Source organism: Melopsittacus undulatus, chromosome 8 (assembly GCF_012275295.1).
Source record: "Melopsittacus undulatus isolate bMelUnd1 chromosome 8, bMelUnd1.mat.Z, whole genome shotgun sequence".
Taxonomy (NCBI): domain Eukaryota; kingdom Metazoa; phylum Chordata; class Aves; order Psittaciformes; family Psittaculidae; genus Melopsittacus; species Melopsittacus undulatus.
In genome coordinates this window covers 54,842,648-55,691,008 of record NC_047534.1, presented here as the reverse complement: position 1 = coordinate 55,691,008, position 848,361 = coordinate 54,842,648, and the positions used below count along the sequence as shown (strand labels likewise).

At 48.7% G+C, this 848,361-nt stretch overlaps 28 protein-coding genes, 7 long non-coding RNA genes and 21 other non-coding genes across 73 annotated transcripts; 34 read left to right on the top strand and 22 right to left on the bottom strand.

Moving 5' to 3' along the window:
* Positions 1-25,862: 25,862 nt before the first annotated feature.
* On the bottom strand, positions 25,863-37,107 carry RBM44 (RNA binding motif protein 44). The gene is made up of 14 exons (XM_034065774.1): positions 35,613-37,107; positions 35,427-35,485; positions 34,686-34,862; positions 33,725-33,899; positions 33,617-33,642; positions 32,542-32,752; positions 32,281-32,383; positions 31,816-31,947; positions 31,562-31,623; positions 31,393-31,466; positions 30,715-31,090; positions 29,258-29,397; positions 28,995-29,136; positions 25,863-26,876 (listed from the first exon to the last, which is right to left on the bottom strand). Exons 1-13 carry the CDS (start codon positions 37,095-37,097, stop codon positions 29,013-29,015), a joined length of 3,144 nt encoding a protein of 1,047 aa, XP_033921665.1. The 5' UTR covers positions 37,098-37,107; the 3' UTR covers positions 25,863-26,876; positions 28,995-29,012.
* Positions 37,108-39,655: 2,548 nt separating this feature from the next.
* Positions 39,656-48,034, top strand: LOC101870260 (putative lysosomal acid lipase/cholesteryl ester hydrolase). Its single transcript, XM_005144912.3, has 10 exons — positions 39,656-40,198; positions 41,850-41,939; positions 42,732-42,897; positions 44,022-44,220; positions 44,415-44,524; positions 44,952-45,088; positions 45,533-45,676; positions 46,969-47,040; positions 47,350-47,415; positions 47,731-48,034. Exons 1-10 carry the CDS (start codon positions 40,076-40,078, stop codon positions 47,962-47,964), a joined length of 1,341 nt encoding a protein of 446 aa, XP_005144969.3. The 5' UTR covers positions 39,656-40,075; the 3' UTR covers positions 47,965-48,034.
* Positions 48,035-51,753: 3,719 nt separating this feature from the next.
* On the top strand, positions 51,754-54,640 carry LOC115945811 (uncharacterized). The gene is made up of 4 exons (XR_004080032.2): positions 51,754-51,801; positions 52,805-52,971; positions 53,329-53,414; positions 54,449-54,640. It is a non-coding gene; the product is annotated as an uncharacterized lncRNA (long non-coding RNA).
* A 983-nt stretch (positions 54,641-55,623) lies between these two features.
* On the top strand, positions 55,624-69,447 carry LOC101870087 (putative lysosomal acid lipase/cholesteryl ester hydrolase). Of its 3 annotated transcripts, none has more exons than XM_034065530.1 (11): positions 55,624-56,135; positions 57,086-57,197; positions 58,048-58,165; positions 58,761-58,959; positions 59,863-59,972; positions 60,635-60,780; positions 61,346-61,492; positions 62,336-62,407; positions 62,831-62,896; positions 63,011-63,255; positions 63,287-64,538. In XM_034065530.1, exons 2-10 carry the CDS (start codon positions 57,093-57,095, stop codon positions 63,242-63,244), a joined length of 1,197 nt encoding a protein of 398 aa, XP_033921421.1. In that variant the 5' UTR covers positions 55,624-56,135; positions 57,086-57,092; the 3' UTR covers positions 63,245-63,255; positions 63,287-64,538. The 3 variants fall into 3 exon arrangements, 2 of the variants coding, with proteins under 2 accessions (XP_033921421.1, XP_033921420.1); XR_004549916.1 differs by lacking the exons at positions 63,011-63,255; positions 63,287-64,538 and adding exons at positions 67,281-67,396; positions 68,861-69,447 and having other exon boundaries at positions 55,635-56,135; XM_034065529.1 differs by having other exon boundaries at positions 57,084-57,197; positions 63,011-64,538.
* Positions 69,448-123,050: 53,603 nt separating this feature from the next.
* On the top strand, positions 123,051-125,821 carry LOC117436594 (uncharacterized). Of its 3 annotated transcripts, none has more exons than XR_004549923.1 (3): positions 123,051-123,069; positions 123,812-123,927; positions 125,435-125,821. It is a non-coding gene; the product is annotated as an uncharacterized lncRNA (long non-coding RNA). The 3 variants fall into 3 exon arrangements; XR_004549924.1 differs by lacking the exon at positions 123,051-123,069 and adding an exon at positions 123,103-123,332; XR_004549925.1 differs by lacking the exon at positions 123,051-123,069 and adding an exon at positions 123,436-123,454.
* LOC117436596 (uncharacterized) lies at positions 125,305-137,114 on the bottom strand. Of its 3 annotated transcripts, XR_004549930.1 has the most exons (4): positions 137,061-137,114; positions 135,619-135,737; positions 126,784-127,248; positions 125,305-125,472 (listed from the first exon to the last, which is right to left on the bottom strand). It is a non-coding gene; the product is annotated as an uncharacterized lncRNA (long non-coding RNA). The 3 variants fall into 3 exon arrangements; XR_004549931.1 differs by lacking the exon at positions 135,619-135,737 and having other exon boundaries at positions 137,061-137,105; XR_004549932.1 differs by lacking the exons at positions 135,619-135,737; positions 137,061-137,114 and adding an exon at positions 136,676-137,051.
* A 4,338-nt stretch (positions 137,115-141,452) lies between these two features.
* On the bottom strand, positions 141,453-155,085 carry ADAM8 (ADAM metallopeptidase domain 8). 2 transcript variants are annotated; one of them, XM_034065520.1, is made up of 20 exons: positions 155,036-155,085; positions 153,908-154,017; positions 150,042-150,118; positions 149,763-149,841; positions 149,592-149,668; positions 148,096-148,282; positions 147,243-147,308; positions 147,076-147,144; positions 146,195-146,364; positions 146,024-146,105; positions 145,220-145,368; positions 144,818-144,995; positions 144,448-144,555; positions 143,582-143,777; positions 143,319-143,418; positions 143,044-143,227; positions 142,881-142,958; positions 142,716-142,800; positions 142,282-142,613; positions 141,453-141,743 (listed from the first exon to the last, which is right to left on the bottom strand). In XM_034065520.1, exons 1-20 carry the CDS (start codon positions 155,079-155,081, stop codon positions 141,588-141,590), a joined length of 2,529 nt encoding a protein of 842 aa, XP_033921411.1. In that variant the 5' UTR covers positions 155,082-155,085; the 3' UTR covers positions 141,453-141,587. The 2 variants fall into 2 exon arrangements, with proteins under 2 accessions (XP_033921411.1, XP_033921412.1); XM_034065521.1 differs by having other exon boundaries at positions 144,448-144,537.
* Positions 155,086-157,770: 2,685 nt separating this feature from the next.
* TUBGCP2 (tubulin gamma complex component 2) lies at positions 157,771-189,434 on the bottom strand. 3 transcript variants are annotated; one of them, XM_034065518.1, is made up of 18 exons: positions 189,420-189,434; positions 186,277-186,440; positions 184,665-184,793; positions 184,186-184,362; positions 183,009-183,168; positions 181,313-181,520; positions 180,065-180,264; positions 179,248-179,437; positions 178,205-178,350; positions 177,396-177,576; positions 175,413-175,593; positions 174,621-174,793; positions 173,151-173,279; positions 171,777-171,897; positions 167,576-167,719; positions 166,874-167,002; positions 165,833-165,996; positions 157,771-158,127 (listed from the first exon to the last, which is right to left on the bottom strand). In XM_034065518.1, exons 2-18 carry the CDS (start codon positions 186,424-186,426, stop codon positions 158,022-158,024), a joined length of 2,688 nt encoding a protein of 895 aa, XP_033921409.1. In that variant the 5' UTR covers positions 186,427-186,440; positions 189,420-189,434; the 3' UTR covers positions 157,771-158,021. The 3 variants fall into 3 exon arrangements, with proteins under 3 accessions (XP_033921409.1, XP_033921408.1, XP_033921410.1); XM_034065517.1 differs by lacking the exon at positions 189,420-189,434 and adding an exon at positions 188,786-188,827; XM_034065519.1 differs by lacking the exon at positions 189,420-189,434 and adding an exon at positions 188,786-188,814 and having other exon boundaries at positions 186,277-186,433.
* ZNF511 (zinc finger protein 511) lies at positions 188,879-193,402 on the top strand. The gene is made up of 7 exons (XM_034065535.1): positions 188,879-189,043; positions 189,159-189,232; positions 190,002-190,203; positions 190,344-190,468; positions 190,853-191,035; positions 192,290-192,374; positions 193,043-193,402. The coding sequence occupies exons 1-6, from the start codon at positions 188,879-188,881 to the stop codon at positions 192,357-192,359; spliced, it is 819 nt and encodes a 272-aa protein (XP_033921426.1). The 3' UTR covers positions 192,360-192,374; positions 193,043-193,402.
* On the bottom strand, positions 189,798-192,853 carry LOC117436597 (uncharacterized). Its single transcript, XR_004549933.1, has 3 exons — positions 192,748-192,853; positions 191,883-192,041; positions 189,798-190,186 (listed from the first exon to the last, which is right to left on the bottom strand). It is a non-coding gene; the product is annotated as an uncharacterized lncRNA (long non-coding RNA).
* A 3,795-nt stretch (positions 193,403-197,197) lies between the features above and the next one.
* ECHS1 (enoyl-CoA hydratase, short chain 1) lies at positions 197,198-199,217 on the bottom strand. Its single transcript, XM_034065534.1, has 8 exons — positions 199,102-199,217; positions 198,420-198,617; positions 198,216-198,343; positions 198,036-198,135; positions 197,836-197,940; positions 197,640-197,759; positions 197,494-197,561; positions 197,198-197,412 (listed from the first exon to the last, which is right to left on the bottom strand). The coding sequence occupies exons 1-8, from the start codon at positions 199,202-199,204 to the stop codon at positions 197,347-197,349; spliced, it is 888 nt and encodes a 295-aa protein (XP_033921425.1). The 5' UTR covers positions 199,205-199,217; the 3' UTR covers positions 197,198-197,346.
* A 1,069-nt stretch (positions 199,218-200,286) lies between these two features.
* Positions 200,287-202,315, top strand: SPRN (shadow of prion protein). The gene has a single exon (XM_034065541.1). The coding sequence runs from the start codon at positions 200,309-200,311 to the stop codon at positions 200,687-200,689; it is 381 nt and encodes a 126-aa protein (XP_033921432.1). The 5' UTR covers positions 200,287-200,308; the 3' UTR covers positions 200,690-202,315.
* Positions 200,985-204,170, bottom strand: MTG1 (mitochondrial ribosome associated GTPase 1). The gene is made up of 11 exons (XM_034065533.1): positions 204,011-204,170; positions 203,876-203,940; positions 203,248-203,352; positions 203,085-203,165; positions 202,773-202,829; positions 202,505-202,595; positions 202,357-202,418; positions 202,061-202,157; positions 201,787-201,868; positions 201,546-201,658; positions 200,985-201,452 (listed from the first exon to the last, which is right to left on the bottom strand). Exons 1-11 carry the CDS (start codon positions 204,168-204,170, stop codon positions 201,355-201,357), a joined length of 1,011 nt encoding a protein of 336 aa, XP_033921424.1. The 3' UTR covers positions 200,985-201,354.
* A 454-nt stretch (positions 204,171-204,624) lies between these two features.
* Positions 204,625-207,529, bottom strand: PAOX (polyamine oxidase). Its single transcript, XM_034065527.1, has 7 exons — positions 207,402-207,529; positions 206,713-207,205; positions 206,433-206,632; positions 206,008-206,263; positions 205,721-205,833; positions 205,487-205,644; positions 204,625-204,782 (listed from the first exon to the last, which is right to left on the bottom strand). The coding sequence occupies exons 2-7, from the start codon at positions 207,186-207,188 to the stop codon at positions 204,639-204,641; spliced, it is 1,347 nt and encodes a 448-aa protein (XP_033921418.1). The 5' UTR covers positions 207,189-207,205; positions 207,402-207,529; the 3' UTR covers positions 204,625-204,638.
* A 2,113-nt stretch (positions 207,530-209,642) lies between these two features.
* Positions 209,643-221,806, top strand: LOC117436595 (uncharacterized). Of its 4 annotated transcripts, none has more exons than XR_004549926.1 (4): positions 209,643-209,710; positions 212,637-212,755; positions 219,780-220,244; positions 221,640-221,806. It is a non-coding gene; the product is annotated as an uncharacterized lncRNA (long non-coding RNA). The 4 variants fall into 4 exon arrangements; XR_004549927.1 differs by lacking the exon at positions 209,643-209,710 and adding an exon at positions 210,995-211,013; XR_004549928.1 differs by lacking the exon at positions 212,637-212,755 and having other exon boundaries at positions 209,661-209,710.
* On the bottom strand, positions 221,291-224,006 carry LOC117436593 (uncharacterized). 3 transcript variants are annotated; one of them, XR_004549920.1, is made up of 3 exons: positions 223,983-224,006; positions 223,132-223,247; positions 221,291-221,677 (listed from the first exon to the last, which is right to left on the bottom strand). It is a non-coding gene; the product is annotated as an uncharacterized lncRNA (long non-coding RNA). The 3 variants fall into 3 exon arrangements; XR_004549922.1 differs by lacking the exon at positions 223,983-224,006 and adding an exon at positions 223,727-223,749; XR_004549921.1 differs by lacking the exon at positions 223,983-224,006 and adding an exon at positions 223,605-223,623.
* A 7,862-nt stretch (positions 224,007-231,868) lies between these two features.
* On the bottom strand, positions 231,869-237,676 carry FTCD (formimidoyltransferase cyclodeaminase). The gene is made up of 14 exons (XM_034065526.1): positions 237,623-237,676; positions 236,491-236,674; positions 236,116-236,244; positions 235,921-236,009; positions 235,557-235,736; positions 235,340-235,477; positions 234,962-235,093; positions 234,273-234,334; positions 233,857-233,989; positions 233,576-233,737; positions 232,950-232,993; positions 232,742-232,880; positions 232,129-232,224; positions 231,869-231,955 (listed from the first exon to the last, which is right to left on the bottom strand). Exons 1-14 carry the CDS (start codon positions 237,674-237,676, stop codon positions 231,869-231,871), a joined length of 1,629 nt encoding a protein of 542 aa, XP_033921417.1.
* Positions 237,677-238,124: 448 nt separating this feature from the next.
* On the bottom strand, positions 238,125-238,206 carry TRNAS-CGA (transfer RNA serine (anticodon CGA)). The gene has a single exon. It is a non-coding gene; the product is annotated as a tRNA-Ser (tRNA).
* Positions 238,207-238,318: 112 nt separating this feature from the next.
* On the top strand, positions 238,319-238,390 carry TRNAP-AGG (transfer RNA proline (anticodon AGG)). The gene has a single exon. It is a non-coding gene; the product is annotated as a tRNA-Pro (tRNA).
* A 576-nt stretch (positions 238,391-238,966) lies between these two features.
* TRNAP-UGG (transfer RNA proline (anticodon UGG)) lies at positions 238,967-239,038 on the top strand. The gene has a single exon. It is a non-coding gene; the product is annotated as a tRNA-Pro (tRNA).
* Positions 239,039-239,738: 700 nt separating this feature from the next.
* On the top strand, positions 239,739-239,810 carry TRNAP-AGG (transfer RNA proline (anticodon AGG)). The gene has a single exon. It is a non-coding gene; the product is annotated as a tRNA-Pro (tRNA).
* A 437-nt stretch (positions 239,811-240,247) lies between these two features.
* Positions 240,248-240,319, top strand: TRNAP-AGG (transfer RNA proline (anticodon AGG)). Its single transcript has one exon. It is a non-coding gene; the product is annotated as a tRNA-Pro (tRNA).
* A 212-nt stretch (positions 240,320-240,531) lies between these two features.
* On the top strand, positions 240,532-240,603 carry TRNAA-UGC (transfer RNA alanine (anticodon UGC)). The gene has a single exon. It is a non-coding gene; the product is annotated as a tRNA-Ala (tRNA).
* A 687-nt stretch (positions 240,604-241,290) lies between these two features.
* On the top strand, positions 241,291-241,364 carry TRNAT-AGU (transfer RNA threonine (anticodon AGU)). Its single transcript has one exon. It is a non-coding gene; the product is annotated as a tRNA-Thr (tRNA).
* A 3,811-nt stretch (positions 241,365-245,175) lies between these two features.
* LOC106023340 (feather keratin 4-like) lies at positions 245,176-246,758 on the top strand. Of its 2 annotated transcripts, none has more exons than XM_031044779.2 (2): positions 245,176-245,310; positions 246,009-246,758. In XM_031044779.2, exons 1-2 carry the CDS (start codon positions 245,202-245,204, stop codon positions 246,323-246,325), a joined length of 426 nt encoding a protein of 141 aa, XP_030900639.2. In that variant the 5' UTR covers positions 245,176-245,201; the 3' UTR covers positions 246,326-246,758. The 2 variants fall into 2 exon arrangements, with proteins under 2 accessions (XP_030900639.2, XP_030900640.2); XM_031044780.2 differs by having other exon boundaries at positions 245,280-245,400.
* Positions 246,759-250,833: 4,075 nt separating this feature from the next.
* TRNAP-CGG (transfer RNA proline (anticodon CGG)) lies at positions 250,834-250,905 on the top strand. The gene has a single exon. It is a non-coding gene; the product is annotated as a tRNA-Pro (tRNA).
* A 160-nt stretch (positions 250,906-251,065) lies between these two features.
* On the top strand, positions 251,066-251,137 carry TRNAA-UGC (transfer RNA alanine (anticodon UGC)). Its single transcript has one exon. It is a non-coding gene; the product is annotated as a tRNA-Ala (tRNA).
* Positions 251,138-251,822: 685 nt separating this feature from the next.
* Positions 251,823-251,894, bottom strand: TRNAP-AGG (transfer RNA proline (anticodon AGG)). The gene has a single exon. It is a non-coding gene; the product is annotated as a tRNA-Pro (tRNA).
* A 226-nt stretch (positions 251,895-252,120) lies between these two features.
* On the top strand, positions 252,121-252,192 carry TRNAA-UGC (transfer RNA alanine (anticodon UGC)). Its single transcript has one exon. It is a non-coding gene; the product is annotated as a tRNA-Ala (tRNA).
* Positions 252,193-252,464: 272 nt separating this feature from the next.
* On the top strand, positions 252,465-252,546 carry TRNAS-UGA (transfer RNA serine (anticodon UGA)). The gene has a single exon. It is a non-coding gene; the product is annotated as a tRNA-Ser (tRNA).
* A 361-nt stretch (positions 252,547-252,907) lies between these two features.
* TRNAA-CGC (transfer RNA alanine (anticodon CGC)) lies at positions 252,908-252,979 on the bottom strand. The gene has a single exon. It is a non-coding gene; the product is annotated as a tRNA-Ala (tRNA).
* A 715-nt stretch (positions 252,980-253,694) lies between these two features.
* Positions 253,695-253,766, top strand: TRNAP-CGG (transfer RNA proline (anticodon CGG)). The gene has a single exon. It is a non-coding gene; the product is annotated as a tRNA-Pro (tRNA).
* Positions 253,767-254,036: 270 nt separating this feature from the next.
* Positions 254,037-254,108, top strand: TRNAA-UGC (transfer RNA alanine (anticodon UGC)). The gene has a single exon. It is a non-coding gene; the product is annotated as a tRNA-Ala (tRNA).
* Positions 254,109-254,377: 269 nt separating this feature from the next.
* On the top strand, positions 254,378-254,449 carry TRNAP-AGG (transfer RNA proline (anticodon AGG)). Its single transcript has one exon. It is a non-coding gene; the product is annotated as a tRNA-Pro (tRNA).
* Positions 254,450-255,194: 745 nt separating this feature from the next.
* TRNAT-AGU (transfer RNA threonine (anticodon AGU)) lies at positions 255,195-255,268 on the top strand. The gene has a single exon. It is a non-coding gene; the product is annotated as a tRNA-Thr (tRNA).
* A 1,605-nt stretch (positions 255,269-256,873) lies between these two features.
* On the bottom strand, positions 256,874-256,955 carry TRNAS-GCU (transfer RNA serine (anticodon GCU)). The gene has a single exon. It is a non-coding gene; the product is annotated as a tRNA-Ser (tRNA).
* A 316-nt stretch (positions 256,956-257,271) lies between these two features.
* TRNAM-CAU (transfer RNA methionine (anticodon CAU)) lies at positions 257,272-257,344 on the bottom strand. Its single transcript has one exon. It is a non-coding gene; the product is annotated as a tRNA-Met (tRNA).
* Positions 257,345-257,464: 120 nt separating this feature from the next.
* TRNAS-GCU (transfer RNA serine (anticodon GCU)) lies at positions 257,465-257,546 on the top strand. The gene has a single exon. It is a non-coding gene; the product is annotated as a tRNA-Ser (tRNA).
* Positions 257,547-258,576: 1,030 nt separating this feature from the next.
* Positions 258,577-283,182, bottom strand: MCM3AP (minichromosome maintenance complex component 3 associated protein). The gene is made up of 28 exons (XM_034065515.1): positions 282,399-283,182; positions 282,073-282,296; positions 281,169-281,247; positions 279,508-279,655; positions 278,477-278,673; positions 277,468-277,607; positions 276,788-276,985; positions 276,301-276,569; positions 275,621-275,783; positions 274,904-275,064; positions 273,109-273,353; positions 271,694-271,884; positions 270,671-270,771; positions 269,563-269,694; positions 268,885-268,998; positions 268,223-268,375; positions 267,132-267,329; positions 266,761-266,829; positions 265,875-266,009; positions 265,330-265,483; positions 264,614-264,872; positions 264,162-264,259; positions 263,175-263,565; positions 262,790-263,047; positions 262,132-262,261; positions 261,029-261,235; positions 260,296-260,446; positions 258,577-260,032 (listed from the first exon to the last, which is right to left on the bottom strand). Exons 1-28 carry the CDS (start codon positions 283,180-283,182, stop codon positions 259,874-259,876), a joined length of 5,508 nt encoding a protein of 1,835 aa, XP_033921406.1. The 3' UTR covers positions 258,577-259,873.
* Positions 283,183-283,278: 96 nt separating this feature from the next.
* Positions 283,279-284,361, top strand: YBEY (ybeY metalloendoribonuclease). The gene is made up of 3 exons (XM_034065540.1): positions 283,279-283,617; positions 284,032-284,100; positions 284,224-284,361. The coding sequence occupies exons 1-3, from the start codon at positions 283,279-283,281 to the stop codon at positions 284,308-284,310; spliced, it is 495 nt and encodes a 164-aa protein (XP_033921431.1). The 3' UTR covers positions 284,311-284,361.
* Positions 284,312-293,796, top strand: POFUT2 (protein O-fucosyltransferase 2). Its single transcript, XM_034065528.1, has 9 exons — positions 284,312-284,515; positions 285,612-285,862; positions 286,317-286,461; positions 286,549-286,659; positions 287,691-287,757; positions 289,589-289,714; positions 290,154-290,334; positions 291,121-291,244; positions 292,028-293,796. Exons 1-9 carry the CDS (start codon positions 284,337-284,339, stop codon positions 292,179-292,181), a joined length of 1,338 nt encoding a protein of 445 aa, XP_033921419.1. The 5' UTR covers positions 284,312-284,336; the 3' UTR covers positions 292,182-293,796.
* A 3,648-nt stretch (positions 293,797-297,444) lies between these two features.
* On the bottom strand, positions 297,445-356,401 carry ADARB1 (adenosine deaminase RNA specific B1). 2 transcript variants are annotated; one of them, XM_034065523.1, is made up of 11 exons: positions 356,371-356,401; positions 337,696-337,732; positions 331,609-331,683; positions 323,723-324,654; positions 318,218-318,332; positions 316,127-316,295; positions 315,461-315,609; positions 314,691-314,859; positions 308,126-308,307; positions 301,081-301,259; positions 297,445-300,385 (listed from the first exon to the last, which is right to left on the bottom strand). In XM_034065523.1, the coding sequence occupies exons 3-11, from the start codon at positions 331,634-331,636 to the stop codon at positions 300,209-300,211; spliced, it is 2,100 nt and encodes a 699-aa protein (XP_033921414.1). In that variant the 5' UTR covers positions 331,637-331,683; positions 337,696-337,732; positions 356,371-356,401; the 3' UTR covers positions 297,445-300,208. The 2 variants fall into 2 exon arrangements, with proteins under 2 accessions (XP_033921414.1, XP_033921415.1); XM_034065524.1 differs by having other exon boundaries at positions 356,366-356,386.
* Positions 356,402-369,086: 12,685 nt separating this feature from the next.
* Positions 369,087-415,800, bottom strand: SLX9 (SLX9 ribosome biogenesis factor). The gene is made up of 6 exons (XM_034065538.1): positions 415,655-415,800; positions 413,840-413,948; positions 380,972-381,040; positions 376,387-376,540; positions 372,244-372,312; positions 369,087-369,736 (listed from the first exon to the last, which is right to left on the bottom strand). Exons 1-6 carry the CDS (start codon positions 415,778-415,780, stop codon positions 369,610-369,612), a joined length of 654 nt encoding a protein of 217 aa, XP_033921429.1. The 5' UTR covers positions 415,781-415,800; the 3' UTR covers positions 369,087-369,609.
* A 2,264-nt stretch (positions 415,801-418,064) lies between these two features.
* Positions 418,065-429,203, top strand: ITGB2 (integrin subunit beta 2). Its single transcript, XM_005144194.3, has 16 exons — positions 418,065-418,177; positions 422,154-422,220; positions 422,801-422,889; positions 423,138-423,321; positions 423,638-423,808; positions 423,987-424,228; positions 424,476-424,631; positions 424,750-424,845; positions 424,984-425,073; positions 425,268-425,405; positions 425,606-425,790; positions 426,481-426,725; positions 427,086-427,305; positions 427,426-427,631; positions 427,715-427,881; positions 428,142-429,203. The coding sequence occupies exons 2-16, from the start codon at positions 422,157-422,159 to the stop codon at positions 428,205-428,207; spliced, it is 2,319 nt and encodes a 772-aa protein (XP_005144251.2). The 5' UTR covers positions 418,065-418,177; positions 422,154-422,156; the 3' UTR covers positions 428,208-429,203.
* A 1,363-nt stretch (positions 429,204-430,566) lies between these two features.
* KMO (kynurenine 3-monooxygenase) lies at positions 430,567-439,146 on the bottom strand. The gene is made up of 15 exons (XM_005144185.2): positions 439,093-439,146; positions 437,902-437,971; positions 436,800-436,897; positions 436,346-436,435; positions 436,071-436,119; positions 435,409-435,496; positions 433,995-434,160; positions 433,494-433,565; positions 432,933-433,054; positions 431,993-432,140; positions 431,498-431,555; positions 431,334-431,416; positions 431,028-431,129; positions 430,883-430,942; positions 430,567-430,734 (listed from the first exon to the last, which is right to left on the bottom strand). Exons 1-15 carry the CDS (start codon positions 439,144-439,146, stop codon positions 430,567-430,569), a joined length of 1,428 nt encoding a protein of 475 aa, XP_005144242.2.
* A 4,395-nt stretch (positions 439,147-443,541) lies between these two features.
* Positions 443,542-450,454, bottom strand: C8H21orf58 (chromosome 8 C21orf58 homolog). Its single transcript, XM_034065773.1, has 7 exons — positions 450,395-450,454; positions 449,789-449,846; positions 448,277-448,344; positions 447,574-447,714; positions 446,461-446,578; positions 444,911-445,050; positions 443,542-443,715 (listed from the first exon to the last, which is right to left on the bottom strand). The coding sequence occupies exons 1-7, from the start codon at positions 450,452-450,454 to the stop codon at positions 443,542-443,544; spliced, it is 759 nt and encodes a 252-aa protein (XP_033921664.1).
* Positions 450,455-455,334: 4,880 nt separating this feature from the next.
* On the top strand, positions 455,335-543,398 carry PCNT (pericentrin). Its single transcript, XM_034065772.1, has 52 exons — positions 455,335-455,388; positions 463,312-463,989; positions 467,851-468,015; positions 469,164-471,623; positions 471,703-471,795; positions 471,987-472,163; positions 473,251-473,506; positions 474,411-474,469; positions 474,640-474,814; positions 476,531-476,667; positions 477,158-477,269; positions 478,581-478,613; positions 479,243-479,507; positions 479,776-479,863; positions 480,879-481,095; positions 482,453-482,691; positions 485,423-485,898; positions 487,147-487,723; positions 488,994-489,227; positions 490,540-490,704; positions 493,197-493,343; positions 495,467-495,618; positions 496,389-496,603; positions 497,046-497,272; positions 498,995-499,157; positions 500,280-500,423; positions 503,291-503,329; positions 507,280-507,509; positions 507,940-508,059; positions 508,563-508,583; positions 510,079-510,306; positions 512,715-512,885; positions 514,197-514,349; positions 514,855-515,025; positions 515,258-516,379; positions 517,736-518,254; positions 519,079-519,181; positions 519,609-519,763; positions 522,631-522,828; positions 523,948-524,121; positions 525,155-525,350; positions 526,283-526,496; positions 527,048-527,198; positions 529,044-529,760; positions 530,462-530,736; positions 531,445-531,547; positions 534,517-534,681; positions 536,521-536,759; positions 537,886-537,974; positions 539,022-539,169; positions 541,061-541,188; positions 542,999-543,398. The coding sequence occupies exons 1-52, from the start codon at positions 455,335-455,337 to the stop codon at positions 543,037-543,039; spliced, it is 13,578 nt and encodes a 4,525-aa protein (XP_033921663.1). The 3' UTR covers positions 543,040-543,398.
* A 1,130-nt stretch (positions 543,399-544,528) lies between these two features.
* On the top strand, positions 544,529-637,971 carry DIP2A (disco interacting protein 2 homolog A). Its single transcript, XM_034065516.1, has 38 exons — positions 544,529-544,657; positions 573,922-573,993; positions 580,183-580,302; positions 587,813-587,932; positions 593,592-593,837; positions 598,343-598,471; positions 599,264-599,383; positions 601,283-601,480; positions 603,100-603,191; positions 603,421-603,531; positions 604,277-604,400; positions 604,657-604,766; positions 605,170-605,272; positions 605,752-605,816; positions 606,096-606,189; positions 606,633-606,752; positions 608,125-608,239; positions 609,297-609,436; positions 616,531-616,667; positions 618,071-618,151; positions 618,348-618,475; positions 620,474-620,588; positions 621,681-621,882; positions 622,422-622,531; positions 622,664-622,744; positions 624,523-624,646; positions 625,355-625,476; positions 625,795-625,906; positions 626,109-626,218; positions 626,713-626,843; positions 627,568-627,736; positions 628,690-628,860; positions 631,447-631,508; positions 633,386-633,443; positions 633,885-633,959; positions 634,367-634,541; positions 635,676-635,799; positions 637,011-637,971. Exons 1-38 carry the CDS (start codon positions 544,561-544,563, stop codon positions 637,261-637,263), a joined length of 4,716 nt encoding a protein of 1,571 aa, XP_033921407.1. The 5' UTR covers positions 544,529-544,560; the 3' UTR covers positions 637,264-637,971.
* A 5,970-nt stretch (positions 637,972-643,941) lies between these two features.
* On the bottom strand, positions 643,942-647,048 carry S100B (S100 calcium binding protein B). The gene is made up of 3 exons (XM_005141329.4): positions 647,023-647,048; positions 645,698-645,850; positions 643,942-644,850 (listed from the first exon to the last, which is right to left on the bottom strand). The coding sequence occupies exons 2-3, from the start codon at positions 645,833-645,835 to the stop codon at positions 644,710-644,712; spliced, it is 279 nt and encodes a 92-aa protein (XP_005141386.3). The 5' UTR covers positions 645,836-645,850; positions 647,023-647,048; the 3' UTR covers positions 643,942-644,709.
* A 6,377-nt stretch (positions 647,049-653,425) lies between these two features.
* Positions 653,426-663,584, top strand: LSS (lanosterol synthase). The gene is made up of 22 exons (XM_034065522.1): positions 653,426-653,499; positions 653,577-653,754; positions 653,837-653,975; positions 654,056-654,164; positions 655,059-655,180; positions 655,400-655,496; positions 656,227-656,362; positions 656,501-656,609; positions 656,965-657,083; positions 657,796-657,893; positions 657,981-658,008; positions 658,577-658,633; positions 658,921-658,992; positions 659,479-659,529; positions 659,677-659,826; positions 660,169-660,265; positions 660,410-660,515; positions 661,023-661,088; positions 661,401-661,481; positions 661,926-662,096; positions 662,512-662,590; positions 662,791-663,584. The coding sequence occupies exons 1-22, from the start codon at positions 653,486-653,488 to the stop codon at positions 662,974-662,976; spliced, it is 2,265 nt and encodes a 754-aa protein (XP_033921413.1). The 5' UTR covers positions 653,426-653,485; the 3' UTR covers positions 662,977-663,584.
* A 1,980-nt stretch (positions 663,585-665,564) lies between these two features.
* On the top strand, positions 665,565-678,161 carry CWF19L1 (CWF19 like cell cycle control factor 1). The gene is made up of 14 exons (XM_034065542.1): positions 665,565-665,600; positions 665,707-665,791; positions 666,290-666,368; positions 667,462-667,563; positions 668,300-668,514; positions 669,367-669,485; positions 670,135-670,219; positions 671,044-671,184; positions 672,816-672,927; positions 674,461-674,540; positions 675,415-675,624; positions 676,383-676,502; positions 677,740-677,837; positions 677,914-678,161. Exons 1-14 carry the CDS (start codon positions 665,578-665,580, stop codon positions 678,056-678,058), a joined length of 1,614 nt encoding a protein of 537 aa, XP_033921433.1. The 5' UTR covers positions 665,565-665,577; the 3' UTR covers positions 678,059-678,161.
* LOC115947624 (small nucleolar RNA SNORA12) lies at positions 676,082-676,223 on the top strand. The gene has a single exon (XR_004081511.2). It is a non-coding gene; the product is annotated as a small nucleolar RNA SNORA12 (small nucleolar RNA).
* CHUK (component of inhibitor of nuclear factor kappa B kinase complex) lies at positions 678,146-700,546 on the top strand. Its single transcript, XM_005141331.4, has 21 exons — positions 678,146-678,322; positions 678,402-678,496; positions 680,215-680,329; positions 682,593-682,662; positions 684,145-684,233; positions 684,913-685,002; positions 685,561-685,685; positions 686,869-686,976; positions 688,707-688,842; positions 689,449-689,643; positions 690,121-690,223; positions 690,781-690,904; positions 692,028-692,179; positions 693,278-693,339; positions 693,585-693,694; positions 694,585-694,634; positions 695,340-695,436; positions 696,190-696,337; positions 696,767-696,903; positions 698,114-698,213; positions 700,054-700,546. Exons 1-21 carry the CDS (start codon positions 678,176-678,178, stop codon positions 700,078-700,080), a joined length of 2,280 nt encoding a protein of 759 aa, XP_005141388.2. The 5' UTR covers positions 678,146-678,175; the 3' UTR covers positions 700,081-700,546.
* A 156-nt stretch (positions 700,547-700,702) lies between these two features.
* Positions 700,703-713,601, top strand: ERLIN1 (ER lipid raft associated 1). Of its 2 annotated transcripts, none has more exons than XM_034065531.1 (12): positions 700,703-700,746; positions 701,023-701,146; positions 701,846-701,927; positions 702,426-702,472; positions 707,194-707,255; positions 708,336-708,461; positions 709,599-709,672; positions 710,636-710,694; positions 711,904-711,995; positions 712,521-712,610; positions 712,864-712,943; positions 713,121-713,601. In XM_034065531.1, exons 2-12 carry the CDS (start codon positions 701,034-701,036, stop codon positions 713,337-713,339), a joined length of 1,044 nt encoding a protein of 347 aa, XP_033921422.1. In that variant the 5' UTR covers positions 700,703-700,746; positions 701,023-701,033; the 3' UTR covers positions 713,340-713,601. The 2 variants fall into 2 exon arrangements, with proteins under 2 accessions (XP_033921422.1, XP_033921423.1); XM_034065532.1 differs by having other exon boundaries at positions 700,709-700,764.
* A 3,318-nt stretch (positions 713,602-716,919) lies between these two features.
* Positions 716,920-722,143, bottom strand: LOC117436619 (disintegrin and metalloproteinase domain-containing protein 8-like). Its single transcript, XM_034065771.1, has 10 exons — positions 722,061-722,143; positions 720,815-720,992; positions 720,429-720,518; positions 719,434-719,629; positions 719,165-719,264; positions 718,890-719,073; positions 718,728-718,805; positions 718,563-718,647; positions 718,052-718,383; positions 716,920-717,503 (listed from the first exon to the last, which is right to left on the bottom strand). The coding sequence occupies exons 1-10, from the start codon at positions 722,141-722,143 to the stop codon at positions 717,348-717,350; spliced, it is 1,482 nt and encodes a 493-aa protein (XP_033921662.1). The 3' UTR covers positions 716,920-717,347.
* An 80-nt stretch (positions 722,144-722,223) lies between these two features.
* On the top strand, positions 722,224-724,994 carry LOC117436592 (uncharacterized). Its single transcript, XR_004549919.1, has 3 exons — positions 722,224-722,285; positions 723,021-723,136; positions 724,608-724,994. It is a non-coding gene; the product is annotated as an uncharacterized lncRNA (long non-coding RNA).
* The last annotated feature ends 123,367 nt before the right edge of the window (positions 724,995-848,361 follow it).

Sequence of the window (848,361 nt, the reverse complement as noted above, 5' to 3'; positions counted from 1 at the left end):
TCCAGTATACCTTATTTTCTAAGGTAGCATGTAAAGACCAACCAAACACTGTTCTGACCCTTAGGGGTTGTCCATCCCCTTAGGGAAGGCTCTAAATGCCACATCCTAGAAGTAGCATTTAGTTTTTAAAGCCCTGATTAAAACCTCCTACTGTGAATTTGGTAGAAGCTCAATATAACCATGTGCTGAGCCCTTGGGCTGGGCTTGAAGGACTGTGGATTAGATCCACACAGGAAAACTTCCCTGACCTGAGTTAAAGCTGGTGACTTTGAGCCCATCTCAAGGTGTTACTACAAGTCCTGCATGCCCATGCTGTGCTCATGGCACAGGAGGAGACCTATGGATGCTGTCTCATGCACTGGGATGAGTGGCTAGAGCATGGGTAGGTCTCTCCAGGCTAGTGACATGCATGGATCAGGTCTGTAGCTTTGGCAACACTGAGTGTGTTGTTTTGCTGGGCACTGTGGGAAGCCTGTCCATAAATGTCACTAGGGGTATTCCTGAGGGAATGGCCTCGAACACGTGGGTTTGGAATTAGATGGGAAAGGCAGCACTGGCAAAGGGAAGCAGGGATGAGACAAAAGCAGCACAGCAACGACATCTTGTGATGTGCAGTGATGCCTGCATGTGCCTGCTGCGAGAGCCGAGCGCGGCTGCATGGAAACCCCTGGTCCCCATGCTCAGCACTTGGCTGTGTCCTTACTGGGAGCGCAGGGAGCGTGGACAGGGAGGGACATTGTCCCCAGAGTGCTGTGATGAGCTGGAGCCAAGGCAGGGTTTGGGCAACAGCACAGCAGGAGTCACAAAGCTACAAAGGGAAGTCCCACTTATCGAGCTCTCTTTTTACTCTTTGAGTATGGCAATGATGCTTAGCACTGAAGTCCCTCTCGAGTGCTCTGTGGGAGCCCATCTGCAGGTATCTTCTGGAATAGGTACACCAGTAACGTTTCATTTTCCTTTTGCAAGAAGTAAGCAATTGCAAAAGCAATTCTGCTTGCTATCTGAGTATCGCTGTGGCTTCAGACCCACTTCCCATGGTGTGTTCCATCCCAAACAAGGGTAGTAGTACCCATCCCTTCCCACTTTGGCTGCACCAAAGAGGAGCAGTGCAAAAGTTACTCCAGACTTGCACCTTGGGGCTCAGAATTGAAGGTTTGTAGTGGAACTTCTCTCAAGTGAAAGGAGGTTAAGTTGCTGCTCACCATTGCCCTCTTTAATGCACCAGCTCAACCCACCAAGTGGACAGCCTTCCTGAGACCCTCCAGTTTGAAGCTGGGTTGAACTGTGGCCAATTTTATACAGAACTCATGCAAAACCAGCATGTTTTGGGACTGTGGTGGCTGAGTTCCTTCTGAGACATTGTCTTTGTTCCCACCAGCGCTTCCTTGCAGAGCTTGCACATCTGGGATGTCAGGAATAGAGGAAAGCCTCTGCATGAAACCATACAGCATCCAGCTGCTGTTCTTAAGGTAACGATGAGCAGAAACACATTCCTGTCTGATCTATGTTGTGTTAGGTCTCTGGGCAGGATTTCTGGAGACACCTACAACACACAGCAGCAGAAGTGCTACTGCAAGTCAATGAGACTTTGTTCAGAATAGCCTCAGGTGCTTGAAAGACTTGCCCTCTTGTGGGTTTCTTTAAAGACTTGTAAATTATAGTTAATTCCTATGGCTTAGGTGTATTAGTTGATAGAGCCCAGGTTTACATTCCTGTCCTCCTTAGGATCTCGCCGCTGGGGCCTCCTAGTCAGCCTGGATTGAACGTTTGGAAAGGCTCAGGCATAGCAACTCCTGCCTTCAGCTGTAAGAGAGAGCCACGAAGGTTGCCAGTGTCCCTGTGTCCCATTGCCCAGCCTGAAGGGACAGGTCTGCATACCATAGCTGGGACAGTGCTGTCACACCATAAGAACTCAAACCCATCCAACACAAGCTGCTGGGGACAGAGTAAATCTGATTGTGCTCTGGTCATCCTCTTGGTCACCTCCAGCTGAGAAACCACTCACAGGGCATCTCCGCAAGGAAAACAAGAGTGGCTGCAACCTGGCATGGTTTGTGATGCCAATTCATCTCTTTCATGTGGAAACAGAGGTCCCTGTTGCACTCAGACTGAAATTAATACCAGCAAGGATTGTAAGTAGGCCACCTGCCTACAAAGGCATCTGCATCAGGGACTGTAGTGGCAAGGGGGAATGGATTTAAACTGAAACACAAGAAGCTCAGGTTGGAGATAAGGAGTTCTTCCCTGCAAGGGTGGTGAGGCACTGGCACAGGGTGCCCAGCGAAGTGATAAATGCTCCATCCCTGGCAGTGTTCAAGGCCAGCTTGGACAGAGCCTTGGGTGATATGGTTTAGTGTGAGGTGTCCCTGCCCATGGCAGGGGGTTGGAACTGGATGAGCTTAAGGTCCTTTACAACCATAACTATTCTATGCCATTACCTACCTCTGGGGGTTTCTCGTTGACTTTGGTTTGAGGGGTTTTTTTTAGGGAATATGGGTTCTTCCTGTGTTCTTCACAGATAAATACCCCCCATAAATGAGATAAAAGCCTGACACAGTTTTATCTGCTTCAGCACTAACTATTCCAACCTATTCTGATCAGAAAAAGCATGTTGCTTCCAGTGAGCCTGACTGAGGTTGTTGGTCTCTGGCAGATTAAATAATCCTGCCCTATAGGTCAGACATATAAAACATGGTCTGCAGGAAACAGTAGAGGGCTGGGGGGGGACACAATAACAGTCTTTTGCAGAAAAGGCACTGGTTTTGTCCATAAATCAGTGTCACATCTCAACACACCATAGACAAGGATGGGTGTTTTCATTTGGGTGCTTGTGCAGGACCTGTCCCATGGAGACACCTGGCTCCTCAGTTTTCATTGTGGTGCTGGGCTTTGGTGCTGCACTCCATCGGAAAGGAGGCAGAGCTGCCTCTGTCCTCTGGGTCTGAAGGTTCAGCTCTCAGAGACAATGTGCTGATGAAGAGTCCCTCTCCAGCATCCCTGTAGGCTCCTTTGAGACAACTATTGAGTTTTGCAGGGTTTTACCAGTGTTGTCATGACCCTGAAGCTGACATTGGGTAATGGAGCTAGAAGTTACCGTAGGTATCAGACCCAGGTTTGGAACCTTTTCTGGATCTGCCTAACCCACTGCCTTGGCTGAAGGAGGGGGAGAGCAATGGCCATAGCTGCTCCTTCCTCTTATGGCTTTCAAATAGGATGTTCACCCCAAAGGTGGGCTGGTTAGAATCAAAGGTTAGCTGTGTCACCTTCTCTATCTTATTATCTATCTCTATTATCTTATTATCTATCTTATATATAAGATATATCTCTATCTTATTCTCTATCCATGCAGACTAAAAGCCCAGCTGCTGCTGGATCAGGAAACAGCCATTCTTAGTGGAAATAGCTCTTGCACTGAGAAGCAGCGGATCCCACACTGACAACTCAAACCTTTTCATTGGAACTGGGAAGGCCAGTTGGATTGTTCTTAGTCATCTCCAGTGCCTGTGTGGATGAGGGTGGAGGTGGGTGGCAGGTGTGATGTCTTGGTTTGGTTTTCTTTCTTCTTTTTGCCTTATGCCCATAGATCAACATGTCTGCAGTGGTGTTGCTCACAGCAGCTCCCATGAACATTGCTCAGAGGTCCATGAGTGCCCAGCCTTGCTCTCAGGTCTATAGGGGCAGCAGTAATAAATGAATGAAGAGAGCAATAAGTAAAGCTGTGAATCACCCTCAGTGCACAGGGTGTCGTGGATCGAAACAGTGGTTGGCTGACCCTGGCAGCCTTGTCAAGCAGATGCCTATCTGAGTGCAGAGGAAAAAGCTTGCAGGGTGAAGTGCTTATGAAGTGTTTTAAGGCTGTGGCATTGTTTGTCTTACAGAGATAACTGAAGTGTGAAACCCCTTGTGGATTTTTAATCTCTTGAAATAGATCTTTCTGTGCTAGGTTTTCTGCTAATTGAGGCACAAGGTGGTACATTAACATATAATACATCGGCTAATACAAAGCAGAGATTGCCTGTTGAACTACAGCTTTTGTGCAGCATCTGATGCTATGAGTTTTGTGAACAAGGAGAAGTCTCATGTCCTTATGGAACCACTCGGTCACTCCCTGGGAAGACCTGAACTCTTTGATTTCTGCCATATCTCATTGTTTCTATAGGCCTTATGAGGAGAGGTTGAGTGAAGCAGCACTCCCACTGAGGCTCCCGGTGCAGGTTCGCCTGTTCTTAGTTTCCTATGGATTCAGCAGCACACAAAACCAGAGGAGACCTCAATCATCCTGCTGCTGCTGGAACTGCCTCCTCTGTACTGTCAGTACAACTCCTCTGTACAACCGCACGGGAGGAAAACCCCCTCAAAGCTCCTTGCTGCTCATTGCTGCCTATAAAAGGATCTTGACAGCCTCTCCTGTGAAAAGCTCTCACACCTCCACTCTGCAGTGTGCCTTTGATGCTTTAGCAAGTGGGTAGTCCTCAGGCTACTGAAGTGCCTTTCCTTTGTCTTCTGTGCTGCTCAGCTCCTGCCTGCCCGCACAGGCACGTCCCTCCCATGGTGGATGGGGACCCCCAGATATGTTGGAGCCCTCGCCTTCGGAGGAGGTGCTTGGATGGGCCCTTATTTGGCCCTTATTTAGATCTTATTTGGCCCTTATTTGGCTCTTATTTGGCCCTTATTTGTCAGCTGGAGTGACTGTAGCCTGTAGATCATCACATTTCTGGGGGAGGGAAGAAAATACTCAGCACTGAAACTAAGCTTGGGCCAGATGCTCCATCCTCTACTAGGCAGGGGGTCAAGAGCAACCCCTATCTGCTCCTCAGCTTCTATTTCATGTTTGATCGATATAAAGGAAGCAGCATCCATTGGTCCAATGGGATCACAGGAAAACAATGAGGCATGAAATGATTTTTCCTTCTTTCCCAGATAAATCCCTGTTGTAAATTAAGTAGTTTACACATTTAACTACAGGTGAATCACAGATGCCTGCATAAATCTACTGTTAATAAGGAGGGAGATTATCCAGGACAAAACCTCTTGGGTCTCTCTTACTAATGATGAAGTAATGTTCTTTACAAGTTATGTTATCACTGAGATAATGGGAAGCTGGGGAAGGAACATAGCATCAGCTGCTCTCAGTGCGTGGGATCTGAATGGGTGTGATATCCCCACAGTGCAAGTATTAGCCAGTTCTCCACACTGGAAGTTTCTATTGGAAATAGACTGGGATTAGCATTGGATCAAGTTGTCCAATGGAGTCACACCTTGGAATGGGAGGACAGCTTTCCCAAGGTCAGCAGGAGCAATCCCTTGCAGGGTTCTGCCAGCAGGAGAGCTGGAGCCCAGGGCAGGATGTCCTTTGACTCTACATTGCAAGCTCCGCATTCCTGAACATCCCTGATGAAATCTGGAATCACATTCACACCACAGCAAATGCAGCCAACTATAGCTAAGACAAGGATGGGAAAGAAAGACAGGAATCATCCTATCCCTCACTGAATTGTCTTTCAAAATGAGTTGGAAATACTGCTTCTTTTACACATTCATCCTTTTTAAAAGGGCTTGAAGCATTTTATCTCCATGGCTTGGGGATCAAGCCCTGAGAAGGCTTGACTGTGTGATAGGAAGAGTTAGCAATGGGAAACTATTAGCAAGGAGAGCAGGAGTTGAGCCCCTCAGGCTGCGGAGTGCAAGGCTGTCTAGTGCTAGCTGCAGGAGTCACTGATGCTTCTGATGGGTCAAGTATTAATGAGGTCTTAACAAAGATAGCAGAAAATGACTGCAAGCAGCAGGCTGACATGGAAGTAGCAGGTTCGTGTTTCATTCCTGCAGCAAGAGGTCCCCCTGTGGCTCAAATTGGCTGTCCCAGTGGTGCAGGAACACTGCTGAGGATAATCATAGCATCACATTCTCTTAAAGCATGTTGTGGTTTGGGGGCCTCATGATGGTAACTAAAGATACTTCCAATCATTAAGGCACAAGTGCATATGAGCTGAGGCAAAACTCATCACCTGGTGCTGAACCATCCCTCCTCTCCAGCCCAAATCCAGAAGGTGTTGTGAGCAATATGGCAGAGGAACTTTCCCAACACAACACCTGCGTGTGCCTGCAGAGCCATTTCTGGATGCCCACATAATGTGCCAGCTCAGGGGGCTCCCATGCCCTGGTGGGAAGCCTGCATGTGAGTGGGTTCCCACAATAAGGAAACATGGCCTAAATACAGTGTTTGCACAGCTTATATCTGCTTCTGGTATACACACATTTCTCTGATAGAAGAGGTTGTCTGACCCCCACCAAGCTCTAGGTGATGCTTCCCAAGACCCTGCAGCCTAGCATCACTCATAGCTCATGGGAAATAGGTGTGGGGAGTAGTTTGGATCCTCCCTTTGCTGGTTCTAAAGCAGAGCCCATGGCTGCCATGTGGGCTTGGACCTCTGATCCTGGACTAAAACACTTCCCTTTAGTGGCTCTTAGGTTATCAAGACTCCAGACAAGGTTGGAGATGTAAGAGGTGTTGCCTGGGTGTTTGGTTTGGGGTATTTAAGGCAGCTTATCCTCCCTATGGAAAGGGAATATTACTCAAGCACTGACTTGGTGTTTGGCAGTGACCTCTGCAGGATTTGCAAAGGTGAGGAAAGCCCTCATGTCCAGTAAGACCTTGTTTTGTACATGTCTCAAGGCACGGTCATAGGAGATCTTTAGTTGCCTAATGCAGAAGGAAGGGCTCCTGAGAGTGCAGCTCTGGATTTCAGTGGGTTTCTTATCTTCCAGTTGATTCAGCAAGGGGGGATGTGTTTGCTGCTGCTGTGGGTGAGATGTGGGTCACAGCACTGTCAACCTCCATCATGCATCCTGCTGAATGCTGCTGCACTGCACATTACACCCAGCCTTAGATCAGGACGACTAAACCAGACTCCTGGCCTTCCCCACACGTTGAGCAAAGCTGTCTTGCACTCCAAGTGCTAAGCCAGGCAGAAATCCTCCTTTCTGTCAATATGTAAGTTATGTACATTTGTCCTCTTGTTCCAGAGGTAGGGAGATAAAAACACAGCACCCACTTTATGGGAGAGCAAAAGGGACAAGGGGCACAGAAGGACTGTCAGATTTAGGACCTGAATCTAAACCCACTGAACGCTCTTCAGTCTTAACAGTGTGTCCTGCTTCTGAGAGATGGTATCAATGGTTGCGCAGCTTAGAAAATCATTTACAAAGCTCTTGTCAACAAGCTTGATCAGGCAAATAAGTGGGAACCTATTGCTTAAGACTGTTTTTAGAAGCACTAATATATTATCAGAGAGCGTCAGCTTCATGAGAGCACCAGCTGGAAATATAAAGTAAGTTTTCCTATGCTTTTCCATTAGCTTCCCTTTTTTGGAAGAAAAAAGGTTAAATACCAAAGAGAAGAAGTAAGTTAAGACATGGATTCTAGTTCAGAGCTTAATGCTGCTATTAACATTTCTCCCCTTTGCTGACATGGATACTGCTAAAACAGCCTCATCCACAGCTGAAATGCTCACAGGAAATAGGATGCTGAAATCACAGGGAAGTATTTTTGTGTTGTCTCCTCTTCTTCAGACCTGATCTCCCATCCTCTTCTCCTGGATAATGGTTTCTGGATGTCTGCTCTTGGCTGTGCTGTTCTGCAGTCCATGTCTTTGCCTTAAATTCAATGCAGCGCTTATCCAAGGACTGCTTTGCTTCTTACTGATGATATTTGAGCTGCAATAAGCCTGCAAGGGCTTTTTGTACCTGATATCAAAGACAAATGGTTTGAATTTTGATCCTGTTGTAAGGACCAACCTCCCCCTTCACAAAAGCCGGAGTCAGCATGAGAGATTTAAGTTAAGCAGCATTTTTCCTGTTACCAAAGACAGTTTTCTTTGGTCTGGGAGTGGAATTAGTTCCACAGTTACAACTAAAACAATGTTGTGTTTCTGCCTATGTTAGCAGAAAGTGTCTGATTAGTCCCCTGGAAACTCCCAAGTGCCTATAAGTCATGGCTGGAGCTGACAGGCTTTGGATCCAGCCCCACTAGTTGTGGAAATCCTACCCCACTGCCTCTGCTTTCAGATCATTCCTCACATCTCGGGTTTAATCTGATCTAACTATAGCTCGCTGGCAAATGACAATTCAGAGTTAGGTGATTTTCAGTCTAATTGCTCCAGAGTTTTCTCAGTACTTGAGAATGTCTTAATTGTATTAGCCAAGGTGAGGATAATTGCTGCTTTCATAGCCTTGAAAGTTCTCATACAAAAGAGGCTTATGCAAGAATCTGCTTATTCTCTCCAATAAATGATCTCTCTGTTATTAAGGAGTGTGTACTGGGGGACTGCTGGGAAGCATTCCTCTGCACCATTATGTACTTGAACAAAACCTGAAACTTGCAGATACAAGAACTAAATTATAGTCTGGGGCAATCAGCAGAACACACTTTTTTACCTGTTTTCTTTCTTTTTTCCTGGAGGTTGCTCTTTCAAAAGAATAAGCCCCAATTCTACAAATAACCCATCATTTTGGGGATCTGGATGGGGGAAATCTCCTATTTATAGGTCACTGGAACTGTAGCATTGCTCCTGGTCACAGATAGCGATGTTGTCCCATTTAAAACTAGTCTTTGCCGATCAGTGCCTTATTGTTTGCTTTGATCATGAAATCCTCAAGCAGGGACCATTTCTTCCCCTGGTTTCTATAGCTTCAGGATCTTGAGGTTACTCAGGGCTTCTACACGTCTCTGTGCTTGAGTTTATACTGCAATAAAGCCACTCCAGCAGAGAATCAGGCATAATGGTTCTTCCTTAAGCTCCTGCAATTAAACACATGCATGCAACAGTAAAATGCCATGTATCACTTCTGAGGCTACAACTACCATTAAGGAATAAAGGAGGAGGATGAACCATGTATTTTCTAACATGCCAATTCGATAGACTGAATGTGGGAAGGAGGCATTCAGTGAGCCAAACACTTAATGCAAGAAGCAAGTTGTGCACAAATTGCTGATAAGGTAGCCGAATTGCACAGCCCATTCTGGGGAGAATATTACATTTCATGGTGCTTTACAGATGATGAGAAATCCTATTAAAATCCTGGGAAAAAATAAGTATACAAGTTACATGTGGTTATTTAAAAGGATCCATGGTTTTGGATGCAGGATAAGAAGTAAAATGGGCATCTCTTAGGGATAATAGCGAGTGTCAGAGAGGTTTTACACCAGGTCCTTGGTAAGAAGTAATCTTATAGTTACAGGACTGATTTCTCTTGCACCACATGAAAGTAGTCACAAGTAGTCCAAGTATTTATTTCAATTGCTAGACAAACTCAGAGGATAAATAAGATGAAGACTGTAATGGTGAGTGTTATAAGGACTGCAAGAACATCAGACCTTTCAGGTAAGCTCTTTCCTTACTCCAAGACTTTAAATCAAGGTGGGATATGCCATCATTTTGAGGCAGCTGAGCTATAATTTAGGAGCTGTTCCCAGTTCCCATGCCTGGCTGAAGTACAGTGGTATGAGCTTTGCAGAGGTTTAAATCATTGCTTTTTAAACTCAGATGCCAGTGCTCTGACTGCAGAGCTGTGCTGATGCAGCAAGCCTGCTATATTCCCTGTCCATCCAGGTATGAAGCGGATCCAGTCCCATTGGTACCTGCCTTGGCACCCATACCTTTGGTCACATCCTTTTAATTCCTCCATCTGGATTCTGTCTATCCAGCACCAGATAGGTCTCAAAGTAGCTCTAGAACTTTCTCCAGGTCAGGAATCAGCTCACCATGAATAAACCTTGCTCTGCACACACATCAGTGTGTTATCCTCCACTTCGCTGCCTAAGCATGTTTGCTTTAAAAGCACCTCCAGTGCCAGAGGTTTGCAATAGGATCTGGGGTTTCTGTGGGAGAGAAGGATAGGCTCTGACCAGAGCCCTCCTAGGAACACCCTGAGCTCTGGTGAGCAGGTACTTCACTAACATTGTGCTATCATGGCTTGACTTTTGAGAACGAAGATTTGGGAAGGGCTTTACCCACGGTGATGACTAAGAAGGCTGATATGGGATAGGCAAATCCAGTTCAAAAGGCACAGCGAAAGGTCTCCTTGGGTGGTATAGGTGGGATTCTTTCTACGTTGTCTTTTCTCCTTGAGCCTAATTCTATGTGTGTTCTCAAAGGAGATAACAGTGTTATGTACGGTGTGTCCCCAAGTCTCCCGATTGGAGGCCAAGGTGGATCACTGATGGTAGTCAATATGGCCAAGGCTGAGGTATTGTTTCAGGGAGTCCTTATATCTCTTCTTTGGGGCACTTCTCTTGCAGTAGACAGTGGCGAGTTCACCATGAAGCACAGTCTTAGGGAGGTGATGATCCTTCATCCTATAGATGTGCCCTGCCCAGTGCAGCTGTGATTTCAGCATTATGGCTTCAATCCTGGTGATCCCTGCCTGTTCAAGGACAGTCACATTTGATACATAGTCAGTCCAATGGATGTTGAAGTGTACAGAGGCAGCATTGATGGAAGCATCTGTGGAGTCGCAGGTGATGGCTGTAGATAACCCATGATTCAGACCTATATAAAAGAGTAGACAGCACAATGGCTCTATAGACACTAATCTTTGTATTTTTCTTCAGGTGTTTATTGCACCAGACTCTTATGGAGTTTTCCAAAGGCTCTATAAGCCTTTGCTATTCTGTTGTCTATCTATTGATCGTGGCATCCAAGGAAATAATGCTTCCCAGATAGCTGAACTGTTGAACTGACTTAAGCTCTGACTCGCCAATGGTAATGTGAGGATGATGATAACCTTCTTGAGGTGCAGGTTGGTAGAGAACTACTGTCTTCTTCAAGCTGACTTCCAGCCCAAAAAGCTCGGCCGCCTCCACAAAGCAAGATGTTAAACACTGCAGAGCTGCTTCTGTGCGAGCAACGAGGGTGGCATCATCAGCAAAAAGCAGTTCATGGACAAGATGATTTAAGGTCTTAGTGTGGGTCTTCAGTCACCTTGGATTGAATAAGCTCCCATGAGTACAATATCGAATATAAATGCCATTTTGTTCACCAAGGTCTACCATAGCCCTTTGGAGCATCGTGCTGAAGAAGGCTGGTGAGAGAATGCAACCTTATTTCACACCATTGGTTATTGGGAAGGGCTCAGAGAGTGCATCACCATATACCTGCACTATACTTCTCATGTATTAACACATAGAATGGCAAACGAGAGAGGTGCTCCTTGTGGTCACCATGCAACTTGGTGTTTATTATATTCCCTTATATTTACCTTATACTCCCCTATATATATTCCCTTATATATATATTTTCCCTTATATATATACCTTATATATACCCTTATATTCCCTTAAGCTTGTTATACTCCCTTATATTCCTGGGAGTTACTGCCACCTAATGACCCAACATAGGACCAAACATAGGACCAAACCCTTTCCTTGCTATAAACCTGGAACTGCTGAATTCCTGCATTAGTCTGGTTTTATCCACTTACAGAAGGGAATTGTTTCGAGGCATGAGTCCTGGCATGTGACAAAGCCCCTAGCAGATAAACCAGAATGCTTTATCTGCCATAGGCCCAGGAAAGCCTGGTTTCCCACAGGCTTGTCCTGCATCCTGACACCTCAACATGCTCCAAGGTTCCACCAGGAGCTGCTGCTTTTGTATGACCTAATAGGAAACCAATAGTCTGGAATAAGTGGTTTTGGGGAATTAATACCAACTTATTTGCTGAACTTCAATAAGAACCATCACTTCTTCATGACAGTTAAGTACTGGGAGGTGCTAAAGTGGTCGTAAGTGACCTTCTGTAGTGAAGGATAACAAATGATTAACTTGTGGGGGCTATGTCCATTATCAAGCACCCAGAAATATTTGAGGGGAAAAATTGCCTTCAACCACAGATTACTTTACTAAAAATAGCACCAGGAATGATTCTTATGTCAGATGGTGTGAAATGATGTAAAAAACAAAGCCTTTTGGAGAGCCTCTATTACGAGGGATGTATGGGATGCTGCTATAATAGTCATTTGTATGGTTGCCTGCCAGCAGGTCCCTGTATTTGTTACTGGCAATGAATGTCCACACTCCTGGAAGGAAAAATGATTGTCCTCGGGCTCTGACAAGATAGGTTATCCCCTTCTGAAGGAGGGAGAGGCTCTCAAAGGAAAATTATCCTCCCAGTTTCCCTCTCTGCTACTGGAAGCTCTTCCCAGGGCATTTTATGGCTGTGCTATGAGCCAACTGGACTCCTGGAGGTTCACAGGGGCACATTGGCTTTGGGAGAGGGAAGAGTATGTGAGGCTTTCCATTTGACTGTCAGGGTTGGGAAGTGATGCTCTGGTTGAAGATGAAGGGATGAGATAAGCAAGCTTATCACATAGCGTCTTGGAGGGAGGGAGCTGCAACCTGGAAGGACAACAAGAGCTAGAGCTGCCCAGGTGTAGTGGTGGGATGTGGGGGACAGATGAAGGTGGCTCATCCCCAGCATGTTGTGGTGCTGGTGAAGCATAAAAGGGGGAAGGAAACGCCAATGTGTTGCAGTGGCCAGAGGGAGCCCAGGATGGTAAAGGGTCAGTGCTTCCTTGCTGCTCTGTGGGCATGATCGCTCCTGTGGCCCATCTATAACATCTATAACATCATTAAAAAAGCTTTTCAGAAGGGAGATTTTAACTAATTTATTTATCTTCAGGATTCCAAAGAACTGGAAAATCACCTTTGAAAATGAAGAGGAGACTTGAAACAACTTCAGGCATGAAACTACTTGCTATTCAGGTGTGAAACTACAGTGAGGAAGCAGTTTTTGATTAGCATTTTCAACTAAAACTTAGCTCAATTACAAGTGACAGGACAAAACACCATGATGAGCTTCCCAAGTCTGTAAATACACACTTAATAACATGCTCATCTACAAGAGGAAACAACAGAGATAAAGGTTGGTATGAAGTAGTGAAAAACTAAAGTGCTTTTTGCTGTGGGAGCTGCTGCCATCATCATTCTCTAATAGTGAACCTCAGGAACTGGCTTTGCTCCAGGACATATGATGTCTGTTCTTATAAACATGCTCAGAACACATTTTAAAGTGTTTGTATGAAGTGAAAAGGGCAAATGTGGGAGAAACTTTAAGGTTTTAGAACTCTTACTCCCATTTTCCAAGGGAGCTGAGTGTAAAGTTGGACTGGGGGAGATTTGTGGTCAAGTTTAGGTCCCAGAGTGTGCTCAGGAGCAATGGCTGGTACTATCTGCTGACATGGGCTGACTCATTAGCAATAAAGGTTTACAGGAAACCCCTTCACCATGCATGGTTCTGGCCTGGGTCTTCTGTGGCACTTCCCTCCAAGCCTTGAGAAGCTTCTCAGGTGCAGTAACCTGGTGGAGAGGCACTCCTGGCTTCCCACCGAGGATGCTGAGAGCTGTTTCTTAGGTTTAAATAGGTTACAGCTGCCTTCCCCTTCACATGTTCTCCTGCCAAGAGTGCTCCTGAGCCTCTTGCAGAGTTGCTGGATGGCTTCTTGAAGCCCAAAGCAGCCTTCCCATTGAAACGTTTAATGCTGAGAAGCCTGGTTTGCAGCTAACCAACTCTGGTGCTTCAGTGAATGATGGTATCAAGGGTTTCTTCTTTTTGCCTTCTCTTTTGAGCAATAGTCTTCTTACTCTCCCTATGTTCTCTGCCCCATTAAATCTCCTGAGGTACCATTCAGAGACTGTGAAAGCCCCAGTGATATGTGTCCCTACCTTCAGGAGACTTCATATGGTCTTTGCTGCCCTGACATGCAACAGGAGGTGTAAGCATGGCACTTAGGGACATGTGTTAGTGTTGCACTTGGTAGTGTTAGCTTAACAGTTAGACCCGATGATCCCAAGGGTCTTTTCCAATCTAGATGATCCTGTGATTCTAAGATAATGGGAGACTTCTAGCTGGAGAACAGGAAGAGAGGCAGGACTCATGACTGGGACCTGGTTGCAGGTGAAAGCAGATTGGAAATTACCTAATGGGAAAGGTCATGTGTGGATAAAAGGAAAAGGTGGGGATGTGTGTTCATTCTTTGTGTATGTAAGTAACATGGCTGTGTCTTCTCTTGTTTGTGAACTGGGGCTTTCTGTCTCTTTATATAGCTGAGAATAGGTACTTTCTAAAATATAGGTCCTTCATCACCTTTCAGAAGGTGCAACCATGGAAGAGGAAACATCTCCTTACTCAGTACAGTGTTTTTCTTATGCTATGGGGTTCGAGGTTTCTCTTTCTTGTCACCCTCAAAGGTGGGCAAAATAATGTGTTGTGGCTTGATGTTGTTGGAGGAAGCAAGCCCATATCACACCTTGTAGAGACACCACAGTGGGGCTTCCAACAAGGCTGCGAACTTATGGACAAGAGCACCTTGGGTAAGTGTTTGTAATGCTGCAATCTGTGGTGCATTGTGATGCTTTCTGGATGTGTTTGGATAACTTAACAGGTCCCTTACAGCTTCCAAACAGGCAAGATTTGACCTCCTTAATCAATGCTTTGATGAGGAGAACATTTGTATTTAATTAACACTGTTCTACAGTAATGGGTGCGAAGCTGTGGAAAGCTGAGCAGGGATGAGAACAACGTTGCCCAAGTCCAGCAATGCAGAAAGACATTATTAGTTTAACAGGGCATGAAATTACCCTTTCTGTTTTGTACAAATTTAATCTTGGTTCCCAATATAATCTGCCATGGTTGATGAAACCCCATCAGGGCTGTCCATGAAACATCTGCCTTCACGTGGCTCTGTTAGCAGAGCATCAGCCCTGGACACCAACAGGGTCCCTGGCAAAACTTGCCTGGTTATTCTTTTATAACTTCTTTTTCTTCTCTATTGTCCTTAGTGGCAGTGCTGTTTTCATCAGAGCACATGGGTTTCCTGCAAGGGGCTATGGAATGATTTGCTGCATGTGCATTAGGGCAGCTGTGTGCAAGTGGGAGGAGATGCTCCCTTGTCAGCAGCAGAGTTACAGATCCAGACGGAGAATCCAGAAAACACTGAATTTGTCCTTTGAAATCACTAATTCCTATTGGGAATCGTCCATCATTAATGACATTGGGAATGAGAAACTTCACAGCTTTCTTAGAGCGGATGGATGACAACACGATGCTCTAAGGAGCTGGGTTTAATTCTTCCTAGGGAGGAAAGCTTGGTGGGTAGATTCCTGGGCTGCTTTAGCCATACAGATGTGAGAATGGGACAATGCTATTGCTGCAAATATAGAACAGACTTGTGTGTCTTCATTCTCATTTTGTCACATTCAGATAGTTGATAATCTGTCCAAACCCAGAACTGCTTCAGTGTAAAACTGTCTGCATCCAAGAAGTCTTAAAATGTAGGTGATTGCATGAATACTTCAAGGTTCAATAGTGGATGAGTGACTAAAGAGTGGACAGAAACTTACCCAGCTCCTCTAGTCCAATCAATAGCAGAATCTCAGACCACTGCAGTAAACTGTGACTGAATCTGAAACCAAAACAACCTTCCAAATACCAGCTTTAAGCTCAGCCTTGAAAGCTGCCCCACTTCCACCCTGGTTTAAGCTTATGCCAACCATTCCCAGCTCTGCATCTTTTACCTCTGCTGTCTTCTCTGTGGTGCTGGTGGAGGTACTTCAGCAGAAGTGTCTAATGACACACTAATTTCTTCTTCTTGCTGTTGTGCAGATGTAAAATTAGCTGCTCATCCAGTGGTAATTAGATGTGACTATCTGGCAAGTGGCCCTTTTCTGAAGAACCACTGTAGAGATGCTGTTGAATGTGATAGAGAGGGGGAGACCCTTTAAAGTTAAAACATAGACACAAACCACTTGCAAATATATGGCAGGTGGCTGAAATTACAGCTGTTAATGGTCCTATGAAATGACTGAGAGTCCATTGCTTAACCAGCCCCTTGAGTCCCACAGTACTTGTTCTGGCATTGAAATCAATGACAAAGCTGCCACTGGTTTCCTGGGGACCAGGCAGGAACACAAATGCTTCCTATTTGTTGCAGACTTTAGCTGAACCATGAGCAATGCTTTAAAAGGAAGAAATAACCCCCTGGGGCTGATCTACATATGTTTTTACACAACCATGACTGGAGTTGCATAGAGCAACACTGATTTCTATCTGCCACTGCTATGGAAGGCTCACCAGCCCATATCTTTTATGCTTTAGTGATTTCTAAACTAGGAGACCTTTGTATGAGCATCTTTAGGCAGTAGGGGGGTGGCTGAGGGCTCTGATCAGTTTTATCTTGTCCAAACTAGCTTGACTTTAAGGAAAAGCTTATGAAGAGTGAGTAGCCTTCAGTACATGGATTAGCTCTGCATTACCTGGTAGCAGCACCTATGAAACTGGAGGTGCATGGCTTATTCATAAGACTTCAGAGGTTTGGGTGCTCTGTTTGAGAAGTGAAAGGCTGACACAGTTTTCCTTTAGCTGTGATAGGGCATTTTCTTGATGTCAATGGGAGCTGTGGCCATAGCGAATCACACATGAGATGCTGTCAAGTGGTTCTTGACATGGTTTAACAGTAAGTTCATTGTGGACTGTTAAACTGCTGCAGTAGCTGTCTGCTGGCATTCCATTCTGTTTCTTGGCTTTTCAATGGAGACTGGATTGCAACAAAAGGAATTGATATTTTGTCCTGTGAGATGAATGGTTCATTTATGGTTAATTGTTGGATTTATTGCTTCCAGACAATATAAAAGTTGAAATGTCAATTTATATTCTCTTTAAACCTGTATCAATAGTGAGCCACTGAGCCACTGTTAAAGCAGCAGAACAGAAGGCAGGCAGGAGAGATCTCCAATCACCTGCTGTGAAAGTGGAGACATCAGGCTCCAAAAGCTATGATCCCATATGCTTTCCATCTATTGCTTTGCAGAGACCTCTTTATTGTGTCAAATGCTTTTATAAGCCAAAAACTGTGTTCAAAAGGGAAGCAATGACTGTTTCCTTCCTTATGTCCTGTCATGCTGGTCATGGGTCTGTCTGGCATATGTTTTCCTCCCTGAAACCCCCGACAACTAAGTGTAAGTAATAGGTGCCAACCTTCCTCAGCATGTCACAGGATATAATGTAGGCCAGAGTGATTAGGTTTGCTTTGACTTGTTCACACCAAGCTGATTCATTGCCCAGATTCATTAGGCTGGAGAAACACCAATGACTTTTCAGCGTTTGAGATAGGATGGATCATTAGATGGTCACCAATAGTTTCATTCTGGGTTTTGTTCCTTTTTCCCCTCTACTCTTCAGGAAGCAGACCAGAAAATTGGATTTTTAATCCTTTTTTTTTTCCTATCTAAAAATAAGCTGTAAATGTAGTAATGTATTTGGCTGTATCATTATCTGAAGTGCAAAGGTCCTGCACAGAGTCGTCTAGAGGGCAGCTTAGCCTTAGATTTAATCTCAAATACAAGCATATCCCTGTCCTTTCAGAGCAGTTTTACAATATCCCATGCTTGCTGGGAATCTGTATGACCTTTGCAACACTTCATTTATGAGTAGTGGCATAACAAGATTAACATTGACCTTTCTGCAGTAAAGGTACTCCGTACCTCTCCCCCAAGGCCCATAGGCTGCTGTTGAGTACAACTAGCACCACATGTTTGAAATTCCATATTGAGCTTCATGCATAAGTAGTCTGGGAAAAAAAGGAAAAGAAATAAAAAGAGGCGAGTGGATTTACTTATTTTATTATATCTGCTTGATGGTGACAACTTCTCTTTCTATGTAGACATGCGAAGTCAGATAGAGCACAGGTATATTGGTGGATGAGAGGTAACACAAAAACTACCTTGAAGGCTTGCAGATGGTGTTCATCCTGCAGTGTTTTTTGTTTGCAAGTCATTACAGCTGCTTCTTTGTTCTAATATACAAGGTGTCTGAAGGGCAATCAGCACTCTATTGTGGCTGTCCAGCATGGAGCTCCTCTGATGGTCAAAAAGGGAGCTGAAAGATCACACTCCTTCAGTCCTGTGTCATGGAAAGAGTGGGAACAACAAGGATTTGGTGAGAGGAGCAGGAATGTGATGCATCAGACACAGGACCACTTAGAAGGTAAGATCTGCTAATTCCATAGGTATTGGTGTCTTGGGAGGTTGCACAGGTTAATTTAAGCTGTGTTTGTGCTGAAGTCCATCACCAGTCAAGCCAATGGTCCTCATGGTAATTTGCTATAGTCTTTATCTCAGAATGTTCTTATTCAAGGACTGGAAAACTTGATTTCAGGAGGATATCACTGTAACCGGTGCAGGGGCAGCCGTGCATGGGATGATCCACAAGGAAGCTGTAATGAAGCAGTAACCTCATGGTGAGTGTGCATCAGTAGCCAACAGCTTCTCCTTATTAAGATTTTTCATCTTTGGGCTTAAAAACCCATAATCCAAACATATACATCATCCCACTTTTGGGGCCCTACACACCATCTCTGATGCTGGCTAACAGCAACATGCTTAGCAGGAAACACAAGGCTGTGCAAGTGTCCGTGGGGCCCTTGCTGTACACATCAGCTCCCATCAGCTTCAAATCCCTGCCTGAACTTCCAGAAAGCTGGAGAAGGTCCTTCCTTCCAACAGGTTTTTAGGTAGGCTGAGGCCACAGCTCTAGGCAGGCAGGCAGCAGGGTCAGTGCAGTCCCTCTCCTATCTGTAATGGCTATAAACCTTAGCCAACACCTTAGCCAAGTGAAGGTGGTTCATGCCACCAAGTATGTGGGAGGCACAGTAGCAAGTATGCTGATATAGCGGTTAAAAAGGATAAGGAGTCATTAGTGTTGGAGTTAACGCTGCAAGCTCAGAAATGCTGGAGTGTTGTCCTTTGTGCTGGGACAGAAGCACAAAATCTTATTTATGAGCTATTTTCCCCCAAATATTTAAAATCCAAGTTCTTTTAAAAGAAGTTTCACAAAGACAGACTGTGTGTATGAGGAGAAGGGGTAGGGTTGTATTTTAAACCATGTCACATATTGCTAATCTGATATCGAGGTGATGGTGGGATACAATATACCTGCCTAAAACTGTTTTAACTTAATTTAACCTGATTTGAGGATTCTTCTATTTGCTAATTCAAATCTAAGCGGAAGGTGGCAGTCCTAGTTACAGGAACCACGTTGAAGGTACCAGCTTCAGCTCATGTTGTCAATGTGTTTGAACCCATTTTATCACCTGGATTTAAAACCAATGACAGTTCTTAGTAAAACTGTTTCCAAGAGAACTCTGAAACTTTTCCATAGAGCTCAAAAGCTCCAGTGTCTTTTCCCATGTCAAAACCAGGTACCTTTGGTGTCATACATGTTTGACTGACTCCTCTTCCTTAAACTATCATTTCCATGCAGAAACCAATTTGGGAGTGGGGAACGCATGACTTCCTTTTGGAAACCTTTAGCCCAGCAGAGAGGAAGGGAAGTTTGCTGCTGTTTTGGTGAGGACTTTGCTACTGAAGATGCTTTATATCTTTATTTACTTACTGGTAACTTCATGCACCGTGGTTGGCAGCTTCTGTAAGAAGTAAAACACTGACATCTAGTGCCTAAAGCAAAGCATCCAAACGTGGCTTCATGAGATTCCAGTCTTGGGCCTCTAGGCTGGATGGTGACTGTCCACTAATATTGTTATGGATATTAATATTATGGTTTAACTCCAGATCAATGAAAGGAAGCTGTTGGTTTGCCCCCTTAATATTACAGTATGCAGCTGGTGAGACAGGGTGGGAAATGAAGGTCTTTGTCCAGTAGGAGCTGGTTGTACTGGGATGCTGGAGTAGGGGTGGGCAAACACCAGGAAAACCAGATCTATGTATTATCTCTTATTGTTCTGAATATATGAGGGTTTTTAAGAAGAATATGTTAATATATAGTAATATAGCACATTTAAATACAGGCTATAAAGGCAGGGGGGGAAGGCAGGTTTTTTCCATGATTGTGAGTATGATCCTTACTGATGCACATGGAAGGGAGTTGCAGGGTCAGGTTGTTCCTCACACCTGTGGAGGTAAAGCTGTTAACCAAGAAATGGCTATAGCCCATAAAGTGGCTATTGAGGGCCAGGTCTGAGAGCTGGAGCCCTAACCCTGGGAGGATGCTCTCCGTGTTGAGTGAATCATTACAATGCCTTCCTTTCCTGATTCTCATGCTGCTTTTTATTACCTTTTGCTTTGCCTTCATTGTTTGGTTGTTCAGAACAGGAGAGTCCTGCTGAGACAATCAATAGGAAGAGGGAGCTCAGGTGCTCTCTCTGAAGTGGGTATGAGTTTGCCTTTTCCTCCAGAGCCAGTTCTTCCTCCTGTGCTCTTTCCCTTGCTATAACCAGCACCCATTTACCTCCTCTGAGCCTCAGGCACCAAGAGCCCTTATGGCAGCCCGTGTGCAAATAGTTTTTAAAGCAGGGCTGCCTACTGATTATTAACTGGCATTTTAATAATGTTATTATCTAATGGGCATCTCAAGGCCATTGTGAGAAGTTATCGCTGGCTGGCTTTGGTACCACTTCATTCCTTCACTCCTTTCCCCTTTTCTCAGTGCTTAATGTGATCCCTATTTGCAGTCGTTCTGCAGGATGAATGGTGCAGACATGCACAGCTCAGCCCAGCCAAGGGCTGCACAGAAATGCAGAGGCCTTCTCTTGTAGGTCAGACTTTAGTGGCTAAACTACATCAAAACATAAGTTCTCCTGCCCCTGCAAAACCCCACATCATAACAGAGCATATGAAACCCACATTAAGTTGTATTGACCTCAATGTCTTTAAACACAAAGCACCCAGACAGACAAAAACTGTTCCATGAGCTGAAGCCATCAAGGCAAACACGAACTCATGTGTTATTTCTACAGGCAACTCTGATGTTTCCAGGTCCAATAATGAATGAAGACAAATGGCTTTTGTGTAGATGCTTTCCTAAAAGAGGTTTATCAGGCTTCACAAAGGCAGTGTTACAGATGTCTCTTGCCTTGCCCATGCTGTATGGTGCTGGGCTGACAGAAGCAGAAAGGCAAGAATGGAGCATGTGCTGGGAGTCACACAGAGTTAGCTATTAAAAAAGTATATATACCTATATACTATAGGTATTGGTATATATATATTTAGTATATATATACATAATATACTAAAAAAGTATATATACCTATATATATAACTATATATACTAGTTGCCTATATTTATTGCTCCGAAGGAAGTAGCTAAGCCTTTAAAATCAGCTAGGAAACCAGCTCAACAGCCTGGAATAATTATAGGGCATTTCTTGCTCATTTTCTATGTAATCCATTAAGTATATCCTCAATTTATCTTTCTGCTATGTCATTTGCAGTTTCTATTCTAAAGAAGTATATTTAAGGGATTAGGCAGCAGGCAGACTGATGAGATTTGGTATCTGGAATCTAAGCTCAGGGCAAGGATTTCTTTCAGTCTGCCACCAATAACCCGTTTTGTATTTATTTGGCATCTCTTGTTGTTTAAATGAAATAGCAGATATGTTTTAGACACTTTTGGTTACCAAAATACAGGAATGACAGAAACCGTCTGTGTCAGGCAGCCTTTTAGGAAACCTGAAGTCATATCCAAGTTACTAAAGTCTAATAGCTTGGGGTGGGAGGTAGTTACTTCCCATAACATCTTTCTCCATCAAGGCTTTTGTTGTAACCCTGGATTCAGAATTGTTCCAGTGGCATTATAAACTGTAGCATAAGGCCTTCTAATTTCACCTCTTACTACCATTGAGAAACCTTTATGCTATGACTGAGATTATACATTCATAACCTGCATCAGAAAAAGAAGATGAATATAATGAAAGTAGATTGCTAATGTGTTGAGGTGGCTTTTCAGCTGAGAATCTGAGCATGAAATAAATGAGACAGATTTGTGTCTTGCCAAAAAAGGAGCCACACTCAATTATCTCCAATGGTGTTTCACCCAGTTTCCATCAACAGAAATGGTGTCACTAAATCCCACACTGGCTTTTGGCTTCACTCTTGGTGTTTTAGTAATTTCTTTAGACAGGAGATGAAAAGCCTGAAGATGTATTTGTCCTTCCATTATCAGACTGATAAACCCTAGTTTAAAATCTGCTTTTGCCTTGCCTTTCCCTTCTCCTTCCTTTCCCTTCTCCTTCCTTTCCCTTCTCCTTCCTTTCCCTTCTCCTTCCTTTCCCTTCTCCTTCCTTTCCCTTCTCCTTCCTCATCTTCCTCCCCACCAAACCACCCACAGGGACTGGAGAGGATGCAGAGAAGAACACCATGTGCTACAACCTCTCTCTCTCAAGGGATTCTTAAGCATCTAATATCCTGGAATATTTTCCTTGGCTGATACAGGGAAAATACTGTCAAATCCTTCTTTTTCCATCCAAGATAGTCTTGCTGTGGTAGCTTGGAAGGAAAGGTGCTGGAGATTAGATACTTCTCCCAGTCCCCTTATTTTCTTTGCTAGTAATAAATTCACTGGTGTGGAGTTCATAACAGCACCATGCTACTTCAGTGTCCTTCTTCTGACATAAAGCCTAGCCAGGCATGGGTGGGATGACAGTGAAGACTTCATCATCCTATGAAATATTTTGCTGTTGGAAAAGACTGATTTTGTTCAAGTTATCTGTCACTCCACGTAGGCAGTACACAGATGGACTTTTATGTGGCAAAGCAAGGGTGGATTGATGTGTTGGTGGCACTGTTCCAGAGGGCACCATGTGTAGGACATGCTCAGCATCAGCTTTCTGTTCTGGCACCTTAGGCTTAGCATCAGGGTCTGGACATTCACATTTAGGGCCCTGGTTCCTTGGTCACTGGGGAGTGCTGTGCAGTGAGGCTTTACACAGATGGAGTTTTAGGTGGTGAGGATGTCCGTGTTGGTGGCACTGTTCTGGAGTGCACCATGTGTAGGACATGCCCAGCTCCTGCTTTCTGTCCTAACAGAGGATGTGGTTACGGGTTCCGGTGGAGGGCCCGGGGCCGTGCGAAGCGAGAAGCCGCTCCCTATAGCCACAGGGGTTAAACGGAAGAGTGGTGGCAGCCGGTGTGGAGCTGGCGGTGCCGGGGCTCCGGCTGCAGCTTCCAGCCCAGCCCCGCCTGCTCTGCCTGGGAATGAAGGAAGGAAGAGGAGAGAGGCACAGACGGCGGTGCCGGTGATGGGCGGGCGGGCGATAGGACCCGGGGCAGCCCCGGTGGGAAGGGGGCGGAGCGAGGGCACAGCCATAAAAGGAGGTGGGGGCGGAGCTATATCCATAATAGGAGGCAGAGGACGGCGGGGGCTGGGCTATGCCCAAATAAGGAGCTGTGGGCGGGGCCAGGCGGGCGCTGCTCTGGCGGCTCCTCCTATGCGGTCGGTACCGGTACAGGGACGGCGGCTTCAGGCCCCGGCTGCGGCCTCCGGTTCCTCGGGGGCTCCGAGCCCTGCGGGGCTGGAACCGGCTCCGGACCTGCCCGGCGCTTCTCGAGAGCGTGGATCTCGCTCCCGGGGAGGGCACCGGGGTCCGGTACATGCGGCCGGGTCCTGGGAGCGGAGACCGAGGGCTGAGCCTGACCTGGAACCGGGCTCGGAGCTGAGCAGTAAAGTCCTGAGTGTTGGAGTCTGGAAACCAACGGGCGGCTGGGGCCGCTTCGGGTTCAGACACAGACCGAGTTCTGTGGGGCTTGAAACCGGGCTCAAGGAACACAGATCTGGGGCTCAGAAACGGAGTCCGGAGCCCGGCTCATGTGGTCAGTTGCGGGGCTCAATGAGAGCCCCAGTCCTGTGTTTTGGTGCTCAAAAGCCAGGGTCAGAGCTTAGAAGCGCAGTCCCGTGTATGGCAGCCTTGAGGTGACTCCTGTGCTGATGCCGGGGCTCAGACACAGACCCAGGCCTGCACTCGGGGGCTCACACCCACACTCCTTGCCCAGCTTTGGGGCCCTAGGGTCAGCTCCGCGGCTCCAGGACGGATGCGGCGGTGCCCGGCCCGTGAATGGCTCCGCCGCGGCCAACACCGGCAAGGGGCGGCCCCGACCGAGGGACCCACTGCCATCGCCGGCGGAAGAGGCGGAGCGGGGGGCGGAGGGAGGCGGAGCCGAAGTGGTTTGAACCTTGGCGGCTGCCGTACGCGCTGCGTTGTCTCTCTCTGCGCAGGCGTCGTCACGGCCGGTCCGGGCTCCCCCGGAGGGGCACAGGTAAGGCTCGGGGGCAGCTCGGCCTGCGGCCGGTACCGGGGGCTGGGGGTCCTGCTGCGGCTGGTACCGGGGAGCGGGGGCCGGGGTCCCGCTGCAGTCGTCCAGGGCACACGGGGGTTCGGGGCTCAGGAGGGTGCTTTGGGTGCTGGGGACCCAGGGGGCATTTGCAGGCCTCAGAACGGACAATGGAACTGGACCAGAGCCTGAGTCCTGCGCCTTGGGCTCAGGAACGGGCTCCCGTTGGGGTTTTCGGAGGTCAGAGCTGGGGTTGGGGGTGCTGGGCTGAGGGAAGGGGTGGGCTGGTGCGCGGTCGCTTTGGGACGCCGGTGTGCATCAGGCGGAATGAGGTCTGGGATGACAGTCTCTGGCTCCAAGGGCGCTTTTCGCACTGCTTTTGTTGCCTAATAAAAGAAGGCTGGAGCATGTACTTACTAACACATGCTGGTTAAGTTTTGCCCTGCTGATTGCACCTAGAAATGCTCAGTCTGCTCACAGCACAATGGCAGAGCTGCTTGTTATCCTGATCTCTGGCAAGCTACTTGCTACCTTTTCAAGCCTAGATCAGATTAAAGGGGCTCTTCTGGTGACCTGTACCTGTGGAGGGGGCTATAGGAGACCTGAGAGTAAGGATGCTTTTTCCAGTTGAAGTCAAAGTTGAAGCTTGTGTTCTTTCTCTGTATGTGGAGATGTAAGTAGGGTCTGGAGCACTCACTGTCATTCCTGAGATTCCTTTATCCTTAATCTATATGAGGAGGGAGAAAGTGTGCAGTGATAATGGTGCGATGGCTATTATGAACTCTGCTATGGGGTCTGGATTTTGGGGGAGGCAGGAACAGGAAAGGCAAAACCTGCCATCCCAGATACAAAGGCCACCTACACCTGGTTTAACCTGTGCCATGCAGACTGTCCTTTCACCCTCTGCCTCCTGCCATGGGGTTTTAGGTGGCCAAGCAGGGGTGGATTGCCATGTTCCACTTCCACCATAGGATTTCTGTCTAGCCTGAGGTTAAAAACCCAGCCTTCCTTCTTTTTACAGTGTTGAGTATGAACATAGAGGAGGCAATGTAGTTTTAAAAGGAAATGTTTTATGGTTTGGGGTTTTTTTGGCTTGCTTTAACTGAGTGGAAAATCCTGACAGAGCTTGTAGAGCCCCACCTGCAGCTGGTAACACAGGGTAGTAGGTAGGTAGGTAGTATGTAGGTAACACTTAAGATCCGATTAGGATAGAGGTTGAGGCCTTCAGCTGCAGGAAGTCTTTGCCCCCTAAATCTGTTCTCTGACATTTTAAGTTAGCTCTCACAAGAAACAAGGAAATGGGAATGACCAGCATGAGGTGCTAACTTGAGTGTTTCACATCATCCATATTTCTGCCTTCCCAACACAAACAAAACAGCTTGCATACCAGAAAGCCAGTTCTGTCCTAAACTGTTAACAACACCTCCAGCCTAATTAAAGAATCATGTCTGGGGAACCCACCCAGCAGCATGTGCAGTTAATGTAGAGCAAAGTCTTTGGCTGCTTTCAGCTTGATATGAACAGGGAAGAAACTGAGGGCCTCAGCTGCAGCTTCAGAACCAAGTTTATGGTACTGGCTGCTGAAGACAAGGCTGGGGCTCTGAAAGCATTACTTACACTGGGGCTGCTGAGGGGGAAGAGGTGAAAGCTGGAAACAGCAGAACACTAGCACAGCTTTTTGAAGAAGGAATTTTAGCCTTTATTCACATTTGCTGCTGTTTTCAACAGCAGATGCAGCTGGGATCTAGAACTAAGTACAGTGAAGAAACAGAGATGTACAATAGCAGCATACTGTCTTTCCTGCAATATCACAGCATGAGTCTTTGTCAATCAAGGATAATTCTCCTCACCCCAGACTAGACACATACACTGAAGCTGCCTTTCTTTGTCAGAAGTGGATTTAAAATCTAGACCTCTTCTGTACAGTATATCCCTTTATCAACCCAACACAAAAGTTTCAGGAGGTGTGTGCTTCCCACTGTATCAGACCATGGGACACACAAAAAAGGATTTAGAAGCCCATTCTCTGCTTACAACAACACAAGTGGAATATGAGAGAAGAAAATGCCCTGTTTGGGGCAGGAGGGTTAAGAGGGGGAATCCAGGTTGCATCCTGAAGGAGCTGTTTAAGCCGTACCACTGCTCTGCAGCATGCAACACACTCCTGAGTCAAAGGAGTGCTGCATTAGGTAACCAATGCACCAGCACTGCCAGCTCCAAAGCCTGGTTTTCTCCAGTAAAGCCCCTGCTGTCTCCTCTGTGCTTCCCTGATGTTCAAAGAATATAGGGAATTTCAACAAGACTATTCAGAATCAGATTATCTGGAAAGCACAAGCATGTTGGCTATTTGTTAACATCTTAGAAGCTGCTATCCTGTCTAAAATTAAGTGGCATGCCAGAGCTGGGTGTTGTGGACTGCAGCCTAGAAAAGCCCTGCCAATATTAGGAGTCTTGTTCCACTAAAGTGTGATCTATCTACCCTAGGGAAACCTTCTGAAATGCTTGAACCAACTATGAGGAATAACAAAACTGGGACGAATATCTGCATACACAGAAAAACACCTCAAACTGACCTTCAGGTTATATTCTCTTGGATAAAACAGAACATGAAACAGTGATGCCACCTGAGTTTTCAATAAGATCTGCTGAAATAAACCAACAAGAAGTACAACAGGATCCCAGAACAAGCTGAAGTATGGAAATCGCAAAATCTTCACCTTCCAATGGGAGATGATCAGTTCTTCATAGTTGGAAAGCCATTTACTTAAAAAGAAAAGAAGAAATACTAGTAAAGCACACCAGCAGGTTAATTCTGTTTATACACACACTGAACTAAAAGGAACATCAGCAGTTTTAATACCCCAGAAAAAACACTAGAAGCTTTAACAGTTTTGCTAGACACTGCAGAAGTACCCAGCAGAATTAGGTTTCCTAGCTTCAACAACCACAAAAGTAAGTACTACAAAGTGTATCATCTTTGTGCAACAAATCATACTTGGGGGCATTTTTTTATTAATTAGTTCAAAATGAGGTTCCCAAACCATCATTTAGGAGTACATAAAGTCTATGTGCTTCATGTTTCTCAAAGCACTTTCAGTTGTGCTTTGGACACTGGGTAATATTTAAGGCAAAAGCCATTTTTGATGCTGCATTGAATACTTTAATGGCACTATAACTCACTGTTCACTGCTGCCTACCATTAGGTTTAGAAAACAGAAGAAGGTTAGAGCGAACTACTCAAGTAAATGTGACAGCCTGTCCCTGATGAGCTTAAGAGGGCCAAAACACAACTTCAGTGAAGTTCCTCCTTCCAACTTAACAAGTATACAAGATCTAGAAACATTCACATACAACTCTAGGCTAAGTCAGCCAAAAAAGCAAAATTCTATCATGCTTTGCTTTAAAGCCTAACACATTCAAGGCCATTAAAACCTTAGTAACTAAAAATGTGTCAAGTGTAAGGTTTTATGAGTGTAAATCCATATCTGCAGCCCTGGACAGGTCAGTGCATTAATACAAAGAGTTCTCTTTTGGCAAATCTATGTTGATTCAGAGAGGCATCTGTAAAAGCTCACAGGGCAGTCAAAGGCCAAAATAACAAACTTATACCACACTAATCCTTTCAAAAGGAAAGCAAACAAACATGAATCTTGGTTGAGATTCTTTCATGCTCTTCATTGCTTTGCATGTAAAATCCTATCCCATGCCTCTGTGTATTTAACACAATCTACAGTCAGTCTTTCTGACAAGGACTGAGGTTAATGACTTACAAGCATCTATTTGTATATTTAATGCATCTGTGGAAGCTTTTCTAGCCCAAGCTCCAGTTTCGTCTTACTAGGCAGAACCACTCTTAGTACAGTTCTAGTATCCAGTGTACAGTAGTTCTGTTCAAGTTAAAGCTGTATTGTGGTTTACTCATGCACTACAGTAACGTGCACAGGCATCTAACTAGAGAATTCAGTCTGAAAAGGTACGTTGAATGGGTGGCAAAGAGATATGTAAAACTATCAGCATTAATATTACTCATGTTGGAAGAGGCAGTATTACTTAAAACCAAACTGACTCCTTGACATCCTTGAAAGAGGGGCTCTGAGACCAAAACCAAAGCGTCAAGAATTTGGTGCAGTTTGGGGAGGAAACAACATGGAAGAATTAATATTGTACAGATTGTGTTTGTAGGCAAAAGTGACGCTGGAGCATTGCTAAGAACATGTGGGACAGTGCAGGAAACCTGATAGTGGCACTGCTAGCAGTCCTAACGTAAGCAGAATACAAGGCTTATTAGGAGACTGAAACAAGCATCGACTCCAAGGTGTCTCCTACAGGAGAATATCCCTGAAATTCTGGGCTGTGTTTTTAGCATGTTCAGCTTGCTGCAGCTTCCTGCAGCATCCCATGCTGTGTCATCATACACGGTGTCCTTTAAAATAAAAAAAACCCTAAAAGAAATACAATCTTATTCTGTTCAGATTTCTACTCCAGAACTCACCGATTGCAGAGAAATCCTCAAGTTTTAAACCAGAATTGAGCCTGTGCTGGATTCCTTTATGAACTGCTACCCAAGGACTGGCCATTAGGTGTCAGCTTCGTACAGAGTATGTTTGACAGTCTCCACTAAGTTAATCAGTACCATAGCTGACATAATAAACCCAGCAGTTTACTTGAAGAGTGTACAGAGGTAGCAAGCCAGCCTGTTTACAGATGTTCTGCTAAACAGCTAGCAATGCTGAGATGCTATTGCTTCTGTGGATTCATTCACATCCTTCTTTCAGTGCTTTATACTAAGTTACTTACTAATCTAGTCAGGCTGCACAGCTACACAGATTCGGGGGGAGAGGGGAGGTATTTCAGTGTATTTCTGTAGGCTAGAATACCCACTTATTTACATGCCTTGTCTCACTTCTGACTGGATTTCCTTAGAATGGCAGAGGTCCTTGCCGTAATGGTATTGATGGTCAAGCCACTTAGGATACCATTGTTGTTTTTCCTCACCTCCAGCAAGGCAGCCAAAATTGCATCTCTAGATGAATAAAAGAAAGAACTGTTTACATAACATGTTGTGCAGTATGTTTAGGACTTAGTTACCATGGATCTTTAATCCATTAGAAATCAGGGCAGAAAGGAAATCCAAATCCTCTCACCTGCTAGCCTGTGGATGAAGTCTTCTAAGTTTCTCAACTAACTTGGTAAAACTGCTCAAGTTCAAATTATCAGGTAAAATAAAGGCATCATATGGCTTATTGGAGTAAGATGTTTTGAACAGGAAGTTTTCTCCAGTATCCTAGAATTGCATCAAATAAGTACAATACTTCACTCATTTTTGCAAGTAATACACCTCTTTACTACTAATAAATATTCCTGTTATGGAAAAAGAAAAATGGCATCTACAGATTCAGCTCAGTGTTATTCTGATACAACCAGTCAGGCATATTATCCAATCTGTAAATTATAGAATGGGTTGTGTTGGATAGACTGTTAGAAATAAAACTACTACATGCAGTTCCCACTTGGTGCACTGTGTTCTGTGTGTGTTCTGGCATCCTCAGTGTAAGGACATGCACTTGTTGGAGCAAGTACAGAGGAGGCCCTGAGGATGATAAGGGGGCTAGAGCACCACCCATGCAAAGACAGGCTGAGAAAGCTGGGGCTATTCAGCCTGGAGAAGAGAAGCTGTGTGGAGACCTCAGAGCAGCTTCCAGTATCTAAAAGGGGCTACAAGGATGCTGGAGAGGGACTCTTCATTAGGGACTGCAGTGACAGGACAAGAGGTGATGGGTTCAAACTTAAACAGGGGAAGTTCAGGTTAGATGTAAGGAAGAAGTTTGTCCTTGTGAGGGGGTGAGGCACTGGAACAGGTTGCCTAAAGAACTGGCAAATGCTCCATCCTTGGCAGTGTTCAAGGCCAGGTGGACAGAGCCTTGGGTGATATGGTTTAGTGTGAGGTGTCCCAGCCCATGGCAGGGGGGTTGGAACTAGATTATCTTAAGATCCTTTCCAACCCTGACTATTCTATGATTTATGTGTAACTGACATTACCACTACTTTGAATTAGATCAGATACACATTTCCCAGGGGACTAGAATGTTTAAAAGTTGAATCCCCAAAGGTAGTGTATCTATATAGTTTATGAAAGCAACACCAGCAATTACAAACTGCCTTATCCTCCAAAGACCAAGCTGGGCAAATATACTAAATTTAAACAGAGATGTTTCTTAGATTTGTATTAAAACCCCCAATAGCTGCCCCTCCAGTATCCAAAAATCTCTTGTATGACATTACAGGGCATTCGCTTTAAAAAAGTGTTATCAGTGGAAACTCAAACGAGGAGAAAAGCAAGATGAAAACTCAGTGCAGATTACTGGGTTCCCAGCTGGTTTAGGATTAAGAAAAAATACATGGAGTATCAGAGTTTGATGCAGGAGCAAATGGCTGGTGCTCTCATTCTTCTGCAGCAGCATGCCAGGAATTTATTACTGACACATAGTGTGTTTTCTTATCCTAGCATCATTCTCTGCACACTAGAAATTCAACATGATATGAGACAAGTTTTAAGGCACTTGATTTGCCATAGAAAGGATCCTTAGTAATAATTATTTACCTTTTTTTTAACTTCAGGCAAGTAAGGACCTTCAGTAGGTGGTTTCCAATCAGGGCACTTTGTTTCTGAAGGCACATGTGTAGAGCAAGAGGTTTTTGAAGAAGTTATTTTCTCAGCAGCAGAAGCAGTGATGGGGGCTTCCACAGAATTGAAGGCTGAAGCGAGCGTGTTACTTTGATCACTTCTTTGACTCTTCTCAACAGGTTGGATTTCAGGTGAAAGCTTATTTGTAAGCACTTGGGAAACCAGATATTTACTCCCTGATACAGTGTTTATGATTTTAGCAGTTATTTCTTTTCCTTTTATCTTTTTCTGGTTCATTTTCTCTACAGCTAACTTGGCTTTACTGATGTCTTTAAAGGAAATAAGGGCGCATCTAAGGCATAACATTTAAGGAAAAAAAGACGAAACTAAGTAAAGCACATTAAATTACTCTTGGTAATAACACATCATGGTTCTCAGCTTTTGAGCTTTAACTGTATCTCCATTAAACTCAACAGAAAACTTCAGGCTCAGCTTCTCATAAGGTGAGAAGCTGTCTGAAATGACAAGCTTTTGTCGACCTATCTATATCTCTATTAATTACTGAAATGAATGAACATCTATGTCCTCTTTACCATGATTTGCTTACTTTGACAGAAAAAAAATCTGAAACAAGTGAAACTTCCACTAATATACCTGCAGTTATTAGATTCCACAGAGACAAGAACGTCACGAATAGGATACTTCTGGAAATGTGATCTTAGATCAGCCTGCAAAATAGAATATTCAGTTGCAAGTGTATGAAATGAAAGAATTCAGAAAGAGGCAAGACATTACTGCACTATGTAAATAAGAACAGACATACCTCTGACACTGAGGAATGTAGGCCATCAACACAAATAAAATACTCATCTCCACTCCTTGCTTCTAACAATGAATGTAAGAAAGCAAAGTGTTACTGTTTTTGTTCCAGTTCAAGCTAACATCTCAGTAGATTTCAGAAGGCTCATCACTTGGACCCAAGTGTCTTCCATAAGTTTACTTATGGAAGGATCAGAATATTCAAATAACAAACACACACCATTATTAGGTACAGCAGCTTAAAGCACACAACCTCACCTCTTAAATCAGCTGTGTCTTGTTCTTCTTGTTGCTTTTTTGTGTCTTTGCCTATTACTGAACAATTTGCTACTGTCAAGTTCTCTTTAGCATCAAACCAATCTTCATTCCCTTCTTCATTTTTCACACAGCCTGAACAGTTGAGATAAATTTCAGTGTGCAAAAATTCAGGTTATGTCATATGAATAAATAACAAATCTCTGTGCTTAAGACGATTCCAACTACCTACATGACTTGATACTACATTACAAAGAGGTGACACATACCAGTTTTCCCTTCTGATTTAAGTAGCAACTTTTTTTTTCCCAAGATGTCAAGTATAGATATAGAGAGAGCTGATATAATGTTAAATATTCCATCACAGAAAGCACAGCTGAGTATCCATATATGTTTTACACAGGGTTTGGGGTTTTGCTAACAACTTGAACCAGCAAATAATACTTGTATGAGAAGCAGATGGCTTACCACATTCCTCACCCTGATCTTTAGGTTGTTCTTTCCAAGTCTTGGATGAAGTAGAGTCACTTGGCTCAACTCTATCAGTTACATCTTCAACCTGTGGTTTGTCCTACAAACATGTCACAGCACTTGCAGCTGATTATACATTATTTTTCTGAGCTTCAAAATATTAATTGCTTAAACAGGTAAATTTTTAATAGTTAACCTACTGATGGTTTTCAGGAACCCCCAAGTTTATTTTGAAAGGACCATCAAAATTCTGGTCACATGGGCTGCTTTGGCAATTACTGACACAGAATCCCTGCTTGAGCCCTTCAGACTGTGCTTGCATTTGCATATACCTAAAAGGAGACTATGCTTCACAACATTAATGTCTATGAAACTCGGTAATGAAGAAGTCCATACCATGGTGTCAGAAATCTTCCTTTCTTGCAGTTCTGATGCTTTAGAATCAGATTTTCTTTTACCTGAAACAGAACTAAAACAGTGCCAAGAATTTTATACAAAATATGGCACAACATTTATTTTCTGTTTTAAAGTCTACAATGATGTACCAAGTACTCTGAAGTCTTCATTTGAGGCATGTGATCACAACCTGAAACATAAAGCTATGTTCGAGGTTTATATTAGGTTAGTTTTCTTTTATACCTAGATGGCTTCCTGCGTGATGTTTTGATGGATGTCTTTACAATTTGAAATCTCTGGGCAGTTTGTGACTGATTTTATTAATGCTTAACAAGCAATTTGAAAAAGATCACTAGTTGTTTACCTGATGCAATAAAACCTTCTTGATGAATGTGTTTTAAAATCCACTTACAGAAAGTAACAGGATATGGTTCTAAAATGTGCAGAACCATTTGCCTTCCTGGAACCCTAAATTATTTTTCTTTCTTCTTAACTGCATTATAATCTCAGCAGAACAGCTTCTTATGTGCCTAATATTATCTTTTGTTAGTAGCAAAGTTTTTATTCTGGTAGAGGTTTTGTGGGTTTTTGGTTGGTTGGTTCTTTGGGGTTGCGGGGTTTTTTAACACAGATAGCATTAAGCTTAGAGTCAAAGACTTTAGTAGTGAATGCAGGGAACCAGGAAAGTTATCTGTAAATTGAAAACTATTGCCAGAAAGATAGTAAAGATGCAGCTGCATAGTTTACATAGTTTGCAGACTAGAACACTGCAGAGTAAAAATATCCTTAAAAGTAAATCACTGCATGCAGAGTGCTGTGCAAGTCTTTCAGCTAAACAGTTTGGAGAAACAAGATACATCCTGAAACAAACAATGTGTAAGATTAACTTAAACTCACTTCTTTGTTTTAAAACATACCACAAATGAGAACAACTTACTCAGTGCAGAGATCCTCTCTGAACAACTGTCAAACAAAGAAAAGATTTGTCTTAATTTTCTGGAGGAAGAGAATTTCTATTGGAAACAAAAAGCAATTAAGAAATTACCTTGGAGGGGACATAAGAAGAGTAGATTTGGAAAAACTTCATCTCAACTGATAGTGGAGGAAGTGCACTTAAAGGTACACCCGTTTTTATTTTCATCTTCATACTGTTGTAATTCTTTTCTAGTTCTTCCAAAACCAGTGAGAGAGATGAATCTAATTCTGATTTTTCATTAAATCTGTTAAAAAATGTGTAAGAAAACAAGATTAACTTAGACATTTATTTTACTGCTTCTAGATTTGCCCAAATATTTCAGTTTTTAAAGATTCCTCTACATCATGAGCTCACTCCTAACACAGAATCCCAGACTGGTTTGTGTTGGAAGGGGCCTTAAAGTTCTAACCCCCTACACTTGTGGTGTGGAAGGGACACCTTCCACTAGACCAGATTGCTCCAAGCCCCATCCAACTTGGCCTTGAACACATTAGTAGTTCTCTGGAGCCCCACTCTGTTTCACAGTATCACAACCGGCTCTCTTGAGTCCTCTCCCAAGCTACAGAGCAGACACTATGTTATGGAAGTTTTATAGCTATCCATGGCACAATAAAGTTCAAAGGCAGGACTTCTTGGTTGAATTCCAGGTTCATTACAGGTATGCTTTACCACCTAGAGTCTGCAATCACCCTTCCTGCCTCACCTCATCTCTTTTTCTCATTTACCATTTCCTTCCCAGTTCCCCCTCTATGCATTTCATTCACTCCTGAATGGACTCTCTGTACTATTCCTTCTGTAGAGAAAGTCATTCCTGGAAACAAACTATATTTTGCTGGGTCTGTGTATGCTACAGAAAAAATTAGGCCGAAAATAAAGACTTTGCAGTTACCACAATGTAAACTCTTTTTGACAACAATGCTAACTGTAAAGACTGTTAGAAGCTATGGATAGAATACCTCAGTAACATTTAATAATTCATGCCTTTTAACTAAGTTATCCATTTCATTTAAAAGAACATTAAAGTACATGCCTGATAAAACATCTGTTTTCCTCCAGAGCCAGTCTGTAAATCTTCCAGCAGTGCTGATAACACATATGAAAATGGGCATTCAGAACCTGCAATTCTGCTTCAGTCGCTCTCTCCAGTATTTTTTGACAGTCAGCTGATGCAGAATTCTTCACAGGTTGTTTGTCAAGGTGTACCAGCCTTAAAATAATAATAATAATAAATAAAACCTTGAAGCCCTTCAGTTAGTATTTTAAGTTCTGATTGAACTCAGCTCTCCCCACACATTAGATTCTCCTCTCACCATTCTTCTGGTCCTTCAAGTGGGTTTCCCCCAGTCAACCAATCTTTTATACTGTAAGGCCCAGAGCTGGAGATACCTTTCTAGATACAATCTCACAAGCACCCAACTGAGAAGAATGAACACTTCCCTCCTTCACTGGCTGCATTCTTGCTAATGCAGCCTCAGGACATTGTTTCCTTTCTTTGCCATATAGAGGCAGTGTTGACTTACACTTGACTTGTTCTTGGCCAGTCTGCAGCTGTAGACTGAGGATGTCTAGGTCTTTGTTCAACTTCAGGAGGTCTTCAGCTCATGCTTCTCACTTGTCCAGGTCCCTCCTACCCTCCAGCATAGGAACCACTGCCCAGCAGTCTTTTAATACCATCAGTTTTGCTAAGTTAAAGACACCCTTCTAACCATAACAAAAATAAATAACTTATCTAGCATCTAGAATTCTAAACCAAGAACAATTTATGACCCACCTGTCAGCGCTTATCTGTAAGTCACTGCCACTTGTCTCAGTTTTGGATTCCTGCTGTTCCTAAACAAAAATAGTATTTCAAAAGGTTCTGGATTAACATTTGTATAGGCCAGTTGTGAGCAACTTTCAGTTAAAAATAGTTCTACCAAAATTCTTTGGTTGTCAGTTGGGTTCTTTTTGTAATTACCTGAATTTGTGAACTTCTTTCAGCTATTGCAGCACCACCATCTGAGGGTTCTTCCAGCGTGTCAGTAACCTGTGGCCGAATTTCCTTTGTACTACCAGCTTCATACGAGCAGTCTGTCTTACAAGCAACATCTGCACAGTTTTCACCCCACCATCCCATCTGTTGAGATGTGTTCATCATTGTTATCTCTGTATTAATAGCCCTGGACAAGAGATGAACCTGAGCACAGGTACTTCTGCTTGTTGTAAAGCAAGCTCTAAAATCAGAACTCACATCAACAGCCTGGTTAACTGCAGAGGCACAGGCAGTGTTTATCAAGCTTTCACAATGCTCCAGCTCTGAGTTCAGAGAGTTGCGATTTCCAGGGGAGGATTTATCTGCAAGTTCCACCCTCAAAAGTTTCTTGCTAGTGGGAACGTCAGAAATTGCAATATAGGTTTCAGCATCCTTTGCAGTGCAGTCAGTGCAGGTGGCACCATGTGTGCACATGCCAGATTCTTCACAACTGCAGAAATCTGAGTCCTCTTCATGTCTGCAAACTTGCGTGGCTACTGCAGGGGCTCTTTCTCTCAGAGACAGTGAAGAATTGCTTTGCTTCACTGAGATGCTGTCGATGTGTCCACCAGTTTTTGCAGACACTTCTTCAGTTACAGCCATTTGGGGTGGCAGCATGCCATCAGTCAGTGACATGTCTTTCACCTCTCCATCTTCTGAACTGTCATATACAGACAGATTTGGACAGACCCCATGAGAATGACTTTCAAGTGTATTTCCACAAACAACACTATGATACTCTGTTTGCTCTTCCTGATGATCACAAGTCATGCCACTGCAATCTTGCAGAGACAGAGAGTGCTCAAGCAGGTGGGGAAGCTCTGGCATAGCTGCTTCTGGGCAGGTCTGGTCATCTATGATATACTCAGAAGCAGAACAGCAATCTTCTGACAGGTCTGTGAGATTTTGTTCGTGTGTGACTCCATCCCCTGTAACTTCATAAATGGGGTCTATCAGACCTAAGGTTTCAGTTTCTGTAGTTCCCCTTAGTTCAGAAAACTCACTTGAGCTATTCTCATCATCAAAATCTTGCTCATGAGCACTGAGATACTCCAGCTGTGAATCTTCAGTCAAATAGCTTTGTCTGCAATGATCACACCCCCCGCAATTGAAGTGTGTATCATCAGATGCCCTTTCCAACCCATCAGCTTCTTTCTTGCTTTCATCTACCTTTGCACAACCAATTCCCATCCTCTTTTTATTACACATTTCACAATCTGCATCTACAGATAAGTAGGGTAAATTTTCCGCTGACAACTTTACTTCAGGAACATTGGCAGAACATGCCTGGCCAGAACCAGAGTGGTTGGGTCCTGCTGCAGCATCTCTGATGAGCATATGCTCAGCTTTCTCAGTGCAAGAAGAAAGAAGGAAGGTCTGATTGAAGCATCTTTTGTTGCTTTTAGCATCACTGTTCTTTTCCAATTCCATGGCACAAACACTTGAGCCCTCTTCCTCAGCAGTAACCCACTCCACTTACTCTCGCTGCAAGTTCTCAAAGTCCTCAGCTTCTCTCTTCCTATCACTTTCTCACCTTAAAAATTAAGAGAAGTATACAAGAAGATATTACTGTTTAAAAAGTACATTAAATTAACCACCTTATTTTCACCTACTGCATGCCAGTATAGAAACTAGGAATTATACGATCCTATAGACATCCTGTTAAAGGCTGTTAAAAGAATTTGCTCTTCTTGCTTGTGTGACTTTGATTGATTAAAAGTATCCCAAAGCCCAACCAATCCAATTTTCTTACACTTTTGGGCAAAGTTTCTATCTTCTTACCACTGAAGCATTTCTTGTCTGAATCATCAGAATCCCTGGTGATACACAGCGAACTATTTACATCATATGCTAAGTTCATGACAGCACACAAGGTGCTTAGATGCATGTACTGACTTTGAAAGTCAAGGTGCTGATGGTCATGGATTCAGTGACCACAAAGGACCTCCTGTCATTCCTGGCTGCAGACTGGCCTGTAAGCATGCCTTGCTGCAGAAAGCTTACAGCTTCTTGACCTGATCAGTACATTTATTATAGTTAACACCCGTCAGGACCTATAAAAACGATTTAAATGGGTGAAGAGGTGGTGGCAGTGGCATCCACTGGTTTTCCTCCACTAAGCATCATCCTTAAAATATTAATTAATAAATTAATAAAATTAATAAAACCCATTTAAATCACTTAACAGAAGTCATCAATAAGAGTCAGCCACCCTCCAAAAACACCCTTTACTATGATTTTATTAGCTTTAGTACTTTAGCTTCATCTCCTAACCGAAGTTTTGAGTGAAACTAAAGGTCTTGCTGTAACACTACTAAAGCAGTTCCCAGATGGCTATACAGAAATCACAACGTATTATCACCGTGATCTTTATTCCCCACTTAAGAATCAGCATAGTTCTATCCCTAGATAACAATAACCTTCTTACTACCGACAGCCTAAGCGGTTAGAAACCAGCTCCGGGATTCAAAGCGCAGCTCCCTGATCCCAGTGCGGGGCGGGGAGCAGCAGCGGAGCCCCGGGGGCAGCCCGGTGTGTCGCTCACCCGTAGGCAGGGCAGGGCAGCTCCGGTAACGAGCCCGGACCGGACCGGAGCCGAGCCTAACCGAACCGAGCCGAGCTGAGCCGAGCCCAGCCGAACCGAGCCGCCACTCCCCTCACCTCACACACCAACCGCCCCGCTCGCGCACAACGGCCCCGCCGCCGTTGTCCCGCCCACTCCTTCAGCCCATTGGCTGCACGGGAACCGCTCTAGCACCTGATTGGTCGGCGCGGCTCCCGCTGCCTGCCGACGCCATGAGGGCGGTTGAGCCTCCCTCACCTCAGGGAGGTGCGGGGCCCACCACAGGTAGCTCGGCAGCCGTGGAGAGGGCAGTTTGCTATCAGTAGTTGTTAGTTCTTCACCGCCTTCCGCCAGAAGCTTCCCTTGAAGAGAGAGGTACATAGAGATGCTACATGTCTCATGTTATGTATGCTTTCTGAACTACTTAAACATAACAGGGTTTATGTTATAGTCACTGGGCTCTAGGTGGCTGTAATGTCGAGTAAATCACAGCAAATTACAGCCCTGTCTGTAACTCCTTCCCCTGGTGAGGGCATGTGGACTTGGTGCAAGCTCCACTGGTGCCTCGCTGGTGTCCTGTCCCCAAAGCGAAGCCAAGTTATATGTGCATTAATATATGCTGGGGAAAAGGGGGAGTGATTTCTTATCTTGGCATAGGTGATCCTGACCATGATTTCACCTCTTCTTTCCCTCCAGGGTTAAAGTCAGACTGTGAGAGTCATCCAGGGAGGGTTTCTGGCATTGCCTCCAGCTGGGCTGTAAAGACCGGTCATTACAGCTGCAAATAAAGGTGGGATTATGGAGGCTTTCCAAAGAATACATGTTGACATTGCAGTAAGTGCAGCTCAGCCAGATCTGGCAGGTATCAACAGCAGGAGAGGTGAAGGTGCCCAGAACATGCCAGGGCTTGCTGGCAAGGAGTGGAGAAGCAGCCTTGAAGGCAGTGGTGCCAAACACAACACCCACAGCCCACGCCACCCCTCACCATCCTTGCAGGCAGCTCCTCAGCCACCAGGCACCAGCTGGGAACTGTGATGGGAAGAGGTGGAGGCTGCAGAAGAACAGGCAAAAGGATGCTGGAGAGCGGCTCTTCATCAGGGACTGCAGTGATAGCACAAGGGGTGATGGGTTCAGACTGAAACAGGGGAAGTTTGGGTGGGATATAAGGAAGAAGTTCTTTACTGTGAGGGTGCTGAGGCACTGGCACAGGGTGCCCAGAGAAGCTGTGGCTGCCCCATCCTTGGCAGTGCTCAAGGCCAGGTTGGACACAGGGGCTTGGAGCAGCTGCTCCAGTGGAAGGGGTCCCTGCCTGTGGCAGGGGTTGGAGCTGGAGGAGCTTTAAGGTCCCTTCCAACCCAAACCAGTCTGGGGTTCTATGATTCTATAAGAAGTGACTTGGAGATTGTGCTTTTCCAAGCAATGGTTTATTACTTGCAATGAGGCAGCAAAGTGAGCCAAGGAGAGCTGGATGGGTTTCCCACAGGAGCTTGCTGGGATGAGCCAGGCTGGCCCCATGCACCGTGCTGTGCCTCATGTACCCCAGAGCACCCTGAACACCAACACCAGCCCCATGCACTCCACTGTGCCCCATGAACCAATGCCAACCCTGTGCATCAACACCGGCTCCAGTGCAGGTGCAGAGAGATCCAGAGGCTGCACATCCTGCTGTCCACAGAGGTCATGGGCAGCTTCAGATGATGCTGTGCCTTCACCAAGGGGAGATACCCAGTTCGTTACAACTCTCAACTCTTCTGGTAGTGCCACAAAAACATTCCCAAGTGAGCCCAGGCAGGAAGGGTGTTTTATTCCAGACATTACAGGGAGTGGCAACCTGTGACACTCCCAAATGCGTGGAAGGGAGGGAACAGCCCGATGCATGGTGTGTGAGAGCAGCGTGCTTGACAGTGGAGACCTCCTGCTCGGCAGACATCAGGAAGAAGAGCACCCCACCTCTTCTGCACCACAACAGGTAATCCTTCTTCTCTGGGTTCCTCTGCCTTTGTGCAGGCTGCCAGCCAGGGACCGTCCCCAAGGACAGGAGGGGAGAGCTGCCATGGGAAGGCATGGCTTCCCCAGCAGTCCTGGGTCCAAAGGAAGGTTGTTTCTGCCAGCTGCAGTGGCAGTTGTCGGGGGCCAGGACCATGCTGCTGGTGGAAGAGCTTTTACCCTGCTGCAGCTCTCAGAGGTCACTTGGAGCTCTCAAGGTCTGCTGAGCTGAGGCACCCTTCACAAAGGGAATGGTTTTGCAGGTTGGCTGTTGAAGGAAAGGGCCACCCAAGGCCCTTGAATTTATGTGCTATACTCCTGATGTTATGCTACAAAAATGCTTTCTGTCTCTCCTTGCTTTTCTGAAAGGTTCAGAGTTCAGTGAAAAGGCTTTGTTGAGGGGCATGGGAATGCTCCCTCAGCTGCCTTACCCTGAGGAGGGCAGGGATGGCAGCAGCAATAGGCAATGCAACAAGGGGTCTTGAGCCCAAGGGGTTCAGGATGGAGGTAGGGAACCCTTCTTCCCCCAGAGTGGGGAGCAGCCATGTGAGGGGGGTGTCAGAGCAAAGCCACAGCCACCCCGACCTCTCACTGACAACACCCCACTGTGAGCTGGAGGGTGGACAAGGGGGTGCCAAGGTCCCCTCCAGCAGAGCAGCGGTGCCTGTGTGATCCTCCAGGATCACATCACAGGTGATGCTCCAGGGACAGCAGAGGGAGCAAGTGGCCTTCTGCCCAGCTGCAAAACCACCTCCTGCAGCACGGGAGGCAAGTTCCTTCAGCAGAAGACAGAGGGGACAATGAGAGATAGCTGGGAAGCGACAGAAACCTGCTCACAGGACTCCTTTCCCCAGAAAGATACTCTGCAGGGAAGCAATGGGGTGGATGCAATACCTGGCACTGGTCGCTGCTTCCCACGCAGCCCTGCACAGGCTCATGCATTCAGACAGGACTGCAATTTAACTATTGCAGCATGTCACGTGAGAGCTGAGGCACTGTTTCTGTTGCCAATTTGTTGTCTCCAACAGATAAAACGATAGTAAGATGGTTTGTGGTAGGAAAATGCCAAAACATATACTTCAAAACCCTTCCCAGGGTGAAGAGCAGGTCTCCTGGGACAGTACTTTAAGTCAGGTTTGCAAAACCAACATAAGTGTGTCCTGGTGTCTCTTTCATAGTGCAAAGAGCCCAACCAAATCACATTATTTGATTGCATATTAAGAACAAAACCTCCATGGTCCTGCAACTGAAAATTGGGTGGTTTACTCTTGATTAGTTTAGCTATCAGTTTAACCAAATCATCTATTCTTACAAGACATCATTTTAAATGAATAGTCTATAACCACCTCCTCAGAAAATAGATTTGTCCAGGTGCTTATAGCTGTATACATACATGCATATTTTTCTGAATACAGTGATCTGATGGAGAGTGTGTGATTAAATGGGATGGAGTTTGAACTCTGGCATTGTTCAAAATTAGCAAAATGAGCCATTTTTAGGACAAATTAGAGGCTTTCAAATGTATTTCACCTGCTGAGTGGACAGATTGATACACTAACAGAAGTGCAGGGCCTGCCTTCTGTGTCAGTACTGTCAATGTCTCTTGCACTCATCATGCTGACAATGTTTTACAGGTTGCCATGATGTGGCTCTTCGTAACCATTGCTTATGTAATGTGCATCAGTGAAAAGTCAAATGCAAGTCCTGAGGTGTCCACGGGTTTTGTAAGTCATAACTTCTCTCTCTTCTTTTTCTACTTGGGCATGCAAGCTGCCTACGTTGCCATAATCTCTACAAGACCAATGGTCTCTGTGTGTACATATTCACCAAGGTTTGGTAAGAGGGTTTTAGTAGAGAATTTACTTCCCTGTGCTCATGTACATGGAGATTTATGGCAGATATTATGGGAGATTACATGGAGATTTATGGCAGATATTATGGGAGATTACATGGAGATTTATGGCAGATATTATGGGAGATTTGGGTGAAATCAACAGGGTTGGTCAATGCAGCTGTCTCAGGCTTGGAACTTCACTGTCATTGCTGCCCTGCTCTAAGAATCCCAGACTGGTTTGGGTTGGAAGGGACCTTAAAGCTCACCCACAGGCAGGGACCCCTTCCACTGGAGCAGGGTGCTCCAAGCCCCTGTGTCCAACCTGGCCTTGAGCACTGCCAGGGATGGGGCAGCCACAGCTTCTCTGGGCACCCTGTGCCAGTGCCTCAGCACCCTCACAAACATTGATTGCAACATGAAAAGTGACAATGAGTCTTTCTTTACCAGACCTGCTGAGAGAGCAAGGTAAACTCACAGCTGCCAAAATTTTAGCTGAAGGCCTTCATGGAAGGGACATTGGGAGGTCCCAGCCAACTACTGCAACCTCCTGTTGATAGCAGGGGCACCACCAGGAGCTCAGGGCAGCCACTGTTGACTTCTCCTAGGCAAACCCTTATATCCTCCAGAATGAAGACTCGCACCTCCCTGTGGACCTCCTTACACTGTCCTTCCCTTCTCACAGGGTGAAATCATCCGCTACCATGGGTACCCCTATGAGGAGCATGAAGTGGTGACAGATGACGGCTATTACCTCACCGTGCAGAGGGTTCCTCATGGCAGAGACAATCCAGAAAGCATGAGCACCTCCCATGAAGCAGAGACACAGGGCTCCAGCATGTTCTGTCCTTGTAAGTGCCACAAGAAGGTCTGCCTGCTCCAGGGACCCTGAGAGCTTTTCTGGGCTGAAGATGCTCAGGGATGAAGATGGTTAGGGCTGCCTTGGTCCTCAAGGAGACAACTTTCCCTGTAGGATTAGCCTTGGGAGCAGAAGAAATGCAGGTGCCCTCCACACCAAACTTCTTGTTCTGAGAGGATCTGCTCCAAAGAGGGAGAAAAAGATAAGGAGTATAATGGGACAGAGAAGTTTTGCCTCAGATTTTACCCCTGCTCAAAACCAGTGTAGCAACAAAAAGCCATTTGTCAGCAGAAAACAGCACCAAATGTGCAGTCCAATGCCATCTCACTGTTTTGGCTCCTTTCTGTTCTTCACTTGAACCACTGTTTCAAAGTGAAGAGAGTAATGCCCCATTCTTGGCACAGGTGTCCCTCTCCTAGGGAGCAGAACTGGCATATGAACATGGCAACAGGCTGTGAAAAGCCAGCTTTCCCTTCAGCACACTTTGTCCTCAGCTGTCCAGGGTGGGAATGTGAGTCTTATGCTGGGAGTCTAAAAAACAACAGAAAAATGAGGAGATAAATAATAATAATAATAAAAAAAGTTAAAAAAATAAAGATTGTAAGCTTGTTCTGAGGAGCTGACACTTGCCCATATGGCTTAAAGTGGGCAGAACTGAGTGGAGGAGAAGCTCTTGACCCCTCCAGTACTTAGTCTCTTGCATCAGGGCATCATGGTCTTGCTGTGCCATAGGAGGTATTTAAACTCTGCTGGGTTTCCATTGTCTCCTGGTCAGACCTGGAGCACCTGAGTCAAACAAAAGACACCATGAAGAGGATGGTCCCCATGCAAATAGCATGGTCATTGATAAGACAGACACAGGTTTGTTTTCCTTCTTTCTGGGAGCATGATTCAGTGTGGAGTTCAATCTGATTTTTCAGTTTCACTATATTGATTTTCTCTGCTGTGGGATGACCAAAGAGCATGTTTCAAAAACAACTCTCCAAAGAGCCTGAGGATATAGGTGACCATCTCCTTGCACTGCAGTCAGCTCCCCAAGGGGTTCCTACCAAAGCAATACCTGGATGTGAATTTTGCTACTCCTCAGAGAAAATGATCCTACTTCTCTTTCTTCAGCTCCAAAGCCCGTGGTCCTCCTGCAGCATGGCCTGGTGTTGGAGGGAAGCACCTGGTTTACCAACTTACCCAACAGCAGCCTGGGCTTCATCCTTGCTGATGCTGGCTACGACGTCTGGATCGGAAACAGCCGGGGGAACAGTTGGTCACAAAAGCACAAAGAGTTTGAGTTTCACCAGCAGGAATACTCAAATTACAGGTATTTCCTGCAAAACTGAAAGGTGGGCAGGTACCTGGTACCCTCAGCAGTGTCTGTAGGCTGGAGGAGCAGCACTGCTGACAGTCACACCATAAACCAGCTCCACCAAGATACCTGCCAGAGCTCTCGTCTGCTCCTCAAACAGTCCCAGCACTAAGGTCAGTAATTCTTTTATGTGCCCATCTCCATTGCAGCTTTCATGAGATGGCCATGTATGACCTCCCAGCAACAATCAACTATATTCTGCAGAAAACTGGACAGGAGCAGTTGTACTACGTGGCCTACTCCCAAGGAACCACCATAGGTACTTAGGAGGAGATCAGACCACTGTCAGAGTTACGTTTACCCCTGGTTTGGGAGTGTTCTTCTGAGAACATGGACTGGGAAGGTAATGTCTGAGCACATTCAAACAACAAAGGGAAAAGAGCAGGTAAAAACTCTTGTTTGCTTTAACAGAACAGTTGTGAGCAGTGGCAGCCCAGAAATGGTTGTAGTGATGGCTTTTGGTGCATCCCACTGCTGTCAGATCCCCAAGAAGGGTTTGTGGGAGCTGTAGCTGGGCTGAGCAGTCAGGCTAGGAGCTGAAATGCATCAGAAGCAAAGGCTTCAGGTCAAGTCACCAACCTTCTAGAACCACCTCCAGGGGTCCTTCTGATGGGCACACACACCTGAGAATCAACAATAAGTTCAGCAATAACCTGACAGGGTCTGCTTCCTTCTCCCTCCCATAGGTTTCATTGCTTTTTCATCCATTCCTGAGCTGGATCGCAAAATCAAGATGTTTTTTGCCTTGGCTCCTATCACCACAAGCTCAAATATGAAGACACCCTTGCTAAGGGTGTTTGACCTTCCTGAGAGGCTGGTTAAGGTACGTGCTCACCACACACTCATCTGGTGTGAAGGGGAAGGAGATAACAGGAAGGTCTCATCACTTGAGACATGCAGTGCTTGTACATCAGTTTCATTTCCCTTTCTGTGTACCCTTTGCATTGAGCAGGTAGGTACATCTTTGCCTACGCCCTTGAGGCTGCAGGGCATTAAACAGTGTAAAAGCATCCTCTTGTCCAGCCCTAACCTGAGAACAGCTATTTCTAGCTATTGCTTTTGGGTCCATCCTCCTAGGACAAAGCTCTTCTAGGAAGATCAGGGCTCTTAGAGGGCCACAGCCATTTCTGAAAAGCCAAAATCACAAAGCCCAGTAAAGGTGTGGCAAGGAAGGCAGCAACTTTCAGGGATGAGCAGAGAGCTGGGGAGAGACTGGAGACAAATGAGCAATGTGACCACACTTGATCAATGCCTTTGACTTTCACAGCTCATTTTAGGACACACAGTAGTCTTCAAGAAGGGCGAAATACTGCACCAAATGACTTCCAGACTGTGCATCTACCCTTTCTTCAAAAGCTTTTGCTCCTTGGTCCTTTACTTGCCTGGTGGATTTACCGACAGCTTAAATGTGGTATGTACACTCCAGCTTACCTTTTGAGCAACAGTTTCTCATTGTTTGATCCCGACTTGTCAACTAGCTGGCCTTTCACATCTTCAGTTTGTTGAAAAATCTTGCCATTGCATCAACATGTTGCAATCCAGCCCTTGTGATTCTCTTGCATTGGCACCAGAGGGAAGCCCAGAGTGTGCACAAGGTCATATATCCACCAGGCACACTGTCTCCCCAGAAGGGATGGTACCAAAGGGGAGAGCACAGAAATGCATTTGGTGCTCAGGGGCACCCAGGGTTTCTCTTTCACTAAGTGATTTGTAATTTCACATGCGTTTTAATAACGAAATGGGCTCTTGCAGAACAAACTTCCCTCCTGTTCACTGCTACAAGATGTGGGTCATAGACTCATAGAATTGTAGAATAGTTAGGGTTGGAAAGGACCTTTAGATCATCCAGTTCCACCCCCCCTGCCATGGGCAGGGACACCTCACACTAAACCATGTCACCCAAGGCTCTGTCCAACCTGGCCTTGAACACCACCAGGGATGGGGCATTCACAGCTTCCCTGGGCAACTCATTCTAGTGCCTCACCATCCTTACTGTAAAGACTTTTTCCTTATATCCGATCTAAACTTCCCCTGTTTAAGTTTTAACCTGTTAGCCCTTCTCCTATCACTACAGTCCCTAATGAAGAGCCTCTCACCAGCATCCTTATAAGCCACATCAGTTGGGTGGTCCCAGGGATGCCCCACTCGCACAGGGAAGGACTATTTCCTTGGGGCCAGCCAAGATTTCAAAGTCCAGATCCTGATGCAAACCACTCATGTAAGTAAAATTGAAGACAGGTCCATGTAAAGTGCCAAGCAATAATGGCTTGATCATGGATGGAATCAGAACTGGGTCACTGTTTCTCAAAGAAAGAGTTGGGCTATTTTCTTAATATTCCAAGGAGAAAACACATTAGAAACAACATGTAGAACTATTGTGATGAGTTGCTCATTGTCCTTACAAAAGGACCCTGAGCACAATATATGGAGTTTACTTTGGTTTGAAAGCCACATTGACTCATAACATGACCCAGCATCCCATGGGAATGGCTTAGCTTACTGAAGGAAGCTCTATGGCACCCCTCATGCTACTGTCTGTGGCGTGAATTCACATGGCACGTGGCTGAGCTGTGCCTTCACAGAGCTGACATGAAGCAGTTTGTGCGAGTGACAGATTTCTGTGGCTCCTGAAAAGGATGAGGTTTATTTCTAGTAGGATTTCTCTCCACACAGAGAATAAATGTCTCCAATGGTTTCTTACAGAGCCGCATGGATGTCTACCTGTCCCACTACCCCGATACAACATCCATAAAAACCATGTTACATTGGCGCCAGGTAATATTCCCTACTGCAGAAAAAGATTGCAGACACTGAAAGGAAACTTGCCCAAAGGTCTGATGCTTGCCTTCTTTGAGGCTAGCTCATGGTGCACGGTGGCTTTCTGGGGCCTCAGCCTCCAAATAGCAGACATGGGCAATGCTAGGCAGTCCTTGAGGCTGATCTCACCTCCCAGAAGACAGTATCACATGTAACATGTACCATCGGTGGCAGAGAGGAGCAGTGCTGTTCCCTGCTTGCGTTTTATCTTTCTTATGGCTCCCTCTAATGCATGGATAATAAATACAACTCCTCCTTCTTTTCCAGCTCTATCAAACAGGGGAATTCAAATATTATGATTACGGCAGTGACAACGTGTTTCATTACAACCAGGTAAGAGAAATCCATTCTCACTTGTCAGCTAAGACTGAATTATATGGGACTTACAGAATTTACCTTCTATGGTTAAACCAGTTTGTACCTTTCTTACAAAACCCATGTCTGTGATGTTGTTCAGTGATGACTTTTTGGCCCTCTGATGAAAAGCACAGGAGCACAAGGAATGATCGGGATCTCTGGTCATAGTTTATGTACCACCTCTTAGGACAGAGGAGAAATTCCAAGCAGCAATCAGGAATACTTTGACTTTTTGACTTGCCCATGACCTCAGAGGTTTTCCTTCCTCAAGCCACACTATTTGTCTTGCAGACTACACCTCCCTTCTACAAACTGGAAAACATGAAAGCCCCTCTTGCTGCATGGTATGGTGGCAACGACTGGATTTCAGCCCCTGAAGATGTAAACATCACACTGCCTCGGATAACCAATGTGGCATACAGAAAGTACATTCCTGAATTCGTCCACTTTGATTTCCTTTGGGGTGCGCAAGCATATGAACAAGTCTACAAAGAAATTCTTGCCCTGATGGAGAGGAGCACCTAGAGTTGGACCAGAGGCGATGATTGTTCATTTCTTGTTTGATTGATAGAGCTTCTTTTAGTTAAAAAGAAAAGACAGGGAAAAGGCTCATTAAATTCTGTGCTTGCTTGGTTAGGATTGACATTACTCTGGCAAGTGGCAAAAACAAGCCAATTCAATGATCTGGAAAGCACATAGGATTTAGGTTAAGTAAGTTAAAGTCCTTGAGGATATGGGATATGGCTCTTGGCCCCTGAGTATCGTAGGTGCCTTACTCACGTGAGCTTCCAGAAACAAGCAATTTCCATGGACCTTGGCTTCTGGTTACACTTAGGTTCCCAGCTGCAAACACCTGGACAGTAGCTCAGCTCCCTCCTGGACACTGGTGTTCCACAAGAGTAGGTGTACTTGGATGGGAATGTGGTGGGTCAAGTGATAAATCCTGCTCATGTACATTTATCCACCTTTCGGTGACTCTTCCATGCCAAGAATCCCAACATCCTGACACTCTTCGCTTGTCTTTACAGTTGGAGGAAGCTAGAAACAATGTGACGGGTAACAGTGAAAAGACTTCATGGGTTTTCCCCATGAGAACTGTCCATTTTGCTGATGTAGGGAACATCTTTCTCAAATTCATGTCGATTTGGGTAACAGCCTTGCTCATATACAAAAGTTTTCAACAAGTTCTAACTAGGAAACACCATTTTTCACTGTTTTAAACAATATTCCCAATATATCCACCTTTTAAGAAGTCTCAGGAATTGCTTTTGTTTTCCTCATATGGGACAGAGAAGACCCTGGTGGAAGCCAGAAATGAATTTTACTCTGTTTTCAGCTTCTGGATTATACTTCTTAACAATATATTGATTAGGGGAGGAATTGTGAATTTACCTGTTTTCTTAAAATATGCCTAGGAGCATGTGAGACAAAGGATAGATGATCTTTCCACAAAGATGTACAAATAATAATAATAGTAATAACAATGACAATAATAGTAATAATAATAGTAATAGCAGTAATAATGTAAGAGAGGATCTGCTTGGCTCTTTGTGGTTGTACTGCTCTAAACCCTAAACCTAAAAGACAAAGATGTCTTGCCTTGTGCAGGAGAGGGAAAGCTGCTTGTCCAACATGCACCTGCTCAGGGGTGGCCTTCAGTGGCTTGTAACACTGGCAGAAAACTAACACTAGGAAGAAGTTTTTCCCTTTGAAGGTGCTGAGGTGCTGGCACAGGGTGCCCAGAGAAGCTGTGGCTGCCCCATCCCTGGCAGTGTTCAAGGCCAGGTTGGACACAGGGGCTTGGAGCAGCTGCTCCAGTGGAAGGGTTTAGAACTGGATGAGCTTTAAGGTCCCTTCCAACCCAGACCATTCTGGGATTCTGGTTGTGTGAAATGTCTGAAGATGCTGGGATGATGGTGCACATCCTTGTAGGACAGCTGCAGTGGACTCTGAGTTATCATCAAAAGCGACCACCTGTAAAGGTGTTTCACTTTCCATCATTGGAGCTAGAAATGACCCCAGAAGAAAACACGATGGAGAGAAGTAATCTATGGGTGAAAGAATTAGGTTATAGGTTAGATATTATCTATCTGGTGTGACAGTGCTTAGCTACCTCACTTAGCATATTTGTGATGACAACTTTTTCTTTGTGATTAGCTATTTATGGCAGGGCTCTGCCCTGCAGCAGCATTCTTACAGGGCTGCGTTGTCATGCCATGGATATCAATGCAAATGCAAGAAGAATTCTCTGTCTCTGTAAATAAACACCCAAAGCTTGGCAAGACATTTCCCAACAGGCTTCTGAAAAGCTTGCAAGAAGTTATTTACTTCTGATGGTTTCTAATAGTTGCAGGGTTTAGTATCTTCTCTTTCCATTCAGGTTTGTGCCACTTGTTTGTGCCACTTCGGTAATGATGTGGTGCAATGTTTGTATTGCACTACATTCATTCATTGGCATCTCCTATGACTGCTTTTTCACAAAGTTCTCTCTAAATCAGATTCTGGAAGTGCTCTGGTATGTGCTTCCTGTCTCTCATTAAAGGATCAGTAACGGCTGAAGCAGAGCATTCTGAAATCAGAACAATAAACAATCAAGGTGCTTATAGGATAAATATTAAGATGCTCTGTCATGTGGGATTGCTATGATCAATAAACAGACTGTGTTGATCTTGCTACGACTGGAGGCCTTTCATGTCTCAAGTCTGTCAGGCAAGTCAGAATCATCAGGCAGGTCCAGGGTAATGGTACATATCCAAGGCCAGGCTGGGACATCAGCCCATGATGCCAGGGCCCAGATCAACTGAATCTCTTGACCTTAGACTTCACAACACAGCACAAGGCCTTCACCACCCTGGTAAATGTATTCATGCCACAGCACTATTCCTTTTTAATTGTCCTTGCATGATTAAACCAACCTCAGTCCTACACCTACATGTGTGAAGGATGCTGGTCATTAAGTATCCTGGTTTCAGCTGGGATAGAGTTAATTCTCTCCTTAACAGCTGGCTCAGTGCTGTGATTTGGCTTTAGTCTGAAAACAGTGCTGGTAACCCACTGATGTTCTAGTTCTTACTCTAAATCAAGGACTTTTCACTCTCATGCTCTGCCAGTGATGAGGGGCACAAGGAGCTGGGAGGAAGGAGAGACAGGACACCTGACCTCAACTGGCCAAAGGTACTCCATACTACAGCATGTCATGCCCTTTGTCCCTCTGTTCTGCTGTTGTGAGACCCCCCTGCAGTCCTGCATCCAGCTCTGGAGCCCTAAGTACAGGTAAGACATGGACCTGTTGGAGAGGGTCCAGAGAAGGGCCACAGAAAGGTTCAGAGGACTGGAGCACCTCTGCTGTGGAGACAGGATGAAGAGTTGGGGTTGGTCAGCCTGCAGAAGAGAAGGCTCCAGAGAGATCTTATTGTGGCCTTTCAGTACTTGAAAGGGGCCTATGAGAAAGATGAGGAGAGATGTTTTAGCAGGGCCTGTTGCAACAGGATGAGGGGTGATGGTTTTAAGCTAAAAGAGGAGAGATTCAGGCTGGATGTGAGGAAAAAAATCTTTACAATGAGGTTGCTAAAACCCTGGCACAGGTTGCTCATAGAGGTGTGGATGCCCCATCCCTGGAGACATTCAAGGCCAGGCTGGATGTGTTTCTGAGCAACCTGATCTAGTTGAAGGTGTCCATGGTCATTGCAGGGGGTTGGAATAGATAAGCTTTGAAGGCCCCTTCCATCCCAAACTATTCTATGTTTCTGTGATTCTATGCCCAATATATAAACTGGGGGGAGTTACCCAGAAAGGGCTGGTCACTGCTTGGGAACTGGCTGGGCATTGGTCAGCAGGTGCTGAACAGTTGTACTGTGCAACACTTGGGGTTTTTTGGGGGAAGGGGGGTTATTCCTTTCTCTCCCTCTCTTTTTCCATGTTATCTTATCTTGCTGTGCTGCTGTTAGAGTACTGTTGTATTATATTCTACTACTCTATTCTAGTTTTATTTCAGTTATTAAACTGTTCTTATCTCAGCCCATGGGTTTTACCTTATTCTGATTCTTCTCCCCATGCTACAGTGGGGCAATGGGAGGGTGGGGTGACAGAGCAACTGCATGGTACTTAATTGCTGGCTGGGCTTAAGCCACAGAATTCAGCCCCTTTCTTACTGTCTTTCTAGATGTTCTAATGCAAAGCCACTCTTGCTTATGGCACACAAGGCTAAAAGGACTTGAAACCATAACAAATCCTGTTCAAAAGACAGTAGCTGCACCATGTTTGCTGACCTGTGATTTTCTACCATCGTCATGGCCAATGCAAGAAAAGGCAGCACACACATGAACTATGAAGCATCCAGTCTGTGTCCACACTGGAGAGGTGGTGAGTATATCTACTACAGTGTCCTTGCTGCTCAAGGGTTATGCTTTGGTGCCTGCTTTAAGCAACGTACTGGCCTACACTGTTACTTAGAAACTCACTTGTACCAGGCTTAATCTAGGATAAGGTTTAATCAACATGTCAGATAGTGTATTCCCTTTACATGTTTTTTTGGTCTTTAACAGCAAACATGACAACAGTTTCCAGCAGTCACCAGCATCACTGAGTAGTTTTACCCAGTTGAGGACATGCTGCTTTTTTCTTCCAGAAACCATAAGGAATTTCTGTTGTTTATATTTATTTATTTTTATTATTATATATTTATTTATAATAATATTTATATTTATTATTTAGGTTATAGGTTTATTTAATTATTTATTAATTTATATAATCTTTATATATTATAAAAATAATATATTTATTTTATAAATATTTATTTATATTTATTATTATATTTATATTTATATATAATATATAACATAAATTTTTATATATATTATTTTTATATATTATTTATAAATTTATTTATAAATAATTATTACTTATAAATTTATATATAAATATTTATATTTTATATATATATTTATATATATATACATATAAATTTATATATATATATATTTATATATAATATATAACATATAAATTATGTTATTTCCAAATTTGCTTTTGAGATTGCTTGGAAGAGAGAGCCAGTAACTGGGGTTTGAGGCTTGTGTTTTTGTATAGCGGTACCTGTCTCCTGTACTCTTCACAAGCCTGTGCTAGTTTCCATACCTGACCCTGGACTATGTTGCATGGACATGTTACTGCTCCCTGAAGGTCTCAAATATACATATATAAATACATGTGTTCTCAAATATATTTATAAATATAGTCTCAAATTTTATGTATATATATATATATAAATATAAATTAACCCCAAGAGCACTATGATCAAATTTTGTGTTTATTGAGCAAGTTTGCTGCATTTGGCCCAGATCATGAACAAAACCAACTCTTTCAGCTTTAGCAAACTCTTCAAAGCCAATTGTAACAATGAAGAGAGATCAGAAAGAAGTACAATAACTCCAGGGTTGTTCTGAGTGTCTTCTGAACAAAGAAACAGGGGAAGAGTAAGATGAGACAAAGCACCAGTGACCACATCTCAGCTATTTCACAACCAACCTTAAGGTACATTTATGCTTTGCTAATTCAGTTTCATTACTTTGAATAAACATTGCATAAACAATTCTAGCCAGGTGTTGTGAAAAGAATACACTGTTCTATCATGCTTCACTCTCCAAGTCCATCACAGGTAAAATCCTTACTACATATATAATCAGAGATGTTAGATATACCCCAGCCCAGCTAGGGGCTTTAAACTAGGAAAGGTACAACCAGATTAGGACTGTTTCTCTTTAGGTCCTTTAACTTAAACAAGGTTCTCCAAGGTTCCTACAAGGGAAACCTCCTTACCTGGCAGGAATTCCCGAAGATCTGATGTTCCTTGTTGCTAAAATCAGAATGGTAGTCTCTCCATCAGTTCAGGATCCCGGTTCTGATGACAGCTAGTTAAGCATCTCCCGGCTTGTGACTGCTTACCCTTGTGCTTGGCAAGAGGCGATGGATAGAAGGTAAGAACCAGCATCCTGGACATACAGTCAGGAGACTTGAACATGCATGGGAACACTGGGAGAAACACCAAAGCAGGAGTTAGAGGAATGGTATGCATTGATAGCCAAGCACATGATTAACACCAATCAAACTGAGGAAGGTGTTGCTTGCACTGTGATGTGCCACAGAGAAGGTGAGTCATCAGCAGAAGACCTGCATCTGTTAACAGGGCAGCAGTGGGGATACAGCTGCCCCTGTATGCTGTAGGCCCCATGTAGCTGCCCTTTCATGGATTGTTTCTCTTGTTATTATCCCAACAGCAGGATACACCTGTTGTTACAGTCCTATGACAACAAAAAAGTGAGACAGCCAGCAGCAACGTTGCCCTACATTTATGAAGCATGAAGTAAACGAGATGCAGAAGCAATATGTCATGTCATAGTAACTTCTGACTCCTACAGCACCTTAATGGCCAAGAATGAATTGGCCTTTGGGCCTCAAGCAGAACCCAGAAGGCTTATGGGGAGCACAGTAGCTGGCAATCCCTACCTTCCATATGACACTCAGGTGACCTTGGACAGGCCACCTGGTGCACACATCCTGTCCCCTCTGAAAGTGTGTGTGTGAAAGTGCTGATTGGTACAGTCTACTTGGTTAGAAAGCTAAATACCTTTCTGTTTCTAAATGCTCTTGAGTTCTCTTACATTGGTTCCCACCACAATGCCATAAAAACATCCGTGAGTGTGGTTCAGTTTAAGATGCCCATGTTAGTCTATCTAATGTTGTGCATCTTACCATGTATTATGGCATCCTGGCCTGTAGGTTATACTAGTGACTATATACAATTCTGTTAAGTGCACAGTCACAGCAGTGTCATGGTGGGTTTGCTCTTTCCACCTATACTGTGCATCAAAACATCCAACCTGGGTCTCCTAGCTTCAAATAACTCAAAGGTCTTCATTTCTTCCTTTGACTAAGCCCCACAAAAGGGCTTTACTTTTCCCAGTAAAAAGCTAACTGCTCTTTGTTCCACCTTCTTTCCTTCCTACCACAGTTATGATAGGTCCTGGTGTGAAATCACACACAAGCCTCAGCACTGATACTCTGTGACGACAGCCTCTCCCCATGGCCTGAGGATGATGGAGAAATCTCTGCTGCCTCCTATCTAGTACTCGTACTTAGTCCCTCCATTGGATAACTTGTACTCTGTGGAAGTAGAAGACAGAAGACTTGACAATGGACGAAGTAGCTGACCGTAGAAGTAAAAGGTGAGGCCTGTCTTGATGCTAGAGTAGTAGTACACAAGCTGGGTAAGGGTTTCTCCACCCATAGGGTGTTTTCTAACTCCTCCTGAGACACACAGTGGAATTGCTCTCTACACAACCTGTAAAGTCCATGTTATGTAGAGTGATTTATGCACTCATGAGAGTGGGAGGACATTTGCAATAGCCTAAAGTAGGCACAAGGACAGAAGAAAGGTAAGGAAACAGTGAAGGCTCAGGCCGCAGCTGCTGTCAGGAAGACAGCACCCACACAAAGCTTCCCTTTGCATCACCAGTTGTGGCACTGACAGAAAATTACAGTCTGGTGGATGGAGTAACACCTGCTTGATCTGGTCTGTGTTCCACAGCTCTCATACTGCTCACAGGCTATGGCTGGTATGAATATTAGAAGCCAGCCTAATCCATGCCCAGGAAACGTATACTCAACCAAAGCACCTGATAGCCAACCGAAAGGCTTAGTCTTTTAGGTGGCTACCAAGCAGCTACAGAAAGGCGTAGGTTGTAAGGTCATGGGCTGGAGGTGGAGAATGAGCACCTTTGCTCTGTGCAATACCTACCACTTCACCTGAATGGAATCAGTGCACGGGCTCTGCTGTCCATCAGCAAGAACCTACGCCTGGTACTTGTCCAGAAAATGATGCAGAGGTTTTGCAAGCTGTCAGCTGCAAACACACTGTCACTTGGGCACAAGGGCTATGGGACGTTGCGTGAGCCACTGTCACCCCTGAAGAGTGGTGCACCAAATGCCTCCCATGCAGGAAGCCAGTGAAGGAACAGCAGGCACCTGTCTTTGCTGTGTTGTCCTTGTTTCAGCTGGGATGGAGTTAATCCTCTCCTGAGTAGCTGGTACGGTGCTGTATTTTGGCTTTAGTCTGAGAATAATGCTGATAACCTAATGTCATTGAGCCACTGAACCCATTTGTGTTTCTGGAATGACAGGAGGATCTCAACAGTGCTTGTACTTCATGGTACTTAGCTGCCACCTGGGTTTAAGCCATGACATGCATCTATAGAGAGGCTGACATACCCCTGAGGCCTTGTGAAGCTGATAGAGTCCAATTCCTTTCATTTCCCCAGGAGCTCTCATCATAGAAGAGATGCTCCCAAAGAGCTCCTAGGAGTTAGGAAATGATCCATTAGAAAGAAAACATCTTGACATTTCTTTACTGCGGCTACCATGAGCTTAAGGTGCAATTCCATACCTGGAATTCCTTGCTGCACCACTCCACTCCTTTGGAAACATAATCCTTCACAAGCACGAAAGTCATGACCACATGGACGAGCAGAGGAAGTTATCAAAGATATGACCAGCACAAACATCACTTAATTGGAGGACACATGATGTGGTCCATGTGGTGTCAGAGATCTGACACAATGTTCTGCCTTTAATAGTGGTGATGATAGAGCCACCACCATTCGCACCACCAGCCTGAACAGTACGACGGTGGGCTCTGCCAGGTAATGTGTTTTCCTTTGTGGAATTCCAGTTTGCATTGGAGCTATCCTGAGGGTGGAAAAGCACTGATTGCTCTTGTTCTTGGTAACTTGCCTCTTGGTAATACCATAGAGAGGGTTACTGGGAATATATCAGAGGGCAGATACATCCCATGGTGTGACAGACCCATGAGGAGGAGGAAGAAGGGAGGTAGAGAGCAACCAGATGACTGGTGAGATGATGTGCAATCATGCTACTGGGTTGGAGTTAAACTCTTAACTCTTAAGAGTCAGTCAAGGGATTAAAATTCATATAAAATATTAAGTGTGGATATTAAAAATAGATCTCTGCTTGGAAAAAAACGTCTCTAAGGTGATCAAAATGGTTTCTGGGGTGGTTTTTTTCAAGCTACACTTACATTATAAATAGCCTTTCTATGAGGCTCTACCAGTTTCAGTTTATAGGATCCATCTGTTCATAGTGGCTTCTGGGTGCAAAAGCTAAGCAATAGAGAAACAGCAAAAGTATAGATATAGTCATAGCCCAGCCAACCTAAATGTGTTTGTTCTATAGCATAAACCTTTACTTTTAATTAATTAATTCATTCATTCGTTCATTTTGAATTAATTCCCCCTCTGTGCCAATTGGCCTACAACATTTTCCATCACTTCAGTTCTTGCATTATAAAGCTGTTTCTCTACATTTTACCATTAAAAATATAAAAATGGGTCTTGCCTAGTACCAGGTCTAGTCTGTACGGAGGAGTATGAAGAGCCTTGCATGGAGTGGAATGGTAGTTGGAATTGGGAATCCATTCTGCTTCCAGCCCAGACCATGATACATGGTCTCCAGATATATAAGGAACCTAACCCATGATAACCAAGTGGACACAGACATTCATAACAATGTTAAATAGCCACAGCAACAGCAATAGCAATGGCAACAGCAATAGTAATAGCAATATTTTACAGAGGCACAAGATGTGGCTGTTGATTGCAATCCTGGTTTGGACACAAGCATCCGTGAACTCAGAAGATGCCATCAAGCAGAAAAAGGTCATAAATCCCGAGACTTTCATGAACATTGTAAGTAAGCAGAACAGCTTGGGGATGTTTGTGTGGGGGAGAGAGGGATGGAGGGCAATGCATGTGGAGGGGGTTTGGCTCCTCCTGTGTGCTGGAGCGCTGCAGCAGTCTGACATTGCCTCCATACCATCATTAGCAAGCCTTGTTTCCTGTTCCTGCCAGCAGTCTGAAGTGCAATTACCAGCAGGGCAGTTAGAGGAGGGGGTAACCCCAGCCAGGATTTGATCAGACACCTTCCTGGAGGGTCTTCAGTTGTGCAAGGCTTCTCTCTGCCAACTGTGTGACAAAGCAAGCACATGTATAGCGATGTGTATGCAGGACCACAGTTCACCAGACTGAAACTTCCCAATCTGTGGAGTTTTCAGCATAAATAAAGCTCAGGCAAAGCCTCAGGAACCATGAGACAAACCCCACAGGGTTTGTCCTATTGCCCTTCCAGTCAGCCCAGCTCAGCAGGTTCGATATGCCCTGCTATCTTATCTGCCCCACGCATCAGCTCAGTGTGACATGATATGTCAGCTGTCAGTAAAGCCTTTTCGTTTCAATCTTTGGGTTTGGAAACGTGTCACATGCATTTCTTGCTGCATGCTGCATGCTGCCACTCACCCCCCTCTCCTGCTTACAGCCTGCATCTGAGCATTTCCTCTTCCCTTTAGCATCTCATGGAGCATCCTATGGAGAAGAGAAGCTTCAGAGTGACCTTATCACTCTCTACAACTGCCTGACAGGAGGATGGAGCCATGAGGGGGCTGGTCTCTGTTCCCAATGAACAAGGGATGGGACAAGAGGAAATGGCCTCAAGCTGCATCAGGGGAGGTTCAGCTTCCTACCTGTGTTTTTCCTTCCCCAGAGCCAAATCATCTGCCACAGAGGGTACCCCAGTGAGGAGTATGAAGTCCTGACTCGTGATGGCTACTACGTCAGCCTTAACAGGATTCCTCATGGAAGAGCAAACCCTAGGAACAGAGGTATGTCACTATTTCACAAGGAGGGCAGCAGAAAAACCCCAAACAGACTTAACATAACAAGCAGGTGATGGGATGAGCCTGAGCAGCCAGGGGAGCATTTATTGTGACAGCAAAACCACCAAATGCACAGCACTTCTCAGGTTTACAGTCACACTCCTAGCAGCCAGCACAGGATAGTGTGTCTGCACTGCAGCAACTGCCTGTCACATCCAGGCCCAGAGGGTGCAGATGTATCTTAAGAGATATATCTGCATTTAATTTCTCCCCCCCCCATAAATCTGTGCCTCTGGGGTTTGAACAATCTCCAGAATGAGCCTGTACATTTGAGCTTTCACATGGCTGCTCTCAGTGTCCACTGTACTAAGCTTGTGGGGATGAGCTTGTGGGTCTGAAGGGTTTAGGAGGGACATCTGCTGCTCTCCAGCCTGAGACACCACAAGGTAACTACAGCAAGGATGGCTTCACCAGGAGGTGTCATTCAAATGCACAGTGTGTGTTCTCTGGCGGTGTGAGAAAGGCTTCATTGGCCTGAATTTGGGGTGAATAAGCAGGATAATTACAGTTCAGTGCAATGTGCTGTCTCTTTCACATCCAGAGCCCAAACCAGTTGTGTTTCTCCAGCACGGCTTACTCGGAGAAGGCAGCCACTGGGTGGAAAACCTACCCAACAACAGCCTTGGCTTCATACTCGCCGACTCTGGCTATGACGTCTGGCTGGGAAACAGCCGTGGGACAAGCTGGTCCCAGCGACACCAGCACCTTTCTGCTGACCAGGCTGAATACTGGGATTTCAGGTGGGCTGCAATGGATCACAGCAGCACAGCCGGTTCCTCTGCCTGGCACTAACCTCTAGGCAGAGGTGCGTGCCTCTGAGCAGGCAAGTTGGAGCACTGTGTCTCCAGTACAGCCTCCCCCAGTATTCCCAGTGATGTGCCAGGGATTTGGAGGTACCTGTGCAGACCTGCCTGCTGACACGGTGCCAGCAGCTCCCTGCAGCTGCCTGGCCCTGCTGCATGCATGAGGACATCTGTCCTGCAGAGACATCAGCACTAGTTTGGGGCCTCTGTGGGGACTTCCCTCACCAAACCCCCCAGCAAGGGGTCCAGAAGCATCATTGCTACCTACCCTTCTCCTAGAGGTTGCCCACAGAAACCTTGTTTCCAAGAATGGCTTTTTAGACTGCTACTGCCTCTCCAGCAGTGATCTGCAGAGCAGTCCTGGATTTCCCAAGCTCATAAACATGCTTCCAGTAAGCAAAGCCTCATAAAGTAGGTCTGTGCTTCACCTCATCACGCTAAAAGGCACATGGGCAGTAACCAGTGTTCCATTCACTGCTGAGAAAGAGCATCTCTAGGAGCAGAGCTGGTGCTGTAACCCTGCCAAGAGGCAGCTCTGGGGCTGCAGACCTGCATGCACAGCTGGCCAGGCTCTGCACAGCTTCTTCACTGCTAACCATGGCTACGGGAGGACTAAGCCCTTTCAGGGAAGGATGAGGCCATTGTAGGAGGGATGCATTCAGTCCCTGGGCAGTTTCACCCAGCACAGGGCTCTCCTGCCTCATAGCAATTTTGTCCTGGTAAATCAGGCGTGGATATTAAGCCCTTCAGTATAGAAGCAATGCAAGACAGCCAAAATTCACAGGGAACTTTGCCCTCCCGGTGTTCCCTTATAACCAGTGACTTGCTCCTGTGTTTCAGCTTCCATGAGATGGCAATGTATGACCTCCCGGCCATGATCAACTTCATCCTGCAGAAGACTGGACAGCAGCAGATCTATTACATTGGCTACTCCCAGGGCTGCACAATCGGTGTGTTAGAACTGCCTGCACCACCTTGAAAACACTCATTTTGGTGTTTGTAAGCAGGAAGCAGAGAGGTCCAATCTGAGGGCTGACAAGCAGGCAGGCAGAAGGTCTCTTGCAGTGAGGCACATGTGAGGCCATGCTTTTCATATCAGACATCTATGAGGACCAGCTTGCTCCCAGGCAGTCAGAAAGCTCCCAGTGATCTCAATGAGTTCCTTGCTGCAATCTAGAGAACCAAATGGCAGCATCCTGCATCAAAACCAAAGGTGTTTTGCATGGATGTCACAGCTTCTACTTTCCAATGAAATGCATGTGCTTCTCTTCACCTGGGCCGTCAGGGGTGTGAGATAACCTGTGATGATGATACCCTTTAGCAGGGGTTGATGGAAGGTGACAGCACTGTTCCCTTCACCTGGTGAATGGGGCAGGACTTCCCATCAGTAGCAATCACTGAAGTGTCTCATCAATCACTTCTAATGATAGGGATAAAGGCTTTATCTCCTTCTGGACATCTCTAGCACTTATGCTGAGCAGAAAGGTGGGAAGAGATCCCGGGTTTCTAAGTAGGTATAATGCCAGCTGAACAGGTTTGTGCAAGCAAAGCCTCAGATTAAGCACCTGAAGAAGGATGAACCCAGCCTTAGGCTGTTTTTCTGTCTCCTCAGCGTTCATTGCCTTTTCATCCATGCCAGAACTGGCTCAGAAGGTCAAACTGTTTTTCGCCCTGGCTCCAGTAGTGACAGTCAAACACGCCAGAAGTCCCATCATGAAACTGTCCTTCCTTCTAGACAGGCGATTCAAGACGTTCCAGGTAGGAGATTGCTCCATGCTCTCATCTCCCAAACATGCCAGTGCTAGAAAAGGGATCATGCCCAGATACAGCCCCTGGGGCTACCTGACATAGCAGGAGACAGTTAATTCCTGCTGATTTATAGGCACAGACAGGATTTATCTGTGCACCCTGCACGGTCACTTTGTTGAGTGCACACCTGCCTTCCATCTGCAGGGTCTCGAGGTGCTGAAGCTGGTCTTTCTGTGGGGCTCTTGTTGAATTCATGGCCAGCCCACCTAGGAAAGAGCAGCTTTACTGTGCTGACATTAATGACAAATGAACCAGCACCTGGGAGGAAGAAGAGAGTCCCCAGCACTGATTTCCCTGGTGCACATTCAGTCAGCATCACCTCTGTACTGAGCTGTGCACACTGCAGCGGGGCAGGGGGCAAAGGAGAAGCAGGGTTGACCCATGCTAGTGGCACACATCCCCTCCTCACCCAGCCCAGGGGACAGCAGCTGGTGGCACATCACGGGGGGGACACTGAGGATCAAGCACAAGGAAGGGAAGTGCCAGACACCAACCTTGCCCTTTGCTCCTGCAGCTCCTGCTCGGCAGAACGGATGCATCGCTGCGGATGAGGAAGCTGTGGAGGTTTCTCCCCCAGGTGTGCAGGAACCCACTGCTGCATAAGCCTTGTGCCAACCTCCTCTTCCTGCTGGGTGGCTACAACGAGAAGAACTTCAACATGGTGAGTGCAAGCACTCTGCATGGGGAGGAGAGAGCCAGAGCCCTGGGCTGCGCTGCTTGGGAGCACCCAGCAGCACCCACTGCCACTGAGAGCAGCTGTACATCCCATCAGCACCCCTGGGTGCAGCTCCTGCTCCTGCCCACCCTGCTGAAGCAGCATCTGGGTGACCACAAGTAGTCACTGAGGTCTTGAGCACAGTCCCTGAGCCCAGAGGAGGTATCTCCAGGAGCTAGAGGATACCTCATCCTTCACTGTTCTCCTGGAGCTCTCTGAGAGCAATGGGGGTTTAATGAAGGTTATGTTCCTGGCCCAGCTCTCTAGGCAGCTTGACTCAGCAGTGGCTGTTTTGGGAAATGCATCATCTGTCAGCTGCCATCCTTGTTCCTCTCCATTGTAAAGCAATCATAGAATCACAGAATCAACCAGGTTGGAAAAGCCCTTTAAGCTCACCCAGCCCAACCATTCCCAGCACTGCCAAGGCCACCACTGCCCCATGGCACTGAGGCCTCGTCTCCACACTGTGTGAACACTTGCAGGGCCGGTGCCTGCAGCCCTGCCCTGGGCAGCCTGTTCCAATGCCTGAGCACCCTGTGGGGCAGGAATTGTTCCTCAGCTCCATCTAAACCTGCCCTGGTGCAGCTTGAGGCCGTTTCCTCTTGTCCCATCCCTTGTTCCTTGGGAGCAGAGCCCAGCCCCTCCTGGCTCCATCCTCCTGTCAGGCACTTGTAGGGAGCCATCAGGTCCCCCCTGAGCCTTCTCCAGAATAAACCCCCCCAGATCCCTCAGCCATTCCCCATCACACTGTGCTCCAGTCTATGACAGTTTGAATGTGTTTCCTTGCAGACACGGCTGGATGTGTACACATCCCACTATCCGGACAGGACATCTGTCAAAACCATGATACACTGGGCCCAGGTAGGTTCCTAGCATAGAAGCAACCCTTACCATAGCTGGGACTGATGCCTCTACACTCTGAGCCCAGAGAGTGCAAGACAGTAAAAATGATCAGGTTGTTGAAGGAGAACTTGCCAGTGTGATGTCCTCCATCAGCACCCTGCACATGAGCTGGTGATGAGCAGGTCTGCACAGGTACCAGCATCACAATGCGGCAGCCCAAGTGCCACATGCAATGCCTTAGTTTGCCAACCCATAGCTAGTGACAGGAGCTGAGGTGGAGTTCAAATCATCACCCTGCTAAAAAAGGTAGAAAGTCCAGCCTGGGAGGGATGCCACCTCCATGCATCACAACCTTCTCTCATGATGTGATTCCTTTAGGAGGCTGGGAGATGTAGCACTCACACAAAGGTGCTCCATGGCCTCCTTATCCTCTCCTTGCAGGTGATGAAATCAGGAGAATTCAAAGCCTTCGACTATGGCAGTGAAAACCCAGCCGTGTACCACCAGGTAGGAGGCTGCACCAGCTGGAGGTGCCAGGGCTCTGCAATGTGGGGACATGTTGGCTTGTGGGGGTTCACCACAGCAGCAGCAGCTCCTCAGAGACTCCCCATGTCCCTCCAGGAGACACCTCCCTTGTACCATGTGGAGGAGATGCCCGTGCCCACTGCGGTGTGGTCGGGAGGAGAGGACTGGGCAGCTGACTGGAGGGACGTCCGCCTGCTGCTGCCCCGCATCGCCCACCTTGTCACCTATGGCCACATCCCTGACTGGAACCACTGGGACTTCATCTGGGGCTTGGATGCCCCTGAACGCCTCTATGGCAGCATCCTGGAGCTGATGGAGGGGTCCCAGTAGAGCTGTGGGTCCCCACGGAGATGCCAGTGGCCTGGCCCCTCTCCTTCAACTGGGACATTCCATGCTGTCCCCTCCCTGACCCAGTTGTGGTGATGGTGCTTCCCACACAGCCCTTGGTCATCAGGGTTTGTCCTCCTCGCCTGGGAGCTCCTCATGAACCAGTGATGCTGTGCAGGCAGGGCAGCACTGGGGCCAACCACACCAGGGCAAGCAGGAGCCACCAGTCAGGCAGCCCTGCTGGACGGGTGATGATGGAGCCACATCCTGGGCTGTGCAAGGGGGATGTGGGACCCTGCTGTGACCCCAGTGGGTTGGAGATGAGAGCATCTGACCCACAAGGAGATGGGCAGGAGCTGGGATTGTTGGGTCTGGCCATGGGTAGGTGAGGTTGTCTCAGTCCAACCCCCAGTCACAGCACAGGAAGGGATGGAGGGGATGGATGGAGGGATGGATGGCCATGGTCCTCTATGAAGCTCCCACCAGGCTGGTGTCCTGCTGCAGTGCACATCCCCTTCCATGTGCTCCCACCTTGCTACTTGCTGGAAAACCAGAGGTGGGGAAGATACCTCCTAAATAAAGAATCATCAGGATTGAGGGAACTCTGAATATCATCCAGGCCAAGGCAGGGCCACCCAGAGCAGGTCACACAGGGATGTGTCCAGGTGGGTTTGGAATGTCTCCAGAAAGGGAGATTTGCCACCTCCCTGGGCAGCCTGTTCCGGTGCTCTGCCACCATCAACACAAAGAAGTTCTTCCTTGTGTTGTGGTGGAAGTTGTGGTTTAGTTTATGGCCACTGCTCCTTGTCCTATCACTGGGCACTACTGACAAGAGCCTGGCACCATTCCCCTGGCACCCACCTTTGAGATACTGATCTGCATCGGTGCCACCCCCTCTTCTCCAGACTAACCAGGCCCAGCTCCCACAGTCTCTTCTCACAAGGGATGCCCCAGAACCCTCATCATCTTTGTGGCCTCTTGTCTGTCTTGTACTGAGGAGCCCAGACCTGGACACAGGGCTCCAGATGGGGCTCACCAGAGTCAGCAGAGGGGGAGGATCTTGTCCCTCGATTTATTGCCTCACTCCTGCCTCTGTGTCTTCCCGTCCCCCTGAAGATACTCTTGTTCCTCCTGGCTTAAGGGCACGCTGCTGATCACACCACTGATGACGATCTTCTGAGCTCTGCCCTTTACAGAATCCCAGACTGGTTTGGGTTGGAAGGGACCTTAAAGCTCCTCCAGCTCCAACCCCTGCCACGGGCAGGGACCCCTTCCACTGGAGCAGCTGCTCCAAGCCCCTGTGTCCAACCTGGCCTTGAGCACTGCCAGGGATGGGGCAGCCACAGCTTCTCTGGGCACCCTGTGCCAGCACCTCAGCACCCTCACAGGGAACAGCTTCTGCCTTGTATCCAACCTGAACTTCCCCTGTTTCAGTCTGAACCCATCACCCCTTGTCCTATCACTGCAGTCCCTGATGTAGAGTCCCTCTCTGCATCCTTGTAGCCCCCTTCAGATACTGGAAGCTGCTCTGAGGTCTCCATGCAGCTTCTCTTCTCCAGGCTGAACAGCCCCAACTTTCTCAGCCTGTCTTCATACAGGAGGTGCTCCAGCCCCTGATCATCCTCGTGGCCTCCTCTGGACTTGTTCCAACAGTTCCATGTCCTTTTTATGCTGAGGACACCAGAGCTGCACACAATGCTCCAGGTGAGGTCTCATCAGAGCAGTGTAGGGCAAATGGGAATTCACCTCTGCTGTTCCTGCACCTGCCAGTGCTGTTTAAATACTTCATTCTAGCAGCTTTACCATTGGAAGCAGCATTCCCTGCTGGTGGTGTTTTGGGATGGAGAAAGTGAGGAATTAACTGACTTCAGTGTGTCACCTGCAACCACCTCCTCTTCCTCCCACCCTTCAGCTCTTGCCTAAGGGAGGACACTTGTGTTCAGCACCCAAGTGTTTCCCTGGGAGCTGAAGCATGTCCTGTGACAGCTCAGCCCATTTTCTTCCTGATTCTTATTTCCAATGTGTTCTTTATGCAGATGTCAGCAACAATTACAGCCCTGGCACTGCTCAGGTGCACACCGTGTGTGTGCAAATGTAACAGCAAACACTTCATGCAGCTCTTTGTAAACCAAATACAAGGGGGTTGGAACTGGACGATCTCCAGGTCCCTCCCAACCCAACTGATGCAGTGATTCTATGTTCAGGCAGCGCCATCTATCCCCAGGCCGTGGTACCTGCGGTGATAACCGATTTACCCTTGCAGAGCAGCATCCCTCCTGGCCCTGCTTAAGGAGAGGAAAAGAAAATGGTTTCGTAGCTCTTACTTTGCAGGGTGGTCGGTAATACTGCATCCATCTGCACACAGAGCAAGTCAGTGATGGCAGGGAAGCTTATCTGTGCGTGTACATGGAGCCCGGACTCAAACTGGTCTATGGGGGCACAGCGAAGAAATCAGAGACTTATTTTGGCTTGCTCAGGGAGTGGAAACTCTCCCCTCTTCCTTACCAGTCTAAAGCTAGAGGTGGATGGAGGTGGACAGCATACTGAGCTGTGTTTGTGGCTTCAGTACAGCACCATTGACCCCTGTATCCACAGAACTGAAAGAAGGCATTTTGGTATGAGTGCAGTGAAGGGTTTTCTGCTCCTTGTACCTTTCCAACCTACATGTTTAGGCCCAAACTCGTGTTTGGGCTTTGTTTTCTCCTGCTCCGTGCTGCAGCGGCACCAGCTCCGGGCACACAGACCCCACCAGGAGCAGGGAACCTCGGGGCTGCCGTCGGTGCCGGGGCTGGTGCTGTCCCTGCTTTGCTGCCCGGCTTTTGCTGCTCCGTACGGGGGTCATTGCCCAAAAGCGGCCCCGTGGGGCTCTGGCTGACGCGTGGGGCGCGGATGGGTCCAGGTGGAAGGGAGAAGCCGCTGCCGAGAGCCACAGGTGGGGTTAAACGGGAAGAGAGGAGCGGTGCGGTGGGAACCGGGTGGAGCTGGAGCTGTGGGGGTTTGGCTGCAGCTTTCCCCAAGCTCCGCGTGTTGTGCCCGGGAGGAAGCAGGAGGGAGAGATCAGAGGCTCAGATGGGTACGGGGGTGGCGGCTGCGGATGATGGGGCTGTGGGGACGCCGCGGTCAGGGGAGGAGCAGGCGGGCGATAGGACCCGGGCGGCATCGCCGAGAGGGGCGGGGCCTGGCTAATTAGGGGGCGGGGTCTGTTGGTTGTGGGCGGAGTCACGGGGTGACGCACGCGCCGTCTGTATAAAAGGCGAGCAGCGGCTAAGCCGGGGCGTGGCTCCGGCGGCTCCTCCATTGCGGTGAGTGTGGGGTCCTGGTGCATCCGGTTCTCCGTGTCCCGGGGCCATCCCCGGCCCCTTCCCGAGAGCTCCCGGCGGCTCCAGCGGGCGCTGCTGCTCCGCAGAGCCGGGACCGACACCGGGGAGGGGCCCCGGGCTCCGGCACACGCGGCCGAGTGCTGGGAGCGGAGCCCGAGGGCTGAGCCTGGGCTGGGGCCGCGCTCGGAGCTGGGCAATGGAGTCCTGAGCGTTGGGGTCTGGAAACCAAGCGGGGCCGGTTCGGGGTCAGAACCAGAGACCGAGTCCTGCGGGCCGGGGGCAGGACCCGGGGTCACTAAAACCGGGTTTGGGGCTCGGCAATGGAGACCAAGCCCCACGTGTTGGAGTCTGGAGCCCGGCTCACGGGGTCAGTTGGGGGGCTCAGAGAGAGCTCGAGCTGCCCAAAGCAGGTTCCGAGCTGAGTCGGGCTGGTATCAGTTGGTGGCTGCTGAGCCATTGCATTGTGCATCACTTGTGTTCATTGGTTTTAACCTTCCCTTTTGTCCCCTTTAGCTTTATATTCTGTCCCCTTGTTACTTATCATTATTAGTAGTAGGACTTGTGTTATCATGTATTTATATTATGCATTTTCTAAAGTATATTGTTAAGTTCTGGGCCCCTCACTACAAGGGAGACATGAAGGGGACTTGGCTGGTGGGAAGGGCAGGAGCACAGCACATTGCACTCTAAGCATCATCTTGTGCCTTTGAACCATGCAGGTGCCCAATGGGCTGGAGGCTGTGAGCATCGAGAGCAGGGGCTGCCTGAGCAGCGGACAGTGAAGAGACAGATGGGACATCGTTGGAACGCAGGCCCAAGGAGAGGCCCCGTGCAGGTAAGGACACACTGGGGACACAGTGTAGGGTATTTGCAGGTTGTCCTCTTGGCAGGGATACAGGCAGTAGTTAAGGGGTGCAGGCAGTGGCAGGATGGGAAGTGTAGGTGTCAGGCTGGGTAGCTGCAGGTGCAATTTGCCTATTGCAGGTTTCAGGTTGGGAAGCATAGGGGTTAGATGGTATAACAAAGGTGTTAGTTTGGGTAGTGCTGGTGTCACTTTGGGTATTACAGGTGTTAGGTTGGGTCCTGTAGGTGGCACTTTGGGAACCAGAGGTGTTAGGTTGGGAAGCACAGGTGGCACTTGAGGTGGCATTAGGTTGGCTGTCATAGGTGTTAGATTGGGTAGTGTCAGTGTTACTTTGGGTGTCATAGGTGTTAGGCTGGGTATTGTGGGTGGCACTTTGTGTATTACAGTTGTCAGGTTGGATCCTGTGGTAGGTGGCACTTTGGGAACTGCAGGTGTTAGGTTGGGCAGCATAGGTGGTACATTGGGCATTGGAGGTGTCAGGCTGGGTAGAGTAGGTGGCACTTGAAGAGGTGTTAGGTTGGATATCATTGGTGTTAGCTTGGCTGCTGTGGGTGGCACTTTGGGAACCAGAGGGGTTAGGTTGGGTATTGTAGGTGGCACTTGGGGTACTGTAGCTGTTAGGCTGGGTACAGTAAGCGGCACTTTGGATAGTGTAGGTATCAGGCTTGGTACTATAGGTGGCACTTTGGGAACCATTGGTGTTAGGTTAGGTAGCAGTGGTGACACTTCTGACTCAGGGTTAGCACAGCTTTATTAGACTGGTTCTATCTGAGGTGCTTGGAAGGTGGACAACTTGGGTTACACTTTGTGTACTGTAGGTGTTAGGTTGGGTGGGTGGGAGGGGGGGTGGGAAAAGGGGTAGAGGATGGGGGGGGCGGGGGGGGGACGGAGGGGTGGGTGGGGAGGAGGGGTGGGAGGGGAGGGTGGGTGGGGAGGGAGGGGGTGGGAGGGGAGGGGGGGTGGGAGGGGAGGGAGGGGTGGGAGGGGGGGGGGGGGGGGGGGGGGGGGGGGGGGAACCAGGGGGGACCCGGACACTCTGTCCTCCAGATAAGACATCTCTATATATACAAAGACAGCAGTACAGCAGTCCCCTCCTTCCCCCCCCCCCCCCCCCCCCCCCCCCCCACCCCACCCCCCCCCCACCCTCTCCCTCCCCCCACCCCCCCCAGGAGGGAGTTAGGGGGGGAGGGAGGCCTCCCTCCCCCCCTAACTCCCTCCCCCCCTCCCTCCCCAGAGGGCTTAGGGGGGGCAGGGAGGGGCTTAGGGGAAGCCCCTCCCTGCCCCCCCTAAGCCCTCCCCCATCCCCTCCCCTAACCCCCTCCGTCCCCCCAACCCCTTCCCTCTGCTCTGGAGGGGAGGGGCTAGGGGGAGGGAGGGGGTTCTTATACCTGTCCAGAGTCCATCCCAAACGTCGTATCCCTTCTGGAATCGCAGCTCTCTTCAGGGACCATCCCGGGGTGCTCGACCTGTCCCTGCAAGAAGAACACCCATCACCACCAATCTCTTCATGCGGCTGCCGCTGGCCACTTTTCCTACCCACCACCAGCCCAACCTGCTTCCTCCCCACACATCTTGGCCTTGTGGCACTCCTAGCCCCACACTGTGGCCATGCTGCATCCTTCTATCTGTCCTGTATCATCTTCTGCTTCTCCACTGGTATGTGGAGCATGGGCAGACTGTGCCTGGTCCCTCCTCCAGGCCTTTGCTTCCCTGGCTTTTCCCAGCTGGCACCCACATGTACACAGCTGTGCAGATCCTTCCCAAATAACAGCCTTCATCCTGTGGGATGGAATAAACCTCCTGTCCACACACAGACTTCAATGGCTGCCTCCTGCATCTTCTTTGTCCTCCTCCTCCTCAGAACCCCCTCACACCATGAGCACAAAACATGGCCATGCACCTGGCAGTCCACACACCTGGATGATGCCATCTCCCATGTCAGCCTTTAGTGCTGAGCAAGAGTTGTCCAACTTCCAAGCACCTCAGATGGAACCAGTCTAATAAAGCTGTGCTAAACCTGAGTCAAAAGTGCCACCTTTGCTAGCCAAATTAACACCAATGGTTCCCAAAGTGCCACTATAACACTAAGCCTGATACCTACACTACCCAAAGTGCCGCTTACTGTACCCAGCCTAACAGCTACAGTACCCCAAGTGTCACCTACAACACCCAGCCTAACCCCTCTGGTTCCCAAAGTGCCACCCACAGTAGCCAAGCTAACACCAATGATATCCAACCTAACACCACTTCAAGTGCCACCTACTCTACCCAGCCTGACACCTCCAATGCCCAATGTACCACCTCTGCTGCCCAACCTAACACCTGCAGTTCCCAAAGTGCCACCTACCACAGGATCCAACCTGACAACTGTAATACACAAACCGCACCTACAACACCCAACCTAACACCTATGACACCCAAAGTAACACTGACACTACCCAATCTAACACCTATGACAGCCAACCTAATGCCACCTCAAGTGCCACCTGTGCTTCCCAACCTAACACCTCTGGTTCCCAAAGTGCCACCTACAGGACCCAACCTAACACCTGTAATACCCAAAGTGACACCAGCACTACCCAAACTAACACCTTTGTTATACCATCTAACCCCTATGCTTCCCAACCTGAAACCTGCAATAGGCAAATTGCACCTGCAGCTACCCAGCCTGACACCTACACTTCCCCTCCTGCCACTGCCTGCACCCCTTAACTACTGCCTGTATCCCTGCCAAGAGGACAACCTGCAAATACCCTACACTGTGTCCCCAGTGTGTCCTTACCTGCACGGGGCCTCTCCTTGGGCCTGCGTTCCAACGATGTCCCATCTGTCTCTTCACCGTCCGCTGCTCATCCCTAAACACGCACCATGACCACCACCAAGCAGGGCCCTCCTGCATGGGCCCATGCACAGCTCCTCAGCATCCTCTGATGCATCCTCGGCGCTCAGAGCTCGGCCGTTCTGCACCTCCATGGGCTGGCATTGCTAAAGAAAACCCACTCCCTTCTATTGCTGGCCGGCCATTCACCTCCTCTTCATCCTCTCCTTCTTCCTCTTCCTCCTCGCTGCACCTTGCTGTAAAAGGAGCAGGGTGCCTGCCCTACAGGATGCTGCTGGCACTGGTGATGCCCAGCTTGCTCCTGGCCATACGCATGGAGTTGCCATAGTCCTTTGAGATGCTGCAGAAGGTCAGCGTGGACAGGCAGCCCCTGCTCTCCATGCTCACAGCCTCCAGCCCATTGGGCACCTGCAGGGTTCAAAGGCATAGGATGGTGCTTAGAGTGCAACGTGCTGTGCCCCTGCCCTTCCCACCAGCCAAGTCCCCTCCACATCTCCCTTGTAGTGAGGGGCCCAGAACTTAACAATATACATTAGAAAATGGATCATATAAACTAAATACATGATAACACAAGTCCTACTACTGATAATGATAAGGGAAGAAATAATCAAAAATATAAAGAATATAAAGCTAACAGGGGAAGGTTAAAACCAATCAACACAAGTGATGCACAATGCAATGGCTCAGCAGACACCAACCGATACCAGCCTGACCCAAGCAGCAATCGCTGCCTTCCAGGTAACTCCCCCCACTTCCTATCCTGGGCAGGACGTGCTGTGGGATGGGATGATCCTTTGGCTCCTTTGGGTCAGGTGTCCTGGCTCTGCTCCCTCCCAGCTTCCAGTGCCCCTCCTCACTGGCACAGCACAAGAGTCTGACAAGTCCTGGGATTGGGCTAAGTACCACACAGGAAGAGCTAAAACCTCACTGCTGATGTTATCAGCATCAGTCTGATGTTATCAGCATCAGTCTCACACTAAACCCAAAGCTCAGCACTCAGCCAGCTCATGGGAAGCAAACGAGCTCTATCCCAGCCTAAACCAGTCCCATCACCCACCTGCATTCCCAACCGTCTCCCTCCCAGGCTCAGTGGGACAGGGCACAGTGGGGACACAGAACGGTCTCTGCAGCCAGATGCAGCCTGCAAGGCAGTAAAGAGCCCAGCCCCTTGACACACGGGTACAGAAGCACACAGACTGACACAGCAAGGGGGCCTGGTTAAGTCCTTCATGAGGGGATGCATGGGAAGTGTGCGCTGCTGGATATGTATTTAATGCTCAGAGCGGTGCCACTTGACTCCAAGGAGCTCTGATGGCCCTTCCTGCCTGGGACCAGGAGATGACGTTATCCCCTATTGCCAGCATCCCTGCACCTCGCCCTGTCAGTGACAGCACCTCAGCAGGTACCAGAACACCTGAAACCAGCAAAGTCATCCCAGAAAACCCCTCCACTGCCGGGCACTTGACACTCACTCACAGGCCTGCAAACCAGCGCTCCTCACAAAGCGGAGCTGGACCTAAAGGGCAGCATCTGTGGGGACCCGGGATGTGCAGCCCTGCTCCAGAGGGAGCCTGCCTGTCCTAGGGGTGCTGCTGCCTACGGAAGCTGTGGGGCAGGAGGAGAGTGATGCAGGACCAGCAACATCACAGCCGTGCCCCTCTCCCTGGGTGCCCTGCGGGATGAGCCCTGCTCCACACCTCCTGCTGCTCCCTGAGAGCCTACGCCAGCCTTGGATGGCAGGGAATAAAACCCCATAGACAGCACAGACGTTCCCCTCTTCTCACACCCTCACCTCACAGACGTGCTCCCAGCCCAAGGCAGCACTGCCAGGAAAGGAGGGGGCTCAGCACAGCTCAAACAACCCCAGACATTCAGGGTGCTCCTGCTCAGAGCAGGGCCAGGACTGGCCCCATCCAGCCTGGCCCCAGGACCGGCACTGCCTGAATGCCCTGCAGTACCCCTAGGACAGGGCCACTCTGGGGTCACACATGGGGGGTGGGTGTAAGTTGGAACTTCCCTGCTCTCTCCCAGCTCACAGCCACCATCCCTTTCCCATGCCCTAACTCCTCACCCACACGTACAGGGGGAGATGCAAAGACGAGAGCCTGGACACAGACGTGAGCCTCTGCTGCCCCCAGGCACACAAACGCTTTGGCTCCCGCACAGGAAAACTCCACTTTGGCCACAGTGTTCCCAGTCAGCAAACACCATCCACACCAATACATTCAGCAGCTCTAAACCCTTCCTGAGCAAAGGATGCTGACACAGGGGGCAGATGCAGCCCCATAACCTGCCTCAACAGCCACTGTTGCCTCTGGCGTCACCAGGGCTTGCAGAAGAGCACCTAAAGGCCTTGGGTACATTAGTACAGATCCTACCAGCCAGGCTGTCGAGGACAACAGCATCTCGAGGGTGCATTGGCTTTGCCTTGAGCAGGTTTAATCCCATGGGATGAGCGGGTGGGAGCCAGGCACGTGCAGCGCAGGCAGGAGGGATGGAGCCAGCCCCAAACACATCCGTGCAGCTCAAGCCAACCTGCGGTGCCCTGCACATACCATGAGCTGCCTGCACACAAAGCACTCCCGGACCTGCCCTGACAAGCACATCCCGCAGAGCTGCTGTGCCTTGAGATGGGGACACCTCTCCCGACCCCCTCGCTAGGCTGAGCTGACACGGGGCTCCCTGCGGGCTACAGAGCGGCGGATGAGAGGCACTCGCCCACCCCTGCTCCGGGGACACGGCCCCATAGAGACGGGCGCTGCCCACAGGAGGGACGATCCCACCTGGAGCACTGTGCAAAGGTGACAGCTCCTCGGACACCTCCCGCCCCCAGCACCGCCTCCTGCCCCGCCTGCTCCCTTCCCACCCGCTCGGACCCTTCCTGCTCTGGAGCCACAGCATTCCCTGCTCTGGAGCCACAGCATTCCCTGCCCTGGAGCCGCAGCATTCCCTGCTCTGGAGCCACAGCATTCCCTGCCCTAGAGCCACAGCATTCCCGGCTCTGGAGCCGCAGCATTCCCTGCCCTGGAGCCGCAGCATTCCCGGCTCTGGAGCCGCAGCATTCCCTGCCCTGGAGCCGCAGCATTCCCGGCTCTGGAGCCACAGCATTCCCAGCTCTGGAGCCGCAGCATTCCCTGCTCTGGAGCCGCAGCATTCCCTGCTCTGGAGCCGCAGCATTCCCTGCTCTGGAGCCGCAGCATTCCCGGCTCTGGAGCCGCAGCATTCCCGGCTCTGGAGCCGCAGCATTCCCTGCTCTAGAGCCGCAGCATTCCCTGCTCTGGAGCCGCAGCATTCCCGGCTCTGGAGCCGCAGCATTCCCTGCTCTGGAGCCACAGCATTCCCGGCTCTAGAGCCACAGCATTCCCTGCTCTGGAGCCGCAGCATTCCCGGCTCTGGAGCCGCAGCATTCCCTGCTCTGGAGCCGCAGCATTCCCTGCTCTAGAGCCACAGCATTCCCTGCTCTGCAGCCACAGCATTCCCTGCTCTAGAGCCGCAGCATTCCCGGCTCTCCTCCGCTCCCTCCCGTGCTGCTCTCGACTGCTCCTGAGCCCGGAGCTCCCTCCTGCCCCGGCCGCTCTGCCCCCTCTGCCGCTCCCTCGGGCCCCGCTTTGCTTCCTCAGACAGCAGGAAAACGCCACAGCCCCAGCTCGGATCCGCCATCCAAGCCCAGCCCAGGGACGGCAAACTCTGCCCTCAGGCCTGCAGGGACTCCCTTCACAGAGCACCGCAAGGAAAGGGATGCGGTAAAGGGTTCCTTTAACGGTCTGAGCCATTCATTCTAAACAGGGCCTGTGCTGAGGGTCTCTGTCAGCTCCCAACCTGCACTGGTTGGAGGGGTTCCCTGTGCCTACAAGTGAGGATGTGCTCTCATCTTCACCCTGGTTCAGTTCACAACATCCATTAGCACTGAACACTGCTGATCCATATTCCTATTGAGCCTATGAGCAGCAGAAGCTGCACCTCCAGAGGCAACGGGGACCACGGGCAAGTGTCCAGCCTGCAGGGAAGCAAAGGATCCCATCCCTGTGATCCCAACAAGACCCTCACAGAGCCAAGAATGCAGCTGGGACATGGAGCACAGCGGCTATGGGAAGGAGAGCTCGCCTGCAGGGATGCTGAGGCATGAGGAGAAGCTGGGATGTTGCTCCTGGGGTTTGGAGACTGGGATCTAAGAGCCAGGGGTGTGAGCAGTGCCCAGGCCTCATCATCACAGGCACTGCAGAGCAGCTCTGCTCACACACGTGGGCCTTGAGCCACCACAGCACCCTCGGGTGCAAGCAGGGCAGCACAGCCAGGGTGCTCTGGCTCATACAGACACTAAGGGGCTGCTGCCCTCAGCTGCACTCAAGCCCCTGCTGCTTTCTGCTCCTCCAAGGAGGCCTTCACAAGGACCCACATGAGATGTGGGCACACAGCGTGACCCAAGGGATGGCTTCCAGGATCAGCACACAGGACAGACACCATGGAGGTTCAGTTACTGGTTAGCAAAGCCCCTCTCTAACGGCTGACACTGGGATTCAGGAGGCCCTGACACATCCCACCTCTATTCTGCAGGCTCAGATCTGTTTCCCTCTCCCCTCTCAAGCTACACAGATTCCTCCTCTGACTGAAACACAAGGACCACACTGTCAGCAGGAGGAGGGACAAGGACAAAGAGGTGCAGCAGCACCATCAGTGCTGAGCCCTGCACTGGAGAAACCCAGTGCTTGTCCTCACTTCTGCCAAGCACCCCACAGCCCATGCACACGATGCGGCCTCAGCCATAGGGAAGGAGCTCAGCAGAGCCATGGGGAGATGATCCCCTTTACACAAAGGGGTTATTTGGGGTTGCATGCACCTGGCAGGTCAGGCAGTGCCACCGCTCTCCCATTCACTCTCTGGAACATGGTGTTACTTCCCCATCCAGCCTATGGAGCTGCCATAAATCCCATCTCATTGGGCCATCCCCTTGCCTGCTTTACTGTCATCACAGCCCAGATGCTACGTTATTCCCCCCCATCCCAATTCCAACGCACACACAAAACAGCTGCCCAGCCAGAAAATCATTTCACTTTATTCATCCTTTTATTAGTTTTCACCCCATATGATCACAATTCCATAGATTCCCAATTTGCTGGGAAGAGGCAGAGGGAAGGAGGGGGGAATAACGTAGCGTCTTTTCCCCCTTGTCTTTAGCACTGCACTGATGCATCACACGTCAGGTCTCTTGCCAAAAGCCTCCTCTTTCTGCAGGGAAAAGCTGCCGGGAAGGAAGTTTTGCTCCGAGCTCTAATCCCAGATTTCTTCAGGCTTCCCACGGCTCCTCCTGTGCTGGAGCACAAGAGAGAGCGCATCCTCCAGGCTATCCCAGCACACCGGTCTGGTGCTCACCCAGCCTTGCACATCTATGGCACAGTGATGGAAACTGCCATTAACAGGAGGAAATCACCTGCAGGGATTGCAAAAGGAAATGTCCCTTATATAAGGTGGAAGGAGACCACAACTGAAGCCAAAATGCAACCTTACACCTAGGGGAGGATGTAACTGCTGGAACACTGTGGGCAAATCACACGGAGACTCCACTGAAGGCACTGAACCTCAAGGGACAGTGAGTGCAGGCCATTAGGGACTGGACATAGAGCAAAGGGAAAGGAGGTACCTTCGGCCATCACCTCAAAGGGGCATCCCAGTCACAACAGCACAAGCCCAGGGCTCAGCACCAGCACATGTGGCCAGTTTGGGGCTCCCAGGGCTTGTTTTCTCCCTGGGCCTCGATTGGTTGGTGTGAAAAATGGGGATGCCAACAGCCCTCCAACAGTGGCAATCTCTGCATTCACAGCACCTTCATACACAGCCCAACCCCAAGCAGCTCTGATCTCTGATGCAAGCTTGAGGTGTACACAGAATAACCTGCCTTTGGCACAGACTTTGACAGCACAAAGGTGAAAAGTGAAACCCTAATCCAAACCACATGAATTTATCAATTGCTGAAGCCCCTGCTAAACTGAATGGGCTCATTGCCCTGCAACCAAGCACACAGCTGGAACAGCTACAAAACACTGCTCATCTGTCCCACATCCCCTCCTCACCAGTGAATTCTTCCATCCCCTTTTTCCTTCCCATATCAATGCCTTCCACCATCACAAGGGCTCCTGCCCACTGCCCACACTCAGTTGGCACTCTTGACTTCAGTCACCTCAGCTGCTGCATGAGCATCTCCCCCCAGGACCACAGCCCCATCACTCTCTGCCAGAAGCTCTCATTGACACTTGGCTCTTTCATTATTACCTTTAAAGATTCAATCACTTCCACTTCAAGGGAAGCACTCTGGGAACTGCCATGGCTCAGAGGACACATTCATGTGCCCCATCAATGTGCTTTAGGGTTACAGGCACCTCAACCCAGCTGACACTCCCTCTCCACACTACACCATCACAGCATCCATCCATTGCCATCACTTTCCACTTGGATATTCCCTTTAATCTTTGCAAACCAGATCATGGCATTTGAATATTGCTGTGAAATTTCAAGTTCTGGAAGGAATTTTAAGGGGTTTTATGTTCTTTTCTCTTTTTAAAGGGAGAGGAAAGAACAAGTAAGTGCTAATTTCCTTCCCCATTGCCTCCATTCATTCCTCTGTTCTCAACAACATTGGTTTTACTCTCACAGCCTGACTACTCAACAAGAAAGGTGTATTCCTTCCTATTACATTCTAGCTCCCCCTCATGGTGTGACTCCAACCCTGATGTGCTCATTAAAACCCCAAGTCATTTAAAGGTTAGGGAAGAGCATAATCCTCCATGTTCCCCTGGAAACAGCATTACACAAACTGCTAGAACCAGAGCAGAGGAAGCCTCCAAACACAGAGCATCAAACCCAAACCCACACAACAATCTGCCATCAAACACCATTCCTCACCTTGTTGGCACCATCCCTAACAGGAGAGGGCATCAGCCCTTTGCTTGCTCATGAGCACTCCATCCATTTGCCTCCTCCCAACTCAGCCTCCAGCTGAACCAGCACCAAACGTGTCCCTGACCAACACAACCCTTACAGCCTGCACTGGCCACTGAACCGCCAGCAAAGGGAAGGTGGACAGGGAGCTGCCACACTTCACATCAGGGGTTACCAGCTCCTGCAAGGGTTAGAAATGCTCTTCCCAGGCTGACAGAAACCCCTTCCTTAACCAAAGAGAGCAATGAGACCTCCTGCAGAACAAGCTTAAGAACTCCAAGTCATTTCCAAGTCACCAAGCACCCATCTCCCTTGCTTCAGCTCACACCACTACAGGACTTCTTCCTGCTCTCCTTCTACCACATACATCCAAGCCCCAGTAAACACCAGCAAAGCCCTTTACATGTCCCATCACATTCCCAATACACTGAGATCTTTCTCCAGAAGCCTTTCCAGTGAATAAAATGGTCCCAAACAAATTCTGCTTGTTATATAGACAGAGCCAGCCTTGCTTGGGAGCTCTCCCAAACACACTTCAGCAGCAGCATAAGGAACAGCATCCTCTGCAGACAGAGCTGAGGCTGATACGAACACAGGCATTTTCTAGAGAGAAACATGCCTCAGATCTCTCACCAATACCTACATATGGAGCTAAACCACAATTTCTCAGCTGCTTCTGGGTAATACATGGGGGTAACTTGGAACTAAAGCCATTTTACACTTATGGATGATGTGTAAAAGCATAGAGGTGTCACTTACTGTCAGACGATCCCATTTCTGGTACATAGGGAGAGGATGGAAGGTATTCATCCCAGCAGTCTTCCCTGGATTGCCACTGGTCTTGCTCTGGAGGATCACGTGCAGACAGGAGCAGCATCAAGGCTGAGGGAACACAAACAAGCATTGACAACATTAGCCCACCAAAAGCCTTGCTGGAGTGCTCTAAACCTATTTGCAGGTACAATTCAGCATCACCAAAGCTCTTGGAAGCATCAGGGAGTGCAACAAGAGGGAAAGGCTCTTTTGGACAGACACGAACCTCTCAGGCCCAGCAGCAGGGATCATTCACATGTAACTCAACAACACTCAACAGGACGAGGCTTCTGTAAAACCCCAACTGTGCAGACACAGGGAACTGATTGCCCAGCACACACAGAAAGTCCATCAGGATCCTCCAACACTTCCTCAGCCAAAACCCACTCCCATCTCTTGGACAACCCACAACATCCACCAGCTTCCAGGCTGCATCCAGACCGGCCTTCTTGCCTGCTGCACATCCTGAAGCAGGATTTGCCCTTAAGCTTTTGTTAGCTTCCAAACTAGCATCACAACCCTCCCTTTGAGAACAGCAGTGCCAACACAGCTTCCTCCCTCAGCCAGCAGACACCACAAAGGGAAAGCAGGAAAGGCATTTAGGGCTGGGATGCTGCGAACCACGAGATATGAGAAGAAGCTCCTGCAGAATATATGGAGGAAGGGAGGGACGTGAATGCCCAACTGCAGCAAGCACCTTCTCTGCCTCCAGTACCTTTCATTACAAGCACTGCAGCCTCCAACAGGCATCTCCCTGATGCTTGCACCAGCAGGGACCCTGCAGGCCCTGCAGATGACCCAGCAGCTCCGTGCCTCAGTTTCCCCTCTCACAGACACAGCAAGGGGGCTCTGGGTAGGCTGAGATCAGGTGTGGGTAGGAGCTCATCAGCCCTCGGGCCCAGGCACTTGTTTCTACAGCACCTGGGGACCCCAGGAGTCATTCTCTTTGCTCTGGGCTATCCCAGCCTGGGGCAGCAGCTGAGGGAGAGCAGAGGAGGCACAGGACCCATGGAAAGGGCTCAGGCTCAGCTCCTCTACAGACTCATTGGGAAGCTCTGATCTTGTTCTCTGTCTGATCTGGGCTTCTTTCTCCTTCCTTGTAGATGGTGACAGTGACAGCAGCCACGCACATGCAATGCTTTGAAACATAACATCACTGTTAGACACACCTCATGTTATTGCTGCATGCTGTAAGCAAGGCACAGTCCTAAGAACATACAGACTACTTACAGTAGAGGTTAAGCAACAGGGGTGTGGGGGCCAGCAAGTCAGTACTGAGAGCAACAACCACAGGCACAGAGTCCAATGTCATTGTTTTAGAGTCCTCCATGTTTCAGTGCAAGGAACAGGGATCACTCAGCAAAGCAAAAAGCATCTCTCAACAAAGACACAGCAAGCACTTGGTCATGGCCTGGTGCCAATGCAAGCATCACTCACACCAACCACAGGCAGCACAAGCAGGCTCTAAAACATAGCAAGCAACTTCTCTAAAGCACAGAACCTGCTGGCCACACACAGCACAGGGCACAGACAAACCCTGCTCCCAAAGGGGCACCATCACCGGGTACCCTCAGGACTCAGGAGCAATTCAGAGGTTCAAGACCTTCAGCAAAGAGACAACTTTCTTCCTGCATCCCACTGTAAGGGCAGCAGGCAAATTCCTTCCTCTTTTCCTTACCTCCTTTCCCTGCCAGGCTGTTGGTCCTAGTCCTCAAGGAAGAAGGCAGCACTAAACTCTGCCTCAAAAGCACACAGAAGGCTCACAGCAGGTGCAGAAGTCAAGGAGAAGCCCATGGACATCAGATGCCAGCACCCCAACAAAACCAGACCTGCTTCTACCCAAAGCAAAGCCAAACTCATCCTTCCCATCTCAGGAAAACACGATGCAATGAACCCAGCTCCTGCACACCTTCCTCTGCAAGCACAGCCCTCCCAGGACAATCAACACAACCTGCTGGTGCTGCCGAGGGTAACCAAGCCCACCCGGGAGCACACTGCTCCCACTCACCTCACTGCTCACGCTGGACCTGAAGCCAGCACCAACAACCCAGTGGGTTCATGAGGACCCAATGCAAACACCAACTCCTGCACACGGGGCCCTCCGGAACGGTGCCCGCAGCATCCGAGTCCATCTCCGTACGGCCGCACTGAGCGCTCTCAGGGCCCCAGGAACCCGCTCCCTGTGTGCGAACGGAGCCGCCGGGGCCGCCCCGGCTCCCACCGCCCGCCCGCGGCATCCGCAGCCGCTGCTCCCGTGCCCGCCCGCGCCTCTCTCCTCTCCCTTCCCCCCTGTAGCCGCAGCCCCAGCGCCGGTTCCACCCGGTTCCCCCCGCACCGCTCCTCCCTTCCCGGTTAACGCCGCCTGCGGCTCCGGCAGAGCCTTCTCCCCGGGACGCAGAACGGCCTCAGCGGCAGCCGGAGCCCGGTGCAGCCGGGGCTGGGGTTCAGCGGCAGAAGGCAGGAGCCGCTCTGTGCCTGAGCCCCGGCACCAGCCCAGGGAGGGCTCATGCAGAGACTGCCATGCACGGGGCTCTGGGTCTAAGCTCGGAATCTGCTTTGGGCAGCTCGAGCTCTCTCTGAGCCCCCCAACTGACCCCGTGAGCCGGGCTCCAGACTCCAACACGTGGGGCTTGGTCTCCATTGCCGAGCCCCAAACCCGGTTTTAGTGACCCCGGGTCCTGCCCCCGGCCCGCAGGACTCGGTCTCTGGTTCTGACCCCGAACCGGCCCCGCTTGGTTTCCAGACCCCAACGCTCAGGACTCCATTGCCCAGCTCCGAGCGCGGCCCCAGCCCAGGCTCAGCCCTCGGGCTCCGCTCCCAGCACTCGGCCGCGTGTGCCGGAGCCCGGGGCCCCTCCCCGGTGTCGGTCCCGGCTCTGCGGAGCAGCAGCGCCCGCTGGAGCCGCCGGGAGCTCTCGGGAAGGGGCCGGGGATGGCCCCGGGACACGGAGAACCGGATGCACCAGGACCCCACACTCACCGCAATGGAGGAGCCGCCGGAGCCACGCCCCGGCTTAGCCGCTGCTCGCCTTTTATACAGACGGCGCGTGCGTCACCCCGTGACTCCGCCCACAACCAACATACCCCGCCCCCTCATTAGCCAGGCCCCGCCCCTCTCGGCGATGCCGCCCGGGTCCTATCGCCCGCCTGCTCCTCCCCTGACCGCGGCGTCCCCACAGCCCCATGTATGTTAGGCTGGGGTTTTGCTGCAAGCATTTTTACATGGATGTTATATAGGCAGAAGGACGTTGCTCTGCTCAGGAAGATGAGCTGTGAGACTGCTCTAGCTAGCAGGTTTGTTATCATGGCACTAGCCCAGTACTCATGCTGGCAGGGTCTGCCACCTTGATCCTGGGGCTGCTGCATAAGTGCTTTATACAGCTATTGGACTGGAGGTGGCGTACGAGTCATGGTGAGGACAGGAGTTCTGGTCATCTATTGCTCTTTTGAGCAGGTGTTAATGCTGATGAAAACCGAATAAGGTAATTGTTGAGCAGTATTTTCAAAATGGGCATTGTTTCACATTTAAAGTGTTAACAATCATGTGGTTAGAGGTGTCAAAAGTACTTTCTTTTAAAGAAAGATTCTCCTCAGTTTTTGTGCATCCTGAATGGCATTTTGAAGAGTCAGGTACAAAATGGAATTAATCAAAATGTTTTTTTTTGGGTTGACAACAAAATCTTATCCCTTATTACTTGGATCACTCTTTTAGTTATCACTTTCAAAAAAAACAGGCGGCTATTTCTGGGATTCTGAGCCTGAACAATAAAGTTGGTAGTACTGAAGGCAGCATGGAGTGGTAAATGTCTTATTGACACAAGTATTACCCTTCAAGATTACTCTGACACTTCTACTGCTTGTTAAATGTGGAAGGGTAGAAGAAGTGGAGAGCTCAGGGTGTGCACATGTGCATGTCTGCATGCATAGCACTAGGTGTGACTAAAGTTAGCTTCTTTGAGTCTCCAGAAATTTCAGCTCTGATTTTGAACAAAGGATTAGGAAGGTTCAGAATTCTTCTGAATTACTTACCTAAATCATTCACCTAACCTGTTTTAATTAACAAGTGGGCTCCACAGTGTCTAACTCAGAAGACTGAGTCTTATTTCTGCCAATTACTTGCCTGTGATTGGGGGTGCTGTGTATTTTTATCTTGACTCCCTGGAAGTGTGCTGACTGATCCTGGTAAGGGAAAAGTACTTCATGCCAGAGAAGTGCAGGAACAGTTGGTATCAGGCTTCTTTGCATCAAAAAAAAGTGATTAAAATGAGATAAGCACCTTTTATTTTCCACATTAAAAGGAACAAAACCATAGGCAAATGGAAGTGCAAATTCCTGGACAAATTACATAAGCTGTAAAACTTGTCTTCTGTGCTTTAACTTCTGTTCATTGTGATTTTTCAAAGTCAAATTGAACTACTTTCCAAAAGCCAAACCTGTGCTATTATATTCTGCACACTAGATGTTTAAGCATCCTCTGTGGCTCATTACCCTGTAGGTTTAACAGTTCTGGAATTAATTGTGGTGGCTTAAGAAAAAAAATTGCCTTTTCCTAGTCCATATGCTTGGTGCTGCAGCAGCAGCTCTAAGGTAGTAAAGGGATCTATGTGGGGAGGGTGATGTGAGTGGTGTAGCTTTGGGGGTGCTTGTGCCAGAGAAACAGATGACTCCCACTGTCCTGTTGGACTTGTCAACTCAGCTGCTTGTGAGAGCAGTGCCTGCCTCATTTCAATTAAAATGTAAAGGTTTGGCTAATCTAGTTTCTATGCAGTTAAGTGGGTGCTCTGAGGAGAAATGCTTTCCCCAGGCTCTTAACCTTGGGCTTAGTTGTTTTCTAGAGCCATAATTGTTGCCATCACCAGCCTTCCTGGGGACAGACCTTTCACAGATAATTGCCCATCCTTGTCCTGCTTAGCTGAAGTGGTGTGTGCTATGGCCATGACTGTGTGGCTACTACTGCAGCATGTGTGCTGGCAATCCCCCTCGCCTTGGGGTTGGCCCTGATGAGTGGGGGACAGCTGGGTGCCCCTGCTGCTATGTGAGGTAATTAATGCCATGAACTTGGCTTGGGTAGGGCATGGACCCCTGGCCTTCCATGCGGTGGCTGGGAAAACTGCAAGTTAAATCTCATCACAGAGGGTGTGAGGTTCATGTATATTTGCTGAGGTTTATTTGCTTTGAAACAACTTGTTTCAAACAAGTTTAACTCACTATAGTTTTTCACTGTTTTGGTTGTGTAAGGTTTTGACAGGCACAATGTAGTGTATGCTGCTTCTAATCCTTTCAATGGTTTGATATCGCTTGTGTCCTAGGTCACTGTTGTAAATGCCCTTGGTTGAACCACGAAAAATTCCCCATTTGCAGGCCTGTTATTCCAGGTAGCCCTAACCCCATTTTCAGTACTAAGGCATATGCCACTTTCTGCTTTTGCCTCTGCAATATATAGCTTTAATGCAAATGACTCTGATACAGGGGTAACCAATGTACAGGGGGGTAATACAGAGAAATTGTACAAGGGATTAAAGAAATTCCTTTGCTTAAACAAAAGTATTGTCTGTCCTGAGTACCTGCCATTGCCACCTTGCCAAGGCATTGATCACTGCTGGAGGGGGAGAAGCAGATGCAGTTCTACTGACAAGGGACAAAAGCAGATGATTGGTTCTACTGATAAGCGGGGGAGAGGCAGACTGGGCGCCGACCAGACCCTAAGGCTATGTCTGAAGGTTAAAAGCTGTAAAGTTTAAGAGGAAGACTCGTTTACTTCATCTTGAAGACCCCTGCCCACAAGAGGAAGACTCATTTACTTCATCCTGAGACCCCTGCCCATGACCAGAAGGGGCACTGCGCAGGTGCAAAGGACCTTCCGGCTCATTATAATGCCAAGCGGGGATAGATAATAAATATGTATAGGCGGATTGAGCAACCTCATGTCTCTGTACCTTAAGAGAACAAATGTAAAGGGAGAACACCCCTGAGGTGTTCATGCTTTGGAGGAGCTATCCCCATGCACCTCAGCGCTGAATAAAAGCATACCTACTTTACAACTTTAACTAGTTGTGGAGTCTATCCGCGCATCACTTCGGCGAGCCAGGCAGGAGGCCTCTGTCCGGCTGCAGGATCGGCCGAGGGGTGCACATCCTCGGCGCCCCAGGCTGCTTGCCTGGAGGAGCTCCGCTTCCCGTCTGCTCACTGCGGGGACAACGACCTGTGCCGGCTGCGGAGAAACGGTATGTTTGGGGTTATGGTAACTTAGGGGGCCTGTAAGGCGTACGTGTGTCCCGGGGTGCTGGTAAGGCGTGCAGAGACGTCTGGCGCACAGCGAAGTTCCCCTTGGGAGGTGGCTTGCAAGCGGGGGGCTCCCCGGCCGATAGAGCGGCTGCCAGCGATCCTGGGAGCGGATCGGGTGAGCCCGGGTTTTCCTGCATCCCGAGTTTTGGGAGCCCGGACCTGCCAAGGGAAGCAGGTGAAGGGTAAGCGAACCCACCAGGGTTCTGCTGCATCTCAGTTCTGAGAACCATGACCGTAAGAAGTTCTGAGGACCATGACCATAAGAAGCAGGAGGGTAAGTGGAACCATAGTGGGAGTGTGTGGGATCCCATGTGTAAGTTTGTGTTTCTGTGTGGCTGAGATGTAGCATAGCTACGAAGCGAGTGTGGAGTCTATCCGCGCATCAACTCAACAGTCCCAATGTGCTCATACTCATTCATTAGTGCCATAAAAACCTTGAGATTTATTTAGTAAGTTTTGATATGCAGAATACTTTACTTTCATTTTAAATGGGCTTGTGTCAAGGCCTTTCTGAAATTATATGTCTAAAACTTTAAGTTATGAGCTTTCAAACTGTGTTTAAAATAACTTTGTCAAGGCATATTTGAGCGTTTATTGCTGTATTAAACCACTTTTTATTGTGTCATAAAATGCAGAGACAATATTTACACTTCCAAATATTTTAAACTTGCAGCCAAGGCCTTTAGAAAAGATGTAAGATTGGCATCCCTCACTATGAGGTGTTGTTTCATGCAGATACTGCTGTGTCATCCTCTCATTACTGTGTGGATGTTTTTGCTGGAGTATAAATAACATTTTGGTTAATACAGCTTCTGTGGGTAGGGAGCTTACCTGATAGGCAGCCCTTACTGGAAGGCTTGCTTTCCTCTGAATTGATCTTGTCCAACAGTGTCTGCCTTTGTACACAAACCCTTGCTAAGCTTTCAGTCTGCACTCTGGCTGTGCTAAGTTGTCTCATACCTGTTGGTATACAAAGCTCAGAAGAGATTACTGGTTGGACAATGCTGATATTTTAGAGCTGTAATCTGGAAACAGACTGCTCCAATGCTGTACTGACTGCCATGTCTGTAACAGCCAGTTCAGGCTATGCTGTATTGCTCCAGAATTAGGAGCTATAGTGGTTTGGCAGAACAGAGGGCACAGATGAAATCTGTGCCTCTCAATTAGTTGGTCATGGCAGAAGAATCCCATTCTCTTCCCAGTGTCAAGTGACATGGGGAAAAGATGGGCTGCTGTGAGGTTGTGCTAAGTAAACCCTCTTCTGTGTACTGAAGAATTTGTAAGAGTACTTAAAATGCTTCTATGTTCACAAAACTGAAGTGTGCTCCTCAAAACTGACCTGCTTGGCAAGATCTGGACTTTGATATCATGCTCTTATGGAAAAGAACACCTAGGGAACTGGTTCAACTTTCAGTTCTGTTTCTTGGATCTTTACAATTTGGTGCATAAGTGACTCTGTAACCAACAAAACTAAGGAATCTTCTTTCTTTCCCTTCTGTCCTATTAAGAAACCTCCTGTTCGAGTTTGGCAGTGTCTAATCAAGTCTCTGGCCTTCCTTTAACAAGATCAGGGCTAAGATGTCTCTCTTCTACCCACTTGTTAGTTTCCTAATGCGTAGAAGAAATGAACAACTCTCAGCTCTGATAATTTGCCAATTTTATTGAAATACAGATGACAGTTTTGAATTTGGTCTCTCATAACCAAAGACCTTCACTGGCTTTTGGGTACCTATTTTAAGTGTCATCCTGTAAAGAAAGTGTCAAATGCGTGTGTGATATCTGTTGTTTATGGTTAACTTTAGAGTGATCTAGGGGGCTGTGAAGGACAGTTCCAGATTTGTTATTGTTCTTGGCTTTTTTACTCTTGGCACCCTTTTGGAGTGATTTTCTCCACCTCCCTTCTGATTGTGGTCTAAAAGGTGCAACAAAACCAGTTTCAGCAGTTGAATAGTCAGCAGTAATATCTCTAGTTCCTTTGTCTTCCCCCTACTGTAATCTCTTGGTTGCCTTTGCCCCCATTTCACATCGGGGGATCTCATGAAAAAATGGGTAGTGCATGTCCTATCCCCAGGAATGTTTGTCTCTTAGAAGTACCTTTACCTCATTTTAATTCTCATTGTTTCATTTACTTACAATATCATACAGTGCACCAGAAGTACCACGAACATCTCTGGTGCAAGACAGGTGGTCAGAAACCACTGTCTGCTGAGGTACATGTTTTGAATGATTTGACAATGGTTGGGAACTGCACAACTCTGAGCCTGGGCTATTACCATGTATTTGTTCTTATGGGGGAGAGGAAGACACTGCTTGCTTTATCTTAACTTAAAAATAACATTATCTATGCTTTGAAGAAGCAAAATGTGTGTGCCTAGCCCTGTTCTTTGTGTCATTCTGAGCTGAATGTTCTGTAGGGCTTTAAAAAATCATGTTCTTCTGGTATTTGCATATCCTCTTTTGCAATGGATAGATTTAACATGTTAACAGTTTTAAAATTTCCATATTTTTGTGCTGATGTAATAAGGTGTTATATTACATGGCATGTTGAACATAGTATTTGGTGGTCTTGACAGTCTCAGATATTGCCTCTGTCTCTCTGCTTTTACTTCCCACCCACCTAATCTGCTTATGATGAAAAGAAGTAAATGTAGTTTCTTAGCTCTTACAATGCCTGCCTGTCACAGTATTTAAATGTCTTGCCTCCCCCATTTTAGCCATTCCTAATTCACTGGAATAAAGTTTATTATATAACTAAAAGCTTGAATTAGATTAGAGCTTGGTCAGCAGGTGATTTTCTACTTGCCATGTAATGATGGGCTGTTTTCTTAAGGATTCTTACGTGGTAGTGGTGCTTGAAGTTCAAAACCACCATGGCACATGGTGTGATGGAATTCTTGGTTTTGAGAGTCGTTTATATGAGTTTATAGCTAGAGTGCAGAAGTCCATTCTTGGGCTGAGAGCTGCTTTTTATAATGAATTTGTTGTTCAAAGAAGCTTTTATTCTTTCCCAATTTAATCATTATGCATATTTAATAGGCTTAGCTATGCAATAAATTACAGGTGTTATGCTTTCACTTTTTTGTTAATGCAAAATTATGATATCATTTTTAAATTGAGCTTTGTAGGTCTCTAAACTGAACATCTCCCTTCAGATGTTTGTAATTCAGGCTTGCATAAACCATGAAACCTATGTTCAGCCATATCGTCTGAATCTGTGAATAATCTTTCGTACCTTTTGTGGTTGTTGACTAATATTTTGAGGTCATGATCCAACAAAACACTTATATACCCATAGCAGTTAATATTGCTGTTGAATAAAACACACGAGTACTTGAAGACTGGAGCCAGAAGAGCAGTTAAATGTGAGGATATTTTGTTTTCACTGTTTTTCTTCACTGGTATAATGAGATGACACCTTGCCTTTAGTACACTTGTAAAACAAGCACAGCCATTTCAGAGTCTGCTAGTTTATTACGTTCATCTGAACGTGTGGTTCTTTAGAGTATGAAACAGAACTGGCTTCCAGCTCTAGGGAAGGATGAAGTTTGGACAAAACCTAAGGGGTTTCTGTAGGATATAGTGTGGGGTTGTTGTTTAATAGGAGCTGAGTAAAGAACATTCAGTTTTGTGAATGGTTTCTTTGTGTGTTGAATGAGATTGTTGGTTTGTTCTGAGATTGGATTTTCAGTTTGTATGCCAAGGATTTATAGAAGCACATTCTATAAAGTCAAAGTAGGAAATCGGATAAAGCACAGCCCAACCCAATTAACCAAACTATAGTTTTTCTCCTTTGATCAAAGAATGAAAGAAAGCTTCGATGCCGCATGTCTAGTATGGAAAAACTGAACAGGATCCTCACGCTTCCTGCCAGCTCTTTTGCAGAGAGAGCTGTTTACTGCAGATCCCTAATTTCTAAGCTACTAGAGAGACCTAGTTTGTTACCAGTAATGACTCCTAATGAGTATGTACATTGAATCCCTGCTCTGATGTCCACACAGTGGGCCTGTGACTGGCCTCCTTTGAAAATATGCTCTCACCTCTTCAGTGATGGAGCAATCTTTTCCTTTATTCTAAATAAGAGCAAATCATAGGGCTCAGCCTAAACTTTTCTCTGAGCTGTATGTTATTCAAATATATTTCCCTTTAGAGAAGAGGAGTGTAGCAAGTAATTTAAGGTCCGGGGTCTTGTACTGTTTCTTCAGGAGATCACTTGTAGCAACTGGAATGGAGGGAGGATGCCTATATTGATCTTCAAACTCAGTAAGTATGTGGCTCTGAGGGAAAAATAGCATCTGCTGTCTACTTTTAAGGTCCTGTTTGAGATGCATAATGGAAGTGGTAGGACCCTTACATTGGCTGTGCTAGTGGAGTCTTTTAGCAGATCATCAGCAATCAGTGGCTGTGTCAAAATTTGGTAACAGACAGGTTAAAGAGTGTATGGATTTGACCTCTATCCTGAGTCACAAGGACGTCATTGATCCTGTGCTATTAGCACTGTCTTTTTGACATATCCAAGCCTGAACCTTGTGTTGGAAAACCTGCTTAATACTGGCAAACAGCTTGTGCTGGGCTTTCATTTTTTACTGCCAAGAAAAGGGGAGTAGAACACAGAAATGTATTCAGCAGGATCATCTTTGAGCACTGAGTAGTTGGTAGATAGTCCTCAAGAAGGACTTTTCAAGAGAGAAGCCCTTTTTCCACCCTCAGATACGGAGCTTCCGCAGAAACCAGCGTTAGATAGCATCCTCTATACTTGCTGCTGTCTCTGTGTTCGTTGGGAGGCTGAACAATGGCACAATGATCATCCTGACTGTGTTGTGACATCTGTGTCGCATGCAGTTCAATGCATATGTCATTTCTCTTCTCTGTGAGCTCTTCCTTATACTTGTCCATGTTTTCCTGGTGCACTCCTGCTGGCCCAGTTTGCTTTGGTAGTACATTTGGGAAGGTAATAGTTATTCCAGTCCCAGTAGAGAGGGCTGCGACTGGGACCCAATAGTCTTTCCCCTTCTCACTTTGGTGATCAAAGCTCTGGTGATGCTGTTGCATAGGTTCCCTGTGAGTTTGGTAGCACAGGCCTGCTCAGCTCCTGTGCATGTGTGTGGTGGGCAATGCCACAAGGCCTGCAGGATTTGGGATTGGTACCAGTGATGATTTTGGACAAATGATTTAGTTTAGTCTCAATATACTTTTCTATAAAATGGGGTCAACATTATTTTCTTGCTCCAAAAGCATGGTGAGTCATAATTAACTGCTGGTTTGTAAAAGTTATGTGAATGTCTGCTGTGAAGTGGGTACAGTGTGGATGGTCCTGATAGGACTAGAGCATTCTGAGATATAATGGCTTTCTGATTTCATGAGAAATTAGAGGTAGGGGTAAATACATCCTGCCAGTGCCACACTCTGGAAGATTTCAGTGTCTTGTCACTGAATCAACTTCATAATAATAAATATGTTATAAATATAAATAAATAATCTAGTTCTGTTACATTTGCACTATCTTTGCAAGACACCTTTCTCAGTTAGTGCCAATCTGCAGATACCTTGTAGCTCAATCTGAAATACAGTGGTTAATGGCTCTAGGAGCTGGAGTTAAGGCGATGGACTGACCAAAGTGGTTTATAATCTGCTTCGTCTTCAGTCTTCTGATGCTTTTTCTGAGCAATTTGACTTTAAGAATGATTCTTACCTATGTTTTTTTGTTTTGTTTTTTAATTTATTTCTGTGAAAAGTAAGAAAAGAAACAAAACATAATTTAGCTTTATTATGTGAACTTCTTTTCTTCCTTACCTATATACACAGCTGGCTAATTGGCCACTCTGCACCTCCTTGGGGGCTCTCAAGGTGCAAGAGAAATAGGCATTTTGGATGCAAACATACCTGCATTTATCTCATTTTCCTCACTAGAAAAATAATAGTGGAAGGGTTTGGTGAAAAGTTTTTGGTTGTAAAGGGCTTTGATAAATTCTATAATTGAGTTAGTCCAAAACTTCTTAGGGCTCCATCAAGTGTGCAAGAAGTGCTTTTGGTTAAACTTCGGGAGTGAACTGATAAAACATAAAACCCCTTAATCACAGTGAACATCTGGAATTCTGTTTTGTTTGGTACCTGCAAAATAACCAGCCACCATGAAAGGCTGCACAAAATGGCTGTCCCTTAGCTCCCTCAGACACAGGTGGAGTGGAGGAACCCCCTGGGGTGTGTTATCAAACACTGTTAGGAAGGGAATAAACACACAGACAGATAAACACAAACAGTGAGGTTTGTGTTTCCTATTACAAAGGCATAAACACCCGACAGGATAAACCCAAAGCGTGAGGTGTCTCTGCCCACGGCAGCGCCCTCAGCCGGCACTGAGCCGCCATTAGCCTCTTTCAACAGGGAAGGCGGGGGGGGGGGTGGGGGGTTGAGGCGGGAGGGGGGGTGAGGCGGGAGGGGGGGTGAGGCGGGAAAGGCAAGGCACCGGAGGAGACGCCCTGCCATTGGCTGGGTTCTTCGCGGGCTAGGAAAGCCAGCCTATCAGAGCGCTCGGCGGGAAGGGGGGGCTATAAATGAATGCAGCCGGAGAGGGTTACCTCAGAGCGCTGAGGGGAGCAGAGGAGAGAGGAGGCGCGCGGAGCCCCCGCATTTGCCGTTAGTGCCTTAGACATTAATGGATGGGTGTGGTGGGAGGCAGAGGCTTTTAGCAACTTAGGAGGGATGTATGAAGGACTTTTCCCACCACCATCCAAGTGGGAATGAGAAAGGAATTCTCATGCATAACTGAAGAGAAAGTGAGGGGAAAGGGGGGAGGTGTGCTGGCTTGAGGAGGGCAAAATGGTGAAAAAGAGAGCTGACATTGGAAAAAATTGGAGAGGTGCTGGCAGAGGAGAAAAAAGTTGGGAGACAAATCTAGAGGGAAGGTGAAACATTACACTGCACTAATGTCTTGTTTGTGTATAGATATCAGATTATTACTTCAAATAATATATTTTACCTCAGAGTAGCTTTTAAAACATACTGATCTGAGAGAACCTGGTGTTGTCTTTCCAAAACAGAATGCAGCTGAACTTAAAGAAAAAGCAACATTGAGCAAGAAGAAGAACAGCGTCCGGCAGAAGAGGGGGCACGAGAAAGGCACCCTGGGCAAAGGGACCCCCTGTGGGCACAGGGGGAGGTCACGTAAGAGCATGATGGCACCTTTGGGGTGCGGTGAGGAATGTTGTGTGCTGGGCGACCTCCCTGTAAGCAGGGCTCAGGTCTTTGCTACTGTTGGTTTTGGCCTTTGGCCGTCTTGCTCCTTTGGCTGCCCGGAGAGCGTGGCAACCCTGTAAAGAGGGTGAGAGCCAGCGTCTCCGCACCCGAGGGGGAAATGGAGCTCTCTGGACCCCCAGGCCACCCTGTAAGCAGGGCAGGGCCATTTCCCTGCCCAACTTCTCTGCCCCAGCAGCTTTCTGCCTGCTGGTGACCTACCCAGCGTGACCCCCTGTAGTCAGGGCGTGTCACAGCATTTGCCCCTTGGCCTGTTGAAGTTCTCTGGCTTCCACACAGGCCTGGGCATGGTCTGAGGCTTTCCTCTCTTGCTGGTGAGTAGGGTGAAACCCCAGACATTGGCTGCACAGAGACCGTCTCCCTTTTTGGGACGTTCTGTTTTGTGTGTCTTGTCCTTGTCAATCAATGTGTGTGAGTGGTGAGGGGAGTGAGTGAGCTTATCCTTTAGGCCCCTGTTATAATTGCTGCAGCTTAGCTTAAACCTCCCTGGAGGGAGAGCAGGGATCTGTGCAGTAACAGGGGGGTCCCCTCTAAGTCCATGAGCGGAGGGACGGTCTGGACTCGCCCCTTCTTTCCAAGGACGGTGCCAAGCCACTTAGTTGTGGTGCAGGCAATGCGACCTGCCTGTAGTCAGGACCTGGGTCTCTGCCTGCATGGCTGCCTGTCCTGCTGGTGACCTGCCAGCGTGACCCCCTGTTGTCAGGGTGTGTCGCAGTATTTTCCCCTTGGCGTGTTGAAGGTCTCCAGCTTCCACGCACAGTCCCAATCTGTGGAGCCCTTTGTTCCCTGGAGCAGCCCCAGCCTGCTTTAAGCAGGGCATGGGAGGCTGTTCTTAGCCAGCCCACAGGAACGAGCCCTCCCTCGCCCTTTAGAGGGTGCAGGTTGAGGAAATGCAGTGCCACAGGTTGCAGGCCCACCTTTGGCTGGGCTGACCTCCCCCTGGTTGGGGTCGAGGTTGTGCGCTGGGCTCCTGAAGGACTACGTGATGAAAATGATGATGATGATGATGATAATGATAATGATAATGACAATGATAATGATGATGATGATGATGATGATGATGATGATAATGACAATGATAATGATAATGGCAATGTTGATGGTGTGGTGCAGCCAGGAGGCCTGCCCGTAACTCGGACGCTGGTCGGAGCCTTGGGCTCCCTGGGGCTTATTTGGGAATGTCTGGCCCTAGTCTTTGAGAGGCTCGGGGCTGTATCCGCCAGTCCCCCGGCCTTTAGCTCTGAAGCTCCGGTACCTGGCTGTGGAGTCTCGTTCCTGTTGGTGCAGGGGGAAGGCCGAGCTCTGCGGCTCCCTGGGTGTCGTCCAGCCTGTAAGCAGGTCCTGGGTCTGGGAGCCTTTGTGCTCCCTCAGCTGGCAGCCTGTGTGGTGTGACTGCCCCGCTAGTGGGGTGAGGGTGAAGGTGCCCCTCAGTCGGAGAGAAGGAGCCTCCGAATGCCTTAAGGACCAGGGCCACCCTGTAAGTCAGGGCCCGGCCATGAGTCCTGGGCGCTTTACAGTGCAGGCAACGGCTCGGGCCCCCTGTGAGCAGGGGTGCGCAGCCTCTTTGGCCGTTGCTTTGCATGCCCAGCGGATTTGCCCAGGGTGCCCGCCTGCGAGCCCGGCTCTAGCCCCGGCCAGAACTCTGCGGCGCATCTGTGCGGTGAGCCAGGCTGAAATTGAGGGAGGGTGTGCGGGCGGGTGGGTGTGTGGGTGGGCTGGTGGTTCCTTGAGGAGCTCCCTCCAGGGCTATGGATCCACGTTTCCTTCAGGGAGAAGAGTTGGCCCTTCCCAGAGCTAATGACATTTTCCTTCCTTGGCAGAAGCTGTCAGAGAAGAGAGAAGAGGCGGCGTGTCAAGAGAAGAGAGAAGAGGCTGCGTGTCAAGAGAGAAGAGGCGGCGTGTCAAGAGAAGAGAGAAGAGGCTTCTTGTGGAACGGCGAGGAGCGGCGTGGGGCAGAAGAGGGGGCACGAGAAAGGCACCCTGGGCAAAGGGACCCCCTGTGGGCACAGGGGGAGGTCACGTAAGAGCATGATGGCACCTTTGGGGTGCCGTGAGGAATGTTGTGTGCTGGGCGACCTCCCTGTAAGCAGGGCTCAGGTCTTTGCTACTGTTGGTTTTGGCCTTTGGCCGTCTTGCTCCTTTGGCTGCCCGGAGAGCGTGGCAACCCTGTAAGGAGGGTGAGAGCCAGCGTCTCCGCACCCGAGGGGGAAATGGAGCTCTCTGGACCCCCAGGCCACCCTGTAAGCAGGGCAGGGCCATTTCCCTGCCCAACTTCTCTGCCCCAGCAGCTTTCTGCCTGCTGGTGGCCTACCCAGCGTGACCCCCTGTTGTCAGGGCGTGTCACAGCATTTGCCCCTTGGCCTGTTGAAGTTCTCTGGCTTCCACACAGGCCTGGGCATGGTCTGAGGCTTTCCTCTCTTGCTGGTGAGTAGGGTGAAACCCCAGACATTGGCTGCACAGAGACCGTCTCCCTTTTTGGGACGTTCTGTTTTGTGTGTCTTGTCCTTGTCAATCAATATGTGTGAGTGGTGAGGGGAGTGAGTGAGCTTATCCTTTAGGCCCCTGTTATAATTGCTGCAGCTTAGCTTAAACCTCCCTGGAGGGAGAGCAGGGATCTGTGCAGTAACAGGGGGGTCCCCTCTAAGTCCATGAGCGGAGGGACGGTCTGGACTCGCCCCTTCTTTCCAAGGACGGTGCCAAGCCACTTAGTTGTGGTGCAGGCAATGCGACCTGCCTGTAGTCAGGACCTGGGTCTCTGCCTGCATGGCTGCCTGTCCTGCTGGTGACCTGCCAGCGTGACCCCCTGTTGTCAGGGTGTGTCGCAGTATTTTCCCCTTGGCGTGTTGAAGGTCTCCAGCTTCCACGCACAGTCCCAATCTGTGGAGCCCTTTGTTCCCTGGAGCAGCCCCAGCCTGCTTTAAGCAGGGCATGGGAGGCTGTTCTTAGCCAGCCCACAGGAACGAGCCCTCCCTCGCCCTTTAGAGGGTGCAGGTTGAGGAAATGCAGTGCCACAGGTTGCAGGCCCACCTTTGGCTGGGCTGACCTCCCCCTGGTTGGGGTCGAGGTTGTGCGCTGGGCTCCTGAAGGACTACGTGATGAAAATGATGATGATGATAATGATAATGACAATGATAATGATGATGATGATGATGATGATGATAATGACAATGATAATGATAATGGCAATGTTGATGGTGTGGTGCAGCCAGGAGGCCCGCCCGTAACTCGGACGCAGGTCGGAGCCTTGGGCTCCCTGGAGCTTATTTGGGAATGTCTGGCCCTAGTCTTTGAGTGGCTCGGGGCTGTATCCGCCAGTCCCCCGGCCTTTAGCTCTGAAGCTCCGGTACCTGGCTGTGGAGTCTCGTTCCTGTTGGTGCAGGGGGAAGGCCGAGCTCTGCGGCTCCCTGGGTGTCGTCCAGCCTGTAAGCAGGTCCTGGGTCTGGGAGCCTTTGTGCTCCCTCAGCTGGCAGCCTGTGTGGTGTGACCGCCCCGCTAGTGGGGTGAGGGTGAAGGTGCCCCTCAGTCGGAGAGAAGGAGCCTCCGAATGCCTTAAGGACCAGGGCCACCCTGTAAGTCAGGGCCCGGCCATGAGTCCTGGGCGCTTTACAGTGCAGGCCACGGCTCGGGCCCCCTGTGAGCAGGGGTGCGCAGCCTCTTTGGCCGTTGCTTTGCATGCCCAGCGGATTTGCCCAGGGTGCCCGCCTGCGAGCCCGGCTCTAGCCCCGGCCAGAACTCTGCGGCGCATCTGTGCGGTGAGCCAGGCTGAAATTGAGGGAGGGTGTGCGGGCGGGTGGGTGTGTGGGTGGGCTGGTGGTTCCTTGAGGAGCTCCCTCCAGGGCTAGGGATCCACGTTTCCTTCAGGGAGAAGAGTTGGCCCTTCCCAGAGCTAATGACATTTTCCTTCCTTGGCAGAAGCTGTCAGAGAAGAGAGAAGAGGCGGCGTGTCAAGAGAAGAGAGAAGAGGCTGCGTGTCAAGAGAGAAGAGGCGGCGTGTCAAGAGAAGAGAGAAGAGGCTTCGTGTGGAACGGCGAGGAGCGGCGTGGGGCAGAAGAGGGGGCACGAGAAAGGCACCCTGGGCAAAGGGACCCCCTGTGGGCACAGGGGGAGGTCACGTAAGAGCATGATGGCACCTTTGGGGTGCCGTGAGGAATGTTGTGTGCTGGGCGACCTCCCTGTAAGCAGGGCTCAGGTCTTTGCTACTGTTGGTTTTGGCCTTTGGCCGTCTTGCTCCTTTGGCTGCCCGGAGAGCGTGGCAACCCTGTAAGGAGGGTGAGAGCCAGCGTCTCCGCACCCGAGGGGGAAATGGAGCTCTCTGGACCCCCAGGCCACCCTGTAAGCAGGGCAGGGCCATTTCCCTGCCCAACTTCTCTGCCCCAGCAGCTTTCTGCCTGCTGGTGGCCTACCCAGCGTGACCCCCTGTTGTCAGGGCGTGTCACAGCATTTGCCCCTTGGCCTGTTGAAGTTCTCTGGCTTCCACACAGGCCTGGGCATGGTCTGAGGCTTTCCTCTCTTGCTGGTGAGTAGGGTGAAACCCCAGACATTGGCTGCACAGAGACCGTCTCCCTTTTTGGGACGTTCTGTTTTGTGTGTCTTGTCCTTGTCAATCAATGTGTGTGAGTGGTGAGGGAGTGAGTGAGCTTATCCTTTAGGCCCCTGTTATAATTGCTGCAGCTTAGCTTAAACCTCCCTGGAGGGAGAGCAGGGATCTGTGCAGTAACAGGGGGGTCCCCTCTAAGTCCATGAGCGGAGGGACGGTCTGGACTCGCCCCTTCTTTCCAAGGACGGTGCCAAGCCACTTAGTTGTGGTGCAGGCAATGCGACCTGCCTGTAGTCAGGACCTGGGTCTCTGCCTGCATGGCTGCCTGTCCTGCTGGTGACCTGCCAGCGTGACCCCCTGTTGTCAGGGTGTGTCGCAGTATTTTCCCCTTGGCGTGTTGAAGGTCTCCAGCTTCCACGCACAGTCCCAGTCTGTGGAGCCCTTTGTTCCCTGGAGCAGCCCCAGCCTGCTTTAAGCAGGGCATGGGAGGCTGTTCTTAGCCAGCCCACAGGAACGAGCCCTCCCTCGCCCTTTAGAGGGTGCAGGTTGAGGAAATGCAGTGCCACAGGTTGCAGGCCCACCTTTGGCTGGGCTGACCTCCCCCTGGTTGGGGTCGAGGTTGTGCGCTGGGCTCCTGAAGGACTACGTGATGAAAATGATGATGATGATAATGATAATGACAATGATAATGATAATGATAATGATAATGGTAATGTTGATGGTGTGGTGCAGCCAGGAGGCCCGCCCGTAACTCGGACGCAGGTCGGAGCCTTGGGCTCCCTGGAGCTTATTTGGGAATGTCTGGCCCTAGTCTTTGAGTGGCTCGGGGCTGTATCCGCCAGTCCCCCGGCCTTTAGCTCTGAAGCTCCGGTACCTGGGTACCTGGCTGTGGAGTCTCGTTCCTGTTGGTGCAGGGGGAAGGCCGAGCTCTGCGGCTCCCTGGGTGTCGTCCAGCCTGTAAGCAGGTCCTGGGTCTGGGAGCCTTTGTGCTCCCTCAGCTGGCAGCCTGTGTGGTGTGACCGCCCCGCTAGTGGGGTGAGGGTGAAGGTGCCCCTCAGTCGGAGAGAAGGAGCCTCCGAATGCCTTAAGGACCAGGGCCACCCTGTAAGTCAGGGCCCGGCCATGAGTCCTGGGCGCTTTACAGTGCAGGCCACGGCTCGGGCCCCCTGTGAGCAGGGGTGCGCAGCCTCTTTGGCCGTTGCTTTGCATGCCCAGCGGATTTGCCCAGGGTGCCCGCCTGCGAGCCCGGCTCTAGCCCCGGCCAGAACTCTGCGGCGCATCTGTGCGGTGAGCCAGGCTGAAATTGAGGGAGGGTGTGCGGGCGGGTGGGTGTGTGGGTGGGCTGGTGGTTCCTTGAGGAGCTCCCTCCAGGGCTAGGGATCCACGTTTCCTTCAGGGAGAAGAGTTGGCCCTTCCCAGAGCTAATGACATTTTCCTTCCTTGGCAGAAGCTGTCAGAGAAGAGAGAAGAGGCGGCGTGTCAAGAGAAGAGAGAAGAGGCTGCGTGTCAAGAGAGAAGAGGCGGCGTGTCAAGAGAAGAGAGAAGAGGCTTCGTGTGGAACGGCGAGGAGCGGCGTGGGGCAGAAGAGGGGGCACGAGAAAGGCACCCTGGGCAAAGGGACCCCCTGTGGGCACAGGGGGAGGTCACGTAAGAGCATGATGGCACCTTTGGGGTGCCGTGAGGAATGTTGTGTGCTGGGCGACCTCCCTGTAAGCAGGGCTCAGGTCTTTGCTACTGTTGGTTTTGGCCTTTGGCCGTCTTGCTCCTTTGGCTGCCCGGAGAGCGTGGCAACCCTGTAAAGAGGGTGAGAGCCAGCGTCTCCGCACCCGAGGGGGAAATGGAGCTCTCTGGACCCCCAGGCCACCCTGTAAGCAGGGGAGGGCCATTTCCCTGCCCAACTTCTCTGCCCCAGCAGCTTTCTGCCTGCTGGTGGCCTACCCAGCGTGACCCCCTGTAGTCAGGGCGTGTCACAGCATTTGCCCCTTGGCCTGGTGAAGTTCTCTGGCTTCCACACAGGCCTGGGCATGGTCTGAGGCTTTCCTCTCTTGCTGGTGAGTAGGGTGAAACCCCAGACATTGGCTGCACAGAGACCGTCTCCCTTTTTGGGACGTTCTGTTTTGTGTGTCTTGTCCTTGTCAATCAATGTGTGTGAGTGGTGAGGGGAGTGAGTGAGCTTATCCTTTAGGCCCCTGTTATAATTGCTGCAGCTTAGCTTAAACCTCCCTGGAGGGAGAGCAGGGATCTGTGCAGTAACAGGGGGGTCCCCTCTAAGTCCATGAGCGGAGGGACGGTCTGGACTCGCCCCTTCTTTCCAAGGACGGTGCCAAGCCACTTAGTTGTGGTGCAGGCAATGCGACCTGCCTGTAGTCAGGACCTGGGTCTCTGCCTGCATGGCTGCCTGTCCTGCTGGTGACCTGCCAGCGTGACCCCCTGTTGTCAGGGTGTGTCGCAGTATTTTCCCCTTGGCGTGTTGAAGGTCTCCAGCTTCCACGCACAGTCCCAATCTGTGGAGCCCTTTGGTCCCTGGAGCAGCCCCAGCCTGCTTTAAGCAGGGCATGGGAGGCTGTTCTTAGCCAGCCCACAGGAACGAGCCCTCCCTCGCCCTTTAGAGGGTGCAGGTTGAGGAAATGCAGTGCCACAGGTTGCAGGCCCACCTTTGGCTGGGCTGACCTCCCCCTGGTTGGGGTCGAGGTTGTGCGCTGGGCTCCTGAAGGACTACGTGATGAAAATGATGATGATGATGATGATAATGATAATGATAATGACAATGATAATGATGATGATGATGATAATGACAATGATAATGATAATGGTAATGGTAATGTTGATGGTGTGGTGCAGCCAGGAGGCCCGCCCGTAACTCGGACGCAGGTCGGAGCCTTGGGCTCCCTGGAGCTTATTTGGGAATGTCTGGCCCTAGTCTTTGAGTGGCTCGGGGCTGTATCCGCCAGTCCCCCGGCCTTTAGCTCTGAAGCTCCGGTACCTGGCTGTGGAGTCTCGTTCCTGTTGGTGCAGGGGGAAGGCCGAGCTCTGCGGCTCCCTGGGTGTCGTCCAGCCTGTAAGCAGGTCCTGGGTCTGGGAGCCTTTGTGCTCCCTCAGCTGGCAGCCTGTGTGGTGTGACCGCCCCGCTAGTGGGGTGAGGGTGAAGGTGCCCCTCAGTCGGAGAGAAGGAGCCTCCGAATGCCTTAAGGACCAGGGCCACCCTGTAAGTCAGGGCCCGGCCATGAGTCCTGGGCGCTTTACAGTGCAGGCCACGGCTCGGGCCCCCTGTGAGCAGGGGTGCGCAGCCTCTGTGGCCGTTGCTTTGCATGCCCAGCGGATTTGCCCAGGGTGCCCGCCTGCGAGCCCGGCTCTAGCCCCGGCCAGAACTCTGCGGCGCATCTGTGCGGTGAGGCAGGCTGAAATTGAGGGAGGGTGTGCGGGCGGGTGGGTGTGTGGGTGGGCTGGTGGTTCCTTGAGGAGCTCCCTCCAGGGCTATGGATCCACGTTTCCTTGAGGGAGAAGAGTTGGCCCTTCCCAGAGCTAATGACATTTTCCTTCCTTGGCAGAAGCTGTCAGAGAAGAGAGAAGAGGCGGCGTGTCAAGAGAAGAGAGAAGAGGCTGCGTGTCAAGAGAGAAGAGGCGGCGTGTCAAGAGAAGAGAGAAGAGGCTTCGTGTGGAACGGCGAGGAGCGGCGTGGCGCAGAAGAGGGGGCACGAGAAAGGCACCCTGGGCAAAGGGACCCCCTGTGGGCACAGGGGGAGGTCACGTAAGAGCATGATGGCACCTTTGGGGTGCCGTGAGGAATGTTGTGTGCTGGGCGACCTCCCTGTAAGCAGGGCTCAGGTCTTTGCTACTGTTGGTTTTGGCCTTTGGCCGTCTTGCTCCTTTGGCTGCCCGGAGAGCGTGGCAACCCCGTAAGGAGGGTGAGAGCCAGCGTCTCCGCACCCGAGGGGGAAATGGAGCTCTCTGGACCCCCAGGCCACCCTGTAAGCAGGGGAGGGCCATTTCCCTGCCCAACTTCTCTGCCCCAGCAGCTTTCTGCCTGCTGGTGGCCTACCCAGCGTGACCCCCTGTTGTCAGGGCGTGTCACAGCATTTGCCCCTTGGCCTGGTGAAGTTCTCTGGCTTCCACACAGGCCTGGGCATGGTCTGAGGCTTTCCTCTCTTGCTGGTGAGTAGGGTGAAACCCCAGACATTGGCTGCACAGAGACCGTCTCCCTTTTTGGGACGTTCTGTTTTGTGTGTCTTGTCCTTGTCAATCAATGTGTGTGAGTGGTGAGGGGAGTGAGTGAGCTTATCCTTTAGGCCCCTGTTATAATTGCTGCAGCTTAGCTTAAACCTCCCTGGAGGGAGAGCAGGGATCTGTGCAGTAACAGGGGGGTCCCCTCTAAGTCCATGAGCGGAGGGACGGTCTGGACTCGCCCCTTCTTTCCAAGGACGGTGCCAAGCCACTTAGTTGTGGTGCAGGCAATGCGACCTGCCTGTAGTCAGGACCTGGGTCTCTGCCTGCATGGCTGCCTGTCCTGCTGGTGACCTGCCAGCGTGACCCCCTGTTGTCAGGGTGTGTCGCAGTATTTTCCCCTTGGCGTGTTGAAGGTCTCCAGCTTCCACGCACAGTCCCAATCTGTGGAGCCCTTTGTTCCCTGGAGCAGCCCCAGCCTGCTTTAAGCAGGGCATGGGAGGCTGTTCTTAGCCAGCCCACAGGAACGAGCCCTCCCTCGCCCTTTAGAGGGTGCAGGTTGAGGAAATGCAGTGCCACAGGTTGCAGGCCCACCTTTGGCTGGGCTGACCTCCCCCTGGTTGGGGTCGAGGTTGTGCGCTGGGCTCCTGAAGGACTACGTGATGAAAATGATGATGATGATGATGATAATGATAATGATAATGACAATGATAATGATGATGATGATGATAATGACAATGATAATGATAATGGTAATGGTAATGTTGATGGTGTGGTGCAGCCAGGAGGCCCGCCCGTAACTCGGACGCAGGTCGGAGCCTTGGGCTCCCTGGAGCTTATTTGGGAATGTCTGGCCCTAGTCTTTGAGTGGCTCGGGGCTGTATCCGCCAGTCCCCCGGCCTTTAGCTCTGAAGCTCCGGTACCTGGCTGTGGAGTCTCGTTCCTGTTGGTGCAGGGGGAAGGCCGAGCTCTGCGGCTCCCTGGGTGTCGTCCAGCCTGTAAGCAGGTCCTGGGTCTGGGAGCCTTTGTGCTCCCTCAGCTGGCAGCCTGTGTGGTGTGACCGCCCCGCTAGTGGGGTGAGGGTGAAGGTGCCCCTCAGTCGGAGAGAAGGAGCCTCCGAATGCCTTAAGGACCAGGGCCACCCTGTAAGTCAGGGCCCGGCCATGAGTCCTGGGCGCTTTACAGTGCAGGCCACGGCTCGGGCCCCCTGTGAGCAGGGGTGCGCAGCCTCTGTGGCCGTTGCTTTGCATGCCCAGCGGATTTGCCCAGGGTGCCCGCCTGCGAGCCCGGCTCTAGCCCCGGCCAGAACTCTGCGGCGCATCTGTGCGGTGAGGCAGGCTGAAATTGAGGGAGGGTGTGCGGGCGGGTGGGTGTGTGGGTGGGCTGGTGGTTCCTTGAGGAGCTCCCTCCAGGGCTATGGATCCACGTTTCCTTGAGGGAGAAGAGTTGGCCCTTCCCAGAGCTAATGACATTTTCCTTCCTTGGCAGAAGCTGTCAGAGAAGAGAGAAGAGGCGGCGTGTCAAGAGAAGAGAGAAGAGGCTGCGTGTCAAGAGAGAAGAGGCGGCGTGTCAAGAGAAGAGAGAAGAGGCTTCGTGTGGAACGGCGAGGAGCGGCGTGGCGCAGAAGAGGGGGCACGAGAAAGGCACCCTGGGCAAAGGGACCCCCTGTGGGCACAGGGGGAGGTCACGTAAGAGCATGATGGCACCTTTGGGGTGCCGTGAGGAATGTTGTGTGCTGGGCGACCTCCCTGTAAGCAGGGCTCAGGTCTTTGCTACTGTTGGTTTTGGCCTTTGGCCGTCTTGCTCCTTTGGCTGCCCGGAGAGCGTGGCAACCCTGTAAGGAGGGTGAGAGCCAGCGTCTCCGCACCCGAGGGGGAAATGGAGCTCTCTGGACCCCCAGGCCACCCTGTAAGCAGGGGAGGGCCATTTCCCTGCCCAACTTCTCTGCCCCAGCAGCTTTCTGCCTGCTGGTGGCCTACCCAGCGTGACCCCCTGTTGTCAGGGCGTGTCACAGCATTTGCCCCTTGGCCTGGTGAAGTTCTCTGGCTTCCACACAGGCCTGGGCATGGTCTGAGGCTTTCCTCTCTTGCTGGTGAGTAGGGTGAAACCCCAGACATTGGCTGCACAGAGACCGTCTCCCTTTTTGGGACGTTCTGTTTTGTGTGTCTTGTCCTTGTCAATCAATATGTGTGAGTGGTGAGGGGAGTGAGTGAGCTTATCCTTTAGGCCCCTGTTATAATTGCTGCAGCTTAGCTTAAACCTCCCTGGAGGGAGAGCAGGGATCTGTGCAGTAACAGGGGGGTCCCCTCTAAGTCCATGAGCGGAGGGACGGTCTGGACTCGCCCCTTCTTTCCAAGGACGGTGCCAAGCCACTTAGTTGTGGTGCAGGCAATGCGACCTGCCTGTAGTCAGGACCTGGGTCTCTGCCTGCATGGCTGCCTGTCCTGCTGGTGACCTGCCAGCGTGACCCCCTGTTGTCAGGGTGTGTCGCAGTATTTTCCCCTTGGCGTGTTGAAGGTCTCCAGCTTCCACGCACAGTCCCAATCTGTGGAGCCCTTTGTTCCCTGGAGCAGCCCCAGCCTGCTTTAAGCAGGGCATGGGAGGCTGTTCTTAGCCAGCCCACAGGAACGAGCCCTCCCTCGCCCTTTAGAGGGTGCAGGTTGAGGAAATGCAGTGCCACAGGTTGCAGGCCCACCTTTGGCTGGGCTGACCTCCCCCTGGTTGGGGTCGAGGTTGTGCGCTGGGCTCCTGAAGGACTACGTGATGAAAATGATGATGATGATGATGATAATGATAATGATAATGATAATGGTAATGGTAATGTTGATGGTGTGGTGCAGCCAGGAGGCCCGCCCGTAACTCGGACGCAGGTCGGAGCCTTGGGCTCCCTGGAGCTTATTTGGGAATGTCTGGCCCTAGTCTTTGAGAGGCTCGGGGCTGTATCCGCCAGTCCCCCGGCCTTTAGCTCTGAAGCTCCGGTACCTGGCTGTGGAGTCTCGTTCCTGTTGGTGCAGGGGGAAGGCCGAGCTCTGCGGCTCCCTGGGTGTCGTCCAGCCTGTAAGCAGGTCCTGGGTCTGGGAGCCTTTGTGCTCCCTCAGCTGGCAGCCTGTGTGGTGTGACCGCCCCGCTAGTGGGGTGAGGGTGAAGGTGCCCCTCAGTCGGAGAGAAGGAGCCTCCGAATGCCTTAAGGACCAGGGCCACCCTGTAAGTCAGGGCCCGGCCATGAGTCCTGGGCGCTTTACAGTGCAGGCCACGGCTCGGGCCCCCTGTGAGCAGGGGTGCGCAGCCTCTGTGGCCGTTGCTTTGCATGCCCAGCGGATTTGCCCAGGGTGCCCGCCTGCGAGCCCGGCTCTAGCCCCGGCCAGAACTCTGCGGCGCATCAGTGCGGTGAGCCAGGCTGAAATTGAGGGAGGGTGTGCGGGCGGGTGGGTGAGTGGGTGGGCTGGTGGTTCCTTGAGGAGCTCCCTCCAGGGCTAGGGATCCACGTTTCCTTCAGGGAGAAGAGTTGGCCCTTCCCAGAGCTAATGACATTTTCCTTCCTTGGCAGAAGCTGTCAGAGAAGAGAGAAGAGGCGGCGTGTCAAGAGAAGAGAGAAGAGGCTGCGTGTCAAGAGAGAAGAGGCGGCGTGTCAAGAGAAGAGAGAAGAGGCTTCGTGTGGAACGGCGAGGAGCGGCGTGGCGCAGAAGAGGGGGCACGAGAAAGGCACCCTGGGCAAAGGGACCCCCTGTGGGCACAGGGGGAGGTCACGTAAGAGCATGATGGCACCTTTGGGGTGCCGTGAGGAATGTTGTGTGCTGGGCGACCTCCCTGTAAGCAGGGCTCAGGTCTTTGCTACTGTTGGTTTTGGCCTTTGGCCGTCTTGCTCCTTTGGCTGCCCGGAGAGCGTGGCAACCCTGTAAAGAGGGTGAGAGCCAGCGTCTCCGCACCCGAGGGGGAAATGGAGCTCTCTGGACCCCCAGGCCACCCTGTAAGCAGGGGAGGGCCATTTCCCTGCCCAACTTCTCTGCCCCAGCAGCTTTCTGCCTGCTGGTGGCCTACCCAGCGTGACCCCCTGTTGTCAGGGCGTGTCACAGCATTTGCCCCTTGGCCTGGTGAAGTTCTCTGGCTTCCACACAGGCCTGGGCATGGTCTGAGGCTTTCCTCTCTTGCTGGTGAGTAGGGTGAAACCCCAGACATTGGCTGCACAGAGACCGTCTCCCTTTTTGGGACGTTCTGTTTTGTGTGTCTTGTCCTTGTCAATCAATATGTGTGAGTGGTGAGGGGAGTGAGTGAGCTTATCCTTTAGGCCCCTGTTATAATTGCTGCAGCTTAGCTTAAACCTCCCTGGAGGGAGAGCAGGGATCTGTGCAGTAACAGGGGGGTCCCCTCTAAGTCCATGAGCGGAGGGACGGTCTGGACTCGCCCCTTCTTTCCAAGGACGGTGCCAAGCCACTTAGTTGTGGTGCAGGCAATGCGACCTGCCTGTAGTCAGTACCTGGGTCTCTGCCTGCATGGCTGCCTGTCCTGCTGGTGACCTGCCAGCGTGACCCCCTGTTGTCAGGGTGTGTCGCAGTATTTTCCCCTTGGCGTGTTGAAGGTCTCCAGCTTCCACGCACAGTCCCAATCTGTGGAGCCCTTTGTTCCCTGGAGCAGCCCCAGCCTGCTTTAAGCAGGGCATGGGAGGCTGTTCTTAGCCAGCCCACAGGAACGAGCCCTCCCTCGCCCTTTAGAGGGTGCAGGTTGAGGAAATGCAGTGCCACAGGTTGCAGGCCCACCTTTGGCTGGGCTGACCTCCCCCTGGTTGGGGTCGAGGTTGTGCGCTGGGCTCCTGAAGGACTACGTGATGAAAATGATGATGATGATGATGATAATGATAATGACAATGATAATGATGATGATGATGATAATGACAATGATAATGATAATGATAATGGTAATGGTAATGTTGATGGTGTGGTGCAGCCAGGAGGCCCGCCCGTAACTCGGACGCAGGTCGGAGCCTTGGGCTCCCTGGAGCTTATTTGGGAATGTCTGGCCCTAGTCTTTGAGAGGCTCGGGGCTGTATCTGCCAGTCCCCCGGCCTTTAGCTCTGAAGCTCCGGTACCTGGCTGTGGAGTCTCGTTCCTGTTGGTGCAGGGGGAAGGCCGAGCTCTGCGGCTCCCTGGGTGTCGTCCAGCCTGTAAGCAGGTCCTGGGTCTGGGAGCCTTTGTGCTCCCTCAGCTGGCAGCCTGTGTGGTGTGACCGCCCCGCTAGTGGGGTGAGGGTGAAGGTGCCCCTCAGTCGGAGAGAAGGAGCCTCCGAATGCCTTAAGGACCAGGGCCACCCTGTAAGTCAGGGCCCGGCCATGAGTCCTGGGCGCTTTACAGTGCAGGCCACGGCTCGGGCCCCCTGTGAGCAGGGGTGCGCAGCCTCTTTGGCCGTTGCTTTGCATGCCCAGCGGATTTGCCCAGGGTGCCCGCCTGCGAGCCCGGCTCTAGCCCCGGCCAGAACTCTGCGGCGCATCTGTGCGGTGAGCCAGGCTGAAATTGAGGGAGGGTGTGCGGGCGGGTGGGTGTGTGGGTGGGCTGGTGGTGCCTTGAGGAGCTCCCTCCAGGGCTAGGGATCCACGTTTCCTTCAGGGAGAAGAGTTGGCCCTTCCCAGAGCTAATGACATTTTCCTTCCTTGGCAGAAGCTGTCAGAGAAGAGAGAAGAGGCGGCGTGTCAAGAGAAGAGAGAAGAGGCTGCGTTTCAAGAGAAGAGAGAAGAAGCTGCGTGTCAAGAGAGAAGAGGCGGCGTGTCAAGAGAGAAGAGGCGTCGTGTGGAACGGCGAGGCGAGGAGCGGCGTGGGGCAGAAGAGGGGGCACGAGAAAGGCACCCTGGGCAAAGGGACCCCCTGTGGGCACAGGGGGAGGTCACGTAAGAGCATGATGGCACCTTTGGGGTGCCGTGAGGAATGTTGTGTGCTGGGCGACCTCCCTGTAAGCAGGGCTCAGGTCTTTGCTACTGTTGGTTTTGGCCTTTGGCCGTCTTGCTCCTTTGGCTGCCCGGAGAGCGTGGCAACCCTGTAAGGAGGGTGAGAGCCAGCGTCTCCGCACCCGAGGGGGAAATGGAGCTCTCTTGGACCCCCAGGCCACCCTGTAAGCAGGGGAGGGCCATTTCCCTGCCCAACTTCTCTGCCTGCATGGCTGCCTCTGCTGCTGGTGGCCTACCCAGCATGACCCCCTGTTAGTAATCTGGCTATAAAAGCATAAGGTCAAGAATGGAAGATGGGGTTAGTAATATTACTTTCCTAAAACATTCTCATTACTTCTCAGTTAAGTGTTTTTATTACTTTGCAGCTCATGCCTTGATTCCCCCCATTCCCTCACCATCTTTTCCTGTTTTGTTCTTACTCTTTGAAGTGATTTGATATTTTAGCAAAGTGGAGAAGCAGCTATCTCTCTTTTACATTAGGAAAGCTGAAGTCTTGTCAGTTGCTGTAGTTACTCTTCCCACCAATTCCAAGAATCGCACTTTGTATGGTGAAAAAGGAATTAAGGAGCAGGTCAGTTGTTTCCTACCAAAGAAATCCATTCAAGGAAGGAGAAACTCTTTTTTTTTTCCTGAAGTATGAGTTTTGGGTTTAGTTACAGTTCCCCAGCTCCGGAGTTGCCATTCATTGTAAGTAATAAAGCAAAGGTGACAAAAATCGTCAGTGTTTTAGTGTTAATTTATTTTTAGTTCTGCAAAGAACTTGAAACAATTAGTTATTTGTTGGGTCTCACTGCTGCTCGAAGCCTCTTCATCATACAGCAAGTGTGGTGTGCTTAAGGAAGTTAAAAGATCGCGTGGCCTGCTGAGCATAACAAGTTTTAACCACTTGAGGATCTGTTTTGATGAAATAGGAAAAGGCCAAACAGCATCGTTCTTAAGAGAAAATATGTCAACAGGTAAGTATTTGGAGAATGCATAATAACCTGGGAGCATTAAGCATGAAAAATGCACATCCTAATTCTATTACAAGAAATAGCAGACTGAACAAAGAAGGGCTCACTGGTGTTTTGTAGTTAATAGCACAGCCATCCCTTAGGATTTTTGAGAGGCTGGAGTCGGTGCTGCGAAGTTCATTGTGCATTTGGATTATTTGTAGTTTTTTTTTTTTTTTAAATTGAGCTATTCATGATTAGTTTCTCATTTACAGCCATGTGGCTCCATCGAATCACCCTGAAAGGTTAGTTATGAAACATTTATTTCATGGGTAGCACCAAAGCAGAATCAGGACAGCTTTAAATGGGAGGCTGACTAGATACTGACAAATATGATTACAACCAATATTTGGTTAAAAAAAACCCAACCTTGCAATTCATCCTTGACTAAAGATGTACGTACATTTCCATATATAAGCATTTGTGTGAGGGTGGAGCTGAAGCCTAAGAAGCTATGTGATAAAGAGAAACAACTTGCATTAATGGGGATGGAACATCTACTTTGACAACTGGGAACATTTATAAACTTTTATTGTGTTTACCCTATGTTGAAAACAACTATGAGAGTTACAAAACGACAGCTGATTGTAGGTTTGAGTTTATTTGCAAACTTTACAAAATCAAATAAATTACAGCTACTGTTTAAAGCTATTAACTACACTTATCATCAGCAGACTTTGCTTGTGGTTTAATTCAATGATGGCAATATATTCCACCTTGGAAAAAAGGAAGGGCTAATATATTCAAACTAAGGGTTATCCAAGGCTCTAATTATCTTAGAGTACCTCTGTCGATTTGCAAATTAATCACATTCTTCAAACTGTACAAAGCAACAACAGCCCATGCATGATCTCATACTCCTAAGTTAGCATAATGTTTACAGTGATACAGCATTGTCAGAGTTTAAATATCTTGATCTAAAGAATTTGACTTCAAAATTGCCCATCTTCAGTTGTTTTCCTTGTGGCAGCCTTCCTGTTTTGCCTTATGGAACTTGCTCTTAAGGTGGGGATTACAAATGGTAGCATCTTTCCACCTTTTTGAAGTACCAATGGGAAAAACATGGAAGTCAGATGCTTATGTTATCCAGTAATATTGTGAAGTCCTTCAGTTTTTCAAGTAAAAAATAGATTTGTCTTGGCAGAAATAGATGCGTAAGATAGTAGTCAAAATGGAGAAATCACTTTAATTCCTCAGTGATAAGCATGTGTAATAAATAATAAAATATTATTCCTGGCCAAAAAGTGGAGTTTCCAGTTCATGGGAAACTTCACTGTATAGAACTTTCCATGGACTGCAAATTGAGGTTATTTTGTCAGAGATGGATGCTCAAGTTTCCAGAACGCACAGCAAGGTATGTTCCCCAAGCCCTGTAGCTGCAGCAAAGCTGACAGAACTGCATCAACTAAGCCATTTCTAGGACAATGTGAGAGAATGTAAAGGCTCACTGGACTGTCTTGGAGGTGTGTGCTGAAATCCTGTGAGCATGGACCTGGGAGAGTTTGCCTGGTGGGCTTCTCCCAGAGCTACTCATCCTGTGATGTGGCATCTAGAATGTTAGTGGTATTGAATTTCTTTGTGTGAACACTGAGCAGAATCTACACAGCCCAGGCTGCTGAAGCCCTGTCCTGCACATCCTCCCAAATGCAAAGACCTTGGAAGGCAGCAGCATGGCCTCCTTCACAGTGTTTGTTGAGGGGATTCTAATGTGTTTGATACGTGGCTCTTTTCAGTCTCTTCTGCTGTTTTTGCTCTTTGTATCCATGGAATTGGACTGGAACTAGAATGAGTTTAACCCTAGGTTGGTTTTGGTTTGTTTTTTTTTTTTAATACCTGGTGAGCAGACTGAAAAAGGTATCAGCTTTCTAGGTGTAGCTCTACCATATCTTTATTTGATGCTGATGTTCTTTGAATCTGAAAAGGGTATCAAAAGGTATTTTGAGGGTATCAAAAGAATATTGAGGGTATCAAAAGAATAAAAAGTCAACTTAGGTGAATTAAAAGCTTGGGTGGATTGAATGAAAATGTGATAATATCACAAAAAAGGTGCATTTGTAGTTCAGGAACATAAATTCACTTTGCATATAACAAACATACTAATACATGTCTCTTAAATACGTTTAAAGCTATATACTACAGAAAAGTATAGTTTATGTAGCAACATATACCATTCAAAGCAAGTATTATAAAGCTAATAGGCATGTTTTACAGGCAGAGAGAATGTATACAAACCTAGTCTACAAAGTGGATGAAGCCATTATGTAAGTCTAAAGTTGTCAGAGTGATCTATTATAACTATTTCTACTGTCAGCTGTTCCACATAGTGCAAATTCAGAAACGTACTCATCCTGATAGGGGAGAGTGTTTAGATATTATTCCAACTATTTATTAATTTTCCTGATTTCTACAGCGCCTATCGCAATGATCATTTTTGTTCTGGGGATTAATGCAAAAAGCAGAAGGTGAAAATGAAAAGCTAACAAAAGTGTCATGTTCATGACTTGATTATAAATCAAAGGTTATGAAGGAATGACATGGCTCAGAGAATGGGTGCTGGAGGCCAGTCTTTCAGCAGAGGGTCATGTTTAGAAACTAGAACAGGTGGGAGGGAACATAATGTCATTACTGATGGTGTTTGTCACCTATGTGAGAGAGAATGTGTTCTCCATTCAGTCCCTAGTATGCTGCATACAAATAAAGGATCTAAGTGGGCAGTAATGTGAACCTTGCTGGCATTCTCTGCAAAGAGGTTGTGGGCTACTGTTTTGGCATCCAGAACTAGTTGCTGAATGTTTCTTGTCTCTTTTCACACAGAAGATGCTTCTCTAGGCTTAGGAGTGAGGCAGTATTTTAAAAGGTTTTCCTGTCACTAATGTTGCTGCTTTTTTTTCATGGTGTGCTGCTAGAAATCTGTCAGTTCAGTTACAAATGCTATTCAAACATTTCAACTATATCCTCACTGTGAAAGTTACTTTAATTGTCTTGCTGTGTCTGCTTTCCTTTTAAAAGGTAAAGTAAAATATGTTGCTGCATCCTGACAGTTGTGCTTCTTCCCAAGGAGCAGGAAAGCTCACAGCTTTGAGCCAGGTCCTACAAAATTTATTATCCATTTCATGTGTTAGAATTTGACAAAAAGAAGTACATTAGACACCATTGTGAAGTCAACATATGTAAGTCTGCAAGGATTTAACCAGCTATATAGGCAGGAAATAATAAGGAAATCATTGGTTTCTTTGCTGTAAGGTCTGTCTTGTTACTTAGAGTTGGGGTTTAGAGTTTATGTTTTGTTTAAGTTTACTGCAAAATTTTCTTTGAGCCTGCAAAACATTCCTGGCACGTTTGTTGTTGAAACAGACAGAGATGTTTCCACCAAGCCCCATAGTTTTCATAAAATGCCATATTTTTCAGAGTATCATATAATTAGAGAAAATAGGCAATAATTAAACATCCCATCCAATCTGTAGACAGCGAATAAAACCATCAAAAGCTGTTAGCACTGAGCAGCTGAATATTGCTTGACATTATCATTTGCACAGATGAGATATATGTTACAAAGGGCATCTTAACATTTTGAGTCTTTACCTAACTTCACTTTGTAGTTTCTAGCTTTTTCCTCTGGATTATCATTTGGGGTGAAGGGACCTACACTGAACCAGGGCTTTGCTGTTTGCCTGTTCAGGCAAAGAGCATGAGTTTAGTGACTTTTTCTCTATTTTATTCTGCAGCAGTTTTGTGTGTGTATTTGTATTTTGTGTTTGTATTACTGAGGCTGATCTGGAACTTTGTGCAGGATTTTTTATTGTGCAGTTATGGTTCCCTTGTGTTGCCAGCCATTAACAGCCGGCTTATTCCTTTAATAAATAGTTTATACATGTATCTATGGAAACAAAATACATGGTGGGTATCTGGTCCTGTAACAATAAAATAGAATGTTCCCAGTCTTCCTGAGGGTAACAGAAATATTTTAGAATAAATTTTATCCTGAGTGTTGAACTTCTGAATGTTCAGGCATTACAATGATTAATTCTTTTCATTAAAGATAAAGAAGCCAAGCTGAAAAATGATATGTTTACAGATCTGTACTGAGGCTCTTCTAAGCACTAGTATGTATTCCTTCCATCTTTCTATAAAAGCGTGAGCATTATGATCAGTGGGGATATCGCTAGTTCTCATCCAGAGCATGTCATTGCAAAAATAGTGTAGATCCCCAAGAAATCAGTGTGAGCTATGCTATGCTTTTATGACTTTTATGGGAGAGAGTTGAGTTCCACTAGATAGGATTTCAGAACAGCAGACAGTTCTGGTCATAGTATTTTGGGATAAAATTGTTCATTTCTGAAGCTCTTTTAACATTGGTAACCATACTTGAAATTGTCTTTAAAAGTCTACTTTTGGTAAAGCAGTTTCCTCTAAGTGGAATCCAGCTGACAGGTGTTTGTAGTAGCAAAAGTTCATTAATCCTTCCTGATTATTGAAAAATGTTGTCTTAAGACAGAAAGAAACTGCATACAGTCTGAACAGATTTAGTTAACCTTCTGGTATGGACTGTATAAGGAAGCATCTAATCCTCCTCATACTCTATATAATATAGAACTTTCAGTCTACAGGAATGTAATCTAAAGGATGAAGCATAAGCTCACTTTATGGCTAACCTTAAAGTATTGTCGTGTTGTAATGTTGTCTAATCCATTTGTCAGACCAGGGTTTCTATGTTGTCTTAGTTCCTCCTCTCTCCAGAAGATGCTGGGCTTACCAGAGTTAACCAGCAAGGGAACACTTTCTCTACCATTTTCATGGTCTGATAGCCTCCAGCTAGTTTTCAGTTTATGGAAAGAGAGGATTACTGTGTCCTGACAATAGAACTACAAAGGGCAATCTGTCATAGTTTTGAGTTTCTGTAAAATTTATTTCTACCTTTCCAACAGATCTTTTTCTTCCTTTTATGTTCTTCCAGAAATGGACAGTAAGTAGCTCAATCAGGTGCTCCATAGGATCTCTGAAAAACATTGCCTCTTTTTCTCCTAAATTCATGTTATGTAAAACCATGTTTACATTGTGCTCATCATTTGTGCTTCCTTGTTTCTCCAATTTCCTCCTCCCCCTCCTCATCTGCCATAATAGTAACAGGATAAAACAATAAAAAAACCCACACCAAAACCCAAACAAAACACCCCCCCCAAAAAACAGTACAACCCCCCCCCACAAGCAAACAAACCCCAACCTTTGCCTCTTTCCCTCCCTTCCCCCCCGAAAAAAACCCACACCAAAACCCTTTCAAGTGAATTATATCACAGTTTGAGATATATTGTTGGAGTTAATAATTCGTTTTTATATTCTGTTCCATAGAAATTTTAATGTGAAATGGTTCTTTAATTCCCCATCACACTTTGTCATTGCTCTTTTCTCTCATCTCTACAGAACCTTTCTACTCTGTAGAAATTTAAAGACCCAGATTAATTGCCCAAAAGGTTTAATCTTGTTTAATCTTGTTTGGTATCTTGTTTCTGGTGGCAATATCTAGTTTTTCCTCTTTGTTTCTGTTTTATAATGGGAGAAATGCAAAATGTGGACCCTTCTGAAAAAGGTGGTGTTGAGATTCTGCTTTCAGTGAAGTTTGTTCTGTTGTAATCAGTGTATCAAATTCAGTCCACAAAGAATCAGAATCCAAAGTGCTCACATTTCAAGTAATCACCCTGGCTTCCCACAGATTTCTGGAGTTGAGTGTCCTTACAGCTACATGTCCCTTTCTTTAGACTCAGGAAAGCTGCTTTTCTCATTGCCTGGTTATTTCCTTCCCTCTCAATGACTTTTAAAGTATTTTACACAAACTGGAAAAGTAACAGCAGGAAACAAGAGAAAACCACCTCAGTATAATGTCTGGGCACACTCCTGGGAGATGCAAGGTACAAGTTCAAACCCTCTCAATTAATTGTGTGGCTCCCAAATCCCAGATAAGTACCTGACTAAAAAGCTAAAACATAAACCTTTAAAACGTTTCCAATAGTAAAGGAAGGTGAATGCTATTTGTGCTTTCAATAACGAGTATCTTACCTGAATTGATGAACAGAAGGCTTAGCTCTCTGTGTCTGATGTAGGTGGCTCTTTTGCTGATTTTGCTATTTTTCTGCAAGGTAATGTAACGATACAGATTACTTTTTTAATTATTATTATTAATAATAGACTGACATTGCATACATTGTCATGGATAGATAATCAGTTCAAGTCTGGCCAGAAAATGGTCAGTGCAGTTCTGCATAGCTGGCTGTTGCATCCTGTGGTGGTCAGCATATTCATAGAAGACATAGAAAAGGGAATGAACAGTGATGATGACACAAACATTTGTCAGGACAAGGGTAAGCTGAAGAATGGCTGAAAGACTTTCTGAGAGTGAGACTGGGCAATAAAAGTCAATGTAAAATCCCAAGTGATATAATGGGGAAAGGCAGTCTAGATTCATGTATGAAATGGTGGATTGCCAGCTGACCTTTACCATTCAGGAGTTAAATCTGGACTTGTGATTCCTATAGAAATGTAAGGATTTTTCATGCTTTGTAAATATTTTGTTAGACTCTTAATTCTTTTTTGTAGCCTTTTTGTGAAGGCATCAGATGAAAAATCATGGCATCTTTCCCTCCACAGTAGATAATGACTAGCATGTAACTTGGATTCCTTTTAGAACATGACTGATTACAACTAAAACTGTATAGCATGACTCATCAGCTGATAATTAGATCTCTCCTCATACCGTACCTAAGTCATGTCACCATCATCTGTAATGATAAAGGAAAGAATGACTGATTTCATGATTTTGCCAGGCAGAAGCTACAGTTTTCTAACATAGTCACAATAAAGAATAGTTTTTTCATGTATTGACTTGCATATTTTCACACCTTTCATTCCAAGCATTCTTGCTGTCCTTTGTTTTTTTTCCCCTCCAACTTCCTGTCTTGCACTTGTTATTTCCCACCAGCAAACAAAACTAAATGAGGATCAGGAAGGGAGCTATGGCTTCAGTATGGCCACTTTTTTAAAGACTTACATGGCAGAGTGTGAGCATTACAGGGCTGAATTCTCTTGGGTCAGAGGACAAGAGCAGGGAAAACAAAATCTCACTGTGCGTGCCCTTCATTGTACAATAACCCCAAACCAGGTACTCAGCCAAGGTTCATCTCTACCACCATGGCACCGGTGACCCCCACATTGCCTAATCTGCTGCAGCAGCCTGTGTAGGTTCCAGTTATCCAATGTAAATGCAGGGCTATTAGACTTGGATTAGTCTGCAGTGCAAGAGTTTTAAGCTAACACGCATAATCTTTGCCACAGGCTGGAAGCATGTTTAGTTACCATCCCTTTTTTGATGTACAGCTCCTTGCTACACCACAGTAACTTGATTGCATGGCCTAGACCTTTGTCGCTAAGGTAGTGAATCATTTGGGAACGACTGCCTTGCACCAAACACCAACAAGCTGCAAACCCAATTAAAATAATTACAGAAATGTCAATAGGGAATGTTAATAGGCGATGAGTAAGATATTGGTGCTATCAATCACTGGGAGCACCTCTAGCAGGAACTTTTCTTATGGGGGAGATACTAAGAGGCATCTTTGAGCAATAGCAGTGAAAGAGTGACAGAGAGCCCTGGCTGTAGCATTTAATGAGTGCAAGCACCCTGCCTACACCCCCATCAGGAGTCCACGGTCCCTGCAAATCACAGCCTGCTAGTGGGAGAAGTGAGAAACCATGTTTATCTTGGAGCTTGCCCAGAAAACAGCTGTGGGACATCTACGAATGACATGTGCAGTGGGTAAGGTGCAAACGAAATCATCAGAGTATCACAAATGGGAATGCTTTCGAGCTGTGCTGGTTCCTTGGACAGTTACATCCCATTGCTTTGCACTTCCCTGTGGTTGCATTTGTCTTTGCTATTTCTCTGTGCTGCATTCTTATGTTGCTGATGAAGTTACTGCTTGTGGCCTTTCTCCTCCTTGCTCTGTCCTACTCCTGCTGTTGCAGTTCTTCTGCCCCTTTCTCCTCCCTTGGCCTTTCTTCTACTCTCCTTCTTCTGCACTTGACTTCTCCTTCTACACTGCTGTCCCTTTGTCCTTTCTCTAACCCTAACCCTTGTTCTGCTCTTCTCATGCATCTTTCTTCAGTCCTTTCTCCTCCTGTTGCCCTTTTCCTGCCTCTGGATACATATTTTCCTGTTCTGGATACATATTTGTTTGCTGAATTAAAGTTGGATATGTATTTGATTGCTGTGTTAAGATTGGATACATATTTGATTGCAGTGTTAAGACTGGATACATATTCAATAGCTCGTTATATTAGTGGATCCATATGCAATGTAGCACACAGCAACTAGTATACTATTGGTTAAATTAAGTGTATGGGGACCAAGCCTTTACAAGTTGCTAGCAGTTCACTGTTGTATCTTGGCCCATACCAGTTCCTTCTTACTGTGCTTGCATTGTAACTTTTGCTTCTTCCTCCATGGCTTTTTCCATCCTCTCTTCATGTCAAGCTCCATGTAGGCACTTGCTGACTTGGGAACGTGGCCTTTCTTTGCTAAAAAACCATCCACGTATAACTTTACTGAAAATAGTAAATCTAATGGTAATAACCTGTGAACTGAGCTTCCAGACCTGCTATCTCCATTAGATGATAACTAGTTTTCTTCCCCTGCAGAAGCTTTCTAGCACTTTTTCTTCAGTTTCACTTCATTCAGACCCCTGAGCATCTAGTAGTTATTTCCTTTCCTAAGCAAGTGTCCTTCCTTCAGGTGGGTAGTGAAAGCAGACAGGTTGTGTTGGTTCCTATTTGCTGTCCTACTGTTCTTAAGGACTTGCTGGTATGAAGAAGTTGTGTGATCCAAATGCATTTTAAATCCGCTTATAAAAGAAGCTTTCTAAGAGTCACTTCATTGGAAAACAAGAATTTGGCCTGTCCCACTTAAACCAACCCAAAAGCCCCAGACCCTTACATTTCTTCTTTTGCTCTTTGTTATTTGAGTTTCCCTTAAATACAGCTACAGTTTTGTTGTCCTTATGCTTGTTGTTCAGCAGGCAGCCCCACAGTCTGCATGTGCTGGTGTATGTCATCAACCCTAGATGCTCACAGCAGGTTTCTGATGCTTTGCTTGTCAGTGAATGGTGATAAGAACGCTCTGACCTGAGATTTTGGGTATCTGTGTGGTAGGCATTAGGTTGGAGTCAGTTGTCTGGCCCTTGTTTAAGGGACTGGAGAGAAACAGTGATTTGCAAATGCCTACCTTAGGATGAAACAGATGACATTTCACAACTCCTCTCCCTGTTGCTCTCTAATTGGAGCCTAAAGAAGTAGTTCGAATGTAGATTTCTGCATTGTAGACATCTAAAAAGTAACGTGAAAGGAATCCTGCTGTGCTGTGGAGGTGCTGAGAGCAGGGGAGATAGAATCTGTTTCTTCTGTTGTCAGAAAAGCAATCTCCATCCCTTATTTCTGGCATGGTTCTACAGGCTTTCCAAGTCAGGTGACTCAGAATTCCTGATCAGTTGTATGTGTGAGGGGCAGCAATGCCTCCTTATGCATTGGGGTTGATGGTCTTGTGCAGGTGTTTAACCTTCAGCTGGAAGGCCAGAAACACTTGTGGCTCTATAAACCAATGGTGCCTTTAGCTAGGGAATATAATGTTGAATCAGAAGACAGGATTGGGAATCCCATGCATGAGTTCATACTGAAGTTGTTATAATTGGATTATTGTATGTGGCCTGGGTTGTGGTTGCCAGAAAAGTAGGCACATGTAAAATGGTCTGTTTGTTGAAGGCAGTATTCTGAATGATGGTGGTTGTGAAGCTGAGGGGAGGGTTGGTGCACAAAACGCCATGAGCACAAGAGATTTGGGTGCCAGTTGTCTGACCTGTCCTTTTTCAAAGGCTTCATTTGCTGTAGTATTTAACCAATGGACTCCTTGGTTATTTCTGGGAATTGTCAGTGTTCTCCAAGTTGGGCATCCTGACTCCTGGATCACGTTTGTGGAGTTGTGTGCATGAAAACCCCTAGCTTTGTATATGGTTATGAAACATGTTAATGCTTTGACATGCTGTCTGTAATCCATCAGGCTGATCCTTCTATGCACTGAGACTTGCTGCTTTACCAAAAGTTGTCACTGTTCTGGTGAATCAGTTTTAAATATTTACTCTTGGGTGTTAAACAAAAGCATGAACTAAACCCCAGATTAATTTTATGTGTTAGTTGGGTTTGGTTTTTTCTTTTCTCTTTCCTAAACCCCAAACCAGTTATGACTGTTCTTGTTATTTGGAATAAAAAGAGCATTTCATGGAGATTAATGAATGCAGCCCATTGGTCAGCAAGGCATCTGATCCTTGTCCCGTTCTGCTCTATGTGCTTGGCTTTTGAGGCATGGTGTTGATCCTGCAGACAGCACCAGTCACTTAGAATCTTCCTTAGTTTCTGTGCCTTGTGGCCTGTGTGTAGGACCTCTCTCTGCAAGGTCTCTGCTCTTCCCATTGTTCAGTCCTGCCTTTGGCTCTAGGTAGTTCCTGTATGACACATTTGATGTGATACTGACATCATGAGCTGTGTAGTTTGACAGGTGGGAATGTTTGCAATTGTCCTGACCTATTGAGTGATGCAAAACCTAGTAAATTACAAGTGCTTGTTTAATTTTGGGAACATTTTGGGCTGGACTTCAATGCCTTTGATTTTTATGGAGTAATGATGTTTGTCACAAGCCGTTTTGTTGGCAGTAATGGGGTGACAGTGCTTGCTTCTGGAAAAGGGCTTATGAATGATATAAGGTGGTTTTTATGGTTATTCTGTTTGATGTTGTGCAGTTCTCATGACCCATTTCTGCTGTCACGTTCTCATTGTTTGTCTGGAGCTGTCTCTGACAGGGATGCTCTCAGATTCCCTCCCCAAGCATCTTGCTAGAATATTTCTGTTCTTGTTTTGTGTTCCTGCTGCAGTCTGCCTTCCTTGGGCAGTGTAGAACAAATAGACCATTTAGAGAGTGTACTGGTGGTGTTCTTCCATCCCACCGAACCCTGGTAGGTGATGGAGAGCCAAGCATGCTGCTTTGTGTATGAGGTCCTAGCAGGCTGTGGCAGTGCCTGGTTTGTTAACTGATGTCAAGCACAGCTTACTTGACAGGAGGTGATCTATCCTTTTTCTGTATGGTTTTCCATTTGGATTTGCTGGTACTTCTCCCTTGTTCTCCCCTTCTTCCTTCAGTTAAGAAGTAAGGCAAAAGGGATCAGATCTGCATTGTCTCTTGTCCCATGCTCTGTCCTCCCCCAACCTGGCTCTTGCCACCTGGAATCTGAAGATTCTGGGTATTTTAATGGCAGTGTTGTGATTACTGGCTCATGTGAATGGTGGTGATGAGACTGTCCAGCAGACAATAAGATCAGTAAGAGCTGGACTTTGCAGTGAAGACTGCTTGGAAAAATGGTTATCCCCTCTTCTTAGTGGTAGGCATAGGGAGCTGCAGCATGAAATAACTGCTTTTGCAGACTAGTTTGTCACCACTCTGGTAGATGTTCATGGCTCTTGCTGTTCCCCTGTGTGACCCTTCCTTGGGTTTACTTTCTTGCTGAGGATGTGCAACATAGCAAATGAAGAGAGTTAAAAATACTGTTAGTTGGGTAGTGTAGTCCCTGCACTGGTAAGGAAGGCAGTTTATTAATGAGAGACAGGCTTGCTTCAGAGTAAGTAGATCATACAAAGCTGATGTGTGATGCTTGTGAGAAAGGGGAAAGGAAACTTGATCTTGCCAAGTGCTGTGAAGCCTCATATTCTAAAGAGGCCTTTCAGTGAGAACTCAGGTAGCATTCACTTGTAATGTATTTGTGTTACAGTTCCCTGGGCTCTAAGTAGGTGATGGGACTGAATTTAGGGAATGGTAACATTAAAATGGAATCAGATTTCACCACTGTTGCTTTATGAATTTTGACTGTGCTACCCAACTACATAAATGCTTATAGGAGAAGCCAAAAATAAACTGATTTTTGCTTCTTGGAGGCAATTTTGAGTTCTTTGTGCTTTTCTCTTCTGTTGACTTCCTTGAGTCTAAATTTTTATCAGTGTGGAGATTTAATTGAGATAGGTGAGAAGAAAGATGGGTGGGAGGAAGGTTATACCTGTTCAAGTGCTTTAACTGGAAGTTTCAGACAACAGTATTGTAAGAGATTAACATGTTAATAGAATATTTGGCTTTTCTTGTGGGATATCGACCTTTTGTTTTGATGTGATTTTACCAAATTTACTTTGTATTGCTTCTCTGGTAACCCATTGTATTCTCAGCATGTATATATTGAGATGTGTTGTCAGCATGTGTGGAGACAGTGTTCTTACAGGAGAATGGATATTTGGTACATGAGCTCTGAATGACTCCGAGGGATACAGCAAGGCCGTGGGAGGCCTGAGGAGCCTAAACAAGCAAGATAAGAAGAAGCTGTAATTCACTGAGTGATGAGAACTGTGGACTGTTGGCAAGCGTTCGAGGTCAAGTTCTCACACCTGTGCTTAACCAATTCTATGTTAGTCACTAAGGGTCTTCAAGACAAGTATCCAATCATGATATGCCAGATTACTGTAGGTGTGTGTAAGCAATAGTATATAAGGAGTTAATGCTTTGCAATAAAGGGCTTCTTGTCTGATCAAAAAAAAAAAGGGGGGGAGTGTAATGATGGAGCAAAGTCCTTGACTGTTAACACTGTACAGTTACTTCTGCAGCTGCTTTACATCCTTCACAATCTTTCTGATCATTCTGAATCTATTCACAAGAAGTTGTTTGAACTTAAACAAAAAATGAAAGAACTTCCTGTAGAAACAAATCCTATAGACTCTTGGTTAAAATCCTTAGGAATAAGTAGTTGGTTAAGGAGTTTAACCATGATGTTTAGTGGACCAATAATGATTATGTTGTTAATGTTGTTTTTTGGACCTTGTTTGTTACAATGTATTATGCAACGTGTGCAGCAGATGACGAACGCCTTATTTGAAAACAGAGGGGGAGATGTTGGGGGTCGAGCATGGGCGCTTGAACAGGCCTAGAGCAAGCTGTGAGAAAGTGAACTTATGACCCCAGGTTAAAAGAAGAAGAAGTGTCAAGATCAGCAAAACAGGAATGCAATAACAAGATGCCAGTAATTGCAGAAGCATGATGTAACGCTAAGCTGAAGCGAAGGTGTGAAACCAATCAGGAGAGGTAAAGGGGAGCGTGTATCCCTCGTGGGCAAAGTGAAGCAGCCGATCAAGTAATGCGTGATCGCGTGTAAGACAGTATATTAAGAGCAGCCTTGGAATCAATAAACGGAGCATTTTGTGAACCTACATCGTATCGGTGTTTTCTCCCCTCCACCTGGCCGCGGCAACTATCAGCTCAGATACAGCTCCAGGTTGAGGGTTTGGCCTCCTCTTTCTTGGGGCAGAGGGGAGTGTTTGAGGTTGTGTTTAGCTTGGTTTGGGTTTGGTTTGGGTTTGCTTGTTTGATTTTGGGTTTGGATTTTCGGTTTGGTTTGGTTTTTGTGTATCAGTTCAGGTTCCTGTTTCTTTCAGCTCCTGGACATCTCCAGTTCAGTTTTGGCTCCAGCTCATTTACAGCTCCTGTTGATTTCTGCTCTGGGTTCAGGTCCAGCTTATAGACAGCTTCATCTGCTGGTCATTGTGGCTCCAGCTCATGTGCTTTGGATGCCCTTTTCACTCTATGCTCTCTTTATGTGGCTCTCCCTCTTCTCCCTGCCATTTGAGGACATCTCTTCCTGCAGCAGGCTGCCTTGCCAGCTGAGCACCAGAGCCTGGTGTAGAATCATAGAATAGTCAGGGTTGGAAAGGACCTTAAGCTCATCCAGTTCCAAGCCCCCTGCCATGGGCAGGGACACCTCACACTGAACCATATCACCCAAGGCTTCATCCAACCTGGCCTTGAACACCACCAGGGATGGGGCATTCACAGCTTCCCTGGGCAACCCATTCCAGTGCCTCAGCACCCTTACAGTAAAGAACTTCCTCCTTACATCTAACCTCAAGTTCACTTGGTTTACTTCGAACCATCAGCCCTTGTCCAATCACTACAGTCCCTAATGAGCAGTCCCTCCCCAGCATCCCTATAGCCCCCTTCAGACACTGGAAGCTGCTCTGAGGTCTCCATGCAGCTTCTCTTCTCCAGGCTGAACAGCCCCAACTTTCTCAGCCTGTCTCCATACAGGAGCTGCTCCAGCCCCTGATCATCCTCGTGGCCTCCTCTGGACTTGTTCCAACAGTTCCATGTCCTTGTTATGCTGAGGACACCAGAACTGCACACAATGCTCCAGGTGAGGTCTCATCACAGCAGTGTAGGGCAAATGGGAATTCACCTCTGCTGTTCCTGCACCTGCCAGTGCTGTTTAAATACTTCATTCTAGCAGCTTTACCATTGGAAGCAGCATTCCCTGCTGGTGGTGTTTTGGGATGGAGAAAGTGAGGAATTAACTGACTTCAGTGTGTCACCTGCAACCATCTCCTCTTCCTCCCACCCTTCAGCTCTTGCCTAAGGGAGGACACTTGTAACTGCACCCAAGTGTTTCCCTGTGAGCTGAAGCATGTCCTGTGACAGCTCAGCCCATTTTCTTCCTGATTCTTATTTCCAATGTGTTCTTTATGCAGATGTCAGCAACAATTACAGCACTGGCACTGCTCAGGTGTACACCGTGTGTGTGCAAATGTAACAGCAAACACTTCATGCAGCTCTTTGCGAACCAAATACAAGGGGGTTGGAACTGGAGGATCTCCAGGTCCCTCCCAACCCAACTGATGCTGTGATTCTATGTTCAGGCAGCGCCATCTATCCCCAAGCCGTGGTACCTGCGGTGATAACCGATTTACCCTTGCAGAGCAGCATCCCTCCTGGCCCTGCTTAAGGAGAGGAAAAGAAAATGGTTTCGTAGCTCTTACTTTGCAGGGTGGTCGGTAATACTGCATCCATCTGCACACAGAGCAAGTCAGTGATGGCAGGGAAGCTTATCTGTGCGTGTACGTGGAGCCCGGACTCAAACTGGTCTATGGGGGCACAGCGAAGAAATCAGACTTGTTTTGGCTTGCTCAGGAGTGGAAACTCTCCCCTCTTCCTTACCAGTCTAAGGCTAGAGGTGGATGGAGGTGGACAACATACTGAGCTGTGTTTGTGGCTTCAGTACAGCACCATTGACCCCTGTATCCACAGAACTGAAAGAAGGCATTTTGGTATGAGTGCAGTGAAGTGTTTTCTGCTCCTTGTACCTTTCCAACCTACATGTTTAGGCCCAAACTCGTGTTTGGGCTTTCTTTTCTCCTGCTCCGTGCTGCAGCGGCACCAGCTCCGGGCACACAGACCCCACCAGGAGCCGGGAACCTCGGGGCTGCCGTCGGTGCCGGGGCTGGTGCTGTCCCTGCTTTGCTGCTCGGGGGGCTCCGTACGGGGGTCATTGCCCAAAAGCGGCCCCGTGGGGCTCTGGCTGACGCGTGGGGCGCGGATGGGTCCCGGTGGAAGGGAGAAGCCGGTGCCGAGAGCCACAGGTGGGGTTAAACGGGAAGAGAGGAGCGGTGCGGTGGGAACCGGGTGGAGCTGGAGCTGTGGGGGTTTGGCTGCAGCTTTCCCCAAGCTCCGCGTGTTGTGCCCGGGAGGAAGCAGGAGGGAGAGATCAGAGGCTCAGATGGGTACGGGGGTGGCGGCTGCGGATGATGGGGCTGTGGGGACACCGCGGTCAGGGGAGGAGCAGGCGGGCGATAGGACCCGGGCGGCATCGCCGAGAGGGGCGGGGCCTGGCTAATTAGGGGGCGGGGTATGTTGGTTGTGGGCGGAGTCACGGGGTGACGCACGCGCCGTCTCTATAAAAGGCGAGCAGCGGCTAAGCCGGGGCGTGGCTCCGGCGGCTCCTCCATTGCGGTGAGTGTGGGGTCCTGGTGCATCCGGTTCTCCGTGTCCCGGGGCCATCCCCGGCCCCTTCCCGAGAGCTCCCGGCGGCTCCAGCGGGCGCTGCTGCTCCGCAGAGCCGGGACCGACACCGGGGAGGGGCCCCGGGCTCCGGCACACGCGGCCGAGTGCTGGGAGCGGAGCCCGAGGGCTGAGCCTGGGCTGGGGCCGCGCTCGGAGCTGGGCAATGGAGTCCTGAGCGTTGGAGTCTGGAAACCAAGCGGGGCCGGTTCGGGGTCAGAACCAGGGACCGAGTCCTGCGGGCCGGGGGCAGGACCCGGGGTCACTAAAACCGGGTTTGGGGCTCGGCAATGGAGACCAAGCCCCACGTGTTGGAGTCTGGAGCCCGGCTCACGGGGTCAGTTGGGGGGCTCAGAGAGAGCCCGAGCTGCCCAAAGCAGGTTCCGAGCTGGGTCGGGCTGGTATCGGTTGGTGGCTGCTGAGCCATTGCATTGTGCATCACTTGTGTTCATTGGTTTTAACCTTCCCTTTTGTCCCCTTTAGCTTTACATTCTGTCCCCTTGTTACTTCCCTTATCATTATTAGTAGTAGGACTTGTGTTATCATGTATTTATATTATGCATTTTCTGTTGTATATTGTTAAGTTCTGGGCCCCTCACTACAAGGGAGACATGAAGGGGACTTGGCTGGTGGGAAGGGCAGGAGCACAGCACATTGCACTCTAAGCATCATCTTGTGCCTTTGAACCCTGCAGGTGCCCAATGGGCTGGAGGCTGTGAGCATCGAGAGCAGGGGCTGCCTGAGCAGCGGACGGTGAAGAGACAGATGGGACATCGTTGGAACGCAGGCCCAAGGAGAGGCCCCGTGCAGGTAAGGACACACTGGGGACACAGTGTAGGGTATTTGCAGGTTGTCCTCTTGGCAGGGATACAGGCAGTAGTTAAGGGGTGCAGGCAGTGGCAGGAGGGGAAGTGTAGGTGTCAGGCTGGGTAGCTGCAGGTGCAATTTGCCTATTGCAGGTTTCAGGTTGGGAAGCATAGGGGTTAGATGGTATAACAAAGGTGTTAGTTTGGGTAGTGCTGGTGTCACTTTGGGTATTACAGGTGTTAGGTTGGGTCCTGTAGGTGGCACTTTGGGAACCAGACGTGTTAGGTTGGGAAGCACAGGTGGCACTTGAGGTGGCATTAGGTTGGCTGTCATAGGTGTTAGATTGGGTAGTGTCAGTGTTACTTTGGGTGTCATAGGTGTTAGGTTGGGTGTTGTAGGTGCGGTTTGTGTTTTACAGTTGTCAGGTTGGATCCTGTGGTAGGTGGCACTTTGGGAACTGCAGGTGTTAGGTTGGGCAGCAGAGGTGGTACATTGGGCATTGGAGGTGTCAGGCTGGGTAGAGTAGGTGGCACTTGAAGTGGTGTTAGGTTGGATATCATTGGTGTTAGCTTGGCTGCTGTGGGTGGCACTTTGGGAACCAGAGGGGTTAGGTTGGGTATTGTAGGTGGCACTTGGGGTACTGTAGCTGTTAGGCTGGGTACAGTAAGCGGCACTTTGGGTAGTGTAGGTATCAGGCTTAGTGTTATAGTGGCACTTTGGGAACCATTGTTGTTAGGTTAGGTAGCAGTGGTGACACTTCTGACTCAAGGTTAGCACAGCTTTATTAGACTGGTTCTATCTGAGGTGCTTGGAAGTTGGACAACTTGGGTTGCACTTTGTGTACTGTAGGTGTTAGGTTGGGTGGGTGGGAGGGGGGTAGGAAAAGGGGTAGAGGATGGGGGGGGGCGGGGGGGGACAGAGGGGGGGGAGGGGAGGAGGGGTGGGAGGGGAGGGTGGGAGGGGAGGGGGGGATGGGAGGGGAGGGGGGGGGTGGGATGGGAGGGGAGGGGGGGGGGGTGGGAGGGGGAGGGAGGGGTAGGGGGGGGGGGGGGGGGCGGGGGGGGGGGGGGGGGGGCCAGGGGGGACCCGGACACTCTGTCCTCCAGATAAGACATCTCTATATATACAAAGACAGCAGTACAGCAGTCCCCTCCTTCACCCCCCCCCCCCACCCCACCCCCCCCCCCCCCCCCCCCCCCCACCCCCTCCCTCCCCCCACCCTCTCCCTCCCCCCACCCCCCCCAGGAGGGAGTTAGGGGGGGAGGGAGGCCTCCCTCCCCCCCTAACTCCCTCCCTCCCTCCCTCCCCAGAGGGCTTAGGGGGGGCAGGGAGGGGCTTAGGGGAAGCCCCTCCCTGCCCCCCCTAAGCCCTCCCCCATCCCCTCCCCTAACCCCTTCCGTCCCCCCAACCCCTTCCCTCTGCTCTGGAGGGGAGGGGCTAGGGGGAGGGAGGGGGTTCTTATACCTGTCCAGAGTCCGTCCCAAACGTCGTATCCCTTCTGGAATCGCAGCTCTCTTCAGGGACCATCCCGGGGTGCTCGACCTGTCCCTGCAAGAAGAACACCCATCACCACCAATCTCTTCATGCGGCTGCCGCTGGCCACCTTTCCTACCCACCACCAGCCCAACCTGCTTCCTCCCCACACATCTTGGCCTTGTGGCACTCCTAGCCCCACACTGTGGCCATGCTGCATCCTTCTATCTGTCCTGTATCATCTTCTGCTTCTCCACTGGTATGTGGAGCATGGGCAGACTGTGCCTGGTCCCTCCTCCAGGCCTTTGCTTCCCTGGCTTTTCCCAGCTGGCTCCCACATGTACACAGCTGTGCAGATCCTTCCCAAATAACAGCCTTCATCCTGTGAGATGGAATAAACCTCCTTTCCACACACAGACTTCAATGGCTGCCTCCTGCATCTTCTTTGTCCTCCTCCTCCTCAGAACCCCCTCACACCATGACCACAAAACATTGCCATGCACCTGGCAGTCCACACACTTGGATGATGCCATCTCCCATGTCAGCCTTTAGTGCTGAGCAAGAGTTGTCCAACTTCCAAGCACCTCAGATGGAACCAGTCTAATAAAGCTGTGCTAAACCTGAGTCAAAAGTGCCACCTTTGCTAGCCAAATTAACACCAATGGTTCCCAAAGTGCCACTATAACACTAAGCCTGATACCTACACTACCCAAAGTGCCGCTTACTGTACCCAGCCTAACAGCTACAGTACCCCAAGTGCCACCTACAACACCCAACCTAACCCCTCTGGTTCCCAAAGTGCCACCCACAGCAGCCAAGCTAACACCAATGATATCCAACCTAACACCTCTTCAAGTGCCACCTACTCTACCCAGCCTGACACCTCCAATGCCCAATGTACCACCTCTGCTGCCCAACCTAACACCTGCAGTTCCCAAAGTGCCACCTACCACAGGATCCAACCTGACAACTGTAAAACAGAAAGTGCCACCTACAACACCCAACCTAACACCTATGACACCCAAAGTAACACTGACACTACCCAATCTAACACCTATGACAGCCAACCTAATGCCACCTCAAGTGCCACCTGTGCTTCCCAACCTAACACGTCTGGTTCCCAAAGTGCCACCTACAGGACCCAACCTAACACCTGTAATACCCAAAGTGACACCAGCACTACCCAAACTAACACCTTTGTTATACCATCTAACCCCTATGCTTCCCAACCTGAAACCTGCAATAGGCAAATTGCACCTGCAGCTACCCAGCCTGACACCTACACTTCCCCTCCTGCCACTGCCTGCACCCCTTAACTACTGCCTGTATCCCTGCCAAGAGGACAACCTGCAAATACCCTACACTGTGTCCCCAGTGTGTCCTTACCTGCACGGGGCCTCTCCTTGGGCCTGCGTTCCAACGATGTCCCATCTGTCTCTTCACCGTCCGCTGCTCATCCCTAAACACGCACCATGACCACCACCAAGCAGGGCCCTCCTGCATGGGCCCATGCACAGCTCCTCAGCATCCTCTGATGCATCCTCGGCGCTCAGAGCTCGGCCGTTCTGCACCTCCATGGGCTGGCATTGCTAAAGAAAACCCACTCCCTTCTATTGCTGGCCGGCCATTCACCTCCTCTTCATCCTCTCCTTCTTCCTCTTCCTCCTCGCTGCACCTTGCTGTAAAAGGAGCAGGGTGCCTGCCCTACAGGATGCTGCTGGCACTGGTGATGCCCAGCTTGCTCCTGGCCATACGCATGGAGTTGCCATAGTCCTTTGAGATGCTGCAGAAGGTCAGCGTGGACAGGCAGCCCCTGCTCTCGATGCTCACAGCCTCCAGCCCATTGGGCACCTGCAGGGTTCAAAGGCATAGGATGGTGCTTAGAGTGCAACGTGCTGTGCCCCTGCCCTTCCCACCAGCCAAGTCCCCTCCACATCTCCCTTGTAGTGAGGGGCCCAGAACTTAACAATATACATTAGAAAATGTATCATATAAACTAAATACATGATAACACTAGTCCTACTACTAATAATGATAAGGGAAGAAATAATAACAAATATAAAGAATATAAAGCTAAAAGGGGAAGGTTAAAACCAATGAACACAAGTGATGCACAATGCAATGGCTCAGCAGACACCAACCGATACCCAGCCTGACCCAAGCAGCAATCACTGCCTTCCAGGTAACTCCCCCCACTTCCTATCCTGGGCAGGACGTGCTGTGGGATGGGATGATCCTTTGGCTCCTTTGGGTCAGGTGTCCTGGCTCTGCTCCCTCCCAGCTTCCAGTGCCCCTCCTCACTGGCACAGCACAAGAGTCTGACAAGTCCTGGGATTGGGCTAAGTACCACACAGGAAGAGCTAAAACCTCACTGCTGATGTTATCAGCATCAGTCTGATGTTATCAGCATCAGTCTCACACTAAACCCAAAGCACAGCACTCAGCCAGCTCATGGGAAGCAAACGAGCTCTATCCCAGCCTAAACCAGTCCATCACCCACCTGCATTCCCAACCGCCTCCCTCCCTGGCTCAGTGGGACAGGGCACAGTGGGGACACAGAACGGTCTCTGCAGCCAGATGCAGCCTGCAAGGCAGTAAAGAGCCCAGCCCCTTGACACACGGGTACAGAAGCACACAGACTGACACAGCAAGGGGGCCTGGTTAAGTAAGTCCTTCAGGAGGGGATGCATGGGAAGTGTGCGCTGCTGGATATGTATTTAATGCTCAGAGCGGTGCCACTTGACTCCAAGGAGCTCTGATGGCCCTTCCTGCCTGGGACCAGGAGATGACGTTATCCCCTATTGCCAGCATCCCTGCACCTCGCCCTGTCAGTGACAGCACCTCAGCAGGTACCAGAACACCTGAAACCAGCAAAGTCATCCCAGAAAACCCCTCCACTGCCAGGCACTTGACACTCACTCACAGGCCTGCAAACCAGCGCTCCTCACAAAGCGGAGCTGGACCTAAAGGGCAGCATCTGTGGGGACCCGGGATGTGCAGCCCTGCTCCAGAGGGAGCCTGCCTGTCCTAGGGGTGCTGCTGCCTACGGAAGCTGTGGGGCAGGAGGAGAGTGATGCAGGACCAGCAACATCACAGCCGTGCCCCTCTCCCTGGGTGCCCTGCGGGATGAGCCCTGCTCCACACCTCCTGCTGCTCCCTGAGAGCCTACGCCAGCCTTGGATGGCAGGGAATAAAACCCCATAGACAGCACAGACGTTCCCCTCTTCTCACAGCCTCACCTCACAGACGTGCTCCCAGCCCAAGGCAGCACTGCCAGGAAAGGAGGGGGCTCAGCACAGCTCAAACAACCCCAGACATTCAGGGTGCTCCTGCTCAGAGCAGGGCCAGGACTGGCCCCATCCAGCCTGGCCCCAGGACCGGCACTGGCTGAATGCCCTCCAGTACCCCTAGGACAGGGCCACTCTGGGGTCACACATGGGGGGTGGGTGTAAGTTGGAACTTCCCTGCTCTCTCCCAGCTCACAGCCACCATCCCTTTCCCAAGCCCTAACTCCTCACCCACACGTACAGGGGGAGATGCAAAGACGAGAGCCTGGACACAGACGTGAGCCTCTGCTGCCCCCAGGCACACAAACGCTTTGGCTCCCGCACAGGAAAACTCCACTTTGGCCACAGTGTTCCCACTCAGCAAACACCATCCACACCAATACATTCAGCAGCTCTAAACCCTTCCTTAGCAAAGGATGCTGACACAGGGGGCAGATGCAGCCCCATAACCTGCCTCAACAGCCACTGTTGCCTCTGGCGTCACCAGGGCTTGCAGAAGAGCACCTAAAGGCCTTGGGTACATTAGTACAGATCCTACCAGCCAGGCTGTCGAGGACAACAGCATCTCGAGGGTGCATTGGCTTTCCCTTCAGCAGGTTTAATCCCATGGGATGAGCGGGTTGGAGCCAGGCACGTGCAGCACAGGCAGGAGGGATGGAGCCAGCCCCAAACACATCCGTGCAGCTCAAGCCAACCTGCGGTGCCCTGCACATACCATGAGCTGCCTGCACATAAAGCACTCCCGGACCTGCCCTGACAAGCACATCCCGCAGAGCTGCTGTGCCTTGAGATGGGGACACCTCTCCCGACACCCTCGCTAGGCTGAGCTGACACGGGGCTCCCTGCAGGCTACAGAGCGGCGGATGAGAGGCACTCGCCCACCCCTGCTCCAGGGACACGGCCCCATAGAGACGGGCGCTGCCCACAGGAGGGACGATCCCACCTGGAGCACTGTGCAAAGGTGACAGCTCCTCGGACACCTCCCGCCCCCAGCACCGGCTCCTGCCCCGCCTGCTCCCTTCCCACCCGCTCGGACCCTTCCTGCTCTGGAGCCGCAGCATTCCCGGCTCTGGAGCCACAGCATTCCCTGCCCTGGAGCCGCAGCATTCCCTGCTCTGGAGCCACAGCATTCCCTGCCCTAGAGCCACAGCATTCCCGGCTCTGGAGCCACAGCATTCCCGGCTCTGGAGCCGCAGCATTCCCGGCTCTGGAGCCGCAGCATTCCCTGCTCTAGAGCCGCAGCATTCCCGGCTCTGGAGCCACAGCATTCCCGGCTCTGGAGCCGCAGCATTCCCTGCTCCGGAGCCGCAGCATTCCCTGCTCTGCAGCCACAGCATTCCCTGCTCCGGAGCCACAACATTCCCTGCTCTGGAGCCGCAGCATTCCCTGCTCTGGAGCCGCAGCATTCCCGGCTCTGGAGCCACAGCATTCCCTGCTCTGGAGCCGCAGCATTCCCGGCTCTGGAGCCGCAGCATTCCCTGCTCTGGAGCCGCAGCATTCCCTGCTCTAGAGCCGCAGCATTCCCGGCTCTGGAGCCACAGCATTCCCTGCTCTGGAGCCACAGCATTCCCGGCTCTGGAGCCGCAGCATTCCCTGCTCCGGAGCCGCAGCATTCCCTGCTCTGCAGCCACAGCATTCCCTGCTCCGGAGCCACAACATTCCCTGCTCTGGAGCCGCAGCATTCCCTGCTCTGGAGCCGCAGCATTCCCGGCTCTGGAGCCACAGCATTCCCTGCTCTGGAGCAACAGCATTCCCGGCTCTGGAGCCACAGCATTCCCTGCTCTGGAGCCACAGCATTCCCTGCTCTGGAGCCGCAGCATTCCCTGCTTTAAAGCCGCAGCATTCCCGGCTCTGGAGCCACAGCATTCCGGGCTCTGGAGCCACAGCATTCCCGGCTCTGGAGCCGCAGCATTCCCGGCTCTGGAGCCGCAGCATTCCCTGCTCTGGAGCCGCAGCATTCCCTGCTCTGGAGCCACAGCATTCCGGGCTCTGGAGCCGCAGCATTCCCTGCTCTGGAGCCGCAGCATTCCCGGCTCTGGAGCCGCAGCATTCCCGGCTCTGGAGCCACAGCATTCCCTGCTCTGCAGCCGCAGCATTCCCGGCTCTGGAGCCGCAGCATTCCCGGCTCTGGAGCCGCAGCATTCCCGGCTCTGGAGCCGCAGCATTCCCTGCTCTGGAGCCACAGCATTCCCGGCTCTGGAGCCGCAGCCTTCCCTGCTCTGGAGCCGCAGCATTCCCTGCTCTGGAGCCACAGCATTCCCTGCTCTGGAGCCGCAGCATTCCCTGCTCTGGAGCCGCAGCATTCCCTGCTCTGGAGCCGCAGCATTCCCTGCTCTAGAGCCGCAGCATTCCCTGCTCTGGAGCCGCAGCATTCCCGGCTCTAGAGCCGCAGCATTCCCTGCTCTAGAGCCGCAGCATTCCCTGCTCTGGAGCCGCAGCATTCCCGGCTCTGGAGCCACAGCATTCCCGGCTCTGGAGCCGCAGCATTCCCTGCTCTAGAGCCGCAGCATTCCCTGCTCTGGAGCCGCAGCATTCCCTGCTCTGGAGCCGCAGCATTCCCTGCTCTACAGCCGCAGCATTCCCTGCTCTAGAGCCGCAGCATTCCCTGCTCTGGAGCCGCAGCATTCCCTGCTCTAGAGCCGCAGCATTCCCTGCTCTGGAGCCGCAGCATTCCCTGCTCTGGAGCCGCAGCATTCCCGGCTCTAGAGCCGCAGCATTCCCTGCTCTACAGCCACAGCATTCCCGGCTCTCCTCCGCTCCCTCCCGTGCTGCTCTCGACTGCTCCTGAGCCCGGAGCTCCCTCCTGCCCCGGCCGCTCTGCCCCCTCTGCCCCTCCCTCGGGCCCCGCTTTGCTTCCTCAGACAGCAGGAAAACGCCACAGCCCCAGCTCGGATCCGCCATCCAAGCCCAGCCCAGGGACGGCAAACTCTGCCCTCAGGCCTGCAGGGACTCCCTTCACAGAGCACCGCAAGGAAAGGGATGCGGTAAAGGGTTCCTTTAACGGTCTGAGCCATTCATTCTAAACAGGGCCTGTGCTGAGGGTCTCTGTCAGCTCCCAACCTGCACTGGTTGGAGGGGTTCCCTGTGCCTACAAGTGAGGATGTGCTCTCATCTTCACCCTGGTTCAGTTCACAACATCCATTAGCACTGAACACTGCTGATCCATATTCCTATTGAGCCTATGAGCAGCAGAAGCTGCAGCTCCAAAGGCAAAGGGGGCCACGGGCAAGTGTCCAGCCTGCAGAGAAGCAAAGGATCCCATCCCTGGGATCCCAACAAGACCCTCACAGAGCCAAGAATGCAGCTGGGACATGGAGCACAGCGGCTATGGGAAGGAGAGCTCGCCTGCAGGGATGCTGAGGCATGAGGAGAAGCTGGGATGTTGCTCCTGGGGTTTGGAGACTGGGATCTAAGAGCCAGGGGTGTGAGCAGTGCCCAGGCCTCATCATCACAGGCACTGCAGAGCAGCTCTGCTCACACACGTGGGCCTTGGGCCACCACAGCACCCTCGGGTGCAAGCAGGGCAGCACAGCCAGGGTGCTCTGGCTCATACAGACACTAAGGGGCTGCTGCCCTCAGCTGCACTCAAGCCCCTGCTGCTTTCTGCTCCTCCAAGGAGGCCTTCAGAAGGACCCACATGAGATGTGGGCACACAGCGTGACCCAAGGGATGGCTTCCAGGATCAGCACACAGGACAGACACCATGGAGGTTCAGTTACTGGTTAGCAAAGCCCCTCTCTAACGGCTGACACTGGGATTCAGGAGGCCCTGACACATCCCACCTCTCTTCTGCAAGCTCAGATCTGTTTCCCTCTCCCCTCTCAAGCTACGCAGATTCCTCCTCTGACTGAAACATAAGGACCACACTGTCAGCAGGAGGAGGGACAGGGACAAAGAGGTGCAGCAGCACCATCAGTGCTGAGCCCTGCACTGGAGAAACCCAGTGCTTGTCCTCACTTCTGCCAAGCACCCCACAGCCCATGCACACGATGCAGCCTCAGCCATAGGGAAGGAGCTCAGCAGAGCCATGGGGAGATGATCCCCTTTACACAAAGGGGTTATTTGGGGTTGCATGCACCTGGCAGGTCAGGCAGTGCCACCGCTCTCCCATTCACTCTCTGGAACATGGTGTTACTTCCCCATCCAGCCTATGGAGCTGCCATAAATCCCATCTCATTGGGCCATCCCCTTGCCTGCTTTACTGTCATCACAGCCCAGATGCTACGTTATTCCCCCCCATCCCAATTCCAACGCACACACAAAACAGCTGCCCAGCCAGAAAATCATTTCACTTTATTCATCCTTTTATTAGTTTTCACCCCATATGATCACAATTCCATAGATTCCCAATTTGCTGGGAAGAGGCAGAGGGAAGGAGGGGGGAATAACGTAGCGTCTTTTCCCCCTTCTCTTTAGCACTGCACTGATGCATCACACGTCAGGTCTCTTGCCAAAAGCCTCCTCTTTCTGCAGGGAAAAGCTGCTGGGAAGGAAGTTTTGCTCCGAGCTCTAATCCCAGATTTCTTCAGGCTTCCCACGGCTCTTCCTGTGCTCAAGCACAAGAGAGAGCGCATCCTCCGGGCTATCCCAGCACACCGGTCTGGTGCTCACCCAGCCTTGCACATCTATGGCACAGTGATGGAAACTGCCATTAACAAGAGGAAATCACCTGCAGGGATTGCAAAAGGAAATGTCCCATAAGGTGGAAGGAGACCACAACTGAAGCCAAAATGCAACCTTACACCTAGGGGAGGATGTAACTGCTGGAACACTGTGGGCAAATCACACGGAGACTCCACTGAAGGCACTGAACCTCAAGGGACAGTGAGTGCAGGCCATTAGGGACTGGACATAGAGCAAAGGGAAAGGAGGTACCTTCGGCCATCACCTCAAAGGGGCATCCCAGTCACAACAGCACAAGCCCAGGGCTCAGCACCAGCACATGTGGCCAGTTTGGGGCTCCCAGGGCTTGTTTTCTCCCTGGGCCTCCATTGATTGCTGTGAGAAATGGGGATGCCAACAGCCCTCCAACAGTGGCAATCTCTGCATTCACAGCACCTTCATACACAGCCCAGCCCCAAGCAGCTCTGATCTCTGATGCAAGCTTGAGGTGTACACAGAATAACCTGGCTTTGGCACAGACTTTGACAGCACAAAGGTGAAAAGTGAAACCCTAACCCTAATCCAAACCACATGAATTTATCAGTTGCTGAAGCCCCTGCTAAACTGAATGGGCTCATTGCCCTGCAACCAAGCACACAGCTGGAACAGCTACAAAACACTGCTCATACGCCCTCATCACCTCCTCACCAGTGAATTCTTCCATCCCCTTTTTCCTTCCCATATCAATGCCTTCCACCATCACAAGGGCTCCTGCCCACTGCCCACACTCAGTTGGCACTCTTGACTTCAGTCACCTCAGCTGCTGCATGAGCATCTCCCCCCAGGACCACAGCCCCATCACACTCTGCCAGAAGCTCTCATTGACATTTGGCTCTTTCATTATTACCTTTAAAGATTCAATCACTTCCACTTCAAGGGAAGCACTCTGGGAACTGCCATGGCTCAGAGGACACATTCATGCGCCCCATCAATGTGCTTTAGGGTTACAGGCACCTCAACCCAGCTGACACTCCCTCTCCACACTACACCATCACAGCATCCATCCATTGCCATCACTTTCCACTTGGATATTCCCTTTAATCTTTGCAAACCTGATCATGGCATTTGAATATTGCTGTGAAATTTCAAGTTCTGGGATGAATTTTAAGGGGTTTTATGTTCTTTTCTCTTTTTAAAGGGAGAGGAAAGAACAAGTAAGTGCTAATTTCCTTCCCCATTGCCTCCATTCATTCCTCTGTTCTCAACAACATTGGTTTTACTCTCACAGCCTGACTACTCAACAAGAAAGGTATATTCCTTCCTACTACATTCTAGCTCCCCCTCATGGTGTGACTCCAACCCTGACGTGCTCAGTAAAACCCCAAGTCATTTAAAGGTTAGGGAAGAGCATAATCCTCCATGTTCCCCTGGAAACAGCATTACACAAACTGCTAGAACCAGAGTAGAGGAAGCCTCCAAACACAGAGCATCAAACCCAAAGCCACACAACAATCTGCCATCAAACACCATTCCTCACCTTGTTTGCACCATCCCTAACAGGAGAGGGCATCAGCCCTTTGCTTGCTCATGAGCACTCCATCCATTTGCCTCCTCCCAACTCAGCCTCCAGCTGAACCAGCACCAAACGTGTCCCTGACCAACACAACCCTTACAGCCTGCACTGGCCACTGAACCCCCAGCAAAGGGAAGGTGGACAGGGAGGTGCCACACTTCACATCAGGGGTTACCAGCTCCTGCAAGGGTTAGAAATGCTCTTCCCAGGCTGACAGAAACCCCTTCCTTAACCAAAGAGAGCAATGACACCTCCTTCAGAACAAGCTTAAGAACTCCAAGTCATTTCAAAGTCACCAAGCACCCATCTCCCTTGCTTCAGCTCACACCACTACAGGACTTCTTCCTGCTCTCCTTCTACCACACACATCCAAGCACCAGTAAACACCAGCAAAGCCCTTTACATGTCCCATCACATTCCCAATACACTGAGATCTTTCTCCAGAAGCCTTTCCAGTGGATAAAATGGTCCCAGACAAATTCTGCTTGTTATTTAGACAGAGCCAGCCTTGCTTGGGAGCTCTCCCAAACACACTTCAGCAGCAGCATAAGGAACAGCATCCTCTGCAGACAGAGCTGAGGCTGATACGAACACAGGCATTTTCTAGAGAGAAACATGCCTCAGATCTCTCACCAATACCTACATATGGAGCTAAACCACAATTTCTCAGCTGCTTCTGGGTAATACATGGGGGTAACTTGGAACTAAATCAATTTTACACTTATGGATGATGTGAAAACGCATAGAGGTGTCACTTACTGTCAGACGATCCCGTTTCTGGTACATTGGGAGAGGATGGAAGGTATCCCAGCAGTCTTCCCTGGATTGCCTCTGGTCTTGCTCTGGAGGATCACGTGCAGACAGGAGCAGCAACAAGGCTGAGGGAACACAAACAAGCATTGACAACATTAGACCACCAAAAGCCTTGCTGGAGTGGTATAAACCTATGTGCAGGTACAATTCAGCATCACCAAAGCTCTTGGAAGCATCAGGGAGTGCAACAAGAGGGAAAGGCTCTTTTGGACAGACACAAACCTCTCAGGCCCAGCAGCAGGGATCATTCACATGTAACTCAACAACACTCAACAGGACAAGGCTTCTGTAAAACCCCAACTGTGCAGACACAGGGAACAGATTGCCCAGCACATCCAGAAAGTCCATCAGGATCCTCCAACACTTCCTCAGCCAAAACCCACTTCCATCTCTTGGAAGCACACTGCTCCCACTCACCTCACTGCTCACGCTGGACCTGAAGCCAGCACCAACAACCCAGTGGGTTCATGAGGACCCAATGCAAACACCAACTCCTGCACACGGGGCCCTCCGGAACGGTGCCCGCAGCATCCGAGTCCATCTCCGTACGGCCGCACTGAGCGCTCTCAGGGCCCCAGGAACCCGCTCCCTGTGTGCGAACGGAGCCGCCGGGGCCGCCCCGGCTCCCACCGACCGCCCGCGGCATCCGCAGCCGCTGCTCCCGTGCCCGCCCGCGCCTCTCTCCTCTCCCTTCCCCCCTGTAGCCGCAGCCCCAGCGCCGGTTCCACCCGGTTCCCCCCGCACCGCTCCTCCCTTCCCGGTTAACGCCGCCTGCGGCTCCGGCAGAGCCTTCTCCCCGGGACGCAGAACGGCCTCAGCGGCAGCCGGAGCCCGGTGCAGCCGGGGCTGGGGCTCAGCGGCAGAAGGCAGGAGCCGCTCTGTGCCTGAGCCCCGGCACCAGCCCAGGGAGGGCTCATGAGGAGACTGCCATGCACGGGGCTCTGGGTCTAAGCTCGGAACCTGCTTTGGGCAGCTCGGGCTCTCTCTGAGCCCCCCAACTGACCCCGTGAGCCGGGCTCCAGACTCCAACACGTGGGGCTTGGTCTCCATTGCCGAGCCCCAAACCCGGTTTTAGTGACCCCGGGTCCTGCCCCCGGCCCGCAGGACTCGGTCTCTGGTTCTGACCCCGAACCGGCCCCGCTTGGTTTCCAGACCCCAACGCTCAGGACTCCATTGCCCAGCTCCGAGCGCGGCCCCAGCCCAGGCTCAGCCCTCGGGCTCCGCTCCCAGCACTCGGCCGCGTGTGCCGGAGCCCGGGGCCCCTCCCCGGTGTCGGTCCCGGCTCTGCGGAGCAGCAGCGCCCGCTGGAGCCGCCGGGAGCTCTCGGGAAGGGGCCGGGGATGGCCCCGGGACACGGAGAACCGGATGCACCAGGACCCCACACTCACCGCAATGGAGGAGCCGCCGGAGCCACGCCCCGGCTTAGCCGCTGCTCGCCTTTTATACAGACGGCGCGTGCGTCACCACGTGACTCCGCCCACAACCAACATGCCCCGCCCCCTAATTAGCCAGGCCCCGCCCCTCTCGGCGATGCCGCCCGGGTCCTATCGCCCGCCTGCTCCTCCCCTGACCGCGGTGTCCCCACTGCCCCATCATCCGCAGCCGCCACCCCCGTACCCATCTGAGCCTCTGATCTCTCCCTCCTGCTTCCTCCCGGGCACAACACGCGGAGCTTGGGGAAAGCTCCTTGTGCACAAAAGTCCAGACCCTGCTCCTGGCCATACAGGAACATACAAAGGTCACCTGCTATAACCTGGGCCATACAGGCTGTTGTTTCACCCGCTGGCTCCTGCCATGGAATCTTAGGTGGAAAAGCATTCGTGGATATCCATGTTGGTGGCACTGCTCCAGAGCTCACCGTGTGTAGATGATGCCCAGCAAGACCTTTATGTCTTTGCACCTTACACCTTGGACCTTTGCAACACTTCAGTTACAAGTAGCGACACAACAAGATGGACATGAACATTTCTGTAGCAAATATACTCCCTCCCTTTCCCCCAAGGCCCATAGGCTGCTGTTGAATACAACTAGCAGCACATACTTCAGATTCCATGTTGAGATTAATGTCTAAGTAGGCTGGAAAAAAAAGGAAAAGAAAATAGAGGTGGATTTACTTATTGTTGTTAGATGTGCTTTATGGTGGCCAATTTCTCATGCTCTTGTGATAAGCACATCAATGTATTGGCTTTCACAAATCATAGGTGTGGCTGTGTGGATATAGAATCATAGAATCATATAATAGTTAGGATTGGAAAGGACCTCAAGTTCATCTAGTTCCACCCCCCCTGCCATATAACTATACAAGTTGATAGTAACAAAACCAAAGCTCGATAAAGACACAACATGAGCGAAATGGAGTCGCATAGTAGAAGAATCTGTAAAGGTAAAGAGAAGAAGGGGGGTGCATGCTTGATAGAAGAAAAGCTAGTGCCTGTAAAATACAGAGTTCAAGTACTTTTTAGCTTAATGTAGGTTGTAGAAAGAGAACAATGTTTATGTTGTTAGCCTGTGGAATTTAGTGGCCCCAGTAAATGTGAGTTAATTGTTTCACACTAGTCCTTTAGTTTTAAGATACAATGATTGTGTTGTAAGTCTGGGGTGAGATAAGATTTGGTGACCACACTAAGCATGAATGAGTTATTTCACACCATCCTTCTCCTTATCAGTTAGTTTAGAGACAGAGCCTCCCAAACATCTGCTCCCTTGGTGTTGATGCGGGAGTCACGGACAACGCAGAGACCATCAATGTGATCAAGCGATTGTCGTTTATGGAGCATCAGACACAGCCTTTTATACATAAATCTGCACTCTGGTTACATGATAATGGGTTAACAATCCTTACCAACAAGCTTGTGATTGGGCATCACACAACATTTCCTAATACTAACCATCACATTTATTTCTGTCTAGCTTTAACCTCAACAGGGTTCAGCGTGGGCATAATCCTATTAGAAAGCTCTGAGCTGGTGCTCAGGTGAGAGGTGGGGTTAGTGAGTGCTTGGCTAGGTGCACTTCCCATTCTGTTTCTCCATTCCCGTATCTCTTTCACCTGGAAGTCTTTCTGCCCTTCACAAAGGTGGTTGTTAGCATCTACAGAGACTGTACCAAGCCTGTGTTCCTCCTCCTTTATGTATGTATGATGTGCTATAGAGAACCCATAGGAGACTCGTCAACAGAGCTCAGAGATCTTGATGTCCCCAAGGCCCCTGCAGCAAACTCACAGAATTGCTGACAGATTTTCCTCTGAGACATTCCCATGGAGATCTGCTGTCCAAGTCCTTTCCCTCAGCTGTAGCAGGTCACTGGGGGCCCCTGTCCAGGCAATCCAGGACATCCCTGGGGATGGAGATGCCCAATGCTCAGGCTTGCACAGGGATGGGCTGTTTCCCTGGAGCTGCCTGGTGCTTCCTGTGCTGCAACTTGGCTGGTGCCTCTGGGGCTCTCACATTGCCCCTCTGAGCAGAGTGCAGCCCTGATGCCTTCAGGGACCCTTTTGGGCAGGAGGAGGTGTGGTTGGATTCCACTTCACCTCCTTGTCTCCAGCCCAGTTGCTGCTGCCTCTCCTCATACGCCCTGGCCTCCATCCCCTGTCTGCAGTTGCCCTGCAGTGGACTTGCTTCTCATCCTGAGGGCCTCAAATTGCATATAGCATCCAGTTGTGATTGTATATAGCATCCAGTTGTGGCCTCACCAGTGCCAAATAGAGAGTGGGGCATAAACACTTCCTTTGTCCTGCTGGCTACACATTGGCTCATACAACTGAAGACAGAACTAGTCCTAATGATTGTGAGGACATGATGCTGGCAACTGCTTGTCTGCTTGCTCCCCTCTCATGCCCTGATCTGAAGAGCTGCTCACCAGCTCTGTTTCCCTGTTTCTCACCCTGCAGGGAGGCTGAGAAGACCAAGCTGCTGATTGCAGCCCAGAAGCAGAAGGTAGTAGAGAAAGAGGCAGAGACAGACCGGAAGAAAGCACTCATTGGTATGTCACCAGCTGGGAGTATTAGTGGACAAGGGCCACTCTGAATTTCCATTCCTACATCCCTCAGGAAGCCAGGGTAGGACATTGTCTTCCATTGCTGACAGGTCCCTGACAGAGGCCCAGCCAGGCTGCAGCAACAGTCATTTAGAAAATACAAGTGTTTGTGCTGCTGTATCTGTGCCTTACCTCCCTCCCCATAGCAGCAAATACCTCTGTCCTACAGTGGGGGTTCTGCTACAGCAGGCCAAGAGGTAGCAGCTCTGCCAGAAAAACTGCTTGGTCTGGAAGCTAAATGTCCCTTTGTCACACCTGTAAAACAGACATCAGCCAGTGCTGCTCTAGAACCATCAGCACTGTGCTTTCTTCCTGTAACTGTATTGCTTGCAGTGCAAACTGGTGTTGTAGTGTCTGGGCCAGTGGAGTCACATCTCTTTGACCCTCCACCTCCAAAGCATTGCTGGCTTGCAGCAGGCACCCTGGGCATCAGGCTGGGCAGCCTGGAGGAGACAAGAAGGGCACAGGGACAACCACTGGAAGCAGTAACGAAGCAGCCCCCAGTTCTGTAGTGGTCAAAGTGAGATCCCTATGCTGGGAGCAGGAAAGCCTTCCAGGCCAGTGCAGGAAGGGCTGCTTCCCCTTGGATCTGAGCCTTGCTCACCCTCCCTACTGCCTTTCAGGTGGATTCATGGTTATCGCTGCCTAATTGTCATCCTGCTGTTTGGGTGTGCAGCAGCCACCTCCTATCCCTGCCCTCTGAGGGTGCAGGATGCCAGCAGGAACATGGGATTGAACTGGTTTTATCTCTCTGTTCAAAAGGCCTGTGTGGTTCTGTGAGTAAAGGGATCTGCCACTGGATCCACACCTTCTGGGAAACATGGAATCAGAATGGGTTGGGTTGGAAGGGACCTTAAAACCATGATACATATGTTCAAGTTTACATGCACAGTGTTCAGTTCTTTTGATAAAGGAGAATAAAACTATTTTGTTAGAGTTTCCTTGGTGGCTTTGTGTGTCCTAGGGCTGGTTCCCCTATAGACAGGTGGAGGGGAGACATCTGTGCTAGTGTGCCTGCAGTGACAGGGAGTGACTGCACCCGGGGAGCCCTGCAAGCCTCAAAGCAAACCCCAGGCTGGTGCTGAGCACCCAGGACAGCCCTTACTAGCAGAAACAGAACAGGCCTTTGTCCTCTCACGATCATGCTGCCACTTGTCCCCCCCATCCATTGCTTGTATATGGCCTATGGGGGGTGTTTCCTGGCTGCTGTGCTGTCCATGGGGATGGTGTGCTGGTCCCTAAGCACCACTGTTGATGCAGGTATGGATGCTTGTGTTGGACCAGGATGGTTGAGCTGCAGTTGCAGTGGTCAAGCCTTTGTTGACAGAACAGGTCCAAGGCCTGGCTTGGTAAATGAGCCCCTATGGCTCTGGCACAGGATTTGGGAGCTCAGCTCAGCCCCTTCCTGCCCCTGAGCCCCGCTGCCACCCTCCTCCTGAGGCACAGCCCATGGTACCTTCAGTCTTTATTGGTATAAAAGCCTTCAACCCAAAATCATGTAAAAAAGAGGGAGGTTCACATGGTCACGTCGGGGTCATAAGTTAACGGCTGCAGTAAAAAGGCTCCCAGGGAATTCCCTTTCGGAACAGTGACCCAAGGGCTGAGTGCAGAGATAAAAGCCCCGTTCGGCAGGGGCAGGAGGAGCAGGACACATTCAGGCCGTCGGCAGAGAAGGCAGCAGCTCCCCGGGCACAGCAGAGCCTCGGAACCAGCGCTGGTGCTGTCCCTGCTCCGGTGCCGTCGGGGAGCCCACACCGCGGTGGGGTCTAAGGCACAGCTCGAGGGTGTGTAAACACTGCAGCCCTCCGGGGGCATTGCAGAGGGGTTCAAGTACGGTGGGAGCGAGGCCGCTCCGTGGGGGGTGCATGGGGCAGCCTCGGTCACCTCCTGCCCACCGGGGGCTGCAGGGCCACCTTCGGGGGGGGGCCCCGCTGGGAGAGCACGGCCGGGGCTGGGGCAAGGGCTGCTCCTGACGGCTCCAGAGGGGTCTTGGTCTTCAGCGCTGGGAGAGGCTTCCGGGGGGGCTTCGGCTTCACCTGTTGAGGAGAGAGCCGAGGTGAGGAACCCCAGACTGGGGTGGGATGGGAGGGAGCTTAAAGTTCATCCAGTGCCACAGGCAGGGACCCCTTCCACTGGAGCAGCTGCTCCAAGCCCCTGTGTCCAACCTGGCCTTGAGCACTGCCAGGGATGGGGCAGCCACAGCTTCTCTGGGCACCCTGTGCCAGCGCCTCAGCACCCTCACAGGGAACAGCTTCTGCCTAAGAGCTCAGCTCAGTCTCCCCTGTTCTGGCAGGTTCAAGCCATTCCCCTTGGCCTGTCCCTACATCCCTTGTCCCAAGCCCCTCTCCAGGTTTCCTGCAGCCCCTTTAGGCACTGGAGCTGCTCTCAGGTCTCCCCTTCAGGAGCCTTCTCTTCTCCAGGCTGAACACAAAGACCTTTACCCGGAGGGCTCCAGACGGGGTCGGGGGCAGGGTCTGGCTCCCCCCACCCGTGTTTACCTGCAGGGGCTGTCCCGGAGCCGCTGGAGCTCCCCCCGACCCCCCCCTCCCACCCGTGCTCCCCCATCTCCCTCACCTCGGGGTCCGGCCTCGGGTCCCCCCGTGGGGCCGCGGTGCTGCTGAGCAGTCTGGGGGGGCCGATGTCGCGGTGGGACAGCGGCCGTCGGGGGGGCCGCGAGTGGCCGCCCTCCTGGAAGAGCGGGTTGGCCAGGCCTGCGGGGGGGCCGCTGTGGGGCACACGGCCGCTGTGGGGCCGCTTCCGACGGGCGCTGCGCTCGGACGGGAGGTACCCGCTGTGGAAGCGCTTTGCCCCCCTGCCCCTGAGCAGCAGGAGGCCCCCGCACAGCAGGATGCCACCGAGAGCCAGCACCGCCAGCACCGCCATCACCACCACCACACTGCTGTTCCCTGTGGAGACACGGCCGGAGTCGGGATGGGCATCCAGAGGGATGGGGCAGCATCCGCCTGGATGCAGCTGCTGGTGCGGGACGGGCAAAGGGGGGTCCGTACCTGTCTCCATCCCCGACAGCTGATGCTCGCAGTAGGGCGCTGCCCAGCCCGGCTCACAGTGACATTCCCGTTTGTGGTTGCACACCTGGGATGAGGGAGGAAGGCATCAGGGCAGTGAGCGCTGCGGGAGCCGGGAGCGGTGCTCTGACAGACCCCAGTGCGTACCCCGTGGTTGTTGCACTTGGCCGAGCAGTTCTTGTTGCCGTACACCAGGAGGTTCTGGCAGCGCCCACCATAGCACACCTGTGGATAGACGGGGGGGCTCTGAGCCTGCCCTGGCTCCCCATGGGGTGCCCACAACCCCAGACCCCCCAGCATGGCCGCTCACCATCTCCTCTCCACACTTGGCACCGGTGGGCACCAGCCGCAGCTTGGCCACCACCTCGTTGGCATCGCTGCTGGCGATGACTGCCTTGCACTTGAAGCGGCCGAAGAAGAGGGAGTAGGAGCCGGCGCCGAGGACGGGGCTGGTGTTGTCGCTCAGGCACAGCAATGTGCCACACTTCACATCCCTGCGGCAGAGCACCCATGGGGGGCAGCAGTGGGGTTTGGTCATCCCTATGGTGCCGCTGCAGACACCACCAGCACCCCCCAGAGCCTTACTTGGGGCTGCATGGCCGCTTCCCGTACTCGGTGAGGCAGTGGAGGTGAAGGTGCTGCTCGCTGTTGTGCTTGAAGCAGACATCGGGAGCCACCTGAGCCTCTGTGGGATGCATGGAAAGGGTCACTCGGAGCCAGAGCTCACAGCGGTGCCAGGCTCCAGCATCCACAGCGCTGGGATACAGGAGGGGACCAAGTGATGGATGACCAGGTACATGGCAGCACATCACCCGGTGCATGGGGTGAGGATGGTGGGGAGCTGGTACCTGCGCCCCAGAGCGCACGGCACTGCTCGCCGTGCGAGGGACAGGCCCCGTTGTAGCAGTAACCATTGCCGTTGTGGCAGGGGATGCCGTTCTCCTGGAACACATCCTCTGGGCACTCGGCGCTGAGCCCCGTGCAGTGCTCGGGCAGGTCACAGTCGTTCTTGCTGCCCCGGCAGAGCACACCTGCAGCCTTCACCTGCACAGAGAGGGTGTCAGTGCTGCCCCACTGCTCCCATAGCCCCACAGCACACCTGCAGCCTTCACCTGCACAGAGAGGGTGTCAGTGCTGCCCCACTGCTCCCATAGCCCCACAGCACACAGCACCACAGCCAGGCAGCATCCCAAGGAGCCAGACACCACCTGGCAGTGTTCAAGGCCAGGTTGGATGAAGCCTTGGGTGCCATGGTTTAGTGTGAGGTGTCCCTGCCCATGGCAGGGGGGTTGGAACTGGATGATCTTAAGGTCCTTTCCAACCCTGACTATTCTATGATTCTATGAATGGAGCAGATGAGGTTTCCTGCATCAGGAATGGGCTATGCTGATTGTTCTGAACATTGCCCAGCTCTTCAGCACCTTCCATCCTGCACCTAACAGAGTGGGGGGCCTGGGGTCCAGGGTGCCAGAAGCAGAGGCTGCTTCACTTCCCCAGCCTGTTTCCAGCAGAGATGCTGACTGTCCATCCCATGAGAGCATTGAATGGAAGGACTGATTCCTCCCCTAAACCATCACTCCATTTGGAATGGCTCCATTTGGCTCTGGGCAGAGGCTGCTGCAGGGATACACAGGTTCCCGGGCAGGCTATGGATGCACCTTGGCTCTGCTGGGAAGCTCAGCAGGAGCTCGATCCCGACCCCATTGGCACGTACCTTGCAGTCCTGGCAGCATTCCCCCCGGGCACACTCGGCTCCCTCTCTCAGCTGGCAGGTGGTGGCATTGCAGCAGGTGTCGGAGCACTCCTGCGGCACAGGGAGAGACTGGGACCCCCGAACCCCTCCTGAAGCCCTTCCCTTGTCCTCCCTGCAGTGCTCAAGGCCAGGTTGGACACAGGGGCTTGGAGCAGCTGCTCCAGTGGAAGGTGTCCCTGCTGGAACTGGATGGGCTTTAAGGTCCCTTTAACCCACCCCAGTCTGGGATGCTGTGATCCTATGAAGCCATGCACAGCCCGATGCCCAGGGAAGGGACTTGCACAGCCATTCCCAAGCCTGAATGACCCCTCCGGTCCCCACACATCCCTACCTCCGGCACGCCGCAGTCGCACTGCTCTCCCCGCTCCACAAACTGGTTCCCACATACAGGACCCCCATAGAGCTCGTCGGCCCTGGGGGCGTTGAGCAGGCAGCGGGTCCTGGGGTCCCCGAGGAAGTGCCACATGTCCTGCTCACTGCAGCGGCTGAACAGCTTGGGGTAAACCAGGCTGGGGGCACAGACATGGGGCAGCCGTGAGCAGGGCACCCAGCACAAAGGGGCCTTGCACCCAGCAGCTGGAGGGCCACCAAAGAGACTCAAAGGCACCAACAGACCTTTGGAGTGCAGTGTCCCCATGGAGATGACTGTCTCCAGGCTTCACCCCATCAAACAGCACTGGAGGACACCTCCGAGTGTTGCTGCCCGGGGGTATTCCCTGTCCCCGTCACTCACCCAACACTCGCTGCCATGACACAGCCTCCATCAGCTTTGGGGACAGGACAGCGGCATCCGGCCACGTCTTCATCGTGAGACATCCCCAGGTTGTGCCCCAGCTCGTGAGCCATGGTGGATGCGGCACCGATGGGATTTGTGCTGTGGTCCTGCGGGATAAGGGGTAAGTGCGGTGTGGTCTGAACACGCTCCACAGCACCTCCATGGGGACACTGGTGCTCTCCAGTGTCTGTGATGGGGCCCTCAGTGATGTGGGGCAGGGGTGGCATGGGCAATGCTGGGGAACCATTGGACTGGATGAGCTTTTCCAACCCAGTTGATGCTTTTTGTTCCCTAATTGCTGCCATGGGGAGCTAAAGGAGGACAACAGCTGGACTCGTTCCTAAAGACCTCCAGAGTGGGGTGTAAGTGAGCTCAGGTATAGCATCTACCCTGAAACGATGCTTTGTGGTGGTTCTGGTCAGCCTCAGGTCCCATGGCCAACCACAGAGGGATGAGCAGCACAACCGGGATGGTGGCTGAAGAGCAATTGCAAGCCAAGCCCCAGCCAGTTGGCAGGTGATGGGAGATGCCCCGTGCCACAGAGCTGTAGGGGAAGGCTCTGCAGGGCTCAGCTATACCAGAGCCCTCCAATGGCTTTCCACACTCTGACCCCCTTTGGGGGGGGTTCAGAGATGCCAGGGACCATATCCCTATGGATGCTGTGGAAGAGGAGAGCTGGAGAGTTTCTCTCTGGGAATACAGTGTGAGGAGGGCAGACAACAGGACAGTGCTGCCCTCCCCATGATGTCCAGTGGTACCCACCTGGTTGACACCACCCGAGTCCCTGGTGCACATCACAAGCTTCTTGGCGAGCCCTACAGTCGTGCCATGGAAGTCTATGCCCCTGTGTGGGATGGAGATGCCCCAGCATGCAGCCGGAGGGCAGCAGGGCTGCAGAGCAGCACGGTCCTGCCCCACATGCACTGTCCTTACGTGATGAGCTGGGCGTTGTCATGGGGCTTCCTGCGCAGCAGCTCTGCCTCCCTCCACTGCAGGAAGTGGTCCAGGGTCAGCTCCGGGTTGGGGCTCACCAGGATCTTGTCCTTGTAGCTCCACACCTCCAGGCCGATGAGGGCCACGCGCAGGCGGAGGGGCTGGTAGAGCTGCAGCAGGAGATGGGTTATGGTTAGGCTTGTGCTTGAGCTGCATCAGTGGGGGGGGTCCCAGCTCCTCCCGTGGGGAGACACAGCCAAGCCCAGCACCACTGGAATGGGTTGCCCAGGGAGGTTGTGAATGCTCCATCCCTGGCAGTGTTCAAGGCCAGGTTGGACAGAGCCTTGGGTGCCATGGTTTAGTGTGAGGTGTCCCTGCCCATGGCAGGGGGTTGGAACTGGATGAGCTTAAGGTGCTTTCCAACCCTAACTATTCTATGATTCTACAACCCAACCTCACTGTGCAACACCAGCTCTGCCACCCCCTCAATACATAACACAAGATGGGGTGACTGCATAGACAGGGTTTGCTTAGGAGCTCTGGGCTCTCTCTTGGCCGGTGAAGGCTGCTCCATGCTGCTGACCCAAGGTGAGCAGAAACCCACCTGCACTGCACCCATCACCCTCCCCTGTTAACACCTATCCCACTTTGAGAGCAGCCCATGGCCCCGGGGGTTACAAGAAGACATTTCTGCTTCCTTCCCTTATGACAGAGCTGGGAGGCAGTTGTCCCATGCTCCTGAGGACCAGGGCTGAGCTATCTCGTTGGGTGTTTGAGATGGGCTCCAGCTCCATCACCCCCACTAATCCCTCCTCTATCCTATTGATGCCCATGCAGGCACTGCAGGAGCTGGAAGGGCAGCTCCAGACCCCTGGGCTCACCTTGTCGACGTGGTTCACGATCTCCTTCATGCGGTTCTGCACCGTGCGCAAGTCCTTGTGCTTCCTGAACTATGGACACAGGGACATTCCCAGGCTGGCTTCCACCTCCCCATTGCAGCGGATGGGAGCAGGACCGCAGGCAGCAGCTTGCCCCCAGCCCTCCTTACCTCTTCATTGTCTGCGACCAGGACCAGCTCCACGTACCGGGGACCTTTGTGTAATGGGGTTGATTTCTGGAAGGGAAGAGGAAAGTGAGCATGAAGGGGACCCAGCTCTGCAGCTTGGTAAGCTCTTTTGTGGGGTGTGTTGTGTCTTGGGGCATCTGCCACTGTTATTTGAGGCTAATGGGTCTTCTAGCTCTGCTTTCTGATGTCCTTTGCTGGGTATTTCAGTCATCTTCCAATATATATTCCAGTGTCTGAAGGGGCTGCAAGGATGCAGAGAGGGGCTCTTCATCAGGGACTGCAGGGACAGGACAAGGGGTGATGGGTTCAAACTGAAACAGGGGAAGTTTAGATTGGATATAAGGAGGAAGATCTTTACTGTGAGGGTGCTGAGGCGCTGGCACAGGGTGCCCAGAGAAGCTGTGGCTGCCCCATCCCTGGCAGTGCTCAAGGCCAGGTTGGACACAGGGGCTTGGAGCAGCTGCTCCAGTGGAAGGGGTCCCTGCCTGTGGCAGGGGTTGGAACTGGAGGAGCTTTAAGGTCCCTTCCAACCCAAACCATCTATGGCTCTATGATACAAGCAAGAACCAAAGCCTGCTACTGGGATGAAGCACAAGGTAGACAGGGTTTGCAGGCATCATGGAGTTCATGGGGTAGGAGGATGCTCCTGCTACTGGTACAGTATCTGAGGACTTGTTCCCACCAGAAGCTAGCCCACTGGGAGCAATGGGTGCTTAGATACCCAACCAACAATGCCAGGGGGAGGAACACCTCTGGGGGATGTGGGATGACCCCACTCCTCCCCTGGCCTCCACAGGACTCAGCTGCAGGAAGGAGAACCAATGCAATCCTTAACCCAGCGCTGGAGCTTCATGGCTGCAGGGACTTTGGGCTCGTGGTCGTATTGCAGGGTGGCACCGGGCTCCTGGCATGTGCCACGCTTCCCCCTCAGGTGAGCTGCTCTGTACACTGCATGCAGGCCTGCAGCACCCTCCTCCAGCGGCTCCAGCAGGAACATGGTCCCATTCACCTGGAAAAACCCACTGCCAAGAGAGAAGGGGTTGTCATGTTAGGGAGATACCCAGCACAGACCCTATATGCACACCCACAAGTGGCTGTGATACAAAACACAGCTGGAAATCTCTGCCCCTCCATAGGGAGATGGGATGAGCTGCAGGTCACTGGTGGGATGTGACAGGTTCTGCTGGTCCTGGGCATGAAGCCACACTCAATGCAAAGGCCCCAGCTGGGGCAGTGCATGAGGACCCACAGAGTACAAGGGCTCACAACAGCATAAGGGACTGGATGCCTCTTGCCTACAGCCTTGCTCTGCCCAAGAGCCCATCCAAGGACAGAGCTGACCTGGGGCAGACCAGGAGGTAATGAACAATAGGAAACATGCCCTTTTGGAGGCTGCAAAAGCACCATTGGAACAAAAGGACTTTTAGGGAGCCTGGAAACTGGCTGCTGGGCTGGGAGAGAGCAAACCATGGCACAGCATCCATGGCTGGTAGCAAGGGAGCATCCTGTGCTTTGGGCAGCAGAGATGTGCCAGGGCTCAGCAAGGAGACCTCAGCACTGCCAGGGCTGGTTTAACATGGAATTCCTGCTGAGATGCCCTGGATTTCAGAACACCCTCTGTGAGGTGTCCCATGTGCCCTGTGTGCATCATCCTGGTCTCCTGCCCTGCCCTTGCACATCTTAACATCAACATAAGGAGGACGTGGAGCTGCTGGAGCGAGGCCAGAGAGGCCATGGGGATGCTGTGAGGGCTGGAGCAGCTCTGCTCTGGAGCCAGGCTGAGAGAGCTGGGCTGGGGCAGCCTGGACAAGAGAAGGCTCCTGAAGGGGAGACCTGAGAGCAGCTCCAGTGCCTAAAGGGGCTGCAGGAAACCTGGAGAGGGGCTTGGGACAAGGGATGTAGGGACAGGCCAAGGGGAATGGCTTGAACCTGCCAGAACAGGGGAGACTGAGCTGAGCTCTTAGGCAGAAGCTGTTCCCTGTGAGGGTGCTGAGGCGCTGGCACAGGGTGCCCAGAGAAGCTGTGGCTGCCCCATCCCTGGCAGTGCTCAAGGCCAGGTTGGACACAGGGGCTTGGAGCAGCTGCTCCAGTGGAAGGGGTCCCTGCCTGTGGCAGGGGTTGGAGCTGGAGGAGCTTTAAGGTCCCTTCCAACCCAAACCATCCCATGGTTCTATGGCTCTAGGAGCTCAGCATGGCTCGCAGGAGGTACCAGCTGCCTACAAGGCAGTGTACCCCCATGAGCACACCTTTGTGCTGCTGGCTGCAGCACTCAGGGCTCAGATTGCCCTGCTCTGCCCTGGGAATAGAGGAGGGAGATGGAGATGACCCTACCTGAGCCCATTGCAGGTGCTGATGCTCGCCGCTGAGTTGGCATGTCCTTGCACGTGGCCCTGATAGAAGCAGTGGTCCTACCACCGGCAGAGAGGAGAGGTGTGGAGGGGGAATGCATGTCAGGATCCCAGAGGAATGGGAACCCTGCTGCCCCTGGAGCCAGCCCCATACCTGAACATCCGGCTTCTCCGTGACCTCTGTGCCATCAGCCAAGTAGTGCGTCTCGGTGTAGTGCTGCCCCAGCAGTGCCCTGCGGGGTGGGAAGGGGCATCAGCAGGGTGGGAAGCAGAGCTTTGGGGGTCAGGTTGGGTATGGTGAGCCCATGGGCTCCCCGGGGGGCTTTGGCAAAGGGGGAAACCAAAGGCTGAAGGTTGAGATCACTGATGCAGCAACACCAGGACTTGGAGAACTGATGGTCACAGTGAGCTCCCCTGGCCCATCCGCACTCACTTGTTCTTCTCCAGCCTGAGGATGTAGTCCCTGCCTTCAGCACGGATGCTGTAGAGGACACGGTCGGGGTAGATGCTCTGCATGAAAGATAGAGAACATCAGGAGCAAGAACTATAGAAGAGAGCCCCTGTCCTACCCAGAAAGCGAATGATGTCTACAATGGAAGGCAGCAGTGGGGTAGGGAGCCTGGCTTCTCATCCTGGAGGCATCCAGCAAAAGAAACAGGATATCAGAAGGGAAGAACTGCATGTGGGTAACACCACAAATCCCTGCACATCCCGAGATACAGAACAGGTCAGCAGCAGTGAAACACAGTCAGCAAAGTGTGGTTTCCTGCCTCTGACATGTGGCTGCATGAAACTGAGGTTTCCTGCTCATCAGTCACCAGGGTCCTGTGCTGGGGACTGAGCTCAGCATTACTCACAGGCTGAATCACGAAGATCCCACTGCCAGCAGCTCTCATTCCTTACCTCTGACCGACCCAACATACACCACCACAGCCAGAGAATAACCTCCTCTTGTTCTCCATCTCTCTTGAGAGGCAGTTTTAGCCTCACCATGTGCTACATCCCTCAAGCATCACCTAGTGCTGGTGGAAGGGACTCAAGCTCCAACCTCCAGGCACTACACTTGTGTTGGGGAAGCCTTGAACCCCCAGGATGGGGATGTCTCTCCAGAAGAAACATTTCCCTATGGGATGTTTTGTGGTCTCTACCTGCAGAGGTCCCATCCCACCAGACATAGTGTTCCCTTGCATGGTGCCCCATATCAGGCTGCACCCTTGGCACCAGGGACACTGCAGCACAGGCACCTCTCCTGATAGCATCCCCTCAGCTATTCCAGGATCCCATAATAGAGAGCTGAGTGAAAGGCAGAGCAAACACCTCCCAAAGGTCAGCATTCCCTGGATGAGGTGTGCACCTCTCCCCATGGAGGATGACGGCACCGATGGCTCAGCATTCCCGGAGGGATGATCTACAGCCTGGCAGGAGCTGGGGCTGAGCAGGAATTCCTGCTGACTCAGCACCAGCGGGGCCAGATGGGGTTTGCCCATCGCTCCGTTGCCTTTGGTTCCACCCGAGTTGCATTCCCAATCCAAAGCTATGGGCTGCCTGCCACAGAGCATCCTCTGCATGCCAAGTAGGTTGCAATGAGCCTGGGTCCTGGGCAAATTCTTCTCTTATGAGCAGTGTCTCCTGCCTGACGTGGCCGTCCTGCCCCATATCCACCCGCAAAGCCGGGCTTTGTTATTGCTGGCAGCGCTGGAACCAGGAGAGGGCTTAGGGAATGGCAGGAAAGCCTCTGGAATGGGGGGTGGTGGTTTCAGGGGCTGCCTGTTGGAGACAACCGCAGGGCAAGTTTAGAATAACACAGTCCTGATAAAGCTCCTCTGAATCAGCCCCTTCCTTATTCACACAGGCTCCAGATGGGAAGGGTTTGAAACACAGCTCAGCTCTGCCCCTGTACGAGCCCTGTAACCCCATGGCCGTGCTGAGCAAGCAAAGCAGAGCTGTGGCCACAGCACACAGAGAGGAGGGGGTTCTTCCAGACCCAGAGAGCTTGCAGAGGATTGGGATGGATGCACCATCCTGCCCCATACAGGGTGTTTCTTCCCTGGGTAGGGAGAAGCAATGGGTCTCACTAGGACAGCAGAGGTGGGGCTCATTGTACCACGCCATAGAACTGGAATGGTTTGGGTTGGAAGGGAACTTAAAGCTTATCCAGTTCCAACCCCTGCCACAGGCAGGGACCCCTTCCACTGGAGCAGCTGCTCCAAGCCCCTGTGTCCAACCTGGCCTTGAGCACTGCCAGGGATGGGGTATTTACCACTTATTTGGGCAACCTGAGAAGCCAAGGTTCACAGTAAAGAATCCCTGCCTTATATCCAATCTAAACTTTCCCTGTTCAAGTTTGAACCCGTTACCCCTTTTGCTATCACTACAGTCCCTAATGAATAGTCCCTCCCCAGCATCCCTGTATCCCCCTTCACACACTGGAAGCTGCTCTGAGGTCTCCACGCAGCTTCTCTTCTCCAGGCTGAACAGCCCCAATGTTCTCAGCCTGTCTCCATACAGGAGCTGCTCCAGCCCCTGATCATCCTCGTGGCCTCCTCTGGACTTGTCCCAACAGTTCCATGTCCTCCTTACACTGGGAACCCCAGAGCTGCCCCCAGTGCTGCAGGTGGGGTCCCACACACCACAGGAGCAGCAGCACACAAGCAGGCAGGTCCCTGGGCCACCACTGTCCCTGCTCCTGCCCCCAGGGCTGTCCTGCTGCTCCCTTCAGAGCCCCAGCAGCAGCGTGGCTGTCCCCAGTGGATGCACCAAGGGGATGTGCTGTGGGTATCAGCAGGGATGTGCAGGCAAAGGCACACTGGGGGGAAGCCAGTGGCTTGCAGTGCTGGTCTTGCACAGGCTGGGGACCAGCATCCTGTTTCAATACAGCTCTTTGAAGGGCTGGAGCATGGGGATGAGAGGGATGGCACTTGTGCAATCTAGACCATGTAACCATCATTCTTCTTGCTCTTGTCACATTCCCTTCCATGGCAAACCCAGGTTTCCCACTTGCCCTGTCATGCCCTGCTTAAGAAGACCATGGCCTGTGGGAAGGAGATGCTGTGCTGCAGGACCCAGCTCTGAGCATTCTGACCTAAGCACAGCCAGAGGGGAGCTGGTTTGCATCAGACCTCACCTGGCAGATAGTCTGCTGACCCAAGAACCAGCCCTTGGCTCATGGCCATCCCCATCAGAGACTGCTAATGCAAAGGCATAGGAGGAAATACCCATCCCACTGTCTGCCTTCAAAGAGGGGCTTGGTGGTGGCCAAGCCTTGGTGAGAACCTCCTCCCCACCAAGCAGGTATGGGGAAAGCTGATCCAACTTCTGTCCAAGAGGAGGAAACCAGCTTGAAAGGCACATACCCTCACACAGCAGGTTTAGGAACCCCAGTGCCACCAGGCACACTGCCCTATAGCACACAGCTCAAAGCGGATGTCTTCCCCATGCCATAGAAAGCAGAGGGATCCCAAGCTGGGTGAGCTCCCCTATCCGGGAAGGGGGGATTGGTGCAGAGCTGCCCGGAGCGCCCGGCACAGATGGTGTCTCTAAATAGCCTGGGGAATGTTTATCTCGTGGACAAGTTTAGGTTTCTAGAGCACAGAAAACAGATGCTTTTGGGGAGTGTTTTTGCAGCGAGTTTACCAGGAAGGGTTTGAATCACAGATGAAATGTGCTGTACAAAGAGCTTACAAGGCAATAAATGCCCCCAGCCCCTCAGTCTTATCAGGTGCTCAAGCTGCTGCTTTTTGGTGCTGGAAAACGTATCTGGCTCCACTGGCAATGGGGAAAGCAGCTCTGAGGTCAAGGCCATAGTGCTATGGATGTCAAGCCCAAGCACTCAGACCTCCCGAGTCCTTCCCCCAATGACAAGGCTTCCCAAGGAAAACAACACTGGTTTCCTTTCATGTGGGTTTCTGCAACTTTCTGATTCTTATTTCCCTGTCCCAAAGGACACAAAAAGCCTCAACTTCAGCAACCACAGCAAGAAAAGTGCTTACAGCTCAGCCAGGCTTTGCACATCCCTCCTTAAGCAGAGACCAGATGTCACAAGATCACTGCATGGCTACAAGAGGTGGAGCCGATGGGTAACAGAGAGCAGTGGAGAAAGCAGCCCCCCCATCTCTGAGAGCTCACCCTAACACCTGCAGGGCCTGTGTTTGACCCAGAACAGCCCAGGAAAGCTGAGCTTGACTGCCTCTAAGGTGGAAGCAATGCAATAAACTAAGCCACTCTGGCCCAGAGCTATGGGGGTCCAGCTTGAGGCCCTGCAAGGTGCAGAGCCAGGGGTTGGGATGCAGTGGTACTCACCGGTGGCACAGAGAGGTCCCTCTTCCCCCGTGGCACCAGCACCATGTGTGGCATCACTGTCTCGTACTTCTCAACGTGGGTGAGCTTCTCCTCCAGCCCCGCAGCTCCACCTGGGGAAAGCCAAGGGGCTTTGAGCAGGGATGCCCAGCCAAGGAGCAACCCAGCCTTGGGTAATGGGAGTGATGCAGGGAAGAGCCCAGATAGGAGGTCCTGAAGTACCTGCTGGGAATGTGCTTCCCTGAAGGGCTCCAGGGATCATAGAATCACGGAATGGTTTGGGTCGGAAAGGACCTTAAGGTCATCTAGCTCCAACTCACACCAGACCATGTCACCCAGGGCTCTGTCCAGCCTGGCCCTGAACGCTGCCAGGGATGGAGCCTTTACACCCCTCAAGGATGCTCCAGCCCCACACATGTGCGAGCAGGATCCTTCCAGGCTGGAAACCCCCCGTGTGTGCAGATACAGGGAGAGTACTTCAGTTCCCCATCCCGATGCGTGTGTCTGACTTGGCGTCTGGCAGCTGCTGGGGAGGGGGGTGTTGTGGAGAACGGCTCGTGTCTGGGCTGACTCAGCCTCCTCCCACCCTCTCCTCTCCCCGTGCTCTCCCAGAAACCCTTCTCCTTTCCCCCCGACATCTCCCCATAGCCGTGCCCTGCCCCGGGGGCTCGGTGGGGCCCGGAGCTCCGGTACCCGCACCCCCCGGGCTGAGTCACCCGTTCTGCTGCCGGTGACAAACGTCCTCCCGGCTGAGCTCGGTGCCTTTACATAACGGCGGGTGCCCCATCGGGGCTCCCCCCAGCGTGTCCCTGCCACCAACCCGGCCCTCAGAGCCCCCTCGACGGGGCTCGGGGAGGCGATGCCGCCGCATCGCGCAGTGCCCACGGGGCTGAGCGGCACCGGGAGCATCCCGAGCTGCGACCCGTCCCCACCGAGCCACCGTGTGCATCCCCTCCTGCGCCGCTTCCCATGCGGCTTTCACCTTCATCCCAGCCAGGGAAAGCATCTTCCCCCCATGTCCCATCTCCCCGCCTGCCCCACGGCAGAGCCCCCCATCCCTCCCCCTTTGGTCCTGCGACCCCCACACTCCCCGCCCGCCCCGTCGGCGGAGCAGCGGCCCCCCCCGCTCACCGTGTCCCGGCAGCAGCAGCAGGAGCAGGGCGAGCGCCAGGGCCATAGCTCGGAGGTGGCCGCGATGCTGCCGAGCCGGCAGCCCCCGCCCGCCGTGACTCACGGACGGGACGGGGCGGGACGGGGCGGGACGGGGCCGCCCCCGGCGGGGGCTCGGTGCCGATGGGGGTAACGGGGAGGGGCCGTGGGGCATCGTGGGCTGCGCATGGGGCATCGGAGGGACGAGAAGCACCTGTGGGACACCGGGGATGGGTTGTGGGGTGTCTGGAGCACAGTGTGATGGGGAATGGCTGAGGGAGCTGGGGGGGTCAGATGGAGAAGGCTCAGGGGGGACCTGATGGCTCCCTACAAGTGCCTGACAGGAGGATGGAGCCAGGAGGGGCTGGGCTCTGCTCCCAAGGAACAAGGGATGGGACAAGAGGAACCGGCCTCAAGCTGCACCAGGGCAGGTTTAGATGGAGCTGAGGAACAATTCCTGCCCCACAGGGTGCTCAGGCATTGGAACAGGCTGCCCAGGGCAGGGCTGCAGGCACCAGCCCTGCAAGTGTTCACACAGCTGGAGACGAGGCCTCAGTGCCATGGGGCAGTGGTGGCCTTGGCAGTGCTGGGGATGGTTGGACTGGATGAGCTTAAAGGGCTTTTCCAACCTGGTGGGTTCTGTGATGCTGTCAGAGGATGTGCTTGTGGCATTGGAAGCAGGATCCATGGGACTGTCTGTGGCTTCTGGGAGAGCCTGAGGTCCACAGGCTCCAGGGGCACATCCTGGGCACTGCTGGGTTCTGCAGGGCACTGAGGAGGTGACAGTGGGGCACCAGTGGTGACTGGGGGGCACTGGGCAGCTCCACCTGGCTGGGGACTGTCTGTGGGTATGAACGGAGCATCCATGGGGCACTGGACATGAAGGGGATGTCTGTGGGGCACTAAGGTGGTGTAGGGGCTGATGGTGGCTGAACTACCAGAGAGCAGTAGCTGGACCTGGGAGACATTGTATGGTGTTGGTGAGGTGCTGAGGTGATGGAGCACTGAGATGATGGAGGGGTTGGGGTCACCATAGGGAATGGGGGGGTTTGTGTGTGACATCAGGGCATTATCAGTGGGGGACTTGATCCCAAAGGATCTGCAGGGCTGGGACTACCATGTGGGAATGACATGGGCTCTGCCATGGGGCTGACTGCTGTCTCCCCTTTGTCCATAGAACATCATCTGGTCCAACCTGTCGTGGGGCAGGCAGCCTGGATGAGGTTATCCCACTGTTCTGCTGCCTCTTGAACCCCTCCAGGAATGGGGATTTTACCATGTCCCTGGAGAGGTTCTCACAGCTGGTGGTTGTTCTCTATTGCATTTCTTAGGTGAAACCCATTGGCCCTTGTCTTCTCCATGTGGCAACTTGTGAAGAGAGACCCTGCTCCCATATCCATGAAGGTTTATATTCCATGGTGCTCCAGGCCAGGACATGCTGCATTTACCAAAGGAGTGGGTTGGATGTCAAACTCAGCTGTTGCAGAGCTCCAACACCAGGGACAAGCTTCCCCCAAGGTGGCACAGAAACCAGGAGAGCCAAGCGCTGCTCCAATGTCTCCTCTTCCTCCTCCCAACTTTTCCTTAACTCCCTCCTAAACAGACAGGTTTACATAGAAAACAACACATACAGGGTTCACCCTGGACACCCCTCATCCCGTCTGCTCCTGACCTGTGCTCTGTGAGCAGCATCCTTTGGGATTACTCACAGATGGGTGCCTGGAAATCTGTGCTCAGTGTCCAAAAGGAAGGTTTCAGAAGCATCCATTATTGCTGCTGTGGGTCGGTGCTTGCTGGGTAATGATGGACCATTCATCTATGAACAGCTTCAGGCCTCATCTGGTTCAAACTGCACCAAAAGAGGAGCCACCAACGCTGCTCACAGGGGTAAGGGACCGTGCGTGACCAAGGGTGGTACAGGGCAGCCTCTCCTCTCCCCTCCATCCTGAGCTCAAAGGACAGGCAAGGATCAATCTCCATCCATAGAAACTGAATGGAAGCAGCAGGTCAAGTTCTCCAAGCCCCCCCAGACTGAGGGGGCAGCTCCATTGGGGGCAATAGGAAACCCTTCCCCCTGAACTGCACAAGTGCTTTCCCAGGTGATGCTGGGTGAGGACTTGGTGCTCAAGCTTGACCTTCAGATGCAGGAACCCAGTCCTCCAGACCCCAGACTGGTGGTCTCCATCCTCCCCATGGGTCTCTCCCTCTGCCAAGGTGCAGGACCAGCTGCAGGCCAGCAGAGCAAGAACCTGGCTCTAACACTTGAGAAGGTCCTCGCAAAGGAGGTGAGGGGAAGGAGGCATTAACAAGAGCTCTGGATCCACAACCCTCGCATGCTTCCCTGGTCTCACACTTGTCACTGAGGCCTCTGGCATGTGTTTTCATTACCCTTTGTTCCTCCCAGCACTATCTTCCACCCTCTACCATATCCGCTCCTGATATCCAAGCAATTCCTAAGGCTGAACAACTCAAGGTACCCTCATAGCCCTCTGCTGAGGACCTGGCCAATATAGTATGAACATCACCTACCTGCTCAGCAGCGAAGCCCATCTCCTCAGTCAGAGCAGCTGATCGGCTCCATTCCAGCAATGCCCCAGTTAGGCTCTCCTCCCAGAATAAAGCTGCATGGCAGCTGAGCCAGATCTCTGTGAGCATATCAGCATCTCGCCAGAGGAAAGCCCAATCCGCACCCTGGTTGTGCCAACAGACACAATAACCACCCTTATTCCATTTATTTATCTTACAACACACACACAGTGCAGTAAAAAAAGGACCTGACAGAAGCCTCTCGGAGGAGAAAGCCCATCATAAACATCCCCCATTGTCCCATAATGGACAACCCTTAGGGTCTGCTATCAGTCAGCTCACGTCAGTTCCGAATGCAGGGGGTCTGGTGCTCCCAGCTTGAGGTGGGTGAGTGTTGGGGTCTCTGCTGGTGCAGAGGTGGGAGGGCATCAGCAGCAGGGTCTCACTGGGCAGGCACAGCCGGGCGGGCAAGCAGGGGAGCTGCCTTCTGGCTGCGCTCAGCAGACATGTGCTCCAGGCGCTCCGTGTAGAACCCATTGAAGTCCAACCTGAGAGACAAAAGCCCCACAAGTTTCAGCTCAGCTGCCCCCTAGGGCCTGGTGCTCATGGGCATGGAGGGGATGCAAAACAGGGCACGGAGATGGACTGAGGGGTGTTGGGTGAGGAGAACCCCCCATAACCTGCCTTCAGTGTGTGCTTGAGCCCAGAACCTCCCTTCTGCTGGGCTGCACCCCCAGAGTGTGAGCAGCAGCTCAGGGAGGGGATCCTGCCCCTCTGCTGTGCTCTGGGGAGACCTGAGAGCAGCTCCAGTGCCTAAAGGGGCTGCAGGAAACCTGGAGAGGCAACCTACAAGATGCCTTGGAGCAGCTGCTCCAGTGGAAGGGGTCCCTGCCTGTGGCAGGGGTTGGAGCTGGATGAGCTTTAAGGTCCCTTCCAACTCAAACCATCCTTGGTTTCTGTGATTCTGTGAAAGCCTTTTACAGGGTGAGATGAATTTTAGAATGATATTGGTTCAAATGAGGGATGTGAAGCAAAGCAGGTCTCACTGTGGGAAGCAGCAGAGGATGCACTGCAGCACAGACCTCTCCAGTGCTTCAGTGCCCCTGCCCACAGCCTTGCTCTTCTCCAGCCATGGCCCCTGGCAAAGTCTCTCCCATGGCATGAATGCAGCCACACCACAGTGGGCTCTGGACCTGCCATCCCCAAGAGGCCTGGGTAGATGCAGTGACTGGTCCGGAGTGAGATGGGGATGTCTGCACTGTGCCATAGGCTGTTGTCAGTGCCACCTCTTCTGTGCTTATCCCTTGATAGACAGCTAAATTTCACCTGTTCTTTACATTGTAAATACATCAGGAAGGACCAACTGCTGCTTCTCCAGAGCCATGGCTTGACCACACTGCCCTGGAAACCTGTCACTTGGGGACACAGTGCCAGGGCTGAGGGCTCCTCAGTCCCTGCATCTTCCTGACCCCTTCCCACCGCTCCTTAATACCACCACTGAACTATGGTTCAGATGATTCCCATATGAAATCCACCATTTATCCACTGAATGCTGCATTACCACCACCACCATCACCTTGCTAACACAAGCGTGCTTCAAACAGATCCATGATTCAAGAAGATGAGTAACTGGTTGGAAGATGCTCAGCCAATATCACAACTACTGCTGGTACCTGTGAACACCTCTCTGAAGCATGAGATGCACCCAACCACCTAAACCAAACCAGCAGTAGTTTGGTACAGGCTCCAAAGGAGGTGAAAGCCTGAACTGTAGCCAGGGCAAGAACTCCTCCAGGAAACCCACCAAGGGCAGAGTGACCCAGAAAGCATCAATGGACATGAGCTTGGAGCACTGATCATGCCATTAACACATGCACAGCACGTGGCTTTTCCCAGACTCATTTAGCAAGGACCACAGAAAGCAGTGGGTACAAGGAGTCTCAAGCTCACCTTTCCAATGTGTGCAATTTGATTACAAGCCAACCACTTTAATCCATAAGAGGCAGCCTAAATGAGCCTTCTTTGAGCATTCCCTGCTAGGCAGCAAGGCTGCTGCATGCCTGTGATCTCCCCTGGAGCTCTTCAAAGCAGAGAGAGCTGTCATCTGCTAATGACAGATCTTTGGATCAATCCAAGCTCTCTCTGCACTGCAGCTGGACCACATGCCAGGTAATTCCACCCTTGGGATGCCTTGCAAGGTTTGAGATTCCTTACCTGAGGCTGGGAGATCCCTCCTTACTACCCAAGGCAGAGAGATGATCCGCAATAGATCCTCAGTGACTGATAACACGTGGAATTAACACTACCTGAAATCCATGGGATCAGCTCTTTTAGACATGAACCATTGTCCAAGTCTGAGACAAGGATTGAACCTAGCCCCACCTAAGCTCTATGAGGAGGTTAAAAAGCAAGGGGGGGTCACTCTGAACCTCATGACTCAATGGGAGGGTCTCCAGTTGTTCTCGTTCTTACTCTAAATCAAAGGCTTTTCACCCTCATGCTCTGCCAGTGAGGAGGGCACAAGAAGCCTGGAGGAAGCAGAGACAGGACACCTGACCTGGCCAAAGGGGTATTCCATCCCACAGCCCATTAGGACCAGTATATAAACTGGGGGGAGTGAGTGGGGAGCCACTGATAGCTGCCTGGGGATGAGCTGGGCATCCATCAGCGGCTGGTGAGCAACTGCACTGTGCAGCATTTGGTTTCTTCCTTGGAGTGATGGGGTTTATTCCTTCCCCCTCCCTTCCTCCTCCCCTATTATCATCATCATCAACAACTTTTATTTCAATTATTAAACCATTTTTCTCTCATCCCACAGCTTTTTTACACCCTGTCAGGTTCTCCTCCCCATCCCCCTGAAGGGGGCAAGGGGTGATTTGAGTGCCTGCCTGCTGCTTGGTTGCTAGCTGGGGTTAAACCACAACAGCCTCCCTTAAGTCTTTTGTGTCATCAGTCTCTGTGTAAACACTTCTAAATGGATTCCAAGTCAGTTTTCCTTTGCATGCTTCATCCGTGTAGCAAGTAATAAGAGTGAACCTTGCCATCAAACTTGCTTAAATCACACTTGTATAAATTCACATCAAAACCATCTCTGCAACAGAAGGCAACAGCAGCAAGATCATAATCCTGTCTCCCTGATAAGCTAAACTGATGCCATAAAACCACCCAGCTCCATGCCTGCTGTGACCTTTTAGGCACATTTCTGCACTATCAAGCCAACTAAGACGTGCAGCTCTTAAAGAGATGTGCCCTGGAACACTAAGCAATAGTTGATACAAGCCTGTGAATCACAAGAAAGTTACTCTCAAATTAAGTTGCTCCAATACTAAGTGAATGGGCACAATATTTGAGTTCCATGTTGCTTAACAACCTCACACAAATGGCAACAAATTGTTCCTTGACATTTTTTGGTGACTGCAGAAAACAGAGACTCGACAGATGGAATTTATCTGTTGCTCTATCCTGGTTGAAAAGCTTATGTCTCTTCCGTCCTTTAGGAGTTGTACAAAGGAAACCTGACACTGAGACAGGCACATTTCCCAAGCTTGATTCAAATATAAGGCCAGGACATCAGAGAATCACAGAGTCAACCAGGTTGGAAAAGCCCTTTAAGCTCACCCAGTCCAACCATTCCCAGCACTGCCAAGGCCACCACTGCCCCATGGCACTGAGGCCTCGTCTCCATGGTGTGTGAACCCTTGCAGGGCCGGTGCCTGCAGCCCTGCCCTGGGCAGCCTGTTCCAATGCCTGAGCACCCTGTGGGGCAGGAATTGTTCCTCAGCTCCATCTAAACCTGCCCTGGTGCAGCTTGAGGCCGTTTCCTCTTGTCCCATCCCTTGTTCCTTGGGAGCAGAGCCCAGCCCCTCCTTGCTTTGAGGACCTGTTCCATTTCTATATTTGCTTTATTCCAAACTTCTTGAATGTTGCTTTGCTTCCCTTCCAGCTGTATGTTTAGGGTTAAATGATCTTTGATAACTCCCTCTTAAGAACCCACATGGTGCTTCCTCAAACTCTGCTTACACTTGTTTCTTGCTTTGTGGCTGGAGCTTTTACTCACTGGGGTTGGCATTACTTCATACTGTAAGCTCAGTCATTGCCATTTCCTCCAAACTGCTTTAAGGAAGGATATCTGATGAATGCTAACAGTACTTGATGGGTCAGATTTCTAAGTATTTTGAATTAAGTAATCCTTCTGACAAAGGATGACAAACTAATGCTGTAATTATTCTCTTTTCAGTATTCAATGAAGAAGTGACTGAAGATTTCTCTGCTGTTGCCAAACCCTCTGTCACCACTGCTACTGATGTAGCCAAGGCACCTCAGCAGGACTTCAGCACACTGATGATCTGTGAGTTAATGTGTGAGCTTTCCTGACTGGGAGGAAACCATCAGGATCTCTGTCTTCTCTTGTCTGGTGCTACAGATACGATGGATTCAGTACTGGAAACTGAATAAATACTAACCAGGCCAACTAAAGAAAAGCACAGGACCAGAGTTATGAATAAAAGGGATATTTTGTTATCTATCTTACATGTTGATTATCACCCTTGAAAAGCAGCCATATAAAAAGGTTATCATTTATAAGAAAACACTGACATATCTTATAAACTGCTTCGTTTCTCTATCAAATGTATCATTTCAGATGGCAACCATCCCCGCTCTGGTTCTTGGGTTCCTGTTGCCATAGAGTCCAGGACTCCATCCAATAATCTCTACAGACTGAATGAGAGCTAAATGTCACGTCTGGGCATTCATCATGGGACTTCTACTCTCTAAAACATTGCTGAGCAGCCTGCAGGAATGGAAAGCTGTGTTCTGTGGCATGGCCTGTTAACATGCAGTATTCCAGTTAAGGAAATGGGGACATCTGGTTTGTCAGTAAAGGTCCATCTGTGTCCAGTATCTTGGACTCGTGTAATCCCAGATTAGGGGTCCTGATGACAGTCCTGATGGCATAAAGACTCTGCAGCCCTTGGACACAATGGGGGCATGGAAATACCAGGGGGGCGATTAACTCAGCCCCTCTTCTGAACATCTGGTTGCAGCTTAGGGCATCGTTCTCAATGCAAACTGCTCAGAGAAGCATTTCCTCAGAACCCTCCTGAATCACCAAAGTTCTCCTTTCGCCTGAAGCAGGAAGCACTCATGTAAAACCAACCTCTCCATACTTGTAAGAGCTGGTTCCAGAGCCTCCATAGCTCATGAGTCACCTCCTGCCACAGCTAACACTTGTGTGCGGTCTGTGAAGCACTAAAACATCTGTGTGGTGGAAGTTAGCTCCAGACCATGGCACCATGAACCCACAACTGCATAAGATACACAGCCAGTCTCTATGGTACTCGTCCCACTGTCTTGATAGATGCATAAAGTTGACACAAGGGCACAGAAGCAATGATGGAAGAGGTGAACTTCTGATGCTAAGTGTAGGAGCAGTGCTGACAGGAGCTGCTGTCAGAAAAGGCCTCACATCAGTGTGTGGCATCACACATGATAGAGTGTGATGGAAGGCTGCAGGGCTTGTTGTTGTCTTCCTGAGTAAGCTGAGAACCAGCTCCAGCCTTGGACTCAGCTGGGTGATCCCACCAATGGAACAATCTCCATATGCTCTTTCTTTGCAAGACTCAACGACTGTGGGGTCCTGATGCTCTTCTATTAAAAGAGCAGGTGACTTGGTCCTCAACACTGTGTTGGCCATGCCCTGAGTGACTGTAGTGATGTCCAAGTGGCTGGATCATGGCATTAGTTGCCATTGAGATCTCTGGATGGAGCATCATGAAAAAGCCCATCTGTTAGAACTTGTGCTGGGAATGATAAAAATGTAAGTGCTTGATAAAGAAGGAGGCAGAGCTGGAACACTGAGGAGGAGTAAATGTTCTTGCCTGATGACTCACCTACTTATGGTCTCAGTCCCTGAATCTAGCCTGACTCTGATGCCACTGTAACACCGAGCAGTGATGGCAGCAAGGGGAGCCTAGGAGCTCAATCCCCTTGGCCTGGCAATTCTACAGGTGGATCCAGTCTACAACAGCCCAGTGATGATACAGTGATGCCCAAGCAAATAAAGGTAGACATAAAATGTCCAGAAGGCTGCACCATCATTTCCTAAAAGGAAATGCAGATTTAGCTGTCCTGGTTAGTCCTGAAAGGAACAGGAATCATTTGTACTGTTGGGGCCTCACCTTGAAGACTTTCCATGATAAGGAGACCCTCTGACTCCAGTCACTTCAGAAACAGAGTGAATCAGTGTTATTGCCACTGCAGAGAAGGGGCCATCTCCTACCCTCCCAATTCAGGGACTGAGAATCAACCAACAAGGGCAGTTCTGGTGGTTGGAATAAAAGCTCCCATTCTGACAGGGAGCAGAAGCATCAAAGTTCAGAGCAGCAAGTAATTCTTTGCACTGCATTTCCTTTCAGATGCCTGTAAGTATCCCTGCCCTCCTTAAGTAAGGAATACAATCCTACAAGGAAGCAGGCAAGGCATGTAATTCTCTACAGTGCTGTGGGAGCTGGTGGGCTAGACTGGACTCCTGTAAGCATCCACGGTAACAGAGATGACAGGTTTCAGTGTTCCACCTTGGTCTCAGCTGTGACCATGTCCTCAGAGCAGCAGATGCTAACACAGGAGGCCAGGGGCTGTGTAAACACATGGTAGTTCCTAACCAACAAGTTCTCAGAAGTAAAGAACAACCAGAAGCCCAGATTCCTGCTGGAATAGTTCCCAAAACAACACTTGCAGAGGCTGATACCAGGAATCCTGGACAGCTCTGTCAGATGCTGTTACAAAAGGATGATGAAAGCTTCAAGAGACACAGGATGAGGAGCACACACCAACCTGCTTCAAAAAGCCCATTCCTAAACCTTTTCTCTCTGTGTTTTCCAGTGTACCACATCTGAGCGGAGGTGTAAGGGTTATCAGCCAGCCATAAAAGCCATCTGACACAGGAGGGCAGTGAACAGTACTTAATGGTTGCAGGTTCATGTTCTTGTTTTCCTGAAGGCTAAGCTAAAGGATGAGAACAACCAACAAAGTACATCTCACAAAGACCAAAGGAAGCAGAGGAGCACTAATAATACACTTAAATAAAACAAAACGGAGGACAAAGAACAGGAAAAAGCTCAAAGTATCCTTTAGTCCTATGTGGTTAACAAGGATTGGGGCATGAATCCCTGCAGCACCAAGGGAAGAAAGGAAATGCATGTGATGTACCAGTTATCAGGCACATTTATGAATGCAATTATGCATCACTAACAATTGATTCTAGCATGTCCACCACTGAAAAGCATTACAGATTTAGACAAATATTACTCTTATAGGTAGGGAGTGCTCCTTAGTAAAGTAAGGGGTTTCCTCATAAAAAGATGAAAGGAAACAACTGACACCTAAACATGACCTGCATTTCTGGCTGTCCCAACAGCAGCTGGTTACAACTGTTTATACATGAAAATAAGACTACAGCTGGGCTCACAGCCAGCATGAAGAAACTAATGGATGTTCAGGGTAGCAGGATCTACTCATTTGGGTTGGAAAGGACCTTAAGATTCAAGTTTCAAGCCGCTGCATGGACATGGACATCTCACACTAGAGGATCACAGTGAGAAGCATTCTGCTGGCATAGAACATGGGCTCAGCTCACAGAGTCTTAGAGCATTATCTACAGTTCTTCAAAGCTAGAAGTACGAGGGCAGGTCCCTCCATGCTACACCAATCTATAACACAGACCCTACAAAGCCCAACAACACTAATATGTATAACCATTATAGCAAAACCAAACGTTTATCCTTCCAAAAAAGGCCTTGTGCATCTCATCTAATTTTCTCTGTCTCTGAAGCTAGCAAGTATGGATGAGGCAACTACGAAAACCTTAATTCCTATTAAGGGCTGCTTATTTAAATACTTAAAAGGTGTGAACTTAAAACAAAATAGCCACTTATGATCAATCCCTTGCATCATTTATCATACTGGAATAGTCATGCTGTATTCAGGAATCAGCTTATTCACTGACTGCACATTGAGACAATCCCCAATACAACTAACGCTTGTGTTACAACATTAATAGACACATTTCACATAAACCAAAGGAATGTGTGAGGTTTTAAAGCATTGCACTGAAATGCAAAGCAAGATTTCTTAGGATTTCAGTGTTTTCATTGATGGGGCAGACATGCACAGTTATAAACAACAATCTATCCTTCCTGAGCTGCATTTGGGAGCCACAGAAGGGAAGTTACAGCGAGAAAACTATTGGCTCACCTGTAGATGATGTTGAGCATGCTGTGCTCACAGTCATTGGTGCTGTAAACACTCAGTTTGTCCAACAGGTCCAGCAGATGGGTTGAGAAATTGCTGTCAAACTTGTTGATTGTTGCTTCAAAGCCAGATGTCAGGTGGAGGTTGTCAGCATGCTCTGCTAAAAGCTATCAAGACAAAGGCATAGTGGCCCCATGTGTTTGCTGATTTGCACTTGCCAAAGAGATGCAATTGTTCCTTCCCTATTTCTTAACCTGCTCAAGAAAACCTGCCATAGAGTTTAACAGTTGCTCAGCCACTAAAATAAACCCTTCAAAGCTCCTGGTAGTTGGACACCTTGCTATGCCTATCTGGGAGAACCCCACAGTAGATCCCAGTACACTTACCCTCAAATATATGCTGTCATTATTCATTTTCAAGAAGGAAAACCCAGTAAGCAGAAAGTGAGTGTTGCCTATGACAGGCTGTAACCTCTGGAGCACTCTGCCTGCCTTGCACTGTGATGGACCCTACCAGCTGTGTGCCAGGACAGGGGCTTTCAGCAGGACAGGAGGCAACCTGCTAAGCACAGAGCAGGCCAAATTGCTTAGTACATGTGCATCTAGATAGAGAAATATGAACTAAACAGATGCCCCTGATGGGAAAGGGGTAGGCTGCAAACAGTCGCACCCAACAGTGTATTGGCTCATCCATCACAAAGTGTTAGCTCTGGAAATAACAAGTACTCAAGTTGCAGAAAGCCTGTATGTGGGTACCCACTGCACAGCTGAAAACACAACTAAGGACTTAAAAGCAAGCGTAAGGACTGCTGTGGGAGAAAGGGTCTTCAAAACAGACTTTGAGAACACCAGCAGCACTCCACACTACCCCAAAACCACTCACAGCTCAGTAAAGGTTCTGCTTTGAGGCCATAGGTGCTTTAGAAACTAGGAAGGCTTATCTGCAAGAGGTAAGACCCTGACACCAGGGTAAGCTACCCTGACCAGACTGCAACCCAGGCAGCATCCACAGAGGAAGAGACCCAGTTGTCCATCCGCATCCTACCTTGTTAGTCAGCTTCTTCTTCGCAGTCTCTTCAGCACGCTCCTCCTCTGTTGGTGGGCCCAGCATTGTGCCATGCTCCAGGGTGAGCCTGTCCATCTCACTGTCCAGCTTCATGCTCTGGGTGAACCTCTTGGAAGAGCAGAGGGTTGTGGAAATGTTTAGATCCCTTTTTCCAGTCATGGCAAAGCATGAGGCTGACCCCGTTCTGCTGGCCCTGCAGCTAACTACCTTGCATGAAAGCTACCTCTGAGATGAAGCTTGTGATATTAATACACAAAGCTCCCTAAACCCAAAGAAAGGTGTTGTTTGGGCTCTTTTTTAAAGCTATGGGCTAGAGTGTGCCCACAGAGATCAGTCTCCATGGGTCCATTCACCAGTCCTGGCCTGACCCTCAAGAAAGCATGCTGGAAACTACAGAGCCCTACAACTTACACCTCATGTTCTGCTGCACGACTGGCTGAAGACAGGCAATTCAGTTCATATGAACCTGATCCCAGCAGTGAAAAAGAAGAGCATAGAGAATTCTGTGGAGGGAGAAGCCCCAGAAACCATATGGGAGAAAGGATGCACAGTCTAAAGCCTGCTGGTGGGAGGAACAGAGGCTCTTTCATGTGCATCAAGGACAAGAGGGTTTGGGTTATGTAAATGGACTGTCCTAACTGGCTGGCAGTGGCAGGGTCAACATGGGGAGGCTGTACCTACCTGCATGCAGTTTGTGAACATGACACAGACAGACATCAGCTTGGAGAATATCTTCAGCAGCTCTGGGTTGGTCAGCATGCAGTCCTTCAAGCAGTTGTCCAAGAAGCTGGTGTGGTGGCTCAGGACATCGTCAATATTAGATGCCTGTGATGGTACAGTGCAATAATGAAAAGCCAAGCCAGGACTGCTGTGCTGCACTGGACCAAAGCTCTAACACAGCAGTGACCTCCTAAACATGCTCTAGGGCACGTTGAGAGATTTCTCCTATCTTTCATCTTTGAGAAACATCCAGAGATGGACACTGTATTTGCATCACTGCATTTGACTGCCCTTCACAGGCTATTTACCCTTGTATTTGTCACATTACCTTCTCAACCAAATTATGTTTTCTTTAATCACCCAAGCCCTCCACTAGAAAGGAGGCTCAGAATGGAGCTATCTGCTTTATGAACATGCACTTCCTTTGCTTTTCAATCTGCCTGTCATGCTCACTCCTACCTTCACCATCTCAGTAGTCAGCTGCAGTAAGTGGAAAAGAGAAAAATAAATCAAAGAACCTCAAATGTCAGTAAGTTTAGGAGGCTTAAAACATACAGGTTATTCAGAAACGTATTTTAGGAGCATAATAAGGAACTGGGACATGAAGTGTTGCAAGGATTCTTCAAGGTTTTGGTCTAGCTCTGCTACTTCAAGGGGCTGTTTCAGTCTCAGGTTTTAAATGATAGATTAAAAATCCCCTATCACTCCATACAGATACAGGATGTGCTGAAGCTGAGAACACAAGTCAGGCTTTGGGAAGAACTATAGGACTAAGATTGCCAAGGTATTCACACTGCTACATAAGGATCAATAGCAATACCCCCCCCATAACCTTTCAGACAATTAGTACAGAAGAGGGATAAATGCTGTTTTCTAATGCAATGAAGATGCTAGTTGTGTGGAGGAAGACAATGAAGTTTTGAAGATGAAGATACTAGTTACAGCCTTAGAAAGAAAGCACCTTAACTTCAAGTGGAAACGCACAAGAGAATTCTGGCAAATGAAAAACCACTACATGAGATCAGTGAGGATCATCCTTTTCCCTCCTAAAATACAAATGAAAGGAAAAGACTGCCCCAGTCTGTAGGCTATGGAGGATAAAGAGCCAGTTCTGCATCCTCTGTTTGGAAATACATGATACTTTTCTTTAAAGCAAGTAAGATTTAAGCCAGGAGCTGGGATATGTCATGGTGAGCAGCTCTTTTAAAGGGCTGCCTAATGTAGTGGTTGCTTAAACAGCTTCTTTAGCTGGCAGTGTTGAGATGTTCAACTCCTGTGTACCCATGGCACCATCTGACCCACAGGCACCAGACCTCTCCTGACCCAGCACTGGTAGAAGGCACGTTCTACCTCCCAGAGATTTAAAAGCCATGAAGGACATTGATGAGGATGGGAGACAAACAGACATCTGGATTAAACCTCAAAGACTTTCCTAGACTTCTCCTTCTTGCCATACAGCCATTTAACACCTTTTTCCAGCGCCAGCAATGTCACTTTATACCTGTTATCTCAGCATCTCTGGCAGGCTAAAGAAGCTCACAGATGGTCCACTTGGGCTATCAAAAAGGTTTGGACTATAGATGTCTTTTGGGAATCATCTCCTTTGACAAACTATAAATTGGCAAATTCCTTTTTGGAACTGAAATAAAAATGCTTCAACAGTGCTAATAGCTCTGAAGAAGCAAAGAAACTCAGGGGCTGAGAGCCAAAGCAAAGAGGGATCTTCAGACAGAAAGAGTCAGGAGATTGTCTTTCCTGAACAGGGAATGTCCTGCGTGCCTACTGCACTTAACAGTCTCCTCTAGGACACCTGGAATCAGCAGAGACCGAAAGGACATCAGTATGGAAGAACCTGGGACAGGATACCTTGAACAAGTGCCTCAATGCAAGTAAAGTAAACTGAGAATAACGTTTTGAAAACCTAAACTTACAACAAAACCAAGAAAATACCCTTCTTTCAGATCATCCAGAAGCTTAATGTATAAACTCTTCTTGTTCAGAAGTCCTCACCAAGAATATGCAGCTATATTCATAATCCTAGACCTGGATTGAGGAAAAAGGATGTCAGGGCACCAAAAACTGGTGGTTAGCTGGCTCCAGAACAACTTGCAGGTGCACAGGAGAAACTAAGGCAAGGTGACCTGACTTTAAAGGCTCACCAGAGAGATGCTGAGGCTTGATGGGGATGGCAGGAGTGCTGAGCTGTTTGGTACCTCAGATATAGCATATCTTATAGCAGCCTTCCAGTATCTGAAGGGGGCCTATAGGGATGCTGGGGAGGGACTCTTCATTAGGGACTGTAGTGATAGGAGAAGGGGTAAGGGGTTAAAACTTAAACAGGGGAAGTTTAGATTGGATATAAGGAAGAAGTTCTTTACTGTGAGGGTGCTGAGGCACTGGAATGGGTTGCCCAGGGAAGCTGTAAATGCTCCATCCCTGGCAGTGTTCAAGGCCAGGTTGGACAGAGCCTTGGGTGACATGGTTTAGTGTGAGGTGTCCCTGCCCATGGCAGGGGGGTTGGAACTGGATGATCTTAAGGTCCTTTCCAACCCTGACTATTCTATGATTCTATATGTTATTTTTTTCACAGTACAAGAGGAAAAGATGCACAACCCAGAAGTGTCTGATCACAGGGTGACCACCAGAGGGAAGAATAAAAAGGTGATGAACATCTGCGTCCTGTTCCCTCACAATAGCTGGGGCTCCCTAACACCAGTCCCAATACAGCAGCCCCACAGTGGGTAAGGAAGCTGAGAAGGACCAAGAGGGACACAGTGTCACTTGAGATAGCAAAAATCACTACAGCCATCACAATGGTCATGCTGCACAATAAGCAAGCTTGAGGAATGGATCACTGATCACCTGCTTTAATTAATTAAGCACTGCCTGGCACAGCCTTTGCCTGCTTTGAGTGGTATAAGCCAAGACATACAAAACTCACAGCACTTCCTAAAGACCTTCTCAAGCTGTCTCTTGGCAGGAAGGAGATGGCATCAGGTCAGATTCCCTCCCTTGGCAAAGTGCTCTGTCTAAAGAAGATGTATCTGCAGCATTGCTGTGGCCTTCAGAAGATCTGCCAGTGCTCAGGCATCATCCTTCATTTGTCTGTTGAACTTCCACAATAACTCTGTATGACCCAAAAGTCTAGACCTTTACCACAGTCAGGTAAAAGAGGAAGGGAGAGAAGAGCTTGTTCTGGACAGACAGAATAGTCCTTGTTCTGTTTGGTGACAGATTGTTTTCTCTGTTGTTGAGGATGGAAACAACAAACCTGATGAGAGTAAAACCAGACATGAGAAGACTTTTATGGACTTCTTGACTAGCCTGTTCTGAAAGACAAACTCCCAATGTCTTCTCATTCTTGATTTAAAACAGGCAGGTGGGACATTAGCTGAGAACATGCTCATCTCTGAGATAATAAAGCCATCTCACATGCCCATCAGGAGATAGAAACCAATTCCTGCAGTTATTGCTATGGCAAGGAGTTAACTTCTGGAGATGTTACTGACTTGGATTAGGAAACCAGAAATACTCTGTAGCACACCTGGAAAATCCCACAGCTCAGAACAGTACATCCCCGATAGGAACCAAATGATGCCAGCCATGCTTTGCCCAGATACCCTCTCTGGCAGGCATAAAACTCAGTGGGAAGTGAGCTTAGCCTCTCCCAGGTACCACCAGAGCAGAAAAGCTGCAGTGGGAATATACATGTGGCATAGCCTCCTGAATAAGGAAGGCCCTGCTTTAAAACAGATAGTCCTAACATGCCAGTCTGTGGCAGCTTCATGGAAGAGAAAGCATAGACTTTGCTTTTAAGAGTCAGCCATGAAATCAAGTGAAGATATCTGGACCAGTTCATGAGCACTGCATCCCGCATCCTTCTTCCTTTTCCATAGTTCTCCTTCTTTTGAGCAGAACACCACCTTCAGATAACAAGGTGCAGAGCATGAACTGGACATAGATAGGAAGATGCAGCACAGGAAAGGGATATAAGACTAATAAATCCAAAAGGTGATGTAGAACAACAGCAGTCTTTGTAGTGTGATAAGTGAAGTGCCTCCAACAGAACTAACAGACACCTGCATTAGGCATTTTCTCCCTGTAGCAAATCTGATACCTTCAGACCTCTGTTCTGACTTCTCTCGAGCACACACACACTCACCAGCTTCAGGTTCTTCTCCAGAATGTGCCATGTTGGCTCCATCACTTCAAACATCATGTAATACTGGATATTCTGTACAAAATTCAGCATCCGCTGCCGCAGTGTGAAAGCACCAGCAAACCTAGGGGAGAAATCACACCCACACAACTGAGCGCTAGCAAATGCCATGGAGAACTATCACCAGGCTTGCACAGTCAAGCAGAGCTAAATATTTCTGTCCTGGCAAATTCACTGCTGCAGCGTGAGAGGGATTATAAAGTCAATGCAAACCGTCTCTGTTTTCCACCTATTCAACTGGCTTTGCCTCAGTTACTACAGTCAAGAGTTTTGAACCTGTCATAGACTGGACAATTACTTTGAATATTTGCTTATATTCAACTAGACAGTTAATATTACATATTAAAGCAATTAGTGTAACTATCCAGCTCATTAGTAGGGCAAAATTGAAGCAGATGAATGGTTTCTAGCCTTAGCTGTTAAAGGAACACTTAAAATATTCTATGCCTTGCATCAGTATGTTCAGGGGATCCAAATATTTAACCAAACCACCTGCTATCTAAGGTATTTAATGCAATTTCACTAAGGTGAAATAGAACAGTGGGATGACATAGAGGTTCTTACAATGTTGACTTATGCAGGCTCTGTGATAGCAAACTAAGAACTGACTTCAGCAAACTGTGTCGGGAGAGGTGGGGGATACCCACCATAGGGGTTTTCAACCATGGCTGCCCTGTTCCCTGCTGTTGTCCTGTGAGCTGGAGGTTGGACTAGGGACCCTCACAGGTCTCTGCTGCTACACCTCTGCTACACATAGGAGAACCAGAGCTACAGTCCTGTTGGCTAAGGTGAGGCAGTGTTAACTTGCTGGGGTCTGCCTCACTCTCCAAACAGGTGGAACAAGATAGGATGGTTTGCTGGGAAACCCCCCCACCATTTTTACTTTGTTCAATCTGTATCAGACCAAACATCAATGGAGCTGTGTGAAGGTCACAGGTCCTTGCTAGGGGTCTGGCCAGAAGAGAAAATGTTGCTTTGGAACTACTGGGGTGCTTACTAATCTTGCTGATGCTAAAGTAGTGACCAAGAATATGGATATATGGGAACAGATGTCCTCGGCTGTAAGTGTTCCATGTGCTAAGGCTAAAGACCACTTCTTCCTTTCCAAATCTACATGCCAAAAAAGAGGAACGAGCTGAGCAGCACAAAGATTATTGAGCAGATACTTCCTACTGAAAACCTCAAATGTTATGGTTTGATCTCTCTCAGCCTGCAAGAAACTTGTAAGGATCATTTTCACACCAAAATGATCTGATCTAACTAGCAAGAAGGAAACCCAAACCTTCACAGCTGATAAGGGAGAAAAAAAGACCATACCACTTAGCTGAATGCAGGGAGAATTGCTTGGCCGTCTTATTGCTGATCCAAACATTGCACAGCTGCCTTTCCACATGTTTGCAATAGAACATGTGTCTGAAAAGCATTTGGTATCTTGTCAGTGCTTTCCTGGAACGAAAGGAGACACCCATCCAGATTAGCCCTGTTCTGATTGACAGACTAAGCCGTGAAGGCTGAGCCTGCCCAAAGGCAAAAAGACATTACAGAACATGCTCCTTACACCTTCAGCCACACAGATCCACACTGAAACAATTCAAACCAAAGGAAGAACAAAATCACATTTGTTGCCAACCCAAAGGATTTCTCTCCAAGGAGTCCCTCCCCTGTATTTCCTGCCAGCTGGTACATCACCAGCCTCCTTCTTCAGCTCCATCAGGATACCTGCAGGGAGGTCACTCATGAAGATGCTGGGCCAGGGGGATAAAAGCCTGAGGTCACATACCCACTGCACTAAGATGGTTACAGTCAGCAAAACAAATCACCAGGATTCTCCACAAGGATGAAGAAAAAGCTGTAACCAAGCTACAGGCAGCATTACCCCATCAGCAATGCACTGTCAGAAGCAGATGGGGATGCTTATTTATAGCTTCGGGGACTGGATTCAGGTCTGCGTTCAGACACTTCAGTGTAGGTGTCTACAGAGCTCCAGTCGATACAGTTCATGAAACCTTACCAAGTACTATTTTCACTTCCATGGCTACCACCAGAGCTAACACACTCACTCTGGAAGAAAGAGACAATTTCAAAAGCACCATGTCATTAGAAACACCCCCTGTGTCAACTGCTTCTTTAAAGGGGAAATTAAGGGACAAGCTATTTGTTGGTGTGTGACGATCCCACATCTGTCACCCTGCTCATCTAACACTGCCTGTCACACTGCCCTGCCTCACAGGGTTTGCCAGGAAAACAGGAGGCAAATCCCTACAGGAAAATGAACCCTCGTTTAGTCCCCCATAATACAAATAAATGCAAAACAGCTTGCTGCAGCAATTATAGCAACAGCCTTTATCCTACTAGTGGGCAACCAGGGATACCAGAAAGTGCATTTTTACCACTCTCCACATTTGATTCTTGGATGGAAATCCTCTTGTGAGAGTTCACGTTCTCAGGGAAGGTACTTCAGAAAGCCATGAACAAATGAAAGCTAAGTGACCAGTCACAAGCAAAATCAGGCTGAGAAAGGATGCTTTCATGCTGAAAGCATCCTTTGAGCTCTCTTCCCACCATATGAAATCACAGTTTGACTTTCTGAGCATGCCTTAGTAGGGTTCTACTGAAGACACAATCCATATTCCAAGTGGAGCAAGCACCAAAGCATTCCTTGCTAGTCAGCAACTTGTGACATCACTTTAAAGATACAGACTTTCCAGTATTTTGCTGTGTGGAAATTTGCTTCACTGCCATTCAAAAGCTTTTGCCTTTTATTCCTTCAGCAGATTGATATCTTACCTGTTTATAATAAGGGACAGAGGCCACTTAACAATGTAGTCAAAGGAAAATGCTTCCAAACCACTGAGAGTGAGCTCTGTGGGATCTGCACTGATGATAGCCTTCTCTTGTTTTGTTTCTATAGCCAATACTCTCAAGAGCTGTGTAATGAGGTCATGGGGCATCAAGTCAATCTATAAAGGAAGAGCAGGGACAAAAATGAAGCCCCAGGATACTCACAACTACTGCACAGCAACAGACATGTGGCAGAAGTGCAAGTTATCAGTCATTCTCAGGTCATCAGACTAATCTAGGAAGCAATAGTAAATGGTATGATCTGGAATGGAGCAGCAGACACCAGAGCAGTGTTGCTGTAGTGGTTAACAATCAGCATACAAAATGCTGCTCTCCCTTGCTCTCAGCCTCTTTATCCAGATTTCACACTTCCCAGGCACAGCCTCTGTGCTGCTTCACATCTGTAAAAGATGCAGTCAATACATAGGACTTCTAATCAGGTGTTCTCTTGTACTCCAACGTGAGCACCCAAGCTGAGAACAAGCATGAGAGACACAGCACTGCTTCCACTTCATCCTGGGGCCACCCAAAAGCACCTTCTCCATGTTCAAACCAGCAAGAAAACACAGCCAGGGGAGGTGCTACCTGTTGCTAATCTGGATGAAATAGAACTTAACCCAGAGAAATGACAGTCACCAGTTCTCTTTTCCTCCACTGTACATTCAGCAGGTTCTTAGAGGCATGCACATCTTCCCAAATCATGGCAAGCCTTCTCCAATTCAATCACTTTCTGCTTACCTTTAAATCATCCTTGAAAGGATCTGTGTTGGCTGTGCTCATTCGCAGGGCTAATTCAAGCAGAGCCTCTAGCCTTGTGGTTATGATGTCATCTACAGGCTTCTTGAGCTCTTCTTCTGTGAGATCCATGAAGTGAACAAAAAAGTCCCCTTGATCCATCAGGAAATAGTGTTTTATAGATCTGCTCAAGAAAACGAAGGGACAATTGACTGTGTTTATAAAAGCTCAAGTTAATCCATATTAAACCTAAAGGAACAAAAGCAATCAATTCAGCCAGCCTGCTGGGGTTGATCACAAAATGTTCCTCTTCATGGAGAACACACTGCCACAGATAACCAATCTGGAGACTAGTCTTATGCATGTGTCCTCCTCCCTACCACCTCAGTCAGGGTATACGCAGAGCCATTCAAGAGGCAGTTGGCAATTCAGAGCAGAGTCCTGAACTCCTCTGTATGAACAAGTATCTTTGCTGATAGAGGTACTTGTGTTGACTTTTGCTACAGTAGGATGCATAAACTTCAATCTTCACTTGGTGCCAGGGAACCAACTGCAGTGGGCCAGAAGCTTGGAGATAACTCAGAGGAGTAACTGGTAACTGCAGCTTTCAAAGCAAAACTAGGGCCAGCACATCCTTAACACAAGATGATTGCAGACTCCTGATCACTGCCAATTTGGGATGATGCTCAGCCCCACTGTTTACCTGATTGTCATTCCTCTTTTGAACCAAGGAAACTCTCCCAGTCATGAGGAAGTCAGTGGTTAACTGAGGAAACAAGAGGTAGGGGAGGAAGATGCTTAGACCACCGACATACCCTAGAGTGTAAACCCAAATGAAAACCTGACCTAATGCTGATGACAATCCCACTTCAAGCAGGAGGCTGAACTACTGAGGTTGTTGGTCCTTCCAACCAACGCTTCTGGAATGGTGGAGGAAGTCAGTACTGCTGCTTAACTGAAGAGGTTCCCTGGGGTTTAATCACACATCCCACTTCAGCCCTCAAATCTCACATACACTGAAGCTCAGTAGCTTCCTCCTCAACGAGCTGCCCCTGCACTTGCACCCTAGCAGATCATTTAGACACAGGACAGCTGCTGCATGATCTAGCAAAGACCCTGCTTCGAGGAAGAGGAGGTCACAGCTGGACAGGCTGAGCAACACCTTAATCTGAAACTACACTGCGATAGATGGGCCCAACAGAGGACATGTGCCCTCAGAACTTCAGAATCCAGTGTCTCTTGAACATTCCTATGAAGCAAAGAAGGCTTGGAGGGATGACAGGCATTAGCAAAGCTAGGAACAATCACTAACAACTGGCAGGTTTCAGAGAGCTCTCAACCTTTCATGAAACCAGGAACTCGTGGGTTTACTGTTTTCTGAAGATGGTAATAAACTAAAAGCTTGATTCACACAAGGAAGCTGGAGTTTGCATGCTAGAATGCACCTGCATTTGCTATCAGCTCAATGTATTATGAGAGCCAAAATATAGGTTATCAAAATGAACTTTAAAAAAGGACAGTGTTTAGGGCACTTCTTTGCTGAGATGTTTAATATCCAACTATTTCTTATTCACATTAAACTCTTCTTGATCATACCAGGTGATAAAGGAAACTCCTTCCCCAGGTAGGAGTGACAAGCCATGGGACAAGTCATGAGAGAGGTAGAGGACATCCATACCTGAGAGTGGGTTTTGGGACTGGGCTAGGCAAAGCCACAACTTCATTGACAGAGTTTTGGCAACAGCCTTAGAAGGAACTTGGACTAAGAGATGCCCAGATATCCTTCTCACCTGACATTTCTATCATTTACTCTTTCTGTTTTAATGCAGGAAAGACCTCAAATCTTACTTTTTCAGGTCATCCCTTCTAATGGAAATAGAGACAACACATTAATAATAACCCAAGAAAAGCAGGCTAACTTCAAAAAACTTATGTTCACTCTCAGAACCAATGTATTTAACATGCATTTAGTAAAACGAATCAAACCTTAGGTGAGTCACCAGCTCTTTCTCCTCCATTAGGAAATCCAGCAGAACTTTGCTAGCATAGTTATATGCTTTTTCTATTTGCTCCACATATGCTCGCTCTTTTAAAGTATAGATGACCTCTTTAGCCACAGGGCAGGTAACATCACGGCCACATTCTCGCACAACATTTAAGTATTTCCCTAGAAGAAGAAGAAAGAATGACCCATATTCATACCTACTGAACAGCCAACTTTCAAACCACTATCTTCAAGGGGAAGATACGCAGTGAGATGTTTGCACTACATTCTACCAAAGGCTGGAAAAGATTTAGACAGCTCTCAAAAGATAATACAGACTGTTAAATTAGGCACCTAGTATCACATTTAAGGAGATCTAGGAATGGGTTCATTTCCCATTGGTGGCAAAACGTCTCTGCAGATAGCCAGAAACCTCCAAAATCTGGTGCTGCACTTTGGGAGCAGCTTTTGGAGGGGTTTGTACTTAGGAAACAGGGCACTGGTAGCCATCAGGTGCATTTAAACACCCATATTAAAACTCAGCATATTCAAACCTCAGTTGTCTAGCTCCCTCTAGCTAGCTGTACCCATGAAACAGAGCAGTAAGAAAGCTCCTGTTGCTGCTGGGCTCCTTCCCACATGGTTTATTTATAGGCACTGGGATTCTTTTACAGTCTGGTTCTTCTATTCCTCTGAAAAGTTTGGATGGAAAACCCCATAAACTGACAAAACACGATGCCATGTATCCTTACATGAAAAATGGTAATGCTTGTCTCAAGATTCCTTATATCAAAAGCTTATCTTTACCTACCTGTGCTCAGTATTTTGTCAGCCATTTTCTGCAAGAATGAGGGAATCTGTTGCTGAACAACAGTGTATCTTTGATCCCAGTACTTGTCATTATAGTCTTCCTGGATCTTCTCCTTCTGCAGCTCATGCTCCTCCACCATGAACTCACTGAACAGTTAAAGCAGATGTTTAGAAGCAGGGAGTGGTACAGTGAGGATTACTTTATTTGACCTGTAAACTGGTAATATGAGCTATCAGAAGTAAGGTCTCAGGAAAACACATTCCATCAAGAACTGAAATTAGTCTGTATTTGTACTACGAGGAGATGCACTATGCAGTGTTTCTGCTAATCTGCAGTCAGTGATGATAGAAACAGGATTCTGTACAGTTTACAAACCAAGTCTAAGCATGATTTGGTTGTCAGTGTAGAGGTGAGGACGTTGGCCTTTTCCTGTCTTCTCACCATCAGGAAGGCATTCATTCATTTCAGCTATTTTGAGTTTTGCCCCCTCTTAGGATTCTGAAAATGTGGGAAACAGAAATGCTGCATAATCTGTTAAACACAGCAAAATGCTCCAAGTGACGACCAAAGCCAAGAAACTTCAGGCAGCGTTGGCAGCTCCTACCAGATTAGCAAATTAGTAGACTACATTGAATATAGATCCACTAAATTATCACACTTGTGCCCCATGAGGGCTCACCCCTTGTCATGAAGAGGATGAGGATGTGAGAGGAGCATACTGAAAGGGGGACAAGCATGGTAAGGTGGAATTTGAGCATACTGCATACTTGAACTGCTGTTGCACATGAATTCCTTGAATTTGGGAAAACAAAGCAAGTGAGAGTGTCTCTGACTGTATACACACTGAATTAAGTAGGAAATGTAGTTCAACATGCTTCAGCAGCTCCCCTTCCTTGCAGTGCTGCCTTGTCTACTCACTGCTGCCAGGTCCGAGCCCCTAGGTTATGCAGACTTTACATGGCAGAGAGATGGGTAAATGCCAATGACCTGAGCAGTATTTCCTAACTTTTGCACTTCATTTTCATTCCTTAAGTGTCCTTTACCTGTAGGGATCATTGATGATGCCTCGATATATCCACTTCTCCAGAATTTCAAAGTAAGGTACACTGGCTGCCTTGGTTAAATACAGGCACAGCTCCTGGGCCTGGCTGTCCCCCGTGTAATTAAAAGTCTTGTCATGGAGTAAGCTCAGGGTAGATCCTCCCATACACTCTCCTTTATCCACAGAAGTAGCTAAAATCGAACAATACAGACACACGACACAAAGATGAATTGCACAAGCTATGTTCTTAAACGTAATGAAGTTAGCACCTGATTAGCTGACCACCCTAAGCCACAGATGTCCATGTCAGCTCTAGAACCCTGCTGTGAAGATGCAGGCCCATTCCACCACACAACCAAACCTTACCTCCTGCAATGTCCTGCAACAAAACACCCCAAATGAAACCCAACCCTCCAGAGAAGGGGAACTGAACTCAGACAGACACAGGGTAACATGGTGGCTTCAAGTCCAAAAGCCTCCTATGCTGAGGGCATGATGTATAGAGATCCACCTTGCAGGTGGTAATGGAAGAAATACATACTTTCAGTGGCTTGCTCTGATTTCAAAAGCATCTTGTTCTCAGCTGTTACACTGCAAATACCTCTAACGTCAGGTAAAATGCATGGACATGCCCCAGAACCCATGGCTCTCATGGAAGAGCTGTGCTCTGACAAGTACAATTCCCCTTGACTTTCTTCTCTACTATAACATCAAATTAAAATGACACATGCCCTGACTGTACTGCTGTTCTGTAGCTACAGCTTCCAGAACCTGTCGTGCACCCATTAACATGTAATGACTGTATATCTGAAACTTACCAAGTGAAGCAAGGATCTCCAGGGTCCTCATTGTGGGCTGGATGTAAAACCAGAGTTTCTGCAGTGACAGAAGTCCCTGTCTCTGAAGGTGTTCCAGCTGGGTAATTAATATCATGTATTCCTTGATTAGAGTCCGCATAGCAGCAGCCAGAGCATGATTTACCTGTCCATACTCAAAGGAAGACTTCTCCTCTATAAACCTGCATAAAGCAACACGGAAACCCTTTTAGTCAAAGCACCTTCTACCATCTTCAGGACAGTGCACAAGCACACAAGTAGATTGTGTGTTGGAAAGCACACCGGTCTTCAGCTGGAGACTCAGGTTCCACATCTGCTTTGTGTCCCCTCTCCTTACTTCCCATCACATTTCCTAGTGCAGAAAGCTGTAGGAAGACGTTTCCTCTCACCCTGTAGGGGAACTAGAATTGTTTGGAGAAGTACTGTGTAGAAAGTGAGAGCCAGGGTTTTCAAGGAGATTTTCCTTGCATAAGCAGCAGATTAGAGGACAGGAAAAGATCTCAACAGGAAGCTATGTGCACCCAGACATGTGGGGAAAGCACTGCTGCTAGTTTCTAACACCACATGCCACTGCAGGGATTCATCTGACCAGATTTAGATGGCTCTATACATGTTGGTGGAGAGAGACAGATACATCTGAACAGTCATCTGGAAGGAGACGTGTAAAAGAGATTGGATGAATCACATTCTAAAAATGCTTCTCTCTCTTTGCTGATCTTTTAGGGACTTTGAATCCAATGCAGACGTCTACAAAACAAATATCTGCTGCTGGTGGGGTTTACCTTATCCTAAGACCTTTTAACAACTAAGGTAGCTACAAGAAGCTAGGCAGCAGTATATTCTCTTACTCAGAACAACACACACAAAGGTGGCCCCTGTCCTGGATGTCCAGAGGAGAGCAAAAAGCAGGAAACATGGGAAATTCATAGCAGAATGGGAAGGGATGAGCCAGAATAACCAGACAAATCCTATTTGCACTTTGAATTTACCAAGATCAAGTTTAGACAAAGCAAAGGTGAGGTGAATGAAAGACTGAACTGGCAGCAGAGGAGAAACCCAGCAACAAGAAATGTAGCTAAAACCAATTCAAAGCAACTCAAATTCATACTTTATATCCCTGTAGGTTTAAATTAAGCTTGAGAGTTAACATCTGCACAAAGACAGATTCTCTGTTCTATAACCTGGTGCTCAAAGGAGAATATCTGCCTTTGACAAAAGTCAGCTAGGTACCTGGTGACAGCAGAGTAACTTGCTGCTACAGGAAGAATCCTGGTCACCAGCTCTTTGATGGACAAGTCCAAGTTGGGATCGACTGAAAACGCTCGGTTCTGCCTGCCTACGAGAGGCTGTGCTGTGATGTATCTTCCATCCACACCAATCAGAACGTACAGCAAGTCCTCCACAATCATGGATTCTTGGGAAGCTAATGGCAAAGTACCTGTTTTTAGATACAAGACAAAAAAAGAACACAATCAGAACATGCCATAATACTGCCTGATGGACCATTCACATCATTTTGGTCTAGTACCTGAAGCTTGAAAGGAAAACATGCTACCATTCAAACTGAACAAAGGAAGATCACACAAAGCTAACTCTAGATAGAAATGACTGAGTGAAGCTCAACTCCAAAATCATCCACTTTTCTTTCCAGGAAAACGGAATCCTTTACTCATTTATACCCAAAACACGTCAAGTAGACAGGGCTATACATCTGACATCTGTGGCCAAGAGAACATCACCCACAGCCTGTGCTGCTGATCCTTCCACCCAAAAGGGCTCAGCTATAGCAGACTCAAGGAACTCTGATCTTGTCAACAACTCCCCCTACCTTTCCTCCACTGAAATACTCAGATACCAAGAAAACAGTTCAAACACAGACACAAAGAAATGTGCAAAAGCTGCAGGTGAACTGCAAACTGAACGGTTTGAACTGCAAACTGAATGGTTTGAGCTGCAAACTGAATGTTTTGAGCTGCAAACTGAATGGTCTGAACTGCAAACTGAATGGTTTGAGCTGCAAACTGAATGGTTTGAACTGCAAACTGAATGGTTTGAACTGCAAACTGAATGGTTTGAACTGCAAACTGAATGGTTTGAACTGCAAACTGAATGGTTTGAGCTGCAAACTGAATGTTTTGAGCTGCAAACTGAATGGTCTGAACTGCAAACTGAATGGTTTGAGCTGCAAACTGAATGGTTTGAACTGCAAACTGAATGGTTTGAGCTGCAAACTGAATGGTTTGAGCTGCAAACTGAATGGTTTGAGCTGCAAACTGAATGGTTTGAACTGCAAACTGAATGGTTTGAGCTGCAAACTGAATGGTTTGAGCTGCAAACTGAATGGTTTGAACGGCAAGCTGAATGGTTTGAACTGCAAACTGAATGGTTAAGTCAACCCTGCAGGAAGCATAAAGGACTCAGGCAAAATACAATTAAGTGAATAAGAAATGATACACAGCTCAGCCTTAAAGCTAGAATACAACAGGGGGAGATTAGTCCCCTGCTGCTCTGGTGAGGAGAGAGACAGCAAACTGGAGAGGTTGTTATAGTCTTAGTGGAGAGGACATTGACCTGGATGGACTGATGAATGCTCCCTTGTCAGATATTAGTACAGATCTTTCAGCTGAGAATGCAGGTGTGATACTCCTACAGCAAGAGGTTATGAAGGCTCATAAATGCAAGAGAGAAAAAGGACTGTGAAACTCCAAACAGACTAGATCCCCTGGATCAACAGTGGGGCTGGAATTCAGAACAGGGGAAACACTGTGAACAAATCAAGTTTGGGATTTGTTTGAAACCTACTCTTCATCTGCAGAGTACAAAGAGCAGTTCTGCTTTCATCCTGAGCGTGACAAGGTCTGAATGGCACTTCTGAACAAGCACAAAGCATTAGAAGTTAATGCCATTTTTCCTGTGTATCACATACCTATAGGTACTGTTGTGTCAGTGCTTAAACTGGTGCCAATTAAGAAGTCACCAATAAGTGCAGGTCTCTCATACACCCAGGATGGAAACACTGGAATGGGCTGACCAGAATTCTTCTTGTTCTGCTTATCTCGGAGGATTTTTCGTGTAAGCTCAAGAGGCTGTTGGGAAAAGAGAGAGAAAGAAAGAAGGGGAAAAAGATCTTCAGAAATCAAAAAGATCTTGAATTTCAAGCAGAAATTGACTCTAAACTGGCCACTTGAGAACAGAACGTAGAATAGCTGATGCTTCACTAGCACAGTGTAGGATCTGGTCTCCCAGTACCACCTAGTGTATTGTAGTCTGTGATTTTTCTATACAGTTGGCCTTTTTATTGTTGGAGGGTTCACCAAATAATGCCTTTCAGCACCCTTCCCCACCATGCTAGGGCACATACACAGGGGAACAGAGTGGGAACATGCACAACCATCAGGCATCTTACTAGTTTAGAAAGTGCACCACACAAATAGCAGCAAACTCCTTCCAGAAGCAGTAACACCTGATTCGAGGACCACTTGCAGACAGGCTAATGAACCCCTCCAAACTCCATTTCTGCACAGTGGCTACTGAGTAGCTACGTGCCAAATGCAATACAGATAATCCATCCACAGATAGTCAGAGAATGATGGGTTTTTTACTCTGAATAGCAGTCAGTGAAGGAAGTGAGCTCTCAAAGACTGAAGGACATAGAATGCAATCCCTGGCTCTGGGTCTTTGACACTAAAGTAAATGGAGTATAAGATTCATTATCAGCTGGAGAGTCTTCTGAGATGCAAAGCCTACATGCATATTTAGAGCCCCAGGTGTAAGAACACAGACAACATGCTTATGAATGGCCATTTCTTAAACTCCACAAATGTCTATGTGAAATGGGATATGCACAGTGTCAGTTTACTTCCTCTCACAGATCTCAGAGGAGAGAGGGAAAGGAACTTGGCAGGAAGCAAACATATGTGTGAGCTTTGCATCTTAGAGAATGGCACTCTTACACGTGAGAGGTAGCTGATGCACACTGTGGCTGGCCCTGGCCATCTTGCATATTCTCAGAGTTGCCTAGTCTTGCAATACTTCACACAAGCATCAATCACAGCTATAGGTACAAGCAGAAGGGAAAGATTTCGTGCTCAAAGAGAGAGTACCTGCTGTATATTGGCGTTGGCTGTGACACTGCCCAGCTGCTTGCGTAGCTCCTCAAGCTCCTGCAGGGATATCTTGGAAGTAGATGAGGGGATGGAGAAATTTGTGCTGGCGCTGGTTGCTGCATTAGCTGCAAGTTCTGCCCTTTCTTTAGCATTCTGTTGCAAATACTGCAGTGTCTGTACATACATGAAGAAAGAAAAGACCTGGTGAATGCTGGTCAGCACACACTAAAGCATACAACCATAAGATGGCTGGGCTAAATCAGATCATAGCTCTTTCTGTCCCAGTTTTCCAGGTCTCAGTGGTTTATACCCAGAATAGTGCAACTCTCAGTAGTGCTTTAACAATTCAGTAGACCTAGAACTGGTTATCTATCAATTTCTATGCTGAACATTATAATCAGAAAGCATGCTGTACTTAAAACCATTGCACTGTTGATACTGTTGGATACACATCCAACTCTAAAGGAGAAACAAACCTCTTTGTCTTCTGTGAGTTTTGACAGTAGATAAACTAAGGAATCGAGATGTCTTGTGTTTTTAGATTTCAGCTCATCATACTTCTTTAAAAAATCTTCAGGAGTTCGAGAGAACTCTGCTATTTTTACCTGTAAAACACCACATAAATAATACATGTTTAATGTACATTATTAGCTCAGCATTCAAGGCAGAAACACTGTGCAAGGAGGAAGACAATGAGGTGCAGGCTGGGGTTGCCACCAAAGTACTCCAGGGAACGGGTTTTGGACTGAATGCTGCAGCACTGGTCTCCTGCTAATAGTTATGCTGGAGAAGAGTGGGAGTTCTGGGACTTCAGGTGGTAGAGAAGGGACTGCAGGAGAGAAAAGATGAAGGTAAGCACAAGAACTGCATCAGGGCACACTTTGCACATGCTCAGTCTGAAGCAATGTAATTGTGTATCAGCAGGTTTATTGAGGAATTTGGCATTGATGAAGCCACTGGATCCACTTTGGAGGCCCCCCTAGCAAGAGATACATCAACCAGACTGAGCCCAGTGCAGAGCCATAGAGATAGTGGGGTGTACTGACTGCTGCCCAAAAGGGTTACAGACCCTGCTCTAAGGGGCACAGCAAAAGCACCACAGCACTGCCATGAGCTGTGACACAGAAAATCCTAAGGGAAGAGTCCTTCCTGGAGAGAGTGGTGATGCTGAGACATGGCCAGAGATGGAGGAGTCTCCTAGAGATCTCCAAAATGCAGCTAAGCAGTCTGCTGGAGCTGTGATGCTGGTCCTGATGGGAATAATGGGTTGGACTGCAGGTCTCCGGCTCTACCTCCTACTTCAATCTTTCTACAAGTCTATGAACTGTCAGTGTAAATGATGCACGAGACTGGAATTAGAGGAAACAGGCAGTTCAGGCTACAGAGAGCTGAACTTCCAGACAAAATTAGCAACTTGGAGCTTGACTGATGGATTGCTTTTAAAACCAACACTGAAAAGCAGTATTATGGCCACAGAAGTATACCTGGCCATGAGAATATCCACCCAACCCTCCAATATGCAAGGCTTTTACCTTTTTCCTGATCTTTCTACTTTATAACCCAAATTGAGATTCCAGATCAGATTCTTTTTTTTATACCCTTGCCAATGGTCTCACCATTATTCTTCAGAAAGCCTGGCACGGCCATTACACACTCCCCAACACGTGTCCAGCTCCACAAACACAGAAGTCAAGGTATCTCAGAGGAAAGTAGAAGAGCTTCTGCCTAAGAGCTCAGCTCAGTCTCCCCTGTTCTGGCAGGTTCAAGCCATTCCCCTTGGCCTGTCCCTACAGGCCCTTGTCCCAAGCCCCTCTCCAGGTTTCCTGCAGCCCCTTTAGGCACTGGAGCTGCTCTCAGGTCTCCCCTTAAGGAACCTTCTCTTGTCCAGGCTGCCCCAGCCCAGCTCTCTCAGCTGGACTGAAATCACACTGAGGAATCTTAATCTTGAATGTCTCTTTAGGAAGGAAAGTGCTTTCAGAGCTGATGGAACCTCTATCAAGGACTGCAAACATGCTGCCTCAGGAGTCCCACTGCCCCCGTGAGGTCTGAAATGCATGCTGGCTGTGATGGCAGTGCACCAACACTTACCTTCACACTGTGTGCAGAGACAGCCGTGGTAACATACGGTGTTCGATTCTTCTGCAGAAGATCAATGTAGACTTCAGCTCCTTCCCCTCCGTGCACATGCAGCAGGCTGAGCAACTCATTGACATCATGGTGGATGCGGAACTCGCTCATACTCCCACTTGAGGCTATGAGCAACACAGGACACAGAAACAAAGGTGCCAGGTTATTTTGCTGCTGCAAATAAGAAGATATCCTGCACGTTTCCTGGCTATGTTATGAGCCTGCTACAAGGTCTGACCGACACAAATACATTTTGTTTGCAGTCTGTGCAGACAAAAGAGGTACCTGTTACCATGCCTGATTCAACTATACTGGCACAAACCCCAGTGATGACACAGGGGAGCCAGCAAAGTCTGGTGGAGAAGTCAGTGAATCACCATAAAGAAGTGCTGGGTTTTGTACTGATGACCACAGGCACAGCTGGAGCTGCTGCTGCTTCTGCAGTCATGCAAACACAGCTTTTCCATGTTGAGGGGTCTCCACATTTATATTCTTGCACATTTTGCCAATGGACAAGCCCCACATTCTGCACATCTATTGAAACACTGGGTGCAGATCTAAGAGTCTGATTGAGGCACGGTGTAAGCACGGAGTTGAATGTAACCCCTGTACAGATGCAGAATACCAAGCACATGGAAAAACATTTGCCAAAATCATTGAATCATTTAGGCTGTAAAAGGCCCAGTGCAAGTCTCCAACCAAAACTGCATCATATTACAACATGCTGTGAAAGGCTTTCTCCCGTCCAAGCTTAAATGTCTCTAAGATCCAGATTCCTGTACCACTTGGGGCCCTCATCCTCACGTGGAAACACTTATTCCTCACATCCAACTGTGTTTCCTCTGCTGCAGCTTGGCCAGGGCCTCTGGGGCTCCTGCTGTGTTCCTCTGGCCCCAGCATCTCCAGGATCCCTTTGGGCAGCAGATGCCCCTGGATCCCCCTTCACCTCCATGTCTCTGGCTGCTCCTGCAGCCTCTCCTCCTGTGCATCCACCCTGCATGGCCAGGGCCTCCCTGGCCTTGCTCCACTTTGTAAGTCGCTCACAAGGGCCCAGACTGGAGCATTTAGGATGTGGTGCCACAAACAAGGTGCTCCTTTTCCATTACATACTGGCTACGTCCTTGCTAACAGCAGTGAGAACCAGCCTCCAGAGCCTCCAGGGCTTCTTCTTCTTGCAGGTGTGTTCCTTCAAGACCAGGTTAGACGGGGCTTGGAGCACCCTGCTCTAGGGGAAGGTGTCCCTGCCTGTGGCAGGGGTTGGAACTGGATGAGCTTTAAGGTCCCTTCCAACCCAAACCAGTCTGGGATCTATGACTGTGTCCCCAAAGACTCAGCTTTTGCACTATCTCCAGTTCCTTATGGTTTCTGTGAGCTCACATCTTCAGCCTGTCAAGGTGCTCATGAGGGGTCACCATAACCTCCAGCCCATGAACCCCTCATAGAACCATAGATTGGTTTGGGCTGGAAAGGACCTTAAAGCTCATCCAGTTCTAATCCCCATGCCATTAGACCATGTCACCCAAGGCTCTCCCCAACCTGGCCTTGAGCACTGCCAGGGATGGGGCAGCCACAGCTTCTCTGGGCACCCTGTGCCAGCGCCTCAGCACCCTCACAGGGAACAGCTTCTGCCTTATCTCCAACCTGAGCTTCCCCTGTTTCAGTCTGAACCCATCACCCCTTGTCCCATCACTGCAGTCCCTGATGGACAGCCCCACTCCAGCACCCTGCTGGGGGATGCCCGACCTTGACCTAAGCCATCCCTCCGGTCACCTGCCCGTCAAAGCGCACATCAACCATCACCAGCCCCAGCAGCGAGCACCGGCACCAGTCACATCCTCCAGCTCCCATTGCCGAGCGCACCGGGGCTCAAGCCCGTACCAACGGAGGCGAGGCCGGGCCCGCAGGCCTCGCTCAGCGGGGCCCAGCGGTACCTCCCCTTGCGCTAAGGGCTCCGGAGGCGCCCGCACCGCACCGTGCTGGGGCCGGTACAGCGGGAGCCATAGAGGCACAGCAAACCCTGCCCGGCCCCACGGAACCGACCCATGTCCGTGCGAGCGGCACTCCCTGGGCAGGGACCGGGAGCGGGGTCCCCATCCCCGGGGGATGCTCGGACACAGCCGCCGGTGACCGGCGGCAGGGCCAGGCCGCAGGACCCAGCCGGTGCCGCGGTGGGACCGCTGCTTCCTGCCCATCCCGCACCGTTAACCCGAGGCGGGGACACAGCTTCCGTGGCCCGCGGCGGCTCCAGGCGGAACCGGACCGGTCCCAGAACCGGAGCCAGAACCGGGACCGGACCCAGAACCGGACCCAGACCCGGAGCCAGACCCGGACCCAGAACCGGACCGGACCCAGACCCGGGACCGGACCTGGACCAGACCCAGAACCGGACCCAGAACTAGACCCAGAACCGGACCCAGAACTGGACCCAGACCCGGACCCAGCATCACGACCGCGACCCGTCCCCCGGTACCTGCCCGCCGGGAAGCTCCCGCCGCCGCCGGCCGGAAGCGCTCCCCGCGCCTGCGCCCAGCGCCTCTTCCGCCCGTCCCGTCCGGGGGCTCCGATGCTGCCGCTGCCGTCGGGGCTGCTCCGCCGCCTGCGGGAGGCGCCGCTGCCCCCCCCGGCCCCGGCCCCTGCTCCGGCCCCGGCCCCTGCTCCGGCCCCTCCGCCGCCCTTCACGTTCGCTCCCCGCCGGCTCCGCCTCGGCCTCCACCACCCGCTCTTCGAGGTGAGGCTGCCCCAGCGGCCCCCGTCGGTGCGGGGGGCACCGGCCCCCGGAGCCCCGTCTGTCTCTTCTGGCTCCGCGGACCCTCCATTGCCTCTCGTCTCCTTTGCTCCCCCAGGATGGGGACGTCCACAGGCACCTGTACCTCCAGGGGGTCCTCAGCAGCCTCGCCGAGGCGGCGGAGAAGCCCAAGTAAGTGGGATGGCGGCGGCTGTGCCGCTGGGGCTGCGCCTCCCGTCGGGGAGCGGCACTGATGGTGCGGACCCAGCGCTCGAGTGGTGCCGGGTACCAGTGCGAACGGTGTTTGGGACAGCCATAGATCCCCCACTGGTTTGGTCTTAACAGCCCAAACCCATCTGGCATTGTGTGCTGCACTCACCTGTCTGTCTAGATACTGCTCTGTCAGATGTATAGATACCATGCTTGTTGGATGCCATGCATTGCACCGAGAGTTCCCATCATCAGAAAGGCATCTATATGTCTGAAAATTGGGATCCTAGCTAAACAAAACAAGAGGATTCAAGTGGCAGGTTACTATTCACAAGTACAAACCAGTGGGAGAGCCGTGTGGTGCAGACAGCCCCAGTCAGGAAGGCTGAGCCTGGGACAGTCAGCCTGGTGTAAAACCTGCTCTTGTAGGCAGGTTTGTGTGAGGTTATCCTACAGCCTTGGCACAGTTCTAATCCACTTTCAAGTCCAACAGCTTGTTTCTCACATTGCTGCTTGTGGTTTATTCTTAACTGAAGCACTGCTTTAAAGGGTGATAATATATGTGATGCTGAAGCCATAACAGCAAATAGAGTTTCCAGCCGCCAGCACCATTATAATCTTCATTCCATTACACCTTGTGTTTAAGTGTTATTCACAAAAGATGCCACAAGCAAATGTAGTCACTGGAGGGATACATGCAGCTTAAATTAAGGCTTTCATTTAAGGCGCACACGCTGTCATTTCCCTGCAGAGTGTCTGAATTCAGCTGCCACATCCCTGGGTGCTGCCAGGTCTTTGACACCCTGGAAGGCTACGAGCACCACTACAACACACTGCACAGGAACGTCTGCTCCTTCTGCAAGCGCTCCTTTCCCTCTTGCCATCTCCTGGATATCCACATCTTGGAATGGCACGATTCACTCTTCCAGATAATGGCTGAAAAGCAGAACATGGTGAGTCGCTGTGCACATGGGTTGGTGTGCACATTGGGGGCTGCCCCCCTTAAAGAATGACCATTTGGGAAGGGTACCCTTGTTCCCAGCTGACACATCTGACCTTTTCCACTTACTGTTACTTGTCCCCTGCCTTTCAGTACAAGTGCTTGGTAGAAGGCTGTGCAGAGAAGTTCAAGAGCAGCAAGGACAGAAAGGATCACTTGGTCACTGTTCACCTTTATCCTGCTGACTTTCGGTTTGATAGACCCAAGAAAGTGAAAAGGTAACTGCAGAACTGCAGTAGCATAGCTAGGTTTTACCTGTAGGAGGTGATGTGCTGCTCTGCTGTGGCTCTCCCTTTGCAGAGTAAGCAGGTTTATGTTCTATGGGGCACATTTTTAGGGGATCAAGCCTATTGAATGAGTTACACTTTATGGACCGAATAAAAGAACCTGGACACAAAGCTGTGTGCTATAACAGAGACACCCTGAATACTCAGTAGGAACTCACACAAACCTATTACACAGCTCCCCAACAGCCTTTTGGCTGTTCTGAGTGGCCTGTGAACACAGATTGGACTTGACCTGTTTCATCATTAAATACCCTGTAAGCCCCAAAGCAATAAATGACAACTATTGAGGAAGGGTGTGATATTTCCTCTCTGCAGTGGCCCCAAGCACATAAGCAATCCCACAAAGCAGGATGCCAGTGTGCCGATGGATATGACCACGGAGACAGAGCAATTCCAAGTGGACCCCATGGAAGTAGCACCCAGTGAGAGCATGGAGATCCCTGAGCCTGCAGCCAGCCCTATCTCCTCAGTGCCAGAGAAACGCCTCTATAAATCCAGGTCTGTACTGTTGGCCTCCACAGGCAGAAAACCCTGGGACTGAGACCATAGTCATCTTAGTTGCATTTTGCAGTGCTTAGCACAGCACAGGTCAGGGTATCTGAAGATAAAAGAGGTAAGATTTCCATGTATGCTTTAAAAGCCATTTTTTAAAGAGGAAAGTGTAAGGAAGGGCAAAGTGTGACTACCCTATGAAAGCTGTGTCAGTAAGGTCCTGTTAGTCTGCTAACCATGGCTAGAGCAGAATGCTGTGGTGTGAAGGCAAAAACTCTGCCCTAAAATACTCCAATGAGTCTCATTGTGATTTCTAACACATATCCATCCTGGCTGACTCAGGTGCATTCACTGTAGCTGTCTGTGGTCCCATGCAGGTGCAGGACAAGGCACTCATAGAGCAGGTGAACATCCTACTCTGAATCTTAGGTTTTGCAAAGCCAGAGCAGCATTGCTGGGTTTGGTTGCAACTGAATTTCTTAATGGGGGCTTGACTTCTGAAGTCATAGAATGGTATGGGTTGGAAAGGATCTTAAGATCATCCAGTTCCAACCCACTACTGGAACATGGCTGTGCTGGAGTGCCATGCAGGGAAACCTGCTTCTGTCAGTGGCTCTCTTTGCTTTCCCTGTTGTCAGCTCTGCTTGTGTAAAATGAGGTGAGCTTTACTGGTTCAGGGCTTTCTGTTGAGTCATGGAGTCTGCAGGTGCTCACAACACACTACAGCCACTGGGGTCTTGTCTATGTCATGGTTTGCCTGACAAACTCCTGTACTAAGCAGCCGCCACGGTGACATTTTAAGCTTCACTGCCTTGTCCAGCATAACAGCTTATAAAGCCTAAAGAAACAATACCTTGAATTTGATGTGATGCTGCAGGTCAAAAGCAGAGTTGGCTGCTGAAAGGCCATGCTTTTACTGCTGTTTCTTCTCTCCTGCTTTTCACAGTCATGTGCTTCCACAACACCCCACTGACACTGCCCTGTGGCATATTGCTTTTTAACACCTTACACCCTGTTGTTAAGAGAGGGGAGAACATAAATGTGAGAAACAGGAAAGCAGACCAGTATTTCACCCATTTTTTTGCATTACACTTTGCCATTTGCATTACACTTTGAATTACACTTAGGTGTCCTGCTCCTCCAGCACCTTCCTCTTCCCACTCCTGACAGCTTGAACTGCTACAAAAGGCATCAAGCATCCTAGTGATGCTGTGAGAGATGGGGTGTTGATGTGTATGACATGCATGTCTCCCTTTCCAGGATCCCATCCACAATTTGCTTTGGACAAGGTGCTACCCGAGGATTTAAAGGACCAAGGAAAAAAGTCTGAAGGTCAATGCAGCAGGTTTGTACAAGACAAGGGGCTGGCTGCTGCTTCCTGCAGGCATTGGCACCATGACTCAGTGGGGACATGTGCAGTGTCTGCAAGGGTCCCACTCCCCAGTGGGAAGGCAGAAGGGTGAAAACGGGTTGTGCAGCAGCGGTTTGGGATACACATTGAGAGGAGCTTTGCTACAGTCCCTTTTTGTCTCCATACCAGCTCCCTTTGGCAGCATCTCAAAGCTGCCCCCTCCTGTAGCACAGCACTCACTTTTCTGATCCCCTCTGAAACACAACTACAGATAAATTCTGCCTCTGTGTTGGGAGGTTTTGTCTCTCACCAGTGCCAGGACTGCTGTGGGCAGCAGTGGCTCTGTAGATAGATGGGCACATCTTACCTGAGCCTGCAAGATGGCAAATGCTGGTCTGACACTCCAGGCAGCTGCGGGTATCCCACCGGCTTTGCAAGGAATCACTATCAGAAATGCAGCAGGGATGACACGGAGCAGAACATAAGCTTCCCTCTTCCTGCAGGACATCCCACCAGCTCCCTCCCCTGGCCTGGAGGCAGGCTGTCACACTGCCAGCCATCCTTGCACAGGGGGTAGCAATATAAAACCCAGAGGAAGAGCAAAGGGGATTACAACAATTCATCATGTTAGTTTTGTTCTTTCATTGTCTTCTCTTTTCCAGCAAGTACAGCCCTGGAGACATGGGGCAGGTGGAACTCACACAGCGAGTCTCAGGCTGCAGCAAACAGTGCTGATGGTGAGGTGAGAGGAAATGGGCTGCTGCAGCTGAGCCTACACAGGGTTCTCTTCTGAGGAGCTGGAACCACTGACAAAGAGAAAATGAGTGGGGAAAGAAGACAGTGTTCCTTAATTCTGACCTGCATCTCACTGAAGGCTGCTCTGCTCCCTAACACTTGCTCTGGAACCCATATGAAAGGCTTGTGTAGGCTGGGAGAAGCATTGTGGTGCCCTGCAGCTCGTTTCCTCAGGGAGCTGAAATGGAAATGGCTTCCAACAAGGTGAATAAATAAAAGGAGTTCTTACAAAATGCCTTTGTAGAGAATTTAAATGGTGTCTTGAAGCCCAGGCAGAGTCAGGTGTGAAGAATGAACCTCCCTTTGCTCCAGATACCCCACAATCAGGTTGAGATGGAGGTTATTTTCCCTCTTGTCTTTCCCTTTTTAATCTCATCCTGCCAGAGGAAAAGGTTCATTGGAAGCACAGAGCCAGGTCTCTGGTCCTGTGTCACCTTTAAAATGGCCCATAAAGGAAAGGGGAAAACAGAAGGAGGTTGCAGGAATGACGTCTATCCAAGAAGCTTGGGATCTGTGATTGCTCTTTCCCTTCCCCCTCTCCGGGTGGAACACAGGATAAAAAGGGCTTTGCAAAATCCCTGCAAACAGGAGCAGGGAATGATGCTTGCAGAGATTTCCATGTCAGTTTTAGAAGCTTTGCTGTGTGTAAAACTCAGCTGGCTTGTCTGGCCCTAATCCTTCTTCCTTGGCCTCCAGAGAGCTGTCTTTGGCAGGCAAACCCTCCATCCAGGAGGTCCAGCCTCACCTCCTGCTGCTGCTGGTCCCCCAGGGATGGTCCATGGTACAGGACAGGCTCTGTCAGCACCTCTGTGGCCACCACCCTGATGCTCCTGCCACATGTCTGCACAGGGATGTCTATCAGCAATGACCAAAAAGCACTTTCCAACACTGCAAGCCCTTAATGAGGCTTCTTTCCCCTTCTTCACACTGGAGTAACTGGAGATTGGAAGCAGGCCTCACACCACAGGAAATGCCTGCATGCTTTGGCCTGTGGTGGTACAAAGATCATGCAGAAACAGCCCAATTTGCTTGCCCTTGTGTTTAGGTCCTGGAAATTCCTTTAGGAATTCCCTTTTCCTAGACTGCAGGCCCAGAGGTTAAGAAAAACATTAATATTGTAATTACAGCTCCTGACTCAGTAACTCCTCTGGGTCACCAACTTCTTCCATAGCACAGCCATGTGCATCCCCATATTTGACAGCAAGGCAAGCAGCCTGTTTCTGACCTCTCCATAAACAACCCATGACTAAATACACTCTGCCAGCAGGGACCAGCTGGAAGTCTCAGAGCTGACATTCCCAAAGCCTGGCTGCTCTCCAGGATGAAGGCAGAGCACAACCAGGCTCTCACAAGCAGCAGGGGTCAGGAGGGAGGAAGACTCCTTAGCCCATAGGGTGCTTTGGATGGGAAGGGACCTTACAAACCCATCCAGTCCAACCCTCCCAGTCACCTTCTACTAGACCAGGTCTAAGAGCCCATCCAACCTGGCCTTGACCTATAGACAAGCACAAGCTTTTCCAGCTCATTGGAACTTTGCCCTCTGAGATTGAACAGCAATGGTATGATGGTGATGGGTATCTGCAGTCAAATCCCTCCCATTCTGGGGCTGAGGGCATGGGTTTGTACTTCATTGATTCCTTTCCTCTTGGTTGATCTCACCCTGCTGAATTAAGCCTTAAGGATCGACCCAAAGCTCGGAGGTCGGCTGTGGACGTGCCATATAGTGCTTGTCAGGCACTCCCATCTCCACACCAAAGATCTTTATGTTACTTAATGGCTTCTATTTAGGCTTGGACTTAGCAGTTTGGACCTGACAAACCCTCAGGGGTGGGAAAGGACCTTCCACCGCCAGGAATACTGTCCCATATCAGGCACCAGCCTCAGGGTAAATCAAATGGCACAATGTATATGCACAACTACACTGCGAACTTCCAAACACCGGGATACACGTTTAGCAAATGACCTGGTCAGTCAGCACTGGGGGACCTGCCTCAATGCCCCACAGCAGGAGGGTTGCTGTGCTGTTATCCCAGTGCTCCCAGTATCACCAGCACCACGAACTGGCCCCACCCTGGGAGTGGCCACAGCAGCAAAACTGCGGTCAAAGAGCAACCAAGGGCCAAGGAGCACAGGAGCAGCCATGGAGTGGTGAGTCCATGCGGGATGGCTCAGGGCAGCAGGATACAGGCAGACACTGGGCACAGGTGGGTGCACAGGAGCTGGGGGGTGCAGGATACAGGCAGACATTGGGACGGGTGGGTGCACAGGAGCTGAGGGTGCAGGATACAGGCAGACACTGGGCACAGGTGGGTGCAGCAGGAGCTGGAGGTGCAGGATACAGGCAGACACTGGGCACAGGTGGGTGCAGCAGGAGCTGGAGGTGCAGGATACAGGCAGACACTGGGCACAGGCGGGTGCAGCAGGAGCTGAGGGTGCAGGATACAGGCAGACACTGGGCACAAGTGGGTGCACAGGAGCTAAGGGTGCAGGAAGGCCTCAGCCAATGCAGCTCCTGCCAACAGGGTTGCCCCGTATCTCTACAGCACAAGGACCCTGTGGCTCTGCAGCATCACCATCCTGCTGGGCGCTGCCCTTCTGCCTGCCCCCGGCAACACCCAGGTGAGCCCCATCCATCCATCCATCCATCCATCCATTCATCCATCCATCCCTCCCTCCCTCCCTCCTTCGCTCCCTCCATCCATCCATCCATCCCTCCCCTCCCTCCATCCCTCCCTCCATCCTCTGCCTGCCCTCCCTCTGCCCTGGCCATAAGCAGGCAGAAGGAGTCCTCTGTGCTTTGTGTCACCCCCTGCACCTCTTTCCTCCCCACAGGCTCTGGGTAATCCCGGGATGAAGAACCTGGCTCCGGAGGAGGATGTGGCCAAGGAAATGTAAGAGGCACCCACATCTGGGTTGGGAACAAAACCAAAGCAACATCCCAGCAGCTGTTTGCTCCCCAAGATCTTAACTGCAGCCTCCTGGGGATGGGGGGTTCCTCTCACCGTGGTCCCTGCACCCTGATGGGGTGGGATGCCCTGGGACATGGGGGTGTTTAGTGAGCCTGATGCACTGGGACTGAATCTGCTCCCCTCTTCCAGCATCCTTGGAGTTCGTGCTGTGGAGCCACCAGAGCCGACTGAGATCTCCAGAGATGTGGAACCAGGCTCAAAGGATGGCTCTGGCAATGCCTGGGCTCACTGGGTTGCCCGTCGAGTCCAGGCAGGACCAGAGCAGGACCTTGACCATCTCCACCACTCCCAGGATGATGCTGCAGGGGCTGATGCCTATGGGCCACCAGTGATGCTGTCCCTGCAGGTGCAGAATGGCCCTGAGGAGGACCGTGACCACCTCTACCACCACTGAGCAGTGGAGACAGGCCCCAGATGCACAGTGAGGGGTGGGAGCATCCCTGGTCCTCATCCCTCCCAACCCACCCTTGTGCCCCCCAATAAACCCCATTAGAGCACCTCCCATATGAAGCCAGGCTGAGAAAACTGGGATTGTTCAGCATGAAGAAGCTGCATGGAGACCTCAGAGCAGCTTCCAGTGTCTGAAGGGAGCTACAAGGATGCTGGAGAGGGACTATTCACTATAGGGACAGGACAAGGGGTGATGGGTTCAGACTGAAATAGGGGAAGTTCAGGTTGGAGATAAGGAAGTTTTTCCTTGTGAGGGTGCTGAGGTGCTGGCACAGGGTGCTGCCAGAACCCTATTGCCAAGTGTAAGGCCCCCAAAGCTGGGAGATGCCATCCTTGGGCTCTCTAAAAGAGACCCCAATGAGAGTGAGGACAATGCCTCAGGGTGGGCAACTCTGACCATCACCGTGGCCTCAGCCAACCCAGCTGAGGCTGAGCAAACTCAGCACATCAGCATTGTGCCCAGGAAAGCACCATGGGCACACATGGACCTATTCTCCATGTGGCTGCTCTTGCCCAGCACTGGGGAACAGTGCGATAATGGGGTCTCAGTGAACCCAAACGCACCCCAGCTCAGCAGAGACCCCACAGCATCAATCCCCCATCTGCCTGCAGTGCCAGGAAAACCCTTTAATGGTGATGGCAAACTGCCCCCTGTGCCGGTTGTCTCCCTTGAGGCACTTGTCACCCGGTCCCAGACCCCTGTGTGGGGTGATGCTGGGGCTGATGTGCTGTAGGGGACCGGCACCCCCGGCTCAGCTGTCAGTGAAGTTGGCTTTGCGCTTCTCCACGAACGCTGCCATCCCCTCCTTGCGGTCAGCCTGTGGGGAGCAGAGGGATGGGTTCAGGGCAGGCTGTGCCCCCCACTGTCCCCACCACACTGAGGACAAACCCATACTCACTGTGGCAAAGGTGGAGTAGAAAAGCCGCTTCTCCGTCCTCATCCCCTCTGCCAGCGTTGTCTCAAAGGCTGAAAGCAAAAGAGAAGATGGGGACACCCCATGGCTGCATCACCCCCATGGCATTCCCACTGCCCCCCATCCCTTACCACTGTTGACCGACTCCTTTGCCATGGCAGCCACCAGTTTGGAGTTGTTGGCGATCTTCTCTGCACAGGCAACAGCCGCATCCACGAGCTTGTCCACAGGGAAGATCTTGCTGACCAGACCTAGGATGGACAGTGGGAGGTGGTGGGACAGCTCCCTGCTGTCCCCATACAGGGATGGGACCGGCACATGTCCTACCTGCTTCCTTTGCCTCCTGTGCCGAAATCCGGTCCCCAGTGAGCACCATCTCCATGGCCAGTGACTTCCCCACTGCTCTGGTCAACCTCTGTGTCCCTCCAGCACCTGCAGCCATTTGGGGAAGGGAAAAGCCCAGAGGATACCTGTGTGTTCCTGTTGCCCCTGCTCCGGTGGGGATGGGGCAGCAGCCCCGTGCTCACCTGGGATGGTTCCCAGCAGGATCTCTGGTTGTCCAAACTGTGCCTTCTCCCCAGCATAGATGATGTCGCACATCATGGCCAGCTCGCACCCACCACCCAGCTGGGACAGGGGGGAAAAGGGGGAATAAGAGGGGTAAAGGGCTGGGAATTGAGGCAAAAGGAATTTGGGGGGACACTCACTGCATAGCCATTGACAGCAGCAATGATGGGCTTGCGGATGGTGGAGACTTTGTCCCAGCTGACGAGGAAGCTGCCGCTGTAGCACTCCTGGAAGGTCTTATTCTGCATCTCCTTAATGTCTGCTCCAGCTGCAATGGGAATTGAGGTGGGATCCTCATCCCACCCCCTTCCATAGCCTGGTATGGGGGACACATCCTGCCCTACCTGCGAAGGCTTTCTCGCTGCCGGTGATGACAATGGCCCCCACTTGTGGGTCGTCCTGCAGGGTCCGCAGTGCTCGCCCCAGCTCCTCCATCAGCCCTTCGCACAGGGCATTGAGCGCCTGCGGCCGGTTCAGCCGGATCAGGCCCACGCTCTGCCGGGCCCCCGTCTTCTGCACCGCCACGTACTGGAACGCAGCCCCTGCCCCCCAGCACCGACCCCGTTAGGCACCGGCTGCCGACAACCGGGTCTCGCCCCCCTCCGGTCAGCCACGGCTCCGTGCTGCCTTAGGTGACCTTCGGATGGTGGGCATATGGTCACCGGCAGCCCGGTGGGGGTCACCCCTGCGGTGGGCGAACGGGGCTGCCGGTGGGTCCCAGTGCACTCAGTCCGGACCGGGGCCGGTGCACGCCGCTGAGCACGTCCCGGTGCGTGCCCGGTGTTGGGGTCCCGGTACCGGTGCTGGGGTCCCGGTACCGGTGTTGAGGTCCCGGTACCGGTGTTGGGGTCCCGGTACCGGTGTTAGGGTCCCGGTACCGGTGTTGGGGTCCCGGTACCGGTGTTGAGGTCCCGGTACCGGTGTTGGGGTCCCGGTACCGGTGTTGGGGTCCCGGTACCGGTGTTGGGGCCCCTCCCCCTCCCCGTGACCTTTGCTCCGGTTCCCCCCCCCCCCATCCCCGCTCACCGGCGCTGCAGCCCCGAGCCCCGAGGAGGGGGCGGGGCGGCGGGGGGAGGAACGCGCGGGGGCGCGCACCGGCACGGAGGAGCGCGCGTACGGACGCGGCCATGACGGAGAGCGGCGCGGCTCGCCCCGCCCACCCCCTGCTCCCATTGGCTGAGGCGGCCCCGCCCCATACCTGATTGGCGGAGGCCGCTCGGCCCGGTCACCGGGAGGGGCTCTCCCGGTGCCGTGGGCAGAGGCCGCGGAGCTCCGCCCCCGGCGGTGTGGGGCAGCAGTGGGGCAGCAGTGGGGCAGCAGTGGGGCAGCAGTGGGGCCCCGGGGGGGTGGGCTCGGGGGTGCCGCTCCCCACACACGTGCCACGTTGGCGTGTGTTAAACCAATGCACACAGCTCGTTCATTCACTGCCCCCCCACTCCCCACACGTGCCCCGCTGTTGTGGGTTAAACCAATGCACACAGCTCGTTCATTCACTGCCCCCCCACTCACCCGGCTCCCGGGGAGTTAGGAAGGAGAATCCAAAGGATGCAGCCCCCACGGGTTGGGATAAGCACAGTTTGATAACTAAGGTATAACACAAATCACTACTGCCATTACTACTAATGACAATAATGATAAAGCCAATAACAAGTGAAGAGAATACAACACCTCACCAGCCACCGACCCATAACTCACCCACCCTGCCTGACCGAGCACCGACCGATACCTCCTCCACCCCCCCAGAGCTCCAGCCCTTCCCGGTCTCTGCCGGTTACCTCCTGTGTATGACGTGCTATGGTATGGAATACCTCTTTGGCTAGCCTGGGTCAGGTGTCCTGTCTCTGCTTCCTCCCTGGCACAGCATGAGACTCACGAAGTCCTTGGTCGGAGTAATCATTACTGACCAACAATTCAAACCATCGGTGTTATCAGTGCTGTTCCCAGGCTGAAAGTCAAACCCACAGCACTGCACCAGCTACCAAGGAGGAGAGAAATGACTGTTACTGCTGAACCCACTGCAAACACGCGGCCCCCGTGCATGGAGCAGGGCAGGATGAGCCCCGCAGCGGGCGCAGCACACACAGAGCCCGGTGGACCGGGATGCGCGTGTGCTCGCTTGCACCCCGCGGCTGCGGGTGACGCGTGTGCGCGCCTGCGTGCGCATGCACGCGGTGGGGGGGGGGCTGCTGCGTGCCGGGCTCCATCCCGTGTGCCAGGCGAGCCGAGCTACGGGATGTACCGGGGCACGGCTGCGTGCTGGGCGCTGATGCTGCTGGCGGCCGCCCTCTGCGACACGGTGGCCGGTAAGGGCGGACGCGGCGGAGCCCGGGGGGCCGCCCGCGGTGGGGCTCGGGGGGCCGCCCGCAGCCGGGTGAAGGCGGCCGTGCCCCGGTACGGGTCGTCCTTGCGCGTAGCCGCGGCGGCGGCGGCGGGCGCGGCGGCCGGGGCGGCGGCGGGGGCCGCGCTGCGCCGGGCACGGCTGGCGGGGGACGGCACCGAGGACCGCGATGGCAACGGGACCGTCAGCGCCTGGAGCTCCGCCGCACCGGGACGGGTCACGCCGCGCTGGGCCGGGGCCTGGCTCTGCCCCTTGGCCGCCGTGCTCCGCCGCTGATGGCTTCGGGAGCACGGCCCGTGGCTGGTGCGGCACCGATGCCCACAGGAGCAGACCCCTGAGCCCACCCCCCGGGGTACCAGCAGCTCCCAGGGCTGCGCTCGGCCTCATCCGTTATCCACCACCAGCGGGGCAGGACCCCATGGAACCCCCTCCGTCCACTTCCTTGCCCTCCAGCCCGTGCCAAACCCCATCGGCTTGGGCAACCCCATTAGTGCTGCTCCTTCCTCTGCAGATGTGGGTCTCGCAGTGTTGGAAGGATGAGGAAGCAGCAATGAAGCTGAGCAGAAAGCAGTTAGGATGCAGGGTGAGGGGCTCAGGACAGGCACCCTGAGGTGGTCCCAGCACCCTGCCCATGCACATATATTTTGGAATTCAAGTCCCAGAAACAGCCAAGAACACAGTGAGGAAATGGCTTTTGTCCTGGCTGGAAGCAGCACCAGGCCTCCTTTCCCCACAGCAACCACTGTCCAGCACGGGGAGCCCTGGGGGCAGCTCCTCATCCCCACCACAGGGATTCTGTCCCTCTGGTTCCCTGCAGCAGCCCAAGGTCTGAAACTGGGGCTGCCCTGGCAGAGCCGCTTTAATCTCACACCAAAGCTCCATGCTGAGGTGGCTCCAGCCCATGCAGCTGCAGGTGAAGCCTCTCCCCAGTGGGACAGGTCTCAGTCCAGCGTCACCCTGCCCAGGCGTCCAGCCCGGAAATCCCGCAGGAACTCATAGGCAGCAGCAGGATAGTTGAGCATCATCATGTTGACATTCCCTGGAGATCAGGGGGATGCAGAAGGAGGCATCAGTGGAGCCACCCTAAGATCCCTTGCAACCCAGGAGGCAGAGATCCCCCCATGGCACTCACCTGTGCCCGTCAATACCTTCACCTTCTGTGTCCTGCCCTGGGCAAGGGCCACGTGCCTCAGCACAAGCCCAATGTCATCGCAGGCCTCAGCCAGTCCATAACGCTGTACATACCTGCAAAGGAGGTGGGGGGCATTGCTTCTGCCCTTCAAGCTCCATGGGGACAGCTTCTCCACCACCCACATGGGACTAAGAGCAGCAGGCACAGCCCAGGGCCCTCTCCAGCTTCCCCACTGGCTCACTTGAACTGCTGCTGCTTGTTCAGGGCATACAGGAGGTAGTCAGCCATGATATCCTCCCCAACAAGGTGGTCACGGATGGTTCCTGGAAAAGAGGGTCAAGCCCCAGCTCCCGCAGCCCTAGCCAAACCCTGGCCACCCCTTCTACCATCTACTTGCCACCTGTGGGCACCCAGGTAGCACGTGCTGGCCCTGCAAGCAGCCATCTCAGCCCAGCCTCACGTGAGGTCTCACAGCCACATCTAGGGAGTCCCCCAAGCCACAGCGGCCACCTCACCGCACAGTGCCAGCTTCATGCCCGTCTCCACATCACCCAGCTTCGGTGGAAACACGCCAGGAGTATCCACAAGGTACATCAGGGGCTTCTCACAGACCTGGGATGGAGGAGACAGGGCTGTTAAGACACACTGCTTGGTAACTGCAGCATCACAGACTGGCTAACATCACACGTGGCTAACAAGCAAGGTGTTGAATTGGTTTGTTAAGGTCTTGCTGGAAAGGGGACCTGCTTTGAGATCAGCTCTGCATGTCTTGAGCAGAGGCCAGCACCCACCCAGGCAGCAGGGACAGTACCTGGATTCTTGTCAGCACTGCCTTAGTGATACCAGGGTCACCGCCGACAGGAGTGGCTTTCCCTTTGGGGAGAGACAAGAGTCAGACAAGCAAGTGACATCCTGTCCCATCAGACTCCTCTCCAAAGCCAGCCACCATGGAGAAATACCTTTCTTGAGGTGCAGCCTCCGCAGGGAGTTGATGAGTGAGGACTTGCCCACGTTGGGCACACCGATCACCAGGATGCTGTACTCCGTGCTCTGGAAGTGATGTGGATGTGGGCAGGGAGCAACTGGCTCTTGGCCACACACCCCAGGAGCAACAGGCAGCCACGACAGCAGAACAACCCAGCCTTTGCTGGTGCTTTTGGCCTTGTGTCTTGAACTGGAAAAGCTGCCAACAGCCCCCTCACTGCCTGCACACACTGGCAGCCTCACCTCAGCCCTGTGGTAGCGAGGGCTGTTGTCCACCAAGTTGGCAACCATGGGAACAATCTGCAGAGAGACACAAAGGGCTGTAACTGTGGCCCTGAACTCACGCTGGCCACTCACTCAGAGGACACAGTGCCAGGATTCACACAACTGGGGCCACGCAGAGGACAGGGCTCATATGGAACACTGGGAACCAGCCAGCGTCACTTCCTCACAGTGGGGCACTGAGGCCTCTCCATGGGGCTGGGAGAACAGTGCATGGCCCTCAGCTGCTGGCAGTATGATGCAAGGCTGAGCATGGAGCTGCTGGTTCGTTACCTTCTTGACATTGACATCACGCTTGCAGTCGGCAAAGAGAACATGTGAGCATCCCTGTTGCTTCAGGTGCTCCAAGACTGCCTGAAGGGGACAGGAAGAGGCATTGCTGGTACCTGCCTGCATGGACCCATGGACCCCCAGCCAGCCCTGTCCCAGTGCTCACCGGCTGCTGGCTGGGATCAGCCAGGTCCATCTTGTTCAGCACCAGGATGTGCGGGCGAATGCCCAGCACCTCCTTCAGAATGGGGTTACGGCCCGACAGTGGGATGTGAGCACCATTAAGGACAGTGACTGTGCACTGGCATGGACGCAGGTACTGGGGTGGACAAGCTGTGTGTGGGGGGAAGCTGATGGGGCTGTTGCAGAGCTGGAGAAGGGTATGGCATGGAAGCATGTACTGAGGTGGACCAGTTCCTCACAGCAGGAAGCTGATGGGACTGTTGTACAGCTAGAGAAGGGTATTCCATGGAAGCAGGTACAGGGGTGGACAAGCTCTGTGTGGGGGGAAGCTGATGGGACTGTTGTGCAGCTAGAGAAGGTTATTCCATGGAAGCAAGTATGGGGTGGACTAGTTGCTGGTGGGGGGAAGCTGATGGGGCTGCTGTATTGCTGGAGAGGGCTATGGGGCTGGGAGAAGAGGCGAACTGGATGCACACGGGGCAGCTGGACCACACGGAGCCGTGAAGACCCCACCGAAGCAGGGGGCAGCGTCCGGGAGGAGCCACGTCCCGGTGTGGAGGGGTACACGGGGGGGAGCAGACCGGGCCGGGCCGAGCCGTGCCGGAGGATATGCGAGCGTCGTGCACCTCGATGAGGCAGTCAGCGCGGCGCAAGGAGCTCCGCATCTGCCGCAGGCCTGCAGCACAGCGCGGGGTGAGCGGCGGCCGACGCGCAGGACCGGCGGCCCCGCTCCCAGCACCCCTCACCTCTGGCCATGTGCCCCGGGAACCACGAGGCCACATCGCGGCCGCCGAAGTCGAAGCACTCCCGGAACCGACCGGGACCGGCACCGGAGCCGGTACCGGGACCGGGCCCTAGGCCCGACCGCACCGCGGCCGCCCGCAGCAGCGCCTCACACCCCCTCATCGCCGTCTACGTCACATCCGGCGTACGTGCGGGGCGGAGCCACGTCACCCCGCCCCCGGGAGCGCGCCGGTGGGCGGGGCTTCACCTCAGCGGCTAACGGTCACCGTCATGGCGGAGCAGCGGCCGGTGTCCGGGCCGGTGTCCGGTACGGGGTCCGGTACAGGCCCCGGCGGCACGGGCAGCACCGGGCCCCGCAGCGAGGGAGAGGCACCCCCGGGGCCCGGTCCCCGAGCCACCCCGCAGCCGCAGCCGCCAGCCCCGCAGCCCAGCGCGGAGCCAGCGCCGCCGCAGTGCCCGCTGGACGACACCCGGTACCTGATCGCCAGCACGAACTGGTACTGAGGCCTCGGAGCCTTGTCCCGGCGGAGCCGAGGAGCCGAGTCCGTGCCCTGCAGGAGGAGGAGCCCCTCTGCGTGTGTCTGCCCGGCCGGGTTCTCAATAAAGGAGGCTGGCGGCAGAGCACCGGGTTTATTTATGCACCGTGGAGCCGGAGGGGGTCTCCAGGAGCCGGTTGAGGCGCTCGGCCTCTCGCCAGCCGGACAGCAGCGCCCCGTGGGTGGTGGAGTAGAAGGTGCGGTGCGTGGCCTCGCCGGCGAACAGGAGCTGCAGGGGCTGCAAGGTGGGCAGTGAGTGCTGCGGGATGGCTGCTCCCCCCGGCACAACGGGGTTATCCTCACCCAGCCTCATCTCCCTGCCCTCTGGCACCCTGCATGTGTGTTAACCCACCCTGCAGCCATAGGGCACCGTCCCTTCCTTAGAGACCCAGCCCGTACTGGGAGCATCACAGAACCAACCAGACTGGAAAAGCCCTTTAAGCTCACCCAGCCCAACCATTCCCAACAGTGCCAAGGCCACCACTGCCCCATGGCACTGAGGCCTCGTCTCCACACTGTGTGAACACTTGCAGGGCCGGTGCCTGCAGCCCTGCCCTGGGCAGCCTGTTCCAATGCCTGAGCACCCTGTGGGGCAGGAGGTGTTCCTCAGCTCCATCTAAACCTGCCCTGGTGCAGCTTGAGGCCGGTTCCTCTTGTACCATCCCTTGTAACGTGTGAATAAAGACTGATCCCCACCTCACTACAACCTCCTGATGCCATAAAGTGTTTGGGAACAGCCAAGTGTTCCCCCCATACCGGTGGAGCTTGGTGGGAAAAGTCAAGGGGGTTGGTTGGTGGCATGAACACTGGTGACCCCCAACTGGAGTGCAAGTGAGGAATGCCATGTCCCTGTGCTCCTCATGGCCTGGGGTACCCTGGCCCCAAGCCAGGAGATCCTGCTTCTTCCATAGCCACTGCCATCCCCCAACCTAAAGCAGTTACCCTGGGGTCCTCGGGGTCCTCGGGCAGGGGCTGAGCCAGGACATCAATGTCATCCCCAGAGCTGCCAACAGCCACGTAGCTGTAGGATCCCCGGGTGTAGGGACTGCTGTGCCACTGGGACCGGAGCACGCTCCTGGGAGTGGGCAGGAGTGGGTTCCCTGTGGGTGCGGATTCTCAGTGGGATCCAGAAATCCAAGGGGATGGGCTGACAAGGGCAGAGGAGGCAGTGGTTACCTGTAAGCGTGCGGAGCACGTGTGTCATGGTGCTGAGGACCTCTGCATCACTCAGTGTCTCCATGTACTCCGACTCCTTCCCTGCGATGAATCCACAGAGGACGTGCCCGTGCCTGGGGTGGAAAGATGGGGCTGAGATCTGCTGCTACCCTCCTGCTGGAGCACTGCTGCATCACAGGCCACCAGTGACCCAGAGAAGGTCTTGAAGCTCAAGACAGAGCCAGGACGCTCTGTCACATTGTCTAGGAGATGCCCTAACCCCTGTTGCTGGTTCTCCCATCACATACTGCTCTGGTGGTTGGAGGACCACAAATCCAATGAGCTTCCTGAACCAGTTGGCCTCCAGGTCGGTGCTGGGCTCCTTGAGGGGAGACTCATCCTCCCACACCACTTCGATGAGCTGCTGCTGGGGCTCCCAGAAAGGCTGCTCGAACTCCAGGAAGATCTTATTGTTGGTGCCAAAACCCAGGCAGCGAATGGCCTCTGCTTTCCGCTCGGGCAGGGGAGGCTGGAAGAAGTCCTGGTGGTGTTCCTTGAGGAAACCTGCAGGCAGATGGTTAGGCAGAAGAACCAGCAGCTCTGTTTGCTGGGCTCTAAAGGGGTAAGAGCCCCTTTCCATCCTCCCCTCTCCCACCAGGAGCCTGCCCATCATCAACCATGCCAACCGGTTAGAGGAGACAGGCAGGGCAAGGAAAGGTGTTGATGTCCTCACCCAGTGGGACGGTGACAATGACGTGGTCAGCAAGGAAGGTGTCTCCATCTTCACACTCCACACGGACAGGGAAATCCCTAGCATTATCCCCCTCCTCGTGGAAGGAGCCTTGCCACTGGATGGTCTTCACTGCCTTGTTGAGCAGGACCGTGCCCTCTGGCAGTGTTGAGAGCATGCGCTCGGGCAAGCTGCTGTAGCCACTGCAGGAGGAGGTGCTGATGGGGATACGGTGCCCCCCCAAAATGCTCTTCCATTCCCCTCTCCATAGCCCTGTGCTTACCCAGGGAAAGTGCAGTCCAGGCCTGGCAGGGAAATGTACTCCCCAAAGGGCTCAAGGGCCACCAGGTCCATGCTGTGGGTGCCACTGATGCAACACTCCAGCTTGAGGCATGTGGCGAGGATGGCCAGCTGGAGCCGCCGGGCATCCTCCTTGCCCCCCCCCAAGGCAGGCACCCTGCGGGTGATCTCTGCCCGCACGTACTGTCCCACACTGGACACCGGTGGGTCCTCAGCACCCTGGAAATCACGGGCAGAGGCCAGGAGCGTGGCAAAGAGGTCACGGGCTTCACTCACCGCCTGGGGGCTCAGCACCCTCCCTGAGCTGCCGTAAGTGACGGAGGGCAGCGGGGGGTGACCCCCGGCCTCTGCCCGCTGGTTCTCCTCCCGGGCAGCCTCCGGGCCCAGCAGCCCATAGCGGGTGGCGAGGCAGAAGACGGGGTTCCCTGGCGAGGGGCCGTGGATCCAGTGTGCCCCCATCTCTGCCAGCCCTGACGCTGCGGAGGAGGAGGAGGATGAGGAAGGTATCACCCCAGGGCAGGACCCCCGAACCAGCAGGAGTCAGCGGCCCCTGCCCACCCCCCTGTACCACCCATCACCGCCTGCACTGCGCTCCCACTGCACCCACAGGACCGCACAACCCCGGCCCCGGGTCCCCCCATCCCCACCGCTCCCCCCGGGGCTCCCCCGTACCGAAGGGGCGGGTGCAGACGCGGCCGCCGGCTCGGGCCGCAGCCTCCAGCAGCCGCACGGAGCCGGCCCCACGGAGCCGCTGCACTGCTCCCAGCCCCGCCAGCCCCGCGCCCACCACCACCACCCGGTTCCGGCTCCGGCCCCGGCTCCGGTCTTCCATGGCGTCCGCCCCGCCCCATCCCGTCCCGGTTGGCCTCGCCTCCGCCAGGCCCCGCCTCTCCAATCACATCCCGGCTGCGAGCGCAGCACAGGAGCACAGGGAGGTGGGTGCTGGAGGGGAGCGATTCATCAGGGGTTGTAGCGACAGCACAGGGAGAGTGGGTTCAAACTGAAACAGGTTGGATACAAGGCAGAAGCTGTTCCCTGTGAGGGTGCTGAGGCGCTGGCACAGGGTGCCCAGAGAAGCTGTGGCTGCCCCATCCCTGGCAGTGCTCAAGGCCAGGTTGGACACAGGGGCTTGGAGCAGCTGCTCCAGTGGAAGGTGTCCCTGCCTGTGGCAGGGGTTGGAGCTGGATGAGCTTTAAGGTCCCTCCCATCCCACCCCAGTCTGGGGTCCCTCACCTCGGCTCTCTCCCCACCAGGTGAAGCCGAAGCCCCCCCGGAAGCCTCTCCCAGCGCTGAAGACCAAGGCCCCTCTGGAGCCGTCAGGAGCAGCCCTTGCCCCAGCCCCGGCCGTGCTCTCCCAGCGGGGCCCCCCCCCGAAGGTGGCCCTGCAGCCCCCGGTGGGCAGGAGGTGACCGAGGCTGCCCCATGCACCCCCCACGGAGCGGCCTCGCTCCCACCGTACTTGAACCCCTCTGCAATGCCCCCGGAGGGCTGCAGTGTTTACACACCCTCGAGCTGTGCCTTAGACCCCACCGCGGTGTGGGCTCCCCGACGACACCGGAGCAGGGACAGCACCAGCGCTGGTTCCGAGGCTCTGCTGTGCCCGGGGAGCTGCTGCCTTCTCTGCCGACGGCCTGAATGTGTCCTGCTCCTCCTGCCCCTTCCGAACGGGGCTTTTATCTCTGCACTCAGCCCTTGGGTCACTGTTCCGAAAGGGAATTCCCTGGGAGCCTTTTTACTGCAGCCGTTAACTTATGACCCCGACGTGACCATGTGAACCTCCCTCTTTTTTACATGATTTTGGGTTGAAGGCTTTTATACCAATAAAGACTGAAGGTACCATGGGCTGTGCCTCAGGAGGAGGGTGGCAGCAGGGCTCAGGGGCAGGAAGGGGCTGAGCTGAGCTCCCAAATCCTGTGCCGGAGCCATAGGGGCTCATTTACCAAGCCAGGCCTTGGACCTGTTCTGTCAACAAAGGCTTGGCCACTGCGACTGCAGCTCAACCATCCTGGTCCAACACAGGCATCCATACCTGCATCAACAGTGGTGCTTAGGGACCAACTATAAACTTGTATAGTTATATGGCAGGGGGGTGGAACTAGATGAACTTGAGGTCCTTTCCAATCCTAACTATTCTATGATTCTATGATTCTATATCCACACAGCCACACCTATGATTTGTGAAAGCCAATACATTGATGTGCTTATCACAAGAGCATGAGACATTGGCCACCATAAAGCACATATAACAAAAATAAGTAAATCCACCTCTATTTTCTTTTCCTTTTTTTTTCCAGCCTACTTAGACATTAATCTCAAAATGGAATCTGAAGTATGTGCTGCTAGTTGTATTCAACAGCAGCCTATGGGCCTTGGGGGAAAGGGAGGGAGTATATTTGCTACAGAAATGTTCATGTCCATCTTGTTATGTCGCTACTTGTAACTGAAGTGTTGCAAAGGTCCAAGGTGTAACGTGCAAAGACATAAAGGTCTTGCTGGGCATCATCTACACACGGTGAGCTCTGGAGCAGTGCCACCAACATGGATATCCACGAATGCTTTTCCACCTAAGATTCCATGGCAGGAGCCAGCGGGTGAAACAACAGCCTGTATGGCCCAGGTTATAGCAGGTGACCTTTGTATGTTCCTGCATGGCCAGAAGCAGGGTCTGGACTTTTGTGCACAAGGAGCTTTCCCCATCTCCGCGTGTTGTGCCCGGGAGGAAGCAGGAGGGAGAGATCAGAGGCTCAGATGGGTACGGGGGTGGCGGCTGCGGATGATGGGGCTGTGGGGACACCGCGGTCAGGGGAGGAGCAGGCGGGCGATAGGACCCGGGCGGCATCGCCGAGAGGGGCGGGGCCTGGCTAATTAGGGGGCGGGGTATGTTGGTTGTGGGCGGAGTCACGGGGTGACGCACGCGCCGTCTGTATAAAAGGCGAGCAGCGGCTAAGCCGGGGCGTGGCTCCGGCGGCTCCTCCATTGCGGTGAGTGTGGGGTCCTGGTGCATCCGGTTCTCCGTGTCCCGGGGCCATCCCCGGCCCCTTCCCGAGAGCTCCCGGCGGCTCCAGCGGGCGCTGCTGCTCCGCAGAGCCGGGACCGACACCGGGGAGGGGCCCCGGGCTCCGGCACACGCGGCCGAGTGCTGGGAGCGGAGCCCGAGGGCTGAGCCTGGGCTGGGGCCGCGCTCGGAGCTGGGCAATGGAGTCCTGAGCGTTGGAGTCTGGAAACCAAGCGGGGCCTGTTCGGGGTCAGAACCAGAGACCGAGTCCTGCGGGCCGGGGGCAGGACCCGGGGTCACTAAAACCGGGTTTGGGGCTCGGCAATGGAGACCAAGCCCCACGTGTTGGAGTCTGGAGCCCGGCTCACGGGGTCAGTTGGGGGGCTCAGAGAGAGCTCGAGCTGCCCAAAGCAGGTTCCGAGCTTAGACCCAGAGCCCCGTGCATGGAAGTCTCCGCATGAGCCCTCCCTGGGCTGCTGCCGGGGCTCAGGCACAGAGCGGCTCCTGCCTTCTGCCGCTGAGCCCCGGCCCCGGCTGCACCGGGCTCCGGCTGCCGCTGAGGCCGTTCTGCGTCCCGGGGAGAAGGCTCTGCCGGAGCCGCAGGCGGCGTTAACCGGGAAGGGAGGAGCGGTGCGGGGGGAACCGGGTGGAACCGGCGCTGGGGCTGCGGCTGCAGGGGGGAAGGGAGAGGAGAGAGGCGCGGGCGGGCACGGGAGCAGCGGCTGCGGATGCCGCGGGCGGGCGGTGGGAGCCGGGGCGGCCCCGGCGGCTCCGTTCGCACACAGGGAGCGGGTTCCTGGGGCCCTGAGAGCGCTCAGTGCGGCCGTACGGAGATGGACTCGGATGCTGCGGGCACCGTTCCGGAGGGCCCCGTGTGCAGGAGTTGGTGTTTGCATTGGGTCCTCATGAACCCACTGGGTTGTTGGTGCTGGCTTCAGGTCCAGAGTGAGCAGTGAGGTGAGTGGGAGCAGTGTGCTCCCGGGTGGGCTTGGTTACCCTCGGCAGCACCAGCAGGTTCTGTTGGTTGTCCTGGGAGGGCTGTGCTTGCAGAGGAAGGTGTGCAGGAGCTGGGTTCATTGCATCGTGTTTTCCTGAGATGGGAAGGATGAGTTTGGCTTTGCTTTGGGAAGAAGCAGGTCTGGTTTTGTTGGGGTGCTGGCGTCTGATGTCCATGGGCTTCTCCTTGACTTCTGCACCTGCTGCCTTGAGCCTTCTGTGTGCTTTGAGGCAGAGTTTAGTGCTGCCCTCTTCCTTGAGGACTAGGACCAACAGCCTGGCAGGGAAAGGAGGTAAGGAAAAGGGGAAGGAAGGAATTTGCCTGCTGCCCTTACAGTGGGATGCAGGAAGAAAGTTGTCTCTTTGCTGAAGGTCTTGAACCTCTGAATTGCTCCTGAGTCCTGAGGGTACCCGGTGATGGTGCCCCTTTGGGAGCAGGGTTTGTCTGTGCCCTGTGCTGTGGGTGGCCAGCAGGTTCTGTGCTTTAGAGAAGTTGCTTGCTATGTTTTAGAGCCTGCTTGTGCTGCCTGTGGTTGGTGTGAGTGATGCTTGCATTGGCACCAGGCCATGACCAAGTGCTTGCTGTGTCTTTGTTGAGAGATGCTTTTTGCTTTGCTGAGTGATCCCTGTTCCTTGCACTGAAACATGGAGGACTCTAAAACAATGACATTGGACTCTGTGCCTGTGGTTGTTGCTCTCAGTACTGACTTGCTGGCCCCCACACCCCTGTTGCTTAACCTCTACTGTAAGTAGTCTGTATGTTCTTAGGACTGTGCCTTGCTTACAGCATGCAGCAATAACATGAGGTGTGTCTAACAGTGATGTTATGTTTCAAAGCATTGCATGTGCGTGGCTGCTGTCACTGTCACCATCTACAAGGAAGGAGAAAGAAGCCCAGATCAGACAGAGAACAAGATCAGAGCTTCCCAAGGACTCTGTAGAGGAACTGAGCCTGAGCCCTTTCCATGAGTCCTGTGCCTCCTCTGCTCTCCCTCAGCTGCTGCCCCAGGCTGGAATAGCCCAGAGCAAAGAGAATGACTCCTGGGGTCCCCAGGTGCTGTAGAAACAAGTGCCTGGGCCCGAGGGCTGATGAGCTCCTACCCACACCTGATCTCAGCCTACCCAGAGCCCCCTTGCTGTGTCTGTGAGAGGGGAAACTGAGGCACGGAGCTGCTGGGTCATCTGCAGGGCCTGCAGGGTCCCTGCTGGTGCAAGCATCAGGGAGATGCCTGTTGGAGGCTGCAGTGCTTGTAATGAAAGGTACTGGAGGCAGAGAAGGTGCTTGCTGCAGTTGGGCATTACTGGCATTCACGTCCCTCCCTTCCTCCATATATTCTGCAGGAGCTTCTTCTCATATCTCGTGGTTCGCAGCATCCCACCCCTAAATGCCTTTCCTGCTTTCCCTTTGTGGTGTCTGCTGGCTGAGGGAGGAAGCTGTGTTGGCCACTGCTGTTCTCAAAGGGAGGGTTGTGATGCTAGTTTGGAAGGTAACAAAAGCTTAAGGGCAAATCCTGCTTCAGGATGTGCAGCAGGCAAGAAGGTCTGTCTGGATGCAGCCTGGAAGCTGGTGGATGTTGTGGGTTGTCCAAGAGATGGGAGTGGGTTTTGGCTGAGGAAGTGTTGGAGGATCCTGATGGACTTTCTGTGTGTGCTGGGCAATCTGTTCCCTGTGTCTGCACAGTTGGGGTTTTACAGAAGCCTCGTCCTGTTGAGTGTTGTTGAGTTACATGTGAATGATCCCTGCTGCTGGGCCTGAGAGGTTCGTGTCTGTCCAAAAGAGCCTTTCCCTCTTGTTGCACTCCCTGATGCTTCCAAGAGCTTTGGTGATGCTGAATTGTACCTGCAAATAGGTTTAGAGCACTCCAGCAAGGCTTTTGGTGGGCTAATGTTGTCAATGCTTGTTTGTGTTCCCTCAGCCTTGTTGCTGCTCCTGTCTGCACGTGATCCTCCAGAACAAGACTAGAGGAAATCCAGGGCAAACTGCTGGGATACCTTCCATCCTCTCCCAATGTACCAGAAACGGGATCGTCTGACAGTAAGTGACACCTCTACACGTTTTCACATCATCCATAAGTGTAAAATTGATTTAGTTCCAAGTTACCCCCATGTATTACCCAGAAGCAGCTGAGAAATTGTGGTTTAGCTCCATATGTAGGTATTGGTGAGAGACCTGAGGCATGTTTCTCTCTAGAAAATGCCTGTGTTCGTATCAGCCTCAGCTCTGTCTGCAGAGGATGCTGTTCCTTATGCTGCTGCTGAAGTGTGTTTGGGAGAGCTCCCAAGCAAGGCTGGCTCTGTCTAAATAACAAGCAGAATTTGTCTGGGACCATTTTATTCACTGGAAAGGCTTCTGGAGAAAGATCTGGGTGTATTGGGAATGTGATGGGACATGTAAAGGGCTTTGCTGGTGTTTACTGGGGCTTTCCAAGTGGAAAGTGATGGCAATGGATGGATGCTGTGATGGTGTAGTGTGGAGAGGGAGTGTCAGCTGGGTTGAGGTGCCTGTAACCCTAAAGCACATTGATGGGGCGCATGAATCTGTCCTCTGGGCCTTGGCAGTTCCCAGAGTGCTTCCCTTGAAGTGGAAGTGATTGAATCTTTAAAGGTAATAATGAAAGAGCCAAATGTCAATGAGAGCTTCTGGCAGAGAGTGATGGGGCTGTGGTCCTGGGGGGAGATGCTCATGCAGCAGCTGAGGTGACTGAAGTCAAGAGTGCCAACTGAGTGTGGGCAGTGGGCAGGAGCCCTTGTGATGGTGGAAGGCATTGATATGGGAAGGAAAAAGGGGATGGAAGAATTCACTGGTGAGGAGGTGATGAGGGGCGTATGAGCAGTGTTTTGTAGCTGTTCCAGCTGTGTGCTTGGTTGCAGGGCAATGAGCCCATTCAGTTTAGCAGGGGCTTCAGCAATTGATAAATTCATGTGGTTTGGATTAGGGTTAGGGTTTCACTTTTCACCTTTGTGCTGTCAAAGTCTGTGCCAAAGCCAGGTTATTCTGTGTACACCTCAAGCTTGCATCAGAGATGAGAGCTGCTTGGGGTTGGGCTGTGTATGAAGGTGCTGTGAATGCTGGTGGAGCTGTTCCAGTGCAAGCCATGTGTAGGTGCTGCCCAGCACCAGGTTTCTGTCCTGAAGGGGAGGCAGAGCCAGCCCCGCTCCTCTGCTCCCTCTCCCAGTGCTGCACCATTCAGTAGTTGGTGCTCAAGGGGCATTTGCTGGATGAGCCCTGCCCTGATCCCCTGGCTGTCAGGGAGCTGGTGATTCAGTGCTGAGGCCATAAGAGCAGACCTCAGGCTCAGGGAATGGTGTCAGGGTCAGAGCTGTGAGCTGAGCCAGCTCAGCTGCCTGAGCAGGGCTGCTATTGCAGAGATTGCCACTGTTGGAGGGCTGTTGGCATCCCCATTTCTCACAGCAATCAATGGAGGCCCAGGGAGAAAACAAGCCCTGGGAGCCCCAAACTGGCCACATGTGCTGGTGCTGAGCCCTGGGCTTGTGCTGTTGTGACTGGGATGCCCCTTTGAGGTGATGGCCGAAGGTACCTCCTTTCCCTTTGCTCTATGTCCAGTCCCTAATGGCCTGCACTCACTGTCCATTGAGGTTCAGTGCCTTCAGTGGAGTCTCCGTGTGATTTGCCCACAGTGTTCCAGCAGTTACATCCTCCCCTAGGTGTAAGGTTGCATTTTGGCTTCAGTTGTGGTCTCCTTCCACCTTATGGGACATTTCCTTTTGCAATCCCTGCAGGCAATTTCCTCCTGTTAATGGCAGTTTCCATCACTGTGCCATAGATGTGCAAGGCTGGGTGAGCACCAGACCGGTGTGCTGGGATAGCCTGGAGGATGCGCTCTCTCTTGTGCTCCAGCACAGGAAGAGCCGTGGGAAGCCTGAAGAAATCTGGGATTAGAGCTCGGAGCAAAACTTCCTTCCCGGCAGCTTTTCCCTGCAGAAAGAGGAGGCTTTTGGCAAGAGACCTGACGTGTGATGCATCAGTGCAGTGCTAAAGACAAGGGGGAAAAGACGCTACGTTATTCCCCCCTCCTTCCCTCTGCCTCTTCCCAGCAAATTGGGAATCTATGGAATTGTGATCATATGGGGTGAAAACTAATAAAAGGATGAATAAAGTGAAATGATTTTCTGGCTGGGCAGCTGTTTTGTGTGTGCGTTGGAATTGGGATGGGGGGGAATAACGTAGCATCTGGGCTGTGATGACAGTAAAGCAGGCAAGGGGATGGCCCAATGAGATGGGATTTATGGCAGCTCCATAGGCTGGATGGGGAAGTAACACCATGTTCCAGAGAGTGAATGGGAGAGCGGTGGCACTGCCTGACCTGCCAGGTGCATGCAACCCCAAATAACCCCTTTGTGTAAAGGGGATCATCTCCCCATGGCTCTGCTGAGCTCCTTCCCTATGGCTGAGGCCGCATCGTGTGCATGGGCTGTGGGGTGCTTGGCAGAAGTGAGGACAAGCACTGGGTTTCTCCAGTGCAGGGCTCAGCACTGATGGTGCTGCTGCACCTCTTTGTCCCTGTCCCTCCTCCTGCTGACAGTGTGGTCCTTATGTTTCAGTCAGAGGAGGAATCTGTGTAGCTTGAGAGGGGAGAGGGAAACAGATCTGAGCTTGCAGAAGAGAGGTGGGATGTGTCAGGGCCTCCTGAATCCCAGTGTCAGCCGTTAGAGAGGGGCTTTGCTAACCAGTAACTGAACCTCCATGGTGTCTGTCCTGTGTGCTGATCCTGGAAGCCATCCCTTGGGTCACGCTGTGTGCCCACATCTCATGTGGGTCCTTCTGAAGGCCTCCTTGGAGGAGCAGAAAGCAGCAGGGGCTTGAGTGCAGCTGAGGGCAGCAGCCCCTTAGTGTCTGTATGAGCCAGAGCACCCTGGCTGTGCTGCCCTGCTTGCACCCGAGGGTGCTGTGGTGGCCCAAGGCCCACGTGTGTGAGCAGAGCTGCTCTGCAGTGCCTGTGATGATGAGGCCTGGGCACTGCTCACACCCCTGGCTCTTAGATCCCAGTCTCCAAACCCCAGGAGCAACATCCCAGCTTCTCCTCATGCCTCAGCATCCCTGCAGGCGAGCTCTCCTTCCCATAGCCGCTGTGCTCCATGTCCCAGCTGCATTCTTGGCTCTGTGAGGGTCTTGTTGGGATCACAGGGATGGGATCCTTTGCTTCCCTGCAGGCTGGACACTTGCCCGTGGTCCCCTTTGCCTCTGGAGGTGCAGCTTCTGCTGCTCATAGGCTCAATAGGAATATGGATCAGCAGTGTTCAGTGCTAATGGATGTTGTGAACTGAACCAGGGTGAAGATGAGAACACATCCTCACTTGTAGGCACAGGGAACCCCTCCAACCAGTGCAGGTTGGGAGCTGACAGAGACCCTCAGCACAGGCCCTGTTTGGAATGAATGGCTCAGACCGTTAAAGGAACCCTTTACCGCATCCCTTTCCTTGCGGTGCTCTGTGAAGGGAGTCCCTGCAGGCCTGAGGGCAGAGTTTGCCGTCCCTGGGCTGGGCTTGGATGGCGGATCCGAGCTGGGGCTGTGGCGTTTTCCTGCTGTCTGAGGAAGCAAAGCGGGGCCCGAGGGAGGGGCAGAGGGGGCAGAGCGGCCGGGGCAGGAGGGAGCTCCGGGCTCAGGAGCAGTCGAGAGCAGCACGGGAGGGAGCGGAGGAGAGCCGGGAATGCTGCGGCTCCAGAGCAGGGAATGCTGCTGCTGCAGAGCCGGGAATGCTGCGGCTCCAGAGCAGGGAATGCTGTGGCTCCAGAGCAGGGAATGCTGCGGCTGTAGAGCAGGGAATGCTGTGGCTCCAGAGCTGGGAATGCTGCGGCTCCAGAGCAGGGAATGCTGCGGCTGTAGAGCAGGGAATGCTGTGGCTCCAGAGCAGGGAATGCTGCGGCTCTAGAGCAGGGAATGCTGTGGCTCCAGAGCCGGGAATGCTGCGGCTCCAGAGCAGGGAATTCTGCGGCTCTAGAGCAGGGAATGCTGTGGCTCCAGAGCCGGGAATGCTGCGGCTCCAGAGCAGGGAATGCTGTGGCTCCAGAGCAGGGAATGCTGCGGCTCTAGAGCAGGGAATGCTGCGGCTCCAGAGCAGGGAATGCTGCGGCTCTAGAGCAGGGAATGCTGTGGCTCCAGAGCAGGGAATGCTGCGGCTCCAGAGCAGGGAATGCTGCGGCTCCAGAGCAGGGAATGCTGTGGCTCCAGAGCCGGGAATGCTGTGGCTCTAGAGCAGGGAACGGTGTGGCTCCAGAGCAGGGAATGCTGCGGCTCCAGAGCCGGGAATGCTGCGGCTCCAGAGCAGGGAATGCTGTGGCTCCAGAGCAGGGAATGCTGCGGCTCTAGAGCCGGGAATGCTGCGGCTCCAGAGCAGGGAATGCTGCGGCTCCAGAGCCGGGAATGCTGCGGCTCTAGAGCAGGGAATGCTGTGGCTCCAGAGCAGGGAATGCTGTGGCTCCAGAGCAGGGAATGCTGCGGCTCCAGAGCAGGGAATGTGGCTCTAGAGCAGGGAATGCTGCGGCTCCAGAGCCGGGAATGCTGCGGCTCCAGAGCAGGGAATGCTGCGGCTCCAGAGCAGGGAATGCTGTGGCTCCAGAGCAGGAAGGGTCCGAGCGGGTGGGAAGGGAGCAGGCGGGGCAGGAGCCGGTGCTGGGGGCGGGAGGTGTCCGAGGAGCTGTCACCTTTGCACAGTGCTCCAGGTGGGATCGTCCCTCCTGTGGGCAGCGTCCGTCTCTATGGGGCCGTGTCCCTGGAGCAGGGGTGGGCGAGTGCCTCTCATCCGCCGCTCTGTAGCCCGCAGGGAGCCCCGTGTCAGCTCAGCCTAGCGAGGGTGTCGGGAGAGGTGTCCCCATCTCAAGGCACAGCAGCTCTGCGGGATGTGCTTGTCAGGGCAGGTCCGGGAGTGCTTTGTGTGCAGGCAGCTCATGGTATGTGCAGGGCACCGCAGGTTGGCTTGAGCTGCACGGATGTGTTTGGGGCTGGCTCCATCCCTCCTGCCTGCGCTGCACGTGCCTGGCTCCCACCCGCTCATCCATGGGATTAAACCTGCTGAAGGGAAAGCCAATGCACCCTTGAGATGCTGTTGTCCTCGACAGCCTGGCTGGTAGGATATGTACTAATGTACCCAAGACCTTTAGGTGCTCTTCTGCAAGCCCTGGTGACGCCAGAGGCAACAGTGGCTGTTGAGGCAGGTTATGGGGCTGCATCTGCCCCCTGTGTCAGCATCCTTTGCTAAGGAAGGGTTTAGAGCTGCTGAATGTATTGGTGTGGATGGTGTTTGCTGACTGGGAACACTGTGGCCAAAGTGGAGTTTTCCTGTGCGGGAGCCAAAGCGTTTGTGTGCCTGGGGGCAGCAGAGGCTCACGTCTGTGTCCAGGCTCTCGTCTTTGCATCTCCCCCTGTACGTGTGGGTGAGGAGTTAGGGCATGGGAAAGGGATGGTGGCTGTGAGCTGGGAGAGAGCAGGGAAGTTCCAACTTACACCCACCCGCCATGTGTGACCCCAGAGTGGCCCTGTCCTAGGGGTACTGGAGGGCATTCAGCCAGTGCCGGTCCTGGGGCCAGGCTGGATGGGGCCAGTCCTGGCCCTGCTCTGAGCAGGAGCACCCTGAATGTCTGGGGTTGTTTGAGCTGTGCTGAGCCCCCTCCTTTCCTGGCAGTGCTGCCTTGGGCTGGGAGCACGTCTGTGAGGTGAGGGTGTGAGAAGAGGGGAACGTCTGTGCTGTCTATGGGGTTTTATTCCCTGCCATCCAAGGCTGGCGTAGGCTCTCAGGGAGCAGCATGAGGTGTGGAGCAGGGCTCATCCCGCAGGGCACCCAGGGAGAGGGGCACGGCTGTGATGTTGCTGGTCCTGCATCACTCTCCTCCTGCCCCACAGCTTCCGTAGGCAGCAGCACCCCTAGGACAGGCAGGCTCCCTCTGGAGCAGGGCTGCACATCCCGGGTCCCCACAGATGCTGCCCTTTAGGTCCAGCTCCGCTTTGTGAGGAGCGCTGGTTTGCAGGCCTGTGAGTGAGTGTCAAGTGCCCGGCAGTGGAGGGGTTTTCTGGGATGACTTTGCTGGTTTCAGGTGTTCTGGTACCTGCTGAGGTGCTGTCACTGACAGGGCGAGGTGCAGGGATGCTGGCAATAGGGGATAACGTCATCTCCTGGTCCCAGGCAGGAAGGGCCATCAGAGCTCCTTGGAGTCAAGTGGCACCGCTCTGAGCATTAAATACATATCCAGCAGCGCACACTTCCCATGCATCCCCTCATGAAGGACTTACTTAACCAGGCCCCCTTGCTGTGTCAGTCTGTGTGCTTCTGTACCCGTGTGTCAAGGGGCTGGGCTCTTTACTGCCTTGCAGGCTGCATCTGGCTGCAGAGACCGTTCTGTGTCCCCACTGTGCCCTGTCCCACTGAGCCAGGGAGGGAGGCGGTTGGGAATGCAGGTGGGTGATGGACTGGTTTAGGCTGGGATAGAGCTCGTTTGCTTCCCATGAGCTGGCTGAGTGCTGAGCTTTGGGTTTAGTGTGAGACTGATGCTGATAACATCAGACTGATGCTGATAACATCAGCAGTGAGGTTTTAGCTCTTGCTGTGTGGTACTTAGCCCAATCCCAGGACTTGTCAGACTCTTGTGCTGTGCCAGTGAGGAGGGGCACTGGAAGCTGGGAGGGAGCAGAGCCAGGACACCTGACCCAAAGGAGCCAAAGGATCATCCCATCCCACAGCACGTCCTGCCCAGGATAGGAAGTGGGGGGAGTTACCTGGAAGGCAGCGATCGCTGCTTGGGTCAGGCTGGTATGGGTTGGTGTCTGCTGAGCCATTGCATTGTGCATCACTTGTGTTTATTGGTTTTAACCTTCCCCTTTTAGCTTTATATTCTTTATATTTGTTATTATTTCTTCCCTTATCATTATTAGTAGTAGGACTAGTGTTATCATGTATTTAGTTTATATGATACATTTTCTAATGTATATTGTTAAGTTCTGGGCCCCTCACTACAAGGGAGATGTGGAGGGGACTTGGCTGGTGGGAAGGGCAGGGGCACAGCACGTTGCACTCTAAGCACCATCCTATGCCTTTGAACCCTGCAGGTGCCCAATGGGCTGGAGGCTGTGAGCATCGAGAGCAGGGGCTGCCTGTCCACGCTGACCTTCTGCAGCATCTCAAAGGACTATGGCAACTCCATGCGTATGGCCAGGAGCAAGCTGGGCATCACCAGTGCCAGCAGCATCCTGTAGGGCAGGCACCCTGCTCCTTTTACAGCAAGGTGCAGCGAGGAGGAAGAGGAAGAAGGAGAGGATGAAGAGGAGGTGAATGGCCGGCCAGCAATAGAAGGGAGTGGGTTTTCTTTAGCAATGCCAGCCCATGGAGGTGCAGAACGGCCGAGCTCTGAGCGCCGAGGATGCATCAGAGGATGCTGAGGAGCTGTGCATGGGCCCATGCAGGAGGGCCCTGCTTGGTGGTGGTCATGGTGCGTGTTTAGGGATGAGCAGCGGACGGTGAAGAGACAGATGGGACATCGTTGGAACGCAGGCCCAAGGAGAGGCCCCGTGCAGGTAAGGACACACTGGGGACACAGTGTAGGGTATTTGCAGGTTGTCCTCTTGGCAGGGATACAGGCAGTAGTTAAGGGGTGCAGGCAGTGGCAGGATGGGAAGTGTAGCTGTCAGGCTGGGTAGCTGCAGGTGCAATTTGCCTATTGCAGGTTTCAGGTTGGGAAGCATAGGGGTTAGATGGTATAACAAAGGTGTTAGTTTGGGTAGTGCTGGTGTCACTTTGGGTATTACAGGTGTTAGGTTGGGTCCTGTAGGTGGCACTTTGGGAACCAGAGGTGTTAGGTTGGGAAGCACAGGTGGCACTTGAGGTGGCATTAGGTTGGCTGTCATAGGTGTTAGATTGGGTAGTGTCAGTGTTACTTTGGCTGTCATAGGTGTTAGATTGGGTAGTGTCAGTGTTACTTTGGCTGTCATAGGTGTTAGATTGGGTAGTGTCAGTGTTACTTTGGGTGTCATAGGTGTTAGGTTGGGTGTTGTAGGTGGCACTTTCTGTTTTACAGTTGTCAGGTTGAATCCTGTGGTAGGTGGCACTTTGGGAACCGCAGGTGTTAGGTTGGGCAGCAGAGGTGGTACATTGGGCATTGGAGGTGTCAGGCTGGGTAGAGTAGGTGGCACTTGAAGAGATGTTAGGTTGGATATCATTGGTGTTAGCTTGGCTACTGTGGGTGGCACTTTGGGAACCAGAGGGGTTAGGTTGGGTGTTGTACGTGGCACTTGGGGTACTGTAGCTGTTAGGCTGGGTACAGTAAGCGGCACTTTGGGTAGTGTAGGTATCAGGCTTAGTGTTATAGTGGCACTTTGGGAACCATTGGTGTTAATTTGGCTAGCAAAGGTGGCACTTTTGACTCAGGTTTAGCACAGCTTTATTAGACTGGTTCCATCTGAGGTGCTTGGAAGTTGGACAACTCTTGCTCAGCACTAAAGGCTGACATGGGAGATGGCATCATCCAGGTGTGTGGACTGCCAGGTGCATGGCCATGTTTTGTGGTCATGGTGTGAGGGGGTTCTGAGGAGGAGGAGGACAAAGAAGATGCAGGAGGCAGCCATTGAAGTCTGTGTGTGGACAGGAGGTTTATTCCATCTCACAGGATGAAGGCTGTTATTTGGGAAGGATCTGCACAGCTGTGTACATGTGGGTGCCAGCTGGGAACAGCCAGGGAAGCAAAGGCCTGGAGGAGGGACCAGGCACAGTCTGCCCATGCTCCACATACCAGTGGAGAAGCAGAAGATGATACAGGACAGATAGAAGGATGCAGCATGGCCACAGTGTGGGGCTAGGAGTGCCACAAGGCCAAGATGTGTGGGGAGGAAGCAGGTTGGGCTGGTGGTGGGTAGGAAAGGTGGCCAGCGGCAGACGCATGAAGAGATTGGTGGTGATGGGTGTTCTTCTTGCAGGGACAGGTCGAGCACCCCGGGATGGTCCCTGAAGAGAGCTGCGATTCCAGAAGGGATACGACGTTTGGGATGGACTCTGGACAGGTATAAGAACCCCCTCCCTCCCCCTAGCCCCTCCCCTCCAGAGCAGAGGGAAGGGGTTGGGGGGACGGAAGGGGTTAGGGGAGGGGATGGGGGAGGGCTTAGGGGGGGCAGGGAGGGGCTTCCCCTAAGCCCCTCCCTGCCCCCCCTAAGCCCTCTGGGGAGGGAGGGGGGGAGGGAGTTAGGGGGGGAGGGAGGCCTCCCTCCCCCCCTAACTCCCTCCTGGGGGGGGTGGGGGGAGGGAGAGGGTGGGGGGAGGGTGGGGTGGGGGGGGGGGGGGGGGGGGGGTGAAGGAGGGGACTGCTGTACTGCTGTCTTTGTATATATAGAGATGTCTTATCTGGAGGACAGAGTGTCCGGGTCCCCCCTGGTTCCCCCCCCCCCCCCCACCCCCCCCCCCCCCCCAACACCCCCCCCCCCCCCCCCCTCCCCTCCCACCCCCTCCCTCCCCACCCACCCTCCCCTCCCACCCCTCCGTCCCCCCCGGCCCCCCCCACCCTCTACCCCTTTTCCTACCCCCCTCCCACCCACCCAACCTAACACCTACAGTACACAAAGTGCAACCCAAGTTGTCCACCTTCCAAGCACCTCAGATAGAACCAGTCTAATAAAGCTGTGCTAACCCTGAGTCAGAAGTGTCACCACTGCTACCTAACCTAACACCAATGGTTCCCAAAGTGCCACCCATAGTACCAATCCTGATACCTACACTACCCAAAGTGCCGTTTACTGTACCCAGCCTAACAGCTACAGTACCCCAAGTGCCACCTACACTACCCAACCTAACCTCTCTGGTTCCCAAAGTGCCACCCACAGCAGCCAAGCTAACACCAATGATATCCAACCTAACACCTCTTCAAGTGCCACCTACTCTACCCAGCCTGACACCTCCAATGCCCAATGTACCACCTCTGCTGCCCAACCTAACACCTGCGGTTCCCAAAGTGCCACCTACCACAGGATCCAACCTGACAACTGTAAAACAGAAAGTGCCACCTACAACACCCAACCTAACACTATGATACCCAACCTAACACCTATGACACCCAAAGTAACACTGACACTACCCAATCTAACACCTATGACAGCCAACCTAATGCCACCTCAAGTGCCACCTATGCTACACAACCTAACACCTCTGGTTCCCAAAGTGCCACCTACAGGATCCAACCTAACACCTGTAATACCCAAAGTGACACCAGCACTACCCAAACTAACACCTTTGTTATACCATCTAACCCCTATGCTTCCCAACCTGAAACCTGCAATAGGCAAATTGCACCTGCAGCTACCCAGCCTGACACCTACACTTCCCATCCTGCCACTGCCTGCACCCCTTAACTACTGCCTGTATCCCTGCCAAGAGGACAACCTGCAAATACCCTACACTGTGTCCCCAGTGTGTCCTTACCTGCACGGGGCCTCTCCTTGGGCCTGCGTTCCAACGATGTCCCATCTGTCTCTTCACCGTCCGCTGCTCAGGCAGCCCTTGCTCTCCATGCTCACAGCCTCCAGCCCATTGGGCACCTGCAGGGTTCAAAGGCACAAGATGATGCTTAGAGTGCAATGTGCTGTGCTCCTGCCCTTCCCACCAGCCAAGTCCCCTTCATGTCTCCCTTGTAGTGAGGGGCCCAGAACTTAACAATATACAACAGAAAATGCATAATATAAATACATGATAACACAAGTCCTACTACTAATAATGATAAGGGAAGTAACAAGGGGACAGAATGTAAAGCTAAAGGGGACAAAAGGGAAGGTTAAAACCAATGAACACAAGTGATGCACAATGCAATGGCTCAGCAGCCACCAACCGATACCAGCCCGACCCAGCTCGGAACCTGCTTTGGGCAGCTCGGGCTCTCTCTGAGCCCCCCAACTGACCCCGTGAGCCGGGCTCCAGACTCCAACACGTGGGGCTTGGTCTCCATTGCCGAGCCCCAAACCCGGTTTTAGTGACCCCGGGTCCTGCCCCCGGCCCGCAGGACTCGGTCTCTGGTTCTGACCCCGAACCGGCCCCGCTTGGTTTCCAGACTCCAACGCTCAGGACTCCATTGCCCAGCTCCGAGCGCGGCCCCAGCCCAGGCTCAGCCCTCGGGCTCCGCTCCCAGCACTCGGCCGCGTGTGCCGGAGCCCGGGGCCCCTCCCCGGTGTCGGTCCCGGCTCTGCGGAGCAGCAGCGCCCGCTGGAGCCGCCGGGAGCTCTCGGGAAGGGGCCGGGGATGGACACGGAGAACCGGATGCACCAGGACCCCACACTCACCGCAATGGAGGAGCCGCCGGAGCCACGCCCCGGCTTAGCCGCTGCTCGCCTTTTATAGAGACGGAGCGTGCGTCACCCCGTGACTCCGCCCACAACCAACATACCCCGCCCCCTCATTAGCCAGGCCCCGCCCCTCTCGGCGATGCCGCCCGGGTCCTATCGCCCGCCTGCTCCTCCCCTGACCGCGGCGTCCCCACAGCCCCATCATCCGCAGCCGCCACCCCCGTACCCATCTGAGCCTCTGATCTCTCCCTCCTGCTTCCTCCCGGGCACAACACGCGGAGCTTGGGGAAAGCTGCAGCCAAACCCCCACAGCTCCAGCTCCACCCGGTTCCCACCGCACCGCTCCTCTCTTCCCGTTTAACCCCACCTGTGGCTCTCGGCAGCGGCTTCTCCTTCCACCTGGACCCATCCGCGCCCCACGCGTCAGCCAGAGCCCCACGGGGCCGCTTTTGGGCAATGACCCCCGTACGGAGCAGCAAAAGCCGGCAGCAAAGCAGGGACAGCACCAGCCCCGGCACCGACGGCAGCCCCGAGGTTCCCGGCTCCTGGTGGGGTCTGTGTGCCCGGAGCTGGTGCCGCTGCAGCACGGAGCAGGAGAAAAGAAAGCCCAAACACGAGTTTGGGCCTAAACATGTAGGTTGGAAAGGTACAAGGAGCAGAAAACCCTTCACTGCACTCATACCAAAATGCCTTCTTTCAGTTCTGTGGGCACAGGGGTCAATGGTGCTGTACTGAAGCCACAAACACAGCTCAGTATGTTGTCCACCTCCATCCACCTCTAGCCTTAGACTGGTAAGGAAGAGGGGAGAGTTTCCACTCCCTGAGCAAGCCAAAATAAGTCTGATTTCTTTGCTGTGCCCCCATAGACCAGTTTGAGTCCGGGCTCCACGTACACGCACAGATAAGCTTCCCTGCCATCACTGACTTGCTCTGTGTGCAGATGGATGCAGTATTACCGACCATCCTGCAAAGTAAGAGCTACGAAACCATTTTCTTTTCCTCTCCTTAAGCAGGGCCAGGAGGGATGCTGCTCTGCAAGGGTAAATCGGTTATCACCGCAGGTACCACGGCTTGGGGATAGATGGCGCTGCCTGAACATAGAATCACAGCATCAGTTGGGTTGGGAGGGACCTGAGGATGGTCCAGTTCCAACCCCCTTGTATTTGGTTTGCAAAGAGCTGCATGAAGTGTTTGCTGTTACATTTGCACACACACGGTGTGCACCTGAGCAGTGCCAGGGCTGTAATTGTTGCTGACATCTGCATAAAGAATACATTGGAAATAAGAATCAGGAAGAAAATGGGCTGAGCTGTCACAGGACATGCTTCAGCTCCCAGGGAAACACTTGGGTGCAGTTACAAGTGTCCTCCCTTAGGCAAGAGCTGAAGGGTGGGAGGAAGAGGAGTTGGTTGCAGGTGACACACTGAAGTCAGTTAATTCCTCACTTTCTCCATCCCAAAACACCACCAGCAGGGAATGATGTTTCCAATGGTAAAGCTGCTAGAATGAAGTATTTAAACAGCACTGGCAGGTGCAGGAACAGCAGAAGCGAATTCCCATTTGCCCTACACTGCTCTGATGAGACCTCACCTGGAACATTGTGTGCAGTTCTGGTGTCCTCAGCATAAAAAGGACATGGAACTGTTGGAACAAGTCCAGAGGTGGCCACGAGGATGATCAGGGGCTGGAGCACCTCCTGTATGGAGACAGGCTGAGGAAGTTGGGGCTGTTCAGCCTGGAGAAGAGAAGCTGCGTGGAGACCTCATAGCAGCTTCCAGTGTCTGAAGGGGACTATAGGAATGCTGGGGAGGGGCTCTTCATTAGGGACTGTAGTGATAGGACAAGGGGTGATGGGTTCAAACTTAAACAGGGGAAGTTTAGATTGGATAAAAGGAAGAAGTTCTTTCCTGTGAGGGTGCTGAGGCACTGGAATGGGTTGCCCAGGGAGGTTGTGAATGCTCCATCCCTGGCAGTGTTCAAGGCCAGGTTGGATTAAGCCTTGTGTGCCATGGTTTAGTGTGAGGTGTCCCTGTCCATGGCAGGGGGGTTGGAACTGGATGATCTTAAGGTCCTTTCCAACCCTGACTATTCTATGATTCTACACCAGGCTCTGGTGCTCAGCTGGCAAGGCAGCCTGCTGCAGGAAGAGATGTCCTCAAATGGCAGGGAGAAGGGGGAGAGCCACATAAAGAGAGCATAGAGTGAAAAGGGCATCCAAAGCACATGAGCTGGAGCCACAGTGACCAGCAGATGAAGCTGTCTATAAGCTGGACCTGAACCCAGAGCAGAAATCAACAGGAGCTGTAAATGAGCTGGAGCCAAAACTGAACTGGACATGTCCAGGAGCTGAAAGAAACAGGGACCTGAACTGGTACACAAAAACCAGATCGAACCCAAAATCCAAACCCAAAATCAAACAAGCAAACCCAAACCCAAACCCAAACCAACCTAAACACAACCTCAAACACCCCCCTCTGCCCCAAGAAAGAGGAGGCCAAACCCTCAACCTAGAGCTGCATCCAAGCTGATGCTGCACCTGCCCACAGTGCTGTGAGGAGTGCGTCCTGGGGCTTCACACCCCACATGTTGTGGCTGGGGCTCCTCTGTCCATCCCTGCGCAGGGACAGACATGGCACAGTCTGCTCCTGGCAGTGACTGGGAGCTCAAACTGGTCAGAGCTGTCTGTGAGCTGGAGCTGACCCCAGAGCACAAACCAGCAGGAGCTGCAAATGAACAGAAGCTGGGACTGGAAGAAATGGGGACCTGAACCAAGACACAAACCAACCCAAACCCAACCCAAACCAAGGCAAACAGGCACCATCAAAACAAACAAACAAATCAAGAACCAAACCATCCAAACCCAACCCCAAAACAAATCCAAAAGCAAAACAGGACCCAAACCCCCAACCTGTGAGACTGATGCACAAAGCCCTGCAGCACAGGGGTCATGGGGCATGGCTGAGAACCTGAAGGACCACAGGAAGCTGATGGGTCCCATCCATCCCTCCCCACTATCTCCATCAGTCCCCTTGCAGACCTGTTCCTCTGCCTCCTGATCCCTCAGTGCCCATCCAGTCAGTGATCTCTCAGCATGACACAGACCATGTCTTCATCCCTCATTCACTTCATCTTCCTCACCTGTTCATGGGTGAAGAGACCTCAGGTACCACCCTTTGGCCAGGTTGTACAGAGCCTTGGGTGATGTGATCTAGTGGAAGGCATCCCTGCCTGTGACAGGGGGTTGGATCTGGATGAGCTTTAAGGTCCTTTAGAACCCAAACCATTGTGTGACTCTGAGGGGGCTGTGGCTTTCCCCATCCCACCAGGTACTGCACCTGAGCCCACAACTCTGCATCCCCTCTTGCATCCAGCACTCGAGTATCTCAAGCTGGGGCAGCAGAGCAGGGGAACCCTCTGAGAATGGGGCATCTGTGTAAGGTGGTGGAGGTGGGATGGGCAGGAGATGCTGGGCAGTGTGTGGGTTGTGTGTGGGGGACCCTGGGTCAGGGTGCAGAAGAGATGAAGGTATGGGTGCAGGGTGCAGGGTGCTCCAGCTTGTGCCACTGGCTCCTGCAGCCATGGGGCTAGGAAGGGTCCTCTTGAGCCATGGCAATGAACAAAACTAAACTAAACCAGCAGCAAGGGCAGTACTGGGTTGAAATGGTTGAGATGGTGAAAGCACTGCCAGGCTTTTCACCTTTCCTGGTGAGCATGGCACAGTCCCGTGGCTCAGAGGCTTCACAAAGGCAGTTCACTGCTATTAATGCTTACCCTGGAGTGGAGGATGGCAAACCATACAGGCCAGCAAGAGGAAAGCTATGGCATTCCCCAACCAGCCCCTCTGCTACAGCTGGGAAACCTAAGGATCTACATTAGCAGCAAGCATCATTGCATTGGAAGAAACACATGGACATCAGCAGACTGCCAACAAGCATTGTGGTACTGCCCTTCTTTCAGTGGGCTCTCCCAAAAGCCAGCAGACAGAGCCCATTGTCTCACAGTGAGTCCAGGTAAAAGGATTTACAAGGTAAAAACAGGGAAATCACTCAACAGGTGACATGCAGCTCTAAGGGAAAGGGGAAAAGAGTGGAGCTACGTGCAGGTGGTTCCCACAGGGCATTTGTCTTCGTGTATCATTGCTTCAGTGTGATGTGAGTAGATGTCCTCTTCTGTCAGAGTCAGGACTGCTGCTTGAGCTGCTGGAGTGCTGGGGGACATAAAGCACAGAAACAATCCCCTTTTCACACCATGTCTGAAGGGTGTTGGTGATCCTACAGGAAACATGGAGAGGGGCTTGGGACAAGGGATGTAGGGACAGGCCAAGGGGAATGGCTTGAACCTGCCAGAACAGGGGAGACTGAGCTGAGCTCTGAGGCAGAAGCTGTTCCCTGTGAGGGTGCTGAGGCACTGGCACAGGGTGCCCAGAGAAGCTGTGGCTGCCCCATCCCTGGCAGTGCTCAAGGCCAGGTTGGACACAGGGGCTTGGAGCAGCTGCTCCAGTGGAAGGGGTCCCTGTCTGTGGCAGGGGTTGGAGCTGGAGGAGCTTTAAGGTCCCTTCCCACCCAACCCATTCTATGATGATTCTATGACTGTGATGCTGTGAACCTACATGAGAGGCAGCAGCACAGCCTCAGAACAGTAAACCCCAGCTGGGATCCTTTGGCTTGAAGATGAAACTGCTACTAATATCATCACCACAGTCTATTGCAATGCTGTTTTAAACCACGTTTTAGAGCTTGAAGTCACTCTTTTTGTGCTTGGAGAATATAATTATGGACATATCATGGGAGCGACAGGGTTTTATTGTTATTTTTATGGCTGTTCAAGTGATTGAGCAAAGTCCAGAAGGGTCTTGCTCTCTGTCAGCAAGGGTGAGTCTCTTTCAGAGCTATTACACCCAGACAGAAGATAATGGTTTGCTTCATACAGGAAATGCTTCTTCCTTGAATGGTGGAACTGGGGTTTTGTTAACAGTCCCTCACTCAAACCTGCTCTGGATGGTGCCTATCACTGACACGGCATTTTCTGCAGCATCTATTCCTGTATAGAGAATTGCTTCTCCTTTATCTGATGTTTGGGATTTGGTATGTTGGTTTGGTCTGGTTTGGTTTAAGAAGGAACTGAAGTGGGATTTAATACAACCTGAGCTGTGTCACTGTGTCAGACAGCTCCAAGTAACTTCATGGATCAGCTGAAATAACTCAGGTTTGCCTATTTACTAACCAAGCAAGAGTCTCCATGTGTAATAACAGCCAGCAAAGGTTCCAACACCCTGCTCCAAAAGGTGGAAGAGGGGAGCCCCAGCTCTCCAGGCTGTGTTCTATGGCATAAGTAAGGGGGCTGAAGGACCACAGCAGAGATTCACTCTTACCTTGGAGAGCTTCTTCTTGTCCTTCTTAATGGTGCTTTGGAGGGCTGTGAGGGGGTCCTGGAGGAGGATGCCCATGGGGAGGATGCCCTGGTTGGCAGGGACCAGGTGGAGGGGGGCCATGGGGATGGCCACCAGGGTGGCATGGAGGGGGGCCATGGGGATGGCCACCAGGGTGGCATGGAGGGGGTTCATGGGGATGGCCACCAGGGTGGCATGGAGGGGGGCCATGGGGATGGCCACCAGGGTGGCATGGAGGGGGGCCATGGGGATGGCCACCAGGGTGGCATGGAGGGGGTTCATGGGGATGGCCACCAGGGTGGCCTGGAGGGTGGCCAGGGCAGGGACCAGGACCAGGGTGAGGTGGTGGCCCCCCACCAGGTCCACCTAAGAAGAAGAGGGGTTGTTAGCAAGCAGAGCAGGATTCTCCTTGGACAGACAACGCAGGGAGCTGCTGTACCCATGCACCCAAAGGACTCCTCCCCACACATGATGCCCCACTCCCCTTTGGTACACAGCTAATCCCCTGCGTACCCATGGTTATTGCACTGAGCTGTGTGATGCCCACAGTCCTGCCTGACCCCACAGCTCCTCACCTGGGTGTGGGTTCGGCATCCTCTGTGACCCCCAAGCTGCAAGGGAAGGACAGGCACCATCAGTGACACCTCCTGCTGTGGGACACCATCACCCTGCCAGCAGCCAGGACCCAGCTCCTCTATCCCAGTCCCTGAGCCCCCACTCACCCCCCAGGAGCACATCCCCCCCAGACCCCAAGAGCTGCCCTGTCCCTTTGGGTGACAGTGCCAGCCCTCTGTGCACCCCAAATCCTGCACGTGTGGTTCCCATCATCAATGGAAAACATGAACCAAGCCTGGGTGCCAGCCCATGTCCTCATGGATGTCAAGGGGATGAGGACACCACGTCCTGGTGCAATGCCAGCCATGGGGACAGTGCACCCAGACCCATGGGTGCCTGTGCTCCCACTGCCCCCTGCTCCCAGCCTGATGCCAATGCCTCCAGCTGCTTCCACTCACCGAACACACAGGGAAGCTCCTGGTGAAGGCAATGCTGCAGCACCCTCTGGAAGCACCACTGCCAGCAGCACCCTGATCACTGTCCTTGGCATCCCTTATATAGAGGGCCCTTCCCAAGGGAGAAGGGGTGCAGCAGGAAGGGGTGACACCAGATGGAACACCGGATAGAACCGATGGCACCGCTCCCATCACCTGTCACCATGTGCACACCAGAAACATCAACACTCCACTCCCTGCTGCACAAAGGTCCCACAGGGCTGTTAAACATGGGATGGAGAATGGTGGTTTCACCTCCTGGTCATGTTGGAGGCTGCAAGGGTGAGCAGGGGCTGGAGCACTTCCCATACAAAGACAGGCTGAGAGCACTGGGGCTGTTCAGCCTGGAGAAGAGAAGCTGCATGGAGACATCAGAGCAGCTTCCAGTGTCTGAAGGGGGCTACAAGGATGCAGAGAGGGACTCTACATCAGGGACTGCAGTGATAGGACAAGGGGTGATGGGTTCAGACTGAAACAGGGGAAGTTCAGGTTGGAGATAAGGCAGAAGCTGTTCCCTGTGAGGGTGCTGAGGCGCTGGCACAGGGTGCCCAGAGAAGCTGTGGCTGCCCCATCCCTGGCAGTGCTCAAGGCCAGGTTGGACACAGGGGCTTGGAGCAGCTGCTCCAGTGGAAGGGGTCCCTGAATGTGGCAGGGGTTGGAGCTGGAGGAGCTGCAAGGTCCTTTCCAACCCAAACCATTCCATGGTTCCATGATGGGGTCAGGCTCAGCACTCCCAGCATGGACACTGGGTTTGGGGTCAGGCTGGCCCAGGGAGGGGGTCACCTTCCTGCAGGCAGTGCTGTGGGACAGTGAGGCTCAGGGTCCAGCTATTGACCCACTGTGACACTGCTGGGGGTGCTGCCATGGGTGCAAGGGGAGGAGCTGGTGCCTGCCCTCAGACCCAGGTGACAGAGACAAGAGCAGGGCTGGATGCCCCAGTGCTCAGGTCTCTTGCGTGGCTATGAGGAGGGGCCAGAGCTCATTTCATCCCATCCCCATCTCCCTGCTAACACCCTGATACCACCCTGTGTTTGACAGTGCTCCCTTCCCAGGGCAGTGAACAATGCAATGGGCTGGGCATGCACCATCAGAGACTGTGCCAGGTCCTGTCCCAGCCCTGCAAGCACAGAGACGCACTGGGGTGTGTGAGGTCAGGAGCTGGTCACACTCTGGGATCTGTTCCCTGGCAGCACCATGGGGTCCCTGCCATCCCACTCCATTGGGATCCCTGACCACAGGCACTGCCAGCCTAATCAGCTCCTTGTGGCCAGGGACAGGGGACTGGAGACTGGGATCTGAGCCCCAGGGGGCAAAAAGTCACCCTTGTGCAGGTCAGGGTGAGCAGGGATGAGCCTGAGCAGAGCAGCCTTCCCAAGGCAGACACTGAAGGAGGCCAGGCAGGGATTATCATGTTTCCAGCTGTATTTGCCACTGCAGAGCTCCTCTCAGGCCTCCCTCTTCTCCAGCAGTGCCAGCACGAGCGCTGAGCCTTGCTTTGCCTCCTCCAGGAGCCCAGAGACCTTCTGTGTCATCTGCATGGGGAGGAAGAAGGCACATCATCCACCACCGTGTCCAACAGCCGTCCCCCATCCGCCCCATGCATGCCACTGGGGGCAAAGGGAGCAGGTATCCAGGCATGAGGACTCCCAGGGCTTCATCTCCATCTCTGCCCCACCTCATCCCCACCACCATGGCCCCTGCTCACTGCAAGCTTGAAGTCCTCATCCGTTATGTCTTTGAGGTTGATCATGACGTTGAAGTAAGCTCCGAACACAGCTGCCTCCAGCATTTTGGCTCCCACCTAGGAAAGAGGCTTGCGAGGAGCTCTCCTGCTGGATCAGAGTCCCACCACATGGTCCTGCCGCAGGGCAGACCTGTTTGCTGCAGGATTCACACCCCACACGTTCCAATATGCTCTTTGCAGCAGTGGGAACCATTCCACTGCATGGAATGCCCCATCCCTGGCAGTGTTCAAGGCCAGGTTGGACACAGGGGCTTGGAGCAACCTGCTCTAGCGGAAGGTGTCATCTTGGAACCAGATGAGTTTTGAGGTCCCTTCCAACCCAAACCATTCCATGATTCTATGATTCATGGCATTGCCATAGAGGTGGGAAAACTGCGGCAAGGGCTCATGGATGCCAACTCTTGTAACAAGGGTTGAAGCTGCTTAAAGACAGCGGGTGAGAACCATGGGGCAGTTTGGGAGCATGGATGGAGAGATGCACCCTGGAGGCCAGGACACAATGGGACCCTATGCAGGGATAAGCATGGAGGCCGTCAGCCTCCGAGGCTGCAGCCAGGGGGGCAGAGGGCTGTACCTGGATGTCAGACCTGCAGGCCAGGTTGCAGTGCTGGGCCAGCTCCTTGAGGGCAGGCCAGAGCCCGCTCACCTTCTGTGCCAGGGCACAGGGCACACTCACGGCTCTCTTCAGCCCCTCCTGCATGGCAGCCGTGCGCCTGGCAATGGGGACATGAGCACTGCATGGCCATGGTGCCCACCTGCCCGTCCCCACCAGCACTGCTCACCTCTGCTGCTCCTCAGGGCTGCTCCTGGGCAGCTTCACAGCCTCCTGCAGCCAAAGAAAAGCAGGTTTGCTGCCATTCACTCCCAGACTCTTGTGTGCCCTGCACTGGGGGCCAGGACAGACCCAGGAGCTCCCATGCTCTTGGAAACCTCCTTTAGGTGATGCATGAAGAGCTCAGAGCAGCTTCCAGTATCTGAAGGGGGGTACAAGGATGCTGGGGAGGGACTATTCATCAGGGACTGTAGTGATAGGACAAGGGGTGATGGGTTCAAACTGAAACAGGGGAGATAGGTTGGAGATAAGGAAGAAGTTTTTCCCTGTAAGGGTGCTGAGGCACTGGAATGGGTTGCCCAGGGAAGCTGTGAATGCTCCATCCCTGGCAGTGTTCAAGGCCAGGTTGGATGAAGCCTTGGGTGCCATGGTTTAGTGTGAGGTGTCCCTGCCCATGGCAGGGGGTTGGAACTGGATGAGCTTAAGGTCGTTTCCAACCCAAATTATTCTATTCTTCTATGCCCCTTCCCCTGGCCCTGTCTTGGGCCAAAGTCAGAGCCCCTTTCCTAAGGACACCAGGGAGCAGCAGTGCTGGTCCCCCTGCACTTCCCCTATGATACCTGCTGCCAACCTTACCATGTAGCTGCTGAAGGCACGGGAGTCAGCATCCACCATCCCCACCAGCTCATCCATGGCCTGGTGGAAGGTGGGGATCAACTTCCTCATGATGGGGTCCAGCGCCTCAAACTGCCTCTTCCCATAGCTCATCAGCCCCACCATGCATCCCAGCGCTGCTCCCTGTGAGGGCATGGAGTTAACCCCTCCATCAGGACACATCCCCTGCCACCACAGCCATGTCAGCTCCCCTCGAGGGCTCGGCACAGCCAGGGGACCCCATCCCGGTGTGGGGCACGCACCATGGCACCCGCGGCTGCAGACACGGAGCCTCCTCCTGGTGCTGCTGATCTCCCACCAACCGCTCGCACAAAGGCACCCAGTGGCTTGGCCACCAGCCCTCCATCGCCAGCCTGTCCTGCCTGCACCAGGTACCTGCAGTACAGCCTGTGGGTCAGAGCCCCCACCACAACCATCACCTGGTCCCTTCTACAACAGGTTTACATCCACCCCTTTGAAACCCCCCCGACATGCCCACAACCATCAGCATTTGGGAGCAGGGAGCACCCCGCGCCTGCACAGCACCCATCAGAGATGCTCAGGGAGCTGAGTGCAGGCTCCTCTCCCACAGTAAGCTGAATGGCAGACACAGGCAGCAGGACCCCTCTATGCAGGTAGGGATGGGCACCGTGATGAGAAGCAGGATGGGGATCCCTACTCAATGATGCGCTCCCAGGGGTGAAACGGAGCCAGGGAGTCGAGGCCCAGCCGGCTGACCACCTGCAAGGAGCAGCACTGCCACGTCAGTCCCGTTGCATCCTCATTCCCTGTTGTTGATTAATCATGGGTGATCCTAGGCACATTTACTGGGGTCATCACCCCTGGCAGCACCAGCCCATCCCAGCCCATCCCAACCCAGAGCCTGCAAACAACAGGGAGCAACACCAGTAAATCATTAGCTTGCCCTTATCTAGCACCTTCCCCATAGGGTGGAAAAGTCCCTCCCTCCTGCAGCTGAACAGCAGAGCCTGTCTCTTCATTTCCAGCTTATGCTGGCCCTGGGGCAGCTTCCATTATAGGAAGCATTTATAGGAAGCATTATAGCCACACACTGTCCCTGAGCTCTGTGGGGGTCTTCTTCCATCCTGGTCTCCATGCAGGCAAGATGTGGAGCTGCTGCCCACACTGTCCTCACAGGATAGGTTCTCTGCTCTCTAGAGCATCTCAGCATCCTCTTATCCCCCTCACTGTGCCCTTACAGCTTGCCAAGAACCATCCCTGTAGACAAGTGTCACCCCTGGAGGCTGCCTTGGTCACAAATCTCTGCTCAGGGCCACTTTGGGAGGCTGGATATGTGTCTCCCTCACGATCCCACCCTTGTGTGGGCACCAGGAATAGCCACATTACCAGCCTGATCTTTTGCTCCTCCTCCAGGATGAAGAGGTTTTCCTTCTTCATGTAGAACTCGGCTGCATCCAGCAAGGCCTTCTTGGGGACCAGTCCCACCAGCTGGGACCCCACCACGGGCAGGTTCAGTGCCTACAGAGGACATCAGAATCAGAGTTACCCACTCTGCCACCACCATCACCCCAGCCGTTTGGTCCTCATCCCTTCCCAGGACCCGAAGAGCACATGGAAAAGCCTTCAGTGGAGGAGCTGAGGCAAGGCACTGAGCTCGTGTGGGTTTCATGCCCCTTGGCTGAGCCAAGGGAGAGGTAAAGCAGAGCCTGCCTTTGGGATGGGGAGGAAACCCACTGTTGAAAGCAGCATGGTGCCCAGACCCACCTTGGCATCCCGGCACACCTCCTCATAGACAGCATGGAGCGGTGTGGTCTCAAAGTCCAGCAGGTTCGTTGATACCTGGGCTATATTCTCCTCCTCCAGATACCAGCCGATGGCCTGCACCTTCTTCAAGCGCCCAGGCTGCCAACAACCTCCATGGTCAAGGCACAGCCAGGGAGGACCAGGGGCAAACTGCTCCCGGTGCCTGGCACGGGGGTACCTGCTCAGAGCCGCGGCCCTGCTCGCGGATGTTGAGGGCAATGCGATGAGCCAGCTCCTTGGTGCACAGCAGGTTGATGTTGAAGGCGATCAGGAAGGTCCTGGCACCAGTGACAGTGGCTCCCCACCGGGAGACAAAGGTTGGGGGCCCAAAGTCAGGAGCCCACTCTGGTTTGGCAAGCTGGGAAGGAGGATGGAGGGGAGCATATGGGCTGGCACTGCCAAGGGATCCACATCTCCCTCCATAGCCACCTCCATGGCCAGCAGCACCGCAAGGGTTCCACCAGCTCCCAGTGCTCCCTGCCAGCCCCAGCACCCTCCCTGCAGCTGGGGACATGCAGCTCTGCTCTGCCCAGCGCTGTCACCTTCTCAGGCAGTGCCTCATACTCCCCAGCACGGATGGTGGGCAGAGCTTTCCTGCTCTCCTCCCGTGCTGCCTCTCCATACAGGTACACTGCAAGAGAGAGATGGGGTGAGCACCATCTACCAGGGTCCAGTTTGGCCCCTTTGGAAGCAAACCCCGTTTGGTTCATCCTGTGCAGTGCTGGGACCCCACTCACCAGGCACCCCCAGCTCCGCTGCCAAGCGCTGCCCAAAGACATGGGCACAGGTGATGCACTCCTCCATGCTGACATTCATCACAGGCACGAAGGGGCAGACATCCAGGGCCCCCATGCGAGGGTGTTCACCTGGAGATAGGGCAGATATAAGGATGGGAGGTGGGAAGATCAAGACAATGAGGGATGACAGCCCTTTTTCCCAGCCTCTTTTGCAGACTGGGCACTGCTGCTGCAAGGGAAGTTAAGGCAGCACTGTCTGCTTATGGACAGAAGTGATTCAGTCTCTTTGGGTTGGGAGGACAAACAAGGGTCTCATCCCCACCACCATCCCTCCACCCCAGCTTGGTACATGCTGTGCTTCACCCCCATGCTCACCCTTGTGCCGGCTCATGTCGATGAGCTGCCCAGCCACACGGGCTGCGCTCAGTGCCCCCTCGACCACAGCCTCGGGGGTCCCCACGAAGGTGTAGACGGTGCGGTTGGTGGAGGCTCCAGCATCCACGTCCAGCAGCACACAGCCTGGGGTGCGAGAGACGGCCTGGGCCAGGGCATCGATCACCTGCAGGGCAGGGAGGGGAGCTGAGATGGATGCACCCCCCACAGAGCCTGGGGATGACCCCATCCATGATCGAGTGGGGATGCAGCCTGCACTGCAGAGGATGCAGGATCCAAGGGCACCATCATCACACTCTTACCCATGGGGTCTGATACACGCCTGGCTCCCAGTGAGCCCCAAACCCACCACAGTTTAAAGCGGCTTCCAACAGGCTTGTTGGAGAGCAGCAAGAAGTCTGGAAAGGGGCTTTAGACAAGGGCAAGGAGTGAGAGGACAAGGGGGCTTTAAGGTGAAAGATTAAATATTCCCTGTGAGGGTGCTGAGGCGCTGGCACAGGGTGCCCAGAGAAGCTGTGGCTGCCCCATCCCTGGCAGTGCTCAAGGCCAGGTTGGACACAGGGGCTTGGAGCAGCTGCTCCAGTGGAAGGGGTCCCTGCCTGTGGCAGGGGTTGGAGCTGGAGGAGCTTTAAGGTCCCTTCCAACCCAAACCAGTCTGGGATCCTATTGTGGGGGAGAGATATCCGGATACTACTGCATGTTGGAGACACCATCACAAACTGCTGTTCCTGAGGATACTGTTCCCTGCCAGCTGCAGAACAGATTCTGATCTGCAAAGCCTGTTCCCTGAGGGAATCAGCGCTTTTAGAGCTATCTGGGGGTTGCTGAACTCCCTGCCCCAGCAGGGACAAAGTTCAGCCTGGGGCTGATGTCCAGCACAAAGCCATTAACCCAGATGGTGTGTTAGGGACAATAACCTCAAGCAATACTTCCCAAAGGGAGACCACCCTGAGCCCTAGTGCTACAGCACCATGCAGGCAGTGGGGAGGGGGAGGTCTGAGCCCCCACTTCTCACCCAGGTATCAAAAGGGAGCAGGGTCTGGCTGCCTTTAGGTACCTTCATCCATCAGCACCCCAACAACACCCACCCCACAGCCCCTGTGTGCTCACTCACCTCTTTGTTATTCCCCTCTGAGAAGTTGGGGACACACTCCACCAGCTTGGCCATGGACCCAGGCTCTGCCTGCTGCCCCCGGCTCATCCTGTGTCCTTGTCTGTCCACACTGTCCCACTGGGATAACAGGGCTCCCAGCACCCAACCGGTTGTGTCTTCCCCAAGCCAGGGTTTGTCATTAACTGCATTGATCCGCGGCCAGAAAAGGGTCTTATATAAACCATGTGGTCACTGGTCTGACTGGAGCAGCTCCAGGTGCAAGGGTAGTGAGTGCTCCCAGCACCAGCCTACACCACTCATTACCAACAAGCACTTACTAATTGCTATGGGAAGGTCACACCACATGATGGAAAACATCTGCTGCACCAAGCACTGTGGCCATGGGATGGGGCAGCCTGGTCCTGGCCAAAGCACAGCACGAGGACCACCAGTCCTGCATGGGGATGAGGGACAGATGCTCCACAGCCCCAGTGTGGGCACAAGGGCAGCAGATAAAATCTGTCGCTGTGAGCAGGATTCGAACCTGCGCAGGGAAACCCTATTGGATTTCGAGTCCAACGCCTTCACCCCTCGGCCATCACAGCCCCAGCCATGGGCACCCTGGGGGGGGCACCAGTCCCATCCAACGGGTACCCCCTGCTCCCCCCATCACCCGGTGCCGGCACAGGCAGGGGCTGCCCGTGCAGCTGCACACCCGGCTCGTTGGTCTAGGGGTATGATTCTCGCTTAGGGTGCGAGAGGTCCCGGGTTCAACTCCCGGACGAGCCCTGCTTTTGGGTACAGCCGGACAGGAGCTGAGGCCTCCCCAGCCCTGCAGCTCTGCCAACACCACCATCGGCCCCAGTGCCCTGCGGGACGGACACGAGGCCCATGGGCAGCACCTACTTTTGGGCACCCACTGCCAGGCACAGCCCATGAGGGATGGGACATGGAGCGGGTGACATCCCCGGTGGGTGGCTCTGCCTGGGGCTGGGACATGGTGCAGGGATGGTGGTGGCAGTGCAGCTGCAGCAGCTCTGTGCTCACCCTGACACAGAGAGAGGTGCCCTGGGAATGGTGCAATGGGAGATGCTGGGCACTGGTGCCCTTGAGCCAGCGGCAGCTGCTGGTCCATGGAGCAGCCAGAGCCAGGGGGACCTCCCTGCTCCCACAGTGTGACAAAGGAAAAGCACTGCCCCACTGCACCCAAACTCCCAAAGGTGTGTGGGTCACAGAGGCTGGGGTGCAATAGGGTGCAATGGGGTACAATGGGGTACAATGGGGTGCAATGGGGTGCAATGGGGTACAATGGGGTGCAATGGGGTGCAATGGGGTGCAATGGGGTGCAATGAGACTCAGCAGCCCGGCTCGTTGGTCTAGGGGTATGATTCTCGCTTTGGGTGCGAGAGGTCCCGGGTTCAAATCCCGGACGAGCCCTGCTTTTGGGTACCTGTTGCCTGGCACAGCCCATGAGGATATGGCACAGACCGGGGGCACATCCTGGGGGCTGCATCCAGAGAAACATGTCCCCTCTCTGCCCCAGAGCCCCCCCAGGCCCCTCGACAGCCAAGGTCACCCCATGCCTGCAAAGCACCAAACCCCACAGCTCTGGTGGGAAGGAGGAGGAAGCAGTAATAGGAATTGTCAGGGAGTGACAAGGAGCCAGGTCAGACACACGGGAACATTGGTTTTGAGGGATGCTGCATGCAGGAATGTGGTGGGAACATTGGTTTTGAGGGATGCTGCATGCAGGAGTGTGGTGGGAACATTGGTTTTGAGGGATGCTGCATGGGGAGTGTGGTGGGAACATTGGTTTTGAGGGATGCTGCATGGAGGAATGTGGTGGGAACATTGGTTTTGAGGGATGCTGCATGGAGGAATGTGGTTTGGAGATGCTGCAAAGCACTGAGCATCTCAGCCTCTGTATGTGTGAAGAGGATGACAAACTCGGGTTGGATGGCGTGGGAGATGCTGGGTGCTGATGCCCCATGGCCATGGAGCAGCCACAGGCAGAGGGACCTCCCTGCTCCTATAATATGCTAAGGGAAACACACTGCCCCCCTGCACCCCAAAATCCCATACGTGTGTGGGTCACAGAAGCTGGGGTGCAATGGGGCGCAATGGGGCTCAGCAGCCTGGCTCGTTGGTCTAGGGGTATGATTCTCGCTTAGGGTGCGAGAGGTCCCGGGTTCAACTCCCGGACGAGCCCTGCTTTTGGGTACCTGTTGCCTGGCACAGCCCTGAGGATAGGCATGGACCAGGTAACGTCCACATGAGCTCTCTGTGCCCCAGACAACAGCAGGGCAGGCTTTGCCCATGGAAGGACTGGGAGTTGGACCCACATTCTTCTTGCACCTGAAGGTGGAACCATACCCCAAGTCTGCATTGGGTTCTCCAGTCCCCCTCCATGGCTCCACTAACACTTCTGTGTGTTCCCATTGGCCCCATCCCCAGACCCTCCGTGATCCTCTTTGGCATCTTTTTGTTCAGGGAAGCAGAAAAGTCTCTGGGAAGCATCCAGCACAGACCCCATCCTGCTCTGCTCCTGCATCCAAACAGCATCTGGGGCACCCCATGGTCCCTGTGCACAGGGGGTGCAATGGGGTGCAATGGGGTGCAATGGGGTGCAATGGGGCTCAGCACCCCGGCTCGTTGGTCTAGGGGTATGATTCTCGCTTAGGGTGCGAGAGGTCCCGGGTTCAACTCCCGGACGAGCCCTGCTTTTGGGCACCACCTTCCCCATTGGTGCGGGTGCCTTGGCATAACCAGGACATGAGGGTGTGTTTTGGGGTGAGGGCACTGGGGCAGAGCAGGGGGAGCGGTGACAGTGGGGCAGTGGTGTCAGTGGGGCAGCAGTGTCAGTGGGGCAGTGGTGTCAGTGGGGCAGTGGTGTCAGTGGGGCAGCAGTGGGGTGAGGGCTCTGGTGCAGAGGGGATGTAGCTCAGCGGGAGAGCGCTTGCTTTGCATGTAAGAGGCCCTGGGTTCAACCCCCAGCATCTCCAGTTCCTTTTGCAGTGTGTGAGCAATACAAGGGCCCATTGAACCCTGGGTCTCTCCCCTCTAAGAGACACCCATACCCCTGAAACCAGCAAACTGGGATGTGCATCTGCAGCCCAGCAGAGACCCTGCCCCTATCCTGCCATGCACCTATAAAGGAGAGCACAGAGGAGCTGCAGATGCTGTTGTTGGGGCCCTCCTGTTGGAGGGTCCCCTTTGTGACTGGCATGGCTGGAGGGTGCTATGGGACAGGTTTCATCCCTGGCTTCACAGCCTTCCTGCTGGGTGCCAATGGTCCCCTTCCCAAGTCCTCTACCGAGTGCTGAGATGGAGCTGGGTGGGCATGGGTGCCCCAGCACCCACTGCACTGAGGACCTGTTCTAGGCCCCTCGCTGTGTCTCATGCATCCCAAAACAATGCAGTCTTTGGGATTGCCTGAGCCCTGAGGCCGCACTGGGGTTGGGATGGCTTTGGGCACTCATAGGAAAAGGGAGGGGGACAACAAGTCCCTGCAGAGGCTGGGACCCCAAAACCCAGCTGGTGCTGGTAGGGGATGTGTTGGGCTCCCTGTGTCAGCACTGGGGTCCTCCCAGCAGAGATGGAGAAGGGTTTGGGAGCCCAGGGCAGCAGTTTGGGTCAGGGGGTGATGTGTACCCCACAGCAGTGGGGCACCCCATGGTGTGGGGCAGGTGGGCACCATGGCTCAGCTGGTTAAAGCGCCTGTCTAGTAAACAGGAGATCCTGGGTTCGACTCCCAGTGGTGCCTGGCCCAGGGGCTGCTTTTCCTCCCTTCCCCAACCTGGGGGCATTGCTGTGGGTCCTTGTAGGGGTGTCCCTGTGCCAGACAACCCCATTCTGTGGGGAAGGAGCTCACAATGAAGAGGTGACCCCAAACCATCTCCAAACCCAGTGGATTTGGGTCATAAAGAGGTACTGTACCTCCTGTGCTCGCTGGACCTCCAGTATCTTCCCTATTCATTTACACAGCTGAATCATGCAAGAAAACCCTCTGGACACAGGTTGGGGTGGGCGAGTGGTGGTGTGGGGCTGATGGAGACCTGGGACAGGGCCTGGGGTACACACTTGTATGGCAAAAATAGATGCCAGCTCTCCCTTTGCCACCCTGTGAACACAGAGCCAGAGGGGATCATGGGGAGGTCGGGTTGGATGTGCTGCCCTGTTCTGAAGAGCCAACCACAGTCTGCAGCCTTTGGTCAGAAAAGGGTCCCTAAAAGAGGGTCTGAAGCAGGGGATGAGGCAGCTGAATGGTGGGGGTGATGCACTGCTGACCCACTGTGCTCCATAGGTGGGTTTGAATCCCACCCTCTCGGGTGTTCGGGGACCCCCAAGCCTGCTCCTTGCCATGGTTCAGTGCTTTGCCCCATGGAGGGGTCAGGCATGGGAGCGTGGGGCCCGGCACGATGCACTGAAGGGCAATGCTGGGCCCTGAGCAAACTGGAGCAGGGTGGGCAGTGGGAGCAGCAGTGCAGAGCAGATGTGTACTTAACATGGGCAAGCAGAACAGAGAGAGGAGGAGGGAGGTCAGAGAACTATGGGATGGTTTGTGTTGGAAGGGACCTTAAAGCTCCTCCAGCTCCAACCCCTGCCACAGGCAGGGACCCCTTCCACTGGAGCAGCTGCTCCAAGCCCCTGTGTCCAACCTGGCCTTGAGCACTGCCAGGGATGGGGCAGCCACAGCTTCTCTGGGCACCCTGTGCCAGCGCCTCAGCACCCTCACAGGGAACAGCTTCTGCCTCAGAGCTCATCTCAGTCTCCCCTGTTCTGGCAGGTTCAAGCCATTCCCCTTGGCCTGTCCCTACAGGCCCTTGTCCCAAGCCCCTCTCCAGGTTTCCTGCAGCCCCTTTAGGCACTGGAGCTGCTCTCAGGTCTCCCCTTCTCTTGCCCAGGCTGCTCCAGCCCAGCTCTCTCAGCCTGGCTCCAGAGCAGAGCTTCCCATGCTTCCATGTGGCCAGTTAAACCTGTTGTGCCAGCAGTGCTGGTTCCTTCCCTGCTCCCACCCCTTTCCACATGAGGCTGTAGCCAAGCAATGCCGTGTCCTGGAGGCAAAGGTGAGGATGCTCAGGCTTAGCTGCCCACACTGCAGCTGTGCGCTGGCTTTTTGACCTTCCCTGAGGACATGTTTCCTTCCCATGCCTTTAGGATGTGCTTCTGGGGATGAGCTGGGAGCTGCTTCCCTTCTGCTTCCCTTTGTCATCCTCTTGGGAGCCAGAAACAGGGCTGCAAGCAGATTTCCTATGGAAAAGGCATGGGGTTGGGTGCACTGTGGGGGTTACAGCCTTTGGGAAGCACCAACATGCAGCTGGAGATGGACTGGAAGCAGTCAATGCAGGCTCCTCCTACGGTGGTGGTGCTGGTGTTGCAGGATGGGACCTGGGGACTTGCAGGGAAAGGAGACAAGCTGACTCCATTGGGACAGCCTTGGGTTGTGTCTGCCCCAGTATATGTGTGCCCTTGCTCTGGTGTGCAGTGATGTGGCCTCCTGGGGGGGAAGGTGCCAGCCTCGGTGACGCTGGGGAGCATCGGCTCACCCAGGGAGCTGGCAATTATAGGGGACATGTGAGAGGCATGGAACTGGATCACCTGCAGCCCCAGGGATGCCCACAGCACCGGCTGGGCTCCACTGCCCAGGCTCCACACAGCACCCTGAGGTGCTTCAGAAAGGACACGGGTGGCCAAGGATGCTGCATGGATGCAGCGTGGGTCTGTCTGCATCAGGATGCTCCTGGCACCAGTGTGTCCCACTTTGCCCATCAACCATATGGGAACGGTCCCCGGCATGCAGCCCTAAGGGAAGAGCACTGGATGAAGCAGTTCCATTCCTTGGAGATGGGGTGCAATGGGCCTGCTGCTGTTGCAAAATGTGCCTTTGGCTTTCAGGAGACATTTGGGGCTAGGGGTAAGCTTCCACCCTGCAGCCAGTCTGAGAGACATCTGGCCCTTGGGTTGGTGGAAATCCAGAGTGGTAGAACTGGAGCTGCAAAGTGCTGCTGGGGCTGGTGATGGGAAGGGAAACACAGCAAGTGTTGGTCCTGGGCTGTTCCTCCTCGTGCCCTTTCCTGCAGGAAGAACCAGGGCTGAGCTGGTCACTCATTGAAGTTAAGAACTGGGTCTGATGTGTTTGGTTTGGTGACATGTTCTCGGTGCTGTGGTTCCTCCACAGAGCCATGCCTCAAGCAGAAAGTGCTCATTCCTTGAACCAAATAGGGGTTGGAAAAACCCCTCTTGGCCTTTCCCCCCAACACCTGTGTTTCCAGGAAGAGCTCTTTCCCTTACGGATTGATCCTGTTTTAATCTAATTCATGACATAAACCTGTGCATTGGTTCGTCATTCAAAAGTGGTGGCAAAAAGGGTAAAGCTTAGAATAAAGCCTCACCTTTTCCTGCTGCTGGAATCACCATTGAGGAGGTTGTGATGAACCAAGCAGGCTGCAAGGCTGCTTCCCTCTGAAGCACGGAGCCCCACTGCACATCAACACACCTGATTTCCTCTTTCCCCTTCAGAACGATGCTGACAATGCCTCTGAAAGGCTTTTCTACCTCTGCAGGCAGGGCAGGGAGGAGCCATTAGGGACAATTCAGCACTGTCACCAAGGCCAACTCACCCTAGGAACTAAAATGACCCCCAAACCCCTCCAGGGCACATCTTTAACAGTGATGCTAACAACCCCCGGCTCCACACATGCATAGTACATGTGCCCTGCTGCTGACATGGTTTATTCAGGGCAGGAGATGTTTGTGCCTCATCTAGGCTCTGCTGGCTTGAAATGAGAAGCCTTCTTCAAGCTTTCCTTGCCCCTAGAGCCCAATGGCTCATTGCCCTGCTCAGGACCACATCAGCGACTCCCTCTCCTCAACCTGATGCTGATTCACGTTTAAGTGCAGGTCGGGATCTGTGCGACTCCCCTGCTGCTTAGCATCTAACAGGCATTCTGCAGTGACCCAGTGTCACACCACAGCCTCTAATTACACCACATCCCTGCATCCCAAGGAAGCAGGGCTGCGAACTTCGGGCTCATAGCTGTTAGCATGCCCAAAGAGCAGTTGGAAAGGCTCTTGGCCTCAGAAAGCAGTTCAGTGCACAAAACCAGTCCCATTTGGTGTGTGCCACCTTCAGGTGCCCATGGGTTCGAAATCTAATATCCCATCCAGACAGAACCCATAGCACAAGAGTAAGGGATTATACCAAAACCAGGCAGAATCCCCTCAGTGGATGCAGAAGGGTAATACCTGGCTCCAGCCAGGCTAGCTCAGGACCGTGTTCCTGTAGGTCTACCCACAAATACACACTGCTTAAACCCAACCTACATCCCCAAGCTCACCTCAGGTGCACCGAGGAGCTGAATTGCTTGTGCTCAGAGGAAGGTGGGGAGAGATGCGCTGGATGCGCCCTACATTCTGCTGCAACCCTCTCCTGCCTGATGGCATCAGCTGTACTCTGGCCTTAGGAAGCAATGTAATTAATGCCTGTGGCCCCAGTCATTTCAATCTTACTCAGCATGAAGTGGAAGCAAAACACAGCAGATGAAAGGGGAACTGTTTAACCAGCTTTCCAAGAGACAAGTGCCGGTTGTGGGGCAGTTTCATGCGGAAGGTACGCACCCGCACCCCGGGGCTGGGCCACCCTATAAAACCCCACACGGTGCCTCGAGCCCCATCACCTGCTCCCGGTCGCCGCTGCTGCCGTCACCTGGGTAAGTCGAGGGTGAGAGGGCTCCGTCTCCTTCCCAACTGAGCTGGTCCTTTCATGATGCCTTGTGCCCGGTCCTCGGCCAGAGCCCCAGGTTGGTTACCTGCCTCCCTGCTGCCTGTGGAGGAGGAGGATGATGGGGAAGGGTTTCATTTGTGCTCCAAAGCAAGGAGCGTAAGGGGGTTTGTAACCATGGAGCCAGGTCCATCCTGCACTGTTTGCCTTGCTGAAGCCTTTCAGTCAAAAGAAGAATATACCCATATTGCAGGGATCAATGCATCACTGATGATGGAAGGGCATTGGAGGTCCCTGTGTTTGGGATGGGATAACTCGGCTCATGTTAAATCCAGCTTGCTCACGTTGTATTGGTTTAAGTCGGTTTTGTGTCTCAGGGAGCATTCTGCTTGCTGAGGGCTTTGTTGTTGGCTTGAAGCAGGCACTGTGCAGGGCTGGGTCTGCCCTCAGCATCTGGTGCTTCCCCTGTTGCGCTACTCAAAGCAAACTCCTTGTGTTGTCCCAAGTGGGTTACGGGATGAGGAAAGGAACAAGCCCATTTGGAAAGCCTTCCTTGGGGTTTCTAAACCCCCCAAGCTCACCCCTTAGTTCGCTCTCCCCATTTCCTATTATGGGAGCCACTGAATGAGTGCTCAGCAGGGATGGACCAGCCCCTGCCTTGCATTGACCCCCAGCTCTGCCTTTCAGGTAGCCCTCCTTGCCGAGCAATGTCCTGCTACGACCTGTGCCTGCCCTCCTCCTGCAGCCCCCGTCCGCTGGCCACCAGCTGCAACCAGCCCTGCTTCCGCCGCTGTGGGGACTCCACCACCGTCATCCAGCCCCCCACAGTGCTGGTCACCCTGCCCGGACCCATCCTCAGCTCCTACCCACAGAACACAACAGTGGGATCCACAGCATCGGCTGCCATAGGGAACTACCTGCGGTGCTGCGGGATCCCCGTGGGTTCCAGTACCCGCGGGCTGGGGAAGGCAGGACTGCTGTGCCTGGGCAGCAGTGGGATATAGGGTCTCTGTGATGGTCACCTCCTGCTGATGCCAACAGAACCTCTGCAGCAGGAAGGACGAACAAAGAACAGGACCAAGAGTGGGGAACAGGACCAAGGAAATGCCTGTGGGTGTCCCAGATGGGAGGGGGGAGCTGCAGACCCCCACCAGGAGGAGGGGATCCATGTGAGCTTGTCACCGGGCCTATTTAAACCTTTCTCTCACTAAGCCTTGCTTTATATTTCCATGTAGGTGTCACACCTTGTGGGGCTGCTGGCTGGGCAAAAATGCTTCTAGCAGGCTGTAGGCAGAGGATAGCCATGGGGCAGTGGGGCAGAGGATCAGCTTGTCCCGGAATGGGCTTTATCCATCTCTTTACCGAGCACTGGAAATGCACTTCTCATACTCTGCACTGATTTATTCTCCTATCTCATTAAAGTCATGCTGCATCATAGACTGAGTCGTCTGGTGTTCCTTGTGCCTCTGGACCGGAGGCCACTTGGTGCTGGGGGGGGATTCCTTTTGGTTTTGGGCTGAAATGGGGGTTTCTGTTGCTCCCTGTGCTGACATAAGTGTGTGATTTGCTGTGACCAGCTTGAAGATAACTTTCCCAGCCTGGAAACCTCTCCTGCTGCCCCATAGCAAGCACCTGCTTAGGGAGGACTTCCCACAGGAGCCTGTTCCCTTAAGGAGGTGGGAACATGGAGGTTTAGCATTTTACCTGCATTTTGCACCAGTTTTGGGGGTATGCTCAGGAGAGAAAAGGTAGAAGTGGGTTTCCTTGGGTAACAATCCTGTGCCCAGCTCAGGGTTTTATGGGTGACGATGAGGAATAAAACATCCCTAAGATACACGGGGGCAAAACCAGACTTCAGGCTTCAGGCTCTTCATTCTTGCTCTTTACAAGGCAAAAGAGGCCTTATACAAATCAGTATGTGCTGACTTAACTCAGGTGGCAGCGAGGCATGTGGTGTATCTCCATCTGTCTGTATCTCTTAATGAAACAGCAGAAACGTTCTGCTCTGTGCTGCTGTTTGCATGACTAGACATGCATATGTACAGGTATAGACATGCATATGTACAGGTGTGACTCCAGCCTTAGCCTGGAGTAAGCCCTATCTGTGAGCTGAATAACCCCATGTTCTGTGCTGGCTCAGGGAGCACACCTTGTCCTGCAGCCTGTGCTCACAACAGCCCCATCAGGGAAGGGGTGCCTGTGGTGTGGAATGGGGTGCAGGGTTACCTGGGTTTCCTCTGTGTACACACAGGTTTCCAAGCATACACAGACACTTGGAAGTCCAATTCACTGTGACTGAGCACTGGTTGATCACAGGTGATCCACAGCATCACTGAACCAACCAGGTTGGAAAAGCCCTTTAAGCTCACCCAGTCCAACCATTCCCAGCACTGCCAAGGCCACCACTGCCTGGGAAAATACATAAACATGAGGAACAAACTGATTCCCCTGTGTGCTACAGGTACAGGGGCAGCAGTAACAACTGGACCAGCACTCGGAGCTTTGCTCTGTTGCTGTGTAGAGAGACCTTCGGGTCCCATGATAGTCAGTTAGAAGCAGTCAAGGATAACCCCATCCCTAACCCCAGCCCCAGCACAGTGAGCTCTTCCCAAAGCCTGGGAGCCAAGGCTTTAGTTGGACACACTGGAGGATAATTGCTTTACAAGGAGGGAATGCATCTGGGAGATGTCAGGCATTGAGTAAAGACCCTTTTTAAGATGCCATGTATCGAGTAGAACCCATTCAGCTGATGGAAGGAGGAGCAAGAGTCCATGGGTACCATTTAAACCTCCTTTATGCCTTAAGCACTTTGGTAGTCTGACAATTTGCATAGAGCATATGAGTGTTTATAATGAAAGCACGTTGGTCTTCAGAAGCCTTTGCCCAAGCCCAACTGGTTTTATTGCTCAGGAGATCTCCACAGAGGTGCTCCTAATAGGAGGAAAACCCATGTGGCCATTGCTCAGCCAGCAGGAGAGATGTGTGGCTCCATAGCCCTCTCCAAGGGATGCTTGGTCAGGGAGGCTTGGAGCAGCTGCTCCAGTGGAAGGGGTCCCTGCCCATGGAACCGGATGAGCTCTCAGGTCCCTTCCAACCTGACCCATTCCATGGTTCTATTATTACATGATTTTGTTGTGTTTTATTTGCTAGCCCTTGATTTGACTTGAAAATCATGGTGCCTCACTGCAGACAGGCAAGTGAGGATCTCAGTGCCCTCCAGTGCTCCCTATCCTAAGGGATCCCTGTCTGCCATGGGTGTTGTGGCTCCCAGCTGGGAGCCGTCCTGAATTCGCTGAACCACATACCCCCCAAGCCAGTGCTTGCCCAGGGCAGGACCCCACAGACTTGCTGATCAGGCCCTAAAATACAGGTTCCTACCAAAGGCCCTGGTGAGAAACAGTGAACTACAGACCAAGAGGGAACTGCATCTTTCATGAGATCAAAACCAATGCTGAGCAGGTGGAAGGATGCACATGGAGGGAAATAGCTGGGTCCTGGTCCCAGCATCACTTATGGCTTTCAAAAGGAGCAGCAGCAGAAGCTTTGTCAGAGGAGCCTGGAGCACAGCCCAGGCACCATGCATGCATCTGTTGGGTCCTGTGCTCTGCTCACCTCCCATCTTCCCTCACCTGCTTATGTCCCTTCTCTGTGCTGTCACCAGCATCCTCCTCCAGCAGCAGTCATTGCATCCCAGAGACCCCTCTTCCCCTGCATCTTCTGCCTCCCTTTGCTCTGGTGAAGCCCACTGCAGCAGCAGACCCTGCAGTGCATGCACTATGGTACACCAGCTCAGCAGGGAGCAGTGGGAACACTGGGAAGGTGATGGGATAGCTCCTTGTTGTGAGGTCACAGTGCCAGGGGTGTCAGTGTTCTGTTTGGGGTGCAGGTAACCAAGGGAATGTCCCAGCTTCCACCAGCTCCAGTGGCAATGAGCCCACTGATGTTCCTCTGTGCTCGGGGAAGCCAACAGCATCAGACAGTGAGTATCTCACATGGCAGTGGGTATGGATGAGGAGGGTGGAGGGGTGAAGTCGTGGTGTGAGTTGGAACCAGCACAGTGTGGAGCTGTCATGGGAAAGGGAAGACTGGTGTGAACACCAAACCAGTGGCACCATCAGGAAAGGAAGCTCCAGGCAGCATGGGGCTGGTGATAGCAATGGAGAGATCAGTGGTGGCTGTGTAATTGCTGAGACAAGAAGATCGCAGCACATCAATCTGTGGCCTCTCTGCACATCCAGATGGGAAGGCAGGAATCCAGTGACTCACAGCAATAGGGCAGGATGAAGAGCCAGAACCACTGCCTGTGCCTTGCTGGGTTGCAAAAGGCATCTCCCAGCCCAGTGCCCAAGTGCCAAGCTGAGGGCCATACCAGGAGGGCAAGCAGGCCTCAACAGGCAGCACCCATCATCATCCTCACTGGGGCAAGGACCTGTGGCATCCTGGAGCCAGCCGGGTGCAGAGACAGAGACATGAGCTGGGAGCCTGCAGGCAGGGAGGACTGAGGAGGGGCTTGTTTCCCAACCCTCCTTCCTTGCCCACCAGTCTCCAACACCATTTCCCACCAAAGCACACAGGATGCTTAGGCTATAGGAAAGGGAGAGAACATGGATGTCTGGCTGGGATAATAGGACATCCCACCCCGAGCACCCGCAGGCTGTTTTCAAAGCACCATCCCTGCTCCACAAGGGCCCTGCTCCAGCCTGGGGAGCCAGACAGGCAATGGCTCCATCAGTTCTTCCCCAGGGCTGGAAATCCCATAAACCAGGAAAATAACAGGCCAGCCACATGTGTGAGTCACTGAGCCTCACCCTAAGCCCAGATCATTGCCACTGGTCCCAGTTCTACATCCCCTTCTCCTGTGGTCTGCTCCCACCAGGTGGGCAGTGCTCAGGGATGGACAGGGATGAATGCAATGAAAGAGGACACCAAATCCCCCTGGCTTAAAAGGTCATCATAGAATCCCAGACCTGGGTCTCCTCAGAGGGGAGAATCCCTCCCTGCCCTGCTGCTCACACGGTGTGTTCTGGGTTACAAACACACGTTGCTGGGGCAGGTCCTGCCTGTTTCAGACACAGGAGATGCTCAATTCAAGAGATGCTAATTCACACTTGCTGAGGATGAGGTGCTGCAGGTCTCCCATAAAGGGTGAGCAGGGTGAGGTGTGTGATGCCAGCACTGGATGTGAACCCCCCTGCTCCTGCTCTGCAGAGCAGGGCTGAGGAACGAGGTTTACCTGTGCTGCCAGTGGCACATCCAGGCTCTGGCTCCCCTGGCTCAGCCCACGAGGTTTGGATGTGCCCCAGCAGGGAGCCTGGCTCTGGCACAGCCTGCACTGCTATGGGCACTGCTGTACCTGCTGTGTGCGGGATGCTACAGCACCAGTGATGGACACGGATCCCATCCCACTGGGGTCTCCAACAGGCGGTGATGGGGGATGAGGGCACGCAGGGGCCATCACCTGGGTCCCGGTGTGCAGCACAGGGGCTGAGGGCCGGTCCCCCATGTCCACCCCGGCTCGTTGGTCTAGGGGTATGATTCTCGCTTCGGGTGCGAGAGGTCCCGGGTTCAACTCCCGGACGAGCCCTGCTTTTGGGCACCCTCCCTTTGGTGCCGGTGACATGACAAGGGTACGGGTGAGGGCAGCGGTGCCAAAGCACAGTGGCTTTGGTCCCCTGTCATGGATGGGTCTATCCCTGTGGGCAGGATGGAGCCCCAAGGGCCAGCAGAGAGGGGCTGTGGATGCAGGGGATGTAGCTCAGCGGGAGAGCGCTTGCTTTGCATGTAAGAGGCCCTGGGTTCAACCCCCAGCATCTCCAGTTCCTTTTGCCTCTCCCAACACCCTTCCTGTCATGCAGGGCTGGCAGAGGCCCCAGGCACACTGGGTGTGCGAGGGGAACACCACAGCCTCAGCTGCACCCCAGTAATGTGGGGCAGGGGGTGCAGAAGGGTTCTCAGCTCAGTAGGGGTATGATACTCATTCAGGGGTGCAAGAGCTTCAGTTCCCATACAAGCTGTCCTTTGGGGACAGCCCCTCTTTGGGGACTGCATCCCTCTTGCTCTCCCAGTGGAGGATGCTCAGCCCTGGCCAACAGCATCCCATGGTCAGCTTGGATGCTATCAGTGTGGTACTGGGGATGGATGTCCTGCCTGGGCATCCCTCTGGGCAGGGGGTTGTAGCTCAGCAGACTGCTTGCTTCTAATGCAAAGAGGCCCTGGGTTCAACCGCTGGCATCTCCAGCGTTCCTTCCCTAAAATACCCAGTGCAGAACATGCCCTTTCTGGCTGCATGGGACAGGATCATACAGCGGTTCGGGTTGGAAAGGGCCATAAGAAAAGCTCATCTTCCTCCCCCTCAGTTTTCCTCCTCCTTGCTCCTGACATCCCCATAGCTGCTTCCTTTCAGTCACTTGCCTCACCCCAGGTAGAGCTGCCCATGGGGATGTCACCTCTCCCGTGCCCCATCCCTCATGTGCTGTGCCAGGCAGTGGGTACCCAAAAGCAGGGCTCGTCCGGGAGTTGAACCCGGGACCTCTCGCACCCTAAGCGAGAATCATACCCCTAGACCAACGAGCCGGGTGTGCAGCTGTACGGGCAGCCCCTGCCTGTGCTGGTATTGGGGTGCTGGGGGTCCCTGTGCACAGGGACTATGGGGTGCTGCAGGTGCAGCGGTGTCAGTGGGGCAGTGGTCTCAGTGGGGCAGCGGTGTCAGTGGGGCAGCAGTGTCAGTGGGGCAGCGGTGTCAGTGGGGCAGCCATGGGGGTGAGGGCTCTTGTGCAGGTGGTCAGGGCTGCCCTGCAGAGGGGATGTAGCTCAGCGGGAGAGCGCTTGCTTTGCATGTAAGAGGCCCTGGGTTCAACCCCCAGCATCTCCAGTTCCTTTTGCCTCCTCAACCCTGTTATGTCCCAGTCATCACTGGGGATGCTTCCCCTTGGTTCCCTCCTGTGCTCTGCAGTACCTGGATATCTCCCCATGTATCAATAAATCCCTCTGGATATTCCCTTTTCCCAGCCCAGCACTGGGGCTGCCCATGGGCACTGGGCCCGTGCACATGGTCCCATACCAGCCTGAGGGGACGTGTTCACCCCACAGACCAACCCCAGTGCAAAGCTGGGGTGTCCCTGTCCAGGTGTGGGGCTGTCACAGGCTGTGATGGCCGAGGGGTGAAGGCGTTGGACTTGAAATCCAATAGGGTTTCCCTGCGCAGGTTCGAATCCTGCTCACAGCGACAGATTTTACCGCAGCCGGAGGACATGGGGCCGGGACCCACATCCTATGGGGGCTGATGGCTGGAGCAGTGGACAGGGAACAGTCACTCACCTGCACTGGGACTGGAGGGATCCGGATTCATCCTCTGTTTGAGCCTTACTTTTGGGTACCGGGTACAGCCCATGAGGGATGGGGGTCACAAAGACAGAGAACGGCTCCGGGTGTCCCCTCCTGGGTGGGGAAGGGGCTCTGGAGACAGTGGAGAAGGCAAAAGAGAGGCCCATTGACACCATGTGCAGCTGTGCCCAGAGGCTGTGGGGCAGGCACAGGGGAGTGGGAGTGGAGTCTGATATCCCTGTCCTGGGGAAGGCAAAAGGAGCTGGAGATGCTGGGGATTGAACCCAGGGCCTCTTACATGCGAAGCAAGCGCTCTCCCGCTGAGCTACATCCCCTTGCATGGGGGCTTCTTGCACATGGGGGTCCTGCTGCCCACCCTGCACCTCATGGACCCATAGATGTTAGAGCTGGGGTGGTCACAGCCATGGAATCATGGAACCAACCAGGTTGGAAAAGCCCTTTAAGCTCATCCAGTCCAACCATTCCCAGCCCTGCCAAGGCCACCACTGCCCCATGGCACTGAGGCCTCGTCTCCAGCTGTGTGAACACTTGCAGGGCCGGTGCCTGCAGCCCTGCCCTGGGCAGCCTGTTCCAATGCCTGAGCACCTGTGGGGCAGGAATTGTTCCTCAGCTCCATCTAAACCTGCCTTGGTGCAGCTTGAGGCTGTTTCCTCTTGTCCCATCCCTTGTTCCTTGGGAGCAGAGCCCAGCTCCCTCCTGGCTCCATCCTCCTGCAGGCACTTGTAGGGAGCCATCAGGTCCCCCCTGAGCCTTCTCTTCTCCATCTGAACCCCCCAGGTCCCTCAGCCATTCTCCATCACATTGTGCTCCAGGCCCTGCACCAGCTCCATTGCCCCTCTCTGGCCCTGCTCCATCACCCCTTGCAGTGAGGGGCCGTGTTTGGGTGCTGGCCCCGCAGCCAGGGCAGAGCAAATGGGGACTGTGAATCCCCATTGGAGCCTCAAGGACCTTCCCATTATCCTTCCTCACCCAACCGGTTCCCTGAGTACTGGAGGTCACGGAGCAGGTTCCTTGCCCCATAAGCACCTCGGCTCGTTGGTCTAGGGGTATGATTCTCGCTTCGGGTGCGAGAGGTCCCGGGTTCAACTCCCGGACGAGCCCTGCTTTTGGGTACCTGCCTTTGGCTACAGTGTGTGCCCCCAGCCATGGGGGGACCATGGCCAGGCAGGTGCAAGAGCATCAGTGCAGGGATATGAAGTGTTTGGGGTGGGCATGTCCCCGTGCCAGGATGGACACCATTGGGATCAGTGATGGGGGCGGCCGTGCAACCCCAACAGTCTGATTTTGGGCTGCAGAGCAGAGGGGAGGTATCAGTGGGGCAGCCATGGGGGGTGAGGGCTCTGGTGCAGGTGGTCAGGGCTGCCCTGCAGAGGGGATGTAGCTCAGCGGGAGAGCGCTTGCTTTGCATGTAAGAGGCCCTGGGTTCAACCCCCAGCATCTCCAGTTCCTTTTGCCTCTCACAACACCTTCCCTGTTGTGCCAGGCTGGCAAAGTCCTGCTGTTCCCTATGGGAAACCCCTGGGAGTGCCTGAGGCCTCAGAGTCCTTTACCTTTATGGTCATCCTCTCCTCAGGGATGAAGCACATGGGAATGATGTGAAGCCACCCAGCATGGCTCCTATGGATCCTCCCCTCTCCTGGGTCTGGAACACCACAGTGACCCCATCACCCGGTGCCAGCACAGGCAGGGGCTGCCCATGCAGCTGCACACCCGGCTCGTTGGTCTAGGGGTATGATTCTCGCTTAGGGTGCGAGAGGTCCCGGGTTCAACTCCCGGACGAGCCCTGCTTTTGGGCACAGCTGGCCCCGGTGCTGCCCACCCAGTGTAGGGATCATGTGGGACTCGGCCAGCAGTGCCCGGCTGGGGCTTTGGGGTTATCTGTAACACAGAGAACGTTCCCCTGTAAGAACAAGGCCTTGAGATATGTGGTAAAGGGGTTCATAGTCATAGAGCCATTGAATGGGTTGGGTTAAAGGGACCTTAAAGCTCCTCCAGCTCTGCCACAGGCAGGGACACCTTCCCCTGGAGCAGCTGCTCCAAGCCCCTGTGTCCAACCTGGCCTTGAGCACTGCCAGGGATGGGGCAGCCACAGCTTCTCCATTCCAGGTGTTACTAATGAATTACCCATAGGTTATCCTTCCATATGAGCTCAATGAATCATTGTCAAGCTTTGGACTTCAGTGTGAATGCAGGAGGTGAATTCTGAACCTGTATTTGTGCTGCTTCCAAACCTGCTTTCCCTGCATCCATAATGGTGACAGCTCCTATTGACCATGACCAGACTGTGTGCAACTGGTGATAACCAGAAGTCAGTCCCAGCTACCCCCAGCCCCTCATCTCTGAGGTCAGGGGCTGGAACATGGTGTGTGGGGTGACTTTCTGCCACATCTCTACTCTCTTAATGCCTCATTCCTGTCCCCTGTGTCCCAACCCTATCCCATAGGTGCTGCAGGGTGACCCTGGCATTGGGGTGGCAGGAGGATGGGGTCAGGGACTGGCCATGGGGCACCCCATGATGTGGGGCAGGTGGGTGCCATGGCTCAGCTGGTTAAAGCGCCTGTCTAGTAAACAGGAGATCCTGGGTTCGACTCCCAGTGGTGCCTGGCCCAGGGGATGCTTTTCCTCCCTATCCAAAGCTGGGATGCAGGATGTGTCCCATGGAATGGCAGGGCCGGATGCAGGTCCCCATTGTCTGCCCTGCTGCCCCAGGTGATTAAACTGCCCCAGCACTGTCTGGGTGCAAGCTTTTACCAACAGCTTATTCCAGGGTAGGGCAGGGTCAGACCTGGATGTGATGGGAATATCTGGAAGTCTGATGGGGCAGAAAGGACATGGGAGCAGCTCCAAGAAGCAGGGTAGGTCCTGGAGAGCCAGCACAGCACATATGGAATGATGGAGCTCCATTGGAGAGCCAACACAGCACATATGGAATGATGGAGCTCCATTGGAGAGCCAGCACAGCACATATGGAATGATGGAGGCTCCATTGGAGAGTCAGCACAGCACATATGGAATGATGGAGCTCCATTGGAGAGCCAACACAGCACATATGGAATGATGGAGCTCCATTGGAGAGCCAGCACAGCACATATGGAATGATGGAGCTCCATTGGAGAGCCAGCACAGCACATATGGAACGATGGAGCTCCATTGGAGAGCCAGCACAGCACATATGGAATGATGGAGCTCCATTGGAGAGCCAGCACAGCACATATGGAATGATGGAGCTCCATTGGAGAGCCAGTACAGCACATATGGAATGATGGAGCTCCATTGGAGAGCCAACACAGCACATATGGATTGATGGAGCTCCATTGGAGAGCCAGCACAGCACATATGGAATGATGGAGCTCCATTGGAGAGCCAGTACAGCACATACGGAATGATGGAGCTCCATTGGAGAGTCAGCAGCAGCACACATGTAATGATGGAGCCCATGGAGACTCCTGAGGGGGCTAATGCATCTCTTGGTGGATGCTGGGGTCCCTGGGCACAGGCTATGGGGCTGGCTCATGGGATTGGTGCCATTCCAGGGTGCCCAGACCAGTCAGACCAGTAGGTTTAGCTGCAGGAGAGAGCTCATCCCAGCAACAGGCAGGGCGCAGGAGCTGATCCATCCGCTCTTTAGTTGGGTCCCTGTCTGAGCAGCTGATCTAACTCATCCCGGTGCTAAGGGGGCTGGGGTGGTGTGAGCCACGGGTTTGCACCCTCTCCTTTCCCCATTTATAGCAGTTGAAATGAGCTGGCACATTCCTTAACCCCTCTGATGCAAATCCCTTCCCATCTTCTCTTCCCTTGCTCCCCAAGGCATCTTCATGCTTCATTTATCCCACTCTGCTTTCCAGTTGCACCCTCCTCTTCTGGAGGGTCACTGCCTTACTGCCCAGCAGCCACTTTCTGCACTAATAGGATCTCTTTAAAGGATTTCTTGGGTTTTAGAGGGTTTCTATGAGGTTTGGATAGGACCCTTCCAGCCACCTCCATGCCAGGACCTTTAACTCCTCCTGCCACCCCCTTTCTGCAGTCAAACATTGCTATGGGGGTCCTGTGGCCAAGATCTTCCCCTATGGGCAATGCAGTTGTCATGGATGGGACATGGAGCAACCAGGCACTTGCTGCTGGAAGAAGGAGGGACCAAGGGATCAGCCCGTGCCTTAGGACACCCCAATCTCGTCTGTATCCATCCCTCCCCATAGCAGCAAAAGACTCGACGAGGGTGGGATTCGAACCCACGCGTGCAGAGCACAATGGATTAGCAGTCCATCGCCTTAACCACTCGGCCACCTCGTCCTGGCACGCACCGCCCGAGGCCCCGCCCCTCGCTAACGGCGCTGGGTCCTAGCGCCCGGCCGCCGCTGCCCCGATGGGGCCCGTCCCGTTCGGGCGGTGGGGCCGGCCCTGAGGGCGGGGGGAGCCCCGCGATGGGGCGGACGCCCCATCGCGGGGCTCCCCCCGCCCTCAGGGCCGGCCCCACCGCCCGCTTGGTCGCTGCACTGCTCCGTGCAGCTCCCTCCATTGTGAGAGGCTGCCCTGCATAAAAGATCCCCCCGACGACATTACATTGCGGTGCTCGGGTACCCCCGACGGCAACGGGTGGTAAAACAAATGCCCTCTCTGAGGCTCGAACTCAGGACCTTCAGATTATGAGACTGACGCGCTGCCTACTGCGCTAAGAGGGCTCTGTATAGGGCGATAGAACCGAGCCCTTAGCTCCCCCCGACGGCTGCTTCCGACGCCGCAGGTAGACACGAAGCTGGTTGGCGGTGCGGAGGGGCGGGGCTGCGGGCGGTGCGCGTCAGGACGAGGTGGCCGAGTGGTTAAGGCGATGGACTGCTAATCCATTGTGCTCTGCACGCGTGGGTTCGAATCCCACCCTCGTCGAGACTTTTGCTGCTGCGGAGTGAGGCCCCATCGGGATCCGGAGGTGACACAAGGGGAGAATGTGGGAGGTTATTTCGGGAAGTGAGAGCTGCTTCTATAGCTCCACACAGTATGGGAAAGAGCAGCTCTGCTCTGGAGCCAGGCTGAGAGAGCTGGGCTGGGGCAGCCTGGACAAGAGAAGGCTCCTGAAGGGGAGACCTGAGAGCAGCTCCAGTGCCTAAAGGGGCTGCAGGAAAGCTGGAGAGGGGCTTGGGACAAGGGATGTAGGGACAGGCCAAGGGGAATGGCTTGAACCTGCCAGAACAGGGGAGACTGAGCTGAGCTCTTAGGCAGAAGCTGTTCCCTGGGAGGGTGCTGAGGCGCTGGCACAAGGTGCCCAGAGAAGCTGTGGCTGCCCCATCCCTGGCAGTGTTCAAGGCCAGGTTGGACACAGGGGCTTGGAGCAGCTGCTCCAGTGGAAGGGGTCCCTGCCTGTGGCAGGGGTTGGAGCTGGAGGAGCTTTAAGGTCCCTTCCAACACAAACCATTCCATGGTTCCATGGACACTGGGTTTGGGGTCAGTCTGACCCAGGGAGGGGGTCACCTTCCTGCAGGCAGTGCTGTGGGACAGTGAGGCTCAGGGTCCAGCTATGGACCCACTGTGACACTGCTGGGGGTGCTGCCATGGGTGCAAGTGCAGGAGCTGGTGCCTGCCCTCAGACCCAGGTGACAGAGACAAGAGCAGGGCTGGATGCCCCAGTGCTCAGTTCTCTTGCGTGGCTATGAGGAGGGGCCAGAGCTCTTTTCATCCCATCCCCATCTCCCTGCTAACACCCTGATACCACCCTGTGTTTGACAGTGCTCCCTCCCCAGGGCAGTGAACAATGCAATGGGCTGGGCATGCACCATCAGAGACTGTGCCAGGTCCTGTCCTAGCCCTGTGTCCCTTCCAACCCAAACCACTCTGATTCATATTTGACAACCGTAGCATCACCAACATCCTTTGAGAGCATCCTGTACCAGGAGCTTTTGCACAGCAACAAGGCAACAGCTCATTTCAAGGCACTCAAAATTTACTAGGTACAAAACACATTTACATCAGACATGTGAACCACATCCCCAAATGCTGTTGGGGTTTTACAGCTTTAATTCAGAACAGCAGTGGCAGTACTGGGGTCAAACACAGCCAAGAGCATCACTCCGGTTCCACTTCACGTGTCCCCAAAGTTAACACAACTCAGCCAATACAAGTACCATGTACTATGAACAGTCTCAAAGCAAAACTTCAACTTCATATTTGATCTACTGTTGCTATTCTAGGCTAAAGAGCAACAATACAAATGCTATTAAAAGATAAACAACTATAACATTACTTTCTTGGAAGGCAGATGACAGATGTGGACTACTGAGCATGTCAAATGAAATCAGAAGCGAATCAGACAACCAGTCTCTGGCAGGGCAGGGAATCGGTGCTACTGCCACAGTTGTGGTCATTTGTATTTCACCAGGCAGGGGTTTACCTGAGAAACCTCTCATACTGTAATAATAAACCCCTGTGACTCGCACAGGAATACTGCAGACATGAAGTCTTACCTTCGTACTGGTTCTTGGAATCAGTATCAAATAAAACCAAAGGTGTTCTGCTTCCAAAGCCCCAGATTTTTAATGTGGGTAATCTGCTCTTCCAAAACAAGCAAAGTCAGTTCTCCATAGGTGTTTACTGAAGTGTCCCACTTTCCAGCATGACAACTTATCTGTACAATAAGCAACTCAGATGGTTTTAACGCTTTGAGTATTCAATACAATCAAACTTAGGCCCAGCAGGACGTACAAGCCATTCTGGAGCATCACTAAGTACAAAATACAGCTGCAGTGTTGCACTGGCTTGAGAATGACAGTATTGACATCTCTGGGTATCAAACCACAGTGCTGCTGTAGCTTCTGCATGGAGCAAGCAAGCACCAAGCTGGGACAAGAACTTAGGGACTGTGTCTATGGAGAGCATTTGCCTCTGATGCTCCCAGAGGCTCCTGCTACCTTATAGTTGAAGCTTACCCACAATGAGAGCTGGCAACAAGAGATCACCACTAAGTGTCAATTTAAGGCCTTCCAAGAAAAGCTTTTGCCTCCTCTCCATGCCTGTAAAGCAGGAAAGGAGGAGTTCCAGACCAGCCAAAGCTCAGCACTGAGCCAGAGGGTGACGTGAGCCACAGCATGACAGCTCAGTGCAAGGCCAAGCCCCATGAGTGCTTTCCTCTCCCAGAAGGACCAACCCAGGGGCTTGTCTGTTCAGTCACCCAGACCTGGATTTCTTTACTGAGTCTCTTGCTCTGCACACGTTTGCTCTTCTCAAGTATCCACCATGTCCAACAGAGCAGATAAGTGAAGCTCAGAGGCAACTTCACCCTCCTTGTTTGCTCTGAGGAGCTGCTGCAAGTGTTTCAGTCTGTCTGACAGCGTGGGGTTTAGCTCCTCCACCAAAGGCTTGTGACCCTCTGCATTCCCAGCCTGGGCAGAAGGAAGAGAAATGAAGACTAAGAAACATTACTTAGTACCAACAGTTTCATCTTAGTACTTAGGGTACTTAGTACCCTAACCCTAACCCCAGAAAGAAGTGATTTCCAAGGTGTTCTTTACTAGTTCTTTATTTCCCAAGTCTACCCAACACAGCAGGGCCAACATAATTCCCACTACAGGTTTTGCAACCCCAGTAGTTTTGGCACCTGCACTCCTTACAACTACAGCTAAATCCCAGCACCAGCCTTTCTTACCTCTTGAGCAGATGTCACAGGACTCTTCCTCAATGGACAGGTGACATTTGGGGTGGAGACCAGAGACTGGGGCAGGTAGAGAGGAAGACCTAAGAAATCACCAAGGGGCTTGATGTCCTCACCTAGGTATTGGTGCAACTGTTCCTCAAACCTGGACAGAAAGATGGAGGGCACCAAACTTCAGCCTGGTTTTGTTCATGTAACCAGTGGGTTAACCAACAGTGTGGGGTTCAGAAGTATCTGCAAGGATCTGATGGTTGCAGTCATTTCTAACACGGTCAGACATACCCAACTGCTATGATGAATACCCACCTATAAAAGGCTATGGTACAGAAAGGACCCACACATCCTGAAGACACCCAGCTGATGGGGAAGGCAGAAAAGACAAGAAACCCTTGAGCCAACCTCAAAAGCTTTAGTTCTTCAGCTTTGTGATCTGCATTGCTACAGGCACCAAACTGACATCCCAAGGTGGACTTTACAGACATCTGTGATACTGCAGGACACAGACTGCTGTACACGCTGTACTGCTTTAGGCTTTCTGACCACAGTTTCCACTTTCCTGGACTGTTTGTGTAGTGGAAGGAGGCACTGACGTGCTTGATCAAATTAGATGAAACTGGACCCAGTCTAAGGCTGTTTCCTAGCACCGTTGGACTTCAGCTTCCTATTACAACTTAGACTTGATCACAACCCTGGCTGGAGCTGAAATGATGCTGCTCTAGGAACTTACCTTCTGCTTTCCATCTTCTCCTGTTGCAACTGTGCCAACAAACGCTGTGGGAGAAGCTCCTGGGCTGAGGCAGTGGCTGTGAATTCATCTATGCTGGGAACACTCTTTTCTGGCCTCGACAGCATGCTGATGTCAGAGCCATATTGACCCGGCATCATAGAGAAGCTGTATGGTTTCTTAAAAGAGATGGGAGACTTCACCCTTGACCTGAGGGGAAAAGACCACAAAACCAAATAAAAGCACAGAAATTGGCATCAGTGTGTTGATTTTTTTCTTTTCCCCATTAGACTGAAGTTTGGAAATAGCAGGAAGTAAGACCTGATCATTTGACAACACAATTCCCTTGTGCCAGGGTCCAATACAACACCTCCTGTGGGGGGGATTTGAGAGGAACCTGAAAGAGGGCTGAGATTCACCCCAAGGTATCTACCCAATATCTCTGCTACACTGCAGAGCAGTACCTAAGCTTCCAACAGGGAAGAGAGCCTGGCTTCTCTCTGAACAGGTCTAATGAAGTGAGCCAGACTCCTGAGACCTCAAATGCTTTCCTGCCACACAGCTCTAAGGCAGCCTGCCCCCAGCTAGCATTCTCTCTCAGCACTGGGATTTTCCCCATGTCTTCCTGCAAGCTGGGGACAAAACTTCCTTTTGAACTCAAAATGCTGCATAATTTAACATGTAATTACCAAAGAGCAGATCTGCAAACCAGCTAACATGTAATTGAGCTGTCAGGTCCCCGCTGTAAGGGCACACGCTCATGATTCATTCCTATGCTCTTCCCCAACACCATACTATGTTTCCCCCCCACACTTTGTGTGCTTAGACTACAAGGCTGTAATTCCAAAGCCTCAGCAGTGTTTTCTTTGGCAGGATTCCTCCACTTTGAGCACTTCAAACACTCCTCAAGTAATCCATTTCTTGGAGAGCTGTAGAAATAAACCCTACTTTCAGCACACCCTTGGACATCATTTCCAGATGCACAAAGCACATCCGGGGGGATGCCATAGGCTGGTTTACAGCACTGAGGACACTCTATGTTCACTGCAGAGGCCCCCATGAGCTTCCCTGGCTGATGGCACAAGGGAGAGCTGAATGCTCCTCACCTCGTGTGGCTCTGCCGGATCTCCTCCTGCGTGCGCAGCCTGGCTTGTTCCCATGAAAAAGGGAGGGTGAAGTTCTTTAAGTGCTCCTTGAAGAAGTACACGCGAATCTGACCATCTTCACTTACTGCTTCTGTCAATAAACCCAACGCCAACACTGAATTCAGAAGAGAAACTCAATACTAAGCCAAGAGCATCACTCTTAATACAAGCGCTTTAAGGTTAAGTAAGGTTAAGGTTCACTTCAAGGCTAAGTAGTGATTTCATTTAAAGAAGCTCCCTACAGTTAAGCCAAACAGGGCACCAAAATAAAGCCAACCCACACACTTGAAACTGAAAGCAAACAAACCCAAGACAACCTTCATTAACCCATGGAAGTGCTCATTAAGAGTGGTGGCTGCCAGCTCAGCTGACCTGAGCTTACCTGACTTCCAAAGGACCAATTCTTGGCCTTAGGTTGAATATAAACCCTCTCCTACTGGGTTGACCATAGAGAGACAGAGCTCCTTAATCACAAGCTCAAGTCAAATCATAATCAACACTAAACACACATTCCAAGAGAAGACAGTGCAGTAAGGTCACACGTAAAGGCACCACTGTCAAGTTATTAAACACTCTCGTGCAGGGAGTACCATCCGTGTTGTAGAAGGACATACAATACCTGGGTTAATACGCAGTTTGGGTGGTTTCCAGTCTCTCAGTTTATGATCAATGCAGGCTAATAAGATATCATCCCAAGGGACCTCATCAACAGAGGGTCCATCTTCATCAGAGTTCCCAGATGTTCTGTTTTTCCACTTCTGGTAAGTTTTGCTCAGCAGATTCTCCACTTGAGACTGGATCAGTGGTTGGGTATGGGCAGAACTTGCAATCTGAGACACGTACTGGAAAATCATGTGGCAAACAGGACGCCAAGGAGCTATGGGAAAAGCAAAGCAAACCAACCTAGTAAATGGGCAGAATCTGTGACTAAGCCAAACCTACAAGCTGGTAGTTCAACACAGCACAGGCACACCTAAGAGGATACAGCAGCAGGAAGTACGTACCACCCAATGGAGGCAGATCTAGGTATGGGATCTGGAAGGACAGCACAGCCTTCTTCAGCCAGGCCAGGTGATCAGTCGTGTTCCACTGCAGGTGGGGCAACTGCTTGTTACCCCCAGGCTCTGAAAACTCAGTAACAGGCCAAGACAAGTCACAAAGGTGCTCTGAGGATGCCACATCGGAAAGGAACTGCAGCACGCTGTTGTACAGCTCTATGATGGCCCCAGGCTCCTGAGATGGCAGGCCAGCTAACCGCCTCTCCTTCCAGTCATGGTAGAAGCGCTTCCCAAATTCACCGTCAATCCCATCCTCAATGTACTCCTGAAGGGTCTGACTGCAGAGCTCAAGGGACTCAGGGCACTGGGAAACCAGCCAGCCCACAGCCGCAGAGATCTACGACACACAAAACATGGGTGGTTGGGAACTGCTCTGCAGCCATCAGGACACAAAGGATTCAATCCTGCTACCCTAAGTTTGATGTGGAATCATGGAATAGTTTGGCTTGGAAGGGACCTTAAAGCTCATCCAGTTCCAACCCCTGCTGGGTTGGAAAAGGGCTGGAGCTGCTTTTGGTCTGAAACAACTTGGCTGCTCTTGGCCATTACCCTCTCCTGCCTTTCCAAACCATCCACAAAGAACTGGTTCAGACTTCAGTATCATTTTCCACCATGGGCTTCTGACTCTTCTCCAGGCCACTACTGCCAAGCACACAACAAACTGAAGGACAAGGGGAGAAGCTGGTGTCTGGAGGCTGTCAGGGAGACATACATACAATCCTTCACATATGTGAGAGGACAGAGGCATCTCTTAGTCCCATCCACCTAAATGGAAAAATACTGGTGAACTCACAGCAGCCAGAAGAGCTACAGAGGGTCCTTTGTATTTTAGGACTGAGAGCTACTGAGAACATAATCATTCCTTCTAAGGTATTAGCAACTGAGAGGTTAATGATAAACCAACTACCTCTTTACGTGAGCTGCTGTTCTTACCCTTGTGGTGCCTTGTAAGTCATTGATAGAACCTGGGAGCTCAACAACGATGTAGTCTGAAATGAGCTGGGCTGAAATCAAGTCCTGCAGCATCAAACCTTAAAAAGAAGAAAGCCTGTTGAATACACAAACAAGAACACACCTCCTCTGACCACACACTGCCTAAATTCACAGCATCACTTCTCCTTCCTTGCCCACAGACACCCAAGATCAAATCCTGTGTGCAAAGGAAAACTGGAAGCCAAAAGGAAGTTCATCTCTTTCCATATTGATCAGCTCTTAAGGCCTCAGAATTTCTTGCAAAGCCTTCCCCCTTTACTAGATGATGTACTTGACAGACTGCAATAGTTCTACTTGGGGCAGCCCTAAACATAGGAGAAAAGTAACTGCTACAGCTCAACGCAGGACACATTCACATTGCTTTTTTACAAGACACAGGAATAATTACATACCTTCTTCTACTTCTTTCTCTACGGCCTCATCTCCCTGAGCAGGGACTAGAACAACCAGTGGAACTATTGGGTGGAAAGGTTTGGCCTGAAGCAACTGTTTCAACTGCAGCAAAGCTGAAAGCCAATAAACGTCATCTTCTGAAACATCTTCACTCCTAACTCTAGGTGGCAGGAGAAGGATGAGGCCACTGGTTCCAAGCAAGTCTTTCTGCATCTCAGCTGCATCAAGCTCAGAGTCAGAGAGCGCGCCATAGGCCACCTATACAAGTAACAAAGATTATAACAGTAAGGTACCTAAACAAAGGTATTTTCATACCAAAATCTGCAGTTTACTATCACTAGCATTCAGGTTTGACATTCATTACCAGGACCTTTACGAATCCTAAGACAACGAGCTGTGGGACAAACATGGATGTGTCGAATAGATGCAGCTGAGCACAAAAGTGAACTTCAGCACCTGCTCTGGCATCAGGAATGGAGCTGATTGAAGTTCTAACTATTGCAGTGTGTTTAGGCAGGTATTTGCTCAGTTGATTGGAAACAAGGAAAAGAAGAATCCATCTTTTTTCAGATCTTTTCAACAATCCCACCCCTCCAGCATCATCTCCCTCCATCAGACAGGACACAGGATGAAAAGGTTCTACACAAAAGCTGCTGGAAAAGAGCACACCCTGCTTTTACAGCCTGTTAGGTATCAGGAAATTGTTCTCACTTACCTTAACACACACACTGACTTTAATACTTCTGCTCCCTTGCATGCCAGGCGAGCTGAACAATGTCAGGGTTTGAATTCTACCTTCTGTATGTGAAGCATTTCTCTCCCAGCTTTTATCTCCCATAAACTTGGTTTTCAACCAATCCACCAAAACCCTGGCAAACAAGAAAGAGTTTAGGCACCAAACACCCCTCCAGCACCACAATCTATTATGACCCCAACCTTCATATTGCTTGGATTTTACTAAATAGCTATTAAATGTCCTGAAATTGCCTACATTGCTCCGTATCTCAAGGGGTTCTGATTTCAGTATGAGCAAAAGGGATTCAGTGAACAAAGTCAGAAGATCCAGACCACTGCAATAAGTTAGAGCTATGTTCTTTTAGAGCACTCTGGAGAAAAACAACACAAACCAAACCACCACCTGGAAATTTCACATGGTACAGGGTAATAACAAGAACACAGCAAGGACTGTATACTACTACTGTTCTCTGGGTGACTGTCTTGTTTGAGAAAGGGACCCAGCAACCTGCTTCTTTTACTCACCTGCTGGGATCATCCCCCACATATTCATCATCATTTGGCAAAACCAGTATCACCTTCCAAAAAACCTGTTCTTGTTGGAGTGGAGTATGTTCAGTGATTAATGAGACAAGATCCAGGGGAGTCCAAGCTAAATCACTTAAAAAGAGAGAGAGAAACTGGTGTTAGTGCTCATTCACACCTGGCAATGTTTTTCATCATAGAATGGTTTGGGTTGGAAAGGACCTTAAGATCACTCAGTTCCTACCCCATGTAATGGGCAGGGATACCTTCCACTAGACCAGGTTGTTCCAAGCCCCATTCAACCTGGCCTTGAACACTGCCAGGGATGGGGCACTTCTGGGACAACCTGTTCCAGTGCATCCTTACATCTAATCTGATTTCTTTACTGGATCTTGCAATACTGGAAGTAGCTACTGTCCAGTCCAACCGGTCCAAAACTGGAGCCAATTCCTTAGATGTATTGCCCATCTATTTCACCACAGACCAGATGCCTTCAAGAACTGCAGCTGCTAAATCTGATACATGAGCCTTAGCTTGGGGATTGTGGACCACATATGAAATGCTCCACTTCCACACTGCTTCAATACTCTGCCCTAATAAACACATAGACCACCAGAATGCATGATAAGCTATGAGAAAGCAGATCTCCTGCTGCACTGCCAGGTTGGTAACAGCTCATTTACTCCTCTCCTCTTATATTCCATCCTATCCAGGTACAAAAAACGTCATAATATCTACCAGTCCCTTAAATTTACACCTATGGCAATAGGACCAGATAGCTTAATGCCAGTGGACACTGCAGTATGATTTGCCATTCCTTGCTGACCTTCTGACAGTTCTATTACAGTCTGCTTACACAGAAAACAAGGAGCAAACACCAACATACCTTAACAACTGCTGGTAGAAGTGCTGAACTTTAATTTCATGTGCTGTCTTGTTTCTCATCCAATTCAATCTGCAAACAAAAGACACCTGACTGTAATTTTGGGTGTAAAGCAGTCACTTTAACCAATTTTAAGGAACACTAAGACCTGAGAAGAACTGCAGACACTTGAGAAAGTGGTGGCTGATAGAAGAAGGATTTAGTTACGTTTTCAGTCGTTGTCATGGCATTTGTGCCCAAAGTGTCTTTTGGTGGCTGTTGAAGAACTAAGTTTTGTAATACCATTAACATTTGCAATGGAAGAAGGGGACTTTGGAACTTACCTTCCTAAAACCAACCAGATTGCCAACTGCTGTCACTAGAAGTATGCTTACCTTGTGCAAGAGACTCCCAGCTTTCCTCCACTGCCCAGGTTTACAATCCTCTTGCACAAGCTCTCCATGGCTACAGGCCATTCTGCACTGGGGGACAGTGCTTTCAGCTTGTTTTCTGGATCTGTGCAGCAGGGAGCAGCTGGAAATGCCCTCATTTGACGTTTCAGCTTCGTTCGAGCTGCCACTGCCTCCCTCCACCTTTGCAAGAGAACAGGTCACAATATTGAACTCTTCTGCAGACCAAATGGGTTCTGTCATGGAAACAAATCCTCTCTATGAGGGTGCTGAGGCGCTGGCACAGGGTGCCCAGAGAAGCTGTGGCTGCCCCATCCCTGGCAGTGATCAAGGCCAGGTTGGACACAGGGGCTTGGAGCAGCTGCTCCAGTGGAAGGTGTCCCTGCCTGTGGCAGGGGTTGGAGCTGGATGAGCTTTAAGGTCCCTTCCAACCCAAACCATTCTGTGACTCTGTTTCTCATCTCTGTTCTTCAGACTGGACTGGGCTCTCAAACACCCACGTCAGCCTGCCCAGGGCACAGTGTGAGGTGGTGCATGCGGATGCTGCGGTGGATCCAGGATGTGTTTCTGCACACACAGCAGCAAAGGCAGAGCTCAAATGGAGCACGCACAGGATGAGAACTGCCAGATGCACACATGCAGATCCCAAAAGGGGGGACCTTGTGCCTCATTCAAAACCCATCCAGACAAAAGGAGCACTGAAGGCTATTAACACGTGTCCTGAAGAGACACGAACTCAACTTTAGGACAGAGAACTCTGCAAGGGGAGGTGCTCCACAAAAAAGGGACTACTACTCTGCTTCTTCCTCTTTAATGGTGACAGATACCACCTGAAATGCACCTCAACCTGACTGTACTGGGGCAGTACAGAATGAATCTCTGCCTTGGAACACCACACCAACCCCATAACCCTTACCACATATCCAGAAAAAAGAAGTGTCCAACATTACAAGTCTCTGAATAAAAGGAAGCTGAAATCTCTTCCCCAGCTGACCCCAAGAGGGTGTGCTCCCCTCCTCACATGCAATAACCTATGCTCCTGAGAAAAGCAGTTTTGTTACGAGGTGGTAACTCACCGTTGTAAGTACTTGCAGAAACACTGGAGCTCCTGAAGGGTTTCCTTAGCAATCTGGAAGATCTCATCCTCCAGGAAGAGCTCCATGACATGACCACAGACTTCTTCTGAACAGCGAGCAATGCGGGCTTGCCGGTCTCTTTCTAAGGCACATCTAGTTCAAAATGAAACAACCCAAGACCTCTAGTGAGGTGGAGACTGCAGCAAACACCCACAGAATTAGCTGAGGTGCACACAGGGAAGACCTTCACATTTAGCAAAGGAAGGGATTTTCCATACTTCTATTCTACAGCTCTTCTGAATAAGACCTGTGATCAGTTAGAAGTCATTCAAGCTTTACACTGATCACAAGCTTCTAACAAAGGGTCTGCAAGAGAGACCACAGCTGAGCCATAAGGGAGGCGGATGAACTAAAACCACATAGGGCAGCCTTGCCCTAAACAATCCTCTGTCCCCTTCCCCCTGGAGGACCACTCACTGCTGCCTGACAGCATGACTGCAAACTGGCACTTGCTGTATGACCAACTACCCTTTCCTTCTCAAGTAGCTTAGTGAAGATGACTTCAGAGGAATCCAAGCAGGAATCCTACCACTCCATGACAAATTCATACCCTTATGAAAGCATCCTACAGGAAAGTACAGCATACAGTATGTTGTACCTACTTTAACTCATCGGTTGAAGCTTCTCGAACACTCTCCTTTATTACTTCTTCCATTAACTCCATCCCCACCAACTGGCTCAACTGCTTTATTAACTTCTCTTTTTCCTGCTTTTTCCTGGAAGGACAGAGAAAACATTCACACCAGTGGCAAGACTGAAGTTTTATGCTTGCAAACCTGCTCCTTACTTACACAAGTGCTACACGCAGTGTCAGACAGTTAATTCAGACAACCTGAGTTGCCACCAGCTGGTTTCTCTCTTTAAACAGCTCTGCATGGAGCCAGTTTTCCTTCAAAACTACACATAACAATAGGGTGATTTTATTCTTACCACAAGAAGTTAAAGACAAGCAGCTCACTCAGAAGGGAAAGCTCCTGCATACAGCAGGGATCCATCTCCCTCTCTTTCCAGTTATTTCTGTTATTTCTGCGGTTATTAAAGTTCCCAAAAAGGCCAAGCCATGATTTTCACAGTGCCTCTGAGGTCCCCAAAGCACGAGCTAGCACATCGGAACGTGTGGATGGGGCAGCCTGCCTGTGCAATCCCAGCTTGGGACAAACTGAGTGCTGTTGGCATGGCACAAAAACACAGGGGGCAAGGCCTCAGGTTGGCACCAGCTCTTGCTAATGCTGCCCAGGGATGAATCGAGCCCACCATGCACAGCAAAGGCAGCCACTCACCTCTCTTCCTCTACTCGGCGCCTTTCCTCTTTGACACGCTCCCTTTCCGCATTAAGCACGCTTCCAGCCACTTGTCTGAGCATCTCCCCCATCACTTCAGTCATGAGCTCCTCTATAGCAGCCTCCGAGGTGCTGTGCAGGAAGAGCAAGTCTCTTTTCAAAGCCAGAAAGTTTGCATTCAAAGGCCTATATTCAGCCTGGAGAAGAGAAGCTGCTGGAGACCTCCGAGCAGCTTCCAGTGTCTGAAGGGGGCTACAAGGATGCTGAGAGGGACTCTTCATCAGGGACTGTAGCAATAGGACAAGGAGTGATGGGTTCAGACTCAAACAGGGGAAGCTCAGGTTGGAGATAAGGAGGAAGTTCTTTACTGTGAGGGTGCTGAGGCGCTGGCACAGGGTGCACAGAGAAGTGGTGAATACCCCATCTCTGGCAGTGCTCAAGGCCAAGGTTGGACAGGACCTTTGGGACATCGTCTGGTGTGAGGTGTCCCTGACAGTTTCAGGTCAGAGGCCACCCTGGGAACCAGAAAATCCACTTTCTTCCTCAAACCCAGTTTTATTGCTGACCATGACACCACATTGGACTTCACTCTGGGTCACTGTCCCCACTGTGTGTCCTACCAGCCTTTGCCATACACCCAGGCCTGCAGAGGGGGGAAACAAGGAAGGCCTTGCCCCTCTGCTGTTCAGCAACAGTCCTAATACTGGGGCATTAATAACACTGTTTTGGTTACAGTCTCACATCTACACCTACCAATGGCCTTGAAGAGGAAACGTTATGTGAAGCAGAGAAGCAGACAGATCTGGACTTCTCCTTTTCCCTCTTCAGGCCCCTTCCCTCCCACAAAACACACTTCTTGCAGCAGTGTTGTGAGCATCATGCAAGGCAAGGTGTAGAGGTTTGCAGTAAGCCTTCCATTAGCCTAGCTGGTGTGTAACAGGGAGGTGGCAGGCATCTGAAGAAAGGTCTGCTCTTCCCTCAACTGTATCTGTATGGCCATCTCCATTAAAGAGCTTGCCTTAAGTCTTACGATCTTCACACATGGTGCTGCTATGGCAAATTGCAGCTCTAATAACTGATGCCAGGAGTAGCAATAAACATTCCTTACCAGATGGCAGCAGTCACATAAGCCACTCCAGCTCTGCTGACTTCGCTGCACTCTCCATTGAGGACCTCCTGCACCAGCACATCCACCACTTCTGCGATGTCCTACAACACAGCAGAGGAAGCAGCTGAAGCAAGATGCAGCCCTGCTCAAGATGGCCTGGGCACAGATGTAAATTGGGAATAAGGCTTTTCAGCCTTGTTTAACTGACTGGAATTGGCAGTGTTATCTGTATTTCTACTTGCAAACTAAGCTAACTTCATCAAACACACAGCCTGGAAATTTAAGACTACCTATAAGGTTAGTAACAGCCAGAAACAGGAGCAGCTTTCTGTAATAAATATGGGCAAGTCAAGTTAGGAAACAGTAGCTAAAAGTGAATTTTGGGAGGGATTCCTCTTTTCTTACTTGAGCGTTTCTCATTCTAGCTGATATAATTCCATAGGACCAGGTCTAACCTTCACTGAAATGCAGCCATGTTTAGCTAAATAGGCAGCTGTAGCTTACAAAGCAATGAGAGACTCTGAGATGGGTCCAGCATTAGTGTGTATCTAAACATGTGTGGAAGCTAGAAAAAGAGGAATAGCAGAGACACACAGGGTACATGTTCAAGATCTAACATCAGTAGTCACAGACCCACAAGGAGAAACTTTCTCATGTCTCATATTTGAAATATGTGTCACTAAGGAACAGCTCAGTATTGTTCACTAAAGCAAAGCTTACCTACTAAGTCAATCACTTTCTACTATCACTTTCTGACTCTCTCCTTAGAGGTTTCTCAAGTAAGTGCTGAACATATGGGACTGTTTATCCTATGTCAGGCTTGCAGGTGAAATCATTCAAGACTTTCTCTTTTCAGAACAGCTCAAGAAAACAAGTTCTCAAAAGCACTGAAGCAGGGAGCATCTCCTTTTGATTCTACACATACCACATGCAGATTCTGGAGAATTAAAACAACCTAAGAACTCAGTTATTATTTTCACAGATCTTTCCCACACACTTCATGATGGATTTAGATGTCCTTACTGTGTCTGTGTAGACAGGCTGTGGTTTTGAAGAGAGAGGCTCAGGTTGTCCAGGAGCTTGGGAGACAGTCTGTGGAGGAGGCAGCACTGGCACAAGCTGACGAGGTAAAAGTGAGGGCAGAAGATGAGCTGGGGGCTGGACTCTTACTGCTGCAGCATCTAAATCCACACCTTTGCTTTCCACTCTTCCCTCTTGGGATGGGAGGAGGAGAAGAATTAAGGAAGCCAAGTCAGTCACAAGTAGAAGCAAAAGTATTGTCTTCAAAAGCTGGCTTCCCTGATAAACCTCATCATAAAACAAGCTGATAACAGAGGCTTGCTGCCTTGAAGTTAAAAATGCAGTTACATCAGAGAAACTAATTTATGACTATTTTATATAAAACATTAACATTTTTAGTGCACATTACGTACATTCCTAATAAAAAAATTAAGTCAAACACACCTAGCACCTACACCCCCTCTGAATATATAGAAGAGCCGTACTTTCAACCAAAAAACCCCTATGTTCAGCAAACCTGAAAACCAACATGATCTTATACACACACTGTGAATAGCTGCAGTACAAAGCCTGCAAACTGAAAAGGAAAGTTGGCTGTCTGAAGGAGGCAAATACCTGGTTATTTCACTGTCGTGGTTTAAGCCCAGCCAGGAACTCAGAACCACACAGCTGCTGGCTCAATTCCCCCTTTCTTCCCCCCACCAGTTCCCAGAGGAATGGGGAGAAGAATGGAAAGGATGTAACTCCCACGGGTTGAGATAAGAGCAGTCCAGTAACTAAGGTATAACACAAACCACTGCTGCTACCACCAATAGTAATAATGATAAGGGAAATAACAAGGGAAGAGAACCACTCACCACCCACTGACCCAAGCAGCAATCTAGCCCTTCCAGGTAACTCCCCCCAGTTTATATCCTGGGCATGATGTGCTGTGGTATGGAATGCCTCTTTGGTTAGTTTGGGTCAGGTGTCCTGTCTCTGCTTCCTCACTTCCTCTCCTCCCTGGCAGAGCATGAGACTCAGAAAGTCCTTGGCCAGAGTAATCATTACTGAGCAGCAACTAAAAACATTGGTGTTATCAGCGCTGTTCCCAGGCTGAAAGTCAAAACCACAGCACTGCACCAGCTACTGAGAAAGAGAAAAAGGACTGCTACTGCTTATTACATGCTGGTAAAATTGTGCTCATTTCCCTTAGTGTGTTTCCTGTATTAGGGAATGTGTTTTATTAAATCAGGTTGCTTCTTAGCTTTTACAGATACCAAAACACGTTTAAATGAAGGCATGCTTCCATTACACCCACATTTCCATGCAATTTCAACCCATGAGCCAAGAACAGTTCCTGCTTTGTAAAACAGAACTCCTCACGGAGTCAACACAGAAGTATGCTCCTATATTTAAAACTCCATGTCTGCTCTTACCTGTTGCTTCCATGCTGGATTTTTGGCTAGTACTAGCTTGATCCACAGAGACGCTTCCACCAATGTACTTGTTCTGTCCGTTGAAGCTGGACACAGGCACATGGTGAGGTACCACAGGCAATGGGCCACCATTTACAACTTCCCCAACCAAGACAGTTAGCTTCTGGCTGACAAACATGGATTTCCGTGGTTTGGGTAATCCATCTGGCTCCAAGAAAGCTGAGCGATTCAGCTCCACATAAGCCCTGAGGAAACATAAAAACCAGGAGTACATCCTTAAAGCTTCCATAAACTACAGGTTTTCAGTTAGTGGGGGCAAAGTGAGCCAGGCACTGGGCACTCTGGCTTGCTCCTTGTAGCCTGGATCTCAGTCTTTAGCTGGAACCAGAACAGGGAAGGCAGGGAACACTGTCCTCACACCTATCCTCCCAGTGTACAAACTGTGCTAATGATCCTGGGCACCCTCGTGGACTGTTGTATGTCTTTCTCCTTTTAACTTTTATCCACTGTGTGTATTACAGTTTTACCTAGACTACATAGAATCCTAGTATGGTTTGGGCTGGAAAAGACCTTAAGATCATTTAATTCCAATCCCTTTCCATGGGCAGGGACACCTCACACTAAACCATGTCACCCAAGGCTCTGTCCAACCTGGCCTTGAACACCGCCAGGGATGGGGCATTCACAACTTCCCTGGGCAACCCATTCCAGTGCCTCAGCACCCTCACAGTAAAGATCTTCCTCCTTATATCCAGTCTAAACTTCCCCTGTTTAAATTTTAACCCATCACCCCTTGTTCTATCACTGCAGTCCCTGATGAAGAGTCCTTCTCTGCATCCCTGTAGCCCCCTTCAGACACTGGAAGCTGCTCTGAGGTCTCCACGCAGCTTCTCTTCTCCAGGCTGAACAGCCCCAATGTTCTCAGCCTGTCTTCGTATGGATGTGCTCCAGTTCCTGATCATCCTCAGGACAGATATATCCCACATCATAGATGCCAGGGCTATCTAGAGAAGTAATTTTGAAAGCTACAATCACATCTTCTAATTTTTGCACCTGTAGTCTGGTGAATTCATTCCTTCAAACCAGAATGTTAACAGGAAATAGAACATTAGCTGGCATGCTCATGTGCTTTTGTCTTCTCCAGTCTCCTGAGGTTGGCAGCCTGCAGCAGCACATTGTACACTGATCTGCAAACTGCTGGCTTCCAACATCCTCAGAGAAACTGAGTTTGCACTGTTCTCCTTTATCCTGCACTGCATACATCACAGTAACGCCTGTTTCCTGAAAGGCAGAACTGTATCCTCATTCATTTCCTACAATTCAGCTGCAAGATAAGAACCTGAAACTACTTATTTTTTCTACAGGGTTATCCACAATCTAGGGAGAAAGACCCTGGAATCCAATGGAGACAGAGTTCCAGATTCAACCTTTCAGAAGGCTGGAGGAATTTTGGTGCCTTGAAATCCCTTGTCCCTTCATCAAACCAAGTAAAGACCAGTAAATGTACACATGCAAAAAAGCTATCATGGGAAGTCACTCTAGTTACAGGGATACAAACCCCATTTCTTGAGGGAAAGATGTAAAATTAAAGACATTTTCATAATTACAATAACAGATTACTAAATCTGTACCCATCACTCTTCTTGTGCTTTTGCTTACAGAGGCCAGCCCTTATTCTTCGCCTCCTCTTTACTTTGCCTGGTTGCAAACAGCAGGAGCAGCCTATCCACATTAATGCTTCACCTAACATCAGTTTTACTCCACTGAGGCACAGAGCCCTTCTCCTTACACTTACCCATCAGATACACTCAGGCCATAGTAACTTATAAAATCAGTCGCTTCTTCGCAGTCTTTGAACAGGAGCATGCGGACCAGGTGATCCAAGGGAAATACAGTACATCTTTGGGTGCTCACAGTGTAGGCAATATTGAGAGATTTGAGAGCATCTTTACGGATCTGGAGGAAGGTAAAAGAAAAAGCCTTGTAACTACTAAGTTAGAGAACCCAACATTTACTATCAAGTGTAACTAAGTGTGAAAATCATGCTTAAAAGAAATCAGTACTTTGTCAAATAGCCACACAAACATTTATGCAAATTTAACTTGCTTTCTAGCTTCTGCTCCTCTGACGATGCTCATTTTGAGCATATCCCTTTGTGACTCTTGTACAGAAGAAAAAGCTTGCCAAGGCATCTGAAACTGCAGGGTCATGCTTCCTCTGCAGAAGTCTTACTTGCTCTGCTTCCCAATTATTTTCAGGGAAAATACTATGTATTTGTACACAGTTATGGAGAAAAAATGCCAAGAAGAGCATTTTAGTATTTGCCTTTTATATTACAGCTGAACACTTTGTGTTTTTAAATGCTTCTGAAGAAGCAAGAATAAGATTATTTTTAAGGCTTAATATCTACCAAGTTTTCCTCTTAGTAGTTTCTTACTAAGATTTCCTCCCAAAAATCCTACTGTTTTTTCTTATAAATGCTTAAGAAAACATACATCTGCTTTATTCTCACCTGGTTGAAGTAACAGTGTAAGAGACAGGCATTCAGATAGGAAGCTGCTTGCACTAACTTGAAGAACCTCACAAAGTTGTTGCTGTTTAATGCAGCAAAAGCTTGAACAGCAAATCTAACTTCAGGGGAGTTTCTAACCTCTGGATGAAACTGCTGTACTTCTCTGTGGAGTCAAAAGACAGAGACAACCCTTTTGCTTCAATAGCAACAATCACAATTCAATAGCAACCTGAAACAAAAGGGAATTAAAATAAGGAGCTAGAAGCAAGTCAGGCAACTCCTGCCCAAACCAAATGGCTGTGAATTAAACTTGCAGTATCATTTACTGATCATTAATCTTCTCATGATGCCTGCATTATCAGCATGTGATTATATAGGTACATCATTCCATCGGCTAGGGAGGAAGGCAGGCAGGAGGTTGAACAGAAGAGCAAAGTATGCCTCTGCCCATGAAATGGTTTTTCCCTTTTCCTTGGTTCTACTGCAGATAAAACACTGAAACTTATTAAAAAGACCTATTGAAAACATCAAATAAAACATTACTACAGTACATTTTCTTTGGCAAAAAAAGCCCTCTGCAACTAAGATAATTTGCTTCCATTACAATTTCTCAGGACTTAATCCTAATTGCAATTCTACAAAAAAAAGGAGAGAAAACAAGTGATATCTGTTGCTCCCACCTGAGAATATCTCCCTTGTTGAGATTCAGCAAGACATTATAGCCTCTGAACTCTGCTTCACTCTTGCAGTAAATCCCCTTGTTAGCCAGGTCCTGATACATCTCCTTCAAGCTCTGCAGGCATTTAGTCATGTTCTCATTGTTGATTTTGGCATCAAAGGAGGACATGGGCTCTTCACACAAGTGGTGAGCACAATGGATGTGAAAGCGAGTGCACTTCTCAATCAGAGACACCATCAGTGGGTTGCAGAGATGTTGCTGGGTGATATCCTAGCCAGAATGATACAAAACACATTGCATGTGTCTTTAAACTACAGTGGAAGAGCACAGTCAAGTGGCACTACCTTTGGAAAACACATTTCAACGGTTCTCTGAGTCACTTTCCAATTCTAAACATTTAAATTACTACTGCTTTTTGCTACACTTTTTACAGTGTTACATGATCTTTTGTTTTCTCTTATCACACACCTCCACCCACCAGCACTTACCTTTCTTATTCCACGAGTTCTGTTCCAGACAAAGTCATACCATTCTCGGTAGTTTCCTTCTCCTTGATCCATAATGTTTGTCACTAAATAGTCCATGGTCATGCTCAGCACCTCAGAAGGTCTCAACTCATGGGGCAAAGGTTCCTCCTGATCTGCTGAAGACCTGCTGTATTCCTTGATTGCTGCTGCATGATCTACCTGCAGGATATGAAGAATCAAAGTCCAAGGAGTATGTTCAACTTTTTAGGAGTATAGAGGATTTCATCCCATCCACACCTTTACTTTAGTAAGGAGCAGATTATTAAAGGGGCTTTTCCACTGTTTGCACTAGTAGTTCATGTCCATTCTGTTACAACAGCAAATACATTTTCATTTATGACAGGATCATAAGTTTTGACTCGGTCTCATACTCTTCAGGGCAACATAAACTGCTGCCCTACAGTTTTCGAACTACAGTTGTAAAAGCCCACCTGTAGCTAAATAAAAGCCATGACAGAGTGAAAAAGCAATTTTTTACCCTCATTCTTTTACAATTGGGAATTAAGAGACGTTATTGAAATGACCCCCAGAATTTTTCCACCAGAATGAACCCTGTCATTGAGCTAAACAACACTGACAGCTTTACGCAAGCAGCAAGATGAGCTGGGAACAACAAACGCCTGCACACCGAGGGCTCATACCTTATCAGATCCTAGGAGCAACTCGAAGATGCTGAGCTGGTTTCTTGTCTCCCTCATGTAGCGCTCCTTTTCAGGACACATGTCTGGGCAAGTACCAATAACAGTTTTTGCGTTGCCAAGATCAGTCCTTTTGATTCGGGCTAAAAAGGAGGAAAATAAATAAAACTGAACAAACACTAAGGAAACACACACAAACATGAGTTTGTTTTCATAATGAGCTTTTATCCTGATGTGCCAACACAGGCCTAAGGATGACAAATGCCCCAAGGCTGGGATCCGTATGCTGGTCAAGAAATACATTGCTGGAGAAACAGTTACAGAAAGAGCTGGTGGGAAAAGGTCTCTAGAGATTCCCAGCCTACTTCTACTTAGAGCAAGGCTATGCCCCACAACTTGGAGTGGATCAGAAACACACAAGGATGGGGGTCTCCCATGCTGGGGCCTGTCCCAGGGTTGCACCACTCATTTGGTTAAGTTTCTCCTACAGTCCCACCTGGATATCGAGATTGAGAAGATTGAAACCTCTAAAAGATACCCAATGTTTTGTGTCCTAAGCACTGGCAATTCCACAACCCCACATGAAGTGGGTGAGAAACCTGTTTGTGGATGTTAAAAGAAGATGTTAAGAGTAGGGTCAGCTTTGAAAAGGCAAGAGGAGGATGGAAGGGTTTACAACCCAGCACTCAAACAAAGTGCCATCTCTTGAAATCAGTAGTAGTTTGAATTTGGAGAAACACAGTATTGCATAGCTTTCTTCAGCGAGCCTGCAGGGGTGCAGATGTCCCCACACAGCCTCCTTCACAGATGAACAGTCTGCTATTCACTTGCCACAAGAAATAAACATGTGCAATAAGTAAAGTAGGTTTTTGCATGTTTTGCAAGAAATTAATGTATATATGTACATATTACTCTCTTTAAAGCCGTTTCCACAGTACCACAACAGTCACCAATCACTTCATTTCTTTCCAACAGAGAAGCAGATGTTACAGTCATTAACTTGTGTGATTACCTTGTCGCATGATTTTGTCCCTTTGGTCCAAGAGACGGTATCTCTCTTCAGATGTCTCAGCCACTAAGCCTACCAGGTTGCTAAGAGATGACAGAGAAGCTCCCAAGGCCTCCGAGCTCTGCCCTTCAGAAGTAGAATCAAACATTTCTGCTTCAAACTGCAGTGCCTTTCGAAGACCAGACTTCTTTGCTGGAGAACTAAAACCAGAACATATACCACCAGTAATCTATTAATGCATGCCCCAGCCTTAACCAGTTTACTTTTTCTTTAGGACATCAACATCTCTGTTTAGAATATTTTATTCACAAGGTGATGTATCAAGTAAGCAAGTCTGTATTGACATACTAAGGTTGTTACAACCTGACACCAGCACAAGGATTTAATCCTCTTAAATCCTCAGCATTGCCTCGACAACACTGCCAAACATTCCAGACTGTGGTGAAAGCATCAACCTTTGTACAACGTTTGGTATTACTGAAGGTCTCTTAAGAGTGGATAAAACCAGATGGCTGCTGCAGCATTTCTGCATCACTATAGCACATCAGACTGCATTTTAAACCAGGAGCTAGCCAGCTGCTTGGTGTGAAGGAAGAGAATCACAGAATCAACCAGGTTGGAAAAGACCTTTATATCATCAAGTTCAACCATTACCCCAGGACTGCCAAGTCCACCATTAACCATGTCACCATGTGTTTCCTATAGAAACAGAGATTACAAAAAGACTTTACAGGGCCCAGATACAAACATACTTCATTCAATTCCCCTATGTCTCACTATTGCAGGTGTTGTTCCTATTGCTGTGATGAACAAAATACTCAGAACAAACATGCAGACTAAAGTAAATGACCTTAAATGCAGTCAGAAGTATCCTTCTGACCAAGCCTAAGATTTGTGACCTTGTCATTCAGACAAGCCAGGAAAGACAAGGGAAGCACACTCCCTGATAAGAACATGACTAGTTGGCACACACAGATCATTGCTTTCCCCTGTTCACCCCATTTCCTGCAGATGGCTCCCAGAGGAGCACATACCTTCTACCAGCTATGACACCACTGCCAGAGGATCTTATCAAAGGTTTTCGAAGAGGGGAGTGCTGATAGTTTTGCTCTTCACTGCTTTGCCTTCCTTCATCTTCACCTGCTTTCTTCTCCTTGGATGAAAACTCTCTTTTTGCTGGACCTGAAGTGACATATAAACATGAAGCCAGGTACTTGCCACTTTAAACAACAACATTTCCCCCATGGTGGTGCTGTTGAACAGTTTGCTTTAAAAAACAATATATGAAAGCAAACCTATAGGAAAATACAACTAAGAGTCAGTTTTCAACACATAGGTAAAACTTCCAGGACAACACGGAGCGGTACTGAGTAAGTCTACCCATTGCTAGTCAGCTTCACTGACCTATAAGAAGTGTTTTTCAGTAAAACACCACTTAGCAATACCTATAATTGGTCAGCAGATGAAGTCTGACCATTGTCCGAATTCAAGTCCCTTCAGGTCTGGTACATAATCCACAAGCCATAACTCTCTATGGGATACAAAATCCATTTCACTTACAACAAACCACAACTCCCAGTGCTCCTGCTGAAGCATGTGAAGTGCTTATTTCACATACCCAAGCTTAGGCTGAGGCTGGAGTGCCTTCTCAAGAGTTACATCTACAAAGGCAAACAGGTGCCCCTACGGCTGCTGCTTCAAGATGCTCATCATGAGGAAGACAACTCCACAGCTGTTCATTGTTTGAAGGCAAGTCTGTGGTTGGTCAAAGCTGTGGTGAGCCACTCATCTGCTGACACATGAAGCCTATCCCCAGGCTAGGATCTTCAAAGTACACATGTAGCCCTTACAAAGCTAAGGAATAGGAAGCACTCGACAACTCCAGCATTCACCTAGGGCATGAATAGCCAACTTGACATCTCATCTTGTCCTAATTCCAATTCAGGTTTTCCACTGCTGAGCTCAGTTCTCTGTAGACTGTTCTCTTTTTGATTCAAGTAGTAAGCAACAGTTGACATGCCAAACAGCAAGCTCAACACCACAGACACTCACTCCACAGGTCTCTTTACTTCAGCTCTCAGGAAGCCCACATGCAGACCAGGCTCTGAAGCTGCCAGCAAGGCATTTGGAACTGGGTTTTCTTACACCCACAAAGGTCATCCTACTTCTAGATAGGTGCACAAAGTTAACACCACCCATATGTTAACAGCCTTGAGAGGTTAATAGCCTTAATATTAACACTTAACAGCCTAATGAGGCCCAACAGGAAATCTGGAGAGCAGCTTCTGACCAAGGCCTGTACGGACATAACAAGGAGGAATGACTTTAAGTTCAAAGAGGGTACATTCAGATTAGACATTAGGCAGAAGCTGTTCCCTGTGAGGGTGCTGAGGCACTGGCACAGGGTGCCCAGAGAAGCTGTGGCTGCCCCATCCCTGGCAGTGCTCAAGGCCAGGTTGGACACAGGGGCTTGGAGCAGCTGCTCCAGTGGAAGGTGTCCCTGCCTGTGGCAGGGGTTGGAGCTGGATGAGCTTTAAGGTCCCTTCCAACCCAAACCAGTCTGGGATCTATAATTACACTTTGGGAGCTTTAATATTCCTATATGGAGATCATTTTAGCAATGAGGAAACAAGAAGGGAGCAGAAGGCGCACCATTCATATCTCACCCACTAATCCCATCTGCAAACAGACTTACTTGTTTTCTTCTTTTGCCAAAACGTTACTATATCTTTGTGCAACTCTTTTGCTTTTTTTTTGGCAAGAGCTGCAGAGGCCTGAAAGAAAACAAGAGCAGAGCATGAAAACATGAAAACCCACAAGCATCACCCCAAAATAAGCAGGGCAGGTTTCACCAGAGAAACATTTACCAGCTTCTATAAGGTTCTGGTTACTGCATTTTAGCCTCGCACTTAAGACCTGCATGCAATTAGCAGGACTGACTTCCACAAAACTTCCAAGAGCTCCAGTAACCTTAGAGCCCAAAGCTGTGTTTTTAAGCAGAAAACAGGAACAGACCATGAAGTCTCTGAACCGGCCCCTCAACACACCTCAGCACTGAGTAACAGCAGTGCTTCCAGCTGAAAGGTCACTGCAGAGATCACACAAGCTCACCTCCCCTTTAGTGCTGCTGAGCCCCAGCAAGAGCACAGCACCGTGTGTAATCAGGGTTGGCCAAAAAGAGACAACAAACACGAGATCCATTTGGTGTTTGAGCTCAATGCTAGCAGGACAGCTAAAACCAGGCAGAACTTTGGTAGTTACCATACCTTAGGTGCAGTTACCATGCCTTAGGTGCAGTCACCATGCCTTAGGTGCAGTCACCATGCCTTAGGTGCAGTTACCATGCCTTAGGTGCAGTTACCATGCCTTAGGTGCAGTTACCATGCCTTAGGTGCAGTTACCATGCCTTAGGTGCAGTTACCATGCCCTAGGCGCAGTTCAGTGTGCTTCTACCCGTCTGTAACCCAGTGCTCATAATACAAAGCATTCTGCCACCTGAAACCCACACGGGCACCACCACAGTGATGCAGTCTCCCTGCACCCATCCCCACGCACTCAAACTCGAACCCGTTCTTGCACCAACCCCTTCCAACACTCACATGATCGAAGAAGTGGATAATGGCCATCTTCTTATTGCGCCTGGTCATGACCCGCCGCACTTTGGCGAACTGGCCGAAGTGCTTCTCCAACACGGTCCTGTCGTTGAGGTAATCGGGGACGTTCTTGCACTGGATGGCGGTCAGGTCCCCGGGCGGCAGCCCCCCCAGCCCCTCCATGCTCTCGCTGCCCCGAGCCCGGCGGGCAGGGGGCACGGCAGCGGGGTCTGTGAGAGGGGAGGCAGCGACCTCAGAAAGTGGAAGGACACGGGGGACATGGGTGGACATAGGGGGGACACGGGGGGACATGGGGCTCCCCCCCCTCCTACCTTCCCGAGGGGGGTCCCGGGCCTCGACCGTCGGTGTCTCTTCCGTGGGTCCCCGCTCGGGCTCGGTGGCCTCCCCCCGGTCGCGCTGTCCGCGGCCCTGGCTCCGCAGCATCTCCTTGAGCATGCGGCCGAAGAGCGCTCCTCCGCGGGGCCGGCTCAGCACCACCGCCCGCTTCTCCGGCGGTGCCGCCGCCCGTCCGCCCGCTGCCCGCCGGGGTGAGCGCTCCCGTTCCTCCTTCCGCTTCAGCCCCTTGGAGCCCGGCTCGGCCGGCTCCTCGAACAGCGGCCTCGGGCCTCGCTCCTCCGGCCGGCCCAGCGCGGCTGCGGGCCGCGAGAAGGAGAACGGGCCCCCGGCCGGCACCTCCGGGCTCGCCTCGGCCGCGAAGCCGAAGGGCGGCGAGAACGTGAAGGCAGCAGCGGGGCCCTTGTCCGCCTCGCTGCCCGGCAGCGGCTTGAAGGCGGCCGCGCTGTCGGGCGCCTTGAAGCGGAACTCGGGCGCAGAGAAGGCCCCTCCGCCGGTTGAGGCCTCGCTCGGCCCCGGGAAGCCGCCCAGGTTGGTGGGCGGCTTGAAGCTGAACCCCGCGTTGGCCGCCGGGGCACCCCCGCCGCTCGCCGCCGGGAAGGCCGAGGCCTGGCCCAGCCCCACGGGCGGCCCGAAGGCAGAGGGCCCGGGGGGGAACGGGAGCCCCGAGGCGGCTGCGGCCTGGCCGAACACCGCGGCCTGCCCGAAGCGCAGCGGCTGCGGGAAGGCAGGCGGGCCGCGGAACGGGCCCCCGGTGTTCATGGCTGCGGGCGGGCGGCCGCTTCCCGTCAGCGGGGGGCGGAACGGAGCGGGGAGGAAGGGGCAGGGCCGGGTTGTGCCGTCCCCGCCGCCGCCATCATGAGCGTGGCGCTGCGGAACGCCCAGCGAGCCGTGCCCGTGCGCCGGGCCCCGCTCCGCCGCGCTGTGTGCGCCCTGCGGGCCGCGCTCGGTGCCTCCAGCTTCGATGTGGGGCTGGTGTGCGCCGGTAATGCGCTGATGCAGCGGCTGAACGGAGCGTACCGGCACTGCCCGCAGCCCACCGACGTCCTCTCCTTCCCCTTCCACCGGGTGACACCGGGGGAGCTGCCGCGGCCGCGCCGCCGAGACGAGTACAACCTGGGGGACATCTTCCTGGGGGTGGAGTACATCCACCAGCAGTGCCGGGGCACCGGAGAGGACTTCGACGGCGTCCTGGTGGTGAGCACCGCTCGGGCAGTGTGCGGTGGGCCATGGGGTAGGGTCCGGCTGCCGCTTTGCTAGCGCCGTCCGGCTGGATAAGGAGGTTAACGCTGTGTTTTAAAGCTTAACAGCGGGAGGACAGTGCCTGGGCTTTGTCCTTCTGCAGGGCACGGTACCGGCTTTTGCCTGCTGCAGGTAACGGCAAAGTGGGAATGATGGGGTACGGGGATAACCCTGGTTATTGCTCTTACCACGGGGCCGTGCGGTGTGTGCAAGGGAGCTGACAGCGTTGGGGTGAAGCTTCATAATATCCCAGCCTGGTTTGTGTTGGAAGGGACCTTAAAGCTCATCCAGTTCCAAGCCCTTCCACTGGACCAGGGTGCCCCAAGCCCCTTCCCAACACATCGTTTATTCTCGCGTCTCTTCGCACAGGTGACGGCAGCCCACGGCCTGTGCCATTTGCTTGGCTACCAGCACAACACAGAAGCCGAGTGGCAACAGGTAGGGCGATAGACGGCACCGGCGTGCGGGTCCGGCTGCGTCTCGTCGTGGAAAGCATCCCTCTTGGTGCCCCTACTCTCGGTCTCCGTTACCCCAGCGGCAATGCCGCTCTCTTCCCCGCAGATGTACCAGAAGGAGGTGGAGATCCTGCAGGAGCTGAACCGCCTCACCGGGGCCAACCTCCGGCCGCTGACCGCCGGCCTCTTCTGACGGGGCCGCCCCGTCGCGGCTCGGGGATGGCGGCGCAGGGTCCCCCATGCCGGCTCCGGCTCCGGCTCCCACCGCTGCTGCTGGGCCTGGCCCTGCTCCTCCTCCTCCTCTCTCCGCCCGCGGCCGCGCAGCCGCCCCCCGCCGCTCTCCGTGCCGGCCACGCCGCCTCCTCGCTGCCCGCTGCCGCTGCTGCTCCTCGCACCAGGTGAGGAGGGTTCCCCCACACCGGGGTCGGTGCGGGACTCAGCGCAGCACAGCCTCCTCCCTGCATGGTGTCCATGGGAGCCTGCTGAGCTCTGCGCTGGTGGGCACACAGAGGTTACATCAGCTGCTGCTGCGTTTGGGTTCTGGGAGATGCTGTAGCTGTCAGAGCGACTTTCCTGCTCTGAGGGTGACCCCGACTGCTCCCTTTGCCCTTGTGCCTCCGGAATGTGTACTCGCACCTTCATGTTTGGTGGGCAGGAGTTAGGCTGAGTAACGTGCCAACCACATACCATGTACCACTCTGGACAAGCAAGACATCTGAGGGTCTGCTCCTTGAGGCCCCGCATGCTGCCCCTCTGCAGGAAGGGCTTCTGATGCTGTGTTGTGTTCTGAGCTCTTCACTACAAGAGAGACATTGAGGAGCTGGAGCAGGTCCAGAGAGGGGCAATGGAGCTGGTGCAGAGCCTGGAGCACAATGTGATGGGGAATGGCTGAGGGACCTGGGGGGTTCAGATGGAGAAGAGAAGGCTCAAGGGGACCTGATGGCTCCCTACAAGTGCCTGACAGGAGGATGGAGCCAGGAGGGGCTGGGCTCTGCTCCCAAGGAACAAGGGATGGGACAAGAGGAAACGGCCTCAAGCTGCACCAGGGCAGGTTTAGATGGAGCTGAGGAACAATTCCTGCCCCACAGGTGCTCAGGCATTGGAACAGGCTGCCCAGGGCAGGGCTGCAGGCACCGGCCCTGCAAGTGCTCACACAGCTGGAGACGAGGCCTCAGTGCCATGGGGCAGTGGTGGCCTTGGCAGTGCTGGGAATGGTTGGACTGGATGAGCTTAAAGGGCTTTCCCAGCCTGGTTGACTCCGTGGTTCTGTATATCACCTTGATGATGTCCCATGAGGAGACCCCCAGCCACTACAGTGCACACCACTGCCTTCCCCTGCTTCATCCCCTTCCATCTTCTGAGTACCACAAATCCATGAAAGCGGAACAGTCTCCATCTTAACACAGTTGTGTGACATGATTGTGGGGTAAGGATTGAAACACACATACAAGTTTTAAACTCCTTGCAGTACTTACACTGCCTTGTTGTCCACAGATACCTTTTGTATGATGTAAACCCTCCCGAAGGGTTCAACCTCCGCAGAGATGTGTACATTCGCATTGCTTCCCTTGTAAAGACCTTGCTGAAGAGTGAAAACTGGGTGCTAGTCCTGCCTCCCTGGGGGCGTCTGTACCACTGGCAGAGCCCTGACATCCTTCAGGTCCGGCTCCCGTGGTCTGAGTTCTTTGATCTCCCAAGCCTCAACAGGAACATTCCCGTCATTGAATACGAGCAGTTCCTTGCAGGTAGTATGGAATCATACAGTCTACACCGGACTAAATATTTAAGGTGGTTTCTTCACAGGTTTATCCTTACATATATGCTGTTATCCTTATATGTGAAATTAAACACCACATCTCTGCCCTTAGCATTTGGAAACCCTGATATCTTGGGGAAAAGGGCTTGTACTTGTCATTTTCTTGGAGGCAGCCCTGGAAACCTGTGCCTCATGGTGTGTTTTACCTGGTTTCTAAACGTACATTCCCATGGTGATTCAGTTCTGTGTGGCACATAAATCACTCATAGCTGACTGAGAGGAACAGGATGTGATATCCCCTGGCCCTTTGAGCTTTTCTGGCTTTCACAGAACTTAGGGAGAACAGGAGAGTAGTCTAATGTTAGAGTTTTAACTGCAGGCAGTGCTAGTTCATACCTTTATCGTGTTTTTTCATGCTCACAAATGCTTTGCCTTCTGCTCAGAATCAGGTGGGCCCTTTATTGAACAGATTTACGTCCTACAAGGCTATGCGGAAGGATGGAAAGAAGGAACTTGGGAAGAAAAAATAGATGAAAGGCCATGCATTGATCAGCTTATGTACTCCAAAGACAAACACAACTACTACAGGTAACATCAACTGTCCTTTTAGTCTTCATTTTAGTTGTATTTAGTGAGACATTTGCCTGTGAGTCAGTGTTTTGTGTTCCCTTTCAGGGGATGGTTCTGGGGTTACGAGGAGACGCGGGGCCTAAATGCCTCTTGTTTGTCTGTCCAAGGCTCTGCCTCTATCGTGGCTCCCATCCTTCTGAAGAACACTTCAGCACAGTGAGTTGCCTCATGTTACTACTTGTATTGTGTGCCCACAGAAACATTGCCAAGTGTGAAGAGCAGGGGGAGGTTGCAGGTTACAGTGGTTACACTGCTGTTGTGGTGCTTCATCACTGAATTACTATAATCCATTAAAGTCATTACAGAGGAATTTACAGTGTAAGAAACACCTAACTGTAAGTTAGGGTAAATGCTTTATCCTTCAGTGCTGGGTTAGGAGGGAACAAACAGAGTGGAATCAGTGTTTCCCAAGCCCACATCTTGGATCACGAGGTGCAGTGTCTGGTCTCCTGTGCTGTCCATCCTCGACAGTGAGAGCTGGGTTTAGAGAAGCAAGCAGCACGCTTTGTCTTTCTGCTGTGAGATGCCACGAGGATAACCAGAGGAAAAGAAGGCAAAGCTCTTACATGAGAGATGGAGCTAACATTATCCCGGTAGTGAAGTATTTCCAGTCAGCTGTGACCCTGTAACAACTGAAGACACTAAAGCAAAGCAAAAGCTGTGTTGCAGTTTTAAGCAAGAAGTTCCACACCAGAATTAGTATTGCAGCTGCTTCATCCTTGGGTTACTTGACTGAACACGTGCTGGGTGTTGGTCATTTGTTGGTTCATTTTGTCCTGCTGTTCCATTCCTGAACATTTCCTATGGATGCTTTGGTTTGAGACACATTCTCTGATGAGTTCCCCTGTAAAAGTAGGTTTGGCTTGTGAATCTTCCCAGCTCCACCACCTAGTGCAAAAACCCACATGAGATGTTTCTGTTGTGATGTTACTGTCATGGAGCTTGCCACTTGGAAATAACTCTCAGACTTGAAGAGAGATGAATGGGCATGGACACAGCTGCTGAACATGCAGCCTTTAGTGAGCACACATAGGATTTTAAGATGTATTGGTGCAACTTCATGGAGAAAGATTGAGTTACAAACTTCCATTCGGAATGTTTCATGAGTAACTATTTGAAGCCAAGTATCATCATAATGTACATTCTATTCCTAAGGGCACTGCACTCAGTTTTACCATTTTTAATAGGTCAGTGATGTTAGACAGAGCTGAAAACCTTCTTCATGACCACTACGGAGGGAGAGATTACTGGAATGTGAGTATTTTCCAGCCAGCTTCTCTAGCCTTTCTGCTTGGTTCTGATAACAATTCAGTGGCTGAGACCTGCTTCAGTTTTGCTCTGGGTTTCTTTTCTTCAAGTAACTTGTATCTTATGTTTCAGCAATGTATGCTAAAGGTGGTCTTCAGGCTGCTGTGGGTCAATGTAATGCAATCACGTCCTAGTGTCTTGTCCCCAAAGACTCAGCGGTGCAGGACAACCCATCTCAGTGAGAAGGGCTCTGCCTTTGTGCAGTTCCTTCCCTGGGCAGCCTCAAGATCAGAGTGTTCAAAGGAATTCCTGAAAATGCTCAGTATTGTTTGTTGTAACTGTCTCCCCATTGGCTTCAAAGGCAGAATTCCACAGGTTTGAAGTGAATGCTGAGCACTTTGGGAGCCCCCAGCCAAGGGGTCTGGGGTAAAGTAATGGCGAGGTGAAAATGTCAAGGCAGAGTGAAAGGTTCAGCCACAGGAAGACTGAACACAGTGTGGAGTGCTTGATATCTGTAACATTTCTAAGAGTGACTCTCATATTACTAATGACTTACACAGCCCTCAGTCTTGTAAGATACAAACATAGAATCCACTAGGTTGGAAAAGACCATTAAGATCATGGAGTCCAACTGCTACCCAAGGCCTGCCAAGCCCACACTAAACCATGCCCACATCAGACTGCTCATTCAGTATATATGGCATATTTTGTCAGAAATGGACCAAACAGTAGTTTGCTAATTACTGTTTTTCATTGAAAGTGACTTTGCAATCAGAGAAATGCAACCCAGGCATCATTTCGGAGCCTGTAAGAGCAGATATGAAAGCCATAACACACATTTCTTACCAGTGGCACTACAAACATCATCATCTCAGCGCTTCAAACTTGTCTCAAAATTACTTAACACTAGAAATAGGCTTCTTTCTTTCATGTCAGTTTTTAACAACCTGCGTGGGTTTCACTGTTGGCTTTTTCCTCTGTAATTCTGTGGATAACATCTGGGGTTCTTTGTAAGCTTGCTGAGAGATGTCCTCTTGTCTCGAAGTTGACAAATTGGAACAAACCAGGTTTGGAGGTGATTGACACAAGCACAGCATTCAAAGATGCTCATTGTCTTTCCCAGTGCACTGCACTTGCTATGGATTGTGTACATTTGCTGCCCCTTGGGCATAGCATGTTCAGTGTGGCTTGGGTAAGGTACCCAAAGGCTTGACTTGACAGGATCTCTTTAAAGATGCTAGAAGAGCAGGCTTTTTACTTCCATTAAATATTAAGAGAGGCATAGATCCCCAGGTACCAGTGTGATGGATTTAAAAGAAGCCTTAAATTGCTCTGTGTCTTATTGAATGATCTGGAGAAACCAGTTCAGCCACAGTGAGTTTGGTGTAATGAGAAATAGCTGCTCTGGGAGAAGGTGAAAAGAGGCTGGCAGGTTCTGCTTCATAGATCATAGACTGGTTTGCGTTAGAAGGGACCTTCAAGATCATCTAGTTCCATCCCCCTGCCAAGGTGTTTTTGTCTTACAGGTGTTTTGCAAGCTGAAGTCTTTGCCCAGCTTGTGTTTCCAAAGGTGAAGTATATTGCTAGAATGGTATATTAGGTTCTGTTGTATAAATAACTACTGTATTGCAGGGTCACACACATGGGCTGGTTATAGACATAGTTATGAGTAGGGTTAAGCAGTCAAAGCTCGGATGAAAGGTTAGAAATTGCTGCTTGTAGTGCTGTATGGATGTGTCAGAAGGAACTGCATCCTGGAAGCTCTGTGTGAAACTATCTCCATTTGGTCATTTTCAGCTCTCTTTTTCTTACTCCACATCTGCTCTTACTCCAACAGACCCGTCGGAGCATGGTGTTTGCTAAACACCTCCGTGTAGCAGGAGATGAGTTTAGGAACAAATACCTTCAGTCCACCGATGAGGCAGACAGGACTCACTACAATGAGGACTGGACACAGATGAAGGTAAAATCCCAGCAGTGTTTCCCATAACAAATGTAATGATTTGTTTCATTTGTGTACTCGTGGCTGTACGCTGCAGGGAATACTGAAGAGCTCTCCCTGCTCACGTTGAGGTGAATGGGCCTGTTTCTGCTGTACCCTCTTCTCCCTGTGACAGGAGTTAATGGAGACTTCCAGGTACCAGGTTTCTGTTGCTCTCATGGGATTTGGTCAAGGAGAGCAAGATTTGCATACAAAGATTCCACACTCTAGTTTCTCTTGCATAATGTAGGTCAGTTGTGGTCAAAACATCACCATGTGTCTCAAAATACCACTACCCCACACATCCAAGTTACTTCCTGCAGCTGGTGTAATTCAGTGCCACATCCAGAGTCAGGCCTTTTCAGTGTGAATGAATAGTGGAGGTTTGGAGCCTTAGGGCTTATTGATCTTTCTCTCTTAGGTTAAGATGGGCACAGCTCTAGGTGGTCCATACCTTGGGGTTCATCTCAGGAGGAAAGACTTCATCTGGGGTCACAGAGAAGATGTGCCTTCCCTGGAAGGAGCTGTAAAGAAAATCCACAGCCTCCTGGAGACGCTTAAACTTGAACGAGTTTTTGTAGCCACTGATGCTGTCGAGGAGGGTAAGCAGGTTATAGTCAGTTCAGGATTGGTAACTTGACAAGAAGGGCTGCAGTTACCACTCTGCTTTCATCAATGACTGGAACTTCACGTGCCTCCATCACTGAATGGGGAATTGAACAGGATTGGGCAGTTGCTTCCTTCCAGCTTGAATACCATTCATTTGGTATTTCCTATGGGAGGTTGGATGGTCTCTAGTGTGGGAAACAGGGAACTGAATTTGCCTGATCCTCCTTCCAGTTCCTTCCACCTTCTTCCTTAGCACTGCAGACAGTCTTGGATGTGCTGGTGGGAAGTGTCCTCTGAAGTCACCACCCTTGCTTGCCCCAGTGCCACACTAGGGTGGACCTGGCTACGTGTGGCCAAGGCTTAGACACCCCCAATGGTGGGCTTCCACTCCCAGGCCTTATACCAGGGCTGCACCACCCTCCTTGTGATACCCAGGGATCTGTTCCATTGTGGGATGTTAAAGTAACCCTGCAGGGCATGGCATTGGCAATAACAAACCTGAAGCTTGCTGTTAAGAAAGGCCTCTTGGTACAACTACCCTGCAGGATCAGACAGCAAGGCTAGTGTTCTACCCCCTGCAGCCTTCCCCACTCTTGAGAATTGCTCCCCTCAGCAGCATGTTCCTGCCCCTTTGCAACACTCTGACACTGGCAAACACTGCAAGAGAGCTTTTGGTTTCTCTTGCTTTGTAACTGTCCATAGAGGGCTTCCTTGAACACGTTTTATGTCAGCATCAAGTTGCTCTTTACAATACCAAACACATTTGCATCCTTTTTCAGAAGTTGAATTGCTCAAGAAACTGCTGCCCGAGATGGTGAGATTTGAACCTTCATGGGAGGAGCTGGAGCTCTACAAAGATGGGGGCTTGGCTGTGATTGACCAGTGGATCTGTGCACATGCAAGGTAGCAAATTTGACTTTACTGTGGAACCAGATCTTAGTGTCACAAAACTGAGTACTGCTTCTGATCCAGATGTAGTTGTTTACAAATCAAATATGACATGATTTTATATAATTGATTTATACCTATAATAGATATCCAGTAGTCACAGGCTTGCCAAGCTGGTGAAGAAGGCAGTGAGTCCACAGGAGGCCATGGAGCTGCTGCGAGGGCTGGAGCAGCTCTGCTCTGGAGCCAGGCTGAGAGAGCTGGGCTGGGGCAGCCTGGACAAGAGAAGGCTCCTGAAGGGGAGACCTGAGAGCAGCTCCAGTGCCTAAAGGGGCTGCAGGAAAGCTGGAGAGGGGCTTGGGACAAGGGCCTGCAGGGACAGGCCAAGGGGAATGGCTTGAACCTGCCCAAGAGAGGGGAGACTGAGCTGAGCTCTGAGGCAGAAGCTGTTCCCTGTGAGGGTGCTGAGGCGCTGGCACAGGGTGCCCAGAGAAGCTGTGGCTGCCCCATCCCTGGCAGTGCTCAAGGCCAGGTTGGACACAGGGGCTTGGAGCAGCTGCTCCAGTGGAAGGGGTCCCTGCCTGTGGCAGGGGTTGGAGCTGGATGAGCTTTAAGGTCCCTTCCAACACAAACCAGTCTACATTTCTATGATAACAGTTACATTGTGTGTATATACATCATACAGCTGATAATTTCATTTTCATATCATTTCAATGGTCATTAAAGTTCCCTGGACTGAAATCAATCACTTTCATTTTAAAACCTTGCCCCTTCACAAACTCTGCTTTCTTTTCCCAGGTATTTTATAGGCACCTCAGTTTCCACATTTTCCTTCCGGATCCACGAGGAAAGGGAGATCTTGGGATTTGATCCAAAAACAACTTACAACCGGTTTTGTGGCGAAAAGGAGAAAAACTGTGAGCAGCCAACTCACTGGAAAATTGTGTACTAAAATACAGAGAATTCCAAGGACTTCAGCACCTGTGAGCACAACAGAATAAGGAAACACCCCAGGGAAAGCCCTTCCTTTAACCAAACTACAGCTCTGTCACCTGCCCTCTCCTTGGTGGTTACTTGATCTATTTGCTTTGAAGAACAAGCAATACTCACCTTCTTAGGCAGGGATGGGAGCAGGAAAACTGCAGTCAGGCTGGGATCCAGTACTTGGCTTAGCCACGAACAGAGAACCACCAAACACTGCAAGTGAGACGTGAGAGGTAAAACTTTGTCCTGAAACCAGCTACCAAATGAAGTAAATCACAGCTTTCTTTAGAGTTCTGAGGAGGAAGAGGGGCAGTTTTAACTTTTGTGAGTTAAAATACTCTGTTTCTGTCTTTAGTTTTTGTCCTGTTCAGTGTTTGCCTCTCTGATGGCAAAAAAAACAACCCATCTTCTTTGTGACCTGCACTGCATGAGGTACAGGTTGTGTGGAAACTCTGTCATTCCTGGGGGAAATCTTCCCTCTTCAAGCAGTATTTTGTGAACATTTAAATGGTCTGATGCAGTCAGAAAAGGAGGTGGTGTTTGGACCTGGATACCAACTGCATTAACAGCAGGCTCAGTGGGGCTGTGCTGAAAGGGGCAAAATGATGGGGCTTGTAGGCTGGTAAAAGAAAGGTTCTGTTTCTTGTTATGTTTTACCTTCACAAAGGAGACTCTTTCCACCCATCATAGTCCTTCCAACAGCCTGCTCAGTTGCACTGATGCAGATGTCAGCACCCTTGTGGGCTCACCCAGTTGCTCAGGTCAGTGAGGGTGATGGGTTGCTGGGGAGCAGGGAAGTTTCCATGGCAGTCACATGGGTTGTCCCAGTGATGCATCAAAGGCATTTCCTGCACTTCCTCCTTGCACAAACTGAAAGGAGTAAACTGAGGACAGTCACAGACAGGCAAGGTCCTTGGGCCTTGAGGTGATGTGCGTAAACCATCTGGAACGTGGTAGGTGAGGTTGTGCTCTGATGGAGATGCTGGTTGTTGGTACAGGGGAAGAACCCTCTGCTACACCACCAGCAGCAAGTGAAATGCAGCTCCTGTTTGAGGAGGGCTTTGTAGGGGTATCTGTTGCAGCTCTTGCAGTCTCCTCTGTAGAATTGGCTGCTGGGCAGTATTGTGCTTCATGCTGTGCTTCAGATGGCTCTTTCACCCTGCAGGTCTACATAGCTCTGTTAAGCAGGACAAAGCTTCCTCAAAAGTGGACTAGGAGACAGGTTCCAAAAGGTGAAGCAGACACTGCTCCTTAAAGTCAGTATTACCAAATTACCTCACTGCCAGTGGACCCTTTTGCTCTTCCCTCTTGGCTTGAGTGGGAGCACATGGAACAGTCCTGCAGTGGACATCTCCCACATGCTACCAGACAGTTCTGTTACTTCCTCCTCTGCAAATGCTGGGCAGACTTCTTAGGCAGTCTCAGCACCAGGTCTCCTGTTCTTACCCCTGTATTCCTTCAAAGCAGTGCCTTTTTCCACCAAGTCAAACGTTCTCCTCGAACCTGTGCACATGGAAACGGTGGTGGCATTTTCTGTGTTATCTATACCTCAGTATGAAAATAAAAAGCTTTGTAGCATTTTATATGATGTCTGTCCATACTGCTTCTCTCTAACTGTACACTTTGATGTCTCCTGGCTCCAGTGTAGGTGAAACCTGGATAAAATCTGAGTGTCCTGACAAGGCTGCATTAACAAGCACAGCTTACATGGTCCTTGGCACTGGGAGACTGGTAAATCTCAGTGCCCCCCACTGCAGAAGGATGTAGACAAGCAGGAGAGTCCAGAGGAAGGCTGCTAAGCTCTGCCACAGGGGAACTTTGCACAGCCATGGTAGAAGCCTGCTGCGTTTGGGTTGAATACAGTCTCTCTGCTCTTGGTCACTGGGCTGCCAGCATCACCTTTCTGTCATGTGGAGACAGGAGACCAAGCTGGGATCAGCTGCAGAGCCTTGTCTCCAGATCCATGCTGGACCAGAGCAGCTTCTCCTGCAGCCAATACTGCAGTAGGGTTTGTGGGTATGAGTAAATCCAATCAAAGCAACTATGGTTGCCTTTGAGTGATGACAGTGCCTATGGACTGAGTTAACTGGTTGCTGAGAGCTGGGTCTTGAGGCAGGAGTGATCTTCTGGTAAACAGTTTCCTGCAGGGAACTGAAGATGCTGAAGAAGAAGCTGTGGCTGCCCCATCCCTGGCAGTGTTCAAGGCCAGGTTGGACACAGGGGCTTGGAGCAGCTGCTCCAGTGAAAGGTGTTGCCTGTGGCAGGGGTTGGAGCTGGATGAGCTTTAAGGTCCCTTCCAACCCAAACCAGGCTGTGAATCACAAGGATTCTGGGCATTTGCAAAGCCTGGAAATGAAAACCAGAGCCCAGGTTTTTGATGACAGAATCACAGAATGGTTCAGGTTGGAAAGGACCTTGAAACTCATCCAGTTCCAACACATGAGGCTGCTCTGCAGTCCCAAGCCTGGATCCCTCCATCCATCCCTCCCTTTCCCTTCGCAGAAGCTGTAGTTTCAGAGATCAGGTTGACAGCTTCAGCACTCTGCCCTCAGCTTACTCCCCCCTCAGCTTTTCAGGATGTAACCAACACTACAACTTTAAGGCTATGCACAGCATTTTGTGATGTTTCCCTTAGGGGTTTTGTGCTCCATAGTGATACCACCATACAGAAACCATGGTGAAACTTAGCAAGGATATAGTTCTTTATATTTTCAGTCTCTATACAAACATGAACTAAACAAGGCAAGGTAATATGCAAAACAGTCATTGCTTAGGATAATCGAGGGGTTGTGCTGTTATCTGAGAGTAGCCTTTAATATCCTTATACCAGGTAAAACTGTTGTATTCGCACTGTCACACGGAAAGACGGGGGAAGAGTTAACTGCTTAATGCAAATAATATACAGCAAGATCTATATATTTGGATGTATAAATATATAGTCACACACACATTTGATCCTAAATTTGTTAAAGACAGCTCAGCCAAATGACAACAAAACTTGCATTGGTACCAGAGTATTGAGGGTATAAAAACATCCAAACCACTGCAGCGACCTCAGCTGTGGATCTGTCCCTCCACGGAACAGAAACTCTTCTACATCATTCCCACTGCCCTCAGTACTGACACCATGGCTTAGTGCTTCTTTTCCAGACATAACCATGTACCTACAAAACACATCTACCCCATAACCATCTAAATGCTGCTGGCACAGTCAATGGGCAACAGGACAGGCCTCTGGCTGCAAAGGTGCTGAAAACCACTCTACACTGACATGATCCAAGGAGGAATGTGGGTCCTACCTGTTCTCCAGCAGTTCTGACAGGCTCAGGCTTTCAGCCACAGCCTGTTTGTGCAGCCTGGGTTGGTTTGCATTGTTCTGACCATAACCAGCTCAACAGAACCAGGGCAAGAATTTGTCCTGTCAGAAGCACATCCCTGGGGGGTCAGCCCAAAGTTGTTGAAAATACTTCGGACCACTTGTTTCCTTAGAGGAATGGCAGCAAGTCCAGCACCTAAAAGCCTTGGATACAGAGCCAGTGGGACTGCCTGTGCTGCAGCATCTCTGGGAAAGGCAGTGGCTGAGAAGCACCCACTGCCCAGGAGACAATTCATGTGCCATACACTCCCCATTCCCTGCCCAAGGGTGTCTCCAGCAGAGAGCAGAAATCCCATCCCATGCCATCATTCCTGCTTTGGAATCACAGAATGAATCCCAGACTGGTTTGGGTTGGAAGGGACCTTAAAGCTCCTCCAGCTCCAACCCCTGCCACAGGCAGGGACCCCTTCCACTGGAGCAGCTGCTCCAAGCCCCTGTGTCCAACCTGGCCTTGAGCACTGCCAGGGATGGGGCAGCCACAGCTTCTCTGGGCACCCTGTGCCAGCACCTCAGCACCCTCACAGGGAACAGCTTCTGCCTCAGAGCTCAGCTCAGTCTCCCCTGTTCTGGCAGGTTCAAGCCATTCCCCTTGGCCTGTCCCTACATCCCTTGTCCCAAGCCCCTCTCCAGGTTTCAAAAAGCAGCACTGCTCCTCCATATCAAACACATTCTGCTTTGTGCTACCAGGCTCTGTGAACCAACAGCTTGAACTAAAGCACCTTTCACTGAAAGAACAGGGTGAGAGTTGGGTTTTTCCCTCAGACAGACAGTACTTGTGCATCTCAGAATGGGACTGCAGAAATGCCCCACCAGCTCAGACATCCCCAGACTTTCAGCTACAAGTTGTTTCAGAGGATATAGAGTACATGCAGAAATCATCTACTCCTGAGATTCCTATGCTGTAGAATCATAGGATCATAGAATGGTTTGGGTTGGAAGAGACCTTCAAACCTCATCTATTCCAACCCCCTGCAATGAGCAGGGACATCTGCAATTAGACCAGGTTGCCCAGAACCACATCCAGCCTGGCCTTGAATGTCTCCAGGGATGGAGCATCCATCACCTCTCTGGGCAACCTGTGCCAGTAACCAGTCAGGAAAAGATTTCTTTATGGTGAGGAGGCCAAACCTGCCAAGTGCACAGAAACCCCTGCTGGATGTTCCTAAGCCCAGAGTCACATTTACCATCACTACATGAGGGTGGGTGGGCGCTGTGAGTGCAAGAACATCCAAGCTGTTGGCGGAGAACAGTTGCCAACAAGGTCCCACACACAATATACTTCACACTCAAGTGGTAAGACACAATCTATAGTTATATTGCCAGGTCCTGAGTACAGCCATGACCCACATTTCAAGTGTTCAACATTAGGCCCAAGCTTCCTTCAAATGATCCCATATTTCAAACATCTATGTTTATAATGATCTATTTCACTAACCTACAGACTTCATCCAGCCTGTCACCTGGAGAAAAACACCTGCAATCAGATTTCCAGTATTCACCAACACGGAAGTTGTTGCTTTAAGTCGTTTGAAGATCCTGAGACAAACACTCATATGCAAAGAGAAGGGGAAAGTAAGTACATTTAAAAGAAGCAAAGCAGCTCCCAGAGCAGCACTGCAGGTCCCAGTGCAAGCCAGCTCCCATCCGCCCACCCCAGGCTTTTCAGACGAGACCCCAACCCACCATGGAGGGGTGCAGCTCCCACAACGCTCAGCACTTGTCTTGCCTTCTGCAGTCACCAGGCACTGTATGAATCACTGACTTCTTGCTCGGAGAGAGTAATCTGTGAGGAGCACGGGAGCATCAGCGAGCACATCCCTGCCACGGAGCAGGGGCACAAAAAGGAAGAAGCGAGTGCAGGAAGCCAAGCAGTACTTTATTGACTCCCAGAAGACAGATAGAGATTTGCATACAATGCTGGAAAACTTCTTTTATACTTTTTAAAATCCCGGAATTATAAACAAGAGAACTCATTCCTCATAAATAACCTGACACCATTCCTTCATCAAAAGGGTTTGGCATGGAACATTATTTCCTTGGACAGTTTTCAGTTCAGTCGTTCCTTAGAACAGTTTAAAAAACTATGTCTATAAATAATACTTAAATATATTGCTCATATTTGTGACTTCATAAAAAAAATAGCTTGAGCTAATACTTTCCTCGTCATTGAAAGAAAAAGACGATCCAGAGAGACACCAACTTTGGAATGAGCACTTCAGAAAGATGGGTGAAAATAACCGGCTGGAGGTTCTCAACAGGCTTCATTTAGCAACAGACTGAGCCCCTTCCAAGGGGGTGTTCCACATACCTCCAGAAATGACTTTAAGAACAGCACTCGATGTGAGCTCCATCCTGCCCATACCCAACTGAAGCCACCAACGCAACTAGACACGGTTGATCTCAAAGGCAGGTGTGCAAAATCTGACCACATAGGGTTAAATCCCTTTTACCTTGAGATTAGGTCAGTCTAAGCCTCAGTCGGATGAGGAGGACAAAAGCTTTGTCAGGCTTGCAGAGGCCATGGGAATGATTTGGGGTTTAATGAAGAGTGGACAGGATGGCTGAAGTCATGGAGGAGGCTGGATAAACACAGCCTGTCTACTGCAGCTTGTGACATTTGGTCCTCCAGCATCAGGAAGTGGCCTCTAGAAGCATGACTTTTCCAAGGGGATCACTAAGCCACAGCCTTGTTGGCCTTCCCAGAGCTAGTGCCCATTACACCACCAAAACTGCATTGTCTGAACCTCAGCGTGTTACTTCCAAAGACACTAACCCAGAGCCTTCCACTAACACACAAGTGATTTTCAGGCTTGATCACTCTTTCAGACTGGAAATGGGCTCCTACTCGAGCAGTAAGGAAGCAGCACATCTCTTGGCACTCATGCTTGGTACAAGTGGCTTTACATCTCCAACACCCCAAGTACTTGCTAACCCCCCCGGGAGGTGCTGGGATTGAGGGACAGTAAATCCAGTTACAGCCTCAGGACAGCCTCTGCCCATGAAGCTGGCTGAAGAGACCCACAGCTCCTCTCCACTGCCTCTGCACATGCACTGGCACAGCTCTAAACTGGATCTCTGACCCAATGTGGGTCTAAAAGTAACCCTTGACTCGACTTCAAAGCACGGACCAGCCCGCTGATCTGATGTCCTCTACAGCACAGACAAGGGGCAGTAGAGCAGAGGGACAGGCCCCAACAGCAGGAGCAGTGGAGCACCGACTGGGTTCTGTCAAGCAAACTCCCATGTCACAAAGCATCACCTTCATGGTCTGCAAAGGTAATGGATGGAGGATCTCTGAGATGCTCTTCGGAAAGCAGAGGTGCTACCTGGATGGGCATGAGCCAAGTGTTTGGACATACATCGTGTGAGCAGAGGAGCAATATTGGACATTGTCTCATTCTGCCCCTAAATATCAGGTTCTAAAAAGTGTTCTGAAAAATGCCTTCTATACACCAGTTAATCAAACGGATCTCACAATATTTCCTTTCTATACTACATTTTTACATGAAGCAGAAGTGTCTACACCTTTCTAAGTAATCATCAAAGCAAATGAAAGCTCGTTTTGAGAGCAACTTACCTAATCAGCTCCATGAAGACCATCACACATGTAAACACAAAAGGCAATGAAACCTCAGAGACACAGCAAGTTGGGTGAAAACAGATGTAACAACAAGAAAGAAGTTTTAACAACTTTTTGTCCATACAAGAACTTCTGATTTCCAAGAGGAGAGCAATTAATACCCAGGAAGTGCCTGGTTTTGGCAATTCAGGCCCTTAAAATGAGCTATTTCCTTTTCAAGTTGTCATATAACCGCTAGGATTGTATTGTGGTGGGTTCCTGGGATATACAGATCACCTACTTCTAAACACGTTCCTGCACATTATAGACTAAACTTCTTAACTTACGAAGAATTATTCTGCTGTTTCCAGTTTACAATGGTCAAAAATAAACCATGAAGACTTCACAATGTGTGTAAATGGGAGGGAAATGTATTTTTAAAAACAGAATAAAAAGCTGCATGTTAAAAACTGGGTCACAGACTAATAAATACATACATCAAAGACAGGAAATTCTCAGCAGCTGGTTTTCAAGAGCAAGGAAGTGGGGAAAAACTAGCTGTCCAGACTCCATTCTGGCTCTGTGGTCTATAGGCTAGAAACATCTGCAGTTCAAAACCAAGTTAAGGGAGGAGCAGACTCAGCTTTGTCACCTATTTTCTTTGATAAGAAAAAAATCAGCTACTTCCTAAAAATGTGGTGGAAAACCTGGAGAAACTTCCATTTCCTCATGCATTTGATACCACTGAGTTTAAAAAAGAAATGATTTTAACCCAGAAAAAGAATGAGTTGTTGTGTCCTGTAGGAGCAGCCTTACCGCGAGGTTTCTACAGTGAAAGTCTTCCTAGAAAGACACCAGGAACTACTTGCCCGTAACAAAATATGCAATGATGGCATAGCAGAAACTGCTGCTATGAAGTTTCACGTGAAAACCAAAGGAAAAACCCAACTCCAAACAGGATAAAAGATGTTCTGATGGTTGAGGAGATGCCAGAAAGCAACGCTGGACACCAGGAATTTCCAGAACAGCCCCCTTTCCAAAGTGATGTGCAGTGTGTGGATTAAACCGTGAGAGAAAACTGATCCTGTTCGATGGGCTTCTCCACCCAAGCTCCAAGTCCTGCCTTCAGGAATGCTTTAAACAAACACTCTTTGGCAGTTTGATACTCAGTGGCTCCTTGCTTGGTTTCATGGTACAGGTTAGGCTTGAGGATCTTCGAGCGCAAGCTGGAGGAAAGCTGCACAGACAGAAGAATGGAAGAGAGACAAAAGCCTATTAAGCCAAACAGTTGTTAATTAGTGATTAATTAGTTATTAGTGAGTTATTATCCACCCCTCTACTATTAAAACAAGATAACGAACTGCTAAAGCAAATGGCCAAAGGCAGACAAGTACAACACTGCTCCTTGCAGCCATCAGGGCTCTGTACCAGCTTCACTGCACCCAACTGCACTGTTTCCCTCTTCCACAGCACCATGCTGCCCTCACCAGTCTCACCATTAGCCTGCCTTTTGCTTTCTCTGGACTACTGGCTTCCTTTGGTGGAAGCAATCTCGACGTTGAAAGCCACTGAGAGATCCTCTGGGGTAGCTTTTCTCTGTGGGAGGACAGAACCCCAGTAGATTGGATTGCAGTGCAACTGGGATTATCCTTCCAAATACATTAGAACAAGAAGGCAAGCTCAAAGTAGACAGCACCCTTTGTTTACTTAGCTAGAAACCAAGTATTATTAGATCCTTGCATGTATGTTGGATCAGACAACATCAAACTGAAGAACAAGCTCCAGAACACCACTGTTCTTTTCCATGACTACATAGAGCAGTAGCTAACATAAGGCTCAGCTTAAAACAGGCTCAGAAAGATGTTTCTGAATACTCAGAGATGCTTGATTAGGAATTAAGCAGTGGAAAACCCAGCACTCCAGCACATGTACCTTTGCATGAATACGCATCCAGCGGCTGTAAAAAGCATGCTTACAAAGGCGAGATGCACGACCCATTTCATCTTTGCCAGTTGTAGCATTAATAACTTCCAGACCAGTGTCTCCTACTGTCCAGTTCACGCTGAAGTTTGGTGCTTTCCCTGGCTGACGGGCTTCTGCATTGCTAATACCTGAAAGAAAAGCGATGGTTAATGACAAGAAATACCAACTCATGAGTTTTGTTTTTACTGGGGAGTAATGGATACGGCAGAGCTATGAAATCACATCACTAAGAGTCCTATAAGCACATCTTTCACTCTGAGGGCATTCTCCTGTAGATTTGTCAGTAACCTTGGAGATTGTGCCATGCACATCTCATTCTCATCCTGCCTAAAGTGTTCTCTCCTCCTGTCCTTCCCAGCAGGGCTGTGATAAACCAGCTCCTCAGTGGAGGGGTTCATGGAGAGGTCTGTGGCAAGGGTCCATGGGGACACTGACACGGACACCTTACCACAGCCATCTGAGGAGGATCTGGTCTTGCTGATAGGGCAAACCATTGAACTAATTATTATGACAACAATTATGAAGCAGAGAAAAAAAGTTGCTCTGCTCCTGCACAAGAAACTGCTGCTCTCAGAGCCCACTCAGTGATGGGATGAGTTGAGCATAGGCAAGAGCAGATACTGTGGGGTTTTGGCAGTTGTAACTCTCCACTTGATTCCCTTTCACTGCTGCTATAAAAACATAGGTGCATGTTACTTATCTCATTTCAAAACAGGAGTGAAACCCTGGCCATGTTTAAACACAGTTCCAATTCAGCTGGCAGCATTGGGCTGCAGTCTTGTTCGGAGAGGTTGTGCTGATTTAGAAGTGCCTACAAAGTGCTTTTTCACTTTCCCTCATAAGAATGGAGTTAGAGCAGAGCAGGGACAGCAGAATGCCTTACAGACCAAGGCATGAAGGTGCCTATACTGAAGCAGCAGTTGAGTGAACTTCATTAAAAGCTATCAATCTATCTCCTCCTCCTTATGACATTGGGATGTGGCTTGACTAGCACAGGCAGCAGCACTGATGCTGGGGGCATCCAAGTTGAGATGAGTGAGCCCTATCCTCAGCACCCTCTGCAGAATGCCCGAACTGGTCTGTCAGCATAAATCCAGCTGTGCTCCAGCTGCCTCCCTGTTCCACATGCCCACTGCTACTGACAGTGCCTACAAATGGTGAACCACAGGACTCAGAAAAGGACTCAGATCAGTTTTGCTCAGATGTTAAATTGGGCAACACCTCTCAGCTATGGCTTCAATCTCTGCTGCTGGAGAAGCAAAGCCACCAGCAGTCTAACCCAAGGGTGAAGCAAGGCCTAGGGCAGGATTTATTCCCCTACAGGACCCCAACACTGCAGAGATGCACTGCATACAATGACCACCGCACCATGCTTGAAGATCATGGCAGCTGCTGCCATCCATGGGCAGCTCCTGTCCTGCATGTGCTCTGCACCCACAAGCAGCACCCAAGGCTGCAAGCCTGGGTTGTGTGGGCTATGGAAAACCTGAGGAACACATCAGGTTTGATCCTGCAGACATTACAGGCATTGGAACAGGCTGCCCAGGGCAGGGCTGCAGGCACCGGCCCTGCAAGGGTTCACACAGCGTGGAGACGAGGCCTCAGTGCCATGGGGCAGTGGTGGCCTTGGCAGTGCTGGGAATGGTTGGACTGGATGAGCTTAAAGGGCTTCTCCAGCCTGGTTGATTCTGTGATACTACAGATGTAGAAAAACTCTGCCTTTAGACATCTCAGTTGTCTCACCAGGAGAGAGCAAAGGAACAGGGCAGGGTTTTGTTCTGATACGTAAAGATGCCATTTTTACATTAGCACAGCTCTCACTGAGAACCCGTTTCAAACGTACTCTGGGGTTCTGCTAAGTCCTACACTTCATTACATCTAGTGAATTTGTACAAACTGAACCTAACTGTTGCAGCAGGGTGGCCTCTCTCGCTGGTGTCTGAAATGCAATCTAATCCACAAGGAGCACAGGGCTGGCTCATGTAAGCCAGGTCTCATGTAAGACCTACAAGGTCTGAGCAACACAGCAACATTCAGTTTGCTTGCCACAATCAGTTCCTCCTTTCAGAAATCAACATTTCAAACTAGCAATCACACTGAACTTCCTGAAGCTGTTGCGTCTTTATGCTCAGTTTATGTCAACCTGGTCACTGTGACTGCTAACCAGTAATTACATAAATAAGTCAATAATAAAAAAATAACTCCATTATTCCTGATTCTCTTAAAATAAAAGCTGAAAAAATTAAGAATTGGACCAGAAGTTTCCTGAAGAGGTATTTTCTGGATGCTTTTAGGAGAGATGCATCCAGGAGCTGAAATCCACCAGGATGCCATGGACCTATACCCAGCTATCTGTATATCGGGCTGTGGGACCCACATAGTGAGCCATGCAGGAGAGCAGATGGTGGTCCCTGTTGAGCAGGTACCATGGAGAACATCACACAAGCAATACTTGAGGAAGACCCAACAAGAACAGGGCTTTACAACAAGGTGGGAGTCAAAAAGCCCTCATCACAACATCTGAGGTCCAATGGACATGTGCATCACACCTCCTGCAGAATGGAGCTGCTCGTGCACAATGCAACTGGTCCTGTGCCATTCAAGTACAAACACTGCTACTCCACAAGCCATACAACACAAGGCTTGCACCCAAACACCCCAGACATTGTCAGCTTGGGTTGCACAGAAAAGGAATCTCAGCTCTGAGTCTTCAGGAGCACATCAGTTCGGGCTGCTTTTGTCAAGTGTATGTGAAACAGAACCATGCTGACAAAACTCTGGATCAAAACCTACTGAGGCAAGAGGGCTTAAGAAGCTGCCACCACATGATAAGCAGATCAGTCATGGCCTTTCTTCCATCTAATGATACCTGTGCTTCTGTTCCATACACCAATGCCCTATCAGCTACTCAGACATCATCACAAGGAGCCACACAAGCAAACCATGAGGAAGCTGACCATGCAGTGTGCACATTTCCATGGCACTTAGGCAATTGCTTTCCTTAGGTTATCTTGATGAATTACATACATTCGTTAAAAGACAGAAATACAGAGAATTTCAAACAGACTAAACCAACAACACCCGTTCAGCTGCTTCAGTATGGGCATGAACCCTGCAGGGACAGCAGAAGAGTCCCTGGAGGTGGATCACAGGGAGCATAGACAAGGAATAAATGCTACCTCAAAAGCAAAGCTTATGATAACCCTTCAGGTGGATCATAACTTCCCCCTCAAAACCTAGACATGAACATAACAAGCTGAAACTAGTAATGGGAGAGAAAGCTAGGATGGGAAGTAAAATATTTTGCTCTGCTTTGAAAACTGATATTGAAACTTGGTTGAAAACTAAGCTATTTAGAGAACACTGCTCAGAACTTACTGTTGAATATCATTATAATGGGGTATAATAAGCAAAAGTCATAGCTCTTTGTGGCAGTGCTTACATAAATAATAAAGCTGGAGGTTCTTTGAGGAGAGAGCTCAAAAAAGCTTCATTAAAAAGGAGATAAGGAGCTGAAAGGCAGCCTTGTGAACGGGAGGATCAGGTACCAAGGAAACAGCCAGAAAAACCACCACAGGTTCTGCCTAAGGGTTTCTTTTGGTTTAAAAGAAAACAAAACTGCAAACATAGGCAGAAGTCAGAGGAGGGCTGGGGCAGGAGCATTGCTAACAACTTCCAACATGGGAACTACAGATGAAGCAGCAGCAACAGTGGTCATGGTACGTAACCTCTCATCACAAAGCACACGAGCTCTGCAGGATGGAAGGCAGGCAGCATGACTCCAATTCTAAAGGAGATCAGAGGTGTGTCAGGGAGCTGCCAGTCCATACACACAACCTCTGCACCAGGAAGGCTGCAGGAACTAGGGACACTGATGGAGACACAACAATGTTGGGAAAGACTCAACAAGAAGCTGCTGAACTGAAGACTGGAGGTGGCCAGTGTGACACTAGTTCTTAGAGAGGCCGGGGAGCAGAAGGGTTGTCTTTTCAATGTCTGCCTTAAAACCAGACTTAATGGACACCTGGAGGAAGATGGTCTATTGGGAAGAGTCAACACACACAGAGACCCTCAAGCTCTGTGCAGACCTGGAAAGTGTGTGTTGGAAAAGCCAAGGAGAGTAAGATGGGTGATGACACTAAGTTATTTAACAACGTAAGTAAGAGAAGCATTTGCAAAGAGTGGCAGAAGAAGAGCTAACAACAAGCTGAAAGAGAGCTGGGCTGGGGCAGCCTGGACAAGAGAAGGCTCCTGAAGGGGAGACCTGAGAGCAGCTCCAGTGCCTAAAGGGGCTGCAGGAAAGCTGGAGAGGGGCTTGGGACAAGGGCCTGTAGGGACAGGCCAAGGGGAATGGCTTGAACCTGCCAGAACAGGGGAGACTGAGCTGAGCTCTTAGGCAGAAGCTGTTCCCTGTGAGGGTGCTGAGGCGCTGGCACAGGGTGCCCAGAGAAGCTGTGGCTGCCCCATCCCTGGCAGTGTTCAAAGCCAGGTTGGACACAGGGGCTTGGAGCAGCTGCTCCAGTGGAAGGGGTCCCTGCCTGTGGCAGGGGTTGGAGCTGGAGGAGCTTTAAGGTCCCTTCCAACCCAAACCAGGCTGGGATTCTATGGTTTTCAAAGGCTGACTCTCTGCACAGAGGATCTGCTGAGCTCTGCCACCCTGCTTTCATTCTGGGTGAACTCTTTCGTGTCCCCCTCCCACACTGGCTCCAAAATGAGCCCGTGTGGGTTACCCTGCAGACTGACACTTTGTTAATGGCTGATGTACAGACTGATCCCCGTTCCATTTGAGAAATTAATCCCTTTTCAGACTATTCTAGAAACCCACAACCTCTGACCCTGTCTTCTCTCAGTGAGCTGGCCAATTCTCAATGGAAGCTCACAGGCCTTCAGTGCTGGCGTGCTAAAAGCACACTGAAAGGCTAGGTCCTGCAACCACAAGGCTTCCAGGAGTCAGCACGGGGAGGGAGCTTTCTACCAGCATAAAGGTTTCCTGCATCCCCTGGCTGAAACACAACCACTCTGATGTGCATGTTCACATTTAACTTGCTGGGAAGATAAGGTATAAGTGGAAAATCTCCTGCAATTAAAGACAAACTATGAAAAGACAGGCTTTAGCAGTAGATAACAATAACTCAGCCTGACTTCGACTTAATGCAGTCATAAAGCTTGGTTTATGAGAGAAAACACCTGGTTTTGCAGTTCTTTCTCAGCTAAACAGGTGAAACACTGGGGAAAACCAGCTTCTCCTTGTCCGGTTCATCCCTTTGGTAGAAACCAGTCACCATCAGGCTGTTGTGTGTGCAGTACCAGGAGGAACACAGAACTGGGGATTTCTGTAGTGCTTATTCCAGGGGAGAATACAGTGCACAGTGTGTGAATTGAAGAGCAGATGGGCAGCTACGCACATGCCCCACTGAATCTACCAGCATGGGTCAGAAGGCTGAACCAGTAGAAGAAAAACCAACACAGTTCTCTGTCCAAACCAGCTTCCCATACACTTTGGAGAGGTGTATTTCCATGAATACTCAACACAGAATATTTGTGAATGCTCCCTACTGCTCAGCAAGCCCTGGCTGAGCTGTTTTAATGGCTGGTGCTATTTCAGGGCAGACAGATGACATCGATATTGCAGAGAGATGACTTTTAAGAAGACAAGGTACTATTATATGCTGTGAAAAGGATAACGAAACCTCCTCTCCCCCTGCCCCAAACCTGCTGTCCTGAAGAGCCGATAAAAATTCCCCCAAATCAGATCATAAATCAGCTACTGTGCCCATACTACCATTAAATGATTGGTACAGTGATTTAATTGTTACTTACTTGCTATAATACAAGGAAAAAACTTTACTTAACACTTCTGTACATACTAGTTCAGGCAATCTTGTTCATTACCTTGCGTACCTAAAGAACTGCTCATTATTCAACATTCTCTTTAAATCCCTCCTTAAATCTATTTTGAAGATTCAATGTCAATCTTGAAACATGCTTTAAAATACTGAGGGGGTTTGGTGGGGTTTTTACTGGGGGGTGTATTTGTTTCCTTCTGGAAAACAAACAGACACATGCCAGAAGGTAAGTCCTACAGAATGAAGCAATGCACATGAGAGGGAGGATGAGAAATTGCAGGTTTAGCATTACTTTCGTTAGCAGTTCTAGGATTTAGGACACTTCCAAAGTTCCCTTTGAAAGTCAGAGCTCAATGAGAAGTTACAACCTGTTCATTCCAACACTGCCATTCCTCTTAGCCACACTAGAGCCTAGGATCAGCTTAGAGCCAAAGAGCAGTAGTTAAACGTTCACCAGCAACTGTAGAAGACAACCACTAACTACACTGGCTGGGACTCACCATATCCCTGTCTGTCAACTGTATTTAATACTCTAACCTTTAACTCTAATACTTTAACCTTCCACAAAGTGGAAATGACAGTATTATGATTACTGGGTCGTACAACCAAGTTAGGTACCATGCAAATTAAAGCTACTGCTGCATCCAACAGATTGATGGTAAAAAGAAAACACAACCAATGCAGCTCAGATGTTCTCCCCATCCATTTTTAGTTTCTTATAGATCTAGAAATGGGGAATCAAATGTGCCTATCTTGACATACTGATTAAAGATGTGGTCATTCAACAGATAACTGCAGTATGAAGAGAAGCAACAGTGACAGCTAACACATTTTATGGGTAGGAAGAGGTTTCACTAAGCCAGGGCATTCAGCTTGCCTCACATACTGCTAAGGCATGCTCTAGAGAGCAGTTATGTGAACCTGCATCCAAAGGTTCATACCCCAGTTCTTTCCACCTTTTAACTCATGAAGATGCTATGGTATTTCTGACCAGGTATCTATATAGGGTTTAGAACACAACTTCTCTCTTGTAACCAGAAAGCAGTTTACTCACAGTACATAACTTGCAAGGTTTTGAGAACTGCAAAATCACATTGCTACTGGAACAGACTTAGTTACCGGCACGGCCTTCTCCATTAGATACTTGCCACTAAGTAAAGGTCTGTTGAGTGTATAAAGAGGTGGTAGATCTTCTATCTCTGCTATCCTCTGGTATACGGCTCTGGATAGATGATCCCCATGATATAAACTCCCCAAGATGATGCTAGAGAAGTAAATTGGCTCCACAAAGAGGCTAAGTAAGGCTCCTTGAATACCCAATACGTTCCACCTAAGAGGGAGGGAAAAACAAAACAAAACAAAACAAAAAAAACACTTTCTTTTTAATGGAACAAGGAACATCTGCCAGACATAACAGCAGTCAATCACAACAGGCTACACTTTGAACCCTTCCTCTTGACCAGCATATGGCTGTGGTAGCAGAGCTGTGACACCTGCCAGAGTATCAGAGATCACTTATAGGATGCTCAATGAAATCCTGAGTCAGATGAGCTATAGCAACAGGTCTAGTGTCAGCATCCACTTCAGGAGCAGTCTCAGCTTTACTTCCCCACTGACACATCTGGTGATGCATTTCCCAGCAACCTAATGCCAGAGATAGATAGACAGGATACTTCAATCAGAGAAAGCCAAACTGTGAGATTCTCAGTCAGAACCAGTGGCTGATGCCTTCAAAAGACACCTGGCAGCAGGCAAACCATCCTTCCAGAACAAAAGGGTTGTGTCTGCAAGACCTCAGCACCATAAGGGAAAGCTTGTCCTTAACACCCCAGCCAAACTGCCCACATCCTGCTGTCAGGAAGGACATAAGGAGTTGCTTGCAATATCCATGGGCAGGGAGAAAACTGATTCTGAAACCTGAAAATAGGAAGAGTGCCTATACTCTTTCCTCACTCCAACCACAGATCCCTGTTTGCACCAGTGTGATCTACACTCTATCAGGTCTGGTGGCAGGGATATAGCAAACAAAAGAGCAAAAGAGAGAAGGATTCTTTGTAGCTGTGTTCATTTGATCAAGTTTTGGCTCTCGGCCCGCGTGTAACAGCCATACAAATCACCTTCTCAAACCTCAGAGAGGTTTTACTGTGGAGTATTGTCACTGTCCCTGTCTCTGAGGTGTACCTGCAAGCAGCTTGGCACGATGAGAACAGCACACCTGAGTACAACTGCAACACCCAGACACAAGCAGCAGGAAAGTTCTGGTGCTTGAATAAAACAGAGCACAGTGGAAGCTCTCACACTCATACAGAATGCTTTGTCCTTATTAAAGGCCCACCCTAAACCATGAGGCAAGGTTTCTTTAGGAAAACAGGGAACGTGGATGCTGCTAACAGTATTTCCTGCAGCTTGTGCTGGGATGGCACGGATTATACCTCACCACAGCTCAGGCTGGGAACCACACATAGCTGCTTCACCACTGCCAAACCTGAACTATGAGAATGTTATAAAGGAAAAAAGGGCAAAAGAAACACTGGAATCCAAGGAAACAATTGCTTTGTGTATGTTCACTAAGGATGAAGTGGAGCAGTGTGCTCTAACTTACCTGTCAGTAAAAAACCTGGCCCTAATGCATAAAAACACTGCCAATGAAACATAAAGCAGATTTCACAGTAAATAAAGGCCTATTTTGTATAGCACTGAAAATGCAGTCAGCAACCAGATGTGAAAGGAAAGACAGCAAGTGAAATTACTGCTTCCCAGGAGCAAGATACTTCTCTAAGGACCATACCATGACCAGAATTTTGTAAGCACAGAGGTATTTCAAGTGCCAAATGAATTGCATTTTGTTCTTTGCAGTGCTACCCACGTCAAGCATAAGGAAGCATGTGGACTGCTATGGACACAGGTATATTATGGAAGAAACATCTGGAAAGAAGTCAAGACTAAGCATTGCAAACTGGGGTCTTACAGAAGTATCTGAAACTTGCAGCCACACACTGCACTCCCTTCAGTAAGGCACATCCCAGGTTACCTTTCATGAGCAGTACTTGAGCGACAGATGGACATGTAAAAGCAGGCCAAATCATTGCTCTGGCAAGCCCTGGCTTCCTAAATACAAACCTTTGCCAGACCCTTTTCCCTGCTTCAGCCTCCAGTGTTTCCAGAGCTTGTGTTTTGCTGCTCACTTAGAACCATGGAACAGTTTGTGTTGGAAGGGACCTTAAAGCTCCTCCAGCTCCAACCCCTGCCACAGGCAGGGACCCCTTCCACTGGAGCAGCTGCTCCAAGCCCCTGTGTCCAACCTGGCCTTGAGCACTGCCAGGGATGGGGCAGCCACAGCTTCTCTGGGCACCCTGTGCCAGCGCCTCAGCACCCTCACAGGGAACAGCTTCTGCCTAAGAGCTCAGCTCAGTCTCCCCTGTTCTGGCAGGTTCAAGCCATTCCCCTTGGCCTGTCCCTACAGGCCCTTGTCCCAAGCCCCTCTCCAGACAAGTTACTTGGTGTCCTTCTCTGCACTGAAAATGAAAGTTGTAGTCTGCCTTGTAAGCTTCTGTGGACACAGAATGGAGTGGCTGCAAGGACAAGGTTTGCAGGAACCATTCATACAACCAAAACCTCAGGCTCTCACTATTTATTAGGCAGGGTTAGATGGTGGTTGGCTTCATAAAATAGCATTAAATGTCAATTGTTATAATCAAGTAACATATACTTAGCTATAGAAGCATATACGTGTATCAGAAACTGTCAGTAGTGCAGCAATAAACATGAAACCCAAATGCAGATTGTAACAGAGTCAAAAGGGAGGGATGTATGAAGATTTTCTTGTTGCTTTTTTATACTGCACTTCTTTCTGTCAAGCAGTAATTTCTCACTTCCATTAGCATGTATACTAAAAACAACCTTTCTAGATATAAACTGAGAAGCAGCTACACCAATACCACGCATCAGTTTTCCAAAGGCCACAAGCATTGATTGCCTCCTGAAATGGTAAAACTGCCTCATCCTTGCAGTTTACAAGCACAGCTTGTCAGAACGCATGTGAACAAATGCTGTCAATCTGGTACTAAATGTTTACTGAAGCACCAACTTCTTTTGTAGCCAAATTCAGTATTCCCCTTCAAACCATGAAACCAGCAGAAAAGCAAACTCTAGTACAGAAAACTTGATTAAAGTCACTGTTGACTTCCCAGTGCCACAATCAACCAAAGGGTTTTTTCTCCCCGTTAAAAACAGTACCAGAAAAGAGGTGAGGAACTGAAACAACTTAAATCTAGCTTAAACCCCAACCTTCCAGGGCGCAGATGTAGTTTATAACACAGAAATGAACCTTTCCTGTTGCCGTGCCACACTGCATTAGAGCAGACAGACCCTGACCACAGCACAGTGCTCACTTAGGAGCATTGGATGGCTCAAGAAAGTGATTACAGAAAACAACATTCCCATCACTAATTCCACAGGCTCATATTCATACACAGGGACACTTCTGTGGCTCAATGGCAGCTCAGACCCACGCTGGGCAGGTGATGACCTGCTTGCTGTGGAAGCCATCTAGCTGGGTCATCACCTGCAGAATGAAGGAGCAGAGATGACTTTGCATTCAGCTGACTGCAATCTGATTTCAAAGCTGATTTCCCTTTGTTTCCTTAAGAGATTAACTGAATCTCTATGACCAGCCCATGCCTTTCATGAGTCACAGAACAAACAGACAGCAACATCTTCTATGTGGAGTGGATTAAGAGCTTCTTCTACGTCAAGTGGCTTAGTCAGTGGGCCACACTATAAAGCAGTAAGTGCACAAAGTCCATGGCCTTCGACAGCAGCACTTCTGCAAACATCTTTTTACTTACCCTGAGGTCACATTTGCAGCTACAGCCAAGAGAATCTGCTTTCTCTTATAGCTGTTCCTGGGCTGGCAATCACACAGCTCTGACCTGTCCCAGCTTTTCTGGCATTGCTCCATCCCACAGTGAGCATGGGTCAAGACTTAGGTCACTGGTTTGAGAGGTTACATGGTGCTGCTCCTGGTTATGCAGCCACCACGTATCACAGGATTGTAAAATGGTTTGGGATGGAAAGAACCTTAAAGCTCATCCAGTCCCAACCCCTGCCATGGGCAGGGACACCTTCCACTAGAGCAGGGTGCTCCAAGCCCCATCCAACCTGGCCTTGAACACTGCCACAGCTTCTCTGTGCCAGCATCTCACCACCCTCAGAGGTAAGAATAACCAAGTGGATATGTTCACATGGGCCAATGTGTCTTTTGGCTTAAGAACTAATGCGAACTACTTCATCTATTGCTGTCCAGAAATCCCACTGGCTCTGTCATGGAGCTTGCCACTTGGAAATAACTCTCAGACTTGAAGACAGATGAATGGGCATGGACACAGCTGCTGAACATGCAGCCTTTAGTGAGCACACATAGGATTTTAAGATGTATTGGTGCAACTTCACTGAGAAAGATTGAGTTACAAACTTCCATTCGGAATGTTTAGTGAGAATTTAAGTAACTGTTTGAAGCCAAAATGAAAGGTGGTGGAAAAACATATCAAAAGGAGGATGACAAAACCAGACATCATAAAGTACCATAGAATGAGTTTAAGATACACTGAAAACAACTGCATGTACATTAATCTCTCAAAACAGTCACTCTGGTCACAGAAAGCGCCCTAACACCACACTGCAGAGCCACTAGGCACTAACACACCAGGATAACCCTGTTCTAGTGCTTCTGACCCACATGGGAATACACTCATGGCCTTTCCATGTTTTTCTTGGATGTTCCTACCAGGATCAGGAGGGTGCTCAGCAGCACATTGCATCAAAGCACTCAGAGGCTGGAAATAACAGCTTGGATTATACATATAATCCACATAGATGAGGCTATTCAGATACAAGAGTTTTCCTGCTTGTGCAATCCTGCACCCTGAATTTATCCACATCTTTTCCAGGCTGGCCCTGTGAAGCTTTGGGAAAGCAGAGAATTCCCAGGGCTCAGGCATACTGGAGAGCTGAGTGCTGGACACTCCAGAGCAATGCATTCTTTAAAAGGTAAAATGGGCAAAACATGGTCAGAAGTGTCAGGGACATGTTAAAAACATAAGGAAAGGAAAAAAAGAGTTGGCAAATTGGGGCCTCCTTACCCATCATACAGCGTGTGCTCTGTGTCAAGGGTTCTATCTGCTTCCTTCACTGGCACAAACAAAACTAGTCCCATGAGCCCCAAGGAGAGGTGACAGCTAGCTAGGCAAGGGAGAGATGAGTCTGTTCTGCATCACACAGAATCAATAGTCAGAGGGGTTCTCGCTCAGCAACTGGCTTCATTTCTTTGTCATCTGCACTAACAGCAAGGATAATGTGATAAAGGACATCAATGGAATGGGACACAGTTACTGTGTGGGGTGCTTGGGAGAACTCCCTGGCATGAATTTATTTGGTGCATTTGATGGAAAATATCCTAAAAGACACTGAAATGGCATTTTCTGTAGAATTACCTGTCCTACCTTCTGAAAGGTCCTGTCCAGTTCTGTTTAGTTTTAAACTAAAGTAAAACATCTTCCTTCAGTAGAGATGCTGATAACTTGAGACAAGACTCAAGGACGAGACTCGAGGAACCAAGCAACTCCATAACCCTCCTGCTGCATTTTTGATGCAGCATACGCTGTTCATAAGAACAGTTGCAACTTCATACACTCAATATTTTGAAGCAGGCCAACCATGACTTGATGAAACAGCAGAGCTATTTTCATTAAACTGTAAACTAAAATACCATCAGCTCAAATACTCCTTTCTCATCTGGTTTGCAAGAACACAGAGGCTGCAAACACACGGATTCATTTCAAGATGCTGCAACTCTCCCATGTTCTGATACTTGTTAAAGGACACAAATGTTAAGCTTATTTTGGGAGGTGTAATATTTGTCCATTTATGGTTTTGAACAAAAAAGAATAAATCTTACATCCTTTGTCAAAAAGGACAAAGAAAGAATTGGATAAAATAGAAATAAAAGCACTAGTGTTGGAAACTCAATATCTAATGATAATAAAAGTATTTAAATTAAAATAATGTTAAAGTTTCAATTTCTAAGTGCCCATCATTTCTTTTTGTTAACTGGAACAATTTTTCTCTCTATAAAATGATCCAAATCTAAATCTATCCATGCAAAATGGATGTATCTTTTGATATCACAGAGTCATGGAATTGCTTGGGTTGGAACAGACCTTAAAGCTCATCCAGTTCCAACCCCCTGCCATGGGCAGGGACCCCTTCCACTGGAGCAGGGTGCCCCAAGCCCCATCCAGCCTGGCCTTGAACACTGCCAGGGATGAGGCAAAGGATGTATATCATCAGAGGAAGTTATCCAAATATAACTAATGTATTTATTGCATTGTTTTACTAATGCTTTACTACTCTCAGGAGAAGGGGGATATTGCTATTTCCTAGTGATATAAATACAAACCAAAGCTGTCATGACTTGAAGTGGCTGGAAATGGTACATCATGATTTCACCTTGCCTCTGAAGCCAGCAAAAGGTTTGATACCAAGTGCAGGTGAAGAAGCAGAGCTCTATCACTGGAGTTAAAGCCACCCCCAAGCTACATCTAAGCAGTGAAATGAACAAATCAAGATCCTGCCCATTCACTACACGTAGCATGCAACCCTCCTTGTTCAGCAATAAAAAGCAATAACCAAGAAAGCAATGGTTCCATGTCTCACCTGGCTATCTTGTCACTGCAGGACATGGTAAGCAGTCTTTCTCCTTGCAGTACACCATCCCACGTCTGGATGGTGGTAGTGGAGCGCACAGGGATGGTCCCTTCCCCAGATTCTATCTTTGTCCGTAGCTGTCCTCTTGCTTTGCGGTTCGGATGCCTGTCCCCTTGATCTAAATGATAAAAACATCACTTAGAATCAGCTGAGGAACATTCTCTGAGTGTTTTACAGACAGCATTACAGTAACAGGAGTCTATTAAAGGAATTTGCCTGCTGGCTTGTATAACAATTTCTATTTCTCCTTGAAAATGAGCTACAGCATCAGACACCTCTCACAAATAGGGTCTTCTAAAACACACTTACAACAAACCCAAGCTCTCCACAAAGGAGCAATACACAGCAGGGAGCTGTGTTCTGCGTATTACAGCGTTAGAACAAAGTTAACAGACAGCTCAAGGAAGGGGCAGGCAGAAAACCACTGTTAAAAGCTGGAAACAGTGAAAAGGTTTGGTTAGTTCTGTACACATACTTGCTGACTCACTGGCACATCACGGCTGGCTTTCAGCCTCTTCAAGACCACATGGTGGATCAGTCTACATACACTGCACTTCTATCACACAGGAAGAACAGCTCAGATTTTGTTTGGAAGAGATCTTTGTCTAAACACACATCTACACTAAAAGGAAAGAAGACACCTCCATTTTAACTGTACCACTTGGACATGCTCAAAGAATACTTCAACCCTCCTGGCCGGAGCAGGGATGCTCTCATACCCTCTTGTGCTGCTTCATGGGGGGAGAAAATCCTCGCGTCGCCACAAGGGGATGTGCTGATATAGAGGTGGAACTGCACATTCTCCTTCAGCTTAAATCCACCTCGCTCCGACTTGGTAAAAATGGATTTCTGTTGGTCTTCTTTATTGCTGAAAGGGAGAACAAAGCCGGCCTCAGAACTGACATGAACACGTGAAGAACCATAAGCTCGGCAGGCTTAACAGGCATTAAAACAACCACAGGGTGGCTGGAAATGTCATAGCAGAAAGCTAACAGTATTACAACTAACAAAGTGAACAGACCACTGTGGCAGGAAAGACAGAGCCCTTGACACCCCCAGATGTCAAGGCACAAGGCACAAGCTTTCAGGCACTTAACAGCAAATGAAACATCACCACCCATTAGCTCACTTGAGGTTGTTTTGATCTATTTTGAGCTTCCAAAACGATTCCCAATGATGTTTTCTGTCCTCCCATCTCATGATTGACAGCCAAGTGAATACATGTTTTGTTTAAGTCAAACCTTAGGGCAAAGAGCCTGAGTTCTAAAGGAAACTTCCTAATGCAATAGAACAAATGGTTCACATTGAAATGTTCATAGATGTTTCCCACAGACACCTTTCCAGTTCCATGTGATCAGCTCAGCTTCCTTTTCCCTCCAGCTCACCTTAGATAAAGCTCAAGTTGTGTATAGAGAAATTTAAGCAGGCACCGGCGAGATATAATCTCTGCATGGCAATCGTTTAATGCAAGACCACGATCACTCATGTATTCACCATTGATGCATTTTGTTCCTGTAGAAACACTTATTACCAGGGCATCTTTCACATCTGTACCTGCAAAACAAAGTTTCAGGAAGAAGATGCGACTAAAATCACAACTAATCCAACAAATCATCTTAGTGCAGATCCTCAACTAGTTAGAAACAGAAAATGTGAAGGGGAAACGTGCTGCTTCAGGAAGAGTTGTGAAAGCCTGGGCTGTGAAGATGGTGCTTTACTCCTGAGCCCCAGCTAGCTTCCAGCATGTGCCTCCTTGCCACAGTGACTTCAGATAGCTGAAAGTCACTGATTTATTAAAGCAGAAATATGTTATGGAAGGGTATTAAACCAACAACGGGAAAGGTAAAACTAGGGAATGAAGATGTTTAAATGATTAAAACACTGTAAAGCTTATCAGCAGTATAATGCCTCTAGAAGTGTAGCTCTTGGTATCAAAGCATTCCATACTATAGAATAAACAGGAGCCCAGGGAAAGGAAGAGAGGATGTCCCAGGGCAGTGGTGGAGTCACCATCCCCGGAAGTGTTCACACATCATGTACACAAGGCCCTCAGTGCCATGGGTTAGTGGTGGCCTTGACAATGATGGGGAATGGTTGGACTGGATGAGCTTAAAGGTCTTCTCCAACCTGGATGATTCTATGATTCTATGCTGGAGGTTACAGTGTTTGTCCACCCATGAGTCTTCTTGCCCTGCTCACCTTTACTCTCCATGCCCCAGGAGAGAGCAGCAAGCAGAGACTGGTGGTTTGACTGCTGGCCAGGATCAGCTCACCTGATGACTTATGATGATAGGGTTATCTACCCTAACCAGCACCCTCAGATTTCTCTGCTCTGGAGGAGGCCCCTACAAACATCCCTGAAGGAGGAAAGGGCTGGTATTGCCCAAATCAGCATGGGAAGGCTATACAGTTATCACTATCCATCTGACTCACACAACTAATTGGAACAGGCTGAGACCTTAGGAGCTCCAGTGACCTTAGCAGCTCCCAGTGCTTAAAGGGGCTGCAGAAAACCTGGAGAGGGGCTTGGGACAAGGGATGTAGGGACAGGCCAAGGGGAATGGCTTGAACCTGCCAGAACAGGGGAGACTGAGCTGAGCTCTTAGGCAGAAGCTGTTCCCTGTGAGGGTGCTGAGGCGCTGGCACAGGGTGCCCAGAGAAGCTGTGGCTGCCCCATCCCTGGCAGTGCTCAAGGCCAGGTTGGACACAGGGGCTTGGAGCAGCTGCTCCAGTGGAAGGGGTCCCTGCCTGTGGCAGGGGTTGGAGCTGGAGGAGCTTTAAGGTCCCTTCCAACCCAAACCAGGCTGGGATTCAATGACATTTCATGATGGGCCCAAAATGAATGGTCAGGAAAGGCTTCAGATGGACTGAAGAACAGGAGCAATCTTAGTGTGAGGAACATTCAGCAGCCGGGTGGTCGCAGATCAGCTTCAGGCAGAACTTCACTGGCAGATCTCACGCCTGCAGTCAGAACTACAACATTCCTACTGCTTGTACATGCATGATGGTGTCAGCTGCCAAAACATAAGCTGCTTTTTCAGATGTTTTGACTAAAATGACTGAGACAGAAAGTACTAAGAATAAAACAGAGCAAGAATAACTCGAACAAAGTGCAAAACCTAAAAACCTTAGGAAGCAAGCATCATTTCTTACTTGAGATGCCAAAACCCACAAATATCATCTTTGTGACCACTGCAGTACAATTCATCTTAGATTTACTCTCAGGTCTTAAAAGATGCATGTATTGCATAGACCATAAGTTATCTTACGTGTCTGAATCAGGCATAAGATAGTGTTTGTAGATCTGATCTTCCTGTAATTAACTTCAGCTAAGATTTAATTGCTCTATTTAGTGCACCTAGAGGATTAAACTGGGAAAATGTATTTCAGGACTGGTTGACTGGAAAACTGGGAGTTTCCTAGGATGCAAACAGAACTCTCTTATTTAAGCAAGTAAAATGGGACCTTTTCTTTACCTGTTGTCATGACAATTCCAGCAAGGACTTTTCTCCGTGCATGTGGAGACGTGAAATTTTCCGTCAGATCACTGAATTTATCTACAACCAAGCGTGCAACAGCGTCAGCTAAAACCTGTGGGATCACACAGAAACGCACATTAGACAGTTACATAAATACCATAAACCTCACAGCAGCGTTAGGTCATAGATTTGCACTTGTCATTGATATGATACAAGAAACCAAAGGAGTTTTTCTTGTTGGCTTTGAAAACAACACGGAGGCATCAGCAGGACGTCATGGATGTGACTTTCAGGCATCCTGAGCACTCGTAGCTCTTCCGCATCGATTAAAACAGGGTCAGACAGCCCTAAGCCAAGCATCAAAGTACCTAATGCTCATATTGTCATGAACATTTGAGGCTGAGGAGAACAACTGGACAGACAGATAAGTCTCTGCTTTCATGCTCAAACCTCAACATGCATCATTTCAGTTTCCTCAACATTTGACCTGACAGGAAGTTTGAAGTGCAAAACCCAGGCTCCTTAACCCAACCTTGCAAACCCTGGACAACCATCAGATTCATTACCTGCTATACAAATGGGAACAAGTCTGTTTTCCACACTGGGTTAACATTTTACAAGACATATATAAATCTAGGAATAGAAAATGTCATCATATAACCCCAAATAAGCTATCTCAGTATGAGGAAGGGTTTATCTCTTTCACCTTCAGGAAAACTTGAACTACAGCAGCCACAGTCTTGTATCTTGCAAGCAATGTGGGTCAGGCTGTAGAGGGGCTAACTTCTAATAGTAAGGAACACTTGAAAACACCGGTCCTGCTCTCATTGAACAATGGTTCAGTTCAACACTGCAGCTCACCTTACCCGTTGTTTTTAAGCAAGCTGGAACCATAGTAGCTAAAGATGAGTCAAACCTCAAATCCTTGAGTTTTCACCTGAAAAGAAACCGAAGCCCACCGCAATCCATGCTAGCACAGCTGGTTGTTACCAAGGGAGCTGCTGAGGAAGGCAAGTTACATGCTAGATGGAATCACTTTGTGATTCTGTGATCTTTCCAGGTCACCAAACATGGGTAAATCACTACACAGATCCTCAACCTACCCAGCCAAGCGGAGGCTGACCTACACCACACGATCGCCCATTCCCTGGGGGAACCAGGGCTGCCTTCAATAGGTTCTCATCAAGCAGTGAGAACTGAAAGTGCATACAAGGTGGACACATTAGCTTTTACCAAAATGATCATTTTTTCCACATAGGAAACAGTGGTGCTCAGATACAAGTGACAACACAGTGAGTCCCTCTGGGAAGACGTAAGCTGGCACAGAAGGATGGGATGGGGCTGCTGCAGCTCAAGCAGCGTGGAACTCAGCTGCTGGCAAGGAAACCAAGAACCGCTTGAATGAACACAAAGGCAGACACTGGGGAGGCTGATAAGAAAGGACTAAACCCAACTCAAGCGAGACACGACGACCACTAGAGATTCAAACAACACAGGAGGAGCTGCAGGGGCAGGAGGAAGAAAATCACTGCCAGAAAACAGGCAGACATAGTAAAGACTTCTCTTTTTCTCTGACAACAGAGGGGTGGTGAGGAATAAACATCATTAAATGTTTTAGTCTTTTATAAGCATGCTCACATTAGAAGCATTACCCTTTTCTCCCCATTACATTAACATAGTTAAGAGTCCTTCAGAACATGGAAGAGATGGGAATAAGGCAGGCTACAAATACACCACTGCAGCATCAGCAATGAGACTTTCTGGCCTCAAATGATGTCCTTGCTGTTCCCATCTCAAAACCAAGGACTTGAAGCTGTCTTCACATCAAGTGCAAAGCACTGACTGGCTTGGGTAGGGATCTTTAACTTCTCATTCTGACTCGATTCCCTTTCACATAAATAAACATTAATTGGAACAGCGAAGGAGCTCGTGTCTCACCTTCCCTAATATCTAACACGCAGCTCCTCTACCCCCACTGCTGCATTACATCATTATTCAAAGTTGGGTAATGCCAGAAAGGAAAGACCTAAAATAGCTGACACTCTGCTCATTTAGGCACGTGTGCTCAAAGCTACTTTGGGTGCACTTCTCCTTTCTCTGATGAAGTCCCAGTGAATCCACAGACTGAGTTTGGTTAATACATATCTTGCAGCAATGATGTAGGACCCCACAGACTATCCATGTTTTAGAAGATTCTGAAGCTGATGAGGTCCAGGTCTGTCTGGAGCGGAAGGAAGACCTTGGTAGGCCACAGAGACCACTCCAGATGCATGCTGGTGATGACCCGTGTGGTGGAGCCACAGGCAGCTTGCTTTGCACAGATTGGTTTTAAAAGTATTAAACCATGGGATCAGTACCTCAATAACCAACTCTGCAGACCATCAAGTTACACCTATGCCCATTTTATATAAACTGATTCCTGATGTCAGGTGCCCTTCTGTACCATCTGGGAGCTTGCATCCCATCCTCTTCAGAGCTCTGGCAGGTGTCAGGAGGTGTGGGATCACTGATGCATTTCAGCAGATACTCACCACCACCAATGGAGCAGGAACCATCTCTCCTCTCAACTCTGTTCTACTGATTTCTCTCATGAGGCACCACAAAGTAACACATCAGCTACAGGCAAGTTCTGAACCTGCAACCCAGGCAGTCAATTCCAACATCTCCATCAGCACAACCACACTGTATTGTACAATCAGGCTGGTTTGGGTTGGAAAGGACCTCAAAGCTCATCTAGTTCCAACCTGCTGCCATGGGCAGGGACACCTTCCACTTCTATTATTTGCACTAAACATTTATTATTTGGATTTAAATATACATAGATATATATATTATAAATAGAAATCCTTCAGATCTATAGACATATAAATCTGAAAACGCTATACATATTTAAACACCTTATTAGTAATTAATAATAACCCTTAATATAACCCTTATTAATCATTAATTATGGCCAGGTTGGACAAAGCCTTGGGCAACATGGTCTGGTGGAAGGTGGGTGGGAACTACATGACCTTAAGGTCCTTTCCAACCCAAACCAGTCTGTGACTAATGTGACTAATACATACCAGACCTCATATCAATATCATTCCAGTAGCTTGACAGCTAATTATACTTAAAAGCAGTGTGATCCAACCCAGTGAACTGCAGGAAGGATGAGAACATCCTGATGACAAGCTCCTCAAAAGCCTCCCAATAAATACCTGACTTGGAATCGGGTCTGCACGAGGCAGTACCAGCAGCCTTCCCACCCAGTGTATTGCTGGCTTTACTCGTAAAGTCCACTGGGTTCTCCTCCACACTGGAGCAGCCTTTATCAGTACACACCTATGAGAGGTGAAACACAAGTATCCCTGGGTGTGCCTCATTGTACACAATCTGGGTATCAAAGTCAATGCAGGAGAGCTGGGAAAAAATGGGATTTGTGCTTGCATGTGTTGCTTTTTTGTTACTGAGAACTGTACCCGAGGCTCAAATGCCTTGAGCATCCCATAAGCTCTACCTGGGACTCAGTCAAACACTGGCAATAGCACGGAGCTCAAAACCCCAACACTGACAGCAGTCCATGGAAATCCCTGTGAGAGAAGAGGCAGTTTAAGCTATTGTACACAAGGCAGAGAAACAACTTTACCTTCTTAGAATGACTCCTGTGTCAGGTCTCACCATCTGCTCTTTCCCCTTCTCTATTCTCGCTCCAATTTCACTGTTTTACTGATTCAAGAACCAATAACACATAAATTACTGGCAGTGAGTTTTTTAGGGGTCTGGGGCCAAATCTGCCTTCCAAGGCACAGCAGAGAATGCAGGCTGGAATGGCTGGATCTACTGGAGAAATCGTGACTACCTGAAATAGCATGATCCTAGATTCGCAAATGAAGGAAGCATCCATCAATAATGCATTCATTTGGCACTATTAAAAAAGAAAGCATCCAGGGATGCTTAGGAATTCCTAAATTATGCATGTGGCCCATGCGTTCTGAGAAAAGAACATACTTTAAATAGTCACAACACTCTTCAACCCCACATTATCAAATCAGATCAGTACCTCGCTGCTTCCATGAAATCTAAACCCATGGTTGTTGAGATAGAAAAGGTCAAAGCCTTGACATTCTCATAATAAATACACATAATGTTACAAAAGTCAAAGGCGAGTATTTGAATTTAGACAGGCATATAATATCATCAGAAAGACCCAAGAGACAAGGAGAAAGAGGGCAGCTGAACAAACATTACTATAGTTCGATAGGGAGAAAGACAAGCAAGCAAATAATAAATGAAACTTACTCCATTCTAGCTCCTTTAAATGTCTGGGATGTTTGGTACCTTCCCTAGCACAGCAATTATTTGATTTAAACTATTTCTCATCAATATTTACTTGCCTAGGTAACTTAGATATTAACTAACAAGGTTAGAGCACGATCCCTTAGATGACAACTACTTAACCATGAGTCTTGGATACACGCACTGCAAATGGTGTCATTTATTTAGAGCCTGAAAACATGTGGCCTCACTTAATCTGTCCTTGACTTCCATTATTCACCTTTGTTCATGCCAACAACTTCAGTTTGCACAAGAGAATGATTTTCTTCTCTCCTAAAAACTGTTGTATCAAGCAATAGTTTTACCCAAAGCAGCATTTCTGACTTGAACTCCTTCAAAGCCCTGATGCCCAAGATGAGCAAGATGTGATTCACGCTTTCCCCAGCACAAACTATAATCCAAGCTAGCATTGCACTGGGCTTGGTGCTCTCTTATGTGACATGATCAAGGCTGAAAGCATCAGCAATAAAGTCTCCTCTTTGTCCCCACAGAATACAAACAGTTCATTCAACTGTCAGACGTCATAAGTAGATAAATCACCTAATATATACATACATAGAATCACAGAATAGTTTGGGTTGGAAAGGACATTAAAGCTCCTTCAGTTCCAACCCTCTGCCATGGGCAGAGACACCTTCCGCTAAGCAAGGTTGCTCCAAGCCCCTGTGTCCAACATGGCCTTGAGCACTGCCAGGGATGGGGCAGCCACAGCTTCTCTGGGCACCCTGTGCCAGCGCCTCAGCACCCTCACAGGGAATAACTTCTTCCTTATATCCAACCTAAACTTCCCCTGTTTCAGTCTGAACCCATCATCCCTTGTCCTATCGCTACAGTCCCTGATGAAGAGCCCCTTTCCAGCATCCTTGTAGCCCCCTTCAGACACTGGAAGCTGCTCTGAGGTCTCCACACAACCTTCTCTTCTTCAGGAAGAACAGCCCCAATTTTCTCAGCCTGTCTTCATATAGGAGGTGTATGTATATATATATATGTATAACATATATATGGATGTGTGGGTATATATATGTATATAGATGTGTCTATAGATACATGCAGACACATGCCCACACATCTACAGAAGCAGAATAAACAGCAAAAACGCCATTCAAGCTGACTCAATACTCATGACTTAGCCACTCTTGGCCATTACCCAAAGACATCAACAAAACCCAAAGGGCTTCTCACCTGTGGCAAGTGTAACTGGAGCCCTTCGCTAGGAATGGGCTGTCGAGATGGGGTCTGGTCCAGCTGCATGTTAAACAAGGATGCGAGGGCTGACTGAGCAGCACGAGCTTTGGCCAGCTTTTTATTCCTTCCTGAGCCTTCAAACGTCTGCCCATCCACTGCTACGGCCATCACAAAGTTCTTGGCATGGCTCTCCCCACTTTCCGAGAGGAACTCATACTTCAGCCCCGGCCGCAGCTCATTCAGGATCATGACAGGGTTCTTCCCACTGGCCGAGGGGTAAGGTGATGGTGCTGGGAGAGGCGACTGGGAAAGGCTGCTGGCTACGGCAGACGATGGCAAACCATAGTCCCCGCTAGAGCCAAAGGACCCGTCCCCGTTGGACCCCAGGTAAAAGGAAGCATCGGAAGGGATTGGCGTTTCGAACCCATTGAAAAGGGTGTCGGGGAAGTCCGCTTGGTCGGAGGTGAAATCCGTGTTGACCGACAGAGTCCTCCCCATTGCCAGGTGGGCTTCCGAAGCGTTTGGGAACTGGACAAAAGAGCGGAGAGCCTTTTCGGCAGCGTGAAGCTTGGCCTTCTTCTTTGTTGGGCCAGACCCCTCAAACACCTGCCCATTGACTTCAACCGCCATCACGAACATGGGGGCATGAACCGGGCCGGTCTGGGAGAGGAGTTTGTACTGTAAACCGGGTTTAATCTCATTCAGTTGCATCAGGGCGTTCTTTGGTAGAATGGGGCCGGGTGTTTTCTTCCTCTTCTTCAGGCGGAATTTGGAGTGGCCATTGTTGCCCTCCTCCAAAGGACGCTTCCTGCTGCTGCTGCCACCACCGTTGGAGAGCTGTGTCCCCTCCCCGGCACCTTGCCCACTGCCCTCCTTGGGGGGAACGTTGTCCACGTTGCGGTTCTCTTTAACGTCGGTGCTGCTCGAACCTGTGGTGCCCAGAAAGAGTAACTTACAATGCCTTCGGTGCAGGATCTTGTAAATGCAAAATTTATAGATTCCTTTATCTCTCTTTGTAACTGGTTAAGTGATGTGTGCTTTGCAACACGATCAGACACGGGCACAACGCAAGAACACGTTGGTAACTCGAGAAATAACACACTCAAGATTGAGTCTCAAACTGCATGTTTGATATGATCAGATAGCAAAAAGCACTGCAGCTGCTTTGTTGGTGTCCTGCATTTAAAGCATGCTGGAACAAAACCTTCACTGACAAGTTGTGTTTGGCCTGAAGAGTGCTTTAAACCAGAAATAGTAGCATTCGCCTATAAAACAACCTCTAGTATAGAAATTGAATGCTTAAGGCCAGGAGATAGATATTTAGTTTTACTTTATCCAGATTTTATTCATGGCACATTTTTTCTCAGTGATTTTAGTTGCTCAAATTGAGAAATGCCATAAATAAAACCCCAGCCATGAAGAACCAGGCAGCTCTTTGGTAGGCACCATGGCTGGAAAGTGTTTGATTGCTTTGGGTTCTCCTTAGCTACTCTGTATTTTCCAACCTTAAGTGGTTTTACACCTTGCCTAGATGTTCATTTCACCTCACCCCCATTTGCTCAGGAATGTCAGCCACCCACTGTGCCAGCATCACCACAAGGTTACTTTATATATTACTTTATATATATATATATATTACTTTATGTATTTCCATACAGCCTTTTATTAAGAAGCCTTGTATTTGTCATTTACGAGCTATTTTGTTCTTCCTTGCAAAGGAAGAAGGCTGCTGCCACAGCTACAAACACCGTGCTAAGGATCCTCTCCTAAGACCACACAGAATACAACACAAGCAACGAAAGCGGAGCAATCCCAGTGATATTTTATTGTAGGCTGGGATTGTAATATTAACTTAATGAACTATTTTCTAAAGCAGAACGTTGGTGGTGTTGTATGTCAGACATATGTTTAAAGAATTCTAGCTGCTAGAACTGCAAGGACCTTGTTTTCACCCTGTTAAGGAAAATAGGGAGATTCATTATTTGTGCTTTAAGTTGGCACTTGTGAATGAAAAGGCAAATTTAGTAGGTCAAATATTTCCAACTCTTCTGTTCCAAACCTTCAGACTCTTTCTATTACCTCTACACTGTAACTGGATGCTAAGTATGAATTGAGATGAGAGCCAACTCAAGTGGAAGCTCTCATTCACAGCGACAAATTGCAGCCGCACTTGAAGCCCTCCCTATGAAGCCCCTACCATGCACACATCACTTCACCCAGGTTACAAAGCTGATGGAATGGTTACTAAATTTTCATTTATAACATCCTCCAGCAAAAGCTCGATAGGTTACTCCTTTCGGTGCTCGAAGAGAAAAGAAGGAGAAGAAGAAGAAAGAGATCAAAAGAAAAAGCCAACGCAGGAACGCATCTTGTTAAATCACAACAGCACAACAAATGGCACAGTACTGAACGATGAATTCCAGTCGGTTAAAGAACACAACACTCAATATTCTGAAGCATTTCATTGCTAGAAAACTGCTGAATTTAATTAGTATCTCTTGTAACATTCATCCACAAATTATATTGCCTGCAGAATGCGTCCTAGAGGGCCATGACTGTCAATACACAGTGTTCAAATCTATATATTCTTTATATATACACATATATATATGTGGTGAAGGAATCTAAGGATAATAGAGTGACATTTTATATTTTCCTTGTAGTGAGTTTCTTATCTGAAGCTCTCATCTCCAAAAATCAAATCAAAACTACCATTTGTGGCACATTGCACTTACTCGTGGGAACTAGCGCTATCAACCAATATGACTTTTAGACTAAACAGAAGTCATTTAGTTAACACTAAATCTGGGTTTATCTTTCTTTTTATACAAACACTCCTACAAGTGGAAACCGTAAGAGGAAAACATGAGTTAAACACCTCCAGCTGAATGTTAAGAAAACCCCATAACCACCCCCCCTGAACTCTTTAATGGAAGTACAGCAGCTGGAGGAGCTCCTTAATCCATCTCCTGACACAGGTAGGGGAAATGATGCCCTGACAGGGAGAGGGGACTTGTAGGAAGCAAGAAAGAAACTTGCACGCTTACCTGGTCTCAATATGAAAGAAGGGAAGAAAACTACTCCTTGCCTGAGAGCTACCAGGCTTGTGAGCTTTGAGAACCTGCAGGGTGGGAGAAACTAGGAGAGAAAGCAAGTAGGGAGCTATGAGCCCAAGTCAAAGTGGAGACCGTGAAGGTGAGCAAGTTTCTGTATCATGCAGGTGATCCAAATCCAAGCCTTGCATGTGATGGGAAGGAAAAGACTTTCTGTGAGAACCAGGACCTGGGTTTGTTTCAACCCACAGAGCCACTGGGCTGCAAGGAAGAGAAACTCCATTGCAGGCTGAGAGTGAAGATGTGCTTTTGGACCTTTCCTTTAGCCTGTCCTGCCCAGCAGCAGTCAGGTCTTTAGGGCTGGAGAAGATCCAACAGATTAGTCAAAACCAGAAGATCAGCTATCACCACAATGTTAGAGGAGCCATCTCCTTTAATCTTGTCCATATTCAGGCATGGAGTCACTCCTCCAGCCCAGCCTCTCTCTGCTGTCCAGAAACAGCTCTCCCTTTCCCCAGGCATCTCACCTTGTTAGAGAAGCTAAGAGCAGCCCTAGTAGCTCATCCTTGCCTGTGACAGGACCACCAGCAGTCCCTAAGAGAGGGTAGCAAAGCAGAGCAAGGCCACAGCAGCCCTTCCCCAGGACAAGCCACAGCTCTGGATTGCCTCAGAGAGCAAGGCAGGGAGCCACATATGGGCTTTTCTCCCCCAGAGATTTGTCTACCTACTTCTCAAGACCCCACAAACCCCTTCGTATCCATACTATCCCAGGCAACACATTACACATTGCATGAAAATATCTCCCATTGCTGGCTTTGAACCCCCACCTTCTAGTCTCACTTAATGCATTTATTGGGTTTTCTTTGTTGTTTTGTCAGTTTGATGATTCTAATATTAAATAACCTGTCCTGCACATGATTCTACAGCGGTCTCCAACCTTGTCATCCCTTCTCTACACTGGAGGCCTTGTCCTGAAGTCATCCTCTTCTCAGCAGACCCACTGCTGGATGCTCTGTACCTTTACTCTTCATGCTCTACTCTGCAGTGTTCTTCATTGTGGTAATATGCTGGTTTAGAGACCACAAGACTTTGGGGAGTCTCTTACTCATTGCAAGGAGCGTGAAGGAAGGCATCTTCATCCCCTGAAAGCTTTGGCTGATTCAGGACCCCGTCATAGCTCAAGCTGAGAGCATCAGTACTCAAAAGGGGCAAAATGAGGTTGCTGTAAAGCAGAGGTCATGGCAGATGTAGACCACCACACCTTACGTGTTCTAAAAGCCAGTTTAGATCATTTTGAAGTCCATTGGTCTGATTCGGAGACCAGTGTTAAGCTTGGTGCTGCCAGCATCGCAGCTAAAGACAGGAAAATGAGAAATGTGAACATTAAAACACTCTTGGACAGGATAAAGCAGAGGAGAGAGCTGGCAGGAGAAAAGAAATTCCCATCTGAAGTATAAAATATGTAATATGTCTGCTCTTCATTACCTCTTTTCCTTTTATCTTGAACTTCTATTGGAGTTGACAAGTGACCATATGTTAACATCATACATCTGGCCTCAGAAAGGTTACATGGTCTTGGTGGATCTCCTCACCTACCCTAAACCAGGTTTAAAACCAGCCTCATCCTAGGTTTGAAATGTACTGTCAGGTCTATGTGTTTTCCAGTCTTTAAGGAAGTTTTCAAGGAGTGAATGCTTTAGAGAGCCCTCTGAGGTCCACTGTGGCTGTTGTGTGTTCGGCACTTCAACACTAACACAGATACTAACACTTGATAATGGGATCCTGTATTCTTAAACGTTAACACTACCCCTAATTGAAGAATAAGGCATTTTTCGTAAGACTGGCTTATCTTCCAGTCACTCAAAACAGTCTGACTGATGTCTGGGGAAGAAGCCTTAGTGAAAATCATAGCTGACAGGATCCCAGCACAACAACGTCAGTGGAAGTAAAGTCCTGACCCTGTAATCTTGTTTGAGAGGCTGACAAACCTGAGAGCCTTCAAGAAGGAAAGGGGCACAGGAAGTTTTCATGCCCCTAAAGAATGCAATCTTCCATCAGAGCACATTGGGTTATTTCTGGGTTTACTCCCTGTAATTAAACACTGTCTAATTGAGATGGTTTATCCATGGGGGAACTTACCTGCTTGCTGAGAGACAACACTCTCCCTGCTTGTCTGATCTGGAGCACACTTAATTAGATGGAGATTACTCTTAGCTGAACTGAAAGATGTTTCCACCTACCCCTTATACTGCTGCTCTCATTTACTGCCTGGGGAAACTCCAAATTGAGTCATTTTTGCATAAACAACAGGCAGAAAAATACCCCATTTGATCTCTTCTAAGCATCCTTTTAGGAAAAGGTGGGAAATGATGGCAGAGAAAGGTCAGGACAGCCACATGCTAGTGGCCCAAACGTCCTCCAAAGTGCCCCACTGCTCCCTTGCCTGTAATAATCAATAAGGATAGGCCACAGTATGAATTTACACCTGGCAAAACAGTTATTTCTAGTGATTTGACACTGAGATCATAGACAGATGGCTTCTGGCACAAGCTCCTGGCGTGTTCAGAGTGCTGCAGACATGAACTCCATGCAAAGCAACAGAAAACCAAATCAAAGCATTCTAAAAAAACATCTTTCCCAAATCTCTTGTAACATCTTCTCTATGTTCAAAGGATACAGGAGGAAGACCTTAAAAACTGAAGTCTGACACACTGCTTTTTATCCAGGATATTAAAGTAGAATCATGGAATCATAGAAGGGTTTGGGTTGGAAGGGACCTTAAAGCCCATCCAGCTCCAACCCCTGCCACAGGCAGGGACCCCTTCCACTGGAGCAGCTGCTCCAAGCCCCTGTGTCCAACCTGGCCTGAGCACTGCCAGGGATGGGACAGCAGAGCTCCATGGCCTCCTCTGGACTCACACCAGCAGCTCCACGTCCCTCCTGTGCTGCTGCCCCAGAGCTGGATCAGGGCTGCAGGGGGGTTGTCACTGTCTTACAGTTCAGCTGAACCAAGATTTCAGTTGATTCTGGCTTCTATTTATGCAGCTGCAGACCAGAAATACTGCCTATGCCGACTTTGCTTTCCTGGATGATACCTCCCCAAAAGGGAGTTACATAAAATAATAACAAATTAATAGGCAGCTTTTGATAGCAAACTTCTTAATCTTCAGAGGCAGAAAAACACAGAATTATTAATTTCTTTAAAGGATCTCTGCACAAATTGAGGTGAAGAACTCAGTGATTTCACCTTTGATTTCTCCCCCTCAAATCTGATGAGTTAACATTTCAAATTCATGATGTTTGTGTGGGCACAGAGATGCAGGAAGGTCTTCCTGCACCTTCTATTGACTGGGCTCATCCAAGTAGCCATTGGTATCTGTAGCTCCTTCTCAAAACCATGGCACAGATGACAACTCAGAACATATTTCTGGGAGACAACAGTGGTTGGGAGATAACAATGCATGTCCCAAACCTCTGGCTCCCAGTTCCATGCACCAAGCCTGCTGGTGAGACAAAAGGTTCAGTGAATGTGCTCCCGCAGGGATGCACCAAGACACACCTAAAAAAACCAACCCAAAAGCAGACACAAATCGATTATTTTGCTTACAGAATACCCCTGTAAAGTGATGTTTTCTCCAGCTTGGAAAGGAGCTTTTGTTCATGCCCTGATACACTCCTTATTGAGATAAGGGGATGTTTTATAGTAAAAAACCCACTTATGTGAATTATTCAATTCCATCCCTTGCATTTTAAGTCCTCCTTAGGGAGACCCCTTTTAGAAATAGCTAAAGTAATGAAGTCTTTTCTAGCAAGGAAAAGAAAGTGTTAGCTAGCATCTTCCAGCTGAGTTCACTGTTTCCCCCAAAGAACAGAAGATGCTTTCTCATCAACAGGAGAGTTCTAGGGTTTGGGGTGGTGATGTTGAATTTTTGGCTTTGTATTTTTAAACACAGTAACCTAACTTCTTTATGTCCCTATAAAAACATTCTGTAACCCCTTCAGCCTGAACTACAACTCTTCTGCTCCAAAGTCCCCTACACTGCTGGGCTTTGCCAGTGATACGCTGGTTAGCCATGGTCACGTAGGGGAAAGAGAAGCACATCTGTTAGTATAACCTATTTGTACAGTCAAACACAACATGTCAGCATAGCAGCAATGGAACATTTCTCTTATTAATCAAAAAAGGGTTAAAAAGCCAATAATAGTTCAAATATTGCATACTTTAGTGAGAACACTTCTCTCCACAGGTTATCTTAATTATACCACGGTACCATTAGCAGTACTTTACTAGTGCATGCATCCAGATGATCACTATATTTGACTATTTCTATGCTTAAATGCACTTCAATAATTCAGGGCTGGAACAATCAGTATTGAATAACAATAATCAGCCACACAAGCTCCTCTAGCTCCTTCTTTTGTTTTCCCTTCCTCCATTTCTGCTTCCCCTTATTATTTTATACACTTAAATTCCATCTCCTTCACCTCACTCCTCCCTTCTGACTGGTCCCTCACCCTCAGCATTGGCACTACTGGGATTCTCCCTCTCTTTTTCCTTGCTGGTTCAAACCTGGGAAGTATGTTCTTTGATTAGTCAGTTGTTGGAGTTAAAATACGAGACACAAGGTATAACTAGACTATCATTGTGTGCATTTAAAACACACTTAAGGCAAAAGCTCTGATTCACTCTTCTACACCACAGTTTAAAACAGACGAAGAAGTAAATTTGTGCTTCCAGAGTTTCTTCACAGCCATCCCTGTGCTCAGGAGACAAAGTCACCTTCAGATACGGTTACATAAGTGATTACTGTGCAAACAAACACATCTTACTCATGTTTTCTTCATCGTCTATATCCATTGTGAAACACTTTTGCTGGTTTCTCGGCTGGCGGAGACTGCTTCTGTCTGGAAAAGAGAGAGTGGGATAATTCAGCGTTAAGGTACCAACAATGCAAAGTATTCAATCTCTCCTCAAAGCAGCAGCCTGGGCACTGGTTTTGCTTTGGGCTGCCCATGGGTTTTGTTCCCTTTTCACACAGTATTTCCCCAAAGTGCCTATTCTGCAGCTGAAACGCACTCTGCAGAATGGCAGATTTCACCAGGTTTGCAAGAATTTGGGGGTTTGTATGAGGAACTGCAACATTTATGATCTGAAAGAGTATGTGAACTACTTTTGCTCACTACTGTTTGTTTTTTGGGGGGTTAGACTCAAAATTAACATCCAATCCACTCTGCAGGTCACCACACAGACAATTCAAGCAGTCAGACCACTGCAGATGCAGCTTCTTACCCAGCACCAAACTGATGAATGTCTGGTTTGGTTAAATCCTAAGCCAAGATCCCCCCCTAAAACCAAGATGATCATCAATGACTGAAAGATGTGACCCCATAGCAAGCAGAACGTGTATTTCATTGCTTTTCTTGCAGTACACCCATCCCTAGACCCACTGTCACTGGGGCTGGTACATCAACGCAAGTACCCAAGTGCCAGCAATAACTGATGACCAACAGGAAGAAGGGATGAGTGAGAGAACTGGGAAAGGAAGAGAGTTATTTTCCAGAGAAAGTCATAAGAAACAGCTACAGCTTGAAGACAATGATTTCACAGAGGATGTGGGAGGAAAGCAGGACAGGATGCACTTGACTTTGATTTCTGTGGAGTGCTACACAAATAAAGAGCTAGAGACAATGAGTTGTTGAGATTTCCTCAGCCCAAGCTGGAGGCTTTGGAAAGAAGACCCCACCTGAGAAGGTCTGAGCCATTGTGCTAGTGCATGCTCTCAACGTGAGCACAATACATGCAGGAGTACCTATGCCACTAGTCAGTGCAACAGCTCAAGGCAGGATGGCAGGATCACAGCCCTGTCTGATCTAGGTCCCCATCACACCTGGAAGTACTTCAAATGTCACAATCCATTCCATTTGTTTCCCCAATACATCATTTTTTAAGGCCAACACATGCCATGGTTTCACTGCAGCAGCACTGGCTTGGGCATCTCTCACCCCTGGTTGCTGTCCTGGCTAAAGCAGATGGAGAAGGGAAAGGCAAATCAGCTTTTTTCCCTTAAAGAGATTAGAAATTCAAGCAGAACTTTTACTAACCAGGCTACTTTCATTTGCTCTATAAAAGCTGCTTAAATTTGCTTTGCTATCCCCATAGAGAAAGCTGAGTCTGATCCTAATTAACTCATACTATCAGTTAAGTCTATGACTTTGGGCATACTAATACTATCATCCACCAGATTATGATGTGTATCATGGACAGTATTATGCACACTTCGGTGTAGCAGCGAAGAGGAAACATTCCTCTACAGAAACAGAAGCAGCAGCACCCATCCTGTATAGATGCACAGCTCAGACACCACCAGCACCAGTCAACAGGTGTGCCAAAGAGGTATAAAAATGGTGCCTACAAAAAGGTGACCTCTTTTGTGGCCTACAAAACCCAAAGTTTATGCATTTCCATGAAACCACTGGGATTTTATTGCATTGTATGCATACATATTTCATAGTAAGCATGGACCAACGAGGCATTTTGGAACCAGAATCAAACTCCAACATCTCCATAGTGTTACCAGCCTGCTGTACACAGTGCTGAATTTAGGAAAGGGATGCTCACTAGTTTGCAAACAACCCCTGCTAGTACCATATACTGTCCACCATCTAAACTATATGTCCTTACTAACCACATCTGAGGCTTCAAACCACACAACTGAAGCAAGTATGAAGGCTTAATACACTTTCCCTTGAACAGATCAGCAAAGACAACAAAACCAAAGTGATGAATAAGAACCTTTTTAACTATTCACTGCCACCAAAGCATACTTATTGTTTAAAATGCAAGCACTGCACGTATGTGTGAAAAAAGGTGGGATGCTTCTATAAGTACTGCACTCAAAAAGATGTTCTGTTTGCCAAGCGTGTGAGTTCAGGGTAAGTTAATGGGCTCTTGTAAGGTAGGCTCAGACCTGGCTTTATTTTCCCATTCGTTTTAGCCTTGGTGACTATTTCTGCAGCACAGTATGAAGAGACCTTTTCCTTCCTGAAGTACTAGAGCTGCATTGCCACATTTGCCCTGCATAGCATCAGCACAACTCTGGTGTAACCAGAGGAAATGAGCAGACTGTAATCAACAGGGCTTGTAAATAATTATCACTTTATGTACCCATCAAACTGGCCCCAATGACTTCTGCAGCATCACTGTGCTCATGGGCAGAAGGCTTGGACAATGATGAGTTACTACAGAGCAGAGAACACAGGAACAGTGCTCAGCTGCCCAGACTCAGAGAGGAACCCTCCTGAGGAGCTGGGTTCTGAGGAGGGGTTCAGCATCACCTCCCCACATCTGACCATCCTGTCTCTCCTGCATAGAGGAAAAGCATAAAAAAGCTAAAGGCATAGGTAAAGAGGAATGCCAGTTGCATCACTATGTGTATAAGTTAATGGAGACTGTTTGTGGCATTACTGAAACTCATGAGACAGAATTTATACTTTTTATTATTATTATCTTAAATAAATATGCTAAACAGACTCGGGAGCATCAGTTAACATAGCCCAGAAGAAGGACAGTTGACAGAAGAGCTATAAGATATGTAAGAGATATGATGTGAGAGTAATAAGCGATGCAAGCAAATAACACCAAGCTGTCTGACCACATTTCCTAATGATGTGTCCTTTCACAGTTTAACCATATGTGCTTAAGAGTGAGTCTGGATTTATTCTTTGTATATAATGAATGAACACATTTTTCCTAATCCTTTCCTTATATAGAAATACACTTGAGAGCAGCCAGCAGTGCTCAGCACCTTCCTCTAGCACCCAGCACTGCAACAGCCCATCACCTCCCATGTTGCTCTGCTTGCTGACCTGCTCTCTTGCAGGAGACACCTAGCACAGACCCCAGACTACTAAGCCCATATGTTCCAGTGCTTTGGTTCTTCAGGTGTTGTCATCTAAGCACCAAAACTCACCCTGCATAGAGCAGGAAGGGTTCCACCTATGTGGAACCTATGCCACCTATGTGATCCCACCACATTTCAACTCCACAACATGCATTCCCACTGCTAACATCACCCACCTTCCCAGGCAAGGAAGAGCTAGAAAAAGAGCTACTAAGATATGTGTCATATTTTAGTATACTAACAGATATGGACTCCTTGTGCATGGGCTCTACAAGCATCCAGAGACTCCTCCCTTTGCTTCACTATAAGTGCATCACTACAGCAAGATAACTGCATACATTTTAGAGAAGCACCACCTCGCTGATTTCCATTACAATTAACGTCTAAAAACAACCCCCTTCAACTTTTAAATGGATGAATTAGATACACTTATTCATGAAATCCAAGTAACACCTGCTTTTCCTAGCAAAAAGCATCTAAACAGTACATGTAACATGCAGGACACAGTACTTGACTGGGGCAGAGAACTTCCCAGCACTTTTTGTACACATAGTTATTAGGAGATTAATCTTCCAAACTTGCTCCCAACATGGTCCATAGCTACACTTGTTCCTTGGGAGCACAGCCCAGCTCCTCCTGGCTCCATCCTCCTGCAGGCACTTGTAGGGAGCCATCAGGTCCCCCCTGAGCCTTCTCTTCTCCAGACTGAACCCCCCAGGTCCCTCAGCTGTTCCCCATCACACTGTGCTCCAGGCCCTGCACCAGCTCCATTGCCCTTCTCTGGTCCCTCTCCAGCACCTCAATGTCTCTCAGGTTTCAACTGTTCTATGCTGGTGTAGCAGAGGGAACTTTTGCCTCTAACACAGAGCAACAAACCGAAGTCCACCTGATGGCTCAACCTTCTCACTGAAGCCAAGGGATTCTGCAGAGCACCACACTCTGCAGCCTCAGACTGCAACAGTGGCTGGTTTATTTCCCCAAGAAACTAACTGAAAGATGTTTAACTAGCTGTTCTCTATAGCAAGGATGTGCTACGTGAGTACAAGACAGAGAAAACTTGAGTTTCTTTTGCTTAAATATTCTGTGTATTCAATGGAAGAAAAAGAAGTTGTAAAAGGCTCTTAACAGATGCTATGGTTTATCCTCATCGTTATGGAAAAACTAGATTACCTTGAATGGAAAACAGCAACCACCCAATGTTTTATGTTAACAGAGAATGGCACATATGAAGAAAAATACAGCCTGACAGATGAGTCAAAACTCAGAAGAGAATAGAAGTCAGAAAGCCGCAGCTCTATACTTCATACGTGTTAAAAGTGCTCTCCTTCCAAACTCTGAAAGCTAATAAAAGGAAACGGTGGGAGATGCTGAAGGATCCTGCTCAAAATACTTCTTATAAACCCAAACTAAAGTTGCACTTGGCAACGACAGGTCCAGACCTCCCCTGCCTACGTTACAACCCCCTGCCCATCCCCTGTCTGAGCACACAGCAATTCCAACTCTACCTTTGCGCTCTGCTTGGCGTCTTCTCCTCCTGCGCCTGCAGCGCTGCCGGAGCGCGCTGGAGAGGGTCCCCATGCTGAGTGCTGCAGCTAAAGGAGGTGCCATGAGCAGCCCTGCAGTCACCCCAGCACCCCTCAAGAGGCAAATGCCTCTGTGTTGCCTTGAGATCCCTTCACCCAGCTGAGGCCAGTTGCTCCCAGCACAGGATGCTCCAATGAATGAAAGCTGCAGCTCATCCCTACCCACCACAAGAGGCACATGTGACAATTAACCCTTCCGTAAGTCAAAGGGGCATGAAGGGCAGTGCTCTTAGAAGAACAATAGCAAAGACATCCTCACTGCTCAGTGTGAAAAGGCAAATTCCTCTTTATCTTGTTATTAAAACAGGAGGGCAACTCTTTGGTGAGGCTTCAGCCTTATGCGCATCTCAGAAACAAACAGAGATGTAACTAAGGGGAAGTTTGCACATCCCGATGCATGAAACCAAACGCCTTCAGTGACCTTGGGAATTCTTCCTCTTCAGGCAGTTTCAAACACTGCCTGAAGAGCAGGAATAGAAACCTATGGAAATCCTAAAGAGCAATGTTTTAGTCACACGTTTTCCAGATGAGGGTTTGTATGCTGGGTCTGAACAAGAGACTTCCCAATGCCAACGTTAACTGTGGCATCTTCCAGCCTTCTTAGAAACAAAAAAGCAACATGCAACATTATGGGATAATGTGATATTATGATAATGTGGATTATATGGAGGGTGAGTATATCTACACAGCCTGGAAGGAAAGGCACCACTGGTAGAGAGGAAAAGGTGGAAAACACTCTTTAGGAGAACTCATTTTGCTCCTTGGAGCAAACAGCACGATCTGTAGAAGGCAAGGCAGCAGCCTATGATCCTATGATTGCTTCAAGTTCCGTGTACTGCAGCAATGCTGAAGCTAAACTACAGCAACCACCACAAGGGTTACAGGCTAATTCCAGCCTCAGCACTGCTCAGCACAGCAAACCTCAGAACCCAAAGCTGCTGGCTGCACACCAGGCACCCCAGGAGCCCCATACCCTGTGCCTCTGCCTGCAGGGCCACTCCTCGGGTGGTAAAACCCACTCCAACAGCACCATCTACTGCCACAGGACCTAAAGAAGTGATTTGACACCTCTTGCTCCCCTGATCCAGTGCAGAGCCCAGCTCCAATTAGAAATAACTTCCAGTGTTTGCAGTGGTATTCTACAGTAAACTGGCTTGTAATGTAGATCTATTATGGAGTTTTATTGGGGCCAATCTGCAGGCAGAAGGGGAAGTTGTGTTTTGTAACAGAGTGAGCTATTTCAACAGTATTTTCCTGTTTTCAAACTGGACTGATCCACTGATGGGATTCAGTGACAACCACAACAGTTTTATATGAGTAATAAAGCTTAAAAGAGCTCTTTAAATGCATTCAGACAAATGCCCCTGCTCCAAGTCCTGATCTGAATGTAGCAATCAGAACACAAAGAATCTCAGGATAAGACCTTTGCTTACCTTTTTAACTGTTAGAGACACATGCTGATCCTGCAACCTGGAAAAAGAGGAAACACAGGATTTGTTTCTTTTCCACATTTAAGTGCATGACAAATGGCAACTCAAACCATAAAAGGGACACACGGCTGATTCCGTATGAATGAATAGTACATAATGCACATACACAGCTCCCAGAGCCACCTCCCCTGTAATCCCAGCAAAGGGAGAGGAAGAAACAATCCTGGGCATTCCTGGTTGGGAAAATAAACAGTAATAAAACCAAACTAATCAAGACTGGAGATACTTGCGGCCAGGAGAAACACCCCATAGGTACAAGGAGCTGTTGAGTAGAACACCATGTGCGACTTCGGCACCTTCTAGCAGTAAAGATCAGCAAAAACTATGGTCAATAACAGCTTAAGACTAAAATCAGCTTCGTGTTAGCACAGGCAACGTATCCTGCAGGGAAAACACCACCTTCCAGTACAACCCATTTTCCAAACACCAGTTTCTTGATGCTGCTGCAACCAGTGATGGCAAAACTGGAAGATCCCACAGGTACCAGCAGTGGGGTGGGAAAGAAGCAGCAGATGTAGGGTAAGGAGGATACAGGATAACAGGAAGGACTAATAATACAAGAAATTGTCTTTTATTTCCATGAATACACATAGAGTGCCCAGCTGTTCCAACAGGAGCAGATGGCTTTATTTTTATAGATAACCTCCTAATGATAAGAAAATACATGACTTCATCAGTGTGAAGATCACACTGTTCTAAACTGGTCCAGCAAATCTCAGGAGCTGCTCCCAAAGGAACAGGCTGTTTCAGTCAAGCAGCTACAACCTGCAGAGAAACACACAGCGTCACAGCTGATCTGAGTGCAGGCATCACCTGTACCTGGAAAGGATTTGGGTATTTGCACCTCGAGAAGACACAGATCCTCTGCTGTGGCACTGCCCACAAGAGGGTGCTGGCACCCTACAGAACCTTCACTGTACGTGAGTTACACAGCACAGCCTGGGGCAATGCAAACCGATGGAGGCATTAAGAGTGCCTGCAACTGCACTGGGGAACTTAGGCAAGAAGAGATCTGACAAGGTATTTGAATACCATATACTAGAAGATTCTGCTGTGCTCTGGGGAGACCCCCCCTGCAGCCCTGATCCAGCTCTGGGGCAGCAGCACGAGAGGGACATGGAACAGGGGAGACTGAGCTGAGCTCTTAGGCAGAAGCTGTTCCCTGTGAGGGTGCTGAGGCGCTGGCACAGGGTGCCCAGAGAAGCTGTGGCTGCCCCATCCCTGGCAGTGCTCAAGGCCAGGTTGGACACAGGGGCTTGGAGCAGCTGCTCCAGTGGAAGGTGTCCCTGCCTGTGGCAGGGGTTGGAGCTGGAGGAGCTCTAAGGTCCCTTCCAACCCAAACCAATTTGGGATTCTATGACAGTTGTATTCATGCAGTCTCAGGGTTGTTTTTTTTTCCAAAGACATTTCAATTTCCCAACATTTCACGGTTGCATTTTCCAATAATCCTGAAAAACATGCCAATAATAATTTGGGTTTAGCATGAAGTAGTGAAAATACCTAGAAAGCTCAACACAGCATCAACTGCGCTCAGCTTCCCATGCTGCAGTGAACTACACTCAAGCCCACCAAATGGCAAGACTGTATTTACAGCATGATGATTTACCATTTCCTCTATTTTTTCCCAACCTAGCAGCCTATATCCACTAAAACCTCTTCCAAACCCTCGGAATATAAGCTATAAATGATGTTGACATGGAATTCCCACATTTGTGGCAGCAAAACCAGAAAAAGATTAAAGAGTTTTTGATGATTCCCTTTCTACATGAGCATTGCTTTAAATAAAGCCATAATTAAACCTGAGGTGACAAACTGCTAGTAGTTTTTAACCAGGGTTTTATGCTATTATAACATCTATCTGCTTCACAAACTGTTATTCCTTCTATGATCCCAGTCAGTCATTCCCTGAGTTTCAAACAAACATACATGAGACGTGGAACTTAAACCGAGTTTACTGTAACTAAGTACAAAAAGCCTTTATATATTGACAGCTGTGGGCAGTTTTACAGGGTAAGAAGCAGCCCACAGGCATGAGGCGTAAGGAACAGTTTTGAAGTCCAGCTTAAAAACATATCCATAGGGAAAACCCAGACGTTTCTCCTCTAACTCCTTCTTTTCTAGCTGGCAAACTGCAGCAGTCCAACACCAAGAGCTGGGTACTGCTACTTTCTGCATGGCACAGCCATGCTGAACCTTAAGACACCACATTCCTTCTCAGCATCAGGAAAGAAGATGCTTTATGTTTTCTTGCTTAGAAAACCACTTCTATTTTAACCTCCATCACACTGGGCTTTTGCAGCAGGCAGGGCAATGCAGGCAGATGCCAGCTCAGAGCTCCAAGGGTGCTCATTCAGCAGAGGATGGCTCTGGCCCCAGCTCTTGTGGCTCACACCAATGTCAGCAGCAGAGAAGGCCTCTGTGAGGCAGGCTCCAGCCCAGAGCCTGTGGTCTGGCACTAACCCCTTCACTAGCAAGCATGGACTGACAAAGCTCAAGGACTGGGAGCAGTAAAGATGGGGGGAGAGGAAAAATGAGACTCAGAACACCTTAAACCAGGGAAGATGCTAAACTGGAATGAAAGAGAAATGCCACTATGCTACAAAAGGCAGTAATGAACCTCTCATCTCCAGCACATCCCACCTGGAGGCAGATGGGTAATTCAAGGCTTGCACAAGTCATAAATGCTTCCCTTTGACAGGCCAAGGGGAATGGCTTGAACCTGCCAGAACAGGGGAGACTGAGCTGAGCTCTTAGGCAGAAGCTGTTCCCTGTGAGGGTGCTGAGGCGCTGGCACAGGGTGCCCAGAGAAGCTGTGGCTGCCCCATCCCTGGCAGTGTTCAAGGCCAGGTTGGACACAGGGGCTTGGAGCAGCTGCTCCAGTGGAAGGGGTCCCTGCCCATGGCAAGGGCTGGAGCTGGATGAGCTTTAAGGTCCTTCCCAACCCAAACCATTCCTTGGTTCTATGATTGTATAGCTTAACATTAGAGTGCAGAAATCAATGTTTGGTAAAACAGTGCAAAATAATTATCATCGAGTTTAACAGTGTTCCAAACTGTGAGATTGCACCCTGCCTTAAGGATGTATGAGCATCTTCTCTAGCCTTTACTATGGGAAGTCACTTCTCAGACTTTACTGCTTCATGACCTCTGAAACAACACACTTCATTCAGACATTGTTAAACACATGATGCCAGGGACAAGAGCAAAGTGCTGCTGGCAGCTCCCTCCAGCCTCCTGGACCAGCCATGAGCAAAGGTGGGATGCAGCGTGCTCACTATGGGAGAAACCAGGGATACCTGACAGAGGTCAAATGACACAAAGAAGATTAACCCCCCTCCTTCCAACAAGATCTAAGGGGCACAGGCATGCTGCTCCCCCATACACAAATGACTGCAGGAAAAAGCATCTTACGTAGCCCAGCCAATAAACTGCATTAGTTTTATCAGTGGAGGATTAGAAGGCAACTTGATTGCAGTTTATAGCACCCCTAAGAAGACAGAACAGGAGAAGAGGGTGTTGCAGCTTCAACAGAAAGAGTACACTGACATAACACATACAGGCTGGAAAGAGGGCTTAACACAGATACTGTTTGTGCACATTGTGGGCTTAGCCTTTGAGCTGAATGCCGATGCTAACCATGAGCCTGCAGCTCCCCAACAGCTCCCCCCCCACCAGGAGAAGCAGCATGAAACTGAATCCACTGTGCACAAAAAGCCAGGAAGCACAAATTAAACCAGGAAACAAAAGCTCCGGGTTGTGTGCATGTACCAAAAGCCAGGGCATCCAACAGCAGCAGCCACCCTACCCCCCCAGAGAGACTGTGCTCACTGCCCACGCATGCTATAGTATGATGATGATGATTATTACTACCCTTGTTATTCAAATAAATGTTATGTATTTAACATTAGGAGGGTTTCAAAGCTCCTTAATCCTCTGGCTTTACCTTGCACATGACAGGAACTCCATGCACAGGGAAGTTAAGAGCCTGTGGGAGAAAAATGAGTCACGTTGTTTTCCCAAACAAAGGCTCAGGGTGTGAGTAGCTGAAATCAGGCTTCCGGGTCGGTTGTTTTCTCCCTGCTTCCCTATTTGTACATACAGGCCCATGTTGTGCTCCAGGCTGAGCTGGAGACTGCAGGAGAGTGATGCAGGCACAGAGCCCCAAGGGAGCTGGGAAGGGAAGAGCTGCCAAAGGCTGCACAGAGCTGTAACTTGTATCCTCCCCCTTGCACACAGGATCACTCCCATCCCAGCACACACCAGTCCCTCCCAACATCCCAGTCCAGCTGCAGCTCTCCTCAAAGCCCAGCCTTGGGGCTCAGCCACAAGCAAGGACTCTGACCTACCTGCAGGTACGTGGTGGTCCTTGCAAGGAAAAGGGCATCACACAAACTGCCTCAATGCAGCAAGGAGCCAAGAGACCTCTGTCTGCATCTTACACTGGGTTTACTTCCCCACAGAGACCTGCTCTCAGGCCACCACAGCAGGCATAGCAGCCTTGGCAAGCTGAACTGAAAGCACCCTGTGCTTGTCACTCAAGTCTCACCAACAGCCTGCATTCCCATGGTGGGATTCTGGATGTGTGCATCACTGCAACGCTTCTGGGAGAACCAGCTGCTGGACTTCTAAGAACACGAAAGCATCACCTTTCACTTCTGAAATCCCATTTCTGCTTTTCTCCCACTATAAATACGATGAACTTCATCATATGGAGCAGATGAGCTTCAAGTTAACTCTTGAGAGGGCTCCATTCTCTGTCAGTCCTCTGGATCCAGCAGTTGCAGCTGGCTGTTTGGGCTCTCTCTAACCCGAGCCTGATTCAAACCTGAAACAACTACTTCCAGAGCAGTTGTGTTATTCAATATCAAATATCTGCATGTTAGAAAAAAAACCCACCACCAACCACACTTATGGTGTAAAATCTGACTTTCATCACCACTCTGGTGTGTGGGCAGAGTGTTTGCCATCACAGAACATTAGACATTTTACAGCCACGTTGTTGCAGAAATGGTACTTACCACCTTCTTACTCAAGAAATTGTAATACATCCCTGAGTCTCACAAGGGAAACACCCAGTAGAGACTGGATAGGGCAGGAAAGAAGGAGGATGCTGGCATGCCCCAAGCTCTGCTCAGTGTGGCGTGTCCTGAACAACCCCTTGGCTTGCATTACCTGCATACAGGAAAAGGTTGGAAAAGGTCTTTATGTCCTGATCCCTGAGCATAAGCCACAGCTGAGGGCAACTGGACCAGAACTTGTGAACGTATCAGGACAGTGACTTGAGACTGCAGAAGATGAATTTGATTCAGTGCTCCATAGGCTGAGTTGTCAGCAGGTAACTCATACACTCATCTTCATTTGTCTTTCTGAGTTTAGATAAATACCTTTTCAGATAACATAACATCTCTTGCTGAAGAGTAAAAGTTGCTCCTGATAGTCAAAGGAAAGGAGGCTAATGAGAGAAGAAATACCTACACTTACTTTATCTACTGAATACTGCTCTAGTGGAAGGTGTCCCTGCCCATGGCAGGGGACTGGAACTGGATGAGCTTTAAGGTCCCTTCCCACCCAAACCAGTCTGGGATTCTGTGAAAACAGAGGGAAATATAAAATACACTGTTTAAGACTGAAGACAGAGCTCAGCAAAGCCCCCTAATACAGGATCCAGCTGATCCCATATACCCAAACAATGAAATGGCAGGGCACAAAGATCAGGCTTCTGCCACCAAAGCTTCGCTTCTCCAAGTACAAGTCTCTTATTGCCTCATGGGAACTTTGGGGTTGACTCTCTCCTTGATGAACAGAGAAAACACCAGTTCTCTGACTTTAACATCACAGGACCTAGCAAATGCCATGTCCAGTTCCTAGCTAGCAAATCTCTTTGCTCTTACGCCCCTTTCCATATGGGTTTTTGGGGGTGGTTTCTCCACCCTTTGTGCATTTATAGGCAGAAGCCCTTTCCAAAGTTACTGTTCCTTGAAGGCAGGAGGTTATAGTTACTTAAATAGTAGCTGCCCCCAGAATTATAGGTAGGCACAGTGACTGGAAGTCATTTTAGAAAAGAGGGGTGAAGAAACTTCAGTCTTACTCAAAGGACAGAAGTGTAAGCCTCATTTCCCCCTCCACGACTTAGTCAAACCTAAGTTTTAATACTGGGTGAGAGGTGTTTCACTTAAACATATTGACCTCCAGATAGTATTTTTAATACAATTTAGTGTAATTACAACACCATGGTGGGGTTTTTCTTTGTTGTTCCCACATCAGCTCCTCAGCTTCAGTACTTCCATGCTGTCAGTGTCTGCTCCTACCAGGACTTCATCTTGAACCCACAAATGTGCTTTGCTGATTCATCAGCAGCCTTATCCCTACGATAACTGGGAAAGCTGCAGAAATACTCCTGGTGGAAGATGCAAAGATTGGCTTTTAGAAGATAAACCCCCACTTTCAATGGGAATTGATTCATCTGTGTATTCATTGAGCCAGCTCTTGAGTAAGACTGGCCAAAAAGAAAGCCTTGCTGAGCAACAGCAGGAGGATGAGCTTCAGGAGGACACCAGTGGTCAACCTCTGAGTTCCCAGTTTACTGGAGATGGAATGCATCAGGGAAACACTGGTTAGAAGCAGCAGAACTGACCTCATCTGTGCTTTCAAATGACTTTTGCCATGTCCCCCTCTCAAGAAAAGGCACAACTTTCATTACAGTCACCAGCAGTCAGATGGGAAGTGATGGAGTTAGAGTTAACACCACTTGTATATATAAAACAACACAGTATTTTATATAACATCATAATAACTAACTAGTTCTGCACAGATGATGGCAACTTTACAGAATCCCAGCCTGGTTTGTGTTGGAAGGGACCCTAAAGCTCCTCCAGCTCCAACCCCTTCCACTGGAGCAGCTGCTCCAAGCCCCTGTGTCCAACCTGGCCTTGAGCACTGCCAGGGATGGGGCAGCCACAGCTTCTCTGGGCACCCTGTGCCAGCGCCTCAGCACCCTCACAGGGAACAGCTTCTGCCTAAGAGCTCAGCTCAGTCTCCCCTGTTCTGGCAGGTTCAAGCCATTCCCCTTGGCCTGTCCCTACAGGCCCTTGTCCCAAGTCCCTCTCCAGCTTTCCTGCAGCCCCTTTAGGCACTGGAGCTGCTCTCAGGTCTCCCCTTCAGGAGCCTTCTCTTGTCCAGGCTGCCCCAGCCCAGCTCTCTCAGCCTGGCTCCAGAGCAGAGCTGCTCCAGCCCTTGCAGCAGCTCCATGGCCCACCAGATTGAAAGGTGAATCCTGCCAGGGGGACACTTTCCTGGGGAGGCAGAGCGAAATTACAGATACAAGAGAATTATTTATATTGTGATCTTGCACAGCAAAATCACACACAGGACCCTGCCCCATCCCTTGCAGATCAGCATCATCTCAAAGCAGAAGGCAAGCAGGGAAGGACTACAGGGAATAGGGAATTCAAGGGAAGCCTCCCAAGAGCTGCTCTAACAGAACAAGTCAGAGTATGACTGTTCCAAATACAGAAGGGAGAGAAAGAAATGGAAGCAATTATGTGTCCTGGAAGGGAGCGCTGCACGGAACCAAATGAGGCTTTTTGTCTGAAGGCAAGACATAATCGATGCTTTTCAGGCAAAATTATACCTGCTGCAAGGGATGGCAGGGCAGGGACTACACTGCATTAATCCATGAGCACCTTTACTGCTCTGCAGCCTTTCAGAAAGCATTTCCAAGTGGCCCCAGGAGGGCAGGAGCTGGCATGGAAGGAAGGATGGAAAGGCTGATGGAAGATGGGGACAAAGGGCACCTTGCTGAACTGCATCTCTTGGTTGTATTTCCTTCCACTGCAGCCAAAACCATAGCAGTGTGATGGCATCCAAGCCGCCTGCTGTGGTACAGGATGCTGCTGCCATCCTCCCCACCTCATGGGGCACGGAATAGCTGTACCACTACCACAGCCCTCTTCCTTCTGTGCCACTTCCCACACATACACCAACACACAGCTAAGGTCTAAAGAGGTCCTGAAGGAATTAAAACCAGCAGGAGATGAACAGAGGAATAAGCACTGCTGTCATGCTGCAGATGTTCTTGCACCAGGGTGGAAATTCCCCATTCCCCTGGCACACAGACACAGGGAAGACATCGAGCTTGCTTCAGGTCCGTGACAACAGAATGACAGAGTGGGAGAGCCACACCAAGACCACCTCAGCCACCAATGCAAACATACCTCAGCTCATACATTCATGAAGAAGCCATGTTATTGAGTGCAATTCAGATTATGCACCTACTTTAGTCATGTTCCACTGGATCCGAGTTATTTTTAGACTGAAACCTTTATTCTGGACAAAGCACCAAACATAAAACATGACATATTCATGTATTTCGTATACATGTCTATACTATACACTTGTTCTGTGGTGTAAAGAAGCAGTTATTGATTTAGGAACATGGGGAGTTGGCTTTTCTCTGAAGGACAACCTAAGCAACATGAACACACACTAAACAAGAAGCCAAGACGTGAGCTCTGTGAGATGAAAACCTCCAATACACACACCAGCAACACCCTAACACAGCTCCAGAAGTCATTGATGCAAACTATCCCTCTGCACCACAGAATTAAGTAGCATTCATTACCAGTGATGCCAGGATAAAGGACACCTGTAGCCCAGCAAACTGCTCCAGCAAGAGGAGTTTGTGTGTGTTGTAAGTACCAGGGGAGGTAAAAACACACATTTATACTCACTTTCCCAGACTTCTGCACATGGAGGGGGGAGATGCTGTTTCCAGACTGCTCAGAGGGCTGTGCTGTGCCCATATTTCTCAGAACAACCATATCAGAGGCACCTCAGAACCATCACTGTCAACCTTCCCCAGTGCAAAAAGCTGGTTATGGGTATAGTTAAGACATGGTTATAGGAAAAGAGCAAGAGCAGGAGATACTTTACAGAGGCAGTGCTGTATTCTGTATGGAACAATTCACTCACAATTGTTAGGACAGGCCAATGTCTAGTTGTTCTTCTGGGTCTCCTTATCAGAGCAAGCCTGCAGCTAAATGGACAGTGTAATACCTACATCTTCCCAGGGAAAGGAATTATCCTGACCTGATTAATACAATTTATGTCCCATTTGGATTATAGCAAATGTACTCAACCTAAGCAAGGAACCACAAGAAGGCAGTAAGTAAGATATGCAATCCAGGGAGAAGTATGAATGCCAAAGCCAAAACCTTCCCTAATGGTGAGAAGCTATGTTACACTTGAAGATACGAGGAGAAAAATTCCTTTCCCTGCTTTCTGCTATCACAGCCTAGAAGTTATGACCTTCAAAATATCAGCTTTTTTCCCATAGGATTCAAAGCAGCTTGCTTCATCCAAGCTGTCTATAGACCAGGTGGTATTTGTCAAGAGAAGGCTAGGATCACAGAATGACTTAGGTTGGAAAGGACCTTACAGAATCAAAGTCAATAGCCATATTCCTCAACAAAGCTTTTGCTGCAAGAATCAAATGCTTTAATTTTGGCTCTTCCACACAAAGCAAGCAGGAGCAGCTATTTAGAAAACGTTCCACAGCTATCACAGAAGGTTGCTTGAGACTGGAAAGCCAACTTCTCTTTCAAGTAAAAGTCTTGAATGAATTATGGGCAAGGAACAAAGGATCAAACAAAGCAAAGGACAACTTTTTCGATGCTGAAGGAGCCAGACAGGATATCACAAACCATCAAATCATGGACTGGTTTGTGTTGAAGGGATCTTAAAGCCCATCCAGCTCCAACCCCTGCCACAGGCAGGGACACCTTCCACTGGAGCAGCTGCTCCAAGCCCCTGTGTCCAACCTGGCCTTGAACACTGCCAGGGATGGGGCAGCCACAGCTGCTCTGGCTCCAATGCTGAGAGAAGCCATGTATGTTCATAACAGTCACTGACTGGGATCTCACCTCTGGACTGCTGGACCAGACTGACCCTACACAAAAAGCAGGCAGCTTTGCCTAAGGAATATTGCACAAGGAGGCCAAAGGAAATGAAAAATGAACAGTGGAGCTGGGAATACTTTTAACAGTGTCGAGCATTATGTGAGCTACAGAAAAGCCAGCCATCATGAGCTGAAATGGAGTGAAGGGAGAAAAGAACATGGAATTATAGGAACACAAGCTATATTTACTTAGGGTATATTATATTTACTCCACCTCCATGGCCTAACGTTCAAAGTTTGTATTTCTGGCGTGCTGAAGCTCCCAGGACCATGAGGAGCTGATCTGCTGCATGCAGCAACCAAACCTGGTACCTTTGGCAAACAGCAGTGAGCCACCTACATCCAAAGCGAGACAAGCAGGTCTGCTCCCATGCTACACACAGATCCAACGCTGGAACACGAGGGAATCAACAGACTGGAGCCTCCATGCAGGGCTCCGAAGGAGGGATCGGGCTCCTAAGGAGGGATCGGCAGGCTCGGCCCCGCTCGGCACCACGGAGAGCTCCCTCGCTCCCTTCCTCCCGGCAGGCTCGGGTCCCGAAGCCCATCCCCGCAGCCTCAGCGCCGAGGAAGGCTGCGGGATAACCTCATTCCCTGCCCTCCCTCCCGCTTTCCCGACGGCAGTGTGACAGATGTCAGTCACCGCCTCGGCCTTTCCAAGGTGATGAACCTGCTTAAACGGGAAAACAGAGAAGTTTGCCACCCGACAGTCGTTTTGCTTTCAAAGCAGAAAAAACCCATCGTTTCACAGGCTGTATCCAAGGGATCTGCACACAGAAAAACGACTCTTGACAGCAGCAAAGGGAACAGACGGGGCCAGAGCAGAAGGAGCCGTTTATGCATGAAGGATGACGCCATCTTCCAGAAACATAAATAAATGATCATTTTGGCAATCAGTCCGAGCCACAGCCCAATAGAACTATTCTGGGCAAGTTCATTCATAGATCTTATTAAGGGCGAACCTGGTTCCTTTATGAACTCAGGAGCAGCAGGACGAAAAGCATATAAGAAGATTATGTAAATACTATATTTAAGCATATGTAAGGACAGTGAATGAAATACTGATTATTCACTTGAGTCAAAAAAAACCCCAACCACTTACTCAAAATAGCTTTCAGGGGATAAGAGAAACTAGGCTGCACCAGAAAAAACCCAGACCCAGCTGCAGTAGTACTTGCTGTCCCTCAGCATCTGCATCCATCCCTGCTAAGGTCTACAGAAATCAACTTTGAGATAGAAGCACCCAGCAGGGATAAACTACCCAAAGGCTTTCAGACTGCTGCACCCTTCACAGACAGGAAGCATTTCCAACTCACCATGGAAAACAGCAGAGCTGGGGTTAACCTAACTCCCCAAATTGCTGCAAAGAGGTTCAAAGATGTGGGGAAAACCAAGGCTTTACCGTACTGGAAGGACCTGAGAGCTCTCATGATGGCAGGGATGCTACAGCTCCCACCGGTCCAAGCATGTAACGTAGGTTAAGGAGTTAACAGAGGGTTTTCTGCACACTCCTGAAAGCTCTATAGTGTGGGAGACTTTCCCGTCCACCAGCGCTTTGCCAAAAGCATAAGCACAGGCTCTCCCAAGCAGACCTCCACATGCTTTCACTTGAGTCAGCAGCACTTTCCTGCTTCACGTTCTCAAGAGCTGCAAACTCAGCACAGGGTCCCAATTTAGCTTCTGATTAAGTCTGAGTGCTCATTAGTGACTGAGGCACAATGCAGCCACAAACACAGAGGTGGCCAACGAGCCCCTGCAGCTCATCTCCGCACTCATGTGGGAGCCCATGGTGCCACACCACCCTGAAGCACAGAGGTGCAGACAAGCAGGAGGCTGCCAAAAGCATGTTCCTGAAGCAGAGTAAAACATGATCCCTGCTTCCAGTTAAGCCCTAATTTCCAGCTCTGCTTTGTTATCAAAACACCGTATCACATGGCATCAAACCGCGGAACACCACCCGGCGCCGGTGAGCAGTGGGAGATAAAAAGCAACTGTAAAGATACAACTACAAGCACGTCTGTCTTACACACATCAAATCCCAGGAAAGCACATCTGCTCCCGGCACTCCAGTGATGACTTTGCTGGCTGTAAGAGTGCTTGTAACCAGGAGAGGGGCTGCAGCTCTAGGGAAGACATCAAAGCCTGAGAAAATGGAAGCGCTGTTCCGGAAAGCTGAAGGACATGGTTTAGTGTGAGGTGTCCCTGCCCATGGCAGGGGGTTGGAACTGGATGATCTTAAGGTCCTTTCCAACCCTAACTATTCTGTGATTCTAAGGTTTTAACCTAGCCGGAAGAGATGACTCCAGTTTAACATGGAATATGACAGAGACTTACAGCTGCCTGGCTCCATAGCTTCAAAACGCCACCCAGACTTTCTGCAGGCTCCACAAGCAACAGGTCCAAAGGGCTGCAAACCCTCACAGAGTCAGGGTCCAAAAGGGGACATTCAACTAGATGACAAGGTTCAGCTACCAAAACTACCTAAAGTTAAGTGAGCAAACACTATTTCTGATGTGGATTAAGAAGCTATCCCAAAGGAGATCTATCCCTACATAAAACTTCAGAATTTCATAACACATAAAATACACATGCTACAAAGTTCCTCCCAGCTTTAAGACCAAAGCCTATTAGGATAAAAAAACATGAGTAAGCACCTGACAAAACAGAAGTCATCTCCTCCTCCTCTGGTCTCCCAGTGAGAGCTACTTGTGTGAGACAACAGCAAGCTCGGACAGCAGAGGAGGGATACAAACCCAGTTCCCTATGGCTCCATCACAAGTTTCTCACTAACAAAGCACAGGTCAGCCATCAGCTTATGTTCATTCTTCTCATTTTTCAGAGACTTAAGTATACCCGTACTGTTCCTCTATCTTCAGCTGTGAAAAACATGGCAAGTGTAAGGGTAAAAGCAGCATTGAAAACACATTACCATAGCCTGGTTTTGACCAGGAAACAATTTGCCTTATTATCATAGAACCCAACATGGCCTTAAACACATTCCATTTCCTCACTGTGAGGGTGCTGAGGCGCTGGCACAGGGTGCCCAGAGAAGCTGTGGCTGCCCCATCCCTGGCAGTGCTCAAGGCCAGGTTGGACACAGGGGCTTGGAGCAGCTGCTCCAGTGGAAGGGGTCCCTGCCTGTGGCAGGGGTTGGAACTGATGAGCTTTGAGGTCCCTTCCAACCCAAACCAGGCTGGGATTCTATGATAATCTGAATTTGCAGACTTTACTAATGAAAACATAGGGCTGATCATGCTTTTGAATTGAAGCTCCTACTATGCTCTTTCTGGGAATCATATAAAGCCTTCCTGTTTTATTAAGTACTCACTCCCTGTGCTCAATATTTGAGGTGAAAGATAAAAACGTTTTTTGACCCAGAATGAGCTTTTGTAAACTCTGCATCGAAAGAAAGAACTCAAAGCTATTCCCTGCCCCCCAACAGCTTCCCAGCAGACTGTGCCCAAACACTGGAGTATAATTAAGCAAAGGAAAAGGCAGTTTAAACTTCAAGGCTTCCTGGCTAATAAAGACGAGGAGCTGAGTAAACCAACCTAAATAAAAAACAACCTAATTTTAGACGTGCTGGATCCTTTCAGCAGAAGCCCTTTGGAATGGCAGAGGCAGGTACTAATTATATTTGCCAATCTCCAAACTTAAACAGATTAAACTAGGGGGAAAAAAAGACTTCCCAGTTGGAGCTGCCTCACAAGCCTATGTAAGAACATCTGAAGGAAACTAACAGAGCACAAACTCATCACCAGACGAGGGGGGGTTCTATTGTCCTTTGAATTCAAGATATGGTATATGTCTCCTGCACTGTCTCTGAATGACAACACTCAGGATACTCACCTTCTCACCTGCAAGACTCAAATATGGCTCCAAGCCTTCCATTCTGTTAAAATCTCCTTAAAAGAAAGAGAATATGAAAAAATACATTTTCCTGTTTCAGAAGGCCTCAAAAAGGAAAAGCCTGAGTGGCCAAAACGGTCAAGAATATCTGTATAAATATGGTATATTTGTATTGATGCACGCAGGGAAAAGGGGATCCCCAGGCAGCAGACCTGCTTTGTGCATCTCAGCCAGAGAAATCCTGGCCCCAGCGATTACGTGGCACCATTATCAGGGCAACCACAAATGCCTTTACAATGACATTAAAAATACCCACTCATCTCCCTCCCTCTTCAGCCCCAAGGGGCAGGGTGAAGGCCTGTACCCAAACCCTTTTGTTTTCTTCTATTACCTACAGCAAGGCAGCATTACTCATCAGATCACTCCTCCCCACTCTCACAAAGGAAGGGGAAAGGAACACTCAGCGTCTACTGGAACTCCTTACGAAACTTGATTTGTCTCCCCACCACAAAGCTCCTCTGATGTCTAAGAATACATCTGCATTCAGCCAACAGAGCCCTAATTTGAGTTTTCTCCCCGCAGATTCCTGTGCTCACACATCTTCTCTGCACTTACCTGTGACATCCCTACCCTCTTGTCAAAAGTGATGTGTTTTTCAATGTGTTGACAGCGCTTATGCAATGGGAAACTGAGCTCAGAAACACAGGGAGGTAGCAGGAGGCAAGCCTGGCTGCACAGCACGGACAGCAGGCTCACTTTAAGAGGCAGGAACACAAAGAGACCTAACCCTACAGCGTCAGGGAGGATTTTTCCCCAAGGAAACAAGGCACATCAATAAATTGAAATAAAGCTAAAAATAAACAGCACAACCCACAAAGATATAAACCCATAACAAAGCACAAAGGCAGAGCATAAAGAGATCCCAATTCCCTTTGCAAGCAGATATCCTTGAGAGGATCGCTCCAGAGCATCACTCCAAGACAAGAGTAATATTGGTTACGTGGGTTTCTTCTTTGGTTTTAGTTACTCTTTCTTGGCTACATAGATGTGCTACTGCTTTGGGCAGCTACACATCCCAACACTCACCATCAGAGCCTGCTGATGCTCTCCTCAGGGATTCAAATTGCAAACCCAAGTATTTCTCACACCTACCATATAAAAACCATTCACTAATAGGATTGAAATACTGCATTCTGTTGTTAAATGGTAAGAAAGAGCAGGAAAACCATCCACATTGTATGCAAACAGGAAAGAAACCTGCTGTAAAATGCCATTTCATTAGCTTACATAATCATTCACCGAGCTCTTTTTTGCAGTCACACAACGTTTATATTATGAAGGTATTTCCTTTAAAGCCAAGGTACAAAAAAACCCAGCTTCTACCCATAAATACAGTCCCAAACCATACTTTATCTTTGGTGCTGAAACTGAAATCCATAGCACAGCAGCTGGATGGACAGTTTCAAAGGTGCCAAGCATGCACTGGTTTCAGGAGGAGCAGAAACAGCAGTGCTGTGTCCATGTCTTCATCAGAGCACATCCTCTGATCCTCAAAGACCAGCGTAAAGATCCTCACCCAACGTGGCCCTGCACCCCTTGACCTGACTTCAGACACAAGAGGCATGACCCTGTCAAGCCATGCTCGCTGCTTGTACCTGCAGACAGCCTCTTTTAGCCTATTTCAGCTTCTTTAAGCATTGCCCACAACCTTCCCAGCACACAGAAGCACCAACATACTCATTCAGCTGATGGAACACTCCTCAGCCACCATTGCCATCCCCAAAGTCACAGATGGCACTGTGGAAACAGGGATACTGAGCTGCTACAAGGGCATGTCATATTCCTGGTCTGACCCAGGGCTCTCCCACACGAGCATTTGCCATCACCCTGTTCAACAGGAAACCTCCATTCCCATGCAGGATACGTGACCTGGTGACTGCAGACAACTGAAGGCACCGGTGTGGGGTATGCCAAGCACAGAAGGGGGGCTGCTGGGGAGCAGCAGAGCCTGACCTGGATGCACTGTGATGATGTCCTGTCTAAGCCCAGCCATGCAGAAGGTTTTACTCCCTTAAGTCAAGACACAGTTGGCATTTTAAAGAGAAAATAAGCACTGTTAGCATATAATAAACAAGATAGAGGACTCTTACATGATCACAGCAAGCAAAAGAGCACCGAAGTCTTAAAGGCATTGCATTTCCATTCCAAAAGCACATACAGCCCCAAAAATGGCACTAAACTTGCACTGGAGTGGATAAATCTGAACAAGCCCAGAGCAAACACAAAACCAGCCTGAGGTCTGTGAGCACAGTGTGAGCTATGCTATGAGACACCTCCTGCTTCAAACGCTGAGCACAGTGTCCTCTCACACAAGCAAGTCTTCATAAAGCAAGTTCTCCTCCTGCTGGAAAAGAGAAAGGAAGGCTGGAAAGCCTTCCCTAGAGCTGAGGAGCCAGTGTTTTCATGCACAAGCCATGCCAGAGACCTTGGCCAGCACGCATGCATGAGGGGTTAGGGCCCACAGCTCATCTGTTACGCTCTGATAAACTGCATGGCAAAACATGAGAGAATTCCTTGCACAATCCTTTTCCTTCATTCCTGAAAGCAGGAATTGTGCATGCACGCAGCAAAGAGGGGGAAGGCATCCCAGAAGGTGACACTGAGCACAAGGTGAGCAAGCAGTGCCACCATAATCACACCCGAGCCGCTCTCTCCTCCTCACCCAAAAGCCAAGGACTCACCAGCATGGAGAGCATCACCCCTTGCTGGTACCAGTATAAACTGAGCTGAGGGAGCTCTGTGCTGAATTAACAGTGCCTCAGAACAAAAGTGCACCGTCACCTGTCCGAGCCGCTGCCCATGACTCCAGCACAGAGCAGGAGTCCCATGGAGAAGACAGGACTCCTCGACCTTGGGCTGCCGGAGGGAAGCTGTGCCAGCTCTGAGCAGCAAGGGCTGTACCCAGCTTTTCCCCTGCTCATCCTGTCGTATGGGCCAAGAACCACATTATTCACTGAAGGGAGAAAGTTGAAACAGGGCAATTGGCAAACCCCCCCCAAAAGCATCTGTCTTGGCCGTCTTGAAAGTAACAGCAGTCATTGAAGACACGGCTGTTTACACTACGAGGCTCATTACACAGGAGGCCAGCCTATTTATAGAGGTAGATATCACTACAGCCGAGTGCTAGATAAACCCAAACAGTTATTGTAAAAGGGCAGTCCATCACTAATTATTCTAAACATCCCCCGAGCACTGGGGGCTGGCTCACTGCCACCCCCCAGCCAGAATGCTGCTGCCACTGGCCTCATGCATCACTGGGGTGACAGATCGCTCCCTCAGCAAGCAGCTCCCGACGAGCGCATCGTCCTCTGTGCGTGCCAAAGGCAGGCATCAAATGAGAGCAGGATCTTGTTTATGCTCCAGGAAAACAGGAAGTTTTCATTCACCCTTGGAAAAGATGGGAGCTGGAGCTTTTAGCGGGGCTTGTGATAGGATAAGGAAGAGGGGGTGATGGGTTTTAAGCTAAAAGAGGGGAGATTCAGGCTGGATGCAAGGAAGAAACTGGTTACAGAGAGGGTGCTAAAACACTGGCACAGGTTGCTCATAGAGATGTGGATGCCCCTTCCCTGGAGACATTCAAGGCCAGGCTGGATGTGGTTCTGGGCAACCTGATCTAGTGGAAGGTGTCCCTGTCATTGCAAGGGGTTGGAATAGATGAGCTTTGGTGGCCCCTTCCAACCCAAACCAGTCTATGATTCCCTGAGCAATAAACATGCTACAACCAGTGGCAAAAGCCCTTGCGCAGCAGCCCCACATTCAGAGCCCTGGGAATCCAACGGCACAACACAAACATCAACTGCATCTCCCTGCTGCTTAGGAGAACCTCCTGGAGATGGGATACGCAGGACAAATAAAGGGGTTAGGCTCCTGCCTGAACAACTACATAAAGCCCAGGCCAAGCGTGTTTCCTGGGGCCAGCACGGCCGCAGCTGCCTGCTCATCGATCCATTATGGGTCTATGCCGTGGTCTCACCAGGCTGAGCCTGCGCTCCCACCGCTCCTCCCGAGTTTGGAGAGGGACGAGGCAAAGACATGGGGCTGGATGCAGGCAGCAACACCCCCCCTCAGCCCGACACCCCTCGGGGGCATCCCAGCGCGCCTCAGTCCTAAAAACCGCCTGTTTTCCCCCAAACCAGACTTCACGTTTATTCACAAGCCGCCGCAGCCACACTTTTGTTCCACCACAGCTTAAACCCACCCGAATCCGGGGGGGGGGCACACGAACCCCAAGGCAACAGATAGCACAGCACAACAAAGGGGGTTCGGGGTGCAGGGGGAAGGCTCCGAGGGGTGAACCCGCACCTCACGCCCGAGCTCCGCTCGCAAGGACGCGCCCGCCTTCCCCACTGCAGAGAACGGGCGGCGGGGGGGGGGGGAGCCAGCCCCGGCCCAGGGAGCAGCGAGGGGCGGCCAGGCCCCCGCGGCCCCGCTCCCCGGCCCCGTTACCGGCCCTAGGGCAGCGCAGCCCGGGCACGGAGCGGAGCGGGGCCAAACTTCCCTCAGCGCCGGCACCCCCTCAAAATGGCTTCGCCGCCTCAGCCCCTTGGCCGGGTCACCCCGCCCGGGAGCCCGCCGGGTACGGCCGGGCCGGGCTCCGCCGCACCGCTGGGCACCCCCGCCGGCCCCTCCGCCATCAACAGGTGCGGGGCGGCCGCCGCCACCGGCACCGACACCTGCCGCCCTGTCAGGACCTGGACAGGTCCCGCGGGGCGCTCCCGTACCGGCACCCGCACCCGTACCCGTACCGCACCTCACCTCACCCGGCTCCGCTGCCCGGGCCCCGCCGCCGCCGCCGCCGCTCCGCCATCCGCAGCCCCGGCCGAGCCGAGCCCCGAGCTGCGGCCCCCGCTGCGCCGCCGACACCGGCTCCCGAGCGCGCCTGCGCGCCACCGGCCCCCGTGCGCGCCACCGGCCCCCGTGCGCGCTCCCGGCGACGTGCGGGCCGCGCCTGGGCCGCCGGCCGCGCGCGGAGCGGGGAGGGGCCGCGGTAGCACCGCCCTTCTCATTGGTGGGGAGAGGGAGGGGAGGGGCGGGGCTGGCAGCGGGAGCCGGGCCCGGATTGGCTGCCTGGGGAGAGGCGGCCGCTGATTGGGAGGGGCGGGCGTGGGAGGGGAGCGGCTGGGCCTGGGGCAGAGCCTGGGGCGTGAGGCAGGGGCTGGGGCGAGGATAGGGACAGGGATAGGGATAGGGACAGGGACAGGGATAGGGATAGGGATAGGGATAGGGATAGGGATAGGGATAGGGATAGGGATAGGGATAGGGATAGGGATAGGGATAGGGATAGAGATAGAGATAGAGATAGAGATAGAGATAGAGATAGAGATAGAGATAGAGATAGAGATAGAGGTAGAGGTAGGGGTAGGGATAGAGATGGATAGGGATAGGGATAGCACCTCGGATCTGGCTGCTTTACCCCCACCTGCTTCCTGGCCAAGCCCTGTGCCATTGCCCATGCAGTGCGGTGGGCGCCAGGACCAGCCTCAGCAGGGTTTGATGCTGGGCACAGCTCCTCAGCCAAGGCAAGGCCTCCCCACTGTCACCTGCGCTTAGCCTGGCTCATGCGGCCTGGGAGGCAGTGGCATAAACCAGACTGGGGTGGCTGCAAGAGATACCCATAGCAAATACTTAAACAGGAACCAAATACAGCTGAAGTGATTAAAGCAGCTTAAGAAGTGCTAAAACAGTCCCACAGGAGCTTGTAGGTGATGCCTGCTTGCAGCACTGAGGACCCACCAAGACATTCATCATGCTCAGCATACAAACTGCTGAGGAGCTTCTGTCCCTTTGGCTTTGCATTTTAGACCTGAATGTCTTCAATTTATGTTTCATAATAGTCACTGTTTGCCATGAGGTGCAGAAATGCTAACATTGGTTCAAAAGAGGGGAGGGAAAATGGTTCCATGTGTCCTGCATGTCCTCTGAGCCAGGAGGACCCAAGGACAGAGCCTCTATGAGTGTATCCCACCATGCCAAGAGGAGAAGGCCAAACAGTGTTTCCCACCAGCAGCAAAGCTCATCAGCGCCTCGGCCGTGTGTATCTCACAGCTCATGGTGTGAATTAAGGCTTCAGCCTAGAACAGAGGGCACAAAAAGGCTTCACCGATTACTTTAAAGCCCATCTCCTGCATGGCCTGGTCATGGCAGCAGGCTGAGAGCAAAGGTGTGCAGGCACCTGGGGAGCAGGCTTCTGAGCAAGGGCTTGTGCATCTGCAGGTCTCAAAGGCAGCTCAGCCTGCGGGATGCAGCAGGACACAGCAGGATGCAGCAGGACACAGCAGGACACAGCAGGATGCAGCAGGACACAGCAGGACACAGCAGGACGCAGCAGGACACAGCAGGACGCAGCAGGATGCAGCACTGGCCTCTCTCTGCATGGCCACGATCATTCCTCTGTCCTTCAGAGCTCTCCATCATGTCCCAGAACCTCATTCCCGGCCACAGCTGACCACAGACATCGACTGGTCAAGCACAAGTCTGCCTTTCCCAGCTTCCTGTCCTTTTGAGGTGACCCAGTGAGCACACAGAGTTATTAAATAAACCAGCAGCTGATTTAATTCACCCTCAGGTAATATGTTTCACTCTAAGAAGCCACATTCAACACTATATACTGCAGCCTATTCGCCTGGAGCGCAGTGATACACCATCACCCATCACACATCACCCACCCTGAGACACCCTCAGTCCCAGCTGCACATCATGGGAGGACTCAGGGTGGAGGTGGATCCAGCCACGAAAGCTCCATGCCTAGGAGCAAAGGGCAAGCTGGTAGATTCAGCTGCAGCACCAGGAAAGCCGTGCTCTTCATGGTGAAGAGGTAATGGCTGTTCTGCACTCGGTGTTTCTGCTGAGAAGGGAAACGTGTTAAATGGGAAGTCAGTGAAAGGCAAAGTGCTGGAAACATCTTCAGAAGGGCTGGAGCAGCTCTGCTCTGGAGCCAGGCTGAGAGAGCTGGGCTGGGGCAGCCTGGACAAGAGAAGGCTCCTGAAGGGGAGACCTGAGAGCAGCTCCAGTGCCTAAAGGGGCTGCAGGAAACCTGGAGAGGGGCTTGGGACAAGGGATGTAGGGACAGGCCAAGGGGAATGGCTTGAACCTGCCAGAACAGGGGAGACTGAGCTGAGCTCTGAGGCAGAAGCTGTTCCCTGGGAGGGTGCTGAGGCACTGGCACAGGGTGCCCAGAGAAGCTGTGGCTGCCCCATCCCTGGCAGTGCTCAAGGCCAGGTTGGACACAGGGGCTTGGAGCAGCTGCTCCAGTGGAAGGGGTCCCTGCCTGTGGCAGGGGTTGGAGCTGGAGGAGCTTTAAGGTCCCTTCCAACACAAACCAGTCTGGGATTGATCCTCCAGGGTCTCAATGGGACACACAACCATGGAGAGAACCAGCCCCAGGACTCTGCATTGGGTCAAACCCAACCAAAGCTACAGAGAGTAGCAGAGGTACCGAGAGGCGCTGGAGCAGCTCTCCCATCCCACCTCCCTGCCCAAGCACAGATGCATTTCTCCACCCCCAGTTAATAAAACCGATGAAGTTTGACCATGGCTGAGCTCAAAGTCCCTGCCTGTTGTTGGCTGACACAAGCAGAATACAGGCAGCATTGACCTTTGCATGTGGGAGAGGAATACCCAGCCCCACAGCAGCCAACGCTGAACCACATGGGAAAAGCACTCCTGATGTCCATCCTGCCGTGGCTGCCCACAGACCTACGGGTGGCTGCCAGAAGAGGAAACTGTCCCTTAAAGCAATGAGGATCCAAAAGGGAATTTAAGGACATCAAAGATAACATATTTAAAGAAACCCAGTAGTTTTCTAAGGCTTCAACCCACAGATGTGCCGGTGGGAAGCGCCTCTGGCATCTCCCATCCATCCCACAGCAGGGTGTGCACAGCCATGGCAGGGGCCTCGCAGACACCAATCAGACAAACCCTATACACGTTGCTGCAGCAACCACCCCTGCTATTGTTGAAACCCGGTGCTGGGGACTTGGCAGGCTTCCCCTAGAGCACTCATGTCACTGTCACACAGGCTCCCACGTGGCTTCTTCCCTCTCCCCATTCACCCCCAGCGGGGTAAGGACCCATAGGGATGTTCAATGGGAGGGTGCTGAGGACCAGCACAAAAGTCCGTGCTGGAAACATCCATCTCTTTTTATCCTTCCTCTCTTCCATAGACAATCCTGTGCCTGTGCCCTGCTTGCAGTGGGCAGCTCCTGCCTGGGGAAGCCTTCTCCTCCGGGAACGCCTGTCTGCGTCTCTTTATCCTGGTCTATTTCTGGCTCCAGGCATTCAACACCAGCTACTCCTTCTTTTCCTCCCCCTAAGGATGAGCAGTGAAGCCAGCGAGAACAAAGCCACACTCCTCAGTTCCAGCTCTGTCACAGACCAAAGCGGTTGTGTCCCCACAGGAAACCAGTGCTGGAGCTGGGGGGCACGAGGCTGTCAGCATCACTGATGAAGATCACAGCAGAGCCATGGGGCTGGAGGAGCTGAGAGGTGCTGACCCCCAGGACAGCCACAGACACAGACAGGGACATCCCCTTTGGCCCAAGGGACCATGTGAGGGTCTCTGCCAGCCCCAGCCCTGAGCTGGAGAGAGGAAAATCACTGCTGGGGTGACAAGGACTCATGTTGGGCAAGTGGGGCAGGAGTGAGGGTGTCCTCAAGGTGCTTACCCAGTTCCCGACTCCACTGCACATCAGCTTCCCAGTGGCTCCCTGAGCTGTGACACAGTTGCTGGTGTTGATGAAACATCACATTTTTCCAAGCCATTTGCTCTTCTTCTTCCTCGTTTTCATCCAAGTCTTGTGCTGGCATTTTCTTGTTAAATGAGCTTTAATAAAATGATGGCTTTTTAACACCGACTTTTCCATCAGAGCCCTGGGAACTTGGACACCCTATGCTGCTTGTAAGGCCAAGCACAGCGTGTTCCAGACACCACAAACCAAAAGCAGCTTTCCCACACTGGGGCAGTTTGATTTGCACACTGGACTCACTCCTTGAGGTCCCCATAGCCCAGGACCCGTCTGAGCTCAGCCCCATCGGGAGCAGGGCAGTGCCTGCCTCAAGGCTGATGCTCCCACACCACTCCCCAGCCACGGCTGATGTGCCAGTGTCACCAGTGCGGCTTGTGCAGCACTGGGGGTGCCTGGGGGCTGTGGGTTTAAGAGCCGAGGTGACTGTGGGCTCTCCAGAGCCACAGACTGCACAAATGAGCCATCTTCCCAGAAGTGTTGCAGTGCTTTCAGGGAACTGTCTTGCAATCCTGCCCTGACCTCCAGCTGAAGCCTCCTGCTGCCTTTAATGGCTCTGTCTGCATGCACCTTCCACATCGTGTGCTGCCATCTCCTGCATGCCACTTGCCCATGAGCAATGAGACTGAGCTGAGCTCTTAGGCAGAAGCTGTTCCCTGTGAGGGTGCTGAGGCGCTGGCACAGGGTGCCCAGAGAAGCTGTGGCTGCCCCATCCCTGGCAGTGTTCAAGGCCAGGTTGGACACAGGGGCTTGGAGCAGCTGCTCCAGTGGAAGGTGTCCCTGCCTGTGGCAGGGGTTGGAGCTGGAGGAGCTTTAAGGTCCCTTCAACACAAACCAGGCTGGGATTCATCCAGACCTGCAGGATATGGTGAATCCACTGATGGACCTATCACCTCCTCCATCCTATCCATGCCACCAACCCAACAGAAACTGCATCCCCAGACAGCTCTAAGCAGCAGATCCAAGCTTGGTAGTTTCCCCTCACTGTTGCCATGTGATCCCTGATGGAGCAGCAGCCTGCTCTGGGGAACCTGCTTCTAAAGGGATTCAGCAAAAGGAGGATGTTTAACCCAGACCATACAATGTGTGGCCAGCTCTGTCCTATGGAAGCACAACAGCATCCTCACCAGAGCAGTGCGTGCCTGCCTGCAGCACACATGGGAAGCACAGCTGCCATCCCTGCTCTGATTATTCACACACACACCATAGCCCCAGCTCAGCTGCTGAGGTTTCCATGCAGTGGAGGCATCAAACTGGTTGGGGTGTAATTGGCACTGGTTGCCAAAACCCAGCCCCTACTTCACACCATGTGTGTGCCTGTGTTGCCTTGTTCCTATGGGACTGATGGTACACACGTGCAGGTGGCAGTACGCAACAGAGCTGCTTTGTGGATGGTCTGGAACCTGGATTTCCAAGGTCAGAGCATGATTCAATGCAGTTTAGCAGCTCCATTGCAGTCACCTGCTTGTGCAGCCCCTTGGCCAATGCTGAGATGCAGACCTGTGCTTACACTGAGCAGGGTCTGCAGGCAGGGTGCTGCTGTCAGACAGGAACATATCCGAGCACCCAAATTGGGTGCTGGCTGCTGGACCAAGTGGAGCATCCTTCCTGCTGTCATACAATCACAGAACCAACCAGGCTGGAAAAGCCCTTTAAGCTCATCCAGTCCAACCATTCCCAGCAGTGCCAAGGCCACCCCTAACCCATGGCACTGAGGCCTCGTCTCCACGCTGTGTGAACACTTGCAGGGATGGTGCCTGCAGCCCTGCCCTGGGCAGCCTGTTCCAATGCCTGAGCACCTGTGGGGCAGGAATTGTTCCTCAGCTCCATCTAAACCTGCCCTGGTGCAGCTGGAGGCCGTTTCCTCTTGTCCCATCCCTTGTTCCTTGGGAGCAGAGACGGAACCGGTGGTGGCTGCTTCACGCAGTGCAGAGCTGTTGAATTCCTCGCTGTTGAGCAGATTAACGGGTCCAAGTTGGCTGTAAACACATTCAGATGAAATATATCCAGAATAGCTGCAAACACTCCCATCTCCTTGGCCTGGCTCTTCCAGCCTCATCTCTGGGGCCGTGGCGTCACTGACGCACTCATAAACCCATCAAACACCGGCCAGGCTCTGGGAAGCATGGATCTGCTGCAGCCCCATCCCAGTGCCTGCTAGAGCTGGGTAAACATCTGCATGTTCAACTGAATATGAGGTTTTCAGTCTGTCCTCGTGGCACCTCCTGCCGTCCATCTGGCCATGAGCGTGGGTCAAAGGGGTATGAGTGCTGGGGCTGTTATCACTTCCTCCATCTCCTTCCCCTGTGAGGACATCCTGGCATCATCTGCCTTCACCTACAAGGGCCCTGACATTTGTTCCCTTCCCAGCAGCTTCCTGTTTGGGATATTGCTTTGTCTCAGCTTCCTCTCCTACTTGTGCCACTGAAACTAAGTGTCCTGGGAACACGCAGTGAATGAGGTGCTGCACGCTGCTCTTTGTGCTGCCAGCATCCTCCACAGCACACTGCATCCCACACGCTCGTGGGGCAGCCCAGCAAACAGCTACAGCAGCCTCATAGATGCCTGCGGATGCCTCACAGACACCTTGCTCTCCATCTCCCAGGCTGCAGCTTGCTTACTTGTGAGGAGAATCCACACTGGATTAAACCACAGGAATCACAGAACCATGGAATGGTTTGGGTGGAAGGGACCTTAAAGCTCATCCAGTCCCAACCCCCTGTCACAGGCAGGGACCCCTTCCCCTAGAGCAGGGTGCTCCAAACCTTCTTTTGCTCTTTATCTACAGCATGGGTACATGTGAAACTAACCCAGGCCCTGCTCCTGCAGCCATAGCAGGAACCTCAGCACATACACCTGCATGCAAACCTGAGCTGCTGGGAGGAGATGGGATGGGGCACAAGCAGCTCCTCCTGTCACCCAGGGCTGCACAAGGTGAGCCACCACCTCACTGAGCCTTTGCCCTGAGCCCAAACCCTCCCATCCCTGCCCTGAAGCGATGGTTTCATCACAGCCTGTTTGTGGCACCCTTTCCCTGCTGCTCCCACTGCCCTTGGTGGCCTCCTGCCATCACCCTGCTGTGACCTGGGTGCTCAGCAGGGTGCAGGATGGGGCAGACTCTTGACACTCAGTGCTGCTCTTCGCTCCCTGACCTTCCAGCAGTTACTAATGCCAGGAGGCCTGCATCTCTCACCCCACAGCAGCTCACTTTCTTTAAGAGCTTTGGGGCATTCTTTACGTGCTTAAGAGCATTGCCACATGCTGCTTGGAAATCCACATCAAGCCTGCTTAATTGGATCACCTTTATCTCCATGCTTACCATTTGCCTGCAAGGTAAAACCATGCCCTGTAATGCTAACACTTCCCAGCTATGGCACAGTGGTAACTATATGGGTGGCTGCTGACCCTCTCTGAACCATGGCTTGCTTCAATGGGAAGTGTTAAACCTGGCTTTGTGTTGAGCAGTTTAATCCTGGTCAGCCATCACCCGTCGGGAGCTGTGATCCAGGATGGAAGCAGCATCCCCTCAGTGCAGCAGCAGGGACCGGGACACCAGCAGCTTGGTCACAGGCAGATGGTTGACCATGAAACCTCTGTTTCCATGAAGCCTCTTGGATGTCCCTCCTGCCCTCGTTGTGCACAGTGGCAAAGGGAGGCAATGAGCAGTGCTGGTTCTGGTGCATAGCAATGATCAGGGCTCATGTGAAAAAGCACTGCCTCCATGCACAAAGGAAATGAGGTGTTGAAGTAGGTTACAGTTCCTAAACACAAACTGATGTAACAACGTTAGAAACAAAGATCTGAGGGTGATATGATTTACAGATGGCAGAAAAATACATTAAAGGCTGAAGGAAGTGGATCCCAAACCATGCCAAAATGAATGGTTGCCTTTTGGTCCGTGAAGCTGGTCCCTGAGCATCCGGGGTTGCAACGTTCAGCTCTGTGGTCCAGTCACCTCACTGGGTGCAGAAGCTCCAGCAACCCAAACTGAGACCAGTATCTAGAGTGATGCTGCTGATGGGGCTCTGCTGTCCAAGCAGCAGGGCTGGGATCAATGTGGTGGCTTTTGTCCTTCACCAAGTTGAGTGATTCCTTATGAGGAAGCTGTTAAAGAGTGGGAACACAGATGAGCCTTGCCAGGAGCATCGTTAAGATGTAGACCTTTGCATCCCAGCGCTCCGAGATTTTCCAGATCACTTGCTTCCAAGCAGGATGCATAAAACATAATGCCAGGGTTTCTCTCTGCTCTAACGATCAGCATTCCGTGCCAGACAGGGTGTGTTGGTGACCCTGTGTGAACCCTGTGTGCATGAACTGCTCCCATTACCGTACAGGGCTGCCTGGATCTGCTCCCTGGGGCTCATCAGCCCTGCACGTGTGGGGAGCCACTCTTGTCCCCCATGGTACCACAGGGGTCCCGGCCAGTGGCTGCAGTGGTGGCATCCAGATCCTGAATGGGCAGAGGGCTGGAGCAGCTCTGCTCTGGAGCCAGGCTGAGAGAGCTGGGCTGGGGCAGCCTGGACAAGAGAAGGCTCCTGAAGGGGAGACCTGAGAGCAGCTCCAGTGCCTAAAGGGGCTGCAGGAAAGCTGGAGAGGGGCTTGGGACAAGGGCCTGTAGGGACAGGCCAAGGGGAAGGGCTTGAACCTGCCAGAACAGGGGAGACTGAGCTGAGCTCTTAGGAAGCAGAATTGGAACTGGATGAGCTTTAAGTCCCTTCCAATCCAAACCAGGCTGGGATACTATGACCAGGACCCCACTGCAGCAAGAACAGCCATGCCCAGGCTGAGTGACAGCCAGCGGGGTCCCAGGCAGATGCTCCTGTGGCCTGGGGTATGATTCAGCTCCTGCTCACACCCATCCTGGTGATACACGAGGTGAGGGAGGATGAGCACTCACAGCATCTCCATGGCTTCCTCCCCAGAAGCTCCAGGTCCCTCTTGTGCTGCTGCCCCAGAGCTGGATCAGGGCTGCAGGGGGGGTCTCCCCAGAGCACAGCAGAGGGGCAGGATCCCCTCCCTGAGCTGCTGCTCACGCTCTGGGGGTGCAGCCCAGCACATGGGGGTTCTGGGCTCAAGCACTCACTGAAGTCAGGTTATGGAGAGCTTCTCATTGACCAACATCCCCAAGTCCATCTCCTCAGGCTGCTCCATCCAGTCTCCTCCAGCCCTGGGGCAGAACCTTGGCCTTGTAAGAAGGAAAGCAGAACAGAAGTGCTCTGACCTGGCCTCAGTCCTATTTTCCATATGGGAAGGGATGGGGGAACTGACTCGAACAAGGGCTGTAAGGAAAACTTTCCAGGGCAGAGAAAGCAGGGAGCGGAAGGAAGGAGCCGCAGTTACAGACTCACACAGGGACTTCCTTGGGTTAGAGCACAGGCTGGAGCCAGGCCTGTGAGTCACTGTGCTGATGTGAGACACGCTGCTGCCCTGCTGCAAGCTCTGCTTCGGCACACACAGAACCGAGGAGAAACAGGAGCTGCAAGAGCTGCTATAGACACCTCTCCCTTTGCAACCTGCAAACCAAAGACTTCCCCTGAGCTGCTGCGAGAGGAGAATCCCCATCCACCCACTGCTGCTGCGGGTGCTTTGTGTGGAGCAGGAAATACCCACGGATCCCACCAGATGGACAAGGATACCCCAGCTTCTGCTGGGAACAGCCCTCAAAGGCAGAGCCACCACTGAGGAAGGAAGGAGCTGTGAACAGCAGATCGGTGCTCAGTGCTCTGAGCGCAGAGCAGCCTGGGGAGGCTCTGCCCTCCCCTCTGGCACAAGCACTCCTTGGAGCTGTTTTTCCCCAACCTGCTATCTCACACACAGAACCGGCAGAGCTGGCACGAAGGCTTCCATCCCCTGAACCAGCGCCAAGTGCGAGGGCGACTCAGTGCTGCAGACGCCTGTTTCCTGGCAGATTCCAAGTCCTTTGCTCAACTGGTAGGCTGGGGGGGCAGGAGCTGCCTGCAGCAGCCTGGGAACGGTGGCTTCAAACGATCCTGTGTTTAACTGCAGCTCAGGACACAGGAGATCAACGTTTTCAAACAGAGGGGTAAGAGCCAGACACAGCCAAGTGATGCTGGGCATGGAGATGAAGGGCCACCAGCTTCCAGCTGGACCAGGAGGGGTTGGCGAGCTCAACACCTCCCTGTGCTCAGTCACCCTTCTGCTGCCCAGATCTGGAGGTTTCAACTCTGTTGGCTCCCAGGGGTTTGAAGACATAGGACTGGAGCCAGAAAAAAGCTGAGTGCTGGATGCCAGAGAGGGGCTCTTCATCAGGGACTGCAGTGACAGGACAAGGGGTGATGGGTTCAGACTGAAACAGGGGAAGCTCAGGTTGGAGATAAGGCAGAAGCTGTTCCCTGTGAGGGTGCTGAGGCGCTGGCACAGGGTGCCCAGAGAAGCTGTGGCTGCCCCATCCCTGGCAGTGCTCAAGGCCAGGTTGGACACAGGGGCTTGGAGCAGCTGCTCCAGTGGAAGGTGTCCCTGCCTGTGGCAGGGGTTGGAACTTAAGGTCCCTTCCAACTCAAACCAGTCTGGGATTCATCCAGACCTGCTTTTACAGGTCCCTAAGCCCCATCCAACACTGTCAGGGATGGGGCAGCCACAGCTTCTCTGGGCACCCTGTGCCAGCGCCTCAGCACCCTCACAGGGAACAGCTTCTGCCTCAGAGCTCAGCTCAGTCTCCCCTGTTCTGGCAGGTTCAAGCCATTCCCCTTGGCCTGTCCCTACATCCCTTGTCCCAAGCCCCTCTCCAGCTTTCCTGCAGCCCCTTTAGGCACTGGAGCTGCTCTCAGGTCTCCCCTTCAGGAGCCTTCTCTTGTCCAGGCTGCTCCAGCCCAGCTCTCCCAGCCTGGCTCCAGAGCAGAGCTGCTCCAGCCCTCTCCCATCTCTCGGCACATAACCCACAGCAACATCTACCCTAGATCCTAACTATACATGGCCCTTCTACCAGCTCAGTATTTCCCCTAACATTGCAATCCAGCCCATCCAGGCATTGCTTCCACTCTAAGACTGTGAACAGAGAACTAAGTGGTCCAGGAAGGCAGGAGCTGGTGTTTGTTATCACCCTAGGGAAGGTTACTAAGAAGACACTGGTCTGGAGCAGAGGTGTGTGGGACAATCCAGCTCTCCGGAGGCCTGAAAGGCTGCTCTTGCTCTGTGGAAAACAGATGGTCCCCAGGAAACTGGTGCTTGTCAAATGCAGTCAGCCCTGTGGCTGATCCCTGCAGAGCACACTCATGATGTACCACACGCAGCTCTGAGGGAGGGACACAATCCCACCCACTCCACACAACCTAGGAGGGGGTTTTGGAAACCACAAGACAATGAGAAACCTGCGAAGACCAGAGAACAAGCAGCACAAGCTCTCCACCATGCCCTGCAAGCTGCCTTCTCTGCCTCCTGCCCTCCAGGTGCACTTCTCCATCCCTGAGTGTGCTGTTCGTTAACAAGAGGAGCAAACTTCATCCTCCTTCGTGCTTGGATGTCTTCACCTTCTTCAGCTCTCACCTCCCCTCAATTTAAGCACAAGGATGGTGCCTTTCTCAGGAGACAAGTAGATAAAGGGATAAGGATCAGGTGTAGGGAGAAAACCTTCACTTGGTCCAAGTTTTAGTCATATCCTGGGCTGCTGGGAGCCACTGGCAGCAACAGCAGCTGCAGGAGGTGCCCTTAGTGCACAATGCCATCCAAGGCTCTCCTCTCCAGTGCAGTGCCCAACCTCCATAACATGAGCAGGGCAAGCTGGGGCTGACGTTCAGATGTCAAGATCCAACATGGCCTCAAAGAAACACAAGCAGATAGTGGTAAGGGAGCAAGCAGGAACCAGCCAGGAGGTGGGGAGATACTGGGAGATGTCTGACCCAACCACAACCCCCTGCTGTCCCGAGCCTGGGTCCTGCAGGGAATTCCAGCACAGCAGTGTTTGCTTCCCAGCTCTGAGGACCACAGAATCACGGGAAGGTTTAGGTTGGAAAGGACCTTAAGATCATCCAGTTCCAACCTCCCATAAAGGATGCCAGCCTGAGAGCAACAGGGTGGAAGATGGGACATAGCCAGCTCCTCTATGTGGCCTCTGCCAGCCTAAAGGGAGAAAAAGGAGCATGAATAGTGACCCAAGAGATGGGTGTGATCAAGGTGCCTCCTGCTCTCATTGAAGCTGTTCTTAGGCACTAACTTGGATAATGGTCAGCTCCAGCTTCCATGTTCTTTCAGGTTTCAGATGTTCCTCAGTTGGCTGTTCTTCCAAGGTTAAGAAGCATCGGAAAACTTTTGTATGGTTCACAAAAGACAGCACTGACATTTTGGGGTGTCAGATTGGGATCATCTCCAATAGGGAATGGTGCTGCCTTCAGCTGTCCCCATGAAAATGCACTGGAGTTTTGTGAAATTCGGTGTTTGGAAGAAGGAAAAGCCTCACCTTTCCCAAAGCCACCCATGGATATGACCAGCTGAAGCCCACAGCCTGCAGCCAGGACACGTTTTGGGATGCTTCCTATAGGGCAGGCCGAGCAGGGAACACAACCCAAGCCAAAAGGGATCAGCATCACCCACAGGAAGCAAGTCAATGAGTTAGATGTGATCTGCAATGATTTCACATGGCTTCTAGTTCCTCTGCAGCAGCAGTGTGGTGCTTCACTGTACACATGGACAGGAGATATTCTGTTAAGTCATTTTACCAGTGGTGGAAACAAGTTCATATTTCTATTAGCATTTACCAAAACAAGACAATCTGAGTGTTGTGTGAAAGTGTGTTTATTCCCAAGCTAAAGTTCTCCCATGAAACAATGTATCTGAACAGCAGCATTGGTCTTTACACAGATCTCCAACAGCCTTCTGGGCTCAAGGACTGGGGGTCTTGAACCATCTCAACAGAGCATTAGAGACCCTCTTGTCAGAGGTGTCAGAAAGGGGAGGGAGATGACAGAAACCAGACAGGTTGCCAGTGGCACAACTGAAGACATTGTGCCTGCTACAAGAGAAAGAGGTGTCAAGATGCTTTGCAGGGAGCTTTATGCCTGCACAAAGATCTCACAGATCACCCTGCTCTCTGCAGGCTGCTTGCCAAGGAGCAGCTGCCCCTGTCAGGAGAGAACTGCATTATTCCTGCAGACAGAAAGCAGGGCTGTTGGATTTAATAATCTGCTGGGCTGCTTCCAGGGACTGAAGTGGCTGAGAGGTCACGTTAGTGATGTGCTCCTTTGCAGCCTGAAGCCCTCGCACCAGCTCCAGTGTGCACGTTTGGTCCCAGCTTAACACTCTAGAGGGGTTTACCTCCTTCCTCCTGCCTCAGCCTCTTGGAGAGATGCTCACTGACGGCCAGGAGGGGGTTGGCTCTGTAGCTGGGATTGGCGATGACCTCCTGAAACCGAGCCACTTCTTCCTCCCTGAGGAAAGAGAAAGAACACACAAGTGCTGAGTGCCTCATGCACAAGGAACCGAGCAGGTAAGAGCAGCACTCATAAAGCAGTGGGCTTCTGTAGAGTCAGAACCACCTCGGAAAGAAACAGTGCAAGAAATAAAGCCCATTTACCCAAGGGCAAAGCTCAAATTGCTGCCAGCTTCCCAGGAGCCAGAGACTTGATCTCATGCCACAAAGACAGAAACAATCCCAGCAGTGTCCAGCATCACTTAGAAATGATGGGTTTTAGAGCTTTTCCCTAGTAAATCAGGAACAAGAGGCTGGGTAACACTGTTTGCAACACTAAGTGAGCCACCATGGGAGCAGCACGACAGAACTGCCTCTGCATGCTTGGTCAATGGCTGGTTGCTGGGGAAATGGCCTTGCCTTAAAAAGCAAGCAAGCAGGGAGGAGTAAGAACAGAGTGCGAGTGCATAAACCAGTAAGGCACATCCACTGCAGCCTCCCATCTCCCTCTCACAGCCCACCAGGCAGGTACCCAGCTCCATATCCTCAGGGGTTGCTGTGGATCAGCAGTGTGCTCTCCAGCTTGGAGCTAAGTTCATTCCCTTCAACACCAGCCCTGCCCCTGTCATTGGAACACAGAGAGAAGCCAAACCTGACACTCAGGTTGGGGCAGTTGGGGCAGTGAGGTGAGGCTCAGGGAACCTCCAGTCCTACCTAACATCCTGGGAAAGCAAACTCAAGACCTTCCTCCCAGTTTTTGCCCTCCCAAGCAGCACAGACTTCCCAGATCACTCCGGTAGGATACTCAGTCCCTCTGCCCCATTCTGTGTGGAGGAGAGGAGGAGGGCACACAAGGGACCATCTTGCTGAGACAAAAGGTTGTGGTGGTTGCCTATTCTATTGCAGATCTGTATAGAATCATGGAATAGTCAAGGTTGGAAAGGACCTTAAGATCATCCAGTTCCAACCCCCCTGCCATGGGCAGGGACACCTCACACTAAACCATGGCACCCAAGGCTCTGTCCAGCCTGGCCTTGAACACTGCCAGGGATGGAGCATTCACAGCTTCCTGGGCAACCCATTCCAGTGCCTCAACACCCTCACAGTAAAGATCTTCCTCCTTAGATCCAATCTAAACTTCCCCTGTTTAAGTTGTAACCCGTTACCCCTTGTCCTATCAATAGAGTCCCTAATGAAGAGTCCCTCCCCAGCATCCTTATAGGCCCCCTAATACCAGTCCCTCCTCAAGCAGTGTTCCTCACCCGTAAGTCCTGGCACAGTGAGACCCACTGGTGACACTCAAGGCCATGACCCTTGGGTTTCTGCAAGAAGCCAAGGAAGGACTCATCCAGAAAGGCAGAACTGAACAAGAAAAGCAGCCCAGGATTGGCACTGCCCAGCTCTACACAGAGAAGGGTATTCAGAGAGTGTGCTGGATGGAGAGCAGTGCTGGGGTCTGGAGGCTGTTCCCCACAGTCTCAGTTTGAAGTTGAATGGCTCAAACCTGACAGAATTCTTAGAAACAAGGCCCACAGAAAGCAAACACTGCCAGGTCCCAGTGCCCAGCCCCAGGGGTGCTGTGCTGAGGGGAAATGAAGCCAGTATGATGCCAGTATAGGATATTCAGCAGATTATACAGTGGAATAAGGAGTTGCCAGACCAAGTCCAGGAGTCTTTCCAAAGCATTTAGTGGTATATTATAGAAGAAAAGGTTTGGCAGATACCAATGGCCAGCTGTACTCCTAAGGGACATGTCAGTCAGCATCCCAGATCAGCTGTAGCTCCTGATGCTGTGCAGAGTTCCAGGAGCACCACCACAGGAGGCTTTCCTGAGTGGTATCAGCTAGAGCTACGTGGGCCTGGTGTCATAAGACTCATCCACAGCTGGATATTGCAGCTCCAACTCAGCAAGCCAAGGCAAGGGATGCACCACTGGCCTGATAACCACATTGTCTGTGCCACGCAGAGGGCACAGCACTGACATACTGACTTGGTACAGACAGAACTTACAACTGTGGCCAGGAGGAACAAGACAGCTGGGGGGGTTTGTCCTGACAGCCCATACCCAGGAGGCCCCAGCCATCACTTTCTTTTCCTGAGAGAGTGAAAGTGAACACTGAAAGAAGCAAGTGCAGCTTCTGCTGCTCCCTTAGCTTAAGTTTTACATGAGACTGAAGCAGAAACAGGCTGAATCCATTTAGAACTGACCAAGTCTAATAGAGACTAAGCCAGAAGGACACCCACAAACATCCTGCAACATGGAAAGGGGTTCAAAAACCAAAGCTGTCACCTCTTCTAAGGTCTTCAGGGCTGCAAGCCTGAAACACTGGAACTGGTTGCCTAGAGAGGTTGTGTGATCTCCATCCTTGGAGATATTCAAGAGGTGTGAGTGTAGACCTGGACCATGAGCTCTACATGACCCTGGTGGGCAAGGGGATTAGACCCGATGTCCTCGACAGGTCCTTTCCAGTCTCAACCATTCCATAATGCTCAGCAGGGACTGGACACTACTGACAGGGTACTTACAAGAGCTGGCACTTCTGAGCTTGATTCATCAGACAGAAGTCTGCTGGCACTGCCTTGGCTTTCACGTGGCTGTGGAAAGAACAAACCAAGTGAGTGCTACAGAAGAATGTTAGGTTAGCAATTGCTGTGGAGATGGGAAGAGTCTGGGGATTGTCCTGTATGGAAATTGTCCTGAAAGGCAATTACTTCACTAGGCAGCCAGTAATGGAGATTGACACAGATCGACCACAACTTAGGAGTCAGGACTGAGCAGGCAGGAGGTAAAGTAAAATCAGATCACTTACTCCTAGCCCTGGTCATTAGCTCTCTGTGCCCGGATCGCTTTCTGCTTATCACTAACCTCCAGGTCAAACTGATACTGTTGCTTAGAGAAAAGATGCCATTGAACTTCCCCTCACCACCTCTGTACGTCTCATGTTCCCTGCTAGCACTGCAGAGCGCCAGCATTGGCACACATCAGGTATACACAGTGCCACAGTTGCTCAGCAAGAAGAAACTTCCAGCCCTGCTTCAGTGGGACCACTGGGGTATCAGCTGTCACATTTAAGATCATAGGATCATAGAAACCCAGCCTGGTTTGTGTTGGAAGGGACCTTAAAGCTCATCCAGCTCCAACCCCTGCCACAGGCAGGGACCCCTTCCACTGGAGCAGCTGCTCCAAGCCCCTGTGTCCAACCTGGCCTTGAGCACTGCCAGGGATGGGGCAGCCACAGCTTCTCTGGGCACCCTGTGCCAGTGTCCATACATCAAACCCAGGCCTCTCCAATCTAGATGCCATGTATAAGTGTCTCATACGAGCCCAGGCAGATGACCCTCAGCCCAGCACAGTGTGTCCCAGCCTCAAAGCTCCCTTCCCATCCAGAGAAATGGATGTCAGCCAGGGTGAGCAGCACAGAGCCTGTGCAGGAAAGGGCAAATCATGCTGCTCCTGTACCCTTCAGAGCCCTTGAGGTGACCTTGGCATTGCCTGAGTGCTCACAGGGAACAAGAGCACACAGAGCTCCAGGGGTTTGAGCAGCTCCCATCACACTGCTGTGCCCACTGGGACTGCAAGACACAGAAGGAGCAGGAAGCATCTCTGCTGTCCTCATGTCCATTAACTGCTCAGCACAAGAACAGCCTGTCCCAGTTTGCCTGCAATGCCTCCCAGAAGCACAGAGAAATCCCTTCTCCAGCTGGATGGCAACCCATAGTCACCATGACAGTCCCTTCTTGAAGGCTTTCCAGTTCCACTCAAGAGCTCTGCCTCACTGGTCTAGCAGGTTCAAAAGGCTCTGCCTGAATACCCCCACCAAGCCACCAGGATGCTGCCTTTCACTTGGACCATGTTAGTAGCCCTGTTTCATTACACTTCATTGCCTTCATTCATTATAAAACAGAATAAAACCTTCACTGTAATGCTCTCTTACCCAGCAGGAGATCAAATTCCTGGAGAATCTAATCTTTTATTAATAATGCTGACAAATCACCAGAGTATTACCCTGCATTTATGTAATGATTCAAATCCTATAAAAGCCTCCTCTGATTATCTCAAACGCCGATGCACTCTCATCCTCATGCAGTCCAGGAAGCCAGCAAAGGGGGAAGAACAGCCCCATACCTCCTCTGTGTACCAAGGGCTACTCTTTGGTAGGCATGCCACAGGCAATGCCAATCTGCCACCTCCACTGTGCCCACATCAACTGGTGATGGGCAGTCCTGAAGTTCTCAGTCAGGGCTGGGCTTCTCTCTTGTGTTGTACCACAGGCCCACTGGGCTTCCTAGACAGCCAGACTGAAACCAGAGCCAGAGCCTGAGCTCAGGCTTCCAAAGGGAGAGAAGGGCTCCCACAGCAGGTCTGTTTCTGGAGAGCTGCTCTGAGGATGGCAGGCTGGAGATCCATGCAAGAGCACTGAACGCTTCCAAATGTGCCACACATCCTCTGCCATGAAGGGTACTACAGAAGAGGAGAGCTGGAAGGACTGGTTTGGCCAGTGTTCTGCCTCGAAGCATCCTGCTGCAGATGGACAGACACAGATAAGACCAAGGCAAGCAAATAGCTGCACCCTTTCCACCACCTGAAGCTTGTTCCAGATGCATTTCATAGACATGCAGTGACCTTCCATGGAGCAATCCTCACTGGTTCATCATGTCAGGTTCATCACAGGCTTCCCTCAGCCACCACATCCTGCAGCAAGGAGCTCTGCAGAGCACTGAGACTTCTGCTTGCCTCCTTGCTAGCTATATTCCCTGGGCTTTATTTCTCATATTGGAAAAGAAGATGAACAAGTTACTTCCCAACCACATCACACTTGATACACCAGACTATTACATTCCCAAGCTCTTTGCCTCTATCTCCTGGCTGGGCTGAGGACTCCCCAGCTCATTCAGTCACACCAAACTGTGTCAGATCCTGCACTGTCATCCTTGTCAGCCGGCTCTGAGTCTTTCCAGCTCTACTCTGCCTTGTGAGCTGGTCCTGAACTGCAGCCACAGGGTATTTTGTACTGCATGAAGCAACCACTCAGAAAAGGAATTCCCAAAGGAAGGACCCTACCTGTCCTCCTTCCCCTAAATGTACTTGGAGCAAGCCACTATCCTAGACAGGAGAGGCTCAGGCAACAAGGGGACTGGAATGATGAAGGGGAATGACTTCTGATCACCACCTGGAGTCAGAGGCCACATGTGGTTGTGGCACATGGCCACAGAAAGAGGGCAAAGCCACCTCTTTAGGCTCAGGCTGTGCCCTGGCCCAGAACTCCATCCAACCAACCTCTGCGTGCACTTCTGCTGCTCGTTCCCACTGGAAGAGAGGGCTCAGGCAGACTGAAGGGCTGCAGAAAGGGAAAAATGCTATTCAAAGAATGGAAAGCCATGTTAAGGAAGGAAATATTTTCCCATGTTTAGATGCAAGGTTCAGAGCTGCTGTGTGTCTGAGGAGTGGCTCAGGAAGCTGCTAACTCAGCCATGCTCTGCAGGTCGCAGCCCCACCTGGGTTAGAGTTCATTGTTGGGGAACTGAGCAAGTCACAGGAAGGATCCTGGCATCTCCAGCCTGGACCTACAAGCAAAGCAGCGGATGTTTTGCCAGACAGCCTTTTTCTTGGCTGCTCTCTAAGCCAAATGCTTGCTTATTAACGTCAAAACAAGGTTCTAGTTCCAACCCTAGTGAGCAAGTGGGAATGAGGTACATGGGATTGTGTGGCACACAGAGCACTTGCATTGTGCACTAGGAGATGGAAAAGCTGCTCTAACACTGACTGGATGGTGAGGCAGAGCACTGCAGACAGGCTGAGAGCTGGGCTGGGGCAGCCTGGACAAGAGAAGGCTCCTGAAGGGGAGACCTGAGAGCAGCTCCAGTGCCTAAAGGGGCTGCAGGAAAGCTGGAGAGGGGCTTGGGACAAGGGCCTGTAGGGACAGGCCAAGGGGAATGGCTTGAACCTGCCAGAACAGGGGAGACTGAGCTGAGCTCTTAGGCAGAAGGTGTTCCCTGTGAGGCTGCTGAGGCGCTGGCACAGGGTGCCCAGAGAAGCTGTGGCTGCCCCATCCCTGGCAGTGCTCAAGGCCAGGTTGGACACAGGGGCTTGGAGCAGCTGCTCTAGTGGAAGGGGTCCCTGCCTGTGGCAGGGGTTGGAGCTGGAGGAGCTTTAAGGTCCCTTCCAACACAAACCATTCCATGACTAAAAAAGAGAAAACATAAGGGCAGCCAGAACCCACCCTGCAGCTGGCTGGGATGGCTGACATGTGGGTGTTAGAGATCAGAAATAGCCCTTCTCTTCCAGTAGAAGAAAGGGAACAGAAACACCATCTTTCTATTCTCGTCCAGGATCACCCTGCAAGCCAACAGAGTGAACAAGGAGTCTGGCCAGAGTGTTAATCTCTGCTCAAAGGGCTTGAACTGCCACAGAAGCAAGGCTGGAAGTTCTGCCAAGCCGTCCCTGAGCAGTACAACTCTGCTTTTAGCTGTAGATTCACAAGACACATTTCAGCTTTTTCCTTGCAGCAAGTGAAGCATGGAAAGGGGTGAAATGGCTTTTATAACAAGGCCTGTTCCCTTGACCATTGGCACTGAGCTTGCCCTGGCTGCAGCAACCAGCCAAGCTGAAGGACACTCCATCCTGCAAGGAGAAGGGAAACACACAGCCCATCCCTAAATGGCACATACCTCTTGGGTGGCTTCCTGCCCCTGCCACTGGTGGTCAGGTCAGAGAGCTCAGGCAGGGCTTCCATCAGGGGCTGCATGTCTCCCACCACCGGGGTTGCCTTCCGCTTCGCTTCGGCCTTCTGCTTCTGCTTGGCTAACTTCACACTCTCTATTTCTGAAGCAGAAACAGGACATTAGGGGAGGAAGGGGAAGCGTTTGCAAGAGATAACCCTTGAGCTAAGGAATTAATCGGCTGCTTCACCCCCAACAGAAAAACAAGCCAGGATTCATTTAACCCAGGGAAAGACTGAAGAATAATGCAGCTGGGTAATTCCTTCCCTTGTGCTTGCTTCTAACTATATGTCTGTAGTGACATGTGCATGGGAAGTGAAATTCCCAGCTGGATTTTGTCTGTTTCCATCCCTTGCACACAGTGACACGGTGCAATAGTTGTGGGGTGGACAAAACCACGCTGACACCTTGCATGGAATTAGGAGAGAGAAACAAGAGGGGAAGGGACAAACCAAAGAGCTGCACATGCAGTGCTGAACTCACAGTCCCGTCTCTGCTTTGCTGCTGGCACCACACAATGGTCTCCCAGCACAGGCAGAGGAGATGGAGTTCACTGAAGTTGTTCACTTGGTTTGGAGCAAGTCAAGGTCTCACTTTCATGGCTCAAGGTGGAGCTCAAGCAGTCAGATGCTGGAGGAACTGGGCCCTTAGAAAAGCACTGCATCAACTGCAGACATAGAGGCTGCTGGCTGTCCCTGCAGACCATGCTCACCAGTCCCCTGCAAGAGCTCTGAGCATGGCTGTGGGCACATACGGCTCTCCACATGTTACAGCAATGTCCCTTCCCAGCCATGGGAGGTGAGCACTAAACCCATAAGCTTCTGTCTCAGGTCTTGAGGCTCCCTGCTGCAGATACAGGTCCTGCAGCTGCCCAAGCCCTACAGAGCCAGCAGCCTCCAGGCTGAGCTCCAGCAGAACATGTTCTGCTCTAAGACAGCCCACAACAGCCCAGCACTGCTGCAAGCCACCAGCTGAGCTCCACGATCACAGAACCACAGACTGGTTTGTGTTGGAAGGGACCTCAAAGCTCCTCCAGTTCCAACCCCTGCCACAGGCAGGGACCCCTTCCACTGGAGCAGCTGCTCCAAGCCCCTGTGTCCAACCTGGCCTTGAGCACTGCCAGGGATGGGGCAGCCACAGCTTCTCTGGGCACCCTGTGCCAGCGCCTCAGCACCCTCACAGGGAACAGCTTCTGCCTCAGAGCTCAGCTCAGTCTCCCCTGTTCTGGCAGGTTCAAGCCATTCCCCTTGGCCTGTCCCTACATCCCTTGTCCCAAGCCCCTCTCCAGCTTTCCTGCAGCCCCTTTAGGCACTGGAGCGGCTCTAAGTCTTCGCTGAGATGCTCCAAGAAGAGCCTTGATGATGCCCTCAGAAACAGTCAATGCTCAGTGGGATCCATGAGCTCCTCTTCCTTCTGGTAGGTGATCAGCAGGCCTGGAAACCCACTGCATTGCCTTGACACCCAGAAGTACAAGGGATACAAGATGGAGAACTCTACCTTTTCCATGTGCATCCAGCAGAGGCTGCAGCAGAAGAGCTGGCTTCTGCTTACTGTCTTGGACAAGTGTAATGCAAGGATGAGCCTCAATGCTGAGCTAGTCCTGGTCTCTGCTCCCAAGGAACAAGGGATGGGACAAGAGGAAACGGCTTCAAGCTGCACCAGGGCAGGTTTAGATGGAGCTGAGGAACAATTCCTGCCCCACAGGGTGCTCAGGCATTGGAACAGGCTGCCCAGGGCAGGGCTGCAGGCACCGGCCCTGCAAGTGTTCACACAGCGTGGAGACGAGGCCTCAGTGCCATGGGGCAGTGGTGGCCTTGGCAGGGCTGGGAATGGTTGGACTGGGTGAGCTTAAAGGGCTTTTCCAGCCTGGTTGGTTCTATGGTGGAGCACAGTGCCAGTGGCCATGGGGCCAAGCTGGTGACACAGGGAGGCAACAGCTTCCAACACAGCATGGCTGCAGCAGCAGGACCAATGGGCACAGGTATCTGGTGGGAACATGAAAGCAGCTGGTTCCACTCACAGACCCTGCAAGTCTGGGTCTAACCCTGCTGCCCACGTTTAAGCAAGCAGAACCTGAAACCCAACCAGCTCCTTTACTGCCCTTTTGTCTTGTTCACTCCCCAGCCTGGCTGTGTTGTAGAGCAGCGGCTTTCATGAAGCACGATTTTGCTGTTCCTGCCATTTGTGACAACCCATAGTGCAAACGCTTCTCCTCGCAGCAATCCCTGCCAAGAGCTCAGCCTTCTGCTCTGCAGCACTTCTTTTTTTGGTCTGGCTTTAGGAAGCCGACTCCTTCCCTGCTCTCATAAACAGTATGGGCTCAAAATCTTCAGACACCTGATTCTGCGCAAACATCCCAAATTCTTTTCCTATGAAGTCTTGTTTGTCCCAGGAGCCGTGAGATAGATGTATTTTTAAATGTGCATACTTCTAATGGCTGAAGCATTACAAATCCCTTTCCCCCTCTCGTGTCTCTCCTGAGATTAGTTATTGGAATGGGAGAAACCTCCAAGTCTTGCATTTGCACTACTGGGCTGAACTTTAGTTCCCAGGGTCTTGGCATCCAGTGGCGCAAAAGCAGCTCTGGGACAAGAAGAAACAACAAACTCTATGGAAGATTTAGGGAAACAGGGATGTTTTCCTACACGTCCATCTCCTCCCGTTGAAGCTGGGCTCTCTTTTGGGGTGGCAAAGGCCACAGAGAGTTGGCAGAGTGATCTGCATCCAACAAAGAGCAATGCTTTTCAGTTGACTCCATCTCTTTAAGGTCATAGTGTTAGAATGCCAAATTTCATTGAAATATCTCCATTTCTGGAAATCCCAGTTCATTTCATCAGCTAATAATATCAGTTTCTTTAATGATGTGCACCTAGGCTCTTTCCAGCTATTCCATTTTCCTCAGTAACAAGCTGCACACCTGGTACTAACCCTTCCTGACTTTACCTACACAAATCCACGGGTATTTGCTACCCTTAACAAAGCATTTGCCAGGGAATGCTAGGATTTGCCAACTAACTGGCCATGGTTTAGAGGGGGAGTTAAGGGAGCAGCAATTTAAGTAGTTCTGTGTCTGTAAAGCACTTCTAACACCTAGTATCTTCTAAAACAGAGATAACTTGGTCTGAAGTTTTTCCATCTTGGAGTTCTCAAAGCAAAGCCTCTGCATTTCCTTTGTATTCCCTCAGCTTAGTGATTTTAGAGCCAAGAGAGGAGGAAAGAGGCCACAGCAAGGACAAAATAACATACATCATCGTGAGATAGACTGATACTACAAAGGCATATGTGGAGAAGTGCAGGTATCCTGCTCCTGGGCTTTTCCTATGGGAGCAGCACTGCCACCTCACTCCCTCTGTTTCTTGCAGATGACACAAGCCCCATGTGCCCTTTTTACTCAGGATTCCTTCATAAAATGCTGCTTAGGACATGGCTTCCCCCTTGGCACCTGGTACCAGCCCTGCTATGGGGGGGGAAAGCTCAGCTATGCTCCAGCAGCCCTCTCCTCTTAGGAGCATCACAACTGCAGGTGGCAGGTCAGGCATTAGGACTAGCACAGCTGCCTATGCTCTGTGTCCAACAGGGACACCAAGGGTTGCAGATGACAAAGGTGTTCATTGTTGGTTGGTGACAGGGAGGAGGAGGAGGTTTCCTTCACACTCATGGTGTTAAATGATCCCCTTCTTATTTAAGAGGAGACAGAGATAACTTCACAGCAACTGGTGAAATCACAGGTTGATGGACTTGAGCTCAGACCTCGGAAGCAGAGAGCATATGGTGTGGCACAGAGCCACATCTCAGTCCCAAACAGAGTCTGGCAGCAAATCTGTTGACCAAGAAGGTGTTAAGGCAAAAAACCTGTCCCAAGAACAGCTCCAGGTGGCAAGAGGAATCCCTCTGCTGCAATGGGTAGCACAGCATCGTCTTTTACTGTGCTGGGATACTTGAAGCACAGACGCTTCCCACAGGAAACACAAACATTTCTGCTGTGGGCTGCTTTTGTTTAGCTCATATTTCACAGCCAGACTGACTGGTCAGTGGGTTCACTGACCTGTGACACATGGGAAAGAGCAGTAACACAGACAACAGTGTCCAGAGACTTCCCTTACAGAAGGGCTGGAGGGCCCATTGCAGGCTTCCACCACAGAGGCTTGGATTAGCTGGTGGGGCTCAGCTCCAGGCTCTCCTCCCATCCCCATGGCTCCTTGGGGATGGGGAGCTCCACTACACAGCTACTCATATCTGTACCAGAACTTTTAAAGGTAGAGAAACATGCTAAACCTATGCATGCACAGTGTCCTGTCTGGGTAAATAAAGGCTTTATGTAGTCCCTTATATTACACATAGAGGAAGATTTGGGGCAATGACTCAATCTCAATGGCTAAACAACAGCTGGGAGTGTTTTACCCTATGGGCTATGGGGCAGATGTGAAGGGTCCTGAGGAGCACTGCCCCACACTGCCACCCAAACCCCACACAGAGAGCTCCAACAGCCCCACACTGTGATGCCTGTGGCAGCACTGTGTTCTAAAGTACTTACTCTGTAGCCATCTTTCCTTCCTCAGCTTCATCTTCTCCTTTTTGGAAAGAACTGGTTTTTCTTCTAGACCTAGAAGAGAAGAGAGACATGAGGCATAGCTTCTGCACACTGATTCAGGGCTGGGCTCTTCCCAAAGGCACCATTCAACCCTGCATGCTTCTGAACTTGCTGGCAGGTTGGGCAGGCTGCAAGCAGGCAGCTACACCTCAACTTCTACCTGAACAATGAGACCCACCTTGCTGTCAGCACAGAAATAAGGAATGGGAAAGTACATCAGATCAAGCAGCTCTTTGAGGTAAGCTTTCTAAGACATCCTTGCCTCGTGTTCTGCATTAACATGGGCTGGGAGCTGGTGTTTCTTCTGAAGGGATGGGAAGACCGACAAGTCACATAACTGGGAGCAAGAAGCAAGTTTTATCTGAAAACACTCAGGCTGATAAGGCTAAGAAGGAGGAAAACATGGACTGTAGACATGCAGATGTTGGGGCTGTTCAGCCTGGAGACGGCTGCAGGGAGACCTCAGAGCAGCCTCCCAGTATCTGAAGGGGGCCTATAGGGATGCTGGTGAGGGACTCTTCATTAGGGGCTGTAGTGACAGGACAAGGGGTAACAGGTTGACACTTAAACAGGGGAAGTTTAGATTGGATATAAGGAAGAAATTCTTTACTGTGAGGGTGGTGAGGCACTGGAATGGGTTGCCCAGGGAGGTTGTGAATGCTCCATCCCTGGCAGTGCTCAAGACCAGGTTGGACAGAGCCTTGGGTGCCATGGTTTAGTGTGAGATGTCCCTGCCCATGGCAGGGGGTTGGAACTGGATGAGCTTAAGGTCCTTTCCAACCCTGACTATTCTATGATTCCATGTAGGAGGGGGAATGATGACCTGACATGGCTACTGGCATCCCCCTGCCTGAGCAACAGCCTCAGTGCCTGCTGGACAGCACGTGTCAGGCAGGGGAAGGACTGCAAAGGGTCTGAAGCACCCAGATGTTGAGGCAGCCCTAAGGAACAGCCCATTACAAACAGCTTTTCAAGCAGGTTACAGTAGGCAGCCTACTATAACCAAACATAGTATCTGAACCCAGCTGTTGATGGCTGAGATCCAGCACCAAGTCATGTCACAAACAGATTTACCAGGGTTCCGCTGCAGACACTATAAAATGTTATCTTATCTCTGGTGTTTAAACCAAAATTGACTTTAGTCAACTTCTCTGCTGAAATGTGCTGGGAATACTGCTACAGGAATGCCAGTGGAGGAACAGGCTCCCTACAGACCCCTCCTCTGCCCTTAAGCCTGGAAAACAAATGAAATACTCATTTTCTCCCCCAAAAGAACCAGGAGAAAGGGTTTGAATGCAACTCTGAAAACGACTTATTGTGGCCAGCTCTGAAGCTGTGAACCTTTCAAAGTGATTTAAACAGAAGCAATACCATAACTCAGTCATTTCAGTGGCTTCAGATCAGAACAAGCCTGCTGGGGATGGAAGGACTTCTTCATAACCCACAACCATGTCCTGAACCATGCCAGGTTGGATGGGCCTTGGAGCACCCTGCTCCAGTGGAAGGTGTCCCTGCCCATGGCAGGGGTTGGAGCTGAATGAGCTTTAAGGTGCCTTCCAACACAAACCAGGCTGGGATTCTGACTCTATGAGTTTCTAGAGGGCACAGAGAATGAAGCTGCAGTTTCACTGCCTCGAGTTCCAGAAGAACACATTACTACAGTCAATGCACCCAAGAACTGAGAAATAAACCCATCATTAACTTAGAAGGCTCAGGGATGCCTTGGCAGGGTTTGCATGTGACTGATGCTGCCATTCATTTTTCCATCTCCTGCATAAAGCCCCAATGCACAGGAACCCTGCTACACACAGGCCAGCAGAACAGCCCTGCTCTTCCATAGGACCAGGCAATAACAGACACAAACATCTCATCGTGTTAAGGGCAAACTTCCTCAATCTGTTCGCTGCAGTATCAAAGGAGATGCTCAAACACCTAACCGCATGTTCCAATAACCAGCTCCCAGTTCATAGAATCATAGAACCTTGGAATGGTCTGGGTTGGAAGGGACCTCAAAGAGAATCCCAGACTGGTTTGGGTTGGAAGGGACCTTAAAGCTCATCCATCTCCAACCCCTGCCACAGGCAGGGACACCTTCCACTGGAGCAGCTGCTCCAAGCCCCTGTGTCCAACCTGGCCTTGAGCACTGCCAGGGATGGGGCAGCCACAGCTTCTCTGGGCACCCTGTGCCAGCGCCTCAGCACCCTCACAGGGAAGAATGTGATCACCCCACATTGCTGTGGTTTTGGGGATAAAAAGCAGATGAATCACCAGAGCCCAGAACACAAACCCTGCCCGATGCTCTCTGAAGGGCTGCCTGAGCCTGCCCAGCTTCCAGCTGGGAGATGTGCCCCCTGATCTGACAACACACTTCTTACCCCCTGGGCAAAGGGTGCTCAGTGGGATTTGCTGGTGCAGATGACTAAATCCAGCAGGCAGCCAGCTGGCCAGTCCAGCACCAACAACAACTCACACCGAGGGGATTTTCCCCCTTTTCTTTATCTTTCCTCCCAAACAGCAGCAGAATATTTAAGGCAACACAAAAGCTGTTTCCTTGGCAGGAGCCCAGGCTTGCTGCAGGCCAGGACTGGTGGCCGGCAGCCAGGCTGGCAGCAGCACATCACCAGGGGGATGTGGGGAGGCCACTTTCTGCCCTCTCCCCAGACACCTCCATGTACCCCACCTACCTCAGCAGAGGCTGTTCTGCTGCTGAAAGGTGCCAACGTTGTGTTTGGCAGCTTCCAGTGAGGATGCCGAGTGCCAAAGCCCCTGGAAACCCAGTGGAGAGCAGCGAAGGCAGAGTTAGGTAGTTAAATAACAGCACGGGCTGTCCCCAAGGTAGTCTTACTTCCATTTAGCTTGCAAGCACCACTGAGATCAAAGCCAGGCCGCAGCTCCAGCTTAATTATTTCCCTGTGAAACCACCAGGGTTTGGGTTCCCCCCCTCCAACCATCCCCCATGTAATTTAACAGGAGGAAAGGTGAGCGAACCCCTCCTGCACCAGCGGAGGGCAATTCACATCCTGTAAACGTGACAATTACTCCTCTTGGCAAGGATGTGTTTTTACTTCCCTCTGATCTGCACCATACAAAACATCTCAACCATAAACAGATGATAAAAGGCAAGAGGTTTTTTGCCTCCTACACATCAAGTGTTTGATAGCACCCCCCAGGTGTCAGGATCCTGCTTTCCTGGGGGACCTGTAGGTTTGGGGTTTGGAGTAGGGCAAAGAGGTTGAGGGGTTTTATTTGGTAAAGGACATCTTAGACTGAGAAACAGAAATTCTCCATATTTTTATATACATATATATATATATATATGACTGCCTTTCATAAAGGACTTCTGTGACCTCAGAATTCCTCATTTGACCCTTTCTAGGCACTCAGAAAGAAGCCAGACTGCATTAAAGCCATAACACTTCAGGCTTTCCTAAGTCCCAAGATCCCACTATTTGAGTCCCCAAGCAGGAGGGTGAAAACAGGCTTCCCATTCCAGGAAACCACACTGATGACTTAGCCATGGACAGAAGTATCACCTATGAGCAGAAGCAGCAAAGAAACCTGTGCCTGTGCAATGCTACATGTACAGAGGAGGGTCCTTCAGCCCTGGGCAAGGCTGCAGTGAAGCATCAAGTCCCCACATTGGTATGAGCTATTAAGAAATAGCACATAGTATTAAGTATTATTCCCAGAACTCCGATGACATGTCAGGAAAGCTGTTGCTGCTCGAAACATAATATTTTGGCTTAAGAGAGTAGTTAAATTGAAGTTAAATAACAACAGCTGTGTTAATTTTAGCCTCAGTTTAACAGCAGCAAAAAGGAGCATATGCCTACAGCTGTGGGGTGAGCTCACTGAAGAAATACAAAGAGGATGTCCCAAAGCAGATTGGGTGTGTTTGGGGTTATCTTTGGTTGGCTGCAATCAGACTGTGTCACTTGTGAATTGTCTGATACCTTTTCCCACTGAAAGAGCCTAAGAAATGGGAGCCACAGGCTCCTGGGGTGATCACAGCCATGGTGCGACCTGAGAGATGCCAGTGCACAACCACTGAAGGGCATAGAATCATAGAACCATGGAATGGTTTGGGCTGGAAGGGACCTTAAAGCTCCTCCATCTCCAACCCCTGCCACAGGCAGGGACCCCTTCCACTGGAGCAGCTGCTCCAAGCCCCTGTGTCCAACCTGGCCTTGAGCACTGCCAGGGATGGGGCAGCCACAGCTTCTCTGGGCACCCTGTGCCAGGTCTTTTTCCTCTGGGAAGAAGGCTGAGGGACAACACAGGCCAGGCAGAAGGTCCTGTGGATGCCCTGCAGCAGAGCCGGTGCTCTGCCCTGCTCCCAGCTCCCAGCCAAGTGACTCCAGCTCCACTTCCCACTGATGCACAAGTGTCCAGGGAATCCAAATCACCAGTGGGAGGTGGCAAGGACAGGAACAGGGGGTGGATCTATGGCCTTTTTCCTCCCCCTTGCTCTTATAGGAGCCCCTGGAGACAGCTTTGTGAACAAGAGCCCATGGGATAGCAGTGTTGAGGCTTCACCCAGTCCAAGCCCTGCCACCAGTGCTGGAAGAGAAGATGACAGCCCCTCTGGGACAGAGCACGTTTCACCATGGATACAGCAGTTGCTTTCTGTGTTCCAAAACAAGCTACATTATTTTTGTTCACGCTTAATCCTTACACCAACATGTAGGCTTTCCTCCTGCCCCTCTGAGGAAGGCATCCTGTTTAAAGGGGGATCTGCCTTCTCAGCCCTCCCAGACCCCCATGCTCTTTGAAGCAGAGTCTACTCCCAAGCCCAGCTTCCCATCGGAGTGATGTGACTCATGTCCTCACACCAGGGTCATGCCTGTGTCAGGCCTGGTAAACATCCCCAGGCTCTGAGCAGCTACAGCACAAAACCTCCCTCTGCACAAGAGCCAAGGCTCATCTCCAGTTAGCTGCATGGGCACACAAGTGACATGCCACATGGAGCGGGAGCAGCTCCCTCAGGAGGTGATGGGGAAGCCACAATCTGCACAGCAACCTGTGAAAGGCAATGCCACAGTCTGTCCTCCCAAGCAATGGCTGCAGTGCCTCAGGCACACTCAGTCCCTGCCAAGAAGTAAAGGTCCCTTCTCTTCCTCTGCCCCCGGTGTTTTTCACTCTGCAGAAGTCTCTGGTTTCACCATGTGCCCAGTCCAGCATGGAGGCTGACACAGGCACACAAAGGATGCTCGTGTGTCACTGTTCCTACAGCCACTTTTGCAGCTGGAAGGTTATTTCCATAACCAAGGCAGAAAGAGGTGACATGTCCCAGGGAACCCAAGGGTGCCACAAGGATGGTGATATGCCTTGTCTGAGGCAGATGCTTGATATTGCCACTTCATGGCACAGAGAGATCCCAGAAACCACTGTGAGCCTCCTGATGGACAATCCGTGGCTCTCACAAGGAGCTCATCTTATCTGCAGGATGCAGGCTCTTCCCTGGGAAACATTATCTTTTGCTGTTAGAAGGTCAACTTGTTTCAGGCATTATCTTCCCCATGAAACACACAAGGGTACAAACACTGTGGGGCCAGAGGGAGAAATACCCCATCATGTTTCTGTACACACAGCCTTCTTAGGGGAGAAACACCAACAGCAGGGCACCCATGTCCTGCTTCATTTTGTTTCTGCATTTCCATTAGTGTCTTTGGTGTATTACCTCCATTCTGTTGCTAACACACTGGAGGAGAGCAAATGAGGTCAGACCCATTCCCAGTCCAGGACACTAAAATGCTTTTTTTCCACATACATTTTGCTGATTTTAGACAGTTTAGCATCAAAAGAAGTGAAAAGAAACTGTGCCTCTACTATTAGCACACCCTGCTGAGTCACTGGGTAGTGGTGAGGCTGAAGAGGGAGAATGAAACACAGGATACCAGGCAGACAGTGCCACTGTCTGATATCAGACACACCATGCTACTTCTCCCTTCCTGGCCAGACAAGCATTAGGAGCCACAGGAGACAGAGGAGCCATAGGAATGTTGGCTGGCACCTACAAGAGGACTTGCCTACAGCAGACAAAGTGAACCAGGCACTGAACTCAGCTTTCAGTAAACCTGGCTTTAAGCAAACCCAAGGGGATGAACCATTTGACATCTACTAGAGCTCTTGAAACCCTGCATACACAAAGTACCCTTTTTGGTATAGTTTTACCTTTAAACTGATTTGTCCTCATTACATTGCAGATACAGCTCACCACCCTTTCTTCCTGCCGCTTGCACATTTGGCTGTCCCTTCTCTGGGAGTCTTGGCCAACTACAACAAGCAACAGCCAAACCAACCTCTGTGCTCAGCAGACTGGAGGGTATTCCCTTGCTGTTCTTCCACTGCAGGAAGTTGCTCACATCTTCCCTGCTCAGAGGAAAACACCTTCTGGTAAAAGGTGCATCTGCTGAGGACATTACTGCAGCAGTGCAGGAGCTCCACATCACTTGCAGGAATGAGCATCCCCACCAGTGCATCCTCACTGCCCAGCCAGGACAGCTTCTGCCTGGATTCAACACAGCTTTGCAAGAAAAGATGCTGGATTACTTTTAACTTACTTCTCTTCCTATCTTTTCTACAGTCCCTGAGCTGTAAGACTTCAAACCCCACCAAACAAAGGCAGAAAGGCTCACCCATAGACAGATGCCCTGGGAAACACATGCCATGTCAGGGACTATATAAGACCAGGTATAAGAAGCAGAGGTTTCCAGCTTCGTGAGAATCAGTTTGCTTTGGAGAAGAGCCATTGCAATTCCCCTTACCCTTTTCACGTCCACAGGGAATAACAAAAGGCAGGGGGATGTACATGCAACAAGTGTGCATACATTTCTTCCACACAGCAGCAAGACATCCTCCAAAAGGATCTTCGAGTCCCAGAGCACAAGTTAAGATATCCTTTTTTGTCAAGGAATGGCACGTTTGAAGAGGCTGACTTCTTCTTTGCTTCCTCTGGCATGTACTTGCTTTCTGTGCAGCCCCATACCAGTTTAAGTACCTGTCACCACAGTGAATTGTATGCCCAGCAGCTCTCAGCAAGTGCTGCTGCTGCAACTGCTCACCCAGGCCAAAGAGAAGAGAAGCAGGATGGAGGTAACACAGGAAAGGCACTCAAGGAAAGCCAGGAGCAAAGTAAAGGGAGGAGGGCATCAAAGCTCATCTGAGACAATCGGAGCAGCTCAGTTCATGTTTCACCACAAGCCCTCCTGTCCTTCCTGCACACACTTCTCTGATCACAGCAAATTACACAGGGAACAGCCACAGAAGATAAGGATTCGCCATGTCTGCCTGTGGATGTGAGGCAGAGTGAACTGCAAAGCCTTCTTGCAGTCAAGCTGATCCAAAGGGATGTAGGTCTGCAGCAAAGCTTCCTTTTTATCACACTCAGCCAAGAAACACAAGCATCCCTAACCTCCTGCCTCGCTGCTCATAGCACAGAAACCCATCAGCCAGTTTCTGAGGGTGATTTCATGGCCCGAGGCACCTGAGCTTGGCTTTCATCATCCATATAAAGAAGCACAAGACAGTGGAGCTCAGGCCAAATGCTGCTTGAGGCAGCACCAGGGGAGCCTGGCCCCGCAATGCATTTCCCTCCCTCACCTAAGGGACACAAATGGAATCTGCTCAAGGTATTCCTTAAGGAACACAAACAAGTGCATCTCTGCCAGTGCTCAGGTTGGAAAGCTGGTGAGTTGTACACTGCAATTAAACATTACCACACAGGTAAAGTGGCTTCCTCTGTTGTCATGGATGCCCAGCAAGCTGCTGCTGCTCCTGCTCCTTCCAGCCAGCACTCACTGTTGTGGGAAGTGGCACAGAAGCCTGGGGTATGAAGCACCCCAGAGCACCCCATGGGTTTGCAGCCCAGGTCAGTCAGGGAGGGTGCTCCAAGCCCCTGTGTCCAACCTGGCCTTGAGCACTGCCAGGGATGGGGCAGCCACAGCTTCTCTGGGCACCCTGTGCCAGCGCCTCAGCACCCTCACAGGGAACAGCTTCTGCCTAAGAGTTCAGCTCAGTCTCCCCTGTTCTGGCAGGTTCAAGCCATTCCCCTTGGCCTGTCCCTACCCACCTTTGTAAAAACACAGCAGGGGTTGGAACTGGATGAGCTTCCAACCCAAACGAGTCTGGGATTCTATGGTGATTCCTTTAGGAGCCCACCCTCAGTTTCCATGCAGCACAGAAAGCACACAGATCTATGGCTCCCTCATCAGAAAACACCTGCCCTTGCCAAACCAGACTCTGAAGTCACCTTGGCAACCAGGTTCCTCCAGCACACATCTGTAAGGCAATAATGACTCACAGGTTTGCCATCACAACCCAAAACCACAAAGCACTGGGGGCATGCGGAGGTGTTGTTCTGAGCTGTCTACCTCCTGCAGCAAGGACTGTACAGAACCACAGCCACAACAAAGGGGACCACCACAGCACACCCCAGGGAGCCTGCAGCACAACACAGCCTGGACAGTCAGTACAGCCCTTCCACAGGGGATGAAAAGGTGTATTTTAGCAACAGACCCACGCACAGGAGATGTTTGTGTGGATATTGCAGTTTCAGTGGGAAGAATCTAATATAAAACCCTATAAAAAGCTTGAACAGCAACAAATATCTAGAATGAGATTTATTCTGAGCCCAAAAGCAATTCGTATTTATCAACAGGCAGATTCTCTCCTCAGGGCTTACCAAGGGAGACAGACTAGTGAAACATCCCTATGCTTTTTGACAATGCCTTGCAGGTTTCTATTTTAAAGAGATTTCCCCCCAAATATCCTTTCCATTCCTGCTCATAAGATTGCCTCTGCCTACACTGTCCTTGGACAAGTTCAATACCCTCTGCAGTGTGAAAGCTCTAGAGCTGGAAGTGGTACACGATTTGATTTTACCTGGTGCTTGTCATCTATGCAAAATGCCAGGAAACATTAATCCACTCTAATGTCCTTCTCTTTGAGCTGTATATTCACTACCAGACAATGAAATGGGCATTCTCTAGGGAAGTTTCCCATTTCCTGCCACTGGTGCCTATAATTTGCCCTTGTTTTGGTGCCTGGCATTTCTCTTACATCTATATTCTTACCTATCACTCCATACACGCTCTTTGAGCTCCTCAGAGGAGCCTGCTCTGCTCACTTGTTATTACATTCTCAATGCAATGATTTAGTGGTGATCCTGCAAACCAGTCCCCAGCTCCTTCCCTGGGTTTGACAACAGGCAGGTTTCTTCCCATCTGTCTTCAGTCCTGAGTTTCTGAGAGCTCCTTTAATGGGACTGCAGACAAAAGACTTGTTCCATCCAAAACACTGATCATTTGTACAGAGCTGAAGCCACCCCACACCTCAGACAGTTCTGTAGCTCCTGAAAGTGGTGCATGGGAGATTTGGACACAACTGATGTTCATCCATATCCATGTTCACCATACCTGTGTTTTAACCACATGTATTTCTCCTCAAAACACACAGCAGAGAACTGGGCTGCTCTGTATTTCCTGCTCCATCTCCATGCCAATGCCATGGCCTGATGGGGTGCAGAGGGGGAGAAAGGGCAGACAAAAGGCAAGAGAGGGAAAAACTGAGCTCTTTAAAGATGCTGAGAGGAACTGCAAAGGCACAGAGTGTGAGACATCTGAGGCAGACAGCTATGTCACTGTCAGGGGCCACTGCAGCACTGGCAGCAGCCCAGCCTGCACTGAAGGTTGTCTAGAACATCCTAGACCAAGCTGTGGAGCTGTTGCTGGAGTCCCACCTTCCCCTCAGCATCTCCAGACAGTGTATTTCATGGATTCAGTAGGTTGCTGGTAGAAACACTGAGTTTTCCTCAGTTCCTTGTGTCCTGGGTTTGGCTGGATAATTTCCTCCCTAGTAGCTGGTAGAGTGCTGTGTGTTTTGGACTTAGTCTAAGAATAATGCTGATAACACACTTGTCTGTCTCGGGTCTTATTTCTCTTTCTTTTTGTTCTCTCTCTTTTCAATACTACTACTATTATTATTATATTACTTCATATCAATTATTAAACTGTTCTTATCTCAACCCATGGGTTTTACCTTTCTTTCCAATTGTCCCCTCCATCCCACTGAAGGGGGAAGGGGGGGGAGTGTGGAACTAAGTTGCTGGCTGGGATTACACCTTGACACCTTGCTCCTGGTTTAACATCTAAAGCCATTTTCCCTTGCACAACTGGGAAAAGCAGGACATGGGAGCGATGCAGACACACACTATAACCAGAATGGTTATATTCAGCCAGGCCCAGCTGAAATGGGTCAGGATGGGCAATGGGATCACATCCCAGTATGACTTGGTGAAACAAGTGCCTGCAGGAACCTCCCCCTGAGCTGCCTGACAAGGCAAGGATGCAGTCAGTAGGAAGAGCTGCAGCTGGATCTTTCCTTGGATGAAGACAAAGGAAAAGAGGCAGGAGGAATCCCAAGGCTCAGCACTTGTGGTACTGCTGACAGACACTCGCTGTCTGAGAAAGGGAGATGCTGGCACTTTTCAGGAAGCCCCCAGAAGGTGGGATGTTAACTGGAAGTCCTGCAGTCTGGCTTCCAAGATATCAGAGGATTCAGCAGGAACCACTGAGCTGGTGGAAGGCAGAGAATAAGTAGCAGGAACAGGCACTAAACAAGAGGACAGCAAACCAGCGATGCCCAGACCCCCACCAGCCAAGGGACTTGCAACTATAAAAAGGCAAAGCCAAAGGCAAACCCAGCTTTTTCATCCCAAGGTCTCTCTGTGCCCTTCCTCTCAATGCATACATGATGCTACTTACACTGGGAGGTACCAACCATCACTGGAATGACTGGTACACATAATTAATACATTAACTAAGCTGACTGCCGAGTGCACTGTGATCAATACTTAATTATATTTCCAGGCAGTACAACAACATCAGCCAGAAATTGAATTGAGTAGACAATGAAGATACATAACTCCAGGATCAAAACAAAGCCATGCCCAGAACAGCATAACCAGGATGTGTACTGGAGTTTCAGCAGCAGCACACACTGCATGGAGAGAACGGATCACATCATAGATGTCTTCACAGTGAAGGAGGAAGAACTGAGGCATGAAGGTCAAGAGATGAACGTCAAAACTGATGATAGCTTCAAATGATAAGGGTGAAGCTGTTGCACAGAGAGGGGAAGCAGGAGCAGCTGGGGAAGAGGCAGAAACAAGGCTCTTAAGGGAAGCTGGACAACTTCAAGTCACCATTAAGAGTACAGTGAGGTTTGCTTCCAACAGACAAGGGCAGGGCTGCCAGGCCGTTGGTGTCACAGCAAAGCCAAAGCACACAGACAGCCCCACAGGGTAGGCAGGGAGAGAGGTGTTTTCAGGAAGGCAGGAGGACCATTTCTGTTTGCTGACATGAAGAGGCTGCTCCCCCAACCTTCCCTTCTCCATGTGGCACACGAGGAACAGACTGGGCAAGCTCCCATTAGTGGAGAAGGAATGGGTATTCAGAGGCACAGCAGAAAGCAGAAAAGGGCTGGGAGATGAAAGGATTGTCCCATCATTACCTCTCAGTCTCTAGCTTGCTAGAGGGGTATCAAGTACTTCATTATCATCCCTGTGAGGGTGCTGAGGCGCTGGCACAGGGTGCCCAGAGAAGCTGTGGCTGCCCCATCCCTGGCAGTGCTCAAGGCCAGGTTGGACACAGGGGCTTGGAGCAGCTGCTCCAGTGGAAGGTGTCCCTGCCTGTGGCAGGGGTTGGAGCTGGATGAGCTTTGAGGTCCCTTCCAACACAAACCAGTCTGGGATTCTATGGCCTTCCCTTTCAGGAATAACCCTGCTCATTAAATCAGTGCTTTGCAGAAAAATCCAAACCTATTACTTTTTAAACAGTGATGTCCAAGCCTGACCACTGCATCCCACCATTCCCTGTGGCAGCCACTATTCCAATGGCAACAAGGACTTGATATTGCCTGAACTAGAAGGCTGCCCAAAATGTCTTCCTGAAGCCCTGTGTGCTTCACAGGCATTCAGAAATACACGGACACAAAGGAAGCACATGTGAGAAACAGGGATAAATCTCAGGAAAGCACTTGAAGACCCACATAAGCATTGCTCCAGGCTGACAGCTTCCCTGCCTCTCCCTGGCAGACTGCTATATCAGCATCTGAAGTGTGCATTGTCTTCCAGCTGGAGAGCCCTTGAGCCCCTGTCAACCTAATCCTGAGAAAAGGGATTTGCTGGATGGCCCTCATTGAATGCATTCCTCTGAGTCTCCGTGGCAAGCAGCTATCTTGGGATGCCTTTACAACAGCAAGCAGCCTTGAGGATGCTCAGTCAGTCGGAAGGACCACCCTGCCCCGTGGTCCATCAAGTTAAGAGCGCAGTAGCAGAGGGGTGATAAGGAAGCTGAAATGTCCCTCCCTCTGCTTCCCCCCTCAGAAGACTTCCCTGCTTCAGCATCTGCAATCAAGCTGGGATTCCACCAAAACACATGCTCCAGAAAAACATGTCAGGCAGCAGCCAACCAGTGCAGCCAGGCACACCTGAGGTTGTGCAGTCCTCAGCCTCTGCTGCACTACGCACAAGGAGCCTTGACACAGCTTAATAAACTCTCCTTCAGTAAATCTGCCTTCTTGGCATGCCAGCAGCCTCTTGCACTACAAGCCTGCACAGGCAGCAGCTCCAGCACACCACTCCAAGGTCTCTGTGCCAACACCCCACCTACTGTTAAAGAGACTGCTCCCATCCATCAGCAAACACCCATGAGCACAGCGAGATACAGGAGCTTCTGCACAAAAGCTTTCTATTCACACTAGGGCTCGGAATAACTCCCTTCTAATGCAGATGGAAGGGAGATAACTTAAGTCTCCAGCAAGTCTATGAGGAAGAGTGCATTTAGGTTCATGTACATTAAACCCCCAAGGCCAGGTTGGATGGAGCTTGGAGCAGCTGCTCCAGTGGAAGGTGTCCCTGCCCATGGCAGGGGTTGGAACTGGATGAGCTTTAAGGTCCCTTCCAATCCAAACCATTCCTTGATACTATGATAAGAGGAGACTGCCTGTGCAGACATATTCCTCAAGCTCTACTGTGATGCTGGCATGTGATTTAATGAGCAGGGAAGAGGTGTGGAAGGTGCCGACCTGCTCCAGGGAATACTGAATGCAATATTGGATTGCTTGTCTCTAATGGAACTGGAGGGGAAAAAACCTAAATCAATTGTAATCGACTTGTCAGTTAATGACACAGGGCTGCTTCCTCTGGAAAGATCGACATGCAAAGTGGAGCAGTATCCATACCAGCAGCATTATCTACACATCACATCTGGAAACTTGGCACAGAGACAACAGCAGGCAGATTCCAGCACAGAGCAGCACAGGGTTTGGGCAAGCCAGACATCAGGATAAGCTTCGCTTACCTAAGAGCTTGTTGTTGCAAGAGCTTTCCACCATGCCTGCCCCATAGCCTCCTGCCCCAGCAGGAAAACTCCATTCACTGCCATCCAGGTTAGTGTTCCACTAGCTCAGTGAACCCAACCAAATCAGGAGCACACACGAGCAGGAGGACAGGGAGGAGGAAGCAGGCCTCCTCCTCTTCAGCAGTGGCAATGTGCTGGAGACAGCCACACTGATCTGCAGACTTCAGCCCTACTGTGCCCATCATCTGTTTTAAACAGAAGTTAGTATTTATCAGTAGCAACAGATCTCCAGGCCAAGTGTCTTTATTCCAGCCTGATGTGAATGAGCACACAAGCACTCCAAGTCATCCACACGGGCTCACAAGCAAGGGCAGAGGGAATGCCTGCAGAACCTTTTGGGGCTGGAAGAACAGAGGTGCTCCAAGGAGCTGGCACTATTGGTACCTACAGCCTTATAGTTCTTCATCTCACTAGTCTGTGGTTCGTTATTAGGCACTGGAAGCTTTAAGTGCTCATCTTTGAGGAAAGTACTGCTATATTCCCCAGGTTTTTCCTGGGGGAACTGCCCACCTTGGCTACCCTTTCATTCTGATGAGGTACACCAACTCATACACCGAGCTGCTCGGGAAGGTGGGCAAGATCTTGTTGTCACAGTAAGAGGTTCTGCAGCCACAGCACCAGCCAAACCCTGAGAAACAAGAGAAACCTGAAGATCATTGCTTCCTGCCTCTGGCATAAAGATCTAACTGGGGAATTCCAGCAGCTGGAAGCCAAGTATGGAGTTTGACGAGTGGAGATGTTGGGTTGCTTTAGAGTGTCCTTCACAGAGCCCAGACCAGAAAACCCTCAATGATCTACTGAATTCACATGAAGAAAAGGGATGAAGGACTCATTGTGCCTCAGTTACTCTGGGAGGAGCTGCCACAACACGAGCACATCTGTTGCAAGGCAGAGCACAGTTCTCTCCCAGGCCCTGGAACCCCCACAATGTGTCCTCCTCACCATCAGATAAGGAGGGTAAGAAACAAACCTCCCCATCAAACACCCCAGCACCAATTCCCACCCTGAGAGCAGCCTGGGAGTGCACAACAGAACCAGCTTCCTAAACAGCTTTGGGGTCAGCATTCGAAGCAGCAGGTTTTGACCTGCTTCAACACCAGCCCATCAACAGCCTGAAATAGCTTTCCTCCTCCCCACTTTCACCTTCTCCTTTCATGTTTCCAGCTACAGAGTTATCAGCTGGGTGCTGCCTCTTCTTTTCCTATTCACTGCAGGGGTACTGGGATGTCAACACTGGTATCTCAGTAGCCAGAAGGCTGATGTTGGTAGATCAGGCCACCCAGGCTACAAAACAAGACAGCAGCAATGGGCTCCTTCCTTCTGGTATTCAGCACCCCAGCACTCTAACAGGGCAAACCAGCAGATTCAGAACCAGCCTCAGGCACACACAGGGTGCAGGATACACTGGGACAGCATCAGCCACCCCACTGCCCCGTTTGGCCTGCAGTACATAGCCAGAGAGGAGTACAAGGCCACTAAATTAGACTTGAGCATGGTACAAACTTCCCTTGGGATGCGCACATGGGAATTTCACAAGGAATGAATAGACACAGCTTGAATTGTGGAATAAGCCAATAAATAGAATGGGAAGAGAAGCATAGGAGAGGCCTAAAAACACTATAGTCTGCTTTAGGAGCAGCTGTGAGGGTTTGGGCAGAAGACCATACGATCCAATAGGACCATGGAACATTCACCACTGTTAACCAGCCTGGGCAGCCTTGGATCCTTCCAGCCTTTTCTGGGCCGGGCTGAACTGCAGTCCTGTGTAACCTCACGTACCACTGGGAGCTCAGGATGAGCTCAGCTAGTGAAGAGCAGGAGCACAGGCACAGTGACACCGAGTGACATCCCCTGCCTCCAGCCTGGCAGTGGAGAGACCCAGCAAGGCACTGTGTGAGCAGCCATCACCCAACAGACTGAAGCTTGAGGTTTAACCAGGCCCAACCTGCTGCACAGCCCTGGCACACACTGGGAATCACTCATCCCAGCAGCTTGTACTAACCTCTCCTTGGAACACTCAACAGGTCACTGTGCTTCCCAGCATCACAAGCCCAGGAAGAGGTTAACCAAGCACATCTCTTGCTGGCACAAAGGGGCAGGAAGTTCTTACCCCAGTGCCTGATCCTGGGTGAGACTGAACAACAATGAGGAACTGCCCCACCTTACTTTCTTTCAGGTGGTGCATGATTAACTGGTGATGAGTTCTGCCTTTCAATGCTGCCTTCATTAATCCAACCTGTCCCTGCTCTTTCCAACTGATACTGCCTCTGCTTCCCACCGGGTCTCCAAACAGCTCCTTCCAGGCCAGCAGAGTCAGCATTTCCATTGTCTGCTATATTCTTGCCCTGTTTGCTTGTTTAACTATAATTTCTCCTTCCCAGTAGCTGATGTTTCCAGTCCTGGCTTTAGGCCTTATTTTCTAACAAAACCTGCACACCCTATCTGGAAACAAGAAACATGGAGGAAATGCCTCATATCTGGGCCCCTCACTGCAAGAGAGACATTGAGGAGCTGGAGCAGGTCCAGAGCAGGGCAATGGAGCTGGTGCAGAGCCTGGAGCACAATGTGATGGGGAATGGCTGAGGGACCTGGGGGGTTCAGATGGAGAAGAGAAGGCTCAGGGGGGACCTGATGGCTCCCTACAAGTGCCTGACAGGAGGATGGAGCCAGGAGGGGCTGGGCTCTGCTCCCAAGGAACAAGGGATGGGACAAGAGGAAACGGCCTCAAGCTGCACCAGGGCAGGTTTAGATGGAGCTGAGGAACAATTCCTGCCCCACAGGGTGCTCAGGCATTGGAACAGGCTGTCCAGGGCAGGGCTGCAGGCACCAGCCCTGCAAGTGTTCACACAGCGTGGAGACGAGGCCTCAGTGCCATGGGGCAGTGGTGGCCTTGGCAGGGCTGGGAATGGTTGGACTGGATGAGCTTAAAGGGCTCTTCCAGCCTGGTTGATTCTACAGAAGGGCTGTGTGTCACATATCTGTACCTAAGCAGCAATCTCCTGCAATAGGCAGTGGATAAATTTCTTTCCCTCTTCCTTTTTATCTCAACAATTAATTCCATGGAAGATCCAAAGGCCAAAGGAAGAGCAGGAGAGAAGGACGTACATACAGACTAATGACTGTGAAACAGACTGGGAGGATTGAACAGTTCTCAGCCACTTACAGGAGCACTGCAGACAGAAAGGACAAAAGCCCCCAAAGCTCAGCTTGCACCCCGGCAATGTTTTACTCAGCTCCTCTCAGTTCCAGGTCTGTCCCAGATTTGTGTCAAAGGCAACTATGCAGGGTCAGATCCTTAACACTTTCATTTCAGCTTTTAAATTGCACTAGAAATAACTGTATGCTAAAATATGGCTATTTTACTGCTGCATGAATGTGTTTGGGACTGGGATCAGGAGAGAAACAATGAGGTTTGGCACTGCTTAGTGCCACTGGCATCCCCCTGGCTCCATCCCCAGCTGTGGGTGTTCAGAGCTTCAGGAGACACAAAGAGCCACTGGAGCTGTGGGGTTGGGGGGAACACGAGGATCCTTTGCAGCTCACAGGGTGACAGGAGTATTGCTGCTGTGACGTGTGTGGCTACATGCCTCTTCCAGGCATGCCTAGCAAAGCCTGACTAGCAGAACAGATGAATGCAGGAATAGTCTCCAATATCCCTCTTGCATGTTTCCAGAAAGCCTCCATTCTTTTGGTGGTTCACATTGGAATACCTCCCCTCTTTGCAAGGCTGCACGGAGATTGACAGGCACACAAGTAAATCAAGACCTGCAGCCCATGTGTTTCAGTCCCCTCTGCAGCATGATGAACCCAGTTGACCACTTATGCAACAGATGTGATTAAAGCATCTGCATGAATTAGGAGACAGAACATCACCTGCAACTGCAAGCCAGGGTTGCAAACCCCATGATCATAGAACCAACCAGGTTGGTAAAGCCCTTTAAGTTCATCCAGTCCAACCATTCCCAGCACTGCCAAGGCCACCACTGCCCCATGGCACTGAGGCCTCGTCTCCACACTGTGTGAACCCTTGCAGGGATGGTGGCTCCATCCATGCCCTGGGCAGCCTGTTCCAATGCCCCATCAAAGATGTGACACACACAACAGATTCAGCCAGCCTAACATAATGTTATCTGGGAACAGCCTTGGACAACCCCTCCTTGCCCTTCACTCTCCCCAGTGAGCAAGCACTGCTCCTGCCAAGCCTCAGCAGAAGCTGCACACAAAACCTCACAGAGCTTTAACAGAAGGCACGTTGAGGACTTGAGCTTTGGTGTCCAGCTTCACCACCAGCAAATGGTGTCACTGGGCTAAGAACATACCAGGCCTGACCAAAGCTTCCTGCAAGCCTATACCATGTATCCCATGGGGTCAGTAATGAATGCCCAAGTATAGAGCGGGTGCACACATAGTGCACATCCCCGATGTGGTTTTGTTTTGGGGATCTGACCAGCTGCTTTGAAGCCCACATGGGTACCAGAGATTCAGAACATCTCCATGCATGAAGTCCTAAAACTTAACTGCCTTTTCCTTAAAGGATCTTTTCCCATCCTGAACCCAGCATCTCCTAGTTTGATTTCTTCCACTTATCTCACTAGAAGATAGGGACGGTGAACAGCTCTAGTACCTCCTCAGCTCCATGGCGATCATGCTTTACTAAACTTCACCAGCATCACTTTTCCCAGCCCATCATCTTTTCCAGGCAAGAGAGCTCAGATCCATTTAACCACTGCTCACATTCCATGCCCTTACCATCAATGCTGAAACACTCACCTACAAATAAACACAGAAAGGACTGCATTTGACTGCAGACACTGTTAGGAGCTCAGATATCCAGTCTGGAGAATGGCTCTTCCTCTGAGGTGAGACACATGTGCTAAAGAAGGTCAGCAAACCCTGGCATCACCTCCTACGTCTTCGGAGCCAGAAGTACTGGGGCAATGCAGGAGCAGAGTTTCCAGAGCCACTTCTGTGCTGCTCCAGTCTGAGCCTTCCTGAAGTAATTACTGTGGAACTTACTCAAAGCTCGTTAGGCAGAATTTCCACTAGGTTATTCTAACAGTTGATTAATTCCCCTTTCCTGGCAGATCTCCTTGGATTCCTTAGCACGCCTGCCCTTGGGATCCCTATGGTGCGGGTTTGTTCCCCCACTCCCAACACTGCGTGCATTGATAGGGAAAGGAAAAACCAATCACGTCAGAGCTCGCCTTGGGTTTTTAAGTCTCTGTGGCAGATTAACGTGGCACGCTCCCCCTCCCCATGCCCTCCCTATTGCACAGCCCTACGTCAAGGAGTTAATCCCACCATCTGCAGCTCCTGCACTCCAGGAAACCCCAACACCTAAACCAGTTCAGAAGCACCAGCAAGTCCAGCCGTATCTAATAGCGCTGAAGAGCCATGCGTTAAATGTAATCACATTCATTTCCATTACCCCATAGCCTGCTCAGTCAACACATAGAATCATTTAGATTTAGACATGGAAAAGGGCTCAACAACTCAGCCTGGATAATGCCAGCAGACTTATTATTTACATCATCAAAGAATTACTAGCTCAACCCCGGTCAAAATCAGTCGGTTCCAACAACAACATTTGCATTCTAAGTGGCTTTATAAACTGCTGCACGCCCAGGGGACTGCAACACTAACATCAAGTAAGGAGAGACCCAGGAAAGCCTTCCCAATTGTTTGGGACACGTATTTGACCTCCGGCCCCCAGCTCACTGTTTAGCTTTGCCTGCATGTAGTTGGGCAACAACCAGCACACAGGATCAGAACGCTGCTGGAGCCTCTCTGCCCGGTCTAACCCTCTTTTTGCAGCACAAAGAGCACATTTCATAACTGGAAGGCATCTGAAGAATGGAGCTAGACAACTAATCACCTGAGGGAGCGCAGTGCATGCAATCCATGCTCCTCTGGTCTGTGATGTTCAAGGACACACTGGATAGAGCCTTGGGCGACACGGTCTAGTGTGAGGCATCCCTGCCCATGGCAGGTGGTTGGAACTGGATGATCTTGAGGTCCTTTCCAACCAAACCAGTCTGTGATTCTATGGTGGAGATAACTCAGCCCCAGTATCAAGCACCCACTGCAGGTCAGTGTACCCAGTCCTGCCCATCAGGAGCACACAGCCCTCCCAGCTCAAAGAGCTGACAAGTTATGTCCTGATCAGAGACAAGCACTATAAAACTGACTATCACTCATAAGGACATGCTACACCACGAGATCAGGACTGGGGATGCCAAGCAAAAGCCCCTAAAGCACAAAGTTGACCCAGCATCTGCATGAAGACTGTATGATCATAACAGCCCTCTACCCTTGAAAAGGATTTACTAATTCTAGCATTCCAATGTGACACAACCTTTTCCTTTGTGCTGGTGCTGGTGATTACACACTCCAATGAGCCCAAGCCATGAGAACACTCATTCCAGGGGGTATCCAAGCACCTCAAGGCTCCTTCCTTCCTTCCTCATATGTTCACAGACTGCCCTGCAAGTGGAACTGGTCCAAACACGGCACCACCTCCTCCTCCAGCCCCTGACATTTCTGGTGGCTGACGCTTTTGTGCTGTCTCAACTGCTCTTCTGCTTCAGCAAACACTTTAGAGAGCCCAACAGCCCTGAGGCACCAATATCATCACCAGCTCTCCATCTTACACAACACACAACACTCCCACAGCATCCTTCCCCCTGCACAGCCCCGTGTCCAGTCCCCTGCTCCTCTTCTGCTTGGCTCCTGCAGACACACAGGCAGCCTCCTGCAGCTTCACCGAGCACCTCGACAGACCACAGTGAACATTACCTCACCACAGAGCTCCTGCAGCATTCCTCACCTCCTGCCAAAGCTGGGTTTGACCACTCTGCAGGGACACAAGACAATTTCCTTCTCTTCAAACAAGTCTCGAATCAGAGCAAGCCACTCTGCTCCAATATGGCCATTTGGCTCACTTCAATGAAGATGAAATCTTAATCAAAACAGGAAAAACAAGATCTGGGCTCCTGCAGGAGGTGCAGAAGCTATTTCCTATCTCCATCCCTTCACTTCTTCCCCTTCTCTCACTTCAAAACTTGCAGGACAGGAACATCCTGCAACAACATTCTCCAGGTAGAACCTGTTCTAAAGCAAGCAGGTGTTCAGTGACTCCAGGGCTCCATCACTTTGCACTTCATGCTCTCTAAACTCTGCCAGCAGCACAAACACGATACCAGCCTCAGCGAACAGCACTCACACTGTACCTGCATTGGCACAGACGGTGCTCTCATCACAGCCCCATCCACCCAGTGCAGCCATGAGATGTGTTGCAAGAACAAAAAGAAGTAAACAAGGGGTGGGGAAGGACCAAACCCTGGCACTCACTGCTCTGACACTCCCTGCTGTCAGCTTGCAGAGCTGCCAGACATTGGGCATTGCCTTGATCTTATCAGGTCTGGAACTAAAGCACCAAACCAGAGCCTTGAGACCTCCCTGCGCTTCATCATCCCCACACATACAGGGGAACATGGTCTGGCATTGCTCCTGGGAATAAAGGGTTCCTCCAGCAAGAAATCTATCCCCCCCATTCAGAAGCAGTAGTCTTTGAGGCACACCATGCCTAAAATACAGCTGCTGAGAACACCCGCATCCCCAACAAAGATATTGTGTTAAGACATAGAATCCCAGCCTGGTTTGTGTTGGAAGGGACCTTAAAGCTCATCCAGTTCCAACCCCTGCCACAGGCAGGGACCCCTTCCACTGGAGCAGCTGCTCCAAGCCCCTGTGTCCAACCTGGCCTTGAGCACTGCCAGGGATGGGGCAGCCACAGCTTCTCTGGGCACCCTGTGCCAGCGCCTCAGCACCCTCACAGGGAACAGCTTCTGCCTAAGAGCTCAGCTCAGTCTCCCCTGTTCTGGCAGGTTCAAGCCATTCCCCTTGGCCTGTCCCTCCAGGCCCTTGTCCCAAGCCCCTCTCCAGCTTTCCTGCAGCCCCTTTAGGCACTGGAGCTGCTCTCAGGTCTCCCCTTCAGGAGCCTTCTCTTCTCCAGGCTGCCCCAGCCCAGCTCTCTCAGCCTGGGTCCAGAGCAGAGCTGCTCCAGCCCTCGCAGCAGCTCCATGGCCTCCTCTGGATTCACTCCAGCAGCTCCACGTCCCTCTCTTTTCTCCTGCTGACAGGGTATTAAATTTACCTAATGGACCAAGAGCTGCCAAGCACTGTGAGACATTTCTCTGGCTTCGTGCAGCTTCCCTTTCCTTATGAGGACCTGCCTCTACTGAGGTGTCGCAGCGAAGACACGAAGAAACGCCAGCTTGCCAGTGGATCCCAGAGTGAGAGTTCAAAGCACAATCTGGACTTGCCCAGGAGGTGGGACTGATCCAAGCCACTGCACCAGGAATGTTTGCCAGGATCCAGAAGGCTGTTCCACCTTAGCGGTTTGCAGGCTTGCATACTGCCATCCTAAAAGACAACGTAGGGCAGAAAGCAGCAGCCAAGTCCACCCCGCTGTGCTGCAGCCCCAGCGTTTGAGGAACCTACAGCTGTGTGCCCCTATGGGGTGACATGTGCTCCTTCAGGTAGGGCAGAGGGAGATGTGGAAACATGCAGGATGCGATAACACCAAACACATGCAAGAAAAGAGAATGTGTTGTGTCTCCTTGTACCAATCCTCCTGCTCCACTGCCCTAAGCCAAGGAGCTTCAGGAAGAGGAGGATTCAAAGGTTCACAAGGTACAAAACCTATCTGGACATCTTTTGAAATACCCATTTTCTTCCAAGGTTTACTTCCACAGAGGCCCTTGCAAAATCAGAGCCATCTGTTGGAAACCAATAGCTGATGATGGAAATGCTGAATCCCTTCTTCCTGCAATTCCAGCCGCCTGGAAGCAGCTCACGCCCCCCAGAAAGGTCAACAGTGTACAAAACATAGCAATGAAGTTGGGCACTGGAGATGTTTGCTCCGAGCGAGGATTTGGACGTGCTGAAGCCTGAAACACACAAGCTGCAACATCAACAACACTACAGCCTTCTCCTATCAACGTTACATAATAAATAATGCATTTAAGGGTTGTGATGTTGGGCTCCAAATCCCAGCCTCATTGAGCCATAATTATTTTTAGCATTTAGAATACAGAGTACTATCAGATCCCATTTAAGGCTTACTCTTAGATGAAGCAAGTCTGGTTCTTAGATGCTTTCTTCGAGCAGAAAAAGGTGGCAGCAGCAGCTGGGGTAGAGCAAACAAATCAATAGATGCATATGGACATATAGGTCACACAAGAATTAGGCTGAGGGAAAAACAAGTTAGCTGTGCAACTTGGCTGCTTTTCCACGTATGGTGCTAGCCATTTGTGGTTTAAGCTTTGAGGAGCTCCACTTCGTTTGAGCCTGTAACAATTCCAAGCTTCCAAGAAGCAGGTTTTCACTCTAACTCCTCTATGTTACTTTATATTGGCTAACGCTTTCATGTGAGCATCGCTGGCTTAGACACATACTGCACTAGGAAAAACTGAAGGAGGAACTGGAAAACTGTGTTCTGTGCCCTGCAGAGCAGAAAAATATCCTTCAGAAACACAGAACTGACCTAGAAAAAGGAAGAGTTCTGCTGCTGCCCTCTAATGAGCACATCTAACATTGGAAAGAGCACTCCAACAGATATGGTCTGCTCTGCTACAGGCACAGCCTCTTCTGCTGCAGAGCTGTCAGCAATGCAGTCACAGCTGGAGCAAGGCAGCACCTTCAACACAGCAAACATGCAGAAAAGCCATCTGGATGGACCCATGACCTATTCTGAGCTTCGAGTGTATGGCTGTCTACTCTTCTGCTCTTTCCTTCCCCAAATAGAGGGAGGAGGGAAAAGGTTCCCAGCTGTGACCTTCAGGACACAAGGAGGTTTATCAGCTCACCCCTGCCTGCAGCTTCCACAAGGACTATCCTCCCTCTAAGGTTACCTCCCAAGTAGATTGCTGCATTCAACTTCAGTGTCCCTTGCTTGGGTCTGTCTGGATGCTATTCATATGTTAGATCTCTTCATCCAACCTAGCAGAGAGAATCCTGTAACCTCATGGTATGGAGTTATACCATATGCTGCCCTGCCACAGAAGGCCATGATGCTGCTACAGGTATAGAGGTACAACAGAAACATGGAGGAATGACCTGCTTAAGTGTCATAGAATCCCAGCCTGGTTTGGGTTGGAAGGGACCTTAAAGCTCCTCCAGCTCCAACCCCTGCCACAGGCAGGGACCCCTTCCACTGGAGCAGCTGCTCCAAGCCCCTGTGTCCAACCTGGCCTTGAGCACTGCCAGGGATGGGGCAGCCACAGCTTCTCTGGGCACCCTGTGCCAGCGCCTCAGCACCCTCACAGGGAACAGCTTCTGCCTAAGAGCTCAGCTCAGTCTCCCCTGTTCTGGCAGGTTCAAGCCATTGCCCTTGGCCTGTCCCTACAGGCCCTTGTCCCAAGCCCCTCTCCACGTTTCCTGTACATTCAGCTTAGACAGTGTCCACTGAGATCTACAGTGTTAAGAAACCCAAACAAAAGACCTCTAGAGCATTACTTTCTTTCTATAAACTCCTTGTCTAAAAAGCTAAACCCAGATTACGTGCCTTTATCAGTTATGCTACATGTGAGCATCAATAATACCACCTCTGAACTGGACAAGCAGATCTTCAGGTGTTGCACACATTTTGACCCAAGCATACAGAAAACCTTTGTTCATAAACTGCTCACAAAGACTCTGATACTCCATATCCTGAGGATCCCTGTGCTGAGCAAAACAGCTCTCAGCACAGGAACCAGCACCACATCCCAGGCAAGCTAGACCTTTATTCCAGCAAAGGATAACTTGCATAGAATAAATCTATAGATCCCACTTACGTCTGAATTATAGGCACAAAGTCGTGGGAGATCTACCATTAAACACTCACCCTGTCATGCAGATAAGACCCACATTAGCAGAGATTTACCTCTTGGTAAATCAGATTTATGGAGGTGACAATCTTGGTGTAGAAACCCTTGGGAAAAAAAGACAAGCAAAACAGGCTTCCTGACATGGGCATCTCCCAGGGGTACCAGCAAAGGAAACAGGAGGCAGACTCATTCTGCACCCCAGAAGCACATCAAGGCAAGTCAGAAGGGGCAACCCAGAAGAAGGAGACCTCTCATCTCACCCACACTGTACCAGGCTCCACCAATTGCCTAACTAGAACACCTATTAAATATTGAACTCCCAGGACACGTATTTCAGAAGCACCTTTGACAGCCTGACACAACTCTGTACCACTGCTGGTGACAAGGGAAGGGCGCTGACTTCCAGAGCTGTCAGTCTGCCCTCTCCACAGGCAGTTCCTCATCCCTCTTGGGATTCAGATCCTTAAGTCATGCAGTGTTAAACTGCTCTTCTCATGCCCCGTGAGGGGTTTTCATGACTGGGATTGGTGCTGGGTGCAGCTCTTTGTCACCAGTGCAGAACTGTGCCTCCTCCCTCCATCTCTGTAGTATTTATAATGTTATAACTCCACTATGCCAAAGGTCTAACATCAGAACACCAAAGGCATGGATTTCAGTTCACAACCCTCTTCTGTAATGCTGCAGCTTCAGTGCTCTCCTAAGCAGGGCTGATCTATTTTTGTGTTAAGTAAGGATGTCTGACCATTTAAAACTGATTTAGCAGAATACCAGGCTAGATTAGTATCCTTCTAAAGCTTTGGGAATCATAATTGCACAGAGCAAGACACAGCACGACATGCAAACTGCCATGCCCCATCACACCTAACCAGGAAGGCCAGGATGGACACTGACCCGAGACCCAGCAAGCCCTTCAGTGGCACAAGGGACTGACCCATTTCACTTAAAAACCTCATGCCTGAACACTCCATTTGTACAAGAGCTGCAGGAAGGCATTGAGAAGCCCAGAGCAACACCTCAGCAGCTTCACCAAAGCAGTTCCCATGTCCTCAGTGAGCCCTCAGCTTCAACACAGCCATAGAATCACAGAACCAACCAGGTTGGAAAAGCCCTTCAAGCTCATCCAGTCCAACCATTCCCAGCCCTGCCAAGGCCACCACTGCCCCATGGCACTGAGGCCTCGTCTCCAGCTGTGTGAACACTTGCAGGGCCGGTGCCTGCAGCCCTGCCCTGGGCAGCCTGTTCCAATGCCTGAGCACCCTGTGGGGCAGGAATTGTTCTTCAGCTCCATCTAAACCTGCCCTGGTACAGCTTGAGGCTGGTTCCTCTTGTCCCATCCCTTGTTCCTTGGGAGCAGAGCCCAGCCCCTCCTGGCTCCATCCTCCTGCAGGTACTTGTAGGGAGCCATCAGGTCCCCCCTGAGCCTTCTCTTCTCCAGAAACAAAGGAGAAACACATGTAAAGGCTGCTCCAGGGCAAGCACGTACCTTCTACCATTGCTAGTGGGGAGCATGACACAGCCACCACAGGAACCAGCCATAAGAAACTACAGGGATCTGACACATCATTCAAGCTCTTAAGACCCATTTCAGGCTCTTCCCACTACCAACAGCCTCCTGTCTCTGGAGCAGATTGCAAACATCTTGGCAGCTTTGGCCACGCTGGAAAGCGTTCCTGTGTTTGTGTAGTGCTCAGTATCCATGACCACTGGCTAATTGGAGCAGTTAAAAACATAACAACACAACATTAATTTTAAGTAGAAGGACTTAGGGTTAGAGGAAGGGGGAGGAAACAAAATGTTAATTAACTCCAGAAACATTAACACAACTGATGCCCAGGAGCTGGCAGAAGGCACTCACAACATGGAAATGGTCTATCTGCAAAGGGAAGTCAAAGCACTTGAAGCAGTGCAAGTTTCAGACATTCATTTAGCTCTTTTCACTTAATTACACTGAGTAATTAAAGTGCAGTTTCATTCAGCTCCTCTCACCACCAGCACCACACTGCACAGTAAATGTTAAAGTGTTATTAAGCAGTGTGGATTTTTTACTCCTTTAATAGAAATATTATCATTTTTAAGGCACAGGTGCCTTTGGCTTTCTGTAGGATTCCAGTAGGATTCCCATGCCAACCAAGCTGTTGCAACCTACAGCCTTTTGTTCCTGCAGCCCCTTTAGGCACTGGAGCTGCCCTCAGGTCTCCCCTTCAGGAGCCTTCTCTTGTCCAGGCTGCCCCAGCCCAGCTCTCTCAGCCTGGCTCCAGAGCAGAGCTGCTCCAGCCCTCGCAGCATCCCCGTGGCCCTAAGGAACACCACTCATCACTGGTCCCCAGTTGGACATTGAGCCATTGACCACAACTCTCTGCATGCAGCCATCCAGCCAGCTCCTTACCCATCGAGTGGTCCACCTGTCAAATCCATGCCTCTCCAGTTCAGAGACAAGGATGTAGTGCAAGACAATGTCAAATGCCCCACACAAGTACAGGTAGATGACATCAGTTGCTCTTCCCTTATCCACCACCACGGCCTCATTGTAGAAGGCCACCAAATTCACCCTTCATGAAGCCATTGCTGTCACCAATCACTCCCTTATTGTCTATGTGCATTAGCATAGTTTTCAGGAGGATCTGCTCCATGATCTTGCCAGGCACTGAGGTGAGACTGACTGGCCTGTAGTTCCCTGGGTTTCCTTTGTTTCCTTTTTTAAATCTGGGGCTTGTATTTCCCCTTTTCCAGTCAGCAGGAACTTAACCTGACTGCCACAATAGATAATGGTGCTTGGATGCCCTGTTTGAAAGACATGTTGATATCTACCTCACCTATGAGAATGAGAAATCCCAGCTCAAATGCCACTCAAGCAGCACTTTGCCCAGAGACAGATGGAGCAGGAACATCTTGTCATCGTGCACTAGCACAGCACGTCGCATTTTACACACACACTGGAGATGCTACAGCTGCTCCTTGCAGGCCGCTCACTGTCAGCATCAGTTTGCACCCCTCTCCATCTGAGGACTGTTAGGGTGGGGAACAGCTTGAGCAGGGTGCTCTAAAACAAACACAAGGCACGCATGACAACTGCCAGCACAGAAGGAGATGCTGAAGAAAAGCAACAGCAGTGGAATTGTGAAGATGCAGCAGCTTCTCACAGTGTGGATGTGGTAAATGACCACCACGAGCTGATTTAAAAGCACCCCAAAAAGCAGCAAAGGCTTAAAACTGGTATTCAGAAAGGCTGTGTTCATTAAAACTACCCCCAAAGCAAACAGGAACCCCCAGTTTCACGAGGCCAGGCACTACACAATAGCCAGGAAGGCACAGCTGAAGGGGATGGCAAGGAACACGCTGTTCAGGAGCTGAAGAAGCCCAAAATGAAGGCAACAGAAAGGTGCCAACATCTTTGCTCTGTTCACATCACTAAAAACCTGCCTAGAGAAGGTGGACAGTGCTAGGATTAGACACAGCAGGAGGGCAGACTCACACCATGCACTGCAGAGGAACACAGCAAACATCTTCCCAGCAGAAGTAACCGGCTCCTACCAACAGCACAGCTCCAGGACTTGCACAGAAGCATTTCGGGGAGAAACATCATCAGGGATGAGGACAGAAGAGGAAGAACTGTAATACTTAAAGGGCACAAACAGAAATTCAGTGATTCTATCGTTCTATGAACAGAAAGGATTAAATTATGGAACACAAAGGTTTGCATCCTGTCAGAGCTGCAATTCTTCAAGCAACACAGCAGTGGATCCACAGCAGTGGCAACCCCAGACACTGCAGGAACAGTGATGCTGAAGAGGAAGGATCTCTCCTGGATTCTGGTACACCACCAATTACAAGCAAAAACCAGAAAAGTAAATCATGTCCCATGAAGTTAGTGCACAGCAGGACCACGACACCAACCAACCACAGCTTCTCTGCTTCTCATTTGAGGCTACAAAACGAGAACAGAATAGGACAAGTGGCTGCAGAGCCCAAAGAGAAGGAAGCAGATATGTGACAGACTAATCTGGAACATCAGAACAGAAGCTGAGGTGCAAACCAGGACACAAGCACTGACTGAAGAGGAAGGCTTGGTAACAAAAGAAAGTCAAGAGTATGTAAGAAAGGGACAAAGCAAGGCTGTACATGGCTTGCAGACTCCAGCAATTCCAAGCTATCAGATTCCTGTTTGCCCTGATTTATTCTCTCCTGTCTCTGCATTTCTTCAGCAGGAAAAGGGACTCCCTTCTTTGTCAGATACTCAATCTCACCCCTCCGCTCCTCTCTGTGCCGCTGACAGATGAACCCATGCTATAAGACACTACCATCAGAGGATGAAACTCTCAAGATACAAAGGGGTAACTCGGAGATACTACAGCATGCCTGAAAGTCCCCTCTATTTTCATATCCCAGTGTGCAGATCCAGGCCTGGTACAGAATCAGACTCACAGAGTGGTCTGTGTTGAAAGAGACCTTCAGAGATCATTTAGCTTAAACCCCCTTTCACCAGGTTGCTCCAAGCCCCTGTGCCCAACCTGGCCTTGAACACTGCCAGGGATGGGGCAGCCACAGCTTCTCTGGGCACCCTGTGCCAGCGCCTCACAGCCCTCATAAAGAATGTCTTCTTTATATCCAATCTAAACCTATCTTATGGTGTCCTTAGGGACCCTTAACTGGGCTGGGGCCAGAGGCAGCAAATGGCTTTAATCCATGTATCAAATCACATTTTCCTGGCTCACCAGTAGCACACAGGGACTTACAGCAATCTGCAGGAAAAGCTGCTCTTGGCACAGCCTCAGAAACCAAGGTGACCAGCTAAGGGTTTGCAAGCAATTCTGACCTGGTAGCACTTGCTGCCATTGCCCTTTCGCTTTCTCAACAATGCATCTTGTCAGTGCCCTTTTGGAGAAGCTGAAAATAAAGCAGGAAGATGCCAGTCTAGTTGTTCATCCCATTCCACAACTGGTTCATCATCCGCTCCAAAAAACCCACATTCCCAGGCAACTGGTTTGCCAGTCACACTTGAACAGGCCTTTGCTTCAAGGGGCAAATACTGTGGAAGGAAACCTAAAGCAGGAAGATAAAAAGGGAGGAAAGAGGGGGAAAAAGCAAACACACATGCCCCCCATAAGACAGGCCATTATTTCTGCCTGACTTGGAAGCACTTAATTCCCACGCTAGAGGCTCACCCACAGGAGATTTATTCCCTCACACTAGTAGCAGAGGGCCTTGCATGGATTAGATTATGGCAAAGCATTTGATTTACATTACGTCAGTGACTAAGTAAACTACACTGATGAAAAGCAATCACTGAGCAGGCTCCTGGACTTAGCTCCAGTGTTCACAGTGATGCTGCTGGCTTTTGTTACCTATTGGCATGTGGAAATCATCCGGAATCTGGTGTTGAGATGAGCTAATGATTAAAGACAAGAAGCAGAGCAGAAGAAAGTAGTTGCAGCAGGTCTTCTTCACAGTATGACATGGCTCAGAGCTCCCCATATTAAAATACTTCCCATCTTGGACCACTGGCTTCCTACCATCACACATGTGAGCCTCACCAAATACTAATTCCATTTCTCTATTATGGTTCCATCCTTTCCCTCTCATGCTGCTGGAATCATTGATGCCAGAACAGCCTAAGCTGATGCCTCACCCCACTCAAAACAAGCACACTGAATCAGCCTCGTATCCTAGGGAAGCAACAGGACATTACCATGAGAGCAGCAGATACTTCCAGTTTGGCACCCTGCCTCCACCACTGCACCAGGAATCCTCAGGTAAAGGTTGGCAAGAACCAACACCACCAGTTTATCCTCCCAAAACAAGGAACTCCTTCACTCTCCTTTCAGCCCCAGCACACACCTGTGCAGGCAGACACAACCACTCGTGTTAACCATGATGCTAACCTGCTAGAGATGCTGAGCTTTCCAACTTGAGAAGGATGCTTCTCCCTCTTCCCTCAGAACAACCACAGCCAACCTCACTTACAGAACTGAGGAGAAGTAAGGGGCAAAAAGGTAGAGAGAGAATGCTCCTGGCTTGCTCTTCCCTCTATACCAGCACCTCTTCCAGAGCAACTGCTGTCCCTGCACCACCCTGAGGAGACCAGGCAGGCTTTCCAGGTCTCTTCTACTGATCCAGCCAGCCACTATCCTCTCAAACAGTAAGGGGGGATGCAGACATGTGGAACCACAAGCCAATGTTATCACCTATTCTCCCTTACTTTTCCAGCAATCTCTCAACCTCACACATCCTTCTAGGCCAGCTCCACATCTGACAGCTTCACAGTTAGCAGAAGGCACCCCAGCTCACGTAACTTTGGAGCTCAGGCTCTGTCAAGACAAAAGTTGGGCCCCCCTGTTCAAGCACAAAGCCAAAATGTGAATGACCTAGTGGGGAAAGGAACAAGGCAGGATAGTAGGATGATCAAATGTTTCACCCAGAAATGTCTTGTGCAGATACTTTTGTGCTGCAGTGCCATGAAGGCATTACCAGCATGCAGGAAGATGCTGGCTTTCTGGGAACTACACCTCCAAAAGCAGAGAGATGCAGGGTCTAAGGAGGAGAGATAAAAGAGCAAAAACCCACAGCAACCAACAGAGTAACCCAGAGTGTTTCCTGCCAGGTCTAACCACTGTAACTGATCCCTTGTTTCACTTATGCCCTGCAAGCCTCTCTAAGCCCACACTGATGTCTTCCTGGCTGTCCCTGAAGCATCAGAGCACTGTAACACAAAACAGAGATACCAGTAACCTTAGATAACGTGAAGCAACCCTAGGAGTGCACTCACACACACAGGGAGGACAAAGATACCAGCTTTCAACTGCCACATATTCCTGGGCAGAATCAAATCCTCAGCTGTGAAAAGCCCAGGAGACAGAGCAATAAAGCCTACCTACAGTCTGCCAAGCTGACCTTCTCAGAGCTTGAAATGCAAGTGGGAGAGAGGCATTTTTGCCTTGCTATTAAACCTAAAAATAACAATGTGTAGGAGGATCCTACCCTCCTGCCCTGTGCACAGAGCTAAGGGGGTGGCAGGAATGTGGGGATGAGGGTTGGAGTCAAGTTGAATTTGCTGTTGAACAGGCCCCTGGCTGACCAGGGATCCCAGGAGACAAAGCAGAGCCTGCCTAGAATCTCTTTTCTAACTCCAGGGTGCCTGCTATTGTATGCACAGCCTAGTTACAGTTCACTGGCTTAACACAAAAAATGAATTGATTTCCATAATGAAAAGGCCTCCACATGGCTCCAAATGACACAAAAAGAAAGGGCACAGAAGCTTGGGAAGATCTGAGAACAAAATCAAACCACTTTTTGCCTCGTTGAGCTGCAGTTTTGGGCCCCCAGACAAACAGCTATTTTTAGCTGATCATCTGGAAAGTGCAAGGCAGCACAAAGCATTGGGGTCAGCATCACTGCAGGCAGACAGCACGCAGCCTCAAGAGAGGGTTAAATGTAGTCAGGCACCACACATGTGCATCATCAGCACTTGCAGAGGGACCAGAGGCACAGAGCTATTTATAAAGCAGCTCTGTGCAGCTGCAGCCTGCAGTGCAAGACAAGGACTGCAGGATGTCAGCCCTCACCATGCTCATTTCATTAAAGAGATGGCTATGTTTGCATGCACACATGTATGCACACATGTCCTCTTCCCAGGAGAGGGACAAAGAGTGAGCTCAGTGCTGGAAAACAAGGCATTTCACAAAGGTTTCTGTGCAGAGGGCAAGCATCCCCAGCAAACGTGTCCTCACACAACCTTCCCATTCCCTCACACTGTGACTAAACGTGACTGATGGGCTGTGGCTGCTGCAGCTCCGGTAACCACTAGCTTTGAGGTGGTTATTGGGTTGCTTTGTAGCCCTGGACATGAAAACAAAGTCACTGTAGTGGTATTAATCCACATGGAAAGAAGAGATGCAGTTTTAAGCAAGGTATTTGTGAGTCCCACATGTCTTCTGCACCAGGACAGATCAGTGTGCCATCAGTTTCCATTTTGAGGTGGAATGGAAACCCAGTTTCAGACTCAAAGCCCTGTCTGCCACTAAGCACTAAGCAGGGAGCACTTCCCTGTGGGATTAGAAAGCAACAGCCTCTATCACCACCTCACCATTCCCACTCTTACCCCCATAATCCTTGGTGAGCTGAACTCTCCTGCCAGAAGACCTAGAACCAGCAATGGACAGGAGGAGAAAATGGATGGCAATGAGCCTGCTGTGGGTAAAGCACTGCTGATGCACAACAAGCAACTAGCTGGCAAAAGGGTATGAATGGCAGCTGCTGGTGAGGCAGAAGCAGCTGCAGAGGATGCCTGGAGATCAGCTCACAGCCTGGGCTCTGCTGTCCTCTCAGCCCCTGAGGACCAGGAGCCTAATTCCCCACCCCACACATGTGCCATTCTGCTTCCTCCAATCCCAAACAGAAACCAGCTGGAAAAGCCCCTGCAGGAACACAGGGAGCTGTGGTTTGGGTTCAGTTCTGACAGCCACTACAGAACACAGTCCTCGGTGTCTTTGCTCACAACGTAACTCATTCACAATAAAACAAACCTGTTCTGGAGGAAATGATGCTTCTGGAGTCCAAGTCAAGCTTCTTGACAAGAGTGTCAGGGTCAATCTTCAGCCCGGAAAAAACACCAGAAGATGACAAGTCCCAGTCCTTATCCAAAAGAAACAAGAAGCAGGAGTCAGTACAAACACCACAAGACACATACACTAAAACAAAAGCCAACCCCAGCACCTTCCAGGCAGGAGGGTGCCTCTGAGCAGGCAGGGGTGGGTAAGTCACCCCACTGGCCAGAACCCCAAAGGCTCTTCCACACAGAAGGGAGCTTCACAAAGTCATGCTTCAGACTGTTTTATTCCTAATGGATTCCTGCCTCAACCCAAGCTCACCTGACTCAAGTGAATTCTGGTCTTAATGTGAAGGGTGTCCTTAGGAAAAGCCAAATTTAGTACAGGTACATGACAATACAATGTACAGGTACATGACAATACAATGTACAGGTACATGACAATACAATGTACAGGTACATGACTATAAAATACAAGCAACAAATGAGCAGATATGGGGCCTAAATCCTAAATCAGTGGACATTAAGGACATTCAGTGACTACCAGCAACTTAACCAAGTCTTCAGCATCTAGTTCCTTTAAGCATGCAGTAGCTCTCTAAGTCCTAAGCTTTGCAGCAGCTTCTCTAGTTGGCTTGGAATCCATTATTTTAGGTAGCAGCATCTCCCAGCAGTGACACAGAACTTCACAGTGGTATAAAACCAGCTGCACATGGCACAGTCTGTTCCTCCCTGCTTAAAAGGAAAGCTGTAGGTGCACAAAAAGCATTTGCTGCTGCTGCTGTGTCCTTGCTGCAGGGAGACCAGGGGAGGCAACCAGCTTTAGCCTGAACTGCATTATTAATAACACAGCTGGTGGAGCCAGACATGGCCCAAATCTCTTAAATGACTGGGTATAAACTGTGTGTAAATGAGTGGGTACAAACAGCTCATCTCCACCTACCCTAACCTGGAACTAAACAGAACCAGGCAGGTCTGACCCCTCCACTCCCAACACGTCCTGGTGGCTGCCGTAACTACACATCCATTGCCATGGCTGATGCTGGGAAGCACACTGGGATGCCGGTGGTGGACAAGCAGGACCTTGCACTGGAGTCCTGAAGCTTCAGGCTCCCATGTGGTGCCTGCTGTGAGCAGCAGTGCCCTCCATCGCCATGAGAAGTGTGTTGACAAGAGGTGGGAGGCCCAGCCCAGTGCCAACAGCGGCTTCAAGGCCACAAGCACAGCATTAAGGGTGTAAGGTGAGTTTTCCAAGCAGGAAAAGGAGACCAGGCTTCAGGAAGCAATGTCACAGACTGGTTTGGGTGGGAAGGGACCCTAAAGCTCCTCCAGCTCCAACCCCTGCCACAGGCAGGGACCCCTTCCACTGGAGCAGCTGCTCCAAGCCCCTGTGTCCAACCTGGCCTTGAGCACTGCCAGGGATGGGGCAGCCACAGCTTCTCTGGGCACCCTGTGCCAGCGCCTCAGCACCCTCACAGGGAACAGCTTCTGCCTCAGAGCTCAGCTCAGTCTCCCCTGTTCTGGCAGGTTCAAGCCATTCCCCTTGGCCTGTCCCAAGCCCATGTCCCCATTCCACCTCACTCCTGCCCCTGTGCAGGCCCTGCAGCCCCCACCAGCTCCCCACGTCCAGCACCAACGGGGACCCTCAGACCCGCTGAGGCCGCACCAGGAGCCCAGAGGCTCAAGGGAGCGAACAACGCTACGGCCTTGCCGGTGCCGGGGGGGGGGGGGCCCGGCCTCAGCCGCCGCCGTACCCCCCTCAGCCCCACGGGTACCGCCCGCTCCCCGTTACCTTGCCCGCCGCCGCCTTCCAGCCGCCGGGGCCGGGCTGGGGCTCGGGCAGTGCCGGCGGATCCCTGGCGGGCCAGGGCCGGGGGGCGGCGCGGTGCAGCCGCGGCCGCTTCACCTTCCCCACCATGGCGGCGGCAGGCGGAAGGGAGGCAGGAGACGGGCAGGAGGGCAGGCAGGAAGCAGGCAGGAGACGGGCAGGAAGAGAGGGAGGCAGGGGGCGGGCAGGCCTCAGCTGGGCCCCGCCCGCCGGGGGCGGCCCCGACCGGGGAGGGCTGGGACCGGGACCGGGGCGGCTGCGGCCCCGCCGGCCTTGGGTGTCCTGCGGTGCTCAAGGCCAGGTTGGACACAGGGGCTTGGAGCAGCTGCTCCAGTGGAAGGTGTCCCTGCCTGTGGCAGGGGTTGGAGCTGGATGAGCTTTAAGGTCCCTTCCCACCCAACCCATTCCGTGAACACAGGAAGCACAATGTGGCAGCCCCAGGCAGCCCCACCTGCAACTGTTAACTCTGAAGCCTTATGGGGCTTAATCACCTTCAGGCCTCCAGTGGCTCCTGGAAACAGCCGGCAGGTGCCATTGAGTGTGGTGGGGTCAAACCCATAGGCTCTACAACACCGTTAAGATCTGGTGTAAAGCCCCTGAAAGAGCTGAGGCCTCTTGGTAGCCATAACCAGACACCAAGGTGCGTGGTAGCGCAAGGAATGAGCTCAAACACAGCACCAGAAGTTGTTTCCATAGTTAGAGCAGCAGGAAAGACACAACCGGCCCCTGTGGGCCCCGAGCACATGTGTGACCATGCGGTCATGGAGGGAGCAGGTGGAGACCCCTCATGAAACAGCCTCAGCCCTACCTGCACCTTCACACACACACATAGGGCTGGAAGCCATCCCAGTCCAGCCCCAGCTTGCTCCTGCTTGGACATTGTGCTGTGTGTGGTGGTGAAAGCATGGACACAGTGTAAGAGCAACTGCTCACTGGCTAATAGTAGTACATGTAGTAGTAATGTGGTAAACATAACTTTAACCCATCATGCTACACACTGATACACTGGAGGCAGGGCATTGTAAAACACACAATGCTTAATGGTCCTATAGGAATTGTTAGGGATAATGCTTTGCTGTGGACATCCATTCAAGGCCAAAGCTGCAAGACAGCACGAGGAACAGCTCAGGAAGAACCAGGAGTACAGCAGCAAGCTTCAGCCTTAGACCCCCAGACCCCATGGGGTACCCATTCTGCTGCTGCTGCTCCAGCTGAGGAGGCTCCCGGCTCTCCCATCCCTTCCATCAAGGCAACTGGGAGCAGAGTGCTTTGACAAAGCTGATGAAGCAATTGAACAGAGCAGCCCTTATGCAACACAAAAGGTAAAATTACCCCAGCTCATCTCACTCCAGCACATTTCCTTCCCCCACACCTGCAACCAGCAACACTGGGGAAGCCCCACCAGTTTTCCCAGCTTCATCCACTCCAGGGTTAGGGGTTTATGGCAGCACAACCATGCTTCCAACCCAAACCATACTATGGTTCCTGGCAGGGCTGCGCTCAGCTCCATGCCCACTGTATGCCATGCCAGTCAGGTGTGAACTGCTCCATCACTCCCATCCTGTTCCAAAGTTGCTATGATGGTTGTCAAAGCCTCTAACCCATGGGGCATCCATCAGGGCTCAGAATCACTGCTAGCACTGTGAGCTCTGCCTGCTGCAAAGATAAACCCAGCTCCATAACTAAGGCAAGCAGCCGGTAAGCTGCATTGGTGTCTTACAATGCACTGTGGAGACTCAATGTTAGCCCGCTGGAAGGGGAACCTAAAAGCAGTTAACAAAAGGTTCACATTAACTATCTTCAAAAAGCACCCAAAACTACAATCCTGTGTGTCTCCTAAAGCAGCCGGTTCCTCTCTGCATAGGGAAGCGTTGGTAAAGGTGTGTTGGAGGAGTTACTGCAGCCTGCACAACACAATGTGAAGGCTGCTTAAAGAACCCCCCCCCAGCCCTGAGCTGTGCCACAGCAGGAAGGGTGCCAGCATCCTCTGCCGAATGAGGAGACCCCACTGCCCTGCAGTGAGCCCTGACACAGTCTGAGGGGAGCCAGCTCCCATCTCCTCTGCACCCAGGAACCAGCTCCCAAAGGAGTCCATTTCCCTTACTACCGGCTTTACTTGCTCACCATGCTGGTGGAAGGTTAAAAATGGGGCAAACCCCAGGGGTTTTTGGTAGGGTCCTTGTCCAAGGCAAAGCAGGAGAGCTGTGGACCCCCCAGTGCAGCTCAGGGGGCAGATGAGCCCCAGCACTGCAGGGCAGGATGCTTTCAAATGGCTTTGGTTGGATCTTGGAGGGGAACGCACCCTCCCACACCCACTGCTCTGACTTCCTCCTTTCAGCCCCAGCCGACTGCAAGAAATAGGAAGGAAGGACTGGGGTGCACTGCAAAGCTCCCCATGCTCCTCTGCTTTTCCCAGCCAAGCTTGAGGAGCTGAGACCATCCCTATCCCAGCTGGAGCACAGGACGGAGCAGAGGGCTTGATGCAAGGCAAGTACAGCATCTCCATTTCTTTGCTTCTGTTCTTCCTGTGCGGGGTGGAAAGCAGCCAGGCAATAAGGTGCTTTGGTAGCTCTGGTGTTTGCAGTGGATTTGGGTTATGATTCCTGATCTAACCTCTGGCTGGTTGGGTGGCCTTTGGGAGCACAGCATGGTGTCCCTCCCACATGTGGCACGGTGTGGCCCTTGCTCTACACAGCCTTCACAAAGGCAGCTTCCCTGGGCTGTAATGGTGTTGGAGGTAGGATTAAGCATGGAACTGCAGGTCGTTATGGAGGAGAGGGTGTCAGACCCCAAACGACTCCTTCCTCACCACCCCACAGGACTGGAAAGCAGAGCAGAGAGGGTGCAGCATGCTCCTCCATCACCATCACACATGGCCCAGGGAGAGCAGCGCTGCCTGCACCAGCAGCACCAGGCAAGCAGCAGGGCTGGGGGCTGCACTGGTTCCCCTCCCAGGACATCCCTCTTCCTTGTGGGATCCCATACAGGCACCCACCATCATCCGCAGGATGTGATGGCTCAGAGGGGAAGAGGGAAGCGGTGTGGTGACATGGTGCGAGCAGGGCTTGCTGCAGTGCCACCACCAGCCCAGAAGGTCCCTGCACCCCTGGGAGCCTATGGGAAGAGCTGGGAGAAGGGATGGGAACCTCGCTCCTCTCCCCCATCTCTCTGTGTGCTGCACACGTGAAACACCCTGCTGACAGCCACTGAAAGCAGCGGTGGGGAAGGCAGCAGAGGCTGCAGGCAAGCTAACCCCAGGGGCAGCAGGGCCTGCCCTAAATCTCCATGGCTCTTGGATGCAGACAAAGTGCAGGGCACAGCCCAGGGGTGGAGAACGCAGCCTAGCATCTACATTGGATGCTTTTCCCAACACCACAGCCCCAGCTCATGTCCTCACAGGCAAATGTGTGAACACAAGAAGAGGCTTTGCACCCTGCAGCCAGTGTGGGTGCTGCTATGTGGCTCCTGCGAGGTGTGGGAAGGCTTTAAGAGGTGCATTTTGCTGTCACGGCTCTCACATCCTGCTTCACACATTGGGTTTGCACTTTCTGTGTCCTCATCCTGCTGCTGCTCTGTCACAGGCCTCAGCGCTGGAGTGTGCTGCAGGGTGATGTATCTTCTCAGAGACAGACATAATCAGGTCACCACAGCACTGGTGCTGACAGAGGATCCCTCCTCTGCCCCCAGGAAGCATGAGCTTTGCCAGCAACAGGGGACAGGCTGTGCCCTTGGGCAGATCTCTGGGTCCCTGCATCTCTGCAAACCATCACAGTGTGCCCACTGCGATCCTTGAAAGGGTGATGCCCACTGGGATCATTCCAGGGGTGATGCCCACTGGAGATGAGATACAAGAAATGGCTTCTCTGCTCTCAAAAATCCCAGACTGGTTTGGATTGAAAGGGACCTTAAGGCTCACCCAGCTCCAACCCCTGCCACAGGCAGGGACACCTTCCACTAGAGCAGGGTGCTCCAAGGCTTCTTGTAGGTTGCCTTTCCAGCTTTCCTGCAGCCCCTTTAGGCACTGGAGCTGCTCTCAGGTCTCCCCTTCAGGAGCCTTCGCTTGTCCAGGCTGCCCCAGCACAGCTCTCTCAGCCTGGCTCCAGAGCAGAGCTGCTCCAGCCCTCGCAGCATCCCCATGGCCTCCTCTGGCCTCATCCAACAGCTCTAAATGCCCCAGAAGCCCTGTGACACTGGGCATGAGAAAGCATCCTCCCATTGTGCAAGAAAGCAGATGTTTAGCAGAGCACTGCAGGGGGTTGTGGCTAACAGACTGCAAGACCTGTCTCTGCTGCTCAACACTCGTCTTATTTATAGCAACAGGATTGGCACTGGCATCCACACTTCCCCTTCAGCCCTCTCTGTACTCACTCCTTCATGCTGCCCAGCAGCGTGCTCCATCCTACTGCTTCCCCTGGAGTGTTCAGCACCTTCCCTGGGGCTGCCTTCACATTTTCTGGCTCACAAACCCTCTTGCCCTGCCTGAGCCATGCCCAGTATGTAACATACAGCAAGTGAGAGGTGCTCCATAGATGGAGAACCCTGGTTCAAGGTTCTCAAGCTGCCCAAGGCAAAGATCAGAGCTCAGGGCCAAGGAGGACCCCATGCAGGTACCAGCACAGGTACCAGAGCCTGGTAACCATGCCCTGCCCCTAGCAGGGATGCTCAGTCTCAGCACCTCTCTCCCCAGCCCGGGATGAAGTTGATTGTAGAGCTCTGCAGTTCTGCTCCTTCACACCAGGGCAGGAGGATGGACTATGTGCCTTAATGTATGGAGAACAGGAAGAAAACCCAACATCCCAGAGGATGCAGAGCACATCCAGAAGAGTCCCCATCAAGGGAGCTGGAGAAAATGCTGCTGAGGCCTATGTGTGGGCCCTGCTAATGCAGAGTCAGACTGAAAACCTGCTCTCCTGAGCACCATAAGGAGGCAGACAAAAGCAGAAGCCCCACTTGCTCTCTTTGAAGGTCACCCTACGTCACGTATACGTTCAGCCACCCACAGAGCACTGAGCAATTTCCCCCCACAGCAAAAGAAATGGTGAGGTTTCTGCTGCTGCTCTCCCTACAAGCAGTGTGTGTGGTTTACCTGCTTGCAACAAGGGAAAGAATTGACTTCAGGGATTAGAAAGGCAACCAAATTCAGCCCATAAAATGCACCCTGCCTTACAAAACTCTACAGTACCCAGAGCTGGCTTACCTGGAGCTTTCCACTTTACTTCTGGGGTTTGAGAGCTGTCTTAAATCCAGGTTTAATTGGAAACTTGCCCCATCCCTGGCAGTGCTCAAGGCCAGGTTGGACACAGGGGCTTGGAGCAGCTGCTCCAGTGGAAGGGGTCCCTGCCTGTGGCAGGGGTTGGAGCTGGAGGAGCTTTAAGGTCCCTTCCAACCCAACCCAGACTGATGCTATGACTCTGTTTTATGAGCCTGTAAGCAGGAGCCTCTGACTCCAGCGAGGATGAGAACAGGGGGGGACAATTAGGCACATTTGGGAAATGTCATTGTCCAGCAAGGTGCATCCAGGAGGGTCCAACCAGGCCCTGGCATCCACCCCACCCTGATGACAGCTTTTACTCTGAAGTCAAGACCTTTTCCTTTGTATCTTTTTTACCTTAAGAGTTTTAACCCATTGTCTGCAAGCTCATAAGGGGCTGACATGATTTAAAGGTGACACAAATGTGGGGCCAGCTAAGCACATCAAGAGGGTGTAACACAGACAGGGATGGTGCAGCTGGGATGGTGCATGATGCCCTTAAAACTCTTGCCAAGGTGGACTGTGGTGAGCTAAGAAAGGGCATCCAGACATCTCAGCATCTTTGGAGTTTCCCTGTTTTCCCATTCCCATTTCACTGTGCTGTTAACCCAGTGGGTCCGCAGGATGTGGGATGGCACTTGGAGAAGTTGGAAGGAGCCAGAGAGTGGTTGTTTACTCACCCAGGGCTGTTTCAAACCCCATGACCTGGTTGTGGGATGTTGTGTCTAATATTGCTAAATAAGGACAATGTTTGGTGTTTCTTTAGGCTTTCTTATTCCTTTCTCTTCTTTTGACAGATTCCTCTTTTGTCACTTCCCCTTGTAGATCCATGTTGCAAGGCTGGGTTTTGCTCCAGGGTTGCATGGGGGGGAAGGTGTTACGGGAAATGACAGTGTTAGTGGCATGATCTCATTGACACCACAGGAAGAACACTGGGATATTGCTTCCTAAGAGTGACTTGGCCAACTTCATGGGTAACATAGAGTTTCTGGGATCAGGAGCTGTGCTCTGGGGCAAGAAGCAAGCAGTGTGAGCAGCTGGGACAAGCACAGTGAGAATGTGCTTGTGAAGAGCAGGGTCTCTGTCATGCTCTGGAGCACTAGTGGGATGTCCCCCTGGGGTCACCACCCTCTGCAGACACTTTCTGTAGGGTCGGGGGCTCCCTTCCCTGGGGCACAAGGTGCTCACAGGGATGCTCTGCTTGTCTTACAGAAGATGTTCTGTGACCGCTGCCTTCAGCTGCCGATGGTGACCTGGGTGCTAGTGCTGCTGACCACAGGTGAGCCCAACCTGCCCTTCCTCACTGCCTTCCTCCCAGCAGCTTATGTGGGCAGTGAAATAGAGAGAGAACCCAAATGCTGCCCAACAGCAGCGTGAACGTGGCATTGAAAGGCATGTAAGTGTCAGATCCTGTGTTTCCCAGGATGTGGAGTTAACTCTAGCTGGAATCATGGAATGGTTTGTGTTGGAAGGGACCCTAAAGCTCACCCAGCTCCAACCCCTGCCACAGGCAGGGACCCCTTCCACTGGAGCAGCTGCTCCAAGCCCCTGTGTCCAACCTGGCCTTGAGCACTGCCAGGGATGGGGCAGCCACAGCTTCTCTGGGCACCCTGTGCCAGCGCCTCAGCACCCTCACAGGGAACAGCTCCTGCCTAAGAGCCTATCAGTTAGTCCAGCTGAGGGACAACAAGGCAGGTGTGGACCCTGCCAGGGCCTCCAGTGTGGGTTTTATAGGCAGGGTTTGCCCAGGACAACATTGGTGCCTTGTGCTGGGTGTCAGAGCACCCATGACTGCGCTGCTACAGACCAGCCTCCCCCAAGTGCCCCTCACGCCAACCCCATCTTCTCTCTGTTTTCAGCCTTTGCCATGGAATGCCCCAAGATCAAGGTGGGCACGTGCAAGGACTGCATCCAGTCTGGTCCCGGCTGTGCCTGGTGCAAGAAGCTGGTAGGTCCATGCAGGCTTTGGTGTGGTCAGCTCTGCAGCAGTGGGATGTCACCCTGCCCACCCAGAGGAGGGGCAGGTTGCATGGTGGGAGAGCTCCATGTCCTCCCTGGTGGCTGGGGATCCGGCAGGCAGGATCCTGGCACCTTCCTTTCTCCATGCAGATGTGGTGTGGGAGGTGGGTCACCGGTAAGGAGCCCACTGACCTCCTGCTCCTCTGCTTTTGTTCCTGCTGATGCTGCCACATGCAGAGCTTCGCCAAGGCCGGCGAGCCAGACTCCATCCGCTGTGACACTGTGGAGCAGCTGCTGCAGAGGGGATGCCCACACAGCGACATCGAGTTCCCAGTGAATGACATTGGGACCACACAGAACAGCTCCTTGAGCAGTGATGTACAGCTCGCTCCCCAGGAGATGCACCTGAAGCTGAGGATAGGTACAGGCTCCTGGCACTCCCAGAGCCCTCCTGCTCACTCCCTGGGACCACATTTCCTCCTCATTTCTCTTTCCCTTTCCTCTCCTTTCTCTTTCCTTTCTGCTTTCCTTTCTCTTTTCCTTTTCCTTTTCCCTTTTGTTTCCATTTTCCTTTCCTTCTTTTATTTTCTTCCCCTCTTCCTCTCTTGTACTTCTTCTCCGCTCCTCACAGCCAGCATTTCCTCCCCTTCAGCAAGTGAGGATCCCATTGGGAGGGGAATGCCAGGGTGGGATGTGAGCCCCAGCACAGCAGATGATCCTCCATCCCTGTTCTGCAGGGCAGCCCGCTGTATTTGAGGTGAAATTCCGCCGTGCCATGGGGTACCCCATTGATCTCTACTACCTCATGGACCTTTCCTACTCCATGCTGGATGACCTGGAGAAGGTGAAGAAACTGGGAGGGGAGCTGCTTCGTGCACTGGAGAGCACCACCCCTTCTCGCCGCATAGGTGAGCCTGTCTCCAATCCTTGAGAGCTGGGAAGAGCCATGGAGTGGGATACAGGCAGCAGGCAGCATGACCCATCCATCCTCTGCAAGGCTGGAGAGCATGCCAGGGCAAGGGATGTGGATGTGGGGGCCACTGTCCTGCCCTGCTGCCCCTGACATTGCAGTCTTGGATGCCCTAGGGTTTGGCTCCTTCGTGGACAAGACTGTGCTGCCCTTTGTGAACACACACCCTGAGAAGCTCAAGAACCCCTGCCCCTCCAAGGACAAGCAGTGCCAACCTCCCTTCGCCTTCAAGCACATCCTCTCCCTGACTGACGATGCGGAGAAGTTCGAGAGTGAAGTAGGGAAGCAGTACATCTCTGGAAACCTGGATGCACCCGAGGGGGGGCTGGATGCCATGATGCAGGCAGCGGTGTGTGGGGTGAGTCTGTGACCTGTGCTCATGGAAGGTGGCTCTTCCCCTCTCCAGGTAGGCTCTGGAAGTCCATCATGTCTAAGTCTTAATTCAGCAGTGGGGTAGTTTACTTCGGGAGTTACAAGAGAGCATCTTGTCCAGGTCACCTGTAACCTACTTCCTCCATGCCCACAGTGTGGCTGATGGGACTTGGCCAGGGCCATACCATGTCCTCCCAGCTCTGCTCAGGGACAGGTCTTCATGCCACTTGCAGGACTTGATCGGCTGGCGCAACGTGACCCGCTTGCTGGTGTATGCCACCGATGATGGCTTCCACTTTGCTGGTGATGGCAAGCTGGCAGCCATCCTGACCCCCAACGACGGCCAGTGCCACTTGGAGGACAACATGTACAAGAAAAGCAACGAGTTTGTAAGTACTCAGCAGCTCTGCACCCTCAGCTGTGCTCCCTCAGCAGGATAAACAATGTCACATGAAAAGCCTGTTGTTGAGACCACAGTGTCACCATAACCACCTTCTCCTTACCTAGGACTACCCTTCTGTTGGGCAGCTGGTCCAGAAACTTGCTGAAAACAACATTCAGCCCATTTTTGCTGTCACCAGTAAGGTGGTGGATATTTACAAGGTGAGGAGACTTTGGATGGCCCAGGTGCCTCCCCAGGAGGACACAAAGCAGCTCTGCATGTCCTTCTGCTGCTGTGGTTCCCCCATGCTCCACCATCAGCACAGGGGGACCACTCACCTCTTTGCTCTCTCTTGGCAGAAACTCAGTGAGATGATCCCAAAGTCGGCAGTGGGAGAGCTCAATGAGGACTCCAGCAACATCATTGAGCTCATCCAGGTGGCCTACAATGTAAGTGCTAGAGGAGGCCGTGTTTCACTGTCCTAGAGCAGGGAAAGGCTTCCATTGTGTGTCCTCACTGTGAGAGAGCAGCTGTGATAGCCCCTATCTCCTAGGCTGGAGGGAAACCCTGCCCTGCAGCTCCACACTCCCTTGCTTTGGTCTCATTTCATACTGATGGCACTTGCACCACCATTTCCCCACAGAATCTCTCTTCACTGATCATCCTGGACCACTCCACCCTTCCAGACACCCTTGATGTCAAATATGACTCCTTATGCCCTAGAAGCACAGTCACAGACAAAGCAAGAGGACAGTGTGACAACATCAAGATCAACGAAGAGGTACATCCCCCTGTAGAGGGGACACCCTGCAACCAGCAGGTCCCTGATGCCCGTCCTGTTTGACAACAGGAACCCAGCTTCTTGTTTCAGGCTTCCTGGTCACATTAATGTCCAAAATGCTGCAGGATTCAGCAACCTCTGGTTGCTGAAGCTGCCCTGATGGCCTTTGGCCCTTCCCTATCTCACTGTGCACTTTCTAGGTCACCTTCAGAGTCAAGGTTACAGCCAAGGAGTGCATCAAAAGCCAGTCCTTCACCATCCGCCCCTTGGGCTTCACAGACACCCTCACGGTCCACGTGGAGAGCAAGTGCAACTGCAACTGCAAGGAGCAGCCCGACCCAGCCACCTGTAGTGGGCAGGGCAGCATCGTCTGTGGGATCTGCAGGTATGTGCTATCCACACAGTGCCCTGTTCCAAACGCTGCCAGAGCTGGGGAGATGCTGGAGGGGCTGCCAGGTCCAGCCCAGGGCTTGGCTCTGCAGCTTTGCTCCGGTTTGCTTGTTCAGAGGTGGATTATGTTCATGGAGATGGGGGACACAGCATCTCTCCTGTTGGTAAAGCCTCTGCTCTTTCCTAAGGGCACACAGGCACCATCCAGCTATCCACCCATCCATCCACCCATCTACCAATCTGTCCAACATTCCACCCATGCATCTAACCATCCCTCAAGCTATCCATCCATCCACTGAACAGAAATCACTCAAAATCCCACTCCTGGGTGCAGTTCATGACAGTCTTTAAGGGCACTTCCTGGCCCCTTGGTAACAGGGAGGGGAAAAGACTAGATTTCCTCAGGAAATAACCCTTGGCAAGGGTTTGGAAATGATAACTGTAACAATAATTTCCAGACAACCATTGGGTGTTGTAAGCAGGACTTGGGGAAACACAGTGTTTCTGAGGTTTCCTCCCAGTCAACCGCACTGCTCCAGCATGGAGCAGCACCAACATGCCACGGTTGGGTTTTGGTGTGGCTATCCCAGATCTGCTCCCCTTTGGCTGAGGCGTGGGCCCTGCATGTGCCCAACAGCACTTCCTGTGGCCACTGACCTGGGCTCGTTGCTCTCCTTTTTGGCAGCTGCAATGCAGGCTACATTGGGAAGAACTGCGAGTGTGACACGAAAGGCAGGAGCAGCAAGGAGCTGGAGGGCAGCTGCCGGCAGGACAACAGCTCAGTGCTCTGCTCAGGGCTGGGGGACTGTGTGTGCGGGCAGTGCCTCTGCCACACCAGCGACGTGCCCGGCAAGCAGATCTATGGCACCTACTGCCAGTGTGACAACGTCAACTGCGAGTTCCACAATGGCCTTCCCTGCGGTGGCAGAGGTGATGTGGCTTAGAAAGACTTAACCGTGGAACCATGGAATGGTTTGGGTTGGAAGGGTCCTTAAAGCTCATCCAGCTCCAACCCCTGCCACAGGCAGGGACCCCTTCCACTGGAGCAGCTGCTCCAAGCCCCTGTGTCCTACCTGGCCTTGAGCACTGCCAGGGATGGGGCATTCACCACTGTTTTGGGCAGCCTGTTCCAGGAGGTGCTGATTTCCCTGCCAAACCCCAAATGGGTGGGTTTGAGGGTCCCACCACACCACAGTGCAGGGTGGGTGATGCTTTCCAAACACGGGCAGAGGGAAGGAGACCTGGTTCTCTGCAGCATCCTTGTCACACCTGAGAGGTCTTCCCATGCAGAGCGGGGCAGCTGTGACTGTGGGGAGTGCAAGTGCAATCCTGAGTACCAGGGCAGCGCCTGCCAGTGCAAGAAGTCAACAGAAGGCTGCTTGAACCAGAATGGCAACGAGTGCAGCCACCGCGGGACCTGCCACTGCAACCGCTGCCAGTGCTGGGGGGGATACCAGCCCCCCTTCTGCCAGGAGTGCCCTGGCTGCCCCTCGCCCTGTGCCAGATATGTGTAAGTGATGCCCATGGAGATGGCACAAAGGGTGGTGGGGAGGCAGGCACAGGAGATCCCTGCCTGCGCTTGGGTGAGTCTTGTCCCTGCGGATATGAGCTGTGCTGTCCTGTTTTGCAGCTCCTGTGTGGAGTGCAGGACCTCTGAGAGCGGCCCCTTTGAGAAGAACTGCTCCCAGGCCTGCCCCAACATCCGTGTGGTGCAGAACATCACAGGGGAGAGCAGGCAGTGCAGGGAGAAGGACTCCCAGAACTGCTGGATCTCCTTCCGCATGGTCCAGGAGGATGGCAATGAGATATACACCGTCACCGTGGATCCTGAGAAAGGTACCCCAGCCCCACTGCTCCTGCCCCTCCGCATGGCAGCCTCAGCAGGGGCTGCAGCCAGACACCATTTGCCTGCCCCACAGAGTGCCCAAAGCCTCCCAACATCGCGCTGATTGTGGGCAGCACCATTGCTGGCGTGGCCCTCATTGGCCTGGTGCTCCTGCTGGTGTGGCGGCTCCTGATGGAGCTGTTTGACCGCCGGGAATACCGCCGGTTCGAAAAGGAGAAGTCCAAGGCCAAGTGGAACGATGTAAGAGGGCCCATGTGTACTGGTGGGGTGTGCTGGGATGCCTGTGTTCATGTGGTGGGGACATCTGGGAGGGATGTCCTCTCCAGTGGTAGCCATAGCAAACCTGCACCCTCCCCACTGGCCAGTTTCACAGACTGCATGGGTTTGCAGGGTGCTAAAGCAGCCTGTGGGCTCTTCTGACAACACTGTTGAGGTTGGGATGTGGGTGGGATGGGCAATGCTCCACCAACAACATGGGCTCCTCACCTTTCTCCCTCCAGGCTGATAATCCCCTCTTCAAGAGTGCCACAACCACAGTTGTGAACCCCAGGTTCAATGACCAATGAAGCTGAGCAACACCAGCAGCACTGGGACCTACTGTGAAATAAGGAAATGCCAAGCTAAGGAAATCTCAGACCTCCTCTTCTTCATCCTGTCACTTTGTTCCCTTCTTTCAAGAGGCCACCAGCACACCAGGCACTGGCTGAGGGGCTGCACAATGCCTGTGTCCTGGTGCAGCTGGGAGAAGGGAACAGACACAGCTTTGCCATGGATGGGACTGCAGATCTGGTCCCACCAGTGGGCACACGCAACAGCTCCTGTACCTGGTTACTGCCTCTCTCAGCTCTTGATGACCTTCACCTTCTGGCAGGACATTCAGCCTCCAAAGCTGAGTGCACAGAGTGCTTCCAACATTGACTTGGAGCTGAAACTGCAAACCTGCCCCTTCCCTTAAGCTCTAGCAGGATCTGTTCCCATGCTGCTCCATGCCTTCGCCTGCTGCGCTGCTCCCCACCACTGTGCTCACACTGGTGTCTGAAGCACTCACAGCTGAGCTGGACACGGAGGGTCCTCCACACTGGTGGTCTGCTCTGGAGCTTTCAGTGTGGTGATGGGCCCTAAGGGCCAGCGAGCACCTGGACCCAGACACAAAGAGCAGCTGGGCAGTGTGCACTGAATCTTGTGTTGCTCCCATCTCAGACCTACCTCGGGCACGGTTCTGCTTGGGCTCCTGCAGCCTTGGCTTGCCTGTGCCAGGCCTTGAGCCCTCTGCATCACAAGGACTCAAAGGAGCAACTGAACTATGAAACATGGGCTCTGAGCACATGAAACCGAGTTTGGCTGCAGGGTGGGATCTTTTCCCTGCTCTATGAGTGCATCAGACACACTGAGGGCCAGTCGTGTGCAAGAGCCAGAGCATCTGCAGCTCAGCACTGGCACAGCAGCCAATTGCTCTTACACTGGGGGGTCATTCCTGTGAACTAGCGGTACAATTCCATATTTTCTTTGAGTTTGGGAATAATTTGCATACATCTGTGTTGTGTCCCATCTTCATTTGCTCTCTGAAGAGGTTTAACGTTAATAAAAACTAATATATATAAAGTAAATACATCAGTCCTGCTAAGAATCAGGTGCAAGGGCAGCAGCTGAAGTGTTCATTGCAGAAACTAGAGCAAAACCCTGCCATTGCTGCCAGCAGCTCCCATCCATAGACACTGTGCCTGGGGAAGATGCTGGCCAGGGACAGAGTCTTCTACACTCATGTGCCATCTACATCCCCTGCAAACCAAAACTGACCCTCTAAATGATGCAGACCAGGGCTTGGATGCAATGCCCATTGCTGGGAACCTGGGCAGAGGCTGTTATGTGAACAGGTTTTGGTGCTGGTGTGGTGTGTGCAGAACAAGCACAACCACACTCATGCTTTGGGGGACAACTGGAGAAAACTAGATCCAGTTCCAAAAGAACTACAATTGGTCACTGCATTAGACAAAGTATATGCTAGAGCACATGCAAAATCCCAGAGGAAAACAGGGAGTTAGGAGGGTCCTTCAGGCCCCTGGTCTTGCTTTAGCCCAAAGACTCAGTGGCTTCTCTGTGGGGAACTGATGGCAAAAGTCAGGAGTATTTCTCAGCCAGGTGTGGAACAGCTTTTCCTCCAGGCTCCAAACACTGCCCCATCTGTCCTTAAAGGCCTTTCCTTTCCATCAGGAATAATTGGACCATATTTCCTTTGTCTCGGGGTGAGGAGGGAGCCAGCTGAAGTCAAGATGTTGATTCTGGTAAGAGCAGAAGTCAGCAGCATGGTGTGGGATACCCTAAGCAGTTCAAGTGGCCGTTCTGCTGGCTGGAATGGCACAGAGTCATAGAATCATGGAACCATGGAATGGTTTGGGTTGGAAGGGACCTTAAAGCTCATCCAGTTCCAACCCCTGCCACAGGCAGGGACCCCTTCCACTGGAGCAGCTGCTCCAAGCCCCTGTGTCCAACCTGGCCTTGAGCACTGCCAGGGATGGGGCAGCCACAGCTTCTCTGGGCACCCTGTGCCAGCGCCTCAGCACCCTCCCAGGGAACAGCTTCTGCCTTATATCCCATCCGAGCTTCCCTTGTTTCAGTTTGAACCCATCACCCTTTGTCCTATTGCTCCAGTCCCTGATGAAGAGTTCCCCTGTTACTGCACATAAAACCCACACTCAGCCCATGCTACACCACATCCCTCGAGACAAGGCTGAGATGAGGCTGATACACCTGAGACCCTGCTCTTTGGCCACTCTGTGCCCTTATGGGCTCCTCTCACCCAAGGAACCACCACCTCTCCCAAGGTGCAAGAGGCAGAGGGGCTGCAGGAGCTGCAAGGCCACATCCCAAAAGAAACACCATCATCCATGCCTTCACTTTAATTACAGCCAGGACCTCCCCTTACATTTAAGCCACTTGTATGCCAAAGGGCAGATTTCCAATGTTTTTCAGGTAACGGGACCAGCCCCACAAGTTTTCCATGCAGAAGCCCATGTCCCGAGCCAGCCACTTTACAAGGAAGAAGGTGCCCCCCAGTCCTGCTGCTCCGACAACAAAGAGCCCTCGATTTATTATCTGCAAGTGCAAAGAGAAACCCCAACATCACCCAGAGGTTTGTTCCTACCTGTGGCACCAAAGTCTTCACATCCATCCCAGCACCAAAGCAGGATGCTCAGGAGGGTCACAGCATGGGGAGGAAGGACAGGCACCCCCACTGACCCACCTTCTTCTGCCATATCCAGCGCTGCACCGCCTCGTGGTAGCGAATCCTGGTGAAGGTCACCTGTGAGGGTTGGCAAGGAGCCTGTCACCACCTCAAAGCCAGCCACAGGAGGAGGTGGTGGCAGCTCAGCTGGCACTGGCCTTACCATGGTGTACAGTGGGACGATGGTGGAAGGCATGAGGGCATGGAGGAGGTTGTCCACGTGCTTGCGGAAGATGAACCACGTTGAATTCACGTGCTCGCGCATCTGTGACACCAACAGTCACCCTTTTGCAGGGCATCTTTGCTGTTGTGCTGCCTCCCCAGCCCCAGCAGCATTCCCAAGGAGCTCTTAAGCTCAAGTCTCCCACATGAGGACACAACCAGAGTCTTACCATAGACCCTGCCAGCTGTGTGCGTTGTTAGGACAAGAGTGTCACCAGAGCCACAAGTCAATGTGCAGCTTGCCTACCTCTATGTAGTTGTACATGGCTAAATCCGAGATGGCATGGTCATCTGGCACCCTCAGCCTGGAGAACTCGGGGAGGCAGGCACCTGGGAGAAGAAAGCTCCTGGGCAGCTCCTCAGCAGGGTATCCAGCAGGGATCCTCCTCTGCTCTTGCTCTCCTCACTCACCAAGGTCATTATGGAACTGGTCCATTAATTCATCAAAGACCAGACAATCCTCAAAGCCCTGGGAGGAAGATTAAAGGGTGAATAGGCAAAAGGAGCCATGTGTTCACAAGTGCCCTCATGGATGCTCAGCTAGTGCAGGTGTTTGCATGTGCAGGGTCTCACTGACCACAGCTTCAGAGCAGGAGCCTTACTCTAGGCCACAGAAATCCAGGGGGTTGCCTTTCCCAGAAGCCTGGGACTGTCCTGCTGGAACCCCCTTCCATGCAGTCCTCTGCCCCATGGCAAAGCAGCACAACCACCCCATCCCTTCTCCTCCCCAGAGTACAACCAGGTCCTAGCGAGCAGCCAAGTGCATAAGGGGAGCTCAATACCTGCCAGTGCAGAGGACATCAGACTGTGGGACAGGCCAGCCCTTGAACTCTATGGAGCTACACCCTAAACCCAGGCGTTTCTGGGTGAAAAGACTGGGGACCCAAATGATGTAAGTGAACTTACTGCATTCATGCCCTGTCCATAGAAGGGCACAACAGCATGGGCAGCATCTCCCATCAGCACACACCGGGAACCAAGGTGGTAGGAAGAGCACTTCACAGATATCATGGCCTGGGCTGGCAGCAAAAAGTAATCCTGCTTCAGCTCTCGCCTTCAGGCAAAACAAGAGGTACTTCACTTGGGGGACCAACGAGACAAGAGCAAGTCATAGCATCATAGAAGAGTTTGGGTTGGAAAGGACCTTACGATCATGGCAGGGATACCTTCCACTAGACCACATTACCCAAGGCTCTGTCCTGTCATGGATGCAGATGTCATGAGACATCCAAGCGCAGGGAGCCGTGGCAATGTCAGCATTGGGATGCAAAACCCAAGCCTATTCACTAGGCTGTTTGTGCTGGGAAAAATGTGGAAGCCAGAAAACCTATTTCATTACCTTCTCCCTATAGACCAAATATTCTGCCAGTGGGTTTTAAGCTCTTCACTCAACTTGGGGGTGGGTGCAAAGGGTTTGGTCCCCAGTGCCACCAGCACCCCCCCTTCCTCAGGAGGAATGGGATGCTCTGGCTCCGTGCTGCTGCCCTGATGTCATTGGCCCAGCAGTGAGAAGGTCCCCACTGCTGCTGGGCACTCTTGTGTCTCACTGCCTGGATGCTTGTTTAGCCACAGTCAGTAAGCACCAGATCCTCTGGGCACCCTGTGCCAGCGCCTCAGCACCCTCACAGGGAACAGCTTCTGCCTAAGAGCTCAGCTCAGTCTCCCCTGTTCTGGCAGGTTCAAGCCATTACAATGGGACAGGTGTGTGTCCTGCTGCAATGCAGACACAATGTGGACCTACAGACCACGGGGACCCATCCCAACAGCATTCACCACCCCATCACCAGGACCCTGAGGCCTTCAGAGCACTGTGCTGATGTGCAGAAGGGGAGATGGGAACACTTACTCTCCGATGAGGGGTATGGCATCTGGGAAGTAGGTCTGGAAAAAGCCCAGCACTTGCTCGCCTGTTGTGAGCTTCTCAAATTCCTCAAAGGGCATGAAGAGCGTGCAGGTGAATGACTTGTCCTGTTAGCCAGGGAGGGAGGTCAGAAAGAAGCTCAGAGGCCATAGAGAGCACCTGGAGCAGCAGCTCAGTGCCCAACCTCTCACATAACAATCACACCCCATGTCCCATAGTGGGCTTGCATCCCCTGCAGTGTGTGATGGCCAGCATGGGTCAGGCACACTGCTCTGGTGCTCCCATATCCAGTTCATAACGTTCAGAGAGCTGGTTTGGGGGGGTTTGAGTGGACTCAAGTGCATAGCAGAGAAGTGCACAGGTACCTGCTTGGTGCAGTGAGGCAGAGGCAGCTCTGTGGGCCCTGTCCTGCACCCCTCCCAAGACCCAAGGGATCTGGGGTCTCTCCTGGCACCATGTCATCCCCCCCAGCCCCTGCCACCACGACCAGTTTATCCCCACAAGCTCCATCCCCTGCCCCACAGGAGCATGGCCACAGGTTATCACCATGTTGGGCAGCGCAATCATCATGAAGGTGTTTCTCGGCCAGATATGGAGGTAGTTTGGTTCCATGGCAAACTGAAAGAGAAGGAAAATCACCTTGTGTGTGTCCCTGGCCTGCTCAGTTTCCCCAGCCCAGCCTCTGCTTCCCCTCCATGCCAGCACACCAGCTGCCATCCTTCATACCAGTATCCATAGGGCCCCTTTCTGCAACCTGATGCTTCTGGGAGATGGAACAATAAGAGGAAAAGGCAGGAAAGATGGGCAAAAAGCTGATGGTTTGCAGCCACTGAGGTGCTCACAGACACATTCCTGTATCCCCAGGACCTCTCAGAGTTACAGTTAACCAAGACGTGAGCCCCACCACTAGGATAGGATGAGTTGTCTGCCTTTTCCTAGGGAAGTTTTAATCCCTTGGCTGAGCCCCAGGTGAGAAATCAGTTTCTCTAGAGCTTCTGTAGCAGAGCACCAGGAGAGGGGAGCAGCCTCCAGGACAGGTACACTTACATCTCCATCCTTGGGAGGGATGCTCAGCTCCATATACCCATGAGGAATGTACTCATGACTGTAGTTAAAACGTGTTTGCCTCATGAACTGCTTTCTGACTGTTGAGAAGGCTCCATCACATCCCACGATGAGGTGGTATGTCACTTCCAGGGGTTGCTGGTCAGATCTGAAAGCAAGAAAGCCCCTTGGATCCATGGTGCTCTGATTCCAAGGATAGCTCAGCACTGCTGGGCACAGTGCTTCTGCCTTCTGCAAAATGCCAAGGTAACCCCCAGTGTGATAAACCTTGTAAGGGGGGATGGGCCTCACTGGGAATCTCAGCATTAGGATAAAAAAGTATCCCACAGGTTATCAAAGGCACAACTCTGCCACACCTACCCAAGATGGCTCAGCACTGCTATTCCATAGAGCATGAACACAGCAATGAAACCAGGTTAGTGAGGAGAAGCTCTCCATGACCCGGCCTCAGTGAGCGCTTGAGCCCAGAACCCCCCCTGTGCTGGGCTGCACCCCAAGAGCTTGAGCAGCAGCTCAGGGGGGGGATCCTGCCCCTCTGCTGTGCTCTGGGGAGATCCCCCCTGCAGCCCTGATCCAGCTCTGGGGCAGCAGCACAAGAGGGACCTGGAGCTGTTGGAGGGAGGCCAGAGGAGGCCATGGAGCTGCTGCGAGGGCTGGAGCAGCTCTGCTCTGGAGCCAGGCTGAGAGAGCTGGGCTGGGGCAGCCTGGACAAGAGAAGGCTCCTGAAGGGGAGACCTGAGAGCAGCTCCAGTGCCTAAAGGGGCTGCAGGAAAGCTGGAGAGGGGCTTGGGACAAGGGATGTAGGGACAGGCCAAGGGGAATGGCTTGAACCTGCCAGAACAGGGGAGACTGAGCTGAGCTCTTAGGCAGAAGCTGTTCCCTGGGAGGGTGCTGAGGCGCTGGCACAGGGTGCCCAGATAAGCTGTGGCTGCCCCATCCCTGGCAGTGCTCAAGGCCAGGTTGGACACAGGGGCTTGGAGCAGCTGCTCCAGTGGAAGGTGTCCCTGCCTGTGGCAGGAGTTGGAACTGGGTGAGCTTTAAGGTCCCTTCCAACACAAACTAGTCTGGGATTCTATACAATTAGCTGCTGGCCCTGATGAGTGACCTGTCTCTGTAAATGAGCACTATAGAGACTGGCACATCGTTCCCTGCACAACTCAGTGTTGTATCCCCACCCTGCTGCCAGGCTGCTGAGGATTAGAGGGTTACAGTTCTTGTCAGCCTCCCCAGGAACCCTGCTGTCATATGTACCCTTCGCAGAGCTGACACAGTAATGCCCCCTTGGTAATCACACATCAGTTTCAAACCAAGATTGCTCAATTGTTTGAGGTTTTAGGAATGATTAAGCAGGAACTCATTGACCATAGCACTGCATCCCAGGCTGTGCAGGGATTACCTTTTGATGGTTAACGTCCCCTGCTCTGCGTCGCACCCCAGCAGCTTGTGTCCAAAGTACAGTCTGGTGTTGGAGTACTTCTCAGCAGCTGTGGAAATACAACTGAATGTAGAGGCTTGTACTCTGATCCCTCCAAGCAATTTCCAAGGGACCCCTGAATTATAGGGACTCTGTCATTACAGCAGGTTTCCACCCATTGCATTTCAGGATGGGATGAGGTGCCTATAGTGAATGGGAAATTTGGCCTGTTCTGATGATATACTTTACCACACTGCTCCAATTCCTATTTGTCTCTGTACAGTTGGGGTTGCAGGAAGTGTGGCAAGGCTCAGGAGGTATCTCCTGCTTTGGCTGGTGAAGCTCTGGGGCTGAATCACATGCCAGGAGCCATGAAGTGGAGACAACTCCTGCTCAAGGGTGAATGCAGGAGAGGTGCATGTGCAGAAAGGTTTTGGGGGGCCCTGTTTGAATATCCTTTAGTGTCAGACAAGCAGAGATTTTCTCCTTACAAACACAGCTACATCCTGATTGTGCTTTCTGAGCATCAGGTTACACAGAACTCACTGAGAGTCTGGGGCCCAAAGCCTCCTGTTCATGAGGCAAAGCCTAAACCCTGGGTAAACAGGGCAGAAAAGTATCTGCAGACAGAGCTGGCAACCTACCCGTCAGCAGCTCCCTGTTCAGGTTTGCTCTGTCCACGGACAGGATGTACTGCAAGGTAAGCAAACACCACGTTCAGGAGGCATTGCTGAAGGATGCTCTGCATGGCCAGATGAGGAACGCCACCTCTTCTAAACAGCCCCACCAAAACCAGGGGGTCATGAAACCCTTTTCCTGCTCACAGCATCCTTCCAAGGAGTGTGAGTGCTGCTGTCCATCCCACAGAGGTACAAACACCACCAAAGACATCTCCAGAGTGACAGCGTGAGACCAGTACCTGGTTCTTCTTCCCATAGGGAATAGAATACTTCTTCCCTGAAGGTGTGTGTATCCTTCTTGCCCTCATGGGAATGCCTTTGGACACAATCTGTAATGGAAGGGAACACAACCCAGCCGTCTGGCCTAACTGGAGCTGCCAAGGGGAGGGCACAAGTCACCAAGGCCATCCCCTCCTCCTCACACCACACTGCAACCTGGCCTTGAGCACTGCCAGGGATGGGGCAGCCACAGCTTCTCTGGGCACCCTGTGCCAGCGCCTCAGCACCCTCACAGGGAACAGCTTCTGCCTCAGAGCTCAGCTCAGTCTCCCCTGTTCTGGCAGGTTCAAGCCATTCCCCCTGGCCTGTCCCTACATCCCTTGTCCCAAGCCCCTCTCCAGGTTTCTTGTCAGCCCTCTGCCTTACACAGAGCCCAGGGTTGGGTGCTGCCCCCAGGCTGGGCTGCCCAGGTACCTGCTCCTCCATGCCCACAGCTCGCAGGGCTTGGCGTCCTCGGTGGGACAGAGCCAAGTTAATGCTTCTGCCACGGGTAAAGCTGGCCACCCGGATATCTGCATGGGAAAAGCAGCTGGTTATGGAGACACTGATACTACAGCATCTCTCTAAATCCCTATGGCAACAGCAGCAGGGCAGGGGGAGTCCCTGTGCCCCCATGCTGTGTGAGAGCACATTCAGCTGTTGGGAAGGCAGCTGAGCAGCTCCAAGGACTGATTCTTCTATGCCACCTCCAGCCTGTAAGAAGTAGCTGCAACCAAGTGCTACAAAGGGAGCTCTGGATCCCAGTAGCTCCCTGTAGTGCTGGAGGACATCATCACTAAGAGCTGCTTCCCCTCTTGGTGAAGGGAGACAAGCAGTGAATGCCTGGCAGCTTGTGCCAAGACCCATCTCTGGTCAGATTGAGATGTCTCAACATTGGCCTGTTCCTCCTCTGAATGGCCTCACTCAGTGTTGCCTATCCGGTGCATACAGCAGAGGATGCACTGGATACCCCAAGAGCTTTCAGGGTTGCATCTCAGTAAAGCCGTGGGCCAAACCCTGGAGCAGGGTGGTAAAATCTATCCGATCCAGGAGGCAGCTAAGAGCAACCAGAAGCCTTTTCAACGTGTGACACTGGTGGCATGCACAACATCCACAGAGTTTAACAGGTAGACCATGGTGAGTGTCACCTTCCACAGTGTCATTCTGATCTGCCTCTTGGCATTACCATCTCTGGCCAGGCTCAACAGCATTGCAGTAATATTCTGCATGCAGAGAACAGCTCCCAAAGGTGAGGATTTGAATCAATATTTAAGCCAAGAACATGAAAAGGCATCATTTGAGCAGCTTAAGAGTGGGTTTCTTCCACACAAACCAACATATTTCAAACAAGTGCTCCTCCCCACCACAGAAGCTAAAGAGTGAAAAGAATATCCTTCAGGTGCCACACTTTGGGGTTTCATTTTCTCCCTGCAGCTTCAGTGAGCTCACACAGTTCCTCTTTTGCTTCCCCAAAAGCTGTTATCAGCAAAGGGCCAGGAACACGTTAATAAAGCAGTAGTGGTCAGGCTGAACTTACCTTCTCTGGCTTCATAAACATCAACATGGAAGCCTCGTCTCGCAAAGAAACAGGCATTTAACGCACCCACCTATAAGAGAAGGATCAGGAATGGCAGATGAAGTGTTTCACTGTTAGATACATCACAGATCACTACTGGATCATAAAGGGAAAGCAGCAGGCAGGGGATACAGCTCAGTATGTACAGGAAAACCTTTTGATCAAGAACCTTAGAGGACTTCTTCCAGGAGAGAAGTGCTCAGACACCCCTGCTGTGCCTGCAGAGCCTCCAAGACAGGAGTCATCCATCAAAGCTCATCACACCAAGTTCAGAGCTTGCTCATATACAGTGATTAATTGCAGCAGAACTAAGCCCTTCATCCAGACACAACAGCAGTTGGACAGGCAAACTCCCTGCTCCGCTCCGGACTAGATTTATCTTCCTGGGTAGAATTCAGGATGCTGCAGCATTCCCTTGGGAACACAGCAGGGGAAGCTAGATCTGCACAAAAGCAAGATGTCACCTTTAAAAGGTCCTCACACTTGTGTCCTGCTTGTTATTTATATGGACGATTGTCTTTTGGGGGTTTAGTTTCCATCATTAATCACTGGCAGAACTACAGATTCTTGTGTCATCCCTCCTTCCCAGCAGCACAGGGGACCAAGAAGCTAATAGAAGGTCAAAAGACAGAGTTAAGTGCTGCTATGCTGTCTTCTAAGGTAAGACCACTCTGCAGGTAGCAAAGCAGGCAAACCATTCCCAAGTGAAAATGAGCAGAGGGAGGCATTTCCCCTTAGCCTGGTGTTTACCAATGCTCCTCACAGACCCTTTCGCCTTAGGGACTTAGCTAAAGCCAGAAGCAGATGAGGGTCAAGAGAGGACTGTGATTTAATCCACCTGGGCACTACCATCCTCTGAGAGGATTCTTGATGGCAGCATTTCCCCCAGCAATTCTGTGGTGCATTTGCACACCCCATTCAAGCCAAGTGCCAGCCACAGCCACTCATTGCATCCTTGGGATACCTCAGCAGCAAACCTTTCCCTTGAGGGGAAGAGATGTTCTCCTACAGAGTTCTGCTCAAATGAGCCTCGCTGCCTTCCAACCAACCCCTCCACAACACCCATGAGCAGACATTCACCCCCTATCCATGCAATGCTTTCACACCTCTGGCTTTTGTGCAGTCACACAGCAGCTAAATCGAGCTTCCTACCAGACCACCGCCAACAACAGCGACTCTTTTCCCCCGTGGGTCCCTGGTGTCCATCTCTGAGGCCCCCTCAGCTGCAGGTTCTTAGTGCTGTGTCCCTGCTCCCTGTCCTGCTGCGCTGCCCTCGCCAGTGGGGAGGAGAAGGGGAAGGATATAGACGGTGGAGTCACATCTGAGCTCTTGCTCCTATTAAAGTTTAACTCCCAGCACAGAGGCTGTCAGTGGGTCAGCCTGGCCATGGGGACAGGCGTGTGGTTGCTCAGGTGGAGAGATGTGAATGTGGAGTTATTCAGCCACGTTGTGAAAGCTTGAAAGCAGTTTTCTCTTGAAAAGTGAAGCAATTCTGCCATCTTCAAGGGCTTCCTACTGAAACACACACAGAGCATGAGGAGAGCCCGCATTTGCCAGGCTTCTGCTGGTGCTTTGCTGGGCTGCAAGAGCAGAGGATGATGTGGAATAACTCCTGAAGCCCCAGGGCACTGCCTGAGGGTGGGATATGGAACAAACACGCTGCTTGTAGGAGGCTGATACCATCTGCAAGGATGTCACACTGTGTGTGGCTTGAGCACATTGGGGTGTGATGGTGAGCAGAGGGTCCAGGCCTCATCTGCAGAAGGACTTGGATGAGGCTGTGAGGAGACAGCTCTCTATGCACCATTCCACATGCCTGTCCTTGGAAGGGGATGCTCTGCTGAGCCAACACTGCACTCAGTAAGCTTTAAAAGGGAGGAGCCAATTACAGCCTACACACAACAGTTAAACAGCAGCAGTGAAAACACTCACATCAGATGCACTATTTCCTGCTAGCCCTGCAATGCACAGCCTGAAACACCAGGTTTGTTTCAAAGCAGCAAGGCCAAATCCATGCACAAGCACAACATCACTCTCCACTGCACATCCTGGCTCCCAGTGCAGCAAGGGATGGCTGCTCCTGAAGCACCAGCACCACACCATAGTGACAACCTGTGGTACCATGCATAGAAAGGACAGTGTCAACAGCAGCCTCAGGCCCAAGCTTAAAAGGGACTGTTGGCATTGGGGGGGGGCGGGGGGCAGGAATCTCCCATGGGGCTGGCTGGGGTTGTTAGAGGCTGCTAGTGCCCATGGGCTCTGGCACTGCATGCAGATGAGTCCCCACTGAAGACCCTCGTTGGGTTTCTCTGATCTACACAGCAGTGAATTGATCCACATTGTCTGTTTGACTCACACACCCCCCAGCAAAGAAAACAGAGCAGAGAGGGCAAAGGGCAAGGTAAGCTTGACATAGCAAATAGATTATTCCTTTGGAGTTATCTTCACATTAGGTTCACTCACAGACTGCACCAGGCAAAGCCAATGTAAAGATGTTGTGCACTTTACCCACAGGAGAAGGTGGGAAGACATGGAGAAAGTGTTATTAATGCATGGGTTATCTTTCTGTATCAAACACTACCAGATTGCTGAGAGCATGAAAAAGCATTGCTTGATTTGAGCCCTCAGTGAGCCTTCCAAGGAGTGAAAACTAAAATACCATGAGAGCATGGACTCAGCCTAAAGGCTGCCCTAAGAAAAACCAATGGGAAAAGTAAAGAAGGGAGAAGTTGATTTATGTTGCTGAAGCAAAAGGCATGCCAACATCCAATGAAGAACCATGAGATTTTATTTTGTGTGCTTAAATCAAGTCTAAACCCTCATTATATGAGGGAAAGATTGAGAAATTGTGGACTAGCTGTAAAGCAATGGACACGTTGCGCCCAATTCCAATGTTTTAGCATTAGAAGATGGCATTTATGATGAGTGCAGGCCACAATCCCAAGTCAGCAAGTGCCTACGTGGAGCTCGACAGGAACTGAGGATGAAGAAAGCCATGGGTAAAAAAGCAAAAGTAACGGTGAAAGCAAGATGAGAAGAAACTGGAATGTGCTAAGACACAAGAGTGAACTGGGAGCAAGCTTTAAGAGACTAGGCTCCCATACGCTTAATGTACCCAATTGTATCCTAGTTGCTGTGTGCTACACTATATATGTATCCACTAATACAGCAAGCTATTGATTATGTATCCAATCTCAATACATCCAGTTATTGTGTATGTATCCAAGTATAATGTATCCAATCTCAATACATCCAGTTATTGTGTATGTATCCAAGTATAACACACCGAGCTATTGTAAGCTATTGTAAGCAGATGCAGACAACAGTATAAAAAGGATAGATGCTTTGTAATAAGCAGCATTCCTTGGATCACATTGATCGTTTCAGCGTTGTTCGTAACTCCCGCGTCACAACAAGAAATAATGAGACAAATACACGCAATTCCAAGCTGCTAAAGTTAGCTTCCAATAGCTCTTTGGGAAGAAAGCCTTGGCCAGCTTTGTAACTATGAGATTTGGGAAAGATGGGGAATCAGAGCCCTCCTGGGGCTGGAAACGTGGACTGCACATGAGTGCACCTCAGTGTTCAAATCCTGCAGGAGCAGATTTCCTTCTATTCTTCTTCACTGAGAATTATTTATCCAAGCAGTGTGTGAAGGCAGTTCACACAGGTAGGGCAGAGTTCTGCTACTTCCTATACCAACAATGTGCAGTCTTACTGACACTGGGCTGTCAATCAGACAGAACTGTTCAAATACAGGTTGACTTCAGCAATGCTATGGTCCAGTTGAGAGGAACATGTCCTGTCAGTATGTGGGCCACCTGCAACAAGAAAAATGGCTTTACTGTGTTTGGTAATAGCCAACAGTGCATCAGTGCATGCTTCCTGCAGCTGCACAAGCACAGTGTAGATGTGTCAGATCTTATAACTCATGGTGGAAGGTAGCTGAAGAACAGGAAGACTTGTAGAATCCCAGATTTGTTTGGGTTGGAAGGGACCAACCAAGCTCATCTGTCTGGATGCTATTCATATGTTAGATCTCTTCATCCAACCTAGCAGAGAAAATTTTGTAACCTCATGGTATGGAGTTACACCATATGCTGCCCTGCCACAGAAGGCCATGATGCTGCTACAGGTATAGAGGTACAACAGAAACATGGAGGAATGACCTGCTTAAGTGTCATAGAATCCCAGCCTGGTTTGTGTTGGAAGGGACCTTAAAGCTCATCCAGCTCCAACCCCTGCCACAGGCAGGGACCCCTTCCACTGGAGCAGCTGCTCCAAGCCCCTGTGTCCAACCTGGCCTTGAGCACTGCCAGGGATGGGGCAGCCACAGCTTCTCTGGGCACCCTGTGCCAGCGCCTCAGCACCCTCACAGGGAACAGCTTCTGCCTAAGAGCTCAGCTCAGTCTCCCCTGTTCTGGCAGGTTCAAGCCATTCCCCTTGGCCTGTCCCTACATCCCTTGTCCCAAGCCCCTCTCCAGCTTTCCTGCAGCCCCTTTAGGCACTGGAGCTGCTCTCAGGTCCCCCCTTCAGGAGCCTTCTCTTCTCCAGCCTGAACCAGCCCAGCTCCAGAACAGAGCTGCTCAACATCTTCCTTTGCTGATTTCTGCAAACAGTTAATTGTACCATTCTGGAAGGAACCAAGAGATCTTTACTGGTACAGATTACAAACCCATGTAAAAGTGAAATGGGTTGAATGTTTATCCCTTATAATCCCATTGGGTAAATAATCTGTTCAGGAATTCAAATCCCATCCTAAGGGTGTTATACAGATACCCCTGCCAGCAGGACAGTGATGCCAGAGGATGCAGCTGCTCCATCCTGTCCTGTTCACAAAGAGCCATAGCACAGAACTAGAAGTTTTGTTCTCACTCATGTAACAGTGGGTCCCCATGCTTACCCCTAAGGCTCAGCCTTATTTCCAAGGATTTTCCTCACTTTGTGCCATTTTTCTTGGTGAGAGGTTGTAGGATTTTTCCCCAGGAATTTCTGATTAGCAAAGACCTCAGCAGTGTTGTAAGAACGTAAATCCTACTGGATTTACATTACCCTGAATGGAAAATACACTCAGCCCTTATTTAGCAGCTCCCTGCTGGCTACGCAAGGAGACCCAAACCCCAAACAGCCATGGTAACTGCTGGGTGGGCTGTGGCTCTGTGGGAGGGACACAGTTTAGTATCATCTGTAGACCATGTCTGATCTTCATGTTTGCATGTAAGCAAATGTCTTCATGTAAGCAAAGGGTTAATTACTCAAGTTGTAATATTGATCAAATCAACTTGTTACTTAATCTGCCTCAATGCCACTGTTACATTAAAGACAACATTCAGGACTGGATTTAGTGAAGAACCACAAAGGACTACATGGTCTACCTTGCTACCCCCATCTGTGCAGGAAGGAAGGTGGTGTGGTTTAAACGGAAAAGTCCTTGGTCAGAGTAAGCACTACTCAGCAACAACTAGAACATCAGTGGGTTATCAGCATTGTTCTCAGACCAAAGCCAAACCACAGCACTGCACCAGCTACTAGGGAGAGAATTAACTCTATCTCAGCCAAAACCAGAAGGGCTAAAAGTTTACATCATGGCTCCCTGTTTACTTACGTGGGCAGGACAGGCAGCGTGCCGCTGGTCCAGTGATGTGCTGTGGATGTGGATGGGAATTGCTCATGGGGCACTGGGAGCATCCCTGCAGCAGGGTAGTGGTGGTGGTGCACCACAGATGGCCTGGGCCTGTCTGCTTTCACAGCCAGGGGAGCAGGAACCTGCAGGTCCTTAGTAGAGAGACAAAGGGTGATACGTGAAAGCTGTGCCTCTATGGGAAGGGTCCCTGGCTGCTGGGCTGGGTTCCCATTTGGACAGTCCTTGGTAAAGGATGTGTCTGGAGATGAGTTTCGCAGGATCCAACACAGAAGATGCAGCAAACAGTGATTTCAGATTCCACCTTTGTCATTCAGAGGCATTCACATTTAGCCCACTGGTCTACACCAGGGGAACACACAGTGACAAGATGGGCTGGGGAGGAAGTTGGGAAGCACGGGGATGCATGCTTTTCCCATCACCTCCCTTTAGACACAGAAAGCTGCAGGTGTGTCCGCTGTCTCTCTCAGCCCCACCATCTGCCCAGATATCTCCCCAGTAGCATGGGGGGACAGGCTATTCAAACCCAGAAACTGCATAATGTAAGGGAAATAGAAAAGGGCTTCCATGCGAGGCAATGCTTGGTTCAGCTCTGCTATTCCCATAGCAAGTTCACCCTGCACCACAGCTGAGGAGGCCAGCTTTGCTCCTCGGGTGGCCTCTTGGCACATCAGAGCCCTGAAATGTGAGAGCTGGCAGCTGCTGCCAGAGGCTTTCTGTCCCAGCAGATGCACAAACTCGTCAGCTCCCTCCAGGCCATGGGATGGGTTAGGGAAGAGGATTGTGTTTCCTACCCTTCTGTTAAACCCAGGGCTCAGGGGCGTTTACAAATAGCATGTGGTAAAGATGCAAGTGAGCTGGCCAAAGGCTGTAGGACTTTGGGAGTTATTTCTCAGTACCCAACAACCTTAATATCTGAGAAAAAGAAAACAAACATGACTTACAGCACAGGGAAATACACAGCCTGGAAAAAGAAGGGTAGGGAACACACCTAACTTTCTGCGACACTGGGACATCCCCTCCTCCCCAGCAATCCTCTGTCCTTGTTCTTTGGTAATAAATGCCACAGAGATGAGTCTAGAAATACATTTCCCAAAGTACTTAAGGATGCTAAGGAGCTAAATCACCTTGTCATAAACAGCTTAGGAACTGGGCACTGAAGGATGCGTTCAAAATCATCTACTTCCTATCAGGCACTGGACATGTTTTGGAAATAACCCTATAATATCTGCCCTTTCAGAACTCAGTAGCACACCTGCTAAGCAACCCAAGGAGATCAGCGACTGCTTTGTGGGAGCAAGGATGCCCTTCAGACCCCAGTGTTGTTACCTGCTGTGCACAGTGAAGCAGGGGAGGGTTGGCTCCAGCAGGCTGTGTGAATGCCATTGGTGGCAGAGCCTTCAGCATCATGTTCTGCATGATGATCTGGTGCATCTGAGCGTTCTGCATGAGCATCATCTCTACCATATCTGGGAAGAGGTCACCCCAAGGAAGAAAATAAGAACTTTAGCTGCAGCTGACAAGCAGCAGAGGCACCTCGGTGAGAAGTGCCATCCGGTATATAGACGAATCACTGCAACCAGGACATATCAGCTGAAAGGGACACATAGAATCAACTAGATTGGAAAAGACCTTTAAGATCAACATGAATATTATCATTCTTTACCCAGGCAGTGCAAAACCCATGTCTATGAATAAGACTGTTCATACTAGCTTCCCTGTTTCTCCTCCCTTCTACAAGAAAGCTGCTGTTGAGCATCTTCTGTCTGTTAGTTTCCCTGCAAGCCCACCCCACTGGCTATGCTGGAGATGGGCTGAGCACTAGAGCCTTACTGGTTCCTCCAGCATGGACCAGCTCCTTGCAGTGCTCTCCATTGCTTCAGCCCACAGTCACTGAGAGGTTTCAAACTTACATGATATTGCAGTGCCACCTTGAGAGTCCACTGCATGCATGTCAAACCCATTAACTATGGTCTCTGGGTCCCTGCCCATAGCAGAGGGTTGGAAATGGATTATTGTAAGGTCCTTTCCAATCCAAACCCTTCTACTATTCTATGACTTGTGCAGTGGAGGTAGAAGGAAGGGGAGATTAAGAAAGAGGGAAAACAAAATCAAAGCAACTGTCCTTTTCTGTGGTCATACCAGAAGTAGTTCACATCTATCAGCTTCAGCAGAGTCATGCACGAATTGGGACTGTTTTCTTTATGAAAATAAACTGATTTAAAACTCCAGGCAGAAAGAGGTGACAAAAACTGCAGTTTCATGAATGAGGGATGAAGAAACCTTTGACTGAAGGTTGAGCCAGGGAAATCATCCCAGGGTTTTGTTCATGTCTTATTTCCCAGTAGCTTCCAGCTGTGTTTAGAAACAAACCTTTTATTGGCATTGCACTATATTTGGAACAGTGCTTTTAGCTGCTCTGTCTTGTTTCCAAACACGGAGCTTAACAAAAGCCTGTATTGTTTGAGGAGATTGAGCAGCAGATTAAGGGAGGAAAAAAGAAAGGAATGAAACCAGGTTTTAGAAACCTGACTGGTAGCTTTGGAATCATCCATACACATGAGTCTGACTTTGTTCATATTACTTAGCGCTGTCTTGAGCTGGTTTGCTTTCCCAAGCTTCCCAGCAGCTTCATCTGGCTTTGCCGAGTTTGTAGTCCCTGTTTCTTTAGTTTTAGTGATGAGTTTATCTGCAAGCTTCCCACAAATTATATCTAGTACCTATAGGCCAGTGCAAATCCCATAGCTCCAGCAGCAGCCTGGTCACAAACCAGCATGTCACTGACTACCTTGGATGCTGTCCTGTGCCCCCTTCCTACTTGCTGTGGCACCTCCCTGCCCTCTCCATCCTGGGGAGTGGGAGCTAGGTGGGTATGTTACCTTCTTTAATGCTTCCAGGCCGGGGGGCTGCAAGAGGTTGGGCAGGAGGGATCTGTGTGATCAGGGGAGGCTGCTGCTGAGGTAGCTGCTGGATGATGGTGGCAGGCTGAGGTGGCATCTGGAAAAGAAAGGAAAAGGAAGCAGTTGCTATTGGATTTGTCTGACTTCCTCATCTTTGCAAAGGGAGAGCTGTGGGTATCATCTGCCTGGACTTCAGTGGGGCTTTGGATGTTGTCTCCTGTGAAATCCCAGCACAAGCTGGCATCTACTTGGCTGGGAAGCAGCTCTATGGAGGTGGTCCTGGTGGACACACAAGCTCAACATGAGTGAATGGTGTTCTGCTGCAGCAAACCAAGCCACAGGGTGCTGGAGAACATCAATAAAGGTATCACCAGCAGAGATAAAGATGTCATTATCCCACTCAGTGCTTGTCAGGCCACACCTGGAATACTGTGTTCAGCTTAGGTCCCTGCTCTACATAAAAGATGTGGACAGGCTGGAGAGGGTCCAGAGAAGGGTCACAAAGATGATCCAAGGGCTGGGAAGCTCTATGAGGAAAGGGTGAGAGAGCTGGGCCTGTTCAACCTGGAGAAAAGAAAGACCAGGGGAGCCCTTATCACCATGTTCCAGTATTTAAAGGGTGGCTGCAAAGAAGATGGAGACTCCTTTTTTACTAGGAGTCATATGGAAAAAACAGGGGGTGATGGGCACAGGTTACTGCTGGGTTGATTCTGGTTGGACACAGGAGGAAAATTTTTCACAAGGAGCACAAGGAATAATCTCAGGGCAGTGATGGACTCCCCAGCACTTGGCACTGTTATGGCTGGGCTAGACAGGGTGCTGGGAAATCTGGTCTAGGTCATGCTGTGCCTACCACAGCAGAGTGTGGGCAGTTCTCCCACTCCTCCTGCTACCTCCTTCCTGTGGTAAATCATTCCCACTGTGAATTTTGTGCTTCATTTGTAGGTTTTGCCTAGGGCAGTAAGGGTCCCACGCAACAGCAAGAGGTGCAGCATTCCCTTGAAATTCACATTTCCATACAGCTCCCAAGCAGCTGTTGTTTCAAATTGGCACAGCACTGTAGCAGTGTTTCCTAGGAGAGAGGATCCTTACCGTCTGCTGGATAATCCTTGGTGGCTCCTCTGGAGCTGGAAAAGGTATCTGGTAGATTTGTGGGGCAGCAGCTCTGTGGTTGTGACAGTGTCCTCCAGCTGGTGCAGGGGGCTGTGAAAGCTCTTCCAGAAGGTGCTGCTCCTGCAAAATCAAGTATCTTCCTAAAGATAATTTGATCAGAGAAAGGCAGGCAGGATTGTTACACTCTCTGGAATAAACAGGATTAGTCCCTGAAGCCTGCAGCAGGGCACAGCCTTGTTCACTGAATCACTGCTGCAGATACATCCTGTGTCTGATGGGCAGACCACAAGTGACCACTGCACAAAGGGAAGCACTCAGCCAGTGCCTGCACAAGTATAAAGAGAGTTTTCTCCCCACATGTCTTGAAGCCATACGTTTTTCAGCACAAGTGAAAAGCAATGGGGTAAAAAAGTGAGGAACAATCTGATAAAAGCCTGGAAAAGTGTTTCATTAATGGTAAGTACCCTCCATAAACTAGAAATCGTAGAATCATAGAGCACTTTGGGTTGGAAGGACATTAAAACTCATCCATTTCCAACCCCCTGGCATGGGCAGGGACACCTTCCACTCCAGCAGGTTGCTCCAAGCCCCAGCTCAAGAACTAAAGGACAGGAAAAAACTGAATCCACTTCAGCAGTGGATGTGCAGATAACCTGACCCTTTCTGTTGTTTCTGCTCTTACCCTTAGCTCCTGCAGGAGATCTTTCCTTCGCCTTAGGGCACTTTGTAGCACATCCTCACATCTGTTCCCTGGAGGATGAAAAGGACATTATCTTCTCAAAGGATCATAAAGACAGAGCTATTATAGCATTTACATTATGAGATTTTGGATGAAGGTGTCATAAGAGAGCTTGACTTCTTCCACAAAAGGCTTTAGGCTACTTTTCTTGTCAAATCCATGAAGGGATAATGACTTTATACCCCATGCAGACACAGCTGTCCAGCAGGCAACATAAAATAAACTCTCTAAAGCCTCCTTTTAACCTCCTGGCTTAGAAACTCCTTTGAGTTGGAAATGCTCTATAAAAACTCTGTACTTGCACAGGATGATTGTGTGAAGGGTAAAAGAAAGTTTGTTGTGACACATCCAAACAACCCCAGCTTTGAATGTCACCTTTGCTGTTTCTTTTTTGTTCTGAACCAACTTTCTGTTTTATTCTTCCCACCTACGGCTGATCTGGAACGTGGTTGAAGTGAAAATAAGCAAGGATATTTTCACATCCTTTGGGAGCATCTGCTCTGAAAAGCATCACTTTGTGTTTTGAAACTAAGTTGGTAAGGGAATTGTTCATTTCTGGCCACAGCTTTGTAAGTTTCCAACTATTTGTGTATCAGCTCAATGGATATGAGCCCGGAGCCAAACTAGAAATATTACTGATTGTCCACTGGTAGCCTTTAATCCACAGATAATACAAATAGTGTGCATGTCATGCAAAGGAATGAATGTACTACACATGGCATGTGTAGCTTCCAGGGAATGTTGCTGTAGGGAACATACTACTTGTACACGAAGCATCATGATGGTCTTTGGAAGGGTTTCATAAAGACACTTATCCATCACCTTTGAGCCATTCACCAGCTTATATAGTGATTTCTCTAAGCTTTCCAAGTTTTATAAGAAAGCTGGGATTCCTGACCTCTTTGCCCAAACCAAAGTCAGGATGTAACTACACAGGCATGGTTTTCTGGTAAAATGGTTCCCAGCTCTTATCAGCACAGTCCTCAAGACCAACTCTTTCACTACAACAACTTATTTCATAAGCTGAGTCACATTTTTTTATGCTGGAAACCATCTTCTGGTCTCACAAAGCTGCACTGGTCACATTCAAAGGTGCAAAGCAGCATTAGCAGTGGATCATTCCTCCTGCCTGGATCCCTTGAAGACACACAGCCATCCTAACAACTTGTTTTCAGGGTCACCAAAGCCAAGCATGCAGCTGGACTGCACCAGCTGCTCACTGCCAGGCAGAAGAACTAACACAAGCAGGATCTCCTGCAGAGCACACCTAGGCAGGAGGTCATTCTTATGTCAGCTGGTTGATCACTTCCCTTTGTCAGAAATAAACAGATGAAGACATTCAAAGATAAATGTAGGCAGCTTTTAGGGAGGAGATTTGATAATCTGGTGTGGTTTGAGAACATCACTAAGCCCTTCTCATATTACCTTCATAATGAAAACAAACGAGTCTCTTACTTGCAGCTGGAAGAGGCGACTCCATCTTCTCTAGCTTCTCCTGTTCATTTTCTAGTCTCTGTTGGTAAAACCACAACAAGACCTGGTTATGGGTCAGGCAGCAAAGCTCACAACAATTTCCAGCCCTACCTTATAGCCATAGGTTTGGGATGAAGGAAATAAAGCAGAAGTAGAGACAAGCAGTGCTTCTTAGCTGCGAAATCACAGCTAGTGACAGCTACAAGAAGCATTCATGGAAGTATGAAATGTCTCACTGCAAAACTAGTTACAGTAAAAGAATAGTCATGCTTCCAACTGGCCAGGCTATCCCAGACCTGGAAATTGATAGCGTGGTGAAACAGGAGACTTACACATCACTTCTTCTATAGGGCAGAGAGCTAGATCCTATGAAGAACTTACAAACTTGTACAATGTTAAGTGACAGTGACTGTAGCACCAGTGCACATTGGTCTGCCTCTGCTTGCATGAAGAAAGGGGCTCTCAATTGGCTGCAGATCCCCTTTGTATCTCAGCAGAAATACAATGATTTAAAATACAGTGTTAACACTTAAACATGCAAGAATAAAACAAAGAGCAAAAGTGACCACTGCAGAGATTTTCCCTTACCTTTTCTAGGAGCTTGAGTCTCAGTCGTGTCAAGTGATCCACCACTGAAGGATCTGCCATTGCAGTAGTCTCCTGGAAGAGCAGGCAGGCAAGAACAGGTTAAAAAGCTAAGCAAAGGCAGAGAGGTTTTCAATCCTCATTTCTTCCCCTCCATGATCTTCATAGAATAATTCCATTAGAAACAAAATCAGATTGTGAGCAAATGAAGGAAGAAGAGAAAAGCTTTGTTTTCCCTCCCAGGTAAAACAGAGTACAGATGATCACCACAAGACCACAGACACAGCTTTTTCTGCCCTTTCTCTCAATGCATTTTTGTGCTGCAGATTGCAACATCACAGAAAGGTAACTAAGGGTGAATATTTACTTGTTCTTAACTGTCACTAAGCCTGGCCCTCTCTGTTGTTAGTGCTCAGAGTATTGTGCCTGTAACCTGGCTGCCAAGTGTGCAGTGTCAATCCACAACATAAACAAGATAATCTCCAGGTGTAGAAGTTTACCTACCTTTTGTAAAGCAAATACCCAGCACATTAATGAGCAGGAAGAAAAGAAAGGCCAATGGTTCTTCAACATAAGACCATTGATAGGCATCAGATTATGATCTTGCTGATTGATACACGATAACATTTATGTCGTTGTAAGGCAGACTTTCAGCATAGTTCTTCATATGAGTTTTCATGACCAGGTGGTAACTAAAACCTCGAAAAATTAAGGAGCATAGCTGGAACTCATCCCTGGATGAGTAAAATAGTAGAGAGGCTATGGTATATGGTATAACATCCATTTGCTTACCATCTCCCAAACAAACTGTAAGGTGTCTCCGTCTCCCAGCATAAAAACCAGCAACATTTTACAGGGACATCCATAAAATCAACACCAAAGCATGAGAAAGAAGTCAAGTAACAGTCATTCATACTCAGTTTCATATTTTAAGCCTGGAGAGCAAAGTTACAACCTCTTCCTTATTTGAAGGCCACAGCAAAACTGCAGCTGAGCCACTGCTGGTGGCTGGAGCAACTGATAGATGCTGTAGGATCACCTCCTCCAGCTGTGACCCACGCAGCATGTGTGTACAATCTGTCCTTAAAAATACACAGGCTGGTGTCTCTGGACAGGTCATAGAAACTGAGACATGGGGATCCCAAAAATAGCTGCACTATGTCAGAGCTGAGCCTCAGCTTTCTTTGGCAGAGCACAGTCACAATTGCTCTAAGGCAGGGCAGAAAACTCTCTCACGTGCCAGCAGTTGTCCTGAGAAACCACTGTGTACACTTTTGTGCTTTAAAAGCCCCATAGATTTTCCTTCTTTTCTCTCTAACATCTTTGATCCCTCATTCTTTGGGCAACAACGAGTTTCCCATTTATCTTAAACTTAAGCATAAACGTGGCTATGGAAGTAAAATGCATAAATATTGTTTATTGATGTGTTAGGCAAAAAAAGGATTAACGTTTAGATTGATTTAAACCTAGATCCCTGAAAAGTTCATTGGAAAGCTTCTCATCTGTTATGTGAAATTTATACTAGTGCTCTCCAGGAATTTTTCCACACCCCTTGTAACTTGGAATCATAGAATCGTTTAGGTACCATATCCCAATCCAGATGCCTCTTTTCTAAGCAAAATAACCAGTTTGTTTTGTCCTAAAATAGCAGATTTCCTTTACCTATTGATCTCATCACTCAGCTGGGAAGGTATAATGCAAAAGCCCACACAGACTACCCCCATACCCACCTACTGGCTTCTGCTATCAGTGGCTATCAGAAGGTGCTGCCTCAGCTGCACTATGGTCACACCTTGGCTATACTGCCTGCACAGTCTCATGTTTATTCTAGTTGCTTCTCTCTTTACCTTTCTAACTCATAAACCCTTCTGTGAGGGGGTGACCAGGGTTGTGGGCAGCATTTGGGCAGTGAGGTAGCAAAGGAAGCTACGCTGGTGTCTCCACAGGACCACAACACATACAAGATTGCTGATGCTGTAAGTAGACTTTTAGACTGCTGCTGAATATTGAGCTGATGGTTTACTATCAACTGCCATCATACAGTGTTCCTGATACCTTAACTTTCTAGAGCCTTCCTTGCAACACAAATAGAAGTTTACAAGAAAGGCTGACAAAGAGAAACAAGTATTCCATTAAAAATACAATGCCAGTGTTAAGCAACTGAACCGACTATAGAGAAAAGGAAGAGCAAAAAAACTTCTGCTCTATGTAACAATCCAATACTAGATAAAAAACATACTTTCCAGCACATCTGCTAAAGAATCTAGCCTTTCCCACACTTACGGATGGCCTTGCCACAATGGGATCCCTGCTGTAGGGACACCTTACAAACTGATAATGTATGACTTGCCAGGAATGTGCCAGATGATAGAAGAGGATCTTACAGAATCCCAGCCTGGTTTGGGTTGGAAGGGACCTTAAAGCTCCTCCAGCTCCAACCCCTGCCACAGGCAGGGACCCCTTCCACTGGAGCAGCTGCTCCAAGCCCCTGTGTCCAACCTGGCCTTGAGCACTGCCAGGGATGGGGCAGCCACAGCTTCTCTGGGCACCCTGTGCCAGCGCCTCAGCACCCTCATGTGTTGCAATAATGTGCTATGTACATTTGAAGCTAAGCGTACGAATAAAACATTACAATTAAGAGTTATTTCATGCTCTGTCATGCAACAGTGCAAGTAAGACTCCTTATTTACCTTAATTACACTTAAGTGCACTATGCTAATCATACATGATACTTCACTACATTATTACTGTCTTCTTATATGACCATGGCAAACCACTAGTCTGCAAGCACTGCTCATTTATTTGCAGATAGGCTGCAGCAGCTTCCAGAGTTCTGTTATGGTTTTGTTGCCAGCCTGATCTTAGGTCCCTTTTCACATACTTCCACTTGAGTCAATTCAATTAGACTAGCACTTGAAATCCTCACATTTTAACAGACAGGGATATAAGAAGATATAATGCACGTGTTGGTTATTAAAACCTCAAACAACAATAAACCAAAACCCAAACAAACATGACTTATTAATTTCACTTTTTTAGCTGGAGCAAGAAGTCAAGCAGAATTATTTTAAACCATTTATTTTTCTCCAAGTGAAATGTTTGATTGGACAAAATTGCCATTATAAATGCCATATTGTCTTTTTTAAGGAACCTCTTTGCTCTGAGCTTACTTGTTTCCTTTTGCTTCTCAGATGGTACCAATTACACCACCTTTTGCACTAAGGAACTTCATAACTCAGACTTAGTCTCTTAGCACTGACTGGGGGCAAACTCAGCATCCTGGCTGTGGTGTTAGAGGGCATGGCAGCACTACCAGGAAAAACACATCAATACCAGGGCTGACAAAGGAAGAGATGAGCAGGATTAGTCTCAGAACATCCACCAGAGTCATAGTTAATGACCCTGAATGGTTTACCCACTGAAACATCCATTCTTAGAAGAACAAAATTGGTCTTGAAGGGAAGTCAACACGTATTGTCCCCTTGCAACCTTTGCCGTGGCTTAAAACTTAACCTTTACCTGAGCTCTGGATGGAGACAGGGATGCCAGCCCTTCCTTGCTCCTAGTGTCCTCACTCTTTGGAGCACTGAGCACACACTGCTCCAGTCTTTTTGTTGTCTATGCTGATTTACCTATTTATATGTGGGAAACCAGGAGATGGATACAGAATGGTTTATTCCGAGAATGAGAACATGTTTCTCCCTACATCCTTTTTGGATGGTGGATGATATAGACATGGGCAACCCAGATGGCACAGACACAGTTCACAGGAGCAGAGGTCCAGCTCATGGCCTGGATGATGCAGTATCTGAATTCGGGGCAAAAACCCACACAGAGAAGAGCCCAACCTAATGGCTAAATGCACAGAAAGGTCAAGGGATAGAAAAGGAGTTAATACATCATGAAGATGCTTGCATTTCAGTATTTATTGGATAGAAAAAGTCAGATAGCAAGAGACAATCTCTGAACTGTCGAGTGACAAACTGGATTGATGACTTCAAGACACAAAGAAACCACCACTTGTGTTAAGTGGTTAATTATATGATGTTAAGAGTATAATATACATAATATATAATTAACCTGTTAGGGTTAATTGTTCTCGGTACTAAGACAGGAACACCTTACTTCTCCTTGTTACCTGACAGTTACTTCCAGCCGTTCACTCTCCCTGCCCTGGTTCTTCCTTGATGAAGGGATCCTACAGGTGCACTGACAGCCGCAATAAAACAAAGCAGGGAGACGCTAAAACCCGGTTGCCGAACACGCACAGGGGAACAGATCGGGTGTGCTGCAAAGACTGATAACCTTACAACTAACGTGGTTAATGCCGCACCAACACATCTCTGTATCCCCAACAAGGCCATCACCGCCGGACCCGCGGCTGCAGAGCGGACAGAAGCACCCGTACCTCAGCCGCCCCGGAGCCCGCCCAAACCGCCTCTGACCGTTGCTCGGCAACACCTGCGTGCGCTCTCCCACGGCACACGCCCCCTCTCCCCATTGGCTGCCTCCCGTCTCTGGGCGGGGCCATGGCTGGCGGCCCGTTTGAAACTGACCACTCAGAGCAGGGCGAGCTGCCGACTGCCGCGTTCCCATTGGTGGCTGCTGAGGGGGCGGGAGCAAGCGGCGGCAGCGGGACCTGCGGAGGAGGGCGCGCTGTCCATCCCGGGGTGGGCGGGGCGAGCCTAACGGCTGCTCTCGCCATTGGCTGGCGGCCTTCGCCAATACCCGCGCAGCTTCCTCCCTCTGCGCCCAACCTCTGCGCTCTCATTGGCCAGTACTGGAGATATCCTCCTTCGGGTTGGCTGAGGCGCTCGGGTGGGCGGGGACAAAGCTCTGAGGCGGCCATGACCGAACCTTGTGTGTCCGCTGTGGTGTGAGGGGGGCCGTGAGGGGCGCGGGTGGGCTCGGCTCCGCCTCAGCGTGCCCCGCTCGCCCACCACATGGAAGCGGAGGAGGAGGCGTGGAGACGGAAGCTGGAAGCTGGCAGGGCCAAGGTGAGGATGGAGGGGGGGTTCCTGTCATGGGGGGTCCGCGCAGGTCCCGGCTTGGCTCCCTGCGGTGCCCTCGGCAGCCCCTCTGCCGGCCCCGGGTACAGACGGTATATAAGCATAAGCGTTAGTGAGCAAGGAGCTGCTTCAAGTGGTGCATGTGTTCTTCCCCCTGTTTCTGCCTGTTGGGTTGTTTTGGAGGGAGTTGTTTGGTTGTGGTTCACATTGGTTGGATTTTATCGTTATTATTATTTTTCTATTTCGTTATTTATTATATTATTATTTTTCCTATTTTTGTCTAGCATTCCACTCAGTTACTTGCGGAAATACTGTATTTCCAGGCGAGACTCTCACCCCGAATTAGCTATTCTGTGTTTTATTATCTCAGTGGCTGGTCCTAGTGTCTGCAGGTGGGTTACTGGAGAACTGAGTTGGGCTGTTGCCAGTTGTGCCCTTAGGGAGCACTTCACAAGCTTTCAGCTGCTCTGTGTCAGCAGTTAGGTGGTTTGGTAGGATTGCTGAGAGACCTCACGGTAATTATTGTTTGTAACTATATGATTAACACCTGATATAGGTTAACCCTCTTAAAAAACACTTGCTTTCTTGAAAAAACCTGGTTAGAAATGCCGAATTACTAATCACAGACTGGTTTGGGTTGGAAGGGACCTGAAAGCTCATCCATCAAGTTCCAACCCCTGCCTGAACACTGCCAGGGATGGGGCAGCCACAGCTTCTCTGGGCACCCTGTGCCAGCGCCTCAGCACCCTCACAGGGAGCAGCTTCTGCCTAAGAGCTCAGCTCAGTCTCCCCTGTTCTGGCAGGTTCAAGCCATTCCCCTTGGCCTGTCCCTACATCCCTTGTCCCAAGCCCCTCTCCAGCTTTCCTGCAGCCCCTTTAGGCACTGGAGCTGCTCTCAGGTCTCCCCTTCAGGAGCCTTCTCTTGTCCAGGCTGCCCCAGCCCAGCTCTCTCAGCCTGGCTCCAGAGCAGAGCTGCTCCAGCCCTTGCAGCAGCTCCATGGCCTCCTCTGGCCTCACTCCAGCAGCTCCAGGTCCCTCTTGTGCTGCTGCCCCAGAGCTGGATCAGGACTGCAGGGGGGGTCTCCCCAGAGCACAGCAGAGGGGCAGGATCCCCTCCCTGAGCTGCTGCTCACGCTCTGGGGGTGCAGCTGAGGACACAGGAGGTTCTGGGCTCAAGCGCTCACTGAGACCGGGTCATGGGGAGCTTCTCATCCACGAACAACCCCAAGTCCTTCTCCTTGGGGTTGCTCTGTTCAATTTCCCTCAGCCTGGCTCTGTGCTGGGTATTGCCCTGACCCGAAGTGCAGGATGTGAGCTGTTATTCATGTTCTGTTTCTGTGAATCTACTGCTGAATAAGACTGGCTTGTCTGCAGCTACAGCTTTTCCTTGTTTTTGTGACCCCAGCAGCACTGGAATGAGGTACTGTAGGTAGAAGGGAATAACTGAGGCTGCACAGGGTTTTGGGGGTATTTGGGACAGATTAGGTTTTCCCATGATGTACTGCAGCCCCTTTGTTCCTGATATCTTTCCTAGTGATTCTCCGACAGGCACAGGGACATGGTTCTTTCTGCAGGGGACCTGTCTGGAAATTGAGCTGGTGTCGTCAAAGGTGGCTTGGAGCTGTACTATCTGCCTTGGATCTTTTCAGCTCCCTTCTCCCCATGTTGCACAGAAGGCAAGGATAAAGAGTTAGTGGGAAGGGAGTGGGGTTGTGGCTATAGCTGCACTGTCACAGCTTCACGGGGGGCCTGTCCCTGGTGTATCCCACCCAGGTGCAGCTATGGTTGCCACACTCCCCACTCCCACTCAGCAGCTCCTCATCCACTTGCCCTCACAGCCTTGTTACACGCTGTGTGGACACAGTCCCTTGTTGAAGATCCATTGCAAGATTAGTGTTTGGATTAATAGCAAGAGAGAAAACTTCGAGAACAGGAGCTTTTCATGTTGAAAAGTTGCATTAGCTGTGCAAGACTTGTGTTAACGTTTATAACCCTTCTCAAAGTGCTGTATCTGTCTATAGTTAGAAAAATGGGATGGACTTTCCTTGAATCAGTTATTAGTTTCCACCTGTTGTACAGCTGTTGTTTGCCATTGGGGAAAAAAAATGTGGGGCCTTGCATTATGTTTCACATTATGTGTGCAGAGCCAATGTTGCATGTTATTTCTTACTTAACTATGTGCTAAATGTCTCTTATCTGCCCATTTAAGACAGGTAAATTCTTAGAAGCAGTATCAATGTTGCTGTTCCCTGGTATCATATATGTGGTACGCTAAGAGGAGAGGGAAGGGTTTAGAAAGGTAAAGATAGATGTAGTGCTCCCTCTGCTTATTAAAATGTAACAGAGATCTATTACTTGGCTGGCAGGTTGCTTGCACCAGACCATCTTCAAAAAACCTCGGCCGAATGAATGGAAGTAATACCCATGGGAGCTTATTAGACACAAAAATATTATGTTAGGTATGGAAGGCAAATGTATGAGGTACACACTCCTTGCTATGCTTACACCTAACTTCTGACATGTATAGCTTTTGTAGTTTTACTTACATACCTGAAGTTGTAGAGCTAACTTATGGAACAGATTCATATTGGGTGAATTACTGGAATAAACGCACCTTTGATCTTACTTGGGGTAGTCCTTTGCATGTTCTTAACATTGACAGGCTGAGAGAGCTGTGCTTGTTCAGTCTGGACAAGAGAAGGCTCCTGAAGGGGACACCTGAGAGCAGCTCCAGTGCCTAAAGGGGCTGCAGGAAACCTGGAGAGGGGCTTGGGACAAGGGATGTAGGGACAGGCCAAGGGGAATGGCTTGAACCTGCCAGAACAGGGGAGACTGAGCTGAGCTCTTAGGCAGAAGCTGTTCCCTGTGAGGGTGCTGAGGTGCTGGCACAGGGTGCCCAGAGAAGCTGTGGCTGCCCCATCCCTGGCAGTGCTCAAGGCCAGGTTGGACACAGGGGCTTGGAGCAGCTGCTTCAGTGGAAGGGGTCCCTGCCTGTGGCAGGGGCTGGAGCTGGATGAGCTTTAAGGTCCCTTCCAACACAAACCATTCCATGGTTCTATTATTCTTAAGCCCATAGCAGGATGTGGTCATGCTGCTGAATAAGTGGGCTGCAGGACTGTAACTTCCTTAAAAAAACTTCCTTTGGATAACTCATGTTTTTGAAGGCTCTTTATGATAGAGCAGTGGGGAAATCTTTCTCCTTTCAGTTCTTTTCATTTTCCTGTTTTCTTGCTGCTGCCCTCTTCATGAATAGAAATGCAGTTTTGAAAGGGAGAAATGTCCAAGAGCAAATACAGTACTTCCTTCCTGTTGGGCAGGCCAACAGCAGCTTAAGGTGATCCCATCTCTGCAGTGATACTTAAGTGCTCAGTATTCATTCAGATCAGCATCCTGAATCATGTTCCTGCATCACTTTGGGGTTGCTCCCACCAGTTGTGTGCTGTGGGCCTCTGTTGTAGCAATGTACATATAGCAACCTATGCAGTCGTGCTGACTGCAGGCTGATAGTGCTTGAATCTGGAATTGTGAAATGCTGGAGGAGGTTTTGCCCTCCTCTTATTTCCCCCCAAGTGTTTTTTTTTTGTCTTTGGCATACTTAGATTTTAGTCTGCTAAATAATGACTTGGGGAAGGAACATGATATGAATGCTTTCCTCTTTAAAACAGTGCTCATGCTATTCTCTTTCATATAGGAATTAAATCTCCATTACTGAAATGTATTTAAATTATCACCTGGGCTAAATGTTGAATGGGATGGTCTGAAAAATCTTTTCCAACCTGTCTGATTCTATGATACTGTGATTAATTGGGAATTGTCATGATTTGGCAGGTAGATACCAACTGTATCAGATACCTTATTAAACTTGTATTACACCTGCTCAATAGATGCAATACTGATGGCCAGGGTAGTGATTGAGGAACAGAACAAACCCCAAGATTTAGTCCTGTGCTTTTCTCTTTGTTTTTTTCCACTTCAGTTTGGTAGTGTGCATGCTGGCCAACTGTGCCTCTCATTCCAGACCAGTATGTGCAGAAGCCTTTGCTGTTCCTGCATTTTACATGTTTTCACAGCATCAACCAGGTTGGAAAAGCCCTTCAAGCTCATCCAGTCCAACCGTTCCCCAGCACTGCCAAGGCCACCACTGCCCCATAGCACTGAGGCCTCGTCTCCAGCTGTGTGAACACTTGCAGGGCTGGTGCCTGCAGCCCTGCCCTGGGCAGCCTGTTCCAATGCCTGAGCACCTGTGGGGCAGGAATTGTTCTTCAGCTCCATCTAAACCTGCCTTGGTGCAGCTTGAGGCCGTTTCCTCTTGTCCCATCCCTTGTTCCTTGGGAGCAGAGCCCAGCCCCTCCTGGCTCCATCCTCCTGTGAGGCACTTGTAGGGAGCCATCAGGTCCCCCTGAGCCTTCTCTTCTCCATCTGAACCCCCCAGGTCCCTCAGCCATTCTCCATCACATTGTGCTCCAGGCCCTGCATCAGCTCCATTGCCCTGTTCTGGACCTGCTCCAGCACCTCAATGTCTCTCTTGTAGTGAGAGGTTCAGAGCTGAACCCAGGTTTCAAGGTGCAGCCTCAGCAGTGCTGAGTACAGGGGGCAATCCCTGTCCTGGCCCTGCTGCCACACTGGTGCTGATATAGGCTAGGATGCTGTTGGCCTTGGCTGCCTGGGCACAAGCTGCTCATGTTCACCTCTGTCAATCAACACCCCCAGCTCCTTTACCATGAGCAGCTTTCCCTTTCCATGAGCAGCCTGGGATGTTTCTAGGAAGTTCTCCCACTTCATCAGTTTGAGGAAGCTGTAGAAAACATTCCTGGCTTTTGTCTAAGAGCACTTGCTGCTTGTGTTTACTGTATCTAAGAGGCAGGCTCAGGTTTATTTGAGCAACCTGTTCCAGTTTGGTGCTGATGTGGTTTTCTGCTGTGTTTCCTTTTCTGTGAGTATTCTTTTGGTCCTAATTTTTGAAGCATGTAAAGCAGTGAATTGAGGAGTAAATTATCTTTAGGTAGGCTGGGGAAAGCTGAACAGTGCTGCATCTGCTGTAGTTTTCCTGTCTGCTGGCTCCTGCAGTTAATCCAGGATGGGGATGACACAGGGACCACACGACACAAAACCTGGCAGGCTTGTTCTTTGCGTTCTGGGATGCTGGTGTGGTGCTTGCTCTGCCAGATCAGAGGTGCCTTGTGGCTGCCACTTTTAACTGTCTGGACATGGTGAAATGACATTGGTACCTGCAGAATGGCCGGGTGTTGCAGAGAGCTGCTTTGGGTGCTGCAGTGGACAGTGCTGTTGGTGTGCCTGTGCCATGCTACATCTTGGCTAAAAGTGAAGCTTTTGTCTTTGGAGCTAGAAAGCAAATTGCAAATGAAGTCCTTTGAAAGAGGAATGATAGAATCTCACTGGGATGGGGAGAGTCAGTGTTAGATGCTTTCTTCATATTTACATGCATTACTTCGTGTTGAATGACTGTGTATCTGATCTGTGATCTGATACTCTTATAATGACAGTTCAATTTATGTAGCTGATTAAAAGCTTTGAAAACCTGATACTGCCCTGAATAGACCTTTTCCCCATCCAATGATTTAATAATCTGGAATGTGTTTGACTCCACACTTTTATGGACCAACAAGTCTGGTAGTTCCATTAAATTTTGGGGTACTTGGATATTTTAGTTAGCACAGAATCCCAGATTGGTTTGTGTTGGAAGGGACCTTAAAGCTCATCCAGCTCCAACCTCTGCCACAGGCAGGGACCCCTTCCACTGGAGCAGCTGCTCCAAGCCCCTGTGTCCAACCTGGCCTTGAGCACTGCCAGGGATGGGGCAGCCACAGCTTCTCTGGGCACCCTGTGCCAGCGCCTCAGCACCCTCCCAGGGAACAGCTTCTGCCTAAGAGCTCAGCTCAGTCTCCCCTGTTCTGGCAGGTTCAAACCATTCCCCTTGGCCTGTCCCTACATCCCTTGTCCCAAGCCCCTCTCCAGCTTTTCTGCAGCCCCTTTAGGCCCTGGAGGTGCTCTCAGGTCTCCCCTTCAGGAGCCTTCTCTTGTCCAGGCTGCCCCAGCCCAGCTCTCTCAGCCTGGCTCCAGAGCAGAGCTGCTCCAGCCCTCACAGCAGCTCCATGGCCTCCTCTGGCCTCTTTCCAGCAGCTCCAGTTCCCTCTTGTGCTGCTGCCCCAGAGCTGGATCAGGGCTGCAGGGGGGGTCTCCCCAGAGCACAGCAGAGTGGCAGGATCCCCTCCCTGAGCTGCTGCTCATGTATCATCTATTTTATGATTTCATATGCTTAACCCCTATGAGTAGGGCAAAATAAGTTTTGGTAATAATTGTGCATTTAAGAATTCGTACTCATTTAGATGTTCAGTCATGGCAAGTTTTGGTTCTTTAATGTCATATACTTGGTCTCCCTTCATTAAATGAACTGCTCTCTATGGTGGCCTCTCTTTTCTCATATTTTCTGATTAAAGCAGCTTCCTCTCCTCTCTGTTACTGTGCAGGTTTCCTGCTGCCCCTTTTCCACACGTTCTCAGGTTAATTGGTGCAATAGCTATTTTTGACAGATACTGCCATCAGTAAGTGCTCGAGTTAACACTTAATTTCAGAGAGTTGTATTTGTGTGTCTCTGCAGTTTTACTTACTGCTCTGTTCATTTTGCTTATGAGAGTCAACACAATCTGTGTTTAATCTGCATTCAGTATTGATAACTATGGAAAGAAGAGAACAGAATCTTAAAAATAAGCTATTTGTACATAAGCATCCAAATTGCTGGTATGAAACTGATGACTTTCTCTAAATGTATCCTCTCAACTGACTGCTCAGTGTAGCAGGTATGTAACTGTATTTGCTGAGTAGCTGTGCTTGCAGGTAGATGTTGCTATAATGGCATGGCTATAAGGAGAAAGGGCTGAACTAAATCCACTGCTTAAGTTGAAGGAAAGAGACAAGATTTTCCTGCAAGGTGACTGTTTTGAAGGAAAACCAAGTTGTCAAGCAGTGCATTTTTGTATGTCTTGCAGGTGGAACTTGATAATTATATTTGCATCCCATCATCATTTGACTATGTGTTTTATCTCATCACGAGGCTATATTAACACTTGATAACTCGTGGTTGTAACCTTGGAGAAGGCTTTTTCCTCCTGAGAAGGATGTCTGGATTTATGCTGTGAGGGAGATGCTACTCAGTAATGCTGCCTAAACACAATGCTAGTGCTGAAAATCTGATAATCCTTTTTAAGCTGTTTAAGGTGCTAAGGAAAGTTGGGTAATAAATTCTGGCAGTGACATTCTTTGCAAGTCCCTGGTGCTTCGGCAAGCTGCGATAGTCTGATAAAGTAGAGCATCTGATTCTTCAACAGAAGATATTAAAATGACCTGGCTTAATTGATTTTCTATTTATGTCCTGTCGGCTGCTTTCTGGCTAGGAAGTTTTGCTGGGTTCTCTTAAGGGGGTGGCAGGGAAGGAGCATGAGGATTCACTTCCGTTAATTTTAATCTTGAAGCTTACACTGGCAAAGCTCTGTTTAGATGCTTCTGGAGGGGGGGTTATTGGTTTTGCTGTTCATGCAGAAAGACTGCTCGATGATGATTTTTTTCCTAATGATTTTAGTATATTAACAACTCGTGCTTTTACTAATCTGTCTTGCTGTAATTCGGGATTGTCATTGACACACAAAGTTTCTCTGAGTAAAATTGGATTCTCGTATTGAATTGAGTCTTTAGTACTGGTGTGAGGTTTCTTGCTTAATTGCACAGTTATCCGGTATGTGCTGAATGTTTAGAAAGTAGGAAGATAAAGCAGTTTTTCTGCAGATGTTTTATCAGGATAGGATCTTCATCACCCATGAGTGTGTTAATCTTGTGGTCCTGCTTCCTCTTCCTCACTTACCTCTCCCTCTACCTCTTCCAATCTTTTCTGCACAGTTTGCTTACTTCAGACAACGAAAAGCAAAAGGCGACAACGCGCAGTCGCAGAAAAAGACGGCGAAGAGGAAGGGTTCGTCTGTCCACCCGCATGACCTTCCGCAGGAAGAGCACGCAGTAGTGGCCCAAGGTGCTGGTAAGGGTAGAGAGGATAAGTCTGGAGATGCCAACCTACTGGAGCTTAAGTCTGGAGATGCCAACCTACTGGAGCTTAAGTCTGGAGATGCCAACCTACTGGAGCTTAATTGTGGAGATGCCAACCTCCTGGAGCTTAAGGCTGGAAACACCAACTTACTAGAGAGTAAGTCTGAAGACACCAGTCTACTTGAGAGTAAGTCTGGAGACACCAGCCTACTAGAGAGTTATGCTGAAGACATCAACCTACTGGAGCTTAAGGCTGGAGATGCCAACCTCCTGGAGCTTAAGGCTGGAGACACCAGTCTACTTGAGAGTAAGTCTGGAGACACCAGCCTACTAGAGAGTTATGCTGAAGACATCAACCTACTGGAGCTTAAGGCTGGAGATGCCAAACAACTAGAGTTTAAGGCTGAAGACTCCAACCTGCTCGAGATTAAGGCTGGAGATGCCAACCTGCTCGAGATTAAGACTGGAGACTCCAACCTACTAGAATTTAAGGCTGAAGATGCCAACCTACTACAGACAGCAACAGAGACAGAGGTAAATCTTAGTATTTCTTGTGTTTCACTTCACTTCATTAGCAAATAACAAGTATTCCAGGTGATTTTTAAGTAAAACCCAGTTTTACTTAACTGGATATTAGCTCTCTGGGACTGTCAACTAGCTGTCACTGAGAAGTAAGTAAACTGATACCTTTCACTTGTAATAATTAACACTCTTAAAAAGTGATGTCAGTTACTGGAACATCTCCATTGTGTGGACTGGACAGTCAAGGAGCTGTTTGCTGTTAGCGCTAGATTAAGGTCTTTCACCTTTCACTGCCATGAACTTCTCTTTGGGCAGCAGAACTTCTCTAGTTATGTGGCTGTGACTCTGAAATGGCAAGTCCAGACTGAGAGGCATAGTAGACTAGCAAAACTGCCAGGACCTTATAATACACACGATTAGTTTGGTGTTGCATCACTTTACTGGCTTAAATGTGCTTTATGTTTTCTGAAATAACAGAATTTGTTCCAGCATGTTCCAGCCGTTGTAAAGCCAGTATAGACCTTATGTTATCTGACAAACTGGTTTAAAATGGGACTCTGCTTGTGTATGATGTGTTTCAGTTTTAGTTTTATACAGCTATGGATGAGACAGTCATGTCATACTTTCTGTCTCGGAATAAAAATAAGCAAAATGTAGTTTTGATTATGTTTGAGATATTTTTTTTATAGCTTGCTTCAGAAGTGGTTAGCTGATGATAGTTTCACAAGCTCAGAACCTACAAGGCAACTCTTTGGCTACAGCAAACTGTATCTGTCCTGGTGCAGGAGACTGTTGAAACAGTAGTTTCCCTGTGCATTTGAGTATGTTGTCTATGCAAAGACTGGTGAATTTTGGAGAGGCAGTGCCTTCTGAACATGGTTTGTCTTCACAACATACAATCAGAGCATCAAACGAGTGTATGTGCAAACCTGTAGTAACAGAGTATGCCATTTTGCATGTGTTATCCCACTTTCTCTTGTGAGGGTGTCCCTACATTCAGGGTATCCTGAACATGTTGTTAGCATTGCAAAGGCTTTTATGAAGCTTCATGCCAAGCTGTTTGCACTGAGAGGAAAGCATACAGTTTTTGTCACTTGACCATAGCAGTGCCCTTGTTATGTTCATGTGAACTTAAAGAAACAAAACAAAAGCACTTACTGCTTCTCAACAGCTTCTGTTCAAATAGCTGGTTTGCACAGCAAATGGGATTGCTTTCTAGGTTATGTGCAGAGGGCACCTCTAGGGAGACGGGAATCATTTGGAAACTACTTTGTGCAGGTTCAAAACACAGGGAGGGCTCTGGGCTATGTTTTCTAAAGAGTGCTGCTGTCATCCTTGTCTTGTGAATTCAGTGAGAGGTAAATATCTTTCAAGATACCAAGCTAAGTATATGTCTCAGAAAGTAGTACTGCTTTTGTCATTATCTGAGTGATTTTAGCATGTTTGTTAAATAATCATAGACTCATAGAATGGTTAGGGTTGAAAAGGACCTTAACCTCACTTAGTTCCAGCTGCCTGCCCTGGGCAGGGACACCTCACACTAGACTGTGTTGACCAAGGCTCTGTCCAGCCTAGCCTTGAACACTGCCAGGGATGGGGCATTTACCACCATTAATTTCCTCTCAGTTAGTAAGCTAATATTTCTTAGTCAATGCAGGAGTGCTTAACTATGTTAGCAAGCCCCAGAAGCAGAAGATAAAACATTGAATCTCAATGGGGAGACTTCTCCCTACAGTTTTCAGTAGCCATTCATAGTAACTTTAGTTTTATTTGCATTTATTTTGTTCATGTGAACATGGATAACCAGCTGAGTTTGGCATTGAGGGCTTTCTCTCACTGGTATGTTGTGTCACAGCATGGGCCTTTCTGGCTCATGTGCTTAGGGTGTTTCTAAAATAATTGTTTTTCCTTATGTATCCTTAAAATGGCTGTTTAAAATGATGTAGTCTTTGTTCCATTTGTTTACTCACCAGGGGAGTGCTGACTTGTCCAATTGGGATGTATTGAATGATTGCACAGCTGAAGTAAGAGTAAAGGAACACATATTTAGTAAAAGATGCTGATATATATGTCAAAGAAGAGTATAATAATGGGTTACTAAAAAGATTAATTACTGAATATTGTTTGGAAATGTGATAAAATGATGCTTTTTCACTGTTTTGTAGTGTAAAACAGGTACTTACCTGTACATACATGTACTGGCTGCAGAATTGCTTGCTAACAGAATTAGTTTTAGTTGGAATCAAGGGCCTTGTCTCGAGAAGTTTGAATGCTGTTTTTAATTGAAAAGTAGGTTCATTTCTTAGCTGTTTCCTACATTAAAAAAAAAAAGTATTTAAAATACAAGGTTCTGTCTGCTCGATGAGAATTGTAACAGTATTGCTTCCCAGAAACCACAGGACTGACTGGGGCAGCTTCTGTCTTTGTTGTACCTGTTTCTTGTTTTGCTGTTAAGGCCACAGAAACTCAGAGTGTGTTAAATACTTGTCTGCAGTCGCTAAGATAACGTGGTAATGTGACTTGCCTCAAAGAAGGACATTTAAATAACGCGAAGACAATTGCTGCAGCCCCTGTGACACACAGGAGCATGCTTCAGTGCCGCAAGTTGATCGTGGGTCTAATCCCTGGATAACAGGATATACTGCAGCCTTTCATCTACTTTAAATTGAAAACCAAACAAAAGACCCAACAAAACCCCTTTATCTCTATTGGGTGATGCTCAGTGTTCCAGTGGCTGTTCTCTCTGCACACCTGTATATTTGCTGTCTCAGGAGCCTTGAAGTATATGCCAAAGAGGTATATCTCTGTTTACTCACCATATCAGGTTTGCAAGGTAGCAGTGGTGCTAGGAGGGATTACATAGTTGAAATGGCTGAATAGGAAAGGAAGGCAATAAGAATTACAAGTAAAACCTGGGACTTCCTGAAGTTCAGGGCTTGGCTTGAAGGGGTTGCTCATGTCCTGGAATCATAGAATCGTAGAATAGTTGGGTTGGAAAGGACCTTAACCTCATCCAGTTCCACCCCCCCTGCCATGGGCAGGAACACCTCACACTAAACCATATCACCCAAGGCTCTGTCCAAGCTGGTTTTGAACACTGCCAGGGATGGAGCAGGGAAGAGAAATCCTCTGCTAAATGAAATTTTGGAAAAGAACAGAAATCCTGCTTTCTATGGACAATTCTTAGTGCTCTGATAAATACGTGGTAATAGTGAAAATTACTCTGCAGATGATTGTTGGGATTTGCTCAATAAACCATTGTGAAAAACAACGATAAAGCCTCTAAATAGCACTTTGGGCATATTCTGAGGCCAGTAATATTTGTTTGTGGAAGCATGTCAACTTTGATAACAGATGGAAGTACTAATAGAACTCTCTTAAATGTTATCTGCTTGGTGTTAGCAAATTCTTTAGAAAAAGGTTTAAATAATTAATGTATTTTACTTTACCCACATAGGGGTGAATGTTCTCTTTTCATATGGAGGGCGGTGGAAAGAAAACCCTTTAGTATTGAGCTGTAAATCCTTTGCAGAGAAGACTGGGTTTGTTCATTGTCCTCGTATGAGTATGTCCAGTCCTTTGGAAGTTCTGTTTCATTTTGGAGCTTTCACAGAGATGAATTATCAAGCAGAATCACAGAACTGCTAGGGTAGAAGGGGCCTCTGGAGATCATCTAGTCCATTTATGTCTTTATGGTGAGTGGTAGTATCTAAAACAGGGTAAGTGTTGTCTGACTTTTTAGGGAGATTCTTACTCATTGAAGACACAGGGTACATCTGCAGTAAATGAATGCAGTATATTTCATGCATACAGTGAGACTTGTGTAGGGGTTCCATCATCAACTTTCTTATGACTCTGTCTTTCTGTGTTCAGGTTAATGAGGTGCTGAGGAGTACAAGCCCTGAGAAGAATGAAGCATTAGAAGCCCAGCAACAGATGTCCTTGTTTCAGAACCGTATCAGAGAGCAAAATGCACATTTGGAGATGCTGCGTGAGAAAGCACATGACCTGGAAGTACAGCTTGAGTCTTCTCAAAAGGTATAGTGGTTGAAGTGTCTTTATAATTGGGAGTTGTAGGTAGTAAGGGTTTTGGTGTGGTCATGCAAGCCAAGGTGGTACTTTTTGGAGGAAGATCCTGTCAGGAACTTTAAATTTGTCTGTGAGGCAACACTGATGCTGCAGGAGTGAAACTACAGTTTAGCATGGAATTAAACGTTTATTCTTCTGAAGGTACTGATATTCAGCTAAATCAAAACCAGCTGCTTACAATTGAAGTTTGTTTTTTGTTTGTTTGTTTTTTTAAATGAAACAAAAGATTTAGTACTGGTTCTTGAAAATGGGTTAATTTGTTGAAATTACTCCATTGGTTTCTGTTGCAGAAGCATTGCTCTTTAACTCTGTTACTCAGCTGTTGTATAACATGAAGAACTTTCCATCAGAAGCTGATCTATCTGGTTCCAAGCCTTTGGCACAGGGTGCCCAGAGAAGCTGTGGCTGCCCCATCCCTGGCAGTGCTCAAGGCCAAGCTGGACACAGGGGCTTGGAGCAGCTGCTCCAGTGGAAGGTGTCCCTGCCTGTGGCAGGGGTTGGAGCTGGATGAGCTTTAAGCTTGCTTCCAGCTCAAACCATTGTAGGATTCTTTGAGGCATGTGGGAACATAACTAACAGAGGCTTGCAGTGGGGTGAAGGTTGTTGGATTTGCTGTGTAAGCATACATTAAAGGAACAGCCTAAAAGGTCTGATTTCCTTTAAGCACATAACCTGCAATGCCATGTGTAGAAGCCTTAAGCTTATAAGTGAGTCAGATGAGGTGGCTCTTAAGTTAGCCTACTCCTGCCTGCGGGAGTAAATGGATGTGAGGTAGAGAGGCATCTGTAGCTCTGTCTTTGTTTTAAGTAAAATACCTGAAGTTTGAGACAGCCACTATTTTCTTTCTTTTTTGGACTCAGTGATGCAGCATTTATTGCTTAGATAATTTGCTACTTGTTGCCATATTTGTTCCCAGAGTCTTTCAGTAATCCTTTCAGCTCTCAAGGATGTAGTTAAAAATCCTGTTGCTTACGCCAATGATACACCCTACACTTAATAGTAAGTATTATTTAGGAAGATAAATTGAAAGCATGAGGCTTAGGGAAATTAAAATGTATTTCAGTGGCATAGTTCATATGCAGTATTTTTTGTTTCAGAATGCCAAAGATAAAGAAAATACATTTGCCCAAATGGAAGAGAATGTGGAAGATACAATTCAACAGCTATGCAAAAGCACGGAAGAAAAAGAACAAGATGTTAAAAGTCTCCAAGATCTAGTGGCATCAGAAAGACTGTCTGTATTACAACATACCCTTTCTCTCCGGGACTCAGAAATAAGAGAATTGAAAAATGAAATAGCTTTATCCAAAATGAAAGAACAACAACATGTTGAAGAACTGACAATCAGTCATGAGAAGGATATTTGCAGACAGTTGGAGAACTTGAGGGCTGAGCTGGAGAAGTGCCACAGAAGGGAAATTGCAGAAGCCAGGCAGGTATATGAAGAAGAAATGGTTTTGAAATATAAGAATGAACTTGAAGAGCTAAAAAGAGAGCTCTGTGCTCTGAATTCTGAAGAGCATGTTCAGAGTTTGAATGGCATAATAATTGACTTGAATAAGAGTCTTCATGAGTCTGAAGTTAATAAAGAATCTTTGAGGAAGAGACTTGAGAACCAACAGGAAGACTTTGAGAGAGAAAAATCTGAAATTGAAACTAAGTACAAGGGTTTGATTGATGGGCTTAAGTTGCAACTTTCTGATGCAGAAGCGCAGCTCAAGGAAGCTGAGCAATATAAACAAGTAAAACAGTCCTCTCCTGGAAAGATTCAGAAACTCAATTCTCTCATCAAGGAATTAAATGAGAAGCAACTTTATGAGGCTAAAGCCACTACAGATATAAGGCAAAAGCCTGATGAAGACGTTGTCTCCAATAAAAAGGTAATGACTTTGAGGGAAAACCAGATTTTACCAGAGATGAGAGCAGAATTTGATGCAATGTGGAATAAGCCACACCAGTTGACAGGTGAAGATGAGCTAGTTCATGAAGAACTAGAGTTCCAGTATGGCTTGGGAGTAGGCTCCTCAAGGGATCCATTAGCAGAAATCAAGAATTCAGAGGTCACAGAGAACAATGAAAACGGTGAAGATGATGACCTGTCTCAAGGACACTTGCCAGAAGTGGGGCTTTTTAGTGGTGATGAAGGTATATTGGCTAAATATCTCATCTCCACTGAGAGACCAGAAGAATCATGTGCATCCAGCACTTCTGAAGGTTATGCCATTGAAGAAGGTAGGTGCAGTAGGTATGGGTTAGACAGTGTGCTTCTAGAACCCAGCAGAGATTTTTTATCTGCATTAAGCTTTGGCCTTGATGAGGAAATACATCCTAGTGACTTGGCTCAAGAGACTTCTGAAGAGACTGAGGTGAGTGCAAAGGCCTTTGTTTCATTTCTGTCAGATAGCTCCCTGCACCAAAGCAGAATGAGTGACCACAGTGGTGGTGTAAAGGCTGCTGAGACAACCAGTTTGGTAGAGAGATGTCTAAAGCTAAATGAGCAGCTCCATGAGAAGGAGTCAGCCTTGAAGAAATCTTACCAGGAGACCCAAGAAGCTGTTGGAAAATGGGAAGAAGTAATGGCTGAGCTCTCCCAAAAGTGTGTGGAACTGGATGAGGAACGTGAAGCACGGATCTCTTGTGAGAAACAACTTCTTCAGAAAGCAGAGAAGGAGAAAGAACTTGAAGACAAAATAATGTTTCTAATGAGGCAGCAGGGTGAGGATGGAGGAACTTCAACACAAGTGTCAAAATCCTGTACCTGGCAAGACATGATAAAAGACCTCCAGGAGGAGAGAGAAATGCTGATGGTGCAGCTGCGAGCTCAGGAGCAATTGGTAAAAGATGTTCAAGAGCAGAAAACAGCTTCTGATTCTGTAACAAGTGAAGTACAGTCTCTTTTTGGACGTCAGTTAGCTGCTTTGCAAAGTCAGAGGGATCAGATGCAAAGCCTGCTTGATGCTCAGAAGAATAAAAACCAGACAATAGCAGAGCTGCTTGGTCAGAAAACTGTATCTGAAGAGACCTTGCTAAAGGAACAGGAGCTGCTCAAAGCTGAAATCAGTAATAAAGAACAAAATTTAGCACTCTTATTAGAGGAAAAAACAGCCTTAGGAGAGAGATTATCTGATGTGGAGGTGGATCTAATAAAAGCAAGAAAAACACTAACAGACAATGCTAGCATCATTGAGGATCTTGAGAGAAACATACAGGAACTTAATGCTGAAGTGAAGAACCTCAAAGAAATACACGAGTGTGAAAGATTGGAATATGAGGAGAGGTTAAACTTCAGCAACCTAGAAATCCATAAACTTAATGCTGAAGTAAAGGCCAAAAGTACTGAATACAGTGAGGAAAAAAGCCAGCTGACTGAGGAAATTGCCCATTTGAAGAAGGCTCATCTGGAACTTGAGGCTTGCTTGCAGGAGTCCTTTCAGTCTGCACAAGCTGCACAGGAGGCACAAGCCAACGTGGTGAAACATTACAGAGAGGAAATGGATAAAATGGAGACTCAGCACCGTGCTGAATTAACTAAAGTGAGTTTGACACACGAGAAAGAGGTAGGAAACCCAAGCAGGAGGCTTGGGATTTTGGAATGCTTAAGGTAGACATTGTAAATGTTTGTATGCCTGTTTGCAGATAGAAGAATTAAAGGCTGAAATAAAAGATAAAATAGAAACCCAGCAAAAGTTGGAAGAAGAAAGAAAGGAACAGATTGCCTTAATAAAAAAGGTAAATGCTGTCCTTGGGTTGATTTCAGAGAAGCAAACTCTGTGTTGTTTAAGCAGTATAAATGTTTTAATGATGCAAATATCTAATAATTGGGTCTTTTCTTCCATGGTGTCTTTGATTTGGGGTCAGGAGGAGGGGAGAATTCTGGTTATTTTGTTGAAACAAGTTCTCCAGCTGAGTATTCTCTGCAGGTACATGAACGAGAGCACAATCGTGAGATCTCTGAGCTGATCTCTAGACATGAAGAAGAAATGGAGAAGCTCCGTGCTGAGCTAAATAAACAACAGCAGCTCCTCTTGGATGAACTTCGGCAGCAAATGGCAGCCACGCACAAAGCAGAGATTGAGCAGGCTCAGCTCCAATCCCAGGTGAGATACAGGAGCACAGGAATTACTTCAGTGGTTGCCTGGCTGTTGCAAAAGAAGGCTCCTTGGTTTTTGTGAACTCTTTTATGTTGGCAGTCCTGGGTAACAGTTGGATTTGGTGATCTTAAAACCAGCCAGGTTGGAAAAGGCCTTTATGTAATGCTGCCATTGAAGCGTTAGGAGTGGTGGGTGGTAGTATATGTTTTCTACAGGAGTTCTCCAGGATCCTCACTGCAATTATATTTTAATATTGATTGTGAAGAAAATGGGATGCTGAAATTGATGGCATCAGAAAACAATGGCCAAAAAACCCAAACACCAAAACCAACCTACCAACCAAACCAAACCCCAAAAGCACAACTGTGTCATTTTTCAAGGCTTAATAAGCTTAACAGATGAATTTAAAGAAAATGCCAACCCCCTCCCACTTTTTACTTATCCCACTGATGTAATTAGGCATGCTTCCTGCTAAACTCAAGTGTATGAGCCGGACCTTTTCCTCTCACTACTTACTGGGTTTCTTGAACAGTTGCACTAAACGCAAACTGGAAATGGGAAGAAATGCATCCAGTGTCAGGTCTAACTACAGGGTGTTGCTGTAGTGTTGAGTCTGTTTAAGAATTGCAAAGTTTGGTTGGTCTATTTTCGCTGCCATTTCTAACTGTTGAATATTTAACACTTTTTTTTAATGAAGCATGGTGAATTTTACTTTAATTTTCCAATATGACCTCAGAATTTTGCTTCTTAAATTACAACCACTAGCAAATATCAGGAATTTTCCCTAATAGCTTGTGTTCTGATCTGACGTTGTGGAGAAGTGGGCAGACACAAGGTATTTGGTAGGAGATGAAGTGAAGAGGCAGGTAAGGAAAACATTTTGCACTGAGAATGTTATGCAAATCTTATTGTAATAAAAAGCAGCTTATTTTCAGGGTTTTAAAAACCACTCTTTCTTCTGCCATGAAGAAACACTTTCCAAGTACAGAAAGACAAGACTTAGGTGTGTTAAACTGCATGTGAAAAAGATGAAATGATTTTCTTAGAAGGGAAGGGGAAAAAACCTTCTTCTTTCTTTTTTTCTCCATTACAGACACTGCACAGCCTTGAGCTGGAAGCTTTACGTCTAAGCTTAAATAACATGCATACCTCTCAGCTTGAGCTTACACAGTCTAACTTCAGAAAAGAAAAGGAGACTGCCCTGGTGGAACTCCGGGAGATGCTCAATGATAAGCGGGCTCAAGAGGTAGCAATTCTGCAGAGCCGCCATCAGCTGGAGTGGGAGAAGATTAAAGAGCAGTGTCTGAGGGAGAAAGAAGAGCTCATGACAAAGCACCAGCAAGAACTAGGTATTAGGATTTGGGAGTAATGGACCAGACATTGAAACCCCATCAGTATGTGTCTTCCTCCACAGGTTCCTGTCTTGGTGTAGAGCTGGCACATTAATACATTAGTATGAATGTAACCACTTAGGAGTTCTTGAATGTAGAGGGTGAGAAGGAGAACTCTGAATCAGATGGTGGAAAGATCTGGGTGGGGAGTTGTGGGTACTGTTAGCTGGGGGACTGGAGGAAAGATATTTCTGCTCAAGGAGGCTATGAGGCCATGTCCCAGCTAACCTGGGCGCTGGGACACTGTCTTGTCGCTTAGATGATATTTCTTTCTCTTCTGGACCATTAACTGGGTAGCTGGCACCAGCTCTGTTCTCATTTCCCACTGGAACACTTGAAATAAGGTTGCATGCTGATACAATGATGCTTCAAAGCTGTGAGAAGGAGATTGATAGACCCTTTCAGGGTTCCTGCAGACCAAGATGGGTGCTGAACAAGAAGCTGGAATCAATACAGGGAGGAGCTGGGAAGGAAGAAGCCATTGGTGTCAGTGATAATAGCAGTGAGCAGATAATAGCATCTGTCTTGCAGTCTGTTTCTTAGGCAATTCTTGGAAGAAATATGATGAGGATTTCCTTCTTGCTGCTTCCTGAGACTCTTTTGCTGTGTCTCTGGAGATAGAGATGGTTCAAATACTTCAGAGTGATGTACACTGAAATGCTAGCACCTAAAGTGACATTGATAGGCATTTGACTGTATATCTTTAGGATTAAAGGTATGGGTTTGGATAGAACCTGCTACCTTACACTGTTGCATGCCTACACCTGTGTTTGATGCAGAAAATGGTAATCTCACCCATATTTCTACTTATCATTTAATCATAACATTTAATAAATTTATTAATTAGTATTTTATTTCACAGTTGATCAGAGAAAGAAAATAGAACTGGAAATGGAAGAGAAACATACCCAGGCATTAGAGGTACAAATTCTGTTCTTCATACAAGTAAAAGTTAAATTCCTTTCAGTAAACTAGAGGTGGTAGAAGTCCTGTGTGTGCTACATATTTATTGTAGAGGACAAATAAATGGAGGAGAAAAGTACTCATTTACTGAGTGTGTTTCTTTAATAATGCAAATCTTCCTCTCTTAGACTCTCAAAAGAGATTGGGAATTGGAGTCTGATATGCATTTAAAAAGCACGATTGAAGAGCTGTCTGGAAAACATCAGACAGAAATGGTAGAACTACAGAAAACACTGGAGATGGAATTAGAAAAAGTCAAAGCAGAGCTGTGTCATCTTTCTGTGGAGAATGAGCAGTCTAAAAGTAAGTGCCATGGTGTGGGAAGCAGTTGTATTTATTGAACAATGACAAAGCTAGCTGTTTTTAGAACCTGCATAAAAAGCAAATGCAAGCTATATCCATGTACTCTAAAACTGAGTCAATGGCATAAGACTCTCAAACAGGATGACATGAACAGGCTGCCTAAAGAAGTGGTGACTGCTTCATCCCTGGCCACATTCAAGGCCAGGTTGGACACAGGGGCTTGGAGGAACCTGCTCTAGTTGAAGGTGTCCCTGCTCGTGGCAGGGTTTGGAGCTGGGTGAGCTTTAAGGTCCCTTCCAACACAAACTGGTCTGGGATTCTAAGTAAATGAAAAATTGTTTAAAGCATCATTAACTGTCTTGTACTTTGATTTCTATAGGGTGTGAGATGGACTATGCTTTCCTTTAAGTATATTAAAGGGAGGTACTGGTTTGCTTCCAGCTGAAAACCAGCTTTGGCAGTTAGTGAATTTAACCAAAATTCTGTTGATTATTATCAATAGCAGCTGCTTCTAACAAAAAACCCACTAGGTTTGCTCTGGGACTAGTTAAAGCTTAATGGAACAGTAGCTTTTTTACACACTGTTCTGGAAGTAACCTTTATAGAGTACCGTAACTGAGGTTTTCATTAGCAATACATCTGTTTATGCCTTTTGCTGAGGTACAGATAGGAGATAGAACTAGGAGAAGTTTGTGTAGGTCTCAGAATCTGACATGTTTGTAGAGGTGGTGGTTGACTGCCACAACAGTGTCAGATTTGCTGTCAGTGATGGCATGAAAAGGAGCCACAGGATATGGTGTGCCAAGAAGTGAAGAGAGATAGCTACTCAGGTTGCCCTGCCTCTGAGGTACTATGCGTGTGAAAAGAGGGAAATGAGGAATGTGCTGTAGGGGACCTTGCATTAGGATGGAGGTTGGTATTAATTATCCCCTGATGGTCCCTTCCAACCTCAGCCATTCTGTGATTCTGTAATACTCTCTCCAGGTAAATGCAAATGCAGTGTTAAGGGTGTTGGATGATGCTGGCAGGAGACAGCAGGACCAGGATTCAGAAGTGAAGCATTGCCTTTTTGGCCTGCCAAGGACTGTATGCTTTCAGTGTTTGGCTCACCTTTGGCTGCTGCGAGAACACGCTCGTTCTTCCCAGCCTGCACTAACTTTACTGGATTTCCCTGAACCTCTGTCATTAAAATCTGTGAGGATAACATGGCATCCCTTGCAGCTCACTGGGGCTGAAGTGTGGTCACTTGATTGCAGATTCTTTCTGTGCAGGTCAAGATTTGTTGACCAGACGAGGTAGTAGCACACATAGAAGATTCAGAGAGTGCTCAGTGCCAAGGCGGAGCATACTTGGGAGCTTTCCTAGTCCTTCCTGTTCATCTCTTGGTCTTAGGATAACTTCTTTGTTTGTAGGATGTGAGAAATGCATGTTTCCCTTGATGTGGGCTTCTTGTTCAGGATGCTTGCAGAGAGCAGATGCTCATCCCTCCAGTACTACTGTTGCTTATCTCTTGGCTAACAGCAGAGATGCAGAGACTGGGAAGCACTGTGTGGAGATGTTTGACTTTCAAATGCTATACTCTTCAAGTGTTTTGTGATTCCCTCTGAGCTAACATTTTAGCCTAGAGACATGCATTTCTATTTCAGTTGCATAAAAGCTGTACAGGTTATTCAGTAACTGGGATGATGGTGTAACAGAACTCACTTTTAATTTTAGTAAAATGTATAGAACTGGAGGAGCAACACCAGCTAGCCATTACAGAATTGCAACAGCAGCTGCAGGCTGAACATGATCAACTCCTAGAAAATATGAAGATGAAAAGCCAAGAAAAAGAAGAGAATCTTCAGAAAGAGGTAAGAAAATAAATACTCATTTAGAGTGATTCTATTTAGCAAAACCTAGATGATATACATGCAATTTTGTTGACTTGTTCATATTTAGGGAGGCAAATATTCATATTAGCAGGCAAATACTCTGGGATTTTCCAGTAATTCAGCATCTTTTGAATGCAGTTGCCTTTGTGCCATTTGGTGCTGTTCTTCATCTGTATTTATGTGCTTAATTTTCTGGTTCTTGTGTCTCATTTTTATATAACTACTACTTTATTTTTGCTACTGCTGATAAATATGGCATAAAGAATAAATTCATCTCTCTCAGAGGAGTGGGTCTGTAACAGTCAAGTGCTATTCCATATCTCTGATTGCCCGGATGAGTGGCTGAGATTGTCACTAAGCATTTCTACCTATTGCTGTCAGGACTGTCTGCTGCTTATCAAATAAGTAATTAGAATGAAACTGGTTTAAGAAACTGAGGAGTTTTGGGTGTTTGACATCTCTTCCACAGCTGGAGAAACTTCAGGTCGTGCATGAAGAGCTCAAGACTCGTTCACAAGAAGAAGTCAGGCACCTTTGGTCTCAACTTGACAGTACCCGAGCAAATCGCCAAGAGCTAAGTGGTAGGTTCAGAACTGATGCACTTTCTTTTTTTGCCTCTTCTTCATATAGAAGTGCACATTATTGACACAAAATACTTGTGCTGGTGTACCAGAGCACACAGGTAGGTCACAGTGTTCTGTTTCTGCAGTGAGCAGTGAGTCAGTGTCAGATTGAGTAGTTGATTCTGCAGTGTCAGAAAGTATGGTGTCGCTATGGAGGAAAGCTCCCTCCTGTGGTTTTCCTTTCCCTTCCCACTCTTTCATGCACTCTATCCAAATTGTTAGTGGAAACCAAATATTTTTCATTGCAGTGTCAAATTAAGTATGATGTAGTTAAAAAAGGGGAAAATGCTGGTCAGTGCAATCATATGCTCGTATTTGTGGTCAGTATGGGAGCAGGTATGAATTAAATAGAGCAAACTGTTAATTGTAGGTAGGCAGTAAAGCTCCATGCTTAATTTATGGCTTCGAGTAGTTTATTGTGACTATTTTATTTGGAGATACTGAAGAGAGGAATCTGCTTAAAAAAAGGCAGAAAGGCAGAAAGATTTTAAAATGTGATTAGGTTGTATCTTGAGGTAGAAGTGGCTTTTTTGCCCCTTTTGGTTTGGAGGCAAGTTAAATAAATGCATTTTTCATTGACACTCGAAATGGAGATTCATCACCTTTTGGAAGGCTATCAATTCCTCAATACAGAAAAGCCCTGGAGTAAAGTGATGTCTAATTTAAAACAAAGCCATTCAGGTGATACTTCTGAAATCAGAATGCATGACAGTGTTGTTTTCCTATAAGGCTAAAAATACCCTCCTTTTCCCATGATGATGCTTCTGTTTAAAAAAATAGACATATACTCTAAATCTAAAAGCAACATTGTGCACAGCGATAATAGGTTTTGTAGACTCATAGAATGATTTGGATCAGAAAGAACCTTAAGATCATCTAGTTCCAACCCCCTGCCATGGGCAGGGACACCTCACACTAGAATTAGTCTTATGTGTATCTGTATTAAGCTTATGGAAAAGTTTTAAAGCCTGAGAGAAAATAATGGCTGGCTGAAATCTGACCATATGCTTTATATATCTCAAGGTTTTTGTTTGAAGATTTAAATGTATTGAACAAAACTTTATTGAACAGACTTTACCTTGACTTTTTCAGATCTGTTTTGATATGACAAAATAATAGCAGATACCACTTTATAGTATTTGCTGGAATTCTTATATTTCCTCACTGAAGCCCTGATCTTTATTAACGTTTCAAATGTCTCTCCATGTTTCTAACTGCCCACATTCCCATTCTTTGGACCCTTTCTGTTTCTTCTTCATCTTGCTTGAGATGGCGAAGCCAGAATGGAAGTTCATGGTCCAGGTGAGGATATCTCTTTTGGTGTGTGAGATCTTAAAAGTGGTTTGTTTTCCTCTGCTTTTCTTCGCTTGAGTGATCCTTTGGCAATGCATTTGGATTGATTTGAGGACTTGTGGTGGTGGGTTCACAGCGGGGCAGCTGGATCATGGGATCACTGCTCCAATGTATAAATGATATGCCAGTTCAAAACTGTTAAACACTTCTCAGGGTTAATGTTGTGCTGGCAGAGTTTACTGGTCAGGCAAAACCTACCTGGGCTCCCCTTGCCTATCCTGTTGGTGGTGTTATCAGTAACTGCTACAGTGAGCCTATGTGAGGATCAAGCAGTATTGCAGGGCTCTGCATGTTACTAGCCCAGACCTGAAACCCAAGGAAATGAGGAGGTCTAACAGTTTTCTGGTAGTTTTGATTCTTGTCATGAGGATGGTTTCTCTGAATGCAGTGTAAATGGAGAACATAGGTTTACTGCCTTCTGAGGAGGGAACACTTTGTCTCTAGCAGTTTATTATGTAGCTTCTGGTGTAACATTTTACTGCTGTCTCAACAACTAAAATATGACTGAACTTCACGGGATGATTTAGCCTAAAGGTATGTACTTCTGAGTACTTGAGTTGGTTTTGCTTCCATTCCAGAGCTGAAAGAGCAGCTCCTGGCTCGTGCATCACAGGTGGAAGAAATAGAGCGTTTAAAACAAGAATTTGAACAGCAGTGTCAGCAGAGGAAAGGTGAGCATGAAGCTGAACTGGAACAACTGAGACTTTACTTTGAAAAGAAGCTAAGGGTTGCTGAAGAAAACTACAGAGAAGAATTGACTTTGCTGCATCAGAGACTGCAAGAGTTGAAGGACTATTCACTGTCAGAGTTGGAAACGAGTCAAGATCAAGCAGGGGACATCAGGTGATTATTCCTTTTCCCTTTATCTCTTGTTGTGTCAGCATTGCTTGCATTATATTTTTAATACTAAAGATGATGTTAGCTTCTAAATATATTGGGATTGAGCATTAGGCATCTGTAGTTAGAAATCCAGTGATGGAAGTCATGAGTGTTCAGTCCTGAGCAGTTGTTACAGTTGCTTTGTGCCTACTTTCAGTAGTACATCGTAAATCAGCATGTTCACTTAATTTGTGACACGTTCCAATCTTAGACTTGAAACCCCTTTTCTCAGTTCTTCTGTCACAGTTTTTGAAGAGGCTGCTGAGAAAGAGAGGAAGGATATGCTTGTTCAGCTAAACCAACAGCTGGAGCGACATCAGGTAGGATTTTTGATATAAGAAAGTTCTACTGTTTGTTACATGACCTATATGAAACTTGATGTCAGATGTTAATTTGAGACATAATTTGAGACAGGCTTAATTTTTTTTTGACAAGTATATTGTAAATTATCAGTTCTCCATCTATCAGAACAGGTGAAACAGTGTTCTGTGGTTTTGTGCCCTTTGGGTTATCCTGTGCCTAGTAAGGAGCTTGTCAAGGCTTTTCTACCCAAGTGCAGAGCTCATGGTGTTTCTCTCCTCTATAGCTTCTGTGGTAGTTGTGCCTTCTATTGCTGCCTGTTCTGTTCAAATGCAGTTGCTAATTTGGTCCCTCTTCAATTTGCCCACCTATTTTTATGTACCTCATGGTAATTTAAGAACTTTCCTTCTTTGCTCAACTTACTTGAAGTGAACTGAGTGTTTCAAAAAGGATTTTTCCTTTCGGTTTTGGTTTTAGATTTTTCTTTTTTAAATTAATCATGAAATTAATTTATTTTATTTTTAGGAAGGGAATGACAAGGAGAAAAGGCATCCCCAGGACAACATGAGCTGCATTTCATTAGTAAATCACACAAAAATGCATGAGTTATGAGAAATGTACACATCATACCTGTTTTATTGCTGATGTTTGATTACCTAGCTGAGTATGAAGCTGCATTCACAGTATATGGTTATTTTAAGTTCTGTGGTGTACACAAAGGGCTCTCTTAATTGCTGAGAGTCAATAGTTTCTCTACTCAGAAGCATGTGGGACTTCCCCCTCTATTACACACTCAAACAGCTCCTGAAACTCAGAGCTGCCTTGTGGCATGGTTCCAAAGCATATCTATCTTGAGGGGCTCTGCTGCTCTAGCAGCAGATGGAGCAGCAGGAACAGAGCAAAGCCAGCAGGTTTTTTGGAAACCAGATACATGCCTGTTGAGCAGGTGCTTTATATTGCTGCTGTCACTGAAAGATACTTGGCATGGTTTTTTCAAAGCTGAAGATGTCTTTCTCTAACCCATTTCTTGTGTAGGAAGAACTTGCTTGTTTGCAAGTACAACTTAAAGAACAACACAGGTGTGAATTAGATGCCTTAAGATCTTCCCTTGCACTTCAATATAAAGAGGACCTAATGAAAATGAAAATGGATCTGTCAGATAAATATAGAACAGAAATTGAGGAAATGAAAAGAAGACATTGCTTAGAACTTGAGCAGCTCCGTGCCCAGCTTTCAGAAGAACATTTAAAAGGTAAGATGATCTGACACACTGGGAAGTAAAACAGTAAGCTGCTTGTGGAGCTTATATTCTCCTTTAAATAGGCTTTTCCATTTTCGATTTGTTATTGTCTTCCATAAACTATAGGGAACACATATTAACCCCTGGCATCAAACACTTTGCTTTGTGACTTTGGAAGCACAACTCAACATGCCCATAGGAGATATGGTGACCTGAAGCTGAATATTCTGTAGTAAAATGTAGTACAGCTGCAGAGCTGATCAGGTTTTCCTTCTTAATGCTTGGGAGGGCACTGTTAATTCCTGAATTAATATGTATTTGAGAATTTCTTAGTCTTGTCTGTCAGTTATGTTAAATGCCTCCTCTATTTGTGTGAAATAGGCCAGTTCCATCGAGTACACCCACTTCTATGTTCTGTACCTCTTCTGCCTGTGTTTCTTTTGAGGGTTTGAGAGTGCTCTGCACATTTAGTGTTAATATTTCCTTTTTCTCCTGTGTTTTCCACTACTTGGCAGATGAATTGGGATGAAGTTTTTGAACACAGAGAAAAGGATTTCAGAGGAGCAGCATTTGTAATAGGTTGCTTTTACTGTGGAGTTCAGGTTTAAGTTCCTCTTAAGACTAACTTTAATGAGACTTCCTTATGTGATCGTAGGTTAATGTAATTTCCCAACCATTGCTGCTTTTCTTGGAATTATAATTTATAGAAATATACCACCTTGTATTGACTGAATGTGAAATGCATATATTGAGGTAAGGTATCATGGCAGTTGTATCTGCAGCGTTCATGTTGGAGCATAGTATGACTTTATAATCCATACTTCACGGTTAGCTATATAACATGTGGCTATGGCTATATTCTACTGTATGTTGGTTAAAAGGATCAGTATGACTTAACATCTGCAGTTATATTTCTTTTTTATTTTTCTTTTATTTTTAATACTAGGCAGTATATAAAAAGTGCTTAAAATAGCATGTTTAGAGGTTTGTCCCATCTGCCTTTTTGGGGAAATGCCTTATGTAAAAAGCATGTGCAAAAGAGGAGGTAAAGCTTGCATGAATCTGCCATTACGTTGCCCAAAGAGAAAGGCCCTGTGGCTGTTGCTGGCAGGAGGGAGGTCCTGCCCCAGGCCTCATGATCCATCCCCATTATTCTTTGTGTGTGGATACTGAGACATTTCAAAGGTGATGGTAAAATGAAGTACAAAAACATCTTGATGAGGGCTTCTTGTTGGTCTCTAGTTAATATGGCTACTGATAAACTGCACAGTGACAACATCAACTTTATTTCTGTGCATTATAAAACCTGTTAAAATCAAAGAAATTTTGGAATGTCATTTTATTGTTTTGCTTTCTTTTTACTGTTCAGAAATCACCAAACTGCACCTACGGAGTGCTCACGATGCAGCACGTCAGGTTGAAATGGAGGTGGCTGAGAGAGTATCTGTGCTGGAGGAAGAACACAAAGCTAAGCTCTCCCTCCTCAACTCTGAGAAACAGCGGATTGCGGAGCTTCTGGAAGAAATAGAGCACTTAAAGGAGGAGATTACTAAACAAAAAGATTCCTCTGTGCAGAATGAAAAGCATCTGAAAGAGGAAATGGAAAAGGTAACACCTATTACAGTACTGTTTAGCAGAGAGTTGGGCAAGCTCAGATCTGTTGGGAAGACCAAGCAGCACTTATCTTTAAGAGTGCGTAGTTAGTGATGATAGCTTCAGCTTCAAATGGACTTGCATGCCTACACACCAATACTGGAATACAGAAGGTTCTCATCCTGAACATCTCCCTGCAGCACATCAGAGTGTCCTGGTGCAAAAGTAACGCGGTACAGTTGCATACGGGGCTGTTCAGCCTGGAGAAGAGAAGCTGCGTAGAGACCTCATAGCAGCCTTCCAGTATCTGAAAGGGGCTATAGGGATGATGGGGATGGACTCTTCATTAGGGGCTGTAGTGATAGGACAAGGGGTAATGGGTTAAAACTTAAGCAGCAGAGGTTTAGATTGGATATAAGGAAGAAGTTCTTTACTGTTAGGGTGCTGAGGCACTGGAATGGGTTGCCCAGGGAGCTTTATGAATTCTCCATCCCTGGCTGTGTTCAAGGCCAGGTTGGATGAAGCCTTGGGTGATATGGTTTAGTGTGAGGTGTCCCTGCCCATGGCAGGGGGTTGGAACTGGATGAGCTTAAGGTCCTTTCCAAGCCAAACCATTCTATGATTCTATGTCATGTGGTAATGGAGAATTCAGCAGAAAGCACAGAGGCAGATGGAAAATACTATCTGCTGAACAGGTTGTCTCTGAGAAGTTTCTGTCTTTGAAGCAAATAACCAGAAGTAACTTTTCAGGCCATTTTTTTAAGGAAGAAGAGAGAATTGAGCAAGAGATTTCTCCTTTGGGTTTGCTTAGATGTAGCTCTTAGATTTTGTAGGTAAAGAGAATCCTGTCTGGCACCTCAGAATCATAGAATTCTTCAGGCTGGAAAAGACCTTTTGTGCTCATCAAACCCAGCTGTTCACTGCCAGCACTACCACTAAAGCATGTGTATACATGGCACTTAGGGACATCTTTTAAACACCTGCAGGGATGATGACTCCACCACTGCCCTGGGCAGCCTGTTCCTGTGCTTGACACCCTCTGGGGGTAGAAATTGTTGCTAATATCCTGTCTGAACTTCCCCTGGTACAGCTTGAGGCCATTCCCTCTTGTTACCTGGGAGATGAGACCAACCCTCGCCTCACTACAAACCTTCTGTCTTACCTGTTAAGTCAACTCTCCATCTGAGGATAACCTTAGCTCAGATGTTAATTCTTTGCTTCATTTGTTCTAGTATTTGAATGCTTGAGAGAATTGGATGAAGCTCTTATTTCTCCAGTCCTCTTTTCCTTCCTTTTTAACGAGAGAGAATGAACATCCTTTTGCAGACTTAAAATCTGGTGGAGAAGGCCAGAGAAAACAGTTGCAGACTGGAGATGACATGGGAGACTCAACTGAAGCTTCCAGTAGGGAAGCCTTCAGTACTAATAGTTACTTGTGCCACCTGCAGGATCTTGTTTGTGGCACTGCTGGCTGGGTGGAAGATGAGCATAGGCAGACTGTGGTGTCTGAAATGAGCCTGGCCCACATGCTGATCCTCTGGAAATCCATGTTTTGCTTGCCCTCTGATCTCTGTCTCTCAGAAACAGGGTGAAACAGTTTCCTCCATTGCTTCTTCAGTGAATCCCAGAACAATCATCATGGATTGTGTGTTAAGATCCTTGGGGTTTTTGCCTTTTCTGCGTCATCATTTAGGTTGTAGCATAAATGGATGCTTAAATATTTGTTCAAAATGAACTTTTCAAGTGAAAATAGAAGAGTGTACTTAGTGTACTTCATACCGGTGTGATCTATTACTGCTTTTATACTCCTATGTGGTATTACTAGCCTTTAATTTTTTCTTAATCCTGTTTTTTTTTAAACAGTTGTTTTAAAACTGTTGTTCTTTTAGCTTACTATTTATTTGTTTACCAGTTCAGTGTATTTTTAGAGTCTTTTTCTGCCTTTTATCACTTGAACAGTCTTTCAGTTCTTTGGCTTCTGTTCTTATGCTACATATATTTTATACTGCTTTTAATGCTTCATAAGAGAACTGTCCTTGTGATGGACTTGGATACTGCGTGTAAAGCACATGGAGCTGGAACACAGAGATGAGAGGTTTAAAAGAGGTTTTTAATCAAGCCCAAAGGTGTCCAGCAAGAAACCTGGAGAGGGGCTTTGGACAAGGGCCTGTAGGGACAGGCCAAGGGCAATGGCTTGAACCTGCCAGAACAGGGGAGACTGAGCTGAGCTCTTAGGCAGAAGCTGTTCCCTGTGAGGGTGCTGAGGCGCTGGCACAGGGTGCCCAGAGAAGCTGTGGCTGCCTCATCCCTGGCAGTGCTCAAGGCCAGGTTGGACACAGGGGCTTGGAGCAGCTGCTCCAGTGGAAGGGGTCCCTGCCTGTGGCAGGGGTTGGAGCTGGAGGAGCTTTAAGGTCCCTTCCAACACAAACCAGGCTGGGATTCTGTGATTTTTTTAAGTTGAACTCTTGAAATGAATGTAAGTGGCCCCAGGGGTAGAGAACATGGAGTATCTTTTTAATTCTAGGATTTTGCCTATATTTTTTCTTCCTTCCCCCAGTTAATTCTTTCTAATGCACTGAATTAAAATAGCTATGAATTGACATTTCAGCCTAATTTTTATCTGGAAGTAAACAGTATTTTATTTCACTGCAAGAATTGAATCTCTCCAAGACCTTAAATGCCTGAGAATACTCATTTCGCACATGTCAGTTTGGTTTTGGTATTTCATGCAAAACTGTGTTCACAGATAAAACATGAAATGGCTGAGGATCATAAGAATAAATTAAGAGAAGCCAGAGAAGAGGTCCAGAAGATAGAGACTATGTACAAAGAAAAAGAGAGCAAATGGAAATGTGAATGCGAGGACCAGAGGATCCAAGCAGAGGAGAAGCTATCACTGTTGCGTATAGAGCTGCAGAACAGAGGTGAATGTGAGAAGCAGAAGTTACAAAAGGAGTTTGAACTTCGGGAAGCTGAAATGAATCAACTTCAAGATCACCAAGCTGCCAGAATTCTGGAATTGGAGAAGCTGGTGAAAGAGCAGCAAAACAACCTGCAGCAGCTAGAGGACAGCCTTGCAAGTGCACAGGCTGTGCAGAAAGCTCAGGAGCAGTATGATGCTGACCTGCAGGCAGCCAAAGCACTTATGGCAAAAGAAATGGAAGAGGCCACACTTTGTCTGCAGGAAGAATGCTCATTGAAACTTATGGAAGCACAAACCAAGTAAGTCCCAAGTGTCTGAGCACTCTTCCCTTGCCAGTTCAGTCACTGTTATTGCTGCCTTCTCCTATTTTAGAGTGGTAGTGATGTAAGTTGGTCACTTGATGGCACCAGCTAACTTCATGTATGCAGAGCTCACTCCAAAGTAACAATAATGCCCTCCATTGCAGTTTACTCTACAGCTTTGCTTCATGTAAATGTATTGCATCTATTCTAACAAATCAAATGAAGAGTGGCCAAGTTCTGTTTGTTGCAGTTAAGGATACAACAAACAGAGGAAGTGTTACAGGACATGGAAGTGGAAGCATTCTCAAAGTTTGCTCAAGTGTTTTCAATCAATTCAAATGAATTTAAGCAAGCTGGTGAATGAAGCTTGTGTTAACCACTGAATGCTGAGGTTGATGGGCTGAATATGGTATACTGCAGCTCTGGTTAAATGGGAAAGCTGTAATTGCTCTTTTAGTTCCCTTTCCTGTACCTGTTGTTTTAAGTGTGTTAAAGGAAATACTCAAATAACTGCATGTTTGTACTTGTGTGCATTGCTTCAGATTTATCCCTTCTTTCCTCCCTAAGCAGATGCTCACAGAATGAGATTAGGGAAATAATTACAGTAAGGAAACACTAGAAGTAGAAATTCAGCCTTTAAATAGCCCATCACTTTTCAATTATTGGTGTCTCTATCCAGAAAATACTATACTTGATGACTACAGTAGATTACAGCACCTCTGGTACTAAATCTTCTGCATCAAGCTTTAGGCACACCTCAGAGAGCTGAAATGAGTTAGGAGGAGCCCCCAGGTATCCCACATCCTCTTCCAGAATGGTTTTATGTCTCAGTGTTAACCAGATGTTTTTGGGGATGATTCTTATGACAGTTGGTTTACTTACAGATTACACATTTGGGGTGTAGACCATGTGTATGCTATATCCCAGATGCTTTTATGCTGCAGTATTCTCTCAGAAAGAGTGAACAATGTATGGTGCTCTCTATTAGTAATTTAATAGAGGTGCCAATCTACCTAGTAGTAAACGGATACTAGCAAGTGATACTGCATAAACCTTCAATTATGTGGCTATGAAATCATTGTGGCTTGCTTTGAATTCGTTGTATTTGAAACACGAAGTCAAATTTGTGGAGGCTAAGTGAGGCCTTCTTATTTTCCTTTGGGTTTTATTTTGAGTTCAACTTAAAACCAAAGCAAGCAGTGCCTTTTTGACAATATTCTCTTAACTTTCTTGGAATCAATCTAGGTTTATGGAGGAGCACAAAGCCATGACTCAGAAATTCACAACTGAGCAAGAGATTCTTCTGCAAGAGCTGAAAAAGAAGCACATTGATGAGCTGGAACTCCAAAATCAGCAGTTACAGGAGAAACATAAGCAGCAAATTTTGTCTCTTACAACTGAGTTTCAGACAAAGCACCAAGCTGAAATTGAGGCACTTAAATCTACACTAGCCAGTAAACAGCAGATTCAGCTTGAAGCTTGTATTGCTGAACAACAGGCAAAGCACCAGGCACAAATAGATGAGCTGGAGGCTAAACACTTATCAAACCTGGATTCCTTAGAGTCATCCTACCTGTCTGAAATTCAGAATATTAGAGATGAGCACAGTCAGGCTCTTGAGAAGCTGCAGCTGCAGCACACAGAACAGCTCCATGAAAAGGATAAAATGAATCAAGCACGCTTGGATCAGGAGGTACAGATGTTGAAGTTAAAGCATGCTGAAGAACTTGAGCTTTCCCAAAATAAGTTGAAAATTGAGTTAGCTACCCTTCATATGGAAAAACTTAAAGCCATGGCTGTTGAAACAGAAGCAGCTCATAAGGTGAGTCAGGAAGAAAACTTGGCATAGAAGGTAAAATTTCATGGTGCATGGTGTGGGATGCCCTTTTCACTTGTTCTTGGGGCATATTTTGACAACCTCCCACTAACACTCATGTGTGGCCTTATTGTGAGCTGAAATAGGAAACTGAAGCTGAAAATTAAGTCCATCTGTTGCTCCCCTCACTGAATCCTCAGGCTAATGAGTTTTCTGTGTGGAAAAGGTACAAATGAGGTAAACATTTTTAACATCGTTCAGATTGGAGGGTCTCTCTATTTGGTGTTTCAGAGCTTCTCTGCCTGATAGAGTAATTCTTCAGAAGTGATTAGGACAAAGTAAATGCAATTCTGTAGGTTAAGCTTCATCTCCTGGACTCTAAAGATCCTCCCCAGTGGCACAGTATCAAAGGGAAGACTAGAAGAAGGGTGTCTCTAAAGGTTCCAGTTAGGGTTTGTGGAGCAGCTTGTTGGTGAGTGGATCTTGGGTGGAGGTTTCAGCTCTTTTGAGAGTTCAGATGGATAAGAGATGATGCCAAGACTTTTACAAGTCAAAGAGGTAGGAAGGCTTAGCTCACTGCTAAAACAGCAGAGCCTTCCAGAGAGAAATGTTCTGTTTTCCAAGCACTGTCACTATGCCCACTTCTCAAACTTCTGATTCTGTTTGTTTCTGTCCCCACAAAGGCTGAGAGGATGTCCTTTGTGGGGAAAGGTGTGCAATTTTCTTCTGTCCTGTCTGTGCTAACTAATCTTAAATCTGTATTTTAACTGTTCATGAGTGTAAAGAACTTCAGAAAGATAAAGTTGAAGATTGTGCTGAGGGGGAGTGATGCCATGGATAGAGGAGTCAAAAACTTATACAAAATAGGAAAAATGAAGTAATTTCAATGATATAGGGAAGTTCAGGTTAGATACAAGGAAGAAGCTTTTCCCTGTGAGGGTGCAGAGGCGCTGGCACAGGGTGCCCAGAGAAGCTGTGGCTGCCCCATCCCTGGCAGTGCTCAAGGCCAGGTTGGACACAGGGCTTGGAGCAGCTGCTCCAGTGGAAGGGGTCCCTGCCTGTGGCAGGAGTTTGGAACTGGATGAGCTTTAAGGTCCCTTCCAACCCAAACCAGGCTGGGATTCTATGTATATGTATGTCTGCTCATCATTTGCGAGGCAGTATTTTTCCAGTTTGCTTAAGCTTTGGTACAGCATGACATGAGCTTTACAAGTGGGTTATAAAAATATTTGTACTTCATTCTTTTTCTCCCCTTTTCAAATTAATGCTTGCACAGGATGAATTGAACACAGCTCTTCAAAATCAAAGAAGGCTGCTGGAGGAGGAGAAACGTCTGGCCCTGGATATATTACGTGAAGAAGTATTGAATATGGAGGACAAGCACAGGAAAGCACTCCAAGAGCTACAGGATCTTCATGAGACAGAAATGAAGAAGCATAAGGAGGAATACTCCAGGGAGCTGGAAAAAGAACTGGGGAAACTAAAAGCACAACATGAACACGAGCAAAAGGTCAGTGTTGCTAATACCTAAACCCAAAATAATCCATAGTTTATCACAAAGTAAAAGCATTTTTATTAACCTTAGAAGTAAGGTGGTATATCCAGATGCTTTTCAGATGGTTTTGCTTTAATAGTGCCAACAGATAAGATGAAGTTAACATTTTTAAGCCTTACTTTACCTAGAACTTAAGACAGTTCATACATGTGATGTATTTACATGTGAATCCTTGTTTGCAGTGCTCTCTTTGAGGTGGGAGCTGCTTTCTTTTGGGTTCCTGCTGTGTATTTAATTCAACATTTGAAAGCTGCTGTTTTGATAGAAAACTAATAGGTAACAATGTAGGTCATTAACCATTTGTGGAAAGTAACTGCTCACTTCAGGCCTTTATAAATGAGCAACCTTTGCTAACGTTGATTTCTTCTTTCGTTAGAGATACTATTACACTAGGTAATACTTTCCCAGATGTTTTCTCAGTGAGGGTTGGAAATCTTCCCAGTTGGCCTTAAAGCTTTACCATTCTTTCTTGTTGGAAATGTGTTAAGGTTGATTGTTTTCTTTCATTCTGAAGGCTAAAAATTGGAACATCTGTGCTATGTTTTCCCTGCCCATGGCAGGGGGTTGGAACTGGATGATCTTAAGGTCCTTTCCAACTCTAACTATTCTACGATTCTAAGTTATCTTTAAACAGTGAAATGGAAGAAGTCTTTTATACAGTCTGACTTGTGCTGGTGCAAGCAGCCGCAAGCCATAAAGACTTCGCTTTTCTATATTATATATATTCTCTGTATTCTGTTGGCTACAGTGACTCAGAGAGGACAGTAGCAACAAAAAAGAAAACAAAGTAACAGAAAATCTTTCTCTGCTATTTTTGATTAACTTTGTTGTATCTCATAGGATGACTGCATTAAATATAGCTACTTAATGTTTAATCTCACTGAACAAGGGAAATCACATCTGAACTAAATACATTCTCCCTGTGTTTTTTCTGTGCCTTTTCCTTCCTTGTTTCTTTGAATTTCTCTTAGGGGAGTGTCTATGAGAAAGAACAAGTAGGGAATACTTTGTTAGTCTGACCTAAATGGTCTCTGAATATGGGAGATACTTGGTATCTAATGCCTTGTTGCTTCTTAATTATATATATCACCTTGCTTTTTTCCTATAGTCAGCATGGTGATAGATAGCAACTGTGTATGACCTTGAGGACTGGAGAGAACTATTGTGAAAATACTCTGAAGAATCTGAGCTGGATGGGTTTGGTTTTGATTTTAGCTTAATTTTAACACCATGGCTAAAATCTTTTCTGTTACTTATTTGTCTGCAGATGTATGCTTCTGCATCGGCCTCGGAAGTAGAAACTGCACGAGCAGCTCTTCTGGCTCAATTTGAGGAGGTAAAACTGAAGCAGCAGCTCCAGTTCCAGGAGGAGATTGAGCTGCTGAAGTGTCAGTCGGAGGTACTGCTGGAGCAGCAGATTGCACAGCTCAAGGTAGGGGCTGGTGGAGCAGAACTTCAGAGTAGGCACTGCTAAACTGGTGAATGTGTTTGTTCATCAGCTGTATGACTCTGCAGTGGCAATCTGAGTTTGATTGTCTTGCCTCACTATGTTAGAACTAGAAAAGCAGCATTGGAAACACTGCACTGTGTAAGCAGTTATGGTATTTACTACAGGGTTACTACAACACTATGGTATTTATTATGGGGTTGTCTTAAAATCCTGAATTGGACATGAAGCGGTGTCCTTCAAATAAGCTAAACAGTCTTTGCTCTAACCAACATTCCTTGAGTACATTTGTGCAGTTTATCATTTGTAACTTTTTCTTCTTGTTGTCTGCATAAACTATGCCCTTAGCCTCTCATCCCTTGTATACAGCACTTGTGTATATATGGCAAAGCCACGTTCAGTGTTATCTAAACTTTTACGGAGAGTGTGATGACAGTGAGCACTTTGTGCCAGGAGTTTTTTGTTTGTGATTATTCTTCAGTTCTGCTTTCTTGGGGTCATCATTTGAGTTCCAAACTTGCATCTTGATAAGCATTTTTAAGGTTGTCTTTGGCCTTACGTGTGGTGTAGTAATTGCCTATCATCTTCTGAGCCTTGTGCAAGTTTCCTTCAATTGGTTAGGTGACAAGACCATGTTACATTATTAAACTTATGGAGAAGGCACAACCTGTGTCAGAAGAGACAGAGAAACTTGCCAGGACACTAAGGTCAGTGCTTACATTCATCTCAGTGTTATCACTGTACTGAGCATGTGGTGAAAGCAGCCTGTTGAGCACACATAACTTAGATGAAGTACCACCTCCTTATTTGCTGCTCCTTGAGAGATTTCAGCAGACCCTTACTGTTCCTGTCAGTGCTCCAACCTGAGGTGGGGCTCTTGGTAACAGTTCCACAAACCTCTACAACTGCGTGCTGCAGATGGGCAGAAAGTCTCTCCTATTTCCTGCCTCTGGTCCTCTCTGGATTTGTGGTCATTCTTTGACCTCTCTCTGTCTGGTGCAGCTGTCTTTTGAAACACAGGACACAAGTATATCCTGAAATACTTCTGGAGATATATTTGGCATTTATGTCCTCAGCTGAACCCCAGCCTTCAGTCCCCACAAGCCAGGACTGGACTGATTGCTACACATATACCCCCCAAAGCCATTCCTGGTTTTCTCTCTCTTGTGCTGTCTAGGCACTTAAATTAGCATTTGGGACACCAGAAACCTCTCTTCTTGTTGACATTTGGCCAGGGGTAATGCTACTGCTAGTACAGCTGTCTCTTGTGGCTTTTTTTGCCTTTGTTAACTTGATGTGTGTTTAGTTCCAGAAGGGACTGACTGGATCTCTTTGCAATGTCAGGCTGAACTGAATCATGGTCTGATCCAGGTTTTTACAGTGAGCCTTCCCCTGCCTGCTTCCCCCATCTCATTTCTGCCATTGTCTTCATGCCAGCCATGCTTTCTTGCTTTCTTTGCCTCCCCTTGTAGATTTTAGATATTCAGAGATCATTTTTACAGCCCACCATTCTCTTTTACTGGATGCACTGCTGCTTCAGAGCCCACAAGTTTATTGAACTGGTTGAGGAAGGTCCTTGTCCTCATCTTGTGTCTCTTCATTTGTATCTTGCTAACTGCTAAATACTCTGCTGTTTGACTCAGTGCAGGGACTGGCTGAGTCTTCCACAAAGGATCCAGGACAGCTCAGGTGACTACAGATGTTCTGAAGTCTTACTTCCTGTTCAGCAGAAAAACTGCTTTCTTGACTCATCAATGAAAATAGCAGCTATCACCTTGGGGTGTATTAGTGTTCATAGACCAAATGGCTTGAGGGCTTTTATACTATGAACAAGAAGACTCATTTCCCATTCTGGCATTGCAGAAAAAATTACTAATTAGGGTTCCTTTTAAGCTCTTCCCTGGGAAGGGACCCCAGGATCTTGTTTCACCTCCCTTATTTGCTGAAGTAGGAGTGGGGGATATCTGATAATCCTTTCTTTAGAATGCTATGGAGCATTCCGAGGTGAGATACAATTGAAGAGCTTCCAGAGCATTTAACTGTGTAAATCTGCCTTGTAGAACTTCACTTTGTTCTGGTAAATCTTTGTTCTATGTGGAACTCAGTACTGTGAGCTTTGTACTAGATGAAGCTGCTTACAGTGGCTTCTGTCCATCTCAATGTTGACTTAACCATCTGTTGTCTGATCCTGATTGCTATCCCAGCAGTGTGAAACAACCTAGGTCTCAGTGACCACGTTCATAATAGTTCCTTTATCTACCTAATTACTTTTAAATCATCATTTCAGTGTGATTTTGTTGATTGGAGGTGTTAAACATGTAAATTACTGCTAGTTAATCTGAGCGGTAAGGCATGCACATGTGTAATGATGAAGAGGGGGATTGTGAGGGTTTGGTTGTGGATTCTGGAGGTGGGTGCTTTGGTTGGTTTGGTATTTTTCTCTCTGTAAACCAAAGTATTTTATGTGACTTCTGCAGGAAGAATTTGAAGCTGAAAAAAAGGCATCACTGCATGACAAGGAGCAGGTGTTGATTCAGGAGAGGGAGAAGGCACAGGCTGCTCACCAGAAGGAGCAGGAGATGCTATCAGCCCAGCTGCAGGAAAAAGCAGCAATAATTATCCAGGTGTGTGGAAAGGTTTTTAAACCTAGACTTTAAATGTGCTTTTGTGGCTGTATTTTAACACAGTGCTCTCACCTTTCTCAACATGTATGTAGAGGGCTGTTTGTCTTCCTGTGATTGGTAGTTGTCAGGTATGATGGGCTCTGTCTCTTAGTTGTGCTAGAGCAGTTAACACAGAAATGTAACTTGAGTATTGGCTTGAAAACTGGTTCAGCTATTTTGTAGAATCCCAGACTGGTTTGGGTTTAAAGGACCCTTAAAAGTCACCCAGTTCTGGCTCCACACCCACGGGCAGGGACCCCTTCCACTGGAGCAGCTGCGCCAAGCCCTTGTGTCCAACCTGGCCTTGAGCACTGCCAGGGATGGGGCAGCCACAGCTTCTCTGGGCACCCTGTGCCAGCGCCTCAGCACCCTCACAGGGAACAGCTTCTGCCTAAGAGCTCAGCTCAGTCTCCCCTGTTCTGGCAGGTTCAAGCCATTCCCCTTGGCCTGTCCCTACATCCCTTGTCCCAAGCCCCTCTCCAGGTTTCCTGCAGCCCCTTTAGGCACTAGAGCTGCTCTCAGGTCTCCCCTTCAGGAGCCTTCTCTTGTCCAGGCTGCCCCAGCCCAGCTCTCTCAGCCTGGCTCCAGAGCAGAGCTGCTCCAGCCCTTGCAGCAGCTCCATGGCCTCCTCTGGCCTCTCTCCAGCAGCTCCAGGTCCCTCTTGTGCTGCTGCCCCAGAGCTGGATCAGGGCTGCAGGGGGTTCACCCTGCAGCACAGCAGAGGGGCAGGATCCTCTACCTGAGCTGCTGCGTACCCTTTGGGGGTGCAGCCCAGCACATGGTGGGGTTCTGGGCTCAAGTGTACCCTGAAGCCAGGTTATGTGGAGCTTCTCCTCACCCACCACCTCCATTTCTCAGGGGGATTAACACTGCCTGCAGAAGCTTGGATATTTCTCTTTTTGTTGTCAATGTATTGATGCCACTCAATCTATCAGGTTTTTGTTAAGAAAATAGTGCTCTGGCAGCGTTTGTTAGACCAATTGAGCTATATTTTAGAGCAAGTAAGGCAGGCAAATGGGAAGTGTGGATCCACAAATGGCGAAGAGAATATTGTTTGCCAAACAAAACAGAATTTTATGTCTCCTGTAAAGCAAATACCCAAGTTGAATCTCAGATAACCCAAAAGAGAGGAACAGCTTGAAAAGGATTCTGCTTTACTTGGGAAGCTTAGAAATGTTCAAGTCTTTCTCCAAGATTAAAACAGTAGGTGTAAGTTTTCAAAACAGAAGGCGAAGAACACATTCATGTTGTCACTCACAGTTCAGGAAGCTCTGACCAAAATGTAAGTTTGATATATTAAACTGTTCCATTAGGCCTATATATTTCATCATGAAAACTGGGAGTAAGGCTTTCCTCTATGGGAAAAAAAGTGCATTATTGTTTGCTGCTGTTCCTGCAGGATTCGGTGAGGGCTGAGAAGGTTAGTGTGGGAGTAGAACGCTGCTCTTTGTATGCAGTTTCCTCCCAAACAGATATTTAGACTAATTTATTGGCTTACTTAGGAGACAAAGTTTCTAACAAAATAGTATTGATCCTTTGGCATCTGAATCTGGTAGTCAGAGGTGGGTATATACATAGATATGTGTATTTTAATATATATTTCTTACTGGTTAGAGGAGGGTGTCATCAGAAATAAATATGAAGAGAGAAAACATATTTATAGAAACTTGTTTCAGGCAGAGCTCAGAGCAAAGAAAGCTGGCACTGATGCTGCTGGATCAAGTTACTCTTTGGGTTTCTGTGCTACAGTGTCAAAATCCATGCTAGGACGTTGCTTAGTGTCTTTGAGGCATAGCAATGAAAACAAACCAAGAGCAAACCACAGTTTAACACAGTTTTTGCAAGCTTTTAGCATTGTCTGGGTCTGACTGCAAGGGAGGCAGCTCCCTGAAGAAAAATCAATGTCAGAAATGGAGAACTGAAAACCAAACCGTTCAGTTTTACTCTTTCTGCTATCCTTCATTTCTGATAATATAAGAGACGAGGACTGTGTGGATATATCCGAGGTGATGAAGGGTAAGATCATTGGGTGAAGTGTAGGCAAAATGATCAGCTTTGTGGCATTGTTTCTGTATTTTCCACAGCTGGAAAAGAAAGTGGAGCTTTTAAACCATGGAATGGAGGAGACCAGCGCTGAACTGGAGACACTCCTTGAGCGGCGGGATAGAGAAAACCTAGAAGGAGGGAATTTGGTAGCCATGTTGAGATCCGATATTGAGCAATCCAAGGAGGAAAGGTTTGTTCATCTTGGGTTACCTAATGCTCAGTGATTGGTTGTTCTGTTTGCTTGTTTTCTCACTTTTCATAAATCAATAACTAGGCAAAATTAAGCCAGCTCAGATGAATAGTGCAGGATGCTGATATATTGGTTTCAGTTGCAAGCTCTTTGGTATGTGTGGTTTGGGGTTCGTTTTTTGTTTGGTTGTGTTGCTTTAAGTTCCCAAACTATCTTGATATGGAAAGTCAGGATTATGATTTGTTTTCTTTGCTTCCTTGTGGTCTGATTGAGACCTTGGTGTTTTGGGGTTTCCACTGTCCATTTGCTTGAAAAAAGCTAGGAAATGGAAAAGGCCTCTTGGTCACTGAAACCTTTCAGTGCAGTGGGGATTAGTTTGATATAGCATTGGAATGTGTGGGTTAGAGAAGCTATCATGCTGAATAAGCTTCTTAACACTAAAATGTGTTCCTAACTGGGATTTTCGTTGTCTACTCTGCCAGAACACCCCTAGTTACTGGGATGTCACAGATGCTATAGTAGCAGATGTGTTCTCCCTACTGGTGCTCCCACAGATAATGGAAGCCTTATGATTGCAGTATGATCTCTCCATCTACCTGTGGAGAAGACAAAGGGATTTTGCTCTTTGGAAATGGCCTTGGTTTTTGAGTCATCTAAATCACCTTCACTGATAAGTCCCAGCTGTGGCCAGTTTCAGTTTTTCAGTAGGTTCAGAGTGTTTTAAATCACGTGTGTGCAGTTTTTGAAGTGTTCAGTATCTTTTGTTCTAGGAAAAAACTGCAGGAATCTTACCAGCATGTTTTGAAATTGCTTATGGAGTTGGTGAAGGCCACAGTAGCTGTTGAGGACCTTATCAGTAGCAAGATAGGTCTTTGCCTTGATGACAGCGTGTCTTTTGGAGATTCTAGAGAAAGTCACAGTATTATGGAAGAAATGGGATTCATGCAGTATTTCAAAGCCAAAGAAAAGCATCACCTAGAGAAAGGTGAGTACAAATCTCCATAACTGAATGTAATCAGTTCACTTCCTTGAAAAATGCCTTTTCATTTCCTTTTATATGGCTGAGGTTTAGAAAGGGGATAGCTCTTGTTGCAGTTTTGTCTCTTTCAAAGTTGTGCCACTCTTTTTGTCTGGCAGTGTTCTTCCATTCTTTTAATACTGCAACTTAGTAGATGTACTGTTTTAGTTTACCTTGCTGGAAAAGGCTGAATAAATGATAGAGCAGGAAAAAGGAACTTGATGAATGCAGAAGTTCAAGCCCTGATATATATAGCACAATAATTCCAAATGTTGGTTTTTCAACCCTGAGTGACTGATGTGTACAAGTTTTCACCTTGTAATACAGCCTCAGGACTAACCAATGTCACTGTGTGTCAGTTGTTACCCGAGTGGCCAGTTCGGTGTCATTATTTTGTGGTTTAAAATAGCTTGTGTGTCTCCAGTCGATGAGCTGCTTGATGAAACTCTCACAGAAGACAACCAGCTGTCTGCAGTGACTGACGAGGGGTCTGAATTGAGCCAATACTTATGTGAAAGTGTTTTTGCCAAGCCAGAATTGGCGTGTGAGAATGAAGAGATGATCCTGAAAACTTGTCGCCGGCTGCACACTGCAGTGGAGAGACTTCTGGAACTGGTTACAGAATCGACTAAACAGGTAAAGCTTTTTGATCTCTATAGATGTATCATTGCACCAGAAATGTGAATTCTCTCTCTGTAGGATTGGCTACTAAAATGAAACAGAGTTTGTCTGAATACATCACAAGTTATCAATATAGGGAAGCATGTACACCCCATGCTTCTTACAGTGAAGGTTTTTACTCTTATGTCTTAGAAATGAGACTTCAACAACTTCTTTTTCTCTTCTAGCAGATCCTGGGGAAGGCTGTAAGTTGATTCCTTAAGTAGATTTAAAGTAGGATTTTAGATGCTTTTGATAACTTCAGAAGACCAAGAGTTAAGTGGTTTTGAGGGGGTTTCATTGCACTTCACATCAATGCTTCTCCAGCATTGCTAAGTAGGTTCAAGAAAGCTCAGTCCCATGTGAAAATGTGTAGGAAATATGCAGCAAGCAAACATCCTTGTAGTTATATACTGTGCTAAAAGGAGCTGGACTCGCTCTCCTGAAAGGATTTGAGTATTTCCACGCTGAGTTTTGCAGTGTCTGGACATCCAGTGTTGGGAAGAGTAATCGTAAACCTGAGGTGGATGCCAGAGTCCTGTATACAGTTAGAGCACCGAGTGCAGTGCAGCAGTAATGCATGTGTAAGGAAACCCCTAATTTGAAAACAAATGTGAAGGGAAGGAATAAATCTGAAATTCATTTTCTTGTCAGGTATTTTGTGCAACCTAGAGATAAGTATCTATGTGAGATGTACATTCACCATCTTAAAGAAATCCCTCCTAGAATGAGGTGATTCAGCTTGTACTTTAGGTAGTGGTGCTAGTTCCACTAGTACAGAACTAACCTGTGGTTAAAGCTCTTGCCCAAGCTGTGGCAGATGTAGATTTTAGGTTACCCCACCAGCTTCATTCAAGCATATACTGTGCTTACATTTGTGAAACCCTGGTTATCTTCAACTTGAGCACTACCAGGATAAGCTAAATACAAACTAAGTGGGAACAGGGCTGCTGTAGTTGAACTTGAGACATTGCACTTAGAATCATAGAAGAGTCAGGGTTGGAAAGGACCTTAAGATCATCCAGTTCCAACCCCCCTGCCATGGACAGGGACACCTCACACTAAACCATATCACCCAAGGCTCTGTCCAACCTGGCCTTGAACACTGCCAGGGATGGAGCACTCACTACCTCCCTGGGCAACCCATTCCAGTGCCTCAGCACCCTCACAGTAAAGAACTTCTTCTTTATATCCAATCTAAACTTCCCCTGTTTAAGTTTGAACCCATTACCCCTTGTCCTGTCACTGCAGTCCCTAATGGTAATAGGAATGCAAGATGCATTGTCTCTGAGAAGTGGTGCCATCCATACCTTGGGAACCTGATGATGTGTTGACTTCTATGCGACATGCCTGAATCTCTTGAAGAATATGGGGGGTTGCTTTGAATTTCAAGTGGTTCAGGAATTGTCAAACAGTTTAGCCAACTAAAAGGTGTCTCTTTTTATGCACAGTAAAGAAACTTATGTCCCTAGGGAAGATCTGTGGTAAAAGTACAGGTATGTGAGTACAGGGAGTCACCAAAGTGTCCAGGGATTTGGGCCAAGTCAACGTAGTACCGAAATGAAATTGGGAATCCTGGATCTTAATGCATAAATGTTATTACAAACATAAGGTTTATGTTTAAATGCCTATGAGTTACTGTTATTAGATTGCATGTTCATTCAGGGTCTGATGTGAGGGGCAATGATTTATTTGTAGCTGGAGAAAATGCATGAAAACCAAGCGCAGTTTGAAGAAGAATTCAGCCGCCAGAACCAGGAGACAGCCCACGTGGTAAGTCAGCACAAGGAGCTCCTGGAGTGCCTCGGCGAGGAGAGTAAGGCCAAGAATCAGCTGGCGTTGGAGCTTCATAAAGCAGAGGGTAAGAAAATGAAACCAACAGAAGGAGGTTTCGGTGTCATTTGCTCGTAGCTCATGCCTCCAAATACTTATGATATGCTTTTTGCCACTTCCGCTGTTGATTTGCCTGTTTAGAATCATAGAATCAACTAGATTGGAAAAGACCTTTCAGATCAAGTCCAACCTTTTGATCCATGTTCTGCATTTCAGGATTGCTATGTTACTTGAAGCTTAGGTCTTCTCTTGCAAATCTACTACTTAATTCCCTTATGCATTTCCCTGGGGGCAAGTGTGATAGTGCTTAGTCCCATTCTTCTACCACTGACTGCATGTGAAACGTCCCATCATTTTTAAACCAGCAGTTTGCATTCCTGTGTGTCTGGATGTGGGAGCTTGGATTATTGACAAGACACACTCGCAGTGTAAATCAGCCTACTTGTCTGTCTTTGGAAGGGTTCACATAAGCTAGAGCAATGTTTGATAGCAGCACAAGCCATAAAGAGATTCTGTAAGAGAAACAAAAAGGCTGAGGCTGTTGGTTTTGATGCTGCCACAGACTGTACATATCAATCTAATCCCCCCCTTGTGAAGATGATGACTTGAGGTCTTTGTTTTTATGTAGGAGAATCTTTGAGGGTTTCTGTGTCCCTCAAGTTGAGCTTCTCTTCCTAATCGTGGCATTTGCTTTCCAGTCCTCACTCATACCCTTTCAGGCTTATTTAGTCTTTCCAAAATCCTGTTTCCTTCCTTTCTGTGAATAATTCCTGGATTTCTTGGGCTCTGAATCTAACATTTGATCTTACTTCCTGGAGAATCAGTTTCTACAAACCTTAGCCCCCAGCAGAAGATGTGTCAGTGAGGTGATCTCAGGCCATCCAGGTTCAACAATCCCCATATACATTCTACATGCTTGGAGTAATTTTGTGCTATGGCAGCCTCATTAGTTACGTTAACTGATACATGTTATTCCTTGAGATCGTGCAAAAAGCCTCACTACAGTTAAATTTAAGTCATCCTCTACTTTTTCCTTTCTATGTCACCTTCCATTGTTGGTGAAAACAATTTTACTCATGTTTTCAAGCTGCTTTGTTCCAACAGATGAGTTTGTCCATTGCTTTATTTGCATTCCAACTTGGGATTTTAGGCATTATCGAAGGCTATATTGCAGAAAAAGCTGCCTTGGAAGAGGCCTTGAATGTGAAAGAGGAATCTGAACGTCGCCTTATTGTGGAGCTGGAGAATATGCGTGAACGCTTCCAGGAGCTAACCCAGGAGCAAGCAATCCTTGGTGAGGAGTGGGTGTTTTGTGTCACCAGTCAGGGCAAGCTGCCATGCATTTCTGTAACGTATTAGTCTTTGGTTTGATGACTCTAGTGAGTGGCTCAGTCTGGTACAGAGGTTGGTAGGGAAAAAGAAAGTGAAGCAACTGATGTTTTGATTCTAAGATGATAGTACTGTAAGTGAAGAGTGTTGCTGTAGTCTTATGCTTAGTTAGAAATGGAAAGTGAGAAAATGAGAGGCGTGTTTTAGCTACAGGTAGTTAGCTGCAACAGATAATTAGCATCTAGTTAGTAACTGAAATGCCTGTTATTTCACACTACAAAGAGTTGGAGATGCAAGGCTTTTGGCTGCTTCCACGCCTAAGGAGATAGCTTAATAATGACAGAAGAAATAAAATCCACCTGGGAGGTCCTGTGAATTATGAATCCAGTTTCATACTTAAGCTTTTCCCCTGCTCCCCAGCCTTGTCCAGTCAAAACTTCAGTAAGGGTGACTGTGGAAAGATTTTAATGGTCAAGCTCAAAATGTGCTGAGGTTTTTAAAGGAGAAAGTATTTAGGCTGAAAAAGCTGGATGAGATAGTGTTGTTGGAGAGAATAGGGTGAGGCAAGTATTTGAGCTTTAAGGTCACCCTTAAACCACCCTTAAGCCACCCTTAAACAAAGGGTGGCTCACTGCAAGCCATAGCCAGACACTGAAATACCAAATCAAACTCATGTAAGTAGATGTAAATAAGCAATCTGCATAATTCATTCTCTCACTTCATGACTCTCTCAGACCCACAGATATGTTATATGATGTAAGCTAACTACAGGAAGCTTGTGTAGGGAGGTGGAGTAGGATAGAGGGCAACTTTTCAACATGGAGTCTTCTAACACTCCATGAGTGGAAGTTGGTGCTATGGTAATTCACACTGCAAATGAAAGAGCATACATTTAAACAGTGACAGCAGTGATTTAATAAAACCCCTGAAGGGTCTCAGTGTAACATAGCAGGCTTACGTGTAAGATGCTTTTCTGATACATGGAAGAAGATTCAGGGATGTTACGTGGCTTGCACTGTGCAGGAGCTCAAAGCTAGGTTATGCTGGTTCTTAATGAATTTCTGAACCATTTGAATAGCATTCTGTAGTTTTGACTCCTTGAATTTGCAGCCTCAATGTCATTCTAATACATCTATAAGTGAATTTCTCTGTATTGCCTTCCACCAGATATTTTATCATTTGGAATGACCACCTTTCTATTTCTGCGTTTGACTGGACACAATCTATATGTTGTAGTTAATCTGTCCACTCCTCAGGAGCCCCTGTGTAGACTCCTGCCTGACTTTCAGTCCTGCTGTATCATTCCTCTGCAACTCATCTGCTTCTTGCCTTTCTCCCACTTCATCTTCTCTTCTTCTCCTAACTTTGCTGCTTTTCACCTACTCTTCCAACTCTTGATGCCACAATTGCCCTGCTGTCATGGGCCAACATCCTTCAGTGTTCTTCCTTTTGGGTTTGCACCTTTCAAATGCAGTGCAATCATAATACTCATGTTGTACATAGAAGCACAGAAGGGTTTAGGTTGGAAGGAACCTTTAAAGGTCTTCTAGATGAGCAGGGCCATCTTCACCTGAAATGGAGTAGGATATTTTCAGTTGGAAGGGACCTATAACAATCATCTTGACAACTTGTGGTCATCCTTGAAGCGACAGCATGTTATTAAAGACATGTCCAAATGCCTCTTAAACACTGACAGGCTTGAGGCATTGACCACCTTTCTGGAAATGCTGTTCCAGGGTTTGAGTGCCCTCTCAGTAAAGAAACGCTTCTTTCTGTTCAGTTTAAACTTCCCCTGGTGCAGCTTTGAACTGTTCCCATGCATCCTATCACTGGATAAAAGAGGTCAGCACTTCCCTCTCCATGTCCCTTCCTCAGGAAGCTGCAGAGAGCAATAAAGTCACTGCTCAGCTTCCTTATCTCCAAACTAGACAAACCCAGAGTGCTCAGCCACTCCTCAGAGGACATTCGTGCCAACCCTGTCACCAGCAACCAGACCAGGCTGCTCCAAGCCCCATCCAGCCTGACCTTGAATGTTTTCAGGGATGGGGCATCTACCACTTCTCTGGGCAAGCAGTGCCAGTGTTTCACCACTCTCAGTGTAAGGGCTGCATGTCCCCTCTTTAGTTTAAGACCATCAGCCCTTGTCCTATTGCTACAGGTCCTATTAAACAGTAGAGAACGTATATTAGTGTTCAAAGTTGTGCCCATCTTTGATCTCTCATATGGCATTTGAATAATATCTTACTATTACCTTAAGAGTAAAAGGAATAAGTGCTCTTGTGCAGATTGCTCTGGCTTACAGACCCTGCCCTTATTTGTCCCAGTAAGCAGAGGAAGAGGTCAAGAAAGAGAAAGGCAGTTGAACAGAAACAGATTCAGAGGCTGTAACTGAAACTAAATGCATGTTGTGCTTGCTTTACAACAGTGGTTATGGCATCAAGTAATACATCCTACAGGAAATGCCACATCATTCCATGGTGGTGTTGAACACAAGTACATCTGTGTCTCATGGAAATGTATGACAGATTACAGAGTCTGTAAGTCTGTGCCAGTGAGTCGTGCTGGACTGAGTCCTGCTTTGAATCCCCTGGAAGGAATTAAAAAGCCAAGAATGTTGCAACCCACTTGCATGGTTATAATGAAAACACATTTCTATAGTAGCTCTAATCTAATTACAGACATGGATCAATGTATATCATCAGGAGCTTTGTGTCATAACAAAGGTGAAGTGCATATTTGCTGAATGAGAGGTAGGAGCTATCTGTTTTAGAAGCTGGAATGGATCAGTGTCCTGTTCTTGTCTTGTACATGTCTGTCTGTTTTGATTTCTAGGAACACCTATTGCTAATGTAGCACAAAAGGAAGGTTCAGGTTTGTAATGATGAGTGTGGGGTTTTCTGCTTTGGGTTGCTGTAACACCTGAGTGAATGAATTGCTAGTTTTGAATTCAACAAAGAGGAATAGTACTTCACGAATAGTCCCAACACATTGCTGACATTAGAAATATCTTGGCAAAAAGAAAGTTATGACTTCTGTGATACATCAGAAAACAACTAAAATGAAGAATATTCAGCTGACCAGTATTTAAAGTGGGAGAAAACCACCCAGTTTTGCTGCCATTAGGCTTAAAATGCCTTGTGCTATTTATGTTTACCAGCTTCATTTTTCTTCTGAGGGAATGGAGTGGGTTGTAATTTGCTGGGGGCTTCTAATGCTACAGTGAGCTGTCAGAATGACTGGGGGGCAAAAGAAAAGTATCTGAGGTGATGTAAAATAGTGAGCTCAAAAAGACAGCGAGAATTGAAGGAAGTCTGAGGGAGACTAGAGAAATGGAGTTGAATGGGGAGGGAGATCAGGAAAAAGGGGAGAAGAATGGGAAGCAACAGTGAAACCAGAAACAAGCAAGAAGGATGATAGAATGGTTTGGGTTGGAAGGGACCTTAGAGCTCATCCAGTTCCAACCCCTGCCACAGGCAGGGACCCCTTCCACTGGCAGGGACCCCTTCCACTAGAGCAGCTGCTCCAAGCCCCATCCAACCCTCCAGGGATGGGGCAGCCACAGCTTCTCTGGGCACCCTGTGCCAGCGCCTCAGCACCCTCACAGGGAAGAGCTTCTTCCTTATCTCCAACCTGAACTTCCCCTGTTTCAGTCTGAACCCATCACCCCTTGTCCTGTCACTACAGTCCCTGATGAAGAGTCCCTCTTCAGCATCCTTGCAGCCTCTTTCCATGTATGTGAAGTTTTACACTGATGTTGGAGGTCTGATGCTGAAGTAAAATTTGTAGGTGCCAAATTGAAAGACATTTTTTAATATCTTTTTTTCCCCTCTTGATCTTACAGTGCAAACTGAACTCCTGAGCAGCAAACATGTAGGTCTGATAAATTCACTGCTGTCATGATTATGTATTGCGGTCTACTCAAAACAGAAGAATCGTATGTTATTAGGTTAACTTTATTCATACACATGTATATATTCTCAGATGTATTCTCTTCTTTGTAGACTTTTGCCCCAAAGGATGTGAGCTGGGCAAAGCACGTCCCTTAGGTGAATAACAAATGGTGTTGTAGGTAAATTCCATTAGAGTTAAAAAGCCACACGGGGCTCTTACCCATTACTGTGTCTTTATTCCTTCTGTCCCATTCAGATCTCTCTCAACCATATTTTATCTAACTTACTTTTGGTAAGCACCTAATTGTCCTGAAATGTGCTGCTATGCACTCAAAGAGAGGGAACATCCAACCTAAGCTAGTACGGGTGTCAGAGCTAACCTAGCTCCCACCCCAGCCATCAGTAGTACTCTTCCTCTGGTTTGGAATTGCTTATAGAATGTGGAAAATATGATGAAAATCATCTTGTTTGGAGTTGATTGACATATCCTGAGCCTTGAAAAGTTGACACCTCCTCCCTTTTCTGATGTGTAGTACTAATGTGGATAGAATGGCCTTGCTAATCAAATGCACTTTGGCTGGAGCTTGGCATTTGCTAATGGTGATCTTGGGAGTGGGGAGGAGTGTGCTGGGGTATTACCAAAGTGGCATTGCATGATCTGAATTAGCATTCATAAAATAGCAGGTTTGTCCATGCAAAGATACAGATCTGTGATCTGATGGTTCATATGGCTTGGAAATATATTGATACACTTGGGGAACATGTGCTTGAAACCAGAACCCAAACAGATTACACTTACTGAGACTGGCAGAATGGGATACCTGCTTTCTATGTAACGTTTTCAATTTCGCATAAAATCTGTTAGCTAATGACTTGTATTCCATTAAAATGCATTTCTGTCTGAGGAGGTGCCAGCGCCTCAGCACCCTCACAGGGAGCAGCTTCTGCCTAAGAGCTCAGCTCAGTGTCCCCTGTTCTGGCAGGTTCAAGCCATTCCCCTTGGCCTGTCCCTACATCCCTTGTCCCAAGCCCCTCTCCAGCTTTCCTGCAGCCCCTTTAGGCACTGGAGCTGCTCTCAGCTCTCCCCTTCAGGAGCCTTCTCTTGTCCAGGCTGCCCCAGCCCAGCTCTCTCAGCCTGGCTCCAGAGCAGAGCTGCTCCAGCCCTCGCAGTAGCTCCATGGCCTCCTGGATTCACTCCAACAGCTCCATGTCCCTCCTGTGCTGGGTGCCCCAGAGCTGGATCAGTCTATATTTAGTCTATATTTATATATAAAATAGTAAACATTTAGTCTATATTTTTGTCCCTAAACAGAATCTACTTTGCTTTTTCTCTTTGTCCAGTCTCTTTAATTTCCAGTCTTCCCAATCCCTGTGCATTCTGTTGTTATCCTTACTCCATTGACATGTTCCCCAATGTTTAATGAAAATGCTATTGCTTCATTCTAAGCTTGTGATGCTTCTCCTCTTCAGCATGCACATTGAAATGTTCGTGTTTCTTGGCTTATTTTAAAGTGTCTATAAATTTCATTGAATGCATGTGGATAGTGAAGCACTAGAAGAGATGTTGTGAGGAGCCTGTGGAATCACTTAGGGTTTTGAAGGTTTGGACAACAGCTTTAATTGATGCTCGGTCACAAATCGTATGGATTGAGCTGGTCATGCTTGGAAAAGGGAATTGTCCCATTTTGGGAACTGGGCTGGATGACTTCATTGGAATCATAGACTTACCTTGTTCTCTGTGGTTGCAGACATTTGAGATGAATAATGGAACACTTGAAAGTAAGGAGCTCTTGCAGGACCCTGCTTTAAATACTAAAGAGGCAGACTTCTATTTTCATGTTCAGGTTACTTAGTGATATTCACATTTAAATAGTTTTAAGTGCGGTCACAATAGAGTCTCAGTCTGGGTCTCCTAAACAGTGGATTCAATACAGCCAGCTATCGGAAATGCAGTTTGTACCTATGAATTAGTTCTTAATGACTTAAATAACCTTGAGCTATGTATGTTTTGGTATTTGTGGTATTTCTTTTGCAGTCTATATAGGGCAAATAAGTGCTATCTTTTTCCCAGGAGTTTTCTTCCCTTGGCACTGGGCTAAGTTTTTGTAAGTGTGAGTTCTCTTTGGGTTTTAATCCCTCCTCAGGTGCAGAGAACAAGATTGACTTTGTTTTCTCATAGCAGTTAGCATCAGGGGAGGGCTGGCAATGAAAAGGTGGACTGGGTGCTAGCTCAGCAGTGTAGACAGCAGGAGCAGTATCCAGCATTGCATGGGGCAGAGGAGGAATTGGGAGGCAGACCTGTTTATGGATGTTGGAGATCTAAGGAGGATCTCTGCACAGCAGTTTGGGGGAATTGAGAGTTCTCTATTGGATGGCTTGATCCGGAAGAGACTTGAAGTAGGATGGGATGAAAGGAGTGGTGAGGATTTAGGATAGAATAGTAAAGGATGGGAATGAGAGACTTTGGTGACTGACAGTGGGGTGTGGAGCTTAAACTTGGGGATGGAGGACATCTGGAATAGAATGAATTTGGAGGTTTGAGGAATTGGGTTGGAAAGAGCCTATGGGGCAGGAAGAGTATGGAAGTGCGGTAGAGAGGGCAAGCACCTGTTCAGGTGAGATGGGACTCTCTGGAACTGTGAGGTCTTCAGCGGTGAAGGTGAAAGCTTTCTATGTGCTCAGAATATCTCCAGATGGGATTCACTTTGGGATTGAGAACAGATGCCCATGGGCTCCTTCAGTATAACGTACAGTAGTCCTGTTGGAGATGCCTTTCAGAGACACAATGGGCAGTCACGTATCAGACTTCCTTTTATGTCTCTTGCATTTCAGGTGATTTTGCCTTTGGTGTTGATGCTGAATTTAACCTCAACTCAATTTGGTTTTTGTACCCTGTGCTGATAACTATGTTCTTTCTGTGTCCCTATTCAGGTCTACTGAAGGAAGTGGAGTTTTTAGCTAAGGAGAAATTAGATCTTCAGTGTCAGGCAGAAAAGGACCATTCCAACTTACGCTCTCAAATGAAAGTGTTGGAGGTGGAACTGGAAGAACAACTGCATAGTAATCAGGACCTGGCTACTCAGTTACTGGAGGTTGCTGAATTGAAACAGCAAATTCAAGTGCTTGAAAAACAGCTTAAAAACCAGCGACAATTCATGGATGTAAGCAAGCTTGGTACCACCCTTCCATGGCTTTGGAGGTGATAAATACTCATTGTAGCTTGTGACTGAGACTGGGAAGGTTGTCCCAAAAATGGGATACTTTCCATTTTGTTTGAAGTTAAGACCTTGGTATTGTGGTCCTGTAAAGGTAGTTTTAAAATTCCCTTTCTGTAGTATTACAGGATGTTTGTTTTTCTTTTTATTACTCACTGATTGTAATTTGAATGTCCACAGGAGGCAGAAAGTTTGCTGTCCTTGTGATTTCTTTCCCTGTAACTTCAGGTGTACTTTCACGACTGCTAAAAGGTGTTACTTTTTAAGTGAGTGGTTTCTTCACCACAAAAGCAACCCCCACGTTTTGCTTGTCCTCAATATTTTGATGAGCTGCAAAGTTTCTATAAAAAGCTGTTCATTCTGTCTGGGTTTACAGGAACAGGCCATAGAAAGGGAACACGAACGGGATGATTTTCAGCAGGAAATTCAGAAACTGGAAGAACGGTTAAAACTGTCAGCGAAATTGCAGACTTCAGGAAAACCCAGAGAGTATGGGGTGAGTCAAAGCACACTCAGTGGCAAAAGGAGCTTGTTTATTACCATTAAATACCAAAACCTGCGTTGTGTTTGGGTACCGGCTCTCGAGAGATGTTTTTTGCCTGTTGTCACCCAGAGAGCTGGTTTTCCCCCATCTGACTGGGCTACATTTATGCAGTGAGAGTGTACTTACATTATTTCTTCTGGAGATGGAAAGAAATGTTGTATATGCATCACAGTAAAGTTTCACAGCCTGTAAGTCTGGTTTAAATTAAATGAGGAGAGCACAATACAGACACCTGACTCTGCAGAGCACACGCGAGGGATGACTTCTGGGTGCCAAATGTGTTTAGGTTTTCCACCTATAACAGTTGTAAAAAGAGATGTTCTTTACATCTCTTGTCCTATTTCAGTTTATAAATGAGTCCTTTTGTTCATGTGTTTGTGTTTGATTTCAAAGATTAACTTTTGCTTTTTTGTTTGTTGTTTTGGGTTATTTTCACATAAATGAACGTTATACAGAACGATGAATTGATTCTGCAGGTATGGAAAACAGCATGAACATCTCTTTAACTTTTCTTTCCTTTTTTTCTTTTAGTCTCTATTAATTAGATCTGCTTTGTCTTTTCCCCCCTGTTCTTGATGTGTCAAGGCTTTAGTTTGACTTGGAGATAAGGACACATGTTTTAGGGTGGCAAAATTCTTGCAGGGAGTGAAGAACTGCTTTCAGTTTCTTTTCCTGTACCTGAGTGCTTCATTCTCCTGTCTTACTGCTCAGGTGTATTACAGGCAGTTACTTACTGTAAAAGAGCTTTTTGGCACAAAGGAGGAGTTGAGGTTCAGATTGTGAAACAAGGATAATGGAATTTCAGTGATCCACCGTGCCTTAGTCTTCAGCTCTTGTTTATGGCCCTGCTCTTAACAACTTCAGTGTATATACTACTTAATTTCATTTTCAGCTATTAATGTATGTGCAGTTTATGAAACTGCACCTTGGTATTAGAAAAGCAATACTTCTAGTATTCTCAACTAGTCTGTAGTGCTCTCCATGCTTATTAATTTGACTAAATTAACTCTGTTCTTCTCTATTTTGCTAGAGGGTGTTTTTCTTCTTTAGTAATACCTTTTAAAATACTAGAAGAGGTGAAAATCTATATTAATATAAAGAATTTTTACTTTATGATATTTAAAGTGGTCTTTGCAGAAATTCAGACAGTGATGAACAAAGCATTTTTTAGTTTGTAAAATCCCATCTTCCTTGTTCCTTGGTATTGACCAAATTATTTCTCCTTTAGGTTTCCTGTTGCTTTCCTCTCTGAGCTTGCTTTCAATGTGCTTGATGACTTTATCACTTCCAATGTAGTGTCTTACACTTGGTTCTTCCCCTGCTTGTTAGCCAGTCTCCTAGCCTTGCCTTCACGTTGATTGCTGGGATGAATGAGTGACCATTTTCCTGAAGCTCTGTGCATAATTGGATCTCAAAATTGATACCCTCTTTGTACTTAAGTGATTTGGGGAAAAGTACCTGTTCTGCATTGGCTACTGTGAATCTTTCTGGTTTGCAGGAATTGAGTACGTTACGGTGCATATTTAGCTTTCAATCCTTGGTATTTTCCTTTAAACTGGAATTCCATGAAGTAATGAAAGATGGGTCTGTGATTACAGAAATGCACCTAATGCTATTAGTAGTAATTCATGTAATCTTTGGCTTCATCTTAAACAAGCACAACTCAATCAAAACCCACTCCCAAACCACAAGGCCCCTTTTGCTAACCACTGGGCCTTGAGTACTTTGCAAGAATACTGCCAGTATTAAGAATACTCAAATGTCTATGTAAGAGCTCCTGGATTTGGAAAATAAGAGTTCAGAAAGTTACTTTTTCATCCTTTCCGTCCACATTTAGTTTTACTTTCATCTGGGATTTACTACTACTTTAATCCATAGTAGAGCTCTACCCACTCTGCCATGAAATTGCTCTTGCCCAATTGGAAGCTTCTTATATTGACTGAATGGCTGTATAATGTGATTTCTATGTAGGTAGAATCTTTGCAAGCAGAAATGAAACAGAAAATGGATGACTACAATAAGCTGTTGTTAGAAAAGGAGCAAAACCACCAAGAAATTGCAGCTCGTGATAAAGAGATAGAAAAACTGGTGGCACAGATTGGAGAACTGAAGCACAGCGGTACCGAAGTCTCAAAGACTGTACTCTGCTTGGAGCAACAACTGCAGAAAATGAAGAAAGTGGAAACTGAATTAAAACAGGTCATTTTAACATACTAATTTAAATGGAAGAGGCATTATGGCAGGGGAGTTGGAACTAGATGATCTTAAGGTCCTTTCCAACCCTAACTATTCTATGATTCTGTTATGGAGACAAGGCCTTCAAGAGGTTATCAGTGTGTTATAGTGTTATTGTTATAGTGTGACTGTTAGTGGTGACTTAAACTGTTGCGTCAATGGCAGGTATCACAGCCACAGTTTTAATTGCGCTTTGGTTTTACTATATTAAATAGGTATTTACTATATTATATAGAACTATAAGCCTACTTACTATAGAGACTGCTTTCTGGTAGGTGTCATGTTTGCGTAGATCAGAGTTGCTCTTTTGCTTCTCTGGCAGCTCAAGAGAAGATAATGTTACTGAATATGAAACATTGTGGGGTTTCAATAAGTAACTGTAATTAAAATCCTATTTTAATTGGTTGTTCTTCTTCCTATGTGTCTTTGCAGCCAGATCTGTTTGCCATACTCTAAATTTTGTGCTTTCTTACTACTGCAGATCTAATCATAGCTTAGAGTTAAGAATAACATTTCATTTAGCAAAAGTATTCGTCTTGTACCAAATATCTAAGTAACCTTTTCTACCTTAAACTAAATGTTTCCATGTCCTCCCAGCAGTTTTCAATGGTTGAATGCTACCACTGTGTCTGTTGAGTCTGAAGATGTAAGATTGGCATGATCTAAACTAAATAGATCAGTTTAATTGCTAATTCTGTAGATATTTGCTTCAATTATATTAATTTTTAAAACATTGAACAGTTATTTTTTTATGCTTTAGCTTATGTCAGACTGGTCAGCTGCAGGTTATTAGGTACTGTTATCCCCATTTATTTAGCACTGGTGTCTGGAGAAGCGCCTGGCTTTATACTCCCATGTGCATGAAGGACATTTTCATACTGGAGCAAGTCTAGCAAAGGAACATCAAAATGGTCAGAGGGTTTGAGGAAATGAGTGTGGAGGGGAGGCTGGAAGAGCAGGGTTTGTTTAGCTTTTCAGAGATCTTGTTGGTCACAACCACATAATATGAGGTTATAAGGCAGACTTGAGGTGCATGGCATAAGGATAAAAAGATATGAGCACAAACTGCAACAGGGGGAATAGCAGTTAAATGGTAGATGGGAACAGTCCTCTTGAGACTAGTGCTGATAAGAAATAGGTCTGGAAAGAGTAACTTTGAATACAGAATGGTATCTTTGTGAAGAATAATAACCAAACTCTCAGCTAGCAGATCCCTTTGTCCTGCTTATATGTGCATGGAGCAGGTCTTTGTCTTTTTCTGCTCCAATCTGTTTCAGTTGTTTAGATTGATATATACATACGACGGTTTGGGTTGGAAAGGACCTTAAGATCATCCAGTTCCACCCCTCTCCTATGAGCAGGGACCCCTTCCACTGGAGCAGCTGCTCCAAGCCCCTGTGTCCAACCTGGCCTTGAGCACTGCCAGGGATGGGGCAGCCACAGCTTCTCTGGGCACCCTCTGCCAGCGCCTCTGCACCCTCACAGGGAACAGCTTCTTCCTTATCTCCAACCTGAACTTCCCCTGTTTCAGTCTAGACCCATTGCCCCTTGTCCTGTCACTGCAGTCCCTGATGAAGAGTCCCTCTCCAGTATCATGCTGTAGGCCTCCTTCAGATACTGGAAGGCTGCTCTGAGGTCTCCATGCAGCTTCTCTTTGACACTTCTAGTTATGGTTGTGCTGGGAGGATTGCTCCTCCTTTTGCTTGAGGTCTTGAAAGGGTTATTCACTGTGAGAAGCTACTGTCCTATGGATTCTGGTATCAGTGGAAGAAGATCCCACGTTTAACTACATCTGTTTGTTACCCAGAAGAGCAGTGAGGGTACACAAGCTCTGACTTTTGCCTGAATTGCCATTTGTTTTATTGGATCACCACAGCAAGCCCAGAACGGAGGAGCTGGGGAATGCCAGGAGAATATTAACTCTTGTGTCCAGAGCTATGGCACACTTGCAGCTCTGCTGCTCAGTAAATGTGGGAGAACCTGAGGTAGGGCAGCCCAGTTCTTCAGGAATATGGCACATGGTTACTGGAGGGGTTTTGTGGGTGATCAGGATGGTGTGGGTGATGTCTTATTTTTACTTCATATAAAACAAAGGCTCTGTTGTTGCTTGGATTTGGATGTTATGTGGATCCTTTCATGCATGGCAGCAGGATGCCTGAGGGGCTGGTTTAATACCGTGTGTTTCATGTGAGTGAGCCAAAAACGCTCAGTTGTTTTGAATACCTGTTCCTTTGTAGGGCATTGGGATTATGTACTTCTTGTACTGGGGTTTCTCAGGGGTGATTAAGTATTTTGGCAGGTTTGTTCTCATAGGTGGGTATGTATATTGACAACAACTAATTCTAGCATGTGACCAAATATGTGTTTTGCAGGATAAAGAGGCATTGCAGCAGCAACAGTACAATAACCTGATTCAGATCTCTGCCCTCCAGTCCAAATTGGATGAAGCCAGGCACAGAGTGCCAGCAGACAGCAGTGCTGCTCCAGTGCTGAAGGAGCAGTTAGAAGCAGAGCAAGAAGCACTTCAGTCGAAAGAGAGAGAAGTAAGAGTTTGTGCAAACTTGCATTTGGATATTTAAGCCATTCAAAAACCCAGTGACTGATGTTATAGTCAATGTGCCTCTTAACCAATATTCTCCATTCTTCTTTGGCCTGAGCTAACCTTCCTTTTTCTTGCTTTGTTCTGTTTTGTCATCCCCCATCCATCTGCCTTCCTTCCCACTGGAAACTGTCTTGTGACGATTCACATCAGCTTTGAGACTGGTCAATATTTGTTGTAAACTGATTTTCCTGTCCTTTCAAAGTTGAGGTGGAAGAGAAAGTAGATAAATTTGGGTTGACATTGATGCTGAGTCATAATCCCTTTAAGAACAGAAGGGGCAAGTGCCCATAATAGTGTCATCTGTTTTGTGAGCCAGAAAAAGTTAGTGATGTTCCTGTTGTAGGCTGAAACACAGTGTAACTGGTCACATTCTTCAGAAATTCGACTGGATTTACATGCACAGATACATACACCCACCACTGTGTTTGTGGTATTTTGTAGTTATTATTGTATCTGTAATACACTGTTTGTGTACAGCCCAGTTTAGAATGTGCAAAGAGCAGAAACATGGCTCATTCTCTAGTTATTTGTATACTATTGTTTCAAGGGCAGTAAGGTAATAAGAACTAATTTCTTATGAGTGCAAGTTCTGTGTCTCTTATGAAATCTGACTTCAAGAGCCACTAAGCCTTTTCCCTTCTCAAAGGAATAGAACTCTTACCCATGAAGGCAAGAGATGATGAAACCTGTGGGTGGCAAGATCACAGTGTTTCCAAATAGCTCTCAAGCTTTCAGACAGCTCAAGGAGTGAAATGTGTACTTACTGACTCCTTGTACAGGTTGGAGGAGTCAATGCTCAGAACTGTTTTGATTGCTGTGTTACTGGGATTAGCACTACAGTATTAATTTCTATCCTCTAGAAGGAGGAGAATGATGATTATGTTAACTGCTTATGATTACATTAGACATCACATGCTAACAATGTCTCCTGCTATGTCAGCTTACATCAGTCTAGCTTTGATTGTTCAGAACACACAGTAACAAATCTTTTATGAGCAGGTAGGTTTTTTCAAGAGGAAAAGGAAACCCACCTTTGCAGCACTGTGATTTTGCAGCTGAGGAGCTGGAACATCAGCTTCTCACTTTCTTTTTATGTCTCAAGTATTCTATTCATGCACATTGATTAGAAAGAGTTTAGACCTTAGAATTTCCTGAAGATACTTGTTCTCAGTAAATGAGGTGGTGAATGAAGTTTTCTCTTTTCTGCTTAGAACTTCATTGAAACAACTAGGCATTTTCTTCTTTCTTTCAGATTGCAAGCTTGTTAGACCAACTAGAACAATATAAAGAGAATTTGATCAGTAAAAACGAGGAGATAATGCAGCTGAACTTGCAGTTAGAGATGCAAGAAAAGCTTAGCACTTCCAGCATCAGCCAACTTCAGTCAGAGAATGCACACTTGAAGGTAGGTTTCCTTAGCTGTAGTGTCCATCAGCTCAAACTTCAGAGCCTGCTTTCTTGAGTGCTGTGGTCTTCATCTTGTGGTGTTATAAACAGATACTTCGTTTGCTTCCCTTGTCAAGGGAATATTGCATTACTGTTACAAGGCTAATGTTGGATATTGTAGAACACCCCCACGATGCTCTGGATTCATGCTTATGGCATTGTCTTCTACAGTCATTTGATGTAATTAAAAACACTTAGCATTTTTCTGGCCCTGACAAGTTAGAAAATTGGGTGGTTGTCAGTCTGGCAACTGGAGTGTTCCTCTCTTACCTTAGCAGTTGAGAAAGACTGTGGCAATCTAATCCAATAGTACAAATCCAACCAAAGTGGCTGTAGGTGTGTTCTTGAGTTCTTTAACCTTATAGTAAGGGATTGTTTAAATAAAGCCATTAGTTCTGTTCTGCTGTTAGGCTGGCAGAGAAAGCAAATCCTTTCTAATGAGATTGCTGTGCTTCTCTGATCAGGAGGATCTAACAAAACTTCACGTGAAGCAAAATCAGGATCTGGGTATTAGTGAGTCCTCAACTTTGTCATTCCCACAAGCACTACTCGAAGAAAAGAATCAAGAAATCGATCACTTGAATGAACAAATGAGGAGGCTGCAGCACGAGCTGGAGAGTACTCTGGAGGATAAAGTGAAAGTACTTACCCTATGTTCATTGTTTGATTTTTTGGGGGGGGAAGAAAGACTCTTACTGTAAATTAAATCTGTTCTGAGTAGCTACCAGCTAAGTGTGCAGTTCTTCCTGCTCTTAAATGTCTGACTTCATGCCTGTGTGACTCAGGAGGAAAATGGCATTTGAAGTCTATGTGCAGTAGTCATTCTGCCTACATGCAGTAATATTCTGACTTTATCCTTCTGCTCAGGTTGTGGAAGACCAAAAAGGTGAAATCGAAGAACTCAGATCAGTTGTCGAGCACCTTCGCAGTGACCAGGAAAGGCTGCGTAAGGACAAAGAAGAAGAGGTAGAGCAACTCCATGGAGTAATTGAGAAGCTTCAAAAAGAGCTGGCACAACTTGGACCAGTCTGTCATGAAGTTAGTGACAGCCAAGATGATCTCTATCAACTTGCATTGGGAAAGCCAGTGGAAAACCTTCAGAATGAGTTGAAGAAGGGACTATTGGACTGGCAGGGTGATATTGATCCAAACAGAAGAAACGTATTGCTACTCTCCAAAGTGAGAGAACTTCAGGAGGAGGCAGAGCTTATCTCAGCTGCCAGAGAAGCTCTGCAGCACCAACTGGAAGAGAAGGAATCCCAGTTCAAACTGGAAGTGGAAGTTCTGGAGAAAAGATGCCAGGAATTACGGGAGTCATCAGAGCAGCACGTTGCAGAGCTGACCTCCCTGAGAGCACAGTACAATGCGCTTCAGGAAGAGCACAGCCTTTTCCAAACCCGTTTTTCTCAGAGAGAGGCTGAAGCCAGGGCGACTTCTTCTCGCCTTCAAGAACTTGATGATATCGTGAGAGAAAGGGAAGTAAGTATTCTAGAGAAGAACAGGCAGATGGAGAGGATGGCAGAGCAACGAGAAGCTGACACAGCCGAGTTGCAATACTTAACAGAAAAGGCAGCAGAGCTTCAAACCGAGCTCGAAAAGAGAGATGCATGTCAGGCTCAAGATGTTTATAGTCTTAAATTAGAAGTTTCTAGACTTGATTCCCAGGTGCAAGCACTGAATCAGAAAGAAGTAGTTTATCAGAGAGAAATCAGTGAGCTGCAAGGTAGCACTGCAAAACTGAAAGATCAAATCAAGGCCTATGTGAAAGAGCTTGAAGCCTTACAACTGGAAAGAAGTGAGCTGATTTCACAGTTGGGGTTGTACAAGCCAAGGAAGCAACATGATCAGGAGGAGACTCGCCTTCACAAGGCTGTCTGTGAGAGAGAAAGAAAAGGCATAGCCCTCGAAAGAGGAACGGAGGAATTGGAAGAACTAGAGGCAAATGGTGATCAGCCACTTGCAGCACTGGCTTCCCCCACTGATAAACAGGTATGTGATTTGGTTTTAATAGTACTATCTTTTTTTAAACACAAAGCCCTTTAGTTTCTCCTTTTCAGTGCTGTAAGAAAGGGTGAAGATGAATACTGTGGCATAAAAGTGTCTCTGGTGACTCAGTTGAAGGGTCTGTTCATAGTTTCTCCAGCAGTGGCTAGAGGTAGATGCCTGGAAGAACTAAGAACAGGCCAAGCCTACATGGAAACCTAATGCAGTCAGTTTTTCTGAGCTGGGTATAGTTTGGGGCATGGATTCTAAGGTATGTATTGGGTGGTGGCAGTGTGAGAGCTGCAGGGTGGCCTCTCTTAGAAAAGGCCGGTGTTGCTCCATGCTGGGCAGAGCTGGTTCCACCACAGGCCATAGCTGAGCCCATCAGCCACATGTGTGGCACTGCTGCAAAAACATATTTAGGAAATCCTGGGTGAGATGCTGCATAGTCAGTGAGGAGTGAGGAAAAGGAGTGTGGGAAACAGCCTCTTGAAGAGACCGTGCTAGTGCAGATGGCCACACTGCAGGGCAGGAGGTAGAGGAGTTCAGAGTGAGAGTCCTTGTAGCAAAGTAGGCAGGGATGTCTCTGCAGATTGAAGGTGGAAGTCTAGCCTTGGTCTGGTCAGTAACTATGCTCACACTATAGGAAAGAGGATGGAAAGGTTCTGGGCCCATTCAGATACTCAAACCTTCAGGCTGGAAAACAGCCAGTTATGTGCAAGGATCACATGAAGTAGGGAAGTGTTCAAGGCCAGGTTGGACAGAGCCTTGGGTGCCATGGTCTAGTGTGAGGTGTCCCTGCCTGTGGCAGGGGGGTCAGAACTGGATGATCTTAAGGTCTTTTCCAACCTAAACCAGTCTGGGATTCTATGTTTTCCTTCTTTGCAGTGACTAGAAGTAGATGGTCAACAGTTTCTCCTGCATTGAAATGGCAGGCATAGGAATCATCTGTAGACTTCTTAGCCATTTTTTCCTGGTGCCCTGGGTCAGGAATTAAGCCTTAGGATAGTTAGGTGTATTTGTCCAGTTAGTAAAGAAATGGGTTTTGATGTCTGTTTGAATGTAGGGCGATTGTCTGCACTGCTAAGGACTAATACCCTTTCTTTCCTGCTTGATTCAAAAGTCAGCTCTGCAGGAAGACATTGGCTTGTTGTACAGTTGTGGGGTTTTTTCTCTGTTATTGATGATGTGCTTGTTAAAAAGCCTGCTTAGCTGGCCTATAAAATATACTAAAGCATCTGATAATTTTTACGTAATAATAGATATAACAACTAAATTAGAAAAGATTTTTTGAAGCTAATGTTCAGTTTTTAAAATAGCGTTTAAATTGTCTTGCACTATTAATTTGTTATTTCACTGTAGGACAAAGATGAAGCTGTGCTTGACTCGAAGGCTCACAATCTAAATCCAAAAGCTCCGATAAAGCAATCACAAGAAAAGACCTTGCTTCAGGAATCAGATGCGATCAACGACTCTGAAGAGAAGCAAGATCTGAAAAAGCATAGCCAGCAGATGTTGGAAAGTCATCAAACTCCTGATGCTCCAAAGCACAACTTGAACATAGGCAAAATCCATTTGACAGATTTCCAGGACTTCAGTGCAGGTATGGCTTCATGGGGGTCACCGGAGATTATGAGAAAGCAAGACATGAGCATGGAAGTTCAACCAGTGCTGACACCCTTTTCGGAAGTGGAAAGCACAGACCTTGAGATGATGCACACCAGGTCATCCATACAGGAAGATAATTCGGGATTGCTGGGATATCCTGTGTATGAAAACAGCAGTGACGAAGCAGCAGTGGGAGTAGACAGAAAATCTCCTGCTTTCTCTGAAAGTACCTACTCTGTTGATGATGACCAAGATATGGAGAAGAAGATTTTGGTAAGTGGTATTGCATGTCTGATTTAATTCTAACTAAACAAGGCTCCTCAGCACAGTCCCCTCGGATCATTGTTGCTCCATTGGCTCAAGTAGTAGAGCCTTACACAGCAAGAGAGGTGTGTAAGGTTCTGGCATGTATTAAAACACTATTTACCACTGCTTCTGATAATCCTAAAATCGAGCTGTTTACAGCTGGCTTTGTGTCCTGTGTGTCTGCACACTGCTGATGTGGTGTCAGTAAAAATCTGGGTATTACTCTTATGCTCTCAAAAGACTCTTCAAATCCAGGTACTTTTGCAGTGACACAAGCAGGAAGTGAATGATAAATTTGGTGATAATGCTTCATGTGCAAGTAATTGAGTTAAAACATGTAGAAGTGTTTTGCTCCCACAGTACCCAATTTACCATCAAAGTTCTCCACTCGCAGCTGTCATTGAGTGTTAGCAGAGACTGAGTCAAAAGTGAAGAATATAGGTTTTCTTTTTAGTGGCACTATTTTGTATATTGGGCCTATATCATTTCACAGGAAGATAAAGTCTGTACTGCAGAAAATGAATCTTCAGTTGTAGATTGTCTTGCCTTGCTTTTGAAAGGCAATTAATGATAAATACATGTCCCTTTCTTAACAGACTATTGAAAGGGAGATAAAAATGTGATGGAATGCCTTCCAGTGTTGCATTCACTGTGGGATTTGCCATCTCCAACAGTAGAGATGCAGGCATTTGCTAAACTCTGCACTAGTAACAAAGCTGCTATAAAATGCAGCAAACTCTACAGCTGGATCCTGAAAACTAAACTCATATGTGAAATTTCTTTCCAAGCAGATGAGAGAAGCTGATAATCTAACTTTAACCCCTTCGGATTTACAAGATGATGTCAGATCAAGAGCATCTGCTGTAGATGAGATGAGTGATGCATATGGCAGCAGTAAGTTGAACTTTGGAGCTTCCTTTCCCCTTCAACTTCATTATAAAGATGTTACAACATTTCCTCTTTCTTCCATTTTCTTTTACTGTAGGTCTTTTGTTTGCAAGCTGTGCCTTTGTCAGGTGGATCTTTGTTTAGGGACACTTGTATATTTGTGCCAGGGGAAGTCTGCTTTTACCTTTTCAACTTTACATACTGAAAAGGAGGCATGGGGGTTTTAGGGAGACCTGACTTAACTATGATGCTCTCTTTGCTGCTAAAGGCAACTTACAACCTTTTTACTTGTAGTTAGTGGAGATCTCACCCAATAACTTCAGCTGCCCCTGCATTCAAAGTAGCAGAAGAAACCATGGCTATTTTGCAAATGGTTATGCTGGTTTCAAGTGCTTTAATTGTAATGTTTTTGGGGGACTGTCTCTTTCTTCAGATACCAGCTCGAATTTTGCAGCTAAACTAAAGCAGGAGCTACAGACATCAGAGCACCTGGATGCCAGTTTCATGGCTTATCTGCAGTACCGTGGAATGTTTCCAGATTTTATGGAATCAGTGAGAGAAAAGGAAATACTTTCACCACAGCTGAAGGTAATACGTGGTTAATAGAAGCAATTTGAAACTGAAACAGCAGAAATGAAATGCTAGTATGGAATAGTTAGCTGTGACCTTTACACTGGAAACTGTTCTGTAATGGTTTGAAATTGAAGCTGGTGATGGTTCTTGAGTCATTATTTCATCTCTCATGTGACAAATTTCCTGACATTTGTCTTGCTTGTACTTGCTAGAATTGAAGATTCTGCTAGGACAGCACTAGTGGTGTTCCAGAATGTGACAGTACAAGGACTAATTGATCTGATTTATGGCTTTATCTTGGAGGCATTACAGAAAGCTGTTTCCCAAGCAAGCGTAGCTAGCTGACATCATGCTCCCCTGCCTATTCTTGTCATTCTGATATGATGGAGAGCTGTGGGAACACCACTACAAAGGTGTGGAGGGATCTTTCAGAGTCAGTTCAGGGAGTATGATGAATATGCAGAAGACTGAGCAGTGATTACTTTAGTTTGTATATGCCTGGGCCTCTTTGCTTTGATGTTGTAGCTGAACAAGCTCTCAGCCATTAGAGGAATCCCAGCTTGTGAAGGGGAGAAATTAAGTGCTCCAAATCATGTCATCTGTGAGGCTGGTGAGAGGTATGTGGGTAAGTACAGCAGGCTACAGGGAGCTCTTAAATAGAAAGAAACCAGAAGAAATACACTTCCTAGAAGATTCCTGCAGTTTATACAGCAAAATGGAGGAAGATCTGTGCAGTGAAGTGAGGCTGTAAAAGGGGAAGGTAAGTCTGGATTCAGACTTACAGTGGCTGACACAAGTAACTCAAGATGAAGGAGACTGGACCTTTATCTTGGCTTGAGGCAGAAGGAAGAACCTTCCCCCATCCTCTGAAGTGTCCCTTCAAAACAGGCATGATGCTCTGGCACTGGAGAATGAAAAGCACATTGAGTAAGTGACATGATGAAGGAAGCCATCAATGCAAAGGTGATGCAACCACCTACTCGCATTAGAAGCAGTGCTTGTAAACTAGAGACTTGTCAAGTATTAGTAATTGAAGATTCTTTACTGAGGGGCACTGAAGCATCAGCATTTGCCATCCAGACAATTCCTCTAGAGATGTTTGCTGCTTACAGGAGCTTGAATTTGTGGCATCACTGAGAGACTGCCAAGCCTAGTGAACCCTGCAGATAACCATCTGCTCTTACTGTTCCACGTAGGAGCAGTAATACCATAGCTATATACAATAACAATACTGTAACAAGGCAATTTGGAACCATCAAAACTGACTCTATGTCCCTCAGATGAGTGTTAAAAGGATTGGGAGCACAGATGGTATTCTCCTCTATCCTTCCAGTCAGGGGAAGGTGTCCAGGATGGAGAACACAAACAGGAAAATACCTAGCTGTGTAGCTAGCATAACCTATACTTAAGGTTTTGATTTCTGTGATCGTGGAGAGGTCTGCTGGGAGCAGATGGGATTCATCTGACCAAGTAGGACAAGAGTGTCTTCACCAATAAGCTGGCCAAACCTATAAGGAGAGCTTTACGTTAGACTTAGCAAAAGAAAGGGGTAGAGTTTTGAGCAACAGAGAAAAACCAGGAGCAGCTGATGTATTAGAAACAACAGGGAAACACCTATGAAATGTCTCAGAGGACACTGGAACAGGTTGCCCATCGAAGCTGTGGACAAAGTTTTAAGCAATCTGGTCTAATGAAAGATACCCCCATGTGGCAGGGGTCGGACTAGATGATCTTTAAAGGTCCCTTCCGACCCAAAGCATTCTGTATCTAGACCCTGTATCTAAAAAGTAGTAGTTCTCAAGATCATAGTTTCATAGATTTCATAGAAGAGGTGAATTTTATTCTATCTTAGGAAACAGTTTCTTCTGTGGATTGTCAATCTGATCTTTACTGGCTGTAAGATCTGAATGCAAATTCCACTACTGAATGTTTAGTTGGAACAACTCCTGTTGTTCATGTTTACTAAGGTTTTCATCATTTAGCTTTGGTTCTTGAAGTGAACACTGTTCTGATTCAAGTGCCAGGAAAGGAACTCAAGTTAGTTCAGAAGTTAAGTTATTCAACAAGTGCAAAGAATCTCAAGAGTTAAAGAGAAGTACTCTGTGTTGTTGCTGTTAGAGTGAGTGGCAACGAGGAACAGCTCCACATCAGGCTGGGATGTTTCAGATGAGATGTGTGTAGAAAAGGACTTAAATCTCCAGTGACCTTCCTTGGAAAGAGACCAGGAAACATCTGCACATGATGTAATAGTTTGTGAACAGGGAATTTATTGAAGAGATTATTTTTCCTGACAGTGGCAGAGGAAACAATTTCCACTCTGTAACTTATTAGGACTGATTATTTTGGGAGATGTTATTTATGCATAAGCTGCTAAATTCAGCCAAAGTTGTCTAAATACATAATTCATTTTTCTGGCATCGCTGGGGTTTAGTTACCTGGCTTCAGACTTGATAGAATTTGATTTATTCCCAGGAAAGTTAGCTAAAGAGTGCAGAAACAACAGAGGTAAAGCACAATCCTTTGCCTTAATTGCACATAAGCATGTGGATGTGCACAGCGATAAGATACTCTGGCTGAGGCTCCCATATGTACTTTAACGTTGTGAATATCCTGTTTAACAGTACAGTGGCCACTGTACTCTTAAATACTGCCCTTAGTTGTGGGGAGATAAAAATTCTCTGGTAACATGGCTCACTGCATGTGTGTTACTGGTTTATTCAGTGTACCAAGTAGCAGAGCAAACCTGCGTGCTTGTATCTGTATCACAGATACCAGGAGGAACAGCAACCTTATTTTTCTTGTCTAGTGTTCTCTCACCTTGCTCATATGCTACCAGGATGCTGATGCCTTTCTCCTAGCATCATGTCTTTTTCTCTTCTCAGACTGTGCTGAAGATGGTGTATGAGGAGAGCCGCAAGATCCTGGCTTTGTCAGAATGCCCCATTGATTTCAGGGAGCTGAAAAATGTCCATCAGACCCGAGTGGCAATGGAGGGATGCCAGAAGGAGGGCTTGGCCCTGCTGGATGCTATACAGTCACTGAAAGATTACCTTGGCAAGGTGGCAGATAAAGGAGACAAGGTATGACACTAAAAGCATCCATTAAAGCAAGGCTATGAGGAAAGGCTGGAGGAGCTGGGCCTGTTCAGCACAGAGAAGAGCAGGCTCAGGAGGTGCCTGATCGATGTATAAGTGGAGCTCCTGGAGTGAGTCCAGAGGAGGCCATGGAGCTGCTGCGAGGGCTGGAGCAGCTCTGCTCTGGAGCCAGGCTGAGAGAGCTGGGCTGGGGCAGCCTGGACAAGAGAAGGCTCCTGAAGGGGAGACCTGAGAGCAGCTCCAGTGCCTAAAGGGGCTGCAGGAAAGCTGGAGAGGGGCTTGGGACAAGGGATGTAGGGACAGGCCAAGGGGAATGGCTTGAACCTGCCAGAACAGGGGAGACTGAGCTGAGCTCTTAGGCAGAAGCTGTTCCCTGTGAGGGTGCTGAGGCGCTGGCACAGGGTGCCCAGAGAAGCTGTGGCTGCCCCATCCCTGGCAGTGCTCAAGGCCAGGTTGGACACAGGGGCTTGGAGCAGCTGCTCCAGTGGAAGGGGTCCCTGCCTGTGGCAGGGGTTGGAGCTGGATGAGCTTTAATGTCCCTTCCAACACAAACCAGGCTGTGATAAGTATGTGAAGGGAGGGAGTCCAGAACATGGAGCCAGACTCTTCTTGGTGATGCCAGGCAATAGGACAAGAGGCATAAAACTAAAACACAGGCTGTTCAACTGAAACATGAGGAAGAACTTCTTTACTCTGAGGGTGACTGAGCATTGAAATGGGTTGCCCAGAGAGATTGTGGAGTCTTCATCCTGGGAGCTACTCAGGAGCAGTCAGGACACAAGCCTGAGTGATGTGCTCTGGGTCATGCTGCATGAGCAGAGAGGAGTAGATGACCTCCAGTGGTCCCTTCCATCCCCAGCCACTCTGTGATTCTGTGAAGGTAACCAGTCTTTTACATCTATAGAAATACATATTGTTATGTAGTTAGTGTGTATGTGTGTTGTATGAGGAGCAAGGGACTCTTTCTGAGGTTGTAACAGTCTTTTTTAAGCACCTTTGGTCTGCTTAAATGAACAGGTTGCTATCCTCTTACACAAGAATGAGCTGAAAGACAGTAGGTTACACATTGAGAGAAATGCCATTTAGAATATATATTTTCAACAGGAATTTTCAGGTATTGCTGCTGACTGGAGAGGAGAACTTCTGCGAGCAGTACAGAGTGTGTTTGAGAAGGAGAGAAATGTGTTGCAAATTGACTTGAAGTCTCACTTCTCTGATCCGGGGGCTGGTGGGGATGGTTCATTAGTGGAAAAACTGGAGTACATCATGAAACAGCAGGTAAGAAAACCTCTTCAAGTGTTATGCTTCTAAAGTCTATCTAGAATTCTATCTGGAGCTCCACAGACCTCTCTTGCACAGAGTAGATATTAAGCGAACTCCAAATGAGGAAATTTTTGCTTCAGCAATTAATCATAGAATCATAGAATAGTTAGGATTAGAAAGGACCTTAACATCATCCAGTTCCAACTCCCCTGCCATGGGCAGGGACACCTCACACTAAACCATGGCACCCAAGGCTTCATCCAACCTGGTCTTGAACACTGCCAGGGATGGAGCATTCACAACCTCCCTGGGCAACCCATTCCAGTGCCTCAGCACCCTCACAGTAAAGAACTTCTTCCTTATATCCAATCTAAACTTCCCCTGTTTCAGTTTGAACCCATCACCCCTTGTCCTATCACTACAGTCCCTAATGAAGAGTCCCTCCCCAGCATCCCTATAGCCCCCTTCAGACACTGGAAGCTGCTCTGAGGTCTCCACGCAGCCTTCTCTTCTCCAGGCTGAACAGCCCCAACTTTCTCAGCCTGTCTCCATACAGGAGATGCTCCAGCCCCTGATCATCCTCGTGGCCTCCTCTGGACTTGTTCCAACAGTTCCATGTCCTTTTTATGCTGAGGACACCAGAACTGCACACAATGCTCCAAGTGAGGTCTCACAACAGCAGAGCAGAGGGGCAGGATCACCTCCTTTGACCTGCTAGTCATGCTTCTCTTGATGCAGCCCAGGATACGGTTGGCTTTCTGGGCTGTGAGTGCACACTGCTGGCTCATGTTCATGTTTAGGTTTTAGGTAATGACCAAATGATTTGTGGTAATAATTATGTATCAACCATCATTAATAACTATTAATCTATTTGGAAGCTAGTAAAGTGGGGGTTTTCTTTGTTATTCACTGTTAACATTTGCATTAATGTGAAGCATGAACTTGGTCATCTGAAGTGCCTTATACTGCAAAGGTGTCTGTAGGGTTCACATTTTTAGGAAATATGGTAATAGCCTTGTGGATTTAATAGGATTTGGTTTGTTTTCAGGAGGAACAGAGGCAGATGGTTGTAGAGCACCTTTTCTCCTCAGACCGGAATAGCTTGCTCTCTGAAATACAGGACCTGCGAGCACAGCTCCGTATGACGCATCTTCAGAACCAAGAGAAGCTACAGCAGTTACAGGAAACCCTTACCAATGCAGAAGAAATTGGGAGCAAACGAGAACATCAGCTTCGGAGGAAAGGTGCTCATCCCCCGAGTCCTTGTTCTCTGGCCTTCTGTGCCAGCTCTTTCCTTTTTTTGCCTGGAAGATGAAAGGCAAAAAAAGATTCTTCTGCAAAGAAGCAGATTATAGAATAGTTTGGGTTGGAAGGGACCTTAAAGCTCATCCAGTTCCAACCCCTGCCACGGGCAGGGACCCCTTCCACTGGAGCAGCTGCTCCAAGCCCCTGTGTCCAACCTGGCCTTGAGCACTGCCAGGGATGGGGCAGCCACAGCTTCTCTGGGCACCCTGTGCCAGCGCCTCAGCACCCTCACAGTAAAGAACTTCCCTGTCTCCAACCTGACCTTCCCTCGTTTCATTTTGAACCCATCACCCCTTGTCCTGTCACTACAGTCCCTGATGAAGAGCCCCTCTCCAGCATCCCTGTAGTCCCCTTCAGACACTGGAAGCTGCTCTGAGGTCTCCACGCAGCTTCTCTTCTCCAGGCTGAACAGCCCCAATGTTCTCAGCCCATCTTCATACAGGAGCTGCTCCAGCCCCTGCTCATCCTTGTGGCATCCTCTGGACTTGCTCCAACAGCTCCATGTCCTTCTTACGCTGTACAATTCTTCAGTTTTACTAATGCACTCAGGTTGCTGTGATTTAGCAGGTGAAGGAATTCTTTGTAATGTCAGTAGTTAAGAAAACTCTGTGAAAAGCAAAGAGAAGCTGTAAAATAACCCAAAGCAACAGAACTGAGGGGGACTCTTAAATAGTGTGTACATGTAGAAACACAAACAAGGACAGTAAAATAATTCCTTTATATATATGTTTGCCAGTAAATGGATGTGTTTGCTTAATGAGGGTTGAAGTCCATTAGCAACAGGTTACTTGCAGTATATCCCAGTAGGTCAGGGTGAGGGATAACATATTGTCACGTTCTCTCTAATACAAATGACATTTCCTTATCCTAGTTGAATTATTAGAATACAAGCTTCAGGAGGAAAAATCGATTGTAAGTGACTTGCAGAGCACTCTGTCTGAGGAGCAGAAGAGAGCCTCTGAAACATGTGATCTCTTGAATCAAGAGAAAGCAGCCCTGAAATCAGAGCTTTCTGAAAGTAAGCAAGAGAATGAAAAGCTGCAGAAAACCCTAGAAGAGCTTCAGAGGGAATTGAACCAGTTACGGTGAGAAACTTATACACTTATTTTACTCATCAGCAGGTCTGAAAGAACTTTATATACTATATACATCCAATGAGGATCCACGACTGGCTTAGCACTTGGAAACATGAGGAGGGAAACGAACCTCTCACTTCTCATGGCTGTGTTAATTTTCCTTTAGTAATGGCCTAGACCCCTGCATCCCTGACGTACCCCACTCCTGCAGCTTTGGCTTAGTCTTTTGGCTGGTACTTCTCTTTGTCTGTCACCTTGTGTATGCTTCCCCACCTTGCACATCCCTGGTGTTTTCCTTTCACAGGACAAGTTTTGCTCTGCCAGTGTAGGTAACTTCTCTTTATTGTTACTAAATAGTGAAATACTAGCTTTGCTTGCAGGAAGGTGAATGTTTTCAGCTGCTAAATAGCTGTGACTTGAAAACAGGCTCTGTAGAATGGGCTTTAGGGAACACATCAGTAGACAGCTCACAACAAGTAACCCAAAATACCTTGCTGGCGTTGTTGGAAGAGGATGTTGTGTTCTGAACACAGACAGAAGTGACGTTTTGAACTTTGCAGGTCTGAGTTGGAGACAAAAGAAAAGGCTTTGACAACCGCACTTGAAGACTTGAAGGCTGAGCATCTGAAGCAAACTGAGCTGCAACATCTGTTTGAGGAACAGCAGCTTCAGCATAAGAAAACAGAGTATGAAAAGACAAAGGCCTTGGAGGTAATGCCCTACATCTCAGTGCCTCGGGTCACCTCCCTTGGTGCATGAAGTTAACTAACATAACTAACAGGTTATTTTGTGGTCTTTTCTTTTCAGGTCAGTTTTGTTTAGTAACTATTATAGAACAAAAACATGCTAGTAAATGTGCATAGGTTTATTTTCTCTTCACAGAATTAACGCTTTCTGTTGCCCTTCCTAACTGCACATACAGAAATAAGCAGAAGTGTTATGGCTTTTTTTCCCTCTCTTTGTATCTTCTTAGTGTTTCCAGAGCCTTAACGCTTTCACGTTTCACCAGTACTGCCCCTTGCTGTGTAGGGAGAGCCAGATACTCCAACTGTGTAACTGCACCCTTGATTGCAGAGCAAATGTGCTACAAGGATGGGATGCGTATGAGAACTGTGATTCTAAAGGAAACGGTCCAGTGGTACATGTGCTTGGCAGAGAGTAACTGGAGCTTTTCCAATATAACTTGGAGGTTAACCAAAGTCTTTTTATTCTCTTTCTTCTAAACTGAACAGAAAATAGAGGAAGAGCTTTCTCTCTGTTACTGGGATAACAGTGACTTGGTTCTTGTAAAAGGCCTACAGTGACTGGAAAAAGAAGTTTTAACATAAGCCTTTTTTTAAGCTTTAAACACCAAACCCCAACTCCAAAACAATCCTAGTTCAATGCCTTAAGTGAGGAAACACAATTCTAACTCCATTCCTTGTAGTCTGGCCTCTCACATCATCTTTCTGATAGGTGTTTAGGTTTGTGAGTGGGTTTTGTTGGGAGTTTTGTTACTACTTACATGGTAGTACATGGCACTAACATCCTCCAGCTTTTAAAAGGAAGCTTATGCAGGGAAGGCAGAGCCCATTTTAGCCAGTGCAAAGAGAAAAGTGCATTGCCCTAAGTATAGCTGTGCAATGGATTCCCAGTTCACATCCCTGCAGTCTTGCATTCCCAAATCATCCCTTCTAGCACTGCTATAAAAAGCTGATGCCACTTGGCATGTAACCTGGCTTTCTACCAGATGAGAGGACAGGTCAGCTCTGACTGTCTGCAAGCACCATGGGACTGCCCCTTCATTGCTGCTTTTCCTTCTGAAGGAAGGCTGATTCCCAAAAGGAATCTCAGGATGGATTATTTGGATCTGTCTGTACTGTGTGCTTTAAGCAGATGGGCTGTAAAATCCAGAGATTTTACAGCTACTTTTACTGCTTAGATTTTTCAGTCTTTTTAAATCAACGTGGGTTATTCCTGCTTCAGATGTAACTTAAGGGGATTGAGTGATTCCTCACTTATTGAAGGTCTTGCTAATTGAAGAGCTATTTTAACATTACATACTTTGTTACTTGGTGTCATGGAATCCCAGCCTGGTTTAGGTTGGAAGGGACCTTAAAGCTCATCCAGCTCCAACCCCTGCCACAGGCAGGGACCCCTTCCACTGGAGCAGCTGCTCCAAGCCCCTGTGTCCAACCTGGCCTTGAGCACTGCCAGGGATGGGGCAGCCACAGCTTCTCTGGGCACCCTGTGCCAGCGCCTCAGCACCCTCACAGGGAACAGCTTCTGCCTAAGAGCTCAGCTCAGTCTCCCCTGTTCTGGCAGGTTCAAGCCATTCCCCTTGGCCTGTCCCTACAGGCCCTTGTCCCAAGCCCCTCTCCAGGTTTTCTGCAGCCCCTTTAGGCACTGGAGCTGCTCTAAGGTCTCCCTATGCTTCCAGCACTTGTAATTAGAAACTTAAACTTGCCATTTTAATACCTGAACTACTTTAGTTCAGTCTTCCTGGATAAAACAGGAGGCCGGAAATCACTGAATGCCAGCCAGCCCCACAGTGTCTGTGCTTCCCCCTTTGAACAGGAGCTGCAGGCTGCCTTGGAGCTGCAGTTGGTGCAGAAGAGCCAGCTGGCTGTGTCCTTGGAGCACGAGCAAACAGTCAGTGATAACCTCCGCAAGGAGCTTCAGATCGAGCACACCCGCTGTGAAGCTCTGCTGGCCCAGGAGCAGGCCAAGCTCTTGGAGCTCCAGAAGGATCTGGATGCTGAGAAAAATCGCTCTTTGGAGCTCCTGAATTCCTTGAATCACGAACGTGTTTTGACAGAGCAGTTGAGCGCGAGAGTGAAGGAAGGTGCTTCTTGTCAGTACAGGGAGTCACTGCTGGAGCAGGCCTTTGTTCGAGAGCTCCAAGGCCAGCTGGAAGAAGAAAGGTCCCGAAGCATGGAGCTAGCTGCTATCATTGAGAAGATGCACCAGAAGGCCATTCGTTCCAAAAGGCAGCTGGAGGCTGAGGTACAGATGTGCTGTGAAGAAACCCAGAAGGAGAGAGAAGTCAATGACAAGCTACGAGCTATGCTGGAGTCTCTCCAGGCTCAAAAGCAGGAGGTAATCCGGTCCTTAGAGGCCCAGAAGGAGAGGGAGGCAAAGCTGAAAGCTGACTGGGAACAACTGCAGTTGCTCTACAAGGCCATGAAAGAGCAAGATAAAAACAAGAAAGAGGAGAGAGACAGAGAGAGGAGACAGCAGCAACACACAGAGGTAGAGAAGCAGAAGAACTGGAAGAGAGATCAAGAGAGACTGGTGAGAAAGCTCTGCAAGCTTTGCCTTACACTGAAATAGCCACAAACTGGGATTTAACCCTGTGGGTGGTGTTGTTTAATGGAAATGTTTCCTTCCCTTGAAACAAAGCTTTCTGAAAAACACATTAGATGAGAAATGCAGAAAAAGAGCTCAAATACAGCTGTTTTCACAGGGTTGTGTCTGGGTTTGCTGTTGACAGAAGCTGATCTTTACATCTTAGCTATGCTGGGAATTGACAGTTAACAGATGAAGGATATGGCTTAAACACAGAATGGAACTGAATTAGGTTTCATGTCATTACCCTTATTTTGAGCTAGGCTCCTAATTATGGTTTGCAGCAGTCTGCATTTTGCCCTTCTTGTTTCTCAACTCTTTGGCTTTCGTGAGGGGAGGAGGGAAGGTTTGCAGGCTCTCTGGAGCCTTCTCAGTCACCACGTCTGAAAACAGAGGGAGAAAATACCCATTCCAGAGTCATTGAATGGCTTCCTGGTGGCCCTTCCCTTAAGAGTGGTCTGTGAGTTAAGGAACACTGGGATGGATATGCTGGATACAGATAGTTAGGTGGGATGCTTTTACTTGCCGTCTGTGTGTGCGTATATCAAAACAAAACCAAAACCCACTCATATGCATATATATATATATGGGCATATGCATGTGTATGTATATGATGCAATTGCCTACTCTTTATTCTGTTCTAACAGCAGAACTTGGAACAGCAACACCAGAGGGATGAACAAAGAATTAAGGACCTGCAGGGAACAGTGGCACTATTAGAAGAACGCAGTCTCCTGTCACCCAGCCGTCAGCAGGAGCTGTCATGTACCTCCAGGAAAGATCGAAACGTGAAACAGGCCATGGCAAAAGAAACTGAGAAACCACATTTGCAACAGCAGCAGCAACAGCTAGAGAAGATAAGGCAGCAGCTGCTTTCTGTAGCTGTGCACCTGAACGAGTTCATAGATAAAACTGTGGATAAGTGAGTAGTCCATAACATAGTCATTTGCTTTCCACTTTGCTGATGAACTTGTGTGGGTCGTGGCTGAGAACCCCATGCTGAAGGCAGCGAGCAGTGTTTCTGCTTCCAAGACTCAGCCTTGTCTGAGCCCATGCTTTTGTGGTGGTAGCAGACTGGTTATTGCCATCCACTGCAGCCATTCCCCTTAGAATCTTGTGTCTGAACTAGATCTTTGAAGCAACCCTGCTAACACCTAACTCCCTACGGGAAAGATTTGGTTGGTAGTTTGGCAGCTGCAGCAGTGTGCTTAGAGAGCAATCAAAACAGCAGGCTCATCAACACATCTGCATGGGTAGAATGGGAAACTCCATTGAGCATGGCAGGGGAAGGCAAAGGGTCAGGAATGAATGGCCAAGTAGCATTTAATTTCTTATTTCTTTGGCAGCAGAGTAAGGTACTGGTGGTGTTTTGCTGCAGCCTGAATTTGCATGGTGGAATTTCAGACTGGTGTAAAGTGCAGGCTTCTGAACAAAGCCTGTGCAGAAATGCTGCTCTTAAAAATTGACAGAACTGGCTCATTTCTGTGTGCATTCATAGTAGTTTGTGTGATGAAGAGTGCATAAACACAGCCCCGAAACTTTGAGGGCAGCCAGTGGGGAGGAGGAATCAAATGTACTTTCACATTACTACAGATCACTCTGATACTGAAAAAGTGTTTCTGTTTGACAGAACCATCAATGATTGGCCTGTATCAAGTGATGAAGCTGTAGCCTCTTTACTGCAGACATTAAAGGAACTAAAATCAGATTTATTATCTCCTCCTGCATCTCAGGTAAGGAAAACAGCATCTATATGTCGATCATCAGGAAGTTGTTCTGTACTCTTTGGATTGCAGCGTACATGTCAGTTGATTGATTGACTTCCTTCCCTTTCTTTTTCAGTAAAACATCCTGACAAAACTCATTTTTTGCCTTGGGGGTGGGAAAAAACATGTCCTCATGTTGTCACTGTATGAACATATTTTAGTACCAGCCTCTCTCTTTTGTTATGCTGCAAAGCTTGCTTCTAATGGTGTTTTGCTTCCTAGATACACAGTAATATATCCAGGGGTATCAATCCTTGGGATATGTGTCTGCTGCTTCTGGATGCATCCAGAGACAGTTGGTTTTCAGTGAACTGTCAGCTCGTTTTCAGGAAGCCCAGGAGTGGTTTGTCATCTCAGGAGGGCTGTTCTGACTGATGTCTGCAGTATTGCAAATGCTTTATGCAAGTCTAAGGGTTGTCAAAGACTGAGTCCTGATCTACTGATATGAAATACACTCTAAAAACTTCACTATTTTAAATTCCATCTTATCCACCAGATGACTTTGCCCTATCATTTATATCTTTCCCTCATAACAGAGATCTTCAATCACATTTCAGCCAAAATTGGGGGATTTAGGGGTACTTAACGGTCCTGGCTCTTGTTTGCTTCTGCCTCTATTGCTTCACCTGCTGGATAGCAGATCCCCAGAATCACACCTTTGGGAAATAGTTCTGTCTGTCTCTGGTACAGGAAGAGGCTTTCGTAACCCGTGTGGTTGTCACGTACTCCATAACACAAGATGTATCAGAAGCTGCTTTGGCAGGGTGCAAGCTCTGCCTGTGTCTTAAATGCTTACAAAACACAATAAATACTTCCCTTATGTCACCTGTGCAGCCATTTAGGTGGTTGCCAAATGGATCATCTCCAGCCTTGAGGAGAGGGATGTGACCTCTTCCCTGGGGGGTGTCCATGGAGTTATTTTGGTTACGCCTTCCTCTCACAAAGCTTTAGAGTTCTCTGCTGTGGACAGAGTGCTCAGAGAGCCTGTGGAGGGGGAAGGAGACAACCTTATGGCTCTATTTAAATTGGACTTAGCAGAACTTCCTCTAGAGCTGAGCTGGTTTTCTGGCTCAGCTCCCTCTCAGTCATTGCTCTACTGGTAAAGAAAACTAGTTTGGGTTGTTTGTTTTTCCACTGATGCCGTTAGGTCTTCTGCATTACCAACTCTGTTCCAAATGCTTTTCACAACATTTAGGTTTTCCAGGCTCTCATCCCATTAAGCCCAGGAATGCCATGCAGAATAGCAATCCCTTCTCTTGTTGGACCACACTTTGCAATTGGCTCCTAGGGACTATAGCCATGCTAAAATCAAGGGACTCAAGTTTTCCAACTTCTTTTGTTTTGTTTAACAAAAGAAGTTTAGTGAAGCACTCTAAAGATGTCTGCCTTGCAACAGCTTAGACAGCAAAACCCATCTTGGTATCGTTGCTTCTGTGGGCACAAACGTTCCCTTCTCTCTGCCCTCTTTGATTTCTTTTCCAGAATCACCTTTTGCTTCAGTCTCCTCCCTGAATTTCTCTTTCCTTTAACATACTGAACTACATGCTCTGGAGACCAACAGAATATACTGCTATTACCTCCTTGAGCTGTGATAACGTGGGACTATTAGACAGGGAAAGTGGCAAATGCCAAAAGGGAAAACCTGTGCCAAGGTGAATATGGAGTCAACTGGTCAGTCAAAAGCCAACTGGTGCAGTAGAATCAACTGCATAGATGACTCATGTGGAATTCCTTCAGATATTACAAGTATCTGTTACCACCTTCAAACTGAGCTTTTGTAGGTCTGTAGGTCCCTAGGATAGTGGGACCAGGAGCCTCACTGGGATGCTTGCTGAGGAGGCCAGTATAGAGCAGCGTTCCTCCCTTTAAGTATGATACACATGGGGTATTTCCCCCCATGTCTGAACTATATACTTATCTATATGAAGTGTATTTTATACCTGAAGTTTTTATCTCTGCCCTCATTCTCAAAGTGCTCTTCAGTCTCATCTCAGTGTGTGATATGGCACAGCCGCTATGCCGGTGAAGGACATACAAAGGGAAATGCATCCTTCAGGATAAAAAAGGTTCAGTGGAAAAACCTGAAATTGTATAGAACATCTGTGAGTTAGATGATAAGTACAGGACAAGAGTTTAACTTGGACAGAAATCAATGCCTAATTTCAAAATGGTACTGAGGGTAGTGTTAGGTTCTTGAAGCATCATTCAACTCATTTTAAATATGCTGAGAAGTGAAGAGCATTTCATACACTCATGGAATGGTTTGGGTTGGAAGGGGCCTTAAGGCTCATCCAGCTCCAACCCCTGCCACAGGCAGGGACCCCTTCCACTGGAGCAGCTGCTCCAAGCCCCTGTGTCCAACCTGGCCTTGAGCACTGCCAGGGATGGGGCAGCCACAGCTTCTCTGGGCACCTGTGCCAGCGCCTCAGCACCCTCACAGGGAACAGCTTCTGCCTAAGAGCTCAGCTCAGTCTCCCCTGTCCTGGCAGGTTCAAGCCATTCCCCTTGGCCTGTCCCTACATCCCTTGTCCCAAGCCCCTCTCCAGCTTTCCTGCAGCCCCTTTAGGCACTGGAGCTGCTCTCAGGTCTCCCCTTCAGAAGCCTTCTCTGGGCTGAACAAGCCCAGCTCTCAGATTCCAAGCATTGAGAAGACTGCTACTGAAAGGAATAGGATTCCTGTACAGCCGCTCAGAGAGGTCTGTAATGAAGAGATAGCTTGCTTAACAATTGCTTTGATCCTGTGTAAAGAAGGCTGCTTGTGTGCTTCAGCTGCCCATCCTACCATGTAACACCTGAAGGCCACTGCTGGTTTTCAGCCTAGTTATCTTCACAGTTTTGGTCCATCGAGTTAGGTTATTACTCTCTTTGAGAGATTTGCTGTGGGAGTAATATGCAAACCCCATCACAGCTCACTTCCTTTGGGTTTCCTTTTTTAGATCAGATCTACGCATGATGCCAACTCTGTTCAAGAACTGGAAAGAGAATCCTGGCAGCAAGAGAGGCACATTTTGCAGGAAGCTCTCAAACAGGCTGAATCAGAGCTGGCTAAAGCCAGTGCTGGAATTGCAAACAGACCACTGGTGGAAACTTCCAGTCCTAAGGTAAAATTCTCATGCTGGCCAGCAAAGGGGCTGCCTGGAGCTCGGGGAGAGCAGTGCCACAGGCTTTGACATGTCATAGCAGCCTTTGACACATGGCTCGCTCTCACCATCTTGTCTATTGTGCAGCTTTGCTGTGTGAGAACTGTTACCAACTCGGGATCATAAAAACCTCGGGAGAGTTCAGTCCTTGGCAGTACTGTTCTTTAGGCATTGCCTAAGGGATTAATGTCACATGTAGGACAGGTAATTTAGTAATTCTCTTTTATTTCTTTTAACAAAGATGAGAGTAAAACTTCTGCTGCAGAGGAGTCAGGAAATGGACAGCTTGGATTTCTGAAGATATATCTGTCAGATTATGGCATTTAGGTTTCACTTATTTGCTGTAGGCTTCAGCTACTATCTTAAAAGATGAAGAGTTTTACACACTGCATATTAAATTAGGAACACCTTCCCCTATATACCTCATCAGAGAAGTTCCTATGTAGCTTCCTTGGTGTTAGATAGGAACATGCACCCTAAATAACCAAGGTCTGTGGAACCAGTTGCTACTCTTAAAGGAGAGGGAGGTTCAGACTTCTTGTCCAAGCATGAAAATATCCAACATCCATTATTTTTAATCTGCCCTCACCAATCTTAAATACTTTTTATTCCTCTGACACATTTGATCATACTCAAGCCTGATGGGCACCTATCCCAGTGTGTTTTCTGGTTAATATTTAAAGCAGATGTTAATTTTCTTGTTAGAGTTCAATTGGTTTAGAGTTGAAGATATGACTGTGTTGCTTCGAAACCTTCAGGAGAGCTAAGGCAGTCTGACACTCCAAACATGGGGGCTTTTTAGCTACATACAGAATCCTTCCTGCTGCCCTTGTGCCCATGAAATCAGCGATCCATGTGAAGACAGTTTGGTTGTGGTTGGTGTTTTGCACACCAAGCAGTAACCAGGCCTAGCCAGGACTACACAGATATACACAAACTCATTAGACTTGGTACAAGCCTTTATGTGTGGTGTCCACTGCAGGAGTGTCACCCCATAGCATTGCACCAAAATGGGCTGAGTCATGGTGGCTGTGACACAAATACTTGCTCAGAATCACATTTAGAATCACAGAATCATAGAATAGTTACGGTTGGAAAGGACCTTAAGCTCATCCAGTTTCAACCCCCCTGCCATGGGCAGGGACACCTCACACTAAACCATATCACCCAAGGCTCTGTCCAACCTGGCCTTGAACACCGCCAGGGATGGAGCATTCACAGCTTCCTGGGCAACCCATTCCAGTGCCTCAGCACCCTAACAGTAAAGAATTTCTTCCTTATATCCAATATAAACCTCCCCTATTTCAGTTTGAACCCGTTATCCCTTGTCCTGTCACTACAGCTCCTAATGAGTAGTCCCTCTCCAGCATCCCTATAGGCCCCCTTCAGATACTGGAAGCTGCTCTGAGGTCTCCATGCAGCTTCTCTTCTCCAGGCTGAACAGCCCCAACTTTCTCAGCCTGTCTCCATACAGGAGGTGCTCCAGCCCCTGATCATCCTCGTGGCCTCCTCTGGACTTGTTCCAACAGTTCCGTGTCCTTTCTATGTTGAGGACACCAGAACTGCACACAATGCTCCAAGTGAGGTCTCACGAGAGCAGAGTAGAAAGAAACTTGCGCTGCTTCCATGCTTCATAATTATAAGTTATTTTTCTATATTTTGGTAAAGCCACATATGTTTTAGATACCCGTGTTGTGGGGAGATGCTGCTGGAAAAAGCTGCTAACTCTTCCGAGCTTTCTTTAGCTACATCTTAACAGATTGGATTAATTGTTGTTTCCTGCTTTTGCTTTTTCTCCAGCTGCAGAGATTATATAGGAAGTACCTCAGAGCAGAGAGCTTTAGAAAGGCTTTGGTTTATCAGAAGAAATACCTCTTGCTGCTTCTCGGTGGGTTTCAGGACTGTGAACAGGCCACCCTCTCCCTAATAGCACGCATGGGAATCTACCCCTCGCCTGCAGACCTGCAGCTTTCTGGATCACGTTCCCGTCCTTTTACCAAGTTCAGATGTGCAGCCAGGGCCATCATTGCCATATCAAGGTAAAGCCAAAACACGGTCTCTCTTATGTGATATTGTCCTGGGGATTTTGGAAAAGCAGAATTCCTATGGCTTATCCTAGATGAATGTTAAGCAAAAGCTATCTCCAAAACTAGTTCAAACTGGTGGAGGGGTATCATGCAAGATTCCCATTCCTGTGACCTGGGCCCCTGCCTGTGGCAGGGGGCTGAAACCAGGTATCTTTAAGGTTCCTTCCAGCCAAAGCTTTCCATGATTTATGACGTGTTAGCTATAACTTTGGCTAAACTCCTATTGCAAAGTCAGCGCTAACTTGGATGTGAACTCAACTATAGACTGATACAAATCTGTTTCTATCCTGAGGGATACCCAGCAGCAATCTAGTTGAGAATCAGCACACAGCCATTACAAGCTGTTTTCCTTTCAGATCTGATCCTTATCTGTTTGGTCTCACTGAATAGTCTGTCTTGTTTCAGAATGTGATCATCTCATCAGTGATGGTTTTCCCCTCTTGAATCTGGTAGCCCTTTGTTTCATTGGGTTTGAGTCTATCATATTCTGTCGCTATCAGATGGATTGTGTTAAGTGTACTTGGGACAATATGCCATCTCGTAATGGGTTTTGAGACCATTTAATGAAAAGAATAGTTTTAAATGCCATCATCTCTATGCCATCCAGAGGGACCTGGACAGGCTGGAGAGGTGGGACTATGAGAACCTCATGAAGTTCAACAAGGCCAAATGCAAGGTCCTGCCCTGGAGTTGGGGCAATCCCAAGTGAAAAACAAGCTGAATGACACAGAATGTCTTTCAGCTCTTGTCCTTTATATGGAGGCAATAATGATTGCCATATCAAAGGATGTAGAAACAGTGACCTCCAAATTACTTCTCCTAGTCAGGAAGAGCTGCCACAGAACTCTGGGAATGAGGGACAGTGCAGGAGCAGTGCCACAAGGAGCAAACCTTTCCAAAAGGTAGAGGAGCACTGCACAGTAAAATGGGATGACCCTTCATTCTGATGACCACAGCTGAAGAATGTTTCTTCCATTCCTGCAAAGATTCTTATTTTGGTGCCAGCAAAGTTTAACATTAAAATTCAGTGTATTTTGGCTTATTTTTAATGATTGCCCAAACTTGTTTTGTTACCAAGGTTAAAGTTTTTGGTGAAGAAGTGGAACAGAGTTGGCAGGAAGAGCACACAGGCTGAGACCATTGCTCACAGCACAGGAGGTTACACAGGTAAGCCTTTTGGTACTTTGTTTTATCATAATTTGTCTTTAGTGATGCATTCCATTTGAAAATAAACCTCAACATATACCTATAGAAGTGGCAAAATCTGTTCACCTGTTAACACAGGGACAGGCCAAGGGGAATGGCTTGAACCTGCCAGAACAGGGGAGACTGAGCTGAGCTCTGAGGCAGAAGCTGTTCCCTGTGAGGGTGCTGAGGCACTGGCACAGGGTGCCCAGAGAAGCTGTGGCTGCCCCATCCCTGGCAGTGCTCAAGGCCAGGTTGGACACAGGGGCTTGGAGCAGCTGCTCCAGTGGAAGGGGTCCCTGCCTGTGGCAGGGGTTGGAGCTGGATGAGCTTTAAGGTCCCTTCCAACACAAACCAGGCTGGGATTCTTTGAACCACTGTGGTGTGGTTCATTACGAAACCTCAGTCCTGAAATCCCTGCTTAACTTCTGCAAAACAGCATCCTGGCAGCTTCATAGAAATAATATTTGGGTTTGGTTTTGAGTTTTTTGGTGAGTTAAAGGACTTTTCTGAAGGTTTTTTTTTCTGTTTTAATGAAAACAAAACACCCCCTTTCCCTTCCCAAACCTTCACCAAACCCGACAAACCCGATCTCGTTTCTATGCTGTCTCTAGAGTCAGGCAGTGTAATTCAACTGTAACATGTAGTTAGAGCAAACAAGAAGAACTAAGGTTAAAGAAAATACAGTATTTTGCTGATCTCAGCCATTGGGACATCCTCTGTGTGGATGGAACAGCGGCTGATGAGAAATCAGGTCTGGAGTAAGAACAAAGGGCGAGTTCTCCATCTGCAGGAAGCAGTTGTTGGAGAGTGAAATGCAAAACGTCTGTGAAATCTGGTTAAAATAAACAAAAACCAAACCAAAAAGAAGCAGTTGGCTGGAGAAAGTGTGTTTGGTTTTAAATGCAGCTTAAATACAGTTTAATTGTGCTGTAATTCCCATGGGCTTTATTGCGTATGGTTATGATAGCAGAACGTTTACGATGATTCCCAGCATGTGTGTTTTGAACTGTTTCCTATTTAACACAGCCCCTGGTGCAAGAACTGAGGTCCTGGATGAGCTGCAGCCCCCAGCCGTGAGCTCCCCCCCGACCCGGGACACCGGGCTGCGCCCCAGAACCAGCTCCACAAGGTTGGGGACCCCCTGCCCCAGAGCATCCCACCGCCTACCCCGCAGGTCAGTCCATGGTCACTGCCTCTGCTGCACTACCCCAATGGACAGGCTTTGGGAAGCATCAGCACTGCATGGAGGAGGCACTGGAATGGGAAGCGGGATTTGTTTTCTTACACCTGGGAAATGGTTTATTTCTTTCAAGATGTTACAGGAGAAAACTTCTCATTTGCTTTAAGCACATTGACTTTCCTGGACCGAGAGCATTCCTAGTGGTGTTCCCCAGTTTAATGTGGACAGGCTACGGGATTTACAATGGCCAGGTTAGATGGGGCTTGGAGCATCCTGCTCTAGTGGAAGGTGTCCCTGCCCATGGCAGGGGATTGGAAGTGGATGAGTTTAAGGTCCCTTCCAACCCAAACCAGTCTGGGTTTCTAGTTTGTCAGCATTCTGTGAGGGGTAAATCTTATTGCCTTTGCTGTCCAAGTTGGAGATAAATTTCTGAGCACCCCGTGGAAGTGGCTCCCCTACCTTAAGACAGCAGTGCATTAGTGTTAGCTGCTGTCAGCCCCTGGGATGCACAGAATGAGAGCTGGAGCTCTTGTGGGGTGTTTGCAGTTGCAGTTTTTCATGAATCAGGACCAGATCTGCACAGAAATCCAACCCCAGCTGCTTGTCACTGGGCTGGATTCACAGGTGACACTGCACAGTGCTGCTGTGAGAGAGAACCATCACTGACCTTCCCAGTCCCAGGCTCTCCTGGAACCCAGGGTAACCTTGGCCACTGCATAGCCCGTTACTGGGTATAGTACCTCCTCTCCCAGACCACTCCTCATACCTGGCTTCCTCCTTGAAGTCAGGATTTGCAGGAGTTGATGTGGAAGGCAAGTAGGTGTTCTCAGTCCTGTCAACTTGGGATGTGTTTGTCCCTTCACCTCCATGATAGATTAGAAAGTTCAACCAGTAGGCAAGAATTTCCTTCCTAAAGACAAAAAGAATAGCAAGGAAGTGGCTGTGGTGATCCAGAGGTACCAAAGACAGAAGATGCTCCAAATTATTTGTGGTTTTTAACACTGCTCACTGATTTTGGGGGCTGGATGGTGCTTGGCACTAAGGACAGGTACTGTTCTGCTTTGCAGAGGTTAGCAAAACATTCTGGACAATCATGAGACTTCCCAGAGGACTTTGTCTACCCCATCCTCTATATCATGGCATGTGTCTGGGTCTGACAGCCACAAACCTACCATGGGAAGTCATGTGCATTGTATGGAACAAGGATATTAATAACAGCAGGCCCTGACTGGTTACCCAGTGTGACTGGGTTAGTGGCAACTCAAGGCTAACGTGGATTTGAGAAGGGTTAAATGTTACCTATTGCTCCCTTTTATTCCTGGCAAAGCTATATGGAAGGAAGGGATGGATAGGAGCCAACTTCCACTAATCCTAAGGTGCAGGGTGAAGGAATAAATCTCCAAATAGCAGTGTGTTTGCACAGTGTCCCCTCCAGTATGTAGCTGTTGATGTCCAGAAAGGAAACACAGTGTTAGCATCTGAAGGGTGCTCCTTTTCCACCTTGTCCTTCAAGATAGCATTTTACCTGCTGAACAGGAGCATGCATGCCTGGATGCAGCACGCTCCTCTTCAGTCCTTCTCTCTCTGCAGAAGTGGTCTTCTCACTTGGCCATTTGGGCTTGCCTCTGACTGCAGCTTTCTTACCTGAGGTACTTTGTGTTGCATAAACCTAGAGAGATATTCATAGATACACCAGCTCGCATCAAAACATCCTTTCTCTTGACTCCCCTGTATACAAAGCTGCCCAGTTTTACATGTAACTCTTTGGTGGTGGTGGCTTTTACTGTTGCTGCAGTTTGCTTTGCACTGAGTTGCTGCTTCATGAATGTAACTATTATATTTGAGGGTATAGCATGAGAAGAAAATAATTTGTTTTCCTTTTAAGACTGCATCCATCCACAAGTTCGGGTTCAGAAAAGTCACTTGTGCCTACTGAGGATCCTGAACGATCCCTAACGGAATACATCCATCGCCTGGAGGTTATCCAGCAAAGACTGGGGGGTATGCACCCAGGTGAGAACAACCTCTTCCCCTGCTTTTTGCAATGCTCTTCCTATATTGCCTATAACACTTGTAGCATGTGAAGAGCTTCATTTTAAGGAGTAATTATTGAGTGGGAGAGGGATTAATCTCTGAAATGAAAACATCTTGTGACTCTTATCAAAAACCATGGCATGTCTCAAAAGAAGTTCTTAGGGAAATTCTCCAGAGATGAGGCTGAATAATTTCATGTGATTTCCACTTCCCTCCTGTTATCAAGTCTAAATAAGCAAGTGTTGCAGTTTAAATAAAGCCAATTAGCTCTCTACACAACTTTAAAGGCAAAGAGAACCACTGCAATAGCTGAACAGGGCCTTCTCTGCAGCACACACTATAATACTTACCTCATTTATCACTTCCTTATATTCCACAGCAGATTAAACAGAAATAGGATGATACTAAAACAGGCATCTAATCCTAAAGCTGATGGAAGAGCACACAGAGGATTGTAGTGGCACTTAACTTTGCTACTTAGGAACCTCCCACCTAACTTCTAGACTGAATTACTTAATGTTCTAGTCTTGTATCACAGAAGTAAGGTGTGGAGGCTCCTGAGGAGCCTGCTGACAGCTGCTCCTCCAGGGACTTTGGTGCATCTATCCCAAAGCTTGCTTCACCCATCCAGGTTTATGTTGTTCCCCTGGTCTGAGCTAATGTGGGTTACTAAGTCAGGTAATGCCATCAGTGTTTTGATCCAACCTTTATCCCTTTGCTGTTGCTGGTTGCTTCCCCATGTTACTTCTGGCTGCTCATCCCCATAGTCAGCTTACTTCATGAGGCTACTTTTGGGTCACTGTGGTCCTTGATCTCTAGGCAAGCAATCAGACTTAACTGCTTTTGGAAAAATAATGATTAAATTACCTTCCAAGGCAAATTTTGAATGATCACACATTGCATTCCTAACACATCCTTTAGTGCTAAGAGATTAAACACTAAAAAGATGTGTTTCTCAAGAGGAGCTTGGCTCTGTCAGCATTCAACCCAGGAGCCTGGTATGGTTGGACAACAGCTCTGGGGAAGGCCTGAAACACTGCATATGTTTCTGGCTGAGTTGAGCTAATAAATATCCTAGTCTTGCTTACATCACTAAAGCCAGCAGCTACAGTGACACTTCCATAAGGGAACTCCTGGCATTGCTCTCAGCAGGATTTTGCCTGGGAACCTTAATTCCATGACTTTGTGGGTTTGGGGTTTTTTGTTTGTCTCTTCCCCCTCCCCATATACAGCAATTATTTGTGGCAGATAAGAGAAACAAATGTTAGAATTGAAACCTGACAGCATTTGTAGAAATAAGGCATTTTGCTTTATGGTAAGCATGGAATAAGTATTCCACCACTGGCACACCATTAATAGCAATTCTGTGTGGAAAGTCCCTGTCACGTAAGGAATTTCCATGTCTCCAGAATGATGCCAGTCATTACAGAATGATGTCAGGAACTACACAGGGATGCTGCAGCCTTTACAACAATGCTGTGATGGACTTTAAAACATTACTCAATGACAAGTCTTTCTCCAGCAACAGAATGTGTGTTAAATCATCACCAGAGCAGTACAGCTGAACACCACAACCCTGTTTGTGCGTTGGTTTGATGGTGGAAGTTTGCTTTGGCAGATGGGGAAGCTTCCACATCTTGGTTTGTATTGTTCCTGAGTGGCTCATGAAAATGGGAATTGCTTTCAGGGTAGCTTGTATGAAGCACATGGAGGAAATTACACGCTGCAAAGTGCACCCTGTTGCTTTGTAACACAAACGGGTTTCTAATACTCATTCATTTACATTTAGGACAAGTTCCAGGCCCTCCTCGCCAGAGGAACACGAAGTGATGAGGATGCTCCTGCGATCCCTACTGCAACACCTCCCCTCGGTTACTGCTTCCTTCTGAGTCGGTCCATACATAACAGAGGCACTTGTGACCTCTTGTGCAGCTGAGTAAAGGGCAGTGCTTTTGCATCTGTTTTTTATATGACTTTTTATTATATTTTAGTACTTTAAGAGGAAATAACTTTCCCCTAAGAGCAGTGGTTTACATTCTCCTGTGACATGACCACATTAACAGCTGAAGCGTGCCTGCCTTGCTGTACTGTACGTTGCAAAGAGTCTCTTTGGTGTTTATTTTTCTAGAGTGTATAGGTGGATTCCTTGTAAAAAAAAGAAGTTATTAAAATGGCATTTTATTAGTGAATGCCTACATTGTGTGGTTATTTGTTACCTTGCTTGTTTACTTGTCTTGCTGTTCCTAACATTGTTTGGGGTTTAGTGTTTCAATAGGATCATTCGGACTAACGGAATAGCTGCCCTACTACACGTAAGCTTCTGTGAGTTTGGGATTTGCTCTTCTGGTTTTACAGTAAATAAGTCCTCCCTCCCCTTGGTCTTTCTATATAGAATCCCAACCTGCTTTGGGTTGGAAGGGACCTTAAAGCTCATCCAGCTCCAGCCCCTGCCACTGGAGCAGGGACCCCTTCCACTGGAGCAGCTGCTCCAAGCCCCTGTGTCCAACCTGGCCTTGAGCACTGCCAGGGATGGGGCAGCCACAGCTTCTCTGGGCACCCTGTGCCAGCTTCTGCCTTATCTCCAACCTGAACTTCCCCTGTTTCAGTCTGAACCCATCACCCTCATCCCATCACTGCAGTCCCTCTCCAGCACCCACAGTGAAGTCCAGCACCCATGTACTGACCCTCAGCAGCGGTGCCTCTGTTCTGCAGCTCAGAGCCAGGGCCCACAGCCGCATTCCTCTGCAGCACTACCCTATGGAGGGGAAGGTGGGGGCTAGGCAGAGCACACGCATTGCTGCTGCCCCACAGCTGCCACCACCACGGACCTGCTCACCCCAGAGAGCTGCTTCCCACAGCAGTTGTTAGCGGAAAGCTTCTTCCCCCCACTCTAGCTCCATGACAGTTACTGGTGCAGGTGTCCTTGGAGCCAGGACTGAGCCCAAGATCCATGCAGGAATACCGCAGGAAGCTCACACCTTGGTGTCCTGCACCCGTTCACCCCGCAACCTGCGGCTGGGCTGGGACAGCCTCACCCCATGCTCCGGAACAGCCGCTTCCTGCTGCCGTCCGCAGTGCCCTCCAACGGCGGCTGTCCTTAGGAACGGTGAGTTTGGGTGGGGGGGTTACCACAAAGTGCAGATTCGGTGTCCCCGATGGGGCCGCAGGGCAGCAGCAGGGCACGGAACCGAAGCACCGGGACCCCCATTGAAGCGGCCCAGGCCGCAGCAGGCCCCGGAGCGGAGCGGGGCGGTGCTCCCGTCCTCGGCCCCGCCTCCCTCAGCCCGGCCCCACCTGCGGCAGCGCTGGGCGGCGGCTGTGGCGGGGCCCCGCTCGCTGCTGGGCCGCAGCATGGCGGCGGAGCGCGGCGGCTGCTCCCTGGAGGCGGTGCCGCTGCCGGCCGAGGTGCGGGAGAGCCTGGCGGAGCTGGAGCTGGAGCTGTCCGAGGGTGAGCGAGCGGAGCGGGGCCTGGGCAGCGGAGGGGCCTGCGGGGCTCCTCACACCCGGCCTCGGGGCCGGGCAGGGCCTGCGCCCTCCGCTCGGTCGGGGCCGGCCCGAGGCGGAGGAGCTGCGCTGAGGGAGGCGGATGCAGCCCCGGGGGAGAGGCTCCTTCTGAGGCGATTGGGAAGGGCCGGGAGGGGGTTTGGGTTCGGGCGGAGCGGTCAGTGTGTGTGCGGCTGCACGGTCTGAAGTACCGCGTTAAAGTGGCTTTAGTTACAGCTGCAGTGTTAAACCCCTGGGTTCGGATCTCTTCATCCTGCCGAACGTTTGTGAGCTGCCCTGTACTGAGTTTCCAGGCAGGAATGTGGTGAAATTGTCTCTACTTCTGTAGTTAATGCGCCCCTGAGCAGAGGTGGCAAAGTTGCAGTGTTAGACTGAGGGTTCGGCTTGGTAATGTGCTCAAAGCCGTCCGAAAGATGAGGGCATCTGTATGGAGCCAGGCTGAGAGAGCTGGGCTGGGGCAGCCTGGAGAAGAGAAGGCTCCTGAAGGGGAGACCTGAGAGCAGCTCCAGTGCCTAAAGGGGCTGCAGGAAAGCTGGAGAGGGGCTTGGGACAAGGGCCTGTAGGGACAGGCCAAGGGGAATGGCTTGAACCTGCCAGAACAGGGGAGACTGAGCTGAGCTCTTAGGCAGAAGCTGTTCCCTGTGAGGGTGCTGAGGCGCTGGCACAGGGTGCCCAGAGAAGCTGTGGCTGCCCCATCCCTGGCAGTGCTCAAGGCCAGGTTGGACACAGGGGCTTGGAGCAGCTGCTCCAGTGGAAGGGGTCCCTGCCTGTGGCAGGGGTTGGAGCTGGATGAGCTTTAAGGTCCCTTCCAACACAAACCAGGCTGGGATTCTGTGATCTGTCTGTTTGCTGTTGCCAAAGGTACAGTTCCTTCCATTCCACCTCTGTGCTTGTGTTTGATGCTAACAGGGCTCCTTCTGTGACCCCTGGCAATTGTACTTGTTTCCTTGATGGGATTGGGGTGAGGAGTTTTGCACATGGGTTCTGTGCTGTGGCCCACCCTGCGGACAGGCAGGAGAGCATGCAGGGGACAGAGAGACTGAGGCAGCATTTCCTTTATGCAGTTCATTATTGCATTGTCCCTGGCTATGCTGTCAAGCTGTGCCTTTAACAGGAGAGTTAAAAGCCTGTAAGTGCCGTGGTCCTGGGGTGGGAGCATTCAGTCTGCTCCTCAGATGTTGCAGTTTTCAATATATCTAGGTGTGCAAAAATGGCGTTGTTTTACCTTAATACCCTGGCTGCCTTCTGCTGTGGTTTAGGAAATGATTCATGGCTGGTTGTCCTTGCCTTCAGTGTGGAACCTCGGTGCAGAGGCAGGGGAAAGCGCAGGGTTGGTAACTGTGTTGGCCAGGTGTAACCTGTCCCTGCATGCCTGCTCAGCGGTAGGAAGCAGTACATGACACGTGCTGATGCTTGTGCAAGAGGAGTTCCTGCCATGTGTGAGCCGTGCTACTGAGCCACTGGCACCTGTGTGCTCTCGTTGGTGGCCACAGCTCTGTGTTGTGCCCACTGGTGTCTGTGGGTCAGCTGGGATATCATAAACCAAACCCAGACTGGTTTGTGTTGGAAGGGACCTTAAAGCTCCTCCAGTTCCAACCCCTGCCACAGGCAGGGACCCCTTCCACTGGAGCAGCTGCTCCAAGCCCCTGTGTCCAACCTGGCCTTGAGCACTGCCAGGGATGGGGCAGCCACAGCTTCTCTGGGCACCCTGTGCCAGCGCCTCAGCACCCTCACAGGGAACAGCTTCTGCCTAAGAGCTCAGCTCAGTCTCCCCTGTTCTGGCAGGTTCAAGCCATTCCCCTTGGCCTGTCCCTACATCCCTTGTCCCAAGCCCCTCTCCAGGTTCCCTGCAGCCCCTTTAGGCACTGGAGCTGCTCCCAAGTCTCCCTTCATACTGAAGTTTGTATTGATGCATAGCTGCGGGATTGATTGCATAAAGTGATAATGTCAGCTCAAACTTCGTGGCCCCTCTGAAGGCTTAGTTTATGATACCAGCTGTGATTCCTTTTCTGCTTTGCGTGAATGACTTGAAAGCGTTTGCAGGCAGGTCTTCAGCATCCGGTAATGTGGTTTTGTGATGGCCTTGGCAGTCCTTGGGTAAAAGTGGGAATTTATGGTCTTGAAGGTCTTTTCCAGCCTAGTTGTTTCTGTGGTTCTATGTTATGTGCTGGTGTTCTGTGATCACTTGACATCTGCTTATGCTGCTTTAATGGAGCCCACTGTCATTGATATTCCAGACTTCCTTACTTGCAGAGGAAGGAATAGTGGTCTGAGACCGGTGGAGATTGACAGTTATTTCCCTCTATTTATCAGAGCACAGTCCAACCCTTGGTGGAAGGCTGTTGCTGACGGCAGCTTCCTCAAGCTTCCAGTAGCCTTTCTGTGGGGTGTACAGTGCTCTTGGTGCATGGAGATTGTACCTGACCTCTGCCTGAAAGAAGGGTCATGTGTGTGTGTGTGTGTGTGAACAGGCAGATTGCAGGGATAGAACAGGGGATTTCTTTTGTTAAGTGTGCTGTGAAGTAGAGACAGTTGTACTTGGGAGGATGTTGCCATAATCCCAGAGGAAGTGTGAAGGGAGGAAAAGAAGCAACTTGAGAGCAAGTTCCTTTCTGCTTTGTATGTGTACTTTGTTAATAGAAATGCCATGTAAGTCGTGCTGGGGCAGGGGTAATGTCTGTTCTTGTTGATTACATTCTTTTCCCCTATAAATAAATCAAGATTATGATCAAAACCTGTCTTTGGTTTTGTCCCAGGTTTTCATAGTGAAAGCTTGGGAGAGTGTTTGCTTTTAGATGTAGAGAACAATGAACCCAGAGTACATTGCTGCTTTCTAAAGACTCCAAATCCCGAATACAGTGTTTAGCTTAGAAGAGTTTTGGATGGGGAGGGAGCTCCAACTCTTGCCATAGTTCTGGTCACGTGTGCTCTTATGGATCCTTCTGCTTGTACAAGATCTTAATCTCTTGATTGGCAATCGTTTGTGTTCTTCATGTACTAGAAAAGTAATAGTTGAGGGTAAAAAGGAATCCCTAAACAGTGCTTGTTGGGTTCTCTTTAACCCTGCCATTTCTTTCTTGCTGCAAAGTATAGTGATTCTTCTAGTTGCTCTAAAATGGGTTTTCCTTCTGTGCTCAGAAGGAGATGGAAGGTTAGAAACCCCTCTTTAAAAACCATAATCCAACTGCAGTGGAGATTTTGGAGGAAAAAAGCCTTCCATGTGCTCTTTTAAAGCCTGTGCCTTTTTAATGGTAGTGCATTGTATATTTGTCTGCATTTTTAGGTACCTGAATGTACACTGCTTCTCATTAAGGCATGGTAATTGTGAAGAACAGGTCTCATTTAGACACAAATGCTACTTGTGTAATTCTATCCGAAAACCACATTGGATTTGAAAGCTGTGCCTCAAACCAGCTTCAGACTGCAGAAGACTTCTCCTTTTTATCCTATACAGAGCTTTCCCAGTTCTCCTGCTGCAGTGTTTTTCCCATGGCACATAGCTATAATTTGCTGGCTTATGCAACCAGATGCATGGTTTGGGGAAGAGAAACCCTTCCTCCAGCAGAAATAAATCTTGCCATTCAAAACCCTCTTTCTGCAGAGCACAAGGCATGGTGCTTCCTCTGCGTTCCTATTTGAGCACCTTCACTTTTACTCTCCTAAGCCCTGGAGATGTGGAATTGGGTCATTTGTCACTTCTTCCAGGTCATCTCTGCAGGAAGATGCCTCGCTCGTTCCCTTCTAATGCAAGGACAATGTAGTTAAGAGTAGAAGGAGTCAAAGATTAAACTGTGTTATGTGTCTGTGTAGCAATGAGGAGCATCCCACTGGTGTTAACCTGTGTGGCTTTGTCTTCTGGAGTTGCTTATGGTGGTAGTCCCCTCAGCTCTGTTCAGGGTCTTAAAACAACGTATGACTACGCTTGTTTCTTTCCTCGGAGGTTTCTTGTGCTTGTTGCTGTGTGGTTCTGGGCAGCCTGGGCCATTTGGATGCATAACATGATTTACATGTAGGAAACGTTAGCTGAGGAAGGAAGAAGGTGGGTTTCCAGACTTGCAGGTGGCTGATGGAGCAGCCTGTGAATGCTACAGTGCTTCTTGCTGTGGCCTGAATTTGTGATCAGCTTTTTAAACATCCAGAATATGGAATTGTTTCGTCTTCTGTTTCCTGGGAGTTTGGAGGTCAGGCTTATTTTGGGACTGAGCTGAAACTCTCAACAGACGTTACCTACTGTAAAGAGGCTGAAGATATTTGTTTCTAGTTCACATCTATTCTGTCACCCACCCCAGATGGGAAATGGTGCTCTTGATGGCTTCAGAATGAGTCCTGAGATAGAAATGTATCATCACATAGTTTCACATCTTAATTAGAACTTGATTTCACTGTTAATTTGGGGTGTTGAGTTTTCCCTCTCTTAACACATCACTCCCAAGTTTCTTCTGAGCCTAGCTGAGTTGTAGTGGGAAGCATGGTGGTTTAGATGGGGTGTGCAAGGTGTGGGTTCCTCTGGTTCCCAACGGGATGTTCACATCTGCCTCAGCAGAAAGCTCACTCTCATGGCATCTTGTTCCCAATTATTTAGTTCCCATTTCAGAAAGGATGAGTTAGTGCTCGTGTGACAAGGGACCTTTATCTGGTGGATGGGGTTTTGTTTTGGTGTTGGTTTTGGGGGTTTTTATGTGAGTGGAAGAAAGTGTCAACTAAGTGTTTCGAGAAAAAAGGTCAAGGTATTTAGTGGCTGACGTTTTTTGGCTACCACAAATAACCCACCACATACTTTGTCATAACTACGAGCTACTGTTGGCTCATACTAACAGTCTGGTTAGGGGTTGGAATGTTAAATTGATAACAGGATGCTTTTTGGGGGCAGAACACCTTGTATAAAACTAAAGGTAGTGGTCAGAGCTGAGAAGTTTTAACTTAATCGTTTTGTTCCACTAGGAGTATTGATGTGCTAGTAGAATACTGTATGTTGATATCAGGTGAGGAAGGCATATGCACATGCACTTTGCTATGAAAAAGCATGGAATTTGGGTGTTCAGGGTTTTTTCCTGCTCTTAAAGTAGGATTTTTGTGTTAGGGAAGTCTTCAAAAACTATGTCTGCAAATTGCAGTTGTTCACCACTTCTGCTGCCAGCTTAATACATGGCAATACATACAATCTGAGGCTGTCAGTGGGGAGAACTGTTGGAGCTGGGTAGACAGATGCTAGGCAAGAGGGTGATGGTCTGTGAAACTTGGCCTGCAGCATTTTTGTTGCTTCATTTCTGGGTTCTTCCAACAGAACGTGTTAATATTGTGGTTGGACCTGGGGCTTGCCCATGGGGACTGAGGATGTCTACAAAGGTTGTTCTCACCTGTTCCTCCTGGTGCAGGTACTGGCAACTGGTTGCTGTCCTTCACACTCACTTATGTTTGGGACTGAAATAGTCACACAGTGCTCAAACGGAAGCAGGTTTCTGATCTTTTAGAACCATAGAATAGTTAGGGTTGGAAAGGACCTCAAGATCATCCAGTTCCAACCCCCCTGCCATGGGCAGGGACACCTCACACTAAACCATATCACCCAAGGCTCTGTCCAGCCTGATCTTGAATGCTGCCAGGGATGAAGCATTCACAACCTCTCTGGGCAACCCATTCCAGTATCTCACCACCCTAACAGTTATTACTTCTTGTCTTGTGGCAAGGAGTGGTTGTCATTGCAAGCTTCATGGTTCCCATACATAGGGATCCTCTAATTCTGGTTATGTACCTGAAAAGGGGTTTGAGGGCTCATTGTTGGTGACTCTTAGTTGACGGATCAAGGCTAGCTCTTTCTTGCCAACCCTGTCTGGAAGCCAGGTCCTATTGTAGTCTTACACAGGCAGGGACCCCTTCCACTGGAGCAGCTGCTCCAAGCCCCTGTGTCCAACCTGGCCTTGAGCACTGCCAGGGATGGGGCAGCCACAGCTTCTCTGGGCACCCTGTGCCAGCGCCTCAGCACCCTCACAGGGAACAGCTTCTGCCTCAGAGCTCAGCTCAGTCTCCCCTGTTCTGGCAGGTTCAAGCCATTCCCCTTGGCCTGTCCCTACAGGCCCTTGTCCCAAGCCCCTCTCCAGCTTTCCTGCAGCCCCTTTAGGCACTGGAAGGCTGAAAGTCATCCCGTCACATTAGTACAATTGTAACAGTGACAACTGAGACTCTTGTGGCTGTGAAAAACCATTGTACACAGTTTTACTGCTGTCATAGTTTTTTACACACATCCTCCCTTCATTGTTTTGCTTCAAATGAAAAGACATTCCTCAAAACAGGGGCAGACTGTCACTTCTCATTGACCTGTAGGGATGCTTTAGAGCTGACTTTATTACCCAAACCTTGTTGTGTCCTCAATGGAATTACTTCATAAACTAAGGATTTAAGAGAGAGGGCAGTTAACATAGTGTGAAGAGTTCAAAGTCCTGTGTGCACATCTGTGTTGTGAGGGTAAAGCAAACTGACCCATTTTCTTTGTCTTCACACATCCCATGTGCTGGATGAGCAGAGTAAACACTTTTTTGCTTCCCTCCCCTCTATTTTGGAAGGGAATGAGAAGCTGGTTTAAGGGCTCTTGTTGGGTTGACCTTCAGGCTTAGCAACCGTACTGGAAACTTCTGTCATAGTGGTGGAATAATGGGATTGACCATGATTTTCATCTGGACTGCACCTTCCCTTTGCCTCTGATTCCCACTCTCCCATCATATCCTTTGTCATCAGTGTTATTGTTCCCCTGCTCTCCCTGTTTTGCCTACCTTCTGGAAGGCTGCAGGGTGAGGAAGGTGTCCTGCTTGGCTGTCAGCATTCTTACACTTCCTGTCTTTAGCTCTATCCCAGGAGAACAGTTCTGTGAGCAGTGAGGATCTGCAGAACACGTAAGGACATCCAGTCTTATTTTGATGTCTGTGGCTTCCAGCTTTGGAGTGATGCACTCAGGGCCTTGCAGGAAAAGGACTAAATCTACTGTGGTGTTAATTTGATTGCTCTGAGCAAACAGAAAATGCCCAGCCAAGAGAACTGGGTCATCAGCTTTCTGTTCAATCACAGTGTAGTTTCAGACTCAACCAGTTAGCTGGTTGGGATTCTGCTGTAGTTAATCAGTGCTTAGATTATTCTCTTCCCTGTGTTTGGGGCAGAACAATGTGAAATAATCTCTGTCTCTTTCAGAACCAGTTCTGCATTGAGTGCTTGACTGTAGTTTTAGACTGAGGTTGTGGTTGAAGACTCAAGTGACAGCTCGATACGTGCCTGGGAGATACCTTAAGTCCCTGCTGGTCTGAATGGCACCAGAGGTGATAAAATGTTTAGCCAAGCCATGGGTAAAGCCTGTCAGAAATTCCTTCAGGATTTCAATTCAAAGAGTGGCCACAAAGAAGAGAGAGACTCCCTTTAGACCAGGAGGCACATGGAGAAGAGGAGGGGTGATGGGCACAGGTTAATCCTGGGGGAATTACAGTTGAACACAAGTGGGGCATTTCTCACAAGGAGCACATGGAATAACCTCCCCAGTGCAGGGATGGATTCCCCAACACTGGACACTGTTAGCATTGGGCTGGACAGGGTGCTGGGACATCTAGGCCTGCAGAGCTTGGACCAGGTGATCCTTGAGGTCTTTTTGACATTGGGATTCTATGACTCTTCAGCTGTCATCCTGGGCAGCCTGCTCCAGCTGACCCTGCAGGAGCAGGGGCTTCAGGTAGGTCCAACTTGAGACATTCTTTCCAGCTTCAGCTGTTCTGGCAGAGCCCTGGTCTTTAAACCTTGGTATCTTTTTGTGTGTTGCTTTGGCAAGGAAGGTTAAATCCTGCTGTGTGATGGCAGCCTGTACTGGATGAAAATTAGAGGAAATACAGCTTTCCTGCAGCCCCTTTAGGCACTGGGGCTGCTCTCAAGTCTCCCCTTCAGGAGCCTTCTCTTGTCCAGGCTGCCCCAGCCCAGCTCTCTCAGCCTGGCTCCAGAGCAGAGCTGCTCCAGCCCTCGCAGCAGCTCCATGGCCTCCTCTGGCCTCACTCCATCAGCTCCAGGTCCCTCTCATGCTGCTGCCCCAGAGCTGGATCAGGGCTGCAGGGGGGGTCTCCCCAGAGCACAGCAGAGGGGCAGGATCCCCCCCCTGAGCTGCTGCTCACGCTCTGGGGGTGCAGCCCAGGACATGGGGGGGTTCTGGGCTCAAGCACACACTGAAGCTGGGTCATGGGGAGCTTCTCCTCACCCAACACTCCCAACTCCTTCTCAGGGCTGCTCCATTCAGCCTCCCGCAGCCTGGAAAAGCTTCTGTGTAGTGGTTTTGTGATGAAGTTTGGGGCACCCTCTGCTGCTGCAGGGCCTCATTTTTCCCATCTCCAGTGTTGCACACAGGGGCCTCTCAGTTTTTGCAGTGGGGGTCTTGTGCTTGCCTGGCTTCCCTGCTTCACTGTTCCTGACATGGTGGAGCTGGAAGGGGTCTCCATCCAGGCAGCTGAACTAAAGAAGCAGCCATTGCCCAAAAGGAGAATTGCTGTGCCCAGACTATTACGGTCAAGGTAACAGTGGCAGCAAGTTCATAGGAGAGAGATTCAGTTCTTTTCTTAAGCAATTCAGTGGCTTGAATTGGCTCAGCCAGATGGGCTCAGAGCTGGATTGTGTTGAGGGGAGAAGGATGAAGGAGGGTGCCAGTACTTCAGCTCAGCTGCAACATGGATCCGTACCCATGAATCCATTTTTGGTGTCTGCCTGTATCCATATGGCTTTTCCTTCAGAGCTGTCCTGGATCCAGCCTGGAATCATAGAATCACAGAATCTCTTGTATCTATGGCTCAATATTCTATAATCTTTACAGTAGCATAAGGTTCAGTAATGTTTTAAATATCAGTGGTTGTCTGTATATCCTGGTATCTGTTACTTTTGCCCCAGCAAGATGGATGAGTCTTAAACTTGACATAAGTCTGTGTTGCAAAATCACTGCAAGATTGAATGGGGCTTGGAGCACCCTGCTCTAGTGGAAGGGGTCCCGGCCTGTGGCAGGGGTTGGAGCTGGATGAGCTTTAAGGTCCCTTCCAACCCAAACTAACCTGTGATCGTGTGATGGTTGTGAGGACAAAGGTAGCTTATGGGTTGGTTTGAGATGATGGAGTGAAAACCAGGAAATGGTAGACAGTAGTAAGAAACAAATGAAGTCTTTCACTTTTTAAATGGAAGCTATATAAGGAAGATTTAACAGATTCAGTGGCACAACTGCTGTATTGCTGATGCCTTTTCCCTGGCAGAACCAGTGTTATCTGGCGTGCATCCAGAGGAGAGAAAGTACTTTAAAAGTTATTACAGATACAAAAAACCATATGTATAGCTAATATCTGAGAACTTGTATCTTCTGCACTCAACTGCACTTCATTGCATCTTGCACAAGGGCTGCTTTCACTGTTTATTTGGGTTGTTTCTGGTTAGGCTGTTTGGGGCACTTTTGTGCTACAAACAGGTTTTTGGTTGGTTTTATCAACTCTGTCCAAAGTCTTCAGCCCTAATGATAACCCACGTGGGTTTTGGTGGCTTTACCTTTCTTTAGTGGATACTTATAAGCAGCAAGGTGAACCAGTAAGTACTTTATGCTCAACTTAGAGCCATTCTCTGTAGTGCTTCAGTCCTGCTTGCTGTGTTGATGCATTTCAAGCCCAACACACTGAATCATGGGCATTCACACGTGTGTTTGATCTTATGCTAAGTGAGGTGGGTGCTGTCTCTTGTAGAATGACTGAATGCATGCAGCTCAGTCACCATTCCTCTGTCACGTTGGCAGTATGGTTGTGCACTGCAGTGAGAAGTAGCAGGATGAGTCCTTCTGGATAAAGGGTGGAATTAAGAGCGGTCTTGTAACTTTGGACAGACACTTCCCTTAAGAAGAGACATAACCGGGAGCCATTTGTTCTCTCCTTGCTGGTGTTTGCACTCACTGAGCCCATAACTAGTGATAAAATAGAAATGACCTTGACTAAATCATAGCAAGAGGTAGCTTTGCTGTGTTAAAACAAATGATGTTTTGACAGTGCAAAATAAAGAGAGATTATGAATTGCTATGAGATAATCCCCTGTGGTGACTGAAGGGTACTGTTGGGCAGACTGATGACTCACGATGTTATCAAAATCGTGTTCATCACATGAAATAGGTTCTCAATGGCCTTTTATAAGGGAAATTCTGAGCTTAAAAACTTGAGGATGTCTTTTGCAGTCATTGCTGGATATTGTATTTGGGAGAAGAGTGCAGTAACATCCTGAACTGGTGCTGGAGAGAGACCACTGCCTTGTTTTGTTCCAGGAGGACAAGATGACTGTTCACTGGAAAACAACCCTCTTGTGCATAGTGAGTGGAAGTAACTGCAGCAAATGGGGTTCGGATCATGTTAAATAGGGATATTTCTGTAAGCACAATTGCACATTGTGACCAGGGAGGGAGGAATCCAGAAGACTCGATCATGTTGATGTACTTCCAGGTGATAAAATAGTTACTTTGGGCAGGTTTATGGCTTTGTAGACGTTTTTAATAGGGGTGAAGTAATATGCATTTAATGGGATGAAGCCACTGGGTGTTTAATTGTAAATACCAGTGTATTTAAGTAATTTAAGTCTAAGGAAAGTTATGTTTAGAAGAAATCTAATCGCCAGCATTATAGGAATTGGTGTTACTGCTTTGAGACTCATCTTCTGGTTTGGGACTGTTTTTTCTGTGTGATTTATTTGATTCCAAGCTATCCAAGTACTTTCAGATTGTTTATTGAGTTTCTCATTTGTGCTGAGTAGCTAAGACTACACCTAACTGCCACGAGCATTAAAAATAGGTCTGTTGGTACTTTTGCTAGAGAAAATGTTTGTGGAAACCGAAGTGTTTTGGGGTTGGTTTGGTATTTAAACCAGAGAGCACTGTTATTCCAGTTATTTCTTGAATTCAGTCCTAAAGTACCATCCCAACATGGTTTGGGTTGAGATGGACCCTGAAAGGTTGCTAGTCCAACCCTCCTGCAGTGAGGAGCGACATAGAACCAGCTCCATCAGGTTGCTCAGAGCCCCAGCAAACCTGACCTTGAATGTCTCCAGGGATGGGGCATCCACCACCTTCCTGGGCAACCTGTGCCAGTGTTTTACCAGCCTCAGCATAAAACAGTTCTTCCTGGTTACTTTCTCAATAGTAATTATCTCTTCTTCAGTGTCTCAGTATATGCTCAGCATAAGTTCTTTTTGCCCGGTGCTCTAACTCTTGTCTGCTACCTTCTTTCCTACTGCATGCAGGAAACAGTATACTGTTCCTTTCTGACTCAAAGATGATGGGACAGCTGGAGATCAGCTTAAAACAGATGACAAGCAGAGAAAGAGTTTTCTTTGCCAGTGCTAGCCATGTGGTTTTTATTCTACCTCTTTCTCTTGGGTTCAGGTCTCAATAGAAGGAAGACACTTCAAGAGGGTGCAGGGTATGTTAGCAGGTCGAATCTCAGTGATGTGTTTCACCAATGCAGTCCTCTGCTGCCCAAGAAAAATGGGAGCTTGAGGCACAAGGAGACCCTTGGCACTGGATGGTTACTGCTTTACAAGCAGCCAGGAAAATAGCACATGCAGACTGCAGGATGTTGCCATTAACACATTCCCATGGAGAGCCAGCAGTGCTTCTAGCAGGACATCTGCCTACATTCGGGAAGGATGCTGGAGCAAGCCCTTATTAGTTCTTAACCCTTTTTAGGTGCTTATTAACAAGTGTTGGCTGCCCTCAGTTCTTTTAGGTTTATCTAGGATGTTTCAAAGAATCCCAGACTGGGTTGGGTTGGAAAAGACCTTAAAGCTCCTCCAGTTCCAACCCCTGCCACAGGCAGAGACCCTTTCCACTGGAGCAGCTGCTCCAAGCCCCATCCAGCCTGGCCTTGAGCACTGCCAGGGATGGAAGTAACCCTCAAGCTTCTGCTTTGACTCAAGCAAACATATTAGGTAAGGATGTTTTGATGCTTCTGTGAGAGTCATGAATACACATGATTTATTAGAGGAGGTTTTGAGCAGCAGGTCCTTCAGAGACTGAAGGGTGTTGGAAGTGAAGCCTAAACATAGATGTAACCATAAAATCTATCTCTTGCTGAAGAATGTCACACTGATGTCTCTTCTTTTTTTAGGTCTTTCGATAGATTTGGCTAGGTCTCTATGCCATGTTACTATCATCATTGATTTCCAGCTTCTGCAGGAAGGGACTTAACTGATAGCTTATGTAGTGATTTCTATTCTTACTTACAACAAAGAAAGTAACAACACGACCTTAAGGAGAATCTACCTGCAGAATATTGACTTTGAAGTTATTTTTGGTGTGAGTTTTGTTGTGTTTGGGGTTATTTCTCTCCTTTCATAGCTGAGGACTTACAGTTTCCAAGGGATGTTGCTGAGGGCTGTCACAAGTAATCAGCTCCTTGATTCAGTCACTCTTCTGGAAGGAAGGTTAAAATAGTGTTGCTTGTCTAATGTGAGTGTCCCTGCCCATGGCAGGGGGTTGGAATGAGAAGATCTTAAGGTCCTTCCCAACCCAAACCAATCTGTAAGTACTATCGGGATGAAGAAACCTTAGCAACTGTAAAAGCTTTTGAATTTCAAACGTCTTAAGTATCTGATAATTTGAGAACTAAAATGACTTTCTAAATTGATGAATACGTTTGTGAAGCAGTTGGAAGAACACTTAAGTATCTGATAGACATATATGAGGGTTTGAAACGATTATCCACTTGTGTCAGTTTTTGAGTGCTTTCAACCCATGGCTTATGGGTTAGGTCATGTACACTGGAAAAGCTGGCAAGTAAAATAATGCTGGAAAGCTATGATGCTTTTGTTCCTGAAAAGTAAAATGGGAACATCTGATTTGTGAGGCTCCTCAGAAGGATTTAGCCACAAAGCTGTAGAGAATGTGGGACCATTGGTGTGTATGAAAGCAACTGAATTCCAAGCCACATACTAACAAAAGACATGCAAAAATGAGAAAAGCTTTGCAGTTTGGGGGTATTGGAAGGTTTAGAATTGAGGAATTTTGGCTGAAAGATGGAACTGTTCATAATAATAGTCCAAGGCAGCTTCCTGGGGAAAGGAGCTGCATTCCCAAAAGAGAAGTCTCATACCAATACATGTATATAGTATAATGATCACACTAAATGCATTTTTCAGGAGAAGCTCAGGTTCTGAGAGGCTGGAGCTCTAACAGAAGAGCTGAGTCCCTGCAGTCCTGGCTCTATTACTTACAGTAATGCCATATTCAGTAATGAATATATTCAAATATGGCAGATTAGCCATTTATTATTTGTTCTCTTTCTGTCACTTAAAAATCTAAGGATAATGCTATTAGAGAGCTTTGGAGGATATTCCCGGGGTTGTTCCCATAGGAAATGATGTGCAGGTTTTTGAGGACTCACGAGCTACCTGTCACTTCCTAATAGAAGCCTTTTGACTTATATTTCCAGCTCCTGGCTTGCAGAATGTAGTAACCTAGGAGCTGGGTGAAACAATGCTGATTAAAACAGGCGGTGAGAATACTGCCCAGCCTTCTCTGCAAGAAAACTGTGTTGAACTGCTTCCCAGATTCATTTCAATGTGTCCAACTGATGGGTAATGGAGATGCTGATGGGAACCCAGGACATAGGTTTTTACAGCTTTCTTCCCAGACCTTTGGGTTTTTTCCAGAAACAAGAAGAAAATGCTCATAGGGATTAGTAGTTAACTGTGTATTAGCTCTAATGGAATTTTCTTCCTTGTCTTACTCAAGGCTGGAGAGAGAAGAGTGGGGAATGTGAGAAAGGAGATCAGGTTAGATGAATGGGCAGGGCAAGTGAAACTTTGCCTCTGTACAAGTCATGTCAGCAGCTTCTGCAGCTTAATTCAACTGGAATTTAACCAACTTAAAATTCCACAGCTGCTTATAAAATGCATTATGGCCATTAAAGTGTCTTCTGATCATCAGTCAAAATGAAGGGACTAACCCCGACTCGTAGAGTATCTGTATGCTTTGTATTAGAAGTGCAGGAACTTCTTTATTCCAGACAAGCCCTGAAGCAATTCTCTTGTTGTGAACAGGAATGGCTTTGTCCCATGGATGTTTAAAGCAATTATTCAGGCAATTTCAGCATAATTTGGGGGGTCAGTTTAAAACTGTGAGTGCATTTCATCTGTATCAAAAAGCCTGTAAGGTCTTGGTGGTAGTTGAAAAAGCTGCCATAAGAGGTGGTGTTGCATGGTGTTATGGAATGATTGCTGTGCTAGGGGAAAAATAAGTACAGGTTCCCAACTTTAAGACAGAACAGTCCATGTTTTAGCATTTATATGGATTTATGGCTGTGTCCCAGCCCTTTCTAGTGACAGTAAATCTGGATTGAATAGCTCTGTAGTGCTGTCCTGAAAATGCAGTGTTCAAACTTCATTGGTTACTTAAGAAATAAAACAAAATAAATTTTAATAAGCACTTCTGCAAAACATTATTAATCTAAAAAATTAATAATAGTAATAATAATAATAATACTAAACTTCTGTGCTGGGAATGGAGCTCAGCCAGCCTGCTGAATAACCTCAGGTGGACTGAGTATTGCGACATGGAATGGAGAAGATGTCACCTGCATTCCATTGCCCTCTCCCTTGTGCTGCTGTTACCTTCTGGGATCCCCATCAGTAAGTTCTTACACTGCCTGGAAGCCCTTTTGCTTTAAGGTTAGAGGAAAAAGGAAGTGGCCCTTTAGCATCATCCTCTGACAGCTTTGTTCTGAAACTTGGGCAGCTTTGCCAAAGCTCCCTAGACATAAAATAGTTTAATGTGCTCCTGTTAAACACAGCCTTGTAGTTGGCTTAAAAAGTGCTCCTATAACACAGCATTTGGAAGGGTAACAGCAGCGCTGCCTTCGCTTTGCCAAGGCTTTTGGAGACAAATGTCAAAATCTGTTGCTTTGAACTAGGACAATTTCACTGCTAATGAGTTTCCTGTGTGGAAGCTTGTGTGTTCCAGTCTCTCTAAAGCTTTCCAAGCTGTATTCTGCACTGATCTGAAACTATTTTAATACAGGTTATACAAGGTGAAACGAGATTCAGGTGTTATCTTGGAAGATACTGGCTTGTGCAAAGCAGTGCCCTCCTCCCTGCCCTGCATCCAGTCACAAGCATTCAACAGGTTCGTCAGGTTCTGAGCACCAAGAGGCACTGCTGGGGAGCTTGGTGGGACTTTTGGAATAACTAAATCTGGTTTTAGGGTGGCTTTTCCTACCTTAACGTAGCTGAATGAGACCATTTTGAGGATAAACTATTGCAGGTTCTGTATTTTAGGATGAAAAACCTGGAACATGTGGTGCCAGCCTAATAACTCCTTCCAAGTACCCCCATCTGTACCCCCAGCCATGACCTTCCTCTTCGTGTGCTCTTGTGTTCTGAAGCCTGTTCTATCTTGGCAAAAGAATTAGGAGACAAAACACCCATCTATTCAGTATTCTGTTCATTGAACAATGTCTCCTCAGTGCTGTGGGTGAATCAGAGGTCTTGTTGAAAAGTAAATGTGGTCCTGTGGAGCTTCCCACTACTTGGACACAAGGGAATGCACTGAACAAGCTTAAGGCTGATGTTTTTGAGCTTCCATGTTTCTGTAACTGTAATGTTTGCCTAAATGTGCATTTTGAGCAGTCAGACTTTGTCTGTTAGTCCCTGGTAGCATTGCAGATGGTGGTTTTTGTTGCAGGCTTCACTGGTATGGCATCAAATATGTGAACCTCCTTAAATTCGTAGATGAGCTCTAAAGGAAGAGCTTGCAAACTGTTTTGACAGAGTGATTCCAAGTGATGAAGTGATAGCAATTGCTTACTAGTGATCAGCTTTAAGGAGCTGGGAGGAAGGCTGGTAGTAATGGAAGAACTTGAGGACAACACCAGTGTTTGAAGAGCTTTGCTGTTTCACCAGTGGCTGAGGACAGCCTTGTGCCTCTCTACTCCGTATTTCCTCTTGTTCTCCAGGCTGTGGGATGCCATCCCGTGTGCTGCCCCAACAGGCAGTGCAGAGCAGTCACTTCAGACTCCTTCTCCCCACCCAGGCCATGTTGTTTGCTCACAGGTTGTGTGTCCTGGTTCCATGTCAGTGAGGTCCGGTGGGCTCTGAGCAGCAGAACTGTGTGAGCAGCAGTTGCTCACCAGGAGCAGGTCCGTCTCTCCCCACTGCAATCCTGCCCTGTGCAGCCGCACCCTTTGCCTGCCTGCCAGGGTGTAAAACAGTTGTGCAGCCTCACCCCTCCTCAGCACCCTCCTGAGGAGCTGGAACCGCTTCCAGCACATTCAAATGGCCTTTCAAAAGCACTTGTATTAGTAACAGCACCAGACCTGCACACCACGTGGGACGTGAGCTCTGGATCATGGTATGGACATGGGCAAGATGCAGAAGAAGATGATCAGGGACTGGAGCACCTCCTGTATGAAGACAGGCTGAGAAAGTTGGGGCTGCTCAGCCTGGAGAAGAGAAGCTGCGTGGAGACCTCAGAGCAGCTTCCAGTGTCTGAAGGGGACTACAAGGATGGAGAGAGGAACTCTTCATCAGAGACTGTAGTGATAGGACAAGGGGTGGTGGGTTCAGACTGACACGGGGGAAGATACATGCAGAAGCTGTTCCCTGTGAGGGTGCTGAGGTGCTGGCACAGGGTGCCCAGAGAAGCTGTGTCTGTCCCATCCCTGGCAGTGCTCAAGGCCAGGTTGGACACAGGGGCTTGGAGCAGCTGCTCCAGTGGAAGGTGCCCCTGCCTGTGGCAGGGGTTGGAGCTGGAGGAGCTTTAAGGTCCCTTCCAACACAAACCAGGCTGGGGTTGTGTAAGACGGACAGAGCGTGCATATGAGAAAAGAAAAAGGAAAACCTCTTGAATGAGTTCCCTGGCTTTGATCCCCATGGCTGTTCTAGTACAGTTACATTTTTCTGTGTGTTGTTCATTGATATTTCCTTGCACAGATATGTCCAGAGTGCAAACGAGGACCCAGTTACCCAGTAAGAGCTAAAGAGATCTCACACACTTGGAGAAATGAATGTGTTTTCTTTAATACCGTATTTTAATCTGATTCTCCTTAGTGTCCTTTGGCCTTGGCTTGGGAACTTACCTACAAACCTGTCCTCTTATTATAGCCGGTGACTTTGAGGATCTTCACTTGCCTGTTGCTGCTGTTGAAGCTGCAAGTGCATCCTGAGCAAAGGTCTACAATCTTTAGGGACATGGGTTTGTAACATAGACATTGTGTTGGTCTCCTGGAGATCAGCAGCAGGTGAATGCTCTCCTCTTTCTGACCTGAAGCCAGACTGTCTCTGCATGAGGTCTGTATCGGTGGCTCGGCAGGAAGAAATCACTCTGGTTTGGAAAACCAACATTTGACAATGCAGAGAATTGTCTCAGCAGTCATTATCTCCAATGTGATTTAGAAAGAGTTGTTTCTCCCTCATGAAAGTAAGAATCTGGCTACCAAGAAAGCAGAGCCTTAATTTGGCTGGTTGTAATAGCTACAGCAATTGGACTTTGCATGACTGGAGGCAGGTGAGATAATGCTACAGACACTAGGAAGAATGAATGAGGAGGTTTTCTCTGTAGTTAAAAGTGTTATGCCAGGTTCAGAGCTCAAAACCACCTAAAAGTAATCATAATGTGACCCATTGAATTACTGTATCAAGGACAAAGGCATCCTAAGAAATCCTGGAGCATAATGGTATCAACATCCTATGTTTCTCAAATCGTTTGAGAAAGGCAGAACTACTTAAAGGAATTCCCTGTTGAGCAAACTCAGTCTGACTTCTTCCTTTTCCTGCTTTCAGGAGGTTAGACTGGAGATCTCCTGAGGTCCCTCCCAGCCTGAATTACTCTGCAATTCCAGGTTAATTTTTCAGTAGTGCTAGAAAGAGTGGGAAGAGAGGAATTATTTCAGGAAGGCTTAGCTGGAGAGATGGAGGAAAAAGACTTAGGGAGCTTACAAAGGGTCCTGCACAGCTTTTAGGGAGTGGATAAATGGGTGATTTGGAAGGAATTAGATGCATCTGGTAACAATGACATCTAGCAGACAGTAGATGAGCATGTTTTAGGAGAGGATGATGTGTGTGTGAATAGGGAACACTTGAGAATCGAGCTTATTTGTGTGGACCTAATAGTGAACAGCTACCATGGGGGAATTCATGCTAGAAATAGAGGTGTTGGAGTTACCCATATGTTATTAAGAAGCAGAGAAGATGAGAAGCCACTGTGAATGATTTGAAAAGCAGCTTAATGACATGACCTTAAAAATGGAATGGAGTTATAAACATGACCACCTCCTGAATAACAGCATTTTTAATGGATTTCCCAGTTTACCGTGGGATTGGCCCAATTTTAGACACTTTATTTTTCTCAAGCAATTGTCAATGGAATACTTTGTAGATTCCAGTTGGAAAAGTAAAGTTAAATAGCTAAGTAGCTTGGTAAGGAGATTTAGAGGCAATGCTGTCAAGTCTATGGACACAGGATCAAAGGATGTAGGTCAGAATTCATATGCTGTGTTCTGGGAAGCAGCAGTTGCAAAGGATAGGCAGAAATGATAGCTAATCAGTTAAAGCAGTCTTGTGTCAGATGCAATAGTGTTGAAAGCAGTCTCTGTGCAGCCTTGTGACAGCTGCAATAGTGGTTCTCCAGCCTGAGGCATGTCAGAGTGGTTGGTACTACTACACTGGTAAGTTTAGGTACTGCCAAACTGTGTTCTCAAGAGGGAGAGCTTTGAACAAGTTAAATGTCTGAGTGGCTCAGATGCAATCAGGTGTGTGCCTCTTAATATCTATAGGTTGATGTCAGTGGGAGTGCTATTAAAATAATTGGCACAAGAGGAGGAAACAGTTGGGAGAGAGCAGGGGTAGGAGGTGCAAGAAGCTGAATGTACAGTATACAGCTACAGTAAGTTTGAGAACTGTTAGCCAAGGCCCAGTATGTGTTGGGGCAGCTCTTAAATAGATGATAGCAGCTTTCTGAAGTATCATGCTCGTCTGCTACTGGGAATCTCTTTGCTCCTGCTGCCTGTGAGCTGGGAAAGATGAAGAAAGGAATGGGAGAGTAAGTTAGGAATGGGTAGTTCTGCATCATCTGGGTATATTCAGGAGGCTAGTTACTGTGTACATGAAAAACAGGTGATGAGGGCTCTCAAAGGTATCATGGAGGGCAACAGTAAGATGCAATGGCTGGAAACATAACCTTAGATGGAAAATAAACACATTTTTTAGTGGTAGGAAATACTGGAACAATATTTTTGCTATTGGAGTATTTTGAAGTCAGGGTGAGGTGTATTTATAAAGATGCTGTTCTACTACAGCTGTTGAACCTGCAGTTGAAACCCAGTGCCACTTAAAAGATCTGCGTTAGGGAGAGTATGTAAACAGATAAACCTTGTGTATGGCATTGACCCATACTGAGAACCTAGCCCACGTACTCATAATAAAGCGTTACATATCTGGCTTTGCTTAGGGATGGGGAGAAGCTTGTAAGCTTAGGAGTGTGTTTTTGTCTTAACGATCAAATCCCTCATTTTGTTGTCCTTATAAAACTCCAGCACTGAAATATGCTGTATTTGTGGGATTTATTTAGAGGCAATGCTGTCAAGTCTATGGACACAGGATCACAGTTCTCTTTGTAAGTCTTGGATAGCAACCACAAGATTACAGCTGGAGCATTTGTCAGTGAAGACAGAGGCAAAGTCATTGAGTACCTTGGCCTTCTCCATATCCTGGCTAATCAGGTCTCCCATTTCCTTCCAGAGGAAGCCACATTTTCCCTAGGTCCCTTTGAGAATCTGGTTTTCCTATTGTCAGTAGCAAACTGATGGCTCCTGTCTGGTTGCTAAGTAGGAATGGCTGAGCTGAGCAGATGGGAGGCGAGCAGGAGTCAAGCAGTCCATACTCTATAACCAGCACTGATGGGAGGCTGGTTTGCTTGATCAGGTGGGGTAGGATGGCTTGGTCCTTGATAATGGCCTTCTCTGCTGTGAAATGATGGGGTTAATGTTTGTGAGTGCTCACAGCTGCCGTGTTTAAACAGATCTAGTGTGTGCTGTGTGCTAAGCTTAGCTGGTAAAGCACTGCTCCCACGTATGTGAGTAATTGAGAAAGGCCTTTACAAGCCATGTTCTTGCACTTTCCCAGGGCCTGGATTCAGGAAAACTGCATTTGCTGATCATTTACCAGCTCCTAACCTCAGCTAGACACTTAATAAGGAGTGTTGCAACTAGAAATCAATGTAAGTAAGTTCAGCCATCATCGGGACCCATGCTGGGCCTTCCCAAGCTTGTAAGCACGGAGGTGATCCGGTCATAATGGGGATTGATGGTTTTCCTCTCCTGCCATGGCTGTGTGCACCAGCTGGCTTGCTCTTCTGTGTGCTGCCATGAATAATTCAGCTGGTTTCTTCTCTCCAGTGTAGTTTATCATTCTGTAGTTTGGCCACTGAACCCCTGGATCACTTCATCTATTTCTTTGTGATCATACCCCATGAAACAGGGACCTGGAAATCCACTGTTCTGTAGTTTATGTATTGAAGCAGTGAGTAGTGTGTGGTTATGTGACTTCTCTTTGTATGTTTGGAATGTGAGTTTGGAGCACGGGGCTGTGGTTTGTGTCTTGGGGTTTTCTGGTGGGTTTGTGAAAGATTTCTGTGGTCTCATTAATGAGTTGGGTCTTCCCATAGATTTCTGAATGAGGCTGTTCCAGTCTTCAGCATTGTGCATTGTGCCTGAACAGCATCTTTGCTGTGATGTGTTGGGCTTTGTGCTTGCTCCCCAAGTATGAATGTGAGGTTTGTGCAGCTTTCACACACCATGGAGCATTTAATACCTGGAGTAGATGGTGTGACTTCTGGGGTGTTGGTGCAGAGAACAACAACAAAATCCATGTCACTGCCATCCGAACAGCACACCATAAAAAGAAAGCTTCAGACAAGATATGGAAGTTTAATAGTCAGAAGTATCTTCATCGTGCTCATTCATCACTGTGGTAAGGAGTGTGGGGAGGATGTGACCAGAAAGGAGTTACAACAACTGAAGTTTCAAACAGCATGAAATGGTGCATACATCCTCTCTTATTTTTGCACATGCGTTCCTCAAGGCAAGGGTGATTGCATAACATAAGGCATGTATTATTTTGGTTTGTGATTGCTTGTTTTAACTGAATTAAACAGAAAAAATCACATCCTATAGAGCCAATGATGTTCTTCTCTTTGCAGTGGTATTGGAGGGGAATGTGTGTTAAGGATGTTGCAAAAAGCACTGTAGAAAGGGAGTTTTTTCCTTACTCTCCCCCATTTCTATGTCTGGTTGATTGTAGATTTGCATCTTTGGGGGCACTTTTCAGGGAATCTCAGACCAATCTGAGACTGCTCCCGGACATTGTGGCAGTAGAAATTGTTGCTAGAACCAAGGTAAGGGACATGGTTTTGTACCTAGTAGCAAAGTATCTTCCCCTCCTTCCCGACTGCATGTTTTTGTGTGAAATGGCTTGGTTCAGACAGTTCTTTCTGGCCTAATTCATTATAATGCTTGATTACTGCATGCCAGACATGAGTATTTTACCTTGATATTGTATCCCTGCTGCATCTAGGATGTGACAAGCAATCTTCTTTTGCTGGCTTTTGTGGGAAGCAGACAGCACATTCCCTATTTACCAGCTGATTTCCACCACCCCCCCCCCACACACATACAGCTTTCCTCAGCTTGTTAAAAGGGGATGGCAGCATTCCTGATTTACATCATAATGAGTTGAGAAAGCTGGATCTGCTTTGATACATTCTGCTCATAACCTCTGGGTGAAGACTCTAATCAACTTTAGAACACATCCAGTGTTTCAAACCCACTTCTCATACCTCTGAAGCTGCAGGAGGGATCGTGTTTGGAAGCTTGTATCTGCTGAGGAAATACAGACCATCATCTTCACAGGAGCTTAAAGAAGATGGTTCTTCATTTGTCCTTCTTATGCAGTAGGAGAGGAGAGTACATTTCATTGAAAGGAAGCATCTCAAGTTAAAAATGAGTCCTGTTTCATACCAGTAATTGTTAAGAGCAGAACCATGGTCAGACTGGCACAATTACGGATGTATGGATAGCTGGCATCCGTCAGTCTGTTCCTGTATCCTGCAAAGAGTCCTAATGGGATAGATGGGACGTGGTCGAGTTTGAGCTTTTCCTATGTCCCCATGGAGTGAGCTTAAAGGTTTTCTGAAGCAGCAGAAGAGCAATTCATTAATGGGGCCGAGCCTGGAAATTTGCCAGGATGCTTTTGGGATCCAATTATTTCATCTTCTTTTACCCTGTCAAATGCCACCTCCTGGCAGATGAAGCAGATAATGGCTTCAAACCAGGCAGCTCAGCATCGTTCAGCATCCGCACACACTGCACAAGTGTGGGTTTGCCTGGCCTGCATGGACTGATCCCATCCCTGCTGCACTGCACACTTCATTCACTCTGGCTTCTTTGTGGTTCCTTTGTCTAACAACTGCTTTGAAACATTGATATGAAAAGGTGGGATATGTGTCAGGGTAGAGTTTTCTAATTCTGACATTTCTTTGCCAATAGCAAAACTCCCAATTGCTTGATCAGGCTAAATTTAGGCCAAGAAAAAGCACAAGAGGCAATTAATGGTATTGTAAAATAGGTAGTCCCGTTGTGTAACTGTGCATGAAGTGGAAAATGTAGCCTTCTGCTACTAACATCTTGTTAGATTTGCTTCCTTTTCTCTCATTAAGATACCTGTACTTAGTTAGTCAATATTTGTCCGGTTCCTGGAGCTTGGCATTTCAGTGATTTCATTGTGTATGCAAAGCTTTAATGGAGCTGTGTACATTGCTGGTGTGGTTGGAAGGGACTCAAACCAGGCTGGTTTGGGCTGGAAGGGACCTTAAAGTTCATCCAGTTGCAACCCCTGCCACAGGCAGGGACCCCTTCCACTGGAGCAGCTGCTCCAAGCCCCTGTGTCCAACCTGGCCTTGAGCACTGCCAGGGATGGGGCAGCCACAGCTTCTCTGGGCACCCTGTGCCAGCGCCTCAGCACCCTCACAGGGAACAGCTTCTGCCTAAGAGCTCAGCTCAGTCTCCCCTGTTCTGGCAGGTTCAAGCCATTCTCCTTGGCCTGTCCCTACAGGCCCTTGTCCCAAGCCCCTCTCCAGGTTTCCTGCAGCCCCTTTAGGCACTGGAGCTGCTCTCAGCTCTCCCCTTCAGGAGCCTTCTCTTGTCCAGGCTGCCCCAGCCCAGCTCTCTCAGCCTGGCTCCAGAGCAGAGCTGCCCCAGCCATCAGAGTAGTGATGTGTAGTAGCTGGAGAAGTTGTGTGTCTCCATCTTGCTACTATTGCGTGCAGACAAGTTCTGTGCTGTGACAACTTAAATTCAGTCCAAGGGCTGAAAGTCCTGCTGCAAAATAGGAATCACCAGTAACTTATTTTCAGTGAAGTTGTGCTAAACTTCCGGTACTGTTTTAAAAGCATCTCGATGCTCTCAGGATGTTTAAAATAGGATCTTCAGGATAGAATTATAGGTTAGTCAAATGCATCACCATATGGAATGATCAGATGTCACTTATTTCCATCTTAAATGGATTTCTATAATATGACAGATTATAATCAAGATATCTTCACACTTCACTTAGCTCATCATATACATACTAAATTAAGGCATCAGTTGATAGCCCTTACTTCAGAAAGCAGCAGTGCATCAGGATGAAGGACTGCTGTTTGAATGCTTTGCAGACTTGGAGATGGGAGGAAGTGTTATTTTCTGGATCTTAAAGAGAAAGCTTCACCCGCTCCTCATGCAGCTCCACATATCTATGGTTTTTAATGACAACATGGACATAAGCTTAGCTGTGGCTGGAATACTGTGCTGTAGAGTGAGTCCTGGAATGAAGCTGTGCTGTACAGAAAACAAATGGGACTTTCCACATGAAGTGGCATGCCAGAATGGTCTTCAGCTACATGACAAGTTAGAAGTGCTTCTTTATAGCTATGATGGCAAAGCATGAGTTTTAATAGAAGAGCAAACAACTGGAAACTGATGTACTTACCACTCTTAACCAGAAAATACCTCCTCAAACCACTGAGTTTAGCAGTACAACATCTGTATACAGCCACTTAATTCAGCGTAAAGTTCAGTAATGATGGAAGTACAGCTTGTAATGTAATTTGAGGCACAGAATCAAAGGTTAAGATTGAAACAGGAACGATAGGAGTAGCTAAAAATGCAGAACCAAAACTGCTTAATGGACTAGTTATTTCCAGACACTTGTGAGATGTCCTGCTGGTTTATCCACATGCTAGTAATAGTTTAGCTGCTAGAGGACGAATCCAGTGGCAAACATCTGTTTTGCCAGGAGAAATGGTGGTTCCTGAGCTGGCAGGAAAAGGATAAACCCCCTCACAACCGTGGTTTAGAGATGTGTTGATTGTGGGTCCTGTTTGGAACCAGATTGTTTAATAAGTGCACCACTTCCAGATAGAGATTGTTGTTTAGATGGTTCTTGTGGTGCTCATTGCAGGTAAGATGTACCAGTTCCCAGGTATTACTTGTGTGTATTAGTTTCAAGCCTTGGAGTGGTAAGCATCCTTAAGAGACTGTCTCTGTGTTGATGTTGGCTATGATGATGTTGGCACTCTGAAGCTGTATCAGAAAGCTCGCAATGCACACACATGGTAGAACTGAAGCTCATGATCTCTTCATGCTCTAATAGCTGTAGTTTCAGAGCACGTGCAGGAGATGAGCCATCTCTCCCTTGTTCTGCTGTCATCTGTGTTGGTGAGGTCTCTTTTCCTGTGTGCTTCCATTGTTTTCCTCAGGACTGCTTGGCACATGATTTGCTCTGAAGGATGGGTACCGTGACAGACTGAAACCTTTCTTGTGCTGGCTGCATGGGTCAGTGTTCCTCAGCACATCTGTCAGTTCTCCAGCTGTTACACCAGGTGTTACTGCCTTTCCTTACTGTTGTCCTCGTGATAGTTCTTAGCAATACCTTGATGGGTTTTGCTTTTGCAGTGGACACAAATCACAGATGCCAGAGGAATTATTTCTTTCACAATTTCTTGTCATTTCTGACTTGGAAGTAAGTCAGAATCATGCAGCAATGCAGTGATCCTGCTAGAAACCTGTAGCACGATGCAGAATACAGCTTGGTGAGTTGTTCCACTTAACAAAGGTACTTGCCACGTCTGAGAGGTAGAGTCAGAAATCAGTGCCTGCTGCACTGATTCTTCCAACTCCAAGCCTTCAAATGCAGTTACAACCTGCTCCCTGACACACTGGAGAGCAGGTTTTTCCATCCGAGTTATGTTTTAAACTGCCAGCTTGCTGCTGCCTTTTCAAACCATTCAGGAGCCAGCTCTTCAGGCAGCACTCCATTGACTCCTGCTTTATACTCATGGAAGTGGCAAAAGCTTTTGCAGTGATTTGTCAGTAGTTGGTACACCTGAGAGGGTGATATACCTGATATACGTGGGATTGTGACTGTGCTCACCAGTGGCTGAACGGTTGAATCCTTAAAGGTTTTATCTTCCAGATCTAATACATTTTATTCTTTTCATCCACATTTAATGCACAATCATCTCCTTTAGAAGTGTCATTGTTGACCAGGAGGCATTTCCTTACCTTTAGCAGGTGGAGCCATCCTCAGCTGTCTGGTACCCACAGTCATCCTGTACTTACATAAGGGACTCTTGAGACCTCTTGCCAGCACAGTGTGGTGTCTCCCCATGAGAACTGAAGTGCAAACTACTGCTGAAGGGCTGGAGAAGTTGCTCACTTCATAGCAAGCTCCTTCCCATGAGCTGTTCTATGTCTGTCAGCATCTCACTCATCTTCCCTTCTCCATCAGAAGCCTTTGAGGCCTCTGCAGTGCGGGTGTACAAAGGAGGTAGAGCATCTCTGAATGTGCTTTGCCCTGTATCTTCATGCACTGAGGAGGAGAGGCTGCTGCACTCTCTGTTAGGCACACAGTGTTTGTGAGCTGCATCGCTCACCTATGCCCAATTCCTAGTTCAAGAGAAGCTTTTTCTAAGCACTGTTATCCAGTGGGTAGAACTGCCATAGCATACTTGAGCTTACAGAGTCAGGGCTTGAGGAATGTGAAGAGGCATGGCAGCAGTATCTAGGCAGTGAAGCCTGTGCTTGTTTGCTGTTCCTGTGGTTTTGAAGAGCACTGAAGCATTTGCTCTGTGTTCAGCACCTACTTTTCAGCATTGAGAATAAACTAGTTGAAATTCTGGAACCCAGCAAGTGTATAGCCAATGAAAAACAAGGGAGGAATCCCTAATTCCATACAGCTAATACTGAGTTGGTTAATTTGGCATAAGATTCTGTTAGCTATAGTGGTCACACTGAAATAAAACCGTGCCTAGATTGAACAGATTCTTTGTGCACTCATCAAGAAAATGGCTTTTGTAGATCATTTTAATAAATGCTAACGCTTCCCTTTATGACTAGCTTAATTTTCCCGCTGCCTCTGACATGTTTTGCAGTATTCCAGCTATTCCAGGCAGAGCACTAACAGCTTGACTCGGTGTCCCGCTTTATCCCAGGCTTCCCAGCTGGTTTGCTGGGAAGAGACAGAGGAACCTCATCTTGCTTTTGTGTGATCTAATAACTGGGGAGAAAGTGAGGCTAAATGACAGCAGCTGTGGCCACCACACACCAGATGTGGCTAGCAGCTCTTTTGGGAAGAGGTGAGGGCTCACAAAGAACCCCAAATGATGGGTTAATCCCACTGAGCCTCTGAGGGTGAAGGGGTGGGCAGTGATTGTCAGGGGGAAGCCCCCCCCCTCCCAGGCTTTAGATTGAGGAACAAAGGGAATCTCTGCTTGGCAGCAAAGTGGGAATTGCCAGTGGGGCTCAGAAGTCAATGGAGATGCTTCTGACTTAGGACTTAACCCATTCAAGGAGGATTCTCAAGTGAGCACTGTAGCAGAATCAACGAGTGCAGGGAGGTGCCAAAGCTGGAGAAGAGCTGGTTTACATGAGACTCTTTACAAGCCTCTCTGCTGATCTGCTGCTTCCGTTGGGTGATGCCTGACCTGCACAGGGATGTAATGTAAGGATTACTTCAGGAAGCTCTGGATATGACTGTCCTCACTGGAGCTGTGGTATGGCAAGTGTCTGTTACGTGCAGCATTTGTTACTTCCAGAGTTTGCTGAGATTGCTTTTGTCTTCCAAATGCCTTCAGTTTTATGATACATTGTTCTGGCTGCGGGTGCTTCTTGTCTGGGTTTTGGTTGGTTGGTTGTTTCCCTTCCATAGCTGAAAGTGCTGCACCTCTTTGTGGTACCTGTTTCCTTTGTAGAGCTGCCTGCCTTAGGAGAGCTGATCACAACAATCACAATGACAGGTTACACTCAGGCATGCAGATCTGCTTGGGCACTTGTGTTTTGGTTTGGTTTCCTTCTTGTTTCAGTAGAATTATTTAACATGTATATACAAATTATATTTGTGTGTATTTCCTCTGCTCAAGGACAAGAGTAACCAAAACATTTCTGTCTTTTGTCTATGTTGTATATGAAATATTTACACAGGTTTATGAGTAGAACCTGACAAATTCTGTTTGGTTGTAGTTTGCAGCGATTGAAGCTCTCCGGGACTTGCATTTTCTATTCCCTTACCTGTTTGGAACTGTGTCTTCAAGCTGGCATTGCTTGTTTTGGCATTCTGTCAGTGACTTTGAATGATGCAAATTCACTTCTTTGTGGGGTGGTTGGATGAAATGACTTTGTTTCTGTTAGCACTGTCCTCTGATGTAGGAGAGGGATGGATAGATGAGGAAATAGCAGCACGTAACACTATGGACAATATTAACCAAACCCACCACTTATGTATTAAGACAAATACCCAAGGAACATTTCAAAATACAGAGTAGGAACTTTTCTGTGTAATATCTGACTGAGGAAAAGAGATTCTTGCTTCTGCATACCCAGACCACTTGTCCAGATGAGTTAAACATTACTGTTACTAGTATATCATATTACTATATATATAGTTAATAACCTCATTTCCAAGGGAATCCCATGTAAATCATACCCCGTCTTTCTCTGGATTACCTTTGTAACTTGATTCTGCTGTTTGCCTGCAGATAAGGATTGGTAAGGATAGACACAAATACCCAGCATATTATAGAGCATGTCAGATCTTGCCCAGAGAAGCTGTGTCTGCCCCATCCCTGGCATTCTTGTGTTAATAGGATGGAGAATAAGTTTTAGGTTTGGCAGGAAGCAAATGGGCAGAGGTAGGCTGATTTACTTGGGGTTATTTTCCTCTCTTATATGTCCTTTTCATCTGTATGTTGCTGGAAGAATGTCCTTGAAGCAAAGATCAAACCGTTACATTTGACTTCTGTGTCCTAATTCATGTCCAGGTCATTACCTGCCTGCGTTCTAAAGTTCACCTTCTATTTGAGTGCGTTTCAAAATATATAATCAGGTATCTGTAATATCTTTAATCTTGGATGTATTTCACGCTGGGTTGATCCATTTGCCACAGGGAGGGAGGGATAGAAGTCCACTTTGTTAATGGAACTGCAGAATACCTCTCCATCTTTAAGCAGGTGTGAATGGTGGGAGCTGGGAGTGGTTTTACATCCTGTTTTCTATGCTGAGGTCTAGAAAAGAGACAAAACGTGTAAAATCTTGGTGGGGTTTGGGGTTTTTTAATGCAGTTTCCTGCAGGTTTTGCATGAAGTTCTGTTGGTGGAACCATGGCACTGCAGATCCCCAAATGTTTCAGAACCTCTTCTGGGTCTCTGTAGTTTTGCTTTTATTCTACTCTGTGAAAAGACTTCATGTTTTACCAGTGGAGTCTGCAAAACAGGTTTAAAACGGGATATCAGGTGATAACTGTGAATAAAAGCTAGTGCTGGAAGGAGATTACCACCTCCTAGAGTTTGAAAGCTTCATTGTCTTAACAGTGCATCTGGTTTGTGCTGTGTAAATGGCAAATAACTCCAGAACCAGGTTCAGCACAATGCTGCAGACAAAACCACTATCCCTCTGTTGTATACCTCCAAGGCAGTGATGATTATATCTGCATGGGTAGTATGGATATGGCCATGAATTTCTCTGACATCCCCAGGTCTTTGTTGCTGTTGTGACTCATTCAGAATTAGCCAGTTTAATCCGAGGGATCATGAAAATGAGAAGGCTTATTTCAAACCAGTTCAGTAATTCAAACCAATATGAATTTGTTTCTTTGTTTCTTTAGGAGACATCACTCAGAAAGGATATGAAAAGAAAAGAGCAAAGCTGTTAGCACGGTACATACCATTAATTCAAGGTAAGAGACTGTGTGTAAGTTCCACCTTTTGTGCTAAATCTGGGAAAATATATAATGGAAAAGTTCTCATTAAATAGATGAATTAATAGTGTTTGATAGACATGGCATCTAACCAGTTTCTTCAAAATACTGTTTAATATAAACTATTACTGCTTAAGGTGTCGGTTGTCAGAGTTTATCTTCAATGGCTGAAAGCTAAATGCCCAACTTTTTGGTTTATTTTTATGCTAGGACACTTAAATCACTCTGGGTTGAAGCCATTGTGCTGCCACTGAGCTTTAGGCTTGTATTTGCTAGGTAAATGCTTCCATAGCTGGAGAGGTTCTGCTTGAGAAAAGGGAAAATGAGAGGACAACTGAGATGAACGGACCTGATCATGAGACACTGTAGATAGATGAGAGAAAGAGAATCACAGGTATTATTTTGTGATGTTAGTGTTATAGTAACAGAGGGATCAATGCTGTGATTTTGGTCCTGCCTTAGTTCAGATGCTTACAGAAGTTACTGATTTGAAGGAGAAATGGGCAGTTTTGTGCAAATTGTGGAACTAGATGATAGTCTCTTTTGCTTTGGAAATCTTGACATAGTGATGCCTTTGGCTCTTTGACTCCCTCGAGTGCTGCTCAGCTGGGGTGGTTTAGGTGTGGATTTGATGTTTAACAGTTAGAATGTGATCTGGAGTTTCATCATGGGTTTCTGAGCATGGGTTTGTTGTGGATTTGCTGTTTTACCCACAGCTGCAGCTTTTCCCTTAGCAAATGTATATACTCTGTGGACCATGCAGGACCTAACCTGGCTTTATAAAAGGGCTCATTCCTTGAATAGAAGCAGTTTGGATTTCTCTGATACATCCTGCAGTCGGCAGCAAGCTTTAGCTTCACCTGCCAGGAGGAGCTCTTTCATTTCTCTGTTCATAATACCCTGTGCTCCAGTGCAGGTTAGTTAATGATCTTGATATCAGGACCTGTCTTGGGCAGGGACACCTCACACTAAACCATGGCACTCAAGGCTCTGTCCAACCTTGAACACCACCAGGGATGGAGCATTTACTTCTCTGGGCACCCTGTGCCAGCACCTCAGCACCCTCACAGGGAACAGCTTCTTCCTTAGGTCTAACCTGAATCTACCTTTGATAGACCATGCCTTGTACTTTTCTCCATGTAAGATTCTGTTCCTGTCAGGAGCCCAGGATGTGGTTGTAGCCATTCATCCTTGGTAGCTTGCTTGCTTCTTTTCTGGTTAATGTGCTTAAACAGACATTGCCTCTGCTGACTCCACTGGTGTAACCAAAGTTATGTAAGTGATGTGGCCAACATTACCCTGAAAGTTAATAGCCAAACAAAGAGGGTTTTAACAGGGATCTTCCAAGGTCCATGGCCTCAGTCAGCCAGCCATCTTCCAGCTGGTTTTGCCAGCTCCCTGCCACAGAGGCTTTTCATTGTCTGGCTTCTGCTTCTTTTGCTGCCTGCTTTGATTAGAACTGGGCTGCATGGCACTTAGATAATTCATATGAACTTGGGTTGTCCCTGACAGGCAGTATCCCCTATGTTAGGAGAGCTGGGTTGCTTGTGAAGTATCTCCTGAACTGCTGCTTTGGGTGCTTCAGCCCAGCATTCATTAGAGTGGCATGAGTTTTACAGCCTGCTTAGAATGGACTGTTATTCTGAGAAATCAAAGTTGTAGCTTATGACATGGAGGTGTTCTGCTTCCCAGTCTTGTCATAATGTCTAAATGAGCTTGTCTCTTGCTGTTGGCATTTTCATGGAGACAGTTTAGTTTCCTGGCTAGTATTTGGATTCATTGGATTTTTAGCAAACACTTGTATTTGTTGCTGCTTCCTTTAATGGCAAATAGTGACACCCTTAAAATGGTTTCATTTCCTCCAGGCTTATGAGCTGAAGTTTACTTCCTCGAGTAGAGGAAAACATTATAGAACAGTGGAAGATTCTCATGCACAACCATTTATACAATGTCTGTTATCATTTCTTTAAACTCCTCATTTTCTGATATGTTATTCTGGGTAATAAATTGCATTGGGTAGACCCTTGTGCAGTGTCACTGATCCTGAAGGTGTGAACCTTTAGATCACTTCAGATCTTGGAGACAAAAATGTGTGCATCAGGTAATATGTTCTGGGATGTGATATGACAGCAGCAAATGGTCAAATTGAACTATGACCTGTGTAAGGGCTGAATACTTAATAACTAAGGTAAGATTTCTCAGACCAAAAAGTGAAGAGTAGTCCTCAGCTTTCAGTCTCTTGGGGGATAATTTCCATTTACTCTCCTGCCTTAAGTTTGCTATGAAAGGATCCAAAACTCAGCATGTTTCCTGTAAAACTGCAGCATCTCGGGTCATTTTTATGAGAAGAGGTTGGCTGGTTTTTTTCCTTTACATTTCAGTAGGAACTAACTGGAAATAACTATCCAAAATCCTATTGAAAGCAATCTGGAACTAATGTGTCTGTTACTGTGGAGCCGTACTTAACCTAGGTATGCATCAGCCCAGCATCAGCTTTGCTGAGTAGTGTGAGGTACACAAGTGATGGTGAAATCAATGGGTTACATCCAGATACTTCATTTGAAGGTGCTACGCAGTGATGCACCTCTTCTGTCATGCTGCATGAGGCAGTACTAACAGGGAAGGAGAAGCTGTTTTCATCACACCTGGTCCTGTGCCTTGCATACATTAATAAACAGCTAAAAAACCTTCGAGGAAAGATCTTACCTATTCTTGTAGACTGCCTGTCTCTAACTAGGAATGACCTGAAGCTCCCCTCTCCTTTAGGGCAAGGCAGAGGCAGGGCCAACTAAGAAATACTGCATTCCTTGGCCAAAACCTCCCTGGGTTTGGTAGGGACCCTCTGTGAGTGTGGGTGGAAAACAGACCACGGTGGAGAGAGATGAACAGGAGGGCTTGGATCCATGGAGAAGGGGTGGAAACCAAGGGCAGGGTTGGAGAAGATGTGCTGAAGAGCCTTGAGTGGTGGGTCTTTGGGCAGAGCAGGGTGCTGGGTTTGGAGGAGACAGCAGAGAGAGACTAGGGCAGAGCTGGGTAGAGCAACAGGCTGGCCTAGAGCCAGACCAGGAGTTTCCCACACTTCGGTTATTTTCCCCCTTGTTGTGCCCCTTTTCCTTTCTTTTAGTGCTCTGAACCTGGTGCTTGTCTTTTGTTGCTGTCTCATTTCTAGAGCCAGTTCAACAGCTGCAGAAAGGTTTAATGGTGCACAGAGAGCCTGAAGTTGGCCTCCCTCTTCCCCTCTCTTTCTGCAAAGCTCTCTAATGGGATATGTCACCTTCTGCAGACTGTATTTTTGGAGGCATCATACATAACTGGGTAGCAGTGCGAGTGAGACAGAGCTGAAGGATTTGTTGCCGTGCTACTTTAGCTCCTTTGGCTTCACTTTTACCATTAAAACATAGAAGATTTTTGTTTCAGCCAGTAAACTGCTTCAACTTGTCTCATATAAATTAACTTAGTTTAGAACTGAAATGACTGTGAATTTCTGTTTTGGGAGATTAGATTTCCAGATCAGTCTTTTTGCAAAGGTAAATTAGATTTATCTAATCTACCAAATCTATTTAGATTTGAATTCCTAATAGCTGTTACAGATAAGGGTTTGCTGAGACGTTGGTGGAAGTCTTTTAAAAACAGTTGAGTTTGACCTTAAGACATCCCATCTTACACTGATCATATGAAAGAGGCAATTGAGCAACTGCTCAGCATGTGGCTTCTCAGAAGAGACATCTTGCAGGTAAAGTTTGTGCTTTTGCTAAGTGTGATTTTGACATTTATCCTAGGAAGCCAGGCTGAGAGAGCTGGGCTGGGGCAGCCTGGACAAGAGAAGGCTCCTGAAGGGGAGACCTGAGAGCAGCTCCAGTGCCTAAAGGGGCTGCAGGAAAGCTGGAGAGGGGCTTGGGACAAGGGATGTAGGGACAGGCCAAGGGGAATGGCTTGAACCTGCCAGAACAGGGGAGACTGAGCTGAGCTCTTAGGCAGAAGCTGTTCCCTGTGAGGGTGCTGAGGCGCTGGCACAGGGTGCCCAGAGAAGCTGTGGCTGCCCCATCCCTGGCAGTGCTCAAGGCCAGGTTGGACACAGGGGCTTGGAGCAGCTGCTCCAGTGGAAGGTGTCCCTGCCTGTGGCAGAGGTTGGAGCTGGATGAGCTTTAAGGTCCCTTGCAGCACAAACCAGTTTGGGATTCTGTGATTCATTTATCTTTGTGTGTCTGATGCTAGATGTGTTTAGGCAGGCATCCTCCCCAGCAGTGCTTGCTCTCGTGGTCATGGTCCTGTCTACTGGTCAGTGCTCTTATCATAAATTGGTTTTGTTTCTATAAATCAAAATTGCTTGAAATACTGGTGTTAGTCTTGGCTCTGCAGTGTTAGTGAATGGAAGAATACAGTTGTAATTCCAATATTAACTTTAATTTCATCCTGTAGAAATGAATTGTTCAGTTAATTGGAGCAAGCAGCCTCTTTGAGATGACTTTTAGTTTTTGCTAGCTTTGGCTAAGATAAAAATGGACCAAATTGAGTGATAGTGGATCAAGTCTTCAGTGTGTACTGCTGAAAATGTTATTTCTGTAAAGCTCATCAGTGTGAATGGGGGATTTAGCAAATTACCCAGCTGCTTCTGCTGAAGGCCAAGGGACTGATTTGCATAGTACCAGAATAAATTACCAAGTTCACCAAGCTTGTAGAACGGGATTTTTCTGGCACATACTTGTGCAGCCTAAGAATGACATGTAATATCTTACTGTTTTTACCAAAAAGTGATGCTTTTCACATAGTTCCTTGGTATTTCTGTGTTATGAAGTGAAACCTTTGAGGAAGTGAAGAGGAAATGCACCTGTGGTTGCCAACAGCAGCACTGATTTTGTGCCTCATCCTTATTTAAAGGGTACTTCTGATGTTCAGTGATACGTATTTCATTGTCATGGCTTCATTGTGGTCTTACAAGTCTGGATTTCAAGGCTGTGTGGTCACCTGCTTGCCTACCAGCTGCAGGAGTTTGGAATGGGGGTTCACAGGCTATACTGAGCCTGGATAGAAACAGCTTCCTAAAGCTGGGTACTGAACTGTAGGACTGGAAAAGGTAAGAGTCAGATATTCAGAGTGGAGCATTAATCTCTTCTTCCACTTAGAACTTATTGCCAGTTTTGGAGGAAAAAACCCAGCTCAGTTATTGCATTATCTGTTGCATCTGCTCTTTTCTTGGCTCAGGCTTTGAAGGAATTACTTGCCTTAATCTTTTTAATGAATATAAAGTTGTTCTTTGTTGTATCCAGATCGACAGCTCTCGCTGGACTTTTGACTTGTGGTTATGTTGAACATTCATTCACATGAAATGCACAGTCCAGTTCTGGAGTATTTTCAGCACTCTTCAATTGTCACATCAATTCCATTGTCAGACTAAGGTTGCCTTTCTTTTAGAAACAGTATTCTGCTAAAGGTTTTTCAGGGAATGGGTCCTCTTTATACCAGGTAAGCACATGATGTTTCAGCACTCCTCAGTTCCATGTTCAAGTGCCCTCCATTGAGGACACTTCAATTTCTTTACTGGCCTCATTTTCCCTATCAGCACCTGTTATCTACTTAAAAAAGCTTTACTTTTGGAAAGTAGGAAATGATGTTCTTTCTGTATAGCAAACTGTAAAAGACAGGAGCATGTCTCCGGAGTTGGATGCCCCATCCTTGTCATTGTTCAAGGCCAGGTTGGATGGGGCTTGGAGCAACTGCTCTAGTAGAAGGTGTCTCTACCCCATGGCAGGAGGATGGATCTGGATGAGCATGAAGGTCCCTTCCAACACAAACCATTCCATTATTCTGATTCTATGATTTCTCTTGATGTCCAGCAGTTAGACAGGAGAGGGTTGATTCCCTTTCCTCCCTCTGCATGGATCTGGCATGCAGAACACCTAATGACAAAGGACTGTAAGCAAAGTAGAGCAGTTTTTCTCTGATCCTCACAAGTGTTTGTTATCTTCTGTGTGAAGTGCTTATCTGATGAAGCTAGGGTTCAGTTTAAATCATTTCAAATGCAGTTGGAAGATGAGATTTGGTTTTTAAAGGTAGGTATAGACTGAGGGCTCCAGTTGAACTTGTCTGTGTTCTTGACACCTCCTTACTCAGGAAGCAGATGTGTTATTCATGAGCCTCAATTTGTACTGAAATCAAACTGTATTCCAGGTGTGGATCCATCCCTGCAAGCAGAGAACAGAGTGTCAGGCTCTTCACAAGCCACCGCCACTGGTGTGAAACAGCAAAAATCCCGTTCCAACAACTCCAGGGATGAGCGCTTCCGATCTGGTAAGGACATGAAATGTAGCTGAAATGGCAGGTGTTTTAAGAGGAAAAGTCATACCTACTACACCTAAATACAAAGTTGGAAGTGCTTTGGGAGAATGGAAGAGCTGATGAGTGTTTTTCAAGTAGCTTTTTGTATTTCTTATACACGAGTGGGTTTGTTCGAATGCAGAATGGAAGAAGAGGCAGGAGGGAAAGGAATCGTAACCATGTTTTCTGATGTCTTTCTGACTGTGATTCTTACACCCTGCTTAACAGTTTTCTCTTGTTTGCTGAGAAAAATGATTGGGTTGTAGTTTATGGAGCAGTTATTTAAACATTTAGAAGATTGCATTGTGTGAGTTGTGGGTTATTTTGCTTGTGAGTGGGTTGTTTTGTTAAAGAAAGGTTATAGGATTATTATATTTGTTGTAGCTCACTTTCGGATATTTCCTGGTTTAAAGCAAGTGCACAAAAAAGGGAAATGTCACAATGGATATTCTACTTAAGATTAAATGGACACCACTGTGACAAACCTGTTTTGGAAACTTGTGTGAAAACACCAATATCCTCATCACATCCTGTTGCCATTGTTACTTCTCAGGTGGTTGAAGTATAGTTTCCCTGTGAAATTCCTTGTCACAATAGTAAGAAGGGGCAGGTGTTTGGAAGGTGCATTCTCTCCTAAATACCTTTGGACTGGAAGTTTTTCTGTTTGTTTTCTAGGGTAATTATATGTCTTGGGTTTGGGGATGGGAAGCACAAGTAACGGCATGCACTGCACATCCTTATTGTGCTGTTGGTCTTGCATTGCCTTGCTTTTTAGCATAGTGGTTATTGCATCATATTTGTATATTATGGAAACTAATTAAATGACATGTTTAAGAGTATGTACAAATTGGTTATTTATATTTATTCTTGCATTTCAAATGTATCATCAATAGGCTTTCGCTGTTGAAGATACTAGGGAAAAACCCAACAGATTTAGTGGTTGAATTACAGCCACATTTTGCAAGTTACTTCATGACCAGTTGGATTCCAAATCAATTACAAGCATGAATCTGATAGAAATTAGATCTTTAAACGTGTGGTGGTGTTGAACTAACAGATAAACTCTGCAGAAGGAGCAGAACTACAATGGGGAACTATAAGCTGAGAAAGTTGGGAGGATCTAGAGCACTGCTATGTATGAGCACTGCGCTGTATGTGAGCATTGTGCTGTCTACGTGGACATTCTTCCTTGTCTAAGAGCCTCAGATGTCCTAATTTGCACCAAGGATACTTAACAAAGCAACCCAATACAACAGAAGCAAGGAAAGAACCCTGCCATACTACTGGTGCTCTCTGGGGGAAGTGTGGCATTGGGCTCATGCCACAGTGCAAGGCACGTCAAAACAGGGGGATATTAACAAGTTCAGTTCCTGTACTTGCTGATGTAAAGTGTCTTTAAATGATGAACAGTGTCTTTAAGTGATAGCCTGGCTATCAGTGCTAATGATCAGTGCTTCCTCTTTTCCTGGAGTTAATACTTCTATGACCTTGTTGATTTTAACATTCTTAAAGTGGAATTCTGAAGCACTCCTCACAGCCTTGTCAGGCCAGAGCTTAGCCAATACTGTTACATCTCAATATGAGCATTTCTGAATGACCTGAACTGTTCAGTGGACAGTTACTCAAGATTAAGCCTAATGTGTAGGGATTTTAGGTTATTTCTTATCACTGGCCAATGCCAAAACCGTAGGTAGCACTTTACATGGGCTGCCATATACTTGCTGAAAGTATCACTGCTCTGATTCTAATAGATGTTGACTCATTAGTTGATTTGAGTCTGAAAATGCTTCACATTGGAGTTGACTTCCACTATCTGAAGGGGGCTACAAGGATGCTGGAGAGGGACTCTTCATCAGGGACTGCAGTGATAGGACAAGGGGTGATGGGTTCAGACTGAAACAGGGGAGATTTAAGTTAGATCTAAGGCAGAAGCTGTTCCCTGTGAGGGTGCTGAGGCGCTGGCACAGGGTGCCCAGAGAAGCTGTGGCTGCCCCATCCCTGGCAATGTTCAAGGCCAGGTTGGACACAGGGGCTTGGAGCAGCTGCTCCAGTGGAAGGGGTCCCTGCCCGTGGCAGGGGTTGGAGCTGGAGGAGCTTTAAGGTCCCCTTAACCCAAACCACTCTGTGATTTCTTGATGCTCTTTTTCAAGGGTACTCATGCTGTGAGATGGATGTCTACATACAGCATGAGCAGGATCTATGTTGATGTCTCAGAAAACACCAGTTACTGCAAAGTGGCTTCAGTTGGTTCCTCCCAGTGCTTTGTCAGAAAGAGAGGCACAGTATTGCTTCACAAAGCAGTACCAATTTAGCTGAGAAATTCTGTCTATACTAAAAGCATTTTCTACTACCCAAAGAAAAGATATCCATCACCACTGGCTTGAAATGTTGTTAGCATTTTAAATTTCCCCATCCTTTGGCATACATTTGAAGGGTAAACAGCCTTAGGCTATAATTCAGAATACTATTGCTTCTTTTATCCCTTTATGCCTCTCATGACTTCTCCTGTGTCCTTTCCAAGAGCAGCTGATGAGGGTGGAATGCCACTTTTCACCAAACAGGATCTCTTTCTGGAGCAATTGTAGTTATTTTAGAACAACAAAATGACTTAAAATAAGCAAGTGGAACAATTTTGCCTTTTCATGTCATTAATCTGCCATTTATTGCCTGTAAGCACGATTTTTAATAGATTCCCACAGTTGTCCATTTGAATTAACTCTAATTTTTATTATCCACAGATACTTGTCTTCAAGCAGTAAATATTACCACAAAATTCCAACAGTGAATACCATCAATAGACACTGTAGGTACTCAGCCACCTAATAGTTCCTGGGACAACACTTAACATTCCAGTGCTTTACTTAGGCTTTTATCCTGCTAGAGGATGCGTGGTAGAGAAAGAGAGAAATGCAGGGACTTTGCAAGCATTCATCCATCATAAGCACTAAAACTCTGGTACTTGCAGTGCAGATGGTGATGCAGCAGCTATTGCTGCTAGCTGTTCTTCTAGGGCTTCTGGTGGAGGTTCTGTGCCTTCTCCTGTGTTCAGTCCCACTACTGCCTGGTTTGGGGTCAGAATACACGAGTTCACTGGTAAGCCTTGAGGGTGCCTCAAAAAGGTTTCCTGGCACCTATACTTTCTCTTTCCACTTGATCCCACAGCCATACTGTGTGCTGTAGTAGCCTTCCTGGAGTCATACAGCCTTTTCAGGTCAGTTTTACTTCACCCTCACTCAGCCACCTCCCTGGGAATCCTTGTCACAGGGATGCGATCCTACGGGACACTTCAGAGTGCCATTTGTAGAGGGCAGCAGGGCTGGTTGCTTTGGCTGATGGCATTTGGAGACCTGTGAGAAGCAGGAACACTGGTCAGCCTATGGATGCCTTTTTTAGTTCAAACAACTGTAGAAATTCTTCCTCCTGTCCCTAAGGCAGGAACAGGAATCAGGGGCTGATAAAACAAGCAGAGGCTACAAACAGGGAAGAAAAATACTCTTCTAATAGCTGGAGGGTTTAGGGTCTAATATTTCAGGTGATTTATAGTCCGCAAAGTATTTCTTAGTGTTCCTCTCCCATCTTTCACCAAGGACATGTAGGAAGAAAGGAAATGAGAATAGGTACTTAAAATGGAAGAGAAGATGACGGGTTTAGTGCAGCAGAGGAAGGGGAGAATGTTTTGAATCTATAATGAATTGTTGATGGCTGTTTGCAGCTTTCACAAGAGCAGAAACAAGTTGTTCAAGGCTTTTTCTTTGCCTTTTGGATATCCTTTTTTCTCCCTTTGGTATGGGTAGCCTTCATGTGAATCAGCTGGTGGGCTTGCTGGTGTCACTGGTGGGCTTGCTGTTGAGCTCCCCACTGCTCACTGCTGAACACTTACATCCTCTGCTCTCAAATGCGGTGCAATTCCCATCACATTTGATCTGGGTTTAATGACTAATACACTGGGGAGGACTGAAGTCCACAGTTCTTATGTGTGAAATGAGTTTTGCAGTCCATTTTTAACCCTGTAGTGGTAAATGATGGCAGAGAGCTGTTGTTTGCAGTTCTGCCATCCAGCTAAGCTTTAATTTATTACTGTCTGAACTTTTCTACCTTGAATGTTCTCTGGCTTTAAAATGATCTCATTCCTTTTACTTTAGCAGAGTCTCTTTTGTTGGGTGCCTAATGTAGAAAAGCTCTTAAAGGAAACATGGGATAGGAGCAAAGGGAACCCTTGAGTTTATTTGGCCAAGAGAATGGTCCTGCTCAGTTGTTATCCAAGGACAAGATACTAACAGCAAAATTCCAAGCTGGAGGTAGATCTTAATGAGTGTAGAAGGAACTGATGTGTTTAATCAATGCTATAAAACCAGAATAAAATAGCATCCCAACTGGTTCTGGTTCTATCCTTCACTCTGGTGTTTTCCAGCTTTGAGGTGGGAGTCGGGAGGGCGAGAGGAGGAGGTGGAGCTGATTTTGCCCTCTGGAAATGGAGTCAGAAGTAGTTCCCATGCTTGCTGCCACAGATCTGTGTGATGTTCTGACCTGTCCCACTCTCCTTTCTTAACATTCCTCAATGCACCCTTGCCTGGAGACAGGCCTTCATTCACAGCTAGCTGAGACTGCTGTCAGGCTCTGATCTGCCATGCTATTTAAGGACTTGATGAATATATATAAAGAGTATAAATATTGCATGTTATTTTTCTCTTTTGGAAGACCTTTTCTGGAGTGAAAAACATTGATGTTCTACCGGATGTAAGAAAAATGTCTTCTAAATAAAGCACAGATATATGCATGGTGGAAGTGAACGCATCTTGTACTTACTGTCTGTATGTACTTAAAAGCTTGGCTTTGACTGGAAATGTGGCTTGCACAATTGGTGTTTTGTCCCTAACTTTTAGAGGCCAAAAACATAGACTTTCTGTAATATGCTCAACTCTGTATAGCAGTAAGTGCATAAAGTAACACAGGAAAACAAGATGTGCATTGAGTTCTCAATAAGCTTTCTGGACTTATGTGGAAATCGGAGGTTTGCATCTGGGTATCCATACAAGTGAACTTCAGTGGTTGGTATCTGCAAGGAGAGGAGGGAGAAGTGAGCAAAACCAAAGAGCAGGAGCAGACAAGAGTTGTCCAAAAGCAGTAGCTCATATGGGGGAAAAGGAGGCAGGGAGAGAGCATGCTGAATTCATGACACATGTATTGACACCTCCTTGGTCTGAAGGTCAGCGGCAAAAATCTAGCGTGGTGCCAGATATTACAAGGAAAACCATGTCTCAAAAGACAGAAGTTTAAAAACCAGGGGGTGGGGGGATGCATTTTTATTTATTTCACCTCATAATAGCATCGTCCTTGAACCTCACAAGTTGGTTGCACAGAAAGTTCTTATTTGAGATAAGCATTTACCTAGTAAATTCCTATCCAGTAGATTCAGCAAGGCCAAGTGCAGGGTCCTGCCCTTGGGTTGGGGCAATCCCAAGCACAAGCTCAGGCTGGGTGGAGAATGGATTGAGAGTAGCCCTAGGGAGAAGGACTTGGGAGTGTTAGGTGAGCTGATGGAGCGAGGCCAGAGGAGGCCATGGAGCTGCTGCGAGGGCTGGAGCAGCTCTGCTCTGGAGCCAGGCTGAGAGAGCTGGGCTGGGGCAGCCTGGACAAGAGAAGGCTCCTGAAGGGGACACCTGAGAGCAGCTCCAGTGCCTAAAGGGGCTGCAGGAAAGCTGGAGAGGGGCTTGGGACAAGGGATGTAGGGACAGGCCAAGGGGAATGGCTTGAACCTGCCAGAACAGGGGAGACTGAGCTGAGCTCTTAGGCAGAAGCTGTTCCCTGTGAGGGTGCTGAGGCGCTGGCACAGGGTGCCCAGAGAAGCTGTGGCTGCCCCATCCCTGGCAGTGCTCAAGGCCAGGTTGGGACCAGGGGCTTGGAGCAGCTGCTCCAGTGGAAGGTGTTCCTGCCTGTGGCAGAGGTTGGAACTGGGTGAGCTCTAAGGTCTCTTCCAACACAAACCAGGCTGGGATTGTATGACAGGTCTCATAAGAATACACAGGTGAGACATTATATTTGTGTATATGTGTATTTTAAATTCAACTGAACAGATGATCTGAGGAGAGTTGCAGGCTTGAAAAGTGCCATTGCTACTGCAAAGAACTAATGAACAAAGAACAAGACCAAATACATTGCATCCTGTGCAGAGGCATGCTTCTGAGTTCATGTGCAGTATTTGTAATCTGGTTTTGAAATGGAGAATTGACAGTAGTTATCCCCCAAGTATTGGATGTTTATTCAGTGTACTGGGACAGCTGCCTTTGAAAAGCCTTCCGTGCCAAGGCTCCCTGAAGGTTCCCATTGATGTGCTGTGCTTTGCTGTTCCATAGGTGTTCATTCTTTAGAATGCTCAAATATCACTTCTGGTTCTTGTTAAAATCAGAACTTCCCCTGAGCCATCTCTTGCTTTGTCAAGGTTGACTGAAGTTAATCAGCCTATTTAAAATACATTAGTGCTTAAGAGCCTCATGCTGAGCATGACCCAAGTAGGTACAGAGCTGGTAGCATCAAGTATGGAGCTTTGCCTGTAGTCATCATCAAGGTTAACCCCTATAGGTATGGGGCAGAGAAATTACTTTTAGGTGCATCTGTATCTATGTGTCCATATGTCAGATGTGTACGTTTGCCATGTGCCCGAGTTTCACAGCCCGTGTTTGCAGCCTTAGGTGGGTACTTAATGAAATAAGACATCTTGGGTTTTCAAATGGAACACTTTTGTTCTGTGCTTGTTCTGTAACAGCTTCCACATAAAAGCAATGTGATAAGACAAACGCATAATCACAACACTTGCGTTTGGGCCCCTTGTAGCTACGTGTAAGTGCAGTCATTTTGTGCTTGTTTTGCATGAGTTTGAATCTTCAGGCCATAAGTTAAAGTATATTTTTGGTCTGCCTCATTTGTCCTTGGTATCTGTTCTCATGAATTTGCTTTCTACGTAAGGCTTCTCTTTTGACACTGGAATATATCTATGTGAAAGAGAAAAATCTGCTGAAGGCAATTCAGAACTACTCGAATACATTAAACCTCATCTGCAGTGTGGTCCTGCTTGAACACTAAATTCCTCTTTAATCTCAGTTTTGGCTTAAAAGTAAGGAAATATACCCAGTGAGCATATGAGGGTAATTTTTGTTTTCAGGAAAGTGGAAACACTTTGTGTCCCTTCCCTAATTCTTCATACACATTTTGCCCCTGCTTTCTGGTTTGGATTACTTGCATTCTTTTGTGCAAGCTTCAAGTTACATTTTCCACTTATTTTCCCATTTGCCCATTTCAGGATGAAGAGTCCAGTGCTGTTGCCAGTTTATCTCCATTTAGATTTCCCTGTAAAATGAAACTAAATCATAGCCATCGTGTGCAGTTCAGCCTTTGGATTTGAGCATTGATGCTTTCTGTGGTTTTAGAAAGGAATAATGGTTAAACTTAATCTCTTAACCGTTTTTGCTTTTTCTCTCCTATGTAGACGTCCACACGGAAGCAGTACAAGCAGCACTGGCAAAATACAAAGAGAGGAAGATGCCCATGCCTTCAAAAAGACGGTCTGTTCTTGTACACTCTTCAGTAGAAACGTACACACCTCCAGGTATCTATTGAGTTAACCTACGTAAATCTTGCCAGGTGAACGTACTAGCAAATATAAAGAGCAAATGCTTTGTAAGTATGTTGCCATAGACCTCTTCTGTATTCATGGCTGCATTTCCTGATCATCAGGTGTTGCTTGGATGTGTCCTTTGATGGCTTTCCTCTGGATTTTTAGTGTCTCTCTTGTCTAGAGATACTGTAGCTGCTGAAGGTACACTTGAAAGCAATCCCAGAGTGAGCAGTTGCCCTTCATGCATTAGGTATGCTCTCTGAGGCAGTGCCTTGCTTGGAAGGAGATCATCTTGGCAAGAATGTCAGAGCTGTAAATACCATATTCCACGTTGCATAAGCTGCTTTTTTTAAGAGGTGAAGGAAATGCCAGGGCATGAAGTTGCTGCATTGACTTGTGGAACATCCATCAGGTGGTTTCAGCAGTGAGGAATTTGGAACTTCCCAAAAATCAGGTGCTCTAATTCAGCATCAGATTGGTTAGGTCAGAATTCTTTGGTTTATTAAGGGGAAAAAACATAATCTTCCTGTTGTCTCACAGTGAATTCCAGAGATCAGGAAAACCTTTCTCCAGATGACATGTGCTAGCATGCCAAGTGTTTTCAAGGCAGCGGCTTGTATAGAAAGAGGAGGAATTGCCCTAAGCTCTGAGGTTTTGAATGATGTGTGCTTGTCTTTCCTGATGAGTAGAAGCACACTGACCTCTAGTGCCCTTCCCCATCTAATCTATTTCTTATCCCCCTTCTGGAAGAGAGCAGGTCTGGTGTGCTGCTCTCCTGCTGCTTCTTTCTGTGCCTCCCATTTAAAGGAAATGTCACTTTTCGTTGCTAGTCACACACTTTCATATATTATTTTTGTGGGTTCAGTGGTTATTTCATTAGTTAGTAATAAGCTGCTTTTGTAGTCTTATATATGGTCTTTCTTCACCCTTATATTTCTGCTTATATGTTAAGGTGTTGGGCTAAAGTTTAGCTTATTCTTCTAGTACTTGTATACCCAGAAGCCCATGAGGGCAGGTAGTTGTAGCAGGGTGGTTATCATGCACTCGAGTTTTCTCACATCCGTGTTAGTTTTGTACGTGAAAGTTATTGTGAATTCCATAAAGTGAAATCCTGGAGAAAATGAGCTTACAGTGACCATCTGTATACGAAGGCTTTGGGAGAGAGGCCCTGAGGTTTCTGTTTATAGCTCTTCAAAGCAGTATTCCTTCCCACCCTCCAAAATAAGCTCTGGTAGAACAAGCATCAGTGCATTTTAGGTAGCATCACTCTGTTTCTCTCATTCTCTTGGTGTGACAAATTGCTATGTGCTTGGCATGAGGTTTAGCACGACAAAAAAAGAACACACCACTGTTCTGCCTAGGATTTAGTGCCCAGAAAAGAGCTGGCATCCAGAATCCTGCTGAGAGCAGAGGACAGCGAGTCCTTCCTGTCTGCCTTTACATTTAAAGCCAGAAGGAATCTCCTTGCACTTGTTTCTGAGAGAACCAAAATACCATTCTCTTTTGAATCCCTGCAGCATCTGAAGAAGGGTTAGTGCAGTTCCTGCTGAACCCCCTCTGCCTGAGCTCAGGGCTCTGTGTGCTGCTCCAAAGAAACAAAGACTTGAGGAGGTTGAGAGACCCTAAAAGCAAATGGAGATGCTGTGGTGAAATGTTATGTGATAAAGCTGGGCTGCACACCTTTGCAGGAGCACAGAGAGTGGCAGGCAGGGGAGCACAAACAATACACTGCCCAAGCTAATCCCATCAGCCGCTCACAGATCCATCTCCAAAAGCCCAGGAGAGCACTGGGAATAACAGAATGTGGAATCCACTTTAAGGACCTGGGAGAGGGGTCACCCTCTCCAGGGTTGTCCCTGCAGAGCCTCAACACCCCTTTCCAGGCATGAAACCCATCCAGATTAGTCAACACTAAAGCTCCTTCTGAACTGAGGTGGGGAAGCTGCACAAGAGTACAGGGCAGGAGTACTTTGGGACTGTGTGAGACTTGTTATGGGATGTCTAAGTGAGGAACCACAGATGGGGAGAGAGGTAAATTTGGGTGGTTTGGGGAGGAACAAGTGTGGAGTAAGAAGATAGAAAGGTTATAAGTGGTAGACTTGCCTGGCCATGCCCTGCATGGGACCCTGCAGTCTGTCACCTCGTCCTGTTACACTTCATTTCCAATACTTCTGGGGGATAGACTCTGCATTCTCTATGTGAGGATTGGCTGAGTCACTGAGACTACATAAGCAAATCATAGAATCCCAGCCTGGTTTGGGTTGGAAGGGACCTTAAAGCTCCTCCAGCTCCAACCTCTGCCACAGGCAGGGACCCCTTCCACTGGAGCAGCTGCTCCAAGCCCCTGTGTCCAACCTGGCCTTGAGCACTGCCAGGGATGGGGCAGCCACAGCTTCTCTGGGCACCCTGTGCCAGCGCCTCAGCACCCTCACAGGGAACAGCTTCTGCCTAAGAGCTCAGCTCAGTCTCCCCTCTGTCAAGTTAAAGCCATTAAATGAAGTGGGACTGCGGCCTTGGGCTCCTACATCTGGGTGCCAGCACTGGGATGATGAGGATCCAGGAACAGCCACTTGGCAGGCTGAGTGTCTAAAGTCCAGCTAGCTGCTCGAGGGGTCCATGTCACACCTGTCTGTGCTTACATGGCTTCCATCCTGCTTGTGTGATTGTTTTTGTGTCTTTGTGCTGCTGGAGAGCATCTCCTAACATGCCCAAGTGGTTAGCAGAGAAGACAAGGATACTGTGCTGGGCTTTTGAAGGATACAGAAGTGCTCTAGCTGTTATATTCTGAAAGAAGAGTTAAGTGTTTCTGGGATCTCTCATGCTGTTTCTAAAAGAAGGTGACTTCTTAGGAGATACCTTTATGAGAGAATGGGCCCCTGAATGAATTCCGTATCATGGGAGATTAGGCCATTGAAAACCGCTCCTAGGACTTGGTTCAGCTGTAGCGGTTCACAGAAGTAATGGTCTTTTTATGGGCCTGCCATTATTTGGGAAGTTAGCTCAGCAAGAAAGATCTGAAATGGCAAAGAAGCTGAGTAGTGCTGAAGCATCGACTTCTGTTGTCTTGAGCCATTAAACCACTGCATTAAAACCCTTGTATTGGCACAAGTTCGTGCAGTTAAAACCAGGCCTTCTTAATAACTGGAATCTGTTACCATCACTCACCAGGAAGGAAGCATCGGATTCTAGTCACAACATTACATCCAAAACCAACTCCTGACCACAGGAATGGAACTGCTTTCAGCAGTCACCCTTCCAAAATGTGTTAATGTCCCTTTGTTTTCATCCCATGGAGTCTCTCCTCTTTCCCATATGGATTTCCCATGATCAGGACCTGAGTGTTGATGCAGGCTGCATCCAAAGGGTGGTGGTTCTGCAGCTCTCCTGGGTCAGCTCCCAGCAAGGAAGAGCTGCAAGCCAAGTCCATAGCATTCTGCTCCCAGTGATTAGCTCTTAGGACTGCTGCAAGCTGGTTGCTGGTGGATGTCACCTTCCCACTTTTCTGTTGTATTGTTTTAAGGATCCTTCCTTCTTATAAACATTTGTTATTTTGCTTTTCAAGTGGGTTTTTCCATCCCACTCCACTTATGGAAGACATCTGAAAGCTTAGGAAGGTTAGAGAGGCTTCATAAACTCGTGTCTGGATAAGGAGATCCTGTCAGAGTGTGTGTGCTTTGCCAAACTTGTGCTTTCTATAGTTTCATTTCTCACTCTGAAGCGATAACAGATTGCAAATGTGGTGCTTGGTTGGGTTGATTTCTTTCCCAAAACCTGGCTCTTTGTAATCTTATTCCATATTCCTGGAATTGTTTTTGCTTGCTGCCTAAAAGACAAGGGGCAGGTTTGGCTCTCCTCCAGGAGCACATGGAGTCAGCAGCCTGAAACTCCAACTGTGGCAGTAGCCCAGAACTGCCACACAAGGCACGGGCTTGGGAATGGTGATGCACCACAGCTGTATCTGCTCAAAGATCAGTTGTTGGGGGGGTTCATGCCAAATTGTCATGTTTGGTATGGGATGGTCACGTAAGGAGAGATCTGGGGTTTTACTCGTGAAAACTTGAGTTAAATGCGCTTCTTGGGAGCTGTGGGTTTAGGCTGTTGAAGAGCAATTATTCTGAAGCTGTTGGAAATGCACAAAAATGAAACACCTGGTAATGGAAATTTGCTGCCAAAGGTGAGGAAGATGTTTTTAATGTGGCTTCAGCAAAATGTGTATGCGTTTGTGTATGGTTGATGATTGATAAATGAATGCCAACAGTAAGGGTGCAGGATTTCTGATGTAGCCCACCCCAGTGTCACCCAGGATTTCCATGTCTGGAGTACAGGAATGGAAACTTCTCTCTTTCAGAAGCTCTTTTCCAGCCTTTGATGAGTTCTTAGTTGGTTTGGCCATTCCAGGTGACTCAGAACTGCTCTTCACAAACTGACTCGATGTGAACTTTTATCACTGTATCATAGAATCACAGAATCAACCAGGCTGGAAAAGCCCTTTAAGCTCATCCAGTCCAACCATTCCCAGCACTGCCAAGGCCACCACTGCCCCATGGCACTGAGGCCTTGTCTCCAGCTGTGTGAACACTTGCAGGGCTGGTGCCTGCAGCCCTGCCCTGGGCAGCCTGTTCCAATGCCTGAGCACCCTGTGGGGCAGGAATTGTTCCTCAGCTCCATCTAAACTATCCAGTCAGTGCATTGTTTTAGGAGCTTCCCTTCAATTATCCAGGTGGAAAGTGGAGGGGGAGAGGCCTGTAAAGGATCAAGTTCTTAAAATTCAGACCTCAATTTAGGAGGACAAGGTTATTTTTACTTTTCTGTAATAAAACTGCCTGGTTTTCACTCGGAACCAGCTGGGATGTGTTTGCTTCCTATGTAGAAACACCTTTTTGTTATTGAGTGGATAACAATGTGGAAAATTGAGTGCCAAAAGGGAAACTTCTGGAAAGCTGTAAATAACTGAATTGCAGTAAAAATAGGAGGTCTTTATCAGACTTCTAACAGCAACAAATACCCGGCTAGAACAAAAGTTGCTTCACTGAGCGTTTCTCTCTAGTGCTTATTAGTACCAGGTGATGTGGTTAAGACACATGCTTTTAAATTCCATGCTTTTATTCCTATCAGAATAAATTCCCTTTATTCTTAGCTTAATGCAATTACTCCTTGGTTGAACTTGTAGCACGGTGCTTTTTTCAGTCATTTCTTGCCCAAAAATTTGTCAAAAGGATAAAAAAGTGAAGAATTGCCCCCTCCAAAACATGAAACCAATGGAATTTGATCAGGTGGGATGAGATCCAGTTTACCTGTTCCGAACCAGAATGTTCTTTCAGTGAAATAGGTATGGAATACTCACTGACAATGCCTAGGGAATGTAGTGGGTACCTTAGGTAGAAGCTGTTTATGAGCCTTAGGTCATCCGGAATACAGGTGGTAATGGAAACTTTGCTTCAAGTGTGTTCTGGCTATACTGTGTGGAGGTTGTTGCATTAACCTAAAATGGTGTTGAGCCAGATTTGTGCATGTGAATATACCATTGGCTTAAACGCACACCTCATGTGTAGCACATGAGAACGCGACGTGAAGAACATGGAGAAGCTTCATGTTCCGTCTGTTGGGTCATTCCCACGTTACATGCCTGTCATCATTATTTTAATCACAGACACATCGTCAGCATCAGAAGATGAGGGCTCCTTACGTCGGCAAGGGCGGATCACCTCCCCTCCGTTCCAGAGCCATTCCAACGTAGAGCCCTGGCTTAACCGGGTTATTCAGGGCTCCTCCACCTCATCCTCTGCATCCTCCACCTCATCTCATCCAGGAGGGAAACCTGCTGCTGCTTCCAATACTGCTACTGTCACCGCTGCTGCCACTGTGCTTGCAGATCTCATGGCACACACCCAGCTAGGTCAGTAAAGAAGTGTCGTTGGAATAATGCCAGATTCAAAAATCCCAAAGCAGGGCTAAACACTAAAGTCTTCACCAGAAAATACCTGTAAATAGCCTTAAAATGTACCATCTACAGACCAGGTATGTATGATATATATGTGTTTGATATAAACCATGTTCATGAGATCTGAACACATGTTCTTCTTGGTAAAATGCTTGATTTATTGAGAAACTAAGGTTCAATTTACTGCATTCAACAGCAGAATTTCAAAGGGATTCTACCTTTGGTGCATGCTTTCCAATCCACATGTGTTTTACCCCTTCCATATCAGGCTGTGGATTGCAGAGGTGAATTGGGAAACAGCCAAAGACTAGAAAAACATCCAGAATGATTCGGAAAGTTAGGGAATCAGAACTGCTGACTGAGATTTCGAGCTCAGATGTGGTGTTATTGGTTTTCCTTCAATACTAAATAACGTGTAAAATGTAAGTCAGGAATAGTCCTTGATGGTGAAACTTTGACTGAAAATGGGGAGCTGATGGTAAGGCAAAATGTGGATGTGAGTTTTGTCTCTGTCACACTGGAGATTCCTTTCTTTGTCATAAACTCCAGAGCGCTTTACCCACATCTTCAGGAAGCTTTTGGAAGGGAAACAGGGAGGAACCAGTCTCTTCCACCATGGGAATAACTTTTACACTGGTTGTATATGCTGTAGTGAAGACTGATGCCTGTATACTCCACACAGACAGTTTTGTCTCAGTTGTTACTGAGAGCAGGTTAGGTCAGGTGAGAAAGCACACTGAAACACTAAAGATTTCAAGTGAGTATACAGGCTTCTGTATAGTTGGAGATGTAGTTAACAGGAGCATTTAAAGCACAAAGGCATTTTGCATATACCTGTTCTTTTAGCTGGCCTGGCTGTTGGGTTTGGAAGCTGTGGCTGCCCCATCCCTGGCAGTGTTCAAGGACAGGTTGGATGGGGCTTGGAGCAACCTGCTCCAGTGGCAGGGGTTGGAACTGGGTGAGCTTTAAGGTCCATTCCAACCCAACCCATTCTAGGATGATGATTCTGTGACATTCCCAAGCAGTGCACTACAGTATTGGAATTGCAAGGTTACAGTGTTTAAGACAGTTGGACAGGAATACCCATTATTTTTAAGCTGTTTATCTTTCACCTGTAAAAGCAAGTACAACATCCACATATTGGTTTGGGGGCTTTCATTTTCTCTTAGTTTCATGCTTCCTTCACATGAATAAGGCCAGCAGTGTGTCTGGGTGGTTTTTTCAAGGTTACCATCTCAACTGTGGGGTATTTCTCAACTTAGCTTTTGTTAGAGTAACTGGAAACATGGATTATCATGGGATTCAACCCAGTATCTATTGAAAAACTGGAAAGTACAATCCCTTTCCCTAAGGGGAAGCAGAGTTATGAGTTGTGTCCTGAACTGCTGGGGCTCTGTAAGCAGTTGTACCAGAGCTGTAAGAGTGAAGCAAGTTAGAAACAGTTTCAGAGAGTTTATTGGAGAGGAGATCTTGTGCATCACACTGGTTGATTGGTTTCCTACAGACAAAACTCACACAGCAATCTCTAGGTCTAACCCTAGGTCCTGTGTTTGAATCTTCAACCTGAGACTCCTCCTTAGAGACTTCCTTCCTGATGCCTAGCTTCTCGTTTTGTCTCCTATCCCATCCATTCGTTCTTGGACCACTGCTCTCTCTTGCATTTATCTCTGTCTCCTGATCCATAATGGAAAGGAGCTTCAGGCTAAACCCAGTTAACTCTCCCCTGCAATCACAAGTCTGTCCAGGCTATTCTTTTTCTGGCTCCTCACCACTTCTCTGTCTCTGCTTTGCCACAGTATCTCTAGATGATACAGACTCATTTCATGCATTCTCAAGCACATATATTAACGAAATACCCAAATAATTAAGGAAGTTAATGGGATTTTTATCCAAGCATAAATTCTGGACAATTGAGCTTACTCTATGCATAGGTTTTTGCCTTCTCAAGGCAGGATGGGGTGGAAGAGTCAATTCTCTGCTGTGTGTAAGAACAAATAACTATGGCCAGCAGAGTTGTTCATAAGGACCCCTGATATTTCCTTTGTTGGTAAGGGACATTTATTTGCATGAAACTGGGCTCTGAGGTGTTTGTAAGATCCATGAATGCTGTAGATGAGCACCTCTATATATAGCTATTTTTTGGTGCTCATTTCCAGTTGGGAATGACTGTTAATGGGGGTTTTGTGTCTTTTCTGAGCATCCTCATTTTTGTGTGATGTCTTTGAGCTCTTCCCAAGTACACAGCTCTTCCGTAGATGTTCCCAAATAGCTTCTTCCTTATGTGATTTTCCAAGCATCTAATTGCAGAGCCTTTGTATTTCAAATATCTGCCTCGTGCATGTGAGTAGAAGATTTGCTTTTTCCCAGCAACAATATGCATGATACAGTCTGCATCCATTCAGCATTTCAACTTATGTGCTTCATGCAGGGCTTCTCCCCTTTGCTCCAAGCCTCATAGTATGTGTCAGTCTCTCTTGTCCTCTCACTTGATGGTTATATTGTTGATGGTTATGTGTGTACATCACTTTTGAGTGTATAGTTTGAGTCACCTTCATGCTTAGTGGTGACAACTTCCCTCTGTAGGAATGCCATTTTGGGGCCTTTCAGTGATGAAGCCACCCTGCAGGTACATCCCTCATTGTAGTTCTTGCTGGTGTATTCAAAGAGTGGAAGCTTTAGACATTGATAATACTAACTGCAGGGTTTCTCACCTGGGAAGTGTGGACTCCTGAGCTATTACTGCACTGTGGGAACCAGGTACCTTTGACTGATTAATTTCTGTGCTGTGTGAAGTCCATGGCTTTGGGGCTTTGGTAAAGCTAAGGGAATAAAACCAACCAAAAAGCAACTCAGGAAGTACATAGAACACAGCAACAGTTTCCTCTGAGTACATGGGCTTTCTGTATGCGCTCTAAAGTGGTTGTACAGATCAGCCTTACACGTAGTGGTCACCTTTTCCTTTTACTGGTTTTATCCTTGGCAGTTGTCAGAGCAACAAAGTGATCACTTTGTCCTTCAAGTACCTTGCCCACATGACAAGAATTTGTCCTTCCTTGGTACCCAGAAAGGCAGCTCTCTGCAATACAGAAATTGGATAATATAGGAATGGATTTAATTCTTCTTTCAGTGATCCCTCTAAAACTGCAGAGCTGCACTGGTGGCTTGTGTGTCAGCCCCAGAAACCTGTGAACAGACCTATGGGCACTTGGTAGCTGAGTGCTAATCCCTTCCTCAGAAAGCTGGGGTGGGATGTGCAGTTCACTGCTCTGCCTCCATCCCCCTGTGCTTTGAGTTCCTCCAGCACCGTGTCCTTCAGCATTTCCTTTTGCTCTTTAGGATTCTGAGTATTTCAGGCCTCCAGTTCTGGTTTTTTCCTTGTTGGAGCACCTCTCTCAGGTACTGCTATTTGCTAACCTGTGGTTCCATTCAAAACTGTTCCCTAACCTGGGTCACCAGTTTGGAATGATGATATTCCCTAAGCACAGTTCTGCAGAACTGTGGTGCAATAAACAATGTGTTTATTGCTTGTAGCACACACCATTACAAGGAAAGTGTGCCATGTCTGGCCACAAATGGCTGCCTCAAGAAACCCTGTGCTAAATTACCTGTTGGGAGCAGTGTGTGTATCATTCTGACCTCTAGACCAAGGGTGGGTTTAAGTGTTACAGGCATTCCAGCTGTTCTCACTGATAGATGCCCCAGTGAAGAGTGAAAAGGTGTCTGTACTGCAACATAAAGAGGAAGCTTCTACCTACAGTATTGTGAGACTGTTAAGAACAGGTTGTAAGAAAAGCTGCTGAAAGGAAGCTATGACTGCTCTTCTGAACTGCAGGTGACAGGGTTTTAAGTCATCATTTCCTTTCCTCTGAGGCATCTCTCGTTTCTCCGTGTCCATTCTCAACGTGTGTTCACACCTAAGTGCACTGTGCATGCCACCTATAATCTTAATCTGTGTTTCTCAGCAGACTTCCTCTTACAGCCTGCAGAACGAAGATAAGTGCTTCACATTGTCGTTGGGCAGAAGCTCTGTTCTTTTAAACCTCATGCTTCTGTCTCTTTCTCTTCCTATGGGATTTAAGAGTACTCATTCCAGTCTTGTAGAGAGGCTTTGGCTCCATTTCTTCTTAGAGATGTGAGACCGACGTTCTTTGTAGACTTGTGCTGGTTACTCATAGTGCATCTCCTTGCTTTCACCTTGAAGTGATGAAGTGAGCAGCCACTCTCTTTGTCGGTTTGGATCCCTTTGAACATTGGGGCAGCTCCTCTGCATTGTGGAGAGGCACCCTGGTTCCTTGCAGGGTTTCCTCTGCATCCAGGAGATTTTGGTTGCAGTTTGATTAGAGAACTCAGAGTTCAGTTAAAAGCATAAGGCAAGAAGAATGATGTAAGAAGCAGCTTTGGATATATTGATGCTTAAGGTGACTGATGAGCTCTCCCATGTCTGTCTTCCATTGCTACAGATAATCACTCTGCACCTCCGGATGTCACCACTGGTCTGGTGGAACACTTACATCACGAGCGCCCACAGGTGGCATCAGTACGAGGAGTACCCAGAGGCTACAACAGCAGCATCTTGGAAACTGCAGATGGTGATTCTGTTATAAACCTCCTGCTTTTCAGCCTGTGTCCCCCTTCCTGAATAAGTGAATCAGTAACAGAGCTTGACACCCATCCTGTGCTATGTCCCTGCCCCTCCAAAGCTTTGCAGTAGTATGGGGTATCTGTCAGTCTACCATGGGAGGGGAGACTACTGCATTTCCCATGCTCTGCTGGTGGGAACCATGTCCCCACTTCTGTGGATCTCTACAGTAAAGGGCAATGCAAGCCTTTTGTCTCACATTTTAATTTCATATTGCCTCAAAGCCTGAAATTTCCATAACTACAAACAAACATACACATTTCTATTTAATTTAAAATAAATATATCACATACACAAACAAAAGCAGTCAGTGTGGGTTTGTGTTCTGATCATTTCTTGATAGCCCTGTAAAACACTGCAAGATTCGTTTGGTTTTTCCAAGCATTGTCACACTTTCAGAGCTGAATGAATGTTAAGACATAGCAAATACATAGACTCTGGAAGAAAAGAACATTCTTCAGGTTTGTGTTGGACTCTCATGAAGGAATCAGCAGTTTGAAAAGCTCAATCAGAGCGTGAGAAGGTATATTCTTAATCCAGGTAGCTAGGGAGCAGCATCAGATTAAAACATAACTCCATGGTTGAAACTGTTACTGATTAAAGCTGGTTTTTCCCAGACAAGGTGCTCATCTGGAATGACTGCTGCCTGAGCTTAGTGTGATGCTGTAAGCAATGTGGCAGCATGTGCTTTAGTGTATGTTTGTTTAGATATGGTAGGTAATACGTCTTTTCTCTTTGGCAGGTGTTCCAGTGAACAGCAGAGTGTCCTCTAAAATCCAGCAGCTTCTAAATACCTTGAAAAGACCAAAGCGCCCACCTTTGAAAGAGTTTTTTGTTGATGACTTTGAAGAACTCCTAGAAGGTTAATTCCTTTCAGATACATTTTTCACTCCTTGTGTAAGAGGGGCACAGAAGGGCTGGTTCTTCTTAGCACATGTTGCTTTCTTTTCCCAATAGAAAACAAATCACAGTAGAGTTGTTTTAGTGGAGACAGAGAGGTTGGATGCTATCACAAGTGAGATAGAACCTTCAACTCAACCCTTGTATTCAGTGTGCTTGGTCTCCCTTCCTCCCTCACTTTGGAAACTCTTCTGATTCAGCCTAATTTGGACCAGTGTGATGAGCTGGTGAACACTAAAGACTGTGATCCTTGAAGGAATTCACTGGTGCATCCAGAGATTGTCGTGCTTGGTGATAGCCCCACCATCACCTTTTGCGTCAGAGAGTCTAAACTGCCCTGTGGTCATCAGCAAATGTATAGAGGGTACTTTGTGGAGTAAGTCAGGGCATAGCCTGAGTGTAACTGGTGGTGCAGTGGACCTCTGGAAGCCTGTGACAGGCCTCTTGCCCAAAGCAGGTTTGACTAGATCAGGCTGCTCAGGACCACGTCCAGTCAAGCTGTAAGCATCTCCAGATGTGGAGATTCCACAGCCTCCCTGGCCACTTGCATTCAGCTGGTGTCTACAAGCACTCCCACATCCTGCTCTGAGAAGCTGCTTTGTCAGTGCCCAGATACAGTTAGATGAAAAACTTGACTTTGCTAGTACATGGAATTTATTATGATAATACTGTTTGCATGCATGTTAATATCCTCTTCCTGAAATCTGGAAACTCTCCTTCTTTTAGATGTTCAGAGGAATTAAATGCATTGAGTGCATTGTGCATATGTCTTGTGTGTGCTCTACATGTCCTCGTACATGCTCTGCAGATACTAGCTAAAACCCACTATTTTCTTCTCTGTATGCATGTGTCTAAGCAGAAGGAAAAGCATCTCTCAATGTGACATTGAGCAGCTGTCACTAGGTTCTCTAGTATCAATTGGATACTCCAAGATATGAAGTGATTGTGGCTCTGGTCTTTCAATGAACATTTTTCAGGCAGACTTTCATTGAGGTCCACGTATGTCACTGGAGAACAAAGAGCGTCACTTTGAACTGTTAATTGTAGTTATTGCATAGATTGAGTCTTAGCTAAATCCAGCTATGCTAAGATCAAGATACTTCACCTACTTGAGCAGCTTGGAGCAAGATTTTAACAGCAGGCTGCTCAGAGAGCACATGGCTTACAAACCCTGCAGTGTTCCACAGCTGAGAGGGATGATCCAGAAATCAAACAGAACATGCTGTGAGAGGTACAGTTTTTGTTGTAGATAATCCATATGCAGAGCATTTCATCAGGCTTTTCTTCTTTGTTTAAAGAGCCATATGATTATAAAGGCTTAGTGCCATTCTTCATTGCCTGTTTCGAGTTTGGCACAGCAAAAATCAAGATCCAGTTGTCACTGAAGGCATTCTCTCTGATAATGCCTCTTGACTTGGTGCAGGCTGTCATTTAAATACATGTGCAGAACAAACAACAGAAAATACATCTTTCCAGAGCAGAGAAGAAGAGTGAGGGATTCAAATTCTGTGTCTAGATCCTTTGAATAATATTGAATCAGAACACTAAAGTGATGATAATTACTTTTTGTGAAGCCAACAGATGGTTTGCATAGCATCATCACATAGCAGAGGAGAAGCAATGGTAGCTGTAAGGAAGAGGAATTAGGAATGGTTCATAGAATCATCTTTTAGGTGCAGCTTGTATATCCCAGCCTGAGTTGGACGTGGCTTGGAGCAGCCTGTTCTAGTAGAAGGTGTCCCTGCCCATGGCAGGGGTTGGAATTGGATAAGCTTTAAGGTCCCTTCCAGCCCAAACCAGTCTGTTCTTCTGTGCTTTTGTAAGGATTGACTTTTGCCTTTTTCCTGTGCTCTGGTTTTAGTGCAACAGCCTGACCCAAATCAACCAAAGCCTGAAGGAAATCAAATGAATGTACTTAAAGGTGAACCCTTAGACGTGGTAACCAGCTGGCCACCTTCTCTGCTGGCTGCCCTGCAGCGCTGGGGAACCACCCAGCCAAAAGCCCCTTGTCTGACAGCACTGGATACAACTGGGAAAGCTATTTACACCCTTACCTATGGTAGGTATTGGTGATAACTGTAAGGGAGAATCGGGCATTCCTTGTGGAATGAACAATTTGCTTTCCTTTAGGAGGGACTGGCTGTGCTCATGACATGCTTTGAGATTTGAATGCAAATTACTAATCTATTGTATGGGAAGGAGATTGTAAAGGAAGTTAATGAAGGGAAATTGTTTATGGTATCGATTCTTTACAAATGGCTGTTTATAAATTTCAGACAATTGGGGGTTATTTTCTTTAAAGAACACTGAAAATAGCCTAGGAGGGACACAACAGATGACTAATGATACACTCTTCAGAGTCCCAGAGCAGACATAAGATTTCAGCATGGTTGTGCATGCTGAATGCAGTTCTTACACAGAAGACTTGCATTCAGGGGCACGTTAGGGATGTTATTGTGGGAAGTAAAACTTGCCTGAATCAATGAACTAGAAGCATTGTAGTCATTGCGTTATTTGTAAGATCATTTTGTCCCTAACTGCAGCAAGAGTCCAAGCTTCTTGTTTGCGTTCTTACAGCTGAAGTGTGCTTACAGGAGCTGAGCAGCTGCATGAGTTCCATTACTTTGCAGTGGTGCTGTGAGAATTCCTTAGAACATTGTGTTTAGTTTTGCATTTAAAAATAAAAAGAAAGGAGAAGCCAAACTGTAAAGAAGCCAAGCTCTAAATTGCATTTGGACTGTGCCAACTGCACTGAACGGCCAGTTCTGTAGGGAACTGCCCATTGGATGCATCTGGGTCCTGTGGAACCCTTTTATATAGAGCTGGAGATTGAACAGGCAGAAAAGTAGAATTGGAGAAGTCTGAGACTGACAAGCACAAGTTCCCTGCTGCTTGCTGCATGGTCTGAAAGGCTTGAATGTGGATGTCAGTTCATGATAAAGACCCCCTACTAGAGAGCTGAGTTCCAGATGTGTGCTCTTTGCCATGGCATGCTTCTTTGGGTTGGGGGGTTCTTGCTTTGATTTACCATTTACAGGGGAAAGGGGTTGCTATTGCTCAGTTTCTTATGAACAGGGTGGGTTGGTTTTCTTAGCAAAGCTACAGATTAAAGATTGATTTTTATATTGTGTCAAATAAGCAGTTAGAGTGTTGCCATTTAATAGCTTGGAATAGAGTGTTGCTATTTAATAGCTTGGGATAATGCTTTGCTCTGAACTATGGAGAGCTCTAGATCACAACCGAGCTCTGAACTGGCATTTCACAGAGCCTGGTAACGTGGCAATTATTCCTACCCTTTGTTTCTTAAATTTCAGTTAATATTTTATCCAATTTAGGATTACTTTTTATCCCAAGTACTTTGCTTTCCCTAAAAGTCCTTAAGAAGGAGTCTTATGATGTGTCTTTTAGAAATGCGGTTAGGTTGTATCAGCAAGGCCTTGTGTGTGTGTGCTCACAAGCACTAAGCATTAGAAGAACTCAGTAGGTTTGTGAGGTGGGATTGCTTTCACAACACAAATGTGCACTTTTCCCTCATTACTTGTTCATGTGCCTGTTGACCCTGTTCTCATTCAACCTGTTGCCTAGTGCCTATGTAAAGCACTGAGATTTGCTAATTAAATGTTAACATTTTAGGCTCGTGGGGTTTCATTTCTGGAATGTCTTTTTTGCTTTCCTTAGGCAAGCTGTGGAGCAGAAGCTTGAAGCTGGCGTATACCCTACTAAACAGGCTGACCACCAAGAATGAGCCACTGCTGAAGCCTGGGGACCGGGTAGGCTTCTGTTTGAAATGGTCTCTGGAGAAAACATTGAGGAACCAAAGAAAACCTTGTAATACTGGGAGCTGTAAATAGTGCATTATCACCCCATTTACTAGTTCTGTTCCCAGTTTAAACATGAACCTGGACATTGTTGCAGAGATTCTTTTTTCCCCACAAATGACAAAGCTGTTCCCATACAACAACAAAATGCATTTCTTCTTATTCTGATGTATTTTTGTAGGTAGCTCTCGTGTTTCCTAATAGTGATCCAGTTATGTTTATGGTGGCATTTTATGGATGTCTCCTCGCAGAACTTATTCCTGTCCCAATAGAAGTTCCATTGACAAGAAAGGTAGGCAAAGACATGCCCCATTTTTATGGTTTTGTAAGTAAAGAAAGTAAGGGAGGTATCTAAATCCCATAGTCTTTATGTGGTACCCCTCAGAGCCTGCACTTTGAAAGCAGGATGGTGCATCAGCTGAGCTGCTCAATGCACATTACATGCTTGGAAAGCGTTTAGTTGTGGGGGGAATGGTATGAAGCTCGTAATCAACTACTTTAGGGTATGTGTTTTAATTCAGTATATTTGCAAAGACACAAAACTGATTTCTCAAATGTAACCCAGAAAAGCTCTTTTCAGCTCTCATGCTGAGCAGTGGGAGCACAGGCAGGCAGAGATGCCTCAGTTACTGGAAACACCAGTGTAATCCCACCCACATTGTGAGAGTTGAAAAGGTTCCAGCTCTGATCTTCAGTGCTTCAGGACTCAGAAACAACATCAAACTAGCTCTCTGTTTCACCAGACTTCAGTAAAATCCCATTGGATTGGAGAGGGATGCACAATCACTGCTTTTGACACTATTTTGCTACCACTGCTTGCCAGATCCATTGCCAAATCTAACTTAGTTGGCACTAAGCAAAACTAAGCCTTTTGAGCATAGACTTCGTGCTTTTGTCTTCCATGAAATGTCTTAGGGGTTTGAAGGTCTTTCCTGTGTTGCAGATTGGCTCAATACTTTCTAAACATGGAAAAGTTACATTAAACAGTACAAAAGCTTCATTATTTGTAAATTTGCTATAATGTGGTTTCTCTGTAGGATGCTGGCAGCCAGCAGATTGGATTTCTTTTGCGCAGTTGTGGAGTAACACTAGCTTTAACCACTGATGCCTGTCAAAAAGGCCTTCCTAAAGCTCAGACTGGTGAGGTGGTGACATTCAAAGGTATGTTTTTAAGCTACTCATATTTCTTTCTAGGATAAAGAGCAGATATATCCATTGTCACTATTAAACAACAACTTCTGAGGCATACATACATAGAACTGCCGTGATTGTCATGTCATTACTTAGTGCTGCTTCCTCCTGTCAGGGGGGGATGCTGCAGCTTTTGCTTGCCTCCTGTTGTTATCCCTGAATATGGAAGGGGGGGAAATCTGATTCTGGGGACAGTAAGGACAGTAACTTCTCTTTTTCTTTGAAGGCTGGCCTCGTCTCATGTGGTTTGTGATCGATGGGAAGCATCTGGCAAAACCAGCCAAGGACTGGCAGCCACAAGTACGGGATGCCAGCGCTGAGATTGCTTATATTGAGGTGATCCAATATAATATACCTAATTTATAGTTACTCCGTTGTAGTTTATATCCCAGCACGTTTTCTTCCTTTAATCTCTTGATGCAATAAGAGAGGTTGCTGTAACATTAACTGTGGAGCAAGGATGTTTCCCTCAGGGTTGCCAGGCAAACTGTCAATTGAGTAGTGGTGTTGAACCAGCTTGAAGATTTGGGATAATTGGCATATTTGGGTATGTTCAACTGGGATAGACTAACAGTCAGATTTCATATGGCATTGGTGTATTCTCCAGACATAAATGTCTTATGCTAGCTTTTTGATTTCGTTAAAAAGCTCACTTCAGTTTCATAGTAAAATATTCTTTCAATGCCTTGCTCTAGATCTTGTTGTTAATCTAATGCTTTTGTAAACTTTCTCTTCTCAGTACAAAACAAGTAAAGAGGGCAGCACGGTGGGCATCACTGTATCTCATGCTTCCATGCTGGCACACTGTCACGCATTGACTCAGGCGTGTGGTTATTCGGAAGGTGAGTTAGATAGGTACAACTTCAAAATGCTACTCACAGCTTTGAATAGTCAGACCATTTATGTGGCAAAATCATATTGACTTAAAAGAACATTAGATAAGCAGTAGTAGCTTTAGCCACAAAGGGAAAGACGAACGTCCTCATTCATAACTGGTGTGCTATGAAGCCACCTGTGAAATGATAATCAGTGTGTGTTAAATGGCTTTAACCTAAGATCCTTATCAATTTTATTCAAGGATTTGGATTTTTCAGCCTCCATAAATGTGTGGTCTGTACCCATGATTTAAAGATGCTTGTTGGGAGTAAGGTCAGACACTTCTGGCTTAAGCAACCTGTTATAGACAAGAAGCAAGGGGAGCATAGATTTGATTTCTTAGTCATTTTGGAAGTTTCATAGTTGCCTTAGCAAATATTTTGAATTCTTGAATAGCCTCATAAATGTGCTTCTAAAGACTTTCTATTTTTTCCATTGCTTTCAGCTGAAACACTAACAAATGTCTTGGATTTCAAAAGAGATGCTGGCCTTTGGCATGGAGTATTAACAGTGAGTATTGGAATGAATGAAAAACCCTGCAGCAAGTTGCTTCTTTCAGGGGTAGAGCGTTGGTATGGGACTGAAGGAATGAACTTTCTCAAGCTATTTGCATTTCAGTATTTATATGTTTCAGTAACGGGCTGCACAGTCAGAGCTGATGTTTTTACATGTAGTTATCCCATTTAAATGTAAGGGTTACCCTGTATATGTGGTAGTTTGTTTTTTAAGTACAAGCTGTGTATTCTTTGAGCCACTTGAAGATCTAATTTGTCAACACTTTTCTCACAGAGTGTTATGAACAGGATGCATGTCATCAGTATTCCCTATGCATTAATGAAGGTTAACCCACTTTCCTGGATACAGAAAGTCTGCTTGTACAAAGGTAACCCTAAAGTGTTTTACTTAACCCATCTCCTTATGGATGATTAAAGGAAATGAAGATAATTGTTTATATAAGACACCTGCTTTAGCTGAGGCCAATGCTGCTTTATCCAGCTGACTTTGCCACAGCTTTAGGTACTCCATTTCAGTAATATATGTTCTGATAGATTCATTGCTGAGTGATGTTGATGGCTTCCTCTAAAAGACCTTTAAAGAGCTTCTTTTTCTCACCTCACTATTGAAATCTATAGTAAACATTTAAATTCTCTATAATCAAGTCCATGTGGAGGCATTGGGCATACATGTGTCATAGCAGTTAAATACTTGGCATTTGTGTTTGGTCTCTAGGTTTGGAATCTGATTCATAAATTTATATACACAGAAGTACCTAACTGGTGTTCATTTTGTTCTGCACATGCACCATAACTGTTTTTTTACTTCCAGCTCGTGTAGCAGTAGTCAAATCTCGTGATATGCACTGGTCACTTTTGGCTCAGAGGGATCAGAGAGATGTCAGTCTGAGCTCTTTGCGAATGTTACTGGTGGCAGATGGAGCTAATCCATGTGAGTATGGGTGCTTTTTCAGTTCAAGGTGAGCTAGAGCACTCTGTAAATCACACAGCTCTGTGTGTGCACTGTAGGAGCTCACAGCACTGTCTATAGTTCATCTCCAGCAGCAGTATTTGCCAAGGACACCGGAGCAGAGCTTCCATAGAATATATTCTAAAGGATTATTCTCTCCATAAATAATACTTGAGAACATGGCTTTGAAAGAAGCTGTTATATTTTCAAGTAAATCAGAATGCCATTTTCAGTAGTAGTTGCTTATGTACTTTGAGTTGCAGTGTCTGATTCCTTTACATGCCCCTAGGGCTTGTCTCAGTCATGTGCAAAGACATAAAAATGGAAGCAGTCACAGCCTTAACTCATAACCAAGACAACTATTAACTAGAATATGTGGTAGGTTCTTGCCTTTCTCTGTCACTCATATGGTGGTTTACAGTAATTAGAGGAAGCAGCCAGGAGGTGGTAAGAATATACCTTAGGTGCTTGATTTTGCTGTTCTCATACACCAGAAAAACAAGGGTTTCAGATTCCTTGCAGTTGCATAACGAGAGGTCTACAAATCCTGCTGGCAGAAGATGGAAAACCTGAAACTAAGATGTTACTTGTTGTAAGCACTGTTTCAGAGCTGATGCTTAAAGTTAGGCCATACAGTCTATAGTAAAATGCTGTATATATGCTAATGATACCACGCTTTTTCCTTGTTGTTTGCACTTCTTAGCTATATTTAGCTATGCAAATTCATTTTTTTAAATTAGTCCTTTCATTAGTGCTGTACTCTTAGATAAACTGACCTGAAATTACACCTAGGATATAGAATAATCAGTGAAGTTTGCTGCTTTGCATTATGTGCTGCAATTCCACAACTGTAAAGTACAAAGCTGTAGGTGATGCTGTATCCTCTTGCATTTTGGGCTGAGTCCTAACGGCCAAGTAAAGTTCTGAACTGAAATGAAGGTACATCAGAAGTATCTGATGTTAACTTCTAAATGCTTTGGCTCTGTGACCTCTATAAGAAACAATGATCGTTCCTAGAGGAGCTATATAGGAAGCCAACAGATACAGCTGCTGTTAGTGACAAAATATTCTGGTCCCTGAAGGACTTCCCATGATGTTAAGTGTCCCAGAGTGCTGCCAGAGAAAGAGAGGAGGCAGTTTTGAATGTCATGCAGTGAATTAGCTGTTAACCACTGGGTGGTTTTCCTCCAAATCTAACATCCAGTAATAGGCTGGAATGTCTTTCAGACAAGGATGTTGGTTTTGTGCATGGATGCAGCCGCATTTGTTTGGCTGAGCATAAGCTTTGAAGTCCTGCAGCTCACCCTTTCCTGGCCTTGCAAAACGTTTCCAACTGTGTGCTTGTTCTTTTTAGGGTCAATATCTTCATGTGATGCATTCCTGAATGTATTTCAGTCCCGAGGTTTGAGACCAGAAGTTATCTGTCCCTGTGCTAGTTCTTCAGAGGCACTGACTGTTGCTATTCGCAGGTAATTCTCTTTCCTGAGAAGGGAACTGAAGCATTTCTTGACTATTGAAACGTATCTGGTTTTAAAAAGAGAGTCAGTAAAAACCATCACCTACATAAAGATGCCCAAAGAGTCAGAGGGAAGAAGTTTGAGGCTCACAGGTATCTCCTGCATTGAAGGATAGGGATTTTTGCTTGTTTTCTTTAAAAAGCCTAAGATATTCTAAAGATAGTCAGCCATAAGGTTGGGTTTTTAACTGCTTAAGAAAGTGAGGTCTCACGTTCATTGTTGTTGCTGGAGGACCTTTATAAAATGCCCCCCAAAACAAGGCCGTTATTTATTGGTAGGAAGAAGATGCTGAATCTTCAAGTAATTGCTTACATACAATGGCTTTTAAACAGAGGGCTAAAGACAGAAAGAAATACTTGTAACTGGTCTGAAAAAGACCTTTGGAATTCTGGAGATAGCAAGAGATGCTCTGAGAAAAGGCAATACTCTGAATTAGCAGCTGTGTGGTTGGAATATAGTGGGATTTATTGAAAGTGGGTTGGATCAAAAGGTACTTGTTTAGAAAATCAATATAAAGAAAGCTTTGAGATTTTGGAGAGTTCTGTCTCTGGTGGGAGAAGTGACATTTCCCAAGTATTAACAAATGCACTTCAAGAACTGGTTTTTACAGTAGCATCTGGGATCTTTTGCTCTGCTACATCCTGCAAGTTGAACAGTGACACAGAATGGAGTTCGATCAGTTCTGCTCAGTGGAAGAAGTGCCAGGTCCTCCAAACACTTCCTCATTTTCCATGGGGTTTAGACAGTTTATCCTTTGAATGCTTGTTCTTGGCACTTCTTTGCCCTTAGTAGAACTAAACCCTCTCTGTAACATTTTAGAGTGAGAGGAAGCTCCATGGTGTTTTGTTCTAGGTCTTTTTTCATCTAATGAAAATATATTACCAGTCTTGAACACTTGTTTGTTTAAAATGAGGAACTATTGCTTCTCTTAACCTCCCCACAGTGTTTGTGATGACCATATTGTCAGCGGTCTGTTGCTTCATGTCTGATTTGACTTTCTGCTTTGCAGACCTCCAGAACTGGGTGGGCCTCCTCCAGGAAAAGCAGTGTTATCTATGAATTGTCTGAGTTTTGGCGTGATAAGAGTGGATACAGAAGAGAAGTTGTCAGTGTTAACTGTACAGGATGTTGGTCAGATTATGCCTGGAGGTAGGAAAGTATTTCATGTAGGTTTAAGCATACTCCACATCAGTTATTTTACTCTTATGAACTAAATCAGAATGTCAAATGATAAATATCTTTAAGGTGGTGTGACTTACGTTTTGACACATTACCTAAACACATGGCAAGTAAATACTGTCTCAATTAGATTATTCAGTGTTTCCAGTAGAGATTAATCCACAATAAATGTGAATGACCGTAGGTTTTGGTATGGGCAGATGCTTTTGGCTTGTGTGCAGAGGTGGTTTGTTATTCACTTGTTAGCATTAGTGCTGACTATATAACAAATACAATGGAATAAAACAAAACGCAAACTGTATTAAGAAATACTCTTTTATCCAGGAGTGATAGTCCACATGTTAGAATCCAACAGAACAGAATACCCCAGTTGGAAGGGATGTACAAAGATCATCTAGTCCACCTTCCTGACCAGTTCAGGGCTGACCAAAAGTTAAAGCATGTTATTGTCCAACTGCCTCTTAAACACTGACAGGCTTGGGGCATTGACCACCCCTCTGGGTCTCCAGAGGGACTTGGGGCATTTGACCACCCTCTCAGTAAAGAAATGCTACCTAATGTCCAAAGTAAACCTCCCCTGAGACAGCTTTGAACCCTTCCCACATGTCCTGTCACTGGGTAGCAGGGAGATCAGCACCTCCCTCTCCACTTCCACTCCTCAGGAAGCTGCAGAGAGCAATGGAAGTCCTCCTTCAGCTTCCTGTTCTTCAAACCAGACAAACCCTCAGCAAGGAAGACATACCCTTGGTAGAAGAGATGATGCTGAGGAGTACTTAAGCAAAGTACACATGTACATGGGCCCTGATAGGAGCTTGTGGAGCCTTCATTCTTGGAGCTATTAAAAAGCTGTCTGGTCCTAGGCTGTAGGTAGCCTTGCTTGAGGGGTTGGACAGGATGACTTTGGGAGGTCCCCTTCCAATCTGAGAACCCTGGTCTGCATATCCCAGCAAAGTGGTCAGTCCTGGGTTATCCTCAGTCTCTAAATGACATCTGTTTGCAACACTGTGCTTCTCAAAGTAGGTAGATACAGATACTGTTCCCCAGCCCATTCAGTGGATTTAAGGAGAGACTTTGTCTCTTCCCTGTTGTTCTCTTTTGAGGCTAGGCTCCTGAGTTGTGCATTATTTGGAGAGGAGAGGAACGCACTCTGAGGAAGATGAATAGAGTTAGGGTGCCAAGCCAGACCTAACACTGTGGGCAAGGACTGGGCTGTGTGTCCTGAAAGACCACTTAGTGCCATCTACTCCAGAAGTGAAGACTGCAGCATTTAGGTCGGTAGTGTAATGTACCCTGGCACTGTCTGTCTGAGGGTACCACTGGCTTCAGGCCCTGTTAGGTTTACTGTGTAGTGACCAAAGAACCTGATTCATTCTAGTTCCTTGGCACCTGCAGATCTGCTGTTAGTGGGCCCATTATGAATATAATTTCTTGCTGAGCTGTGGTTCCAAAGCCTTCCTCTTTGCAGAGCATTTACTCAAGGTACAGAGAAGAGAGCCACCTCTTCATCAGGGACTGTAGTGACAGGACAAGAGGGAATGGGTTCAGACTGAAACAGGGGAAGTTCAGGTTGGATACAAGGAAAAGTTCTTCCCTGTGAGGGTGCAGAGGCGCTGGCACAGGGTGCCCAGAGAAGCTGTGGCTGCCCCATCCCTGGCAGTGCTCAAGGCCAGGTTGGACACAGGGGCTTGGAGCAGCTGCTCCAGTGGAAGGGGTCCCTGCCTGTGGCAGGGGTTGGAGCTGGATGAGCTTTAAGTTCCCATTCAACACAAACCAGTCTGGGATTCTATTTGATGCTATTTCAGCAACCACCTCTTCTCTGTACAGCGAGGCCCTCATTTTGAGTAAGAGGAGGCAGACACTTTCCCATCTGCTGATAAAAACCTGAGCCATCATGTAGCAGGTGGCACTGGTCTTGTTTCATTTCCTCCTTGCTCCCAGAAGCACTTTGCAACCAGCAAAGTTGGTGGTTCAGTTTCTTACCAAGCTTACATTCACATTCAGTAAAATAACTGCACTTCAGCTTAACACTCGAGGAAGTCAGGCTGTAAAGGCAGACCAGTGTGGATACAGGCACCGAGGTTAATGTCTGTGTGTTGTTGTTTGGCCTTAATGTGAACACATGAGTGAATGAATGGGGGGTGAAAGAGTCTGGTGAACTAATCTCACTTCATGGTTCAACTGAATGTTCAAAGTCAGGTTGTTCAACTTGTCTGCAATGGCCCAGAAGCTGCAGGTGGCTTCTGTGTCTCAACAGAGTGATGGTTTTTCCACTTCAGCTAGAATACAGATGGTCTGAACTGCTACTGCTGTCTGGTTTGCCTGTTCTCACTGCTGATGTCCTTTGAAACCCACTGGAATTCAGCTGTGTTCTACTTAGATTATGGGTTAATCACAGGAACATGGAAGGAAAAAGCTTGCATGCCCTTCAGTTAGTCATGGATCCTTTGGTGAACTGACTGTGGTTGACCTTGATGTTGGTCCAGTTTCTGAGAGTTCAAAAAGGTGATATCTGATGCAGGATCAAAGGGAATCTTTCTCTGGTTCAGTTTATCACAAGGACATCCTCCTGGCTTTGCTGTAGGCTTGTGCTCTGGGCAGAGGGCACTTGACTACACTAAGGCACAAAGCAGCTTATAGTTGTGTTGCAGCTAAAGCTGCTCTTCATATTCATCCATTAGAACTGTAAAGCCGCTTGGTTAATCCTTTGTGGTGCATTTGCTCAGTGGTAGGTTCAAGTCTGCTTATGATGTCGGAAGGATTACCTGTATGTTTGTGGATAAGTAATTTACCTTCCTCTTCTATGCAAGCTGTTAATGAAAACCATATCCGTGTCTGTGTGAAATGCCTTGGAGCATTGTATGGCAAATCTAATGTCTCCTTCAGGTTTAGGATGCCATTGGCAGACTATTTGCAACACCATCATGACTTTCTGCATCAGTAAGAAACACCAAGTGACTTACCTGATTGTGTGAGGGGAGAAGAGCATTTAGCTGTGTCCATTTAGGATATCCATTTTGTACCTCAGAGTGATAGGATTTGTAATTGATCACTATGGCTATTTTAGCATACAGTAGTAAGTGCCAAAACTTGTAGGTTAAGCACAGTTGGGCAATTTTAAAACTCTTTTAAAGCACTAATCAGCATTGGACTATCAATATCTGGGGCAGATTAGCTGCAATTCGACCAAATGATAGGTCTGAAGGTATATGTTTAGCAGAAGTTTCTCTGTGCATTCCTTAAGGCAGAAGGCAATGCAGTAGAATTCTTTCTAGAGGATAATCCTTTCTCTTGAGTGGCTCTTAAAAGAACATTGTTCCAAGTTGCCAGAGTAGGAAGAAAGCAAAAAGGGCCAGCAGTCATTTGGAGATGTGTGCCAAATGACATGAATGACTTAAGGAAACTACTGACTTATTTCCAAATGAGTCTGCATGTACATTCTAGCAGTGGCTATACTTGTGCCTTACCTAGGGAGATTTGTGCTTTTGCCTATGTAGCATTCATGGAGGATGTGCTCTGTCCATTCTCACTTGGTGTTTGGCATACAGGAGAGAGCATACCACCATTTCCTTTCCTGTTAGTTGCCCTCTTGAATTGCTCCACTGACTGATGAGTCTCACCCTTTATCTGGTTTGGAGGTTTTATTTTCTCCTTTCTTTACATTGCTGTGCTTTCACCAAAAGCCTAATTTGAGTCAGATGCCATTCTTGAAGGCTTTGTTCCATCATAGAATACACTGAAGTGACTGCGTGCCCCAGTCTCTCAAACGTCTTATGAGACATAAGCTCACGTTCATTTGGTCAAACACTGATCAAGCAATTTGGTTTATTTGGAGCCTGCTTTGCTGTGAAGAAGTCTCCTAGCCAAGAAGTAGTTGTCATGCTGAGGTTCACTCTGTCAAGCCAAATGGTTTGATCTCCTTACCCTTGAAGATCCCTGTACCGGAAGATGCCTTGAGGTACCAGCTGGTGAAAAGGTCATGGATAAAGTGTCCACTTCTGCCCTCCTTTTCTTCACATCGTGCTATTTGTTCTGAGACACTGAGCCCACCTGCTATGGGGATCTTGTTCAGCAGACCCCTCAGCACCAGGATCATGTCCTGTGTCACTGGTATTTAACTGCTCTTGATGCCACATTCTCTTCAGTTGCCTTGGCTGTTCACTTTCATCATCTACCATGAATGCCAATCACAAGGAAGAGCAAGCAACTGTGAAGAAACCTTCCCATCAAAGACAGCATAGGAATCCTTAAGAGAGAACCTATTATGCATTCCCCTGGAATCCTCCCTGCAGCTCCTGAAGTGATGATGTTTTACCTCTCCTGTTGACCACCTTGGACTATTTTGCATGGTTTCTGTCTAGGATTCATGTTGCTAAGAAGCAGTATTTGGCTCAAAACAATCATTTGTTCATTGTTTTCATATTGCACTGGTAGAGATGGAAGGCAGAATACCAAGCCTCTCTTCTGCCTGCTGTGTGCCTCCAACTTTCACCTTACCTGGGATGCAACTCTCGTGTCATCTTGGAAGCTTATTATACCTTATGCTTGGACCTGGATATGGATGCTAGGGGTATTCAGTTAAGTTTACCTCCCTGCTACTTCTCAGCAAAGTGTTTCGTTGTTTTACAGGGATCCTTCTCACATTCCTTCTTTGATGAAAGAGTAACCCTCTCTAATGCAGAAGATCTGTATCCCTGTAGCTCCCAGTCATACAAAGCCTGCCCCATAGGAAGAGTGCTGAAACAGCCACTTTCTTATATTCAAGCAAAAACTCTGGGTTAGTGCCAGATGTTGGGCTTCTGCCACTGAACTTCTGCATCCACAGTTTGAAGTTCTGGGCTGTGACTGTACTCAGTGCCTTTAGAAGCTCAAGGAGAATGGTTGGCATTTCTCAAGTGGCAGGATGCTTACTCTGTCTTCCATTTGTGGGGCTCTTGGGTGTCATTGTTTCCTCTGTCTGTGTCTCAGAAAATACCTGCCCACATTCTGGGAGTTACCACGATGCATTTTCCCTGCAGAGGAACCTGGTTCCTTCATCTCAAGTACCTGATTGTGAAAGGAGCTGTTACAGGGTAACTCTGTGAAGCTTTCACTCTTCCTCAGATTGTGAATGTGAGGTGGCAGTACCTTGTTCCCACTCAGTCCTTAGAATTTATCACAGTCAGCAGCAGTGTGTTCCTGTCTTCCCATGATGGCACAGCAGCTTGCCACTGCTCACCGTCTTCCCTTGGAGATCTGTGGCAATGAGTTCGCTTGTGATGGGACATTTCCTTCCAATTTAAATGCTGTGCCTTGAATGCTTGTGTGACCACCTTTAGCGTCTCTATTCTTGTTCATCCTTATCTAGGACTTCGGCTTGCTCTGTGCCTATTGCCCTTGCCAGGAAGGATTCAGGTCCTTGCACTGTATTCTTCAGAGATGAGGTTTCTCTGGAAACCCTTCAGCAGGGGTGGGATAGGGACATTTCATCCTGGTCTTTTAGTATTTTTCTTAAGGCTTCATGCTCCTGGAACAGAAGTGATAACTCAAGGCTGGAGTGCAGACAAGTCCCTCTTGTTTTTATGCTCATGGACCCAGGCTTTTTAGGAAGACTTGGTGGCCTCAAGAAGATCCTGCAGTTCCGCTGTTAGCACACAGTAACAATCCAAATGGATACCAGTTCCATACGGATCCGCTATGAAACTGTGAGAGAGGCACAGGAGAGCACTTTCTAGCACTCATCAGGCACCTTCTGCTGGTGCATCTGGCATTCTTCTTGCCTTCCTGCTGTGCTGGTCTTGAACCATTCCAAAGCTGAATCCAGTCTTCAGTAGGGCATCAGTGCAGTCATTGGTTTGCACAGCAGGATTCTCATCCTCTGCCAGAAATCTCATGGCAGGGCTAACTGCTGAGAGCCATCATCTATAAGAATGTACATGTGGACTCATTTGAAGAAAGCAAGCTTTACTTACCAGTAATCAGTGTTCTTCGTGATGTGTAGTCCACATGTACATTCCTGTCCCATCTGCTTTTCCCTTCTTTCTAATTCTTTTTCAGATGCAATGCTGTTGAGAGAGACTGAAATGGTGGTAGATGCACTCTCTTGTATGTCACACATGAAGCAGGAAAAGAAGGAGAAGCAAGAGTACAGGTCCCACTTTGCAGTATCACATGGCAGGGCAGAGCTCTGCCTGCTGTTAGATTGTACGTGTAGGCTGCCTGTACCATACATTGGTTACTGGTAAGTTTCTTGGTTTGTTTGGGGTTATTTAACTTGATCAGGGTGATAGGATTGTCCTTGGGCTTCATGGATGGAGCAGCATCTGGGGACTGTAGGTTGGGTTTCCCATGTTTGTGAATGAGTTGAGGATGTAGCATTTGTGTATGTCTACAGATTGTGCTTTCCTTTCTCTCTGCATCACTGCTTAAGTGTTACAGCATTACAGGGCCCATTGTGCCTTCTCCCTCCACCTCCTTCCTTCCCTTTCGGACTACAACAGCACAAATCCAGACTGCTTAAGCAAGGGCTCTACTTAGCCAGAGAAACGTCTGAGGAAACAGGGATTTCAAAAGTCAGATACAAGCAGTGGCCAGACCAAAGCTCAGTGTGAGGTTTGTTTTACAAGTGTGTATGTCCTTGATCAGCAATAAGAGAATTTCAGTGTAGGAAAACTGGTAAGGAAAATAGCACCTTTATGAAATACAGTTCTTTTAATGCATTGAAGAAGGGCATCAAACTGAGGATAGGTATCTTCTTGTTTTTCATCTTTACTGCCATACATGCTTGTACTTGATCAAAGCTTTCATGTTGGAAAGAGATTGCTATGGGTTTGGATTCGGTTGCAGTGATGGGTACACTGTGAAGCACTGCAGGAAAAACAAATTGCATTGGCAAACGTGGATCTGTAGTCTTGGAGAGCACATTACACAGGCTCTCAGGAAGATGGAACTCTCTTGCATGCCACGTGTTTGCTGTAGCTGATAGATAAATGGTATTACAATCTTGAGCTGCCCATCAGTGGCAAAGCAACGTCTGTGTCAGCTGCTGAAGTGTACCAGTGCTGTGACTGTGCTCTCTCTCCCTTTAGCCAACGTGTGTGTTGTGAAGGTGGATGGGACTCCTTATCTGTGCAAAGCTGACGAGGTTGGAGAAATATGTGTGAATTCAGGTGCAACTGGGATGGCGTATTTCGGCCTCGTTGGAATCACCAAGAATGTTTTTGAGGTTGGTGTTTCTCTTTGTAATGTCAAGTTTCATTGTTATATTCTGTCTCTTAGAAAGGGGGTTGGGACAAGGGCCTGCAGGGACAGGCCAGGGGGAATGGCTTGAACCTGCCAGAACAGGGGAGACTGAGCTGAGCTCTTAGGCAGAAGCTGTTCCCTGTGAGGGTGCTGAGGCGCTGGCACAGGGTGCCCAGAGAAGCTGTGGCTGCCCCATCCCTGGCAGTGCTCAAGGCCAGGTTGGACACAGGGGCTTGGAGCAGCTGCTCCAGTGGAAGGTGTCCCTGCCTGTGGCAGGGGTTGGGACTGGAGGAGCTTTAAGGTCCCTTCCAACCCAAACCAGGCTGGGATTCTGTGCTTACAACCAAACCTACAAACTACAATGAGCAGTCAGGGAGCAGCCTCTGTATCCTGCAATCCAGTGTTGTGCCTGGGTTATCGTTTTAATTGACCTTAATTCTGTATTAACACATCAGCCTTGTGTAAAGTTACCTGGAGACATTTCAAGGCTGTTGGTGCACAGCTTGGGACATAAAGTCAGGAGCTGCAAATGCAAGCTGCTTCATGCAGTCAGAATGCATTTAGAAAAGCTTCCTTTGTGTATTGCAAACAGTGTGTGCTTTTCAAAATGAACTTTAGTGTTGGTCTGCTATAGTGCTTAGGACACCAAGCAGTTTGCTGTTGGATATATGGAATTACATTCCTAGGTACATGGATGAAGATACAGTAAGGATGACAGCCTATCAGCCCTGAGTCTTGTAGTTCATCACAGCAAAAGCAATCTTTCAACCCAGATTTTCTCTACAGTGGTATCCCAATTTCACGTTTTCTGGCAAGAAAGGAGTGAAAGTCCTTTGAGAGTCACATACACACACAGAGTGTTACACTGGACAGCAGTTGGAAGGCTCAAGTGACATATGGAGTTCTACCAGAGAGATGGAAGTAATCCTCACCATGATCTTCTCCCACAAAAACACTCTCTCTGTCAGCTTGCCAAGCCTCAACACTTCAAACAGCTTTAGCTTTCAGCACTGTGCTAGCGAGAGACAGCAAGAAACGGGATGGAATGGAAGAGCTGGGGGGTGGGAAGGCAAGGAAACCACCTGATGGGATGAATGCTGTGCTCTGGTTCTCTGCTGTAGGCAGCCCCATCCCTGCAGCAGAATGAACCTTCTCAAGGATCCGATAGTGAAGTGTTTGTCACAGCTGGAGTGATGTGAATGGGTACCTCATGTCTATACCAGTGTCTGTACCTCAGAAGCAGCAGAAGGACTTCCTGATGAAGTGCTACCTGAGTGTATACTATAAATCCCAGTACAAAAAGAAATGAAATGGAAGCAGAAAGCATTTTAACTTCACTTTTCTTACCAGGACTGTGAGTGTCTCAATACTTCCATGTCCTTCCAGGCCATCCCAGTGACAGCAGCCGGAGTGCCTGTTTCAGACCAACCCTTCACAAGGACAGGATTGCTTGGCTTTGTGGGTCCTGTAAGTGCGACTGAGCCCTCTGGGCCTCATCTTTGTCCTGACTCCCAGCTCTTAAGTGATGCCCCTGAATTCAGGAGCATTCTGTGTCAGGGCAATGACCTTGGGATCTTGAGAATGATCTTTGGCTATAATCAAGCATTATCACCCCGAGTCTGGAGGTTTTCCCCCTCTGTTTCTAACCCTGTCTTCTTTTCAGGACTATCTGGTGTTTGTGGTAGGAAAACTGGATGGCCTAATGACAGTGAGTGGCCGCAGGCACAATGCAGATGATGTGGTAGCCACAGCACTGGCTGTCGAACCCATGAAGTTTGTCTATCGGGGAAGGTAAGTGGGTTAAAGCCTTCACCACTGCTCAATGGACTTTGTTGTTGCTTTTTTCACCTGCAGATGGTCACCAAGCAGCATAGTGTCTGCAGGAGCTCTGCAAGTGCATCTTTACATGGGTATTTCGTAGGAAAGATGGCCTTAGGTTGTGATATGCCAGCTAAGAACTTGTCTGTCCCTTCTAGCATGGAAGATAAATACTGACAGCCTCAATGTATGCATACAATATATACTATGCTTCATGTATAATAGATTTGAAGTTAATTTCACTCAGTATTAAACATAGATCATTAAGTGTCTGTTTAAAACCTCTTTCAAAGCTTAAGACAGTCAAATGATGGTTGTATGCCAAATGTAAAACACAACTCCCCTTTGGCCACTTGAGCCTTCCATACAGACTGGCCTAGGGAAGAACTTTGCAGCATGTTCTAAAGGATAGGGTGCTACAGGACCTCAAAGATAGGATGTTGTATCACCAGCATTATTGCTCTTCAGGGGCTCAGTGTCTGCACAGAAGTTAGTGATGAGTGGTGCCCTTAGGGGTCCATACTGGGACCAGTATGGTTTAGTATCTTCATCAACAACACAGACAGTAGAATTAAGTGCTCCCTCAACACATTTGCAGGTGATACCAAGCTGAGTGGTTGACCTGAGGGATGGGACACCATCCAGGGGCACCTGGACAAGCCCAAGAAATGGGCCAGTGTGAATCTCATGAGGTTCAACACGGCCAAGGGCAAGGTCCTGCACCTGAATTGGGGCAACCCCCGGTATTAATAGAGGCTGGGGGATGAAGGGATTGAGAGCAGCCCTGAGGAGAAGGACCTGGAGGGGTTGGTCGATGAGGAGCTCTCCATGACCCAGCTTCAGTGAGCACTTGAGCCCAGAACCCCCCATGTGCTGGGCTGCACCCCCAGAGCGTGAGCAGCAGCTCAGGGAGGGGATCCTGCCCCTCTGCTGTGCTCTGTGAGACCCCCCCTGCAGCCCTGATCCAGCTCTGGGGCAGCAGCACAAGAGGGACCTGGAGCTGTTGGAACAAGTCCACAGGAGGCCATGGAGATGGTGCAAGGGCTGGAGCAGCTCTGCTCTGGAGCCAGGCTGAGAGAGCTGGGCTGGGGCAGCCTGGACAAGAGAAGGCTCCTGAAGGGGAGACCTTATTTTGGCCATACCCAGAGGGGCCTTACAAGAAAGACAGTGATGGATGTTTTAATACAGCCTGTAGCAACAGGACAAGGGTTCATGGTTTTAAACTAGGAGAGGGGAGATTTAGACTAGATACAATGAATTAAGTTTTACAGTGAAGGTGGTGGAACACTGGGGCAGGTTACGTAGGGATTGATGCTGTAGCCATGGAAACAGTCATGGTCAAGTTGGAGGGGGCTCTGAGCAACCTGATCTCCCTGCTTATTGCAGGGGTAGGGTTGGGCTTGATGAGCTTTAAAGCTCGCTTCCATCCCAGACCATTTATGGAAGTTGAGCTTTCCTTATCTTTGCATCACTTCCACAATTCAACTTTCACAAAACTAATGGCACATACCTAGTTGAGGCATTATTAATATTTTATCCTAGAACATGTAAGCCTAAAGCTAATGTAAGATGGGCAGAAGTCTTATTCAGTGCAAGCATTGCTAGATGTGCTGGTCAGTAATTTGGCATAGTTGTCTTTCAGAAGGGACATCAAATGTAGGTACAGTAAGTTCAGCATACATGAGGGGAGTTACATAGGGAAGGTTTGTAGAACCCCTGCACATATGGAACCTGCCTGTGTTAAACATGTGCTATTTGGTGACTGGAGATTCTCTTGACAGGAATAGATTACAATAACAAACCTACATTTGCTCTCAATTTGTCTGTGATTTTGTGATGATCTGGCATAACTAATGCCTGTGGGTGGTAAAACCATGCCATTAAGGGTTGCAGTCGTTTCCACACTCTAATAAACCCTGCTGTGTTCATCAGATGTTGCATCCCATCATTCTTCTGTCCTTTGTGTTTTAGGATAGCAGTGTTCTCTGTCACCGTGTTGCATGATGATCGAATAGTGCTCGTGGCAGAGCAGCGCCCTGACGCGTCAGAGGAGGATAGTTTTCAGTGGATGAGCAGGGTTCTACAGGTAGTCAGTCTGTCCTTCCTGTCTTTACAAGTGAATAAGGCTGATGTATGAAATGAGAGTATTAAGAGCACCTTCTTTTCCGTAAGGCAAACCTATCAGTGTAACCAGACTGCTGTAACAAACTGACTTCAGATTGTATTCCAGGGTTAGCAGTCACCAGACTTTATTTCAGCATGGTTTTAAACTTCATACTACTGGGATGATAGTTTTTCTTTGTTTAAATTCTCCATATCTCTGCTGATTTCATACTGGCTGGAGAGCTAAGCCTGAAAATGTTTAAGTATCAAAACAGACTCTGAGATCCTGTTATGTCACTAACATCCTTATTCCAGATCTCCAACAGTAAGCATTAACAGTTCTCTTCCCTTGGTAACTTTATTGTGTTCCCATGGGGAAGCTAAGAGGGGAATTGCATTTGAGGATTTGGGAATTAATCCATTGGTTCTCATTGAGTAAAAAGCGAGAGAGCAGTTCGGGAAGAAGACACTGCTAAAGGGATAACTAAAGGAAGGCAAGAGAGAACATCTGAAGGGAGGATTTCTCCTAAGACTTCAGACAGCTGTGTAATCATGGTTTCTAATTCTGGCTCTGTAATCTTTTTGGAGGGGCTGTCTGGTAATGGAAAAGCTGATTTTCATGGGAGAAAGCATTTTATTGCTCTTTCTAGACGTGTCACAGCTAAACCAGACACTGACGTTTTAGGCAGCGAGATGGTTCCCTCCCTGGTTTTGTGGGTTTATGTTCTACTGCGCTTCTGTGATTGTGCCATACGTGCTAAATTTGATGTGATATCATTTTGGCTTTTGAAAAACTCTGCACTTTTTGCCCACTTTTAAGAGACTTTCCTAATCCCTGATGTGCAGGTGGCATCCCCTTGGTAGAGTGCACAAGCAAAGTCCTGGGTCTGCTCCTGCTCCCATTGAAGTCATGGCACAACTTCTATGAGTTCAGTGAGTGCAGAATTGGACCCTTTATTTGCAAATTGTGGTGCAAGTAAAAACCTTAATGTTATTAAATGACTTGAATTCAAATTCTTGCTCTAGCTACATCCCAGTTCATAACCTGGAACATCTTTCTTTTCTCTCTATCAAGGCAGTTGATAGCATTCACCAAGTGGGCGTCTACTGCCTTGCCTTGGTGCCAGCCAACACTTTGCCAAAGGCTCCACTTGGAGGAATTCATATTTCAGAAACCAAGCAACGCTTTTTAGAGGGTGCTCTGCACCCTTGTAATGTCCTGATGTGTCCCCACACGTGTGTCACTAACCTGCCTAAGCCTCGGCAGAAACAACCAGGTGAGGAAAGGAGCATATTCCCTAGTTCTCTCTCTGTCTCTTAGGGGGATGCATGGAGAGGGGTCTAGAGGTGGCTCAGGGCTGTGCATGTTGGATGGCTTTAAGCTGCCTGACTTGGCAGAGCTTGGAGTGTTGTCAGTGCATGGCAGACCTCAGAGAGGGCATTGCATTATAGTCTGCCCCAATTCCCAGTGAATGCAAGGTCATCCAGCACAAATCCATTTCATGCTTCTGTAGCTGCGTTATAAATTGCTCCTGTACTGGCCATCTTACAAAGGGCAGTAACTCGTGTAATAAAACTCAAGTACAGACAGACCTCAGTTTGCTGAATCAGTAATAGACTGATTTTTAATGTACCATACTGATAATGGAGTCATTTTTAGTGTACTGTCCTTTTTCTATGCAATATGATCCTAGGGTTTAGGCTGTCATCTTTCAGATCTGTGTTATGTGTATACTATTCTGCAGGCTGAGTTATAGATTATTACATGTTCCTTATGCTTCTTTTTCCTCATTTTGCACTGGTTTTAAACATACAGATGTTGGTCCTGCTTCAATGATAGTAGGAAACCTTGTTGCTGGAAAGAGAATTGCACAAGCCTCAGGGAGAGATGTTACCCAGCTGGAGGATAACGACCAGGCAAGAAAGGTAACACGTCCTGATCTTACTAAGTATTTGCATTGGCTTATTCAGAATGAAACAAGAGCAGTTGTGGTATCCCACTGAAACTAAGCATGGTGCCTTGTGTGTGAATCAGTGTCTCCTTTCTTCCTCTCGCAGTTCCTGTATTTAGCAGATGTTCTTCAGTGGCGAGCTCAGACTACTCCAGATCATCCCCTCTTCCTTTTGTTGAATTCCAAGGTGAGATGTGCTTGAGGTCGTACTTGGAGATGGGGATCAGCAAAGAGCATTTGGATTCTAAGAAAATTCCAATGAGAATTCCTAAAATGCTTCAGGTTACTTTGAGGAAGCAGACAAAGAATTGCTAGTTAGCAAGCAGCAGAATTTTTCCACCTCTGGAATTTCAGTATGGATTCTGCCTAGCTTTAAACATTGCAGTAACTGCATTTCCTGCTGCAACACAACTCTTGTCCTGTTAATGGAAGGCACAATTCTGCCTTCATCCCTGAGCACAAGGGTGAGTGGAAGTCAGAACTGGACCTTTATTCAAGGTCTGTGTGAGTCCTTATGACATATCATGAGGCAGCAGTCATGTTTCCCAGCTAAACACTCATCTTTACTCATAGCCACTCTGCTCTGCATGTGGATTTTGGTAGCTCTGGAGAATGCACATGCCTTGTGCATCCAACACTTCGTAAAGGGGTCTGAAACATGCATGGAGACCTCAGAGCAGCTTCCAGTATCTGAAGGGGGCCTATAGGGATGCTGGGGAGGGACTATTCATTAGGGACTGTAGTGATAGGACAAAGGGTAATGGGTTAAAACTTAAACAGCAGAGGTTTAGATTGGATATAAGGAAGAAATTCTTTACTATGAGGGTGCTGAGGCACTGGAATGGGTTGCCCAGGGAGGTTGTGAATGCTCCATCCCTGGTGGTGCTCAGGGCCAGGTTGGACAGAGCCTTGGGTGACATGGTTTAGTGTGAGGTGTCCCTGCCCATGGCAGGGGGGTTGGAACTGGATGATCTTAAGGTCCTTTCCAGCCCAAATGTTCTATGAAACAACCTGCACTTGTGTATGTGCCTCAGTATTTATGCCTCCCTGGGCTTGAGGAATGCTCCTGCTGTGTTACTGAGAAAACCCAAATCTTTCAGATTCTTTTACTGCTGTTCTGGTGCTTTTGTTATTGCCTTCTGGAAAGAAAGAAGGGGAAAGTTGGTCACTTGGTTTTCGTTTGAGCCTTTACTCAGTAGCTACCCTTCCAGTGACAGTAACAGCCCCGTGACAAATCGGGTCTACCTTGTGCTGTGCTGTACTGCAGGCATGTGAGATAGGGAATGTGCTTTCAGAAGGTCCTTAGGAAGTAGAGGATTTGCCTTTGGGAGTCTCATTTAGACAGGCAAAATGGTTTAAGACATGGTTCAAAGTTCTGACTTTTTCTCATGGGGCTGCTTTAGCAGAAGAAACCTCCTCAGTATTGCTGCAAGACCCAGAATATTCTCTTCTCCAGATGCATCTTTCCAGATGTGCAGTTGGGTGAAATACACTTGAGGAAGTGCCCTTGCAAAGCAACCACAGCTCAGGTTGCCTCTCTGACCCTTCAAACCAGTGTCTATATCAGACATCAGCAGTTCCCTTTGCACTTTGGAGACTGCTGATTGCAAAAGTGGCTGGATAGGGTGAGGCAGAGCTGATGCAGTGCTGCTGCTAATACAGTTGTGTTACTGCTATTTCCCTTGGACTGTGGCATTTCAAGTATTTGTAAGACCCTCTTTTTGTGGTACCAAATACATTCAGATGCCAATTCCCTGCCTGATGTTCAAAATAACATGCATAACATTCAGTGGTGTTCTGGAAGTTCACGTTACCAGCAGCTTGGCTTCCAAAACACCTAGACAGAGTCTTCAGAAGTGTGCTGGTAAACTAAGGGCAATGAAACACAACATCTGCAGCATGTACTTTGTGGAGAACAGTTTGAAAGTGAGTAAAGTTTCCTGGTGGTGTTCCTGTTCTGTGCAGGGCGCTGTAGCCAGCAGTGCATCGTGCATCCAGCTACACAAGAGAGCAGAAAGGGTGGCAGTCGCACTGCTGGAGAAGGGACGACTGAACGTAGGTGACCATGTGGCCCTGGTTTACCCTCCAGGTAAGGGAATGCAGACAGCAATAGTCAAAGCCAGGCACCACAAGGAAAGAAACAAGTTCTGCTCAGATGGAGCATTGAGACACGTGTTTAGTCCAGTGCTGTATGGCAGTGACTTAAGTGTTTCGAGGAAGAGGCTTTTTGTCATTTTATCATTAAGTTGCAGTTTCTACATTTACCAAACATGTCAACCTCAGAGAATGGGATAAAACTGCACATATATCCATTAAAAGCTAGATGAGAGATCTAGGTGTATGGACACCCTGTCTTTCCTGAGTGGTTGTCTCTAGAAGTGAAATCTGGACCTCAAACTTGTATTATTAACATGTATTTAGGAGTGCACCTCAGTAAAAAAGAGTACTACCTCATAGAAGGAGGATGACTGCATATTCCAGAGTGATAACTATAGAAAACAAATGTCATTTTCATAACCCATAGTACTTTGTTATTTTATCCTACCTGTCCATGAAAACATAGCCCTACAAATGTAAAGTCTGTAGGGTTTGAATCAGTTTTGCTAACTCTCAAATGCACAATCTTTTAACCTTGTAGAGTGGGGCATGGCTAAGAACACCCTGTTGATTTGAAGAGACCTTTGTGACAACTCCTTCCCTCTTAGTGAAGGAAACTGGGTGTGTTTTGATTTTGGAGAAAGAATTTGGCCTTTTGGTCTCACAAAAATGGCTTTAATTTTACATCTATCCTTTACAGGAGTAGACTTAATAGCAACTTTCTATGGCTGCTTATATGCTGGCTGTATACCTATCACCGTTCGCCCACCTCATCCGCAGAACCTTGCTACCACTCTGCCCACTGTCAAAATGATTGTAGAGGTACGTATAAGACAACCCCCTCCTAGTGCTTTTGGTAGGTGCAGGATGGGTGATGCAGGCTGATGAATTGCTTTGCCACAGTCCCTATAAAATAAGGCAGGAAAAGGAATAATCAGTATGCTGTGGCTGATTTAGTAAATACCTCTTTTTACAACTCATTGAAAATGTTCTGTCTGTTGTGATTGTGATTTTGTTCCATTTCCAACGGGGATTTTTCATCTATTCACCTTACTGGTTCTCTCATCTCGATGGGTATGAAATTACATTAGCATTCAGTTGTTAGTTTTATACATGGTTTCGATGCTGCGTCTTTTCCAGGTCAGTAAGTCTGCCTGTATACTGACCACACAAGCGATAATGAAACTGCTCAAGTCCAAGGAAGCTGCAGCAGCTGTAGATATTAAGACGTGGCCCACTATTTTGGATACAGGTACGGAATGTTTGCCAAAATCCAGTTTGAAGACTGATTTCTTTCTTTTGTTATACCATAACTCCCTAACTGAATGGATGTATCTAATATAGCTGACCAGAAACCACAGTAAGCATTTGGTGATAATGCTTCAAGATACATTTTTGTCCTGTATTTTACAAAATAATACCATGGTACTCTTCTTTTTCCGTGTTTTAAATAGATGACATGCCTAAAAAGAAGCTGGCTGGTATTTTCAGACCTGCATCTCCAGATATGTTGGCATACTTGGACTTCAGTGTGTCTACTACTGGTATATTAGCAGGAGTAAAGGTAGAGTAACAAGACAGAGATTATTCTACTTCATTTTCTTATATGCAGGTATATTCTGCATTCATTCCTCTAGCCAGAGAAGAAATACAGAAGTGTAAGTGGAGCATCCTAGTGTTCAGAGCATGACATCAGCATTTGTTGATGCACTTCTGGAGGCATCCAGCCTTTACTGGCTCTGTGGGAGGAGTCACCAAGGGGACTGATGAAATGTGTTTGTCACTAAGTTGATGAACGTTTTGCAGTACATAGTAGAGATGTGAGATGTTGTTCAGCATCATTCATGTCATGACAGATGTCATTGCCCACTGGCATGAAAAGTACCTGTGAGCTTTTGGGCTTATATCCCTTCCTTGTGTTTTAAAGGTGCTTAAACCACCACCTCCCCCCACCAAACAACTACATGTTGCCATGTCTTCTACAGCAAACATTTATGTGTTTCATGTGATACCCTTTTTGGTTTAAAGCCCCTGAGAGCACCTCTTTTCCTCCTGCAGATGTCACACGCAGCTACAAGTGCCTTATGTCGCTCTATAAAGCTACAGTGTGAGCTGTACCCTTCACGTCAGATTGCCATCTGTCTTGACCCTTACTGTGGCTTAGGATTTGCTCTGTGGTGTTTGTGCAGGTACGTCCTTTGGGTTGTAGGCTCTCCCATGCATTCCCATCCTTCTATAGAATCCCAGGGAACAGTCAATGGCTGAAACTGTCAGAGAAACCCAAATTAACCTTTTTGTAGGTATTTCATAAAGCACATTTTGGGGTAACAAAATTCATGTAAGTTACCTGAGCAACCTGGGGTTTGCAAGTGGAATTAAGCAGATACCAAATCCGAGAAAGAAAGGACTTCACTGTCTGTTTCACATTGCTTAAATAAATCCTGTTCAAGTCTTTTGAGAGTAAACTGTATCTTTGTACAGTACCCCCAAGGTGCTGACTGTTGCAGATTTATGTCAACTTCTTATCCAAGGGAATCTAAGTGGAGACCTGAGAGCAGCTCCAGTGCCCAAGGGGGGTACAGGAAAGCTGGAGAGGGGCTTGGGACAAGGGCCTGTAGGGACAGGCCAAGGGGAATGGCTTGAACCTGCCAGAACAGGGGAGACTGAGCTGAGCTCTTAGGCAGAAGCTCTTCCCTGTGAGGGTGCCCAGAGAAGCTGTGGCTGCCCCATCCCTGGCAGCGGTTGGAGCTGGATGAGCTTTAAGGTCCCTTCCAACCCAAACCACTCTGTGAAGATCAGATAGATTCCATGCTCTCCATTTTCCTGTATTAGCTTCATTATGACTTTATGTAACTTTGGACTTTTTAGATGCTGGCTTGAAGTTTTCATCTTTCTGTTTCTTCCTCTCCCTAGTGTCTATTCGGGTCATCAGTCTATTCTAGTCCCTCCTCTGGAACTGGAGAGCAACGTGTCCGTCTGGTTGTCTGCTGTCAGTCAGTATAAAGTGCGTGTCACGTTCTGCTCTTACTCTGTGATGGAGATGTGCACCAAAGGGCTTGGAACACAGACTGATATACTCCGGGTGAGCGGACTTCGTTTTTCAACATACTGACATCTAAATACATGAATCTTTCTGAAATCTTTCATTTTAGCCTGCAGAAGATGTGTCCATAAGTGTTTGATGAAGCCTTTAATGATAGCTTGCTTTTTGGGAAGCACTGAGCTTGCTGGAAGTTCCAGCTCTCAGGTTTGTGGTGGGGAAGAAAAGAAGCTCTTTGGTTCTCAACTATACTTGTTTGTGCCACCTCTGTGCTGCTGGCTGGGTATTGAGTTCTGAAATGGCTGTTACCTTCCTAGCAGCAGCAATGACACAGTAACTGATAGTAATTAATACTTGATCCATTTATTTTTGAGAGATATCTCTTAACTGAAGCTGAATTTCCTGGAGGAGCTGCCTCTGTCTCCATGGCAGGAGGGTTCCCATGGCTGTAGTAACTAAGCTGCTCAGCACTTCCATTGGGAATGTCTGGCAGCTTCTTGTGCACCAGAAAGTGGCTTCATTGTACTTACTCCCAGTATAGACAGCAAACTCTGTCCCTCTGTTCTCACTGAAGGGAATCTTGGCCCACAACCAGTTGCTGCAGGTTCACATTCATGCTGATGAGAGCTACTAATGTCTCAAACACTCTGCTTGCATCTGAACTGGGGTGAGCAGGTCCCTTGTGAGACAATGACACTTTGTGGGGTTTTCAGCCCAGAATGATGAGTGGCTGGGTTGCAGCTACACAATGCAAGTAGTTTGTGTCCTGTGCAGAGAAATAAACCCTGCCACAAAGCTTCTTGGCACAGTTTTAGAAGGTTGTCCTGGGTCGATGGAGCCAAACTTGAGTGGGGGCCATGTGTATAGTGTTTAACCAGTTCATGTCAGTTAGTCCAGTGTTTTGGAAGTGCCTCTGTTCGGTGAATTGAAATGGTTTAGTTCTAGAATTGCTGACTTCAAACTTAAGAGGTTGTGTTCTTCACCCAACCCCTCAGATGAAAGGAGTTAACCTGTCCTGTGTGCGAACGTGCATGGTGGTTGCAGAGGAGAGACCAAGGATTACATTAACACAGTCTTTCTCCAAGCTATTCAAAGACCTGGGCCTCTCTGCTCGTGCAGTGAGCACTACGTTTGGGTGCAGGGTCAACGTAGCAATTTGCTTACAGGTGAGATTAAACTCTTTATTCCTTATACAGAATCTCTGGGAACTTCATAGGAAATCGTGTTCATTTGTATAAGTTCTCTTCTAAAGAGCTAGAGCTCCATTGCTTGCTTGCTTCATCACCAAGTAAATCAGCTTTGGAGATGCACATCATGGTAATTTCACTGTTGTGTACTAATGGACCAGTGATTTCCCCTTCTAATACAGAGGACCAGTATTAAGAAACTTGTTTCCTTCCTGCTATACAGGAGCAGTGTTAAATACAGCTTCCTGTTCACAAACACATGAAATATTTCAAGCAATGCTATCTCAGCTTTCGTGTCATTCAGATTTTGTCTGTTTGAAAAACAGCTCATGCCTATGTTGAGTTAAATGGAAGAAAGAGTTCTTTAAATAAATCCCAGGAAAATTTATAAGGATGACAGGTTTGTTACTTTTAAAGATCTCAAATGAGCATCAGCAACACACAGATACATTTGTCTTGCCGCATGTGAGAGCTGGACTTCTTTTTACAATTAAAGGTATAACTTGGAAGCTTTGAGGGGGAGAATAGGCCCATAAAGGGCAAACAGCCTCACTTCACAGACTGGAGATCATAGTTTCTATGGTTTCTGTCACACATATTAAAGGAGAAAAGGTTTTTAACAACCCCAAGAGAGATGGTTATAAAGAAATGTGGCCAGAGCAATTTTATGAATCGGTAGATGGAAAAATAGGAAGGATATAGATGAAAATCATTAAATTCATTCAGTAAGGCATTTCAAGTGCAAAAAAAGGGCTTTCTGAATTGGCTGCCTAAATGGGGATTCTAAAGCCAGGTTTGGATGGTTGCTGTTCAGACTGCACAAAGAGGGGGGGGAAACCCAACAGTTTTTCTGCAGGATGTTAAATGGTAGTGTGAAAAGTACTGCAAGAAAACTGGGAAGGCTGAAGCCTCCCCTTAATTTTATACCTTTTTCATCTCTGTTCTCCGTTCTTGAGCCCTTTATTAGTGTTTTGGGGGATTTTTAAACCTCTTTCCTCGTTCTTCCAAAGCGATACCTATATTTGACTTTTTAAATCACAGAATTTAGATGGTTATAGATGAATAACCAAACTGAATAGGTGTTTGATACAAGTTAGCATGCAAATAAATGCATAATGTCTTCCAACCTTACTGGATTGTTTTACTGAGAAGGTGTTTCAGAAGCTGCAAGCAGCCTTTAGGTACAGATGGAGGAGGGATAAGGCAATAGGCATTACATATTATCTGCCTTAAAGCTCTTCTTGTTTTATTAACTGGGACTTCCATGTTTCCCAGTGAACCACTTAAAAATAATGTGAAATGGAAACTCTCTGTTCACTCTATAACAGTATGAGTTTTGTTTTCTGTCTGACTGTGTGTATCTTACGTTTCCAGTGCCTCTTTGTTTGTATTTTCTTTTTTCCCCTTTCTCTCTGTTTCACACACTTTGATGGCCTCTGTTACTTCTGTTTGTGGTCCTGCTGTCAGCCAAACAGGCTGGGCAAGCTGGCTGAACAGGTATAGTGATGCATGTGTGCTTGTAATGTCCTAAAGTCAGTCTGGTTCAGCAGTATTACTCCGTAATGAATGTATGTCATTGGAGAGTTGTCATCTGGAATAGATAAAGTGAGACTTTCTTTCCTTGTAAAGAAGTTCAGTCTTACTCACAAAGAGCACTTGTAGCTGAATTACAAAACCTCTTTCTCAAACGAGCCAGAAAGAGCTCTAGCAATGATAAATGTACTGAATGGTATATTCCTAGAGATAAAGCTCATAGTGTTCATTTGTGCTGCCATCAATGTCACTGAGCCCCAGCAGTGCTATGACAGTACAAGGGAATATCATAAAGCCATTCTCCAGCAGCACAGTCTTGAGCTGATGGCAAAGTGGCCTCATTTGAAGTATTTCTGTATTGAGAAATGCACTGGGGGGAACGGGGGCACAGTCACCAAAGCTTTGCCTATTTTGTGGCTTTAATATGCATTTCACAGTAGTTGCTGGCTCGCTTGAGATTCAGTTCTGCTGGGGAGTAAATAAAATCCCCTGTTCCCATGGTGGGAAATGGGAAACTTCTCACCAGAGCTGGTCAGAAGGTTTCCTCTGGGACTGCAACAAAGCTTTGCCTGTGCCCAGGCTGTTACTGACAGGAGCCCTGTCAAAATGTGGCTTGGTTGGAGTTATGTTTTAGTTAAGTGTTGTTAAATGTTAATGCACATTTCCTTCTAAGTTAATAAAGCTGTTACAAAGCAAAGCAGTTGAGCTTTGGGACGGGGATTAAGGCCCTCATAGGTTTATGCTTACGTGCTTTGCACTTGCTGTTTCTGCAGGAGGTGCTTACCAAATTAAGACTTAACAGTATAAATGTGTACTTCACTTGTGCATTCATTTACTGATTCCATAAAACATCAAAGCTTTATGGCAGTCCCTCTAGTAAGGGGGGCTACTTTACTACATTTCTGATAGATGAGGGCAGCCCTTTAAGTGTCAGTAAAAAAGGGAGAGGAATTTGTGAATTTATATGGCTGTGAGAATGAGAACAGGATTTTCTGGCTTCTGCTGAATTTGTTCCTTCCTTCTTATTCTTAGGGAACAGCAGGACCAGACCCAACAACAGTCTACGTAGACATGAGAGCACTTCGACATGACAGGTACATATTATGTTAAAGCATTAACTATTTAATGCTCCTCCTGTAGAGCAGAAAGTTCAGCCTCATTGCCTTGGTTTGCTGAAATGTTCTTGGCCGCAGCTAATCTCTCATCACCATCTGCAAGGAATCCTATCCTAGAGGATGACAGCTCTGTGCTGGAATTGGTCCAGCATCTCCTCCTCCATCACTTGTTCTGCTGTTCCCCTCTAGAGCCTCTCTTAACTTGCTGCCTGTTCATCAGTCCCATATAATCTAGACCCGTTAGCTGTTTCTTACCTGGTCATATGCTTAGCAAAAGGTGACTTTGCCAGCTGGGTGGTTAGTCACAGAACCACAGTAACATCTGGAGTAGGCAGAATCTCTGATGCCCCTCAAGCAACCTCCTGCTCAAAGTAGGACCAGCTTCAAGACTTGATGAGGTTACTGAGGGCCATGAGCAGTTCAGTACAGAACGTCTCCAAGAACAGGGATGCTCCTTCTGTGTCTGTGTGTGTGTGTGTTATGAGACTGACACCCCACATGGGGGAGGTCTTCCTTAGTGGCACTTCCCATTCTGTGTATTATGTCCCTGGCCTCTTCTCCCTACAATGAGCAAGTCCAAGAAGTCTGGCTCCACGTTCTCTCTAACAGTTCTTTAGGTAGTGGTAAAAGTAAACTAGAATCTCCCTTAGTTGTTTAGTTTGGTTTGTGGGTTGGTGTTTTTTGACTCTTCCCTTCGGACAGAAGCAACTCAATCCCCTCAGCCTTCCCAGACCCAATGAACTGATGTCAGGCCTGTACTACAGCATATCAAAACACACGCACATGTGTACACACATGTCACCTGGACACTTGTCACAGATACAGCATTCTATCAGTTGTAATTCTGTATTCATAATTTTCATATTAACTTGTCTCTCAGTTAACTTAGTTAACACAAGTGCTGGCAGCACCAAGTGTAGAGTAGGACTGTAAGTTTAGCAGGCTGCATGCACGTATGTATTTGTTTCTGTACTTAATTTAAGAAGCATAGTATCAAGACTTGTGTCTTGATAAATAAAACATAGGTAAAGCATTTGCTTTATTTCCTTTTAAATTGATAATGTTAAATTAGGGGCTTATGTTAACTGGGAGCTTCTGTGACTAACTCATCTCTAATTTCTGCAAGCTTAAATCTTAGCTGTTCGAAGACAAGCTCTTCACCACGTTTAGCATGACCCTGCTTGACATCTGAACAGATCAATGTAAACTACAGTCATTTTCTCCTTCTTGAATGTATCACTATGACTTGCATGGTATATATTCCTTTTCAAACCAAGTTCAGCCATAGCCTCAAAGCTGCCACTGCGTTAGCTCTAGCCTATAGGTGTAGGGATAGTCTAATATGACATGATGTATAGGAGCTGCCTCTCTTGTATGCCTCTCCTACTGCACTCAATTCTTGTTCCTCCTGCAAATGTGCTGTCTTCATAAGTTATGCTGCTGATGTGCTGCATGGTGTCACTTAATTCTGTTTAGGCTGCTTGCCCTTCACTTACTGTAATTCCTACTGCCTCTCTGCCATGGGTCAGTGTGGCAAGCAGAGGTGCCACAAAGTCCAACAAAGAAGGTGAATGTAGAATGCTGGTGGAACTGCAAACTTCAAGCTCTGTTGGAAACAGTTACTCATCTCTCCAGAGAGCTGGTTCTGCTTCATTAAAGAAACGTGGTCTATGGGAATGCTAATAGAGAAATCTTGAAGACAGCTAGAACTCTTTAACATACTGCATTGAGAATAACTGAGCAAATTGGCTGGCACCGTAAGAGTCTGGTCAGTGCAGCTGGGGATAGGATAATACTTGAACACACCTATGTAAGTTCCTAAATCCTTGTACAGATGTATTCTCTTCTTTTTTCAGGGTGCGTTTGGTAGAGAGAGGCTCTCCACACAGTCTGCCACTTATGGAGTCTGGGAAGGTGAGAGCTTGGGAGCATCCTTCCTCCTCATGACCAGTAGCTGGATAGTGAGCTGCTTCAGCTGACCTCAGTACATACTCTGTGCAGCAAGCTCCATTAATCACAGTATGTTTAGGAGAGGCACTAGAGAGAGTGTGAAATGAACAGCTGTTAAAATGAAGCCAGGCGCATGAAGTGAAGCCATAGGGTATGTTGCTAAAACTGAAAGTATCAGAGGCCTTCATGTGGAAGGCATTTTTCAGGTGTGAAGCAAACTTCAAGCCTGAAGCTGCAGAACAGTTCTGGGGCTTGAGAAGACTGAGCAGCTTGGTAGGAAGATATGGTTGATAGCTATGGTACAGAGAGCAGAAAGAAGACTGCACAGATTGCTGACTTCTGTGGCTCTGCATTAACTTTTCCTTTGATGAATTCAAGTTCTCTTCTTTTTGCTTCTTATTCCAGATTCTTCCAGGGGTCAAGGTCATCATAGCACACACAGAAACCAAGGGACCGCTGGGAGACTCACATTTAGGAGAGGTAAAGCTTTGATGCTGCTGTACTTGTAGTGATTTAATATATAGATAAATCATGTCATCTAAATGCCTATCTCTTAAGCACCTTAATGTGGCAAGTGAATGAACTCTGCAGAGAGCTGTAGCAGTTTACATACTTGTATGTATGTCTGTGTGGTTTCCTCCCTCCCCTGCCAAACTATGCATCTATATGCATATAAAACTCTTTCTTACTCCTTTTTCCTGGTCATTTTCTGTGAGGCAGAAGTTAAGGACTTACTGTAATAAAACTACTGCTGGCATTTTAGGAGCAACAAAACTGTCAATGGAACAGATCTTTTAAATCTAGAAATGCTGCTGCTTGGGTCTGGCAAAATAACCAGGGAATTATTCCCTTTTGGTTTGTTGCTTGTTTTGGTTTTTATCTCCTAGATATGGGTGAGTAGCCCACACAATGCTACTGGTTACTACACAGTGTATGGAGAAGAGGCACTGCACGCTGATCACTTTACTGCTCGCTTGAGTTTCGGAGACACTCAGACCATATGGGCTCGGACGGGGTACCTTGGCTTCCTGCGCAGAACAGAACTCACTGATGCTAGTGGAGGTGAGAGAAACCCAATGTGCTTATAGAGGCATGTGTTGGAAACTACGTGGGGTAGTTGAGCTAGCAAAGAGAAAGCTGTCCTGCAAGTTTATCCTGACTTCCGCCAGAGGAAAGTGCTGGATGTAACAGGAATCATTCATTGCTCGCTACCCTTCAGAGCTGGTAGAGCATGATAAAACACTCGACCAAAGGGCTCTGAGCTTTCCCCCCTCTCATTTCCTAGGGCAGTGACCTAACCTGCAGGGCATGGCTCTGCACAGGATGCTTCGGTGGAATTGTCCTTCTGCCACTGTTCAAAGTGAAAGGGCTCCCTGTTGTTGGGAAAGCTGGTAGTTGAGAAATTGGGATCTGTGAGCAGGCTTCACAAAGGAAGAGAGATGACAAGGCAGCATATTACTGTAGCAAGGGTGGAACAATCCCAGTTGTCCTTGAGTATGTCAGCATTTGAGAAGCTATATATGGTGAATTATCACAGCCAAGTGTTCAGGAAACACAAGTATGCTTTTGTCTCAAGTTACATGGTTGAGCGCAATTATAAAACAGGTGCAAAAAACCCTGAAACAAGTTGAATTGAGCAGTGTTACTGGATGGACGTGGCAATGAGGAGAGCATGGCCTTACAGAAGCATCTAGGAGAGCTTTGCTTATTTAACCTAGCAAAGCTGAGGCTGAGGAGGAGATAGAGCTGTTCTCATTGCATTAACTGTGGGGAGCTTCAGAAGCTGAGTTTTGCTGGTATGAGAACAGTCGGTGTAAGCTGGTTTTAAAAAGAAAAGTTACCTCTGGAAACTGGAAAGTGTTCCTATGGATCAGAGAAGTTCTCTGGGAAGAAGAGTGGGGCACAAAGATGCTTTAACAGTGTATATTGAATGGATTTATGAATTGAGATTACATAAGAAAAGGGACAGAATTAGATTACCCAGAAATTCCTTTTAGTCTGAGTTCACTTGCTTGGAGCCAATAGGCAGAAGTGCTACGTGAGCTCTTAATACTCTTTCCAAATGGTAGAGCTTGGTGTGTATTACAGACTCTTTCTGCTAGGAAGCACCTGAGAACATCAGGAATAAGCACATACAAACGACCATGTTTGTTCTGTAGATCTGATGGTGTTTCTGATGTCTGTGCTATGTTGCAGAGAGGCATGATGCCCTGTACGTGGTAGGCTCTTTGGATGAAACACTGGAGCTCAGAGGAATGAGGTACCACCCCATTGATATAGAGACCTCTGTAATAAGAGCACATAAAAGCATTGCAGAATGGTAAGAGCCTCAGTATTACTTTTCTGTATTACTTTATTTCTTCTAAAGCAGCCGAAATTAAGCTTCATGGAACAGTGCTTAGACTGAGAGCTTGCTGTAGAGTGAACTCTGCAGAAGTTTACATAGAAACTGCTGCAGTGAGGGTAACTGAAATCTAATGTCCCTCTTGACCCTGCCTCCAATGCTGAAAACAAAGCCCACACCTTTATGAGAGCTTGATCTTCATAGCCTGAAAGACAGGAATGGCAGGATGGGAACAGGGCAGCACAGCCGTGACTTCCCTGACTGTGTCAGAATGTACATGCTTGGATGTGGTAAACACAGGATTTCAGCCTGGAGAAGACAAGATTCTGGGGATACCTTAGAGCAGCTCCAGTACCTAAAGGGGCTACAGGAAACCTGGAGAGGGGCTTGGGACAAGGGCCTGTAGGGACAGGCCAAGGGGAATGGCTTGAACCTGCCAGAACAGGGGAGACTGAGCTGAGCTCTTAGGCAGAAGCTGTTCCCTGTGAGGGTGCTGAGGCGCTGGCACAGGGTGCCCAGAGAAGCTGTGGCTGCCCCATCCCTGGCAGTGCTCAAGGCCAGGTTGGACACAGGGGCTTGGAGCAGCTGCTCCAGTGGAAGGGGTCCCTGCCTGTGGCAGGGGTTGGAGCTGGAGGAGCTTTAAGGTCCCTTCCAACACAAATCATACTATGATTTCTTGAATGGTTTCATCTAGCATGCATTATTCCCACGTGTTAAGGGATGATGTATGCCACTTGGCTGTAGGTTCTCTTCAGTCTCAAAGTGACAGTGTTTATTTTTTCCCCAATGTAAGCTTTGGGAGGTTTTGTCTGTCAATAGATGATTCAGAAGATTTACACAGGTACTTTCATTTAATCAAGTGTACACACACTGAGTGTGAAATCTTCCTGTTTTAATACACAAGCCCATAGGACTTTTATATACATGACTGTGGACATAAGAGAAAAGGACCTACTTGTATTTTTTACATGGACAATTAAAACAAACAGTGGCAGAATATTCCAAGAACTTACAGTTTTCATATTTCCTGATTTATTCATATTTTCACATTAATATTCTATCACATGTTCTCATTTCTTATATTGTTCAAGTCCTAACAAAACATCTTTCCTATGAGTCCCTCTCTGATAACTGGTTCCTTTGACTGGAGTCTCTTCTCACCATTTCTGTTTGTATCATGCCAACAGTGCTGTGTTTACATGGACCAACTTGCTTGTGGTGGTTGTGGAGTTGGAAGGCTCAGAACAAGAAGCATTGGACCTGGTTGCTCTGGTAACAAACGTGGTTCTGGAAGAGCATTATCTCATAGTAGGTGTTGTAGTCATTGTGGACCCCGGTGTTATTCCTATCAATTCCCGTGGTGAGAAACAACGGATGCACTTGAGAGACGGGTTTTTAGCTGACCAGTTGGATCCTATTTATGTTGCCTACAACATGTGAAAAGAGAAAAATCACACCAAGGCTAAAGCACCAAAATAAAGGGACTTTCCAAATAGTAACATTGGAACCCATTCTTCTGTGGTTTTAAAAGCTGTTGAAAGGGAAATGGAGACCTTCATCTCTCAGATTGCATTTGCTTTCATAAATCCATTGTAACAGTTGCAGCTGACTTAGGATGGAGAGTTTACTGAATTCCTGAAGGAAGCTTGCGAGAACTGTGATGGACCAGTGGTTTTTCTACACTAATTCTGAATGTCAGTACTTGATGCACTGCATAAAAGGACATAAAGCAGGGTGGGGAGGAAACACCAGCTGTGAGGACAGCTCCTGGAAACAGTACTGAGTCGTGAGTACCGGTTGGAGTTCACCCTCCACGTGATTGTTTGCAATATATAGTGGCAGTATCTGGGTTCAAGACTGCACACATCCCTGCCATATTCTCTACTGTAATGAATTTTGCACATATTTGCGATTTTAAAAATGCAGCCTTTTTATTTGAAATCACTGACTTACCCCCATTCAGAAGAAAGAAATTCAGTCCAACCCCAGAGTCAATATAACAACAATTATGCTGCTGTTCAGCTTCTTTTGTACCGAGCAAAAACAAATACTGCAGCTGTAAAAACGTTACTTATTGTGCCATGCTGGACTCTGTAATGCTATAAACTTTGTAATAAAATATAAATTAATATCCACTTTTAACCACTCGATGCAGGAGCCTTCACTGCTCTTACTGTTGTAGCTTCAAGTCGCTTGTGTTCATAGCGTTAGCTGTGTTCTGCCCTGCATAAAAACAAGTGTTTGAAAACCCATTCCAAAGCCAGCAGTCTCTGAATGGTTCATAGAAATGCTGACAAAGCATGGTCTTACAATATGTTTTCCCTGAATATCCTATTCTAAAAGGTTTATTATCGTGCTTTTACTGGGGTTTTCTTCCCCACCATGGAAACTGTACTCAGTGTTAGTTAGCTGGATCTGCTGCGGTACAAACTGCCTTGGTTTTCAGTGTTGTATTCAGACTGTCTTGCTCAAGCTGCAGTATCCAGTTGGTTGCTGGTACTTGACTGATGAGTTAGGAAGTTTCTGCCTGATCTAATACTGCAGCACACCTAATTCAGAAAGAGAATGTGAAGTGATTCAAATACTTCATGTATTGAAGGTAAGACAAGACTAACAAGTTATTTTTATAGAGTTGTTGAAGAGCTACATCATTTCTTTTATATATATATATATATATAATGCATGAGTTTGTCAGAAGAGCCAGGTTATTCTGCAAGGCAATTCTGCCTGCATCAGTGCCTAAGGAAGATGGATGTCACTCTCCCAGGAGGAGGGTATCAGATTGACCCTTTGTCAAATGTAAACTATGAAATCTTCAACTAAAAGCTCCCACCTACAGTAGTTCTTTGCCCCTGTGGTGTTTGGCTGTGGTGTATCATACAGCTGCATCCTCTGACTGTAGTTATGCCCAGAACTTGAGTAACTTATTAAATACAGCAACCTCTAACAGTGGGCAGTGGGACACCGCTTGTAACAGAACATGTGGCAAAAGGAAACTACCTAACCCCATTTTAATAGTGTAGCTTTTTAGCAAGTAAAGCATCGTGAGATGTTTGCATTGAGCTATAGCTGGCAGTGAGACGAGTTGCCTTGTAAACTAAACCTAAAGCAGAAAGCACATTAAACAGTTCCAACCAGCCTGCCTTGAGTGCTGAAATGCTGTTAGCTCAAACCCGCAGCTCCTCCGTAGTGCAGTTTTAATGCCTGCAGAGCCGTTTTGCTGCAGAATTGCATCACAATTAAAGCAGTTGCACATCCTCGAAGCCTGGATGTTCCCAGTTTAGTCTGTTCTCCGCATCCATCTCTGTCCGCATCCATCGCCCTGCGCTGGGGATGCGGGCCGGTCCTCCCCTCAGCTGGGCCGAGCCTGCAGCACGGCGCTGGGGCAGCGGACATGGAGCCGGCACCGGGGCATTGCCAATGGAGCCGGCACCGGGGCAGCGGACATGGAGCCGACACCGGGGCAGCGGCCATGGAGCCATCACCGGGGCAGCCGCAGGGTCCCGGCTCCTCCTCGCCTCCCTCTCACCACCCCCGAGGCGAGAGGAGGCGCACCACAAAATGGCGGCTTCCATGTGGGGCCGGGCCGGGGGTGCCGGGGTCGGGCTCTCGCTGAGCGGCCCCACATGAGCGGGCAGTGAGGGAAGGAAGGTGTTCATGCAGCGGGGAGAAGCCGCTCTCCACAATGATGGCTCTCCATAACCGCTTGCTCTCCGTCGAGGCGGCCATCGCCTCAGCGGCCTCGCCCTGCAGCTCGGCTCGGTCTGCGGCAGGGCCGCGGGGCTGCGGCTCCACATGAGGACTGCAGCCGGGGTCTGCCGGGGGTTCTGCCCCGGTGGGATGAGGAGAGGCCTGGCAGACACAGGTCCATAGCCAACAAGGTGGTCATGAGAAGCAGGAGCAGTAACAGCAGCACCAAGGTGATGGTGAGAGAAGCTCAGCAGGCTGACCCGAAGCAGCAGCAGCAGGAGGTGGGAAGGGTGTAAGTCACTGAAGCAAGAGCTGTTCTCGGCCCTCCACAACGCGGCTCACAGGAGGTAGTATCTGGTTTACTTATCTAAAGAGAAGGATGTGCTGCAGGAGACCGTGTTTCCAGATGGGATGTGAGGGATGTGGGGCACAGCACATGCACAGGGGTCTGCTGAGTTCCCTCAGTCACTGTGCTGTGCACAACCACTGTGGTTACCCCTGCTCACAAGCCCCATGGTGTTGTTTGGTGTCAGCAGCATTTTCTGCCCCAGACTTCCAGGGGTTCCTGACCAAAGCACCTGCTTTAACTCAGATTGAATGGGCAGTGCTGTTTTGTGTGGAAATAAATGAAGTTATTAAATTAAGGCTTTGGAGGAGGTAAGAGGTGGTGCAGAAAACAGATTTGTACCAACAGTGGGGTTAGGAAACAGTTTGTGCTGCAGAGTGGGGGTTGTGTTTAAAAGCACTGTGCATGGTGAGAAGACAGCATCTTTGAGCCTCTTTGGGTTTTCTCACTCTTCATTACAGCAAGGCATTGTACCTGGTATAAAGATAATGCTGTCTGTGAAGTGCTTTTAAAGCACAGTAGGTTTTACTGCCAGAGGAGCTTCACTCACCTTTCTCAAAACTAATGAAGAAAGGTGCCAAAAATCTGCCATTCATCTTAGATTGAATGAGTTTGACATTTGAGATGTCAGCACGTAACAAAGATGCAAGAATTTGTGTATTTACTTACTTATACCTGGTCTTTAGGGAGCGTAAAACATGCTAACAAGGGAATTCTGAGCCCTCCACTGCCACCATGCTGAGGGAATGAGGAATGATGCCACAAAAGGGCTGCTGTCCAAGCATCAGGCTTCAGATTTACTCTGGGGTGTGAGGTTGGACTCTCATCCACTACTAAGTGACTTTGCAAACGTTACTGAAAGTGCTGTTACTGCAGCCAGTGTTCCTTGTCACTTTGTACTGACACTTACAAGCTCCATACAGCAGCAACACTACTATGAGGCTGCTTGTTGTTAGCTAGGAGACAGCAGGAAAAAAGGAAGCAGTGAGTTCATTTGGAGTCCACATTCCTTCTTTTCTGTTCCGTGTCCCCAGTGCTCTGTACCAAGTCCCTGATTACTTTAATGCTATTTCCCTGCCATTGTGTGACAAGTTGTATGCACTTGAAGGGTCTGTTTGAGAGGCTTCTGGGTTTGGGTTTCTAGAGCATATTTACAACTCCGTTTTAAGGCCAGAAAATGAATTTCCTGAAAGCTTGCACGTACAAAGTATTGCAGTGTATCAGGACAGAAACCATGTCAGTAGACAGCAGAACTAGGTTACATCTAAGAACTGATTTAGAGCTAACACAACTGCATTAGATAATGCTCTTAACCTTTTGCACTTCAGGATTTACTTAATGCTGGCTATACTAAGGTATAACTTATTGCTGAACTGGTGTTTCTGTTCAGCTGGTGAATATGCTTTAGATATTTTCATGGTCAGATATTTCAGATGAGATGTTTTTAAGGCAGTTTCTTTCCATGGCAAATGCTAATGTCAAGTTTTGCTACAGTCTTTAAATCCTATTTGATGTGTTTAGGTGGAACTAGGCACGATGGGGCTCATTTCCAGTTCAGTTGTGCCAGTGCCATATATAAGCAGAGTTCTATCTTTTTATTTCAATGCATGTTATTAAAATAATATACACCACTGTCTTTACCTTCAGTCCCTTTTTAATCCTGTTCTCACCTAAACATAAAAGTTTGCTTATGAACATGAAAAATACTTGCTAACTTTCTAGCATTCCTTAAAACTTTCCTTGCACAATAGTGATTTGTCTTTACTTGTGGCATCTTTCTCTGCCAAACCCTGGTAACAGCACCATGGTGGTTGTGTCTGTGCTTGGAATGTGGCGTGCCCACATGCAGAATCAAGATTTCAGTGGTAAGCGAATATGAAAGTGGCCTTTTAAAGATCAGGTTTATAGTTTATCAAGGTGTATAGTGTTTAAAGATCGGGTTTATATCAGGTTGCTGCTGAATCGGTTTGGAGGTGGTTTGGTTAATAAACTTCCCATTTTGCTCTTGTACTTCCTTGCTGTGTCAGCTGCCTTCCCCCTGCAGTCCATACTGTTGGGGATGCAGATGGTTTCAGACTTTGTACCGTAAAATCCAATGTGGAGAGTACTTCACAATGGAAAACCTGGAAATGCACTCTGATGCCTCAAATGTTGCAATAGAGTGCAACACATCCTTCTGATTTAATATCTCTTTGGGGGAACAAATTCAACCTGTGGATCATTCACTGCCACTTCCTTATGAAATGCATTTTTCAGTGTAACATCCAGAGGGAGCAGGAAGGTGCTTCCATGTCACTGCAACACTGGGATGGAGGAGCACATCTCACTGCCATCACAGCGTGGAGCTCTCAGGGTGCAGGAAACGTGCAGTGCTCTGTTTGTGCCATTGTTTGACTCCATCCAGCAAGGTTGGGAATGTTCCTTCCTGGGGTCTGTAAAAATCCACCGTTAATTTGCAGGTGATTTGTGGAAAAAGCATGTTTTGTTCTGGAGATCCATTATCTGTCTCACTATCATTCCATGAATGATTCAGCCTGGATGTGCTTCCATCAACAGGTAACAGGGTGAAGAATGCTTTTCAGGTGTGCTAACAGCAATGGTGAGCACTTCCAGTACAATCAGACCCAGTGTGGGTTTTGGGGGGGTCTGACCAGCACCATGTGGGTATGACAAGAGCTGCATGGGGTGTTTTCATGGGATTTTGTCTGTGGTGGGAAGTTTCTGTGGGCTTTTGTCCTGTCTTTGTCCAGTCCTTGTCAGGGCGGCTGGTACCTCCCACACCTGACAAGAGGCACAAGCTCTGGATGTTGACATTGTATATTAGGTGCAATTCCTTCCCCAAAGGATGGTCAGGCATTTTAACTGTCCCTGGAAGTGTTCCCAGCCGTGTAGACAAGGCCCTTAGGACATGGTTTTGTGGTGGCCGTGGCAGTGCTGGGGTACCAGTTGGACTTGATGATCTTAAAGGGGTTTTCTGACCTGGTTGATTCCGTGATTCTCCTGTGCCAGGTAAAGACTCTGAGTTCCCAGAAGTGGTAGTGCCAGAAGCATGCATCCCTGTGCTGTGTCACTCCCTGCTCCTGCTGTCACTGCTCACAAGGGAAGGACAGCCTGCTCCATGTCTCCCTGGCCCTGCAGGCTTCAAGCTGTGCTACTGCACAGCTGTGCAGAGCTGCTGAAAGGCTCAGTCTTGGGAGGGATTCCTCACCATGGGAGCACTGCTGGTGAGCTGAGACAGAAGGCAAGTGGGACTTAGAGACCTTCCAGGCAGCCTCACCAGCAGAACCTTGTGCTGAAGCATCTGACCCCTCTGCTGAGCTCAGGTTCAGGCTTAATTCAGGATCCCATGAACCCTGCCTAACACTGGGGACACTGGGACAGGCAGCCTCATTCATTGTCCTCCCACACTGCTTCAGGTCTCTGCAAGTGTTGGAACCAGCTGAATCAAGATGAGGATGTTTAAAATGTGGTGGAAGTAGCTCAGATGCTAAACAAGTTCTCAGCAAATGGACACTTCCCTGGGATGGCATAGCTGGGTTTTAGTTGCAGATGCAGTACGAGATGTTGTCTTGTGTGCATGTCTGCCCAAGCATCTCTTTTTGCAGCATGGGGGAGGCAGATGAGAATAGCAAGATGCTCCCTGTGCAAAGACATGTCACTTTGTGCATGAAATCATCATGAAATGGGTAATGAGGTAGAAAAAACATCTGTGGGCATCTGTGTTGTGGATTTGTCACTATAGATGCTGCTAGCCACAAATGCCTAACTCAGAACTATTGCTAAACTGCACAGCAAGTGCACTAGACAAGGCTTCAGGGGAACTGGCTTAGGTTTAGTTCTGGCTTTGCAAAGGTTCACCAGTGCAAGCCTGTAGATGACCCTTGGCAGCAGCCCCATGGAGGTGCATTGTGCTCCTTTGGCCTTGCAGGTACATCTGCCAGTCTGACCAGCCACAGTGATACCAGGGCAGAGTTGAAGGGTCCATGCCCAACAAGCAACCCAGGGGCATGAGGCTGCATACCCCAGCCTGCTCCTGTGACAGTGCAGGCAGCTGGGGAGCTGCATGGGACGAAAGGACACACTTTTCACCAGAGACCAAACCATTTTATTCTCACCATTTCCACACACTGGAGGCTCTGGTCTGTGTTAAAGCACTGTGGCACATGGGGTAGATCCCCTCATACCTTCTGACTGAGCCTGGAGACCTTACCAAGGCACTTCCCAGGCCCAGCAGCTGTCCCTAAGGCAGGAGCCTCATACACTTTCGCTTCCAGGCTGCAGGCTGCTAAAAGCAGGAGGCTTCATTGGCAAGAGTAGAGCCTGGGCTGTTAGGTAGTTATGCTTTGCCTTTCAAGCCAAGGGTGTCTCAATTTACCAAGAGGTGTGCGGGCTCTGCTGAGCCCTGTGACAGGATGGGCTGTGCTGTTTGTGTTAGTACCATGCACAGGGCAGTCAGAGCCCATGGGAATCAACAGGAGCCTTTCTGCTCAGGCCAGAACCAGGCTTCTGTAACCAGCCCCTCTGCATCACCTCCTGCTTCAGCCCCTGAGTTCCCCTTTTCCCTCTGCAAGCAAGCTTGGGTCACAGCATCCTCCAGCCCTGTGCACATCCCTGGCATACAGCAGCATGCAAGGAGCTGGAAACAAGGCATTCTCACACCACATCCAGCCAGGTGGGCACTTTCCTGAACCATGTAAGGCGTTCTTGTTCACAAAGCCATAGAACTTAATAAGCTGCTTAAGTCTAGCACAAGCTTAACTCCAAGGAGCCCCAGTCATTTTCCCAGAGGAACGATGCTGCTCTGCTCCTCTCCGGCATGAGCGGGAGGTGCTCACCTGTCTCCCACCAGCTCATTCATGCTCAAAGAACTCATGGCAAGCAGCAGTGACCATGGCAATGAAGGCTACAAACTCCTGGAAGTCGCATTCTGCATCCCCATCACTGTCCAGTGCTTCCATGACTTTGTCCACAGTCTCCTGGTCTTTGATCTCCTGAAGGGATAGAAAGAGGCAGTCAAAGCTGGGGGGGATCAGAGTGAGGCCCAGACTGCACCATGTCCCAGTTTCTCAAATGCTCTCATGGCTGAATCTCTGCTCAGACACATTCCTAGTAGCTGATGGTTCTCCACCTGTGCTGGGTACCACCCTGTGCTGCAGGAACCACAGCCACAGCTTCCACTGGGAAAGGACATCTTGAGACCCTCGGGGCTGTCCCCCCTTCCCAGGGAAGGAAATTTCATAGAATCCCAGCCTGGTTTGGGTTGGAAGGGACCTTAAAGCTCCTCCAGCTCCAACCCCTGCCACAGGCAGGGACCCCTTCCACTGGAGCAGCTGCTCCAAGCCCCTGTGTCCAACCTGGCCTTGAGCACTGCCAGGGATGGGGCAGCCACAGCTTCTCTGGGCACCCTGTGCCAGCACCTCAGCACCCTCACAGGGAACAGCTTCTGCCTAAGAGCTCAGCTCAGTCTCCCCTGTTCTGGCAGGTTCAAGCCATTCCCCTGGGCCTGTCCCTACATCCCTTGTCCCAAGCCCCTCTCCAGCTTTCCTGCAGCCCCTTTAGGCACTGGAGCTGCTCTCAGGTCTCCCCTTCAGGAGCCTTCTCTTGTCCAGGCTGTCCCAGCCCAGCTCTCTCAGCCTAATTTCCCTAGTATCCAACCCAAACCAGAGCCCCTGGTGCAGGCTGTTGCCCTTGTTCTGCCATTTGCTGCTCCTGTGGAGCAGGAGCAAAGTGTTCAGTGCACTGCTGCTCCAGCTTTCCCTTCCCCTGCACTTGTTTCCCATAGGAGATGGGGTTAGCAGAGCCTGGGAGCTGCTCAGCTGCATGGGGTGCAATACTTACACCAAGGAAATGGCTCAACTCATTGTTAATGAGCTCCTTCAGTTCTGACTTCTTCAGCTTGTGCTTGTCTCCCTCCTTCCCAGAGTACTGGTGGAAGGCATCGATGATGGCGATCATGGCCTTCTCCAGCTCAGACATGGTCGCAGTGTGGCTCTGGGGTCAGAGGGAGCAATGGGTGCGTTAGCCTGGGACAGCTCCAGCAATGCCCTTTCCATTGCAAGTGTGACTGCCCCAGGGTTTAACCCATGCATGGGCAGCACTGGACCCCAGACTCAAACCATGCTGCTCAAAGCACCACTCACTTCAGGGAGGAAGATCCTGAGAAGCCTTGGCTCTGTCTCCAGGAGGGATGGGGAGCCACAATAAGAGGAATGTCCAGTATAGGACACCAGGAACGGACATATCCCTGGGACTGGTGTGAGTCTGACACCTTGGGTGTCTGCATGGTCAGAGTGAAGGAGAACAAATGAGAGGCTGCAAAGCTCTGGTGCCTTCCAGCAAGGTGCTCCTGTGTTTTCTTTCTATAGCAGATGGCTTATGTCACTTCATGTCTTCTTTGGCTCCTGCTGCTTAACCCATTGCTTTGTTCTCCTTGCCTGCGAGAGGGGCAGGCAGGGGCTTCATCTCTGCACATGGAGGAGAAAGGCTCTGCTGTCCCCTCTGTCACAGGCACACTCACCTCTGCCTCTCCTGCCTGCAGAGCAGTCAGGGGAACCCAGCCAGGAGCTGGTTCTGATGAGTGCCAGCAGGACAAACTAAGCACATCTCCTCTAACCCCCCCTCCTCCCTTGATGTGGAGACTCTTGGGAATGTTAGCCAGTGGGATTGCAGCGTTTCCTGCACGTTTCACAGAGAGACTCTCATCTAAAAGGGAGAGATGCAAAACCACCTTCCCAAAAGCTGTGGAATGCACTGATGCTGGGAGGGGAGCAAGTCTTAGTCTGGCACTCAGCTAATTCATACCCCACAGACAAACACCTCCTGCCCTGCAGCCTGGCTCCCATTCCACCTTGGCAAGGCTGGATGCTGAAAGCACTGTCATCCTGTGGCATGAGTCCCAAGCTGACACCTTCTCCCGTGCCACAGGCAGTGCCCAATCATCGAGACCATCTCCAATCAGGTAGGAAGTACTCCTAAATCCCTTCAGGCATGCATCCTAACAGCCCTTTGCATGCTCCATGCCCTGCTGCTTCCTCTCTGCGAGGCTGAGGAGGGTTTCAGCTCCCTGCTGCAGTGGCATCGTTACCGTGGTGCCCCCACACCACCCTTCCCACGGCAGCAAGACCCCCAGATCCCGGTGTCCCGGCCCCCCCAGCCCCTCTCACCTCCGTGCTGCCGTCGGGGCTGTGACACAGCAATGCAGCACGTCCGGGTGGCTCGCTGCCTTCTTATTCCCTGCAGTGCCAATGGCAGCAGAGGGCGGGGGCATCCGGAGCCAGCCCGGCGCAAGGATGCACACAGGGATGCATTGAGTCGCTGCCAGCCCCGGCTGCCAGTGTGGGAGCTGCTGGGGAGAAAGGCACCGTTGTGAGCAGCCAGAATAACTGGGCAGTCAGCAGGAGGGCAGCTTGTGCTGCTGCTCCTGCCCCAGTGAAGGTAACGAACTGAGAGCCACGGCTGGGATGGGGGCACCAGCACCTTCCCCACACTGCCCCACACTGGGGCAGAGGTTTTCCTGTGCTTGTGATGGCAGCATCCATCGGGGCAGCTTGTGCCTGTGGCCTCTTGTAGCTTTGCTGTGCACCTCCGAGATGGGTCTGACTGTGTCTTCTCTGCCACCCAGCATCTGGGGTCAGTGGGATGCTTTGGGGGGAAATTGTGATTGTATCGGGCTGCAAGGGGTTGAAGGACAGAGCTGGCAGCACCCACACCTCCTCCCTGATGCCTCCCTGATGCAGGGGAAGTGCTGGGTTCTGGGGTGTGCCTTGCCATGCCCCCACAAAAAGCCACATCAAGTGGGTTTGGGTTATGGGACTGTCACCTGCCTGTGACACATCCTGGGGCATGGAGGGAACCTCCTGCTTGCATGGACCATGTTATCCATGTCACAGCCACGAATGTGGCGTTGCTGAGAAGTCCTCTTCCAGCCCAAGCAGCCACTGCAGGCATAAATGCCCTTGTATTGAAACCCAAGAGCTGTGAGTGTCCGTTTCCACCACAGACCCTATGGCAGGTTCACACACCTCTGTGCCATGGGTTAGTGGTGGCCTTGACAGTGCTGGGGAAGGGTTGGACTGGATGAGCTTAAAAGGCTTTTCCAACCTGGTTGATTGTGTGATGCTCTGTGGGAGCCAGTGGGCAGCCCAGCAGGGAACTGGGATCTGGAGGGCAGCAGGAGACAAGCAGCAAGAGCAGCAGGAAGCGCCTTTCAGCCAGGCTGCTCCTGGTGGCACAGTACAATGGGGTGGTTGATAAACACAGAACTCGCTGAGGAAAGCAGGTTTTCACTGTGTTTCACTGCTAGCCCAGCTGTTTCCCAGGCTGAGATGGGATGAGCCACAGCTGAAGCTGTTTGCTCTTACTGATGGGGTGTGTTTGCATTTAAGCCTTTCTCACTGCAGCACAGGATCAGTAACTGCTTTTGCAGGTCAAGGAGGTGATCCTGCCCCTCTGCTCTGCTCTCATGAGACTTCACCTGGAGCATTGTGTGCAGTTCTGGTGTCCTCAACATAAAAAGGACATGGAACTGTTGGAACAAGTCCAGAGGAGGCCACGAGGATGATCAGGGGCTGGAGCAGCTCCTGTTTGGAGACAGGCTGAGAAAGTTGGGGCTGTTCAGCCTGGAGAAGAGAAGCTGCATGGAGACCTCAGAGCAGCTTCCAGTGTCTGAAGGGGGCTATAGGGATGCGGGGGAGAGACTGCTCATTAGGGACTGTAGTGATAGGACAAGGGGTAATGGATTAAAAAACAGGGGAAGTTTAGATTGGATATAAGGAAGAAATTCTTTCCTGTGAGGGTGCTGAGGCACTGGAATGGGTTGCCCAGGGAAGCTGTGAATGCTCCATCCCTGGCAGTGTTCAAGGCCAGGTTGGACGAAGCCTTGGGTGATATGGTTTAGTGTGAGGTGTCCCTGCCCATGGCAGGGGGGTTGGAACTGGATGATCTTAAGGTCTTTTCCAACCCTGACTATTCTATGATTCTGTGATTCTATGACTGTGATGAATTTCAGACTCTGTGTGACTTGGAACAGGTCACCACTGTTACCAAGAAGACAGGGTAGACTCATAGAATCAGCCAGGTTGGAAAAGACCTTTAGGATCCTCAAGTCCAACCTTTACGTCAGGACTGCCAAGTCCACTGCTAACCCATGTCCACGTACCAGTGGGCAGGAGACTTGTGCACATCGATCATTGCCTTGCATCAGCTCTTGGAAGCTTTTGTAGCAGCTTTAAACACTGGTTTGGGGAAAGCCAACCCAAACTATTCTATGCCTCTATGAAACAGTATTTGTCTCTGTTGATAGCAGTTTGATTTGCAGATCTCTTCGCTCAGTTATCAGCCATGGAATGCATTCAAACACACCATTTCTGCTCAGAGACAAGGTCCTGGCTCAGCTGTGTTAAACCTTTTCCTGATTTCATTCTTTTCCCAGAAGGGAACAGAAAATTTAGCATTTGGCAGATCAAAGCCTGAACAGTCCTGAAATTCTCTTTCCTGCTTATTCTTCCTTCCATTCCACCCCAATTCTGACCTGTATGTTTTACAGGGAATGATCTGGAATGAGCTGCTGCACTGGCTGATAGGATGGGAAGGAGCAGCAAGATCCAGTGTGAACACCAGAAACCTTGGTCCTTTCCTGCCGCTGCCAATGACCAGCTCCGGGCAACTTCCCTGACCTTTCTCCAGGCTCACGTCCTAGTAAATGCTGCTCTCTTGGCCTGGGTTGTCCTGGATCCAGCCTGTGACAGTCCAGGAAGTCTGGGCACGGGTGTGGGGATAAGAGGTGGGTTTGCTTTTAGTGCTTCCCAGAGAGCTGCTTCCATTATCTGTAAGTGTTCAAGGCCAGGTTGGACACAGGGCTTGGAGCACCTGCTCCAGTGGAAGGTGTCCCTCCCTGTGGCAGGGGTTGGGAATGGAGGAGCTTTAAGGTCCCTTCCAACCCAAACCAGTCTGGGATTCTGTGATTCATGGTCCTGATCTTTGACCAGGAGAGTGTACCCCTGGGGCTGCTTCCCTCGGGGTCACTGCTTCCTTGCCAGAGCTTTGGGAAGATGTGTTTAAAGAAACAGAGGGGTTTACAGAGTCCAAAGCTGAGCAAACACTCCAGCCTCTGCCTGCCTCCCTCTCCCCAGTGATACACAATGTGGGCTCTTCATGGCAGCCTCAGGGAGAAAAGCCACTTCTTTCTTTGTCTCTCTGGTGTGTGTGGCACCAGGCTCTGCCAGACCACGGGACAAAGGCTGATAGTCATGGAACTGGGAGAAAAGCAGAGGAATTTGGGTGGGAGGGGGGAAAAGTGCTTCTGCCTCCGCAGGGCTGTGCTCGCAGTCCCAGCACACAGAGCAGCATTGCAGAGAGCAGGTTCCCCAGCTCTGTGCCATGGGCACCGTGTCTGTTTCTGAACCCACAAACTCATCAGCCAGAGAGGAGCTATGGGCTGCATCGAATGATGCCCGGAAGCAGGAATACCAGCACACATGTAGGGGCCTGGAGCACCTGGAGAAGAGAAGCGGCATGGAGACCTCAGAGCAGCTTCCAGTATCTGAAGGAGGCTACAAGGATGCAGAGAGGGACTCTATATCAGGGACTGCAGTGATAGGACAAGGAGTGATGGGTTCGAACCAAAACAGGGGAATTTCAGGTTGGAGATAAGGAAGTTCTTTACTGTGAAGGTGGCAACGTAATTGAATGAGTTGCCCAAGGAAGTGTGAATGCCCCATCCCTGGCAGTGTTCAAGGCCAGGTTGGACACAGGGGCTTGGAGCAGCTGCTCCAGTGGAAGGGGTCCCTGCCTGTGGCAGGGGTTGGAGCTGGGGGAGCTTTAAGGTCCCTTCCCACCCAAACCAGTTTGGAAATCTATGATTTTATGATCTGGGAATTGGGCTGATGCCTGTTGCAGGTACTGGAGGGTGATAATAGGCCCAATCTAGTGCCCTGCCCCAGAGGGACCCACTGAGCCCTGCACAACCTCTGCCAGCCCTCAGCAAATGATGCCTCTGCCTCCACCTGAGGATGAGGAGGGACAGGGCAGGCTCCATTGGATGAACAGTGGGTCTTTTTTGCCCCCCACTGAACAGACTCACAAGGTTAAAATGATGCCTCCCTCTTGGGAACCACAGGCAAAGGCACCTTTACATCCACCTTCATCTCCTAAATCCTGGGCTCTGGCTCATTGCCATTTCCTCCATTGTCCTCCCAGTACCACCATGCGCTAGGGCTGCAGAGGAGCAGCTCTGAGCCTCGCTGCTGGTCCCCCAGCTGCTGTCACCCTGGCACTTGAGTAGTGCTACCCCTGCCACGAATCCTCTGGAGCTGGAAACATAGGAATGCTCTTACCTTGTCTGAAACATGGCCTTGAGCTAAAGTCAGTTCCTGCCTGAATTCAGCTGAAACAACAAGAGACTACTCTGGAGTTCATTAAAAAGAGGTAGGAATATGTTCTCCATCAAACCAGTGCTGAGAGAAGGCATTGCAGCATCAATCCAATGCCTCTAGCACCACAGCCTTGCTGCTAGCACAGGGTGCTGGAGGCTCACACCTTTTGCTGCATTTCCCAAGTTACCTTGACAGGGCCAGAGGAAACCATGGGGGTTTGTTTTATAGATGCTTTAAACCATGGTTTGTAACATCCCTTTGGTCAGATCCCTTTTAACACAAACCATGGCTCTAAAGTACCTTTGCAATGTTGATCCTAGCAGCCTAACAACTCAGTTGTGAGCTGAGCCTCGTGTGCTGGACTGCAATAAAAGGGAGGAGTTGTGGTGCTGGCTTTTAGGAGCTGGGAACATCCCTTTCACCTTCAGCTTCTGATGTTTCCAGCAAGAAGAGAGCCCACAGACAACAGGAGCAGAGCCTTACTCTGTCAGCTGTGGTCTGAAAGCAATGCCTGGGCAACGGGAGCTTGGCAGGTATTAGAAGTTTAATGACTAAACTGGCATTTCTAAGGCAGGCAGGTTTATAGGGACAGAGAAATAAACCCAAGTGATTCATCTTCCATCACTCACTGCCTTTAGACAAGCATTACATAAATTACCTGGAGGTTTTGGCATCCACAAGGATTTGGAGCAGCTTCCATGGAGCTCATCTCAGGGAGATCCATTATCACCATTTTTCCCCTTAAACCAAAAGTACTCAACAGGCTGCTAAGCCCCACTCACAACACCCATGTCAGTGAGCTTCTAGAGTTCCCTTTGTCCGTTTAAACAGTGCTGGGAAGCAACACAGCCCTCCCTAGCGAGGACTGGTGGTATAAGGCACAAGTTGAAGGTGGTATCCTCATGCCATGAGGATAACATGGCATAAGGATAGCATCTCCCTCTTGAAGGGCTCCAGCACCCTTAGGTGTTCTATCGAGCCCAGGGCTGAGCCTATGTGTGACTTAAGCCTAGTTAATAAAATTAATACCAAATTAATTCTAGAATTCCCAAATAAAATTGCTGTATCCTCCCCAAATAACCCCTGAGGTTATGCAGGACATGAGTGCAAACCTATCTGCCAGCAGAACTCGTAGTGTGTGAATACAAGTAGTAATTCACAGGCATGTTTCTGTCCTGGGGTGCTGGTGGGTGCCACATTTGGGATAGCTCTTTTATCCCTGGGCCCCCCATGCTCCCTGAAGCCCCCAGGGATGCACAGGCATGGAGATGGTCACTGCCTCCAAGGCCTTAGATCCGAGGCTGAACTTTGATCACAGGCCATGAACTGGGGCTTTTCCACCTGAGCTTCCCATTGCCTTACTGGTTTAGGCTGGTCTCCCTTCTGCAGCAGGAGGGAAGCCAGGTCACTACCACCTCCTCATGGTCTGCTGTCCCATGCCAGTGCCCGTAGGAGGGTGGCACCCATGGCAGTGGGCACAGTGTGGATGCCTTTCACCCCCCAGGATGTGCTACGTGTCTCCTCCTGTGGTTACAGCACCCATAAAGTGTTAACAGACTGTTCTAGGGGTGTCACCCCTGCTTGCTGCACCCCTCCTCACCGGGTCACATCCAGTCTTTCATCTATCTCTCAATCCCTCTGTCCCTTCGCTTGCATTGATACTGCCCCAACCCAAGCACAGGACCTTGCCCTTGTTGAACCTCATGAGGTTCGCATGGGCCCACTTCTTTCTCCTGTCCAGGTCCCTCTGGATGGCATTCCGTCCCTCTGGATGGCATCCCATCCCTCTGGATAGCATCCCATCCCTCTGCATGGCATCCTGTCCCTCTGAATAGCATCCCGTCCCTCTGGATGTCATCCCGTCCCTCTGGATGTCATCCCGTCCCCCTGGATGACATCCCGTCCCTCTGCCATGTCAGCTGCACCACCACCGGTGCTGCCAGAATCGGGATGCGCACAGGGACGAGCGCAGCCGCGGGGTGGGTACCGGAGCCGGGTGTGCAGCTGCAGGTACCATGCCCAAGGGTACTCGCTGCCTGCGGGGCCGAACCGGACCCGGCGGCCCCCGGATCTCCGTGTCCCGCATCACGGGCCCAGGGCCGCGGCGTGGGGCGGTGCTTAGGGCCGGGGCGGTGCTGCGGGAGCGGCTCCGCGGCCCCGTTGGCTGCGGCCCGTGAGGCGATGTCGGCTCAGGGCGGTGCGGTCGCGGCTCCGCTCCCAGCCCCGACGCGGCGGTGAGGGGCGCACTGAAGCCATGGCTGCGGACGGGTGGGTACCGGTGCGGCGGCGGTGGGCGGCGGGGGGGGGCAGCGCCGGTCCCGGCTCACGGTGCTCTGTGTCCGCAGGGCTCTGCGGCGGAGAGGCGGCCCCAGGCGCTCGGCCCCGGCCACGGCGCTGCCCGACTGGAGGCTGCGGTGCGAGGGCGGCCGGCAGCGCTGGCACTACCAGGGAGAAGGCGACGGGGACGGCGAAGAGCGGAGGGCGCAGACGCTGCTGGAGCAGCACAGCCTCGGGCTGGACACGGTGCGGGGATGGGCAGGGACCGGGGGGCAGAGCACCGGCCCACGGGCATCCCCGGCTCAGGCGCTGTCTGCCCCCCATGCAGGTTGAGGCGCTGACGGCCTCGCCGGTGGCCGGCACGGCCCGGGAGGCTGCCCGCAAGGGGATGCGGTTCTACGCTGCTCTACAGGCTGAGGACGGGCACTGGGCCGGTGACTACGGCGGTCCCCTCTTCCTGCTGCCAGGTGAGCCAAGGAGGGACCCTGTGCTGAGAGGAGCGGATGAACGCGTTCGGGTTGATGCCAGAGCCCGTCTGGTCTTCCAGGTCTGCTCATAACGTGTCACACTGCCAAGATCCAGCTGCCCGAGGGCGTTCGGAAGGAGATGGTGCGGTACCTGCGCTCCGTGCAGCTCCCGGACGGAGGATGGGGCTTGTGAGTAGCAGAGATACTTCAGGGGATGGCACCACTGAGGTCCAGCACTTGGAGCTGCTGTCAAACTTGCCCAGCCTGGGGGCGCAGGGCTCTGCAACAGTGATACCTGCAGGGGCTGGACTTGCTTGTGTAGCACTCCAGGTACCTCTTGTCACAGAGGTGGCAGGAGCACCAAGCCTGGCTGCACCTCCTCTATGGCACTGAATCCCAAAGTATCGTGCATCTCACAGCACCTGGGGCACCCAGCACAAGTGGGAGCTGTTAGAGCAAGTGCAGAGGAGGCCATGGAGATGTTGCAAGGGCTGGAGCAGCTCTGCTCTGGAGCCAGGCTGAGAGAGCTGGGCTGGGGCAGCCTGGACAAGAGAAGGCTCCTGAAGGGGAGACCTGAGAGCAGCCCCAGGGCCTAAAGGGGCTGCAGGAAAGCTGGAGAGGGGCTTGGGACAAGGGATGTAGGGACAGGACAAGGGGAATGGCTTGAACCTGCCAGAACAGGGGAGACTGAGCTGAGCTCTTAGGCAGAAGCTGTTCCCTGTGAGGGTGCTGAGGCGCTGGCACAGGGTGCCCAGAGAAGCTGTGGCTGCCCCATCCCTGGCAGTGCTCAAGGCCAGGTTGGACACAGGGGCTTGGAGCAGCTGCTCCAGTGGAAGGTGTCCCTGCCCATGGCAGGGGTTGGAGCTGGATGAGCTTTAAGGTCCCTTCCCACCCAAACCACTCTGTGTGTAACAGGGTAGTGCAGAGCAGTGTTTCTCCCTGGGTTAGTTGGGTGTCTCCTTTTCCACAGTCACTGCTGGCATTGCACTTCACCCTGACAAAGCCAGCCCTGTGCAGTGCATTGTTCCTGGCTAATACCAATAGCTGGCTAATGGCTGTGCTGTCTGTGTGTGTGTGGGACAGGCACGTGGAAGACAAATCAACAGTGTTTGGGACAACACTCAACTACGTAGCCCTGAGGATCCTGGGGGTCGGACCAGATGACCCTGACGTTGTGCGGGCCCGTGTCAACCTGCACAGCAAAGGTCAGCTGCTTGTGCCAGCACTGCTGGGGAGAGAGAGGTCTGTCTGGACCTGGGGCTCTATGGGACATGGGAGCTTCCAGGTAATGGGGGAACTGCTGCTCTTGCTTGCCCTTGATGAGTTTTTAGTTAACATGGGGAGAAGTGGAGCCTGTGGTGGGGAGGCAAGCAGGGAGCTGGCACGGTTGCATTAACCCTGAGGGCTGGTACCTCTCTTTGCAGGTGGTGCTGTGGGAATCCCTTCCTGGGGGAAGTTCTGGCTGGCTGTCCTGAACGTTTACAGCTGGGAGGGAATGAACACGCTTCTCCCAGAGATGTGGTATGTGCCCCTGCAGTGTGGAGGTAAGGGGGTGTTGTCAGTCCTGCCTCCAGCCTCCACCCACAGCTGTCCCATGGACATGGTGTTTGCTGGGATAACTCCAGATACGGCCTGGAACACCATAGCAACAAGGCCAGCCAGGGGGTGGACAGGATTGAACAATGCCCTGAGGGAGATGCCAGAGCTTTTCCTATGTGATCCCATTATATCTGTGTGCTCCCTGCCTGCCACCAGTAGCTTCTGCTCTTGTGGGCAGCCAGAACTGGGTCCTAGCAGGACAGGACAGCCACATGTAAGGCTGCCAGCTCTAACCCTTCCTGATTACTCAGAGGGCTTCTGGGTGTCAGAGAGGGCAAGTATATGACACTTTCCCTGTGTGAAAGCAGAGGCTGCACAACACCAAGGGCTGCTGGAGCTCTGTCTGCCTTCAGAGTCATGTGGGGAAGAGAAGAGGGCCCTGATCTGACTCTCTGAGCTTGGGACCCTCCCTACCCTTTGTATACTGGGCCAGGAGCAGTGCCTGCTGGCCCTAGAGGCAGGGAGCATCCCTGTTGGAGAGGATCAGAGCAGTGCAGGCAGTGTGGATATTGCTTCTCTCCAGCACCAGCTGGAACAGGGGACAGGGAAAGTCTTGCCCTGCTCCAGGCATCCCCCTCTCAGCACATTGATCCTCAACACTGCCCTTGGCCCTCCTTACTCCTCACAGTAACACCTTCTCTGTCACAAACAGGCTGCTTCCCACATGGTTCCCAGCCCACCCGTCCAAGCTCTGGTGCCACTGCCGCCAGGTTTACCTGCCCATGAGCTACTGTTATGCCAAACGTCTGTCAGCAGAGGAGGATGAGCTCATACGGAGCTTGCGGCAGGTCAGGATCACCCCAGCAGGGTTACCTGTCTCCCTGTCCCAGCTCCCATCCCCACAGTGTCCCTGTGTCCATGCAGGGAGCCAGGTTCCAGCAGGCAGCTGCCTCTGGGTGCTGATGCCCTTTGCTGTCTCCTGGCAGGAGCTGTACGTGCAGGACTACAGCAGCATAGACTGGCCAGCCCAGAGGAACAACGTGGCTGCCTGTGATGTGTACACCCCACACAGCTGGCTGCTGGGGGTCGCCTATGGTGAGTGGGGTGTTGGATGCGGCAGAAGGGCTGAGTTACCAGCTGGGTTTAAACCATGGCACCAAGTGAGCTGGTGGTGGTGGAACTGAAGCTGCTTTGGACCATGAGGGCTCTTTAGGGTTGAGCTGTCTCTGGAGCTGAGGTAGAGACATGGATTGTGTGATCCATGGGCTCCTCCCTCCATGAGAGCAGCAGGGCCTTGCACCCAGGTCCTTGGGTCAGTGTGGGGCAGAGCAGTTCCCATGCTTTCCTTGCCTGGTCACCATGAGAACAGCAGTGCAGCCTGCCACAGAACGTGAGCCTGGCCACTGCATGGGCTGAGTCTTTCATGGCATATCTCCTTCTTCTCCTGTAGCCATCATGAATGTGTACGAAGCCCACCACAGCACTCGCCTGCGGCAGCGAGCTGTCACAGAGCTGTACGACCACATCAAGGCTGATGACAGGTTCACCAAGTGCATCAGCATTGGGCCGGTAGGACACTTGCTGTAAAGATCCTGCCTTTTGCTCTTTAGGGACCAGCTTGTGACGCACCCCAGCCCTTTGCCATTGTGGCATGTAACCATAATCACCAGCTCCCTCTCTGGATGCTGGAAAGGGCCCTTCATCAGGGACTGGAGCAGTAGGACAAGGGGTGATGGGTTTAAACTAAAACAGGGATGTTCAGGTTGGAGATAAGGCAGAAGCTGTTCCCTGTGAGGGTGCTGAGGCGCTGGCACAGGGTGCCCAGAGAAGCTGTGGCTGCCCCATCCCTGGCAGTGTTCAAGGCCAGGTTGGACACAGGGGCTTGGAGCAGCTGCTCCAGTGGAAGGGGTCCCTGCCTGTGGCAGGGGTTGGAGCTGGATGAGCTGTAGGGTCCCTTCCAACCCAAACCAGGCTGGGATTCTATGATCTTGCTCAGGCACAACTCCTGCTGCTCCTATTGCTCAAGAGCTTAACCCTATCAGGACATGGGATAGCTGTGGTGCTGGTGAGGGATGCCTCTCCTTGTGGGCCAGGGAAACAACCTGAGGAGAAGCTTTGGAGAAGTCTTGTGGCACCTCCCTCAGTAACTCAGCCACAGACAGAGCAGTTGGGATCAAGCCTGGGGACACCTCTAGATGGCTTTGTGCTGGGTGGGAGGGATTTAAGTCAGTGTTGCTGGAAGAAGCTGCATCCAGAGCAGTGACAGTGCTGCTCTCAACAGATCTCCAAGACGATCAACATGCTGGTTCGCTGGTTCGTGGATGGGAAGAACTCCCCAGCTTTCCAAGAACATGTTTCCAGGATCCCTGACTATCTCTGGTAAGGGCTGAGTGTGGCTTACCTGGCACAGCTTCCCAGTGCTCTTGCTGTGCCTGTGCTGCAGCATTGTGCTCTCTCCTCCTACAGGCTGGGCCTCGATGGCATGAAGATGCAGGTGAAGTGCTGTAGGAGTTCAGCTGTGACTCAGAGGGAGCCTGTCATGCTGGGAGAGCCCATGGAATAATGGGATAGCTTATTCACCCACTGCCTGAGCTCCTGCCATTTGCCTTTGGTGCCTGGTGGCTTTGTCTCACTGCCACCTCCCCTGGCTGTGCTAGATGTGAACAGTGTCCTGCTAGTTTGCCTCTCTGTGGCTGTGAGCTGAGGGGACAGCTCCAGGCCTCCATCCCCTTCATCCCACAGATCCTGGGAGAAGGGAGGAGAAAGACAGGCTCCTAATACTGCATGAGGACTCAGCTGTGCTTCTCTCCTGGCTGTTGTGTCTCTGTACCACCTCTCCTGTCTCAGCTGCTGTCTCATTTCCTATTCCATTGCTGTTCCTGAGCTGCTGCATCTGTCCCCTCTATGCCAGCACATCAGCCATGATGTTGGGTGACACAAAACTGAGACATGGGGTGGAGGGAGCTAGGGGGGCAATGCAGGAGGGATGTGCTGTCCCACAGACCCCACAGGTCAGGCTGTTGTCAGGACCTGCTCCTCACCATCTGCTTTCTCTCTTCCAGGGCACAAATGGATCCCAGCTCTGGGACACTGCCTTTGCCATCCAAGCCTTCTTGGAGGTAATGGTTTTTGGAGGGTATGATGTGATTGCTGTGGTAAGCCCCAGAGCTGCTCATGCAAACACCTTAGTGATGCCAGCAGCAGTTGTTGGTTCCGTTCTCCTTGTAGAGGTTTTAGTGGAAATTGTAAGTAAGGTATGAAAGCAAATCTACAGAAAGGGCTACATGAAAGGCATTAGTTAATGTCCCCTAGACCAGCAGGTCAGCAAGGTCCCAGTGTGTGTTTGTCTTGAGGGACCCATTTGGTGGCCAGAGCTCCAGTGCTGACTGTGAACCTCTGTTTGCAGGCAGAAGGCCAGAAGATGTCTGAATTCACATCCTGCCTCCAAAATGCCCATGAATTCCTCCGGTTCACCCAGGTGAGCAGAACCTGTTGGTGTCTCTCATGCTGCGCACACTTGGCTGCTGCTCAGAGCCCTGCTGGATGGGTCTGTTGCCTTCTCAAGAGCTCCTCTGAAGGGGTGGACTAGCAAAGTCCTAGGACAGCCTCCTGCTTTCACTCCCTGGTGCTGGGAGAGGGCCTTGGCCCATGTTTGGGTTGGCTGCGTGGGCTAAGGCAGGCTGGAAAACTGAGTTTGGGCTTATTTGTCCTTTGTCCTGTCTGGTGCTCACACATTTAAGGCACCCTTCTAGGAACCCTAGACTGTGTAAGCCTCAGCTCCTACTGCCAGACCCGTAGCTCATGGTGGGGGTCACCATCACCTGCAGCTTGCTGCAGACGCAGTCAGAGGTCCTGCTCATAGTGCCACCAGTGGGAGCACTGAAAGCACATGAGTCCGTGACAGGAAAGCACCCAAAAAGGGACTTCAGTAACACTTCTCCCACTTGCTCCTTGTCTTCTGCAGATCCCAGAGAACCCACCTGACTACCAGAAATACTATCGCCATATGAACAAGGTATGATATCTGCAACTGGCCTCTGAAGGGCACACAAACAGGGCAGGGATTTGGGCAGAGGGGATGGGAATGAGGGCAGCACCTCCTCCCTTACAAGAGCAGAACAGGTCAGAGGCAGGTGCTGCAGCCCTCCTGTCCCCTTTCCAGGGTGGCTTCCCCTTCAGCACCCGAGACTGCGGCTGGATCGTGGCAGACTGCACAGCAGAGGGGCTGAAGTCAGTAATGCTTCTGCAGGAGAAGTGCCCCTTCATAGCCAAGCCTGTCCCCCCCGAGCGCCTCTTTGATGCTGTGAATGTGGTAAGTGCTGCTAAATTAGGGCCAAGGGGAATGTGGGCAGTAACTAAACCAAGTTAAAATCAAGGCCTGATGAGTTGTTAGATCTGGTATTACTTAGCCTGTACAAGGCCTGTGGCCTGGTGGGGCAGCACCATTATTTACTGTGACGCAGAGCTACATATGCAACATAATGTTATGTGATGGTCCAGATTGTCAGTGTCAGATGTCAGTGTAGTATGGGACCCGAGTTGTCTGCCCACCCCATGGACCTGTGGGTCTGACTTTGTACCTGGTTTGGGGCAGACTGGGGTGGTGGCACTGCTATGAGCCAGTCCCAACCCTTCTCTCTTCTTGTCTGGGCAGCTGCTGAGCATGAGGAACTCGGATGGAGGCTTTGCCACGTATGAAACCAAGCGAGGAGGCCACTTACTGGAGCTGCTGAACCCCTCAGAGGTGTTTGGTAAGGGCAGCTGTGTGGGGCTGGTCATCCTGTGCACTGCAAATGGACCCAGTGGGCTGGCCTTGCTGTGCCCAGTGCGTGCCTGGCTTTGCCCCAGGACCCTCTGTGGGATAGTGTGGGGTAACTGATACCCTTCACCTTCAGGTGACATCATGATTGACTACACCTATGTGGAGTGTACATCCGCTGTCATGCAGGCACTGAAACACTTCCATGATGAGTTCCCTGAGCACAGAGCTCCAGAGATTAGGTGAGGCACTGCAGATGAGAGCTGGGTAGGGGAGAAGACAGGCTGCAGTGTCCCGTGCTGCCTGCTATGGCCTCTGTTGGCACAGCCCCTGCTGAGCCCCGTCAGGAGTCCTGCCTGGATCTCTGCACTGGCACAGAGCAGCCCCTGGGGTGGCCACTGGTATCTGCACAGCTGGGATGCTGGTGACTTCTCCAAGTCAGCCACCCACAAGCAGGCTCTTAAGCCTGTTTGGGATCAGGCTGGGCAAAGTTGGTAGAGATCTGCCTCCTTCTTGACTTAGCACTTGCCTTGCCCTTGCACAGCCTTGTAGGCTGTGTCCCCTGCTTGCTTGCTGCATGAAGCACCCAGCTGGTGCTTGATTTGACTCTTAGATCCTGAACAGTGTAACTGCCTGTCTGCATGCTCTTGCCTCTTGAGCCTTATAACAATGGGCCCCATCAAAGCCTTAGAGGAACTGATGGATGCTCCTGATGAAGCGACTGAAATGGGTGTCTTTTTCCTGACCAGAGACACTCTGCAGAAGGGCCTGGACTTCTGTCGCAAGAAGCAGCGAGCTGATGGGTCATGGGAAGGGTAAGCAGTGTTCCCTGCCTGCCCCAGTGTGAGAGGGACCAAGAGGACAAGCATTCCTGGCTGGCAGGATCGGTGGGAAGGGCAGATGGGGCCGAGTAGGTTCCTTGTGCACTGCACAAGATGCAGACAACCCCTGAGGATGAGGGTGGCTCCAGCTTCTCTGGTCCCAGATGAGGACTGATGAGTGAGCTGGTGGGACTGGGCATGGCTGGGGAAGGCACAGGCAGCTCTATGCCTGGCTGTGCCTGTGCTGTGAACACCTCAACCTCAAGCCTTGCACCCCTGACAGTGCCTCTCTCCCTTTCCTTCTAGGAGCTGGGGGGTTTGTTTCACCTACGGCACCTGGTTTGGGCTGGAGGCATTTGCCAGTATGCAGCACACGTACCATGATGGGTGAGAAGTCTCCTTCCCCTGCCTCTGCCTACCTCCAGGGCTGGGGCAGGACACTGTGGTGAGGCTGGGTGGATGCCCTGGCTGTGCATAGGCTCTCCTGCTCCTCCCAAGTCCTGTGCCTGTGATACCAGGCATTGGAACAGGCTGCCCAGGGCAGGGCTGCAGGCACCGGCCCCGCAAGTGTTCACACAGCGTGGAGACGAGGCCTCAGTGCCATGGGGCAGTGGTGGCCTTGGCAGGGATGGGAATGGTTGGGCTGGATGAGCTTAAAGGGCTTTTCCAACCTGGTTGATTCCATGATTCTGTGCTGTGTCCAGGGCACTCACTGGGCTTAACTCCTGTGGCAGCCGCAGCCATGGGCAGAGCACAGCTCCTGTCTGCAGCTGGGACATGGGTGTGCAAACACTGTGTCCCCAGCTCTGATGTTCTGCCCCCTCCCCACAGGGCTGCATGCCGAGAGGTGACCCAGGCCTGCCAGTTCCTCCTCTCCAAGCAGATGGCAGATGGTGGCTGGGGAGAGGACTTTGAGTCATGTGAGCAGCGCACCTATGTGCAGAGCACTGAGTCTCAGATCCACAACACGTGCTGGGCCCTGCTGGGGCTCATGGCTGTCAGGTAGGAGCAGCCCTCATGGGTCACCAGTGGGCAATGCAGGCTCAGGGAGGTGCAGCTGCCTGGATGGTGTGGGCAGTGCCACCAACCACGTTTGTGATCTTGTGGTCGCATCAAGGGACTGCTCTGCACAGTGCTCCACTGGGGCTCATAATGCTGGGCATGGGAGAGACAGTGCAAAGCAAAGGTGGACATCTCAGCCACAGGCCTCCAGCCTGGGCAGATGGTGCTGTATTCATGACACCTGGTGTGCTATGGTTGTGAGGAGCTGACCCAAAGAACTCAGCATGCCTGGGACAGGCTCAGGGCAGCCTGGAGGTGGTTTTGTTCCCCAGGTACATGGATGGTTAAGTTCTCCAAATACAAGGGTTTGCAGATGGTTTGATAAGAGTGTTCACATCTCCCTCATGCTTTGCAGGTACCCTGACATTGACGTGCTGGAAAGGGGCATCAAACTCCTGATTGACAAGCAGCTGCCCAGTGGGGACTGGCCTCAGGTACATCTTCCTTCTGGTGTTTCCAAGGGCTTCCCAGGTGTCCTGGGCATTGTGCAGCCATAGCAAATGATGTGCTTTCCCTTACCTGGAAGGGAGGCCCTGTGTGGCTTTTAGTGGGGGACTTCAGGAAGGCAATGAGCTCAGTGCCACCTCTTGGACACACTGTGGTCCCCTGTGACCCCTTGATCTCTGTCTCTTAGGAGAATATCGCTGGTGTATTCAACAAGTCGTGTGCCATCAGTTACACATCATACTGCAATGTCTTCCCCATCTGGACACTGGGCCGTTTCTGCCGCCTGCATCCCAACAGCCCTCTTGCTGGGAAGCTGCGCTCTGGATACGTGGATGGGACAGGGGAGACCGTGCCAGAGGCTTTGTCTGCCTGAGCCTGGGCCATAGCACATGCCGTGGCCTCTGGCTTGTCCCAGATACCAGCTGCTGCATGGGGCCATGGGGGTGTTTGCTGCATAGGGTGTCTTGGTGCTGATCTTCACCATGCGGGCTGCTGCTCAGCCATGGAGGAGTGCTGCTGAGCCTTCTTCTGTTGGACCTCCTTCAAAAATACACTTTTACAGGGTTTTCCCAGGTACATCCTCACTCACGGGACAGCGAGTGAAGTGCCTTTTCCAGACCAGTCTGGTGATCTGAGAACAGAAAGGTGCCAAGCTGTGTGTACATATCTAGACACTCTCATGCCCGTGAGAGAGATGCCCATAGCATCCCCTTTGCCCAGGGCAGGGCGTTGGAACTGGATGATCTTAAGCTCGTTTCCAGCCAAAACCATTCCATGATTCTAAGTTGGGTAGAACAAGGGTGCCTTTGTCTTCCCCTCGTGCTGTCCAGGTTGGCTCTGTGCAGCAAGAGGACTGGTGACCTCCCCTGTGCCCAGCATTGTGGTGGGTGTGCTGCACAATCCCTCTGTGCTGTGGGTGCCAGCAACTGCCTTTGACGTGCTCTCTGCTCTGCAGCCTGTGCTGGGAGGGGAAGGGCACCTATCCTATCCTATCCTCCCCCAGATGGATGGAAAAGAGGAGTGCTTCCCTCAGTTTTCTCACTGGTGGAACCTGGCTTCCCAGTGCCTCACTGGTGAAGTCACCACCATCATTCCTGCTTTGAAAAGATGGAATCTGAAGCAGAAAGCACTGAGGTGATGAGTGTCAGGGCAAAGCCTTCAGCCAGCCCCAGTGCAGCAGGTTCAGGCTATGGTACCATTGAGCATTCACACTTTGTTATCAGGAGCTGGAAGTCATGTTGACTGACAGCTTAATAAATTGCTAAAGGTGTTGCAAAGGGAACTTAACTGTGTTGGGCTCCTCATTGTCTGCCCCAGTCAGTGTGTCTCAAGGAGGGGGAGCAGGTACAGTGTAACCTGGCTTGGATCACCTCTCGCCAGTGGTACGGGCACCATCTCCACCAACACACAAACCACACTTGCAGCCTGTGCCTGCTTTGCCCTCTTCCAATGCCCTTGGCCCTGAAAAATATAACCAAGGAAGCACTGGGCTAAAAGGGGATGATTGATTCCCTCCACCTGCAGTTTATACTCATGCAATAAGCCTGATGTGCTGGTGCCTGAATGCTCCTGGGCTCACTGCCCACCAGCAGCCCCAGTCCAGCTTTGCAAAGCTGTTCTCCAGCCAGTGCACCTCTGCTGCTGCATGGGGTGTCCTGGGGTCAGCAGTAGCAGTCATTTTTCTCCTCCTTGGTAGCTGGTGCAGTGCTGTGGGTTTGACTTTCAGCCTGGGAACAGTGCTGATAACACCAATGGTTTGAGTTGTTGCTCAGTGATGATTACTCTGACCAAGGACTTTCTGAGTCTCATGCTTTGCCAGGGAGGGGAAACCAGGAGGAAGCAGAGACAGGACACCTGACCCAGACTAACCAAAGAGGCATTCCATACCACAGCACATCATGCCCACTATATAAACTGGGGCAGTTACCTGGAAGGGTTAGATCACTGCTTGGTCAGGCTGGGTATTGGTCAGTGGGTGGTGAGTGGTTGTGTTCTCTTCCCTTGTTATTTCCCTTATCATTATTACTATTGGTGGTAGCAGCAGTGGTTTGTGTTATACCTTAGTTACTGGACTGCTCCTATCTCAACCCGTGGGAGTTACATCCTTTCAATTCTCCTCCCCATCCCTCTGGGGCCAGGACCGGGAGGAGAAAGGGGTGGGAGTGAGCAAACAGCTGTGTGGTTCTGAGTTAGGGCTGGGCTTAAACCACAACATGAGGTTATTCATGGAGCCACCGGCCCTGCAAGTGTTCACACAGTGTGGAGACGAGGCCTCAGTGCCATGGGGCAGTGGTGGCCTTGGCAGGGCTGGGAATGGTTGGGCTGGGTGAGCTTAAAGGGCTTTTCCAGCCTGGTTGAGTCTATTCCATCCTATGACTGCACCCTAGGGACAATTTCCTGTATTTGCCTGGGTCTGACTCCATAGAGGAACCCTGGAATCATACACCTTGATGGCAAACCCTCTGCTCCACCCATTTCTCCAGCCTTTGAGAAGCAGCTCTGCTGTGTTCCCATGCTCTGGTGCTGAGCACGGTTCCTTGGTAGTAAGAAACAGTTCTTTAAGCAAACTGAACTGAGGCTGTTCTAACAGCGCCGTTTGCCTTTCCCAACCCCTGGACTTTACGCTGTGTGTGTGTGTGAGTCGCAGGCATCCAGGTACCTCCGTACCGTCCATCACAAGCAGCAGGACGGTTCGGTTGTTGATCTCGGTTTTAAACCACCGCAGGTGAACCCGGCAGTGGCATACATGGCAGCACATCTGCCTGCCCCTTGGGGACCATCACCGCAGGCTCCGGTGGCTCCTATGGACGGGGTCCTTCAGGGCACTGAGACCCTCCCCGACGGGGACCGCTCCATCCCAAGGCACGGGCAGCTCTTCCAGCACTGAGGTCCGCCCGGAAGCGCTGTTTTCCCTATGGAAGCGCTTTGTGCTGCGCAGCCGGAAGAGGTGGGAATTGGGGCGAGTGCTTCCGCGATGGCGGCGGCGCCGCTGCGAGTGTGAGTGCGACGGGAATGGACGGGATGGGAATGGACGGGATGGGATGGGACGGGAAGGGACGGGACGGGACGGGCTTAAACCCTTCTGAATGGCTGTGTCCCGCAGGCTGGCGTGTGGCGATGTGGAGGGGAAGCTGGAGGCTCTCTTCGGACGGGTCCGGGCCATCCAGAGCAAGAGCGGCCCCTTCGACGTAAGGCTCCGCGGGGAGCGGCGGCTTTGGGGTGGCTCGGGCCGGGACCCCGCTCGGGGGGACACGGGGTGGGTTGAACCGGGGCTGAGGCGGGTGTTGGTGTCCGGAGCTGCGCTGTTCCCTCTCTGTCCGCCCCACATCGTTCCATGTTGTGGGGGACTTCAGACCCCGATCCCACTGGGCACGGTTCTTGCCGTCAGCACCGCCGGGAACTGAACCGTTCTCCCTTGGCTTGTGAGGGCCCCTCGGTGATGGTGTCCCATGGGCTCAGCGTGGCCCAGGATCCGGTGGCTCCCTGTGGATGGTGACCCTCAGGGCATGGTGCTCTCATGGTTGAGACCCTCCCTTGCCAGGGACCGGTCCTCCAGATCCCCTCTGTCCCATTCACTGCTCGGGTGATGGATGGTGCGGTGTTTGACGGCACACATGCCAGCAGCAGTGTTACATGTGTCCTGTCCTGTGTCAAATGGCAACTCTCCCGTTATCTGATGTTTTCAGATGCTGTTGTGTGTTGGGAACTTTTTTGGCTCTACTTCCGAGGCGGAATGGGCAGAGTATTGCACAGGCACCAAGAAAGGTAAGGAGGGCTCCTCGCTCCGGGTGCTGGTGATGGCAGTGCTCTGTGACCCCCTTTGCTGTCCCATCTCAGTGTGCTTTTGAAGTCTGAACTTGCAGTTAAGCATATGTTAAAGCAGTGCTGTGCTTCCCTTCCCTGCACTCAGTCACAAGAGGGGAAAGCAGAGGTGCTGGTGTGGGTGTCTCTGTTCTTCAGCCATGGAGACCACAAGCCTTTCCAAAGGAACAGGGTTTGTCCATTCCTCCTCGGTCCCCACAGCCCTTGTGTTGGAGATGTTTTCATGGCAATGAATGTGAAAGATCCTGTGTGAAGTTCTTTGCCTCTTCCCATTCCCCTTTTGTAAGGGAAATGCTACCTCCTGAGCATTTGTAGTGTTCCTCTTTCCCCTTCAGTGCTGCTCTGGCTCTTGCTGCTGGCATGTGGCAAACCAGTAAGAAGCTGGGACTCCTGCTTTCCGCTTCCCCTCTGCTGCTGCATCCCAAGTTATCCCCTGCCTGTCTGCATGGGCCATCTGCATAAAGGTTGTCCTGTTTGCCCCTTACCATGGCAGGGTGTGCTCCCTTCTGTTTCTGTTGCTATGAGAATGTAAGGAGAATTGTTAGTGGTTTAAAGTTGGCTCCCTGGGGAAGCTCCTGTGTGCACACAGGTTGAAGAGTGAGTGTTAACAGCAAAGTCTTCCCTGGACGGATGTGTTCTTCCTCATCTTGAATTGTATTTACCCTTCAAGCTGCTGAAAACACCTGTAGCTTATAACCTCACCTATATACACGTAGATAGAAGCAAGGTTCACATCATTTCATGCTGGTTTTAAGCCATTCAGGAAGTTTTCAAGCTCTGTTCTGCAATTGTGTCTTCTAATTTTGGGAGCAACAGCATAACAGCACCTGCAGCAGATCTGCTGTATTGCTGCTCCCTTCTGGAACAGGGAGTTGTCACTGGGTTTTACTCAGTGACAAACTTAGGACCTGTTGACCAGCTTACTGGTGTGCCAGGAAATCCACAGGAGGTGTCTCTGGCATCAGTTGTTCTTCTTTCTAACTTTTAAAGGCTCTAAAGCTTGTGCTAACTGAGTGCATGTGGTTTTCTTCCTCAGCTCCTATTCCAACCTATGTGCTTGGTGCTAACGACCAGGAGACTGTGAGCTATTTCCCAGATGTCAGTGGCTGTGAACTGGCTGAGAACATCACTTACTTAGGTAAGTTGCAGGTGCTTTGTGATAAGGGCATTTACCTGGAGGTGCTTTCATGAATGTTTTCTCATCTTCCCACTTTTTTTACCCAGCTTTTGATATGGGTTCATTTTTGGGATGTGAGATAGCAATGAAGAGAGGAGGCTGGGGGTTGACTGAACAGCTGCTTCTCTGTAGGCAGGGTTGGATTTGAGTCATTGTGCTAAAACCTGTCTTTGCTGTAGTTTCATGAATCCCAGACTGGTTTGGGTTGGAAGGGATCTTAAAGCTCATCCAGCTCCAACCCCTGCCACAGGCAGGGACCCCTTCCACTGGAGCAGCTGCTCCAAGCCCCTGTGTCCAACCTGGCCTTGAGCACTGCCAGGGATGGGGCAGTCACAGCTTCTCTGGGCACCCTGTGCCAGCACCTCAGCACCCTCACAGGGAACAGCTTCTTCCTTATCTCCAACCTGAAGTTCCCCTGTTTCAGTCTGAACCCATTACCCCTTGTCCTATCACTACAGTCCCTAATGAAGAGCCCCTCTCCAGCATCCCTATAGGCCCCGTTCAGATACTGGAAGCTGCTATGAGGTCTCCACACAGCCTTCTCTTCTCCAGGCTGAACAGCCCCAACTTTCTCAGCCTGGCTCCATACAGGAGCTGCTCCAGAAAGGCAGGACTGCTGAATTTGGACATTTACCTGTCACATAAGAGATTACTTTCAGTGTCGACATCTCAAGTTCATGTCTGTGTATTCATGCAGGTCGCCGAGGTCTTTACAGTGGTTCTTCTGGCCTGCAGATCGCATACCTGAGTGGCACTGAGTCCCAGTGTGAGCCAGCTCCTGCCTACAGTTTTAGTGCAAAGGATGTGGCAGAACTGAAAACATCTTTGTTGTCAACACCAAACTTCAAAGGTGTGGATATATTGCTGACATCCCCCTGGCCCAGAGATGTGGGGACGTTTGCCAACAGTGCGGTAAGAGTTGTGGTTTCTGGTGGAATGGGTTTCCAGATGGATTTAACAGAGGATTGTCTTTCTGCTTGCTGTGGCAGTTTGGGCTATTGGACCATTTCTTCCCCTCTGCCATTCCCACTTCAGGAGCAGTAGGATGGAGAACAGAGAGGAAAACTGCTTTCTTGAGGGTAGATTAGTGCCTGTTCTGCTGCTGCGGTTCAGGGCTGTGACAGGTGCCTGCCAGGTCAGAGTCTCATGCCCTCTACTTTTACCAAAGATGACAAGGTATAACAAGCATGGGCTGTTCCTGAACATCTTTCTTCTGCCCTTTTCTTACCCTACTTCTCAGTCTAAGACTAATGGGAAAAAGACAGTACAAGAGCCTTGAAGCAAGGAAATGGTTTGAAGTCTGCTGTTTGGTTGTGTTTTGTTTTGCTCTGGCTTCTCTTTCTGATGGGAGTGGGATAACATTTTGCTTCTGAAGGAAACCTCAGAGCTTTTGTACTTACTTGACTCATGCACTAAAGCTTTGTCCCTCTGGGTATGTGGTCAGAAGTTGTCTTAAGGGTTTTGACATCTTTTGGTGTTTGCCACACTCACTCTGGCTTCACAAGACCAGGAGAAAAGAAAGTACAACCAGCTTGGATTGATGACATGAGTGGAGGCAAACCCTGGGTACACATAATGGGATAAATGAGCAGGCTGTGGTTGGTGATAAGAGATCAAGCCCTTCTGACTTTATTTTCCCCTCCCAGAGCATGGTGACCCCTATAGTCAGTCTCTACATTTCCAGCATGCAGTTCTGTATGAAACTTAATTTTCAGTGCAATCCTACAGTTGTTTTTAAAATGAAACTTGGTTTGTGTTTTGCAGGGAGAGATAGACACCAAGAAATGTGGCTCCAAGTTAGTGTCTGATCTAGCTGCAAGTCTTAAGCCGAGGTACCACTTTGCTGCCCTGGAGAAGGCCTATTATGAAAGACTTCCTTACAGGTTAGTTGGACCATGTGGGATCTCGCTTCTTGTCTAATAAGAGTTCAGGTTTTATAGAAAACAGGAGGACAACTTCAGAAGGACTTTATGAAGTCACCTAGCCCCACACAGGGTCAAGGCTGCTTCTCAGATGCATCTTACTAGTTTAATCCCTGCTGCCTCAAACTGTGCAGTCCAAGTACCTTGTTGTGAATCTGATGCCAGGTTAGCTGCCCTTAGTCACAGTTAAACAGGGTTCTGCCTAATGCAGGGCTGTATCTCTGTACCATGGCAAGGCTGTGGTGTGGTGAAGAGTGGTGTCAGGATTCTGTATAGAAAATATGACTAGTGACACAAGGCAGGTATCAGAGCAACTTACAAATAAAACTGAAGCTGTTGTGTTGGTGTTGCCCAACACTATTAACCTCTCCACAGAAAACACCTTAAAGGTGCAGCTGTTGTCAGACGAGTGGATTGTCCTCTCCCCTCTGTATTTGCTCTGCAGTGAGATGCCATTTTGGTCTGGGTAGCTCTTTGCTATTAGATCTCATAGATCTCATAGGCCAAAGACTGTATGCTGTCTGAGTAACTTCATGGAGGACACGTGGTTTGCCCACTGTCCTTTTCCATATTGTATATGCCAGTAGAGTCATGTTTTGCTTCCTTCCAGAAACCACACAGTGTTACAGGAGACCCCACAGCATGTGAGCAGGTTCATTGCACTTGCTGACGTTGGCAATACAAGCAAGAAAAAGGTACTGACACTCTTGAATGTTTCTTCTCTTCTCAAGTACAGGATATGTGGCAGTAAGCCCAGCTTTGGCTAGCTAGAGGATAGAGTTGATCACTTCAAAGCTTGGCTGAAGGGGAAGGATCAGTCTCACTTGATTAACAGATACCAGTTGCCTGTTATGTCAGAAGGGTAGGATGTGTTCTGGGGGACCATTGTTCTCTGCCTGGTGAGATGGCATGTAGCTGTGAAGACAGCTGCAGAGGAAACTGGATAGAAAGCTGCTATTTCTTCCTTTTCCTCAGCTGCTTTACATAGGAGGTAGTGAAATTCCAAAGGAGCCCTTACAAATCACTGGAAATAACTAACTTCTGGGATAGGAAGGGGCTGGTTTTTTCACATGGGTTTCTTCTTTAACTTGCTTCTTCTCTACCCTTAAGACAGTTACAGAATGTTGGTGTAAAAGGACAGGTTGCTTGTGATTAAGAAGGCAGAGGAGCCAGGCCTGGTAACAGAAAGGATCCAGGAATTCTGCATAGAAAGAAGGCCTGGAAACAGGCAAGGATCAAGGTTGTTTCTTTTTCAGTCAGGATACGCTGCTGCTCTTCACAAAGATCTTCCTATAAGTGACTGGAGAAGCACTCCACAAACTCTTGGTTGCCCTGGGTGGGACTCTAGCACAGGCAGTGTGTTTTTCATGTCCTGCCTTAGCTTTCAGAGCAGTTTGCTGAGTCCTTGCAGTTCTAAGTTGTGTGTTGCTGTTTCAGGGTGGCTGTTTACAGGTGACCTCTTCAGAGTTGCAGTCATGGCAAAAGCTTCTTGCATCTGAGCCATCTGTTTTTGTTTTAGTATCTCTATGCATTCAGCATTGTGCCAATGAGCTTGATGGACCCTGCAGAGCTAGTGAAACAGCCACAGGACACCACTGAGAATCCATACCGAAAATCACAGAAGGAGGCACAGAAGAGCAAAGCATTCCTGTGTGCAGAGGTACTGCTGCCTTTTCCTTCATGTGTTTCCCTGTGTTAAGCTTGCTTAGAACAGCATTTGGCTTTAATGTGGGGATATTTCTGTCCAAAACACCACAGGATTCTGTGTAAACAATTTGCATCAACCAAATTACATAGGAGTTTGTTACAGTGTGCGCTTTGTTAAGCCAACCATATCTTGGCCTGCATCCGAAGGAGTGTGGCCAGCAGGTCCAGGGAAGTGGTTCTGACCCTCTTCTCTCCTCTGGTGAGACCCCATCTACAGTCCTGCATCCAGCTCTGGAGTCCTCAGTACAGGAAAGATGTGGTCCTGTTGGAGAGGGTCTAGAGAAGGACCACAGGAATTATCAGAGGGATGGAGCACGGAGAGGTGCTCCATGTGAGGAGAGAAAGTTGGGGTTGTTCAGCCTGGAAAAGAGAAGGCTCCAGGGAGACTTTATTACCATAGAATTGTAAACTAGTTTGGGTTGGAAAGGACTTTAAGCTCATCCAGTTCAACCTCCTGCCATGGGCAGGGACACCTCACACTAGACTGTGTTGCTCAAGGCTCTGTCCAGCCTGGCCTTGAACATTGCCAGGGATGGAGCATTCACAGCTTCTCTGGGCAACCCATTCCAGTGCCTCAGCAGCCTCACAGGGAAGAACTTCTTCCATAAGTCTAACCTGAATTTCCCCTGTTTTAGTTTGAATCCATCACCTTTGTCTGATCACTAGTCCCTAATGAAGAGTCCCTGGTGGCCCTCTGTTCCTTAAAGAGGGTTTATGAGAAAGGGACAGACTTTTTAATAGGGTTCCTAGGTTAAGATTTAATTGTTTCACACTAAAGAGTGGGGATTCAGACTAGACATGGAAGGTTTTTTTTCCCTGTGAGGGTGCTGAGGCGCTGGCACAGGGTGCCCAGAGAAGCTGTGGCTGCCCCATCCCTGGCAGTGCTCAAGGCCAGGTTGGACACAGGGGCTTGGAGCAGCTGCTCCAGTGGAAGGGGTCCCTGTTTGTTGCAGGAGGGGTTGGGACTAGAAGGTCTTTAAAGGTCCCTTCCAACCCAAACCAGTCTATGATTCTAATTGCACATCTGCATCGTGATGCTGTGTTGTGATCTGCCTCCTTGTCAGCACTGTTCCCTATCAGTATCTCAGCTCACATGGTCTTATTCTCATAAGCTTGTAGACTACCAAGGAGTCCTTCCCAGTTGCTCCCCAGTTTTCTTCCTTAGATTGCTGGCTTCTCAGGTGCTACTTCTTCTGATGTTGCATTTCCACTGTATCTCTCAATGTGGTGAGCAAGGTGTTGAATACAATTGTTTTTTCTCAAGTGTCCTAGGTTACCAACCCCATGCTCCTTTAAATATCAGCTGCTCCTCCTGAGGGCAGAAGGTTATCTCCTGAGGGCAGGTTACCTTCCTGGGCCTGAGCAATCTGCTGGGGGTGTCAGAAGAGGTGAATTGCCAACTTAGTAATTTATCCTCAGGCAAGTGGATGTGGGAAAGGTCAGTTCATTCTCTTCCAGGATATTAATGCTTTTGATGCTTTTCAAAGGTAGTTACACATCTCTTAAGGAAGCAAATTACAGTACCTACTGTGACTCTGTGTGGTGCACTTGTAATCTTGGCTTTGGTTTTCATTTTCTGAACAGGAAGAATCCGCTTGTCAGTTCTTCTTTGATTTGAGCAAGCATCAGGGGAAGAAACGTCCCTCAGATGGGAAAGAGGGAGGGAACTCCCAGCCTAAGCAAGCCAAAAAACCCCGTAAGTATGCAGATGCTTTTACCAAAGCTCTTCCCTTGAGGCATTGGACCATCTCCCTCTTCATTTATCCCAAGCTGTTGAACAGTGGATGTCAGCTTGCCAGCGTGATCTGTCACTGTACCTGATGCTGTGGGAATACAGAGGAATGAAGGGTTTCTTGTTTCCTACAAACCTTACAATCAATAGATGGAAGACAAGTCAAAAGCATAGTTTAAAAACTAGTTGGATCTGTGGTGGTTGCAGTTGAGCTGATGCCATTTACCCTCTGAACCAGCCTGGCCCCTGAACATGACAAGAGGCAGTTTCACAAAGCAGCATATTTCCTTTCAGAGGGACCACAAGAGATTGGGTTCATGGTGCCAATGAGTTCTTGAAACACCACTTCAGTTGGTCTGTGCTGTGAGCTGACAAAGTATTAATGAGCTAGGAAGGAAGGAGGCCCTTCTGTTACCTCTGTGCTGTAAATCTCACTAGAGTTTGCCTGACTTGAAGAAACCAAAACGAAATCCTTAAGAATCAAGACTTCTCAGTGCCAGTGTTACTGCAAGCATGGATCTTTACAAATGTTGGTCTTAAGACATAAATGCAGGTGTCAGCCCCTCTTTGTTTCTCTGAAAGCTATTCCTTCTGCCAGGGGGTAAGAAAACCCCTGGTAGGTAAGTCTGGTTGCCTGTGTTACGTGGGACTAAGTTGTTGGTTCTTATTAGATTTCCAAACCCTTTGCATAGTCTTTGCACATAACAGCTCACAAGCTAAATTATACTCAAGTGAGTGCAGTGCCATTGCTCTGTATGTGCCTGCAGAGGCACAACTGGCTGCGATAGCAGCTTTGATGAAGGAATGTGTGTGGGGTTTCTTGTTTTCCACCATCACTTCTGTAGGACATAGTGTGCCACTGTGCATATCCAACTTCCAAAGTCTCTGCAGTTTGTTGTGAGAAGAGAGCACTGTTAATGCTGTTCTGCTCAGAGATGAACCCCAGAATTGGATAGTTGGTTTCCTGCAGTTCTTGGGAGTCCTGTCATGTGTATTGCATTTGCAAAGCAGCTTGTCTGTTCTCATACACGGCTTGCAGAGGACACAAATACAGTGTTTGACCCTAAGGTAGCTTATCAGTGCCATCAACTTACATTAAACATCAGCTCAGGTATCACAGTTTGCATGTGAATCCAGGTGAGTGTGATGCATAGACCAGACATGACAAGTGCCTGTCCTTGTCTTTACCTGTGCAGTAATTTTACCTTGTTTTGATTTGTTTGTTGACCTGGAAGCACTAAAATCCTGGAATTAGTGCTCTTCCATGAAAGCAGAGCACTCTGAGAATGCTCTCAGCGAGGGTGTTACTGCCACCACCTCCTTTCTTGCTGGGGTTTCCCAGAGGCACTAGTTCTCTGATGCGATCTGCTTCCAGGTGTCCTGACATCTTCAGCACTTTATCAGCTGGGAAGGGTGGCTGGCAAAGGGTGACTCCTCCTCATCTTGTTCCATTCCTTGGTCTGACAATAAGCCTTTGCTTTCTCTTTCCCAATAAAGCACAGCCCTCTGGGCCCTGCTGGTTCTGCCTTGCCAGTCCCGAAGTGGAGAAGCACTTGGTTGTTAGTATTGGCACACATGTAAGTACCCAGAGCATGTTCTTTGCTGCATGATGGCAGAAACATGCTAAGACATAGCAATATAAAACATCAATCCCAATTGTAAGCTTTAAAAAGAAAACAACCAAACTTTATTTGCAGCTGACTCTTGGTTTGAATTTCAGTTTTCTCACATCTCCCCTATAAAAGACATAACTATATAAAGTCTTAAGAAACCAAGCAGTTTTGCTCTGGCAGCAGAGCTGGATTACAGTGCAAGAACACTCTGCTGTTGCCAGCCCTCAGGGCTTGCTTATGTTACCATATGGCAGAACTTTTCCAGTGTGAGCTCAGTGTAAACTGGGAGCTGCTTTGGCAGCAGGATGCACTGTCAGGAGTGAGGCCAGATGTCCCTGGGATGATTGGTTCCTGTTTTGGTACATACAGATTGAACAGAAGACAAGATACCTTTAAAGTTGACATCTTGGAGATTAATTCACTGGTTGGTGTATTAATTTTGCTTAAAGTTATTGTTCCTGTGTTGCATAATCCACCTGAAACTGCTACAGGTTTGGCCACAGGCTTGTTTTAAGAGCTGTTAACACTTTTCAAGTGGCTTTTTTTTGTCATAGTCAGAAATTGTAGCCATACTGTGAAAGTTCACTCATCCTGCAGATGAGGCATTCTCTGGTATTCAGATGATGATATTGTTTTCTCTCTTTCTCATTCCTCTAGTAATTAATAAATTGCTTATACACAATCCCTAATAAGTGACATAGAAAGGAAGACTTTCCTGTTCCTGAGGCAAATTGCTAGGATGGGGGATACTCAGAATGCAGTCAGAGAGTAAATTTCCATAGCATGGTAAGTAAGTGTTGCTTGCAGTGAGTAACTGGTGTGTATTGTTTCACTCTAGTGCTATCTTGCCCTGGCCAAAGGTGGCTTATTACCTGATCACGTCTTGATTTTGCCCATTGGGCACTATCAGTCAGTGGTTGACTTGTCTTCAGAGGTGGTGGAAGAAGTGACCAAGTACAAGTCTGCCCTAAAGGAATTTTTCAGAAGCAAGGGAAAGAGATATGTCTTATTTGAAAGAAACTATAAGAGTCAGCATCTGCAGTTACAGGTATGACTTTAGCATCACCCTAGGAGAATATAAGCTTGCACTTACCTGCAAATGAATGGAAAGAGAAAGCTCACCTTCAAATTTCCCTCCTTATACTGTGCCTTCCCAGAGTATGGAGAGAAGTCGTCCTACTGACAGATAGAGCCAGAGCAAAACTAAACCCAGTGTGCTGGTTCTGCCAGAGTCCTTTAGTTCTTCCTGTTTCAGCAGCACAGTGTGGGTTGTGTTGAATGGCTGAGGAAGAATTTTCCCTGCATGGAACGGATTAAAAAGCCCAGGAGGTGTTCAGATAAATGGCAAGACATTGCTCACACTGGCACATAAACTGTGGTGCTCACTTTTTGTCACTGACATAGGCTGAAAATGTAAAGATTAATGCAGAGCTCTGGTCACTGCCAGCCAGTACCAGCCCTTTAATGTGACAGTTTTGTCCATGTGTGTCAATCATGCAGGGGGCTGTTGTGGTGGTTTCTGTATTTGGCAGCTCTGTAACTGTGTCAGAGCGGCCTTAAACTACCACAGAGATCAGAAAGGAGAAGGCTGTGCTGAGAACTTCTGCAAGCTTTCAGTTTTCAGCTGCTTGTTCAGCTCCTACAGCAAACACCTCATAAGTTTAAGCCTGTACAGACAGGTTTCCCTGTCTTGTTTGATGACGCTGAGCAGTACTGAGGAGCAAAGCTCCAGTGATGGATTGATTGCTTTCAGCAGGTGCTTTGCTTTGCTTTGCCTTCCTTGATGGAAATGTTGTCCTTCTCCAGGTGATTCCTGTCCCATTGGACCGCTGTACTGCCGAAGACATTAAAGAGTCTTTCATTGCACAGGCACAGAAACAAAAGATTGAATTATTAGAAATCCCAGAGCACTCAGATATCACGCAAGTATGAGACAACATTTCACCTGTTACTTTCCCTTTGCCCTGTCTGGTTCCTCTGAGAGCACTGTGTGTGTGGCAGGGTTAAGCTGTTGGAGGCAACCTGATATGGAGATGTGTCAGATGTGTTCTGCTCCGGGGACCTTCCTGTGAACAGCAGATGTGTTCCCAACCTGGATATTTGTCCAGCTGTGTGTAGGGCTTGTGAATTCATAGAATCCCACACTGGGTTGGGTTGGAAGGGACCTTAAAGCTCCTCCAGCTCCAACCCCTGCCACAGGCAGGGACACCTTCCACTGGAGCAGCTGCTCCAAGCCCCTGTGTCCAACCTGGCCTTGAGCACTGCCAGGGATGGGGCAGCCACAGCTTCTCTGGGCACCCTGTGCCAGCGCCTCAGCACCCTCACAGGGAACAGCTTCTGCCTCAGAGCTCAGCTCAGTCTCCCCTGTTCTGGCAGGTTCAAGCCATTCCCCTTGGCCTGTCCCTACATCCCTTGTCCCAAGCCCCTCTCCAGCTTTCCTGCAGCCCCTTTAGGCACTGGAGCTGCTCTCAGGTCTCCCCTTCTCTTGTCCAGGCTGCCCCAGCCCACCTCTCTCAGCCTGTCACCATAGGACACCAAACACCAACCCTCTTTTAGTGCCACTGCACACCAGGTGCTTTTTAGGTTCCTTTGGGTAAGAATTTGAAACAAACGTTCCTCTTACATCAGAAAACTGAGTCAGTAGTGACATTTGGGTTGTTTTTCTTTGTGCTAAGTGATCCCAGGGAGACCTGGTGTGCAGCAGCAGACAGAGATGACATGTGTGCACAGAGGTCTGTGTGTCATTACAGCCATCGATACCGGTGTTGGTAGCTTTGGGGCTGGTTTCTCAACTGGGAAATACGAGTGCAGCTGTGGCTGCCCCATCCCTGGCAGTGCTCAAGGCCAGGTTGGACACAGGGGCTTGGAGCAGCTGCTCCAGTGGAAGGGGTCCCTGCCTGTGGCAGGGGTTGGAGCTGGATGAGCTTTAAGGTCCCTTCCAACCCAACCCAGGCTGGGATCCTATGACCGTGTGTGTGCATCATTGCAGCAGAGTGAGTGACCCGTTCCTCTGTCATCCCATTGGGAGCTGCGGTTTGATGTCCCACGTGGATGTTGGTGTCTGTGGCCTGGTTCCATCCACCCCGTTTCCCCCCTGAAGGCATGGGGGACAGGACACCCCCGCTGTCCAGCACCGGCTCCCCTGCCCCTCCTCTCCCCTCAGGTGGCCCGCTCGGGGACGCCCTACTTCTACGTGGAGCTGGACACCGGCGAGAAGCTGTTCCACCGGATCCGCGGCCCCTTCCCTCTGCACTTCGGCCGGTCGGTGCCTCTCCCCCTTCCCCTCCCGTCCCCTCCGGTCCCGGTACCGGCGGTACTGACCGGGCTGTGCTTGCAGGGCGGTGCTGGCGAGCGAGGCGGTGCTTGCAGTACCGCACCGTGCCGACTGGCGGCGCTGCGAGGCGGAGCGGGCGGAGGAGGCTGCGCATGCGCGCGCCTTCCGCCGCGACTTCCAGCCCTTCGACTTCGCCCTCCGGGCCTGACGGCGGCGCTGGGACCGGGCGGCGGAAGACGCGCTCCCATTGGCTGGCGAGCGGTCGCGCGCGCGGTGACGTGTCAATAAAAGGCGGCGTTGCCGGTGGCGCAGAGCGGCTGAGGCGATGGAGCGGGGCGGAACCGGCGGTGCGGAGCGGGCCCCGGCTGGGGCCGCGCTGAGGGGGCAGGCGGCCGGCGCCTGCGGGCCGTGGGAGATGCGGGACCGCCTGGGCACCGGCGGCTTCGGTAACGTCTGTCTGTACCAGCACCAGGTGGGGCGGAGCGGGGCAGGGCGGTGCGGCTGGAAGGGCTGGGCCCCGCCGCGGCGGCTGACGGCGCTGTGTCCCGCAGGACTCGGGCGCTCGGGTGGCCATCAAGTCCTGCCGGCTGGAGCTCAGCGTCAAGAACAAGGACCGCTGGTGCCATGAGATCGATATCATGAAGAAGTGAGTGCGGGAGGCCCGGCCGAGGGGCCTGGGGCAGCGGGGCGAGGGGCTGCTGGGAGCCCAGCGGTGCCGCGCTGGTTTACTGAGGTGACGGGGAGAGAGCTGGGTTTGTCCAGCCTGGGCAAGAGAAGGCTCCTGAAGGGGAGAGCTGAGAGCAGCTCCAGTGCCTAAAGGGGCTGCAGGAAACCTGGAGAGGGGCTTGGGACAAGGGCCTGTAGGGACAGGCCAAGGGGAATGGCTTGAACCTGCCAGAACAGGGGAGACTGAGCTGAGCTCTGAGGCAGAAGCTGTTCCCTGTGAGGGTGCTGAGGCGCTGGCACAGGGTGCCCAGAGAAGCTGTGGCTGGTGGAAGATGTCCTTCATGGCAGGGGCTGGAGCTGGGTGAACTTCAAGGCCCCTTCAGCCCAAACTACTCTGTGATTTATTCTATGGCCAAGCACTTCTGCCCAGGTGCCCTAGCTCATGCCAGCACCATTCAAACTTCATGTGCTCTTGTGCTGCCCGGGCTGTTTGTCCATCCTTAATTCCTCCATAGTCACGCCATGTGATGCCGTTGAGTTGATGCAGTGACATATGAAAACCCACATGTACCCACATTGGGCAGCATGTGTTTTTGATCTGTCATCCGGGGATCTAGAAACTCCTTTTTCCTGTGATGCTCCTGCATGTACAGAGTGATGTGTCCCAAAGCTTTCTCATGAGAAACCATCCTGTGCTGCCCTCAGCCCTCTCTCTGATGTGTCATTCTGAAAACCTAAGCCAGCGCTGGCCACATGTATCCTCATGGATGTGAGTGGTACCTCTGGCCATTATGGTTTCATACAGTTGTGCCTTCATTCTGAGCATCCCTCTTTGCCTTTGAAGAGTGATCTTTGAGTGTGAATTCTCTTAGTGGTGATAGCAGGGACACTGCTCAGGTTTGTTCTGAGTTGTCCTTACCAAGGCCTGCAGTGTCCCTGCTGCATAGAGCTTTACTGAGTTACTACTCTGATGCTTTGCTGTGCAGCAGTGTTGGTAGAAACCAAGCAGACAGCCTGAGTTGGTAAGTCAGTTCTTGGGGATTACTGTTCTTGTTAGTGTTTTCATGATAGTTGTTTTGTGAATACAAGCACTGAGTCATGCAGTTACAACTGCTCCTGTGGTGGTGTCCAGAGGCTCAGGCTTTGGAAGGTGGACACGGAAGTAATTTGTTTTCTCTTCCTTCTGGATGTATCTTTTATTCCCAAGATAACATATATTACAGGAGACTTAGGAAACAGCTGTTTGAATTAAGTTTCAGAAATGAACCCTGCCCTGTGTATGTGGGTTTCACCTGCATGGTTCTACCTCCCTGGTATGGTTACACAAGTGTAAATGGATTCCTATGAAACCCTTGGGCCAGGGGAAAGTTGTCCCCACATGCACAGAGACACGTATGAAACAACTCTGCCAGGAATGTGCAGGAATCCAGAACTTGAGCCCCAGTCCTCATTGTCAAAGTCCTGTACCTTGATGTTGAGACATCATTTCTGCTCATCACTGGTTGGTGTATTCCCAGGGCATGGATTTGATGCTTTTGGATACTGGTAGGTACCAGTTGAAGAGTGTGCTTCTCAACGGGGGTACATTTGGGGGGCAGAAATTCTACCTGACACCTAAACCACAGTTGTTTAACAATCTGTTTTCTCACTCTTCCAAAAGAGGAGTCAGAGTTTTCATCCATCTTTCCATGTGCTTAGGTTGAGCCATCCCAATGTAGTTAGAGCCTGTGAAGTTCCTGAGGAGATGAACTTTCTGGTTAATGATGTTCCTCTCCTGGCAATGGAATATTGTTCAGGGGGTGACCTCCGTAAGGTAATGTCTGCTTTGCTTTGCAATATGTACTGAAATTAATGGTGTTGATGCTCTTCCTGTAACTGGGGTTATCTGAAACCATCTGTATTCTGTGGGGCTTTTCTTTTTAGGCCCAGGTGTGGGGAAGTAAATGTGAAGTGGTTTTGAAACCAGAGGACACAGAGCAATCCAAGGGCAGATGCTTTTATCCTGAAGCAGTGTGTCATTTCATGGAACTGCTTTAGCATTAATACCAATTCCTGTAGCCTGGATACTTGCACCCAGTTGTTTGGTCTTACTGCAGTGTGTCTCTGTTTTGGAGTCTGATCTGGTTTTGATTGATGTGTATGCAGTACTGTGTTGATCTCAGCACAGGGAAGGATCCTTTTAGTGCTGGACTGGGGCCTCCAGGGCTTCAGAGACTCTCCTGCTGACTGGGAACTGCCAGTCTGCAAGGCAGCAACATGGAAGACTAAAGGAACCTTATGGTAGTCCCCCAGGCAGCAGCTGCATGGCCCAGTAGAGTTTATGGTCCTTTTCCATTGCAGCTGGATTCAGGGAGCAGCTGTTTGTATAGGAGTGAAGAAGCAAATCCCTGTTGATTGAGTTTGCTCAGAAATCTCCCAGTTTTTCTGTTGTTTCTGTTACTGGTGTTAAATAGCACTGGCAGAAACCGAGCAGATGCTGGATGCAATAACTGCATCCCTTATTTAAAGGAAAAAAAGAAACCAAACTAAGCATCATGTTCTTTTTATTTCTCATCCTGCTCTTTATATCTCTTACACTTGCTTGACACCATTTTTGTTTTGTGCAGCTATTAAATTCTCATTGCACATCTACAGTCTTCCACAAAGCCTGGAAAAGCATCTGCTGCTGTCTATGGACCATGCACATGTATATGCTTGTTCCCTTTCAGGGTAGTGCTATGGGCTCTGAGCTTGATTGCTGTCTTTGGCCCTTTTCTTCTTTCTTGTTCAGCACATCTACCCAGAACTTAGGGAGTGAGATGCTGAAGTTTGGCTTCTCTCCCATTGAGGTTTGAGTACCGGTTGTGCCTGCAGTGTGGGAGGCAGGCAAAACCATGAGGATTGTATCATGTGAGGGGTGTCTGCAGTGCAGAAGTGTACCTCGGTCATCTCTGAAAGCCTTTAGAGTAGTAAAAATCAGATCACATGTTAAATTACTTAGGGTGTATGTGGGAAATCGCTGAAGCTACTTATTTACAGGTCATGAAGGCAGTGGTTAGGATGGGGTTCCTATAGGGCTTCTACCATACCTTACACTAGAGGAGGAAAATTCAGGGCAAGGAAGAAGAGAGATGAAGCAGCACTTCAGAGTGGAGGCAGGGTTGAGAGTTCAGGTGCTGGTCCATGCTGTGGACACTCCAGTGACGCACAGGCTAATGGACTGCTTTTTAGTTTGGGATTAACTAGGTGGCAACCTAGAAGCCTGGTGTTACTGTGCCTTGGACCCTGCAGGGCTCAGGCAGCTTTATGGGCATGGGACTGACAATGGGTGACTGCAGAGGTGGCTGTACAGTGTTTGTCACCCTCTTGCAGTGGGGTCTGATACCTGGCTGACTTTTCTATAAGAGGGTATGAGTTGGGTGCAGTCCACTGAGGACTCTAACAGAGTCCATGGCCAGCTTGTTCAGATTGAAGCAGCAATTGCTTTGGGCCAGCTGGGCTTTTTGGGAGCTGTAGATGACTGCAGTGGTCTTCTCTCCTGTGGTCTACACTCAGCTGAGGAGTTGTTAGTTTCCCTTCTCATCCTTTTCTCAGTGACCTGTGTTTGAATGCCAAGGACTTAGATGCATATCTGTCCCTTTTGCTATTTGTCACTCAGTTTCTTTTCCTCACTGGAGAGTTGCTCTTCCAGGCAGCAGTCCTGCTTCAGGCATTTGGTGTGTTCCTAAATCTGTCAAGCCAAACTTCAGCAGATGAGGAATGAGCAGATTCCAGGAGCTTCAGCATCCCTGTTCGTAGCTGTATCACCCTGCTTGCATCACTTGCCCATTTGCTTTCTGATGGCTTTCAGCCTTTTGTGGTGTTAATCTCATAGCCCAAATCTTTTCAGCCCCATCTCTGCAATGAATTTTTGCTTTGTCTTGAGTTATTTTCTTTCCCTCCTTGTGCTTTTATTTCTCAGTGCTGATTACTGCATTCAACTCGAGTTAGATTTGAGCTGTGCTGTTGCCTGTGTGTGTCAGCAGGGGATGGAAAATGGTGTTCTTGACTGTTAACTGTTAACAATGTGGCTCTAAACATCTTTTTCTTTACTGCAGCTGCTAAACAAACCAGATAACTGCTGTGGACTTAAGGAAAGTCAGATCCTTTCTCTGCTTAGTGACATTGGTATGTAGCCTAATGCCCTTCTTTCTTGTGTTCTGGGTTTTAAAATAAACCAGTGAAGTTTGGGCCATGATGGCCCACTTCATCCTGATGGGAGGAGGTGTTTGAACTGGTCATGGTGTGTGTTGGTTATTTCTCTTACAATAATCCCTTACTGAATTTTCAGTCACAGCTGGTGAGAAATCAGCTTTACATGGCATGCACTTGGAATAGCCTTTGCATAGGAAAACTTGGAATACCCCATGATGGAGATAAGAAAATGTAATATTGGCCTTGGGCCTTTCATGGGACCTTTGTTTTCCACTTTCACGACTCCAAGATTGAAAATTCATTAAACAAAACCCCTCAGACACTGAAAGTCATTTTTTGCTGCTTTGTGGCTGTGTCTTCTGGGAGATGTGATAATCTTTTATCAGGTGGCCAGTGCTGTTCTTTGGGCAGACCTGTGGTGACTTTTCCCCTTCCCACAGGCAGGATTTCTCTCATTTCTTTTCTGTTAGATGCTCCACAGTCCCTCCAGGCAGCTCAAGTGTGGACTCTTGAGACAGAGTCTTACTCTGTGTTTTCTTGGGCACGTGCTCCCCTTCCCTTCCCTGCTACTCCTGTACCCAAGCAAGGAGCAAGTTCTGGAAACCAGCCTGGCTAAAACTCCATTATCTTATTCTTAGTTTCTGGCTGGATCTCTCCAGATCAAGCTGATCACATGGTGCCCTAAATGCGTATGCTGCCATGGACATTGTGGCTGGGAAAGGAGAGTCTGAGAGCATACATTCCTCCTAGGGGCAGGCCCCACGTGGATTGCCTTAAAGCCATCATGGAAGTTCATTTTGTAGCAGTGGGAGTGACAGAACTGGTCAGAGAAGTGCTCCTTTGAGCACAAGAGTGCTCTTCCAGCAGAGGGGAAGCCTTGAACCCACAAGGTCAGTGTTGCTAATACTGACCAGTAAAGAAGGGGAAGTTTGCTGCCAAATAGTGGCTTGTATAACTTCTAGTATTTTTAGGTCAAAAAGAAACTCCCCTCATTTCATTTGCTTAGTTGATATCAGTACTTTCTTTCCTCAGCATCTTGCATAACATGGTTCCATGTATAAATAGGGCTTTGTGTTGTGTTAATTCACCAGGCTCTTAGGCTAGAGGACATACAGAGCTGTTTGAGGCTGCCTGCCCATTTTGAAGACCTGCTTTGCTTATATGCTTGCTGTGTTTCATTGTGTGACTCTACAGTTGAAGAATTCAGCTGCCTTCTCTGATGTGGCCTGTAGTTACACTGTGAGGTCTGAACTGTGCAGCAGCCTCCCTTTCTGCAGAGCACGTATATGGACCTCGTTTGGTCCTAGTGTAAAAGTGACTGTTCTTTTAAGTCAATAGTTCTTAATGGTGCTTTAAAATGTATTGTTGTCAACCTGAAGTCAAGGATATTTTGGTCAGATGTGGCTTTAATCAATGTGAGTTTATCTTTTACTAAATCAAACCTTTGTCTTTCAGGGTCTGGTATCCAGTATTTGCATGAAAACAGAATTATACACAGAGATCTAAAGCCTGAAAATATCGTTCTTCAGGATGAAGGTGGGAAGGTGAGTCAGGTGCCTCTGTCACTGGTGTTCCCACTGTCGTTTCTGGAAGTTGCCAGCAGCTTTGTCTTCCCTGAGAGAGATAAGAGAGAACATGTCATTTGTGGCACTGAACTGAACTGAAAACTGCATTTACTACAAGTTTACATTGTGATGAAGCCAACAACTTTGCTTATTCTTAAACCCTTGTCATTGAAAACAAGTAACTTTTGTTTTCATTCAAGAACCCTGCCTCCAGCTGAATATGAATGAGGTGAGGTGATAGTGTATCCCTGTGTTTGTGGCTTTGAGGGCAGCATGGGAAATCCAGCAGCTTCAGGGAGTCAGCCTCATTGGTTTCCTAGTGAAAATGTGTTTCTCTGTTGTTACTCTTTAAACAAATATATTTCAATTCCCAGATCAAAACCTAAATACTCTGTTTGGCCAAGCTATAACTGATAAGCTGCTTTAAATAAAGTCAAGTCTGTACTGAGATAGGTAGCCAAGCCGAGCATATGTGATGGAACAGCAAGCCTTAACATTGTGTCACATGTGAAGCTTCACCATGGATCTCCTTCAGAATTTCCATTCTGGCTTTCTTCCTGTGTATATGGATGTCACTGCACAGATCTGGGGTTGTTTAGTGGGTTGGTTTTCATTCTCCATATTTGCTCTTCTCATGAACTATTTGAACTGTCTACAGATTGTTCACAAAATAATAGACCTGGGGTATGCAAAGGATCTGGATCAAGGAAGTTTATGCACTTCATTTGTTGGAACGTTGCAATATTTGGTAAGACGTGTTTTTCATGCTTATGAGTGATGTGGTACTGCCACATGTATAGAACCAGAGTGTGTATCAGAAGGAACCTGCTGAAGCCTCCTATAGACTGTCACCAGCACTATGGCCCAGCCAGGCCCTGAAACCCCCCAAACCTGAGGCTGTATGCCTTCTTGTCCCAAGGGTGTTTGCTCTCCTGAGGAAGAAGTGTTTCCTCATGTTCAGCCTGAACTTTCCAAGGTGGTCATTAGTTGCTATTTCCCCTCATTGTATCTCGTGTTGCTTCCAAGATGAGTTTGGCCCTTCCATCCCTTTGTGTGCCATAGCTGGGGGCTGCTCTAAGCCTGCCCCACCTTCAGCTTCCCCACAGCCAGACCCAACAAGCCCAGTGCCTCCCATCTCCTCGTGGGTTCGATCCACCAGGCAACCTAAGCAGGGACTGCAGTATGGTCCTTGTGCCACTCTGGAACCAAGGGCCATGCCCAGACACAGCAATGTCTCCAGAAATGCAAGAAAATAGATGACCTGAAATATACCACTTTCAAAATGTCTTTTTATGATCCTTTTTAGGCTCCAGAACTCTTTGAAAAGAAATCCTACTCCGTTACTGTTGATTACTGGAGCTTTGGAACGATGGTGTTTGAATGTATTGCAGGATTTAGACCTTTCTTGCACAATCTGCAGCCATTTACCTGGTAAGGCACTTACTCTGCAAGAGGTGATGCCAAGATGCTCCTGTGTGTGGTGAAGTGACAGTGTGAACAAGAGGGATAAATTCATTGTGAGGTGCTGAGGCTGGTGGTCTGCTTTAGTAGTGTCAAAGACGGTTTGAATGGCTATTTGTACATCCTGTGGTGTGTGCTTATTACATTGTGTGCTAGCCTCTGGTCACCCTCATTCCTTCACAAGTGAATTTTGAATCCAAAGTAAAATTGTAAGCTGGTCTGTATTGGTGCCAGGAAAACATAATGGGAAGGAGGGAGGGAGGATACAGTGTGTAAGCTTGGCTTTTAAAAGGGTGATTCTGCAGCAGGAGAAACCTGAAACTAGGTTTTCCCTTAGCATTGAAATAATAACAACAGGGGAAAAGTAAATAAAGGTTTTATGCAAGTGTTGGCTTGAAAAATTCTGTGTTATCAAAACAGCTTTAACTAATATCATGCATTGGTTCTCCTTTTAACTGCTAAATCTTGGGATTTTATTACTTTAATAACGCAATATCTGTTGCATTTTTCCAACATCAAACACTTGAGTTCATGTAAGTAGCACAGAATGAATGAGGTTAGAAACAGAACTTTCCTAGCCACAAAACAAGGAAGAGAACAATGCAGGCCACATGCCTGTAGCTTCCATTCCAGTTGGAGCTGACTGCAGCAGAGCTCCAGATGCAGTTGAGCTCTCAGCAAGGCTCAGACTAGTGCTGTAGTGAGCTAGGGTGGGGAAACTGAGGCAGAGTTGCTGGTGTTGCTTTCCCTAGTGCATCGCTTGCTGTATTTCTGACACTTGTTAGCTGCTTCACTGAGGTTTGGGGTAAGGGTTTGCCACGGGACTCTTCCAAATCTTGGCTGTCTGGAGACTAATTCAGTTTGCAGGTCTGCTCTGTGGTTAATGAACCTGTTGACCCTCTTGTTTGATGCTGTCCAGATCTCCTTGCATGAGGAGCACAAATGTTTCCAGAGGAAGAATTAATGGCAAGGGCTTCCCTCTTCCCCTCAGAGATGTTCTGGGTGGATTGGTTTTAAATGTTGTCTTTGCCCTGAAAGAAGAGTTTGTTTTCTAAAGCTACAAGGCAGGGGTACTTTTTGGTGCTGCTATATTCAATAGGACCTTTAGAAAGGTCACGTTGTCAGTGTATCCATCAAGGATTTCATTTTCTAGGCATGAAAAAATCAAGAAGAAGGATCCAAAGCACATCTTTGCTTCTGAAGACATGAACGGGGAGGTTCGCTTTAGTACCCATTTACCACAGCCTCACAGCCTCTGTGGGTAAGTGTGTCCTCATGGCCACAGGGGATAATTTTTGGCTTGTCTTTTACACTGAGGGCTACTTCTCCTTTCTACTCCAATCTCTTGGTGAGCTATCATTTGTTGTTAAGCAATAACCTGTAACCATATGATTCTCTTCTGATACCTGGCTCTCCAGTGGCACTTCACCGTGTGGCAGTTTATGGGATGAGGACAATTCACCTTGCAGTGTAAACTTGGTGACTGCTTTCCATCTAGTATCACAAGGCCACTGAGTAACATCTAGCTGATAACTTGATGGCATTGAGTCTCATAAACCAAGTACTTGAGTCAACTGCTGCATGGAAGCAGAAGTTTCTAGTACTTGTGTTGGGAAGACTGGCTGCAAGGCCAGCAAAGACCACAAAGATGGTCAGAGCCTGTTAGTGCCTATGGGGCCCCAAACTCAAGAGGGATGTGGAGTTGTTTGGATGAATCCAGAGGAGGCCATGGAGATGCTGCGAGGGTGCCCAGAGAAGCTGTGGCTGCCCTATCCCTGGCAGTGCTCAAGGCCAGGCTGGACACGGGCTTGGAGTACCCTGCTCCAGTGGAAGGGGTCCCTGCCCGTGGCAGGGGTTGGAACTGGGTGAGCTTTAATGTCCCTTTCCAATGTAAGCCATTCCATGATGTAGGGAGGGGCCCATGAAGCTGGACTGCTTCAGTCTGGAAAAGAGAAGGCAAAGGGGAATCTGATTTTGCCTGCTATGTACTGGGGCATTACGGAGAAAATGGTTTTGGTCTCTTCTCAGAGGGGCAAAGCAAAAGGACCAAAGGCAACAGCACAAGTTATAAGAATGCAAACAAAATTTGGGCACAGAAGAGGTTTCCCTCTGCCAATGATGCATCTGTGGGATATGGCCCAAGCAGTGGGGATTCTTCATTTATGGGAACTGCCCAGACTTGCTTGGGCACAGTCCTGAGCAGCCTGCTGTAGCTATGACATTGGCCCTGCTCTGGGCTAGGGCTCAGACCAAAGACCTCCAGGAAGGCCTTCAACCTGAATTGATCTATGCCAAGGCAGAAGTCAGGCTCTGCTCACTTGTCAGTTATTTAGTATCTGTGTCTTTAAATGTGCCCAGCATTGCAGTGCAACTCAGTGGCACTGGCAGATGTCTTGGAGGAGTATTGGAGAATAGAATGATAAAAGGGAGCTTTGCACCAGTTCTGTGGGCTAGTCCATAATGCACTATGGGCTGTCTTCAAAGATATTCTTGATAGTTAACTTCTTGTGTGGATAGACGGAGGAAAACCTTCCAGGCAGCATGGGGATGGCTGTTCTGCAGACAAGGCTCTGAAAACTACTCTGTTTTATTTGTATCACCGTTTTTGGACAAAAAAGAACCAAAACCTAATTCTCCCCTTTAGCCATTTGACACAACTGATGTGTCAAGATACTTTTAGTTCAGTGAATGAGAGTCACAAGTGTCATGAAAGGTACATTGTGCTCCTGCTGAGGTCACTGGGACTGTTACTCCAGTGGGATATGAGGGTGCTCACACTGTATGTGCTCTCCTCCCCTTCCAGGCTTCCCCTCCAGATGAGCCGCTGCAGTGAACTCGTTGGACTCTACACATGTTCACATATGTTCTGCACATATGTTGTGCATATATGGTCTCTAACCTAAGAGTTGTAACCTTATTGCTGTCGTGAGACCCTAGTTTCCTAAGTGGACTGAATGTTACAGACTCTGTCTTACATCTCTTCTGGTTTAGTTTAATTGTAGGACCGATGGAAAATTGGTTGCAACTGATGCTGAATTGGGATCCACAACAGAGGGGTGGAAGTTTAGATCCTGAGTCTGGTCGTCCAAAGTGTTTCCTAATAATGGATTACATACTGAATTTGAAGGTGAGTGAGGGATGCTACTGAATTTAAAGGCCTCCTGAAAGCACCTCAGAGGACAGTTCAGTGGAGGAAAACTATAATCCCAGTATCATCCAGCTGCAGGATCATGAGCAATGTTTTTCTTGGTATCAGGAAGTGAGTGTATGTGCAGCCTGTCTAGTACCTGTCTCAAGGTGAAATACCACTAGAAATATTAATCTCCAGCTCTATACTTGGAGTGGAAGAATGACCCAGTTACTGCCTGTCACCTCAGAAAGCACTTGCCAAGTTGAATTAATGGTTAAATATTTGCTAATACTAGTTTTCCTGAACTCCACTACTGATGCTGTGACCTCCAAATAGTATAACAGAGATTATATTCTCCTAACTCTTCCCCTTCAAGAGCGGAGCTTTTCTAAGTCAGTCTAGTTTCTCTGACATTAACAGTTAGGTGTGGGCTTTGAGTTTTCTTATGTGGGGCTTTACTCCTCATCTTGGTTCTTGTAGTCATTAAAAGTCAACTGATGCTTTCAGTCTAACACATTAATTGCTACGTGCGCCCTCCTAGGCCTTTGTGTCCTTCCTTTTTGATAGGCAGTGACTTGTAATCAACTTGTACTCTTTTTACAGATAGTGCACATCCTAAACATGACCTCTGCCAAGATCATTTCATTTCTCTTGCATCCCGAGGAAAGCTTTCATTCCCTTCAGATTCGGATTGAGTTTGAAACTGGAATAAGCACTGGAAATCAGGAACTGCTGTTAGAGACAGGGATTTGCCTGGACCCTCGGAAACCTGCTTCCCAGTGTGTGATCGATGGCGTAGTAAGAATTGTTCTGTTTGTTTAATGTCACATTCTCAGGGAATTTAAAATCTTGGGGAAGGTAAATCATCCTCATCTTTTCTCACTGGAGACTGTTTGCTCTGTAAGTGTAGTAATGTAAGGTCTGGAATTGTTTCCTTTATTGGGTGATGTAAGATAACCAGTGACAGATTCCTATGGTATATAGTCCTGTATCTACTCTAAAAATTCTCTATATATTCTGTATCTCGGCTAAATAACTCCTATTTATAGTCTAAATATTATAGCATAATTATTCCTATAGTTATGTTTAAATGTTTAAATACAGTAATTTGTTAGCAAAGGCTTTTCTCTGGGTCTTTTAAGATCCATTATTTTAAGGCACATGATCTTCTGAGTATCTACCCAGAATAATTAGTTCATGATGTAACTAGGACCCTCTGGGTTAGTAGGAGCTGTGTTTGGAAATGCCTTATGTTCTCTTTTCTTCTCCTGCCAGAGAGGCTGGGATAGCTACATGGTGTATTTGTTTGACAAAAGCAAAACTGTCTATGATGGACCCTTTGCTTCTCGGAGTCTGTCTGACTGTGTAAATTACATTGGTAAGTATGCTGGCCAACAGCTGGGAACTAAAAATGTTGCTTCTTGTGCAATAGGAAAGTAGATTTGCTGTAGAAATCTGTGTGTTATCTTGAAGGGCATGATCTAATACAAAGAGGACCATTTAAGAACCATGAACAGCCTAACAGTTTTTATTCTACAGAGCTGTATCTCCCCATTTGCTACATCTAGCAGTTCAGAGAATTTGTTGCTCACCCTTTGGGAGCTCTTCTATAGAGCTGCTTAGAATTCACATAAGGTTTTTGCCCTTGTATACAATTCCATGCACTGAACTAGCAGTATGTTTGCTAGTGCCAGTAGACCAGCATGCTTGAAGAGATCAGTGCTCCTGCAGCTGTGAGTTCAAACACAGGTAGTTGCCTGGCTGGCAGGAGGCTGTCAAATAACTGGAAAGGCTGTAACGTGTAAGGCTTGCACACACTTCACAGGTCTTGCGTGGCTTAATCCCTTAGGTTAGGCACTTGAAGCACTGGGAATGTTACAAGCACTGAAGTACTTCTCTGGAGTTGTCCTTTCATTGTGTTTTTCTTGCATTCAGTACAGGACAGTAAGATCCAATTACCAGTTTCTCAGCTGCGCAAGGTATGGGCCGAAGCAGTTCACTACGTGATTGGGCTGAAGGAAGATTATAGCAGGCTCTTCCAGGGCCAGAGAGCTGCCATGTAAGTTGTTATTCCTCATCCAGTAGATCCCTTATTATGCCAGTGCAGAGACTCTTTGCGTGGAAATGTACCTCACAGGATGTTTTAGTTACCCAGAGTTTTACAGCCCTTCGCTATTCTATACTTTTAAGTCATAAAACATATTTTGGAGAGCTTATTCCACTCCAGTAATTGCATTGCATAGTGCCTGACATGCATAACTGAATATAGTCACAGCCTCACAGAATGGCTGAGGTTGGCAGGGACCTCTGGAGGTCATCCCAATCCAGCCCCCCTGCTGAAGCAGGGTCACCTACAGCTGGTTGCCCAGGACCAGGCTCTTAAATATCTCCAAGGATGGAAACTCCACCACCTCTCTGGGCAACCTGTGCCAGTGCTCAGTCACCCTCGCAGTAAAAAAGTTTCCTGATGTTAATAGGGAATTTAGTGTATCAGTCTTTTGCCCGTTGCCTTTGGTCTTGTCACTGGGCACCACTGACAGGAGCCTGGCTCTGTTCTGTATGTACCCTCACCATAGGTATTTATACATTTTGATCCCTGCTCAGTTTTCTTTGCTCCAGGCTGAACAGTCCCAGCTCCCTCAGGCTTTTCTCATGGGAGATGTGTTCCAGTCCCTTTATAACATTCACTGGCCTTCCTCCAGTATGCTGGTGTCTCTGGAGAGCCCAGAACTGGACCTAGGTAGGCCCCACCAGTGCTGAAATAGAAGGCAAGGATCAGCTCTCTGAGCCTGCTGACAACACTCCTCCTAATGCAGCCCTCAGTGGTTGTTTCACAAGTGACAGAACGAGTGAAACTTGAGTTTTGTCCTGTAATTGAATCACAGAATGGACAGTGTCGTTTATCTCAAGTGATGAAAAAGGTGCCAGCATTCATGAGGGGCAGCATGCAACAGGACCCTCTAAATGCTAAGAAACACTTTACACTGCAAGAGCTATTCAACTGAGCTTGACACAAGTGGTAGGAGAAGAGGAAGGACCTTCTCTTGCTTGCCAAAGGTCTGCAGTGCCTGAGAGTCCCTGTTCCAAGGATCTTCCAAAAGGTTTTGCTGCCTGTGTCTTCAGGTAATATAAGTCCAGATATGCTTTTCAAACTAATGTGCTCTTCTTGTTTCCTTTGTTAGGCTCAGTCTGCTTCGGTACAATGCTAACCTGATCAAAATGAAAAACAATATGGTGTCAGCATCCCAGCAACTGAAAGCCAAACTGGAATTCTTTCATCAAAGCATTCGCCTTGACCTGGAGAGATACAGTGACCAGATGGCTTATGGCATCTGTACGTGTTGTGGAATGCTTGTTTGAGTGTCTTGTCTGATGCTGTAAAGGCTCAGACTGGCTATGAAGATAGATAAGAACTGACTTAAAAGACAATGCAGGAATTGCCATTGTGTTCCTTAGTATCTTTATGGGTCTGTTTTAGCTGGGGCAGATACCGGAGAAGGGTTTGGCAGAAGCAAAGGCAGGAGGATAAAAACCACATTGTTTATGGAGACCTTCAGTGACAGTGAAACCAGTGGTCAGCTGTTGCCTACTGAGAACACCAAGCTAAGAAAATGGGAGTATTAATAGTAGTGGTGATGTAAATGTTTGCTATTTATTCATTCAGAGTCTGACTCATTTGGAGTTGTCACTGGGCATAAAGTGGAGGGCAGAGTTGCTGCACTGGGTGTACAGTGGAACGGCCACTGACCACCCATGGCAGAACAAATGGGCATGGCAACCATAGGAACCCTGTTTTGAGCAATGCTGGAAGAGTCATCTTGAGGTAGCGTGAGTCAGGGTGAGAGATGAGGTGAAAAAGCACCAGCTACGGTTTTAATGTCAGAGACATCTGGATCTTCCAAATACATTTCAAAGGAGAGTAGTAAGATTTACGCAGAGCTTGTATATATGGCTAAGAACTGAAACTTGAGTTAAAAATTATGCCTGGGGTGAAGGCTGATGATGGAAAATGGAAAGATACTGTGAACTGGTGTTTAATCAGAAGTGGCAGTTGTTTAGCCTAATAGTGGAATTTAAAGACTCATTTTAGGCTGGGGTTTACAAACAGTGAAATTTGAGCAAGCTGCTCTAGTGGAGGGTGCTCCTGCGCATGGCAGGGGTTGGAACTGGATGAGCTTTAAGGACTCTTCCAACCCAAACCAGTCTGAGATTCTGCAATTCTATGAATCCTATAATAAGGCTTATATGTGAGTTAAGGTCGAGCCTTGAGTTGTTAAGCTGCAGCTTTGCTCTCTATGATTTCTGGGTCATGACTCCTACTTGAAGTGCCATGCTCTTTGTGTTCAAATTAAATCAATGTATGTAAAGTTCAGGTTATGCATTATTTTTGTGTCTATATCTTTTTGTAAATTAACAAGTCTTTTCTCTTAAGCTTCAGAGAAGATGCTCAAAGCCTGGAAGGAGATGGAAGAGAAGGCCTCTCAGTGTGCACAGGTAGGGGACATTAAAGAAGCTTCATTATCTTTCTGTGAAGGAGGTCATGACAGGAACTTAGTGTCATATGTGCCACTGCTCTGTCCCTTCAGTCTTTCATATCCTGCCTGCGGTGGGAGTGTAAATATCATTGCCCATGCATTAAAAAAGATGCATTAAAAAATTCAGGGTGATTGAATCAAGTGATTTGAACAAAACCAATGCAAATGTCTCTAGTCTCAGTTGTCCCTAAATTTTGCCATTAGGCTGAAGATATTGGCTATCTGGACGAGCAGATCATGGCTCTGCACACAGAGATTGTAGAACTTCAGAAGAGTCCATATGCGAGGCGCCAAGGAGAGGTCATGGAGAGCTTGTAAGTCCTTTGCTTTGTGCTTTCACTGCCCATAGATGGATTTGGTGTATTTTGGTGTCAGAGGCTTTTTTTCTCTGGAACCACCAGAGACTGATGGTTCCATCACTGCTTTTGGAGCCCACTCTGCCAGTGCAAAGTAGTTTGCAATCAGTTTTAAGATCATTTTACTGGCAAAAGGGAAGATCTCACAACTTGCAGCTGTACACTGCTCCTTCCTCTGGAGGTTCTAACACCACTTGGCAGCACTGTAAGACAGGATAGGACACTGCTCTATCCCAAAGCTAGCTGTGTAAGAAAGCTTGATGTGCAGTCACAGGAGTAAACTCATCTAATTTACCTAACTGACCCTGCAGCCACACAATGACTGGGCCTGGGGAGATATGGAAAACACAGCTGGGGATGACAGGACACCTCTCTGTCACTGATAATAAAGTTTCATCTTTGAAGAGGGTGGGCCTAAAATCTATATCATGGTCTCCACTGAAAAATGCAGAGGTTTTTCTTTGCGTTTGAGAAGAGTGACTTTTGTAGCATTGAGTGATAAAATTGAGGTTGTTGGGAAACCCTGTTAAATACATTCCGTGTGTTTTCCAAACAAGGATAATGAACAACTCAAGAATGCGTGAATATTTGCAAGCTTGACTTTATATATCTTTTTAAGTATTACAAGAGGAAAGAGCTAAGTGGTGTTTGGGCTGTTGTTGAGAGCCATAAATGGCAATTACAAAAGAGAGGGATTGAATAGCTGCTGAGATCAAACAGCCACTAAATCTGTTGTTACTGAGAGCTCTTCTGAACGACGTTCAGTAAGGTATAACTTCATTGCAAGGCTTTTTTCCTGAGTCACCTGCTTGTTGATACATATATGAATCCTTTCCTTCTTTTTCAAGGGAACAGAGAGCCATAGACCTGTACAAGCAATTAAAAACAAGACCTCCAGGTATGGAAAGAGATGGTTGAAAGACTGTTTTGCACTTACACCCCATGACTAATTTTATTGAACTAAAACCCAGAAAAAGCTGCTTAGGAGAAGACTAGAAACCAAACGACTGTATTAGTTTAAGAGATTTGAGGGCATATAGCTTATGATGATTTCTGCTTTGTGCAGAGCCTAGAGCTCTCACAAATTCTGTAGTCTTGTTCCTCAGCCATGGGTTTTTCATTTGGTTTTCAGTGTGGGAGCATCTGCCCTGAGCATGTTTCTGCCTTTTGCATTCTCCACCTTTTTTCCTGCCTGCAGTACTCCCTCAGATATGGGAAGAGCTGTTGTTTCTCTGTCATCACTCCAACCCAAGGGCAGTCTCTTTTCTCCCTCTCCTCTCTCTTATACTGGAGGGAGTCCTGTGTTTGGGGATTATTGTGTTCTTAACATAGTAACTGGTGAGCAGAAAGGTCTAGTTACGTGTGTATTTGTCAGTCCTCATTGAAGCCAGTATCTGAACAGCAAGAGTGGCTGGAATTGTGTGCATCACTGGGGAGAGACATTAAGGAAAAGCTGTGCCTAGTGGGAGACTGTGACAGACTTTAGGATATGTAAACGTTTCAGTGTGTGTTGGTTTGTTTGGCTGCACTCATTCAATCAGATCTTTCCTAGACTCCTTGTGGAAGAGCATTTTACTAACATGGTGATTGATGGTCCTTCCAGATCATGCCTACAGCGACAGCACAGACATGGTGAAGATCATTGTGCAGACAGTACAGAGCCAAGACCGAGTTCTCAAGGAGCTCTTCGGCCATCTCAGGTACTTTATTCAGCTAAGAACTCAAACAAATGCAACTTGGAAAGCAGGAAAGGAGAGGGAAAACCAAGGAGATTGATCTGCAGGTGTACGTTTTCCATTGCAATATTAAATGTGCTGATTTGTGTCTGTGTTGAATTGTAGCTAACTTGTATAACTAATAGGGAAGGGGAGGAAAATGCAATGCTTGTGCTGTTGGCATCCAAGAGTTCACTTTAAAATGAGACAAATCCTGCCAGTGTTTGGGTTGGGATTACAGTCTTAAAGGGAAAAAAACTTGTGTAACAGCTGAGAAGATACCACAGGGAGTTTTTCATTAATTCTTCAAGTAGCTCAGAAAAAATGCCATTATACAGATATCAGTAGTCAACAAAGCATCACTTAGGTGTGGCTTAGTAGGTTCCATAAAGAAAGTTGTTAGCTATGGTGTGGTCAGCCCATAGAGACCAATATAGGCCAGAGAAGATGGGTGAAGTCCCATGGTTGAGTTGCTGTGCTCCCCATTATCATCAGGATCAATTTTTGCATTTCAAATAAGAAGAGCTTATATTGTAGGTAGTGTTTTCTGCCTCCTTTTTTGAGTCTTGACTTGGAGAAGTCCAGAACTCCCTCCAGTCTTGCAGGTTTTGTACCTGCAGCTGTCACAGATGTGTTCTCACTGAATTCTCCTTCAATCCCAAGGTGAGGCTTTTGGTTTTGCCAGAACATATTGCCACACAAGCTGAAAAATAACTTTGTGTTTGCTTTCTATTACAGCAAGCTCTTGGGCTGTAAGCAGAAGATCATTGACTTGCTTCCAAAGATTGAAGTGGCTTTAAATAACATCAAGGAAGCTGACAACTCAGTGATGCAGATGCAGGGCAAAAGACAAAGGGAGATCTGGCATTTGCTGAAAATTGCTTGTGTAAGTAGCTTTTGGACTATTTATGCTGCAAACCAGGTGCTTTCCTGGTTAGCTTAAGTTGTTTTAGGACTACACAGGCTTTCCTTTCATTATAGTGACGGTGCAGCTGAAGCTGATTTCCACATGCTCACATGTAAGGTCAGCATAGGAAACCTCTATAGCTTTTCCCTGACAGGGTTACTGGGGCTGTGCAGGGCTTGCAGATTAGGACGTGGCACCACCTCCTCATTCTTCAGCGTAGAAGACATATCATGTACAACATTGCACAATGTCACATCGGTGACATTTGTACCAGAACTCTGAGGCTTGTACCAGCTGACTTGCCAGCCACAGACGTGCCCTAGTTTGTGTGTATATGTTACAGTGTATAGAAAATAAGCCTGACTAAGACCTCCCTGGTCCATCACACTGATGAACTTCTTTTTCCAGACTCAGAGCTCTTCTCGATCACTGGTAAGCTCCAGCCTGGAAGGGACAGCCTCAACAGCAGCAGCCCCATGGCTCCCACAGGGCTCCTCTGGGAATGTACTTCATCCTCTGTCCTCTTTAGCAACTCCTGAAGATGGGTAAGAGCTGTTGGGAAAGGAGGGCACTGCAGAGAGCTCAGTGTAGCCATTTTTATATGCATGCACTGAAATCCTGTCCTCTGCCACTGGAGCCTCCAGTGCTGTGGGGGCATGTCCTCACCACATCCCATGTGGGTTTGGGATGTGCTGGGCAGGGGAGGTTTTGGCATACCATACTGTCTCTGAAGGCAACAGTGTTCAGCTCCTGACTGGAGTTTAGAACTTACCTCTGGCCGTATCACAGCAAAAGGCAGCAATGAGGTTTGGAGCTGAAATGCAGTATCATTTCATGCCCAGGTTCTGGTGTAAATCCCAGATAAATCGTACCATATTAAGTGCTTCTTACAACTTCAGTGATTTTAAAAAGCCCTAATTCAAAGGGAAGACTTTAGCTGGGGTCAGTACAAAGCAATCCATCTGGTTCAATACCTGGGACTTTATTTACCCTTCCAGAAAGATGTGTCAGTAGCTCACTTGTGCTCTAAACCCAACAGGAATTAGGTTGAACTCTTTATTCAGAAACCTCTGCTCTCTGGTCCTGAGCAAGTTCCACGTACTGCTGTGAGCTAAAACACTGTGCTAGTCATTTGTATGTCATGTCATTCTGTCTTGGGGTTGGATTTGGTAATTGTGGCCCCTTTCTCTCAGCTGCTTACCTGGATTCTGCAGATACACACCTTCCAAGGTGTGAACTTGTGTGAACTGACTTATGCTGCAAGTCAGTTGTTTTTTCTGAAACCCTGAGCAAGCTTTCCCCTTCCTCTTTTCTGTCTACTGCTGTGGGGTGATCACCTTTAATAGATGCTTTCCTGAGCCTTTGGATCTTCTCAGAGCTCCTCCTCAAGCCATGACTTCACTATACAAGGCACTGTACAGAGTAATGAAATGTAAACCTTATGGAGAGTGGGCAGTGATTTCAGGCCACTTGTACTCAGCTCAGTTCCATGGTTTTGTTAAGACAGAGTTTGTGTGGTTTGTGCAGTTCCTCTGTAGGGAAGGAGAGCAAATCCCCACTTCCATGCCACCTCAAGGCATGTTTTTGTGCTCAAGATAGCACCTAGAGTTGCAGAGAGTTCCTGTAAATCAGGTTTTGGGATTGTTTGGGTTTTGTTCATTTGTTTGGGGTTTTTTAAATCCCCCATAGTGCAGAGCTTTCTGATATTGGTGTTCTTTTGTGTTTTAAACCTGTCATCTTATGCCTTCCCTGCAGGGAGAATTTTGTCCATGTCATAGAAGAGAATCTGAATTACCTTGAACTCTTTAGCAGTATTTTGCAGGAGGTGAGACAGGAGCAGAACAACAGTGTGATGGTAAGTGTTGATGTATCTGAGGACCTCATTTTTAAGTGCCACAGCAGGGTCCTCTGGGGCTGTGGAGAGCTCCTTAAACAGGGTAGTTTGTGATTATGTGAATTGCTGTGGCTGTCATCCCTTCTGGATTCCACTAACACTAGAAGGTGGCCCTGGGTGCTGGTATCAGTGATGTGCATGGTGGAGTGGGCTGCTCCGTGGGCTGGTCGAGCTTGCTCTGAATACTGGTTGCATTCTCAACTGGAGAGTCCTGGTTTGTGTCCTGCACTGCAGTGGGCAGGGTTCTCCCATTTCCAGAGCCCTTTCCTGATCATTAACTGAAGCTCTCCTCATGACAGAAGTGAGGCTTTAGGGAGTCTTAAGAAGGCTCTTTGCACAAATTGGTATTTGAAGTAGCAAGAAATAACAAAAGTAAATAGTGATCACCCAGAGGCTTTGTTGCCATCTGAAACTCTGTTCCTGAACTGCTAATTGAAGCCAGTAAGTTTATGCACAGAGGAATCTGGTTACCAGAACAATAAAGAACACCACAGAATATTGCTCTTTTAGAAGGGGCTCTCAGCTGATTTAGGAAGCTGTATCATATAAGCCACCTGTATGAATAGAGTGAGGTAAGGACAATTAGGCCTATAGAGAGACCTGTTTATGACAGAGAAAACTCCATACAGGTTCTGTAACAGGTTATCTAACAAATTTACTGCCCTTGTGTAAAGAAGTCAAAGATCCACTGCTGTGCTGTAACTTAGATTCTCAAGAAGCTTCTTAAAGCTTGAAGTTGAAGGTGTTTACCAGTTGTGACTACTGAAATAACAAGGAACAGAGTTTTGGGGAAATGAAGGTGGCTGATGAAATGGAGCTCTTATAATTCATAAACATTTTAATGTGCTAGTGTTTATGAATAATTATAAATGGTAGACTGAGAGTTTACTGGAGCTACTGAGTTATTTGGGATTGTGAAACGAAAGTGTGTTAGTAGGAGCTGCAAATGATGCTGTGATAACAAGGGGTTGAGCAATATGAGTGAGAAAATGAAATTAGCTACCAGTTAAGGCAAAGTAATTACATTAGTGTGGAAGACAGCCTTAATTATTCATACTCTGGTCTTACCCATTGGGTGATCGGTGCTTCATTTGTCTTTGTTCCATCCTGACAGGGTCGGTATCAGTTGTGGAACACACTATTCTCTCCTGTCTTGTCTCCTTGCTGTGGCTGGAGATGAGGGAGAAGCTCTTTGACTGGCTTCCGTTACTCATCCATGTCTCTGTCATCTCCCTTATACCACTGTGCAGCACCTGTCCCTGGCGTGTTTTAGCTGTGGAATCACACTCTGCAGATCAGCACCCATTTTTGTCATGTTTGGGTGTATCAGTTTTTTCTTGCATCAGGGGACAGAAGTTAGGCAGCAGGAAAGCGGCAGATAATGGGTTTTGTCCTCTTCATTTGGGGGAAAAGTAGGTTAAAATAGTAATTATATGAACTGCTTATCTATTCTTGCCTGCATTTGAGTTCAGTTTCTTTATGTCTGTGTTCTTGCCCTACCGGTGTGTCCCGTGGTGCATGGGGAACCCCAGTGATTGTAGGTTTTGTGCAGGCACAAAGTGATTCCCAAATGCAGTGCAGTCTGTGACATGCCTGAGCACTGCAATAGTGTGTGTGTGGAGGGGGCTTTGTGCTGGGGGGAGCAAGCTGAGTTGTGAAATGGTGCCTTTTGGGCTGTTAGATCAACGTGATCCCTTGGGAAGAGAGGTGCTGGATAGCGGGTATCCTTTGGTCACCACCTTGGATATACACATTCAGTACCAGTTTGCCTGCGTTTCAGTTGTTCCCTTGTTTCTTTCAGAGTTTCGATTGGAGCTGGCTCAAATAACCCAAGGAGCCGATGTGCTGCTGCCTGCAAAGTGCCTGCGTGCTGAGGGGTGGCTTGGCATTGATGTGACTGCCCCATCCACCACCGTGTGTTCTGTAACCCTTCCTGGAGTCGGTTCCAAAGCCGTGTGGTGCTCAGATCCAGCAATAACACCCAGGGTTTTCCATGCTGCTGCCTTGTTGGGTTCTCAACTCAACCACTGCCCCTTGGAGACACACCTGCAGTGCTGGCTGCCTTCCTCCGCCATGGGCAGGAGCGGGGACACCGGTGCTGGGGGCTTGTCCCACAGAGCTTATCCCTAGAGACAGAAGGAAGGGAGGAGAGGGAATGATGGCAGCTGCCTCAGGACCGGGATGCTGCTTTCCCTCTCCCCCCCGCGCTTCTCACGTGTGTAATATGAATGTATAGATTATATATATATTATATATATATTTTAAATAGAATTGATTGCAATAAACGCTGTGGCGAAGCTCTCGTTCGGGCCCTTAGGCCGCGTCCACCCCGTTGCCTAGCAACGAGGCGGTATCCGCCGGCGCGCCGCCGTGACGTCATCGGCGTGTGCCGCTCGGTGCGCTCCACGCCCCCAGCGTGCCCCGCGCGGCGGTGGGAGGGGAGGGGCGGGGCGGGAGTGGGGCCTCACGGCCGCACGTGCACGCGCACCGCCAGGTACGGGCCTCACCTCAGGTACCGGTACCGGTTATAACGGTTAATGGCGGCCGGTACCGACCGGAGGCCTTGGGGGGGGTGAGGGGCAACCCCGGTGTGTGCGACCTTCCCATGGTGACGGGGGGGGGGCTCGGCCGCTGGCGTGAGGGGAGGGGGGGGGGGGGGGTCTGTGGTAGGGAACGGGACGGGTCCCGTGAGGGAGGAGGGAGGGAGCGGAGGTCTCCATGTGGATAACCGGAGTCACACCGTGCGGGGGTAACGGTTTGTGACCCGCAGGTGATGTGAGGATGGCCATGGCCCAGGCTGGAGCCGTGGCTGCAGCCGCCGCAGGACTGCTCGTGTTCTTCCTGTACTCCTCCATCCACAAGGTTGAGGAGGGGCACCTGGCCGTCTATTACAGGTACTGCTGCACCCCCAGGGCCTGCCGCTCAGCTGGGGTTCATTCCTGGCCCCACAGCCCTGCTCTCCCCTTTGGTTCCGTCCAGCTCTGCCCTGGAGTGGGCAGACTGCTCTCATTGTGCTCTCATACATGGGCCCAGGTGGTGTGGGTCTGTACAAAGCTGCTATGAGTTTTGGGCTTCCTGAACTCTCTTCCTCCCCTTTTCTGGGTCACAGTTTGGGTTGTAACGGTTAGAGGGACTAAAGCTTTTAGTCCATCCAAGCTTGTCACATCTGTTGCTCTCCCTCTTTCATCGAGGGCTGTCACCCCTTGTTGTGCTTTGGGGGAGGGACTGTGCCGAATGCACTGGGGGGATTGCAACTGGCAGCATTGCATCAAGTGCTGGGTTTTTCCATGGTTACTGGTGAACTAGTTAGGGAAACATCTGTGCTCGTGAAGCAATCCTCGATGTTGCAGTTATGGAAGAATCCAGCCAAATCTGTCCTCTCTGAAAGCTAATTGCTCCCAGGCCTGAAGCAAATGATTGCTGAGTCGCAGCAGGCAAGTATATGCAGTCAGGGGGCAGGTTTGGTGCAGGTGAGTGCTGTCATTTGCACTACCACAGCTGTGATTCCTGGCAGTTGGAATGTGCTCACTCTCAAAGCCAGCGCTTGATGTTTTCCAGTTGTGGGAGCCTTTTCCCTGTTTTCCTTTCTCCAGGGGTGGCGCGTTGCTAACTAGTCCAAGTGGCCCAGGCTACCACATCATGCTCCCGTTCATTACCACCTTCAAATCTGTGCAGGTTTGTGTCTTTCCACCTTGGAAAAGGGTGGGTGGCAGAGGGCATTGATAGGGATAATGCTGGATATGGGTGGGAGCTGGTGCTTGCAGAGGGGCTTGGTAATGTGGTTGGAGCAGCAGCTCCTCAAAAGCACTTGGTTCCCTCTGCCAGACCCAACTGTGTGCTGGGATGTGTCCTTTTAATGGGATCTCCAGCGCATGTGTGTTGCTTGGGACAGGAGATGTTTTGCTCCTGGAGGACAGGCTGTGTTTCTGGCCCTGTTTCCCAGGAGAGCTGCAGGCCTTAGTGCCACAGGAGCCAAGAGCAGGGGAATGAGCACAGCTGCCTTTCTGGCTCCCAAAAGGCAGTTGGAAAGAAGTCTGTTTTCTGCCACATCTGCAAGAGTCAGGAGGGAGGAAGCATTTTGGGCTTTACATTCCCATGTGGGAGCCTGGGTATGGTGTGTTTTTCCTGCAGAATGGAGTGGTTTGGTGAGCAGTGGTTGTCTTTTCATTTCAGACCACGCTGCAGACTGATGAGGTGAAAAATGTGCCTTGTGGGACAAGGTATGCTTTTCTTTTGTGTTTCTGATGGTGCTGGGCAGATCTGCCATGTGGTTTGCAACTAGTCACTTAACAGTGCAGTGACTGAAGAGTAAGAGGCTGAAAAGTACAGGCACGTACCTTGAAATTAGTTCCAAACATCACACATACACCAAACATGCATCACACATGGAAATAAGACCAGGAGGATGGGAGGGAGTGCTCTTGTTTTTGCTGGAATTGATATTTAGAGGGTATTTGCATTTATAGTGATGGTCTCTTGATTTGTCTTGCTTTCTTCCATTGATTACTTTGACAGCCTCTGGTGCCTGTGCTTTGGTCTGTCCTTTGCGTTGCAGTTATTTCTAGTTTAAATCTTGTGGCTACTTACAAGTGCTGACCCCAGCATGGGCAAAAGTCAGTGGTGAATGGGAATCCCCATGATGGGAGATGGCTCGTTTCAAAAGGAAAAGAAAGCTGAAACAAAGAAGTCTTCTGGAGTACTTTGTGCATTTTTGGAGTTAACATCTCACCTGATGTAAAGAGTGAGAAAGAATAAAGAGTCTCATGCATGGGTGGCACCTGCCTGCTTCTGAATTAAGCTGGATTAGCTTTCATCAGCACTGACTGTTGTGTTGGTTCATTCACAAGTTAAAGCAGTGGCTAAAACCAAAACTGGTGATTCTCCTTGGGGTGCTCAACAGCATTTCTGTTTAAAGGGAAAAAGACTACAGTCAGTAAGACTTGGATGCAGCCAGACCTTTGTGATCAGGTAGAGTCGTTAGATCAAGCAGAAAGTAATGGCAGAAAGGCAGAGTAAGACTCATGATGTTCTGTATCTGTATCCTTTAAATGGCACAGTTAAAAAGCTGTCAGAGTTTTAGCAGTGTATTTAGTGGCACGTTTTAGCTCATAAGTAGCATAAATAGGAGTAATACTGTGGGGTGCTCTAAAACAGCATCACATCCTCTGGGATGGTGTCCTGCTGTCCTGCAGGCAGAACAAGCAAAGCTTTCCCCCAAAGCTTAGCTGCAGTAGATGTGCTAACACAGCCCACATGAAACTGTGCTGCTTTGACACCTTTTGAGCAGGAGGCCAGACAAGATGACCTCCATAGGTCCCTACCAGCCTCCCCATGCTGTGTGCTGTGACTGAAGAGCTAAGTGTTCTGTTTAATTCTGTATAGTTAGTTCATTAAGTTCCTCTTCCTCTTCAGCACTGTGGGTTTGGTTGTGCAATACAGGTGGGTGTGAAGTTACAGGTACTAAATATGCTTTAAACCACCACCCAGCTGGTAAAGCAGTTCCAAGTTAATCATTGCATACACTTCAGATCAAAGGTCTCAAGAGCCCTGTCCATTTTTAAGGTGTTAACTGCAGAAGCCTTTAAACTTGCTGCATTTGGAATCAAAGTCTGCAGCTGCTCGGTGCCAAGGAAGCTTTGAAGCCATGTTTCCACAAAAAAACATTAGCTTATCAGTACCAAATGGATCAGATCTGAAATTTCACTGTCCTGGTTCAAAGTCCATTACAAGAATAGATCCTAAACAGCTTAAATTCCTGTAATTGTCTATTAAGCCATCACATTTTAAAGGCTGGGGTTCTCTGTCACCATATTCATTCTCCTGTTCCCTGTATTCTCAGCTGCATTAAGAAGCTTCTGAATGGCTCTGTGGGTGTCCTGTCCCCAGTTTCTGCCTTACCTGTTCCTATTTATACTTGACAGCATTAAATGAATTCGTTAAATAGAGATTTTAGAATACTTTGGCACAAATGACTGTGTTTCATAAACCAGCTGTTACCTGAGAGACAAAACCCATTCCATTCCAGCAGGTAGAATATGGCTCTGCTCTAAGCTGTGAATTGCCTCTGGTGCCTGAGGTTTCTGCCTTTCCCCAGCAAGAAACTGTGTGCACAGTTCCTTGGAAAGCTCATCAGTTTCCTCATGGCAGGTCTGCACATACCCCAAAACTGATGGAAACTCCAGTTTTAGAACTAGTTTTAGAAAAGGGTAGTATTCTCAAGGATTAACTCAAAGACTCAGGAAAGAATGTACTCCTAGGTGTATTGTGGAATACAGGAAATAGCTTGGAAATGGTGTTGTGCAGCTGCTGCAGAAGAGAATAGGGCAGGTAACATTTTCCTTATAAACTTAACTGGAAAGAATCATGCTAAATATTGTGCAGGTTTTGCAGTGCCAGGGAGCAGTGAGTAGCCAGGACAGTAAGCAGTAGCATTGCTCAAGCATTAGAAGCTTATTGCGAAGGTGTGAGAGTCCTCTTGTGCTCATGCTGCAGAGCATTGGCAGGAATGCAGATGGAGCACTGGGGGAACGCTGTTCTGGGACAGATCCCTGTTTGGCAGCCAGTCATATGGAAAACTGTGGCATGAATATGCAGGTGAATGCATTGCATTAATCCCTGTATGCATAGACAGACCAGATCTGACCTGTAAGCCCAGTTTTTACATGCTCTGATTGCCTAACGTGGCCTGGTGTTGCCTGTGGTCAGCTCTTGCAATAAGCATTGGACCTTTGCCTGTCTTTTTAATGGCAATGCCCTTCAGTTTTTCCCTTGTCTTTTCCTGGCCTGGCCTAAGCTAAAACCCAAAATCCAAGGCCTGCTTTCTAATGTTAGCTCCCTGTACACTTTCACCTTGTCCTTTCAAGTCAGGCAGTATTGCTGCCTGATTATGCCTGAACTTCCCCCAGGTGCACAGGGTCTATGCGTTCATCCTCCTTTCAGGCTTCCTATAGATTTCTTCTTGTTTCTCTCTTCCCTGAAACAATGAGGCTGCTCTGCAGTGAGGACCTTGAGAGCTGCAAGTACCCTCTACAGTGGCTGCAAGTGCTGGTGTTAGAAAGGCTGCAGAAACTGCAATGGGAGCTGTGAGCACTGGAATTCTCCCTGTGGGAGTCAGCCTGCCTTGCATCTAGCAAGAAGCAGGCTTGGGCAAAGAAAGATGCTTTGGGAATGGTAGTGGCCTGTTAAGCCATAGGTGCTAAAAGGCAAGTAAACCAGCTGTGGATATGTACAGTTCTAGCTCAACAAGGTGTGTGAATTGCCCCAGGCCAGTGCAAGATGCTCTGCCAGAGCAAGTGTCCTGAAGTGTCCCAGAACTGCTGAGGAAAGTGTTTCCTACACCCAGGAGTTTACCAGCATCTTCTGGATGAGGCTGTTTGAGATAAGGACTTTTCTGAGGTGCTCACTTTAAGATCTGAATGTTAGAGTTTGGTTTGGCTCCTGGATTTACAGCAGCAGGGTCAAGAGGGCCGTCCCCACTGCATGATGTGAAATGAGCATTGCTCCAGCAGCTGGGTAGAGGGATGGGAAACATGGTAGAGGGATGGGAAGTGCTCTGTGGGCGTCATTTAACCTTAAGCCCTCCATGGGGAAGTACATGGCCAGCAGATTTGGGCTCTGAGTGGTACCTGTTTCCTCAAAGCCCTGATAGAATTCACTTCTGCCCTGCCTTGGTGGTGCACGCTGGTTGAAATCCAGGCAGGGTTGCTGTAGGTAGTGCTGTTGGGTCAGACAGTCAGGAGGCAGTCCTCCCTGTTCTGAGGTACCAGCCTTTTCTGCATGTGAGGTGATGAGGGGCTGGGTAGGAGGCAGGTTGTCTCAGGTGCTCTCTTTTTCCTTCTAACATCCCCATAAAATCAGAATCCCATAAGGACCACAATATAGAGATGTGGAGTGGACATGACTCTGGTGAACGAAGCCCGCATGCTCTGCTTTGGTTCCTCACCAAGATATGTGGAAGTTACCCTGAGATGGCAGCTGGGTTTCCCTGTGCTGGAGGTGTCATAAGGTGACTGGAACAAATGAGGAAGATGAGAACAGGTTCAGAAGATGCTGAGGAATGCTGTTGGACATCACCTGCAATGATAAATAGCCATTTTATTGGATGTGATGGCACAGAGATGGAGAAAAACACACATACCCTTCTAGCTTGCACAGCCTGACATACCTGTAAAGGATCCACAAGCCTGTCTTATTTAGTAGAAACAGTTCTCTAAGATAGAGCCTGCAAGAATGGTCATGGCCCAAAAAGAACTCTTGTGTGAAAAGGGGAATCATGTTCTTAGTACAGTGGGCATGAGCCCTTGGAGAGTGGATTATGCCTGCAGGCTTCTTCCAACAAGGTGTCTGGAGCTTCTTGGCAGGGTGCGTGCCTGAGCACACGTGCATGGTTGTGGTGTTCCTGGAGAGCCATTCACAATGTGACACTGAAGCAGGGAGTGTGAATTAAAGTCTGCTACATGCCTTGTTTCTTCCTTTCTAGCAGGAGCCTTGTCAAGTTCCTGCTGGAGTTAGTAAATGCATGAACTTCAGCTAAGGGCTTTCTTCTAAGGACTGCCTAGAGGAGCTGCATCTGTACTTTGTCTGCTGGGCTGCTTGCAAGTGTCGTTTGTTGGCCTTGTTGCCTTCCCTTGGTTGTGCTGGGCTCCCCCTTTCTGAGAGTTACAGCAATGTTTCTGTTAAGAACATTTTCCTTTCACTGGCTAAGCAGGAGTTAACAAAGTGAAGCCAAAGTGCTCTGTAGACTTGCTGCAGCATGCTAGTGATGTATGGGGAGAGAGGGACCAGTCTGGACAAAGCTGGGGTTTGCTGCCATCTAATTGCAAAATGCTCTGAAGTCAGAATTGCCCAAGGAACATTTAGCAGAGGGATTTAAATCTGCCTTAAGTATGGTCCACTGTTAACAGTTGCAGTATAATGACTGAATTCTCTTTCTCACTTCCAGTGGTGGTGTTATGATTTACATTGACCGAATAGAAGTTGTGAATAAGCTGGCACCATATGCAGGTATTTCTTGTCCTGTTTCAACAAGCAGCACTGTGACTGTCTTTACCCATCCCTTAGCAGTTCTGTCTTGGTTTGCAAGACTTCCTTCTGTCTTGCTACCCTTCTGGTTCCGTTTAGTTTCATGTATGTGTCTGCAAGCCCCAGGTGTGCAAAGTGAAGGTAAATTCTAGGCTTGCTCTTCCCCTGTATGGTTAGATATGGGATGAGTGCTCATGCAACCCTGTTTATTGCTGCTGGAGGGGAGACTGCCTGTGATACTAAACACAAGGGATAAATTCCTCACATGCTTGCCAGCTCAGCTCCTGAGGCATCACAAAGGCAAAGCCCACCTAGGAGCCTCTTGCCTTCTTACTTCACCAGCTGCTGAACCACAGATCCAGACAGCTTGGGGTTTGTCAGCAGCATAGTTTAATGCAAAATGTTAGCACTACTGAGTTATCAAGGGGTGAATTCATGCTATAATAATTCACGTTAGATCTTAGGAAGCTCTTCCCTGTGAGGGTGCTGAGGTGCTGGCACAGGGTGCCCAGAGAAGCTGTGGCTGCCCCATCCCTGGCAGTGCTCAAGGCCAGGTTGGACACAGGGGCTTGGAGCAGCTGCTCCAGTGGAAGGGGTCCCTGCCTGTGGCAGGGGTTGGAACTGGAGGAGCTTTAAGGTCCCTTCCAACCCAAACCAGTCTGGGATTCTGTAATTGTGTGAATGGTGCTTGTTTTCACATAGTAGTATCTGTTCCTATGCAAGCAGGTCCTGGATAGGCTTTATTGTTTCACTAATGCAGATCATAAACCAGGACCAGGCAGTATATCATGCTGTGATTACTCTGCACTTTGAAGTCGTATGATCCCAGCAGCAGTGGTGGAGGGGACCTCTGCAGGTATCTCCTGACCTCCCTCCCAGGCTGCTCATGAACAGCTGGGCAGGGCAGCTGAGGCTTTGTGCAGCCCCAGCCTGAAAACTGCCCCCAACCTGTCCCAGTGCTGCACTACTTTCCTAATGTTGTGAGCTGTTGTTTGCAGTGGTGGCATTGCAGAGAGTGATACATGTCAGTGATGACCTGTGATAATTCTCTTGCTTCCTCAGTGTATGATATTGTGAGAAACTACACTGCAGACTACGATAAGACCTTGATCTTCAATAAAATTCATCATGAGCTGAATCAGTTCTGCAGTGCCCATACTCTGCAGGAAGTATACATTCAGCTGTTTGGTAAGTGGATGGCAACTGGATGTACCCATCAAAGTGCTGTGTGATCTCTCTTGTCCTCCAGGGAATATGTTAGGGCAGGCTCCTGTGAGCAAACAGCCACTGTGCTGGAGTTGCAGTATATCCATGTGCTGCTTCCTTTGTAACTCTATGCTTCAAAGATTCAGATTTGTCTTTTCACATCTGCACATGGGAGTTTGATTTCAGTCCTGTTCCACTTAGGCCTGAATTCTGGATGCACAAAGTAGCCTCCCTGCTCTTGTGTGTGCAGTCCATGCCCATTGCCTTCACTGTGATGATGGTTTTGTTGTGTCCGCTTCTACTTTTAGGCCCCTATTCTGCTTATGCATCCTTTTTTTTTTTACATTAAAAGCTTCTTTATGGCTGTTCTTAGCACATGAAACCCAGAAGGGACATGAGCTCAGTTTGCTGCAGTGCTGTTTTTCTCACAAGGGGTAGCAGTGGTTCAGGAATGAGCAAATTTTGCTTCTTGGTACCTGCTTGTGCCCCAAAGATGGAACAGGATTATGTTCCTTCTTGAGTCCTTCCCCTTCTTGAGAGCAGGGGAAAATAGGTTTATGGAAGAGAAAAAATAGCAGAGTTTAATAAATGTTAAGGGATTAAATCTTCGAATGCTCTACTCAGACTCAACAAATAGCTGTGGTCACAGAGGAGTTTCTGGTTGTTACACACACGCTTTACCATTCCATAACTGCCCATTTCTGTGGAAGGATCTTCCTGGAGCTTGGGAGTAACAGAATGCCTTTCATTTTAATAGCAGGCACTGGATCCTACAGGTGTACCAGACACTTGAGGCAGAGTTGGCCACTGGCAGCAGGGTTGGTGTGGCTCTGGCTAGGAAGGGATAGACTTCTGCCACAGCTGAGACACTAAAACCAGTTTGCTCTCAGCTCAGATACCATGAGTTCATCAACAGCTGAACCTTTCTAGAGGCACTAGAGCATGGCTCTCCTTTTGGGAACATTTTCCAGGGGATATAGAAAGGAAAACAATGTACTCAGTGGTCTTAAAATGCTTACACCATAGAGATACCTGCTTCAAGGCCAGCTGACTCTCTGCCATGCAAGCTGTAGGAGAAAATATGGTAAGCTAAGTGGTCTTCTTTTTCTCCAAACACAGATCAGATAGATGAGAATCTGAAGCTGGCCCTGCAGAAGGATCTCAATGTCATGGCACCAGGTCTCACTATCCAGGTAGGCTCATTCCCTAACAAAGACTGTTCTTTTTCCATCTCTAATGTGCTCATCTTTCACTGGCCTGATGAGGTTTCTTGCTTGTTTTCTGCATAACCTGAAACTGCTGAACCTTGAGTTGAGGTTTGTCAGTTGAACACTGTCCAAATAACAATTACCACTTCTGAACATTGGTTTTATGTTAGGGGAAGACCTGCAGGATTGAGAAAAGGACCTTTTAGGCCACAGACCTTCAGGTATTGGCTTTTATTTGTAGAGAGCCAGAAAATGTCTTTATTTAAGCTACCTTTGACACCACTGCAGAGCTGGGTGCTCCAGTGTGCACAGTTCCTACAGGTCATTGGTAAAATAGGAGGTCTTCCATCTTTTCTGCACTTATACTAGAGATGGGGAAAGGTTTTATATCCAAAGTGGTTTTCTGCTTATACTTAGCGCTAGAAAGTCATGTTTATACCTTAGGCATGCAAGGGCTAAGATGGCAATCTCCAGATTGCCACTGAGGAGAACTATGAGACTGTTTTGCTGTTCTTGTTGCCACATTCAGCTAGGCTGGCTGGCTGCATGCAGGGAGGGGAAACCTCCTGTTAATGGTATGGGTAATGCTACAGTAGATGCTGTTCTGCTTTGGGGCTCAGTTGTGCACAGGCTTGCTCTGGTTTGATGAGAGTGAGCACAAGGAAGTTGAGATGGCACAGCTCTTCAGACACCCAAGTTAACTTGCACTCGGTTGCATCAAGACTTCATACAGAAGTTTGCCATAAGAGGTGCAAAGACAGGAAATGCAAACTGAGAGTGGCTGTGCTTGTCTGTGTTGTACAGGAGAATTGGGAACCATTATGTGTAGTTTTGGATCCATATGGAGATGTCTAGCACACAACAGCTGGTTTTGCAAAGATATTCTTTAGTTATGCAGCTCCCATCAGAAAGTTTACTTTGAAATGCCCTCCCTTTGTCTGTTTTCAGGCTGTGCGTGTTACAAAACCCAAAATCCCAGAAGCCATCCGAAGAAATTTTGAGCTCATGTGAGTAACTGTACATAAAATTGTATGGATAGGTTTTGAGGGTTCAGCGTGGGCATAATCCTATTAGAAAGCTCTTAGCTGGTGCTCAGTTGAGAGGTGGAGTTAGTGAGTGCTTGGCTAGGTGCACTTCCCATTCTGTTTCTCCATTTCCGTATCTCTTTCACCTGGAAGCCTTTCTGCCCTTCACAAAGGTGGTTGTTAGCATCTACAGAGACTGTACCAAGCCTGTGTTCCTCCTCCTTTATGTATGTATGATGTGCTATAGAGAACCCATAGAAAACTCATAAACAGAGCTCAGAGATCTTGATGTCCCCAAGGCCCCTGCAGCAAACTCACAGAATTGCTGACAGATTTTCCTCTGAGACATTCCCATGGAGATCTGCTGTCCAAGTCCTTTCCCTCAGCTGTAGCAGGTCACTGGGGACCCCTGTCCAGGCAATCCAGGACATCCCTGGGGATGGAGATGCCCAATGCTCAGGCTTGCACAGGGATGGGCTGTTTCCCTGGAGCTGCCTGGTGCTTCCTGTGCTGCAACTTGGCTGGTGCCTCTGGGGCTCTCACATTGCCCCTCTGAGCAGAGTGCAGCCCTGGTGCCTTCAGGGACCCTTTTGGGCAGGAGGAGGTGTGGTTGGATTCCACTTCACCTCCTTGTCTCCAGCCCAGTTGCTGCTGCCTCTCCTCATACGCCCTGGCCTCCATCCCCTGTCTGCAGTTGCCCTGCAGTGGACTTGCTTCTCATCCTGAGGGCCTCAAATTGCATATAGCATCCAGCTGTGATTGTATATAGCATCCAGTTGTGATTGTATATAGCATCCAGTTGTGATTGTATATAGCATCCAGTTGGGATCGTACATAGCATCCAGTTGTGATCATATATAGCATCCAGTTGTGATTGTATATAGCATCCAGTTGTGATCGTATATAGCATCCAGTTGGGATCCTATAGCATCCAGTTGTGATTGTATATAGCATCCAGTTGTGATTGTATATAACATCCAGTTGTGGCCTCACCAGTGCCAAATAGAGAGTGGGGCATAAACACTTCCTTTGTCCTGCTGGCTACGCATTGGCTCATACAACTGAAGACAGAGCTAGTCCTAATGATTGTGAGGACATGATGCTGGCAACTGCTTGGCTGCTTGCTCCCCTCTCATGCCCTGATCTGAAGAGCTGCTCACCAGCTCTGTTTCCCTGTTTCTCACCCTGCAGGGAGGCTGAGAAGACCAAGCTGCTGATTGCAGCCCAGAAGCAGAAGGTAGTAGAGAAAGAGGCAGAGACAGACCGGAAGAAAGCACTCATTGGTATGTCACCAGCTGGGAGTATTAGTGGACAAGGGCCACTCTGAATTTCCATTCCTACATCCCTCAGGAAGCCAGGGTAGGACATTGTCTTCCATTGCTGACAGGTCCCTGACAGAGGCCCAGCCAGGCTGCAGCAACAGTCATTTAGGAAATACAAGTGTTTGTGCTGCTGTATCTGTGCCTTACCTCCCTCCCCATAGCAGCAAATACCTCTGTCCTACAGCGGGGCTTCTGCTACAGCAGGCCAAGAGGTAGCAGCTCTGCCAGAAAAACTGCTTGGTCTGGAAGCTAAATGTCCCTTTGTCACACCTGTAAAACAGACATCAGCCAGTGCTGCTCTAGAACCATCAGCACTGTGCTTTCTTCCTGTAACTGTATTGCTTGCAGTGCAAACTGGTGTTGTAGTGTCTGAGCAGAAAGGGAAGCAGCAGAGAGCAAACTGCTGGTGTGGCAGCTCCTGCGGCAGGGTGCTGATGCTCAAGGCCTGAGAAGTGAATGTCTGAGCTGAGCCTGTTGTGATTGCAGAGGCTGAGAAGGCTGCTCAGGTGGCCAGGATTCAGTATCAACAGAAGATTATGGAGAAGGAAACAGAGAAGCGGATTTCTGAGATCGAAGGTAACTGTGCTGGGGTCATCTTCCAGTAAGGGGCAAGGAAAGGAACCTCAGAGCTGGGCTCATAGGCACCACCTTCCTGCAGAGATAATAAAGGGTGCAGTAGCACGAGGGTCATTCCCCCTTGCAGGTACCTTTCCAAGTACAAGTGCCAAGTACAAGGCCAGCCATGGGGTGGCTGTCCCCATAGGACAAAGGCTCAGTGATGGGGCTGCTCACTTGTTAATGATTCTTTTCCTGTCTGTTGCTGTGTTAGATGCTGCATTCCTAGCAAGAGAGAAAGCAAAAGCTGATGCAGAGTTCTATGCTGCTTGGAAACTGGCTGATTCCAACAAGGTGAGCACTTGAAGGAGAAGATTTGCTTACTCTTTCTGCACAGGTGATTAGGTTAAAGTGGGCAGCACTGAAGAAACACTTGTTTTAACAACCCAGGAAGCAGCTGCCTGAGAAGTAATCTAATGACATAGGGCCCAGAAGGTTGTCTCTTACAAGCTCTGGTTTCTCTTTTTGTAGCTAAAACTTACCCCTGAGTATCTGGAACTAATGAAATACGAAGCGATAGCTGCCAACAGCAAGCTGTATTTTGGTGACCGCATCCCCAATGTGTTTCTGGATTCCTGTGCCTTCCAACAAGCCAATCTGAGGACTGCCCAAGAAACCAACCCTCCTTCACAGGAGGCCCCAGAGACCTCTGGAGAAAACCACCTCAGAGCAAAGGAAAGCACTGGCTGACAGAGGGAGAGAAGGATACCTGGTGTAGCTCAACAGCTAGCCTAGCTGTGAATGGGGATGTTGCCCTGTGCTACTGGGGCGGATGCAGCGTGGACATCCTGTGTATAGGTGGCAGTTGGGTTGATTTTCTTCTAGCAACACATTTGCAAGTGCTCTGCCTCTTCCGTTTCTTCCCCTGTTAAATTGGTGCTTCCAAATGAGGGATAATCCTGTACTAACATACTTATACTGGAATATTAAAAGACAGACACCAGGAAAGCCTTCCCTGCGGTAGGTGCAGTTATTTAGCGAGCATTACTCTGGAGGTAGGACATGTGGCTCTGAGTGCTGTGTTGCCACACACTGGGCATTCCCCAGTGCTCCTCAGTGAGGCCAAGTGAAGAGGTTCCCTTCATCCTGCCAATGAAGCTTTGTTGTGTGGACTCTGAGGTAGGGTCCTACCGACGCTCTCTAACTCTCCTCAAGGACTCCAGTGGAGTGGGCTCTCCTTGGCTCTCCATGTTGCTGCTCGGGCCGAGGCCTGGCCTGACAAGGAATGGTTTGGTGTGGAATAGGTCATTTGAATAGGATCTGCATAGCCATTATCTTCTTTCCTGTAGGCAGTGGCACTAGATAACAACTCTGAGCAAGCAATCCTTAACAGGCTTCCGTAACTCCCCTCTCCAAGCAAGAGCCTCCCACTGGCTGCCTGTGACTGTAGTATGCTTCAGCTGGGTGGCTGGGTCTCACCTTGCATCCTAAACCAGATTGCAGAGTGCATGGAGCACCTCCAAGCAGCTGTTTGGGAACAGAGCTGGGAATCTTTGCTTAGGCCCCAGTCTTCCTGTAGGTTTTTCACCAGGGAAAGGAGGCTGAATTTCTGCTGCTCCACCTCGCTGGCAAAGTGAAGGAGAAGAGGGAAGGGACCCTGCTCTGCAGCACATCAGATGTGTGACCCCTCAACTGCAAAGTAGGTAAGGCATCATTGTCCCCACTGCTCCAAGAAGTGGGACCTGCGTCATGTGTCTTTGAACAGCCACAGTTGAGAGTGTGTTGTTGCTGGTCTGCTCATCACTGGCCAGGCTTTGCTGGTGCTTTTGTCTCCTGAGCAGTGCTGGCTCACGATCTTACCTCCTGATGTGTGTTGTAATATATCCAACCCCTGCTCCCTGTGTGCAGTGCAGGGTGAGAGAAAGAGACATACTTGGGGGGTAGATTTACTGGTACAGTCTGCGTTACTCTTTTCCTCTGTCCCTCCCTTTGCCTTTGAGGATGTGCGTGTTCCTAGGACCCGTTTCTCTTTGTGTTCTGCAATGATGCCAGAGGATGGTGGCTGGGGAAGCCAACTGGCAAGAGCTTGAGCTGGAATGCCATTCCCCAGCTGGTAGCACCACAGTGTTGCCTGTCTCTGAACCCACCACTTGTTCAGGGACCACCTTTTCTCCTCAGCCTGGAATATCTGTATGTTCATCCTGCTTTCCTGTCCCTTCAGGTGCCCCTCAGATGGGCTGATGGGTGCTGGTGTTGAGATTGCCCCTGGCACCATCTGCAGCCTTGTGACAAGGGGAGGAGCATGCTTAGCTTTTGCCTTGGTGAAACACTCAACCCAAAGCAGCCTGAATTTCACCTCTGCTCTTGCTTTTCTCCAGTGAGTTGTGTGGCCTTCAGGCTTTCCTGTGCTGCTTTCCTATCCTGTGTGGCTTGACTCGGAGGCTGGCAGCATCCCTTCCTCAAGGTTTGGTTATGTATGGTGCCTTAACACTGTCTTAGCTCCTGTCCTGGCTGCCTCTCCTCCGTTTCTGGGGTAGAGCAAGGATACCTTGACCCTGCCTCTCCTGCAGGCCAGTGTGGCTAACAGTAATACATGATTGTAGGACTTTGCAGCAGCTTCAGGTGATGTTCTTCTGTCTGCAAACCCAAGGTCCAGTTTGTTTTCTGCTCCAGGACACCAGCTGTTCTTCAAACCCAGCCATGGCAGCAGCCAGGGACCAGGTCCTTGCCCCAGTAGGAAGGCAGCTGAAGGTGCTGAGGTTGTGCATGAGTGTGCTTCTTCATGCTCCAAGAAAGAGGATGCTGCTGTTGCCAGGAGGTGCTTCCAGGCCTGGTGCACAGCGGTTGGTGGCACAGCCTTGTGCTATGCAGCTCCCAGGCTGGGGAGCACTGACCTGAGCCATTGCATGGTGAGGCTCATGCCTTCACCTGCCAAAGGCTCCTCCTGGTGAAGAGCAGCCTTTGGAGGATGCTGGTGGGCAGAGGAGCAGGAAGGATGTCCTTGTGATGCTGGATGGCAGCATGGCAGGGTGAAGCTGAAACCCTTGACTGATGGCAGGAGAGGAGTGGGCAGGCACAGCATGGGCCCCTTTAGACCCTGCAGTGCCCTCGCAGGGGAAGGGGCCAGGACAGAAAGGGGGTGGCAGTGTATGTTGTAGCTGTGGTGTTGGAACTGTCTCCTGGAAGCATTCTGTTGACTTGCAAGGTCCTTTTCCTGTGGGAAGGGCTTCAAGGGGCCAGTGGAATCACATCTCTTTGACCCTCCACCTCCAAAGCATTGCTGGCTTGCAGCAGGCACCCTGGGCATCAGGCTGGGCAGCCTGGAGGAGACAAGAAGGGCAAAGGGACAACCACTGGAAGCAGTAATGAAGCAGCCCCCAGTTCTGTAGTGGTCAAAGTGAGATCCCTATGCTGGGAGCAGGAAAGCCTTCCAGGCCAGTGCAGGAAGGGGCTGCTTCCCTTTGGATCTGAGCCTTGCTCACCCTCCCTACTGCCTTTCAGGTGGACTCATGGCTATCGCTGCCTAATTGTCACCCTGCTCTGTTTGGGTGTGCAGCAGCCACCTCCTATCCCTGCCCTCTGAGGGTGCAGGATGCCAGCAGGAACATGGGATTGAACTGGTTTTATCTCTCTGTTCAAAAGGCCTGTGTGGTTCTGAGTAAAGGGATGTGCCACTGGATCCACACCTTCTTTTGGGAAACATGGAATCAGAATGGGTTGGGTTGGAAGGGACCTTAAAACCATGATACATATGTTCAAGTTTACATGCACAGTGTTAAGTTCTTTTGATAAAGGAGAATAAAACTATTTTGTTAGAGTTTCCTTGGTGGCTTTGTGTGTCCTAGGGCTGGTTCCCCTATAGACAGGTGGAGGGGAGATGTGCTAGTGTGCCTGCAGTGACAGGGCAGCGACTGCACCTGGGGAGCCCTGCAAGCCTCAAAGCAAACCCCAGGCTGGTGCTGAGCACCCAGGACAGCCCTTACTAGCAGAAACAGAACAGGCCTTTGTCCTCTCACGATCATGCTGCCACTTGTCCCCCCCATCCATTGCTTGTATATGGCCTATGGGGGGTGTTTCCTGGCTGCTGTGCTGTCCATGGGGATGGTGTGCTGGTCCCTAAGCACCACTGTTGATGCAGGTATGGATGCTTGTGTTGGACCAGGATGGTTGAGCTGCAGTCACAGTGGCCAAGCGTTTGTTGACAGAACAGGTCCAAGGCCTGGCTTGGTAAATGAGCCCCTATGGCTCTCGCACAGGATATGGGAGCTCAGCTCAGCCCCTTCCTGCCCCTGAGCCCCGCTGCCACCCTCCTCCTGAGGCACAGCCCATGGTACCTTCAGTCTTTATTGGTATAAAAGCCTTCAACCCAAAATCATGTAAAAAAGAGGGAGGTTCACATGGTCACGTCGGGGTCATAAGTTAACGGCTGCAGTAAAAAGGCTCCCAGGGAATTCCCTTTCGGAACAGTGACCCAAGGGCTGAGTGCAGAGATAAAAGCCCCGTTCGGAAGGGGCAGGAGGAGCAGGACACATTCAGGCCGTCGGCAGAGAAGGCAGCAGCTCCCCGGGCACAGCAGAGCCTCGGAACCAGCGCTGGTGCTGTCCCTGCTCCGGTGTCGTCGGGGAGCCCACACCGCGGTGGGGTCTAAGGCACAGCTCGAGGGTGTGTAAACACTGCAGCCCTCCGGGGGCATTGCAGAGGGGTTCAAGTACGGTGGGAGCGAGGCCGCTCCGTGGGGGGTGCATGGGGCAGCCTCGGTCACCTCCTGCCCACCGGGGGCTGCAGGGCCACCTTCGGGGGGGGGCCCCGATGGGAGAGCGCGGACGGGGCTGGGGCAAGGGCTGCTCCTGACGGCTCCAGGGGGGCCTTGGGCTTCAGCGCTGGGAGAGGCTTGCGGGGGGGCTTCGGCTTCACCTGGTGGGGAGAGAGCCGAGGTGAGGGACCCCAGACTGGGGTGGGATGGGAGGGACCTTAAAGCTCATCCAGCTCCAACCCCTGCCACAGGCAGGGACCCCTTCCACTGGAGCAGCTGCTCCAAGCCCCTGTGTCCAACCTGGCCTTGAGCACTGCCAGGGATGGGGCAGCCACAGCTTCTCTGGGCACCCTGTGCCAGCGCCTCAGCACCCTCACAGGGAACAGCTTCTGCCTCAGAGCTCAGCTCAGTCTCCCCTGTTCTGGCAGGTTAAAGCCATTCCCCTTGGCCTGTCCCTACATCCCTTGTCCCAAGCCCCTCTCCAGCTTTCCTGCAGCCCCTTTAGGCACTGGAGCTGCTCTCAGGTCTCCCCTTCAGGAGCCTTCTCTTGTCCAGGCTGAACACAAAGACCTTTACCCGGAGGGCTCCAGACAGGACCGGGGACAGGGTCTGGCTCCCCCCACCCGTATTTACCTGCAGGGGCTGTCCCGGAGCCGCTGGAGCTCCCCCGGCCCCCCCCTCCCACCCGTGCTCCCCCCATCTCCCTCACCTCGGGGTCCGGCCTCGGGTCCCCCCGTGGGGCCGCGGTGCTGCTGAGCAGTCTGGGGGGGCCGATGTCGCGGTGGGACAGCGGCCGTCGGGGGGGCCGCGTGTGGCCGCCCTCCTGGAAGAGCGGGTTGGCCAGGCCTGCGGGGGGGCCGCTGTGGGGCACGGGGCCGCTGTGGGGCCGCTTCCGACGGGCGCTGCGCTCGGACGGGAGGTACCCGCTGTGGAAGCGCTTTGCCCCCCTGCCCCTCAGCAGCAGGAGGCCCCCGCACAGCAGGATGCCACCGAGAGCCAGCACTGCCAGCACGGCCATCACCACCACCACACTGCTGTTCCCTGTGGAGACACGGACGGAGTCGGGACGGGCATCCCGAGGGATGGAGCAGCATCCGCCGCAGGGATCCAGCCCCTCCGCCTGGCTGTGGCTGCTGGTGCGGGATGGGCATCCCAAAGGATGGAGCAGCATCCACCTGGATGCAGCTGCTGGTGCCGGCCGGGCAAAGGTGGGTCCGTACCTGTCTCCATCCCCGACAGCTGATGCTCGCAGTAAGGCGCTGCCCAGCCCGGCTCACAGTGACATTCCCGTTTGTGGTTGCACACCTGGGATGAGGGAGGAAGGCATCAGGGCAGTGAGCGCTGCGGGAGCCGGGAGCAGTGCTCTGACAGACCCCAGTGCGTACCCCATGGTTGTTGCACTTGGCCGAGCAGTTCTTGTTGCCGTAGACCAGGAGGTTCTGGCAGCGCCCACCATAGCACACCTGTGGATAGACGGGGGGGCTCTGAGCCTGCCCTGGGTCCCCATGGGGTGCCCACAACCCCAGACCCCCAGCATGGCCGCTCACCATCTCCTCTCCACACTTGGCACCGGTGGGCACCAGCCGCAGCTTGGCCACCACCTCGTTGGCATCGCTGCTGGCGATGACTGCCTTGCACTTGAAGCGGCCGAAGAAGAGGGAGTAGGAGCCGGCGCCGAGGACGGGGCTGGTGTTGTCGCTCAGGCACAGCAGTGTGCCACACTTCACATCCCTGCGGCAGAGCACCCATGGGGGGCAGCAGTGGGGTTTGGTCATCCCTATGGTGCCGCTGCAGACACCACCAGCACCCCCCAGAGCCTTACTTGGGGCTGCAGGGCCGCTTCCCGTACTCGGTGAGGCAGTGGAGGTGAAGGTGCTGCTCGCTGTTGTGCTTGAAGCAGACATCGGGAGCCACCTGAGCCTCTGTGGGATGCATGGAAAGGGTCACTCGGAGCCAGAGCTCACAGCGGTGCCAGGCTCCAGCATCCACAGCGCTGGGATACAGGAGGGGACCACAGCCAAGTGATGGATGACCAGGTACATGGCAGCACATCACCCGGTGCATGGGGTGAGGATGGTGGGGAGCTGGTACCTGCGCCCCAGAGCGCACGGCACTGCTCGCCGTGCGAGGGACAGGCCCCGTTGTAGCAGTAACCATTGCCGTTGTGGCAGGGGATGCCGTTCTCCTGGAACACATCCTCTGGGCACTCGGCGCTGAGCCCCGTGCAGTGCTCGGGCAGGTCACAGTCGTTCTTGCTGCCCCGGCAGAGCACACCTGCAGCCTTCACCTGCACAGAGAGGGTGTCAGTGCTGCCCCACTGCTCCCATAGCCCCACAGCACACCTGCAGCCTTCACCTGCACAGAGAGGGTGTCAGTGCTGCCCCACTGCTCCCATAGCCCCACAGCACACCTGCAGCCTTCACCTGCACAGAGAGGGTGTCAGTGCTGCCCCACTGCTCCCATAGCCCCACAGCACACCTGCAGCCTTCACCTGCACAGAGAGGGTGTCAGTGCTGCCCCACTGCTCCCATAGCCCCACAGCACACAGGCAGCATCCCAAAGAGCCAGACACCACCTGGTGGTGTTCAAGGCCAGGTTGGACAGAGCCTTGGGTGCCGTGGTTTAGTGTGAGGTGTCCCTGCCCATGGCAGGGGGTTGGAACTGGATGAGCTTAAGGTGCTTTCCAACCCTGACTATTCTATGATTCTATGAATGGAACAGATGAGGTTTCCTGCATCAGGAATGGGCTGCGCTGATTGTTCTGAACCTTGCCCAGCTCTTCAGCACCTTCCATCCTGCACCCAACCTATCAGAGCCGGGGCCTGGGGTCCAGGGTGCCAGAAGCAGAGGCTGTTTCTCTTCCCCAGCCTGTTTCCAGCAGACATGCTGACTGTCCATCCCATGAGAGCATTCAATGGAAGTACTGATTCCTCCCCTAAACCATCACTCCATTTGGAATGGCTCCATTTGGCTCTGGGCAGAGGAGGCTGCTGCAGAGGTACACAGGTTCCTGGGCAGGCTATGGATGCACTTGCCTCCATTGGGAAGCTCAGCAGGAGCTCGATCCCGACCCCATTGGCACGTACCTTGCAGTCCTGGCAGCATTCCCCCCGGGCACACTCGGCTCCCTCTCTCAGCTGGCAGGTGGTGGCATTGCAGCAGGTGTCGGAGCACTCCTGCGGCACAGGGAGAGACTGGGACCCCCGAACCCTCCTGAAGCCCTTCCCTTCCCTTGTCCTCCCTGCAGTGCTCAAGGCCAGGTTGGACACAAGGCTTGGAGCAGCTGCTCCAGTGGAAGGGGTCCCTGCTTGTGGCAGGGGTTGGAGCTGGATGGGCTTTGAGGTCCCTTTAACCCACCCCAGTCTGCGATGCTGTGATCCTATTAAGCCATGCACAGCCCGATGCCCAGGGAAGGGACCTGCACAGCCATTCCCGAGTCCGAATGACCCCTCCGGTCCCCACACATCCCTACCTCCGGCACGCCGCAGTCGCACTGCTCTCCCCGCTCCACAAACTGGTTCCCACATACAGGACCCCCATAGAGCTCATCAGCCCTGGGGACGTTGAGCAGGCAGCGGGTCCTGGGGTCCCCGAGGAAGTGCCACATGTCCTGCTCGCTGCAGCGGCTGAACAGCTTGGGGTAAACCAGGCTGGGGGCACAGATATGGGGCGGCCGTGAGCAGGGCACCCAGCACAAAGGGGCCTCGCACCTTGTTGAACCCTAACCCTTCACCAGAACCTGTTCATATGTTACTGTGCCCAAACTCCTGGCTGAGAGGAGCATTGTGCCCCCAGCATCTCACCAACCACTGGGAGCTGCCTCCCTGTCATCCCAATGTGTTCAAAGTAATCAAGTGCCTTCTTCCCACCAGTACCTGCTGAGCAGTGCCCAGATTTGAACTTGAATTTTGCTGTCTGCAAAAATAAACAATCTCTTTTCACCCTACCCTGAAAAAAGCCTCTTTATTCTGTGGTTTGTCTCTGGTTTTAAACACTTCTAACAACCAGCACAAGCTTTCTGACAATGCATGTCTGGGGATGGATGTTTGCACTTTGGGAGCTGCTTTCTGGAGCACCTGACAGTGTATGCAGTACGCAGATGGACTTTGATGTCAGTAAGTAAGTGAGGATATCCATGTTGGTGGCAGTGTTATGGAGGACACCATGTGTAGCTGATGCCCAGCACCAGCTTTCTGTCCTGGCACCTTAGGCTGAGGGGCACGGGCTGGACACTGGGACTTAAAGAGCTGGTGTCTGGGTCACCCGAGACCCCCCTTAGGGGATGGAGCCCAGCCCGGTCCTTCCTGAGAGCAGGGATCGCGTTTCCAGGCTGTCCATGCACAGCCTGCTCCGTGCTGCAGCGGCACCAGCTCCGGGCACACAGACCCCACCAGGAGCCGGGAACCTCGGGGCTGCCGTCGGTGCCGGGGCTGGTGCTGTCCCTGCTTTGCTGCCCGGCTTTTGCTGCTCCGTACGGGGGTCATTGCCCAAAAGCGGCCCCGTGGGGCTCTGGCTGACGCGTGGGGCGCGGATGGGTCCCGGTGGAAGGGAGAAGCCGCTGCCGGAGCCACAGGTGGGGTTAAACGGGAAGAGAGGAGCGGTGCGGTGGGAACCGGGTGGAGCTGGAGCTGTGGGGGTTTGGCTGCAGCTTTCCCCAAGCTCCGCGTGTTGTGCCCGGGAGGAAGCAGGAGGGAGAGATCAGAGGCTCAGATGGGTACGGGGGTGGCGGCTGCGGATGATGGGGCTGTGGGGACGCCGCGGTCAGGGGAGGAGCAGGCGGGCGATAGGACCCGGGCGGCATCGCCGAGAGGGGCGGGGCCTGGCTAATTAGGGGGCGGGGTATGTTGGTTGTGGGCGGAGTCACGGGGTGACGCACGCGCCGTCTGTATAAAAGGCGAGCAGCGGCTAAGCCGGGGCGTGGCTCCGGCGGCTCCTCCATTGCGGTGAGTGTGGGGTCCTGGTGCATCCGGTTCTCCGTGTCCATCCCCGGCCCCTTCCCGAGAGCTCCCGGCGGCTCCAGCGGGCGCTGCTGCTCCGCAGAGCCGGGACCGACACCGGGGAGGGGCCCCGGGCTCCGGCACACGCGGCCGAGTGCTGGGAGCGGAGCCCGAGGGCTGAGCCTGGGCTGGGGCCGCGCTCGGAGCTGGGCAATGGAGTCCTGAGCGTTGGAGTCTGGAAACCAAGCGGGGCCGGTTCGGGGTCAGAACCAGAGACCGAGTCCTGCGGGCCGGGGGCAGGACCCGGGGTCACTAAAACCGGGTTTGGGGCTCGGCAATGGAGACCAAGCCCCACGTGTTGGAGTCTGGAGCCCGGCTCATGGGGTCAGTTGGGGGGCTCAGAGAGAGCTCGAGCTGCCCAAAGCAGGTTCCGAGCTGGGTCGGGCTGGTATCGGTTGGTGGCTGCTGAGCCATTGCATTGTGCATCACTTGTGTTCATTGGTTTTAACCTTCCCTTTTGTCCCCTTTAGCTTTATATTCTGTCCCCTTGTTACTTCCCTTATCATTATTAGTAGTAGGACTTGTGTTATCATGTATTTATATTATGCATTTTCTAAAGTATATTGTTAAGTTCTGGGCCCCTCACTACAAGGGAGACATGAAGGGGACTTGGCTGGTGGGAAGGGCAGGAGCACAGCACATTGCACTCTAAGCATCATCTTGTGCCTTTGAACCCTTCAGGTGCCCAATGGGCTGGAGGCTGTGAGCATCGAGAGCAGGGGCTGCCTGAGCAGCGGACGGTGAAGAGACAGATGGGACATCGTTGGAACGCAGGCCCAAGGAGAGGCCCCGTGCAGGTAAGGACACACTGGGGACACAGTGTAGGGTATTTGCAGGTTGTCCTCTTGGCAGGGATACAGGCAGTAGTTAAGGGGTGCAGGCAGTGGCAGGAGGGGAAGTGTAGGTGTCAGGCTGGGTAGCTGCAGGTGCAATTTGCCTATTGCAGGTTTCAGGTTGGGAAGCATAGGGGTTAGATGGTATAACAAAGGTGTTAGTTTGGGTAGTGCTGGTGTCACTTTGGGTATTACAGGTGTTAGGTTGGGTCCTGTAGGTGGCACTTTGGGAACCAGAGGTGTTAGGTTGGGAAGCACAGGTGGCACTTGAGGTGGCATTAGGTTGGCTGTCATAGGTGTTAGATTGGGTAGTGTCAGTGTTACTTTGGGTGTCATAGGTGTTAGGTTGGGTATCATAGTGTTAGGCTGGGTATTGTGGGTGGCACTTTGTGTATTACAGTTGTCAGGTTGGATCCTGTGGTAGGTGGCACTTTGGGAACTGCAGGTGTTAGGTTGGGCAGCAGAGGTGGTACATTGGGCATTGGAGGTGTCAGGCTGGGTAGAGTAGGTGGCACTTGAAGAGGTGTTAGGTTGGATATCATTGGTGTTAGCTTGGCTACTGTGGGTGGCACTTTGGGAACCAGAGGGGTTAGGTTGGGTATTGTAGGTGGCACTTGGGGTACTGTAGCTGTTAGGCTGGGTACAGTAAGCGGCACTTTGGGTAGTGTAGGTATCAGGCTTGGTACTATGGGTGGCACTTTGGGAACCATTGTTGTTAGGTCAGGTAGCAGTGGTGACACTTCTGACTCAGGGTTAGCACAGCTTTATTAGACTGGTTCTATCTGAGGTGCTTGGAAGGTGGACAACTTGGGTTGCACTTTGTGTACTGTAGGTGTTAGGTTGGGTGGGTGGGAGGGGAGGAGGGGTGGGGAGGGAGAGGGTGGGAGGGGGGGGTGGGAGGGGGAGGGGGGGGGGTGGGAGGGGAGGGGGGGTGGGAGGGGAGGGAGGGTTGGGAGGGGAGGGAGGGGTGGGGGGGGGGGGGGGCGGGTGGGGGGGGGGGGCGGGGGGGGGGGGGGGGGGGGGGGGGGGGGGACCAGGGGGGACCCGGACACTCTGTCCTCCAGATAAGACATCTCTATATATACAAAGACAGCAGTACAGCACCCCCCTCCTTCACCCCCCCCCACCCCCCCCCCCACCCCCCCCCTCCCCCCCACCCCCCCAGGAGGGAGTTAGGGGGGGGAGGGAGGCCTCCCTCCCCCCCTAACTCCCTCCCTCCCTCCCTCCCTCCCCAGAGGGCTTAGGGGGGGCAGGGAGGGGCTTAGGGGAAGCCCCTCCCTGCCCCCCCTAAGCCCTCCCCCATCCCCTCCCCTAACCCCTTCCGTCCCCCCAACCCCTTCCCTCTGCTCTGGAGGGGAGGGGCTAGGGGGAGGGAGGGGGTTCTTATACCTGTCCTGAGTCCATCCCAAACGTCGTATCCCTTCTGGAATCGCAGCTCTCTTCAGGGACCATCCCGGGGTGCTCGACCTGTCCCTGCAAGAAGAACACCCATCACCACCAATCTCTTCATGCGGCTGCCGCTGGCCACCTTTCCTACCCACCACCAGCCCAACCTGCTTCCTCCCCACACATCTTGGCCTTGTGGCACTCCTAGCCCCACACTGTGGCCATGCTGCATCCTTCTATCTGTCCTGTATCATCTTCTGCTTCTCCACTGGTATGTGGAGCATGGGCAGACTGTGCCTGGTCCCTCCTCCAGGCCTTTGCTTCCCTGGCTGTTCCCAGCTGGCACCCACATGTACACAGCTGTGCAGATCCTTCCCAAATAACAGCCTTCATCCTGTGGGATGGAATAAACCTCCTTTCCACACACAGACTTCAATGGCTGCCTCCTGCATCTTCTTTGTCCTCCTCCTCCTCAGAACCCCCTCACACCATGACCACAAAACATGGCCATGCACCTGTCAGTCCACACACCTGGATGATGCCATCTCCCATGTCAGCCTTTAGTGCTGAGCAAGAGTTGTCCAACTTCCAAGCACCTCAGATGGAACCAGTCTAATAAAGCTGTGCTAAACCTGAGTCAAAAGTGCCACCTTTGCTAGCCAAATTAACACCAATGGTTCCCAAAGTGCCACTATAACACTAAGCCTGATACCTACACTACCCAAAGTGCCGCTTACTGTACCCAGCCTAACAGCTACAGTACCCCAAGTGCCACCTACAACACCCAACCTAACCCCTCTGGTTCCCAAAGTGCCACCCACAGCAGCCAAGCTAACACCAATGATATCCAACCTAACACCTCTTCAAGTGCCACATACTCTACCCAGCCTGACACCTCCAATGCCCAATGTACCACCTCTGCTGCCCAACCTAACACCTGCGGTTCCCAAAGTGCCACCTACCACAGGATCCAACCTGACAACTGTAATACACAAAGTGCCACCCACAACACCCAACCTAACACCTATGACACCCAAAGTAACACTGACACTACCCAATCTAACACCTATGACAGCCAACCTAATGCCACTTCAAGTGCCACCTATGCTTCCCTACTTAACACCTCTGGTTCCCAAAGTGCCACCTACAGGATCCAACCTAACACCTGTAATACCCAAAGTGACACCAGCACTACCCAAACTAACACCTTTGTTATACCATCTAACCCCTATGCTTCCCAACCTGAAACCTGCAATAGGCAAATTGCACCTGCAGCTACCCAGCCTGACACCTACACTTCCCATCCTGCCACTGCCTGCACCCCTTAACTACTGCCTGTATCCCTGCCAAGAGGACAACCTGCAAATACCCTACACTGTGTCCCCAGTGTGTCCTTACCTGCACGGGGCCTCTCCTTGGGCCTGCGTTCCAACGATGTCCCATCTGTCTCTTCACCGTCCGCTGCTCATCCCTAAACACACACCATGACCACCACCAAGCAGGGCCCTCCTGCATGGGCCCATGCACAGCTCCTCAGCATCCTCTGATGCATCCTCGGCGCTCAGAGCTCGGCCGTTCTGCACCTCCATGGGCTGGCATTGCTAAAGAAAACCCACTCCCTTCTATTGCTGGCCGGCCATTCACCTCCTCTTCATCCTCTCCTTCTTCCTCTTCCTCCTCGCTGCACCTTGCTGTAAAAGGAGCAGGGTGCCTGCCCTACAGGATGCTGCTGGCACTGGTGATGCCCAGCTTGCTCCTGGCCATACGCATGGAGTTGCCATAGTCCTTTGAGATGCTGCAGAAGGTCAGCGTGGACAGGCAGCCCCTGCTCTCGATGCTCACAGCCTCCAGCCCATTGGGCACCTGCAGGGTTCAAAGGCATAGGATGGTGCTTAGAGTGCAACGTGCTGTGCCCCTGCCCTTCCCACCAGCCAAGTCCCCTCCACATCTCCCTTGTAGTGAGGGGCCCAGAACTTAACAATATACATTAGAAAATGTATCATATAAACTAAATACATGATAACACTAGTCCTACTACTGATAATGATAAGGGAAGAAATAATAACAAATATAAAGAATATAAAGCTAAAAGGGGAAGGTTAAAACCAATAAACACAAGTGATGCACAATGCAATGGCTCAGCAGACACCAACCCATACCCAGCCTGACCCAAGCAGCAATCGCTGCCTTCCAGGTAACTCCCCCCACTTCCTATCCTGGGCAGGACGTGCTGTGGCATGGGATGATCCTTTGGCTCCTTTGGGTCAGGTGTCCTGGCTCTGCTCCCTCCCAGCTTCCAGTGCCCCTCCTCACTGGCACAGCACAAGAGTCTGACAAGTCCTGGGATTGGGCTAAGTACCACACAGGAAGAGCTAAAACCTCACTGCTGATGTTATCAGCATCAGTCTGATGTTATCAGCATCAGTCTCACACTAAACCCAAAGCACAGCACTCAGCCAGCTCATGGGAAGCAAACGAGCTCTATCCCAGCCTAAACCAGTCCATCACCCACCTGCATTCCCAACCGCCTCCCTCCCTGGCTCAGTGGGACAGGGCACAGTGGGGACACAGAACGGTCTCTGCAGCCAGATGCAGCCTGCAAGGCAGTAAAGAGCCCAGCCCCTTGACACACGGGTACAGAAGCACACAGACTGACACAGCAAGGGGGCCTGGTTAAGTAAGTCCTTCATGAGGGGATGCATGGGAAGTGTGCGCTGCTGGATATGTATTTAATGCTCAGAGCGGTGCCACTTGACTCCAAGGAGCTCTGATGGCCCTTCCTGCCTGGGACCAGGAGATGACGTTATCCCCTATTGCCAGCATCCCTGCACCTCGCCCTGTCAGTGACAGCACCTCAGCAGGTACCAGAACACCTGAAACCAGCAAAGTCATCCCAGAAAACCCCTCCACTGCCGGGCACTTGACACTCACTCACAGGCCTGCAAACCAGCGCTCCTCACAAAGCGGAGCTGGACCTAAAGGGCAGCATCTGTGGGGACCTGGGATGTGCAGCCCTGCTCCAGAGGGAGCCTGCCTGTCCTAGGGGTGCTGCTGCCTACGGAAGCTGTGGGGCAGGAGGACAGTGATGCAGGACCAGCAACATCACAGCCGTGCCCCTCTCCCTGGGTGCCCTGCGGGATAAGCCCTGCTCCACACCTCATGCTGCTCCCTGAGAGCCTACGCCAGCCTTGGATGGCAGGGAATAAAACCCCATAGACAGCACAGACGTTCCCCTCTTCTCACACCCTCACCTCACAGACGTGCTCCCAGCCCAAGGCAGCACTGCCAGGAAAGGAGGGGGCTCAGCACAGCTCAAACAACCCCAGACATTCAGGGTGCTCCTGCTCAGAGCAGGGCCAGGACTGGCCCCATCCAGCCTGGCCCCAGGACCGGCACTGGCTGAATGCCCTCCAGTACCCCTAGGACAGGGCCACTCTGGGGTCACACATGGGGGGTGGGTGTAAGCTGGAACTTCCCTGCTCTCTCCCAGCTCACAGCCACCATCCCTTTCCCATGCCCTAACTCCTCACCCACACCTACAGGGGGAGATGCAAAGACGAGAGCCTGGACACAGACGTGAGCCTCTGCTGCCCCCAGGCACACAAACGCTTTGGCTCCCGCACAGGAAAACTCCACTTTGGCCACAGTGTTCCCAGTCAGCAAACACCATCCACACCAATACATTCAGCAGCTCTAAACCCTTCCTTAGCAAAGGATGCTGACACAGGGGGCAGATGCAGCCCCATAACCTGCCTCAACAGCCACTGTTGCCTCTGGCGTTACCAGGGCTTGCAGAAGAGCACCTAAAGGCCTTGGGTACATTAGTACAGATCCTACCAGCCAGGCTGTCGAGGACAACAGCATCTCAAGGGTGCATTGGCTTTCCCTTCAGCAGGTTTAATCCCACGGGATGAGCGGGTGGGAGCCAGGCACGTGCAGCGCAGGCAGGAGGGATGGAGCCAGCCCCAAACACATCCGTGCAGCTCAAGCCAACCTGCGGTGCCCTGCACATACCATGAGCTGCCTGCACACAAAGCACTCCCGGACCTGCCCTGACAAGCACATCCCGCAGAGCTGCTGTGCCTTGAGATGGGGACACCTCTCCCGACACCCTCGCTAGGCTGAGCTGACACGGGGCTCCCTGCGGGCTACAGAGCGGCGGATGAGAGGCACTCGCCCAGCCCTGCTCCAGGGACACGGCCCCATAGAGACGGGCGCTGCCCACAGGAGGGACGATCCCACCTGGAGCACTGTGCAAAGGTGACAGCTCCGCGGACACCTCCCGCCCCCAGCACCGGCTCCTGCCCCGCCTGCTCCCTTCCCACCCGCTCGGACCCTTCCTGCTCTGGAGCCGCAGCATTCCCTGCTCTAGAGCCGCAGCATTCCCGGCTCGAGCCGCAGCATTCCCGGCTCTGGAGCCGCAGCACTCCCGGCTCTGGAGCCGCAGCATTCCCGGCTCTGGAGCCGCAGCATTCCCTGCTCTAGAGCCGCAGCATTCCCGGCTCTGGAGCCGCAGCATTCCCTGCTCTAGAGCCGCAGCATTCCCGGCTCTCCTCCGCTCCCTCCCGTGCTGCTCTCGACTGCTCCTGAGCCCGGAGCTCCCTCCTGCCCCGGCCGCTCTGCCCCCTCTGCCGCTCCCTCGGGCCCCGCTTTGCTTCCTCAGACAGCAGGAAAACGCCACAGCCCCAGCTCGGATCCGCCATCCAAGCCCAGCCCAGGGACGGCAAACTCTGCCCCCAGGCCTGCAGGGACTCCCTTCACAGAGCACCGCAAGGAAAGGGATGCGGTAAAGGGTTCCTTTAACGGTCTGAGCCATTCATTCTAAACAGGGCCTGTGCTGAGGGTCTCTGTCAGCTCCCAACCTGCACTGGTTGGAGGGGTTCCCTGTGCCTACAAGTGAGGATGTGCTCTCATCTTCACCCTGGTTCAGTTCACAACATCCATTAGCACTGAACACTGCTGATCCATATTCCTATTGAGCCTATGAGCAGCAGAAGCTGCACCTCCAGAGGCAACGGGGACCACGGGCAAGTGTCCAGCCTGCAGGGAAGCAAAGGATCCCATCCCTGTGATCCCAACAAGACCCTCACAGAGCCAAGAATGCAGCTGGGACATGGAGCACAGTGGCTATGGGAAGGAGAGCTCGCCTGCAGGGATGCTGAGGCATGAGGAGAAGCTGGGATGTTGCTCCTGGGGTTTGGAGACTGGGATCTAAGAGCCAGGGGTGTGAGCAGTGCCCAGGCCTCATCATCACAGGCACTGCAGAGCAGCTCTGCTCACACACGTGGGCCTTGGGCCACCACAGCACCCTCGGGTGCAAGCAGGGCAGCACAGCCAGGGTGCTCTGGCTCATACAGACACTAAGGGGCTGCTGCCCTCAGCTGCACTCAAGCCCCTGCTGCTTTCTGCTCCTCCAAGGAGGCCTTCAGAAGGACCCACATGAGATGTGGGCACACAGCGTGACCCAAGGGATGGCTTCCAGGATCAGCACACAGGACAGACACCATGGAGGTTCAGTTACTGGTTAGCAAAGCCCCTCTCTAACGGCTGACACTGGGATTCAGGAGGCCCTGACACATCCCACCTCTCTTCTGCAAGCTCAGATCTGTTTCCCTCTCCCCTCTCAAGCTACGCAGATTCCTCCTCTGACTGAAACATAAGGACCACACTGTCAGCAGGAGGAGGGACAGGGACAAAGAGGTGCAGCAGCACCATCAGTGCTGAGCCCTGCACTGGAGAAACCCAGTGCTTGTCCTCACTTCTGCCAAGCACCCCACAGCCCATGCACATGATGCAGCCTCAGCCATAGGGAAGGAGCTCAGCAGAGCCATGGGGAGATGATCCCCTTTACACAAAGGGGTTATTTGGGGTTGCATGCACCTGGCAGGTCAGGCAGTGCCACCGCTCTCCCATTCACTCTCTGGAACATGGTGTTACTTCCCCATCCAGCCTATGGAGCTGCCATAAATCCCATCTCATTGGGCCATCCCCTTGCCTGCTTTACTGTCATCACAGCCCAGATGCTACGTTATTCCCCCCCATCCCAATTCCAACGCACACACAAAACAGCTGCCCAGCCAGAAAATCATTTCACTTTATTCATCCTTTTATTAGTTTTCACCCCATATGATCACAATTCCATAGATTCCCAATTTGCTGGGAAGAGGCAGAGGGAAGGAGGGGGGAATAACGTAGCGTCTTTTCCCCTTTTCTTTAGCACTGCACTGATGCATCACACGTCAGGTCTCTTGCCAAAAGCCTCATCTTTCTGCAGGGAAAAGCTGCCGGGAAGGAAGTTTTGCTCCGAGCTCTAATCCCAGATTTCTTCAGGCTTCCCACGGCTCCTCCTGTGCTGGAGCACAAGAGAGAGCGCATCCTCCGGGCTATCCCAGCACACCGGTCTGGTGCTCACCCAGCCTTGCACATCTATGGCACAGTGATGGAAACTGCCATTAACAGGAGGAAATCGCCTGCAGGGATTGCAAAAGGAAATGTCCCATAAGGTGGAAGGAGCCCACAACTAAAGCCAAAATGCAACCTTACACCTAGGGGAGGATGTAACTGCTGGAACACTGTGGGCAAATCACACGGAGACTCCACTGAAGGCACTGAACCTCAAGGGACAGTGAGTGCAGGCCATTAGGGACTGGACATAGAGCAAAGGGAAAGGAGGTACCTTCAGCCATCACCTCAAAGGGGCATCCCAGTCACAACAGCACAAGCCCAGGGCTCAGCACCAGCACATGTGGCCAGTTTGGGGCTCCCAGGGCTTGTTTTCTCCCTGGGCCTCCATTGATTGCTGTGAGAAATGGGGATGCCAACAGCCCTCCAACAGTGGCAATCTCTGCAATAGCAGCCCTGCTCAGGCAGCTGAGCTGGCTCAGCTCACAGCTGTGACCCTGCCACCATTCCCTGAGCCTGAGCTCTGCTCTTATGGCCTCAGCACTGAAGCACCAGCTCCCTGACAGCCAGGGGATCAGGGCAGGGCTCATCCAGCAAATGCCCCTTGAGCACCAACTACTGAATGGTGCAGCACTGGGAGAGGGAGCAGAGGAGCGGGGCTGGCTCTGCCTCCCCTTCAGGACACAAACCTGGTGCTAGGCAGCACCTACACATGGCTTGCACTGGAACAGCTCCACCAGCATTCACAGCACCTTCATACACAGCCCAACCCCAAGCAGCTCTGATCTCTGATGCAAGCTTGAGGTGTACACAGAATAACCTGCCTTTGGCACAGACTTTGACAGCACAAAGGTGAAAAGTGAAACCCTAACCCTAATCCAGACCACATGAATTTATCAATTGCTGAAGCCCCTGCTAAACTGAATGGGCTCATTGCCCTGCAACCAAGCACACAGCTGGAACAGCTACAAAACACTGCTCATACGCCCCTCATCACCTCCTCACCAGTGAATTCTTCCATCCCCTTTTTCCTTCCCATATCAATGCCTTCCACCATAACAAGGGCTCCTGCCCACTGCCCACACTCAGTTGGCACTCTTGACTTCAGTCACCTCAGCTGCTGCATGAGCATCTCCCCCCGGGACCACAGCCCCATCACTCTCTGCCAGAAGCTCTCATTGACACTTGGCTCTTTCATTATTACCTTTAAAGATTCAATCACTTCCACCTCAAGGGAAGCACTCTGGGAACTGCCATGGCTCAGAGGACACATTCATGCGCCCCATCAATGTGCTTTAGGGTTACAGGCACCTCAACCCAGCTGACACTCCCTCTCCACACTACACCATCACAGCATCCATCCATTGCCATCACTTTCCACTTGGATATTCCCTTTAATCTTTGCAAACCAGATCATGGCATTTGAATATTGCTGTGAAATTTCAAGTTCTGGGATGAATTTTAAGGGGTTTTATGTTCTTTTCTCTTTTTAAAGGGAGAGGAAAGAACAAGTAAGTGCTAATTTACTTCCCCATTGCCTCCATTCATTCCTCTGTTCTCAACAACATTGGTTTTACTCTCACAGCCTGACTACTCCACAAGAGAGGTATATTCCTTCCTACTACATTCTAGCTCCCCCTCATGGTGTGACTCCAACCCTGATGTGCTCATTAAAACCCCAAGTCATTTAAAGGTTAGGGAAGAGCATAATCCTCCATGTTCCCCTGGAAACAGCATTACACAAACTGCTAGAACCAGAGTAGAGGAAGCCTCCAAACACAGAGCATCAAACCCAAAGCCACACAACAATCTGCCATCAAACACTATTCCTCACCTTGTTTGCACCATCCCTAACAGGAGAGGGCATCAGCCCTTTGCTTGCTCATGAGCACTCCATCCATTTGCCTCCTCCCAACTCAGCCTCCAGCTGAACCAGCACCAAACGTGTCCCTGACCAACACAACCCTTACAGCCTGCACTGGCCACTGAACCGCCAGCAAAGGGAAGGTGGACAGGGAGCTGCCACACTTCACATCAGGGGTTACCAGCTCCTGCAAGGGTTAGAAATGCTCTTCCCAGGCTGACAGAAACCCCTTCCTTAACCAAAGAGAGCAATGAGACCTCCTGCAGAACAAGCTTAAGAACTCAAAGTCATTTCCAAGTCACCAAGCACCCATCTCCCTTGCTTCAGCTCACACCACTACAGGACTTCTTCCTGCTCTCCTTCTACCACACACATCCAAGCCCCAGTAAACACCAGCAAAGCCCTTTACATGTCCCATCACATTCCCAATACACCCAGATCTTTCTCCAGAAGCCTTTCCAGTGAATAAAATGGTCCCAAACAAATTCTGCTTGTTCTTTAGACAGAGCCAGCCTTGCTTGGGAGCTCTCCCAAACACACTTCAGCAGCAGCATAAGGAACAGCATCCTCTGCAGACAGAGCTGAGGCTGATACGAACACAGGCATTTTCTAGAGAGAAACATGCCTCAGGTCTCTCACCAATACCTACATATGGAGCTAAACCACAATTTCTCAGCTGCTTCTGGGTAATACATGGGGGTAACTTGGAACTAAATCAATTTTACACTTATGGATGATGTGAAAACGCGTAGAGGTGTCACTTACTGTCAGACGATCCCATTTCTGGTATATTGGGAGAGGATGGAAGGTATTCATCCCAGCAGTCTTCCCTGGATTGCCTCTGGTCTTGCTCTGGAGGATCACGTGCAGACAGGAGCAGCATCAAGGCTGAGGGAACACAAACAAGCATTGACAACATTAGCCCACCAAAAGCCTTGCTGGAGTGCTCTAAACCTATTTGCAGGTACAATTCAGCATCACCAAAGCTCTTGGAAGCATCAGGGAGTGCAACAAGAGGGAAAGGCTCTTTTGGACAGACACAAACCTCTCAGGCCCAGCAGCAGGGATCATTCACATGTGACTCAACAACACTCAACAGGACCAGGCTTCTGTAAAACCCCAACTGTGCAGACACAGGGAACAGATTGCCCAGCACACACAGAAAGTCCATCAGGATCCTCCAACACTTCCTCAGCCAAAACCCACTCCCATCTCTTGGACAATCCACAACATCCACCAGCTTCCAGGCTGCATCCAGATGGACCTTCTTGCCTGCTGCACATCCTGAAGCAGGAGTTGCCCTTAAGCTTTTGTTACCTTCCAAACTAGCATCACAACCCTCCCTTTGAGAACAGCAGTGCCAACACAGCTTCCTCCCTCAGCCAGCAGACACCACAAAGGGAAAGCAGGAAAGGCATTTAGGGCTGGGATGCTGCGAACCACGAGATATGAGAAGAAGCTCCTGCAGAATATATGGAGGAAGGGAGGGACATGAATGCCAGTAATGCCCAACTGCAGCAAGCACCTTCTCTGCCTCCAGTACCTTTCATTACAAGCACTGCAGCCTCCAACAGGCATCTCCCTGATGCTTGCACCAGCAGGGACCTTGCAGGCCCTGCAGATGACCCAGCAGCCCCGTGCCTCAGTTTCCCCTCTCACAGACACAGCAAGGGGGCTCTGGGTAGGCTGAGATCAGGTGTGGGTAGGAGCTCATCAGCCCTCGGGCCCAGGCACTTGTTTCTACAGCACCTGGGGACCCCAGGAGTCATTCTCTTTGCTCTGGGCTATTCCAGCCTGGGGCAGCAGCTGAGGGAGAGCAGAGGAGGCACAGGACCCATGGAAAGGGCTCAGGCTCAGCTCCTCTACAGACTCCTTGGGAAGCTCTGATCTAGTTCTCTGTCTGATCTGGGCTTCTTTCTCCTTCCTTGTAGATGGTGACAGTGACAGCAGCCACGCACATGCAATGCTTTGAAACATAACATCACTGTTAGACACACCTCATGTTATTGCTGCATGCTGTAAGCAAGGCACAGTCCTAAGAACATACAGACTACTTACAGTAGAGGTTAAGCAACAGGGGTGTGGGGGCCAGCAAGTCAGTACTGAGAGCAACAACCACAGGCACAGAGCCCAATGTCATTGTTTTAGAGTCCTCCATGTTTCAGTGCAAGGAACAGGGATCACTCAGCAAAGCAAAAAGCATCTCTCAACAAAGACACAGCAAGCACTTGGTCATGGCCTGGTGCCAATGCAAGCATCACTCACACCAACCACAGGCAGCACAAGCAGGCTCTAAAACATAGCAAGCAACTTCTCTAAAGCACAGAACCTGCTGGCCACCCACAGCACAGGGCACAGACAAACCCTGCTCCCAAAGGGGCACCATCACCGGGTACTCTCAGGACTCAGGAGCAATTCAGAGGTTCAAGACCTTCAGCAAAGAGACAACTTTCTTCCTGCATCCCACTGTAAGGGCAGCAGGCAAATTCCTTCCTTCCCCTTTTCCTTACCTCCTTTCCCTGCCAGGCTGTTGGTCCTAGTCCTCAAGGAAGAAGGCAGCACTAAACTCTGCCTCAAAAGCACACAGAAGGCTCAAGGCAGCAGGTGCAGAAGTCAAGGAGAAGCCCATGGACATCAGATGCCAGCACCCCAACAAAACCAGACCTGCTTCTACCCAAAGCAAAGCCAAACTCATCCTTCCCATCTCAGGAAAACACGATGCAATGAACCCAGCTCCTGCACACCTTCCTCTGCAAGCACAGCCCTCCCAGGACAATCAACAGAACCTGCTGGTGCTGCCGAGGGTAACCAAGCCCACCCGGGAGCACACTGCTCCCACTCACCTCACTGCTCACTCTGGACCTGAAGCCAGCACCAACAACCCAGTGGGTTCATGAGGACCCAATGCAAACACCAACTCCTGCACACGGGGCCCTCCGGATCGGTGCCCGCAGCATCCGAGTCCATCTCCGTACGGCCGCACTGAGCGCTCTCAGGGCCCCAGAACCCGCTCCCTGTGTGCGAACGGAGCCGCCGGGGCCGCCCCGGCTCCCACCGCCCGCCCGCGGCATCCGCAGCCGCTGCTCCCGTGCCCGCCCGCGCCTCTCTCCTCTCCCTTCCCCCCTGCAGCCGCAGCCCCAGCGCCGGTTCCACCCGGTTCCCCCCGCACCGCTCCTCCCTTCCCGGTTAACGCCGCCTGCGGCTCCGGCAGAGCCTTCTCCCCGGGACGCAGAACGGCCTCAGCGGCAGCCGGAGCCCGGTGCAGCCGGGGCCGGGGCTCAGCGGCAGAAGGCAGGAGCCGCTCTGTGCCTGAGCCCCGGCACCAGCCCAGGGAGGGCTCATGCGGAGACTGCCATGCACGGGGCTCTGGGTCTAAGCTCGGAACCTGCTTTGGGCAGCTCGAGCTCTCTCTGAGCCCCCCAACTGACCCCGTGAGCCGGGCTCCAGACTCCCACACGTGGGGCTTGGTCTCCATTGCCGAGCCCCAAACCCGGTTTTAGTGACCCCGGGTCCTGCCCCCGGCCCGCAGGACTCGGTCTCTGGTTCTGACCCCGAACCGGCCCCGCTTGGTTTCCAGACTCCAACGCTCAGGACTCCATTGCCCAGCTCCGAGCGCGGCCCCAGCCCAGGCTCAGCCCTCGGGCTCCGCTCCCAGCACTCGGCCGCGTGTGCCGGAGCCCGGGGCCCCTCCCCGGTGTCGGTCCCGGCTCTGCGGAGCAGCAGCGCCCGCTGGAGCCGCCGGGAGCTCTCGGGAAGGGGCCGGGGATGGCCCCGGGACACGGAGAACCGGATGCACCAGGACCCCACACTCACCGCAATGGAGGAGCCGCCGGAGCCACGCCCCGGCTTAGCCGCTGCTCGCCTTTTATACAGACGGCGCGTGCGTCACCCCGTGACTCCGCCCACAACCAGCATACCCCGCCCCCTAATTAGCCAGGCCCCGCCCCTCCTTTTCCTGGAGCTTAGGGGCATTTACTCAGTCAGGCAAATAGTATTGTAGACCAGTTTGGGTTGGAAGGGACCTTAAGCTCATCCAGCTCCAACCCCTGCCACAGGCAGGGACCCCTTCCACTGGAGCAGCTGCTCCAAGCCCCTGTGTCCAACCTGACCTTGAGCACTGCCAGGGATGGGGCAGCCACAGCTTCTCTGGGCACCCTGTGCCAGCGCCTCAGCACCCTCACAGGGAACAGCTTCTGCCTTATCTCCAACCTGAACTTCCCCTGTTTCAGTCTGAACCCATCACCCCTTGTCCTATCACTGCAGTCCCTGATGTAGAGTCCCTCTCTGCATCCCTGTAGCCCCCTTCAGATACTGGAAGCTGCTCTGATGTCTCCATGCAGCTTCTGTTCTCCAGGCTGAACAGCCCCAGTGCTCTCAGCCTGTCTTTGTATGGGAAGTGCTCCAGCCCCTGCTCACCCTTGCAGCCTCCAACATGACCAGGAGGTGAAACCACCATTCTCCATCCCATGTTTAACAGCCCTGTGGGACCTTTGTGCAGCAGGGAGTGGAGTGTTGATGTTTCTGGTGTGTACATGGTGACAGGTGATGGGAGCGGTGCCATCGGTTCTATCCGGTGTTCCATCTGGTGTCACCCCTTCCTGCTGCACCCCTTCTCCCTTGGGAAGGGCCCTGCTATATAAGGGATGCCAAGGACAGCGATCAGGGTGCTGCTGGCAGTGGTGCTTCCAGAGGGTGCTGCAGCATTGCCTTCACCAGGAGCTTCCCTGTGTGTTCGGTGAGTGGAAGCAGCTGGAGGCATTGGCATCAGGCTGGGAGCAGGGGGCAGTGGGAGCACAGGCACCCATGGGTCTGGGTGCACTGTCCCCATAGCTGGCATTGTACCAGGACATGGTGTCCTCATCCCCTTGACATCCATGAGGACATGGGCTGGCACTCAGGCTTGGTTCATGTTTTCCATTGATGATGGAAACCACACGTGCAGGATTTGGGGTGCACAGAGGGCTGGCACTGTCACCCAAAGGGACAGGGCAGCTCTTGGGGTCTGGGGGGGATGCGCTCCTGGGGGGTGAGTGGGGGCTCAGGGGCTGGGATAGAGGAGCTGGGTCCTGGCTGCTGGCAGGGTGATGGTGTCCCACAGCAGGAGGTGTCACTGATGGTGCCTGTCCTTCCCTTGCAGCTTGGGGGTCACAGAGGATGCCGAACCCACACCCAGGTGAGGAGCTGTGGGGTCAGGCGGGACTGTGGGCATCACACAGCTCAGTGCAATAACCATGGGTACCCGGGGGATTAGCTGTGTACCAAAGGGGAGTGGGGCATCATGTGTGGGGAGGAGTCCTTTGGGTGCATGGGTACAGCAGCTCCCTGCGTTGTCTGTCCAAGGAGAATCCTGCTCTGCTTGCTAACAACCCCTCTTCTTCTTAGGTGGACCTGGTGGGGGGCCACCACCTCACCCTGGTCCTGGTCCTGGTCCCTGCCCTGGCCACCCTCCAGGCCACCCTGGTGGCCATCCCCATGAACCCCCTCCATGCCACCCTGGTGGCCATCCCCATGGCCCCCCTCCATGCCACCCTGGTGGCCATCCCCATGCCCCCCCTCCATGCCACCCTGGTGGCCATCCCCATGGCCCCCCTCCATGCCACCCTGGTGGCCATCCTCATGAACCCCCTCCATGCCACCCTGGTGGCCATCCCCATGGCCCCCCTCCATGCCACCCTGGTGGCCATCCTCATGGCCCCCCTCCATGCCACCCTGGTGGCCATCCCCATGGCCCCCCTCCATGCCACCCTGGTGGCCATCCCCATGGCCCCCCTCCACCTGGTCCCTGCCAGCCGGGGCATCCTCCCCATGGGCACCCTCCTCCAGGACCCCCTCACAGGCCTCCAAAGCACCATTAAGAAGGACAAGAAGAAGCTCTCCAAGGTAAGAGTGAATCTCTGCTGTGGTCCTTCAGCCCCCTTACTTATGCCATAGAACACAGCCTGGAGAGCTGGGGCTCCCCTCTTCCACCCTTTGGAGCAGGCTGTTTTTACACATGGAGACTCTTGCTTGGTTAGTAAATAGGCAAACCTGAGTCATTTCAGCTGATCCATGAAGTTACTTGAAGCTGTCTGACACAGTGACACAGCTCAGGGTGTATTGAATCCCACTTCTTAAACCAAACCAGACCAAACCAACATACCAAATCCCAAACATCAGATAAAGGAGAAGCAATTCTCTATACAGGAATAGATGCTGCAGAAAATGCCGTGTCAGTGATAGGCACCATCCAGAGCAGGTTTGAGTGAGGGACTGCTAACAAAACCCCAGTTCCACCATTCAAGGTAGAAGCATTTCCTGTATGAAGCAAACCATTATCTTCTGTGTGGGTGTAATAGCTCTGAAAGAGACTCACCCTTGCTGACAGAGAGCAAGACCCTTCTGGACTTTGCTCAATCACTTGAACAGCCATAAAAATAACAATAAAACCCTGTTGCTCCCATGATATGTCCATAATTATATTCTCCAAGCACAAAAAGAGTGACTTCAAGCTCTAAAACGTGGTTTATAACAGCACTGCAATAAAGGGAGTGGTGATGATATTAGTAGCAGTTTCATCTTCAAGTCAAAGGATCCCAGCTGGGGTTTACTGCTCTGAGGCTGTGCTGCTGCCTCTCATGTAGGTTCACAGCATCACAGTCATAGAATCATCATAGAATGGGTTGGGTGGGAAGGGACCTTAAAGCTCCTCCAGCTCCAACCCCTGCCACAGGCAGGGACCCCTTCCACTGGAGCAGCTGCTCCAAGCCCTGTGTCCAACCTGGCCTTGAACACTGCCAGGGATGGGGCAGCCACAGCTTCTCTGGGCACCCTGTGCCAGTGCCTCAGCACCCTCACAGGGAACAGCTTCTGCCTCAGAGCTCAGCTCAGTCTCCCCTGTTCTGGCAGGTTCAAGCCATTCCCCTTGGCCTGTCCCTACATCCCTTGTCCCAAGCCCCTCTCCAGGTTTCCTGTAGGATCACCAACACCCTTCAGACATGGTGTGAAAAGGGGATTGTTTCTGTGCTTTATGTCCCTCAGCACTCCAGCAGCTCAAGCAGCAGTCCTGACTCTGACAGAAGAGGACATCTACTCACATCCCACTGAAGCAATGATACACGAAGACAAATGCCCTGTGGGAACCACCTGCACGTAGCTCCACTCTTTTCCCCTTTCCCTTAGAGCTGCATGTCACCTGTTGAGTGATTTCCCTATTTTTACCTTGTAAATCCTTTTACCTGGACTCACTGTGAGACAATGGGCTCTGTCTGCTGGCTTTTGGGAGAGCCCACTGAAAGAAGGGCAGTACCACAATGCTTGTTGGCAGTCTGCTGATGTCCATGTGTTTTTCCCAATGCAATGGTGCTTGCTGCTAATGTAGATCCTTAGGTTTCCCAGCTGTAGCAGAGGGGCTGATTGGGGAATGCCATAGCTTTCCTCTTGCTGGCCTGTATGGTTTGCCATCCTCCACTCCAGGGTAAGCATTAATAGCAGTGAACTGCCTCTGTGAAGCCTCTGAGCCACGGGACTGTGCCATGCTCCCCAGGAAAGGTGAAAAGCCTGGCAGTGCTTTCACCATCTCAACCATTTCAACCCAGGACTGCCCTTGCTGCTGTTGTAGTTTAGTTTAGTTCATTGCCATGGCTCAAGAGGACCCTTCCTAGCCCCGTGGCTGCAGGAGCCAGTGGCACAAGCTGGAGTACCCTGCACCCTGCACCCATACCTCCATCTCTTCTGCACCCTGACCCCGGGGTCCACCTCACACACAACCCACACACTGCCCAGCATCTCCTGCCCATCCCACCTCCACCACCTTACACAGATGCCCCATTCTCAGAGGGTTCCCCTGCTCTGCTGCCCCAGCTTGAGATACTCGAGTGCTGGATGCAAGAGGGGATGCAGAGTTGTGGGCTCAGGTGCAGTACCTGGTGGGATGGGGAAAGCCACAGCCCCCTCAGAGCCACAGAATGGTTTGGGTTCTAAAGGACCTTAAAGCTCATCCAGATCCAACCCCCTGTCACAGGCAGGGATGCCTTCCACTAGACCACATCACCCAAGGCTCTGTACAACCTGGCCAAAGGGTGGTACCTGAGGTCTCCACCCATGAACAGGTGAGGAACATGAAGCAAATGAGGGATAAAGACTTGGTCTGTGTCATGCTGAGAGATCCCAGACTGGATGGGCACTGAGGGATCAGGAGGCAGAGGAACAGGTCTGCAAGGGGACTGATGGAGATAGTGGGGAGGGATGGATGGGACCCATCAGCTTCCTGTGGTCCTTCAGGTTCTCAGCCATGCCCCATGACCCCTGTGCTGCAGGGCTTTGTGCATCAATCTCACAGGTTGGGGGTTTGGGTCCTGTTTTGCTTTTGGATTTGTTTTGGGGTTGGGTTTGGATGGTTTGGTTCTTGTTTTGCTTGTTTTGATGGTGCCTGTTTGCCTTGGTCTGGGGTTTGGGTTGGGTTTGGGTTGGTTTGTGTCTTGGTTCAGGTCCCCATTTCTTCCAGTCTCAGCTTCTGTTCGTTTGCAGCTCCTGCTGGTTTGTGCTCTGGGGTCAGCTCCAGCTCACACACAGCTCTGACCAGTTTGAGCTCCCAGTCACTGCCAGGAGCAGACTGTGCCATGGCTGTCCCTGTGCAGGGATGGACAGAGGAGCCCCAGCCACAACATGTGGGGTGTGAAGCCCCAGGATGCACTCCTCACAGCACTGTGGGCAGGTGCAGCATCAGCTGGGATGCAGCTCTAGGTTGAGGGTTTGGCCTCCTCTTTCTTGGGGCAGAGGGGAGTGTTTGAGGTTGTGTTTAGGTTGGTTTGGGTTTGGGTTTGGTTTGGGTTTGCTTGTTTGATTTTGGGTTTGGATTTGGGTTTTGTGTACCAGTTCAGGTTCCTGTTTCTTTCAGCTCCTGGACATGTCCAGTTCAGTTTTGGCTCCAGCTCATTTACAGCTCCTGTTGATTTCTGCTCTGGGTTCAGGTCCAGCTTATAGACAGCTTCATCTGCTGGTCACTGTGGCTCCAGCTCATGTGCTTTGGATGCCCTTTTCACTCTATGCTCTCTTTATGTGGCTCTCTCCCTTCTCCCTGCCATTTGAGGACATCTCTTCCTGCAGCAGGCTGCCTTGCCAGCTGAGCACCAGAGCCTGGTGTAGAATCATAGAATAGTTAGGGTTGGAAAGGACCTTAAGATCATCCAGTTCCAACCCCCTGCCATGGGCAGGGACACCTCACACTAAACCATGGCACCCAAGGCTTAATCCAACCTGGTCTTGAACACTGCCAGGGATGGAGCATTCACAACCTCCCTGGGCAACCCATTCCAGTGCCTCAGCACCCTCACAGTAAAGAACTTCTTCCTTACATCTAACCTCAAGTTCACTTGGTTTACTTTGAACCATTACCCCTTGTCCTATCACTGCAGTCCCTGATGGAGAGCCCCTCTCTGCATCCTTGTAGCCCCCTTCAGATACTGGAAGGCTGCTATGAGGTCTCCACGCAGCTTCTCCAGGCTGAACAGCCCCAACTTTCTCAGCCTGTCTCCATACAGGAGCTGCTCCAGCCCCTGATCATCCTCGTGGCCTCCTCTGGACTTGTTCCAACAGTTCCATGTCCTTTTGATGCTGAGGGCACCAGAACTGCACACAATGCTCCAGGTGAGGTCTCACCAGAGCAGTGTAGGGCAAATGGGAATTCGCCTCTGCTGTTCCTGCACCTGCCAGTGCTATTAAATACTTCATTCTAGCAGCTTTACCATTGGAAGCAGCATTCCCTGCTGGTGGTTTTGGGATGGAGAAAGTGAGGAATTAACTGACTTCAGTGCGTCACCTGCAACCACCTCCTCTTCCTCCCACCCTTCAGCTCTTGCCTAAGGGAGGACACTTGTGTTCAGCACCCAAGTGTTTCCCTGGGAGCTGAAGCATGTCCTGTGACAGCTCAGCCCATTTTCTTCCTGATTCTTATTTCCAATGTATTATTTATGCAGATGTCAGCAACAATTACAGCACTGGCACTGCTCAGGTGCACACCGTGTGTGTGCAAATGTAACAGCAAACACTGCATGCAGCTCTTTGCAAACCTAATACAAGGGGGTTGGAACTGGATGATCTCCAGGTCCCTCCCAACCCAACTGATGCTGTGATTCTATGTTCAGGCAGCGCCATCTATCCCCAAGCCGTGGTACCTGCGGTGATAACCGATTTACCCTTGCAGAGCAGCATCCCTCCTGGCCCTGCTTAAAGAGAGGAAAAGAAAATGGTTTCGTAGCTCTTACTTTGCAGGGTGGTCGGTAATACTGCATCCATCTGCACACAGAGCAAGTCAGTGATGGCAGAGAAGCTTATCTGTGCGTGTACATGGAGCCTGGACTCAAACTGGTCTATGGGGGCACAGCGAAGAAATCAGACTTATTTTGGCTTGCTCAGGGAGTGGAAACTCTCCCCTCTTCCTTACCAGTCTAAGGCTAGAGGTGGATGGAGGTGGACAACATACTGAGCTGTGTTTGTGGCTTCAGTACAGCACCATTGACCCCTGTATCCACAGAACTGAAAGAAGGCATTTTGGTATGAGTGCAGTGAAGGGTTTCCTGCTCCTTGTACCTTTCCAACCTACATGTTTAGGCCCAAACTCGTGTTTGGGCTTTCTTTTCCTCCCAGATTTCTATCCCGGTTGACTGCTGGGTATGTGCCTCCTGCAGTTCAGGAGGCTCACACTAATTCCTGATGACTTTCCAGAGGGGATTCTCCAGCATCTACCTGGAAGGCTTGTTCTAGTCTAGGTGCTCATTGCACACTTAGTAAGTTGTTGGCATGGAGAAGTCAAGGGTGACTTATTAACTCTCTGGTGTTAATAATTGGGTGAACACAAATGCCAGGGTCAGATACTCATATCCTGGAATGTTTTTATCAAACCCTCTGCAATGTAGAACTTTATTCCTGCTTTGTTTGGGTTTTCTTTCCAAACCCTTCAAGTAAAGCTTGCATACTTCATTATCTGCCAGAAATCACATAGGGTTGCAGTTGTGTTGGCTTGGATTCACCACTGGACCACAGCTGGTGAGTTTCTTTAGTCTTGCTTCCTTCACACTTCTTAAAGACATAAAGAAAATAGATTAATTTAAGCAAAGTGGACTGAAACCCCCATTTGCACTAACAGAGGTAAAACGTGTGGCAGGAGCTGTTTGAGAGTGGGAGCACAACTTAACTCACATGTATGTGCTTGCTGAGACCTTAACATCACTGAGAGCGTTTTCTGCCCTTGTCCTGCAGTGAAGCCCCAGGGATGGGAGAGCAGAGCAGATGTGTAGCACGACAGAGCACACCTGGAAGAGCTGCGCCATGCACCTTGTATCCTGATGGAGACTTCCAAGCTGTCAGCTTTGCCTATGAGGAAGCTGTTAAGGTAAACCTGGCCTTAAGAAATGTATTTTGAATGTCTGAGTACTTGTGGAAGGCCAGGAAAAGAAAAGGGCATTGATATTTGCTCAACAGCTGTTTAGTTACCAAAAACTGTGTGCATTCAGTTATGCACACACAGCCTGTGAGGCAGTGTGGTTTCAGAGTATTCCCTGCCATTACCTGATGGTGGTTGTATTACTTAGCTGAAATATGGAATGCGATGGAGAAGCAGCAAGGGTTTCTTGTTGTAGTGCAGATGTCCACTGGCAGACCTGGTTGCACTGAATGGAGATGGTCCCTTACATCCTCTTTAGAGCTGATTCCCTCTGCTTGGGTGCTTGAGGAAGTGCAAGAACACATGTGAGCAGCCTGATAAAGCTCCTCCAAGGAGCCAGCTGTGGCTCCAGAGGTGGGGAACCTGCCTCAGAGGGATCTCTATGCTCTGCTGGACAAAGCCCACCCTTGTCTTTCCTCCTGTTTCCCACTTCAGTGGACCTCCTTGGAGCTAGGAGATAGGCAGCCACAGGCAGAGCTCCCTGCTTTGCCTGTGCAGGGCACAGAGGTGTCTGAATTGCTGTGGACAGTCTTCTCCATCAGAGGCAAAGCCTGTCCCAGGTATGGGCAAGGAAAAGCCATCATTGAATCATAGACTGGTTTGGGTTGGAAGGGATCTTCAGAACTCATCTAGTACAAACCCCCTGCAATGAGCAGGGACATCTTCAACTAGATCAAGTTGCCCAGCAGCAAAGCTTTTAAAACCCATCCATCCGAGGTAGGTGCTAAACATGCCACACATCTGCCAGCCAAGCAATGCTTTTAAACACACACAGGTTAATGATGCTCCTCAATGTCCATGGCAGAGTATGAATGTCCTTTTGTGCATAAGTATAGTTGTCTACCTTTAAATGCTTCTCTTAGTGAGGTCTGTGTTACTGGAAGGCCCACAGATATCATGTCAGTGCTAAACAAGAACCAGAACAACAGCAAAAAAGGCTTATAAACCAATAATAACAACAGTTATGCCTTGTAGTGAATAAATAAGGTGAGCTTCATTACCATGGGCTCCTTTTTTGCCGTCCAGCTGACTGCAACATTAAATTCAACAGGGGATTTCTTATCTTTGCTGCTGTGGGATGTTCCTGAGGGGTGGCTGGAGGCTCTTGCAGTGATTTGTGTGCCCTGGTTTTGGTGCTCACTGCAGTCCTACCTGTCAGCAGGGGCCAGCACAGACCTCTGCTGCTTGGCCACCAGCTTGCAGCCGCTCATTGGCTTCAGGCTCTCCTCCCAGGCAGGAGGCTGTGAGTTCTTTCACTCTGGAAAAGGGCTTTTGAAGAGAACTATTATCCAGGCATCTGCAGCTTACATAATGAAACAAATCCCCATGTCACCAAAACTCTTTGGGGTTTAATGGAGATTTCTTGTGCTTGTCCCCCCAGGAAGTGGATGCTGTACAGTTTAAATTATGTATAGGTCTATTGCAGAATAATCAGTGCTAAGTATACATGTGTACACCCAGCACAATAAATTATGTATCTTTCCTTAATATTTCATGAATAAGAGGCATGACATGTATTGATTTCATTTAGACCCCCGTTCAGAGAGCATTTAAACCTATTTCTATTTTTAAATCCAGGAATCATCATAATGGGACTGTTCAGGTGCTATGTATCACTTGATATCTGCTTAACAACCTTGCTGAATCGGAGCCATAATGATAATCAGATTAATAGTTTGAACCAGTGCCCAAGGAAGCCAACGAGAGCCATTTAATCAGTTTTACCAGGCTCTTGGAATAGGATCCGTTTTTAATATATGGGTGTACACGTATATATTTTTAATGAAGAAAATGAAAGGCAGAGCTCCACCGAATGAGTCTGTGCCTGCAGTCACCTTCTCTCATCATGGGTTTCAGCAGCAATCTGAGAAATTAAAGCTATCTCAAAATGCCACCGGCAGCCAATTATGCATTCCTCTAATGCCCAGGACGTGCCATGGTGAAGGCTGAGCACTCCTCCTGTCTGCACGAGCGAGGCAGCATCCTTTGGGGAACAGGATCTCATTTTCACCTAATGAAATACAGTTTCATTAGGTTTGTATTATTCCCCCATATCTTGTCTGCAAGGTGTGGGGAGAAGGAGGTTTTATAGGTCACAATGTTCTAAAGCATTTCCATGACACAAGAACTTCAACTTCACTGCCTCTGACTGAACAGGGAGGGTGGTTTAGCCTGGACCACCTGGTAAGGTTAGGATTTCCAGCTGTCTTTGACTACAAGCTTTGCCTTCTCTATGACAACTGTTGAGATACATTTATGGCTTTAATGGGGAGGTCAGAAAGGATCAATAAGTCTGATCAAGAAAGAAGTCACATTAAATAGCTCATCTAAGCTGTACTTTCAGGAATGAATCTGCCATACAAACATTAGCACATACCTTATTTTCTTGGTTTTATAGAACAAAAACCAGGTCACAACAGCCGTGACTCTGCTTTGACCCTTGTGTTTCTTCCCCACGACATACCCAAACCTCACAATGGCTACAGTAATATCATAATCCATAGGAAAACGTAAAGGCCAGGCTGCAGGAGGCTGCTGCTCTGCACAGAGCCCTCAGCACAGGCAAGGAGGCATCTCATGGCCATGTGGAGGACACGGCTTGTTCTTGCAGGTTGTGCACAGAAGCCTGTTTCTTTGTACAGCAAAGGACCAGAGATAACCTAGAATCCCAGTGAACCGATTCCCATTAGATCACCTTTTATTTCTTGTCCTCTTTCCCCCTCTCTCTTCAGGACATAGGCAAAGCTGGTGGGTTTACCTTCAAATATGAACAAGCTACCAGATGCCTAGGCTTTTCTCTTCAGCTTTCTTGTGGATAAGTAGTAATAATGGTTAATGTTTCCCTCTAAAAGCATCCCACGTGAACTGGCTCTTACAAAAGTAACTTGAATACCCTGTGGTCTAGCACTTTATTATTACCATTATTTATTAATCAATATAGGTAGGACAGAGCCTTGGGTGACATGGTTTAGTGGGAGGTGTCCCTGCCCACGGCAGGGAGGTTGGAACTAGATGATCTTAATGTCCTTTCCAATCCAAACCATTCTGTGATTCTATAACAGCAAACTCTTTGGGGCTTTTGCTTCTCTTTAAAATACAGCCTTCATAGCTCAGTCTGTGTGTTGGCTCCTGCATTAATATGAATAGAATCATAGAATAGATAGGGTTGGAAAGGACCTTAAGATCATCCAGTTCCAACCCCCTGTCATAGGCAGGGACACCTCACACTAAACTGTGGCACCCAAGGCTTCATCCATACAAATGGATTTGAATACAAATATGGAGCCATTTGGGGTAAAAAGCATCGCCTCTAATGGATCTTTAATATTGCTGTGCTTTGCCTTTGGAAGGGTTTATGTGGAGTCCGTTGAGTAGCAGACATTTAGTAGGTCCCCATATGAAGCCACAGCTTTCTTCAATTCAGCTCTGTAGATTGCAGGTTTCTTTTGTTTAGCTTGTAAGGAGTTATTTTATCTGCCAGTTGGTGTTAAGCATCCTGTAGGAGAAAATCTCAGACAGCCATTTGTAGATACCGGCCTTTTTCTGTGGGGCAAAATGCAAAGACCTGTCAGCAAGCTGATATTCAATTGTATGGCTAATGGCATCAAGATTTAGTCATGGGTCCCTTCAATACAGTGAATTTGGAGTCTTCTATGGCAATTGCAAAGTCAGATCACGCCACACCTCAGTTCACTTTGTGAGATGAGTCAAGAGCCTCTCACATTTACAGCATAAATGCCCTTTTATTTCTGCTCTGAGGTCATTAGTTGAAGACTTTTTGACAAATGGCTAAACTTGATGCATTGTTTAAATGGCAGGTTTTTAATGGCATCCCTTTTAGCAAGAGAATTGCCATACCTGTTTCAGAGCAGCAGACAGTATAGGAAGCACTGAATGCTTAGGGATGGAGTATGAGAGGAAAAGAGAGCTTATAGAGGTCCTGCTCATGGTACCCCCTTGCTGCCTGGGAGGGAGCTGACTGACCCCCTGCCTGCAGCAGCTGCCAATGCCCATGACTTTGTCTCTACCTTTGAGCCCATGTAGGTTTTTCACCTTCCCAGAGTCCTTTGTCAGTGAGTTCTGCAAATCAGCCATTCCTGTTCCCATAAAGATGTCTCTTGCTAAGCAGAGAATAGCCTGAGGCTAATGCCCCTGGTAGGACCTGTGTAAATCCTGATTGAAAGCAGGAAGAGCTGCCCAGTCTCTGCTGATAGTGCCAGTTCCTAAATCTGGGCTAAAGACTCGATCTTTAGGCACCTGTAATGGGCAGTTTTTGTGATTTCCACTGTAAGAATTAACTATGAATTTCACAGCTGAGAAGGTGCGAGGAGCAAATATCAACGCCAGTGAGTGGTAGAATATGTGATCTCACAGCATCAGGTTGGAAACCTCTATGTTCTGTACCTGCTACCCAGTTTCTGTACAACCCTGATGTGCCCACCCATGTCCACCTGAAAAGGAGACAGAGACATTACTATTGACCTAAAAATGACTTGGTGTGCCTCTTGGGCCAGCTGTTTTCTACAGCATCAGTGTTGCATGAGCCTTAATACATGAATGCCTCTAAGTGTTTGAAGAGCACAGAGTGAAGGTGATGTTAGACATGCATTCGCCTGTGGGGCAGCAGCAACTGGAACACCTCAGTGCTGCAGATCTATTTGATGATGCAGGTACTTGGATCAGGAATGCTGCCAAATGGTGTTTTATTCCTACCTCAGAGCTCTATGCAGAGGAAAAAACTGCATTTCCCTGCCTGCAGGTCTTTATACAGCTTGACCAGCCTGGGATCAAGGCCTGTTGGGGCTAATACCGTGCTCAGCTGGGGCTTTACCAAGTGTCTCTGAAAAGGGTGTAGGTGGAAGTGGTGCTTCCCCAGGGCTAAATGACAGGATCACAGTCTGACCCCCATGCCAGGGCTTCAGGAAGGGGCAGCTTTCTCTAGATGTCTATGTGAAGTGGGTTGGTGGGTATAACTCTGTTGTGCCTCCTCTTTGGCCTCTGCATCATGTGTGGCAGTTCAAGGACAAGCTGTGGCTGGATTGGGATTTTCTCCTCTTTTGTGAGTTAGAAAAGCTTTCCCATCTGTATTTCTTTTCCCTTGCCAATGCTCTTCCACTTTCCCAGCAAATGGAAGGCCATGAATTCCGAGCCCTGCAGGTTGCTTTACTGGATTCACATCTGTGTCATGTCAAGTGTTACTCTGTTGTCCTATGCTGATTCTGAGTTCTTTTGGGGTTAACCTGAAGTCCACTGAAGGCCATAGAAGTTTTCCCAACATAGTTAACACAAAACTTCAAAGTGTTCCCTCCTTCCTGAATTGCCACTGCATATTCCTGCAGGATAACTTGCCCTTGCCACAGCATTTGGACTGCCCGGCTGAGGTTACTGTTGCTTAGCTACAAGACTCTGTAATAAGAGCTTAAACCATAGCAGAGCACGCACAGAAGCATTTCAAATACGACAAGACCCAAAGGATGCTCATCAGTGTATGTGCAGGAATATTACAGGTCCCAAATGCAGAAGTTTTAGCAACCATGACTATTAGCTTTTAGCTAACAGAGCTCTGGTTGTTACTAGCTTGGCTTTTGCTGGGGCTTGGTTGGTTGCAGTCTGTGGTCAGAGACATTGATTTTAGGAATGTGGGTGTTTTGGGGGGAAACTATTGAATGAAGGGCCCTAAAAGAGGGAAGTGGGGTAGGAGAGGAGCTCCTTGGGGTTTGCTGCAAGGAAAAACTCCGACTGCCAGAGTTAGGTGATGGTGATGTTAGGTGATGCCTTCTCAGTGTGAACTGCAGGATGGGTCACACGTGCTGTGTAAGTATTGATCTCTGTCAGCAACAGTGATGTCTTTCAGCTCTCTCCTGCCACTCTGCATAGGTGACTTGTTTTATATCTCCATACATTAGGACTGCATTTGTGAATGCCACTGATTGCCCAGGACACATCTTTGGCTCTCGCAGCAGCTACACATGAAAGATGTTAACGCTGTGCTTCCAACAACATTAATTCACAGCCTGGAGGTGAGTGCTCAGCAGGATTCAATAGCAGTTCATCTGAAAGCAGGAGAAGGTTCCTCTGACCCTCCATGATAATGGGGCAGGACTTATGTCACCTGTGTGGTGGCTGGGTCAGGGATTGGTGTCAAAAGGTAGCCTGGGGAAAGCTTTTCCTGAGGTTCAGCTGCCTCCAGTGTGTCAGCAATAGGAACTAAAGGTAAGAGCCAGCAGCTTGATGGTGCTGGAGCATCCTCAGAATGAGGCCACAAAGAGATGCTGGACTGGTTTTGTGCTTAAGGAGCATGCTTGGAGTAACTGCCCATGTTTGTCCATGGATGGAATGAAACCAAGTCTGTGTGCACACCTGTGGCAGGACCAATGGAACCTATTGGAACAGCAAGTAGTGCAGGTTTGCCTTTCTGTTTGTCTTCTCTGGCTCCAAAGGTTGCTCTTGCTGCTTGTGTTACAGATGTGAGCCCAGGGAAGCAGCAGGATTAGCCTCAGAATGGGTCAACTCTGTTTTCTGGCAGGAAAATGACAGGAAACCTGAATTGCTAAGAAGAAAGTCCACTATGAAATGTTGTGCACTGGGTTTCTGGTTCATATACAGTAACACAGCCCTGGTGAGAAAAGGTACAGCAAGGGTGACCTCACGTTGTTATTTCTTGTTATTGACACCTATTTAACTTGAACATCTATGTAAGCAGTGAGGAACAAACCTCCCTTGGGAAGATGTTAGTGCTTTTTGAACCCCCAGACTCAAACCCTGGAGAAGCTCTCAGTGAAACTCATGGGATGTGACTTACTTTTGTAGAACTGCCTCTAGAACAAGAGGGTAAAATCCCACAATTCATAACCAAGGGGGACAGTTTTGTGTTGTTGCCTAATAGGATACTGCATTAATGCATGGGAAACTGAACATGGGCTGGCAGTGTGAGCTCACAACCCAGTAACCAACCACATCCTGAGCCGCATCAAAAGGAGCGTGACCAGCAGGTCCAAGGAGGTGATCCTGCCCCTCTGCTCTGCTCTTGAGACCTCACCTGGAGCATTGTGTGCAGTTCTGGTGTCCTCAGCATAAAAAGGACATGGAACTGTTGGAACAAGTCCAGAGGAGGCCACGAGGATGATCAGGGACTGGAGCATCTCCTGTATGGAGACAGGCTGAGAAAGTTGGGGCTGTTCAGCCTGGAGAAGAGAAGGCTGCGTGGAGACCTCAGAGCAGCTTCCAGTGTCTGAAGGGGGTTACAAGGATGCTGGGGAGAGACTGTTCATCAGGGACTGTAGTGATAAGACAAGGGGTAATGGGTCCAAACTGAAGTAAGGACATAAGGTTAGATAGAAGGCAGAAGCTGTTCCCTGTGAGGATGCTGAGGCACTGGCACAGGGTGCCCAGAGAAGCTGTGGCTGCCCCATCCCTGGCAGTGCTCAAGGCCAGGTTGGACACAGGGGCTTGGAGCAGCTGCTCCAGTGGAAGGTGTCCCTGCCTGTGGCAGGGGTTGGAATTGAATGAACTTTAAGGTTTTTCCAACCCAAACCATTCAATGATTCTGTGAACTCAGCTCAGGGGGATTTGTGCCATAGATGTGTGTAATTTATGGGGTGGTTCTAACACCAATAAAAACACAAGGTCTGAATATAGCCTGGATCACTGCCCAGGCTTTTTTTAACTTGGTTTCCTGTATATTCACTTGCCTGTCACTTCCAAACCTGTTTTGTCTCTCACTTAGCAGCGGAGTTGCACCCGTGTAAAGGCATTACATGTGTACTAGCTAAATATCAGTCTTATAGCACATGTTCATTGCTTATTCCCAAACAAGTTGCTTGCTTGCTCAAAGCAAGTTATTCTGCTGTGTTATGTTGTCTATTGATCACTCCATTTCACTTTTCACCCTTGTTCTTATTGTTTTAATCCTGGCTCTTGCAGAAAGTGATGTAGGCCATTAGGAAATTGAATTATTCAACCTTCATATTGATTTTTCTTTACCCTATAGCTGACGTTATCATGTAGGGACCCTTGCCTTGAGCTTGAGTTTGACAGCTCTCCTCCCTCCTTTGCTTCCTTCTCTTTACCACCCCATCCAAGAGGAGGAGGTTTGAAAGCCGTGTTGTGGAGTCATTCCGCTCCATTGTCAGGCTCCTCTTGCTGTCAGCCACACCAATGATGGGATTTGCCTCTTTCCATACACAAACAGATCAGCCTGTACGTTACCATCCTCAGCATCCACACCACGGTATCCATGGCAACACGCCAGCCTGCGCAAGCATCCGCAGGCGCCTCAGTATCCCAAATGCCGAGTGATGACAAGGAGTCGCTTCAGACAATGGATGTTTATAGGTGTCACAACCACCTGAAACGCTTCCCTCTCTGCCCATTGGCTCCTTGATTATAATCTGCTTTACGTTTGCCTTGCAGCTCCTTCGTCAGGATACAAGATTCCAGGGAGAATTAATCCTTGTTTTGATGTTCTTTTAGATTTAGATCACTGCAGAGCTGCCTCCTGGGAATGAGCCCCCCAAGTTCCACTGCTGACTTCCCTCTTTGAACAGTGCAGTTTCTTCAAAGGGTAGAATCTGAAGTCATGATTGAAGTGGCCTATGTCAACCAGACTAACAGATGGAGGTGTGTGACTGTGAGGCTGAGTGGTGGTTTGCCTCATCATATCCCATGAACTACCATTTTCCTGGAGTGACAATAGAATGGCAGAATCCCAGACTGGTTTGGATTGGAAGGGACCCTAAAGCTCCTCCAGCTCCAACCCCTGCCACAGGCAGGGACTCCTTCCACTGGAGCAGCTGCTCCAAGCCCCTGTGTCCAACCTGGCCTTGAACACTGCCAGGGATGGGGCAGCCACAGCTTCTCTGGGCACCCTGTGCCAGCACCTCAGCACCCTCACAGGGAACAGCTTCTGCCTTATCTCTGACCTGCATCTCCTTACTTCAGTTTGAACCCATCACCCCTTGTCCTGTCACTGCAGTCCCTGATGAAGAGCCTCTGTCTGGCATCCTTGTAGCCCCCTTCAGATACTGGAGGTCATAGATTTAATAAGATCCAATCATCCATTTTGGGGGAATACTTTTACATAAATTCATCCACCCTCTGGCATGGCAGACATGTTACTGTGTTCATAGTCTTCATTGGTCCTCTGGGTTCTTCATCTCTGCATTCAGGAGATAACACCCAGGTGCTCAGGCTGCATTTCTGAAGCTGGTTGCAGTAACTGCATCAGTTCATTAGTACAGGCACTTACATGCAAAGACATCTGTAATTCAGATTAGGTAATGGCAGAGAGTACTGATCTGTGCAGCTGGATAACTGGGCAAATATATAGGCATAGGTTAGCATGGGATGTATGTGCTGCTGCTCAGGACCCCACCGGTCATCTTTCATGTGCAAAGCAGGCTGTTAGAGACAAGTGCTGATAAGGACCCTGATCCAGGGGCAGTTTTATAAAGGAGCAAACCAACAGGTAGTCTCCAGAGGCTCAGGACCATGTTCTGCCACACTAAGATGTGATGGGGCACATATCTCAAAACTAGGCTGGACCTATTTGTTGTTTGCACAAGAGGCTGAATTTAAACCTTGGTCATGGGAAAGAGCTCAACTACATTAATGCTCAGCTTAAAGCCACAGTTTCAGTGAGAAAATAGTCCTTCATTCTGTCTGCAATGTTTCCCCTCTCTTAAGAACTAACATCAGTGTTTTATTCATAGAAAGGCAAAACCAGAGGCCAAACCCAAGATGAACTACATTGCCCTGTATTGTGGTGTTAACTTGATTAGGCTAATCTGTTTTCAGATGAGAACTTAAGCTTGGGGCTTGGAAAACGCAGTAACATTTGCATCTTTGAGTATAACAAGAGAAGCCTATTAAAAGGCCTTACCAAAATCCCATATTAATAAAATGAGCTATCATTGCATCAGAGAACTGAAGGACTTCCATGTGCAAGCACAGTAATGGATTCCTTCTGAGGTTTTTTCTCCTCAGCAGATACTGTTTAAAAGCTTCAGGGTTTTCCCTAGAACAGGAAATTAAATCTCAGTGTTAGAATGTATGTTCTGTTCATCTTCAGTTTGATCTTGTAGGTAAGCAGTGGAGGTTTGGGGGTTTTAATTTCATTCAAAGACTGAATGGTGCAGTAGTTTTATTCCCACAGCTTTGGGGACAGATAAAGAAGGCAGTGCTTGTACTAGTGAGAAGGTAGAGATGGCAAACAAACCACCCAAGCTCAAGCTTGCATTTATTGCTTCCTAGCAATCATCATCCCCTGTTATAACTAAAAGTGATAAGTGCAACAAATCTTATTTTCCTAGAGAGTTTGGGTTGTTTTCCTGCTTGTGGGGATAGAACATTAATAGCTGAACTGTTTCTCTGTACCTAAGAAAATGGGTTAAAGCAGTGAACATTGGTTTAGGTTTAGTACTTTCTGCAGCCGAATCCTGCAGGGATCAGTAATCCCCTCACTTCCTTTTGAATGTGTTTACAAAGCCTCCCATGAGATGCCTCTAACATGACATGTCTGACATCAGCTTTTCCCTCTTCAGCAAAGGAGCCAGCTCCATAACCGACATGTCACAAAACATCAGGAGCTGAGAAGAGAAAGTAGCCGGCTTTAGGTAGATGACAGGGGAAGGAGGAAGCTCTGCACATAACCTCATACTCTGTAAGGGACCTCTAGCTGTCCCTTTTCCCATTGGTGTGTTATCTGGGGAACCTTTGCTTTCAATCACAGCCATGAGGAATGGAGGTGTCCACTGGAGTGTATTGTCTACTGTAAGTCTTGTGTCCTTGCGTTCCCCAAAGCAGGTGGCACCAGGAGTCTGTATCCTCTCTCTGCTTTCAGATTAGTCTACTTCTCATGCACAGACTGGCTTTTGACACTGGACCCATTTAGTAAATTACAGTGGAGCTCCCTGAAGCTGATTCTTCCATCATAATTCACATGGGTACCTGCAGTCCCTTGGATAAGACCACCAGAGATAACTAAGGTCTACAAAGGCAGCACTGCTCTGATACAAGCCCTTCCACTCTGCCTAGAGCTCACCTTTGCTGAAAGCTTTCCTGTAGCAACCTGAGGCATACATTTACAAACAGGTAATACCTCCAAATAATCTTTAAAAGGTCAATGTTATCGATGGGAGACAGGCATGAAGGCTTTTACATGGCAATGTTACTGTATGAGCCGATGAGATGCGGTTGAGTTTCTTGTCCAAAACAGAAACAAACTGAGCATAGTTTGTTATTCAACACCAGGGATAAGTATATACGATTTACAGTAGAAGCTTTTGCTTAGTGGTTGACTTTCATCCTCCTTCCCCACTGCCTCCGTTGGGCACTAGAGGGACCCTGTAGTTTTCCAACCGATGGAAGCCGCAGCAATACGGAGGCAGGAGCACTGCGTTTCCCGTCCCCTTAGCCAAGGTGCATCCAAGGGGAAAGGTGACCACAGTACTGCTCAAGCGGCTGCTGGACGTGCCCAGAGATTGCAAACATGCCACTGGGGAGAGTGCGGGGCCATAGCCATGCTTGCCCTTGTTCCATCCTCTCGTTGGTGCTCGCAGCTCTTCCCATCACGAATAAATCAGAGCTGGCTTTGCCTTGCCTGCCCTGTTCATTTGGATAATGGTTGTGACTTTGGCACCAGGGCTTGAGTCACACTGTGCCTTTGAGAAATTAAAGTTTCCTTCCTCAGATTGAAGGGAAGCCAAAAACCTAAGTTGCCAACAACTGCATCTCAATAAACTGCCATAGGAGCAGCAGTGGCTTGTTATGATAGCTGTATAGAAAGAGAAGAACATATATTGACACAAGTCCCTTTTCAAACAGCATTTCCCAGCCACAGCTACAAACAAACCTGTTCTAAATAGAGATACAGACAATGCCATTCCTTTTCTTTTAGTAGGCCAGCAAAAATCCTCTGTGTTTGACTTATGAGACCTCCACACAGAGATCCATCAATGGATGGATCAGCATGCAAAAGCTTTACTATAAAGCTCATGGCTTGTGAAGTTATGTAAAAATCCATTTTCCCTTTGTACCCAAAAGATCTTTCCCCACTATCTATCCCTTAGTGGGACGATGCTTTTTGATCTCTGCATGAATGTTTCTAATGACTCTATGTGCATGCATTTTAATCTCCAACAGGAATTAAGGGACTTTTCCCCTGTCTGAATGTCTAGGGCCAACACTGCTGCTGAATATTGAATGTAAATTATAATGTAATTTGAATAGATAATTATCTCAGGGGAAATGGTGAATACCACGTTGTTTTTTTCCCTGTGTCTCTATTTCATCAGCTTTGATGATAGCTTAAAGCAGAGCAGCAGCTGAATGACTGACTTCCAGGATCCACTGCTGAGCAGAGACAAGCTGCTACCATACTGTGACTGAGCTAGAGGCCTTGCTTCCTCCATGGCACATGGGATATTCTGAGTGTTTCTCTGGATAGTTATATTATCCCTCTGATCCCTAGGAATGTTTATGGACAGTGCACATGATGTATTGTACATGGTGTCTTTCTGTTAAGGCATCTCTTCAAGGATACCCGATATTTGTATGCGGTATTTGTTTCCAACAAAAGCGTAAGCTCTCCTTTCCCTCTTTAACTGTTTTAATATTGTAAGCTTTAAATAAATCTAATTTCCATCTGGATGAAGTGTAACTGTTTCTCCTTGATCAAGTCAACTGCTCGTTCCCTTTCAGGGCTCCTTCTGATTAGGCTTTATGTAAGCCTGCATTCATGTTATCTAGATGGTGAAAGGAAGGGCAAAGTCCTGGTGCTTGAGGGGAAAGCTCCATCAAGGTCTTAGCAAGGCCACATAAGCTTCCAAGGGGAGAAACAGAAGAAGACAGCAGGGAAAAGGCACTGCTGATCCTTAGGGTGCTGGGGATGCTGGTGTACATTCCTGGTGTTCCTGGAAGAGCAGAGTCTGGAAGAAAGACTGTGCAGCAAACCTGTTTCCTCTGGAAGCATCTCCTCTGGATGGATATACATCACTGACAGCAGGTAATCAGAGGGGAATGTGATGGATTTGTTCTCTTGGCTCCTGCTCCCTTTGCATGCCACTGATTTACAGATGAAATGCTCAAAGGGGAAGCAGCAGGGGTGGGAAGTTCTCCCAGACAGCTTGAGGAGGACTCAGGAAAGGGACTGGAAGCGATGGCTGCAGCCTTGACTCACAGACTCAGACCTCTGAAGGAAACAAAAGTGTTCTGATTTACAAATACTCCAATATATGTAACAGGATCATTTGGCATCCCCAAGTCACTTATTGACATTAACATGGGACTGGAATACAACCTGATGCAGCTGAGCGATGGGCATCTCTGTACTGCAGCTGAAGCAACAGGAGCAATAGCAGGAGCTAGGCCTTCCTGAACCTGTGTTTTAGCTGCATTTGTTAGGCTAATACATATGTGATGTGCTCAGAATGGCTGGTTAAGATGCTGACAGACTGGATTTTGCACCTTCATTTTGAACAAACCATTTGGACCAATTTGCTTAGGAAATAGGAAAGGAGTGAGAACCATTTCACTCTTTCATCCCCAGCAAAGGGAACTGACATGAAATGATGTGAGATGAGCCAGCACTGTAGCTCCACCACACCAGAGGCACTGCTTGATGGATGGCTTTGCCCTTGCCTGCTCTATGGGATATGGAAACAGTAATTGGTTTCCTGAGGGGTTGAGGAGGAAGGTTCACTTGGAGAAGCTGGTAAATGACAAAGTAATGGATCTTTAATTGCCAGATTCCAGGAAATGGCTGCAGACCTTGGCCCTGCAAGAGCACAATTTGTATGTTAGGTGCAGTAAAAGTGTTTTTTAACCTATCTCACCATTATGTGTCTTCTTTATCTATAGGATACAGAAGAAATTATATTGAGCTGGGACTTGCATTGTTGGAAAACCCTGATGGAATCAGGTGAGGGACTCTCAGGATGTTTCTTCATGATTGAATGCCAGAGACGGAATCTTCACCAGGGACTGTAGCGCTAGGACAAGGGGTGATGGGTTCAAAGTAAACCAAGGGAACTTGAGGTTAGATGTAAGGAAGAAGTTCTTTACTATTAGGGTGGTGAGGCACTGGAATGGGTTGCCCAGAGAGGTTGTGAATGCTCCATCCTTGGCAGTGTTCAAGGCCAGGTTGGACAGAGCCTTGGGTGCCATGGTTTAGTGTGAGGTGTCCCTGACCATGGCAGGGGGTTGGAACTGGATGACCTTACGGTCCTTTTCAGCCCAGACCCGGCTGTGGTTCTGTGCCCGGGCAGTGCAGAGCAGGGCAGAGCAGTGCAGGGCAGAGCAGTACAGTGCAGGAGCACACCCGCTCTCCCGGTCCCCGGTTACCAGAGCCCCGCAGCTCCTACACTCACCCACAGCCCCACGACCCCCTCGGGCCTCGGGGCCCCTCCGCAATGCAGGGGCCGCTGCGGGGCGGGGCCGAGGGGCCGGACCCGGCGCTGCCGCCGCGGGGGCCCTGCGGGAGCGGCGCCGGGGCGGGGCCGGGGGAGCGGGCGGGGCCCGGGAGCGCCGCGTCCCGGAGACAGCCCCGAGAGCGGCCGCGTCCTCCCGGTGCCCGTCGGAGCTCAGGTAAGCACCGCTCCGGGCCCTGCGCTGCAGCCCCGCTGCGGACCGGGATGGGACCGGATGGGGCTGATGGAGGAAGGGGAGGGATGGACCGAGAGCCGTTGGGGGGGTTCGGGGGTGGCTTCGTGGCCGTCGGGAACCGTTGGGAGCCGTCGGGAACCGTTGGGAGCCGTCGGGGGTCGCGTTCGCTGCCGTAGGCGGACCCGGGCCGAAGTTGGCGGCGGTCGGAGCGGTGGCCAGAGGTAAAGCGAGCGGCGGCTGCCCCGTAACGCCCGTTTTACCTCCGTAAACGGGCAGCCGGGTTTTGGCTTCAAGCGTTTTGAGCATCTCCAGACGGTAAAACCCCGTAAAGGATGGAACCTTCTGCCCTCTCCTGCCCCCGCCCCTGCTAAGCTGCTCCAGAGGGATCTGTGAGGCTGAACAAAGAACGTTGTGCGAGACAAGGGGGTGCGGTGGTTGTAAGCGCTTTTAATTTGCATCGGGGACAGAGGGGAAAGACATGTATTAAAGAAAGGCTCATTCGGTGTATTGAATGGGTGAGCTGCGGAGGGGACCGTGCCGATGGGGAGGCTGTAACCGCAGTGAGGCGGTGGAGAACAAAGCATTTTTATGTAAGAGAATTATGCAGAGTGTGCCTCGCTTGAGCTGCTGCAGGTACGAGCCGTGGGCATATGCAGCTCTGCCGTGCCCTAACGCTGCGCCCGATGTGATGCTCCAAGTAAAGGCTGCCTCGCCTCAGTTTGTTGTATGTATGTTTGGGATGCTAATTATGACCCACTGTTTGAGATGTGCTTTATGAAACACCTTTGGGAAAGAAGGGGGTGTGCCGCATGCCGGAAGAGTTGCTTTCTGTATGTGAGATAGCAGCGTTGTTTGTTTCCCCATGCTAAGCAGAGCTCTCAGTTTTCCTCTGGATAAAGGTACTCTCTACTTTGGTGGGTTTCGGTGTAGGTTTCTTCCTGATATAAAGTAGCAGGGTTTCATGTATAGTGGTCATTAACATAAAACCATGCAGTAGAATGGATGTGTTTTGTCAGTTTTAGTTATTTTAGGTCTCTAGCATCCTGTTTCATGTGTCATGTATCATGTCTTTGTGTCATCCTTCCTCAGAAAATCATTTGCTGTCCAGCATTTGCACTGCTTGGGGTTTATAAAACCTGACTCTTTTGTCTTCACAAGGGTTCATCTTCACAACATTGAAGCACATGTCCATTCTGTTCTGTTTCTCCCCATTTCCTCCCCAAACCTTTGTTTTCTGTCTGTGAAAGAACCTGTTTCTTTTCACCTGTGCTGGTTTAGACTTGCAGGGATGTCTAGACTCCAGCTCTCATAGGCATCCAAGAAGAGGCTCAGCAGCAGAATGTATTTTCTATAGCTCCTGACTGGATGACGTGATCAGAGCATCCCAGTGCCTGCTGGGAAGAGAATGTGCTGAGAAGGCATTACCTGCTGAAGTTACCCCTGCCATTACTTCATAGATCACTCAGAAGTGATTCACCAGCATTGACAGGATGGGCACCTTCCCAGTGGGTGCTGGAAACTTCCCTCAGTCAGCACAGAGACAGCACATTTAAGTTGTGGATGGGTGTATATTTCTGCTGCTAATGTGCTGAAAGTGAGATGTAAAATGGAGCCCATCGTGCCCCTTGTGTGCCCAGGTCTAGAAGAGCTGAACTCCTCACCGTGTATTTCATTGCACCCATTTGCAAATCACCTCTGATGCACTGAGCGATGGGCAAGTCCTCAGGTAATGTTTTACCAGGCTCCTGGAGCTCAGGCATTTGCTAACCCATTGAAACAACCCCAGAGGCTTAGGCCATTCAGTGTGAGAGGTGCAAGTGAGCCCTTGTGCAGCAGGGCTATGGAAGAGAGGTGATTCCATTAGTGAGGTGCAGCGGCAGGAACTCTTATCTCCTCATCACTTACCTAAGGGACAGATTTGGTTAATGTAGCAGTTTGTTGCACCCATATTGTGCGTTGCCTGGGGGTGTTTGAGAGGAGCCAAAGAGCTGTCATCCTGAGGATGAAAAGTCACTGTTCTGTGGGGAGTTTTAGCAGCTTTGAGCATGGAGGGCAGTTCATTGTGCTCCTAACGCGCTCGTTACAGACAGCGGCACTGATGTAGAGGTCTGATGTAATTGTTATGGTATGTTATGTCAGTGCCCACTTTGCTGTGCTCTTTAAATATGTTCTGACAATAAAGAAGTAATTGAATGATCCCTGAGGTGCCCTGCCTCGTGTGAGTGATCTGATCACAGCAGTCCCTAAAGGAATCTCTGCAGTCTGTGGCTTAAGAATTCCCTTGTTTATAGATGCTTTTCCACAATACCTTTCAGCCTGTGTCGTGCTGCTTTCTGTATTAGTTACTGTTTGCTAAGCCATATACCTGCATTCATGAGAGGAAGCATTTGCTATGTGCACTGTGGCCCCCATAGCTCTGACCCTGTGCTCACTTAGCAGTTGTCTGAGCTGTGGAAACTGCTAGAAATATCTAAGCACAGAAATGGGGGGTGAGGCCCATCGCAGGCTCTGATGGACTGTTTCAGCCATCACCCCCAAATGTGGCATTCCATACATGTGCTGGAGGCAGATTTGTTTTCTTAAAGGGTTAGGAAGAAGGGGATGTAGGGAAAACCAATTAGGTTGCAAGGACCTGATGATGATGGCTCTCAGAATGTTTACCTCTTTACTAATACAAGCTCTATGAAGTCTCAAGGTGCCATGGTGGACAAATGACAGCTTAAGAAAGGGGGGAAAAGCCCCACTCTGATGGTAGTGTTTCTGTACACATTGTGGGTCCGGGTTCCTTACATCTCTTCTGCAGATCACTGCACAGGCAGTGATTGTGCTGAGAACTGGTCTTGTACAATCTCTGGCACACAGCAAAGGAAAAAGCCACCTCTTGGCTTTATTGGGGTTCCTCAAAGAGGCACCGCTGCCTGCAGGACACTGGTAACTGAAGTGAAGCCAGAGGTAGAAAGGGATCAGGGAGTGTCACAGTTAACATGCACATGAATGAGTGACAGCCAGAAACAGGCTGAGAGAGCTGGGCTGGGGCAGCCTGGGCAAGAGAAGGCTCCTCAAGGGGAGACCTGAGAGCAGCTCCAGTGCTTAAAGGGGCTGCAGGAAAGCTGGAGAGGGGCTTGGGACAAGGGCCTGTAGGGACAGGCCAAGGGGAATGGCTTGAACCTGCCATGAAGGGGAGACTGAGCTGAGCTCTTAGGCAGAAGCTGTTCCCTGTGAGGGTGCTGAGGCGCTGGCACAGGGTGCCCAGAGAAGCTGTGGCTGCCCCATCCCTGGCAGTGCTCAAGGCCAGGTTGGACACAGGGGCTTGGAGCAGCTGCTCCAGTGGAAGGTGTCCCTGCCTGTGGCAGGGGTTGGAGCTGGAGGAGCTTTAAGGTCCCTTCCAACCCAAACCATTCTATGATGATTCTATGAAGTTCAGAAAGGTGCAATCTCCTGGGATCTTAGGAGTTGGTGACTTCCCAAGGTCCCTTCTAAACTGAATTATCTGACGATCTGGTTATTTTGTTTGTGTGCTCCTCAAAGTCCATGCGTATACTTGATGAAGAAATAAAATTATCTATGAGCTTATAAGGAGAATTGTTCCCTAATACACCAGGATGCTTGTTTTAATCCATCTGGATTTATTCAGGTGTTTAAAATGCAAGCTTAATTGCCCATGAAAGTGAGCCTCATGCATGCTTAAAAGTTAAGCATGTTTTTAACAGAAAAGGGAATACTTTTATTGCAAAGGGTAAATTCAGGGTGTGTAGGCTTAGTGGTGGAAAACACTCAGTGATGTTTGGTGCCAAGTGCCCAGAGAAAGCATGGAAATGAACAATGTCCCATGAAATCATGTTGCTTATCCCTCCCCAAACACACATGCACATACTGAGGGAGAGGGGTTGGCCTTAACATGTTTAAGGGTGGTGCTCTTTCTTCCATTCTTCTGCATGGTGCACAGGTGTGGTCATTAGCTGCATCTCAGCTAATAAGGGAGAAACAGCATGACACTGATTTCCATAGGGTGGAGCTGGCATTAGAGCATCGGTGCTGCTAACAGAGGTGGTTTCTTAAGCCACTTGCTTCAGCAGAGGGAAAAAGCTTCTATTTCATGGGTAAGTTTAATCACAGGTTATGCTACTAAACTATATGAGGGTGTTTTAGAAGGTGATTCAGTGTAATATTCGTAATTGCTTTCTAGGTATTGGAGGAAAGGGCTGATGTATCCATGGGGTTAATTCGGATTGCTGTGGCCACATGGATTGACTACGCTAGCTGTTAAGAAGATTTGAGGTCTAGCTTGACCCATTTTACTTTAACACTAATTGTTTGCTGCTGTAGTAAGGAGAGAAGATGAGCTAATGCTGTTGCTCCTTATGGTTTTACACTCATTGCTGCTTTTCCCTAGAGCAGTCTTGCAGATGAAGTTGATCTTTGTTCTTTTGTCTTGATGGGGAGGTGGTTGGGAGCCTGTCACACTCATTCGGAATGATAAAGAAGGGGTTTCAGTGTCGATGTTCGTGCTCAGTATCTTGCACCTTTGTTAGGGTGCTAATTGGAAAGGAATTGTGATGAAAAGGTGAGGCTTGAATTATAAAGGTTTATTAAACTGCTTTGTTTGCTGTAATGTGGGAGACAGGTTAGTGCTGCTTGAGAGGTTTGAACAGTGTTAGAATGCACTGTTTCTGCTTTAAAACACGTTGTTTTTCTAACTTTCTGTGGTATAATAACTATTTGGGTTTTTTAGTGCATAGTGTCCATCTTCCATATAAAATGTATACATATGTCTGTTCATGTAGCATAAGGGAGACAATAGCCCTATTACAAGCAGGAGTGTGGAGAAAATCAATGTAACTGTGTTGAATTCATTGAGTCTACACCTGCCTTGCACCACCTGGGGAGAGACAATGCCCCTTCCAGCATTGCTTCCTCACTATTGAGAACCCAGTGTGCTTTTCCCCTTCAGGGAAGTAATCTGTTTATACCTGTGTATTCCTGACATGGGTTTGTAGGTAAGATTCAGCCCCTCTGGCAGGCTTTGCTCCTTCATTTGCAATCAGCACTCATGGGTACAGGCATCTGAGCACTACTTGTTGTCTTGTGTTGGTCAACCCCCTGGCAAGAAGTAGGAGGTTTGTTCTGTTGGTACTGTTACAGCTGTAATGCAGTTGGGTTACGGTAGCTTCCAGTGAGCTGAGGCTATGAAAGCTTACTTTTCTGTTTGTGAACCGTGTCATTTTGTCCCCTGAGGGAGATTTAACCACATTTCAATAGCTGTTTGCAAGATTAGCTGTATTTAAAGTGTATCCAACCTCTGGATATGAACAACATGAGCAAACCCCCCCCAAACCAAAACCAGCAGGCCAGTCATGTCAGCTAACTTGGCAGCATTTAATTATAAGACCTATTGATTCAATTAACCCCATGGTTTCACTTTATTTTCTAGAGGGAACGATAGGGGCTGGTGTCTGGTTTAAAACCATGAGCTGTCAGTTCCGTGCTGAGGAACATACATTATCTGCTAGAAGAGCTGCTTTGCCCTGCAGAACTTGCCATTATCACTAAGGTTCCGATCTTGGATGAACAAAGGAAGTTTCTCAGATGAGAACATAGTGTAGGAATATCAGAGAGGTTCAGGACACAAGGTTATGCTTTAGAAAACTGCAGCCTTGGTCCAGATTTGGTCCAGAGGTGAACAGAGGAAGAAGGCTGTGGACCTCACAAGTGACCTGCTCTCCTCCCTTGCTGTAGAAGGTATCTGTACACCTTGCTAAGCCAGTGCAGGCAATTACAATGTGCCAGACCTTAAGTTCAGGGACCCCCTTAGCCTCTGGGAAAGCTCAGAGACTGAGGAAAGCCTCTTTGCTGTGTTTGCTGTGAAAAAGGCTGAAAGCAATGATCAAAATGCTTTGACTTTAAGGAGGGTTTAGGTCTGGATCTGAATTGTGTTTAGCCTCAGATCTGGTTATTGTTTTACCTCACCAGCTCTTTTGTGCCGAGTTACTCTGTTTTCTGCAGTAGCCTTGCTCTGACTGCCAGGTCTGAGCAGATTGCTTCCCCTCATGGAGAACTAAGGCTGTACGCTGCAGTGTGATGACTCCCATCCCAACATCTGCTCATGTTAATGGGATTCCACTGTCCCCTGTCTGACTGTGGGACAAAGAGACCCCACAGCCTTTTAAAGCCCTTGTCCTGTGTTGGCAGCTGCTTCCCCATGACCAGTAAGGTATGCTGGGGCACCCACTCCTGTTCTGGCCAGTGGTATCTATCACTCAGAAAGCAGAGCTGCTACCTTTGGGCTGCTGTGACTATGGCTTGATCAGCAGGAGCCCTATGGTCATGTGCAGGGTGCCCTTTGCTGTCTGCTGGTACCCGGTGTGATGTTCGGGTGTCTCAAGCTGCTGGTGATGGTTGTGTCGCAGGGTGTGGTAGGCAGGCAGGCTGCTGTTCCTGTTGCAGCAAGACCGTGTTCATGCAGTTCGGTGTTTGCTGCTTCCTTTGAGTCACGCTGAAATCAATACTGGCTTTTATTTCCCTCAGTAATTAGAAGATGCTCAGGAAGCTGGAGGCAGAAATCAGGAGCTCAAAAAGGAGAGATGCAGGCATGGAGCTGAATGGTTTTACAAAGGAAAAGGAGAGGAGAGCTTGCTCAAGGGTTGGTCTGGGTTGGTCACTCACATCCCATCCTGCTTGTCAACCTGCAGCTTAGGGTGGGAAGGAGCTGGAGATGAAGCTGGGTGTATGGCCCTAAGCTGCTTCCTGGCTTGCAGAACTGTCTTCAGCATTCCCTTCTCTCTGCATTAGAAGATACGTGGTGCAGGGACACAGCCACAAGAACAGGAGTTAAGTCAGCTCCTCCAGATACGTGTTGGAGTTGGTTCTGATTTGCACTGATTCAGTCAGTGCAGAGTTTGGCCCTAAGGATGCTCTTCACAGGCTGTCAGCATGGTCATAATACACCTGGGAGTTAGTGTTGGTGTAGCTGAGTCCAGAGCAGACTTGGCATTTAGGATTGGCACTAAGTGTGGCTGGAAGGAAAGTGGCAAGGTAGGTTTTTTGTCCCCATCCCTGTCTTTCCTAATGGGATTGATTTGATGCCCTATAAAGAAAATCTTCCCCAGGAAAGTGATGGAAAAAATGCATAAATGAGGAGCAAGGAAACTGTGTATTTATTTTGGGTTAGGGAGATAAAATATGTCTGTTTCCTGAAGTAGTAAAGTTGGCAAACATTATGTGAGAGAGTCATTAAAGGGAAAAGCAAAAGAAAACCAAACAAACTGCTGTGCGTGTGAATGAACAGTTAATAACTTGATTCATTCCAAAGAGCAAGGGATAGAGTGTGGTAAATATGAGCTTTCATTCCGTGTTGTTGCTTTTCTGGCTATAAAGAGCTGGTTATACTTCTGAATAAGACTTAGCACAATATTGAATTTAAGCGTTTTGTATTATCCAGTGCTATCTGTTACAGCGTATAATAAATCTATGTGTAAGATTTTGACTAAAAGGCATTTGGTAATATGAGAAATTAATATCTATAATTTTATATCCCACATAGTTTGCCAAAATTAGCAGCAGTGATTTATAGGTGATACAGTCCTTTTGATTAGATCATTTTAAATGGCATGCTACTGGTGTTGCTTAAAACACTGTCAGTGTTTTGAATGCAAGAGCAGGAATACCCATAAAGGTGCCTTTCGCTATGAATAGTTGTGATCTTTTTGTGGAATGCATTTGAAAAAGGTAGTTAAATTGCATTCACTCTTTGCCTTGTTTTGGCCCACTGTACGCTTTCAGCATCACTGTTAGCGGTGAGTGGGATTAATCATATATTGCAAAGTCTATTTGATAATTACAGGCTCTTGGAGGTTAGCAATGTGTTGTCTCATTTTACCGTATTTATGATATTGGTTCTACCTGCCTGAATGGCTGGCTGTTGTTTCGGTGGTGATGCTGCTATCAGGATACCAGCATAGCCCTGCCTCATTACCTGTAATTACCAACAGGCACAGAGTCAGTCAAAGCTTTCTTATCAACAGCCCTTGAGTCCAGTAACACTGACATTTGGGTGAGCACTGACTTGTGCAGATGCTGCTGGTGCTGCCTGATGTGCACCAAACAGCTGAACTAACAGGGTTTCTGTTCTTTGGCTCATTGGAACGCAGGCTTTGATACACTGGTAGTAAGTAAGTCAAGTAGTAGCTGCTAAAGCCTTATGGCTTGCTTTGAAATCTCATTCTGAACTTGATTCTTGCTGTCTTGCAGCACGAATGGGTATGTACACTGCCACTTATGGAGAGAGTAGCCCTTGCTGTTTTAAAGCTACCGGCAATGGCAGTGTTTCCATGGTGGAAGATGTGCACCTTCCTGAGCCAGCACATACTGGTTGGTTTAAGGCAGATACTCCTTTTTTGGGGTGGGGTCATGCATCTTCTGTCCCAGTGATGGGGACAGAGCACCATGGTGGTGGTGCAAGCTGTACTTGGAGTAACTGACTCCTTTACACTTTGAATTAAGTGTTTTAAGACTGATTTCCACCACAGCCCGACCCCCAAAGCCTGTTACAAGCGGGAGGAGGCAAGAAGCAGTTGGAAAAAAACATTGAGCAACCCTAATGTTTTCCATGCTTCAGGACACGAAGCTATATTTAATACTAGGATCAGAAAGAATTATTCCCGTGAAGACACGGTGTTGCAGAGTTGGCATTATGGGTTGTTGCCCTGAAATAACACTGGTGAGCACCAGGTGCTCTGCTTTGCCCTTACTGCCCTGCTGTTCTCAGGTGGATTTCAGTTGAGGTTTTAGTTACTTGGAAGATGGGAGATGGTTTGTTTCTGATTCCTTTTATATACTGATAGAAGTAGGAGGTTATTTCTGAAGGGGCTGACATCTTCTTCTGCATGTGAACCTGTTGCAGGATCAGCCCCAGTGACATTGCTTATTCCAGGGAATGAGTGGTGTAGCTGTAGTGTGGGTTTGTGTTGTCTCTGGCAATGCTTCGATGGTTTTCCCTCGCTTGCCTAAGGGAAAGGAAAGGGGAGTGAGAAATCAGTTTTCCTCCATTGGGGGGTGATCTCTGCATCAATCAAAAACATAAAAAGAGAGGTCAGAAGCATTTGTTATGCTTTATTTGAAGGATCAGCTGTGGGGACTTGTTTCAGCTGTAACCGGTAGGTTTCCAAGCTAACACAACAGTAGGAATAGGATTTGCCTGTCCAGGATTTCTGGAGGCTATTGAGCTGTCTCCCTACACTCCCTTCTTTTCCTCATTCAAACACAATATAAGCACAACTTTTGGCTTCTGTTCCCCTCATACCTTTGCAGTTGGAAAGACTTGTGTCTTTATTGTTTGTTCCAGTGCCTTTACCTGCAGGCAAGGCACGATCTAGATTGAAGTATAATCCTGGTGGATTGCTAAACAAGCCCTGCCCCATGCCTGTATCCCTAAACAGATGAGTAGTGCTTTGAAGAATGTTTTGAGCCTGACAAGAATAATATCTAGCAGAAACTTTCCTCTTACAAGATGCACATAGTCAAATGAGCAAGCAAATGTGCCTCAAGAAGAAAGGTGCTGTGTCTCTAGCCACTTGTTAATGCTTCCCTTTCCATAATGGGTTTACTTCATGACATGGAAAGCCTTCAAAACTGGTAGTGGTATAGGGCAGTTTCCCCTTCCACTGTAGGTCTGGCTGCAGTTAAGTGTTTCTCTCCTTTCATTTGTTGCTTTTGAGTTTAATCATTCATTTCACATTCAAACATAGCTCTGGGCAGCGCTCCACATAAATAACAAACCTACTGCATAGATGAAACCATGGAAAAAGAACCCGTGATGTCCTTCTGTTGGATGTTTGGAATCGTGGAGTTGCTCCTGTTCTGAGGAGCTTATGGGAGCCTTAGATCATGGGGTGGACAGTGCTTGGTGGGGCACTGGGCTAGTGGTGAGAGCCTCTGGCATGTCCATTACAGGTGCACTGTTGGTTTTGGGTTTAGCTTGTCCCATTTGCTTGGGTCCTGATCCGCAGCAGAACTGGAGAAGCTCTTCTTGGCTTGGAAATGATTCCTGGGGGGATTTTCTGGGCACATTTCAGCCCCAGAATCATCCTCTTTGTATACACCATTAACGTGGCTGTTACGGGTGCTTTGTTTATGCCCAAGGCTGGGAAGGCAGGCTCCTGTGTGCCAGGGCAGAACAGGCATTTTTGCCCTATGTATTTACTGAGCAGCAGCTACTGTTTCTTACCCTCCTAATTCCAGTGGGAGCATCAAACCTGACCTGGAGCTCCCCAGCACAGGCCCTTTCCATGACTGTGAGGAGTCACAAGGCCTTTTCTGTAGCAAAACACAGTTTCCCCTACCCTATTTGAGCAGTACTGAGACAATTTGCCCCATCATGTCCACCGACCCTGGTACTTGTGTATCACCAGTCTGAAACTGCTCCCGACTACTGCAGTGCCCAAGTAAAGGTGTGTTGGGTTCAGCCTGAACCAATGAGGTGTTTTAAGCAAACCAAATCTTAGTGCAATAGCAGAGACCAGGAGAAGCCTTCCAGTCTGACATCCTGGGATGCGGTCCATCTGCAGCCAAGGCTTATCTCAACTGATGCTGTGGGGGTCCTGTGCCTCTTTGCTCCCATGGTGCATAGTCCTTGCCTGACCCCGTGGGAAGCAGCTCAGGAAGCAGAGCCAGGGCAATGCCAGTGCTGGGCAGAAATGACTTTCCACCAGTCCAAGTCTCTGCAATGCTTGAGAGCACTGAGGACAGGGAGGGGCAGGAATGTGTATCTGAATCTGAGAGCTGGGAGGCATTTACCTGTCTGAAAGACAGGGATTTGAATGAAATTATTGTTCCATTTTGAAAAGAAAGTTTAATTTATATATATTTTAGTTATATTGTTTTAGTTTTGATTGTGATTTAAAGGGCACAAGACATAGGGTTACAGGAAGAATGTTGTACTTGGCTCCTTCCACGTGAACAGTCAGAAATACACTTGGCACAGTCTTTTGCTGGTAGTCACAGGGAGGTATGTATGGTAATAAACAGCCCTTCTAGGCTTTCTGCTGCTGGCTCTGAACGTTGCTGTGCTGCAGCTGACTTGTTTGCAGGAAAGCCCCTGTCTGTGCCTTTAATGAGGGACTGTCCTGGGGTAGAAATTGCCTTCCTTGGAATTAGAGGAGGAGGAGGGATGTGTGTTGTGAGGAAAAGCTAAGCCAAGGAACACCTGGCAACCAGATGGCCCCTAGCATGCTGCATCATACCCACATCTTCATTAAGGATTATTGTGGCTGTCTCTGGGTAATAGATTTAGAAGTTTGGGGTCACAAGGAATTAGAAAATTGGGACCAGTCACAATTAAACCCAAGTTATTTTTAGGAAACAAAGAACTGAGCCGAAAGCTGAATTAGAGCTACTTGGAACGTTAGGGCTGGATTGGGGGGTGTTTTCTAAGCCACCAACAAAAGAGCCCATGCCCTTGAGTCAGAGGCACAAAGCAGCCCAGGGTGGTGGCAGGTGGGCTGGAGACAGCAAAGCTGTGAGCAGCAGCAGTGCCATGGAACTGGCTTTATTCTGCTTCCTAAGGCAGCTGGTGGTGTGTACTTGTCTCTGGGTATTTATGTGTGCAACAGATAAGGGCTGCTCAGACCCTTAGTGTAGGACAGGACTGTGTTGTTTGCACTGATTTATATGAGCCTGACATGGTATCTTCCACTGATGTTTTACGTGTATTTAATACTGCTTTCTATTACCCTTTCAGTGTGCCTGCGATCCAGAAAAGGCAAACTTGAAGGTTTCAAGTGAATTATGAGAATACCAGTAGGAAAATAGAGATTTGGGAAGAACTGTGCTGGCACACAAACCCTTTCAGTGCTGGTGGCCAGTCAGTAGCAGTGGTTGGTAATGTGGTCAGGAATCCACTGTGTGGGTGCACAGAAGGGCTCTCACTCCTCCATCCCCTGTACTTGCCTCTCTGGCAGGTACAAGAGGCATGGCAGTACTGAGGTGCCTATTCCTGCTGCACTGGAAGGTGGGAGATGCCTCTTTTTCAGGGAGCTTTGAAAGCTCTGAAGTATATGGCAGGAGTAACACAGAAGAAACTTTGCTAGTGCAGGGCTATGTAAACTGATTGCCTTCCTTACAGATGCTTTGGAGCATCCGCAGGAAGCTTCAATGGGTTGTTCATTGCTTCCGTTCTGGCCACGCTGATGGAGTAGTAAGAGCATTGTTAGCTTTTATCCTATATGTATTTTGAGCAGCTTCTATATATATCCTTTGTCACTTTCATGTTAAAATATTGATAAGCACAACTTCAAAACACTTATCATTGAAACATCTATGTAATTGCTAGGTAGTGTTGATTTCAAAGCCTGTTTTGAATTTCATGTGGTGAGTTCTGAGGAATCCACCTCAAAAAACTTGTTTTAAATATCACTTCAGTTTTTAAGGCTCCTGCTACCTGTGGGGTTGGTTCTGCAGCTGAGATCCTTGTTGAAGATGAGCTAACTTGCATTATGCAATGTGGAAGTACTTGTATCTTATTCAAGACAAGCCAGTGGCACCCAACCACATGATATGGGGCAGCCACATGAATATGGAGCAACTCTGTCTTGAAAGGGTGGATCAGACTGTTCAGTAGGGCTTTTCATTTCCTAATCTCTCTGCATCTCAAAGCCTATATGGTATTCCTTATTTTACCCTCGCAGAGAAAAAGGAATCTCAGTTCTTGAAAGCTGCTGCCCCAGGTTAGGCAGTCCTTACATTAACAGTTCATTACCCAGAGAGACCATAATATCCTTTTGTTGTGTGTTGAGGGTGTCTTCAACCAGTGCAAACCAGTGCTTGCCTGGAGCAAGCAGCTTCAGTTTGGGGGATGTGTTTGTTTTTTCAGTGGAGAAGTGTTGGAGCAGTGGATGAGGGAGAGGATGATGAGCAACCACACACTGTGGTAGGAAAGTGGTGCTCTACAGCTAGGGGAAGTTGTAAGAGAACACAGAGATGAGTTCTTTTTCCACACCAGTCCTTATGCTACAGTGTATAAACCTGATGAAGACTTCAGAATGTACAGAATTGCTGTAACACATTGGGACTAAAATGAGCAGAAGGTGCTGGACTGGATCCTGTTGGAATTGTACATGGCATTTTGCAGAGTCAGGATGGAGAGCTCCTGGGGTGCTCATCTTAGCAGGGGCTGCCATGGTCCTGCTGAAGTGCTAAACACCTCTGTGAATTGGGCTTGCTGTTGGTAGGGGCCTGTGTTTTGGCAATGATGGACTTGGATTAGTCCTTCAGAGAAGCATATCTTGCATGTATGAAGCAGCAGGGAGAGTCAGAGTTAGGTTTTGGTTGGAATAAGCCTGGAGAAGCAGGCTGGGACTTGTTCCCAGCTGAGTACTGAGTGGCTGTAGTTGTTTTTCTTCTGTTTTGGCATCTGCTTTCACACTAAATCATCTGTTGGGAATGTGATCTATCTGTGTACAGGTGCTTAGAGCTGTCTGTGTGTGTCTGACAACATTGACATATTTGCCTGATAGGTGGTATTTAATTCTTTTTCCTAGGAAGACTTGTGTAATTACATAGGGGATGTTAATGACAGAATAGTTTCAAGACTCCAAACTTGTGCCCACTTAATAGTAGTAATTATTGTTTCTAATATTGATTTTCCTAGGGAATGCAATGCAATGCAATGCAATGCAGTGCTTTGCCTTATTGGGGGTAAGTTTGATGCAGACATTCATGATCTAAAGAGATCTTAAATGTTCTTGAGTTTATTGCTAAGGTCCCTTTCAGCCTGGCTTTTTGATGGTGTTATAAAGTGGTCTTGTGTTTGGTTTACTCGTGGGCCTGTACATCAATGTTCGTTTACGTCTCTGAGCTGTCAAGATTAATCTTAGCAGAGTGCTTTAAAATACTGTTTTGGTTTGTAGTTTAGTTTTTTCACATTGCCAAGCTTAACACATTAAACCCCCAAACTAGTGAGGCAGAAATCAGAGCAGATGCTGATTTTCCTTTTTCTGTACTAAAAAAGGGTGTAGTTCTGTTTTGGTTCTGCCATTTGGGTTTTTATGGTGACAACTGGTGAAACCGTGCTGTTTGTCAGATGGAAACCCACGTTTCTATACACTGGATTTGAGCTACTGGAAAATGTCTGGCTGGGCTAATAATGTCACTTATTCTAAGTCAATAGCTCTGATACTTTCCGTGCTCTCCTGAAGTCGTGTAATGGTCTACTTTAAATCCTGTATTCGTGAATCTTGAGCTATGGCTCAGTGCTTTGGGAAGGGACTGGAATAGAGGTGACTTTCCATAAGAGCCTAATCCTGAATCTGGCAGGATTTTGTGAGAGAATTAGTGAATTTCTGTCAAGTTTTAAAGCAAGCCCTGTCATTTACTAGAGAATTATCCCAGTTTCATAATGCCATCTGTTAGTTACTAAAAATTCTTGGGGAAGAGTATATATAAATATATATATGTAATTTTTCCAAGGGGCTGAGGATATCAGAGTTGCTTGCAGAACTCAGTTACATTCCCATGAAGTTCCCCAAGGCTTTTTCCATACTGATCAGTGTAGGTGCCTTGTAATAATTTTTAGTGACCTTTCCATTGTACATTCTTACTCTTAAAAGCATATGTGTGTGTACGTATAGATGCACATATATAACTCCACGGAGCTGAATGGAACTTATACCCATACTACTGGAGCTTAGTACTTGGACTGTGCTAAACAAATAGTGTCAACAGTAGGACCATTGCTGTCAGTACAGGGGAGCTGTCACCTGGATGGTTTCCAAGTGAAATGTTTTACCTGCAGTCAGTGTTAGCTTCATTCAGTTCTGCATTGCTGCGCATGAATGAATGACTGCGAGTCCTTCTGCATGCTACATTCACATGCTAAAGCAATAGCTCTTCTATACATGAAAGGACTCTAAACAAGAAGCTTTTCCTATGACAGTAATGACTTCTGCAACAAGAATAATGTGGCACTGTACCAAAGGAAAGAAATGGTTGTAAAGAACATCTTTGGATAGTCTCAAACGTGATGTGCAGTAATTTATATGGGGTCTCTTGTCAGTTCAATGAAAAACTCTGAAATACAAAGAATGACAGAATGAACTGTGCATGTGTGTGAAATAGGAACATTCATCTTGTAACCATCTTTATAATCAACTGGTAAGAAAAGAGCTATTAAATCACTGTATTCATTCCCTGTTTTGCCCTACTTGCTATGCTGACACCTGGAGCTCTTCTACAGCGTTTGTTGATAACTTTGCCCCTCATTCCCCTTCTGTCAGTGGCTCAATAGCATTTTTGTTTGTATAAATTGTAACTGTGAGGACCTCATAGGGAAGAAACAGGTTTTCTTCATTGCTGTGCGAGGGGAAAGGGTCTGTGGTGTGTTTCCCATTGCAGTGGGAGAAGTTATGCAGTTGTGAGCTGGTTGTCAAGAGACTGGTGTCATCACCAGTTGTGAGCCTCAGCTTCTTGATTGACAGCTTTGTCCTAAAGGAAGGTGGTGGTCATGGAGGACTTTACCAGGATAGCAGCTCAGGCTTGGGAATTTCAGCGTGAATTCAATAAAAGAGCAGGAATAAAGGATAGAAAAGTGGTGATATGTGATCTACATCCTGTTTGATTCAAGGAAAAGAACCATGTATTATTAATCAGCATATTCTATTGAAAGAGTTTCAAAAGGCAGATTGTATGTTGTGAGAAAACCCATAATCATCACTAATACAATCTCAGACTGAGACATTCTTTACCTAGAATTACTAGAAGAGTTACAGAATGTTTTGTTTTCAGTTGGTAAAGTTAGTACAATACCCATATTGTACCAAGCCTACAGCTTTCACTGATTCTCTATAGAGCCTGTGGGAAGGCCAGTAATAACTTGAATGAGATTGCTAGTGATTTTCAGTTATATTTGCTGTGGTTTTAGTCATTACATCTATCAGAAATAGTAAATGAACCATCATTTCCTAGACTGCCCTACAAGTGAGCAGCATATAGACCTTGCTAAAGACTGAGGCTTAATTGCTGATGTATGAGGATTTATGAAGGGATTCCTTGGGGACTGAGGGCATGTGTTACAACATCAGTGGCCTCTCAAGCTCTAGGACATCATCTTTCATCAAAGGGAGAAAGTGCAGGTATTTCAGTGTCACTTGCCAGTTATTGCATGTAACCTGCATTGTGACTTCTGGGGAAGAGGGAGGTTTCCTGCCTGCCTGGGCTGTGAATATAAGCAGGCAAATACATGTAAGAATATCAGAGTTGGGCATTCATGCTTCTTTACTTCACTGTAGTATTGGGGAGAGAGTTTGGTTTGTGCTATGTCAGAATCTTACCTGCATTGTTCCAAAGGTGATTGACGTTTCTATTTACTCTTTCTCTATAGGTTATTCTATAGACGTGATAGTGCAATGACTATCAGCTCAGTCTGTAATCTCTGGAAATCTTGTTATGAGTGTGACAGTTATGTTCCAGTACAAGAGGTAGCAGGCTTTATACATCTTGTGTCAATGGAATGTCCCCTGCTAAAACACTGCCCAACAGGAATTGCTGTTTAGGTATAAGTGAAATTTGAATTACTTGTTGGCCATTGGTTAATTTTTAGTTATTGTATCAGAGTTTAATTTTGACATTTTCTAAATGGGGCCAAAACCTGGTTTTGGGTGTTTTTTCCAGGCCCTAGTCCTCTAGCAAACACCAGGTATTTGTGGCACCAATGCATGCCTGTGGGCTCCCAGCCTCTTCATTAGGGATAAAGAGGAGCCTGTGCTTGTAGGCTATGTTGCAGGATTAGTACCTAAAGCATGATTATGTGCTTACCAGCTTGATGATTCCCTTTACTGCCCTTTGAACAGTGCATACCCTGCTGAGGCACTGTCCTTAGACCTTTGGGGCAAAATCTATCCTTGCTCAGAACAGCCTATGTCAGGAGAGAATCTGCAGGCATAAATTTGGCCCTTGTAAGTGTATTAACAAAAAGGTGGGTTTCAATCTGCCTTTGCAGGTTTGGCTGTTGTCACGGTGCAGTAAGTCAAGGGATGCTCCTAAATACACAGGGAGAACCATGTTGATACCAATGGATGCAGGGAGAAAAGGCATGTTTGAACTGTTTTGTCTGCATTGCTGTTTCCCTGGTACTGGACTTGTGTGTTGCTCCTGGGGTAGGTGTTTGGGTTTGGCTGTTAGGTTGAACCGATGGTTGTCAGTGAATGCTTATGGAAATGGCAGTGGCCTTTGTTTCCTACCTGGGTTTCTGCCCAGGTAACCATGCAGACCTCCAGATGAATACATGTGCATCAGTTTGTGTCATCCACGTTAATCCCATGAGCCAGCTCCAATCAGCAGCTGAACTTGGGCCAGACTTATTAGGGGAGCCAACAAGTGTCTCTTTGAAGGCCAGGCACACAAGGGGAGAAAAGGGCAAGTCCTAAATCAGTTTAATTGCTTGTATTTTCCCAGAGGCCCTGCAGCAATGTAATGTAATGCAGGTTTTTCATAGCTGACATCACAACATACTGGACACGCTGCCAAGTTCCATGTGGGTGGAGAAGAAAGGAGGTGTTCTTGATTTTTATAAACACTTGTGCTTCTATTCTCAAGGAAGAAAATAGGAACAAACTTTCCCCAATGATCTCCTGAGCATGTAAATGCCACATGAGCTTTTTGGCTGATGGCAGGAATGGCATTTCCTGAGCCGTCTTCAATGCTCTTGTCCTAGTTACATAAGTTGTGTTTTATCAACTGGAGCATATGCATCGAAAACCAGTTGGAGAACTCTAAGAGTCATTTATCATCTCACAACTTCCAGCAGAATTACTCATAGAGCTGCTCTGAAACTGAGTGTTCAGGTGCATCAAAGCATTGGTGCTGCATCCTTTCACCTGCCAACTAAATGGTTTTTGTCTTGTGTCTGATGATATTTAGGTTGCAAAACCTGAAATTGAGTGTGGATATTCATCATTTTCCTTAGGAAAGAACCCCAGAAGTTTTTAGGGCTTAAGCTGCTCTGTTACAGAGGGAGGATTGTTGAGCTAACCTCATCCTTGATAAACCTTCATTTCTCTTAGTGCTTGGAGAGGAATTGATTTTCATGCTTATATTTACACCTTTTATGGTGTGCAGCATGGGAGGGATGCTTTACACAAATCGTATACTTTACAGCAATGTATTGACCAGCCCAACAGAGTGTTTTGTTTATGTAACCAAATCTAAAGAAGATGCTCTTCATTCTGATGTTCTGTGTATAGAAAATGAATTATGACACTTGTGGAAATGGTGTTCAGGTCATTGTTTGTTCCTTACAAGAGCTTAGACAGTCACTTTTTGGGTGTTTGGCAGTTCACGGTGGAAACAAAGGCTCTTTAGAGGCTGTTCAGTTAGACTGATTTGTAGTAGAAGAGGCTGAGAACTTCCTGGAGTCTTCACACTGTTTGACCAGAGCTGCTTTTATCCATTGTTAGGATCCTGCTACACCCATACAAGATGTCCCTTTAAAGATGCTCTTTAGGTCTTATTAATCTTGTTATCAAGTGCACTCTACATAAAAGGGTACTTTGCCGATTCAGAGCTCTGAGATGCTGCAGGGCTGGAGAAATGATACTGGAAATAATGATGATCAGCTCAGTTTCTGGCAAGAGAAGAAGGGGGATGTGGGAAGAAGACAAATTAAAGACTCTAGTCCCAAATGGAGTGGAGGACACAGTGTTTATCATAGCTGAGAGTGGTTTGGATGTGTGAATCTGAAAGGCCCACCTTATGTGGAGAGTGGCTCTTCATCAGGGACTGTAGTGATATAGGACAAGATGTGATGGGTTCAAACTGAAATAGGGGAAGTTCTGAAGGATCATCTTAAGGTCATTTCCAGCCCAAACCATTCTATGACTCTGTGTTGCATATTGCAGTTTGTGGGAGTGGGGAATTGTGTAGTGACTTAAGGAAAGTATTCATGTTCTCCACAGACCTTGGGAAGGTGAATGGGGGAGTGCATTGGGGTTTGCTTCTTTTTGTATAGCTAACCTGAATGTGCTTGCAGGTGGAAGCTGTTAGCTGTGGAGCTGTTGATCCCAGCAGGGAAAACAGCTTGCTCTACTAATCATTGGGGCAGGTAGCAGACTGCTAAATCTTGTTTGCTTTAATTGGCCTAGTAGAGCCTTTGAATCAGTGCAGCTTGGGTGAATAATGTACTTGAGATTTGTGCTGGTATCTTTATTGTAGGCCATAGGTCTTACAATGTAAACTATTGAATTACTGATGAGATTGGTGTTGGAGTCCTTCGGGGATTGTGGAATTGCAAATTAACTCCTCACCATTTACTCCATCAGAGTGGGTATTTAGTTCTCAAAGCCATTCTCTTGTGAGAAAGGTTCTTGAAGCAGCTAATGGGAGCTGAGGTGCAGCTGGGACTCCGGCTCCGAGGACCAAGCTCCTTTGCTGTGTTTCTTTGTCTGCTCTCTGTGATGTGCTCTATGTGAGGACTTTATACATTGAACCTCTGTCAGGGGCAGATAGGACAAGATAGGTTTGGATTGTAGAGCATAGCATAGGATCCTTCCTGACAGGCTGAAAAAGGTCCTCGGAGAAAATGAATGCAAATGTTTGTTTCTGCTGTACTTGATGTTATCATTTACATGCTTGCAGATATGGACCTTGGGGCCAAACCTTGAAGTCTGGCATTTCCAAAAGGATCTAAGGCGTGAAATGCAGTGAGGATTGGGGTGCACACAAACCCTGGATTTGGTTTTATTCTCTCCCCCATTTCTCACCTCTTCCATCACCCTGAGAGTAAGTGTTTTATAGCAACAGGTTGTGCTGCTCAGAAAGAAGGGAGTTCTGTTCAATGGAAGTTAATTTGGTGTCTAACAGTAGAAAAGCCCTGGCTTGTCTCCTGGATCAGGTGGTTACCTGAAGCCCACCCATCACAGGAGTGTTTAGTTCTTGGGGACAAGCATTCTTCTGGCAAAGAAGGATATGCAGCTTTAGGGAATGGGGAATTGTAGTTATGTTAATATTTGATATCAACCAAGAAAATGAACTGAGTGTGCTCAGACCTCAGAGTATCATTCTTCTGTAGTTAAGGCTGGGTTTCCATCATAAGGACTTCCAATATCTGCAGGGATTACAGGGTAATCATTTAGCAAGTAGAATAAAGTATTTGGCATTGGAAGCTGGCTCCTGATGTGCTCTCCTGAGGGGATTGCTTTAACAGCACCATAAAAAATACTGTTCTATTTAGATTATATCAGATTAGAGCAATTCCTAGCAGCCTGTTGTCTGGGGTTGTGTCTCTGTGTGGAGAACAGCCACCTCGAAAGGCAAAATGAAGTTCTGCTGTTGCCACTTGAAATCTTACTGGTTTGGATAGAGCTTTGTGGTGATTTCCAGCTGGGTTTGTTTTAAAGAGCCTCAACCTTCTTGTAGCTGCAAACAATCCCAGTGTCTACAGAGCCCAGCGTTTACTGGAAGTGCTGGGAGGTGAAGTGCCTGAGTGGTAAATCCCAGCATGTTCCACTGTGCCCCTCTAAAGACATTTAAGGTTGTGTCCCTGCGTGCCACTGGCTTTCAGTGGAAGCTGGCTTCTTAGTCATGCTATGTCAGTTCCATGTGGATGCCCCTTTGTTGGATACAGCTCCTGCTCCTGCTGTAGAGCCATTGTGGTTCCACTGGGGTCCTGTGCAAAGGAGCCTTTGCTCTGGGAAGCTGAGGCTTCTGGCACAGCTTTCCATTGCCTTTGTACCTCGAGGAGAACTGATGCCTTGCACAAAACCCGGATGATCTCCAGGAACTCATTCCAGCTGCTTTGCAATGATTCTTCAAGTGGTTTGTTTGGTAAACGAGCAATAGTGTCTGGCATAGAGTGCACAAAACAAACACATCCTTTAATAGGAAGAGTTAATTTATGTGTTTCTGGTTTGGAAATGAGTTTTGCACTGTTCTGGAAGCCGGATGGAGGTGTCCCAGCAGCATTCCAGAAGCAGGAATAGCAAACCTGCAGCCTGAGTGCGGTATCTGAGGTGCTGTCCTCCTGTGTAGGAGCAGACCTGGAGACTCCAGCCTGGCCCTTTGAGGTGGAGCTGCCCAAACAATCCTCTGTAAATACCAGATTTGAGTGTTTGTTTTGCTGTTTTTGTAACAAGCCATTTGTGACTCACTGTTTTCATTATTCACCCAGCCCCAGAGACTGAGAAATAACATACAATGAATTTGTGCACTAATAGTTATCCATCAATGACTGACTAAATTACAGGAAGGTGAAGCATCCTCTTCCATTTGAGGTGAGGGACCACTCAGTCCTTGGCCTCTTTGCCGGTGCTGGCACTGAAGGGACCAGCTGTGTGGATAATGGATCTTGTGACCTGGATTTCTATCCGTGAGCAGCTGGATTGCACCATCAAGGAATTCCAGCCAGGCTGTTTGCATGGAGGTTGGATGGATGGAGCAGGGTGAGGCTGGGGAAGAGCAGTGCAGACAGGCAATGCCGTGGTACCCTCTGGAATAAGGAGTTCTTGTTTGTTCTCCCTGTGCTTGTGGCAGAGGTTGATGCTGCAGCCACTGATGCCCATTCCTGGCTAAGCTACCTGTGTCTGTAGGCTCCATCTCCCAGTTTGAACTGAGTTACTGTGCAGTGGTAACTCTGCTTACTTAGCTTGGTACAATGAATTCGTGCGAGTGGCTGGGTTGGCAGCTTGTGTTAATGGTGCCCAGGGAGCAATGACTGGGAGAGCTACTGATGTGTTTTCTGTCATAGGCAATATAGAAAGGCCAGTTTTATGTTTAATTTCTGTTTTAAAAGCTTCCTTGCAATTGAAGTCCAGCTCTCCATCTAGAGCAGGGGTTTGCATTTCAGCCTATGGAACTGCTGGCAGCACTTGCAGACTGATTCCTTCACTAATACATGGTCCCCCTTCAGCTCTCTGGCAGTTTGGGAAGGAAGATTAAAAGCCTCAGAAGACTGGTATGGATGAGCTGAAAACAAACTGGATCAGTCTAACATGTAATTGTTGAGAGATGTGTTCACTGTATTGTAGGACAGGACACTTTGAAGGCCTTGCACTTGCTGGGAGTGAACCAGTGGTGTCTCACAGCTGGATGGGATGGAATGTCTGACCGAAGGATGCTGACAGTTACAGATGCTGTGGCTGCTGAATGCCCTCCTTCATAGAATAGGATAGTTAGGGTTGGAGAGACCAGCCTCTCCAGCCATTCAGGTGTTCTTGCTGCACAGAGACTGAAGTTTGTCTCCAGAACCTGGTGAAGGTTTCGCCTTTCATTCGGGCTCAGCTTTCTGAGTGATTTAGGGAAGCTTTATTATGTTCTTGGTAGGCAGCTCCTCTGCTGGGAGCTCAAACCATTGCTGCCTTCTGTATGAGAAGTACCTGTCCCAGCAGGCAGTGTGGATAGACTTGAACTCCACGTATCCCATTGCAGCTGCAGGAACTTCCAGAACAGAGATATAATGTGTCACTGGGAGTTACTGTGCTGTTTACCAGTAAGGTTTAGCTCTGAAATGGAGCTTGTACCTGTATAACACATGCTTTTGTTGGGATGTAATACACTGCATCAGGGTGTGTGCAGGTGGGATTTCAAGACAGGATATAATGGAATCACCAATATGCACTGGAATGAGTACAATGGAGGGCCATTAGGGCGATAAGGGGACAAAGAGGTAAGAGGGGAGACAGAGAAATGCCCTTTTCCCATCTGCAAGAAGGGACACTGGGGGAATCTCAATGCTGCCTTTACCTGCCCTGTGGGTAGGGAAGTTATGGCCAAGCTGTTCTTGGAAGTGCATGATGAAAGGGCCAGGGCAAAGCATGCAAGTTCCAAGGGAAATGGCAGGTATAGATACAGGAATGTTGGTCAGACACTGGAACAGGGACTGTGAGGGGCTGTAGATTCTTCAGTCCCAGAGGGATTGTGAAGCTGAACTGAATGAGATCTCAGTTGCCTTCCTGGGAGAGATGCTTGGACCAGAGACCTCCAGGGGCTCTTCCAACCTGTTTTGTTCTGTGTAAGGACCATGGCCTCTTGAATGGGAACTGATACTCAACTGCTGAACAACCACAGGGTCTGCCTGTGATTCATGGCCAGAACAGCTGTTTCTGCACAGCAGCTGTTCTCTCCCAGCAGCAGAGTGTGTCCACTGATCACAGGTTACTATATCCTCCTCTGGCCAGTCCATGGGTGACCAATGTTTTTACCAGGTTCAAGCTGCTGACTGTTGCTCTAGCTTGTGCCAAGATTAAATCCCTTCTGCTTGGTTAAGGCTGACTCTTGTGATGTGGGATGTGAAAAGCACATGAGCCTGGGAGAAAGAGGAGAGCAATACTGGCTTCTGATTTGTCTTAGTACTTCCTTGCCAATCTGCTATGGGAATGCTTAAACTACAAACTATTGTTTTCTAAAGGTTGAAAACATCTTTCAAAAGCTCTTAAAACGTGCTTGAGATAAGCAGCACCCTTTGTTTACAGCTAGTATCAGAGCATGGTTAAGATTTACTGCTGTCACGATGATTTCTTCATTCCAATGCATTACTGTACTTGGGCCCTCTCCCAGCCTTGAGCTGTGCCCAGTATCCCTTAGCAAATGAACATGGTGCATGAACATGTGAACGTGATAATCATGTATCCATCACCCTAATAGAGCAGGAATCTTGTTGATCCCTGAAATGTTATTTGATAGGTTCTGATCAGACAAAATTAGTCTGCATCATTCCTCTGTGCTGCTCTGTGCTTGTAGCTTCTGCAGTTTGAGCCATGTCTATAGGCTGTTATCAGGCACCATAAAGCCACAGCTGCCCATGTCCTTGAGTTGATTTATGTCTTCTGAAGAAGACTTGAAACTAGCAAACACTGTAGGTAGAATCACCCTATTCACAGGGGCTCTCAGTGGGGTTCAGCCCCAGAGATGTGAACCTTGGAGCCTCGTTGTGTCAAAACAGACCCCATGCAGCCCGAGTTGAGAGCTTTGTGTGCATTGCAGAATGGGGTTTTGGAGGATCTGCCATGGTCACACTGTGATCCTTCCCCAGGAACAGAAGCAATGATAATCCTCTAGAAACGTTTGTTTCCAGTCTGTCTTGGTGAATGAGAAAGGGAGCTGGAGTAGGAGACCTAAACTTGGCTTTAGAGGGCTTCTCACAAGCAACATTACCTATAGGCAGTGTGTTGTTTAATGAACAAAGGTCTGTTTGCGTAAGCTACTGGAAATGGGCCGGGAACACTTTACTTTTCTCAGTATTAGTACATTCTTTGGAAGTAAAATGTTTGTTTTTGCTGTCCCAGTGTTATTACTACCCAGAAAAGATTGATGTATCCTTTGCAGTTGTGTTTGAATAGATGGGTCGCACACAAATAAATGTTGAAGAAGCAAACCCAAACCAGCCAAACCAACAAGAAAGGGAGCAAAACAACTGTGTTCTGGGTAGAGATGTTTGTTTAATTCTCCTGTGTGGTCTCTTTCTTACCCTTCTAACATTGCTTGGGTTAATATTTGAAGTATATATGTTAGTGTTTCCCAAACATGTAGTATTTGGGTATTGCCCCAGGCAGTAGTTGTGATGTGTGGAGGTGGAGCTGGGGGATGCTTGAGTACCAGGACCTCTGCCTTTACCTCTTCCCATCCTCCCTGCTTAGGCAGGTGCTGCAGGAGCCGTGTGTTTGGTGTCTTTAAGTGAGAAACTCTTCCAAACAAGTCCTTAGAGTACTTATGATGCAGCACATGACTCAAGTAAGGTCCTGATTCCATCTGTGGCTCCATGACACATTTGGTATAAGGAAAATAGCATTTTATTTTCACACTCGGTAAGTTGTTGCATACCATTGACCTTTCCTTAACAGGATAAGTTTATTTCTGCTGCTACTAATTATAGTAAGATAAAGAAACAGATGTACTGCAGGCAGTAAAAGTGGCCTTCTGTGAATGGGAAATGCAACATCATTTTTAAGTGTCATGATACTAAATGAGTTGCATTTGCATCAAATAATTATTCGTTTTCTGTATCCTGGGTCGCTGTTGTTTTCCTGCTATTAATTATTGATTTCAGTTCAAACAGAGCAGCTTTTTTTGACTTCCTTTTTGCTATGGGTCAGGTTCCTATATATAATGACCAATGAGTTCCACTCATTGTAGATTTCCACGTTCTTGACTGACAAGGCTGTGCCAGATGTGCATCCCAGGATTTATTGTCCAAGAGGACAAGTCATTTCCTGTGGGCCTCTGATACTGTGAACTTGGAGCTATAATCCATGAAGCTAATTCTGAACTGGGCTTGAGGACATAAATGTTATTGTAGATGAGCCAGTAATAAAACTCCTGGGAGAGAAGCTGAACAACAGTTGATTGTTCATCAGGACTTGCTTTCCCTTCCTAAATAGAGTGGAAAACAGTGTGTCCATCAAATGAGTACAGAAATCACTGTTCACCCTTCTGGTTGTAATGAAGGCTGTACACGCAATTAGGAAGAACCAGAACCAAAATGTTTGTCTAGATGAGAAGCCACAGGGAGATAAACAAGGCAATGGGAATGGGACAGTCAGAACTGCTGGAAAACCAAAGGATCAGAGGGGAAAATCAGTTTGGGTTTCAGCAGCTAATTTAGGACAGCAGGTCACTGAGGGCAGTAAAACCCAGTCTTTATCTGTATTTAGAGTATGTGCTAATATGTCCCAGGGCAGCTGTTTATTGTTTTTCTTGCTGGGCTCTGAGATGCTGTTTAGCTCCTAAAGCAGAGCTTTCCCTTCTCTCATTCAGCCAGTAGAGAAGTGAAGCCTGGTGAGTTGCAGCAAGGCTGGGAAATGCTTAAGTGACTCTTGTAAGCTATGTGAAGACTTAAGTCCCAATTTCATTGATGCTATAAAACTGCTGTAGCAGCATCTGCCCAGGCTAGACAACATAAAGACTGGTGTCAGGATGCACATTGTTGTTCAGGACAACTGATATCAAATGGAGGGGTGCTGGGCACTGATTCACCCACAGTTCATTGGGGGAGAGTAGGGGTGTGGGGTGTATGGGAAGTGTTGTGTAGGAGCCTGACCTGCTGGGTGCTATCCCTTACCTGTGTCCACACACCAAGAAGATGTTTGCTTTGTTTGTGGTCCCCAAACTGCACATGAGGGTGCTGAGGCACTGGCACAGGGTGCCCAGAGAAGCTGTGGCTGCCCCATCCCTGGCAGTGCTCAAGGTCAGGTTGGACACAGGGGCTTGGAGCAGCTGCTCCAGTGAAAGGTGTCCCTGCCTGTGGCAGGGGTTGGAGCTGGATGAGCTTTAAGGTCTCTTCTAACCCAAACCATTGTATGGTTCTAGGAAGGGGGATAGCTGCATTTGAAGGGCTGTAGAAGGTAGTTTTCTTCCCTGAGCTGGTTAGAGCTGTTCCTTATGGGTCTTGCATTCAGAGGGGCTGAAAATGTGCATCCTTGTCTAATGATACTTCATATGTGGGTTACAGCAGCTCCTGTTTAATAGCACAACTGCGAGCTCAGCTGAGGACCAGGTGTGAGGTGCTTACATCAGTGTTGGTGGGTAATGAGGTATGATGTTGTACCAGCTGCTCACCACACTGTACCAGACCCAGGCATTCTCTCCAGTTAATCCTTGTGGTGCACCTTGCTACTGAAATGGTTTTGTATCAGAGGACATGCAGGAGTTGTTTCCCTCCTGCATCAAGATGTTTCACCTTTTCCTTCATGGATTAAGTTTATTGGTCTTGTGCCATACTCTATCCCTACTCCACTTCCTGCTTTCCCACAGCATTGATTCTGTGGTCCCATCCTGCTGAACCATCCCAGATCCTGCCATTCCTACAGGCTGGGAAGTATAGCCCATGGCTGGGCACTCTTAGATATCAGAGTAACAAATAAGATGAATTAACCTAAATATGCCAAACAGCTCTGGACAGCCAAAGAGGATGCTCAAGATGCTTTAACTTAACTATTACAGAGTGTGATTAAGTTTATATTAGTTTAAATCAGTTTGTCTTGTATCTGCATTTAAAAGGGAGAGGAATTTTCCCCTCCAAATGGTGCATCTAGTTCTTTTCCATCATCTTTGAATCAGATTTTTCAGAAGCTCTTGATCTCACTGGGGTAATATATGCTGGCAAACAAGGAGTATTTGTTTCGTGTAAGTCAGGCCAGCCTGATAGATGTAAATGGTGAGGAGAGGAAGGTAATGAGACATCTGTGCTTTAATCCCCCTCTGGCTGTTTTTCTGGCAGTGAGGGCTAGGTGAGGAGTCACATTTGCAGTAAGTTCTTTGCTGGGCTTTGCTTTGCACTGAGACTGGTTTTACTTGTGCACACGCTATGTGGTTGTGTTTTGGTTAGGACCACCTTCTGACTGCAAACCAACCCAGCTGGAGCAGCAGGAGCAGACTCCTGCCTGTGCAGCTGGAGCAGGGCTTAGTGATGTGCAACAGATGTTGCCCACTGGATGACAGACGTTTAAAATCAGCTGTAAAACTGGATTCAGGATTTGGCAAATGAAGTTGGATGAGGACAAGTGCTATTTAACAGTTTGTGCTTTAACAGGGAACTGTATTTCTGCTACACTGAAGTTCTCAAAGAGAACAAAAGCCAAGGATTCTGCTTTAAGGACACTGAGTTGCATGCGGACTCTGGAAAGCCAGGTTTAGTCCTTGTTTTGTGTGCAAACTGCACTTAGGTGACCCTATGTAGCTAGTGAAGTGGCATGCATGCTGTATGATGCAGAGATCCCTGATGTAGTCCAAGACCCTGAAGTGAGGATATTAATGGAGGTGTGAAGCCAATAGCCATTATACTGCATGGAGGCTTTTTTCTTGAGGTTTGCTACTGTGTAATATACTGCAGATCTTCATAGGAAAAAACCCAACACCAAAGTACTGATGTCTTTTCTAGTTTCAAAACATTTAGTTGGAGTAGAGGGCAAGACATCAAGCATCTATTTGTGGTGAATTAAGGAGCATGAAGAAAGAAAGGAAGGAAAGGAAGGAAAGGAAGGAAAGGAAGGAAAGGAAGGAAAGGAAGGAAAGGAAGGAAAGGAAGGAAAGGAAGGAAAGGAAGGAAAGGAAGGAAAGGAAGGAAAGGAAGGAAAGGAAGGAAAGGAAGGAAAGGAAGGAAAGGAAGGAAAGGAAGGAAAGGAAGGAAAGGAAGGAAAGGAAGGAAAGGAAGGAAAGGAAGGAGAGGAAGGAAAGGAAGGAAAGGAGGAAAGAAGGAAAGAAAACAACAAAGTGAGGAGCACAGATGGAGTGAATAGAACACTTTTTCCCCAGAAGGCTGCTGTGTACAGAGGAAACTCCTTTAATGGTTTGAATGTAGAATCTCTTTGTAAAACCTGGATCAGTTTGATAAAGAAATCGAGGGATTTCCACTGGGAAAACTGGAGATCTAAGGAATAATCGTAAGGAACAGTGTATAAAAGAGAACACAAAGATCCCCAAAACTATGTGTTTAACTTCTGTATGCAAACAGCAGGCTGAAGGAGAGCATGCAGAGAGCATTCTTTGCTACGTCTGATGTATGAACACTAAAAATGATTGGGAATGTTTTCACCGTTTGCTGTGTTATCATAAGAGCTGATTTAGAAAAGAATCCCAAACATTTGTGTCTGATGGACAAGTTTCAAACCCAGCATCTTTATCTACTAAAGTAAATTCTTCTTTCAGTAGCAACAGGATCTTGTAATTGCTAATAATGATCCTCATGAAAGCATCCAATACACCATTGTTGCTGTAATGGATTTTATGGCTTGGTGGGCTGAAAAGGAGGGCAAACTTTCACCAGCAAAGGTTAGGGGAAGTTACTTATCATTTGTCTTTGCAAATGTCTCTCACCTAAACTGCTTGCACATTGTTTGCAATTGGTTTGAATTTGGTAAATCCTGGTCCCAGAAACTGAACAAAAAAAGCAGGATGAGTGGGTCGGAGGAGGGGATCCTGCCCCTTTGCTCTTCTCTTATGACACCCCATGTGGAACACTGTGTGCTGTTCTGGTGTCCTCAAGATAAGAAGGACATGGAGCTGTTGGAGCAAGTCCAGAGGAGGCCACGAGGATGATCAGGGGCTGGAGCAGCTCCTGTATGGAGACAGACTGAGAACATTGGAGCTGTTCAGCCTGGAGAAGAGAAGCTGTGTGGAGACCTCAGAGCAGCTTCCAGTGTCTGAAGGGGGCTACAAGGATGCTGGAGAGGGGTTGTTCATCAGGGACTGTAGCGACAGGACAAGGGATGATGGGTTCAGACTGAAACAGGGGAAGTTCACATTAGATATAAGGAAGTTCTTTACTGTGAGGGTGCTGAGGCACTGGAATGGGTTGCCCAGATAAGTGGTGAATGCTCCATCCCTGTCAGTGTTCAAGGCCAGGTTGGACAGAGCCTTGGGCAGCATGGTGTAGTGTGAGCTGTCCCTGCCCATGGCAGAGGGTTGGAATGAGAAGATCTTAAGGTCCTTTCCAACCCAAACCATTCTATGATTCCTTTATTGGTGGGCAAAGCAAAGCAAACAGTCCTGGACATTAGAGAGACTTGAGTCAAACTGGAAAGATTTTTGCTGGTTTTATGCAGGTAATGGAATTTCCCAAGATTTTATCTGTTGCAGTTTGCAGCCAGGACATCGTTGGAAAAGGGATATTCCTATGGGGACTTTTCTTTTGTCTGTAGAAAACTAGGTTTAAAAAACCCCAAATCATCATCTTCTATTTGCTTGGAAGTCTTTAATGGGCAATCATTAAGTCAAGTTTCCTGCAACTCCCCTAAGGTCCAGGGTTTGTTCAGCAGGGTCCAGCGGGCTGTTGGAGGCAGAGCCTCACCAGGGGTGAGCAGCAGAGCTGGTCTCTGGCTCACACGTCCAGTGACTGGATGGTCAGCAGTGGAGTTCCTGAGCTCAACCTTTGTCATTTAAAGTGCTTGTACCTAAATTTAAGGACTGATATGGCACTTAGGAAATCGTTTTGCTTGCAGTGTGTTCTTGCAGCTCATGGGCTTACTATACTTCTATGGATCACATACAGGTAGTTCTACCTATGGTTTGGCATTGATGTAGATGAGGAGATTGCAGCCACTAGTACAGGCTTTGCACAGAAGTGATGTGGCATCTGAAGTCCTTTTCTTGTTGTGCTGTCCTCTGCATGGCTCTGTTAATGATCTGATTGGTGCTTTCTGAAGCCTGCAATTACAGTGAGCTCTGTGATGGATGGGAAGCAGCATTAAGGGATTAATGAGTTGAACTGAATATTTGTTGACTCCTTGAAGTGTCAACATCAGCATGCAACAGCAAATGGGTGATTAGCCTGATTCAGCCTTTGGCAGCCAGCACAAGGCATTATCCTGACATAGTGTGCACTTCAGCTCCTGCAGAAGGACTCGGGGTCAGACTTAGTAGGATACAGGATTAAGAAACCCCCAGCAACAAGACAAACCTCTTTAAAAGTGGATCCATGGCTTGCATGCGTTGCAGGTATAAATTGACATGACTTGAAGGCTCAAATCAGGTGTGCTCTTGATTTCACCTTGCAAAGTGGAAGTAGACATCCTTTGCTCTTCATGCATTTGTGTCGTGGCTGCCTTTCCTTTTCCATGTGCTTTCCTTTCCTGCTTTAAAAACAGTAAGAAGTTTGTGCAGTTAAAAGTTGCACATACAGGCACATCCATACTGAAATATTAAGGATCAGAACACATGTAGCTTTCATAAAGCCTTTGTTCTCTTTGATGTGGGTCCTGAATGTAATTACTCTAAGTGGCCTCTGCCTGTGTGGTTAGGTTAACATTGCATGCCCTGTCAGACAACTCTTATCTCGAATCAACACATGGTCTAGAGACTTGACAAGTGTATTCTAATTTATTTAATGCTGCAGCTGTACTTGTTTGCTCCCAAGTGTTTTCCTTGTATCTCTTGGAATAGAACATCCAGAACACAAATGTGTCAGTGGAAAGGTTGCATGGGATCCCTTGGGCCCTGTGCTTGCTATGGCTTGGTTTTACAAATGGCTTTGTGGTAGGACCAGCTGAGGTTAGTAGGGCTGCTTGCATGATTCAGGGCTCCTTTCAAGACTCATGTTTGCTGTATCAGAGCCCGGTCTCATCTTCTGCTCATTGGAATAGCTGCCACAGTGGTCAGCATAGGTCTGCTGGAGCACCTTACTGACTGTCTGCTTTGAGTGGCCAGCCCCCTATTAAATCAGATCCTACCAATCTGAAAGCCCCTGAGCGTCTGAAAGTCCCTACCATGCAAAAAGCAGGAGATGAATTATATATGTAGCTGTCTGAAGTGTACCGAGACAAACTCTTTGCTCAGCACCTGTAATTACAGACAGTGTTCTGATCCTGAATAGAGGGCTTTAAAAGATCACGTTCAAAGCTGCTCATTAATTATGTCACTGAGTGTCAGCCCTTTTAATAAAGGAAAACTTGCATTCTTTCTTGGCTGAAATACAAATGCAATAGAGATAATCTTACTTCCCAAGGATGGATTATTTCAGACTAGAATAATGCTCGTGCCCACTAATTGAAAGTTAATAAACCTGTAAAAAATGGAATTCTAAGCCAGATTTGAATGAGTTTGCTGTTATTACTTGTGACTGTGCTGTCTGGGTGAGGCACATAGCAGGGCTTTCTGGGTACCCTTTACTCCCCCAGTTAACTTTTAGACTGGGTAATGTTGTTGATGTGCTACCACTGTCATTCATGCAGAGGCCAGGAGGCCACCAAACCCCTAGTGTTTATATATTTTTATTCATAATAATAATAATAAAAAGCTGATTTTAAAGGTTTTTTTAATGAATTCCAAGTTCTGTGACTTCCACACATGTTCCTAATGTGACTGTAGGAATAGACTGAGCGCTAGTCAGCCCTTGTAGCTCAGACAGTGCCCCTTTTGTCATGTTGCAGCGCACAATGTTACTCAGATTCTTAATGCACTTGACCTCAGTTACATCTAGATGATGTATCACAGACTGGGAAAGCTGTTAAAGGAACCTTTTAACATCAGTGAGCCAAATGGCTCATTTCAGGAAACACTGGAATAAAGGGTGTTTGTGCAGGCTTTGTGGCAGCCTCCTGCATACGTACTATAAAGCAGTCTTTAATTATGAGATCATGTTATTACTCCTGCCTCCTTAAGTGCATGGTATGGATGTTGCTCCACTTGGGAAGAACCACTCAGTGTTTTGGGGGTTTCTCTTGTATTTTTAGTGCAAACCTTTAATTCTTTTTGTTTCTTACTGTTCTGAAAATACTGGACCAGTCATTCTGACATTATCTTGGCTGTGTTGCATGTTTAGGGGTTCAGAACCCTGCAGTGAAATGGAGGTGCACTCACATTGTATGGGTGAACTAACCCTTAAAGTCCAAGTATGTAAAGTCCCAGTGAGACCCCACTTGCAGCACTGTGTGTGGTTCTGGTGTCCCCAGTGCAAGAAGGACATGGAGCTGCTGGAGCAAGTCCAGAGGAGGCCACAAGGATGATCAGGGGCTGGAGCACCTCCTGTATGGAGACAGGCTGAGAAAGTTGGGGCTGTTCAGCCTGGAGAAGAGAAGCTGCATGGAGATCTCAGAGCAGCTTCCAGTATCTGAAAGGAGCTATAGGGATGCTGGGGATGGACTCTTCACTGGGGACTCTAGTGATAAGACAAAGGGTGATGGGTTCAGACTGAAACGGGAAGTTCAGGTTGGAGATAAGGAGGAAGTTCTTTACTGTGAGGGTGGTGAGGCACTGGAATGGGTTGCCCAGAGAAGTGGTGAATGCTCCATCCCTGGCAGTGTTCAAGACCCGGTTGGACAGAGCCTTGGGTGATATGATTTAGTGTAAGGCTCATGGCAGGGAGTTGGAATTAGATTGATCCTTAGGGTTCTTTCTAACCCAAACCATTCAATGATCCTAACCCTACTTGTAGATGTCCAGTGGAAGCTGCTCAGGTTCAGTGTGGAGTCACTCACCTTCTGCTCTGACCCTGTGTGAGCTGTCTGGGCATAGAGGTGCAGGTATGACACCAGAGGCTGGGGATGAAACAGCTGTATAGGACATCCTGCTTTGACTCCGAGGCAGACATCCTCACACCTGCACAGTCCTTTCCTCATCCCCAGTCCTTGGTTTATGATGTGCCTTTGAGCTGTGGTGTCAGGGAGAGCTGCCCTACAGATACCTCCTGTGCTTCATCCCTGGAGTAGCTTTAATTGCTGGAAGAGTGAGGAGCAGGTCCTGTGGAAAGCCACTGTGGCTTTAGAATTGAAGCCTGTCCATCAGGAAGCTGGAGTTTAATCTGCTCAGAAAAGGGAATTATTTGATTTCTTATTTATTTTTTAATTATTTTTAACCTAGAATGGCATCTTAGAGTATTCCACATTCATATTTACCAACATAGCCCAGTTGAGTGTTTCAGATCTTTAAGGTTACCACAAACTGAATTGACCTGTTACCTAATCAAAAAGCACACTTCCCCACACTAATCCTTCATGCTGTGACACTTTAAAGCTCCAGAAGGACTCTCACTGATTCCTCATGTGAATACCTTCAATTGGATGTGGTTTTCAGAAATGAGCATCATTTGGTTACTGTTCCCCTCCCAGACTGTAGACTGGGAGGCATTTGGACATAAAAATAGTAGGAGCCTGTAAGACAGAGGGAGGCTGTTCATTTAATGCTTCCTCTTGCAAAGCTATGATTGGCAGGGCTGAGTGTGGTTTGCAAGCAGTGGGTAGTGGTGTAGCTCTGATTGGGTTTGTGGGCTTGGGAGGGAGTAAGATGGGAAGTGCTCAAGGATGTTTTTTAGGGAGAGAATGGGAACATGTAGGTTCTCAGGCAGCACAAGCAAGCGAAGATACTTTTTGAGCATCTTTTCATCACTGGCAGAGAAAGAAACAACTCACATTGTGGTTACCCAAGGCACGTATCCAACATGAACCCTTAACTACTATGAATCAGTGGTGGTCCCTGGCATTTTGGTAGAGCTGTGCTGGTCTGCCCTTCTTAGGAGTCAGGCTGTTGAGTATGGGATCTCATTGAAGAATAAAGAAGTTTGAGGCAATTCTTCCCTTATGGGAAGCTTCCAACATCTTTTACATTGTTGGTGCTAATAAATGGAAAGTTGTCTAAGTGGGTAATAAAAAGATGTGGTTTGGTTTAGTTTCACTTGCAGCTCCAAAGGACTTGGGTAAACTTCCTGGAAATCAGAATTGCTACAAGGAAGACATTGCCTGTGAATGAGAATAGAAAGCAGTTCAGAATTTACAGGTTCATACGGGCATGAGCGGATAATGGATTTCCTGGAATAGGAGCAGTGCTAGATCCACACTGATTGCTCTCGAAAGGAATTCTTTGGGTGTTATTTTCTTGCACACCTTGCAGGGTGTTGAGTTGCTTCTTTGGAAATGTGTTTGAACACTGAAAAACAGCAAAAGGATAACGGGATCAGCCAAAGAACCAAGCAGAAGCTTTGAAGATCTTTGGCTGCAGAAGTATTGACAGCAGACAATGTACTTTTGGTGTGAATTCCTGTCCCTGAAATGGGGAGATTCAACTTGAAAGGGTATGTGGTCCATAGAGCTCCTGGGAAGCTGGGCTCTCAGCTTCCATTAATGATATCCAATGTGTATCTGCTGCTTTTTTGCACAGTGGGGAATGTGCCTCATGGATCTATTCTATTACTCCCTCTTCAGCTCTGAGCCATAGATCATTTCCCATATGTAAACAGTTTAAAATGTTCTGGGGTGTTTAGAACTCATTACACTATAGATTTCAATGGACATAGCAAGAAGGGCTAACACAGGTACTGCAGCAGCTGAGGAGCAGTCTCACTCCAGTTAGAGAGAAAGCAGGATCCCAAATTCCTGCCTTTTTAAAGAAACAGAAGATGGATTTGTTCTGATTTCATAGTGATGGCTGTGAGCAGGCTGCAGCAGTAGACTTTGTGTGTACCTCACTTCCCTTGTGTGTTGTCAGGGATGAAGCCTTCATAGTACATCCACAGCTCCTGCTGCTCAGTTTCATCACATGTAGGCAGGCAAACAACCAAAGCTCTTGGACTGTCCCTCATCAGCAGTGGACACATCAAAGGAAGGTTGATGCCCAAGGCTGGAAGGAAGTGCAAGAGATGTGATGCAGACCTTGGTTGAAGAGGCAGGTTCCCCAGGACAACCCTGTTGTGCTTACCTGGCTCCTTTTGACTGTCCAGAAAAGGTGGTTACAACTTCAGTAGGTTCCTGATTTAGTTAGATTAGCCTAAATCTCTTTTGCATGTCTTTCAGACATGTTGAACAACAGCTAGTTTTATACTTCGGAGGTTTATCTCCTGTGTGCTACTACAGCACTTTGCATCATTGAGGGTCATGGCATCGGTTCTTGGATGAGTTTTGGACCTCATGAAGTGCCTGTAAACTTAGCCCAGTGCTCTCTTCTGGCCAGTCACATAATGTACTGCAAAGAAGTGAGCATCAGACTGACCCCTCTGAGAACTTGCTCAGGCCCCTGAAGAGCAGAGTGTATATGGGTTGCTGTTTTTCCACTAAATGTGGTATACTGTAACAGAAATCTAGGTTAGAGCGGTTTGTGTTGGTTCTTTACAGGAGCAGATTTGCTGATTTTGGGCCTTTAACCATTTTTTGGGTATTAATAATTAATTACTGATTTATTTCAGCAATCTGAGTTACACTGACAGGTCTCTGGTTGCCTCTGTGGTCACCATCCTCTTTCCTTTATACCACAGCCCTGTACTTGCCCTTGGGCAGTGCTTTATGGCTTCCCTCGTCTCCCATGAGCTCGCAGTGTCAGTGGGTTCATCCATTGATGTGTGGTTGGTTGGTTGGTTTGTGGTTGATGTTTTATGGACATTGTTTTGCATTTTAAAGATGTTGTAGTTAATAAAAGAGCTGTACTTCAATCTGTTTCATCTGATTTACCTCCATGAGTCTCTGCTTAATGCTCTTTAGACATATCTCTCTCTTTTGGTCAGCACTGTAGTTACTTATGTCCTAGCTTACTATTGCCACAGATGAGTTTACCTACACACAGCTGTGCCCCTCTTGTGCAGGAGTAGGCTGAAAGCTGGGAAATGCTGGACAGCTTTCTCTTCCTATTGGATGTTCCTGGTAAGCTGTTAGTGAAGGACTTTGCTAACCAGATCTGCCAGTGTGACCCCTTGCAGGAACACCAGCTTCACGTTAAAGCTGATAGCACTCGCAAATGCTGCTGTAGTTACAGGCAAGGGGTATGTAGATTATTCAGTATAGGTGTGCTCTTTAACACCACCTCCTGATTTTGTTACCCAGCAAGTATTCACAATAAAACACCAAGATGTAGCAGTGCTAATTGTGTTTTCTCTGAGTCAAACAGTAGGCCTGGTACTTAATTATTAGTAGTGTTTCCCTATGTGTGACCTGGGTGTTCACCACAGGCTGCATGAGTCAGGGTTGCGACTCTGCAAATCCTCAGGTTCCTGAAGCAGAAGGAAGTGGTGGATGCTGCATCCCTGGCAGTGTTCAAGGCCAGGATGGACAGAGCCTTGGGTGACCTGGTCTAGTATGAGGTGTCCATGGCAGGGGATTGGAACTGGATGAGCTTAAGGTCCTTTTCAACCCAAACCATTCTATGTGTCTATAACTGTAGTAGAAAAGTAATGTGACTGATTGATACTTCAGAGCCACATTATCTTGCTAGCAACAAGCCTGTTTCCCTTTAATCATGACCTAAGGTATTAGGATGAGTTTGGAATCTCTTGGGGGTAAACAGTGTGCACTGGGCCATAAAAGATGCTGGAAGCTGGTGGAGGTGCCAGGGTTGTGTGCTGGTCAGAAGTATTATAAAAGAGATCTTCCTTGTACCATCCCTACTCATCTCTTTGAGTATCCCTTTGGATAGGGATTGGGAGCTCCTCAGCAATCAGGAGGTGCTGAATGTGGTTTTGCTCAAGAGGGGAGTATAATGTAGGAGTTGTGAGATGATTGTGTGTTGCTGACCATTATTGACAGTGTCTGGATGAGTAGCATCTTCCCAAGGAATGCCGAATCTTTGGTGCGTGGCACTGCACCTGGGGGTGGGGCTGTAGACAGATCTCATTTAGCAAGTCTAACCTGCTTAAGAGCTGTTTTCCTTCTCAGACATATGGAATTAAGCAGAGATAATGGGGACCACGCCTGGGCAGTGTATTGTAAGAAGTGGCTTTTAGTTTTCTGGTACTGGGAGGAAAGAAGAAGGAGCTGAGCTTGAGGTGTTGTCCACTTTTCCCCTGGTTGCACTCGGATCTCTCTCCTCAGTTATGTGCAGCACAGAGCTGGTCATCCTTTTGCTGTTAGGAAGTTGTCCCCTAAGAGCAGGAGGTAGGGATGTTGTCCTGGCTTTCTGCTCCTGATTCAACTACTGACACATGTTTGACAGGGTACTGAATGGGCCCTTCGCTACCTTTCAGTGTAATGAAATGCTTCATTACCAAGTTCTAAGTCAAAGGCAAGACCCCCCTTGCTTTCAGTGACAACCCCTATGCTCATGGGTGCAGTGAGACATAACAGAATTGGCACAAGGTAGTTTTGTTCCTGCAGTCTGTATCCTCTCCCCACCTTTCTTCTTTCAAGCAGTGAATATGTTACACAGCTCTGTTCAGCTGTGGTTTTTGTTACCCATGTTCTGGCTAAGCTAATGTTGCAGGTAGGGTGCATCCTGATTTACAGGAATATGGTCCATTTGCTGGCTGTTGGCCTGAAGCTGGGAAGGGAAGTCTGTCTGTTCTTGGGCAATTCATAGATACCAACCATTTGCACTTTATAGGAGCTTCTCCCTTGCCCGGCCTTTCCCAGGGTTTGCAAAGCAGTAATTAATCCTCATTTATGCTGTTGTGATGATACTAAACTCATCGTAAGATCTGGTAGTAACTGGAGCACAGAGTAGTTAAAGATGTGCCTAAGGTCATGCAATAAACAGCTGTAGCACCAGAATGAATCCTCCTCTGTGAGTGCTCAGCAGCACTTCCCTATTGCAGCTTTTCTGTGGTACACGATATTCAATTACATGGTATTCGATTTATAGGTCCCATAGGTCTGGGTTGCAGCTTGTAAACACGTCATTTTTTACTGTGCAGTGAAACTATGGGATTCTAGGAGACAAAACTTTGGGTAACTGAAGTCACATAATCTCCATTCTTTGTTTGTTGACTCCTTGCATTGTCAGTTGTTGCTGTTACCATCTTTTGTAATGTGAGGTGAATCATCCCCAATGAATCTAGATACATGAAAGGTCTTCTCCCTGCACATCTTGTTTCTGTAAAGGAAGAAGGGGCTTACTTGTGTCTGTGGAACTCTGGTCCTGACAGAAACCATCGGTGTAGGCTGGGTTTCAGTGGAACCTGCTTTTCTGGGGATACATTTTGTGTGGGAACTGGGATTCTGAAGGCCCAGGCTGGTTAGTGGGACATGGTCTGATGGATAAGAAGGCATTTAAGCTGTGATGGCAGGAGAGGTTCTAGTCACTGGAGAGTTTAGTGTAACTTTGCATGTATTACCAGGAGCAGAGGAGGAAGGTATTTTGTTAATCACACATTGCAATTCACAAGCCTTTAAAGCATTCAATAAAATAAGAGTCTTTTCCCTTTAGCAGCTGTCACTAACTGAGACCTTTTGCTTTGTTTCAGGTGTGGAAACCTGAACTGAAATACCCTGCGACTGACAACGCGACGACACCAAGAGGTGGGTTTGTGGTTTGTTCATCTCTTATCAGCCATTCCCGAGCACTGGATATGTACGTCTTGACTTTACTAGGATGGATTGCCTGATGAATGTCTGTGGCTTGTTCAAACAAGACCAAAGACTTGGACACGACTCCTCCCATGTCTCTGTGTGCATGTATTGGGTTTAAGCAAACAGAACGTGTCCATTTCCTGGGCTGCACAGTGAGAGGTATTTATGGCACAGAGGTGGAAACTGGAGTGAAAATGAGAATGTGTTGGGGTTTTGCCAACCGTTTTGTGCAGGTGTCTGTTTCCCATAGGGAATGTCCATTGGCAGTAGGAGTTGAGCTATCCAGAAGCTGTGCCTCTGAGTACAAGCACTGCAAGGTGAATCTGTGATGTGGTGTGTTCCTCCTCTCACACTTCAGATTTAGGCTTCAGGGTTGCCAAGAATGTTTTATGCAATGTGCTCATTACTTGTCTGTCAGTCGCCACATCCTCACCTTGTTGAGGGTTTTGTTGCTTGCCTTTGGTGCAGTGTTTTATTGTGGATGCTGATGGAATATGGGAATCTGCAGTGCAGCCCAGGTGCACAGAGATGCTGATCCTGGGTTTCCCACTGCAGCCTGGCATTAGCTGTTCCCAGAAAGGTTTGTGTAATGGGTGCAGACAGCTTTTGCTTATCTGAACAGCTAGTAAATACCATGTTGGTTTTATTCAGTGGCTGTTGCAAGAACAAGTATTTGGTCATTCCTCGTCAGCAATGAAAAGTGCTCATGTCAGCTATACTTGGAGTTCTCAAGCACCAGGTCTATGTGGTGGCACTGCACAGCCATGGTGAAGTCATGGGTTTGGGTTTGGTTTTCCTTTCCTGGAGCTAGTTCTTGCCCTTCTTTATAGGATGGGGAATGGAGTAGAAACTGGGATGTGTGTTGCTCACATCTGTGTGTTGAGGGCAGTTTCTTCTTGCTGCCTTTCCAGCCGCCCCTCATTTCTCACTACAGTTGTGTTTTACTGAGAATCTGGGAAAGGAAAAAACCCCAACCCAAGCCAAAACAACCAAAAACATGGAATCCCAGACTAACTCGGCTTGGAAGGGACTTTAAAGCTCATCCAGTTCCAACCCGCTGCCATGGACAGGGACACCTTCCACTAGAGCAGGTTGCAGATGAAGAACATAAGTAGGAAATGGTTCCCAGACCTGTGCTAATTCCTGGTGAATTTCCATGTGGTATGAACAAAAAACCTGAGAGAATTAGGTAATTTTATCAACAACTTGAAGATCTGCATTGCCTGCCTTAACATTAGGCTCTTGTGTATGGCTGCTGCTAGCAAGCAGTGTGCTCACCCTGCTCTTCACTTGCACAGAGCAGTCTTTCAGGAGAACATCTCTTTCCACTGAGTCTAGAAAAAGCTTTTGGTGTTTGGATGCCTCTGTTCTGTTCAACACGAGGTATGAAGGAGCTGAGTGAGCTCATGTTCTTACAAGCTCTATAAACAGAGCTGGTTGAACGTTTACGCTGTTGAGTGATACGAGAACTGTGATCACAACTTACCCCATAGAGGCTTTTGTACTTCTGTCTTTAACAGTGCTGATCTTTTGGGCTGCTCCTCTTGCAAAAGTGATCTGCTAACAGCACAGCAAGGAAATGGTTGTAGTAAGGCAGCTGATCCCAGTCTGCCGTTCCAGGAGGGTGTACTGGTTCTCTGGTTCACAGCGTAAGACAATGCACCTCAAGCTGTTTGCTGAAGCTGCTCACATATACTCACCATTACCACTTTCTCCTACCCTGCTGCTAGGAGTGGAAAGTGTGAAAGGATTCAGGGATGCAAAGAGCTGCCACAGCAGAGGTTCCTGAGGGGGGTGATGCCATGTGGATGGTACAGGGGAGTGAGAGCAGTCTACGCTGCCAGGCAGCATGGATGTTATCCTTAAGCCCACTCCTTTCTCTGTTGCAGATTTCCTCTTTGTGCTAAAATAAAACCAGAGAAAGCCAGACCCACTTCCCTGTTGAAGGCCTTGACATCACATCCAGCATCCTTTGGTTTGATGCTAAGGGCTGTTAAATACTACAGAGAGTCATGTGAGGCAGAAGCTAGATAGACTGAGCTTTGGCTGTTCATGTTGAAGTCACAAGAAACTTGAACTTACCCCGTGCAAGAAAAAATCCAGTTGTTTGGAAGTGCTTCTTGTATTGTTGTTCCATATGCTCCTCTTGTAAAGAAGGAGCCCTGCAGCATGTGGGTCTTGCAGACCGGTGCTATATGGAAAGGTAGGAAGGATACCAGCGTTGTGCCTTCCTCCCCAAAAGCCTGTGGGTAGGATGGGGACCTAGGAGCCCATCTGCCCTGTGCTGGGGAGGTGTTGAATGAAGGTTGTGCCTGTACTGTTTCTTCTCCAGTAGTGCAAGCAAACCAGCACCCACAGGACCCTGCACCAGCTAGACCTGTAGTGTTAAGTCTGATGGGCCAGATTTCACTGCTGAAGTCAGCACAAGCATGTCAGTATGGCACAGCAGCAGAACTGGCTTCTTCTTTTTGTTGTCTTTCACATGGGCATTATGAGAACCTGCCCAGACCTCACTCGCTCAAGTAGTTCAGTCTGATGTGTAGTGACAGGGTAAGGGAATGGTTTGCAACTGAAAGGGTGGATGTGTAGGTTAAATGTTAGGCAGAAGCTGTTCCCTGTGAGGGTGCTGAGGCGCTGGCACAGGGTGCCCAGAGAAGCTGTGGCTGCCCCATCCCTGGCAGTGCTCAAGGCCAGGTTGGACACAGGGGCTTGGAGCAGCTGCTCCAGGTGTCCCTGCCCGTGCCAGGGGTTGGAGCTGGATGAGCTTTAAGGTCCCTTCCAACCCAAACCAGTCTGGGATTCTGTGATTATGAATATACAGAAATAGGTGCTCTTTTTGAGGGCCACTTTGTTTTTCATTGTCTGACAGTGCATATAATGTCTAAAGATGCGGAGTTTAAACCGCAGCACTTTTCTGAGTGCTAGCAAATACTTGAGTTAATGTTCCACCAAACACCAGATGTGAAACCCGAAGGCAGGGCCAGAATAATATTTATTGAGGGAATATCATCTGAGGAAGCTGTTGTTATTGACGCCAGCAGCTCTGGAGTGCTGGTGAGTTAACCAAGTCAGTGTTTGTGGCTTGTTTTGTAATGACGAGTTCTATTGCCAGCAATGTCTTCAGGAGAAAACAGCAAATGGAAGGAACAGGTGGGACACGACTTCTTTCACAGGAAACAACATATTGTAGAACTGCAAGCGTCTGCTTCTACTTAATGCTCAGTCTTCAAATGCTCTGTGATTCGGTTCATTTCTGTGCTATAAGAGACTAGACCAGCCAGCAGGCCTATACAATACCTTCATATTTTAGGAACTCCTTAGTTTAGCGATTCAGTGGGGTAAAAACATCTCCCTTGTGACCCCCACATGCCATACCAGGAGGATGGGAGGCACTAAGGAGAGCAGCAATCCTGATTAAATCCTTTTCCATAGCAAGGAGTGGGAGTTTTGCTCCTGACTTCAGTGGGAGTAGGAGCCAGGCCCTTTCTTTGTAATGCAGCAGTGACGTCTTCTTGCACGGTATTAAGGAAGAGGTGTTATGCCCTTTAATCTGAAAAGCTTAAATTAAGCAAGACAAGTGTCTTTGGAAGGAGAAAACATCTTCTATGAGATGTTTGCTCCTCCTGAGTGATGCAGCAAGGAAACCAGGCGGGTTTGCAGGTGAATGGTAAAGACCTGGGTTAAAGTTTCTATTCCCAAAAGCTTTCCTTGGTGTTTGGTTCTTTTCCCCCCCCCCCCTAGCTGTAGGAGATACTATCACTACAAGGTTTGCTTTGCTTCCAGCTTTTGAGATAGCGGCGGTACTGCCTTTATGACTTGAGTATCTTTTGTTATTGCTGGGGAGAAAGCATTTCAGTGTCTAGCATTCCGAAATAGCTTTTCTTTTACAGTCCCAACTCATATCCTGTTCATAGATTTTATCTCCATTGCTTATGTCCTCACATGTTTCTGGAGCTGTTACCACTCAACATGTGATGTCAAAGAGTCTTTCCCTTTTCCCATAAGGTCACTTGGGGGTGTTCTGCATTGGTACCAGCAACAACAAAACCAGGGTTAAAGCTCTGATCCGGTAGGGCAGCATGGACGGTCTCAGGCAGGTCTGCCTAAAGGGAATGTCAGGTGTGTGGCCAGGTCTGTTAGAGGAAAGGGAGGAAGGGCATCCTGAGGGGAAAGAGATTACAGTCATAGGAAGAATCGGTTATGTTTCTTACAGCTTGTAACTGCTGTAGGCATAAACATGCCTCATTGTCTAAAGGCATTACAGTATCTCTTTCAGTGTTGCTTCTCACCTTGGAACCTATGGGATCAATGGCAGCCATTCACCAAATACTTAATTTTCAGACTTTGAAGGTAGATTGTAGAATTCAGTTAATTTGTCTGAACAATGTATAAAGGCAACAGTTATTTCACTTTAACACTTCCATACAAAACCCCTCTGGTTTTGCTTGGAACTGATTTGCCTTTTTACTATTATAATTATCTGGTTATTTTACTGTATGAATGAAACACAAAACACTTCTGAGGATACACAAATCTTACATCTTCTGGTACCTCTCTTCTGAATATTTGTGTGTAGCTGAAATAACTTTGTCAAGTCCTTTGGCTTCTAATTCCTAGTCTGCTTAGGATTGATTCTCAAATCCTGAGGAAATCAAATCAGCCCTATAGTTCTAGGGAATGCGGTCTGATTCAGTATGGGGAATGTTAGCCTGGGAGTTGGGCATGAGTGGGATCATATAACATTTTGATCCTGCCCAGAAAAGAGGAAAACACTTGGTTAGAGATCCATGACAATATCAACCTTATTTAACCACTGTTACACAAGGAGCTGTTTATGCTTTCCTGTTTTTCTCCGTCAGAGAGGTTTATGATCAAATTGCTGCACAGCGCAGTGCTGTGCATTGTAGATGTTGATATGAATGCTGTTATCTTGTGCTTTGATGCTGCAGTGGCAGTTGCTTTGAGCTAAGGCTTCCAAAGACACATCTCAACATGAGTCGAGGGGAATTGTGTGGCTGAAAGCGTGAAAACCTCAATCCTTAGTTTTTAAGTGCAGTCTTAAGAGAGATTTGGCCGTGGCATAGGACTGAAGGTGAGAACTGAACTGATCTGTGTGCTCTCAGCTGAGCTGTTGCACTTGGCCTGCTCTTTCAACTATTTGAATCAAAAGCTCAGCTCTAGGGAAGATACAATGCAATGGGGATAGGAGCCAGTGTGGGGCACTGGAGAGAGGCTGTAGGATCTGGGGATGGTCTGGAAAATCACCAGTCAGGGGATAGTGCCTCCCAGGAGTCCTTGCTATGGAGGTGGGATGGGAGGTGAATGGAAAGGTGCCTGTTTCCAAACCTGTAGTGAGTCATAAGTGAGCTTGAACTCATAGAGGTAGAGAGAAGCCTGTGTTCCCCAGCAGTGTGCAGCCCACCCCGTGACTTAGGGGACTAAGGTTTGGAGCCAGAAAATGCCATGTTACCGTGTTTAATTCCAGAGCTGAGGCAGATGGAGAGTGAAGGGGAAGCCTCCTTGGAGATCCATTCCCAAAGGGAGCATTAGTACCTCCAGCTCACACAGAAGATGAGGCACTTCTCAAGACGTTAATACTATCTGCAGACAGTAGGCAGGTCTGTGCCCCAGCTGGGATCAGACTCCAGGCTGCTGGGTCCCATGCTGGGCTTTGTTGTCCTTGCTGTCAAAGAGCCTGTTTCCGCTGTATGTCTTAACTAAACAGCTTACCCTGATCTAACAAATAAGCAATAGCTCTGCAGTGCAAAGAATAACAGCATGGACAGATATGTGCATAAGCCTGCATTTTGTTTGCGATCACATCCCGGGTGTGTGCGTCTGGGGCATGATGTACTCAGAAGGAGAAAATATGGACCCTTACCCATCAAGTGGGAAACTGTTGCCTTGGTTGGAAAGCTCTTGGTTTTCTCAAGCAAATGCAAAGGCAAGTTTTGTATGTGAGCTGTGGGAGCTGACTTGGAAAGCTTGGACTGATTCTGACAGTAGTTTTGAGGTTACAATTATGCATTTTCATAATAAGCAGGAGCTGAAACTAAGGATTGGTGTGTTTGAGCTCTTCATGTCAGAATGCAACTGTGTTTGTGCTAGAAAACTTGAAGCATCAGAAGCAGATGCTTATTTATCTCTGTAGCTCCATTGATTTCAGCAGACCTGCGCCCACATGTGCCTGTAACAGCCAGCAAACAGGCTCAGAAATGCACCATGAAGATGCCAAGCAACATCTGTAACATAGCAACAGGGAAATCTTTATGCTGTTCTTGTCACTGCTGGGCTCAGAGGTTGGTGGAAATGGTAAGCATATGGTGGGGAATGGAATGCCTACTGAATTGAAAACAATAGTTATGGTGGTGGTGCAAGGACCCAGCTTTGAGGAACCTCAGCTTTGGTTCAGAGCAAAGCCTTGGGAAGGCATCACACAGCTCCATGGTTTCTTCTTGCTTATTGTGGGTTTAATGCTTCCCCTGTGTGAGGTGTGACCTTCCTGAATCCATCAGGAGCTTTGCCAGCAGGGTCTGGCATCTCTGTTTTCCCCTTCCAGGCTGTCTGGAGCACTATTGCAGGCTGTGTGGGCAGCAGAAGCCCCACTCTGCCTTCCCATGGTGGGACCTTTGGTTTGCTATGTCTGGGGATGAAAAGGAAATGAGTTTTGTGCATGGTAGAGAAGGAGGTGCCAGGGCTGGGAAAACAGACACAGGCCACGAGCAGGGATTGTGTGTTCCTCAGGATTCCTCAGGATCAGCATCTCTGCCAGTGTTAATCAGCGCCGAGGCCTGAGCTCAGTGCAGCACCTGCTGCTGCTGCCTCTTGCCTGCTGTCAGGTGTCTCACAGTCTTAGGCAAATAAACCATTTAAGAAAATGAATTACTTGGCTCAAGCTGCTCTGAAATGAATGCACCAGCTCCTGTACCAGCCAGGCAGACACCTGAAGGATGTCCTGTATTTACACAACACGGAGCAATTAGGTTGTCCCCTGGCACCTCTTGTGGTTTTCACATTGTTTGCCTATTACTTCTGCAAGGGTAGAGGGGGGTAATGTGAGTGTTGTAACTACTGCCTGTAATTATGCAGCCAAAAGAAGCAGGGGAGAAAAGCCTTCTGGGTGTTTTCTGCCCCTTGGGGTTTATTAGGTCTGTGCTGACAGAATGAGATGTAAAATTGCTTTCAATGTTCATCTGTCACCGTGTGAGATGGAAGGAGCAAGTCCCACAGAGGTCCCATAGCACAGAACATGGGCAACTCTCCCTTTTTGAGATGACTTTGTGGTCTTGCAATGCTCAGGTGCTGTGTCACTCCTAGCTGGAAAGGGCAGAGGAGGACCAAAGAGGAGTGGGGGATTCAGGCAGAGCCAGCTGCTGCTGGTGGGAAGATGCTGCTGTTGGGAGGCCCCAAACTGTGTTTTGTATTGTGTGGATGCAATGACAGCAGCAGGTTTGGAGCCTGTTTGCTGAGCCAAGAAGCTTAGCATGCAGCAGGGCAGTGCATGGGCATGCAGCCTGGTTGGAGACCTGTGGGTCTCACATGGGATGTAGACCCCATAGGTTGCCTGGACAAGCTGTGTGCCAGGTGAGTTCATCTGGGGTAGTTGCAAACCCTGATCCAGGGTGTCTGTATCCTTCATGCTTCCTCCGTGAGCACTCGGGGCTGTGAAGAGGGTGGAAGCCATGAGTGGCACAGGGATGCTGCTGTTGTGTGTGGAAGCATCTGCTGTATTCCCGGTTGGAAAGATGCATTCTGAAGATGCAAGCAGCCCTTTTTGGGAGCAGCATTTGATGGATCACAGGCACTGGGCACTGATGTGGCTGATGCAGTCTTCTTAAAGCTGTAATCTCCTTGGGCATGTTCCGATGTGAATGTCATGCTGTCTGCGGCTTTAGCTGAAGCATGTCAGGCGGTCATGTCACCTCCTCATTGTAAATGGCTTTTAGAATGCTGCTTTTGCTGCCATGCAACCTGAATGAGTATTTGCCCAGAAGCAACAGGTTAAGGGCTGCCTTAAGACTCCTGTTTTGTACAGGGTTTCCAGAAGCTGCTTTCTCCAGCCTGTGTCTGGTGATGCTATATTGAAGATGTGGGATCTTAGAGCTTGTCTCTGAGCATGAATGGGTTTTTTGCTGTTATTCAGCTTAGCTATGGAGAGAAGAAAGGCACAGGAGATGCTAAGGGTATTAACTTGCCTGTATGGTACATGTTTTGCAGATAAGATGTAGCTGAGGCTGAAGGTTACCCATCTCTCATGGAGGTTATGGAGTGTATTTGTGGAAGAAGCAATCTGCATCTCATTTTCAATCTTTAGAATTAGTGTCAGTGCAGAAGAGAGCAGGCAAACCTCAGACAACTTTATTGTGGTTATGAAACATGTGTCCGGGCACAGCAGCTGTGATTTGTGGTTTCGGGGCATTTTTGAAGTGCATGACTTTGTGGATAAAACTTCCTCTTGTGGGATGGGGACGGGAAAAGGGTGGGAAGGATAAGTGGGAAAGAGAAAGGGGCATTCGGCCAAAGTGGAGTGGCTGAGAGCTGCTCCAGGAATCAAACAGCAAAGGGTGTTTTCCTGTGTTTTAACCATCAGTTCAGAGCCTTTGAGCAGGAAAACCCAAGTTCAGCCCTACAGGTCTGGGAATGCTGTTGGTCTGTCTGCAAATCCTGTTTTCCCCCTGCCAGAACCCTGTGGAGCAGGAGCAGGGAATGGCATCCTGTAGAACTTTGTACCAGTGAGTGCAGTGTGACTCAGGCCTGCAGCCAGGTCAGTGTGGTTGAACCCTTGCTGTGAGGCTGAGGATGGTCAGAATGTCCTTCTCTGGAATGGTGAGGACAGACATGGCCCTGCCTCTTAGGTTGTGTCTGCCTCCATCAGGAAGCAGGATTAGCTTCCTAATTAGCTTTATACAGCAGGTGGAAGTTGGGGTTTGGGTATAGGTTCAGCAGAGGCATGTGTGGAATTGGAAGAGGTGGGAAAGCAGAGGGAAGTCTGAACTTGCAGTTGCAGGTGCAGTCATAATCATAGAATCATAGACTAGTTAGGGTTGGAAAGGACCTTAAGATCATCCAGTTCCAACCCCCCTGCCATGGGCAGGGACACCTCACACTAAACCATGGCACCCAAGGCTCTGTCCAACCTGGCCTTGAACCCTGCCAGGGATGGAGCATTCACAGCTTCCCTGGGCAACCCAATCCAGTGTCTCACCACCCTCACAGTAAAGAACTTCCTCCAGCTTCTCTTCTCCAGGCTGAACAGCCCCAACTTTCTCAGCCTGTCTTCATAATACAGCCTAGAAACCTATCTTCATAATGGAGATTCTCAGATATATTGACCTCCAGTATGTTTTTCATATCAACTTTCACAAGAGCTGCGGATCTTGGGAGACTGTCATCTACCTTGGGAGACGACTGGAAATGTCTCCTTTTGAGCAGGGGATAAGCCAAGGTGATGCTGCTGTGCTAATGAAAGGGCTTGGGACCTGGTCTGGTCAGATTGCTCCTGGCTTGTTCTCCAGGCAGATAGAACAGAATGCTTTAACAGTGAAATAAATCCACGTTCCTGAGAAGCAGCCTGTGAAATGTCAGTGCTTGCATTGCTAGAAAGGCTACTTTCTTCAGCTCCAATTGACAACCCCTGCAAATACCCTCTGCAGTTTTGTAGGGTTATGTGGACGTTGTGTGCCAGTGGACTGTCACATACTGAATCTCCTGTTTAATCCTTGTCCTTCTGATTCCCACTGGATTGAAAGGTATGCTGTAGACCCTCTTCTCCACCAGTGAGCAGTGGATGGGTGTATTGATGCGTTGTTGGGACATGGGTGCTGCTCTTGTCCCCTCTGCAGAGATCAGTTTGTATTTGATGTACCCCTGCAATAGCATGTGTCAGCTCGATCATGTGTGGTGCAGTTGTGCTGCTTTGTGCTAGATCATACTGTTAAACTGAAGGACTTGTGAGTGCTGATTGCAAACTGAACAGGAAGGATTGCTTGGATTATCAGCAGGAACACAGTAGAAGACATGACCTTTATTCTGCTCCTTAGGCAGAGCAGAGGTTTCTGTAGCATTCTGCTTTGAAACCAATTGGTAAATAGCGGGGATGTTCTTCATTTATAGCAGGTTACCTGCTGAGGTGTCCATGGGCTTCTGAGGTGCTGAAGGAGATGGGGTGGAAAAGACACTAAATAGAGGTAAGAACCTAAAAAAAGCCAGTCATGCAGAGATGTGGAAATAGCTTATTCAGGCAGGAATAACAAAATGTAGGAAAATGATGCCAAATCAAGCGGTGCAGATGAATTTTGCCTGAGCACAGGCTGTGGCTATTTACCATCCTGAGGTTAGACTGGGGATAGTGTGAGCTGCAGGGAGTGCAGCAGCTAGGAAATAAAAGTGACCATAAGGTCAGTGCTGAGAGCCAGGTAAATGAGCCGTGCTGTAGGACAGGACAGGGGCAGTACCAGGGCTCCCTGGAGATGCGACTCCAGAAGTGACATATTCTGATGTCGTCCTTCACAAGGAGAACAGGGCTGACAGTGACTGGCTATTCCTTATGTCCTTGTTTGAGTTAATGTGGAAATTGCTGTGATAAAGGTGGTGCAGCATGGCCTGCGTGTAAGGAACAAGGGGAAAGTTTTAGGACTCTGTATGACCTTGCTGTGGTTTAAGGCCAGCCTCATGCATCATGCACACCCCCCTTCTTCCCCTGGCAGGATGGGAAGGAGAAGCAAAAGCATGTAAACCCCATGGGTTGAGGTGAGAACAGTCCAGTAACTGTGGTATAAGTCACACCCACTGCTAATACCTCTATTTATAATAAGGGAAATAACAAAGGGAGAGAATGTAAAACTAAAAGAGGAAAAGGAAAACAATAAACACAGATGATGCACAATACAACCGCTCACCACCCACTGACTGATACCCAGCCTGACCCAAGCAGTGATCTGGGCCTTCTGGGTAACTGCCTTCAATTTATATAGTGGACATGATGTGCTGTAGTATGGAATACCTATTTGGCTAGTTTGGGTCAGGTGTTCTGCCTCTGCTTCCTCACAGCTTCCCCTCCTCGCTGGCAGAGCATGAGACTGAAAAGTCCTTCATCAGTCAACATTACTGAGCAATAACTAAAAACATTGGCGTTATCAGCGTTATTCTCAGGCTAAAGTCAAACCCACAGCACTGCACCAGCCACTGAGAAGGAGAAAAATGACTGCGACTGCTGAACCCAGGACAGACCTTCATTTTCAACAGCTTTCATACTTTACAGTACTTGTGGTTTCTCCTTAGTCACGTATAATGTAGGAGGAGAGACAGCTTTCCCCTTGGAGTGAAGAGGAGCCTAGCAAATCTGAGTTTTGCAAGGGGATGGAAAGAGCCTCCAACCTCCTCCTGATGGGCAGGGTGCAAAGGCTCCTCGGAGAGAGAGGCGCTGTGTTTCAGCCCCATCTTATATAAAAGCATGTTTTAATCTCTGGGGAAATGGTGCTGGTTTCAGATGTTAATGCTGGTGCAGACTAAAGGGAAAGGGGGTGTCTTAAACATCAAGAACTTTAAACTGTCTTTTAATAAGAGTAGCTTTTAGATCCCCCTCTTCTGTTCGCTAGCTGCTAGAAGAGAATTTCTGTTATCTAACATGACCTGAGTATGTCTCCTGAGCCATCAGTATCAATTCCTTGGCAAGTATTGGGGAAAACCACATATCTGCATATTATAGGATGCTTCTTTGCAGTATTTTTCTTTCAAAATACAAGGAGCAGTTGGTGCATGGCTGTATTATGAAGGATCTAAAATAGACATTGTAGTGGCCTTAAAACCTAACTTCTACATTCCTGGAATTTCTGACCATGTCTTAGTTCTGAGAGCCAGTGCTGGGAGGTAACAGTGATGCCACATCTGGCCTGTGCCTTCAGGTAGGGAATCCAACAGCTTCTCTAGATTTCCTAGGCCAGATGTTTTATGTGTTATGTATTTAAACCTTGCTGTTTCATGTAACTTCTTCCCCAGGCAGGTCCTTTCTTATCCTCTACATTTTGGCATTCCTCTCCATTGCTGCAGCCCCGTACTTGAATGAATGGTGAGGGAATGGTTTGGCTTCTTTGAGAGAAGGCTGCTTGCAGAGCACTGAGGAATAACCAGTGAAAGCTGCTTGAAGTCCTCGCCAGACCACAGAGCCAAGTTGTGATTGTGATTGCACATCACAGAAGCTGTCTGTTGGGAGGAGATGGAGCTGTTTGTTCATTCATGGCTTAGACCCCATCATGCAACAGCAGCCACGTTTGTGCAGACATTTGCTTGTTCTGTGACAACCCACTCAGATTGGCAGGTTAGGAAGTGTAGCATTTTCATATTAAAAGGCAATGGGTAAGCTTTGCCTGTAGCTGTAGACCCTGTTAAGAAATATACTATTAAGCTCAATTAGAGTGGCATGGGGAAAATAGGTGTAATACTCCTGCAATGAAACAGCATGTAAAGACCTGAACAAATGAGATGTTGTTACTATGAATAATGCTCTCTCTCCTGTGAGTCCTGTGCAGTCAGGGGCCCTGCACCTCTGCTTCATGGTATATCTGTTACTGTTCTCTTAACTTTGTTTTGATGCTTTATGTTGGCTGAAACATTTTAATGTTTATTTGAAAACTCAGTAACAAACACTGTGCAAAGCATCTTTGGGGACCCTTTTTCCTTTGCTGATATGGATTTAGAGGGAGCAGCTTCTCCATTACCTTTCTCCCCGGCCATACATGATTGGAAGCTAGGTTGTCCTGTGGTAATGTGCTTTTTTCAGTGTGTGTAAAACCATCCTGTCTCTGCATGATCCATGTAGTACATGGGGAAAAGAATTCCCATCTAATAACTGATGAGGGCAGTTTCCTGTAAGCTGGTTCTTTTTGTGGTCTCTGGTTTCCAGCCAGTTCTATTTTTACTGCCTCTTTCTTCTCCTTTTTTTCTCCCTCCCCCCTTAGTTTCTTTCTCTCTTTTTATTAAACAAAAAAGCTGTTTCTGTTTGACAATCTGTTACTATGATGGTTCTTATACCCAGGCAGGCTCCAGTCTTAAAAGGCACCAGCAAAAGCCATGAAGGTAATGTGTATCCTGGTGAACTCTAAGCTTTTGAGCCACATCATAAAGTCAGCATCATCTGATGGGGGCAGATGTAAGTCAAGCCTTTGCTCTGCTGGTAAATCACTGCTGAGCTAAAGCCAGGTCTAGGTAATGCCATATTATTGTAGTCAAAATTGTGTTGTTTCTGACCCTGCAAACACTTGGATTGATATACTATGCTACTTACATCTCTGAGCCCATAAGGAGTTGCACTAGCAGGCTTGATACTTGACCTAACTGTAGTGAGTAAAGCTGGGGAGACTTCCATTGAGTGTACAAGAGGAATCCAACACTCTGAAACCTGTCATCAGTGGAGGAGGTTTGAATGTATGGGTGGAGTGAGGAAATGAAAGGAGATCCAAGTAGAAGCACAGGAGGGCAGAGATGTGAGAGGGGGCTCGTTTGAACAGTCACTTTCCATTAAAGTAAATGGAAGTCTTGGCTGCAGTTACAGAAATGTCATGCTGCACGGCCTGTGTGTATTTAAAACCAATCTCAGCCTGTTTGAAGCTTTTCCCAAGACTTCAGGAATGTGGGAACCTTGGGAAAACCAGCAAATGTCATGCAGGAGAGCGGGTTGGAGTTATGGCTTTATGGTGTTTGAAACTGTGCTTGGAGGGCATTCTGATAGCTGGATTCCTAGAAATACAAAAGGAAGAAAGCAAGGTAATGCCATGACAACACTTTCACAGGTGATACTGTCAGCTTTGGAGTGTTTTGACCTTACCTGGGGAAGATTTGGCCCTTCTTCAGGCATATTTCTCCCCTTGCCCCTTTGCAAATCACAGCTTAGGACTGGGTCAAGAAAGCTGCCCATTCTGCAAGCAAAATACCACAAGAATGCAGCAAATGCATAGGGCAAAGGGTGCATTTCCTAACTAAGGACAGTGGATGTGGATTTTGGTGCCTGCAAAGAGCTGCCCTGCTTTATGCCCACAGCACATAGCTAGTTAATTTGGAAGATGGATATCTCTGCTTTCTCATGAATAGTAACGGTTGACAAAAGGTGTTGAGAACTTAGCCCCAGGAGTCATTTGGCATCCGAAGCACAGTTTGTACAAGTCAGATCTAGCATCAGTTGCATTTTCTTCCCATTACATTCATTTCTTGAGTGTTTGAATGATTATATTTGAAGTGTTTATTAACGTGGCTGCTCTGGAATGAGCACATCTGGTCCTGTGATACTGGAAAGGGAAACCATTTGTCAAACAGCCCCCAGGTTTTCTGTCATTTCTGGGTACAGGTCCTTCAAGGCACCAAGATACTTGTTAGTTTTTGATATTCAGAAAAGTGTGTGCTGAAATTCCCCTTTTCCCCTGTGAAATGTTGGCATTTTTTTGTGCTACATTGACAATCATCAGGGTGGCAGATTTGAGATGTGTGACTTCTGCCTTCCTGATAATGGTGCCATAATTGCTTTGAACCATCGCCTCAGTCACTTCCATTCTAGCAACAAGTACTTTGGTATGAGTGCAAAGTATGAGTGCAAAATACCTTAAGGAACAGCAGGTGCTGTTATTGCTCAACTCCAAAGGTGTTTGCTTCTGTTGTGTGTTTATTCTGCTTTCATTTTGCACTGAAATAACCATGAATGACTGGAAAACATTGAATCAATCATATAGCTCGTGCTGCAGGTGGAGTCTTTAAAGACATTCATTTCTGAAGTTCTAAACTGTGAACATTAAATAATAAAGCAAGCAAATTTGCCTTGGAAGGTTGTTATTTCCTGTCGCTTTAGTAAATCATAGGCTTTCTCCCTCCAGGACAATAATCCAAGTACAGTCTTAATTTCAAGCCCATAAATAGACCCTAGGGGATTATGTTGCATGTTCAGGTTACAAGACCTACGTAAGACCTTTTTTGTCAAGACTAGAGCCAGAATTCTTAGTTATGAATGTTGCTGTTTGTTGTCTGCTTAAATGTTCTGCTCTGGGCTTCTGGTTGTGCAGAAGGGATGTTACTGAACTCCACTCCTATCAGTGTCACAGTCAGGTTACACAGATTACACCTTTCCAAGAACCAAGTGTGTTATTGCTACCAGAGGAAGGACTCTGCAGCTGTTTAACAGCATACCAGATGAAAGAGACAATTCCTTCCTCATTGCAGCTGAAATCCTTGAAGCTTTGGATGGTCCGGGCTTGGGGTGTGTGCATCCACCTTCATCTGAATGACTTTGTTTTCGTTGCCAAAACTCAACTGCTCACTATCCCCCCCATCTTTGGGATTGCACAGGTTTCTTGTTGGCCTTTAGACTGATTTGGGCTGTCGAATTCTGCCTCCTCCCTGCCCTGATTTTGAATGTTTTCCATGAGGCAAGGAAATGAGCGCTCTAGGTGAAGCATACAGGAGGTATCTATGGATGCGGGTGTAGATCAGGCAGTTGAGGCAGATTCTTCAGCAGCTTGAGCATTAACAGAGGAGGTTTTGTGCTTCTGTGGGTGGAAACCAGTTTGTGCCAGTACTTTCAGGACTGTCCTAGCATTGGCTCACCTGAGAAACATCAAAGGCCTTGGCTGGTTGTGTTCTCCAAAGCTCCTGGTGCCTTTCAGAAGTGGAAGATCATTATCAAAGTGATGACTCACCCAAATGGGTTGTTTTATCTACCCAGTTTCTTGCCTTTGGCCAGCTGCCTTCCCAGTTTAATGACACCGAGTCCTACCTTCCATTTCTATGCTGTATAAGCTTTAGGAGGTCAGAAAACAGGTAGGTTGGCATTTGTATGGGAGACTTTTATCCTCTTTTTGTGTTGCTCATCTTAGGACAGCAAGTTTTGTTTAATAAATAGCATATGACCCGTTCATGTTTTTGTGAGCCTCTAATGACGTGCAGTGTTTTATGCAAGCTATAAACCATGATACATGCATCTTCCATTTAAAAGGCTGGGAGCACTTTGTGTCTTTGATCTAATTGGGTTGACAGCAGTGGGGTTGTTCCTGCCTCGCACCTCTTCAATGAACAGGGAGTGAAGAGCAGCACAAGTTCACACCCAGTGTGTGCTGATTCATCTGCTCATAATCTTATGTGTAGCAGAAAATGCTTTTAGGGTACTCCTGGGGAATGCAGCAAAGTAGTGTCTCGGATACCAAGTTCACAATGAGGTACATGCTTAGCTGAGGGCTGTGTAAAGCCAGGAGATAGTGAGAGGATGTGTAATGAAGATGAAAATGGGTGTTTTTAAACCAACAGTCACTGACCTGAGTGATTAGCTATGATTTATCTGTTGGTTGATTGCATTTCTAATTAAACTGGAGCAAAGGGTGATTTTAAATGGGCTGCTTCTGGACAAAGAGTTGCTGATACGAACAATTCAACCCTGCTTGTGCAGAGGAGGATGGGACTAGACAATCTCCAGAAGTCCCTGCCAACCTCAAGGAGTCTGTGGTTCTGTTCCAGAGATGCACAAGGACTTTTGCTGTTGATAAAGTAGTTTGCTTTGTGCTCTGGTTGTGTGTTTCATTTGGGATGTTTCCAGTCTGTGATTTACCTCATCTCAAATTCCTTCCTTGCCTTCTCCTTTGCTCTGCTGGATCCCGATTCAGATGTTGATGGTTCATCATGGTGGTCGAGGAAAAAGTTGCCTTTTTATGGTAGTTCTTGTATGTCTCTTAGCTCTGGGTGGTTTTTGCAATGTGAAATAGGAAGTAGGCTCCAGCACATCAGAACTCACTGGGGATGGCCAGAGCCTGGCTTTGTGTCTTGGTCAGAGCTTCTGAAGAGTGCTTAGGTGGAGTCATCTTCTCCAGTCTGCTGGTGGGCTGTCAATAGCTTGCTTTGCCTCTCCCATTCCAAAGCCATCCAGATCACACTAATAGTCTGGGCCTGAGCTAAGATGCTGGATGTGACTAATCTTTTTGTCCAGAGAGCTTGGGTTGAAGCGTCCTCTTCACATGAGCCAGGGATTTACAATATGGGTGGCGGGTGAGTCTGATCTGACAGCAGGCACTTAAATGATGGTGTAGACATGTGCTTAGTGTCTTCTGTTCCTCTGAGGCTTTCAGAGGACAGCCTGGTCCTGCCTGAACATCTTGCTGGCTCAGTTTTCTCTTCAGCCAATGCTGTCTGGTGTCCTAGTTAGCTTTTTCTTCCGTGTACACAGAAAGTGGGTGGCTCTGAAGAGGAAACATCTTGCTCTCCTGTCTACAGCATCTCTAGGTTAATAATACAGACCTCATCCGGGGGAACATAATGTATTGTAACTGGTGAAGATAAGTCGTTGTCATTTAGGACCCTATTGCGATGTCCAAACCTTGGTGATGAGGGGTCAGTACACCAAAGATTGATGGCTGGGAGTTCAGAGCCAATGTTTTATTTGATGAGTGGTAACAGACATAGCTGAATTAGCAGCAAGCTTGCCAATGACTTTGGTGGGCTTGTGCTGAAAACTGGTCAGTAGCTGATCCACAGCTCAAACTGTGTGCAGAAATCAGTGCCAGAAGTAAATCATATAGACCATTAACCTTGGAACCTGCAGAGGGCAAAATCCAGAGCCTTGCTTGGAGCACCTGGAGTAACTCAGTGTTTGGAGATTTGCATGGTGGGAAGGCATCTAAATAAAAGCCACATAAACAGCTCCTAGTCTGTTCCATGTTGGCTGAAGGAGGGGAAGGGAGAGGGATAAGGATGTGGTAGTTTCAGATGTGTTGCCATGGTGACAAGAGCCAATAAACTAGAGCAAAACCAGGACTAGTCCATAAGTGAGAAGTGAGGCAGCCGCAAAGTGGCATTGCTGTTTGCAGGGACTCGGGTATGTGGATGTGCAGCAGGTTCACTACATAGTGCTCAGTCCTGCCCTCATCCTGAAAAACACTGTTATTTACTGCTGCTTTCCAAAGGTTTCTTGTTGCTCTTCTTGTTTCTGTTAACAGCACATTAATGACACCTGCCAACATCTGATCCCAGTCAGAGCTTCTTACGTACTGCATACAATAGACTTACAATACACATTCTATCTGTTAACCATACTGTCTTCAAAAAGCAAAGCTGGTTTTGGTCTGTAACTTCTGGAGCTGTTGGCTCTGTATTTCAATTGCACTACGGAAGCTGGATAGCCCTGTAAAGGCATAACATTAAAGCCTTGAGTCAGTGAAGCCACCAAGCACATGATTTACTGTAAGTGCTTAAGTGCTCTAAGTGAGGCTGGATTGCCCAAGTGCCTGAAGTTATACAGATGCTTAAATGCTTTGTAAACTCGGTGTTTAAGGACTGTATCCCAAAGGATGCTGTAGGAACATCTACTGAAGTAAGATAGGATGAAGGGGACCTCCTGCTGTGCTCAGCAGCTACAAGGTTGTGTGAGAGGACATTGACTCTTGCATATTTTAGCATGATCAAAAAACCACCAAAGGGCAGATTTCTGGGTCTGGGATGGTGTTATGGTTTGGTGTGTGTGTACAGTGTGATAAAAGTTTGGATCAGTTTGTATTAAAACCTGCCTTAAATATAAAACCAGTATAGGTGGGGAACAGGGCAGAATTCCCCAGACAATCCATCCAGCCAAGGTTATGAGGAGTCCTTTTCATTTCCAGAAACACTTAAATAACTTGTTAAAATAGGAAGGAAATCTTGTCATTCAAAATCGTGTTTGATGTTTATGATCCGTCCCTTGCAACAGTATTCAGGCTGGTGTTGAACCCACTGGGGGACTTGTGTTTCAATGTTAACTGATCAGGGTTTGTGGAACTCTGCCCTTTGTGGGCTGCCCAGGGAGGTTGTGAATGCCCCATCCCTGGCAGTGTTCAAGGCCAGGCTGGACAGAGCCTTGGGTGATATGGTTTAGTGTGAGGTGTCCCTGCCCATGGCAGGGGGTTGGAACTGGATGATCTTAAGGTCCTTTCCAACCCTAACTATTCTATGATTCTATGAGAACAAGAGAGCCACTTTAAAACCAAATGCCAATAAAATGCCACCTCTCTGCAAGTTCCTAACAAGTGAAAATAGGTGCCTATAACTTCATGCAACTTTACTGCACAGAAGAAGAGGGCCTGGAGTTGCTAGAAGATGTGTTTGTGATACACTTTTCCTGCTCATTATCCACAAAAGCACTGATGCTATACAACATCTACATATCTGTATGAATAGTCTTGCAGTGTGTTTGTACCTGGTATAATGCCACCCCGCTCTCAGCTGTTTCCTAAACACTGCTGCAATCAAAAGAGGCAGTAATAATCTTTGGCTTAATAGGTGTAAGCTACTATAAATTTACTCACCGAAGTGCTCAGGAATACTGTTGTGCTGAGGCAGCAATCTGAGTGTGGATGGGAAGGAGCACGTTGTGGGAAAAGAGAACAACTAAGAGGAGCTTTTCAGTATGGTGCCTGTTTGTTGGGCTTTGAGTCCAAGCATGTGTGGAGAGGGCAGACCTGCAGCACTGCATGCTGCCACAGCCCTTGCTGGGTGCAGGGCAGGATGTCAGCTGTACTAGCTGTTGGTTTCTGCTTACTGGGCCAAGTTGGTGCTGAGACCCAAATCCCTTTTAGAAAGGAGCCTGCTTTGCCTTGTTGCAGTCCTAGTCACTGATGGGGACAGGGAGCTGCTGAAGTGAAGCATGAGCACAGCATCGTGTCTGGCCTTGAAACGAGTGAGCAAAACATGAGGAGAGGACTTCATCTCCATGAAGTGGAGCAGCCCACCTGGTCCTGGCTGAGCACCAGAATTGAGACCATCACCTTTGCAGAGCAATTGAGCACCATTACGAGTTTGTTGCTGGTTGTAAGGTTGGGGGTTTTGGTACTAGTGGTGAGATGTGTAATCTGTGCCAAGCCTTGATGTGAAGGAGGCAAGTCAGATCCTTCCCCATTGAGCTTAACTCCACAACCCCTATAGGGCTGGTTTTCACATTGGCCTGACCAGTTCAGTGCAAGACATTTCAGGAAGGAAAAATCTTGTAATTGGACAGAATGTTTCAGCTTCATTGCAGTTCTTCTGCTTTGATGGGGAGGGCTGGAGTGGCAAAACCCAAATAAACCCTCTAAGGAGGCAAGGAAAAAGGCTGGAGGATTTTGTGGCTTTTTATTCTTGCACTTCCATATTTTTCCAGTTCAGATACTGTGTTTCCCTTGAACTTAGGTGTTTACCCCAGTACTTGTAAGGCTCAGAGCTCTATGCAAGAGGAGGAAGGCAGCCAAGCATTCCCTTTCACTTGTGCCCATTCCTCCATACCCTCCTCAATAACATCCTGTGTTCATGCAACTAAAGAAGATAATTGTTTTCCTCCTAACCTTGCTTCAAAACAGCCCTTGTTGGTAGTAGGATTGGATGGGACACCAGCACATTAAAGGGCTTCTCTGTCTGGTTTAGGGAGCACCTTAGCTTAAGGAGCAGCCTCACCAGGGCAGAGCTGAGGGCTTGGGGGCAGACAGCGCCATGGAACGTGACAAGAACTGGGATCCCATATAGGGATCTTGCAGCCCTGGGGTAGCCCTGGAGGAACAACGTGGTGGGACTTCCCCACCAGCCAAAATGCCTCTGTGCTGTGCCAGATGGGAGCTATGTGTTGGCATAGCTCTGTGGCTGCCTGCTGGGGTGAGATGGGCACAGAGCTGCCTCTGGCCCTTTTACTACAGACAGGCATTGCAAAGGAGACAAGGCTTTGTCATCTAATGGCACCCTGGTGCTTGAAGGAATGATTGGTCTTTTTATGGCAATATATAGCACTTTTCTTATGCTTTCCTAGCTGCTTTTTCTCACCAAATGATCCAGCTAGTGCCTAGAAAGTGTTCCTGGAATTGCTTCTGGATTAAAAGCTGTGCAGTGCAGCAATATGCACCCCGTGGTGCATTGCACATTGCAGAAAACAGCTAAAATCCAGCAGTAAGGCTCTTTCCTGGCCCTAGCAGCCGGATGTTAGCTCCGAGGGAATGGAGCAGGATGAAATGATGGTGTATTAAACTGGAAATCACAGCAGTGGAGGGGAGAAGCAGCTGTATGGGGAGCTGCCAGAGCTGCAAACAGAAGTATTTGGGTGCATGAGGGAAGTTGGTTAGCCAGAAGTTAGAGCTTGTTCCCCAGTTCCCTCACTGTAGGTCAGGGATGTAGCACATACACTGGTGCTAGCCCTGCTTTACCTCTGATTCACTGTCCTTATGGATAGAAAAGCTTTTGAGTGCTTTGATAGTCCTATTTTTCATAGCCACTGCACGCATTCTGTGTTGTGCACAGTAATCTTGTACGTGTTTGGATATGATGCTTTTATCATATCTCTTTTTTGGGGGTGTCTGAGCTTTACTCCTGTTAATTCAGTCTTTCTGTATGAGTCTTGCTTTATTGAAATAGAGTTGCTTTTATTGCTGCAGCAGGCTGGGCAGCCGAGGGGACTGAACTCCATATAACCTCCTCAGGAATGGTGATCAGTCTGCTGTTGATGGAAGGGCTGCACTGCCTTGGACAGCTCTGCTGTCCTGAGCTGCAGATCTATGGCACAGGTGAGGAGGGGGATGCTGCTGGTGCACAGATGGACCCAGAGTATGTCTTGTAATGTTTCAAAGCCCTATCTGCAGTTGTATTTGCTTCAGTGGCTCTGCAAGTCATTGCTTAAATCTGAGCTTTTTTTTCCCTGCCCTGTCAGCTTTATCCTTGGCCACATCAAGTACTCAGAGCGATTTGCCTTGGAGAATTCAGCCTTTGGCTGCTTCTGGTTCAGAAGACAGGTTTTCTGGATTGTGAATAACATGTTTGTGTCCTTGCGTTTCCATCAAACCAGAATCCTTGTGTTTCAGCTCAGAGGGACAGCGAGAGGTGGAAAGGGAAGAGTTGAAAAGGGCAGAACTGCATTGGAGTCAGGAAGAAATGTGGTACTCTGCACCAGTGTGGTCTGCTGGGTACAGCAGGCTGGGTACAAGCGGCTGTCCTGCTGCTTGTCCTGCAGCCTGGCACTGGCTCTGGTGCATGTGAATGAGTGAACACCCTGTTCACACTGAAAGTCTTGTCTTTCTGAGACACGAGTGCAGCACTTCTGCCATATAGCAAGCCTACCTGGAGTCAGGCATTAGGAGGTTTGCACCATGAAAGACTACAGTCCTGTAGATATGTTTATACATGTAGACATACGTCACTTTACTGTAGAGCTAACAGAATGGTGGTTTACCAGTGAGTAGGCTGTGTGACAATATCGTAACTACTTAAGCAAGCAAGATACCTTGTGCTCTGTGTTAGTTTGCTGTTCCTATGGGCATTTCTTGCAGACCTCTGATGGTCCTGTGTGGGGCTCTGGGGAGACAGCACAGGGGATCACAGGGCCATTTCAGTGTGCTGCTTATGGAGGTGTCTCTTCTGGGCTAAAGGCTTCACTGCTGTATATGTATATATGGCTGTGGCAGCATCAATGTGAGCACTTGTGAGAGTCTGGTCTTCAAGAGCAAGCGTTATCCTCTGTAAGTGAGAGGATGAGTGTGTGTCCTGAGGGAGCTGTCTCATGCTGGTGCAGCTGCACATGGTTAAGTGTAGGGTGAGAAAAGCTGCTACAACATCATTCATGTTATTTAGCAAGTGCTCCTGAGTGAATTGGTGTCCTGGACACCAGTTTGGACAATGCATGATGAAGGGTATTGCCTTGTGCCCGGCTGCTGCTTTTTGTGGCTTCTCTTGCCCTATTTCTCATTGAGGAACTTGGGTAGGTGTTGTGATTTAAGTTTTATCTTTCTCCTAACACTGGGCAATACACATGACATGGTAGATATTAGGATGCATCAGGTTCCCTTGGTCTGGTCACTGGATTCTCATTTGGTTTAGTAATACATATAAATCTAGCAGCTCCTGCTTCCATGTAGAGGCTACACCTGTGGTTTATCAGCCAGAAAGAAAATGGGTAGGTGAGGGCAAGCTGTGAAATAGCAATCTGTAAATGGTTGGTTACCAGAGCTGTTTCTATCAAGAGTTTATGGTGGTATAAGAATGAACAGCAATGAATTTTGTGCAGTCCATAAACCTTTAGAACAGAGCCAGTTTGGGCATGGAGCCTCATAAACCACATAACCCCATCTCTGAAATAACAGTGGGCTCTTAAACACACGTGTGTAAGAGTTGCTGTTAAAGCAGTGATTTATACAGGATGTTTAAGAAGCTGTTTCAGGTATCTGACTCAGGAAGCGCATTTCATGTTTCTTACCACCAGGTTCTTTTGTTTGCATATGCTCTAGCTTTAGTTAAGAGTTTGCAGTACAACTAGGTTTACATTGAAAGTCACAGGTATTATGCTGATGCTGTTCATGAAGGAGGAGCTTGTTCCTTCAGTGATCCAGTATGTTAAGGAATAGTCTTCTGTGCAGTGATGTAAACAGCTTTTAGTAGTAGTTAGAAAGGAGATGCAACATGTGCCTTTGCACATTAGGACAGGCTTAGACCAGGGAAATGGAATCTTGGCTTATTGGAAGTGAGGAGTGCAGTGTGCTGGGTGGAGAGTCGTGGTGTCCCATCCAGGCTGGGTAGATGATACCTGGTACAAGCATCTCTAGAGGCTCACCGTTATTTGGGATGGCAGAAGTCCTGTGGTTTCAAGCAAAGGACTTGGAGTCCTCATTTTCCAACAGCATGTGAGTGAAACATTTGCAGTAGTTATATTTATCTGAATATTTGTTATGTTGATTCATGACATTGGCATCAGGCTGCTGAATTAGAGATTGCTTGACCCTAGAAACTGGTTGTGCTCACGAGAGAACAAAATGTCGCTTTGTGTGACTGTGCAAATGGGACCCTGTTGCATTCTATGTTATGGGTGGAACATAAGCATCAAGCTTCCTTCTACTGGCAGCTGAAATGGAGAGATCTGGTCCAGCAGTCCACGCAGGAGAAGCATCCAACCACTTCTAGAGAACATGATGGAGATACAGCATTTGGCACAAGAGTGAGGTGTGGGGAAGCACTGCTTTGGGGAGCGTGGTGAGTCTCTCTGCAGTGGCATGGGACTCTTGTGGCTAAAACTCTGTGGAGGAGGAAGAAAGCCAACCAGAGTCACATGTCAGTGTTTTGTGGGTCCCTTTAGGTAAGGTTTATTTGGGAAGCTGCAGTATTTAATCTGACCCGAAGCAGCAAACAGATGGAGGGGTATATTCTGTCAGAGAGCTGTATTTTTGGCTTTGACTTCAAGCAAGAGGTTTGTAGGTGGCTTGCTTACTGTTCTATGAATTTGATGCTCTATATATTGTGAAACTGGCCTTTTTTCTGCAAGTACCATATATACTTTTTCAGTCTCTTTAAGCTTAAACTTCTTTGCCCAGAAGTTAGAAACAGACTCCTGCAAAATGAGGTGTCCTGTTAGACCATACATGCTGCGGCTGCAGGGAGCAGCTCATTCGTGTTGTCTTAACTGGGAGTTATTTATACCCTGAAGTAGGACCATGTATTTAACTTTTCAGGTGCACCAGTGAATTCTGGTTCTGTGCTTACATATCTGAAAGGCAGGATGCTTCTCTTTATAAGGCTTTTAAGTGATCAGAGGTTTTTTCCTCATGGAGCTCAACTTTCATCAGTGATATGTTTGGAAACTTCCCCCCTTTCCCTTAGCCCATGTCCGGTTAATAGAGAAAGGGAAAAGTGAACATTCATGGGAAGGTTTGTTCTCATTGTGCAGTACTTCCTTATAAAATAAAACCAAGAACAGTATTACTGCAATGCTACTCAAATAAATGGCAGTAGAAGTCAGGGGCTCAGGAAGAGCGTGGTCCTCCCTTTGTCAGGGTAAGCTGCTCAGCATTCCAAACTGGCTTGTCCTGGGAGAAGCAGACATCACCAGCAAGGTATTTCCTGGCTCCTTCTGCCAAATGCTAATAATAATAATAACAACAATAATAAAAATAATAACAAAAAAGGCTCAAATCTGAACAGAGCCCTTCATGACTTCATTTGGCAGCACAGGCCCATTCCACATAACTCCTGCCTTGAGTTTGTTACTCGTATGCCTGCCAAGAGCTTCTGAATTAATTTGCCCCCTTCTTCTTCCTCCCCCTCTTCCTCCCACTGAAGCAAAGGCAAAGCATATCACAGCCTGGGAGCCAGAGGAACATATGGGCTGGGGGAGCTTCAGCTGACCAGATTGAGGGCTTGGCTGTGAGCTGCTCTGAGCAAGGGCAGTCCCTTGGCTGCAGAGGCTGGGGGTCTTTCTGCTTGGGCTCCATCTCAAGCGTGCTGCTTCTGCCCAGCTCTATTGCTTCTTGAGGCTTTAATTCCTTGCTGGCTTTTCCTAGGGGTTGTGTCTCAGTTTGGTTCTCCCAATGGAGTCTGGCCACAGTGGCCATGAGGAATAGGTGCCCACCATTTCTTCCCTACCTCCTTGGGAGAAAGAGTAGAGACCTTCTTTATTCGTGCTGGTCTAATGAGAAGACAGTTTTCATGGGAGCACCAGGTCTGTATTCCTTTATGTGGGCGCCTGATCCGTGTCAGATCATAGCCCTCCTTTAAGATGCTTCAGATCCCTTATCTGTGGTTACATCAGGGCTAGTGAAATAAAGTGTCTACAGTGGTGGAAAGAGACCTTGTATGTGAATGGTGAAAGCCTGACCTGCTGCAGACATGCAACAAGAAGGCACAGCCTTACCAACACATTCCAGTGTTGCATGGGAAGATGGGAGAGTGTTTCTGAAGTTTGAGTCCTGCAGAGAGTAACCAGGAAGGAATGATTGGGAATTCCTTTGTCATTGAAGGAATAGGAAATACATGAGGCTCGAAGCAGCCTCTGCTTGCGAAATGGTGGTACCCTGAAGGTGCAGGCGAAGATTGGTGGTACATTAAAATGAAGTGATGGTTTCATGGTGGTTTATGACACATCAGTTCCAGTTTCTGCTCTATTAAACACTTTTAAAGCTGCTTCAGTGCCCCCAGCTTCCCTTCCCAAACTGCTGGGAACTCTGTGAACCACCAGCTTGTTTGTCTCGACCCAGAGCTGGAAATGCTGGATTGGTCCCAGCCTCTTCCCATTTTGCCTTAGGCAGCACCTGCATTTCCTCAGGTGAAATCTAATGTACAAATGTGAGCATCATTTCTGGAATCAGTTAGAAACTGTATTCATGGGAATCCATTGGAAACTGTATTCATGGGAATCCATTGGAAACTGTATTCATGTGGTCCTCTGTGTATGTGTGAGAGCTGCTTTTCTTTCAGTTGTTGAATTCATTGTGGAAGAAAATGCATCCCGTGATGCCTGATTCCAATGAGCCCCTGTAGGTTAAAAGGAAAGGGGTTTATTGTCCAGAAATCACTTGCCTTTGGCACATGTTCCCTGTAATTTTCTGTGACCTCACCTGAAGCCTGTTATCTGACATTGGGTTTGGATGCAGTCTGTATTGCCGATAGTGCATTTACCTGGACAGATGAGGTTGGTAATGGTTTCATTGATTCTTCAAGGGTAAGAGAAAACACAGTTCTCGATAACCGTTGCTGTTTCAGGTAATATGTGCTCTCACTGCTGTATGGGCTGCTCAGAGCAGATAATAACCTGGCCGACCTGCCCTGCCTTGGCTTAAAGATGCCTGGTAGAGCTTGCTGTGGCCTTGTAAAGAGATCTTTCATCTTCCTGTCTGTCTGCTGATGGATCCCTGCTGTGAGTCTCCCTAGCTTTGCTTCAGGATTTAATTACCCGCATACAAACAAACCAGGTTGCTCCAGTTATTCCTCCTGCCAAGACTTTGATGGTGTTGCTGAGGCTCCATAGGGTTGGGGGGTGAAAAAACCCTCCTGGCTTATACCAGAGGACAAAACCCAGTGTGGACTCTTCTTTAGCTGTTTCTTGGGGCAGCACATGTGTGTCTTGATGGTGTTTCATGAAAGCTCAGACTGATAAATACCGTGGTAGCTTTGACAGTGAAAACTGGGCATCCGTGTTGAGACATCTCAAAGCTACTTCAGGGGGCTGGAACCACTGCAGTGCATTAACTGCTGCCTGACCTGCTATTGCTGCTGCTCCCACCAAGGAGCTCAGAGGGAAAGTGAGCTTTATTTGAGAGCACTGAAAGCTATGGAAGGGTTTGGAGATGAGCTGTCAGTGCTGGAAGTGGGGCTTGCCAGAAGTAGTGACAGACCGGGCTCAGAAGGCAAACAATGCTGCACCGTGGACTGACAATATCCCCCATAATCTGTGTTAAAAATAGATTGTACAGGCTCTGGTTTTAGCATGATCCATTCAGTAATTCATATGGCATTCCATATGTTAGGGTGAGAGGAAGGTGGAAATAGTGGGAGTGGGGGGAAAAAGACACTGACTGATCCAGATCCTTATGCCATTTCAGTTGGGTTAATTGCATGCGTTTAAAGTGTTGTAACGTGAGCAGATGGGGTGTTTCACAGTTACGTGGTCTGTGTGTGTATATACACATACACATATATATATGAAGTTATCTAGCACTTCATTCCTCAGAGCTGCATTGAGGCTTTACCAGCCACTCAGGTTGGGTGTGTATGGGGAAGAGGATGGCAGTAATCAGTGGTAGGATGGGGTGATCTAACACTGGGATCCCCCAAACGGTGTCAGATGTGCATGTGGTCAGTGAATGGTCCATAGCTTGCAGCTTTGTTGATGTACTGGCAACCTCAAGGCACCCGGTTTTGAGGTTGTTGTGTCTCCTTGTTGAAATCCAGCTGGCTCTGAAAGCAATGAACAAACATCTTCAGGGACCTGCACCTCAGTCTTGCTTAGTGCATGGGCACCAGGGCAGCATCCTTCATCCTTCAGCATCCTTCATCCTTAGAAGGGAGCTGGCCCTGGAAGCAGTGACTTTGTGTGCTGTGGAGTTGGCAGGACTGTGGGTTCCCTCCTCTGGCCAAGGCTGCGGAGCAGCAGTGAGCACCATCCAGCTCTGGCAATGCTCTGGTTACAGCCAGGATAAGGGATGTTCCCCTGAGCACAGATGAAATCCCCCTGACCCCATCTCTGTGGTCTCCCCCCTCCCCTCACTGCAGTGCTGGTGCTCAGCCTGCCGTGGACCCAAGTCATAGCCATGTGAGATGAGAGTGCTCTGCTCCTTGCAGCCATTTCCCCAGTGCTGCTCCTCCTGCCTGCCCCACACCTTAGCCCCTTCCATGTGGGTGCTCTTGTGGATGGGGCAGCCTTCCCTCGGCACAGAGCAGCCTGCTCACCCCTGCTGCACAGCGGGAGCATGGCAAACAGGCTGCCTGCCTCCTCCCTGCTTACAGCCTTTTGAAGGGTAGAGGGAAGCAGATGGTGCCATGCTCATACATAATAAACAGCGAGCAATGAAGAAGCCTGTGTCAGCCTGGGCTTTGCTCTGCACCATCTATCCCTTGTTGGCAGGGGCTGGGCCTTTCTGCTGGAGCATCTACTGCTGTTTGCTCACTGGGGAGAGGTTTGCCTGGAAGGGCCCATCCCATCTCCTCCAAAACCTTGCTCAGATCAGCTATTCCCTGAGAGCAGCCAGGCTTTCAGCAGGACATTGATGGCTTGGCCTTCACTTAGTGCAAGGTCATTTCACTGAACCTTTAGGTAAGATGGAGTTCTTCTTTCTTATTCCTTTTTCTTCTCTATTTTTCTTACCTTTAAGTATTCTGTGTTCTGGTCTTCAGGTTTTAATAGCTTGAAGGGACCTGGCTACGTCAGGAGTTTGGCTGTCTTTCACTTTGACTGGTAGAGACATTACATTTGCTTGGCCCAAGGTCAGCATGAGCTGTAAGAGGTTTGGACCTGACTGCTTTCTGCTTACAGGGATTTTGCTTGGATGGGGTTTTTGTGTGTGTTATTCCTGTTCCCAGTCCAAACAGCACTTGCTGCTTGATTTCAAGCTGTATTCTCTCTGCTTTCATTCCTGCTTTCCCTCCATGTGGATTGGGAGAAGGAAGCATCTTGTGTAGGTGAGAAAGCTCCCACTCCTGAAGTGCCTGTGTGGACTTCAGAGGGGAAGCAGTAATAATGGCAAGGATTATTACTGCCGCTGTCCTTGGAGTGACTTGGGGGGATAAGGAGATTCAGTCCAGTGCCTTTCAGGAATGAAAGATTAATTCGGGATGAGAGTGTCTTTTGGCCTTTTAAAAGGGGCAAAATGTTGAGCCATAGACATTAAACAGCAACATGTGGGATGGTAGTTAAATAACGTGGAAAAGCCTTAAGCTATTTAGTTTATCTTGTTCTCTGAGTTGTCTGTCAGATGGCAGGTACCTGCTCAGTGTTGGGGATATTAGGGGCATGCTGTTACCTTAAGTGATACCCGCCTCTGCGCTCTGCCTTGTGCTCATCAGGTTGCATGTTGGAGGGTGGAAGGTGTTTGCTGGTCACAGTGACTTGGTTTTCAAGTTACTGAACTGTAAAATCATTTCTGCCAAGGCATAAAAAATAAGTGTTCAGTTATTTCTATCCTGGCTGTGTGCTGGAGTCAATCTGAACCAATGTGTGTGTATACTTATTAATAATATATAGCGTTATAAAGAGAAGGCTCCTGCACTTGATTTCTGCCTTGTTCAGGGGAATGGAGAGAGACAAGGACAAAGGCTGTAAGGTTAGGTGGGAAAGGTGGAGAGGAGACACTGCTCCATTTTGCTTGCCCCACTGGTGTGCTCATTGAAGCTTTGGGAGCAGTTTGACAACGGGGTCCAGCACATGTACTGAAGCTTTCACTTGAGGATTAAGGCAGGCATTGCAAAAGAGTAAGGATTTGGACCTCCTGACGTGACACCACTGTGAGATGATTAAGCAGCTTCTGTCTGCTTGGGATGAAGTGAGGCCGAGGATGAGGAGGAACGAGAATCGGAGGATGGAGTGCAGGGAAGGATGCAGCAGGGCACTGGGTGGGTTTGGGGCATGGTGGGGTGTGAGCGTTTGTGCCACATGGAGGATGACCTGGCTGTGGACATGCATGTGGTATGCACCCAAGGAGCTGCAGCATGTAGGGGGCATGTATTGTGGTTCTGGAAGCCTTGCTCTTGGGAGGGCTGGGAGATTGCATGCCTTTAGTGGGGGCCTGGACAGAGGGCAGGCACAGCCACAGGGATGAAATGGGCAAGGTGTCCTGGCAAAGCTGATGCAGACCTTCAGGGCATGGGTGATGGGAAACTGAAGGGGAGATAATACAGAAATGCAAAGAAGCAGCAGGAAGGGGAAAGAGATGGATGGAAGATGAAGAATCAGAGGGTTGTTAAATATTACAGAAAAGGTTGACGAACAAGAGTAGAAAAGATGGTAGAAACAGAGTGCCAGTATTGTAACAGTGATTGCACCTTGAGCTCACGTTAGATTTATTGACATTTGCTGTTACATTTATAACATGGAAGCATTTCAGAATGATCCTAAATGTTTTGGGAGAAGGCAGTGTTTCCTTTGCCCGAGAGCTCGAGGTGTGACCCCTGGGTGACTCAGGGAGCAGAAATCAGAGGGTAAGCTAAGCTCATGGGTTTACCTTTCTAAAAGGAAGGTTTGACTATTGTAAGTATTCACAGCTTTTAACTGTGTCCAGTGGTTGACAGACACTGTTAAACTCTAGAGCGAGAGAGTATGTTGGAATTTGGGAAAGGTGGGAGGCAGGAATCAGATGGGACATGTGTAAAGAGATGTTTCTACTAAGAAGATACTCCAGTGCAAGGGAAAGAGAGCCCTTTCATCCCACCAGTATCTGTGTGGCTGGATGTGCTCCTTCCATGGCCTGCCTCTGTAATGTTGAACCCTGCCCTTCAGAGTGGCTGAAGAAGAGAGGAAAGATCTATGAGCATAAGAGTGGGGAACAGGGCAGGAAGAAAATCTGTTCTGAGAAAGCTGATTGCATTAGGGCTCCTTCCTGATGGACTAACAGGGCTCAGCCACTGGAAGCGGCCTAAATCCAGCAAGAAGGATCAGCAAATACAATCTGCTGGGGGAGCAGAAAGGGCTGGAGGAGGAGAGTCTTCACCAGCACTGCAGGGGTTAAAGCTCAGAGGGTTTCGGCACACAGGTGTAACCAGGGGATGCTGTTGGAGAAGCACTTGGTTTTCTGGAGCTCCCAGTCTGTCGGTGGCTTTAATAGATGATGTCTTGTGGCAAGGAATTGGAAGAGCCTGGAAAAATATCCTAAGCTGACAAAGGCTCAGGCAGCCTTTCCAGATGTGAAGGTTCTGACTCCGGACCTGCAACTCCCTGCAGCAGGTGTAGGCTTCCTGTGTCTTGTTTGTGTGCTGGGCTTCTTATGGGTGAAAGCTGTTTGTTTTGGCATGGCTCTCTGGGTTTTCATTAGTAAAGCTGTTCATGATTTATTAATGGCTTTCATGGTTTCCCTTTATTGAGGAATGCAGTAAATATTTATTTCTCTTCAAAATTTAGTCTATTAATAGGGCAGAATAAGGAATTCAGTTGAAGGGAGAATCGGTAGTTTCCGAATGAAGACACAGGCTGATTTTATCCCTTAGAAACCTCACATATGCAACAAATAGAGGATAAATCCTATAATGAAAACCTATTTCTTTTCCACTAATCTCTTGTCCCATGAAAGCTCTGTCAGGCAGAAGATTTATATCTGAGTGTAAGCAATGGGACGTTGAAGGATGATGTTGCCAGTTGTCCAAGTTCAGAGGTTTTTGCTTTGCATTGACTGGAAAGCAGAAATGATTGATGGAGGCATACAAAGTATTAGACAATTTGCAAGTCCTGTAAGTAAGAGCTGTCTTGGAGTTTAGTTTCTAGTCTAAGCTAAAGTCAAGGCTCTGTTCTGTGTCTCTGTGGAGACTTAGTACTGATAGAACTGAGGTTCAGTCAGTGAGTAAATGGGTGAATGGTCTCTGGAGCATCCTCCTTTCCACTCCTGCTGCTCCATGCATGTGCCTGGCAAGTGCATGTCTGCAGTGTCTGTCCTGCCACACTTCCCTCTGCCAGTCACTGTTCCAGCTCCAGTCCTGCTGATTGTGGTGGGGGTGTTCAGAGGACAGCAGCAGGTGACTTGTGCAAAGCTATCAGAGCAGCAGATGCAGTCTGTGCTGGTGGGACAAGTCCTATGGGTGTAAGGAGCTGAAGGAGGGCTCACCCTACTCCTGTCTATGGTTTAGGTTCAGGTGGAGCTGCACACTTTATGTGCTGTGTTGTGATGCTCTCTTGCGTTTTCTGTCTTAGAGTAGTGGCTCTGTTGTTTCCCATTGACTTAGTTGTGGTGAGTGATGTTGTTATAGTGGAATTGTGAAAATGCCTTTGTGGTTTATGCTGCCCTGTTCCCGGGGCTTGGAAGGGTTTGCAAGAATAGCTTTTTGGGTGAATGGATCAGCTATTCAGCTGGAGTCAGTTACAGTGACAGAGCTTTTGGTTCATGACCAGTTGCAAGTGATTCTTTCTGCAGATGATGCAGAGTTGTGGGGTGGTTTTTGATGTGTTTTTGTTTGGTTTTTCCCCCCTTCCTTCCATCCTATGAGATGTACCTAATCTGATCTTCTCTGTACTGTTCTTGAAACTGCAGCTTTTCATTCTCTCTGATGAAAACAACACATTTCAGTCTCACTGAGTTTTCATTAACATCTTTCTCCCCAGCAATGGCACAGAGCCAGTAAAATTAACATGCCCTTTGTTTGTCTCATCACACAGTAACTGTCTTGTGCAAAACTCAAGGCTTTGAACCTGAAGCAGACGTGAGTGTGCCTGACTCCACTGCTGATGGCCTTCAAAGGGTATTGATGGAGATTCCTGTGCCCAAGATTTGGCTCTTACAATATCCTCCCAATCTCTTTTACTGTTAATGGGGTCTGCAGGGCTGACTTCCAGAAACAACAAAAGCCTAAACTTCCATCAACTACACTCAGAGACTCATCAGAGTTAAGGAAAGCTCAGGAGGCTGGATGCTTGTTTGGGTTGGAAGGGACCTTAAAGCTCATCCAGCTCCAACCCCTGCCACAGGCAGGGACCCCTTCCACTGGAGCAGCTGCTCCAAGCCCCTGTGTCCAACCTGGCCTTGAGCAGTGCCAGGGATGGGGCAGCCACAGCTTCTGTGGGCACCCTGTGCCAGCGCCTCAGCACCCTCACAGGGAACAGCTTCTTCCCAATATCTCACTAAAATCTCCCCTCTGTCAGTTTAAAACCATCCCCCCTTGTCCCATCCCTACATGTCCTTGTAAAAAGTCCCTCTCCAGCCTTTTTGTAGGCCCCCATTAGGTACTGGAAGGCTGTTAGTCATCCTTGAATGATTTGTGAGGCTAAAATGTATAAACAAGTGACACTTTATGTTTTGCTACAGCAGTCTCCCATCCTTGTTTGATATTGTTAGCAGAGAGCTTGTGTCCAAAAGGGTGTTCAGTGTCACCGTCATCTGAATAAGGTCTTTCAGATGCGCCTGTCTCTGTTAGTAATGAGAATGCTTGCTCTCATTTTACAGAGGAACCATTTCTTTTAACTATAACCCCCTCCTTCCTAATCCTCAAATGATACCATCATCAGAATTCTCATTACAGTCCTCTTTCATCCCTTTATCTCATGTTGGCTGAAAATGCCATTGTCTTCAAGTTCCTTCACTTATTAATGATTCAGATGTATTCTTTTTGCCAATTGGTGCAGAGCGAACCTTGGAGCTAATGTGCATTAGTTATTCCATTTATTCTCTCCTCAGCATTCCTTCTGTGTGTTTTGGGGTTTTTTCTTCTTCTTTTAATCATCTTGCTCTCCTGGTTCTTCACTTGCAAGTTCCACATTGTTGCTTGTGGTTCTTTTGGCTCAAATACAGGAGCCATTGTGCCCCAAAGACTGACTTTGATTCTGAAACACTTTACGAAGAGGTAGGGAACCTTTGTGTGAACACTAGGAGCATCTCTGTTCCTCAGTCTCTACTTTGATGTTAATAAGTGAGCAGACATCTTCATCTGAACCAGTCCCATGCTGTGGACCAGCTGGAAGTCTGGGGGATGGCAGGTCACAGACCCACTGTAAAGAATGACCTCAGTGGCAGCCTTGCTGCCTTCCCCATCCCGCTGAGGTGCTCCAGCAGCAAAGAGGGGAGCAGTAGGTAGGATTCTTATGGAAGAGCTACATGGCTTATCACACCTGCCTTGTCCTCTGAGACCATGTTACTGCAGTTGAAGCAGTGTCGGTTCTGTGTTCCCCTTTGCATGCCTTTTCCAGACCCGGTGTCCCTAGAGCTGTAGGCATTGTGGTTCTCTGAACCTTAAAGGTATAGGGCTGAAGCTGAGGTCCCCAGGCCATGGCTGGCCCACATGAGGAAAGTGTGGAGGGAGCAGTGTTGGTGCAGTGCCATGTTCTGCACCACTGATCCTGATTTGGCTTCATGGGAAGCTTCTGAAGGATGGAGGGAAGTGGTTGTGGTTTAAGCCTTTAAGCCCTGCTTAATAAGTGACCTAAAAGTAAAATACAATCATAATACTAGGAAATAGAGAAATAACCACACATACCTCCTTGTTACCTTCCCCAGAAGTGATGCACAATACAACTGCTCACCACCCGCTGACCGATACTCAGCCTGACCACAGCAGCAATCAGGCCCTCCCAGCTAACTGTCCCCAGTTCCTATACTGGGCATGATGTGCTGTGGTATGGAATACTCCTTTGGCTAGTTAGTTCACTCGCAGAGCATGAGACTGAAAAGTCCTTGATCAGGGTAAGTGCTGGAGTGCCTGTAGGATGGGACAATGGGATTCTCATTCACTCCGAGGAGGATGCCAGCAAGTCCTTGGGGCCCTTTTAAAAGCAAACACATAAATAAATGGTTTAAATGGTTTGCCTTCCTCAGGAGCAGGTTGTTTGTTGTTGGTGGGTTTAACACCACACCAAAACCTTATCTTTGTTTTCAGTTAGTCCAGTGAATTCCTCATTTATTCTCTCTTCTATGCACCGCCTTGATTTAGAACGTCATTGCTTGCTTGCTTGATCTTCACAAATGAGATAATCTGGACCATTTTTATTACTGTTTGGTTTTCTGTGTTTGAAGAAAGCTATTTGGAACATGTGCTTTACAAGGAAAGGTTAGAAGAATGTTTTCCCACACTCCCTTTTTCTCATAGCTGGGCTCTCCCCAGTTTGCCAATATCTTTCTTACTGTGCAAATCCCAAGTTCTGGCACTTCTCCCGCTGAGACATCACCACCAACAAAGAAAATGGAATAATTATCCCAGTGTTTTCGGGACTGCATGCCCATTAGGATAAATAAAACCATGATTTATCTCTTTTTGCCCACAGTAAGCCTTTCCTGCCAAGCAACTGCGTAGCTACTTACTCCTGGTTTGTCTAGTTCTGTGTTTGAGGCCTCAGCTCTCAATATGATGCTTGGTCTTTCACTTTCTTGGTTTCCTGCTTTCAGACCAGGGAGGTTCTCTGTAGCATGCTGCCATGAACTCTGTTGTTGAAGATGCTTACCTAAGTGTGACAAGCTCATCCCAACTTGGGCTCAGACCCCAATTTTATAGATGCTAAAGCAGGAGGGAATGAGGTGAAACACTGGGACTCATTACTCACCATTGCATATTGTGTGTTTTCAGTCGTGCTCTTGTTGTGTAGGTGCTTGTAAACTACTTGTTTAGTTCTTCAAAGTCTTTGCAAGGATGAGGCTTAACTAATGGGTTTATCATTTCCCACAGCTTCCTTTCAAGAGAGCATTCCATGTTGGATTGTCTCTAGGGTCTGTGCTGAAACCTTAACTGCTCCTCTTGAGTCAAGGAAGATCCACAGGATATTCTGAGCTGCATCTGTCTTGTGTTGAGTGTTTCTTAAGCTGCTCTTTCCTACCCTGACCTGAGGTTCTGCAGCTCCTTAAAACCAACTGCATGCAGCGCTGCTGACTGCCCATCTTCCTTGTGAAAACTGAGGCAGATGTTGGGTCTGTCGAGTCGTGCCCTTCTGAGCATCGTCTTTGCTGGGCCTCGCTGCTGAACCGTGACTTGCCCCATCTGCTTTTCACATCGTATTTAATCTTTTTTGGTTGCCTTTTCTGTTCCTGTCTAATTGTAATTCATTTTGTTCCTCAGCTTTCCGATCGTATTCCCGTGCTTTCGCTGTCTCTTAGTTACATGATGTTTGTCTCTGGTCTTTGTATGATTTTTGTTTGAGTATTCGGGCTCTTAAAAAGCTTAGCGTATTCTTCCTCTGTATGGGTAGAGTTTGTTGTCAAAGCTGCTCAACTCTCCTGTATCTGTCTCTCCTTTCTGGTTCTGTGTTTCTTGGGAGCCTTGCACAGAGCATAAACCCTTCCCTGTTGAGCTGCCCATGCTTTCTTCTGTTGCCTGCCAATGTGAACTGAAATACTCCAAACAAACCCAGGCAGGGTGGTAGAGAAGCTGAGAGTGGCAGTTTCTTTCTCTGTTCTCACCTCTGCCTTCTCTCACTTTTAGCTCCACATCATATTTACATTGGTGCCCTAGTGTTGCTGAACGGTATCAACCTTTGAATACAGCCTAACCCAGTGTCTGGGTGCCTTACAGTAGCAAGAATTCCTGTGTCAGTTGTTGAAATGGCAGGAGAAGTTCCCTGACTTACCGGCATTGCTGCTGTTTGGGCCCATCATCTAAAATGCCATTGATGTACTACTTCATCTAAAAGAAGGTCACATCCCTTAAGGTACATCAGATAAGTTCCAAGGTCCTTCATTTATCTGAAACTCCATTTTTCCTAATGAGTTTCTTGTTTTCCATCCCATTCTGGTAAACCAGATTTGACTATAATCACATTACACCTCCCAAAAGTCTCCCTGGTGATGGCGATTGGATGTGGCACTGTTCCCTTCATCCCCTGAGCTCATGGGCAGTGTAACTGAGTGCTGTTAAACAGCTCCTCCTGCTTTTCATCCTCGAGGACACTACCTGGTGGAGATGTAATTCTCCTGTACAGAGGTTAGAAATCATTTTGGACAGCGCTGTGAGACCAGTGTCAATGAAACCTGTGTGTAAGTCACCCAGTCCAAGTCTCCAGTTGTTGATCCAGCCCTGATGCAGCAAATGCTGTGGACTCAGTGGAGCAGTGGCTGACTTAAATGTGTGCAAGCAAAAAGGGAATCGGATCATTATGTTAACCACAGGAAATCTGCTTTTATGGTGATGAAACAAGAATTGATCACAAGAAGCTAATGAATTAGCCTGCAGTATCTACTAACTTCATTTCTCTGTAAATGCAACAGAATCCATTAAGGAGCCTTTTGCAAAGGGGTCTTCTGCGTAGACAGGGTCTGTAACATGCAGTGCATGCACTGCCAGCCATCCTTGCCTTTAGCTGAAGCTTTACAAGAGGGTGTGTGAAATACATGTTCTGATCCAAATGCATTGAAGTCAAGGAAGGGCTTCTGGTGGGTTTAGTTGGGCTTTGTCACAGAGGTTAAAGTAGCTGTCAGTTATTGGTTTTACTGGAAGCTATTGGACAGGCACATACGCACACAAAGGACCTGGATGCCCATGCAATGAGCTGTGGTATAATGCTGGCATGGTGTCACATCCGTGTTCCTGTGGGTCAAGCTGACTGTCAGGAGCATCCTCATAAGGCAGCTTTTGTTGCCTGTTCTTTGGAGCAAGGACAGAGCTGCTTCCCCTCCACGTGGCTCAGGGGCTGGCAGCTCTGCTGCAGGTTTCTGCCTGACTGCCTTCCTTACATAAAGTCTGCTACGTGAGGAGCTGCTCAGACCAATTCTGCTCCATGTTACTACATGTTACTGCAATCGCTAGTGCTTGTCTGGTTGTGCTGTCGAGGAAAAGCAGTGAGTTGTTAGGGCTGACCGAGTTTTAAACCAGTTTCTTGACTGGAAGTGTGGACACGGGAGGAAGTAATGAACTGGGAGCTTCAGGAAGGCAACACTCAGCTGCTAGGGAAGGTGTCTCTGGGGAAAGATTGATCTTTAGATTGACTTACAAAAGGAGCAAATACCTTTTCTCTGAAAGCAATCACAGATATGGACCCATTGCAGCAAAACCTTTGCTTTCCGAACTGCATTTCACTACGTGTCAGCATCCCGCATTGTCCTAACGTGAACAGGACTTATATCAAAATACTACCCAAAACCTATGATTGGACAAACCAGAGGAATTTGTGCATCCTGCATTGCAGTTACTGCTTTATAGATGGTCAGGGCCACGCCAGCTCAGAGTTTATCTTCAATTTACGTGTCATGCCACCTCTGAATCAACGAACCATTCATGAATATAAAATATTTTACTTATAAGCTTCATACAGAATAATAACTAAAGCTTCTGCTGTGAGTTATGACATGGCAGCTGACTGAAAAACATTAGGTTATATGGTTAAATGAAGTACACGCTGGCATTTGAATAACTCCTGCCACGGTAGGTGTGATATTTTACTAGAAGCAAGTTTTTGTCTTGATTCATCACCCCACTGGTAGGTGAGGAGAGAGGAGAAGAAGTGGTAGGGTTTGTATCTGCACTGTTTTCTTAGTCATAAGCTGTGTGATAGGATGGAGAAACACTCAGTGTGTCTCTAAGCTGCACATGTCATGCCGGGCTTTCACATGGACAAGGGGTATGTGTACTCAAGGGCTACCAAAGCACTGTGGCTAAGCTGGGGTTGAAGAGAGTGGTACCAACCATTATATGCTCTCAGGGTGTCAGTCATTCTAAGCAGAAGTGTAATGGGGAAGTTGACCATGGTTTTCAGCATTAACTGGTGGGTTTGCATCCCTCAGCTTTAGGAGCTTGGTATAAACACCTCTCAATAACATGAATTTGTGTGCTGGGCAATCAGTTTCCTTCTGTCTGCAAGCAGAGAGTGAAGGGCAGTTTCACCCCTCAAGGCAGGATGAAGCTGTGGAGGAAGGACTGACACAGACGAGTAAGTAACGCAGTGCTCAATGGATGTCATGCAGCACACGTCCCTCTGTCCTTTACCTGTAGGGAGGAGGCAGGGGTTGTTGTGGGGAGGCATCAGAAAGAGGGAGGTGAAAGAAGGATGAGTGAAGAAGAGAGGGCAGTGAGGGAAATGAAAGGAGAAGAGCAGGAAACATATGGAACAGGAAGAGTGAGGATGAAGCAGCATCTGGAAGCTGCCAGCTACCTGCCTCTATCTCTTGTTGACTCTGTCTATCCCTTATTGGTGTGTGAGGGAGGACTTGTAGGAAAAACTGTGAGTGAATACTATTCCCTGAACGCGTGCCCTCCGTTGCTTGCTGTGGCTATAACACTGCAGCTACTACTTTGTGTGGTAATGCAAATCTATGTAGATTAGCTCCCTTCGGGAAGCAGAATTAAAGATGAAACAAACATTAGAAAGAAGAATAAACCCACATCCTTCACTTACAAGTTTAAACCAATAATAAATCCATTGTTGACACTCAGGAATGTCAGAGAGGAGCTTTGTGTTAGCTCGTGTCATCTTTGAGGCTCCTGATACTACAGTGTTGACTGTCTGTCTCGCAGCCTTAAGACGTTGTGCTCATTGGTGTGTGCAGAGCAGTGATTTTATGGGAAGTCATGGCACTCTCAGGTGGCACTGGTTTCTGCAAGGGTGTTGGTGCTATTGATTAGTTCCAGTCTTGCAGGCTCCAGGAACCACCTGAAAATAGGAATTGCCTTCCAGAGCCAGTTGGGAATTCACTGGGCCCAATGTGTTGGTGGCAAGGCACTTGCAGGCTGAGATGATGGGGATATACCGGATGAGTTTAGTGATGTTTCAGTACTTCTCAGAGATGGAGGTTTTATTCTGCTGTGTCAGAATATGGGATGTAACCACTCATTCATGTCTTTACTTCTTGTTTTCCCTCTATGGATGGATTTGGAGCTTGGGGTGTTTTACCCAACTGGCACTGGACCCCAGAAGCAGTGAATGAATGTTGAGGCTGTTTCCTTCCACCTGCAGTACCCAGTGCAGAGGTGATGGCTTATTATGGGGGTGTTATACAGAAGCTTGCATTGCAGCTTTTAACAGTAACACCCCAAATATACATACAAGGGACTAACAAACACCTCTCATGGATTTTGCTTTCTTGTTCTTTTGGTCTCACTGGGTCTCCGAGCTGGAAACCAAGGATTTCCCATGGAAACCCAAGAATGTGCTTATGTGGTAGCCTCAAAGGGTTCTGTGCAGAACTGGTTGTTCTGAAACGTGGGCCTAGGAGGATTTGAATATCCTACATCTTCCAGCTTGATTTCAGTGACATGCTGGCAGAGAGTGAAATGGAAATAGGAGATCCTTTCTTGGTATTCCTCATATCTATTATTTAGTTGAGGAGAGGCAGCTTGGGTTCCCAAAAGAGAGATCATGCCTAAAAACATCTGTCTGAAAGGTTTCAAACAAATAAGCTAAGATAGGAGAAAGGGAAGACATTGTTTGCCTGTCTTTAGAAGGCTTGTTTCTAGAACCATGCTACACAAAAGCCTGTGTTGTGTCAGCTGCTGGTTTAATGGTTGCTGTGGTACCTGGCATGGAGGGATGCATTTGTATGGATACAGGGAAAGGACAGTGTCACCAGTACAGGCCTGTTTTATTGGTAGCTGGGAGGAAGGAGAAGTCAGTCCTGTGAAGATGTTGATATCTGGTGTGGAAGAAACGATGCAGTTGAACAGGCTCTGGAGGGGCTGTTGTGTGAGGTGGGTACATCAGGTAGTGCACACTTGTTCTTTGGGGGTAGGACCAGCCCCTGCATCCTGAAAGCTTCCAACCTGCCTTGAAGTCCTTTGCACCTTGTTACCCACAGCAGCTGCTCACTCAGCCTGTGGCTTTTCCCAGATCCTCTGTTATCAGTAACCATAGATACAGATGGTGACTCCAGCCTCAGCTTTCCTCACTGTGTAGTCCCAGTGGAAGAGCCAGTGTGCTGTACTGCATGGGTGTCTCCAGGGTTCATTAATGCCTTGCTATCCTGGTTTTTGCCTCTCAAGGAAGTGGGAATGGGGAAGGCTGATAAGGTAACATAGTCTGATGTATAGTACTGCTGCAGAAGAATCAGCAATGCTTATAGAGTCTGGTGAAGCATCTGTCTCCTCTCAAGCTCTCCAGAGCCATCCATCGCCAGCACTGTTCTGAGTGGTAAGACAATAGTGAATAAAGAAGTAAATTCCCTGTTGCAGGGCTATTTTTACCAGAGCGGTGCAGTTTCTGTTCAGTAGACTTACTCCTTATAATCTACATCACGGGTGATACCGGTTGCTATTTTAGGCAGTGCATAAAACATTCCCCCATTCTTTGCTACAAAACAAGCAACCAACCTCTCCAAGTCCTTTGTTAAAGGTTATCAAGGTTTTGGCAGTGGTTTGGGTGGAAAGATCCGAGGTTCTAGGAGGGTTTTCCAGCTTGGCTTGGCAACAGAGGCTGTGTGTTTCATCATGGCAATGAGGAGGATGCTGCCACTACCCCCTTTTGTGGTTTGGCTCTTGTAAGTGATCCGTTATAACAGAAGCTGTCTCCCAGCACTTTGCACAGAGGGGTCCAGTATGCAGCTGGGTTTTCTAAGCTCCCCTACAATGTGGTAATGAAACTGAGTGCACTGTCATGCATGAATGCCAGAATTAAAGAGGATTAAAGAGAAAAGCCCCACCTGAACCTGCTGCAAGGGCTTTTAGAGTTTAGACCAGGTTTTTCAAGTCACAGTCTTCCCACATCCTTTGCTGAGACTGTAAATGTCTTTATGCCTCTTTGAGAGCTGTGGCACTGAAAATGATGCTGCAGAGCATGAGTTCATCATTTAAACGTTTCCAGGACATTGCCTTGTCAGCTTCCTGATGTTTGTGTTTCCTTTCTGCTCACAAGTGTTCCTGTTTCACTGTGTTGGAGTGCATTGTGTGTGATGAGTTTGCTTTGTGGCTGATGCTGCTTTCCTTTCTGAGCCAGGAAAACATGAGGTTAAATCTCCAAGGATGAGAGCTCTCTGTGTTCCAGCATCTACCTGCATTAGGCCCTTCATCCCTGTCTCCTCCTGTGCCTTTTGTCTTGTTAAAAATGCAAATTGTAGGGCAGCCAGAACAAACTTGGTCATTGAGATTGTTTCCTATTTACAATATCTTATGATGAAACCATTTGCCATGGGCTGTTTTGGCAAATTGGGTGCCTGGAAATGCTTGCATATAGGCAGAGTGAAGGTGGTTTGGATGGCTGGATAAAGATCCAGCCATGGGCTCCAGCATGGCAATAGGGATCAGTCCCTTGGGAACCACATGAGGTCCATCAGGAACATCCGAGAGAAACCAGAGGGCAGTTTTGATGCCCTTTCACCATCCCAGCTCCATGTTGCTCTTTCCGGACCTCCCAGAGCTCCCAGTTGCTTTGGGACAAGGGTGTCTGGTGGAGAGGAGCTGTGGAAGTGAGGCAGGGATGGCAGCAGTGCTGTGAACAAGCACCAACTGTTAAATGGTGGAGCTGGGGAAGATGAGGGCAGGCTTAGAGCATCCCTGGCTTCTGCAGAGGAAGAGCTCTGCAGTGGGAGGGTTGGCAGCAGCAGGCACCCTTCTGATGAGTCACGGGAGGCTTTCTCAGAGGTCCAAGACTTGCACTAGTGCTGCTCTTGCTCATTTTTCCCCTTCCTTCTGAAGGCCTTTTGCCATCTCCACCACCAGCCCTGTCCCATCCAGCCTGGCTTTATGGGCTATATTCCTCCATTTCATTGTCCTCTGCAGTGTTGTGGTGGTTTAGAGAGTGTGGGGAAAACTGTCTGGTCAGGACAGATGCTTTTAAGAGAGTAGGATCTGTTTATAGCAATGAGGGTGGAACTTGTGGTTGGTGCAAAGTTTGATGGGTCTGTGAAAAGTCATCTTCTTGTGGTTGGAGGAGAAAGCAAAAGGGAATCTGTTCCCTTTGCAGTCCTCTGCCCTCACAGGGGGAGAAGCCCTGGAGACCCACGGGAGGTTTGTTACTCCCTCCTGCCATCCCCTTGTCCCTCTCAAAGGTAAATGGGGTTTGTTGCCCTCTCCCAAACTTTGTGACAGGGAGATGTTTCCTTCCCCTGTAGACATCCTTCCATCTCAAGGACTCTGCTGTCACAGGGACCAAGAAACACCAGCTTGCTGCTAGAAACTGGATCGAGTTGGCTTCATGTTCCTGCATCCCTTCTTTGCTGCCCCTCTCCAGCCATGCTGGGTCTCCTCCCAGAACACTGCCTGATTTCCCAATGCACAGGTCCCTTGTCCTGCTCAGATTAACTTTGGTCTGGAGAAAGCCTTGGAGAAGGAGGTGAGATCAATGCAGATGATGGCTGAACAGTGGCAGTAAACCTGCACCCCTCACAGCAGCTCATTTGCAAGCTGAACTGTGTGGTGAGCTCTGCTCCTGTCATGTATTAGTCCCAAAGGATCCCTGCAGTCCTGCAGCACTTCTGCATTTCCCTGGTTATTATTAAAGAGCAGCATAGCCGAGCTGGTTCCAACACGTGAACAGGAGCACTAGATAGAAAAATAAAGGGGGGAGAGTGAATCGCCCTCCTAATCCATAATGCAGGAAATGCTAAATCCCTCAAGACCTCCTTTTCAGCGTGTAGCATCCCTAAAACCTGTTTAGGATTTGGATCGGCATCGCAGCGGAGACCGGGTGTGCTGCTGCCTGTGTGCAGTGCCTGCCTGTGTGTGCTTGGCAGCAGCACAAAGGAAAGCAGTCGATGATATCCGCAGGATTAAAGGCCCAGTTCCTGTGGACACACTTGGTTGGATGCAATTAAAATGCCTGTCAGGCATTCGATAGCAGCACCCCCTTGACAAACTGCTTGAGCAGCCGCGAGGTGCAGCATCCTATTGTAAGTGGATGATGGCGGAGCCGGCTGGTTTGTCATCGTTCTGGAAATTTCTGTGGCCAGTGAACTCCCTCTTCCTCTCCCACTCACCCTCTTTTCCTTTTCACCACTGCGGGGACTTCTTCTAGTTTGCAGTTTTCCTGACGTACACATGGTAGAGACAAGCTGGTGCCTTGCAGACTGCGTCTGTCTGGAGATAGGCAGCGAGCCGATGGATAACAACACTCCATGAGAATGATTATGCAGCAGTTATTTAAGGATAGGCTTTTGGGGTATGGCAGCGTGTGAGCTGGTAATGATTTTCCTTTAAAATGTCAGCTTTGTTTGCTTGTTGAGGGTTTGGAAGAGTTGATCCCGTTATGCTGTAGCTTTCTGGGTCTGGTCTGCGTGTAGGTTAAATTCCACAGCGGTGCCCACTGGATGAATTGAAATGTATAGGTAATAAACTTCTGTAGCTCTGTTTATTAATCTGTTTGATGCATGCATTATATGCATACACCTTCATAAACATGTTCTTGTCTGGTTATCTTTATGCATCTGTGTATATCTGTGTATAATAGACAAAAAACCTTCTTATAGCTGCAAACTGTCAGAAAAAAACAAGTATTTTCAGGGTTTTTTCCTCCTGTTTGTTGTGTATTAACAGATTCTCTGGTATATAGTCTTGGACGTGACTCACTGATTGGAATCTGCTTGTTCACGGATCAAAAAGGTAGGACACCTCTGTGTTTGAATGCGATTCTGGGAATGGGGGGACCGAGCGTGATACAGGGTTTGGGCTGGGTTGTGGGTTGTGGGTGTTTAGGTTTTGCTGCTATTTAAACAATACCTGTTATTCTGTGTTGTTATCCTGCATTTTGTCAGCTCTGTTTTGCTGCAGGTTTTCAGATAGCTTTGGCAGGCTCTGTAAAGTTATTTTTGCTGTGTACACATATGCTCTCGCTATTTAATGACCCCTTTCAGCTGCAGCTACCAAAGGGTGAGATACAAACCCGGGTGCTTGTCAGTTGTCTTGGGTCAGTATAGTGATGGTGCGGAACTGCCTTTGGTTGTATCAGATGTGGGTTGTTTCAATACTGAGTTTAGCATCAGCAAGAGGAGGGTTAAAATCACTGCTTGGCTCAGAGCAGATAGGATCTATGGCACACAGCAGAAAGCATAGTGGAGGTTTCATACTGGATCTCTTTCCCGGAGGAGGGAAACTTCTTTTAACCCCTTCCTTGCTGCCCCAGACCCACATGTGTGTCAGTTCGGGGTTTAATGCACAGCATTCCAGCAGCCAGGCAGGGCTGGGACAGCCACTGATGGCTTCTTGACATATCACCGGCACTGCAGAAGTGATTTCTCTGTATCAAAATGAAGCAGACAGGGGGGGGTTTGACAGTGTCATTGCTAGTTCCTATGAGAAGCAGTTTGTTATCCTCTTCCCCCCAATGTCTTTGGGGTTTGGCTCCTTGCTGTCAAGGAAACTGTGAGATAAACCCCTGCAGAATAAAAGCACATTCATGTTTTGGTATTAAACTTTGAGATGTGTGAAGCGGTTGGGGAATGAGCATCTCAGTGGTTTGCAATGGGGACTGTGCCCTTAAAAATATAGAAACACCCCCCAGATCCAGGCAGGATTGAAAATCTGCTCCCTGCACCTCTATGGAGAGAAGGAAAGGTGTATCCAGCATGTATTAACTTCTGAGGTGCCAATTCTCACCCAATAGCTTCCAAACCATGTGTGTTCTTCCCCGGTGTTCTACAGGTGATTGTAGTTCTTAGCTCTACATTTAGACCTGGAGGGAATATGTGTGTTTGTAGGGCAGCAATCAAAATCCGTGTGTGTTTTAGTCTGGAGTTCAGGGTGCCTCTTGGAGACCTGGTAAACCAGGAGTAATGATCACCCTAAGCCTGCTCTCCTGGAAGGACCAGTCTGGATCCCCAGGCAAGCAGGAACCCCAAACCAGAACAGCAGCACTGGCAAGGACATGGGCCACTGTTAGCAGTAATGCATCCCTCTGGAATGTGATGAGTAATCAATTTTATGGCAATTAATTACTAAGGCTGATTGATAGTTGCTGTTTCCTAAGGGAAAGCATTCGTGATGCTTTCAGGCTATGCTCTCTCCTGTTTTTACATCCAATTCTATTCCTTGTTTTCCTCTTCTACACGTCCCTGTTTTCTCAGTCCTTGTATTTTTTCCGTCCTTGGCAGAAGGCTTCTTACCTGATAGGTTCTCCTGGCTGAATAAAACGCTTCAAAGGAATGCTTTACCTGTTAGCTTTTCTTAGTTGCTTTTAATTTCCTCCTGGTATCAATTATCACTAAAGTGAAGTGAAAACCTGAAGTGAATAGCATATAAAATGCTTTGATTGTTGAGAAACGCATTCAGTGCTCTGTTTCTAGCTATGAACAACCCCCTCTTCCCTCTACTTTTAATTTCACTTCCATTATCCAAGGGCAACAAGCCAAGCTGCAGTCTGATTTCATTAATGTTTTGCAAACTCTGTCTCAAGGACTAGCACTGCTTGCTGGGCTTGCTATCAGCATCCAAGATTTTGCTGCAGCACAGGGAAGGGGAAAGCAAGGAGCTCTCCCATATAGAAGTGATGGCATCATGAGCAGGCAAATAGAACTGCCTGGGTTTTACAGTATCAGTGGGTAATGAGTCAGATCTGTTGACTGTGTGATCCCCCCCAGATGAATGCTTTTCATCTCCTATGGGGCTGTCTCCCTTGCAGAGCATCTTACCAGTCCTCTCTGGTCTCCTAGAACCAAAGAAAGGGTGTCTGCTATTTGTTAATAGATCAGAGGTGGCGAGGAGGTTTGTGTTTTTAATACCTCTGTATTTTCCACCTCTGATTTATCAGTCATTTTAACCTCCTCCTTTGATCTGGGTTTTTAAGATTCACATCACAAATCATTCCTTCGGGCTGCAGAGACGCAAATGAGATGTTAGGCTGGCAAAGATGGAAATCATTTCAAGCAATGTAATTCTCTTGAAGTAGAGGTAAGGGGCACTTACACTGCAAGGAGAGAATAATTCCACATTGGCAGGACTTAAAGATCCTGTGACCACAGGGATAGCAGATGATGGCTTGGAGTACCAAGAAGAAAACATCGTGTTAGCTGATACAGAAAGGCAACAGGAGCCAGAGTGTACAGTGGCAGGGAGGTGTGCTGGGTTACAGTCTGTGGACTCCAGGGCATGCACCCAGAATGACGTGATGTTTGGCACTGGCCTTCATTTAAACAGTCACACAGTGACCACACATGCAGGAGACATTAAGAAGCACCGTGTGGCATCAGTTCAACACCAGGGAGCAGCAGCAGGAGCAAGGCTGGGATGCTGTGTCTAGCTCTGGCCTGAGATCATCACCCGTTCTTTAACCCCATGTGTTAGACAGCTCTGTTAGAGTGTGTGCCATGGAGGTAAGGAGGGAGTTCGTTTTACAGCTGTTCTAGGCTGGCTCTCAACATCCTCTAGTAAGGTTAAGGTTAGGTCACCAGTATTAACGTTGTCTTGTCCTGTGCTTACATGAAACAAGTGTTTCTCTGAGCACCAGAATAAATGGTTTTGGCTTTCCTGTTGATTTAGAATCATAGAAGGGCTTTGGCTGGAAAGGACCTTAAAGCTCATCCAGTTCTAACCTCTGCCACAGGCAGGGACATCTTCCACTGCCCCTGTGTCCAACCTGGCCTTGAGCACTGCCAGGGATGGGGCAGCCACAGCTTCTCTGGGCACCCTGTGCCAGCGCCTCAGCACCCTCACAGGGAACAGCTTCTGCCTTATCTCCAACCTGAACTTCCCCTGTTTCAGTCTGAAATTAAGAATTATATCTTGTGCTTGATGAGAAGTTCTTACTGAGGTTTTCCTGCTGATCCATTGATTACGAAGTCTGTCTCCTTGGCAGATTTTTCGGTGGCAAATAGGGATCCTATGTTATGGCTTTCCTTCCAGTTGTGACATGAGGGGAGGGTCACTTGCAGGGTCTGTCTTTTCTCCTTGGATGTATGTTTTCATATGACTTGTAAGAAGACAGTTATCTCTGCTTCTGCATCAAAGCAGGCTGAAATTGTTCAATGGACTACAAAATTATAGCTGGGGAGAACATAATCCACATAAACCCTTTTTCTGCGGGTAAAACTGGAGCTAATGGTCCTGATGAAAGTTGTTTTATGTCTTGTGTCCTCCCCTACCATGTTTTCCCTTACTTTGGCACCAGAGTACCCCAGTTTCTCTGTGGCCCTTCTGTCAGCTGGGCAGGACATGGCATGTGCTATAGCTGCTCTGGGGTGCTGGCTGCCTATCATGTGTGTATACTGCCAGTTTGGAAGATCAAAGACATCAAGTGGTGAGGTTACGTCAATGCTTTCTTCATTGCAGGGAAGGGAGCACTTGTTTCATCTTAGGTTTTCATTTCTAGGAAGAAGATGTGTTTGTCCTTAGCTCTCTGTCAAGCTGTGGTTAAACAGTGAGTGAGGGACAGTTAGACAGCAGAAGTTGGGGTTAGTAACTTTAGGAAGGATCCTGTATGACCTGTCAAGAAAATAATGACCATCAAAGTGCAGAAATCCAGTGAAAGATGAACTGGATCAGGAGTTCAGCTGACATGGCCTCAACTGGAGGATGGAGTGATGAAGTGCAGGCCTGTAGCTGAAGGCTGTAGGCTGCCACGTTCATTTCTGCAAGTTCATGTCTTCCTTCTTTTCCTTTTCTTTGCCTGTAAACCAAAGCAGTGCCAATGTACCCGTCATTAGAGGTATTCATCGGCTTCACAAAACGATTGAGATCCTTGGGTAGAGGAAGCTGCATGTGTGCAAAATTGCATCATGAGACGTGTTATGGTGTTTTTTGCTGTGAGTGCAGTAACAAAGGTGGCTGTGGCATTACTGTAGAAGCAGGACCAGTGAGAATGAACAGACTTGATTTCCCCCACCTTCACCCATCAGCTTGACTCTTTCTTCCTGCAGAGCTCTTTGCTGTGAAGAATTACATTGTGAACATACAGGTCTGCAATGGCTTTTAATATGATACCGAACAGATGGCAGTCGATACCCCTGTCCCATTTGATACAAAGGGTATCTATTTCCCTATGGATACTTGTGCTGCCATACCAAAGCTGGGAAATGCCAGCAGCATCTGGTAGGGAAAAGCCTCGATAGCAGCAATGCTGCTGACTCATGCTTTACAAACCTGGAACATTCCCCACAAGGCTGAAGATGCAGATTAACTTCCTTTCCCTGGACTGGTCAGGGAGATTATTTGCCACCAAGTGAAGCCTCTGGATAGTTATGCCCTACTGATGGTTTATGGAGGGCATTAGCATGGAGCTTGTGGGAAATAATGGCCAATTTCTTTTAATGCAATGGGTGTCAGTCAGTGCTAAATCACAGGAGCTATTTACATCTGTTTTCTGAGTCATCCTGGTTCCTGCAATAAGGTGATTTTTCAGGATGTGTGGTTAGTAAATTGGGTTCATCTTCCCTTTTTCCTCCTTGGTGTATGTATTTGCTCTTAAAAATGCAAATGTGTGCCCTAATTGGCTGAAAGAAAGTGACTCGGATTTATGGAACTGCCTTTAGTCTTTTAATCATCAAAGCAAAGAGGTCCATGACTGCTAGAGACAGGAATAGGGTGCAGTGGTGGGGAGTGATCACAGAGCTGTGCATTTAAATGTCAGTGTAAAACTCCCCATATCATTCAGTTCCTTGTCTTCCTGGTTCCTGAGTCACTTCCATCCACGTGCCCAAAGGAACCTGAGCGCTGCACTAACAAGGTACCAGTCGTGCTAAACTGACACCTCATTTTTGCACTGGGGAAAGCTGTTTCCTGCAGCAAGGAGCACTGTTCACCATGTGGTTCAGCAGTAGTGCTGGTCAGCACGCTGTCAGGTCCCCATGTCCTTCTGACAGCAGTGCACAGCCTACTGACTGCTACTCACTTGCTGGTCTGCATCCTATCCGAGTGTCAGGAAAACTGTTAGGGTTGTATTAGCATTTCTGTGCTGGGAATTTCCCATCTAAGATGCCAATAGAATTGAAGTGTCACAGGGTTGGAATCCTCTCTTGCCTCTGTGGACTTCTCCCAATTCCCCTGCTATTTTTCTGTTTATGACTGGGATACTGTGGAGAAAGGGGAGGAGTGGCAAACCTGGGGTTGTCAGGATCTGGAGATGGATCAGGTTCTGGCTTTTCTAGCACTGGAAACCAGGCTGCCCTGTCCAGGACTCAGCACTGCTGAGTCTTTGGTCCCTTGTATCCAGCCCTGAGCACACACAGGAGTCTCTCACTGATAGCTCCAGTTTGCTTTTGTTTCTATCTGTAAGCAAAGGCATCAAAGCGCTGTCTGCAGTCACAGCCCACCTGGAGAGCTCAGAGAAAGGACAAACCCAATAACATTTAATGATTTAGGGCAGAATTACCTTCTCAGGATTTCTTTAGTCTCAGCAGTTTAACTGAAATCTGTTGTATGGGTGGATTTGCTTTGTATACATCTCAACCCCTTCGCAGCACTGCTTCATGTGGTCGTGGTGGCCTGGCTGATGGTTGGCATTAGAGTCCTCCATAACAACTTAATGCAGTATAAACCATGTTTATAATGATTTGGGATGGCTGATACCTGTATTGATAACTTGATGTTAAGTCAGGGCTTTGTTACTGCTGCAGTTTCACTGTATGCCAGCAAGTCTGTGTTGCAAGGTCCCATCTGATGCTCCAGCAGGATGTAATCCTGGTCAGCCATGGAGGTGCTCTGCCTGCTCCTGACCAAGTTGAGTGTAGTCTGACTGCAGATCCACACTTGTCTCCCTAAGGTTCATAGGACATTTGAAACACATGTGCTTCATTTATAAGTGAAGCAGCTGAATGTGCTGTGCAGTGAGCTCCTCACTCATGTGCTCTGCTAGAGCCAGCTTGTGGCTCCTACACTGTATGCTCCGAATCTCTAAAGGACAAGACAACAGTTGAGTAATCTTTCCTTGCGTTTAGCGACATGATGATAAAGCTCAAGGAACATTAGGTGCCAAAGGATGAGTCAAGATTGCACTGGTAATTGGTTCTTTTTCAGTCATGGTAAGATAGAAGCTCAAGCAACAAATTGGGATGCTCAGTAATGTGCTGAGTGCCCACAGGGAAGAGAGAAATCTGGGATATAAAACTCTGTGATCTCCCCCTCACCCTGTAGTCATATATATGTATGTATATGTATGACTACATATATATACACATACACACAC

Coding starts and splice junctions, on each gene's coding strand:
- TUBGCP2 (XM_034065518.1), bottom strand. CDS start 186,426: ATGAGCGAGTTCCGCATCCACCATGATGTCAATGAGTTGCTCAGCCTG. Junction 184,363..184,664: donor AACTCACAGAAGACAAAGAG/GTTTGTTTCTCC, acceptor ATGTATGTACAG/ACACTGCAGTATTTGCAACA. Junction 167,003..167,575: donor TGTTCACAAACTGCATGCAG/GTAGGTACAGCC, acceptor TGCTCTTCCAAG/AGGTTCACCCAGAGCATGAA.
- SPRN (XM_034065541.1), top strand. CDS start 200,309: ATGTACCGGGGCACGGCTGCGTGCTGGGCGCTGATGCTGCTGGCGGCC.
- LSS (XM_034065522.1), top strand. Junction 653,755..653,836: donor ACAGCCTCGGGCTGGACACG/GTGCGGGGATGG, acceptor CCCCCCATGCAG/GTTGAGGCGCTGACGGCCTC. Junction 661,089..661,400: donor GCTGATGGGTCATGGGAAGG/GTAAGCAGTGTT, acceptor CTTTCCTTCTAG/GAGCTGGGGGGTTTGTTTCA.
- C8H21orf58 (XM_034065773.1), bottom strand. CDS start 450,454: ATGGCAGATCCTTCAGTGGTGGATCACTTGACACGACTGAGACTCAAG. Junction 449,847..450,394: donor GACTCAAGCTCCTAGAAAAG/GTAAGGGAAAAT, acceptor TTTTACCAACAG/AGACTAGAAAATGAACAGGA. Junction 447,715..448,276: donor ATCTCCTGCAGGAGCTAAGG/GTAAGAGCAGAA, acceptor TTGATTTTGCAG/GAGCAGCACCTTCTGGAAGA.
- SLX9 (XM_034065538.1), bottom strand. CDS start 415,780: ATGGTGGGGAAGGTGAAGCGGCCGCGGCTGCACCGCGCCGCCCCCCGG. Junction 381,041..413,839: donor CATCATTTCCTCCAGAACAG/GTTTGTTTTATT, acceptor CTTCTCTTCTAG/GTCTAGAAGAAAAACCAGTT. Junction 376,541..380,971: donor GAAGGAAAGATGGCTACAGA/GTAAGTACTTTA, acceptor TTTCTGCTTCAG/AAATAGAGAGTGTGAAGTTA.
- CWF19L1 (XM_034065542.1), top strand. CDS start 665,578: ATGGCGGCGGCGCCGCTGCGAGT. Junction 670,220..671,043: donor GCAATACAAGCAAGAAAAAG/GTACTGACACTC, acceptor TTTTTGTTTTAG/TATCTCTATGCATTCAGCAT. Junction 672,928..674,460: donor TAAGCAAGCCAAAAAACCCC/GTAAGTATGCAG, acceptor TTCCCAATAAAG/CACAGCCCTCTGGGCCCTGC.
- CHUK (XM_005141331.4), top strand. CDS start 678,176: ATGGAGCGGGGCGGAACCGGCGGTGCGGAGCGGGCCCCGGCTGGGGCC. Junction 686,977..688,706: donor CAGCCTCACAGCCTCTGTGG/GTAAGTGTGTCC, acceptor CTTCTGGTTTAG/TTTAATTGTAGGACCGATGG. Junction 690,224..690,780: donor TGACTGTGTAAATTACATTG/GTAAGTATGCTG, acceptor TCTTGCATTCAG/TACAGGACAGTAAGATCCAA.
- PAOX (XM_034065527.1), bottom strand. CDS start 207,188: ATGGGGGCACACTGGATCCACGGCCCCTCGCCAGGGAACCCCGTCTTC. Junction 205,834..206,007: donor GTCCTCCAACCACCAGAGCA/GTATGTGATGGG, acceptor TTTCCACCCCAG/GCACGGGCACGTCCTCTGTG. Junction 205,645..205,720: donor CGTGCTCCGCACGCTTACAG/GTAACCACTGCC, acceptor CCGCACCCACAG/GGAACCCACTCCTGCCCACT.
- PCNT (XM_034065772.1), top strand. CDS start 455,335: ATGGAAGCGGAGGAGGAGGCGTGGAGACGGAAGCTGGAAGCTGGCAGG. Junction 455,389..463,311: donor TGGAAGCTGGCAGGGCCAAG/GTGAGGATGGAG, acceptor TTTTCTGCACAG/TTTGCTTACTTCAGACAACG. Junction 474,470..474,639: donor AACATACCCAGGCATTAGAG/GTACAAATTCTG, acceptor TTCCTCTCTTAG/ACTCTCAAAAGAGATTGGGA.
- LOC106023340 (XM_031044779.2), top strand. CDS start 245,202: ATGCGGAAGGTACGCACCCGCACCCCGGGGCTGGGCCACCCTATAAAA. Junction 245,311..246,008: donor CCGCTGCTGCCGTCACCTGG/GTAAGTCGAGGG, acceptor TCTGCCTTTCAG/GTAGCCCTCCTTGCCGAGCA.
- LOC117436619 (XM_034065771.1), bottom strand. CDS start 722,143: ATGCCGCCCGGGTCCTATCGCCCGCCTGCTCCTCCCCTGACCGCGGCG. Junction 718,648..718,727: donor CCAAGTGCAACAACCATGGG/GTACGCACTGGG, acceptor CCCTCATCCCAG/GTGTGCAACCACAAACGGGA. Junction 718,384..718,562: donor GCTGTCGGGGATGGAGACAG/GTACGGACCCAC, acceptor GTGTCTCCACAG/GGAACAGCAGTGTGGTGGTG.
- DIP2A (XM_034065516.1), top strand. CDS start 544,561: ATGGCGGCGGAGCGCGGCGGCTGCTCCCTGGAGGCGGTGCCGCTGCCG. Junction 622,532..622,663: donor ATAACGACCAGGCAAGAAAG/GTAACACGTCCT, acceptor TTCCTCTCGCAG/TTCCTGTATTTAGCAGATGT. Junction 628,861..631,446: donor ACGTAGCAATTTGCTTACAG/GTGAGATTAAAC, acceptor TCTTATTCTTAG/GGAACAGCAGGACCAGACCC.
- LOC101870087 (XM_034065530.1), top strand. CDS start 57,093: ATGTGGCTGTTGATTGCAATCCTGGTTTGGACACAAGCATCCGTGAAC. Junction 58,166..58,760: donor AGCAAACCCTAGGAACAGAG/GTATGTCACTAT, acceptor TTTCACATCCAG/AGCCCAAACCAGTTGTGTTT. Junction 59,973..60,634: donor CTCCCAGGGCTGCACAATCG/GTGTGTTAGAAC, acceptor CTGTCTCCTCAG/CGTTCATTGCCTTTTCATCC.
- MTG1 (XM_034065533.1), bottom strand. CDS start 204,170: ATGAGGGGGTGTGAGGCGCTGCTGCGGGCGGCCGCGGTGCGGTCGGGC. Junction 203,941..204,010: donor CCCGGGGCACATGGCCAGAG/GTGAGGGGTGCT, acceptor GCTGTGCTGCAG/GCCTGCGGCAGATGCGGAGC. Junction 203,353..203,875: donor TCGAGGTGCACGACGCTCGC/ATATCCTCCGGC, acceptor AATGGTGCTCAC/ATCCCACTGTCGGGCCGTAA.
- YBEY (XM_034065540.1), top strand. CDS start 283,279: ATGAGCGTGGCGCTGCGGAACGCCCAGCGAGCCGTGCCCGTGCGCCGG. Junction 283,618..284,031: donor ACTTCGACGGCGTCCTGGTG/GTGAGCACCGCT, acceptor CTCTTCGCACAG/GTGACGGCAGCCCACGGCCT. Junction 284,101..284,223: donor CAGAAGCCGAGTGGCAACAG/GTAGGGCGATAG, acceptor TCTTCCCCGCAG/ATGTACCAGAAGGAGGTGGA.
- ZNF511 (XM_034065535.1), top strand. CDS start 188,879: ATGCTGCCGCTGCCGTCGGGGCTGCTCCGCCGCCTGCGGGAGGCGCCG. Junction 189,233..190,001: donor GAGGCGGCGGAGAAGCCCAA/GTAAGTGGGATG, acceptor ATTTCCCTGCAG/AGTGTCTGAATTCAGCTGCC. Junction 191,036..192,289: donor AAACGCCTCTATAAATCCAG/GTCTGTACTGTT, acceptor CTCCCTTTCCAG/GATCCCATCCACAATTTGCT.
- MCM3AP (XM_034065515.1), bottom strand. CDS start 283,182: ATGAACACCGGGGGCCCGTTCCGCGGCCCGCCTGCCTTCCCGCAGCCG. Junction 275,065..275,620: donor TACACTGTTACTTCAACCAG/GTGAGAATAAAG, acceptor ACCTTCCTCCAG/ATCCGTAAAGATGCTCTCAA. Junction 273,354..274,903: donor GGCCTGAGTGTATCTGATGG/GTAAGTGTAAGG, acceptor ATGTTTCCTCAG/GGCTTATGTGGAGCTGAATC.
- LOC101870260 (XM_005144912.3), top strand. CDS start 40,076: ATGCGTGGAAGGGAGGGAACAGCCCGATGCATGGTGTGTGAGAGCAGC. Junction 40,199..41,849: donor CCTCTTCTGCACCACAACAG/GTAATCCTTCTT, acceptor AATGTTTTACAG/GTTGCCATGATGTGGCTCTT. Junction 42,898..44,021: donor CTCCAGCATGTTCTGTCCTT/GTAAGTGCCACA, acceptor CTCTTTCTTCAG/CTCCAAAGCCCGTGGTCCTC.
- ADAM8 (XM_034065520.1), bottom strand. CDS start 155,081: ATGGCCCTGGCGCTCGCCCTGCTCCTGCTGCTGCTGCCGGGACACG. Junction 154,018..155,035: donor GCTGCTGCTGCCGGGACACG/GTGAGCGGGGGG, acceptor GGCTTTCCCCAG/GTGGAGCTGCGGGGCTGGAG. Junction 141,744..142,281: donor ACCCGAGGCCGGACCCCGAG/GTGAGGGAGATG, acceptor TCTCCTCAACAG/GTGAAGCCGAAGCCCCCCCG.
- ECHS1 (XM_034065534.1), bottom strand. CDS start 199,204: ATGGCCGCGTCCGTACGCGCGCTCCTCCGTGCCGGTGCGCGCCCCCGC. Junction 197,562..197,639: donor AAAGGAGTCGGTCAACAGTG/GTAAGGGATGGG, acceptor TTTTGCTTTCAG/CCTTTGAGACAACGCTGGCA. Junction 197,413..197,493: donor TCTACTCCACCTTTGCCACA/GTGAGTATGGGT, acceptor TGCTCCCCACAG/GCTGACCGCAAGGAGGGGAT.
- POFUT2 (XM_034065528.1), top strand. CDS start 284,337: ATGGCGGCGCAGGGTCCCCCATGCCGGCTCCGGCTCCGGCTCCCACCG. Junction 289,715..290,153: donor AGGACTGGACACAGATGAAG/GTAAAATCCCAG, acceptor TTTCTCTCTTAG/GTTAAGATGGGCACAGCTCT. Junction 290,335..291,120: donor CACTGATGCTGTCGAGGAGG/GTAAGCAGGTTA, acceptor ATCCTTTTTCAG/AAGTTGAATTGCTCAAGAAA.
- KMO (XM_005144185.2), bottom strand. CDS start 439,146: ATGGACACCAGGGACCCACGGGGGAAAAGAGTCGCTGTTGTTGGCGGT. Junction 436,120..436,345: donor CCTATGGGAAGAAGAACCAG/GTACTGGTCTCA, acceptor CTTACCTTGCAG/TACATCCTGTCCGTGGACAG. Junction 432,141..432,932: donor GCCATACCCCTCATCGGAGA/GTAAGTGTTCCC, acceptor TTTTGCCTGAAG/GCGAGAGCTGAAGCAGGATT.
- RBM44 (XM_034065774.1), bottom strand. CDS start 37,097: ATGGAATTGGAAAAGAACAGTGATGCTAAAAGCAACAAAAGATGCTTC. Junction 31,624..31,815: donor AGACACAGCTGATTTAAGAG/GTGAGGTTGTGT, acceptor ATTCATTGTTAG/AAGCAAGGAGTGGAGATGAG. Junction 29,398..30,714: donor TGCCTGAAGTTAAAAAAAAG/GTAAATAATTAT, acceptor ATGCAATTCTAG/GATACTGGAGAAAACTTCCT.
- ITGB2 (XM_005144194.3), top strand. CDS start 422,157: ATGTTCTGTGACCGCTGCCTTCAGCTGCCGATGGTGACCTGGGTGCTA. Junction 422,890..423,137: donor GTGCCTGGTGCAAGAAGCTG/GTAGGTCCATGC, acceptor TGCCACATGCAG/AGCTTCGCCAAGGCCGGCGA. Junction 423,809..423,986: donor CACCCCTTCTCGCCGCATAG/GTGAGCCTGTCT, acceptor TGGATGCCCTAG/GGTTTGGCTCCTTCGTGGAC.
- ERLIN1 (XM_034065531.1), top strand. CDS start 701,034: ATGGCCATGGCCCAGGCTGGAGCCGTGGCTGCAGCCGCCGCAGGACTG. Junction 701,928..702,425: donor CCACCTTCAAATCTGTGCAG/GTTTGTGTCTTT, acceptor TTTTCATTTCAG/ACCACGCTGCAGACTGATGA. Junction 709,673..710,635: donor CACCAGGTCTCACTATCCAG/GTAGGCTCATTC, acceptor GTCTGTTTTCAG/GCTGTGCGTGTTACAAAACC.
- FTCD (XM_034065526.1), bottom strand. CDS start 237,676: ATGGCCAAGCTGGTGGAGTGTGTCCCCAACTTCTCAGAGGGGAATAAC. Junction 236,245..236,490: donor CGACATGAGCCGGCACAAGG/GTGAGCATGGGG, acceptor CCCTATCTCCAG/GTGAACACCCTCGCATGGGG. Junction 233,990..234,272: donor CCCTGGGAGCGCATCATTGA/GTAGGGATCCCC, acceptor GCTGTACTGCAG/GTACCTGGTGCAGGCAGGAC.
- S100B (XM_005141329.4), bottom strand. CDS start 645,835: ATGTCTGAGCTGGAGAAGGCCATGATCGCCATCATCGATGCCTTCCAC. Junction 644,851..645,697: donor AGTTGAGCCATTTCCTTGGT/GTAAGTATTGCA, acceptor CTATCCCTTCAG/GAGATCAAAGACCAGGAGAC.
- ADARB1 (XM_034065523.1), bottom strand. CDS start 331,636: ATGGATATAGACGATGAAGAAAACATGA. Junction 301,260..308,125: donor CAACAGACCTTTACTTAGTG/GCAAGTATCTAA, acceptor CTTTTCTTTCAG/GTATTAGCAATGCAGAAGCC. Junction 300,386..301,080: donor GGATGCGTATTCATGCAAAG/GTACATGTGCTG, acceptor CTGTCTGTGCAG/CTTTCCTCCAGCTTGCGCTC.